We start from the raw sequence: 1,095,869 nt of genomic DNA on the forward strand, positions 1-1,095,869 counted from the left end.
GATTACAAGCCGGATGAACAATAGAGCAGGCTTCAAAATAAACTTCCGTTTCCAGGATGAGAAGGAAACATAGGGACATAAGCTCTTAGGAGACACCTGCAGTCAGCAGGGACCCGCGCCAGAGAAAGGGTATAAAACAGAGCCTGAAAAGAGGGGACTCCGAGGAGGACACCGTGTTCATTCTTCCATCTCACAAACTTTTGCCAAGTGCGTCCTTCGTGCCCGGCTTTGTGCTTGGCTTTGTGCTATGCAGCAGGCACATGCTGTTGAGTCAGGTAGAGGCGCCTGCCCCCCTCGGGCCTCACAGTCTGATAGAAGGGACAAACAAGTAAACATAGAACTTGCATTCCTCTCATTCAAGTGAAAAGGACATCCTGATTAAACTATCTATGGCAGCTCTGAGAACATTTGTGCCCAATCACAGTAAGGGCCTGAACTGATTGTCATTTCCTTTGTTTAACCAATTCTCTTACACCTGGAGCAGAATCCCTGGGGCCAGCCTGGCTGAGTACCCAACGTGATCCCTCTAGATCTCTGGAGCAGTTTGTCTTCCTCATAATCATTTTACCCTGGGATGTTTCAGCCTTTGAGGTACAATGTGTGACTAAGGCCATGGTCAACAGGCAACGACACAAAGCATCTGTCGTCTGGCAAAGACCAGCTGAGCAAATGCTTAACTCAGAAGGCTGTTACAGTTTTTGTGAAAACAAATTACATCAGCGCCTAACCCAGGAGTCTCCCAACAAGGCTAAAGGGTGTTTTCTTTGGTGAGTGTGTGTGCTCCTACCTCACACAGCATGAAGGAACTGTGCATAGAGTGAAGTGGCACAAAGTCTCCATATCTCAGAGCTTGGTGATGCCATCAAGAAGATTCCTTGCAAAATCGGCTTAGCAGGGAGGCAGACATTCTGAGACTTCTTGGCATGCAAAGAACCCTGTGCTGTGGGAAGGGATGCACAGGAGGTCAGCCAAGGTCATGGGCTCCCAAGGAAATATTTACTGATTAGCTTCCGTGGGCCAGGTGCTGGGTGGAGATTTAACTTACCTTATCTCATTTAATTATACCCCACGTATGCTCAGCCCCATGGCATTACTCTGGACCTGCCTTAAGGCCAGCACTTCACAAAGATACCTTTAAAGCAATAGTGAATAATGCAGATTCTACCACTAACTCCACGGGGACATAGAAGGGACATTTATATTGCAGACCACAGGGAAATATTAATCTTCAAGAGATCTATTGTACAACACGGTGTCTATAGTTAATAACAATGTCTTGCATTCTTGAATATTGCTGAGAGGAGATTTCGAGTGTTCCCACCACAAAAAAAAAAGTACATGAGGTAATGCATATGTTAATTAGCTCCATTTAGCCACTCCACAACTTATACAAATTTCAAAAATCATGTTGTACACAATAAATACATACAATTTTATTTGTCAATTAAATACATAAATAGATAAATTTGAAAAAAATACTTAATTTAACGCTTCCATTGTCTTCTCCCTTCTTTCCCTTTCTGTTCTCTCTAATTCCCCTGTGACAGTTTCCTCTCTCTCTCTCCCCATTTCTCTCTCTGCCTCCCCATATACACAGCTTCTTCAAAATCCCCTCCACATCTTCCCCGGTCACTTGCCTAACCCCACACACAAAAGCCTAATAATAGCCAAAAGGCAAGAATATCCCGTTACTCTTTAAGCAAAATCCTTGTGAACCTCAGTTTGTCTCATGCATTCATTTAACAAATCATTGTCAAGTGTCCGGCACTGTTTTGGGTACAGGAGATTAGCAGTGAATATGAATATCTGCCCTCATCTAGCTTCCATAATCCTTATAGCAATCCATTCTTATGTATAAAAAAACAGAGGTTTGGACTTAATTTATCCAACCGAATCAGACACTTGGGGCCCAGAGGCAAATTCCAGCCCAGAGAAAGCATCTGGCAGGACCCAATGAGGGCTTCAGGGACCCATTGAGCACTCTGGAGTCTGGTGGTAAGACTAGGTGCCTAGAGCCTGGAGAACGAGGGGAAGAGACTCAAGTGTCATGTTACAAGGACAGTCCTTGGAAACAAATACATTGGGTTCAAGTTCAAGCTCAGCTATTTACTTGGACTAGTTACTTAATTCTCTCTAAGTCTTAGTTTTCTCATCTATAAAATGGGGACAAAAATTAAACTTACCTTAAAGACTGTTATTACATGTACACACACTGTGTATACACACACAGACACAATCATTAAATTCTCAGAACCCTATGTTGTGCTAAACATCATATATCTTTCTGTGGTCTCACAGAGTAAATGCTGTAAATATTAGTTACCACTTATTTATTTATATTTGTAATTATTATTAGGTAGAAAAATGGGTCTACTTAGTAATAGAGCCCCATAGTTTGTCAGCCCAGCTCCCTTCTTTTTCTGGGAACAGACTTTCTCACAATCACCTCCCCGCCCATCCTCAACCTCCTGATCAACCAACTCTATCCAGGAGGTTTCCATGGAAGCCACATGTTGGTAAAATATGACCTCTCCCCCAGATACTTGAACCAAGTTTGGCATATCAGAGTCCTTCCCAGAATGCTTGCCACTGGAATAGGAAAGAAATTAGTCTTCAGGTAGCTAAAGCTGTTATTACTAGCAGCCATGTTTTCAGCCACGTGAACTGAGGGCAGAAATCAGTCTGCGATAAGAACAAAGAATGAAATTGGTGTGCAAATAGATAGAAGTGGAGATAGGATATGGGGAGCTGTACCAGCATCTGAGGGCTTGTTCCACTTCATTGAGTTCCAAGAGACAATTCTGTAAGCAAATACCTCATTTTTCCAAACTGGTTTGATTTAGGACATTATGCCTTGCCATTAATGAGTCTTAACTAACTACAGGTCTAATCCAGCAGACTTGGCCTTGATATATGAGTCACACCAGTCTCTAAGAGAACTTCTCTGAAGAGAAATTCAATTCCTCCTTAATAGTCAGGATTAGTTATCCCAAGCCAGTTTAGTAGCCCTCTCCTTTTCCTGTTATTCACTGGCATGATGAGCCCAATGTGGCCAGGTGGTCATCTTCACTTCCAGGTTAATGATACAATTGCTGTGCTCCCTGGAGGAAATATTCTTCCCCTGAAAAACAAGACTTCTAAACCAGCAGAGCCTAAAGTTGTAGATAGGAAGATAAAATTTCATAGTGGATGACTGAATGTAATAAGAAGAAGAAACTCTCTCATTTCCACTCCTTGATTCCTGAACCCAGAAAAATTGGCTATAGGAAAACAGCAATATATGTTGGTCACTAATTTAGGACATATGCTACATCCTGAAGGACACTGTCCCAGCTCTATAAGGTGTTTCCACCCAGCTGGCACTGTAACTATGCCTTCAAAAGGTCATTCTACCACTTTATCAGGACAGCCGCTTCGAGGTAATGGGGAATTTTGCAAGACTAGTGAATTCCATGAGCATGAGCCCATTGCCACACTTCATTTGCTGTGAGTTCCCTGGTCAAAAGCAATGCTCTGTGAAATACCATGTGAATAACACATTCTGTAAATCCCTGGATGGTGGTTTTGGAAGAAGCATTGTGAGCAGGAAAAACAAATCTTTATCCAGAGTAAGTGTCTATTCATTCCAGTGAGAACAAAGTTCTGTCCCTTCCATGATGAAAGTGATCCTTTATAATCAATTTTTCACAAGGTGGCTAAACTGGTACTCCCAGGGAATGGTGCCAAATAAATGCTGTGTTAATCTCTGCTGTTGGCAGGTTGGACACTCAGCAGTGGTGATTCGAAGTCCATGTTGCTGAGCCCCTAAATAGCCCTATGGACCATTTTATGTGGCTTCCATAGAACAAAAAAGGGGAACCTAGGGAAAGAGGGTAATAAATGTTCACAAAACCGGCAATCTCATCCACCTACTTATTAAGATCTTCTTCTGATAAGATTGCTGTTTGGTGAGCATTCACACAGGATATACTATCTTCCCATTCTGTGCAAATTCATAACATTCTACCTACAAACCTCTTTCTCAGCTCTCCCTGCCACCAGTTTTTAAATCATGATCCTTCTAAGGTTTGACCATCCAGCCAAACCATTAGCCACTATCCTAAGTCAATATAGACTCATACTGTCCACTGGGAAGATTTTCCTTCACCCCATCTTTCAAGGCCATGCTGTGGTGGAACTGCAATGGTACAACCACCTACTTTTGGGTAGTGCCAGCATATTGGACAGAACCATCTTAAAACAAGGCCTGGAATTTTTCCTCTTCAGCCAACTTGTTATAGGGAACTACCAAAAAAGACACAGATGCAGATTGAGAGGGAAGAGAAATTAATTAACATAGATTTCAAATTAATACAGATAATCATAACAGATAACATTTACTTAATATGTGATGTGTACCAGACACAGTTCTAGATGCTTTACATGTATTAGCTCCTTAATTCTCACAATAATATTCCCATTTTACAGATGAGAAAAGTGAGGCACAGATATTTAGTAACCCGCTCCAAATCACATAGCCATTAGGTGGCAGAGTTGGGATTAGAACCCATACCTTCTCATTCTAAAACCTGTCATGCAATTCTGCCTCCCATGGTAAAACAAATTCACATATGTTTTTGCAAGTTACATTGTAAACTCCCAAAATTAATACTTTGATTGCCATAGGAATCCTAACCCTGGAACTGTGTGTTTTCAACAGAGGGTTATTTTAATATACATTTTTATATATGATAACAAGTGCAATAGGGCTGCTGGAAATGTTATTATGTGCCAATTTCAACTGCTCTTAGATCTCAATGTGATTTTCAACTTAAAATGAAACAATACAGGACAAAAAATATGATGCTTGTTATTCAAAGATAATGTCTCTTCAGCAGAACCTACCTTCAAACAACTGAAACTTAACGCAGGAACTCAAAGAAGAGAACTTTATTACAAAAAAAAATGAGTTTCCATATGTTGAAGCCCAGAAACATCATTTTCAACATCCTCTGTCTCTCACAGTTAAATAATCATAGACAAAAAGTTGTATACAAGGTTTAAAACATCTGAAGTGGAAAATTAAACTGTATCAATGAAATATGATTATTCTGATATTTCAGACTACAAAAGGCAGGCTGGAAGTTATAGTTTGGATGCTAAAACATTGATATTTTCCAGGTATTCTGGTGGCTTATGGAGATAGAAAACTTGAAGTCAGCGCTGTCCTGGTTTTTCTAAGTTATACAGCAATGTCACTTCTCTGGTTTCACTTGAATAGTCCCTGCAAGGATTTTTGTAATAGAAAACTAATGTCATTTGTAGATGCAGAGAGGAGATTTTGAAGAAAGAGGTATAGCATTCTGAGGATGATGATTCTGCTAGGGATGGGAGTAGAGATGGAGCTGGTTGGAAACGGGAGAACCTATATGCTTCAATTTTTTGAATATAGCTTCAAAACATGTATTAATTACAAATGTATCCAGCTGGAAGTAACAAAAAATAATAACAACCAAAAAAGGTGTTTTAAACCACTGGTTCTTAATCTGGGCTACGTATTGGAATCTGCTGGAGAGTTTTTTAAATTACTAAGGCTAGGGCTGGGTGCAGTGGCTCACACCTGTAATCCCAGCACTTTGGGAGGCAGCAGAATCATTTGAGGCCAGGAGTTCGAGGCTGTAATGAGCTATGGTTGTGCCACTGTCCTCCGGCCTGGGAGACAGAATGAAATCCTGCCTCTAGTTACTGAGGCTTACGTCCTACCACCAAAAATTCCTATTCATTTGGGGGTATATAGGGAGATCTTAAAACTGAGAAATTTAAGACTCCACAGGTGATTTTAATGGGTAGCTAAGTTTGAGGGCCACTTTACTAACTAGTTCAAAAAAGTAAAGGCTTAGCCAGGTGTGGTGACATGCACCTGTGGCCCCGGCTACTCAGGAGGCTGAGCAGGGAGGATCGCTTGAGCCCAGGAAGTTGAGGCTGCAGTGAGCAGTGATTGCACTACTGCACTCCCACCTGGGTGACAGAGGAAGACCCTGAATCAAAAAACAAAACAAAAAGTAAAGGCTTTTTTTTTTTTTTTTTTTTTTTGAGACGGAGTCTCGCTCTGTCGCCCAGGCTGGAGTGCAGTGGCCAGATCTCGGCTCACTGCAAGCTCTGCCTCCCGGGTTTACGCCATTCTCCTGCCTCAGCCTCCCGAGTAGCTGGGACTACAGGCGCCCGTCACCACGCCCGGCTAGTTTTTTGTATTTTTTAGTAGAGATGGGGTTTCACCGGGTTAGCCAGGATGGTCTCGATCTCCTGATCTCATGATCTGCCCCTCTCGGCCTCCCAAAGTGCTGGGATTACAGGCTTGAGCCACCGCACCCGGCCCAGTAAAGGCTTTTTTTAAACATAACACAAAATCCAGAAGTGGGTGGACCAAAACCAGCATAATTGCTAAAGGTTGTCATCAAGGAATCAGGATCTTTCCATCCTACTGCTCCACCATACTTAGCTCTCAGCTTTCATTGTCTTGATAACTAAATGGTTGCTGCTACCGCATTGGATCAAAGCTCCAGACAGGGAGAGGGCAGAATGGCAAAAACTCATTTTTACCTTTTTTTTTTTTTAATTTCAACTCTCTGAAGTAACTAATTTTTTTTTGGTTGATACTATTTTCCTAATTTTATTTTTTTAATTTCTATTTTTTATTATACTTTAAGTTCTAGGGTACATGTGCACAACATGCAGGTTTGTTACATATGTATACATGTGCCACGATGATTTGCTGCACCCATCAACCCATCATCTACATTAGGTATTTCTCCTAATGCTATCCCTCCCCTAGCCCCCCACCCTCCGACAGGCCCAGGTATGTTATGTTCCCCACCCTGTGCCCATGTGTTCTCATTGTTCAATTCCCACCTATGAGTGAGAACATGCAGTATTTGGTTTTCTGTCCTTGTGACAGTTTGCTGAGAATAATGCTTTCCAGCTTCATCCATGTCCCTGCAAAGGACATGAACTCATCATTTTTTATGGCTGCATAGTATTCCATGGTGTATATGTGCCACATTTTCTTTATCCAGTCTATTATTGATGGACAATTAGATTGGTTCCAAGTCTTTGCTATTGTGAATAGTGCTGCAATAAACATACATGTGCATGTGTCTTTATAGTAGAATGATTTATAATCATTTGGGTATATACCCAGTAATTGGATGGCTGGGTCAAATGGTATTTCTAGTTCTAGATCCTTGAAGAATCGCCACACTGTATTCCACAATGGTTGAGCTAATTTACCCTCCCATCAACAGTGTAAAAGCATTCCTATTTCTCCACATCCTCTCCAGCATCTGTTGTTTCCTGACTTTTTAATGATCACCATTCTAACTGGCATGAGATGATATCTCATCATGGTTTTGATTTGCATTTCTCTGATGACCAGTAGGATGAGCATTTTTTTATGTGTCTGTTGGCTGCACAAATGTCTTCTTTTGAGAAGTGTCTGTTCATATTCTATGCACACTTTTCGATGGGGTTGTTTCTTTTTTCTTGTAAATTTGTTTAAGTTCTTTGTAGATTCTGGATATTACCCTTTGTCAGATGGGTAGATTGCAAAATTTTTCTCCCATTCTGTAGGTTGCCTGTTTACTCTGATGGTTGTTTCTTTTGCTGTGCAGAAGCTCTTTAGTTTAATTAGATCCCATTTGTCTATTTTGGCTTCTGTTGCCATTGCTTTTCGTGTTTCAGTCATGAAGTCTTTGCCCATGCCTATGTCCTGAATGGTATTGCCTAGGTTTTCTTTTAGGGCTTTTATGGTTTTAGGTGTTACATTTAAGTATTTAATCCATCTTGAGTTAATTTTTGTATAAGCTGAAAGGAAGGGATCAAGTTTCAGTTTTCTACATATGGCTAGCCAGTTTTCCCAGCACAATTTATTAAATAGGGAATCCTTTCCCCATTTCTGGCTTTTGTCAGATTTGTCAAACATCAGTTGGTTGTAGATGTGTGGTGTTATTTCTGAGGCCTCTGTTCTGTTCCATTGTTATATATATATATGTATGTATGTATGTATGTATGTATGTTTTGGTACCAGTACCAAGCTGTTTTGGTTACTGTAGCCTTATGGTACAGTTTGAAGTCAGGTAGCATGATGCCTCCAACTTTGTTCCTTTTGCTTAGGATTCTCTTGGCAATGTGGGCTCTTTTTTGGTTCCATATGAACTTTAAAGTAGTTTTTTCCAATTCTGTGAAGAAAGTCATTGGTAGCTTGATGGGGATGGCATTGAATCTATAAATTACCTTGGGCAGCATGGCCATTTTCACGATACTGATTCTTCCTATCCATAAGCATGGAATATTCTTCCATTTGTGTGTGTCCTCTTTTATCTCGTTGAGCAGTGGTTTGTAGTTCTCCTTGAAGAAGTTCTTCACATCCCTTGTAAGCTGGACTCCTAGCTATTTTATTCTCTTTGTAGCAATTATGAATGGGAATTCACTCATGACATGGCTCTCTGTTTGTGGTGTATAAGAATGCTTGTGATTTCTGCACAATGATTTTGTATCCTGAGACTTTGCTGAAGTTGCTGATCAGTTTAAGGAGATTTTGGGCTGAGACGATGGGGCTTTCTAAATAAACAATCATGTCATCTGCAAACAGGGACAATTTGACTTCCTCTTTTCCTGACTGAACACCTTTTATTTCTTTCTATTGCCTGATTGCCCTGGCCAGAACTCTAACACTATGTTAAGTAGGAGTGGTGAGAGAGGGCATTGTTGTCTTGTGCTGGTTTTCAAAGAGAATGCTTCCAGTTTTCGCCCATTCAGTGTGATATTGTCTGTGGGTTTGTCATAAATAGCTCTTATTATTTTGAGATACATTCCATCAATGCTTAGTTTATTGAGAGTTTTTAGCATGAAGAGCTGTTGAATTTTGTCAAAAGCCTTTTCTGCATCTATTGAGATAATCATGTGGTTTTTGTCATTGGTTCTGTTTATATGATGGATTACGTTTATTGATTTGCATATGTTGAACCAGCCTTGCATCCCAGGGATGAAGCCAATTTGATTGTGGTGGATAAGCTTTTTGATGTGCTGCTGGATTCGGTTTGCCAGTATTTTATTGAGGATTTTCACATTGATGTTCATCAGGGATATTGGCCTGAAATTTTCTTTTTCTGTTGTGTCTCTGCCATGTTTTGGTATCAGGATGATGCTGGCCTCATAAAATGAGCTAGGGAGGATTCCCTCTTTTTCTGTTGATTGAAGTAGTTTCAGAAGAAATGGTATCAGCTCCTCTTTGTACATCTGGTACAACTCGGCTGTGAATCCTTCTGGTCCTGGACTTTTTCTGGTTGGTAGGCTATTAATTACTGTCTCAGTTTCAGAACCTGTTATTGGTCTATTCAGATATTCAACTTCTTCCTGGTTTAGTTTTGGGAGGGTGTATGTGTCCAGGGATTTATACATTTCTTCTAGATTTTCTAGTTTATTTGCATAGAGGTGTTTATAGCATTCTCTGGTGGTAGTTTGTGTTTCTGTGGGATTGGTGGCGATACCCCCTTTATCATTTTTTATTGCATCTATTTGATTCTTCTCTCTTTTCTTCTTTATTAGTCTTGCTAGCAGTCTATCTGTTTTGTTGATCTTTTCAAAAAACCAGCCCCTGGATTGATTTTTTGAAGTGATTTTGTGTCTCTATCTCCTTCAGTTCTATTCTGATCTGAGTTATTTCTTGCCTTCTGCTAGCTTTTGAATGTGTTTGCTCTTGCTTCTCTAGTTCTTTTAATCGTGATGTTAGGGTGTCAATTTTAGATCTTTCCTGCTTTATCTTGTGGGCATTTAGTGCTATAAGTTTCCCTCTACACACTGCTTTAAATGTGTCCGAGAGATTCTGGTACGTTGTGTCTTTGTTCTCATTGGTTTCAAAAAACATCTTTATCTCTGCCTTCATTTCGTTACTTTCCCAGTAGTCATTCAGGAGCAGGTTGTTCAGTTTCCATGTAGTTGTGCAGTTTTGAGTGAGTTTCTTTATCCTGAGTTCTAATTTGATTGCACTGTGGTCTGAAAGACAGTTTGTTGTGATTTCTGTTCTTTAACATTTGGTGAGGAGTGCTTTTCTTCTAACTGTGTAGTCAATTTTAAAATAAGTGCGATGTAGTGCTGAGTATATTCTGTTGATTTGGGATGGAGAGTTCTGTAGATGTCTGTTAGGTCTGCTTGGTCCAGAGCTGAGTTCAAGTCCTGGATACTCTTGTTAACCTTCTGTCTCATTGATCTGTCTAATATTGACAGTGGGATGTTAAAGTGTCCCATTATTATTGTATGGGAGTCTAAGTCTCTTTGTAGGGGCTGCTCCTGTATTGGGTGCATATATATTTAGGATAGTTAACTCTTCTTATTGAATTTTTTACCATTATGTAATGGTCTTCTTTGTCTCTTTTGATCTTTGTGGGTTTAAAGTCTGTTTTATCAGAGACTAGGATTGCAACCCCTGCTTTTGTTTTGTTTTGTTTTGTTTGTTTTGTTTTTTGCTTTCCATTTGCTTGGTAGATCTTCCTCCATCTCTTTATTTTGAGCCTATGTGTGTCTCCACATGTGAGATGGGTCTCCTGAATAGAGCACGCTGATGGGTCATGACTCTTTATCAAATTTCCCTGTCTGTGTCTTTTAATTGGGGCATTTAGCCCATTTACATTTAATTTATATTTAATTTATATTGTTTAAATTACATTTTTTAATTTATATTGTTTAAATTACATTTACATTTAATTTATATTGTTATGTGTGAATGTGATCCTGTCATTATGATGCTAGCTGGTTATTTTGCCCATTAATTGATGCAGTTTCTTTACAGCATTGATGGTCTTCACAATTTGGCATGTTTTTGCAGTGGCTGGTACTGGTTGTTCTTTTCCATGTTTAGTGCTTCTTTCAGGACCTCTTGTAAGGCAGGCCTGGTGGTGACAAAATCTCTCAGCATTTGCTTGTCTATTAAGGGTTTTATTTCTCCTTCACTTATGAAGTTTAGTTTGGCTGGATATGAAATTCTGGGTTGAAAATTCTTTGCTTTAAGAAGGTTCAGTATTGCCCCCTCTCTCTTCTGGCTTGTAGTGTTTCTGCTGTTAGTCTGATGGGTTTCCCTTTGTGGGTAACCCGACCTTTCTCTCTGGCTGCCCTTAACATTTTTTCCTTCATTTCAGCCTTGATTAATCTGATGATTATGTGCCTTGGGGTTGCTCTTCTCAAGGAGTCTCTTTGTGGTGTTCTCTGTATTTCCTGAATTTGAATGTTGGCCTGTCTTGCTAGGTTGGGGAAGTTCTCCTGGATAATGTCTTGAAGAGTGTTTTCTAACTTGGTTCCATTCTCCCCATCACTTTCAGGTACACCAATCAAATGTAGATTTGGTCTTTTCACCTAGTTCCATATTTCTTAGTGGCTTTGTTCATTTCTTTCTACTCTTTTTTCTCTAATCTTGTCTTCTCGCTTTATTCCATTAATTTGATCTTCAATCACTGATATCCTTTCTTCCACTTGATTGAATCAGCTATTAAAGCTTGTGCATGCATCACAAAGTTCTCATTCTGTGGTTTTCAGCTCCATCAGGTCATTTAAGGTCTTCTCTACACTGTTTTTTCTGGTTAGTCACTCGTCTAACCTTTTTTCAAGGTTTTTAGATTCCTTGCGATGGGTTAGAACATGCTTCTTTAGCTCGGAGAGGTTTGTTATTACCAACCTTCTGAAGCCTACTTCTGTCAACTTGTCAAAGTCATTCTCCATCCAGTTTTGTTATGTTGCTGGTGAGGAACTGCGATCCTTTGGAGGAGAAGAGGCACTCTAGTTTTGGGAATTTTCAGCTTTTCTGCTCTTGTTTACTCCCCATCTTTGTGGTTTTATCTACCTTTGGTCTTTGATGTTGGTGACCTACAGATGGGGTTTTGCTGTAGATGTCCTTTTTGTTGATGTTGATGCTACTCCTTTCTGTTTGTTAGTTTTCCTTCTAACAGTCAGGACCCTCAGCTGCAGGTATGTTGGAGTTTGCTGGAGGTCCACTCCAGACCCTGTTTGCCTGAGTATCACCAGTGGAGGCTGCAGAACAGCAAATATTGCTGCCTGATTCTTCCTCTGGAAGCTTCATCCCAGACGAGCACCCACCTGTATGAGGTGTCTGTCAGCCACTACTGGGAGGTCAGGCTACACGGGGGTCAGGGACCCACTTGAGGAAACAGTCTGTCTGTTCTCAGAGCTCAAACGCCATGCTGGGAGAACCACAGCTCTCTTCAGAGCTGTCAGACAGAGACGTTTAAGTCTGCAGAAGTTGTCTGCTGCCTTTTGTTCAGCTATGCCCTGCCCACAGAGGTGGAGTCTATAGAGGCAGTAGGCCTTGTTGAGCTGCAGTGGGCTCCACCCAGTTCAAGCTTGCCGGCTGCTTTGTTTACCTACTCAAGCCTCAGCAATGGTATCCCCACCAGGCTTCAGTCTTGCAGGTCGATCTCAGACTGATGCACTAGCAGCGAGCAAGGCTCTGTGGGCATGGGACCCACCAAGCGAGGAACAGGAGGGAATCTCCTGATCTGCCAGTTGCTAAGACCATGGGAAAAGTGCAGTATTCGGGCAAAGTGTACCAGTTTTCCAGGTATAGTCTGTCACTGCTTCCCTTGGCTAGGAAAGGGAAATCTCCTGACCCCTTGTGCTTCCTGGGTGAGGCGATGCCCTGCCCTGCTTTGGCTCGCCTCCATGGGCTGCACCCACTGTCTAACCAGTCCCAATGAAATTAACCAGTTGCCTCAGTTGGAAATGCAGAAATCACCCGTCTTCTGCATCAATCTTGCTGGGAGCTGCAGACTGGAGCTGTTCCTATTCAGCCATCTTGGAAGTGACCCCAAGTCTTTGCCTTTTTATTCAGAAATGAAAGCCCACCTCAGGGACATGTGCTTACTTACCACACTATATTACACAGCTGTCTTAGATTGTGATGAAGTCTGGGAATTTGTGTGTGTTGTTTGTAGCCTCTATAATAGAAAAAGTCAACAGAGAAAGCAGTTGGGATGGTTATTGAGTGAGCCAGTCCACAGCATCTGCCAACCATGAATATACTACTTTTGTCAGTTTTTAAATGTAAATATAGGCTGGATGCAGTGGCTCACACCTATAATCTCAGCACTTTTGGAGGCCAAGGCAGGTGGATTGGTTGAGCCCAGGAGTTTGAAACCAGCCTGGGCAACATAGTAAGACCCCTTTTCCACAAAAAAATAAAAGAACTAGCTGGGTGTAGTGGTGCACACCTGTAGTTTTAGCTACACAGGAGGCTAAGGTGGAAGGATCACTTAAGCCTGGGAGGTAGAGGTTGCAGTGAGCTGAGATAGCACCAGCACCACTGCACTCCAGCCTGGGTGACAGACCTTGTCTCAAAAAAAAAAAAAAAAAATGTAAATATAGTGACATAAGGACTATAGGGATACTGCCCAAGCATGGTGGCTCATGCCTGTAATCCCATCACTTTGGGAAGCTGAGACAGGAATGCTTGAGCCCAGGAGTTTGAGGCTGCAGTGAGCTATGATTGTACAACTGCACTGAAGCCTGGGCAACAGAGTAAGACCCTGTCTTTAAAAAAGAAAAGAAAAGGCCCTAGGGAAACAACATACCTGGGAGTAATTTCATCATAACCTGGTCTATCTAACACTCCATTTTCTGCTTATGTCATTCTGCCCAAGCCCCAAATCTCTCTGTTACTTTTTCTGAGGCTATGCTAATTGGTTAATACAGCAGCCTTTTTAAGTCTCAGAGTTTCATTCTAGTAGAAAAGAAGGAGCATTTAGTTTAAGCCTGGAGAGTAGAAAGACCACAAAATCCTCCCCAAAGTCCTGGCCTCCTCTTGCCTGATAGTCTCCAAAATAAATTTAATTTCTCTGCTGACCTGAAGTTCACATTCAACTGTTTACTGCCAAGGGTTTGAATTACTGCAAATATGGCCCTTGGGTTTATCCCAGTTGAATTAATAATCACAGCCCCTGCCACAATCTCTTGTTTGCCAATTACACTTATTCCAACATCCCTCCTAAACTTAAGACTCATGATTTCCAACTTCCTGCTGGACAAGAACACCTCAATACCCCACAGACAAATTAAATTCAGTATGTCAGGGTGATCTCATGATGCTCCCCCTCCAAACTCCTGTATTCCCCATCTCAGTAAATGGCACGACTATTGATCAAGTAATTTGAACTACAAATCTCAGAACTGTGCTCAAATTCTCTCTCTTTTTAATATCATAGATCCAATCAGCAAAATCCTGTCAATTCTACCACATATATATTTTCTAATCTGTTCCTCCTCCTCTAACCCAATTATCTTCTACCTGGACTATTAGCACCTTCAAGAAACGGAAACAGAGGGCTGGATGCCATGGTCACTGTAATCCTAGCACTTTGGGAGGCAAAGGCAGGATAATCTTTTGTTTTGTTTTGTTTCATTTTTGTTTTTGAGACAGGGTCTCACTCCATCATCCAGGCTGGAATGCAGTGAGCCTCCTGGGCTCAGGTGATTCTTCCATCTCAGCCTCCCAAGTGGCTGGAAATAAAGGCCATCAGATCTGGCTAATTAAAAAAAAAAAAAAAAATGTTTATAGACATGGTTTCACCATGTTGCTCAGGCTGGTCTCGAATCCTGAGCTCAAGTGATCCACCTGCCTCAGTCTCCCAAAATGCTGAGATTATAGGCATGAGACACCACACCTGGCCAGGAGAATTACTTGAGGCCAGATGTTGAAGACCAGCCTGGGCAACATAGCAAGACTCCCTGTCTCAAAAAAAAAAAAAAAAAAAAAAAAGGTTTTTTTATATTAGCTGGACATGGTGTGCATCTGTGGTCTCAGCTACCCAGCTACTCAGGAAGCTGAGGCAGGAGGATTGCCTGAACCCAGGAGTTCAAGGTTGCTATGAGCTACAGTCACGCCACTGCACTCCAGCCTGGGAGACAGGGATGAGACTTCATCTCCTTTTTTTTTTTTTTTTTTTTTTTTTGAGACGGAGTCTTGCTCTGTCACCCAGGCTGGAGTGCAGTGGCCGGATGGATCTCAGCTTACTGCAAGCTCCGCCTCCCGGGTTTACGCCATTCTCCTGCCTCAGCCTCCCGAGTAGCTGGGACTACAGGCGCCAGCCACCTCGCCCGGCTATTTTTTTGTATTTTTTAGTAGAGACGGGGTTTCACCGTGTTAGCCGGGATCGTCTCTCGATCTCCTGACCTCGTGATCCGCCCGTCTCGGCCTCCCAAAGTGCTGGGATTACAGGCTTGAGCCACCGCGCCCGGCGAGACTTCATCTCTTAACAAAAAAAAAAGAAAAGAAACAGAAGCTCATGGGCTTGGCATAAAGAACAGGGAAAAGGGTGTCAGCAGATGAAGTCAGAGAGGCAGACTGGGTCCAGATCCTGGAAAGCTGTGTGAGCCACATTAAGGAGTGAGTTATTTTGTTTTGTTTCTTTAATAATGGTGAAGGTAAGACACTGCAGGGCTTGAAAATGAAAGGGTACTGACTTAATAAATTTGAACTAGTTCACCTTCCACATTGGCCCCATATCACTTTTGTAAAACACAGATCAAATGGTCTTTAAAACACATAGTACCCACAACCCCAATCTTGTCATGTGAAAAACATCAGAAAAATTCCAATAAAGGGGCATCCTACAAAATGCCTGGCCAGTACTTCTCAAAACTTTCAAGTTTATCAAAAAAAGAAAAAAAGTCTGAGAAACTGTCACAGCCAAGAGAAGCCAAAGGAGACGCGAAAAATGTAGGGTCCAGATAGGGTTCTGAAACAGAAAAAGAACATTAGGCAAAAACTAAGGAAATAATAAATGACGGACTTTAGTTAATAATAGTATATCAACAAAAGGCCAGACACAGTGGCTTATGCCTATAATTCCAACACTTTGGGAGGCCGAGGCAGGAGAATCACTTAAGCCCAGGAGTTCAAGACCAGCCTGGGCAACATAGTAAGACCCAGTCTCTATAAAAAATTTGAAAATTAGCTGGGTTTGGTAGTGCATACCTGTGGTCCCAGCTACTCAGGAGGCTGAGGTGGGAACATTGCTTGGGCCAGAGAGGTCAAGGCTGCAGTGAACCATGATCATGCCACTGTGCTCCAGCCTACATGACAGAGTGAGACTCTGTCTTAAAAAACAACAACAACAAAAAGTGTATCAATATAGATTCATTAATTGTAACAAATGGATCATGCTAATGTAAGATATTAATAATAGGGGAAACTAGGAGGCTATGTGGGAACTCTCTATACTATTTGCTTAGTTTCTCTATATTTCCAAAACTACTCTAAAAAATAAAGTATATTAATTTTAAAAAACTCTACAGTAATCCCTTAGTTCCCAAAGGACAAAGGACAAACAGCATTTGCTTAGGACATTTTCCCAAGTGAATTTCTTACTCTCCTCATGCCTCCAAATTACACCTCAGTCACACTAAACATTTTACTTTTCCTTGGACATTCTAGACCCTTTTGTGCCTCTGAGCCTTTGCATATGCTGGTCCCTCTACCTGGAACGCCATACTTTGCCCTTCTCAGCTTAGCTAACATTTCAATTATTCAACTCAGTGCTTCCCCACCTCTCCCAGTTGACTTCCCCTGTGTCATCCTATAGCTCTTAAACATTCACACACTCTCGGCTCACAACAAACTCTAGAAGAGCAAGCTGCCCAGGTCAACCATCTCCCCTTTATTCCCAAGGTTCAAGCATCTAGTCAAACCATCTCCATCTTTTAAATTTTCCAGGCAGAAGCCAGATGAAAGGCCAGTATGGAACCTCCCGCCCCACAATGGCAGGAGATATATAACAAGTTCTCAGGGTGGTTCTGTTTAATCCCTTCTCTCCTGACCTGAGGTGATAGGAAAAGCAGTCAGCCTTATTCCTCGGGGGTTGATGGAAATACAACTCACTGCACAACTTTTCCAGAGAAATCCTCTTTACAAATCCTCTCCTTTTTAATGCATTTGATACCTTTGATATAGGAGGGAAGTTTAATGAATTATGTTGTCAGTTTCAGGTGTCTACTCTGAGTACCTACAGATTGGGCACTTGCTTTCATCTGATATCTAGCATACTGTGCTGGATATGTCTGCATGCTTCAGTGTCCTTTCCCGCTCCTTTCTTTGTGTCTTCCTGTGCTACAGAGGCTGGAAGGTTAAAAACTTCAGATCCCATGCAGCTAGGATACTAGATTCAATTAAGTGCCCTCACATGAGATTTGGAAGGTATAACTGGGATGGAGGCCGTCACCCTGCTGCCATTTTCTCCTGGCGGTTGAGATCATGGGCACCTGAGATGGGCAGTTGACCTCAGCTTTTCACTGACTCAATTGTGAAGAGGCAGCTATGATGGCCATGGCAGAGCCAACAGAAGAGGCATCAGTTTCACAGTCCCCAGACCACAGGCAGTGCATTCTTAAACACATTAGTTCTAGTGGCAGCCCCAACTCCAGCTACTCCAGCTCTTCCAAAGATTTTGAAAGCACCTAACTTCCTATATTAAATCTTTCTCTGCTTAAAATATCTACAGTAGTTTTTATATTTGTGTTAGTTTGCTAGAGATGCCATAACAAAATTCCACAGGCTAGGTGGCTAAAACATCAGAAATTTATTTTCTCATAGTTCTGGAGGCTAGAAGTCCAAGAATAAGGTGTCAGCAGATTTGGTTTTCCTGAGACCTCTCTCCTTGGCTTGCAGATGGTTGCCTTTTGGCTGTCCTCACATGGCCTTTCCCTGTGTGGGTGCATTCTTGTCATCTCTCTGTATGTCCTAATCTCCTCTTCTTATAAGGATCCCAGTCACATTGGATTAGGGCCTATCCTAATGACCTCATTTTAACTAAATTTCCTCTTTAAAGGCCTATCAAGATTTTTGTTTTTGTTTGTTTGTTTGTTTAGAGATAGGATCTCACTCTGTTGCCTCAGCTAGAGTGCAGTAGCATGATCATAGCTCACTGCAGCCTCCAGCTCATGGGCTTGAGTGATCCTCCCACCTCAGCCTCTGTATTAGTCCATTTTGACACTGCTATAAAGAACTGCCTGGGCCAGGTAAGGTGGCTCATGCCTGTAATACCAGCACTTTGGGAGGCCAAGGCAGGCAGATCACGAGGTCAGGAGATCAAGACCATCCTGGCTAACACGCTGAAACCCCATTTATACTAAAAATACAAAAAAAATTAACTGGCCAGGTGCGGTGGCTCATGCCTGTAATCCCAGCACTTTGGGAGGCCAAGGCAGGCGGATCATGAGGTCAGGAGATCAAGACCATCCTGGCTAACATGGTGAAAGCCCGTCTCTACTAAATATAAAAAAAAAAAAAATTAGCCAGGCGAGGTGGTGGGTGCCTGTAGTCCCAGCAACTCGGGAGGCTGAGGCAGGAGAATGGCATGAACCCAGGAGGCAGAGTTTGCAGTGAGCCAAGATGGCGCCACTGCACTCCAGTTGGGGCAACAGAGCAAGACTCCATCTGAAAAAGAAAAAAAAAAACAAAAAACAACTGCAACTGCTTGAGACAGGGTAATTTATAAACAAAGGAGGTTTAATTGAATCACAGTTCCACATGGCTGGGGAGGCTTTAGGAAACTTATAATCATGGTGGGAGGAGAAGCAAGCATGTCTTACATACCAGCAGGCGAGAGAGAGCATGTGTCAGTGCAGGAAAAGCTACCATTTATAAAACTATCAGATCCCATGAGAATTCACTCACTACCATGAGACCAGCATGGAGGAAACTGTCCCCATAATCCAATCACTTCCCACCAGGTCTCTCCCTAAACACCTGAGGATTACAATTCAAGATGAAATTTGAGTGGGGACACAAAGCCTAACCATATCAGCCTCCCAAGTAGCTGGGGTTTTAGGCATATGCCACCACACCCACTAGGGGCCTTATCACAGTCTAAGATGTTGGGAGTTAAGGTTTCAACATACGAATTTGGGGATTGATGTGGTTTGGCTCTGTATCCCTACCCAAATCTCATCTCAAATTGTAACCCCCACGTGTTGGGGCAGGGACCTGGTAGGAGTGATTGGATCATGGGGGCAGTTTCTCCCATGCTGTTCTTGTGATAGTGAATTCTCATAAGGTCTGGTGGTTTAAAAGTGTTTGTCAATTTCCCCCACCCTCCATCTAATGCCACCATGTAAGATGTGCCTGCTTCCCTTTCCTCTATGACTGTAAGTTTCCTGAGGCCTCCCCAGTCATACAGAACTGTGAGTCAATTAAACCTTCTTTTCTTTATAAATTACCTAGTCTCAGATAGTTCTTTATAGCAGTGTGAAAATGGACTAATACAGGGAGACACAATTCAGTCCATGCCAATAGCTTTTCCTGAAGGCTGACTGATACACATATCTCTACTTTAACATCTTTAACAAATGAATGAATGAATGAACACATGTGGTAGAGCTTCACAGCAAAAGTCCTTTCCCTAGTCACTTTCTTCTCTTCATAGAGGTTGCTGGAGTTCCCTTTCAATCTCCCTTCCCTACGATCATTTTTTTTCTCCTGCAGTTCTTATGGAAGGTAAAAGAGATTAACTATTAGGATATTAATTAACTATTGCTGCTTAGCCATATTACCACAAGTTTAACTGCTTAAAAGAGCCCAAATTTATTATCTCGGTTTCTGTGGTTCAGGAGTACAGGTTTGACTTAGCTGGATTTTCTGCTTAGGGTCTCACAAGGTTGTAATCAAGGTGTCAGCCAAGGCTGTGATCTCATCTGAGGTTGGTCTAGGGAAACATCTGCTCCAAACTCACTCAGAATTCAATTGGCAGAATTCTGTTTCCTGTGGTTGCATTAATAAGACTCAGGGCTTCAGTCTCATGGTGCTTGTCAACCAGTGGCCACCTTCAACTCTTAGAGGCTGCCCACAGTTCTTTGGCATGTGGGGCTCCCAACATAGCCATCTGCTTCCTCCAAGCCGAGACAGCAGTTCAGTAAGACAGCACTAATATTCATATCATGTGCAACATAATCAACAATCACATGTAATTCATCACCTTTACTATATTCTGCTAGGTAGAAAAGGTACAGGCCATATCCATACTCAAGGAGAGGGGATTATACCAAGGTATGAATTCCAGAGGTGAGGTTTCATGAAGGTCACCTTAAGAGTCCTTCTGCTTCTTCATGGTTCCTGTTTTTTGGCCTTTTCCTCTTTCTCCCTCTGTCAGGGTCCCTGTGGTCAGGACCACATGGCCTACCTGATGGCCATGGAAAAAAGGAAGGGGAAGCAGACCCTCACCGAAAGTAAGTGCCTCTTCTATCACACACTGCCCAAGCAGGAGCTGCCTAAAGGCAGAGGGCCCATCAATTTTCCTATCCTAGGTCCAAGAGTGGCAGAAGAACTTTGCTTGTGATGAGAGCCTCAGCTGCCTGAACATCTCTTGGCTGCTGCTCCAAGTTCCAGCGAGCCTCACAGAAGAGAAAATTATAGTTCTTTGTATTTAATCAAGGCCCCAGAGCACATGGCATACTCCCCTGTAGTAGACCCTAACACAGAGAGCCTTGTTCCAACACTATAAATGTGCTTATTTTGTGACCTCTATCAGATTCCAAGTCTCTGGAGGGCCAGGCCCTTACCAGTTTTTCTTTTTAATTCCTCAATGTTCTGACGCAAGGTCTGACATATGGTGGGTATTTAATATACATTAGGAAGAATGGATTAGGCTGGGCATGATAGCTCATACCTATAATCCCAGCACTTTGGGAGGCCAAGGTGGGAGGATTGCTTGAGCTCAGGAGTTTGAGATCAGCCTGAGCAATGTAGTAAGACACTATTTCTACAAAAAGTACAAAAATTAGATGGCTGTAGTGGCACCCACTGGAGTCCCAGCTACTCGAGAGGCTGAGGTGGGAAGATCACTTGAGTCCAGGAGGTCAAGGCTGCAGTGAGTCATGTTAGCACCACTGCACTCCAGCCAGGCAACATAGCAAGACCCTATCTAGAAAAAAAAAAAAAAGGAAGAATAGATTAACTCCATAATTTGAAAATAAATGATTCTTATGTCAGAATCTAATGAATGTAAACATATAATGTGTTAAACACTTAGAAGAGACTAAGGTTCATGCAATAAAATTCTACTGAACAATAGGAAGGTAGCCAAAATAGATGAAGTCAAAAAATGAAAAAAATAGATTAAATTTTAAAAATGCACATGATTATGTTTTTTGTAAAAAAAAATTATAATTTTGGGTATTGATAATGATGATAGTTGGTATACTGTATATTATCAATCATAGTTGACATTTTATTTTCCTGTAATGTGTGACATTTTCACTTAAAACAATAAAAAGGAATATAAAGAGCACTGAGAGCCCAAGTGGTTCATCAGTGAATCATGCCTCATTTCCTTCTTTTAAATATGTGTTTATTATGCTGATGATTCACAGAATTCAGTTTAATTCCACAAACTTTTATTGAGAGCCTATTACGTGCAAGATACTGGGCCAGGGCCAGGCCGCCAGGGTAGAAATGCTAGAGTCAGTGTAACTTGATTTCATAAAGAAAATACATAATGCATCTCATGATCCAATGATGGATAAGGTGGAGAGGGAAAGTGGTATAAAAGTACCATGAGACCAGGCATGGTGGCTTACATCTGTAATCCCAGCACTTTGGGAGGTCAAGGCAGGTGGTTCACTTGAACCCAGTTGTTCAAGACCAGCCTGGACAATATGGTGAAACCCCATCTCTACTAAAAGTACAAAACTTATCCAGGCATGGTAGAGTGTGTCTGTAGTCCTAGCTACTCAGGAAGCTGAGGTGGGAGGATCACCTGAGCCCTGAAAGTTGAGGCTACAGTAAGCCAAGGTCACGCCACTGCACTCCAACCTCGGCAACAGAGTGAGACTCTGCCTCAAAAAAAATATAAATAAAAATAAATATATATATATGTGTGTGTGTGTGTGTGTGTATATATATATATACCGTGAGATGGTTTGGCCACTGACCAAATAGCTACACACACACTCACTCCATCCTCACTCCATCACCCAGGCTGGAACAAGGGCAGTGGAGTGATCATGGCTCACTGTAGCCTCAAGCTCCTGGGCTCAAGCAATCCTCCTACCTCAGCCTCCCAAGTAGCTGGGACTACAAGCACATATCACCAGACCCAACTGATTTTATTTTTAATTTTTTGGCAGAGATGGGGGTCTCACTTTGTTTCCCAGGCTGGTCTTAAACTCCTGGCTTCAAGTACTGGGGTTACAGGCATGAACCACTGCACCTGGCCCTAGTCAATATTTTTATACATGTCTTAAATGATGAAGAAGGTAAGCATAAAGTTTAGAGTAATAGCTAATAGACAAAATAAGCGAGATGCAAAATATCTGACCAGCATGACTTTCAAGAAGAATCATTGTAAAGTTCTGTATTTGGTTCAAAGAAAATCAACAACACAAATTCATAGGGATTCCTGACTTGGCAGCAGTTCATGTAAAAAACAACTGGGCTTTTAATGGACCATGGATTCATTATGAGGCATTATTGGAATGTGACTGATAAAAACAAGACTAGGGCAATTCTCTACCACAGCCATAAATCTAGTGTCCCGATAAGAGGGTGGCAGCTCAATCCTGTTCTGGTCAGACCACACTGGAGTTCTATTTTCATTTCTAAGCATCCATTTCACAGTTGGAACATGGCACCCTTGACCCACTTTTGTGAAGTAATGTTTTCTCACACTCCTTTTCCATCCTGTGTTCTAGCATACTCTGAAGCGCAGTATGCTAAACTAGGAAAAATGAGCTCTACTCTTGTAATATAGCACAATTGCAAAGCAGTAATGTCATGTGAATCAAGTTCCTTCAGATTTCAGTCACGTCAGCTTTTTGTTAACTTTTTATTTTATTGCAATCTCCTCTCCCTGGTGACTTGGGCTAAATCTGGGGATAATGAAATGACCGAAATCTGACTTACAGCCACTATGTGTACTCCAAATGATTCCTCCTTTCTATTAGTCATAACAAAACCCTTCGTCCTTGAACCAGGCTGCTTTGCCTAGTTTCCTGTTCTTCATGCAAAAACTCCAAGAAACCAGTTTTGCCAACCTCCGATAGGAGTCTAAAGCTACCATTTAGTCTGAAAACTGAGATCTGTGCTATACTTGGATGCAAAGTCATCAGAATTAGCTTACACAAGTTCCCCTTTCTCCCTCTAGCATATACTTCCATTCCTTTGCCATCCCAGCTTTTTTTTTTTTTTTTTTTTGAGACGGAGTCTCGCTCTGTCGCCCAGGCTGGAGTATAGTGGCCAGATCTCAGCTCACTGCAAACTCTGCCTCCTGGGTTTACGCCATTCTCCTGCCTCAGCCTCCCGAGTAGCTGGGACTACAGGTGCCCGCCACCTCACCCGGCTAGTTTTTTGTATTTTTTAGTAGAGACGGGGTTTCACCGGGTTAGCCAGGATGGTCTCGATCTCCTGACCTCGTGATCCGCCCGTCTCGGCCTCCCAAAGTGCTGGGATTACAGGCTTGAGCCACCGCGCCCGGCAGCCATCCCAGCTTTAACTTCCCTTTCTTCTTCAGCCCTAATGAGAACTGGGAGTGAGAAAAAATGTAAGGAAGAGAGGAGGAAAAAGAAGAAAGAGAGGAGAGATTAATCTCAATCCCAAAGATAGGTAGGACCTTTTGTTATTGCACCAGCAAATCATGGCTCTCTCCTTTCTTCCCTCTTTGTCTCCCAACCCTCTTCAACATGTATACTTGCCAAGGGCTAGGGAAACCCCAGGTTATGAGATCTACTCCCTCTAAAGGGACTGATCTTAAAATTAAAGCCAGTCCAGAGGGTCCACCTTTCCAGCCTAGGCAAGATATTCAAGCCTCAAACTAGGTTAAGGTCTTGCTGGAGTCTACACATGCCCTCTTCTTCCCTATCCAACAAAGGCCTGAGAAACGATGGTCTCCTCCATTAATGCCGTTGGATTGGACAGGCAGGGATCATATATAAATTCTGTGCTAAATACTATGATTTTTTTTTTCTTGTTTCAGCATGAGACAGATACTGTGAATGCTATATCTCATTTAATACCCATAGTAAATGCTGTGCTATAATGTATTAATTAAGATGACTTCCATTAAAAGGAGCAGAAAGCTCAACTCACTATGGGATACTAAGTGAAGGGGATGACTGGTTTACACAATAGAAGTATAACAGGATTGAGGATGGGTCCGTTTAGGAGTTCAACAACTTTGTCAGGGAGTTCTATTTTCCATCACTCCACTCTGCCATCCACAGTGAGAGCTTCCATCTAGGGCTTGCCCCTGTTTTAGTCTCAGAGTGGCTTTCTATTGCTACTGAGACTGCATATGTCGTGCATTCTTATCTAGCAGGAGAAAGGGAACTTGTTTTTCTGGAAATAAGCCAGTGAACTTATGCAAACTCATCGGCCTGAATTGCTAGTGAGACCACATATGTCTCCCATTCTTATCTAGCAGGAAAAAGGAAACTAGTTTTTCTGGAAATAAGCCAGTAAACTTATGCAAGCTCATTGGCCTGAATTAGGCCAGCACCCATCACTGGGTCCTATAATAGTGGCCTTAAAATGGAATTGCGCTAGGCCTGAGTCTTCAGGAGTGGAATGGTCTATTGGGGGAGATGTGGATACCCTAACAAAAGTCATGGTAGTTACCAAGAGAAGAGTAAGTGCTGGGGAGGCAACTCCAAGGCTCTCTTAGCTACATATTATCCCATTTCTCAGAGGAGAAACTGAAGCTTGGAGATGCTGCTCTGTGTAATGATAGAGTCAGGATTCTCACCCTTCCCTACACCAGGATATCTTGAAGAAACAAACAAAAGAAAAGCTGGAATGGTCATCCCTTCGCTTTCAGCCTAAAACATGTAGATAGGAAAGAGACGCAGGGATTTCATGAGACTGGGAAAATCTCAGCCACTGTGCACCCAGGAGCCACTGAATCTACCTATTCCACAAAGCTGCAGTAGCTTTGTACCTTCACATCACCTGGGACTATGCCTAGCTCAGCAATTATTTGTAAACTGAAGAGCAGAGACTACAAATGTATTGCCCATAATGATGAGTTCTAGAGCACTGCTTTCCAAGCCCATTCTGGGTTAAATCAGAGGTGTGGGCTAGCCTGGGAGCCTTGCCACAGTGCATAACATTGCTCCTCCTGGGGAATGTCTTCCAAGTTCCAAAGGACAGATTTGCAAATAGACTTCTGGAGTATAGCCCCATCCACTGCTGGGAACTGCCTTTGTTTGACTTGTTTATTCAGGAGAGCTGCTCTGGACTTTCACCCAGCCGCTGCCTGGCAGGAGGTGACCTGGCCTTAGCCAACAGTGGGTGGGGACAGCAGGAGAGCAGCTTCTGCTCAGGGCTAACTGGACAGGAAGTTATACCATAGGAAGGGGGAAGGGCAGAGTATTCAAAGGCCGTAAGACAGCTGGTCTTTGACAAGGGACCTCATTTAAGGAACATGAGTCTCCCTGTCTCACTTCTACCTGATGGAAGAGGGAGACAAAATTAGCTCACATGACTTGAAAGGCTTTTGCAATTTTTGAGGGCCACTGAGTATAAATTTTTCAAAAAGCAGCTGTTGGAGTTTGTTCCTGCTGAGGTCTCTCACAAGGCAGCATCAGGTTTGAGCGTCATGGTCTGCCATGGCCACACTGGCCTTGAGGGGTTTCTGTGGCCTATTTTGAGTGATTTTACTGTTCATGGTCCTGGCAAACATATCCATTTTTCTGACAATATTTATAGTCTGATGTAAGTGTGAACCAGATAATGACCTTTCAAGTCATGGCACAATGTTCTGTTTAAAGTTTTCATTTTTTGCTCAGAACATCTGCAAGATCCTTTGACTCTTCTGCATGGCCTCTTGGAGATTTTCCTAACTTTCTGACCACTTGTGGGGATAGAGGGTTGAATGATGGGCAGAACTTTCACGTGTCTTGGGTAATGTAAGCATCTGAGCCTACAGAGAACACTCCTTTTGCTTCTGAAGCTCTTGCAGCCTGTTCTGAGATATGTAATGCTGACCAGCTCATCTCAGGCATTTCTTTCTCTCTGGACATTATAGGATCATCCTCAAAACACGTGTGAGGGCACATACATCATCAGCTTCCCCCAATGAATAGTTACTAGGACTTGGATAACATTTCAAGCTTGACATGGCTAAAACAATACCATATCTGCAGTTAACTTTAGGTGACTCACCAGAAGAGCTATTTTAAACAGAATTTGTAGCGACTAACATTACGTTTGTTCTAGGGAAAACAGACTGAAAGGACAAAAGGCTAATGCAATATTTTTGAAATGCTCTTTTTAAGCTCAATGAAGTCCTGCTGTATTTTCTTGACAGCATCCTAGTTACCAGGCATAACAGGAGGGGCAATAACTGGTAACTAAAATACTCAAGAAACAAGCATGTCTTGACACCATCCAGCAGGAGTATATGTTCATCAGAAGACAGGTTTGTAGAAATAGTGATGGCCATGTTCATGTAGTCACCAGGGATTCTAATATATTCCCCTGCAAAATAATATTGGTCAGGCGAGAGCTTTGGTAGCCTTGCGAAGGTTTACCAGTCACCTGGCCTGCCTTAAGGTCATCTTCAGTTCTCCTGGCAATTACTGTACTCTCTTCTCTACCCTGGAGTGCAGACAAAGTTCTGTATTTAGTTCAAAGAAAATCAACAACACAAATTCATAGGGATTCCTGACAGAGCCAGAAGGTCAGAGTTAGAAGCAGACTGGGGCTTCTAGCTCTGACCTTTCTGTCAGGCCTGTAAGCCCAAGCTAAGCCATCATATCCCCAGTAACCTGCACGTATACATCCAGATGGCCTGAAGCAACTGAAGATCCATAGAAGTGAAAATAGCTTAGCTTGATGACATTCCACCATTGTGATTTGTTTCTGCCCCACCCTAACTGATCAACGTTCTTTATAATCTCCCCCACCCTTAAGAGGTTTATTTGTAATTCTCCCCACCCTTAAGAATGTACTTTGTGAGATCAACCCCCTAACCCCAAAACATTGCTCTTAACTCCACCACCTATCCCAAAACCTGTAAGAACTCATGATAATCCCATCATCTTTGCTGACTCCTTTCTCGGGCTCAGCCCACCTGCACCCAGGTGAAATAAACAGCCATGTTGCTCACACAAAGCCTGTTTGGTGATCTCTTCACATAGATGCATGAAACACTTTCAGCTGAGACAAGATTTCTAAAGGGAGAAGAATGAACAGATGCGAGGAATGGGGTGCTCTCATGCTACTCAAATGAAGCACAGAGGTAAACACAACCTCATTATTCTCCTGAGAAGTTGCTTCTTTACCTGGGGTGGGCGGCCCGGGAGCAGGCAGAACCTTCAAGGCCTGAGAACTATCAAGAGACTCTCTAGGAGGCAAGGAGAAGCTGAAACCACTATCCCAACCCAGTTCTCCTGAGTTTTCCTTCCTGCTTCGGGTATCCCACTTCATTTCCCATTGTCGTGGCATCATGTTAGCCCCTACCTCTGAGGAGATACTGATGTTTCTTTAGTGTTACACAAACTCCTTCTCTGAACTCTTATTCACATAGCCGAGATAGGCTGGAACTTTTCCAAAGCCTTTACAAAATTCTAAGGGAGAACAACGGGGACATAAACAAGAAAATACATGAAGCATAAACATGGTCAAGCTTGTGCAATACATTAACAATCATAATATTTAGGGAATGAGACAAGGAAGGGAGAAATGTTGTACATAATAACCTTGTTTGATAATTTTTAGGAACTGTATATACTTTATAAGTAACACACATATATTTTGACATATACAGTATTAATTTTGGTCCTACCATAGCATTCTAGCTCCCGTGGTTCACTCCACTTACAGATTTTCCACCTGATTAACTCTGAGACTCTTCCTTCTGTTCCTGTCTATCTCCATCCCTCCCCAACAGGTCTCACAAACCTTCTGGGAAGAACAACGGGTGATAAGTTCGATCATTCAGTCAATAAATGTGCCAGCTATAATGCCAGACACAGTGATAAGCCATCACTTACCTTCAATGCTTACGGGTAACACTCAAATGCCTTTTCTCTTTGATAGGAGAAAAGACCAAGGGTCATTTCCTTAACACTTCTTTCTGTGTCCATCTAAAAAGTCACTTAGAATTACATGAAAACGGCCGGGCGCGGTGGCTCAAGCCTTTAATCCCAGCACTTTGGGAGGCCGAGACGGGCGGATCACGAGGTCGGGAGATCGAGACCATCCTGGCTAACATGGTGAAACCCCGTCTCTACTAAAAAATACAAAAAACTAGCCGGGCGAGGTGGCGGGCGCCTGTAGTCCCAGCTACTCGGGAGGCTGAGGCAGGAGAATGGCGTAAACCCGGGAGGCGGAGCTTGCAGTGAGCTGAGATCCGGCCACTGCACTCCAGCCTGGGCGGCAGAGCGAGACTCCGTCTCAAAAAAAAAAAAAAAAGAATTACATGAAAACACACTCAATAGACTCAGTAATCTCTGCCAAGAGAAAGATCTTGGTTGAAAGAATTCTCAGCTACAACAATGACCGCAATCAAAAGGAACTCATTTACATACAAATGGATCTTCCCAAAGAAGGCAAAAAGGAAAATCCCACTTTCTGATTTGGAGCAGCAACGAGCTACTAATACAGTGAAGGCAAGGCAGCCTCTGTCCTCTGGATGCCTCCAATAAGATGACTAAGGGCTTTATCAAGCCCATCTAAGCTTATACTATATTAACTCTCCAGTGCTCTTTATTTGAGCTCCAAGAAGCCACTGTTTTTCCTCATCCCTCTCATCATCTAACCTGAGTTCAAGTATTCTCACGTGGGTGTGACTCAAATGGAGCTAGCCTTTACTTTCCTGGGGACCCCTCTTCCTTAATCTGCCTCAGTTTCCTCAAGGAAGACAAAGATGAAACATTTGGAGACACCACAAATGAACCTCATCACAAATGAACCTCAAGCTGAGAAGAGCACTTCTGAGAGGCACTTCCAATACCACCCACTGACACCCAGCGGAGAACAGTCTGTGCTTGGGGAATTTACCTGCTGTTACAGTTTTCAGACATCCTTGGCCCATAAGGAAAAGACACTCAAACCTATAAGCCTCCTGGGCTTTGCTCTGGAGCCTCACTGGTCAGAGCCCTGCCTGAACTCCCTTGGAAAGTTGTCTGGGATCAAGGAGTCTGCCCTTGAGTCTCAGCAAGGGATGGGGCAGGCAGGACTTAGTGGAATGAAAGACAGAAGCCACCCATGTGGCCCAACAGTTCATCCTAGGAAATGACAGTCCAGTTGGTACACAACGATATAAACACATATTCCAAAATCCCCCAAATTCACCACTAAGGCACTTGGCTAAGATAAACCAATATACAATCAACCTAGAATCGGTTCAAAAATGTATTCCTAAAGAAACAGCAGGTGGCAGCAAAGTTTTACATTTTTTTTTACCCTTTCGTCTGGAATGAAAACAAAGTGTCAAGCAATAATCTCCTCATCTCTGAGTCAACCAATTGGCCCAGAAACGGGCATATTGCCATCTTGTAACGTGAAGAGTATAGCATCTTCTTGAGTGGGCTCTGTGCATTTTGACAAGACAATACAATATCACCCGCCACCCCCAGGCCAGAGGCCTGCCTGGTTCTGTAGGCCAAGTAGGAAAATGACTGCCCCAGAATGACCAGATCACAGAGGCTGTGGCCCTGAGTTTCATATTCATTTTCCCAATATCAAGGTGTTGCTCATTTACAGTGTGGAAGCCCTCCAAGAAAACCGAGTATGATTAAGTGGAAGTATGGCTAGGAACTGAATATACACCTCACAGCATTTTCACCATCTATTATGATACAATCTATGGCAGAAATGTGGGGGCAAAAAAAAGTGGATGAGAAAAGGGGAGTTAATAAAATCTGGTTTCTGGTGTACTTAGGGATTTAGAGATCTCTGAAAACTGCATCGCCACCCCACAGCTGCTGCAGCTTGGGCTCAGCAGCAGGCCATGCCAAGACCACTGTCTGCTTTGGCCTCAAATACCTTCCTTGACTTAGTATTGTGCTTGGCTCCCAGCTTCCAAGTTGTAGCTGGAAAGTTTCCATTGTCACAGTGCAGCACCAGAGTTTGGAACCCAAGTTTTTGCTGAATTGTTTTGCAGAGCAAATCCAGTTTTGCCTTTAAGAAGTGACTGGTCAGCCGGGCGCCGTGGCTCACACCTGTAATCCCAGCACTTTGGGAGGCCGAGGCGGGTGGATCACGAGGTCAGGAGATTGAGACCATCCTGGCTAACATGGTGAAACCCTGTCTCTACTAAAAATACAAAAAATTAGCCGGGCGTGGTGGCGGGCGCCTGTAGTCCCAGCTACTTGGGAGGCTGAGGCAGGAGAATGGTGTGAACCCGGGAAGCGGAGCTTGCAGTGAGCCGAGATTGCGCCACTGCACTCCAGCCTGGGCGACAGAGCAAGACTCCATCTCAAAAAAAAAAAAGAAAGAAAAGAAGTGACTGGTCAGTTTGTTCCATCCCAAAATGGTGATTCAGAACTCTCTCAGACATACCTTAGACTGAGATACTTATTTCTTTTTTCCCTTAGATTAGAGAAGGGGGATTTCCTTATGTTGCCTAGGCTGGTCTTGAACCCCTGACCTCAAGCAAGACTCCTGCCTCCGCCTCCCAAAATACTAGGATTACAGGCGTGAGCCGCCTCACCCATGCTGAGATGCTTAATTCCCATCCAAGAGGAAACTTTCTTATCATTTAAAGTAGAAATGAAAGGATGGAGGAAGGTGGGGGTAGGGCTGGAGGATTTTTAATTGTTGCTATTTTTTTTAAATATAAAACTTGTTCAGGAAAAAGATAAAGTTAAGGACCTTGTTTCCAGGATCCCAAACAGATTTTGCAAACATATATTTGTGGGTTTTCTTTTTGGAAGTGGAGATGACAGAAAGTGAGTAGCTTTAACTCTGTAGCAGCACAACTCCTGGTGACCAAAGAGAACATTCCTGAAAGATCCGGTGGAGGTAGAAGACGTTCATTTATTTACATGACATGTAGCCTCAGCCCCAAACATGTTTTTTGTTTTCTTTTTCTGCAGAAAATAAGATTTTGTTTTGACAACTTAAGGACAAACTTCACAGCTCTCAGCCCAGAAAGGGTCATTTAAGATTATCTAATAAGAAAAACATTGTATAATTCCTTTGAATGTAATAAACATCTTTTGGGGCAACTTGCAGCAAATGTTCCAAATTTCACATCAATATTTAATTCCCCCTCTGTGTGTATGTTCTACACTCCACAAAAATGATGTTAAAACATTTAATGCAGAGAATTGACAGCACCAGGAAAATATTTGGGCTGTCTGGAGTTGCCATTATTGGCTTTAATTATGACCTACTGGCTCTTGGGTCCTAAAGCAGCCAGAAAATGAGATATGTGTGCCAAAATATTCATTAGAATTCCCTTCTCAGTCATTGTACAGAAAGAACAAGTTTCCTTCTGGCTCCCATCTTCAGTATTTTAAGTGGAGTTATTAATATGCCAGATTTTTTAAAGGATCAGTCAGTAAACAAAATTATGTGCATACCTTGTATTTTGCATTTTAAAAATCTTGAAAAGGTCAAATGTCCCCTTTGCTCTCATTGTATTACTGCTAAGAAAGAATTGTTTTTGCAGCCATGGAGTTAACCGGTACTCTCCACCCAGGTCTCCTTGTCCAAGCCCTGCTCTGGTGAACTGACTTGATCCTATACACTTTGGAACTGAAAGTACTGATGAAACACAACTTGAGTCTCCCCAGGAACTAGTCAGAAAGATGGTTTTATTTCTCCCGCTTTTCGGTGTTCATTTCTCCGTGAATATAAGACCTCAGAAGGCTGGAGTATAGAGGAGGAATCTTGGAGATCCTTGATGCCAGGTCCTCATTTTAGAGATGATTAATCTAAGGAGAAATGGTATATTCACTGCTTTACCTTTGTGTTCTGGCATTGAGAAAGAGCAGGTGCTTTTTTCTCTTTTTCTTTTTTTTTTAAACCACAGCATCCTTAGTCGTTAATCTTAAACAGAGTTGCCATTTAATGAGCTTATACTACACTGCCAGGCAGGGGTTGTTGCTTTCATCCATGTTATATCATTCATCCTCACAGCAAGCCTATAAGGTAAATATTGTTATCCCCATTTTATAGCTAATGAAACTAAGACTTGGGTTGAGAGATAATTACAGGGCTAGGAGGAGGGAGAGTCTGTGTAAACTCAAGGTTGTCTAACTTCAAAGCCTATGTCCTCTACTATACCATTTCCCTGCCCCCATCCTGCCTGCCAAATGAAACAAGGCCAGACTAGAAATCAGTTGACATATCTTGGGCTCTCACATTGCTTTAATTTTTCAAGTAGTGAGGTGAAGAAAGAGTCCTCCATAGTGATAAAGTGGAGAGAGATGCCTGTGCCCAAGCAGTCTTCACTTACCAGAATGTGCAAAGAGATAAACAGGGACCATATAGATGCAACTCTCACCTATTATCTATTTGTCAGGTTTAACATGACAGTTCACCCTGAAAGCTTTTGAAAGATTTCCCAGTTTTTAATAAAAGTTGGCTGATTTGGTCCTGACAATTTGTCTTTCATTTAATAGAAAATTGGAAGGGCAATTTGGGTCAGATGCTTATTTTGGGAAAAAATAAATTGGAGTTTTGTTTTCTCTGTGTGTGTGTGCCTGTGTGTGTGTGTGTGTGTGTGCCTGTGTGTGTGCTCAAGGTCATACAGGGCTAAGAGAGCAGATGTGGTATGAATTAAGGAAGTTTATCTGATGGTTGTCTACAGTGGCACAGATGATAGGGATATTGCCTGGAAATGCTTGTGTTTTCCATGGAAACATGGTTTGGAAAAGAAACTCTGATGTTTTAGAAAAACTAACAAAGTTAAGATAAAGTTGGAATGTTATGTGTTAAATTTAAGAGCATGAGATGAAGACATCTGGGCAAACATCTAAGTTTGCTAACCTAGGTGCCAGTGAAAACTGTAAACTGAAAATTTCTTTCTCTCGAAGAGAAAATTCATATACCTGGGTTAGTTATAAATAACCTGCCTGGTCTCTGCTCCCACAGTTCCCTCTCTGAAAATGAAGTTACTGGAACCCTTTGCAAATCGGTACTTGCCTGATCAGTAAGACTTAAAGGACATCACCTCCACAGTGGGTTGTTTGAGTGTCAAATCACCCTAGCCACTGATATCCTCCTAATCTAAATGAACATCATTTTTTATCTGGACCACTGCAATGGCAGGCTACTCAGTGTCTAGAACAGGGCCCTGCATGGAGCAGATTGTTGATCTAAAACATCATTGACTGAATGAATAAATGAAATCCTGTTTGCCCTAACTCAGTTACCCTGTCCTGATTCCCTAACTCTTGTTGCGTGTCTGGTGCTGAAATCCAGCCACAATACCACGTTTCTAGGCCTGTTGCCCTGTGCTGTTCTCACCAATCCCTTCGACAGAAGTACATTCATTTGTAAGGACCGTCATAACAAAATACCACAGACTATGTGGCTTAAACAGCAGAAATTTATTTTCCCACACTTCTGGAAGCTGGAAATCCTTTTCTGCCTATTAAAGTCACGTGGGAGAAGCTTTAAAAAAAAACCGATACCGAGCCTTATCCCTAACCAATTGAACTGGATTGTCTGTGGGTGGGGCCTAATGTCATTGTGTAATTGTGAGTAACATTTTATCTTTGTGAAGCCACTTAACTTTGTTCGGCCTACACATTGTCCCCATACAGCTATTTCAAAAATGCACCCTGGTGGTACTAACAGACTGAGAACAAGAGTTTATTTATTTATTTGTTTGTTCTAGATTGAGGGTTGTATCTAGTCAAACATCCAGAAATAGAAGGGTTAACTGCAGCCAGTGGGGCAGGTGTTTGGAGAGAAGACAAGCTGCAGGTGATGGGGTCAAGGAGTCAGCAGGTTTGGTTTCTTTGGGAACCTCTCTAGTTGGCTGGCACGTGGCTGCCTTCTCTCTGTGTCCTCCTGTAGTCTTCTTATAAAAACACAAGTCATATTAGATTGAGGACCACACATATGACCTTATTTTTCCTTAATGTCCTCTTTAAAGGCCCTATCTCCAAATACAGTCACATTCTGAGGTTAGGAGTTTAGCATATGAATTTGGCGTATGGGGGTGGGGAACACAATCAAGCCCATCATAAGGAATAATTCCAGTCCTGTCTGCTGCCTCTGGCTGGACCTCTCTGGGGCCTGCCTATAGTTTGCTCCTAAAATGCATGCTGCTGTTCTCCCTGACATGCCTGATGCCCTGTCATTTCCTGCTGTTCCTCCTTGATGCCAACACCCTGCAGCACAACCACCTGTTGTCTGTTACCCTGCCCTTGGCTGGGGCTGGCCTCCTTCCCATCACCTGCAGCTTGTCTTCTCTCCAAACACCTGCCCCACTGGCTGCAGTTAACCCTTCTATTTCTGGATGTTTGACTAGATACAACCCTCAATCTAGAACAAACAAATAAATAAATAAACTCTTGTTCTCCGTCTGTTAGTACCACCAGGGTGCATTTTTGAAAGAGCTGTATGGGCACAATGTGTGGGCCGGACAAAGTTAAGTGGCTTCACAAAGATAAAATGTCACTCACAATCACACAATGACCTTAGGCCCCACCCACAGACAATCCAGTTCAATTGGTTAGGGATAAGGCTCGGTATCGGGGTTTTTTTTAAAGCTTCTCCCACGTGACTTTAATAGGCAGAAAAGGTTAAGGATCACTGCTTTATCTGGTGGAACAAACCTATTAAATTGAGACAAAAGGTTACCAACTAGCTGAACATAGGAGCAAAACAAGGCTGGGGGATCCCCTTCCATCTGTGACTTGTGAATGTAGTAGAGTACGCCTCCCCAGAGTCCAGTCCCTACCAAACACAGGGGGTGGGTGACTCTTCCTTCAGCTCTAGCACCCCTTTGGTGTTAAGTGCTCTGCCCTTTGGTCTCAGAAGTTGGGGGTGGCTTATTAGTGTCCTCTGCCATGTAGGGCAATGTGGGTAAGGTTCAGCAATGACTCTAGACATAGGCAGGTATCATGTCTGCTGGGCCATCTGATCATGACTTGCAGGCTGTTACTGATGAAAGATCTCCGGCAGTAGTAAAAAGAGCAGCTAACATGGCTCTTTGGCTCAGGCAACAGTAGGACTCACTTGGATGGCACGGGATGAGCTCCAGGCATTTAATTGGTCTCCACAGGTTTGCTGGGACTGATCTGCAGTCTCTCCATGCTGATGTCCTCCTCTCTGTGGGGCTCTTTCCCAAGGCCTCCCTGCAACCTCATAGGTCCCTGCTCTCCCCCAACCCTGGATGAAAGCGGCTTAGTCCAGCTCTCCCTCTAGTCTCTTTCCGGTGTGGGTAAAGCCCAATCCCTCATGCTTCCGGGCCTTCCCTTTTGATTCTCAAGAGGCTTTTCTTCTCTCAACAAAACCTGGTTCTCTGCAAACAAAAGGCTTTGGCTTTCAAAACTATTGTTTTTGATGTGGGCTTCAAGAGGCTATTTTAAAGTCAGAAAACTGAACATTTACTGTTTTATTCTGTTTCTTTCTGTTAGCATTCCGGTTGTACCAATCCTAATTCTCCTCAAGGCAATGCCTCTGATTTACTAGGGAAAAGGTCAAGTGGAAAAAGTGTAGCAAAGAAAAGCATGAACAATAACATTTCAAGATACCCTTTCTCTATGTAAGAAATACTGCAACACTGGCCACGCCACACCTCCCCTCAGGCAAGCCCCAACAAGTGAGCAGGCCAGGATGTTCTGGCTGAGTCCACACAGGCAGAGTGAAGACGAGAATCAAGATTTTTCTTGACAATAAAAGTTCTAAATCACAATTATTAAATCATTGTTTTCTTTAACAAGCCAACGGCTAAAAACAAAAGGTGGGAGGAGCTTACTCTAGATTAAAGAAACACTAGAGATAGAATAATTTTGTCCGGATTCTACTGTGAACAAACCATTGTCAAAAGACATTTTTGAGGCAATCGGGCAAAGTTGATTATGGCATGGGTATGAGATGATACCACAGAATTATTTTTAATGTTAAGTGTGACAATGGCATTTTGGCTACGTAAGAAAATATTATTTTCATTTTTTTAAAACAGATGCATACTGAAGTATGTGTGGGTGATATGATGGGATGACTGGACAAAAGAAAATTGAAGAAAACAAAAAAGTTATTAAGAAAAGAAAGAGGAAGGAAGATGAGAAAAGAGAAGGATAGGCAGGAAAGAAAAGAAAAAAACATACTTTGGCAAAAAAATTTTTTAAAAACAAAAAAGAAAAAGGATAGATGAATCAAATGTGGCAACGTCATGATAATTATTGAATTTTAATGATGAGTATATGGGGGTTCATTATATTATTTCTCTGTTGTTGTGTGTTTGAAAGCTTTCATAATTTTTTAAGTTGTAAAACTGGTGCAGAAAAAGACACACTGAGCAATGGAAGAGATTAAAAGGGCCAGAAACAAATTTAAATATTTACTATTTAAGAATTATTATATTACTGATTTGCAGGAAGATGAATTCTTTGTTCAAATAAAATCTTCAAATAAAATCTGACAAGGAGCTCCAACAAAAAGGAATAAAACAAAAAAGGGATAGAGATGTTCCACTAGAAGCTGGAGAAAGAGACTAGCATTTTTTTCTTCCCCCTTTTCTCCCCAGGAAACTTCAGAAGTAACTCAGGAAAACTCTGTGTCTCTGTGGAACACAGTTTAAAAACCTCTAGTGCATATGATGAAGGAAGATCCTCAGGTCCTACAGAAAATATGCATTACTCAGTATAAATACCGGACAATTGGCTAACGATTTAGGGGAAAATAAAAGTTAAATCCCTACCTCATCAGATGCCAAAATAAATTCCATTTGCTTTAAAATGTTTAGCCTGGGTAATATGGTGAAACCTCAACTCTACAAAAAATTTAAAAATTAGCCAGGCGTGGTGGTGTGCACCTGTAGTGCCAGTTACTAGGGAGACTGAGATGAGAGGATCACCTGAGCCCAGGAGGTCAAGGCTACAGTGAGCCACGATCACCCCACTGCACTCCAGCCTGGGCAACAGGCTCAAAATAGTCTCAGTATGGAGTGAGGCCACTGGTATAAGTTGAAAACCTCAAAAACCATTTTTGTCTCAAAAAAATAAATAAAATAAAATGTTTAAAGTACAAAACAAAATTATAAAAATATTAGAAAAAAGAGATGGCTATTCTAAAATATTGAAGTAGAGAAAGACTTTGTAAGCAAGCCAGTAAAGACAGAAATTATAAAGGAAAAGATTGATATCTTTGATTATATAAATATTCATAAGTTTTATATGGCAAAAAATAAGCCACACTCTACAAAAAGAAAAAAGGTGTGTCTCTATGTGACAAAACTTTAGTATTCTTAATCAATAAGAATATTAAAGTATTTCAGATCAACAGAAAAAAAAAATTCCAACAGAATGAATGAATTAAGAACTCAAAAAAAAAAAAATGGCAGGGTGTGGTGGCTCGTTTATAATCCTATAATTACAATCCTATAATTCCAGCACTTTGGAAGGTCAAGGCAGGAGAAACACTCGAGCCCAGGAGTGCAAGACCAGCCTGGGCAACATAGTGAGACCTCCTCTCTACAAAACATTTAAACATTAACCAGGGTGGTACACGCCTGTAGACACAGCTACTCAGGAGGCTGAGGCAGGAGGATGGCTTGAACCCAGAAGCTGGAGGCTGCAATGAGCTATGAGTTATGATCATGCCACTGCATTCCAGCCTGGGTGACACAGCGAGACCCTGTCTGTTACTAATAAATAAAATAAATAAGTAAATAAATAAACAATAACAATATATGTAAGGGGAAATATAAATGATCATGAGTACATGAAAAATACTCAAGCTACACTAATAATCAAGGAAATAAGTTAAAGTAGTGAGAAGAGTTGATGTTGTTAAATTAAATTTAGCCTAAATCTGCTTCCTTACGTATTTTAAGTTTGGCCAAAAGCTTTTTGCATACATAGTGAACGGTAACCTAACAATGTGAAAACACACTGTAACCTACTCTTGTAATAAGTAGCCAAGTCTCAGCCAATCACAGAAGCCATACTTTGACTACTCACAGGTGGCTAAGTGTTCAAACCTTGTTTTTAAAAGGCAGACACAGAATTGTAATCAGTCTGGCTGTTTCTGTACCTCACTTCCATTTTCTCAATGTCACTTTTGTTTTTCTGTCCATAAATCCTCTCCAACCACGTAGCAGCACCAGAGATGCTCTGAGCTTACTCTGGCTCTCCGGGGCTGCCTGATTCGTGAATCCTTCTTTACTCAGTTAAACTATGTTAAATTTAATTCGTCTAAAGTTTTGTTTTTTAAACAATGCTGATTCCTCTTTCTGGTGATATAGCAGACCAAGTCGAAAATCCTGCTACTATAAAACATCTAGAAATGTTAAGTAAAATACACTTAATATCCTTTTAAATGCATAGCTGAACCCCATGAAAATACAGAAAATCCACAGAAAACTAAACCAAGGTAACTAAAAACCAGAGTAGAAAACTTGAGCTGAAAAGCAGTTGCCTGGGTTTTGGGGAAGGAGTTTCCTCCTTTTAGTAACAGAGATTTGTTTAGGGACAGAAGAAAAGGAACTGAGATACTCACATAAATCCAAGGACTCTCAAAATGCTACACCCCACATCACCAGCACAGATGCACTTTTGCATGGTTCATAAACATAACATTAAGAAATTAATATAAAGAATGGTCTCAGATAGGTAATAACCTTGGGACAATTGGCAGAAGCAAACATAAATCTCTCTGAAGGGACTCAACCCAGTCCACAAGAATTACCATCAACTAAGCTTTAAAAAGATGAGCTCGGAACCCCAAATTACAGGAAATAGGAGGAAATACATCACAATGAACAAGAGTCAGCTGATAAAGGAAACAGAGTTATTAGAATGAAACTATAAACTAAATGTTTTAAATTATTAAGGATATAAAATGCAGTCTCAAAAACATGAGAAAAGAATAAAACTTTTTAAAGAACAATAGGAAACACCATGTTTACCTATTAGATGACACAATATTATTAATTGAAAAGAAGAATAATGTTCAGTGTTTCAAAGGAAATAGGAAATTTATTTATTTATTTATTTATTTTTTTTGAGACAGAGTTTCACTCTTGTCACTCAGGCTGGAGTGCAATGGTGCAATCTTGGCTCACTGCAACCTCCGCCTCCCAGGTTCAAGAGATTCTCCTGCCCCAGCCTCCTGAGTAGTTGAGATTACAGGCACCTGCCACCACGCCTGGCTAATTTTTTGTATTTTTAGTAGAGATGGGGTTTCACCATGTTGGTCGGGCTGGTCTCAAACTCTGAACCTCAGGTGATCCACCCATCTTGGCCTCCCAAAGTGCTGGGATTACAGGCATGAGCCACTGCACCTGGCCAGAAATAGACTTTTTTATACTGTTAGTAGAAGTAAAAATTGATCTTTCCAGAGGGCAATCTGGCTCAAATGCTTTAACAAAAAAGAAGACAGACCCAATGACCCAATAATTTTACTTGTAATAATTTATCCTAAAAAATAGTCATAAAAGTACTCAAAGATGAAGTGAATGCACATAAAAATGTTCACTGAAGGCTTTAAAAAAATTGTTTAGTGATGGGATCCCCCTATGTTGCCCAAGCTGGTCTCGAACACCCAGTTTCAAGTGATCCTCCCACCATGGTCTCCTCGTAGCTGGGATTATAGGTACAAGCCACAGCACCCAGCTATACTAGGGGCATTTTTAATCATAAAAACACAGAGGGAAAACCTTGACATTCAGCCAGGCATAGTGGCTCATGTCCGTAATCCCAACACTTTGGGAGGCCAAGACAGGAGGATCACTTGAGGCCAGGAGTTCAAGACCAGCCCGGGCAACACAGTGAGACCCCAGTCTACAAAATATTTTTAAAATTAGTTGGGCATGGTAGTGCACACCTATAGTCCCAGCTACTCGAGAGGCTGAGTCAGAAGGATTGGTTGGGCTCAGGTATTTAGGTTGCAGTAAGCTATGATTGTGCCACTGCACTCCAGCCTGGGACAGAGTGAGAAACACACACACACACACACGCACACACACACACCAAAACCAAAATAACCTTAACATCCAACAGCAGAGAATGGTTAAACAAATTATGATTTGTTTCATAATTTGTTTCATTTCATTTTAATAAAATGAAATAATGTGCAGGAAATTAAAATGATGCTGCACAGATATATTTATTGGTATCAAAAATGCCCAAATATTCTGAGAAGTGAAAAAAAAAAAAGCAGATCAGCAGATCATGGACAAATATGATCTCACTTCTTTTTAATTGTGTAACCCATTAGGAAAAGTTCAAATGATCAATAAATAAATGAAGATATGTCAACATTCACCAGCAACCAGTAATGGAAAGTAAAACAATATTACTTTTATACTCATCAGCAGGGCAAACATCAGAAGAGGATCCATGCTATATTTCTCAGGGTTCTCTAGAGAAACACAATCAGTAGGATATGTATAGATTTGTTGATTTGTTTCTTATGGGAACTGGCTCATGCAATTATGGATGCGGTAAGTCTCAAGATAGGCTGTCTGCAAGCTGGAGAACCCAGAAAGCTGGGGGTGTAATTCGGTCCAAGTCCAAGGGACTGAAAACCGGGGGAACTGATGGTATAACTACCAGTCTCAGTATGGAGTGAGGCCACTGGTGTAAGTTGGAAACCTCAAGAACCCAGAGGTCTGATGTCCAAGGGCAGGACAAGATGGATGTCCCAGCACAAGAAAACAGAGGGGAGAATTTGTCCTTTCTCTGCCTTTTTTGTTCTATTCCAGGTCTCAACAGATTAGATAATGCCTGTCCACATTGGTGAGAGAGCTTCTTTACTCAGTCTACTGGTTCCAATGGTAATCTCCTCTGGAGACATCCTCACAGACATATCCAGAAATAATTTTTTACCAGCTATCTGGGCATCCCTTAGCCCAGTCAAGTTGACACATGAAATTAATCATCATACATATAAATATTGCAAAGACATGGGGAGGTGAGAACTCTCAGGCACTGCTCGTGTAAATGCATACTGGTACAGGCATTTTGGAAAGCAAGCTCATACAATTTAGCATAATCTATATGTAGAAGGCTTTTAAGTAAATGATGCCATTTCTGGGTATATATCTCGAATAAATTTTCATTTAGACCCATAAGAGGACATGAAATGGAATGTTAATTTACATATTGTTTGTGGCAGAGGGGTACTGGGGGCAACCCAAGTGTCCCTCATTAAAATACAAGAAAAGTAAAACGTGGCAGATCCATAAAATAGTGTAATATTCAGCAGTAAGAGGAAACAATCTACCTGGGTAATTTTTTTAAAGTGTTGAGTGAGATTAGGAAACAATAAATATTTTAACACAATGTGTTTGCAGGTTAAAAACATGCAGTTGTGAAATAACAGCAGATTTTACAAGATTGTATACTATAATAAGCACAGATATCAAATACATTAAAGAGGGTTCCTATAAAGGAGATGTGAAGGGATATGGAAATTAAAGAAGAAAAAATAAAATAATTTTAAAAAGAGAGAAGCCTTGCACAGATTGGTAATGACAATTTGCCTTAAACTGAGTAGGTTTAATTCAACTATCTCCACTGAATTCAATTTTTTAAAGTGTGTATATGTATAATATATAAAAATGTCTAAAAGGAAGTTAGCCAGGCATCATGCCTATAGTCCCCCCTACTCAGGAGTCTGAGGCAGGAGGATTGCTTGGGCCTGGGAGTTTGAGGCAGTGAGCTTGATCAAACCACTGCACTCCAGCCTGGGAACTGAGCGAAACCCTGTCTCTAAATAAATAAATAAAAGATTAAAATGTCTAAAATATTAATAGTGGTTATATCTGAAAGTAGTATCACAGGTGAATCTTTTTCTTCTACACTGAATAAATATTGTAAATAAGTAAAACACCTTTTTATGCTTTAAAATTGTATCTTAATACTCAAAACTACTTTCCTAATGTTGGATAAATGTACAAAAACCTACTAAATTCGGCTGCCTGTGTGGCCACAGTTATTTTTATTGTTTTTCCAGAATGTTCCAAATAGCTCTGGAACAAGAACAGTGGGACCACCAGATAGCTATCTAGCCTCACCCTTCTTCTCATGCACGTGAAGACCAAGCCTCCAGCCTGGCTTTGGCAGAAACCTCTGTGGGACTCAGGATAACAAGGCCTTCTCCTTCTCAGCTGGGGAAAGGAGGGGCCTTATGTTATAGCTCTCTCTTACTCTCTGAGAGTCAGCTCAGAACATCCTCTGAAAAGCTGCTTTAAGCAGCAGTTGCCAAGACAAAAGGTCCCACCTCAAGGGTGGAAACTCTATTTGCAGTTTTGTAGACACAGGTGTTCTTCCAGGCGACTTAAGATCTACAGTGTGGGACTGTATTTGGCCAGGAATAGCTCAGAAGGCCTTCCCCGCCGAAACCAGCTCTTGAAGCTCCAGTGTATATTTTAACTATATTTGGCAATTCAAACCAAAGAGGTCAGTGGCTTAGCTCAGGAGGGGAAAAAGGTTGATTTATAATCCCTTCTTCAAACCAAGACCAAGAATTTAAAACTCAGTTCATTTATTTATTTTGCACTCATTGAGCTTACTGCTGAAGCCGCTCTCCTTCCCTATTCCACCAGCCCTCATGTAAATCTTTCAGAACCACAGGTGTAAATCACCTATACAAGCTATCCCTGTTTTAGAGGACATTTGGGGACATTTGGCTGGAGAATCTAAATGTTAAAATTACCCCACTTTACTCCGTATGTCTTTAGAGCATCAAAACAGCCTGTAGCACTTGGGTGCAAATCCAGGCTCCAGCGCTTATTACTCACTGTGTAACCTTGGCTGAGTTACTTCATGTCTCTGAGGTTGTTTCCTTATCTATAAACAGATAACACCCACTTCACAAGGCTGTTATAAGAATTAAATGAGATAAGGTATATAAAGTGGCAAAGAGAATATCTGACACCAAGCAAGTGCTAAAAAAAGAATCTGTCTCCATTCCTCCCCATCACTCCGCTTCACCCTTAGCTGTTCAGCCAAGGTGTTTGCTTTTCAAGAAATTGCCTGATACCCTGTGTTTGATTACACTTGGATGGTACCATTCCCATAGCAAGCAACAGTAGCTAAAGATAAAAGCTGTGACTACTCCTCAGCTGTGGACAGGTCGAATCAGCTCACAAATGACTCATCACTGTTGATAAATGATGTGTTCTTGGCATCAGGAGTCCCTATCCTGATAAGCTTCAGCACCTCAAAGAGAAGGGCCCAGGGTTTGATGGTGACCTTCGGTTAATCCTGAACTCATACCAAACTGGTCCTAGGAGGGTCTCTGTCTCCTTGCACATGTCTCCAGTCACAGGATTCTCAGCGGGAAGGACTCCAGCTGAGCAGCTGCCTATTTCATCTCAGAGCTGAACCATCTTCTTCACTTGCCTTGAATTCCCTTAAGTCATAAGACTTCCTCAGCACAAGGCTAGACGCCTGTTCCCTGCTCATAACCGCCCTAAGCTTGTGCCCAACCTGCCTTTGGCAGCTTTGTTTGCTGGCTGACGCTGTGCCAGGGTGAGGTTTGGCTGGAGTGCTTTGTGGCTACAGGACAAACCTTGGCTCAAGGAAAGGAGTGAGTGTCTAATCTTGAGCCACCGTCTGTAAGGCTGAAGTGTTTGCTGCTCTCTGCAGTTTCTGTAGCCCCTTCAGACCACCCAGAACCCACTCACTGGCACAGAAATTCCATGACAGGAATCTTTAGTCACTTTTTCATTCATACATGCCTGGTACATTTTCGGTGCCTGGCACAGAATTCCCACAAAGTGAATCTTTTTCTGAAAGGCCCTTGAGGACAAGAATGGTCTGTAGCTGCATTTCTAATCCCCTCAATTCTGGCAAACCTCACACAATTATTAAGATCAAACAGGACAATAAACTATATGAGATTGGCACTGTCAACAGCCAGGTGCCCAAACTGAGGCTTTGTATGGTCTTAAGGAAATTCTGCGTGCTTGAGTTTACTTTCTTCTAAATTGAAACTGCTTTGAAATGAGGTATCTCTGGACCCCAGACTAGGACCCCTCTCTCTCAGTGAGTATGCAGTCCTCTTCTGCAAGAAACTAAACAATCTAGTCCCTCAGAGGGGGCCTTGTAATGTGCAAAAGCCCTAGAAGGCCGTAGGCCACCCTGGAAACATTTCCATTCTCCAAACTCACCTTCAGGTTTTCTTCACCAGGAAGGTTTCTGAGATCACCTACAAGCACTGACATTGAGGCCAGGGAAGCTTTTTGGAAAGGACAAGTAGCTGATCTCCATCTTGGGTCCTTAGGATATTGGATGAGACAAACGGGGCACCCTGAAATCAAAATCAGGGGTCCTTCTCTTTACTCTCCCCTTATGTCCTAACTATTCCCATGTCCCCTGCCTTTCTAGTCACTCAAGGAGGGCTTAGTGTCTGTCTATCGCCGGAACTGGGATCAACCTTCTTAGAAGATAAGGCATATAAAGAAAGTAAGGAGGAAGGAAGGAAAGAGAGAGAGAGGAAGGCTGGAGAGAAGTGAAGAAAAAAAATGAAAAACGGCTTGGGAAGGAGGAAGGAAGAGGTGAGCGGCTAGGGGAGGCGGAACAATGAAGGTCTCAGGCCGTCGGAGGCTCACGGTTCCGGCGGCACGTCCGTCCCGCCCGCCTCCAGCCGGCAGCTGCACACAGCGCAGCGTGTGGGCGCTGAGTCACTGTCCCAGAACAGGGAGCCACGGTGCAGGTCTGGGGGGTGTAGGGGGACGGCCCTGGATGGCATCTGCAAACTGTTTCTTTTTTTCTTTTTTTTTTCTTTCTTTCATTAAGGCTATGTGCTGACTCCCACGTAGCAGAACTTATTAAACCGCACGTACTGCTTGGCGGCGCTGGGCCTGTCTCAGCTGCCTGCAGGGGGCGCCACAGCCTCGCCCATGAGCCCGCGGTTCGCGGGCGCTCAGGCCCGGGCAGACCCGGGGTTACTGGGGGTTACTGGCGGTTACTGGGTTTTCCGCAGGTGTCCCAACGCATTGCTGGGGCGCCTTGGAACTTTAACAGCCGCGGCAGGCAGGGGGAACGCCTCTCTTAGAAGGCCTCAGAGACCACCCCAACTTTTCGAAGCGCGCTTTCGCGCAGGGTTCTGTGAGCAACCCTATAAATCTAGGACTCCGTTGCGCAACCCGAAAGTCCAGGCTTGCCAACCCACTAGGGCTCCCCCTACCCCCGCCCGGCCTGGCCGCCACGCCAGGCGGTGACCTCCGGCGTCTCCGCGAAGCCCTGGTTCGCACCCAGGACACGTGCTCTGCGCGCCCCACGCAGAGAACAGAGCTCGTGACAGCTCAGCCGGCTCAGAGTAGAGCCAGCACCTGCGCGCGCTGCCGTCCCACGTTCCCAAGCCCGGCGGCGCGACCCCAAGGCTCCTGGGCGGGCCGGGACCAGGGCACACTCCCTCCCTAGACGCGAGAGCCGAGCCGAGAGAATGAATCAGCATTGAGACAGTTTATTGGTTTGCTGTTCGCATATCACCCATTTCATGTAAATAGATTATACAGAGACTTGGTGTTTCCTTCTTCCAAACAGGAGGTAATCAGTCTTTCTCTTTCATGCACACAAACACAAACACACTCACATTCCACGCAGCGAGCAACTTTACACCTCACTGAGACATTCACGTCTTAAAATAGGGGGAGGAGGACAATATAATTGCTTTTAAAATGCCCTTAATACAATATATAACGTACAAAAATATCTCTATATTTGAAGTTACAAAAAAACTCTTGACAGCAACAAACTTAAATATTGATAGTTACCTCTATATGTACAACACACATTGCACTTTTCCTCTCTAGGTTTTGGAAAGTTCAAGTAATAGTGAGGCTTGTGCCCTGGTGGGGTGACACGCCGTGAGAAATCAGTTTGTGGGCGAATACGGCTGTGGCTCAGACCCCTGCCCCGGGGGTCTCAGCATTCATTTCTCAGTTTTCTCCTCTCCTTAAGCCTGGCAAACACTCACTCGGATTCTGCTGCATCCCGCCCCCACGGGGCACCCGCACTGAGCAAGGCTAAGGAAGCGATGCCCCCAGAAGGAGGGGCCCTTGCAAAGCCAGAGATCGCCGCCGGACGGTGCTTCCCGGATTCGGGGTCTCTGCAGGGCTGTCACAGCCCGGTACCCACACCGCTCGGGAAGTCCTTCGTCCCGGGAGGCACCAGCGGGATGTTTGCGCGACTGTTCGTTGTGCTATGGGCACCTGAATCCTAAAGAAAGTGGGGAGCACTTCCACTCGGCGGGGGTGGAGCCCCAGGTGCTTGTGGCTTAGAAGACATCAGAGTCCGACCCGGGCCGGCCTCAGGCAGGGAGCGCCGGCGCCGGCGGCCGTAGCCCTGGGGGCTGATCTTGCTCCTGGGGGCGACGTTGTCCTTGTCCTTATCTGTGAACTGGTAGATCTGGTGTGCCAGCTTCTGCACCGTGCATGTCCCGAAGCGGCAGCCAAAGCTCCGGAGGCCCTGGAAGTTGTTCATGCTCTGGCGGTAGCGCTTGACTCGGATGCGGGGGGCATCCGGACTGCTTCGGGGGAGGGGGAGAGAAAGGCAACTTGAGACCCCATCAAGCAGAGCTTTGGCCCCAACACCGGGAACGGGAGCCATTCTAGGGCCAGAGGGAGCTGGAAACTGCTCGCGCCATCTGAGCTGCGTCCAGCCCCGACGATCCCCCGGGCCAGGGGAGTAGAGACGGAGAGCTCCTCCCGCACACCTTCCTTCCCTCCCGTCCCTGGACAGCATAGGGCGTAGTTACCTGTCTTCGGGGCTTGGAGAGGCACCCTTCATGTCCTGGGGCCGAATGAGAGTCTGGGCAGGCCCAGCCTTCACGTCAGCGAGCCCAGTGGGGTAGCTGCTGGACATCCGCAGTTCCCTCTTCCCACGACTCAGAGCCCACTTATTCCACCTGGAAAACACAAGCAGACAGAGTCGCGTGCGTTCAGGCGATGTCCTGGCCTGTCCCTGCTCCCATTCACTTCTAGACCTTCGGGACCAACGGTCAGTTCCCCTTGCCTGCCAGGTACCAGGACCGGGGACGGGGTTTGCCCCGGACTCACTTCTTTCGAAACTGCGATGCGACATCCAACCGAGCGGTTTCAGCGCCTAGGAAGGCGAGCGAACCCAGGTACATCAGGGCGACAGAAACCAGCTTCATCCCCGCTGCGAAGCGCAGACCCTGGAAAAGAAGAAAGAGTCGAGCGTGAGCACCCGGGCCAGCTGCACCACCCGGGCGGGGCACGAAGGGCGGGCAGGGGCCCCGGCGAGGCGGGTTTAGCCCGCGCTTTCCCTGGCGCTTATCTCCCTCGGCGCAGAGAGGCGCCAGAGACGTTTGCACGCGCCGGCCGGGTGACAGGCCCCGCACGGGAGGCCGCTGCACCCCGCCAGGCTCCCAGAGGGTCTCTGCTCAACTTCTTGGAACTTGGCTGACGGAGCATAGGGGACTGGGTCTCTGGATCTCCAGCTGTGTGCACGAGCTGGGCCCAGGATATGGGGTGTATCCTTCAGAGAACACCCCAAAGTGGGTTGCTCCCCTCACCCAGATCTCCCAGTTTAGGGCCTTGGCAAGCACTGCCCCCACTCCACCTCTTAACCCGCAGCGTCTGCGGCACCTACCTGTTAAGAGAGTGATCTGCCAAGTACTTGGAGGAGAAAGTCTCAGACGTCCCACTGGCAATGGCAAAACCCCAAAGTCCAAGCCCAGCTGCAGTGAGAAGCCCGAAGTGGCAAGGCTCAAGCTCTTCTATCTAGTGTCACCAAGAAACCACTGAGTGGCCAGCTCTGGTTCCTGTGCTTTATAAGCGCACGGGTGGGGGAGCGGCGGGGCGGGGCCTGTGCTGCCCAGTTGCCTTCCCTTTCTTTCCTAAGCCACGCGCGCTCCTGCTCTCGGACGCGCGCATTGCTTCCTTTGGGGCTGGGGTTGGACGGGGGGAGGGGGAGTTGGGGGGAGAGGAGGTCCCTGGTGCCCAGAGGGCTTAGGTATGGGCTCCGGGCGGTTGGTGCAGGAACAGCCACAGCCCTAACTCTTTGGGCACAGGGTTCAGACAGTACGCCGGGGCGAAGGGGCGCCACTACAACCTCTTGAGGTCCTTATCCAGGACCTATGAAGCCCAGAGTGCAAAGCCTCCTGGCGAAAAATAGCAAGAGCCCGCGGGAGGGACCGCGCGGATGGCCCGAGCCCCGGACCTGGGGAGCTGTGGACTCAAGTGGACCGCGCCCCCTGCCGGCTTGGCGCCTGACCTGGCCGCGACCCCAGGCTCCCGCGGAGGGGCTGGGGCAGGGACCCAGCAGAGCCGAGAGGAGCAGGACTCACTAGTACCCCAGAGGACCGAGACCCCGGGGTTTCGGGATGGGCTAGTAAGATTTCACAGTAGGGACAAAGCTCAGAAAAGCTAAATTGAGAATTGGGATTTGGAGGGGGGAATTATCTGAAATTTCAGAATTTACATTTCTATTTGGAAACATAGGAATAACCAAAATTAGGAGGAAATATACTGTTTCATTTTGCCTCCTTGTAATCCTATTATGCCTTATAAGGTCATAACCTGAGAGTGCGCCTGGCTGCCTTCATTCATCCATCGTAAACGTGAGGACTGACTGCCAGGGAGCACACTAACGCTTCACGTATGCTAATCATTTTACAGTTTACCAAGCACGGCCACATCCCAGTCTACTTTGAGCTTCACACCCACCCTTGAGTCAGGCAAGGAAGGTAACATTACTTTTCCCATTTCAGCAGGTAGAAAATTCAAGCTCAGAAAGGGGAGGTATCTGCAGAGAGGGGAAGTCACCTTGCAGGTAGGAAGCAGCAGAGTCCCTACTCGGCCCGACACGCAAGCACGGCCGACTGGGGCGCGGTGTAGATTCCTCTAGGCTGGGGTCACCGTCTTCTCAAGGGGGAAAGGAGAGTCCTAGCCCCCGCCCAAAGAATTTGTGCCTGTTCATGATGAATCACGCTAAACACGTTTGTCACCCGTTTGTGCTCTTCCATCACAGCTTCTGCTCTTTCTTACTTCTCTCCTGGGGGCCAAACTGGGAAGGAAAGGCTAAGCCACGAGGCTTCCTGCTTCTTGCTTGTGGGTTTCTGGGGTCCTACAAACCACTCCTCTACTCGAATGTCCTGAAGCCCAGCGACTCGACGGAGAGGCCAAGGGTGCAAGACCACTAGCCAAAGAGGCTTCTGGTCCTCACCTCCCGGCAATTCGCTGTGTGAAGGTGGGCGAGTCACGTCCCATCTCTCGTGTCCCCATCTTAGAGCCGGTCCTCAGCAGACCTTTAAGCTTCTTTCCTACTCTGCCATATGGCTCTGAGCTCCGGTGCAAAGGCGGCTGGGCGGTGGGTCTCGTGGACCTTGCCCAGAGTGGTCTGTCTGGGCCGCGCACCGCTGGCTCAGCCGCCTTTTCACTCTCGGGACTCTACAGTGGACATTGCACCTGGGGAAGAAATGGCCGCGCCGAGGTTGTTTATTTTAAGGACTCTTCCTGGAAGAAGCCACCTGAGCGGACCTGAATTCCGTCTGAAGACGGAGGACAGATTCTGGGCCCTGACCCTGGCCCTAGTAAGGGGTTAGGACGCAGGGGGTTCGAGGAGTGTAGCACGGAGCACTGGTCGGGATCCGACCGCCTGGCTGGGCGCAGGGCGGTCACCGCAGCGGCCTGGCCGGGCGGCTAGTCCGTCTGCACCGCAGACAGCAGCTATTACTGCACGCCTGCTGGATGACCAGGAGCCTCCCCAGCCTAACTATTGTTCTTCTTCCTTGTCTCCCATTTCCTTTTCCTTTCACTTATCCTCTGCCAATCAAGCTCTTCCCACCGATCCAGGACTGGCTATCAGTCTCTCTGAGGATGCGACCTACTTGTCGCCACTTTCCACTTGGGTCCACGCCAGGACAGGTTTTACTTTCATTTCTCCCGCGCGCGCCTCTGACTGCTGGAGAGGTCAAGGACAGCTAGGCGTCGGCCCACAGCCAGGGAAGGTCCCGTGGTCTGGACTCGTTCCTTCCAGTCTCCACCAGTCCTGGGGGGGTGGGGCGGGGCGGGGGTGTTTGTTCTCCAGAGAACTCTGCGACTGTACCTCCCTGCCCTTTAGAAAAGCCCGTGATTCCGTAGGGGAAACTGAGCTGTCGCTCTGCCAGGAGGATCGCGAAGCGAGTGCTCTTGGTTCAAACACCTCTTTGAGCTGCAGGCGGCTTCAAAAAGGAAAGCAAGCCCAGGAGTGGAGGGAGACTCAGAGGCTAGGCTCTGCCAGCCTCGGGTGCCTAGGCCAGCAACGTTGTGACTGTGCCAAGAATTCCCACCTGAGAGTCTTTGCACGCACCTTATCAGCCTGGTGCACTTTGTCGCTCTGGCACTTAGAGATCTGTCACTTGAGAACTAAGTCAATTCTTTCTTTAAGTAAAATCTTGGATTGGCAGCTCAAAGGATTTTGCTAGAAAGCCCCTATCTTGGAGGGGTGTGTGTGTGTGTGTGTGCACGCTCCCCACTTGCAGGGGCCAGAGTACTCCCCAAAGCGTCGTGGGTTTAAGTCGAAAAAAGATAAGGAATTTGTTAAATCTGGGCATCTATGTTTTTTCTCGTGAAATCTCAAATTTGCAAATTAATCATCGTTAACGACAAAAAAATCACTAGAATGCATTTCTGATTCAATGGTTCTATGGAGAAGGAAATGCTGCAGTGGGAGTTCTGATCCTGGGGATTTGTTAACATAAGTTGCATTCATTCAAGTGGCAGTGATTGTAGATTCACATTGAGCAAGGACAGTACAAGGAAGGAAGGAAGTGGAGGAAGAAACATCTTTAAAGTTTCTGGCAAGAAAAGAGAAAGAAAAAGAAAAAAAAAACCCTTAATGAAGATCTACTTTTTTTTGTGCTCCAGAATTTTGAAAGGTCAGATTATAAATAAACCTCCAAAGCACTGTAATAAATGTGTACATCCTGACATTAGAGCAACATACATACACATATGCTAAAGGGTTTTTGCACAATGGTGTTTCAACTTCTTCACATTCCAATTGAATGATTTTTAGGCCCTACATCCAAGCCTGATTCTTAGAAATGTTTGGAGTTTTAAAAAAAAGTGTGGTAGTGGTTTATCAGCCAGCACTGTGGACACAGTTCCTAAAGCCAGAGTGGCCATACTCAGGTCTTTCAGGGAAGCAATGAAAAATAATAAATATCAATGATATTAATAAGAATAAATAAAATGTAAGTAGCTAAGTGCATTGCATAATTATCTCAGATGCCTCCTTTATCAAACAGGACATTTTATGATGCATTTATTATTAATATAGTTCAAAATGTCTATTAAGCTGTTTACAAAGTTCACTTGAAAACAAAGTTCAAGATGCATCCTGAAGTCATAACACAAAGTGATTTAGAGAAAGGACACAATTGGCCTTGTGGATTCGATCACTTACAGGGAGAAGTAAAGCAGGATACAAAGCCCAGGGCACTTTTTTGGGATCTCTGACTTCTCTAACGACCTAATAAAAATATAGATCCTTTCCAGAAAAATGAACATGTACATAAACCAATTAAAGTATAAAATAGGCATACAGTTCTGGGAGGTTGACCAAGTTTAAAACCCTGACACAGAATAAAAAGCACTGTTTCCATATTTTAAATTTCTGTCTGGTTTGCAGTGGTAAGGGCAAGGAGGACAGTTAACCTCCCTCTTTAGGGCATAATATTTTTCAGAGCATCAGCATAAAGAAAAGTAATGCTTTTGCTGCCCCATTTTTGTGCTCCTGTACAAAATAGGCAGAGAGTAACAGTCAGTTCTTGTACCTGATAAAGCCAGAAGGCAAACCTCCCTGAAGCTTAAATAAGGTAAATCGCTGCAGAACAAATAAAAGAGAAGAGATTATCCAGTATAGTGGCTCATGCCTGTAATCCCAGCACTTTGGGAGTCCGAGGCAAGTGGATCTCTTGAACTCAGGAGTTCAAGACCAGCCTGGCAACATGGCAGAAATACATCCCTAAAAAGAAAAAAAAAACAAGACAGAGAGAGAGAGAACAGAAAGTAGTAAACCTAAAGAAGCTTGTTACAATAACACCTGTAACAAGACAAAATGAAATTACTTCAAGAGAAATTTGCTACAGAGGTCACAATAAATGGCATTAATGAATGGATGATAAAAGAGATGATGATTAGGCTATTTGAATCATCCATAGCCAAAGAGAATGGTGTTAATGAGAGCAACCATCATGTAGGGATCTTGTGGTATCAGATTAGAAGCACCTGGAAAGAAGCAATTATTTTATATATGTATATACATTTATATTTTTTATTTTTTATTTTTATAGAGATGTGGTTTTATCATGTGCCCAGGCTGGTCTTGAACTCCTGAGCTCAAGAGATCCACTCGCCTCAGCCTCCCAAAGTGCTAGGATTATAGGTATGAGCCACTGTGCTCAGCCAAGAAGCAATTCTGATGTATAAGCCTGAAAGAATTGATAGTGTATTCATTCTTTCAACAGATATTTACTGATTATGTATTATGTACCTAGCACTGTGCTACGTTCTCAACATACAGTAATCACCAATGCAGTCATCAACAAACTTACCCTCAATGAGCTTACAGCCTAGTGACGTAGCCAGATATAAACAAATCCTTATCGGAATTACATATTTACATGATTATAAACTGTGTTAAGTATTCTGAAGGACAAAGCAAGACTGGGGGATCTAACATTCCAAATGGAGGAAACAGCATGTGCAAACACTCATAGATGGGAAAGAACTTGGTACATTAGAAAAAATGAAAGGAGTCCTGTTTGATTAGAATGCATTGAATGATGGAAAAAAGAGGCCTGAAATGAGATTAAAGAGGTCATCAGGGTCAGAGTAAATAGGACGCTTTCAGACATGAAGATTTTGCACTTTATTTAAGGTGACATGGAAAACTATTGACAGGTTTGAAGACAAGAGAGACATGATCTGATATACATTTGTTTAAACGATCGTTTTGGCAATCTGATATACATTTATTTATTTAAACGATCGTTTTGGCAATCTGATATACATTTATTTATTTAAACGATCATTTTGGCAATCTGATATTTATTTATTTAAACGATCATTTTGGCAATCTGATATACATTTATTTAAACGATCATTTAAATACATTTATTTAAACGATCGTTTTGAATGTGGTAGATAGTCGAGAAAGGAGCAAGAAAGGAAGCAGCGCAGTGGTGGTACTCTAGAGAGACTGGAGAGGGTCTAGTCCCCCCATAACGTTGTTTATTATACTCCCTCCCCCACATACACATACTCATTCCACCCTGAAGTTTACCAGCTTCACTGACATGCATCCTGTTCAGTAGCACACGGCCTGCTCTCAGAAGAGCCCACACTTGGTGGAATGCTCTGCTGAAGCTGTTTTGAAATTCTCCAACACTTCTGAACAGGCAGTCCTACATTTCATTTTGCACTGGACTCCACATATTATGTAGCCAGTCCTGCTCATCAAACATGTAATCTAAGTAAAAGCAGCCTATAAACTCTTACAGTACCTACCTATACTGTAGCTGCTAATGTCAGGGATACTTCAAATGAATGAATGTTAAGATTCAACCATTCATCTCATCACACATGTGACCTCAACTGCAGGACACTTTTTTTTTTTTTGAGATGGGGTCTCACTCTGTCGCCCAGGCTGGAGTGCAGTAGCACGATCTTGGCTCACTGCAAGCTCCACCTCCTGGGTTCACGCCATTCCCCAGCCTTAGCCTCCTGAGTAGCTGGGATCACAGGTGCCTGCTACCATGCCCGGCTAATTTTTTGTATTTTTAGTAGAGACGGGGTTTCACTGTGTTAGCCAGGATGGTCCCCATCTGCTGACCTCATGATCCGCCCGACTTGACCTCCCAAAGTGCTGGGATTACAGGCATGAGCCACCGTGCCCGGCCAGGACACTTTCTGTGTCATCTATGAAGCTTCTTCTTTGCACCCCAAACACACTCAAGATAGAAATGGTTTGCTATACAAATTTAATTTTGAGACAGGTTCAATAACCTGCTTACTGTCCTTAACTTTTACCTATATAGAAAGTTTGGAACCAGCAGTGAAGCTAGGAAAATAGTTAAGAACCTATTGCAATAATGAAGGTAGAAGGTGATAATGGCTCAGACTAGTGGGGTGGCAGTGAGAGTGGACAGAAGTGGACATATTTGGGAAGTAGGAACAATAGGACTGAGTGATGAATGTGGGGCTGAGAGACAGCTGTCAAAGGTAATATTCATTAAATTTCTTGCTTAGGAACTAAATGGTTGAAAATATAGCAATGGATCAGGGAATTTTCCAACACAGCTGCATAGTCTCCTTTGTTATGCTTTGGTAGAGACGCTCTGAAGAGGCCCCAGCCCTGCCTGCTGACATTTGCTCAAGTCTAACTCTCATACTGCCTCCTTGAACTACTGTGGCTAACCACAGCAAGCACTTGAAATGACTGTACAGATCAAACCACTTACTCCGTAATAGCCCACTAGGAGCAATGGGCTGATACGCCTCGCTCACTGATAATCAGCTCTATTTTGTCTTTTTGTTTTGTTTTGTTGTTTTTTTGAGCTGGAGTTTTACTCTTGTGGCCCAGGCTGGAGTGCAATGGCGCAATCTCCGCTCACTGCAACCTCTGCCTCCCGGGTTCAAGCAATTCTCTTGCCTCAGCCTCCTGAGTAGCTGGAATTACAGGCACCTGCCACCACGCCCAGCTAAATTTTGTGTTTTTAGTAGAGTCATGGTTTCACCATGTTGGTCAGGCTGGTCTCGAACTGCTGACCTTAGGTGATCCACCTGCCTCGGCCTCCCAAACTGCTGGGATTACAGGCGTGAGCCGCCATGCTCCACCTATTTTGTCTTCTAAAGCAAAAAAGAAAGGCATCTGCCAGGTACACATCGTGAGAGTGTTACATATCCTTCCTCCCTTCCTGCTCCCACCAGCCCTCAGGAAAACAAATCTGGGCTTGCTTTACTCTCTCTCTCTCTTTGGTGAAAGGTGATGGTGGTTATCGTAGGGGATGGTCTGGCTTTCCGCCAACCTCAGTAATCAGGCTGCCTTGTCAGGGCTTATCAGTTTCAGCAGCCTGGCAGCTGTTGGCTGAGAAGCAAAGCACAGCTTTAGTGTATACAAAATATGTTCACATGTATATACAAACATACAGTGCCTTTCTACGTATACCTAGGATATGTTAAAATCTCTATGTGACAAAATGGGCATTTACAAATGGACTGGAAGTCTATTTATGACAGTAACAGATGAAATATGCCTAAAAGCAGATAGCATTTGATTCTGGGCTTAAAAACAAATAAACTTTAATTTTAAAAAATTAAAATAATTTAAATGAGTACCTGCAAATGAAATAAAAGCCAAGACATTTAAAAGGTAAAATGAGACCCCTTACCACTACAAAATTAACTCAAAATGGGTCAAAGTACTAAATAGAAGAACTAAAACTATGAAGGAAACAAGAGTAAATCTTCATCTCACCTTTAATATGGCAATAAATTTTTAGATATAACACTAAAAGCATAGAAACAAACTAAAAAATTTGACTTCATCAAAATTAAAAACTGTTTTGCGCCAAAGGACATTATCAAGAAAATGAAGTCTGGGTGTGGAAGCTCATGCCTCTAATCCTAGTACCTTGGGAGGGCTAGATGGGAGGATTGCCTGAGGACAGGAGTTTAAGACCAGCCTGGGTAACATCATGATACATCATCTCTACATAAAAATAAAATGAAAAATAAAATAAAATAGGAAATATCTGGGGGGGGGGGAATAGGGCATAAAAATTTTAAAAAGAAAATTAAAACAACATACACAAGGGGAAAATATCTGCAAATCATATATCTGACAAGGACTAGTATCCAGAATATATAAAGAATTCTTACAACTCAATCTCAAAAAGACAAAGAATCAATTTTAAAATGGGCAAAGGACTTGAATAGACATTTCTCCAAAGAAGATTTAGCAATGGCCAATAAACACATGAAAAGATCCTCAACATCATTAGTCTTTAGGGAAAGGCAAAACAGGACCACAATGAGATATCACTTCACACTAAGATAGCTATAACAAAACATAAACAACAGGAAAACAAGAGTTGACAAAGATGCAGAGAAATTAGAACCCTAGTACATTGCTGGTGAAAATGTAAAATGATGCAGCCACGGTGGGAAACAGTAGTAACAGAATTGCTACTTAATCCAGTAATTCCAATCCCAAGAATATATCCCCTAAAATTGAAAACAGGTACTCAAATACATGTACATGCATGTTTGCAGCAGCACTATTTACAATGCCAAAAGGTGGAAACAACCCATATGTCTATATGGGTTGTTACAGATAAACAAAATATGGTATATACATATGATATGGTTTGGCTGTGTCCTCACCCAAATTTCATCTTGAATTGTACTCCATAATTCCCACCTGTCATGGGAGGGATCCGGTGGAAGGTAATTGAATCATGGGGGGCAGGTCTTTCTCGCGCTGTTCTCGTGATAGTGAATAAGTTTCAAGAGATCTGTTGGTTTTATAAAGGAGAGTTCTCCTGCATAAGCTCTCTTGTCTGCCGCCTTGCTCCTCCTTGCCTTCCGCCATGTGCAACTGTGAGTCAATTAAACCTCTTTTCTTTATAAACTACCCTGTCTTTATTAGCAGCGTGAGAACAGTCTAATACAACATACAATGGAATATTATTGAGTCATAAAAAATAATGAAGTGTTGATACTTCAATGTGATGCTACAACCTTGTACTGCATCTGCCCGTATACAAGCTGAGAACAATATACTAAATGAGAAAACCCAGACACAAAAAGCCACATATTGTATAATATAAACATGAAATATTCATAATAGATAAATCCATAGAGACAAAGCAAATTGGTGATTGCCAGGGGCTGTGGGATGGGGGAACGAGAATGACTGCTTAATGGTTGTGAGGTTTTCTTTTGGGTGATGAAAATGTTTTGCAAGTAGATAGACACGGTAGTTGTACAGCATTGGGAATGTACTTAATGCCACTGAATTCTACATTTTAAAATGGCTAATTTTACGATATGTGAATTTTACCCTATTTTTAGAAAAGAAGTCGGGAAGGAATATGATAGCTGCCTTAAAAATCTATCATATGAAGATAGATTTTATTTTTTTTCTGGATAGTTCCAGAGAGCAGAATCAGGGGAAATTACAGTAAGACAACTCTAAAATAATAAGGAAGAACTTTCTAACAAGAGGGCTGTTAAACGGTGGAATGGGCTGCCTCCCAAGGAAGTAAGATTATTCTTTGCTGAAAGTGATCAAGTTGGATGATGAGCTCTCAGGGAAGTTACAGAGAGGATTGCTACATGGGGTATGACTGAGGTTTTTTTTTTTTTTTTTTTTTTTTTAATCTCAGGATCAAGCTATCTTCCCTCCACGTTTGCAAATTCAGCTGATTCAGTTTTACCATTTGCAATTGACATAGAGCTCCTGGAGTTAAAGTATTCCTTCAGTTTCAGTTCTAGTGCCCCCCAACCCTCCCAATTTGTAGATGAAACAAGTGTGGCAGAGAAAGGGGAAATAGTAAATTACAGCAGAGTAAATCTGCAGGAGCTGAGATGTCAACTCCCTCAGTTCAGAGTTGGAACCACTGCGGCTTCCTGCTGGTCGTTGGGGAAAATCGCACTTTTACTCATTAAAAATATTTGGTAGGCACTTACTACATACTAGACACTTTGCCAAGAGGCCTTGTCTTATATGTAAATATGAAGAATCAAACCCTCAATTAATAGTGAACAGTGATAAGCAACCACAAAGACAACTTCTAAACCAGAGATTTCCAAAACTTTGGTCTACCACTTGTTCAAATTCTCCTACCAAAACTTCGTGAGAGATTAACAAATGACAAAATAAGTTCACCTGAATGTCGCACCACCTAAATTCGAAATGGTCAATATGAGGTTCAACAAAAAAGCATGCGACTTGGATAATCCCGAGACGGAAGGACGGGACCATTTATTCATTTTTGTGCGTGTTTGAGCAGGGAAGTTGGAAGTCACCACCTGTACGGGCTGCGAGAGCCCTGGGACCGCTGCGAGGGAAGCAAGCCGAGGCGGGCGGGGCTCCCCAGGGAGAGGCCAGCCCAGTTCGGGAGGATCCCGGGGATGCCGCGTTCCTCGGTGGAATCTGGCTCCCCGGGGCGCTCCGGGGGAAGCCCAGGCCGACCGCCCCCGGCCCACCCGGCATTGAAACCCGAGGCGCCTTGGAGAATTGCGCAAAAGCCTCTCCCTCCCCCGTCTGCTCGGTGGCATGTTTCTAAAATTCCCATCTACACAACATAAACAGGAAACATGCAGCAAAAGCCCTGTCGGTGCAAATTCCTTGCTTCCAACCGAGGGCGGGAGAATTTCATCTTTGGTGGTGGTGGGGAGCAGAAGCAGCAGCTTTCCAAGTGACCCCTCAACTCTCCACGTCCCTTCTTGCAAATCCAAACAGAATAGAGAAGGCGGAAGGAAGGACCCCCTGCTTTAGGAAAAACAACGAGGGGGAGGGGGCCGTGAAGTAACATCCAGGCCTCAAACCACCTCCAGGGGCCGCATTGGCAGCGCGTGGCGGGAACGCGCCTGGCCGCCCACTCCCCAAGTGCAGCAGTCCGCGAGGCCAGCCGAGGGTTGGGGTGGGCTCGCCGCCCGGGCTTGGGGCAGCCGAGCCAGCGCGGGTGGGGGCGGGGTAGGAGCGGGCACGAGGCGCCGCGCAAGCGCAGAGCGCGCCTCGGTTGTCAAACATGGCTGAAGCGCTGCCGCTGCCGCTACTGCCGCTGCAGGGAAAATGCTGAGCCCTCCCGGGCCGGGTGGGCGGCGGCGGCGAGGGCGGCGACGGGGACCCGCTTCCCGAGCGCGGCGGCGGCGGCCATGGCCCGGCTGGCTGACTACTTCATCGTGGTAGGCTATGACCATGAGAAGCCAGGTAAGGGTGTGGGGCGGCGCCGCCCCCGGGCCTCCCCGCCCCCCGGCCGCTGTCCAGTGGGCTCCGCGGGGCCGGGCATCGGGGCCGGGCGTCGGGGAGGGCCAGGCCGAGTCTCGGAGGAGCGGGCGGTCGGCGTCCGGCCTTCTCGGCTGGGCCGAGCCTGGCGGTGGGCGTGGGGGCCGGCATGACGGTAGTGGGAGGGAAGAAGCCGCGTCTGCCCAGCCCCTGGGCGCACCCGCTGGGCCGGCCGGAGGCGAGTTGGGGTCTCGCTACCCTCCCGCTGGAGGCTGCCGGGTACCCGGGGCAGAGCCCTGGGATTGGGCCCAGGACCGCAAGGCTGGGAGGGCAGGAGCCAACTGTGCTAAGTTCCTCAGGGATAAACTTCTGCCCTGCATCCTGAATGAGTAACCAGTGACGCAGGGGGTTGTCCTCTCCGAAAGGAAGTGCTGAGAGTACAGTGCTACCTCACCCCTGTGCTGTTGGGGGCCTAGTGACCGTCCTAAGGAACGCGTAGTACCAGGGAAGGGGAAAGGATTCTTTGTACTTTTACACCTTTCTAGGAAATGCTCCCTATTCTTTCAGGACAAATGTGACGGTCACTTAACAATGACATGACTTGTCTTTTAACTAGGGACAGCCAGCTGACCGCTGAAGGTGATCTTGTTTCACTCTAATGTGTTTTCATTGTTCTTTTGTCACAGAATTTTCTTAGGAACAATTGGGCAAATGCATTGTATTTTATACTTTAATTGATGGACTTCCACAACTTAAGAGAATTCGGGGTTCATGCACGTTTATTTCTGTATTTGTATTCTTCTGTATTCCTGTGTAGCTAAGCATAATGTAATAACAAATTGAACTGGGGAACCACTTCTATTTCAGGGCAATTCTAGTCCCACATTTGCAAGGAATTTTAGATATCAGCTCTACAGCCCCTTCATTTTTCAGAGATGCTGAGATTGTGTTTTCCTGATGGTTATAGCCATTGGTAGCCCAGAATGCCGTTGTTCTACCCACTCGTGGTCCACTGTTTCTTTTATCATTCCTCTCCTAAGAACTTCCTCTCCTTTAGTGGGAACTTTTCACGTTCTTTTGTCTCTCACCAGTCATGACCTGATTGAGGTCAGTTGTTAAAGAGAAATATTAAATTTTTAAACTTCTGGCTCCAAAATTTTGTTTCCTAGTAATTTTGCATAGTCTGATGTTTCTTTTCTGTCAAGATTAAGTGTGGGAAATCAGTTTTTTAACCTTGTTTAGTTTTTAGTGACATTGTGCCGCCCCCCCACCCCACACTTTTAAACAATATATTTTTTTTTTGAGACGGAGTCTTGCTCTGTTGCCCAGGCTGGAGTGCAGTCGTGCCATCTCGGTTCACTGCAGCCTCTGCCTCCCAGAGAACAACCCCAGCAGTTCTCTGCCTCAGCCTCCGGAGTAACTGGGATTACAGTTGCCCATCAACACGCCAGCTAATTTTTGGATTTGTAGTAGAGACGGGGTTTTACCATCCTGGCCAGGCTGGTCTTGAACTCTTGACCCTGTCATCCACCTGCCTCGGCCTCACAGAGTGCTGGGATTACAGACTTGAGCCACCACTCCCGGCCAACAGTGTCGAAACAATAACAGACTTGCAAAAAAGTTGCAAGAATGGTAGAAAAAATTCTCCCCCACCCCCAACAATTTGAGAGGAAGCTGTTGACCTGATGCCCTGTCATCCCAGAATACTTTAATGTGCATTTTCTGCAAACAAGAATGTTCTCCTACATGATCACAGTGCAATAACCAAAACAGGAAATGAATAGTGATACAGTACTCCATCTAGTTCTCGGACTGGTTCAAGTTTTGTTGATTGTGCTGTTAATCTCTTTACTGGCAAAAGGATCCAGTTTAGCAATATGTGTTGCATGTTATGTGTCTTTTGTCTCCCTCAATATGGAACATTTCCTTTATCTTCTCCTAACTTTTGTGACCCTGACATTTAACAATTACAGGTCAGTTACTTTGGAGGCTGCCCCTCAATTTGGGATTGTCTGTTCCTTCATGATTAGATACATACGAATATGTGCTTGGGAAGGATATCACAGAAGTGATGCTCACTGCATCCTGTCAGGTGGTGCACAATTTCACTTTGTTTCATTGTTATTTTTACTTTGATTACTTGATATAAGTAATATCTGTCAGTTTTCTCCACTATAAAGTTAATAGTTAATTGTTTTTGTCATGTACTTTGAAACTATGTAAATATCTTGTTCCTCACTAAACTCTTAATCATTTATTGACATCTACATGGAGTCTTGGTTTTGTGTGTGTGTGTGTGTATGTGTGTGTGTATGTGTTTAGTGGATTATATTCTGTTACTATTTGCCGTAGTCCATTCGGGCTGTTACAACAAAAATACCTCAAACTGGGTGGCTTACAAACAATAGAAATTTATTTTTCACAGTCTGGAGGCAGAGAAATCCAAGATTAAGACTGACAGGTTCAGTGTCTGGTCAGAGGACCTGCTTCCTCATAGCCATGTTCTCAATTTAACCTCATAAGGCTTAAGGGTCACATGAGCTCTCTGGGGTCTCTTTAAAAAGGGAACTAATCCCATTCACAAGGGCTCCACCCCCATGACCTGATCACTTCCCAAAGTCCTCACCTCATAATACCATTACCTTGGGTGTTAGGATTTTAACATATGAATTTTGGGAGAGTACATAAACATTCAGACTATAGCATTATTTATTTTGATGTTCAAATTGTTCTTTATTTGGCCAATGAGAGCTGTTCAAGCTGGCTTCTGTGTTCTTATGGTACATCCCCATCACTCTTTGAGAACATCTTTTTACTTTTTGGTACAAGAACCTGTACCTGGCTCATCTTGTACCTTCCCTGCCTTGATTCTGGAATCAGCCATTTAGGGATCCCTGGTTCCTTTGAGTGGAGAATGACATTTGGAAGCTAAGATCTCAATCAAGGCTAGTATGTTTATTGCTGTTGGGTTGTTACTGCTTTCAGGTCCTGTTAATGGTCAGGGCTGGTAAGTATAGGTATGTATGCATAAACATACATATGTATTTATATCTATATTTATTATCTCTGTATATTGAAAACTATGAATTCATACTGATACCTCCAATTTCAATAAAATATTCCAGGATCTATTCTAGTTTTCTCCTTTTTCATATTGTAATGTTCTTCACTGACAGTGAGAAATCTGGCTTCCATTATCCTTAATGTATATACTTATTGTTCAGTCTCCCATCTTCACTACCATCCATTCCTCTCACTGCTGGGACTTGGATTCTTCATTACATCTCCTCCATCCCCCTACCCCATTCTGGATCTAAGAGTCCATACCAGCATGCTTCAATACAGGGACACCCCCCCCCAGCGCTGTGGCTATGACTCCTCATGTTGGTCTCTCCACTGTTGGTGGACACACTTCTTACCCCACTCAGACTCTGACACCCCACGGTGAGCTGCTTCCATTGGAAGACATCCTTCTCACTCTGTTGTACCCCAGTGCCCTTTGCCAGTTTCCCCCTCCTGCCTTAATGCTTGGGCTCTGAAGCAAAATGTTTGGCTCTTCCCCTACCACACATTCTCCCTCCTTAGCTCTCTTCGTCTATGACAATATGACAGGCTCCACCCCAGGGATCCACCTTCACCCCAGGGGTACCATGACAACTGCTTTTCTCACAGCAGGAAAAGGGAAGGAGAAGGAAGATTAATTTTTTAAGTAACACAATCCAGAAGCTTGTATAAATTGTAGAATGTCAATAGTGAAATGTGTAACTTTTTAACTTGGGATAATTCTTCTTTAGTCATGGGGAGGTGCGGGCGGTGGTGTCAGGAGCAGCTGTGGGAATAACAGGCATGCTGGTGGGTCCCCTGTGCCCTGTGTCCCTGAGATAGCCGACTGTACCGCCCCCGCCCTTGTGCCTCTGGCAGGACCTGCCCTCAGGGCCAGAGCCTCCCGGGCTCCTGACCCTGTGTCACCACTCTTGCCCACCAATGCTGCGGGGAGGGTGTGAGTAGGAGGCGGAGCTGGAGGTGCAGTTTGGGGGTCTGGGGCGGGAAGTGGGAGCAGTGCCTGCTTCAGGGACCTGGCCAGCAGCGTGGTCACTGTACCCACCCTGCAGAGGGCACCAGGTTCCTGTGCCTCACAGTGAGGCTCTGAGCAGGGCTGCCCAGGGCCGCATCCCTGGGTTCCACCCTGCATCAGGGTGATTGCCAGGCCTGACACTCCCAAGGGCCGGGCCCAGGACCCACAATCTGCTCCTGGAGGCATCCCCCTAGGCAGGGCCACAAGCTGGGTGAGGGGGAGCTGGTAGAGATGTTGCCTCTGCCCTGGATACCGGCCTGGGCCCAGTGAGAACCTGGAGCCCCTGCTCCAGGCTACAAGGGGGCACACTCCACAGACCTGACGAAAGCCAGGAGCAGGCAGCAGCTCCGCCCTCCTCGGTGTCCTGCAGCCACCCAAGTCAGAGCTGTGGACCCAGTTCTCCCTGTGTTGTTGGGGGCCACGAGTAGGAGTCCCCCACCCCACACAGCTGCAGCTGCCCAAGTTGGGGCTGTGGACCCAGGCCTCTTTGCACTCTTAGGGGCCAGGGAAGGCATCCCTCCTCCCCTTGTAGGCTTGGAGGTGCCTGCTCCAATCTCGGAGCGGGGTAGGGGCCAAACCAGGGTGCTGTCACAGCCCAGCCGGATGTGTACACACTTAGGTCAGCGCTGACACACTAGGCCCCTGCCTCCTCAGCCCCCTCTGGACTTTGGGCCCTGACAAGCACCGTGGGAGGGGTTTGAGGGCAGCTTGGTGCAGGCCTGCAGGTACCCCTTGATGCGAGCAGCCTGGGCTTCATGGATGGCGGCAGGAAGCAGACAGGCTCCTGGGCGGAAGTGAGCAGTTCTCTGGTGAGGCCCCACCTTCAGGCTGGGGAGGGCTTGAAGGCTGGGGGCCAGGCTGCCAGTCCTATGGACTAGAGTGAGGACTTGTGGTACCTTTTCTGGGCCCACCAATAGACAATCGGTGTGCCCTTTTCGCCCTCTGAGGCCCATAAAAGTTGCAGGCTCAGCCCAGAGCAGAGCAGAGAATGGAGAGATGATGAGACAACCAGTTACAGAGAGGAGTTACCCTCTCTGCTGAGAGCTGAAGAGATGATGGACGATCTGCCTGCAGAGAGGAGCCACCCACTCTAGTCTAGGACCTCTCTGCTGAGAGCTGCAGACAGCAGGACAACCAGCTGCAGAGAGAAGCTGCCCTCTCTGCTGATAGCTGAACACCTGTTGGGATGACCAGCTGCAGAGAGGAACCACTCTCACTGCTGAGAAAATACTTGCTGGGGTGACCTGCCTGCATAAAGGAGCTACCCTCTCTGCTAGGAGCTGAACACTCATCAGGATACGCTACTGCAGAGTAGAGCTGCCCACTGTGGGTCTTTGAGCTGTTCTATTGCTCAATAAAGTTCCTCTTTGTCTTGCTCACCCTCCACTTGTTACCTGAGGACCTCATTCTTCCTGGTCACAGGACAAGAACTTGGGACCCTTGAATGGCAAGGGTAAAAGAGCTGTAACACAAGCAGAGCTGAAGCATGCCCATTGCTCACCATGTTGCAGGTGAAGGAAGGGGGAGAAGAGCTGTGGCCCTTCTGGGAGCCCAGACCTGTGTATTTTTTTGTAAAGCCCCAAGCTAGGGCTGTGACTCCATCTTTGGGGCCCTATGGTTCCTGGCATCTTCAAGCTTCTGAGTTTCACTGCATTCCCCGGTGCCGGCCAGGGAAGCTGCTTGTGGTGCACCTGGTCCAGCCACAGCCTTGCAGAGAGCTGGCACTCATGCCAGTACCTAGAGCTGCCCACCCTGTGGCAGCAGCTGGCATGTCTAACTGCGCAGTGGCCAGACTGTACGCTCGCTTACATACCCCTCACCGCTCCACGCCTGACTCCAGTCTTTCTTGGAGGCATGGGGTCCAAGCTGGTAGCGTGAGCTGAGTGTAGCCTACCAGGCCGAGTGGGCAGAACAAGCGTAGCGGATCTGAGCAAAACTCAGGCAGAGGCGCCACCGGCCACAGGTTTCTGGCCAGAAAAGTGACACCCTAAAGATCCCATAACAATGTCTAATAAAGTATAAATTACGTGCAATAAAATTTACTCTTTTAAGTGAACATTTCAGTGAGTTTTGATAAATATATACATTAGTGTAGCCACTACTGCAATCAAGGTATAGATATAGGGCTGGCTGCTGTGACTCATATCTATAATGGCAATGCTTTGGGAGGCTGAGGTTGGAGGATGGCTTTAGGCCAGGAGTTTGAGACCAGCCTGTGCCACATGGTGAGCCCCATCTTTGAAAAAAAAAAAAAAAAGTAGCCTGGTGTGGTGGCACATGTCTGTAGTTCCAGCTACTTGGGATGCTAAGATGGGAGGATTGCTTGAACCTAGGAGTTTGAACCTGCGGTAAGTCATGATCACTCCACTGTATTCCAGCCTGAGTGACAGATTGAGACTCCGTTTCTAAAAATAGGTAGGTAGATAGATAGGGAACATTTTCATGCTTCTAAAAAGTCCTCTCATGCCTCTTTGTAGTCAGTTCCCTTTCTAGCATCTGGCAGTCACTGATCTGTTTTCTGTCTGTATGTTTTTGTCTTTTCTAGAATGTCATATAAATAGTATACAGTTTTTTTGCATCTGGCTTTTCACTTAGGATCATACAGTTGAGATTTATCTATGTTGTATTTACTGACAGTTGTTGCTTTTTATTGCTGAATATGATACGATTTATCCTTTCACCAGTGGAAGGACACTTGAATTTCTAGTTTTGGGCTATGGTGAACATAATTGTTCTGAACATTTGCATACAGATCTTGGAATGTTTATATGTTCCTGTTTTCATTTCTCTTGGGTAAATATGTAGGAGAAGAATTGCTAGGTCGTAAGTGTCTTGTTTGTATGAGACTGACAAACTTTCCTAATTGGCTGTTCCATTTTACATTTTCACTAGCAATGTATGAGAGTTCTAGTTATTTTTAAATTTAATCTATTACTTAAAAATATTTTTGGCTGCTCCGCCTGTGGAGTAGCCATTTTTTTTTTTGTTAACTTCTCTAATAAACTTGCTTTCACTAAAAACAAAAACAAAAAACAAAACAGGCTGGGCACAGTGGCTCACGCTGGTAATCCCAGCACTTTGGAAGGCCGAGGTGGGTGGATCACCAGGTCAGAAGAACGAGACCATCCTGGCCAACATGGTGATACCCCGTCTCTACTAAAAATACAAAAATTAGCTGGGGGTGGTGGCGGGCGCCTGTAGTCCCAGCTACTTGGGAGGCTGAGGCAGGAGAATGGCTTGAACTCGGGAGGCGGAGATTGCAGTGAGCAGAGATCGTGCCACTGCACTACAGCCTGACGACAGAGCAAGACTCTGTCTTTAAAAAAAAAAACAAACAAAAAAAACTTCCCCTAGCTTTATTGAGGTGTAATTTACAAATAAAAATCATATATATTTATGGTGGACAGTGTGATGTTTCATGTATACATTGTGAAATGATTACCACAGTCAAGGTAATTAACATATCCATCACTTCACATAGTTACCCTGTGTGTGTGTGTGTGTATGTGTGTTTATGGTGAAGAAATTTAAAATCTGTCTTGGCAGGGTGCAGTAGCTCATGCCTGTAATCCCAGCACTTTGGGAGGCTGAGGTGGGTGGATTGCTTGAGTCCAGGATTTTGAGACCAGCGTGGGCAACAGGCTTTTTTCCTTCAAAAAAGAGATCTACTCTCTTAACATACCTCATTTGTGGTTTTAGTTTGTGTTTTCCTGGTGACTAATGATGTTGAACACCTTTTCAAGTGCTTGTTGCCATTTATGTATTTTTTTGTAAAGTGTCTGATCAAATTTGTGCTCTTTTTATTGGGTTGTTTGACTTCTTACTGTTACTGGTGGAGGGTGTCCAGGTTCTTGGTATTTTGAAAAAAGAATTGGACAAAATGCACAAACAAAGCAATGACAGAAAAGCCACAGATTTATTGAAATGAAAGTACACTCCATAGGGTGGGAATGGGCTTGAGCAAGCAGCTTGAGAGTGCTGGTTATGGAATTTTCTGGGATTTAAATACCCTGTAGAGGTTTCTCATTGGTTATGCTGTGTATGCCTTATGTAAATGAAGAGGATGAAGTGAAGTTACAAAGTTATTTACTTGGTGTACACCCTATGCAAATAAAGAAGATGTTTCCTGACATAGCTGAAGTGAAGTTACACAATTATTTACTTGGATGTAGAAAGTTGGGGTTTTTCTGTTTGATTTAGTTCTACAAAGTCCTTAGGTTCCCTGCCACCAGACCCTATTCTCCTGCCTCAGTATTATTGAGATTTTTTTTTCTAATTCTAGATACAAGTCTGTCCCTCCCTCCCTTTTTCCTCCCCTCTCCCCTCTCTTCCTTGCCTTGCCTTCCCTTTCCGTTTACCTTTCGTTGCACTCTGTTGCCCAGGCAGGAAGGCAGTGGCACAATCACAATTTGCTGAAGCCTTTATCTCCCGGGCTCAATTCATCCTCCCACCTCAGCCTGCTGAGTAGCTGGGACTACAGGTGCACGCCACCATGCCCGGCTAATTTTTGTATTTTTTGTAGAGATGGGGTTTCACCATGTTACCCAGGCTGGTCTTGAACTCCTGGCCTCAAGCACTCCTTTTGCCTAAACTTCCCAAAGCACTGGGATTACAGCCATGAGCCACCTCACTGGCCAAATGATACACTCTTTATTTTTGTTCCTAAAGTGTCTTTGCAATTAACAATACTTGCAGTTGAATTTTTAAATATTTATATTTTATAATTGGATTAAAAAAAAAAAACCAAACTCAGCTAGGTGCAGTTGGCTCACACCTGTAATTGGGAGGCTGTGCCCAGGAATTTGAGACCAGCTTGGGCAACATAGTGAGACCTCGTCTCTACTAAAAAATAAAAAAACGTAAAAATGAATTAGCCAGGTGTGGTGATGGATGCCTGTAGTCCCAGCTGCTTGGGAGGTTGAGGTGGGAGCATTACTTGAGCCCAGGAGGGCGAGGCTGCAGTGAGCTGTGTTTGTGCCATTGTACTCCAGCCTGGGTAACGGAACAAACTCCAGCCTGGGTGAAAGAACAAGATTCCGTCTCAAAAACAAAAGCAAAAACCCCTTGTCTTTTGAAAAATTTCTTTTACAAACTGGAAAAAAGAGGTAATGCATGCTATTTGAATTATATAGAAAGAAGGGGCCGGGCGCGGTGGCTCAAGCCTGTAATCCCAGCACTTTGGGAGGCCGAGACGGGTGGATCACGAGGTCAGGAGATGGAGACCATCCTGGCTAACACGGTGAAACCCCGTCTCTACTAAAAAATACAAAAAACTAGCCGGGCGAGGTGGCGGGCGCCTGTAGTCCCAGCTACTCGGGAGGCTGAGGCAGGAGAATGGCATGAACCTGGGAGGCGGAGCTTGCAGTGAGCTAGATCCGGCCACTGCACTCCAGCCTGGGCGACAGAGCGAGACTCCGTCTCAAAAAAAAAAAGAAAGAAGGGTGCCTGGTACATCATAGGTAGTTAACAAAGATAACACAGAATGAACACACAGTTGTTGAAAATATGGGGAAAAAAGCTATAAAAAAGGAGGTTGGCAGGTGGATGTGGTTATAAAAGAGTAATCGGGAGGAATTTTTGTGGTGATAAAACTTTTATATTTTGACTGGGTGGTGGATACCTATATCTACATGTATGAAAAAATTGCATAGAACTAAATACACACTTACAACCACAAATGAGTATAGGTAAAACTGAGGAAATGTGAATGAGATTGGTGGATTCTATTATATCCTGGTGGTGATTTTGTAATTTAATTTTGCAAGATGTCACCAATGGGGGGAACTGGGTAAAAGGTACATGGTTTCTGTATTAATTCTTACAATTATGTGTAAATCTGCAACTATCTCAAAATTAAAAGTTCAATTAAAAAAGCTATAAGAAAGATAGATACCCTTACTATCTTTTTAAAAACTATTAATGACATAAGGAAAATTTATTTTATAAAATTTTAGAAAAACATAATGTCCAGTGGCTGTATTATTATATAATTTGAGTGTATCATTTTAACTTAGTCACTTTACTATTGGACCTTGTTTCCAGTTTTGTGTTCTTATAATGCTGTTATGGCTGAGGAGAACATAGCTTGAAAACCACTGATTTTTTATGACAGTTTGGTTTTGATAATTTGAAATTAAGACCTTGTTTTTCTGACTCTGCCTGTGTACTATGGCAGAATAATTAGGAAATATCATTAGCTTCTAATATGTGGTTATTTAGCCAACCATATTTTTCTTATTGTTTTTACTTTCTTTTACTGAGATTTGTCCAGAAAAATTGATAATGACTACCTGGGTTAATTATTTTATATGCCTTTACTTTTTTTTATTTCTGCTGTCCATTAATACATTTATAATTCATTTATCTTGGTGGTATTTCATCTGGAGTCAATTATGTTAATCATTTGAAGTTCTTGTATTTTTTTCATATCAATCTGCTTAAATATATTAGAGAGCCGGGCGCGGTGGCTCAAGCCTGTAATCCCAGCACTTTGGGAGGCCGAGACGGGCGGATCACGAGGTCAGGAGATCGAGACCATCCTGGCGAACACGGTGAAACCCCGTCTCTACTAAAGAAATACAAAAAACTAGCCGGGCGAGGTGGCGGGCGCCTGTAGTCCCAGCTACTCTGGAGGCTGAGGCCGGAGAATGGCGTGAACCCGGGAGGCGGAGCTTGCAGTGAGCTGAAATCCGGCCACTGCACTCCAGCCTGGGCTACAGAGCGAGACTCCGTCTCAAAAAAAAAAAATATATATATATATATATATTAGAGAATGTTTGACATGTTTCTTAGGCATTTAATCAGTATTTAAGCAGTATTTATCTAAGCAGTATAAGTGAGATAAGCTAGAATGTAAATTTATGTATAACACCTGAAATACATTTTGAGACATTGTAAAAAATTGATAATTGATTGTGATTAAACCATTGTAATACATAGCTTGAGTTTTCTCCCCTGAAGTAGTTGGTATTTTCTAGTTGCTGTTTGTTGCCACCTGTCAAGAACCATTTGGGATTCACCGATTTAACAGTTATTTATTGCTTTCCAGGCATTGTGCTAAGTGCTAGGCTAGATACAAATGAGTCAAGATTAAAACTCTATCCCTAACCTAGTCATTAGTGGACAGAATCTTGAAACAAGTAATGATAAATTATTTCAGGAGGATGGACCCACTTTACTGAGGGAAAAAGAGAATACTTCTTATGAGAGGTGATGTTTAAACCAAGTTGTATAGTTTGCATAAACATTCGCTATGTGGAAAAGAGGACAGAGGAGATTATAGGCATAGAGGAAAAATGTGTGTGTGTGAATGTCTTGTTACAGGAATGGAGAAGTGAATGTAGATGGAAACTGAGATGGGCTTTGATGCCTGAGTGGGTTGACAATTGGGAAAAGCTCTGTACATCAGGCTATAGAATTTAGCCTTTAATCTATAGATGGTAGGGTCTGTTGAAAAACGGTAGCTCTTGAAAAGCAATAAACAACAGAAATGTGACTCAAATGGCAATGAACTGAAGGGAGAAAGACCAGTATGAGAAAGCTCAAGCGTTTTTATGGTGGAAATGGCAAGGAAGGTGTGGATGCTAGAGAAATTTGAAAGTTGAGGTTAGTAAAACTTAGTAATGAATGAATGTGAGGGGTAAAGTAGAAAGAGTGGATGAGGCTAACAAAGTTTGTAGCTTGGGTAATATGTGTCGTGATGCTATGGATACAAATAGGGAATTCAGGAGAAGAAATGAATTTGGATGAGGGAAGGAAATGCTGAGTGAAAGGTGACAGTCTATGATCAAGGTAGAGATGTCATTTAGGTGTTTAGACGTGAGTCAGGAGGTAAGGAGAAAAGTGAAGATAGAGATTTAACTTGGCAATTGTCAGTAGCCAGCTGATTGTCAAATATGAAGAAAAACGTGAGATTGCGTAGGAAATGTGCATAGAGTGAAAAGAAGAGTGGCCTCAGAATTGTACTCAGAGAAAAATCAATATTCAAAAGGTAGATAAAGCAGTGGCAGCCTGGAAACTAAATAGAAGTAGTCAGAGGTATTGCAAAAGAATCAATATAGCATGATATGGTCTCATGGAAACCCTGGGTATAGAGAATTTTGAGGAGGAGGAAATAGCAAATGTCAAATGTGCTGAAAATGTCATGTATAATAAGGACTAAAAATAGGCTTATGGATTTAATAATTAGGATAACTTTAGAACATTATAGTAGAGTTGTGGGGGCCGTAGTCATTTTAATGAATGCATGCCCCAAGTCATATGCTATATAAACCTCATGTAGTCCAGTTTGTTTCATTTCTTTTTAGAAGTTTAATATGACCTGCAACTCATGGCTTGTTGAAAATGGAAAGAGGAGTCAGAGGCAACTTCAAAATTGCAGATCTGGGGATCTGGGGTACTTGTGATGTTGTGACTTAAATTGGAAGAATGAGAATGTTTTTCTTTTAAAATTACTTATTTGTGTTTGTGCGCTTGACATAGAATGGTGCTTATTTTGTAGCTATCCAAGTGGAGACTTCAAAAGATGGGACAGGTAAGGACTGGGTGCAAAGACTTGAGAGTCATTAGGGTATATAGAGTTATGAAATTGTGTAGGTGTCCCCAAGAAGTTGGCGTAGAGACAGAAGAATAGAGTACCAAGAACCAAGCTTTGGAAACACTATTGATAAGAGGATGTAAAAGAAAAGGAACCACAGAAGGGTTTGGAGAGTTTGGAAGAGACATTTGGTTCTCCATGGCGATTCTTCTCCTTGATGGTTTTGACTAATCATGTGGACATGCCGAAGAGAGACTCTTTTCAAGTTTCTGACAGCTATAAGCAGTGAGTAAGTTCTAGTCAGTTGGATGTAAGTGGAAATGATGAATGTAGTATCCTATAAGTGTTCTTAAATGGTGAGGGTATGCCTTCCTAGCTTTTCTTTTTCCTAAGACTGGCATTCTGATATGAAGGCTGCAGCCCAGCAGCCATCTTGGGCCAAGAGGGTAAGGCCCAAACCCTAGGTATATCAGAGCAAAAAGCTAGAAAGAACCTGAGTCCCTAATGACTTATAGTGGGATTGTCATAGCAGACCTGGATAGCTACCCTCTGGATTTATTTTATTATTTTAATATGAATTATAAAATTATTTATTTATTTTGACATGAAAGGCTATAATCTTGTATATTTAAACCACTATAAATTTGAGTTTATTGCTTCATGTGGCTAATCTAAATCCAGATACACAGAAGAAGGCGAGATCAGAAAAGTCATAGAAAGTGAAGGAGTATTTCTTAGTGTCAGGTGTGGCAGATAGTGATCAGTAAGATGAGGAGTTAATGAAAAGCTTTGCATTTCACAAAACTTTAGGGCTGAAAGTTAACTGTACACATACTCTATTTCTGTCCAATTTTTGGGTAAGGAGAAACCAGTGAAGGCTGCCCGCCTCCCCCACCCCCAATCCCCAGTTGTTACCTGTGGGTAGTTACACAGCTATTGAGTGGTAAATCCTGTCCTAAAAGTTTTCTCATGCCCATACTCCAGTACACCATGCTGTATCAAGGGTAGTTTTACCCCTAAATTGTTTCAGCTGGAATGTTGTGTTGTAAACCATATTGTAGAATTTTAGCAGGATGAAGAATAGGAAGTAGAGGCAGCATATTAAGATGATTTGTTTCAGTAATCTGATTTTGAGAGGTAAGAGTATCTGGTTGGAAAACTTTGAATGCTTATTCTTCAGGGTAAAAAGACAATTTTTTGTATCCCAGAGTTACCTGGCTTTTTATTGCTCTCAGTAACATGTTCGTTGAATTAAATTTCAGACTTAATAAGATACAATGAGAGTTTTAAAAAATGTGTGGAATAGATGTGACCATTTTAAAGGCAGAAGAGTGGAAATCAATGGAATGAGAACAGTTGATGCTGGAGAAAGTGGGGATAGTATGTATAGGAATAAAGTTCCTTAGGATGTGAGGGTCTCAAGCACATGTATTGGGAATACAAATATTATCAGTCCAGCTCTTAGTCATCCCCTCTAGAGTGTGTACTTTGGAAAATAAAATTGTCATTTCATTAATCTTGGAGATACAGGTTGAGTATCCCTAATCTGAAAATCTGAAATACTCTGAAATCTGAAACTTTTTGAGCACTGACATGACACTCAAAGGAAATGCTCATTGGAGCATTTTGGATTTCGGATTTTTGGATTAGAGATACTCAACTGGTAAGTATAATGCAAATATTTAAAAATCCAAAGGAATCCTGAAACACTTCTGATGCCAAACATTTCAGATAAATGATACTGAAAACTGTATTCTATAATGATGTACATTAAAACATATCACTGATCAGCTGGGCGTGGTAGCTCAGGCCTGTAATCCCAGCAGTTTGGGAGGCCGAGGCAGGCGGATCATGAGGTCAGGAGTTCGAGACCAGCCTGACAAACATGGTGAAACCCCCGTCTCTACTAAAAATACCAAAATTAGGCGGGCGTGGTGACGTGCACCTGTAATTCCAGCTACTCAGGAGGCTGAGGCAGTAGAACCACTTGAACCCAGGAGGTGGAGGTTGCAGTGAGCTGAAATCGCACCATTGCACCCCAGCCTGGGCGACAGAGGGAGACTCTGTCTCAAAAAAAAAAAACATATCACTGATCAGGTGTAAGGACACTGTGGGAGGCGACAAGTCACATAGGCATATAATAAAACTGGAAATCTACAGGTAAACTTAGCGCTAACGGACAGGGAGGTATTGGGAAGATAGTGGTGATGTGTGCCAAGAAGTTTCAGGGTAAGCTTTTAAATTTCAGGTACTAGTATCTAAATAATGAATTCCAAGAGACTTAACCTCTTGAAATAACTTTTTTTTTTTTTTTTGAGATGGAGTCTCGCTCTTGTTGCCCAGGCTAGAATGCAATGGTGCGACCTCAGCTCACTACAGCCTCCGCCTCCCGGGTTCAAGCAATTCTCCTGCCTCAGCCTCCTGAGTAGCTGGGATTACAGGCACCCGCCACCACACCCGGCTAAGTTTTTATATTTTTATTAGAGATAGGGTTTCACCATGTTGGCCAGGTTGGTCTTAAACTCCTGACGTCAGGTGATCCACCCACCTCAGCCCTGCAAAGTGCTGAGATTACAGGCATGAGCCACCACGCCTGGCCTTTTTTTTTTTTTTTTTTTTAATAAGACACGGGGTCTTGTTCTGTTGCCCAGGCTGGAATGCCTGCAGAAGTGCAATCATAGCTCACTGCAGCCTCAAACTCATGGCCTCAGCCATTCTTTCACCTTGGCTACCCAAAGTGCTGAGATTGCAAGAGTGTGCCAGAGCCACTGCACCTAGCCTTGAAATAACTTTTTGAGTAGTTTTATTCCCAATTGTAGGTTAATTTGTAGATTATAGGTTGTTATGCCCAATATGATAAAGATCATTTTTATTAAAAACTGTTAGGAAAGTGAAAGCATTAATTAAATCATTGTGTTGCTGGAATTGTATTTCTTTTTTTTTTTTTTTTTGAGATGGAGTTTTGTTCTTGTTGCCCAGGCTGGAGTGCAATGGGGTGCGGTCTCGGTTCGCTGCAACCTCTGCCTCCCTGATTGCGAGCTGTTCTCCAGCCTCAGCCTCCCAAGTAGCTGGGACAGGCGCCTGCCGGTCTTGGCTCACTGCAACCTCTGCCTCCCTGATTCAAGCTGTTCTCCAGCCTCAGCCTCCCAAGTAGCTGGGATTACAGGCGCCTGCCACCACGCCCGGCTAATATTTTTGTATTTTTAGTAGAGACAGGGTTTCACCATGTTGGCCGGACTGGTCTCAAACTCCTGATCTCAGGTAATCCGCCCGCCTCGGCCTCCCCAAAGTGCTGGAATTACAGGCGTGAGCCACCGCGCCCAGCCAAAAATGTTTTAACAGTAGTACTTAGTTAAGCTCCAACACTGTGCTAGTTTCTTGGGGTTGATGTAACAAATTACTACAAACTTGTGGTTTAAAACAAACACCATTCTTTCACAATCTGGAGACTAGAAGTCTGAAATTAAGGTGACAGGTGGGCCTTAGTCTCTTTGAAGGATTTAGAGGAGGATCCTTCCTTTCCCTCTTCCAGCATCTGGTGGCCCCAGGTGTTCCTTGATTTGTGGTAGCATAACTCTAATCGCTTTCTCTCTCATCACGTGGCCATCTTCTCTGTTACTGTGTCTAAATCTCCCTTTCCTTTCTTTTATAAAGATGCTAATCATTGGATTCAGGGCTCACCCTAAATCCATGATAATTTTCATCAGAAGGTCCTTAACTAATTATATCCACAAAGACCCTATTTCCAAATAAAGTCACATTATGAGATTCTTTCTGATGGACGTGAATTTTTGGAAAACGCTGTTCAACTCACCACAAACACAATGGTTCATGCGGTCTTTATAATAATAGTAGTTTGTAAATATTAGGAAATTTATCTGGATAGAACAGTGCTAAATAGGCTTAATTTTTTATTTTGCAACAAACAAAATTATTCAAAAAGCCAAATATATGAAATAGAAATCATTCTCACAACATTATAAGTTAAATCAGCATCCACTCTAAATACTTCATTGAAAAATATGCTGTAGAAAGTTCATAATTCCTTGGAAGACAGATACATAGCTTTGCATGATTTTTGTTTGTTCGTTTGCTTGTTTAGAGACAGAGTCTTTGTGATGCCCAGGCTGGTCTCTAACTCCTGGGCTCAAGCAATCTGCCCACCTCAGCCTCCTAAAGTGCTGGGATTACAGTTTTTTTGTTTTTGTTTTTGTTTTTTTGTTGTTGTTTTTGAGACAGGGTCTCACTCAGTTGCCCAGGCAGGAGTGCAGTGGCACTGTCTTTTTTAATGTTTTTGTAGAGATGGGGTCTTCCTATGTTCCCAGGCTGGCCTTGAACCCCTGGCCTCAAGGGATCCTCCTGCCTTGGCCTCCCAAAGTGCTGGTATCACAGGCATGAGCCATTGTGCCAAGCCTGCTTTACACAGTTTTAAGAAAGGCTTAAATTTGTGTTGTGTTCTTTGTTCTAACTTTAAATTACTAGTGCCACCTGTTTTCTCTGTATTATTATATTGATAACCAGTAGATACTTTCTTTGGATCTAGTGTCACAGCCTACATTTATTTCTTATACACTTGCTTTACAAGCAGAGACTATCAGATTGAATATTCATTCATTAAAAAAAATTGAGTGTGTTCACATTATTGCATCGACTCTTCATGGTTACACTGAGTTATCCTTGAAGGTGCATAAAGGTTAAATAATTTGCCCATGTTCATACTGATCATGAATGGAATTAAAAGGGATTAAATGAAACTTGAACACAGTTTCTGGCTTTAAATAAAAACTTTTGTCTATAAATACATTGTGGGGACTGGGAGGTTAAGATGAGTAGTGGCAAAGGCACTGAATTGATAAACAATGAGTAGATTCTCAATTTGGCTGGAATATTGGGACCATAAGAGGAAAACTAATAAGTAATAAACGAAGATTATATTAGAGCAGCCAAAACAGGTTTTTTTCCAACTGTTTTTCCAGGCCAACCACTTTACATTGTGTTTCGTCTGTCCTTCATCTCTGGGGTTGAAATTCTTGATATTTTGGCAGCCACACATGATAAAATTGATACAAATACATAAAAGAAAATTTAAAACTTGTTACACAGGAAGGTTTAAAAGTGTTTTCACTTTTGGTAGTGGAAACTTTGGTAGTCAGGAAGATTGAAAATGCTTTTGCAAATTTTTTTTTTGTTGCAAAGTATGGTTGCTGTTTTTGGCATAACAGGTAAGTCCAGATTCCTAATTATGGTAGAAAATAATTTTTCCCCTTATCAGTAAAGTATTTTTGTGGGAAGTAAAAAACTATGCAAATTGACTACTGTTAGAAGATCATTCTCAGAAAACATTGTTTCTTTTCAAGCTTCTTGAATTTAATGCTTTGCTTTTAACTATGGTTACAACTCTAGAGAATTTTCAAATGTTGACACCTGTATAGCATGTTGTAATCTGTAGTGTAGTATTACAACTCCAGAGAATTTTCAAATGTTGAAACCTGTATAGTGTGTTGTAATCTGTAGTGTTATGAATACCACATAAATTTAGAGACAGCAATGAAACATCACATTTTTTCCTCACTCTTAAATGTTGACTTAAGAAGTCACCTAGTAGACTCTCACTGATATGTATGATTAAAAATGGATAGAGCCTATAGAATTTTATGTTAAAATATTTATTTTGAAATAATGAATAGTTCCCCAAGAAGCAATTTTTGTTTTACCCCTTCTAGTGTATTGGATTTTTTGTTTTGTTTTAAGATTGTGTTGCAGCCTTGGAAATGAGGAGGATTGGGATACTTTTTTTTTTTAAATTAATGATAGAATGTTAAACCATAGAATACAAGTTAATGACAAGTCATGTAAGTAAAAAGTAATTTTAGTTTTGTAAGGTATACATGTGTTTTACCGTAGAAACTGAGGACATGAATAGTGAAACAATATTCAGTACATCCTACAAATAACTTAAAATATTTTAGTTTTATCTTGTGTAAGTAGGAAATCATGCAGAGATGGGTGTCATACCCATCAAGATGCTCCAACAGAGAATAAAATATACTTTGGTCTTAGAATTTAGAGTTTTGTCACTAAAGACTTTTAAAGCCATATCGTGCTTTTATAGTTACATGCACAAATGGGGGCAACACCTTGGGAAAAGTACTGGTTTTCAAAGGAACCAGGTTAATTGCCTTTGCTTTCAGATTGGTTGTCTGGTGTTCTTTCTCTTTTTTTTTTTCTCTTCTCTCTCTTTTCTTGGTCTCCTTTCTCTACAAACTGTGTGTTTTGTTTTAGTCACATTTGACTTTACCTCCTTATAGACTTAGTTTCTGACTGATTCTTTCTCCCTGGCTATTGAGTTCACGTGTCCATGTGATTTGGAAACTGCTGCTCATCTATTTTTCTACCCAATTTTTACTTATAATTCGTAACCAGGATGGTGGTGGTTCTGCTGCACATTTCTGGTGCATGCTCCTGCATATTCTTTTGCATATTGCTTCCACTGACGTGTCTATGCTAAACTGTTTTACTTACTGTAGTAATACATACTTGTTAAAAATTTTAAGCATTACAGAAACTCGCTGACTCTTGAATGTAGTACATATCTCTGCAGATCTTGTCACAATGAATTTGTTTCTAGGTACTTGAACAGAAACTTTCTAATTCTTTTTTTTTTTTTTTTTTTGAGATGGAGTCTTGTTCTGTCACACAGGCTGGAGTGCAGTGGCACAATCTCGGATCGCTGCAACCTCCACTTCCTAGGTTCAAGTGATTCTCCTGCCTCAGCCTCCTGAGTGGCTGAGATTACAGGTGCCCACCACCACTCCCAGCTCATTTTTGTATTATTAGTAGAGACGGGGTTTCACTGTGTTGGCCAGGCTGGTCTCGAACTCCTGACCTCAGGTGATCTGCCTGTCTCGGCCTCCCAAAGTGCTGGGATTACAGGTGTGAGCCACTACTCCAGCTGAAACTTTCTAATTCTCTTAATAAAATGAAACTTTCTAATTATCTTAATAAAATGAAACCCTTAATAAAATGAAACCCTGTAATTTTAAACACTACAGAAACCTGCTGACTCTTGAATGTAGTCCATATCTCTTCAGATTTTGTCACAATGAATTTGGTTCTAGGTACCTGAACAGAAACTTTTAAATTCTCTTAATAAAAGGAAACCCTAGTCCTCCAAGGTTGGCAGGGGAAGGAGCGCCTGCCTCCACATGGGAAGGATTGGCTTGAACTCAAAGCTCCAATTCTTCTATTTCTCCAGTGATCTCATGGAGTGCCACTTTTTCCTAACCTTCTGGCCTAACTCCCACTGCCAAATCATTCATCCCTTTATTTGCTGAGGCACAGCTGCAGCAGTGAAATAAAACTTTTCTAAAGGTTAAAAATAAGATAATGAAACCAGAGGATAACTTTTAAGTCAATTGTCTGGTTTGCAAGGTATAGTTTCCTCCTTTTCAGTCTGTAGTGTCCTAAAGGGATTCCACCCTGCCTAGTTTGTGGTCTGCCGTCATATGATGAAGGTCATCTTGCCTGTCAACATGTTTCCTTAAGTCTAGGCCCTAGATGGTGGCCAGACAGACAGCCCATTCCTGTCAGGTCTATCTAATGAGGTCCATTTTCCTGGTTCTAGTTTTCCATTCAAATGTCTGTTTCTTTTCTGTATGATTGATACCAGTACTATGCTTCAGGAGATATTCCATTTCTTACCCAAGGCCTTAAACTACAGCACTAACTGGTCTGCTACATTATAATGTAGCACAAGAAGAAGAGGGACACATCCAGCAGTGTGGGAAGGGACATCTTTGTTTTTGTACCTGTTTGCCACCCATGGTCCTAGCGTTGACAAAACTTTGATGTTACCTAGAAACGTGGTCATAACATTCATGTACAAATCAAAGCACAGCTAAATAAGCTTTATATTTTCTGTATCTTTTACAAGAAAAATAAGTTCTCTAGAAGTATATGCTCATATTTATTTTTAACTGATTCATTGCAGTCTTTCCTGTTTGATTTTAATCTGAACAAATAATGATACCATTTTTATTACGTAGGAAGCATGAATGTTGAAGCAGTTTTTTAAAAAACAGTAGTTCGAGTTCAAAAACATCTAGATCCTGGACTGATTTAACTTGTGCAATTAAGTTAAAGTAATGATTTCTGAAAGCTGTCCTATCCCTTTCATTTGACTCCGCTTTGTATAATGGGTCTGTTCTTTCTACTAATAATTAAACAGAATAATTAGTTATCAAATAATCTAATTCAAAAACTAAAACAGAACAGTCTTTTATTTACATGTTCCATAAAGGCTCACTCCAGGGATTTATTTAGTTATTTTATTATTATTATTATTTTTTTGGAGACGGAGTCTCACTCTGTCACCCAAGCTGAGGTGCAGTGGCGCAATCTTGGCTCACTGCAACCTCTGCCTCCCAGGTTCAAGCGATTCTCCTGCCTCAGCCTCCACAGTAGCTAGGATTACAGGCATGGGCCACCATTCCTGGCTAATTTTTGTATTAGTGGAGATGAGGTTTTACCATGTTGGCCAGGCTGTCTTGAACTCTTGACCTCAAGTGATCCATCCACCTCGGCCTCCCAAAGTGCTGGGATTACAGGCATGAGCCACCGTGCCTGGCCTGTTGTTATTATTATTATTGTTGTTATTTTAAGACAAGGTCTGGCTCTGTTGCCTAGGCTGGAGTACAGTGGTGTCATCTGCAGAGCCCACTGCAGCCTCTGCCTCCCAGGATCAAGCCAACCTCAGCCTTCCAAGTAGCTGGGACTACAGGTGCATGCCACCATGCGTGGGTAATTTTTGTATTTTTAGTAGAGACGGGTTTTTGTCATGTTGCCCTGGCTGGTCTTGAACTTGTGAGTGCGCACTTTGGTAGTGCTGGGATTACAGGTGTGAACTAGTGTGCCTGGCCTGGTATTTTTGGTTTTTAATGAATAATTTTAAAGAAATGGTATGGTGAAATCACCGTGTTTGCCCAGGGTTGTTTGTACTTGTGGCTCATGAGGTTTGAAGTTATTGAAGAAATTGTTGCAAGACTGAAGGAAATTGTGTGAGTAGTGAGTAACTAGTAAATAAGTTAGCCTTAGCTATAGTGAACTACTTGTCATTCTCCTAAAGAATCAAGATTGCTGTCCTTGATTTTGCAATTGCTACTCCCTTGTTATTCTGTCTTTTTGATCATAACCACTCCAGTGGGTAAGAAGTGGCATACTGCTGACATTTTAACATATGTATTTCCAGAGATTTCTGTGTGCATCCATATACATATATATGTATCATTAATTTTACTACTACTTTTTTTCTTTTTCTTTTTTTTTTTTCCGAGATGGAGTCTCGGTTTGTCGCCCAGGCTGGAGTGCAGTGGCACGATTTTGGCTCACTGCAGGCTCTGCCTCCCTGGTTCATGCTGTTCTCCTTCCTCAGCCTCTGAGTAGCTGGTACTACAGGCACCTGCCACCATGCTCGGCTAATTTTTTTCTGTTTTAGTAGAGACGGGTTTCACCATGTTAGCCACGATGGTCTCGATCTCCTGACCTCATGATCCACCTGCCTCAGCCTCCCAAAGTGCTGGGATTACAGGTGTGAGCCACCCTGCCCAGCCTAATTTTACTTCTTAAATACATATTTATAGCATCTATCCATTTATATAAGCTGTGTTTTTAAAACTTAACTGCATGTTATTGGAAGCTTTCCATATTCTGTATACAGTTGACCCTTCAACAACATGGATTTGAACTGCGTGGGTCCACTTATACACATCTTTTTCTGCCTCTGCTACCCTTGAGACAGCAAGAACAACCCTTTCTCTTCCTCCTTCTCAGCCTACTCAACATGAAGACAATAAGGATGAAGACCTTTGTGCTCATCTACTTCCACTTAATGAATAGTAAATGTGTTTTCTTATGATTTTATTAATAACATTTTCATTTCTCTAATCTGCTTTATTGTGGAATATATTATTTAATACATATAAACATTAACACTATGTATTAATCTACTGTTTATATTATCTGTAAGGCTTCTGGTCAAGAGTAGGCTATTAGTAAAGTTTTTTGGGGAGTCAAAAGTTATATGTAGATTTTCGACTGCACAGGGGTTGGTGCACCTAACCCTTGAGTTGTTCCAGGGACAACTTTGTGTATATAAAACATAACAACATTAATTTTTATTAACTGCGAAATGTTTTTATCATTTTAATATATAATTTAAAGTAAATTAGTTTATCAATTAATCTCATGATTAGACAATTTTATTTTCAAATTTTTGCTATTATAAATAGTGCTGTGATGAATTGTTCTAGCCAGATTTTTGCATTGATTTTTAATTTCTCAGGATCAATAGAGAGGCAGTAAAGTTTAGTAGTAGAAAAGTTAGAAGTGTGGGATGAACTAGATGTGGTGGCTCACTCCTGTAATCCCAGCAAATTGGGAGGTTGAGGTGGGACGATCATTTCAAACCAGGAATTTGAGGTTCCAGTGAGCCTTGATTGCACTACTGTACTCTAGCCTAGGTGACAGAGTGGGACCCTGTTTCTACAAGAATAGATAAAGTGTGGGATGGAGCCACGTAGTCTGGGCTTGATTCTTAGTTTTGCCTCTTAGTAGTTCTGGCTTTAGACAAGTTACTTAATTTTTCTGTCTCAGTTTCTGCATTCATGAAATTGGATAATAGTAAATAGTAGTATCTACCTCATAGAGATATTGTGAAGATTAAATGAGTTATTTCATGTAAAGTCAAACAGTGTCTGGTACACAATAATAGTGCTACATTTTCATCATAGAAATGGAACTGCTGGGTCAAGGATATGTATGTTTATGTGGATGTATGTGAATGTTCTTCCTGGCATCCCTTCCTTTGGGAACCATGCCTTCTTTTCCCTATGGTTCCAGGGAAAGTTTCAGTCCTAGTTACCCTACCCTCTACTTTAAGGTGGGCCAATTAGAGCTTGGGTGTTTTCTTTTGGAACAAACTGGCACGCCTGTCTTTTCCCACTAGGATGACTAAGGTAAGATACTGTGATTAAGTTGAGGCTGCTAGTGTGTGTTTTCCTTACTGTGTTTAGAGAGTCTCTGAGTATTCAACACAAGCTGAGGCAGGGATAGTCAAAAAGTGAAAAGACAGACATAGCTTTGGAAACACTGTCTAAACTTCTGGTTTCAGCTGTTTCTGAAAGCCAAAAGAACATTTTGAATAGTTTTGAGGTATATTGCTAAAATGCCTTTCAGAAAGATGTGTCAGTTTATACTCTCAGTAGTAGTATAGAAGTATACCCACTTCCTTCAGGGAGATTTTAATTAGGAAAAAAAAATCACTTAATGAGGTATTGCTTAAGAAACAACAGAGGAAACTGCATAGCTTCATGGAGATGAAAATGCTAAGGGGCTGGTTCAGAGAGATCAGACCTTCAGGTTACATCTCTGAAACATTTTGCTGCTTGTCTTTGGTCTTTATTGTGTCCTAAGAATGTTCGAAACAAGGAATTGGAGTTCTGAAAATTTCAAGGTCTTTCCTTTTATATTTGTCTAATTTTTTTAGACTGAAAAAGAGTTCCTTGAGAGCATGGCCCAAATATATCCCAGTATGTTATCAGTAGAGAAACTTTTGAAACTGGAAAAAAAGTCCTTTCAACAGAGATACTACTGTTATTTCAGCAGAATGCTTTACATATTGGGAAGTAAACAATTATTTACTGATTGTTTATTGAGTAGACAGTTGAAGGGATTTTGGCAATTTTCCTAACAGACTGAGTTAGGAGAAAGAATTCGTATTGTTTCTGGAAAGGCCTATTTTCCACTGATGAGACCATTCTATAAATGTCATCTTTTTCCTTGATCCATTGTAGCTTTTTGTGTACTGTATTAATAATTTACAAGATTCACTAATACCATGATTTGAAGAAAACAAATTGTTTGGGAACTTGACATCTCTCTCTGTTTTTTCTTCAAGCAAACATTCTATCCTTATAGTAATTTAAAATATAGGTTTAAGAACTTTAAATGGAAGATTCTTGTTTAAAGAAAATAACTGGTTTTGCAGCAAGTTTTTAAGTGGAAAAAAAAATCTGTATAGTTAATGACATCAGCTTGTAGGTAAAACTATGTCCTTTGTTTTTCCTAGCTTAAGTTAATTCTAGTAACATTCACAGAGAGAAATCAAGTGTCAGAACAAACTTGGACAATAATAGTATGAAAATTAATTCACAGTGCAAAGTAGCAGTTGGGACTGGAGTGAATTTTATAAATGCTTCATATACTTGTCCTACATGGTCTTCTAGGGAGTTTGAAAAGAATGTTACTTGTTTTTCTTTGGAGACAGATGTTTTACCAAATCTTAGCCTCAGTAAACTCAAATCCACATGAGATTGGGGTTAATAAAACTCATTTTTTTTTTTTTTTGAGACGGAGTCTGGCTCTGTCGCCCAGGCTGGAGTGCAGTGGCGCGATCTCGGCTCACTGCAAGCTCCGCCTCCCGGGTTCACGCCATTCTCCTGCCTCAGCCTCCCGAGTAGCTGGGACTACAGGCGCCCGCCACCTCGCCCGGCTAGTTTTTTGTATTTTTAGTAGAGACGGGGTTTCACCGTGGTCTCGATCTCCTGACCTTGTGATCCGCCCGCCTCGGCCTCCCAAAGTGCTGGGATTACAGGCGTGAGCCACCGCGCCCGGCAAAACTCATTTTTTTTTAACAGGAGGAAAGAAATGAGAGGGAACAACAGAATAAATATAAATTTAAGATAGTGAAACACTGAAGATTTTTGAAAATATAAATTACTATATTACCAAAAAACCGTATTACTCCCTTCTCCCTCACCCCCACCTTAAACTCCCTTTCATTGCTACTGTTCAGATTGTGTGTTGGGGGAATTTAGTTGTAGAAGAATAAAGAAAATTCTAAGAGTATAGCACCTGATAAAGTTATCGCAATATGAATTAGAAGAGGATTATATGGTGACAGTCTTTGGCCTTTTTTTAATTGTATGAATGATGGAACATGTAATTCCTACTATATGCCAGAATTTATCTAATTGTGTTAATTTCTCACAACAAGCTGGTAAGATGGGTGAAGTTACTGTGATTTGGAGACATTAAGTAATTTGCCGAAGGTTATACAGCTGGTAGTGGTGATATTGGTAACTGAGTTAAGTCTTTTTTTCTTTTTCTTTTTTTCAGTCCAAGACCCATGCTCTTAATACCATGCACAAAACCTCTGTTGACCTTGGGGGAATCCCCAAATATTATTTAGTTATTTGTTTATTTGAGAAGTGTTTATTGACCATTATGTGCATGGCATGATGCCACTAAAATAAAGCAAGTCAGATACTGAATGTGCCTGCTTGCAGATTGGAGTAAGTAGAACTAGCTCATTTAGGAAAAAGTGAGGCTTTTCTCCTTTAAGGAAGAGTTAGCAGCCTTTCGTAAGTGGAGTGCTAAATGACATCCTTTTAGCCATTCAGTCAAATATCTATAGAGTGATGGGGTATTGGCTTTTTTCCTAAGGAATTTATCCAGTTTTGCTAGGTTTAATCAACTTTATTAGCAGAGGAATGAAAAATTCTTCTTTTAAAAGGCTCACATCGGCTGGTTGTGGTGGCCCACACCTGTAATCCCAACACTTTGGGAGGCTGAGGTGGGCAGATCACTTGAGCTCAGAAGTTCAAGACCAGCCTAGGCAACATGGCGAAACTCCATCTCTACAAAAATACACAAAAATTAGCCAGGTGTGGTGGTGTGCACTGGTAGTCTCAGTTACTCAGAAGGCTGGGGTAGGAGGATGGCTTGAGCCTGGGAGACAGAGATTATGAGATTGTGCCACTGCATTGGAGCCTGGGCAACAGAGTGAGACCCTGTCTCAAAAACAAAACAAAACAAAAAAACAAAAGTTCACATCCATATTATTAATAGTATTCAATCTGCTAAATTTGTAACAATCAGGTGGTTGTGGACAGCTGTGAGGCATCAGGAGGAACTAGCATGGATGTGTAGGAAGGGAGTAGGACGTGGAACTACCTACAGAAAAAAAATTCACCTAGATGTTTCATAAGAATGGAAAATTCAGGCTGGGCACAGTGGCTTGCACCTGTAATTCCAGCACTTTGGGAGGCTGAAGTGGGAGGATTACTTGAGGCTAGGAGTTCAAGATCAGCCTGGACAACATAGGGAGACCCCATCCCTAGAAAAATAAATAAATAAATAAATTAGCCCGGTGTGGTGGTACGCACCTGTAGTCCCAGCTACTTGGGTGGCTGAGGCAGGAGAATTGCTTGAGCCCAGGAGTTCAAGGCTGCAGTGAGCCATGATCACACCACTGCATTCCAGCCTGTGTGACAGAGTAAGACCCTGTCTCAAAAAAAAAAAAAAAAAAAAAAAGAAAAGAAAAGAAAGAAAAAGAAAAAAGAAAATTCAGCACATTCAAGTATATCTGGCTCATTCAAACCTCTTCCCCTTGGCCATTCGCTCAAGTCAGAAACTTGCCACACTCTTTCCTTTCTCTCTCACCTTCACTTCAAAGTGTTGTTTTTTTTTTCCCCCTCAAAATTTTCTCACATTTCTTTTTTTCTCTCTGTTCTCACAGTCACTGCCATAGTTTAGGCCCTTATCAGTTCTTACTCGGATTACTATAAAGTGCACTCTGTTAGGATAGAGGTTTGGCTACCAGTAATAGGGACTTAAGTGTCTTAAACAATATAGAAACTTATTTCTTTAAAAGTTAAAGTCTGGGCCGGGCGCGGTGGCTCAAGCCTGTAATCCCAGCACTTTGGGAGGCCGAGGCGGGTGGATCACGAGGTCAGGAGATCGAGACTATCCTGGCTAACATGGTGAAACCCCGTCTCTACTAAAAAATACAAAAAACTAGCCGGGCGTGGTGGCGGGCACCTGTAGTCTCAGCTACTTGGGAGGCTGAGGCGGGAGAATGGCGTGAACCCGGGAGGCGGAGCTTGCAGTGAGCCGAGATCACGCCACTGCACTCCAGCCTGGGAGACACAGCGAGACTCCGTCTCAAAAAAAAAAAAAAAAAAAAAAAAAGTTAAAGTCTGGGTGTAGACAGTTTTGGGTTTGTATAGCCATCTGGACCAGGCTGCTTCTAGCTTTGTACTTAGCATCTTGGCTCCATCCCATCTATATTCCAAGTAGGAGGATGGGGGAAGTGGGGAAGAAGAGATAGACCCCTTCCCTTTTTTATGTTATGTTATGTTATGTTATGTTATGTTATGTTACGTTATATTGTTTATTTTTGTGATGGAGTCTCACTGTCACCCAGGCTGGAGTGCAGTGGCGCGATCTCAACCCACTGCAACTTCATCCTCCCAGGTTCAAGTGATTATCCTGCCTCAGCCTTCTGAGTAGCTGGGATTAAAGGTATGTGCCACTACACTTGGCTAATTATTGTATTATATTTTCAGTAGAGATGGGATTTCACTATGTTGGCCAGGCTGGTCTCAAACTCCTGACCTCAAATCATCTGCCAGCCTCAGCTTCCCAAAGTGCTGGGATTACAGGCGTGAGCCACCATGCCCGGACCCTCTTTCCTTTAAAGGCCCAAATCAACTACATTTCTTTGGCCAAAACTTATCCTGGGAAATGTGGTCCATATCCCTCATGTTAAAATTGGAGCTTCTGTTATCACCGTCATCATGATTGTCATCATCATCATAGCTGTTAGGAAATAACTAATCAGGTGTAGACATCTCTTTCTTTCCTTGCTTTCAGTTAAATTCTTCTCTAGCTAGTTCCATGTTGCCACCAGAGTAATTTTTTTAAAAAAGAATGTTTACGTCACTTTGTATTTAATCTTTTAGTAGTTTGCTACTAGCTTCAAATTCATACTCAGAATGTCTCACAGTATCTAAACAGTGTCAGTAGCAGAGGAAATCTGTATTTACCTGTATCTAGACTGGGTCCTGTTGTCCTGCATGCAGGGATATCCCCTCCTTCCCACAGTGATCAGTGTCTTCTCGTCCTTTACAGTCTCAGTGCCCTGTCCTTGGCCGAGAGGTCTTTAATTGCACAAATAGTGTCCTGTCCTCTGTAATTCTGCCGTGAGGGTCTATATGAGGTAGCATGGCAGATTGATTGGTCACAAGTAGCATAAGTTCTAGCATCAAACAACCTGAGTTTGTGCTTAGCCACCCATTGGAGTGTGGCTGTGGACAAATTACTTAACTACAGAGCTGAGTTTATCCTTTGTAAATCTGGGATAAAAGTACCAATAGTAGCTGCCTCATATGATTGTTATGAGGATTAAATGAACCGATAAGCAAGGTCTTCTGCCTAGCAGAAAAAGTACTAAAAAAATGGCAGGTTGAGCTGCCAGGCATGATGGCTCATGCCTGTAATCCCAGCACTTTGGGAGACTGAGGTGAGAGGACCACTTGAGGCCAGAAGTTCTAAACCAGCCTGGGCAACAAAGTGAGACTCCCATCTCTAAAACACGCCCCCCCACACACACACAATTAGCCTGGCCTGGTGGTGTGCACCTTTGATCCCATCTACTGGGGAGGCTGAGACAAGAGGGAAGAGTGCTTGAGCCTGGGAGGTTGAGGCTGCAGTGAGCCATGATTGCACCACTTGTACTCCAACTCAGGTAACAGAGTGAGACCCTGTCTCAAAAAGAAGGCAACTGTTATTATTTACATATACGCATATATGTTCTTCACGTAAGTCCATAATATTTAGGCATGTTTCACAGAGTTTAAGCTGTGTGTGGTTTTCATTGAGTTCTCTAGATGTTTTTATATTGACTGTATGTTTGTATATTCATTGACATATTTTAAAAAGATAACGTGTGTTGATCACCCCACCCCTATCCCCCCGATTTCTGTACTTGACTGTGAGTTTTTAAAGATAGGAACTGTTAAATTTACAAGAAAAAAACAACCCCATCAAAAAGTGGGCAAAGAATATGAACAGATTCTTCTCAAAAGAAGACATTTATGCAGCCAACAGACACATGAAAAAATGCTCATCATCACTGGTCATGAGAGAAATGGAAATCAAAACCACAATGAGATACCATGTCACACCAGTTTAGAATGGCAGTCATTAAAAAGGAAACAACAGAATGCTGGAGAGTATGTGGAGAAATAGGAATGCTTTTACACTGTTGGTGGGAGTGTAAATTAGTTCAACCATTGTGGAAGACAGTGTGGCGATTCCTCAAGGATCTAGAACTAGAAATACCATTTGACCCAGCAATCCCATTACTGAGTATGTACCCAAAGGATTATAAATCATTCTGTTATAAAGACACATGCACGCTTATGTTTACTGCGGCACTATTCACAATAGCAAAGACGTGGAACCAATCTAATTGTCCATCAATAATAGACTGGATAAAGAAAATGTGGCACATATACACTATGGAATACTGTGCAGCCATCAAAAAGGATGGGTTCATGTCCTTTGCAGGGACATGGATGAAGCTGGAAACCATTCTCAGCAAACTATCATAAGAACAGAAAACCAAACACTGCATGTTCTCACTCATAAGTGGGAGTTGAACAATGCACATGGACATAGGGAGGGGAGCATCATACCCCAGGACCTGTTGGGGAGTGGGGGGCTAGGGGAGGGATAGTATTAGAAATACCTAATGTAGGTGACGAGTTGATGGGTGCAGCAAACCATCATGGCATGTGTATACCTATGTAACAAAACTGCACGTTCTGCACATGTACCACAGAACTTAAAATATAATGAAAATTAAAAAAATATAACAAAAATAAAAAAATAAAGTAGGAACTGTTTTCTGCTCATTTTTTTCTGGTACCTGGCACATGGAAGACCTCTTGGTAAATAAATATTGAATTAATATTGAATGAACAATTTACTAAGATGGGATGGCAGCCTAGATGCTGTCCTTCTGCTCCCATTTTCTTTTCAAGCATGCATCTCCCTATATCATCTTCCCTAAAAGAATTTTTAGTATACATGGGTGAGATCTTTATTACAACTCTGTCAGTTATTCTCAACATTTTTTCTAACGAGAAGCTGAGCTTAATTTCCCTAAAGTATTGTGATTATTAGGATTAGAGAAGAAGGTGACCAAGTATCACTGTACCAGTTACTGGTAGGAGTGAGAGGAAGATTATGGTTGCTGAGCATTCCTTCCCCATTATAAGGAATACTCAAGAACTATAAAGAGGGCAGTTTAGCAGTAAAACCATCTTGGAATTTGACGACGTAAAGCTTGAAGATGTCCAAGCTGCCTGCTGTTGACAAATATTCCTTAGTAAGCTTTACCTAAGATGGAAGCACATTCACATAACCACCTAGGATTATCTTGTAGTTCTTATTTTTTAATATTGACTTTATAAATCATGAATATTTTTGTAGTTACCAGGTTATTGTTAAGACCCGTTTGGATAATTTTCCTCAGATAATGCTTGAATGATATGGTTTTTGGATATTGTCGTTTTTTTTCCTTAAAAACTTAAAAGTGGGTAATTTAGACTGTTCAAGTGTTTCCTCACCTTTCCCATAAGGATTTTCAAATGTGTTTAATATGTTCCAGAGAGTTTAATTTCAGCCAGGATAAAGTTTTCATTTGATATGGTATAGTCTTCGATGTCATTTTCCCAGGTGAACGGAGTCGAATATTCTCTAATATAGCCAAAGGCTTCTGTTCTTAAGTACAACAGAGATTTTATACAAACCCTTCACTTTGTAAATGAGGAACCTATGTTTAATTAGGTACTTACTAGGTTTACATGGCAAATTAGTAAGAGTCTCTCACTTATTTAAAGGTCAGAGTTTATTCTAGTAGAAGTTACTGCATGTCTCTTGGTACTAGTAATTAACCTATTATAGCTTGAATTAACCATAGTTATTATTAAAGTTTTAAGAAGACCATAATTCATTCTCTTGGTCATTCCTACATGGAAGTCAGGGCAACCCCTCTAAATAGAAAGTAGGGTGTAGTTTCCTCCAGCATTATGTCATTATAATTCACATAAATTTTAAAAAAAACTTGGAAAACTGTATCTGATAAAAACTGTATCTGATACTTCCAGCTTCATAATTTTTCTTTGGGGGATAAAAATGTGTAATCATTATTAAAATGTAAAATATGAATAATGTGCTTATTTTCTTTTGTCCTTAAATGTTGAATTTATTATGCTGATTATTTTTATTTAAAAGGATAACCGAAGATTCTTGAATGGTTTATTAATTGGCCTTCAATAGGTGTAGAAAGAAGGTATCTATAAGGAGGAGGTTTTAAGATTCTAAATGTATATAATTTTTGAAACAAGGAAGTAGTACAATTTCTTTAGGATTAAATGTTGTATTGAACACTGATAAAATATTTATTAGTTTTAAAGAATGTCATTACTTGTTATGCAAGTTTTTTTTTTTTTTTTGGTCTTAATGTGGTAGTAAAATTATAGACTCCCTGAGGATCCTTTTATCCTCAGATAAAGAATCTGAGACCTCTGGTGTCATAGCTCTTTGCAGAACATTTAGAGAAAGCATCAACCAATTCTTTTTGCATACATGAACTATTAAGTTGAATTCAGTAGGTATAGGATATTTCATTAATCAAGGACTCAAAAAAATCAAGGATACTTGGTTAAAAGTTTTTAGCTTTCAATGTGTGTGTGTGTAGCGTATGCATATACTTCCATGTATTTACATTTTAGTTGACTGACAGTTGTCTTTTGGAAGTTATGGTTTATAAAATAATTTATATGTACATAGAAAGCATAATAAACAGATCACTAAACTCTTTTCTACCCTCCCATCAGAGAGCAGGCCCTAAGAGGCTTATAGTCTATTTTATAAGGATGAGATGTATATGGAAAGATAATTATCATATTGCCAGATGAGTGCTCTAGGCACTAAGACTAGGGTTCAGAAGGCTGAGGGTGACAGGAAAGGGCTTATGGAAATAGTTGATTTTGAGTTGCACTTTGAAGGATTGGGTGAGGCTTTTTTTCCTCTACAACATTTGATTATGAAAAATTTCAAATACAACAAAGTTGAAAGAATTTATACTGAACACCTGTATACATGCTACCTACACTTTCTACAATTAACATTTTATTATACCTGTTTTATATCTTACTCCATCTGTTGATTCCTATATCATCCACTAATCTATCTTTTTTTTTGGATGCATTTCACAGTAAATTATTGATACCAGTTGTCTTCTCCCAAACTAGTTTGGCATGCATATAATTAACCATAATGCGATTTTGGGGACTTTTTTATTCTTTTATTCTTTTTTATTCTTTTATAATGAAATCTTAAATTTTCATTCCTGGAATTTTGCACATCTTTGTAAAATAAGCATTTATTAAGATACAATACATTATGTCCCTTCTGAGTCACTTCCTGCCCTGTCTTCCCAGAGGCAGTCACTGCTCTGATTTTTTTGTCTGCCATAGGTTAATTTTTCCTATTCTAGAACATCACAGAAATGGAATCATATAGCATATATTTCTTTATGTAAGGCTTCCTTCACTCAGCATGTTTTTGAAGTATATCCACATTATTATGTCTGTCAGAAGTTTGTTCCCTTTTTTTGCTGAATGATATTCCATTATGTGCATCAACAAGTTTGCATATCCATTCTATTGATGAATACCTGGACTGTTTCCAGTGTTTGGCAATAATGAATAGACTGCTATGAATAGTCTTATAAGTCTTTTTGTAAGTGTAGTTTTTAATTTCTTTTGGGTAAATACCTAGCAGTTGAATTTTTGGGTTATAGATAGGTGTATGCTTAGTTTTGTAAGAAATGACCACATCTTTTCCCAAAGTGGTATACCATCTTATGTCCCCACCGACAATGTATGAGAATTGCAGTTGTCTGGGCACAGTGACTCACGCCTGTAATCTCAGCACTTTGGGAGGCCAAAGTGGGCAGATCACCTGAGCCTAGGAGTTTCAGACCAGACCAAAAAATACAAAAATAAGCTGGGCATGGTGGCATGTGCCTGTAGTCCCCACTACCTGGTAAGTTGAGATGGGGAGGATTGCTTGAGCCCAGGGGGTGGAGGTTGCAGTGAGCAAAGATGGTCCCACTGAACTCCAGTCTGGGTGACAGAGTGAGACACTGTTGCAAAATCAAAACAGCTACAGCAAAAAGAGAATTTCAATTACTCTATAGTCTCATCAGTATTTGGCATTGTCAGTCTTTTTCATTTTAGTCATTCTGAGATACATGTACTAGTATCTCATTGTGATTTTAATTTCTAGATTTCTCTGCTGATTAATGATGTTGATCAATTTTTTTCTTGTGCTCTTTGATGAAGGGTCTGTTCAGATCATTTGCCTATTTTATAATTGGATGGCCATTTTATTACAGAGTTGTTACTATATGTGTAGTGGTGCTTAAATATTGGCTATTTTTTTCTTTTCTCCCTCCCTCTCTCTCTCCCTCCCTCCCTCCCTCTTCTTTCTTTTTTGAGACAGGGTCTCTCTGTTGCCTAGGCTGGAGTGCGGTGGCACAATCACAGCTACTGCAACGTCATACTCCTGGGCTCAAGCAATCCTCCTGTCTTAACCTCCTGAGTAGATGGGACTATGGGTGCACACCACCCCGCCCATCTAATTTTTGATTTTTTTTTTCAGATGGAGTCTCGCTCTGTTGCCTAGGCTGGAGTGCAGTGGCATGATCTTGGCTCACTGCAAGCTCTGCCTCCCGGATTCACGCCATTCTCCTGCCTCAGCCTTCCGAGTAGCTGGGACTACAGGTGCCCGGCACCACGCCTGGCTAATTTTTTGTTTTTTTTGTTTTTCTTGAGATGGAGTCTCACTCTGTCGCCCAGGCTGGAGTGCAGTGGCACTATCTCGGCTCACTGCAAGCTCCGCCTCCCGAGTTCACGCCATTCTCCTGCCTCAGCCTCCTGAGTAGCTGGGACTACAGGTGCCCGCCACCGCGCCTGGCTAATTTTTTGTATTTTTAGTAGAGACAGGGTTTCACCGTGGTCTCGATCTCCTGACCTTGTGATCCGCCCTCCTTGGCCTTCCAAAGTGCTGGGATTACAGGCGTGAGCCACCGCACCCGGCTTAATTTTTTGTATTTTTAGTAGAGATGGGGTTTCACCATGTTAGCCAGGATGGCCTCAATCTCCTGACCTCGTGATCTGCCCACCTTGGCCTTCCTAAGTGCTGGGATTACAGGCGTGAGCCACCGCGCCCGGCCTCTAAATTTTTTTTGTAGGGATGGGGTCTTACAATATTGCCCAGGCTGGTCTTGAACTCCTGGCCTCAAGTGATCCTCCTGCCTTGGCTTCCCAAAGTGCTAAGATTACAGGTGTGTGGCATTGTGCTCTGCAAATATTGGCTCTTCTTTGCATATGCCAAAATATGCCCTTAGTGAATATAATTACTTATGAAAGATGAGTAATAGTCTTATTGAAATAAAAGTAATGCAGACTTCTAATTTTATTAACACATTGTGGGTTGTGGGGCAAATAAGAAAACTATTGTGGCCTTTTAAGTTTTTTTATATTATTTCTAAAGCTGATCTGAATAACTATTTTGCTGTCAGGCAGGAGAACCCAAACTATCCAAATCAGAGGAGAGTGATGTAGATAGTGAAATTAACATGAATCAGGCATTAGTTGTGTTAAAATCAGCTAATAAATGGTAATGAGATCACTTGTTTTTGGATTTGAAATTGTTTGTTATTAAAAGGCCTCAAGAGAAGCTACTATTTTTTTCTTTTTAATTTTTTGTTATTGTAGTAGGTCTGCATATTTATTCCAAATATAATAATCTTAGAATAAAAAATTATTTTTATTTTATAAAGTAGACTTATTTTGTTGCCCTTTAAAATTTGTTATGTTTTAGAATCTTTAAAAATGTTGATGCTTTAGATAAGTTATATCTGGTGTTGATGTAACATTTTTATCCTGTTTTGGAAGAATTATTTTGTTATGATCAAACATATTTTCAGAGTATTTAATATTATTAGTTCTATAAAAACTACAAAGGGTGAGAGATTCCCTACGGCTAAGGCCTTGTGGCTACAGTGTACTAATAATTTTTTGAAAAGCAATATTTATCAGATGTTTACCTCCAGAAATAGGAGTTTTCTTTTTTCTTAGTTCTATGTTCTAAGGACAAGGTTTTCCTGTTGAGTGAGAGAAAAGAAAATCATGCAGATTAGTAGTGATAATAGCTAACGTTTATTCAGTGCGTTCTATGTACAGAGCACTTTACAGACAGCTCATTTAATCTTTGCAGCCTTACTGAGGTGTAGATACTTTGATTTCTATTTTATACATGAGAATTGGAGGCTTTAGTTAACTTTCTGCAAATGTTGCATCTTAACAATAAAAGATGTGGGCTTAATTACAGGTATTCTAACTCTACAACCTGTGCTCTTAACACCTGACTGGTACTACTTCATTTCAGTGTAATTAAACTCTCATTGTTTGAATTTAAATACTGTTGGTTGCAAGGAAAAGACAACTTCTCAAGCTAGTTAAATCAAAGGGGTACAATATTATAAGGGTACAACAAAGATCTCATAGAAGTCCAAGGACTAGGTTCCCAGGAGCTAGAACTAGCTCCAAATGTGAACACAGACTCCATCTCTTACTTTTCTCTATGGCTTCTCTGTTCCCTGCCCCTCCCTTTTTTCCGTTGGCCTTTGCTCTGTTTCTTTGCTTATTAGTAGTTTCTTACTCCTTTGTGATTTCCATGGACTGCCCTTTTGTTGTGGTGTGGCTCTTCTGAACCCTCTGCTGTATTGTTTGTTTCCCATTTTTAAAAATAGATTATTTTTAATTGCCCAACTAATCTTTTTGAGGCAGACTATGTAAGTGAATGGGCTATATCCCTTTGGTGACTATTCTGTCCAGTTATCTCAGAATAGGAGTAAAGTTACATGACCCAAAACATGGTCACTGGCCCTCCGCGTGGCCATGACATTTTCATCTAGAAGGGGTGTATGGATGAGCAGTAATCATAAGATTTACTGATTAGTAACTGACCTAGTTTAGTTGAAATTATCAAAGAAAAAGATGGTCATGTGACTTTTTTTTTTTTTTTTTTTTTACTAGATAAGCATTTTCTAAGGTGCATTCCACAAAACATGAGTTCCAGGCAATGGCCTGTGAAGAGTGGTAACTTTGGCTAAATAATTATGAGAAACTCGGCTTAATATCTTTACTTATTTACTTTTTGGCTGGGCACAGTGGCTGATGCCTGTAAATCCCAGCACTTTGGGAAGCTGGAGGATTGTTTGAGGCTGGGAGCTTCAGACCTACCTGGGCAACATAGAGAGACCCTACCTTTAAAAAATAAAAATAAAAAATTAGCTAGATGTGGCGGTGCATACCTGTAGTCCTAGCTACTCTGGAGGCTGAGGAAAGAGGATTGCTTAAGCCTAGGAGTTAGAGGATACAATGAGGTTTGATCGCACCACTCACTCTAGCCCAGGTGACAGAGGGAGATCCTGTCTCAAAAAAAAAAAAAAAAAGTGTGTGTGTGTGTATTTATACCTCTTAGAGATTCATAGTTTGGATTGGCATATTAAAAATACTGATATGTCCTACAATATAGAAGTTTGAGCTCTTTTAAAAATTTATTTTTACTTATTTTATTTTTTTGAGACAGTCTTGCTCTGTCACCCAGGCTGCAGTGCAGTGGCACGATATCGGTTCACTGCAACCTCTGCCTCCTGGGCTCAAGCAGTCCTCCTGCCTCTCCTGGCTAATTTTTCTAGTTTTTATAGAGACAGAGTTTCACCATGTTGCCCAGGTTGGTCGCGTATTCCTGGGCTCAAGTCATCCACCCGCCTTGGCCTCCCAAAGTGCTGGGATTATAGGCATGAGCCACTGTGCCTGGCCAAGCTCTTTTTAGAGTACAGTGATGCTATCATATTTCACTGCAGCCTCTACTTCCTGGGCTCAAGTGATCCTCTCACCTTAGCCTTCTGAGTAGCTGAGACTGGAGGCACACACAACCATGCCTATTTTTTTTAATTTTAATTTTTAGTAGAGACAAGGTTTCTACTGATAATAGGTGATCCTGAATTTCTGAGCTCAAGTGGTCCTTCCACTTAGGCCTCTAGAAGTATTGGGATTGCAGGCGTGAGCCACTGAGCCTGGACTGTAACGTATCTTATGCCTGTTTGGTCATAGAACTTTTTTATTGTATGATATCTCACTGTATAGTGTTTTGGGAATCATTGCATTAGAGCATATTGGAGGATTTTTTTGTGGGGAAAATGTTATAAGTATTATAAATGTTAACAATGTTATAAGTGTCATAAATCCTATACACAATTACCTGGTCCAGGTAATTGTTGCAAAGAAGAATGGCCTCAAGTCAATGTTATAAAATCCTTTTGATGATTCTACTTTGCAGTAATTGACAGTATGGGATAATAGTTAAAAACATGAACTTTGGCATCACAGAGATAGAGTTTGAATTTCAGTTGTGCTATCTATTAGATGTGATCTTGGATAAGACCTTAACCTTTCTGGGCCTCAGTTTGCTAATGCGTGATGTTTCCTGTCAAGTGCTTAGCTCAGTGCCTGACATGGTAATAATTAATAAATGGTGATAAATAAAATTTACCTGTGTGTTTTTACTAGGAAATGTTTGGATGTACCAGTTAGTACAATCATTCTTCTATAATAAGAAATAATTATCTTTCATCTGAATAGTTTTGCCTAGCATAATTCTTGTGTCAGATTTCATTGTAGGATAAATATGGAATAAATGCTGGGTCAAAGGGAAATTTCAATTTAGAGAAAAAGGATTTTGATGAGAGAGAGGCTATTACATTTTCCAGGTCGGGAGTAGAAATTATGGGGGCTGGTGTGAGATGAGATTGCTGTTTTGGATCTGCTGTGAAAGGAGTGTTATGTATAGGGGTGACAGTATGAGACTATTCCCTGGAGAGGGTAGGCCAGATTTTTAAGTCTGAATTTATCTAATGAGGTTTTGGTTTATAATCCAAATGTATATGGGCAAACAGTGCTCTTAGTGGGAGCTACAACCATAGCTCATTTCTGACTAATGCAGCTTCAAGGGCTTGTATCAGTTGTTATGCTTTGTTATGAGGCCATTCTTCTTTGCTCACAATTACCTGGACCAGGAGCTGGCATCAGTGATATATAGATAGGCCAGTGACTTATAGGTTGGCCTAGCCCAAGAACTCTAACGGCTCTGTAAATGATGAATTAATTCAATCTTATCTTTCTTAGGGAATTTCAGTGTGAGATATCAGAGAATGCAGTAAGCAGAAGCTGCAGTACAGAAGAAATCATATAGTAGAAAGAGAGTAGTCATCGTGGAGAGTAAAATAAAACTACAGTCATAATGGCGGCAGAGTTGGGAAGCTAAAGTTTGACAGTAATCAACCAGAATTCCTTCCTATTGGGATACCAATTTTATTTTATTCTGACCAGTGCTCCAGTTGTCAGTGAAGCCTGATTGTGGAGATTTTTCTTATATTTTCATATTCCCCCACATTTTCTTGTACTAAATTTTCTTTATGAAGTAGTCAAATAAGTCTGCCTATAGTTTGGCAGTTGGAAAGAGTCCATCTTGCGTAATACATCCTGTAAGTAAAGCACAATAATTTACTTAGTTGATGTGAATGGTGTTGACTGATTTGACAGGTGGGAGCCCTCAGTAATGGGGTAAAGAGACCTGGTTTTATGTCTCTGCCATGCATTAGCTGTTTATGATCTTAGGTAACTCTTAATTTTATGGATGATCATTTTCTTTCTATAATTTGAATTAGTCAAACTGACTTTTTGATTCAGAAAAAATGCTTTTTAAGGTTATTGTTCATAAGTGTTTAGAAATGGTCAGAGATAATAAATCTTAAAAAAGTTAGAAAAGGAGGAACTGTTATAGTCAATCTAAGTAAACATTAAAATATTGATGCAGCTGCGCTAGGAAAGCCTAATAGAATTCAGTGTTACTCTGCCACTTTTGTTTATGTAAAAGGAATATTTGGAGGATAATGTATCATCACAGAAGTGACAGTAACTTATTTGCTTTTGCTACCATGTGTTTTTGTTTTTTCTCCTTTATTTATATTTCAAATATTAATAACCATTTCCCCCAAAGAACTTGACAAACCAATATATTTGTTTTTTTGTTTAAAAATTTTTATTTTTAATTGACAAAAGTTATGTATATTTATCATGTATAACATAATGTTTTGAAATACGTATACATTGAGAAATACGTAATCTAGCTGAATAACATATATATTAACTTACTGATTTTTTATACTGAGAACACTTAAAATCTTCTCTTTTAGTGCTTTTCAATACAGTGTATTATTTTTGACTATAGTCACCATGATGTACAATAGATCTCTTGAACTTTTTCTTTTGGCTAACTGAAGTTTTATGTCCTTTGACTATCTCCTCAATCCTCACTTCCTAGTCCCTGATAACCACCATTCTACCCTCTGCTTTTGTGAGTTCAACTTTTTAAGATTCCACATATAAGTGAGATCATTCTCTTCTTGGCTTATTTAATTTAATATAATGTCGTCTAGGTTCATTGATGTTTTTGAAGATAATAGGATTCTTTTTCCTTTCTTTTTTTTTTTTTTGTTTTTGTTTTTTGAGACAGAGTCTCACTCTGTTGCCCAGGCTGGAGTGCAATGGCACAATCTCAGCTCACTGTAGCCTCCGCCTTCTGGGTTCAAGCTATTCTGCTTCAGCCTCTCGAGTAGCTGGGACTACAGGCATGCACCACCATGCCCAGCTAACTTTTAAAATGTTTTTAGTAGAGATGGGATTTCGTCATGCTGGTTAGGCTGGTCTTAAACTCCTGACCTCAAGTGACTCACCCGTCTCGGCCTCCCAAAGTGCTGAGATTACAAGTATGAGCCATGGTGCCCATCTTTTTTTTTTTTTTAAAGGCTGAATAATATTCAATTGCGTATGTATACCACATTTTCTTTATTCATTCATCTGTTGATAGATACTTAAGTTGATTCCATATCTTTGGCTACTGTAAATAATGCTGCAATGAACATGTGAGCACATATATCGCTTTGAGATATTGATTCCCTTTTCTTTGGATATATACCTAGTAGTGGGATTGTTGGATCATATAGGTAGTTCTTTTTTTTTCTTTTGAGACAGGGTCTCTTTCTGTTGCCCAGGCTGGAGTGCACTGTCATTGCAGTCTCGACATCCTGGGCTCAAGCAGTCCTACTACCTCAGCCTCTCGAGTAGCTGGGACCACAGGCACACAGCACCATGCCCAGCTAGTTTTAAAAATATTGTTATTTTTTGTAGAGATAGGAGTCTCACTATGTTGCTCAGGCTGGTCTTGAACTTCTGGGCTCAAGTGATCCTCCCTCCTGGGCCTCCCAAAGTGTGGGAATTACAGGCATGAGCCACCGTACCTGAGTATTTTTAATTGTTTGAGCAGCCTCCATACTGTCTTCCATAATAACTGTACTAATTTACACTCCTTCCAACAGTGTGTAAGGGTTCCCTTTTCTCTACATCCTCACCAACACTTGCTATTTTTTTATCTTTTTAATAATAACTATTTAACAGATGTGAGGTGATATTTCATTGTGGTTTTAATTTGCATTTCCCGTACTATTAGCGATGTTGAATTTTTTTCATGTATCTTTTGGCCAGATTTGTTTTTCACTCAGTGCTTACCTAGGCTTTTTATCTGGGATCAGCCTGATAAGGGGGCAGAAGACCAAAGAAGGCATTTTTTTTTTTTTTTTTTTTTTTAGATTTGGAGATTCCTAATGTGTGAATTATGGTAAATAACTGACAAACTAAATTATACTGTGATTCATTATAGTAATATTTCAGGGCAATAGTGATTTTTCCTTTATGAGAAAAAGTGCCCCTTTTAGCAAAAACTAATGCAGACTTCCCAAAAGTAATCATTATGGTTTTGTATTGGTAGAGTCTGTGATTTAGAGATTCTTTGCCATAATATTCTGTTTCTCCACGGAATCAAGGATATATCTAGGAACAAAAAGAAATTAAGAAAAGCGTTTCCAAGCAGTTAAAATCACTGTCTTAAAGGTCACGTACTAATGTGCAGACAGGGTTTACTTTTGATTTTACATAGTTCTTACTTCTATCTCTTGCATCTCCTCCCAAAAAGAAAAAGACAGGCTTTCAGAAACAAGTTGTGGCTCATTTCTGCTTTCCTTTCTCTCATAACTCTTTTTATTTTCATTGTATTATATATGCACATAGTTTAAAAAGTCAGATAGTTATGTAAAAGCATATTACAGAAACTAGTATTCCTTACCACCACGCTCTAATTCCTGCTATCATTTTCTTTTCTCCAGAGGCAAATTCTGGAAACTTCTAAAGCTGAATTTTTTTTTTTTTTGGTATTTACCTCCTGTGTGGAGGTTGCTAGTTGTCTGCCAGTATGTTTTTCCCCTGTTAAAAGAAAAACTTAAGCCAAATTAAATCTAAAGGAGTTTAATTGAGCAATGAACAATTCACTAATTGGGCAGTCCCTGGAATCACAGCAGATTCACAGAGACTCCAGTGCAGCCACATGGTGAAAGAAAATTTATAGACAAAAAATGGAAAATGACATAGAGAAATCAGAAGTGAGATACAGAATTGCTGGAATGGTTATAACTCAGTGTTTGCCTTATTTTCTTTTTTTTAAATTTTTATTTTTTGAGATGGAGTCTTGCACTTTCGCCAAGACTGGAGTGCAGTGGCGCGATCTCAGCTCACTGCATGCTCCGCCTCCCGGGTTCACACCATTCTCCTGCCTCAACCTTCCGAGTAGCTGGAACTACAAGCACCCGCCACTACGCCCAGCTAATTTTTTGTATTTTTAGTAGAGATAGGGTTTCACTGTGTTAGCCAGGGTAGTCTCGATTTCCTCACCTTGTGAACCGTGATCCGCCCGCCTTGGCCTCCCAAAGTGCTGGGATTACAGGCGAGAGCCACCGCACCTGGCCAGTGTTTGCCTTATTTGAACAGTTTTAACACTCAGCAGTGTATGAATGGTTGAAGTATGGCCGATGGGATTGGCTAAGACTTAGCTTACTCCTAAGTTAGGTTTTCAGTCTTGTCTACATATTAAGCTAGGTTGCAGTTCGTCCACAAGGACTCAAATATGGAAGTACAGAGTCCTTCTCAGGCCATATTTAGTTTGTTTTAACAGTTTACCACTTTTGGTCATTTTCTCAATTTTGCGAGATTGACCAAAACTTTAGTTACTGATGTCACTATCACCATTGTAAATGTAGTTATTTGGTCTTGAAACCCACTGGGAAATAGTAGAACAGTGAGTTTTGCAAAGATAAGAACAAGGACTGAGTAGAGGGTACCTCCTTATGCTGGAACATCCTGTTTACAAGAGAAAAACAAAACCTGGTCTGTTCTAGGACCTAGGTGTTTCCTTGAAGTCTTTTTTTTTTTTTTTTTTTTTTTTTTTTTGAGACGGAGTAGTCTCGCTCTGTTGCCCAGGCTGGAGTGCAGTGGCCGGATCTCAGCTCACTGCAAGCTCTGCCTCCCGGGTTTACACCATTCTCCTGCCTCAGCCTCCCGAGTAGCTGGAACTACAGGTGCCCGCCACCTCGCCCGGCTAGTTTTTTGTATTTTTTAGTAGAGACGGGGTTTCACCGGGTTAGCCAGGATGGTCTCGATCTCCTGACCTGGTGATCCGCCCGTCTCGGCCTCCCAAAGTGCTGGGATTACAGGCTTGAGCCACCGCGCCCGGCTCCTTGAAGTCTTAAGTTTGATTATGTCACATTTAGCATGATGACTCCATTTTAGTTTGGTTTGGCCTGGTGGGGCCTCTTGCATGAGCTTAGTCCAAAACAGTAGCCTCCCATAATTTTGCTTAAAAAAATTTCCCCATTTTGGTCAGCTTCTCACTTAGGTGAGAGAGTGACCAAAACTTAGGGCCTTAGTGCCACTCTCTGTTTCTATCATTTTGGGTTTCCGGTCTCAGCACATCATTCATAGGTTAAGGTGTCCTCACAATCGCATGTTTCTTTCAGCTTTTGCCATTCCAGTTGAAGAAAGACCATCTGACATTCTAGAGATGGCTGCATGCAAACATTTAAAACCTTTGAGAGAATTCAGCGCACCAGGGAGACTATTATCATGACTATTGGGAGGATAATACCAGGAGTTTGTAGTGTGCTCCTTACCCAGGGTCCCCATAAACCAAACCACCTAACATTAAATAGATTAAAGAAAGAGCTAGATGAAGAGTCTACTCGCTTGACTAAGTAGTCTTTTCATTAATCCCCTACAACTGAAGTTTTATAATCTACACTTGGTGGATTTCTCCATAGGCCACAAGTGTCAGTGGCTGCATAGGTACTTTTCTGTTTAGCCAATTCTATTATTTAGCATGTCTTTCACAAGAGAATTTAAAGTCTCTTGTGTAACCATAGCCTTTACAGTAGAATCTGCTATAGAGCCTATTATGAGGGATACATTTTGATTATTGCCTCTTTTATTCTAAACCATGGAAAAAGGATCTAACAAATAATGTCCTTCTAGAAGAGTGAAGGCTTCCTGACAATATTCTCTCTAGCCCATGATGTGGCTTAAGAGGAGTTTTGACTGATTATGAGGCAACATATGTACCATTAACGTTTCTCATCTACATTGGGCCTTCATCTTTTATCTACCAAAGTATAAGGTTATTCCTGTATAAGGCTGGCTGCAAAATCCTCTACAAATAAGTGCACATAATAGGCCCCCTTTACATTTCTATAGTTCATGGAGGCATAAACAAGGAAAAAATATTCAAAGATAAGAGTCTAATGATAGTAGAAGTCTTGATCCATGATCCTGGGAAAAGCTGTTCACATTAAGGATGCCATTTTCTTCTGGGGAGAAACCTGCCTGGTTAGTTTTACCTTAAGGGTTCCAGTGGGTGTACAGTTTCCAAGAGTGTGGAGGGACCCTTCTTGGTTGTGAGACTATTAACCCAAGGTTCAGGCTTCCCAAGTTTTGTTGCAGTGTGAATGGTAAGGGCAGTCTTTCTCTGATGTTCTCAGAAGTTCTAGATTGTGAAGGGGTTGATTGTCCTTAGTGAACCATAAAAACTTTCTTTACCTGGTGAAAATATACTGTGGCATAATAATTAACTGTTATAACATGAAACATACATTGAAAATGACAATTGAATGAAATCCCTTTATAAATGTTTAAATGACCCATCAGGTAGCCAAATGTACCTGAAGGTTTGATTATCTTCCCAGGAATATGGAACCAAACATTGGTTTTAAACTATTTACACAATTTATAAGTCACCACGTCTACATATTCAATTTGGATCATTTTATCCTTTCCACGGTGAGTCATGGAATGCAGACCTTTTAATAACAAGAGCTTAAAGGACTCAGGAAGGACAAGGCAGCTGTCCTGGTTCTGAGTCCAGGCTTAACATTGGACTTACGTCCTCTTGAATACCACTTGTTTCTACAATTCAGGTGCATAGCACAGATAACTAATGGGTTATCATAGGTAGTTTAACTTAGACCATGGAGTTCAAATTGTGTATCTAAACAATTTTAGTATCAGCTAGTTTAACATGAAAATCTGGCAAAGTATTTTCTTGGTATTTAATTAATTTTTTTGTTCTGCTTGGGTTAGCAGTTTTACACAAGGATATTTGGTTATTTCTGCGGTGTACAAAACATAATAACTGTAATTATGATTGATAGCATATACTCAGACATATTAGAATTTTAGAAATCCCATATAATTTTGGAGCATACATTAATATTCACTAAAATATAAAATATAAGATTAAACATTACTTTGACAGTGCTTCCCATGTAACTTAACATGTTAAATAATTCTCTTTACCTCTCTTTTAGATGCTTCAGGGAGGGGCCCTGCATAGCATTCCAAAGTTAGAAGTCAGAAGAGACTATTTGGAAGCTGAAATTTGATTTGGGGAAGCTTATTAAATATGTTAAAGCTTTAAAACACTTGATATTATGAACTAGAATTCCACGTTACTATAAGTCATTCATTTAGCCAAAATAATGAGTCAAAAATTTTTAAAAAGGCAAAAATGTTTACTCATTGATAGAGGGAAGGCTTAGCTTTTCAAGCAATCTTTGTCTTTCCCTTCTTTTTTTTTGTTGGTAGTGTATTTAAAAGGTAAATAAAATTTTCATTATCTTTTAATATTACATGAAAATCTTGTTCAAGAGAGAAAGCCATATTTCACTCTTGCATTAGTAGACTATTAATGTCAACCCCAATTTTTAATAAAATCTTATAGACAAATCTATCCAATCTTAATCAGTTTGACCATAAGGAGAGATTTTTATAAACCTTTTATAACCCTTTAATATTTTTTGTGTTAAAGAACAGATGAGTGATTTAAGAAAACTCTGTTGTGCTTTTATTTTGATGTTCAATTTACAGAAAAACTGGATAATACCCCTTTAAATTTAATCCATATTTTCACACATAGAATTTCTTTTTTTTTTTGAGATGGAGTCTCGCTGTGTCACCCAGGCGGGAGTGCAGTGCGATCTCAGCTCACTGCAAGCTCTGCCTCCCGGGTTCACGCCATTCTTCTGCCTCAGCCTCCTGAGTAGCTGGGACTACAGGCTCCTGCCACCACATCCAGCTAATTATTTTGTATTTTTAGTAGTGATAGGGTTTCACTGTGTTAGCCTGGATGGTCTCAATCTCCTGACCTCGTGATCTGCCCACCTCGGCCTCCCAAAGTGCTAGGATTACAGGCATAAGCCACCACTTCCGGCCTAGAATTTGTTTTACAGAGTTAATTTTTACAAACTTTCCACAAGTTGTTTAAACCTTTAAATTTTTCCTATTTCTCTTAAAATAATCTTTTAACTAAAGTTAGGCAAAAAATTCCCATTCCCATGACTTTTAATAATCTTTTACCAAAAACACATTTAACTTTCTTTACACACCTTGCGTGTAAAACTGTTTTATCAGTAGTTTCAAATACACATTACACTGTTAACCCTTAGCATTTTTACTTTTGTTGAAAAATCTTGGTAAGTTCGGCATTTTATTTATGTACTAGGTATGGAGTCTAGGACCCAGACAGAAATGCAGGTGAGGTCTGACTCTTTCCAGCGTCTCACTCCACAAGTCCCAAGCCGTACCTAACTGGAAAGCAGGCAAGTTGTACAGTTAAGAGTCATAGTGGCATTTTATGAAGAATTTAAGAGGCCTAATCACCTTTAAATTGTACAACATCTCTCGCATAAATTCCCTTTCACCAATTATGACTTACACAGACCATCTACAACATGCTTAGACTTTTTGACTTGTCCTAAACATCCCTCTTTTTAAATGACAGTCATTTTACTTTAGCTTTAGGACAAATATTTATTACACAAGATCCTTTTTTATATAAAATCTCTTTTCTTTGATACCTTCTTTGCCTAGCTAGGGGGCATGGGTAATTTCACATATTGCCAGGCCTTATCTAGAATGTAATGCTCCAAAATAAATTGAACAATTTTTAAAAGTCAAAGAAGCAGCTTATGACCTTAAACTATTTAACAAACTTAATATCCGACCTGCATAATTTAGACCAAATGTTTATACTTTTGAAGACATTTTTATTTTACCAATAATCTTTAAAGCTGGGAAGTGGCAGTGTCAGCAATTCAAGACTGTTCATTCTACCCTCTTCAGTGCCTCTTTGAACAATATGAAGTTAAAACCAGGTACTGTGAGGGCTCACCTGATTTTTGTTTTTTAATGAAGGTGTTTTCTTCTGTGGATAGTTGTTCAATTTGGTGTTCCTGTGAGGAGGATGATTGTTGTAGGCTTCTATGTAGCCATCTTACTCTGCCTCTTATTTTGATTGTTATTTTATTTTATTCATTTGTTTTTTCGCAATGGAGTCTTGCTCTGTCATCCAGGCCTGGAGTACAGTGGCACGATCTTGGCTGACTGCAACCTCTGCCTCCTGGGTTCAAGCAATTTTCCTGCCTCAGCCTCCCTGAGTAGCTGGGATTACAGGTGCCTGCCACCACACCTGGCTTTTTTTTTTTTTTTTTTTTGTATTTTTAGTAGGGACGGGGTTTCACCATGTTGGCCAGGCTGGTCTCAAACTCCTGACCTCAAGTGATCTTCCCACCTCGGCCTCCCAAAGTGTTGGGATTACAGGCGTGAGCCACTATGCCTGGCCTGATTGTTGTTTTACATTCTTAAATTGTAGTGAATGACAGAGACTGATTTTCAGATGTTAAGCCTATTTTACACTTTTGAAGTAAGTGCAACTTGCTTTGCTATATTATCCTTTGTGTAGTTTGCTTGATTTTGTTTGCTAATGTTTTAGGAGTTTTGCATATGTGTTTATGAGTCACGTTGTCTTGTAACTTTTCTTGTGTTTTCCATGTCATTTTTTGGTAATAATGTGCTGGCTGGGAAAGTGTTACATTCCACCCCATTTTTCTTTCATTGAAAGTTTATGTAAGATTGGTGTGATTTCTGTCTGTCTTCTCTTTTTTAAAGACAGGGTCTTGTTACGTCACCTAGTACAGTAATGTAATCATAGCACACTTTTACTTCAAACATCTGGGCTTAAGTGATCTTCCTGCCCCAGCCTCCCAAGTAACTGAGACTATGGGTGTATACCCCATGCCCAGCACCATGCTGGGCTACTTTTGTAAATTTTTTGTAGAGACAGGATCTCACCATGGTGCCCAGGCTGGGCTTGAACTCCTAGACTCAAGCAGTTCTCCCCCTTTGACCTCCCAAAGTGGTGGGATTACAGGCATGACCCACCATGCAAGGCCAGTGTTATTTCTTTCTTAAATGTTATAATTCAGTGGTGAAGCCATCCGGATTTGGAGTTTTATTTGTGGAAAGATATTAGATTCATTGTTTTTAATGGTTGTAGTATTTTTCAGATTTTTAATTTCTTTATTGACATATGATTTTCTTTTTATCATATATCAATTGACATGTGATTGTCTTTTTATTGACAGAAACCTGTGCATATCAGCCGGGTGTGGTGGCTCTTGCCTGTAATCCCAGCACTTTGGGAGGCTGAGGCAGGTGGATCACCTGAGGTCGGAGTTCAAGACCAGCCTGGCCAACATGGTGAAACCCTGTGTCTACTAAAAATACCAAAATTAGCTGGGCATGGTGGCACACGCTTGTAACCCTAGCTACTCAGGAGGCTGAGGCAGGAGAATTGCCTGAATGGGGAGGCAGAGGTTGCAGTGAGCTGAAATCGCGCCATTGCACTCCAGCCTGGGTGACAAGAGCGAAACTCAGTCTCAAGAAAAAAAAAAAAAAAGAAAAGAAAAGAAACCTGTGCATTTTTTTTTTTTTTTTTTTTTTGAGACGGAGTCTCGCTCTGTCGCCCAGGCTGGAGTGCAGTGGCCGGATCTCAGCTCACTGCAAGCTCTGCCTCCCGGGTTTATGCCATTCTCTTGCCTCAGCCTCCCAAGTAGCTGGGACTACAGGCGCCCGCCACTTCGCCCGGCTAGTTTTTTTGTATTTTTTAGTAGAGACGGAGTTTCACCGTGTTAGCCAGGATGGACTTGATCTCCTGACCTCATGATCCGCCCGTCTCGGCCTCCCAAAGTGCTGGGATTACAGGCTTGAGCCACCGCGCCCGGCCTCCTGTGCATAGTTAATGTATACAAATTGATGAGTTTGGCAATAAGTGACCTTTTAAAGCGTCACTACAGTGTATGCCATAAACATATCCAGGACCTTCAAAAGCTTCTCCCCACTCTTTCTTTTTTTGTGTGTGATAAGAACACAACAGAAGATCTAGTCTCTGTATAATTTTAAGTATACAGTAATGTTAACTATCGGCAGTATGTGGGACAATAGATCTCTAGGATTTATTCACGTGTGTAACCGTAACTTTATACCCTTTGACGAATACCTCTGCAGTTCTCCACCCCCAACTCATGGTAACCACCATTCTACTGTTCTTTTGTGAGTTTGACTATTATAGATTCCCCCTATAAGTGGTATTTGTCCTTCTGGGTCTGACTTATTTCACTTAGCATAGTGTCCTCCAGATAAAATGGCAAGATACCTTTCTTTTTGAGGGCTAAATAACACTTCGTTGTATATATATCCCACATTTTTCTTATCCATTTATCTGTCAGTGGACATTTAGGTTGTTTCCATGTCTTGAGTATTGTGATTAATGCTGCAATGAGCATGGGAGTGCAGATATCTTTTTGATATCTTGATTTCCGTTCTTTTGGGTATATATCTGGAAGTGAGATTGCTAGCTCATATGGTTGTTCTATTTTTAATTTTTTGAGGTACCTTCATAATTTCTCTTATAGTGGCTGCACCAATTTATATTCCCACCAACAGTATACAAAGGGTCACTTTTCTCCACATCCTTGCCAAGATTACTTATCTTTTTTTTTTTTTTTTTTAAATAATAGCCATTCTAACGTAAGGTGATATCTAATTTTGTTTGTTTAAAAATTTTTATAGATAGTGTCCCGCTGTGTTGCCCAGGCTGGAGTGCAGTGGCTATTCAGTGGCAAAGTCATTGTGCACTATAGTCTGGAACTCCTGGGATCAAGCAGCATTCTTCTGACTCAGGCTCCTGAGTAGATGGGATTACAGGCATGCACTCCCACACCAAGACTCCATGTGGTTTTGATTTTGATGAGTAATGTTTTCCACCTTTTCATATACTTGTTGGTTATTTGTATTTCTTCTTTGGATAAATATCTAATTAGTTTGCCCATTTTAATTTTTTTTTTTTTTTTTTTGAGACAGGGTCTCACTCTGTTGCCCATGCTGGAGTACAGTGGTGTGATCTCAGCTCACTGTGGCCTTGACCTCCTGGCCGTAAGCAGTCTTCCCACCTCAGTCTCCTAAGTGGCCAGGACTACCCACGTGTGCCACCACATCCAGCTAATTTTTTTGTGTTTGTAGAGACAGAGTTTCACTGTGTTGTTCAGGCTTGTCTTGAACTTCTGAGCTCAAGTGATCCACCCACCTTGGCCTCCCAAACTGCTGGGATTACAGGCATGCACCACCGCCCCTGGCCTGCCCATTTTAAATTATGTTATTATTATTGTTTGCTATTGAGTTGTAGGAGTTCCTTGTGTATTTTAGATATTAATCTTTTATCAGTTATATAGTTTGCAAATATTTTCTCTCTTCCATAGGTTGCCTTTGTATTTTGTTTATTGTTTCCTTGGATGATCAGAAGCTTTTAGTTTTGGTGTAGTTCCTGTCAAAATCCCATTGGCATTTTTTACAGAAACCCCTAAACATGCCTAAAATTCGTATGGTACCAAAAAGGGCCCAAATACCCAAAGCAGTTTTGAGCAAGAACAACAAAGCTAGAGGCATCACACTTCCTGATTTTAAAAATGTTACAAAGCTGCAGCAATCAAAACAGTACAGTACTGGTATCAAACAGACTTGTAGACTGATGGAACAGAATAGAGTACCTAGAAACAAATCCGTGCATATAGTCAACTGATCTTTTACAAGGGTGCCAAGAATATACAATGAGGAAAGAACAATCTGTTCACAGATGGTGTTGTGAAAACTGGATATCCATATGCAAAACAATCAATTTGGAACCTTACCTTACACCATAAACAAAAATCAACTCAAAGACTTAAATGTAAGACCTGAAATGATGAAACTCCTAGAAGAAAATGTAAGGAAGAAGCTTTTTGACCTTGGCAATGATTTGTTGGATATGACACTAAAATCACAGGCAAGAAAGACAAAAAATCACTTGTCTTGAGTTATGTATATTGGCCTATGCTTACGTCCCAGGAGGGAAGTCCCACTTGGTCATGGTTTATGATCTTCTTAACATGCTGTTGAATTTGGTTTGCTAATATTTTGTTGAGGATTTTTGCATCTATTTTCAGGGATTTTGCCTTGTAGTTTTCTTTGTCTGGCTTTGATACCAGGTTGATGCTGTCCTTATAAAAGAAGATTAAAAATTTCCTTGTTTTCATTTTTCTGAAATAATTTAAGAACTGGTGATAATTCTTCTTTAAATGTTTGGTAGAATTTATCCCTGAAGTCATCTGGTCTTGAGCTTTTTCTTTGTTGGTTGGTTTTTGATTATAGATTAAATCTCCGTATTTGTTATTGGTCTTTTTGGCCTTTTCATTTCTTCTTAATTCAGTCTTGGTAGATTATACATTTCTAGGAATTTATCTGTTTAGGTTGTCCAGTTTGTTGGCATATAATTGTTCACAATAGTCTTTTATCGTGTTTTTTTATTTAAGAGGCATCAATTGTAATGTCTCTTCTTCCATTTCTGATTCTGAGTCTTCTTTTGTCTTTTTCTCTTAGTCTAGCTAAGGGTTTTCCAATTTTATTTTTTCGATAAACCCTTAATTTTGTCATTAAAAAATTTTTTTTTCTCATCTCTTTTTCATTTATTTTGACTCTAATTTTTATTATTTGATTCCTTTTTTTAACTTTAGGCTTGGTGTGTTCTTTTTTTTCTAGACCCTTAAGGTATAATGTTAGGTTTTTATTTGAGATCTTTTTTTAATGTAGGCATTTATCATTATAAACTTCAATCTTAGTACTGCTTTTGCTGCATCCCATAAGTTTTGAGATATATTTTTGTTTTAATTAGTCTCAAGGTATTTTCTAATTTCCTTTTTTGGCGGCTGCTTTGACCCATTAGTTGTTCCAGAATATATTGTTTAATTTCCATATATTTTTGAATTTTTTTCTTTTTGTTTTTGATTTGGTTTCATTCCATTATGACTGGAAAAGATATTTGGAATTATTTCAGACTTCTTATATTTGTTAAGATTTGTTTTCTGACCTAGCATGTGATCAACCCTGTAGAATGTTCTGTTTGCACTTGAGGACACTGTGTTCTGCTACTTTTGGGTGGAATGTTTTGTATCTGTCTGTTAGGTTTATTTGATATATATAGTGTTGTTCAAGTTTGGTATTTTCTTTTGATTGTCTGTCTGGATGATTTGTTCATTATTTTAAATGGTGATTGAAATATCCTAGTATTTTTCTATTGCTATCTATTTCTCCTGCAGATCTGTCAATCTTTATGTATTTAGCAGCTTTTATGTTGCATGCATATATAATTGTTTTATTTTCCTGTATTCCATTTTCCCTTTTATTATTATGTAATGACCTTTTTTGTCTCTTGTTAACAGTTTTTGACATAAAATCTATTTTGTCTGATATAACTACAGTCACCCTTGCTCTCTTTTGGTTACCATTTGTATGAAATACCCTTTTTCATCTCTTCTGTTTCAGCTTGTATGTGTTCTTAAATTTAAGGTGTATTTGTTGCAGACAGCATATAGTTGGATCTTGTTTTTTAATTCCTTTCACTACTTTGCCTCCTTTGGTGAATTTTACATTTAACATGATTGATAGATAAGAACTAACTAGACATTATTAATTTTTTTCTGTTTGTTTTATATTTCTTTTTGTTCTCTATTGCTGTCTTCCTTTTGATTTGATGTTTTTTTGTAATAATATACTATTTTTTTTTTTAATCTTTTTTTTCTACCTACTATGGGTGTTTTCCTCATGGTTATCATGAGGTTTGCATAAAATTTCTTAATAGTTATGACAGTCCATTTGAAGCTGATACAGTCTTTAATTGCATATAAAAACTCTACACTTATATTGCCTTTGCCACACACTTTATGTTATTTATGTCAGAATGACTCTTTATGTTGTGTATCTATCAGCACATTTTTGTGGGTAGTTTTTATTTTTTTAATACTTTGGTGCTAGGATCAGTCCTTGGACCTACCACTGCCCATAGATACCAGTGGACCTAACTTGCCCATAGACCCTAGGACCTAACACACCTGCCCTGGTGTCTGTGGGCAGGCATGTTAGGTCCTAGGGTCTATGGGTAAGTGGGTCTGCAGGGAGTAGGGTCAGCCTGGTGGTGTGGTCTGTAGGTGGACAGGCCTGGTGCTAGGATTTGTGGTGAAGGTAGACACTCACCTTACTCTTTCTCCCATGGGAGAACTTGTGGGCCAAGGGAATCTGCTGGAGGCTGATTTCTGGAGTTCTCTTAAAGGTAATTTTGTATTTAGATGGTTGTTAATTTTGTGTTTCTATGGAGAGATGAATTTTGGAACCTCCTATTGTGCCGTTTTATAGATACCTGCTTCTCAGATTTTCAATTTCTTGAACCAGTTTCAAGAAGTTGTTTTCTAGGAATTTGTCCATTTCATCTAAATTTTCATATTTATTACCATAACATTGTTCATAATATACTTTTTTTTTTTTTTTTATCTTTTTGACGTCAGTAGGATCTGTAGTGTTTCCTGATTTTGATTATTATTGCCTTCTTTTTTTGTTTTGTGTTGCTGGGAGCTTAACAACCAACTTTTAGCTTTGTCGTTCTTCTCTATTGTATAATTTTTTTCTATTAAAAATTCTGTTCTCATCTTTATTTACTTCCTTCATTGGATTTAATCTGCTGTCCATTTTCAAAGTTCCTTGGATGAATTTTTACATCATTGACTTTTAGCATTACTTACTTTCTTCTTTTTTGTGACAGTCTCGCTCTGTTACCCAGGCCAGAGTGCAGTGGCATGATCTCAGCTCACTGCAACCTCTGCCTCCTGGGTTCGAGTGATTCCCCTGCCTCAGCCCCCCAAGTAGCTGGAAGTACAGGCGCGTGCCACCACACCCAGCTAATTTTTTTGTATTTTTAGTAAAGATGGAGTTTCACCATGTTGGCCAGGGTGGTTTCAAACTTCTGACTTCAAGTGATTCCCCCCTCCTCTGTATCCCAAAGTGCTGGGATTACAGGCGTGAGCTACCGCGCCCAGCCTCTTTCTTTCTTGTATATGCATTTCAAGCTATACATTTTTTTAAGCACTCTAATCTGTGACACAAATTTGTTTAATCTATTAATATTAATTTTTCAAATTGGTATATCTTTAGATATTAGATAAGTATTCTTATATTTCTTATGCAAATAATCAAACTTATTGATAACACAATAAACATTCCCAGATATTTAAACACATATTGCAAACTTAAATACTTTTATTGATTGGAGTAATGAAATTTAATAATAAGTGTTTTTAAGTGATCTAAATACATTAAGAAGCAGAAAAAAAACACACCATATATCTAAATTATTACCCCAAACCAGTTACATCATTACATACCATGAATTTAACTGTTTCTTATCCTGATCATAATATAATTCTACTGTTCTAATTTTTCTGTTTTTGTAGGTATAGGTAATTCAACCAGATGCAATTATATTTTGCTTTTATCTTCTCTGGGTTTTAGTCATATCACCAAACTCAAATATAAAGAGCATGCATTCTCAGACCAGCAAAGATACTGATTCTGTGTCACTGACCAGTTGATTTTTGTGTTGGACATGAAAACTGATTTCTTAGTCCATGATGATTCATATTTCAGTTATTGTTCTCTAGGCCAAGTCTCCATTTAATCTGAGTTTTATGTGTTATATCATGGTACTTTTAAATTCCCATCTTTCCTATAAATTTATTTTGAAAATTTGTTACCTTTCTCAGAAATAAGGAAGTCTTTAAATTTTGTTTGGCCAGACAAACTTAACAGGTAATCCTGTTTTTTTTTTCTTTATTCTTTTAATTGTATGCATATCTCCTAAAATGATCAGCAACTTATGCCTGCACTTCATTACTCATGTTCATCTCGGGTTTCATCTCCTGAGATAAGGTTTTAAGTCTATATAGTTAGTTTACTTCTGGGACTTTTGTCTAATGTATTATTGGGACACATTGCAGAATCTTTCTTTTAATTGGTTTTTGGATATGACTGCCAATACTAATCAGCTGTGGGACTCACCTTATACTTTGTTACTAAAGGGCGCCTCCAGTGCTGATTGGGTCTTCTTGTTTGTAGCATAATTCCTTCTTTTGGCTAATGCTGTTTGGCTCACTACTAATTTTATTCATGCTCTGCTTACAAAGATAAAAACAGACACATTTATGTGTTTTGTAATGAACACATAAAACATACTCAATTTTAAAACCCAAAATGTACGTATATATCAATACTTTTCAATAAATTATAAAAACAAGCTACTATATTTACCATTAGGTTTACATAGTGTATTTTACGTTTTCTCTTGAGCATTGTTGTGACGTCATAGTCTTTTATAAAATAAAAAACGTTGATGATCATTAGTTGGTATTTTTATTTTATGTGCAGTTTTTCAAAATGTAGTTAGTATAATCCCCTATTTACCTTTTCCTTGTTTTTTAGTGATGTCTATGTAAAATTGTTTTCCATTTACAACAGGATGTTATAGACATATCCAATTTTTTCTCCTACTCCATTATATTGTGGTTTGTTTACTGATAGAGTATTAGGCACCAAAATATGAATGCTAAGGAAGCATCTCACAAGTTTTGATATTGTATTTTTAATCGTTTTGTTTAACATATTTTCCAGTTTTTATTGAAATTTAGTTTTTAACCTATGGATTATTTAGGAGCGTATTTTAAAATTTCCAAGTATATGTCAATTTTCTATTTATTTTAGTCTTATTGGTATTAGGTTAATTGAGTTGGTTAGGGAAGAAACTCTATGATTTCAGCCCTTTTAAATCTGCTGAAACTTGCTTTATGTTGCAAACAAATTTAATTTTGGTAAAATTTTGTATGAGCTTGAAAAGAATTTTTTTCTGTAGTTTGTGCAGTGTTTTATATATATTCACATACATGCACATATACATATACACACATATACACACGTTTGTTAATATACATACATATTTTATACATGTATATACACATAAACGTGTATTTGTGTATATATGTATAATTCAGGTCAGTTTTGTTTCTTCTGTATTCCTGCTTTGTTTGTTTGCATGTTCTCATCAGTTGCTGCAAGAGTTATATTAAAATCTTCTACTGTTATTTATTTATTTTTTGTTTGTTTTTTGAGATGAAGTCTCACTCTGTCGTCCAGGCTAGCGTGCACTGTGGCAATCTTGGCTCACCGCAACCTCTGCCTCCCAAGTTCAAGCGATTCTCCTGCGTCAGCCTCCTGTGTAGTTGGGATTACAGATGCGTGCCACCTGGCCAATTTTTGTATTTTTATTAGAGACAGGGCTTCACCATGTTGGCCAGCCTGGTCTCAACTCCTGACCTCAGGTGATCCACCCACCTCAGCCTCCAAAAGTGCTAGGATTACAGGTGTGAACCACTGCATCCAGCCATGTTATTTTGGATTTGTCTTTTTATCTTTGTGTTGCTCAATTTTGCTTTATATCTTTTAAGGTTATACTATTAGATACTTAAGAATATGTTAATCTTCTTGTGGAATTCAAGCTTTTTTCTTTTTCTTTTCTTTTTTTTTTTTTTTTGAGACGGAGTCTTGCTCTGCCGCCCAGGCTGGAGTGCAGTGGCTGGATCTCAGCTCACTGCAAGCTCCGCCTCCCGGGTTCACGCCATTCTCCTGCCTCAGCCTCCCGAGTAGCTGGGACTACAGGCGCCCGCCACCTCGCCCGGCTAGTTTTTTGTATTTTTTAGTAGAGACGGGGTTTCACCGTGTTCGCCAGGATGGTCTCGATCTCCTGACCTCGTGATCCGCCTGTCTCGGCCTCCCAAAGTGCTGGGATTACAGGCTTGAGCCACCGCGCCCGGCCTTCAAGCTTTTTTCAATATGAAGTATTCCTAAAAGCCCACTTTGAAGTTAATGGAGCTACACCAGCCTTCTTTTGGTTAGTGTTTTCATGTTATTTTTATTTGATTTTATTTTTGAGACAGGGCCTTATTCTGTTGCCCAGGCTGGAGTGCAGTGGTACGATCATGGCTATCGCAGCCTCTGCCATCCCAGGCTCAGGCAGTCCTCCCACCTCAGCCTCCTGAGTAGCTGGGATTGCAGGTGTGCACCACCACACCCAGCTGGTTTTTCTATTCTTTGTAGAGATAGGGTTTCAACATGTTGCCCAGGCTGATCTCAAGCTCCTGGACTCAAGCAATCTTCCCTCATCCATCCCCCAAAGTGCTGAGATAACAGGTATGAGCCATCACACACCAGCCTCCAATGTTATATTTTTGAATCCTTTCTGTATTCTTGTACTTTAGAATCTAATAGGAGTGTTATCAGAAACAGGCTTCAAAATATTCATACCTTATGTCCATACATAGACTTATATAAGGATGTTCCTAGTAGCTTTATTTGTAATAGCCAAAACCCAGAAACAGCCCAAATGTCTTTCAGTGGATTAACGGATCAACAACTTCAGGTCTACTTATACAATAGAAGTGACCCCTCCTAAAGTACATACCATTTATTTACATGAAATTATAAACTAATTAAACAAACTAATCTATAGTGACAGAAGGTCCATCAGTGGTGGTTTAGGAATGTGGAGTACTAGGGTAGGAACAGGTAGAAGGCAAGGATTACAAAGGAGCACAAAGAATCTTTTGGGGGTATGGCTGTGTTAATTACATTGACTGTGATGATGGTTTCACCAGTGTATATACATGTCAAATCTCATTTAATTGTACATTTTAAATATGTGCAGTTTATTTAACATTATACCACAATAAACCTGAAGAAAATAACCCTGCTCAATACATTCAAAGAAATAAAAGACAAGATAGGGGTATTAGTAATTCTATATCACCTTAATCCAGTGTTAAGTACTGAGATGATTTGAGGCTAGGCAAGATTCCCAGGGATAGTCAGTTTATTTTAGGTTTCCTAGGGTAGCCTTCAGTGTATGGTCTCCAAGCATCAGGTATTTAATAACACTCTCTTATTTGTCTCCAATTTTTTTTTTTTTTTTTTTTTTTTTGAGACAGAGTCTCGCTCTGTTGCTCAGGCTGGAGTGCAGTGGCGCCATCTCGGCTCACCGCAACCTCCTCCTCCCAGGCCCAAGTGATTCTCATGCCTCAGCCTCCCAGATAGCTGGGATAACGGGTATATACTACCACACCCAGTTAATTTTTGTATTTTTAGTAGAGATGGGGTTTTGTCATGTTGGCCAGGCTGGTCTCAAACTCCTGGCCTCAGGTGATCTCCCTGCCTCAGCCTCCCAAAGTGTGGCTCCAATTTTGTTCCGTATTCTTTTATGCCTGTCAAAAGCCCTGCCTATCTTCTAAACCTTCATCTGGATTTCAGATGTGCAGATACCCTAGGGGAAAAGTGCCCCCAAATGCTGACTTAATCTCTGGGTTTTCTTTTTTTCTTTCCAGATCTGTGTCCTGTAATTTATTTTCTGTTTTCTTCACTCATTAATGCCTTTAATCAGATTTATCAAGCTTTTCTATTTGTTTGCATCAGAGAAGTTAGTCCAAATTACTGAATACACATTACTAGAAATGATGTAATTTGTTTACATTGAACGCTCTTTAAATTAAACATTTTAAGAGACTCTTGGCTGGGCACGGTGGCTCATGCCTGTAATCCCAGCACTTTGGGAGGCCTAGGTGGGTGGATCAAGAGGTCAAGAGCTCAAGACCATCCTGGCCAACCAACAAGGTGAAACCCTGTCTCTACTAAAAATACAAAAATTGGCTGGATGTAGTGGCGCACGCCTGTAGTCCCAGCTACCTGGGAGGCTGAGGCAGGAGGATCGCTTGAACCCAGGAGGCGGAGGTAGCAGTGAGCCGAGATCACGCCGCTGCACTGCAGCCCGGGCAACAGAGCAAGACTCTGTCTCAAAAAAAATAAATAAAATAAATAAATAAATAAATAAATAAATAAAAAGAGACGGACTCACTCTGTTGTCTAGGTTGGAGTACAGTGGTGCAATCATAGCTCACTGCAGGCTTGAACTCCTGGGGCCAAGTGGTTCTCTCACCGTCAATCTCTTGAGTAGCTGGGACTGCAGATGCATACTAGTATACCCAAATAATTTTTTTATTATAAAAAATTGTTAATAGAGAAGGGATCTTCCTATGTTGCCCAGACTAGTCTCAAAATCTTGGCCTCAAGCAATCCTCCTGCTTGGGCCGCCCAATTTGCTGGGATTACAGGCATGAGCCACCATGCTGGACCTAAATTGAACATTGTTTCAGATGTTCTTTGTTCATTTTTATTCATTTGTACACTTTCTGGTTATATGAGGACTCCTTTTTTTTTTTCCTTTTTGAGACAACGTCTCGCTCTGTTGCCCAGGTTGGAGTGTGGTGGTAGGACCACGGCTCACTGCAGCCTTGACTTTCTGGACTCAAATGATCGTCCTACCTCAGCTTCCTGAGTAGCTGGGACCACAGCCACAAATCACCACACTTGGCTAATTGTTTCTATTATTTGTGGAGATGGGGGTCTAACTATGTTGCTTAGGTTGATATTGAACTCTTGGGCTCAGGTGATCCTCCGGCCTCATCCTGGACTACATTTTTAAAAAGCAAATTTGCTACCTATCTTGGATGATGGATATTTGGATGCAGCAATGATTCAGTTTTCCTGTTACGGATTAATAAAGTTCTAGGACATTGTCAATGATAGTTCCTCGGATCTGGTCAGTGATAGTCATTGAGAAATTATAATATGAACTATAGAAATGTTCAGAGGATTGTTGATGTGAAAGTATCTTCCAATTTTTCAAAAAAAGGGAAATTTATGTAAATAGGCTTGCTGTTAGTGTTGGTCAAGGTTCTCAGTTGAGGTTTTTTTTTTTTTTTTCTTTTTTGAGATGGAGTCTTGTTCTTGTTGCCCAGGCTGGAGTGCAATGATGCAATCTTGGCTCACTGCAACCTCTGCCTCCCGGGTTCAAGCAATTCTCCTGCCTCAGCTTCCTCAAATAGCTAGGATTACAGGCATGCACTATTGGCTAATTTTGTGTTTTTAGTAGAGATTGGGTTTCTCCATGTTGGTCAGGCTGGTCTCAAACTCCTGACCTCAGGTGATCCGCCTGCCTTGGTCTCCCAAAGTGTTGGGATTACAGGCGTGAGCTGCCGTGCCCAGCCTCAATTAATTACTTTTAAAAAATACTTCACGTTCACTTAAAAGAGGAAGTATAATTAGATGTATTCTTGAAAAACAATAAAATGTAAATTAGTTTTTGTTTATTAAATACTCCAAAATGTTGGCAATGAGCTATGAACTTGATATTATCTCATTTCAATCTTTATAAGTACCATAAGGAAGGTATTTGTATTTGAGGCTACCAGTGCTTACTCATACCTGTTTCTCCTTCCTTGGCACAAACCCTATGTAGTTCTCTTTGTACATAGGAAGTGCCACGTAACTAATTTTAGGCAATGAAATTTTAACAAATTGATGTGCCATGTCTGGGCTGAGCCATATAAGAGATACTGTACCGCCTGGCCACCTGTATCCCTTTTTTTACCAAGCTGTAACCGTGCTGACTTTCTTTTTGTCTAGCCAACACACTAAGGTTGTTCCCCTTGTTCTTTCTATTTTGGATGCATGCATTCTTTTCATCATATAAATGGAGGATTGTTCCTTTGAGAAGACGACATTTGTGACCTGAATTTGAAGATAATTTTGAAGTAGAGAATTTAAATCCGAATAATATTTGATCCTACCTTTGGATGGGGTAGACGTAACACAAATAAAAGCTGTTATAACAGCACATGGAAAATTTTGTTGTCGATTAAAATCTGATAGGAACCCTATCATCTTGACAAAATTTAGATCTGTAAAATTTGACCTTGGAAAAATAGACTTGGTTAGAAAAAGGCAAAAATTGGGCCACTCTCCCAAATTTTACTGTGATACAAGCTAACATTTAAAAAAAATTGATATGGTTATAAAACAAATTAAATTTGTTATAAAATCTACATGAATTGCTTTAGCAATTCAGTGAAATGAACATTTTTTAATAAATAAATGGTCTGACTATGCTATAGAAAATCAAGATAGGATATTGGCTTAGTGAAATTGGCTCAGGAAAAAAAAATACATCCTTGATGTCAGGGTAAAAGCATTTACAAGATCAAAATGAAGAGTAAAAACAGCTGCCTCAACCAACATCTCAAATCCTCTGCATGCCTCTTTTTAACAGTTTAATATACCCGTATTTAAAAAATTTTATCTGATAATTATGGCAGAATGTAAGGGGGCATATAAATGAGATAAACAGATATTTGTACTAGAATTATAATTTTAAATCTGGATCTTTGTTGAATAATATTCATGTGTCAATATTAAAACATTCTGTCTATTGGGTCCTTTGGGAAGAAGATGCTGAGGTGGAGTTAGGAGTGCAAGAGGTTGATTGGGGAACAATGTCTGTGAAGGATTAATGAAAACAGCATAGGGCCAGGGGAGTCTCCTCACCATGATGCAGAGCTGACAGTCTCAGCCAGCCCAGTAGGGAGTCCAAGAGTAAAGATTGCATATCGAAGGAGTCCCATGTTAGGCAGACGTGACCAGGGACGTCACTTTGTAAATGACTACTTTGTAAGGAAAAATTAAAGAATTCAATTTGTATATAAATATGAAACTTTCAAAGGGAAGACATGATAGAGTAAATGAAAAGATATGATAATTAGTACTAAAAATCTAAAAACAGGTCTTCATATGTGGCTAATTAGCTTCTTTGGCTGAAAATATTTGCTTAAAAGGACGGTGTAGACCATTTATGTTTTCAGTGTTTTACATTATAGACTGCATTCGTGACCCCTGGCAACTGGGGTTATGCAGATGGCAAATTTGTACTGTTGGTTTTCCTGAATGAAACAGCACAAATTCATCACTCCCTATGAGAGATAACAACTTCTAATTCTAGGTACAAAGTAGATGACTTGTCTGAAGGACTCCTTGTTGTTATAGAAGTAACAGAATTTAGTTTGGGGAAGCTTAAAAATAGGCTTGATATTTAGGAAATAAACTTTTCCCAAATGAAAGCATCTTTTCCCTTGTCATAGAAGTAGAAGATGCTCGTTTTAAAAGGTCTAAACTGGTCACAATTGTGTGTACCTGTAGTCCCAGCTGCTCAGGAGGCTGAGTCAGGAGGATTGGTTGAGCCCAGGAATTTGAGACTGCAGTGAACTATGATCTCACTAATGTACTCCAGCCTTGGTGACAAAGCAAGACCTTGTCCCTTACAAAAAAAAAAAAAAAAAAAAGGAAAACCCAAAAATTCAGACAAAATAAAAATATGAAAAAGAAATGCTACTATTTTCATGTAATTCTGCTAACATTTTGGTCTGTGTATTTCCTGACTTCTTAAAAATACATGTGTACCACATGCAAAAAACATGTTTTGTTTCTTAAATATTACTTCATAGTATAATGCTGTTTTGTGACCCCTTTTTTTATTTCTAGGTTTTTTGGGACTTCTTTCTATGCTAATAAATAAAGATATATGCTATTTTTAATAGCTGTACACTGTCTTTTAAAAAATGAATAACCTTTATTGTGACTGGATTATGACCATGAATATGCCATAATTTATATAAAAAATTGCCAGTGTTAAATATCCACATGACACATAGGTCATTTAAATTTTTTCAGTGTTTTCAGTTTTATAGTAAAACTATAGTAAAACTTTTGGCTGCTAATACAATTTTAATAATGACAATCCTGGTTTAAAAGGCATGAATATTTTTTAAGACTTTAAAAACATACTACCAATCGACTCCTGTACATTTTATTTCGAACAGTGGGGTATATGAGTGCTTTTTTCTTTTTTAAAAAGATCTCATCGGCTGTGGGCATTATCAGTCAATTTAACTTTTGCCAATATTACTACAAATGGTTGAGTCTGAAATGATGAAATGTTTTTGGGAAGAAGTTGAAATAATTTCCCTTGAGATAGAAGTAAACTGCACAAAATGTTATTTTAAGAACTTTTATGACAGAATGGATGAATGTTTTTGATAGAATTAAATAAATGAGGTAAAAAACTCAGCACTTTTTTCTTTTTAAAAATGATGCGTCATCTAGAATTTCTGTAAAGATAAGACACAAAAATAGAACACTTATTAGGAAATAAATTTCTATTTATAATAGCACAAATACAACCTCTATGACTAGTTTTTAGAGACAGAGAATACTCCTTGTGTGGGATTTAGATGTATACTATTTTCTTAAGAACATTCTTATACCACTTAGACAACTGTTTTTTTGTTTGTTTGTTTCTTGGTAGGAAATTGGGTTTTCAAAATGCTGCCTCTATTAAAAAGGTCTTTTTCATTTATCTGGCATAATTTCATGTTCCATTTGTGTCTTTTTTTTTTTTTTTTTTACAGAAGAAGTGTTTTTGTTTGTTGAAACAGTGAAATATTATCAAAAATATTCTCAAATTGGTATATTTTAAGATATGAGTTTATTTGAAAGATTGCCAGTGATTTGTTGAGTTTTTTAATTTATATAAGTTCAGTTGTTTTTCATCCTAATTCTGAGTAACATAGATTATCAGGGACAACAAAGGGAATGTTTTTATGTTCACTTTATTTTTAATAAAAATACACCAAGAGCATTTATCAAATTAGTCTCCTCATACCTCTCTATCTCCAAGATGGCAAACCTATTTAAAATGAAACACTATTTGAAATTTGTGAAAATTTGAGTTTATCTTGAGCTTTCAGTTAATAAAATTTATAAGCACCATCGCTTACTCTTATTGTATTAGCCGTTGGGCATCTTGGTAGATCATGCAGGTGTGGTCCCTGTTTTCGTGGAGCTGTAGGCCTGTAGGGGTCTTAGACAATAAAAGCAAAACAAAACAACAACAACGTAATTACAATTTGCAACAAGTACTATGAAGGGAAAATATAGTGTTAAGATAATAATGGGAAAATCTGTTTTCAACAGGTGGTCAGGATAGGTACTCTGAAGAGTTGACGTACAAACTAATGTGAAGGATTCGAAGGAACCAGCCATGTATGCAGAAGGGGGAGTAAACCAGTTTGAGGGGGCAGCCTATTAAAAAAACTTTAGGTATGAAAGAACTTGGTATGTTCAAGGAATTGAAAGGAGACCTCTGTGGCTGGAATGTGGTGGGTGACATTGAGACTAGAATTGGATGAATGAGGTTGTGGAGGTAGGGGCCAGATCATACAGATCTTGTAAGCTTAGTAAGGAGCTTAGATTTTATTAAAAGTGCAATGGGAAGCAAATGAAGTAAAGTGACATGATCTAATTTATTTTGGCTGTTGTAAGGATTATGGATGGGGAGTGGGGAGACTAATAAGAAGTGATGGTGGCTGTATCTAGTGTAAAAGCAATAGAGATTGAGGGAAATACATTCATTCAAAATATAGTTGACCATTTAACAACATAAGCTTAGACAACATAGTTCTACTTATACCTGGATTTTTTTTCAAGAAATATATTGGAAAATTATTTGGCGATGTGTGACAATTTGAAAAAACTTGCAGACAAACTGCATAGCCTAGAAATATTGGAAAAATTAAGAAAAAGGTATGGCATGAATACATAAAATATAAGTAGGTACTAGTCTATCTTACCATAAAATATACACAAATCTATTATAAAAAGTTAAAATTTATGAAAACTTATGCCACAAACACTGTAGACTATACATGATACCTTTCAGTTAAGAAATGTAAACAAGCCGGGCGCAGTGGCTCAAGCCTGTAATCCCAGCACTTTAGGAGGCCGAGACGGGCTGATCACGAGGTCAGGAGATCAAGACCATCCTGGCTAACACGGTGAAGCCCCATCTCTACTAAAAAATACAAAAAAAACAAGCTGGGCGAGGTGGCGGGCGCCTGTAGTCCCAGCTACTCGGGAGGCTGAGGCAGGAGAATGGTGTAAACCCGGGAGGCAGAGCTTGCAGTGAGCCGAGATCCGGCCGTTGCACTGCAGCCTGGGCGACAGAGGGAGACTCCGTCCCCCCCCCAAAAAAAAAAAAAGGAAATGTAAACAAATGTAAAGATACAGTATTAAAACTGCATGAAGTGTACTGAAGTATGTACTATAGTATTGTAATAATTTTGTAGCTGCCTCCTGTTGCTGTTGTTGTGAGCTCAAATCTTGTATCTGCTTAAAATACCGTGTCATGCCAGTCATCTCCAAGTGAACAGTTTATCTCTTCAGTAAGTTGCATACGGTAGTTAAAAATGATCTCTCTTGATTATTTTTCATCATGTTTAGTTGAATAACACTATGGGACTCATACACAGTGCCACTAGCGATGCTGGAAGTGTTCCTGAGAAACAGACAAAAGTCACGCCATTACAAGAAAAAGTTTAATTGCTTGATATGTAGTGTAGATTGAGGTCTACAGCTTTAGTTGCCCACCATTTCAGAGATTCATTTATAAACAGATGACATAAACTTTCAGTATTGATAAATTCAGTGCAATACTATAAATGCATTTTCTCTCCCCTGTGATTTTAAAACATTTTCTTTTCTCTAGCTTACTTTATTGTAAGAATACAGTATATATACATATAACATGCAAAATATGTGTTGTTTATTGGTAAGGCTTCTGGTCAGTAGTAGGCTATCGGTAGATAAGTTGTTGAAGAGTTAAAAGTTATGTGCAGATTTTTGACTGCTGTGGGGGTTGGGGTTCCTAACCCCAAAGTTGTTCAAGGGTCATCTGTATATTTAGAAGATAAAAATGACAGGACTCATTGAGGAATTGAATGTGGGACAGTAGGGAAACATAATTGATGTTAGTACTTCTAGCTTGTTAGATTTTATATAATCAGTGACTGCATAAAAGTATTTATTTAACAAATAATTTGTTTCTACTGAGTTACTTTTTATTTGTATTCTTGGTTTTATAAAATGAATATGACTTGCAAATACAGTTTGAGAGGTAAATGGTCTAAATATAGAGATCTACCAATAAAACGTCTCTGAAGATGTAGCACAAATTAATAAAAACGATTTATACATAAGGTTACTGAAACTGATTTATTGCCTAAAGGACATTATCTGTCCTGGGTAATTAACCCATTTATGCCTAGTGTTCCATTATTGGAATGCTAAGCTTGTGGGAGTTATTTATATCCTACTGCTCAAGGTCTTTTTTCACAAAAGAAATTTGCAACCTCCAACATAAATGGGTTAATAAATATTTGTTGAATTAATGAGTGTATTTTAAGACAGATCTGATGCTTTCTTTCCTTCTGAAGACTTGAGTTTCCATCTAGCGACCTTCAGAATCTTTTAGCATTGTATGTGCAGACCAGTCGTGAAGCTCTGTTCCTTTTCCTCCCCAATTCGCTTTTTTGCAATTCTTCAAATTCAGTAATTTTATTGATCTGTTTTCAAGTGTACCTTTTTCTCTGTCATCTACATTCTGCTGTTAAGCCATCAGTGAATGGTTTTATTTTAGATATTGTATTTTTCAGATCTAGAATTTCTACTTTGTTATTTTTTAGGTTTCTATTGCTTTATTTTTTTTAACTTGTTATGATTGTATTTTTCTCTGCATCATTAAGCAGAATCATAATAGTTGCTTGAAAATCTATGCTGATTCCAACATCTGGATCATCCTGGAGTTAGTTTCTATTGGTTTTCTTTTCTCTTGCAAATTGGCTACTTTTTCCTGATTTTTTTATTAGTCAAGGAATTTTAGATTGTGTTTTGGATATTGTGAATATGAAGTTGTGGAGCCTCTGAATTCCATTATAATCCTCCAGAGAGTGTTGATGCTTTTATTTAGCAGGCAGTTAACATGATGGGACACAAACTGCAAGCTCTGTCTCTTGAGCGGTAGTTCTTAGTTCAGTTCTTTTATCTCTACCTGGACTGCTTGCAATCCATCCTTTGCATGTTTGGTTTGGGGTCAGCCAGAAATTTGTACAGAGTTTGTACCTAGATTTTGTGTCTCTACCTTTCTGGGTCTCTTCTTTCTAGGGCGTGTTTCTCACTTTTCAGCCACTGTGGTCTTCCTGAACTCTCTCCTTTGATTCTTCAAGATAGTAAAACAGTGGGGTTTATCTTAGAGTTTTAGGCACTTGCTATGGTGCTGACTGGATCCCGTCAACTTTTGCCCTCAGGCCAAAAGTTGTAGATGGGAAATTCACCTAATGCCATACTCTTCCAAGTATTGACTGCCCTCTAATATTTGCCTGCTTTTGGTCACTCTTCAGTGCCTTATTTTTATATTTTGATATATGCCTATTTATATATAGGTAGCTGATTTTTATATTTTGTTCAGAATTTGTAGTTGTTACCTGTGGGAAGGTTAATCTGGTAGGTGCTTACTCAGCCATAGCATAAACAGAATTCTCTCTTGTTCCTTTTTGTGTGGGGAAATTCCCTTCAAGATTGTTCCCCCTAATGTAGATACTAGCTTTGTAGCTGTATGATGCATAAATTAGTTAAGAAATTGTCATTTTGAATATCACTATTGTAAAGTGCTTGACTTGTGAGAAAAGCCACAGCTCTTAAGAAGTAACAGTCTTGGTTGGGCACAGTGGCTCACGCCTGTAATCCCAGCACTTTAGGAGGCTGAGGCGGGCAGATCACTCAAGGTCAGGAGTTTGAGACTAGCCTGGCTAACATGGTGAAACATTGTAATTTTTGTAAAAATACAAAAATTAGCTGGGTATGGTGGCTCATTCTGTAATCCCAGCTACTTGAGAGGCTGAGACAGGAGAATCACTTGAACCCGGGAGGCAGAGCCTACAATGAGCTGATATTGTGCCATTGTACTCCAGCCTGGGCAACAGAGCGAGTCTCTGTCTCAATTGAAAAAAAAAAAAAAAAAAAAAGGAAGTAACAGTCTAGTAAGGAAGGCAAATAGGTAAATAGAAAATAGTAATATAAGTGAAAGGAGCCATGACAAGAGGTATACAGGACACTATGGAGAACACAGAGGAATAGAAGCTTACCCCAATCTGACAGGAAAGAGAAGAGGTGAAAGAAGGCTTTCTAGAAGAGGTGATTCCTGTGTTTTATCTGTGAGAAATAGGAGGTGCCAAGTGAGGAATTAAATAAAGGGCTTTCTAGGAAGAAGAGAGAGGAACACAAATATGTATGTGGGGGCCTAAGAATGAATGACCAGTTGAAAGAATTGCAAGTAGTTTTGGTGGGGCCACAGTATAGGGTATATATGGGGAGAGGGGGAAGTGTCAAACTATGAGGCCAGAGAAGTTAAACTGGAGCCAGATCATTAAAGGCTTTGAATGTCATGTCAAGGACTTTGAACTTTAAATTATAGATAGTGGGAAGCCATTGTTGCGCTTTAAATGTGAGTATGATTTCAAATTTGCATGTTAGAATGATTATTTTGGTAGCAATGTACAGGGTAAGAAACAGGAGGTAGGGATACCAAGTCAGGCAAGAAATTATGAAGGCCTAAGGGAGTGGTGGTGGAAAGAGGGATGAACTCACATGAGAATTTATCAATAGAAGCTATAGGTCTATTTAACAGATTTGTTGTATGTGCTGTAAATGTTAATGAACAAGAATCTAGAATGATTGGAGGTATCATTTGACTGTGTCTCCACCTAAATCTCATCTTGAATTGTAGCTCCCATAATTCCCATGTGTCATCAGAGGGACCCGGTGGGAGGTAATTGAATCATGGGCTGGCAGGGCAGGGGTGGGTCTTTCCCATGCTGTTCTCATGATAGGGAATAAGTCTTATGAGATCTGATGGTTTTAGAAAGGGGAGTACCCCTGCACATGCTCTCTTGCCTGCTGCCATGTAAGATGTTCCTTTGCATCTCCTTTGTCTTCCGCCATGATTGTGAGGCCTCTTGAGCCATATGGAACTGTGAGTCTGTTAAACTTCTTTCCTTTGTAAATTACCCAGTCTCTGGTATGTCTTTATTAGCAGCATCAGAACTGACTAAAACAGTAAAGTGGTACTGTGGTAGGGGGGCACTATGTAAAGATACTTAAAAATGTGGGAGCATCTTTGGAACTGAGTAACAGGCAGAGGTTGGAACAGTTTAGAGGGCTCAGAAGAAGACAGGAAGAGGTGGGAAAATCTGGAACTTCCTAGAGACTTGTTGAATGGCTTTGACCAAAATGCTGATAGTGATATGGACAATAAAGTCCAGGCTGAGGTGGTCTCAGATGGCAATGAGGAACTTGTTGGAAACTGGAGTAAAGGTCACTCTTGCTATGCAAAGAGACTGGTGGCATTTTGCCCCTGCCCTAGAGGTCTGTGGAACTTTGAACCAGAAAGAGATGATTTAGGGTATTTGGTGGAAGAAATTTCTAAGCGGCAGAGAGTTCAAGAAAAAGCAGAGCATAGAAGTTTGGAAAATTTGCAGCCTGACAATGCAGTAGAAAAGAAAACCCTATTTTCTGGAGAGAAATTCAAGCTGGCTGCATAAATTTGCATAAGTAACCAGGAGCCAAATGTTAATCACCAAAACAATGGGGAAAATGTCTCCAGGGCATGTCAGAGACCTTTAAGGCAGTCCCTCCCATCACAGATCCAGAGGCCTAGGAGAAAAAAAATGGTTTCCTGGGCCAGGCCTAGGGCCCCCCTGCTGTATACAGCCTAGGGACTTAGTGTCCTGCATCCAGCCACTCCAGCCACGGCTAAAAGGGGCCAAGGTACAGCCCAGGCCATGGCTTCAGAGGGTGCAAACCCTGAGCCTTGGCAGCTTCCACATGGTGTTGAGCCTGTGGGTGCACAGAAATCAAGAATTGAGGTTTGTTGAACCTCTACCTAGATTTCAGAGGATGTATGGAAACTCCTGGATGTCCAGGCAGAAGTTTGCTGCAGGGGTGGAGTCCTCATGGAGAACCTCTGCTAGGGCAGTGCACCAGGGAAATGTGAGGTCAGAGCCCCCACATAGAGTCCCCTCTGGGGCACTGCCTAATGGAGCTATGAGAAGAGGGCCACCATCCTCCAGACCCCAGAATGGTAGATCCACTGACAGCTTGCAACATGCACTTGGAAAAGCCACAGACACTCAACAGTAGCCCATGAAAGCAGCCAGGAGCAGGGCTATACCCTGCAAAGCCACAGGAATGGAGCTGCCCAGGGCTGTGGGAGCCCAACTCTTGCATCAGCATGACCTGGATGTGAGACATGGAGTCAAAGGGGATCATTTTGGAACTTTAAGGTTTAATGACTGCCCTGGTGGATGTCAGACTTGCATGGGGCCTGTAACTCTTTTGTTTTGGCCAATTTCTCACATTTAGAATGATGTGTTAACCCAATGCCTGTACCTCTGTTGTATCTAGATGAGATTGGGCATGTTCAGGGTGGTGTGGCTGTAGACTCTCCATTGTATCTAGGAAGTAACTAACTTCCTTTTGATTTCACAGGCTCATAGGTGGAAGGGACTTGTCTTGGATGAGACTTCGGACTGTGGACCTTTGAGTTAATGCTGAAATGAGTTAAGACTTTGGGGGACTGTTGGGAAGGCATAATTGGTTGGGAAATGTGAGGTCATGAGATTTGGGAGGGGCCGGGGTGGAAGGGTTTGGCTGTGTCCCCACCCAAATCTTAGCTTGAATTTTAGCTCCCATAATTCCCACGTGTCATGGGAGGGATCTAGTGGGAGGTAATTGAATCATGGTCGGGGGTGGGTCTTTCCCATGCTATTCTTGTGATAATGAATAAGTCTCACGGGATCTGATGCTTTTATAAAGGGGAGTTCCCCTGCACACACTCGCTTGCCTGCTGCCATGTGAGATGTGACTGCAGCCTGGCACGGTGGCTCACGCCTGTAATCCCAGCACTTTGGGAAGCCAAGGCAGGTGGATCATATGAGGTCAGGAGTTTGAGACTAGCCTGGCCAATATGGTGAAACCCTGTCTCTACTAAAAATACAAAAATTAACCGGGCATGGTGGTACACGCCTGTAATCCCAGCTACTCGGGAGGTTGAGGCAGGAGAATTGCTTGAACCCTCGGGAGGCGGAGGTTGCAGTGAGCTGAGATTGTGTCACTGCACTCCAGCCTGGGTGACAGAGTGAGACTCTGTCTCAAAGGAAAAACAAAAAAAAGATGTGACTTTGCTCCTCATTTGCCTTCCACCATTATTGTGAGGCCTCCCCAGCCATGTGGAACTGTTAGTCCATTAAACTTCTTTTTTTTTTTTTTTTTTAAATAAGCAGTCTTGGTTATGTCTTTATTAGCAGCGTGAGAACAGACTAATACAGAGGTTATCCTTCCCTTCACTGATTTTTATAAAATAGAGTAATACCTCTCCAAGGCTTAGAGTTTTTTTCTCTCATAAAAATTATCAGGAAGTAGCAGCACATTTTGGCCTCTGATAGAGGCATCTCATCATCTCTGACTTGTAGCAGTGAACATTTTGTGATTTTATAGCAATGATACTTTAGAACTAATAGAAGAAACTACTTAAAGTTGTCAGGGGTTATTTGCTTTTTATTGTCTTAAGTATGTAATCACAGATTTTCTACTTGTTTTCTACCATGTTATAGCATTGGTAACTGTTTTATTAAGCTACTTGTATGTGTGTTTTTTGTTTTTTTGTAAACAAAACAGTCATTAAACTGGAAAACATAAAGTAAAAAGTCTCCTTTCCAAGAAAAAAGAAATAATCTTCTTGCACACTCAGTCCTACAAAATAAGACTGACCTCTTTTCAGTCAGTTTTTGTTCTGTTGCTGGATGCTTTATGAGCAATGAATATATTGGACAACTTCAGACAGCATCTGTTAGTTCTCCAATATGAAGGATGGGGAATTTTGTATTTTTAATAGTAATCTTCTCCTTCTACCTCCTGGTATCTGTTTGCCATGTTAATATTTAATGTTGTCAGTCTAGAGAATACTTTATTACATTAAACCTCTATTTCTTGAATTATCAAATGTGTACTATCCATTGATTACCTACTATGAAAGACAAGGAAAGTGGTTTACTTTGTATTTTTAGCCGCTGTATTATTTGTTATGGTTTTTTAAAATATTCATTTAGGCAATTATTTATATAAGTTAAATCTTTGCATTTTCCTGAGATGAGTTCCACTTTTTATCCCTTTGTCCTTTTTTTTTTTTTTTTTTTTTTTTGAGACAGATTCTCCCTTTGCCGCCTAGGCTGGTGTGCAGTGGTGCAATCTCAGCTCACTGCACCCTCTGCCTCCTGGGGTCAAGCGATTCTCCTGCCTCAGCCTCATGAGTAGCTGGGATTACCAGAGCCTGCCACCACACCCGGCTAGTTTTTGTATTTTTAGTAGAGACAGGGTTTCATCATGTTGGCCAGGCTGGTCTCGAACTCTTGACCTCAAGTGATCCACCCGCCTTGGCCTCCCAAAGTGCTGGGATTACAGGCGTGAGCCACTGCACCCAGCCCTCTTTCTACTTTTTAATCCTTTTAGAAGTTCTTACTCTCAACTAATTCTTCTACATTCTTTAAATTGTTTCACTTTAGTTGAACACTATTAAGGATTAGAGCAGTCTAAGATGGGAAAACTAGTTACGTTAGAGAGGATTGGCGAATCATGATTATGGCCTTCAAACAGCTGAGAAGCTATCACTATCATGTTAAAGAAGGAATAGATGCATTTTTTCTTATGTCAGGTAACATCAGTTGGTGAGAGTATTTCAAAAAGATTTTGACTCAGTGTAAGGAAAAAGAAAGTTTCTAAATGATTTAGATCTTTCAACAACAGAATGAAATAATCTCTCAGCCTTCTCTTAGAATCATTTTTATTTTTTTCTTTTATGTCTTAGAGTTAAGTCCTACTGGAGAAGATTACATAACTGTTTGCATTTCCTCCCTTAAGGATTTTGAGTAAGATATTATGGAAGCATAGGGAAGGACCACTCTTAGTCTAGGGGAATAAGGTGTCAGGAAACATTCCTAAAAAGAGATGACACTTTGAAATGTGTAAATGTTAACCTGGTAATGGGAGAAACGGAGGTGAGATTAAAGAGGAGAATGTCCACAGAAGGGACAGTATACTTAAAAGCAGATAAATGAGTTTGAATGGACCTGACTTATTTGGGGAGCTGTAAACAGGTTGTTGAAACTAGAGCACTCTTAAGGACATAGATGAGCATTTGGTAAGTCAGATGGAAATTCAGTCATTATTCTGAATGTGATGAGAAGTCAAGTGGAGTAACATGCTATATAAATTCTGGTACTTTCGGGAAAATGAAGTGGACAACAAGCGAAGTCAGGGAGAGCAGTTATGAAGGTATTGCAGTAGTCTGGGCAAGAAATGATAAGGATTCGTTGTAGTAAGTGTGGGAGAGTGTTGCGGTTCAGAATCACAAGAGGTACGTGGTTTTTTGTTTGTTTTTTTGAGTCAAGGTCTTGCTGTGTCACCCAGGCTGGAGTGCAGTGGAATGGTCATGGCTCACTGCAGCCTTGACCTCCTGGGCTCAAGTGATCCTCCCACCTTGGTTGTTATTGATGCAGAGGATTTTCCTTTATGGAAGTCCAGATGATTACACAAAGAGGTTGCTACAAGGTGACATTAACCTTAGTTTGGAATCTATATTCCAGTAATCCAGGCTCAGGAAACCGCATTATTGATAGGTTAAAAATGCAACAGTGCAATAATTGATAGGTTACATCTCTTGGAGAATACCAATTTTTAAGATGACAATGAAAAACATGAGAGTGCCTAATAGTCTTCTTGGCTAGTAAATTTTTTTTTTTTTTTTTCCTGTAGGCTGCTTTGTTTTCTGGACATGATTTAGGTTCCACCCTTCGGATGCACTTTGATTTGGAAGTGAACCACCTGGGGAGAGAGGAAGGCTGTGGGCTTAGATTATGAGAAAAGTAGAATGGTTCTGAGCTAATAGTTTGTGGGGCAGCTTTCTCATTTAGCAGTGGCTTTCTAATTCTGCAGCTTCTACAGGAGCTTCCTGGCTTGCCAGCTTCCTACAATGATGGTACCAGCTTTTGTGATTATGGCTGAGGCAGAATGGTTCTGTGGGCTAGGAGTTGTTTCTAGGAGTTCAGTCACTCTGAACCCTGCCTCTCTACTTTTTCCAATGATTTTGTGAGCATCTGATTCTTATCTTAAACCCCCTTTTTGCTTAAACTACCTGGAGTGGATTCTGATCCTGGACCATTAAATTGGTGTAAAACTGTTTTGGGTAACAAATCCTCAAGGAATCTAGAAGGGTCGCTGGTAACCAGTTCATGGCACCTACTGTTTTTGATCTGTGGTTACCTGGGATGGAAGTACCTGTTGGAGGCAAATGCTGAACTAATGGATGATCCATTTAGGAAAGTAAAGATATGAGAGGACTGGCTGTTTTTGTTTGTTTGTTTGTTTGTTTTTTGTTTTAGACGGAGTCTTGCTCTGTCGCCCAGGCTGGAGTGCAGTGGTGCTATCTTTGCTCACTGCAACCTCCACCTCCCAGGTTAAAGCGATTATCTTGCCTTAGCCTCCTGAGTAGCTGGGACTACAGGTGTGTGCCACCACGCTCGACTAATTTTTTGTATTTTTAGTAGAGACGGGGTTTCACCGTGTTAGCCAGGATGGTCTGGATCTCCTGACCTCATGATCCGCCTGCCTCGGACTCCCAAAGTGTTGGGATTACAGGTGTGAGCCACCGCGCCTGGCCAATTGGCTGTTTTTAACTCCACTGTAGAGTTTAAAGCAGTGGTTCTCAACCTGGGGTGATTTTGCTCTCCAAGGCATATTTGGAAATGTCTGGTGGCATATTTAGTTATCAGAACTGGGGGAGCAGGATGCTACTGGTATCTAGTGAGTAGAGACCAAGAACGCTGCTGCACAGGATTGTCCCCTCCCCACCACGACAACAAAGAGTTACCTGGCCCAAAATGTCAATAGTGTTTAGTTTGAGAAATTCTGGTTTAAAGTAAATTTAAACCACAGGGCTAAATTTTTAAATCTTGGCTAAAGTTATGGTTAGAGTACTAAGGAATTTGGTGATTGGCTTAAAAGAGTTCTTTTATGTCTTACGACTCCAGGACTGTTACAGTCTAAGGTACGGAGTCTGATCCAACAAGTTATTAAACTGTGTTCAGTGCAGAGTGAACTCAGAGCTTCATCAGATTTCATAGGTGTAAATTGGGTTATTGATTGGGAAAGAGTAAGATTCCAGGAATTGGAATCATGACATGGAACCATTTGAATGACTCCAGGTATTCTTAACCTGTGGTTTGTACTGAGCCTCCCTTGCCAGCAGAAGTAACCCCTCTTCCTTTGAGTGATCCTTAAAGATGCTGTAATGACTTCAGCTTGTTGAGTGATAGCTGTTGAGTGATAGCTCATTCCCACCACCTTCTGGCCTGTAGACCAGTAGCTAGAGTCAGATCCCAGGAAGTTCAAGGGGCCAACTTTATGATGAAAGACAAGTTTTATGCATCAAAAGAATTGCAAGAATTTTACTAGTTTATGTTAGCAAAAACCTATGCAATTGATATGAAATCAAATTCAAAGAGATGTTGGACCAGGAAAGGAGGAACCTAATTTTAGTTTGGGCTGAATCTATTAATGTAGATTCATCTATGACAGATTTTAGATTTGGTTCTTGCTCAAGCAGCTAGGACTGGTTCTAATTGTCTGCTTGTTTGTTTGACTGACATGTGGATTTGGTGGTGACCTCCATTGAGTAAAGTTGAGATGGCAGACTTGGGGAGTTAAGAATGTTGAGGTGGACTTATTTTGTGCAGCTGGCTTCCTTACTCTGTAAGTACATCCCCCAAGATAGGTGTTCTCTACTACCTTTAAGAAAATACAACAGTGAGAGAAACGCTAGCATCCTTAAAAAGTACTCTAGTGGCTGTCTTCTCTGGCCTTGGCATGAATGTAAGAGATGCTGCTACAAAATGAGCTTTCTGAATGTAGTGGAATCCTGCAATGGCAGAGGCAAGTAACAGAACTTTTTTTTTTTTTGGAGACAAAGTCTCGCTCTGTTGCCAAGCTGAAGTGCAGTGATGGGATCTCAGCTCACTGCAACCTCTGCCTCCCAGGTTCAAGCAATTCTCCTGCTTCAGCATCCCGAATAGCTGGGACTACAGGCACATGCCACCACGCCCAGCTAATTTTTGTATTTTTAGTAGAGATGGGGTTTCACCATGTTGGCCAGGATGGTCTCGATCTTTTGACCTTGTGATCTGCCTGCCTTGGCATCCCAAAGTTCTGGGATTACAGGCGTGAGCCAGCGTGCCCTACCGCAAGTAACAGAACGTAACCATCAGACACAAGATAGGCTTGCTTAATATAGTATGCAAATTGATTAAGGGGTTCCTAGGACTGACGTGGAAGAGTAGCTCACTAAGGTCTTGATCTAGATACTGGAACTGAACAAATGAAAACAGAACACTTTAGGTCTAATGAATGTAGGATTGATTTTAGGTCCCCATAATGTCTAATACCTATAGCTTTATTACTTTACAGATCTAGAACTCCTTGAAGAAAAAAAGAGGCAGCATACCTTCCTTTATGGAAGGACCTTGTGATAATATCATGGGTAAGCACAATTAATTTTCTTCATAACCTTCCCTAAAGAAAGGGGTCTTTTGTTATTTACAAGCATAACTGTTCATCAGAAGGCAAATACTCAAACCTTTCAGGAGTTATTGGAACCTGAGCTAATGATAATTCCCAGTGACTGAGGATACCATTGTGCTCCATGAGGCAGATGGGAGCTTATGGAAATCAGGCATGGAATGGAGCTTTGACTTGAAATTATTTCACAATCCATGAATTCGTACTGTGATTATATCTTGTTTCTTACTGCATGTTTGGAATAAATATGCTCAACAAATGGAAGAATCCCCAAATTAGTTCCCATATCCATGAGTTAATGAACTTTATGGTAGGAAGAGCCAAGTGTAACCCCCCGAAGTTCTTTTTACCAAAGCAGTCTTACATCCTGAATCTGAGATTAGTGCCATATTAAAGACTTGAAAGGTTCAGCCTGCTGACTCTTGTTTTACCTATGCAGAAGATAGATAACCTTTTGGAGAATGATGATGTATTATCATAAGCTTCTTCTACCCTTCCAGTTGTATCTTTTTTTCCACATGTGGTCTCTTTTCTAGAAACAGAACCTGGCACTTGGTAGTTAACTATTGATCTATCAACTGCCTTACTGAATCTAATTAACAGAGAACATCAGAAATACCCAGCAATGCAGTACACTGTCATCATATTGCCTCCATGGTTAGGTCAGCATTTTGGCTCTGTAGGGATTTTGTTCATCTCACTATCCCACAGTACATCATCCTGGTCCCCTATAGTGCTGATTGATAGGACATTATGATAGTGAACTAGTAGGCGGCTTAGATCCTTTGTAAAGATGCTAAAGACACAGCTGATGATGGGACATGAAGTCCATAAAAAATTGGAGGACTTGACACCTTAGTGAAGTTTCTGAGGTAACAGTATTTTGGGATATATTGGGATGTCCTTTCTGAAGTGGAAGATAAACTACTGCATCTTATATTCATTGCTACCAAAAAGAAGTACAGTAACTGGTGGGTCTCTCTGGGTTTGAAGTCAGGATATACTAAATTTTAAGTGTACTGCTCCAACCTCTTGACTCAACAATCCATAAAGACTGCCATCTGGTTGCTATGTGGAATTTGTGGCAGGCTCTGACAGGAGGAGAATCACAGTGAAGGATCCTTCATTTTAGAGCTAACTGTATCTTCTCTGAAAAAGCTACTGGCTTTGTTGTTATATGTGATAGAGAACAAATTTCTAAATACTGGATACCAGTGACATGAGCATGCATAGCAGTATTACATCATCAAATAGAAGCCATATACCTGGGATTGGGCAAAATGGAAGTACTGAAAACACATGTACATTGAGCAAGCAAGAGGCTCTTTTTTAAAAATTTATTTATTTTTTTATTTTTTAGAGTCAAAGTCTTGCTCTTGTCGCCTAGGCTGGAGGGCAGTAATGCGATCTCAGCTCACTGCAACCTCCGCCTGCCAGGTTCAAACGATTCTCCTGCCTTAGCCTCCCAAGTAGCTGGGATTACAGGCACATGCCACCACATCCTGCTAATTTTTGTACTTTTAGCAGAGACGGGGTTTCACCATGTTAGCCAGGCTGGTTTCGAACTCCTGATCTCAGGTGATCCATCTCCCTTGGCCTCCCAAAGTGCTGAGATTATAGGTGTGAGCCACCTCGCCTGGCCACAAGAAGCTCTTTCTATACTGTGATTCCTTTCACAACCCCACACCCATGGTTTTATTCCTGGGCAGTCTGCTGTGTTCTTGGTTAACAGATGGTTCTACATGATGTGTTGGCACCTATCAGACTAAGAGCAGACTCTGGTAGAAATGGCCAGTTGCCTCCTAATACTATTTTTTCTCCTTTAGAAATAAAACTCTTGTTTTTTAGCAGGGCAATTGTCTAAGAGACTAAGAGACTCCCTTGCTGTTGGGTGTAGTCATGTGACAAGGCTTTGGCAAGTGATATGTAAGTGAAATTGTTCTTCCAGAAATTCTCCTTAAAATATTCTATACCTTCCTCCTTCTTCTCTTCCTTCTCCTTCTTCTCTCCCTCCTCCTTTCTTCTTCTTCTCCTCTTCTTCCTTTTCTTCTTTTTTTCTTTGTGCAGGGAGCATAGGGTCTTGCTCTGTTGCCCAGGCTGGAGTGCAGTGGAGCAATTTTGGCTCACTGCAGCCTTCACCTTGTAGGCTCAAGCAATTCTGCCACCTCAGCCTCCTGAGTAGCTGGGACCACAGGTGTGTGCCACCACACCTAGCTAATTTTTGTAGAGATGGGGTTTTGCCATGTTGCCCAGGCTGGACTGGAACTCCTGGGCTCAAGTGATCCTCCTGCCTCAGCCTCCCAAAGTGCTTGGGATTACAGGCATGAGCCACTGTGCCCAGCTTCCTTCCTTCCTTCTTTCTTGATTTCTACTTGAAACATGGATGTGATGTTTGGAGCTCCAGCAGACATATTAAACCATGAGAACAAGGGTCTAAACCTGTAGATGGTGGAGTGATGAACCTGAAGAAGCTGGATCTTTGAGACCTTAGATCTAACATTAATCCTGAATGTTGTCTTTGAGACATCTTTTATATGAAAGGAAATAAACTTTTATCTTGTTTAAGCTATTAATGTTTTAGGTTTTCTGTCATATACAGAGGAACATATTCCTAATGGAGACACTGAATGCTTAGATGGATAACGTGCCATTCTCTGAGATACAGAATGGAGGGAGAGAAGATACAGATTTTGTAGAAATAATAGAAAAATCCCAATTTGGTCATGATTCATTTGCTGTGTTTATAGAAATGCTTAATAGGGGGTACAAACAGCATTGGGATTTTGAGAAATACTCTTTTATCTGTTGGGAGAAGGAAATGATTGTCTTCAGGAGATTGAAATGTTAAGGAAAACAGCTGGTAGTAAAGTGTATTGTAACCAGCCTCATAACTTGTTTGGACAGATAAACAATCTGTAATTCTTTTTGCAGGATAGGAAGTTTGCATTTGAGAAGAGTTGAGCAGAAAACACATGGCTTGGATTATCTGTGGTGTAGATGCTCCAAGGTGAACTTTGAGTTGCAGATAGGAAGTTAGAGATGGGAAAAAAACAGAAATTTGTGGAGAGGAGAGCATTGTACGCTGGGGACATGTTTAAACTGTATTTGGGAAGAAGAAATTTGTCACCTGTATTTCTGTAACGAGAAAGGCCTCATTGATTTTGAAGGCACAGGTTGCTGGAGAACTAAGGATTTTGGTATCTTCTCGTTTATTGACTTAGGGTTAGGGAATACATTGATAGGGACACATTGAATGAGTTTTAATGAGAAATTTATGTGTATCATGTCCAGTTGCATTATGCAACAGATACGAATTTCTCGTTTAAGGAAGATTAACATAATAGCCTTTGCTGTTTTTCTTTTTTTTTTAGGCTGGAGTGCAGTGGCCGGATGTCGGCTCACTGCAAGCTCCGCCTCCCGGGTTTACGCCATTTTCCTGCCTCAGCCTCCCGAGTACCTGGGACTACAGGGCCCGCCAGCTCGCCTGGCTAGTTTTTTTTGTATTTTTTTAGTAGAGACGGGGTTTCACCGGGTTAGCCAGGATGATCTTGATTTCCTGACCTCGTGATCCGCCCGTCTCGGCCTCCTAAAGTGCTGGGATTACAGGCTTGAGCCACCGCGTCCGGCCTTGTTTTTCAATCAATAACTTTCCTCCCTAGTTTAAAAAGGTTGTATTTAAAAAATCTATGCTAAAACTAAGCACTTGCTATGTACTAGTCTTATCTTCAATTGGAGGAAAATGTAAATATAACTTAAACATAGTGAAAGTGATAGTTAAGTCATAGTAGAGAATTGCGTTTTAAATTTTCAGTTGTCTTTTTATTCTGAAAGGATCAATGTTTTATAGATAGTACCAATATATTAATGTTTTTAAAGCTGGTTCCAAAAATTTGTCTGAAATTTTAATGTGGCAGTGTTTTCTCTGCTGAATTATCAAGGGAGGCTAAATATTCTGTGGTACAATGGTAATACATTTTTATAATACATTGATAGGCATAGATAATACTGCAGAAATTGCCAAAACACAGCTTTTTTTTTTCTCCCTTCTGTCCCTCCACCTATGTTCTTTCCTGCCCCACGTCTCTGCCACCTCCTTCAACCCCTCCTTTGTTGTAAACTTACTTTCTCAGAATTATATAATAAGCATGTCTTCGTAAATTTTCAGTTTGTTTCATGATAACTGTAACTAGTTCAGAAAGAGGTTTCTCATTCTACATCATACAAAATAAAAGTGTTTCTGAAGTAGCCGGGAGTTCTTTGCCAGCAGACGAGTTATTGAGGCTTAGTTTAAATTGGCATAATTTAAACTGGTGTAGTTTTCTTAACAAGGTAATCTGTCTTGGAGGAGATTTTGGTCTGCTTTTCAGATCAGCAATATTAGTGTTATGCCATCTAGTGGCAGATGTATGTATTTCACATTTTTTGTTGGTTTACCATGCCTAGAAGTTTAGAGCCAGGAGGGACCTAAGATCACTTTACAGGTGGGAGACCAAGGCTCAGAGAAGTTAGAGGATTTGCTTAAGGTCACCACTTAGTGACAGCGCTAAGATAAGCCTCAGGTCTCCTGATTACCAATGTAGTATTCTTTTCAAAACATGGCAGTGTTTTTTTTGAGGACTCTGTTAGATTAGTTTGAGGATATCAACCATGGGAAGGTATTTATATTTTAGGTTTTTTTGTTTATTCATAATTACTGTTGATAGCTTTAATGTAGTGGTGTTTTAATAGGCCCTTGTACTCAGAAGATAAGGGAAATGGATATCATATTTACCTTTGATAAAACACAGTTTTCTTTAAGTAGTTAAATAACTGCTTGTGAGAGAGGGTTGAGCTTGTTTTCCATTTGTTACAGTGAGAACAAATATTAATTATTGTGCCTTTGGGCTTGCCCTTGTATGATGTATTTTTTTCTCATAGAAAAGGAAATACTAGGAGAGAGGGCCCTAGGACTCAACTTCTCTGTTAGGGTCATACTCAGATTAAGTTTTGTGTTGAAAAAAAGAGTTAATTCTGACAGTGCCTTGTGGTCCCTCCTCACCCTATCCTGGCAACTAAAGGTTGCAGATCAGGCAAGCAGTAAGCTTCAAGGACAGAGAAGTTTTAAGCAATCTTAAAGACTGTTGGAATAAGGGTGAAGAATATTGCCCTGGGAAGAGGTTTAGAGCCAATTGACATCAGGACACCAGCTATTGGACTGGAGAAGTGTTTGAGTAGTAGACTGAGGATGACTTGGATTTGCATTTTTGTTTTGCCTCTGATGCTCCAGTGTTGCTTCTTTTATAATTTCTTTTCTGTTTAAACAGCTTCCTTCAGCCAATCTTCATTTGAATTGGTGTTTTCCTGTAGGTAAAATGTTTCTCTCTGGCTTCTTTCAAGACTTTTTTGTTTTTAATTTTCAGATGTTTAATTATAATGTATCTTAATGTAAATTTCTTTGAGTTTAGTCAGTATGAGATTCACTCAACTTTTTGAATATGTTTGGTGCTTCACCAAATTTGGGAGTGTTTTAGCCATTATTTCTTTGAATATTCTTTCAGTTCCCCTTTTCCTCTTCTCTTTTCTGGGACTCCAGTGATATGAATAGTGAATCTTTTGTTATGGTCTATGGATCTCCTGTGGGTCCCCAATGTTCTTTTCTTTATATTTTAATTTATTTTCTCTCTGTTGTTCAGATTGGGTAAATTCTACTGATTTCACCTCAAGTTCACTGATTCTATGCTATATGCCATTTTCACTCTACTATTGAAACCATCCTGTGAGATTTTAATTTTGGATATTTTATTTTTTAGTTTTATAATTTCTGTTTGATTTATAACATATTTCTGTGCTGATATTTCTATTTTTCATTTGTTTCAAGATAATTTATGATTTGATGTATTTTTAAGGTAGCTGCTTTAAAATCTTTACAGATAATTCTGACATCTGATTCATGTCTGTGTTGGCATCAATTAATTGTCTTTTTGTCATTCAAGTTGTGATCTTTTCTGGTTCTTGGTGTGATGGGTGCTTTTTTACTATATCCTGGACATTTTGGCTGTTATGTTAGTTTTTGTGTTTAGAGTTAGTGTGTAGACCATAGTCTAATTTTGTAGGCTGTTGTTCCAGTGGCAGTTTAATTTTCAGAGCCTTTCCAGTGTTATTTTGATTTTCTTGGTTATTTGGTTTTGTTTGTTTATTTAATGCTGGGGCCATTAAATAAAGCCTTTCTGTCACCTCAGGCAGCACTAGAGCTCCCACTGGTGCTGCCTGAGGTGGCCGAAAGCATTCCCCAGGCTGAGCTGTGTGATGTCTCTTGGTGGGGGAGGGTACTCTCAGGCTACAGGGACAAAGAGGTTTTGCTGGACCAGGCTACTTTTTGTGGCACAATGTTCGCTATTGGTGCCATTTCACTGCCCTCATGTCACTGGGGAGTACATGAGAGATTCTGACTCATGAGGACAAAGAGGCTCCCTGGGCCAGACTGCTTGTTATGGTCGAGTCCCTCTTACTGGTGTCCTCTGACTACCCCAGTGTTTCTGGATTGGGGAGGGAATTCTTAAGCCCATAGAAACAAAATGTCTGCCGAGGTCACTTGATACAGCGAGTTGCCTCTTGCTGGTACTGGCTGGACACCTCAATATCTCTTGGTTGTATAGGAGAGCCTCAGGCCTGTGGGGACAAAGGCTTCCCAGGCCAGCCTGCTTATTGTGATGGGGTCTCTCTTGCTGGTGATGCCTACTTACCAGTATCTCTCTTTAGGGGAAGGGAGTCAGGGCCAGGAGTGAAGGAAAGTGCTTTCCCTGACTGCTTATTATCATTGTGGCTGTCTATCCCCTGCTCATGGTTCTGGGCTTTCCCTGTGTTGTTAGTGAAACTTCTGTTTGATCTGGGAGATGAGAGAGCCTACCTTGGCTGCCTTCTGTTGTTAGTTTGGGGACTGGGACACGCTAGGCCTGGGTTGGCTTCTTCTGTTTGGTAGAGATACGTAAGATGTCCTGCCATTGTCTTATTCCTCCAATCCTAGGGTTACAAAACAGTTTACTTTCCTCTTACCACCTTTCAGAGTTCTCCTTTGATTGCCTCATGTGTTATTTCTAGGCTTATACTTAGTCGGGAAGAGCAAGAAGAAAGGAGTCTATACCATTGTGTCTGATCAGAGATTCATTAAAGAAAATCCTTTATTGAGATATAATTTACATACCATAAAGTTCATCCTTTTAAAATGTAAAATGCAGTGGTTTTAGTATATTCAAAGAGTTGTGCGACCATTACCACTATTTATTTATTTGTTTATTTATTTTAAACTTTATTTTAAGTTCTGGGATACATGTGCAGGACGCGCAGGTTTGTTACATAGGTAAACATGTGCCATGGTGATTTGCTGCACCTATCATCCTGTCACCTACATATTAAACCCCACATGCATTAGCTATTTATCCTAATACTCTCCCTCCCCGCTCCCACCTCCCCGCAACAGGCCCCAGTGTGTTGTTCCCCTCCCTGTGTCCATGTGTTCTCATTGTTCAGCTTCCACATGGAAGTGGGAACATGCGACATCACCACTATTTACTTAAAATATTTCATCACCCCAAAGAAACCCTATATCCATTAGCAGTCACTCCCTTTACCCCCTTAAGCCCTTGTTAGCCATGGATTTACTTTCTGTCTCTTTGAATTTGACTTTTCTGGGCATTTCCTATAAATGGACTCATACAATATGTAGCCTTTTGTGTTTGGTTTCTTTCAATTAGCATACGTTTTCAAGGATTATCCATGATATGTAGCATGTATCAGTACCTCATTCTTTTTTTTCTTTTCTTTTTTTTTTTGAGATGGAGTCTTGCTCTGTCTCCCAGGCTGGAGCGTAGTAGTGTGATCGTGGCTCACTGCAACCTCCGCCTCCTGGGTTCAAGCGATTCTCCTGCCTCCGTCCCCTGAGTAGCTGGGACTACAGGCACATGCCACCACACCCAGCTAATTTTTGTGTTTTTAGTGGAGATAGGGTTTTACCATGTTGCCCACGATGGTCTCGATCTCTTGACCCCGTGATCCACCTGCCTTGGCCTCCCAAAGTGTTGGGATTACAGGCATGAGCCACTGCAGCCAACTTTCATTGCTTTTTATGTTCAAACAATATTCAATTATATAGCTATACTCAGCTTTTTTTTTTTTGGAAGGATATTTTCTTGGGTATAAAATGTTGGGTTGATTTTTTTTTTTTTTCCTTTAGGTATTTTAAAGATGTGGCTCCACTGTATTCTAGCTTGTACTGTTTATAATGAGAAGTCTGCTGTCCTTCTTATATTTGTTACTCCGCACAATGTATCTTTTTTCTCCAGCTGTTTTTAGATATTTATCTGCATATCTAAGTAATTTATTTTGATATGCCTTTGTGAGTTCTGTGTGTTCTTCGTGTCTGGGATTTGATGAGCTTCTATGATCAGTGTGTTTATAGTTTTCATCAAATTTGGAAAAGTCAAATTTCATTAAATTTGGCCATTATTACTTCAGATATATCTCCATCTCCTCCATTCCATTCTGGGACTCCTGACTCCTGTTACATGAATATTAGGCCACTAGAAGTTGTTCCACAGCTCTGTTTTTGTTTTTTTGTCTTTTTCCCAGTCTGTTTCTCTGTTTCATTTTGGAAGTTTCTATCACTATAACTTCATTAACCTTTTTTTCCTTGTAGTGTCTAATTCATTAGCTATATCCAATATATTTTTTACATTTATATTCCTGAAAATATGTAACATAATGGTAATTTAGAATATCTTTATCTACTAATTAATACCTGCATCATTTTGGAGTCTATTTCAGTTGATTGATTTTTTTCCCTCTTTGTGGCATATACTTTTCTGCTTCTTTTCATGTCTAGTGATTTTTGTTTGCATGTTAGAGTTGTGAATTTTACTTTCTTGATTGCTGGCTATTTCTGTGTTCCTGTAAATATTCTTGAACTTCATTCTGAGATGTAATTAAGCCACCTGGAAATAGTTTGATCTTTTTGAGGCTCGTTTTCTAGCTTTGTTAGGTAGGTCTACAGCAGCATTTTATCTAGGGTTAATTTTTCACACTGAGGCAATACCCTCTGGGTTCTCTGCCTGATGCCTAGTGAATTATGCAAGTTTTTTTCTTTTTTTTCCTTTTGGCTGTTGGGAACAAAAACAGTCCCTGGCCTTGTGTGATTTCTAGGGATTGTCCTTTCTGTTCCTTTCATGTGCTTCATTCAGCCTTCTGCAGGTCTCTGAACTTCTTTCTCCCTGTTAATCTCTCTTCTCTTTGATACTCTGTGAACTCTAACTTCTTTGAGTTCCCTGGATTCCCAACTCAATTGCTTCAGTTTCACCAGGACTTCTGGATTTTCCTTGATTGGACTGCAGTCTAGAAACTGCACCCCTTTCCCACCCCCCACCCCAGCTAAGCATCTAGATCCTGCATGGAAACTCTTACCAAGAAGTAAGCTGGGGACTTTATAGGGCTCATATAATTTGTTTTCTTTCTCTCTGGGTTCATTGTCCTCTATTGCCTGATGTCAGGTGTCTGAAAACCATTGTTTTGTAGATTTTGGTTTTTTAATTGTTGTAGGTTGGAGGGTAAATTCAGACCTTGTTACTTTACCTCCGATGAGGTAGAAGTCCCTAAGGTGATGATTTTGGACAATTTTTTTGTTTTTTTTTGAGACGGAGTCTCACTCTGTCGCCCAGGCTGGAGTGCAGTGGCACGATTGCGGCTCACTGCAAGCTCTACCTCCTGGGTTCACTCCATTCTCCTGCCTCAGCCTCCCGAGGAGCTGGGACTACAGGCACCTGCCACCACACCCAGCTAATTTTTTTTTTTTTTTTGTATTTTTAGTAGAGACTGGATTTCACTGTGTTAGCCAGGATGTTCTCAATCTCCTGACCTCGTGATCTGCCCGCCTCAGCCTCCCAAAGTGCTGGGATTACAGGCATGAGCCCCTGCGTCCGGCCAATTTTGGACTATTTTATTATGTAGCTAGTGGAAGAATTACTGAATTATTTTGATCAGAGATGTTAGTGTGAAGAAATTCGGTTTTGCAGAGCTTGTTTCTAGACTGCCAGAAACTTGAACATGACTATGAGTGAAGTGAAATAGGAAGCAGGGAGATGATGAGGCTGCTGCTGTTATCCAGGTGAAGATAATGAGAGTTTGAACTACTAGAATGATTGTGAATGATGCTGGGGGTGGGAACACATTCGATGCATATTTGGAGAAGGGAGTTGATAAGACTTTCTTTTCTTAAATGTTGATGTACAACCATACAGTTTTTGCAGCATTCCAGACTGCCAATCATTCTTTCTTCATTGCTGTTAAAGAAGACATTTTATTTAATTCAGTAAAATGACACAGTCTGAAGAATTGCATCAAAATTCTAGATCATATGTTTAGTTTTAATTTCAGTTTGTATTCATTTCTCAGTTTTTCTTAATCTTGACATTCTCTAAATTGCTGGATTTATACATTCTCAATGAACTGTGAATTTATAAGGATTAAAACTGTAGCGGCTATTTGTTTATTATTTTTAGTGACATACCTTGTTCATTATGTATTCTCATCAACTTAAAAATGCATTTTTTTTTTTTTTTTGAGACGAAGTCTCGTTCTAGCACCCAGTGATTGTATTTTTAGTAGAGACGGGGTTTCACCTTGTTGGCCAGGCTGGTCTCGAACTCCTGACCTCAAGTGATCCGCCTGCCTTGACCTCCCAAAGTGTTGGGATTACAGGCATGAGTCAGTAAAAATGCATTCTTTTTCACTTCTGTAAAAGCCTATGAGCTCTTTGCTAAGTTTAAGTCTGGGAAAAATAGCTTGTGTGTTCCAAATAAACCTTTTGAATAACAGGAGATTGTACTGGACAATCAGAAACTCACATTACATTCCTACCTAAATTTTTAAATAACCACAAAAAAGGCTTATGTCAGTTGAAATAAACAGACTTCTCTCATTAAATGCTAAATGGATCAAATATGAAAGCCTTTTGTAGAATGATTTCCTGCATGCTTTCTTTTCAGTGAATGAACAGCTTTTATTTTCCTTATCTTTTGAAAGTTGGTCTATACTGGAACAATTAGATCTACTTATTTTGGTGAACTTTGATTTTCTGGCTGTCTTGGCATTATAACACAGGTCTTCTAGGGAACATGAAAATAATATTTAAAAAAAATATCATTTGCTCAAAAGCAGATTTTCCAAATCACAAATGGGAAACTTGGCACTTGCAAGTTGAATATTTTTTGAGAAGCCTTCATACTCCATACCTCCATATTCCATATTTTCCATAGTAGGCCCACCATTTGACATTCCTACCAACAGTGCACAAGGGTTCCAATTGAGTCTCGAGTAGCTGGGACTGCAGGTTTGTACCACCATTTGCAGCTAATTTTTGTAGAGATGGGGTCTCAATATGTTGCGAAGGTTGGTCTTAAACTTCTTACCGCCTCACTCCTGGGCCTCCTAAATCCCTGGGATTACAGGTGTGAGCCAGTGCACCTTGCTTTACTTTTCGCTTAAAATTTTCTGACTAAAACTCCTTTTTATAGACAGACATACTTTGTTTTATTCTTTGCTTATTATTTATTATTACTTGTTTATTTTGCCTGACAGATATTGTGGGTGGGTTTTTTTTTTTTTTTTTAAACAAATTGAAGATTTGTGGCAACCCAATGTTGAACAAGTCTGTCAGCTCCATTTTGCCAACATCTTGGGCTCACTTTGTGTCTCTGTGTCACATTTTGGTAATTCTCGCCAGTTTTCAAGCTTTTCCATTATATGTATTTTGGTGATGCGTGATCAGTGATCTTTGATATTAGTGTTTTGTTTTGGCATGTCACGAACTACCATGAAAGGTGGCAAATTTAATCCATAAATGAATTATGTATTCTGACTGTACCACTGACCAGCCATTCCATCATCTCTCTTCCTCTCCTCAGGCCTCTCTATTCCCTGAGGCACGTCAGTATTGAAATTAGGTTAGTTGATGACTTTACAATGGCCTTTAAGTGGTCAAGTGAAAGGAAGAGTTGCATGTCTCTCACTTCAAGTCAAAATCTAGAAATGATTACATTTAGTGAGGAAGACATGTCAAAAGCCAAGATAAGCCAAAAGCTAGGCCTCTTGTACCAAACAGCCAAGTTGTGAATGCAAATGATAAGAAAATGAGACAGCATTATTACTGATGTGGAGTCTGAGTGGCTTGGATAGATGAAATTAGCCACAACATTTTCTTAAGACAAAGCCTAATCCTGAGCACAAGGCCCTAACTCTCTTCAATTCTGTGTAGGCTGAGAAAGTTGAGAAAGTTGCAAAAGAAGTTTGAAGCTGGAGGTTGGCTCATGAGGTTTAAGGAAAGAAGCTGTCTCTATAATGTGAAAGTGCAAGGTGAAGCAGCAAGTGCTTATGTAGAAGCTGCTGGAAGTTATGCAGAAGATCTAGCTAAGATGATGAGGGCAGCCACACTACAACCACAATGTAGACGAAACAGGCTCTATTGGAAGAAGATGCCATCTAGAGTTTTCATAGCTGGAAAGCAGAAGTAAATGGTTGACTTCAAAGCTTCAAAGAACAGGCTTACTGTCTTTTTAGCAGCTAATTCTGCTGGTGACTTCAAATTAAAACTATTTCTCATTTACCATTCTGAAAATTCCAGTGCCTTTAAGAATTATGCTAAATCTACTGTCTGCTCTGTAAATGGAACAACAATGCCTGGATGACAGCACATCTATTTATACCATGGTTTATTGAATATTTTAAGTGCACCGTTGAGACCTACTGCTCATAAAAATATTCCTCTCAAAATATTACTGCTCATTGACAGTGCACCTGGTAACATAAGAGCTCTGATGGACGTGTATAGGGAGATTAATGTTGTTTTCATGTCTGCTAACACAGCATCTATTCTGCAGCCCATGGATCAAGAGTCATTTTGACTTTCAAGTTTTACTATTTAAGAAATGCATTTCATAAGCCTGTAACTGCCATAGATAGTGATTCCTCTGATTGAATCTGGGCAAATTAAATTGAAAGCCTTGTGGAAAGGATTCGCCATTCTAGATGCCATTATAACATTCATAATTTATGGGAGGAGGTAAAAATATGAACCTATTAACCAGGAGCTTAGAAGAAGTTGATTCCAACCCTATGGATGACCTTGAGGGATTCTAGACTTTAGTGGGGAAAGGAACTGTAGATGTGGTAGAAATAGCAAAATAACTAGCATTAGAAGTGGAGCCTGAAGATGTGACTGAATTGCTACAATCTCACGATAAAACCTTTAACAGATGAAGATTTGCTTCTTATGGATAAGCAAAGAAAGTGGTTTATTGAAATGGAATCTACTTTTGGAGAAGATGCTGTGAATTTTGTTGAAATGACACAGGATTAGGATATTACATCAATTTAGTTGATAAAGCAGCAGCAGGGTTTGAGAGGAATGATTTCAATTTTTGAGAGAAGTTGTGCTGTGGGTAAAATGCCATCAAACAGCATTGCATGCTATGGATAAATTTTTTGTGAAGGAAAGTGTCAATCGATATGGCAAACTTCACTGTTGTCTTATTTTCAGTAATTGCCGCAGCCATCACCCTGATCAGTTAGCAGCCATCAACATCGAAGCAAGACATTCTACCAGCAAAAAGATTACAACTTGCTAAAGCCTCAGATGATTGTTAGCAGTTTTTAGCAATAAAGCATTTTTAAATTAAATAAAGCATTTACATATTTTAGACATAATGCTGTTGCCCACTTAATAGACTACAGTATAGTGTAAACATAACTTTTATATGCATTGAGAAACCAAAAGATTTGTGTGACTCACATTATTGCAATATTCACTTTATTGCTGTGGACTGGAACCAAACCTGCAGTATCTCCCAAGTATGACTGTAATTGTTTCCAGATCCTCTACTACTTTGAAAGAACTCTATCAATCAAAGTGCCTCTTACAGTAGTGTGGTCTCATTTAGGTTCTTTTCTTATGAGGAATACACACCAATTCTAGCTTCATGTAAAAGAAGAAGTATTGTCAAAATGCCTCAGACATTTGCTGACAGATGCTACAGTGCTGCCACAGTTTACTAGAGGTAGAATCTGGAAAAGACTATTTTTTCAGGAAAAGTGAGATGAGGATAAAGATTTGTAAATAAAGATGTTTATTGTAGTATTATTTATAATAGTGAGAAACTAGAAAATGTATGTTCAACAACCTCAAAGGCCCTTTGTAAAATATCAGGTAATAAGCCCGTATATAAAGTTAGGTTTAGTGTGGTATTCATTCGGTAGGAAAAAAATAGGTATTTATGCAAGGAAACCTAGGAATAAATGGATAGTCCAAAATGTTGATAATAATTGTCTCCAGGTGTGGGGTTATGGGTGATTTCTTCTTTATATTTTTATGTATTTAAAATTCTTTCTGCACTTAACATTACTTTTATAATTAGTAAGAGTTAATGTGATTGGGCTGGGTGCGGTGGCTTACACTATAATCCTAGCACTTTGGGATTCTGAGGTGGGTGGATTGCTTGAGTCCAGAAGTTCAAGACCAACTTGGGCAATGTGGCGAAACTCTGTCTCTACAAAAAAATATGAAAATTAGCTGGTTGTGGTGGTCTGCACCTGTAGTCCCAGCTACTTGGAGGCTGAGGTAGGAGGATCGCTTGAGTCTGGGAAGTCAAGGCTGCAGTGAGCCATGATTTTGCCACTGTACTCCAGTCTGGGCAACAGAGTGAGACCCTGTCCAAAAAAAAAATTAATATGATAAATATTTCTTGAACCTAAAATACATTAGGTATGGCCTTCAGAGTTGAATAAACAATATAGGGACATGGTTAAACATGATAGAATAAGTACGTTAATTTATCTCTTTCAAAAGAAGGGAGGAATAAACTTAACAATTTCGGTCAGTACCAATGAATTTATTAAAGTAAACATTTTGCTCAGTATAGACTATATGCCAGGAATTCAGTGTGCCAGGTGCTTGGGGAAACAAGTTGGTTACTGAAAGAAAGCAAGCTTGCTGTCATTTCTTCCAGAAAGTTTTATATGGTCTTTCTATCACTGATTGAGCTTACCATAACATAACTGAAATTATCGGTTCATTTGTTTGTTTCCCTGAATTAATTATGAGTTCCTTTAGGATAGGGACTATGTCTTTTTCATTTGTGTACCTCCAGCACCTAGCAATTTGTTTCATTAACTCTGCTTGGGATGTCGTAAGTGATGATGCTTGAGGTAGATTTTGAAGAATGAGTGCCTATGATAAAAAGTTGGTTTAGTCTTAACAAAATCCTTCATTCCCCTATAACAAGAGACAGATAAGTTACTGTACTGTAGCAATTATTAATTTTGATTGAGAATATTTTTATTTTGTCTTTTTCAAATAGATTTTGGTTAGACCTCGTTTCAGAATACAGTTCTGAGTTGGTCAGTAAAGTGAATGTCACTTTCCATTTACATTTTAAACATAGAAATTTGGCCGTAAATTGGTTGCAGTTTAGGTGAGGGGCAAGGGAGAAGCTGCATTCATAGAGATGAGGTTGAGAAATCATAGTGGATGAATTTTAAAGTATATTAACAAAATGAATTCGTTGTGCAGACTTCCTCAAGTTAGATATACAAAACAAATAATCAGAATATTGTTGCCTTCATTTCATATGAACTAGGACAACATGTAGAATATACAAGCAACATGAAGATCTTAAAAAACTATAGCAAGAATTAGTTTAGATTTAACATGTACCTTCCATTCCCAATTTGCTCACAAATTACATCCCCAAAGTTCAATGATAAGTTGATTCCTTCTTCGTTGTCACAGGATAATTTTATAACAATAGTGATAGACATCTGTGGTTTTCAACCCAGGGAACATTTGGTAACATCTGGGCACATTTTTCATTGTAACAACTTGCTGGTGGTAGGGGGTGCTACTGGAATCTAGGAATTGAGACTATGAATACTGCTAAACATCCTACAATGCACAGGACAATCCCCATCCCCGCAAAGAAGTATCCATCCCCAAATGTCAGTAGTGCTGATGTTGGGAAATCCTGCCTAAACAATGGTAAGGTTCCCAGGCCAGCCTCAAAAACTTTAACCAGTAGCAGTACTTATAGCCCATAACTGAAACTTAGTGCTAGTGGTGCCATTTCATTTGTTACTTAAAATTATTTCATCTCCATAGAAAAGTTCTTCTTAAATTTCAATTTGGGATTAATTTCCTTATTGGGGCACAAAGGGCGGTTACTCCCATAATGTGGTAGAGACTCTAGATTTCAGTGCCTCTGGCTAGTGTTTTTTAGCTTTTCATATGTATCAGTCAATCTTATAGAACAGTGGCCGGGTGCGGTGGCTCACACCTGTAATCCCAGCACTTTTGGAGGCCAGGGCAGGTGGACCACTTGAGGTCAGGAGTTCAAGACCAGTCTGGCCAACATAGTGAAACCCCGTCTCTACTAAAAATACAAAAATTAGCTGGGCATGGTGGTGGGTGCCTGTAATCCTAGCTACTTGGGAGGCTAAGCCAGGAGAATCTCTTGAACTCGGGAGGCGGAGGTTTCAGTGAGCCAAGATCATACGACTGCACTCCAGCCTAGGCAACAGAGCAAGACTCTGCCTCAAAAAAAAAAAAAAAAAAAAAAAAAAGGTTCGTAGACTAGAGATTGCCTTTTATTTCAGTACAGTTATCCCTGGGTATTTGTGGGGGATTTGTTCCAGAACCCTTATATAAAATGGTGTGGTATTTGCATATAACCTATGCATATTTTCCTATATACTCTAAATAATTTCTTGATTACTTATAATACCTAATACAATGAATATGGTGTGGAAATATTTGTTATACTGTATTTTTAAGATTTGCGTTTTTAAATTGTTGCATTGTTAATTTTATTTTTTTTCATCCCAAATATTTTCATTTCATGGTTGGGTGTCTCCTGCAGATGCAAAACCCATGGATATGGAGGTCCAACTGTGTAATTTCTAGATGATGCATACTTACATGTTTTTTAAAACTTGAAAATGTTTAATCAGTTTACCAAATACTCATTTAGAAATAAGTAAGAGTAGAATGAGTAATTGTATTTTTTAGTATCCCATAACTGATTCACTTTGGTTTTATTAACAGGGTCAGGAGAAGGTCTAGGGAAAATAATCCAGAGATTTCCACAGAAGGACTGGGATGATACACCTTTTCCACAGGGAATTGAGTTGGTAAGTGGTTGTTGTATTTTTGCATGTTTATAATGTTATTTTTCTTTTTTGTCACATTGATTTTTACATTTATGTTACATTTGCTGTTAAGTAATTTGATAATTTAATTGTAAGTATTACAGTACTAGAAATAATTATCTTCCCTCCTAGTCCCTCAAGTACAGTCATCTTTGAATATATTAATTCTAGAATGCCTATTTTGCTCTTCTTTTTCTCATTTAAATTTGTAATATTAAAGATGAAATTGATGATTTTCATATACTCAGAAGGAGAAAAATTCCATTGATTCTTTAGTAAAAGTCTTAGCCCAGTAACTTTAGGGATACACATATATATATTTTTTTCCTGAAAATGTCCAGGTTATTGTCTTAGTAAAAATGAAACAAAAAAACACAGATAAATAAAATACCAGAAGTTTGTTTAATGTTAACCAGTCATGGTTTGAATTTGATCTTAAAATCACAAATTAGATTTCTTTTGTTTTTAGCTACAAGGTCTGAAGGTTATTTTATAATAGTGCAGTTCAACTCCTTTTGTTGTTGTTGTTGTGGTTAGCCATTTTAAAGGAATTTATTAATTGAACATAATTTATGCTGTCCAAGATATTCTGTCTGGTGGTGGATCCATGGTAGTAAAATGAGGGACTAGAAAGGTGATTACTAAAGTACTTTGCAATATATGTCTATGAAGTTTGGTTCTCCGAATTTACTGGGGGGTGTGTGTGTGTACTTATTTATATTGTGTTTATGGATACGCACACACATACACACATAGAAGCAGTGTCTTCAAGGCAGTCCTGTTGAGAGGCCATTTGGTGTAATATGATACTTAAGAGTGCAGGCTGTGGAGCAGAGTGCCTAGGTTAAAATCTCAGCTGCATGGTATGACTTCTGAGAAGTTACTCAACTACTTTGAGCCAGCAGAACACTTATCCATAAAATGAGAATAATTGTTATATCAGTCTCATAGGTTGTTGTAAAGATAAAGTGGAAAAAATACACATAAAATGCTTAGAACAATGTCTTCCATAAATGAGTTGTCTGGTTGTTTAATTAATATTGTTGCTGTTTGTTCAGCATCTCTCAGCACCTTACCCACAGGAACAATTGTTCATTCTCTTGTTGGCATGGATCGGAAATATCTATTAGATATTTTGTATTGAAAATTTGAAATTTTCTCATCCTAGCTAATAACTGTCCAATTTTGCTTCACTGAAAATTAAAGATATGTTGCTAAGTCCTTAGTTTTGATTGTTACAACTCAGCCATGTAGAGAAAGCTGAGGGTTCTGTAGCCCTACAGAGGGGATAAATCTTGAATTTTGGCATTAAAAATGGGGAAGGAATGTGAGGATCCAAGGAAATGGCTTTTTGGAGAGCCCTTTGTATTCCTTTCTCTTTTTCCCCATATGCCTGCAAATACCAGTACTTGGCCTTACAGTGTGAATAACCAGGCATTTGTTCTATAAAAGCTTTTAAACCCTGTTTCAATGTCCCTTTTAGTGTATTGAGGGGAAATTTTTGGTGCTGGGGATCTGTTAGAACTTTTTGTGGGTTCCTACCTCCATTCACATCAAAGTGTGGAGAGATATAAACTATACCAATTTAACAGTATGAGCAGTGATTCACCTTCATAAGTTTCAAGAACAGCAGACATCATAGAGGGAGAGAGAAATCATGGATTGGCATAGCTATTTAGCTAGGACAGAGAAAGGATAATGTTGTTTTGAAAGCCAAGAGAATAGTTACCTATGATGCCTCTCTTGTTTCTCCAGTAGCAAGGGAGAGAAACATACTGGTTTTACTACTTAGTAAATGGATATTTTCTCTTTGTGTGACAGACACTGCCATGTTCAAGTGCTATAAATGTCTCTCCAATAAGTGGAGTCTTGTGCTGCTAGAATAGTGAAATGGAGGTGCTTAAGAGGTAGACAGAACTTTTCCTCCCTAAGATTTTCCTAGATGACATCTTGGCATATTCTTAACATAGCATTTCAAGATTCATTGGGCTAGATTAATATTTAAAGAGTAATCTGTTGGATTATGTCAGAAATTTTCTTTTTCCTTTTTCCATAATGGATCACAATTTCAATTCTTTAATGTCTATAATGTTGTCAAATACAAAATAAATTTATCTTTTTTTTTTTTTTTTGAGACGGAGTCTCGCTCTGTCGCCCAGGCTGCAGTGCAGTGGCCGGATCTCAGCTCACTGCAAGCTCCGCCTCTCGGGTTTATGCCATTCTCCTGCCTCAGCCTCCCGAGTAGCTGGGACTACAGGCGCCCGCCACCTCGCCCGGCTAGTTTTTTTGTATTTTTTAGTAGAGATGGAGTTTCACCGTGTTAGCCAGGATGGACTTGATCTCCTGACCTCGTGATCCGCCCGTCTTGGCCTCCTAAAGTGCTGGGATTACAGGCTTGAGCCACTGCGCCCGGCCATAAATTTATCTTGTATCTATCAAAGTACATTTTTTTTCTGTCTCTCAACTTTTCCTATTTTTAATATCTCACAAAAATATACAATTATCAAGAACAGGAAATTAACACTAGTACAATATTACTAACTAGACTGTCTACCTTACTCAAACTTTTTCTATCAAAGTACATTTTTAAAACAGAATAAATCACTATTAATTTTTTGTCTAGTCTTTATTGCCGTATTTTTGCATATGTTTAGAGAGTGTGAATAGTCTGTATATGAACAGCAATAACTTGAATAATTGTGATGCCTTATGTGATCTTGAGTAACCCTGTGGCTTCAAGACCAAAGATACATATACTATAATTTTAGTCTAATTGAAGGTGATCTGGCTTAGTCCTTAAGTGGTTTGTTGTTTCTGGTGTAGTCATGACCCTTTTCTGATGATTTATGGGAAAAATTCTTACCCCTTCCACAATGGTGGAACAACGTTAGCATATAACATTCATGTTAATATCTGACAGTTGTATAGGGTTAATAAATTATGATGAACTCACGTACATAATGGTAGTAGTATATTAATTCACAAATAAGTAAACAGAGGCTTAGGAAGTTTAGATAACTTTACTGAGATCTAACAGCTAGGATACAGCAGAGCTAGGATTCAAACCCTGATCTTCTGACTCTTAGTGTCAGCCAAGATCTGAGAGATTTCTGGGAGTGACACTTTTAGCTATGGTTAGCATTTTAGTGTAAATGGTTAGTATTTTAGTATAAATGCAGAATCTGAAAACAGAATTCCATGATTTGGAAGAACTAAGGTTGAGAAATGTTAAGAGAAGGCTGTGTTATTGAATAGGGACGAGCTTTATTATTTATTTTATCTGAGAACACACATGGGTTCAGAATATAATATTATATTCAAATTATTTTCTATTGCCACTTCACCTTCCCAGGGAGTTCTAAATGTATTAAAATTCTAAATGAAAAATAGATATGTTCAGCCTTACAACTGGTGGAAAAGGATTTTAGGCATTCATTCACTAATTAATCAAATTCCAAATTTAATTTAGAAGATGCCGAATTTCTTTTTCCATTTTTACATAAAGAAATTGCCTTCTGTTTTTCTATTGAAAAATGGTGAACTTTAATTTGGATGTATTTTAAAAATAGAAATATGAAAGTAAGCTAAACTGAACATAATGACTACTTTTCTAGTTCTGGGATATTTTTCTTTCTCTTGTGCTTTTTAGGCATACATGAAAACCACAGACAGTCATATAAATAAAGTTGCAGTTAATTTTAGTAACAGCATTTCAAAGAAAATTAAATTGGTTTTCAGAGGCATTCTATGGTTAACAATCTATTCCTGATTATAGGAACAATATTTTTATTGGCTAGATCAGAGACATTTAAACAGCTTAAAGAATTAAAGCAAAATAGTATTGTTTTGACCTTAGCTCCTTTTTTTTTTTTTAAGACAGAGTTTCACTCTTGTTGCCCAGGCTGGAGTGCAGTGGCACAATCTTGGCTCACTGCAGCTTCTGCCTCCCAGGTTCAAGCAATTCTCCTGCCTCAGCCTCCCAAGTAGCTGGGATTACAGGCGTGTGCCACCACACCTGGCTAATTTTGTATTTTTAGTAGAGACACGGTTTCACCATGTTGGTCAGGCTGGTCTCGAACTCCTGACCTCAGGTGATCCCCCTGCCTTGGCCACCCAAAGTGCTGGGATTAAGGGTATGAACCAACACACCCAGCCTACCTTAGCTCCTTTTTAAGATGCCTTGTCTTAGGAGTGAATGTTTTTATATCATGATTCAGAAAATACGCCACAATCTCAATAGGGCATGCCTGTACTAAGATTTTTGTTAGACGTGCCTGATTTTTTTAGAATACTAAAGTACTGTGATAAATAAATTTTGTGGCTTGAAAAAGAGAAGCATTCAGTTAGAATATCTAACTTTAATATTCTTAGGAAATTAGTTCTGTTATTTAAATTATACACTAGCGATTCGACTACCTGCAATGTGAATTAGGTCTTCTGTAAATGTAGATTGAGGAGAAGAGAGGAAAAAGAGCTTGTATTCCACATTGTGCAGGTGTAACATAGGAAAAGTGACTTTAATATGGGATGTTATTTGAGGGCAGAGAGGTAAATATAAGTACCATGTAATGCTTTAATTCTTTAAGCTGTTTATAATGCAATACATGCAACAAATGGGTAACAATCATCCATTTGACAGAGATATAAATACTATGTCAAATGGTTAGGAAACTGAGTGTAGAAAAGATGGAAGAGACTTTTCCTTTTTGTAGAAGAATATGCTTGAAAGGAGAATGAGCTGACAGAATCAGGGTTCACAAACATTTTAAAAGGCAGGAGTTATGGGATGTTTAAGAAAATGAAATATAATAAGTAAAACTTTAAGTTCTTGCATGTGAGTATATAAAGCTAGATTTATAAGTAATCATATCCAGCTAGAGAGGCTTGAGAAATATAAGAAGACAGATTTTTAAAAGTTTATAAAAGGTATGTATGGTAGATACTATAGAAAGCATCTGAAGCCTCTGTGCTGAGGTAGGATGCAAGATAAAATACTCAGTTTTAAAGATGGTCCAAAGCTTGGTGTAAACGGTGTGTGGAAGGACTCTGGATTTAGCATAGAGTTGAGGCTGAAAACTTAAGAATACTGCTATGAAGTATGAGGACATGGCTTTTAAAACACACTAAGAACTATAAAAAGGATTTTAAAAGTTATGTTCACAACAAAGCAAGTGGATATAAATGGGGGTTAAGCCAGAAAATGGTGGTTTGAGCTCATATTTTTGGTACCCACTTCCAGACTGTTGTTTCTTTGAAGTAATAAAACCACAGGGCAGGGTACCTGATGAAGTCTGGAAGGTACATTTGAGGTAGTAGATTCTTTTATCATCTCTGAGGAAGAGATCAGTTAATCTTAGTGTTATGGTTCTAATACACTTCTCCATACTCACTACAATGGTTTGTTTATCCTGTACTAGAACTAGTGTCTCTCAATTCTGCATTTTGCCAGTGCATTGATACCCTCAGTTATGCTAGAAAATCTTTCCCCTACAGTCACATACTTCACCACTGCTCTCAGAACCACTTTAGACAAAATTTTCTTGTCATGCTAGGGTTCTGCTCTACCTGATGCTTTAAGACAAAAGAGAACTTCCTGAGGAAGATGTAGAGCTACATAGGCCTCATCCACTACGTCTGTGTATTGTTTGCAGACAACCTGGACTTCATTACATGGTACCATACTGCTACTCATCTCTCATGTGCTTGTCTGTCATATCACCCTTATGGCTTATTCTGTACTTCTTAAGTTCCAGTTCCTTTTTGCTACTATTCTATTTCTATTCATCCTTTTTCCATTGTACCTATAATTTTAGCAAAAAAAAAAAAAAAAAAAAATTTTTTTCTTGACTTTATGTTTTAGCTACTATCCTATTTCTTCTTTATTATAAAATGTTTTCAGTGACTCTTCATTTGCTATCCCAATTTCTCTAAGAGACTAATGTGGTTCAGTAGAAAGAATACGGGATTTGAAACTTAAAAGCCTTGAGCGAAGTTAATTTACTCTCTCTGATAATAGTATTTTTCCTACAGGATGTTATTAGGTGATCATCTGTTAATATTTTAATATTTGTAATGTTACAATTTCTTATTTACTCTCATTTCATACCTCTATCTCACCCACATTTCAGGGTGAGGTCAAGAGTTTGAGACCAGCTTGGCCAGCATGGCGAAACCCCATCTCTACTAAAAAATACAAAAATTAGCTGGGTGCAGTGGCAGGTGCCTGTAATCCCAGCTACTTGGGAGGCTGAAGCAGGAGAATCCCTTGAACCAGCAAGGTGGAGGTTGCAGTGAGCTGAGATGCGCCATTGTGCTCCACCCTGTGAAACACAGCAAGACTCCATCTCAAAAAAAAAAAAAAAAAAAAAAAAAAAAAAAAATTATCGAAACAAACAATAGTGAAAACACAGCATACCAAAGTCTATGGGATATAGTGAAAATCGTATTAAGAGGGAAGTTTGTAGCTATAGGTGCCTACATCAAAAAAGAAGAAAAACTTCACATAAACAACCTAATGATGCATCTTAACTAGAAAGGCAAGAGCTAACCAAACCCAAGATTAGGAGAAGAAAAGAAACTAATAAAGGTCAGAGCAGAAATAAATTGAAATTAAGAAAACAATACAAAAGATCAACAAAGCAAAAAGTTGGTTTTTTGAAATGATAAACAAAATTGACAAACCTTTAGCCCGAGTAAGAAAAAAATAAAGACCCAAATAAATAAAAACAGAGATTAAAAATAAGATATTACAACCGATACTGCAGGTATTCAGAGGACCATTAGTGACTACTATAACCAACTATATGCCAATAAATTGGAAAACCTGGAAGAAATGGATGAATTCCCAGAGATTTACAACCTACCAAGATTGAGCAATGAAGAAATCCAAAACCTGAACAGACCAATAGCAAGTAACAAAATCAAAGCCATAATAAAAAGTCTCCCAGCAAAAGAAAGCCCAGGACCCAGTGGCTTGACTGCTGATTTCTATTAATATCAAGCTTTTAAAGAAGAACTAATTCAATTTCTACTCAAACTATTCCAAAAAATTGAGGAGAAGGGAATACTTCCAAACCTTATTCTATGAGACTAGTATTACTGTGATACCAAAACCAGGCAAAGACACAGCAAAAAAGAAAACCATAGGCCAACTTCCCTGATGAACATTGATGCAGAAATCCTCTATAAAATTTTAGCAAACCAATTTTAACAACATGTTTAAAAGATCCTTCATCATGACCAAGTAGGATTTATCTCAGGGATGCAAGGATGGTTCAAGACACACACACTAATCAACGTGATACATTTTATCAATAGAATGTACAAAAACCATGTGATGATTTTAATTGATGCTGAAAAAGCATCTGATAAAATTCAGCATCCCTTTATGATAAAAACCATTTAAAAACTGGGTATAGAAGGAACATACCTTAACACAATAAAAGCTATATACAACAAAGTCACAGCTAATATCATTCTGAATGGGGAAAAACTGAAAGCCTTTCCTCCAATATCTAGAAGATGACAAGGATGCCCACTTTTACCACTGTTATTCAACATAGTACTGGAAGTTCTAGCTAGAGCAACCAGATAAGAGAAAGAAGTCTAGGGCATCCACATTGGAAAGGAGGAAGTCAAATTATCCTTCTTTGCAGATGATGTGATCTTATATTTGGAAAAATCTAAACACTTCACCAAAAAACTATTAGAACTGATAAACAAATTGAGTAAATCTGCAGGATACAAAATCAACATACAAAAATCAGTAGCATTTCTATATGCCAACAATGAACGATCTGAAAAATCAAGAAAGTAATCTCATTTACAGTAGCTACAGATAAAATATCAAGAAATTAACCAAAGAAGTGAAAGATCTCTACAATGAAAACTATAAATCATTGATGAAAAAAAAAACTGAAGAGGACACAGAAAAAAAGGAAAGATATTCCATGTTCATGGATTGGAAGAATCAATATTGTTAAAATGTTTATACACCTAAAGCAGTCTATAGATTCAATGCAGTCCTTGTCAAAATATCAATAACATTCTTTACAGAAATAGACGAAACAATTCTAAAATTTACATGGAGGCAAAAAAGACCTAGAATAGCCAAAGCTATCCAGAGCTAAATAAATAAATAAATAAATTAATTAATTAATTTAAAAAAAAACTGGAAGAATTACATTATCTGACTTGAAATAGTAACCAAAATAGCATGGTACTGGCATAAAACCAGACACACAAACCAATGGAACAGAATAGAGAATCCAGAGACAAATCTGTTTATCTACAGGGGACTCATTTCTGAAAAAGGTGCCAAGAACATACACTGGAGAAAAGACAGTCTCTTCAGTAAATGGTGCTGAAGAAACTGGATAACCGTATGCAGAAGAAAGAAACTAGACTCCTCTTTCTCGCCTTAAAAAAATAAAATAAAATCAAAATCAATTAAAGACTTAAATGTAAGACTTCAAACTATGAAATTACTACGTGAAAACATGGGAAAAACTCTAGGACATTAGACTGGGCCAAGACTTCGTGAGTAATACCCCATAAACACAGACAACCAAAGCAGAAATGGCAAATAGGATCACATTAACTTTAAAAACTTCTACACAGCAAAGGAAACAATCAGCGTAAGTGAAGAGACAACCCACAGAATATATAAGGAGCTCAAACAACTGTGTAGTGAAAAAAATCTAATAATCTGATTAAAAGCTGGGCAAAAGATCTGAATAGACATTTCTGAAAGGAAGACATATGAATGTCTATTAAGATCTGAATAGACATTTCTCAAAGGAAGATATATGAAAGGAAGACATATGAAACAGTTATATGAAAAGGTGCTCAGCATCACTGATCATCAGAGAAATGCAGATCAAAACTACAACAAGATATCATCTAACCCCAGTTAAAATGGCTTATATCCAAAAGACAGGTAATAACAAATGCTGGCAAGGATGTGGAGAAAAGGGAACCCTCACACAGTGTTAGTGGGAATGTAAATTGGTAAAACCACTATGGAGAAGAGTTTGGAAGTTCCTCAAAAAACGGAAAATAGAGCTACCATATGATCTAGCAATCCCACTGCTAGTCATGTACCCAGAAGAAAGGAAATCAGTTTATCGAAGAGATAATCTGCACTCCCATGTTTATTGCAACACTATTCACAATGGCCAAGATTTGGAGGCAACCTAAGTGTCTGTCAATAGACAAATGGATAAAAAAAAAGTGACAATACACAATGGAGTATTCTTTGGCCATAAGAAGAATGAGATTCTGTCGTTTGCAACAACATGAAACTGGAAGTCATGTTGAATGAAATAAGCTAGGCACAGAAAGACAAACTTTACACATTCTCACTTATTTGTGGGAGCTAAGAATTAAAACAATTGATATCATGGAGATAGAGAAGAAGGATGGTTACTAGATGCTGGGAAGGGTAGTGTGGCAGGGGAAAGGAGGTAGTGCAGATGATTAATGGGCACAAAAATATAGTTAGGTAGAATGAATAAGATTTAGTATTTTATAGCACAACAGGGTGACTACAGTGAACAATAATTTTTGTATATTTAAAAATATCTAAAGGAGTATAATTGCATTTTTGTAACACAAAGGATAAATGATTGAGGTGATGGATACCGCATTTACTGATTGTTATGCATTGTATGCCATATCAAAATATTTCATGTACCTGATAAATGTATACACATGTGTACTCATAAAAATTAAAAATTCAAAAAAGATTTCATTAAAAGTACTAACAGCTTCAGGATTTTTCTCCAATTAAATGCTCTTCAAAAGAAAGAAAAACAGTACAATATTATGTACTTACTTTGGAAAGAGGATTAAACTGCTTTAAAACTTGTGTGAGAAATGTGGTCAGTTGGTTAATTTATTGTGGTTTCCTTTGCTTGAAGTTCACTGGCTTTTCCCTTATGCAGTATAACTGCTTTTCCTGAGACTTCTGCACTTTGATAAAAAGATGAGGTGGAACCCTGGATTGTTTTAAATATTTTATTTTCTGACAAGCCAAAGAAGCAGAAGAAGAGACATGTCCTTAGTTAAGAAGCAGCACAGGAAGGCTACCTGCTCATAAATAATATCTTCCCCTCATTCTATTAACTACAGATTCTTTTAGACTGATTCTAGCCTCTTTAAAATTTCTGGAAGATACATTTCAAATTCACATAAGTATTTACCTGGATTAATATTGTTCTACCTGGGTATTATCTGTAATTTCATCTCGCATAGCAACCTGTTTCCCGTTGGTGACAGTGACATCTTTGAGTAGAATGACCATGTGATGCTGATATTAGTAAAAGGGAAGAATTGTTTCTTGAACATGAAACAGGGGTAAGGGTGGAGTCTAGAAACTAATAAGTTAGTTATAGATCACTGACAACTGGCTTCCAGGTACTTAGAGAAAAACAACCTTTTTTGGTCATTGCTCATTTATGCAGAATTTTGCTTTAAAATTTATAGCCTTTTTGAATATTTAGCAATGATAGATTCTAGTCTGTTCATTTAATGATATCTATTTGGTACTTACTATGTGCCAGCAACTGAGATCAGGGTTGAAGATATAACTGTAAACCAGATAAAAGCTATCTTCTCAGAACTTAAATTTCTAGTGGAGAGAGACCAGTATTAACCATAATAAGTTAGTAAATTATGTAGTATGTGATAATTGATAAGTACTCTAAAAAACAATAAAACAGTGATGGATGGAATGTGGCCTATTACTTTGTTTTTGTTTTTTGTTTTGATACAGAGTCTCACTCTGTTGCACAGGCTGGAGTACAGTGGCACAATCTCTGCTCATCACAGCCTCCGCCTCCAGGGCTCAAGTGATTCTCCTCCCTCAGCCTCCCGAGTAGCTGGGATTACAGGCATGTGCCACCATGTCCAGCTGATACTTGTAGTGTTAGTAGAGATGGGGTTTTGCCATGTTGGCCAGGCTGGTCTTGAACTCCTGACCTCAGGTGATCTGCCTTCCTCAGCCTCCCAAAGTGCTGGGATTACAGGCATGAGCCACCGTGCTTGGCCATGGCCTATTACTCCGTAAATAACCAAGGCAACCAGTTTTCTGCTGCTGTTTGCCAAACAGAGTCTAAGGAAAGCAAATGGTCTAGGTAAAATAACTTTTAGCATTTTTCATATTTCCTATATTACCAAACAAATTGTAACTAGATTTTACTTATTTATTTGTTTGTTTATTTAGAAGACAGGGTGTGCCTCTGTTGCCCAGGCTGGAGTACAGTCTGTCGTCAGGGCTCACTGCAGCTTCGACCTCCTGAGCTCAAGTGATCCTCCCACCTCAGCCTTTCAAGTTGTTGGGCCTATAGGCATGATCCACCATGCCCAGCTGATTTTTTAATTTTTATTTTTGTAGAGACCAGGTTTCAGTATGTTGCTGAGGCTGGTCTGGAATTCCTGGGATTACAGACATGAGCCACCACGCATGGCCTGTAACTAGACTTTTAATCTTAACAAATTACTGAAGAAAATATCTTTAATGTGAAGTATATTGTGGGAAGTTATGTGAAGTTCATTAATGGTGGACATTAGTTTCTTACCTTAAATTAACCATTATTTAATGTGTGACCTATTTGTATTTAATAAGAAAATTTCAAAAATATTTGTATTTTATAGAAGGGCAGAGAAAAGAGTAGGGAAATACAGAGTCAGATATTTGCAGCTTATTAAGTACAAGTATAAAAATCTTGTGTGTTTCTAAACTAATCCTGTAACTGAACAATTGCTTAACTGGTACTGAACTTTTCAATTAGTAGCCCCCCTTTTTTTTTTTTTTTTTTTTTTTTTGAGACAGAGTCTTGCTCTGTTGCCCAGGCTGGAGTACAGTGGCATGATCTTGACTCACTGCAACCTCTGACTCGCGGGCTCAAGTGATTCTCCTCCCTCAGCCTCCCAAGTGGCTGGGACTACAGGCGTGCGCCACCATACCCGGCTTATTTTTGTATTTTTAGTAGAGATGGGTTTCGTCATGTTGGCCAAGCTTGTCTTGAACTCCTGGCCTCAAGTGATCTTCCCCACCTCAGTCTTCGAAAGTGCTGGGATTACAGGAATGAGCCACCGTGCCCAGCTAATTTGCAGCTTTTAAGGAAAAAATAATTCTATTACTTTCGATACCAGGGATTTTCCCCCTAATTATTAATACATCATTTTTAGATTTATTCTTTAAACACAATTCATAGACCTGTCATTTTTAGATTAACTTTTTTAGTGTCTAAATATAGAAGTATATAAACAAGGTTAGTTTATCCTTTAAGATCACTAATGTTTTATGGTTTCTCTTGTGCTTCCTTTCCCCCCCTCGCACTTGACAGTTATTTGCATAAAAATCCTTACTGGTAGATTATAGTGCATCCTGTGGTTATTGATAGACTTGTTTCTAGTAGTCCTTTCTATAATAGAGTATGACCTTCATTTAATACCTTCACTGGCATAGTGATGAAAATGTTATGAAGTCTTGGGGTTTAGAAAGCACCTTAAAGATTTCCTGGTCAAATTCTAACCTTCCTTTTACTGATTAAATAAGTTTGTATACAATACCCTTGTCAAGTGATCATCTAATTTTAGTTTATATTAAATAGTTGCTATGGTTCATTCAGCCTTATGTATTTTCTTAGTGCCTATTATGTGCTAGTCAAGGTGTTGGGTGCTGAGAATATAGTGGTAAATAAAACCAATGTGGCAATGCCCTTATGGACTTGGTATTGTATGGTTTTTGCAGTGATTGTGAATTTCCTCTTGTATATATACTCACCTTCATTGATCCACATTATCTTCAGGAGTCTTGTTCTTTTTCCTTGAGTTTATAGGATCATTAACTTGACGTATGCGAAAAGTACAGTTACTATAATTGAAAATACTGTGAGATCTTTTTCTTCTCAGAAGCCTATTTGCTAAATTTGTATTAAAATACATACATATTCAAATTCCTTTTTCAAGAGTTGAAGGTCCTAATATGTATGGATGTGTCATTAAGTTATAAATATAGAACCCTTAACCTAATACAGATTTCTAGAACTTAGAGCAGAATGTGGAGTATTTCCATCTCATTTAAGTAGATTATACTAAGGGTGAGATTTTAGATACTATCTAGTTGAAGTGACTGACATGGAGATTTGGTTCCATTTAGTGCTGGTACAGTGTACAGTGCTACAATGTACTGGTAGAATCTTAATGAAGTTGTCGTCTGCATTTCAAAAAGAAATTCAACTTCGACAAATCTTTGGACACCATTTTTGGCTAATTTTGCAACAGATCATATTGGAAACTGGAAACTAGTGCCAACTATTGCTAATGGAGCCATGAGCTCTTGCTGTTATTCTGGCAGTCATTTTTAGAGATGTTAGCTGTAGTGCTATTAGGGCATGAAAGCATGGCAAGGCATTGGATAATGTAAAGTTGATCTAATCCATATCACACTGGATTAATATCTGTGGCAAGCTTCAAATACTAATAGCAATGTATTATATCTTATAATCTCACATCACCTTGGCGCTTTGGATCATGTAGCTGTCCCTTGTCTGTGGAGGCAAGAGCTCACCTGAAGACCAAAATCATTTATATAGTAAGTTACCCAGGCTGCTAGAAGAGGTATTTCTCCAGATTAAAAATAGAAAATAGGAGGGCCCAAGGTATAGGTCAGAATTAGCCATTGTTTCTTTCTTTCTGTCTCTCAAGAGAAAGTACAGAAGACAGCACTTTCTACATCCTGTTGTAAAGGGAGCTGGGAAGCAAGGAATCCATTTGAGGGACCTTCAGAGTTGTTCCAAGGTTTTGGATGACTATCTGGTTTGGAATAGATTAGGATTTATTAATGCTGAGAGCAAATAAATTGTGGTAGTTTAGTGTGAAACTTGATAAGAGATGCCCTGAGGCACTTGGCTCAGCCCTAAGTGTGTTGAGATACTGAGATCTCTGTGAGCAGTCTTGTGATTAGCCGTCGTATGGTGTATAGATAACATCCTGTATGTCGCATGAAGTGAAAAAGGTTGGAGAGCACTGTAATTTATTGTATTCTATGGACTGTTTTTAGCTATTTGGTTATTTCCATTTGGTAGTCTTTTTAAGTCTTCAAAACTGTCTCAGTGATACTCAGTGGAACCCAAGATAGATTAAAGGAAGCACCGTGCTCCTGTGACAGTTATATAAATAGGGATTTTGGTAATTGAACTAAGAGTGCCCCACTCCAAAGTGTAACTTATGTGTTAAAAAGTCACTTGATTCAGCTACTCTCCCTGCCTATAGATTCTATTAAATATTTCCAGTGCTAAAATCTTAAAGGCTGTGTGTTTCATTTGAATACGAAATGTGATTGATTTCTTTTAGTTTGCTTTAAAGTTTTGCCTATCCAATTTGTGTTTGGTAAATATCTGGAAGGGAGAGTTAATATGTAGGCTGGAATAATGGACTGAAATTAATAAAGTGAATTTTTATGAGGAAATGTAAAATATTTTATTATAATTATGTCCTATAAAATTATGATGTAAGACCTGCAGTTCATGTAAAAAAGACCTAGATGTTTTATTAATAAGACTGGCATGAGCTGTTAGCTTATAGAAAAGCTGATGCAGTTTTTGGCTGTGGAATATCCAAGATCAGTGACAATAGGAGTGGGAATGGAGTATTTAATTGACAGGGTTTGGTTGGATGACTAATTGAATATGGGATGCACTGAGGGACCAAAAGTTATCTCACTGATTCAAATTTGGATAACTGGGAGAGAAATAGTACCTTGATAGAGTAGTGAGAAGATAGAAATAATTGCAGCTTTGTCCAGCTTGACTCTCTAAATGAACTTAAGGTATAACACTGAGAAAGTAATTTGGTAAAGTGGTCAATATCATGGACTCTAGACCAGTCTTCTTGAGTTTTAGTTCTGAGTTCTCCACTTGGTAACACTGTGACCTTGGACAAATTATTTAAAGGCTCTGTACCTTTTTTTATCAGTCTAATGGGGATAAACTTCATATACTAAATACCAGGAACCATTTTAAGCACTTTATGTATATTAAGTCATTTGATCCTTATGTATCTATTAAATGTTTGCAGTACTAAAATCTTAAAGGCTCTGCATTTCATTTGAATAGGAAATGTGATTGACTTCTTTTAAAGTGTTACTTATCAAATTTGTGTTTGGTATATATCTGGAAGGGAGACATGTGGATCAAATGGCTTAAAACACATAAAGTGCTTAAAATGGTTCCTGGTATATAGTAAGCATAAAAGTGAAAGCTGTTGCTATTCTTATTGTCATTTTTAGGGTACGTTTTCAAAAATAATACTGTGGTTTCAGTATAAAATCTAATGTTACCAAAAGGATCTCTTTCATTAGGAGCAGTTCTAGGAAACTTCATTTTCTTTCCTTACTTGCCACCTCTGCCCTCTCAAACTTGTAGATCCAAGGTGTGGAAAATTAGTTGTGCAATTTTAATTATTAAATCTTGTCATTGTTGTGTATTTTAGGGACGAGAGAGAGTCTTTGAAAAAAATTTTTTTGGCTGTAATTACAATTCTTTTTGAATTTTAAAGAATCATATTGAAAATGTTTATTTCCCACTTTCTGTCATTCTCATCTGGACACTGTGTTCAGCTTCAGTTCAGAGTTGTGATTTCAGCTTTTTTTTTTTTTTTCCTACTAGACCTCACTTAATGACATTAGCTTTGTCCCTCAGTGAATTTGTTTAGTCCTTTGGACTTCATGTTTTATGCTCTCTTCGACCCTCATACGTTCCCTGATATTTTCATGAAACATACAGGAAGCAATTTGTATTCTTAGAGGAACTAAAACTAGTCTGAAGACTCAGCTGAAAAAGCTGGGTTTTTTGGAAATTTCCAGATGAAAGGGACAGTCTGAGGAATGCTGTCAGACTGGAAGAAGCCCCACATATAAACAGGGCTGTTCCTAGTTATTCTTGGATCTGTAAAGGTCATATAGTTTTGGATGTTTCTTCTGATTTCCTTCCATCTATCACTATTTAAATAAATTATGCATATCCATTTCTGTTCATTCAGTGTTTTAAATAGAGCCTGCCTATTTAACCGCATGTCAGATAAGGATGTTAGAATATGGAAGGGGGTGGAGTACTGGTAATTTGGTTCTGATAATTTGACTGTCAAAACTTGTGACTGTTTTATTAAAAATTTTAAAAACAGTGCATTTAAGGGTATCTATAAAATAAAGTTGTTCTCACTTTTCTGCATTCTGATATCTTTCTGAATGGAAGAGAAACCAATGCTATTTTAGTTACTGCTCTGGCCTGCAGTGAAGCTCAGACAACATGAAACCCTGCGTTCTTATTTCAAAGACATAATAAAAACTCTTTGGGTGCTCAGCATTAGAGTTTGTCTTTTCACTCTTGGCTATATTTATCATGCTCTATTATATTATTCCTTTGCCGCAAGGATAGAGATTTCAGTTAGTTCCACTAGTTATCCTCAGTCTCCGCTGAGGCATATATTCAACTAAATGCCTATAACAGAATATTCACACTATAGTGGAATAAATGAGGTAGGGATGTATTTTTCTGCCCTGTTGGAAAAAGCGACAAGGTAGATAACTTGGGGCTGTTATAGTAACTTTGTGATGTTGTCAAAGACTCATGCTCTGTCCAGCTTTTTATTCCTTCCTATATAGGATATTACTCTTATCTTCATGTTGTCATCCTACACAAAAGGAAGAGGAAAGGGAAACAGTGCTAAAAATGCAACTGAGTCTTTCTCCTATTTTTATTTATTTATTTTTTAGACAGGGTCTCACTCTGTTGCCCAGCCAAGAATGTAGTGGCACAATCACAGGTCACCACAGGCTTGAACTTCTGGGCTCAAGCAATCTTCCTGCTTCAGCCTCCTGAGTAGCTAGGACTAGAGATATGTGCCACCAGTCCTGGCAAATCCTTATTTTTAAATTTTTTTTGTAGAGAAGGGGGTCTTGCTATGTTGCCCGGGCTGGTCTTGAGCTTCTAGCCTCAAGCAATCCTCCTGCCTTGGTGTCCCAAAGTGTTGGGATTACTGGCATGAGCCACCACGCCCACCCTCTTCCTCCTTTTAAAAAGAATTTTCCTGAAAGTGTGCCAAGTGACTTCCAGTGGTATCTCTTTGGCCAGAACTGATGTGTAACCATGTCTGACTACAAAGGAGGCAGAGAAATTTAATGTGTATTTGTTTGAGTTAGGCATATTGCCATATACAATATGGAAAAATGGATATTGATGGACAGCCAGCAGTCTCTCCCATATTATCCAATATGGAGAGTTCTTAACAGTGCAGGCTTCAGCTAGTCATTCCTGTGCTAATCATTTGTGGTTAGGAAGTTAAAATTGGTTTCTCTTGTCATTCTTGGCTTTATAAATTATAACAGACTGCTTTGGCTTGCTTTTAAAGATGAGGCAGTATAACTGGCAAACACTATGAGGCTTCATACCCTATTCATTAGGAGTAGAGTTATTTAGCATGTTGTGGGAAGAATACATAACTTTCGATGTGTCCATGTTTGTGGCAGCCAGAAAAACATGATTGAAAACTGCTATTTTCTTATGACCCCCCCCCTTTTTTTTTTTTTGAGACAGAGTCGTACTTTGTTGCCCAGGCTGGAGTGTAATGGTGTAATTTAGGCTTACTGCAAATTCTGTCTCCCAGGCTCAAGCAGTTCTCCTGCCTTAGCCTCCTGAGTAGCTGGGATTACAGGCATGTGCCACCACGCCTAGCTAATTTTTGTATTTTTAGTAGAGATGGGGTTTCGCCATGTTGGCCAGGCGTGTCTCGAACTCCTGGCCTCAAGTGGTCTGCCCACCTTGGCTTCCCAAAGTGCCGGGATTACAGGCATGAGCCACTGAGCCTGGCCTCATGTGACCAAATCTTATTTCCATTTAGAATCTCTGATCTTTCTAAGCATCATAATGTATTTTGTTATATGTTTTAATAGAAATGTACTTTTTAACTTTAGAGGCAATTCTCTAGTGTTTGTTTAGTAGCTTTGAAAATTTAATCAATATCTCTCCTCTCCTCTTCCTACCTTAAAGGTTAATGAGAGAAGAACCCTGTATTTTGTTACTCATCCTTGTATCCTAATGGCAGGCTTACATGACATGTACTAAATACGTGTTTGATGAATAAATGATTGACCAAAGGAACAAGAATGGTAGCATTCTGCCAGCTGCAGTGGCATGCACATGTCATCCTAGCTACTCAAGAGGCTGAGATGGGAGGATTGCTTGAGGCCAGAAGTTGGAGACAAGCTTGAGCAACATAGTGAGACCTTGTCTCTAAAAAGTTAAAAAAGTTAGCTGGACATGGTGGCACCCCCCTGTATTCCCAGCTACTCAGAAGGCTGAGAATTGCATGAGCCTAGGAGTTGAAGCTACAGCAAGTTATGATTGCACCACTGCACTCCAGACTGGTGACAGAGTGAGACATCATCTCTTAAAAAAAAAAAAAAAAAAGGTAGTGTTCTGTTTCATTTTGAACACTCCTGACTAATTGAGAATCTGTTATTTTAGGAAATTAGAGAGGCAAAACAATATGGTTCAAATAATGTTACTTTGGAGTCATTTGCATAACAAATGTTTTTTGATCCCCTACGATGTGTCAGGTACTGTGTTAGGTACTGGAGATAGGAAAACAAAATGTGTTTCCTTTTATCAAGGAAAGAAGAGGACTTTAATTATTGAAATTACTGTGATAAATGCTATATGTGTACAGTGGGTCCTAAAGATGCACCTAAAAGGGCTATTTAAACAAGGTTTTGGAACAGTGAGTATGGAAACAGCAGGTTTGTGGTACAAGAAGATTTTATGGAGGAGTGGTACATGTGTAGTTTTGAAGGATGAATAGGAATTAGCCAGGTGCAGGTAAATGGGGATAATGTTCTAGGAAGAGATAGCTGCTTGTGCAGAGGTACAGATATGAAAAGATACAAGGGTATGGGGTGTGGCAGGAGATGTATGAACCAGATAATGAAGGGCTTAGAGTTCTTTTAGAATATCATTAAAGACATTTTCAAAACAACTTCTTTTCTCTCTCTGGTGAAAAAGGAAGCAGTTTTTAAGGACAATCTCAGAAATACAGAAAGGTGTATAAAGAAAAATATGAAGATGACTCATAATCTCTTCAACCAGAGATAACCACTGTTAACATTTTGGCATATGTACTGCCATAATTCCTCTCTTTTTTCCCCCTCTCTTTTTCCTCCTGTCTTTCCTATTTTTCCTTCTTCCTTTTCTCCTCTCTTTCCCTCTTCTCTGGCCAGATCTTTTTGGCCCTTATGGCAAAAACTTGAAGCACTCAACTGAAAATAGAGATTAGGGGTGGAAAGAGGCAGGGTTTTTATCTTAGGGTCATTTTCTGAAATAAATATTATAGAAAAAGATATAATGTTGGGAATGGAGAGTTTGAATTTGGTCATTAGACATGTTTTTATTTCACCGAAACTAATGTAGCATGTAATATGTGTCCACTTCTATTTTAAGAGCTTTAAAAATTACATATTTAAACCTTTTCATGATCATGCAAGGTAAGAGCAGGTTGAATATCCCTTATCTGAGATGCTTGGGAGCAGAAGTGTTTTTGAAATTTGGATTTTTTTGGATTTTGGAATATTTGCAGATACCATCCAGTTGAGCATCATTAATCCAAATATCCAAAGTCTGCAATGATGCAATGAGTATTTCCTTTGAGTGTTATCTCGGTGCTCAAAAAGTTTCAGATTTTGGAGAATTACAGATTTTGGATATTGGATTTTCATATTAGGGATGTTTAAACTGTATTATTATTCCCATTTTATAGGTGAGGAAATTGAGACACAAAGAGATCTAGTAATTTGTTTAAAGTTAACAAAACTAGTAACTGAAATCCAGGCTCTAGATTTAAATCAGGGCAGTTCTGGCTCCAGAGATCATGCTCTTTACCACTATGCTATGCTACCTCTCAGAATGAGGCCAAAATATATGTGAGATAGTCAAGTAAAGATATTCAGTAGGCATGCGATTATCCATTGGAAACCCAGGAACAGGTTAGGTCTAGGGATATATATCTGGAAGTAATTTGTATTTTTTCTTTGGAAAAATGTCTATTCAGGTTTTTTTGTTTTATTTTTTATTTTTTATTTTTATTTTTTATTTATTTATTTTTTTTGCCGTTGAGTCATTTGAGTTACTTATACATTTTGGATCTTAACCCCCTTATCACATATATGGTTTGCAAGTATTTTCTCCCATTCTGTAGATTGCTTTTTCATTTTGTTGATTGTTTTCTTTGCTGTGCAGAAAAAGTTAAATTTGATATAATCTTATTTGTTTATATTTGCTTTTGTTGCTTATGCTTTTGGTGTCATATCTAAAAAATTGTTGCCAAGAACAATGTCAAGGAGCTTTTGCCCTCTATTTTTATCTAGGAGTTTTACAGTTTCAGGTCTTATGTTATATCAAACTTTAATCCAGTTTGAGTTGATTTTTGTGTATGATGTAAGAAAAGGGTCAAATTTTACTCTTTTGCATGTGGATATTCAGTTTTCCCACCACCGTTTATGGAAGAGACTGTCTTTTGCCCATTGTATATTCTTGGTAACTTTGTCAAAAATTAGCTGACTGTGTATGTGTGAGTTTATTTCTGGGCTCCCTATTCCATTCTATTCGTATACGTGTTCGTTTTTATTCTAGTACTGTGCTGTTTTGATTACTGTACCTTTGTAATACCATTTGAAATTAGGAAATGTGATGCCTCCAGCTTTGTTCTTCTTTCTCAAGATTGCTTTGGCTATTCAGGGTCTTGAGGTTTCATACAAATGTTAGAATTGTTTTTTCTACTTCTATGAAAACTGCCATTGAAATTTTCATAGGGATTGCAGTAAATCTGTAAATCATTTTGGGTAGTATGGACATTTCAATGATATTAATTTATTCAAGCTATGAGCATGATAAATATTCCATTTATTTGTATCTACTTCAATTTCTTTCATTGATGTTTTCTAGATTTCCAGGTACAGATCTTTCACCTCCTTGGTTATGTTCAATTTCTAAGTATTTTATTCTTTTTGATGCTATCATACATAGGATTGTTTTCTTAATTTACTTTTTTGGATAGTCCCTCGTTAATATGTAGAAACACAACTGATTTTTGTTTGTTTTGAGATGGAGTTTCGCTCTTGTTGCCCAGGCTGGAGTGCAATAGCATGATCTTGGCTCACTACAACCTCCGTCTCCCAGGTTCAAGCAATTCTCCTGCCCCAGCCTCCCAAGTAGCTGAGATGACAAGCACACACCACCACACCCAGCTAATTTTGTATTTTTGGTAGAGACAGGGTTTCACCATGTTGGTCAGGCTGGTCTCGAACTCCTGACGTCAGGTGATCGGCCTTGGCCTCCCAGAGTGCTGGGATTACAGGCATAAGCCACCACGCCTGGCCCACTGCTGATTTTTATATGTGGATTTTGTATCTTACGACTTTACTGAACTTGTTTATTAGTTCTAACAGATTTTTGGTGGAGTACTTAGGGTTTTCTCTCTATGTATACATAATATTACGTCATCTGCAAAGACATTTTTTACTTCTTCTTTTACAGTTTGAGTGTCTTTTATTTCCTTTTCATGTCTAATTGTAACTGCCCAAGGGGTTCACCTTGCCTGCTGCCTAGCCAGAGCCGATTCATCAAGACACGGGAATTGCAGTAGAGAACGTGTAATTCACGCAGAGCCAGCTGTGCGGGAGACCGGAGTTTTATCATTACCCAAATCAGTCTCCCCAAGAGTTTTTAAGGGTAACTTGGGGGGAAGCCAGTGAGCCCACAGTGCTGATTGGTCAGGGATGAAATCATAGGCAGTTGAAGCTGTCTTCTTGTGCTGAGTCAGTTCCTGGGTGGGGGCCACAAGATCAGATGAACCAGTTTATTGATCTGGGTGGTGCCAGCTGATCCATCAAGTGCAGGGTCTGCAAAACATCTCAAGCACTGATCTTATGAACAATTTAGGGAGGGTCAGAATCTTGTAGCTTCCAGCTGTATGACTCCTAAACCATCATTTCTAATCTTGTGGCTAATGTTAGTCCCACAAAGGCAATCTAGTACCCAGGCCAGAAGGAGGTCTGCTTTGTGAAAGGGCTGTTACCATCTTCTTTTAAACGATAAACTACATTTCTCCCAAAGTTAGTTCAACCTACGCCAAGAAACAAACAAGGACAGCTTGGAGATTAGAAGCAAGATGGAGTCGGGTAAGTTAGATCTCTTTCACTGTCTCAGTCATAATTTTGCAAAGGCGGTTTCATAATTGCTTGTCTCTGATGTTAGAGGAAGAACTTTCAGAGGAAAAGCTTTTTGTCATTGAATATGATGTTATAGACTTTATTATTTTGGGGGTACATCCTTCTTACCTAATTTGTTGAGAGTTTTTATCATTAAAATATATTGAATTTTATCAAATGCTGTTTGTGATCTAATGAGATGATCGTGTGATATTAATAATTCTGTTAATGTGGTATACTAAATTTATGGATTTGCATATATTGAACCATTCTTGCACTCCAGGGATAAATCCTACTGGATCATGGTATAGGATGTTTGTAGTGTGCTGTTGAATTCCGTTTGTTTAATATTTTTGAGTCTGTATTCACCAGGGATGTTAGCTTGTACTTTTCTTTTTCTGTAGTCTTTATATGGCTTTTTATGATTTGTATGATTCAGTCTCCTTGCTAATTATTCATCTGCTCAGATTTCCTATTTTGTCATGATTTAGTGATAGTAGGTTTTATGTTTTTAGGAATTTATACATTTCTTCTAGGTTATTCAGGTTGTTTGGATATGATTGTTCATAGTAATCTCTTATGGTTCTATTTCTGTGACATCAGTTGTAGTGTCTGCTGTTTTATTTCTGATTTTATCTATTTGAGTCTTCTCTTTTCCTAGTCTGGATAAAGGCTTGTCAGTTTTGCTTATCTTTTCAAAAAACCACCTCTTAGTTTTGTTGATTTTTTTCTTTTGCTTTCCTTGTTTATATTTCATTTATTTCTGCTCTAATCTTCATTATTTTCTTTTCTATTGCTGACTCGGACTTAGTTTGCTCTTCTTTTTCTAGTTCTTGAAGTATAAACTGAAGTTGTTTATTTGAGATCTTTGATTTTTTTCTTAATGTAGGCATTTAGTACTATAAACTTTCCTCTTAGAACTGCTTTTGCTGCATCCTATAAGTTTTGATATGTTATTTTTTCATTCTCACTTTCTCAAGATATTTTTTGACTTCTCTTTTAGTTATTCTTTGATCCATTAGTTGCTTAAGAGTGTGTTAATTTCCATAGATTTGTGAATTTTCCAGTTTTTCCTCCCATTATTGATTTCTAATTTCATACCAATTTGTTTAGAAAATATTCTCGGTATGATTTCAGTTTTTGTAAATTTATTAAGACTTGTTTTGTGACCTAACTTGATCTATCCTGGAGAATGTTTAATGTGTGCTTAGGAAAATGTTTATCCTTCTGTTGTTGGGTGGAATGTTCTGTATATGTCTGTTAGGTCCATTTGTTCCAGAGCAGTGGTCTCCAACCTTTTTGGCATCAGGGACCAGTTTCGTGGAAGAAGTTTTTTCATGGATTCTGGGCAGGGGGATGGTTTCAGGATGATTTAAGTGCATTACATTTATTGTGCACTTTATTTCTATTATTATTACATTGTAATATATAATGAAACAATTATAAAACTCACCATAATGTAGAATCAGTGGGAGACCTGAGCTTGTTTTCTTGCAACTAGAAGTTCCCGTCTTATTGTGGGGTTGTTTGTTTTATTCTTGTAGGTTTATGTTCCTTATAGATGCTGAATATTAGACCTTGTCGGATGCATAGTTTGCAAAAATTTCCTCCCATTCGGTAGGTTGTCTATTTACTCTGTTGATAGTTTCTTTTGCTGTGCGGAAGCTCTTTGGTTTAATTAGATTCCATTTGTCAATTTTTGCTTTTGTTGCAATTGCCTTTGGCATCTTCGTCGTGAACTCTTTGCCAGCTCCTATGTTTAGAATGGTATTGCCTAGGTTGTCTTTCAGGGTTTTTATCATTTTGGGTTTTGTATTTAACTCTTTAATCCATCTTGAGTTAATTTTTGTATATGGTGTAAGGAAGGGGTTCAGTTTTAATCATCTGCATGAGGCAAGCCAGTTATTCCAGTGCCACTTATTAAATAGAGAATCCTTTCCCCAGTACTTGTTTTTGTCACGTTTGTTGAAGATCAGATAGTTGTAGGTGTGCAGTCTTATTTCTGGGTTCCCTGTTCTGTTCCATTGATCTGTGTGTCTGATTTTGTGGCAGTCCCATGCTGTTTTGGTTACTGTAGCCCTGTAGTATAGTTTGAAGTTGAGTAGCATGATGTCTCTCAGCTTTGTTCTTTTTGCTTAGGATTGCCTTAGCTATTTGGGCTCTTTTTTGGTTCCATATGAATTTTAAAATAGTTTTTTCTAGTTCCATGAAGAGTGTCAATGGTAGTTTAATAGGCATAGCCTTGAACCTATAAATTACTTTGAGCAGTATGGCCATTTTAACAATATTGATTCTTCCTCTGATAAGCATGGAATGTTTTTCCAGTTGTTTGTGTCATCTCTGATTTCTCTGAGCAGTGGTTTGTAGTTCTCCTTGTAGAGCTCCTTTACCTCGCTGGTTAGCTGTATTCTTAGGTATTTTATTCTTTTTGTGGCCTTTGTGAATGGGAGTTCATTCCTGATTTGGCTCTGCGTGCTGATTGATCCATGGGTAGCCACGGGCAGGCCTGGAAAAAGCACCATCTGATTGGCTGAACAGTCATCAATGAAGTTCTCACTCTGAGCCCCAGACTTCACCCAGAACTGGCACCCCAACTTCACCCAGAACTGGATGGCCTAGACCCCAGGCTTCAGGCTATCCTTGGCCTTAAGGTGGGGGTTTCACTGGGGACCCGCCCCTTCCTGCCTGGTAATCTATCTGCCTCCCACTGCCATTGACATGCTGTCCATGGTGCCAGGCTGTTCGCACAGAGGGTCAGCGGCAGGCCTGCACCCAGCTGTCTTCAGCACCACCCCAAAGCCTCCCTCCCGTACTCACCGGTTACCAAAGTCCAGAGGTGGGTGAGGTAGCAAGGGGCTGGCATGTCAGCACTACCCTGAGTGCACACACCTGGCCAGGTGGCGACAGCACCCGGGCTCGGCCACAACTTTGCTCCGAAATCGGAGTGAGCACTGAGAGCGCGGAGAGGCCAGGGAACAGGAGCAGGCACTTCCAAGCCTGTGGGGATGGGGGGCTTCCTGGGCTTCCGAGAGTGCAGGGATGCCTGGGTCCAGAGCTGCAGCTGGGCAGCTGCAGCTGTGCCTGGTAGCACAGGACTTGTTTGGTGGCGGGGCTCCCACCTGTTCCCTACCCCCATGGGCTCTGTGGAGTGCACAGCCCCAGCCCCACGTCCCCGACTGCAGCTGGCATCCCCACAGTGGCTCTTCCAAACTGACCACTGCCACCATCAATTTGTATTCATTCTTTCAGTAAAGTAAATGATCTGATAGCTTGATAAGTTGTATCCTTGAAAAGATATGAATAGTATCAAGTGCGTGGTAATTTTCCCCATTTGTAACTGTTTCAATAATGTGAAAACACCAGTAGGCATGGAAAAATAAAATTATGAAGACATTTAAGACGTTACTCTATTTTAGAATAAGGTAGAGTTGAAAATTATCAGAAATACAAACGTTATTTCACTATTTAATCCTTTATATATGTGAAGTTTTAAAATATGTATGACCTTCCCCTCTGAAATGAGAATAAAATTGGTGGGAAATTTTAACAGAAGAACACATAAAATTCTGGACTATAAACATAAATATTATTGTTTGGCATTACCCCAAAGTTCCCCTTTAAAAAAAAACAAATAAATGGAAATAACATATATTTGAGTGTTCTGTCTCTATGTTCTTTGAACCAAGCAGGCCTTATACTTTATGAATTTGTTCCACCCTCTTCTAATATATCTATCAACAGAACATGGCAACAGTGTTACAAAATTTAATGTTTTAAAATTTTGAACAAATTAAAAACATTAGATTTATATTTCTCTTACATTTTACTGTTCTCTAATGAGGGAAAATGATTTAAATTTTGGACTAAATGCAACCAGTGTATAAAATAATTCTCTTCTGAGTGATAGTGAAACAATTACTGAATTACAACTATATGCAGAAAGTATTGTTACCTAACGTGTTTTCTATGTGACTAACATTATAGCTTACTGCAAATGGTTTGTTTTCTAATTAATAAAGAAATCCAGTTGGAGTTTAACACAAAATCAAGATAGAGAGCATTTAATTTTTGGGAGAGCTTTCAGTACTAAAATAGGGAGTCAGAATTTTCTGACTTTAATGGAGTCAGAAACTGGGTAACTTTTATTCTTTTAACTTAAATCAGTTTCTGGATTTAGTTTGTCAAAATAGATTATATTGTATGTGTATTGGTGAACTAGAAATAGTTCAGCTCTTACTGGGACTGAATCCTAACCTTGAATAATTTTAACTGATTGGATTAAGGCGATTTGTTATTTCTAGGGCCATTAGGCTAGCTGCCTGCTAAAAGAAAACATAAGTTTAATTTGGATGAAGGTAGCACCATTGAGAGTCTCAAGTTACGGCCACATAAAAAACATACAGCATTTAGCATTCAATCAAAAGTAGTCAGACATTCAAGGAGGTAAGACAATGTGATTAAGAAACTAAGAGAAATATTAGTAGAAACAGACTCACAGGGGATTTAGCTAATGACACTATCACACATGGCTGTGCTTAATATGTTTAAGGGGGAAAAAGTCTTAGTATGTGGCAGAGAACTAGAAACTAGGAATTACATCAAATATGAGAACTGAAAAGGTATGATAACTGAAATTAGCAATTCAGAGGATTGACTTAGCAGCACATTGGGCATTGTTGAAGAAAATTAGTGAACTAAAATGTAGGCCAGAAGAAAATACTGAAACTATTTAATGGGGATTTTCTTTAAAAGATAAAAAATACAGAAAAGAGTTGATAAAATGATCCGGTATGTGGAATACTTTCCAGAATCTCTAAACACTACTAAAACTAATTAAGGAGTTCTTAGAAGTTGCAAGATAAAAGATCAATTTACAAAAGTTATTTTTGTATAGGATAGCAATAATCTATTGAAATTCAAATTTATATGTAAATGCAAAAGACCTAGACTAGGCAAAACAACTTTGAAAAGTAAGAACAAAGTTTGAGGACTTCCACTAATTAACTTGAAGACACATTATAATGACAAAAATAGTTTAATACTGTAGACGAGATAGACAATAAACAATATTAATTTAATCAATAGTACTAAATAGAGAATACAAACAGACCCACACATATATGGACAACCGATTTTTTTGAAAAATGTATAAAGATTATTCAGTGGAGAAAGGATAGTCTATTCAACAAATGGTGCAGAATAACTGAATAACCATATTAACAAATGATCTTCAATCCATATCTCACAGTATATTAAAAATGATCCAAATTAATTGTAGACCTAAATGTAAACTCTAAAATTATAAAACTTCCTTCTTTCTTTTTTCCCTGATCAATCTATAAGTTTTGTTGATCTTTTCAAAACCAGCTTTCATTTATTTTTTTCTGTTACTTTTGTTACCACTTTCATTGATTTCCATTCGCAACTATATTATTTTCCTCCTTCTGCTTACTTTTGGGTTAATTTGCATTACATTTTCAAGTTTTTAGGGTAGAAGCTGAAGTCACTGATTGGAGACCTTTAGTCCTTTCTGGTAAAAGTGTTTAGTGCTATAAATTAATCTTCAAGTACTGCTTTAACTGCATCTCACAAACTTTATTAAATTGTGTTTTATTTTATTCAGTTAAAATATTTTCAAATTTTTCTTTTGAATTATTCTTGACCCATGACTGATTTAGAATTGTGTTAGAGTAGTATTTCCTAATATTGTGAGATTTTGTAGATAAATTGGTTTTGAATTTAATTCCATGGTGGTCAGAAGATGTAGATTTGTATGATTCAAATTATTTTAAATTTTATGAATGCTAGTTTTGTGACCCCAAATTGGTCCATCTTGGCCTCTACTACTTTTTTTTTTTTTTTTTTGGAGACGGAGTCTCACTCTGTCGCCCAGGCTGGAGTGCAGTGGCCGGATCTCAGCTCACTGCAAGCTCCACCTCCCGGGTTCACGCCATTCTCCTGCCTCAGCCTCCTGTGTAGCTGGGACTATAGGCGCCCGCTGCCTCAGCCTCCTGTGTAGCTGGGACTATAGGCGCCCGCCACCTCGCCCGGCTAGTTTTTTGTATTTTTTAGTGGAGACGGGGTTTCACTGTGTTAGCCAGGATGGTCTTGATCTCCTGACCTCGTGATCCGCCCGTCTCGGCCTCCCAAAGTGCTGGGATTACAGGCTTGAGCCACCGCGCCTGGCTGGCCTCTACTACTTAAATTTAAGGCTCTCATTATCTTTCTTCTTGGTAATCATAAACATTTCTTATCAAGTCTTCCTCTAGTTTATCTTGCTTACATTTCACTGTCACCAGAGTTATTATTCCTAAACAGTAATTTGATTTTGTCACTTTTATCTTACTCCAAAAGTGTCAGGGACATCCCACTATCTGTAGAATGAAATGAATCCTCTTTATCATTGTAGAAAATGCCTTTCATTAATTGCCTATAAGTTATTTTTCTATGAAAACCTCATCTGGTACTATCATCCTTTTCTGCTTCTTCCCAAACATTCTGTATGAGCCATGTTTTATTGTTTTTTTTTTTTTTTTTTTCCCAGAAAATGTATTATGGATTTTCAGACCTCTGTGCCTTCTATCAAGCTATTCCTTTCTCTTTGCATTCCCCTTTTCTCGCCTTCTTGCTTTCCATTTAATACCCATGGTTGATTCTGCAGCACATGTGGAACATTTTTGATTCCCTTAGTCAGAATCCTGCTTTATCTTTGGTTCATTGTTTATATGTTTCTTATGGTATACTTTTGGGTGACACTATTTGTGTCATTGTTCTCACCTCTGAGTAAATGTTATTTTTCTACAAATCTTTTTTTTTTTTTTTTTTTTTTTTGAGACAGAGTCTCGCTCTGTCGCCCAGGCTGGAGTGCAGTGGCCAGATCTCAGCTCACTGCAAGCTCTGCCTCCCGGGTTCACGCCATTCTCCTGCCTCAGCCTCCCGAGTAGCTGGGACTACAGGCGCCCGCCACCTCGCCCGGCTAATTTTTTGTATTTTTAGTAGAGACGGGGTTTCACCGTGTTAGCCAGGATGGTCTCCATCTCCTGACCTCGTGATCCACCCGTCTCGGCCTCCCAAAGTGCTGGGATTACAGGCTTGAGCCACCGCGCCCGGCCTACAAATCTTTTAACACCTGAAATACAGTAGGCATTCACTGTATCTCAGTTGTGAGGAAATTAGGACAATATATGGAGTATTTTATTTTATTTTATTTTTATTTTATTTTATTTTATTTTTTTTCTGAGATAGAGTTTCACTCTTGTTGCCCAGGCTGGAGTGCAATGACACAATCTCAGCTCACTGCAACCTCTGCCCCCCAGGTTCAAGCCATTCTCCTGCCTCAGCCTCCCAAGTAGCTGGGATTACAGGCGCCCGCCACCACACCCGGCTAATTTTGTATTTTTAGTAGAGAGGGGGTTTCTCCATATTGGTCAGGCTGGTCTTGAACTCCTGACCTCAGGTGATCCACGCGCCTCGGCCTCCCACAGTGCTGGGATTACAGGTGTGAGCCACCGCTCCTGGCCTATTTGGGGTATTTTCTAATTAATAAATATGCCTTCCTTAATTCAGCGTATAGATCAATGGGTCCTGGCATGAAGAAAATTTTTAAGTTATGTTTTAAGATAAATTGGATTCAAAATCATAGATTCTATACATCTTTTACAAGTCATCTGCATTATGGATAGTTTTTACAACAGAACAGAATTCCCAGTTCAGTTCCACAGGTACAGCAGAATTCCCAGCCTAATTTTTAGTAAATCTTAGAGAAAAACAAAAACTAATTTTGACAATGCTACAGAAAATAATGAATCACAAAAAGAACTAAAAATGTAGTTTATTGGCCGATAGCTATAAAAGTATGTGTTCCTGAAAGTTTAGTGAAGATGGCAGTAATAGTTGATTAATGTTGACTATTCACTGGAAAATGAAATTATGGGTGATGTAGGAATCATACTCATAGTGACAGCAATAGACCTATTTAAATATAAAGAGGAAGATGGCCAAAAATTACCTGCAAAGCTAGAAATTTCTTCTGTGCTAGCCAAAGATCCCCAGTCCATAATTTTATGTTATACTCAATAATTTAGTTTAATTTATGATAGAACAGTAGGAAAGTTATTCAGGAAATCATCACATTTCTTCTAAATCTAAAAGTGTTTTATTATAGTAAAAGTTGTACATTTATGTTTTAAGCTAAAATGAACAGTCAGAGATGTTTATCATTTTTTCTGATTTCCTGCATTTGTCAACTAGTTTAAGTAATCAGATTAACCTGCTGTATACTTTTTGATCTGTAAATAATTATATGAATGGGAGTTATTCTTATAACCAAGAAAATAAGCTCTGTGCAGTAGTAACATTTGAATACCACTTTTACCATTTTCAAAGATATTTTGGGTGTGCCATTTCTTTGACTTTCAACAACTTGGGGAGTAAAGAAATCCTAATTGAAGATATCAGTGGATGTATGGAACCTTGTGCTCTTCCTCCCTAATTCATGAAAAAAGATGGATCCAGATGGCTGAGCAAGCAAAGAGATGCCAAGGGATTTTCTGGTCAACATTATAGAACCTCTTTAGAACTGGATTACTGGATATTTTTAGAGGTATAAAGTATTGTGTATGTATGCATAGATGTTTTCAAATGTCATTGAGTCCCTGAAGGCTAGAGACTGTGTATTTTGGAATATAATATTTGATAACATATAGACATGTTCTCCAAGGGAAATACATGTCAACCTTTAGCATTGAAAGTTGGGAAGAACCTTTTACTTATCTAGGAGTCTTACAAGAAATGCTGACTGGTGTTTCTATAATGATTTCACCCCAATTCCAGAAGGTTTAAGTCATATGTGATTAATAATTTAACATATTAAGTAATTGCTCCAGTTCTACCTTTATCCTTATTTGGTAATTTATCCTCCCATTTCATTCCTATTCTTGTTTTTACTTAGCAGTTGATCTTTTTATATAGACTTGAGGGAAAAAAACAACAACTAAATGCCTCCATTTATACTTAAAGTATGTTTTTCTTTGAAGCATTTAAGTCTTTACTGTTTTATCCAAGTACAACATGTGGGACATTTATGTTAAGGTAGAACTAAAACAGATGATCAGTTATTTCTTGATAAAGAGTTTTCAACTGAACAGGTTAAAAACTAGCTTTTGGAGTTGATTTCTAGTCAACAAAATATTTTTAATTGTTTAAACAAGACAGATTATTGTAACAAAACAATTTTTTTCTTTGAAATAGATTTTAAAACATTTTAGTCAACTTAAAGTAAATTTAAATATTAAATTATTATATTTCCATTTAAGTACCCCCCTCTTCCATCAGTAATCCCATTCTCCAGAAATAACAGATCTTGATTTGTTCATCATAATCTTTTATGTAGATATTTGGTCAGGAATGAAAATGGTGTTTCTTCCCTGAAAAAGTAATGAGTTTTCTGTCATAAATTTTATCCAATCATGATTAAGATAATCTATCTTTAAAAGAATGATGATAAAATTTTTGATTTGGATTAAGTTCATATGGTTATGTCAGAATTGTACTTTACAGTAACTAAATGAACCTATTGAATTCACTTATTTAGTATTCTTCATCTGTGGGCTGAGAAGGGTCTGCTTGAAATGATAGTCTTGGATTTTGGCATAGATAAGAGTATGCAATTTTTGTTCAAGGATAGAGATATGGCAGAGACTGGGTGCTTATTCTTTTATAACCATTTTCTCTCTTCTGTGGCATACTGTTAGACTGTACTTCCTTTTGTATTAGGTGGGGCCATGATACTAGCTCTCGAAAGTGGAATGTAGGTGAAAATAATGAACATGACGTTTAGACGTAACCCTAAAATTTCCTTCAAAACTTTCCATACTCTCTTCATTGAGGAATATTTAGTGGGAATTTCCAAGGCCCTAGAATAGACACTAGTAGACAAAATGTCATTGAGTCACATAGTAAAAGACCATCTTTCCCTGTCCCAAATCGATTGTGACATGAGGGAGAACTTTTGTTGTGTAAGCCACTGAAGCTTTGGAGTTGGTTGTTACAGCAGAGAGAGTTACTTACCCTGATCAACACAGAAATTGACATTTTGAATTGGATTGCTGCTGTAACAAGATCCCAAGGTATATGACCTTGGCTTAAGGTTGGGCAGTAGGGAACACATACAGCATACTAGGATGGCTAGATATCCATGTCATGTGATGAATATTTGCAAAACTCTTACCTTTGGCGACTTGGAGGCCATTCCATGTTTCTACCAAGATTGAAGGTTTAAGAAAAGAAGTTGTTAGTAGTATGTGTTCATTGTAATTGCACTACCTTGCCAAATGTAGTCAAGGAGGAGATGAGTTTAGGAAAGTATTGTTTTGTTTCCAGGAGTGAAAGAAAATAATAACCAGAAATTCAGAATTGGAAAAAAATGACTGTTTTTAAACTCTCAAAAATAAAAGATGGGTTTTAAGAAGGCTTTGAGCAAAAAAGACCCCATAAGACTTCTCAGTTGAGCCGAGTGGCTACACATTGATACAATGGTCAGATTAAGATATGTGGCTTTCTTGAGCCTGAAAAGTCAAAGTAGCCACCGGTAAATTAATGAAGAGATGAGGCATTGGGAAAAGAAGCAAATAAATAAAGCAGATTTGAGAATGATAAAAAGTAATTTTGGGGTTGGTTATTAGCATTTGGATCTGACTGGAAGCTGCTATGATTCTGATGGAATTTTGTTGCTAGAGAAACTGTGAACTTGGCCTTAGAAGGCATGTGACTGTTCACTGAGCTCTAGCTATCCTCAAGTGGCATACTTCTCAACACCAACTTCATTTGTGGCCACGGGAAATAACAGGCAAGGAAAACTCATAGAGGGTGAAATCAGGAACCATGGAGAACAACAAAGGACTAGGGAGTTTCTCCTGGAGAACAAAATTAGGGCCTTAACAAGGAATTTCTTCCTTCACAATGTTCAAACATCCAGTGGGATTTCAGAATGCTACAGATTAGCAACCACCAAATATTTTCCTTTTTTTTTGGCCTTTCTAAATGTGGTTATCCTTTCTCTGTTTTCCCATGGTATGTGTTTTGTACAGAGGGAGATGGGACAGAAAGCTTGTCTTTAAGGCATATGTTGTAGGGGCATGGAAAGCAACATCTACATCTGATGAAGAAGATTATATATGAACTGGAGATCCTAGATTTTGTCCTGGCTGGGATCTTTGGTAATCTTCCTAGTGGAGAGCTTGAGTGCATTCTGTATCTGGGAGGAAGAATTTAAAAAATAGGTATTTAGTGACTTAAATTAGGGATTGTGGCAGAAACTAATTAGATTCTGTCTTTGCTCTTCTGGGGCATACAGAGACTCAGATAGCCCTCATGTATGAAGGCTGTGTGACTATTCCTTGTCAATGGAATGTTAGCAGAAGTCATTTCAAGGCAAAGGTAGGGTTTGCTTTCTTTTCCCTTTCAATTATGTCCTCAAAAGTAGATCTCACAAGATTTTGGAACTTAGTTCCCTAAATGACCATGTACCAAGTATTCTCTCTCTACTGCAATACTCCTGCTCACCCCCACCCCCAAATTATTATTTAATGAGTATTAGACTTTCATTGTGTTAAGACATTGAGATTTGGGTTATAGCAGTAAACTTACTCAGTATTATACAATAAAGCACACATATAAAAATATTTTACATTTATAATATTTTGGCGACATTTAGAAAATAACATTTCTTGATTATTTACAATGTTTTAGGTACCATGCCAAGCATTTAGCACATTGTCATCTTATTTGCTCTTTATTTATCACTTATCGGAAGTGAATGTTATTCCTGTTACAGAGATTTAGGAATCTAAAGCTGAGAACACTTACAAGTAACTTGGTCTAGTAGCTGCTATTTATTGGGTTCGTATTTTACCATCATTACTTATTTAATTTCATTCTGATGGACAATAGTGTTTTAAGAACCAGACACAAAGTCTGCCTTATTCACTGCTATTTATCACTAGTAGGTTATAGAATTTGTAGTAGTTGTGGAATAAAAATACACATTTTAAACTTTTGTTATAGTTCAGGGGTTCATGTGCAGATTTTTTATATAGGTAAATTTATGTCATGGGGGTTTGTTTGTATAGATTATTTCGTCACCCAGGTACTAAGCCTAGTACCTAGCAGTTATTTTCTCTGATTCTCTCCCTTCTTCCATCCTCCACCTTCAAGTAGGCCACTGTGTTTGTTGTTGCCCTCTTTTTGTTCATAGGTTCTCATCATTTAGCTCCCTCTTAAAGTGAGAACATGCAGTATTGGGTTTTCAGTTTTTCTGTTAGTTTGCTGAGAATAATGGCCTCCAGCTCCATCCGTGTTCCTGCATAGGACATGATCTCATTCTTTTTTATGGCTGCATAGTATTCCATGGTGTATTTGTACCACATTTTCTTTATCCAGTCTACCATTGATGGACATTTAGGTTGACTTCATCTCTTTGCTATTGTGAACAGTACTGCAGTAAACATATGGGTGCATGTGTCCTTATGATAGAATGAGTTATACTCCTTTGGGTATATACCCAGTAATGGGATCGCTGGGTCAAATGATAGTTCTGTTTTTAGCTCTTTGAAGAATTGCCACACTGCTTTCCACAATGGTTGAACTGATTTAGACTACCACCAAGAGTGTATAAGTGTTTCCTTTTCTCCGCAACCTTGCCAGCATCTTTTTTTTTATTATTTTTTTTTTACTTTTTCATAGTAGCCATTCTGACTGGTGTGAGATGGTATCTTATTGTAGTTTTGGTTTGCATTTCCCTAATGATCAGTCAAATCGAGCATTTTTCACATGTTTGTTGGCCACATGTGTGTCTTCTTTTGAAAAATATCTGTTCGTGTCCTTTGCCCACTTTTTAATGGTTTTTTTTTTTTTCTTGCAAATTTAAGTTCCTTATAGTTGCTGGATATTAGATCTTTGTCGATACATAGGTTGCAAAAATTTTCTCCTGTTCTGTAGGTTGTCATTTACTCTGTCGATAGTTTCTTTTGCTGTACAGAAGCTTTTTAGTTTTAATTAGATCCTACTTGTTAATTTTTCTTTTGTTGTAATTGCTTTTGGCATCTTTGTCATGAACTCTTTGCCAGTTCCTATATTTGGAATGGTATTGCCTAGGTTGTCTTCCAGGGTTTTTATCGTTTTGGGTTTTACATTTAAGTTTTTATTCTATCTTGAGTTAATTTTTGTATATGATGTAAGGAAGGGGTCCAGTTTCAATGTTCTGCATATGGCTAGCCAGTTATTGCAGCACTGTTTGTTAAATAGGGAGTCCTTTCCCCAGTGCTTGTTTTTGTTGACTTTGTTCAAAATTAGATGGTTATATTTATGCAGCCTTACTTCTGGATTCTTTATTCTGTTCCATTGGTCTGTGTGTCTGATTTTGTGGCGGCCCGTGCTGTTTTGGTTACTGTAGCCCTGTAGTATAGTTTGAAATAGGGTAACATGATGCTTCTAGCCTTGTTCTTTTTGCTTAGATTTGCCTTGATTATTCTGGCTCTTTTTTGGTTCCATAGGAATTGAAAATTTTTTTTTCTAGTTTTTGAAGAATGTCATTGATAGTCTGCTAGGAATAGCCTTAAATCTATAAATTTCTTTGGGCAATATGGCCATTTTAACAATATTGATTCTTCCTCTGATGAGCATGGAATTTTTTTTCCATTTGTTTGTGTCATCTCTGATTTCTTTGAGCAGTGTTTTGTAATTCTCATTGTAGAGCTCTTTCACCTTCCTAGTTAGCTGTATTCCTAGGTATTTCTTTCTTTTTTTTTTGGCAATTGTAAATGGAACTGCATTCCTGATTTGGCTTTCAGCTTGGCTACTGTTGGTGTATAGGAATGCTAGTAGTTTTTGTACACTGATATTGTACCCTGAAACTTAGCTGAAGTTGTTTATCAGCTGAAGGAACTTTTGGGCCAAGACTGTGACATTTTCTAGGTGTAGAATCATGTCATCTGCAAACAGGGATAGTTTGACTATAGAATAAATATTGAAAAACTGTGTTTGTGACATTAGTATAGAGCACTATACCAGGTGCTGTAATGGGATATACAAATTATGAAGCCCATCTCTCGAGGAACTCCCAATTAAATGGGAGGTTATATTAAGTACCGTGATGATAATAACTATAAAATACTAAGAGTATATTGGGAGAATTTAAGTTTGCCTAGGAAGAGTTTGTAAACATTTTCTTGGAGGTAAAAATTTTGCATGATTATAAAAGCTGTGGTAGTTTTTAAACATAGCCCTCAAGTTCTTTTATACCCCTCCCATCACGATGTATACCTCTTTCTTCTTTCCTTAAATCTGGGTGGTCTCATAACTGATTGGAACAAAAGAATATGCATTTCTGAGGCTGGGTCATAAACGATGATCCAGGTGTATTCCTTTTTCTTGGAATACTTGCACTTAGATCCCTGAGCCTATAGTGTAAGAAGTCTGACTACTCTGAGGTCTGCATTCTTTGAAGAAATCAAGCCATTTGAAAAGGCCAAGGGTTGGTACTCTGTTTGGCAGTCGTAACCTTTGAGTCTCCTAGCCCAGGTACCAGGCGTATGAGGGGACAAGACTTCAGATGATTCCAGCCTCCAACTGTTGCATCATCTTCAGTCTCCAGGTTGTCCTAACTGAGTCCCCGGACATTGTAGAGCAAAGACAAGCCATTGCCTCTTTGTGCTATCTGAATTCCTAATCCCCAGACTCCTTTTACCATGTTAAGATGATCCTTAATTTAAGCTATGTTTGGGATTAATTTATTATGTAGCAACAGTAACTGGTAATTTATTATGTAGCAACAGTAACTGGTAATAGTAGTAACAGTAACATAGGTGGAACTCGAACACATGCTAAAGAGGAGAGGCATTTGTACTGCTTTAACAAAAGTCCTGAAGTAGTATGTTTAATTGCTTGACCCTTAGTGTTTATTTTGGATTTGGAAGGATGTTAGGTTGTAATAGAAGAGAAGTCTGGAAAGTCATTAGGGGCCAATTGTTTATGGCTCCTAATGTTTCATTAATGGGTGTAAACTTCTTCCCTTGTGCCATGAGACTATAAAGATTTTTTGAGCATAGAAGAACATGTAGAAAATGACTATGGAACTTTCTCACTTTGTTTTACATCATCTCAAGTTCCTAGAATGTGTTTAAAGTTTATACTTATATATGTTCACTCAGCAAACATTTCTCGAACATGTACATTCTGCCAGAAGCATAGTTCTTGTAAAGTGAAAATATTTATTTTTTTCATGAAATTGTTTTGAGTAAGAAAGCCAGATATAATGTTTATTTTATTTTACATTATGCTATGTTATGTTATATTATGTTATGTTATGTTATGTTATGTTATTTGAGATAGGGTCTCACTCTGTCACCCAGGCTGGAGTGCAGTGGCACAGCCTCAGCTCACTGTAATCTCCACTTTTCGGGCTCAAGCAATCCTCCCACCTTAGCCTCCCAGGTAGCTGGGACCACAGGTGCACACCACCAGCTTGGCTAATTTTTGTGTTTTCTTGTAGAGACAGTGTTTTACTGTGCTGCCCAGGCTGGTCTCAAACTCCTGGGCACAAACCATCTGCCCACTTCGGCCTCCCAAAGTGCTGGGATTATAGGCATGAGCCACCACACCTGACCTATTATGTTATTTTTATTTCTAAATAGGGCACTAAAAATTATTTTGGCTACTTGCATATATTAAGTAATCATATTGAATATGTAAAGCATAAATGCAGTAGAAAAGGCTTGAAGGTTAAATGAAGATCAGGAAATATTATTTAGTGGGGATACATATCTCTGTGCTTTTGTCAAAACTCAGTTGTTAATATCTACAAAAATGTGTGCTATAAATTTGGTGAAGATTGCACTGAAATCTGTAGATCAATTTAGGGAGACATGACATCTTACTGATATTGATCTACCAATCTATGAACCCAGAATTTTTCTCCAATTACTGTTTTAGTATAGGTATAGTAGTAATTAGTATTACTTTCTTTCATTGCATGTTGTTTCTCATGGGATTATATCACACAGAGCCAGGTGGTTTCTCCCTGCTATGCCTTTCTTTGATTTCATTTTATGGGCAAAAATTCATGGGAGGCCAAGGAGGGCAGATCACCTGAGGTTGGGAGTTCAAGACCAGCCTGACCAACATGGTGAAACCCCTTGTCTCTACTAAAAATACAAAATTAGCCAGGCGTGGTGGCACACACCTGTAATCCCAGCTACTTGGGAGGCTGAGGTAAGAGAATCGTCTGAACCCAGGAGGCAGAGGTTGCGGCGAGCCGAGATTGTGCCATTACACTCCAGCCTGGGCAACAAGAGCAAAATTCTGTCTCAAAAAAAAAAAAAAAAAAAAAAAAAATCATATAATTGACTAGAGCCTGCAATGTCAAATTAATGGGAAGAGTGAGGATGAGGGTCCACTGTATCAGTATTTTATAGAGTAACCAAAGCGGGTAGAATTGGCAATAATTTAAGAAGAGGAATACTTTCACAAACCTGTTAGGTTTGTAGCAGAGACGTCTACTTAATAGTACCTACCCTTACAAGTTCAGGAGTTTGCAGAGTGATTCCCTAAGAGTGTTTGTATCAGTTACATATGCTATCATTGCATTGCCAAGTTGTACCTTTCTTTAGACCATTCTCTTTGGAGACATCTCAATTTACAAAGTCTTAAAACAGTCAAAATAAATTCTGAGTTTGAATCCTTCCTCAAACAGAAGTGAAGTAGTTGTATTGGTTGATTAAAATCAGTCTACGAGTTTTATGTGATTTGTAGGGAAGTGCTAAGTATCAGTGGTTTTATAGAATTATAGCCTATCATTTATGATATTCACATACCAGAAGTCATTTCTGTAGAGAATGGTGACTTCACAAGTTTTTTGTGGTTTGTGGGGAAGTGCTAAGTATCAGTGTTTTATGGAATTATATGCTATCATTTGTAATTCACTTATCAGAAACCATTTCTATAGACAATGGTGACTTCATGCTAGTTATATTATAAACTCTTCTTTGAGAAAAGTATAATGGGACTTCAGGAATTTGGGTAGAGAGAAGGGAAAAATGTTTTGTTCCAGTATAACTAATCTTGAAAAGCAAGGTTATTCTTACAACCTGTGGCTTTAATGGAAGAAGCTTTCTACAATGATCCCAATTTTTAAATTAGTTGTGAGAGTCAGACCTTGCGGTCCTTTCACATTGCAAGAGGACCTAACAACATAGTTCCCTTAAATATTGAAAAATACAGAGTCAAAATGTATTTCTGAGTCTCTAGCAAATAAGGAAATTAATTTACCTCTAAATGACAGATGCAAGATAAGAAATTATAAGCCTTTGTGCAGTATTTCAGGTTATAGAACTGGTTATCCCTATCCATGCTTCTTTGCTAAGAGAAATGTCTAAAACATTCAGAAGTGGTGCAGTTCATATCCATGACACAGTTTACTCCTCTGCTAATGATGATTACTTTAGTATTTGCCGCCTTCTCAGAACTGCAATATTAGCAGTGAGAAAAATCTAGGCTGAAATATTGGAGGAATGATGTTTCTAAGAAAAGGTGCAGAGCTCTAAGGTTAAGAGCTTAAAGAGGATGGATAACTTTTACTTCTGTTCTTACTATCCTGAATGTTACGTCAAATGCTCTACGAAGTCACATTTGAACACATTTAAACTCAGAAATTTTATGACATGGTTTCTTGGTGAATGCAAGTTTTTAAATAAGTTTGATGGTGACTGCTTTTAAGATTATTTTTGAACTGATATATCAGCTGGGGAGTCTTGTTGGAGAACTGGATAGATGCTTCACTATGATTTACGTTCTGATAGGATTTCCAATCCTATACTTACTAGTATTTATGAGAGGGCTATGAAACTATGATATTTATCTGAGGACAAAAGATGTGTGGTAGTTTATCAAGCAACATCACCTTATTAAAAATTTGAGGGAAACTATAATTTTGATGATTTAGTTTGATGGATAATAAAAGTTTTAATGTCTTTTGAAAGAAATGATTTATAGCGTTCATACAGACTAGTATGCATATTACATTAGCTAAGGGAATCAAGCCCCATTCTTGTTCTAAAATAAATACATATTTACAGTCTTTTCCAGAGAGAGAGGAGATGGCCTCTGAAGGAATAAAAGAAGGTCAGAACCAGCAAGCACAGAAAGCACTGTTTGAAATGGAAAAATTAACTAATGGCTCCTTCTTTAAATTTGATATTTCTTTAGCTATTCCCATCAAGAGCACAGTTTACATTCAGAGATAATTGTGTACATAGTGACTTCTAATAACGTAGCTTTCTCTTCTTTCCTGGGTCCCAAGAAACACTGTTATAAACCTTTTCTGAATACAGAACACGATACTGTAGCTATTACATGGGTTTTATGCTTTTATTCACAGGTATAGATTTAAGTCTGTATTTTTGGTAAGAGGAGATCAAGCATTTTTATGTTTGCCACACAGTAAGGATATATGCATCTCTCTGGACTGAGTTGTTTTCATTTACTTATCTTTATTTTTCTTCCTTTTTTCTTTTTTTCTGGGCATATTTTACCACCAATCATCATTTGCTTGTCTTTGAAGAAAGTTATATGAATAAAAAAGGAAAAATAAACTGTTTTCCTATACTTAAAATATTTCTCTTCTGAAAACAGATGTCTGGGAATTTTTGCCACATCAACCAATTTCCAACTCTCTGACACCAACTGGGTGTATTACAGGTCAATGCAATTCTGATAGTATATACGTGGGGTTACTACAGACCCCACAAATTAAGGGCTCAGTCCCACAAGACTGCTCCCTACTTCAAATGCCACTCTCAAGTCCAAATTGTCACCTGTGCTTCTGACTGACTAGCTATAAATGGGAAGTTCTCATGACCCCTCCTTGGGCTTGAAAATTTTCTAGAACAGCTGACAAAACTCAGGGTAACACTTTACTTATGAGTGTCGGTTTATTATAAAGAGTACAACTCAGGAATAACCAAATGCAAGACACACATAGGGCAATTAAGGGAGAGAGACACAGAGCTTCCATGCCCCAGTTAGGCATACCACCTCTCAGAACCTCCATGTGTTCACCAACCCAGAATCTCTTGAAACCGGGTCCTTTGGGGTTTTATAGAGGCCTCATTGTGTAGGCATGATTGATTAAAATCATTGGCCAATACTGATTAACTCAACCACCAGTCCCTCTTTGTAAGACATCAGGAGAGGAGAGCTGAAACTTCAGTGCTCTAATCATATTGTTGGTTTCCCTGGAAGCCATTCTCCAACCTAAGGCTTTTCAGGAGCCTTTAGCCACCGGATATCTCATTAGCATACAAAAAGACACTTCTGAGATTCCAGAGATTTTAGGAGCGGTGTGTCTAGTCACAGACCAAATATTAGAACAAAAGATGGTCCTGGCACTCCTGTCATTCAGGAAATTACAAGGGTTTTAGAAGCACTGTGCCGGGAACTGGTGGCAAAGACCAAATGTATATTTCTTACTGCAAATCACAATATCAAAGTGAAATACAAGTTTAATCTCCTATATTTACATGTCCAAAGGCCTTTTATTCATGGAAACCACACCTAAGGATTTCCCTTCTGAATCTCCGGATAGCATCTGCATCATAGTTGACTTATACTTCTGCTGATCCACACCCAGTGGGTAGGAGCAGAAAGATCTAGCAAGTAGCTACATAGGAATGTAGATGGAAGGAGCTATGTAGAAGGCTGGCATTTTCTGTTGATTCTTCCTTGGCAGGGAAACTAATGAGGACAATAACTCTTACTTGGCCGAGATTAGTCATATTTTTGGAATGAAGGCAGGAAGACAATTACTTAACACTATCCATTTTATTGAACAAAAATTAAATAAAGCAAATAGCTAAGATTGGACAGGAGCTTATATACAGGAGCAGTTTTAGCCCATGTGATAGAAAATGTAAAAGTAAAATCTGAAGCAGTCTAATGTAAAACTAGGTATCCTAGTCACTCCTGTCTTATTCGCTTTAAATTCAGACAAATCTTGCACAGCTTTAAACAAAGAAGGTGTAATAAATGCAAGGGGCCTGTATTATGTTCTGATGCTACGCTCTCTAATATGGTAGACACTAACCACATGTGATTATATAAATTAAAATTATAAAAATTTATTCTGTAGCATTAGCCACATTTTAAGTGCTCAATAGCCTCATGTATCTAGTGACTACAGTCTTTGACATCACAGATGAAGAATAGTTCCATCATCACAGAAAATGCTTTTGGATGGCAGTGATCTAACACAAGGAAAAAACTGCTGGAGAGTCTATAAGATACCTGGTTTATGATCCCCTAGAAAGTCTGGACCAACCACAGTCCTTTGTATATGATAGAGTGCTTAGTAAATATTTGTTGATGGGCTAAATAAATGAAAATCTTAACATTTTCCCAAAAGTAAGTAATTTTTAATACTCATGTAAACTAAAAATAATACACACTCCTTCCCAAATGAAATTTAAATATGTAATTTTCTGGAGTTATTGTAGTAATAGTTTATGATATGAATAATCTCCCCTTCCATTAATACTTTCTTATTATATGGGTTAGTTTCTTACATGATTTTCTATAGTCACATTTGTTAAAGAGTCCAGTTGATGGGCAAATTAGCAATCTTATCCTGGGATGCATGAACACTTTCCAAGGAAAACACAGACATGGAACATTCTATCCATGAATAGCAGAATACACAGTGTTTTCAAATGTTCATGGAAAATATACCAAGACAGACCATAGTCTGAACCACTAAGAAATCTGAAAAATTTTTTTAAATTTGAAACATATAGAGTATGTTCTCTAACCACTATGGAATCAAACTAGATATCAATAATGGAAAGAAAATAGGAAAATCTCTGGACACTTGAAAAGTAAACAGTATGTTTCTAAATAGTTAATGGTTCAAAGAAATAAAAATACATTGAATGAAAGTATAACATATCAAATTCTGAGATTCAGCTAAAGCATTATTCAGATGGAAGCTTACTGTACTACATACATATACTGGAAAAGAGGAAAAGTCTAAAATTGATAATCTAAAATCCTGCCTCAAAAAAAAAAAAAAAAAAAAAAAAAGCTTAAAATAGTTAAGCCAAGCAGTAAGAAGGAAACAATAAACATGAAAACAGAAATCAATGAAATTAAAACATAGAGAAAAATCAGTGAAACACACAGTTGGCCCTTTGAGGGAATGACACAATTGTTACACCCTTAGAACAAATGGACAAAATGATCAATATCAGAAATGAAATGAGATATCACTAGAGACCTTATAGTCAGCCATCAACAAGTTAATAAGAAACTACTGCAAATAACTCTTTGCATGTAAATTTGAGTCATTTAGATGAAATGGACAAATGACTTGAAAAGCACAAACTGCTGTAACTCACCCAATATAAAATAGATAATTTGAATAACTCTATAACTATTAAGAAAGTTGAATTCATAATTTTAAAATTCTCAAAATAGAAATCTCCAAACCTAGATGATTTTACCAGGTAATTATCGTAAATGTTTAAAGACTAATTAACATTCATTCTATACAATTGGTTCCAAAAAAAACAGAAGAGAGAAGAACACTTTATTTATTTATTTATGGAGATGGAGTCTCACTCTGTCTCCCAGGCTGGAGTGCAATGGCACGATCTTGGCTCACTGCAATCTCTGCCTCCTGGGTTCAAGTGATTCTCCTGCCTCAGCCTGCCGAGATTACAGGCGTCCACCACCACACCCAGCTTATTTTTGTATTTTTAGTAGAGACAGGGTTTCACCGTGTTGGCTAGACTGGTCTTCAACTCTGGACCACAGGTGATCCACCCACCTCGGCCTCCCAGAGTGCTGGGATTACAGACATGAACCACCACGCCCGACCTCAATTTATTTTTTAAAGCCTGTGTTACTCTGATACCAAAAGCAAAGACAAAGACAAAAACAGAAAACTACAAAATGTATATAAATGTGGAAAAAGCATTTGACAAAATTCAACACCCATTTATGATTTTTTAAAAATCTTAGAAAGCTAGGAATAGAGGGAAACTGCTTCAACTTGATAAAGAACAGCTACAGAAAGCCAAAGGTAACATTATACTTACTGGTGAAAAATTGGGCCGGGCGCGGTGGCTCAAGCCTGTAATCCCAGCACTTTGAGAGGCCGAGACGGGCGGATCACGAGGTCAGGAGATCGAGACCATCCTGGCTAACACGGTGAAACCCCATCTCTACTAAAAAAAACAAAAAAAAAACTAGCCGGGCAAGGTGGCGGGCACCTGTAATCCCAGCTACCCGGGAGGCTGAGGCAGGAGAATGGCGTAAACCCGGGAGGCGGAGCTTGCAGTGAGCCCAGATCTGGCCACTGTACTCCAGCCTGGGCTACAGAGCAAGACTCTGTCTCAAAAAAAAAGAAAAAAAAAAAAAAAGAAAAATTGAATGCTTTCCCCCTAAGATTGAGAATAAGAAAGGATGTCTGCTCTCATTGCTGCTGCTATTCAATATGCTGTTGGAAGTTCTAGCCAGCTCAGTACCACAAAACAAGGAAATAAAAGACATACAGATCAGAACAGAAGAAATAAATCTGTCCATGTTTGTAGTTGACATCATTATGTATATAGACAATTCCAAAAAGTACACAAAAACACATCTAGAACTAATAAGTGAGTTATATAGATTCATAGGTTATGAGATCATACAGAAACTAATTGTATTTTTGTATATCCTATCAATGAAGATGTGAAAAAAAATTAAAATACAGTGTAATTTATAGTTTCTAAAAGAAATGATGTATTTTAGGTGTAAATCCAGCAAAACATATACGGGACTTATATGCCGAGACTACAAAATGTTGGGAAAAAAATTAAAAGATCTAAGTAAATGGAAATACTGTGTACATAGATTGGAAGACTCAATACAATAAAGATGCTAATTCCACTCAAGTTGATATACAGGTTTAAAGCAATTCTTATCAAAATCCCCAAAGATTTTTTCAATACATGGACGAGATTATATATATGGAAAGATGAGGGAATTAGAATAGCTAAAACAATTTAGAAAAAGAAGAAAAAAGTGGGAAGAATCATCCTATTGTATTGGCAGAAAGATAATGAAAGAAAAACAGTTTCTTTATTCACAACACTTCTTATATCAAACGTATGGGTGTTCCACACCAAGCAGTTCCTCAGTTGTCTGTGGATACCGATAATGTGTCCTATAGTTTAACTCAATTTTTGACATTAATTACCTAGAATTCCCACGAATTAAAGGCTCAGTCCCACAAGAGTACCGTACCTCCCATTTCAGGTGCTAGTTGCAAGTATGGAGTATCCACACTTTTGTCTGACTTGGCTATACAGCCCCCTCCTCAGGTTTGATAATTTGTTTGTTCTCCAAGCCCTGTAGTTTTGGAGGCTTCAGCAGATAGACTTTTTATGGAGGCTTCAGTGTGTACACATAATCAAATACTAACTCAATCTCCAGCCACTCCCTGGAGATTGCAGATGGGGCTAAAAGTCCCCAGCTTCAAATTATGGCTTGGTCTTTTCGGTGATCAGCTCCCCATCCTGAAGCCATTCAGGAGCCCACCAAGAGTTTCCTAATTAGAGCAAAGATATGCCTGTCACCAAGGAAGCCTGATATGATTTGGCTGTGTCCCTATCCAAATCTCATCTTGATTTGTAGTTCTCATAATTCCCATGTGTTGTCAGGGGGGACCCTGTGGGAGTAGAGTCATGGAGGCAGGTCTTTCCCATGATATTCTCATGATAGTGAATAAGTCTCATGAGATCTGATGGTTTTATAAAGGGGAGTTTCCCTGCACAAGTTCTCTTCTCTTGTCTGCCACCATGTGAGACATGCCTTTCACCTTCTGTCATGATTGTGAGGCCTCCCCAGCCAAATGGAACTGTGAGTCTATTAAATGCCTTTCTTTTGTAAATTGCCCAGTATCAGGTATGTCTTTATGTTGCTGATAAAGCAACATAAAAATGGACTAATATAGTAAATTAGTACCAGGAGAGTGGGACGCTGCAGTAAAGATACCCCAAAAATGTGGAAGTGACTTTGGAACTGGGTAGTAGGCAGAGGTTGGAACAATTGGGAGAGCTTAGCAGAAGACAGGAAAATGTGGGATGGTTTGGAACCTCCTAGACTTGTTGAATGGCTTTGCCCAAAATGCTGATAGTGATATGGACAATGAAGTTCAGGCTGATGTGGCCTCAAATGGAAATAAGGAACTTACTGGAACTGGAGTAGCAGTGACTCTTATTATGTTTTAGCAAAGAGATTGGTGGCATTTTGCCCCTTCCCTAGAGATTTGTGGAACTTTGAACTTGAGAGAGTTGATTTAGGGTGTGGGAGAAGAAGTTTATAAGCAGCAAAGCATTCAAGATGTGACTTGAGTGCTGTTAAAGGCATTTAATTGTATAAGGGAGGCAGAGCATTAAACATTCAGATAATTTGCAGCCTGACAATGTGATAGAAAGGAAAATTCCATTTTCTAAAGAGAAATTCAAGCAGCTGTAGAAATTTGCATAAGTAACAAGAAGCCAAATGTTAATTTCCAAGGCAATGTGGAAAAGATCTCCAGGGTATGTCAGAGACCTTTGTGGTAGCCCCTTCCATCACAGACCCAGAGGCCTAGGAGGAAAAAATGGTTTACTGGGCCAGGCCCAGGGTCCCACTGCTGTGTGCAGTCTAGGGACTTGGCACCTTGCCTCCTCGCTGCTCTAGCAATGACTGAAAGGGGCCAAGGTACAGCATGGGTTGTGGCTTCAGAGGCAGCAAGCCCCAAGCCTTGGCAGCTTCCACATGGTGTTGAGCCTGCGGGTGCACACAAGTCAAGAACTGAGGTTTGGGAACCTCCGCCTAGATCTCAGAAGATATATGGAAATGCCTGGATGTCCAGGAACAAGGTTGCTGCTGGGGCTGGGTTCTCAGGAAGAACTTCTGCTAGGGCAGTGCAAAAGGGAAATGTGGGGTTGAAGCCCCCATACAGAGTCCCCACTGGGCTGCTGCCTAGTGGAGCTGTGAGAAGAGGGCCACCATCCTCCAGACCCTGTAATGGTAGATCCACTGACAGCTTGACTGTGTGCCTGGAAAAGACACAGACACTCAACAGCAGCCTGTGAAAGCAGCCAGGAGGGAGGCTGTACCCTGCAAAGCCACAGGGGCAGAGCTGCCCAAGACCATACAACTTACCTCTTGCATCCCTGTGACCTGGATGTGAGACCTGGAGTCAAAGGAGATCATTTTGGAGCTTTAGCATTTGACTGCCCCGCTGGATTTTGGACTTGCATGGTGCCTGTAACCCCTTTGTTTTGGCCAATTTCTCACATTTGGAATGGCTGTATTTACCCAATGCCTGTATCCCCATTTTATCTAGGAAGTAATAAACTTGCTTTTGATTTTACAGGCTCATAGGCAGAAAGGACTTGCCTTGTCTTGGATGAGACTTTGGACTGTGGACTTCTGCATTAATGCTGACATGAGTTAAGACTTTGGGGGACTGTTGGGAAGGCATGACTGGTTTTGAAATGTGAGGACATGAGGTTTGGAGGGGGCCAGGGCAGAATGATATGGTTTGGCTGTGCCACACCCTAATTTCATCTTGAATTGTAGCTCTCACAATTGACATGTGTTGTCATGGGAGGGACCCAGTAGGAGGTAATTGAATCATGGGGGCAGGTCTTTCCTGTGCTGTTCTAGTGATAGTGAATAAGTCTCATGAGATCTGATGGTTTTATAAAGGGGAGTTTCCCTGCACAAGTTCTCTTCTCTTGTCTGCCGCCATGTGAGACATGCCTTTCACCTTCTACCATGATTGTGAGGCCTCCCCAGCCACGTGGAACTGTGAGTCTATTAAATGCCTTTCTTTTGTAAATTGCCCAGTCTTGGGTATGTCTTTATTAGCAGCATAAAATCGGACTAATACTAAGTCTAAGGAATTTAGAAGCTGTATGTAAGATGCTCCTATCATTGCTATCAGTCAGGGGTTTTAGGAGTTCTGTGTCAGGAACCAAGGTCAAAGACCAAATATTAGAACAAAAGATGCTCTTAGGACCCCTGTCATTCACGAAATTACCAGAGTTTTAGGAGCTTTGTGTTAAAACCAGGGGCAGAAACCAAATATATATATTTGGTTTGTTCCATTGACCACTAGGTCAGTGGAACAGAACAGCAAACCCAGAAATAGCCTATCCAATTACAGCCACCTGGCTTTTGACAAAGGTACAAAAACAATTCAAAGGAAAAGAATAATATTCTTCAGAAGTGGGGCCAATGCAATTGGATATCCATAGACAAAAACATAGACCAAAAAAAAAAAAAATCTTGACCTAAGACTCACAGTGGTACCAAAGTAACCCAAAATGGATAATAGATTGAAGTTCAAAATGTAAACTATAAAACTTTTAGGAGAAAACATAGAACATCTTTGGGAACTAAAGCTTGGTGAAGAGTTCTTAGACATGACACAAAAAACATGATCTATAAAAAATTGCTAAATTGGAATGTATTAAGAACTTTTGCTGTGCTAAATACCCTGTAATGAGAATGAAAAGACTAGGATAAAATATTGGCAAACCACTATCTGACAAAAGACTTGTATATAGAATATATAAAGAACTCTCTAGACCAGGCGTGGTGGCTCAGGCCTGTAATCCTAGCACTTTGGGAGGCCGAGGCAGGCGGATCACCTGAGGTCTGGAGTTTGAGACCAGCCTCCAGCCTGACCAACATGGAGAAACGCTGTCTCTACTAAAAATACAAAAATTAGCCAGATGTGGTGATGCATACCTGTAGTCCCAGCTACTTGGGAGGCTGAGGCAGGAGAATCGCTTGAACTCAGGAGGTGGAGGTTGCGGTGAGCCAAGATCACGGCATTGCATTCCAGCCTGAGCAGCAAGAGCAAAACTCCGTATCCAAAAAAAAAAAAGAAAAAGAAAAAAAAAAAAATATATATATATATATATAAAGAACTCTCAAATCATGATCTTTTTTAAAAACAACAGTAAGCAACAGTTCATTTAGAAAATGGGCAAAAGACACAAAAAGGTATTTTGCAACAAAGGATTTAGGGTGGGAGGAATCTACTTAAGCCCAGGAGGTCAAAGCTGCAGTGAGCCGTGATCATGCCACTGTACCCCAGCCTGGGCGACAGAGCCAGACCCTATCTTAAAAAAAAAAAAATTAGTGGCAATATTAAATGTTGGCAAGGAACAGCCACTGGAGTTGGCAAGGATATGGTAATACAGTCTCTCACATATTGCTGGTGGGAGTTGTAAAATAGTATAGTTGCTCTGGAAAATGGTTTAGCAATTGCTTAAAATGCTAACTATACACTTAACCATATGACTTAGCCATTGTGCTCTTGGGAGTTTCTCCTAGAGAAATTAAAATTTATTTCTGCACTGGAAACCCATACATGGTTTTATTTTCAATGGACCAAAATTGGAAACAACCAAAATGTCCTACAATAGTAGGAATGATTAAACTGTGATACATCTGTACTATGGTATATCTCTTAGCAATATAAAGTAATGAACTATTGATACCCTCAAATATTTGGACAGATCTCAGTCAGGAACATTATGTAAGTGAAAAAAATCAGTCTCAAAAGGACACATAGTGTATGATTCAATTTATATAGCATTCTCAAAACAACAAAATTGTAGAGGTCATCGACAAATTAATGGTAGTCATGGGATTTTTGTGGGGGCGGGGTTGGGTGAAACTATAAAAGTGTGGCATGCAGAAACTATAGTGGTAGAATAGTTTTATTTATTGATTGTGATTGTGATTACACAAATCTATGCGTGTGATAAAATGGCATAGAACTATATACACATTGTACCAATGTGATTTTTCTGGTTTTGACATTGTATTATAGTTATATAAGAAATAACCATGAGGGGAATTGAGTAAAGAGTACAGGGGACCTCATTGTATTGCCTTGTAACTTGATGAATTTCTGTAATTTAAAAATAAAAACTAGAAAAATTGTTTAGGGGTGTATTGTTAAGAGTGTTAAGAGGTCTATTCATTTTTTTTTTTTTTTTTTGAAATGGTTTCTTGCTCTGTCGCCCAGGCTGGGGTACAGTGGTGCGATCTTGGCTCACTGCAACCTCTACCTCCTGCGTTCAAGTGATTCTCCTGCCTCAGCCTCCCAAGTAGCTGGGACTACAGGTATCCACCACCACACCCGGCTAATTTTTTGTATTTTTACTAGAGATGGGGTTTCACCATGGCAGCCAGGATAGTCTCAATCTCCTGATCTCGTGATCTGCCCGCCTCAGCCTCCCAAAGTGCTGGTATTACAGGCATGAGCCGCCGCGCCAGTGAGATGTATTAAAATTTAAGACTACTTTAAGTTTTCCAGTCCCTTTTTGGTTTTTTCTTTTTTAATACTTTGAGATTGGGGTCACCTTCTTTCACCCAGACTGGAGTGCAGTGGCACGATCTTGGCTCACTGCAGTCTTGACCTCCTGGGCTCAAATGAGCTTCCCACCTCAGCTTCCCAAGTAGCTGGGATTACAGGTATGCAACACCATACCGCATTAATGTTTGTTTGTTTGTTTTTTAGAGATGGGGGTCTCGCAATGTTGCCCTGGCTGGTCTTGAACTCCTGGCCTCAAGCAACCCTCCTGCCTGGGCCTCCCAAACTGCTATGATTACTGCCTTTTTATTATATTTGATTAAAGATACTGTCTCTAGGTAAAAAATTTAGAGGCATCATTAATATTCATAAGATAGTTTTTGGGAAAACCATTTTGGTTTACTTCCCAGAAGATTAGAAACTGAATAATTCTTATGTCTGTGTACAAACCCTATTAGAAGTTAGATGATTCCCAACTAATTGCTTTCAACAAAAGTAAAGGACGATCTAATTAGGTGTGAGCTGATATAAGAGAACACCTGCCTTACTTATAATTTATTTTTTAGTTTTCTCACTTCTTAAACACGGCACATGGCTATGTGTTTGATATATAGCTGTTGATTCTTTTGAAGAAAGGAGAGAAAAATGGCCGGGTGCAGTGGCTCATGCCTGTAATAGCAGTCTAGGGGGCCGAGGTGGGCAGATCACCTGAGGTCAGGAGTTTGAGACCAGCCTGACCAACATGACGAAACCCTGACTCTACTAAAAATACAAAAATTAACTGGGTGTGGTGCTGCATGCCATAATCCCAGCTACTTGGGAGGTTGAGGCAGGAGAATTGCTTGAACTTGGGAGGTCGAGGTTGCAATGAGCCAAGATTGCACCACTGCACTCCAGTCTGACGGAGCAAGACTCTGTCACAAAAAAAAAAAAAAAAAAAAAAAGGGGAGAGAAAATTGCATGCAAATAACAAAATCATTTTTCTCAATGCTTCTTATCACCAAGAAAATGGTAACAAAGGAGTAAGAAATAGTATTTCATGGGAAACAGGACTCTTTTAGCCTGTAGTCAACTTGTTTGGATACTATCTGCATTGGTGCAGGTGGAAAGGAATTCCTGTTTTGATAGCTGAATGGAACTAGGTAAGAAAACAAGTAGGAAAATAAACATGTATTCATATAAAATTATTAGCAAATGTAGTTTGAAAGAAAACAAACTTATTTCCCCTACATGTTTTAAACAGATGAAATGTTTACAGTTCTCTAAATTCACTCTCTTTTATTTTGTTGAGCATTCTTTTTTCTACAAATTGAGTTTATAAATTAATAAAACTGCCAAAGTGTACTGTTTCTCATTTTCAGTCTAAACAGCAGTATTTTCTTTAGGACTTCGAAGTTTAGTACTGTAGTTTCATCTAATGCCAGAGTCATCAGAGTTTTTAACCAGTGTGTAATGTACAACTACAGATTATTTTTCTTTATCTAGCGTATGTTCTTGGGATTAGACCATGTTGTAAAATAGGCAGGGACTGAAACAGATTGATATTCTATGGTTACCTTTGTAAAAAATGTAATTTCTGCTTTTGCTGTTCAAGAAGGCAGAATCATCTTTTCTTACAGGGAAAAGAGGAAGAGGAGTTGTTGTTAGTAATGTAAGCATCTGTGTTTGAATTTTACAAAATATTAGCTTTTTGATTAATTTATTCAGTAGTTATTTGAATGCCAAATTTGTGTGCAGTATATTTCTCCCAGCTTCTGTGTTGGGTGCTGTCTATATGATAATAGGTAAAACTGATAAAATGCCTGACTTCACGAAGGTAGTGTAGTTAGGAAGACAGCTAAAGAACTGGCAAACAAACAAGTGTGTGTTTAATCATATTATTTTCTCAAGTTTGTCACCAGTGTGCTGTAGAGTCACCAAAATCGAGTTTCACTTCTCAGAAATTTGCTAAACATCATTTATGCTAAATAGTATCAGGCACTTCTAATAGTAATACTGAATGCTAACCTTTATTGAGTGCTTATGTTCTTTTAACATTCATTATTTTATGTAATGCTCGTGTAATGTTATAAAGTATAGATACTTTTATTCTTCCCATTCTGCAAGTGAGAAAAAAGAGACTCAGAGATCAAGTAACTTGCCTAACCTCGTAACTTGCTTAGCCTCATAATTTGCATAGCCTATTTAGTGGTAGAACTGGTTTTTGTATTGAGTTAGTAATAGCAGATCTTGAGCTCTTAACCGCTGTGTATTCTGTTCTGTATTATTTAGCACTGTGTTAGGCCATGTAGTGATATAAAAGAAACATGACCAAAATCCCTATCTCTTAAGGTGCTTTCGGTCTTATTCCAGTAAAGACAACATATTTAACTGTTAGATGATGTTAATAGATAAAATTCTAAAAGTATAGTCAAGTGACATACTTTGACACAAAAGGATTTTGGGATAGAAAATAGAGATAGAGAACCATCAAGTAGAATTATTGGGAAAGACTCCATGGAGGAGAACTGACCCTTAGAAGATGGTTAAGATAACGGTATAGATGGGGAGGTGGACTGCGGAGGCAATGGAGGGATGTTGATGAGATAACAGCAATAGGAAAGGATGCATTGCAGGAATTAGCATGACTCTTTTAGAAGGTTGTGAGGATAAGACCAGCCTAACAGAGGAAACAGTTTTGCCCATTCATTCTTTAAACTTTGAGAGCCAGATACTTTGTCAGTAAATAGTAAAGCATAATATGTGAAAAACATTTCAAACTAATTATGTAGGATCTTCAATTCCAGGTAGTAAGGAATCTGTATTTATTTAATTTTTTAAATTATGATAAAATATGCATACACATAAAATTTACCATTTTAAGTGTTTTAAGTGTACCATTCAGAGGCATTAAGTGCATTCACATTGTTGTGCAACTATTGTTGCTATTCATCTCCAGAACTTTTCCTTCATCTGAAACTGAAACACTGTATTCATTTTTTAAAAAACTCTCAATTTCCCTTTGCCTCCAACTCCTGGTAATCTCTGTTCCCTTGTATGTCTCTATGATTTGCCTGTTTTAGGTACCCCTTATAAGTGGAATCATGCAATTATTTGACCTTTTGTGTCTTATTTCACTTAGTGTAGTGACATCAAGGGTTATCCATGGTATAGCAAGTATCAGAATTTCTTTCCTTTTTAAACATGAATAATATCCTGATATGATTATAGTACATTTTGTTTAACCTATTCTTCCGTTGATGGACAGTTGGATTACTTTCACTTTTTGACTATTGTGAATAGTGCGGCCATGAGCATGGATAGACAAATATCTGTTTGAATTTCTGGTGTCAGTTCTTTTGGATATATACCCAGAAGTAAAATTGTTGGATTGTATGAAAATCCAACAATTTTTCAGTATCTATTTACTAAATACTAGTGTTTAATTTTTCAGTGTCTATTTACTAAATATAATATTTTATTCCCACTTGTTTAATGTTGCTTACATCTATTCTTTTTCATTCCTGCATGTATTATATATTATAGCTAGACCAGATTACAGATTATATGCTCCGTATTTTCCAGCCTTCTGTGGCTGTAGTCATCTGGCTTGTTCCCTTTGCCTTCCACTTTCCTTCTTGCTCTGTCTACACGTTGACCATTTATCAAGATCTAAATACCATTCCTTTGATACATAATGGAATTAAATAGTGATAGTAAATTAGAAAACCAAAATATAATTGATAATGAAACTCAAAAGATGAACAAATTAGGTATACCCTAAAGAAGCCTAAGAAAAAAGAGAAAGAAAACAGTAATATACAGCATTAGGGTTGAGAAAAGCAGTATAATCACAGATTTAGATAATACCAAAAATAATAAAACATTTTGTGCAGTTTTAAACATACATAGTTATTAATCTAGATGAGACAAATACATTTTAAAATAAAATATAAAGTATCAGAATGAAACTTAAGAAGAGAGAAAAAACCTGAACAAACTGATAACAATGGATGAAGTGAAAAGAACTGTTAATAACCAAGTAACCAAGACTCACATCACCAGTAAATAAGTCATGTGGGTAGAATGTACCTCCTAATATGATGCAATGAGAAGATCACTTCACCTTTGTGGTATCCTTCCCTAAATCTGTAACACAGTCTAGGCATGAGAACACAGAAAATAAACCCAAATTTTGGAACATTCTACAAAATTTCTGACTCATACTTTTTAAAATTGCCAAGTTTATGGGAAAAAAAGAAAAAAGAAAAGGTTGAGAAATTATCACAGAGCAGAGGAGAATGATTAAAGAGTCACGGTGCTAAATGCAGTATGGTGTCCTGGAAGAGAAAAGGACATTAGTGGAAACACTGGGGAAATCTGGATAGAGTCTGTAGCTTAGTTAATAGTATTATACTAATGCTAACTTCTTAGTTCAAACAACTGTACCCTGTCTCTAAGATGTTAATATAGGGGGATGCTGGGTGAAGGGTATATAAGGACTCTATTCTATATTTACAGTTTTCTTTAAATCTCGAGTTTAACAACACACACACACACACACACACAAGGCAGCAGGCTATGTAGTTTTATAGACTTACTGCCCTTTCTAGTGTCGTTCATTAACAAGTAACTGAAAATTTTTAAATTACTATTAAAACTATTTCAAAATATTAAAAATATAGAAAGCATTTCACTGTATTATATGAAGGCGGCATTACTTCAGTACAAAAAAAACTTAATGAAGATACCAAAAAAGAGAAAATATGGATGCAAAAATCCTAAGCAAAGTATTAGAAAATTGAATCTCGTAGTCTGTTGAGAGAGTAATATGCTGTGTAGTTTTCATTCGAGATGTACAGTATGTTTCATTGTAATGAAATGTGTCAATATAATTCATTACATATTGAAAGAGTAAAACTGCATAATCATACTATTCATGGTAAAATTCTAAGTAGAATTTTTTTTTGTTTTTGTTTTTGAGACAGAGTCTTGCTCTTGTCGCCCAGGCTGGCGTGCAGTAGCAAGATCTTGGCTCACTGCAACCTCCACCTCCCGGGTTCAAGCAATTCTCCTCCTGCCTCAGCCTCCTGAGTAGCTGGGATTACAGGCGCCTGCCACCACGCCTGGCTAATTTTTGTACTTTTAGTAGAGACGAGGTTTCACCATGTTGGTCAGGCTGGTCTCCAACTCCTGACCTCAGGTAGTCCGTCCGCCTCGGCCTCCCAAAGTGCTGGGATTATAGGCGTGAACCACCGCGCCCGGCCAGAAAATTTTTTTAATCTGTGGAAAATAGATGAGTGTGTGTGTATATATGTATATATACATATATATATATATATACACACACACACACACACATATATATATTATTCACAGTGCAGAGATGGAGATGACCTTCCTCAGTTAATGAGAAAGCCCAGGTGATTTAAAGGAATAACATTGATAGATCTATCTACAAATAAATTAAATGTCAGGTAATTTTCATACATTAGAAAAAATGACTCTTATGAAAATATAGAATGAACATGTGTCAAAAACTTAGGAACCAGTAAGATGATAAAACTTGATATTAGAGCATTTGAATAATAGAGACTTATATAGTCCACCTTTCCAGGACAATTGAAAAATGATGCCTTCAGAATAATAGTGATTAGATACAAATTTGGTTAATTTTCTGAAAAGTTATAAAACTATAACCTTTGGGTTTATGCTTTCTCTAGGACAGAAATGTACAAGTTACATGGAACTTCACAGTGTCTAGACTCTAATCAGATAGAGTAAGTAGGCAGGTTAACAGTTTTCTAGTATGCCACTGGAAGGATAAATTTTCTTACTGTGGTAGACATTGTCAACCAAGTTAAAAGATAAAAAGGTTGATTACCTTGATCAAAAAGCACCTTAGAACTTAATAGTAAAACTAAGCAACAACAACAAAAATACAAACTGTCAGTTCACTGAAGAAGTACCTATTGCCAGAAACCATGAGAAGCTGCCTCCAATCTGTCATAATTTTTAAAAGGCAATCTAAAATAAAAGTGAATGAAGATTTTGGCTATCAGATTGGCCAAACTATAAAATGTTTTTATAACTATTAGTGTTAGGCTGTTAATACTCACACTTTAATAGTGAGGTTCTGATTTGTTATAAGCATATTCATTGGTGTTTCTTGGAATAGCAAAATACTGAAACCCTTCTCAGTAGTCTTGATGTTAGGTAAATACACCATGTTTTAGAAGTGTAGAAAAGAATGAGATTGTTAAGTGAGAAAAGCAAGATGTGGACAAATGTACATTTTTATTTTAAAAAGCTATTGCATGTGTATGTTTGTACCTAGGTCTGAATAATATAGACAGTAAAGCTTATTTATGTTAGTGGAAGTAAGGAAAATTTTTTTTTTTTTTTGTAAGGAAGACTTTATAGTCAAGACTGGGGGGAGAGAGATTAAACTTGACTCTGAATACAACAGGAACTAGTGGAGATCTATAACCATTAGGCACTGTTAGAAAGTAGATTTCTCTCACTTTTTTCAAGTAGGGATAAGTGATTTTAATTTTTGTATTTTTAAAAAGAGTTCAAAAAATATAAATACGAAAACTTAAATATCACATTCTCTTGGTAGATTTCTTACTGTTGGGATTTATAAAACTACCCAGATAACAGGGAAATCCTTCCGTTTTTCCTAGTAATTTTAAAGACAGATAAAGTAGAACAAGTGATTAGAGTATATAGTACCTCAAAGTGTCTGTCAGAAATAAACTACTTAGGAGGAATGAATATTTTGTACTCAAATAAATTGCAAGTATTTGTGAGCTGAACCCTATGTTTCCCTTCTTATTCCAGTTTCTGTTTGTCGAACTCTTCCTCCCTGACTTTCTCTTTCAAAGATGAGCATACATGGATTCATTTGGTTTTGTAGTGTTTTGTGACACTCTAACTAACCCTGATGTTTCCTTCAGTAGGGAAAATCAGAAGGGTTTTCTATAGTTGAGCCAGGTGATTGGAGTGGTGAAACCAAGCAGGGAGAGGTAAAGCCAAAGTAAGAGCTGCCTGTGTGGGTGACTCATGAATTGGTTGAGGTTTGAATAGCTTTTGGCAGAAAGCAGAAGAAAAACGGAGACAAGGTATGGGTGTGTATGTGTGTGTGTAACTACACGCTGTACAAGCTATGCATATTTCTGAGAGCACATACTAATATAATTTAACCTTTGATGACTAAGGCTATTATATAGAGTTTCAATTCTTGTAATCTACTCTAGTAAATGATGCATACAAGTAATATGTAAGTGTGTAGTTATGAAGGGCTGACCTAGCCTACTGTGCGTGCTGAGACTCCCATGTCTCCATCTTCACCCCCAGTGTAAATGCATTTGTTATAAATTGCAAAATGACTTAGTTGAATTTGCTAGAATTATGGGTAAACTAATAGTATTTAATAACTGAGTGAGTGTCAAATGATTCTCCTATGAGGAAAATCAAGTGCCTTTTAATAAAGATTTGTGATATCTAATTTTAGTTTTTTATAGTTTGCTTGTTTGGCCTACTTTTAGGACCGTGGCTGTGTGCCACATAATTGAGGGTGTTGAACAAGTGAGATGTTGGAAAAGTCTCATAATTCAAATATTAAGCAAGTTTTTAGGGCCTGTTCTGAGTTCTAGCTGTACATTCTAAATACATAAATATACAGTAGTCCTCACTTATCTGAGGGGTATATATTCCACGACTCCCAGCCTGAAACTGTGGACAGTACCCACTTGATTGCCATCAGTTGGAATACATTTTTATTCCTGTCTTCCACCCACAAATTTAATGCCTTTTTCATCCTAACTAAACACTCACTATACACTGTAGCTGTAACTTTGACAGCTTGAGATGTGATAGCAAAACTAGCAGGAATTTCTTTTTCCTTCTTCACAATGTCATGGGTAGAAGATTTATTCTTACCATAGATCATAGCAGCCTAAGCATACGATTTTTTTCTTTCCTTATTCACTTGAGAATTTTCACTTTTACCCTTAAAGGAAGCACTTTATGGCTTCTCTTTGGCATATCTGAATTGCCAGCATCACTACTCTTGTATTTTGGGGCCATTATTAAGTAAAATAAGGGTTACTTGAACACAAACCCTGTAATACTTCAGCAGTCATCATAACCAAGGTGGTACTGAGTAACAGGTGGGCAGATAGCATACACATTGTGGATTCACTGGACAAAGGAGTGATTTATGTCCAAAGCTGGATGGAGCGGTGGCAGATTTCATCACACTGTGCAGAATGGCATGAAATTTAAAACTTATGAATTATTTATTTCTAGAATTTTCCATTTAATATTTTCAGATCTGAAGGCACAGAAAATGAAACTGTGGGTAAAAGATGACAACTGTCATTTATTCTACAGGTTCCCGAGTAAATGCTTGGCTTGTACAAAAGCATATTTTTATATTAATGTCGGTTGTTTTTGTTTCTAAAAATCGTCAGTCTTAGGTGAAATAGGGGATCAGCTACTAGTCATATTTAAAATTGGCTGTGAGAATACCAGCCCTGCATACCTCTACCTCGTAGCTAAGTCTTAAGGCTTTATCCCATCCTCCTTACCATGTGGTGGTGGGAGGAGGATATATCTTTCCTTTAACAGTGTTAAGACTTCATACATAAATGTCCCTGGGAGAAATAAAAAATGTTCCTCAAGTCATATTAAATCCTTTGTTAAAAGCAGAATTGAATTGAAAGAATATAGAAAAAGGAGAGATTGGAGAGATTTCAAAGAGGGAAGCAGGCTGTCTTAGATGGAAGGAGCAAACCAGTCTTACTTGAAAGTTTTGTCTATCATCTAATTGTATTTCAACCATTACCTCTCTATGCATTATCTTCTGAGTGCTGATCCCATATTTCTGACTGGATGTTATTATGTGGATGTTTCTTAATATCACTAATCATTAGAGAAATGCAAATTAAAACCACAATGAGATGCCACACCACACCCATTAGGTTGGATACTATTTAAAAAACAAGCAAACAACCAAAAAAAAAAAAAAAAAAAAACAGGCTGGGCGTGGTGGCTCAAGCTTGTAATCCCAGCACTTTGGGAGGCTGAGGCCAGGATCACCTGAGGTCAGGAGTTTGAGACCAACCTGACCAACATAGTGAAACCCCGTCTGTACCAAAAATATAAAAAATTAGCCGGGCATGGCCGGGCACAGTAGCTCACATCTGTAATCCCAGCACCTGACTAACATAGTGAAACCCCGTCTGTACCAAAAATATAAAAAATTAGCTGGGCATGGCCGGGCACAGTAGCTCACATCTGTAATCCCAGCACTTTGGGAGGCCAAGGCAGGTAGATCACAAGGTCAGGAGTTCGAGACCAGCCTGATCAACATGGTGAAACCCTGTCTCTACTAAAAATGCAAAAATTAACTGGGCATGGTGGTGCACGCCTGTAATCCCAGCTACTCAGGAGGCTGAAACAGGAGATTCTCTTGAACCCAGGAGGCAGAGGTTGCAGTGAGCCGAGATCACGCCGCTGCACTCCAGCCTGGGTGACAGAGCAAGACTGTCTCAAAAAACAGAAAAAAAAACAAATAGAAAACAACAAGTGTTAATGAGGATGTGGATTAAATTAGACCCTTTTGCCCTATTAGCGGAAATGTAACATGTTACAGCCATTGTGGGAAACAGTATGAAGGGTCCTTAAAAAATTAAAAATAAAATTAGAAAAATTATATTTACTATATGATCCAACAATTCCACTTTTGGGTGTATTTCCAGAAGAGCTTCAAGGAGAATTGCAGATATTTGCACACCCATATTCATGGCAGCATTATTCACTGCAGCCAAGAAGTAGAAGCAACCCATATGTCTATCAGTGGATGAATAAAGAAAATGTGGTGTATACATTCAATTGAATATTACCCAACCTTAAAAAAGAAGAAAATCCTATTACATAATATAACATGAATAAACCATGAGAACGTTATGCTGTGTGAAACAAGCCAGTCATGAAAAGACAAATACTTAATAATTTCATTTATAACAGGTCTCTGAAGTAGTCAAATTCATAGAATCAGGAAGTAGAATGGAATTGCCAGGGGCTAAGGGAAGGGAAAATGGGGAGTTGTTCAGTGGAGTTTCAGTTTTTCAGGATGAAAAAGTTCTAGAGATCTGTTGCACAACAATGTACATCTAATTAACACTACTGAACTATACATTTACAAATGGATAAGATGGTAAATTTTATGTTTTTACCACAATTTAAAAATTTAAAATATTGATTCTAAGGCCTGACTGCCAAGGTATTCTGATTTATACAATTTGAGATGGAGTCTTGGTATTGGAAAATTTAAAAAGCCTCCCAGGTTGATTCCACAGCACAGAGTTGAGAAACACTGAAGTAAACATAAAAACATAAGTAATTGTAACCACAAGGTACTAGGTAGGTGATTTTTTTTATGACCCTATAAGTAATTTTATTCCAGGAGATTAAACATTCTTTGGTTCACATACTGTCAGACTCCAATTTACTAAGCAATTATTTATTAATTTAGCCATCAGAGTTTAAATCAGAGAATAATTTTAATAAATGAAGAAATATGTGAAAACAGATATGTCAGATTCTCTTATCAATGATTTTGACCAGTGTATACAAGATAACAGCATTATCACTTGGTTAAGAACTTTTGAATCTATTTTTGACCTTGCAGTGACCTGTGTACAGTTAAACATTTCTTTAACTTAAACTTTTGCTTTGGGAGATTAAGTACAGTTCAACTGGAATAGTGTTTGTTGCTTATGCCTTTATTGTTTTTATCTGTATATATCTTTAAATTTTTTCTGGATTTTTCCAGAAAAATTGTCTCTACTTTGTTCTTCATACTAGTATTTACTCATGAGAATCATAAATGGTAAATATAGTCCTTGGGAAAAACAAGCGGAACAGGGAGTACTGAGACAAGTTTTATCATGTAAAGTTTTAGAAAACATGGTACAAACTGGAGACTTAGACACTAAGTGGCAGACTTAGTAAAATATATTAATTAATAATATAACTACCATTTAAATATTCTGAGTATGGAATTTCCACCTTAAATATTTGATCCTATAAAACTATTTTTTTCAAACATTGTTCTACCCTGAGCGTTGCAAAATATCTACTGGCAGGATATGAACTTGGAACAGCAGATTGTTCTTTTTATAGTAGCCTTTTTCCTGCAGATGTGACTTTAACAGAGGAAGATGCTGAGTGGTTTTTTTTGTTTGTTTGTTTGTTTGTTTAGTTTTGTTGGTTTTTTTTTTTTCTTCCTTCCAGTACTTCAGGTAATCAGCAAAAGTAAAGACAATAGTTATTTGCTAAATGAACCCTAGTTAATTTAGAGATAGAGGGAGTATACCATTTAAAAATGTTTGAGATTTTCTAAAGTTCTTTTTAAATTGCTTATTTTCTTTGAAATTCCTCTAGGGAAATTTTAGAAATTTTAACTCATTCAATTATGTCATCTCTGATTTTGGGGATAGCAGGTACATTTAATCCATCTTCTAAAATTGGAGTTGGAAAATTGATGGTAGCAATTTTTACATCTGATTATCACATGACATTAGAAAGAGGATATATGGTACAACCAAATATTATTATAGAATTTAAATTCTTTGTAAATATTTTCTGCTTACATATGTTAGAAACGTGTACCTTCTGGCTATATTTTAAAATTTAATATTAAGCCAGGATTAAATTTCTTTGGGCGAAACTTGATAATATTCTTTGTAATTTTAAAATAAAGATTAATACCCTGGTGAATTTGACCCAGACTTACCTACATATGTGTATGCTTATGGATCTTATTCTGCCTGACACTTGACTTTTTGCATTTTTTTCTTTGTTGTACTTTAGTCCCTGTCGTAATCTGGAATGCAAAAAGAGCTTCCGGGAAGGACATAAGTATTACTTTAAAAATGTACAAATAGGAATCGAGTCATCAGTCAGTGACTAAGGATAGCTGAACTCAATTTGCTGATGTTTAAATTGTCTAATGTCCTGTCTTTCAGAGAGAACAACATTTGGCCTTCAATATCTGGGATTGTGCGTGAGGTGAAAGGAAAGGTGAATTCTAATAATGAATCAAGGCAGGAACTGAAGGAGGCTTTGTTTGTTTCTTTAACTTGTTTTGTAATAAGATCAGTTGTTTCAGTGAATAACCAAGTTGTAGTGACATGAAGAATTGCACGTTGCTTGTGAGATGCAGAATGACATAGAAACTGCCAAAATTCTTTTCATTTATCATGAATTCCAGAAAAAGAACTTTTGACCAGAAGTATCACATTCTTTGTTTTAACAAAAAACTAAACAGTATTAATTCTTTAGAGAATACAGCATTCCAATTTTACTTGAAATCCCAAATGGAGTCATATTGCATAAGTATAATCAGACCAAAAAAAAAAAAAAAAAAAAACCCAACAACATGGAAATAGCACCCAAGAGAGACTCTTAAGACTGCTTTCCCAAGTTCAAATATGTCTTGTGTCTCTAAGCAAATCCATAATTAATCCTCCCCATCTCCCCAGCTCTCAATCATCACACCTAATTTGTATTGATGTGAACTTACACTTGAAAGTTCATAAACTTTCAGTCTCATCAGGAAAGAGGAATGTCAGTGGATTAACATGCAATAAACAGAAATGTGGAATGGGCCCCATTTGTGATTTTCATTTTTATATTAAGCTAGCTGAAAAGCAAAATAGGACACAGGATTTGATACATATCTTTTGTTTTGCTCCTTTCTTCATGTATCAGTACTATGAAAGTAAAAGGTCACTAACCTGGGTTTTTGACTAGCTTGAAATATTTAACTATTTGATCTGGGCACTTCACTTAATTTCTCTGAAATTTAGTTTTCTGTCTTTACAATCTCTTTTCTTTTTAATAGAATTTCCTCTAATGAAAAAGAGAAATGATCAATAATGTTTTCCATATTCAACATAAATTTGAAAAAAGTAATAGTTTTGAAACAAAGAATAGACAAATGCCATGGATAACTTACATAATAATGACTCTGACTATAAATAGGAGCTCAAAATGATGTAGATTAAGACTTGAATGGGCCTGAAGGCTGGGCAGGGTTTTTCCTGCTAGTAAGAGGATGACACAGGAAGTGAGGACCAAGGCAGAGTTGTAAGCAAGATGGGTACTTACTTAAAGAGACTGATCTGACTAAAGCAGAGAGCTCATGGAGAATTGTGGAGGAAAAAAAGACAATTAAAATTGCATAAATTGATGAAGCCAGGTAATAGAGGGCCTTGAAAGTTGTGTAGAAGTTTATATTTGAATTGGGAAGCAATTAGAAACCATTATAGATTCTTGAACAGGGAATTAATATGACAAATGCAATGTTTTAGAAAAATAATATATCAATTATTTTTGAAAAATTTAGAAGAGAATATCTTGATTTTTTTCTGATGCATAAATCCTCTCCTGGCGTTGTAATTCAGCAACCAGTTCTTAAAGACTTCATGTTTTCCACTATATTTAATTAAATGCCTTACCTGGTATATGACAATCAACTTTATATGTATAGTCTTACTTTCTGTTTCAGAACAGTATCACAGTATAATCTTTTTAGAAAATTAGACAACCAGGGATTAAATGAATTACAATTCAGTCACAATGACATACAAATGCAAATACCTCAACCAAAGTAATATTCAGATAAACAAATATATATATTCTCTTTTTTTCTTTTTGAGAGGGGGTCTCACTCTGTCACCCAGGCAGGAGTGCAGTGGCTTGATTTCGGCTCACTGCAAGCTCCCCCTCCCGGATTCACACCATTCTCCTGCCTCAGCCTCCTGAGTAGCTGGGATTTCAGGTGCCCACTATCACGCCTGGCTAATTTTTTTGGTATTTTTTTTTAGTAGAGATGGGGTTTCACCATGTTAGCCAGATGGTCTCGATCTCATGACCTCGTAATCCGCCCACCTTGGCCTCCCAAAGTGCTGAGATCAGGCCTGAGCCACCACCGCCTTCTGCCCAAATAAACAAGTATTTTATGTGCACAATTGTGTTTACAGTAGTATTATAACTTACTTTTCTACCTGATCATCAGAAAGTTTCCTTTGACATTAATTGAAAGAGATACATCCTGATTGTAGAAACATTAAAGTGTGAAAGGTATTTTTTAGGTTTGAGGTTATATAGTGTTTTCATGATGTCCATAGCATTATGTGTCTCATAGATTAGGAGTGCCAATTAGTGTTATATGTTAATAATTGAAGAAGGAAAATAGGTGGGAAGAGTTGCAGGATTTAGTATCTAGAATTTAGCAGAAAACAAGAAAGAATAATTACCAATGTGAGAATATCAAATATGTGTACTCCAAATGAACAGTAAGTGGGAATGTAGTATATTTCTGTGTATGCACATGAGACAGTAGGTTTGGATCTCAGATCTTCATGTCTCAAATGGAATTAGTAAACCATGCCCTTTCTTCCCAAGATGGTTGCCAGGAATACATGGAATACACCATTTTTTGAATTTACTTAAAGGATTATATAAACTCTTAGCATACAACTTGAATGTATTTAATATCATTTTTATCATGATTACTTCTAAAAATACACAGCAATATATTGTAGTCCTTTATTAAAAAGATGATTTATAGAAAAGGTTAGAACTGCCAGTACTTGGGATAGTAGTATACATATCTGGTATGATTTGAATATATTGTTCAGAGAAAAACATCTAAAGGAACATTAAATTGTCTACCGAGGCCAGGAATTTCATTAACAATGATGAAGTCATTCATATCAAAATCAAAAATACTGTAAAATAAGCAAAAAAGTATGCGTAAATAAACAATTCCTACAAACTTGAGTTGCATATGTTGCAACCATATCCCTGGTTGGAACTAATAAGAGCTCTTGGAGCCTGGCAGAAGCAAATGTCCAAATGCAACTGCCCTGTAGATGGGTTTCCGTAGCTCCAGGCACACCAGGCTCCCACAGAATAAACTGACCTTTGCTGACGGTTATAGATATTATAAACCGCAGGAGAAAACAAACCATCAGGTGAAAGAATGTGCAGACATAAGTAAGATAATAAACACAGCAAGAACTGGAGATAATAGAAAAACCTCAAAGAGACTGTGAAACAAATTTGTTTGATATGATTATAGACAAAAAGGACAATAAGATCATAATGGAAAACCTGTGCAATACAGAAGGAACAGGAAGATTTGAAAGAGGTCAAACAATACGTAGAAATGAAGGCATAACAGTAATTGAAATTAAAATGTCATTGGTTTTCATTCCGCAAACTTTTGAGTTCTTTCTATGTGCCACTGTGTAGTTCTTAGTATAGTATTTTATGATCATGCAAAGACAGACTTACATAATCTGAAGGAAGATTTGAGGATGTCACCTAGAAAACAGCATGTAGATATAAAGAAAGAGGAAAGGAGAAATGTTAAGAACATGGAAGACAGAATGAGAAGCTTCAACTTATGCCTAATAGGAGTTTTAGAACCCAAGAATAGAAAGAATAAGAAATGCCATCTGAAAGGAAGATAAAGCATATATATTTTCCAAAATTAAAGAAAAACATGAGATCTCAGATTGAAGACAGATACTGAGTTCCAAATAAAGTATATGCAAATAAATCTACACTTAAAAATAATACGTAACATTTATTGAACACTTATTATGTTATATCCCAGGCATGTTCTAAATACATGCATTATCTAATTTAATGCTTTGGGAGAAAGTACTGTTTTTATTCCTTTTTTAAAATTGAGGAAACTGAGACCCAGAGAAGTAACCTACCTAAGGCCACACAAGTAGTAAATGGTGGAACCAGTGTTTGAAATTGTGCAATCTTCCTGACATTGATCAAGAAATAAGAGAAATACACAGTAACAATATTAGGAATGTGAAAGGCACCTGTTGATATTTTAAAAATTATAATAGCAGCTTTGAACAAGTTTATTCTAAAATTATGAAAATTTTGAACAAAGAATTACCAATTTTCTGGAGAAATGTAAAAGCAAATAGAAAATCTTAAAGAACTCTAACCTTTAAAGACATTGACTCATTTTTTAAAAAACTGCATGTAAGAGAAACACCAGTCTCATACATTTTATTTGTGAATTTTCCCAAAACTTCTATTAGTATTTCCAGAAAATGTAAAATTGAATAGTTTTTCTGAGTAGCATTTACCACACATCTCTACCTAATGTATGTTTCACTGCCCCACTAAAAAGTAACTTTTATAAGGGCAAAAACCATGTTTTTCTTATTTGCCAGCTACATCTTTTGTCTTTATAGTGAAATACCTGGCATGTGTTATGGTCTCAATAAATATTTGCCTGAAAAATAAATATAGTAATATCTTAATGTTTTTAAAATATTTAGAAGTCTTTCATAATTATATTTGCTCTCAATATTTGAACTATCATAATTCCTATAGAAAAATATCAGATGAAACAAGTTTGTTTATATTTTTTATATCTTATTATTTATTCTCTGCAAATATTTCAGGTTTAAATACTTAAGATTTTTAATATGTGTCACTTTGAATATGTATGTTGTTGTTAGAAAATGGTTTCAGCCAGGCGTAGTGGCTTATGCCTGTAATCCCAGCACTTTGGGAGACTGATGTGGGAGGACTGCTTAAACCCAGGGGCTTGAGATGAGCCTGGGCAACATAGTGAGACCCCATCTCTACAAAAAATAAAAAAATCAGCCAGATGTGGTGGTGTGCACCTCTGGTCCCAGCTACTTGGGAGACTGACATGGGGAGGATCGTGTAAGCCCAGGAGGCGGAGGTTGCAGTGAGCTGAGATTTATCCACTGCACGACAGCCTGGGCAACAGAGTGAGACCCTGTCTCAAAAACAACAACAACAGCAAATAAACAAAACGAGAGAATGATCTCTATGAGATACAAGAGTGTTTTTTGTTTTATTACTTTTTAGAAATAATTCAGGAGAGATGATAGAAAAATTGTTTTCTGTTCTCCATCATAAGTACACATATTTAATGCACTTCTTTCCTATTTATTCTTCATTCTGTTTTCAGCATACTTCAGTAGGTTTTCCTTTTAATAAGGAACATTCTCATATTATTTTCTTTAATGTACTTCTTATTATTTAAAGAGCTGTGTCAGAGTCAGATTTACATGATTTTGCTTTCCCTGATCTTACGTCTTCTGTTTATTCATTTTGCTTCTGTGTTCTGTTTCTTGAGCCTTACAAATTTTATTTTCCCCAAAGATATGTTTGCTAACTGACTTATTAAAGGTTGCATTATCCTTGTCTGGTAGTGTATTAGTCCACTTCACACTGCTGATAAAGACATACCTGAAACTGGGTAATTTATACGAGAAAGTTTAATGGACTTACAGTTTCACATGGCTGGGGAGGCCTCACAATCATGGCAGAAGGCAAGGAGGAGCAAGTCATGTCTTACATGGATGGTGGCAGGCAAAGAGGGAGCTTGTGCAGGGAAACTCCCATTTTAAAAATCATCAGATCTTGTGAGACTCAGTCACTATCACGAGAATGGTGCAGGAAAGACTCGCCCCCATAATTCAATCACCTCTCACTGGGTTCCTTCCACAACACATGGAAATTGTGGGAGTTACAATTCAAGATGAGATTTAGATGGGGACACAGCCAAACCATATCAGGTGGTAAATGCGCTCTTTCCTCTCAGGTTTTTTTATTTTGCTTTCAAGAATTTAAATAAAGACCAGATGTGTTTTAGAAATTAAGGGTTCAAGCTTTATCATGTGTAGAATGTGACATTTAGTTCATGGCTGGTCTTATTCATACTTTGATTCTTGAAATTAGAGACTACATCTTTCTGTGATTCAGAGTAACTTATGTCATTCAAATATGATATCTAAATACAGCTTATAACTGGTTTCCTCTGAAATAGGAGATTTGCCCTCGTTAGAATTTGTTAAATCGTAAAACAAAACATCTCTAACAGAATTCTAAGGTTTTTTGTTTGTTTGTTTGCTTGTTTTTGAGACTGACTCTCACTCTGTCACCCAGGCTGGAGTGAAGTGGTGTGATCTCAGCTGACTGCAAACTCCATCTTCCGGGTTCAAGCGATTCTCCTGTCTCAGCCTCCTGAGTAGCTGGGGTTACAGGCGTGCACTACCACGCCCAGCTAATTTTTCATATTTATAGTAGAGATGCGGTTTCCCCATGTTGGCTAGGCTGGTCTTGAACTCCTGACCTCAAGTTATCTGCCCACCTCTGCCTCCCAAAGTGCTGGGATTAAAGGCATGAGCCACTGTGCCCAGTCAAGTAAAATTTTTGTTCTTAATTTATTTGTATTTAAAATCCAACTACAGTTACTTTTTTCTAAAGAGAAATTCTTAAAGCTCTAGAGTTATTGACACACACCAAAATTATGCATTAAATAAATATGTGTTTATGAAAATGATCTACTTCTGATTTTTTTATAGTATAAAATACTATGTAAATACTTTATAGAAACAAAATACTATTGCTATGATTTGAGTGATTGTACAACTTTACCGAAGCCTAAAAAATACATTCTTAAAAAAAACAAAAAACAAAACAAAACAAAAAACATACATTCTTGCCGACTACTTCGCATTTATTTCCGATGCATATGAGAAACCATCCCTCTTCCATAAATTAAAAAGTAATTATTTATAAAATATTTCTTAACTGGAAAAGTTTATTCTTTTTGTTTAGAATTTTAATTTTTGGAGTAAGCATGAAGTGTTTCTGTGAAATCATTTAAAATCATATTTTTATTAAATTAAAATGGGTTACTAAATTTAAAATATTCATTTTTATGCCAGCATATAATAATTTTAACATTCTTATTAAATCCTTGACAACCTAAGCTGTACAAAAGTTAATTCAGTTTAATGTGGTTGTATGTGTATATTTATACTCTTGTAATTTGCATTGATATATGACTAGCTACTGTGTCTTGGTAAATTAAACAATTTTCATATAAAATAAGTATCGTTATACCTGTTTACAACTATTATAACTAAATAGTATATGTGTACATTCTTTTCCTGGGTAGAATTAAACATTTCAACTAGATCATCCATTTTCCTGATTTGACTTTCTTTAACATTTAAAAAGAATTGTTAAGCATTTGAAGGATCTCTGGTAGAGGGCAAAGGAAATATATGTGCCAACAGAACCATTTTTGTTTGTTTCTAGTTAGTTGAACTCTTAATATGATGGAGGTTGGTTTTGTGATATTAAATTTATAGCTTTTAAAACTCGTGTCATTGGTATTTTAAAGTAATTTGAAATTTTGAGACCATGCAATTAGATCCAGGTGTATTACTAATTTTATTAAATTTTGTTGTGATCATTAATTTGCCAATGTAGATCCGTGTTTTCTCTGTGCATAGAAGTTTATTTTAGATCTTGAAGTCATGACATTTTAGTTAAAACTGAAGGAATACTTTTTTTCTTTAATTTGCAAATAATATGAAAACAAAAATTGTTTTAAAAATTTCTGTTTTAATTAGTATGGCTACTGAATACCGAGAAAAATGGTGGATTATAAAAATGATGTTCAGTTGATTCTGATTTACTAGTAACTTTATTGTGCATTGATAATATGAAAACTACTCTATATGTAGTTTGGTTAATTTAGTAATAATTCAATAAATGATTCCTTCAGAACAGTGGAAGACTCAAGATTTGTAGGATTTCCTTTTTGCTATTTTTATCTAGTGTATTTTTAAGTGGCCTCAAATAAAGGCAGTGAAGAAATGTTTTATTTTTCCTCATACATGTGAAATACATCTGGAAGAATAAATCCACATCTGGTTCGTGGATTTCCTCCATGGAGATGATCCAAATTCAGTGTCAAGATTAGAGCTTGTACTCATGGGTTTGCAGAATCTTGTGAGGAATTTGAAATATTTTGTTTGGAAGTAGTTGGGGAAACAATTGATTCACATGTTTGTGTTAAGTTCTAATTTTAGATATAGTTCTCCCTCATGAAAAATAAAAATGTTTTGTGCTTCATAATATAATCAAGGTATGTGAAAACACGGTTTACATTTAACAAGATGTTTTAGGTGACCATTCTCAAACATTGTTTTATGAAAGGGTGATCAATTAAATTGTTAAACTTACTAGGTAATGATCATTGGTAACCATAACCCTTACTAGAAACATACTTCTAGTACATAATGTTATGTGGTCTGAATTATACCATCTTATTTCATTGAGTCCATGTAGAAGCAACAACTGTCCTTTTTAAATTATTCTAAGTGTCTACCCAAATAAGATGATAAATTTGGATTCTCACAATATCATGTTGTGTGCACTGAGTGCCTCCCTCAGCCACCCAGTCACTAACAAATGTATTTGTATCTGAATGGAGTCCCTAGAGTAGCATAAAGCAGGAGCATTTGTGGGCTGAATCTAAGAAGCATGTGAGCTAAAAATAATATTGTCAAACTTTTGTGAATTATTTGTCTTATGCATTGAGACTGCCAAATCAAGCTGCTAGTCATGTGAATTAAACTCAGTACACTAGAACAAATGGTTGCTGCTTAGTAAATCTCCCTCATTAAAGAAGATGTCTGATCTTTCTCAAGGATTATTTTTTGGTCCTTTAATGTGTAATATATTTTTCATGTAATAACATTATAAAGTTTATTCACAGATAAATCTACAGCTATTTGCATATATATATATGACTTTGAACTTTCTGTGGAATAGAAAAAAAATGCCTTTTGCATATGTATTGTATTTGGCGGTTTCTAAACAATATGGCAGGAATTTTTATGTTCAGCATATTTTCCAGCACATCACCAAATTGTAGGTATTATAAGAGGCTTAGAAGGGGCCAGCCTTTGGAGGTTCCTACTCTTTTCGTCTTATTCTTTCTTCTAACTTTTCCTCCTCCTCTAGTCTGCACCATGTAAAATTTTTTTCTTGGCAAATGAGAGTTCAAGTGGAAACCTTAATTTATTTGATCTTATGTTTGCTAATGTTACTATAGAAATCTGGTTTGTTGTACTGGTACATACAGTCCGCTTAAGAAGGTAACTATTACTGTTTGTTTTTGCAGCCTTCTTTGAGGTTCTGTGTGCCTTACTTTGTCCCAACAAGCACCCAAACTGCCCTGAATCTATAAATACTGCTTCCTAGTTAACACAGGGAACTCTGAATTAGTGCTTCATTGATCCATTGACTCACTCCAGCAATATTTGTGTTAGGGTCTATGTAGAAGGCAATGCTTAGGGAACTAATTTTAAACTGTCTGATTTACCTGTCTTCCCTTTTGGGGTAGCAGAACTCGTTCTTCCTTAGTCTCTGTCATTTATTAATTTGTAACTCAGTGGTCTGCTATCCTTTCTCAATTCCACATCTTTTTAAAACTATTTCTTCTATCGTGTTGGAATTTATGGTTACTTACTTAGGTTATATTTGATGGTTGTATTCAGAGACTCAGACGTGAGAAATTATGATATTCTTGTCACAAAGTATATACTTTGATAACTTTTAATATACATTTATATCTATGAAGTCACTACCACAGTCATGATAATGGATATATCTATCACCCTAGAAGTCTTCTCATGCCTCTTTGTAATTCTTTCCTCTAATCCCTCCCCATCTCCAGATAACCACTGATGTGCTTTCTGTCACTAGAGCTTTGTAGTGGGTTGAATGGTGCCCCCACCCCAAAAGATATGTCTATCCATAACCTGTGAATGGTACCTTATTTGGAAAAAAACATCTTTGCAAATGTAATTGAAGGTTTCAGATGAGATCATCCTGTATTAGGATGGGCCCTAAATCCAATGTCAAATATCCTTAGAAGAGAGGGGAGGAGACATAAAGAGGAGGTGATGTGATGGAGGTTGAGATTGGAATAATGCATTTAGAAGCAAAGGAATGCCAAGTATTGCTGGCAGCCACCAGAAGCTAGGCAAGAGGCACAAAATACATTATCCTTCAGAGCCTCCAGATGAACCAATCCTGCCACCACTTTGATTTTGGACCCTGGCCTTTAGAACTGCAACAGATTAAATCTCTGTTGTTTAAAACCACCAAGATTCTGGTAATTTGTCACAGCAGCCCTGTGAAACTAATACAAGATCAGTTTGTATTTTATAGAATTTTACCTAAATGGAGTCATACAATATTCTTTTTTATCTAGATTCTTTAACTCAGTGTAATTATTTTGAGATCTGTCTTTGTTATTGCATGGATTAATAATTCATCTTTTATTGCTGAATAGTATTCCATTTATATGTATATGCCACACTTTATCTGTTCACCTGTTGATGAATGTTTGGTTGTTTTAGTTTTTTGGCTATTATAAATTAAGTTACTATGAATATTTGTGTCAAGTGAACACATGATTTCATCTCCCTTGGGTAAATTTGTAGAAGTTGAATGGCCTGGACTTATTTAACTATATATATGTATATAGTTAACTTTTGGAATAAACTGCCAAAAGTATTTTTCAAATATATTGTACACCATTTTACATTTCTTCAAGTAGAGTGAGGTCCATTGCCTCCACATCCTGCTAACATCTAGGAAGGGACAATTGGTGTAATTTTAATCATTGGACTACAGTGTAGTGGCATCTCGTATTTTAATTTTCATTTGTCTAATGAATTAGAATATTGAGCATTTTTATGAGCTCATTTTCCATCTGTATATCTTATTTGGTAAAGTACTTGTTCAACTCTTTGGCCCATTTTTTAAGTTGGATTTTTATTTTAAATTTGATTTTTCTTGGTTTAGAGATTTTAAAAACTCTATCTGGATACAAGTCCTTCAGTTATATGATTTGCAAATGTTTTTCTTTCAATCTGTGGCTTTTTTATTACTTTATATTTAAAAAAAACTGAGGTTTAACAATTTCATCAATTTTTTAAATTGTGTGGATTTTTTTTTTTAATTGAGTTGGAGTCTCGCTCTGTCTCCCAGGGTGGAGTGCAGTGGTGCGATTTTGGCACACTGCAACCTCTGCTGCCTGGGTTCAAGCGATTCTCATACCTCCAGGCACATGCCACCTGGGACTACAGGTTCACGCCACCATATCCAGCTAATTTTTTTTGTATTTTTAGTAGAGACGGGGTTTCACTATGTTGACCAGGCTGTTCTCAAACTCCTGACCTCTGGTGATCTGCCTGCCTCTGCCTCCCAAAGTGCTGGGATTACAGGCATGAGCCACTGTGCCTGGCCAGTTGTGTTTTTTGGTGTGTATCTAAAGGATTACTGCCTTACTCCTGGAACAAAGGCTTTTCCCTATCTTTTATTTTCTTTATTTCAAAAAGGTATTCAAAAAGATATAATTTACACACAGTGAACTACACATATTAAAAACTGCAGAGGGAAGTGAGGAAGTGGGGTAAGGGTTCAAAAGCCACCTATTGGGTACTGTGTTCACTACTTGGAAGATGGGATCATTAGAAGTTCAAACCTCAGCATCAAGCAATATACCCATGTAACAAACCTGGACATGTACCTCCTGAGTCTAAAATAATAATAAAAATAAAAAATAAAACTACACACATTTGAAAAGCTTTGGCATATCTAAACAGATATGAAGTCACTTTTGAAGATAATGTCATATTCATCAACTCTAATAATTTCCTATTGCCTCTTGGTAATCTCCCTCCTGCTCTTCCCCATGTGACTCCCTCTGTCAGCTATCACTGATATGCTTTCTGTCACTATGCATTACATTGTATTTTTAGAGGTTGATATAGCTGTAGAAGCCAGAATGTGCTTTGAAAATTGGATTTGACTATTGCTTCCAGTTACCTATTCATGCTTCAGCTGATGGCTGATTGACATAGGTTAGGTCATGTGCCTTTCCCTGGCTGCAAAGAAGACTAAGAGAGCAAGTGTTTGACATTTACAGCATATGTTAGTGAAATGGCCTTATGTTGGATATTCTGTAAATATAAAAAAAGTGAGCTCTTACTTTTCACAGGCTAAAAGAATATCAAATGCCTTCTCTGTTATTCAAAAGTTACATAGCATGTAGTGATACCATGTTCACATTGTATAAGTGAAGAATGGTACAATCCATTTACTTAATCTATTTACTTTAGTAAGATTATAGCAGTGTGATTATTCTTCATGAAGTGATTGAAAGTTGGAGATATAAATTCCTTGTATGTTTCTATCATCATGTTTTAGTAGCTTATTACCAATGTACCAAAAGTTTCTGAGTTACAGCAAAGTAGGCTGCTTATTTCCTTGGTTTGTTTTAAAATTTCTCATATTTGTTCCCTTAGTTATGGTATTTCTTCACCCTTCCTAAGACTGGCTTTAGCAGGTCAGATTTCACCAACTGTATCAGTCCTCTCAAGACACAGTGTTTTCTTTTGAATCCCTACTGCGCTAATCTATCTGTAGCTGATCGTTCACAGAGTCTTTCAGTGAATAGAGGAGGAGGAATACTTTCCAACTAATTATGAGGCCAGCATTATTCTCACCTTAAAATCAGGCAAACACGTACAGGGGGTGAAAAAGGCCGGTGTTCCCATTGAAGACAATAAAAATATCCTTAACAAAATATTAACAAATTGAATCTAGCAATATATAAAATAGATCATATGCTATGACCAAGTAGACTTTATCCCGGGAATGCAAGCCTTGTTTAATACTCTGTGAAGAAGAGAAAATAATATAGTCAAACATGACTTCTGAAATGATAGCGTGAGATGCTCAAGTATTTTAAGTCTCTGGAAATGGTCCTAAGGTCATGTAGCAAATAAAGGAAAATTTATTTAAGAAAATCTATTGGAGGATTATGGGAAGAGGCTGAGTAGGAAGCAGTGGGAATCTGTCTCCCCACCTAGACAACAGTTGCACTGGTAGAATCTAATGTGACTATTTTGGAACTCTGGAGACTGTTTAATGCTTACAGTTTCCAGGAAAAGGTTTAGACGATAAATGTAGTTAGTTTTGGTCAGTTTCAGCTCTTAGCACAGTATCAGCTCCCTATCTCTCACACCCAGCCCCATGATGGTCAGCCATGTACATATTCCTGGAGCAGTTTGCACCCACATTGCAGAAGAGAGGAGCCTGTTCTCCACATATTGGGGATCTTTCCTCTGATTGCTGATTGCTGCTTCTGATCACAGATTTCCAGACAAAAAGGTGGGCAGCCATTGTTGTTATACCTTCCACCATTGTTTCAAACTGTTCTTCTTTTGACAAGTGACCTCCAGGGGATTTAAAGGGCTGGTACTGTTTCCTTTTTCTTTTTTCTTTTCAAATTCTTCTCAGTTATGCATGGAATATTTCCCAGGATAGATCATGTTTTAGGACACAAATTTTTGCCTCAGATTTAAAAGAGATATACAAAGTATCTTCTCTGACCATAACAGGATGAAGTTAGACTCACTAGCAGAAGTAAAATTGAAAAATTCTCACATTTATGGAAATAAAATGGCACTCTTTTTTTTTTTGAGACAGGGTCTCACTCTCTTGCCCAAGATGGATGGAGTACAGTGGTGCAGTTTCAGCTCACTGCAGCCTCCCCCTCCTGGGCTCAAGTGATCCTTTCACCTAAGCCTCCTGAGTAGCGTGGACTCCAGGTGTGCACCACCATGCTTGGCTAATTTTAAAAGCTTTTTGGAGTGATGAGGTCTGACTGCGTTGCCCAAGCTAGTCTCAGCTATTGTCTTGGCACAAGAAGTCCTTTTGCCTTGGCCTCCCACAGTGCTGGGATTACAGGTGTGAGCCACCGCACCCTGCCAAATCATGAGGGAAATTAGAAAATACTTAGAGATGGATAAAAATGACAACAAAACATACCAAAATTTACAGGACGCAGTGAAAGCAGTGCTAAGGTGGAAATTTATAGCTATAGACACTTACCTTAAAAAACAAGAAAGGTCTCAAATCAACATTTTAACTTAACAACTTAAGGTACTATTGAAAAAAAAAAAAGACTAAACCAAAAGCTAGCAGAAGGATGGAAATAATAAATACTGGAGCAGAGATAGTAAAAAAGATAATAGAGAAAATAAGAAAATCCAATAAACCAAAAGTTGGCTTTTTAAAACAAAATTGACAAAGTTTTAGTTAGATCGATTGATTAAGAAAAAAAGAGACAAGACTCAAATTGCTAAAATCAGAAATGAAAGTGGGAGCATTACTACTGATTCTGCAGAAGTAAAAAAGATCATACTGTGAGAATACTATGAACAGTTCTACACCAAGAAATTGGGTAACCCTAGATGAAATATACAAATTCCTAGAAACAAAATCTACCAAGACTAGGTCATGAAATAGAAAATTTGAAAAGACCTATAACCAGTAAGGGATTGTAATAAAAAAATCTTGTGACAAAAGTCCTGAAGTTAAAGATTTAACTGGTGAAATCTACCAAACATTTAAAGAAGACTTAATACCAATCTGTATAGCAAACTGTTTTCATGCTGCTGATAAAGACATACCTGACACTGGCTAATTTACAAAGAAAAAGAGATTGAATGAACGGGCTCACAGTTCCACATGACTGGCAAGGTCTCACAATCACGGTGGAAGGTGAAAGGCTCATTCCACATGGCAGCAGGTAAAGAGGGAATGAGAGCCAAGTGAAAGAGGTTTTCTCTTATAAAACGATCAGATCTCATGAGACTTATTTACTACCATGAGAACAGTATGGGGGAACCACCACAATGATTCAGTTATCTCCCACCAGGTCCTACTCACAACACGTGGGAATTATAGGAGCTACAATTCAAGATGAGATTTGGGTGGGGACACAGCCAAACCAGATCACAATCCTTGTCACACTTTTTCAAAATATAGTAATGCACCACATAATGCCTTTCAATCAATGATGGACCATTTATATGATGGTGGTCCCATAAGATAATATTGGAACTGAAAAATTCCTTTGCCTAGTGATGTCATAGCTGTCATAATGTTATAGCATAATACATTACCTTTAATATGTTTAGGTATGCTTTGATACACAAATACTTATCATTGTATTCAGTTGCATATAGTATTCAGTATAATAACATGCTGTAGAGATTTATAGTCTAGGAGCGATAGGCTATATCACAGCCTTGGATTGTATAGTAGGCTCTGTCCTCTAGATTTGTGTAAGTATACCCTGTGATTTTTGCACAGTGATGAAATCACCTAACAATGCATTTCTCAGAATGTATCCCATTTGTTAAGTGAATCATGCCTGTATTGAAGAGGAAGGAACACTTCCTCTTTCTATGATGCCAACATTACCCTGATACCAATGCCAGACAGAGACACTATAGGATAAGAAAACTATATATCAATATCCTTTATGAACATGGATGTAAAAATACCCAAGAAAATACTAGCACATCAAATTTAGATGTATGTTAAAAGATTATATACCACAACCAACTGGGATTTAGTCCTGTAATATAAGGATGGTTCAACATTAAACAAATTGATCATGTAATACACCATATTGAATGAGTAAAGGAAAAAAAAATCACATGATCACCCCAAGTAATACAGAAAAAGACTTTCACAAAACTCCACACCTTTTCATGATAAAAACACCCAACAAACCCTTGTGGTTAGAAAAGATACTTGATATGATTTCAGTCTTTTGGAATTTGTTAAGATTTATTTTTATGGGCCAACATATGATATATTCCAGAGAATGTTCTGTGTATTCTTGAGAAGAATTTGTATTCTGGTGCTATTGGATAGAATGTTCTATATGTATCCGTTGGGTCTATTTAGTCTAAAGTGTAGTTCAAGACCATTATTTGCCTGTTTATATTTTGTCTGGATGATATATTCATTGTTGAAAAAAGAGCTATTGGAGTCTCCTAATATTATAGTGTTGCTTTCTATTTCTTCCTTCAAATTTGTTAATATTTTCTTTATATTTAGGTCCTTCAGTGTTAGGTACATATATGTAAGCGTATATATATATTTTTTGTTTGTTGTTTTGTTTTTTTGTTTTTGGGACGGAATCTCACTCTGTCACGCAGGCTGGAGTGCAGTGGCAGGATCTCAGCTCACTACAACCTCCATCTCCCAGGTTCAAGTAATTCTTCTGCCTCAGCCTCCCAAGTAGCTGGGGTTACTGGTGCCAGATAACACACCCGGCTAATTTTAGTATTTTTAGTAGAGACAGTTTCTCCATGTTGCCCAGGCTGGTCCTGAACTCCTGACCTCGAGTGATTCTCACCCACCTCGGCCTCCTAAAGTGCTGGGATTACAGGCATGAGCCACCGCCTGACTGCATATATTTGTTAAATTGTTATATTCTCTTGATGAATTGACCCCTTTATTATTATGTAACGAATCTCTTTTTCTGTTGTTAAAGTTTCTTACTTAATGTCTATTTTGTCTGTTTTAAGTATTGCAACCTCCACTCTTAAGGACAACTTGGTGGGTTGGGGGAAGCCAGTGAGCCAGGAGTGCTGTTTGGTCAGGTCAGAGATGAAATCAGGGAGTTGAAGCTGTCTTCTTGCACTGAGTCAGTGCCTGGGTGGGGACCACAAGATCAGAGGAGCCAATTTATCTATTTAGGTGGTGCTAGCGGATCCATTGAGTGTAGGGTCTGCAGAATATCTCAAGCACTGGTCTTAGGTTTTACAATAGTGATTTTATCCCCAGGAGCAATTTGTCGAAGGTCACAATCTTGTAGCGTCCAGCTGCATGACTCTTAAACCATACTTTGTAATATTTTGACTAATTTGTTAGTCCTACAGAAGCAGTCTAGTCCCCTAGTAAAAAGGGATTTGTTTGGTGGAAGGGCCGTTTTTAACGTCTTTGTTTTAAACTATAAACTAAGTTTTAAACTAAGTTCCTCCCAAAGGTAGTTTAGCCTATGCGCAGGAATAAACAAGAACAGCTTAGAGGTTAGAAATAAGATGGAGGTTGTTAGGTCAGATCTCTTTCACTGTCTGTTATATATTTTGCACTGGCGGTTTCAATTCCTACCTTTGGGTTTTGTTAACACCTTAAACTAAGGTGTTGGTTAATGAAAATGGGGAAAGGGTGAATACTGCTGTAATTTCTTCCTACTGACCAGGGCATAATGGGGGTAGGTGTTACCCCAAGGCAAGAGTAGTGGAACTGCTTTGCAACTGTCTGAATGTACTCACGCAGGCCTGGCTGGAGTTCCAAGGCTTGCATGACAAAGGAGTTAGTATTGTCATATATAGTTTTAGTACTGCATTTAAGAGAACAGTGTACTATAAGGTAAATCATGAATATTAAGATTAAGGGGTGCAATTCTCAGTTTTAAAAGTAAAGATTTGAAAGCATTAGTATGGGGACTGGTAGCCTGCCAAGAATTTGGGATTTAGTCCAAACTGCAGGGAAAAAAAAAACCTTAAGAACAGCTAAAAACAGATGTACTATAGTTTTTGTAAAGCATAATTGTTCTCTTTCTAGTACCCATTTTTATTAAACATAAATCATGATAGGACTGATTTATTTGCAAAACAAACTTTAGTCTGATTATACTTGGCCTGATTATTTGCATAAAATGCAGCAAGAATAATCGTTTTCCCCATAGGTTTTGATGGAACTCTGTTCCCTAAGGAATCTCAGATAAGACTTTTTAAAAGCCATGCCCAGCCATGGATTTGTACCCTCAAATACCTCTAAGTTGGGTAAATTCCTCTCCTCTTGAGGTCTGAAGATAACTTGGGGCTCCTGGGCCTGTCAGAAAGTGGCATTCTTTACTTACCACAGGTCAGGAACCCTGCACAGGGACTGTGTAGACAAGGTATGACACCAGTTTTCCCAAGGGGATTTGATTGGCACTCTAAGTCAAGTTTGATTCCTTAAAGGAAAGCACTCCATTCCACTCAAAGCCTTGGTAAAATAACTAGTTTCTCTAGTTGTATCCTGTTAAGGAAAACAGATTCTTATTTATTTTTTTATTTTTTTATTTTTTTTGAGACGGAGTCTCGCTCTGTCGCCCAGGCTGGAGTGCAGTGGCCGGATCTCAGCTCACTGCAAGCTCCGCCTCCCGGGTTTACACCATTCTCCTACCTCAGCCTCCCAAGTAGCTGGGACTACAGGCGCCCGCCGCCTCGCCCGGCTAGTTTTTTGTGGTTTTTTTTGTATTTTTTAGTAGAGACGGGGTTTCACTGTGTTAGCCAGGATGGTCTCGATCTCCTGGCCTCGTGATCCACCCGTCTCGGCCTCCCAAAGTGCTGGGATTACAGGCTTAAGCCACCGCGCCCGGCCGGAAAACATATTCTTATTGTACTTATGCAAATAACTATACTGCCATGAGTTGAGAAGACTCACAGTTTTTATATTCTGGAGAAATCAGGTAGAGAGAAGCAAATATGCTCCAAATTTTGTTAACAGGAGTATGTTTTACTCAATGGTTAAAAGTTGTAAATAGCTCAAAAGGAAAGTTCTTGGCTCTGAAAAACAAAAAGGATCAGCAACATTTTAGGCAAAAAAGTAAAAAAAAAAAAAAGTTTACTTCCATTTTCTTTCTTTCTTTCTTTTTTTGAGATGGAATTTCGCTTTTGTTGCCCAGGCTGGAGTGCAATGGTACGATCTCAGCTCACTGCAACCTCTGCCTCCCGGGTTCAGGTGATTCTCCTGCCTCAGCCTCCCAAGTAGCTGGGATTACAGGCATGCGCCACCATGCCCAACTAATTTTTGTATTTTTAGTAGAGACGGATTTCTTGATATTGGTCAGGCTGGTCCTGAACTCCCAACCTCAGGTGATCCACTGCCTCGGCCTCCCAAAGTGCTGGGATTACAGGCGTGAGCCACCACACCTGGCCTTCATTTTCTGTTAGTTCAGTCCATTCAGTTAACTCCTGTTTTGCTTGATATTCATGAACATATCAGCTCTCCATGAGAGTCCTGAAAGTTATTTCCCTTCATTCTAATATCACAATCTTCAAAGTTATCAGAAACCTGCATTTAAGAACATCTGTTAGAGTTTTACAGCTGATTATAAAATCACCATTTAAAGAGGATCAAAGCAAGACAATAATTGTCTGTGTATTACAAAAAGTCTTAGGTTAGCCACAGGTAAAGGCAAAATTGACAAGGAAATTTGTTACTTTTGGGGCACACAATAATTTAACATAATTATTCCTGGTACCATATACTAAGTTATATTAGAATTACGACTTTCATATAATTTTACAACATATACCAATAACACATTTACACAAATATAGCACAAAGAAAGCCAAACACTATTTCATATTTGAGTGTTTCTTTTATGATTTTTATACCAAATAAATCAAGTGTGTCATTTTTGGGCTTTAGAGGACATAATATCTAAAAGATTAATTAAGTCAGAAACAGACATACTTCATAATTTGATTTTGGAAAGTTTGTTAAATATCAAAGGTTTAAAACACTGGATATCACAAAATAGAATTTCAGGTCACCATAAGTCATTCATTTGGCCAAAATGATAACTCAAAATTTTTTTTTAAAAAAAACCTTTACTCTGATAGGAGACTCAGCTTTCCAAACAATGTATTAGGACCCAATGAAGACACCCTGAGGCCAACTGAATCTGTTTCTTCTCTCTCCCCTCTCCCCCCATTTTTTGTAGTTTATTTAAAAGGCAAGCAAAAATCTTCCATTGTCTCTCAATATTACATAAAAATCTTTTTCAAAAGAGAAAAATTTTATGTTTTTATTAGTGTATCTTTAATGCTAAAGCTAGTTTTTAAATAAAATTTTATAAATCCATCCACTTTTTATTAGTTTTACCATAAGGTAAGATTTTTGTGAACTTTTTAGATCTTTTTATAATTTTCTGTTAAGCAGCAGATAAATTTTCTAAGAAAACGCCGTTACTCGGACACATGGGCCCAGATTCTGGCCCCACATCAGTGTGCCTTTATTTTAGTGTTCAACCTACAGAAAAAACGAAATAATCCCTTCAAACGTTAGCCAACTTGCTTGTACCCCCGGAACTTTTTTAGAGGATCAACCCTTCACACACCCTTTTCAACTTGCTTAAACTTTCAGTTTTGTCCCTTTACTATTTTAGGTTAAGACAATCTTTAAAACCCTCTGAATTACACAAAATTACATTTTCTTTCACAAAACCATATCCCCATGCCTTCTTTTGATCTCCCACAAAAACTTTCCTACTATACCTTGCAACCTTGTATGTCAAGCTGTTTCTCCATAGTCTCAATTACATATTACAGTGTTTATCTCTTAGCAACTTTTATTTTTGGTGAAAAAGCTGATAAATGGGTGATTTTAATTATGTACTAGGTGTGGAGGCTAGGACATTAGTGCAAGATGAGATGAGACAAAAGTGCAGATGAAGTCTTACTCTTTCCAGCATAGCTAGGGAACCAGGCTAAATCCACATGTTCCCATGCCTTATCTAAAATCTAATGCTCCAAAGTAGGTAAACTGAACAATTTTCAAAAGTCAGAGAAGCAGTTTAGGACCTTAAAGCATTTAGCAAATCTGATATCTGACCTTAATTTAGACCAAATGTCTAAATTTCGAGGCCTTTTAATTTTACCACTAATCTTTAAAACTGTCTTTATTCCCATAAGATTACTAAAGTCACATGTCTTCTGGATGGTAGAAACCAAGAGAAAGTATCACCACATGGTCACAAGGTTAAGCTCTTAAGGACATAAAATAAGACAAAGACATTTCATCCAGTATTGGTTTCAGGGACCCCTAGCAAAGTTTGCAACTGACCAGCCTGAAAGGTAGGCTTATAGGGGTCCTAAACCCATGTTCTATCCTGTGATACCCCCCTCTCCATTACAGAATGACACTGAAAGAAAATTCTTAGCACAAAGTGCACCAGATTTGCTACAGCCTAAGACTAGTCTCACAAATCCTTTTTTCTATTAGTCAAACCCTTGCAGAGGAGATAAATACTGACATTTACCACACACACACACACACACACACACACACACACACACACAGAGTGAGAGATAGAGACACCAGAAACTTTTGACTGGCAAGAATTTCTTACCCTTTTTGCCGGCCTACCAGGTTTCCGGGTTCCATTTCTCTGCAGCTTCCAGAAAAATGGAGCGGTTTTTGATGACACTGCTCACTGTGCCATAACTGTGGGGGTTAAGCCACTTTACAAAAGGAAATCACCCTTTTCTGTTTTATGGAACTATTGGCAAAAGATTCCCAATTTTGCAAGATGCTGCCCAACAGACTGCATGGGGAACTGAGTTAACATTTTCCATCCCAACTGAAGCAAAATACATAGAACAAAATGGACACTAGTCAACTCATTCAGCACCCAATATTAAACTGACAAGGCTCAAACTTTCTCCTCTTGGTCCCTGTTGCCTTTGGTTCACTCCAGGTGGGGAGGGATGACCTCCAAATGGTAATTCATTGGGTAGTTGCTGGGTAAGACCAAGAATGGATAGTCTCCCCAGGTCAGGCCTGTTGAGATTTCTTCAGGGCTCACTGAATGTGACCAGACAAATAAGGAGGGTTCTCTGAGTTAGGCATGCAGAACTTGTGTCAGCAATTACTCTAGAGATTCCCTTCACATAAACAAACACGCACACAAAGACACGACAGGCAGAGGGGCTTCCAAATCCAAATCCCTAACCAAGAACTCTAAGAGTATCTTTTCTAAACTATCCTATTTTCTATCTGAGAAATCTCCCTGAAATCATCCTGACTGAGATGTCTGCTGAACCAAGACGACTCCTACTAATTAGGGAGAGCCAACCAAGACCCCCAAAAGGGCTGGACCAAGATAACCAGCCTGCAGTGGAGCTACAGACACCCCCACACAAGGCTACAAAAAAACCAAGACCCCTGATGGAGCCTAACCAAGACAGACACCATGCAATGGGGCTACAGACAGACACTCCACCATGGGGCTACAGAAAAACAAACACCCCTGAAGGAGCCAAACCGATCTGGAGAAGGAAGGCGGCATGGGCAGCACCTAGGATACTCACCAAACCAGATACCCCATAATGGGGCTACAGCTATGAGCACTCCATGACCAGGCTATAGACATACACCCTGCCATGGAGCTACAGACAGACACCCTGTGGTAGGGCTGTAGTTACAGGGCGTCTCCCCAGTACTGTTTCTCTATTGCAGTTAAATCCATGCACATTGGATCAGCAGCACCCTGCCAGTGGAGAGATTACCAGAATCAGCCCCCAGTCCAAGACAACTGTGACCGCTTGGGCTGGCCTTTGGATCTATCACCAGAGAGGGGGCTACTGAACCACAGGCAGGCAGCCACAAGGGCAAACCCAGACGAGCCCCCAAATTCGTAACTCTCCAACAGGTTCACCTTGCCCGCTGCCTAGACAGAGCTGATTTATCAAGACAGGTGAATTGCAGTAGAGAAAGAGTAATTAATGCAGAGCCAGTTGTGCAGGAGATTGGAGTTTTATAATTACTCACATCTGTCTCCTTGGTTTCCATTTTCACGGAATGTCTTTTTCCATCCCCTTTTAGCCTATGTCTGTTTATAAAACTAAAATGAGTCTTTTGTTGGCAACATACAGTTGGGTCTTGTTTTGTTATTCATTCACCCACTCTGTCTTTTTATTGAAGAATTTAGTTTCATTTGCAATTTTACGTAATTATTGATAGATAAGAACTTAGTATTGCCATTTTGTTAAGTTTTTTTCCTGCTGCTTTGTAGGTCCTGTGATTCTTTCTTCCTCTTTTGTGTTTTTCATTGTAACTTAATTTTTTTATAGTGGTATACTTTGATTTCTTTCTATTTTTTGTGTATCTATTAGAGGTGTGTGTGTGTGTGTGTGTGTGGTTTTCGTAAGACTTATATCAAAGATTTTATAGTTTTAACAGTCTTTTTTAAACTGATAACATCTTAAATTCACTCACATATAAAACCTCTGCACTTTTACTCCCCCCACCCCAACAGTTTGTTATTGATGTCACAATTTACAACTTTGTATCTTAATATACTTATTAACACATTATTATGGCTATAGTCATTTTAATAGTTTTGTCTTTTAGCCTTTATACCAGAGTTAAAAGTGGTTTGTGTATCATCATTATAGTATAATATTCTGACATTGACTGTCTACTTACCTTTACCAGTTAGTTTTATACCTTCATGTTTTCATGTTATTAATTAGAATAGTTTTGTTTCAGGTTAAAGAACCCCATTTAGCATTTCTTGTAAGGCAGGTCGACTGTTTTTGAATTCCTTTAGCTGTTGTTTGGGAAAGTTTTTAATCTTTCATTTCTGAAAAACATTTTTGCTAGTTATAGTATTCTTGGTTCACATGGTTTTTTTCAGCACTTTGAACATATTATCCCTTTCTCTGGTCCGTAACATTTTTAGGGAGAAACTAGTCTCATTGGTGTTTCTTTGTCTCTGATGAGTCAGTTTTCTCATGCTCCTTTCAAAGTCTTACTTTGTCTTTGACTTCTGGTCATTTGATTAACACATGTCTTAGTGTAATTTTCTTTGGGTTGGTCTTGATTTTAAGGGTCTTTGAGCTTCATGAACATGAAATTCCATCTCTCTCTCAATATTTGGATAGTTTTAAGCCATTATTTATATAAAGAAGCCTTTTGCTCCTTTCTTTTTGTCTTCTTTTTCTGGGACTTCTATCATGCATATATATATATATATATATATGGTTCATTTTGTCCCATAAATCCTGCAGGCTTTCCTCACTCTTTTTCATTCTTTTTTTTCTTTTTCTCCTCTGACTGGAAATCAAATGACCTGTTTCTGAGTTTGCAGATTCTTTCTTTTCTTTATCAAGTCTGATACTGAAGTTGTCTGTTACATTTTTATTTCATTTATTGTGTTCTTCAGCTCCAGAATTTCGTGTGTGTGTGTGTGTGTGTGTGTGTGCATTTTTTATCTTTGTTGATTGTATTTTGTTGATATATTGTTTTTCTGGTTGCATTGAGTTGTCTGTGTCCTCTTGTAGCTTGTTAAATAATTATTATGAGTTCTTTGTCAGACAATTCATAGATCTCAATTTCTTTGGTGTTAGTTACTAGAAATTTACTTTGTTTCTTTGGTGGTATCATGTTTCCTTCTTTTTTTTTTTTAATTTTCCTTGAAGACTTGCCTTGCCATCTTCACATTAAAGAGTGATGTTATCTTCTTTGCTCTGTAGTGACTGGCTTCAGGAGAAAAGTCCTTCACCAGTCAGCTGAGGTAGGGATTCTGGAGGTCTTTCAGACCTTTTCTGTGGATATAACCACTCTACTTCTTCCCTTTTTGGGGGGAGAAATCTTAGGTTTATGTTCCTTCTCTCAATTCTGCAAAGCTATACCCATTGTTGAGAGCCTCCTTTAATTTTCCCTGTGGTAGTGTCTTGAAATGTTTAGAATCAAACCAAGTCTGTGGATGCTTGTATGTGTTGTCTGCAGGGGTACATGCAGGGTGCCATGTACAGGAGAGAGGGGCACATGGTGTGTTAGGGGAACATATAGCCTAGTTGGCAGATGGGACCACAGGTGAGATGTTCTTGGAAATACCTCTTGGTGGAGTGTGGGAAGCAATTAGCAGAAACCATGGTGTTTTGTTGAGTTCTGTGCCATAGTTGTTTTGAGTCCCAACCCTTTTCTCCTGTTTCTAGCTTCTCTCGTGAGTGTTCTGTGTGTTGTGGGTGGGGTTAGAAAGAAGTAGGCCTCTTAGGCAGTGACTCTTAGAGCTGTAGAAGATAGGAACTCACTATGCTTTTACTTTCCTTTCTGGGACAGATCCAAGGCTGATTGGATCTCTGTTGGCACTGGGCTGTGCTGCTTTAGGGGAGGGATGAAGAACTAGCTAAAGTGAACTTGTTCTTACGCTTTTCACTGCATCTATTTATCTAAGTTTTTTTTCCTAATGGGGTGCTGGCCATATCTGCCTGACTTTTGGGCTCCCACAAAGCTACTCTCATCTGTGAGTGGTTGACAAAATTGTTTCTGCAGGAGGATGATGGCTGAAATTTCCTATTTCTACATCTCGATGCCAAATTTTTGAGAATTTTCTTTCTAACAACTTTTTCTTAAAAAATGTGTTTTGGAATATTTTAAATTGTTTTGTTTTATTGTGTTTCGTGGCCTCTGCCTGAATAAAGAGGCACTTGCCTGGAAAGTAATGCCGTTTCACTGCCTCTTTTTTACCCGTTTACTCTAGAACCAAATTGGGTCAATGTGTCAGCCTGTTTGTGCTTTTATAACAAAATACTACAGACAATAATTTATAAAGAACAGATATTTATTTCTTCACAGTTCTCAAGGCTGCAAGTCCACGCTTTCCAGAGAGTTTCCAGTTGTCTGGTGATGGCTTGTTCTCTGTTGTAAAGTCCTTGTTGCTGCATCCTCTGGAGGAGAGAATGCTGTGTTCTCAAATGGCGAAAGTGACAGACGGGGTGAACTCATTTCCTCAAGCTCCTTTTTAAAGGTTGCTAATTCCAATCATCAGGGTTGTATTTTCATGACTTAATCATCTACTAAAGGCCTCACCTCTTAACACTATCACATTGTTGATAAAATTTTAACACATGAATTTAGGGGCCTTTTAGACCATAGCAATCAGAATAGTAGGTTCTAGAGAGAGTCATACTGACTGAATACTATAAATGTGTTGGTTTATTTCTTCTTTATTCATCCTTTATATACATGTCCAGTTTCCTTAATTTCTATTGTTGCTGCCTGTCAGAAAAAAGTGAATCATTAACACTATAATTTGGAAAGCAAATTATTTTGTACTTTATAAAAGAATTTTTTCCCTTAAGTTTTATGAGAAAAAGTAATGACTCATTGCAAGGTGATAAAAAAAGTGCATTATTATTGTCACACATGTACTATTGAGGTGCCTTTTGACATTAACAGAAAAGTAATATTTTTAAAAGACCTAAAGAGACTTGTATGAGATTTTGTGAATACTTTTCCAGATCTTGAGCAGTTCTGTTATTTTGTACTTGCATAATTACTTTATTCTAAGTCTCATAAGGCTTTTTAAAGTATTGTTATGATAACAATATTGTTAATGCCTTGTGTAATAGACAGCAAGGAATTTAGATTTAAATAACTAATTCCTGATAAAGTAATAGAGATAAGTAAGACCTTTTGCTCATTTCATTGCATTTTTTTTTTTTTACAGAACTTTGACATATAAGGCTAATCTAATTAAGTTGTTAAAAAGATGTATTTCTAGGGAAACATTTCATTTTGTTATATACCAAATCTTACATATCAATCAAAGTAAAATCTTGATTCACCTGTATTGTTTATTAATGTATAGGTAGTTTTGATTTTAAATCTCTGCGTGTAAACTATACCTAAAACTTGATGATAAACTAACTGACATGTAGAAAAATACAATTCTCTTGTTTTAGAAAACCTCTAGATTCTATTTAGCCAAATATTTTTAAAATATGAAGAGATTTGTTTATGAAGGTCTCGTTTGTGTTGAGTCAGTGTGGCATGGTTCATTTGTATTTATTAGGTGTTAGGACATTTTATGGCTCCTGGTTCAGTTTACTTTTGAAATAGTTCACTGGTTATGTCTCCTGATTCAGTTTACCTTTGAATAGTCACTTAGTTAAAGTAACTAAGCAATGGCAGGTTGAAATGAAAATAACATTTATTTGTTTAGATATGTGCTTCTGATGTTAGCATACTTCTTTTTTTCCTCTGCGCTGAGACTCTATATGGCTGTTTTATTTGGGACATTTTGCTCAGCTGTGTAATATAAGGTTATTTAAGTCTAGAAACAGGTAATATGTGATTAAAATCAGTATGTGTGGCCATTAGTTTGTTCTCTGAGACAAAAACTTGAATCCTTTTGTTATCCTCATGCAACTTTCTTTTAAACCTTTTAAAAATGGACTATTTTCTTTGGCACATGACTCATCAAATATACCATGTGCTTTCATTTTCTTATTCTATGCCATATTATTACATCTAGCAGCAGTTGATTTTTTAAAAACATAAGCTGGTGGAGTTCAGTGATATTCCTTTTTATTTGGGGAAAAAATGTATAATACTGTCATAGTTGGCTGTTGAAAGTACTAAATTGTGGGTTTAAATCTGTTTGCATTAAACTATTTCTATGTTGTGTATCTTAAGTTTGTGTGCAGGTGATATCTTGCATTCTCTGTACATGTTTAGCCCACCAGTCTTACATCAGGAGTTGTCATTTTAGTGCTGATACAGACTAAATCCTATTACTTCATTGTTAATAGTATTTTCTTACCGTTTAAATGTTTACAGTAACTTGAAGGTGATATTGTACTACTTAAAAACCAGATATAGGCAGGACACTGTGGCTTATGTCTCTAATCCCAGCATTTTGGGAGGCTGAGGTGTGAGGATTGCTTGAGGCCAGCAGCTTGAGATCAGCCTGGGCAGCATAGCAAGACCTTGTCTGTACCAAAAAAAAGAAAAAAATTTAGCTGGGCATGGTGGTACATATGTGTATAGTCCCAGCTACTCAGAAAGCCAAGGTAGGAGTTTGAGGTTACAGTATGCTATGATTGATTGCATCACTGTCCTCCAGCCTAGGAGATAGAGCAAGTCCCTGTCTCTTAAAATGTGCTTGTGTATGTGCGTGTGTGTGTGTGTGTGTGTGTGTGTGTGTGTGTATTTAATGGCTTTGGTGGTTCCTTTTTTCGTTTTTTTCTCAACTGGCCATAAGCTATGCTGTTTAAAAATGCGATTGTGTAGGATTCCTTTTTATTTTTTTTGTTATGGTTCATGAGTCTAAGAAGGCTTGTCAATGATACTCACTTCCCATTACCACCACCCAAAAATCATATGATATTAATACACATATAATCTGTATGTATTTGGGCCAGGCACAGTGGTTCATGCTTACAATCCCAGCACTTTGGGGAGGCCGAGGCGGGTGGATCACCTGAGGTCGGGAGTTGAAGACCAGCCTGGCCAACATGATGAAACCTCGTCTCTACTAAAAGAACACAAAATCAGCCAGGTGTCATGGCGGGCGCCTGTAATCCTAGCTACTCGGGAGGCTGAGGCAGGAGAATCACTTGAACCCGGGAGGCAGATGTTGCAGTGAGCCGAGATCACGCCATTGCACTCCAGCCTGGGCTACAAGAGTGAAATTCCATCTCAAAAAAAAAGAAAAAGAAAAAGAAAATCTGTATGTATTTGTAGTATGGAAAAAAATTTTTAAATGTATATAGTCACATACCCACAGACTCATATGCACAACCTTTATAGGCAGTTGGGTTTAATTGTTAAAAATAAATGCCTATATGTTGAAAGTGATTCTAAATGAAAGTGGGAAATTCCAGGTCTTATTTTGAATAAAAAGTTTTTATATATACACATATATTTTTTTGAGATGGAGTTTCGCTCTTGTTGCCCAGGCTAGAGTGCAATGGCACCATCTCAGCTCACTGTAACCTCCGCCTCCTGGGTTCAAGCGATTCTCCTGCCTCAGCCTCCCAGGTAGCTGGGATTATAGGCATGTGCCACCATGCCTGGCTAATTTTGTATTTTTAGTAGAAACGGGGTTTCAGCATGTTGGTCAGGCTGGTCTCGAACTCCTGACCTTAGGTGATCTGCCTGCCTTGGCCTGCCAAAGTGCTGGAATTACAGGTGTGAGCCACCGTGCCCAGCCAGAAGTTAATATATTTATAGGAACTTTTAGGAAACTCTGAGAAGTACTTTCCAAATTTTATGCTTTACCAAATATCCTTGTTTGTACTTTTTAATGCTTTTTAATGTTTATGTCATCTTACCATTACTGAATGGGATTGTCTAAACTTTATTGTGTCTATTTAACTACTGTATGTAGTTTGTGATTTATATGTGACAAGAATATTGGTATTATTTACTTTTCTTCCCACAGTTTTTCAAGATTTCACTCTACTACAAAATATCCAAAATTGGTGTTTACTGTACACAAAGGTATTTTGGGATAACCTTTCTCTATTTAGAAAAAGAGAACATACTTTAAAAGGTATTATTTTTGAAACAATCACAATTTAGTGGGAGAATAGAAGTTACATATCTATTATTTATTGCTTTAAGAAATAAAACTAGATAGATATTTAGCGTATGTTAACTATCATGCATAGTTTTTAGTACATATGTGTACATCATATGTTATAACTGTGTTCTAAAGTTAACACATAAGGAAAAAAATCTTGTATTTCCAAGGTTGTCATAAGAAAATGATAAATTATCTGTATAATTACAGAGTTAATATAAGGTTAAATCTTGTATCTAAAGCAGCTTATTCTTTCAACATTGGAAGAAATGTTTTGTTTTGTTTTTTTTCCAGCTGACTACTGGATGAAGCTGTTAGTATATTTGGAGTTTATGTTGATCAAAAATTATGAATTGTAGGCTGGGCACAGTGGCTCACACCTATAATCCCAGCACTTTGGGAGGCCAAGGCGGGTGGCTCACTTAAGTCCAGGAGTTCAAGACCAACCTGGTCAACATGGCAAAACCGTCTCTACTGAAAATGCAAAAATTAGCTAGGCATGGTGGCATGCACCTGCAGTCTCAGCTGCTTGGGAGGCTGAGGCAGGAGAATCGCTTGAACCCAGGAGGAGGAAGTTGCAGTGATCAGGGATCATGCCACTGCCCTCTAGCCTGGGTAACAGAGCAAGACCCTGTCTCAAAAAAAAAAAAAAAAGAAAGAAAAGAAAAGAAAAGAAAAAAGAAAGAAAAGAGAATGAGGAATTGTGTGACTTCAATACTTGAATCCACACAGTGTAAATGTATTCTTTTTTTTTTTTTTTTTTTCGTAAAAGGCATTCCTAAATTGAGGTACATTGTGGATAATGCGTTTTTGTTTTGAATCTTATGTTCATTCCAGGGTATAATCTTACTGAGAGGAATATCAAGTAAAATTGCCTACACTGCATTCATGATACTCTCTCTGTCTCACTTGGGTGTTGGTCACGCTCCATTAGTTAACTCTTGAATTTAAATGCATGTGTCTGTGTCATCCCTTTATTTTAGCATTAGTGGATGTTCTTTTTCTCTAAATCATACCCTCTTTCATTCCTATCACCAATAGAAATTACGGCTTCTGTGCAGATAGCAAGTTGACTCAGATCTGCCAGAATTAATTTCTAGTTCTAGAATATTAGAGAAAACAGATCTGTGATAAATAGTTTAGTGGAGCTGTATGATTGCATGGTAGCACAAATGATTAATGATACACTCCTTTCTGATAACAGTATGGGAAAATCAGATTCTGTCTTAGACAAGTCAAAGTTTTTCACTTGTGATTTCGTTCTTCAGCTAATTACAGCCATACATAAGCTGCAAAAATTACAACTTCGGCCTTGTATTTACAGAGTCCTTCTTTTTAGAGTAAAATGTTTTAAATGTTTAAAACTAAATATAGGAATAAAAATTACATTTTCTAGGAAAAATTAAAATCATGTATATGTTATCTCCAAGAAAAAAATTAGGGTATTAGCAGTCATTTTGATTGCCAAATGATGGATCTTTCTAGGGCCCTACACCCTTACTGTTCCCTTGGGACTTGTTTTAATTTCTGTTTCTCCAAATTACTTACTTTACTTTTGCTCTACTTTTATAAGTGATTGGAAGAGTTATTTTCTCTAAATATTGTCTTCATATCATATTTTGCATTATTTTTCCTCTGTATGGGGAATTTGATTATCTTTGGTAGTCTTGAAATGTTTAATTATTTTAAATTTCTTAAAAATCAGATTACAGTTATTACATTTTACAGTATAAATAAATTCAACTAAATTTTTACTTGACTAATCCAAATTGTACTGATATCTTCTGGACCTCTTCCAAGTAACAGAAATCAGGGAAGCAAAACCCAAAAACTCCCTAGGAATCTACCAAGAACTAACGTCTCATCATAACCAACAACTGTCTTGGTTTTAGATCATTTCATGCTTTCTTTATCTCCTTGTGCAGGAGACCACAAAAGTATGTACTGGGTTGTCCCAAAATAAAGGCAGCAAGTAGTTGTTGAATGACTGCCATATCCATAATGCTAAAACTTTTTGGAGTGGGATAAATGATGAGATATAGTTCCTCCTCTATGCAGCCTCCCCACCCCTAGAATTATCTGTATAACAAACATTAGCTAGTAATTGTTTGCTTTATTATGTACACAGGCAGCATTCCTGAGTGCTTATAACGGAAGCATTCCTTTCAGTTCATTGGGTCTTTATGGAGCACTTTCTTTATGTACAGAATTATACTTAATAATGTACTTTATTTTAGCTCAGTTGTTAGGGTGACAAGATGGCTTATAAGAAAATTGAATATAGATTACAGTGTAGAGTACAGCAAATGACATATAGAGGCTAGAATAATTAGGGAAGACTTCTGTGGAGAAGGACAGTAACTAAGTAGAGAATTGATAGTTCTTCAACTCTATAGGCAAGTTTATAGGAAAGTTTGTATCACGTCTGGAGGTTCCTTTCTTGTCTTAGCTCCTTTAAAATCTTTGTTTGTGCCACTCATTTTGAACCTTGAATATGTTGCTTTGTATTGTATATAGTTTTTAATGCTTACCTATCTAGTCCCAAACTGCATTGTATTCCCAGAGAGTTAGGATAGTATTATACTTCATTGTACTTAATTTGTTAGCATAGTATCTTGAGTATAGTAGGTATTCTGTGATGCTTAGTAGCTGTATCAATCCCTAGAAGGTGTGCTGATGAGTTTTCAATAATTATTTCTCAGATACCATTTTCTTGGATTTTGGTGTGTAAGAATTGCATTATAAGTTAGGTTTTATAGTAGAAGCTCCTTGTTCATAGCCCCTGGAGCTGGAAATTGAAGAAAAAAGGAATTGCATTTTATTTAGCATACTGACCTCACACTTGGAACTTAGGAAGAGGGGAATTGTTTTTTTGATTGTTTAGTTGTACTAGGTTCTAAGAGGTTTTTTTTTTGTTGTTTTTTTTGTTTTGTTTTGTTTTGTTTTGAGATGGAGTCTTGCGCTGACTCCCAGGCTAGAGTGCTGTAGTGCAATCTTGGCTCACTGCAACCTCTGCCTCCCAGATTCAAGTGACTCTCCTGACTCAGCCTCCCAAGTAGCTGGAACTATAGGCGTGTGCCACCACACCCAGTTAATTTTTGTATTTTTAGTAGAGACGAGGTTTTACCATGTTGGCCAGGCTGGTCTCAAACTCCTGACCTCAAGTGATTCGCCCGCGTCAGCCTCCCAAAGTGCTGGGATTATAGGCATAATCCACTGTGCCCCCAAGCCTCTAATAGTTTTATGTGGTTATTGCTTATTTTTCACAGTAAAGTTATATCTGTAAGGTGGGCATGGGTCGTCTGTACCTGGGTCAATGTTTGGGTGAGACCTGTCAACTCTTCCTCCACTAAGTTTATATATATAACTGTGTTAAAATATATACAACATAAAATACGCCATTTTAACCATTTTAAAGTGTATGGTTCAGTGACATTAAGTATATTCTCATTGTTATGCAACCAGCACTGCTATCCATCCCCAGAACTTTTTAATCAGCCCATACAGATGCTGTGCCCATTAAATAATAACCCCATTTCCCCCATCATTCATCCTCTCGTAATCACCATTCTATTTTCTGTCTCTAGGAATTTGACCATTCTAAGTACCTTATATAAGTGGAATCACCCAATATGTATCGCTCTGTGTGGCTTATTTCACTTAGCGTAATGTCTTTCAGACTCATCCAGGTTGTGGCATGTATTAGAATTTCCGGCCATCTTAAGACTAAATAAATTTCATTGTGTGCTTGTGCCACATTTTGTTTATCCATTCATCTATTGATGGACATTTTGGTTGTTTCCACCTTTTGGCTATTGTGAATAATACTGCTGTGACTATTGGTATACTCACTGAGTTTTTATTGTTAAGTATTTGAATATTTCTCATTTCTCCCCACCTCCTTTCTACTTAATATAATTCTCTTGAGAATATATTTTTAAGTAAATGCCATTAGTTTTGTGTTGGTCTGGCTTGTGGACCAGAAATTTTTGAAAAGATGACACTTTATTGAAATATATGTTAATGTTTAAAATTTTATCTTGGAGAACAGCTTTATTTCTTTCATTTCCAAGCTTTTTTGGTATGTAACTGCCCTGTATACATGTAATATTTGTTTACAAGAGGTATTAAAGTACTCTGGGTATCCATGAATGTAACAAAGTTGTTTTAATTAAGGTAAATCAGGGAATAGAGAAAGTGAGATTGAGCCAACACTTGAACGATTTATACTATTTTGATGAATAGTTGGAAAATGAGGGAGGCATTCAAGAAGAAACATTTTGAAAGACACAGAATCAAGAAACAGTGAAACTTTTATTGGCATGTAGGTTGTTTAGGCCAAAGAAGTACAGTCGTGCTCTGCATAATGACATTCCAGTCAACGACAGGCTGCGTATATGATGGTAATTTCATAAGATTAATGCCATATTTTTACTGTACCTCAAGGTGTATATACGGACATACAGTGTGGACTCATAGATGTTGGAGACCTGAAAGGTGGGGGGGTTTAAAGGATGAGAAGTTACTTAATGGGTTCAATGTACACTACTTGGGTGATATGTGTTACATTAAAAGTACAGACTTCACCACTATGCAGTATATCCATGTATCAAAACTGCACTTGTACCCACTAAATTTATACATTTTTTAAAGACCATCTTTTGGAGGAGGGCAGGACCCAGATTCTATGTGTCAGTATTTACATAAGCAGTGGGAATACTGATGATGATCCTGGGGCTGATGATAATTATTTCACTTAGTTTATGGAATAACCACTATATGGAAAGGCCTGTTTTAGGATCTGAGAATACAATGAGAAAGATAAAATCCTTGCCCTGTGGAAGTTTGCTTTTTGGTGTTTCTCATTATTCTGATTACCATAGTTTGGCTGTTTGTCCCACCCAAGCCTCGTGCTGAAATTTGATCCCAATGTTGAAGGTGAGGCCCTAATGGAAAGTGTTTGGATCATGGGGGTACACTCCCTCAAAAATAGATTAATGCCTGTCTGCAGGGGGATGAAGAGGTGAGTGAGTTCTCACACTATAATTTCCAGCGAAAGCTGGTTGTTACAAAGAGCCAGGCACCTCCCCTTCAGTTTTTTGCTCTCTCTCTCATCATGTAGTCTCTGCACATGTTGGCTTCCCTTCCCCTACCTTGAGTAGAAGCAGCCTGAGGCTCTCACCAGGTGGCTAATCTTGGAGTCCAGCCTGCAGAACCGTGAGCTAAATAAACTTCTTTTCTTTATAAGTTGTCTACCCTCAGGTGTTCCTTTATAGCAATGATAAACAGATGAAGACACTGTGGATGTAGTGTATAGTAACTGTCTTTTCTATCGAATGGCTACATCTCTTAGACTACTCATGCTATGAAGTTTGCAAAGGGCTGGGCATGGTAGCACACGACTGTAATCCCAGCACTCACCCACTTAGGTGGGTGAATTGCTTGAGTCCAGAAGTTTGAGACCAGCCTGGGCAACATGTCAAAACCTCGTCTTTTACTACAAATACAAAAAATTAGCCAGCCATGGTGGTGTGCGCTTGTAGTCCCAGCTACTCAGGAGGCTGAGGTGGGAGGATCACCTACACCCAGGAAGTCAAGGCTGCAGTGAGTCAAGATCATGCCACTGCACTCCGGCCTAGGCAACAGAGTGAGAACTTGTCTCAAAAATAAAAAAATTAAAAAGTAATTTTAAAGCTTGCAAAGGAAATGACACGTTGACACTTCAGATTACAGTGATATCTGACAGAGAACCTACCACATATTAAGTACATAAATCTCAAAAAACACCTGTAACAAAATCATTCTTTGCCTGCCAGGAATCAAATGAAAATAAATTCCAAAATACCAGTTCAAATCATGGCTGAGATTTCAATGGCAGAAACAACCCAGATTTTACTGAAAATGCCGACTGATTGAAATACTCCACAGTCATTATTGTTTTTCAAATCACAGGATACGGTATAACTTGTGACTTGGAAATAAATCAAAATATACATCTAAAGAAAACTAATGAAATATGACTGAAGCAGTTCAAAATTTGTTAGTTTTAGCCCTCATGAGCTTCATGAGCTTCATAAAAGTATGTTTGGTATGAAATACTAACACTGTTTTTGATAAAAACCTGTCTAAACAAGATGAGTATTATTTACCGTAACAGAAAAACAACGTTTTAGACAGATATGGGCAGTTAGCTAACTAAATTTAACTTCTGTTATCGCAGTCATTCGGAATATTTACTGCTTGTTTACTTAATGCAACCTTTCTGAGAAAAGCACTTGCAGAATATTCACTGGCTGCTAAATGTTATTGTTAGAATCAGCAACCAGAGATGGTTATCTGTTTAAGCTGTTTATCTTTGTCTCTTGAAAAAAAATTACGGCAAATGGAACACAATGTTCTACTGCAACGGCTCAGTCTAAATTGTATCTGGATAATAGCAAAATGGGTGTTTCCTTGGAACTTCAGATTGAAAAGCAGCCTGGAGGAGAAGATTTTCAATAATTACATTATCAAAAGTAAAACGTACAGTGACAAACTTTTCCCTTGAAAATACACATCAAAATTAGCCATCACAGATGAGAGAATGATTGACTGACAAGCACCAGGACCCAGAAGAAGGAAGATTTAAGTGCAAGGTCTGACCTACACACCAAACAACAAAAAAGACAAAATGGCTAAGTGGTCTCCAGTTAGATTCACTCATGAGAAAACTTTGGTATATAAAATAAAATAAAATAATAGCACATCTTACATTTACATAGCACTTGGCATTTTCAAAGGACTTTAGATCAAAGTGAAGTTTTTACTCACTTCCTCAAGTGTTAATTGCACCTTTTGGAGGGTGGTCTTAATTCATTGTTAATACCTAATTTAGTGTTTACCACAGTCCACATTGCTTTGTTACAACTGATAATAAAACAGGCAATCTGGACCACAGTATTATAAATAGCCAAAGGGCTATGCTTCAATTTTTATTTCCCTAGACCTAGCAATATATCTCTGTCCAAACAGAAGCTAAGTAAAACTTTGTTGAATTTCACTTTTTTCCCTGCAGTATCCTCAACAACTCCATGCTAAGGTGAACATAGACATTATTATACCTGTTTTATAAAGGAGGAAATTGAAATACAAAAGTGCCCAAATTCACTCACCTAGGCTCCAGGACTTTAGACTTCTGGTTTAATTATTCTCCTCTGATTGTACCATAGTGCTTAGAAAACTTGGGGGCAGGAATTCGTGGAGAACTTACAGAATTCAGAATGAAGCCAAGCAATTGCACATTATCAATAAGGAAACCAATTATATATTATCTACTGCAGAGGACCAGCAAGTGAATTACATTACATTTATCATCCTAACTTTTCCTTGCCTTTCCTTGTCCAGTTAAATCGGTAAGAGTTATGTCAGGTATATTCAAAAATCTACTAACTTAGGAACCTGTCTTCAAATCAGGATGGCATGATAGTGAACCATCAATCACTGATTGCACACAAAAAATATGGCCAGGACATATAAAACATACGAAAAGATAAAAGACAGAGCCAAGTTCAAAAGCAAGATAAACACCTCAATTGCCAATAATTAAACAGAAATTGTATAAAGTAGAAAAAGGAAGTAGCCTGTTGATGATAGAACTTAAACAGAAATGACAGTTTAGTAACACACCAGCACTTGTCTCTAAGAAGGCAGGTTAGAACACACACACACATGCATGCACACATGCACATGTGTGCCAACCTCCATTTACATTTTTTAACAAACTGCTTGCCTGAGTATACTTGGGGGGTTGGGGGGAAGGACAGCTGACATACCTATTAATCTATTAGAAACGGAACCAAAGTATCAAATGTGTCTATGAAAGAGTCTTCCATATGTACAATATAACTGGTGATAGAAGAAGAATTATTTTTGGCAGGGGACAGGAGGGTCAAGATGAAAGATAAGGACAGACAGGTATGAGCAGGGAGAAGGAAGTGAGAGAAAACAGCCTCACAAAAACATCTTCCACTCAAAATGAGCCAGTAAAACAATATTCAAAATCATATGGAGAAATCTGCTGCTAAAAATTACAGCCAGAAGAAGAAAAGTCAGAACCTGAATTTGCTTAATATGAAATTAATTTTACAGAAATAAATAACAACCTTAAAAATATGTGCATACCAAATGTTCAAAAAGACAAATGCAGACAAAACATCAAATAAAAATGAACAGAAAATGATAAAAACAAAAGCAGGACAGAAATGTATGGATGAAGAGAATCCAGTTAGAAACTTGAAAATGAAAAATACAGTTGTTGAAGTAAACATAAATCAGTACATTAAATAAAAGCTTCTCTAGATAGAGTTAAAGAGAGAATTCAGGTAGTCCTGATACATTTACCAGAAACTCGGTATAGGGTCAGAAAAAAGCAATTTAATTTACCACAACTAAAAGACATATAAGGTAGACTGAAAGACTCTAATATGAGTTTGAGAGAAAGGGATTAAAAGAAACAGTGAAGAAACAATAATTGCTAAAAGGATTTGAGAACAAAAGAAAAATGAATCAAGAAACTGGATGTTTGAAGTCAGCATGAAAAGACGATATTTTCAAATTGTTTCTTAATCTGTGAATTTCCCATAGATTTGTCTCTACCTCAACATCCTAGTCTTTCCTGTTTTGTTTTGTACTAATTTGTGGAATGCATATGCGATTTTATTATATGCATAGATTATGAAGTCATGTCAGGGCTTTTAGGGTATCCATCACCCAACTAATATATATTGCACCCATTAACCAATTTTTTACCATGCTACCCCTGCCATAGCTCCTCACCTGAGTCTCCCTTATATATATAATTCCACTCTCTCATCCATGTGAACTCATTTTTAGCACCCATTTGTAAGTGAGAACATGTGGCATTTGACTCTGAGTTATTTCACTTAAGATAACAGCCTCCAGTTCCATCCATATTGCTGTAAAATACATGATTATATTCTTTTTTATGGCTGAATAGTATTCTATTGTATATACCTACCACATTTTCTTTATCCAGTCATCCATTCGTGGACACTTAGTTTGGTTTCATCTTTGCTATTGTGAATAGTGCTACAATAAAAATACACAAGTGTAGGCATCTTTTTGATGTTGTAACTTATTTTCCTTTCAGTAGATACCCACTAGTGGAATTGCTGGATATAATGGTATACTTTTTAGTTTGAGATGTCTTCATACTGCTTTCCACAGAGGTTGTGCTAATTTACATTCCCACCAACAATGTATATGCATTCTCTTTTCTTTGCATCCTCACTAACATCTGTTATTTTTTGACTTTTTAATAATAGTCATTCTGTGTGGTGTAAGATGATGCCTCATTGTGGTTTTAACTTGTATTTCTCTGATTATTACTGATTTTCAGCATTTTTTCCCATGCTTGTTGGTCATTTGTATGTCTTCTTCTGAAGAGTGTCTGTTCTTGTCTTTTGCACACTTGTTTTTTTTTTTTCCCAAAAGTTCCAGGGTACATGTGCAAGATGTGCAGGTTTGTTACATAGGCAAACATCTTTCCACACTTTTTAATGGGGTTAATTTTTTGTTTCGTCTTGTTCTTAGTTTGAATTCCTCATAGATTCTGAGTATTAGTCCCTTGCTGGATAGATACTTTGCAAATATTTTCTGCCATTTTGCAGATTGTTTGTTCACTCTGTTGATTATTTCTTTTGCTGTGCATAAGCTTTTTAGTTTAATTCACATTTGTTTATTTGTCTCTGTATGTTTTATAGAGATGTGGTCTCACGATGTTGCCTGGGCTAGTCTTAAACTTGTGGCCTCAAGCAGTCCTACTCTATTGACTTCAGAGATGCTGGGATTCCAGGTGTAAGCCACCATGGCCAGCCATTTTTACTTTTATTGCGTTTGCTTTTGAGGTTTTATTCATGAATTCTTTGCTTAGGTCAATGTCCAGAAGAGTTTTTCCTAGGTTTTCTTCTGGTACTTTTTATAGTTTCAGGTTTCATATTTAAGTCTTTAATCCATCTTGAATTAATTTTTGTATATGGTGAGAGATATGGGTTCAATTTTATTCTTCTCCATATAGCACTCCAATTTTCCTAGCACCATTTATTGAATAAGGTGTCCTTTCCCCATTGTATGTTTTTGTTGACTTTGTCAGAAATCAATTGTCCATAGGCATGTGGGCTTTATTTAGTTCTCTGTTATGTTCCATTGATCTGTGTGTCTGTTTTTATATTAGTACCATGCTGTTTTGGTTATTATAGCCTTGAGTAATTTGAAGCCAGGTACTGTGGGGCCTCCAGCTTTGTTCTTTTCGCTCAGGATTTCTTTGGCTATTTCAGCCCTCCCTTGATTCCATATGAATTTTAGGATTATTTTTTCTAATTCTGTGAAAAAATGATGTTCCTATTTGGATAGGGATTGCATTGAATCTGTAGACTGCTTTTGTCAGCATCATTGTTCTAATGATATTGATTCTTCCAATTCATGGTGTGGGATGTTTTTACATTTGTTTGTGTCATATTCAGTTTTTTTCATCAGTATCTTATAGTTGTCCTTGTAGAGATCTTTCACCTCCTTGATTAACTGTATTCCTAGGGTTGTGTTGTTGTTTTGGTTTTGGTAGCTGTTGTAAATGGGATTGACTTCTTGATTTGGTTCTCACCTTGGTAGTTATTGGTGTATAGAAATGGTACTGATTTTTGTATGTTGATTTGTATGCTGAAACTTTAATGAATTCTATCAAATACAGGAGTCTTTTGGAGGAGTCTTAGGGTTTTGTAGGTATAAGATCATATTGTCAGCAGAGATCATTTGAATTCTTCTTTTCCAATTTGGACACCTTTTATTTCTCTTGCCTGGTTGCTCTGGCTAGGACTTCCAGTACTATGTTGAATTCAAGAGTGGTGATAATGGATATCCTTATCTTGTCCCAGCTCTTAGGGGAAATATTTTCATCTTTTTCCCCCTTCACTAGTGATGTTGACTGTGGGTTTGTTTTATGTGGCTTTTATTATATTGAGATATGTTCCTTCTGTACCTATTTTGTTGAAGGTTTTTATTATAAAGGAATGCTGAATTTTATCAAATGATTTTTTGTATATGTTGAGATGATCATATGGTTTTTGTTTTTTATTATGTTTATCTGGTGAATCACATTGATTTGCATATGTTGAGCCATTCTTGCATCCTGGGAATAAAACCTACTTGATCATGGTGCATTATCCTTTTGACATGCTGTTGAATTCAGTTTTCAAGTATTCTGTCAAGGATTTTTGGGTCTATGTTCAACAGGAATATTGATATGTAGTTTTCTTTTTTTGTCATCATTATTGTGTATTTGCTGTGCTTTGATATCAGGGTAATACTGGCATCAGAGAATGAGTTAGGGAAGTTTCTCTCCACACTAATTTTTTGGAACAGTTTTAGTAGGACTGGTACCAGCTATTCTTTGTACATCTGGTAGAATTTGGCTGTGAATCCTCTGGTCCTGGACTTTTTTGTTGATGGATGAATTTTTATTACTAGTTCAATCTCACTAATTATTAGTCTATTCATAATTTCTATTTCTTTCTGGTTCAGTCTTGGGAGGTTGTGTGTTTCCAGGAACTTATACATTTCCTCTTGGTTTTCTAGTTTGTGAATGAAGAGTTGCTCATCATAGTCTCTGATGCTCTTTTGTATTTCTGTGGTATCAGTTGCAATGTCTCCTTTTTCTTTTCTGATTGTGTTTATTTGAATCTTCTTTTTTTTTTTCTTGGTTAATCAAGTGTTCTATCAATTTTGTTTATATTTTGTAAGTATCAACTTTTTTATTTTTGGTTGATCCTTTGTGATGTATTTTTTGGTCTCAATTTCTTTCTATTTGCTTGATTCTTTGTTATTTCTTTTGGCTTTGAGTTTGGTTTGTTCTTGGTTTCTAGTTCCTTGAGATACAATGTTAGGTTGCTAATTTGCAATATTTGTTTTTTTTTTCCTTTTTTTTTTTTTTTTTTTGAGCTGAAGTCTCGCTCTGTCACCCAGGCTGGAGTGCAGTGGCGTCATCTCGGCTCACTATAACCTCCGCCTTCCAGGTTCAAGCAATTTTCCTGCCTCAGCCTCCCAAGTAGCTGGGACTATAGGCGCATGCCACTATGCCTGGCTAATTTTTTGTAATTTTAGTAGAGATGAGGGTTCACCATGTTAGCCAGGATGGTCTCAATCTCCTGACCTCAGATGATCGATCCGCCTCAGCCTCCCAAAGTGCTGGGATTACAGGTGTGAGCTACCGCTCCTGACCGTTTATTTAAATGGAGGTATTTAATGTTATAAATTTCCCTCTTAGCACTGCTTTTGCTATATCCCACAGGTTTTTGGTATGTTGTGTCTCCATTTTCATTCTTTTCCATTTTTGTTGTAAATTTCTGCCTTAATTTCATTGTCGACCCATAGATCATTCAGGAGCATATTCTTTAATTTCCATGTGTTTGTATGGTTTTGAAAGTTCCTCTTGGAATTGATTTCTAGTTTTATTCCACTGTGTTCCAAGAAGATACTTAGTATGATTTTGATATTTTTAAAAAAATTTATTGAGACTTCTTTTGTGACCTAACATATGTACTGTCTTGAAGAATGTTCCATCTGTTGATATATTCCTTGTATAGAATGTTCTATAAATGTCTGTTAGGTCCATTTGGTCTAAAGTCCACTTTAATTTTCTGTCATGATACTCTATGTAGTGCTGTCAGTGGGATGCTGACATCCCCCGCTAGTATTGTATTGCTATCTATATTTTTCTCTTAAGTTTAGTAATACTTGTTTTATGAATCTGGGTGCTGCACTGTTGGATCCATATATATTTAGGATTGTTATATTTTCTTGGTGAATTGATTGCTTTATTATTACATAAAGACTTCTTTTTTTTTTTTTTTTTTTTTTTTTTTACTGTTGTCGATGTAAAGTCTGTATTATCTGATGTAAGTAAAGCTATTTCTGCTTGCTTTTGGTTTTCGTTTGCATGGAATATGTTTTTTTACCCCTTTACTTTCAGTCTATACATGTCTTTATGAGTAAGACACATTTCTCATAAACAGAATATAGTTGGATCTGTTTTTAAATTCATTCCATGAATCTGTATCTTTTAAGTGGAGCATTTAATCAATTTATGTTAAAGAGTAATACTGATATGTAAGGTTTTTGTTTCTATCATAATGTTAATTATTGTCTACTTGCCTTTGGGATTCTTTTTTTTTTTTTTGTCTGTCTTTTTAGGTTTAGTAGGGTTTTGTCACATGGCCATATGATTTATTTGTCTTTCTCATATGTATAATTGTTTTATAAGACCTGTGAGTTTTATACTTTTGTATGTTGTTAGAATGGAGAGTGTCAACCTTTTGTTTCCATGTTAAAAACGTCATTGGGTTTTTTTAATAGGACTGGTCTAGTGGTGATGAATTCCATCAGCGTTTCCTTGTCTGGGAAAGACTTTATTACTCTCTTACTTACTCTAGCAGGATATAAAATTTGGGGTTGACTTTTTATTTTTATTTTTTTGAGATGGAGTTTCACTCTTATTGTCCAGGCTGGAGTGCAGTGGTGCGATCTCAGCTCAGTGCAACCTCCACCTCCCGGGTTCAAGCAGTTCTCCTGCCTCAGCCTCCAAGTAGCTGAGACTACAGGCACACACCACCAGGCCCGGCTAATTTTTGTATTTTTAGTAGAGGCGGGATTTTACCATGTTGGCCAGGCTGGTCTCAAACTCCTAACCTCAGGTGAACCACCCGCCTCAGACTCCCAAAATGCAGGGATAACAGGCGTGAGCCACCACGCCCGGCCCACATTTTTTTTTTCTTTAAGCACTTTGAAAATAGAATCTCAATCTTTCTGGCTTGTAAGGTTTCTGCTGAGAAGTCTGCTGTTAGTCTGTTGGGGTTTCCTTGATAGGTCACTAGATGCTTTACTCCTGCTGATTTTCGGATTTTTTTCGCCCTCTTAATGTTAACCATAGGCATTCTGATGACTATGTCATGGTGAGTTTCTTCTTGCAATGTATTTTCTGGAGTTCATCGAGCCTCTTGTATTTGAATATCTAGATCTTTTGCTAGAATAAGGAAGTTTTCAATAATTATTTCCTCAAATCAGGTGTCCAAACTTTTTTCTTTTTCAGGAGTACCTATGATTTCTAGGTTCAGTCCTGTTTTCATAGTTCCATACTTCTCAAATGTTTTGTTCATTTTTTAAATCCTTTTTAAAAAAAATTTTGTCTAACTGGATTGATTTGAAAGACTTGTCTTCAGTTTCTGAGATTCTTTCTTCCATTTGGTCTAGTCTGTTGTTGGAACTGTCAACTGCATTTTGGAATTTCTTCAATAAATTTTTCATTTCCAAAAGTTTGGTTTGGCTTTATAGATAAGATAGATGGATGTAGATATCTTTGGTGAATTTCTCAGTCATATCCTGTAAATGTAGATACTGATGTAGTTGTATAATATATCTTTGCAGATTTCTCCATTATATCCTGAAATCATTTTCTAATTTATTTGCGTTGGTTTTCTGGTTTCTTCTATACATTGTTCAGAGATTTCTTTTTTGTTAGGCTCCATTGCTGTTAGAATTATGGTGTTTCTTTGAGGTGTCATAGCACCTTGTTTTTGTTTTTTTTTTTAATATTTCCAGTATTATTGCACTGATACATTTGCACATGGGGTGACAGTTGCTTCTTCTTATTTTTGAATTTACTTTTACTGAAAAGTAACTTTTTCCTTCTTCAGGATGCATCTATGATGTATGTTGAGTAGGGTTCTCTGGCTTTGCTTCTGGGTGCATTTAGTAGCATAGACTATGTATGATTTCCTTGGTTATAAATAACCTCAGTTTGGTGGATTTCTTAAGTGCTAGTTGCAGTCATAATGTAAGGTTGAGCACATGGGTTCAAGGTCTCCTGAGTAGCCAGGGTGTGATGTTGGTAGTAGAGGTCACACAAAGCTTGTCTGTTTTTCAGTTTTTTTAAATTTGTGTTTTATTATTATACTTTAAGTTCTGGGGTACATGTGCACAACCCGCAGGTTTGTTACATAGGTATACATGTGCCGTGCTGGTTTGCTGCACCCATCAACTCGTCATTTACATTAGGTATTTCTCCTAATGCTATCCTTCCCCCAGCCCCCGAACCCCTGACAGGCCCTGGTGTGTGATGTTCCCCTCCCTGTGTCCATGTGTTCTCATTGTTCAGCTCCCACTTATGAATGGGAACAAGTGGTGGTTGGTTTTCTGTCCTTGTGTTACTTTGCTGAGAATGATGGTTTCCAGTTTCATCCATGTCCCTGCAAGGGACATGAACTCGTCCTTTGTTATGGCTGCATAGTATTTCATGGTATATACGTGCCACAATTTCTTTATCCAGTCTATCATTGATGGACATTTGGGTGGGTTCCAAGTCTTTACTATTGTGAACAGTGCCGCAATAAACATACGTGTGCATGTGTCTTTATAGTAGCATGATTAATAATCCTTTGGGTATATACCCAGTAATATGATGGCTGGGTCAAATGGTATTTCTAGTTCTAGATCCTTGAGGAATTGCCACGTCTTCCACAATGGTTGAACTAATTTACCCTCCCACCAATGGTGTAAAAGTGTTCCTGTTTCTTCACATCCTCTCCAGCATCTGTTGTTTCCTGACTTTTTAATGATCGCCATTCTAACTGGCATGAGATGGTATCTCATCATGGTTTTGATTTGCATTTCTCTGATGACCAGTGAGGATAAGCATTTTTTTCATGTGTCTGTTGGCTGCACAAATGTCTTCTTTTGAGAAGTGTCTGTCCATATTCTTTGCCCACATGTTGGTGGGATTGGTTGTTTTTTTCTTGTAAATTTGTTTAAGTTCTTTGTAGATTCTGGATATTAGCCCTTTGTCAGATGGATAGTTTGCAAAATTTTTCTTCCATCCTGTAGATTGCCTGTTCACTCTGCTGATAGTTTCTTTTGCTGTGCAGAAGCGCTTTAGTTTAATTAGATCCCATTTGTCAATTTTGGCTTTGTTGCCATTGCTTTTGGTGTTTTAGTCATGGAGTCTTTGCCCATGCCTGTGTCCTGAATGGTATTGCCTAGGTTTTCTTCTGGTTTTTATGGTTTTAAGTCTAACAAATAAGTCTTTAATCCATCTTGAGTTAATTTTTGTATAAAGTATAAGGAAGGGGTCCAGTTTCAGTTTTCTGCATATGGCTAGCCAGTTTTCCCAACACATCTATTAAATAGGGAATCCTTTCCCCATTGCTTGTTTTTGTCAGGTTTGTCAAAAATCAGATGGTTGTAGATGTATGGTGTTATTTCAGAGGCTTCTGTTCTGTCCTATTGGTCTATATATCTATTTTGGTGTCAGTACCATGCTGTTTTGGTTACTGTAGCCTTATAGTATAGTTTGAAGTCAGGTAGCATGATGCCTCCAGCTTTGTTCTTTTGGCTTAGGATTGTCTTGGCTATGTGGGCCCTTTTTTGGTTTCATATGAACTTTAAATTAGTTTTTTCCAATTCTGTGAAGAAAGTCATTGGTAGCTTGGTGGGTATGGCATTGAATCTATAAATTACTTTGGGCAGTATGGCCATTTTCATGGTATTGATTATTCCTATCCGTGAGCATGGAATGTTCTTGCATTTGTTTGTGTCCTCTTATTTCCTTGAGCAGTGGTCAAACCCCATGCCATTGTATCAGCAGATAATGTAATAAGCTCTATGGGTTGACCTTGCAGCCAGTAGGTGGTGATAGCATGTGAGATCCAGCTGAGGTGGTGGCAGTATGCTTGACCTTTGTTAACCAGAAGTACTGTGGTGTCTTAGGTGATGGACCAAGCTGTGGAACTCCCAGGGGCCCTGTTCCCATGCTCTTCCTCAGATGCAGGTTGATAGGGGCAAGGCCAAGTGGGACTAGACTGGACAGTCCCATGCTCTGGCATCCCCAGCACCAAGCACAAGTGCTGTCCCCAACAAGGATCAGAAAGCAGTTCTCAGGCCCCTGGGACAATGCTCTAGGGAGGAGCAGAGCAACTGTTGCTGTGTCAAAGAGCCAATACAGAGAAGGGTCGTTTGGTCTCCACAGCCTAGCAGGCAGTAGTGGGACCTGCCTGACATCCACACTTTCAACCTGGCAGGGCTCCCTCCCATAGCCTGCTGCCAGTAGTATGCTAATACAGCCAGCCAGGTTATCAGCAGTCCTTCTTTAGATTGTAAAGTCGACCCAGGTCTCAAAGCTCCCTGCCTGAGACCAAAAACATGACTCCCAGGCCACACCCCTCCTGGTCCTATCCTGCAAACAGGTAATGCCCAACTCCTGTACCCATAGCTGGAGCCCACATATACTCACCTCTCAGTTCTGGCCGTAGGGGCTTCTGTCCCACTAGAGACTTGATTGCAAATCCTGGTCTGAAGATTCTCCAAACCAGCATCTGCCACCTGTGCTGGCTGGCTGGTTTTCATGCAGTCCCCTTAGTTAGGATCAAGAATGGTCTGTCAGTACCAGAAGATGGGAGTGCATGTGGAGCACTTTCCACCGCCATTCCTTCTCACAGTCTCCCTGTTGTTCTCCAAGTTAGATCTAGCTCTCAGTAGGGTCACGGAGCTCCCCAGTGGCCTGGATTGCCTTGTTCCTTAGTGGAAATATGTATTGTAAGATACTCTCTCCCTTGTCATACACTGGTGATTCACTCACAGTTTTCCACCAGATCTACAGCGCAGCCTACTGCCCACTGTATTTTTCAAAGTATTCAATTATTCTCTTGCTTTTATGTTCAGTTCCCATTTTCCTTCTTGGATAAAAGTTCACCATGTGAATCTGTACACACTTTTGCTATTTCTGAGTGGGCGAGTTATGGTAACAAAGCCTCTAATTTGCCATCTTGAAGAAGAAAAAAAAACTACCAGAAATGGTATTCTGTTTCCTCTACAATCCCATCCTTTATGTCTCAGGCTAGAGGTGTCCTCTGTTCCATTCATCAATTACTGTGTTAGTCTGTTCTCACACTGCTGTAAAGAACTACCCAAGACCAGTAGTTTATAAAGAAAAGAGGTTTAATTGACTCACAGTTCCACAGTCTGGCTGTACAGGAGGCATGGCAGAGAGGCCTCGGGAAACTTACAATCATGGCAGAAGGGCAAAGGGGAAGCAAGTATGTTTTCACATGGTGGCAGGAGAGACAGCAAATGAATGGGAAAGTGCTACACACTTTTAAACTACCAGATCTCGTGAGAACTCATTCACTATTATAAGAGCAACAAGGGGGAAATCTGCCCCCATGATCCAATCACCTTTCACCAGGCCCCACCTTCAACACTTGGGATCACGATTCAACATAAGATTTGGGTGGGGACACAGAACCAAACCATATCAACTACCTATTATTCTCTTATATAGCAATAGCAGTAGTAGTGAAGATGTTACTCATTACTTGAGTACTGATTGTGTGATTGGTCATAACTCTATAACAGTGTTTATTAATCACTGACGATGTCTGAGGCAGTATGCTAACCAATTTACATGCATGATATTATTTAATCTTGACAGTAATGATATATTTTGTGTTCAAGGAAAACTGATGTTTAGAGAAATTAGGTAACTTACCAAAATCATAACCTAAGTTAAGGGTCAGATCAAGATTCTTGTCTGTCTGGTGGCACAGGCCATGAGATTATCAAGTTTTAGCCTTCTCTGTGAGTCTCTTTCAGTATGTTTGATAAATCGCCATCCAACTTCTGGTTTAATATGTGAAGTAAGGGGTTCTCATTCTCTAGGACATAGTTTATTCCATTGTTTGACAACTTTAAATGTTAACAGGTTCTCCCTAATATTAAGGAAATATTAATATATTTTTCTGTAACTTTTAAACTATTATATCTTAATAAACCCTTCCAGATATACAGAGGGTAAAATGAATCTATACTTATTAACATTGGCTATATTTAGCAAATTTTGTTTAATATATGTATAAACAAAACTGGCCTGACTATAAGCAAGAAATCTCTTTTCAGATGGATAAACTGGTATTTAAAATTGCATGTGTCTGATGTAAAAAGCAAAAACAAAATTACTCCGGGGAGCTTAATGTATACATTTTCAATTTTCTCTATTCTCTCTAGTCTACACCTACATCTAAACTTCATAAACAGAGATAGGTAATGGAGTTCAGTGCAAATGTTTTTTAATCAGCCTAAGTAAAATAATATAAAACACTTACTTAAAATAAGGAAAAGAGGAATATATAGCTATCACAAACTCTGAGAGATAACTTTGAGAGATAATAAAATCTGCAGAATGAAAAGTCAGTCACATGTGAGAGTTTTATAAAATTCGAAGAACATTTTGTTTCTAATTTTTGTCTTTCCATTTGATCTTCCTTTGCCGGTCTGTGTTTTTGTGAATTCATCATTTCTTACAGATGGACCTTTCTAAGAATATTGATTTAAACATGTTCAACATATATGTTTTTGGTATTTATTATTTATAAAATATAGTGCTAATAAGCATTAGGCAAGGCACAGTTGTATAAGGTAGGGTTCTCTTGGTTTTCTTGTTAAAAACATTGAAAAACTAAAACATAAAAATAGAGAACAATGAACTCCCATGTACTCACCATACACCTACTGCAATCGTTAACTCTGGGTCACTCTTTCTTTCCCCTCTATTATACCTGTATACCTACTGGCCTCAAACCCTTCTAACTGGATTATTGTGAAGCAAACTAGAGATACTATATTAATTGAATCATATGAAATTGTCTACGTCCATTTATTTTAACCTATAAAATGATAAATTACATATGATTCAACTTCATATCATTTTGTTCGTAAATATTAGAGTACTTCTAAAAGATCTTTTTTCTTAACACAACCACAGTGTCATTTATCATACCTAAAAAATGATAATTAATAATATCCCCAACCATCTGCAGTCTTTGTATTTCCCCACTTGTAGTATGTATGTGTGCATATTGCTCATTTACTATATTTTCACAGTTGGTTTGTTTGAATTCATATCCAAACAAGGTCTACATATGCATTTAGTTGCATAAATCTTTATCTTTTTTTGTTGTTGTTGTTTTGAGATGGAGCTGCACTCTGTCACCCAGGCTAGAGTGCAGTAGTGCGATCTCGCGATCTTGGCTTACTGCAACCTCTGCCTCCCAGTTGCAAGCAATTCTCATGCCTCAGCCTCCCGAGTAGCTGGGACTACAGGTGCATACCACCATACCCAGCTAATTTTTGTATTTTTAGTAGAGACAGGGTTTCACCATGTAGGCAAGACTGGTCTCAAACCCCTGACCTCAAGTAATCTGCCCGCCTGGGCCTTCCGAAGTGCTGAGATTACAAGTGTAATCCACTGCGCTGGGCCACTTAAATCTTTATTAATCTATAATTTCTTCTTTGATTTTCTTCCATGTAATTTGTTAAGGAAATTGCTCTTCCTTAATTTCAATTTAATAAGGTATTTGAAAATTTTAATAATAATAAAATGAAAATAATTTTAATAATTTTTATTTCAACTTTACAAGGGGTATAGAAAACACATAAATATAACTCATTGTAAGTAAAAACTTACTTTATTTCTCTTCAGATAACCTTTATTAATTACTTACCTGCTAGGCACAATTCTAAGTACTTTCATATTCACAGCAACCCTGTAGACCCCATATTGCAATGCATCCCATTACTTAGATCACATTATATATCGGCCTTTTGAAGGAGTCAATTGAAAGCAAGATTCCCACTGGGTGTGGTGACTCACACCTGTAATCCCAGCACTTTGGGATGCCAAGGCAGGTGGATTGCTTGAGCCCAGGAGTTCAAAACCAGACTGGGCAAAATGGTGAAACCTGTCTTTACCAAAAAAAACCAACAACAACAAAAAAGAAATTACCCACATGTGATGGCACGCATCTGTAGTCCCAGCTACTTGACAGGATCATGATTGCTTGACCTGGGAGGGTGAGGCTGCTGTGAGCTGAGATGGTGCCACAGCACTCAAGTCTGGGCAACAGAACGAGATGCTGTCTCCAAAAAAAAAAGATTCCACTGGGTCTTTTGTTTTTTGAGAACGTAGTAATGCAGCTATTAGTGGAAAAGCCCCAAATGATAGCATTCCTTCTATTTGTTGTCCAGGAAATTAGTAAAATTCCAACGTTTATAATTTACAAGAAAGGAAAAGGAATTGAAATGGAACTCACCTTATTTCCTCTATTTAAGTACTTTTAAACTTATTCTTAAAAATCAAAGAATTCTTATTACTGTTTGTCAATTTCAATTAAAAAAAAAGAAAGAAAGAAAGAAAGAAAAGTGTATCTTCAACTGTTTCCTGAATCATTATACATAAGATTTCTGACTCTTAAAAGGTAGTGAGCTTCAAGAAGTGAGTAGGTTGTTGGGCCTGAGAGATTTTGAAATGTCAGCACTTTGTGCTGACTAGAATCTTAAATTTCCCTTAAAATATACAAATCCTTGATGATATGAGTTATATTTTCTTAAACTGTTTGTAAAGTTTTGGCTTTAGGAACTATAGTCTTAGTATCTACCTTAAAGGCTATATAAGATATAAAATATATTTTGGCTAAAAATCAAAATTAGGTATTTTTATGTGGTGAATTATTGGCAGTTAGTGAATCTAGGTAAGGGTAAATGGGTTTCATTGTACTATTCAAATTATGCCTGAATATTTATATGCACACATTACATGTGTATGTAAATGCATACAAAAATATTTGGAAGGAAACACATAAAGCAATTAATAATGATTCATATGACTGGAGGTGAAGGGTAGAGTGCCCCACATCATTGGGTTGGACAGCAAGAACTTGAATGGTTTCCCTACAAATTTCTGTATTGATGCGAAAATCCTCAATAAAATACTGGCAAACCGAATCCAGCAGCACATCAAAAAGCTTATCCACCATGATCAAGTCAGCTTCATTCCTGGGATGCAAGGCTGGTTCCACACATGTAAATCAATAAACATAATCCACCACATAAACAGATCCAATGACAAAAACCACATGATTATCTCGATAGATGCTAAAAAGGCCTTCAGCAAAATTCAACAGCCCTTCATGCTAAAAACTCTCAATAAACTAGGTATTGATGGAACGTATCTCAAAATAATAAGATCTGTTTATGACAAACTCAAAATCAATATCATACTGAATGGGCAAAAACTGGAAGCATTCCCTTTGAAAACTGGCACAATGGCTGGGCACGGTGGCTCACACCTGTAATCCCAGCACTTTGGGAGGCCAAGGCGGGTGAATCACGAGGTTAGGAGATCGAGACCATACTGGCTAACACAGTGAAACCCCGTCTGTACTAAAAATACAAAAATTAGTTGGGCGTGGCTGTGGGCACCTGTAGTCCCAGCTACTCGGGAAACTGAGGCAGGAGAATGGTGTGAACCTGGGAGGCGGAGCTTGCAGTGGGCCGAGATCACACCACTACACTGCAGCCTGGGCGACAGAGTGAAACTTCCTCTCAAAGAAAAACAGAAAAGAAAACTGGCACAAAACAAGGATGCCCTCCCTCACCACTCCTATTCAACTTAGTGTTGGGAGTTTCACCCAGGGCAATCAGGCAAGAGAAAGAAATAAAGGGTATTCACATTGGAAGAGAGGAAGTCGAATTGTCTCTGTTTGCAGATTACGTGATTGTATATTTAGAAAACCCTGTTGTCTCAGCCCAAAACCTCCTTAAGCTGATAAGCAACTTCAACAAAGTCTCAGGATACAAAATCAATGTGCAAAAATCACAAGCATTCCTATGCACCAATAACAGACAAACAGAGAGCGAAATCATGAGGGAAGCCCCATTCACAATTGCTACAAAGAGAATAAAATACCTAGGAATCCAGTTTACAAGGGATGTGAAGGACTTCTTCAAGGAGAACTACAAACCACTGCTCAACGAGATAAAAGAGGACACACACAAATGGAAGAATATTCCATGCTCATGGTTAGGAAGAATCAGTATCATGAAAATGGCTATACTGCCGAAGGTAATTTATAGATTCAATGCCATCCCCACCAAGCTACCAATGACTTTCTTCACAGAATTGGAAAAAACTACTTTAAAGTTCATATGGAACCAAAAAAGAGCCCACATTGGCAAGACAATTCTAAGCAAAATGGACAGAGCTGGAGGCATCATGGTACCTGACTTCAAACTATACTACAAGGCTACGGTAACCAAAACAGCATGGTACTGGTTTCAAGCCAGAGAGAGAGACCAATGGAACAGAACAGAGGCGTCAGAAATAACACCACACATCTACAAACATCTGATCTTTGACAAACCTGACAGAAACAAGAAGTTAAGAAAAGATTCCCTATTTAATAAATGATGTTGGGAAAACTGGCTAGCCATATGTAGAAAGCTGAAACTGGATCCCTTCCTTACATCTTATACAAAAATTAATTCAAGATGGATTAAAGACTTAAATGTTAGACCTAAAACCATAAAAACCAGAAGAAAACCTAGGCAGTACCGTTCAGGACATAGGCATGTGCAAGGACTTCATTACTAAAACACCAAAAGCAATGGTAACAAAAGCCAAAATAGACAAATGGGATCTAATTAAACTAAAGTGCTTCTATCCAGCAAAAGAAACTATCAGCAGAGTGAACAGGCAACCTACAAAATGGGTGGAAATTTTTGCAATCTACCCATCTGACAAAGGGCTAATACCCAGAATCTACAAAGAACTTAAACAAATTTACAAGACAAGAACAGCCCCATCAACAAGTGGGTAAAGGATATGAACAGACACGTCTCAAAAGAAGACATTTATGCAGCCAACAGACACATGAAAAAATGCTCATCATCATTGGTCATCAGAGAAATGCAAATCAAAACCAAAATGAGATACCATCTCATGATAGTTAGAATGGCGATCATTAAAAAGTCAGGAAACAACAGATGCTGGAGAGGATGTGGAGAAATAGGAACGCTTTTACACTGTTGGTGGGAGTGTAAACTAGTTCAGCCATTGTGGAAGACAGTGTGGTGATTCCTCAAGGATCTAGAGCTAGAAATACCATTTGAGGCCCGGCGCAGTGGCTCACGCCTGTAATCCCAGCACTTTGGGAGGCCGAGGTGGGCGGATCACAAGGTCAGGAGATCAAGACAATCCTGGCTAACACGGTGAAACCCTGTCTCCACTAAAAAGTACAAAAAAATTAGGCAGGTGTGGTGGCGGATGCCTGTAGTCCCAGCTACTTGGGAGGCTGAGGCAGGAGAATGGCATGAACCTGGGAGGCAGAGCTTGCAGTGAGCCAAGATCCCACCACTGCACTCCAGCCTGGGTGACAGAGCGAGACTCCGTCTCAAAAAAAAAAAAAAAAAAAAAAAAAGAAAAAGAAATACCATTATACCATTTGACCCAGCCATCCCATTACTGGGTATATACCCAAAGGATTATTAATCATGCTACTGTAAAGATGCATGCACATATGTGTTTATTGTGGCACTATTTACAATAGGAAAGACTTGGAACCAACCCAAATGTCCATCAATGGATAGACCAGATTAAGAAAATGTGGCACATATACACCATGGAATACTATGCAGCCATAAAAAAGAATGAGTTCATGTTCTTTGCAGGGACATAGATGAAGCTGGAAACCATCATTCTCAGCAAACTATCACAAGAACAGAAAACCAAACACCACATGTTCTCACTCATAGGTGGGAATTGAACAATGAGAACACTTGGAATAGGATGGGGAACATCACACACCAGGGCCTATTGGGGGTGGGGGGCTATGGGAGGGATAGCATTAGGAGAAATACCTAATATAAATGATGAGTTGATGGGTGCAGGAAACCAACATGATACATGTATACCTATGTAACAAACATGCACATTGTGTACATGTACCGTAAAACTTAAAGTAGAATTTAAAAAAAATCAAAATTGGATATTTTTATGTGGTGAATTATTGACAGTTAGTGAATCTAGGTAAGGGTAAATGGGTTTCATTGTACTATTCAAATTATGCCTGATTATTTATATGCACACATACATGTGTATGTAAATACATATAAAAATATTTGGAAGGAAACACATAAAGCAATTAATAATGATTCATATGGCTGGAGGTGATGGGTAGAGTGCCCCACATCATTGGGTTGGGCAGCAAGAACTTGAATGGTTTCCCTACAAATTTCTGTATTTGAGTTTTTAACAATACAAATATATTCTTATTTTAATTGTTTAAAAAATTCAAAATAATCAGTATGTACTTTCATTTATCAGCTCCTTGAGGGCAACAATGCTGTGAATTAATTCAAGTTTTGAAGTAGAGAAGAATCAAGTTGAAATTATTTTGAAGGGAGTGACTGGGGGTGAGTCGGTAATAATATTAGTAATAATGATAATACAACAACTACTATTAAATATTTATTCTTTGCTAGGTACTGTGTTAAACATTTTAGGTGCATAGAATAGTTTTTTATAAAGACTAGGTAAGGTATACCACAGTATTTTCATTAGGATTTTATTAATTAAAGAGTGTGGGGAGCCCACATAGCTAAGTAAAGAGCAATGCTGAAATTTGAATATGTCTTTTATTCTAGAATCCCAAGTCTTAAACCACAGTGCTAGAGTCTGAATAATGAGAATAGGGAAGAAATAGGAAAACAGTATTTCTAAAGTCATAGTTCTGAAAGTGGTTAAAATGGTCAGGTCAGTGGTATGTAGAACCCTTAGCCAGAGGGCTAGACCTTGGATTCAGACAGAAAAGGACCTTGTTTCTCAAACTGACCAAAATGAGGATTCAGGAAAGGGTGAATTGTAATCAGATCTCAATTGCCTATGATTTATTCTTAAAAATCACTTAAGGAAGCACTTAATACTGTATAAATACATGTAAAGTAAAATTTAATCATGTGGGTGCTATGCTGGGGTTGCAGTTGGCAGTTTGCAGGTAGCAATAGATCAGGTAATCCAATTTGCAGGGAGAATTTCTGCTGTCAAGGTACCTTCTCTATTAACACATTGCTTCATTTCATGATTTCATTAACCCCTGCTTTAAGAACACCTAACATTAGTTATACTTTTCTTGAGCGAGTGTTAAAGTTTCTCATTAATGTACAGGGATCAGTTGTCCTTGTATGTGTGGGTTTCTGTGTTTTGTTTTATTTGTCTGTTTGCATTTCTTTTTTGGGGTGGGGGTGGGGGAGGGGTATCATTCTGTTGCCCAGGCTGGAGTGTAGTGGCATGATAATAGCTTACTGCAGCCTCAACCTTTTGGGCTCAATTGATCTTCCCACCTCGGCCTCCCGAGCTGGATGCACAGGCAGCTAAGTTTTTGTTTTTTGGTTGTCGTTATTTTTTATAGAGACGGGGTCTCCCTGTGTTGCCCAGGCTGGTCTCAAACTGCTGGATTCAAGCAATCCTTCTGCCATGGCCTCCCATGGTGCTGAGATGACAGGTGTGAGCCACCACACCAGACTTTATTTGCATTTCTTTACTCCAGTAGTATGCTGAGCTTTTTTTTTTTTTTTTTTTTTTGTTACTGTTGCTTTACCACAATTCCTGGAATCAATAGTGTTACTTCTCCAATTTAGTGTTTTCCAGAGTTGTTTTGGTCTTCTAGGTTCTCTACATTTTCACTGGAATTTCAAACTCAGTTTTACAACTTCTACTGTCCTCACTTTCTCCCTCCCCCTCAAAAAAACAAACACACAACCAAAAAACCTGGTGACATTTAGATTGGGATTGCATCAAATCTGTAGATTTATTCAAACAGATTGACTTGTAGGAGAATTGACATCTTGACAATATCAAGTTGTCCAACCTTTGAACAACATACATCTTCCTATTTGTTTGGGTCTTATTTAGTTTTCCTCAGCAATGTTTTGTAATTTTCATTGTCCAGCTCTTTCACATCTTTTGACATATGTATCCCTAAGTAATTCATTTTCTAAAAAATAGGGACAGGGTCCCACTGTGTTGCCCAGGCTGGTCTCAAATTCGTGGCCTCAACCAATCCTTCCATCTCAGATTCCCAAAATGCTGGGATTACAGGTGTGAGCCACCATACCCAGACTAGTTCATATTCTTGATGCTATCATAAATGACATTTTTATTTAAATTTCTGGTTTGCTCATTGCTAGTAGGAAGAAATGTAATTGATTTTTATATATATTGATCATGTGTTCTACTACCTGGCTGAACTTATTTGTTCTAGACACTCTTTGTAGATTCCACTCTTTGTAGATTTTCTCTGTAGATTTTCAGCAATCAGTTTCCTTCCTTTTTTTTGCTTGATTGCACAGGCTAGAATCTGGAGCACAAAGCTGAATACAAGTGGTGATAGAGGACGTGCTATCTTGTTTCTGATCTTAGTGGAAAAGCATTCAGTTTTTCAACATTAAGTATGATGTTAGCTGTAGATTTCACATCAATGCTCTTTATTAGGTTAAGGAAATCTGGTTTTTCTCCTAGCGTACTCAGAGGTTTTAACAGAAGTGTATGCTCACTTTTGTCAAATGCGTTTTCTCTTTGTATCCAAATGATCATAACATTTTCTTAGTTTGTTTCTTTTTCATGTAAACATGTTAAAAAGAATTCTGTTGATTGCTTTTCAAATGTAAATCAACCCTGTATTCCTGTGTTAAACCCCACTTGGTCATGATATGTTAGTCTTATTACATTGTTGGATTCTATTTGCTAAAATAAAACAATTTTTTTTTAGTATTTTTACAACTGTGTTCATGAGGGATATTGAACTGTAGTTTTCTTGTAATGTCTTTATCAAGTTTTGGTATCAGGGTAATGTCAACCTTATAGAATAGGTTGGAAAGTATTCTGTAGTTTTCCATTTTTTTAGAAGAGTTTGGGTAGAATAGCTATTTTTTTTTAAGGAAAAAACCTTAAATGTTTAGTAAAATTTACCAGTGAAGCCATCTGGAACTGTAGGGTTTTTTGTTCTTGTGGAAAGTTTTTTTAACTATAGTTTTAATTTCTTTAATGGATATAGGGTTATTCAGGTTGTGTCTTCATGAGTGAGGTTTGGTAGTTTGGGTTTGTTTGTTTGTTTGTTTTTTGAGAAGGAGTTTCGCTCTTCTTGCTCAGGCTGGAGTGCAATGGCGCGATCTCGGCTCACTGCAACTTCCGCCTCCTGGATTCAAGGATTCTCCTGCCTCAGTCTCCCAAGTAGCTGGGATTACAGACAGGCACCACCACGCCTGGCTAGTTTTTGTATTTTTAGTAGAGACGGGGTTTCACCATGTTAGGCTGGTCTCAAACTCCGGACAAGTGATCCACCCGCCTTGGCCTCCCAAAGTGCTGAGATTACAGGCCTGAGCCACCGCGCCTGGCAAGTAGTTTGTGTCTTTTAGAGAATTTCTTTATTTCATCTAAGTTGTCAAGTTTATTTATAGGATGTTTTTCATAATATTCCCTAATGTCCTTTTAATAGTTATAGAAGTTCTAGTAATATCATCTTATTCCAAATATTAGCATATTTTTTCTCTTTGTGTGATCAGTCTGGCTAGAGTTTTTTTTTTTCCATCTCAAAGAACAAACTTTTGCTTTAGTTGATTTTTTATTACTGTGTCTACTTTTTGTTTTATTGATTTCTGTATTTATCCCTATTATTTCTTTTCTTGTTTATTTACTTTAATTCCCTCTTCATCTAATTTCTTAAGGTGGAAGCTGAGTTCATTGATTGAAACTTTCTATAACATTTTAAGTGTTTAGTGCTATAAATTTCCCCTTACGTACTACTTTAGTAGCATCCGACAAATTTTTATAGGTTGTTTTCATTTTCATTTAGTTCTAAATAATTTCCAGTTTTTCTTTTGACTTCTTCTTTGGCTCATGAGTTATTTAGATACGTATTTAGTTTTTAAATTTATGAATTTTCAAGAGATGTTTCTGTTTTTCATTTCTAATTTAATTCCCTTTGACATAAAAACTTATTTTATGTTGTTTAAATCATTTTGATTGTATTGTGGCTTATTTAGTGGCCCAGTATATGGTCTGGTTTGGCAAATAATTCAGATGTACTTGAGAAGAATGCATTTTCTGCTTCTGCTATATGGAGTATTCTATAAACATCAAATAGGTGAAGTCGACTGATAGATTGTTCAGATCATCTGTATCCTTACTATTTTTCTATTTGTTCTATCAGTTATTGAGAGAGGGTTTTGAAATCTTTGACTGAAATAGAGGATATTTTCTCTTCCCTCTTGCTGTTCTATCAGATTTTTTCATATAGTTCAAAGATCTTTATTATGTACAAAAATGTTTAGGATTTTATGTTCTCTAGATTAATTGGCCCATATATCATTATAAAACGTCTTCTTTGTTCCTGTTTAAAAAAATTTCTGAAATCTACATTGATATTAATATAGCCACTCTAGCTTTATTTAATGGTAGCATAATATATCTGTTTCCCCTCCTTTTTCTTTTAACCTTTTCGAGTCTTTGTATTAAAAGTGTTTCTTGTACACAGTATGTAGTTGGGTCTTGGTTTTTTACGTGGTCTTAAAATCTGTTTAATGTGATGATTAATATGGTTAGGCTGGAATCTATTATTTTACTGTTTTCTGTTCATTCCATTGGTCCTTTCTACCCTTTAGTTTTCAGTCTTCTTTTAGGTTAGTCCTTTGTTGGTTTATTAGTTACAACTCATTGTTTTTTCATTTTAGTGGTTACTTTTGGGCTTAAACAATACTTGTATAACCTATGCAGTCTTTAATTTGAATATTCTACTTTCAAGTGATACTGTTTCACTTTTCCTATACTATAAGAACTATATAGCAAGAGTACTCTTTCATTTCTCCCTTCCCAAATTTTGTGCTATTGTTGACATATATTGTAGTTTTATATATGCTATAAACCCCATGCTGCAGTGTTATTTTTATTTATATAGTCAATCATCTTTAAAAGAGATTTAAATAATAAGGAAAAAGTCTTATGCATTTATCTGTGTAGTTACTCCTTCTGGTATTCTTCATTGTTTTATGTAGAGTCATATTTTAATCTGGTATTAGTTTTTGCCATTATTTCTTAAAATATTTTTGCTCCCCCTGACACCTTAATTCCTGTTACTTATATTTTAGGCCACTTGAAGTTGTCTTACAGCTCACTGATCCTCTTTTCATTTTCTGTCTCTCTCTCTCTCTCTCTCTCTCTCTCTCTCTCTCTCTGTGTGTGTGTGTGTGTGTGTTTTATTTTAGATTATTTTTATTGGTGTAAACTCAAGTTTACTAATCTTTTCTTCCATAGCATCTAATCTGTTGTGAATATCATTTGATTTGTCTTTTATCTCAGACATTATGGTTTTAAACCTTAGAGGTTTGAGTTTTTTTATATTATCATTTCTAACTTTTAACAAATTTTTGACTGGGCACGGTGGCTCACGCCTGTAATCCTGACAATTTGGGAGGCCAAGGTGGGCGGATCACGAGGTCAGGAGATCAAGACCATCCTGGCTAACATGGTGAAACCCTGTCTCTACTAAAAATACAAAAAATTAGCTGGGCGTGGTGTTGGGTGCCTGTAGTCCCAGCTACTCAGGAGGCTGAGGCAGGAGAATGGTGTGAACCCAGGAGGTGGAGCTTGCAGTGAGCCGAGATTGCACCACTGCACTCCAGCCTGGGCGACAGAGCAAGACTCCGTCTCAAAAAATATATATATAGGCCGGGCGCGGTGGCTCAAGCCTGTAATCCCAGCACTTTGGGAGGCCGAGACGGGCGGATCACGAGGTCAGGAGATCGAGACCATCCTGGCTAACACAGTGAAACCCCGTCTCTACTAAAAAATACAAAAAAAACTAGCCGGGCGAGGTGGCGGGCGCCTGTAGTCCCAGCTACTCGGGAGGCTGAGGCAGGAGAATGGCGTGAACCCGGGAGGCGGAGCTTGCAGTGAGCTGAGATCCGGCCACTGCACTCCAGCCTGGGCGACAGAGCGAGACTCCGTGTCAAAAAAAAAAAAAAAAAAAAAAAATATATATATATATATATATATATTTTTTGCTTTAGGTTAGAGGGTACATGTGAAGGTTTGTTACATAGATAAACATGTGTCAGGGGGTTTGTCATACATATTACTACTTTACCAAGTTATTAAGCCCAGTATCCAATAGTTATCTTTTCTGTTCTTCTCCCTCCTTTCACCCTCCCTTGTCAAGTAGACCCCAGTGTCTGTTGTTTCCTTCTTTGTGTTCATATGTTCTTATAAGTGAGAACATGCGGTATTTGCCTTTCTGTTCCTGCATTAGTTTGTTAAGGATGATAGCCTGCAGCTCCATCCATGTTTCAGCAAAAGACATGATCTCATTCTTTTTTATGGCTGCATGATATTCCATGTGTATATGTACCACATTTTCTTTATCAGGTCCATCATTGATGGGCATTTACGTTGATTCCATGTATTTGCTGTTGTGAACAGTGCTGCAGTGAACATTCATGTGCCTGGGTCTTTATGGTAGAATGCTTTATATTCCTTTGGGTATATACTCAGTAATGGGATTGCTGAGTTGAATGGTAGTTTTTCTTTTAGCTCTTTGAGGAATCACCATACTGCTTTCCACAATGGTTGAACTAATTTGCACTCCCACCAACAGTGTATAAGGGTTCTCTTTTCTCTACAACCTTGCCAGCATCTGTTATTTTTTGAATTTTTAATATAGCCTTTCTGACGTGTGAAATGGTATCTCATTGTGGTTTTGATTTGCCTTTCTCTAATGATCAGTGATATTGAGCTTTTTTCCTTATGCTTATTGGCTACATGTATGTCTTTTTTTAAAAAAATGGTCTGTTCATGTCCTTTGCCCACTTTTTAATGAGGTTGTTTTTCCCTTATAAATTTAAGTTCCTTATAGATTCTGGATATTAGACCTTTGTCAGATGCATAGTTTGCAAAAATTTTCTCCCAGTTTGTAGGTTTCTGTTTACTCTGTTGATGGTTTCTTTTGCTGTGTGGAAACTCTTAAGTTAAATTAGACCCCATTTATCAATTTTTGGTTCTGTTACAGTCGGTTTTGGTGACTTTGTCATTATTCTGTTGATAGTTTCTTTTGCTGTGTGGAAACTCTTAAGTTAAATTAGACCCCATTTATCAATTTTTGGTTCTGTTACAATCGGTTTTGGTGACTTTGTCATGAAATCTTTGCCTGTTCCTAGATCCATGAGGGTATTACTTAGGTTGTCTTCCAGGGTATTTATAGTTTTGGGTTTTACATTTAAGCCTTTAATCCATCTTGAGTTGATTTTTGTATATGGTGTGAGGGAGGGGTCCAGCTTCAGTATTCTGCATATGGCTAGCCAGTTATCCCAGTACCATTTAGGGAGTCTTTTCTCCATTGCTAGTTTTTTGTCAGCTTTGTCAAAGATCAGATGGTCATAGATGTGTGACTTTATTTCTGGGCTCTCTGTTGGTCTCTTCCATTGGTCTGTGTGCCTGTGTTTGTGCCAGTGCCATGCTATTTTTGGTTACTGTAACTTTGCACTATAGTTTGAAATCAGGAAACATGATTCCTCTAGCTTTGCTCTTTTTGCTGAGATTTGCCTTGGCTGTTCAGGCTCTTTTTTGGTTCCATATAAATTTTAAAATAATTTTTTCTAGTCCTGTGAAGAATGTTGGTAGTTTGATAGGAATAGCATTGAATCTGTAAATTGCTTTGGACAAGGTAGCCATTTTAATGATCTTGATTCTTCCTATACATGAGCATGGGATGTTTTTCCATTTGTTTGTGTCTACTCTGATTTCTTTGAGCAGTGTTTTGTAATACTCATTGTAGAGGTCTTTCACCTTCTTGGTTAACTGTATTCCTATGTATTTTATTATTTTATGTGTGGGAATTGTGAATGGGTTGCCTTTCTGATTTGGCTCTCAGTTTGGTTGTTATTGGTGTAATAGGAATGCTAGTGGTTTTTGTACACTGATTTTTGTATACTGCAACTTTGCTGAAGTTGTTTACCAGCAGAAGGAGCTTTTGGGCTGAGACTATGGGGTTTTCTAGATATAGAATCATGTCATCTGCAAACAGAGATAGTTTGACTTCCTCTCTTCCTATTTGGATGCCCTTTATTTCTTTCTCTTGCCTGATTGCTCTGGCTGGGATTTCCAATACTAAGTGGTGAGAGAGGGCATCCTTGCCTTGTGCCAGTTTTCAAGGGGAATGCTTCCAGATTCTGCCTGTTCTGTATAATGTGGGTTGTGGGTTTGTCATAGATGGCTCTTATTTTGAGGTATGTTCCTTCAATATCTAATTTGTTAAGAGTTCTTAACATGAAGGGATGTTTTATTTTATCAAAGGCCCTTTCTGCATCTAGTGATATAATTATGTGGTTTTTGTCTTTAGTTCTGTTTATATGATGAATCACATTTACAGATTTTTATATGTTAAACCAACTTTGCATCCCAGGGATGAAGCTTACTTGGTCATAGTGGGTTAGCTTTTTGATGTGCTGCTGTATTCAGTTTGCAAGTGTTTTGTTGAGGATTTTTGCATTAGTGTTCATCAAGGGTATTGGCCTGAGGTTTTCTTTTTCTGTTGTGTCTCTGCCAAGTTTAGGTATCAGGATGATGCTGGCCTCATAGAATGAGTTAGGAAGAAGTCCTTCCTCCTCAATTTTTGGGAATAGTTTTTATAGGAACATTACCAGCTTTTCTTTGTACACCTGGTAGAATTCAGCTGTGAATCCATCAGTTCCTGGGCTTTTCTTTGGTTGGTAGGCTATTTATTACTGATTCAATTTCGGAGCTTGTTAATGGTCTGTTCAGAGATTCAGTTTTTCCCTGGCTTAGTCTTGGGAGGGTATATGTGTCCAGGAATTTATTCATTTCTTCAAGATTTTCTAGTTCTTGTGTGCGTAGAGGTGTTCATAGTAGTTTCTGATGGTTATTTTTGTTTCTGTGGGTTCAGTAGGAACAATACCGTTGCCATTTCTAATTGTGTTTATTTGGGTTTTCTCTCTTCTTAATTAGTCTAGCTATTGGCCTATTTTATTAATTTTTTTCAAAAAGCCAATTCCTGGATTATTGATCTTCTGAATGGCTTTTTGTGTCTCAATGTCCTTCAGTTTAGCTCTGATTTTTGTTATTTCTCATCTTCTGCTAGCTTTGGGGTTGATTTGTTCTTGCTTCTCTAATTCTTCTGTTTTGTGAAGTTAGGTTGTTAATTTGAGATATTCCTAACTTTTTTATATGGGCATTTAGTGCTGTGTATTCTTCTCTTAACACTGCTTTAGCTGTGTCCCAGAGATTCTGGTATGTTGTATCATTGTTATCATTATTTTTAAAGAACTTCTTTATTTCTACCTCAATTTCATTATTTACCCCAAAATCACTCAGGAGCATGTTGTTTATTTTCCAAATAATCATATGGTTTTGAGCAATTTTCATTGTGTTGACTTCTATTTTCATTGCACTGTGATCCAAGAGTGTGTTTGGTATGATGTCGGTTCTTTTACATTTGTTGGGGATTGTTTTATGTCCAATTATGTGGTCAATTTTAGAGCATGTGCCATATGGTGATGAGAAGAATGTATATTCTGTTGTTTGGGGGTGGAAACTTCTGTAAAGGTCTATGAGATCCATTTGGTCCAGTGCTGAGTTTAGGTCCTGAATATTTTGGTTAATTTTCTTATTTAATTTAGGATAGTTAGGTCTTCTTGTTGAATTGAACCCTTTATCATTATGTATTGCTATTTCTTGTCTTTATCTTTGTTGCTTTGAAATCTGTTCTGTCTCAAATTAGCATTGCAACTTCTGCTTTTTTCTGTTTTTCATTTGCTTAGTAGATCTTTCTCTATCCTTTTATTTTGAGCCTATAAGTGTAATTATACATGAGATGGATCTCTTGAAGACCACATATCATTGAGTCTTATTTTTATCCACCTTGCTACTTTGTGCCTTTTAACTGGGTCATTTAGCCTGTTTACATTCAAGATTAATATTGATATGTGTGGATTTGATCCTGTCATTGTACTGTTAGCTGGTTATTATGTTGGCATGTTTGTGTGGTTGCTTTACAGTGACATTAGTCTGTGTGTTTGTTTTTGCATTAGCTGTTAGAAGTCTTTCCTTTCTATATTTAATGTTCTTTTCAAGATCTCTTGTAAGGCAGGTCTGATGGCAATGAAGTCCCTCAGTATTTGCTTATCTGAAAAGGATCTTATTTCTCCATCACATAGGAAGCTTAGTTTGGCTGGATATGAAATTCTTGGTTGAAGGTTTTTTTTCTTTATTAATGTTGAATATAGGCCCCCAATCTCTTCTGGCTTGTAGGGTTTCAGCTGAGTGGTCTACTGTCAGCCTGATGGAGTCCCCTTTGCAGGTGACCTGCCCTGTCTCTCTAGCTGCCTTTAACATTGTTTCTTTCATTTCGAAAATCTGATGATTACTTGTCTTGGGGATGATCTTCTTGTATAGAGTGTTGCAGGAGTTCTCTATATTTCCTTAATTTGTTGCAGGTGTTAATGTATTTCCAACTGATTGGCCTCTCTAACAAGGTGGGGTAAGTTTTCATGGACAGTATCCTGAAATATATTTTCCAAGTTGTTTGCTTTCTCCCCCTCCATTTCAGAGATGGCAATGATTCGTAGATTTGGTCTCTTTACGTAATCTCATACTTCTTGGAGGTTATGTTCATTCCTTTTTATTCTTTTTTCCTTATTTTTTTCTGACCATCTTATTTGAGAGAACCAGTCTTCAAGTTTTGAGATTCTTTCCTCAGCTTGATTTATTCTGCCCTTAATACTTGTGATTGCATTGTCAAATTATTGTATTGTGTTATTCAGCTCTATCAGACCCGTTAGGTTCTTTTTCATATCAGCTATTTTGTCCTTTGGCTCCCATATCACTTTATTGTGATTCTTATTTTCCTTGGATTAGATTTTGCCATCCTCCTGAATCTTAACAATCTTTGTTTCTATCCATATTCTGAATTCTATTCGTCAATCCATCCAGTTTGGCCTGGTTAAGAACTCTTGCTGGAAAACTGGTGCAGTCATTTGGAGGACATAATGACACTCCGACCATTTGAGTTTCCAGATTTCTTGCATTGGTTCTTTCTCATCTGTGTGTGTGGGTGTTTCTTTAATTGCAGTGTAGACTGAGTACACTCAATAGACTTCTTTTCTGGATGTTTTCACCAGGCCAAGACTTTGTGTAGGGTCTTTATTTGAAGCCTACTTCTTGTCTCTGGTTTTAGAAGGGGGGTATGTTAATGAGGTATTTTTGGTGTTGAAGCTTTGGGGTATGATCCAGCAGGTGACACTTAGCCTTATTGGTCAGTTGGTTGATTCTTGCTTGGTTGTGTGTCTTCCCTATGTTTCCTCACAGTGTAGCCATGTTCCTTCTCAGTGCTGTGAAAGTATGGGTTCCTCTCCCACTTGAAAACTGGCTGTAGTTCATGACTTGGTACTCCTGGGCTGCCCACTGCAACTTTGGGGCAATCTCTGTGTTTATGTTCCTTCCTCAGCTTAGAGGCAGCAGAGGAAGAGATCTTAGTAGTAGTTGTGGCCAAGGGTCATTTGCTTGGCTCCTGGAGGCTCCACCCTAGAGAGATGCAAGTCAGCAATTGCTCAGTGCAGTCATCCCAGGATGGAGAGTTTGTGCTGTGGACCCAAGCCAGGGGTTCCCTTTCTGATGATAAGACATGGGGGGTTTGTGGGACCCGTGGGAGACAGACTAGTCTCCTCTCCTTGGGTCAACTGCCACTTGTTGGAGGTGTGGATAAGGTACTTAGAGTCAGTCTTTGCTCCTTCGTCAGTCCAAGAGTGACAAGGGCAGTTACATTGCAGAGATAGTGGCAGAGAGGCTGTGTCCAGGGTGTTGCTGAGTTGGTACTGGGTTAATAGTTCTAGCAGGGGGTGGCTGGAGGCTTAGGCCTAGAGGACCTGCCCAGTGAGGAGATATGGGAAAAGGCACCCATGTAACAGTCTGACCACTTTTCCATAGGGCTGCTATAGTATGCTTGGGGCCCACAGCAGTCTCTAGTCACCTCAGATTTTCCAGAGCCTAGAAGTGTCACCAGTGTAGGCTGTGAAACAGCAAAGATGGGAGCCTGTTTCTCCCTCTGGGAGCTTTGTCCCAGGGAGGTACTGACCTGTTGCCAACCCAAAGGCACCTGTAGGAAGTGACTGGAGAATCCTGTTTGGGAGGTCCCGCCCAGTGAGGAGGAATGGGATTGAGACTGCTTAAAAAAACAGTCTGGCCACATTTTAGTAGAGCAGTTGTGCTGTGCTGGGGTCCAATTCAGCCCCCAGTTGCCTCAGACACTCCAAAGCCCAAAGGCTGGAACGATTAAGTCACCCAAACAGCGAAGATGGTGGCCAGTCCCTCCCTCTGGAGCACCATCCCAGGGGAAATTCAGTTCTCTGTTGGCTGGAGACCTTAGGCGGGGGTGGCTGGAGGCCCTGGTTGGGAGGTCCTGCTGAGTGTTGAGGAACAGGATCACCCACCCATGTAAAGCAGCAGTGTGGCCACGTTTTGTTAGAACTGCTTCTTCAGCTAATAAACAACTTCAGCAAAATTGCAGGATACAAAATCAATGTATAAAAATCACTAGCATTCCTATACACCAACAACAACCAAAACTGAGAGCCAAATCAGAAAGGCAACCCCACTCACAACTGCCACACACAGAAATAATATACCTAGGAATACAGCTAACCAGGAAGGTGAAAGATCTCTACAATGAGAATTAAAAAACACTGCTCAAAGAAATCAGAGAAGACACAAACAAATGGAAAGACATCCTATGTTCATGTATTGGAAGAATCAGTATCATTAAAATGGCTACACTGCCCAAAGCAATTTACAGATTCAATGCTATTCCTGTCAAACTACCAATGACATTCTTCACAGGACTAGAAAAAATTGTTTTAAAATTTATATGGAACCAAAAAGGAACCTAAATAGACAAGGCAAGCCTCAGCAAAAAGAGCAAAGCTGGAGGAATCATGTTACCTGACTTCAAACTGTAGTACAAGGCTACAAGTGGCCAAAACAACATGGCATTGGTACAGAAACTTTTCTTTTGTGATCTTCGTCTTGGAATTATTTTAAACTTATAATTAGTTTGCAGGATATTGTATCTGTTTTGTTTTTTCTTTTTTTTTTCTTTTTTTTTTTTGAGACGGAGTCTTGCTCTGTGCCCCAGGCTGGAGTGCAGTGGCGCGATCTCGGCTCACTGCAAGCTCCGCCTCCCCGGGTTCACGCCATTCTCCTGCCTCAGCCTCCCGAGTAGCTGGGACTACAGGCGCCCGCCACCTCGCCTGGCTAATTTTCTTGTATTTTTAGTAGAGACGGGGTTTCACCGTGTTAGCCAGGATGGTCTCGATCTCCTGACCTCGTGATCCGCCCGTCTCGGCCTCCCAAAGTGCTGGGATTACAGGCTTGAGCCACCGCGCCCGGCCTGTTTTGTTTTTTCAAAACTTGAATCTTCAAAGCTATTCCAAATGTTTGTTTTTCTCTTTAATTTTCTTCTTGAAATTTTTATATTCATTTATAATTTTTAATATTTTTTATTTCAATAGCTTTAGTGGGGCATAAGTGGTTTTTGGTTATATGGACAGATTATAGCATGGTAAAGTCTGGGATTTTAGTATACCCTTTACCAAGATAGTGTACTATGTACCCAATAGGTAGTTTTTCATTTCTTACCCCGTCTACCTTCCCCATTTCCCCACTTCTGGGACTCTGTTGTGCATTATACCACTGTAGGCCCTTGCATAATCATAGCTTAGCTCTCACTTAAAACTAAAAAATGTGGTATTTGATTTTCCATTCCTGAGTTGTTTTTCTTAGGTAATAACCCTCCAGTTTAATCCAGGTTGCTGCAAAAGATATGATTTTGTTCTTTTTTATGAGTTAGTAGTATTCCATGGTGGGTGTGTGTGTGTGTGTGTGTGTGTGTGTGTGTGTGTGTGTGTATGTATGTATCATTTTCTTTATTCACTCATCTGTTGGTGGGCACTTAGGTTGATTCTTTATCTTTGCAATTGTGAATTGTGCTGTGATAACCATAATTCATGCAGGTGTCTTTTTCATATAATGAATTGTTTTCCTTTTGGTAGGATACCCAGTAGTGGATTGCTGGATCAAATGGTAGATCTACTTTTAGTTCTTAGAGAAATCTCTTTACTGTTTACATTCCCAGCAGCAGCATATAAGTGTTCCCTTTTGACCACATCCATGCCAACATCTTTTGTTTTTTTACTTTTTAATGATAGTCATTCTGGCCAGGCTTGGTGGCTCACACCTGTGATTCCCGCACTTGGGGAGGCCAAGGTGGGTGGATCACCTGAGGTCAGGAGTTCCAGACCAGCCTGGCCAACATGGTAAAATCCCATCTTTACTAAAAATATAAAAATTAGCCAAGCATGGTGACACGCACACTTGTAGTTCTGGGAGGCTGAGGCAGGAGAATTGCTTGAACCTGGGAGGTGGAGGTTGCAGTGAGCCGAGATCTCGCCACTGCACTCCAGCCTGGGTGACAGAGCAAGACTGTCTCAAAACAAACAAACCAAAAAAAAAAAAAAAAGCAAACAAAAATAACGGGCATTCTGGTTGCGGTAAGGTGGTATCTCATTGTGGTTTTAGTTTGCATTTTCCTAATGATTAGTGATGTTGAACATTTTTCATGTTTCCTGGCGATTTGTATATCTTCTTTCAAGAAATATCTGTTCATGTCATTTGCCCACTTTTTAATACAATTATTTGTTTTCTTCTTACTAATTTAAATTTCTTACAGATTCTGGATATTAGTCCTTGTCAGATCCATAGTTTAAAAATATTTTTCTCCCATTCTGTAAGTTGTCTGTTCACTCTGTTGATTATTTCTTTTGCTTTGCAGAAGCTTTTTTAGTTCAATTAGGTCCCCTTCATTTATTTTTGTTTTTGTTGTATTTACTTTTGGGGCCTTAGTCATGAAATTTTTACATTTAAAGCCTTAATCTGTTCATGAGACTGATATACCCAAATATTCAAAACTTAGAAGTTAGGTTAGCTTATCCTTTGTCTTTGAGAACATATTAAGATTACAAATAGGATCTTTTTTTCTAATTGCTTATTGCCGGTGTCAAAGAAAACTTTTGATTTGTGTATATTTGTATGTCTGCCTACCTAATTAAACTCTTACCAATTCAAACAGTGTTTAGTCAGTTTGTATGTATTCTCTAGGCAGACAATCATATTATCTTACACATAATGAAAGTTTTATTAGAGTGGTGAGGACAATGCAAATATTGTATGGTAGTAATAAAATATCTGGATGTAAATTTTTGCCAAAAGCAATATAGGTCTCCCATTTCAGTTAAGCTTCCATTTTAAGCAAATAATTTTGGATAGTCCCTTTTAAGTATATACTTTATCAAAAGCTGCTTATTAAAATTGGGCATATATGTGACATGCATTATTCTGTAAAAACAAAATATTTGAGATTTCACAAACTCTTAAATTGACTTCTCTTCCAAAGTCTTCTGCCCACTATATTTTCTCTGAACTTTTTTTTTTTTTTTTTTTTTTTGGTGGAAGAACAGAATGTCGCTCTGTCACCCAGGCTAAAGTGCAGTGGCGTGATCACAGCTCTCTGCACCTTCAACCTCCCAGGCTTAAGCAATCCTCCTACCCCAACCTTCTGAGTAGTTGGGACTACAGGTGCATGCCACTCCCCTTGGTTATTTTATTTTATTTTATTTTATTTTATTTTATTTTATTTTATTTTATTTTATTTTATTTTATTTTATTTTATTTTTTCAGGACAAGGTCTCACTCTGTCACCAAGGCTGAAGTGTAATGGTGCGATCTCAGCTCATTGCAGCCTCTTATGCCTAGGCTTAAGTGATCCTCTGGCATCAGCCTCCCAAATTGCTGGGATTACAGACATGAGCCACCACGCTGGGTCTTTTTTCTTTTTGAAGAATATCTATATAATGTTCAGAGCACACATCTGACTCTGCCCTGGCCTGGCTTGGCACAGACTTCAGTCTCCTAAAGCTTCTATTACTTTATTCACAAATCAGTTATTCTTTGGTCAGAATATAGTTTATAATAACAGTTCTTTGTTATCACTTCTTTTCTATCCTCTTTAGAAATGTATTAGCAAAAACAAAACAATTTTGGGGTTACTTAACCTTTAAAAAGGAATTCAAGGACAATTAAACATTTTTGTGCTCAACTTGTGCATGCTCTAGAAAACCAGTTCTATTTCCCTGGGAAAATAAAAAGACATGTCTGGAAATATTTATATACTACTATGCTTATTTCAGCATTAATTATAAAAAATAATAAACATCTTAACCAACAATAGGGAATTGGTTATATTTTATTTATATCTACATGATAGTATAATATTCATGATAAATATATAATATATAAATATTATTCATAATAATATTTATATAATATTAAAAATATATAAATACATGGGAAAATACATGTTAGAGGAAGTGGAGAAAAACAGGATTCATAACTGTATATACAGTATGCCCCCATTGGATAAACACACACACAGACACACACACGCATACCTTCAGAGATAAATGGTTGCAGCCGGGCGCGGTGGCTCAAGCCTGTAATCCCAGCACTTTGGGAGGCCGAGACGGGCAGATCACGAGGTCAGGAGATCGAGACCATCCTGGCTGACACGGTGAAACCCCGTCTCTACTAAAAAAAAATACAAAAACTTAGCCAGGCGAGGTGACGGGCGCCTGTAGTCCCAGCTACTCGGGAGGCTGAGGCAGGAGAATGGCGTAAACCCGGGAGGCGGAGCTTGCAGTGAGCTGAGATCCGGCCAGTGCACTCCAGCCTGGGCAACAGAGCGAGACTCCGTCTCAAAAAAAAAAAAAACAACAGATAAATGGTTGCTAGGAAATGTTACATGTTACAGAATTTATTTCACTTTCATATTATTTAAATTTTTCTGCCATGTATTTATATTAGTATAAAATAATATGCATAAGGTGATTTATGAAGATAATTTAGAAGTGAAAGAACATGGGTTCTAGAGATGCAGAGACTTGGATTCTAGTCCTGCCAGTGTCACAAACTCTTTATAACCTTAATGTCTAACAGTCTTGGTTTCACTGTTTGTAGAATGAGTCTTGTGAGATATGGTTATATATAAAGTATCTTACCAACTAGAGAGATTATTGTATTAGCACGTACCTTTTATTTGCAGATGGATGGCCTAATTGCAAATTATCTACTTCATACATTTTGGCAATTAAACAAGCAAGTAAACGAAGCAGGTGTTTGTAATGCATTAACGTATAGACTTTAGCAATGTCTAACAATTCCAGCCTTGCAACCTTGAAGTATAATTTGCTTATAGGTTATACTAAGTTCTTGAAGAAAAGTAGAGATAAACAAATGCATGTTGTAACATTTTTATGGGCATGGTATGTGTGAAATGGTGAGGTCAAGGTAGAAGGGAGTTGTCAAAAACATACGTCATTGCTCATACACTCATGCATGTATGAAAACAGTATTATTTGTCCGATTATGTGGTATGTTTTGTCACTTCAAATATATGTGTTTTCTCAGTGACTTGAAAAAAGGAGGGCGCAGTGTTAAGTCAGTCTGTTATGAAGTCAGTTCTAAACATTTTGGGTTTTGCACCTGTGATAGCTTTTTTTTTTTTTTTCTGTTTGCCTATAAAGACACTGGGGAGAGAAAAATCCTGATTTTTATCCTGTTTGTTTAATGCTTATCATCCTGCTTACTATCTTTTAGTGACTACTCTCCAGCTGTCTAAACATTTTCCTCACGTTCCTGTCGGAAGTGTGACTTAAACCCAGGTTCAAGAATTGGGATGTCCACATCCTCATTGTTTATTTCTCTAACACATTTTTAGTTAAGAATGGAAAAGACTAAGCCAGCTAGCATTATTACATTTGAAACCCAAATTCTATGAGGAGTACTTCTCTTTAAATTGTGGGTTTGTATTCTTATACTTCAGAATCTATTATTGTTTAATCTTATGATACGGTGAATTTGAAAAAGAGTCATTTAACTGCAAGTTAGGGTCATTTCTTTTCATCCTTTGAAAAAGAATATTTGTAAACTGAATTGTGTAAATTATTGTTATATTTCTGACTATGTCTGTTAGTGTTTTGTTTTATTTGAGAATATAGAATTCAAAATATTCTGTAAAATGTGATTCTAATGGTATTTTTAAATGCACAGTATATTTAATGTCATTTACATGTGAAATAGAGAATCTCATATGTAACCAGTGTCTAGTTAACTATCTTGACAACCTCTCTGTCAAAAATGTGGTAAAAAAACATCTGACCAGGCCAACCGTTAATTACTATACTATTTGAGCTGTGGTCACATTAAGCTGAGTTTTGAAGAAGTCTGTTGGATCTGAAAATTGATCCTTGGAAATTCCCAAAAGTTTTAAGGGTAATACTTCCTAATCGCAGAATTATCTTATAGTGTAAACTAACATATTTATGAGGCTATTTAAGTAACTAAGGTGATCTTACTACCTAAACACTCACATTCTTTTTTTGGATGTTATATGTTTATTATTTTCTATTAGAAGAAGGAATTTTCTTATAGGCTTTTTAAAAAGAGACACATTTAATTTAAAGGTTATACATTAAAACATGGCTCAATAGCAAAGGTCTTGGGAAATATTGAGAACCTATAATATTTCATTTCAAGAGATCATTTAATTTAGTCACAGTGCTATGGACATCTTTTGTTATTCTGTTATATTTTTCTTATATTGTCTGTGTGTGCAAAGCATTTGAGAAAAGTGGGCACATTAATAGTTATTTTTTCTAGTTTCAGGCAGCAAAATATCTCACTGCCCATTTAAGTAATAGATTTACTGTAGTTTCCCCCTTAATCCATGGTTTTGCTTTCTGTGGTTTTATTTATCCATGGTCAACTGAGGTCCAAAAATATTAAATGGAAAATTCTAGAAATAATTCATTGGTTTTAAATTATGCACCATCTGAGTAGTATGATGAAATCTCACACTATCCCACCTGGGATATGCATCATCCCTTTGTCCAACATATCCACACTGTATACACTATGCATGCATTAGTCAGTAACCGTCTTATCTGATTTACCATCAGAAGGTCAATAGTAGCCTATAGCTGTGTCACAGTGTTTATGTCATTCACCTTTCATCTCATCACAAAGGCATTAAATCATCTCACATCATCACAAGAAAGGTAAGTATAATACAATAATACATTTTGAGAGAGACCCCACTCATATAACTTTTATTATAGTCTAATATCATAATTGTTATATTTTATTATTAGTTATTGTTCATCTCTTACTATGTATACTTATAAACTAAACATTATCATTGTTATGTATGTATAGGAAAAAACATAGTACATATAGGGTTCCATATACATACATACATACATAGTACATATAGGGCTCAGTATTATCCACAGTTTCTGGTAACCACTGTGGGATCTTGAACATATCCTCCAGGGTAAGAGGGGACTTATATGCCTATATGTATATGGTTATAAAAAGTTGCATTGTTATTTCTGTTAGGTAACTTCAATTTGAGAAGTCAAATATATTTGGTAGAATTAGAACTAAAATGAAGAGATTTTGCTTTTTCTTATTGAAAACCTGTAGTTTCTTTAAAAATGTGAAAATAAGCAGTCATCATTCTCTAGTGTATGTTTTTTGTACCATTTACCAAGCCTAGTGATTAGCTAATGATCATGAATGACAGACTTCTATGCAAATGGAATTATTTGCTGTTAATTCACAGAACTGATTCACTTTTTATCAGAGGGGCAGTTTGTGGTGGTGGTAGAACTGATGATGCAGGCTGTATCATTACATTATGTTATAACCCAAGCTCACATACTTCTTTCCTGATTCTGAGGCTCATTTTAGAAAATGATGTACCTTATTCACGAAAGAAGTTTGTTGAGAGAAAGTAAAAGGATTTTGAAAGATATTTTTGGCTTTTGTTGTAGCCTGATAAAACGTTCCAGTTCTACCAAGGATTATACCTTTCTATTACCCAAGCAGTTTAAGCCAAGGGTAGTTACATGTTAACACCCATTCTCATTAGAATAGCAGTTCCCATAATTTTAGTCTCAATACCCTTTATACTGTCACAAATTATTGAGAACTCTAAAAGAATTTTGTTTATGTGGTTTTATCAGTTCATTTATATATTAGAAATTACAACTAATTTTTTTTTTTTTTTTTTTTTTTTTTTTTTTTGAGACGGAGTCTCGCTCTTGTTGCCCAGGCTGGAGTTCAATCACGCGATCTTTGCTCACTGCAACCTCTGCCTCCCAGGTTCAAGCGATTCTCCTGTCTCAGCCTCCCAAGTAGCTGAGATTGCAGACATGTGCCACCACACCCAGCTAATTTTTATATTTTCATTAGAAGCGGGGTTTCACCATGTTGACCAGGCTGATCTCAAACTCCTGACCTCAATTGATCCACCCACTTTGGCCTCCCAAAGTGCTGGGATTACAGGCGTGAGCCATCGCACCCGGCCACAACTAAAATAATTTTTAAAAAAATTTTACCCACTTTTAAATAACAAAATCCCATTCCATGTTAACAAAAATACCATGTTTTTATGAAAAATAACTGTCTTTTCCAAAACAAAAAAAATACAGAAAAGAGTGATACTCTTACATTTTTGTAAATGTCTTTGATATTGGCTTCATAGAAGCAGCTGGATTCTCATACCTGCTTTTGCATTCAAGCTCTTGGATTTGATTTTTTTGGTTGAAGTATATGAAGCAAATCAAATCTCACAAATATGTCATTGGAAAAGTAAGGAGTATTTAGTAGCTTTTTCAGATAATTACGGATACTCTTCTTTATATACTGCTCCAATATCCAATGAATAGTAGTTTCTTAAAGGTTAGTTACTGTGGAATTTGTAACCATGTCTGTGAATTTTTTATATTGTTACATTAAAATCTGTTGGTGTACTGGGCACTTTGAATGGATCTTTCACATGCATGATTTTATATCATGCACTGGTCATTTGGCAAATATGGGTTTAGTGAGTTATATACAGCTTCCAAATATTGACACATGTCACTATATAATACTTAAAATATAACATTAACTAATAGTATAATATTTGTCATAGAAGTCTTAAAATATTGCAAAACTGTCAGGTACTTGAAAGCTCATATTTTATCATTGATAACAAATTTTCTCTCAGATCTTTATCTTGAAGTGACAGGCCCAGATGATTCATGTTGAGAAAATATCTGCCAAATACATGTCTGCCAAAATATGTTTGGCATATATAATGCCAGTTATAATGAAATTAAAATGTTTATTGCCTCATCAAGGGCCTTTTCAATTAAGACTGACTTTTTTATTGCAAATGTGCAGCTATAAAGAATACAGCAATTACTAGTATGGTTTGGTGCCACTGCTTTGATTCCTATTAAGACACAAGCAGTTTTACTCACAGGAAAGAAACAACCAATATCTCAGTTTTATTATGAAAATAATTTTGACATTGGGGACTCTTTTGATAGCTGCTATTCTAGAATAAAATAGGTTTATTGCAGTCACAAATAAGCCTGAGATATAGGGTTATGGAATTTAGTATAGATGGGTTGTTGAGAGAAAAATATATGGGTATCAAGGGCAATTTTTAATATCTGCAGGTTCCTAAGGGCTGACTGTGGGACTTGATTATCTGGAGATTTTGATATTAGTGAGGGGACCTGTAACCAATCCTCCACAGATACCAAGGGACACATAAAGACAATGATGTCGGTTTTTCTTTACCAGATTAGTATTAATAGATAAGAAGTTCTAGGGAAATACAGAGGAGAATAGGTTGTCATTATTATTGTTGTTGTTATTCATAATAAAGATGATTTTGGAGTATAGTAGAGGAACAGCCTGGCCTGATTCTTTGGTTTGGAGAGGGCTAGAGAAGCTAGGAAGTTTCAAAGAAGACTTCATAGAATAAATGATTCTTAAGTGATCAGTAATATTTTGAATAAATTGCTATTTTAAACTGAATATATAATAGAAATGTTTTTACTGATTTGCTAATTAAGGTACGGTTAAGCCTTTCTCTAGAGAAACTGTGAACATGATTAACATCCCTCTCCAAATGTAGGAAATCATGTCGATCTTATTTTCTGATGTCTCTAGACTCATACAAGGTAGGCAATGAGACAGTGAAAGCAGGAGCTAGTTTTGAAAAATGTCTGTGCAAAAGAGGAAAATGTCAAAGAGATGATGATAGAAACATGGGTTGGATCAAAGAGGGTCACGGTCATAATACCTAACATTTACATCCACTGGATTATATGCCAGGGGCTTCTCTGAGCACTTTGCCATGTGTATGTAAGATCAGTTGAATGTATTTATGTAAGTCTACTTCTGGGCTTTCTGTTCTGTTTCGTTGATCTGTTTGCCTATTCTTTTGCCAGTACCACACTGTCTTATTTACTATAGCTTCCTGATAGGTCTCAAAGTTTGGTAGTGTCAGTCCTCCAACTGTTTTTCCCCAATATTGTATTGGCTATCCTGGATCTTTTGCCTCTCTTTATAAACTTTAGGATCATTTTGTTAATATCCATAAAATAACTTGCTGGGATTGCTTTTGGAATTATGATATGGGTCAAAGTGGGATGAACTGACATTTTGTCAGTATTGAGTCTTCCTTTCCATGAACATGGAATCTCTCATTTATTTAGTTCTTTGATTTCTTTCATTAGAGTGTTACAGTTTTCCTCGTATAGATCTTTTGCATATTTTGTTAGATTTATACCTAATTATTTCATTTAGTGGAGTGCTAATGTAAATGGTATTATATTTTTGCCTCAAATTCCACTTATTTCTGACATAAAGGAAAAGTGGTTGATTTTTGTATATTAACTTTGTACCTTAGAACTTGTTTTTGTTTTGTTTTGTTTTGTTTTGTTTGAGACGGAGTCTCCCTCTGTCACCCAGGCTGGAGTGCAGTGGCCGGATCTCAGCTCACTGCAAGCTCCGCCTCCCAGGTTTACGCCATTCTCCTGCCTCAGCCTCCCGAGTAGCTGGGACTACAGGGGCCCACCACCTCGCCCAGCTAGTGTTTTGTATTTTTTAGTAGAGACGGGGTTTCACCGGGTTAGCCAGGATGGTCTCGATCTCCTGACCTCGTGATCCGCCTGTCTCGGCCTCCCAAAGTGCTGGGATTACAGGCTTGAGCCACCGCGCCCGGCCTTAGAATTTGTTTTTAATTGTTTATTAGTTCCAGGGGTGGTTTTTGTTTGTTTGTTTTGTCCTTTCAGATTATCTGTTTACACAATCATGTCATCTGTGAACAAAAGCAGTTTTGTTTCTTTCCTCCCAATATATATACTTTTTATTTCTTTTTCATTTTATTGCTTTAGCTAGGACTTCTAGGATAATATTAAGAAGCGTGGTGAGAGGGGCATCCTTAACTTTATTCCCCTGATCATTTGAGTTTTTCATCATTAAGTATGCTATTAGCCATAGGAGTTTTTTTTTTTTTTTTTAAAGATATTCTTTATCAAGTTGAGGAAGCTTCCCTCTACTTCTAGTGTACTGAGGCTATTTATCATCAATAGGTATTGGATTTTGTCAAATGCATTTTCTGCATCTATTGGTATGATCACATGATTATTCTTTAGCCTGTTGATACGATGTAATGGTTTAATTGATTTTTGAATGGTTAACCAGCCTTGCATGCCTGGGATGAATTCCACTTGGTTATGATATTCTTTTTATTCATTGTTGAATTCAACTTGCTAATATTTTTGCTTTTATGTTTATGAGCAATATTGGTCAATAATTTTTATTTCTGTAACTGTCTGTATCTGGTTTTGGTGTTAGTATAGTGCTGGCCTCATAGAATAAAGAAGGTATTCCCTTTGCTTCTGTTTTCTGAAAGAGTTTGCAGATAATTGGTGTACAGTTGTCCTTTGGAATCTGCAGGGGGACTGGTTCCAAGAATCCCACACATATACCAAAATCCGAAGATGCTCAAATGTTTTATATTAAATGGTGTGGTATGTGCATATAACCCATGCATATCCTCCTTTATATTGTAAATCATCTCTAGATTACTTATACCTAAGACAATGTAAATGTTATGTAAATAGCTACTACCTGGATTTTTATATATACTATTTTTATTGTTGTATTGTTATTTTTCTTTTTTTTTTTCCAAATATTTTTGATCCATGGTTGATTGAATCCACAGATGTAGAACCCACAGATACAGAGGGCTGACTGTAACTTATTCCTTAAATGTTTAAAAGAATCCACCAGTCAATTCATCTGGGCCTGGGGCTTTCTGTTTTGAAAGTTATTAATTATTAAGTTTCTCTGACAATATAGGACTATTCTGATTGTCCATTTCTTGTGTGAGTTTTGGCAGATTGTGTCTTTCAAGAAATTGGTACATTTCATCTACATTGTCACAGCTCTGGGCATAGAGTTGTCTATAATATTCATTGATTATCTTTTAAAAGTTCATGGGAACTTTTGTGTGGAGGAAAAGTTAAATATTAAATTTGAACTCAATTGAACGTGGACACAAACAATGGTCACCAAGTCCTGGAACAGGTTGTGTGAGCCCCTTGAGGCGTTCTTCCAGCACTGTTTCAGAGAAATCTCTATTTCAATCTATTCCTATACCTTGGTTATTGAAAAGCAATAGGCTGGGTGCGGTGGCTCACACCTGTAATCCCGGCACTTTGGGAGGCCAAGGCGGGTGGATCACTTGAAGTCAGGAGTTCAAGACCAGCCTGGCCAACATTGCAAAACCCCATCGGTACTAAAAATACACGAATTAGCCGGGGACGATGACGGGCACCTGTAATCCCAGCTACTCAGGAGGCTGTGGCAGGAGAATCACTTGAACCCAGGAGGCGGAGGTTGCAGTGAGCCAAGATCGTGTCACTGCGCTCCAGCCTGGGCGACAGAGCAGGACTCATCCCAAAAAAAAGAAAACCAATAGACAATCATAAAAACAAGTTGACCTTTTTGTGTTCCTTGAGCACACTCACCAAGGGCCTTCGTGACTGGACCTCCTGCCAAACAACTCGTTACAAAAACAGCTAGGTTCCCACGCTGCGCCGAAGCTTCATGAGACCTCTCCTTGTCTGTGTACAGACAAGTGGCTGACTATGGTGCCCAGACTGTTGCTTCCCAGTCTGGTGGTTGTTAGAAACAAGTGCTCGGAGTCACAAAGTGAAACCAGCACTCAGGCAAAAAGCGTTCTCAGCAAGGCAATTTACTTCTGCCGAAGGGTGCTCCCTGCATCAGCCACGATTGCAAGAGCACACTGAACAAATAGGGTAGATGCGCAATTCGCAAGCGAGTGGGTAGCAATTGTTCTTCTGCTATGGCACAAGATGTGTCTGGACATGTCTGGGCAAGTTAGGGCACGGCAAGAGCAGGAGGGCTGCTTGCAGGCTAAAAACGAGAAAGTACAAGGAGATAGGGCCTTCGAACCAAGGACATTACACAATTAAACCCTTTGAAGAGGAATTCACCACCTCTGGCATGGTGAATCCTCCATAGTCTGGTGAGTGCGGTGTCCAGCTCTGGAGCCCAGGCTGTTGCTTCCCAGTTTGGTGGTGAATCCTCCATAGTCTGGTGGGTGTAAAGACATTTATCTCTTTTTCCCTTCTCCCCTTCGCATTGCAATTTGCTTATTATATCATTTGCTTATTATATCAATTTGCTTATTTTATTAGTTTGCTTATTGTATCATTTGCCTGTTAAATCTACATATGGGATAAAGCTTGTTTACCTTTAAAAGTATTGTGTGTGTGCCTTTTCTTCTCTCGCGGGTCTCCCGCCCAGAACAATCTGTACTGATATTCCCTCTTTCATTTCATTTGTTAGTAATTGGTGCCTTTTTTTTTCTTAATTAGCCTGGCTAGAGGCTTATTAATCTTTTCAAAGAAGCAGCCTTTTATTTTATTGATTTTTCTCTATTGATTTTCTGTTTTCAATATCATTGATTTCAATTTTAACTTTTATTTTCTTTATTTGCTTACTCTGGATGTAATTTGCTCTTTTCTAGTTTCCAAAGGTCAAAGCTTAGATTACTGACTTTAGATCTTTCTTCTTTTCTAATATGTGCATTCAGTGATATAAATTTTTCTGTAAGCACTGCTTTCACCACATCCCACAAATTTTGATGTTGGATTTTCATTTTCAGTTAGCTCAAAATATTTTTAAAATTTCTCTTGAGATTTCATCTTTGACTCATAATGTTATTTAAAAAGTATTATTTGGCTGGGTGCAGTAGCTCATGCCCATAATCCTGGCACTTTGGAAGACTGATGCAGGAGAATTGCTTGAGTCCAGGAGTTCGAGACCAGCCTGGACAATATGGAAAGACCCTTTCTCTACAAAATAAAAAATAAAAAATATTAGCCAGATATGCTGGTAGTTGCCTGTGGTTCCAGCTACTCAGGAGGCTGAGATGGGAGAATTGCTTGAGCCCAGGAGGTTGAGGTTCAAGTGAGCTGTGATCATGCCACTACACTCCATCCTGGGTGACAGAACAAGACCCTATATCAAAAAAAAAAAAAAAAAAAAAAAAAAAAGTGTTGTTTAACCTCCAAGTATTTCTGGATTTTCCAGCTATCTGTCTGTTACTGATTTCTAGTTTAATTCTGTCATGGTCTAACAGCAGACATTGTATGATTTCTCTTCTTTTAATTTGTTAAAGTATGTTTTATGGACAAGAATATGGTCTGTCTTGCTGAACAATATATCTCTTTTTTTTGTAATGAATTGAAGACTCTCAGATTCATATGGAAATTTTAAAATAACACTATTTTCTCTCAGTGATACATATTTTGCACTTGATTTCCAATTTATTCCATGATTTGTTCTCATAGTTAGGAGGGAGTCTTTCATTTTGATGTGGTGTTCCTACATATGCCAACCTAGGTCTCAGAAATGGCACCCAGAGTGGCATCTGTGGGAAATCTAGGCTGTCTTCATGAAATATATATGCACATTGGTGAAAGTTTTCAACATTATGAATCTGTACATGAACTTTTTTTTTAAATATTGGCTTTAGAGTCATACCTCATCAGGCAGGAATTTGTTAAAATGGGCAAACATTTAAAATTTCTCAGAGATTAACTACTAATTAACTTCTATTATTTTTAAATGTTACTTTTTTTTTTCTATTTCATTTAGTTTTGTCAGCCTGGCGGGTGGCAACTGTCCAGAGAGAGGAAGCAGCCAACGTTCTTTGTGGTTGTCCTGACAGATATTGACTCAGATCGACATTACTGCTCATGCCTGACCTTCTATGAGGCAGAGATTAATCTTCAGGTACAAAAACCTTTACTAGCTAAAGTACAGTTGAAGGTACAACATTTAGGAATGTTTTTTATATGCCATATTTTTGTTAAAACTGCAAGTTTGAGTTTTATGGGCTAGCTTAAGAAGCGTGTAGAAATTTTTATGTTTAAGGTTGGAGAGGAGAGCAACATGGTAAAATTACTTTCCAGATTTAATTGTCCTTTTTCGAAACATTGATCATAATCTGAATATTTCTAAAAATAGTGCATCCTTGAATTGGTTTATTAAGAATATTAATTTCTTCTCTTGGTGAACCTATGATTTTCCCTGCCAGCCCTTCTCCTGGGAGGTCTTTCATAGAATGTGGAACATTTACTCAAAATGTTTGCAAATCGTAATTACAATGCCTGACATTATTGTTTAGGCATCCAAATGTTAACTCATTCTTCTTAGGGGTAATGTTATCAACATGATCAGGCAGAAATTCATAAGCTAGAACTATGAAGACTTAGAAAATAATTGCCCTTTCAGACTATTGGTTGAGGTTCTTAATTTCACACTACTGGCTCTACTTTCTCTAAGCAGAAAGGAGTCATAACAAAGTATTTGGCAGCTTATGAAATTTTAGGGGTGAGGGACAAGCAGGGAACCAATTCTGGGTACTAGGAACAGCCCAGCTTGGTGCTAGTCTCATAGAAACCATATTCCTTCCACCTTTTACCACTTGGCACTTATGATGCTGGGTATATATCAGACATTATAACCTTCACCATAGTTGTGCTAGAATATCCATTCTCCTGCAGATATTCACACTGCTGACTTCTGCTTTAGTCTCACACTGCTGACTTCTTTTAAGTTTTACATGAGTTGTTTCTTTGGTGGAAGTAAGATTGCATACAGAGCCCATTTTGCCCCAAAAAATGAAGGGATTTTTTTTTTGTTGCTGCTGGTGGTGGTGGTTTTTCTTTCCAGGCTCTATAATACAAGAAGGAAACTGTAAAGGGGATTTGGAAGATACTGAGTAAGCCAGTTTGCATAATCTGCTGTAGTTTCTGCTACATATAGAGTATCACTACTGGGGGGAAAAGATTGGCCTGCTTTCTGAAATGGCTTAACAAAGGAGTGTTTGGTAGTTTTGATTATGTTTATTAAACTCTAAGATCTGAATTTTTTGGATGCAGAAATCTGATTTTTGAGTAAGAGGAGACAAATTACCTTTCATGATGCAGACTCATTACTCAAGTTCATTAGACTGATGTATTAAAACCAACATGCTAGATTACTAATTTATAGAGAATGTGAAAAGTGCTGAAAATGCATATAGAACAAAATATGCATCATCAGCACGTTGTCTTCCTGTCACCAGATCTTAGTAGAAAGCCATATCAAAGTATGGACTTTTGATTATGGAATCAAACTAAGGGATATTTGATGTTAAATACTTGAAGACTATCAGACGAACATAGCCTGTTGCTTCTATTTGAAATCAGAGATTATGTTATCAATGGGGACAGAAAACTTTAAGTGTGATTTAAAGTCTCCTTTCCCCTGGATAATGTGTGGATGTATGTTGCCAACAAATAGCTAATCAACTTCTCATTTTGATCAATTCAATCTGAATAAGTTAGAGAGTGTTCTCTACCCAAGAACCACTTTGTCTCTTTTATTGGCCTTTCATTTCTCTGTTGATCTTTAGCATTTAAGTTAATGCTGAGAATTCAATATTTTCTGTTATTTCCATATTCTTGAGGGTATTGCTTCACAACTCCTTGGAATTATCTAATGAAACTAACTATAATTATTTAGATTCTCCCTCTTCACTATTCACCCCTCTTCTTCTAGACAAACTATCAGAAAGGCAATATATTGACATTATATTAATAGCAGATGTTTATAAATAGGTTCTAGGAATTCCTGGGTATTTTTCAAACTTTTAATTTGGAAATAATTTTAAACTTAAAGAAAAGTTGCAAGAATAATGCAAACATGTATATAGCCTTTACCCATATTCACCTGTTGTAATATTTTGCCCCATTGATTTATTTGAGGTCTTTCTTCCCTACCCTTCCTTTCTCCCTTTATCCCTTTTTCCCTCTTCCCCTCTTCCCCTCCCTTCCCTCCCCTTCTCCCCCATACACACATACACAGTTTATTTTTTCTGAACCATTTGAAAGAAAGTTGCATGTATCATTTACCCTTACCCTAAATTCTTTAGTATATGCTTCAGAGGTACGTGGACAGTATGTAAACAGTACAGTTATCAACCTCAGGAAATTTAACATCAATATAATAAAACCTACCATCCATGTTCCAGTTTTGTCATTTGACCTAATAATGTCCTTTATAGCACCCCCATCCCTTTTTTCTTCCAGTACAGGATCTAGAACATACTACATAGATTGCATTTAGTTGTCATTTCTCTTTTGTCTCTTTCCATGTGGAATAGTTGTGCAGCCTTTCTTTGTCTATAATGTGGACATTTTTAAATAATGTAACTTTTCACCCCCATTTTTAATACAATGTTTCTTATTTTGCGTTTGCAATGTCTCTCATTGTTAGTTTCAGGCTCTGCACCAACAGTTGGAATATTACCTGTGTTCCTTCTAAGGGACTCTTTCTTTTTTCTTTCTTTCTTTCTTTTTTTTTTTTTTGAGACGGAGTCTTGCTCTGTCGCCCAGGCTGGAGTGCAGTGGCCGGATCTCACCTCACTGCAAGCTCCACCTCCCGGGTTTACGCCATTCTCCTGCCTCAGCCTCCCGAGTAGCTGGGACTACGGGCGCCCGCCACCTCACCCGGCTAGTTTTTTGTATTTTTTAATAGAGACGGGGTTTCACTGTGTTAGCCAAGATGGTCTTGATCTCCTGACCTCGTGATCCGTACACAATGCCTATCTGTCCCTCATTGATGATGTTAATTTTGGTAACTTGGTCAGATGGTTGTCAGATTTCTCCACTTTATAGTGGCTATTTTTATGTTTGCAATTAATAATCAGTCTACTGGAAGGCATTCTAAGACTATGCAAATATCCTACTATTCATCAATCATGTTCCCCTAGATTCAGCATTTACTAATGATTCTTGCCTACAGCAATTTTGATTCTGATAACAAAAAATGATTATTTTCTAACTCCATACTCCCTCTATATTTAGCAGTCAGCAGTCGACCTTTTACTATAAGCTAGAATTCTCTCTTCCTGTCTATTTGAGCTATAGACTCGTGGATTCAGGTTTTTTCCCCCAATAATATATAAATCATTAATGCTTTTTATTATTTTAATGCACAAATTATCCCATATTTGACCAGCGTGCACCACTCAGACAGATTTCCGTGTTCTTTTCACAGATGTCCTTTTAGAAAAAGTACTTTTTAACTTTTCATCATAACAAGTTGATCTAGGATCATTTTATTCCTTCCCTGCCTCTGCCTTGAAATCAGCCATTTCTTCAAGGAGTCTGGCTGTTTTGAGTAGGGAATAATATTAGAAGCTAAGATCTGGGTTCTTGTGTAGTTTGAATCTGTATGTCAAAAGTTATTTCTCTTTTTAGCTTAGATATTTTCCTACTTGCTATTTTCAGTGGACCCAGAAATCATAATTTATTTTTTACGATCACCTTACAGAAGGTTACAGTTTGCTTCATACCAGATTTTTCCAAGATTCTAAAAATGTAGATAGATTGTGAGAATTCTGGATTCTATATAATTGTACTTAAGTACTAGCCAGAATTGTAAGATCACTTTTCTGGAAACATAAGTTAATGTCTTTTGGGCTTGGTCGGAAAGAGGGACAAACAATGAGGCAGAATTTGAAAAAAAAATAGAACCCAGAAGATGTTTCTTTCTTGGTCATCATCAGTAAAGTTGTTTTCATTTTTGGCATGAACTGTTTACATCCCTTGAAAAATGTGTTTTTCTTTTCTTTTTGGATCATATCATCAGTTCAAAATAGATCTTTTAATTCTTGTTTGGTGTGAATTACTTCATACCAAATATACTATGACACATTATTTGGAATCCTAAAGAGGGGGAACTTAGGGACATACACCATCCAAAATATGATTGTGCAACTTTAAAAATGTTAGCTCTGTTATCTTTCCAAGATACAGTAACACTGTCAGTAATCATAAGCAAACCTTTGGCATTAAACTTTTGATAATATGTTCCCAAAATTACTCAACTAGGTAATGTGATCCTAAATTTTTTTAAGTAATCAGTAAAATATGATAGATTTACATTGACTTTTATGACTTAACTAAATAAGAAGTTGATTATCTTAAAATATATTAAGTATAAAATTTTAAATATCTAAAATTTAAATTTAGTTCTGTATCTTTTTAAAGTTATTTCATATGTTTATATACTTGTCTCTGAATCAGTGATAATTATGCAGTTCTCAGTGAGAACATTTGGTATGTCATCAAATTGTCATCAAAGAAAGAGAGAGGGAATGAATTTTGTAATTTCGAGAGATAAGATGAGGAAAAAAGAGAGAGAGACATAGAAAGCATGAGATATGTTTCTCCATCTCAGTGGGCTTCAAATCTAGCTTGGGAAGCAGAACCAAAACTTAAGTACAAAAACATTCCAAAGTACCATATGCTAAGTATCATTCAGTGAAATAGATAATAATTGCAGACCAAGCAACTGGAATAAATCATACGGAGTTTAAAAGACTCAGTGGACATTTTAATAAGAGCCAACACCTAGAGTAAGGGAAAGAAAAAGAGCAATTCAAACAAAAAGCTTGTGAAAAGGAAAAAAGATTGTAGTGCTTATGCTAAATTAAAGTCTTACGTTCTGGGCACTGTGCTAAAAGTTTCACAACACTTTATTTCATTCTGTTTTATTTAACTCACATATAGTTTATTCTCACAAAACAGCATTTGATAGGTTTTAACATTTCCATTTTACAGATGAGGCTTCCTTAGGGACATTCAGTACCAAGTTGAAGTGCTTGATTGATTGTGTCTCCAAGGACCAAATAATAACCACATTTACTACAAACCTACGAAAATTGTATCAGTGTGCTATAGGTTCAAGAATTAAGTGTCAAGGATAAAAACAATTATGGGAACAAAAATGATACCCAGGAGCAGACTCTATTGTGTATAGATCAGTATCCAACAATAGAAGCTTTATAAATCAATGGAATGTGTGTATTTCAACAAATATTATTTAAACAGTTGATGAGCTATTTGAGAAAACAAAATAAATTTAAACATAATATCATACAATTAATTCCAAGTAGTTAAGTAATTACCTGGAAAATGGAGTCATAAAAAGGAATTTATAAATTCATCTCTAGGCCGGGCGCAGTGGCTCACACCTGTAATCCCAGCACTTTGGGAGGCCGAGGCGGGCGGATCACGAGGTCAGGAGATCGAGACTGTCCTGGCTAACATGGTGAAACCGTCTCTACTAAAGAAAAATACAAAAAATTAGCTGGGCATAGTGACGGGTGCCTGTAGTCCCAGCTACTCGGGAGGCTGAGGCAGGAGAATAGCATGAACCTGGGAGGTGGAGCTTGCAGTGAGCCGAGATCGCGCCACTGCACTCCAGTCGGGGCGACAGAGTGAGACTCTGTCTAAAAAAAAAATTCATCTCTATATGTTATAAAACAGTGGAGAACACCACATACAAAACATTATATAGATTTAGCTGAAGTACTACAACCCAATCATTTTTGGTACTCCCCACCCCCACTGTCCCGCTGTTTATCATAGTAAACTATGCTCGTTGTAGAAAACATAGAAAGAACATGCAGGAAAAAAATTGAGAGAACAGAAAAAAATGGACATTTTCTTCCAATAAAAAGGATTTTTTTCTTTACAAAAATTGCTGTACACTAATTGACCATATGGGTAGGTTTAATTAATTCCCTGATGGACATGTATTTCCTGTTTTGTCAGTATTATGAATAACTGTGATGAATATCTGGAAAAATCTTGATTCCTTCAAGAAGAACTTAGTCCAAGGTAATACAACTCTTTGAACTAAAAGTTAGAAATAGCAGCGTTTGGGAATTGGGCTTGCTGATATTGTAATCAACTTTACACTTGGTAGCATTCTAGAGACTAATTCTTAGGTCTTATTCAACAAGACTAGACTTTGTTAGAGTCTAGTGAAAACTAGCATGTGTAACATAATTCACACAGAGAAAAAATTGGGAGACTTGTATGTTCTGAGTTTATTCTATAGTTTGATAATTTACAACCTTTGCAAATATCCACATGGGATTCTCCTTAGAGTATGGATGGTGAAGATTATGTTTTTTACCAAAGCATCTGTCTTCTCCTCCCCCTTTTTGAAATGAGAATTGGCAAATGGACAGAATGCTGGATCTTAACAGTCACCTTGGTGTCCCTCACAGTTGTACTTTGTAGGAAAAAACTATCACTGAATTAACTACGATTAATTGGTACTACATGCTTAAAATGATATAAGACATTAAAACAGCAGGAGAAACTTTTAGGAGTAAGTTTCCAGAATCCTTCAACATCAAATACTTTTTCTTAAATTTTGACAACAATTTCAGGCTAGGAAGGGCTGCAGTGAGAATTGTGTATTGTTACTATTTCATTTTAAAACAAAGATTACTACATTCAATTATAATTAAAGGAAAACAAATCTGAACATCTTTTCAGATTGGCTGTTTGGCTTCTCAGATGTTATCTTAAACAGCTTATTTGAACTAATATGTTATTTCTTACAAAGTTTACACAGAAGAGTATAAGATACTGAAAGGAGAAGTAGCTTAAGAGAAGACTTGGCTTGTTAATCCCAGTTATGCCTTTAATGATCTGTATGACTTTGGCAAGTCATTTCATCTCTCTGGGCATGTGATTACTGATTTATAAAATGAAGCAGGTAGCATAGATTTTAAATATCTTCCACTACTGTATTATTTTTCTTATTCTGTCATTTTAACTATGTCTGATTTTAAAGATATATTTTAATATTGTTCATAGCAGATACACTTTAAATTATGTCCCACAGAACACTATTGCAAGTCATCTTCTGAATAAAGTGTACTTTTAAAAAAAATTTTATTATACTTTAAGTTCTGGGGTACGTGTGCATAACATGCAGTTTTGTTACATAGGTATACATGTGCCATGGTGGTTTGCTGCACCCATCAACCTGTCATCTATGTTAAATATTTCTCCTAATGCTATCCCTCCCCTAACCCCACTACCCACTAGCAGGCCCCAGTGTGTGATGTTCCCTGCCCTGTGTCCCTGTATTCTTATTGTCAACTCCCACTTATGAGTGAGAACATGCAGTGTTTGGTTTTCTGTTCTTGTGTTAGTTTGCTGAGAATTATGGTTTCCAGCTTCATCCATGTCCCTGCAAAGGACATGAACTCATCCTTTTTTATGGCTGCATAGTATTCCATGGTGTATATGTGCCACATTTTCTTAATCTGGTATCATTGATGGACATTTGGGTTGGTTCCAAGTCTTTGCTATTGTGAATAGTGCCGCAGTAAACATACGTGTGCATGTGTCTTTATACCAGCATGATTTATAATCCTTTGGGTGTATACCCAGTAATGGGATGGCTGGGTCAAATGATATTTCTAGTTCTATATTCTTGAGGAATCGCCACACTGTCTTCCACAATGGTTGAACTACTTTACACTCCCACCAGCAGTGTAAAATGTCCTATTTCTCCACATCCTCTCCAGCATCTGTTGTTTCCTGATTTTTTTAATGATCGCCATTCTAACTAGCATGAGATGGTATCTCATTGTGGTTTTGATTTGCGTTTTTCTGATGACCAGTGATGATGAGCATTTTTTCATGTGTCTGTTGGCTGCATAAATGTCTTCTTTTGAGAAGTGTCTGTTCATATCCTTTGCCCACTTGTTGATGGGGTTGTTTTTTTCTTGTCAATTTAAGTTCTTTGTAGATTCCGGATATTAGCCCTTTGTCAGATGGGTAGATTGCAAAAATTTTCTCCTATTCTGTAGGTTGCCTGTTCACTCTGCTCATAGTTTCTTTTGCTGGGCAGAAACTCTTTAGTTTAATTAGATCCCATTTGTCAATTTTGGCTTTTGTTGTCATTGCTTTTGGTGTTTTAGACATGAAGTCTTTGCCCATGCCTATGTCCTGAATGGTATTGCCTAGGTTTTCTTCTAGGGTTTTTATGGTTTTAGGTCTTACGTTTAAGACTTTAGGCTGCGTGCGGTGGCTCACACCTGTAATCCCAGCACTTTGGGAGGCCAAGGTGAGCGGATCACGAGGTCAGTAGATCGAGACCATCCTAACACAGTGAAACCCCATCTCTACTAAAAATACAAAAAAAAAGAAATTAGCTGGGTGTGGTGGTGGGCACCTGTAGTCCCAGCTTCTCAGGAGGCTGAGGCAGGAGAATGGTGTGAACCTGGGAGGCGGAGCTAGCAGTGAGCCGAGGTTGCACCACTGCCCTCCAGCCTTGGTGACAGAGCGAGACTCCATCTTAAAAAAAAGAATTTAATCCATCTTGAATTAATTTTTGTCTAAGATATAAGGAAGGGGTCCAGTTTCAGTTTTCTGCATATGGCTAGCCAGTTTTCCCAACACATTTATTAAACAGGGAATCCTTTCCCCATTGCTTGTTTTTGTCAGGTTTGTCAAAGATCAGATTGTTGTAGATGTGTGGTGATATTTCTGAGGCCTCTTTTCTGTCCCATTGGTCTATATATCTGTTTTGGTATCAGTACCATGCTGTTTTGGTTACTGTAGTCTTGTAGTATAGTTTGAAGTCAGGTAGCATGATGCCCACAGCTTTGTTCTTTTGGCTTAGGTTTGTCTTGGCTATGTGGGCTCTTTTTTGGTTCCATATGAAGTTTTAAAGTAGTTTTTTTCCAATTCTGTGAAGAAAGTCAGTGGTAGCTTCATGGGGATAGCATTGAATCTATAAATTACTTTGGGCAGTATAGCCATTTTCATGATATTGATTCTTCCTATCCATGAGTGTGGAATATTTTTCCATTTGTTTGTGTCCTCTCTTATTTCCTTGAGCAGTGGATTGTAGTTCTCCTTGAAGAGGTCCTTTATAGATGAATGTGTGTTGTAGAATTTATTGCATGATACTTGTTTATAACCAAATGTCCTGTTTCTTCATGCAGTATTTTAATATGCCACATTACATAGTCATTAAACAAGGTTTTGACATTTTGTATCATATAATACTTCATGACAGCATTTCCCAGTATGTGTTCCATAGGGCACCAGGTCTTCTAGATGTGCCATAATGTAGAGATCCAATAATTTTGACAAATACTGTGCTTTGAATTGAACAAACAATACTTTCATATCAAAATTTGAGAAATCCTGCAGTAAAGCAACCTTTTTAACGTATTGTTTCCAACATTCTTTCATTAGGAGACCCTTTTGCTCAGTAATGTCTTTTAGGTTCCAGGAGAAAACACTTCCTATTTTAGTGCCACTAAAACCAGAATTCTTTTTTTTTTTTTGAGACGGAGTCTCCCTCTATTGCCCAGGCTGGAGTGTAGTGGTGCGATCTTGGCTCACTACATGCTAAAACCGGAATTCTTTATGAGCAGATATATAGTAGACATATAATAGAATTTGTCCTGTCTTCTGAATACTGTAGAGCCCCAGGGCTCTGCTATTGAAGGGGAAAATCTGCAGTATATTCTCTTTGCTAGAGGTAAACTTGATTCTGAACTGAAGACTGGTGGCCTAGATGGTTTGAAGGCTTGTTATCCTAAAATGTGTATTTCTTATGTATTCATTATTTTCCAGACCAATGAAAGGGCAAACCTGGTTTGATCATGTGGACATGTCAACATGATTAAAAGATTATTTGGCAAGAAATGAAGGGTTTTGGGGAGAATTTTAGAACTTATAGAATTTTGCAACTACTTAGGCTCCATTATTTCCAATTCTGGAAAATTTTTAAGTTCTTAAATTGCTTTACTGAGACAATTCTATATAGTGGTACAATTGCTATATATTACATTTTGGAAAGGAAATTTAGGACTGAAAATGTTTTACTTGTGGAATTAATTTTATCCTCTTTTTATAAGTGATTATTTAAGAAATGCTGTGGGAAGATTTTTACTGTGATACAGTATTGTTAAAAATGAACATAGCAGAGAGATGTTGGATGGCACAGGTCCTTTAAGGATAGAAGGATCAGGACTTGACAGTTATTTTGATACTAAAATTAAGCATCAAGATACAACAAAGAAGAGGCTGAAGTGTTCAACCTGAATGGTAAGATAAACTTCCTTAAAGCTTGTGCTGATCTGCTACATCGAGTTATTGCATGCAATCAGCAATCTAGTACTTTTTGTCTCAGGATATGTTTTAGGAGCAGTAGTAGCACTTTTAGTCCAGATTGATATGGTGAGTACTAATTTATCCCATATTATTGAAGCACAGAGACTATGAACTACACATAATATAAGTTACACAGAAGCTGGGAATCACTGGCAAATGTAATCCATAGTAGTAATTGGTAGGCAAAGATATCTACAAATGGGCAAGTTGTGGCATGTGATTATGATATGTATTGACCTTGTAAGTCAATGTGAGATAATTGAGTAAACAGTGTTTAAGTTAAATTTGTATCTTTAATGAGACCTACTAAAAGCAAGGAATAATCTTTAAGTGGCCAATTTAATGAGAAGAAATAATCTTAAGTTGGCAAAGCCTTTAAAATATTGTTCAGCTGGATAAAATATGTGAAACTGTTTTATACTGAAAAATATTGAATTTAGAAGCATTATTAGAGTATCTCATATTCATAAACTATGTTTTGAATTTCCTGCTTATTTTTAAGTTTCTCACATCTTTTCAGTAGGTGAAATCTGTCATTGTAAAACACACACCAAATAAAACTAGTGTCATTATATAATTATTACACAGGATATATCTAGCAGCTGTGTAGAAGAGGGAGTATTTCTGTTACATAATAAATTATTTCTAGAAAAATTTTATCAAAAGTGTCACTTTACCATTCTATAACAAACTTTATTTTACCTAACAAATTTGGGGTTTATTTGGGGGGTGTGTGTGTGTGTGTGTGTGTGTGTGTGTGTGTGTGCGTGTTTAATCACAGCAGTACATTTTGCTTTAAAAGCAGAAATAAGAATTTTTCTCTAAACTTGGGACATTGCATTCCTAGAGATACTAAAATTAAGAACTAAGAATATTTTAGGATTTGTAGCACATTTACAAAGGAAAAGTCAACATCTATAATAAAAAGTGATATAAATAAAAATTATTTTTTACTTAATACTGATTTTCACTCTATTGGACCTTTTTCTTTCTTTTTTTTTTTTTTTTTTTGAGACGGAGTCTCGCTCTGTCGCCCAGGCTGGAGTGCAGTGGCGCAGTCTCGGCTCACTGCAAGCTCCATCTCCCAGGTTCACGCCATTCTCCTGCCTCAGCCTCCTAAGTAGCTGGGACTACAGGCGCCCGCTACCGCGCCTGGCTAATTTTTTGTATTTTTAGTAGAGACGGAGTTTCACCGTGGTCTTGATCTCCTGACCTTGTGATCCGCCCGCCTCGGCCTCCCAAAGTGCTGGGATTACAGGCGTGAGCCACCGCGCCCGGCCTTTCTTTCTTGTTAATAACTTTTTCTTTTGGTGAGTGTTTAATTGAAGAGCAACTTTAAGAAATGACCAATGGCATTCTATTTTGTGTTTTGGTCAAAGTAAATTAATGGTCATATATTTGAAATGGTTATCTACTTACTCTCGCTGGCTTCTAATGGTACTCTAGGGCATTTATCACAATCCCATAAAAATGTGGATAGCTTTATCTCTTCCAAGAATTTTAGTCATTCTTTTGTCATTTTGAATTTGTTGGTAATCCATGAAGAATATGATTCATTAAGTGTGGAAATCTTTGGTAAATTCATATTCATCACATTTTTATTATTTCTAAGGATTCCAGAAACCAACCAACCTAATTTTTGTTTTTGCTTTGTAATAAATGAAAATCTTTCAAGAGCATATGGCCTTTATCATACATACAAAAAGTAAACAGTTCCCTTTGGATGTGCGCATTCCACAGACATCTAATACTGTTATATTGCATTGTAATAGAAACTAAATGAGCTCTAAAGGAAATAGAAAATATAATTCTTGGCCTCTATGAATAGGGGGGAAAAGACTTCCCTTGATAAAATGCTTAAAAAACTATGCCAAGAAAATGTATTCATGCATGTATGCAATGAATAAATATTAAGTATCAACTATGGGCCCAGCCCTTATTTTAGGAACTGGGAGATCACCATTGAACAAAACTGAAATCCTGGCCTTTATGGGAGCATGTGCTAGTGTGGTTGACAGACAAACTAAAAAACAAGATAAGTGAAATAGATATCCAATATGTTGGATAGTAACAAGTGCCATGGAGAAAAATAAAGCAGAGAAAGTGGGTAGAGAGTGTTAGGGCATTGCAGTTTTAAATAATGTTGTCAGCAAAAGCTTAGCAGAGCAGAAGATGCTTGAATGAAAACTTGAAAGTGATGAGGAATTGAGTCATTAAAATATCTGTGGAAAGAGTATTTAGGCAAAGGAATAACACAGAAGTGCGTAGATCAGTGGATGGGGGCATGCCCAGTGTGTTTAAAGAGCAGCAAGGAAGCAAAGTGGGGCTAAAGAAGAGTAAAGGAGATGAAGGGAGGCTGGTAGAGTAATCCACACAAGAGATTATAGTAGCTCACAGCATTATGGTAGCAATAGAGTAGGTAAGAAATCAGGATTTGTTGACAGTGGGATATAGGCTATTAAAAAGAGGGGAATCAGGATTTTTTGGTTTGTTAAGTGGGAGAATCATATTTTTCCAAGTTTATTAACTCGTGTTTAGTTATTAAAACTTATGTATTGTTTTAAGCCTTTTTTATTGTGGTAAAATATATATGTAAGATTTGCCATGTAGCCATTTTTAAGTATTCAGTTCAGTGGCATTAAATACATTTTGAAATTCAGTTTTGTATGTAAAAATGTTCTCTCAGCCAGGCATGATGGCTCACACCTATAATCCAGCACTTTGGAATGGTAAGGCAGGAGCATCACTTGAACTCAGGAGTTTGAAATCAGCTGGGCAACATAGGGAGACCCTGTCTCTACAAAAACTAAACAGTTAACCTGGCATGGTGGCGTGTGCCTGTGATTCTAGCCACTCAGGAAGCTGAGGTGGGAGGATCCCTTATGCCCAGAAGGTTGAGGCTGCAGTGAGTTGTGATTGTGCCACTGCCCTCCAGCCTGGGCAAGAGAGCAAGACCTTGTTTCAAAAACAAAAACAAAGTTCACTTTTCTCAAAATATCAGCATTATCGCCTATGAACAAAAGCAATTTGGAGCCAATTGTGCTTTACTGCCAAGAGCATTGAGCACCAAGCATTCTGCAAGCCTTAGAATCCTTGTTTGAGAGATTGAGACAAGTAGAAAAACCAAAATGAAAATTAGCATCGTATTTCCAAAACAGATCTTCTTCTTTTGAAAACTGACTTTTCATTTAAATATCATTTTTTAACTTTTCATCTAAGTGAGTATAATTTTAAATTGTTTGGGTCACTATTTAAAATAATTTGAACATGTCTTATTTGCCTTTGATTCACTCAGAAAGGAAATGCTCAAATAAAGTTGTGTTATATTTCCAGAGCTTAAGGAGCTTTTCAAGAATGAAATAAGTATTCCCTGCTTCATAATTTGTCTACTTTACTTTTAGATTGCTCTTAAAGTCTATTCTTTATTTGTAGTTTGATTTTTTGAATTATATTTTATAATTAATTTTGAATTTGTATAAGTTATGTTTAAGGTGATGTTCATCTTTTGTGAATTATGAGTCTAGGAAATCCCTTCTGTTTGTTGATTTCAGTGTCTCTTTTTCTAGGGAACAAAGAAGGAAGAGATTGAAGGTGAAGCAGAAGTGTCTGGTTTAATTCAGCCTGCAGAAGTGTTTGCTCCCAAAAGCCTGGTGTTGGTATCCAGATTATATTATCCAGAAATTTTTAGGGTAAAGAACACATAGTTATTATTAATTTGTATTATTGTGTGAGTCTCTTGAGTGAACCATGGTACAATTTGTTTGGATTGAAAATATTGTTAGATTGATTTAGGAATTCATCTATGAAATACAGTTAGCGTGAACAGAAGAAATATTTTCATGTTGGATGAAATAAATACCTGAATAAGTTAATGTGACTACTAAAACTTCTAAGGATAGGTCCCACATTTATTAAATCCAGAATGTATACATCCTAAAGAAATAATTTGATTACCTGTAGTAAATGTAAATGCATGAGTGATTTAACAACTTTATGTATGTTTATTCACCTTACGCGGAATCAGGTTTAAGTAAATAGGATGAATGTTTGAGATTTCAAATAATTCTGATCATATTTCTGTCAAAATACCTTAAAATATTGCTTCCAGTTATTTTCTTATTTTAGAAACACAGAATTTTCAAACATAAGAGGAAATTTTTATTCATTTGTAAATGTTTGTGCTAACATAAAATTTCTGTAAAACTTTTCCAGAAATTGAGATTATTTATGTTAAGAAAGAATTAATTTAGTGCCAAGATTTCAATGACAATGGGTAACTCCAAGCCAATACTAAGTTTTCAAAGTCACAAATTTCGCTATACTGAAAGAGATTCATAAAGATTGCATTATGTCTGTTTTACCACCTACCTTCTTCTGAACTCAGTGTTAATCTTACAATCTTGTCTCTGTTTTGCAATCCTTTCTTACAATTCACATGTTAAATTTTTCTGTAGAATAAGCATTCCAGATTTATAAAAACCACCAAACAAGATAAAATTTCTAAGTTTCTATCTTGAGATTTGGAGTTTAACAAACTAAGTTGAGGCAAAAACAATATTAGCGCTACAGATTTGCTAAAGTAGTTATCAGAGCACACACATCTGTTTTACAAATTGTGGATTTCTGCTTTCCATAAACTCATCTCAGAAGCTCATTTGGAGGTTCTGGTTCTAAGGAAAATTTAATAAACTTAATTTTTGCTGTTTAAAATGTATTCCATGTTCACTGTATAATATACTTTACTAGGTTCAAAGAGAAATTGTCCTAGAACAGATGTCATAACAATTTATTTTTAATGCTTTTTCCATGAAATAATTACATGTATCTATCTTTTTGCAGGCTTGCCTGGGTTTGATCTATACCGTGTATGTGGATAGCCTGAATGTCTCCTTGGAAAGTCTAATTGCTAACCTTTGTGCCTGCCTTGTCCCAGCGGCTGGAGGGTCTCAGGTAAATAGAATAGAAAGAGGGGTGGAGAAGGATTGTTTCTCTTCCCCTCTCCTCCAGTTAATTTAATTTATGGTGAAAGAAAGAATTCTTTAAATATTTTTGTTTTAGGGAAGATCCTAGTTTAGTTAAGCATTGTCCCCATGGTCTGCCTTCTAGACACTCAAGATTCCATTCTTTTCTTAGGTCATGAGGTTAATTTTAACACAGGGTTCGTCTTTCACATAGCATAATTAGAAGTCATATTTCGTGTAACTTGAACTGCAGTTTGTATTTTCTTGGAAATATATTAAGTTGAACTTTTAAATGTGCTCTTTTACCTTTCTTACTCTTGTATATAGTTACACCTCATTTTTATTAACCTAAATTGAAAAATGTTGGAGTGATAAAAATTATAAGATAACGCTAAGAAAACTCTCAACACAGTTCTTTGTTACATTGTAACTACTTATTAATAGATTCATGTATTCTGTATGTCTTGAGATTTTCATATTTGTCTCTAAAGTAAAAAAATAATCTCTGCTGCTATGATTTATTTATTGTTTCTTGGTCAACCACACTTTTAAAAGAATAGATTTTTTCCTTAAACCCTAAAAATAGTTGATAATTTATTTTGCTTATTCTTATATAATATTGGGGAAGAGGACAGCCTTCTAAAAATCACATTGTCTTCAATCTGACAAAGATCCTGCTTATAGTGAGATTGGCATTTCTTTTTCTTGCCCTTCGCCTTTTTACTTCTCTTCTGTCTTTCTCATTGTCTTTTGTCTTAAATTTTTATCCTTTTTTTTTCTCTCTCTCTCTTGCTCTCTCCTCCTTCATTCTTCTACCTCTGCTTAAAGGGCAGAACATTAAATGTGAGTTTGATCACAGATGATTCTAAACTTGAATTGCTTTATGAGCCTTTATTAATGTTGTTGACTTTAACATTTCATTATTTTTTAGCCAGTTATGATTATCAATGATTTTTGTGTCTTATCTTTACTAGATTTGCAACTTTCAATGCCACTTAAGTATACAAAGAACTTAAATGTTATGGGGTATCCATTGTTGCCCTTTGTATCTGTTAATTGGATCTTATATGGTTGTTTGCTCTAAAAATGAACATCAAAGATATTTTTATTTTTTAAAAAATGTCTGAAATCGTGTGTGCGTGTGTGTGTGTGTGTGTGTGTGTGTGTGTGTGTGTGTGTGTGTTTGTGTGTGTATGTTTCTCCCATTCTGCAGAAGCTGTTTTCTTTGGGTGCAGGAGATAGACAGCTGATCCAGACTCCTTTACATGATAGCCTTCCTGTCACGGGCACTAGTGTGGCTCTCCTGTTCCAGCAATTGGGTATGTCTTTTCTCCCATTTTCAATGTCATCTTGTAGAAACCTGTGATTAAAGGATTTATTTTAAGTTGACATCACCTCACATGAATCAAGAAAATATTTTTTAAACCATTAAATATTTTATATATAGGATATATATAATTTTGTGGGTCCTGATCTTACCTAGTATTCATTCTTTTTAAAAATTTTAACCCAGACCCCTTTTTTTCTTAGGTCAGTTAGACTTTTAGAAAGTGGATGGGATGAGTGTGGTAGCTCATGCCTGTAATCACAGTACTTTGCAAGGCCGAGGCAGGAGGATTGTTTAAGCCCAGGAATTTGAAACCAACCTGGACAACATAGTGAGATCCCATATCTACAGAAAATTTTTAAAATATTAGCTGGGCATGTTGGTGCACACTGTAATCTCAGCTACTAGGGAGGCTGAGGCAGGTGTATCACTTGAGCCCAAGAATTCAAGACTGCAGTGAGCTGTGATGGTGCCTCTGTACTCTAACATAGAAAGAAAGAAAGTGGACACATTTTCTTTATGCTAAAAGACGAATAGATGATATATTTAGCATTTCCGTAGATGAACTGCTTTTATAGAAACCTTGTCAGGTGGGACTATGAGTCTCATTCTTCTCATCCCACCATCTATATGAGGACTTTATCTCCAGTTTTTCAGCAATGGCTAGGATGAAAGATTGGGAGGATTCTAGAAAGTGTCTACTGTACATTGGACAGCTTTTACATTATTTAAGAAAAATATAACACAAATGAGGATGTTTCAAACTAGGGCTGCCCAAAGATTCCCATTTACATTACCTCTGATTTGTCCTTTATATATACCTGCCTATGAGTGTCCCACTCTCATTGTTCTCCATCTGTGTTTGTCTTTTCCTAGTTATGCTGAAATCTTCCCTTCCCTAAGGTCCATACCCTGCCTCTTCATGAAATTCTTAATTTCTTGCACAGAAATTCTGCCCTCTTGCTTCCCTCTTGTCTCTTGTTGAATTTTGCTCTTAGTTTTGCTCTGTAACTTACCACCCTTTTCATCAGTGTCCCTGTCCATATTCTTCTGCTTTAACTTCAATCAGTGAAAGTTAGAAAGCCTTAGAGGAAATTAGTATAAATATAAATAGAGTCTTCTAATATCTGAATTAAAATGAATGGTGATCTCAGTTTCAAAGTAATTCTTTCCAGCTACATTTGCCTCTTCTCAGGCCAACTCTAAAATAATATTTCCCTTTGGTCAAAGAATATAAAATTTCAATTAGGAGAAATATCAAGATATCTACTATGCAACATGGTGACTACAGTTAATAACAATGTATTATATACTTGAACATCATTAAGAGAATGGATTTTAAGTGTTCTTACCACAAAAAAAAGTATGTGAAGTAATGCATATGTTAATTAGCTCAATTTAGCCTATCTGCAAAGTGTACGTATTTCAAAACATCACATTGTACACTGTAAATATATAGTTTTTTGTCAATTAGTGCAAGTTTTTACTCATTGAGCAATCATAGTTAAGCCTTAAAATATTTAAAGCTATTTTCTTTAAATTCATTTCATATTAGATATTTAATGCGTATCTATTTAATATGAAATCATAATCCCTTCCTGGTGGCATATCTCCAAAGAACATCTTGTTGATTACATTCTCCCTCCACAAACTTTTGGAAATTAAAAAAAAATTTATTTTTGGAGACAGGCTCTTAGTCGTCACCCAGGCTGGAATGCAGTGGCATGAACACAGCTCACTACAGCCTCCAACACCCTGGGCTCAAGCAATCTTCCCTCCTTAGCCTCTTGAGTAGCTGGGATGATAGGCATATGCAATCATGCCCAGTTAATTTTTTTAATTTTTTATTTTATAGAGATAGGGTCTTGCCATGTTGCCCAGGCTGTTCTCAAACTCCTGGGCTCAAGCAGTCCTCCTGCTTTGCCCTCCCAAAGTGCTGGGATTATAGGCATAGCCACTGCACCCAGCCTGGAAGTAAATTTAGTAGATTCATGGACTACCTGCATGCAGCTTGTCCGTGGTCCCTACTAACCATTGACTTAATTGATTTTGGCCAAGCACCATTCACTTGACGTTTTTACTTTAAAAAAAGGTTGCATACCTCTAAAGGGTCAAAGCAGAGATTTACTATGAAGAGGAATAGAAGGATATGACACAAATATTTCACAAATGAAATTATTTCACATTTCCAAATGCTACCATTTTTTGTGAACTTAATGAGTACCTTATAAACCTCTACGGTCTTAGTTTTACAATGAGTTGTGAGTGGGGAGGAGAGGAGAAGGTTGTAACCAGCATTTAGCATCAAGGACCAGGGATATTAAGCATCCTGCAGTTTGTTTGATGTTTAGGTACCAGAAAAAATTTTACCCCAAATACTTTAAAAGAAAAAAAAACTGTAGATAAAGTATACATTTATAAAACCCAGACCTCTCTGCCAGTAATGGTGGCCTGTGTAATTCGGAATAATCTTCTTAACAATGTCAACTTGAAAAGATACACAAATATAAACAACATCTGCTAAACCAGGCACAGTGGCTCATGCCTGTAATCCCAGCACTTTGGGAGCCAAGACAGGTGGATCACTTGAGGGCAGGTGTTTGAGACCAGCCTGGCCAACGTGCTGACACCCCGTATCTACTAAAAATAGAAAAAATTAGCGGAGCATGGTGGCAGGCGCCTGTAGTTCCAGCTACTCAGGAGGCTGAGGCATGAGAATCGCTTGAACCCGGGAGGAGGAGGTTGCAGTGAGCCAAGATCATACCACTTCACTCCAGCCTGGGTGACAGAGTGAAACCCCGTCTCAAAATAAACAAATAAAAATAAGATCTGCTTGAAGGCATCAGACCCAGTAAATAATTGCCAAACCACAATCCAAGAGAAAATGAAGTGAGCCAAACATTTGGGACCATTTTTTCCTAAGGGCACATGTTGATTTTTGAAGAAATGGCTGAGAAGCTGATCAGTGCTATTGATATCTTATGGGGAAGAGGGAAAATTGGAATTCAAGTTTTACCAAGGTGGATTTTTTTAATGAAACTCTCATAATTTGAGTTGAGACCATAAAAGGCCACAGCCTAGGAGTGGGTGAATCAGAAGTAGATTGGCTCCCTTGGGAACTACATTACAGCCTGAAATCATTTCAGTTTCTTGAGTTGGATTAAGGTAATCCTTGATGCTACTGTCTATCCATCTCATAGAAGTAAAAGTATATCCTCTCTGAAACAAGATAACTATATTCTAGACCTCCAATTTGTCTTTAAACTTTTATATACCTGCCCTGTACTCAATCAAAAATAACCAGAAACGTGAGAATCAAAACTATATGAAAGAAATGCAAAAGAAACCATAGACAATGTGAAGGACCACAGGGACTTTAGCAAATAGAGTTATCAGATGCAGTTATTAAAATAACTATATTTAAAATAGTGAAGGAAATAGTCAAGACTGAGAATTTGGGAGTGACATTAACCAGATAGAGGAATAGGAAATTCCAGTCCTCCCTCCCTGACAGAAACACTGATTTAACAAAGATTTACTGACAAAAATCCCTGCATGACAATTCCAGATTCCAGTTAAGAAATTACAGTACCTCAGACTTGCACAAAGCAGAGAATAGCAGCATTGAAATGTGTAAATAGAGCAATTTTATGTTACCTGTATCAGCCCCTTCCTCAACTCTCTTAAGGCTTGGGGGTACAGGGAGGAGGGAAGAGTGGAGCTTGCATCCCAAATTCTGGCTGTTGAGCAAGCTGCCTAAGGGATTTGTTTCTGTGTTGCCTCATTGGAAGTACAAGCAGGAGCTGACATAGTTTGGATGTCTGGGGTGGCTGAGAACAAAGAACAAAGAAGGGGCTTGGGGAGACACTTGCTGTGACCTACACAGCTTGGTGTGATTGGAAGAAGGCACACAACTTGAGGCTTATCCCTTGGTGAGAAGGGGGAGGAGCGTTTTGTGTTGAGACTTCAGAGTGCTTCCCTGAGTACTGTTGAAGATGTGAATGAATTAGACCTCTTATTCATGGCTAATAGGAATATAAAATGGTACCACTATCTTGGAACACAGTTTGACTATTTTTTTTAAGTTTAAAAATGTTCATGAAAATATTTATATGTGAATGTTCATAGCCATTTTATTTATGGTAGTGAAAAACTGGAGACAAACTCAATGTCCACCAGTGGTAACGGATAATTGATTATGGAAATGGATAAAACATCTGTGGTATATTCATATGATGCAATACTACTAAGCTATATGAAAAATGAATGGCTGATACACGCAACATAGATTAACCTGAAAATAATTATTTTGAATGAAAAATGTCAGAAAAATTATATATCATATGATTCGGTTTCTCTAAAGTTCTAAAAAATGTAGTCTAATCTATGGTGATGGAAAGAGGTCACTGGTTGTTTTGTGGATAGGAAGAGCGAGATTACAAAGGGACATGAGGAAACTTTCTGGATGATATTTGTGTATACAGTCTTGATTGTGGTGATGGTTTTATAAGTATGTACATATGTCAAAACGTATCAGATTCTTAAAAAAAAGAAAAACATATATTCCCACCAAAACTTTTACATGAATGTTCATAGCAGCCTTATTTATAAGAGTCAAAAAGTGGAAGCAATCCAAATGTCTTTCAGCTGATGAATGGATAAACAAATTGTGATATATCTGCACAATGGAAAATTATTCAGCCACAAAATGGAATGAAGTATTGATATGTGCTGCAACCTGGGTGAATCTTGAAAACATGCTAAGTAAAAGAAACTAGGCACAAAAACCATATATTCTGTGATTCTGTTTATGTGGAACGTCCAGAATTAGGCAAACACATAGAGGCAAAGCAGATTAGTGATTATGAGGGGCTTGAGGGATGGGGCCATGAGAAATAACTGCCAATGGGTGTGGGGTTTCTTTTGAGGAATGAAATTCTTCTACAATTGGATACTAATGGTGCTTGTGCAGCCTTGTGACTACACTGAAAACCACTGAATTATATACTTTAAAATGGTGAATTTATGGTATGAGAATTAAAAAAAAAATTACTCTTAGAGGCTTGTTAAAAGAACTCAGGAGCCATCTTGAAGAGGCTCACAACTGATCTAAGCTGATAGAATTTGAGCTTCAAAAATTACAATAATTGCAGCTGGTTGAAACCCAGCAAATATTTTAAGATCCATGAATTCATAATATTAAAAAGGAATTGTCGGGCCGGCACGGTGGCTCAAGCCTGTAATCCCAGCACTTTGGGAGGCCGAGACGGGCTGATCACGAGGTCAGGAGATGGAGACCATCCTGGCTAACACGGTGAAACCCCGTCTCTACTAAAAAATACAAAAAATTAGCCGGGCGAGGCGGTGGGCGCCTGTAGTCCCAGCTACTCGGGAGGCTGAGGCAGGAGAATGGCATAAACCCGGGAGGCGGAGCTTGCAGTGAGCTGAGATCCGGCCACTGCACTCCAGCCTGGGCAACAGAGGGAGACTCTGTCTCAAAAAAAAATTAAATTAAATTAAAAGGAATTGTCACCTACCTCAGAATATCATAAAGAGCAATTTATCTTGAAAACTTATCAGTAAAGAAAAAATCATGATAACCAATAGTAGTTGAGGGCAATTATCTGTTTTAGAAAGTCTTCTAATTAATAAACATAAAAGAAATGATAGAAATAGAGTATCATTTTGCAATCCTCAGTGAACCAAGATCTAAGTATCAACAGCTGTTACCACAAAAAGAAAAACAAGCAAGTATTATGTGTCTACCCTTACGAAACACTACTTATTGTTTTGCCAGAGGGATTAAACCTGAGTCTGATCACAGAAAATGTAGAAAATAGAGGAACATGTTAAACTGCACCAAGAGAATGTAATTGCCAAAATCCAGGCTGTTGGAAACTCTCCTAGTCAAATGTCCCAGGTTCTTTAACAATCTAGAGGTTCCTCAACCTCGAGATTGAAAGAAATTTAAAAGACATCCAACTTTTTAATAGAGTGGGACTAAACTATAGTGTCTACAGATGTACTTTTGGGTGATAAAAACTGCCTATAGAAAAAATCAGGAAAGTGGATAATATTAAATAAAAGCATGGTTACTCTTGGCAGTAGAAAGGAGATTATGATTGGGGGGCACATAAAAGGGGCTTCCAGAGGCTTTTACAGTTGCTGGCAAAGTTCTCTTTCTTGATATGGGTGGTATATTTAAGATAATGTATTAAGCCATACATTTGATTTGCGTGGTTTTCTATATCTGTGTTTTATAATAAAAAGATTTTTTAAACTTGTAAAATTATTTATGTCCTTTATGTGCATACCTAATATTTTTTAAAAACCTTAAAAATATATATATTTAAGCAAAATACAGATTTTATCCTTCTCACATAACAAAAAGTCTGCTTACAGGTAGGCAGTCCAGGGCTGATGTATATTGGTTCCAGTATATCTTCAGGGATGTTACAGAAGTTCTCTCCTATGCTTTTTTCCCGTTTGTTTATAAGAAGTTTTTCCTAAAACTTACATGTCTTATTATTGTGTACTCTATATCTGGCATAGTGCCTCAGGTGCAAAAGGCATCAGTGTTTATTGAATAAATAAAAGAAGGCACTAGCTATGTGGAAGTCATAATCATACTGTAGAAGATTTTTCTGTGTACTGATGAAGTGTGCTGGAATACATAATAATTGCTCATTTGAAGATCAAATTTTGTTATATTATTTTACTCTCTAGTATTTTCAGCTTCATTATCTTTTGCTTGCATGTTGTAAATTGACTTTTTTCTGGGAAAGAATAGGGAAAAGATAAGGAAGGAAAGCAGAAAGAAAGATGCAGTGCAGTGTGCAGAGTTGTTGTTTCCAAAGCATATGGTGGCGATAATTCTATGTAAAGGCATTCTGTTATCACCATTTTGTTTGGACTTTGTCAAAGGCCAATATTAGGCCATTATCAGAGTTCTCGAGCTGAGTTGGGGGTAGTGGTGGTAGCAGATTTTACAAAGCACAGACAGGAAGCAGATAAGACTATAAGATCCTTTTGTAGCCTTGACTAGTTTTCCTGTGAAAGGTCTAAATGTAATGATAGCATTTCCTTTGTTCTTCTCTCTAAGAATTGTTATCATAATGAATTTGTTTTTCACAGTTTAAAAGGTCTCTGTGTTTTTCTGAAATAATTATATGGACTCTGCCGTTCCAAGCTTCACTCCCTACAATTTCCTGTTAATCGCTTTCATCTCTTGTTTACTGTCTTTTTTGTTTATTTGGGTTTTTTTTTATTTTTTGGCAGCCTATGTGAACTATTTTTGTTTACCTGAGGATTAGTGTTTTAAGTGTACTAACAATGCTGGGATTTTTAATGTTAATAAGTTTGTATTCATAGGAACTAGTTTTTATAGACCCTGTGATGTTTTAATCTAATCCATACCCATTTAATCTTGGGTGTCCCTCCCTGCCCCAAATAATCTTGTAAAATGCTCTTGACATCTTTTGTCATGTCTGTTCACTTGTAATTTGGATTTTACTAGCACATGTACTAGTTTTAGAATATGTATCCCCCAGTTTTCACAGTGCACAGTATACTGTTTAACAGACATTTTTGAAAACTGACTAAAATGATCCTGGGCCATCAGCTATCAACTCTTTGTTTCCACAGTTAAACCACATTAATCTTGTGTCATTTGTGTTTGTACCTTTTTCTATGCATGCTTTCTTTTTACTTGTCTATGTTTAACTTTGGCCAGTTTTTTATTAGCTATTAATGGGTCAATATGTCTCTATTGATCTCTGATATTAAATATAGATTTTTTTTAAGTTCTTAAAGTTTTTGTTCAGTTTATCATACAAATATTATTCTTACTTTGTACATAAAAGTTATTAAAATGTTGACTGTAGCCATTCCTTGCTATTGTACCTAAAAGTTATTAAAATGTTGACTGTAGCCATTCTTTGCTATTCAGAAAGTTGTTTCAGTTTTAAAATGTTTTAATGGAAAACATTTGGTAGTCTCACTTTTGTCTTTCCCTGGAAAAACTTCTATCTGTAACACTATGTGATTATTTTTGAAGTGATAACGTTACTGGCAGTGAACCCCTAGGGGTCTGCAGCAAAAATTCTCGCCTCCTTAGAAGAAAGAATTCAGCCAAGGGGCCTAAGGCAGAGTGAAAGACCGAGGCAAGTTTTAAAGCAGGAGTGAAAGTTTATTAAAAAGCTTTAGAGCTAGAACAAAAGGAAGTAAAGTACACTTGGAATTGGGCCAAGCGGGCAACTTGAGAGAGCAAGTGCACGGTTTGACTTTTTGACTTGGGATTTTATAGGTTGGCATGCTTCTGGGTAGTTGCATTTCTCCTCCCCTGATTCTTCCCTTGAGTGGGCTATCTGCATACACAGTGGCCTGCTAGCACCTGGGAGGGGCTTCACATGCAGTGTGTTTACTGGAGTTGTACACATGCTCACTTGAGGCATTTTTTTCTTTACTAATCCAGTGTTCCTAGAGGAAGGTCATATAGCAGTTAAACTCTGCCATTTTGCCTCTTACTGCACCTGCATGAGCCCACTCACCCAACTCCTGAGCTCTTATCAGGAAGCTGCTGATCACCAGTTTCAGGTATTTCTATCTATTGGGAAACTGCCCTTCTCTGGCATCACTGTGACCAATTATTATTTTAGAGAGACAGTTTAACAACTTTCCTGACCATCACCTGATGGTCGCCTGACATTGCTGGTTGGGGTTGGGCAGGGGGAGGAGGTTCTCCTGCTCTGCTTATGTCTGCCTGAATACCTACTATAACAATAGGAACATTTGTAGGAACCTTAAAAATAACTTATGTTCCCAAAACATCAAGATGAAAAGATGCCAGAGGTAAAAATGAAGCTTAGGATGTGTAAAAATGTTTTCTTTAAAAAGAAAATACTGATTGGTAAATTGCTGAACCACCCAATTCATGCATCAATTGTAGGATGATTTTTGTCCTTTTTACTTGAATGATCAACATCTAGGGCCTCAGATCATGGTTCTGTCTTCACTTAGTTTTCTCAGCTTATTCATATAGCATTATTTACTTGTTTTAGTCGTATTCTCACTTATAAGGGGAAAAAATGAAGTAGTCCTTTTTTTTCAATGTTTGACTTTGAAGGAAGCTTGCTTATGTTTCTCATTAATCTGTCTTTTTTCATAAGGGTCTGTCCCAACAACATACTTATCAGGGCTAAAAAAATATTTAAAGAAAATATATTTCCTCTCCAATCATAAAAAGATAGTTTGCAAATTTGAGTACACAAGAGTTTAAACTATTACTAATAACGGCATCTTGTGCCCTATTTTACTATATCTATGATTACTTATTTTTTGACAGTTGGATGTCAGCTATGTTCTTTGGGATTTGAAGCAAATTTAATCTCCTTGCTAGCATTCTGGAGCACTTTTCTGAAGAAACTGCTTACCACATTTACCATGTGCTTACCTTTAGAGGCCTAAGGATCTCTAACGAAGACAGTTCTAATGTAATTTCTTCTAATAAATGGCATGGGAGTCTGTAATAAAGTCCCCATAATGCCCTCCTGCTTATATGATGGTAGAAATATGTTTTTTCCACCAAATGTTTACAAAGCCATTTTTATGTGCTAGCTCCTGAGTTAGTCACTGGGGATATAAAGATGAACAAATCACAGCCCTTATCCCAGATACACTTTTAGCCTAATGGTAAAACAGGTATCGTTTTAAAACTACAGTGCAATATAATTAGTGCAATAATAGAGATACCAAGAGCAAACTCTTACTTGCTAGAAAAGTGGAAGAAGGGCATTCTAGAAGGAAAAGCATATTTAGCAATATAGGAAGTTACAAAAGGCCTTCATGGAATAGTAAGATGTTTGGTGAAGCCTGATCACAGGGTTGTAAGAAGTAGTCAGAATGTTATTAAGAAACTGATTGCTTTAATTTCAAAATTAAAGACTAAATATTTATGCTAGTTCTATAAAGAAACCATTGTAAAAATATCAAAGACTGACAGTCATTGACCGATTGAGTCCTTGTGAACTGGTGTACTATGCTTGCTCAAATCACATGTGAAGAAAGTATGTAGTTGCTACATGATATAATCTGAGGAAAGTTCAGAAAGATCCTGGTTCAAAACTGTCCTGCCCATTGTCTTTGTATGGCACTTAGGTGCTAATATTAAATAGCTCTATCTTTGTACTGAATTATCTATAAAGAATATAAATGCTCTAAGGCAAGAGAGTCATTAGGTATTGTTCTTCCTTGTCACAAAGTTCTCTTGTCTAAAATTTCTGTTTGCTCTTTCAGCATTTTAGTCTTTAATATTTTTATAAAATATGGCTACTCCAGCATTTAAGTATATAGCTTCCAAACGGTGGCAGGATGAAGTACCTTTTTTTTTCCTGCGCTCTGTAACATTTGGTACATAGCTCTATTCGTTTATGCTTTAACCGTTTATTTACCAGTCTTTCATCTTCACTGAACTGTGAGCTCCTAAGAGCCTGCCTCATATTTCTTTTCTTTTCTTTTCTTTTTTTTTTTTGAGACAGAGTCTCACTCTGTCGCCCAGGCTGGAGTGCAGTGGCCGGATCTCAGCTCACTGCAAGCTCCGCCTCCCGGGTGTACGCCATTCTCCTGCCTCAGCCTCCCAAGTAGCTGGGACTACAGGTGCCCGCCACCTGGCCCGGCTAGTTTTTTGTATTTTTTAGTAGAAACGAGGTTTCACCGTGTTAGCCAGGATGGTCTTGATCTCCTGACCTCGTGATCCGCCCGTCTCGGCCTCCCAAAGTGCTGGGATTACAGGCTTGAGCCACCGCGCCCGGCCTGCCTCATATTTCTATATATCCATCCCTAGAATTTTATGATTGCTAATATATCTCAGTAGTTCAGTAATAATGTAATACTGGCAGAAGGGAAGAAAGAGGAAAAGAAAGGAGGAAGTTTGAATTAAAAGAGTTGTTTCTGCCAGTACAATTCCCTCCTATTTGTTACTTGCATAATTCTCTAGTTATTCTCTATTCTTCTTCCCCACTGCTTGTGCTCTACTCACAAGGCTCCTTTTGCTTCCTAATTCTTAAATTTAAAATTGAAAGTAGATTAAAAACCAAGTCAATCAGAACAGACGTAGTCTAGGAATTTGGGTCATTGGAGGTTGGAAAAATCTGATGTTATTACCTTAGAGCTAGAAAAACAATTAGAATGTTCAAGAAGGAAAAAGGTATGCTGTACCTTTTTACACAGTTTTGGTTGAGTTGGCCTTTTACGTATTTGAATCATTTTTAGTCATATGTTTTTGGTAATTGACTTCTTATATTTAGTCTCCCACATTGCTAAGCTCTATTTGTGTGTGTAAAATATATTTAATTCATGTCATAGTCAGGAGGGTAAGCCTGTGTTCATAAGGACTAAACTACACCTCCTTTCAGATGCCCAACTGACCACACTTTTTACTTTTTTACTTAGAATATTTGCCATATCTACCATATGTGGAACTAATGCTAAATTTGTAACAGGTAGTAAACATTACCTCTCAGTGATAAATTTGAAACTTTATTAGTTAATCCATGAAGTTAGGGATATTGTCTTCATTCACTGCTATATCCTAGTGCCTGTAGTACACAATAAATGTTGGTTCAGTGAATGAGAAATCTCCTTTTTCATGATTTACATTAAGCTGTGACCAGTACTATACTGTTTTCCCCATTGTGGATTGACCAGAAAGAACTATAATAAATTGTGCAGGCCGGGTGCAGTGGCTCATGCCTGTAATCCCAGCACTTTGGGAGGCCGAGGCGGGTGGATCACGAGGTCAGGAGATCAAGACCATCCTGGCTAACACAGTGAAACCCCATCTCTACTAAAAATACAAAAAAATTAGCCAGGCGTGGTGGCGGGCACCTGTAGTCCCAGCTACTCGGGAGGCTGAGTCAGGAGAATAGCATGAACCCGGGAGGCAGAGCTTGCAGTGAGCTGAGATCACGCCACTGCACTCCAGCCTGGGTGACAGAACAAGACTCCGTCTCAAAAAAAATACAATTAAATTAAATTTAAAAATGTGCAGGACTTTTTGAACTATATTCTGTTTTGAAACATGGTCTTCTGTTCCACCATTTACCCATTTGAAAGCTGACACATAGTCTTCTATTTTGTAACGTATCATTATTATTAAAAGCATGGAGGAGTCTGGAGAAAGTTTTTTTCTTTCCCCCAAAAAGAAACAGATACATTTGTTAACATGTGGTGCAATGAATTTTAGAACTCTAACCTCTCAAGAAAATTGAGATCAGGAAGCCATCTTTCAGAATGTTTTACTCTTTGAATAATCAACAGGATGTATATGTACCATTGTAGTGAAATCACTAGTAATTATCACTGGAATGTCTGCTTTTCATATTTTCTTCTCCTGTGTTATTGTGCAGCTTTGAATGGATGTTGGGCTACAGAAGATGAGACAATTCAAAGTTATATAGAAAACTGATTTTGACTTAGAAAATTCAAAGAAACTGGATTTCTCAATAGCTATGTAACTGTGAACACAGCAACAAAGACTGCTACATAGGAATAAAAATCATTAATGTAATTTAAAATATTTGAGATTATTAATTATGTAAAACTTGCTGGGCGCAGTGGCTCACGCCTGTAATCCCAGCACTTTGGGAGGCCGAGGCAGGCAGATCACGAGGTCAGGAGATCGAGACCATCCTGACTAACATGGTGAAACCCCGTCTCTACTAAAAATACAAAAAATTAGCTGGGCACAGTGGCGGGTGCCTGTAGTCCCAGCTGCTCAGGAGGCTGAGGCAGGAGAATGGTGTGAACCTGGGGCCAGAGCTTGCAGTGAGCTGAGATCGCGCCACTGCACTCCAGACTGGGCGACAGAGTGAGACTTCATCTCAAAAAATAATAATAATAATAATAATTATTATGTAAAACTTAAGAAAGCGTGTGACATTTAAGAATAAAGAATATAAGTGGTACTTCAATTAGGCTTGGGTAAATTGTTTTGTATTATACTATTAATTTTCTGGATAATGAAAAACTTACCCTTTAAGCACTAGAATATTGTTCCTATCTCATTTCTACATTATGAGACATATGTCCTCTCAGTAAATATAGTATAATATTGCCTCTCTTGACAACATCAACTGATTGTTTTTACTAGTATGAGTAAGGTAAAGTTCCTCACAACTGCATGCCTCCATTCTTCACAATTTATCTGATACTAAATGATACTGATTATGAATTTTATTTTCTGATGAACTACTTGTGAATTTTTGTGGGGTAGGGCAGAGAGTTCAGATAAGAGCAAAGTGGGGGCCTGGCATGGTGGCTCATGCCTGTAATCCCAGCACTTTGGGAGGCCGAGGCGGGTCAATCGCCCGAGATCAGGAGTTCAAGACCAGCCTGGACAACAAGGTGGGACCCCATCTCTACTAAAAATACAAAAATTAGCTGGAGTGGTGAGGGGGGCATCTGAGGCAGGAGAATTGCTGAACTCGGGAGGCGGAGGTTGCAGTGAGCCAAGATCATACCCCTGCACTCCAGCCTGGTGACAGAGTGAGACTCCATCTCAAAAAAAGAAAGAGGGGTAAGTTTTTCCCCAGAGTCTTCATTAAAAAGACTAGACTTGACATGACATACAGATTCTTCATAAATTTGTCTTTGGCCAAGTTACTTGTAGGTCTGTTAATGCCGTTTACTTCCTCACTCTTTTGTCAGCTTTGAATGCTATGCTTTTCTTTTCTCCTTAACTAATGCTTCTCTGTCAAAATCTACTTCAAGGGTCAGTCCCTTTAGGAAGCTCCCACCCCAGGTGGACCCACAATAATCTCACGAGTCATTAAAAGATGAAATAGGGTGGCAAAAGATTCACCTTCAGAGTAATACAGTATGACTGGCCATTGTCAACTTTGAAGATGGAAGGAAACCACAAGACAAAGAATGTGAAAAGTCAACAGAAGCTGGAAAATTTGATCACAGGACTTCCACAACAGTGAAATAATAAATTTGTCTTGTTTTAAGCCACCAAATGTGTGGTAATTTGTTACAGCAGCCATAAAAAACTAATACATGCACAGACTTTAAAAAATATCACTTTTTATTTTAAATAGTTTGACTCACAAGAAATAACTAAATTCATCTGGAGTCCGTATGTATGCATTACCCACCTTCCTACAACAATATCTTACATAATCATAGTACATTATGGATATCAGGAACTGGCATTGATACAGTATTATTATTATTATTATTATTATTATTATTTTTGAGACAGGGTGTGTCTTACTCTGTTGCCCAGGCTGGAGTGCAGTGATGCAAACTCAGCTCACCGTAGCCTCGACCTCCCAGGCTCAGGCAGTCCTCCTATGTCAGCCCCGACCCAAGTAGCCGAGACTATAGACACGCACCACCGTGCCTGGCTAATTTTTGTATTTTTTAGTAAAGATGGGATTTCACTATGTTACCCAAGCTGGTCTTGAACTCCTGGGCTCAAGCGATCTACCTACCTCAGCCTCCCAAAGTGCTGGGATTACAGGCATGAGCCACTGCGCCTGGCCTGGTATGGTACTATTAACTGAGGGAGGGAATGACACTTTTCTAAGTGTGTCTTCCTGAATTATTTTGACTTGTGGCAGCATATTTGTGTCTTATATAAAAAAATTAGGATGAGAAGAAAGGAAAAGAAAGAAAATATTATGTTAAAAGTAAAAGCATATGTAAACAAACTCCACTGTCATTCAAATAATGTAACCACACTGAAGAGGGAAAACTAAGTTACTTTAGTAACTTACGAGTATTTGACTGTACAAACTCAGCTTTGGACAGTTTTGGGAACAGAATTGCAAACAAATAGTGAACTCCATTTTCTTTTTCTTTTTTTTTTTTTTTTTGAGACGGAGTCTGGCTCTGTCGCCCGGGCTGGAGTGCAGTGGCCGGATCTCAGCTCACTGCAAGCTCCGCCCCCCGGGTTTATGCCATTCTCCTGCCTCAGCCTCCCGAGTAGCTGGGACTACAGGCACCCGCCGCCTCGCCCAGCTAGTTTTTTGTATTTTTTAGTAGAGACGGGGTTTCACCGTGTTCGCCAGGATGGTCTCGATCTCCTGACCTAGTGATCCGCCCGTCTCGGCCTCCCAAAGTGCTGGGATTACAGGCTTGAGCCACCGCACCCGGCCATTTTTAGTTGAAATGGCTGAAACAATTCTGAAGCTCTTTTATGTGTAATATAGGATTTAGCAAATGAATAAGTATGTTGATGTTATTAGGACCCAGGATTCTCAGTGGAAGAAGGAACATACAAATATGAATTGGGATAGTGAGGGATACCCTGTGGGGATGGAATGGAATTGAAAGTAATGGCATAGACTCAGGATTTCTCAAATATATATGCATGTATATGTTCTCATGTATGTATGTGTATGTATATATGTACATGCATATATTTCCTAGCTCCATCTATAGGCAAAAGTGGCCTAGAAGCAAAGTCACCCCAGTAAAAATGATCTAACACATGCCCTAACACCTAAAATTTTGGTCTTTGATACCATTTCTCACCAAAGGGAACCAGGACTCTTAGGAGAAATGGCTGGATTGGGGCTAGGACAGGGTAGGTACAATATGAGCCTGGAAAAAGAAAAGAGCTCTGTCTCAAGGACGCAGGAACTAAGTTAAAGGGTTCCTACTGCATAAATCTAGGACATGTTTAGCACCAGAATAATTAAGGATAGTAATGACTTATAGACTGTTAGGAAAAATATAGGTATTCATGAGTCCACACTGCTAATGAATAAAGTAAGTAGAGAAAAAGGGAGGATTTTGCTATGTAGAATGCCAAGTGCTGACTGGTAAATACAGAGTGAGTGCTGGATTTGGAAAATAATTCTATAATCATTATAGTAAAGATCTATTCAGGCAGAAATTATCAATAGATGCTAAATCTAGCCAGGCATTTTGATGAGAGATGAGATATTTACGTGATCTTAAAGTGCCTTGCTACAGATTGCTTTTTAGTTGCAGGAAAAATACTAAGTATTCATTGGAGAAATTGGACAGCATTGGACAAAATTTGGGAGAACAAAATTAACATCACCAAAGACAGTACAAAGAGTTTAGCAAATCCTTTCCCCCAAAGAACCAGTATAAAACTAGACAAAATTGTTGAATACAACTATTTCAGGGCTCTGGAAATTGACCAAAAGCAAATGACAAATTTAGAAACGTTTATTCATGCTAGAACTTTGTGTAAAAACTGCAGGAGTCTGCAGCATTCTTATCTGGTGGTTGCCCTCTCTCCCCTACATCCCATCTCTGCCAGTGAGAGTGGTAGTGGCAGAGTAGGGCTGGGTAGCAAACCAGCTTTGCTGCCAGATGGAGTGGAATTTATTTGGGGTGGAGGGCTAAAACCCATGGCATCATTATCAGTATAAGTATTGAACCCAGTAGAAGATGAAAGGAGAAAAACATCAGATGCCTGTCTGAATTACAGTCATAGTTGGGGCTAGTGCACATCAGCCAGAAATTTAACAGAGAAATTGTGGAGAGGAGAAAGTCTTAGAAGGACTAGACAGTGTCTCTATACATCCCTGGCTGCCTGGGAAACTATGCACATATGCAGGAAGACCCAATAAAATTCAGCTGGAACTGAAAGCATACTTAAAATCTGGATAAACTGTGAACGCACTTCAACCCGTGCAAAATTGGTCAGCAGTACATAGAAGCTTTACTGGTTCAAGGTCTTTGAGCACAACCTCTGCCCAAATTATGGACTGACCAAGTGGACCATGCAAACGCAGGGATAACCCCTAGGAAGCCAAGCTAAACAATAAAAATTTTTAAATGAGACATCAGCAGCCTAACATCACAAGCAGATTTTGCAGCTTAAAGCAGTGACCACCCTCCCCCACTCAAAAAAAAAAAAAAAGCTTTCAGGAAAAAATAATTCAAATTTAATGCAGTGTATTATTTATAATGTTCAATTTTTACCAAAAAGCAAGAGACATTCAAAGAAACAGTAAAGTGTAACCCATACTCAGGGGAAAAAAAATAGTATTAACTGCCTTGAGTGAACACACATACTGGATTTAGCAGATAAGGACTTTAAATCAGCTATTATAAATATGCTAAAAGAATTAATGGTAGCCATATTGAAAGAATTAAGACAAAATATAATGAGAGTGGCTCAACACCTAGGCAATTTCAGTAGTGAAGTAAAAACTGAAAAAGAGCCAAATAGACATTATAGATTGAACAGTATGATAACTGAAACAGGCCAGGCATTGTGACTCATACCTGTAATCCCAGTACTTTGGGAGGCTGAGGCAGGAGGATCTCTTAAGCCCAGGAGTTCAGGACCAGCCTGAGAAACATAGTGAGAACTCATGTCTACAAAGTAAAAAATTAGTCGGGTGTGGTGGTGCACCCCTTAGTCCCAGCTATGCAGGAAGCTGAGGTAGGAGGATCGCTTGAGCTCAGAAGGCTGGGGCTGCAGTGAGCTGTGATTATGCCACTGCACTCCAGCCTGAGCAACAGAGTAAGACCCTTTCTCGAAATAAATAACTAGAACAGAAATTCTCTAGCTGAGCTTAATAGCACATTTGAGATGTCAGAAATAAAAATAAAATTTGGTGAAAGACCAAGAGAAATGATCCAGTATAAAGAACATAGAGAAAAAGATTGAAATAAAATAACAGATTCTCAGAGACCTTTGAGACAATAATACCTTTTAGGTACAGATCATCTCCACTGGATGGATATGGGGGTGATTAGAAGAGTGTATTTGAAGAAATAATCTCAAAAACTTTCCAAAATTTGTTGAATTCATTAACCTGTAGACCCAAGAAACACAATGAAGCCCAGATTAACAGTAAAAAAATCCCCATGTAGACACAGCATGATTGTGAAACTGGTGAAAGCAAACTCTTGAGAATAGCAAGATAAAATAATTCATCAATATGAATCAAAAGAACTAGAATATTATTACAGTGGGTCTCTCAACAGAAAGAATGGGAGACAGAAGGCATTGATGTGATGTATTAAAAGCACTGAAAGAAAATGTCAGACAAGAATTCTGTCACTGGCAAAACTATCTTTCAGAAACAAAGATAAAATGAAGACATCTTCAAGTAAACAAAAACAGATTTGTTGCTACTAGTAGACCTGCTCTATAAGAAATACAAAAGGAAGGCCAGATGTGGTGGCTCACACCTGTAATCCTAATACTTTGGGAGGCTGAGGTGGGTGGATCACTTGATCCCAGGAGTTCACAACCAACATGGTGAAACCCCATGTTTACAAAGAAATACAAAAATTATCCAGATGTGATGGCATACAGCTATGGTCCCAGCTACTTGAGAGGCTAAGTTGGAAGGGTCTTTTAAACCTGGGAGGCAGAGGTTGCAGTGAGCCAAGATCGCACCACTACACTCCAGCCTGGGTGATCGAGTGAGACTGTCTCTCCAAAAAAACAAAAAATCAAAGGAAATCCTTAAGACTGCAGGAAAGAGAGACCAGTTAATAACTTGATTTCACACGAACAAACAACACTAGAAATGGCAAATCTGTGGGTAAATAGACTATATGTGTATTTTTTTATTTCTTCTCTTAGTTTTTAAAAAAAGCATAAAGAAATCACAAGCATTCCTATACACCAATAATACACAAACAGCCAAATCATGAGTGAACTTCCATTCACAATTGTTACAAAGAGAATAAAATACCTAGGAATACAACTTATGAGGGATGTAAAGGACCTCCTCAAGGAGAACTACAAACCACTGCTCAAGGACATGAGAGGACACAAACAAATAGAAAAACATTCCATGTTCATGGATAGCAAGAATCAATATCATGAAAATGGCCATACTGCCCAAAGTAATTTATAGATTCAATGCTATCCCCATCAAGCTACCATTGACTTTTTTTCACAAAATTAGAAAAAACTACTTTAAATTTCATATGGCACCAAAAAAGAGCCCGTATAGCTAAGGCAATCCTAAGCAAATAGAACAAAACTGGAGGCATCATGCTACCTGACTTCAAACTATACTACAAGGCTACAGTAACCAAAATAGCATGGTACTGGTAGCAAAACAGATATATAGAACAATGGGACAGAACAGAGACCTCAGAAATAACACATCTGCAACCATCTGATTTTTGACAAACCTGACAAAAGCAATGGGGAAGGGATTCCCTATTTAATAAATGCTGTTGGGAAAACTGGCTAGCCATATGCAGAAAAGTGAAACTGGACCCCTTTCTTACACCTTATGCAAAAATTAACTCAAGATGTATTAAAGACTTAAATGTAAGACTTAAAATTATTGAAAACTCTACAAGAAAATCTAGGCAATACCATTCAGGACATAGGCATAGGCAAAGACTTCATGTCTAAAACACTGAAAGCAATGGCAACAAAAGCTGAAATAGACAAATGGGATCTAATTAAACTGAAGAGCTTCTGCACTGCAAAAGAAACTACAGAATGGGAGAAAATTTTTCCAATCTATCCATCTAGCAAAGGGCTAATATTGAAAGAATTTACAAAGAACTCAAACAAACTTAAAAGAAAAAAACAACCTCATCAAAAAGTGGGTGAAGGATATGAACAGACATTTGTTAAAAGAAGACATTTATGCATCCAAGAAACATGAATAAAAGCTCATCATCACTGGTCACTAGAAAATTGCAAATCGAAACCACAGTGAGATACCATCTCATGCCAGCCATAATGGCAGTCATTAAAAAGGAAACAACAGATGCTGGAGAGGATGTGGAAAAATAGGAATTCTTTTACATTCTTGGTGGGAGTGTAAATTAGTTCAACCATTGTGGAAGACAGTGTGGCAATTCCTCAAGTTTCTAGAACCAGAAATACCATTTGACCCAGCAATCCCATTACTGGGTGTATAGCCAAAGGATTATAAATCTACTATATTCTACTATAAAGACACATGCACACATATGTTTATTGCAGCACTGTTCACAATAGCAAAGACTTGGAACCAATCCAAATGCCCATCAGTGATAGACTGGATAAAGAAATGTGGCACATATACACCATGGAATACTATACAGCTATAAAAAAAGGTTGAGTTCATGTCCTTTGCAGGGACATGGATGAAGCTGGAAACCATCATTCTCAGCAGACTAACACAGGAACATATAACCAAACACCGCATGTTCTCACTCTTAAGTGGGGGTTGAACAACGCGAGCACATGGACACAGAGAGGGGAACATCACACACCTGGGCCTGTCGGGGGATAGGGGAGGGATAGCATTACGAGAAGTACCTAATATAGATGACAGTTTGATGGGTGCAGCAAACCACCATGGCATACGCATACCTATTTGGCAAACCTGCACATTCTGCACATGTATCCTAGAACTTTAATAAATAAAAATACATAGAAAGTAATAATTTTAACTGTTTTGCAGTTGTAACATTTTTAAATGTTATATATGACAGTAGGAACATATCCAGACCTCTGGATTAATGATACAGTCCATGGGCAGTTCATTCTTGTGTGTGGTTTCCTTGAGGCGTAAGATTGCAGTTGGAAAAGGGATGTCTGCCCTGGAGGAAAGGTTAACTGAGCCCCTAGACTAAATAAAATATTTCTTCCCAAAAGGGGTATGGGACATTCTAGCATCACTAAAAACAAGTGAGAAAAGACAGTTCCCCCAGATAGGCAGCACAAAGGAGGAGTAAACCTCCTGGTTATGGGCACTACATTTATCCCCATTATCTGGCAGGATTTGGAGGATAATTGCCCAGGAAAAGACGTAAGCATTGAGTAGGCTACTCCAGTGTCCAAAAGAAAACTTATAGTCCTACCTGCTACATCCAAAGCATTCCTTGGCTCTGTCCCTTCAATAGTGATGTTTGATCTGGGAGCCAGCTGGATTGTAGGCCACTTCAGCTCAAGGTCAGGGATTCTCTCCCAGGGGCCCTCCAGCCCTCTGGGCAGTCCTATTCCCAGTTGCCAGGTTTGTGGTGGAGGGGGGCAAGCCATGCAAGGCTTTTTCCCATCTGTCCCATTGATGCAGTTGGCCTTCCAGTGGCCTGGCTTCTTATACCAATGGCGATTATTTGGGAAGATATTCCTAGGGCAAATTGGAGGGAGCTGGTGGACTTCTAAGACAGCCAATAGTTGGAGCTGCCACTTTTCCATTTGCCTTTCCTTTTCCTGAGCCCTTTCTTCTTCCTCTTGGTCCTTGTTGTAAAAGACCAAGGCAACTGTTTTGAGAATGTCAGGCATAGGGGTATTGGGGTCCAATGGTAGCTTTTGGAGTTTGCTCTGAATATCTGGGGTTGCCTGAGTTAGGAAATGGTCCTGTAGGACCAGTTGCCCTTCTGATGTCTCTGGGTCTAGGTTAGTATGTTTCACTAGGGCCTCTTGTAGCCTCTCTGGGAAAGTGATGGGGTTTTCAAGACGACCTTGATCTGTTAAGGCCAATGTATTATAGTTCACAGCCTTTGTTCTGCTAGCTTTTATCCCTTCTACCAGGCAGAGGAACATGTGGTTTCATCCCCATATACCTCCCTGGGTATTGTAATCCCACTTAGAGTTAACCTGGGGAACTGTGATGGCTCCTACAGGGTAGCCACCAGGGTCAGTCATACGCATTGGATTTCCAAATTGTTGGGCCACCTCCGTAATGGAATCACTTTCTCCCTTAGACAGAATTTGCCCTAGTATGACTGAGAAATCCCTCCAAGTGAGTTCAAATGTTAATCCCAGTTTACAGAACCCTTTGATGTATTTGTCAGGGTCCTCCATAAACTCCCCTAGTTCTACTGTAATTTGGCTCAGGCCTTACATAGTGAATGGAGTCTGGGATCTAGTGGGTACACTGGGGCTACTGGCCTCTTGAAGGGGGCATGACCTAAGAGGGTGGTATCCAGATGATAGCCCTGGATATGGAGGGGCTACGGGCCTGGGAGACTAGAATATAATGAGGTAGAAGGGGCAGTGGGGTTTGAGCTGTCATCTTTTGCCCTTCTGGGGCTTGAAACCAGGGTATACCCAATAAGGAGTGTCCCGAACCAACCAGAGGGGACTGTCTGGCTATGGCAGCTATCATCACTAGATCCATTTTACAAGCCCAACAAAGGTCAGGGTTGTTTTACAGGGCTATGAAGGCCTGTATATAGGGGATTTCTATCCATATTCCCTGCTGGTGGCAAAGTAAATCTAGTTGATAGATTATGTTAATATTTTGGTTTTCTGTCCAAGATTCCTGGTCTTGGAGCACAGTTGTATTCAACTCAGGCTGTGTTACAGAAAAACATTAGCCTTTTCCTTTATAGGGTTTTGGAGTCAAACTTTTCCCAGTTCTTGAGAATGCATCTGAGGGTTGTGTCCTGTGGTATGAAGATGGAATTACCCACCTGTGAAGAGAGAATAGACGAGAAAAAAAGAAAAAAAGTGTCTTCTCTTCCTATTATCCTGAATAGGACGCCCCCCATTTGTCCTTAGGGTTCTGGAATGAGTTGATCTTACTGTGTACCCTTAACTTCGGTACCCTCTTTTCACAGAAGAGATACCAGAGTGAACAGAGAGCCCTCTCCTGTTCATCCGTGGGGTTCCGGAATGAACTGGTCTTACTATTTACCCCTAACCTTGCCTTCATCTCTGTTCTAATGATAATCTGTTAACTTGGGACCAGCCTCCGTCTCTGTCCTATGGGTCTCTTGTGCCGGCGGCCTTGCGCCATCCTATATTCTTGCCTCCATGACCTTACAGTGACTCTCACTCGGAGCATTCTAGCAACAAAATGATTATCCCTTTTCTCAGATTCCCATTTCCCTTGTTCTCTAACTAGACAAGAAACCTGTTTTTCAGCTAACTGCTGCAAGGGGGCTGAACTTCCCTCCCTTCAAATATGACCTTGAAGATCTTGATGAATATTGAGAAAGGCATGGAAGTGATTAGAGAAATGGAAGCTCCAGGAGGAAGTAGGAAGAAGCCAGAGGAATAATCATGGAAACCTTTCTTAGGCTTCCAAAAACAACATCCCTTGGATTTGAGAGGGCAACATTTATTTGTCTTCTTAACATAAAGTAGTAACCTCTGGAGGACTTAGGGCTTGATGTAAGAATTCACAAATGGCAAAGGAAGAATTTCCCCTCCTCCCGAAGGGGTGCTAACTCAAAAAAAGCAGGTAGATGGGGTCCTTAAAGGGCTAGAATGAGGCCCTATGCGGGCAGGAAACTACTTCAGAAGCCACCGGAAAACTCAGCCCTGGACCGTAACAGGATCGAAAAGCATATGGTAAGTCATAAGGAGCTGACTGGGGATCCAATTAGTGTCTGTCCTAGCAGTGTGCCAACAGACAGAGGAAGGATTAGAAGTCATCTGAGCTGGTAGGGTAAAAACTAGTATAAGTCTCGAGATATCCACAAGGGAGCCCATGTTTTTGCTGCTGCGCAAATTCCGCAAGAGCTGAGGGTGTACCACTAACAGTTACATGGCATGCAAAGTGAAAGCAAAAGAGGCTAACTTGCCTCGAGGTGGACAGTCTGAAGGGTGTACAAGGCCATTTCAGAATACACACAGAAAACGGGAGAATAGGTGGTGTGGGTTTTTGGGAAAGAGCCAATTTTAGTTGAAAAAGCAGAGGAAACCCCAGACATTGCACAGTTTTAGGCTTTAGCCTTACCACTCTCATGAGCCTCTTGTCTAGGAGAACCTTTGTGTCTCAGGTCAAGGATCTTACCTGTGAAGGACTCCAAGGTCCTTCCTACCCCTGTGAGCTACCCATCAGCAGGAGCTGAGAGATGAGCTTGGGGAACAGAGCCACTGTGGCAGAGAATTGTTCTGGGGGGTGGTTAGTAAGCCGGAGAATGAAAAGAGCAAACAAAACTGTGTACAAGGGTTAAACACCTCCAGCCAAAGAAGGTGAGGCATAGAGATGTCTTACCACTGTGGAAGCATATTCGAATCACGTGGCACCAAAGTATGTTAATATTAGGGAATGTATCCAAGCCACAGCACCAAAGTATGTTACCAGCAGCAAATCCATACAGGTCTGCAGCAACCTCAATTCTTGCTTCCTCAGAAGAAAGAATTCAACCAAGGAGCATAAGGCAGAGTGAGAGACCAAGGCAAGTTTTAGAGCAGGAGTGAAAGTTTATTTAAAAGCATTAGAGCAGGAATGAAGGGAAGTAAAGTACACTTGGAAGAGGGCCAAGCAGACAACTTGAGAGATTAAGTGCACTGTTAGAGCTTTGACTCGGGATTTTATATGTTGTCATGTGTTCAGGGTCTTGCATCTCTCCTCCTTGGATTCTTCCCTTGGGGTGGGCACTCCACATGCACAAAGACCTGTCAGCATTTGGTAGGGGTCACATGTGCCATGTGTTTACTGGAGTTGTACACATGCTCACTGGAGGCATTCTTCCTTTACCAGTCCAAATGTTCCTAGAGGGTCATATACCAGTTAAACTCTGCCATTTTGCCTCTTAGTGCACAGGCATGAGCCCACTCTCCAACTCCTGAGATTTTATCAGGAAGCTACTGATCACCAGTTTCAGATGTTTCTGTCTGTTGGAAGATTGCCTTTCCCTGGCATCAGCTATGACCAATTATTATTTTAGAGAGACAGTTTAATAATCACCTGACCATCACCTGATGGTTGCCTGACATTCTTGGTGGTGGCGTGGGAGTGAAGGGGTCCTCTCCTTCCCTGCTCATGTCTGGCTAGCCACCTGCTGAAAAATGAGACATCAATCAATATGCATAAAATGTACATTGGTTCGGTCTGGAAAGGCGGGACAACTCAAAGCAGGGGAGGGGGCTTCCAGGTCATAGGTATATAAGAGAAAAAAGGTTGCATTCTTTTGAGTCTCTGATTAGCCTTTTACTGAATACACAATTTACATGTGAGTGGCAGATAGAGGAATAGTCACTTAAGTCTTAGTCTGGCTTAGTGAAATAATAGGGCAGAGGAAGCAATCAGATACACATTTGTCTCATAGGAGTACAGGGATGACTTTGATGACTTTGAGTTTTGTCTGTCCTTTGTCCACAAGGAATTTCCTTGTGGGCAAATTGTGAGGGAGGTATGGGACGTATGTAGCTTTTTTTTTTTTTTTTTTTTTTTTTTTTGAGACAGAGTCTTGCTCTGTTGCCCAGGCTGGAGTGCAATGGTGCAACCTTGGCTCACTGCAACCTCTGCCTCCTGGGTTCAAGCGATTCTCCTGCCCCCGCCTCCCGAGTAGCTGAGGTTACAGGCGTCTGCTACCACACTGATTTTTATATATTTAGTAGAGACAAGGTTTCACCATGTTGGCCAGGCAGGTCTTAAACTCCTTACCTCAAGTGATCCACCTGCCTCGGCCTCCCAAAGTGCTGGGATTACAGGTGTGAGCCACCACATCCAGCCTTTTTTTTTTTTTTTTTTTAAATCTTTGTAGCTATCTTATTTAGGAATAAAATAGGAGGTAGATTTTCCTGGTGCAGTTTCTAGCTTGACTTCCCTTTGGCTTGGTGGTTTGGGGATCCTGAGATTTATTTTGTTTTCACAACTATATCATCATTGTATGCCTTACTACCTTCACTCAGTATTATACTTGGGAGAGTTAGTCATGATGATACATATAATGCTAGCTCATTCATTTCCACTGTTGTTCAAGTGTACCAAAACCTTAGTGGGTTTTTAAAATTCATGTGAAATCCACAAGAATGTATTTTGTAAAATTTGTAGCATTTATTCTTGTGGATTTAATATGAATTTTTTAAACCACTTGAAAATGTATTTAGATTTCTTTAGTCATTATATCATTATTTTCCTTTATTCTAGAAACTATCTGGAGGGTAGATTTGAAGGGAATAAGGACTGGATTAGGAAAATCACTTATGAAACTATTACATTAATCAAAATGAGTGAAGATTAAAATCTGAACTAAAGATTCTGATGTATCACATGGGATAAGTTGGAAATGATAAGAGGGAATAGCAATTAATAATAGACTATGGAAATTTACATGTCACATGAAGAAATAAGCTATGATAAAGGGACAATATAGTATTTTACCTTGAGAAAACAAATGGGGACTCTTGCTTTACTGGATCTGTATGATTAAAGTTGAAGTGATATAAAGAAAGATAATTTGGTTCAGTAATAAACAGGAGAAAATAAGAAATTATGTATTTAACTTCAATGTCATAAGTATGTATGTTGTATTTTCTGGAGTTGCCACTAAAAAAATAGAAAAAGAGTTTATAAATACCATACTAACAGAGGGGATGAAAGAAGAGACAGGAGAAATCGAAAAGAAAGAAAAAAGAGAAGATAGAATAAAAAGCGTAAAATAAGATACCACATATATCTCTATATATTAGTGTATATCTCAATAATTACAATAAGTATAGATGGATTAAGTGAACTAGTTAAAAGACAAAGGTTGTCAGACTAAAATATTTCAGTTACAGACAGTCTCTGATTTATGTTCAATTTAAGATTTTTCAACTTTACAATGGGTTTATTAGGACGTAACCCCATCATTAAATTGCAGAGCATTTGTGCATGCTGTTTACAAGAAGTAGAGAAAGGTTGAAATTAAAAGATGGGAAAAGATATAGTAGGCAAATTTCAACAACAACAAAGCTGGTGTGGTATTAGTAACGTCAGACAAATAGATTCTGCAAGGGTTAGTTTTTAGAACAATGCTAGCATTCTAAAACAGGAACCTCAATACAGGCCTTAGAGATGAAATTGAAAAGAAGGTAATAGTGTATTTCCAAACAACTAATATGTTCAATGAGTATTACGTGATTTGAAGAATAAAGGCAAAACTGAAAGTTTGGGAAAACAAATACTCATAGATTACATGGAATTTACAGTTTAACCAAGTATTTTCCTTCAGAGTCCAAAATTACTGGCTTTTTCTTTCCATGTATACTGTCTATGATTGTTGACAACACATATAAAATTAAATGCATTTGGTAAGTCCTTGCTCTTATGTTTTCAGGAATTCAGAATGTCCTCAGCCTCTTTTGTGCAGTCCTCACAGAAAATAAGGTTCTCTTCCATTCTGCAAGTTTCCAGAGACTTAGCGATGCTTGTAGAGCCCTGGAATCTTTAATGTTTCCTCTTAAATATAGGTGAGGTTTTCATTTGTTAATTTTATTTATTCCTAAACTACATATCACTTATTGTCGATAAGTCATAATGTTATGGCACAATGGTTTTGAACCACATAGGGGTATTTCACAAAGTTATGCTGTTACATGAGTCATAGTTTTGATAAAATCTAGTCTAGAATTTGAGACTTTCCAAGTTGTCCATTACTGAATGTTGATTAGTGTAAAAATACTTAATTTGAATAGTATTGTCAGCAACTTTTAATTGTCTTTTAACACATTTGGCATAAATGTCTAGTCAGTGCTATTTGATATTAAAGAATTATTAATTTTTAGAAGTTATAATGGTAGAGATTCTATTAATAAAAAGCTCTTATCTTTCTTAGATACCCACTGAAGTATTTATGGGTAAACAATGTGACATCCGGGATTTGCTCGAAAATAATACAGTAGAGAAGAGAAAAAAAGTGGGTAGAGATATATACGTAGCCGTGCATTGGTAATTCTCAAAATTGACAATTACTGCAGGGCTTCATTATAATTTTTTCCTCTGTTTTTTTATGGGATATGTTAAAAAAATTTTCCTAATAAAAACTTAAAAAACAAAACAGTGATGCCTAATAGTGCTATAACTAGAATAGCATACCTCTAATATACTGTTTAATCAACTGATAATCTAACATCTAGGAAATTAGTTCATATAAACTAGATAAAATTTTAGACTCCAGAATTTCTTTAAAAAATATTTTTAAATTTAGGTACTTTTCTTAACTTTTTAGATAAGATAGAGAATTATTGGTCCTGGTTTTTTGTTTTTGTTTTTGTTTTTGCCATTCTTATTGAATGCAAAAATCAAATATAGACAGTGGAATTTGAGTGCTTATTTTATATAGACAAATCATTGCCTCATATTGAGAGAGGAGGCCCTATCAGAGAGTCAGTGTTACTGTCTAATGTCGGGTTTCTATGTAAGGAAAAATGCTTTCAAACAATATTAGAAGACCTAAAGAGACTGCTTGCCTAGAAGAAACAAAGGTTAAGGAAGCAGGCTTGGATTCCATTCACTTTATGTCTTATATCTTATTGTATTTTTCACATGAAGATTTTTAAATCATTTTTTCCAAAATTTTAGTATTAAAAAGCATGAAAACATTATTGATAATTTCTAAACCTAAGTAATATGCAACTTATACAGCATAAGGATGAAAGAAAATATGTTTATGTTAAAGAAAAATATATGTGACACGTATTTTTATTCTTTCCAGTTATCCTTATATCCCTATTCTCCCGGCTCAGCTACTGGAAGTTCTGAGTTCCCCAACACCTTTCATTATTGGGGTACATTCTGTCTTTAAAACTGATATCCACGAACTTGTAAGTATTCATCTTTAAAGTTTCCAGTTATTGAGTCCAGAAGTTTATCATATTACTTTGGGTCCTATAACATTTCAACTAATCACTATTTTCAGATCTGTAGCATTTCCAGTAGAAAAGATTGGATAGAAGAAAAATATCATTGAAAAGTCTGTATATTAATTTTGCCATATACAAGTATAGGAGGTTTTATAAAGGAATTTATTAATATTTTTAAATATCCCTCTTTTGGTGCATTGTTTATCTTTATTATTCATCTTACATATGACAAAAGATAAATTAATCTAATATTCTATTTATACTTTTGATATTAGTGCATAATTGATTTATATTTTGAAGTGAGACCTGTCTTTTTTTTTTTTTTTTTTTTTGAGACGGAGTCTCACTCTGTCGCCCGGGCTGGAGTACAGTGGCCGGATCTCAGCTCACTGCAAGCTCCGCCTCCCGGGTTTACGTCATTCTCCTGCCTCAGCCTCCCGAGTAGCTGGGACTACAGGTGCCCGCCACCTCGCCCGGCTAGTTTTTTGTATTTTTTTAGTAGAGACGGGGTTTCACTGTGTTAGCCAGGATGGTCTCGATCTCCTGGCCTCGTGATCCACCCGTCTCGGCCTCCCAAAGTGCTGGGATTACAGGCTTGAGCCACCGCGCCCGGCCGAGACCTGTCTTGATACCAAATTGCTGATAACTAACAAAGCAGAAAGCATATTCAAAAGAGTGAAGAGTTTTAGTAGAACACAAGTTTGATATGAGCTTCCACCAAAGTTTTGTATTCTTAATGCCATATGAATAGGAATACCGAAGAAGGAAAAGTATACTCTACATTCAAGCCAGTTCTGGAATAATTCATTTAGTTCTGTGTATCACTCTTCATGAGGGACTGTAACAAAATAAAGCTTATCAGAAAAGGACATCCAGGATTATCAAGTATTTAGAAACTATATTCTGTAAGGGCCTAAGGAAATTTTCTCAGGTAATAAGCTGATACTATTTCACAGGTAAAGATAAGTATTTAAGTTACTGTCATAGAAGAAGGGTTGAGATTCATTTTTTGTAACTCTAAAAGGCTGAAATAGAATCGGTGGATAAAGTGGCTATAGAAACGGATTTCTGCCCATTAAAAGTATTTCCAACAATTAGAACTGCCCGGTTATAGAATGGATTTCCTTATGTGAGATGAGGAGTGTACTCTCAAGCACTGTAAGTAGAGTGTAAGGAAAAGATTATGTGACACTTTACAGGGAGTCTGAGAGAAATTCTTTACTGTAAAATTAGGCTGCATAACGTCTGTGTTCCACAGATCCCTAAGATTTTGTAATTCTGCTTCTGTTTTAGTTTTAAATGCCAGCAACTAAGTAATTACAGTTGTAACCAAATCAGAGGTATCATTTAAAGTAACAAAATATTATTCAACATTATAAACAGGACTTTCATTCGTATAGTCATCATTCTTTCTAACTTTAGGTGTTGACACTTAGTTCCTATTTAATTTTGGTATCACCATATAAAAATATGTATAAATCAATAAACATTCAATAAAACCTAATTAATACTAATTAGAAGCATACCCACCTGGTTTGTAGGTAATTTTATTTCTTCTAAATGGAAACAGTCACTGGAGGCCGGGCATGGTGTCCCACACCTGAAATCCCAACACTTTGGGAGGCCAAGGCAGGCAGATCACCTGAGGTCAGGAGTTTGAGACCACCCTGGCCAACATAGAGAAACCCCGCCTCTACTAAAACTACAAAAAATTAGCTGGGCTTGGTGACGCATGCCTCTAATCCCAGCTACTCAGGAGGCTAAGGCAGGAGAATCGCTTGAACCTGAGAGGTGGAGGTTGCAATGAGTCAAGATTGCACCACTACACTCCAGCCTGGGTAAGATTGCACCACTACACTCCAGCCTGGGTAAGACTCCGTCTCAAAAATACATACATACAAACATGCATACATACACATATACATACGTACATACATACAGTTACTGGAGATAGGACAAACCAAGTGTTGCCAAATAAATAAATAAAAACAGTCGCTGGAGGTAGGACAAACCAAGTGTTGCCAAATGCAAATTTCTTAAAATCGTAATGAATAAATTAGAATGAATTATATTGTCAATATAACAGCTTCACTCATCTTGGCTGTTTTCTCTTACATTTTTATGTAAGTTATTTTTAAATAGACTTTTGTAAAATGCTAAAAATCAGATTTTTCTAAGTGGCTAAACAGTACCCTTTTGATGTATACTAAAATTGCTTTGTTAATTCTTGTAATAAATACTAATTTGTTTAGAATATTACTAAACTACTTGAATAAAGTGTCTGAAATGCAATCCTCTGTGCTTGCTGCAGCCGCATATACAGTAAAATCAGAACAAAAGGCAATGGCTGAAACAAAATAGTGTCATTGAACACTCATGCAGCAGTCCACAGACATGTTCCATTATGCCAGACCAATCTGCTCTATGAAGTCATTCAAGATCCAAGCTTCCATCCTTCTTGTTTCTCCAACAGAATCCTCCCAGGCATTGTCATCATGTGTATGCTTGAAGGCTGGTTTGCTGTCGTTTATAATTTTAGTCTAAGGGAAAAGGAAAGACAGCATAGGAGAGCTTTACATATCCCCTCTCTTGAAGGACAGGAATATGTCACTTCTCATGTTTTATTGGCAGAATCTAAGCCACATGCCACATCTAATTTCAAAGGAAGCTGGGAAACACAGTGTTGCTGGGAACTTGTTAGCCCAAAATTGTACTACTATGGACAAACAAGTGTCTCTTCTACACGTGATTCTTCTCATTTTGAATTAGTCAAGGGAAAAATAATTTGCTTAACAACAAATGTATTTCCGTAATTATAGGTTAATTTTTTTTATCTCTTTCAGTTAGATGTAATCATAGCAGATTTGGATGGAGGCACTATTAAAATTCCTGAATGTATTCACCTCTCTTCTCTCCCAGAACCACTTCTACATCAGACGCAATCAGCTCTTTCTTTGGTATGACATGTTTTTGTAATAGTAACTTTCTCTTTATTTAAATCTGAAGCTAAGATAGCTGAAATTGAAAATGTTTGTCAATACAGTTTGTTACTTTAAAGAGAGCTATATGTTGGAAACATGAACATATTCTTTTATAGTATTTAGAATTATTCATTTACTAGGTAGTTATCTAAAACATATATTTTGGATCCTAACTGAATATTTGTTCTACATTGCTTCCTTCATTCAGCGTACAGGACCTAGTACTGTCCTAGGTATTGGAAAATCACCTGTGAAAACAAGGCTCTGCCTTGAAATCCCTGATTCCCCTAAGATCCCCCATTAGGTGTTGGCTTCTCTTCTCTAGCCTCCCTATTGGCATCTCGTTCCTCTTTGGTACCTACAAAACACTGTAATATTGTCTTGCCAATACTTTCAGGTTATTACAGAAAGATGTGTCTTATTGATACATAAAATGTCCAACATTCCACTCTAAATGCCATATGAATAGAAATACCAAAGAAGGAGAAGTATACACTACATTCAAGCCAAGTAAAGCTTTAAAACATCTTGTGGCTTCAGTTTTTCTCATTGAAACAGATTGAATTTTTTTTGCAGTTATTTTATCTTAGCTGAATTCCGAAAACATGGTATTTTGTTTTACTGATAGCATTTTAGGTGCTTATCATCAGAAAATTGAAGTGTAGAAATTCTGCATTCCTTTTCAACACATTACTAGAACTAAGGCCTTCATATTCTACTTTAAGAATATTTTATTCTGGGCTATTTAAAACATTTTTTCCCTCTTAAATAGAAACTTAGAAGCCTAGGATAACCAGGAGGGATTTTATTCTCAGAAAACTTTCAAATTTGTGTTAGTCTTTTTTGTTGTCATAGTGGTATCTGTGAAATGGGAACAGTTAGAGAATCTACTAAAAATACAAAAATTAGCTGGGCATGGTGGCACATGCCTGTAATCCCAGCTACTCAGGAGGCTGAGGCAGGAGAACCGCTTGAACCTGGGAGGTGGAGGATGCGGTGAGCCGAGATCGCGCCATTGCTCTCCAGCCTGGGCAACAAGAGTAAATCTCCATCTCACCAAAAAAAGAAAAAAGAAAAAAAAGGAGTTGATTTAAAGACAATTTAAAGAGAAATCTTGACTATATAATTGCATAGATGGTGTATGTATATATAGCAAAAGCTGAGAAGGTAGTATTTGAATGACTGAAGAAAGTTTAATGTTTCTAGAATTCCTATAGGGATTAAATCTTATGTGTGGTTACTTACTAGTGATATGAATAGTTATTTAGGGGTTAAGTACCAAAATTAACAAAGAGTAAGATTGTACTTCTTAAGTCAATGGCTCCTGGTAAGGGTTCTGCTGCATACTCGTATACCTAAACCTGCAACACCTGTGCCACCAAATTTGATCAATATGTAAAATTCCTTTTTGGTAAAACTGAGTATACATATTGTTATAGTTACTAAGCACAATGGTGGATTAGGTACTACTTACTGTTCCGTGAATAAGAAATAGGAGCATAGGGCCGGGTGTGGTGGCTCACACCTGTAATCCCAACACTTTGGAAGGCTGAGGTGGGTGGATCATCTGAGGTCAGGAGTTCGAGACCAACCTGACCAACATGGCAAAATCCCATCGCTACAAAAAAAAAAGACAAAAAATTAGCCAGCTGTGGTGGTGCACACCTGTAATCCTAGCTGCTCAGGAGGCTGAGACAGGAGGCTCGCTTGAACCCAGGAGGCGGAGGTTGCCGTGAGCCGAGATCATGCCATTGCACTCCAGCCTGGGCAACAAGAGCGAAACTCCGTCTCAAAAAAAAAAAAAAAAAGAAAAAAAAGAAAAGAAAAAAAGAAATAGGAGCATAATGTATTGTCAAACTAGGACCAAAAAGAAACTACATTTCATGGATGATTGGGAACATCAACACACAAGCATATAAGCTTTGTTTCATTAGTAAATAATTATAATCAAATGGCAACACTATACTTAAACTGTGTAATAACAATGGATTATTTTATAGACACCAAGATATTTTGTGCTGTGCTTGTGATTCAATGACTTGAACTGCCAATATTTTAGTGTTGTCTTTAAGTGTTGTTTTGAGTCTTTTGGTCTGTTCTCAGCATACCATCAAAAATCTTAGTATTTGAAAATGATTCTGCAAGGAGAAAATTTGCTACATACTGATACAATTTCATCTTCTCTGTGTAAGTCCTACACAGGCCCTTCTTTCACAGCTGCTCCCCAACCTGCTTTCCTTCAAAGCTTAACTCAAATGTTACTTTATTTTTTGTTTAGTTTTCCCTAAGTTGAATTAATTATGCTTTACATTTCACATATTGCACTTTATATATTTTAGCACTTTTGTGACATGGTTTTATACTTTTACCTGTTTAGACTGCAAAGTTCAAAATCTTATTTTCTTTCTCCTCAGTAATTTTTTTTTTTTTTTTTTTTTGAGACAGAGTCTTGTTCTGTCGCCCAGGCTGGAGTGCAGTGGTGCGATCTCAGCTCACTGCAACCTCCGTCTCCCAGGTTCAAGCTATTCTGCTTCAGCCTCCCAAGTAGCTGGGACTACAGGCATGTGCCACCATGCTGAGCTAATTTTTGTATTTTCACTAGAGACAGGGTTTCACCATGTTGGCCCGGCTGGTCTCGAATTCCTAACCTCAAGTGATCCACCCACCTTGCCCTCCCAAAGTGCTGGGATTACAGGCATGAGCCACTGCACCTGGCCTCTCCTCAGTAATTTTTCATTACACTTAGAACATAAAAACAAGCAGCTGTTTTTAAAAATTCAGCTATATAGATTATTCCCTTACCAGACATGACTACTATTTTATAGTTTAGTGTATTTTTTTTTCAGAACTTTTCATTCTCATTTCTCTCTCTCTCTCTCTCTCTCTCTCTCTCTCTCTCTCTCTCTATATATATATATATATATATATATATATATACCTATGTAGATTTAGGGTTTATTTTGTTTTATTTTCAAATAAGTTAGACCATACTATGTGTATTTTTCTAGAACATGTTTCAACTGAATATTTTGTCTTGGAGATCTTTCTACAGTGGTACATATAGAACTACCCCAGCTAATTGAATTGTATTAATGGAGGGAATATATTATAATTCATATGCTGACATTTTCATCTTAATGTCCCAATAATAGATTTCATTGATATTAAGATATTTTACATAACAAAACTTTTTTGCTTTAGATTTTACACCCAGATTTGGAAGTAGCAGATCATGCTTTTCCTCCTCCACGAACAGCTTTATCCCACTCAAAAATGCTGGTAAGAAGTTTAATATTTACATTTAATGCTGTTGAAGAGTGCTGTTCTTTTATTTGTAGGGTTTTTAAAGAAGCTAAGTGAAGTTAGAGTTAGATGGACAGCAGAGTAAAAAGTGCCCAAAACTAGAAATTAATAGACTTGCCACTGACTGTCCTTATGTCCTTCTCAAGGAGGAAGCACAGGGAAGCACACTGGGCAACAGGCCACTAGGGCTAAGACTGTTGCCCTGAGGAGGCATGAGTTAAGTGTAGGACAGAAAATCAGAGCCTAGATTATAGCCTGGAAAACTGTGCCAAGCATCAAATTGAAACAGCCAGGCAAGGATTAAAAACAGAAGAGATGCTTACAAAAATGGATATAAAGAATGTTGGTTATAGGAGAGAATCAAGTTTGAAGAGTGTGTGGATGGAAATAGTTCCAATTAGAAGCCATAGAAGGTTATATATATAACAGAGGCCCCTTTTTTATTTTGCTCAGTGCATTTCTTAGCAGTGGGTTTTGTAACCAATAAGGAACCTCAGGGGGCTGAACACATATACTTAAGCATTCTTGACCTTCATTTCCTGATCAATTAAGTAAGGCATTGACTAACAGAATCTGTCAGTTTTCTTACAGTTCTAAACTGTGATTCCAATAAAAGCTGGATTAAATACAATCTTAAGAGTTTTTTCTTCTTATATTTGTCTTATATTTGGTTGTGACTGTAATTGTTTTGGTGCATATAAAAATCAAAGGACTTGGGATATATGCCAAATGTCCTTGGGATGTATGAAAAGGTCACCTTTTTGACTTGATATTTCATTTGTTTTTAAAAAGTTAAATTACCTAACCTTTCTTCTTATATTTTTAGGATAAAGAGGTGCGAGCAGTTTTCCTTAGATTATTTGCACAACTCTTCCAAGGATATAGATCCTGCCTGCAACTTATAAGAATTCATGCAGAGCCAGTAATACATTTCCACAAAGTAAGATATAGAGTACTGTATTGTGTCTGTCCAAGAAATATATTCTAATTTAATAAAACTACTTGATTTTTTTTTCCTAGCCATTTATTTTGACCTTGATTTATCAAATGTGATTATTTAAAATCTCTATGTGGTTAGATATTGGTTCTTAATAATAATATGGAACTCACATACTGTCTTAGAATATGTTAACTTTAAATCAATTTTTCTTTTTTTTTTTTTTTTTGAGACGGAGTCTGGCTCTGTCTCCCAGGCTGGAGTGCAGTGGCCGGATCTCAACTCACTGCAAGCTCCGCCTCCCGGTCCACGCCATTCTCCTGCCTCAGCCTCCCGAGTAGCTGGGACTACAGGCGCCCGCCACCTCACCTGGCTAGTTTTTTTTGTATTTTTTAGTAGAGACGGGGTTTCACCGTGTTAGCCAGGATGGTCTCGATCTCCTGACCTCATGATCCACCCGTCTCAGCCTCCCAAAGTGCTGGGATTACAGGCTTGAGCCACCGCGCCCGGCCAAATCAATTTTTCTTTTAAAATTGAATGTTAATTTCTGATTTCTTCTCCTGACATGGAGACAGATTCATTTTTATTCTTTTCAATATATGTAGTATTTCAGAATAACTCCCTTTGAGAGAAAGTATTTTATGACAACACATATTTATACATGAAGGGATTTATATAGGCCTTGCTCTTTTTATTGTATTTTTGTTTTGACCATTTGTCCATTACCAAGTGATAAATTATTATTTCACGTTTTCTTTTTTCACAGACAGCATTCTTGGGGCAGCGTGGTTTGGTCGAGAATGATTTCCTCACTAAAGTACTCAATGGAATGGCATTTGCAGGTTTTGTTTCAGAAAGAGGTCCTCCTTATAGATCTTGTGATCTCTTTGATGAGGTATAGTTCTTATTAAATGAAGGCATTATTTATAGACATAATTAGACTAGTAGTTAAAAGCAAAAAGTAACATTTTTCATATTTATATAGTCATATATAAATCAGGTATTAATCCCAATGTTATTTATTATGCTTATCAAATCTCGATATTTTAATGTGGATTATAAAAATTACCAAAAAAAATATAAGATGCCTTGAAAGTACATATAATTTTTGAACAACTGAATTTTAATTAATTGAACAATGTACACTACTCAGGTGATGGGTGCACCAAAATCTCAGAATTCACCACTATATAATTCATCCATGTAACCGAAAACCACTCATACTCCAAAAACTATTCATATTTTAAACTATTATATTTTTAAAAATAGTTGATTAAAATCTTTTTGAAAAGGTAACAGTGATTGTATAAATAGAACTCTTATTTTTAAAGGCCCTGTACTGCCTAATACAGTAATTCTTTAGTCAGTGTTATAGGGAGAAAGCTCTAATTTGAAGCTAAGATAGCTGAAATTACTTCAAACTGGAGTTACATTTGGTCTATCAGAATCATAGAGCCATAGTTTAAGTTTGTGGCATTCTCACTAATCAATTTTCAACTCTTCTCTACCTGTCTTAGGAGACATTAAATATATGGAAAACAGATTTCTGTCTCTGTCTTCAAGGAATTAGCCATATAAAGGGAGAAATAGGGCAGATGTGACTCAAAATAAGAATGCTATTTGCATTTATTGTGCTCTTTTTTAAAAGCACCTTTCCATTTATCATTTAACTCTATATTCACAGCAGCCCACTCTGGTGGATAGAACAAGAATATTATTCTCATTTCAATTTTTGAAAGAGTACTGTATTAGAACCAAAAATCTAAAAAGTTTCTTGATATCTATAAAAAAACCACATTCCTAGATCCCAGGATATTGGAGAATCGTGATAGTGGTCATGTTTTGCCTCTGGTGATTTTCTTTTATATAGGGAAGGTAGGAATGAAGGTCTTAAATATCTTTGGTTCAGAGGAGAAGGATCTTTTTTTTTTTTAAAAGATAGTGAAGTATTCACAGGTAAGAATTTTTAAAGAAGAGGCACATGTTTTAGTTCTGTGTAGAATATGTTTACTGCATCAGATGCTTTAATTAATAACACAAAGCATACGAAGATTTAGGAAACATCCTGAGGTGGACAATTTTTTGTAATCAATTATTGGTCATTGATTCTCTAATACTACATATAACATGATTGGTTATTGATTCTACTAACATATCAGCCTTTAGATTCTGTACTAAGTTCATAACATAATATTTTATGGGTTTAAAATAGATGGTCTCCAAGGTCTTTTCTAGCACCTACGTTTTGTTAGTCTTTGAAGCTTTATGAATAGTAACATTGGTTTATATATTCTCTCTTTTCTATTCAAATTTATCTTCCTCTGACAGCTTCATCACAACTAAAAAGCAAGATTAGTTACTTACAGAAAACTTACTTGCCACAGCCTCTATTTTGTAGGTCTTTCCCGTGCTTGGAGTGCCCTCCTCTGTTCTTCATGCTCTGCTCTTATCTCACCACCTCTTCCAAACTCTCCCAAAGTCATTGACTCTGAGAGCCACTCGACTGCGTTAGGCTTCATTTTATGGCTCTAACTTTATGTGCTAACTTATTTTTTATTTATTTATTGTTTATACAAATATACTCTAGATTGGAAACAATGATAAGCCAAGGTTCCTATTGGGTCACCCATTAGTGTTCATCCAGTTCTCTGTTTGGCCTACAGTGGTGACTTTGGGTGTTTTACTTTTGTTACTTGACTGCCAGTAAATCATATGTATATATCAGTCAAGAGCCTAAGAAAAATGAACCATCAGAACTAACTAATTTCTCATTCTACCCTCTTTGGCCATTTGCATGGGAATGCTTTGGTAGAAAAATAGCATTTGCTCCTGGGAAAGTGATCCTTGTTTTCACTTAGCCTAGGGCAGTCTACCACAATGGGGTATTACGGGGGCTTTGAGAGGCAGCTTGCATTGTGCATGGCCTTGTCCTCACACTCCCATCAGCTAGATGTTTTAGAATGAAAAGAATGTTTGCCCTTGATCATCTTTCTGAATCCTAGCCTAGAATAGGTAAGCCATAGTTTTATATGCCTATGCAGCGAATCTATTAGTTCCTAGAAGAATCCTGTATTGTACCTTTTTATTTTTATTGTCCATCTATTTACCCTCCACAATTTTTTTTCCTGTCAGCCTTCTTTTCTTTACCCTAAGTATACAGACTCACACAGTTCTCCCAGTAAATTAGTTAATAAAGAGATAGTTTGAGACTAGAAGGAATCTAAAGGCCATTTTGTTCTTCTATCTTATTTTAGAGATGAGAAAACTGAAGCTCAGGAGTTTAAGTGCCTTGTCCCAGATCACACAGTATCAGCAGAGCTAGGACTAAAGTCTGAGCATCCTGACTTGGACATTTGGTTCATGTTTTGTGAGTTAAGGAAGTGTTTAGACACTTTCTAACTGTCTGAATTTCTCTGACTGAGGCCTATGGAATGACAGGGTCTCTCTGAGTTCCAGAAATGACTTTTCCCTAGAAGAAATAGGGCCCTAAATCCTCAGGGAGGGACCACTATACAATTCAAGGGTTTGATTGACCCTGTAACCCCAGAATGGAGGTGAAACCCCAAAACCTAAAATATTTTGTTTTAAAAATAATGTATATGTTGGATTTTTTTGGCTTGCAAATTGTATGAAATTATCACAGTTTTTGAATTTGGCATATTTTGGAATTGATGTTTTGCCTTTTGATTCTTTTTCCTAGTTGGTAGCCTTTGAAGTAGAGAGAATTAAAGTTGAAGAAAATAGCCCAGTGAAGATGATAAAGCATGTCAGAGAACTTGCTGAGCAACTATTCAAAAATGTAAGTAAGTATATTTATTTAGACAGTCATTAATTTTATTTATTTATTTATTTTATTTTATTTTTCCATAAGTTATTGGGGTACAGGTGGTATGTGGTTACATGAGTGAGTTCTTTAGTGGTGATCTGTGAGATTTTGGTGCACTCATCACCCAAGCAGTATACACTGCACCATATTTGTAGTCTTTTATCCCTCGCCTCCCTCCCACTCTTCCCCCCAAGTCCCCAAAGTTTATTGTATCATTCTTATGCCTTTGTGTCCTCATAGCTTAGCTCCCATGTATCAGTGAGAACATATAATGTTTGGTTTTCCATCCCGGAGTTACATCACTTAGAATAATAGTCTCCTATCTCATCCAGGTTACTGTAAATGCTGTTAATTCATTCCTTTTCATGGCTGCGCAATATATGTATGCATATATATATATATATATGCATACATATATATGCATACATATATATATATATATATATATATATATGGCACAGTTTCTTTATCCACTTATCGATGGGCATTTGGGTTGTTTCCATGGTTTTGCAATTGTGAATTGTGCTGCTATAAACATGCATGTGCAAGTATCTTTTTCGAATAATGACTTCTTTTCCTCTGAGTAAAACCCCCTAGTGTGATTGCTCGATCAAATGGTAGTTCTACTGTTAGTTCTTTAAGGAATCTCCACACTGTTTTCCATAGTAGCTGTACTAGTTTATGTTGACACCAGCAGTGTAGAAGTGTTCCTCGTTCACCACATCCACTCCAACATCAACTGTTTTTTGATCTTTTGATTATGGCCATTCTTGCAGGAGTAAGATGGTATCGCATTATGGCTTTGATTTGCATTTCCCTGATCATTAGTGATGTTGAGCATTTTTTCATATGTTTGTTGGCCATTTGTATATCTTCTTTTGAGAACTGTCTGTTCATGTCCTTAGTCCACTTTTGGATGGGATTGTTTTTTTCTTACTGATTTGTTTGAGTTTATTATAGATTCTGCATAGTAGTCTTTTGTCAGATGTATAGATTGTGAAGATTTTCTCCCACACTGTGGGTTGTCTGTTTACTCTGCTGACTGTTCCTTTTGCTGTGCAAAAGCTGATTAATTAGGCCCCAGTTATTTATCTTTGTTTTTATTGCGTTTGCTTTTGGGTTCTTGGTCATGAAATCCTTGCCTAAGCCAATGTCTAGAAGGGTTTTTCCAGTGTTCTAGAATTTTTATAGTTTCAGGTCTTAGGTTTTAAGTCCTTAATCCATATTGAGTTGATTTTTGTATAAGGTGAGAGATGAGGATCCAGTTTCATTCTCCTACATGTGGCTAACCAATTATCCCAGCACCATTTGTTGAAAAAGATGTCCTTTCCCCACTTTATGTTTTTGTTTCCTTTATTGAAGATCAGTTGGCTGTAAGTGTTTGGGTTTATTTCTGGGTTCTCTATTCTGTTCCATTGGTCTATGTGCCTGTTTTCATACCAGTACCATGCTGTTTTGGTGACTATGGCCTTACAGTATAGTTTGAAATCAGGTAGTGTGATGCCTCCAAATTTGTTCTTTTTGCTTAGTCTGGCTTTGGCTATGTGGGCTCTTTTTTGATTCCATATGAATTTTAGAATTGTTTTTTCTAATTCTGTGAAGAATGATGATGGTATTCCGATGGGGATTGCATTGAATTTGTAGATTGCTTTTGGTGGTATGGTCATTTTCACAATATTGGTTCTACCCATCCACGAGCATGGGATGTGTTTCTATTTGTTTGCATCGTTTATTATTTTTTTCAGCCGTGTTTTGTAGTTTTCCATGTAGAGGTCTTTTGACTCCTTTGTTAGGTATTTTACTAAGTATTTTAACTTTTTTGCAGCTATTGTAAAGGGGTTGAGTTCTTGATTTGGTTCTCTGCTTGGTCGCTGTTGGTTTATAGAAGAGCTTCTGATTTGTGTACATTAATCTCGTATCCAGAAACTTTGCTGAATTCTTTTATCAGTTCTAGGAGCTTTCTAGAGGAGTCCTTAGGGTTTTCAAGGTAAATGATTATACCATCAGCAAGCAGTGACAGTTTTAGTTCCTCTTTACTGATTTAGATGCCCTTTATTTCTTTCTCTTGTCTGATTGTTCTGGCTAGGACTTCCAGTACTGTGTTGAAAAGGAGTGGTGAGAGTGGTTATCCTTGTCTTGTTCCAGTTCTCAGAGGGAATGCTTTCAACTTTTCCCCATTCAGTATTATATTGACTGTGGGTTTGTTATAGATGGCTTTTATGACATTAAGGTATGTCCCTCATATGCCAGTTTTGCTGAGAGTTTTAATCATAAAGGGATGCTAAATTTTGTCCAGTGCTTTGTATCTATTGAGATGATCATGTGATTTTTCTTTTTAATTCTGTTTATATGGTGTATCACATTTACTGACATGTATGTTAACCTATCCCTGCATCCCTGGTATGAAACCCACTTGATCATGGTGGATTATCTTTTTGATATGTTGTTGGATTTGGTTAGCTAGTATTTTGTTACGGATTTTAGCATCTGTGTTCACAAGGATATCAGTCTGCAGTTTTCTTTTTTTGGTTATGTCCTTTCCTGGTTTGGGTATTAGGGTGATGCTGGCTTCATACAATAAATTAGGGAGAGTTCCTTCTTTCTGTGTCTTGTGGAATAGTGTCAAAAGGATTGGTACCAATTTTTCATTGAATGTCTGATAGAATTCTGCTGTGAATCCATCTGGTCCTCGACTTTTTTTTGTTGGTAATTTTTAAATTACCATTTCAATCTTGCTGCTTGTTATTGGTTTGTCCAGGGTATCTAATTCTTTCTGATTTAAGCTAGGAGGGTTGTATTTTTCCAGGAATTTATTAGTCTCTTCTAGGTTTTCTAATTTATGTGTGTAAAGGTGTTGCCTTGAATGATCCTTTGTATTTCAGTGGTGTCAGGTGTAATATCTCCAGTTTCATTTCTTAGTGAGATTATTTGAATTTTCTGTCTTCTTTTCTTGGTTAATCTTGCTAATGGTCTATCAATTTTATTTATCTTTTCAAAGAACTAGCTTTTTGTTTCATTTATCTTTTGTAAATTTTTTGTTTCAATTTCATTTAGTTCTGCTCTGATCTTGGTTATTTCCTTTCTTCCGCTGGGTTTAAATTTGGTTTGTTCTTGTTTCTCTGGTTCCTTGAGGTGTGACCTTAGATTGTCTGTTTGTGCTCTTTCAGCCTTTTTGATGTAGGCATTTAGGGCTATGAACTTTCCTCTTAGCACTGCCTTTGCTGTATCCCAGAGGTTTTGATAGGTTGTGTCATTATTATCATTCAGCTCAAAGAATTTTCTAATCTCCATCTTGATTTCGTTTTTGACTGAATGCTCATTCAGGAGCAGGTTATTTAAATTCCATGTATTTGCATGGTTTTGAAGGTTCCTTTTGGAGTTGATTTCCAGTTTTATTCCACTGTGGTTTGAGAGAGTACTGGATAAAATTTCAATTTTCTTAAGTTTATTGAGGCTTGTTTTATGGCCTATGATATGGTCTATCTTGGAGAAAGTTCCATGCACTGTTGAATAGAATGTGTATTCTGCGGTGGTTGGATGAAATGTTCTGTATATATCCGTTAACTCTGTTTGTTCCAAGATATAGTTTAAATCCATTGTTTCTTTGTTGACTTTCTGTCTTGAGGACCTGTCTAATGCTGTCAGTGGAGTATTGAAGTCCCCCACTATTATTGTGTTGCTGTTTATCTCATTTCTTAAGTCTATTAGTAATTGTTTTATAAATTTGGGAGCTCCAGTGTTAGGTGCATATATGTTTAGGATTGTGATATTTTCCTGCTGGAGAAGGCCTTTTACCATTATATACTGTGCCTCTTTGTCTTTTTTAACCACTGTTGCTTTACAGTTTGTTTTGTCTCATATAAGAATAGCTTACCCAGCCAGGCATGGTGGCTCACGCTTGTAATCCCAGCACTTTGGGAAGCGGAGGCAGGAGGATCTCCTGAGGTCAGGAAATTGAGACCAGCCTTGCCAACATGGTGAAACCCCATCTCTACTAAAAATACAAAAATTAGCCAGGCATGGTGGCAGGCACCTATAATCCCAGCTATTTGGGAGGCTGAAGCAGGAAAATCACTTGAACCTGAGAGGCAGAGGTTGCAGTGAGCCAAGATTGCACCACTGTACTCCAGCCTGAGTGTCAGAGCAGATTCTCTCTCAAACAAAACAAAACAAAACAAAAATAACTAAAAAGAATAGCTACCCCTGGTTGCTTTTGGTGTCCATTTGCATGACATGCCTTTTTCTACTCCTTTACCTTAAGTTTATGTGAGTCCTTATGTGTTAGGTGAGTCTCCTGAAGGCAGCAGATGGTTGGTTGGTGAGTTCTTATCCATTCTTCAGTTCTGTATCTTTTAAATGGAGCATTCAGGTCGTTTACATTCAGTGTTAGTATTGAAATGTGAGGTGCCATTGCTTTCATCATGCTCTTTGTTGCCTGTGTGCTTTGGTTTTGTTTTTTGTTTTTGCTTTTTAACTTGTGTTTTTGTTTTATAGGTCCTGTGTGATTTATGCTTTAAAGAGGTTCTGTTTTGATGTGTTTCCTGGATTTGTTTCAAGATTTAGAGCTCCTTTTAGCAGCTCTTGTAGTGGTGGTTTGGTAATGGTGAATTCTTTCAGCATTTGTTTGTCTGAAAAATGACTTTCTTTTGTATATGATGTTTAGTTTTGTTGGATACAAAATTCTTGGCTGATAATTGGTTTGAGGAGGCTGAAGATAGGGCCCCAATCTCTTCTAGTTTGTAGGGTTTCTGCTGAGAAATCCACTGTTAATCTGATAGGTTTTCCTTTATAGGTTACCTGTTGCTTCTGTCTCACAGCTCTTAAGATTCTTTCCTTCGTCTTAACTTTGAATAACCGGATGACAATGTGCCTAGGTGAAGATCTTTTTGTGATGAATTTCCAGGTGTTCTTTGTGCTGCTTGTATTTGGATGTCTGGGTCTCTTGCAAGGCCGGGGAAGTTTTCCTCGATTATTCCCCCAAATATGTTTTCCAGGCTTTTAGAATTCTCTTCTTCCTCAGATACAGCGATTATTCTTAGGTTTGGTCGTTTAACATAATCCCAGACTTCTTGAAGGCTTTGTTCATATTTTCTTACTCTTTTTTCTTTGTCTTTGTTGGATTAGGTTAATTCGAAGACCTTGTCTTCCAACTCTGAATTTCTTTCTTCTACTTGTTCAATTCTATTGCTGAGACTTTCCAGAGCATTTCCCATTTCTAAAAGTGTGTCCAAAGTTTCCTGAATTTTTTATTGTTTTCTCTTTAAGCTATCTATTTCCATGAATATTTCTTCCTTCACTACTTGTATCATTTTTTGGATTTCCTTGCATTGGGCTTTGCCTTTCTCTGCTTCCTCCCTGATTAGCTTAATAACTAACCTCCTGAGTTATTTTTCAGGTAATCGAGGATTTCTTCTTGGTTTGGGTCCATTACTAGTGAACTAGTGTGATTTTTGGGGGGATGTTGAAGAGCCTTGTTTTATCATATTATCAGGGTTGGTTTTCTGATTCCTTCTCATTGGGGTAGACACTGTCAGAGGGAAGGAAGGTCTAGGGCTGAAGGCTGTTGTTCAGATTATTTTGTCCCACAGGGTGTTCCCTTGATGTAGTACTCTCCCTCTTTTCCTATGGATGTGACTCCCTGTGAGCCGAACTGCAGTGATTGTTGTCTTTCTTCTGGGTCTAGCCGCCCAGCGAGTCTACCCGGCTCCAGGCTGGTACTGGGGATTGTCTGCACAGAGTCCTGTGATGTGAACCGTCTATGGGTCTCTCAGCTGTGGATACCAATGCCTGTTCTGGTGGAGGTGGCAGAGGGTGCAGTGAACTCCCTGAGGGCCCTTAGCTTTGGTGGTTTAATGCTCTATTTTTGTTCTGATTGCCCTCCTGTCAGGAGTGGTGCCTTCCAGAAAGCATCAGCTATACTAATGTGGAGAGGGACCAGCGGTGGGCGGGGCCCTTGAACTCCCAAGATTATATGCCCTTTGTCTTCTGCTATGAGGATGGATAGGGAAGGACCATCAGGTTGGGACGGAGCTAGACCTGTCTGAGCTCAGGTTCTCTTTGGGCAGGTCTTGCTGTGGCTGCTGTGGGGAATGGGGGTGAGATTCCCAGGTCACTGGAGTTGCGTACCTAGGGAGATTATGGCTGCCTCTGTTGAGTCATGCAGGTTGTCAGGAAAGTGGGGGGAAACCAGCAGGCACAAGCCTCACCCAGCTCCCACGCAAACGGAAGGGCCAGTTTCTCTCCCACTGTGCCCCCTAGTAGCCCTGAGTCTGTTTCCAGGTGGAGGGCAAGATGGGCTTGAAAACTTACGTGAGGCTATCCGCCTCCCAGCTGTGAAAGAAAAGTGCTTAAGTTCTTCCCCTGCCTGTGAAGTCTGTAACCCAGATTTTCATCCCCCACAACCCCCGGGGCTTCTCACCCCATTCAAATAGTTACAAAGTTCAACCAAAGAATTCCTTCTCAGCGGGGCGCGGTGGCTCATGCCTGTAATCCCAGCACTTTGGGAGGCTGAGGCGGGCGGATCACAAGGTCAGGAGATCGAGACCACGGTGAAACCCCGTCTCTACTAAAAATACAAAAAATTAGACGGGCGCGGTGGCGGGCGCCTGTAGTCCCAGCTACTCAGGAGCCTGAGGCAGGAGAATGGCGGGAACCCGGGAGGCGGAGCTTGCAGTGAGCCGAGATCGCACCACTACACTCCAGCCTGGGCGACAGAGCGAGACTCCGTCTCAAAAAAAAAAAAAAAAAAAAAAAAAAAAGAATTCCTTCTCCCTGTGGAGTTTTACCCGCCACTCCTCTGGCCACCCTCCCGAGGGATCCCTGTGGTGCCAGGCAGGAATGGGCTGCTTTGGAACCCAGCGAGCTTCCAGGGCCTTTCTGCTGCTTTCTCTACCCCTGTATTTCGCTTGGCTCTCTAACTTAACTCAGCTTTAGGTAAACCAAAACTTCTCTCACAAACAGACCTTCAGCTTCTCCACCGTGTGTTCAGGAGAGGAGGGTCTCCCTTTCCCACTTACGCAGTTGGGGCACTCACAGTATTTGGGGTGTGTCTCGAATCCCGCAGGAGCAGTCCACTTCCTTCCGAGGGTCTCTGGGTCCTCTCCGGATTGCTGGTTTGTTCTTGCAGTTGATCTGGAGCTAAAACAATGCAAGCCTCCACATGCTGCTCTATCTGGAGCTGCAATCTAGTCCTACCTCTCATCTGCCATGATCCCCTCTCTTTAGACAGTCATTAATTTTTAAAATATACTATTAAAGTATTTTGTTGACAGAACTAGAAAGCTTCCTCTTTCTGTGATAGATTTTTTGCTCTAGATTATAAATTATGAGATATTACAGTTGGTACTGTATATCAAAATAGACCACATTTTTCAAAGTAATTTTCCTGTCAATCAGTGTGTTATGAAAACATGTTAGTCACAGTTTTTTCAGTTTGTCATTTGCCCTCATTATGGTTTTTATTTGGGTCTCTTGTAAGACATAAAGGTGAGACTCACTGGAGACCAGAACCACCTCAAACAGAACTGACCAGTGTGCTCTGCTTTGGCTTGGTACGGTGGTTGTCAGCTGGATCAGGAGTTGTATTGTTTTGAACAGAGAGGGAGTGAAAAGCTGAAAGAAAAATAGCAAATTGGGAAGTGACCACAGAAACACAAGGATGAAAATATTCCATGGATAGAGGAAATGCAATAAGTTAAAAGGATTCAGATGTGGTAAAATGTGAAATAACTATTTGAACACCAGGAAAGAAAAGAGCCTAAAATGACAGAGATTATATTCATATGGAAAAATGGATTTGGGCTCATGAGTGTTCCTTATTTCTCCTGCTGTGGAGCTTTCAGTCCTAAGAAAAGTAAAGTAAGTGGGAACTGTAGTCCTCCAGGGAAAAGTTGAGGGAAGATTTAATTTTTTTTCATTATGGTTAGATTCTGACTTTAATTTAGTAAACAAAAAAATATTCTGGAAGACAGAAATGTAACATTCTATACTGTTTCTAATCTAAACATTGTCAAAGTAGAAATTTTCTTTTAATTTGTGGTTCTAACATATACTTTATCTGTATAGCAAATAACTTCTGCAAAGACAACTCAACCAATCTAAAATTAGAGCCATATCATTGATTTAAATAGAGTATTGGCATCCAAAGATTAAAATACAGTAATGGTTATACATTTTCTCATTAGTCTTTTCATAAGGGAAATGTAGAATTGAACATTAAAATCTTACTAATAAGATGGTGGTTATTGACTGTATACCTCTTGAAAAAAATAAGAGAAATTATAAATCAAGTAAACTTTTATTTTTGCCTATTTCAAACATTTTTTAAATAATTTCAAGTTTTATTTTAGATTTAGGGGCCACATGTACAGATTTGTTAGCTGGGCTTAGTGTGTGATGCTGAGATTTAGGGTACGATTGATGGCATCCCCCAGGTACTGAGCAGAGTACCCAGTAGTCACTTTTCACCCCCTTTCCCCACTCCTTTCCTCCCCTGTCTAGTAGTCCTCAGTGTCTATTGTTGCCAGCTTTAATGAGTACCACTTACTTAGCTTCTGGGGAAGATGTAATTTTAAGGAAATAGTGAAGAAGAATTCAGGGTCAGTATCTTGACCGGCAACAGGTGTTGTTTAATTTAGTGATTTGACTAGATGGACCTTTTTGGACACTGGATTATCAGTCAGTGCTTTGTCACATTCATTTGAAATTTGAGAACCAATTGGATACAAGCAGGGATACTTTAAAAAATGCCTTTTTTAATGTTATTCCATTATTTCTGAGTTTTAGGTTCTACATTTAGAATGTGATCTTTCTTTGAGGGAATATATACTTTTTTGAAAGAGAACAACATAAAGTTCAGAGGTTTCATATTAAAACAAAAAATCCATCTTTTATTAATTATGCTTATCTAAATTTTGGTAAATAGAAAATTCTTAAGTTCTGTTTTATCAATTGCTAGTGGTTCATTATAAATTCTGGAAATAGATATAGTCTGCCTGTAATATTAAGGGAACAGTAATGTTACTAACACATGCAGAAATCATTAGCCATAACGTTTCTTGTGCCTGTTAAAAGATGAATTTAGGCTGAGTGTGGTGGCTCATGCCTGTGATCCCAGCACTTTGGGAGGCCAAGGTGGGCGAATTGCTTGAGGTCAGGAGTTCAAGACCAGCCTGGCCAACATGGTGAAATCCTGTCTTTACTAAAAATACAAAAATTAGCCAGGCATGCTGGCACATGCCTATAATCCCAACCATTTGGGAGGCTGAGGCAGGAGAATTGCTTGAACCAGGAGGCAGAGGTTGCAGTGAGCTGAGATCACACCACCACATCCAGCCTAGGTGACAGAGCAAGACTCTGTCTTGAAAAAAGAAAAAAAAATTACATGTGGTGATGGACACCTGTAGTCCTGCCTGTTGAGGAGACTGAGGTGGGAGGATTGCTTGAGCCCAGGAGTTCAGCCAAGGAGTTTGAGGCTGCAGAAAGCTATGATTGAGCCACGGTACTCCAGCCTGGGCAACAGAGCAAGACCCTGTCTCAAAAAAAAAAAAAAAAGATGAATTTAATTTCAATTTTAAATTACTTAACACAGAAGTACTTTAATTGACTGTTACTTGTAGATTATTGGCTTCTTTACTAAGAAGCAATACTTTCAGATTTCTAAATACATCACACGTTAAATCATAATATCGGTTTAGCAAAAGTATAAAGAAATTATTTTTCTGGCAACTTGCATGCCAAGATCTGTTACTTGAATTTATTGACTGATCACTTTTTTTTTTTTTGAGACAGTGTCTTGCTCTGTCGCCCAGGCTGGAGTGCAGTGGTGCAGTCTCGGCTCACTGCACTCCACCTCCCAGGTTCACGCCATTCTCCTGCCTCAGCCTCCCTAGTAGCTGGGACTACAGGCGCCCGCCACCACGCCCGGCTAATTTTTGTATTTTTAGTAGAGACGGGTTTTCACCGTGTTAGCCAGGGTGGTCTCGATCTCCTGACCTTGTGATCCACCCACCTCAGCCTCCCAAAGTGCTGGGATTACAGGAGTGATCCACCACGCCCAGCCGGACTGATCACATTTTTAGTTGTTTGTAACTATGCCCAATATAATAAATGTGTTTCCTGATTAGTATACTAAAACTTAAAAAAGAAATCTGGTAGAATTCTGTTAGAAGGAAAACTTGTGTTGTGTGCTGGTCTTTGCCACTTATGGTGGCTGTGTAGAAGTAATTACAGCATGATCATCTGAGAAATTTTTGTTGACCTATTATAATAATAATATTGAGTTCATATATAAATATACTGCTTTTCTTTCCATGCCCAGCTGATAATGCAGGACTTGGCCCACTTTGGCTTTCAGAATCTTCAGTGTCTGCATGAGAGCACATTTAGCTACATTGTGTCAGGCATGGGATTAAGCACTTTACATACAATGATCTCTAATCCTCATGACAATGTAAGGCAAGTATCATTATCCCCATTTTAGTGGGGCTAATTGACTCAGAATCATATGACTCTTAAGTGATGAAATCCAGATTTTAAATTAGGAATTTTCATCTATTCATTTCCTAAGCCTGTGTTCTTTCACTATAAAGCTGGATCATCTCCAATTGGAAAAAACAATGATGTTTGCAATAGTTGACTTTAGATGTTGTTCTTTTTGTTTGTTTGAGACAAGGTCTCACTCTGTTGCCCAGGCTGGAGTGCAGTGGCACAATCTCGGCTCACTGCAGCCTTGACCTCCTGGGCTCCAGCGATCCTCCAACCTCAGCCTCCTGAGTAGCTGGGACTACAGGCATATGCCACCATACCCAGCTAACTTTTTTTTAATTTTTTGGTAGAGACGGAGTTTTACCTTGTTGCCAAGGCTGATCTGGAACTCCTGGGCTCAAGGGATCCACTTGCCTCAGCCCAGGAGGTTGAGGCTTGAGCCCAGAAGGTTGAGGCTGCGTTGAGCCGAAGTCCTGCCACCACACTCCATCCTGGGTGATAAAGTGAGACTCTGTCTCGAAAACAAAAACAAAAACACAGACTGTCCCTATCCTTTAAAACTGACGCTTCAAAAGTGAGCATCATGAAGTATTATTAAGAGATTGTATTACTAGGTAAGAGCCCTTCAAATATCTTCTACATTTCATGGGCCTTATTGGAAATTTTTTTCACAATCTAATTATATTTCATTTAATTTAATAAATTCTATTCCTTAAGTACTTATTAGTGCCAAGCATTTTCTAGATACATAATTCTCCTAATATCCTTCAGAAAAGGATACACAGACATGACAAGTAAGAATTTGTGACTATCCCAGTGGATTGTCATTAGATTGTCTGAGATTCATTCTAGTGCTAAGATTCTGAAGTCCGTGATAAAATCATCATTCATGAAGTAAACACTTCATAAAGTTAAAAAGCAGAACATGACAGTAAAGTTACTTTCATAGGTTATGCAGGAAATTGGGGGAAGGGAGGCAGGATGGTGTCAATGCAAGGAAAATAATCCACATGGTTCTATTTTTAACTAGTCAGTCTTTTTTTTTTTTTTTAATCACATTTCTAAAATTCCCTTTTGGTAAGCAAGAACCAACCATATAATTTGACTCTTTCCTTATTATTGGGTTGGAATTGAGACCTGGTGATTCCATTCAGATGTTTGTAAATACTTTATTGCACTGAAGTCTGGTATGTGTATCTAGGCCCTCTTTTCATTTCCCTTTGAAGCACCTCAAAAATGTACCTTCATTTTGCAGTCTCTTCTCACCACTCCTTTGTATTGCTTTTTAGTGAGATTTCAGGAATGTGAGTAGGATGAATTGTAACTGAGCTTAGCTGCTCTTTTAGCTTTCTGGAGCTTCCCAAATAATTAAGAAAGGCATTTGGTGACTTTGGGGGAATGGTTTAGGTGGAAGGAAGGAGAAGAGAAGGACTAAATCCACTAGAGACAAACCTTGTAAGCATTGGCAGGGTTTATACCACAGAGATTATTGGCAACACATCTATGCAGCTTCTTTCCATTTCCAATTGATAATGTAGGGATTGACCTACTTTTTTGGCTTTCAGAATCTTCAGTGTCTGCATGAGAACACATTTAACTACTTCCCTGCCCTATCCCTATGATTCTTTTTTTTTTTTCTTAAAGAGATAGGGTCATGCCCTGTCACCTAGAAAGGAGTGCAGTGGCTTGATCATAGCTCATTACAACCTTGACCTCCTAGGTTCAAGCAATCCTCCTGCTTCAGCCTTCCTAGTAGCTGGGACTATAGGCACACACCACCATGCCTAGCGAACTTTTTGTAATTTTTTTGTAGAGACAGGGATTAAGGGGTGAGCCAGTGCCCCTGACCACTATGACTCTTGATATGCACATATAAAGGGCCACTAACAAATGTTTTCACAAAGTGAGAACGTTAAGATAGGCCAAGATAAAAAGACAGGCCAAGACAAGAACTTCATAAAACTTCTACTTCAGGGCATTAAGAAATCAGTTGGACGTGTTTTATTGTTTTACATAGTACAGTTTTTCTAATTTGTTTTGCATCTGTGATAGTATAAAAATATTTTTTAGATATGTAATTTGACAATTTTTGTTTTGTTGTTTCTTGCTTTTTATTTTAGAGATGGTGTCTCACTTTGTTGCCCAGGCTGAAGTACAGTGGCTATTCACGGGCACAAACATAGTGCACTACAGCCTCAAACTTCTGGCCTCAAGCGATCCTGCCACCTCATGCTGCCAAGTAGCTGGGACTACAGACACTTACCACCATACCTGGCTTTATCTGACAGTTTTAGTAAAAGTTAAATGAAATATTAAAGAACCTAGAATTCTTTGTAAAATAATATGAGATTTCTGGGCTGGGTGCGGTGGCTCACGCCTGTAATCCCAACACTTTGGGAGGCCAAGGCGGGCATATCGTGAGGTCAGGAGTTCGAGACCAGCCTTGCCAACATGGTGAAACACCGTCTCTTACTAAAGATACAAAAACTTAGCCGGGCATGGTGGCATGTGCCTGTAATCCCAGCTGCTTGGGAGGCTGAGGCAGGAGAATCGCGTGAACCTGGGAGGCAGAGGTTGCAATGAGCCAAGATCATGCCATTGTGCTCCAGCCTGCGCAACAGGGCGAGACTTTGTCTCAAAAAAAAGAGTAATAATAATAATACAAAATTTCTAATTGTGCCTTATGGATATTTCATTGCCCAGCATTGAACCAAATAGGTGTTAGAAGTCCTAATGGGAGAAGAAAACTCATACAAGAAATAACTAGTGTAAATCAAATAAAATCTACACCCTTTACATTTCTGCAAAATGTTAATTTCACTACCAGGCAAATGCAGTCTACACTGATAATATTTATACTGTTTGCCAACTGTGAATAAAGGAATTTTTAAATTATAGGATGGAAGTAAAATATTGTGATTACCTTTAGAGAGTCAAGACATGACATAAATGACTTGTATAGATTATGATGATGAAATGAAGCCCTACCCCAAAGCATGGGATTCAAATTGAACCCCCTGTCCCGTCCTATCTGATTTCTTTGTTCACTTATAAGTCAGGTTTATCATGATCTAATTTTTATATACAGTAAAATGTATACTTTTTAATCTACAGTTATGAGTTTTGACAAATGCATGAAGTCATACAACCACTAGCACCACAATAAGACATAGAGTATTTCTATCATCCCCCAAAGTTCCCTAATTCTCCTTTATAGTCACATCTTCCCATCACCTCAAACACTTGGCAACCACTGATCTATGTTTTTGTCTCTGTAGTTTTGCCTTTTCCATAATGTCATTATGTAGTTTTTTGAGTTTAGCTTCATTCACTTAGCACAATGTATTTCAGATTCAGTCATGTTGCTTCATACAATTATTTATTCCTTTTTCTGAGTGGTAATCCACTTTATGGATGGACTAAAGTTTTATTTACCTGTTGACCAACTGAAAGACAATTTTAGCAGTAATGAATAGAACCACCCCAAACATTTGCATAAGTTTTTATGTGAATATAAGTTTTCATTTCTACCTACCTAGGAGTGGGATGCTGGAATATATGGTAATATAATATTTAACTGTATAGGAAACTGCCCAACTGTTTCCTCAAGTGTCTGTATTATTTTGCATTCTCACCAGCAGTATATTAGCATTTCATTTGCGCCACATCTTTACTCACACTTGGTATTGTCAGTTGGTTTCTTTTTTTTTTAGTCAGAGTTTCACTGTTGTTGCCCAGGCTGGAGTGCAATGGCGTGATCTTCACTCACCACAACCTCTGCTTCCCAGGTTCAAGCGATTCTCCTTCCTCAGCCTCCCAAGTAGCTGGGATTACAGGGATGCACCACCACACCTGGCTAATTTTATATTTTTAGTAGAGGCAGGGATTTCTCCATGATGGTCAGGCTGGTCTTGAACTCCCATGATCCACCCGCCGCGGCCTCCCAAAGTGCTGGGATTACAGGCATGAGCCACTGCACCCGGCTGGTTTCCTTCTTTTCTTTTCTTTTTTTTTTTTTTTTTTTTTTTTTTGGTGGTTGGTTGGGGAGGGGGGTCTTGTTTTAGCCTTTCCAACAGTTATGTGGCGGTATCTCATTGTGATTCTACTTTGTATTTTAGCAGGTAAGTGAGAGTGTAGGACTCTTAGCTGGTCACTGTATGTTGCCTTCGTACTTGTGACAAGAGTACTTGTCTTAAAATAAGAAATCGCCATCTGGAGTCATGAATTAGAGCATTGGTTCTCAACAGGAGCAACCCTCCCACCCTACTTCATGAAATTCGTCTGGAGACATTTTTGGTGGTCACAGTTGGAGGGACTGTGCTACTGTCATCTAGTGGATAAAGGCCAAAGATACTTCTAAACATCTTACAATATACAAGACACCCACTCTTTATCCCAAATAATTATCAAGCCCAAATGTCAATTAGTGCATAGGTTGAGAAACCCTGAATTAGGGCAACCAGCACATCAGATATTAAAGTCATCCACCAAATGTATTTGTATTAAGGATAAGACATTCAGGCCGGGCGTGGTGGCTCACGCCTGTAATCCCAGCACTTTGGGAGGCTGAGGCGGGCGGATCACGAGGTCAGCCAATCGAGACCATCCTGTGAATGGTGAAACCCCGTCTCTACTAAAAATACAAAAAATTAGTGGGCACCTGTAGTCCCAGCTACTTGAGAGGCTGAGGCGGGAGAATGCCGTGAACCTGGGAGGCGGAGCTTGCAGTGAGCCAAGACCGCCTCACTGCACTCCAGCCTGGGCGACAGACCGAGACTCCGCCTCAAAAAAAAAAAAAAAAAAAAGGATAAGACATTCAGTTGAATGTCTCAGTCATCTCACAAGGATGTGATCCTTGAAAGTCCTATGAAGTTGGAAAATTGAGGATGAGTCATTCCATCAGCGTCATGTACACTACCAGGCAACTCTAAAGAGTCCAGTTACATTTTGACAATGTTTAACAATTTACTCCAGTGATAGTATTGCCATCAACTGTATTAGAAAAAAATTTGTGTAACTTGCTATCCCACATAGCTCTAAGTATAATTGGTGCACATTAAATAATTTCAAATACTTGAATTAATCTGGGAAGCTTGGTAAGCTCTAACAATATCATATTGATTTGTCATTCAGTGCTGAGACCAATGAGTAGGAAAAATTTTCTTTTTCCCATGGTGGCTGTTGCCTACTTTGAATTTCCATTGGGATTTGGGGCTTTTGTTGTGCCTTGCTTTGCTTTTATTTGAAATTAGTTTCAAGCCTTGTATTCTGTAACCCCTAGGCACATTCTCACTTAGTCTACCAAAGCTGGGAGGTTTGGGGGAGTGTTGCAGACTAGATGATGTGTGTATATGTCATTTTTTCATGTCTGAAAAAAATCATTGTACCTCAAATTACTAAAGTATACTCTTAAAGCAGGATTATAAAGATGATTCCTTGAAAATCATCATCCAAATTCAAAATTTAAAAGACAGTGCATTCTGCCAAACTTTTTTCAGTAGTTTATTTTGGTTACTTTGGAAATAAATGTTGCCAGATTCACTGTAAGTGTTTGGTTGTCTGGCCCTTGTTTATTACTTTATATTTGCATTTCTCTGGGATCAGAGATGAAAATTTGGCTGCTGCTTTGTACTGTCAGAAAATAATGGATTTCCTTATTTCAACAAGGAGATTCAACACAAAATTGGGCTGTAGCTTTTAATGAGCTTGGTGACCTTCAAGGGACCAGTCCAAACACATTTTGTGTTACAAGTAAGAGCAGATGTTTTTAAGTATATGCAGAATACAGTGAGCCCTACCCTAAACCTCCTCTCATTGCTGTTGTCTTCTCAAGAGTCATTTTGTGACCAAATTAGGTTCGAGGTGGCAAATGTGGTCCTTTACATTTATCATGCTGCCCGTTAGAGGGCAGTAGTATACAGACTCAGGAGCCAGAAAACCAAATACTATTAGATTCTGGGGCATGAGTCTTTTTTGAATCTTCTAAACACAGCTAAATGTCATAATTTAACAAAGTTAACCCCTAATCTGCATTTTGGTGTAAAATATCTATACAACTACAGATATTCAACTTTGAACTTTGTTTTAACATGATCTTTTAAATGCTTATAATTCTAAATTGTGTATGGATTTGGTTTACAATATTTCTAATTGCTTCTGGGAAGACTGTTAATAACTTATAACAACATCTTTTTTACATAAATGTTTTCTATTTAAAACTTATTGGAGGGCTGGGCGTGGTGGCTCATTTCTGTAATCCCAGCACTTTGGGAGGCCGAGGCAGGCGGATCACAAGGTCAGGAGTTCGAGACCAGCCTGACCGACATAGTGAAACCCCATCTCTACTAAAAATACAAAAGAGTTAGCCGGGCGTGGTGGTGCACACCTGTAATCCCAGCTACTTGGGAGGCTGAGGCAGAAGAATCACTTGAACCCAGGAGGCAGAGGTTGCAGTGAGCAGAGATCACACCACTGCACCCCAGCCTGAACAACAAAGTGAAACTCTGTCTCAAAAACAAACAAAAAACATATCAGATACCACTACTATAATTACTCAAATATAAGTAGTTGGTAATATGATGGAAATCTTGGAAGAAAGAGATGGCTTTAGTTACAGAAGCATGGTACCATGCCATAGAATATGCAGAGAATAAGAGAATAAATACTTTTAAAATGAATGTAGCCAAAATTTTTGGAAAACAGACTTTAGATTCATTCTGGGATGGGGTGTGTGTGTGTGTGTGTGTGTGTGTGTGTGTTCTAACAACTTTACTGTAACAGCTCATTCAATACTCATAAGAACCTTATGAAGTAGGTACTATATTATTATCTTCCTTACAGATATGAAAACTAAAACACAGGGGTAAGTGAATTGACACTGCACCAGGTCACAGTACTAGTAAGTGGCCAAGCTAGGGTTTGAAACCAGGCGTTCTGAAATCAGAGATTATGAACTAAAAATACTTTGTTAAACTACCTCTCTCATTGAATTATCTAACCTTTCCCCCTGAATTGTCATGCCACCTATCATATTTTCTCACATAGTCCTGTTTTGGGACTCTCTGTTCTATTCCATTCGTCCTTTTAACTCTTCACTAATAACAGTTGTTATTAGTTAATTATTAACTAATAATTATTATTAACTAATAATTAACTAATAACTGTGTTAATTATTAAAGGTTTATATAAGTTTTGATACCTGGAAATCTTAACTCTCCCACTTAACTCTTCTTCAGAATTTCCTTGACTATTTTTGGTCTTTGTATGTCCCTATAAAGTTTAGGATGAACTTACCAAATTACAGGACCAACTCTTTAAAGATTTTGACTAAAAGTGATATGTGCATCCTTCTTTTTCTTTTTTTTTTTCCTTTTTTGAGATAAGGTCTCACTCTGTCACCCAGGCTATAGTGTGGTGGTGCAATCACAGCTCACCACAGCCTCCATCTCCCAGGCTTGAACTATCCTCCTCCCTCAGTCCCCTGAGTAACTGGGACTACGGGCAGGCACCACCATGGTTGGCTAATTTTTTATTTTTTGTAGAAATGGGATCTCACTATGTTGCCCAGACTGGTCTTGAACTCCTGGACTAAAGTGATTTGCTCACTTCGAACTCCCAAAGTGCTGAAATTATATAAGCATGAGCCACTGCCTGGCCAGTGCATCCTGCTTTTTCTAAACCACCGCAAGTCATTTTTGGAACAAGACAAGACAGATAATGTAGTGATAGAGAAAAATATATATATATATATAAAACTAGAAAAAATACTGGTGTTACTAAGATTATTTCTACTTTTATTTTTCTATGTTTTAAATTTTATTATAATATTTACTTCATGGGAAATATATTTAGAGTTTTAATTTTATTATAAAGAAAGTATAAATAGAAACCAAAGTAATGAATATACTTTAAATAATTCAGACCTCAAGATCCACATGAATTACCTGACCCACCTGAAAAAAAGGTATCTACCCAATATATTTTAGAGAATTGGTATTTATTATTTTTGAGAAGACAGTATGTGGGTAAGAGTCATGCCTAAAGAACAGAGAACAAAAATACTACTTTTTGAAAAGGGCAGTTTTAGACACTACAGGCCAGTGACTGTTAAATGTTGACTTGGTGTTAAATCCAGACAGAATTCTAAAACAGTTTTTCAACACTTGATTCAGAAAGAGTGATTACTAAGAGTTGGACTAAGGATTTACTTACTTATTTTTCCCTGTCTTTGCTAGATATGGGGGAGAAATACAGAGCATGTATGAAGGCTACTTTGGCAAGAACAGATTTTAAATCTGATTTCACCTTCTGAGGAGCCTTATATAAGATAAGCTTAAGTATATAACTTAGGCAAAGTTGTTTGTCCTGCATCACATAATAAGGAGTAGAGCAAGAACTGGAACCCATGTGTTTTGACACTTAAAGCAGTGGGAGGAAGCAGTGTGTTTCTGTTATATTGCTGAGACATACTAACTATATCATCTGCCTCAGCCCAACGTTTTCTTTATCCAGGTCTGGGCCATATAACCAAAAAGAATTGTGGGGAGCAGCCCTCAAAGGTGATGGCAGTTGGCCATTTTAACTATCAAGAGGATGTATGGGATAGTATTGAGTTTAATCTATGCATCAATAACATAGGTTCAGTGGGAATAAGGAATTTTCTGGCTGCAAAGGGTAAGTGTTAGAATTGGTCAAGAATAGTTGTAAAGCAGCCTTCCCTAGAGAACTTTATAAAAGAATGGATTCCATTCTACCTGGAGTGTTTGAGATCTAATCCTGCTTAACTAGATGACTAAAAAGTTCATGCCAACCCCAAGAGTCTATAAAAGTATTAGCTGACACAGTTAATTCAATTCTTGCAATTCTTATGTGTATTCAACTGTGTCCCGCTCATTAAGATGCAGTAGGAAGAGATTTAGAGTGCCTGCTATGTGCCAGGCAGTTTCTAGATGCAGTAGGTATACATCTACCCTCATAGAGCTTTATTTTCTGGAGAGAAGGATAGACAATAAACAAGTTAAATAAAATGTAAAGTATGTGAGACAGTGATAAGTGATATAGAGAAAAATATAACAGGGATAGGGAGTGTGTTGGGGGAGAGAGTATAATTTTAGATAAGGTGATCAGGAAAGGTGGCTTTTGAGCTAAGAAATGCAAGAAAGGAAGGAGGATGCTGTACAGATTCATGGGGCACAGTCATTCCAGGCAGAGAGAACAGTTAAGTGCAAAGGCTTTGAGGCAGGAACAAGAAGTTCTGTGTGTCTAGAGCAGAAAAAATGAAAGAAATCATGGCAGAACACATCACATAGAAAGGCCAGATCTTGTCGAGCTTTGTAAGTTGTTTTAAGAACCTTGGGTTTGGCCAGGCACGGTGGCTCAAGCCTGTAATCCCAGCACTTTGGGAGGCCGAGACAGGTGGATCACAAGGTCAGGAGATCGAGACCATCCTGGCTAACCCGGTGAAATCCCGTCTCTACTGAAAAATACAAAAAACTAGCCGGGCGAGGTGGCGGGCGCCTGTAATCTCAGCTACTCGGGAGGCTGAGGCAGGAGAATGGCGTAAACCCGGGAAGCGGAGCTTGCAGTGAGCTGAGATCCGGCCACTGCACTCTAGCCTGGGCGACAGAGCGAGACTCCGTCTCAAAAAAGAAAAAAAGAACCTTGGGTTTTATTGTGAGTGAGATGACGAGCCATTGGAATGAATAGAATGGTTATGTGATGAATTGACATACTTTTAACTAGATCACGTAGTCTGCAATGTTGAATGAAGGAGTACAGGTGGAAGCAGGGGAACTAGGAGACTGTTGTAGTGCTGTAACATGAGGTGTTGACTTGAACCAAAGTGTTGTGAAACTGGCCAAGTTGTAAACATTTTAAAGGTAAAGTCCGCAAGATCTGCAGAGGAACGGATAATTGGGTGTTAGAGAATGGCATTAAAGATAACTCTAAGCTTTTTGCCTAAGTGATTGGAAAAAATAAATGTGCCATATACTGATGTGAGGAAGACTGAACAAAGCAAGGATAGAGGTGGGTGAAGAGTAAGAGCTCCATTCTGGACAACATAGATTTAGAATTTTTTTAAAAATCCAACTGAAAATATTGTATAGAGAGTTAAACATGTGGGTATGGGGTTTAGGAGAAAGCTTGTTTAAAGAAAAAAACTTGCGAATTGTTGGTGTTTTTATGGTAAAGATAGGAGACTGGAAGTGATCACCAAGGAAGGAGTGTTAACAGAAAAAAAGACCCAAGGACTGAGCCCTGAGGTATTCACATTGTTAAAGAGAGTAGGGAGATGAGAAATAGACAAAGATGTAGCAAGAAGACCTAGAAACCAAGTAAAGAAAGTGTTCGTGGAAGAGGAAGACAGATGTCCAGCTGTATCAGATGCTGCTGATAGAGCATGTAAGAAGAAGTAAGATTTTGGTACTTCATGTTTTATGGCGTATGTATGAATGTATGTATAACCACCCAGCTCGTGTCTCTGTAAGCTCCCACTCCCTTCCTGGCGATCTGCCAGTTATTTTAACTTGGAATAATTTTACCTATGTCTAATATTACAGGAGAATCCAAACCCTCATATGGCATTCCAGAAAGTTCCGCGGCCAACAGAAGGATCCCACTTGCGAGTTCATATTCTTCCTTTCCCAAAGATTAATGAAGCCCGGGTTCAGGAATTAATACAGGAAAACCTTGCTAAGAACCAGAATGCACCTCCTGCCACAAGAGTAGAAAAGAAATGTGTTGTGCCAGCTGGTCCACCTGTTGGTATGTATTTGCCTGTCTGTTTTAAGAGTAAACTTTTTATAAAGATATAAGACCCAAAAAGGAAAAGTGTACAATTTGATGAATTTTCACAAAGTGAACAAACTCCTGTAGCTAGAATCAGAGCATTATCAACACTTAGAAACCCTGTTTCATTCACTGCCTCCCAAAAAGGGTAATCATAACCCAACCGCTGCCACTATAGAATCTTTTCTTTTTTTAATAACAGCTTTATTGAGATATAAGTTACATACCATAAATTCACCAATGTAAAATGTACAGTTCCTTGATTTTTAGTATATTTACACACTCATTCAACCATTATCACTATTTAATTTGAGCATATATATAGAGAGAGAGATGGAGATTCACTCTTGTTGCCCAGGCTGGAGTGCAATGATGTGATCTTGGCTCACCGCAACCTCTGCCTCCTGGGTTCAAGCAATTCTCCTGTCTCAGCCTCCTGAGTAGCTGGGATTACAGGCATACGCCCCCTCACCCAGCTAATTTTGTATTTTTAGTAGAGACAGGGTTTCTCCATGTTGGTCAGGCGGGTCTCGAACTCCTGATCTCAGGTGATCTGCCCACCTTGGCCTCCCAAAGTGCTGGGATTACAGGCGTGAGCCACTGCACCTGGTGAGATTATTTTTATAACCTAAATAGAAACCTCACATCTATTAGCAGTCACTCCCCATTTCCTTCCCAAACCATCTCCTCCTCAGCATTATACTGTAATCTACTTTCTATTTTCATAGCTTTACCTATTCCGGACATTTTATATAAATAGAATTATACAATATGTAATCTTTTATAACTGGCTTCTTTCATTTGGCATAATATTTCAAAGGTACATCTATGTTGTAGCATGTGTCAGTATTTTGTTTCTTTTTTGTTGTTGTTGTTGTTTTGAGATGGAGTGTCGCTCTGTCGCCCAGGCTGGAGTGCGGTGGCGCCGTCTTGGCTCACTGCAAGCTCTGCCTTCCAGGTTCACGCCATTCTGCTGCCTCAGCCTCCTGAGTAGTTGGGACTACAGGCACCTGTCACCACGCCTGGCTATTTTTTTTTTTGGATTTTTAGTAGAGACGGAGTTTCACCGTGTTAACCAGGATGGTCTCGATCTCCTGACCTCGTGATCCGCCCGCTTTGGCCTCCCAAAGTGCTGGGATTACAGATATGAGCCACTGCACCTGGCCTCGTTTCTTTTTAAATGTCTGAATAATACTCCATTGTTTGGATATATATCACATTGGTTATTTATCCATCAGTTGATGGATATTTGAGTTGGTTCTACATTTTGGCTATTATGAATAATGCTGCTGTGAACATTTATGTGCAAGATTTTGTGTAGATATGTTTTCAGTTCTCTTGGATGTATACTTAGGATTGGAATTGCTGGGTCATATGGTAATTCTATGTTTAATGTTTTGAGGAGCTGCCAAACCATTTTCCAAAGCAGTTGTGCCATTTTAGATTTCTGTCAGCAGTGTATAAGGGTTATAATTTCAGCCACTGATACTGAACATTTTTTCATGTACTATTGGCCATTTCACTGTCTCTTTGCCCATTTTGAAATTGGGCTATTTGCCTTTTTATTACTGAGTTGTAAGCATACTCTGTATATTCTACAGATAAGTCCCCTACCAGATATATTATTTGCAAATTTTTCCCCAATCTGTGAGTTGTCTTCCTTTACTAACTTTTATCCCTTTTTTTCAGCTATTGAGGAAGATATATTAAAATCTCCCATTATAATAGCAGAATTCCCTATTTCTCAGTTTTTCCTGTTTTTCTTGACATATTTTGAAGTTGGTTAATTAGGTGCATGTATAAAATGTGAATTAGTTGGATTCTCCAAAGGAAAAAAATTCCAGATAGTAAACATATTTATTATAAGAAAATATGTTTTCTGGCTGGGTGTGATGGCTCACGCCTATAATCCCAGCACTTTGGGAAGCTAAGGTGCGCGGATCACTTGAGGTCAGGAGTTCAAGATCAGCCTGGCCAACATGGTGAAACTCCATCTCTACTAAAAATGCAAAAAATAGCCAGGCGTGGTGGTATGCACCTATAGTCCCAGCTACTTGGGAGGCTAAGGTGGGAGGAGAATCACTTGAACCCGGGAGGCAGAGGTTGCAGTGAGCCAAGATCGTGCCACTGCACTCCAGCCTTGGTGACAGAGCAAGATTCTGTCTTACAAAAAAAAAAAAAAAAAAGGAAAAAAAAAGAAAATATGTTTCCTAATAACTCAGCCTAAAGAAAATTTAAAATACTGCTAAAGATATTTTAGAATTAAAAGCTTATAAACATAAAGATGTTGCTCTCTCAATGAAGTATGTGTTATTGGAGATTGTAAGTTTTCTATTCTAATATGGATAGATTTTCAGTTTATGCCACCAACCTATGTGTGTGGGAAGCACCAGAGCCCACAATTATGAATGAGCATTTCAGAGAGAAAAGTCATGCGAAATAATCAGTTTAACCAGAAAATTAATGTTACATGATTAAAAATTATTTGAAGAAACTGGTAAAATTCAAGTAAGGGCTATAGTCTCATTCATTGTATTGTGCCAGTTGTTTTCCTGATTCTAATAAAACATGATTATGAAAGATGTCACCATAGAGGGAAGCTGGGTGACGAGTACAAGGATCTTCTTTGTATTATGTTTGCACCTTATTGTAAGCATATAATTATTTTTATAAAAATGTTTAAGGCTGAGTGCGGTGGCTCATGCCTGTAATCCCAGCACTTTGGGAGGCCAAGGTGGGCGTATCACCTGAGGTCGTGAGTTCAAGACTAGCCTGAGCAATATGGAGAAACCCCATCTCTACTAAAAATACAAAATTAGCCGGGTGTGGTGGTGCATGCCTGTAATCCCAGCTACTTAGTAGGCTGAGGAAGGAGAATTGCTTGAACCCGGGAGGCAGCCAAGATCGCGCCATTACACTCCAGCTTGGGCAACAAGAGCGAAACTCTGTCTCAAAAAAAAAAAAAGTTTAAAACATTATTTGAAGAATATAGGTTTGGTATTGATGAGATGAAAGGAATACTAATGAGTAAAATATAATAGTCTTTCTTCTTAGGTATGGGAGAAGGTAAAGGGATTGGGCCTTTAGAATCCAAAGAGTAGCCTTAAAGTATAAGTAGTCTTTTTGGCTTGAGAACCATTGATACTGTTCTCACTTATAAATGGGAGCTAAATAATGTGTACACATGGACATTAAGTGTGGAATAATAAGACACTGGAGACTCAGAAGGCTGGGAGGGTGGGAAGGGGTTGAGGGATGAGAAATTACTTAATGGCTACAATATACATTATTCTGGTTGATGGCTACACTAAAAGTCCAGACCACCACTATGCAGTACGCCCATGTGACAAGGCTGCACTTGTACCCCTTAAATTTATACAAAAAAAAGAATTATTGATACTACCTCATTTAAACAAATGACATAGTATAGTTCTTTGTGAAAGTATAAATTTTGTATAAATACTACTTTGATTTATATCCTTCTAATATTATTTTAATAAGTTAAATTTATTTAGGTAACCAGCTTAGTAGCCTAGGTAATACATTAGAATTTTCTAACCCTATGGTAAAAGGTGAAAGGTGCTAAGTTTACATGACTAAAAAGTGACTTTCCTAAGCCAGTATAGCAGTTCATTGATCATGATTATTTCTCTTTTTTTGCACTACTTCTTTCCTTCAAGTCACCTCTACTCAAATGTGTAATATCTAATATTTTGTGGAATGTAGTTTTTCTTTAGTAATATCTTAGAAATATTAACAATATTACTAGTTACAAAGTTTCAAATAGATGTTTGCCCTTGTTTAATATAACTTTACTTTGCAATGTGAATTAGTTCGCATAAAAGTTAAGTGTCTCATTAGAATCTATCCTGTGAAATTATTAATCGACTAGCCTGATACTTCAGCACTGCAACATGTAATCAAAATAATGATGTGGAATATTTTCAATGCTCTGTAATAAGAGAAAAAATAAAGTGTAGGTCATATCAATAGTTTTTGTTTGTTTGTTTTCTAATAAGAAATGTGGTCTCACTCTGTCACCCAGCTGCAGTATAGTAGTGCTGTCCTATCTCACTGCAGCCTTGGACTCCTGGGCTCAAGTGATCTTCCCACCTCAGCCTCCCAAGTCACTGGGATTACAGTGCAAGGCACCATGCCTGGCTAATTTTTGTATTTTTTGTAGAGAAGGGGCTTGCTATGTTGCCCAGGCTTGTCTCAAACCTCTGGGCTCAAGGGATCATCCCACCTCAGCCTCCCAAATTGCTGGAATTATGGGCGTGAGCCTCCACACTCAACCTACAGTCTTAAAGTAATAGTCTCTTTGCTTTTGTAATTACCAAAGGAGTTTAATTTATTTGTGCTTTCTTTATATTCTTTTACTAGTTTCGATAATGGACAAGGTGACGACAGTTTTCAACAGTGCACAGAGACTAGAAGTTGTCAGAAACTGCATCTCATTCATATTTGAAAATAAAATTTTGGAAACTGAAAAGGTAATGAAATATCATCTTTCCCAAGTAAGCGTTTATCATTTCCCTTTCAGATTTACATGCTGAAGTTACCAGCTTTCTCTTCTTTTCTTCAGTGGAGTCTCCTTCTGTTGCCCGAGCTGGAGTGCAGTGGTACAATCTCAGCTCACTGCAAGCTCCGCCTCCCGGGTTCATGCCATTCTCCTGCCTCAGCCTCCCCAGCAGCTGGGACTACTACAGGCACCCCCCACCACGCCTGGCTAATTTTTTTGTATTTTTAGTAGAGACGGGATTTTACCATGTTAGCCAGGACAGTCTCGATCTCCTGACCTCATGATCCGCCCGCCTCAACCTCCCAAAGTGCTGGGACTACAGGCGTGAGCCACTGCGCCCGGCCAGCTTCTCTTCTTTAATTCTGTCCTTTTTCCTAATAAAGTCTCCTCTCATTGTTTGGATCATTTTAAATGAATAGTGTCTAAGATATAAAGCTGTTGGGCCAAGCTTAATTATATGACCAGCAGAAAAATATTCATAGTAATTTTTTCTCTCAAACTTTTAAACATTGTTCACTAAACACTATTTTGGCATATTACTTAGAAACTTAACATTTTATTTATTTTAGTTTTTATTTTTGGAGACAGAGTCTTGCTGTGTCACCCAGACTGGAGTACAGTAGCGTGATCTTGGCTCACTGCAGCCTCTACCTCCCGGATTCAAGTGATTCTCCTGCTTCAGCCTCCTGAGTAACCGGGACTACAGGCATGCACCACTGCACCCGGCTCATTTTTGTATTTTTAATAGAGATGGGGTTTCATCATGTTGGCCAGACTGGTCTCGAACGCCTGGCCTCAAGTGATCCAGCCACCTCAGCCTCCCAAAGTGCTGGAATTACATGTATGAGCCAACACGCTTGGCCAAAACTTAACATTTTAATATAATTTTATGTATTGCAAAGAATCTAGTTAGAATATGTAATGGATTATAAGAACTGTAGTATTCAATTTAAATGTGCCTCCTTAGAGCATGTTTTCTTGCCTTGTTCAGTGAAACATGCTGAACATAATATAACCCTTTCTTACTGACTCATTGTCATAGTTCTGAATATCTATTTTCAGGGACTGGTAAAGCTTATAGAAATGTTTACCTTTAACCTAACTGACCCAGTGCCCTTTACATTTTGTGCTTTTTGGTTTCTGTGTTTTCTTATAGTTGGAGTCTTTCACTTCTCTTGCTTTCAGCTTCCACATCCTATTTCTTATGCCTGCCTTTAGTGATATCATGCCCTTCTACTTCCTTCTTATTTTCTCCTTTGTTCTGATTTTTTAGCTAAATAAGCTTATTATTATTATATGTGAAGTAAATTAACTAAATCCTACATGGTGAACTGAAGGAGGCATCTTTATGGATGTTCTTGTTGTAAAGTGAAAAGAGTTTTAATGCATACACCTAGAGATAATCTATTTTTGCAACTCCGAGTCCTTTTTCTTTCCTTTTTTATGATATTTAAATGAAAAGAGATTGTAGAACTTTACAGTCATAAATTAAAACTGAATAGTGATTAAGCAGCCAACCAGTTTAAAAGTATGAAATCACTTGTATTTCTTATTGTTTTATTTTTTCTTTCTGTTCTTGCCATGGAAAATTGACTAGTTATAGAAAGAAGATGTCTTACATATCTGTGGCTTTGACTCATAATCTGAAGCAACAGTCAATTTGGTAACCAAAGTTTTATTAAGTTGAAGAAAAAAAGTGAAATTAAATGTTTTTCAATTTATCACATAATTCTCTTATATTTCTTGCTGGTTTACGTATAAAAATAACTACAAATCTATTTTATCATTGGTCTTACTAATAAATCACCTCTTCCCTAGGAGTTTAATTTTATTAATAACTGTGTTAAATAAATTACAGGGTGCATTTGAATTTTCAAGATGATTGTTTGAAAGTTATTGTTTCCCCCAGTGGTACCATTTGGTCATTTGTACCTCTCTTGTCCTCAGACCCTTCCTGCTGCACTCAGAGCCCTTAAAGGAAAGGCAGCAAGACAGTGTCTCACTGATGAGTTGGGTTTGCATGTCCAGCAAAACCGGGCAATATTAGACCATCAACAGTTTGACTACATAATAAGGATGATGAATTGTACTCTACAGGTAATTTGTAGTTCTTTCAGATTATTCCTCTCATTTGAGAATACTTTTCATTTTTCCAGAATATTTTGTAATTACCAGTATATCAGTTCTTGAACCTACCACAGCTAATAGGATGAAGCATCAGTATCTATATCATTTCTGTCAAATACTTTTTATTACTTGGCATAAATATTAAGAGTTTTTTGTTCTTTCTTTGTTTTCTCTCTGAAAATGCTAGATTATTTTACTAGTTTTGTAATATAAGCAAGTTCTTTGAAAATGAGAAGTCGTCTTTAAAGCATTCAGTTGTATATTCATGTCTGTAGTCACATCAGCCCTTTTCAGTCAGTTTTCAGTTGTACTGTTCAGGCAGAGGACAATGAATGGTGGATAATCCAAATGATAAATGAACTACTCAATTAAGTATTTAAGTACTTTGTTTGTAAAGCACAATAACAAAATTTCCACTTGGCTTCAAAATATGTATATGATCTTTCAGAAACAAACTTCCCACAAAACAGTGAAGACAATTTAGGAGAAGCTAATCTTGTTTCCTTATCCTGCCTCCCATGTTAGATAGTCTTTAACATTGGCATTCTGCCGAGAGGTAATGTAAAGTTCCTCTCTCAAACATTTTGCCCAAGATGGAAATGTAATTAAATATTAAAACTGTGGGATCATCTGTGGGACTCCAGAAAAAGTAAATAAATGCATGTTAAATATTGGTACATTGGAAAGCAAGAATTATAGGATATAATTAATCAAATTTATGAATGAAACAAGGCCTAAATAAATGAGATTTATAAATGTGCATGGAATGGAAGACTCAATATGTTAAAGATGTCAATTCTCCCCAAAACAATCTACAGAGACAATGCAGTTCCTATCAGAACCTTAAATAGAAGAATAAAAGCCTTAAAACTACCAACATACTCCTAAAGAAAAACAACAAAGTGTAGCAGTTTACCTTGTCAGGTATCAAAAATTTAGTTTAAGATTATATTACTTGGCCAGGCGCAGTGGCTCACACCTGTAATCCCAGCACTTTGGGAGGCCGAGGTGGGCGGACCACAAGGTCAGGAGTTTGAGACCAACCTGGCCAGCATGGTGAGACCCTGTCTCTACTAAAAATACAAAAATTAGCCAGGCGTGGTGGTGGGTGCCTGTAATCCCAGCTACTCCGGAGCCTGAAGCAGGAGAATCGCTTGAAACCGGAAGGTGGAGGTTGCAGTAAGCCGAGATCGCGCCACTGCACTCCAGCCTGGGTGAAAGAGCGAAACTCCGTCTCAAAAAAAAATAGTATATTAATATTATATTATTTAAGATAGTGTAGAATTGGCACACTCATAAACAAATTGACCGACAGAATAAAATAGCCCAGAAACAAATGCACACATATATGGAAACATTATTTATGACAAAACTGGCACCGGCAGTGAAAAGATGAGCAGTTTAATTAATAGTGCTGGGACATGTACACATAATATACCATTGATACAAAAAATGCATACATACCTCCTACCACACACAAGAATCATTTCCACATGTATTAAAGACTTAAATATGGAGAGCCAAAAAAAAGCTAATCTATAAGGCTTAAGAGTTTTCAAACATAATACAGGAAATATCCTTATGACTTTGGGATAGGGAAAGATTTGTTAAACTAGTCACGACTAGTGCCAGTGTTAAAAGATTGATAAATTTTACTACATTAAAATTAAGAACTTCTGTTCATTAAAAGATAACATAAAGAGAGTGAAAACATAAACCTCAGAGTGAGAGGTTAGTTCTCAGATTACAAGAACTATAAGTCAGGCATAGTGGTGTGCGTCTATAGTCCCAGCTACTCAGGCAGCTGAGATAGGAGGATCATGTGAGCCCAGGAGTTAGGCTGCAGTACACTATAATTGCATCTGTGAATTGCCACTGAACTCAAGCTTAGATAACTTATCAAGACCCCATCTCTTTAAAAAAGAAAAAAACCCTACAAATCAATATTTTTTCAAAAAGACAACCTAATTCAAAAATGAGCAAAAGATTTAAGTGTCTTAATTAAAAGGATACAAAGGTAGAGCTGAGAATGGGAGAAGAGCAGAGTTTCTGAGCAGCACAGCGGCCTCCCCTCCTCTCTCCTCACCCCACTCTCGCAGCCTACCTTTACCTACCTGCCTGCTCAGTGCCCAAAACACCTTCCACCATGACCACCTCAGCAAGCTCCCACTTAAACAGAGGCATCAAGCAGGTGTACATGTCCCTGCCTCAGTGTGAGAAAGTCCAGGCCATGTATATCTGAGTCGATGGTACTGAAGCAAGACTGTGCTGCAAGTCCCAGACCCTGGACAGTGAGCCCAAGAGTGTGGAAAAGTTACCTGAGTAGAATTTTGATGGCTGTAGTACTTGGAAGGTTCTAACAGTGACATGTATCTCATGCCTGTTGCCATGTTTTGGGAGCCCTTCCGCAAGGACCTCCACAAGCTGGTATTCTGTGAAGTTTTCAAGTGCAATTGAAAGCCTGCAGAGACCAATTTGAGGCACAACTATAAATGGATAATGGACATGGTGAGCAACCAGCACCCGTGGTTTGGCATGGAGCAGGAATATAACCTCATGGGGACAGATGGGCACCTTTGGTTGGCCTTCCAGTGGACTCCCTGAGCCCCAGGGTCCGTATTACTGTTGTATGGGAGCAAAGTCTATGGCAAGGATATTGTGGAGGCTCATTACCGGACCTGCTTGTATGCTGGAGTCAAGATTGCAGAGACTAATGCTGAGGTCATGCCTGCCTAGTGGGAATTCCACATTGGACGCTGTGAAGGAATCAGCATGGAAGATCATTTCTGGGTGACCTGTTTCATCATGCATCGTGTATGTGAAGACTTCAGAGTGATAGCAACCTTTGATCCTAAGCCCATTCCTGGGACTGGAATGGCTCAGACTGCCATACCAACTTTAGCACCAAGGCCATGCGGGAGGAGAATGGTCTGAAGTACACTGAGGAGGCCATCAAGAAACTAAGCAAGTGACAGCAGTACCACGTCTGCATTTTTGCCCGGCTTGGCACCTAATTGGATTCCATGAAACTTCCAACATCAGTGACTTTTCTGCTCTTATAGCCCATCATAGTGCCAGCATACACATTCCCCAGACTGTTGGCCAGGAGAAGAAGGGTTACTTTGAAGATCACTGCCTTTCTGCCAAATGTGACCCATTTTCGGTGACAGAAGCCCTCATCTGCCTGTGTCTTCTCAAACCAAAGTTGAGCCCTTCCAGTACAAAAACTAAGTGGACTAGACCTCCAGCTGTCAAGCCCCTCCTAGTTCTTCCTCTCACTCCAACTCTTCCCCTCTCCCAATTGATCTTGCTTTATTTGTTTGGCTGGGATAGAGGGGTCACATAATTAATTTCTTCACATCTTTACCCTCCTTTTTTTCCCTATCACTGACGGTTTTTAGTACATTAGTGGGGAGGTGGGTGGTGAAACATAACCACTGCTTCCATTTAATGGGGTGTGCCTGTTCAGTAAGCGTAGCTATGGGAACAGAGTGCATGTTTGCAGGATGGGGACTTTTTCTTTGAAGTACCTGAGAGGAGAAGACCTGACTTAACTCTGGTTAGGTTAGGACTTCCCTTTGTGGTGGAAATGTTTCTTAAGAGGTTATAACCAACTTTCTATTAAAATTAGGGATTAAGAGAGAAGGTAGGGATTGGGGATCAGGGAGGAGAATGGCCTTGGTCTCTTGCTTGTGTGGAACTAGCCTGGCTTGGGGTGAAATGCCCTCAGAACACAAAGCTCAGTATAAACTGATGGATATCCCTACCTTAAAAAAAGAAAAGGTTCTTTTTGCTTGGTCCTCTATTTATCACACAAAACAGAGCAGTATTTTTATATTTAAATGTAAAAACAAGGGTGGGGTGCGGTGGCTCACACCTGTAATCCCAGTACTTGGGAGGCCAAGGCAGGTGGATCACGAGGTCAGGAGATTGAGACCATCCTGGCCAACATGGCGAAACCCTGACTCTATTAAAAATACAAAAAATTAGCCAGGCATGGTGGCAGGCATCTAGTCCCAGCTGCTCAGGAGGCTGAGGCAGGAGAATCGCTTGAACCTGGGAGGCGGAGGTTGCAGTGAGCTGAGATCATGCCACTGTACTCCAACCTGGGCGACAGAGCAAGACTCCGTCTGCAAAAAAAAAAAAAAATGTAAAAACAAAAAGTTTATATATATAGTTTTGTGTCTTATGTGTGTTTTGCTAAAGGAAAACAACATACAGGTCACGGGGTACCAAATTCGAGGCAAATAGTCTAGATCGAAATCAAGTAGCCCCTTTTGAGTAAGGAATGAGGAAAGTAGTGCTTGAAAAGTTGTTGATTTGCGGTTAGTCCCTCATGACCACTTTAGGGTTTCTGTGCCCTGCCCACCCTCTGGAGAAGATGAATACTGGTCAGTTAACAGATGACATGTTACTAGCAGTCACTTGATCCCCATGGCTTTGGTTTAAAAGACATATACTTGTCCACATGAGTTTACAGGTAAGAGTTAGCTGGTCAACTTGAGCATGTTACTGATAGAGGGGATATTGGAGTTATTTTCTGGTGGGAATAACATGTCACTAAAGCAGGCCTTTTGATATATTGAATTTTTAAAAAACAAAATAGAAGTTAGATTTTAAAATCTAAATCTGTAGGGTTTCTAAGTAATTTTTACAGAATTGCTTGTTTGCTTTAACTGTCTCCTCCCTCTGCTCTTGAAGGATATGGGGACAGGGCTAGAGTCAAAACACTTGAAATTTTGTATCCCAATGTCTTTTCTCCCAGTGTGAAATATTCCATTCTTTTGTTAAGACTACTGAGGAGTTATTTTTTTCTTTTGTAATAAGAAACAAACCCCACCTTTATCTCTACATTTCCCCTACCATTCTCTGGTTTTTGTGTTTGCTGCAGGGGGCCAGCTGTGGTTTTCTCTTGCCATGATGACTTCTAATCGCCATGTGCAGTATGCTGAAAGTCAGACAACTCCTTACTGTAAACAAATTGTGTAACTGCCTAGAGCAGCACTTATAAATCAGCCTAACATAAGATCTCCAAAAAAAAACAAAGATAAAAGATAAAAGATATAAGGAAACCCACTTGGATAATAATTGAAGAAATGCAAATTAAAACTATAAGGAGAGCCTTTTACACTCACTATTTGGCAAGAATTAAAAAGTCTGATAATATCAAACAAATGTTTGGAACAAATAGAGTGTATAAACTCTGCTAGTGAGCGTGTAAGTTGGTATAGCTACTTTAGCAAATTTAATAAGATATGAAAAATAAGATTATTTGTCATTATCTTATCAAGCTGCATGTGAAGCATACTCTATCACCTAGTGATTTCATTCCTAGAGGAGCTCTTGCCCACATACCTCAAGAGACATGTACAAAAATGATAGTGGCAAGATTGTTCAAAATAGCAGAAAACTTGAAATGACTCATATGCCAACCAGCACTAGAATGGATAATTTATAATATCTCCTTACACTAACTAGAATATTTTTTATCAGAGAAAATAAATGAACTGCAGTTACAAGGGATGATGTAGATGAATCTTAAAGGAGATAATTCTGTACAAAAATTAAAAAAATATTCAGCACTGTCATGAGTTACAGAAAAATAAAAAGGAAAAAAGAAAAAAAAGGACAGTTCAACTATAATATAGTTCTACTTTACACAATTCAAATGCATGTTATATACTATCTAAGGATATTTAATGATACAAACATATGTGGCAAAAATATTTTTAAAAAGCTAAGGTAATAAGAAAATATTTAAGAAAATTACCTCTGTTCGACACAGAGGAAGAGCAGTGAACGTGGGGATCTTCCAATATGATGGTAATATTCTATTTAGGTACATGGGTGTTCATTGTATCATTCTTGATAACCTTGTAGCTTATGCATATTTTATGTCTTAAAGTACTGACTGCTACTAGATTTTTTACAGGACATACTTATCTTCTCAAACTCACATCAAACAGTTTGTAGATTGTATAAGCTGATTGACAAGTTAGGGGATGAGTCACTTTTACTGGATTTCTTTAGAGTATGGATATTCTCTATTTCTTTAGAGTATGGATATTCTTTAGCATGTGAGACAGTAGATATAATACTTTATAATGACAAAAATCAAAAACAACCTAAATGCCTACCACTTGGCTAGTGATTAAATATGGTGCAACTCTTCTTTAAAACACTGTTCAGCTACTAAATAGAAACAAGTAGATCTATACATGTACTGATATGGAAAAATTTCTACTATATATTGCTAGGTAGGCAAAAGGGAAGTTACATAAAGTAGATATGAATCTCTTTTTGACCTAAAATTGTATGTATGTATGTATGTGTGTATGTATGTATGTATATGATAGTAAAAATCTGGAAGGATATTTACACTAAACCCTGTTAAGATTATCCTGATAAGAGAGATACCAATGATTATCTCTGGGATATGGATTAGAAGAGTTTTGATTTCCATTTTAAACCATTCTCTACTTGAAACATACACATCTAACTACATTACATAAGATATATAACAAGTGTATATTACTTTTATGATTCGAAAAAAGTCCTCAGTTTTTTAGAAAGGAAATTTTAACATCCTATGAGAAGAACTTGCCCTAAAAAAAGGCCCCGTCTTTTGTTACTTTATTACAGTTACTTTGTTATCATTGTTATAGAGAATAAAGCAATAGAATTAACAGATTAAGGTCTCTAGAAGTCCTAAAGTCAGGTGATTTCCTGATTCCCCAATAATTGGAATTAAAATTACAAAAACTATTTTGGAGCTTTTTGCTATTAGTACTTTCTGTGCTGTTTATTAGCTGAAGAACTAACTTTTAAGACTTTCTCTAAACTTAATTTTAGCATTTACGATTATGGCACTTACAGAATAGCAGATACCCTTAGGCTACAAATATTTTTCATTTGACTAATCATATTTCTAGAAACAAAAAAGACATGGAGTTTTTTTTGCAGCTTTCAAATACAATTGATTTACTCAGGAGTTGTTTGAAAAAAACCAAATACATTTGGATTGAGGGGCACTTAATATTTTATAATTCACTATTTCATATATACATAAAAAGAGATCCTGTGCTTCATTAAGCACATGCTGTTGTTGAACGTTATATAGAGGCCCTTCCCAGTTATGAATGGGCTTATATGTGATGTTCTTACTTTAATGTGTTATTTGTTTAATGTGTTACCCACTTGGGATTTGTTAGTATTTATCTTCTTGACGCAACAACATGCTTATCAACAGGGATTTGACATGACATTCTAAACATATTTTTACAAAAGCATAGAGTTTCAAGGCAGAGTGGCCAAACATCTGTGTTGATGTTTTAAGAAAGAAACATTAACTAAATGAACTAATTTTTAGGTAGTGATTCAAAAACTTTGGTAATTTTTGCTTTTCATGACCTAGAAGTTATTCTTGTGTCTTTCCTGTCCACAAGGGAAAATTAAATGGAACATGAGTACTGCCAAAAGGCTGTTTATCAGGTTATTTCAATGCCAGTGTAATTTTTTACAGCACTGTTTCATAGAGGTTATAGACTATTCCTATATATCATTTCATTTCAAAGAACTGATCATATTTTAGTATTTTTTGAAAATGAGATTACTAAAAATCTCTCCAAAAATATCATGGCCTTAACTTTTTACTTTGTCAAATATATAGTTAAGGCTTTTTATGTGTCTAGATCCTAGCTAAGGTCTTTTGAGAATAAATTATAATTTGAAAACCCAGTGAAGTCTTCTATTTCCAGCATCATGTTAAATTGCATATACTATAAGGAATCCTCTCACTAACATAGAAATAGATCTCAGAAAATTACAAACAAATATAAACCATTATTTTGTTACATTGCGTCTCCCAAGAAGAAAAGAAAATCTCTAATGTATACCTCCTTATACTCTGAAGAAAAGGACAAATAGAGAAAACCAAGCCCTGAGCAGTTAGCAGTTAGGGCAATCATATTTGTGAGTACACCCGTGGCCTCTATAAGTCTTGGCCATCTGGTTGAACCTGAAAGTTTTGCATCAAGCTGGAACACTGGAAAAAGAATATTAGAATAATAGTCTCCAATCTCATCCAGGTTGCTGTGAATGCCATTAATTCATTCCTTTTTATGGCTGAGTAGTATTCCATCATATATATAAGCCACGGTTTCTTTTTTTTTCTTTTTTTCTTTTTCTTTTTTTTTTTCTTTTTGAGACAGAATCTCGCTCTGTCACGCAGGCTGGAGTGCAGTGATGTGATCTCGACTCACTGCAACCTTTGCCTCCCAGGTTTAAGCAGTTCTCTGCCTCAGCCTCCCGAGTAGCTGGGATTACAGGCGCATGCCACCACATCCGGCTAATTTTTGTATTTTTAGTACAAATGGGGTTTCACCATCTTGGCCAGGCTGGTCTTGAACTCCTGACCTTGTGATCCACCTGCCTCGGCCTCCCAAAGTGCTGGGATTACAGGCATGAGCCACCGCGTCCAACCCAATATGCCACAGTTTCTTTATCCACTCATTGATTGATGGGCATTTGGGATGGCTCTGCATTTTTGCAATTGCAGATTGTGCTGCTAAAAACATGCATGTGCAAGAATCTTTTTGGTATGACTTCTTTTCCTCTGGGTAGATACATTGCTGGATCAAATGGTAGTTCTACTTTTACTTCTCTAAGGAATCTCCACACTGTTTTCTATACTAGTTTACATTCCCACCAGCAGTGTAGAAGTGTTCCCTGTTCACCACATCCACACCAACATCTATTATTTTTTTATTTTTTGATTATGGCCATTCTTGCAGGAATAGGGTGGTATCATATTGTGGTTTTGATATGCAGGAAAGAGCCTGTGTTTTTGAAAACTGAAGACTATTTCCATATTAGTGAGTATGGTCTAGAAATGTGGTTGGAGAAGAGATGAGAACAGTAGATGGAGTAACCTATGGTTAAAGTAAGCAGATTGTATATGTGCATTAATCTCTGCTACCACCCAAAACCCCATTATAACAAAAGTAAACCACTTTAAAAAAATACATAAACCCACAGGCAGAACAGGAGAGGAGACAACAGCAACATCTTAGAAACTAGAAAGCTGATAGATGAGTGATCTTTACTTAGCAGACCCAAGAAAGCCTTTTCCTAAGTAGCAGCGGGAAAAGCGTTGAAGCAGCCCAGTTTACAAAACCCCAAAAGGCTCAGGAATTAGTAACATCATGTATCTCTTGGAGCAGAAAGACAAGGTAGGGCTAAAACATAAAAATAGAGGATTGGTTGAAAGCTGCTTAAGATTCTGTTGGATTCCCCCTCCCAGATCCTTTCTTAATTCGGTATAAACAGCCAGCTGCCTCTCCTTTACCATGGCAAAAGATTAGATGTTTGTTTGTTTGTTTGTGTATTTATTTTTATGAGAGAAAGGCTGTAATTGGCCCGGAAGATACTAGGTCTGGTTGAAGGAAATTCTGTCTTGCTGTAAACAAGGAGGTTATGTGAATACCAAATACTGAGAATGCCAGTGGGCTTTCCACCTTCAGCTTCCAGAACTCTGGCAGCCTACCCTCAAGGCAAGAGATTGTAAACCTGTTCTCTGGGAAATGTGACCAGCCAAAGAGAAAAACACTTTATTAAAGATGTGGAGATTGATGTTTTTCAGTAGAACAGCTCTCCCAGGCCATACTACAATGAAGCTGTCACTCAACAAGTTTCATCCATGTGGACATTATTTTCTTTTGTCATTCTTTGGTTTACTTCTGCTTTCAGGAAATAACCTAAACAGAAGGGACCATCAAACAAAGTCAGTTGCTGCTCCACACCATTGTTCCCCCAAGTCTGCTTTCATTTTCCATTTTTCCTTGTAGAAGAACCATTCAGTCAGCATTTATAATTATCCTATCCTCTTCCTCTTGGGTGCCTGTATCACTCTGTACTGCCTCAGATAATCTCAGCTCTTATTTGTCCATGAAACTGGGTAAGCCACAATCATGGTTACCCTCTGGAAATAGACTTAAATAAATTAAGTACATTTTTGAAATCACACAACTAGTAAATTAAAGCGATGAATTCTAAATGAAAATCTGGTATTTTCATTTGCCTCTTTAGATCTATCTTTAGATCTTCTCTCAGTCTAAAATTCTCCCTACACAATCTTACTCATCTGCATTACCGTCTCTTGCTTCTGCCTTCCAAATCTCAAGCCTAAATTCATCTCCTAAATGATTCTGCTACTGCACCAACTTCTTAACTGATCACCCTACCTCCATCCTGACCCATTTCTGTAATATAACTGTTCTCCATTTCACCAAAGTGATACTCGTATATTTCAAGTTGTATCTCGTCACTTCACAATTTAAAATCCTTTGCCTTCAGAGCAAATTCTGATCTTATCTTGGCCCCTGCCTATATCTATAGTCTCATCGTTCACTGCTGTCAGTCCCCAGGCCTTACACATCTATTGCCTTTGTTTGGAACACTGTTTCTTCCCCCTCTCCTTTCTCCTCCCTGCTCCCTCAATCTTTCCTTTCCCTTGGCCAACTCCTCCTCATCCTTTAATTTCAACTTGGATGTCATTTCTTCCTATAAGCCTTCCTCAGCCCATGAAGCCTGGATTGGTAGCCACTCTGTGCCTCTACTTCTTCTTGTACTTCCCCTATACTATCCACCATGATCCTGCAGTAGCACTTACCACATATAATGATATTGCCTGTTGACATCTGTATTCCCGTTTTGTCTGGCATGGAGTAGTCTCTCACTAAAAATTTGATGAATTAATAAATGAATGTATTGTAAGTAGCTGCTTACCTCAGCTGGTTAGAATTTTAGTCCCTATACTGAGTTTCTATCCCTTCAAAGGCCAGTAGCTTTTGCCCCTTTCTTGGCTATAATCTAACCATCAACCCAAGCCAAGCTCTATCCACCTTTGTGTCTTTGTGTACGGTAATCTCTAGGTTAGAGAATGTTGATGGATATGTTGATAATTCATGACCTAGCTTGAAAGTAAAACTTCAAGTTTGCATATAGCTGGTCAATATTGTGCCAGTGGACAGTAGTGTCATTGATATATTTAAAGTGCAAATGTTCATACTGCTGAGTTACAATTACCATAGCTAAAGCTTACACATCTGTATTTTTTTAATGTTCCACAAGTAAATTTGATATATACCTAGAGTTGAAATATCAGTGCCCTGTTATCTGGAGTAGTCATTTTTAAAACTTTTCATGTTCATTTCTGGGCCTCATCATCAGATGTTCTGATTTGGAAAGTTTGGGAAGGGGTAGATCAGAGCTAACATTTGAAACTTTTCAACAGTGAAATGAGCAGCTTTGTAGAAATGCAATCCCCATCTCATAGAGTGTGCCATCAAACACTCTTATAGTCATTTGTCAGGAAAACTGTAAAGGATTTCTACATTGTCAGGGAGATTGGACTAAGTGCCCTCTAACGTGTCTCCTCCTCTGAATTTCATGATCTCAGGACACTTTTTTTTTTAATCCCTGCTTACGAGAAGCATTCCTGGTTCTCCAGTTCATAACACATTATCATCTTTGGTCCCTTCCTTCTTTTATGTATTTGTTTATTTTTATCAGCATGCTCCCAATCTCCCTCAAGTGTTTAAATGTGCTTTTTTAATTGACAAATAAAATTGTATATTTATCATGTGCAACATGATGTTTTGAAGTATGTATATATTGTGGATATTTTAATGTGTTCAATGTATTATTTTCTATGCAGGTGTCCTTGAAAAATGTATGTTGTTTAGTACACATGTATTTTAATTTATGTAAATGGTGTGTTATGTATTTCATTCTGTTTATGTCTTTTGTCAGTCAGTATTATGTTTTTAATAAAACGTGAATCTCGAGTAAATCTGATTCCAAAATCAGATCGATACAATATAAAGAAAGGCAAAAAAGCCCCTTTTTCTTATGAATGTAAATGCAGAACTCTTAAGAAAAATATTGGCTAATCTAATCTAGTAGTGCATTAAAAAAGTAAAATGCATAATATAGTGGAGTTTAACCTAGGATTCTTTCAGTGTAATGCACCCCATTAATAGATTAAAGGAAAAGAATTACGATTATCTCAGTCAGTTAAGAAAAGACATTTAATAAAGTTTAATCCTATTTATTTTAAAGTTCTTAGAAGCTATTATTAGAAAAGAGCTTCCATGTTTGGTAAAACCTACAGCAAGCCTTGTAGTTAATGAAGAAACTTTGTATGCATTCCTTTAAAATCAGAGCAAGACAAAGATGCTTACTATTACACTATTCACAATATTATTAGTGTGTCAGTAGCTGTCATTATTTTTAGATAGAAAATCAGATTTCTGATCCTCTACCTAGAAAATGTATCAGATAGAACAAACTATTTTTACTAATAAGATGATTTAGTTAGGTTTTCAAATATAAGATTAGCCTATAAAAATCAATAGCATTTATTTTCATCAGCAAAAAACAACTAAAAAGTAAAATTTTTTAGAAATTGTGCTTTCTACCTTTCCTCTTCCCCCTCCCATTCTTTCTTTTCTCCCACCTTGCCTTTCTCCTTCCCTGCCTTCTTTCCTTCTTTCTTTCCTTGTCCAGGCACCATTCAGCAGGCTCAGACAGAGAAGTAATGGCAGCCAAATGGTAGCTGGGGCTTATACTTACAAACATTGAGTTTAAATGAGGTAGTATAAGTGGCCTAGTGAAGTCAGGGTATTGTTTATACTCAGAAGACAAAGCAAATACGTAAATCTACTGAGGGTAATGTTAGCCAAGTTTTTCACACATAGAGAAGTGAGTTCAAATATGGAAAAGGAGAAAGCTAGAATGAATCATATAGTTTTGGATGAATTTAAGCTAATGATGCTTACCTTTTAATAAATACTGAAATAAATACAGGTGGAAAATGTGGGTGTGTATCTTTGTGTATATGAGGGGAGGAGTTAGGAATGCATATATGTATTTCCTCGCTCTGTTCTGAGAGAGTCTGGCAACAGACACCCTATAGCAATAAGCATATCTAGTGTCCAGATCTTGGTTTCTAAATATGAGTCTACTAAAAGGAACTAGGATTCCTTGAAGAAATGGCTAGCAGCAGGGGTGGGGCAAGGAAAATATAAGCAGGGCTTGAACATCTTTTTATTTCAAAAAGTACAGAAGTGCTTAAAGAATCAATGAACTCTAGTTGGATTTTTAAAAACTGTGGTTAAATGTATATAACATTAAACTTACTGTTTTAACCATCCTTAAGTATACAGCTTAGTGGCATTACATATATTTATATTGTTGTGCAAATGTCACCACCTTAAATCTCCAGAACTTTTTCCGTCTTCCCAAACTGAAACTTCCTATCTATTAAACGGTAACTCCCATTTCCCCCTGCCCCCAGATCCTGACAACCACCATGCTACTTTGTGTCTCTATGAATTTGGCTACCCTGAGTACTTAATGAAATCATACATTGTTTGTTCTTTTGTGACTGGCTGATTTAGCATAATATTGTAGCATGTATCAGAATTGCCTTCCTTTTTAAGGCTAAATAATATTCCATTGTATGTATATACCATGTTTTGTTTACCCATTCATCTGTCAGTGGACACTTTGGGTTGCTGTCACCTTTTGCTTATTGTAAATAATGCTGCTATGAACATGAGTATGCAAACATCTCTTCAAGCTCCTGCTTTCAGTTATTCTGAGTATATAGCCAAAAGTAGAATTACTGGATCTTATGGTAATTCTCCTTTTAATTTTTTGAGTAACTGTCATACTGTTTTGCGTAGTAACTGCATCATTTTACATTCCCACCAGCCCAGGGGTTTCAGTTTCTCCACATCCTCACCAACGCTTGATTTTTTTTTTTTTTTTTCAATAGTAGCCATCCTAATGTATGTGAACTGGGTATCACATTGTGGTTTTGATTTGCATCTCCCTAATGGGAGTGGTGTTGAGCATCTTTTTGATTAGTGACAGTATGAGCAAGCTGCAAGAGTACCTGACCCTACATTGACCTCTGAGCATAAGCATAGATGCCGCTTCGCTTCCACCTTCCAATCACGAAGTGACACTAACAGCACCATACAGAGAAAGGAACTAGAGATAATATAGTACCAGCTTAGTTAAATTGACAGTACCTAGTCACCACACTCTTCTTCCCCGTCAGTATCGAATTTAACCTAAAAGACCTGTAAGGTTGTGAACTCAGTGTGTCTCAGCTGAGTCAGCTAAAAGATTAGACTTTGTATATTATAGTTAGACATCTCAACACTGCAGCTACTGTATCTTACTTGATTTATCTTTTAGAGCGGTCATAGACATTTTTCTGTTCCCTTACCTGAAACTTGTGATAGGAATCTAAAGCCTGAGCTCGTTGTGATCTTTTTCAAAATTCTCTAGCACACTTTAAAACAATGGACTGCCGGGCGCAGTGGCTCAAGCTTGTAATCCCAGCACTTTGGGAGGCCTAGACGGGCGGATCACGAGGTCAGGAGATCAAGACCATCCTGGCTAACACGGTGAAACCCCGTGTCTACTAAAAATAATACAAAAAACTAGCCGGGCGAGGTGGCGGCGCCTGTAGTCCCAGCTACTCGGGAGGCTGAGACAGGAGAATGGCGTAAACCCAGGAAGCGGAGCTTGCAGTGAGCTGAGATCCGGCCACTGCACTCCAGCCTGGGTGACAGAGCGAGACTCCGTCTCAAAATAAATAAATAAATAAATAAATAAAATAAAAATAAAAAAATAAAACAATGGACTAACCCCATTGTTCTTATTTGAACTAAAATATTTTATGGCAGTAACTATTTGGTTATCTATAGGCACTTGATTATAGTTGTCCATAGGTGATCATTTATTTAATGAATTGTTTTGCCATTGCATGCCACGGACTACCAGTTTCTCATTAACCACTGGCAAAAAAACTTATTAATGCTTTTCAATCTAATTAGATCAAATAACTAATTCTAGATTCCAATCCTTAAGTTTCATTTCTCCTAAAACAACTTCTGTTACAGGTTAGGAAATTCCTTAAGTAACACTCTTTATTTTCTGCAAGTCTTTATTATACTTATCCCAGTTATATCTGTCTAAGTGTATAGAAAAGACAGTAATTTCCAAATATTCTGGATAATTGCTTTTGCAAGTAGAATTTAAAATAGTATCTTACCTAGTTATATCAAATTGTATTAAGTGTTTGTTATACATATATAAGGGACATTTAATATAAATATAGGCTGGACACAGTGGCTCATGCCTGTAATCCCAGCGCTTTGGGAGGCCGAGGCGGGTGGATCACCTGAGGTCGGGAGTTCAAGACCAGCCTTACCAACATGGAGAAACTCCATCTCTACTAAAAATACAAAATTAGCCAGGCATGGTGGCTCATACCTATAATCCCAGCTCCTCGGGAGGCGGAAGCAAGAGAATCGCTTGAACCCAGGAGGCGGAGTTTGCCATGAGCCGAAATCGCACCACTGCACTTCAGCGCGGGCAACAAAAGTGAAACTCCATCTCAAAAAAAAAAAAGAAATATAATAGCCTGTCAGCAGTTGTAGATTTGGCATTTTTCCCCCAACTTTTATTTCAGGTTTAGGGAGTGCATGTGCAGACTTGTTACGTAGTTAACTTGTGTGTTGCTAGATTTTGTATAAAAATGATTTTGTCACCCAGGTAATCAGGATAGGACCTAATAGGTAGTTTTTCAGCTCTTACCCTCTCTTCTCAAGTAGGCCCCAGTGTCTGTTGTTCCCGTCTTTCTGTCCATGTGTACTCAACATTTAGCCACCACTTATAAGTGAGAACATGTGGTATTTGGCTTTCTGATCTTGCATTAATTTGCTTAGGATGGATAATGGCCTCCATCTCCATCCATGTTGTCAACCATTGATGGGCATCTAGGTTGATTCCATGTCTTTGCTCTTGTGAATAGTGCTGCAATGAACATACAGGTTATACTTGTCTTTTTGGTAGAGCGATTTATATTCCTTTGGGTATATACCCAGAAATGGAATTGCTGGGTTGAATGGTGGTTCTGTTTTAAGTTCTTTGAGAAATCTCCATACTGCTTTCTACTGTGGCTGAGCTCATTTACATTCCCACCAGCAATGTATAAGCATTCCCTTTTCTCCACAACTTCACCAACCTCTGTTTTTGTTTTTTACTTTTTAATAATAGCCATTCTGATTCATGTGAGATGGTATCTCATTGTGGTTTTGATTTGCATTTCTCTAATGATTAGTGATGTTAAACATTTTTTATATATTTGTTGGCCATGTATATGTCTTCTTTTGAGAAGTGTCTGTTCATGTCCTTTGCCCATTTTTTAATGGAGTTATTTGGGTTTGCTTGTTGGTTTGTTTAAGTCTCTTTTAGATTCTGGATATTAAATCTTTGTCAGATGCATAGTTCGTAAATATTTCTTTTCCGTTCTTTAGGTTGTCTGTTTACTCTTTAGATAGTTTCTCTTGCTGTGCCAAAGCTCACTATTTAGATCCCACTTGTCTATTTTTTATTTTGTTGCAATTGCTTGTGGAGAATTCACCATGAAACTTCTGCCAAGGCTTGTGTCCAGAATGGTATTTCCTAGATTTTCTTCTAGAGTTTTTATAGTTTTAGGTCTGATGTTTAAGTCACTAATCCATTTTGAGTTTATTTTTGCATACATTGAAAGGAAGGGGTCCAGTTTCAATCTTCTGCAAATGGCTAACCAGTTATCCTAGCACCGTTTATTGAATAGGAAGTCCTTTCTTCATTGCTTGTTATTGTCGACTTTATTGAAGATCAGATGGTTGTAGATGTGTGGCTTTATTTATTTATTTCTCTAACCTGTCCCATTGGCCTGTATGTCTGTTTTTGTTCTAGTACCATCCTGGTTTTGGTTACCATAGCTTTGTGTTGGGTAGTGTGATGCCTCTGGCTTTGTTTGCTTTGGCTGTTTGGGCTTTTTTCGGTCCCATATGAATTTTATTTTTTTGAGATAGAATCTTGGCACTGTCACTCAGGCTGGAGTGCAGTGGTGCAAGCATGGCCCACTGCATCCTCAACCTCCTGGGCTCAAGTGATCCTCCTGCTTCAGCCTCCCATGTAGCTGGAACCACAAGCATGTGCCACCACACTTGGCTAATTTTTTTTTTTTTTTTTTTTTGTAGAGACAGGGTCTCACTTTGTTGCCCAAGTTGGTCTCAAACTCCTGGCCTCAAGCATTCCTCCTGCATCAGCTTCCCAAAGTGGTGCGATTACAGGCATGAGCTCCCACTCCTGGCCCCACGTGAATTTTAGGATTTTTTCTAATTCTGTGAAAAATAACATTGGTAGTTTGATAGGAATAGCATTGAATCTATAAATTGCTTTGGGCAGTATGGCCATTTTAATGATATCGATTCTTCGAATCCTTAAACGTGGACTGTTTTTTCCATTTATTTGTGTCAGCTCTCTGATTTCTTTGAGCAGTATTTTATAATTCTCATTGCAGAGATTTTTTCACCTCCCAGGTTATCTGTATTCCTAGGTATTTCACTCTTTTGTGAAAATTTAATATTCTATGTGTTTGGCTATTTGAGAATATCCATAATATGTAGTAATTTGTGTTTTTGCTGAAGCAGAAATTTGGGTTATACATGTAATGCCAGTATGTGCTAGTGAAACACTAGTGTGTAAACCTTGCTAATCACTACCCATTCTGCATCTCAACTTGGCATTATTTTCTAGTAGTCATTGTATGACCTATGAAATGAAATATATAGTATTTATTAATATATGTTTTGTTTAAAGAATAATAACAAAATATATCTGTGTACCCAACACCCAGTTTAAGAAATAGGAGATGAGCACTGAAGTCCTCAAAGCTGCACTGCAACTGCTGTCATTCTTCCTCTCCTTCAGAACCACTGCCCTGAATTTGGTTTAATCATTTCTTTGCTTTTTCCCACAGTTTCACCCAATAAGGACGTACTCTTAAAATATAATTCAGTTTAGTTTTGCCTGATTTTGACCTTCTTGTGATTGGAATCATCCTGTTTATTCACTGATAAAATAAGTGTTCATTGAGCAACTGCTTATAATATTCATACATGTTGATTCATGTAGTTATGGCTTATTTATTTGCACTGATGTTTAAGTCCATTCTACTACTGAGGGTTATTGCATTGCCCTGGCAATGAAAACGGTGTTATAACTAAACACAGTGTTGTAATGACCATTCCTAATAGATGTCTCCTGATGCCCTTGTGCAAGAGCTTCTCTTGGATAACTACATAGGAATGAAATCAGAGTCAAGAGTATGTGCAACTTCAGCTGTGTTTGATTATAACAAATTATTTTCCAAAATGGTATTACAAATTTATACTCTGACAGCAATATATGAGAGTTTCTGTTGCCTCACATCCTTGCCAACTTTTAGTATTAAAAATTCTGGATTCTTAAATTCTACGAGTCCAGTGATTATAAAAGGACATATCGTTGTGATTATCATTTGCATTTCCTTGATGACTAATAAATGGAACAATTTTTCATGTTCATTGGCTTTGCATGTTTTCTATATAAGGAAATGCCTTTGCTTCTTTTGCCCTTTTTTCTTTTGCAGTGTTTCTTTTTTTCTTATTGATTTATGGGAGTTTTAGTATGTTCTGAATACCAGTCCTTTGATACTTATATATGTAGCTGGTATTTCTTCCTGGTTTGTGGTTGTCTTTTCTCTTTCTGATGTCTTTTGGCGAATATGTTTGTAATTTTAATGTCATCAACTTCATTAATCATTTCCTCGATGTTTTGACACTTTTTGTGTCTTGTGTAAGAAATCCTTCACTATCATGAGGCCATAAAAATATTCTCATACTCTTTTAAAATGTTTAGTTATTTTACCTTTCCTATTTAAGTCCTTAATCTGTCTGAAATTGATTTTTGTGAATTGTGTAAGGTAGAGATCCAGTTAATTTTTTGCAAATGAATAACCAGTTGCCCCAGAACAATTTATTTCATACTATGTCTTTTCACCACTGATTTGCAATGACCCCTTTTTTATACATCAGATTTCTATAAATGTGTGACTCAGTTCAGGATTTCTATTCAGTTCATTCATTTGCCTATTTATGTAAGAGCATCACGATCTCTCTCTCTTTCTTTCTTTCTTTCCTTCTTTCTTTCTTTCTTTTTCTTTCTTTTCTCTCTCTCTCTTTCTCTCTCTTTCTCTCTCTCTTTTCTTTCTTTCTTTCTTTCTGTCTTTCTGTCTTTCTTTCTTTCTGTCTTTCTTGTCTTTCTTGTCTGTCTTGTCTTTCTTTCTTTCCAGAGTCTTACTCTCTTACTCTGTCACCCAGGCTGGAGTGCAATGATGTGATCATGGCTCACTGTAGCCTCTGCCTCCTGGGCTCAGGTGATCCTCCCACATCAACCTCCCTGGTAGCTGGGTCTACAGGTACACGCCACAACGCCTGGCTAATTTTTTGTATTTTTAGTACAGACAGGATTTCACCATGTTGCCCATCACATAGTCTTAATTAAAGTTTTATAATAAATTTTAATACCTGCTGGGGCAAGCCCCCATGCTATATCTTCCTAAGAAATATCTTGCATATTCTTTCCCGTTGTGTTTCCATATCATTTTAGAATAACCTTAGTTACTTCCATGAGAACCTCTATTGGAACTTGAATTAAAATTACGTTGAATCCATAGATTAATGTAGGAAGAATTGACATTTTTGCAAGTCTTCCTATCTCTAAACATAGTATTGTACATCTAGATCTTTAATGTCTTTCATAACATTGTATGGGCTGGGCACAGTGGCTGGGACCACAGGCATACGCCACCATGCACAGCTGAAATATTTTTAAATTTTTTTGTAGAGACAGGATCTCGCTTTGTTGTCCAGGCTGGTTTTGAATTCTCAAGCAGCCCTCCCACCTTGGCCTCCCAAAGTGCTGGGATTACAGGTATGAGCCACCACATCCAGCCTTTGGGAGAATATTTTTAATTTCTAATTATAGTCTATTCCGATTTTCAACTTTTCTTGAGTTCATTTGGTAATTATTTCCTAAGAACATTTCTATTGATTAGTGACTTTTTTCTTTGTTAAAATTAGTTTTGTCCATTTCATTAGTCTATAAACGCTTTGCCTTTGTATCTTTGCTTTCTGTCTAATTAATTTCTTTTCTATCTTTGTTATTTCCATTCATCTAAGTTTTTCACTTGTTCTGTTATTTTTTACTTCTTTAGTTGCAGGTTTAAGAGGTTCCCAAATTTTCTGAGTTCACGATGAGTCCTTAGTATGTCAGCAGTATTTTCTTGGTGCTCCCTGGGCCAAACCGAATACCTAACAGCTTCATTTAGTAAATCTTTCAGGCCAAGTAATGTGTATTATATTCCTACAACTTAATAGCCATCTGGGAAAAAATATACACTTAAATTTTTTCAAAAATAGTAATATTTTTATTTCATTTAAAAATAACTACAATTGCTTACTAATGGTATATGTGCTCCTGTTGGGTACACACAGCTGCTCAGACTTTGGTATTAGACTGGCTGCACCACCAACATTTCTATCTTTTAGCATAGTATGCACTTTTTTTTTTTTTTTGAGATGGAGTCTTGCTCTGTTGCCCATATGTACAAACATGCTTGTACATATGTCTTTATTTACTGGTACCTGTAGTTAATAAGTATTGGCAGGTTGCTGTCCAGAAGGCTAGGTTTCATATCACCACCAGCAGTTTTTCAGAGTATCTCCTTTCCCACATCCTTACCAACAATCGGTTCAGTTGCTCTTGTAAATATTGTTTGCTATATAGGCAAAAAAGATGGTAAAAGTACATATAAAGAACTTGTTTAGTTTGCTTCTGATCCCCAGCACCTAAAATAGGGCCTAGCCCATAAAAGTTTCAGTAAATATTTGTTGAGTGAATGGATGCAGGAATCAGTCAACTAACTTATGTTATTTTTACTTCAATTTGTAGTCCCTGGAGTATTAATTGAATTTGAGCATTATTTTAAATGCGTGTTTAGGCCGGGTGCAGTGGCTCACGCCTGTAATCCCAGCACTTTGGGAGGCCGAGGCGGGCGGCTCACAAGGTCAGGAGTTCAAGACCAGCCTGGCCAAGATGGTGAAACCCTGTCTCCATTTAAAATATAAAAAAATTAGCCAGGCATGGTGGTGGGCACCTATAATCTCAGCTACTTGGGAGGCTGAGGCAGGAGAGTCGCTTGAACTTAGGAGGCAGAGGTTGCAGTGAGCCGAGATCATGCCACTGCACTCCAGCCTGGGCGACAGTGCGAGACTCTGTCTCAAAAAGTAAAATAAAATAAAGTAAAATGAAATGAAGTGAAGCAAAGCGTGCTTGTTTGGCCTTTCTATTTTTCTTTGACTTGCTTATGCATATTTTTTGCCTTTTTTTCTTTTGGGTTAACTTTTTCTTGCCATTTTATAAGAGCACTTTGTTTAGTTTAGATATTACCCTTTACAATTTTTTCCCAAATACATTATTTATCTATTGACTTTGTATTTTAACTTTTGCCATAGAAAAACTTTTAATTATACTTGCTTATTTTGGCTAGCCTTTTTTTAAATAGCCTCCATATTTTCAGTCTGTTTAGAACATTTTCTTCATCAAGATATATATGTTGTCTGAATTTCTTGCAAGATTCTTATTGCAGCTGGAATTTATAACTGTATATTATATTAGAAATATCCAGTTTATTTTCTTCTGAAAGAATGGCCAGTTATTCTGGCAAAATTTATTAAATAATTTGACATTTTCCTACGGAATTGAACTGTAATATTTGTCATATATTGGATTTTTATACATACTGGGATTTATTTCTGGATTGTTATTCTAATCTATGGATATTTATTTCTAAACAAATACCATATTTATTTGATTCCAAAATAACATTATGTTCCAAAAGCAAATTATCCTACATTGATTTTTTTTGTACTTTTTAAGCCATTCCTGGGCATTGATTATTTAATGTAAACATTAAGACAATACTGTTCAGTTCCCTGAAAAAAAATCCACTGGAATTGAGAGTGCAAACCATTTGGAATTGCTTTCTATTTATATGTTAATTTTGAAAATTTAATATTTTCTTAAACTTGTAAGTCTTCCCATCTAATAACATCCAGTTTTCACTTTTTGTTTGTGCCTTTCAGTAAGCTTTTAAAGTTTTCTTACAAGTTCTTTGCTTTATTAGATGTATTCTTTAGCATGTTACAGTTTATACTGATGTTGTGAGTGAAGCATTTTTTAAATTTCCATTTTCAGTTGCTTTTTTGCGATAGTAAATCAAATCTATTGCTTTTACATATTTATTATCCATTTTACCAAATTTTCTTATTAATTTCAGTTTTCTATTAGAGTGTCTTGAGCTTTCTAGGCATGCAATAATACCAGTTCAAAAGAAAGTTTTATGTCTTTTTTGCCCGTTTTTATACAATTTATTTATATCATTTTCTTGTCATATTATATTTGTCAGAACCTCCAAGACATAGTTAAATAAAAATCTGATAAAAATTATCACTCTCTTAATCCTAATCAAAATGGTTAGTGTTTTGTTATTTGGGATAATTATTTTTTATTTGGCTTTAGTAAATAATTGTTATTATCTTGAACTAGTTTTCTTCTGTTCCCATTTTACTTGTTATTTGTATTGGTTGATAAATATTTTTCAGTTGCTTTTCAGCACTCATTATAATGTTTTCCTCTTCCTTAATGTCCTGATTTAATAGATGAAATTGATAAATTTTTTACACTGACCCATGATTGCATTCCTTTACGCTTCCCACAAAACTTTGTCTTTTCTCTGTGGAAGCCTGTAGGATCTCCCCTTTGACCCCAGTCTTCTGAAATGTTATAGTGATGTCTGCTGATGTCATTGGGGTATTTGCATATATTGTGCTGAATATGTGACAAGCCCTTTTAATCTGGAAGCTTTTGTCCTTAAATTCCGGGCAATTTCATCTTCCTTCTTTTTCTCATTTTGCTCTTCTGGGATTTATACTATTCACATGTTGGCCCTTGCTAGACTTTGAGTGTGTTCCTCAGAATTCATGTGTTAGAAATTTGACCCCTGATGTGTTGGTGTTGTGAGGTGGGACCTTTAAGAGATGATTATTAGATCATTGACAGGAATTAATGCTACTCTTTTATAACTGAGTTAATCCTCAAGGGAGTAAAGGAGTTCTTGCTCTCATGTGCCATGTTGGTTTGCTGCACCTCTCAACTCATCATTTGCATTAGGTATTTCTCCTAATGCTGTCCCTCCCCCAACCCCCCACTCCCCGACAGGCCCCATTGTGTGATGTTCCCCGCCCTGTGGCCAAGTGTTCTCATTGTTCAATTCCCACCTATGAGTGAGAACATGCAGTGTTTGGTTTTCTGTCTTTGTGATAGTTTGCTGAGAAGATGGTTTCCAGCCTCATCCATGTCCCTGCAAAGGACATTAACTCATCCTTTTTTATGACTGCATAGTATTCCATTGTGTATATGTGCCACATTTTCTTAATCCAGTCTATCATTGATGGACATTTAGGTTGATTCCAAGTCTTTGCTATTGTGAATAGTGCCGCAATAAACATATGTGTGCCTGTGTCTTTGTAGTAGCATGATTTGGAATCTTTTGGGTCATACCTAATAATGGGATTGCTGGGTCAAATGGTGTTTCTAGTTCTAGATCCTTGAGGAATCACCACACTGTCTTCCACAATGGTTGAACTCATTTACACTCCCACCAACAGTGTAAAAGCATTCCTATTTCTCCACATCCTCTCCAGCATCTGTTGTTTCCTGACTTTTTAATGATTGTCATTCTAACTGGTGTGAGATGGTATCTCATTGTGGTTTGGATTTGCATTTCTCTGATGACCAATCATGATGAGCATTTTTTCATGTGTCTGTTGGCTGCATAAATGTCTTCTTTTCAGAAGTATCTGTTCATATCCTTTGCCCACTTGTTGATGGGGTTGTTTGTTTTTTTTCTTGTAAATTTGTTTAAGTTCTTTGTAGATTCTAGATATCAGCCCTTTGTTAGATGGGTAGATTGCAAAAATTTTCTCCCATTCTGTAGGTTGCCTGTTCACTCTGATGGTGGTTTCTTTTCCCATGCAGAAACTCTTTCATTTAATTAGATACCATTTGTCTGTTTTGGCTTTTGTTACCATTGCTTTTGGTGTTTTAGTCGTAAAGTCCTTACCAATGCCTATGTCCTGAATGGTATTGCCTAGGTTTTTTTCTAGGGTTTTTATGGTTTTAGGTCTAACATTTAAGTCTTTAGTCCACCTTGAATTAATTTCTATATAAGGTGTAAGGAAGGGATCCAGTTTCAACTTTCTACATATGGCTAGCCAGTTTTCCCAGCACCATTTATTAAATAGGAAATCCTTTCCCTATTTCTTGTTTTTTTCAAGTTTGTCAAAGATCAGATGGTTGTAGATGTGTGGTGTTATTTCTGAGGTCTCTGTTCTGTTCCATTGGTCTATATATCTGTTTTGATACCAGTAACATGCTGTTTTGGTTACTGTAGCCTTGTAGTATAATTTGAAGTCAGGTACCATGATGCCTCCAGCTTTCTTCTTTTTGCTTAGAATTGTCTTCATATTGCAGGCTCTTTTTTTGGTTCCATATGAACTTTAAAGTAGTTTTTTCCAATTCTGTGAAAAAAGTCATTGGTAGCTTGATGGGGATGGCATTGAATCTATAAATTATCTTGGGCAGTATGGCCATTTTCACAATATTGATTCTTCCTATCCATGAACATGGAATGCTTTTCCATTTGTTTGTGTCCTCTTTTATGTCGTCAAGCAGTGGTTTGTAGTTCTCCTTGAAGAGGTCCTTCACATCCCTTGTAAGTTGTATTCCTAGGTATTTTATTTTCTTTGTAGCAATTGTGAATGGGAGTTCACTCATGATTTGGCTCTCTGTTTGTCTGTTATTGGTGTATAGGAATGCTTGTGATTTTTGCACATTGATTTTGTATCCTGAGAATTTGCTGATGTTGCTTATCAGCTTAAGGAGATTTTGGGCTGAGAAGATGGGGTTTTCTAAATATACAATCATGTCATCTGCAAACAGGGACAATTTGACTTCCTCTTTTCCTAATTGAATACCCTTTATTTCTTTCTCTTGCCTGATTGCCCTGGCCAGAACTTCCAACACTAAGTTGAATAGGCGTGGTGAGAGAGGGCATCCCTGTCTTGTGCTAGCTTTCAAAGGGAATGCTTCCAGTTTTTGCTCATTCAGTATGATACTGGCTTTGGGTTTGTCATAAATAGCTCTTACTATTTTGAGGTACGTTCTATCAATACCTAGTTTATTGAGAGTTTTTAGCATGAAGGGCTGTTGAATTTTTTCAAAGGCCTTTTCTGCATCTATTGAGATAATCATGTGGTTTTTGTCATTTTATCAATTTTGTTGATCTTTTCAAAAAACCAGCCCCTGGATTCATTGATTTTTTTGAAAGGTTTTTTTGTGTCTCTGTCTCTTTCAGTTCTGCTCTGATCTTAGTTATTTCTTGCCTTCTGCTAGCTTTTGAATTTGTTTGCTCTTGCTTCTCTAGTTCTTTTAATTGTGATGTTAGGGTGTTGATTTTAGATCTTTCCTGCTTTCTCTTGTGAGCATTTAGTGCTATAAATTTCCCTCTACACACTGCTTTAAATGTGTCCCAGAGATTCCGGTACATTGTGTCTTTTTGTTCTCATTGGTTTCATAGAACATCTTTATTTCTGCCTTCATTTCGTTATGTACCCAGTAGTCATTCAGGAGCAAGTTGTTCAGTTTCCATGTAGTTGTGTGGTTTTGAGTGAGTTTCTTAATCCTGAGTTCTAATTTGATTGCACTGTGGTCTGAGAAACAGTTTGTTGTGATTTCTGTTCTTTTACATTTGCTGAGGCATACTTTACTTCCAACTTTGTAGTCAATTTTAGAATAAGTGTGATGTGGTGCTGAGAAGAATGTGTATTCTGTTGATTTGGGGTGGAGAGTTCTGCAGATGTCCATTAGGTCCACTTGGTCCAGAGCTGAGTTCAAGTCCTGGATATCCTTGTTAACCTTCTGTCTCATTGATCTGTCTAATATTGACAGTGGGGTTTTACAGTCTCCCATTGTTATTGTGTGGGAGTCTAAGTCTTTTTGTAGGTCTCTAAGGACTTGCTTTATGAATCTGGCTGCTTCTGTATTGAGTGCATATATATTTAGGATAGTTAGCTCTTCTTGTTGAATTGATCCCTTTACCATTGTGTAATGGCCTTCTGTGTCTCTTTTGATCTTTGTGGGTTTAAAGTCTGTTTTATCAGAGACTAGGATTGCAACCCCTGCTTTTTTTTTTTTTTTCTTCCCATTTGCTTGGTAGATCTTCCTCCATCCCTTTATTTTGAGCCTTCATGTGAGATGGGTCTCCTGAATAGAGCACACTAATGGGTCTTGACTGTATTCAATTTGCCAGTCTGTGTCTTTTAATTGGGGCATTTAGCCCATTTACATATAAGGTTAATATTGTTATGTGTGAATTTGATCCTGTCATGATACTAGCTGGTTATTTTGCTCGTTAGTTGATGCAGTTTCTTCATGGCATCGATGGTCTTTACAATTTGGCCTGTTTTTGCAGTGGCTGGTACTGGTTGTTCCTTTCCATGTTTAGTACTTCCTTCAGGAGCTCTTGTAAGGCAGGCCTGGTGGTGACAAAATCCCTCAGCATTTGCTTGTCTGTAGAGGATTTTATTTCTCCTTCACTTATGAAGCTTAGTTTGGCTGGATATGAAATTCTGGGTTGAAAATTCTTTTCTTTAAGAATGTTGAATATTGGCCCCCACTCTCTTCTGGTTTGTAGGGTTTCTGCCAAGAGATCCGCTGTTACTCTGATGGGCTTCCCTTTGTAGGTAACCCGACCTTTCTCTCTGGCTGCCCGTAACATTTTTTCCTTCATTTCAACCTCAGTGAATCTGACAATTATGTGTCTTGGGGTTGCTCTTCTCCAGGAGTATCTTTGTGGTGTTCTCTGTATTTCCCAAGTTTGAATGTTGGCCTGCCTTGCTATGTTAGGGAAGTTTTCTGGATGATATCCTGAAGAGTGTTTTCTAACTTGGTTCCATTCTCCCCATCACTTTCAGGTACACCTGTCAAACGTAGATGTGTTCTTTTCACCTAGTCCCATATTTCTTTGGAGGCTTTGTTCGTTTCTTTTTACTCTTTTTTCTCTAAGCTTGTCTTCTCACTTCATTTCATTCATTTCATCTTCAATCACTGATACCCTTTCTTCCACTTGATCGAGTCAGCTATTGAAGCTTGTGCATGCGTCATGAAGTTCTCGTGCCATGGTTTTCAGCTCCATCAGGTCATTTAAGGTCTTCTCTGTACTGTTCATTCTAGTTAGCCATTTGTCTAACCTGTTTTCAAGATTTTTAGCTTGAGTTTGAACATGCTTCTTTAGCTCGGAGGATTTTATTACTGACCTTCTGAAGCCTACTTCTGTCAACTCGTCAAAGTCATTCTCCATCCAGCTTTGCTCCATTGCTGGCAAGGAGCTGCGATCATTTGGAAGAGAAGAAGCACCCTGATTTTTAGAATTTTCAGCTTTTCTGCTCTGGTTTCTCTCCATCTTTGTGGTTTTATCTACCTTTTGTCTTCAGTGTTGGTGAACTCCAGGTGGGGTTTTGGTGTGAATGTCCTTTTTGTTGATGTTGGTGCTATTCCTTTCTGTTTGTTAGTTTTCCTTCTAACAGTCAGGTCCCTCAGCTACAGGTGTGTTAGAGTTTGCTTGAGGTTCACTCCAGACCCTGTTGGTCTGGGTATCACCAGGGGAGGCTGCAGAACAGCAGATACTGCTGCCTGATCCTTCCTCTGAAAGCTTCATCCTAGAGGGGCACCCACCTATATCAGGTGTCTGTTGATCCCTACTGGGAGGTATCTCCCAGTTAGACTACATGGGGGTCAGGGACCCACTTGAGAAGGTAGTCTGTCCATTCTCAGAGCTCAGCCGCCATTCTGGGAGAACCACTGCTCTCTTCAGAGCTGTCAAACAGGGACATTTAAGTCTGCAGAAGCTATCTGTTGCCTTTTTTTCAGCTATGTCCTGCCCACAGAGCTGGAGTCTGTAGAGCTCCACCTTGCTGAGCTGCGGTGGGCTCCGCCCAGTTCGAGCTTCCTGGTCACTTTGTTTACCTACTCAAGCCTCAGCAGTGGTGGACGCCCCTCCCCCAGCCAGGCTGCCACCTCACAGTTCAATCTCAGACTGCTGCGCTAGCTTGCAGTGAGCAAGGCTCCATGGATGTGGGACCCGCCAAGCCAGGCATGGGAGAGAGTCTCCTTGTCTGCCAGTTGCTAAGACCTTGGAAAGAGCACAGTATTTGGGTGAGAGTGTCCTGTTTTTCCAGGTACAGTCTGTCACGTCTTCCCTTGGCTAGGAAAGGGAAATCCCCTGACCCGTTGCGCTTCCCAGGTGAGGCAACGCCCCACCCTGCTTTGGCTCACCTTCCATGGGCTACACCCCCTGACCAACCAGTCCCAATGAGATGAACCAGGTACCTCAGTTGGAAATGCAGAAATCACCCGTCTTCTGTGTCGATCACCCTGGGAGCTGCAGACCAGAGCCATTCCTATTCGGCCATCTTGGAACAAATCTCCCCAAGTTAATAACTTTTTAACATGTTATTTGAAACTATCACAACAGGCCAGGCACAGTGGCTCAAGCCTGTAATCCCAGCACTTTGGGAGGCCAAGGCGGGAGGATCACGAGGTCAGGAGATCAAGACCTTCCTGGTTAACACACTGAAACCCCATCTCTACTTAAAATACAAAAGATTAACTCGGCATGATGGTGGGCGCCTGTAGTCCCAGCTATTCAGGAGGCTGAGGCAGGAGAACGGCGTGAACCCGGGAGGCGGAGCTTGCAGTGAGCTGAGATTGCGCCACTGCACTCCAGCCTGGGTGACAGAGCAAGACTGCGTCTCAAAAAAGAAAAAAATAATAAAAATAAAAAAACTATCACAGCAATCAACATAATGAACAAATTCCTTATCCCCAAAAGTTTCTTGTACCCTCTTGCACAAGAAAAGGGATACAAAGGGTACTCTCTCCTCTTCTCAACACCCTGCCTCTATACCCATTCCCAGGTAACTGCTGATCTTTTCTCTGACACTATAAATTAGGTTGCATTTTCTAAATTTTATGTAATGGAATCAAATATGTAATTTTTTTGGTCTGGCTTCATTTACTCAATGTCATTGTTTTGATGTATGTAGTATGCATCAATAGTTCATTCCTTTTTAATGGTGAATAGTACTGTTATATATTGTATAAATATTAGGTTGGTACAAAAGTAAATGCAGTTTTGAACCATGAATTTTACATCATTATAGCTAGTCTCAAACACATTTTTTTCACCTGTTTTTACTTTTTTTGAAACTTTTTAAATTAATTTCTGGGGTGCATGTACAGTATGTGCAGGTTTGTTACATAGGTAAATGTGTGCCATGGTGGTTTGCTGTGCCTATCAACCTATCACCTAGATACTAAGCCCAGCATGCATCAGCTCTTTTCTGTAATGCTCTCCCACCCCCACCATCCCCCAACAGGCCCCAGTAAGTGTTGTTCCCCTCCCTGTGTCCATGGGAGCTGAACAATGAAAACACATCTTTATTAATCACACTAGGAACCATTACAATCAACATATTTTTGCCAATAAGAAATAAGTTTCTTTATTCCTATAGCATATAAGTTTCTATATTCCTGTGCTTCAAGATTCAATGATCTTTTGGAAAGCATTTTCTGCATGCTGCTGGTTGTGGAAGCATTTTCCCTGCAAAAAGTTGTTGAGATGCTTGAAGTGGTAGTCATTTGACAAGGGGTTAGGTGCATATGGTGGATGAGGCAGCACTTTGTAGCCCAATTTGTTCAACTTTTGAAGCATTGGTTGTGTGACATACATTGTCATGGAGAAGAATTGGGCCCTTTCTGTTGACCAGTGCCAGCCGCAGGCCTTGCAGTTTTCGGTTTATCTCATCGATTTGCCAACTATAGTTCTGAGATATAATGCTTTCGTCAGGATTCAGAAAGCTGTGGTAGATCAGACTGACAGCAGACCACCAAACAGTGACCATGACCTTTTTTTACTACAGGCTTGGCTTTGGGAAGCGCTTTGGAGCTTCTTCTCAGTCCAAGCACTGAGCTGGTCATCACTGGTTGTCATATAAAATCCACTTTTTGTGGCACATCACAATCTGATTGAGAAATGTTTCCTTGTCGCATAGAGTAAGAGGAGATGACAATTCAAAACAATGAGGTTTTTTGTTTGTTTGTTTTTGTTTTTGGCTCAGCTCATGAGGCATCCATTTATCTAGCTTTTTCACCTTTCCAGTTTGCTTCAAATGCCAAATGACAGTAGAATGGTCAATGGTGAGCTCTTCGGCAACTTCTCGTGTAGTTGTAAAAGGATGAGCTTCAATGATTGTTCCCAATTGGTTGTTGTCAACTTCTGATGGCTGGCCACTGCACTCCTTATCTTCCTCGTCTCCTTTGCAAAACTTCTTGAGCCACCACTGCACTGTACATTCATTAGCAGTTCCTGGGCCAAATGCGTTGTTGATGTTGCAAATTATCTCCGCTGCTTTATGACCCATTTTGAACTTGAACAAGAAAATTGCTCCAATTTAATTTTTATCTAACATCGTTTTCATAGTCTAAATGTAAAATGAACACCAAGTAATAAGTCATTAACAAAAGAAAAATAAAGTGAGAAATGCCCATTAAAGAGATGTATAAAACATAACCACATTTATTTAAGAATGTATTCCAGTATCAAACGGCAGCTTGCAACAATGCAAATACCTCAGTTACTTTTGCTTATCCATTCTCATGTTAATGAATATTTGATTCATTTCCAGTTGGGGCCTGGTACAAGTAAAACTGCTGTGAACATTCATACATAAGTCTTTGATGGATATAATGCATTCATTTATCTTGTTTAGAATCACAGGAGTGTATTGGCTGGACCCTATAGTATGTGTACTTTTAACTTTTTAAGAAATGTCTAAGCTGTGTGTCAAGCAGCTGTATCATTTTACATTCCCACCATGAGTATATGAAAGTTCCAGTATTTCCACACCCTCTCCAACACTTCCTGTAGTCAGTCTTTCGATTTGAAGCCATCCTATAGTGGTGTCTTACGTGGTTTTAATTTGCACTTTCCTAATGACTGATATTGGACATCTTGATTTATACTTATTTACCATCTATATATCTTTGTTGATGTATCTGTTCAATTATTTTGCCCTTTTTAAGTTGGGTTTTTTGTTTTCTTATTACCGAGTTTGGAAAAATTTTTACTCTGAATACAAGTCCTTTCTCAAATATATCATTTTCAATTACTTTCGGATATTGTCTTATATTTTTATTCTCTGAACAGTGTCTTTTAAAGATCAGAATCTTTTTATTTTGATAAAGTCCAGTTTATCAATTTTTTCTTTATGGATAGATATGCACTTGGTATCATATCTAAGAAGTCTTCTCTAAACCCAAAGTGACAAAAATTTTCTCCTATTTTCTTCTAAAAATGCTAAATGTTTAGGTGTCATATTTAGGTCTCAGCTGTTTCTAGTTTATCTTTTTAATTTGGTACAAGGTGTGGGACCAAGTTCATTTCTTTTACAAACAGGTATATAGTTGTTGCATCATTTGTTTCCTCACCGAATTGTCTTTGCACTTTTGTGAAAAATAGTATAGATTTAAGTGCAGACACTAGCTGTAGAGTTTTTTGTAGATACTCTCTTAACTGTTTTTGGAAGTGTCCTTTGATTCCTAGGATATGGAGGAATCAAATAATTTTTACGGTATTGTGTCAGATTTTTTTTCTGTATCTTTTAAGGTGATCAGGTAGTTTTTCTCTTCAGTTTTTTAACAGAGTGAATTACATTGGTTGATTTTCTAATGTGAAACCATCTTTCCATTCCACATGATCATCATGTATTTTTTATTTTTTTATTTAAGTTTTTGTTTTATTAGAGACAGAGGACTTGCTATCTTGCCCAGACTGGCTCCAGTGATCCTCTTGCTTTGGCCTCCCAAATAGCTGGAACTATAGGCGTGTAATACTGCATCCGGTTTAACTTGTTGGATTTGATTTGCTAATTTCTGTGTCTAGTTTTGGTAGCAGGGTATTGCTGGCCTCGTAAAATGAATTGGGAAGTGTATACTCCAACTCGATTTTCCAGTAGAGTTTGTCTAGAATTGGTATTATTGCTTCCTTATTTGGTGGAATTCACAAATAAAGCCATCCAGGCCTAGATTTTTCTTTATGAGAAGATTTTTAACTTCAAGTTCAATTATTTTATAGTTGTAATGTATTAGGGTTATTTATTTTGTAAGAGGTCTTCAGCAATTGGTATCTTAAAAGGAATTTGTTCATTTTGTCAAAATTGTCCAATGTATGGATATAACATGTTAATCCTAGTTCTTTATTATCTTTTTTAATATCTATAGAAGCTAGAGTAATGTCATCTCTCTCATTCCTCATGGCAATAATTTGTGGTCTCCCTTTTTTATCCTTTTCAGTCAAGCTAGAGAGTTATATGTTTTATTAAATTTCTCAGAGAACCAGTTTTGGGTTTCATTGATTTTCTCTCTGTTGTTTTTATGTTTTCTGTTGTTGGTTTCTACACGAATTTTTATTTCCTTTCTTCTGCTTTATATTTAATTAGCTCTTTGTCCATTTTCTTAAAGTAGATGCTAAAGTGATTGATATGAAACTTTTCTTCTTTTCTAACACAAGTATTTAGTGCTATAAATTTCTCACTAAATACCACCTTATTAGCAGCCAACAAATTTTTATATATTTTCATTTTTATTCATTTTTAAATATTTTCTCATTTCCCTTTTGATTTCTTCTTTGAACGCTTAGGTTATTTAGAATTATGTTATCTAGTTTATATTATAATCTTTGTGTGGATCTTTCAGAGGTTTTTCTGTTAATGCTTGCTAACGTCTATCGTGATCAGATAACATGCTTTTAAATTAATTGGGAGATGTTTTATGGTCCAGTGTATGGTCTAAGAAAGGAATGTGTGTTCTAATATATGAATTTTGATAGGTGTAGCATTATGAAATTTCAAGTAGGGGGCCATCCTTTTGTTTTTTTCCCTACTTAAGATTTTCAGTCGTTCCAATGGTAGTTTGTTAAAAGGAAAAAAAAAAGACAAATTTTTTTTAATTCTTAAGGCTAAACTTCAATTTTGAGTTGTCACCAGTGAGAAAAAGGTTTGCAAGTTTCTAATAGCTACAGGAAAATCAAATACAGTCTACCCCAAATATTTTTCTACTTATGCAGTGTGGAAATGACCAAAGTTCAATATGAAAAGGGAAAAAAAACAAGGAGACTAAAACACTTTTATAAGTACAACTTAAGCCAGAATACAGATAGTCTGCAATGGAGACAGCCCGGTTTCGTAACAAAGTCAAAGAGGAAACATCCACATATCAGTCTTTGAGGCTGTCTGACTTTGATACCCTTTGAAGTTCAAACTGTTCTCTCTTTTTTCTGTAACTAATTTCATGGAAAACATGTTATTACATGGTTCCAAACCTCTTTTTTTTTTTTTAGCCTGGGGAGACTGACATTTTCTAGTTGCCCTATAACAAGTTCAGTGCCCTGATTTGATGTCCCCTGCCATAATTTTCTAAACAGTATTCCAAAAATAGCAGCCAAAAGCCTAAGGAAATGGCAGTTGTGGGAAGAAAAGAGATAGAAGATCACACTTTCTACAACTTTAGGACTATGAGACCTATATTTTAAGGGTATTGTAGTCTAATGTAGTCCAAAATCTTCATGTGACACATGTGGAACTAGATTCGACTAGTGAAATGTGTCTAGTTCAAACTGAGATGTGCTGTTAGTGTGACATACACATTGGATTTTGAAGACTTAGTCCAGTAAAGGAGTATAAAATATCTGATTAGTGGCCGGGCGTGACGGCTCACGCCTGTAATCCCAGCACTTTGGGAGGCCCAGGCAGGCAGATCACCTGAGGCTGGAGTTTGAGACCAGCCTGACCAACATGGAGAAACTCCATCTCTACTAAAAGTACAAAATTAGCCGGGCTTGGTGGCACATGCCTGTAATCCCAGCTACTTGGGAGGCTGAGGCAGGAGAATCACTTGAACCCGGGAGGTGGAGGTCGCGGTGAACCAAGATCGCGCCATTGCACTCCAGCCTGGGAAACTAGAGCAAAACTCCATCTAAAAAATATATATGTATCATTAGTGATTTTTATATTAATTTTAAGTTGAGCTATCATATTTTAGATATGTTTGATTAGATAAAATATATTATTCTATTTAATTTTACCTGTTTCCTTTTACTATTTTAAATTAGGCTACTAGAAGATATTAAATTACACATATAGCTCACATCACACAGATCCTGCTTGACTTAAAGTGGGATTACATTCCTGATAAACTCTTTGTAAGTTAAAAATATCCTAAGTTGAAAGTGCAGTTAGGCCGGGTGCAGTGACTCATACCTGTAATTCCAACACTTTGAGGGGCTGAGGAGGGAGGATTGCTTGAGCCCAGGAGTTCAAGACCAGCCTGGGCAACATAGTGAGACCTCATGTCTATGAAACATAAAAAAAACTAGCTGGACGTGATGGCCTACACCTGTGGTCCCAGCTACTTGGGAGGCTGAGGTGGGAGGATTGCCTGAGCCTGGAAGGTAGAGGCTGCAGTGAGCTGTGATCATGCCACTTCATTCCAGCATAAGTGACAGAGCAGGAGCCTGTCTCAATCAATAAATAAATAAAAATAAGAAAATGCATTTAATACACCTAGCCTACTGAACAACATAGCCTAGTATACTTTAAACATGCTCAGAACACTTACATTAGCCTACAGTTGGCCAGAATCATCTAATACAAAGCCTATTTTATAATAAAGTATCAAATATCTCATGTAATTTATTGAATACTATGCTAAAAGTGCAAAATAGAATGATTGTATGGGTACTCGAGGTATAGTCCCTACCAAATGTATATCACTTTCATATCATCTTTGTCATGCACGTCCATGTGAAGAGACCACAAAACAGATTTTGCATGAGCAATAAAGCTTTTTAATCACCTGGGTGCAGTCAGGCTGAGTCTGAGAGTCAGCGAAGGGAGATAAGGGTGGGGCCTTTTTTAGGATTTGGGTAGGTAAAGGAAAATTACAGTCGAAGGGGGTTGTTCTCTGGCGGGCAGGAGTGGGGGAGTCACAAGGTGCTCTGTGGGGGAGCTTTTGAGCCAGGATGAGCTAGGAAAAGGAATTTCACAAGGTAATGTCATCACTTAAGGCAAGGACTGGCCATTTTCAATTCTTTTGTGATGGAATGTCATCAGTTAAGGCAGGGGCGGGGCATTTTCACTTCTTTTGTGATTCTTCAGTTACTTCAGGCCATCTGTGCGTATATGTGCATGTCACAGGGGATGCGATGGTTTGGCTTGGGCTCAGAGGCCCGACAATCTTCAACTCAAAAAATTGTAAGTTGAACCATCATAAGTCTAGGACTATCTGTATTTCAGTCAGACATCATTGCTCTAGAATCCCATGCTCAAACTCAAGCTTAAGACACTAGTCTTGCTTTCCTTTTCCACCACTTGTTTTCCTTTGATCGTGATGATAGAAGCCCCTGAAGTAGTGGTGGATGTAAGTGAGAACAATTTAGAGCATCAAAGCCCTTACAGAGATTTAGCAAAATTGCTTTTTAGGTAATGGAACTGTTATGCCCAGACCGTTTATTCCCCGAAGAAGACCACCAGAGTCCAGAGTCAAAGCTAAGCAGCAAGGATCTTTATTACAGGTTCGAACCTGGAACTCTCCCTCGCTCGTGAAACGAGACGGGCAGGAGAGCTCCCCCACTGAGCTCCGAGCAGTGTTATATAGTCCAAGAAAAGTGGGCATAGAGTTATTATACAAATCAGATATATGATTGGCTAGTGTTTGAACAAGGCGATTTGGCTATGATTGGTTCCCGCCATTTCTGATATTTTGGTTCAAACTCTGAGACGGGAGAGCAGGTTTATGGCAGCAAGAGTTTATCTTACTTAAACACGTCTTGTGACCTTGCCTCAGAACTTACAAAATCTCTGGTATGTGCAAAACAAAATCTCTGGTACGTGCAGAAAACCAGGTACTCACAGAACTTACGAAATCTCTAGTATGTGCAAAGATTAGAGAGCAGAACAAGGGTGTAGCGGGTGGGGGGCGGGTACACATCTATCTTTGTGTCCTTTCATTTCCCCCTTCTCATAAGTAACTGGATGTCCAATCTTGGATTTCCAGAGTCTTATAATATAGCCTCACTTTTTGGGTGCAGGAGAGGCTGGTGATGGCTACGGAGGACCATTAGTTGGATGGTATCAAACCTTTCTCTGACAAATTGTAAAATTTTATTTACCACACAGGGGCCTATAGTGAATAGAAGTAGTAAAGACATTAGGGGGCCTAAAAGGGGTGCCAGAAGGGAAAACATTGAAGAGCTCCACCAATTGTTAGCGGCTGTAGTGAATTGTTGCTTTTTCATTTCTAAGCTTAGTTCGTGTAGGCGTTGGACTCTTTCCTCAACTAACCCTGACTCATTTATATAGAAACAGCATTCTTCTTTGAGGAACATACAGGTACCTCCTTTCTCAGCCGTGAGTAAGTCTAAGGCTCTGCGGTTTTGAAGGGTGACCTGTGCTAGGGAGGTGAGCTGCCGCTGAAGGGAGGCTAGGGAATAGGCGGAGTCTTCCATAGCAACAGAGAACTGTTGTAACAGCTTGTCGTTTTCTATCATGGAGTGTTGTAGGGCCCCTCCTGCTAACCCCGCTGCGACGACAGAGGTGGTTAAGGATATTCCGGCAATTAGTGGTAGAAAAACTGCTCGTCTATGTCGCGCAGTTTCAGTTGGGGCAGTCCCTGCCCAGCCTATGAACTCTGCCGGGGTCAGCAGGGTCAGTCGGGGAACTAGTGTAACAGGGATGCACAACTGTCCGTCAGAGATGCTTTTGGACAGAGTTTTTAACAGAGTCATATTACACCAGAAGAACACACCAGGGGGAGCACGTATGGGGCTATTAGGGTATGTAGCCGTCTGGTTGCAGAGGCTGCTACTAAATGCTGAATAACAGTAGGGGTATTTCTCTTGGTATGGGTCACGGTACAGGGCTACATCAGGTATTGCAACTGTTGATGAATTCGAATCTGGCATATAGTTTGTGGGTGGGGAGGAAAGGGGAACAGCGGTTAATGGTGGTCTTCCTAAGGTTGCACACATAAAGCAAGAGGACAGGTCGCCTAAACCGGTGAGGTTGGCGAATGCTAGCCCTTCTTGTAATAGGGTTAGCCAGGAGAAGGGCTGCAAGTCTTGTGATAGCTTGGTTTCCTGTCTGTGGATTTGTGTATGGATTAAGGGTCGAATCTGGACTAGACTCCGCCACAAGTACAGGTGGCTACTAGGCCAGCTACTACTGGCATCGTAGTAGACTGCCCCATGTTGGGGCGATGTCCACCGGGAGTGCCCTGGATCTGTTATTATCCAAGTGAATATGTTGGGAGTCCCTGTCGGGTAGCGAGTCCTGAGGAGGTTAGACTTTCTCGGGTATTCGTCCCATACCCTGGCTGAGTGCATTTTACAATAGTGGTATGGGCAACCTGCATTCTGGTGCCACCAATAATTCTTACAATTATATTCAGTCTGATCATATTCAAAACAAATCATGGGTATCCCCGGTTGGGCAATTTGGAAATTAGTGAAATTGAGGTAAATTGGAGTATTGCACCCGGAGGGGGGGCAGTCTGCACTAGCTAGCAGTTTACCCGCTTGGGGGGTTTCCCCAGGGTGAGTTTTGTTCTCATAGAGCCAGAACCTCCAGACATAGGGATTAGACGGCGCAGCAGTTAGGAGAGTCAGATGTATAAGGCATAAAAGCATAGGCAAGCTAGACATGGTTACGGCTATGTGGGTGACGGCGCAGGGTTAGCTTTAAGGGATTGTTCTTAGCTTTGTCTACAGTCCATGTAACCGGTGCTCCAGACGGCTCGAGAAGGTCAGATGTTGGGTCCACTGGTTTGACGTGTGTGTAGTGGATCCACGAAGCGATGCCTTCTACTTTGAGAGCGGTGGGAGTAGTCAGGAGTACTTGCAGTGGTCCTTTCCACCTGGGTTGAAGAGTTTCTTGCCGGTGGCGCTTGACTAGGACCCAGTCTCCCGGCTGGAACGGATGAGGCGTCAGCGGAGGTCCTGCCTCGTACAGTTCTCGTAGTCTGGGCCAAATTTCCTGGTGAATTTTCTGTAAGGCTTGTAAGGAGAACAGGAGCTCAGAGACATTTTCAGTTTCAGGTTTGAGTAAGTCATCTTTTAGACTGGGGACCAGGGGTGGGGGTCTGCCATACATGATTTCATATGGTGTGAGGCCCAGTCTGTAAGGGGTATTTCGAGCCCGGAACAGAGCGTAGGGGAGAGGTACTACCCAATTAGCGCCAGTCTCCATGGTCAATTTAGTTAAGGTCTCCTTCAGAGTCCGATTCATCCTTTCTACCTGTCCTGAGCTTTGGGGCCTATAAGCACAATGTAATTTCCAATTTGCCCCAAGAATGGAAGCCAAATCCTGACTTACCTTAGCAACGAAGGCTGGTCCATTGTCTGACCCTATTTGGACGGGAAAGCCATACCTGGGGAGGATTTCTTCCAAAATTTTCTTTGCTACAACCTGAGCAGTTTCTCTCTTAGTTGGGAACGCTTCTGTCCATCCTGAAAAAGTATCTACAAAGACAAGTAAGTACTGATACCCATATTTTCCAGGCTTTATCTCAGTAAAGTCTATTTCCCAATAGATACCAGGCCTAGTTCCTCTACACCTAATTCCTGCGGTGGTCTGGGTTTGGGGGCAAGCGTTGTTTAGTTGGCAGGCTTTGCAATTTGTTGTGACATCACTGGCCAGTTCAGCTATGCGCCTGATTCTAAACTTGGCGTGCCTGATTAAGTCCATCATTCGCCGGGCACCCAGGTGGGTTGTCCGGTGGATGTGTTCCAACACCTGCCGTCCTAATTTTTCTGGTAGGATGGTTTGGTCATTTATATCAGTCCACCACCCATTTTTAACCTGTTTTAGGGGAAGCGTGTTCATCCATTCGCGATCCTGTTCGGTATAGTCGGGAAAACATGGCAAATTTCGCGGGCCAGGATCGGGGAGCTGGAGCGCGAGGAGCTGACTGGGAGCTTTTGCTATGCTCCTTGCGGTTTGGTTGGCTAAGAAGTTGCCTCGAGCAATTGGCGTAGTTGGTTTCTGATGCCCAGGGCAATGTACGATAGCCAATTTCTTTGGTTTCCACAAAGCAGTTAATAGAGCTAGGATCTCTTGCTTGTTTTTTATTTCTTTGCCTTCGGCTGTTAATAGTCCCCTTTCTCTGTAGATGGCCCCATGTATGTGCGCAGTAGTGAAAGCATAGCGGCTATCCGTGTATACTGTTAGTTTTTTCTCTGCCCCTAGGGTGAGGGCCTGTGTGAGGGCTATCAGTTCGGCTCTTTGGGCCGATGTCCCTGGAGGCAAGGGTTCCGCCCAGATTACCTCAGTCTCTTACGTTACAGCCGCTCCTGCATACCGCTGGCCTTGGTGGACGTAGCTGCTGCCATCAGTGAACCAGGTGAGTTCTGTGTCGGGGAGCGGACGATCTTGCAGGTCCTCCTGCACCCCATGCACCTGAGCCAGTATCTCAGTGCACTCATGGAACGGGGCGTCCAAGTCTGGATTTGGCAGCAGTGAAGCAGGGTTTAAAGAGGTTGGGGGCAGAAAAGTTATTCTGAGGGGGTTTAACAGCAGTCCTTGATAGTGGGTGAGCCAGGCGTTACTCATCCATCGGTCCGGCGGCTGCCGGAGGACGCCTTCAATGGCATGCGGGGTTATAACACGCAACTCTTGCCCCATGATAAGTTTATCAGCGTCTCGGACCATTAGGGCGGTCGCCGCGATTATCCGCAGGCAGGGTGGCCAGCCAGCAGCCACTGAATCTAATTTTTTTGACAAATAGGCAACTGGCCTCTGCCAGGGGCCTAGGTACTGTGTTAACACGGCTTTTGCAACACCCTTACTTTCATCTACGTATAAGTGGAAGGGCTTGGAGACATCAGGGAGCCCCAGCGCGGGGGCTGATAACAAGGCAGTTTTGATTTGTTGAAAGGCCAGCTCAGCCTCTTCCGTCCAATTGAAGGGCTGCCGTTCCTTTGTTGCCTGGTATAGGGGCTTGGCTAACTCAGCAAATCCGGGTATCCATAACCTACAGAACCCTGCCGACCCCAGGAATTCTCTCACTTGCCGTGTTGACTGGGGTCTAGGGATGCGTAGGACTGTTTCCTTTCGGGCTTTGGTTAGCCAGCGTTGCCCCCCTTTTAATAGATACCCCAGATAAGTTACCTCCGACTTGCAGATCTGAGCCTTTGTTGCTGAGGCTCGGTAGCCTAGCTCCCCCAGAGTCTTCAAGAGGTCCTCAGTCCCTTGAACACAAGTTTCCGGGGATCTGGCTGCTATTAAGAGATCATCAACATATTGTAAAAGAGTTATTTCAGGGTGTTGCCGCCGGTACTCACCCAGATCTTCATGAAGGGCTTCATCGAACAGGGTTGGCGAGTTCTTGAACCCTTGTGGCAGCCTGGTCCATGTTAGCTGACCGTTGATGCCCCTCTCAGGATCCGTCCATTGAAATGCAAAGAGTCCTTGACTTTTGGGAGCCAGAGGAAGGCTGAAGAAAGCATCTTTTAGATCAAGAACGGTATACCACTGTTTTTCGGGATGTAAAGCACTCAGAAGGGTGTATGGATTGGGCACAGTGGGATGTATGTCCATGACCCTTTTATTAACTTCTCTTAAATCCTGTACTGGCCTGTAGTCCGTACTGTTGGGTTTACGAACAGGTAACAGTGGAGTATTCCAGGATGAGTGGCAAGCCCGTAGGACTCCCTGGTCTAGGAGTCGGCGGATATGGGGCGTAATTCCTTCTCTTGCCTCCAGGGGCATAGGATATTGCCGAACCCGAACCGGGTCCGTCCCTGGCTTAACTTCCACAAATATGGCAGGTCGATGTTTAGCTAGCCCTAAGCCCCCAGTTTCTGCCCACGCTTCAGGGAAACGCTGGAGCCAAGAGTCAATTTCCTGATCGGGGGGCTTTTGCTCTTGATGGAGTCTGTACTCATCTTCTAAGGTGACAGTCAGGATAGATATTGGCCTGTTTTGGGAATCAGTTATCTTGGGCCCTTCTGGCTCAAAGTGGATTTGGGCCCCCATTTTTGTCAGCAAGTCCCTCCCTAGTAGAGGGCAGGGGCTCTCTGGGATGACTAGGAAGGAATGGGAGACTTTTCCCGTTCCTAAGTCTACAGTCCTCTGGGTTGTCCAGGGGTATTTTTTGATGCCTGTGGCCCCGTGCACCCAGGATGTTTTCTTAGACATTTTTCCAATTGGTTTGGTTAGGACTGAGCGTTCCGCCCCAGTATCGACCAAGAAGCGAACTGGGGACCCCTCCACTTACAAAGTTACCCTGGGTTCGGGGAGGGGGTCCGAACCCCGTCTTCCCTAGTCAGAGTCCTGGGTAACGAGTACGGAGGTAGGGTTAGCTGGTCTCCGTTTCTTTGGGCAGTCTTTAATCCAGTGACCATGTTCCTTGCAATAAGCACACTGATCCTTTTCTAATCCTTGCCTAGAGCCTTGCTTTGTCTGCTTTCTGCTTTGGCCATTCCCTGCCTGGGGGAAAGCTGCTACTAAAACTTTGGTCATTTCTTTGGTTGCCTTGAACTGGTTTTCTTCTGGAGTATCCTTATTATTATAAACTCGCTGGGCCATCTGAAGGAGGTCCTGAATCTGCTTTCCCTCTAAACCTTCTAATTTCTGGAGTTTTCTTCTAATATCTGATGCTGCCTGGTTTACAAAGGACATTACTACCGCAGCCTGATTTTCCGGTGCTTCCGGGTCCATAGGGGTATACTGTCTGAAAGCTTCCATTAATCTCTCTAAATACACAGCGGGGCTTTCTGTCTTACCTTGTAACACAGAATATACTTTAGCCAAATTGGTGGGCTTGCGAGCTGCAGCCCGGAGACCCGCCATTAGAGTCTGGCGATAAATGAGCAGTCGTCCCCTACCTTCTGCCGTGTTGTAGTCCCATCTGGGCCGGGTCAAAGGAAAAGCCGCGTTAATGAGGTCAGGATTTGCAGTTGGCTGGCGGTCATCTCCTGGAACCAGCTTTCTGGCCTCAACTTGGATTCTTTCCCGCTCCTCCGTTGTGAACAGGATTCGGAGGAGCTGTTGACAGTCATCCCAGGTTGGCTGGTGAGTAAACATGACACTGTCTAACAACGAGGTTAGATCTTTGGGATTATCGGAGAACCGAGCATTTTGGGACTTCCAATTGTATAAATCACTAGTGGAAAAAGGCCAATACATGAGATGGGAGAGCCCGGTATCATCGAGCGATCCTATTTCTCTGAGAGGCAGGGCTACGGTGGAGTCAGGGAGTCGGGAAGCTTGGTCCCGCAGTACGCGGCCTCGCGTTCGGCCGGCCGGCCCCCCCGGGTTACTTTCGCTCTCGGCTGCTTCTGCTTCTCAGTTTCCCTCTACGGAAGCACCACCCTGGGGGACTGGGTCCTGCGGGATAAGGTGCGGATATGGTGGGGGAAGTGTGGGTTCTAACGTTAGGGGGTCCTGGCTGTCTGGCAGCACAGGGGCCGAGGGAGCAGAGGGAGTCCTTTGTCTTGTAGGTCGCATTACTAGGACCCTGTAAGGCTCAAGGATGAATGGAGTTATCCAGGGCGGTGGGTCTTCCACAAGATTTTGCCACACTAGAATATAAGGAATTTGATCAGGATGTCCTGACTGCCCTGGCAGGAAAATCTTAGTTTTTACCTTAGTAATAATAGAGAGACAGAAAGTTCCTTCGGAGGGCCACCCTACGCCAAAAGAGGGCCACTCCGAACGGCAGAAAGTAACTAGCTTTCCCTTCTTTAGTTCTACGCTTAAGTTACGCCCCCGAGCCTTCACATCCTTAAAATTGGTAACAAGGAGTGAGAGCGGCGTGCTCTGGTTGTTGCCCATCTTTGGACTGCTCCTACAAAGAGAAGGAGGGACGAAAATGAGTGTGAAGCAGAGGGGAGTATCCGACAGGTCCGGTCCTGGAAGGGGAAGAAAAGGTTTTATGTTTCGTTTTGGACTTACACTTAACACTTAACAATAACGGACAGACAGTGAGAAACGATGAGCCTTCGCGAGCGCGTGTCGGACTTCCGACCTGAGTCAGATGGGGCAACCAAGGATGGAGGCCCCCAGATGGGCACTGGGGGACGTCTCCCACCAGTCCCGAGTGGCTGTCTTTTAGCGCGTCCGCCAAGACCATGCCACTTATAAAACAGACCAATACAGATTACAGATTACGGATTTCGCGAAATTTCAGGGAGACAGACAGAGACAAAGACAGAGACAGTGACAAAGCCGGCTTACCTACAGATTAAGATCCATTGACTTGGGGGTCTGGTGGGCTTGGGGGAAATCCCGGACGAGCCCCCATTTGTTATGCCCAGACCGTTTATTCCCCGAAGAAGACCACCAGAGTCCAGAGTCAAAGCTAAGCAGCAAGGATCTTTATCACAGGTTCGAACCTGGAACTCTCCCTCGCTCGTGAAACGAGACGGGCAGGAGAGCTCCCCCACTGAGCTCCGAGCAGTGTTATATAGTCTAAGAAAAGTGGGCATAGAGTTATTATACAAATCAGATATATGATTGGCTAGTGTTTGAACAAGGCGATTTGGCTAACTATGATTGGTTCCCGCCATTTCTGATATTTTGGTTCAAACTTTGAGGCGGGAGAGCAGGTTTATGGCAGCAAGAGTTTATCTTACTTAAACACGTCTTGTGACCTTGCCTCAGAACTTACAAAATCTCTGGTATGTGCAAAACAAAATCTCTGGTACGTGCAGAAAACCAGGTACTCACAGAACTTACGAAATCTCTAGTATGTGCAAAGATTAGAGAGCAGAACAAGGGTGTAGCGGGTGGGGTCGGGTACACATCTATCTTTGTGTCCTTTCAGAACTAGCATGAAATTCAACCTAAGCTAATAAATCTGGTCTCTAATTCTCTGCCTCACACTTTATACTTCAGTGAAATCCACTTAGTTTGGATTTTATTGCAATATTTGATTGAAGTTTAGGTGGCCGTTTGGGGCCTGGAACTAGATATTCTTTTTTTAAAGGGTAAAGAAAATCAATTAGGTACAGATACTTTGCCAGTAAGAGGTTACATTCCAAAGTTTACTGCTAAACCCTTCCTCCTGCAATTCACAGCATGATCTCCATGTGCCAGGAGGAGCCTGCCTAGAAAATGGTGAAGATCTACAACCATTTATTGTTTTAGAGTCAAGAAAATACGTCCCTTTGTAAATAGCTTTCCATTCTTTAAGATTACTTACTCAAACAACTTTTGACAGATTCAAAATTTCATGACCATATGTAAACAGTGGCCATGATGTTTCTAAGAATTGCATTTAGACTGAAACCATTCTAACCACATTTTTGGAGAGTCTCGTCTGTCCGTAAAGTTTGTCTCAGTGTAGCCAAAAATTCTGCCACTGGATTTAAATTGCTTAGTCTCTCCATTGTAGAACTCAGCATGCCTTGTCTGTGTTGTTGTTGTTGTTGTTAACTCAGGTGTAACCAAAATGCAGGTTTAGTTGCTCGTCACTTGCAGAGTCCAATTAACAAGAGAGAGATCTAGTATAAAGAAAATGACTTTATTCCAAAGCTAGTTTAGGGGAAGTACAGGCTTCCTGCCTTAAGGGTACTGCTTCGCTTTTGGAGCAGGAAGTGCTTTTAAAAGGGAGTTTGGCATGAATGGCATGCAGGGGAGGAAGGAAGAGGAGGGGATCCACATGCCTTGCTTCAGTACCCTGTCTGCCCAGCATTTGAGCTGGCAAGCACTGGTGCCTTTGTAGGCAGAACTAGGTTGTAAAGGTAGCTGAAACTCTCCAGGTAGGAGAAAGTTTCCTAGGGCATACTTTGGATTGTAGATTGACTGTTGTCTCTCGAGGTAACCTCCTGGTGGGTGCAAGTGAGTTCCACTCTGGAGCTTCTAAGCATGTAGTTAAATGAACTTGCTCTGTAGGGAGTGTCTGGTAACAGGGAGGTAAAAGGTTATAATTGCATTTCTAAAGGGCTAAGTAGGAAGTAGAAAGGGGGAAGTGGAGAAAAGAGAAAAAAACGAGCTCATCCTCTCTCTCTTAGAAAAATGGGGGTGCTCAGTTACAAGGGTATGTTTCAAAGCAGGTCCTATGCTTTTTTCAGTTTACTACATATGGTCTTTAAATGATAATGGTGTTTGGTCTATAACCATAATAACATTTCTTTAAATTTGTGTGAAAGGAAAAAAAAATTTTTGAATTCACATAATGATAAACTACTTTCATTTTGTAAACTTCTATTTAGGCAAAACATAATGCTTAAAAATGAAAATCAGTAGACCCAATTTTTAGTGCAGATATGTGTAAAAACTTTATGTAAATTATAGGTATAGTGTAAACTATGTGCAAAATAACAGCCATTAACTACTGGGATATAAGAGAAAAAAATTAGAGGAAAATGTGAAAGAAAAATGAGTCCAAATAGACTATTCATCTTCCAGTCCAGCTAAAATATATCTTACTTATGGAAGCTGGTTTTTTACTTTTTTCTTTTTTCGAGACAGTCTTGCTCTGTTTCCCAGGCTGGAGTACAGTGGCATGATCATGGCTCACTGCATTCAGCCTCCATCTCCTGGGCTCAACCAGTCCTCCCACTGCAGCCTCCTGAGTAGCTAGGACTATAGGTGCACACCACCATGCCAGTTAATTTTTAAGTTTTTTGTATAATTGGAGTCCCACTATGTTGCCCAGGCTGGTCTTAAACCCCTGGACTCAAACAGTCCTCCCACCTTGGCCTCCTAAAGTACTAGGATTACAGACATGAGCCACCATGCCCAGCCCATGAAGGCTTTTCTGGTTGCTATTGGAATCGCTCCCTCTTCTATAATCCCATAACATCTTTTTCTACTTCTATTGTGGCAAGTTAAACACATGGATTTATATTAGCTATAGGTAAGCCTGCGTATCTGTTAGTTCCACTAGCTTGAAAGCCCTTTGAAGACAGAATAACTCCAATTGTAAGAGACTGTATGCAGGTTTTTACTTTGTATACACTGGGCTCATACTTATTGGTGAAGAAATAAAGACATAAGTAGAAAGTAAGTAACAGAAGCATATTTCTTTAAAACACTTAGATTTTAATTGTAAAAATGTGGTGACAAGTTTAAGCAAATACAGAGTAATTTTAATCATGCAAAGAATTTCACACATTTGGTTGAATCTAAATCAGGTATAATTCTAGTTTTCTAGAATGTTTCAAGGCCATATCAGAAAGGATAATTTTAGTACACTATAAGGCAGTGATTCTCGAAGTTTAGCAAGTATTAAAATAACTAGAGAGCGTGTTAAAACACAGGTCGCTGGGGCCACACCCAGAGTTTCTGATTAAGTAGGTCTAGGATGGAGCCCAGGAATTTGCATATTTAACAAGTTCTGGCTAGAAGCAGTGGCTCAAGCCTGTAATCCCAGCACTTTGGGAGGCCCAGGTGGGCAGATCACCTGAGGTCGGGAGTTGGAGACCAACCTGACCAACATGGAGACACCCCATGTCTACTGAAAATACAAAATTAGCCAGGTATGGTGGCGCATGCCTGTAATCCCAGCTACTTGGGAGGCTGAGGCAGGAGAATCGCTTGAACCCTAAAGGTGGAAGTTGTGGTGAGCCGAGATCAAACCATTGTACTCCAGCCTAGGCAACAAGAACAAAACTCCATCTAAAAAAAAAAAAAAAAAAAAAAGTTTTCAGGTCATACTGATGCATATCATCCAGGGACCATATTTTGAAAACTATTACTATAGGCAGTAGGCTGAGGAGGGAAGAGAGGTAAACCAGAAAAGAGGAAGAAAGAAAAGTAGGGCAAAGGATGCAATGAATGGGAAAATTAAGGGTAGGAGGAACACTTAAGGTTAGGTTGTGGAACCCTGACAGAACACCAGGGCATTAGAAAGACTTGGCCTCTCTCCATGGCATGCTTCCCTGACTAGGGTATCACTGTCCTCATGCCTGGACATTCTGAAATAAAGGTACAGGGCACAGTGTCCGCATTGCAATTTAATATCCGGTCACTTTTGTTTTGGGAAATTGGCCTCCTTCTGCAACTAGTCTTTTAAAACCAGTACTTTGAAGGGCTGCTTTTCCACACAGCACTGAAATCTTAGAATAGATAAAATCATAAAGAAATTTTTTTAGATTAATGTCTCTTCTCATGTGTGAAAGAAGATACTTTATCACTCAATAAGCAGAGAGTCTAATGATCTGCAACCTAATTATAAAATTCCTTTAAATATATGTTCTGAAAGACAGACTAGGTTTTATGTAGGCATATGCTAAGGCATATATGTGGTAATTAATAGTACATAATTCTTGCACTGGTGCCTACAATGTCTAGATTAGGTCTTGTAAACTTCACACAAAGCTGGTAGCTTCTCTGTATCAGGAACTTGGCCTGACTCTTGCCTCCCTATCTCCCTGCCAAAGCTCAGTTACACAACTTGGAGTAAATTTTTCCCACTTCCCAATTCTGCCTGTTTTTCCATGCCAAAAATAAATAAATAAATGTACATATATGTGTATATATATACACACAGTATTTGCAGTTTTGAGCCTTATGAGTTATATGTGGTTGCTATACTCTCCCAATATACTTGGCGACTTACTAAGTCTTATTTTCTATTTCTTTGGACTAGAGGTCTATATGAGATAAGAAATAAGTAAGTTTTTTTTTTTAAAAAAAAAAAAAAAAAAAAGAAGAGGCTGGGCACGGTGGCTCATGCCTGTAATCCCAGCACTTTGGGAAGCCAAGGTGGGCAGATCACCTGAGGTGAGGAGTTTGAGACCAGCCTGACCAACATGGAGAAACCCCTGTCTCTACTAAAAATACAAAATTAGCCAGGTGTGGTGGTGCATGCCTGTAATCCCAGCTACTCGGGATGCTGCGGCAGGAGAACTGCTTAAACCCGGGAGGTGGAGGTTGTGGTGAGCCAAGATCACGCCATTGCACTCCAGCCTGGGCAATAAGAGCGAAACTCTGTCTCAAAAAAAAAGAGAAGAAGAAGAAAGGAGAGGTTGTTTCAAATCTTGGTGGAAAATCAGCTAGAGAATGTGAGAGAAAAGAGATTAAAATATTCTAACAATAGTGGTATAAAGAAGTTTCTAGGAATTATGAACTCAAGAATGACCTAATTCTGGGCTCCTGGTCATTTATCTCCATATTCCATTTACTTCTACTCTTCTCCTAAAAGTTGGATAGTAGAGGATTAAAAAAAAAAAAAAAGATGTAAATCCACAAGGAAAAGAAAATAAAGAGGTATTCGCGACAAAATTTTAGAATATAGAAAGCAAAGGGGCCAGGCGTAGTGGTTCATGCCTGTAATCTCAGCACTTTGGGAGGCCAAGATGGGTGGATCACTTGAGCCCAGGAATTTGAGACCAGTCTGTGCAACATGGCAAAACCTTGTCTCTACAAAAAAATAAAATAGGCCGGGCGCGGTGGCTCAAGCCTGTAATCCCAGCACTTTGGGAGGCCAAGACGGGTGGATCACGAGGTCAGGAGATCGAGACCATCCTGGTGAACACAGTGAAACCCCGTCTCTACTAAAACTACAAAAAAAAACTAGCCAGGCGAGGTGGCGGGCGCCTGTAGTCCCAGCTACTCGGGAGGCTGAGGCAGGAGAATGGCGTGAACCCGGGAGGCGGAGCTTGCAGTGAGCTGAGATCAGGCCACTGCACTCCAGCCTGGGCGACAGAGCGAGACTCCGTCTCAAAAAAAAAAAAAAAAATTAAATAAATTAAATAAAATAAAATAAATAAAATACAAAGATACAAAAATTAGCCAGGCATGGTGGCGTACACCTGTAGTTCCAGCTACTCAGGAAGCTGAGGTGGGAGGATGGCTTCAGCCCAGGAGATCGAGGCTGCAGTGAGCCATGATTGTGCCACAGCACTCCAGCGTGGATGACAAAGTGAGACCCTGTCTCAAAAAAAAAAAAGAAAAGAAAATGGACAAGTGGACTTAGTAGACATGGGAAAGCTAAAAATAGGAGGATGGGGGGAAAACAGAGAAGCAATCTGATTTGTACTACAAAGTTCCCCCAAAGGCTGTAAAATGGGTAGGAGTAAAGGTTATAGCCATGGTGAAAGTCTAAAAGTAGTAAGTTAATAAGAGGGAACCGATGACAAATGTGGTGAAGATAGAAATAACAGTACTTGATCAAGCTTCAAGAGGGCAATGATCATATAACTACTTAATTCATGGTCCCTAGATGCACCTATTTCAACTAAGCATATTGTTGGATGGCTAGGTAGAAAGAACATCACTTTGGAGGCATCAAGTTGACATCTGATGGAATCGCAGGGCATAATGTGATGGAAAAGTTTTCGGCGAGGTAACTGAGTAAATGCTGGTCCTGTTTACCAAGGCAGTGTGGAAGAGGATCATGCTTAGGGGTGAGTGTTAGAGACCTGGGTGGAGATAATTGAGTTTAGGATATATCGAGTTTGGGGTTTTTAAAGACATGAAATTGGAGGTGTCCAGTCAGATGGAGCTGAGGAGGGTGGTCTCGGCTGGAGATACAGATTCCAGTGGTGCTTTATGTCACAAAAATTGTTGCCCTAACCTCAGGAGGGCAGGTACCATAAGAAGAGATCTGAAGATGAAAACACAAAGTGAGGAATACTAATATTTTTTTTTTTTTTTTTTTGAGACGGAGTCTCGCTCTGTCACCCAGGCTGGAGTGCAGTGGCCGGATCTCAGCTCACTGCAAGCTCCGCCTCCCGGGTTTACGCCATTCTCCTGCCTCAGCCTCCCGAGTAGCTGGGACTACAGGCACTCGCCACCTCGCCCGGCTAGTTTTTTTTTGTATTTTTTTAGTAGAGACGGGGTTTCACCGTGTTAGCCAGGATGGTCTCGATCTCCTGACCTCGTGATCCACCCGTCTCGGCCTCCCGAAGTGCTGGGATTACAGGCTTGAGCCACCGCGCCCGGCCGAGGAATACTAATATTAAGGGGGTAGACAGAATAATAAAAACTTGTAATGGAACCTGAGACAAAAGAAGGTCACAGAGGCCAAGGAAGGAAATCAGTTCAAAAATAAAGTGACTTTATAAAAGAGAAATTATATGAATAAATATGTAATCTGCAATTAGGAAGAAAATGAAGTATTGACACCAAAGAGTTACACTGATCATTCAAAGATGGCGGGATTTATCCACAAGATATTTTGCTTTCTTTTCACCTACCTGTGTTTCCTACATCTTTTATATTGAAATGGAAGTTCGTGAGGTTTTTTTAAATGAAAATTTAAAAAAAAAGAACACATGTTTAATCTTAAATGGTACAGATGTTAAATTAAATGTCTAAATATAATCCATTTGGTTGATGAGGGTGTGGGGTACAGAAGGCCCAAGCCAAACAAGAGGCTGTTGATCTTCTGACTAATACCCAATTTTATGTTGTCATTAAGAAACAAGTTCAGGGCCGGGCATGGTGAGTTGCTCCTGTACTCTTAGCACTTTGGGAGGCTGAGGCAGGAGGATCACTTGAGGCCAGAAGTTCAAGACCAGCCTGAGCAACACAGTGAGACCCCATCCCTACAAAAAGTTTAAAAATACCCAGATGTGTGTGGTCTCAACTACTTAGGAGGCTGAGCAGGAGGATCCCTTGAGCCCAGTAGTTCAAGGTTGCAGTGAGCCATGACTGCACCACTGCACTCCAGCCTGAGCAACAGAGTAAGACCCTGTCACAAAAAAAAAAAAAAAAAAAGAGGAAAAGAAAGAAAAAGGTGTAAGTTCAGGATTTGCACATAGTTTCTTAGTATTTCCCAGGCCGCTTTCATGTTACTATCCTGACTACCTATAATACTTCACATTTCACTGAGTGTGTTTGTCAGCGCATCCGAAAAAAAATATATTTAAGCACAGGCAAATATGTGAAATATAAATATAAATATATTTCATTTGTTGTATGGAACTGGATTGTGAATTTCAAAAACATTTTCATTAATAATGCTCAGCAGGAACAATTACATTCTTAAAATTTAAAATTTTTCTGCCAGTGTTTGTTTGTTTTTGACCATTTACAGTAACATTCCAGAATATTTTTCTTGAAACTGAGAACTAGGTAAGCTTTTCTCTGATCTTCTGTTATCATCTTTTTATGATATGTCATAAAGAAAATTATCCCTAGTTATTTGTGATAGTTGATTACATAAGTATTTGATTACTTTATCTTTGCTAGTATTATAAAGGCAATATTATGACAGCTCATAGATTTAAAATGCTAAAAATTACTATTTGATTTTTTGTTTGTTTGTTTGTTTTTGGAGACGAAATCTCGCTCTGTCACCTGGGCTGGAGTACAGTAGCACAATCTTGGTTCACTGTAACCTCTGCCTTCTGGGTTCAAGCGATTCTCCTGTCTCAGCCTCCAGAGTAGCTGGGGTTACAGACGCATGCCACCACACCTGGCTAATTTTTGTATTTTTAGTAGAGATGGAGTTTCACCATATTGGTCAGGCTGATCTCGAACTCTTGACCTTAGGTGATCCACCCACCTTGGCCTCCCAAAGTGCTGGGATTACAGGCATGAGCCACTGTGCCTGGCCTATTTGGTTTCTTATGACATTTTTTGTATGCATGAAGCCTTTTCTAATGTACAGAATGGTTTTTTGTACATTTTATTTGTTTGGTCATCCTACTAACCCTTCTAAGTATGACAAATTTATAATTCAGTTTCCTTTTATCTCACAGGAACTTTAAGTCTGGTCTGTATTTTATTTTATTTTTTTCTGAAAGAAAAGCAAAAAAAAAATTACAGTAGCGACTTTGAAACTATGTAAACTGTACAAATTATTAATGTTACCTCTTCATGGGTAAGTCCAGCTTTTCCTTGTTTTGAAGATAGAGGAAACAAATTATCAGCTAGAATTTCTTTTTCTTTTTTTTTCTTTTCTTTTCTTTTCTTTTTTTTTTTTTTTAAAGACATACTCTTGCACTGTTGCCAGGCTGGAGTGCAGTGGCGCGATCTCGGCTCACTGCAATCTCCGCCTCCTGGGTTCAAGCAATTCTCCTGCCTCAGCCTCCTGAGTAGCTGGGATTTCAGGCGCGCTCCACTACCCCCAGCTAATTTTTGTATTTTTAGTAGAGATAGGGTTTCACCATGGCAGCCAAGATGGTCTCAATCTCTTGACCTCGTGATCTGCCCGCCTCGGCCTCCCCAAGTGCTGGGATTACAGGCGTGAGCCACTGCACCCAGCCTTCTTTTTCAAGTACTCTCTTTCCTTGGCTTCCATAATGAAACATTTCTAGCATATCCTTCTGTCTCTCTGGCCATTTCATCTCCATCTTCACAAGTTCATCCTTTTCCACTTGTCTTTTAATTTTTGAAGCCTTATATTCTTTTTCTCTTTAATAGACTTTATTTTTTAAAACAGTTTTTAGTTCATAGTAACAGTGAGCAAAAGGTACAGAGATTTTCTGTATACCACCTGCCCCCCACACATCTATCGTCCCCTCCACTATAAACACCCTGTAACATAGTGGTATAATTGTTACAGTTGGTGAACCTACATTAACACATCATTGTGATCCAAAGTACACATTTTACATTAGGGTTCATTCTTGGTGTTGTACAGATTTATATTTTGCCAATATTTTCTCTTAATCTGTGGCTTATTTTTTCATTCTCTTGATGGTGTCTTTCGCAGAACAGAAAATTTTCATTTTTATGAAGCCTCATTTATCAGTTATTTCTTTCGTGGATCATGCTTTTGATAGTGTGTCCTAAGTTACTGCCAAGCCCAAGGTTATCTAGATTTTCTCCTATGTAGTCTTCCAGGAGTTTTATAGTTTCGCATTTTACACTAAGATATCTGGTCCATTTTGACGTATTTTTTGTGAAGTGTGTAAAGTCTCTGTCCAGGTTCAGTTTTTGCATGTGAATGTCCAGTTGTGCCAGCACCATTTGTTGAAAAGACTATTATGTTTCCATTCTATTGCCTTTGCTCCTTTGTCAAAGATCAATTTACTATATCTATGCGGGTCTATTTAGTGGCTCTCAGAGATTCTTTCCTCAGCCATGTCCGGTCTACCACTAAGCCCATCAAAGACATTCTTTATTTCTGTTAACTGTGTTTTTGATCTCTAGCATTACTTTTTGGTTCTTTCTAGGAATTTCCATCTTTCTCTTTATATTGTCCATCTATTCTTGTGTGCTGTCTACTTTATCCAGCACGTTAATCACAGTTGTTTTAAATTCCTGGTCTAATAATTCCAACATACCTCCATATCTAAGTCTGGTTCTGATACTTCCTGTCTCTTCAATCTGTGTTTTTTGCCTTTTAGTATGCCTTATAATTTTATCTTGATAGCCAAATGTGATATACTATGTAAAAGGAACTGCTGCAAGGCCTGGTGTGGTGGCTAATGCCTGTAATCCCAGGACTTTGGGAGGCCAGAGCAGATGGATGGCTTGAGCCCAGGAATTAGAAACCCGCCTGGGCAACATAGTGAGACCCTGTCTCTATTTAAACAACAACAACAGCCAAAAGGAGCTGCTGTAAGTAGGTCTTTACTAATGTATTGTGGTAAGGTGTCAGGGAAGAGAAGCGTTCTGTAGTTCTGTGATTTGGTCTTAGTCTTCTGGTGAGCCTGTACCTCTGGACTGTCACTGCTGCATTTTATTCATGTGGACATTTTGGTTTTTTCCACATCTCAGCTATATTAAACAACTCTATTAAAAACATCATTGTCATACAATTCTAGTACACAGATATATAAGTGTTAGAATATATACCTAGGAATGGAATTGCTAGGTCATAGGATATGCATATGTTCAACTGTATTAAATGAGGTCAAATTTTTTTTTTCTAAGTAATTATACTAATCTCATTCCCACAAGAAACTCCATTATTTTTTCACATCCTCATCAACACTTGTTTTGTCAGACTTTTTTATTTTTCCCAATCTGGTGGCTGTGTAATGCTATCTCTTTGTGATTATAATTTGCATTACTACTGAAGTTGAGCAGTTTTTCATGTCTCTTGGCCATTCTGGTTTTCTCATTTTGTTTGTTTGAAACAGTCTCGCCCTGTCGCCCAGGCTGGAGTGCAGTGGTGCAATCTCAGCCCACTGCAACCTCCATTCAAATGGTCCTCCCACCTCAACCTCCTGAATAGCTGGGACTACAGGCACATGCCACCACGCCTAGCTAATTTTTGTATTTTTTTGTAGAAACAGGATTTCACCGTGTTGCCTAGGCTGGTCTTGAACTCCTGGGCTCAAGCCATCAACCCCTGTCAGCCTCCCAAAGTGCTGGGGTTACGGGTGTGAACCACTACATCCAGCACGATTTTCTCTTTTTTGAAGTACCTGTTTACATTTTTACCCAACTTTTTCTGAGTTATCTCTTTTGTTCTTAATGTTTTATAGTAATTCTTTATATAGTCTGGATAACAGTTATATGTTTTACATATGTCTTCTTGTATGCAGTGACTTGTCATTTGACTCTTTATGATGCCATTTTATAAATTTTTAAATTGACGTTGGGGATACATGCTGAGAAATGTGTAGCTTGACAGTTTTGTTGTTGTATGCTTAGGCAAACTCATTTTTTTAAATAAGTAGGAGTGTGCTATAGATGGTACCAGGAATGTCCAATCTTTTGGCTTCCCTGGGCCACATTGGAAGAAGAATTGTCTTGGGCCATACATAAAATACACTGAAAATAGCTGATAAGCTAAAAATAATTTTTTTTTTTTTTTTTTTTTTTTTTTGGAGATGGAGTCTCACTCTGTTGCCCGGGCTAGAGTGCAGTGCAGTGATCTTGGCTCACTGCAACCTCCACATCTCTGGTTCAAGCTATTCTGCCTCAGCCTCCCGAGTAACTGAGATTACAGGCACCTGCCACTACACCCGGCTAATTTTTGTATTTTTGGTAGAGATGGGGTTTCACCATGTTGGCCAGGCTGGTGTTGAACTCCTGACCTTGTGATTCGCCTGCCTCAGCCTCCAAAAGCGCTGGGATTACAGACGTGAGCCACCGTGCCCAGCTAAAAAAAAAAAAATTTTTAAGAAATAACAAAAAAATTTATAGTGTTTTTAAAAAGTTTATGAATTGTGTTGGACCACATCCAAAGCTGTTCTGGGTTGCATGCGACCTGTGGGCCGCGGATTGGACAAGCTTAGTTAGCCTATTCCACACCTAGGTTGTATCGTATAGCCTATCGCTCCAAGGTTACAAATCTGTACAGCACATTACTATACTGAATACTGTAAGCAGTTGTAACACAATGGTAAGTATTTGTATATCTAAACATATCTATACATAGAAATGGTAAAGCAAAAATACAGTATAAAAGATTAAGAATGGTACACCTGTATAGGACAGTTACCATGAATGGAGCGTACAGGACTGACAGTTGCTCTGGGTGGGTCAGTGAGTGAGTGGTGAGTGAATGTGAAGCTCCAGGACATCACTGTATGCTACCGTAGACTTTATAAACACTTTACATTTAGACTACACTGAATTTACTTTTTTAGTTTCTTCAAAAATACATTAATCTTAGCTTACTATAACTTTTTTGCTTTACAAAATTTTTAATTTTTTAAACTATTTGACTCTTTTGTAATAACACTTAGCTTAAAAGCCATGATATTGTATAGCCGTACAAAAATATTTTCTTTCATTTTATCTTTATAAGTGTTTTCAATTTTTTTTTTTTTTCAAAGACAGAGTCTCGCTCTGTCACCCAGGCTGGAGTGCAGTGGCACAATCTTGGATCACTGAAACCTCTACCTCCCAGGTTCAAGTAATTCTCTGCCTCAGCCTCCTGAGTAGCTGGGATTACAGGCACCCACCACCACACCTGACTGATTTTTTTGCTTTTTTTTTTTTTTTTTTTGAGACTGAATCTGGCTCTGTCACCCAGGCTGGAGTGCAGCGGCCGGATCTCAGCTCACTGCAAGCTCTGCCTCCCAGGTTTATGCCATTCTCCTGCCTCAGCCTCCGGAGTAGCTGGGACCACAGGCGCCCACCACCTCGCCTGGCTAGATTTTTGTATTTTTTAGTAGAGACGGGGTTTCACCGTGTTAGCCAGGATGGTCTCAATCTCCTGACCTAGTGATCCACCCATCTCGGCCTCCCAAAGTGCTAGGATTACAGGCTTGAGCCACCGCGCCTGGCCTGCATTTTTAATAGAGACAGGGTTTCACCAATCTTGGCCAGGCTGGTCTTGAACTCCTGACCTCATGATCCACCCACCTCGGCCTCCCAAAGTGCTAGGATTACAGGCATGAGCTACCGCGCCCGGTTGTGGTTTTTTTTTTTTGAGACGGAAGCTAGTTCTGTCACCTGGCTGGAGTACAGTGGGGCGATCTCAGCTCACTGCAACGTCCGCCTCCCAGGTTCAAGCGATTCTCCTGCCTCAGCCTCCTGAGTAGCTGGGACTACAGGCGTGCACCACCACACCCGGCTGATTTTTTTTTTTTTTTAATAGAGACAAGGTTTCACCATGTTGGCCAGATGGTCTCAATCGCCTGACATCATGATCCACCCACTTCGGCCTCCCATACTGCTGGGATTACAGGCATGAGCCACCGTGTGCAGCCCCAGCTGTGTTTTCTATTTTTAATAGAAAAGTAGAAAAAAGTAAAAATTTTTTTTTTTTTACTTTTTAAACTTGTTTATTAAAAATGAAGACATAAATGCACACATTAGCCTAGGTCTACGCAGGGTCAGGTTCATCAATATCACTGTCTTCCACCACATCTTGTCCCACTAGAAGTTCTTCAGGGGCAGTAACGCACATGGAGCTGTCATCTCCTACGATAACAGTGCCTTCTAGAATACCTACTGCAGGACTTGCCTTGGGCTATTTTACCATTAGCTATTTTTTTAATAAGTAGAAGTGCACTCTAAAATAATGATTAAAAGTATAGTATAGTAAATACATAAGCCAGTAACATACTTATTTATTATCCTTCATTATTATGTACTGTACAAATTGTATGTGCTATATTTTTATGAGACTGGCAGCACAGTAGGTTTGTTTACACCAACATCACCCCAAATGTCTGAGTAATGTGTTAAACTGTGATCTCTTGGATGTTACAATGCCTACAATGTCACTAGACAATGAGAATTTTTCAGCTCCATTATAGTCATATGTGACCACCATCATATATGCAGTCCATTGTTGACCAAAACATCATTGTAAGGCCATGTGACTATGGTTGAATTTATTAGTCTTTTTCTTTGTGACTGTGCTTTTTTGTATCATGAGAAATGTTCCCCTAACCTGAAGTCATGAAGTCATTCTTTTATATTATCATCTAACTTTCACCCACCTGCAACTGATTTTTGCATGTAGTTTGAAGTAACAGTCCAATTTTATTTTATTTTTCCATACGTCTGCCCAATAGCCTCAGCATCATATATTAAAATATATATCATTTCTTCTTTGATCTGCCATGCCACTTCTGTCAGAAATGGCAGTATTTTTTGATGGGAAGTCCTAGGCCTAGATACTATGCCAATAGTTAATGAAGATTCTGAGCTATACCTGTTAGTTAGTAGGGTAACTTCTGAAAATAAACCCACAGAGTATAGATGTTTACAACTTAACTTCTCAGTAAGATTTGAGTGTTTTTACCACAAAGGCCTCAGGGTATCTTCTATTGCGTAAGTCAGGTTTTGTTTTGTTTTGTTTTGTTTTTTGCCTTCCTTCTGGGGGGAAATACAAAACCAACAGAACAGAAAACAAGAACTCTCCAAAATAAGTAGTTAGGCTAAAGTGAGTTCCTTAGAATAAAAGTGCACATTTGAGAAGTGATCTCTTTTTTTTTTTTTTTTTTTTTTTTTTTTTTTTTTTTTTGAGACGGAGTCTCACTCTGTCACCCAGGCTGAAGTGCAGTGGCATGATCTCGGTTCACTGCAAACTCCGCCTCCCACGTTCACTCCATTCTCCTGCCTCAGCCTCCTGAGTAGCTGGGACTACAGGTGCCCGCCACCACACCTGGCTAATTTTTTGTATTTTTAGTAGAGACGGGGTTTCACTGTGTTACCTAGGATGGTCTCGATCTCCTGACCTCGTGATCCACCTGCCTCGGCCTCCCAAAGCGCTGGGATTACCGGCGTGAGCCACCGCACCCAGCCCCGAGAAGTGATTTCATAAAAAGGAATCACTATACTAATACTTTATTTTCTCTTTTAGTTATATTTGTAAAATAACTTTCTTTTCATTTTTAGAGTAATAGTTCTTTTGTTTAGTAATATTTATTGAACATCTATTATGTTAACACAGTCATTGCCCTCAAAAGGCCTTATGACTAATTAGGGAGGATATATAATATATATAATTTTAATACAAACTAAAGAATAGGCTGAGCATGGTGGCTTACACCTGTAATCCTAGCACTTTAGAGGCCGAGGTGAGAGGATCACTTGAGCTCAGGAGTTCAAGACCAGCCTGAGCAACATGGCAAAACCCTATCTTTACAGAAAAAAAACAAAACAAAACAAAAAAAACCATGCACATGCTTGTAGTCCCAGCTGCTTAGGAGACTGAAGTGGGAGGGTCACTTGAACCCAGGAGGTCGAGGCTACAGTGAGCCAAAATCACACTGCTGCACTTCAGGCTGGGGGACAGAGTGAGACCCTGCCCTTTCTAAAACAACAACAACAACAACAAAAGATTATGAACAGATGGCATTTGGGCCAAAAATTTAAATGTAAGATTTTAATATCTAAAGATTAAGGAGTATATTTCCAATATCTTTCTACTCTAATGTAAACTCTATGATAAAAGGGACTTTGATTTGTTTACTGCTATATAACTGGCACCTAAAATAGCACTGGGCACGTAATGGGAGCTCAATGGTGGCTGAATGGTTGAATCTGTCCTCTACATGGCTCTTTCTCCACACTGTTGTCAGAGTGGTCATTCTAAAAAACAGATGTAATCCAGCTGCATCCCAGCTTAATAACTTGCTTTCACCTACTGTCAAAACTAACAAGAAAATATTGATATGTAAATGTCTATAAAATTTTATCAATGGGTATGAATATTTACAAAAAGTTTAAAGTAGAAAACTACTTATTGAGAAACCCAGTCATCTTTGTATTCACAGATAGACATAAAAGATGTTCTGTTTTCAGTGATTTTGGTGCACGTGTGTAGGACCTTTATTGCTACGCATACTTGAACTATGTAGAAATGTTAATTCAGGTTTCCAACAAGTCCTGAAGTGGCACTGTATTTGGGCTCAGTTTCCGGAAATACTTCCACTGGTACTGTTTGCATGCTATTTAAGAAAATACTTGATATCTTTGTGAAATCAGTTTGAACAGCATTTTTTGTAGTATGTTCTAGAAGCTACCAGGAAGTCATGATAATAATTTTTTTTTTTGAGACCAGAATCAGCTCTTTCGAATCATAAATTATTCTGTATATCTTATAAAGTGAAAATTAGTTTTATTTACTGCCCCCGATAATTTTAATAGATTAAATAAATGAAACTGTGTCTAGTGAATATTTAAAAATGAATATGATGTTGATGATTTGTACCAAATATTTAAGAAAAAAATGATACATCATGAACCAGTGGAATTTATCTCAGGGTTGCAAGTTGGTTAAACAATTGAAAACAAGTTCACCATATTAACAGACCAAGATGGAAAAGCTATGTGATCATCTCAGTAGATGTAGGAAAAGTATGGACAAATTCATATCCCACTCATTACTAAAAAAAGTTTCTTCACAGTAGAATTAGAAGGTAATTTTCTCAATCTAATAAATACACAAAAAACCTACAGCTAATACCAGATCGAATAGAAGAAGACTGAATGCTCTCCCCCCTATAAATTTCAGAGGAAAAGTAAGGATGTCTGTCCTCACCATTCTACTCAACATTATAGTGGAGTTTGTTGGCAGTGAAATAAGGCAATACAAAGAAATAAAATGGATAAGTATTGGAAAGGAAGAAGTAAAACTGTATTTATTCACATATGATATCATATATAGAAAAAATCTTCAGAAATCCAAACATACACAAAACACTTCTAGAACAAGTGAGTTTAACAAGGCTGCCAAGTACAAGGTAAATTTTTAAAAACCAATTGATTTCTATATAATAGTAACAATTAGAATTTTTAGAAATACTATTTACAATAGCACCAGTAAACATGAAATGCTTAGAGATAGATTTACATGCCAAGACCTATACAATGAACAGTACAAAATATTACTGAGACAAATTAAAGAAACTGAAATAAATGAAAAGATACCCCATAACACGTGTTCATAGGTTAGAAGACCCGAAATTGCTAAGATGTCAATTCTCAAATTCATGTTTATTCAGTGCAGTTCTCATCAAAATCCTAGCAGTCTCTTTTGTAGAAATTAGCAAGCTGATTATAAAATTTATATGGAGATGCAAAGGACCTAGTATAACCAAAACAATTATTAAGAATAAATTGGCCAGGCATGGTGGCTCATGCCTGTAATCCCAGCACTTTGGGAGGCCGAGGCAGGCAAATTACCTGAGGTCAGGAGTTCAAGACCAGTCTAACCAACATAGTGAAACCTCGTCTCTACTACAAATACAAAAATTAGCCGGGTGTGGTGGCATACACCTGTAATCCCAGCTACTCAGGAGGCTGAGGCAGGAGAATCACTTGTACCCAGGAGGCAGAGGTTGCAGTGAGCTGAGACTGTACCACTGCACATCAGCCTGGGTGACAGAGTGAGACTCCATATTTAAAAAAAAAAAGAAATTGAAAAACTGATTTCAAAACTTACATTAAAGCTATGATAATCAAAGCTGTGTGGTATTGGTGTAAGAATAGCTAAATAGGCCCGGCACAGTGGCTTCATGCCTGTAACTCCAGCACTTTGGGAGGCCAAGTAAGGCAGATCACTTGAGGTCATGACTTCAAAACCAGCTTGGCCAACATGGTGAAACCCTGTCTTTACTGAAAATACAAAAATTTCCAGACGTGTTGGTGAGCACCTGTAATCCTAGCTACTCAGGAGGCTGAGGCAGGAAAATCACTTGAACCTGGGAGGCGGAGGTTGCAGTACACCGACATGAAGCAACTGTACTCCAGCCTGGGCGACAGAGCGAAACAACATCTCAAAAACAAACAAAAACAAAATAAAACAAAAAAATAGCTATATAGATCCATAGAACAGAATGGGGAGGCCAGAAATAGACCTACACATATATAGATAATTTATTTTTGACAAAGGCGTGGTAATTGGCGGGGAGAGGATAGTCTTTTCAACAGATGGTGCTGGAACAGGACATCCACATGGGAGAAGAAGTGAAATTCAACCCTTAGCTTATGTCATTTATAAAAATTAAGTTGTAGACATAAATATAAGAGCTTATGCTATAAAACTTCAGAAGAAAACAGGGGAAATATTTGTGACCTTGGTGTAAAGCAAGGATTTCTTAGGACACCAAAAGCACAAACCATAAATGAAGAAAATGATAAATTGGATTTTATCAGAATTTAAAACTTTTTCTACAAAAAATACTGTTGAAAATTAAAATGCAAACCACACACTAGGAGGAAATATTGGCAAAACATATCTGACAAAGATCTTATATTTTTAAATATCTAAAGAATTCTTACAAAATATTAAAACAAGCTGCTTGATTTGTATTAATGGATAAAAGAGTTGAGCAGACATTTTATCACAGAGGATATATAGATGGTAAATAAGCACATAAAAATCTATTCAATATCTTTAGCCATTAGGGAATGCAAATTAAACCTTAAAGAAATGCCACTATCACATATACACCATGGAATACTATGCAGCCATAAAAAAGGATGAGTTTGTGTCCTTTGTAGGGACATGGATGCAGCTGGAAACCATCATTCTTAGCAAACTATCACAAGAACAGAAAACCAAACACCGCATGTTCTCACTCATAGGTGGGAACTGAACAATGAAATCACTTGGACTTGGGAAGGGGAACATCACACACTGGGGCCTATCATGGGGAGGGGGGAGGGGGGAGGGATTGCATTGGGAGTTATACCTGATGTAAATGACAAGTTGATGGGTGCTGACGAGTTGATGGGTGCAGCACACCAACATGGCACAAGTATACATATGTAACAAACCTGCACGTTATGCACATGTACCCTAGAACTTAAAGTATAATAGTAATAAAATAAAAAATTAAAAAATAAAAAGAAATGCCACTGTACATATACTAGAATGGCTAAAATAAAAACACTGAAAATATCAAAGGCTGACAAGGATGCAGAGATAACAGAACTCTCAAATAAAATAGTGCAACCAGCCAGGCATGGTGGCTCATGTCTGTAAAGTCAGCACTTTGGGAGGCTGAGGTGGGCAGATCACGAGGTCAAGAGATCGAGACCATCCTGGCCAACATGGCAAAACCCCGTCTCTACCAAAAAATATGAAAATTAGCTGGACGTGGTGGCGCATGCCTGTAGTCCCAGCTACTCAAGAGGCTGAGGCAGGAGAATCACTTGAACCTGGGAGGCGGAGATTGCAGTGAGCCAAGGTCTCACCACTGTACTCCAGCCTGGTGACAGAGTGAGACTCCATCTCAAAATAAAAATAATAATAAAGTAGTACAACCTATCTGGAAAACAGTTTGGCAGTTTATTATAAAGTTAAACATACTTGCCATATGACTTACCCATCTCATTCCTAGGGATTTACCCTGGAAAAAAAGAAATCAGAACTTACATTAACACAAAAACCTGTACTTGAATATTAATAGCAGCTATATTTGTAATTCCCAAAATCTGGAAACAACCCATATGTCCTTCTACAGATGAATGGATAAACACACTGGTACATGCATACAATGGAATACTACTCAGCAATAAAAATGAACCGTTGTATACAACAGTGTGGATGAATCTCAAAGATGTTTTTATGAGTGAAAGAAGCCACTCACAAAAGGTTATAAATAGTGCAGTTTCATTGACATAACATTCTCAGAAAGACAAAACCATAGTGTCAGAGAAGAGACCAGTAATTACCAGGGTCTAGTAGTCATGCAGGACAGCATGACTATAAACAGATGGCAATGAGAAATGTGGGGAGTGATGGAACTGTTTTGTATTTTGAATCCGACTATGGTTATACAATCTAATGTGGTTATGTACTAGAATCCATAGACCTGTATAGCCAGAAAACAAGTCTATTTTACTGTATATTATTTTTAAATATAAAATAAAATAGATGTTTAAGTATTTTTTCTCAGCACTCTGAAAACATTGCTGTTTGTGATTTTATTTCTTTTTCTAAGGAATTTCAACTTTTATTTTGGATTTGGGGGTACATGTGCAGGTTTGTTACACAAGTATATTGCATAATGCTGGGGTTTGGGATACAGATTCATCCCATCACCCAAGTAGTAAGCATAGTACCCAACTGTTTTTCAACTCTTGCCCCCGTCCTTCTCCACTGCCTCTAGTAGTGCCCAGTGTGATTTTCTATCATCTAACATTGTTGAACTTTTTTTCACCCCTAATTCTTGTTTCTTTGTAGATGAACTGCTTTTTTTTCTCTCTCTCTCTATAACAGCTTTTAGAGTCTTTTTTTTAATCATTGGTGTAATGAAATTATACCACAATGTGTCTCAGTGTAGTTCTCTTTGATTTGTCCTATGTGGACTGTCTGCATCTGAAGACTAAATTTTTAAAATTATTTCTTCTACAGTATCCCATCTGCCTTCTCTATTCACAATTTCCGGTACTTCTGTTAGGTATATTTTAGAAGCTTTAATTTCATCCCCTATATTTTGTAATGTTTTTAAATTCCTAAATATAGAGATAAAATGAACACATAAAGAAAAAAAAAATTTCTTCAAGCCCTTCCATTGCAGTTTAATTGTAACAATTATGTTTTTAATTGTTTTTTCATAGATGTATAGTTTCAAACTCTCTTGAGGATATTATTTATCATTTACAAGAAAGTTTCTTTTTCATGAATTATGTTTCCATAGACTTCGTTTTTATATTCAGTTCAATATCTTGCTTGAGAGGCAAGAGAACATTGAGGTTTCAAGCACAAATACTGGAGTAAGACTACCCAGGTTCAAATTCTGGCTCTGCCATTTGTGGCCATATAATCTCAGGCAAATAATTTAACCTCTGAGAGGCTCAGTTTCATTATCAACAAAAAGGGCATAATTACAGTACCTATCTAATCAAGATGTTGTGAAGATTAAATGAAATAATATCTGTAAATTCATACTTCGAATATGTGTGATACTTAGTAAACACTTAATAAGTGCTAACTATTATTGCCATATGCCAGGTGCAGTGTTCTAGTTTCCAGGCATATAAAGTTGAAAGTGACTTGGTCCTTTCACTCAAATAACTTAAAATAAAGCTTAATATTATTTGTCAAGTCTAGCATTCACCTTCTATCTCAATGGGAGTCATTGTACATATAAATAACAGTGGTATTCAAAACTGTGATACATCCTTTATGGTTTTATAGGTTTATTTAAAGTTAAAATATAACTTGAAGGCCAGGCGCGGTGGCTCAAGCCTGTAATCCCAGCACTTTGGGAGGCCGAGACGGGCGGATCACGAGGTCAGGAGATCGAGACTATCCTGGCTAACACGGTGAAACCCCGTCTCTACTAAAAAAAAAAATACAAAAAAAAAAACCAGCCAGGCGAGGTGGCGGGCGCCTGTAGTCCCAGCTACTCGGGAGGCTGAGGCAGGAGAATGGCGTAAACCCGGGAGGCGGAGCTTGCAGTGAGCCGAGATCCGGCCACCACACTCCAGCCTGGGCGACAGAGCGAGACTCCGTCTCAAAATAAAATAAAATAAAATAAAATATAACTTGAAGCTGAAACTGTATAAAAAAAAATCCTTTTGCCTATTTTTTGCTTAATATTGTACTTGGAAAGAAGGGAGAAATATGGGGGCATGCATATGAAAATACCAAGGAGAGAGCATGTAAATGACAAACCAAAGCATGGATGGGCTTCTTCAGCCATATTAGGTATGGTAGGAATAAGTATGATGTGGAATAGAAGGTGATAAATAAAATAGGTTGACTAAAGCAGCAGCTTGTGACAGGGGCCCATATGGTCAGGTGGGTATAGAGGTGGATCCGTACCAAGGAGGACTAATACGCCTGGCAGAAGAGTTTGGTCATTATTCTAAAATGGTCAGAAAATTGCCGAATTTTTGAATAGGAGAGTAATATGATACAAAGAGGAGTTTGTGTTTTTAATTTTTGCCCTTATGTAGAAGATGCAAATGTTTTCAATGTTTTGGGCAATTCAAAAAACTTTTTTCTAAGCTGTGTCTAATCTAAACTCTAACGGAAAGTCAGTTCTGTAACACACTGTTCCTTTCCATCTAGTTTTTTCTTTAATGTTTAAATATAACATTTTTTAGAGATTCCAGAGTTTTATCAAACTGGAATGTTGGCCACAACAGCTCAAAAGTATCTAGGTTAAAAGTATGAAGTAATTGAGGATAATGGGAAATTAAGATTGCAGGGCTCACTCTTCAATTGTAGTAGGAAAATTAAAGGTAAATTACAAAGCAAAGTTCAGAATAAAACATGTGTCAGTATTCAAGACCTTGCAAGTTTATAAAATGCTTGGTATGTTTATTACTATAATGCTATTATTTGGCCAAAGCACAGGGGACTTCAGATTATGTATTTATGGACTGATTCCCCAACAGATAACTGCACAATTCTGGAATGCTGTTGCTGTGTCAATAGTTGTAGACTTATTGTTGTAAAATTGTTCTCTCTTTCAACCTAATTAACTTAGAATGTCTCTAACGTGATTTGCAAAGAATTTTTTATTTATATTTTGCAATCAGCATTTGACCAGCACACAGGTTTGAGACATGCACTACAATGTGTAAACATTTTGTAAGATAATAAATAGTGCCTACTAGTCTAAACGTTTTATGATTGCCTGTTCCCTGCTAATTGGTCATGGATTGAAATTCCCCATTGTTTAATTTTTTTAATTTGTGGAAAATTATTATAAATGAGTGTGTAGGGCTTCATATCACAGCTGTTGTCATTTAAAGTTTGGACAGTGTCATTACAAATGAAGCCCTGCTGTAAAATCAAAGTCAAAAGGCATCTTGGCATCCCAACCATTTCCTTGGGAGAAGATTACAGCTCAAGTCAGTTGAACTTTATTGCCTTGGGCCTCATGACAGTCTTCAGAAACATGCAAGGCATTTCTGTTAAAGAAATTCAGATGTGCTAGGACACAGATGACATTCTTGTGCATAGCAGTGTCCTAAGGGGGTGAGGAATAAGTCAGGAAGAAAAAGATGATTCATACTTTTTGCCGCATTCTGGGATTATTATATAAAATCCATGGAGAAGATGGAGACCTTGCAGTGATACCACATAGGAAAAAGGTGCGGTGTTTTCCTACATGGCCTGACTGTATTCTAAAATAAAAACCTAAACATGACTCCAAGGTAATGACTGCCTTCAAAGTAATATTTCAGTTTATTTTAATATTCTCTTTGAAGGAAGTTCCCATTGACTCATATTTCTTTTCTCCCTTTCCTTTCTCACACACATTCATTTCCAGAGGTTTGACTGAGGGAGAGATGCTACTCAGTTTTAACAGTCACTCTTTTTATGTGTAAAACTCATGTTCTTGAATTTAAAACAAAAGATCACTTGTTCTAACTTAAAAATCTGCCTAACCAGTAACTGGGCTCCAACAAAGTTCCCCACAGAGACATCATGAAAGAACATCATTGTCCCTCTAATTTAAGGATGTACCTTATTCAGCCATGAATTTATCTCATCCCTTTAAAATGTGTTCTTATTTGTCATCCCTATTCCCTCTTGGGATAAAGAGATTCCTGAGTTCATTAGGACACATAGTAGATACTCAATAAATATTTGTTGAATAAATGAAAATCATTATTCAAAGGAAAATCCTGATTACACTCAATGCTAATTCTGGAAATCTAAGACCTAGTAAGATCATTTGTTCTACTGTTCTTTCAGCTTTGTATGACATTCAAAAAGGCACATCACTCATTCAACAACTTGCCATAAATATTGATAACTGCTTCTTACTCACTGCTATAAAAATGCCATTAAATTGCTTATAGTCTAGTAAAGAGACAAGTAAATAATCACAATAGAGTGTGATATGCTAAGCATTTCCTAGCCTCAGTGATAATAACATTTATTGAGTACTTACTATATACCAGGTACAATTTTAAGTATTTTACATGTATTAGTGATTTCTAACTTGATTGCATTGTGAGCTGACAATTCTATCTGTATGATTCACAACATTTTGAAATTTACTGATAGTTTTTTGTTTTGTTTTGTTCTTGAGAGAGGGTCTTGCTTTGTCACCCAGGCTGGAGTGCAGTGATGCAATCATGGCTCACTGTAGCCTCAACCTGCTGGGCTCAAGTGATTCTCCCAACTCAGCCTCCCAAGTATCTGGGGGTACAGGCACATGCCACCACACCCAACTAATTTTTAATAATTTGTAGAAGAGCTCTTACCATCACTCAGGCTGGTCTTGAACTCCTGAGCTCAAGAGATCCTCTCACCTCGGCCTTCCAAAGTTCTGTGATTATAGGTGTAACCCACCATACCCAGCCCTGATACTTATTTTATGGACCAGTATGAGGTCAATTTTTTTAAATCCATGTGAACAGTTCTGAGTACAATGTTAGAGTGCAGTGTCCATTAGAGCAAGCAAGTTTTTATATACAGTGTTCTGTACATATCTATTAGCTCTAACTTTTGCAGTATTTCTTTAAATCTACTATACGATGACTGATTTTTCTACCTGCTTGACCTGTCAGTTACTGAGAGAGGTATATTAAAATATTTTAGCATGATTGTAAATTTATCTATTTTATCTATTTTTCCTTTTACATCTGTTTTTGCTTTATATACTTTGAGGCTAAGTTACTAGGTTTATACACATTTAAATTGTTATAGCTTTCTGGTAGATTGAGCTATTTATTATTATGTAATGCTTCATTTTATCCCTAGTAATGCATTTTGCTTTAAAGAGTATTTTATAGTCTGATTGTTAATGTAGCTACCCCAACTTCTTTTGGTACATATTTTTTTATCCTTTAAATTTTGTGTATCCTTAAGTTTTGTATATATGTTGTTTATAAGCAACAAATATTTAGATTCTGGTTTTAGATTCAGTGTCAATCTTTGTTTTTTTAACCAGAACATTTGGTCCATTTGTGCTATTGTTGTATTTGTTACAAGTAGTTAGGCATGAGCGAGGCAGGAGAAAGCTGTCCCCCACCCACTAGGAATGTCAGGTGATGGTTGGGCAGTTATCACATTGCCTCTCTAAAAGTGATAAATTGGCAACTGGCACCAGGGACAGGCCATTTCCTGATTGTCCACACCTGGTACACTAAAGTGTTAATTGAATGCAGGCACCAGGGAGAAGCAACTTCCTGGGCATGAGCATTAAGAGACAAAATGGCAGAGTATGACCTTCCAGGGGCACACCACCCAAAAAGGGAAGAAAGCCACAGATGGGCATGCATACAACTTCCTAAACACACTATGCATGCTCACCTCCCAAGTGTAAGGAGGGCACTGCACTTATGAGTAGTCCAGCCTACAGGAAGAATCATGGGAAAGGAGCCAGGGTATAAAGTCCTAGGATCAAGGTTAAAATGGCACTGGACCTTCACGTGCCCACTTGGGTCTCTTCCAAGTGTTATTTCATTTCTTTCCTGTTCTAAAGCCTTTTAAAATAAACTTCTACTCCTGCTCTGAAACTTGCCTTGGTCTCTTTTTCTGCCTTATGCTCCTCAGTCCAGTTCTTTCTTCTGAGGAGGCAAGAAATAAGGTTGCTGCAGACCCATAGGGATTCACCATCAGTAATACTTTGGATACCTTGACTGGCAACGTATTTGGTGCTGTGATACTCAGATATTTGCCACCACTAACATATTTATTCCTACCATCTTATTTTTTTCTTTTTCTGATTGTTTCCCTTTTCTGAGTTTCTTTTTCCACTTCGTTTTTGTTTCCCTTGGGTTCAGGTTTGTTATGTTTTTTTTATTTTCCTATTATTCCATTTTTTTCTCCACTAGTTTGGAAGTTGCAACCCACTCTATTTCTATTTCTTTGGTGATAATACAGACATTCTTAAATGCTTACTTAATTTATCAAAATCTATCAAAATCTATCAGATTTATCAAAATCTAACTCCAATCCACTCCCTTACAAAATCTATGCTACCATGGTTGTATAGTTTAGTTGTATCTTAATTTTCTTTGCCATCAAAAGACAATATTGTCATTTTATACAGTCAGTGTGTGTTTAGATTTACCTACATATTTATCTCTTTTTTGGCTCAGTTATCTTCTTCCATCTCAGACTTTCTATCTGGTGTCATAGGTGGCTTTAGAGATCCCAGGATTATTGTCATTCTTGTTAACTGAAAAACCAAATCTGTAAAATATTTTAAAGAGGCTTATTCTGAGCCAATAGGAGTGACCACAGCCCAGCAGTCAGGTTGCAGTTTAATTTTATGTATTTTAGGGAGACAGAAATTGTAGGTAAAATCATAAATCAATACATGGAAGGTGTACCTTGGTTCATCCTAAAGAGGTGGGATATCTTGTGGGGTGGTGGCTTACAGGTCATAGATGGATTCAAAGATTTTCTGATTGGCTACTGATTGAAAGAATTAAGCTTTGTATAAATACTTTATGTCAGTAGAAAGAAATGCTTGAGTCAAGATAAGGGGGTCATGGAGGTCAAAGCGTTTATTATGTAGATGAAGCCTCATAGGTAGTAGCCCTCAGAGAGAATGGATGGTACATGTCTCTTTTTAGACCATAAAAGTGTCAGACTCCCAGTTAATCTCTCCCACAGCTGAGAAAGTCCTAGAAAGGGAAGGCCTGGCTGCATTAATGGAGAGTCTCTACAGATGCAAATTTCCCCCACAGCAGATGACTTTGCAGGGCCATTTCAAAATATGTCAAAGAAAAATATTTTGATTTCCTTCAGGGTCTCCTGTCTATCATGTGATGCTGTATCAGAGTCAGGTTGGAAAGGAAACTGCTTTATACTGGGATAATTTTAAAAACGTGTTTTCATGCCTATGATCCCAGCACTTTGGGAGGCCAAATGTGGGTGGATCACTTGAGTTCAGGAGTTTGATACCATCCTGGCCAATATGGTGAAACCCCATCTCTACAAAAAATACAAAAATTACCTGCGCGTGGTGGCACATGCCTGTTTTCCCAGCTATTCAGGAGGCTGAGGTGGGAGGATCACCTGAGCCCAGGAGGTCGCAGTTGCAGTGAGCGCAAACTACACCACAGCACTCCAGCCTCCAGAGTGAGATCCTGTCTCAAAATACAAAAATTTAAAAAAAAAAAAAAAAACCCTTTAATGAGATTTTATGGTTTATAGGGTATGACTTAACCCCTGCCTTGCATGGCCTTAGGTCGTGTTTATAATATGGTATCTTATTGCCACCAAGAGTCTGTTTTGTCAGATCTGTAATTTTACCTAAACACCAAAAGGGAGGGGGCTAATGAGGCGTGTCCGACCTCCCTTCCTGTTATGGCCGGGAATTCAGTTTTTCACGTTTCCTGGGATCACTTTGGCCAGGGGTCTATTCATTTGGTTGTGGGGCTCAGCATTTCATTTTTGGTTTATATTCTCCTAAATGACTTTCTGCCTTTAGCAAATGCTAGTCTTTTTGTCCTATCCCTTGAGTCCCTTGAGTTCAAAACTAATACTAAAATTTGCTCACCACCAGTTCCTAAGTTAAAATTTAGCTTCAGTGTTCTGTTTATCTTTCCAAGTTTCTACTTATATTTTGGTCTGCATATTCCTTGCTTTCTTGCCAATTTATTGCATTGTATTAAAGATTTTAAAATATTTTATCTATCATTGAAAATTATTTTTAGAAGAATTGCCTATCAGATTAGGAAAACAACCATAAGTCAAGAAATAAAAATCTATAAGTAAATTTTAAAATGATCTTTTGGGCTGGGTGTCATGGCTTATGCCTGTAATCCCAGCATTTTGAGAGGTGGAGACAGAAGGACACAGTAGTCCAAGACCAGCTTAGACAACATAGTGAAACTCTGCCTCTACATAAAAAAATAAAAAATTAGCTGGGTGCTGTGGTGCGTGCCAGGTACTTGGAAGGCTGAGGCGGGAGGATCCCTTGAGCCCAGGAGTTCAAGGCTGCAGTAAGCTATGATTGTGCCCCTGCACAGCCTAGGCGACAGAGCAGGATCTTGTCTCTAAGAAAAAAATTTTTTTAAATTTTTAAATTCTTTTTGTTATAAATAAGATTTCGGTGCCGCAAAAGAAATAGCACTCAAATGTAAAATTGTCTTTTTAATTCTCAGCCAGGCAAGTTACTTCTATAGAAGTGTGTGCCCTTACAGATGGAGCAATGGTGAGCTCACACTTGGACAAGGGAGGGGAAGGGGTTCTTATTCCTGATGCACGTGGCCCCTGCTGCTGCGTCGTTTCCCTATTGGCTAGGGTTAGATGGCACAGGTTAAACTAATTCCTATTGGCTAATTTGAAGAGAGTGACAGGGTGAGTGGTTTGGCGGCAAAAATGGTTATGCAGGGTGGAGAATGAGTCAGGGCAGAGCAGGTAGCAGGTAATTGGAATGAGTCAGGGTGGAACAGTAATCGAGAAAGGTTGCTTTATGAGGAAGTTAAGTTTAAAAGTAGAAGGCAAAGAATTGAACATACTGACATATTGATTCTTTGAAACGAAATTTAGAACTCATTTAACATTTTGATTGGAATTCTATCATAGGATTTTTGATGATCTTAAATAATCATTTTCCAAAATGTATTTTACAACTGCCTTCTTTTAAAATACTCAGTTAAATTGGGTTTACAAATGTTGTATGCCGAATTCCCTTCATAGAGTCACAGTTTAAACTCTCGCAAAATCCTGGGGTTTTTTTTGTTTGTTTGTTTTGTTTTGTTTTGTTTTGTTTTTTCTTTTTTTTTACAAAAAGAAGGCCAGGCGCGGTGACTCACGCCTGTAATCCCGGCACTTTGGGAAGCCAAGGTAGGCGGTTCACAAGGTCAGGAGATGGAGACCATCCTGGCTAACAGGGTGAAACCCCGTCTCTACTAAAAATACAAAAAACTAGCCGGTCGTGGTGGCGGGCACCTGTAGTCCCAGCTACTCCACAGGCTGAGGCAGGAGAATGGTGTGAACCCGGGAGGCTGAGCTTGCAGTGAGCCGAGATAGCGCCACTGCACTCCAGTCTGGGTGACAGAGCGAGACTCCATCTCAAAAAAAAAAAAAAAAAAGAAGAAAGAGAAGGAAAACCTTGTTTGATTTTGTTTACTCAGCATTTCCCCAGTTCCCCCCAAGTAACAGCTATCAGTGCTCTACAGAACTAGTATTTGCAGAATACTTTAAAGAGCTCTCCCCATTCATCCTTCCCCCCGCCATAAAAATAGGAAGTCCTGAGTCTTCCTTGCAGAACCAAGCTTCTTTTTCCTCATATGTTATATCTGATGATATCATCAGGAATCTTGCTGTTTAATATAAATTCTAGATATTTGCTTTTAATGATGTTTTCAGGGTCTAATCCTGCCTTAGAAATGGGGACCATATTGACTACCAGACGTATCTCAGAGTCCTCAGTCTATTAGTGATCTTTCTTTTTCCTCTCTCTCCTCCATTGGAGTTTCCATTTTAGTGTACTTGGGGCCCTCCTAATTCTCAAGAATCAAAGGATTGGATAAAATCTCACCATTCATCTAGTTGAGCCCTATCGAGATTCATTAGACAATAAATTTAGATGTAATAACAAAGCTTTTTTTTTTTTTTTTTTTTTTTGACAGTGTCTGTGTCACCCAGGCTGGGGTGTCATGGCGTGATTATAGTTTGCCGCAACTGCAAACTCCCAAGCTCAAGCGATCCTCCCATCTCAGCCTCCCGAGTAGCTGGGACCTTCAATACCCTGCCAATTTTTTATTTTTTAAATTTTTTTGTAGAAGCAAAGTCTCCCTATATAGCCCAGGCTGATCTTAAACTCCTGGGCTCAAGCAATCTGCCTGCCTTGGCTTCCCAAAGTACTCGGATTATAAGCATAAACCACCACACCCAGCCTAAGTGGCTATTTTATTGCTCTCCTTTTCAACCTTGAAGATTTATAGTCAGGGCCTTTTGTTTTATTCTACTCACCTGTTCCCTAATAATTTCAGAAGTTACCAGTGACCTCTTATATTCATCAGTTTCTCTTTTTGTTTTTTAAATGTTTATTTTACTAAACTTTCTCTAAAGCATGTAACACTATTGGTGATTTCCTCTTAATATCTATGATCCATTCTCAACAGTTCTCTTTCCCCATCTTGATTTTCCTCACTCCCTTTATATAAATACACATCTTTCCCAAGTTTCTGTCCTTAGCTCCTTTTTCTCGTTATTCTCCTTACGTTTATTCCTTTATTTATTCACTTATTCATTTCTCCAATAAACATTTACTCAATAGGATGAATTAGTTAAAATATTATTTTTAGCATAATATAGAAAGCTTGAGCCTATCTTTTACCTTTTTATTTTTAATTGGGTCACAGAATGTGAGCATATGAGAATGACTTTTTACTGCTGAGATGTATCTTATAATCCTTTTTTTTTTAAGACAGATCTCACTCTGTTGCCCAGGCTGGAGTGCAATGGCACCATCTCAGTTCATTGCAACCTCTGCCTCCCAGGTTCAAGTGATTCTCCTGCCTCAGCCTCCTGAGTAGCTGGGACTACAGGCACAGGCTACTGTGCCCAGCTAATTTTTGTATTTTTTTGTAAAGACAGGGTTTCACCATTTGCCCAGGCTGGTCTTGAACTCCTGAGTTCAGGTGATCCACCCACCTCAGTCTCCCAAAGTGCTGGGATTACAGGCGTGAACCACTGTGCCCAGCCGTTATTGTTTCAGTAGTCATTGCAATAGAACATGCAGTAGATTCTAAACTGTTTTTCAGAATTGACAATACATGAAATTCAATTGAAAACATTTTTAGCTGATCCTAGTACCAAAAGCACTCAGGCTAGAAAGACTGGCTTTAGACTAGATAGCCACTTCTAGGCTAAGCTCTTGAAAGAAAGTTTCTTCCTTTTTCCTCAGGGCAGTACTACAACCTCCCCATCCACAGCAGTAGTTTGAAATAGGCAAAGATTATCTGTGGTATATTCTTTTTCCCTTCTGACTCTTCCTCCTGTTTTCTAGAGTGCTTGTCTCGGGCATTAGTGCACTTAGGCAGCTCTAAGCTTTTTGCTGCTCTCCTGGTCAGGTCTGTTCTCACCACCCTCACACTCTAAAATTAGTGCTGGAAGTTCAGACAATCCGTATTTTCTACCTTACAAATTAAAGGAAAGCAAGTACAAAAGGCAGTGTCTAGAGGAAAAAACACCACACCAATAGGTAGATAAATCTAGATTCCAGTTGTGTTTCTGTGGCTGACATCTATGCCTCTTTTCTCTAATCTGGAAAGTGGAGGAATTGCACGGGAATAATTGATGTCTAAGGTCCCAGCTCTATGAGTTTAAAATAATTTCATGCAAACATATAAAATAATGGATGGATGAGGACTTTTGATGGAGATAGCTACATTGTCTAAGGTCAGGGCTTTAATCACTATTCTTCAGCCACTAGGGAAATCAGTTGCCACATTTGCAGCCATTGTGGGCACTATTCTGGATTCTGGCCACGTTGGACCCCGCTGCCAGATAGAGGAAGAACTGGTTAATATAACTGTATGAAAATATCTGCTGGGCATGGTGGCTCACGCCTGTAATCCCAGCACTTTGGGAAGCTGAGGCAGGCAGATCACTTGAGGTCAGGAGTTTGAGACCAGCCTAGCCAACATGATGAAACCCTGTCTCTACTAAAAATATAAAAATTAGCCAAGTGTGGTGGCATGTGCCTATAATCCCAGCTACTCGGGAGGCTGAAGCACGAAAATCGCTTGAACCTGGGAGACGGAGGTTGCAGTAAGCTGAGATCATGCCACTGCACTCCATCTCTGGGTGACAGAGTGAGACTCTGTCTCAAAAAAAAAAAAAAAAAAGATTAGCATAATGATGTCCTCGAGGTTCATCCATGTGGTAGCATGTGCCAGAATTTATTTTTAAGGCTGAATATTCCATACATCTATGTGTGTGTGCTTATATACCACATTGTGTGTTTTGTTTGTTTTGTTTTTTATTTATTTCTTAAAATAAATAAATATTTATTTCTTATTTATTACTTCTTAAAATTATTATACTTTAATTTCTAGGGTACATGTGCGCAACGTGCAGGTTTGTTGCATATATATACATATGCCATGTTGGAGTGCTGCACCCGTTAACTCGTCATTTACATTAGGTGTATCTCCGAATGTTATACCTCCCACCTCCCTCCTCACCACGACAGGCCCCAGCGTGTGATGTTCCCCACCCTGTGTCCAAGTGTTCTCATAGTTCAGTTCTCACCTATGAGTGAGAACATGCGGTGTTTGATTTCCGTCCTTGCGATTGATTGCTCAGAATGATGGTTCAGCTTCAGCCATGTCCCTACAAAGGACAAGAACTCATCCTTTTTTGTGGCCGCATAGTATTCCATCATGTATATGTGTCACATTTTCTTAATCCAGTCTGTCATTGATGGACATTTGGGTTGGTTCCAAATCTTTGCTACTGTGAATAGTGCCACTATAAACATGTGTGCATGTGTCTTTGTAGTAGCATGATTTATAATCCTTTGGGTATATGCCAGTAATGGGATGGCTGGGTCAAATGGTATTTCTAGTTCTAGATCCTTGAGGCATCACCACACTGTCTTCCACAATGGTTGAACTAGTTTACAGTCCCACCAACAGTGTAAAGTGGGGTTTTACAGTTTCCCATTATTATTGTGTGGGAGTCTAAGTCTTTTTGTAGGTCTCTAAGGACTTGCTTTATGAATCTGGCTGCTTCTGTATTGGGTGCATCTATATTTAGGGTAGTTAGCTCTTCTTGTTGAATTGATCCCTTTACTATTGTGTAATGGCCTTCTGTGTCTCTTTTGATCTTTGTGGGTTTAAAGTCTGTTTTATCAGAGACTAGGATTGCAACCCCTGTTTTTTGTTTTTTTTTTTTTTCTTTCCATTTGCTTGGTAGATCTTCCTCCATCCCTTTATTTTGAGCCTATGTGTGTGTCTTCATGTGAGATGGCTCTCCTGAATACAGTACACTGATGGGTCTTGACTCTATCCAATTTGCCAGTCTGTGTCTTTTAATTGGAGCATTTAGCCCGTTTACATTTAAGGTTAATATTGTTATGTGTGAATTTGATCCTGTCATTATGATGTTAGCTGGTTATTTTGCTCGTTAGTTGATGCAGTTTCTTCCTAGCATCAATGGTCTTTACAGTTTGGTATGTTTTTGCAGTGACTGGTACTGGTTGTTCCTTTCCACGTTTATTGCTTCCTTTCAAGAGCTCTTGTAGGGCAGGCCTAGTGGTGACAAAATCTCTCAGCATTTGTTGTTTGTAAAGGATTTTATTTCTCCTTCACTTATGAAGCTTAGTTTGGCTGGATATGAAATTCTGGGTTGAAAATTCTTTTCTTTCAGAATGTTGAATATTGGCCCCCACTCTCTTCTGGCTTGTAGTGTTTTTCTCGAGAGATCTGCTGTTAGTCTGATGGGTTTCCTTTTGTGGGTAACCCAACCTTTCTCTCTGGCTGTCCTTAACATTTTTTCCTTCTTTTCATCTTTGGTGAATCTGACAGTTACGTGTCTTGGAGTTGCTCTTCTCCAGGAGTATCTTTGTGGTGTTCTCTGTATTTCCTGAATTTGAATGTTGGCCTGCCTTGCTAGGTTGGGGAAGTTCTCCTGGATAGTATCCAGAAGAGTATTTTCTAACTTGGTTTCATACTCCCCATCACTTTCAAGTACACCAGTCAGACATAGATTTGGTCTTTTCATATAGTCCCATATTTCTTGGAGGCTTTGTTCATTTCTTTTAACTCCTTTTTCTCTAAACTTCTCGCTTCATTTCATTCATTTGATCTTCAATCACTGATACCCTTTCTTCCACTAGATCAAATTGGCTACTGAAGCTTGTGCATGTGTCATGTAGTTCTCATGCCATGGTTTTCAACTCCATCAGGTCATTTAAGGACTTCTGTAGACTGTTTATTCTAGTTAGCCATTCATCTAATCTTTTTTCAAGGTTTTTAGCTTCTTCACAATGGGTTCAAACATCCTCCTTTAGCTCAGAGAAGTTTGTTACTGCTGATCGTCTTAAGCCTTCTTCTCTCATCTCATCAAAGTCATTCTCCATCCAGCTTTGTTCTGTTGCTGGGAAGGAGCTGCATTCCTTTGAAGGAATAGAGGCGCTCTGATTTTTAGAATTTTCAACTTTTCTGCTCTGTTTTCTCCCCATCTTTGTGGTTTTATCTATCTTTTGTCTTTGATGGTGACATACAGATGGGGTTTTGGTATGGATGTCCTTTCTGTTCATTAGTTTTCCTTCTAACAGTCAGGATCCTCAGCTGCAGGTCTGTTGGAGTTTGCTGGAGGTCAACTCCAGACCTTGTTTGCCTGAGTATCATCAGCGGAGGCTGCAGAACAGCAAATATTGCAGAACGGAAAATGTTGCTTTCTGATCCTTCCTCTGGAAGCTTCGTCTCAGAGGGGCACCCGGCTATATGAGGTGTCAGTGGGCCCCTCCTGGGACGTGCCTCCCAGTTAGGCTACTCATAGGTCAGGGACCCACTTGAGGAGGCAGTCTGTCTGTTCTCAGATCTTAAACTCCATGCTGGGAGAACCACTACTCTCTTCAAAGCTGTCAGACAGGGACGTTTAAGTCTGCAGAAGTTTCTGCTGCCTTTTGTTCAGCTATGCCCTGCCCCCAGAGGTGGAGTCTACATAGGCAGGAAGGCCTCCTTGAGCTGCAGTGGGGTCCACCCAGTTCAAGCTTCCTGGTGGCTTTGTTTACCTACTCTAACCTCAGCAATGGTGGACACCCCTCCCTCAGCCTCACTGCCACGTTGCAGTTCGATCTCAGACTGCTGTGCTAGCAGTGAGTGAGGCTCCATGAGTGTGGGACCCTCTGAGCCAGGCACGGGATATAATCTCCCGGTGTGCCATCTGTTAAGGCCATTGGAAAATCGCAGTATTAGGGTGGGAGTGTCCTGATTTTCCAGGTACCATCTGTCACAGCTTCCCTTTGCTAGGAAAGGGAATTCCCCAACCCCTTGTGCTTCCCAGGTGAGGCGATGCCCCGCCCTGCTCCATGGGCTGCACCTCCTGTCTGACAAGTCCTAGTGAGATGAACGCAGTACCTCAGTTGGAAATGCAGAAATCACCCGTCTTCTGCCTCACTCACACTGGGAGCTGCAGACTGGAGCTGTTCCTATTCAGCCATCTTGGAACCTCTCTCCACCGCATTGTGTTTATTCACTTATCTGTCAGTAGACACCTGAGTCACTTTTACCTTTTGCCTATTGTGAATAATGCTTCTGTGAATATGAGTATACAGAAACCTGTTTGAGTTCTTGTTTTCTATTCTTTTGGGTATATGTCCAGAAGAATAACTGTAATATACAGTAATTATATATTTCTTTATTTTTTGTGTGTGTGGAATTGCTATACACAGTCACTGTGCCATTTTACATTCCCACTGAGATTTCCTGAACTTTCTGTTCATTAGCATTTCACTCAATGGGTTTTAGAATCAGTGATATATCTTGTCTGATCAATAGCAAGATCCCCCACGCCACCCACCCCTCCTTTTTTTTTTGAGACAGCCTCACTCTGTCATCCAGGCTGGAGTGCAGTGGCAGGATCTTGGCGCACTGCAACCTCCGCCTCCTGGGTTCAAGCGGTTCTCCTGCCTCAGCCTTCCAAGTAGCTGGGATTACAGGTGCCCGCCACCATGACTGGCTAATTTTTGTATTTTTAGTAGAGACAGGGTTTCACCGTGTTGACCAGGCTGGTCTCCAACTCCTGACCTCAGGCGATCCACCTGCCTCGGCCTCCCAAAGTGCTGGGATTATAGGCATGAGCCACCGCACCCGGCCTGCAAGATAACCCTTTTTATATAACAGTGAGAGAGAAAAAAATACCTCCAGTCAATTATAAGATGATCCCAATCTCAGAAGTGTTAAAATGTGCAAAAAATGTATCTTAGTCTCAATGGAATATAGTTGGTAAACATACTAAAACCCCCTCCAAAAAAAATTTGTGTAAGTTACACAACTTTTAACACAATCTTTGTGGAGCAGGAAAGTAAAAGTGGCTACTCAGCAATAGTGTATGAAAATACCTTTCTCAAATGTACTTTTACATTATTTACAAAAGAATGTGGGCCAGGCACAGTGGCTCATGCCTGTAATCCCAACACTTTGGGAGGCCGAGGCAGGCGGATCACAAGGTCAGGCGATGAAGACCATCCTGGCTAACGTGGTGAAACCCCATCTCTACTAAAAGTAAAAAAAATTAGCTGGGTGTGGTGGCAGGCGCCTGTAGTCCCAGCTACTTGGGAGGCTGAGGCAGGAGAATGGTGTGAACCCAGGAGGCGCAGCTTGCAGTGAGCCGAGATCGCGCTACTGCACTCCAGCCTGGGCAACAGAGCAAGACTCCATCTCAAAAAAAAAAAAAGAATGTGCTTCACACACAGTTTTTTACCCCAAAACTTACCTAGCTATGCCTTAATGGCAGTTTGGAATAAAAGTACAAACCCCTCCATCAGGTCCTCTGCAAAATAAAAATAAAAAGGTAAAAACCCCATAGGACAGTAAACAGTGTATTCCAGATGTTAGTTCCCATATATTTGTGATTTCTGGTAAAAGTATCCTAATGCTCTTTTGTCTTTGTTTTGCTTAAAGGATTGTTCAAGTTTAGAAGAATATAACATTGCCGCAGCATTACTCCCTTTGACCAGTGCTTTCTATAGGGTAAGTTTCATTGGTCCATATATAAGCTTGTTACGATTTACATAAATGTATTCAGTTTGATTTATTATGGAACTACATGAGTCCTGTCCTCTTAGTAGTATGCCTAAGATATATCTGTGGTTATATTTATTATAACATTTATTGCTATGTGTAGGAAATTTAATATAGAACACTAAATCATCTCCTAAAATAGCACCCACACCCATTACATCCTTTTCCTTAATTTTCTTTATAACACTTTAAAACATCTGAATTTATGTTACATATTGGTTTGTTTACATGTTTTTTCCCCATCATAGAAAGTAAATTCCATGAGGCTGGGATATTGTCTGTCTTCTTTACTGCTATGTTCCAGGGCCACTCAGTAAATATTTATTGAATGAATGACATTGAAGCCGGAAATTAGAGTTTAACTTTACTGGTAATTTCTGTGAACCTTCTGAGAATTTTCCGGAATGTTCAAAGTGATTTTTTAAAATTCTGTCACTTATTACAGTTATATCTATGCTTTTTCATAAATAGATTAATTCTTATGGCAGACAAAAATCAGCAAATTTCTTTTCCCGTGAAAGACTTGTAAAGCATTAGATAACCACCCACACTTGGAACAATGCATTTAATACGTCCTTTTGAAATATGCAATAATGCACAGTAATTCTGTGGTAGCAGCTCACTTACTATTCAGCCACATGCACAGTCAGCTTCAAGAAGCAATAAGGTAACAAGTTTGGTAACTGCCATACTGTTTCTCTCTGTTAGCAGAGTAATCATACATACTTAATGTTTTAGTGGTGGGCTTGGATTTGATTTTTTGTGGTTGGCATGGTTTGTTGTTGGATGAGTTTGTTTTGGATTGTTTTGGTTTAGGGATGAATCAGTCAAGGTCCAATCAGGAAGCAGAAACCACACCAGTAATTTGAACAGAGAAATTTTATTTTATTTTTATTTTTATTTTTATTATTAATTTATTGATATGGAGTTTTAGCTCTTGTTGCCCAGGCTAGAGTGCAATGGCGCAATCTCAGCTCACTGCAGCCTCCTCCTCCCATGTTCAAGCGGTTCTCCTCAGCTGCCCAAGTGGCTGAGATTATAGGCATACACCACCACACTTGGCTGATTTTTTGTATTTTTAGTAGAAATGAGGTTTCACCATGTTGGTCAGGTGGGTCTCGAACTCCTGACCTCAGGTGATCCACCCATCTCGGCCTCCCAAAGTGGTGGGATTGCAGGCATGAGCCACCGTGCCCAGCCTATTTTTATTTTTTTGAGACAGGGTTTCACTCTGTTGCCCAGGCTGTAGTGCAGTGGCACAATCTTAGCTCCCTACAACCTCTGCCTCCTGGGCTCAAGTGATCCTCCCGTCTCAGCCTCCCAAGTAGCTGAAACTACAGGCACACGCCACCACACCCAGCTAATCTTTTTTTTTTTTTGGTTTTATTTTTTGAGATGGAGTCTTGCTCTGTCACCCAGGCTGGAGTGCAGTGGTGCGATCTGAGCTCACTGCAACCTCCACCTCGCAGGTTCAAGCAATTCTCCTCCCTCAGCCTCCTGAGTAGGTGGGATTGCAGGTGCGTGCCACCACACCCAGCTAATTTTTGTATTTTTAGTAGAGACGGGGTTTCACCATGTTGGCCAGGATGGTCTTGATCTCTTGACTTCATGATCCTCTTGTCTTGGCCTCCCAAAGTGCTGGGATTACAAGTGTGAGCCACCGCGTCTAGCAGATTTTTGTAATTTTTCGTAGAGACAGTTTCACCTTGTTGCCCAGTCTGGTCTCAAATTCCTAAATTCGAGCTATCTGCCCACCTTGGCCTCCCAAAGTGCTGGGATTACAGGGGTGAGCCACCACACCTGACCAGAAATTTTAATATAGGGAGTTATTAAGTAGTAATAGGGGATTAAGTACTAAGAGGTAAAGAGAATTCTTAAGAGTACAGGAATAGAATATAGGGAGCAACTACTGCCTCTAGAGCTCAGGCATAGTACCCAACAAAGAAGCAGACTTGGAAGAAAGCCCCTCCCCAGATCTAGGCTGATTCAGATCATGTTGGAGAGGTGTTGTTGCCACTGGATGGCATAAAATTTCAACAGACCAGAACTGGCAAGCAGTAAACTGCCTGCTGGAGTGCTGGCAAGACTTGCTAGGAAGCCACCCATTAGGATGGCCCTGAAACTTCTAGGGTGCCAGTGAAACTTGATAGGAAGCTACCACCTGGGGTACCCCTGAAACTGTATAGATAGTGAGCACTGCCACTGTAGTCCCACACACCACCAGTAGGTGCCTACCACAGTAGCAAGAAGGAGAAAGTACACCAGAACTAGGAAGAGAATCCACTTCCTACTGCAGTGTTCCTTCAGCATCTTTACTGGCAAAGCTTAATATTCTGCATTTTGGCAAAGGAGAAATGTTTATAAGGGCCAGTTCCAGTATCACAAAGCAAGACAGAGAAGGATAAGTTTGGAAGAAAGAAGTACTGCATTGATTACAGAGGGGTTAGGTAAGGTAGATCACACTGATTCTCGGATATTTTCTAAATCTGTACCTTTTGGAAAATTATTTCTAGTGCATATTAGATTTGTTGATTAAGGAAGTAGATATAAATTGCATTATCCTGGGCACAAATTGCAAATTAGCCATCCTTATACTGTCCAGCCAGTATAAACTCCTGGGTCTTGCTAGCATTGCTTCAGAGAATGGACTCAGCTGCTTGTCTTGTTTATTTAAATATTTAAAATATTTAAAATATTTAAATAAACAAATATTTAAAAATATTTAAAATATTTTAAATAACATTATTAATTTTTTTCAATGGAACAAAAGTTTATTGGGTATCTCAATATAAAAAGCTACTATGACAGGCAACATCATGGGCAGCAACATTAATCAAACATTGACATGGTCCCTAGGAACTTATATTAATAGTCTAATACTGCAGATAATTTTTAAAAATCAAACTGATCCGCAATGCCACCAACCAGATGGACATTATCTTAAGTAAAAGTTATGTGTGTGTGTGTGTGTGTGTATATATATATATATATATATATATACACGGGCCAGGTACGGTGGCTCACGCCTATAATCCCAACACTTTGGGAGGCCGAGGCGGGCGGATCACCTGAGATCGAGAGTCCAAGACCAGCCTGACCAACATGGAGAAACTAAATACAAAATTAGCGGCGCATGGTGGCGCATGCCTGTAATCCCAGCTATTTGAGAGACTGCAGCAGGAGAATCACTTGAACCTCGGAGGTGGAGGTTGCCATGAACCAAGATCACACCATTGCACTCCAGCCTGGGCAACAAGAGCAAAACTCCATCTTAAAAAAAAAAAAAGAAAAGAAATTCATATATATATATTCCAGATAGTACAGAAAGGAACAAAATGCAAAGTAAAAGTTCCCTTTTCCACCTTCATCCCATTTCCTCTGAACCATTGGTTTCCTTCCTGGCGAAAAGGAGTGGGAGTGGGGGTGAGGGGCCAGGGAAGAGTCATGCATTACTGCCAGCATATGCAGATTAAAATTTTCTTTTTTTTGGTGGTGGATCATTTGAAGTCAGGAGTTCGAGACCAGCCTGGCCAACATGGTGAAACCGCATCTCTACTAAAAATACAAAAATTAGCCAACCATGGTGGAGTGCACCTGTAATCCCAGCTACTCGGGAGGCTGAGGCAGGAGAACCACTTGAACTCAGGAGGCAGAGGCTTCAGTGAGCCGAGATCATGCCACTGCACTCCAGCCTGGGTGACAAAGCGAGACTATGTCTCAAAATAAAAATAAAAAATAATTTTTTTAAAAAGTATCTTTTTAACAAAAAGAAACCATTTACACTATTTTCACACCTTGATTTTTTCACTTAGTAGTACGTCTTGGTCATCCTCTCATAATAGCACATATACCTAATTATTTTTAATTACTCCGTTTATATTTTTAATGAAAAGATGGCATATATGTACCTACTAATCTCATATGAGCAGAATATTTCATTAGCCCAGATGAAAGGTTATGTTTATCTTTTAGAGTTTTATTTAGTGTCAAAGTGTTCAAGATTTCCCACTTGTAACATTTCCTGTCTTAGATCCTTTGGAATTTGTCATGCAACAGCCACCACAAATTACTTTGTCCCCTAGATTGTAAGCCTACAGTTCCTTCTTCCTTCTTTCCTCTTTTACTAAGTTACATGTGATTCACTAACTCTTATGGAAGCCTTCTTTGAAGGTGGTACCTTAACAGCCAGGTTTAAATTCTCAGGATTACTTTTACTGTGAAAAATAATGTAATCTTTTATACTTATGTTTGTTGTTTATATGGTACTTTCAGTTTTGATTTCAGTTTATTAGATATGGCAAGCCCTGTGCTTATGTCTGTTTCAGAGTAATCACAGATTAGTAGTAACACATAATCCTTACCCTCAGGACACATACTAATGGCCTTTCATATCCATTGGTCAGCTGTTGACAGTAGAGGAATCATTTCAAAGTTGATGAATAATAACATTGAGCTACTCATTGATTTACTTATGCCCTTTTCATTTAAAGATTATGTTTATTAAATTCAGAGCCAGAGTGTATACGGAGAATATGTAAAGCAGGGGTTCATATCTAAAGGTTACTTTTTTAGAAGGGAAATAATAAAGTAAAACCCAATAGAGCAGAAATAGAACCACAATAGAATACTTTTGTATTATTCCTTCCCAACAATAACAGTGAGCAACAGTGAAAGTCATGGCCCCTTTACCACAAGCCACCGTTTAACTTTTTTTTTTTCTTTTTTGAGACAGAGTTTCGCTCTTTTCGCCCAGGATGGAGTGCAATGGCGCAATCTCGGCTCACTGCAACCTCTGCCTCCTGGATTCAAGCGATTCTCCCACCTCAGCCTCCCGAGTAGCTGGGATTACACGTGCCCATCACCATGCCTGGCTTATTTTTGTATTTTTACTGTAGAGATGGGGTTTCACCATGTTGGCCAGGCTGGTCTTGAACTTTTGACCTCAGGTGATCCACCTGTCTCAACCTCCCAAAGTGCCGGGATTACAGGCATGAGCCACATACCCGGCTGCCACCTTTAACTTAATGCCTTCTCTGCAGTGAACCATGCACCTCAGGGTCACCCTGCTGTAGTTCTTAATAACCAGGGTATTCCGGAGGGTTTCCTGGAATCTGTCAAAATATGGCAAAGCCCTCCCATTACTTCTTTGAGGCACATCTGTTATTGATACTCAAAATGACTCCCAGGAGAGCTAACACTTTCTCCTTTGGTACCCATTATAGCCTATGTTTACCCTGGGAGGAAAAATAAATACCCTATTCACCTTAAATGCAATCATCCTGACATGAAGCCTTTCCAGATTCTAAAGATCCCCACATGTAGTTGGCATTTGAGGAAGTTTTATTGACTGAGTTAGGTCTTCAGAATAAGAGCATTATTCAGACACTCAGTCTCAGGAGAAACATATTTTTTCTTCAAAATTCTCCAACATGTAAAAAATTATTTTCTAGTATCTAGCCATTAAAAAGACTTACTTGTTTGAAGAAGATTGTTGAAGTATAATTTATATATCATAAAATTCACCCATTTTAAGTATGTATTTTAGTAATTTTAGTGTTTTACAGAGTGGTAAAACCATCACCACAGTCTAATTTTAGAACATTTCTCAAAAACAAAAATAAGTAAGTAAATAAATAAATAAATAGGCCAGGAGTGATGATTCATGACTGTAATCCCAGCACTTTGGGATGCCGAGGCAGTTGGATCACCTGAGGTCAGGAGTTTAAGTCCAGCCTGGCCAACATGGTGAAACCCCTGTCTCTACTGAAAATACAAAAATTAGCTGGGTGTGGTGGCACGTTCCTGTAATCCCAGCTGCTTGGGAGGCCGAGGCAGAAGAATCAATTGAACCTGGGAGGCGGAGTTTGCAGTGAGCCAAGATTATGCCATTGCACTCCAGCCTGGGCGACAAAGTGAGACTGTCTCAAAAATAAAAAATGGAAATAAATAAATAGATAGATAGAACATTTCTGTCACCCCAAAAAGAAACCTTATGCCCATTCACAGTCACTCCCCATCCCCATGCAACCACTAATCTGCTTTCTGTCTCTATAAATTTGTCTTTTCTAGGCATTTTATTTAAAGGGAATTATACAATGTATGTTCTTTTGTGTGTTGCTTCTCTCACTGAGCATGATGGTTTTGAGGTTCACCCATGTCGTTAGAAGATTTCTTTAAGACTGCTAATTATTAAGAATTTTCCACACCTGGAGGGTTTAGGTAACCTGTATTATTTCAAAATGTGTCTAATTCAGTATATAATATATAATTAAACTAATTATCTTATAAATATATTAGGAAAAAATGTGAGATGTACAACATCACTCCTCAGTCTAAAGAAATATAAATTTACATTTCTACCTGATTTTATAGTTATTTAATTTCTTGATTGCTGAATTTTAGCTTTGGCTTATACATTCTACATAAAGACCCACTAGTTTTTCTGGCTGTAAATAAAATTTTTAGACCTAGTTGTTATTTCCATTTCAAAATATGAAAGCCGATGGCAAGTAAATTCAGGGTAGGGTAATAGGAAAGTCTACCTGGAAAAAGTAATCTGTGTCATTTGTATGAATCTAACTTACCTAACCAGAGAAGCAGTTAGAAAAGTCACTTGTGTCATTTGTGTAAATCTAACTGACCTAATCAGTTAGTGTCGTTAAAGTATAGAGAGTCACAGCATTTCCTGAGCTAGCTAAGTGGTGACTTTCCTGCCACCATCAGACTCTAGCACTAATTCTTCCCCCAGCCGATACTCCCTAACATGAGTAAAGTAAAATCTGTGTTTTTCATGTCACAGCCTGGTGTTTCTTGTGTAAGTCCATTTACCTAACAGAACACGGTAAAGAATGGCAGTCCAGAGGAAGATGATAGGAATAATAAAGAGAGCTAATATTTACTGAACTTTTACTGCATACAAGATGCTATGTTTGACTTGCAGTACCTAATCTAACCCAATGAAATTTTATTCCATTTTAAGGTGAAGGAAATGTGGCTTGGAAAGAATCTATACTACCTAGCTAGTAAATGTCAGATCAGGACTCACTCAATTCTGTTTGATTTCAAACCTCATGTTCTTTAACTATAATAGAGTTCTTCAAATGAGTTACAATTTATGAAGCATACCTCTAGAAACTTTTAAAAAATATTTTTGCTTAGAGATATTGAGTTGGCATCACTCCTACTCTCTAATTTCTTCAGCCATTTTCACACATATAACCAGCAAGGATACTTCATTAAGTTTTGGCTTAGAGGGGGCAAAGTCAAGATGTTATGGTTTAATTAATTGTTACATAGTATTATTTATAAGTTTCAAATATTCATATATTTCTCTCTTTTTTTTTTTTTTTTTTTTTTTTGAGACGGGTTTTTAGCTCTGTCACCCAAGCTGGAGTACAATGATGGCATCTTGGCTGATTGCAACCTCCATCTCCTGGGCTTAGGCAATCCTCCCACCTCAGCCTCCTCAGTAGCAGGACTGCAAGCATGCATCACCACACACAGCTAATTTTTTAAAATTTTCTTGTTTTGTAGAGATGACATCTCACTCTGTTGCCCAGGCTGGTCTCAAACTCCTGGGCTCAAGTGATCCTCCCGCTTGGCTTCCCAAAGTGTTGGGATTATAGGCATGAGCCACCATGCCTGGCCATTTTCACATATTTCTAATAGGAAACATAGTTTTCAAAATTACACTAAATACACTTTTGTATTTCACTGATAATTCAGAAGTTCCTTGAATACTGGTTTTGCCTTAGTAATTAATATGGATTCTGATTGTCCTACTATAGATATGAGAGTTTGTAGGTAATTCTGATGGAATACAAATATGCCCATTTTCCATAGTATTGATATTGTGGCTAGAAGAAAAATCTTATAGAAATATAAAAAATAGATATTTCATAAGTCATCACTTTTAATTGGTAAATGATAGGTTCTTAAAAATTTACAAAATAGGAAAAGAATTTTGTTTTTTTTTCAGACTTCATGATCTGGATACATTGCATTTCCTACAATAGGTCTCAAGGGATTATATTTTTGCCCAAAAAAAAAAAAGATGGGGCCGGGCGCGGTGGCTCAAGCCTGTAATCCCAGCACTTTGGGAGGCCGAGACAGGCGGATCACGAGGTCAGGAGATCAAGACCATCCTGGCTAACACGGTGAAACCCCTTCTCTACTAAAAAATACAAAAAACTAGCCGGGCGAGGTGGCGGGCGCCTGTAGTCCCAGCTACTCGGGAGGCTGAGGCAGGAGAATGGCAGGAACCCGGGAGGCAGAGCTTGCAGTGAGCCGAGATCCGGCCACTGCACTCCAGCCTTGGCGACAGAGCGAGACTCCGTCTCAAAAAAAAAAAAAGATGGGGGAGTGAGTGGGTGATGAAGGGTCTTTTTTCATCTTTTTTTCTGCTGTAAACCAAATATTAAACTTAAAAACAAATTAGCAGAAAAATGTTTGCGAGTGAAGACAAGTATCAGTGCTGGCTGAATCCAAATTTGGCCTGGAAAAGATGTGAATGTGTTTATTACAGCACATCTTTCCAGCACAGCAGAATTTTAGAATGGTCAGATAATTAGTGTATTGCTTTTATTTCCTCCCTTCATTTTCTTCTTGTTCTTTAAGACAGTTTAGCATTCCTCCTCCTCCTCTTCCCTTTCAGCACAACCTCTCCTTGCTTCTCCCACTTTTCCTTTCTAGTTGTGAAAGACTGTCACTCTATCCTACTGCTGCTGGAAAACTTCTGCTTCTGAGAAACTGTGAATTATTATAATTAGTTTAGAACTAATGTTCTTTATTAAGATTAGTTTATATGTACTATTTAAACTAGTGATAGAAGGAAATTGGGGCAATTTACTCAGAAGCTCTACAACAATTAAATTGTGTTTTCCAGTGAATAAACAGTATTTTTAATCTTATTAAATTTATTTTTATAATATTTATTAATTTTTAATTTATGAAATATTTTTCTGAACTTGTCAACTTTTTTTGTGTGATGATTAACTTTTTTCATGTGATGGACAGTTTTTTTTTATATGATGAAAAAAGGTTTGAACCCTTTTGTTCATTCTTCAGAAGAATGAGGCAGCCTACTAAGACTGTTTCTCTACTCCAAAAGAAATATAGTACCGTTCAGTTCAGAGACATTGAAGTCCTATACTACCACGTCCTGAGTATTAGGACTACAAAGTCCAACAAGTCAAAATCTCCACCCTTAAACACACGCATGTACAGAGAAGATAGATTAGTAAAACAAATTATAGCATATGTATTCTAAAACAGATATAATCTAAGTATTGTAAGAATACATTAGTTCCTGGTGACCCAAGGAACACTCCCCAAAAATTGTGACATATATGCCCATGAATGGTAAATGAGCATTTGTCTTGCAGGTGGGAATGAGATAAACAGTGAGTGAAGTATGAGATGACATAAATATTACAGGCAAAAAAAAAAAAAAAAAAAACAAACACTTGAATCACTTACTGGGAATTGTGACTGGAAATGGAGGCAGAAGGAACAGGATGGTGCCACTGCACTCCAGAGTGAGACTCCGTCTCAAAAAAAAAAAAAAGGCAGAAATCCACTTTTTAAAGATTTCCTAATTAATTATTAATAATAAAACAGGCTACCCGTAGCTTGGACTTCTATGTGGATCTGTCCAGAAACACGGAAAATTGCAGAATTTTAACTTGAAATTTTAACTTGAAAGATAGGTCCAGCTAAAAATATAAATTCAAGAGACTTCTACAGAGAGATGATTACCAAATTCTGTTGGAAGAAGATAAAAGAAAAAAGAATAGAGGTCAGAAACATGGAAGAAAAATCTATGGAATAACAAAGTGAAGAAAAGCTAAAGAATGAGACAGCACAAGAGAATCATGTGAAGATCAGGTGAAGTTGCAGAATTCCTATTTTGGAATAGAAGTTAAAAGAAAGTTGCTAATTTGAGCAGTCTTTAGTAGGTTATGTAGTGCCATTAAAAATCAACTGATCATTTATTTTGCAAGAAAACAGTGAGAAAGGAAACATAATTATGACTGAGCCAGGCTCTAATTTATTCTACAGTAGCATGGTATTTGATTATTCCTGTTGGCCCCTCAAACTACGTTTTCTGTTTTAGAAGATCGTAACACTTCCCACAAACAGATAAAGGCAGCACGTGTTTGACAAAAGGAACAATGCCCTCTCTTCTAATTCTGAGACAGTAGGAGGTGAAGGCGAAGGTCGCACTGAAGGGAGGAGGCATCCCATCTCCTAGAAAGTCATGCTGTGGAAGATTGGGGGCAAGGCTACGGAGGTTGTCCTGTGTGAGTCTGTTTCAATTCTGATTCTGCCTTGGCCTTAGTTCACCAATCATCCTGGACCCTATTACAGGAGGATTCCAGAACCATCAAATAATTCCTGACATACACATTTAAAAGTAAAATTTTTACAACAGAATAAATAATAAAAACATGAAATTTTTTATTGAAATTTTTCATCTTCCAGAAAAAATGGATTTCTTCCAGAAGTATACCTCTTCTTACTTTGCTATCACCATGTATAGAATATAATACAAAGTGTCTGTCCCCACTAAATTGAAAAAGGAAGTAGCAAGCTTTAATGTCTACTGTGATTTTTCTCAGAACCAGTAAGATATCTACTGTTTCTACCCACTGTCTTATGTCTTATAAAACTTGAAGAAAAAATGATTGTGAAGTATACAGACCTAGACTTGAAAGAGTTTTATTCGTGGGCAACATGAGGGTTGGAAGAAAATATTAGACAGTATAGAGTTAAATTTTCAATAATATTTTAAAATGTTCAAATAATACAACGAAAAGTTCATCATGAGCCACTCAAGAGTATTGGCATCATGTTCAGTAATGGGAAGTAATTACTCTGGTATTTTTTGTGTGGGTTTTTTTTTTTTTTTTTTTTTGGAGGCAAAGTCTCTATCTCCCAGGCCAGAGTGCAGTGGCGCAATCTCAGCTCACTGCAACCTCCATCTCCCGGGTTCAAGTGATTCTCCTGCCTCAGCTTCCTGAGTAGCTGGGATTACAGGCACCTACCACCACACCCAGCTAATTTTTGTATTTTTAGTAGAGATGGGGTTTTACCATGTTGGCCAGGCTAGTCTCAAACTCCTGACCTCAAGTGATCCGTCCACCTCAGCCTCCCAAAGTGCTGGGATTACAGGCGTGAGCCACCACGCCAGACCATAATTACACTATTTGAATATCTAGGTCCCAAAAAACTTTCTTTGGTTTATGAATTTACTGCCTTAGATTGTTTCATGAAATGTTGAGAATGTGTTTACATGATTGAATATTTAAGTTATTTTGTTAGGTTTTCCTTTCCCAGACTATTACTTGGAACAATTGGAGAAGAGTGGCTAATTTAGCCCAGAAAACACAGGGGAGAGTCTAAGCAGAAAGTCAGAAATGGCACAAACTACAGTGCCTCCCATAAGATGAGCAGATAGGGACTCTTCTGAGCCAAGGTTCCATTCAGCATGAGTATTTTATGCACCCACAGCTCTGTGGCAAATGCTTGACTTCTCTTCCGTTGTGCTCCAGGAAAACTGAAATTTGCAACCTTAGGATAAGGAGAAAGTACACCACCAAAACTATAGGAGGAAAATGCAGTTAGTCATCTTCCAGTTGAGAAAAGCAGGGGGAGGAGCTAATACAGTATAGTAGGAATTCCTAATGCCAACCTACTTTCCTTTTGTTTTTTTTGTTTTTTTTGTTTTTCTGAGACGGAGTCTCGCGCTGTCACCCAGGCTGGAGTACAGTGGTCGGATCTTGGCTCACTGCAAGCTCCGCCTCCCGGGTTTACGCCATTCTCCTGCCTCAGCCTCCCGAGTAGCTGGGACTACAGGTGCCCGCCACCACTCCCGGCTAGTTTTTTTTTGTATTTTTTAGTAGAGACGGGGTTTCACCGTGTTAGCCAGGATGGTCTCGATCTCCTGACCTTGTGATCCGCCCGTCTTGGCCTCCCAAAGTGCTGGGATTACAGGCTTGAGCCACCGCGCCTGGCCTCCTTTTGTTTCTTTTACTTATATTGAACTTATATGTAAGATTTCATTTTTAAAAGCTGAAACCACATTTTTTTAAAGTAGGAAACCCCCTCCCATCTCTAAATGATCAGACTCAAAAACTAAAGGTCCGGATTATTGGCTCCTCTTCTTCATGTTGGCTCCTCGTTCTTCATCTAGCATAGAGCATTTCACAAAAACAGTTTCTCAAATTGAACTGATGATCTAATATTCAATACAAGAGCCCAGGTGTCCTGATTTCAGATCCGTTATTGCTCAATATGGGCTCTAATCCTTTGACCTGGACCCGTGACTCTTAACTCTGCTGCACATTAGAATCACTTGGAGTGCCTTTTTTTTTTTTTTTTTTTTTGAGATGGAGTCTCGCTTTGTCGCCCAGGCTGGAGTGCAGTGGTGTGGTCTCCACTCACTGCAAGCTCAGCCTCCTGTGTAGCTGGGACTACAGGCGCCCGCCACCGCGCCCAGCTAATTTTTGTATTTTTAGTAGAGACGGGGTTTCACCGTGTTAGCCAGGGTGGTCTCGATCTCCTGACCTTGTGATCCACCTGTCTCACCCTCCCAAAATGCTGGGATTACAGGCATGAGCCACTGCGCCCGGCCCTGGAGTGCTTTTAAAGACAACAGATGGAAAGCCCCCATCAAAGGGTAGTTGAAAACAAAATCCTTGAGGCTAAAGCCATCAGTGTCTTAAAAATTCCAGAAGTATTCAAGGATCTCAGAACCCTAAGAGTCTGTCATTCACTTCTATGTAAATGCTGATGATATCTAGTACAGCTTAATGACATACTTCACCAGTAGACACTGGTTATAAAGACAGTACTCTCCAGGCTAGCATGGCAGAGTACTTGGAGATTCTAGCCTGCAAAAAATAACTTAGGTCTGTAAGTTTCTGTAAGTTTAGGGTTCTAAAAGCTTAATGAAAAATGAGGGATACTTATTTTTAATTTATCACACCTGATGATTCAAATCAACAGTGTTTATTCAGCTCTTGTGTTCAGAACCCTTTGGCAGTCAAAATGAAGAACCTCAACATAGAAGATCTAGCCTCTGCCTTTGAGGAACTTGTGATTTATTATCATTGAGTTGAGGAAAAAGAACTCATAAAATATAATAATAATGATACCTAGCATTGACTGAACACTTCCTAGGTACCAGATGCTATACTGAGCACTTCACTAAGCACTTCGCATACACACATGTGAGGACTTAATCCTCACAATCATAACCTTGAGAGTTAGTCTGATTTCAGAACCTGTTCCCTTAACCATCAGTCAATCCATAGACTAGTGAGAGGTAATAAAATGGCTGTTTGCGGGGACAGAGCTGGAGTCCTCTGCTATGTCCTGGGTATAAAATTTTTAAAATCAATTTAAAATAAAAAAACAAAGTGGTTGTTCTTAAGCCACTAAGTTTTGGCTGTTTTTTTTCCCCCCATACAGCAATAGATGGTAGAAATACTGGTACATAGTAAGTGCTATTGACATCTTAGCTAATATTGCTATTATTATGTAGATCTTTGATGCCAGGTTATAAAATCCAGATATGTGATCAGTAGGGAACTTTTTCTTGTGTGTGTTTTTGTTTGTGTTTTTTGAGACGGAGTCTCGCTCTGTCGCCCAGACTGGAGTACAGAGGCATGATCTCGGCTCACTGCAAGCTCCGCCTCCCGAGTTCAAGCAATCCTCCCACCTCAGCTTCCCTAGTAGCTGGAATTATAGGAGTATGCCACCACAACTGGCTGATTTTTGAATTTTTGGTAGAGACAGGTTTCACCACGTTGCCCAGGCTAATAGGTAGCTATTTTAGATGCTTGGGCAAGAGAGCAATGTGAATTAGATAATACTTTATTAAGTTTGTAATGAAGTATGGCTTAAAAGAAATATTGATTAGTGCAAGAGAAGATATGTTTACGCACTGTATTAGAAGTTTCACAAAAACAGAACTGTATGGAAGTGCAAATCAGTGGTTCAACACAAAATTACATATTACAGATATCTGCTGAAGTTATACAATTGTATACCTTCTGTGATTTAGGATATTGTGTCACCATTAACAATTATTCTTCCTCATGGTAACGATCAAAATTTTACTGGCTTCATCCTAATCTTGTGAATTTTATAGGAAATTTTCTAAAAACAACAAAAGTAAAATTCAAAGTTTTCAAGGTTAAAAAATTTTGAAGAGGTTTGTTTTCACCCAAGGAAGCCCTAGAATACTTTTTCTGAAATGTTGTCTGGCGACTGCTTGCATTTTTGCTGTCTTTTAAGCCAAGGTGACGTTTGTATTGGTCTGGAATTTTTGTCTCTTTACTAAGTAACTGGTTTCCAAATTGCATGTTTAATAACTTCTCATTATGTTGTATAAAGATCTGTGGTGTTACAAGGAGAGCTGTGGAAAAACGACACATTTGTGCTTTATTGTTTTTCTTTTTTTAAACACAAGATCTCACTCTGTCACCCAGGCTGAAGTGCAGTGGCATGATCATGGCTCACTGCAGCCTCAAACTTCTGGGCTCAAGGGATCCTCCCACCTCAGCCTCTTGAGTAGCTGGGACTACAGGTGTGCACCACCATGCCTAGCCTATTTCTTATTATCATTTTTTTTTTTTTTTAGAGATGGGGTTTTGCCATGTTGCCCAGGCTTTTATTGCTTTCCTCACAAAATCAACTTTGTTTAATTGGGGGGATGGGGAGAGTTGTAGAGACTCTACTTGGCCACAGCTAAAATCTGTTCTCTTTTCCATCCAAGAGAGCTAACTGAAGCTGACATGACTTCTGGGAAGTGCCTTGCAGGTGACCTCTGGGCGTGCCCCATGCCAAAGTGTTACCATGAGAAATCAGTCCAACAGGAGTGAGATTTGAATCCTCTGGAAGGATTAAGGCAGGGGAAAAGTATCTGGACAGTATCCCCTTATTTGGAATTAATAAACTAAATTTTTACAGCATAACTCTCTCTGTAGTTATGAGAGATGAGATGCATGTAACAATTAAAAGTTACTCGTTCTTTCTAAAACAACTGTATTATCGGTTTCACTGGCTTCATCCCCATGTTTTGAACCTCATATGTGATAGTACATTTTAGAATCACCATCCCAGCCCCCAGCAGAGTGCTAAACACATCTTTGGAACTCTAAGCACTTCACATACACACATGTGAGGACTTAATCTTCACAAACATAACCTTGAGAATTAGTCTGATTTCAGAACCTATTCCCTTAACCATCAGTCAATCCGTAGACTAGTGAGAGGTAATAAAATGATTGTTTGGGGGAACAACCATTGGGGGATAATTTAGCCTTAGGTACTAGTGCCGTGCCAAGAGCTTTCTGTCCAAATACATATCTTACCTTATTTAATCATTCATTTGGTTCATTTAAATATTTTATATGTCATGCTATTTTTGTTGTTGGACTTGAAGAAATGAGATTCTATATCCAAAAATGCCTTTTTATGCTATAAAAAGGCAAAGGAGCACTAGTATCTCTGTGAGTGGCTTGTATATAATCTTAAAACCATCATTGACTCCAGATCTTTTTGTTAAGCACTTGCCAAAGTCTTCTGAGGGCAGTAAAAGGATTAAGGCATGCATTTCTGAGGCTGGATAGAAATAAATTATAGGTTTCCTTTTCCTTCTTCTTAAATTTGAAAGTCATATTTCTTGTAATCCAAGTCATTGATTAAAATGCTGACAGGGCAGAATTTTGTAGCAGGCTGCTAGACATCCCCTTCTAGGATAGCTGCAATCCATGCAGTCATTAGACAAGGAGAATATGACAGGAAAAGTAATTTGGAATCAAATCACAGAATGTCTAGAATGTCATGTTAAGGAGTTTAGACTAATATTATTCTCTGGTCACTAAGGAGTACAAAATACTCTTGAGTAGGGCAGTGACGTGATTGTTGCAGAAATAAACTAGAGCATTGTAGAAGATAGGAAGATGAGAGATTAGAGCAACAGAGGCCACTTAGTAGGCTAATATAACAGACAAGTACTGATGAGGGTACTTAGAGAGAGATCCACATAGAGGTAGCAACAGTTACAAACCAAATCTACAGGGGCCAAACAAATAAGACAAATGAGTTAGCAGGCCACATGAAGAGCACGTGTCCCATCTAAGGGGCAGCCTCTGCTCAGCTTCAGCAGTTGTTGCCACGCAGGGATGTAGGAACATTGCTATCACATCTTTAGGCTTTTCAAAAGAAGTGCGAAATTTAGATTGTATGTAAAACCTCTTCACTTTCAAATGTTGACTTCATTTTTCAAAAATCCTAGACAGCCAAAACAAAGCACATATGCGGCCAGATGTAGTTAATAGCATGCGAGCTTCACAACCTCTAGCTTTTAGCTTCTGATTGTGAATTGTAGTTGTGTGGAAAGTTGTAAGGAAAAGGCCTGAACTCTGGGGCCAGAAAGATCTGGATTTGAATCTTGGCTCATCCTGAGATTTTTTTTTTTTTTTTTTTTTTTTTGAGACGGAGTCTCACTCGTTGTCCAGACTGGAGTGCAGTGGCACGATCTCAGCTCACTGCAACCTCTGCATCCCAGGTTCAAGCGATTCTCCTGCCTCAGCCTCCTGAGTAGCTGGAAATACCGGTGCACACCACTACACCCAGCCAATTTTTGTATTTTTAGTGAGGATGGAGTTTTGCCACTTTGGCCAGGCCAGTCTTGAGCTCCTGACCTCAAGTGATCCGCCTGCCTTGGCCTCCCAAAGTGCTGGGATTACAGACACTAACCACCACGCCTGGCCTCATCCAGGCGTGTTTAACTGTCTGAACTTTTATTAAACAAATGTTTAACTGTCTGAACTTTTATTTTTCTACTCGAAGATGGTGATAACTAAAGATCGAATTTTTTTCATTATTCACATAAAGCACCTAACATAGTGCCTGGCATATAGTAAGTGCACAGCGAATATTTGTTGAATGAAAGACAAGACATGAATTCAACCATAAATTGAATGTCTGCTTCACCAGTCACTGGATATATATTGACAAATAAAACAGACACAGTCCCTATGCTCAACAAGCTTAGCCCAGGTCCTCCAGGTGGCAAATGGCAAAACCCATGATGATGCATGTCAGCATCCTCCACCTTTGGGGTTGGAAGTCACAGGGCATACTTGATTATGTTGGTTTTTAGTGGACCCTAATATTTTCATTTAGGGCAAGGACTCTGTAGCCTGAAGATAGGAATTAGAATACTTTTAGTGAGATACAGCCTAATAACATAATTGAGAAAAGAATGGAAAATGCAAAACTCATGACTCGTGAATAACAAAAGCAAAGATTTTAATAACTATGTATCCCTAAAAAGAACTTTATGAACAGATTATTATTCTAGTTTAATTTTGCTTCAGTGGCACCGTTTCCTTTGTATTAGCCAGCGTTGTTAGCATTTTTGAGAAGTCATAGATTTGATGAGGATTTGTGGAGGAGCTGCTGAATTACAGAAGAAATTATTATGGCAGAAAATCAGTTATGTGTTGCTGTAATAAATACTTGACTCAGTAACTCAGCAAATTCCCTTTATGTCCAAAGTGCAAACATTTTGTACCTAACTCAAAAGGTCTGTTTTTAATTTCTACAGCTTTGCAGTTGTTCCTCTTTGTCACTGATAGATTTTTACATGTTAAGAGAGACATAAAGATAAAGAGAGGTCACTTTCAGAGGGAGTTTTAAGTATTGGGGAGATGAAAGCATGGGATTAACCCTCAGTCACAGGCATGTTTCAGTATTGATAGCAGGAGATTACCTGGAAGAAGTCAGAGAACCATCTGGAATGACTGTGGAGTTAGCTGGTTTTATTATACTCTTGGGTGACATTTCCAGCTAATAAAATTAGAATTAAAATTATAATCTTAGAAGCAAGCCTCTGGAAAATATGTAATTAACCTTTTGGAATTTAACAAGCATTGTATGTACTGCCAGTACCTATATTTAAGATGCTTTAACCTAGCATTTGAATTGATGCCAAGATGTGCAAGACATGGTCTCTGCCCTCAAAGGCTATTAAGAGAGAGACTATATGTACACAGATTGTAAAAAATTATTTAGGTTTAATTCATAAAAACCTTAGAAGAAAACCTAGGCAATACCATTCAGGCCATAGGCATGGGCAAGGACTTCATTACTAAAACACCAAAAGCAACAGCAACAAAAGCCAAAATAGACAAATGGGATCTAATTAAACTAAAAAGCTTCTGCACAGGAAAAGAAACCACCATCAGAGTGAACAGGCAACCTACAGAATGGGAGAACATTTTTGTAATCTACCCATCTGACAAAGGGCTAATATCCAGAACCTACAAAGAACTCAAACAAATTTACAAGAAAAAAACAACCCCATCAAAAAGTGGGCAAAGGATATGAACAGACACTTCTTAAAAGAAGACATTTATGCAGCCAACAGATACATGAAAAATTGCTCATCATCACTGGTCATCAGAGAAATGCAAATCCAAACCACAATGAGATACCATCTCACGCCAGTTAGAATGGTGATCATTAAAAAGTCAGGAAACAACAGATGCTGAAGAGGATGTGGAGAAATAGGAACGCTTTTACACTGTTGGTGGGAATGTAAACTAGTTCAACCATTGTGGAAGACAGTGTGGCGATTCCTCAAGGATCTAGAACTAGAAATACGACTTGACCCAGCCATCCGATTACTGGGTATATACCCAAAGGATTATAAATCATGCTGCTATAAAGACACATGCACGCACATGTTTATTGTGGCACTATTCACAATAGAAAAGACTTGGAATCAACCCAAATGTCCATCAATGATAGATTGGATTAAGAAAATGTGGCACATATACATCATGGAATACTATACAGCCTTAAAAAAGAATGAGTTCATGTCCTTTGCAGGGACATGGATGAAGCTGGAAACCATCATTCTCAGCAAACTGTCACAAGGACAGAAACCAAACACCACGTGTTCTTACTCATAAGTGGAAGTTGAACAATGAGAACACATGGACACAGGAAGGGGAACATCTCACACCGGGGCCTGTCGTGGAGTGAAGGGCTGGGGGAGGCATAGCATTAGGAGAAATACCTAATGTAAATGATGAGTTGATGGGTGCAGCAAACCAACATGGCACATGTATACATATGTAACCTGCACGTTGTGCACATGTACCCTAGAACTTAAAGTATAATTTTAAAAAAAGTATTTAGGTTTAATTAATGGTTTAGTGTTTAGTCTTTAAAACCTAATTGTTGGCATTTTAAAAATATTATCTCTTAATGAGCATACAAAAATAGGAACAACATAGGAAGTTACTTCATATAATATATTTTCTTATAAAACAGTAGAGTATTATTTATTTTTTAAAAACTCTACTTTGATCATCTTTGTTGTCGTAGAAATACTAATACTTTATATTGTTATTATGGCTACTATTTTATCTTGTATCAAGCCTAAGAAAGGTTGTAGCATAGCATTTCGGCACATTTTAGAGCAAAAAATAGTCCTAAATGTAATAGAAAATAGAGTGAAATAATTGTTAAAGAAGTATAAACAAAGTTCTAGGCCAGCCATGGTGGCTCACGCCTGTAATCCCAGCACTTTGGGAGGCCGAGGTGGGTGGATTGCTTGAGGTCAGGAGTTTGAGACCAGCCTGGCCAACAAGGTGAAACCGTGTCTCTACTAAAAATACAAAATTTAGCTGGGGATGGTGGTGGGCGCCTGTAATCCCAGCTACTTAGGAAGCTGAGGCAGGAGAATTGCTTGAACCAAGGAGCCTGAGGTTGCAGTAAGCCGAGATCGCCCCACTGTACTCCAGCCTGGGTGACAGAGCGAGACTACCCCTCAAAACAACAACAAAGTTCTACATAAGATAGTGTCATAGTCTGCTCAGGCTGTCATATTGAAATACCACCGAGTAGGTGTTTTAACAACAGAAATTTATTTTCTCAAGATCAAGGTTCCAGCCAATTCACTTTCCGGGAATGGTTTTCTTTCTGGGTTACAGATGGCTGCCTTATCACTATGTCATGTGGCCTTTCTTTTTTTTTTTTTTTTTTTTGAGACAGAGTCTTGCCCTGTCGCCCAGGCTGGAGTGCAGTATCGCCATCTCGGTTCACTGCAAGCTCCACCTCACGGGTTCAACACCATTCTCCTGTGTCAGCCTCCCGAGTAGCTGGGACTACAGGGGCCCACGACCATCTTCAGAATGTGGGGTGGCAGGGAGAGAGAGAGAACGCGTGAGCGTGTGCAAGACCAAGCTCTCTATCTCAGGATACTAATCCTGTTGGATCAGGGCCTCACCCTTATGAGCTCATATAACCTTAATTACTTCCTTACTACAAATATGGCCACACTGGAGATAGGGTTTCAACATATGAATTTGAGGGAAACACAAACATTCAGTTTATAACATGTAGTAAATAAAGAGGGAGCAAACAGGGAGGGCATTTTGAAAGAAGTAGCATCTGAATAGGCCCTTGAAGAATGGATTTGAACCATTAGAGATTGGAAGGAGGGATTCCAAGTAGATGAAACAGCTTGACCAATATCATGGCAGGGAGAAAGCAAAGAGTGCACTTAGTACACAGAGCTTTCAGCTCGTTCACCTGTGGATACACCTATAGAAGTGAATAATATTCAGAAAGTTGAGAAAGGGAGGATGTGACCAGATTGTTTAATACCTTATAAAACATCTGATGCTAGCTTCAGCACTGCTCTATGTAGCTGTATGACCTTTGTTATGTTTCTTTACTTCTGTTTATCTCGGCGTTCCCATGTATTACTGAAAAAAAATCTCTGAGGTTTGTTCTAACTCAGTGAGTCTATACTGAATAACAAGTAAGTGATTCAAGTTTGAGTGTTATGTGTTTGGGTGTGCCTGCATACTTTCACGTTTGTGTCTCACACCAGCAGATGTGCACCTTCTGCAAATTTTTGATAATAGGCAGAAAAATCTATTTTGGCTTCCTAAGTTGAATTTCAATTCCCTCCCCGCCCAGCCCCTCCATGAATTGGGAAGCTTATTCAGCATATTTCAAGTACCCAAACTGGACCTCGCAGGGAGGATTGACCAGGCAAATAGAGAAGATATATGGCTTCCCCTGCCTTGTTCCACACTCTTTTTTCCACTTCTCTGGCCCTGTTATTTTCTCCTGCTTTTGACTTCATTTCCCTCATAACTGGTCTTTCTCCCCTGTTACGGAAACTTAATCCCAAAGCCTTCTTTCATATTCAGTTATGGAAATTGGGTAAAGGTATCCTCAAGCCTATAGTAACATTTGCTTTGTATTAGGAAGTAGGCCTCAAACTATGCAAATGAAACATAAATAGCAAACCTCTACACATTAGTAAATAGAGGAGCTAGTGGGTAGGAGGAAGGTGGATTTTATGGTGTTCCTAAAAGCCTTAGAAGTGAGAAATGATCCTCTGGAGCTTGAAGACCATCTTCAGTCCTAGAACAGTTTAATGTAACTTTATAGCTGTTTATTCTTAGCACTGGACCCGTCTTGGTTATTTTTAGCTAGATAATTACTGCTGTTTACTCATTTTCTAGAATTCTAGGCATAATTATTGGCTTACCCATGCAACTACTTTGATAACTTTGACCCAGTCTATATGATTTGATAGATAATTCTTCCTGGGAAATGGCCAATAGGTAAACAGCTTGTCTGTCATTCTAGAGGCTCAGTGTTAATGAATCTTTCCAAAATAAATACCGTCTAGAATTAAAGTTGAAGAGCTGTTTTCCTCAGAAACAGAGGCATATTTCTCCTCAATAAATAAATGTTCTTATAATCAGCTTACAATGCTAAGTTTTTCTTCCAGTAATAGGTTGGTCTCCTTCTTTATCTTCATGTAATATTTTAACTTTTTATACTATTGGCTCATCAAGGTTGATTGGTTAGTCTACTTTTAGCAGATGTACGTGCAAGTCAAGAGGTGTTATTTTAATAATAAACTTAAGCTAGGAGCTTAGGTGACTCATCCGATAATATTCTGTAAGTCAGAGCCTCTTCAAGGCCCAACCCCATATTTACTGCTTTGTAGCCTCCACTTTGTGTAGACACGACCTCAGTGAATCACACTGGCTGGCTGTCACTCATTCTCAGAAGACCACAGCATCAAAATAAAACCGTTAGAAAGTATAAGCACTGAAGTAACAGTTACAGTTTAAATGCACCCATGGTTGACTGTATCATGGAGGCAACCTACAATTTGAGTCTTTGTTTGGTCATTGACAAGAGTCTTAAGTTTTTTTGTCAAAATGTCAGTGAAATTTGAAAAATTGAGCCCCTAAAAGATACTGATTTTCTTGTTTATAGGAAATGCTTTTTAAGACTTTGCTTTTTGTATCTCTGATAATTTTTTTAGGGGTCTCTGGAAAAGTTGAGTAGACAGAAACTAAGGAAAGAAGAGATGTAGTATAAAACTGTAATTCAATAGTACTGTGATTTCTGCCTTCATCTAGTAAGTAGAAAATAGTATAAGGAATAAGTTTTTACTTAGATTCACTATTATGTACTTGGCAATAAAAATTCAAGTTAAAAATCACTTAGAATGAGAGCTTCCTAATTGTGTTTTGCTTCTAGATTCTCTTTGTCATTAGAGTAGTCTCTAAGATAGTAATAACATTATCCGGATATAATGAGAGGATTTAAACTCTAAAGTTCAGTCATACAAGGAAAGAAACATACTCTTTCAAGGGACTTACCTTTGTCTTTTCTTTAAATCCTAATATAGTGCTGACCTACTAAATGAAAGATCTTTGGAGCTAAATGATAGCCAGCTTTCTAGGTATATGCCACCTCACTGCCCATGCAGATCCCTAAAACTGCTCACTGTTCCTCTACCTAGGCAGTTGCTTCTATTTTCCAGTTATCTATGACTGCCTATGTGAGTTTTCTGCTGTTGTACCATGACCTTGTGCAACTATGCTGCTGCCCCCACTATCCCTTGAGCCCCTGGCTGCTGCTTCTGTTTTCTAAATACATATTGGTGGATCTTCTTGTGTTCATGTGGTAGAGCTGCCCTGAAATGAAGTTAGCACTATACACCATAATCTTTTCAGCTTTGTGTCCATGTTTCTTTTGCACTGTCAGACTGTGGTGAATGACTATAACCAACACTTGTTGTTGTGAACCAATATTTTTACGCTGCACTAATCCATATCACTTTAAACCTTTGTGACGAACTACATAGAGCATTTTTTAGTAATTTTTTTTTTTGTTTTGAGATGGAGTCTCACTCTGTCGCCCAGGCTGGAGTGCAGTGGTGCGATCTTGGCTCACTGCAACCTCCACCTCCGGGGTTCAAGCGATTCTCCTGCCTCAGCCTCCTGCCTAGCTGGGACTACAGGCGTGTGCCACCGTGCCCGGCTAATTTTTTGTATTTTTAGCAGAGACGGGGTTTCACCGTGTTAGCCAGGATGGTCTCAATCTCCTGACCTCATGATCTGTGGCATATATGCATACATTTCAGAAATATAAAGATTACAGTTTATTACAAAAACAGAGGTCCCTGTTCTTCTTTTATGATGTGCTTTTCAGACACAACTATGTTGAACTCTTCAGCAGTTTCTTTAGGTTATTTGGCTTAGCATTTATTATTATTATTATTTACTCGAACTCCTGATCTCAAGGGATCCACTTGCCTCAGCCTCCCAAAGTGCTGGGATTATAGGCGTAAGCCATCACACCCAGCCAAAAATACATTTTTTCCATAGTACTGCCATTTTATATTCTTTCCAGCAGTGTATGAGACTTCCAGTTGCTCCACATCCACATGTCAGTGTTTTTCAATTTAGCCATTCTTATAGATATGAAGCAGTAGGTTATTGTGATTTTCATTTCCCTAATTAATAATATTGAGTATCTTTGCATGTTCATATTTGCTATCAATATATCATCTCTGGTGAAATCTCTATTCACATATTTGGCCTTTTTAATTTTTACTTATTTTTTTCTTCAACCTTTATTTTTTTTTTTTTAATTATTTTTTATTTTTTTGAGATGGAAGTCTCGCTCTTTTGCCCAAGCCGAACTGCAGTGGTGCTATCTTGGCTCACTGCAAGCTGTGCCGCCTGGGTTCACACCGTTTTCCTGCCTCAGCCTCCCGAGTAGCTGGGACTGCAGGCGCCCACCACCATACCTGGCTAATTTTTTTTATTTTTAGTAGAGACGGGGTTTCACCGTGTTAGCCAGGATGGTCTCAATCTCCTGACCTCGTGATCTGCCCGCCTCGGCCTCCCAAAGTGCTGGGATTACAGGCGTGAAACACCATGCCCGGCCTCAACCTTTATTTTAAGTTCAGGGGTACACGCAGGATGTGCAGGTTTGTTACATAGGTAAATGTGTGCCATGGTAGTTTGCTGCACAGATCATGCCACCACCTAGGTATTAAGCCCAGCATCCATTAGCTATTCTTCCTGATGCTCTCCCTCCTCTCACCCACCTCTGACAGGCCCCAGTGTGTGTTGTTCTTCCCTATGTATCCGTGTGTTCTCATCATTCAGCTCCTGCCTATAAGTAAGAACATGCAGTGTTAGGTTTACTGTTCCTGTGGTAGTTTGCTGAGGATAATAGCTTCCAACTCCATCCATGTCCCTGCAAAGATTATCATCTCATTCCTTTTTATGTCTGCATAGTTTCCATGGTGTATATATACCACAATTACTTTATTGAGTCTGTCATTGATGAGTATTTGGGTTGATTCCATGTCTTTACTATTGTTAATAGTGCTGCAATGAACATATGCATGCATGTTTCTTTATAATATAATGATTTACGTTCCTTTGGGTGTGTACCCAGTAATGGAATTGCTGGGACAAATGGTATTTCTGCCTTTAGATCTTTGAGGAATCACCACACTGTCTTCCACAAGGGTTGAACTAATTTACACTCCCCCCAACAGTGTAAAAGTGTTCCTTTACTGTGCAACCTCACCAGCATCTGTTTTTTTACTTTAATAATTGTCACCCTGGCCGGGCGTGGTGGCTTACACCTGTAATCCCAGCACTTTGGGAGGCCAAGGCGGGTGGTTCACGAGGTCCGGAGATCAACACCATCCTGGCTAACACGGTGAAACCCCATCTCTATTAAAAATACAAAAAATTAGCTGGGCGAGGTGGCGGGCACCTGTAGTCCCAGCTACTCGGGAGGCTGAGGCAGGAGAATGGCATGAACCCGGGAGGTGGAGTTTACAGTGAGCCGAGATCGTGCCAATGCACTCCAGCCTGGGTGACAGAGCGAGACTCCGTCTCAAAATAATAATAATAATCATCATCATCATCATGTTTGGCGTGAGGTGTTACCTTATTGTAGGTTTGATTATCATTTCTCTAATCAGTGATGGTGAGCTTTTCTTTATATGTTTGTTGGCCACATGTATGTCTTATTTTGAGAAGTGTCTGTTCATGTCCTTTGCCTACTTTTTAATGTGGTCTTTTTTTCTTGTAAATTTACTTAAGTTCCTTGTAGACTCTGGATATTAGACCTTCATCAGATGGATAGATTGCAAAAATTTTCTCCCATTCTGTAGGTTGTCTATTCCCTCTGATGATAGTTTTTTTGCTGTGCAGAAGCTCTTTAGTTTAATTAGATCCCATTTGTCAGTTTTTGCTTTTGTGGCAATTGCTTTTGGCGTTTTCATTATGAAATCTTTGCCCATGCCTATATCCTGAAAAGTATTGCCTAGATTTTCTTCTAGGGTTTTTGATAGTTTCGCATTTTACATTTAAGTCTTTTATCCATCCTGAGTTTTTTTTTTTTTTTTTTTTCTTTTTTTTTTTTTTCTTTTTTTTTTTTTTTGAGATGGAGTCTTGCTCTGTCGCCAGGCTGGAGTGCAGTGGCGCGATCTCAGCTCACTGCAAGCTCTGCCTCCCAGATTCACGCCATTCTCCTGCCTCAGCCTCCCAAGTAGCTGGGACTACAGACGTGCGTCACCATGCCCAGCTAGTTTTTGTATTTTTAGTAGAAATGGGGTTTCACCATGTTGGCCAGGGTAGTCTCGATCTCCTGACCTCGTGATCCCCCCACCTCGGCCTCCCAAAGTGCTGGGATTACAGGCGTGAGCCACTGTGCCTGGCCAGGTAAATTTTTGTATAAGGTGTAAGGAAGAGGTCCAGTTTCAATTTTCTTCAATATAGCTATCCAGTTCTCCTAGCACCATTTATTAATTGGGAATTCTTTCCCCAGTGCTTGTTCTGTCAGGTTTGTCAACGATCAGATGGTTGTAGGTGTGCGGTCTTATTTCTGAGTTCTGTATTCTCACTGGTCTATGTATTTGTTTTTGTACCAATCCCATGCTTCTTGGGTTCCTGTAGCCTTCTAGTATAGTCTGAAGTCAGGTAGCATGATGCCTCCATCTTTGTTCTTTTTTGCTTAGTATTTTCTTGGCTATTCAGGCTCTTTTGGTTCCATGTGAATTTTAATACAGTTTTTTTTTTCTAAATCTGTGAAGAATGTCAATGGTAGTTTAATGGATATAACATTGAATCTATAAATTACTTTGGGCAGTATGGCCATTTTCACAATATTGATTCTTCAAATACATGAGCATGGAATGTTTTTCCATTTGTTTGTGTCCTCTCTGATTTTTTTGAGCTGTGGTTTGTAGTTTTCTTTGAAGAGGTCCTTCCCTTGCCTTGTTAGCTTTATTCCTAGGTGTTTTACTGTTTTTCTAGCAATTGTGAATGGGAGTTCATTCATGATTTGTCTCTCTGCTTGCCTGTTGTTGGTATATAGGAATGCTACTGATTTTTGCACATTGATTTTGTATGCTGACTTCACTGAAGTTGCTTATCAGCTTAAGAAGCTTTTGGGCTGAGACAGTGGGGTTTTCTAGATATAGGACCATGCCATTGGCAAACAAAGATAATTTGACTTCCTGTCTTTCTGTTTGAATACACTTTATTTCTTTCTCTTGCCTGGTTTCCCTGGGCCAGAACTTTCAATACTATGTTGAATAGGAGTTGTGAGAGAGGGCATCTTTGTCTTGTTCTGGTTTTCTTTTTTTGTTGTTGTTACTTGGAACTTTATTTGAGGAAAAACAAGATAAACGTATCAAAAGAACACACAGGTTGAGGGTGGGGGGGCGCAGCCAGTGGCGGCAGCAGGGGTGGGCATCCGGGCTAAGGCTTTACTTGGCGGCAGTCTCGTCGGATTTTGCAGCTTCTGGGCCCCCAAGCTGGGCCCGCGACTCGAAGGTGACCGGGATGGTGATCTCGTTGGACTGTGTGGCTAGCTTGGGCATGGGGGCTTCCACGGTCAGTGTGCCCTCAGGGGACAGGGAGGAGGAGACCTGGGTGGGGTCCACACCGGAGGGCAGCGTGTATTTCCGCGTGAAGCACCGGGAGATGTAGCCATGCTCGTCCTGCCGCTCCTTGTGCTTGCCTTTTGGGGGAAGAGGGAAATCAGACTATCGTCTTGTTCTGGTTTTCAAAGGGAATGCTTCCAGTTTTTGCCTATTCAGTATAATATTGGCTGTGGGTTTGTTATATATAGCTCTCATTATTATGAGGTATATTCTTTCAATACCTAGTTTATTGACAGTTTTTAACATGAAGGGATATTGAATTTTATCAAAGGCCTTTTCTGCATCTATTGAGATAATCTTGTGGTTTTTGTCTTTAGTTCTGTTTATGTGATAAATCAAATTTACTGATCTGCATATGTTGAACCATGACTAGCCTGGCCAACATGGCAAAACCCTGTCTCTACTAAAAATACAAAAATTAGCCAGGCATGGTGGCATGCACCCGTAATCCCAGCTACTCAGGAGGCTGAGGCACAAGAACCACTTGAACCCAGGAAGCGGAGGTTGCAGTGAGCTGCCATCGCACCACTGCACTCCAGCCTGGGTAATTGAGCAAGACTGTCTCCAAAAACAAAAAACAAAAACAAAAACAGAACAAATTTTCAGTGAATGCTTATGGATAGATTTTTTGGGAGGGTTTGTTTCTAAACTTAGATTTAATGATAATTTAATGGTGAACCAAATATGTTTTAAAATTTGAGTTGATAAAGATATTAATTTTTAAAAACCGAACTAATTGGTTACCTGTGGTAGACACTAGAAAAACAACTTACTGTTTTTAAAATTGTTAAACAAAGGGATTGAATCAAGTATTTATCCTGCTTTTCTAATACAGACTATGCCTGTGGTTCACCAACAGTTGATAAGGGAAACTTTCTTTTATGGAAGTACTCTAGGCCGGGCGCGGTGGCTCATGTCTGTAATCCCAACACTTTGGGAGGCCGAGGTGGGCGGATCACAAGGTCAGGAGTTCAAGACTAGCCTGGCCAACATGGTGAAACCCCATCTCTACAAAAACTACATAAAAGAATTAGCCGGGCGTGGTGGCAGGCACCTGTAATCTTAGCTACTTGGGAGGCTGAGGCAGAGAATTGCTTGAACCCAGGAGGTAGAGGTTGCAGTGAGCTGAGATCATGCCATTATACTCCAGTCTGGGCAACAGAGCAAGACTCCATCTCAAAAAAAAAAAAAAAAAGAAGTACTCTAACTAGTGAGTGAGGAAGTAATGCTAGAATTAGAATATCACAATTTTACCACTTCTAATTATTAACAAATCTGGGCATTGACAATCAACATCGTCTAACATAACAAAAGGAGAGACAAACAGATGTGCCCCGTGAGTGCTACCCCTCGGGGTAGTACTGTCTGAAGTATTCTTGCCAAACAAGCCTGAATCTGATAAGCATCTAGATTCAACTACTGATTTGTAGGAAAACACAGAGGACAAAAGAAATGTGTCAGATGTCACCACTGGGATGCAGTCAGACTGATGGAAACTTTATGGGACAAATGATCCAGTTTTTTCAACAAATAAATTGCAAGTGGAAAAAGAAACTAGAATAAAATCGATGCTAGCAATATGCAGACTAATGGTAATATATAATTATTTGACCTTAATTCCTACTTGAGTTAAGCAAACTGATGGTAAAAATAGCAGAAAAACAAACTTTTTTACATTTAACAATTGTAAATTTGAACAATGACTAGATATTTGATATTAAAGAATTTTTATTAATACATAACTATACATTTTTATGAGGTACAAGGATATTTCAATACATGTATACAGTGTGTAACGGTCAAATCAGGGTAACTAGAATATCCATCACCTCAAACGTTTGTCATTTCTTTGTGTTGGGAACATTTCAAATCTAGCTTTTCTGAAATATACAATAAATTATTGTTAACTGTAATCACCTACTGTGCTTTCAAACACTAGAACTTATCCTTCTAAATGTATTTATTCCCCCTCCCCAGTAGCCCTTCCCAGCTTCTTGGAACCATCATTCTACTCTCTACTTCCATTAGATGAACGTTTTTTGCTCCCACATATGCATGAAAATGTGATATTTATCCTGTGCCTGGCTTATTTCATTTAACATAATGACTTCCAGTTCCATCCATGTTGCTGCAAATGACAGGATTTCATTCTTTTTTATGGCTGAATATTATTCCACTATGTATATATACCATGTTTCCTTTATCCATTCATCTGTTGTTGTACACTTAGGCTTATTCCATATCGTGGCCCTTGTGAATACTGCTATAATAAATGTAATCTCTTTGATATACTAGTTTTCTTCCTTTTGGATATATATCCAGCAGTGGTATGGTAGATCTACTGTTATTATTATTTTTTTTTTTTCAGTTTTTTTTTTTTTTTTTTTTTTTTTTTTGAGACAGAATCTCGCTCTGTCGCCCAGGCTGGAGTGCAGTGGAGCGATCTGGGCTCACTGCAAGCTCCGCCTCCTGGGTTCACGCCATTCCCCTGCCTCAGCCTCCCGAGTAGCTGGGACTACAGACGCCCGCCACCACGCCCGGCTAATTTTTTGTATTTTTAGTAGAGATCGGGTTTCACTGTTTTAGCCAGGATGGTCTCAATCTCCTGACCTCGTGATCCACCGTCTCGGCCTCCCAAAGTGCTGGGATTACAGGCGTGAGCCACAGCGCCTGGCCTGATGGTGAGCATTTTTAAATATGCCTGTCGACCATTTTTATGTCTTCTTTTAAGAAATGTCTGCTCAATCATTTGCCCATTTTTTTAGTCAGTTTTTTGCTTTTGAGTTGCTTGCATTCCTTATATACTCTGGTTATTAATCCCTTGTTGGATGGATAGTTTGTAAATATTTTCTCCCATTTTGTACGTTGTTTCATTAGTTTGCTGATTGTTTCCTTTGCTGTGCAGAAGCTTTTTAACTTGATATAATCCCATTTGTCTATTTTTGCTCTTTGTTGCCTGTGCTTTTGAGGTCTTGCCCAAGAAATCTTTGCCCAGACCAATGTCCTGCAGCATTTCCCCAATATTTTCTTCCAGTAGTTTCATAGTTTCAGGTCTTACATTGAAGTCTTTAATTCATTTTGATTTGATTTTTGTATAAGGTGAGAGATGGAGGTCTAGTCTCATTTTCCTACGTATGGATATCCAGTTTTCCCAACACCATTTATTGAAGAGATTGTTATTTCCCCAGTATCTGTTCTTGGCACCCTTGTGGAAAATCAGTTGGCTATGCATACATAGATTTATTTATGGGTTCTCTATTCTGCTTTTTTAGTCAATGAGTCTGTTTTTATGGCAGTACCATGCTGTTTTGGCTAATACAGCCTTATAGAATATTTTGAAGTCAGATAGTGGGATGCTTACAGCTTTGCTTTTTTTTTTCCTCAGGATTGCTTTGGCTATTCAGGGTCTTTCTTATGTGATTCCATATGAATTTTAAGATTGTTTGGCTAGGACTTCCTGATATTAAAGAATTACTGTTAATTTTTTAAAATAGTGGATTTGCAAAATACCTACATGAAATGATTTCTTATTAGAAAAATAACCAATATGCAATAACCCCAAAATGCTTATTGGTATAGATAACAATGAGAATTACCACATTTACTGGGACCCGTGTCAAGTACTTCCAGGCCCTACTAAATGGTGCTGAAACCAATAATCAATAGTTGGCAGTTGAAATATATGGTGATATTTATGCATCATTGTTTATAATAGCAAACAGTTGGAAATAATACAACTGTCTATTAACAGAAACAAGACAACGCTGTATATTCATACCATGGAATTCCATACAATAGTTAAATTGTGCAGTAGTTGAAAAACAAGACTCTATAAGCCAAACTGGCTGGGTTCAAATCCCATCTCTGGCCTGTCACTCCCTATCAGTGTTCCCTTGAACGAGTCACTTCTTTTTGCCTCAATCCCCCCCGACTTTTTTGGTTTTTTTTTGAAACAGTTTTGCTCTGTCATCCAGGCTGGAGTGCAATGGCACGACCTTGGCTCATTGCAACCTCTGCCTCCCAGGTTCAAGCAATTCTCCTGCCTCAGCCTCCCAAGTAGCTGGGATTACAGGCATATGCCACCACGCCCAGCTAATTTTTGTATTTTTAGTAGAGATAGGGTTTCACAATGGTGACCAGTCCGGTCTTGTACTCCTGACCTCAGGTGATCCACGTGCCTCAGCCTTCCAAAGTGCTAGAATTACAGGCATAAGCCACCGAGCCTGGCTATTTCCTCATTTTTAAACAGGGGAAATAATGGTACCTATCTCAGCGGGTCATAAGATTGTAGTGAGGATTAACTGAGTTGATAAATATTTATACTGAAAATGTATTATACTCAGAATAGGTTGGTTATAATAATTTTTTCTTATTTTAAAGACTTTTTACAGAGATATTTTTAGTTGTCAGATAATTCTCATTACCTGAATAAATCTAACAACATAATGCATGAAAAACCAAGTTGCAGAATGAAACACAACATTGTACTACTTGTATAAAATTGTCCAGCCTAGGCATCATAGTGAGACCCCCATCTCTACAAAAATTTTGTTTAATAATTAGCCAGGCATGGTAATGCACACCTCTAGTCTCAGTTACTCAGGAGGGTGAGGTGGGAGGATCACTTGAGCCCCAGAGGTTCAGACTGCAGTGAACCAAGATCATGCCAACTGCACCGTAGTCTGGGCAACAGATGAGACCCTGTCTCAAAAAAAAAAAAAAAAAAAAAAAAAAATTGAAACCGGCCAAAAATAAGAGGATTAGGAGAATTTAGATCGTATCTTATATTTTTGAGACCACCAAACCCAGGCAAAGGACTTGACAACTGTCTTGCATTTGATGTCTACAAATTTCTGGACCACAAAGGAAAGAAATTGATTTATCCTCTGAACTCTTGATATTTACTAAACAAATTAAGACACAGAATCATTAGAAGCCTAAGTGGTTTAAAACTGGAGTTCAGCTGGGCCTGGTGGCTCATGGCTTTAATCCTAGAACTTTGGGTGGCCAAAGCGGGAGGATCACTTGAGCCCAGGAGTTTGATACCAGCCTAGGCAACAAAGTGAGACCCCATCTCTACAAATAATACAGAAGTTAGCCAGGCATGGTGGTGTATGTCTGTGGTCCCAGTTACATGGGAGGCTGAGGCAAAAGGATTGCTTGAGCCCAGGAGGTTAAGACTGCAGTGAGCCTCGTTTGTGCCACTGCACTCCAGCCTGGGTCACAAGACGAGACTATGTCTTGAAAAAAAAGGACTTTAATCCTATCATCCCAACTACTGACATTTATAGAACCTGGCACATCAAGTGAATACTGGACAATGCTGGTGGATGAATATGCCTCTCATGCAGAAATTGTATGCCTCGATCTTCGGAGCAATCCAGAAGGGGTATAGACTATTCTGAGTTTAAGGATACTTGTACTGTTCAATCTCTGAGTATCAGGTAGTAAAACAGGAAAAAAAGTGGAATACGCTTTTAGTCACCCCATTTAACTAAATGGATTACTCACTATTCTGTAAATCCCAGTAACTAATGAACATAATATTCTAAATACTCATTGCTTATAGGCCATTCTCTTTCTGCTCCTGCTGAGTTGTATGTTTACAAAAGCCAGTTGTGTTTTGTCCCAATTAATTATATAGTTTTGTTAGATATCACATAAATAGATGAAGTATGAGTTATATACATGAAAAGCATCAATAAGGGATAGAATAAAACCTGCAATATAACTGATATATTCTTTATGGACATACACAGGTAAAAAACAAAATGGGAATGATAATACCTAATTCATGATAATGGTCACCTCTAGGATAGGAGAGAAATAGAATCAGGAGAGGTATACAGTGGACTTGTATGTATTGTATGTCCTTTCTTTAAAAAAAAAAAGGGGGGGAGGGACAAAGCAAATATGTTTAAGATGTGATAAAGCCAGGTTTTGGATACATATTTTTCCTATTCCTATCTTCCTTTTGTTTGTCTCTCAAGACTAAGCAAAAGAAAGACTCCCAATTTCATCAGAAAATGCTCTAAAATTAATTATTAAAGGGATTTATTATCTGGACTTGGTGAGACCAGAGCAGAATCACAGGAGGACTTGCTAGCACCATCCTTGAATTGTGCGGTTAGTTAGGTACACTTACATTCCAGGGACCAGAACTAGATAGGAAATCACCAGCAATTTAAACAATGAATCTCTGCATTATTCTTTAAGACCATTACATGTTTATGGATAAGTCCTGCCAGCTAGCCTTCTTTCCTGAAATCTGGTTTTCCCTGAGATCCCAAACTAGAGCCTTGAGCTTGGGGAACAAACATATCTAGCCAGACAGGCCTTTGACAGGCCCCTCATGCTGATATCTTAACCTTTCCCTGGACCATCTCATCTCTCAGATGATTTACGTCCTTTATTTGGATTTCAAACTGGCCTGCTGGTAGGTGAGCCCCATGAGTTTATTCTTCATATCCTGTCCCATGCTGGGTTTCCTTTGAAAGCTTTGTGGAAAATGAATGGCATTGCTTAATCTGGTATCTTCAAGGGCTATTTTTTCTAGATAAAGAAGAAAGTCAACGCATTCTTAAACATCTCATAAAATTGCATGGCACAATATCACTTGTTTCCTTAGGACAGAATCATAAAAATTATTATGAAATATAAATATTGTTGCCAGAATTGAAGAGAATGAGAGATGTGATTTGGCAAAAGCATTCCCAACCAGCACCACCGCTCTCACACCCTCAGTATGAGTTAAATCTCATCTTTGTGCAGTGTTAAAAGATTATGATGCTAGTGTACAGACCAGTTTGTAAAACCATCTTGTCTTGGGAAAGTTTTTTCTTCAAACCAGGGAAATTATTAGAATAAAAAAATTAAATACAAAATAATAAAGAAAAATTTTAAAAATAAATTATTACAATCAGAAGATAGTTTTATCCGTAGATGCTTATTTTCTCTGTTTACTAAAACTACTGCTACTGTCCCAGGTTATACTGAATTTGAAACCCTAAAGTCTCATTACATCTTTTTCTACATAATTATATTACAGGTTTGTTTGTAAAATATCTTAATTTTGTATCTTACAGAGACAACATAGAGTAATGGAAAGCTTTATTTCTGTTCCCATCTGTTCTACTCATCTTGCCATATGACCTTGCCATATGACCCTGAACAGTTCTTTTTCTTTATAGATTCTCTCAAATGCACAGTGAACACCTGAAATATTTACCTTACCACCCACTTTCTATCCCAAGCTGACTGCAAAGTTCCATTTTTGCAATTTGTAGATCAAGCCATGATAGCGTCTAGGCAGAATAAAGTGATACTGCCCTCTGCTGGTCCTGAGAACACCCATCAGTGAAATGGCCCTGCCCATCCTCACTGAGGCACACAGGGCTCCTTGCTTGTGGTTGACCAGACAAAGCAAGAAACCACAAAGAAAGAAGGCAAATTGCATGTCTAGAAAAAGAATAATATTTTAAGTATTTGGAGGTTAATGATTTCTAATGCGCATATCAGGAAATTGTTTTATCTACAGGCACTTATTTTCTCTGTTTACTAAGACTACTGCCACTATCACAGATGCCATAGCCATTTGTGTCTGTCTTGCCACCAAGTGTTTGTACTATAGTCACTTTACCCTGCTGTGATTCTCACCTAGTAAGCAGGCTGTGGGCCCCTTTGGGCCACTGTCACTCTGTCTTGCACCATTTTTCTTCCTTGGGACATATATAGTCCCCCTTTTGTTCAAATTACTTAGATTAGTTTTTGCATATTCAACTTTTAGTTTGTGAATAAACATGAAGATACAGGTTGAGTATCTCTAATTCAAAAATTTGGGCCACACTTGGTGGCCTAATCCTATCCCAGCACTTTGGAAGGCCGAGGTAGGGGGATTGCATGAGGCCAGGAGTTCAAGACCAGCCTGGGCAACATAGTGAAAACCTGTCTCAAGAAACTTTTTCTTTTTTTTTTTTTTTTTTGAGATGGAGTCTCGCTCCATTGCCCAGGCTGGAGTACAGTGGCACGATCTCAGCTCGCTGCAGCCTCCGCCTCCCAGATTCAAGTGTCTCTCCTGCCTCAGTCTCCCAAGTAGCTGGGATTACAGGAGCCCGCCACCACACCCAGCTAATTTTTATATTTTTAGTAGAGATGGGGTTTCACCGTATTGGCCAGGCTGGTCTCAAACTCCCAACCTTCAGTGATCTGCCTGTCTCAGCCTCCCAAAGTGCTTGGATTACTGGTGTGAGCCACTGTGCCTGGCCTCAGAGCGAGACTCCGCCTCAAAAAAAAAAAAAAAAAAAAAAAAAAAAAAAATTTTTAAAATTAGCCAGGCATGGCAGTACATGCGTGTAGTCCTAGCTACTCAGGAGGTTAAGGCGGGAGGATCCCTTGAGCCCAGCAGTTCTAGGCTGCAATGATCTATGATTGTCATCAGCCTGGGTGACAGAATGAGACCCTGTCTCCAAAAAGAAAAAAGAAAGTCCAAAATGCTCCAAAATTCTAAACTTCTAGCAGGCTGGCATGATACTTAGAAGAAATGTTCATTGGAGCATTTCAGATATTAGATTTTCAGATTTAGAATGTTCATCCAGTAAATATAATGCAGATATTCCAAAATCTGAAACAGTTCTGGTCCCAAGTATTTCAGATAAGGGACACTCAACCTGTAATGTCAACTCACATGTGCCAAGGAAAGCAAATATACACCATCAGTGAGAAAAATGCTGAAGAAAGGTGGGGCTTCATTACACACTCAGATTCCTGTACATCTCTGTTAAGTTTTAATAAAAGATGTTTAATTAATAACTTTTTTGGTGTGTTGATTATCCTAAAAGTGCTTTATGAGAATCTGATAAGGATTTGTTTAAAGCTCGTTTTTTTGGAGCTTATCTATATTAATATAATTTCAAGACTTCAACATTTTTAGAGTCGCCGTTGATTATGTTATGCTGCATTTGTAAGAAATGGTACTGCCCTTAGTATACTCATGGTAAAGGCAGTTGAGAATTACAGTTTTATCTCATTTGAGTTTAGTGCCTTTAAAATCTCTTTCAGGCTGGTCATGGTGGCTCACATCTATAATCCTAGCACTTTGGGAGCCCAAGGCAGGTAGATCACTTGAGCCCAGGAGTTCAAGACCAACCTGGGAAATATGATGAAACCCCATCTCTACAAAAACCCCATCTCAGCTCACTGCAACCTCCACCTCCCAGTTTCAAATTTTTCTACAAAAAACAGCTGGGTATAGTGGTGCACACCTGTAGTCCCAGCTACTACAGCTACTAGAGAGGCTGAGGTGGGAGGATCTTTTGAGCCTGGGAAGTTGAGGCTGCAGTAAGCCACGATCATGCCACTGCACTCCAGCCTGGGTGACAAAGCCAGACCCTGTCTAAAAAAATAAAAAAACTGTTTCAAAATAGGCTTGTGGGCCAGGCACGGTGGCTCAAGCCTGTAATCCCAGCAGTTTGGGAGGCCGAGACGGGTGGATCACGAGGTCAGGAGATCGAGACCATCCTGGCTAACACAGTGAAACCCCGTCTCTACTAAAAAATACAAAAAACTAGCCGGGCGAGGTGGCGGGCGCCTGTAGTCCCAGCTACTCGGGAGGCTGAGGCAGGAGAATGGCATGAACCCAGGAGGCGGAGCTTGCAGTGAGCTGAGATCCGGCCACTGCACTCCAGCCTGGGCAAGAGAGCCAGACTCCGCTTCAAAAAAAAAACAAAAAAAAACAAAATAGGCTTGTGTACTGCTACTGAAATAATTGCTGGTCCTTACAGTAAAGGACTAAAAAATGGAGGAAAAAGTGTGTAATCCATGTCCCAAGTGTCTTCATGCAGAGTATATAAGGAGCTTGTGATTCAGTGTGTGTGGCTTCTGCTTACGCACTCACAAAACCACACACATTTTGTTCATGATTTCCCATAGGTAGACAGTAGCTGTTTGTTAAATGAGCAGATAGACGACATGAAATCCAACAGTGATCCCTGTGCACCCTCAAAGAACTCCTGATTTTTGCTTCATAGCCACAACTTACAGCCACTTAATAGGGAGAATTGAGGTTATAGCCAGTTAGCTCAGCAGCAGTAACACAGTCCTATCTTGAAAAGGTCTTACACATGGCGTGTAGTACACAGAGACTCTTCAAGGCAGAACCACAACCACCTGGCTTCTGACTACACAGGCACTACGTTTTGTGGTCTTCATGATACCTATTCCAGCTCTAGACCAAAAAGGAGATTAGCATGTATTAAGCATATAATTTTTACCAGATGTCTTATATATCTGGTATACATTCCTAAGAAATAAACCAACTTTTGTTGTGTAACTGTTATATAACCTTAGTAATCATCTTCAGTGTCCAACATTTCAGAAGAGACTCGGCTTATTAAATTGCTTCAAAAGAAAACTTATCAGAAACTTTAGTTCTACTCACAGAAAATAGATGAACTCAATTCCAAAGAATAAAATGGGCCAAAAAAATGTTTATGGAAAATGGTACCTACTTTTTCTTGGAAAATTATGAATTTTTTAAAATTTGAAACATCCTTAACTTTTAGAGGTGAGAGAAGTAGTTCTAGAAAGATGACTCAAGTCACTAACTGAAATTTAGCAGTGTAAATTATCTTTAAAATTTGAAAAGCAATGTTATATAAGTTTTTTTAGAGGTTTCAAGGCAGAATATTACTTTAGAAACAAAATCATAAAGTGAGGGGAAAACAGAAGTGCTAATTGGCAGTTAATTTGGCATTTAATTTATTTTGATTTACTTTCAGTTCTTTTGAAAGACAATTTGATGTTGTAAAACGAGCAGGGGTTTTGGAACTAAACAAACTTAAATATATATGAAGTGCCTTCTAAATGCCTGCAGAGTTCATTTTCCTTCCCTCTGTTGTTAATCATCTCTTAAGTTTACTCTTACTCTGAAACCCAGCAGGAAGTCCCTGAAAGGAAGGCGGTTTGATTTGTGTTTATCTTTCCCTGCACAAATTTGGTTACCAGAAAATGCCCTTGAAGCCCAGGACAGTCTTCTAGAGAGTACGTGAGCCAGGCAGCAGCTTTGGTGGGGAGGTAATGGGCTGGAATGAGCAGTAGGAAAAGTGCGGTTCTCCTGAGTCCCTAATTCATGCTATATCCTCATTCTGTGTGTAAGGCCAAGCTGTAGGTTCACTCACATATCAATTGCTGTCTCTTAAAAAGAGTACCCTAAAGCCAAGTAGAGGAAATGTTAAATTATCTGGAGTTTTATGTTTACATCGTGATGGATTTTATTATATGCCCTAATTGTAATAATATTCACTAAATCTACAGTGCCTCCTTTTCCTGTATTTTCTAATTGATATAATAACAGCTTTGATTTTTAGCTGTTACTAAAATACCCATTTTGATAAAGTGACTGAGACTCTCAAGGATCCAACAGCAAGCCCACAGTTGCCAGTTAAAAAAGAGTAAGTTGCTGATTGCTAAGCCTGTACTACCATAAGATATTCTTTAGAGAAATCCTTTGATCACATCTATGATTAACTGTGGCCCCTGTGACCTTATGAACTGTTATAATTCTGCCAGCCCCATGGTGATATATTTTGTGTATTCTCACAGAAACTTGCCCCTGGAGTCAGCCAGTTTGCTTATACATGTGTACAAGACCACCCCATTTGGACAAATCAGCAGTTTTGGGAGACAACCTTTTACAATGCAGTGCAGGAACAGGTTCGCTCCCTTTATCTCTCAGCCAAGGAAGACAATCATGCCCCGCATCTGAAGCAAAAGGTAAGAGAGAAGAAAAGAACGCTAATTGTGTGGGATTAGGATTCTGGCTTTAAGGAAAGCAGACCTTCCCAGGGCAAAAAAAAAGCTCTAGCTACTTCCTATCAGTGTATTTGGGTTTTATTTAGGGAGCCTGTGATATCTTTCTTCTGTTGTTTTCAGACATTATGTTTTTCCATAATAACTTCTTAATTCAGTTCTTCAGCACTAGGATTGTTTTAATATACTTTAATAAATAAGAATTTCCTGGAAATGATTATAGGAAGTTGAATAGAAAGAACAAACCTAGGCCGGGCGCGGTGGCTCACGCCTGTAATCCCAGCACTTTGGGAGGCCGAGGCGGGTGGATCACGAGGTCAGGAGATCGAGACCATCCTGGCTAACACGGTGAAACTCCGTCTCTACTAAAAATACAAAAAATTAGCCGGACGTGGTGGCGGGCGCCTGTAGTCCCAGCTACTCGGGAGGCTGAGGCAGGAGAATGGCGTGAATCTGGGAGGTGGAGCTTGCAGTGAGCCGAGATTGCACCACTGCACTCCAGTCTGGGAGACATAGCGAGACTCCGTCTCAAAAAAAAAAAAAAAGAACAAACCTAAAATAACAGGCATACTTCTCTATGCAACTAACTTTCCTGGAGGAATGTTAAATTAAAGTTAATTGACTCCAAAATAAATGTAAAATTTAGTAGTTCTATTTTTTAAAAATGCCAGTAATAAATCTAGGTCTTCTTCTAGGAATATTCTATATGTTTCTCTCTGTTTCATCAGCATAAAATATTTTTATGAAAAATATCAAAATATTTTAAAATCAAGGAAATTGTTTTTAATTTGAAAGAGTAGTTTTAAATACTCTGAAAGTTTAAAATATCATTTACTAGCTCTCTGGTTTGGGTCAAGTCATGTTTCTTCACTGTGCCTTATTTCCTCACTGGTAAAATGGATATGATTATTATGAGATTTTAGTGTCTAATATATAAAGTGCATTGAAGAGTACCTGGCATGCAGTAATAATAAGTGTTAGAAATTATCCTTATGAATTGAATTTAAAGCATCCTTAAAGGCTGATTATCATTATACTTCAGAAATTTATTGGGCTTTGGGGGTGCTTTCGATAATTTTTTAAGCAGCTGTAATGTTAATATTGACACATCTCGAAAGAATTCATTGAGCAAACACATGTCACTGCTTCTTTGCCAGCCATTCTAAAGAAGTCTATCCCGGAGCCAGCCCTAGGTTAGGTACAAGTGAGACCATAGACATACCAGCTCTTCACAAGCTATAAGGTGCTTTGCTGCTGCTTCCTGAGGTTTGTCACATAGTTCCACTCAAGGCCTGTTGGATCTGGGAAAGAAGACTAGGTTTTGTTTTGTGGTTGTTATGTTTTGTTTATGTTTTCATTTTTGCTGATGTAAGCATTTAATAGAATAGTTATTTAAAACATCTATGTTTTTTAAGCTCACCTGAAGTGATGGTTCTCTTTTGGATTGTGTTGCTTTATTTTTTAGGATAAGCTTCCTGATAACCAATATCAGGAAAAGACAGCAATGGACCTGGCAGCTGAGCAACTACGTCTTTGGCCTACCCTGAGCAAGTTAACTCAGCAAGAGCTAGTGCAACATGAGGAAAGCACTGTCTTTAGTCAGGCCATTCACTTTGCAAACCTCATGGTGAACCTGCTAGTTCCACTCGACACAAGTAAAAACAAGCTCCTAAGAACATCAGCACCAGGTGACTGGGAGAGCGGAAGCAACAGCATTGTCACAAACAGGTACCGAAATGTGAACACACAGACCCTCCTCCTACTCTTCTTGGGACCAGTCTTGGCTTGACAGATAATATTAAACATTTTGAGCAAATACTACTCAAATTTTAACATATTTGATTATTAACATATTGACATATTTCAAAAGTTAACCATTAACATATTTCAAAAGTTAACCATTTTTTCCTCACCTTTGGACTTTTTCAGCTTTTCTCTCTAAAAGATTCACTTCATCCTACTATTCTTAACCACTTCCCACACTCTCTTCTTTTTTATGACCTAATTTTTCCAAATGTCTCACCCATTACTGATCCAGCCCTTTAGTTACTGTCTGCCAAAGCAATTTACAGAAATCATTCCAGAGAAATTAGTGAGCACCTTCTTGCAAAAGTGACTGTTTGTTTCTCAGCCCTCCTTTTCCTCAACCTTATAGTCATATCCTCAACCATGCCTTCCGTGTCTCTACCCTCCAGTGACTTCTCATACCACTGAAACTAAAACCCAAATGGGTTGCAGTTTACTCAGAGAGTGATAAATCCTGGCAAGAGAAAGGTTCATAGGACAGTTTGGTCCTTACATACCGAAGAATATGCCTGTTGCTGAGAAAAATTCTCTTACTTTGCCTACCAGGAAACATGTTCCTCAGTTGCCAAATTGCCAAAGATAGCCATATTACTTGGTCTCTATGTAATAATTAACTTGGGAGGACAGGTTGCTTTAGAAGGCCCAGGTAGTCCATAATAAACGAGAGAATCCTCTTTTGCTTTATTTTCTGTGGTTCCTGGGTTCCTTTTGGGAGAGTGACAAAAGGTATTCCTTACAGAAACAAATCTGGGTCCAAAGGATAATGCCTGACAGTAGTTTCCAAATGTAGACAAGTAGAACGTTGTGTTTTATCACCATGACTTACTAAGGAGCCATGGAGTTAAGTGAGCCTTCTACTTGAGTAGACATCTCTTTGATCATATTTCAATTGCTATGTAAATTGACTACTATATAGTAGTCATTTGTTGCATTTGAGTACTGACCATGATTTCTTTCCTTGACTGTCTTAGTATTGCAGGAAGTGTAGCTGAGAGCTATGATACAGAGAGTGGGTTTGAAGATTCAGAGAATAATGACATTGCCAATTCTGTTGTGCGATTCATTACCCGATTTATTGACAAAGTTTGTACAGAGAGTGGAGTTACTCAGGATCACATCAAGAGCCTTCATTGCATGATACCAGGTAATCACTTTGCAGATATTAGAGAATCAGAATATTGGAGATTATTGAGTTTCAGCATAAAACCTGGCAATACGTGTCTTCCATATAGTTCAGCCATGCTATTTATTTATTTTCTGATTAGTTTTTAAAATGTTTTTAAATTGTTGTGAAATACATATATAACATAAAACAATCTAAGTGTACAATTCAGTGGCATTAATTACATTTACAATGTTGTGCAGCCATCACTATTATCTATTTCTAAAACTTTTTTATTACCCCAAACACTCTACCCATTAAGCAATAACTCCTGTTTCCCCATCCTGCAGCCCCTGGTAGCTTCTAATGTATTTTCTGTCTCTATAAAGTGCCTGTTCTAGATATTTCACATAAGTGGACTTAGATGCTATTTGTACTTTCGGGTTTGGTTTATTTCACTTAGCATAATGTTTTTAAGGTTCATACGTGTTGTGGCATGTATCAGAATTTCATTCCTTTTTATGGCTGAGTAATTTTCCATGGTATAGCTGTCCCACATTTTATCCATTCATCTGTTGATGGACATTTGAGTTGTTTCTCCCTCCCTTTTAGCTATTATAAATAATAATACATGAATATCCACATACAAGTATCTATTTGAGTCCTTACTTTCATTTCTTTGGGGTATATATGTAGAAGTGGAACTGCTGGGTCATAATGGTAATTCTCTTTAACTTTTTTGAGGAACCACTAAACTTTAATTAACTTTTAATTCTAAAATATCCAGAATTTGTTTTTATTCTGCTTGTCTGTGTTCTTTCATTTTGAATACTCTGACTCATCCTAGGAATTGTAGCTATGCACATTGAGACCCTGGAAGCAGTACATCGAGAAAGCAGAAGACTTCCACCTATTCAGAAGGTAATAATTCCAGACTACATGCTTTCAGGGCATAGCCTCTCTTCTTAAAAACAAACGATAGACTGCTGTGTGCCAGGAAAGTGTGTTCACCTAACCTTTTACAGACACTAGCTCCAGTTTTAATGATATGTTAAACTTTCAGAGGAGTTTGTCATATAGAACCTTATAAAAAGGATACTGAAATAGGAACAGAATCTTTTCTTGGATTCAACAAAGGAGCGATAATAACCTCTCATTGAGTCTACTTTTATAGGCAGGGCATAAATTAGGAACATTTCTAACCTCTGAGCCCAACCCAAGATTTTATTTTGTGCCTATTTTCTCCCCCTCCCCCACCCCTAAAAAAGGATTTAAGGCAATTATCATAAAAAACCCAGGTTTCTGAATCTGACTATACATCCCAAACAGCTGGAAAGTCTATTAAAAATTCAGAGTCCTGGACCCAACCCCACCCTCCTGAATCGGAGTACCTCAGGACATATCTGGGAATCTGTATTTTAACAAGGCTCTCAGATGAGTACTTTGTAGTCTGGTGCCAGTAGACTATGGTTCAGGACCCTGTTGCCTATATAACAGAACTTTATAATAGAACAAAAACAAATTGAGGCCAGGAGCCATGGCTCAAGCCTATAATCCCAACACTTTGATAGTCCGAGGCAGGCAGATGACTTGAGCCAGGAGTTTGAGACCAGCCTGGGCAACATGATGAAACCCCATCTCTTCAAAAAATAATTTAAAAGTTAGCCAACTATGGTAGTGTTATCTGTAGTTCCAGATACTCAGGAGGCCGAGGTGGGAGGATCACTTGAGGCCAAGAGGTTGAGGCTGCAGTGAACTGAGATCATGTCATTGCACTCCAGTCTGGGTGACAGAGCAAGACCCAGTCTCATAAACAAATAAATAAATAAATAAGTAAATTAATTTCATTCATTCATTCATTCATTCATTCATTCATTCATAGGAGCGAGCAGAAGCCAGATAGGTAGGAATATAATTCTAACAGAAACCTGAGACATAGTGATTATTATACTTTGGCTTTACATTTAGCTCTAAAGTCACTAGAGCCAACAAAAAGAATACTGCTGATTAGTTTTTATTGCTTAGTAAAAAATAAGCATATTAGACATTCAGGAGAGATTTTTTTTCCTAGCCCTAAACTCTTCAGAGGAATGTATTATGTGGTTACTGAGTCAGAATTTCCTGAGTTGTGTAAATGTTCATTACGTGGCCAAGAAGGACAGGTCTTGTTAAAAGCTCCTCCGTATTTTTTTTTTTCCAAAAACAGAAATAATAATGTCCAAATAATATCAAAAGTAATAATGTTCTTTGTATAAATTTGAGCATAAAAGAAATACACATTGTACAAAGTGAAAGTCCCTTGTAGTCCTCCCTATACTACCTCCACCTCCACCCTTAACTATGATACCATTGCCTTTAATAGTTTAGTTCGGCCGGGCGCGGTGGCTCAAGCCTGTAATCCCAGCACTTTGGGAGGCCAAGGCGGGCGGATCACAAGGTCAGGAGATCGAGACCACAGTGAAACCCCGTCTCTACTAAAAATACAAAAAAGTAGCCGGGCACGGTGGTGGGCGCCTGTAGTCCTAGCTACTCAGGAGGCTGAGGCAGGAGAATGGCGTGAACCCAGGAGGCGGAGCTTGCAGTGAGCCGAGATCGCGCCACTGCACTCCAGCCTGGGCAACAGCGTGAGACTCCGTCTCAAAAAAAAAAAAAAAAAAAAAATAGTTTAGTTCACAGTCTTACAATTCCTTTTCTTTTTCCAGAAATGAGATTATAATGTACATACTGGTTTCTAACTTGCTTTTTTAACTTATCAATGTATTCTGGAATTTTTTTTTTTTTTTTTTTCGAGATGGAGTCTTGCTTTGTCACCCAGGCTGGAGTGCAGTGGCACGATCTTGGCTCACTGCAACCTCCCCCTCCCAGGTTCAAGCAATTCTCCTGCCTCAGCCTCATGAGTAGCTGGGATTACAGGCACCTGCCACCACACCCAGCTAATTTTTGTATTTTTAGTAGAGGCAGGGTTTCACCATGTTGGCCAGGCTGGTCTCGAACTCCTGATCTCAAGTGATCCACCTGCCTTGGCCTCCCAAAGTGCTGGGTTTACAGGCATGAGCCACCGCACCAGGCCTTCTGAATATTTTTCCATGTTAACACATATAGATCTATGTCATATTTTAAAGGTTACAGAATGTTTCATTGAATGAATATTTCAGATATTTGAGTTGTTTCCCACTGATTTTACTTTTAGACAGTTCTGCAAAGAATCCTCCCACATTTGGATGTATAAACTTCATTTCTGCCTCTTACCGAATCAGCTTTCTCATGTGACTATCTGGGAAGTCTGGCTTAAGATTTTTAGGTCTATAATTGAAAAGATCACCATGGTCTGAGTATTAGAAACTCCACAAAAGTTGTGTTTACAATACTTTCTCTAGCCAGGTATGGTGGCTCATGCCTGTAATCCTAGCACTTTGAGAGGCTGGGGCAGGAGTATTGCTTGAGGCCAGGAGTTTGAGACCAGCCTGGGCAATGTAGCAGGATCCCGTCTGTACAAAAAAATTTAAAAATCAGCCAGGCATAGTGGTGCATGCCTGTAGTCTCAGCTACTCAGGAGGCTGAGGTCAGAGGATCTTTTGAGCCCAGGAGTTTGATGCTACAGTGAACTATGATTGCACTACTGTATTCTAGGCTGGGCAACAGAGCATGACCCTGTCTCCAAAAATCAATCAATTTGTCAATCAGTCAATCAATCTTTTTCTGTTGTAAGCCCAAGATTCTTAGACCTGCTCTGCTGCCAGGAGAGGAAATTGTCTGTGAGGGTCTTCGAGTCTTACTGGATCCTGATGGAAGAGAAGAAGCTACTGGAGGTCTTCTTGGAGGCCCTCAGCTCCTGCCAGCAGAAGGAGCCTTGTTCCTCACCACATACAGAATTCTCTTCAGAGGAACCCCCCATGATCAGTTAGGTACGACTCAATATGCCATCAGAACATGGATATCTGTGTGGTACATGAGGTGTCGATCCCATCTGTGCACAGTGATTTGCAGATCATTTTAAATCCAAAGTAAGCTTTTTGCCACACAGGTATTTTGGTGAAATACTTTAGATGAACAGAGCTAATGATAATTTGGGTCATAGTTTTTTACTTGAAGAACAAAGGGTTGTCTTCTAAACAATAAATCAAGGGTTCATTTGCTGAAATGATCATAATTTCATGGGGCAGAGTATTATAACTTACTAGAGATATTCACTCTAACTGCTGAATATATTCCTTGCTGGTTTGTCTCCGCTTTCTGAGTCCTACAGTTAACTGTAAAACTAAGGTCTTGCAGATACTTGAACCTTTTTGTGGAAGGATATGCTAACCATCACAAGGTTGTCCAGCACCAATCCCACTTCCCTCTTATTCCATTCCAATTAACCCCACTTCCCTTTTGGCAGACAACTTCTCTTCTACTTGCCAAACTCCTATAACTTCTATTTCTATTTTCTACTATTCAGTACAGCCTTCTATATTAGAAAGGAATAGCATGCCCTACCAGAAGTAATCTACATTATCTTCTTAAAGTCACTATAGTCTGTATGTAAAATGCTCTTGTTGATAGGAAAAGCACATAAGTAAGACTTTTGGGCAAAACAATAGGACTCCAAGTCAGAGCTCAGTGACTTAAGTCACTTAACATTTCTGTACTTTATTTTCCTCTTTTATAAAATTGGGAGATTGGGCTTTCTTTGGTGATAATTCAGTGGTTCTTAACATTGACTACATATTTGAATTATCTGGGAATCTTTAAAAAAAAATACCAGTTTCTGGGCCCAACCCTCAAACAATTGAATTAGAATCTGAAGCAGTAGAAATAGGGAGACCCAGGCATCTGTGTATTTCTTTAGCCCCACAAGTGATTGTGATTGAGAACCATTGGGCTAAATGGTCACTAAAGTGCCTTTCTCCTCTGAAATTATGTATTTAGTAGCATTTGATGAGTATGCACTATGTGCTACTCATTTGTTGGACAATTGAATTCAGATATATAAAATGTATTCTCTTTTAAATCTTAACAGTTGCATTATCCCTAGGTTGAATAGAATCAAGATGATTTAGTATATCAGTCATAAAAGACTGCTTACCATATAATGTGCAACAAGTTCGTAAAATTAAATAAGAAAAGATGAATTTGTAAGAATAGTTCTGCTTATTTTGAAAAAGTGAAAAGGAGAAAAAATGTCTTAGCCCACTCCTTCATATTGCTGTACACAAATTGTATTTGAAAGTAAACGTACTTCTAAAAGAAACCATACAGTACTTACCATTTTTTATAGTTGGACTTTTGTGAGATTAATGGCCATAAACATACATTTTGGACACATAAACATGTGATACTTACATGGTCATTTAAATTGCTGTAATTTATTTTAAAGTCATGCTTAGTGTGAAATCTCATATTCTCTGGCTTTTTCCTTTCAAATTTTGGATTAATTTCACTTAGGAAAATTATTTTTGTCAAAGAAAATATTTTTATTTCCTTTTAAATTTCTAATTTAAAATTTCTCCTTTAATGACACATCTAAATATTATAATTTTACATGTTATATAAATGTAGGTGTTAAATACATCCTAGAACTTAAATCCTATGTACATCCTGACTTTGCTTAGCCTCTGGATATGAGCTTGATGTAAAAAGATAGTCAGAATTTTTCTAGATTACAGGTTGATAGATCCAGGGAATTAGGATTCTAATTATACTAAATGAAGAAATGTATGGGCTGTTAAATAAGATGAGCCTAGTTCACATCTCCCCACCTCCTCCCCACCCTGGCTTACTAGCTGGGAGGCCTTGTTCATTGCCACTCCTGTTATGTTCCTCTACCACTGCCTAAAATGCTCTTCCTTTCCCTTCTGCAAATCCAGATTCTACACTTCCTTTAAAGCTCAGCTTCTCCCTCACTTCTCCCAGAAATCATTTTCTATCCATCTAGCATGCAGAGATCCTTCTCTGAAATATTTAAATCCCTGTAGTCTGTTCCCTCAAACGTAAGAGCTAACCACATATTATTATATTCTGCATGTGACTCTCCTCCCACGGGAAATTGGAAGCTCTTCAAGGGAGGTCTTGAGTGTGCTACTTTTTTCTAGACTCTCATCTTCGTAACCTCAGGTACTTGATAAATAATTATTTATATTTTCCCATGTTTGCTTTAATAAACTCCTAAAAATCTTGCGCCTAAGTCCAGGCTTGTTTTCCAAAGTCACACATATATAGTATAACACCTTTTACCATATATGGAAACAAACTTTAAAAACCTGTTCTCTTTTGCTTCATCCTTACATTAAATATCTTGGATGTCTTTTCAATACTTGAGGAGTACTTTTTTTTTTTGTACAAAACCTCCCTTCCTATAAAATTGCCTTGAACCAGGTGATCTTGTGTGGCACACAGTAGGTTGGGGAGATAGAAAGAATGAAGGCAGTCAGGCTGTGACAGTTTCTTCACTCCAGGAAAGGATTCTGTCTCAGGAGTGGCAAGTCACTTGTCTCTAACTTCTCAGATTTCCAAGAATTCCAGTTCTTGCTTCATTCCTTCTGGTCAAGGATCCCTTCTATTGCCTCCTATGCTAATTGTGTGAAATGTAAGTCACTTGCCGCTCCTGAGACATAATCCTTTCCTGGAGTGAAGGGCACTTTCTTTCACTGCATCCCTGGGCAGTGTCCTCTTCAAATACATTTCTCCAGCAGTGACTGATGAAGTGAGCAGTAGACACTCTAGAAGTGAGCCATAAAGTGTTGTTGCTAAACCTGTGTCCTGTCTGTTTACAGTGGGTGAGCAGACAGTTGTGCGGAGCTTTCCCATTGCCTCCATCACCAAGGAGAAGAAGATTACAATGCAGAACCAACTACAGCAGAACATGCAAGAAGGACTGCAGATCACATCAGCATCTTTTCAGGTATTAAAAAAGGAAGCCATTGTTTTACTATTCAAAAATTTTCAAAAGTCAAATGATATTGTGGCCATTTTCTGTGCTCATGTGCTCAGAAGTTACGAGGTTGAGAATGGGGAAGATCATAGGCTCTGAGAGGGTAATCATCAACTCAGTAAACTCATGAATGGTATTGGATTTAATCCCTGGAGCCCCTTAGTGAACTCAGAGTACCAACAGATACTCAATAATGAGTGATCTTAGAAACTTAGACACATACAGTTGGTTCTTATTCTTTCCCAAGTTATACCTCAGTACCTGTTTGATGAAGCCTTTAGATAAAAAGCAGTTGTCTTGGCATCTGTTTTGAAGGAAACGCCCTGTGGCTGTTCTGTGGAGAGATAAAAAGTATAGCTAGGGCTAAAGTTCTATTGGTACTAGTTGCATACCCCTGATAAAGCAAGAGGTTTCCCAGGGGTTTATGACTATGTCAGAACTTTGTAGAATTACTGATGCAAACCAGACCCTGGAAGAAGTGACCTTTTCTTAGTTTTTCCTTTTTTTAAATTCTCAGTTTGTAATATTTTGCTTTTCTTATTCTTCATCACTTTTCAGATTTCAGTTCTTGCCTCATACCTTCTAGTCAAGGATCTCTCCTATTGGCTTCTGTGCTAATTGTGTGAAATGTAAGGCTGCTGATCTTTAGGCTCCAGACCTCTCATCACCTGAAAACATTGGCTGCCTAAGGATTTCCTCACTGTTCCAACTTCCAAAGAACTCCACACTTGAATATTGCCTAGCTGTACTGATTAGGATTCTAGTCAAATGGATTTTTTTTCTTCCTACATTTGTTGTATCTGGGTAGGAAGAGTCCTTATTAGGCCAAACTCTCTATCTGGAACCAACCAGTTGAGAAATGAGAAGGGCATGTTTGCTAGTACAATTCCCTATCCCATTGTAGAAGAAATAATCTTAAAGAAACTGACTTGAAGATACATGATTTTCCTTGCCAACTAGCCATTTATGGCAAGTAAACCTTTTTGAGCCTTTTATTTTTAAAAATTTAAAAATTGTGTGCATGTTATCCAAAGAGTCCCTTCAACCTCCAGTCTTGCCATTTTGTGTTATTATATTCTGTTGTTTGGGGGAAAGTTGCCTGGAAATCCTTAATGCTTCTTTTGTGTTTAATCTCTTTTGCTTCTAGTTGATTAAGGTAGCATTTGATGAAGAAGTCAGTCCAGAAGTAGTAGAGATCTTTAAGAAGCAGCTGATGAAGTTCCGTTATCCTCAGTCCATTTTCAGCACCTTTGCTTTTGCTGCTGGACAGACTACCCCACAAATAATTTTACCAAAACAGAAGGAAAAGAACACTTCTTTTCGGTAAGAAGAAAGACGAGTCTGTTAATTTCAGCCCTCCCATAATTGATTGCAAAAGGAGTGACCTATCCTTTGTGTCCAGGTGTAAGCAATTGCTCTTTTCATTCACTGTTCTGTTTCTGTCAAGCCCATGGGGCCAAGATCATAAAGTTATAGAACAGCAGCATTGATAAATGTAGCAAGTTTCAAACACTAAAAGCTATCAGAGGCTTTGACTGTCATGTCCATTGCTCACAATCCTTTTTTAGAATGTGAAATTCTATTTTCTCTTTTTTCCATATTGATCACTTTCTAAATGCTTTTGACCAATTCCTTCAGCTTTTATTAATATCCAGGCCCAGTGGACAGATTTGCTTTTATCTAGAAACAGGAGGCTTTATTTTCTGTTTTACGTAACCCTTTTGAACCTTCCAAACTTACAGAAAATTCGTAACAGTAGTACAAAGAATTTCTGTATATATTTTACCCAGATTCACCAATAGTTTCTACTTTGGTCCATTTGTTTATCATTCTCTCTCTTATATATACACGTATTTTTTTTTGAGCCATTTGAGTTAGATATAAGATGTCCCTTTATCCTTAAGTACATCACATAAATACGTTAAGTAATGTATTTATCCTTAAATATATTTCCTAAGAACAAAGACATTATCTTTTTATTTGTTTTATTTTTTAAATTTATTTATTATACTTTAAGTTCTGGAATACATGTGCAGAACACACAGGTTTGTTACATAGGTATACATGTGCCATGGTGGTTTGCTACACCCATCAACCCGTCATCTAGGTTTTAAGCCCCGCATGCATTAGGTATTTGTCCTAATGCCCTCTCTCCCCTTGCCCAACATTATCTTACATAAGCACAGTAATCAATACCGGAAAATTTAATTAATATAAAACTTTTACCTAACCCAGAGTCTATGTTCACATTGTGTTAATGATCCTTTTTTAGTTTAGAACCTAAACTTTTTTATTCCTGGTCCAGGATCTAATCCAGGATCAGGCATTGCATTTGGTTGTCATATTTCTTTAGTATGAACCCTTATTTTCTAGAAAGTTTTTAGAAATTTATGTTGAAAGTTTTAAACTTCAGTTATTACAAAATAACAATTGTTTTAAGTTATCTTCCATCAGTGATAAAATATACGGGCTAAAATTTCATTCATTGTTAACCATGTAGAATGTGGGCATCTGCCAATACAAATTATAATACTAGGGAGAGCTTTACAGACTTTGGAAAAGAGGCCTTTCCTTTTGCCTGAAAGAAGGGTAGATTGGGGATTATAGAAGATTTGAGGTTTCAGACAGTATATTATTTCTCAGTTGCACAGCTAGCCACCTGTATTACCTGGTAAGCAAAGGAGACCAGAAATATCCAGGTATGGTATGCTGAAGCATGACCAAGTTCCTAGGGATTTATAGCAGTGGACCAAGCATCTTGTCTTAGCACCATAGGGTTGCAGAGGAGCCTATGATGTTTGTTATCTCAGCCTTCAATGGAAGAGACAAAGCTTTGTGTGATATTTTATATTTACAAACTATCAGAAACATGTATATTTATATTAGTTTCAGAAATATATACCTGTATCAAGCCTGTTGTATCAGCTGCAACAGAGATACAGCAATTTGAAAATTTTAAGAGTTGCCTGGGTATATGAAACAAAAGATATAGCTTTAGCTGGGAAAAAATTTCAAAACTCCCATACAGTTTAAGTTATACCTGGTGTTACAGCTCTTTTGGAATTTGTCTAGCGGGCTTTCCATTTTTTGCCAGAAAGCCCACTAATAAAAATTTAAAAATAAAAATAAAAGTTATACAAGTGACTTACAATAGGTTTAATTTAGCAAATATCAGTATTTTATGCTTCCCAGCAGTTATCTCAAACTTGTTTCATAACCTTCAGGTTTACATTGCAAATAACTAAAGACGGAGTCTGGTGAAACTGACCATAAAAGAAGCCTTATCACTTTTTACTGAATGGCAGGAAAACACCAGAAGAGTTCTTTGTGATAGAGAAGAATATCATCAAGAACAGTCTTCAGAATCTTCACCTCCATCTGATTAGTCAGGAAATAGGTTCTCTGTTTAATTCTCTGGATTGCCTAGATTTTCTGTCAGCAAGAAGGGGTAAATTGTTTGAATAAATAAAGTACTTTTAGTTCCAAATGATTTACATCTTAATTTCCCTTTAATTAAAGCTGATTCTCAAAAGGATACTCAAGTTTCTGATTTATTTTTATCCTCTCAAAAAAGGGGAATTATATTATTTTTCTATGCTTCTTAAGGTTTACAGCTAATTAGAGTCAGGACATCACATATACACACTTAAAACAGTTAAGAAATAAGCAAATGTGTTGCCAGCTATGAAGGTCATATGATCTCAGAGAAAGTCTTGGGAGTTGGTAGAAAGAGAGTTTGAGTAAGTAGAGAAGCAGGCAGGCTAGCTTTCCATGTAGGAGGACTCCAACAAGCATGCTTTGTGGGAACTGTGGTAGGGACAGTGGCATGGGGATAACCAGAGTGGGTTCAGGGCAGTCCTCCCCAAAAAGCCAAACCAAGGAGTTTAGATTTGGGGTGATAAGTAGTTTGCGTCTCACTTTACGTTTTCCTGCACGTTTTGCCTAAGACAGTGTCCTGATGACAATGATGTTTTATGGGAAATTAGTCTACTGCCGTATTAAAAATAACCTAAAGAAGGAGAGGCTTAACAAAAGTCTGGACCAGTAGTGGCTGTGGGAAAGGAAAAGAAACAATTTGAGCTAAGTAGGTATCAACAATACAAGTAGTGCTTTTATATTAAGTTGACATTCTTTTTGGTTTTATAACTTGTAGTACCTTCTCAAAAACAATTGTGAAAGGTGCCAAAAGGGCAGGGAAAATGACAATTGGACGGCAATATTTACTGAAGAAGAAGACAGGGACAATTGTGGAAGAAAGAGTAAGTCGTCCTGGATGGAATGAAGATGATGATGTATCTGGTATGTGAGAACTTGAATTTCCTTCATTATTCAACTTTCTTATATGAATAAGAGACTAAGATGTCGCTTAAATTTTGATTCATGAAAACCTAGATCTCATGAGAAGATGGAAGCACTTACCAGCTTCTTAGAACGGGGGGGAAAATATTTTCCCAGTATTCCATTGTTCAGGTAATATTTTGTTAAATTATACTTCTTCTTTACTAAATCCATACAGCTAATTGGTCATTTTTATGTGGGTCTCATTAAAAGAAGAAAGAAGGAAACCTCACTGCATGGGAAATTTAGGTATAGGGTAGTCCCCTGTATCTTATTCTTCTAGAATAAGAATTTAAGGTAAAGACATTGAACATTTCAAGTTGAAGATTTCAGTTTTTGGTAAGAACATTGTTGGTGCTCTTAATCAAAATGGGGGACCTAAGATGAAGGAACACTTAGGTCATAAGAAAAAATACTTGCTAAATATTTGAAAGAACAGCTACAATACCTCTCAGTGGGAAAAATAGAGGCAGAAAGCTAGTAGCAAAATGTCTGAGAGACTGTTTCCCATTCTTAACCCAGTATCAAATATGCTATGGAATCAGCACTACAGAAAAGGTGATATAATGGGAGGCAGAATGCCATTACACCCTTTTTTCCCCTCAGGATCTTAGAATCAGTCACAAGTGGTTATGCAAGAACTACTACTACTAACAACAACATTTTTAAAAAGAAACCTCATCTTTAGAGAAAGCACTGGCTAACAGGTCTCCATTTTCAGTTGCTGGGATAAAGAACCTATGTGGGCTGGGCACTGTGGCTCATGCCTATAATCCCAGCACTTTGGGAGGCTAAGGCAGGCAGATCACTTGAGGCCAGGAGTTCGAGACCAGCCTGGCCAACATGGCGAAACCCTGTCTCTACTAAAAATACAAAATTTTAGCCAGGCATGGTGGCATGCACCTGTAGTCCCAACTGCTCAGGGGGCTGAGGCATGAGAATTGCTTGAACTTGGGAGGAGAAGGTTGCAGTGAGCCAAGATGGCACCACTGCACTCCAGCCTGGGTCAGACAGAGCAAGACTCTGCCTCAAAAAAATAAAAATAAAAAAGAACCTATGTGGTTTTGTATGTATGTATGCATGCCCTGGGTGAGAATGTGTACATACAAGCTTGCCTCTGGGGGCAGTGAAAATACCCACCATTACATTACTGAAATAACCATTTGTTGGAACCCTGATCTTTTCGCAGTCGTATGTCAAGCCATAAAAATAGTATTGCTACCCATCACTATTGACTCTTCTAACTCAATTTTTTTATGTTTCATGGAACAAAACTTATTATTCTATGATAATTATTCTACTAAAAGACAAAATTATATAATGTTCTTTGCTCCTCTGAAAATAAAAGGCCAACACAGAACTGATACCTGATTATATTGCATTGTGAAGTTCACAAATTGAAACACGAATTAAAGTTCACAAATTGAAACGCAGCTGTTGATTTTCTGCTTTTTAAAAATATATTTTAATGAAAGAGGGCCATAGCTTTGCCTGCCATTAGTACTTTGAGTACATTTTCAAAAACTTTGAAAGCTTGATTTGATGTCTCTTACTTTCAAAATAAATAAGGAAGTAAATTAGGACAGTTTTTAACATGGAATTTATTTGTTTGTTTTTTTCAGTTAGAACATGCAGTACCAATTAGGAATGTCCTTTTAAAAAAAAAGCCTCCCTAAAATATTTGATTATTGAGTAAATTCTTCCACATCTAAAATCGTAAAGGATTCTGTAACCTGTGATTGTAAAACTGTGAGGGGGTTTCCCACGTACACCACATCCTCTAACAAAAATATTTCCAGGAAAAAAGTGTAACTTCTTTATACCTCTCTGAGGAAATACAGTTCTTTTTCCCTCTAATGAACTTCTGGTTAATCCAGAAATTTCTAATAAAAGCTTATGGTCTGAAAAGTAAACTGAAATCTGGATGATGAGCTTGTATAGTGATTATACGAAAGATAAATTTTACTGATGGGTTAGCCTCTGACAAACTTTGGGTGTTTGTATAGAGTCCTAAATGGAAATCACTGCAATTTGACAATAAGCAAGCCTGCGTGAAACAGAACAGTGTAGGTAATGAATTCAAAATTATATTGTTTTTAGAAATTATTTAAAGGTATTATTTTCCTGACATTTTTTAGTTGAATTACTGATATTTTATTTCTTGACTATTCATTACACTTTTAATTTATGTTTATTTAAGTGTGATCCCTCACAGAAGTTATATGATTTAATTTGTGATATACATAATACTTGTCATCCTAATATAAACCTGTCTTGGTGTAAGGGTCTTCTTCAAAAGGAAGTGGGACTTTTTTGGGTTTTTTTGTTTGTTTGTTTGTTTGTTTTTGAGACAGAGTCTTGCTCGGTTGCCCAGGCTGCAGTGCTGTGGCACAGTCTCAGCTCACTGCAACCTCTGCCTCCCGGGTTCCAGTGATTCTCCTGCCTCAGCCTCCCAAGCAGCTGGGATTACAGGTGACTGCCACCACGCCAGGCTAATTTTTTGTAGTTTTAGTAGAGATGAGATTTTACCATGTTGGTCAGGCTGGTCTTGAACTCCTGACCTCGTGATCCACCTGCCTCGGCCTCCCAAAGTACTGGGATTACAGGTGTGAGCCACCATGCCCAGCCCAAAAGGAAGTTTTTAATCCTGTGCTTTGAGCTAATCATTTCTTTAATATCTGTCTCTACCATCCCAGTTTCAGATGAGAGTGAGCTCCCCACAAGTACCACCCTGAAGGCCTCCGAGAAGTCTACAATGGAGCAGTTGGTGGAAAAGGCTTGTTTCAGAGACTATCAGCGTTTAGGTTTAGGAACCATAAGTGGCAGCTCTTCCCGTTCAAGACCCGAGTATTTTCGAATTACTGCCTCCAACAGGATGTATTCACTCTGCCGGAGGTAAGTGTGTCAGTGGGCTCCAAAAAGAGGTCCTCTTTCCTTTCTTCTCATTTGAATCTTTAATAGGCCATTTGCATCCATAGCCCTGAGATAGATAAAAATGCCTGAAAATAAGAACAGGGTTTCTAGGATATGAGCAAGCATCTCATTGGCATTTTTGGAACAATTACCTTACTGAAAGTACCTCCAGTAGGTAAGAAGGTGAAAGGTAAACTACTCACCCCTCTATGAATTTCTCTTGTCTCTCTCTTCCCAGTTTGCTTCTTTTCTAGCATGACTAAAGATAACTTGAAGAACAGGATTTTCCCAGGCCAATAGAAGACATGAAAGTCTTTTGTAGGCTGGGGAGCCACAAACTCTTTCTATAAAGGGTCAGTTGGTAAATATTTTCAGTTTATGAGCCATAGAGTCTCTTGTTGCAACTATTCAACTGTGCCGCAAAAGCAGCCACAGAGAGTGAGGAAATGAGTGGGCATGGCCATTTGTGGCCCACAGGCTATAATTTGCTGACCCAGGTGTAGGCAAGGGTTTCTTATGCCGTCTAACTGGAATGTTTTCAAGGGAATATTACTTAAAGGATGTAAATAAAGAGACATTTTCTTTTTCCTGTTCTTGTCATCTCTCACTGTTTTTCGAATATTTTGAGCCTTATTCCATGCTTTACTATATGTAAATATGTATTTTCTAAAATTACGTTTTCACCATTCACAAGTTTAGTCATTTTCATCTCTAGGTAGGTTGTTTTCTTTGCATTTATAAATTCCTGCTTAAACAGCTGTGAAAGCACTTTGTAAATTGTAAGCTTTGTACATATTTTAGAAAGTTGTCTTAATGTTACTGTTGGTTTCAACCCTGTTGCTCTTAAAGATAGATATGTCATTTTAAATGACAATTTAAGTTTACAAATATTAATATGAAACTTGAGAAACAAGTTGGGAATATAGTTTTGAGATTGTGGCCAAATAAACATTTTGAATGAAGTTCTGAAAAACTGGGACTCTCAGTATGCAGTAATTTTTCTGGAATTCTCTGTCATTCTAACTAAATTTTCTCTGAAGATAAGTCATGTTGTTGGGGTGTGATGTCCTGCTGTTTGGAAAGTTTGCTATCAAAATTATGCCAGCCATTGAGAAAACAGACTCATTTATCATTCCAATCTGTCAGAAGTAAAATAAAATTTTAGTAGATGACTTATTAGAACAGTTTATAAAGCATTTATGGTGGTAAAAAGTAATATATATCCATTAAGTTTTAGCAGGAAGGAAATGGAATAAAAAATAATCCAAAAGAAGGCAAGAAAGGAAAAAAAAAAGGGGGACATAGAACAAATGGAATAAATAACAAGTACTAAGATGGTAGATTTAAATTCAAATATATCCATAATTGCATTAATTATTAATTGACTAAATGTTCCAATTCAAAGAAAGAGATCAGGCTTTGCTTTAAAAAAAAAAAAAAAAAAAAAGTGGGCACAGTGGCTCATGCCTGTAATCCCAGCACTTTGGGAGGCCAAGACGGGTGGATCACGAGGTCAAGAGATGGAGACCATCCTGGCCAACATGTATCTACTAAAAATACAAAAATTAGCTGGGCATGGTGGTGCACACCTGTAGTCCCAGCTACTCGGGAGGCTGAGGCAGGAGAATCACTTGAACCCTGGAGGCGAAGGTTACAGTGAGCCGAGATCACGCCACTGCACTCCAGCCTGGTGACAGAGCAACACTCTGTCTCAAAAAAAAAAAAAAAAAAAAAAGGCTTTCTGCTGCTTTTAAGGGACAAATCTAATATACAAGTATGTAAAAAGGTAGAAAGTAAAAGGATAGAAAAAATATACCACACAAAACTAACTTTAAAAAAAGTTGTTGTCACTATATGAATATCAAAGTGACTTTAAAAGCAATAAGAAAGGATGGTTCATAATGACAAAAGGTTTATTTTACACACAGTAATTCATTAAGACCAAATGGAGTTTATTATAGGAATAGAGTACTGGTTTGACATCTGAAAATCAGTCAGTGTAATTTACCACATTAACAGAATTAAAAAGAAGTTTATTATATAAAGAAAAGCATTTTGGAAATGCAAAGTACACTTATGAGTTTTATTTATGTGAATTTATGTATGTAAATTCTATATTTTTGTCACATTTATGACTTTTAGAAAAAAGCTCTCAGCAAAATAGAGTAAGAACGAGCTCCCCATGAGTAGCGCCCCGAAGGCCTCAGAGGCATCTGCAGTGGAACAGTGGGTAGCTCCTTAATCTTCCGTCTTAGAAATCCTACAAGGAAATTACTTATCTTAAAAATAAATAAAATATTAAAAGCTTTTTCTCTGAAATCCGGACAAGGATGCCCATTATCACCATTTCTATTCAGTGTTGTAGTAGAGGTCTTAGGTAGTGCAGAGAGACAAGAAAAGTAATAAAAGGTATAAAGATTGAAAAGAAAGAAATAAAACTGCCATTACTCACAGATGACCAAAATGCACATGTAGAAAATCTGAAGGAATCTACCCATAAACTTTTAAAATTATTAAGTGGACTTAGTACAGGGTCACTGATAAGGTCACTAGTACAAGGTCATTTACAATAATTAGTCATATATATACTAAAAACATTATTACAAAATGAAATTTTCAAAAAGTGATGCTGTTTTGGTACTATTCCTACTATTTACAGTAGCACTAAAAAACATTACTTAGATGAATCTAATAACCTGTGCAAGACCTCTACATGGAATACTTAAAACAATATTGAAGATCATTGAAGAGCTAAATAAGTAGATATTTCAGGTTCTTAGATTAGAATATTCAATATTCTAAAACTGAAGTTTCCTGAAATTGTTCTATAGAATCAACAGAGTCCCAATCTCAGCAAAGTGTTAATGGAAACTGAAAAGGTAATTCTAAGAGTTACATAAAAATGCAGAAGACAAAGAGTAGCCAAGTATTACAGAATAATACTATAGGATGTCAAGACTTTTTATAAAGCTACAGTAATTAAGACAGTATAGGATTGACACGAGAATGAACAAATTGACCAGTGGAGCAAAATAGGGAATATATTAAACAGAAACACCCCAACATATGTGGATACTTGATTTAAGATAAAAATAACACAAGAGCAGCGGATAGAAGATGTTTTTTTCAATAAAGGATGCTGGGAAAAATTAATCTTGACCTCTACCTTATACCATTTACAAAAGTTAATTCCCATTGACATATAGATCTATATGTAAAAGGGTAAAACAATAAAACAATAGGTTTGTTATTAAGGTTAAAACAAACTTAATAAAGCTTCTAGAAGATAAGAGAATGTCTTCATGACCTTGAAGTATAGGGAAAGATTTCTTGGGATGGGAAAAACATTATCTATAAAGTAAAAAATTAATAAAGTTAGAACTTCTGTATATCAGGAGATATCATCAAGAGAGTAAAAAGGACTATAAATTGGTTAAATAACTTTGGAAAGTTGTCTAATGCTATCTAAACATTTAAACATCTACTGAACATATTCATAACCTATTACCTAGAAATTCTCCTCTTAGGTGGAGTAGAATTTCTAACAGAAATACATACGTGCTCCCAAAAGACATCTACAAGAATGTTCATGGCAACATTCTTAATAATTAAAAAAACTAGAAACTACTCAAAATCAACAAGAGAGTAAATAAATGGTATTATACTCACACAGTGAAATACTATACAGTAATGAAAATGAACAAACTACACATGAGTACAATAACACGAATGGATCTCATAAACATAATATTGAGCAAAAGAAGCCAAACATGAAAGAATAAACTCTGTTGATTCCCTTTATCTAGAATTCAAAAAGAAGCGAAACTCATCCACATTGTTAGCATTCAGGACAGTAGTAATCTTTTTTTTTTTTTTGAGACACGGTCTTGCTCTGTCTCCCAGGCTGGAGTGCAGTGATGCGATTCCAATTCACTGCAGCCTCAACCTCCCTGGCTCAGGCGATCCTTCCATCTCAGCCTTCTGAGTAGCTGGGACTAGGCGCATGCCACCAAATCTGGCTAATTTTCTTTTTACTTTATTTATTTTTGTAGAGAAGAGGTCTCACTATGTTGCCCAGGCTGGTCTCGAACTCCTAGGCTCAAGCAGTCCTCCCAGCTCAGCCTCCCAAGTGCTGGGATTACAGGTGTAAGCCACTGTGCCAGGCAGGATAGTGGTAATCTTTAAGAAGGAAGAAGAAATAGTGACTGGGAGGAAATACTAGATCTTGGATGCTTGTAGTGGTCCATTTCTTGACCTAGGTGGTAGTGATATCACCTAGATTTTGAGCACTTGTATGTGAATTATGCTTGAATTAAAAAGTTTCCACAACAGCTTCTGAAGCCTAGTCTACCTCTTGAGAGTTAACTGTGGAGCCCAGAGCTGAAGGCTCTGAGTAGTGGGTTAGGATGGGAAATTGATATCTTTCATTATGAAATGAGACTGGTACTGAGAGTAGCTTCTATTGGTCTTTAGGCTTCACACTATTTGCCCCAGTACTAGGGGCTATCCAGCTGTCATGCAAGCCCGCATCAGGAAGCAGGAGAGAGTCGTAGATGTTGTATGTAACAGAGCATGGTCTGTGTGTAGTGCTCATTCACAGTGCAAGGAGATGAAGGGCAGGGAGTGAAGGAGTGTGCTCCTTCTTTACCAGTTATTGAAGTAGCTCCTGGAGCCATTAAACATTACTCCCTTATCTAATACACACTGTATCTTGAAGCAAGTTGGGAAAAACTGATATTCAGGTGGAGATAGAGGGTCCTAATCATAGAACTGCCTTTTCAGTCTTCATGAGTGACTATGTCTGTAGCTTGGTCTTTTCATCAGTTTGTGGTATTAGAAAAATTCAGGTCACAACTTCCTAGAGCACCAAAGCCCTAGGCTTTCCAAATGCTTCTAAGGTATCATTGGTTAAGTATGGAAAGTTAATTTGGCATTCAGTAAAGTAGTTGAAGGTTATGATTTATGTGACCATAAACTAGATTTCCTCTCCCTCCTCTCGGCACTGGTTCTTATCAAGATAAGGGATAAGAAGTTCTGGAAATGGATAGTGGTGGTAGTTGCACAACATTGGGAATGTACTAAATGCCACTGGTTTGTACACATAAAAAAGGATAGCATGAATCCCAGCACTTCGGGAGGCCAAGGTGGGCGGAGCACCTAAGGTCGGGAGTCCGAGACCAGCCTGACCAACATGGAGAAACCCCATCTCTACCAAAAATACAAAAATAGCCGGGTTTGGTGGCGCATGTCTGTAATCCCGGCTACTCGGAAGGCTGAGGCAGGAAAATTGCCTGAACCCGGGAGGCGGAGGTTGTGGTGAGCTGAGATCGCACCACTGCACTCCAGCCTAGGCATAAAGAGCAAAACTCTGTCTCAAAAAATAAATAAAAAATAGAATAAATAAATAAGGATACCATGGGCCGGGTGCAGTGGCTCATGCCTGTAAATCCCAGCACTTTAGGAGGCCGAGGCATGTGGATCATCTGAGGTTGGGAGTTCAAGAACAGCCTGACCAACATGGAGAAACATCTCTGCTGAAAATACAAAATTAACCAGGCATGGTGGCACATGCCTGTAATCCCAGCTACTCGGGAGGCTGAGGCAGGAGAATTGCTTGAACCCTGGAGGCAGAGATTGTGGTGAGCCGAGATCGCGCCATTGCACTCCAGCCTGGGCAACAGAGTGAAATTCTGTCTCAAAAAAAGGATAACATGGTAAATTTTATGTTAGGTATATTTTACCAAAATTTAAAAATCACCAGCCGGGCGTGGTGGCTCATGCCTGTAATCCCAGCACTTTGGGAGGCTGGGGCGGGCTGATCACGAGGTCAGGAGATCGAGACCATCCTGGTCAACACGGTGAAACCCTGTCTCTACTAAAAATAAAAAAAAAAATAGCCGGGCGTGGTGGCAGGTGCCTGTAGTCCCAGCTGTTCGGGAGGCTGAGGCAGGAGAATGGCGAACCCAGGAGGTGGAGCTTGCAGTGAGCCGAGATCACGCCAATGCACTCCAGCCTGGGTGACAGAGCAAGACTGCATCTAAAAATATATATATGTATCACCAAAAAAAAGATATAGGCTTAGTAGTTAGGAGGTTATAAATACAAAATCTGTTTAGTGTAATATTTCTAAGTAAACTAAAAAGGGAAATGACTCTGAAACCTGCCTATCTTCTTGCATTTATTAATCTGTATGTATTCTTAAATGTTATTTTCCCAGCACCATATCCTGTAACTTTATAAGCTAGTATTTTGAAGTAAGTATCAACATGTAGTGTTATTAACTATTTAAACTCATTTGACATTTGAACATATTGTTCTCATGCCAAAAATAATTTGGTTTTGGTTTTTAGCCTTTCACCATCTCAGGCAGTCTAATATTGGCATGCTCTATTCTCTGATGTCATCTCAGTGATCTGTGAATTGTTGACAGTTTGACTTGTCATTCTCATGAGGTTGACATTAATCCGGTAATCTTACAATCTTTATTTCAAGTTGTGGAAAAGTAATGTATAAGGCAAGTTCAACAGAGGCCTTTTAAAGAATTCTACATAATATTTTTATTTTCTAAACTTATTCAGCAGAAGTCTGCAATATCAGTGAAAGGGGCTTTTTCCAAAAAAGACTACAGATCAGTGGATGAGTTAGCTATTTTCACCATCTAGGGATTTTCTTCTCAATCCCTGAAGAATTCAGGAGTTGAAACTAAGTTCCATATTTGAAATATGTTGACCAGGCACAATGGCTCATGCCCATAATCCCAGCACTTTGGGAGGCTGAGGAAGGAGGATCGCTTGAGCCCAAAAATTTGAGACCAGCCTGGACAACAAAGTGAGACCCTGTCTCTACAAAAATAAAAATTAAATTAAAAAAGAAAAGAAATATATCTTACCCTTCAACTAATATGTTTCTGAATCTTAGAAAATTACTATGATATTAATATTCAATTTCTTATATTCTCTCTCTCCCTCTTCTCTCATTTCTTTCCCCATCTCTTCCCCTCTGCTCCTTCCCCCAATCATTCTTTTCTCCCTTCTATGTCTCTGAAGCTATCCTGGCCTTTTAGTTGTACCTCAAGCTGTACAGGACAGTAGTTTACCGAGAGTAGCTCGCTGCTATCGACACAATCGCCTGCCTGTTGTATGTTGGAAGAACTCAAGAAGTGGTACTCTGCTCCTCCGATCTGGAGGATTCCATGGGAAGGGAGTCGTTGGTCTTTTCAAATCTCAAAACTCCCCTCAGGCCGGTAAGCATCTCTCTGTAACACAATTACCACCCATTCACATAAGGGTATTACTAAAAATAAAGGAAGTAAAATCTGGGAATGGAACCTTTTCATCAAGTCTTGTCTCACACACGAACTTTTCCATTTTGCTACATACAACATGTACAGCTTAAACAAGAACTATACTTGGTAGTGTGAGGCTCCACATTGAATTTGACATCTTAATATGTCTGGTCTGTACTTGGATTTTAATAGAAATTAATATAATAAAGTCTTTGGTCCTAGGCAATTTTCATTCCAGCAAACCAGAGTATCCACAGATGGAAACTAGGTTATACCAATCTTTTTTCTTCTGGGAAGCATCCAAATACATTTAACAGCTTCAGAGGCAAGACGAGATTCTGTGCCATATGATATGAGATATCCATCCTCATTCTTACAAGTCATACGCACAAACTAATGACTGCAAATGCTGCTTCAGGGGCTTTCAAGCAAAGAGGTTTTTAGGAAGCTAGCGAAATAATACGTACAGCTGCCCCATATTCTGAGGCTGCTTGTGAGTACCAGGTCTGAGGTCTTGAAGTCAGGAGCTGTGTTTTACTGACGTTTCTCATAGCTTCTGCCTCATAATAGATACTCAAAAAAAAAATGAAACAGTGGGCCACTAAGATATCAGATCCAATTTAGGGATGGCTGCGTTCTTCCACCTTTGGAAATGAAGTAAACTCAGAATCTGATTCATCAGGTACAACCATGTGCTTTTTGAAAGTCAGCCAATGTTTTGATCATTAGGTTGACTGAGGGCAGCCTTCCACCTGCCTTGGAGTCTCACTATTGGTGTAATGGAAGGCAATTGACTTTTTACTGTTTCTCCTGTGAAACACTGTGTGCTCCCAAGCCACCTGGTGGGTATATTAGAACATAAGAAGGGTCCAGGTGCAATGGCTCATGCCTGTAGTCCCAGCTACTTGGAAGGCCAAGGTGGGAGGATTGCTTGCGCCCAGGAGTTCAAGACCAGCCTGGGCAACATGGCAAAACCCCATATCTACAAAAAAGTACAAAAATTAGCCGGGCATGGTGGCATGCACCTGAGTCCCAGCTATTCCAGAGGCTGAGGTGGGAGAATTGTTTGAGCCCATGAGGTAAAGGCTATAGTGAGGCACAGTTGCGCCACTACACTCTAGCCTGAAAGAATGAGACCCTGTCTCAAAAAAATTAAATAAAATAATAATAAAATAGAACACAAGTGTATATAAGTTATGTAAAATGAGCAAATGATGTTAGGAGCACCGATAAGTGTATCGCTAAGCTTTTAGTTGGAAAACAATTGAAACTTATTCCACTGGTTGCTGATTTTTTTTAATTTAATTTAAATTTACTGTATTTCATATTCAACTCACACCTTTACTCACAACTAATATCTTTTTTTGTTTATTTTTTGTTTTTTTGTTTGTTTTGTTTTTGTTTTGAGACGGAGTCTCACTCTGTCGCCCAAGCTGGAGTGCAATGGCACGATCTTGGCTCACTGCAACCTCCGCCTCCCAGGTTAAAGCGATTCTCCCACCTCAGCCTCCCAAGTAGCTGGGATTACAGGCGCCCACCACTACGCCTGGCTAATTTTTGTATTTTTAGTAGAGACGGGGTTTCACCATGTTTGTCAGGCTGGTCTCGAACTCCTGACCTCAGGTGATCTACCCACCTTAGCCTCCCAAAGTGCTGGGATTACAGATGTGAGCCACCGCGCCCTGCCGACAACTAATATCTTTGAAATTGCAATGCATCTTACAGTTGATGTGATCAGAAAGAATAGTGTCATAGTTTAAATGGCAGTGTTTTTTATTGATAAGCAGTGTTTATTCTTAGACAATAAACTAACAGTGCATCTTAGAATTGATGACATATTAAAGTTGATAAAATACAATAATGCTAATTATTTATTTTCTATTCAGATTGTAAGAAAATTTATGAATATCTATTGTCCTTGTAGTGAGTCCATCCCCTATTCCTCTTTTAAAATGTCTGGGCTGATTTCAGTGATTCTGTTTTGCTTCACCCAAACCAGGCTCATATGCCCATCAACCCAGAATTGCTCTCACAATTGTGTATACTTTTTGCTCCTCGTTTAGACGGACCAGGGATTGGCAGTAGTTGCTCCTGTCTTCTCCCCATGTTCTTCCACTCTTCCCTCTACAAATCCTTATAGGCTCATGTCCCCTGGTGGGACTGTGTGGCAAATTATTGAAATAAAATTACTGATATTGGAAAGTTCTTAACTCTACCCATTCTGGGATGTCAAAGGAACCCACTCCCAAACAATAACCTGGTAAGGATGGTTGGAGGATATCATCAATGAGTTGTTGTTTGTAAATCTTCATTTTAAGTTGCTTGGATAATGAGAAGCTATGCCCTGTGCTTTCAAGCCCAATCTATGCTTGGAAGGATAGCCCTGTGCTGGTTTTCCAGACCTGGGCTCTTTCTGAAAAGATAATGAGGCAATCAAGAAGTAGGTATGGTAAAACCAGCATTACAATGGAGGATTAGCCATTTAATATACTGGCAATCTAAGTGGGGCTGGTTTCTATATTTGGGTGTGGTAACTTGTAGACTATATGGAGAAAAATAAGCATAGATAGATAGATAGATAGATAACTTGTTTTGTTAATACAGAGACAGTTTATTTTATTCAATATATTTTCCTTTTATAGCTCCTACCTCCTCTTTAGAATCTTCCAGTAGCATAGAACAAGAGAAATACTTGCAAGCCTTACTGAATGCTGTTTCTGTCCATCAGAAACTCAGAGGCAACAGCACTCTTACTGTCAGACCAGCCTTTGCTCTATCTCCAGGTAAGACTTGATAATCCTTTTCTTCTTGACAGCTTCTAATGAAAGGTCAATTCTGTTCCCAGGGTTATTTGTACTGTTATTTGTTATTTGTACTGTTCCTTCACCAAGACTTCTTAAAAGTTTTACCCGGAAGGATTATAAGTTTAACTCCTTTTACTTAAAAATCTACTACTATTAATCTCTAGTAAATAGTAATGAACTTTAGAGATTCAGTTTTTTCTTTTTCTTTTTTTTTTTTTTAGAGATGGGGTCTCACTATGTTGCCCAGTCTGGCCTCTAACTCCTGGGCTCAAGCAGTCTTCCCGCCTCAACCTCCCAAAGTACTGGGATTACAGGTGTGAGCCACCACACCCAGCTCAGTTTTTCCCTTTTCAAAAGAGTAATTGGAGAGGAAGTGAGGAATATAAATAAAGTCACCCTTTATTCCCATATTTATCTTTCATAGACTTTAAAATATTATTATGACATGGAATATGTAAGTGGAACATGTTTATTAAATGTGTATTTATTTAAATCATCATTTATAAGTTTGAAATTCCCAAAATATCTGCAACCTTTATGATTTTCAGTACAGTTTGTTTTCACTGGATTTGGATGAAGCCATTAAGACTTGTACTAATATTCTGTTTCAGTTATCATGTGATGGAACCCCAAAGGGTTCATGTAGAGGTAACCCTAATGTGTTAGACACAGGAGCATGTGACTTGAGAAGTTGGTCTCTTTGGCTTAATCAGCTATTTGAATTAGCTCAACATAAGCAGAAAGTGGCTTTTCTTGTAAAGTAACACCATGCATGCCTTGCTCCATTTATCATTAAATTCTGTGATTGCACTTGCCAAACCTAACTCTCTATAATCTTGCATATGTGTGTTATCTCTGATTAATAATAACATTGCCTTGTTATCTCTAATAAAGCTTTGGGTACTTAAAAGTACAATGTTTGGCAGCAATTAAACATGCTACACATGAAGATAACTTTTTGTCATTTGAGTAATGTTAACCCAAACAACATGGTTTTTGTTCTTCTTTTTGGCTGACTTTAGGGACTGAAAGGAGGACTTCAAGAATGTCCACTGTGCTTAAGCAGGTAGTGCCAGGACATTTGGATGTAAACCCATCCAATAGCTTTGCTCGAGGAGGTTAGTAAGATTGATTTTATAACTGAGCACTGATGCAAGCTTAAAAGCAGAAAGCATTTTTCTAGATAGTTGATATTTTCAATCAACTAATTATGGTTCAAATTGTTCTTAATTACCCTCTTCTGAATGAATGGTCAAATTTATTACTAGCATGATGACAGATGAACTTAGCCTCGTGGGACAAGAAGTATAATAATTGCTGATGTCATATATATTGATAAGTTTGGGAGCATTAGGAGGTAAGGGGAGCATGTCTAAATGACGAGTCAGCCCTGGGAGTACTCCATGATACTCCAGATTTGCAGGGCAGAAAGACCAATCAATCACAGAAGTATAGATAGTTAAGGAGAAGTGATTCCAGATCCAAGGAACTCCAAGTCCTGTTATTTTTGCTCTTGTCTTCTGAAATACTGCTTTGGAGAATAAGACGTCGTGATATCCAGGTAGCTGCTGGCATGAGGAAATAGAGAAAGGCTAAGTATTCGTTCTTTTAAGCTCCATAAGGTCATCCACTTTGTTCTCTGGAAGTTTATGTGAGATTCTTTCACTCTGCAGAGGAAATTCCAGACCAGATTTTTTTTTTTTTTTTTTAAGACAGGGTCTCACTTTGTTGCCCAGGCTGGAGTGCAGTGGAACTATCATAGCTAACTAAACTGCAGCCTCCAGCTCCTGGGCTTGAGCAATCCTCCTGCCTCAAGCTCCCAAGGAGCTGAGACTACAGGTGTGTGCCACCACTCCCAGCTCAATTTTTAAAATATTTTTTGGGACAGAGTCTTACTATGTTGCCCAGGCTGGCCTTGAACTCCTGGCCTGAAGCAGTCCTCCCACCTGGGCTTCCCAAAGTGCTGGGATTACAGGCATGGGAAAGCACCTGGCCCCAGATATCTCAACTGTGAAGTCCCACTGTCTCACAATAAAGTCACAGAATCTTAGACTTTTCCTCTCATCCCCATATAATGATGAATAGTCTTAAAAAGATACTAAGTAGGCCGGGCGCGGTGGCTCATGCCTATTATCCCAGCACTTTGGGAGGCTGAGGCAAGCAGATCACCTGAGGTCAGGAATTCCAGACCAGCTTGGCCAACATGGTGAAACCCTGTCTCTACTAAAAATACTAAAATTAGCCAGGCTTGGTGGTGCACACCTGCAGTCCCAGCTACTGAGGAGGCTGAGGCAGAAGAATCACTTGAACCCGGGAGGCAGAGGTTGCAGTGAGCCGAGATCGCAACATTGCTGGGCAACAAGAGCAAAACAAGAGCCGAGATCACTCCAGCCTGGGCAACAAGAGCAAAATTCCATCTCAAAAAAATTACATACACACATATGTACACACTAAGCAAGTAATCTTGTTTCTGCTTGAATATCATCAGTAATGGGAAACTCATTTCTTGCCCCAAAATAATCCCTTACATTTGGGAGCAACTCTATGTGTTGCTTTCTCATATTGACCACCACTTTGACTTATTGGCCCTAGCTCTATCCTCTGAGGTTAGAACGTAAGTGTAATCTCCCACACCTAAAACCCTTCAGGAAAAACTCTTGTCAGGCTTGCTTTCTACAAAATTCACTCTTTAAAAAATTCACTTTTTTCCCTTTTGAAAACCATACACATCCCCAATATTGGCCCTTTGGATACTTTCTTTTCCTGCCTTTAGTTAACTCTGAATATCCCCAGTTCAAATGGTAGTAGTCCGCTCACCATCCTTATCACTGTGAACACTCCACAGAGTTGAACCCAGCACTCTAGGTGTTCTCACAGCCTAAAACTGCATTCGGCTCCATCACTAGGTTAACCCATGTGGAGATTAATATCATTTGAAGTCCCTATCTGCTTCATATGTGCTATTGTTCTTAAAAACATACTGGCCTTGATGGTTGCTTTTTGGACCCACTAGCAGTGTTATAACTAGGAAATTTCATGTTTTGGGATGTGGACTGGTATTTTAGACCTTTGGACCCTGATTCTGTCTAGCAGTGCATTTGCTGTTTTGCAAGCCTTTTGTCATCCATACATTTGATGATTGTTCTCATGTGATTCTTTGTTTAAAAAAATGTTGAACAAGCCAGAGCTAAAGACAAAGACCTACAGCAAAATAACATAAACCTCTCTGAAGAAAAAGATCAATCTGTTCATCTATACTGGTTATGAGTCTTCCCACTAAAACTCACCAGGCCCATATTTCTAAATCTCTGTCAGTCATTTTAATCCACTATTTGCCAGTCTTTCAAATAATTAACTGCATCAACAAGGGTTTTGTAGTTACTTTGCTGTGACTTATTATAGGAATCAGTGCTTTTTTTTTAAAGTAATTATAAATAGTTCATTGATAATCCATTCCTAGAATTTGGTTCAGAATCAACATAAAGATTCTACTTTACAAAATTCACTTTTTTCCCTTTTGAAAACCATACTCATCTCCTAGTGGTCATACTGGTTTTTTGGATACTTTCTTTTCCTGCCTCGTCAGAACTTTCTGTAATTGCAAGATTTCCTAAGAGCTTTCAACCTTCTTGAGTCATCTTTCCAATTACTGTGTCAGGCCTTGAAGTCATTGTATTAGTTTCCTAGGGCTGCCATAACAAAGTGCTACAAATTGGGTGGCTTAAACAACTATTGTCTCACAGTTCTGGAAGCTGGAAGTCCAAGATCAGGGTGTCAAGGGGGTTGGTTCCTTCTGAGGGCTGTGAGGAGGAATCTGTTCCATGCCTTTCTCCTAGCTTCTGGAGGTTTGCTGGCCATCTTTGGCATTGCTTGGCTTCTGGAAGCATTACCTAAATCTCTGCCTTCCTCTTCACATGGCATTCGCCCTCTGTGTCTAGCTCCAAATTTCTCCTTTTATAAGTACACCAGTCATATTGAATTAGGGGCCCATTCTACTCCACTATGACCTCATCTTAACTAATTATATATATTCTGAGGCACTGGGTGTTAGGACTTAATATAAATTTTGGGAGGGGGACATATTTCAACCCATTACAGCCATATATTTCATTTTTCTGGATTTTTAGAGTACTACTATTTTAAAGTTTAAGATACAAACTTTGTTCTTCTCATCATTTCTTTCTCAGTGAATTTGAACTAAAAGATGGTACAGTGATTTTTCTCCTTAGGGTCCTGGTATTTCAGTTGCTAAGCACTCTTGTCAGAATTCGATTTGAGATTGCATTTCCCCTTACTGCTTTATTTACCATATGAAAGTTTATATTGTCAGCAAGGCAAGTCAGTAATTTTTCCACTCAACTTTTAGAGAACGCAGCTTTCAGCAGATGTCTAGTTAATTGAAGCCCTCGCACCCACAACCTGATCTTGTATTTTGCCATTGTACACGTCACCATGTTATCGATTCCAACATTTGGCCAGGTGGCCTATAATATAAATTGTGCTACACAATTGTCTCTACTTTTATGTTGGTACCAAAGGTTCATGGATTTTCAACAATCTTTTTCTTTTTCTTTTTTTTTTGAGATGGAGTCTCGCTCTGTCACCAGGCTACAGTGCAGTGGTGCGATCTTGATCTTGGCTCACTGCGACCTCGGACACCCTGGTTCAAGCAATTCTCCTGTCTCAGCCTCCGAGTAGTTGGGATTACAGTCATGTGCCACCATGCCCAACTAATTTTTGTATTTTTAGTAGAGATGGGGTTTCACCATGTTGGCCAGGATGATCTCGATCTCCTGACATCGTGATTCGCCCACCTCGGCCTCCCAAAGTGCTGGGATTACAGGCGTGAGCCACTCCGCCCAGCCTTAACAATCTTTTTCAACTACATTATATTCTTTTTTAACCCTGGCCTCCAGCTCTTGGCTTCTTTTATACAAGGGAATTCCCAGTAGTGGTTATATTCTTATGACTCCATTCTTTGCTAATCCTAAAGGCACCCAAAAGGCTGTATTTACCTTTTCAGATTAAAATCTCCTATTTAATTTATGACCTCTATGTGCATATCTGAGGCTGTAATTATTATTTCTGACACCTTTCTCAAATACTTTCTGCTGAAAATTACTGTGAATTTGGCTTGTTTCCTTATGACAGTTTTGTACTCCTAACCAGGTGCTTGTCATTCTGGTATCTTAAGCTAAAATCCAGAAACGCAAATCTAATTCTTTTACTCCATCTCTTAACTCTTCACTCCCAAAGCCTCCAAAACCTTCTAAAGCCCCAGTGATAAACTGGACAAAGAGATACTGCTGTTTCCTGACACCTTGAACATTCTCTGTGATCTCTAGAACTGTTTCTGTGTTTCTTCTGATAGTGTCATTCCTTCTCAAAGTAGGAGGAATGAACTGGGGCAGGCAAGTTAAGGATCTCAGAAGATTCTCTATTATGTGAACATGCCAGGCAGACACATATTTAGACTGGCAAGGCAAGACTAGGTTAGACATGCCCATGCCCTGCAAGGAATTCATTTCCTTGTATCAACTCACAGTACAGAGTCTCTTCATTCTTCCAGAGTTAGGTACCACTGTGGGAGGAGCCTCCTATCATCTAATTCTTCTTCTATTATTTTTTTTTTACCCTAACCCCTAGTTCTTCCTAGCCTTTTTCTTTTTGCTCCCCTATTTTCACAATTTTTTTCATTGCTTTCATTTTCATACAGTCCTAGTTCCTACTTTTCTTTTTTTTTTTTTTTGAGACAGAGTCTCGCTCTGTTGCCCGGGCTGGAGAGCAGTGGCGCGATCTCCCTCACTGCAAGCTCCGCCTCCCGGGTTCCCACCATTCTCCTGTCTCAGCCTCCCGAGTAGCTGGGACTACAGGCGCCCGCCACCACGCCCAGTTAATTTTTTGTATTTTTAGTAGAGTCGGGGTTTCACCGTGTTAGCCAGGATGGTCTCGATCTCCTGACCTCGTGATCCGCCCACCTTGGCCTCCCAAAGTGCTGGGATTACAGGCGTGAGCCACCGCGCCTGGCCTACTTTTCTTATGTTATTTCCACTGTGTGTCTCTCCTGGTCTGATGAGCCAGGGTTAAAATTGACCTTCACCTCTTTTTCAGTCAGGATGATCACTTTGCATTCAGCATGCATGTTGGTGAGTTCCTAATACAAGGGATGCATCCTTTTTTACACAGGAATCACTTTAAAAGTAAGAAGTGAATAGATCACATTGTTTTTCATTTAAAATTAAAATAACATTTAAGCCCAGTGGGGGAAGCACCTATATTTACAACTTGGATAAATTTCTTTGTTGAGTAGAAAAATGCCTTGAGAAAATCAGTACTGCCTCTCAAATACCAAAATATAATAGCTGGGTATATTTGAGAAGTAGCCACTTGGAGGCAGCTTTTTAATTCTTCATCTTTTACATTTTAAGTTTTTCTCCATGTATTATTTTATCCTTGAAATAACCTCCAGGATAGGTATTTAAAGAGGCCCAGGGAGATTAAGTGACTTGGTCAAGGCCACACAGCAAGTATCAGTACAACTGGGACTAGAATTAGTTCAGTGTTGCATCGTATCAGTGCAGATATATTTACTGAATATATCTTGTGTCTCATGCACTGGGCCAGTTATAAGATCAAAATGATAAATAAGGCACCACATGTGACCTAAGCATCTCTTTTCCTTTTCCCCTTCCGTCAGACCAGAGTAGAGGAAATAACACCAGTGCTTAGGAAACACTGGTTCTCTGAACAGTAATGCATTCCTATGGGGAAAATGAACTGTGTCTTATCTTCCCTGAAGCAGTCCCCTTAGCCAGTCCTACTGATTGGTTCCAAGGTCACATGGTTCCTCAGGAAACAGTATATTAAGAGTTTAGTTACATTCTAATTCAAACCATAGTCCCACTACTTACTGTATGATTAAACAATTTAGGAAACCTCTTAATTCTCAGTGTCTTCATCTTTAAAATTAAGGTAATAAATAATACAGATTTTTAAGGTAGTTATGAGGAATAAATGAAATAATATATGTAAAACATTTAACTTAGTAACTAGCCCATAGTAGTATTTTAATAAATGTTAGTTGTCATTATTATTATTATAGTTACTGTTATCATTGCCATTGCCTAATACTCTGCTGAAATGGGAAGAAAGTTGACATTTGCATTTAAATTGCTTTGAGCCTTACTGATCTAAGGCAAGAGATAGAAGGCATATGCCCTAGGTCTAGCCAGTGACTTTCAAACTTGTTTGATCATGACTCACAGTAAGAAATGTATTTTATATTTATATGTATACATACCCATTCATTTTATATCACAATTCAGGTAGTACTAAGGCACATGCAAAATGTATAATATATACACTAAAACAAAAGTTTTGTGAAACAATATTCATCTGTACCATATGCAGTGCTCATTAGTATTTTCAACTGTAATGTTTAATTTTGAAAAAAATACTGATTTGACCTAGTAGAGTGACTTCCCAAGCCACTAAGGATGATCCTGCAGTTTGGAAAAACACTGCCTGAGACCCTTTGCTGGTGTTAAGTGCCCAGGACATCTAGAAATCATTCAGGAAATCTAAGTAGACCTCACCACCAACAACCAATGCGCTAGTCTAATTCCTTTGGTTAAAGTGACTTCCAGATGGAATTAGAATTCTCAAAGCCCCCTGCTGGCCCCATATCAGTACTGGCCATTTTATCATTGCTGATTTTCTACTAATTGGCCAAAACTTGGCAGTTTTTCATTGATGAGCCCTTCTTTGGGGGAGTCCTTACTATTTTTTGTTTAATACCCCTCTTTTCACTCTTTCAGTGCAAATAATTGGGTTGAAGGTATAATAATGAGTCACAACAGCTCACAATGTATTGGTTTGCAAAAAGTAAATAATCAACAAATTCTTTGAGTGCCTGTATTTCAGGCTGTCAGCATGGATACAAGAATAAACATGATTGGGTGCTTGCCCTCACTAGCACATGTAAACCAAAAAGTACCTGAAACAGGTCTCAATAAATTCAGAAGTTTATTTTGCCAAGGTTAAGGACTCACCCTGGAGACAGGTCTGTGCCTTTCTCCAACAATGATTTTGAGGGCTTTAATATTTAAATGAGAAAGAGGGAGGGTATAGTAATCCACATGTTGCAAGAAAAAAGGAGCAGGTAGGAGAATGGTCAATTATGTATTTGTCTATAAGATAAAGTGAACATACCAGTAGCTATCTGTGGATAAATTTAACCTTTTAACTGTAGCTGTTTGTTTAGGAACAAAAGGAAAAGCAGCTTCTTGTATGTCTCAGCTTTCAGCCTAATTTTTTCCTTTTGGCATAATGAACTGGAGTCCTGAGTTTTTATTTTCCTTTCACACATACAATCTTGTAGAGTGAAAGAATATGCAGATAATCATGATGCAATGTGATCAAAGTTCAAATAGAGCTCCCCAGTTTGGGAGCAGTCAGGAATGCCTTGAAGAGGTACTAACATTGTACCTGGATCTTAAGGGTTACGTAGGAATGTGTCAGGTAAGGAAATGGGAGAAATCATTCCAGGCAATAAGACTAGCGTAAGAAAGTGTGATGTGTTAAGGAAGCTGTATCTCAGAATCAGGAACTACTCAAGTATCACTATCATCATCTTAGTGTCCCATTTTCAATAGGAAAGTTCAAAATTTTGGCAGAAAGGAGAGCAGTCAGCCAACACAGAGGAGGCCACACAGTGTGCCTTGGCCATGTCGTCCCAAGCCTTTGTTCTGTCTTGCAGTCACATTCTCTGTCTGTCATCAGCCAGCACCTCTGCAGCCCTTACTTTCTGACTTCCTTTGGCCACCAGAGCCATCAGTGCCCTTCATTTTCTGCTTCTAAAGAAGTGAAGTGGGAATGAAAACTCACTTCGAATGATTTTTGTTATGTCATATGTTACACAATTTTGCATTGTATAACTTAATACTACTATTAAAGATTGCAATCCTGACTGAATAAATATAAAATCATTTCCTCTAATTGACTTGAGCAATTTGTTTGCTTGGAAAGTGCTAAAACTGCTCACAATTTTTGGTGTGCCATCATCATAAACTCCTTTCTTTCTGTCGGAAAAAATATATTACTCAAATTACAAAACTATTATCTCTAATACTGCCTATCATTTTGGTGCAAGTAGGGATTTTAAGAGACGTCATTACATCAGTCATCACAAGCTGTATTATTAGTGGTATTGGGTATTGTCACAGGGTTATGAATTTTTGCTGCTCATAAGTATTTATGGAAAATAAATGTAATTTCCAAATGGAAAGAGAAGGAAGATAGCGTGGCAATGCTTAATGCTCTACTGCAAAAATATGCCCTTAGTTATTCCAAATGGTTGCTAGAGCTTCATTGTTTCCTGGTGTGATGACCTTGCTCAAAGAACAAATGTGTTGTACAACACACAGCATTCGCCAGTCTCCTTCGATATGAGGACCAGTGTATTCCTAACATTTACACATATACACCCCAAATTCCTTAATTTTATTATATAAATTTGTTTCTGACTGAATGATAACCTTTAAAAGCTTATTCCATTTGGTATAATTTTTTAGTGGCACCTTCTGCTGTGTGCTGTCCATTTCATTGTGCTTATAGTATTTATAAACAGGTGCTGAAATTTCATTTAACAGGTACTCAATGCATCTTTTTTTTTGTGACTGCAGCTTTTTGTTTGTTAATTAAATCTTCTACTTTTATTATATTTACATTTTTCCCCTGTTAATTTTAAAAATTAAGTGTCCTATTCTTCTCTTACACAATCTGCTCTGACATTTGCTACTATATACATTTTATTTCTCTTTCTGTCTTTAATCTTACCTACCAGTGCATGGGTACAGAGATAAATGTTTTACTCAGTCAAATCCCAAATCTTCAGCTAAGGGAAGAGTCCATAATCAAGGTACTGTATTATGTGTCCTGATATGTCACTCTTTTAAACCATCTTCATGTGAAACTACATATGTTACAAGTAATTTTTTTGCATTTGTAAAATTATATCCTTTATTCTCATCTACATTCTGAATTTCCTCCGATTCCATTTACAAAAAAATTAATAATTGCCGTAATGTCTAAGAAAAACTCATAAACTACATAGAAAGATTCATGCAGCCGGGCGCCGTGGCTCACGCCTGTAATCCCAGCACTTTGGGAGGCTGAGGCAGGCAATCACCTGAGGTCAGGAATTTGAGACCAGCCTGACCAAGATGGTGAAACCCCATCTCTACTAAAAATACAAAAATTAGCCGGGCGTGGTGGGGCATGCTTGTGATCCCAGCTACTCGGGAGGCTGAGGCAGGAGAATCACCTGAACCCGGGAGGCGGAGGCTGTGGTGAGCCAAGATCGTGCCATTGCACTGCAGCCTGGGCAACAAGAGTGAAACTCTGTCTCAAAGATTCATGCATGTGAAGCTGAAATGAGCCATAAAAACTTTTCTTGGGAACTGGTCTCTTGACCCCATAAATGCTTATAAAGAGAAAGAGAAGCAGAGGTGACATTATCATGGTGACTTCTGGTCACCTAGAAACATGACTTCAATTTAATACTGGGAAAAGACTAAAGCTTCTCAAACAGGCTTTCTAGATCTAAAGAGGAAAACCCACTTTAGGGAGGCAGTAGGAAAGTCCTATATCCCTGTGACCCCATCACTGAGATAAACACCACAGTTCTACAGGCATGTATGAGGGCCTCTTGATTTGAAGGTGATACAGTGCTAGTCAAATTTGAGAATTAGTGTATGCCTTTGTGTCTGGATATTTGATATTTAATAGTCTCACTTGCATATAGAAATCCTTGATTTTTCTAATTAATATAACTAAGGTCAACTTATCTCACTGAGACTCTTCTAGCATTTTAGCTTGCCCTTTCTCTTAGAAGATATCTGCTTCTGGCTGGGTGTGGTGGCTCACGCCTGTAATCCCAGCACTTTGGGAGGCATGAGGCGGGCGGATCACCTGAGGTTGGGAGTTTGAGACCAGCCTGACCAACATAAAGAAACCCTGTCTCTACTAAAAATACGAAATTAGCCAGGCATGGTGGTGCATGCCTATAATCCCAGCTACTCAGGAGGCTGAGGCAGGAGAATCTCTTGAACCCAGGAGGTGGAGGTTGTGATGTGCTGAGATCATGCCATTGCACTCCAGCCTAAGCAACAAGAGCGAAACTCTGTCTCAAAAAAAATAAAATAAAATAAAGGTATCTGCTTCTGACTGTACATTTATTCATTTATTTTATTTTATTTTATTTTAGAGACAGTGTCTCACTCTGTTGCCCAGTCTGTAGTGTAGTGGCGCTATCTTGGCTCACTGTAACCTCCACCTCTGGGGGTCAAGCGATCCTCGCATCTCAGCCTCCCAAGTAACTGGGACTATAGGCGTTTGTTTTTTGTTTTGTTTTGTTTTGGTAGAGACGGGGTTTCACCATGTTGCCCAGGCTGGTTTCAAACTCCTGGGCTCAAGCAATCTGCCCACCTTGGCCTTCCAAAGTGCTAGTATTACAGGCATGAGGCACTGTGCCCATTACTAAATTTATAATTTCTCATTCTTCACAGATACTGAAAAAAAAAACTATAATATAATCTTGTTTAGAATTACATCATTTTGGCATGATATACAAATATTAATTACAAATCCAGCTTCAGATTTTAGTAGACTTCGAAGTTTCTATTTTATATCTTTAAATGTCATGTGAAATTGACCAAATAAGCAGAAGAATGTTCCTTACTTTTTTCATGAAGCCCTGAGAAATTGAGTAACTCAGCATTTGCCTTGCTAGACTTTATTAGTACCTCCTGCCAGCTTGTTTTGTTTTCAGTGTCAATGTACTGTTTCTACTTATGATCTTAGTATTTACTTTTAAATCCTGAATTTACATCAAAATATAAAATAAGATTGATTTGGGGGGTTTGGTAGGTCATTCTGAGGCTAAGATTCTGTGATTTTGAAATGCTATATTGGATAATGCTTATGTTACAGAAGTAGCAAATGACCATATGACTTATGATTTTTAGATTAATCAACTTGCTATGACCTCTAAAATTGTAGCTCCAGAGCATGCACCTTTTTCCTTAGTCAGTGGTATTCCCACATTAGATTATCTCACTCCATGACTTTGGCTTTCGTGAAGGTGTGTGGGCAAGTCTTCGCTCTAGCACTCGCTTGATCAGCTCTCCAACATCCTTCATTGATGTTGGCGCCCGGCTGGCAGGCAAGGACCATTCGGCCTCCTTCAGTAACAGCACCTACCTACAAAACCAGCTCTTGAAACGGCAAGCAGCGCTTTACATATTTGGTGAAAAGTCGCAACTAAGGGTAAGATTTCTTTTTTCTCACTTAGAAACTTTGTGGATGCACTAGGGCTGTTTATAAAACATGTATCACAAACCAGGTTTGCTAGAATTTTTTTTATAGCATGATTCTTAACCTGGAGTTAATAATCTCAAAAAATTTAGCTCTCCTTTTGAATTTATTTATATATATTAATTTTTATATAGATACATACACATATATACATATGCATATTTATTAGCCACGAAAATAAGTATTTATTCATGACAGTAAAAAATCAACATAAACATTAGGAATACTAGGAAGTGTACATACGAAAAAAGAAATAAGGCTTCATCAGGCTGTGTTTTCAACAGCCTTGATTCAGTTTCCACAGGAATCTGCCCATGGCAAAACAGATAGTTTCGTTGTTGTAAACCTACTGATAAAAAAGGCTACAGAAAGACAGAAGAATGGAGAGAGGAAGACTGTGGTGCCACGTATGGAGGCAAGGCAAGGCCAAGTCTAGATTTTCTGAGTAACACTTGTTAAAACTTCTCAAGGCTATACAGAAAGAGACACATGTCCTAAGACATGTCAGAAAATTCAAAATACTAGATGCTAATCAACTGTATTCTTACTGTTAAGTTGTTGTGCTAAAGAGCTTCACCATGCTGAGGGGCCATAAATTGTAAAGATGGTCTTTTCCTCCAAAAGCAACAATAATTCCTTGAATTTAATGTTTTGCAAGTCACGCATTACAAAATAAATTTCATTACCACGAATAGGTGTATAGGACATGAAAGTTACCTGTTAACTCAGAAATTTCAACGTTTAGTCCAGTGCTCCAGTTGGCACTGGACAACCTAGACAGACCTCTGGCTGAACCATGGAGCAGAAACTGTGAGCAGGGTGCCATTAGCAAGATCCCACATGCTTGGCCCTTAAGACGCCAGTAACTGAGTCATCTCTTCTGGAGCAGGCTGGTGGCTTTGCTAGCTCTTCTCCCACTGCCTGGACTGCTGCAACCACTTAGTCATCAGCCTTTAGGGTAGAGGGCATAAAACTGCTGGGTAATGCTCAATTTTTAAATCTGCATATTTGTCTTCTGATACAGTAAATAATTTTATATCCAGAAAATAGAACACTTTTCTACAGCAATCCAGGGTTGCTGGTGCCAGTGTCTTTTCCAGAGCACAGACTTTCCGTGCTTCAGCACAACACTTACTCGTGATCCGAATCACTCTCCAAGGTTTAGCTCCTTAATACTCCCCTCTGCCATTCTCTTTGCACATGATTTCTCAGATTAGCTGTGTGATCATACGTATTTGAGTAAGAAAGAGTTGGGATGCTGCCTTTTTCCTTCCCTCTCTTTTTTCTTTCTGTCTGTCCTTCCTCAATAAAGTATCATTATTATATATTTTTTAATTTTTTGAGACGGAGTCTCACTCTGTCGCCAGGCTGGAATGCAATAGCATGATCTCAGTTCACGGCAACCTCCGCCTCCCAGGTTCAAGCGATTCTTCTGCCTCGGTCTCCCGAGTAGCTGGGACTATAGGCACGCACCACCATGCCCAGCTTTTTTTTTTTTTTTTTTTTTTTTGTATTTTTAGTGGAGACGAGGTTTCACCGTGTTGGCCAGGATGGTCTCCATCTCTTGACCTCGTGATCCACTTGGCCTCCCAAAGTGCTGGGATTACAGGCGTGAGCCACTACGCCTGGCCAAGTATTATTATTTTTAAAAATGTAATCCCACCATTCTGGCACAGTAGTTGTCAGCAATTTTATGTATTCCATTCAGGTTTTATCTTTTATTCGATTTTGTGTGTAGAATACGGCTCCGTATCTGTCTGATATGTGCCACATTCTAGCTAGCACAATGCCATCCAGTTACAATTCCATACCTTTTTCTCCCAACAAAGAGGCATAAAAGAAAGTCAATAAATTACAGTGAGTTATTCTGAAAATAATCTTGAATTTGACCTTTACCTAGGTAAATTCACATACTTTAATACTTGATTATCGGGAACAAATTCCTTCCAACCTAATGGAGTGTCTCACTACTTTGGTTAGTAACTCCTGGCTTCTAAGATAGGCATACCTAGCTTATGTATAGTTGGGAAATAGGAATCTACCTTTCCTGAAAAGTAAACTATGTTTTGTCTATTATAAGTTTTTAAAAATAATAGAAAGGAACTCATGTATATCACTAGGTTCTTTATCTGAAGCCTTAACATCATGTTTCCATGTCGTATAGTAGTCTCCATAACTATTTTAGTCACTATTCAACCCGTATTGTTGGATGTTTAGGTTTCTTTATCTTCTGTATATAAAATTACAGTCACAATTCTAAGCAAATAGGTTCTTTTGTTTTTTTTTTATTGAGATACCATTCCCAGAGGTTTTTTTCCGATTAGATTATTTCCTCAGAGTAGCTTCCTTAAAATGGAATTATTAAGACAAAGGAAAAATTATAAAATACACATAACAAGATTTACCATCTTAACCATTTCTAAATATATGACTCAGTATTATTAAGTACATTCACGTTGTTGTGCAACCAATCTCCAGAAAGCAGTTTTACTCTTAGAAAAGCAGATGGTCCAGTAGAGTAATTTGGGCAAAATGAAAAGAAAGTGGAAACATTTTGAGAAAATTAATTCATTCTTTGGCATGAAAAGTTAGAGGACTTTTAAATCTTCACAGCTAGGTTATTAAAATGAAATATACCAGTAGGCCATCAGTATAGCATTCTTTAATTACAAATGCAACACTCATACCACACACAAATTCCATATGGATTAAAGATGTAAATGAGAAAGTACTCAAATAAATATAGGTTGATACATATATAATATTAAGTGAAAAAAATGTTATCCCAAAGATAGAAATGAACAAAGCCTTTCATGGTTTTTTTATGTAAATTTTTTTTTTTTTTTTTTTTTTTTTTTTAGGTGGAGTCTCACTCTACTGCCCAGGCTGGAGTGCAGTGGTGTCATCTCAGTTCACTGCCACCTCCATCTCCGGGGTTCAAGTGATTCTCCTGCCTCAGCCTCCTGAGTAGCTGGGATTACAGGTGCCCGTCACCACACCTGGCTACTTTTTGTATTTTTAGTAGAGATGGGGTTTCACCATGTTGGCCAGGCTGGTCTTGAACTCCGGACCTCAGGTAATCTGCCTGCCTTGGCCTCCCAAACTGCTGGGATTACAGGCATGAGCCACCACGCCCAGCCATGTAATTTTTTATTATTGACTTTTAAGAAGTAGGGCCAGGCACAGTAGCTCACACCTGTAATCTCAGCACTTTGGGAGGCCGAGGTGGGCGGATCACAAGGTCAAAAGATCAAGACCATCCTGGCCAACATGGTGAAAGCTCATCTCTACTAAAAATGCAAAAATTAGCTGGGCGTGGTAGTGTACGACTGTAGTCCCAGCTTCTTGGGAGGCTGAGGCAGGAGAATCCCTTGAACCCAGGAAGCAGAGGTTGCAGTGAGTCGAGATTGTGCCACTGCACTCCAGCCTGGGTGACAGAGTGAGAGTCCATCTCAAACAAACAAAAAGTCACCACAATGTTGGTAGTCTTGGGGCAGCAAGAAAGTGATTTTTATTTCTTTCTCAATATTAATCTCTACCTTTTTTCATTTTTATTATGAATATGTTTTACTTGCATAATAAGAAACAAATATGTGCATATCTACAAACTTTAATACATGTACAGTCTGGAACTCCAACAGTGTATTACCTATCCTTTCCCATATACATCTTGGGAAGACTTAGTTTACACTATTGGAGTAGTCATACTGTCCATGTATCGTTAGTTGCTCTTTAAAGTTCCGGGTTCATGGCCTTATAATTGACTTATATTTGGTATTATAAGCTCCATCAAGTTCCAGTCTACCAGTAGTCTCTTCCAGTTCTCAGAATGAGAGCACTCTTAGGCTAAGTAATCTACCTCTAGTAAGGACTAGATTTGCCATTCTAGGCAAACCACTAGACTGTACTGAATGGCTCTTCCCATCAACACTGACACATTGCCATACAAGATTGACTCTTTTGACCCATTGGCAGCCTCTGCAGCTATTTGGCCCCAACTAACTGTTTACTGTTATGCACTGCCCCATTGGAAACATCACTCTTTTACCTATAGCACTTCATCTGCCTGATTCTCTGAATCTTCATCCACAGAACTTCAAGGTAGAATTTGCTTTAAATTGTGAGTTTGTTCCTGTTGAATTTCATGAAATCCGGCAAGTGAAAGCCAGTTTTAAGAAGCTGATGAGGGCTTGTATCCCAAGCACCATCCCTACTGACTCAGAAGTGACCTTCCTGAAAGCGCTGGGAGATTCTGAGTGGCTCCCACAGGTAATGTCTGAAGCAGCTTCTTTCTTTATAACTCAGAGAAACAGAGGCCCAAGTAGATATACAGAACTGTATTTGAGAAAAAAAATACTTGGTTCCCTCACTCACCAACATTCTCCTCCTTCATTGCGTGCCATCAGTAAAGGCCTTTCAGTTTCAGGAAATCATCTGATATAGGAGGTGAGGGAGTAGAAGTCTTGATTGCTGGGTTTTCATCTCTGTGTAATTCAAAGTTTGGTGTCTATAGGACACTAAGGAGAAAATTATTTTTAGATGGAAATTTTTGATGTAGTAAATTTAATCAGCATGTATATATAGAACTCCTGCTCTGTTATCAGTACAGTAAGGATCCAGGGCAGAGGACAACTTCTGCATGACTCCAAGAGCTCTCACCTTTCATTTGTCTGCCTATCCCAGGTCTCTAGATTTTAGATTCACCCCAAACTACCCACCAAAGGCACACTGGATGCCCCCAAGCCTACCTAAGGCTAGAGAAAAAAAACACAGTGTCTGTCTTTCAGTTCAGTCAACTTTGGGATATTCTTTTTTTTTTTTTTTTTTTTTTTTTTGAGACGGAGTCTCGCTCTGCCGCCCAGGCTGGAGTGCAGTGGCCGGATCTCAGCTCACTGCAAGCTCCACCTCCCGGGTTCATGCCATTCTCCTGCCTCAGCCTCCCGAGTAGCTGGGACTACAGGCGCCCGCCACCTCGCCCGGCTAGTTTTTTGTATTTTTAAAGTAGAGACGGGGTTTCACCGTGTCAGCCAGGATGGTCTCGATCTCCTGACCTCGTGATCCGCCCGTCTCGGCCTCCCAAAGTGCTTGGATTACAGGCGTGAGCCACCGCGCCCGGCAACTTTGGGATATTCTTAATGGAACTTTTATTGAGAAATTAAAGGGCCTTGTCTTTAAGCTCCTTTATTTCTTATATTGCCCAGGCTGGTCTTGAACTCCTGGCCTCAAGTAATCTTCCCATCTTGACCTCCCAAAGTGCTGTGATTACAGGCATGAGCTGCCATGCCTGGCCCCCATTATTTGTTATCACCTTGCAGAAATTCCCAGTCCCCTGCCTCCATCTACCTGCAAGCATCCTGCCTCTTGTTTCCCACAGCACATTGGACTAAAAAACAAACAAACAAAAAAAAGGAATGATGTCAGTACCCAGGGCAGGGCAGTGACTGTTCTCAAGATACTTAAACCAAAGAGAAACACTACCACATATACATTTGGCTATAAATGTATCATGCCGTGTTCATTATTATTAAGGCAATTTAGGGTGCTTTGCATACCCATGGAAGGAACTGATCAATACTCCCTTCTGTCCCCAGGCTATAGCCCCAGCTCCAGACAGACCCCACCACCCAACTTAACTGTCCGCGTTTCTGATACGTTCTGTGCTCTGCTCTTTGTAGAAAGTAGACCTGTACCGAAAGTTAGGGACTAAAGACAGTGGAAATAATTGCCCACTTGGGATATTGACATCTTAAAAGTTAACTCTTAAAGCAAATTCTTTTTTTTGACTTTTATTTTGTGTTCAGGGGCACATATATAGGTTTGTTGTATAGGTCAATTGCATGTCTTGGGAGTTTGGTATACAGATTATTTCATCACCCAGGTAATAAGCATAGTACCTGATAGGTAGCTTTTCTATCCTCATCCTCCTGTCACCTCCAACCTCAAGTAGGCCCCAGGCATCTATTCCCTTCCTTGTGTCCATATGTACTCAATGTTTAGCTGCCACTTATAAGTGAGAATATGCAGTATTTGGTTTTCCATTCCTGTGTTAGTTTGCTTCAGCTGTGTTACTGCAAAGGACATAAGCTCATTCTTTTTATAGCTGTGTAGTATTCCATGGTGTATATGTACTATATTTTCTTTATCCAGTCTACTGTTGATGGGCATATAGGCTGACTCCATGTCTTTGCTATTGTGAATAGTATAGCACTGAACATGTGTGTGCATGTGTCTTTATGGCAGAACAATTTATATTCCTTTGGGTATATACTCAGTAATGGGATTGCTAGGTCAAATGGTAATTCTTTTTTAAGTTATTTGAGAAATCACCAAACTACTTTCTACATGACTGAACTAATTTACATTCCCACCAGAGATGTATAAGCATTCCCTTTTCTCCACAGGCTCGCCAGCATCTGTTATTTTTTGATTTTTTAATAATAGCCATTTCTTAGAACGAATTCTGAGCCCAAAAGAATTCAGGCCTGGTGATAGCTATGTTGTAGAAACAGTTACGTGAGGAGCTTCTCATTACTGAGTAGGACATTTGCCTTATTCCTGTGTTTAAAGTAGCCTAGGCCAGGCGCAGTGGCTCACAACTGTAATCTCAGCAGTTTGGGAGGCTGAGGCAGGTGGATCACCTGAGGTTGGGAGTTCGAGACCAGCCTGACCAACATGGAGAAACCTCGTCTCTACTAAAAACACAAAATAAGCCAGGCATGGTAGCGCGTGCCTGTAATCCCAGCTACTTGGGAGGCTGAGGGAGGAGAATCACTTGAACCTGGGAGGTGGAGGTTGTGGTGAGCCGAGACTGCGCCATTGCACTCCAGCCTGGACAACAAGAGCAAAACTCCGTCTCAAAAAAAAAAATTTTTTTTAATAAAAAAAATAAATAAATAAAGTACCCTAGCTCTGTTTAAGATATGGGTTTTTTCATTTTTGTTCTTGTTCAGAGTTGGATTCAAATTGCAAATTATGTCTGATGATCATTAAAATATTTTTTAAAACTAGAATGTTATACATTTGGTTTTAAAATCTATATATTGTTCTCACACCTTAATTGTTTATCAAGGACTTTGAGCCAATTGATGTGGCTTTAAAAACTTAGCAAAGGCCGGGCGCGGTGGCTCAAGCCTGTAATCCCAGCACTTTGGGAGGCCGAGACGGGCGGATCACGAGGTCAGGAGATAGAGACCATCCTGGCTAACCCGGTGAAACCCCGCCTCTACTAAAAAAAAATACAAAAAACTAGCCGGGCAAGGTGGCGGGCGCCTGTAGTCCCAGCTACTCGGGAGGCTGAGGCAGGAGAATGGCGTAAACCTGGGAGGCGGAGCTTGCAGTGAGCTGAGATCCGGCCACTGCACTCCAGCCTGGGCGACAGAGCGAGACTCCGTCTCCAAAAAAAAAAAAAAAAAACAAAACTTAGCAAAACTATAAAAGTTCTTTTCTCATTTCGTACACAGCACAGACAAATCGGAGTTTTTTTTTTGTTTTTTTTTTTTTTGGAGACAGAGTCTTGCTCTGTCACCCAGGCTAGAGTGCAGTGGCACGATCACAGCTCACTGTAGCCTGTATCTCCCAGGTTCAAGCGATCCTCCCACCTCAGCCTCCTGAGTAGCTGGGACTACAGGCAGATGCCACCACGCCTGGCTGATTTTTGTATGTTTTGTAGAGATGGGGTTTTGCCATGTTGCCCAGGTGGTCTCAAACTCCTGAGCTCAAGCACTACTCTCGCCTCAGCCTCCCAAAGTGCTGGGATTACAGGCATTGAGCCACCACGCCCAGCCAGGAGTATCTTTTTTAACATATAATTCATTTACCATAAAATTTATCCTTATGATAAAAGTGTACAACTCAATGCTTTTTGGTATATCCACAACGTTTTGTAACTATCACCACTATCTAATTCCCAAAAAATTAAGAATATCTGAAATAGAACTTACTACATCATGGAAAAACAAATTTTTTTTTTTGAAAAACAAATTTTAAATCCAATAAAATTCATGTGAATTTCCTTCCTTTGCTGGGAAATCCACATAGAATATCTTTTGTACTCTATGGAATTATAGCTCACCTACTTTTGGGGGAATCATGTAATTTTATTTCATTATGTATTGTTTTAAAATGTGTCTACCTTTTTGAAGTGTCATGTTGTGGTTGTTTTTATTGAGATGGGGTCTCACTATGTTGCCCAGGCTGGTCTCGAACTCCTAACCTCAAATGACCTGCCCAGCTCAGCCTCCCAAAGTGCTGGGATTACGAGCATGAGTCACTGCGCCCAGACAAAAGTGTCATTGTTTAATCTTGGTTTGAAAGAACTTTAAGTATTTAAAACATTATGTGGTTCTTTTATCCAAGTGCTTTATCCCTAACTTGTTTGATTATCCAGGGAAAGTAACTCTTTCTGACTTCTGCACTCAGAAAGTGCTTGGTCTAATTGTGTTCTCCTTCCTATCTCTTAGCTTCACAGGATAATGCAGCTGGCTGTGGTTGTATCAGAAGTACTTGAAAATGGTTCCTCAGTTTTGGTCTGTTTGGAGGAAGGCTGGGATATCACTGCACAAGTAAACTATTAGACATATTTTTTGATACTTCATTTTATATTTATATTTCCATTTGGTGGTTTTTAAATTCTTCAGATGAATGTTTTGTATAATGACTAATGTGTTTATGGACAGAGAAAGTCCTGTGTTAAACACCACCTGTTATCCATCAGAAAACTCTGTACCATGAGCTCTTAGCCCCTACGCAGCCTGGAGCTCTGGCTCCAGGCATCAGGCTCTCCCACCCACAGATTTACCATGCAGGCTTGTGGATGGAGCCCTTGACCAGCAGTGTGAGGCATGGACCATCCTTTCTGGGTTTTGTCAGTCCATCCCCTGGCTCTCTGTAAGCCCCACCTTAACCCACTCCAGAGTGAAACGTGAGTTCAGACTACATTAAGACATTAATCTGCATCTGCCAAAAAGTAGAATTGATTTTAACTGATCCTCTGGCCTCTGATTAACTTAGGAAAAGGTTGTTGTCAGCAAACTGGCCAGTTAAGGATTAAAGGCTTAATTCCCTGAAAGTAAACTTGTAGCCAAAATGAATTTGAGCTTTAGTTTTTACTGGAAAGCTTACAGAATTCATTTTATTGGCCATCCTGGAATGGTTAGTGAACAAATTTGCTGTCCAGGTAAATTTGTGAATTAGCTATTATCAGAAGGAAGTGCTTTTATCTTAGTAATAGGACTTTTTCAGAACTAAAATTAATAACAATCCATCCTGTTTGTGCCCTAGGTGACATCCCTGGTTCAGTTACTCAGTGATCCCTTTTATAGGACACTTGAAGGCTTCCGGATGTTGGTTGAAAAAGAGTGGCTCTCTTTTGGTCACAAATTCAGTCAGCGGAGCAGCTTGACCCTCAACTGTCAGGGGAGTGGTTTTGCTCCAGTCTTCTTACAGTTCTTAGACTGTGTACACCAGGTAAGTAGAGCAAGCTTGAGTTGACTTGATGTGAAGGAAACAACACAACATACTAGCACTGATGGAGCACTGCGATGGTGTGCCAGGTACCTTCCTATCATAACTCTGATTAACTCAGCCATAGGACGTGCTGAAATCTTAGCAGTAGACTCCTAGAAATGGAAAAGAAAAAAAATTAGTTGGTTTCTGAAACGAGGACAGCTAAGCTGGCTACTGGGCTTGCCCCAAGTGAAGTAGCCAGCACTCTAAATGACCATCTTCAAAGAAGAGGAGCAAACTTGGGCTTATTACCTAAGAACAAAATCTCTAGGTAATAGGGGTCCTGAAATCCAGCACATGGTCTGCGCAGTTCAGGGGGACCCCAGCTTGTGCCTAGGAACATAAGAGGTAAAGCCTAACCCCTGGAGAAATAATCAGGGCCCAGCCAGACGGACATACAGGCTTGAGAACACTGGTCACTTCTACCACATTGAGAAACCGTGGTACATATACACCATAGAATACTATGCAGCCATAAAAAAGAATGAAATCATGTCTTTTGCAATGACATGGATGTAGCTGGAGGCCATTATCCTAAGCAAATTAATGCAGAAGTAGAAAACCAAATACCTCATGTTCTTACTTATAAGTGGGAGCCCAGGTATATCCATTCAAATGCAGTGAAGGTAGGGGAGATGTGAGTGCTCTAGGCACCCTCCTGCCTTCATCGCAGGCACATCAGATACAGACCTCTGGATGGGACCTTGGTCAGGACTGGGTTTGAGAATTGGATGGCACCAAGTTTGCAAGTTGAAGACTGAATTGGCCTAGGAAAAGCAGACCTATTTCCAGCTTTCATTTGACCATAATCCCAGGGTTGGATGAATGAGTTCTGGCATGTCAAACCTGTCTGTGGGAATGGTGAGCCTCTTTGAAACACACTGGCCTCAAATATCAATTGGAAAGAAAAGTAGAACTATGTTTTCAGGAACCAGAGTTGAAACGAACTCTGATGACACCAAGTTAGTAAGTGGTTACGTTTTATTTTGTTTTTATTCTAGTAATCACTTGATCAGCTTTCCAAATCACTACATAATTTTTGTTAATAACAGCTTTATTGAACTATATATCATACAATTCACCTATTTAAAGTGTTCAATAGTTTTGAATCCATTCACAAAGTTGTGTAACAATTACCACAGTCAATTTTAGAGCATTTTATCACTCCAAAAAGAAACTCCATACTCATGAGCAGTGACTTTCCAACCTTCCGCCCCACACACAGGAAGCTATTTTTTTTTACTGCTCTAATTTACTTATTAACGAAAAGACCTATTGAAGAATTTCATTGATCTGTCCAAGCAGTAACTGGAGGAGCTCATTACAAGGTTAAGCATGTACCTTTAAACTCTTTGCAGCAAATAGTATACTATATTTGTTTTCTGTTTGAATATTGGCCCTTTTATTCATACTCCTTTTGGCAAATAGACAAAGGAGAAGTTTGGAGACCATTGTCTCTGAAACAGAAAGCTTACCTGAGGCCAAAGGAGAGGAGCAAGCATCTCTTCTCACTTCTAGGCAGGTGAAAGCATATGAGTTCTTCATGAAAGCACTTCTTATCTTTTTATTATGCTTATCAATTGGACTAGACTATTTCCTGCCTCCATATACCACCATTACTAACAATTACTAATTTATGTCGACTGCTTACTATGTGCCAGGAACAGTTCTGAGCACTACACATGTTAGTTTAGTTCATCATTCTTTGAATCTTTCGCTGACCCTCACCCTCCCACTTCATTTATATTTCTAATGAGTCAGTATAGACATCTTTGATAGCATCGATAGCACGAAAGTATATTTATTTGTATGTAAGTATTGCCCTCTACTTAATCTGAGAATTCCCAGGAACAAGGACTATGTCACACTAGTCTTCATATCCCTAGTATCTAACACAATTACAGTCTCAGTCTCTGGAATATAATAGACAATAAATAGATAATCTCAATGAATATATGAGAATTTGAAAGACCATAAGTCTTGTTCATGCTCTTACCACCCTCATCAAGACCATCTAGAATATCCTGGCCAGGCATGGTGGCTCATGCCTGTAATCGCAGCACTTTGGGAAGCCAAGGTGGGAGGCTTACGAGATCAAGAGGTCAAAACCATCCTGGCCAACATGGTGAAACCCCATCTCTACTAAAAATACAAAAAATTAACCGGATGTGGTGGCACGCATCTGTAGTCCCAGCTACTTGGGAGGTTGAGGCAAGAGAATCGCTTGAACCTGGGAGGTGGAGGTTGCAGTGAGCTGAGAATCCCCCACTGCACTCCAGCCTGGTGATAGAGCGAGACTGCGTCTCAAAACAAACAAACAAAAAACCCATCTAGAATATCCTAAGTAGAATTGCTGGCATAATCTTCCAAAAACTCAGATACAATCCTTTTATTCCCCTTCACAAAAGTCTTCAAAGCAAACAAACAAAAACCTTCAGTGGCTCCACATTTCCAAAAGAATTACCCTTCCACATATCCAATTTGAATATAATTGGGGGGAACCAAAATGCGCTACAGTAGGTGAATGACTACACAAACTGGGATACATCCATACCATGGACTACTACTCAGTAGTAGAAAGGAATTACTGGCACATGCAACACCTTAAAGGGATCTCAAGGACATTATATTGAAAGGGAAAAAAAAGGCAATCTCAAAGGGTCCAATTGGGTATGATTCCATGTATATAATTTTTTTTTTTTTTGAGACAGAGTCTCACTCTGTCACCTAGGTTGGAGTATAGTGGTGTGATCTCAGCTCACTACAACCTCGGCCTCCCAGGCTCACGCAATCCTCCCACCTTGGCCTCCCAAGTAGCTGGGACCAGGGGTGCACACCACCATGCCTGGCTAACTGTTTGTGTTTCTGGTAGAGACAGGGTTTTGCTATGTTGTCCAGGCTAGTCTTGAACTCCTGAGCTCAGGCGATCCATCCGTCTTGGCCTCCCAAAGTGCTGGGATTACAGGCGTGAGCCACCATGCCCAGCTAATATTTTCATAATGACAAGATCATAAATTATTGGTTGCCAGATTCAAGATAGTAGGGGAGAAGGAAATGAGTGTGACTATAAAGAGGTAGCATGAAAAACAAACCAAATGTCCATCAACCGATGAAGAGATGAATAAATTCTGGCATATTAATTCAGTGGAATACCACTCCACAAAGGGAATGAAATATTAATATTACAAAGACATGACCAATCTTGCGATCATTATGCTCAGTGAAAGAAGCCAGGCAGAAAAGACTATCTACTACATAAGTTTATTTATATGACATTCTAAAAAGGGCAAAACCATAGTGACTGAAAGCAGATCAGTGACTGCCTGGGACCAGTGACCAAGGGAGGGGATGAATCGTCATGCAAACGGCATAAGCAAACTTTTCAGTATCAGGAAACTGTTCTGTATCGTGATTGTGGTGATGGTTACACAGCTGTGTACAGTGACCAACACTAATAAAACTATACACTTAAAGTAGGGAAATTTTATATTTAAATAATACTTCAATAAATCTGGAGGAAAAAATAATAATCTATAATTAGTAAGTCCAACATCTCAGTAAACTAGAGTTCCAGAAAAAGAAAACAGCAGCTACCTTGTTTCTACGGAGAAGAATTTGTCTGGGGCCCCAGAAAGTACTTGCAGGTCTGCCTGCTTGCTTTCTGGAGACGGGGCAGGAAATAGGTCCAGGGAAATCCCAGTTCAGTATGCAGACTTTCGTTTTTTCCATGCTATTTTCAGTGTCTCCTAAGTCTCATCACTAACCCAGTTGTGTCTGGTGTTCCCAAGTCTAGAGCTTATCAGGTTTGTTTTTTTGTTTGTTTTTCAGAAAATAAACCTCTGATCTGTTGCTCTGAAAAGAGTAATCATATGACTACATGGAGTGGGAAAGGACCTGGGGTCTACGTACTGCCTCCATAGACTTCTAGCTAGTCCCATGATAGCCTCCATTTCACCCCTGCAGTACTCAATACTTGGGCCTCTGTGCCCTGAGCCTTTATGGGTTTACCTTAACAGCAAATTGTTACCTTCTCAAATCGTTTTCCTCCTGGTAGGGATCCCAATATAGCTTCTCCTCTTCTATCATTTACTGCTATTCTTCCTTCTATTTTCCGTCTTTCAAAAATTTGCTGAATTGCTTTGGCCCAATACTGTGTCTCCTCCCATTCTCCCCACTCCCTTTTGGGTTTTTTTACCTCTTAAAAATTCCTTTAATGGGGGCGGATTCCAGGGGAATGAGCTTGTACAGCCAAATTTGGCTTAAGTTAAATGTACTACTTAATATGTTAAATCTCTATGTTCAACTTGCAGAATTCTGCACACCTAAACACTAGGGTCAGCAAAATAATCCACCCACAATCAGTAAGAGAAAGGAGGTTCCCATGTAAGACATGCTATCCTCAAAGATGGGAGCATCATTATCTCCCAAGTACAATAATGCTTACTTGCAATGAAATTCTTCTATTTTATTATTGGGAATGGGGCTCAGGGCGGGAGGAGTGGGAGAGGTCTAGATGCTGGAAGGTAACCTATATTCTGTGAGTATCCCTTAAGCGGTATGATTAAAGCAATTTAACATACACTAAGATGTAGCATAACTTACATTCCCATTATCTTTAGAATACATTACAATAGATGCTAAAACTACAAAATGCTAAGTTAATTAAAACAATTTGGGGTATATGTTTAATTTCTGCTGTTTTATTTACTAATCAGCTGAATTTAAGATTCATTTGGGTTTCTTTTTCAAGTAAAGAGTTAAAATTCAAATGTTCTATATAAACCAGTTGATTGTGAAATCAAAAACAGAAGTTAACTTTTAATTAAAGTTCGATTATTTGTAGGTGAAAGCTTCACAAACTGTAAAAAGTAGCATTGTTCAGGATCTAGAGACCCTATTAGTATGATTTCAAATCTGGCTGTGCCAAAGTAAAATTTTTAAAATTAAAACATAAATTTTTAAGAATTTGCCTTAATCCTCCTTTCACTTAATACCTCATACGTAATAACCTAAGTGCAGACAAGTCATAGCAAAGCAAGCATATGACCTTAATTGCAGTAAGTAAAGCATGCTTGGCTACCAGAGGTATCAGCTTTGGTGATGCAAATTATTTTGTGCTGAAAAGGGATTGTTTATTCACTCAAAAACAGAGGAATCTAAGAAGACTATAGTTAACAAATAGTTTTTCTGACTCTTGCTGACTTAATTATAAGGTAGTGTTTCATCATCTTTGACATACGGTTTTAGGCATTAGAAAATGCCTTCTTTGAATGCCTTTCAAGTGAACACTAGCGCTTTACATGACTCTGGCTTTTACCAGATAATTCGAATTAGTGCGGCCCTCAGTCTCTCAGGGACACACAACCCGGCTAGGCCCAAGAACATCAAAAAAATAGGTTCAAAATTACACAGCAGCAAGTGAAGCTTTCCCAGATGGAATATGTTCCCTGCTTACTAACCATTTCTAACATTGAATGCCAAAAGGCAGTCCATGGACATATGCCTAGACTTGTCCATTAGTACTAATAAAGTTACAAGAAAACAGATGAAGCACTGATCTTAAATTAGAACTGCCTCATTGTATAAAAAGCCATTGTTTATGCCAGTATATCCAGGTGTCAAATGAATTATAAATGCTAGCTCACTGTTTCATAATAGCAACATCTGGCAGATTTTTTGCTTCTAAAACAAATTGGCTTAGTTCAAATGATATCATTATAGGACTTCCTTTTCTTAAAATAGTTGAGCCAAATTTTTAAAAACTCCAATATACAAGGATTAAATTTTTATGTAAAATTTCCTTTAAAAATATAATACCAAGAGAAAACCATATGAATTGTATGAATAAAAACATGAAGAAAGCATCCCCTTTATTCTGGCATTAGAGTAAATCTTTGAGGGCATCTTAGAACTTTTTCAGGATTTTTGACTTTGATTTCAAAGTTTATTCAAATTGTAAATTGATTCAGTCTGGTCTGGCTCTATGTGATTCTCCTCATGGTTACCTTATGATAGCACTATGCTAGGTCCGACCCCAAAGAGAAAAGCTATTTGCCTTTTGAAGATATGAGCCTTCCTTGTGAGCACATATGTGAGCTGCTAAGCTGCCGGCACACAGGATGGTTATTCTAAAATTTATCCATTAATATTGGCAAAATAGCTGTAGCTGATGGATTCTTGGTATATTCAAGAGTTTCTGCTGTCTGCTTCCTATTCAACTGCAAACTGGCAAAAATGAACATAATCCAATCTGTTTTATAACAAGGCAATTTTGCATCAAAGCTTAATATTTAAGGCCATATAATATGGAAGGATATAACACAAAGTACACAATTAATGTTTGTTAAATCTTAATCTGTGAATACAAAAATTAATATTAGGTACATACTGCTCTAGGGTCTGTTTAACCCTATCCACAGTTTTTCACGTGTTGATGTATAGTGTCTCTTATAGCTCAATATTTATAATTCTGAAAGCAGAATCCAGTTTTAATGTATTAAATTTTATTTCCAAAATGTTGATCTTTCCAGGGATTTGAGTCATAGCTTATTTTTATGGGCCTTTAAATTTTACAAAGTACTTAATGGCACATGGGCAAAAAACAAGACCCTATAAATTCATGTTGCTCCAAATTCCATTTCAGATTCTCTTCGTGTAAATAAGTGAAGTTGGCAAGTTTCACTCCATAACGGAAAAACAAAACTAAAATGCTTCATGCAGTTTAGTCTTTTAAATCTATCTACCTTTTAACCTGCAACAAAATAAATACAAAATTATTTTGAACAACAAAATACAGATGATGCCTGTGAGAGGTCTAAAACTCTGTTCATCACCATACTTAGGGAAATGCTGACACAGAATTAATTTACTAGCTGAAATACCTATCATTCCCAATTCTATATAATATAATAAAGCTACATTTATTTGAAGCACATTGCCTTTAGGCCCCCAAAATCTTGTGGCCAACAATAAAGAAAACTAATGAAACCAAAAGCTGTTCTTTGGGAATATTTATTGATATAAATATTTGTTGATATAGCTAGAGATAAACCTCTAGCTAGACTGCTTGAGAAAAAAAAGACACAAATTACTAACACTGGAAATGAGAAAGATGACGTCACTACAGATTCTACAGATATTATAAGGCTGATCCCGGGTATGGTGGCTCACGCCTATAATCCCAGCATTTTGGGAGGCCAAGGTGGGATCAGTTGAGCCCAGGAGTTCAAGACCAGCCTAGGCAACACAGCAAGACCCCACCTCTTAAAAAAAGCAATAAATAATTTGTTTTTAAATCCCTGTTAAACAAATGAAAAGACAAATCACACAGTGGGAGAAAATATGTGTAAACCATATATTTGCTGAAGAATTTATCTAGAATACATAAAGAAACCTTAAAATTCAATAATAAGAAAACAACCTTTTTTAAATTTGAGATGGAGTCTTGCTCTTTCCCCCAGGCTGGAGTGCAGTGGCAAAATCTTGGCTCACTGCAACCCCACCTCCCAGGTTCAAGCAATCCTTTTACCTCAGCCTCCCAAATAGCTCGGATTACAAGTGTGCACCACTACGCCCAGCTAATTTTTGTATTTTTAGCAGAAATGGTGTTTTGCCATATTGGCCAGGCTGGTCTCAAACTCCTGACCTCAAGTGATCCACCCACCTCAGCCTCCCAGAGTGCTGGAATTATAGGCATGAGCCACTGTGCCAGCCAACAACTTATTTTTTTAAATGGGCAAAACATTTGTACTGATTTCACCAAAGATATACAAATAAGCACATGAAAAGATACTTGACATCACTCTTCATTAGAAAATGCAAATTAAAATCACAAGAGTCTAGGTGAGTTCCATTGGCAAAGAGGAAAAGAAGCCAATGAAGTGGACAAACTGTGTCACTGGGGTGCAGGACTCAATGGAGAAAGTATGATTTTACTTGCTTCCTAGAAATCTAAGCACCAGTAAGAGTTCAGCCATCTCCTCATTTCTTCATACATGATGGAAGAAAGACATCTCAGAAAATTCCTTATTTTTCTTAATGTCAGATTCTAAACATAGTATCTAGGTACTAATCAACCCAGTCTTGAGGTCTATCTGACTTTTCTTTTCCACCAAAGAAATGCTTACATGCTTGTTACTTTATTGCTGAAGAGTAAAACAAATTGCTCAGCATCTTCTCTTCCACTTCCAGTAGACCTGATCATTAACCCCAGTTTGGGGGCAGATTGTTTTTCAACCCCAAACAGCAACTGGAGGTGCTCCTGTGGCACACAGGAGGACACAAGCATAGTGCCCCCAGGTGTATACACCTTGATGCTCTCCCCAAGCACCCATTCCTGTCCCAGTGGAGTGGGTGCAAGAGGCCTCGGAAAATTGTCTAACCTTTCTAGCATAATTGTAGAGGGCTTGTAGTGAGGCCAATATACTGGGCTATGAAAGCATTTTTTGACTGTAAAGAAATTTCACTTTTAATCTGAGTCTATGATCTCTCTGAAATGCCTGTAAGTTCAACTTAAGATCATATTTATTATCATTTCCATTCTACTTTTACCTCAGAAGTGGTTCTTCAAAATTGTATTCCTGAGTAGATTAAATATCAGAATAATCAAGAAAAGATACAAGTATGTATGAGGCATGTGGTTTCTGTGGAGAACAGTCATTGAGAGAAATGTTGTTTTGAGGCTTTAATAAAGAGTTTTTTTTTTTTTTTGAGACAGAGTCTCGCTTCGTCGCCCAGGCTGGAGTGCAGTGGCGCAATCTTGGCTCACTGCAAGCTCTGCCTCCCAGGTTGAAGCCATTCTCTCGCCTCAGCCTCCTGAGCAGCTGGGACCAGAGGCACCCCCTACCACACCCGGCTAGTTTTGTTTTTGTATTTTTAGTAGAGAGGGTTTCACCATGTTAGCCAGGATGGTCTCGATCTCCTGACCTCGTGATCCACCCGCCTCAGCCTCCCAAAGTGCTGGGATTACAGGCGTGAGCAACTGTGCCTGGCCCTTGAGGCTTTAATAAAGATTTTTAAAAGAGATTTTAGAACATATTACAGACTGGATCAGTGGAAAGAACTCTTCCTTCCCTAGAAACAGTGAGCGAGGGGCTGACCTGTGACTACTGAAGATTTATTCCAAGGGCTGTTGGGGCAGTTGCCCTTGGAGCTCACCCTGCCTGAGCACACTGCAGATTTCTCCTCCCCGGACTCAGATGGTAGGGAACCAAGTTCCATCCTCAGTTTCCCTGTCCCCTTCTTCTGTACCAGCACCCACAATCTGAGTCACCCCCCTGTCCACCACTGGCCCCTTGGGGTGGGGCTGTTGATTCCAAAGCCACAGCTCAGACTGGAGAGCTCTGTATGGCATTACAGGACAGGTTGAGGGGGAAACTTGAGGTCTGAGCAATGCTTAAGGAAGGAGCCAGGAAGGCCAGAGAACCAGGCCTAGTGGAGAGTCAAACCCAGGGCCTTCTTTGCTGTGCATAAGTATTAGTAGGGGCAAGCATTTGAATGAGAATTGCTGTATTAAGGGACATGGTTGACTACTGAGACACACATAGAAGGCTAACAAAACAAGGAAATAAAAGGTATTTTTTAATATTGATCCTTAATTATGTGTCAGATCTGCTTGTTTTATTGTAACTATAAACTATTCAAGTTTAGCCTTTATCATTTTTTCATTCATTCATTCAGAGACAGGGTCTCACTGTGTCACCCAGGCTGGAGTATAGTGGCACAATTACGGCTCCACTGCAGCTTCAAACTCCTGGACTCAAGCGATCCTCCTCCTCCGCCTCCTGAATAGCTGGGGCTACAGGCACGTGCCACCACACCTGATTAATGGTTTTAATTTTTGTAGAGAAAAGGTCTCACTGTGTTGCCCAAGTTGGTCTCAAACTCCTAGCCTCAAGAGATCCTTCCACCTTGGCCTCCCAAAGGTGCTGGGATTACCGAGTGAGCCACCGTGCCCAGCCAGTTTTTATAATTAGTTGCTCATATTACATGATCATAGGAAACCCATGATTTCTTATCCCTTCATTTTCACTGAGGAGAAAACTCATACTTAATACAAATGCTTGCAGTTCTAAAAACCTGGAGTATGGCACACTACCTAGCTATTCAGAACCATGTCCCATGGAAAGCTCTGCTGTCCTGTGGAGATCTGATGCAACAGGAAGGCATTGGCTCACATCAAGGAAGCAGTTTCATGGTTTGCAGGCCTACTGCATAGGAGTCAAACTTTTTTAATGCATCTTCCTAAAATCTATTTTATTTTGCATTACTTGCAAGCTAAAATTTTAGTTCAATTAAAAAGCCAATAAGAAAATGTAGGAAAAAAAGCCCTTTAATCATCACAGAAAACCAGGTTCCTAACCAGATGATAAATTTTGATAAATCAATGTCCAGATCATAACTTTAAATTCCCATTGGTCCACTGGACAGTCAACATACTACACACATGCCTGCTCACTCTGGCTGACCCAGCTGACTGACTACAGGGCCGTATTGCCAAATTAAACTTGGAGGAGAACGCTGACTTTTAGACAGCTTGCCTTAGTGTTCATTTGAACCAGGTTTTAAGCAAGTGCAGTTATGACTGGAACTTATTTCAACCAAACAAAATTTTCTAGCTGGTCATGAGAGATTGTTTGAGCAATATAGAGGTGAGATTGCGAGGCGGGCTGGGGAGTTTCACAGGATCATCAGCCTACCCTCTGCCAACGTGAGATGGCTCCACAGTCTGTATACGGTTTGCCTAAAGCATGCTATGGCTCAATGACCATTCTAAGCTTTGCCCAGCCTTCTACCTCCCATGTCATTCACTCATTCCTTTTCCTGTGCCCAGTGACCTCACTGCCTAATTTACTGATGAAAAATTAGAGCTAAAAGGTATTAGCTCCTGCCTTTTCCCTTGGCACTTGAACTGTCTTTCTCTTGCCTACCTTTCAGCCCTCCCTGTTTCCAAAGCTGTTCCCTAAATCTGGGCCCAAGCCTCATTCATTCTTGCTTTCCTAGGATCTTATTATCTTAGTTATTAGCTAACAAATTTTTCTAAAATGTGTTCTGTTGGCTCCTTCTGGATTGCCTTCAGACACACACACATTTCTTTTGACCAGAAAACATCTCTTGCTGTCCCCTTAAGCCACCACCTTCTCTTCTCAATCCTTTTCATTGCTAAACTTCTGTAGGAATAGCTTTCCTTGTTGTATGTCACACTATTACACCACAGTTACCTGGAAAGCAAGAACCATAATTTAATATATATCTATCACGTGCCAAGCACAGTATAATGTAGTGAGTGGGGTAGAGACTTTGGAGCCTAATAAGCCAGGGTTAAATTTGGGCTCGCTAATTACTGTTTAATATCATCGGGTAAATGTCTTAATCTCGCTGATCCTTTGCTTTCTCAATTGTAAAGTGGAGATAATAATGCCTCTCTTGCTATACATAGAGATTAAATGAGATTATGTTTATTAAAAAAAAAAAAAAAAAAAACCTCGTCTGGTGTCTGGCACATAGTAAGTACTTGGAAAAGCTGGTTCCCTTCCCATCTCTACTCATGGTAGGGATTCAGGTATTTGTTGAGTGAATGACTGAATGGTCTCCTGCATGTTTCAGTTGAGCCTTCAGTGGCCTGGCATCCCTTTTTGTCTGTTTGATTCTTACTCTATTCTTTGCCTTGTGTGTTTCAGGTTCACAACCAGTATCCAACTGAGTTTGAATTCAATCTCTATTACTTAAAGTTCTTGGCTTTCCATTATGTGTCTAATCGCTTTAAAACATTTCTCCTGGATTCAGACTATGAAAGATTAGAGCACGGTATGTGTTTGTATGCCCTTGTTTCATCTTTTTTGTTGGTTCTGCATGTTTTTAATGAAAATTCTAATAATGTAACTACTCCCAAGAGTGACAAGCTGAGTTAAGGTTTAACTCTGAACTATGAATGTAGAGTGGATAAGTGGCCAAATTCTGAAATTATGTACCATGTTAGCTCTTAGCAGGCGGTCATTCCTATAGCATCTTTGTAAAATTAAAATGTTTATTATTGTGATACCTCAAAGTGATCACACTGTTTGAGAAGGAACTTTGACTCATAGTTTTTCCAATCCTGATGCACTCTGGTAGGAAGGGTGCCTGCCCTTGGAGACAGCTTGAATAGCAGCTAAGACACTGTGGTCTGGACCAAACAGACCAGGGTAAAATCCCAGCACCAACTGAGTATTTTGGGGAGGGGTTAAATGCCTCTCTGAGCCTCAGTTTCCTCATCTTTAAAACGAGGACAGTGATACTATCCCACCTGTCAGGGTCATGATGATCACATGAGAAAATAGTTGTGAACTCTTCACACAGTCACTTAGCCTCTTAGCACAGTCACTACTGCATAGTAAGCACTCAGTAAATTTTAGACATCGCTAGCATTATTAATGATAGTGATGAACTATTTTTTTAATAGCAGTGATAGTTGTAATGAGTAGATTCTGAAAGTCAGCCCTGGTAAAAACATTTCCCAAGGGGATTTTACATTCTTTTGTAACTGTTACAGGGGGAAAGGAAACACATGACTATTTTTGTTAAGACAAGCAAACAAAAATCAGCCCTGTTCAATGTATTATATGCACTCAGTATCATAAAGAGAACTCTTAATTCCAAAAAAATATTTACTGATGTTCTCAGTTTGAAATCTGAAATCAGGAAATACTGCTTTCCAGGGCATCCTATTGAAATTGTCTAGTATGATATTTCATACTTTTGATAAGGTAAAGAGCACTGGTGAGACCATTTCCCATCCTATTTATACTTCCAGTCCTTTGTTAACTCATGGAATTGTTATTCTTCACATCACAATCAGAAACCTTAATTTCTAAAGCATCTGCATACTGCTTATTGGGAAGGTAGTAAGTATAGTTGGTTACAACTGCCCCAGGCCTGATCTTTTTTTTTTTTTTCCTTTTTTATTGAGATTGAGTCTCACTTACTCTGTCTCCAAGGCTAGAGTGCATTGGTGCAATCTTGGCTCACTGCAACCTCTGTCTCCCAGGTTCAAGCAATTCTCCTGCCTCAGCCTCCCGAGTAGCTGGGATTAAGGCCCGTGCCACCATGCGCAGCTAATTTTTGTATTTTTAGTAGAGACAAGGTTTCACCATGTTGGCCAGGCTGGTCTTGAATTCCAGGCCTCAAGCAGTCTGCCTGCCTTAGCCGCCCAAAGTGCTGGATTACAGGCATGAGCCACCGCGCCTGGCCAGGTCTGGTCTTAAGTGGACTGACCTATACCTACAGGGGTCACCATATCACTCAGCTTTATCACTGAAAGGAACAACATGTACAAATATTGGTGGGAGTAAAACGCAGGTATTTGCCTCCCTGGAGTAGTTGTGTTTTTTGGGGGTTTGTTTTTTTGTTTTGTGGGGTGGGGGGGTTATTTTGTTTTGTTTTGCTTTGTTTTTGAGGCAGGGTCTCGCTCTGTCTCCCAGGCTGGAGTGCAGTAGTGGCAGGATCTCGGCTCACTGCAGCCTCTGCCTCTGGAACGCAAGCCGTCCTCCCACCTCAGCCTCCTGAGTAGCTGGGACCACAGGCACGTGCCCCCACGCCCACATAATTTTTTTATTTTTTGTAGACATAGGGTTCTGTCATGTTGCCCAGGCTAGGTTTTTGGTTTTTTAACAAAGCAGTTTGTTTTGCTGAATTAAGCTGATCAGCAAATTACCTTAGCAGCATGCAGATGTGGCCAAAGACCAAGGCTTCTCCTATAGCAGATGACTGTTCTCTTCATTAGAGAAGCAACAAGGTCTAGTGCAGTGGTTCTCAGACTTGACTGAACATTATAATCACCTGCGGAGCTTTTAAAACTTCTAAGGTCCAGGCAACATCCCCAACCACTGAAATCAGAATCTGTGATGGTAAGGCCCAGGCATCAAGAGCTTTTAAAACTCCCCAGGTAAGGCCAGGCACGGTGGCTCACGCCTATAATCCCAGCACTCTGGGAGGCCAAGGCGGGTGAATTGCTTGAGGCCAGGAATTCCAGACCAGTCTGGCCAACATGGCAAAACCTCATCTCTACTAAAAATACAAAAATTAGCCAGGCGTGGTGGCATGTGCCTATAATCCCAGCTATTTGGGAGGCTGAAGCACAAGAATTTCTTGACCCCAGGAGGCAGAGGTTGCAGTGTCCAGCCTGGGTGACAGAGTGAGACCCTGTCTCAAAAATAAAGAATAAAAAATAAAAACTCCCCAGGTGAGCCTATTATGCTGCCAAGTCTGAGACCCACCACTGGTCCCACAGGTAGAGCCATAGATCAAGAGTCAGAAAATGTCAGTAACTTTGGGTAAATTACTTCATCTGTTTCCGCATCTGAAAAACTAAATAGCCCTGCCTATCACACAGGGCTGTTGAAAAGATTAAATAAAATGATGCAGATAAAAGGATACATTTGGTATATATTGGAAGATTGTCATGATTATTGGAAAATATAAGCATTTCCATCCTATGAAACACGTTTCCTCTTAAAACTCAAAAACACAGGCTGGGTGCAATGGCTCACACCTATAATCCTAGCACTTTGAGAGGCTGAGGTGGGCAGATTGTTTGAGCCCCGGGGAATTCAAGACCAACCTGGGCAACATGGCAAAACCCCATCTCTTCAAAAAAAAAGAAAAAGAAACGCACAAAAAATAGCTGGGTGTGGTGGCATACTCCTGTAGTCTCAGCTGTTCAGGAGTCTGCGGTGGGAGGATCACTTGAGCCCAGGAGGTCAAGTCTGCAGTGAGCCAAGATCACACCACCGCACTCCAGCCTGGGTGACAGGGTTGAAACCCTGTTTCAAAAACAACAACAAATAAACATGCATTTCAAATCCTAGAATGTCATTGCCGAAGGCTCAATAGAAATCATCTACCCAGCCTCCTCTCTGGATGTTAGGCCACCTATCTAATCAGCATCAAAGAAGCCTGGTTTTGTGTCCCTAGTCCAGGCTAGGTTGCCTACTTGAGGTCGGTTCCTTCTTGTGTGCTGGTAGATGCACTCGTTATCAAGTCTACAGTGAAACCTTGTTTAGGAACAGCTGTGGTAGCTACCCTGTATATGCCAAGATGATAAAGTAAGTAATCTCAACCACTGCTGGTAGAATTCATCAGTCATAATTTTTTTTTTTTTCCTTGAGCTGGAGTCTCACATTGTTGCCAGGCTGGAGTGCAGTGGTACAATCTCAGCTCACTGCAGCCTCCACCTCCTGGGTTCAAGTGATTCTCCTGCCTCAGCCTCCCGAGTAGCTGGGATTACAGGTGCCCGCCACCATGCCCGGCTGATTTTTGTATTTTTAGTAGAGAGAGATTTCACCATGTTGGCAGGCTGGTCTCAAACTCCTGACCTCAAGTGATCCGCCCACCTCAGCCTCCCAAAGTGCTGAGATTATAGGCGTGAGCCACCGTACCACGCTGAGTCATAATTTTTAAGATCTTTAGCAGAAAAACTTAAACACAATGAATTATCCTGTGTCCTAAAAGTTTAATATGTTGATTATTACATACTGGATTATGGGGTTGTAATTTGATAGTATTTGGCACTAGCTGTCTGATTTGGACTGTGATAGTATTTGGCACTAGCTGTCTGATTTGGACTGTTTTTAAGATGTTCCTTATATGTGTACATGTTGCCCTAAGCCAGCCATATGGATATTGTAAGAAAAGTCCACTGGACTTGGTTCCAATTACAAGGTGTTACAATAGCCCTGAGGAACAGAGGGCCAGGTATTGCATCTCCTCTTCTGCTTTCAGCTCATTCTCTTTCTGTCTACAAAGGTGCCTAGAGCCTATTTCAACTGGGGCTGACTACCACACAGCCTTTCAGTCTAATCCATGCCTCAAGGTGCCAAATGGAGCAATATACAAGGTGGCTGTCCAAATCTTACTGCGACCCCTAGAGCAGTCGCAACTTTGGACATTGGAGTCACTTGAACTTTTAAAATAACTAATATCTTGGGCCATCCCCAGAGATTCCGATTTAATTGGTCTGAGGTGAGACCTGGGCATTGGGATTTTTTTAAAGCCCTTGGTTTTTCAAATGTACATCCAAGGTTGAGAACTACTGCACTGGACCCTGCAGTTAAAAGGTAGAGAAGAAACTGTTAATTAGTCTTAGGGGCCCCACATATTATGAATTTCATGCCATCTGGGGCTTGAGACATTTTTTTTTATATATATATAAACTGGTAAAATGCATGTTGATTTTGACTGAGTCACTTCATTCCAAGCAAGATACCACTGCTGAGACACCCTTCATGGCCTTTTAAAGAACTACTTTTTGCCTCACCCCAACACATTTTCCTCCCTATTAAAAACAAAGTGGGCTCATGTTAGTAATAGATTGACTATTTGAAAAAGGTATAAAAGTTCTGTTTTTATTTTTAAATCACCCAAGGACACAGACTACACCCTTCTGTCATCTAGAATCTCAGTAACCATGATCTGTGGTATATATAAACTCCTAAACAAGAAAACACTTTAAACGGCTTCATAATAAACAGCCAACAACTTAAAAGAGAAACATAAAATTATGGTTTTTACTGAGCTTCATCGAATCAACTCTGAAGTCCTTCCATTTTCTCTTGAAAACTATAGACCGCCTCCTGCATGGACTTCTTTGAATCTAGATATAGATGCAGGAGGAGGGTTGGAAGAGTCATGATTGATAGACTGCTGGTTGCTGAGGCAAACTTCATCAGATGTTTCCTCCATCTGGATTTGTTTGCCTATAGCTATGAAATTCATTCCTGTCTTTAGCTTTGCAGTTATTTTCTAACGTTTTTGCACAAATGTTGCTATTTTTAAAGCCATAAAAAAAATCCACTTTTTTATCTGCTACATGCATCATACTTTTTTTTTGCAAAGTGTTAAAATTTATTGAATTTTGTTTTGTTGGATTTTTTTTAACTTACAGGAACTTTATTTGATGATAAAGGAGAAAAGCATGCCAAAAAGGGAATCTGTATTTGGGAGTGTATTGACAGAATGCACAAGAGGAGTCCCATTTTCTTTAATTATTTATATTCACCATTGGAAATAGAGGTAGAGTAAGAAATCATTTATGTTTCATTTTCTGAAATTTTGTGTTAAGGTTTTCCTTAGTTTTAACATATATAAGCTGTTTAAGCTTTTTATAAACATTGGACTAGGTTTCATACCAAAAAGCTATGTCAAAGTTTAGATATTATAGTTTTGGGTTGTGACACAAATGGAGACTGTTCCCTAAATTCTTGCCACAAAAATTAAGAGCTGGCTCCCAAAACCTAGAAGGGAAAACTTCTAGAGAATCAAAGCAAGACAACTTTCCCCAGAAAGAAAGAACTAACAGAATTTGAAATATCAACAGGTGGTCTAAGCTGAAAAACCTTAAAATACTTTAGAAAAAGTTTCTTTAAGTCTATCTGTACCAAAGCCATGGAAGGACCCCTATAGGAAGCAGAGATGTTTGGAGCTGAGCCCAAGAAGGATAACATATCTCAAGGCAACTGTGCCGCACCATGCACATCTACATAACACACGCCCTGGAATGGAACAGATTGGTCTGATAAGCAGTTCCACCATTACTTAGGGCCAAGAGAGGTCCCTCCCCTGGGCCCCAATCATAGAACCCTAGTCTGGCCTTCCTCCAGCTGCATCCTCCTCATGAGGTGAGGAGTACAAGAAACCAAAGGTACATGGTTAGATGCCCCTCCTTCATCTAAACCATGCTCTGTCTGGGCACTTCAGAATTCTTTGCCCAAATTCAGGCTGCTCACCAGGCTACTTCTCCAAGTCAGTCTCCTATGTTAGTACATGGACCCCAAGGCCCAAAGAATGGCAAAAAGTAGCAGGTTTGACAGAGTGGACAGAGTTTGACTTTCTGGGCTGGGGTATACATAATCATTCATGTAAGACCCTTAGAATAAAGATAGGGGTGGGAGAAGAAGAGAGGCCCAGGACAGGGGGCTGGGGCCAGCTCTCCCAGTGCCACCACTTGTTAGTATAAAATTCTGAGGAATCCAAGAATTCTCTATTGAACTTGACCTTCTAGGTCATTAGGAAGTTACATTTCTCAGTGTAGGAGGGAGGATTGGAAGATGTTTTATTTAATAATTTATCTTGATGTATGACTTTTAAATTAAGATTTAGACATATGGTATTTGAACTCCATTCATACTCTTCCTCCTCTGGACTCTACAAATGTTAGGGGTTTGCCTGACAGTGAGCTTGGGGTACTTTGGGGTCAAGATGAAACTATATTTCTGTTTTAACAGGCTCTAAAGCCCAATGTAAATGTCTCCAGCCTCAAGAAGTGGGATTACTACATAGAAGAGACCCTGTCCACAGGCCCTTCCTATGACTGGATGATGCTAACCCCCAAGCATTTCCCCTCCGAAGACTCTGACCTGGCTGGAGAAGCTGGGCCACGGAGCCAGAGGAGAACAGTGTGGCCATGCTATGATGATGTCAGCTGTACTCAGCCCGATGCTCTCACCAGCCTTTTCAGTGTAAGTCAACTGTAGACACACACCTGGGGCACCAGGGGCCCTGGAGGCACGAGGCCAGAGGAACCAGGCTAAGTTAAGAATGGTTTACAAACTTCTGAACATGGCTCTGCTTACTCTGGGCTAGGGTTATGGTAGCACCCTCCGTGTATGAAGAAACCAGATTTGCTTCCTATCATCAGTGGGGAACCAGGCTTCACTACTGGAAAAGAGTCTCAATAAAAGTGATTTTCCCCAGCACTTTGGGAGGCCGAGACGGGCAGATCACGAGGTCAGGAGATCGAGACCATCCTGGCTAACACGGTGAAACCTCGTCTCTACTTAAAAATACAAAAAACTAGCCGGGCGAGGTGGCGGGCGCCTGTAGTCCCAGCTACTCGGGAGGCTGAGGCAGGAGAATGGCGTGAACCTGGGAGGCAGAGCTTGCAGTGAGTGGAGATCACGCCACTGCACTCCAGCCTGGGTGACAGAGCAAGACTCTCAGGAAAAAAAAAAAAATGATTTTCCAGCATTACAAGGAAGCAATCAAGCAAATGGAGCAATTTACTCCTTCCGGCAGCTTCCCAGCTGTTTCAGTTGCCTGAACAGCCTTAGTCAGGCCTTGGCTGTGGCTTTTGTGGGTGCTTTACTTCCTCTGGTCAGAAGTGTGGGTGGTCAGTGGCCTGATGGGAGTGCTGCCAACCATCTTCTGCAAGGAATGTTCCAGAACCAACCCCTCCTGGCAGTAGCCAGCCTGAGGAATAGCTTTGAGCCCTGATATAGGCCAGACACTTCCTAAAGAGTCTTCCCCCTCTGGTTTCCTGACCAGGAAGAGTATGCTTCAGTAGTCATACTGTCACAGAGGCAGCTGCCCTGATCTCCAGCTTCTCTGTCAGAACGTATATCTGTTTCCTTAGGTATTTCTTGGCTTATTCTTTCCACATCTGGTTTGAATCATCAGAGTTGAGGGGTTCCTCCTGTCAAGGACTGGCTTCTCATCTACCTCAGCTATTAGGGCTGGGCCATGGGCCAGTGCTTGACCTCTTGCTTTGGCTATCAGATTTCCCATGGGCTGCCCAAGGGTGCAGATGTCTGAGATACATATTTCACATTCTAGTATGTAAGCTATCCTGTACAAAAAGGCCTAGTTATAGGTCCTAATAAACCATCTTCGCCACAGTGCGGCACACCAGCTAGAGCTCTCACCACTATTTCTGGCTGGGAGACCTCTCAGACCCATGTCCACCACTTAACTGCCCTCTGGCCATGCTGCTCATCTGGGCCTAGTACAGAAGCAGTATGGCTTTGGGGCACATCCTGATTTCTATGAAATACTGATCAGAAAACTTTTCATTTCTTTGCAGGAAATTGAAAAATTGGAGCACAAATTGAACCAAGCCCCTGAGAAGTGGCAGCAGCTGTGGGAAAGAGTAACTGTGGACCTTAAAGAAGAACCAAGAACAGATCGTGTGAGTTGGCAATGCCCCTTAAGAGCTACTTCTGAGTTTTCTGAGGGTGCTAAGTCAGGTGGAGCCCACTGCCACAGGTGACAAGACCCAGCTGGGTTTATGGCCAGAAGGAAGGGTGGAAAGGGGAGGGGTCATGTCCTGGGGGTCCAGGGCAGAAAGTTCCAAATGACTGAATACTTCCTGAGTGTCTCACTTCACCACAGTGACATACTACTTATGTCTCAGCACCCGAAATCCAAGGGAAATTATTGGGTTCTTTCCTGTCTCACTGCCTGTGTGGTTTCAGCGGATCTTCTACCACATGAGGGAGGAGGGGAATGCCAAGACCATGTTTGCTCCACAGAAAGTATTTTAAAACAACAAAACATGCCACTTTGTGTTGTTCACAATCCCTTTTCTGTTTCTGACTTAAGAAACATTTATCATAAAAATATTTTAACGATTGGGCAAGGTGGCTCACGCCTATAATCCCAGCACTCTGGGAGGCCGAGGCGGGCAGATCACGAAGTCAGGAGATCGAGACCATCCTGGCTAACATGGTGAAACCCTGTCTCTACTAAAAATACAAAAAAAAAGAAATTAGCCGGGTGAGGTGGCAGGCGCCTGTAGTCCCAGCTACTCCGGAGGCTGAGGCGGGAGAATGGCGTGAACCTGGGAAGTGGAGCTTGCAGTGAGCCAAGATCGCACCACTGGGGGCGACAGAGCGAGACTCCATCTCAAAAATAAAAATAAAAATAAAATAAATAAAATAAACCTGCTTTTTCACTCCACATTGGCATACATGTCCTTCCATCTGTCACTGTGTGTAAACCAATGTCTGCCAGGCGCACTGTAATCCCAGCACTTTGGGAGGCTGAGGCAGGCAAACCACGAGGGCAGGAGTTTGAGACCAGCCTGGCCAGCATAGTGAAACCCCGTCTCTACTAAAAATATAAAAAATTAGCTGGGCATGGTGGTGTGCACCTGTAATCCCAGCTACTCGGGAGGCTGAACCCAGGAGGCAGAGGTTGTAGTAAACCAAGATCACACCACTGCACTCCAGCCTGGGCGACAGAGTGAGACCCTGTCTCAAAAAAAAAATCATCTTTTTTTTTTTTGAGATAAGGTCTCACTCTGTCGCCCAGGCTGGAGTGCAGTGGTGTGATCATGGCTCACTATAGCCTCAACCTCCTGGGTTCTGGTGATCATCCCAAGTAGCTGGGACTACAGGCACACATCACCATACTCGGCTCATTTTTAAAATGTTGTTTGTAGAAATGGGGCTTCATGTTCCCCGGGCTGGTCTCGAACTCCTGGACTCAAGTGATCCACTCACCTCGGCCTCCCAAAGTGCTGGGATTACATGTGTGAGCCACCACGCCTGGCCATAGCAACATCATTTTTTAATGGCTGTCTAGAATTCCACTGTATGGAAATGCCATAATTTGTTTAATGTCCCTAATAATGGACGGGTAGGTTGTTTCCAGTTTTTTACCATGATAACTAACTCTGGGACTGATAGTGTTGTACATTATCATTGCTTATTCGTCCAGTTTTTTCCCTGAGATAAATATTTGTAAATGAAATGTTCCAATCAGTGGCTTAAGTGTCTGTAAAGGTTTCCCAGCTCCTGTCCTGTCTTTTTCAGCCCCAAAGACACCTGTCGAGGTCCCCAGGAATTGTGTCTGCCAACCTCCCTTCCTATCAGAAGAGATCTCTGCTACATCTCCCAGACAGCAGCATGGGGGAGGAACAGAATTCCAGCATCTCCCCATCCAATGGAGTGGAGCGAAGAGCAGCCACGCTCTATAGCCAGTATACGTCCAAGAATGAGGAAAACAGGTGACATGCTGAATCCTGCTCGGTGTGCTGAAGACTTCCCCACACCACCTGAGGCTAAACCACAGGCCCCTCAATAAGCTAGGCCTGTGCAGTACAGTCTTTTATAAACTTGAAATGGATTTGCTTTAACTTTTGTAATGTTTTAGATGTCTCTTTGAAAAGAAAAAAAAAAATTACAACTAAAAATAATGCCAAGAGGTTGTAGTTATTTGTAGTTGAGTCCTGATGGCTCTTATCTCCTGTCTGCCAGAACGTTTGAGGGAATATGTGTTAGCCAGCACTTTGTCAGTGGCAAACATCAGAAATCCAGCTTATGCTAGCTGAAGCAAAAAGGAATTTACTCACATAAACTAGGACAGTCAAGGGTATGCTAGCTTCTCACACAGTATCTTCTATCCGTTTCCCGGCTCTGCTTTGCCCTCTCTCTGTGTTATGTCAGTCCCAACATGGCACAAAAGATGGCTACTGATCATTCCAAGCCTCACAGATGTGGTAATCCCAGCAGAAAGCAGCAGTCTTTCCCCAGGGGTCTAGTAGCAAAATTCCAGGGAGAACTCTTATTGGCCATTTTTGGATCATCTAGGGGAAATAGAGACTTGACAAAAACAACAGACATCCCCTCCCCTTTACAGCATTTCGTAAGTGTAAATCAAAATTAACTCTCCTGTCATCATTTCTTCTAGGTCCTTTGAGGGAACACTTTATAAAAGAGGGGCTTTGCTGAAAGGTTGGAAGCCCCGTTGGTTTGTTTTGGATGTAACAAAACATCAGGTAATACTCTTAAAGCCAAAAGAAATTATTTCTGTCTAGGCTAGTCCCAGTCCCCGGCTATTATGTGGCTCTAGCAGACAGATTCCTCATGTACAGACTGCTTTTTTAGTGCCTCTCATATGCAATCTGGAGGCTCCTCAAGGGCCCCAGATGTCCCTGAGTAAGGGCAATAGCCTTCCGAGGAAGTTTCCCAAGTAGCTCGGCCTGGTACTTGCGGCTGAGGCAGCAACAGTTGAGCCCAGAGCATACAGCAATAGAACTCTTTTTTAATGCTCAGATATCTCTTGCTGCCTGATCTTAAAACCCAGGTGAGGGGATTCCTGAGGTTTTCAGCCTGTTGCATACATGCACATATAAGCCTGTGCCTGTGAACCCTCCTCAGAATACAGGTTACCTTTGTCCTTGCAGCAGAAAGCATCCATTCAAAACGGAGGGCATTAATTTATTCTACAAACATTTATCGAACACCACCTCTGTGCCCATTGCTGTACTGGTTAGTAAAGAAGGCACTGTTACCCTTCAAAGATGGCAGCAACAGGGGAGCAAAGGGGCCCCAAAAGAGGCAGAAGGGGATGTGCCCACCCAAACTTGGAATTCACCGTGGGCAAGTACTAGACTGGACCTTGCTGACTATGTCAAGAAATCTTTTGACTACTGTTAGGTTCTTAGCTATTCCTGTAGCAGCCTTTGCAATCCTTAGCATCATAGTCTTTACTCCAGTGATTTCAAGGGAGAGCAATTCCTACCCAAACCTCCAGCAGCTCTGCACCCTGCATTACTGAGAGCTGCATGGTCTCCTGTGTTCTGACTGCAGGCCTTACTCTACCTTGGAATTGACCACTCAGCCTTGAGGCTGAGGGTTACACATTTTGATTGTCAGTGCATTTACTATAAAATGGAATCTGTTAGGAAAAACCTGAACTGTTACTCCTATAATACAGTGCTTTGGTTGGACCTGCATCTAGAAGACTCCTTCCAAATGAAGACTATATTTGGGGTCCAGCTTTTCCTCTACTTAAGGAATTTCATAATGATTACAGAGTCTTTGTGGGACAATATAGATAATTTATGTTCAAATATACAAATGGAAGCCCTGTTAGGGAGCTATACTCTGAAATCATAGAGCCTACACTGTGTAAAAAAGTTCCATTAAACTTCTAAATATAACGTAGGAGAACGTCATAATTTTTCTATAATTTACAATTACATCAAATTATACTTACATTCTTACCAGTCTTCTGGACTTCTTTAACATGAAAGATACAGTTTTTCCACTTATCCCTGCTTATACCATGCCTGAGAGGAGAGAGAGAGAAAAGTCTCAGGCCAGAGCCACATTGTCAGAAGCACTACTTTCCTGCCATGTACACTAGAGAGTAAAATCCACAGATTATGGCCCAATAAGGCTTATTCCCTAGCAGTCTCTTTGACATTTTTCCTTTTTTTTTTTTGAGGCAGAGTCTTGCTCTGTTGCCCAGGCTGGAGTGCAGTGGTGCAGTCTCGGCTCACTGCAAGCTCTGCCTCCTGGGTTCTCACCATTCTCCTGGCTCAGCCTCCCAAGTAGCTGGGACTACAGGCGCCCGCCACCACACCCGGCTATTTTTTTGTATTTTTAGTAGAGACTGGGTACGGGGTTTCACTGTGTTAGCCAGGATGGTCTCGATCTCCTGACCTTGTGATCTGCCCGCCTTGGCCTCCCAAAGTGCTGGGATGATTTTTTTTTCCTTTTTTTATTATTCCAAAAGGCAATATATGCTTATTATACCACATTCAAACATTTCATACAGATCTCAAAATCCCCTGTGTCGTCAAACGCTAAGCTATTTATTGTGTTCTTCAAAAATCATTTTTTATCTACATGCTGTTGGCAACTTGATCTTTAAAATGTCTTGAACAGTTTTCCTATATGAGTTCTGTATGAACTCATATAGATCTTCCATATTGTTTTTGAAAAGCTCTATAGTATTCCATTTTATTGATGAATTGTCATTTAATGTATTCACTGCTGCACTGAAAGACAAATATGTCTTTTCCAATGTTTAGCTGATAAAACAAAGCTGAAGGAAACTTCTTCATACATCTTTCTTTGCATGCTTATAGGAGTATTTCTGTAGGACTACTTTATAAAGGTGGGAAAGGTGTTTCTTTTTTTTTTTTTTTTTTTTTTTTTTTTGAGATGGAGTTTCACTCTTGTCACCCAGGCTGGAGTGCAGTGGTGCATTCTCGGCTCACTGCAACCTCTGCCTCCTGGGTTCAAGCGATTCTCCTGCCTCAGCCTCCCCAGTAGCTGGGATTACTAGTGCCCACCATGCCCAGCTAATTTTTGTATTTTTAGTAGAGATGGGATTTCACCATATTGGTCAGGCTGGTCTCAAACTCCTGACCTCAAGTGATCTACCCACCTCAGCCTCCCAAAGTGTTGGGATTACAGGCGTGAGCCACTGCGCCCAGCGTGGAAAGATGTTTCAATAGGCATAAGCATTCTAAATTTTAGTTGATATTGCCAATTTGTTCTCCAAAAAATTTCCAACAAATTATATTCACACTGGCAGTATTTGAGATGATCTAGTACCTTATTGGATATCATCAGCCATTTTTAATATTTCTCAATCCAAAAGTGGAATCTCATTTATTATCATTTACTTTTCTTTGATTAATGAAGTTGATCATCTTTTCAAATATTTGTAAGTCATTTGTATTTCTCTGTGACTCGCCTGTTGAGATATTTTGAGCATTTTTTCTACTAGATTGTTTATCTTTTTCTTATCAATTTCTGGGAATTCTGTATATTACTAAACATTAGCCCCCTTTTTATATGTTACATATACTTTTTACAGTTGTTACTTCACTTCTTTTTTTTTTATTATTTTGTTTTTTGAGACAGGGTCTTACTCAGGCTGGAGTACAGTGGCAGGATCTCAGCTTACTGCAACTTGACCTCACAGGCTCGAGCAATCCTCCCACCTCAGCCTCCTGAGTAGCTGGAACTACGGGCATGCACCACCACGACTGGCTAATTTTTGTATGTTTTTGTAGAGACAGGGTTTCACCACATTGCCCAGCCTGCTGTCGAACTCCTAGGCTTAAGTGATCCATCCCAATGTACTGAGATTACAGGCATAAACCACCATGCCCAGCCTTAATTCTATTTTTTAAGATGTAATACATTTATTTGTTCAATTTCTAAACAGTACATAAGTCTTTCCCTCAGTGCTTTCTCCAAGCCACCTAGTTCTTCCTAGAAGCAACAAGTAACATTAATTTTTTGTGTATTCTTCCAGGCATAGTTTAGCATATATAACCAAGGTACAGAGGAAGGTATTCAAATACAGTTTGAAAAGCCATGCCATTTTCTCTTTCTGCGTCTCTGATATCTCACTTGTATCCTTTTGGTTGCAGCTGCGATACTATGACTCAGGTGAGGACACGAGCTGTAAAGGCCACATTGATCTGGCTGAAGTAGAAATGGTCATCCCTGCTGGCCCCAGCATGGGAGCCCCAAAGCACACAAGTGACAAGGCTTTCTTTGATGTAAGTTGATCTTACTTCTCTTTTACTGGCTCTGCCTGCACATCATTCTATCTGTCTCCAAGAATGATGGAGCCCTCAGAGCAATTGGTGGTGACTACAGATGGATGACAGACCCCCTTGGCTATGGGAATTGTTCCAGAGCTTGAACTCAGCATTATTGACCCCAAGGCTATCCTCTCTTCCTGTCTGTATGTCTCAGAAAAGCTGTATACTGCTTTATGCAAAAGGAGTCCAGCCACACATGGAAACAGATGAACTCCTTGTTAAATGCTGTTAGTTCAGTTACTACCTACTTTCAAGAACAGATGCTATTTCCCTAGTATTCAGCGGTCTTCATGCTTGACCACCCACAAAAGACTGTCCTTAGGCACACATGAGAAGTATCTACCCTAACATCTTCAGCAGCCCTCACGTGGGCTATGGGGCACTTTATAGGCCACATAATAGAAGGGGACTTATGTAGTCCCTGGAGTCAAGCAGGGCTTCATAAAGAAGATAGGTCATCCTTTATTGCCCTGCTCAGGCCATGAGATCGTTTTCCTGACAGTGGGCTTCCAATATGGCTCCAACTGAAGAAAGGGGACACAAAGGCCAACTTTATGGTATGGATGAATCTCAGGCATCCCCCTGGAGCACAAGGAGCTCCCTCACCTTTAGTGCATTGGTGCAGTGCATGGGAGAGGTTAAAGGCACCATTCATTGCTGACCCTTCCTCCTTAGTCAAAGAAGACACTAAGAAAATGCAAAGTAAGGCGCTCTCAGTGTGTCTCCTTTTCCTGCCAGTACCCTTCTACCAACATCCCCTATGACTCTAGAGACCACAAAAGTAAAGGCAGTAACAGTATGGTAGTTGAGGAGAAAAATTCATACGGAGGTTCTGGGGCAGTATGGAAAAGAAAGGTCACAGGGACTGATTTACCATTTACCCAAATCTATAAAACAGCCCTGCCCTTCATCTCTGGTTCTCTGTCATTTGGTTTTGTAGCTCAAGACCAGCAAACGTGTGTATAACTTCTGCGCGCAGGATGGACAGAGTGCCCAGCAATGGATGGACAGGATCCAGAGCTGTATCTCTGATGCCTGATGCCCATGGTCAACCTATGCCGAAGAAATAGAGGAACTCATGCTGCCAGATAGAAAAAAAAAAAAACATGGATCCTTGAGGAGCTGACAACACGTTATCCCAGGGCCTGAGGTTCTCCTGCCCAATCCCTTCTTGCAGGGGTTGCTATATCTACTTAACCTGAATAGGTGTTTCACACAGGTCTGGTCAATAGCCCCATGCACTCCCTATATCTTGCACTACATTTTTCTAACAGGGTCTTAGTGGTTAATGATCAGAAGATGTCTCCTGAGCCAACTGTGAACCTCACCCAGGCAAAATGGCTACCACCTACTTGGGTCCTTCTTCATGAAAGCTATAGATCCTTTTTTGTTCTCCAGGGTCATAATTTGCTTGGAGACCTGTTTAACAAGCAAAAATCAAAACCCTCCAAGATTGTCTCATATTCTACCTAGACTAGGTTTCCTATGAGAGGCATCTACTTGTACTGCCTGACCTTTGAGATGCTCAGTTCTCTGGTGCTGCCAAAAGGTGCTTCCATGGTCCCTTCTCTGCCACTGGGGTTCACAACAAGAGATGTCATTGTTCAGTAGCAGGCAAAGAGGAAGCACACAGCATTATTCTGATGGAAAAAGATTATCCAGGGAATGGTACAATGACCAGCCCAATGCAGGAAAACACTACTTCCAAAACATTAAATTCTCTATCCAAAACGTTGAATTCTCTAGACCAGAGGTGCTCTGAGGATCCAGGGCCTTGTGTTCTTATGTATCTTCTGCTTCCTGACAGTTTCTTTTTCAAAATAACATGCAAAAAAAGCTGAATGCACTAACTCACAAACACTTGCACTGAACTCCCAATGAAGTGAAGATGTTGGAAAGACAGAGGCCAGCTATTTAGGACCACACACACCTGTGACAAGGGCTGTGTTGACCACAGTCACACTGTGGCATGACTGGATACCCAAACTACACTTCTACACATGAAAAGTAAGAACTGTCTTTAGATTTTCTTTACTTTGATAACTTGTGTTTGTTTAGCTTAAGACCCAAGAAATGCTGTTTGCTCATGGTAAACAGAAACAGCATCTTTGCTACAGCCACTGACACCAGCTGGCGTCATAGGTAGCTAGATCATTGCATTTGTTTTGAAATGTTAATATGTTAAATACTAAACTAATATTTCAAAAATGTGTATATATGATTTCTATATCCTTGCTTTTCAGATAGCCTGCTTATAATTTAATATAAATTAACTGATGCATTCATAAGATTTCAATAATGAAATGGTTCCCTTTTTTAAAAATAAAAATACATTGTCTTTGTAGATTAAAAATGTCGGAATTTCAAATTTAAAATTGTCTACACACTAGGAAATAGAACTGTGTTAATATATAAGAAATTCGGGGATAATTAAGAATGAAGGACTTTTCTATCATTTCCATTTTATAAATTGCCACCTGTGAAAATGGTTTTTGCACATTATTTGTATTTTTCTTTGTATATGAAATAATTTTTTGTACTTTGTAAAATATGGACCCCATTGTACCTTCAGCTATTTGAGACTATACACAGTGCTTCTTTTGTAACTGGACTATTTTAACTTTCGTGAAGGCATTACATTGCCTCACATTCACTAACCACCTTGAATTAAATTTATTTCTTAAGAAAAAGCATCCCTCATTTACTGTGAACCGAAGTTCGTTCTGTAGTGCACAGCACGCAGGAGGGTAACACTCAGGATTCATACATGGGACTAAAGGTTCAAGAATAACACAAAGCATGGCCCACTTTGTGCCTTCATTCTCCTAATGTCATCACTGCCCTTTGCTCAAGAAGTAACCAGGGATACTGAACATGTTAGCATGAGCTTCTGGGTTCCAGACACACTTCTGCAGAGTTTAGGTAAGAGACTTGAGGCCAAGATTCTCACGTGTGCTGCCACTCCTACCACTGTCTAATAAGCTGTTTGTCTGAAATTGCTTAAGTCCCTTACCTATTCTGGGTCCATTCCACCACCTAGAGTATATAGTAATTTGTGAAAATTTTAGGCATGAGACATTGAAGTCTGAGCAGCAGATTTTTCTGCTTCAGGGAATTTTTTTTTTTTTTTTTTTTTTTTGAGACGGAGTCTCGCTTTGTTACCCAGGATCTGGAGTGCAGTGGCGCGATCTCAGCTCACTGCAAGCTCTGCCTCCCGGGTTCACACCATTCTCCTGCCTCAGCCTCCCAAATAACTGGTACTATAGGCACTTGCCACCATGCCCGGCTAATTTTTTGTATTTTTAGTAGAGACGGGGTTTCTCCGTGTTCGCCAGGATAGTCTCGATCTCCTGACCTCGTGATCTGCCCTCCTCGGCCTCCCAAACAGGGAATTGTTAAACAGCACAAATGATCAGTGATTTCAGTTCTAGACAGTACTTCTCTGGTTAAGCCCATGAGTTTACCTCATGTAGCCAACAGAGAATGCAAGTTTTCATCTCAGGGCTGAGCCTTTAAGTCCTTTGACATCCAGAGTCCTCTGAGCCAAGCAAGAGGACCCCAAAGAGCCACTGAGGCTCAAGGTGAGACAGTGACATATTCCCTGAGCTTTCGGTTCTCCTCAGTCTCAAGAGCATGCTGATCTAAGCCAAGGGCCCTCAAGCCTTTCCTTGGTCCTGGGCCTCTCAACAGCTACCATTACGCATTGCTGTGTCCCTGAGATTCAGTCAGGCAGGAAACAACTGGGATTAGGGGTTGAGTAGAAGCTGTGTTCACAGTGTCAGTATCTGGATGCCCTTCATTCCTCAGGTCTTAACTGTAAAAGGGGAGAATACTGGGTTCTGTAAACCAAAAATAAAATTCTAAGACCCCCAGATAACTGAATGGATCCTTCTCAGCCAAGGGAGTTCCAAAGAAACCTGAAAAATGAGTTCCAGTCATGATGCTGGGGCAAGGAGGTGGACAGGCCTCATTACAGCCTCTCCCTTTTGGAGTTTAGACACAACAGACTAGCATTAACATTAAAACAGATCTTAAGACTGACAAAATAGACTGTCACAATAAAATACCAAATTCCAACCTGACTCTAGTATAGCATCACATAACAGATAGTAAGCCCTAAAGGAAATCAAAGCTTTTTTAATCCCAAAATACATTCCTTTTACATATTTTGAAATGGCCCTGCAAAGCTGTATCTTGGGGGGATTTACATTCTATAGAGGATCCCTTTCCCTTCCCAGGTCTTTTTCTGATCCTGAAGAGATTAGCTAAGAGTCTAGTGCCTTTTATTAAATGTCTGAATAGGAAATATTTGCTATCTGTTGCCTCTAAGGGCAGCCACCTATGAGACTTCGTCTACATAAGAAACTAGGTCTCTACAACCCCTTATCTTAACCTAGACTCTCAATTTCAGCCTTTTAGATAATAACTCCTTCAACCAATTGCCTATCAGAAATCTTTGAATCCACCTGTGACCTATAAGCTTCCGCCTTTCCAGGCCAGACCAATTTGTACTTCACATGCATTGGTTGATGTCTTATGTCTCCCTAAAACATATAAAAACAAGAGCCTTTAACCCAACCACCTTGGGCTTGTATTCTCAGGACCTCCTGAGGCTGTGTCCTGGGTCACAATCCTTAACCTTGGAAAAATAAATCTCTAAATTGATTGAGACCTGTCTCATATACTTTTTTGCTTTACAGTTCCAAGGGAGAAAGACCAGAGCTTGGCTGCCTGCAAGAGCCTTAACAGGGCCCTTCCTTCTGTGGTCCCAGTGACAAAACCCTTCTAATGTGGGCTCTTGAAAGATGCAAACTCAAAGGAGCACATAGCATAAAGTCACTTCCCAACCCCTTTGACCCAAATCCTTTATTCCCACCTCCCAAACCCCTTCACTCTACTAGTCTCCACCCCGGAGCTAGAGCTTAAACTGCTAATAACATGGCAGATTTGCTTCTCAAGGGAAACTGACATTTTTAGGTATTTAATCAGGGGTTCTTATAAGAGTTGTTAAGTAGCCCTATCATCCCATAAAGAATTTCTGAAAGATCCCAAGTTGATAACAGGGAAGTGCCCTCAGCAATCCCAGCCAAAGCTATTAATTAAGCAGTGAATAAAACAGTGTTGATGAAGAGATAGGGTTTACAGCAGCACCATCAAGCATATATAATGCAAGCCACATAGGTATCTTTAAGTTTAAAAAAAAGATGACATTAATTTTAATATATTTGTTTTTACCATATATTTACTCCAATATATCAAAAATATTTTAATGTGTAAACAATACAAAAAAATTAATGAAATATATTCCTTGTTCATACTAAATCCTCAAAATCTAGTGTGTATTTTATACTTACAGCACATCTGAGTTTGGACTAATATGTTTTTTTCAGAGGCCACTTCTGATAAAACAAATGCATATCATGTTTCTATACCAGTTCTCCAACATCAACTGGACATCCAACAATCCAGTTCAAGTCTGACACTAACTCTCCAGATTTAGCACAGACTCCACAAGTTCAGGTCTGTCTTTAAGACTGCCCCCACTTCAAACACTAGTTGCAAGTTCCAAGGGCCACCAGAACTTCTAACCAACCAGCTATAAATATGAAGGTTTCCACAACCCCCTTCTCAGGTTCAGTAATTTGCCAGAACAAATCACATAACTCAGAAAAACACTTTACTTACATTTACCAGCTTATTTCTAAGCGATAAACCTCAGGATCAGCCACAGGGAAGAGATGCACGGTATGGAGGGAGGCAGCACACCACCTGCCCAGCATCTGATGTGTTCACCAACCCAGAGGCACTCCTTATCTCATTATTCAAGAGGTTTTACAACCCAGTCTCCAGTTACCCTCCCTCCCCCGAGGTTGGGGGTGGCTGAAAGTTCCCACCTTCTATTCACTAGTCTGGCCTTTCAGACGACCAGCACGCATCCTTAACCTAGCTAGGGACCCCACCTGAATCACCTTGTTAGCATAAACTCAGGTGTTGCGAAGGGCAGTTATGAATAACAAAAGATACTCCTAAAGGGTGGGGTGTGTTAGGAACTTTTAAAAGAAACTATCACTTCAGAAATTTCTAGGGTTTTAGACACTGTGTGCCAGGAACCCAGAACAAAGAACAAATATATTTTGTACTCTACCACAACTAGCCTTATTTCCACTGCTACCACACTAAACAATACATATTTACAGCAAATAGCCTGCTCACAGCAGAGCCATGCTGGGTGGCAAGAGACCTGGCTTCTAGTGCTGGCTGTCTTCTAATCTCATCTATGACCTTGAACCAGTCCCTTAACTTTGCTGGGCGTTGACTTACAAAAATGCAGGACACAGATGATCTGTTACTTTGTGATTCCAAATATTTACCTTGGCAAGGACTTAGTTTCCAAACTGAGATTTAAAGGATTTGCTGAAAAATCCAAATCATCTAAATCAGTGCTTCTCAAATTATAATGCATATATGAATCATCTTGTTAAAATGAGATTCTGATTCAAGAGGTTTGGGGTGGGGCTTGACATTCTGCATTTCTAATGAGGCCAGTGCTGCTGGTCCAAGGACCACAACACTGGTCCTTGGTAACAGAATTGTTCTTGGAGTAACAGAAATGTGTCTCAGTCCTCTGAGAAGCAGATGCCTGATAGGCAGGAACTCATGGAAGGCTGGAAGAGCCAAGAGACCATGATGCTGGTATAATCCTTTTGAAAAAGAAAGGGAAGCAAAGTTGAGTGGAGAAGACTTGGATTGCAGTGCAGTTCTAAGGAAGTTCAGCAAGGCAGATAAGAAGTCCTTGAGCCATCAGGGGAATCCCACATATTCCAAGAATGGGCCTTCCTAGGATCCCTGCCATGCTCAATCATTGGCTAGGAGCAGTTCATGGGAAGCATGGTTTTGGTGGAAACACAGTAATAGATTTCAGAATATACCAGCTGAGGCCAACAGTCAATGACAGTCACTGCAGTCAGAAATCTTTCATGGTTGTCAATGTTAAAGTTGTCAGAATCAAAATGGAGTCACTTATGTTTATAAAAAGCAAAACAAAACAAAACAAAAAAGCCTGATAAATTGAGCCAGGAAAAGCTATGAAGAGAGAGTACTCATGCATAAATACCTGATAACAAAAACTATCATAAAAAACTGCAAAACTTGCAACCTTGCACAAAGGCCATTGCAACCTTACACAAAAATTACTCCTTTGAAGGCATCTGTCCAGCAACTGCCTGTCCAGCCTTGGATTAGTGTCACCCTTGTTATTGATCCTTGTAGCCAGGATAATTATCTCAAAACAATTATGTATTGATCCTCACTTTTCCTTTAAAAAACCTTTGTGGTCCTTTACCTCCCTGAATACACACATAGCTTACTATGTGTTATATAGGTATTCCCATTGCAATGCCCTTGATGTAGTTTGGATGTGTGTCCTCACCCAAATCTCATGTTGAAATGTAATCCCCAGTTGGAGGTGGGGCCTGGTGGGAGTTGATTGGATCATGGGAGTGGATTTCTCATGAACGGTTTAGTACCGTCAACTTGGTTCTATTTTCATGATGGTGAGTAAGTTCTCCTGAGGTTTAAAAGTGTGTAGCATCTTCCCCGTCTCTCTCTTGCTCCTGCTCTGGCCATGTGACATGCAAGTTCCCACTTGGTCTTCTACCGTGATTGTAAGATTCCAGAGGCCTCCCCAGAAGCAGATGCCACTATGCTTCCTCTACAGCCTGTAAACCATGAACTAGTTCAACCGCTTATAGTTTGTTTGTTTTGTTTTTTTTTTAGACAGGGTCTTGCTATGACACCCAGACTGTAGTGCAGTGGCGCAATGACAGCTCACTGCAGCCTTGACCTCCAGGACTCAAGCAATCCTCCCAGCTCAGCCTCCTGAGTAGCTGGGATTACAGGTGTGCTCCACCATGCCCAGCTAATTTTTTTATGGAGACAGGGTCTCACTATATTGCCCAAGATGGTCTTGAACTCATGGGCTCAAACAATCCTCCCACCTTGGCCTCCCAAAGTGCTAGGATTCCAGGCATGAGCCACCGCACCTGGCATCAGGTATTTCTTTATAGCAATGCAAGAACAGACTAATACAGCCCTATTATATAAATATTATTTTCGTTTAGAGAGCCTCTCTGTTATTTAAGGTGACATAAATGGTGTCCAGAAGCAGGACCTGAAAAAGAGTATCAGAAGGAATTCATGATTCTTGGAACTAGTGTACAATACTCACCTGAACCCTTTGAGCACTCTGTTTCTATGGCTCACATTTTCTGCCCTGGTGGATTTCCTCTCAGGCCAAGCCTCCCGCTTTTTGGTAGAAGCTCTTGACTTGGAAGCGGAGTTGTTGTCTGGGGTAATACCCAAGGTTCATTGCCTCGTGCCAAGAAAATTAAGGACACGGACATACACAAGGAGTGAGTTTAAGAGCAGAGGTTTACTAGGCAAAAGAAAGAGAACAGCTAGCTCTGCCCTTCAAGAGAGCCTGGACCACAGTGGAGTGCACTGGATTTTATAGACAGGCTTGAGGAGGTGATACCTGATTACACAGGGCCCAAAGATTGGTTGGACCAGGTGTGACATTACATACTGTCCAGGGAATGACTGCCCCACCCTAATCTTATTTTGCAAATGAGGTCTTTGCTTGACTGGCGCCATCTTGTCTGCTCCTTATGGTATGCGTGGCTGGCAAAGAGAAGAGAAGATGGAGCTGTCATGTTGGATATGCCTAGTCCCAGTAGCCTTTTCCTATTGGCACAGCTGCTGGCATTCACCCGTGCAAACTTGCAGCTTGCTTGTCTATGTCTGCAGCTCAATTTTACAGGCTGCTCTTTGTTAGAAAATTATTTGGAAGCTTCTTTTCATTAAAAGGAAAACCTTACTAAGGACTTCCTTACCCTATGCCTAAATAATTTCTTCTTAACTCCTATATCAACTTTATTCAGGATTTGGTTTAGTGATAAAGCCGCCTTTAATAAAGGACTGTACGTCCTCCTGGAATGATAAAAGGGTTTTTATCTTTTGGTTTAAAGACAAGTGTCTTTCTGGATTGAGTACTCTGGTTTCTCCAGAATCCATGTTCTGTCTGCAAGACATGTCTTCTCTGGTAAATTTACTTTTGTTTCTTTCTGCGTTGGGATGGTTAATACTGAGTGTCAACCTGATTGGATTGAAGGATGCAAAGTATTGAACCTTGGTGTGTCTGTGAGGGTGCTGCCAAAGGAGATTAACATTTGAGTCAGCGGGCTGGGGAAGGCACACCCACCCTTAATCTGGGTGGACACCATCTAATCAGCTGCCAGCACAGATAGAATATAAAGCAGGCAGAAAAATGTGAAAAGAGAGACTGGCCTCGCCTCCCAGCCTACATCTTTCTCCCGTGCTGGATGCTTCCTGCCCTTGAACCTCAGACTCCAAGTTCTTCAGCTTTGGGACTCAGACTGGCTCTCCTTGCTCCTCAGCTTGCAGATGGCCTGTTGTGGGACCTTGTGATCACGTGAGTTAATACTTACTAAACTGCCTTTTATATATATATCTGTTCTGTTCCTCTAGAGAACCCTGACTAATATATGCATGCATAATTTAATTTTTTTCTACATTCCTGGGTTAACATTTTTGTGAACACTTTTATCTTGGTTTCATTTTGGTTTGGTTACATGAATCTGTAAATGGTTTGGCTCCTTTCCCTTGCTTGTTTCTAAAACTCTTCTGAGAGCAAAAATAAATATTCTAAATGGCGGGTGCCGGATGGCTATTTAAAAGCCACTAGGACAGTCACCACTATCTAAAACATGGGTCCAAACTCTTGACATTCTCTGACAGGATTTATAGGATTTTCTTTGCTCTCAAGAGATTAATAAGAAATGAAATGGGATTCTCAAATATTAAGGCATGCCAAGGTTTTCTGAGACTCCAGCCAGCTACATATTATGGTCTATCTCATGAATATATTTAAACTAATGGGCCAGGTGCAGTGGCTCACGCCTGTAATCCCAGCAATTTGGGAGGCCGAAGCAGATAGATCACTTGAGCCCAGAGGTTCAAGACCAGCCTGGGCAACATGGCAAAGCGCCATCTCTACAAAAAATATAAAAACTAGGCAGGCATGGTGGCATGTACCTGTTGTCCCAGCTTCTTGGGAGGCTAAGGCTGGAGGATCAATTGAGCCCAGGAGGTTGAGGTTGCAATGAACCATGATCACACCACTGTATTCCAGCCTGGGCAACACAGCGAGACTCTGTCTCAAAAATAAAAACAACAACAACAAATACTAATGGACAAATCATATCAAGGAAAATTCAGAGCTCAAATGGTCTGGCATGGTGGCTTGTGTCTGTAATCCCAGCACTTTGGGAGGCCAAGGCAGGTGGATCACTTGAGGCCACAAGTTCGAAAAGAGCCTGGTCAATATGGTGAAACCCCATCTCTGCCAAAATTACAAAAATTAGCCAGGCGTGGTGGTGTATGCCTGTAGTCCCAGCTACTTGGGGGGGGTGAGGCACAAGAATCACTTGAACCCAGGAGGCAGAGTTTGTAATGAGCTGAGTTCATGCCACTGTACTCCAGCCTGGGTGACAGAGCGAGACTCTGTCTCAAAAAAACTAAAAATAAAAAAATAAGAGTCATAATTTGAACTCTCTAAAATACACTACAACTATAGTGTTAACATCACAGTCTACCCCTTGTGCCACACAGATCTTTACTCTCCACCAGGTTCAGGGAGAAGTTCCTCCCCATTTCCCTTGGGCCTCTATTCCCAAGGGGAACTCAGAAGAATGCAGGAGGTCTGTGGGACCAACTATGGCCCCTACCAGTGAAGTTAATCTTGGAGCCATAACTGGCCTTCATTCTCTCCCTCTTCCACTATCTATTCCGAATTCCCCCCACCCTCAACAACTTCCTCAGATGCTGGTGGTTTACCTGGTGGTGTGAGCCAAACCTTCATTCCGGGGGTGAGCGGGAGGGGAGGGAAGGCGATAAATGCTAAATAATCAAACCCTTCTCAGGGTTGCTGCACATCCTTTCACAATTACAGTGGGGCTGCCTGGAGGTGCCCAGTGGATCCCATGGGCTCTACACACATTCCTCCTGCCCTCATTATGCAGGAGCAGCCTTGCCCCTTCCTGTTGATCAGGGTCAGTTATCCCTGCCAGTATGATGACTCTTCTTGTCTGCTGGTTTCTGAGCACGAAGAATCCCAAGTGCCCTGCAGCAGCCACAAACCATAGTTCCATAGGACCCTTGCCATCATAGTGTCCCCCAGTTAAGTGCTGTGCTGTGTGGAATTCCATGCCTTTGGATCAGGTATTCTGTATGTCCCTGGAAAGTGATGCTAACTAAGGCTCTGTGGTGAGGAAAGGCACACCCATGCCCAGAATAAGTCTCTATCCCTGTAGAGATGAACCATTGGCCCTTCCAGAATGGAAAGGGCCTGATGCAGTTGACTTGCCCCAAATGATGTGTTGGTCTCAAGGAATAGTGCCATTTCAGGGGCTCAGCATTGGTCTCTGTTGCTGACACACTGGACATTCAAAGGCCCCTAGGCTCTTCTGCCATATCACATCACAGTGATCTCCAAAAGGCCTCTTTTTTTTTTTTTTTTTTTTGAGATGGAGTCTCCCTCTGTCGCCCAGGCTGGAGTGCAGTGGCCGGATCTCAGCTCACTGCAAGCTCCGCCTCCCGGGTTCACGCCATTCTCCTGCCTCAGCCTCCAGAGTAGCTGGGACTACAGGCGCCCACCACCACGCCCGGCTAATTTTTTGTATTTTTTAGTAGAGACGGGGTTTCACCGTGTTAGCCAGGATGGTCTCGATCTCCTGACCTCATGATCCGCCCGTCTCAGCCTCCCAAAGTGCGGGGATTACAGGCTTGAGCCACCGCGCCCAGCCCAAAAGGCCTCTTAAAGGGGGGCCATGATGATGCTTTGAGCTCCAAGTGTTAATGTCAACTCAAACTCTGCATCTACTACTCAAAATGTCTTGTTATCCCCATTTCTCTAGTGAATGATCACCTAAATGGCCATAGGTCTCTTTGGGGGGAAAAATGAAGGAATCATTGTGACATACACTTGCTGCAATTCTGCAAAGTCCTTCCTCTTAGAGAGCTGGCCACCTCTTTAGTCAATAGTTCTCAAACCTAAGCTGATTTTCAGATATAGAACCATTCCTTTCTAAGGGAAGCACCTGTGAGGGACAATGGGCAGGGAGGCCAGAGAGGTTGGGAGGGCTATCAGACCATGATGGGGGTGGACCGCTGTGAAAGAGAGAGGGAAGGAAGGAACAAATATGTTGAATAAATTACAAACATCTGGTGCATACTGGGCACTGAATGGATCCCAAGGAATCTCTGGATGAACACAGTACAGCTCAGCCCCCAAAGAACTCACAACCTAAAGTAGACACAGACTATTTGTTGTAAGCAGAACAATCCCCACCCCCCTTCCCTGAAGATGTCCATGTTGTAATCCCTGGAACTTGTGAATATGTCATCTTACATGGCAAAAATTAAGGTTGCAGATGAAATTAAGGTTGCTGACCAAGACATTATCCTGGATCAGTCCAATGTCATCACAAGGGTCCTTATAAGTAGAAGTGGGAGGCAGAAGCAAATGTCAGAGAAAGACCCAACAGGAAACTCAATAGGAGAAAGACTTAATGAGCCATTTCTGATTTTGAAGATGGAAGGAGGACAGACGTGAGCCAAGAATGTGGCAACCTCTGGAAGCTAGTAAAAGGAAGAAAATGGATTCTCCTTCAGAGTTCCAGAAATGAACATAGCCCTGCCAACACCTTGATTTTAGCCCAGTAACACCCATTCTGGACTTCTGGCCTCCAGAATACTAAGAATAAATCTGTATTGTTTTAAGCTGCTAAATTTGTAGTAATTATTACAATAGCAATAGGAAACTAATAGGGCTATATAATGAACCACAGTGATTCGTGCAATTGCACTGTATTCGTACAACAGCTGTGTACAGGGGGCAGGAGCTCAGAACAAGCAAATTGGATAAGGGATGGCCTAGGGAGAAATAAGAGTGAGACAGAGGGGCAGAGGTGCAATGTGATATGCAGAGGCAGCTGCTGCAAGGCCAAGAGGGACACTCACACATGCAAACATATAATCCTGTGCACACACATGCAACACAAACAAGGGCATACATGTTCTCACATATACACACCCTAGTGTTATTGGCACTTACACATGCAGACTCTTTCTGACACAGGCCCACCCACTGCCTGGATTCCACCCGTTTTTGGTGACCTCTCTTGTATTAGTCCATTCTCACGCTGCTAATAAAGATATACCCAAGGGTGGGTAATTTATAAAGGAAACAGGGTTAATTGACTCACAGTTCAGCATGGCTGGAGAGGCCTCAGGAAACTTACAATGATGGTGGAAGGGAAAGCAAACATGTCCTTCTTCACATGGCGGCAGCAAGAAGAAGTGCTGAGCAAAAGGGGGAAAAGCCCCTTGTAAAACCATCAGATCTCGTGAGAACTCACGATCCCAAGAACAGCATGAGGGTAACTGCCCCCATGATTCAATTACCTCTCACTGGGTCCCTCCCATGACATGTGGGCATTATGGGAACTACAATTCAAGATGAGATTTGGGTGGGGACACAGCCAAACCATATCAACTCTGTCATCTCTGAACACCATATTTCCTGAGGGCAGCTGAATTTAGCAGGTGGGGACAGGGCTTGTCTACCATGGCTCCGTCACTAGCCTTCACCTGAACAGGAGGTACACTGGGAGGCTGAGACTCACCAGTTGGGGGGCAGCTGGAAATCATTTACCTGCCCAGCATTTTAGTTTGTAAGGTGTCAGGGTAAGCCCTGACCTTGCACATGTTCTCCCAAATCTCAGTCTCTCCCCTCACAGCTGTATGATGGAACCTATTATGAATGAGCTGGTCACCCAAAACCAGTGTGTCCATCTTCCCATGCATTTGTCTGTCCATTTTCATTCATTCAACATACATTTATTGATGCTTCTTCTGTGTTAATGCCTGCTCCTGGATACTTTGGACCCCAAGTAAAATAAGCTACTATCCAAGATATGATTTCTGGTGTAACCAGAGCTATGATAGGGTGAGAGCAAGTAGGAGCCTGCAGAAAGATAGGAGGAGCTCATAGCCCAGCCTTGGGGTAAGAGACATGAGTACATGACATTTCGGCTGAGTATTAAAGAATAAGATCACTGGGCAAAGGTGAAATCAGGAGGAGCAAGGAAAAGAAGTTAAGTCAGGTTTGTGATGTGTATTTTAGAAAGATCTCCCTGGTGAGGATGGCAAAGGGGGACTGGGAGGAAGGCAGGCCAGTGAGCAGCTGCTGTAATTATCCCAACCTGAGAAGGCAGTTGGGCTGGATAGACATGGGAGCTCCAGAGACATGCCTGAGGTGGTATCTGTAGGATGTAGAGCCTAACTGATGGGGACAGAGGGGATAAAGGGAGAGGGAGCAGTTAAAGACTGTCAGGTTGATGGCTGGGACATCTAAGAATGGCCCCAGTCTCAGAGTCAAGTGCCAGGCGTAAAGAAAGGATAACCAGGCTGGGGGCACCCAGGCCCTGGTGCTGACTTCAGCAGCAGGCATATGCTTCCTTGGGGAGGAGTCAGCTGGTAGAGAGGGTATGTGCAGCACTTCCTGAATCTGGGAGGGGTTCCCCAAGTCACACACACACACACCAATCACACATCTTCTTGGCTTAGAGAAAGAAGTTAAGTAGCCCCTCCCCATTTTAACAGCTGAGGAGTCCATGATTTCAAGAGGTTAAATGACCTTGTCCAAGGCCACAGAGCAGTGCCTGATGGAACTGGGATTTGAACCCAGGCTTGTCTGACTACATCCTGTGCTCTTCTCCCCAGTCCCAACAGGTCAACCAGGCCAGTCTTGGCACCAGAGAATTAAGAATCCAGGGGACCTCTGACCTCTATGTCACACCCAGCCTGGCCAGGCCACTTACAGGGCCATTCAAAGCCAGGACTGCCTCACTCTCTTAGACAATGGACCAGGACAAAAAGTTCTCTTTGTGGGTAGAATGACCTTGGGCCCTCCAAGGAGAGGCGGAATGGCCCCACAGCTAACTTAGCCCTCTCATACCCACTCCACACCGTGGCCACCCACCCCACAGCTAGAGCACCTAAGAAGTGCATCTCCTAGTCTGTAGGTGAGCAGGAGAAGCCCAGGCCCAGCCCAGTTCAGCACGTCCCCACTGTCACACAGCTCAGCCATAGCTGGGCCTTCCAGGAAATCCAGACCTGGGCAATTAGAAACAGAGAGCTCAGGGCTTAGAATGAGATACTCTGCAGGATCCTGGTGAGGATCTGGCCCTGTCTGAGCCTATTTCCTCATCTGTAAAACGTGAAGTTAGGCTTATTTATCCTACAGCTCTCACAGCTGCAATGGTCTTTTTGCATCTCCTCTGCAGTCCCTGGCCTCATCCAAGCCTAAGAGTTGAACAACAGATGCCTGGTCCCTACGGAAAGCCCCCAACTCTGGCCTCAGCAGATCCACCTCCTCACTCCCCACAGGTCCCCCGAGGTTCAGTGCAGCCTCAGCCAGAAGAATGTGAACCATTCCCGGCATCTCCTCCCCTGTGGCCAGCCCAGAGAGGGGCTGGAGCCTCTGGGCCCTTCTGACAGGAAATTAGCTGGGCCTGGCCTTCCCCACTACCAGCTGCTCTGCTGACCCTGACCCTGTGTTTTCTGAAACTTGATACTGCAAATTTCAAAGCCTCTTCTCCATTCCCTGGAGGCCGGGCTGAGCTGTGTGTCTAGTGGGGCCTCCAGCGTACGTGTGGGCCTGCCTTCCTGTCCTGGAAAGGGCCCTGGCTAAGAGTGGTGCAGGGAAGCCTGAGGCCCAGCCCCTGCCATGACCCTGAGCAGGGCCTACCCCCAGGCGATTCATCTCCCCATCTCCGAGCTGTGAGAGGGAACCCACATGCAGAGTGGCTGCAACATGGAGAATGGGTTGGAGGGACACAAGAGGGGCAGTGGAGAGACCACCTCAGATGCAACTGTGATGTTTCAGGGAAGAGATGGTTTGGACTAGGATGGGATGGTGAAGATGACAAAAACTATAGACTGGAGACATATTTAGGAAGTAAGATGGAGAGATACTGGTGATGGTCTGGCCATGAAGGCTGAGGGACACAGGTGTCAAAGGGCCTGCTAGGTTTCCGAGTTGCCCAGCTGAATGGATGGTGGTATCTTTCCCTGAGATGGTGAACACCAAAGGATGACCAGGGTTGGGTTGAGGAGGGAAAATATCCTGTTTGGCCTTAGTTAGAGGCTGAGGCGCCTTTGAGCTGTCCCAGTGAAGAGGCTGAGCACTTGGATATCCAGAGAGGAATAAGCTGAAGATACTTATTTGGGAGGGAGAAAAGTAGATGGTAGGTAAGGACATGGATAAAACTGCCAAGAAGGAAGAGTATTAAGTAAGAAAAGAGCCCAGCCTGTGCCTTAAGGACACTAATGTTCAATGGCCAGGTAAAGGAGGAAAAACCTGGAATAGAGGGTGAACAGAGAAAGAGCAGCCGAAGATATAGGAAGAACCATAAGCATATTGTGCCTTGCAATGAATGGAGAAGAGTGTTTCAAGAAGGAAGAGAATGTTCGGATGCTGCTGGAAAATCTAAAAAAAAGAGGAGAATGTAAAATGCACTTTGGATTTAGTGTCCTGAAGGTCACCTCACCAGTGTTTTAGGGAGTGCTGTTTCGGTGAAGTGAAGCAGGGAGAGGCCAGACTGTCACGGACAGGAGGCGCGTGAGGTGTGAGGAAAGAGACAGTGCTCTGGAGACGTTTGACTGTGGGTGAGAGGAGGGTGGGGCAGTAGCTGCAGTAAGACAAGGAGTCGAAGAAAGGGGCTTTTGTTGTTTTTTAAGGTAAGTGAGATTCAAACATGTTTAAATGTTGATAAGCAGAATCTTGTTCAGATGAGAGACTGACAATGCCTGAGAAAACAGGGACAACAAACATAAAAGTGTTTTTGACAAAGCAGGAGGGCTTGCCAGGGCCCCTCAGCAGGGTAGGGCTCAGAGGGAACATCTCCAATCCTTTGAAGCTGGCTCCTGGGCACTAGGCTGGCTGTGGCACTGCCTCTGAGTGCTCTATATGCCCCACAGCCAAGGCCAGCACCCTTGGATGGCCAAGTACATGTACCTTATGGACCCTATTCAACCCTAGTTGAGGATGGCAGGAGTTAGAGATGATCGGACAGACCATGGTGGGCCGTGATGTCCTAAACAAGGGTGCTACATCCCTGGGAGAAGAGCCATGGGCCTCTAGGCCTATTGTGGACATTGAGCCCATTGCCAGTGACAGGATGCCTGGAGCCCTGCTGGATGGTATCTCTAAGTCCAGGGTCCCCAGATGCCTCCATTCCAGCTTGGCAATACCATGTTGGCTCTACTGGCATAGGACACTCCCAGGCATACCACAGGGCAGTGGTTCTCAGAGGATGGCCTCTAGACTGGGAGTATCAGCATTACCTAGAAACTAGTTGGAAATGCAAACTCTGAGGCCCCACCACAGATCTATCAAATCAAAAACTCTGGAAGTAGAGTCCAGCAGTGTGTGTATAACAAAGTTTCCAAGTGACTTTGAGGCACCACTTCTCTAAGGTATCAAGCCTTTCATCCCTCCATTTGCTGTCCGTCCAGTAACCTAAAATTCACACATCTACCAATCTAAACAGCCATCATCCAACTGTCCATTTCTCAGTGCAATTCAACCATCTGTCTTAGTCAGTCTGAGCTGCTATAACAGGACATCCACAGACTGGGTGGCTTATAAACAACAGAAATGTATTTCTTGCCGTTCTGAAGGTTGGAAAGTTCAAGATCAAGGCACTAGCAGATCTGGTGTCTGGTGAGAGCCTGCTTCCTGGCTCACAGAGAACTAGCTATCAACAATCCACGTTCGCATTTGTCCAGCCACCTGTGCCTATCTATCTAATCTCATGTAATCTAGTCTATCATCAGCCTAAATAGTCATCATTCTAAATATTTCTTTATTTATGTTACAAACATCTACTCACTATCTTCACAACTCATTTATGACACAAAAGAATATCTAAGCTCTGGTACCCACCACACCCACCTCCCCTTTCTAAGGAAAATGGACATAAACATTTCTTTCTGCTTAAAGTTTCAGGATCATATCATGTGTATTAAGTGAAATCAGTTCTATTTCTCTGGGCAGCAACCCTGACTGGACAAGGGGCAGGTTCTTGGGTTCCTCAACTAAAGGCAACTGTGTTTGTATGTGTATAATCTTAATATATATATATATATACACACACACACACATAGTAGCTTAAGTATTACATTGAGATATGATATATTCTATAGATATAGATCTGTCACACATATGTGTACATATATAACTTCAATAGCTTGCCATAAAACTCTGCCCAAAGGAGGTTGTCTGTACTGAATGGTGACAGACTTAGCCAGTCATAAACATTCTCTTCCTTCATTCTCTTCCTTGGAGAGTATGAATGTTTGGTATCACTGAGAAGTCAGGTCACTTCAAGCTCCAGTTCTATCCTAACAATGGTAAGCAGTTTTCAATGAAGCCTGCTGAATATGTCTGCTTTGAAAGAGTGGGATTTAGAGTGACCTTATAGCTCAGACAGAAACAACTGTGCTGCGGGCATGACTCTGCAACCCTGCATTTAGCCCTCATTATCCAAGACAAACGTCAAGCTGCCTCTGCTGGAGGGTGGAGCTAGATGACCACACTATACCACATATCCTCCCTGTCCACAGCTGATTGGAGCAGGGCCACCTCACCATATCCCATCCATCAGCAAATCCTGATTACCTTCCAAATCAATCCTAAACTGGACCACTTATCACTGCCCTCACCACTGCCACCCTGGTCCAAACTACCAACATCTCTCACCTGGATTTCTGCAGTCGCCTCCTAAGTGGTCTCCCTGTTTGTCTCCCTTTCCCGCCTTGTCCCTTTCAGTCTATTCTCATCACAGTAGCCAGAGAGGTCCTTTTTAAAATCTAAGATCATGTCATTTCTCTGTTCAATATCCTCCAATGCCTCCCCTCCTTCTTACAGTAAAAGTCTAAGTCCTCACAATGGCTTGTAACACACTTCATGATCTGTCCTGCTACCCGTCTGACCTCATCTTCCACTATCCTCCCCATGTTCACACAACATCAGCCACACCATCCTTACTGATGTTCCTCACACAGTGCCACAGAGTTCCCACCTCAGGACCACTGCACTTGCCATGCCCTCTTCCTAGAGCATTCTTCCCCCAGATATCTTCACGGCTCACTCCCTCAATTTCTTCAGATTTCTGCTCAAATATGACCATATCAGGGACACCCTCTCTGAGTATCCTACATGCAGCAGAAACCCAACCCCTCCCCAAACTGCTCCCTGCTTTATTTTTCCCATAGCATTTAACGTCAGCTCACATATAACTGCCTACTCTCTCTCTCTCCTCATTAGAAAGTATGCTTCATAAATGCAGCAACTTTGTTTTGCTTGCTATTTTTCAACACGTAGGAGCTTTGTTGAGGTACAAAGAGTCACATAAATAAGCACTTGGTAAAAACTTGTGGAAGGAATGAGTAAGAGTGGCTGAGAGTAGACCATGAGGAGGAAAATCGAGCAGAGGGAGACTGCTGAGACAGGAATGAGTACAGAGAAATGTGGGAAAGAGAGGAACCTTGAGGTCCTCGGGAGATGGAGAGAAGAGCCACTGTTCCTGACTTTCCAGTTCCAATCTCACAAGGCCTGAATGTCAGTGCTCTCTGCAAGGTTGTCCATTGTATTCTCACAATTGTACCCCTCATTCTTAAAAACACTGGAGTTTTCTTTGTTCCTTGCAACAAAAACAACCTTGACTTGAGCAGTGTCCTTCCAACCATCCATCCACCCATCTCTCCATCCCCACATGCCCTCCTAATCATTTATACTTCATTTTTTTTCCCTTTTTTTTTTTTTTTTTTTTGAGACAGAGTTTCACTCTTGTTGCCCAGGCTGGCATACAATGGCTCAATCTCAGCTCACTGCAACCTCCGCCTCCCGGGTTCAAGCGATTCTCCTGCCTCAGCCTCCTGAGTAAGTGGGATTATAGGCATGCACCACCATGCCTGGCTAATTTTGTATTTTTAGTAAAGACAGGGGGTTTCACCATGTTGATCAGGCTGGTCTCAAACTCCTGACCTCAGGTGATCCACCTACCTCGGCCTCCCAAAGTGCTGGGATTACAGGTATGAGCCACTGTGCTTGGCTGATCACTTATACTTCTAATCATCTGTCTACAGATCAGTCCACTAGTCCGTTCATCCCTATAAGCGTCCATTATCCTAGAGTCCACCCATCATCCATCGATCCATGTAACCAACAACTATCCATCCACATGTGGATGGATAACCTCCTTTCATAACCTCCAGGTAGAGTGGAGTCAGGTCATGAAGGATCTCATCACAGGGCTGAGGCCATCCAACTTTAATGCTGAAAAGTGGGAAGCTATGGAAGGATTTTGAACAGGAAAGTTATATAGTTGGATCTGTATTTTAGAAAAATAACTCTGACAGCTATGAGCAAGATACTTACTGTCTAAAGGCAAGAAGACCAGTTGGGGTAATATTAAAATATTCCAGATGATGAATTAGGGCAGAGGCACAGGGGCTTCAGAAAAGAAGATTCAAGGGAGAGACAGGGAAGCAGGTCTGGGAACAAGCCCAGCCCAGAAGGGCAGGCCTAGACAAAAAACTGCCTAATAGGGGGCCTCAGTTTTGCAATCACCAGCTCAGCGCAGGCACTGTGTTTGCCCCAGATCTCAAGTGGGACCAGGCCTCTTGCACATTCTGCACATTTGGGGCAGAGTTCCCAAGAAGCCCAATCCAGAACCAGTCTTCTCTGGGCCCTTCAGCAGAGCACTCTGTCCTACATCTCAAGTCTCTGAGTAAGTGATATTTCCAGAGTACACATTCCCCCACCAACTCATCTCACAGCTCAGCCCTGGCTACAGAAAGCAAGGGCCTCTTCTCTGTTAATTTTCTTCAACTCCTCAGAGGTTGGGCCTCTGGCCCAGTGAAGTCAGGGTCTGGGAGGCAGCCCTGGCTCCTTGCCAGCCCACAGAGACTATATTTGGAGCAAGACAACTCCCTCTGGACACAGAGCTTGGGACCCACCCTGCAGGGCTGCCCCAACCAATTTTACCCAGTATCCACGCAGTGTGATTGTCACTCACGTTTTCACTTGTTAGTTCATTCATTTGTTTACTCATTTATTCATTCCACAAACATTTATTGATCTGCTGGTATGATGCAGCAGGTACAACAGGATGTGCGGTGGGCACATATCTGTATATGTATATATGTGGTTCTCTCTAAGCAGGGATGGCAGAACATACTCTGGGTGTCCTCCCTCCGGGTTCAGTGGTGATGATGACTCACACTCAGGTGTATATGGCATCTGTGGGGACCTGTGTGCAAGTGCATGCAGGCACGTGCTGAGGAGGTAGCTATGACTCAGTGGCACGTGGCATCTGTGGGTACCTGTGTGGATATGTGTCTGAGTGCAGGCATGAGCATAGGCGCTAGCTCCTCAGGGGGTGGGGGAAGTGGTTGTGACTCAGCTGCACATGGTGACTGGGAGCCTACAAGCCAGCTATGACTTTATGGCTTTGCTTATTTGCCAAGCCAAACAGTTAGTGTTGGGCACAAATATTTTATCAGAATGTGCATGGAATAAGTCCTGAGCCGGGGACCTCCAGCAGGCAAGAGAGACTCAGTAGTCTTGGCCCAGCAGCATGTGTCCCCCGCCTGCCCCCTCCACCGTAGGTATACAGGTCCTACCCTCCCCACTTCGCCCTCTCCACTCCTGCCTCCTGGAGACTCAGCGAGCGCGTCCCTCATTGACTCTACATCACCCCTCACCCACTGGTCCCAGGTGCACACACGAGACCAGGCCCAGAGGTACAGGGCTGTGACCTTCAAGCTGCCAGCCCAATCCATTTTTCTACTATGCCAAAAACCCCTTCTTTTCCAGATCCCATGGCGGCGTCTTACTCCAACATCCCAGCCCCGGTCGTAGGCTCGGCAAGCCCGCTCCAAGGCCCACTTCCCATCTCAGCGGCCGCAGGCCCGCTGCCTCCCCATCGGCGCGGCCCCATCTTCACCTCTGAGCTCCTTGCCCCTCTCTCCCTGGCTGTCTCTGTCCTTATCTGTCCCGAGTCTATCTTTGTCTCTTCTCGAGCCGGGCTGTCTGCAGCAGAGGCTTCACCAGAGCGGAGGTGCTGACAGAGTGAGGGTGTGGGCAGGACACTCTGTGTCCCTTCTTGAGCCTTATCGGGAAAACTTAAGTCACTGCTCAGGGCTCAGACTGGAATTTCGCCCTAGATGACCTTGCTGGGTCTGCCGGGGGCCTCCGCGGGGACAGCCAGGGTCAAACGAGTCAGGAAACAGGCCCCTGCTTGTGGGCCGCCCGCCCGCCCTCATCCCAACTAGGCCGCCTGCAGCGCCCTCCGCGGGAGACGCCGGGGGCGGGGAGAGAAGGGAGGAGACGGGAGGACGGCCCCGTCTTGGGCACTCGCAGGGACCAGCGGGAGGCCGTGTGGGGCTGGAGTCGTGACCACGGATGCCGGAAGGCCACAGGGCCCTCCTCGGGGTCCCGGCCGGAAATCCTCAGGGGCCCGAGGAGGAGCCCGGGCGGCCACCCGACCACCTCCCCGCAGGCCGCAGGCCGGCGGCGCGCCGTACCCGCGGGGAATAAGGGAAGAGGCCATCGCGTCTGGACACCAGGGCTTCGTCCCAGAGCCGTCACTGCTGTGTCCCCTTGAGCAACTGCCTAGCTCCCTAAGCCTCACTTTTCACACCTGGAACATGGGAAAATTGCGCCCACCTTCTGGGTCGTGGCAGATAAAATGAGTTCACATCAGGGCTGGCTCTCAGGAGGCGCTCAGTGCCCGTGGCTTTCCTCCCCGGTGGGCAGAACCCCGGGGCAGCTACCCGCGCCCTGGCACCCAGAGCGGAGCAGCCAGGAGCGGAGCCGCCACCGCACACCCCACCCGACCCGACCCTGGTCCGCCCTGAGCGCCCGGGTCGGGGCTGGAACCTGCGGGCGCGGCGCACGCCTGCCACCTGGCGGCGAAGCCACCTGGCCGCCCGTCCCGCCCACGGCCGCGCGCGTGCGCAGGCCTGCACCACCCAGTCGCCCCCACCTCGCCGCGCCCCGCCTCCCTCGCCCAGGGACCCCCTAGGCCACGCCACGACCCTCCACCAGCCCAGCGAACCCCCTCGGCCGCACAGACCTGCGCCACCAGGTCGTTTCCTCCCCTCCTTCCCTCAAAAACGTGTGCATTTCGTTACCCTTACACCTGGAACCGGGGTCATTTCGGGACCTCCCAAGGAGGGTCAGGATGGTGGGATTAGCCTTAAGGGGGGGCGGACGCAGTTTGGCGGTTAAACCGCGTGTTCCTGTTTCAAACAAACCTAAATGTAGGCCTGGAAGGCTGTGTACTGAAATCCTAGCACTAGGTTGGTGCAAAATTAATTGCGGTTTTTGCCATTGTCGGTTGTCTGCAGAGTGAGATTATGGCGAAGCATTTTATTCTTTTTACATACCTGCTTTTTCTCAATTTTCCACATTGGGTATGTATTGGTGATAAGGAAAAAAAAACTACAAAAGTTACTTTTTGAAAAAAAAAATCACATGGAGAGAGAGTGGGGGACGAACTGGCCTATCAAGGGGATTTCCGGAAGTTAACTTTCTAGTATCACTGTTTGCATGTAGACTCCCAGGGTCCCCTGGGAGAAATGGAGAAATGAAGCCCAGGACTTGAGGCATTGGGGTGGATGGTCCATCTTTCACATATGCTGGGATTAACTTCCTTTAAGATAAAAGAAAGGCAAGAGTTCCCAGCCTTACTAGGGTAACGTGGGGTAGAGCCTCCAAATAAACCAGAAACTCTTGAGAGTTGAGGTGGTCAGTCACTGCTGTCTGGTTCAAGCTCTGATTGGACCCAAGGGGACCAGATCCAGGATATATTTGAGAACAAGGAATTTATTTCAGAAAGGGGCCACTCAAAAGCCAGCATTTACTAAGAACCTGCTTGGTACAGGGTGCTGGAACTACCACAACAGGCTGCCCCTGCCCTTAAGGAGTTCTGGGCTGACTTTTGGGAAAGTTCATCAGAAGTGACAGGTAGTGAGTGAAGCAGATCAGCAGGAACATTACAAGCCGCAGGAACCGTCATCGGCTGATACAGGCCCTGGGAGGTAGAGTGGAGAACAGCTCTGGCCCCCACAGCTAATGGCCACCAACGGAGCGACAGGACCCTTGAGGGGAGAGCAGAGGCTGGAGGTCCTTGGGGTCTACTGGGAGGTGGCAGTCACAGGCTCTTGGGTCCTCTCCACAGCCTTGCTGGAACCTTCCAAAGAGCAGGTGTGACTGGGGAATTGTGTTGCTGGGCTCTTGCCCTCACCTAGGACCTCATCTGTTCACTCATCCATTCACAGATTTGCCAGATACCTGCCTTTGCCGGACACCTCAAAAGTTACAGACCTGCCTGTGGACATGCATAGAGCACCTAAGGTATTTCCCAAACTCTCCAGTAGTAGCCTTGAATGGCTGACCTACCGCAGTCACCTGCCAGATCTTCTCAGAACTGGCCAGCCCACCAGCAACATGCCCATTAAGTGGCCTGGCCCAGCCCAGATGGAAAACCCCCCTCCACGTGAGTTTCTAAAGAACATGCATGAAGACAAAACACCAGGTGCCTTAGGTGTGACACCGTGAGGACACATCACCTGTACAGTATCCTAACCCACCCAAGATGACACAGTAAGGTAAAACCACAGTAGAGCCCAGGCCTGTTTGACTCTGACGTCCAGGCTCCTTTCCAACTTAGTGCCCTAAAGGCCTGATTGGGGTGGGGGTAGGGAGGAAGATTCAAGCACTGACTGCTTGTAGCCCAGGCTGGGAGGGCAACAGCTTTAGAAAAAAAAGCCATTCATTGCTTTACCCATCTTCCAGCTAACTGCAGTCAGATGTACAGGGCCATGGGGCTCTGGGATGGTCTTCCACCTCTACACCTTGTAAACAAGGATTCCAGACACACCCTCCAAATGGGAATGGAGACACATGTTTGGCAGAGTTGGACAGTGACGCTGGTCTCGTATCAGCCTGGACTTTGAGGGGAGTGGAAAACCGGTGAGTGTGGAGGTGCAGCAGCCCTGGTATCCCCTGAAACCAGCCTGTGGGAGGACAGTCTTCCCAGGGGAGCTGCTCAGGAGGTCCTGGTCCATGCATCAGGAAGAAAATGGAACCTGAGAACAGAGGAAAAATGCAGAAAGTGGGGCAGGGAGGCTGCTCCCTGAAACCCCCATGGGTTGCTGGTTCAAGCAGAAAGTGTTGCTGAAGGGGGAGAGGCAGGGTGAAATGGAACAGGAAACGAGGACTTCCGATGAGGAGGAGGGGGCAGTGGGCTGCGGGTCTTGGGAACTGAACAGAATGGGGTTTGCTAGACAGAGTTTTCTAGTCCTGCTGGACCTCAGCTGGCCCCTGTGAACTGCTGTTGAGGGGGATTTAAACAAAGTCCTGCATTCCTGTGGGTGCATAACCCTAAGAGACCATGGACTGCGTCTGTGTGGTGGGAACAGGAAAAGGCAGCTGAGTGTAGCCCCGCTTGGAATTTAGTGTCCACCACAGATGTATCCACTACCCAGGGCCAAAGACTCGGTAGCCTCAGAAGCCTCAATGGAAGCTGAGCACAGGACTAGAAAGGGTCAGGGCCCTCCTGTGCATGTAGGGGTGGCACATGGCAACTAGCTGGGTGATGGGGAACTGAGAAATTAAATGTTTGACATAAAAATGTAATCAGGACCTGAGAGGAGGTGGATGGTATAATGAACAGCATCCTAGAAGTCCGGTACAGATTTCGCATGTCCCCTTCTAGTTCCTTCTCTGCAAATTGAAACGTGAGGCCAGGTGCAGTGGCTCACGCCTATAATCCCAGCACTTTGGGAGGCCGAGGCGGGCGTATCATTGAGGTCAGGTGTTCCGAGACCAGCCTGGCCAACATGGTGAAACCTGTCTACTAAAAATACAAAAATTAGCCGGGTGTGCTGGCACATGCCTGTCATCCCAGCTACTTGGGAGGCTGAGGCAGGAGAATCCCTTGATCCTGGGAGGCAGAGGCTGCAGTGAGCTGAGATCACACCACTGCACTCAGAGCGAGACTCCATTGGGGAAAAAAAAAAAAAAAATTAAAGGTGAGCCAGTTCAGGCATTCTAGAGGCACTGCAGTTACAGACAGTAAACTGCACAAATCCTGGGTGTAAAGTTGATTGTTTTTTCCTATGTAACCACCATTTACAGCATCTCAGAAAGTTAAAGTGTCTCTTCCCAGTTTACAGCCCCCCGCCTCCCAACCACTTCTAAATCCACTGATTAGCAGTGTCTTGGAAATCTATATGGAATCATATAGTATGTGCTCTTTTGTGTTTGGCTTCTTTGCTCAACATGATGTCCATGAGATTCAGCCATGTTGTTGCCTCTCTCTATAATATGTTAATTTTATGTTAATTTATGTGTAGTATCCTTTGTTTGGATATACAATTCGTCTGTTCTCTACTGGTGGATATTTGGGTGTCTCTGGTTTGGGGCCATTATAATAAAACTATTGTGAATCTTCTTATACAAGTTTTTTGGTGGACACCAGCCTCATTCTCTGAAATGAGTGGAAACTGCTGGGCCAGAGGGTAGCTGTTGTTTTTAGCTTTAGTGGATATTGCCAAGTAGGAAGTAGGGAGGTGATTATTACAGTCTCTAATATATAAAGAAAGGAGTAGAGGGGGAAAGAGAGGAAAGAAATAGAGATTCCATAAACTATTCCCAAGACTGATCCTTTAACAAATCTGGAGCACCTCCTCTGCACTGTAAAAGCTGAGGAGTGCCTCTTCCCACGCTTTCATTATGTCTTGACCTTATTCACCTGATCCTCACCCCGCTAGGGCAGCTGTGCCTTGCTGGAACTACCCAGAAGGTTGCAATTAAGGCTTGGCCAGTTAGAACAAGCACAAGCGCTGTGCAGGACACATCACCACCTGAGTGGCAAATGTGAACATTCATTCCTCACAAGCTGCTAAATGGTGCTGACAGACTCACCCTGTGTTTCAGCACCTGGAAAGAAATCAGGGTTAAGGCAGCTTTTACACTTCACGCTTCAGCAACTTGCATCATAGTCTTTAAAATATATCCAAAGCAACCCCCTCCAGAGGCTCTGGGTGTGTCAGAGGTCCCTGCCCTCTGCTCTCTGCCAGCTCACAGAGAACAGGCATTCTCCCTTCCAGGTGCTCCTCATTTGCACCGAAGAGGTCAGTCAACTCCTAGGACATCTGAAAGACAAGTGTTCTGGATAACAGAACTGGCCTTTCTGTGGAGCAGGTTTTCTCAATCTTGCCACTACTGACATTTTAGTCCAGATAATTCTGTTACTGGGGGCTGTCCTAGGCATTGTGAGATGTTTTGCAGCATCCCTGGCCTCTACCTACTCGATGCCAGCAACAGTCCCTCCAGTTGTGACAATGAAAAATGTCTCCAGACATTGCCAAACGTCCCCTGGAGGGCAAAATCACCACCAGTTGAGAACCACTGTGATAGAGAAAGAACAGTTTGTTTTTTTTATTTTTGAGATGGAGTCTCGCTCTGTTGCCCAGGCTGGAGTGCGGTGGCGCGATCTCGGCTCGCTGCAAGCTCCACCCCCTGGGTTAACACCATTCTCCTGTCTCAGCCTCCCGAATGGCTGGGACTACAGGCGCCCGCCACCGCGCCTGGCTAATTTTTTTATATTTTTAGTAGAGACAGGGTTTCACCGTGTTAGCCATGATGGTCTCGATCTCCTCACCTCGTGATCTGCCCGCCTCAGAAAGAACAGTTTTGTTTTGTTTTTTTTGAGACGGAGTCTCGCGCTGTCACCCAGGCTGGAGTGCAGTGGCCGGATCTCAGCTCACTGCAAGCTCCGCCTCCCGGGTTCACGCCATTCTCCTGCCTCCGCCTCCCGAGTAGCTGGGACTACAGGCATCCGCCACCTCGGCCGGCTAGTTTTTTGTATTTTTTAGTAGAGACGGGGTTTCACCGTGTTAACCAGGATGGTCTCGATCTCCTGACCTCATGATCCGCCCGTCTCGGCCTCCCAAAGTGCTGGGATTACAGGCTTGAGCCACCGCGCCCGGCCCGAAAGAACAGTTTTTATTTATTTATTTATTTATTTATTTATTTTTGGAGACGGAGTCTCGCTCTGCCGCCCAGGCTGGAGTGCAGTGGCCGGATCTCAGCTCACTGCAAGCTCCGCCTCCCGGGTCTACGCCATTCTCCTGCCTCAGCCTCCCGAGTAGCTGGGACTACAGGCGCCCGCCACCTCGCCCGGCTAGTTTTTTGTATTTTTTAGTAGAGACGGGGTTTCACTGTGTTAGCCAGGATGGTCTCGATCTCCTGACCTCGTGATCCGCCCGTCTCGGCCTCCCAAAGTGCTGGGATTACAGGCTTGAGCCACTGCGCCCGGCCGAAAGAACAGTTTTTAAACACACCAACCAGTGTCCTCTCCCTCCCTCCAAGAGGGAAAGATCAGTTTTCCAATATACACTCAAGCTGGACTGAGTGGGCCCACTTAGTCCACAATAGGCATTTTATCTTGGCAACAATGTAAACCACAACAACAAACAAAAAGCCACATGGTTTACTCTGGTGAAAGAAAAACTGAAAGGCATAAAAAAAACTAAGGAAAACAGAGGTAAGAAAATTTGAAGGTAACAGCAACAATGAATGAGAAATCATCTTTGTAAGTTCCCGTTTGTGAGCTGACACATCAGCCATGGCTTGCCCACATTCGTGACTCAAACACCAAAGATGAGGCCATAGCTAACTTCTTGGGTTCTAAACTGCAAACCCAGTGTTTTCAGGAAGTGTCCCTAAACCAAAGTCCATCTCATATGAAAACACATACAGATACACCCAACTTTACCCCCACTGTTTTATTAAATCAGACAGTAAATGTATATTCTGGTATTTTTAATTTTCTTACTGGGTCCATTTTACTTAAAAAAAAAATACAAAACATTTTTAATGTATCTTAGAAAAATCAGCAAAAAATTGAGAAAGTTGAGCATATTACGTTGTACAATGGTTTCATACGAATGTTTTAAAATCATAAATATTTGGTTTCCTCTCAACATAGCACATCACAAAAATACATTTCAAAAACTTTTTTCATGTATAATTCCTGTAACTGATCATATCCCTACTTATTAAGGAAAACACCTGATGACAAGCACTCAAACACTCCTGAAATTTTCTGTACAGTAATTACAAAAGTAAAACCAAGAGTTCTGTTGGCCCTTTGACAGGTGAAACCATTTTAAATATTAGGAAGAATTCACTTAGTATCAAAATATAATTCCAAATGGAATATACTTAGTTCATTTCTTTGCCATCTTTGATTCACAAGTATCTATCTTAGCCAAAGCACTGTTTAAAAGGATTTTGCCTTCTAGACATAGTGCCACTGAAAACCAAGATGTAATAACACTACGCATTAAACAGAAAGCTTTTGCGCAACCACATATATAACAGCTTGGTCATGTCAAGGTTCACATGTGACCAGAAAGCATGCAGTCATTAGGCGGATGACCAGGGGCCAGGCAGTGAGGTCTTCAAGAACCCAGGGCTAGAGCAGCTAAGCCCCAGGTCATGTTATCAGCTACAGTTGTAGAATAAGCAAGGTTTAAGGAAGGACATTCTGCAAAAGTGCAGGGCCTATTTCACAACTTCTAGAAGTAGAAATTCACACATTCCATCATGACCCTCCCCACCATGCAGAGACTATTTGACTCCCAAGGCCACACTGTTTCCATCCCATAGATTTCACATAGGTGACTAGGTTCTTTGCAAAATACTGTTTCCTCATTCTGGAATGACGGATACTGGAGTCTTCTGGTGTAATGTGCAATCAAACCACAGGAAAGGTTCCATTCCTTACCTAAGTCTCGTTGGTCTATACACCTGCCAGCTACTGAATAAAATGGTAATACTGATAAATGTCTGGGCAGAAATCCAACACCCAAATCAGCTGGCAAATTTCAAAGGCACATGATACAAAAATATTTTAGACAATAAACTTTATAAAGGCAACTATAAGAAATCATTAAATAAAGTTACATTTTTATTAAACAGCCCAAAATCTTAACACAAATACCTACAGAGCATTTCTTCATTGGCAAATATTTTCCAGTCGTAAAATGTGATAATTTATGGGATTATATTCCAGTTTCCTCTCATGTAAATAAATACATATACTGAAACCTCTAATACCACTCTCTCTCGATGTATACATCTGTTTGGAATTGCTTTCTTAGTATGCACTCAGCAAGCACTGAGGTTGAACACCTGAGGTTCTCTGTCCTCATTTAATACTTATAGAGAGAAAAGGACTTTATTCTACTGAATTCTGCCCTTTTTTGCAAGAACTGAATTATCCTCATATTTATTTACAATTTTAAGCTTGATTGCTGTCCATGGAGTTACTGTTGCTTCTCAATTATAACTAGTGTTAGAAGGCTTGATTTCATAAATGTTCTTTTTAATCTAAAGATAGAAAACCTTCCTTAATACTCCTTTCAAATCAGATGCCTATAAACTATGATCCCAATTTCCCTGTTACACTTATTTCTATTAGATATTTTCTCCATTGTCACTATAGAGGAAGGGAAAAGGCAGAAAAGCTGCCCACCTAACAAAGGCTAACATTATGGCTAGGCTAATATATTGACATGCTATCATCTTTATGATGTTTTGAATCTAACTAGCAGACATACAGTCAACTTCCTGTTGGCCATGTGCATCTCATCTGCTTTCTTTATGATCCAAATAATTTTTATTTCAAATTAGCTTCTTTCTACTACTCAGCATAATCCTCTCACAGCCTGGCATATACCTGGTAGCACATCATTCAATGAGAGAGGACGAAAGAAAATTAGGTTGACAATATGGGGCAAAGGGGTAGTCTCCTTTAAGGTGAAGGGAAAGGAGATGGGAATGAAACATGCCAAGTGTATGATGGTTAGGGAAAGAAATATCTTAGCAGAAGCTAGAAAACCTCTACTAACAGGATTACATTCCAAAAGGGCAACCAGGAAATGGCAGTGACTCCGTGACTTCTCTGTCAGAGCACCAATAGTCAAAGGCATTCCATGCCAAGTGTCAGGGAATGGAAAGCAAACTGGCCAATCTAGTTTAACAGCACATACTCAGAGAAGGAAACAAAGGAAACACGCTGCCAAAGGAAAGAGCTAACATCCAGTCCACAGGGTTCTGAGTACCCAATGGCAGTGAGCCGCTCCAAACTCTGCAGAGCTGACTGTGCTGTCTGCACCCTGCCTCATTTGGGGAAGAATCTGAGAGAGCTAAAAGACAAATTTCAGAAGGTGATGTTTTCAAAGAAAGAGTAAATAAACAGCTTAACAATGCTGACTTTTTTTTTTTTTCTCTTTTCAGGTAGCCCTTGTTTGCAGGAAGATAAATAAGAAGGCTTCCTTAGGATATTGACCCACTTGGAGAGGCATGGAAGGAAGAACAGTTAAAAGCAGCAAGGCCGGTTTTTTTTTTTTTTTTTTTTTTTTTGAGATGGAGTCTCACACTGTCACCCAGGCTGCAGTACAATGGCATGATATCAGCTCACTGCAACCTGCGCCTCCCAGGTTCAAGTGATTCTCCTGCCTCAGCCTCCCAAGTAGCTGGGATTACAGGCGCCCACCACCACGCCCAGCTAATTTTTTTTGTATTTTTAGTAGAGACGGGGTTTCACCAGGTTGGCCAGGCTGGTCTTGAACTCCTGACCTCAGGTGATCCACCCACCTCGGCCTCCCAAAGTGCTGGGATTACAGGCGTGAGCCACCGCGCCCAGCCCCCAAAGCCATTTCTTTTGTCTTTAGCGTAAAGCTCTCCTGCCATGCAGTATCTACATAACTGATGTGACTGCCAGCAAGCTCAGTCACTCCGTGGTCTTTTTCTCTTTCCAGTTCTTCTCTCTCTCTTCAAGTTCTGCCTCAGTGAAAGCTGCAGGTCCCCAGTTAGTGATCAGGTGAGGGTTCTTTGAACCTAAGAGACAAACATGCTTTAAATACAGGAAGTATTATATTCTTCAGGGTACTCCATCATTTTTCTACAGACAAAACAGTAACTTTCCTACTTTATTTCTTCTTTGAGGAACATCCATAAATGTCATACCAGCTAAAACAATTAGAAGATGTATACCGAGGGGATTAACTGGGTGCTCTTACCTGTTAGGGGATAAGGTTTTCAAGAGAAATTTACCCTAAACAGCTTGTTTTTTTTTTACATTTGGGCTAAAAAAGTTTCTTTAGTACAATTCAAATACACAAGTGAAACAGAAAAATAAATTTAAAAATAAATATATGGGCTGGGCACAGTGGCTCACACCTGTAATTCCAGTACTTTGGGAGGCTGAGGCAGGCAGATCACGAAGTCAGGAGATCGAGACCGTCCTGATTAACACGATAAAACCCCGTCTCTACTAAAAATACAAAAAATTAGCCAGGTGTGGTGGCGGGCGCCTATAGTCCCAGCTACTCCGGAGGCCGAGGCAGGAGAATGGTGTGAACCCAGGAGGCAAGCTTGCAGTGAGCCGAGATCGTACCACTGCACTCCATCCAGCCTGGGTGACAGCAAGACTCTGTCTCAAAGTAAATAAATAAATAAATTAAATTAAATTAAAATTAAAATATGATTACTTCATAGAGTCTGTTGTTACCTGGTTCTATCAGTCGAATTAATCCTTCATGATGGGCTACTTTGTCCTTCCAGCTCTTGGTCTTATCAGTTGCCATCTCCAGCTTCTTTTTAACTTCCTGAAACAAAAGTAGATTTTGGACTATGCAGACACACAGGTAGTTTAAGAACCAAATCACAACTATTGGGCCCTTACTACATATTTGTGAATTATCTCATTAAATCCTCTCATAGCCCATTCTAAGAAGCGGGAATTACTATTACCCCATTGTACAGAGTGAAAATGGGTTCAGAGAAGGTCAGTAACCTGCCTAGGGTCACACAACAGGAAATGGTAGAGCCAGAACTGGAACCCAGGCTGTCTGATTCCAAAGCCTATTCTTCTACCATCTGCACACTAATTATAATGAGTGTATGGCTCTGTGTGCCGGTTACAGTTTACTGCCTCTCCACTCCAAATCCACCCTGAACCATCCTGCTGGTGATACTAAAATAATTCTCCCTAACTAGCTGGCAGCATAAAGCTTTGTCACTAGAGGGTGCTGAAGGGACACAAGGAGGGAGGGACTTTTCTTCTAGGTTCCACTCAGTGGCTCCTGTGGCACTCAGAACACCCAAAGTGCTCACCACCGGTGAGTTTTTGTAGCACCTCCCTGTGGGAAGCTTTTGCCAGTGCCCCAAAAGGTGGCCTCCCACTGAGCTTTGCTGGCACAGCACTTCAACAAACTTTTCTGCCATCCAGCCACCCTCTCCACAGAGGTCTGGATCACAGCACTGGGGTTATGGGGCAAGGAGCAAAGAATCCTCTTCCAGATCCATTCCCTCCCTGGTGCTCTGCCTCAGTCTTTGAGGCAGTGGCTGCTCCCTACGTCTGCCATTCCTGCATTCTCAAAGCCTTCTTTACAACACAGTAGGTAATTCCCTGTTACAGTTAATAATGTTTTATATTAAACTTTCCCTGTTCAAATTACTGTACAGTTTCTGTCTCTGATGGATGTATAATACATCTTATCTCCTATAAAAACGCCCTCTTTCTTCTTTCTTACAGCTAAGCAAGATTCTTACTACAGCTTCATATTGGCAGCTAAATAAATAATTCTATTATTGAGAAATGTTTTTCAAAAATTTAAATACAGAAGTTTGCAGGGCCAAGTCTCATCACCTCGTACTGCTCAAGTGCTTGTTTCCGTTCTAACTCAAGCTGCTCCAGCTGCTCCATGGCCTCCTGCAGGGCCTGTTCCTTCAGGACACGCTGATTCTCCAACTCCTGCTTCTCCGCCTCAGTTGTCTGAATGGCCTGCTGCTGCTCCAAGTGCCACTTTTCTAGTTCAGCCCTCTTGGAAGACTCTTCCTCCAATAACCTACGATGTGGAAGAAAGCTCCAGATCAAATCCTGCCCAAGTCACCACCCTGACCCAGCAGACGAGGGAAGCATTTTAGACAAGAGAATATTTGAGGTCGTCTAATCCGCCTCTCATTCCACCAGGAGGAAAGCAGGAGTCAGAGAAGCTCATATTCACAAAGCTGGTAAAGCAGCCCATGTGTCCTGCTGTAAGCTCTCTCAGTTTCACCCTTTTGTGAAATAAAAAATAACATTTATCCAGAGTTTAATGTGTGCCAGGAACTGGCCTAAGAGGCAAGTGTATTTTCTCAATTAATCCTCACAGTAAATTTAGGTGCTGTTACTCGTATTTTAGAGATGATGCAAGTGAGACACGAAGGTTCAGTGGCCTTTTTTCTTATACTAAGATGAGCTCTCCCATCCACTACTCTAGTTCCACAAAGGAGGTATCTACTCCCTCTTCCCTGTGATAGCCCTTCAGCAACTGGAAGGCAGCTTTGTTGCCTGCTGAGAACATCCTTCCCTAAGAAGACCACCTCCAGCCTTAACTCCAGCTTCCAGACTCAATATCCTTCTTTGGAGACACTGAGGTCTCCTCAGATGTCTCTTGGAGTTTGATGTACACAACAGAACACAACACTACAGATGTGGTCTGACCAGCGCAGAGTTTATTCACTCAGGTGATGTGTATTTTCTGTGCCTTCTACATGCTTTTCTAGGCACTGAGGATGTGAGAATGAACAATATTGGATGGGTCTGTTTTTTCATTCTAGTGGTAAAAATATGGAGGGGCAATGGACATTTCCAGACACATGAAGGAGTTCAGAGGCTGGGCAGCCTAAGCACCTGGAAATTTAAATTCACAGGCCAGACCCCTGCCCTCCCACCCCTCGGCAGCTAGGGTATGGTGGAGGCACAAGCTAGGCTTAGCTAAGTAGATGCTCCTTCTGGAACTTTGACTCTGAAGCAACTGGCACAAAGAAGCAAAGCCAGTAGAGAATTCATCTTGCTGGTGGCAGTAACATCCAGTGTTGAATGACAGTAGGCGCGATGGCACTGCTGATGCCTGGTACCAACATGGGCGCCAATGGCATCCTCACTGGACTCTTCCCATGGCCTGGCTTGGGCTGTAGTTGAGGCTACTCATCCCCCTGTGGTTCCTGCCTGTGTTCACGGCCTGGTCACCTGCCTTTCTGTGGAACTGGCAAATTATTTAAGAAACTTTCAACAAATTGTTTTATTGCTTTAGCTAATACAAGGTGGTTTCTGTGGTCTGCAAACAAGACTCCTGACTAAAGACTTTAGTGCCTCACTCTTTTTCTGTGTATCAGCTTCCTCATTTATCAAAAAAGGAATAGAAACTACACCTACCATCAAAGGTTTATTAATGTATTAAATGTGATAATGCACATAAGGTATTTACATGCCTACTACAGCAAGGACTGGTAGCAAGGACAGCTCACATTATAGAGGGACAATTATCTCATTTGCTCTGGATACTTCACATTCATTAAGGCTGCCTAAGAGTGTATAGAGTTTTGACAACCACATTTCAGGGATATGAAACTGTAGAACTTTTCAAATGAATTTCTATAAAGCCAAGTCTCCTGGATCCTGTGCTTGTTCTTTTGATATGTTAAATTATCTTCTTGGTCTAAAACCATCATTCTAGCCTGTCAACATCTTTTTTCTGAATGCTTATTTTTACATTCTACACATTATATATCTTCGCTGTCTGCAAATGAGATAAAGGAACAGAAAGCAACACACTCTGAGTGACTCCCAAATGCTAGGCATTACTCTAAAACACTCTGCATGCATCATCTCATTTCATCTTCACAACAACTGTATAAAGTTGGTAATTCTCTCAAGTTACACGGCTAAAAGTACCAGAGCTAGGAATCAAACCGTGGCCTCACTCCAGAGCCCAGTCTCCGCCCTTCACATATATGAAAAGTATAATATCAAATGGAAGAGGGACTGTTGTTTCATGTGGCCCCATTGGGTAGAACTTGGATCCATTCATTCATTCAAAAAATATTCCTTGGGTACTTACTGTGTGCTAGGTACAAGTTGCTGGGAATACAGACATGACTAAGGTATACTCCTGGGTGTTACAGATCCAAAGTGGGTAAGAGTTATAATAGGACAGATTATGGCTCAGCTTCAAGAACTTTCCAATGACTTGATTTTTCTTATTTTTTTCTTTTTCATTTTTTTTCTTTTTTGAGACAGGCTGGAGTGCAGTGGTACTATCTCAGCTTAATGCAACCTCTACCACCTGGGTTCAAGTGATTCTCATGCCTCAGCCTCCCAAGTAGCTGGGATTTTAGGCATGCACCACCATGCCCAGCTAATTTTTGTATTTTTAGTAGACACAGGGTTTCACCATGTTGGCCAGGCTGGTCTCAAACTCCGAGCCTCAAGGGATCCACCTGTCTCAGCCTCCCAAAGTGCTGAGATTACAGCATGAGTCATGGTGTCCGGCCAGTAACTTAAGTGTTCTAAATTTTAAATGAACAGTTTTCTTCTGAGTTCTCATTCAGAAGAGGCTACATCACCTTCAGGATTACACATAAAAAAAATAAACGTCATAGCACAAAGAGTGACTACAGTCAATCATAATTTAATTGTACATTTAAACTAACTAAAAGAGTATAATGGACTGTTTGTAAGACTAAGGATAAAAGCTTGAGGTGATGGATACCCCATTTACCCTGATGTGATTATTATACATTGTATGCCTGTATCAAAATATCTCATGTACCCCCACAAATATAAACACCTACTATGTACCCACAAAAATTAAAAGTTAAAAAAAAACTTCAATCATAATTTTAAAATTACAAGATCTAGATGTTTCAAGCTAAAGTTCTTGTCTTTTATTTAAACAATTGACTATAAAAAGTTTCTCTGGGTAAACTTAAGACACTGACAGAGAAAGAACTATTCATAGGAAGAATAATGAGATTCCAAATATTCCACAAGTGATTAGTTGTTGCTTTAAGAAAGGAGTGAGAAGAGTTAACTGAGCAGGCTTTTACACAGGCCCTTGGCATAAGATTATGTTCATTTCATTAGTGCTGGTTTTCCAACCCAACTCCAGAATGACTTCCCTTGTTTTTTCTATCCAGAAAGGCCTATCCTGAGGAGCAAAGAACAAACCCTCCATGCCAATCTGACAGAAAGTCCCTCTGAATCAGGCACAGCCTTCAGTGACTTCAGGAAAGAGGAACACACTTCACTTGAAAATGACCACTAGGCCAGGCGCGGTGGCTCACGCCTGTAATCCCAGCACTTTGGGAGACCGAGGCAGGCGGATGATGATGTCAGGAGATCGAGTCCATCCTGGCCAACATGGCGAAACCCCATCTCTACTAAAAATACAAAAATTAGCCAGGTGTGGTGGTGCACACCTGTAGTCCCAGCTACTGAGGAGGCTGAGGCAGGAGAGTCGCTTGAACCCAGGAGGCAGAGGTTGCAGTGAGCCAAGATCACACAACTGCACTCCAGCCTGGTAACAGAGCAAGACTCCGTCTCAGAAAAAAAAGGGGGGGGCGGGGGTGGCAAATTTGTCCATTTCAGGTTCCAAAAACTAAGAGAAAAAAATAATTTGGAATAATAAAATAATTACATTCATAAAATGCCCTTTGCACATCAAGAAAAAGTTAAATTTGTGTGCAGTACTTTCAGCATATTAGAGCAGAGCTGTATGTAGCTGTATGTATCTGGATTCAAAAGGTTGAAAGCATTTTGCTATTGCTTAAATCAGAGTGTGCAAAATAATTAGCTGGAGTTTTTTGTCGTCGTTGTTTTGTGTTTTTTTTTTTTTGAGACAGGGTCTCATTCTGTCCCCCAGGCTGTAGTACAGTGGTGCAAACGCAGCTCACTATAGCCTCAACCTCCTGGACTCAAGTGATCCTCCTGCCTCAGCCTCCCAAGTAGCCTTTTTTTAAAAAAAAAAAAAAAAAAAAGATGAGGTTTCACCATGTTGCCCAGGCTGGTCATAAACTCATGGGTTCAAGTGATCCTCCTGCCTCGGCCTCCCAAAGTGCTGGGATTATAGGTGTGAGCCACCACACCTGGCCTAGCCAGAGCTTTTTAAATAACAACACTTGTGTCTGGCTCCTATCCACACATATTTTGATTCAGTAAATCTAGAGTGAGGCCCTACATGTGTATTTTTCAGAAGCTTTGTCAGGTGATTCTGATATATAACATTGGTTAAAAAACCACTGGCTTCAATTATCCAAAATTATCCCTTATTCAAAATATCACTCATCCTATAAACACTAAATAACAAAGACTAGAATTTCTAGAGTTATCCAGTTCCTTCTGTGATCTAGTCTCTGCTGTGTCATAATAAATTTCCCACAAAACTGCAGTAATACATATAGCATATTTTACCTGTGAATTCTCTGCACAAAAACAATCTATAAACTCTCAACATGGCTCAAATCATGAGGAGGCTCAAAAAATGTTGAGTGTCATGTAGAACGTCACTCTGGACGTCACACAGCACTCAAACATTCCCATAGAGTGAATCTTCTGCTAAAATCACTGCCCAGTGGCACTGGAAGGGAGTTCCAAGAACCTGGTTAACCTCACAGTGCAGTAAGTTTGTACCTGTGGAGCCTATAAATGCCAGGCAATATGCTACATGCTTAATTTTCTATTTAGAAAATAATTTTTCCTTAAAAAAATTAGATTTAAAATCTAAATTTCCAAAACAATTTATTTATTTTTGAAGTCACTTTTGGCAAAATAAACAACTAAAGATGGCTTCTTCTTTCTCTTCCTATCTGAAGACTAACGAAACATCTTTTGCTGCCACATGTAAAATGGCAGCCATGGAAAATCTACCCCAGCTCATTTTATAACTGCTCCCCAAAACAGGGGGTCAGAGATCAAAGACTCGACCATGTGCTGCTACTGTAGTAAATACTTTTTAGTGTTGTCTCCCATCCCAGACATCTTAAAGAATGTAAATGGGGCAGCAAAGTAGAAACTGGCAGAGGATATGCTCAATTTTTCCCTTTGGGAGTCTTCATTTTATTTTATCCTCCCTGCTGCTATGAAGACCCCAAATTGAGAATTTTCATCTGAGAACATGACTATCATAAATAAAGTTCTAAGGGGAAAAAAAAATCTAGGTTTCAAATACTTTTAAAATTAGGATTTCAAGTAGTAACTACTGAAGGAATGTTACCAATCCCGAATGGCCAAATAGAAACTGCATATTTCCTTCTTATTCCCCAAAACCTGACAGCAACTTTGGTCTGAATAGGCCCCTGCCTGCATACCAATGGCCCTCTCTGGTCTGGAACATACTGAAGATGCCAAGCTCTCATCAGAGCTAATTCTGGGTTTGTGGATTTTCTCGGATATGACTAAGGGTATCCCATCAAACATACCTACCAGACTGCTCCAAAATAGGCCCTTATTTAGCCCCAGAAGCAAGGGTTTCCCAGAGCCCCAGAATGAAAAGAAACACCCCAGCCAGTCGAGTATCCATGGTCTCCCTAATCTGGACAGCACCTCGAGCTCAGTCACAGCCAGAGCAGAGACACTTCTCCCTCTCCACCAGAGTGTTAGTCATTCCAAGAAACTGTATTAGCCCAGGCAAAGTACACAAAGGCAGTCTGCAAACCAATATAGCACCTGGCCTGAAGCTTCCGCACCGTCTCTTCATCTTGCCGGGCCTGTCTCTCATCTTCGAGAGCCTCCTGCAGCTTTAGGTACATGTCTTCCAGCTCCCGTACTCGCTGTAAATACTGTTCCAGTTCAGAGGACTTTTGGGCAACCTGTTCTTCCATCTGCTGTCTGATCTGTTGGTATAGAAGGGTCTTGTTTAAGTGCAGGTTGACTTCTTTTCAGGGAAAGCCTCCCCTCCACCTGAGGGGTTGCCTACAGCTGCAGCCTCAGCCCATCAGGGTGGCAGGACCCTGTCCTTCAATCGTTGAAGGACTGAAGATGGAGGAGATGAGGGCACCACACCCAATCGCAATAATGAAGGAGTCTGGGAAGAGCAAATTATAACCCAAATTATGTTCTGCCCTGCTGTATTTTCCGTCCCTTCCACTCCACATTTTAAGACTCAAGTCAAGAAAAAAATGTTTCCCTGTATAATTTCTCTCTAAATTCCTTTCTGTCTTAAAGTCACAATCTTTTTACCAATAGAGTCTTCTCTAAAAGGAACGAACCTTTTCCCAGTCAGAACAGTAGAGTGTTACACTAAAGAAGGAAAGATCAGCCAGCATGGGATTCCTCTGGCACTTCTCTGGCTGCCTCCACTCCCTGGGGCACCTCCAGCCCTAGGGGAACTCAAGCATTTCAGTTAGTCTGTGTAAGTTAATGGTTTTTCCCTTCTGGATTACAGAGTTTTGAATCCCTGCCTTAAAAATTACAAGAACATCCTAAATATAACAAACACATTAGCCTACTTCTCTGCAGTTGTTAAAATATTTTCACTTGCATTAGCTCACTCTGTCCTCATAAGAGTCATGAGAGAGCATGTGATCATCCTGTACTTAAAGAAGAGAAAGCCAGTGCTCAATAAGAAGGACCAGAGAGGAAACAAGACCAGACCTTCTGGCTGTTTCTCTACGTCACATCTGCCTTCCTCTTTTCTCTCAAACCACAAACACATCTCTTTCAACTCTAAATAACAAAGAGTGACTAGAGGAAATGTCGCATGCATCTATTTAGGTACTGGACTCAGCACTCTCCGACAGAGTATCACTCAATGTAAGAAGACCTGTGTTCTAGCTAAACAGGTAACTACCTAAGACAACCTGGATCTTGCGTCTCTTGAAGATGGAAGCCTCTAGGATGAACCAGAGCTGCCAAGAGCAACAAATCAGAATCTAGATGTTCTCACAATTTCAGGATCTCACCCCTGCCATCCTTGCTTATTACAGAGGAGAAATGCCATGGAACCTATGCTTACTTTTTCCATAACTATTCATTTTCCAAATCAGAACTATTTTGAGAATGAAAAGGAATGTTATTAATAATTATACCAGAATGGCAGGGACTCTCCCAGGCAAACTAGGAAATATAGTCACCCTAACCAAGCATTTATCACATCATTCCACAAATTTCTTTCTTTTATTTTTATTTTTGGAGACAGGGCCTTGCTCTGTCACTCAGGCTGGAGTGCAGAGTGCAGTGACACAATCACAGCTCACAGTAGCCTCGAACTCCTGGGCTCAAGCAATCCTCCCACCTCAGCCTCCTGAGTAGCTGGAACTACAGGCATTTACCAACAGGCCTGGCTAATTCTTTTTTTTTTTTTTTTTTTTTGGTAGATATTGCCCAGGCTGGTCTTGAACTCCTGGGCTCAAGCAATCCTCATGCCTTGGCCTCCCAAAGTGCTGGGATTACAGGAGTGGGCCACCGTGCCTGGCTCCATAAATTTCCACTTAGGAGTCTTGAAAACAAGGTTTATGTCTTTTGCCATTACATCTTTGGCACAGTGCCTGGCACATAGAAGGTGCTCAATAAACAGATAATGAATGAATGAACAAACATGCAACTTCCCCTACAGCCCATTCCAGGTCAGTAGCAAAGCCAAGCTGACGACATGCCTCACTGTAGCCTCCAGCCCTTCCCCGTTCCCACAGACCCAGGCTGAGCTACTGCAGCTGCTTTCTCCAGCCACGTGACACTCACAAGCTTCTCTCTTTCCAGCTCTGTGCTGAACCTGGCCTGAAGTTCCACTTGAGTCTGAAGGCGTTTCTTTTCCTCTTCTGCTGCACGAGATGCTGCTTCCTCCAGTTTCTAGCCAATCAAAAACCCATCCACAGAAAAGCAGATGTTAGAGTAGAAGTACATTAGAGAGAGAGAGAGACAGTCACACTGAAGTACCGGAAAAGCCAAACATTCTTAACATTCAATAAAGATAATAGAATAAAAACTTTCAGCTCCATTAGAATTCCAGTCTAACAATCTGCTGAGTCAACATATAAAATAAATTAGGTAAATGAAAGACTATTGATAAGCCTGAACAACATTTTGCAAAGAAAGTTTTAGTATAGTCACTGAATTAAACTCACTTGCAATTGCACTCATGAGATTTTTATTCATTTATTTATTTTTTGAGACTGAGTCTTGCTCTGTCGCCAGGCTGGAGTGCAATGGCACGATCTCAGCTCACTGCAACCTCCGCCTCCCGGGTTCAAGTGATTCTCCTGCCTCAGCCTCCCGAGTAGCAGGGACTACAGGTGCACACCACCACCACATCCAGCTAATTTTTGTATTTTTAGTAGAGACGAGGTTTCATCATGTTGGCCAGGGTGGTCTCGATCTCTTGACCTCGTGATCTGCCTGCCTCAGCCTCCCAAAGTGCTGGGATTACAGGTGTGAGCCACCATGCCCAGCCACATTCATGAGATTCGAGAGCTGTTTCTTGAGCTCTTTCTGTACAGTTTTGTCATCTTATACATTATTCCTTATAACTTTTACCAGAACCAATTTCTAGAAGGGTGGCACGAGGAACTCCACAGACCCTTTCCCCAGTAAAACAACCATAACTGGTGAAAATTATTGTTAAAAAAACAAAACCTTTAAAAGTCTCTAGAAATTATGCTAAGGACATTCTAAAATAGAGAACATTTATCTAAGAAAATCTAACTCTCAGTAAGAACAGTGAGGGTCTGTGGCATATGATGCACTCCCTCCCCTCCCCCACAGTGTCAGTGAGAAGGAAGCTCTTCTCCTGGCAAATGGAACCCCAAACAAGGGTTCCCCTCCCCTCAGCTCAGGTCTAGGGCTATGATATCTTCCTGAGAGGGGCAGGCTGGCTGCCAGAATTTCTCTTTGTCCCCAGCTGCATGTTGCAGAAACTTTATTCCAGGCAAGAGTGGCTGAGAAGTAAGAGGAGGCTGGTGGCTCCATGAGAACAACACGCTAACCCACAGACCAGTTAAGAGTGTTGTTGGTTGGTTGGTTGGTTGACTGATATGAGGTCTTGCTATGTTGCCCAGGCTAGTCTCAAATTCCTGGCCTCAAGTGATCCTCCCACCCTGTCCTCCCAAAGCAATTAACAGGTGTGAGCCACTGCTCTTGCCAGACTAGCCAAACGTCTGACAGAGAGAACCAGAGAAAGAGACAGCCAAGAAGAGTTCTCATGTAGCAGGAACAAGTCTCAAAGACTGACCTTAAAGACTACATGTAGGCCTGAATTTAAATGATCTCAGACTGTGAGGCAATTCAGGTTTCAGGGCATTGTGGAGAACAACAGAACAAAATTAGTGAACTCTAACAGCTGTTGGTGTGGTACCAACAGAGGTGGAAAGCTTAAATGAGAGATCACAGAAAGACACCCAAAGAGTGCCCTGCAAAAATCAGGGTCTTCACAGGGTGACTGTGCTCCTGTCCAAGCCTGCGCCTCTGAGGAGCAATAGTCAGAAGCTTCACACTGTGAGGAAAACAAACTTCACTGAAATAGTTCAGCCAAGTCACTAAACAAATAAAGGAACAAACCACAACAGGCCTTTGGGGAGAAGGGTAGAATCAGAATCCAGAGTTGCTACCACACATTATCTAAAATGTCTAGTTTTCTACAATAAATTATGAGACACGTAAAGAAAGAGGAAAGTATGGCCCACATACAGGGGAAAAAGCAGGCAATGGAAACTGCCTATGAAGAGGCCCAGATGGTGGATTTAGCACATGAAGACTTCAAAGCAGTTATAAAATATTGTATGCTCAAATAACTAGAGGAAACCATACTTACAGAAGTAATGGAAGGAATGATAATATCCCATCAAATAGAGAATAATAAAGAGATATAAATCACAGAAAGAACCAAATGGAAATTCTGGAAGTAAAAAGTCCCATAACTGAAACGAAAAATTCACTAGAGGGACTCAACAGTATATTTGCGCTACAAGAAAAATCTACTAAAGATAGATCTATGTAAGTTATGCAACTGGAAAACAGAAAGAAAAAAAAAGAAGAAGAAAAATGAACACAGCCTTAGAGAAATGTGGGACACCATTATGTTTACCAACATTTGCATAATGGAAGTATCAGAAGAGGGAGAAAAAAGCAGAAAAAATATTTGTGGCTGAAAACTTATCCAGCTTAAGGCAAAACATTGATCTACATATTCAAGTTCAATACACTCTAAAGAGGATAAACACAAAGAGATCTACACCCACATACACCACAGTAAAACTGCTGAAAGACAAAGACCAAAAAATAATCTCAAAAGCAGAAAAAGAAAAATGATTTACCACACACAAGCGCACTCCTGCAAGCCTGACAGCTGACTTCTCATCAGAAAGTTCTGACTAGTTCTGACCAAAATGTTATAAATAGAAGTATAGTGTGACATTTCTGGGCTGGAGCACTGCACTGCCAAACCCTAGAACACTTTTTGTTCCAGCACAGTGAATAGCAACACTCAAGATGGTGGCTGGTCCATCAGCCTGGATTTCATAATTACACACTTTGACCCAGCATTCCCACTTCTGAGAATTCATTCCCCAGAGATATCAGAACATATGTGAACACATATACAATGACACAGGTACAAGATAATTCCCTACAGCATTACCTATTAAAAGATTAAAACAACCCAGATGTTCACTAACAGGGAATGATTAAGTAATGACACTGTTGTATAACAGAATACTCTACAGCCATAAAAAAAAAAAGAGGAAACTCTCTTTATACTGATATGGAAAGATCTAAAAAATAAATTAAGTGAAATAAACTAGAGGCAGAACAGTAATACTGGTATATACTTTTGTGTGTTTAAAAAATGGGAAAACAAGAATGTATATTCATATTTCCTAACCTTGGGCAAGGGGTGGAAATTCCTAAGTGGGGGAGGGGGAGGAAATCTTTCACAGCTGCCTTTTTATATATGTGTATTTTGAACCTACCCAAATGATTTTTTAAAAGAAACAAAAGTAGAAATAAAAATTTAAGTAAACCCTTTAAATCTATTAATTTATAAAAACTACCATGATTTCTTATTCCTTCTTCTAATTAAAATGAGGCCTGTCAAATTTTAAGAAACCCACAGATACGTAACCTAATTCCAGATGATTAAAAGGTTCAGCTGGGCATGGTGCCTCATTCCTGTAATCCCAGCACTTTGGGAGGCTGAGGTGGGTGGATCACTTGAACCCAGGAGTTTAACACTAGCTTGGGCAACATGGCAAAACCCCATCTCTATTAAAAATACAAAAAATTATCCTGTAGTCCCAGCTACTTGGGATGTTAAGGCAAGAAGATCTCTTGAGCAGGGGAGTAAGCAACCATTGCACCACTGCACTCCAGCCTGAACAACAGAGTGAGACCCTGTCCCAAAATAAATAAATTTAATTAAATATTCATCTAAGCTGTGTTTTTCTAAGAATGCCTCCATGAAAAAATTGGAGAACTGTGTTAGTTGACAAGAAAATCAAAGATTATTAAGCTATCTATAAGAATTTTTCAGCACTTATCCAAGAATCCTAAATCAGTCATTTAAATAATTCTATAAACCTAGGTAGTGGGAAAGCTGTCTACACAGGTCTACAGCTTGCTAACACCAGGCATGCCTTCTTCACATTATACAGAGCAGAACACTACATGCTCCTGGATGGCATGTAGTGTTAAAAAGGGCATCGATGTATGAATCTCAAATATACAACGCTAAGTCAAAGAATCCAGTCTTAAAATGTACATTCTGTATGATTCCATTTATATGACAATTTGCAAAAGGCAAAAATACAGGAACAGAGAATTGATCAGTGGTTTCCAGGGGTTAGGGATGAGGAAAAGATTTGAATAAAGAATATAAAATGCTCCAAAATCCGAAACTTTTTGAGCTCTCACATAATGCTCAAAGGAAATGCTCACTGAAGCATTTCAAATTTCAGACTTTTGGATTTGGGAGGCTGAGGCAAGAGGATCTCAACTGGTAAATACGGTATATAAAGTAAACATTCCAAAATCCAAAAACATCCCAAATCTGAAATACTTCGAGTCATAAGCATTTCGGATAAGGGATACCCAACCTGTACTGGCAATAATCTATCTTAACCTGGGTAGTATTTTCATGGGTATTCACTGTATGATTATTTGTATATACACATTTCATATTCTCCTCTGCAGGTACAAGGTACTTTATAATTTTAAAATTCTTAAAAAAGACACCAAGTTCTAGCTCCCCGCCATTCCCTCATAACACCCACTTTTGATGTGTGCACAGTGAAAGGAAGCAGCAGCAATCACATACTGCAGGTGCTCAGTGTAACCTTTAAAGGGAATTTTTGCAGAAAATGTATTGCAGCAGAAAGAGGCAAGATGCAAGAGTGTTTCGGGGGCGGGAGGCAGTCAGAAACGAGGAGCTGCTTTTACAAAGTTAAGTGTGTGATAGTAATAACTGTTTCTAAGATTATATATATGCCCATGCAACTCCTAAGATTATAAAAGCATTCTTTAAAATCTTCATGAGTCTACCCTACTCAGAGGAAGTTCAGCACACAATGTGGCATTTCTATGGGTTACCAAGGGAGAACCCCACTAGGAATGTGGAGTCATAGATTATGAGCGCCCCCATATCCCAGGGCAAAGTTTTTGCACAGATTTGCACGAAAGCGTCCTTGAGCTTGTGGTTAGCAGGTGCTCACTGATTCAAGGCAGACAGACTCAGCCCAAAAGTGTCTCAAATAAAGATCATACGCATATACTGGGAACTCACTACCACCCCTGGGATCATGACATAACCAAGGAACTGTTCCCAGTGAACATCAACTATCTCATACAGCATATGGTACTTGACCTCCTAGCCTTGAGATGGAAGGAAAAGCTGACCCAGACTGTATCTTAACTCCAAATAGTACGTAAAACTAACAGTTAAGCGTCTTCCAAGGTACTCATGAGTGAAGATGGGAGCTAAGGAGAAAACTAAAAAGCAACACACCTTGCCCAGGTCACTAAAAACAGCCTTGACATCCTCAAGGGAATGAAATTTCCCATCTTCTTCTGACAAAATTCAACTGTGCTCATTATTATTAAAATTCCTTCCTAGCCAACGAAATGTTTTTGCTGCCGAGATCAACATGGTTTCAGGGCTAGGAAAACCAGTGTGTCTCAGTTGATGGTCTGGAAACACTTCTGAGAACAGTTCACCACAAGTATCTCCCTAAAACTGCACTACATTCGTCTTGGTAGAACCAACGCCCCTAAGCAAGGCACGATGGCTTCTGCAGGGGAATGAAAGGCCCTCTCCCAGCCCAGCGCCCATTCCCACCTTCCGCACAGCCTCCAGCTCCTGCTGTTTGCTTTCGTTGGCAACCTGGAGCTCCTTCATTTGTCGCTCCAGTTCCTCTTGTTCAGCCAGCTGCTTCTTCCGGAGTTCTTTCCGACGCTGGCGGGCTTCTTTGTGTGGTGGAGGGCTGCCCAGCTTCAACAGATGAATAGTAGAATGAATGGCTGTAAAAGGTGTAGGAGAAAAAAAAATGGGGAAATAATAGTTATTCTTTGTAAGCCTACTATGCAAATGGCACAGTGGGAAGAAAACGAGACAGGGAGCCAGAGGCCCAGTGTAGATTCTGATTTTGCCACTCCGTAGTGGGGTGACCCTGAGCAGCCACATAACCTCTTGGTTGTTTTCAGAGTTCCCCTCAAGAAATAACCTCTTGCAGCATCAGTTTCCTCATCTCTAAAATGAGAGATGATCTATAAAGTCCTTTCTAGCTCCAAAATTCCGTAACTGTATCTGTGCTCAGAAGCACTCAATCTCGGAATATTGCACACATTTTTAAGAACTAATGACAATACTTTCAACTCCTTTCTCTATACTTCTCAAAAAGCCAAACAAGATTAAGACATAGTAAGGACAGAGATTCAAGTTTCTGATACCTAATTTGCAACTTACTGTGTTTAGTTGGCCTATCATCTATGCCTTATGCAACCCCTTCCTGAGATAACAGTAACAGCAGCTGTCATTTATTTTAAAAATAAAATAAATATATCCTTTACATGCATTATCTAACTTTTATACAACATCTGATTTTTCTTTTGATAGTTTAAATTACTTAAATGTAATTTCTTGAATAGCTAATACTTTCACATAGTTCAAATTCAAAGACACACAGGAAAGCTCCCTTCTACTCCTGTACCTCAAGTACTGGATTCCCCTCCCCACTAGTAACTAAAGGTAACAGTTTCTTATGCATCTTTCCTGAGATAGTATAAGCCTATACAAATAAATATGTATATATGTCTTCCACCTTCTTTTCACACAATGATGGCACAACACACTCTTCTGACCCTCAGTTTTTTTCATTTAATCTATCTCACAGTTCCCAGTATCGATACATAAAGTACTGTACATAAAGTACTGCATTGTACACACCATTGTGCAGCTAAACCATAACTTATTCAACTATTTCCCTATTAACAGCTAGCTAGATTGTTTGCAATCTATGTCATTTTGAAAAATGTGTCAGTATATTTGTCATTATCTATTTTCTAACCCTCACCACCACCCTGGGAAGAAGGTACTATTATTATCCCCACTGCACAGAAGAGAAAAGCAGTTACAGAATTCATAACTCAACCCAAGAGACCCAGGAAAGAGCATTCAAACCAGATGCATTTGCCTCGAACTCTTAAACCACATCAAAAATTCTCCAATATAACATAATTTTATCTATGTCTAAGAATATAATATTCAGAATCTCCTTTCAGGATTTTTTTTTAAAAAGCCCTCTTATATTGTATTTTATTCTTTACTAATTTTGGAATAATGAAACACTTTAAAGTTATTCATTCACTACGGAGCCATAAAAAAGAACAAAATCATGTCTTTTGCAGCAACATGAATGCAGCTAGAGGCCACTATCCTAAGCAAATTAACACAGAACAAAAAACCAATTAATGAATGTTCTCCCTAATAAGTGGGAGCTAAAAACTGGGTACTCACGGACATAAAAGTGGCAACAACAGACACTAGGGACTACTGGGATGGGAGGTAGAGAGGGGGAAGAGGTTGGAAAACTCTGTTGGGTACAATGCTCACTTCCCAGGTGATAGATTCAATCATACCCCAAACTTTGGCATTACACAATACACCCATGTAACAAACCTGCACATGTACCCCTGAATCTAAAATAAAAGTTGAAATTATTTTTTTAAAAGGTTATTAATTCAAAAGTTTGTGTTCTTGAGTTACCTAAAATTAGTAATTTCTCATGGAAGTAATGGATCTTGAAAATCACTTGAAGTATTAAAAAACTATTGCATAATTCCTCTTTTCTTTTACGTATTACCTCAACCTCAAGACGGCCACTTTAAAATTCTTCACAGTCCTTAAAGGGGAAAATTCTATACTCTTCAAATAGTAAGTAAAACCTAAAATCTCTAAGATATGGAATCAACCCACGTGGTCCACCAACAGTTGTAGTGTGTGCATATACACATATACCTTGGAATACTACTCAGTCATAAAAAAAAAAGAATGAAATAATGTCTTTTGCAGCAATATGGATAGAACTAGAGGCTATTATCTTGAAGTATTTCTTGAAATAACCCATAAACAGAACATAAAATACCACATGTGCTTTTTTTTTTTTTTTTAAGTAGAGACAGGATTTCACCGTGTTAGCCAGGATGGTCTCAATCTCCCGACCTTGTGATCCACCCACCTCAGTCTCCCAAAGAACTGGGATTACAGGCATGAGCCACCGTGCCGGGCCTACATGTTCTTATTTTTAAGTGGGAACTAAAATATGTGTACACGTGGACATAGAGCATGGAATACTAGACATTGGAGACTCAGAAATGTGGGAAGGCAGGAGGCTGGCAAGGGATGAGAAATTACCTAAAAGCTACTATTCAAGTGATGGTTACACTAAAAGCCCAGATTTCATCACTACACAATATATTACTGTAGCAAAACTTTACTTGCAACCCCAAAATCTATTTAAAAAGTAAATCTCCCATTTATAATTTACCCCAGGTTCATTATGCAAACAAAACTAATGAAAACTTTGAGAGCTCATCTTAATTTGTTTTTCTCTCAGCTACTGTATCACATGCAGAAATAACTACAGACAATGAGGAAATAATGCCTTAGTATCCTTCATGAGATTCAAAACTAGAAAGTCAGAGGTCTCAGCTGGGCGTAGTGGCTCACGCCTGTAACCCCAGCACTTTGGGAGGCCAAGGCAGGTGGATCACAAGGTCAGGAGATTGAGACCAATGTGACCAACATGGTGAAACCCCATCTCTACTAAAAACACAAGAACATTAGCTGGGCATGCTGGCTATAGTCCCAGCTACTCTGGAGGCTGAGGCAGGATAACTGTTTGAACCCACAGGTGGAGGTTGCAGTGAGCCAAGTTCACGCCACTGCACTACAGCCTGGGCGACAGAGCGAGACTCCATCTCAAAAGAAAAAAAGAAATTCAGAGCTCTCAAGTTATATAATGGCAAATAATAAAAATCACCTTACCTTGAATCCACTCCTGTTTCTTCTTCTTATCTGAAGCACTGATTTCAAAAGTCTTATCAAAACATTTTACGAGAAAAAGGCATTTCTTTCCATCTTTGTCAGGCAAGGACTGAAACAGAAAGCAAAGTTAGTTCTTCAAAATTTTAAGTAAAAATCAGCTGAAACTTAATGTCAATGAAAAATACCTATAAATGCATATTACTTATTTACTAATGCTGTTCCCTAAGCACATTACTTACGGTAAAAATGACCCCATTGGTATACTACATCTAGATTGGGAAAACTATAAACACCTGATAGAATGCCATGCACTGCGATTTCCTGGGCATAGCAGCTCTTACCCTGAGCACCTCCCTTGCAGGAATCCTGGAAGGTATATCTGTGATGATGTTACAAGAGGTATTAACCCTGTGGGATATGAAGCACCTAAGCTAGGGTGATTCCTACATCTGCATCATGTGGCTTTCTTTCCTTGCACTTGGAATGTTGTGGCTGGCAACCTGTGGTTTCTGTCCTATATGTTTATGAGTAAACTGGCCTTTGGTAGCCTTGTAGTTCTCTATGCTTAGTTAAAAGCAGACTCCTTCATGGGCTTTACACATCTCAAGACATTATTATTCACTAAAATACATTATAGTTTATGCGTGAGATTTCAGGTATTTAAATGTTCTTCAACACATACAGACACGGGGACAGTTCATATAAAAATTAAAAACTCAAAAATTTATGTTCTTGAGAATTTCACTTCTTTCAAGAATTAGTACCTATGAACAAAGTGTCCTGAAAGTCACCCAAAGTATTCAAAGACAATGCTTACATCTTCTTTTACTTCTTGCACTCAAAATGTCCCAGATTTTCTGGCATATTTGTGATTCCAAATATTGTCTTACTGAACATTGTTTTTACTTTATTATCTCTTTTATGACTCCATTTTATTCAATAAATGATTCCTTAAATGTTCCAATAAATGATTTAATCCTTATATTTTGTTCACAAGTATAAGGTTGAAAATAAATTCATATTAGAAAAAAATTTTGTCAGCTGTCTTTAATGTTTGGTTCAGAAACCATGGCAACTGTATGCCTATGTTATTTTGGAAATGTAAATTTGGGGATTATTTTAAGGTTCTAGAGTCTAGGTGGAAGAAGGTGAGAAGCTACTTCAGCATCAGGGGGCAGCATGGGGTAATAATGCAAAGAAGTAACACTAGACTCACCTCTACACAGCAATTTTCATCTAAGAGAATGTCTCCTTTCTTATCTTTCAGATCCTCACTCACATAGTAAGAAATTATGTTGGGCTTTAGTACAAACCATCGTTCAGTCCAGTTTTTCCGTCTGTGGCCCTTTTTCATCATGTAACCCTGTGAAAGATAAAATGTGATATAAATTCTTGTCCTTTTACTTGTAAGAGCTGACATCTCTTCCTTGATATACTTGCCTACTCCATTATTTGATATATGATCCTGAAAACATGAACACCAATTGTTCTTGGACCCTCTGAGAATCTGTGAAGGCGAGGGGCATTACACCCAGTCAGGCAAGCATAACCAGACAAAAATTTGCATACAATTTCAGACACTTCAGAGACAACCCCTCCCAAAAATGATATGCAGATAACAGAACCCCCTTGATATTAAGTAGCATTTGACATTTTTTTAAAAATCATTATCTTTTAGAGATACCTATTGAAATGTTTATAAACAAAATAAAATACCTGAGATTTGCTTCAAAATAATACAGGAGAGGTTAAAGTAGGTGGGGTAGGATTAGCCATATGTTGGTGGTTACTGGAGTTGGCTGATGGGTATGTGGGAGTTCATTATACTGGTCTATTCCACTTAAAAAGAAAGAATGAACCCCTAACAATGATTCTCTGTAAATTAAATCCTCAATTAGGCCTGATGCAGTGGCTCATGCCTGTAATCCCAGCACTTTGGGTGGCCAAGGCAGGAGGATCGCTTGAGGCCAAGAGTTCAAGATCACCGTGGGCAACATAGTAAGACCTCATCTCTACAAAAAAAAATTTTTTTAGAAGGAGTAACACTCTGTCGCCCAGGCTGGAATGCAGTGGGTGCGATCTCGGCTCACTGCAATCTCTCTGCCTCCCAGGTTCAAGTGATTCTCCTGCCTCAGCCTCCTGAGTAGCTGGCAAGCCACGATGCCTGGCTAATGTTTGTATTTTTAATAAAGACGGGGTTTCAACATGTTGGCCAGGATGGTCTCTAGCTCCTGACCTCGTGTTCTGCCCATCTCAGCCTCCCAAAGTGCTGGGATTACACGCGTGAGCCACTGCGCCCAGCCAAAATTTTTAAATAAAATAAGCAAAACCTCAATCAATGAAAATGCTAAAGCTTGGCCACATATATCTTCTCAACAAATACTCAAGGACTTCCACCTCTGGTACCAACCTACCTTTCTGCCTGACCTCTCAGTATTCTGAAGGAGGAACTGTGCCCCAGACCAGCAGGAAAATACTGCACCAGGAGTTCGAATACTGGCTTCTAAATGTGGCTTCTAAGCTAACACTCACTAGCTCTGTATTTCCTTCCCACAGATTGGCCTCAAAGGTGTGTGACTCAAATGTTTACTTAAGCAAAATTATACATTATTATAGGCCAAAGCCCTTCAGGCTTGTTTAAGAATAGTTGCTACTTTTAGTATTAAATCTACAGGTGTGATAGCGCATGACAGAATATACGTATCATTAAATATATATGATATCGATTGAAGTTTCAGTTGGTTATTATACTAAGTTCTAATCATATTACATATTCAGTTTCCTAATCTTTGGACATTTAAGCAAAAGCTATCTCATACTGCAATTCTACTACAGTCACATCCTGCCATCCTAAGAGGCTGAGAATTCCACTTCAGATGGAGACCACGTCTCATACCTCTTTGTAGCACCAAAAACCTATACAAATTCAGCCTCAACGTTTATGATGTGCTCCATTAGGAAAAAAAAAAGAACAAAGACAACACTATTACCTATGGAAGAAAGAAAGGATCAAAGTAAGGGAATCCCAAATCAGTTATTATTCAATATAATAATGTAAGAAGTTTCAAAGAGTCACCAAAAAAATATAAATTGTATTTAACAAGCATCAAGCTTCATCTGCTATGCTGGGTGCTAAGAAAAAGATGACAGTCTAAGTAAGACAAAAGCAACTTTGTTACATAAAGGTATTTTTTTCTCTACAAACAGAGGCATTTTTCTGATTTTATAAAAATAATATAAAATCATATAGAAAGTCCAATAATACAGAAAGGAATAAAGAAGAAAAAAATTCACCAAAATCCCACCATCTAGAGGTGATCACTGTAAACATTTTGGCAAGCATCTTCCTGACAGCTCTACACACACACATTAACATTATCTGAAGGGGATTAAAAGGTATCTCCTGTTCAGCAATGTGGTTTTTTTTCCACTCAGCATTATGCCATGGAGATCTTTCTGGATAAATGGTTATGAATGCACACATGACAGAAAGATACTTTAAAAATACTTTGGAAATGGGCTGGGTGCGGTGGCTCACACCTGTAATGCCAGCACTTTGGGAGGCCAAGGCTAGTGGATCACAAGGTCAAAAGATCGACACCATCCTGGCCAACATGGTGAAATCCCATCTCTACCAAAAATACAAAAATTAGTTGGGCATGGTGGCACACACCTATAGTCCCAGCTACTCAGAGGCTGAGGCAGGAGAATTGTTTGAACTTAGGAGGCGGAGGTTGCAGTGAGCCAAGATCATGCCACTGTACTCCAGCCTGGTGACAGAGTGAAATTCTGTCTCAAAAAAAAAAAGTTAATATATAATAATATATGTATTCTTAACTGTACTTAAAATTCTTAACTGTACTTTAAAATTGCACCAATAATTTTTTTAAATGAAAAGCCTAATACAAGACTGGAAAAATAAGAAATTTTATTCCTATTCAAAATCAGGCCAGGCCCAGTGGCTCACACCTGTAATCCCAGCACTTTGGGAGGCCGAGGTGGGTGGATTACTTGAGGTCAGGCATTCAAGACCAGCCTGGCCAACACGGTAAAACCCCAGCTCTACTAAATATACAAAAATTAGCTGGGCATGGGAGTGCATGCCTTCAAGGAACGAGAATCCCTTGAACCCAGGAGATGGAAGTTGCAGTGAGCCAAGATCATGTCACTGCACTCCAGACTGGGCGACAGAGCAAGACTGCCTCAAAAAAAACAAAAAAACAAAAAAACAAAAAACAAAAAACAAAAAAAACCGCAATCAGTGTAAGAAAATAAGTGACTTATACTCATCTTTGTGATAAAAATATTAATTTTAAAATGTCAAATTCTAAAGATGAGAAAAAAATACAGTAACAGAATTCTTACCTGTTTTAACACATCTAATATAAGTTCATTAAAGACTTCATTAATTGCCATAGACACAGTCTGCCGATCCATGCCTTTGCTAAACTGTCCATTTCCAATAAGCTCAATAAGTTCCCACGCAGAAAGGCCATTTTTACTGTCATCAAAGTTGATTTTATAATGTTCAAATTGTTCTTGCTGCCAGCCTCCTCCCATAGCTTCTGTAAGCTTCTTAAGCAGGTATTCAATCTATATAAAGAATGTGAAAGGAACAATTATTTCCTAGTTAAAAAAAACTTTTTAACATAGTTATGTATTTATGTTATAAACACTGATATGTTCAACTTAGGAAATACTCTTTACCATTCCAGAAATGCCTATCTTTAAAGAGTCTCCTAAAATATAGGGAGAAGAGTATAAATAAATGCCACTGTTCTGTATTAGTGCAGAATAAGTAAAGTAATCAAAAACTGATAACCCTCTAATAGTGCAGTATATTTGTATGCAGAGCTAAAACAAACTGAACATATATGAGAATATACAAACGAATTAATGTGATCCAATTACTCTGTTAAATATTTCAATATATCAGAACATTAGTCTTACTGAACATATAAGTGCTAAATTAAACATATCAAAGTAATACGTACAAGTTATCGATCAATTTACAAACTTTCCACATAAGCCAATTATTCAAAATTCATGCTGCTTCCTCCCACTGGAACACTACAATGTTGTAAATAATGGTGGAATACCTAGCCTGAGCAGGAAAAGCTTACTAAATCCTAAAACATCATACTTTTTGTATAAAATACTGCTATTGAAATAACAGCAGTTAGGCCAGGAGTGGTGGCTCACGCCTATAATCCCAACTCTTTGGGAGGCCAAAGCAGGAGGATCGCTTGAAGCATGGAGTTCAAGACCAGCCTGGTAAACATGGTGAAACCCCATCTCTACTAAAAATACAAAAAAGTTAGCCAGGCATGTGGCACACACCTGTAATCCCAGCTACTCAGGTGGCTGACGCATGAGAAACGCTTGAACCTAAGGCAGAGGTTGCAGTGAGCGGAGATCGTGCCACTGCCCTCCAGCCTGGGCAACTGAGCAAGACTCTTGTTTAAAAAAAAAAAAAATAGTAAAGAAAGAAATAACAGCAGTTAAACAAAACAATAAGGCAGTAAAACTGAATGAGAATTGATACCTCTTATCTTCTGGAAAGCCCAAATATCCTATAGTGCTCTCAAACTCAACATACGTACAAAAATAAATGAATCTTCTCTACCTTCCAAATGGCTTCCCCCTTCTATTATTGATTTCCATTAGGAAATAACACCATTCACACATCCATGTCGGGATTCTTGCTCCCCACCCTCCACATCAAACCAATGACAAAATCCTGCTGTTTTATTTCCCCAAATGAGCTCCCTAATAAGTTTGAAAACTGTGGGTTACGGCCCACTATGAAGTCAACTTAGTGGGTAGCAACAGCATTTTTTTTTTTTTTAAATGGAATGAAAAACATGTGAGTTCATCCACAATAAAGAAACAGTGTTTTGTGATAAGTTTTGCTTTGAGTGTGTATGCATGCTGGGTCATGATATAAAATGTTTATCTTCCTAGGGGTTGCAGTGATAATAAAATTTAAAACTTTGTCCCAGGCAGCTCTGAACTCTGTCACTCCTACACAATCTGCTTTTGGTCAGGCCTCCTGGTTGGTATCCTTACCTCCAGGTCGCCCCCTTTTATATATATTCTGCCAGAGGGATTTTTCTAAAACACAAGCCAGAGCCTGACACTCCCCTCTTTAAGCCCTGCCCTGGCTCCCGATCACCTCAAAGACAGAGGTCAAGCTCCTCTGCATCCCTTGGTGATCATCCCCCAGCCTGCTTTCTCAAACATGTCCCACCTCAGACTTTACACTCCACCAATACCGCCAATATCACAGATCAGGGGGCACAAACTTTTACTGTAAAGGGTTGACCAGTAAATATTTAAGCTTTGTGCCTCCCTATCACGTGTTTTTCCTTGATTTTGTTTTTTTACAACCCTTTAGAAATATAAAAACTATTCTTAGCACACGTGCCATGCAAATACAGGCTGTGGGCTGGATTTAGCCAGCAAGCTATAGTTTGCCACCACTTGCCATAGATTATAAGTAGTTTACCCTCTTACCATACTTTCCTTATGCTTTATGTCATTCCCCACTCTGTCTTCTCTGTCTAGAATACCTTTTCCCACCTCTCGACCCAGCTAATTGGTATTTATTCAAGTCCTACATCCTCTAGAATATTCCTACTCAAAATGAAGTATGCGGGCCAGCGACATCAGCACCACCTGGAAGCTTGTTAGAAATGAAGACTGTCAGACCAACCAAAGGACCAAAAATGAGAATCCATATTTTAACAAACACCCCTAGTACTTCCATATGCACACTGAAGTTTTGAGAAGCACTGCTGCTTTAGCAAACCTGCTCTGACCAACCCTAACCCAGGTCACATGTTCCTTTTCTAGGTCACTGCACTTAGCGTATTTACACTCATTTGTTTTTCTATGATTTTCTGTATTCCTTGTAGGAGGAACCACGTCCCACTCATCTTTAATCCCCAAAACTCAGCGTGGTACCTCAGAGTTCAACTAGTGTTTGCTAATCTGAAATTAGCTAAGCTAAGCCTCAATTTTCTCTTCTATGAAATGGGCATAATAATACTTACAGAAATGCTGTGGGGTGAAATGAGGCAAATATGGAGCAATTTGCACAATGCCCATCACATAGCAGGTACTCCACTAATGTTGCTTCCCTTCTACACTGAGTGAAATACTATCCAACCGTTCAAAATTACATTTAAAGAAAGCATTTATGAAACAAAAGAAAGTGAAGAATGCAAAACTAAATTTACCTATGATTTCTACTGCACAAAGACTATGTAATTATTTTGACAAATATTTGTCAAAATATTTTAATATATAAAAATATATTAATATATTAAAAATATTATAATATAATAAAATATAATAATAAACCAGAAATAGTAGGTTTAATTTGTTACTATAGGATCATGAGTTATTTTTTTTTTCTTCTTTGCATTTCCAATAATTTAGTTATAATGTTTTCTGTAAAATAACATATTTTAACAGAAAAATAGACATGCATGTTTGCAAGGGCATATACATTCACAAAATATCCCAAGTTCAAAAAATATCAAGAGAAGCCAGGTGTGGTGGCTCACGCCTGTAATCTCTTTGGGAAGCGGAGACAGGAGGATCACTTGAGGCCAGGAATTCAAGATCAGCCTAGGCAATATGGCAAGATCTCATCTCTAGAGAAAAATTAAAAAGTTAGCCAGGTGTGGTGGTACACGCCTGTAGTCTCAGCTACTCAGGAGGCTAAAAAGGGAAGATTGCTTGAGCCAAGGAATTTGAGGTTACAGTGAGCTATGATCACAACACTGCACTTGAGCTTGGGCAACAGGGCAAGGCCCTATCTCATTAAAAAAGTACATACATACATACCTATATATATATATATGTCTACTGATTTAATTTGGTGAGATGTTGCAAGCTCTTTTAGGACAAAGATTTATCTTACACCCTAAAAACAGCACATGGTAAGTGTTCACCAAAATTTACTTGTTGGAGAAAAACACAATTAGATCTTTCCTTTCTCTTGTTGGAGATATGTCATCTACTTTTAAACTTATCAGATATTATCAGGTTTTCCTTGGCTCTTTAAAGAGAAGTAACAGGGATAGGCAGAGGAAGAGAAAAAAAGAAAATGTTCAGAAAAAGAGGGAAAAGGGAAGAGGAAAGGAGAAAAGGGGACAGAAAAGAGAAAGGTATAAAAAGATTAAGAGATTGAAGGCCAGGCGTGGTGGTTCATGCCTGTCATCCCAGCACTTTGGGAGGCTGAGGTGGGCAGATCACCTGAGGCCAGGAGTTCCAGACCAGCCTGGCCAACATGGCAAAACCCCATCTCTACTAAAAATACAAAAATTAGCTGGGTGTGGTGGCACACACCTGTAATCCCAGCTCGTCGGGAGGCTGAGGTAGGAGAACCGCTTGAACTCGGGAGGCACAGATTGCAGTGAGCCAAGATCGTGCCACTGCACTCCAGCCTGGGAGACAGAGCTAGACTTCATCTTTTAAAAATAAATAAATAAATAAGAAGAGATTGAAGAGATAAAAGCAAGAAAAAGAGAGTCAAAAAGGACATTAAGGTAAACAATTGCTCAAGGTAAAATAATCAGTAGCATTAACAGGTACAGAAATTCAATCTCCCTAAGGCAGCAAAAAGAAGGGCCCAGGCTGGCAGATTACAACTTAGGGTAAAAGGAGTACAGGCACAAGTCGAAGTTTCAGTAGCAAGGCAAAGGAAGCACATGTGTATAGCCACATGTGTGTGCAGGATGACTACACGTGGGTGAGACAAGATGGTGGAGCCGACTGACCATGTCCTGGCAGAAGTCAAGAATCAGTCTTAGCTCTTCCTCACCTACCTCTTACCGAACCCAAGCCATTCACACTCCAAGCTTCAGTTTCCTCTTCAAAATCAGATGACTTTTTATGTTTGTAATTCAGAAAGCACCTATTAGCAGCAAACTCAGCTCTAGAAGTAGCTTGCCAGGTTCATCCTGAACCTTTCTGAAGGTGCCCTCCCAAGCTTTATGAAACTGTCATTAGCACCCAGCTTCGATATGCTCAGCATTCCCAGTGTCTGTGCCAGACAACTAATCTAGATTCGTTTCCTGCTGACTTTCAACACAATCATATACTTACCATAACCAAATAACTTAAGGGCCTTTTGATTCATTATATGGGGCCAAGGAGAGACAAACATTACCATTCTCCACTATTCAATTATACTAAATAATAAATCACGTGTTGCCGTTTTAGTCTCTAGTGGCCTGCATCAATTCTAAGAGCTCATTCAGTTTCAGGAAGCAGCTGACTTCCTCCTTCCAAGCAAGTTTCACCAAAAATAACAAAGAATAAACTTTCAAGATACATGTGATTTTTGAGGCCTTCAGTTCCAAAATTTATTTTATTAAAAATTCTTTATAATCATTAATAAGGGGCATTTTATTGGCTTAATAGGTTTTATTTTATTTAGGGTCTCTTAAAACTATTTCAGGTTCAATTTTTAACTGCATCAAGGCAATTCTTCCAAATAAGTACACAAGAGACACATCCTGTTTTGTTCCTGGTTCTGTGAGAAACGAATACTAAATAAAAACTATACTTTGCAGGCACATATTTCCAGGAATATATTCTTACAAAAATTATGGAACCAACTCAAATGGGGACACACTATTTCTTACATCTGTGTGACAGAAACATCTTAACTTCACTATGTAAGTCACTTAAATATTTATTTAACAGACTTGACACTACTTTCTGAGTAACAGGAAACTGAATCAAAAGCAAACATTAACTCTTTTTTTTTTTTTTGAGATAGAGTCTCGCTCTGTTGCCCAGTGGCACTATCTCGGCTCACTGCAACCTCCACCTCCTGGGTTCAAGCAATTCTCCTGCCTCAACCTCCCAAATAGCTGGGATTACAGGCATGAGCCACCACACCTGGCTAACTGCCATGGTTCTATCTTTTTTTTTTTTTTTTTTTTGAGACAGGGTCTCATTCTGTCACCCAGGCTGGAGGCAGTGGTGTGATCTTGGCTCACTGCAGCCTTGACCTCCCAGGCGAAAGCGATCTTCCCACTTCAGCACCCCTGCCTGGCTAGTTTTTTATATTTTTTGCAGAGACGGGGTTTCACCATGTTGCCCAGGCTGGTCTCGAATTCCTGAGCTCAAGTGATCAGCCTGCCTCGGCCTCCCAAAGTTCTGGGATTACATGTGTGCACCACTGCACCCAGCTGACAATTGTATCTTTTTTTTTTTGGATTCAGTGTCTCGCTCTGTCCCCCATGCTGGAGTGCTGGAGTGTTGGAGTGCAGGAGTGCAGTGGCACGATCACAGCTACTACAATGTCCGCCTCCTGGGTGATCCTCCTACCTTAGCCTCCCAAGTAGCTAAGACTTCAGGCATGTGCCACTGTGCCGAGATAATTTTTGTATTTTTTGTAGAGACGAGGTTTCACCATGTTGCCCAGGCCGGTCTCAAACTTCCAAGCTCAAGCAATCCTCCCGCCTCAGCCTCTCAAAGATTGCAGGCATGAGCCACTGAGCCAGGCTGGTTATATCCTACATTGTATTAATTAAGGCTTAAAAAAAAAAAATCTTCCTTAAAAAACACTCTAGACTTAAACAAAATGCAAATGATCATTACGGTAAGTGGATTATTGGAAACAAATATTACTTTAAATTTATAAGCCTAAAAACTATTGATAAGATAACAAGTTAAACCCAGCTATATGTTCATGAAAAATTAAGACATTATACTACAGAATTTATTTTTTAAATATATCTGTTTTCACATTAAATTTTATTAAAATCTGTAAGTCTACAATCAGTCCAAATATAGTTTTTGAAGTGTTATTATTCAGAAAGGAAGCAAAAGCTAACAGAGAATGTATTTTTCATAATATAGCATGACCGTGAGTTTGCAGTGCTTGGTCAAAGGCCAGGTGATAGGCTAAGAGCTCCATAAATACAAATCCATGTGTTTAACCTCAGGAGGGTAGTTCAGCAGCTAGACAAAGCAATCTCACATAAATCTACTCCAATGATCCCTTCTTTCCCCACACAAGCACTCCTGGCCCCAGAGGAAAATCTGTAAAACTAACTCAAATTCTACTTCTAACAAGAAGAAATGCTGAGAGAGTAAAAGCTGTCAAAGCACAGAGTGAGTCCAAACAGTAACACGACAAGGTATGCTGCCTGGCTATTCTAACAAATCAAAGAAAGTCTGTTCATTTCTCAAATGAAATTAACTTGATTTGAAAGAGAATCAAGACATTTCTGTTAGCCTGCAAAGGCGAAGATAAACATGCCAGGAGCCTTGGCTGGGCTCTGGCCTACAGAAACACACATCAAGGTCCATGTGGGTCCCAATTCTTCGGGACACCTGCAGCACAAATCTTTCAAGTTCTTAGGCAGAGTAGTCAGAAAACTGATGCTGACTGGCTCCCTTCACAGCCTGTGGCTCAATGGTGATTTAAAGCCATTGACATGTCATCCACATTAAGCAAGTGCCACCTAAGGCAATAAAAATACTCATTAATTTCTAATTCTGAAATCAGGACAAGGTCACTTTCAAGTCCACCAAATATTTTAGTGATGGAAAAAAAACAAAACATCAAAGGTAAAAGACCCACCCCACATTCAGTTTTTTGAAGAAAACACAATTAATTGTGGAACACAGTATAACTACAAAATGTTTTAAAATACTATAAATTTTTTTCTTTTTGAGACAAGGTCTGGCTCTATCTCCCAGGCTACAGTGCAGTGGCATGATGTCTGCTCACTGCAAGCTCCACCTCCCAGGCTCAAACCACCCTTTCAGACTCAAGCCATCCTCCCACCTAAGCCTCCCAAGTGGCTGGGACAACAGGTGCACACCACCATGCCCAGCTAATTTTTGTATTTTTTTGTAGACATGGGGTTTTACCAGTTTTACCATGTTGCCCAGGCTAGTCTTGAACTCATGAGCTCAAGCAGTCTGCTCGCCTCAGCCTCCCAAAGTGCTGGGATTATAGGCTTCAGCCAATGTACCTAGTCTAAAATACTGTGAATTTTATTTGCACAGTTCTTTCAAGCAGCAGCTAGGTTTTAAAATCACCACTGGTATATCTTTTCTACAGACATTCCCTCTATACACCTCTGTATTAAGCTAGACAATTTCCTTGGACAAAAATTTCATAGCATGTTTTATTTTTCATTTCCTTTTTAACATACATATACGATTACATCATTATTGTTATTAAGCACTAAGAAACTGTTCCCACCACTACAGTGAAACCAATGAGCACCTAATTGTTAAATCCAAGGGCAACTTCTCACTTACCATTGTCTAATTTTTGCATAGCATCTAATGCCAGTAACTACTTTTGTGCTTCTTAAAACTTTGTGTTTCTTAGACATCTATGACTCACCACTCTCCCAGTTCTCCTACCTCACAGCCTGTTCAATTCAGCTTCCTTTGCCAAACTACTTCCTCTTTCTGCTACAGAAATGGTCCCAAGGTTCCATCCTTGGCACTCACGTCTCCAACTACAGTCTTCCTCCCTGATCTAACCTACTCCTTTGGTTTTCCCATCTCTGTCTCCAGCCCTGGCCTCTCACAAGTTCTAGATAAACACTTCTAGTGCACAGCTCCACACGAGTGTTCCACCTAAAATCCCAAATGTACCAAACTCACCATCATGCAATATGTCCCAAATTTGTTCATCGTCCTACCATTCATTCACACACACCCCTTTTAGTGAGCAGCTACCATAGGTCCAGGCACTTTATTTAATGTTTCACATACATCAATTTTTTCAATCCTCACAGAGTCCAATGAAGAAAGTAGTTATCCCCATTTTACAGATGGGGAACTCCAAACAGAGAGAACATGAGTAATTTGTCACACAGCTAATAAGTGGTAGAGTTGGGTTTCAAACCAGTCAGTCTGATTTCAGAGACCATGCTTTAAACAAATATACTACATTACTCCCCAGTTGCCCAGGCCTGAAACTTGTCTCTACTTCCCCACAGCCAGGCACTATATGCTTGGTCCTGTGACCTCTAGGTTCTTCCCGTCTGGCCTTCTTTTCCATTCTCACTATATATATATATATTTTTTGAGATGGAGTCTCGCTCTGTCGCCCAGGGTGGAGTGCAGTGGGCGGATCTCAGCTCACTGCAAGCTCCGCCTCCTGAGTTTACGCCATTCTCCTGCCTCAGCCTCCCGAGTAGCTGGGACTACAGGCGCCCGCCACCTCGCCCGGCTAGTTTTTTTTGTATTTTTTTAGTAGAGACGGGGTTTCACCAGGTTAGCCAGGATGGTCTTGATCTCCTGACCTTGTGATCTGCCCATCTCGGCCTCCCAAAGTGCTGGGATTACAGGCTTGAGCCACCACGCCCGGCCTCTCACTGTATTTTAGTCCTCAATGCCACTTAGCTTCTTCTCACCGCCCATGTCTCCATATTTCGTCTATTCACCTATCACTCTCTTCCTCAAAAATCATCAGCGGCTCATCTTTTCACACTGCCTACAGGATAAAGTCAAAACTCTCCAGCTTCGTCTACCACCTGTCTTCTTCACAGTCATCATGTTCCAGTGAGAAAGGACATGTATCATTCTTTTTTGACTGCCCAGCATTTAACCCTTTTCTTATGTCTGGGGAAATCCCTACCTGCCAATGTAGAAGCTGAAAATGCAAATGTATCCTTTCCAAGACTCCTTTGCAGCTAGTGCAAGGTGCCTGACCTAGGCCATGCCAATTAGATACATCATACCCTGATGGTAATTGGGAAGTGGGCACTATGGAGAACTCTCCCTCGTAGGAAGAACAGTTGCAAGAAGATTTGAGTTCTGGGGCAGTGATATGGTTTGGCTGTGTCCCTACCCAAATCTCACCTTGAATTCCCAGGTGTTGTGAGAGGGACCTGGTGGGAGGTAATTGAATCATGGGGGCAAGTCTTTCCTGTGCTGTTCTCGTAATAGCGAATAAGTCTCATGAGATCTGATGGTTTTATAAAGGAGAGTTTCCCTGCACAAGCTCTCTTCTCTCGTCTGCCACCACGTGGGACATGCTTTCACCTTCTGCCATGATTGTGAACCCTCCCCAGCCACGTGGAACTGTGTGTTCATTAAACCTCTTTCTTATATAAATTGCCCAGTCTTGGGTATGTCTTTATCAGCAGCATGAAAATGGACTAACACAGGCAGCAATCAGCGTCCAGGACCAGATGTATTCCGTGGTATAAGTGCAACACCCATCCTCTGGTGGCAGCAGCATTTTCCTTGTGGTTCCTCACTGAAGTGGCCAGTACAGTAAATAGAACAGACCAAATGGCATAGCCTCCACACCTGTTGTTTAAGCCATCATGATGATTCTGTAAGCTATCCAGTATCCCTTTTAAAAATTCCCTTTTAGGCCCTGCACAGTAGCTCATGCCTGTAATCCCAGCACTTTGGGAGGCTGAGGTAAAGGGATCACTTGAGGCCAGGAGTTTGATACCAGGCTGGGCAACATGGCAAGACCCCATCACTACAAAAAAATTTTTTTTTAATTAGCTGAATGTGGTGATGTATGCCTATAGTCCCGGCTATTCAGTAGGCTGAGACAGGAGGATCCCGTGAGCCCAAGAGGTTGAGAAAGGAGTGAGTCATGATTGCACCACTGCACTCCAGCCAGGGCAACAGAGTAAGACCCCGTCTCTTAAAAAAAAAAAAAAAGGCCAGATGTGGTGGCAGGCACCTGTAATCACAGCTACTTGGAGGGGTGGAGAATCATTTGAACCCAGGAAGTGGAGGTTGCAGTAAGCCAAGATTGCGCCATTGCACTCCAGCCTGGGCAGTAAGAGCGAAACCCTGTCTCAAAAAAAAAAAATTCCCCTTTTGGCTTGAATCAGCCAGTGTGGCTGTTTCTAAGTAAGCATCCTGACTGGCAACTCAGTCAAGCTGGCTACCTCCCTCAGTCCTTTTAGAACATGCCCTTTGCTTCCCTGACTCATAAAACACTGCCCACTGATGCTTCCATCCAGAATTCTCCTCTGCCTTCACTATTGTTCAAAATCTTTCCCACCCTTTAAGGCCTTGGTACGGCCTTTCTGAAGGGCAACTTTGCCTTGTTCATCTAATACCCTGAAAGTGTGCATTTCTTAGGACTCAAAATTCCCCTGCTGGAAGTTTATCCAAAGAAAATAAGCAGACTAGTATGCAAAAATGTATGTAATAAGAGTAGTCACAAGAGTTACTGAGTACATATTAAGTGCCAGTCATTAAGCTAAATCCTTTAAATGCAGAACTTCACAACCCTTAGAGTAAACACTGTAATTAGCTTTATTTCACAGATGAGAAAATGAAGACTTGCAGGTTAAATCATTTGTCCAAGGTTAAGGGATTATAGATGACTTCTTTTTAAGTGTGGGGACTACAGCTGATTTTAATTGTGCATATTAATCTTTTCTAAATTTTCTACTATAATAACCATGTATTAACATGTGTCACTTTTTAGGACAGTAAGATAACACAGAAGCCTTACTCCTATTAGTTTTTTCCTTTGGAAGCGTAGGGAAAATAACAAAACAAGCATTCTGTTTATTTTACTTTGAAAGGTATGGAAAGTCATCACCCTGGGCTTTGAAACAAGAATAGTATTTGCTCACACAAAACAGCCCTGAAAACAACATTCTGGATCTTATGTGTTTCCCATGTACCAGCACTCAGTAGTTACATTTTGTCAATATGCAAGTAGAATTAAAATTATGTTGTGACTTGTACAGAATATTCTTTGAACATGAGGATAGATTCACTTATCATCATAGTCATTTAGAGAGGAAGAGACCCACTTTCCCTGCAAACCTCCAGGGGTATTACATGCCCCAAATTACTACATTTGGAAGGCTTTTCTATATTCAAGCTGCTTTGCCTCTGATCCAAAAACACTAGTCAAGGATCTCCTTCCATATCTATGCTGAATTAACAGAAAAAATACCAAGCCAGGTCTATTAAATGCTAAAATGACCAAGTAAAAACTCCCCAAGCCACACCCCTTACCTCTTCTGACACAATAATTAGTGGATACTTGTCCTCAGATAAAAAGTTGAAAATAACCCATACTTTAAATGCATCTTCTTCTGTAATGAGCAGGGGATTCTTTGTGAGGTTTTTTTTGACACAGAGGGTCCAACACATCCTATTGAATTCAATCTTGTCAAAGTTGTCTTGGACCTAAAAAGGAATAAGGAAAAACTCCAACAAATCAGTCCGATATAAGCAGTATATAAGGCAAGTAAAATAGAAAGACAAAGCCTCCTTTGGCTCCCATTTTAATCACTCCAATTAACCAACAGCCATATCCTACATATTTGCTTTAGATATTACACTTTCAGTGGTTCAATTAAGATGTTACATTTAGCATGACACTGAACCAACATCTGTCCATATCACTCCCTTGGCACATAAAATACTGACCTCTCAAATAGTTACTGTTTCATGTGTATACACTATCTTCCTATTAATAAATAGACTACCAATCCTAGCACTGACCTCTCAAATAGTTACTGTTTCATGTGTATACACTATCTTCCTATTAATAAATAAACTACCAATCCTAGCACATAGAATAAACTGAGAATGTCAATTACTCAGTATGAGCCAAGTACAGGTACCTTATCTTTACATATACAGTCAAAGAAGAGGCTGGGCACGGTGGCTCATGCCCGTAATCCCAGCACTTTGGGAGGCCAAGGCAGGTGGATCACCTGAGGTCAGGAGTTTGAGACCAACCTGACAAACATGGAGAAACCCCATCTCTAGTGAAAATACAAAAATTAGCCAGGCATGGTGGCGCAGGCCTGAACCTGGGAGGCGGAGGTTGCAGTGAGCTGAGATAGCGCCATTGCACTCCAGCCTGGGCAACAAGAGCGAAACTCCATCTCAAAAAAAAAAAAGAGGAAGAAGATACCTTCTTTTGTGGAAAATTATTTAACTGAAATTCTAGAACAGCAATCCTGCGATTCATTCATTTGTTCACGTATCCAGTGTTCCCTCAGCATCTACTACGAGCCAAGTACTATGCTATAAACTAAGGATACAAAGATGAAGAACTAGGTCTGTGCTCTTAAAATGTTCACAGTTTATTAGGGAAAACAGATATGTAAATAAATTTTAATATAATTGTGTATAATTTAACAGTGTATAATTCAACAGAATTGTTCACTCATTTGACAAATAAAATTTAGATCCTAATTATTATTTGCCAAAGACAGTACAAAAATACTCAACATAATACTGGCCTGTTCCCAAGGAATGTAAAGACAATTACAGCAGAGTGTGACAAGTACTGCAATAGAGATAAGCAGAGGATTTTGTGGGAGCACTGAGGAGCTAACACAATCTTGAGATCTGGGGAAAGATTCACAGAAAGAGTGCCAGGACAACAGAGCTGAGTTCTCAAGGAGCATCAAGAGTCAAACAGATCAAGAATGGGATAAAGAGTATTCCAGGTAGAAGAGAATGTGAGAAAGCCCCGAAGTGGAGGCAAGCATAGTCAGTTTGGAAGAACTGTGAGTATTTAATGAGGCACCTGGTGCTGGAGGGTGGTATAATCAAGGCTCTTCATAAGTGCAAGTAACAGAAACCACCTCGGGTGGAATTTATTGGAAAAACAATGGGTAACCTCACAGATCTAATGCGAAGGCTAGAAAAATCTAGGCTCTGAAATTAGGCTGGTATCAAGGTAGAGTAGGCAGCCAGAACTGCAGCTGAACCACTCATGGGAACAGTCCGGTGGAGACACCACTACCTGTATAACATGAGAGCACTCTCACTATTACCACTGCTACCACTGCCCCGTCCATGATCTTCTGTGTCACTCACTGCAGATTCGAAGTTCTATTGGCTGAGCCTGGGTCACATTCCTGTGCTCTAGCTGCCAAGGAGCAGGGAAAAAATCAGTACCTGAACTTTCCAGATGTTGAGGTGTGAGACAGGTCCTGTTCCCCACCACAACTCTGTAGAATTTCCCAAATGTAAGAAAAAAGTTCAGATGCTAAACAGACAGACAGACAGACACACACACACACACACACACACACACACACACACAAAAAGGTAAATTTCCACTACATGGGACACAGTGAAAGACGAGCCAGTGAGGTAGGTGAAGACCAGATCATTAAGAGATTTATCATTCATGTTAAGGAGTTAGGCCTTTATCTGGACTGAAAAAATTGAAGGTAGTAACAAATACACTCTTCATTTTAAAAGCCACATTCTGTACCAGTGCAGTGCCTCACTCCTGTAGTCCCAGCACTAGGGGAGGCTGATGCAAGAGAATTGCTTAAGGCTAGAAGTTTGAGACCAGCCTGGGCAATATAGCAAGACCTCATCTCTATTTATTTTTTAAATTAATATAAACAATGTTAAAAAAATAAAAATAAAAAATAGGCCAGGCACAGTGGCTCATGCCTATGTAATCTCAGCACTTTGGGAGGCCAAAGCATAAAGACTGCTTGAGCCCAGGAGTTTGAGACCAGCCTGGGCAACATAGAGAGACCCCGTATCTACAAATAATAATTTTTAAAATTAGCTGAGCACGACAGTGCATGCCTGTGGTCCCAGCTACTCAGGAAGCTGAGGCAGGAGGATTGCTTGTACCCAGGAGGTCAAGACTGCAGTGAGCCATGATCATGCCACTGCACTCCAGCCTTGGAGACAGGGCAAGACACTTTCTCAAAAAAAAAAAAAAATTTTTTTTTTTGAAAATAAAAAAAAAAAAGCCATATCCTGGAATAGCATAGAAGATATACTAGAGGAGGCAGGCATGGGCAGCAGAATAATATCACCAAAGCATTTCTTTTTAGAAAGATATGAACAAAGCATTTTGTTTACTCTATGAAAGAAGTCACCAACTGTCTGCAGGCAGAAGTTTCACCTGATCTCTAATTTTATTTTGTAGTTGGCAAACTAGTCCTCCAGGAGTAGAAAGAGCTCCTTTGTGTTCTGCCTTTAGCACTTTGCCTCAGTCTAACACCATTTCCCATGGCCCCATCAAAAACAATTGATCCCATCGAGGGAAAGCAGCAGCAGCAGCAGAAGCAGCAATTGCTGCTGCTTTTCTTTTTTGGCTTATCACTATCACCTTGAAGACTTACTATATGCTAGGCATTTTATATGTGATTTCTAATCTCTAGAGTTAGAAAAAAAATTTCTAACTTAAATTTTGTATTAGTCCTATAAGGTTAATTACTGCCCCTATTTTACAGATCAGAAAATAAAGGTTCCAAAACACTGAGCATCCTTGAACAACATAGGTTTGAACTTCAAGGGTCCACTTAAATGTGGATTGGATTTTCTTCTGCCTTTGCCACCACTGAGACAGCAAGACCAACAACTTCTGCCTCTTCCTCAGCCTACTCAATAAGAAGACAATGAGGATAAAGACCTTTATGATGATCTACTTCCACTGAATGAATAGTAGATATATTTGCTCTTCCTTATGAACTTCTTAATAACATTTTTTCTTTAGCCTACTTTATCATAAGAATAACTGTACATAATACATTTTACATTAAAATATGTACTAATCAACTGTTTATGTTATTGGTAAGCCTTCCAGTCAACAGTAGGCTATAAGAAGATAAGTTCTGGGGGAGTCAAAAGCTATCCTTCGAGGCCAGGCACAGTGGCTCATGCCTGTAATTCCAGCACTTTGGGAGGCCAAGGCGGGTGGATCGCTTGAGTTCAGGAGTTTGAGATCAGCCTGAGCAACATGGTGAAAGCCCGTCTCTATCAAAAATTCAAAAAATCAGCCAGGAGGCTGAGGGTGGGGGGAGATCGCATCACTACACTCCAGCCTAGGTGACAAAGTGAGAGACTCTGTCTCAAAAAAAAGTTATACTTGGATTTTCAACTGTGTGAGTTCAAGGGTCAACTGTACATTTACAAACTTCACATGGCTAGTAAATATCAAAACCAAAGTTTAAACTCAAGCTCAGCAGGGTGTGGTGGCTCACGGCTATAATTCCAATGCTTTGTGAGGCTGAGGTGGGAGGACTGCTTGAGATCGGGAGCTCGAGACCAATATGGGCAATATAGTGACATCCTTTTTCTACAAAAAAAATTTTTTTTTTAATTAGCTGAGCATGTTGGCACGTGCCTGTAGCCCCAGCTACTCAGGAGACTGAGGCAGGAGGATCACTTGAGCCTGGGAGGCGGAGGCTGCAATAAAGGCAAGACTGTGCTGCTGCACTCCAGCCTGGGCGACAGAGTGAGACTCTGTCTGAGGAAGAAAAAAAAATCCAGCCTGGGCAACATAGTGAGACTTCTGTCTCTGAAGAAAAACATTTTTTAATTAGTAGGGTATGGTGGTTTGTGCCTATAGTCCTAGCTTGTCAGGAGGCTGAGGTGGGAGTATCGTTTGAGCCCAGAAATTCACGGCTGTAGTGAGCTGTCATCATGCCACTGTACAAATCCACACTCTAGCCTGGGTGACAAAGCGCAACTCTGTCTCAAATGCCAGCTCTTCCCACCATCCCAAATTGCTTGTAGAACTCAGTAGGTGGAGGTCATCTATGGGATGAACGCCATCTACGCAGAACATTTCCAAGGCCACTACCACCAACTCTTATCTATCCACACCCCACAAAACACTAAGTGGAAGATATGTCACACAGGGGAAATGACATGTGCACAAAAGCTGATAGCCTTGCTCTGAGAACAAGAAGTGATTCTATGTGGATTATGTGGTGAATCATAGGGTTCCTGAGGGGAAGTGGCTAGATATACAGCTGGAAAAGCAAACATAAGACCAAATCACAAAGGGCTTCATAATTTTAAGAAATAGCCTGTAGGAAAACAGTTCAAGGATTTTAGAACAAAATACATAAAGAACTCCTACAATTCAATAACAGAAAAACAAATAAGCGAATTTTAAAATGGACAAAGAAATTATTCAACACGTCTCCAAAGATATACAAACGACCAACAAGCATATGCGAAGATGCTCAACATCACTTATGATCGGGGAAATGCAAATCAAAACACAATGTGGTATCACCTCACACCTGTTAGAATGGTCACTATCAAAAAAACAGAAAATAACAAGTGTTATTAGGATGTGGAGAAATCTGAACACTTGCACACTGTTGGTGGGATTGTAACATGGTGCAGCTGCTATGGAAAACAGTGTGGAAGTTCCTCAAAAAGTTAAAAATAGAATGACCATATGATCTAGCAACCCCACTTCTGGGTATGTATCCAAAAGAACTGAAAACAGGACCTTAATGAGACATTTGCACACCTATACCCACAACAGCATAATTCACAATAGCCAAGATGTGGAAGCAAACTAAATATCCATCCAAGGATGAATGGATAAAGAAAATGTGATATACACTGGGTGCAGTGTACACTTCTTGGGAGAGAGGTGCACCAAAATCTCAGAAGTTACCACTAAATAGCTTATCTATATAACAAGAAAACCACCTGTTCCCCCAAAACTATTAAAAGTTTTAAAAAGTAAAAAAAAAAAAAAAAAATTTTTTTTAAGAAAATGAGGGCCAGGCCCAGTGGCTCACGCCTGTAATCCCAACACTTTGGGAGGCCAAGACGGGTGGATCACTTGAAGTCAGGAGTTCGAGACCAGCCTGGCCAACATGGTGAAACCTCGTCTCTACAAAAAATACAAAAATTAGCCGGGCATGGTGGCAGGCACCTGTAATCCCAGCTACTCGAGAGGCTGAGTCACTTGAACCCCAGAGGCAGAGGCTACAGTGAGCCAAGACTGCACCACTACACTCCAGCCTGGAAAACAGGGCAAGACTCTGCCTCAAAAAAAAAAAAAAAAAAAAAAGAAAATGTGTTATATATATAAAATGGAGTATTATTCAGCCTTAAAAAAAGAAGGAAATCCTGTCATACATTACAATAGGGAAGAACCCTGAGGACACCATGTTAAGTGAAATAAGCCAATCAAAAAAAGACAAATACAGCATGATTCTACTTATAATAAAGTAATCAAACACACTTTAAAAAGATAGTAGAATGGTGATTGCCAGGAACAGGGGGGAAAGGAAAAAAATGTGTTGTTCAAAAGGTATAGAGTTTCAGTTATGCAAGATAAAAAAAGTTGTTGTTGTACTTTTTTTTGTAAAGTTGTTGTACTTTCTGTTGTAAAGATCTGTTGTACAACAATGTGCATACAATTAAAAATACTGTACTATACCCTTAAAACTGTTAAGAGGATAAATTTACATTATATATTTTTACCAGTTTTTTTAAGTACAAAATCCATAGTTTTCATAGAAAATAGTGCATAAAGCATTAGTATTCAAGTGTTTTCACACAAGGTATAATGTCAAACAAAATAAGGAAATTCAATCTTGGGTTTCCAGAATTTCATATATCATAAATTATACCAAATGGTTTTCAAGGTTCTAAGAACAAGAATAAAGAAATATATGTGAAAGAATCTTGCTAAAGAAGAAAAACGCTTCCTTCCTGTAGGAGATAGGTAAAAATAAAGAAAAAAAAAGGAAGAAAAATGCTGCAAAGTATTTATTATTAAATTATATGATGTACTGACCATATACACAGCTGTAACAACAAAAAAACGAGTTCTTTATGTGTTAATGTGAAATAATCACCAAGATATGACATGAAGGTACACAACACAAAGAATTATACAATGTCCAGTGAAAAACGCAAGTCACAAAATACTATATAGAACATGATCCTATTTTTATGTCTCCAGAGTAAAAATTAATCATACATTAAGATATACATATATGACAAAACTTTTTTCTAATGTGAGAGGAAAATGCACATAAAATTCAGGATGGTGGCTTCCTCTTGGGAGGAGGCAGGGAAATGAAAAAAGAGAAGAGCAAAGAGGTTGAGGCAACAACATTAGTGATGTGTTTCCCAAAATGAGTGGTAGGTTCACAGATGTTCACTTTATTATGCTTTATAATTTTCATATATCCTACAAATATTCTTTTGTATATATCATATTATAAAATAAATAAAAAGACAAAATGGGGGAAAAAAAACAAGTGCTGATCAATGTATACAGATCACCAAGTGTACACAGATCACCAGTATATACAGATCACCAAGTGTATACAGATCAACCATTTGTGTACAAAGGGGAAAGAACAGATCATCTTTGCTGTTTGTATAAGGTGTAGCAATGTCTGCATCAATATGTCTTTGAGCTGAACTGCAGCTCGAAACTCTTATTCTAGATCCTGTCTTTTACTGTGTATCTATGGATATGCAAATATGTGTTACCTGTCTACTATAGGTCAGTCAGCATCTGGTATGGGAGGAGTCCCACATAAAATAAGACATATGTACTCTCTAAGGAGCTTCTAGTGCAGGGAGGAAGACAGACTAACAGTTATGTGCAAATGCTCTAATAAAGGGGAATACAGGGAACTCTAGCATCTAATTCAGCAGGGCACAGTGGTTCATGCCTGTAATCTCAGCACTTTGGGAGGCCAAGGCAGGCAGATGACTTGAGGCCAGGAGTTCGAGACCAGCCTGGCCAACATGGTGAAACCCCGTCTCTACTAAAAATACAAATTACCCAGGCGTGGTAGCTCGCACCTGTAATCTCAGCTACTCGGGAGGCTGAGGCACGAGAATCACTTGAACCCGGGAAGTGGAGGTTGCAGTGAGCTGAGATCATACCACTGCACTCCAGCCTGGGCAACACAGAAAGACTGTCTCAAAAAAAAAAAAGAGAGAGAGAGAAGATGGACGTTCTCTTTCCTTGCCTAATGCAGCCATGGCTCGTGGTCCCAAGAAGCATATGAAGCAGGTAGCAGCTCCAAAGCATTGGATGCTGGATAAATTGACCAGTGTGTTTGCACAGTGAGGCCATATATACACACAGTAAGGCCATAAATATATATATGGTCTCTCTATATATCAGTAAACAGAATTATGCCTGTTATTAAAATATTATAGACCATACTGGGAAATTAACAGAAATCCAGAATTTGGATAGGGATGATGGCCACACAACATAATAAATACACTCACAACCATTTTACTGTACACTTTAAAATGGTAAGTTTTATGTTATGTGAATTCTATCTCAATGTTTTTATACTTTCATAAGACCATTTAAACCAGAGCAAAAGTCCAAGAGCCAAGAAAATGGAGAAAGTAAAATGGTAGGCTCTTCTCATATAACTACATATACATTTCTAACCTCAAACTCTTTCCTGAGTCCCAGTTCTATATTTTATTACAACTCACATGAAATCATAAATTCTTTGAAATCAAAGGCCATATCTTATTTAGCTTTGTATCCCCTCTGCCTGGTTTGCAGTATTAATTTGCTCATTCATTCATTCAAATCATTGTGTGTGTTTACGAGGTATCAGTTACTCTGCTAAGAGTTGGATAACAGTGAACCAGTTCTTGCTGTCACAGAACTTATACTCTGGAGAGGGAATCAGATACCAAACAATACAGCACACACAACAACCCAACCACTAGTAAGTGCTATAGAGGAAAAGCACAGGCTGCTGTGGGAAACACATTACAGGAGAGCTGGTTAGCTCTGGGAAGGGTGGGTGCTACCAGGAGAAACCTCCCTGAGGAAGTGACAATCAAGTTCAGAGCTAAAGGATGAACAAAAATTCTCTGCATTTGATGGGCGGAGTTGGCCTTACAACACAGGAAGCAGCATGTCTGAAGGTTCTGAGGCAGGAAGGGTCTTGGTAACCTGAGGTACAGAGAAAAGGCCAACATGGTTGCACTAAAGTGAACAACCCACATGTCTAACAACTGATGAACTGAATATGTAAACAAAGCATGGTATATCCATAACGGAATGTTATTCAGCCATAAAAAGGAATGAAGTACTGTTACAGGATACAACGTGGATGAACCTTGAAAACATTACGCTAAGTGAAAGAAGCCAGATACAAAAGGCTGCCTATTGTATGATTCTACTAATATTGTATGTCCAGAATAGGCAAATACATACAGATAGAAAGTAGATTTGCACTTGCATAGAGCTATAGGGGAGAGGGGGTGATTGCTAAGTGGGTATGAGATTTTGGGGGCAGCAGTGAGATGAAAATATTCTAAAATCAATTGTGGTAATGATTATAGTGAATGAACAAAAAAAACCACTAACTGGTACATGTTAAATAGACTAATTGTATGGTATGTGATTTATATCTCAATAAAACTGCTATTTTAAAAAACAATATATCTTTACAGCACGTGACTCATATTGTTGGCCAAAGTGTTCATCAGTATAAAGTCATTCACGTTTCTTAGCATGAAACCCCTTTATTTCCTCAAAAGTTTATAGTCCTCTATAGTTTCACAAATGTAATGAAAATGTAGAGTCCAACTTGGTCATTGCACCAAATTAAAACTATGTAACTTTCAGTCAGGTGCAGTGGCTCATACCCATAATCCCAGCACTCCGGGAGGACAAGGCAAGAGGATCACTTGAGCCCAGGAGTTCAAGACCAGCCTGGACAACATAGTGAGATCTCTACAAAAAAAAAAAAGTTAAAAATTAGCCAGGCATGGTGGTGCACACCTGTAATTCCAGCTATTCCCCAAGCTACTTGGGAGGCTAAGGTGGGAGGATCTCTCGAGACCAGCAGGGCAAGGTTGCAGTGAGCCACAATCATGTCGCTGCACTCCAGCCTGGGCAACAGAGCAAGACCTTATCTCAGAAAACAAAAAAACAAAACAAAACAAAGAAAATGCACACTATGTAACTATGTAACTTTCAAACAACAATGAACGAAAACATAACACAGGCTAAAGGGCAATAAAAAAGAACCACACGAAAGCACAGGTTTGAGTGTTTAAAGAACAGTACCACTTCCGATTAAATGACGTTGTTAGGCACACATCTGAAGTGCTTTCAGCGCTGACAGGATAGTCATTTAATTAACAGCAGAAACTTGAAACAACACTTTATACAAGAATTATAAGTGACATATGAACAATGAGAAAGTACACCAACGGGAAAAGCATAAATGTTAGACTAGAGAAACACAATGCAGAGGCAGCTAGGCTCTAGAGGATAGACATACTGAACTGAAATGTCTCTGTTTTTCTTTTGTGTATGTTTCCAAAAAAACAAAAACAAAAAGGCTTCTGTTGGAAAGCACCAGATTCCCCAACTGGAGCTTGGCATACTGCCAATGTATTAATGATTTTAATCATACAGCCCAAACCAAGCCTTAATATGAGAATCAGAGAAAATAACTGATAAGATTTGGACTAGCAAGCCTAATCAGCCATTAAATCTCATGGAAGAATTAGACTGCCTTAAAAATATGCTGAAGGAAAACTAGTTTTTTACATACTTTATTGTTACTAACTAGAAGGTAGTAATATACCACTTTCTTCAATTATTCACTGTCAGATAATTCAGCAATAGTGTCTCTCTGTCTAAAAAAAAACAAAAAAAAAAAAAGAAAAAAAAAACAAAACCCACAAGTTTCTTTCTAGATGTTTAAAGAACATTCCTTTACTAAAAAATGATTTTTTTGTTTGTTTGTTTGTTTTTATAGACAAGGTCTTACTTTGTTGTCCAGGCTGCTCTAGAACTCCTGGGCTCAGGTGATCCTCCTGCCTCAGCTTCCCAAAGTGCTGAGATTATGGGCATAACCTACGACGCCCAGCCAAGAAGGAATTCAAAAATTTAACATTTGGGGCCAGGCGTGGTGGCTCATGCCTATAATCCCAGCACTTTGGGAGGCTGAGGCGGGCGGATCACCTGAGGTCAGGAGTTCGAGACCAGCCTGGCCAACATGGTGAAACCCCGTCTCTACTAAAAATACAAAAATAAGCCGGACGTGGTGGTGGCATGTGCCCGTAATCCCAGCTACTCAGGAGGCTAAGGCAGGAAAATCGCTTGAACTCAGGAGGCAGAGGTTGCAGCGAGCCAAGATCACGCCATCGCACTCCAGCCTGGGGAACAAGAGTGAGACTTCGTCTAAAAACAAAAGTTAACATTTGGAAGGATAAAATACTTGGTAAAGGAATAACAGACAGGTTATCATTTGAGGTCTCAGGAAAGCTGCAAATTAATTCTATCGATGTAAAAGAACAAAGTAAATACAAAAACCAACCATAAAAAATTACTTTTTGGGAAGTTTCAATATAATTTAACTCTTGGTACCAACCTCCTCAGAATAATTCTCCCAGGCAAAGGCAGAAAGCCCCTAAAACAACCTGGGAAAAAAAAAAAAAAAAAAAACGAAAAAACTGACCAAAATGAATACTAAGGAACACCACACACTAAGACAAGAGAATCACCTTAAAACAACTTGAGACAGAACAGAAGAAAACTGCATGAAAGCTGAGCTACTTTGAGGTAATCAAAATGGCTTTTAAACAACTTTACCCCTTCCTGCCTTCGACCAAGATTTCCCCTATGTATCCAAATATTAGACACTCAAAAAAAACTTAATTCCTAAAGGGAGTAATTAATCCTTCAATAGTACAGTTAAAGAAACATTGGTGGTGAAGTTAAATAGCTTAGGTTCAAAAATCTACCTACCCCTTATTAGCTAGGCCACCTTAAGCCATTTCCTCCTTAGGTAATGGGGGATAATTCCAGTTCTGCCTCACAGAATTAACATGAGGATCAAATGGGACAGTACATATACATGACAGTATACCTTGTGACTGTTTAATAACTATTTCATATTTTCTCTGCATAACTGATTATAATCTCTAAGTTTTATGTTAACATTCTTCAGTCACTGTTAGCATTTCTTTTTTCAACCAAGTTTCAAACAAGGCACTAATCTTTGCTCAATTTAAACTCAAACCATGGAAACCTCGGCTGCTTTACTTGAATTGCAGGACTGGCAAAATTCCACTCCAGGTGGCTAAGCAATAATAAACAAGGGCTCACTGTTTCATCACATCCTCATTCCTTCCGTGAATAAGTTTCTCTCCAAATTTAGTGGCTCATTTTGGACTTTCAAAATACTACTACATTTCCTCCCCCAGTTATAAAACTTTTAAAACATTGAAATACTAAAACAAAGAACATTTTAAAACTAAATAAAATTCAGTAAGTTTAAAGAATGTCACACCAAGGAAAACAAAATGCAGTAGTAGGGTACACCACTTCAAGATATTAAACCATGTTTCTCTATTCACTAGCCCAGCACACACAAATTCTAGCACTGAAATAAGAAAAACAAATTCAGGTTTCTAAGAATTTCCCAGTATGTTCTATAATATTTTAATAACAGACACAATTCTATTTACTGTCTATATCTAGAGACTATATATATATGGCCTCACTGTGTCACCCAGGCTGCAGTGCAGTGGCACCATCACAGCTCACCGTAACCTCAAACTCCTAGGCTCAACTGATTCTCCCACCTCAGTCTCTCGAGTAGTTAGGACTATAGGCATGTGCCACCAAGCCTGGCTAATTTTTAAGTTATTTAATAGAGAGAGGATCTCACTATGTTACCCAGGATGGTCTTGAACTTCTGGGTTCACATGATGCTCCTACCTCAGCCTCCCAAAGCACTGGGATTACAGGCATGAGGCACTGTGCCCAACCAGTGTCTATCATTAAACACACATACACACAGCAGATCATCAAATATTTGTGTTCTATAGTGTCTATCATTAAACACACATACACACAGCAGATCATCAAACACTTGTGTTCTATAGTTTTATTATAAGTATATATGAAATATATTCAGCAAATATTTGACATATTAGACATACTTACACATAATAAAACTATAGAACATCAATAAGCTACCTGAGCAATAAACAGAACAGCAACACAAAAAAGCATCATACTATAAAGTGCTGAGACTTTACACATCAATTTTGGTACAATTTAATTATTTTTTATTAAGATATAATTCACATACCATAAAATTCACCCTTTTAAAGTATACAATTCAGTGGTTTTCAATATATTCATAAGGCTTTATCACTGGTTAATTCTAGAATATTTTCATCATCCCAAAAAGAAACCCAAGACCATTAATAATCACTCACCATTCCTACCTCCCCCTCACCCCAAGAAACCTCTAATCTACTTTGTATCTCTATTTACTTGCCTATTTTGGACATTTCATATAAATAGAATCATACCATATGATGCTTTTGTGGATTTAATGAAATCTTACCTTTCATTATCATGTGGTTTTTCTTCCTTCTTTTTTTCCTAATTAAAGCATGATCATGTACCACATGATAACTATAGTTAATAACAATGTATTAAACACCTAAAAATTGCTGAGAGTAGATTTTATTCTCACCACAAATAAGGATGTGAAGTAATGCACATTACCTAGTTTCACTTTACCATTCCACAATGTATACACATTGCAAAGCATCATGTTGTATCCCATAAATATATTTTTTTGGTCAATTAAAAAAATAAACACGAAGAAGAGAAAAAAGCACCATCAGGGCAATGTTATCATCTCTGCAAGGGAAATTCTTCAAAAACATGCATTGAAGTTGGGCACAATGGCTCACATCTGTAATCCCAACACTTTGGGATGCTGAAGCAGGCAGATCACCTGAGGTCAGGAGTTGGAGGCTAGCCTGGCCAACATGGTGAAACTCCATCTTTACTAAAAATACAAAAATTAGCCAGGTGTGGTGGCACATGCCTGTAGTCCCAGCTACTCAGGAGGCTGAGGAAGGAGGATGGCTTGAGCCCGGGAGGCAGAGGACACAGTGAGCCAAGATTATGCCAGTGCACTCCACATTGCAGCCTGGGGGACAAAGAGAGACTCCATCTCAAAAAACAAACAAACAAACAAACAAACAAAAAAACAGGGCAGGCACAGTAGTTCACGCCTGTAATCCCAGAACTTTGGGAGGCCAGTGCGGGCAGATCACCTGAGGTCAGGAGTTTAAGACCAGCCTGGCCAACATGGTAAAACCCCATCTCTACAAAAAAAAGCAAAACTTAGCCGGGCGTGGTGGCATGCACCTATAATCCCAGCTACTGGGGAGGCTGTGGCAAGAGAATAACTTGAACCCAGGAGGCGGAGGATGCAGTGAGCTGAGATCATGCCACTGTACTCCAGCCTGGGTGACAGAGCGAGACCTGGTCTCAAAAACAAACAAACAAAAAACATGTATTGGCCAGGCATGATGGCTCACATCTGTAATCCCAGTACTGTGGTAAGCCCAGGTGGGAGGACTGCATGAGGGCAGGAGTTCAGACCAGTCTGGGCAACATAGTGAGATCCCGTCTCTATAAAAAATGTTAAAACTTAGCCAGGTGTGATGGCACGCAGCTGTAGTCCTTACTACTCAAGAGGCTGAGGCAAGAGGACTACTTTATTTAGCACAGGAGTTCAAGGTTGCAGGGAGCTGTGACGGCATTACTGCACTCCAGCCTACCCGACAGAGCAAGACACTGTCTCAAAAAACCAAAAAACACATATAACACATGAAATACACACACACATATACACAGGCATGCATACACATAAAGAAAGATCATGAAATTGTATTGTGAGGCTGATATGGAATAACAGATATAGATACAAAGATTACCACACAGATGAACATTGTAATTTTTAGAATCTTTACTGCAAAATTCTTGAAAAATATTTGTTGGTTTCTAAAAAGAATCCTGGCTGGGCACAGTGGCTCATGCCTGTAATCCCAGCACTTTGGGAGGCTGAGGTGGGAGGAACACCTGAGGTCAGGAGTTCAAGACTAATCTGGTCAACATGATGAAACCCCGTCTCTACTAAAAATACAAAAAATACATGGGCGTGGTGGTGTGTGCCTGGAATCCCAGCTACTCAGGAGGCTAAGGCAGGAGAATTGCTTCAGCCCGGGAGGCAGAGGCTGCAGTGAGCCGAGATCGTGGCACTGCACTCCAGCCGGGGCAACAAGAGCGAAAAAAAGAAAAAAAAAGAATCCTGACCAACATTTTGGCATTTTCCAAACTATTAAATTATTATTATAAATGTTAATTACTATACTTTACTATTATAAAAAGACATTAAACTGTTTTAAAATTATATAAAAATAATAAAAAATCTGAAGCCACAGAAAAACACGTATATAGTTGTGGATTCAGGTTTGATGCAAAAATTGAGTTTTTAAAAATTTTTAAATGTTTTATTTATATTTTTATTATGTGGCTCAGGCTAGTCTTGAACTCCTGACCTCAAACAATCCTCCCACCTCAGCCTCCCAAAACGCTGGTATTACAGATGTAAGCCACTGTACCCAGCTGCAAGTATTTTACTTTTAATTCGAAAGTATTATCATTATCATTTTTTGAAAGGCATTACTGAAATATACTTGTTACAGAGAATGGTCTGAGCAAAAAATAATAAAAATAAATAAGAATTTAGAAATTAGAAGTATATAAAGACCCCTCAAAAAAAAAAAAAAATTGCCAGTACATACGAAACCAAATTGTTTTCTTTAAAAAAAAAAAAAAAAAAGCCAGGCGCGGTGGCTCAAGCCTGTAATCCCAGCACTTTGGGAGGCTGAGACTGGCGGATCACGAGGTCAGGAGATCGAGACCATCCTGGCTAACACGGTGAAACCCCATCTCTACTAAAAAATACAAAAAACTAGCCGGGCGAGGTGGCGGACGCCTGTGGTCCCAGCTACTCGGGAGGCTGAGGCAGGAGAATGGCGTAAACCCGGGAGGCAGAGCTTGCAGTGAGCTGAGATCCGGCCACTGCACTCCAGCCTGGGCGACAGAGCCAGACTCAGTCTCAAAAAAAAAAAAAAAAAAAAAAAACAGATACATGTGCAGTACGTGCAGGTTTGTTACATAGGTATATATGTGCCATGGTGGTTTGCTGCACCTATTGACCTATCCTCTAAGTTCCCTCCCCTTGTCCCCCAAACCTCAACAGGTCCTGCTGTGTGTTGTTCCCCTTTCTGTATCCATATGTTCTCATTGTTCACCTCCACTTATGAGTGAGAACACGTGGTGTTTGGTTTTCTGTTACTGGGTTACTTTGCTAAGGATGATGGATGGCTTCCAGCTTCATCCATGTCCCTGCAATGGACATGATCTCATTCTTCTTTATGGCAGCATAGTATTCCGTGGCATATATGTACCACATTTTCTTTATCCAGGCTATCATTGATGGTTGGTTCAATGACCATCCATCTTTGGTTCCACGTCTTTGCTATTGTAAATAGTGCTGCAATAAACATACGTGTGCATGTATCTTTTTTTTTTCTGAGACGGAGTTTCGCTCTTGTTGTCCAGGCTGGAATGCAATGGCGTGATCTCGACTCACTGCAACCTCCGCCTCCCAGGTTCAAGCGATTCTCCTGTCTCAGCCTCCCAAGTAGCTGGGATTACAGGAGCATGCCACCACACCTGGGTAATTTTTGTATTTTTAGTAGAGACGGGGTTGCATCGTATTGGTCAGGTTGGTCTCGAACTCCTGACCTCTGGTGATCCACCCACCTTAGCCTCCCAAAGTGCTGGGATTACAGGTGTGAGCCACCCTGCCCAGCCATGAATGTATCTTTATAGTAGAATGATTTCTATTCCTTTGGGTATATACTCAGTAATGTGATTGCTGGGTCAAATGGTATTTCTGGTTCTAGATACTTGAGGAATTGCCACACTGCCTTCCACAATGGTTGAACTAATCTACATTCCCACCAATAGTGTAAAAGCATTCCTATTTCTCCACAGCCTCACCAGTATCTATTGTTTCCTGGCTTTCTAATAATCACCATTCTGACTGGCATGAGATGGTAACTCATGGTGGTTTTGATTTGTTTTTCTCTGATGATCAGTGATGTTGAGCTTTTTTTTCATACGTTTGTTGGCTGTGTAAATGTCTTCTTTTGAGAAGTGTCTGTTCATATCCTTTGCCCACTTTTTGATAGAGTTTTCTCTTGTAAATTTGTTTAAGTTCCTTGCAAATTCTAGATATTAGACCTGATTTTTTTAAAGCGCCCTGAGAGAGAACAGGTACAGATTAACACAAAACACAGTTCTTAATTTCAAAGAATGAACCAAGTTGGAAAAACATCAAACCAAGTTTAGAAGACAGTGGAGGAGAGGGAAGAATAAGAAGCACTGTCAGTCTCTCATTCTTTCTTCCTTTCTGATTTATCTAGTGATTCTTTGTACCTCAACTCCTTAGTGAATGCACCAACAGGGGGCTTTGGGGCCCACTTGAAACATGCAAAGCAAACAATGCTGCACCCAAAAAAATGTTAGAATCATACCTTTTCCAAAATGAACCTGTTTAAATAAGGCATGTAGCCCTGGTTGGACACTGGCCCCTCATCATCATCCCTGAAGTGCTCTTCAAGGGCAACCGGGTCATGAGGAACCTTCAGCACCGTGCACAAGTTATGGGAAAGGACCTGCAAGGGAAAAGAAAATCGTTTAAAGACTCCCACTAACCAGCACATGACACCTTCACCGTGAACACAACACGCTGCTCCCTGTCCTGGATAGAGAAAGATGGAAAATAAACTAGCAAAAACAGGGTGAGGGCTGCTCAGCTGCCAGCCCCTACTTGTCACCTGTTACTCTTTCTCATTTCTTCCCAGGTTTGGTTCACTCAGAACTAGTCTCTCCTACATGCCCACTATGAGTCACGCTCCATGCGAGATATGTGAATATAATACTCCTGTGGTCTTTTACTAATTTATCCACATCAGAAAGAAAAGCGGGGGGAGAAGTGTAAGAGAATGCGTTCAAAATTAAACTTTTTGCCAAGTAGAGCATAGTCAGCCAATTAGAGCTGTTCCGAGAAAGAACCTGGTATTGGGACGGCAGCCAGGGGTTCTGGACAAGGAGGCTGACCTAGGCAAGTCACAACCTCTCCAGGCTTTAGTTTTCTCATTTATTCAATAGAAAGGGGCCAAATTAATATACCAAATATTAATTAGGAATCTCTAAGTATCTAAATATTTCTAAAATTCTATGACTAGGCTAAGTTTCAGCATGAGTGTAAAAGAATATAAATATAAAAAGAGAAAGAAATCCAGGGCCTGGATTAAAAATAAGAAAAAATTAAATAGCAAAAATTGGAGTCACCAACATGGTTAAAAATACTTTATAGAAAACTTGCATTCCATAGCCTAAATACATATAAAGGGCTACGGGTCTTGCAATAACCTAAGTTCACACTTCAGTGTCCAGATACAGTAGTTAAATTAGCAGTCTGGGCTACCTTAGTATTAATCTTGTTTTACATTAAATGAAAATTTTAAAATAGAACTTAAGTCCCTTCCATTTCATTTGTGCTTTCTGAACAGGTCAAATTATATAGCTAAGGCTGTACTTTCTTCAACAGAGAATCTTCCTAGTTGAACCCCAGATAAAAACATTCCTTATTTTTCTCAGCCCTAAACATTTAACCTTAAGGAGCCACATTCATATCAATAAATACTTTTATTTGCATTAAGCGAGTCCCTTTTTCTGCATACACATATTTCAGTTAGTTGTTTTTTTAAGATTAAAAAATTTTAATCTATAAAATAATTTGCATATCTTCTTTCTAAATTTGTTTTGTTTCTCAAAGCTTCATTTATGTGGAGATCCTTTTCTACACGCTCTACTGGTTTTAAGGAAGTAAGTTAAGGAAGTAAATTCACAAATGATTATAAATGCAGTAATGAAGACTTTTATGAGCCTCTACAAAGCAGCCTGTGTTTCTCAAGCAAACCCTGTGTTTGCCAGTAAAGCACATGAAAAGACTATGGTGGAGCTTTTATTGGAGAATCTTGCACCACAGTCAGCAAAATTTTAAATAGATATTTAATTTCTACTAGCCTAGTAAATCCTACATACTAAAGATCAATTTCAAGAATATAAAGTGCTTAAAAACTGTAAAATGCTATGGAAACACAAGTATTAAAGAAATGAAATGCACATTACTCAGATCAGGTTCAAATGTGATTCAAATTTTAAAATCATTTGGAACTCTACCCAAGTTAACAATTCCCAACTACTGGTTAAATTACGGTATATCCATAAAACATAAAAACCATGAGAAAGCTTGCTATGTACTGATATGAAAAGATCTCCAACATAAATTAAGTGAAAAAAACAAGGTACTTAAGAATATGTATGTCATCTTTTGTATGAAAGAAAAGGGAGGAAGAAAAGAAATTCTGGAGAGATATATAAGAAATTAGTAACTGTGAAGGGAAGACAGGTTTGATGAGACCAAGGTTAGAAAAAGACCTCACTGCACCTCTTCTTTGTATTAAGTTTTTTTAAAAAATTAACCTACTCAAAAATGTACTACATATTTTAAAAATTAAATATACATATATATATATAAAGTGGCCAGCCTAAGATCACAAAGATCAATCTATTTATCTTCATAGCCTATACTTTTTCTTCTACATTAACCTGCTGACTAGAGATAAGGTGTAAAAGGAAGACATATTCTACAGCAATATACCATGACTAATGGCAATAAATGAGCTCAGAAAAGGAGAAATAGTATGTGTTACAGGGACTTCACAGAGGAAATGAAATGTAACTTGGCCGGGCGCGGTGGCTCACGCCTGTAATCCCAGCGCTTTGGGAGGCCGAGGCGGGCGGATCACAAAGTCAGGAGATCGAGACCACGGTGAAACCCCGTCTCTACTAAAAATACAAAAAATTAGCCGGGCGCGGTTGTGGGCGCCTGTAGTCCCAGCTACTCGGGAGGCTGAGGCAGGAGAATGGCGTGAACCCGGGAGGCGGAGCTTGCAGTGAGCCGAGATCGCGCCACTGCACTCCAGCCTGGGCGACAGAGCGAGACTCCGTCTCAAAAAAAAAAAAAAAAAAAGAAATGTAACTTATTGCTTACAGGATAAATAAGGATAGTTTTAGGATAGGAATAGAGGCAAATAGAAAAATTTCCAGATAGGGGAATAACATGATAAAAGTAGTTGATTAATCCAAAGCACTCAGGAAACAAAAAACACCATCTCCTCCATACCCAGCCTGTTCTCTACCTTTGGGTTTCACAGATCGTCTAACTAAAGTCCTGGCAGAGGCCTTGGATGTCATATTGTCATCCTCATCTTATAAATGGTGACTACAGACTCACAGATATTAAATTTGTTTTTCTTGACTAAAGTTACTGAGAACTGAGACTAGAACTCAGGTTTTGTAATCTCTGGTCCAGCACTCTCCAGTAATAAGAAACATTATGTCTTCAGTTCTCTAAAGTCAACAGTGCTCTTTGTACATATAGACGCTTAAGTGATCCCACTGAAGAAGATACAGATTTGAACTCAAGATTTCAGCCTTGGACAATGAAACAGCACTCCTGTTAAACACAGGGATGGCTAAATTCAGTGATAATTTTCTTAACTACATTTACTTAGTTAAGCAAACTGTGAGGAAGGCAGCACATTATACAAGGCACCTAGAAGGGACCTGAACTCCAATGTCTCTGCATCCTCACTATCAAATGAGGAGTTGGACTTGTTTGTAAAACCCTTAACTATCAACCCAAACTCATTTCATAATTTAGATAAGAAGTCCAGCTTTGTGACAGCTTTTTCACCATTAGTAAGGTCTATAAAAGGGAAGTCTTCTTCAAAAAACATAACAACAGGCTCACGCCAATAATCCTAGCCCTTTGAGGGGCTGAAACAAATGGATAGCTAGAGTCCAGAAGTTCAATACCAACCTGGACGACATGGCAAAACCCCATCTCCATAAAAAGTACAAAAGCTAGCTGGACGTGGTGGCACGTGCCTGTAGTCCCAGCCACCTGGGAGGCTGAGATGGGAGGCTGAGGTGGGAGGATCACCTGACCTAGGGAGGTCGAGGCTGCATTGAGCTGTGATCATGCCACTGCACTCCAGCCTCGGTGACAGAGGGGGTCCCATCTCGAAAATTAATTAATTATAATATATATGTATATATAAAACAACCAACTGAATAAAGCAACAATGAAACAGTATTTCTAAAAGAGAAAAAACTTGTGTACTATCTTTAAAACTTTTCATCAGCAACCTTTCTTTAAAGCTTAGACAGTATCTCAAGTATTTTTTTCTTTTTTAAGATTTATATTTATTTTTTAAAAATAGAGATAGGGTCTCACTATGTGTGCCCAGGCTGGTCTCAAACTCCTAGGCTCAAGTGATCCTCCCACCTCAGCCTCCCAAAGTGCCAGGATTATATACATGAGCCACCATGCCCAGTCTCAACAAGGTTTTTTGTTTGTTTCTTGTTTTGAGGCAGAGTCTCGCTCTGTCGCCCAGACTGGAGTGCAATGGCATGATCTCAGCAACCTCTGCCTCCCAGGTTCAAGCAATCTTCCCACCTCAGTCACCCAAGTAGCGGAATTACAAGCACCTGCCGCCACACCCAGCTAATTTTTGTATTTTTAGTAGAGACAAAGTTTCACCATGTTGGCCAGACTGGTCTCAAACTCCTGACCTCAAGTGATCCACCCACCTTGGCCTGACAAAGTGCTGGGATTACAGGCATGAACCAGTATACCTGGCCAAGGTTTTCTTTTTATAAAAATAAAATATACAAGAAATAAAATTTTTGATGGCTGAAATATAAACTAGTAAAAAGAAGTAAAAGCTCCTCCATAAACTTATACAGCAATTTATGCTTTTTCAAGTAGACTCATACCATCTATTAATCTGTTTTAGCCTCTCCACAGGGAGAGTAGATATTATTGCTATTTTACAGATGAAGAGGCTGAGTCAGAGATTAGGAGATGTGTCCCAAATCACAGAGTTTTATGTGTAGTGAAACTGGGATTAGACCCAAGTCTCCCACTCTGGTGTCTTTTCCATGCTTTGCCACTTTCCCTCTGTTTCTGGAAAAACAGAGAGCCCTGCCAATACAAAGATGAACATGCCTGCAAGTTGTTTCCAAATTTCAGTGATGTGCTGGTGCTACCCTAGCCCTACCCCATCAGCTCCACAGGACCCAACAGAGATGACTGGCACTATTCAGCAGGGCCAAGTCAGTGCCAGTGGCAAGGAAGTACATGGACCTAGAAGTCTGGGACCATTCTCTCTCTGGGAGCCCTCATCTCCCAGTACCCTATCCCTCTGGGGGAAACCACATTAAGAGGCACTAACCCCTTCCCCAGATGAGAAAGCTGAAAAGCAAATTAAGACAAAAGAATCAGAGAGAGGACTACAAGTTCTTGATTTGTAAAAGGACTGCCCCAGATCACTCTAATCAGGGTGTTTGCAAGTTTCTTGAAAAAGCTGAATTTATCCCACTTCAAATGCCTGCTCCTCCAAAGGCCATTCTTTCAGCACGCACATAATTGCTAAGCAGCTTTGCTCTCATTCTGCTAATTTGAAGAATAAACTATTGTTACCACAATAACAGATCCATATCCATGCCAGAAACTCATCTCTCCAGTTCCTTCATAGCTGTCTGCAGTTGCCTCTGCAGGGCCTCTGCTGACAAGATGACTAATTAACTGCATGAGCCCTGCTCGTGTAGTCTGTTCCTATTCAGTGGTTTGCTTGCCATTTACCCTTTTTAAGCATTTTGCTCCAGCCATCATGAAAATAAAATCAAGGATGGTGAACAGTGTTTTAACACATGAGTAAGTTAGTGTTCACCATCCTTTCTCCAAAGTAGAGATTCTAAAAAGTTATTTAAAATGTGCCGCCCAGTAACACAGTTTCCCTTTACAGGATGTGCGTAATGGGCAAGATTCAACACTGAAAAAAAGGGGAGGGGGTGGATTTCTATTCCAAAAGACTTATCTGAACTGACACAATTATAGACTTATAACTCATAATGGGTAACCTTTTTTTAAAACATTAAAATTCCTGTCTGATTTATAAAATTTCAAGCTAATGGCAAATTACCAGAAAATTCTTCCTAACAATGGACCAGCATGACCAATTTCCTACCACAGCTATGCCCTGCCTTAAGAGCATTGTCTACTCTAAGTCCGGCCCATTACCGCATGGACTCATTTTCCACTTCCAAACATCTTTTCATCCTGCTTGTCACTGTTTAAGTCTTGCTTGTTTTCTCTTATCTTTAATCTATTCAGCCTCAAAAATCTCAGTCACTGTTCACATTGCTCTCGATACCTAAGTGCAATCAATTACCATCCTAGACACCTACACCAAATCTTCAAGTACCACTAACATCACGTTTTCCCCTGCCTAAAAATCATCAGAAGACTACAGAAGTAAAAGCTAAGGAAATATGTGAGTTCTATATTTAAGTCACTCCACAAGCCAGCCCACTTCACCTTCCTTATTTCTTCCCACCCCTCTGCACGAACCATACAAATACAGCCAAATAAGCTTACTAACTGCATTCCAGGCAAACCCTGTACCACACCCTTTTCTCCCCTGGGCCCTTGCTCAATTTACCCCCGCCTCCTTTCCTACCTAACAAAAATGCCATCTCTTTCTGAAGCCTTCATCACCCAAACCAAGATGATCTTTCTTCACTCTGTTTCCCAAGCAGTACCTCTTGTGCTAACTACCACACATGATTTTTCTCTCCTATAAGACTGTACATTTCTGAAAGGCCCATATCTTACACAACATTGCATGCCCACAGCACCCAGCATGCTGCCCAGAATCCAGAAGACTTTCAATAACTGCTAAGTGAATTCTTTCTAAAAATTATCTTAACATTAAAGCCGTGAGACTTTACTATTAACAATAATCTTTTTTTTTTTTTTTTTTTGAGACGGAGTCTCGCTCTTTCGCCCAAGCTGGAGTGCAGTGGCACTATCTAGGCTCACTGCAAGCTCTGCCTCCTGGGTTCGCGCCATTCTCCTGCCTCAGCCTCCTGAGTAGCTGGGACTACAGGCGCCCACCACTGCACACGACTAATTTTTGTATTTTTAGTAGAGACGGGGTTTCACCGTGTTAGCCAGGATGGTCTCGATCTCCTGACCTCATGATCCACCCGCATCAGCCTCCCAAAGCGCTGGGATTACAGGTGTTAGCCACTGCACCCGACCAACAATAATCTTAGAAAATATACTATCTCTATCTCCTCACTTCACAGATAAAAAGACTGTGGCCTGAGACTTGGCCTAAGTCACACAATAATTAGCAACAAAGTAGGGACTAGAACTCAAATCTCTTAACTATCTATCCCACAGTGATGCCCGGTGCTGGAAACATTTCCCTTCTGCCTAGTCACATCCTTCAAGATTGGGTCATTCATAAACTCTGGGAAATGTTCATGGATTACCACCCTGCCCCATGAACTCCTATTCAGCATTTAACTATGTTCTGTTTCAGATACTAATGGTATCTCATCTAACTGTAGATCAATAAGGGAGGAAACAAATATTTTCCTTCTACATCCCTCAGTGACTAGCATAGGGCTAAGGGAAGATTCAGTAAGAGCAGAACACTTACAGACAGATTAAGGAAAAGTAACTCAAAGTCATCTGTTGGAATGCTGTCCACAGACTGCATGCCACTGATGTCATACAGTGGCACTGGATTACACTCTAACTGAACTGAACCACCTTTTTAAATTTATTTTGGATAACTTACCAACTTACCCCTCTTCAGAAATGAAACAGAAAATACCAGTAAATTTGACCACATAAAAATGCTTATATTTTCTTTTAAAAAGAAAGAAACCATAAACAAACAAATAAGGTAAATAGCTCCAATATTCAAATCATTCTAGTGGGCATGAATAGAAAATTCATAAAAGAAACTAATCACTAATAAAAGAGGGTACCTTTCAAGTTGGGGTGGAACTCCGGGGACCTTTAACTTCTAGACTGAATGGCTAAGGCGGTGTAATGCTGTTCGCTGTGTATTATATTTGGTATAACTTTTCTTACTGTTTCTCTACTAAGAACTCCTTTAAATGTGGTTTGTTATTGTGATACTTTTTACAAGGAAACTATACTTGAACAGTTCCAAACTGTACATACTGTATGAAGCTTGTCCTCTGAATGGGTTCCTTGTTTCTACATGGAATTTCATAGCTTGCAGTATCATATAACTAAAGATTAAACCCCACCTTTTACTTCAAAAATAGGTAAATAAAATATAGGAAAAGATGCTTTATCTTGCTAGTAATCAAAAGAATGCACATTAAAAGAGCTATTACTTTTTGCCTAAGTAATAATACCTGGTGATTGAGGAGCTATAAGGGAGTAAAGACTACCAATATCCAACACTACAGAAGGTACAGAGCAGGTTTTCTCAACCTCAGTACTACTAACATTTTGGGCTGAATAATTATTTTTTGGGGGGACAGGGCAGGTAACCTACGCATTGTACAATGTATAGCAATATCCTGGGTTAAAAACATTTAAAACATCTCAAATACCTGTGAATAGGAAATGGTTAAAGAACGATGCATCAACACAATGAAATAGTTCACAGTCATTATAAAGGATGGTGTCTGTTATCTATATGCATTGATACAGAAAGATGACCCTAACACAATGCTTAAGAGACTACAGGCTCGGCACTGTGGCTCACACCTGTAATCCCAGCACTTACGGAGGTCAAGGGAGGAGGATCACTTGAGCCCAGGAGTTCAAGACCAGCCTGGGCAACAAAGTAAGACCCTGTCTCTACAAAAAATACAAAAGTTAGCTGAAGGGGGTAGTGTGCGCCTGTGGTCCCAGCTACTAGGGAGGCTGAGGTAGGAGAATCAAATGAGGCCAGGAGGTTGAGGCTGCAGTGAGCCGTGATAGCACCACTGTACTCCAGCCCTGGCAACCGAGCGAGAACCTGTCTCCCAAAAAAATATAAATAAATAAATAAATAAGAAAAGAGGATATGAAAGGACACAGAATATGACCCTATTTACACAAAAGGACATATATGTCTGTATTTACACATGTGTATATGCATGTGTGTGCATGACAGGGGAAGGGAGAAAGAGAGATATATAAGAAAGATATTCACTGAAAAATTAATTGCATCTGCCTCTGGTGGTAGAATTTGAGTGTTTTACCTTGGACTCTGTACTTTAATACATTGAGTATTCTATGTATTACCTTTTAATCAGAAAATGAAGCTTTTATGTTTTAATATTTTATATATTTTAAATACAAAATTTAAAAATTAAGTAGGGCTGAGGGCTTGCTATGGTCTGAATGTGTCCCCTAAAATTCATATGTTGAAACATAATCTCCAATGTGTCAGTATTAAGAGGTGAGGCCTGGCCGGGAGCGGTGGTTCATGCCTGTAATCCCAGCACTTTGGGAGGCCAAGGTGGGTGGATCACGAGGTCAGGAGATCAAGGCCATCCTGGCCAACATGGTGAAACCCCATCTCTACTAAAAATACAAAACTTAGCCAGGTGTGGTAGTGTGTGCTTGCAGTCACAGCTACTTGGGAGGCTGAGACAGGAGAATCGCTTGAACCAGGGAGTCGGAGGTCTCAGTGAGCCGAGATCACGCCACTGCACTCCAGCCTGGTGACAGAGCGAGACTCCATCTCAAAATAAAAAAGAGGTGAAGCCTTTATGTGCTGATTAAGTCAAGAGAGCAGAACTCTCGCAAATGGGATCAATGACCTTATAAAAGAGGTTGAAGGGAGGGAGTTCCCTAGTCTCTTTTGCCCTTCTGCCACATGAGGATATAGCAACAAAGAACCATCTTGGAAGCAGACAGCAAGCCATCACCAGACACACTCAATCTGCCAGCATCTTGATCCTGGTCTTTCTAGTATCCAGAACTGTGATAAATAAATTTATATTATTTATAAATTACCTAGTCTGTGGTATTTTGCTGCAGTATCAGGAATAAGCGAAAACAGGGATCCTGCCAGAAAACACCAGTAAAATTAGAAAATGAAAAGATCATTGCAGAACTATGAAGTTGATAAAATTAACTCATGTGAGTCATCCACAAAGCATGCTTTCCCACACCCCTTTAAAAAGCCACCCTATGGAGGTTGCAGCAGGCCAAGATGGTGCTACTGCACTCCAGCCTGGGCACAGTGTGAGACTCCATCCCAAAAAAAAAAAAAAAAAAAAAAAAGTCACCCTAATGGGCAACAAAGTCCCCCAATTTGGGACAGCCTCCTGAGAGTCCAGCCCCTTAATAAAATATTGCACAAATGTCTTTTAAGAAGGTAAACCATTTGTGAGAAGATTTAACTCCAGCAAGCTTCTTTATCTTTCTCACTACTCTGTAAGTTCCTTAAAGAGAGGGTCTATATTTTAGCTATCTGTGCAACACGTATTTTAGCCATCTGTGCAATACCAAAATCTAATGAAGTACCTAATGAGAGAGCTGTTCAACAAATGTTTGCTAAATTAGTCCCATTTAAGAATTTCCAAGAATTTTTTTCTTTTTTTAAATTTCATTTTGCTACTCTACCATCTTCATCTAGATCTGGGTCTCTGCATTTATTTTACTATACTACCATGTTTCTAGAAGAATTTTTAATTGGAATGTCTAGATCAGATCACTTTCAGAGTGAAAAACAATGCCTCCATTAGTTCTTAACACCACCAGAACTAGTCAAGTGTAACTCATCTGGCCTGAGATCTAGTAGAGAAGTCCAGTTCCTTAAAATTCAAGTACAGACTTCTGAGAAAAGGACACAATAAGAATTAACAAGCATGTGTGAGAGAAGGCTCTATAACAGAAGAGGGGGCTCTGAGTTGTGACTCCTTGACTATCACCTTCCTTGGAAGTTTAATTTAGTACATTCATCTCCAAGAGAAAATGTGACGTCACAGTGTGCACTCAGGTGGTGACAAAGATCACAAATCTGGCTGGATGCAGTGGCTCATGCCCGTAATCTCAACACTGGGAGGCTGAGGCAGGAGGATCACTTGAGGTCAGGAGTTTGGAACCAGCCCGGGCAACATAACAAGACCCTGTCTCTATGAAAAATACAAAACTTAGCAAGGCATGGTGGTGCACGCCTGTAATCCCAACTGCTCAGCAGGTTGAGGTGGGAGGACCACAAAAGCCTAGGAGTTCAAGGTTGCAGTGAACCATGATGCACTCCAGCCTGGGTGACAGTGCAAGACCCTGTCTCAAAAAGAAAAATTTTTTAATTTAAGAAAGATCACAAATCTGAAGTCATTAAAATATACAGAAATCAAAAATATGTAAAATAAAATTAAAAGAATGAAAAAAAATCACAAATGTGAGGTTTCCCTCAGCTGCCCCACCTTCTCACCTACCTGACCCCGCATGATAATATGACTTCTATCCCTATCAATCTCTTGAAATTGCTTTTCTAAATGGATTCTGAAGTAGACACAGAGATGCACCACTCAGATGTCCCCTCAAGAAGGTAACTGCTACCCAGCTACAAGGACTGTGTTAAGCTGACAGCCTCCAGCTACTTTCAGGGTCCCAGTGACAGAGTGGGGTGGTAGGATCACTTTTCCTCAACGTGGGAGTCCCATAAGGGGCAATATTTGCTTCAGAGCTCCCGGTTTTGCCAAATCCATATGATGGTCTGACAGTTCCTTTTCCCAATTTCATTTTCTCTCTCCCACCCCATAGAGGAATAATACTTTTGTATTCCTAACACTGTCTTAGCATTGGCTTCCTGGAGAACCCATGCTGGGACAGGTACCTTCTGGCCAAGTCACTCTCCCAAAGGTCTGGCAGTTGGCAGTCTGAATCACCCCCCCTCCTCTTAGACGTTTTTGGTCCCTGACATACCATTTTCTTTTCTTTCTTTTTTTTTTTTTTTTTTTTTGAGACAGGGTCTTGCTCTGTTACTCAGGCTGGAGTGCAGTAGCTCGATCCAGGCTCACCACAGCCTCAACCTCCTGGGCTCAAGCAATTCTCCTACCTCAGCCACCATCCCCCACCCCTCACCCCCAGCAGCTGGGACTACAGGCACCTGCCATGACACCCAGCTAATTTTTCTGTTTTTTGTAGAAACGGGTTTCATCATGTTGTTCAGGCTGGTCTCAAACTCCTGAGCTCAAGCCATCCACCTGTCTCAGCCTCCCAAGTGCTGGAATTACAGGCATGCGCCAGCACACCCAACCCAGACAGAATAGTTTCTAAGTTCTTCAAAGGTGCCTTTATGCAGTCACATCCATCATCCCTCATTCTCCCAATCTGGTCATTTCCCAAAGGTCAATTTTCAACCCTGAGTTCTTTAATTTCTTCTTGGAAAGTGCTTTTGGCCAGGTACAGTGGCTCACACCTGTAATCCCAGCACTTTGGGAGGCCAAGGCAGGTAATCACTTGAGGCCAGGAGTTCAAGACCAGCCTGCCAACATGGCAAAACCTCGTATCTATTAAAAACATAAAAATTAGCTAGGTGGGGTGGCACACACCTGTAATCCCAGCTACTTGGGAGGCTGGGGCACGAGAATCACTTGAACCCAGGAGGCGGAGGTTGCAGTGAGCCGAGAATTGTGTCACTGCACTGGGCAACAGAGGAAGATCCTGTCTCATAAATAAATAAATAAATAAATAAATAAATAAATAAAAAGACAATTCTGTATTTATGAATCAAAAGACTTAATTAAATTTTTTTAAATTTTATATTTTATAAATTTAAAAATTTATAAAAAGAAAAAAGGAAAATGCTTTCATTCTGACAACCTTAAGTCATCTCTATCCAAATGATTCACAGATCTCTTTCTGCTCTTGACCTCTCCAATAAGCTCTGGTTTATATCACTAAACAATACTAGAGATTTCTATTCTAAATCTGCCTCTCGTCCAAAAGATCCAAATGAGATCTCATCACCTTTCTCCCCAAAATAGGTTTGAACCCTGATTCTAACTTTGGTATCACCATTGCCTTAATAAAACTATGGTCTCTTCTTATATCTCTTTTTCATATAGTTTGTCCACCTTCTGGATCTATTTCAGCCCCAGCCAATGCCAACTCCTGTCTCTACTGCATGAGCGGCTCTGTCACCTTCAGACTAACCAAGCAGAGAGTGTGAGGCTGGGGAAACAAGGCTCCTCCCCTCACCTCCCAGTACAAGGTCCCATTCTCCCCTCTCAGGCCCTGACAAAGAGCAACCACTCCTCAGGATATAACCATGGTAAACACATCAAGCTACAAGGTTTAGTTAGAAGGCTAAACCTCAAAGAGTGTGTCTGCTACCCTACATTTTAAAATGAGGAAACTAAAGCTCAGCAAAGAGAAGTGACTTCCCATGACCACACAAGTAATGGAGTACAGGTAACTCTCCTTACTCCCCAACTCCGTTCTCTCTTAACACTTTTCATGTTCCTCTAAAGGTTTTACTTTCTGAATCTTTCATCATAGTATTCTTACAGAGGAATTTCACACATCCTTTTCAAGTTAGTGACAAATGTCTCCTCCTCTAGGAAGCATTCTCTGAGCTAACTCCTCATGTCCTTACCCCAAGCTAAACAGGTTCCCTTCCTCTGCATTCTGCCTTCTGTATCTCACTGTATTTGAGTTGCCAGTTTGCTCATCTGTATCACTCACAAGATTTTAAGCTCTATAAGGGGAGGGTACATATCTGTTTTAATTTCCATAGCCACCACTCCTGTCCCATACTCACCAACTTACCCAGACTTCATAACACCCCACTAACAAGTCCCCCAATCTCCAGCCTCTCATCTTTAATCATCACACCCACATCATCAGAATAATTTTAAAACCGTATCTCTGCCATTTATCTACCTAAAAACTTTAAATGACTTACCCTCTTTACAGGGTCAATTCTGAACTAATTCTAACAGACTGTCACTCAATAAACATACATTAGCTATCTATTCTGTGCAAAAACATTCAATGACATCTAAAATGTAGCCCCATCTCTCTTTAAATCCTAATTCTCCATTATGCATCAAAACAAACCTTCCACTCCACTCACAGTATTTCCTTTCTGCTCAAATACTCCAAGTTGAGGCTCTTGCTCTTAATTTACAGTGCTACCACCATATTTGTCACCTTTCTGCAATTATACTGGACAAGATTTGCTCCATTCTCTCAAGACCTTGAGAGCTTGTCTGGAGGTTTTAGCAGGGGAGCACGGCTACTCATATACCCTTGACCAAAGACCGGTCCTCCTCTATCGAGGATGGTCATTCTCTTTGAGCACACAGCACTGGGAGGGATGCACATGGAGTGGTGAGGGAGGAAGGGGACAACCACCTAGCCAGTCAGATCAGTGAAATCAACCCTGGTGATCAATGGGGTGACAGATGTCACAGCCAGATCACCCTCAACATTCACCATTCCCTCAAGAAATAGCTGAAGTTCTATCTCCTTCATGAAACTGTCTGCAACTGTCTATATCCTTTTCACTATTTGCCCTGAACTTCTACAGCAGTTCTGGCCAATGGAAATATACTGCAAACCACATATGAAGTTTAGAATGTTTAAAGCCACATTTAAAAAAAAGTAAAAGGGAATAGGCAATATTAACTTAAATACTATATCCAAAATATTGTAATTTAAACATGTAATCAGTATTTTTAAAAATCATGCCTGCAATCCCAGCACTTTGGGAGGCCAAGACGGGTGGATCACCTGAGGTCAGGGTTCGAGACCAGCCTGGCCAACATGGTGAAACCCTGTCTCTACTGAAAACACAAAAATTATCCAGGCAAGGTGGCGGGCACGTGTAATCCCAGTTATTCTGGAGGCTGAGGCAGGACAATCACTTGGACTCAGGAGGCGGAGGTTGAAGTGATCCAAGATCGTGCCATTGTACTCCAGCCTGGGCAACAACAGCAAAACTCCATCTCAAATAAATAAATAAATAACGAGATGTTACTCTTGTTCTGGTACTAAGTCTTTGAAATCCAATGCATATTTTATACTTAAAGTACATTTCAACTCAGGCTCACGACTTGTCAAGCAATCAACAGCCAAACGTGGCTATTGGCTAACACTGGATGACACAGCTTACAGGGGTCATCTTCTACACTTTCTAGAACTTGCTTATATATTGCATCATTGTGGTCATTTCATGTATTGTCTTCTTGACTACATCACACAATCCTGAACATAAGGGACAAGGCTGCATGTTTTTTTCTTCCCCAGGGTGCCTAACAAAAAGTGTTCAGTAGACTGAAACCTTCAAACTCATATAATGTTTTATACATTAATTTTCTTCAACATCAGTGTTTGGTAGAAAATAAGACAGAATTTCTGCTGTCACATATAAAGGTTGTGAGCTCTATTATAATCTTAAAATATAAAAAGCAGGCCAGGTGCAGTGGCGCACACCTGTAATCCCAGCACTTTGGGAGGCCAAGGAGGGCAGATCACGAGGTCAGGAGATCAAGACCATCCTGGCTAACATGGTGAAACCCCGTCTCTACTAAAAATACAAAAAAATTAGCCGTGCGTGGTGGCAGCCACCTACGTCCCAGCCACTCGGGAGGCTGAGGCAGAAGAATGGCGTGAACCTGGGAGGCAGAGCTTTCAGTGAGCCAAGATCGCGCCACTGCACTCCAGCCTGGGCAACAGAGCAAGACTCCATCTCAAAAATAAATAAATAAAAATAAAAACAATAAAAAGCAAAGTAAGCTTCCCAAAGTCACGCAGGTAAAGGACCTCAGAATTCCAATGTAGTCTGATCTACTAATCGTCTGGTGTCCTATTACCTAACAGTGTTTCTCAAATCATCACTGAAGACGATCACTGAGACTGGAGTCAGTTGCTCATCAAGCTACAAGGTTCAGTTAGAAGGCTAAATTTCAGGGTAACAGCCAGCTAGCTGAGTATCCATTATCCTAGGAACTGAAAGAATGGATGGGTATGTGCTGCCTGCCAAGGCAGACAGTGCCCCATCCTCCCACAGCTGTCTATCCAGTGGAATGTAATACCTTCCAACACTGTCCATATGACCAGAACAACTTTCATCCTAACTAATGTCACTTCCAGCTGATACACCATACCCACATAATACCATTCTCCTCCTTCAAATCAAATGTTGTAAAGCTAATTATTCCTTTACAGGTATAGGGAGAAGCAAAAGGTATAGAAAACAGAAGAGTCTTAAGATCAAAAAATTAGTTTTTCTAATATTGCAGAAATCTCTCCTTAACCGCAAGATCTCCTTATATGAAATTCAAGTATACATACAGATTTCCATTTAAATATCTCTCCCTCAACTGCTGAAAACTACAGTTTTTGACACAGATTTTGAGTTTAAAAAAAGGAACACGAAGGTGGGATGAGAAGAAGGAAATAAAGCAGAAGGTAGAGCAGGAAAAATAGTTTTATGAAATGCAGCCTTGGGGAAGAAAAAGGAAGCTGAGACAAGGATCTACCTTAGGCTTGCGTTGTGGGAGGGGAACAAGGACATGCCTAAAAGGGACTAAGGAAGCGAGTGAGAGTGCTAATGTGCTAATAATCAATAATCACCACTGACGGGACTAAGGCTCTATAACCCTCATGGTGGGAAAGAATGAGAAATATCTATTGAGTGATGGCATGCTGAGTACATGGGAGAAGGTTGCCCAAAGCCTCTTCTGTCTCTAGCTTTGTTACTATGTACCTCTGGGACCGTGATGAGACCCCAAAGGAAATACAAAATGGGGATCAGAGAGGTTTAGAACTCTGAGTCATAAGATCAGAAATGTACTGACTTAATATTAAGATTGAAGGTCAAATACCAAAAAAAAAAAGCACCTCACCGTTTACATGCTATTTTCAATAAAAGTACATGTATTTCAAAAAAAAAAAAAAACCACAAAAATGTCCAAGTTATCTCACTGAAAAGTTTCTAACAAGTAAGGAATAGAAACCAGAAATAATCCAACATTCATTATCCTATTTTAAGATTTCTAAATGTCTAATTTTCTCTTTATTTAGAGAGTCGTCTTTACTATTTTATTTTGGTGATATCTACACAAAAAATATTTACAAAGACTTTAGGCTGGGTGCAGTGGCTCACGCCTGTAATCCCAGCACTTTAATAGGCTCACTCAAGACTCTGATCCCCAACCCCATTTTAAAAATTGATTGTTGTTGTTCCTCAAGAGAACCTTTTACCATAGAGATTAACAGAAACATAATACAAAAGATTAGGGAGGGAATACTATACATGCCAAGTTCACAAAAGAATTAACTACATTTGTATATTGTGTTCCACAAATAAAAACCCTGTCTCATAATTTGCTTCCTTTATATTTTCAACTTACCAATGGCCTGGCTGAATTACCTTTGTAACTAGCAAGGTTAAAATTTTTTGAGGCTAAATGTCGACATGGGAACAGAAAATATGGTATGATTCATAAGATATCTAAACCAACTGTGAGGCAAAATATTAAAAAAAAACTAAAAAAGAGATTTTAGTTGAAAATCTATCACTGAGAAAATAATAAAGATTTAAACTACCCATGTTGTTCGTCAAAATTTTTTCATTTAGATCTATACCAGAGTTGTAAATTCTTTTATTTCAAAAAGCTACAACAAATTTTTTAAAAGCTCTATTTCTAAAAACAACAGGATAAAAATTCACAGCCAATGAGTTCATTTCGAGACATTTCCAGCACTGACATGTAATTCACCCTGCAACCATAATTGCAAAGTAAAGCTATAACAGAGGTTGCAAAAAATATCACTAGATTCTGCTATATTTAAGAGGAAAACATTTACTAAATAAGGATATTAATTTTAAGCTTCATTTTGATCTCGGAACAGAAGAAGTTAGAAATAATGGTTACCTCCAGAACAGGGGACTAATGTGGGCCAAGGGTTAAGGAAAACTTACTTTTCACTTTTGTAAATACCCTTTAGAATTTTATAACTTTTATATGTGTCTATATGAGATATTCAAAAAGTTTCTTTTTAATATACCTGTTTAAATAATAACCTCTTATTTTATTAGAATTACATGTACTGTATTTCTAAGTAACATTGGAGATTTAGCATCTTTCAGCAAGACCACTGAAATTTCTTAAAAAGTTTTTAAAAAATTTTTAGCACCAGTAGAGGAGAAACAATTATTGCTTCTACTTCAAATAAGATGCCCTATTCCTATTTCCATTATGACTTCTGAAAATTTATACCATAATTTAAAAGTAACAATCTCTGTTTCAGGTGCCACATTAAAAAGGTTTATTATTATCAGAGAGTATAGAATTCATATACGAATAGCTCTCATTAAAAAAAAGAAGAAGAAGAAGAAGAAATACAGTTGGCCCTCCGTATTCCTGGGTTCTGTATCTGTGGATTCAAGCAAGTGTGGACTGAAAACATTCCCCTTAAAAACTGCATCTGTACTTAACATGGGCAAACTTTTCTTCCTGTTATTATTCCATAAACAATGTAACTTAACAACTATTTACATAGCATTTATATTGCATTAGGTATTATAATTAATCTAGAGATAATTAAAAATATAAAGAAAGATTAGGTTATATGCAAATACTATGCCATTTTATATAAGAGTCTTCAGCGTCCTAGGATTTTGGTATCTGCAGGGAGTCCTGGAACCAATCCCCCACGGATACCAAGGGACAGCCTGTACAAACAAAAGAAGAGCACCAAAACCAAACCAAGGGGAAACAATGGTGGAAAAAAAAGTCTAACATTCAATTAAACTACATTTACTCAGCTACCTATATGCACCTTCCTATAGATATAAAGAAAAGTTTCCTTCTCTCTCAATACAGTTTTCAGTCTCCCATCAGTTATCACAGAATATACTAAAATTGCAATCAAAACAAATAATATAGTCTTAAACTACACGGTTTGTTCTAAGAAAGGACTATTCATGAATACAAGTTTAAAAGCAAGTAGAAAATGTGTTTCTGGAATACTGTTTCCCCACTATTAGCTTATTGCTATCTACTTCAGCTGCTGAAAAGCAAGTAAATCTTTGCTTAAGAAAAAGCTCAAAACAATCACTTAGTGTTGCTCGGTAGTTCCGCCTGAAAAACAAAGTAATACCAAATCAACATGACAATCAGTTGTCTTTTAACAATCCAATTGCAAATTAAGTTAACAGAGCTGATGACTTCTATGACGGTGCCTGCACAGGATGAGTGTAGGGAAGAAGGCCTGCGTACCCTCAACTCCAGAAACTTACAACTGGAGCCAGACTGGCTTACAACTAAGCCAGAAAACTTACAACTGGAGCCAGAGAGACAGAGCTCCCCTGTAGAAGGTGCACAGATTGCCAGGAAGATACCCAATGAGATTACAGGGAATGTGGGAGAAGGAAGGAGAAAAAAAATCAAGGTAAGTAAAGGGAAGCAGACAGAAGTGGTTTCCTTTTTGGGGAGGAGGGTGGTGTGTGGAGGAGGGCTTAAAGATTTGAGAAAACCTACTGACCTGCAATGACCTTATTTATGGCTATAAATATATGTAAAATATATAAAATATAAAAGTTGTTTTAACAAGAAAACATTACTGTGACTAGACAACCAGCAAACATCTGTTTCTATTGTAGTTTATGTAAGTCATAAGAGGTCTTTCTTTCTCCCTTTCCCTCCCTCCCTCCTCCCTCTTCTCCCTCCCTCCCTGTCTCTCTCTCTCTCTCTCTCTCTCTCTCTCTCTCTCTCTCTCTCTCTCTCTCTGTTTCTTTCTTTCTTTTTCTTTGGATACAGAGTCTCACTCTGTTTTCCAGGCTGGAGTGCAGTGGCAGGATCAGAGCTCACTCCAGCCTCCATCTCCTGAGCTCAGGCCATCTCCTGTCTCAGCTACAGAAGGAGCTTGGACTACAGGCATGTGCCACCATACCTCTCTAACTCTATTAGTTTATTGTAGAGATAGGGTCTTACTATGTTGCACAGGCTGATCTCAAACTCCTGGGCTCAAGTGATCCACTCGCCTCAACCTCCAAAAGTGCTAGTATTACAGGCATGAGCCACTACACCCGGACTAGGAGTGGCTTCTATTTTTTTTATTTCAAATTTTTTTTTTTTTTGAGACGGAATCTTGCTCTGTCACCCAGGCTGGAGTGCAGTGGCAGTATCTCGGCTCACTGCAAGCTCCGCCTCCCGGGTTCATGCCATTCTCCTGCCTCAGCCTCCTGAGTAGCTAGGACTACATGCGCCCGCCACAACACCCAGCTAATTTCTTTTTTTTATTTTTGGTATAGACGGGGTTTCACCGTGTTAGCCAAGATGGTCTCGATCTCCTGACCTCATGACCTGCCCACCTCGGCCTCCCAAAGTGCTGGGATTACAGGTGTGAGCCACCGCGCCTGACCTATTTATTTATTTTTGAGACAAAGTCTTGCTCTGTCACCCAGGCTGCAATATAGTGGCACTATCTCAGCTCACTGAAACCTCCTCTTCCCAAGTAGCTGGGACCACAAGTGCCCACCACCATGTCCAGCTAATTTTTTAATTTTTTGTAGAGACAAAGTCTCACTATATTTTCCAGGTGGTTTCCAAACTCCTGGCTTCAAGTAATCCTCCTGCCTCAGCTTCCCGAAGTTCTGGGATTATAGTCATGAGCCACTGCACCCAGCTTCCCAAGGGTTTAAATCTGTGTTCTATAGTTCAATTTTATTGATAAGTCTGACAAAAGTCTATGTTTGCAACATGTGATATTATGAGACAAGAGATATATAGAGAGAAATATACATAGGTTTTCATCCATGGTCCCTGGCTCATAATGCCATAGCCCTTGTTATAATGTTGGGGTACTTTAGGCCTCAGAAGCAGGTCTCAGAAAACAGAATCTCAGCCGGGCATGGTGGCTCACACCTGTAATCCCAGCACTTTGGGAGGCCAAGGCGGGCGGATCACTTGAGGTCAGGAGTTTGAGACCAGCCTGGCCAATGTGGTGAAACTCGGTCTCTACTAAAAAATACAAAACTTAGCTGGATATGGTGGTGTACACCTGTAATCCCAGCTACTTGGGAGGCTGAGGTAGGAGAATCGCAGGAAGGAAGGGAGGAAGGGAGGAAGGGAGGAAGGGAGGAAGGGAGGAAGGGAGGAAGGGAGGAAGGAAGGAAGGAAGGAAGGAAGGAAGGAAGGAAGGAAGGAAGGAAGGAAGGAAGGAAGGAAGGAAAAAAAAATAGATCTCTCTCTCTCTCTAACCTTCTGTCCTTTCTTCGCCTGCTCCTTTTTCTCCCCAAGGCAGGCCGTAGAAACTAAAAATATAATCTCATCTCCCCCAATCCTTCTATCTTGGAGCTGGTCATAAAGAAATTCTCTGACCTTCCTTGTCTAATTGTAGGCCACAAGACCTTCATTTCAGAAGGGGTCCTCCCCCACACCCTTGTGGAAGGAAGGCTGCACAGACAGACCAAGAAGAATTTGAACAGACAATCCTTGCTGGACTTTCCCACTCAGTCTATTAATATTAGATCATACCCTTTTTGTCTAATCACATTCCTACATGGTTGTCTGTACTTTAATCACGACTATCCAATAAAGTCTCCATAAGAGACCCAAGAGGACAGGGTCTGAGGAGCTCCCAGAGAGCTGAACATGTGGAGACTTAAAGGAAGGTTAATGAGAACTCATTCATGTACCAGGAGGGCAGTGCACCCAAACTCCATGAGAGGTTCCTCACCCTGTGTCTCTCTTCATCTGTCTATTTGTATCCTTTAAAATATCTTCTGTAATAAATCAATAAACATGTCGCCCTGAGTTCTATGAGCCACTCTAGCAAAGTAACTGAACCCAAAGACAGGGTCACGAAGACCCCAACTCGAAGCTGGTCCATCAGAAGTTCCAGAAGCCCAGATTTGCAACTGGTAGGAAGGAAGGGGACAGTCTTGTGGGACTGAGCCCTCAATCTGTGGGATCTGACACTCTGTGGTATCTGACACTGTCTCCAGCTAGATAGTGTTGGAATTGAACTGGAGGATACCCAACTGGTGTCCACTGCAGAACTGATTGCTTACTTGGTGTGTGGGGAGAAACCTCCACACATTTGGTCACCAGAAATCTTCTGTGTTGATTGTTATTGTGGTGTGAGAGCAGAGAAAAAAACAGTTTGCGTGTTGTTTCCACTGACATAATATTAAAATGATATCTAATTACATTGTTAATTTTTCTACAGATTTTGCTTCAAATTTTATTTGGATAATTTTTCTTTTACTTAATAATATGCTATTTGTTAAAAATTCAGTATATAAATAAGCTTTGTCTGTACTACACTGGAGGCCCTCAAGGCCAATATTTACCAATTATAGCATTGACTCAAGCACATTTATTTCAATGAATACCATTCTACAAAGTAATCTTCTTAAAAATGAAAAATACAGGCTGGATGTGGGGGCTCATATCTGTAACCCTAACACTTATAGGTGGATGGACGGATTGCTCAAGCCCAGGAGTTTAAGACCAGTCTAAGCAGCAAAGTGAGACCCTGTCTCTACAAAAAACAAAACAAACAAACAAAAAAATTTGCCAGGTGTGGTGGCATACACCTGTAATCCCAGCTACTCAGGAGGCTGAGGTGGGAGGATCGCTTCAGCATGGAGGTCATGGGTATGGTGAGCTATGATCATGCCACTGCACTCCAGCCTGAGTGACAGAGTGTTACCCTGTCTCAAAATAAATAAATAATTTTAAAATAAGTAAAAAATATATTTATTCCAAAGATGATGTCAATATTCCAAGCTTTTCATAACTTCTCTTTAGAGAAGAAATATGAAGTTTATGACACATGGAAAGGAAGAACCAACCTGATTACTTTACAGTCTCCTATATATATATGTGTATATATATACAAAACAAAATTAACTTTCAAAGGTATGAGACCATGTTTTCCTTAAAACTCTTCTTCCTCAGCTCCAACATTGCCCCAAAGGGGTTCTTATCTCTGATTTCTGGTCCTCTGGTTTTCTTGTTCCTCTCACCATCTACTATAGCCATTCCCCAAGACTGTCGATGGTTCTCTTCTCCTCTTTTTCCAAGCTTCAACTACCAAATTCCTTACTGACAACCCCACACTTCCCAGGAGTATCATCTCCAGCTGAACATACACCCATCAAGGACCTCAAAAAAACAAATAAACAAACAAAAGTTTTCATGTTCAAAACTGTATCATTGCATAAACAGCTCCTTCTCATGGCTTTTCCATTTCTATTAAAACCCACTTCTATTAAAAACCATTATTAAAAAAAATAAAAACCACTACTATATATTTGGTCAACTGCAGTTGACATTTGAGACATTTCTGAATCTGTCCTTTCCCGTCCTCCTCCCACCCAATCATGGGATCATGGGTCAAGGCTCATACCTTGACCCACCATTTCCCTCTTGTCCACCTTCACTGTCTCTAGTCCCTATTACCTCTTATCGGGGCTATTGCAATGGTTTCTCTTATCTTCCCAATTCACTCTAGCCAGCACTTCTGCTATGTCACCCAAGCTGGAGTACAGTGGTGCAATATCGGCTCACTGCAACCTCTGCCTCCCAGGTTCAAGCGATTCTCCTGCCTCAGCTCCCAAGTAGCTGGGACTACAGGTGTGTGCCACCACACCCAGCTAATTTTTATATTTTTAGTAGAGACAGGGTTTCGCCACATTGGCCACACTGGTCTTGAAACTCCTGACCTCAGGTGATCCACTCACCTCAGCCTCCAAAAGTGCTGGGATTACAGGTGTGAGCCACCGCGCCTGGCAAGTAACTTTCTAAAGTGCAATTCTGATCACAACTCCTCATCCTCTGAAAACCTGGGGGGCCCCTGGCATCTACCTAATTTGTCTGGCAATCAAAGCTTTCTATGCATTAACCCCAATCTATTTCTATAGCTTTATCACCAGCAATAATTCTCTCTCATACACACATAGGAACACACATGTGTATGTTCTAACTACAATCAAAATAAGTTACACAGAAGTCCCCTTAAATACCTGATTCATTCCCGTCTCTTGCAGTAGTTCAGTGTCCCCTAGGGATAACAGCAATCAATAAATATCCATTAAATAAATAAATTAGGCCAGGCGTGGTCACTCATGCCTGTAATCCCAGCACTTTGGGAGACCGAGGCAGGTGGATCACTTGAGGTCAGGAGTTTGAGACCAGCCTGGCCAACATGGTGAAACTCTGTCTCCACTAAAAATACAAAAATTAGCTAGACATGGTGGTGCACACCTGTAGTCCAAGCTACTCGGGAAGCTGAAGCAGAAGAATCGCTTGAACCAGGGAGATGGAGGTTGCCACTGTACTCTACCCTGGTCAACAGAGCAAGACTCCGTCTCAAAAAACTAAGTAATTAATTAATAGAACGGGCTTAATCTTCCCCCATTCCTACATAATCACATCCTAACTTCCTTCAGAGTTCATTTCAAAGAAGCTTTTTTCATAAAGCAATCACACCAGTGAGAAGAAATCACCTCTTCCTTTAAAATCTCATGGCCCCATATCTTCTGTCACACTCAGTATCTTCTACCCAATATTTCCGTTTCTTTTCTTTACCACCAGACTTTATGTTTTTTAAGGATCAGTAATTGTCTGAGTAATACAGTCTCCATCTGGGGAGAGAGAGAGTGCCTTCTTTAATGGTCGTTTAGTCTTTTAATTTACCTACCAAAATTTAAACTCTTTGAAGGCAAAGATTCATATTTCTTTTTTCTCTGCCTTTCACCACCATATCCCTTATCTCGTGAATATATCCATTCTCTGTCTCAAAAGTTGTGAAGATAACTCAAAAAGGCAAGTATCAAAAATATTTTTTAGAATACCCACATAGCTTTCCAAAGCAATACATTTTAACCATCATTTTGGATATATAATTATTAGTCTGCTGCTTAATAAATCAATTATTTGACATTTCCTCCAAGGAGATAATCTTAAGAGCCTAAAAATACTAACCTTATTATTAAATGAGCATGGTACCTTACACATAGTAGACTTACAGAAGGTTACTGTATGAATGAATGAATCAATCAACAAATAAAGGCAAAAACTCTACTCCCAGCCAACAGAACACAGAACTAGGGTCAAACACAAAAGGAGACCTAAATAAAAATGTTTACATATTTTCAATTCTACAAACACTGGCAAGATGAACAGAACTGAACCAATCCCAAAGTCTCACACAGACAAGAGAGACACAAAATACAACTGCGCAGTTGCACTATCAACGTACTGTGGGTGAAACCTATGAACTGGTATTTATCACTTTCTGCCAAGACGCTTTTCCTATAAGCAGCCATAAAGACAATTGTGAATAAAATATAATCAAAGTAATCCAAAAAAATCTCATTTATGCCATCAACTGGAAGAGAAGAAAATGACGAAACCATTGGCTTTGAAGTGTGAAAATAGGCCAAGCATGGTGGCTCACGCCTGTAATCCCAACACTTTTGAGAGGCTGAGGCGGGTGAATCACCTGAGGTCAGTAGTTCAAGATCAGCCCAGTCAACATGGTGAAACCCCATCTCTCCTAAAAATACAAAAATTAGCCAGGTGTGGTAGTGGGCACCTGTAATCCCAGCTATTTGGGAGGCTGAGGCAGGAGAATCGCTTGAACCGAGGAAGCGGAGGTTGCAGTGAGCCAAGATCACACCACTGCATTCCAGCCCGGGTGATAGAGCCACACTCCATCTCAAAAAAATAAATAAAACAGTAATAGTAATAAAGTGTGAAAACAGGCTGGGTACAGTGGCCCGTGCCCGTAATCCCAGCATTTTGAGAGGCTAAGGCAGGCAGATCGTCTGAGCTCAGGAATTCAAGACCAGCCTGGGCAAATGGCGAAACCCCATCTCTACAAAAAGTACAAACATTAGCTGGGCATAGTGGCCTGTGCCTGTAGTTCCAGCTACTCGGCAGTCTGAAGTGGGAGGACTGCTTGAGCCCAGGAGGTTGAGGCTGCATTGAGCCATGATCACGCCACCACACTCCAGCCTGGGCAACAAAAAGACCTTGTCTCAAAAAAAAAAAGAAAAAAGAATTATAAAGAGTTGGCTGGACAAGGTGGCTCATATCTGAATCCTAGCACTTTAGGAGGCCGAGGCGGGTGGATATCTTTGAGCTCAGGAGTTCAACACCAGCCTGGGCAACACGACAAAACCCTATCTCTACAAAAAAATACAAAAATGAACTGAGCATAGTGGCTTATGCCTGTGAGCCCAGCTACTTGGGAGGTGGAGGCTGGAGGATCACTTGAGCCGAGATAGCGCAACGGCATTCCAGCCTGGGTGACACAGCGAGACCCTGTCTCTCTCTCTGACACACACACACACGTGTGAAAATCTTGGTTCTAGATTTAGCTACTACTTACAACTGTGACTCTGGACAAATCACTAAACATATCATCATGGTGGCTCACGCCTATAATCCCAGCACTTTGGAAGGCCGAGTTGGGCAGGCTGCCTGAGCTCAGGAGTTCGAGACCAGCCTGGGCAATATGGTGAAACCCCATCTCTACTAAAATACAAAAAAAAAAAAATTAGGCATGGCAGTGGGCACCTGTAGTCCCAGCACTTTGGGGGTCCAAAGCGGGCAGATCACGAGGTCAGGAGTTTGAGACCAGCCTGGCAAATATGGTGAAACCCCATCGTTCCTAAAAATACAAAAATTAGCCAGGCTTGGTGGCATGTGCCTGTAGTCCCAGCTACTCGGGAGGCTGAGGCAGGAGAATCGCCTGAACCCGGGAGGCAGAGGTTGCAGTGAGCTGAGATCCCACCACTGCACTCTAGCCTGGGTGACAGAGTGCGACTCCCGCACAGAAAAAAAAAAAAAAAATTAAGAGGTTATTTGGGAATATCTGGAAAAAAAGAACAAACTTTCCTTCTCCTAAGATCTTTAAAAGAGAAATGATGGTTGAAAGCAAAAAATTTAATATTTTCTGATGGGGATTTCAATGTATGTAGATTAATAAATATGACAATTACAACATAAAGTAGTGAGGGTAAAGGGACCTATATGGTGATAAGTTTTCTACATTCTCCTTAAAGTGGCAAAATATTAACTCTAAGTACACTATGAAAAGTTAGGGATGGATATTCTAACTCCTAGAGCAAGTACTAAAAAAACCTACACGAAGAAATATAGTAAAAAACTCACTATTAAAATGGAATATTGGCCAGGCACAGTCGGTCACACTTGCAATCCCAGCACTTTATGAAACCAAGGAGGGCAGATCACCTGAGCTCAGGAGTTCAAGACTAGCCTGGCTAACATGGTGAAACCCCGTTTCTACTAAAAATATAAAAATTAGCTAGGCGTGGTGACGCACACCTGTAATCCCAGCTACTTGGTAGGCTGAGGCACCAGAATCTCTGGAACCTAGGAGGCAGAGGTTGCAGTGAGCTGAGATCGCACCACTGCACTCCAGCCTGGGAAACAGAGGCAGACTGTGTCTCCAAAAGAGAAAAAAAAAAAAAACTGAAGCATATTCAAATAATCCCAAAGATGGAAGAAAAGTAGAGGAAAAAAAAACAGAAATCAAATTATAATAAAATGGTAGCCCTAAATCAAACCATATCAATAATTACATTAAATGTAAATGGCCTAAAGATGCCAATTAAAAGACACAGATTGTCAGAAAGAATAAAAAAAAAGACACAGCTACATCTATTTATTAAAAACTTACTTTAAATAAAATGGCATAGGTAAGTTAAAAGTAAAAATAAAAGTAAAATGTAGACCTACTCATAACTCCCCTAAACTGGAAATTACACAAATTCTCAAGGATGCATGGCTAAAAACTACCATACATCCATGCAACAGAATATTACTTAGCAATTTAAAAAATTATTGGTACACACAACAAAATGGATTAATCTCTAAGGCATTATGCTGGGTAAAAGAAATCAGTTTCAACAGTTACAAACTATACGACTCCATTTACATGGCACTTTGGAAACGGTAAAACTATAGCAATTAGAAAAGATCAATGGCTGCCAACAGTTGAGATGGAAGTAGGGCAACATCACGGAGTTTTTTAGGATGATGGAACTGTGGAAGCCATGGTTGTGGTGACAGTTATATGAATCTATACATATGTTGAAATTCATAGAACTGTACACCAAAAGTCAATTTTACTGTATGTTAATTTTTAAAAATAAAGTAAAATAAAAATTACGTGGATGATCTCCATGGACCCTTCCAGACTATGATTCTATCAGTGAGAAAAAGAGAGGAGAGGCAAAAGGAAGACAAGGAGAATGCTAATCCTACTGGCATAAAAGCCACTACTCACAAGAACCTGATTACTGTACAAAAATATACAAAACAAACCCAATCTTCAGAATTTATTCCCAGAAGGGACTAAGAAAACCGGACATTCGTATCTAAAATGTGTATATTTTTAAATGCCTATGAATAGCTCTTCTTGTCTGTTTCTATATTTTATACTTTGAAGCAGCTGCCAATTTCTCCTGGCTGAGTGCCAATTTCCCTGCTTGGGGTTACTCAATTTACAAGCATCCCTTTATTTATACCCTATACTCTGGGGTCTCTGGCAGTCACAATAACGACTCTGAAAAAGCAGTCGCTTTTGCAGGGTGCCAGAAAGATCAGCCCTCCTCACCCGGAACTAAGGTCCCTGTGGGACACAGCACACCCGGTCCACTAGTTCCAAACCTAAAGACGCTGGGCGGGAGGTCTTCTCAAGTCAAAAAGTCTCCCAAAGGAGGAAGACGCTGGAGGCCGGGCTTCGGGGCATTTCTGCCGTCTCCGGACTGCCCGGGAGCCTCCGGGGCAGCTAGCCGTTTAGAGGACAGTGCTGGTGTGAGGCTGTGGGCTGCAGAAGGTTCTGCCCAGCGACCCTGGGCAAGTCCCTTCCTCTCCTGGAGTAAGAGGAAAATTCTGGGAAGGTTGTGTAAGCTCGCTTCCCATTGACGCCTCAGAATCCACTTTCTGCCCCTCGTTCTCCAACGCCAAGAAGGAACCACACTTGCCCCTCACAGACTTCAACCCAGCCTTATGCCCTCCACCTTTCCCAGTCCCTGGGAGACCCGCGGAAACTAACACATCCAGCCAAGGGCAAGGCCCGAAGGAAGGGGTAGGCAGTAAACACCAAATCCCGGTCTCAGACCCACTCCGCCCCAAGCGGGCCTACCGGGCGCATTCCGGCCCGCCCCGCCCTGTGGTCACAGGCCGCCAGGTCCCGCTTCCACCCAAGGGAAGTACAGAGCGCGCCGGGGAGGGTCGGGTCGGGGGCCGGATCAGGAGGCGCCCACCTTGAGCTGGGACTTGGAGACCTTGCCGCTATGGTCCTGGTCGAGTGCGGTGAAGGCGTGCCAGATAGCTTTGAGCAGCTCGTCCTTCAAGCTCCCCATGGCCGCGGCCCTGCTGCCCCACCAACCCCTCGGGCCCAGCCAGCCCCTCCGCGCCTCGAACGCCCCTCAGCCTCCGCGTCCGCCGCCCGCCGCGCGGTCACCTGACCCGCCAGGCCCCGCCCCCGCCAGACCCCGCCCTGCTGCCGGCGCCGGTCCGGTGCCGCGCCCACAGCAGCCGGAGCGTGGGTTCTGCGGGTCAAGCCACCCGTGGTGACAGGAATGCCTGGCCTTCTTTGTCAGCCAGGACGATAAACACATCTCCCTAATGTTTCCCAGACCAGTTCGGGCCTTTTTGGGTGCTCGAATACAACACCTTACACAAATGACACCGTCTTGAGGAAAAAGCCGAGAGATTAGGTGAGCAGCCTACCCGCCTCTTCCCAGCGCCCCGCAGTGAAAAAGGGAGCCCTGGTCCTGTCTTGGGAACGCAGTCACTGTCTGAGGAGGCCGAAGAAGACCCCGAAAAGTCCCCAGATAGGGACTCAAATGATAGCGCAGTCCCAAGTCGGGGAGGGCGGTGGGGAGACAGGGAAGGACCTCGAGGGAAGTTTGTTCGTTCATTTCGCAAAAGTTTATTCGTGCATACTCTATCTTGGGTTCTAGGGACACAGAGACGAGGTTTAAGGGGAGTTTAGAAGTCAGGGTCAGGCAGCATTTTCTTCCTAACGCCTAACTGTTGTTCAGTTCACATCTTAGGAAGGGTTTGACCTGGTTAATGCCTCTCTGTAGTGTTTCTGTGCTTGCAAAATAGGAGATCTGCGCCAACTCCAAATCACTCCACCCATTTTACTAATCAGAACAGATGGACTATTTAAAAGAACGTATTTGGCCAGGCGTGGTGGCTCACGCCTGTAATCCCAGCACTTTGGGAGGCCAAGGTGGGCGGATCACCTGAGGTCAGGAGTTCAAGATCAGGCTGGCCAACATGGTGAAACCCCATCTCTACTAAAACAAAATTAGCTGGGCGTGGTGGCACATGCCTGTAATCCCAGCTACTCGGGAGGCTGAGGCAGGAGAATCACTTGAACCCGGTAGGCGGAGGTTGCGGTGAGCCAATATCGGGCCGTTGCACTCCAGCCTGGGCAACAAGAGTGAAACTCCGTCTCAAGCAAAAAAAAGTATTCGATTGCAGCCGTTGAATTAGTATCTGTTCACAATGGTCACTTGATCTCTTTGGGCTTCAAATTTATCCTGTATAAAAAGAGCAGGGTTGCACCAGATGTTCTGGAAGGTTCTTGCAGTACTAGTATCCTAGGATAATAACTATTGCCGGTTAACTAAGGTCTGATTAAGTCACCAAGCTCAGTACCTCTTCTCTCCAATCCTAGACCAACTGGAGAGAACAATAAACACCAAGAGTTTTTTAAATGAGGTGGTTCTCAGATGAAGTTTGATTTTGTTTTGCTTTTTTAAGTTCCTTAATGCACATGTTTGCCTTATTAAGAAAGGAAAAGATCTTCATAAGAAAGGGATATTTGGAAAGATCAGAACAAAGAGGAGCTTCTTCAGTGAGTTTGAGATCAAAACGGAACTGGTGGGTAAGAGGAGAGGATGGCCCCACTGACGAAAGAAAGGGCGGGAGCAAAAGGGTGGCCAGCCCCTCACTGTGACTGTCCTGAAGGTTCCACCCCATTTCATCACCATTTGTCAGGACTTTTCTTGCCCTACCAGAATCCAATTTCTATCATTTGTCTTCCCCATTTCCAGCCCAAGTCTGCCAGTCAGCAAAAACACATGGTTTAACCTCTAATTTATTCATGCGAACTCAGCTTACCCTGAATGGCAAAAAAAAAAAAAAAGAAGAAGAAGAAGAAAAAAGAAACGAAAAAACCTCCTAATTCTCAAGGTTCAGTTTAACCACTATGTGACACTCCTTCTCTCTCAGTATCTGGAAGCACCAAACATATTTCAAAACCTTTTTTTAAGGACAAGACCAGGACATTGTGGACTTCCAAAGTCCTACTTCTCCCATAATCTTCATTCATACAATCTAAACGAATTTTTTTCTTTTTTTTTGGTTTTTTGTTTGTTTGTTTTGAGACAGAGTCTCACTCTGTTGCCCAGGCTGGAGTGCAATGGTACGATCTCAGCTCACTGCAACCTTCACCTCCTGGGTTCAAGCGATTCTCCTGCTTCAGCCTCCTGAGTCCTGGGATTACAGGTGCCAGCCACCACGCCCAGCTAACTTCTTTTATTTTTAGTGGAGACTGGGTTTCACCATGTTGGCCAGGTTGGTCTCAAATTCCTGGCCTCAAGTGATCTGCCCGCCTTGGCTTCCCAAAGTGCTGAGATTACAGGCGTGAGCTACCACGCCCTTCCTGTCCAAACAAATTTTAAAGTAGCATAATGTCACAGAAAGCGCTGTGCTTTTCCTGGGTGTAGTGGCTCCTGCCTGTAATCCCAACAATTTGAGAGACTGGGATGGGAGGATTGCTTGAGGCCAGGAGTTTAAGACCAGCCTGGGCAAGGTAGCAAAACTCCATCTCCACAAAAAATTGAAAATAAGAAAGAAAAATAAAGAGTTGTGCTTCAGAATCTAACAGATTATATTAATCTAATGCTGTGTAACCAATTAACCCCAAATTTAGCAACTTAAAACTATAATAAACATTATTTCGTATTTTCTGTAAGTCAGGAATTTAGAAGCCACTTAGCTCTATAGTTCTGGCTTGAAGTATCTCAGGAGGTTGCAGTAAAATATAGGGCTGTAGTCATTTGAAGGCTATGCTGGTGCTGGAAAATCTACTTCACGTGGATGGGTCGTTTACAGAAGGCCTCAGTTCCTCTCTATATGGGCCTGTCCTCAGGCTGCTTGAGTATCCTTACAACACATCAGCTGGCTTTCAATTGATTCAAGAAAGAGAAAGATGGAAGCTGCAATGTCTTTTATGATCCACCATCAAAAATCATTCACCATCATTTCTGCAATGTTCTACTGATTGCTCAGGTCAAATCTGTTTGATTTGGGAGGGAAACTACAAAAGGGTATGAGTACCAATGGGCAAGAATCATGGGGGTCATCTTGGAAGATGGCTACCCCACAGATGTTGGGAAGAATCCGGGCTTCCCCACTGACTCGTCTATGAATAAACATGAGGCTTCATTTCCTCATATGTAAAATGGGAATGCTAATATTTCTTTTGCAAGACTTTCTTTTTTTTTTTTTTGAGACAAAGTCTTGCTCTGTCTCCCAGGCTGGAGTGCAGTGGCTTGATCTTGGCTCACTGCAACCTCTGGCACCTGGGTTTAAGCAATTCTCCTGTCTCAGCCTCTGAAGTAGCTGGGGTTACAGGCGTGTGCCGCCACGCCCAGCTAATTTTTGTATATTTAGTAGAGATGGGGTTTCAGCATCTTGGCCAAGCTGGTCTTGAACTCCTGACCTCATGATCCACCCACCTCAGCCTCCCAAAGTGCTGGGATTACAGGCGTGAGCCACTGTGCCTGGCCTCTTTTTTTAATTTTTATTTTTTGATGAGGTCTTTACAGATGAGGTCTTTACAGATGAGGTCTATTTTGCAAGACTGATATGAAGTTTAAATGAGAGGCTAGTGTGTATAAGACATAGCTTCGGCATCATGGTATCTGACAGTCACTGGTGTTTGTACTGTGTCAATTAGGTAAGTTGAATGTCCCTTCCCAATATGGTTCCTCAAATGTCCCTTCCCAATATGGTTCCAGGATAGGATTGTCCACAAAAGCATTTCATGTAAGTTTAGAAGGATCAAGTAAGATTTGTGTAAGATTTGGAAGCAGCAGCCCTTGTGTTCTGAAGGTGGATGGAAATATCACATGCTATGCAGATCAAAGAGTTGTTGCTGATCTGCTAATATACTTTGTTAGTACAGAGCATTAACCAGCCCACAGCTCTTTCAGCTTCCACCAGATTTTCTATTTCAGTGTCTCCAAGCCTTGGGGCAAGGCACATGTGTAGTTCCGTGGTAAGGGCATTAGCTTATGCTACATATCACATGCTCATCAATGTGAAAGATAGCTGTGAGTTCCATTTTGTCTTCGTGGGTTCCAGTTTGTCCTGTGGATTCTAGTTTGTCCTCACTCTCCCTCAATGCAATCCAAGTTTTCTTCCTGATTGCTAGCCCTGATGACCTATCATAAACTTCAGGCCCATTGCTGGATGCAGAGGGAACAGCCTTCCATGGACTCATTCGTCAGCTTTCCTTTGTGATCTCTGCTGAGTGACTTTTCTGATTGTCCAGCCATCTCCTTTCAGACCTTTTCTTCCCTAGCTTCTCCTGCAGTTGTATTGTATCCAATTCTTTTTTTTTTTTTTTTTTTTTTTTTTGAGACGGAGTCTCAGTCTGTCGCCCAGGCTGGAGTGCAGTGGCCGGATCTCAGCTCACTGCAAGCTCCACGTCCCAGGTTCACGCCAGTCTCCTGCCTCAGCCTCCCAAGTAGCTGGGACTACAGGCGCCCACCACCTCGCCTGGCTAGTTTTTTGTATTTTTTAGTAGATACGGGGTTTCACTGGGTTAGCCAGGATGGTCTCAATCTCCTGACCTCATGATCCACCCGTCTCGGCCTCCCAAAGTGCTGGGATTACAGGCTTGAGCCACCGCACCCGGCCCCAACTCTTAGAATAAAGCTTAATTCCATAGTGGTGGCCACTTTCCTGATCAGCCCATAACTGATAATGAAATTGGTGAAGTTAGATACTGCAACAATGAAAAATGTGTCGACCAGGCGCGGTGGCTCAGGCCTGTAATCCCAGCACTTTGGGAGGCTGAGGCAGGTGGATCACAAGGTCAGGAGATCAAGACCATCCTGGCTAACATGGTGAAACCCCGTCTCTACTAAATATACAAAAAATTAGCCAGATGTGGTGGCGGGCGCCTGTAGTCCCAGCTACTCAGGAGGCCAAGGCAGGAGAATAGCGTGAACCCAGGAGGCAGAGCTTGCAGTGAGTGGAGATCACACCACTGCACTCCAGCCTGGGTGACAAAGCGAGACTCCGTCTCAAAAACAAAAGGAAAAACATGTGTCATTGGCTTTGGACAGGGGTGGGCGGAAGCCAAAAGGACCTCAAGTGAAGTCTTGAAGGACAGTGAAGGAATTGTTATTGAAGGTCAGTGCTTTGAGTTGACTTGTGTCCCCACCAAAATTCATATTGAAATTCTAACTCCCAGTACCTCAGAATGTGATCTTATTTGCTCTTGTTTTTGGGATTTTTTAGCGACAGGGTCTTACTCTGTCACCTAGGCTGGGGTAGAATGGTGCAATCATAGCTCACTGTAACCTCGAACTCCTGTGCTCAAGTGATTCTCCTGCCTCCACCTCCCAAGTAGATAGGATTATAGGTGCATACCACCATGCCCAGCTGATTTTTTTACTTTTTTTGTAGAGATGGGTTCTTGCTATGTTGTCCACACTGGTCTAAACTTCTGGCCTCAAAGGATCCTCCCACTTCAGCCTCCCCAAGCACTGGGATTACAGGCATGAGCCACTGCACCGAGCCAGAATGTAATCATATTTGAAGATAGGGTCTTTACAGAGGTAGTTCACTTAAAATGATGTCATTAGAATAGGTTCTAATCCATTATGACTGGCGTCCAAATTTTGGACCCAAACATGTACACAGAAAGAACACCATGCCAGCCTGAAGCCAGAGATCAGAGTGATGGATCTACAAGCCAAAGAATGCCATACATTGCTGCCAGCAAGCAAACCACGAGAATCTAGGAGAGAAACGTGGGACAGATTATTGTTCACAGCTCTTAGGCAGGATCAACCCAACCAACACCTTGATCTTGGATGTCTAGCCTCCAGAACTGTGAGGCTGCCAAAAGCAGTGGCTCATGCCTATAATCCCAGCACTTTGGGAGGCTGAGGCAGGTGGGTCACTTGAGGCCAGGAGTTCAAGACCAGCCTGGCCAAGATGGCAAAACCCTGTCTCTACTAAAATACAAAAAATTAGCTGGGCATGGTGGCACGTGCCTGTAATCCCAGCTACTTGGGACAAGAATCGCTTGAACCTGGCAGGCAGAGGTTGCAGTGAACTGAGATTGAGCCACTGCACTCCAGCCTGGGTGACAGAGTGAGACTCTGTCTCAAACAAACAAACACACAAAAAAACAGAACTGTGAGATGATAAATTTCTGTAGTCTAAGCCACCGATTCTGTTGTTTAAACCACCCTGTTTGTGGTTGTTATGGCACCCTTAGCAAACTAATACAGTTGGATAAAAGGCGACTCCTGTCGTATAGTGGCAGCAAGTTTGGCAGCACTGTTGTCTAAGGTAATGTAAAAAACAGAAAGACTAGTGAGTATGTGGTGTGTACCTATAGACCCAGCTACTCAGGAGGCTGAGGCAGAAGGATCATATGAGCCCAGGAGTTCAAGGCCAGCCTGCGTCACATAGTGAGACACATCTCAACAAAAAAAAAGAAAGGAAAGAAAGGGTATCTCATGAAGATTAGAAAGCGCAGTTAATGATCTTGTATCTCATGGGTTTGGCTGGGGAAGTTTCCAGTCAGAGTGTTGAAACTGCCAAGTGGAGTCTTCTATTTGTCTAAGACAAAATACAAGAAAGTTGAACTAAGGAATTGTTTAATTTTCAAGCAGCACTTAGAATATTAAAAAGTCAAGACTTGCTAGGTCAAAAATAAACCTGTTTCTAACCTCTAGTATCTCCCAACAAAAAGACTTTCACAGCAGGAGATGACCTAATAGCAAAGATTAAATTCAATACACTTTAAGTAAAGTATGGCCTCTGGGTAAAAATAACCTCGGGGAGGCCGGGCACAGTGGCTCACACCTGTAATCCCAGCACTTTGGGAGGCTGAGGTGGGTGGATCACAAGGTCAGGAAATTGAGACCATCCTGGCTAACACGGTGAAACCCCATCTCTACTAAAAAATACAAAAAATTAGCCAGGCATGGTGGTGGGCACCTGTAATCCCAGCTTCTTGGGAGGCTGAGGCAGGAGAATGGTGTGAACCCAGGAACCAGAGCTTGCAGTGAGCCGAGATTGCACCACAGCACTCCAGCCTGGGCAACAGAGTAAGACTCCATATCAAAAAAATAAAAAATAAAAATAAAAAAATAACCTTGGGGGGCCAGGCATGGTGGCTCACACCTGTAATCCTAGCACTTTGGGAGGCCAAGCCAGGAGAACCACTTGAGGACAGGAGTTCAAGACCAGCCTGGGCAACATAGTGAGACCTGGCCACTATAAAAATAAAAATAAACAATAATAATCTTAAGGGCTTTTTTCAGCTCAGGAAACATCTGTGAGATTGAAGGGCATGCTTCCTAGACATTCCCAATTAGACAAAAAGGCTTCAGGAATTTTAAGAGCATTATCTCAGAGTACATTGATTCTAAGTCCAAGGAAGAGAGAAAATAGCCTTTAAAGACTTTAGGGGGCCAGACATAGTGGCTCAGGCCTATAATCCCAACACTTTCGAAGGCCAAGGTAGATGGATCACTTGAGTCCAGGAGTTTAAGACCAGCCTGGCCAACATAGTGAGATCCCCCAGTTCTACAAAAGAAATTTTTCTTATTAGCTGGGCATGGTTGCATGCACCTGTAGTCCCAGCTACTCTGGAGGCTGAGGTGGGGAAGATTGTTTGAGCCTGGGAGGTCAAGGCTGCAGTCAGCTAGATCTTGCCACTACACCCCAGCCTGGGTGACAGAGCAAGACCCTGTCTCTTAAAAGACTTTAGAGTGTGGCTTTTGTCTAATAGAGTGAACCTCAATACTGTTAATAGAAAACTCAAAATGTTTTTAAGAGAATTATATTGGTAGAAGCACCATGAACTTGAACTGAAAAGAACAGATAATTCAAAATGAAAAGAGACCTCAGGGCACCCAACTTTATATAGAGAGGAAGCAGACTGAAAAGGCAACTTATTTGCAAACACAGGTTATTTTTTATGGAAAAGGAAGCAAAGCTAAATGCAGAGCCAAGAGTCCAAAGGGAAGAGCCAAGGGTCCAAAGGGAAGAGCCAAGAATCACAGAGAAAAACTCCCTTGGAGCAGGACTAGGCCTTAGTCAAGGAACTAGAAATATGTGCCTGGATGGATTTCAGAATTGCTATGAGCCAGTAACTGCTATGTGCCTCTCATTCTTCCTCCCTCCACCTTTTCCTTATTCTTTTTTTTTTTTTTGAGACAGAGTCTCACTTCATGCCCCCAGGCTGGAGTGCAGTGGCGTGATCTTGGCTCATTGCAACCTCCACCTCCCGGGTTCAAGCGATTCTCCTCCCTCAGCCACCCAAATAGCTGGGACTACAGGCACATGCCACCATGCCCAGCTAATTTCTTTGTATTTTTAGTAGAGACGGGGTTTCACCATGTTGCCCAGGCTGGTCTTAAAAGCCTGAGATTGAGCAATCCACCCACCTCAGCCTCCCAAAGTACAAGGATTACAGGCGTAAGCTATCATGCCTGGCCCCTCCACCTTCTTCTTTTTTCTTTTTCTTTTTCTTTCTTTTTTTTTTTTTTTTTTTGAGATGGAGTCTCACTCTGTCATCTAGGCTGGAGTGCAACGGCACAATCTCGGCTCACTGCAACCTCCGCCTCCCAGGTTCAAGAGATTCTCCTGTCTTAGCCTCCCAAGTAGCTGGGATTACAGGCACACGCCACCACGCCCGGCTTAATTTTTGGTATTTTAGTAGATACAGGGTTTCACTGTGTTGCCTGGGCTGGTCTTGAACTCCTCACCTAGGCAATCCACCCTCCTTGACCTCCCAAAGTGCTAGGATTACAGGCGTGAGCCACTGAACCTGGCCCTTCCTCCACCTTTTTCAATGGGAGTATTCGCTATAATTTTGCTGTACTTATATCACCATTACATGTTGGCCAGTGTGCAAAATAGAGTTAACCATAGCAGGCCCCTCTACTTATCCTTAGAAAGGTCTGCTTAGGCCAGGCATGGTGTTTCATGACTGTAACCCCAGCACTTTGAGAGGCCAGGGCAGAAGATCACTTGAGCCCAAGAGCTTGAGACCACCTGGGCGACATAATGAGACCTCATCTCTACAAATAAAAAAAAAAAAATTAGCTGAGCATGGTGGTGCATACCTATGGTCCCAGCTACTCAGGAGGCTGAGATGGGAGAATCATATGAGCCCACGAGGTCAAGGCTCCAGTGAGCTGTGATTGCACCACTGCACTCCAGCCTGAGTGAAATGAGACCCTACCTCAAAAAAATAAAAGTAAAAAGCTAGACAGACATGGTGGTGCATGGCTGTAGCCCCAGCTAATTAAGAGGCTGAGGCAGGGGGATCACTTGAGCCCAGAAGTTTGAGGCTACAGTAAGCCATGATTGCACCACTCCACTCCAGCCTGAGCAATAAAGCAAGAACCAGTCTCTAAAAAAGATAAAAGACAGAAAGGTCTGCTTCCAAGGTTAGCCTTTGTTTTGTTTTGTTTTTTGAGACGGAGTCTCGCTCTGTTGCCTAGGCTGGAGTGCCGTGGTGCGATCTTGACTCACTGCAAGCTCCGCCTCCTGTGTTCAAGCAATTCTCCCACTTCAGCCTCCCGAGTAGCTGGGACTACAGGCTCATACCACCATGCCCAGTTAATTTTTACATTTTTTGTAGAGACAGGGTTTTGCCATGTTGCCTAGGCTGGTCTTGAACTCCTGAACTCAAGTGATCCACCCACGTCGACCTCCCAAAGAGCTGTGATTACAGGCAAGAGCCACCACGCCTGGCCACTTTGCCCTGTACCTTCTTGTAGTAAATATTAGCCATGAATATGACTATTTGCTGAGTCCTGTGAGTCTTTGTAGTGAATCATTCAACCGCGGCTGGGGGACCCCTAACACAGGCAAGAGATACAAATAATTTGTCTCTAGTTTGTGGCTCTTCTGATCCAGAGGAGATTGCAATCAAGGAGCCTCATTCACACCTGAACCTAATTTATATGCGAGCCTGGACTTCAAGCCAATACCATGAAAGGGACATGAATCGTGGTAGCCTGTGCTGTTCATTCTGTTCCTTCCTATAGACACACATCAAGGAAGTCTAATTCCCCTCCTCTGGAATATGGGCTAAACTTCGTGACTTGTTTGAGCAATAGAATGTGGCAGAACAGGGACTTCTAAAACTAGGTTGTAAACTTTTCACCTGGATTTCTTGGAATTTTCACTCTTGGGTTGCTCCCTCTTGGAAACTTCCTTCCATCCTCTAAGAAGCTAAAGCCACATGGAAAGGCTGCATGGAGAGAGAGAATAATGCTGGCCAACCCCCAGCTGTTTCAACCACACAGCCCACAAATAAGATATGTTAGGAAAGGAGGAAAGGAGCTACCTGGGACACTCTAGACCCAGTAGACGCTACATGGAGCAAAACTGAAGCCCCAGACATATGACTCTGGTCAACCTGTTCTTGCCATCTCCAGCCATTTGAGCCAACCCAGCTGAGACCTCTAATGCTGGGAAGCAAAGACAAGCCATTCCTGCTCTGCCTTGCCCAAACTCCAACCCACTGATCATGAGTATAATAAAATAGTGGGGCCGGGCGCTGTGGCTCACGCCTGTAATCCCAACACTTTGGGAGGCCAAGGCGGGTGGATCACAAGGTCAGGAGTTCAAGACCAGCCTGGCCAAGATGGTGAAACCTTGTCTCTACTAAAAATACAAAAATTAGCCGGGAGTGGTGGCAGGCGCCTGTAATCCCAGCTACTTGGGAGGCTGAGGCAGAGAATTGCTGGAACCCAGGAGGCGAAGATTGCAGTGACCCAAGATTATGCACTCCACCCTGGGAGACAGAGCGAGACTCCATTTCAAAAAAACAAACAAACAAACAAAAACACAGTAGTTGTTTTATGCCACTAAGTTTTGGAAAGGATGGTTATGTAGCATTAGATAACCAAGCAGCAGTAACATGATAGTGTCCCCAAGAAAATGTTACCTTCTCCTGCCCACCAGAGAAGATTCTGTCTTGGCCTACTCAGATTCTTCCCCTCCCCTGCCTTCCAAGGAGGGTCCTACCTTCCCAGACCAGTTGTTTTGTTTTGTTTTGTTTCAGTGGAGAATTAAGAAGAAAGGAAGAAGGAAAGAGGACCACGATGCAGTTTTTTGGAGGGAAGGGGCAGTCGTTGGAAAAAAAAAAGAAAGAGCAGCTACAGTATGTGAAAACATTGGATGGGAAAGGGATGAAGAGGGAATTCTAAGAAGTCTCATGGGAAGCTAAATGTTTCTATAGTGTTCAAAATGTACAAATAAAGTATACGGAATATTTTTAAATTTGTTCTGGCTGCGTGGACTGTGTTCTTACATTTAGGGCTAGCTCAGTCATGGCTGACGCTTAGTCATTGCTTTCTAAGAGTTATCCTGCTAAGTGCTACAAAGAAAATGTAGGGGTTGATATGATAATATACACTGGTGAACTTGCTGGTCTGTTGGGATCAGGGAAGGCTTCAAATGAGAAATTGACAATGAGTCTGGATCCTGAAGGATGAGTTGCAGTTAACTGGGCAAAAAAATGGGGGAAGATCCTTCCAGACAGAAAGATCAGCCTGAAAGGAGAATGGTTTAGTAAAGAAACCCAAATGAAGGCCAGCAGGTCTAGAGTGTGGTGAACACTGCGAAGAGTGCTGAGATGACAGAAGGGAATTGGTTGGTATCTGAGTCTATTAAGCCAGGAGCACCAGGCCTGTCAGTTACTTCAGTAGAGCTCTTATCTTCCTCCAAATACCCTGTAATCAGTGGACACAATCTGGCAACAGGAAGCAGAAATGTTGAATGTCTGTGACTAAAGTTGGCAGATGTGATAGTGGTATCCAGCCCCTGGCCACTGGGTCCCCCTGGCCACTGGGTTCAGCAGTAGCTGATAGCATCTTCATTACTGCCATTTCCTGAGGAGGAAAGGTCACTTCTGGTTCCATGGTAAGTTTCATAAGCTGGTCCAGGATTTAACCAGAGCCTTAGGAAGTTAGGCCTGTCTCATGTCTTCAGAGTCAGGTGAGATTGCAGGCTCCTCAAATGGCAAAAACAACACCCCTCTCTGCCTCACTGAGTTATTATGAAGAATGAATAAAATAATAACAGCTGTGAAAGCATGGCATAATCACGATAGCCTATCCAAATGGGAGGGGTGAGAGTGACAAACAGGAAAAAGGAGAATAATAATAATAGAGTTCTGATGCCAAAGAGGACAAAGGCCTCTGATGCCTTGGGGTTGGGTGTTTTGGTCAAGGTACAAAAGCAGCAAAATACCATCTTTTAATGATAAGAACTGGGTGACAGGACTAACTTTGAAAGACTTCTCAGACATTACAAACTGGAGTTCCGGCTGAGACCAGCATTCCATGAAAAACCCCAATTTAGTGATAATTCCACTGCGACAAAGTCCAGATCTACTGCCACATTGAATGCATGAAAATCCATGTCAGCCTGACCCACTGAGGACAGGGCTAGGAGTACAATTAGGAGAAGCTTACTACATGTGGCATTTGAGACTTGAGAATTAAAGTTCACTGATAGCTATAGAGGGGAAGGAATGACATTCCAAAAACAGGTAGCTGCATGTGCAGACATATGGGAGCAAAAACAAAACAAAACAGGCCGGGTGCGGTGGCTCACTCCTGTAATCCCAGCATTTTGGGAGGCCGAGGCAGGGGGATCATGAGGTCAGGAGTTCGAAACCAGCCTGACCAATGTAGTGAAACCCAGTCTCTAATAAAAATTAAAAAATTATCCAGGCACAGTGGCACACACCTGTAATCCCAGTTACTCAAGAGGTTGAGGCAGGAGAATTGCTTGAACCTGGGAGGTGGAGGTTGCAGGGAGCCAAGATCACGCCACTGCACTCCAGCCTGGGCAATAGAGGGAGACTCTGTCTCAAAAAACAAACAAACAAAAAAAACAACAACAAAAAAGTATGTGAGAGATGAAGGAGAAAAAGGACTGCGGAATGTTGTAGAATGGTATTTTGGCCAAGATTCTTTGGTCTTTGCGGTCAGAAAGGTGGCACAAGACAGGATTTTTTAAGGAGAAAAAAATATACTCAATAGTCTAAAACTATAAGACTATTTAGACTATACTCAATAGTCTAAAACTATAAGTTTTTCCTCTAGGATCAGAAACAAGGTAAGGATGCATACTCCCACCACTTTTATTCAACATAGTACTGGAAGTCCTAGCCAGAGCAATTAGGCAAGGAAAAAAAAAAAGAAGAAAACATTCTGATTGGAAAGGACAAAATAAAATTATCTCTGTTCACAGATGATATGATCTTATATGTAGAAAACCCCAAGATTCCACCTCTCAAAATGTTTAGAACTAGTGAGTGAATTCAGCAAAGTTGCAGGATACAAAATCAACACTCAAAAATCAGCTGTATCAGTGTATTTCTATACACTAACAATGAACAATCCAAAAAGGAAATTACAAAAACAATTTCATTTATAGTAGCATCAAAAAGAATAAAATGGCCAGGCACAGTAATCTCAACACTTTGGGCAACTGAGGCAGGAGGATCACTTGAGGTCAGGGTTGAAGACTAGCCTGAGCAACACAGTAAGACCCCATCTCAAAAAAAAAAGTATAAAATGTTAAGATGTATATTTTAAAAAGAGTAAAATACTTAATAAGTAACTTAACCAGGAAGGTAAAAGACTTGTACAATGAAAACTACAAAACGTTGCTGAAGGAAATTAAAGAAAACACAAATAGGCCAAGCACAGTGACTCACACCTGTAATCCCAACACTTTGGGAGGCAGAGGCAGGTAGATCACCTGGGGTCGGGAGTTCAAAACCAGCGTAACCAACATGGAGAAACCCCATTTCTACTAAAAATACAAAATTAGCTGGGTGCGGTGGTGCATGCCTGTAATCCCAGCTACTCAAGAGGCTGAGACAGGAGAATCACTTGAACCCAGGAGGCGGAGGTTGCAGTGAGCCAAGATTGTGCCATTGCACTCCAGCCTGGGCAACAAGAGCGAAACTCTGTCTCAGAAAAAAAAAAAAAAAAAAGAAAAGAAAAGAAAAAAGAAAACACAAATAAGTGGAAAGTTATCCCATGTTCATTGATTAGAAGACTTAATTTTGTTAAGATGTCAATACTACCCAAAGCAATCTACAGATTCAATGCAATCTCTATCAAAATCCCAATGACATTTTTTGCAGAAATAGAAAAAAATAAAAATCCTACTCCAGGCATGGTGACTCACATCTGTAATTCTAGCACTTTGGGAGGCGGAGGTGGGAGGATCACCTGAGGTCAGGAGTTCAAGACCAGCCTGGCCAATGTGATGAAACACCGTCTCTACTAAAAATACAAAAATTAGCTGGGTGTGGTGGCAAGTGCCTGTAATCCCAGCTACTCAGGAAGCTGAGGTGGGAAAACTGCTTGAACCTGGGAGATGGTCAAGCCGAGATCACACCCTTGCACTCCAGCCTGGGTGACAAGAGCAAAACTCCCTCTTGAAAAAATAAAGAAAAAAAATCCTAAAATTCATATGGAATCTCAAGGGACCCCAAATAGCCAAAACAATCTTGTAAAAGAAGAATAAGCTGGAGGCCTCACACTTCCTGATTTCAAAACTACTGCAAAATTACAGTAACCAAAACAGTTTGTACTGGCATAAAGACATGCATATAGACCAATGGAATAGAATAAAGAGCCAAGAAAGAAACCTTTGCATACATCATCAAGTGGCATTTGACAAAGGTGCCAAGCCCCTTCAAAGGGGAAAGGACAATCTTTTCAACAAATAATATTGAAAAAACTGGATATCATCCACAGGCAAAATAATGAAGTTGGATTCTTGCCTAACATGATATACAAAACTTAACTTAAAATAGATCAAAGACCCAAAGGTAAGACCTAAAACTCTTAGCAGAAAACATAGGACAAATTTTCACTACATTAGATTTGGCAATGAGTTCTTGGCTTTGATGCCAAAGACATAGGCAACAAAAGAAAAAATAGACAAATTGGACTTCATGGAAATTTTTTAATTTTGTGCATCAAAAGACAATCTCAACAGGGCAAAAAGACAACCCACAGAATGGGCAAAAATATTTGCAAGGCATATATCGCATAAGAGTTTAATATTTAGAATATATAAAGAACTCCTCAATCTCAACAACAACAAAAAACCCTCAAATTTTAAGTGGGCAAAGGACTTGAATATTCAAAGAAGGTATGCAAAAACACTAATGCTCAACATTACTAATGTTGATTAGATGCTCAACCTTATTAATCATTAGGGAAATGAAAATCAAACTACAATGAGCTATCACTTCACACCCATTAGGATACCTACTATCAAAAAAAGGAAAGAGTGAGTGTTGGCAAGGATGTGGAGAAATTGGAAACCTTGTGCATGGACAGTAGGAATGTAAAATGATATAGTCATTGTGGAAAACAATATGATGGTTCCTCAAAATGTTAAAAGTAGGATTACCACATGATCCTGCAATTCCACTTCTTGGTATTACCCAAAAGAATTGAAAATAGGGTCTCAAAGAGTTATTTGTGTATCTATTTCATAACAGCATTATTCATAATAGCTGAAAAGGAAAAGCAACCTATGTCCATGGAGGGATGAATGAATAAGCAAAATGTGGCATATGCATACAATGGAATATTCTTCCACTTTAAAAAGGAAGGAAATAGTGATACATGCTGCATGGATGAAGGCTGAGGACATTATGCTAAATGAAATAAGCCAGTTGCAAAAAGACCAACATTATATGATTCCACTTATATGAGGTACTTACAGACTAATCTAAATCATAGACACAGAAGTAAAATCGTGGTTGCCAGGATTGTGGGGAGAGGAGAATGGGGAGCTGTTGTTTAGTTGGTGTAGATTTAGTTTTACAAGATGAAAAGAGTTACGAATGGTGATGATGGTTGTACAATGTTATGAATGTAGTTAATATTACTGATTGTATACCTAAAAATAGTTAAGACGGTAAATTTTATGTTATGTGTACTTTACCACAATAAAAAAATTAGAAAAAAAAGCCAAGCCAAGTAGTGAAATCTCAGGACAAGACAAAGAGGAGGGAAATCTGGTATAAAACCAGAGGTGGAGAAATCAGGAAGAACAGGCCAAGTCAAGGATCCAAACCCAAGGGCAAGAGGCAAAGCCTGAAGAAATGACTGAGATTTTCTCATGGTCCCTATGGGTAGTCTGAGGAATTGTGGGTAATGCCCAGCTCAGGTGTAACATACATGTACAGTTGATGCTTGAACAACACAGGTTTAAACTGTGTGGGCCCACTTACATGCAGTTTTTCTTCTGCTCTGCCACTCAGAGACAGTAGGATCAATCCCTCATCTTCCCCCTCAGCCTACTCATCATGAAGAAGTTTATGATGATCCACTTCCACCTAATAAATGTTAATGTATTTTCTCTTCCTTATGATTTTCTTAATAATATTTTATTTCTATAGCTTTATTGTAAGAATTCAGTATATAATAAATATAACATACAAAATATGTGTTAATCAACTGTTTATGTTTATTGACTGTTATTCTATTCCATTAGTCTGTATGTCTGTCTTTACACCAGTGCCATACTGTTTTGATTACTATAGCATTGTAGTACTTTTAAAACCAGGAAGTGTGAGGCTTCCAGCTTTTTTCTTCCTTTTCTGGTCAACAGGAGGCTATTAGTAGTCAATTCTGGGGAAGTCAAAAGTTATATGAGAATTTTCAACTGCATTGGGTGGGGATAGGGGTCAGCTTATTAAGCTGTGGCTTAAATTAAGGAGTGGCTTATAGAGGAGCCCATGAAAAAGACTAAGACTAAGACAGTGCAGCCACAGCAGTGTGCAGTGACTCATGCTTGTAATGCCAACACTTGTGGAGGCCAAGGCAGGAGGATTGCTTGAGGCCAGGAGTTTGAGACCAGCCTGTACAACAGGGTGAGACTCCATCTCTACAAAATTAGTTTAAAAATTAGCCAGGTGTGGTAGCACTTGCCTGTAGTCCTAGCTACTTAGGAGGTCAAGGTGGAGGGATCTTTTGAGCCCAAGAGTTCAAGGTTGTAGTAAGCTGTGATTGTACTACCACACTCCAGCCTAGGTGACAGAGCAAGACCCTGTCTCAAAAAAAAAAGAAACGAAGAGAGAGAGAAGGGGAAGGAGGGAGGGAGGGAGAAAGGAAGGAAGGAAGGAAGGAAGGAAGGAAGGAAGGAAGGAAGGAAGGAGGGAGGGAGGGAGGGAGGGAGGGAGGGAGGGAGGGAGGGAGGGAGGGAGGGAGGATGCAAGGAAGGAGTGCCACTAGAGGGGTCCAAAGTCTCCCTTTCACCCTCTCCATCAAAATCTCCTAAGTGTGGGAAACCAATCTAAATTAAAGCAATTTATATTCAGGTGTGAATGACCAATGCTTCAGCCATCATGGGTATTAACCTACAAGTGTAAATTAATCTCCACTGGATGAAATTTTAGCCTACTTGACCTGGGAGTGGCAAAGAATGCTTCAATTATGGCTACTGTAGCCATTGACTTCAGCTTGTGGGAGAGAAGCAGAGGAGACAGTTGGAAGCAGCTCTGAAGTCCTAATTCTGGGATACTCATGTGTTTCCTCTTTCCCAACATCTTCTAATGAGGACATCTATGGTTTGAATCTGATGCAAACCTCTAACTGACAGCCATGTATCCATAGAGTTTCTAGGCAAATATTGGCATCCAAGTGGGACAGGGCAAATACTGGTTTCCAAGGTCCAGTTCAGCCTCAGGCTGAATATCCACCTGTCCTCTGCCCCATTATTGACTCAATAAGGACAGAACAACTCAGGCCTCTGACTCCACACAAGAAACTAACAGCAGAGAGTAGTAGAGAAGAGGTCATCACTCTCCACTCATCCTCTCCCTCTGGGAAAGCATCGAACATCTTTTCCTCCATTCTTCACTCCCTTTCTTTTTTTCTCCATGCCTTCCTTTCCTCTTTCCTTTCTTCCTTCCACAAATATGTATTGAGCATCTTCTCTGTATCAGGTATTGTGCCAGGCACTGGAGATCCAATAGTGGACATGCATGCACGGTCCTTTCCCTCGTGAACTCATGGTTTGGTGCAGTCCTGTCCCTTCTGCAGATGACTTGAGGAGGCCATGCCATGTGGGTGCTGCTGAGTTACCACTCAGAACCATACAGCAGGCCCTCAGAGCGGCTTCCTCCTCCTTCCCATGTTTCCAGTCCTCCATTATCTAATCTTTATTAATAGTGTCTTTCAAAGGTTTTAGCAGCCAGGAAAGAAAGGATTGAGTCTGCAGAGTCAGCTTTTTTTTTTTTTTTTTTTTTTTAATGGCATCTGATTTACACACCATTTTGTAACACATTATCAGACTCTCTTTTTATCTGGTTATTAAGTGACCATGAAGGTTATTCAGTTTTTCCTGTTCTTGGTATAATTGCTGCTTTTTTACAATACTCTTTGGCTTACTCACAAGTTCCCTGAATACATTCTTCCCCCGTTACCAGAGAGAAATATATTTTATATACAAAATGAACTTAACAGAAGAAATACAATAGGCCAGGCTCAGTGACTCAAGCCTGTAATCCTAGCACTTTGGGAGGCTGAGGCGAGCAGATCACTTGAGGCCAGGAGTTTGAGACCAGCCTGGCCAACATGGCACAACCACGTCTCCACCAAAAATACAAAAAAAAAAAAAAAAAAATTGACAAACCTGAGAGAAACAAGAAATGGGGAAAGGATTCCCTATTTAATAAATGGTGCTGGGAAAATTGGCTAGCCATAAGTAGAAAGCTGAAACTGGATCCTTTCCTTACTCCTTATACGAAAATTAATTCAAGATGGATTAGAGACTTAAATGTTAGACCTAATACCATAAAAATCCTAGAGGAAAACCTAGGTAGTACCATTCAGGACATAGGCATGGGCAAAGATTTCATGTCTAAAACACCAAAAGCAACGGCAGCAAAAGCCAAAATTGACAAATGGGATCTCATTAAACTAAAGAGCTTCTGCACAGCAAAAGACACTACCATCAGAGTGAACAGGCAACCTACAGAATGGGAGAAAATTTTTGCAATCTACTCATCTGACAAAGGGCTAATATCCAGAACCTACAAAGAACTCAAACAAATTTACCAGAAAAAAACAAACAACCCCATCAAAAAGTGGGCAAAGGACATGAACAGACATTTCTCAAAAGAAGACATTCATACAGCCAACAGACACATGAAAAAATGCTCATCATCACTGGCCATCAGAGAAATGCAAATCAAAACCACAATGAGATACCATCTCACACCAGTTAGAATGGCAATCATTAAAAAGTCAGGAAACAACAGGTGCTGGAGAGGATGTGGAGAAATAGGAACACTTTTACACTGTTGGTGGGATTGTAAGCTAGTTCAACCATTATGGAAAACAGTATGGCGATTCCTCAAGGATCTAGAACTAGATGTACCATATGACCCAGCCATCCCATTACTGGGTATATACCCAAAGGATTATAAATTATGCTGCTATAAAGACACATGCACACGTATGTTTATTGCAGCACTATTCACAATAGCAAAGACTTGGAATCAACCCAAATGTCCATCAGTGACAGATTGGATTAAGAAAATGTGGCACATATACACCATGGAATACTATGCAGCCATAAAAAAGGATGAGTTTGAGTCCTTTGTAGGGACTTGGATGCAGCTGGAATCCATCATTCTTAGCAAACTATCACAAGAACAGAAAACCAAACACCGCATGTTCTCACTCATAGGTGGGAACTGAACAATGAGATCACTCGGACTCAGGAAGGGGAACATCACACACCGGGGCCTATCATGGGGAGGGGGGAGGGGGGAGGGATTGCATTGGGAGTTATACCTGATGTAAATGACGAGTTGATGGGTGCAGCACAGCAACATGGCACAAGTATACATATGTAACAAAACTGCACGTTATGCACATGTACCCTACAACTTAAAGTATAATAATAATAAATAAATTAAAAAAAAAAATACTATGCAGCCATAAAAGGGAATGAATTAACAGCATTTGCAGTGATCTGGATGAGATTGGAGACTATTATTCTAAGTGAAGTAACTCAGGAGTAGAAAACCAGACATCGTATGTTCTCACTGATATGTGGGAGCTAAGCTATGTGGACACAAATGCATAAGAATGATACAATGAACTTTGGGGACTTGGGGGGAAGAGTGGGAGGGGGCCAATGGATAAAAGACTATAAATAGGGTGCAGTGTATACTGTTTGGGTGATGGGGGAACCAAAATCTCACAAATAAGCAATAAAGAATTTACTCATGTAACCAAATACCACCTGTACCCCAATAACTTATGGAAAATAAAAGAAAGTATTATAAACAAAAAAAAAAAAAAAAAAAAAAAGATTAGCCAGGTGTGGCGGTGCACACCTGTAATCCCTGCTATTCAGGAGGCTGAGGTATGAGAATCGCTTGAACCCAGGAGGCAGAGGTGGCAGTGAGCCAAGTTCGCACCGCTGCACTCCAGCTTGGGTGACGGAGCAAGACTCTGTCTAAAAACCACAAAAAAAAAACAAAAAAAAAAACAAGAAATGAAACAGTTTGATAATGAGTTAGAGGGACATTGTTTCCAGGGGATACAACTGAAGAATACTTTTCTTTTTAAGACCATCAGTTTTTATTAAAATGTTTGATTTTTTATCCAACTCTATCTTATTCTAAAATAGAAATTTCAGTAATGTTCTCTACCACATACTTCCTTAATTTTTAACCTGTCTCCAAATTTATTATTGTAACCTCTTCTTTTTTATAATCTTTATTTGAATAATATATTACCATTCAGAACTCTTCATTGTTGCAAATTTGTTTGCATTCATTTTTAGTCTAAAATAAATTTAGTGCTCAACTGTAAGATTTTCCAGTTAGCTCTGCACATCTATACTTTGGCTATTTATAAATAACCTGTGCTATGCTTCCAATTTAATCTTTTCATGGAAGAATCTAAGTATGAGATAAACGAACAGTTTAGTATTTTAATCAAATAAAACTTGATAACAAAGCAAATCTGACATATATTTATGAGTTGTTATTCTGTTACGTATGTACAGAAAAGTCTGCATATATATGTAATTACACATCTGAAGATAGTATGTCAAGGGTTAGATGGCTGAAGAGATGAGGAAAGACTGGAAACATGGGAAGGAGGAGGAAGCTGCTCTAAGGGCCTGCTGTATCGTTCTGAGTGGTAACTCAGCAGCACCCATATGGCATGGCCTCCTCCAGTCATCAGCAGAAGGGACAGGACTACACCAAACCATGAGTCCACGAGGGAAAGGGCCATGCATGCATGTTCACTTGTTGGATCTCCAGTGCCTGCCACTCCAATACCTGATACAGAGAAGATGCTCAATACATATTTGTGGAAGGAAGAAAGGAAAGGGGAATGGAAGCAGACATGAATGAAGTAAGGAAGGGTGTGAATGTCTAACATAAGGCATGTGAATATTTCCAATCATTCCAAACATCTGGGTCAATATATAACAAAGACACTATAATCAATTATATAATACTAACCAAGCAAAATTTTTTTTTTTTTTTTTTTTTGAGACAGAGTCTTGCTCTGTCGCCCAGGCTGGGGTGCAGTGGCCAGATCTCAGCTCACTGCAAGCTCCGCCTCCCGGGTTTAGACCATTCTCCTGCCTCAGCCTCCCGAGTAGCTGGGACTACAGGCGCCCGCCACCTCGCCCGGCTAGTTTTTTGTATTTTTTAGTAGAGATGGGGTTTCACCGTGTTAGCCAGGATGGTCTCGATCTCCTGACCTCGTGATCCGCCCGTCTCGGCCTCCCAAAGTGCTGGGATTACAGGCTTGAGCCGCCGCGCCCGGCCGCAAAATTTTAAAAATAGAGACTAGGTGCTGTGGCTCATACTTGTAAGCCCAGCACTTGGGGAGGCCTAGGCAGAAGGATCACTTGAGGCTAGGAGTTCGAGACCAGCTTGGACAACATAGAGAGACCCTGTCTCTATCAAATATTAAAATAAAAATATTAGCCAGGCATGGTGGTGCTTGCTTATAGTCCCAGCTACCGGGGAGGCTGAGGTGGGAGGAGTTCTTGAGCCCAGGAGTTCCAGGCTACAGTGGGCTATGATCACACCACTGCACTCCAGCCTGGCCAACAGAGCAAGATCTTGTCTCTAAAAAAAAAATTTGAATACATAATTTCAGGAAATCCCCTGGGAAGAGTATAGACATGGCAAGTGCCACTGATAGAGCAAGCAAAGTTTAATGATTAAAAGGTGCCCAGCCTCCACAGAGTGTATGACTCTATTCACATGAACTGTCCAGAAAAGGCAAATTCAAAGGGACAGAAAGGAGACTGGCGGTGGCCCGGGCCAGGAGGAGCGGGGAATTGGAGCATGACTGTTTAAGCAGTTTCTTATTGGTGTGATGGAAATGTTGTAAAACTGATTGTGGTGATGGTTGCATAACTCTGAGTATACTAAAAACCATTGAATTTTAAACTTTAAACAGGTGAATTATATGGTATGTAAATTTATTTATACAATCCTGTTATTAAAAGAATGTAAGAGGCACCCTAATGCATGCTGACTAAGGTTTAGAAGGTGCCACCAAGCCCCCTGCTCCAGCCAAGAATCAATCTCAAACAAATAATATAAACAACTACAACCTTTGCCAGTATGAAGTAGTCTTACTTGAATTTGGGGTTTAGTAATATTACTGTAACCCTAGAAAAATGTCAAAATAAATATTACTTATAAGAATAAGTGTAGAGGCGGCCGGGCGCGGTGGCTCAAGCCTGTAATCCCAGCACTTTGGGAGGCCGAGGCGGGTGGATCACGAGGTCAGGAGATCGAGACTATCCTGGCTAACACGGTGAAACCCCGTCTCTACTAAAAATACAAAAAAATTAGCCGGGCGTGGTAGCGGGCGCCTGTAGTCCCAGCTACTTGGGAGGCTGAGTCGGGAGAATGGCGTGAACCCAGGGGGCGGAGCTTGCAGTGAGCCGAGATCGCGCCACTGCACTCCAGCCTGGGAGACACAGCGAGACTCCGTCTCAAAAAAAAAAAAAAAAAAGAATAAGTGTAGAGGCAATAAAAATAAATTAAATCCATGATTTTAATGTTTTAAAATTAGATTTAAGTATAATTTTAGCCTTCGTGATCATTTTATTTTCATGTTTCTGTCCGTTATTTGATGTGTTAGGATGTTCGCAGGTTTAAGAGATCAGTCTTATTGAATTTATTATTGTAATTTAGATTCTTTAAGGGAATTTAATTTAAGTTTATGTAATGATCCTTATGATAGACTCCCAACATTCATTCCACTCTGAGATGATTAGTAAAAGCCAACTGGCAGTCCCATTCTCGCCAGTGGTTCATTTAGGAACAGGTGTGTTACACAATTCTGGCCAATGAGGTTTCAAGAAAAGTTCACTGTGAGGCTTCTAGGAGAGGTTTCCACAGTCCCCCCAAAAAGGAAATAGTAAGAATCCCACTTCCTGCTCCAAACTGTGCCTGGATATGACATTGTCACTGTACCAGTCACATTGCTAGCTGAGAATGATACAAATACACTGAGAAGGGCAGCAATGAAAGAATCACAGGAAATGGAGCCCAAGCCCAGACGTACTTGCCCGAAGTCCACCCTACCTCCTGGTTTCATGTTATGGGAGATAATAAATTTCCTTTCAACCTGGGCAACAAATTGAGATCCCCATCTCTACAAAAAAAAAAAAAAATCAAAAAATTAGCCAGGCATGGTGATATGCACCTGTGGTCCCAGCTACATGGAAGGCTGAGGCAGGAGGATCACTTGAGCCCAGGAGGTTGAGGCTGCACTAAGCCTTGATCATACCGCCGCACTCCAACCTGAGTGACACAGTGAGACCCCATCTCAAAAAAAAAGAAAAAATCCTTATTGCTTAGGACATTTTGAGTCAAGCTTTTCTATTATTTTCACCCAAAAGACATATAGTTTGTAATCAGGATTTAAATGCAAAAATGTGGCTTAGAAATTTTTACTTCTGGCCAGGCTCTGTGGCTCACGCCTGTAAGGCAGGCAGATCACCTGAGGTCAGGAGTTCAAAACCAGCCTGGCCAACATGGTGAAACTCCATCTCTACTAAAAATATAAAAATTAGCCGGGCATGGTAGCATGTGCCTGTAATCTCAGCTACTCAGGAGGCTGAGGCAGGAGAATCACTTGAACCCAGGAGGCAAAGGTTGCAGTGAGCAGAGACTATGCCACTGTACTCCAGCCTGGGTGACAGAGCAAGACTCTGTCTCAAAAGAAAAAGGAAAGAAAAAAATTTTTATTTCCTGATTTTGTTCCCTAGGAATATAAATTTGATAAAGTGAGCATCAATTATACTGGAAGTTGTAAAGGGTATTCCTTTGCCCACACAGAAGCCCCTTGGACTATAAAGAACCTAGAAACAGTGCAAAGAGACAAATTTCAAAAATGGATTCATCAGGCCAGGCACGGCGGCTCACACCTGTAATCCCAGTACTTTGGAAGGCCAAGGAGGGTGAATCACCTGAGGTCAGGAGTTCAAGACCAGCCTGGCCAACATGGTGAAACCCCATCTCTACTAAAAATACAAAAATTAACTGGGCATGGTGGTGCACGCCTATAATCCCAGCTACTCAGGAGGCTGAGATGGGAGAATCCCTGGAACCCAGGACAGGGAGGTTGCAGTGAGCCGAGATTGTGCCATTGTACTCCAGCCCAGGCAACAGAGTGAGACTTCAGCTCAAAAAAAACAGGGGGTGGGGATTCATGCCCTCACTCCTTATATGAGGACTAAGAGGTAACATGAGAAATGTTTCCAACTGTAGTGAAATATCTTCAATAGTGGGCATTAAATGTAAACTTGGAGAAGATATGATTCTGCAGGAGTCACAAACACTGATATGCTAGTATCATTTCTCATAGAGGGGGAGAGAGCAGAGAATACAAAGAAACAGATCACTGGCAGCTGTGCTGTCTATCAGTGACCAAAGAGGACTTCACAGGCCAAGAGTCCAAAATTCAAATGCCTTCAGAGCCCAGGCAAGTTCCATAGATGAATGAAACTGACCAGAGTGAGGCAGTAGGAAATGGTGGCCCCACCCAGCGACAGCATCTTCACTCAGATCTAGGTGATGTTACTATGAGGAAATGGAGCTTCAGTATCTCCAGAGCTTCCATTTTTCAAGAAAAGCCAGAAACCGGCAGGGCGCGGTGGCTCAAGCCTATAATCCCAGCACTTTGGGAGGCTGAGACGGGCGGATCACGAGGTCAGGAGATCGAGACCATCCTGGCTAACGTGGTGAAACCCCGTCTCTACTAAAAAAAAAATACAAAAAACTAGCCGGGCGAGGTGGCGGGCGCCTGTAGTCCCAGCTACTGGGGAGGCTGAGGCAGGAGAATGGCGTGAACCTGGGAGGCGGAGCTTGCAGTGAGCTGAGATCCGGCCACTGCACTCCAGCCTGGGCGACAGAGCGAGACTCCGTCTCAAAAAAAAAAAAAAAAAAAAAAAGGAAAGCCAGAAACCTGGATCATGTGAATCTATCAGTTTTTAGATTTTTGGCAAACAATTCAACTTAAAAAACAAAAGTAAAACACCATTGAACCAAACAAAACACATCTATAGGCTGTCTGTGGTCCACAGGGTATCCTCTCAGCCCGCAGGGAGGGTCAGAGTGGACATGTGTAAAGTTGAGAAGTCTGCCCTTGCTTTCAGGCAGGGCAAACATTTCCCTCAACAGGAGCTTCTTAGCCACTTGGATTCTGGACCACATAGCTGAAAAGATACGGTTCATTCTAACAGCCCACCAAGAAGGATTAGCTGCAAGATGCACCTGAGTAGCTGAATGAAATAACCTGTTTCCTGGGGCCACTTAGTGTCATCTGCTTAAATGTTGAAGATTGACCCACAATTTTCATTTCAATCCTTGCCAGAGCCAAGCTGTACATCCAGTCATTGATTAGCTACCAATGTGATCAGTCCCACTAAACTCCTTTGCTGTGTTTATAGAATATGTAAACTGACACAGTCATTCACCTGCAATTGAAAACTAAAGAGAGAAGAAGGACTGAGATTCCTAGAGCTGGAGTCTTGTCACACCTCTTTGGAGTTCCCCAGCACAGCCTAGCATAGTCCCTGCCTGCAGTAGCCACACCACAAATATTTACTGGTTTCTTGAAGATAAGAGCAAACCCAAGGCAGGTGAATGCCTGACTCATAGAAAAATCTGCTCATTTTCATGGGCCTCTGTGTGTGTGTGTGTGTGTGTGTGTGTGTGTGTGTGTGTGTGTGTGGTTTGCTGTTTGTTTGTTTTGAGACAGAGTCTTGCTCTGTCGCCCAGGCTGGAGTGTAATGGCACGATCTTGGCTCACTGCAACCTCTGCTTCCTGGGTTCAAGGAATTCTCCTGCCTCAGTCTCCCAAGTAGCTGGGATTACAGGAGCACACCACTACACCCAGCTATTTTTTTTTTTTTTGTATTTTTAGTAGAGACAGGGTTTCACCATGTTGGCCAAGTTGGTCTTGAACTCCTGACCTCAAATGATCTGCCCACCTCAGCCTCCCAAAGTGCTGGGATTACAGGTGTGAGCCACCGTGCCTGGCCTGTGTGTTATTTTAAAAATAAGTGTGCTATGACATACTGTAGCAGGAGGAACTTAGGTTAGATATTAAGAACTATTTCCTAACTACACAGATTGTGAAATATTAGAGCAGGCTACAAATGAGGAAGTGGCAGCTCCATCTATGCAGGACTTTTCCACATAGGGTAAATGCTTGGTATCTTGGTCAGATGTTATCACTGTTGAGGCGAGAAGGTGGCATTTATGCAATGTGTGTGCTCCTGTCTGTCTTCACTTTTAGTAAGAGCCACCATTTACAAAGGGTCAACCTGCTCAGTGTCCTACATCCCTTATCTCACCAAGCCCCCACAGAAATCCAGTAAGATAAAGTATTCCCATTTTACAGTTGAAGAAATGGAATAATTTGCTCAAGTTCACCCTGTTAACAAATGGAAGAGCCAGGATTAGGACACACATCTGTTTGGCTTCATGGTGGTTCATGCCTATAATACCAGCACTTTGGAAGGCCAATGTGGGGGGATCACTTGAGGCTAAGAGTTTGAGACCAGCCTGGCCAACATGACAAAACCCCATCTCTACTAAAAATACAAAAATCAGCAGGGCATGGTGACACTTGTCTGTAATCCCAGCTACTCTGGAGGCTGAGGCATGAGAATTGCTTGAACCCAGGAGGTAGAGGTTGCAGTGAGCTGAGATTGTGCCACTGCACTCCAGCCTAGGTGACAGAGCAAGACTCTGTCTCAAAAAACAAAACAAAACAAAAACACACACAGCTGTTTGGCTTCAAAATCCAGTCTCCTTCCATCAGGCCATGCTGCCTAAGGTCCCTGGGAAGAGCACCTGTGATTGCATGTGGGGAAGAGAGACCAAAAGGCAGTTAGGCAAGGGGAGCATTACCTAAAGAAGTTGTCAGAGCATTGTTGAGGCCCAGACAGGAAGCCAGGGTCAGGAAGAGAGATAAGATATCAGTTGGGGAGGAGACAGAGGCACCAAGAGGAAGAAAGGTCAGAACCTGGAAGTCAAGGGACATCCTTCCAGAAGTGAGTTGGGAGTGGCTTGGACCATCCAGGAAGGGAAGATGTGGTACAGGGAGTTCCTTTTAAGCAATATCCAGCTTATGCTGCAGAGCCTGCCAAGCACTGGCCGAGTGCTGCTGACCCGCCCAGCTCAGAGTTTCCTTTGGTGATCCTTGGCCTGCCAACAATATCCTTGGACTGTTCTCATTCCCACTCCCTACCCATCAGCAATTGTCTTTGGTCTACAAGAGCTGAAATCCTGTTTCTAACAAAGACTGTAATTTAATTATGTGCGTATGAACTTCCTCAGATACCTGCAATAATGGAACTTTCCTTCTCTAAGGCATGGCCCTGTCGTTTCTGCCCTGGTAAGGCCCAGGTTCCTAGAATAGCATCATTGCTGCAACATAAGATGAGGCAGGTTGAAAACTAGTGGGTCAGTATGTTATAAGTTAAGCCACATTACCTTTTCAACTTAATGCTTGTGGCTGAAAAGAGTTAATGTCTCCATTGCAAAATCAGCCAAAAAGTAGCTCCAGCCAATTCTGGGACTGGGGCCACATGTAGACTATTTCAATAGGTGATCTGGGTCCTTCATTCCCTCTTTTAAAAGTTTGGTTTTCCAGCCAGGCATGGTGGCTCACGCCTGTAATTCCAGCACTTTGGGAGGCTGAGGTGGGTGGATCACCTGAGGTCAGGAGATCGAGACCAGCCTGACCAACATGGTGAAACCCTGTCTGTACTAAAAATACAAAAATTAGCTGGGTGTGGTGGTGGGCACCTGTAATCCCAGCTACTTGGGAGGCTGAGGCAGGAGAATCACATGAACCCGGGAGATGGAGGTTGCAGTGAGCTAAGATCCTGCCATTGCACTCCAGCCTGAGCGACAGAGTGAGACTCTGTCTCAGAAAAAAAAAAAGAAAGAGAAAAGTTTTTTTTTTGTTTTCCAAACTCCTGTGATCCTTAGGAGCTCCAGACTCTGTGTTCAGACAGGAAATCTAAGGACATGAATACAACACAGACATGAGGGAGAACATCGGGGCTGGGCTCCCAGATGTTTGACTAGAACTGACCACCAATTCCCTTCATTAAACTCAAAACTTCCCGGAAGTTTAAGTTTGGACCAGGAGGGAGCTCCAAATCTGCCCTGCAGGTCAGGGCCTTCGGGAAGTTACTTCATTCAGTCTGCACTTTCCTGAAGCCTACACCCTTTAATGAGGGCAGTCAGAGCAAAATAAACCAGAAATTTAATAAATAAACAGAAAATAAACAAACCAAGACTTTTCTTTCTCTGGGTGGCCTTAGGTTGGCCAGGTGAACAAATCAATGCAAGGACACATCTTCCTGAAATTACTTATCTCATCCCACCCACTATGAAAAAGGTCAGAGCTTATTTAGCTATGATTCCAGGGAAAGGTTCAAGTTCTCAAAAGCCTTTTGAGATTTTGGCCTAGGAATTAACAGAATTCTGGGGGGAGCCCCTCTTTTCCTTTCTCCGCCATCGTGGTGTGTTCTTTCCTCCACTTCTCGCCATGTCTTCTCACAAGACTTTCAGGATTAAGCGATTCCTGGCCAAGAAACAAAAGCAAAATCGCCCCATTCCCCAGTGGATTCGGATGAAAACTGGAAAAATAAGGTACAACTCCAAAAGGAGACATTGGAGAAGAACCAAGCTGGGTCTATAAGGAATTGCACATGAGATGGCACATATATTTGTGCTGTCTGAAGGTCACGATCACATTACCATATCAAACTGAAAATGTCACCACTCTCTGGAGAGTTCGACGTATTTTCCTCTCTGAATCTATTATGAATGCGTTGGTTGGGCTGGGTTCAGTAATAAATATGTGAGGCCTTTCATTTCAAAAAAAAAAAAAAAAGGAATTCTGGGGGGAATGCTTTGGATTTCAGATTAATCAAGTTATTCCACAATCATCTATTGGGTACTTTATATTTTCTGGGTGCTGAGTTGAAATGGTAGAATCCTCTAGAGATTACTAGAACACAGACTGTGCTCTCCAGATGCTCAGGGTGGAATAGGGAAGATAAACCATGAAGTGGATGACTCTGGAGAGAAGGAAAAAAGTGCTAAGTGCCACAGAGAAACATAACCAAATAATAATAATCATTTATGTTTGAACAGGACTTCTTTTTTGTTTTTTTGAGATAGGGTCTCTCTCTGTCACCCAGGCTGGAGTGCAATGGCACGATCATAGCTCACTGCAACCTCGAACTCCTGGGCTCAAGCAATCCTCCCACCTCAGCCTCCTGAGTAGCTAGGACTATAGGCACATGTATATATAACCACACCTGGCTAAATTGTTTTTGTTTTTGTTTGTTTTTTTTCTGGTAGAGACAGGGTCTTAACATGTTGCCCAGGCTGGTCTCGAACTCCTGGCCTCAAGCAATCTCCCTGCCTTGACCTCCCAAAGTGCTGGGATAACTGCACCCAGCCTGTCAGGACTTTTGAAGTCAGTTTCCTCATATTGTCTCATTTGATCCCCAGAATATCTGTGGTGAACCTCTGCAGTTATTCTCATCCAGCATCCTTTCACCATGCTGGAAATGCACCGTAACTTCTCATTGCAGAACCTCCACCCACCCACACTCATCCCATGTGTTGCTGCCAGGGATGTACCCCAGGGTCTGAGGTAGAACAAGTCCCCTGGGCCTTAGGCAATCCAAGCATCAAATTATCCTGGCCATAGTGACCACCTCAGGGATGGGCAGATGACCCAATAAGAGCCCATGATAATTTTGTTGTGACTTGAGAAAGATGTTCTCAAGCTAGTCAGCTGGACTTGAAGCAGAAAGATTGGGTTCTGGGAGTGCTGCCAGCCATCAGGCTACTCTTTGAACCTGGGCATAAAGGTGATAGAGCAAAAGGCAGCTCTGAGAGAAGACAGAGTCAGACTCCTGCTGATAGCATTTGAGCTTTGAGTCCACCCCATGCCTGAAGTCATCTCTACCCCTGAACTTTTCACCTATATAAACCAATCTATACTCTTTTCATGTTAGGTTTTCCTTCACTCAAAATCAAAGTGGTCATAAAAGTGACTTTAATTCTGTGAGGGAAATATTTCCATCTGTTTTAGATAATAATTGAAGTTGAGATAGGTAAAAAGAGGCAGCTAAGGAGTAACAGAGCCAGGTCCTGAGCCCCTAAGTCCTGGTATCAATTCACAGGTTCAGTCCTTTACACTGCAGTGGACTTCTTCAATTGCAGAAATACAGAGGAAGTACACAAAACTTTAAGCTGAGAAGATTAGTCAGGCTTCATAGCAGCACCCATTAAGCTAGACTTTGAAAGATCAGTTGGATTTGGCCTGCAATAGTGCCAAAAGTGTATGGTTAGTTAATCAGGAGGCTGAGGCAGGAGGATTGTGTGAGCCCAGGAGTTTGAGGCTGCAGTAAGTTAGGATCATGCCACTGCACTCCCGACTGGGCAACAGAACAAGACCCAGTCACCTGGGGAAAAAAAAAGTACCTGGGTAAAGAGCTTATCATACGCAAGGACATGGGGCCAGGCGTGGTGGCTCACGCCTGTAATCCCAGCACTTTGGGAGGCCGAGGCGGGCAGATCACGAGGTCAGGAGATCGAGACCATCCTGGAAAATGTGGTGAAACCCCGTCTCTACTAAAAAACTACAAAAAATTAGCCGGGCGTGGTGGCACGTGCCTATAGTCCCAGCTACTTGGGAGGCTGAGGCAGAAGAATCGCTTGAACCTGGAAGGCAGAGATTGCAGTGAGCCGAGAGCACACCACTGCACTCTAGCCTGGGCAAAAGAGTGAGACTCCGTCTCAAAACAAACAAACAAACAAAAAAGAGCGCATTACATGCAAGGACATGGATATGAGAAAGCTCAGAGGTACACTGAGGAAAATAACAAACACCTTTGGTTTCTCTAAAGCATTGGGTGGATAAGAGAGGAGAGTAGGAAAGTGAGTTAGAAACATACTTGGGGCAGAAAGTTTGGAGGATTGAACTTTATCCTGAAGGCCAGAAATTCTCAGACCCCACTGTATTACAGATTGGCTGCAAGTGACTGACACTCAATTTTGGCTAGCTTTGTTGCCCTATATCTTGGGGATGAGGCTATTGACCCAGGAAAGAGAACTCAAAAGAACTCAGTCAGGAAAAAAAGTCAAATTCTTGGTTCTGAGTTCCAAAATAGTGTCTTTTTTTCTTTTTCTTTTCTTTTTTTTTTTTTTTTTTTTTTTGAGACGGAGTCTTGCTGTGTCACCTAGGCTGGAGTGCAATGGCCAGATCTCGGCTCACTAAAAGCTCCGCCTCCCGGGTTCACGCCATTCTCCTGCCTCAGCCTCCCAAGTAGCTGGGACTACAGGCACCCGCCACCTCGCCCGGCTAGTTTTTTTTTTTTGTATTTTTTAGTAGAGACGGGGTTTCACCGTGTGAGCCAGGATGGTCTCGATCTCCTGACCTCGTGATCCGCCCGTCTCGGCCTCCCAAAGTGCTGGGATTACAGGCTTGAGCCACCGCGCCCGGCCTTTCTTTTCTTTTTTTAACACAGAGTCTTGTTCTGTCACCGAGGCTGGAGTACAGTGACATGATTACAGCTCACTACAGCGTCTACCTCCAGGGCTCAAGCGATCTTCCCACCTCAGCCTCCTGAGTAGCTGGGACTACAGGTACATGCCACCACGTCCAACTTTTGTATTTTCTTGGTAGAGACAGGGTTTCGACATGTTGCACAGGCTAGTCTTGAACTCCTGGGCTCAAGCAATCTACCCGCCTCGGACTCCCAAAGTGCTGGGATTACAGGCATGAGTCACCACTCCCAGCCCAAAATAGTATCTCAAAATCAGACAAGCTGACTGAACTGAAGCAGGAATCACCTCTCACACAAACAGAAATGCTGAGTAATTTTTAGAGACATATATGATAGCCAAACTAAGAAAAAAAGAGAGAAGGCCCAGGTGCAGTGGCTCGTGCCTATAAGCCCAATACTTTGGGAGGCTAAGGGGGGCAGATTACTTGAGCCCAGGAGTTCGAGACCAGCCTGGGCAAAACGGCGAAACTTGGTCTCTACAAAAAAATACAAAAATTAGCTAGGAGTGGTGGCACATACCTGTAATCCCAGCTAACCAGAGGCTGATGTAGGATAATTGCTTGGGCCCAGGAGATCAAGGTTGCAGTGAGCTGAGATTGCACCACTGCACTCCAGCTGGGCAACCAAGCGAAACACTATCTCAAAATAAAACAGAGAAAGAGGGAGAGAGAGAGAGAAGATCCAAATAAATAGAATCAGAAATGAAAAAGGAGACACTACAACTGATATTGCAGAAATTCGGAGGATCATTGGTGGCTACTATGAACAGCTATATGCCAGTAAATTGGAAAATCTAGGAGAAATGGAAAAATTCCTAGACACATACAACCTACCAAGATTGAACCAGGAAGAAATCCAAACCCTGAACAGAACAATAACAAGTAACAAGATCAAAGCGATAATGAAAAATCTTCCAGTAAAGGAAGGCCTGGGACCTAATGGCTTCACTGCTGAATTCTACCAAACATTTAAAGAACTAATACCAATCCTACTCAATCTATTCTGAAAAAATAGAGGAGGAGAGAATACTTTCAAACTCATTCTACAATGCCAGTATCACCCTGATACCAAACCCAGACAAAGGCACATTAAAAAAAGAAAATTACAGGCCAATATCTCTGATGAATACTAATGCAAAAATCCTCAACAAAATCCTAGCAAACCGAATTCAACAATAGATTAGAAAGATCATTCATCATGACCAAGTGGGATTTATCCATGGGATGCAAAGATGGTTCAACATGTGCAAATCAAACAATGTGATACATCATATCAACAGAATGAAGGATTCAAACCATATGATCATTTCAACCAATACTGAAAAAACATTTGATAAAATTCAACATCCCTTTATGATAAAATCCCTAAAGATATATCTGAGATTGAAGGTAAGAAAGAGACATTCCCAGGTGCCACAAATCAAAAGAGAACCCAAAGCTACCACAGTAAAGAGAATCTGAAGCTAAGACAGAATAGGTCTTGGCATGGCAGCAGGAAGTGAGGCCTTGAGTCCTGACAAGATCTGAAGTTGGAATAAAGGTTTTATTTGCTCCCCACAGGAGAAAAGAAAAACTCTACTTACCAGTTTGGGGAAGGAACAAGAAGACTTACCATTGGCCTGGACCACAGGGAGGAAAAGAATCAGCTATGAAAAATAGGAACCTCAAGTCTGTTTCTGCAACAATGGAACATGAGCCCACTTAATCTATCAGGTACAGGCCATAGACACTGAGTAAAATACAAATAAATTCATGTCCAGCCAGTGTGATAGCTTTGGAAAACATCAAACATAAGAACCCCAAATCTTAAAAATAACTAGTAGAAAAAGACAGACTACTTACAAAAGAATAACAAACCACTGCAAGCTACTCTTCAACAATAGATGCCCAAAGACAAAGAATAGCTTTTAAATTACTGATGGAAAATAATTGTCAAACTCAAATTCTATCGAGCTAAACTAGCATTAAAGAAGGAGAGGCAAATACAGAGTAAAAAAGATGACCACCCAGTTTCTTCCTGAAATAATGATTAAAAATATTTGTCAGCACAGAGAAAATTGAACCCCAAATACCTGAAGTAATAACAACAAATAGGCATTCAAACAGATAAGTCTAAGCAAGTATTGGCTTTTTAAAAAAAGAAGACCAACTCAAAGCAGTTGGTTAAAAATAAGATAGACCTGGAAAACCCAAAATAATCAAATAAATAGTTATTATGAATAATAAGAAAAATAGATGAGAAACTTGAATAAAAATAACTGTAGGGAAATTATTAGTCCCCAAATATATCAAAAATAAGCAGCTGAAAGATAAAATGGAAGCAAACACCATTTACAATAGCAACAAAGACAATGAAATATCTGAGTATAAACATAGCAAAAATGTGCAAAGAAAGAAAACTTTATAAAGAAAACTTTCCATTTCTACTTGAGGACACGAAAGAGTAACTGAATAATTAGAAAGGCACAACATGTTCTTAATAGGAATACACACTTCATAAAGACTGATCAATCTGGCCAATTTAGTCCATCAAATAAACATCATCCTATTAAAAACACCAGTACATTTTTTAAGGCAGATAAGCTGATTTTTTTTTTTTTTTTTTTTTTTTGAGACGGAGTCTCGCTGTGTCGCCCAGGCTGGAGTGCAGTGGCCGGATCTCAGCTCACTGCAAGCTCCGCCTCCCGGGTTTTTACGCCATTCTCCTGCCTCAGCCTCCCGAGTAGCCGGGACTACAGGCGCCCGCCACCTCGCCCGGCTAGTTTTTCGTATTTTTTAGTAGAGACGGGGTTTCACCGTGTTAGCCAGGATGGTCTCGAACTCCTGACCTCGTGATCCGCCCGTCTCGGCCTCCCAAAGTGCTGGGATTACAGGCTTGAGCCACCGCGCCCGGCCAGATAAGCTGATTTTAAAGTTCATATGAAAGAAATAAACAAGCAGAAATAGCCAGAAAATTTCTGATGAGGAAGAAAAAAAAAAAAAAAGGAGAAACAAGCCCTACCAAAGAACAAAATATAGAGCTATAATTATTTTAAAAAGAGAGTATTGGTGCATTAATAAACATATCAGTGAACAGAATAAAAAGTCTAAAAAAACTCAAGTACATACAGGAATTTAATATGTGCTAATGGTGGCATTTCAAAACAGGATATGATTGATTGTTCAATAAGTAATTTTGGATAACTGAGTAGTGATCTGAAACATAATAAAGTTGGATTTCAGTCCAACTTATTCCAATCCATATCTTATATCAAGTTAGTACGATAATTGAGCAAAAAATTTAATGAAAAAAATGGCCCATAGAAGTACTAAAAGAAAACATGGGAAAAAAATTTTTAAATAATTTTAGAGTTTCAGAGTAGTTTCTTCTAAGCATAACACAAAACTCAGAAGATATTTTAAAAATCTGATACATTTAATCACATGAAAATAAAAGCATTTCTACATGGCAATTAAAAAAACTATAGGCTGGGCATGGTGGCTCATGCCTGTAATCCCAGCACTTTGGGAGACCAAAATAAGAGGATTGCTTGAGCCCAGGAGTTCAAGACCAACCAGGGCAACATAGCAAGACCCCATCTCTATTTTTTTAATTTAAAAATTTAAATAAAAGAAAAAAATTTAAAACCTGTAAGACAGAGTTTAATAATTGGGGAAATTATTTGCAAATCATGTAATAGATAAAGACCTCTTTTTTATATATGTAAAATGCTCTTGCAAATAAGTAGAAAAATACCGGCCCAGGGACAGTGGCTCATGCCTGTAATCCCAGCACTTTGGGAGGCTGAGGCAGGCAGATCATTTGAGGTCAGAAGTTTGTGACCACCCTGGCCAACATGGTGAAAACCCGTCTCTACTAAAAATACAAAAATTAACTGGGTATGGTGGCGGGCACCTGTAGTCCCAGCTACTCAGGTGTCTGAGGCAGGAGAATCCCTTGAACCCAGGAGGCAGAGGTTGCAGTGAGCCAAGACTGCGCCACTGCACTCCAGCCTGGGTGACAGAGCAAGACTCAGTCTCAAAAAGAAAAAACAAAACAAACAGACAACAACAACAATAAAATCAGAAAGAAAAAGAAAAGAAAAATACCAACAGTTAAAAACAACAAAAAAAGACAAAGCTGTAGACAGATCATAAAAAGGAAATACAGGCCAGGTGCAGTGCTCATACCTATAATCCCAGCACTTTGGAAGGCTGAGGCGGGTGCATCACCTGAGGTCAGGAGTTCAAGACCAGCCTGGCCAACATGGTGAAACCCCATCTCTACTAAAAATACAAAAATTAATCGGGTATGGTGGCATGTGCCTGTAATCCCTGCTACTCAGGAGGCTGAGGCAGGGGAATTGCTTAAACTCAGGAGGTGAAGGCTGCAGTGAGCCAAGATCACACCACCGCACTCTGGCTTGGGCAACAAAGTGAGACTCTGTCTCAAAGAAAAAAAAAGGAAATACAACTGGATCCTAAAAACAAAAAATATAATTACCCTAAGATGTGTCTTACCCCTAGTCAGAACATCAAGCTCGTGGTTCTGCTTTTCAATTCTGACTCCAACCCTGACAAGGCCAAACAAGTTGAACTGATGAGAGACTATTGCATTAAGTATCCTAAGGCTGACATGCAGATTTTGCCTGTGTCTGAAAAGCTTTCAAGTGCTCCAGCCCTGGAAGTAGGATCTTCCCAATTTAATAATGAGTCTTTGCTTTTATTCTGCGATGTCCTCGTGTTTACTACAGAATTCCTTCAGTGATGTCAAGCAAATACAGTTCTGGGCCAACAAATACATTTTCCAATCATCTTCAGCCAGTGTGACCCAAAGATTGTTTATAATGGGAAAGTTCCAAAAGCAAAAACAAAACAGTTTTTTTTTTCCCGAGACAGAGTCTCGCTCTTGTCACCCAGGCTGGAGTGCAGTGGCGTGATCTCAGCTCACTGCAACCTCTGCCTGCCGGGTTTAAGCTATTCTCCTACCTCAGCCTCCGGAGCAGCTGGGATTACAGGCGCACACCCCCACACCCAGCTAATTTTTGTATTTTTAGTAGAGACAGGGTTTCAGCATGTTGGCTAGGCTGGTCTTGAGCTCCTGACTTCGTGATCCACCCGCCTCGGCCTCCCAAAGTGCTGGGATTACAGGCGTGAGCCACCACGCCCAGCCAAAAACTATATATATACACACACACACACATACACACACACACACACACACAAACACACACATATATGTGTGTGTGTATATTTATTTATTTATTTTTTGAGATGGAGTCTCGTTCTGTTGCCCAGGCTGGAGTGCAGTGGCACTATCTCGGCTCACTGAAAGCTCTGCCTCACAGGTTCATGCCATTCTCCCGCCTCAGCCTCCCGAGTAGCTGGGACTACAGGCGCCCACCACCACGCCTGGCTAATTTTTTTGTATTTTTAGTAGAGACAGGGTTTCACCATGTTAACCAGGACGGCCTTTATCTCGTGACTTCATGATCCGCCCATCTCAGCCTCCCAAAGTGCTGGGATTACAGGCATGGCATGAGCCACCGCGCCCGGCCTACAATTTTTTTAAAAGCCATTTCATATTCCAGTTGTAAGATAAGGAAATGTGATAATAGCTGTCTCTTCATTGTTTTCAGGAGAGCTTTCCAACGTTGATCATTTCCCCGAACTTTACTCTGGTCATCATGGTCACGTAGATTTATAAAGCGAGGAGTGTGAGGACAGCACAGAGAGATATGTGGCTGTTCTTGTGGTAGTTCATTTGGTCTAAATGGACCTGGCATTAAATTTCAAGGAAGATTTGGCATTTTCTCTTCCTGACTCTTCCCTTTTAAGGGTAAACTATTAATGTTTAGAATGACAAAGATAATTAATTGTAATATATCTGATGTATACAAGCTAAAAAACACACACACCCTAATAACATTAGGGAAAAATGTATTTGGTTTTGTTCCCTTCATCCTGTCTGTGTTATTTGGGTGGAGATGGTTTTCATTCTTTCATGACTGTTTTGTCTTTTCCTTTGTTTCTGAAATACCTTTAATTTATTTAATATCCATTGTCCAGAGGTCTGCCATTTCCTTTTTTTTTTTTTTTTTTTTTGAGATGGAGCTTTGCTCTGTCTCCCAGGCTGGAGTGCAATGATGCGATCTCAACTCACTGCAACCTCTACCTCCTGGGTTCAAGCGATTCTCCTGCCTCAGCCTCCCAAGTAGCTGGTATTACAGGTGCACAGAACCATGTCTGGCTAATTTTTTGTATTTTTAGTAGAGATGGGGTTTCACCATGTTGGCCAAGCTGGTCTTAAACTCCTGACCTCAGGTGATCCGCCCACCTTGGCCTCCCAAAGTGCTGGAATTACAGGCGTGAGCCACTGCGCGCAGCAAGGTCTGCTATTTCTTGAGTACCTGTTAGTTATTATTCATGTGTATCAGGAGTATGTTTAGTATGTTTTATTTGTAGTAAACCGATCTCCAAAGATTTCCTTTTGAAAATGCTTTTCCCCCTCCTTAATTTTTACATTCCTTACTGTTTTACTAAATATTAAGTGTTCTTTGACAATTTCGGTGCTCACATGTTTTGGAGACAAAAGTGAAATGAATCTGTCATTATACCAGAAAGCTTGTTTGTTGTCTCAGATCAAATGTGCCTGAATAATTTTTTTTCATTTAGATTTCAAACAATGATAGACTTGCATTTGAATACACATCATTGGAGATCTGCTTATTTATAAATAGCCTGTTGCTCATTTGGAAAAATAAACCAGTGAACGATATATTCCTATTGTACTTTTCAGGAACATTTTGTGCCGTTATTCCTGTTATAGCTGAACAATTGTATTACATTTGGAGCGTAAAAGACTTAAACACGAAAAAATAATAATAATGGCTCTCAGTTTGTAAATGATATTGCCATGTGTTGGGAAAGACTGAAAGAGGAGGAAGTTTGCAGGAAGAAATCAAGAGTTTTATTTTGAATATGTTAAACTTAAGATATTTATTAAACATGCAACAGTAATTGTGAAGTTCGTATGTAGCCTGTCTGGAACTCAGATAGGACATTTAATCTGAGAATAAAAATTTGGGAGTTATCAGACTATAAATGGTATTTAAAACTATGGAACTGAGGATATCTTCAAGGGAAGGGTGTAGATAGAGAAAAAAGCCTCAGGCCCAGAGGTGTAGAATTTCCATATTAGTTTTTCAGTTTGCTTTTATTTTTTATTTTTAAAAGCTTTTTGTAGAGACAGGGCCTCACTATGTTGCCTGGTCTGGTCTTGAATTCCTGGCCTCAAGTGATCCTCCCGCCTTGGCCTGTAGAGGTGCTGGGATTAGAAGTGTGAGCCACTGCGCTGGCCAGAACTTCTGTATGTGGAATTCAAGGAGAGGAAAAGGAGCTGTAAAGGACAATGAGAATGAGTTTCAGGAGAGTGTGTGGTCAAGCAGAGAGTGATGTTTTAAGAACAGAGTGGTCAGTTATGTCAAAAGCTGACAATATGCCAAGTAAGATTAAGACAAAGAAACGTCCATTGGATCTGGCATCCTAAAGATCACCAGTGACCTTAACCGTGGTGGTTTCAGTAGAGGGGTAGCGGACAGAAACCAGATATGAGGAGGTTGAAGTCAACACAAGGAAGTGAGCTTGTCTCCAAAACCCCCTTTGCTTCAAACACCTAGGTATGACATTTAAAATATAAAAATGATTTTTTCAAAAAAGACAAAGTTGCACTCTTATATATCTCCATGAACCAGAAATAGAATGGAAACACATTAAGTTAAGTGGGGCTGAAGTCTCAAGCTTGTGGGGCTCTAAGTCTGGAAGTTGGACACTGGCAGTTGGATGAGGGTTTAGCAGGGGGGTGGGGCTAAAGCACTCCCCACAAGGTGGGAGACAGAAGCTTCCAGCTTGATATCAGAGGCTGAAGTGAGCTCCACCGCCTGTGACAAGAAGATGAAGATAATAGCTGTTAATCTATGGACTGAGACTTTATTAGAGCCTAGGGAGATGAGGAGCAAAGAGAACACCTCATTACCAGAAATTGTCAAGCTGTCTGCTGGACCCATAACTAGACCTACCACATCCCTATTATCTAAGGCTAGAAAAACCATAATCCTAAACTTTGACTCTAGTTTGAGGCCCAGAGGGCCAGCTAGAGCCATCCTGGAAAGGAATGAGGAGAGAGTGAGAGAGAGAGAAACCAAACAAAAATGAATACTTTCTCACACTAAAAGAGCTTTCAACCACAATTGCAAAACAGAAAGATAGCCTTTGAAATTAACAATCGAGACCAGAACTTTTCTCAGATTTCCTTTAGATTTTAAAAATGTTCAGGGATGAATGCATAACTTTCATTTCCAAATGAAATTATTCAGCAAAAATAGGCAGAAATGAAACAGTATGAGAGAACTAACTGGAAATCCTTGAAATAAAAAAAAAAAATACACTAATTGAAATTTTAAAGGTCATAAGTGGGAGAAACTCTAGATTAAACACACTCCAACCGTAAATTAGAGAATTGGAAGACAAAACTGAGGACTCATCCAGAATATAGCACAAGATAAACAAAAAACAGCAGCTAAAAACATGGAGAACAGATTACAAGATTCAAACACTTATAAAATAATAGGAGTTCCAGAAAAAGATAATTAGATGGAAAAAGCAGTATTTGATGAGGAAATTACTGAGTTTTTCCCCCTAGAATTGAAGAAAATGCCCTATAAATGAAATAAATGTGTGCTCAACTAGATTATCATTCAAGAGTGTTGGGGGGGAGGAAAAAAAGAGTCAGCATATAAAAACTAAAAGATTCTGAACACTTACAGGCATCTTATGAAATAAACTACATACATATCACTCGCACACATGCGCGCGCACACACACACGCACACATATATATATACTTTTTTTTTTTTTTTTTTTTTTTTGAGACAGAGTTTTGCTCTGTCTCCCAGGCTGGAGTGCAGTGTGTGAGCACCTCCGCCTCCTGGGCTCAAGCGATTCTCATGCTTCAGCCTCCCAAGTAGCTGGGATCATAAGCGGGCGCCACTGCCGCCGGCTAATTTTTGTGTTTTTAGTAGCGACAGGTTTCACCATGTTGGCCAGGTTTCCCAACATATATTTAAAGCCTGGGCGCAGTGGCTCATGTCTATAATCCCAGCACTTTGGGTGGCTGAGGCAGGAGGATCATTTGAGCCCAAGAGTTCGAGATCAGCCTGGGCAACATAATGAGACCCTGCATCACTACAAAAAATATCAAAATCAGCCGGGCATGGTGGTGCGTGCCTGTGGTTAAAAAAAGCAAACAAACGAAACTGAAAGATCCTCTTAAAATGTAAGAGAGGGCCTAATACTCCTTTGCTCAGAATCCTCTAGTGCTTCTCATGTGACTCCGAGTAAACGCTAAAATCTTTAGAACAGCCTACAAGGTCCCAGGGGGCGGCAAACTGAGGCCGGCCAGCATAATCCTTGCATGGCCAGTGGGAAGACAGGGCTTTCACACTTTTTTCAAAAAGAGAAAGAACATTCACACAGACCACATGTGGCTTGCAAAGCTAAAAATATTTACTATCTAGCACTTTACAGAAAAACTTGCTGACCTCTGCCCCACACAACTTGGCCCCTTTGTGATGCAGAGTTCATCCCCTAGCCTGACTCTTTCTGCTCACAGAACTCCAGGCAGACTGGCCTCCTTGTCATTCCTTGCAGTTTCTTGCAGTTTTTCCAACCAGCCAGGCATGCTTCCGCCCGGAAAGCATGGAGGACAGGAAAAGCATGAGGAAAAGGAGGACAGGAAAGGCATGAGGGGGCTGTTCAATAGTGATAAAGTCGTGGGTCAATGTCTTGCAAGGTAATGAGGTCAAATAATTGTAGCATGGTGATTCGTTTTCTTTTTCTTTTTTCTTTCTTTTTTTTTTTTCTTTTTTTTTTTTGAGACGGAATCTCGCTCCTCACCCAGGCTGGAGGGCAGTGGCGCGATCTCGGCTCACTGCAAGCCCCGCCTCCCAGGTTCACACAATTCTCCTGCCTCAGCCTCCCGAGTAGCCGGGACTATAGGCGCCCGCCACCTCGCCCAGCTAATTTTTTGTATTTTTAGTGGAGACAGGTTTCACCGTGTTAGCCAGGATGGTCTCGATCTCCTGACCTCGTGATCCGCCCGCCTCGGCCTCCCAAAGTGCTGGGATTACAGGCGTGAGTCACCGCGCCCAGCTGCTGATTCATTTTCTATTGCTGCCAGTTTCTTGCGGTTATTCCAAACAGCCAGGCACGCTTCTGCCCTGCCATTTTCTGCCATTTTCTCTGCCAGGAATGTTCTCCCCCGAGATAGCTGCACAGTTAACTCCTTCTCCCTTGGGTCTTCACTTAAAAGCACCATCTCAATGAAACCTTACCTGACCACGCTAATTAAGGATCATTATCCCTCTGCCTACACTCCCAACTCACTTTGCTTTCTTTGTTTCATGTATCACTAACATACATGTTTTACTTTTTATTGCTGGGTGTTTTTTTCCCCTATATTTTCCTACTAGAATATAAACTGTTCCTGGCGCATAGTGGCTGCTCAATATGTATTTCTTGAATGCCCTTATGGGTCGTGAAAGCCATCACATCCCTCTGTGTTCTACACGGCACTTGTCACTAACTGTAAATGCCATATTTAGGGATTTTGTCCACAAACTTCATGAAAGGGGGATCGCAGGATGACACTCAACAAATATCAGGTATCCGATGTAATATTTATTCAATGACTACACATTCCATACATCTTTTAAAAGGGTGAATGGGAAGAGAGGAGATAGACACACAGTGAGCCAACAACTTTTTCAATAATTTTTGCTGTGAATGGGGGCAAAGAAATTGGATGGTGGCTGGAAGAGGACATGGGGCCAAGGAGGGGCTGAAGATGGGGATCCAGCAAGTAATTCTGATGGACACATACGCTAATATCATAGGAAAGAGGAGGCAATTAAAGAAGCAGGGTTCTTGGAGAGGTAAGAGCAATGGGGTGCAGAGACAGGAGGAGAGAGTGGCCGATAGTGGGCAGAGATCTGTCCTTCCACTGTAACAAGAGGGAAGAAGGAACAGTCTCAGGCAGGGTTGCAGCCTTGTGGGAGGGAAGATAAGGGAATTCCCATCTTCTGGCCTCTGGTTCCTCACTGAAGTGTGGGAGATGAGATTATCTGCAGAAACTGAGGAGTGGAAGTACACGGGAGGTTTGAGAAGAGAGGACAGTGTATGAGAAAGACAAAGGGACTTTATTAGGGAAATGGGAAAGGACAGGCAGCTTGGCAGTTATTGAGGGTTATTTAGGGGCTATAACATGAATTTAAATGAAAGCAGTAGGCCCAGTTTGGTGATTTTTTTTCTTGAGCAACCCCAGACTCCTTGGTTGCAGGTGTGAAGAAGACTGTCAAGTGCAATCAGGGTGACTGTAGCAAAGCAGTGGTTCTCAATGTGTGGTCCCTGGACCAGCAGTATCAAAATCATTGAAAACTGGTGAAAAATGCACATTCTCAGACCCCACCCCAAACTCCTGCATCAGTAACTCTGGAGGCTGGGCCCAGTAGAGGGTGCTTCAACAAACCCTCCAGGCAATTCTGATGGTGTGCCAAGTCTGAGCACCACAGTAATAAAGGGAGAGAAGAACAAGAGAGCTGAGGATGCTTATGTGAGATGATTAAAATGGCAGGCTACGGATTCCAAATTGGAAAAGGAAGACAGGAAAGGTATGAGGGGGCTGTTCAATAGTGATAAAGTCATGGGTCAATGTCTTGGAATGTAATAAGCTCAAATAATTGTAGCATGATGTATTCATTTTCTATTGCAGCCGGAATAAAATACCACAGACTTAGTGGCTAAAACAATAGCCATTTATTATCCCACAGTTTTGGAGGTAAGAAGTCCAGGTACAGCATGTCTCAGCTGGCTCCTCTGTTTAGAGTCTCATAAAGGCTCAAATTAATGTGTTGGTGGAACTGCATTCTTCTGGATATTCTAGGGATAAATCTGCTTCCAAGCTCATTCTCGTTATTGGCTGAATTCAATTTCGTGTGGCTGTAGAAATGAGGTTACCATTTTGTTTCTGGGTGTCAGTCAGGAGCTTCTATCAGCTTCTTCAAACCACCTGCATCCCTTGTCAAGTTGCCTCCTCCATCTTTCAACCAGCAACAGCACTGGAGTCCTTCTTTTTTATTTTTATTTTATTTTATTTTTGTAGAGATGGGGCCTTACGATGATGCCCAGACTGGTCTCAAACTCCTGGCCCTGAGTTATCCTCCCACTTCAGTCTCCCAAAGTGCAGGGATTCCAGGCAGGCATGAACCACTGCACGCAGCCTGGAGTCCTTCTTTCACCTCAGGTCTCTCTGACTTCCCTTCCAGCCACATCTCTTCTGCTTTTCTCTTTTGTTGCATCTGTCTGACTCCAGCCAGAGAAAGTTCTCAGCTTTTAAGAACTCAGGTGATTAGATTGGGCACACTTAGATAAGCTAGGCTAATCTACCTATTTTAAGGTCTATAACCTTAATTATATCTACAAAGTTCATTTTGCCACGCAAGGTTACATGTTCACAGGTTCCTGGGATTAGCATGTGAACATCTTGGGAGACCTTTATCCTGCCTCCCACAACATGAAGTGACTAGAACAAGTGAGCTAAAGAAACAGAAGGTGCAGAATTTAGAGGTGGGAAGATTCTGGCGGTAAGGTTCAGGGTGTATCCGCAGGAGTGAGAGGAGTACAGGGAATGTCATTGGTGGCTAGAAGGGCAAAGAATTGAGAGGCCTGGGTGTTGGGAGGTCACTCACCTGGATGTTGGAGTCATCAACAATAATTACGCAGCAGGGGTGGAGGGAAAGGCTATGAAGCAGGAGTTCAAGTTCTCATCAAAAGGCTTTAGTCTCACCGACCATCAGAATTACTTGAGAACTTCATAAACATGCATGTTTTGGAGCCCCACTCCAGCAATCCTGAATCATAATCATGATTATGATTAGTCTGAATCATCATGCTTCTGATGATAATCAGATTAGGAGCTACAACTGCAGGCAAGCAGAAGCTGCTGAAGCCTTTGGTTGGGAAGTTACTGATTATAACTATGCTTTGAGATATTGGTCTCTGGGATATCAAGGGTTATGCAAGAATGAACAGTTTAAGGGGAACATTGACTTCCATAGATACTTTTCTTAATTTTAAAAAAATTGTTTTAAATTTTTAATGAAAATTATATTTAGTAGAAAGCAGGTCTTGCTATGTTACTCAGGCTGGTCTTGAACTCCTGGGCTCAAGAAATCCTCCTGCCTCAGCCTCCCAAAGTGGTAGGATTTCATGCATGAGCCACCATGCCAACTCATAGGTACTTTTGCATAAAATTGACCTAAGGATGCCTTCAGTGTCTACCACCATGCCTGTTGTCCTTTCCCATCTCCCCTTTCACAATCTCCCTTTCTCTTTGCAAAAGAAAGGTACATTTCTTACCCATCTTGAATCTTACATTGTAAATTGGCCCAGGATATTAAAAATTCATCTCTTTTAACAGGACACCTATAGGAGGCTTCATATCTTTCCCTGTCTTATACATATTTCTGTTAAGTTTGAAGCACCACAGTGGAAACAGTGTAACTTGGCACATGTTGAGATGTTAGAGATATTGACCAAGGAATAATAACAGGCTTTACTCCTTCTCCTATCTCTCCACTGCTGTGAAAGAATGCACTGCTTCCAAGACAGAATCCTATGAGGGCAAAACAAATAGAAGTTCAGTAGGAAATACCAAGCGTGGCAGCACCTTCTGTCATCCCGGCACAAACTCAGGGCCTTACTCTCTGCCTTGGATAGTTATTCAGTTTAGAACTAGAATTCAGACAAGAGATAGGGAAACACACATTTTATCAAAATTGAAAACTGAAGCCTCATTGGCTATTAATTTGATAATAAGACTGGTTTTGTCAGGCCGGGCGCGGTGGCTCAAGCCTGTAATCCCAGCACTTTGGGAGGCCGAGACGGGCGGATCACGAGGTCAGGAGATCAAGACCATCCTGGCTAACACAGTGAAACCCCGTCTCTACTAAAAATACAAAAAACTAGCCGGGCGAGGTAGCGGGCGCCTGTAGTCCCAGCTACTCGGGAGGCTGAGGCAGGAGAATGGCATGAACCCGGGAGGCGGAGCTTGCAGTGAGCTGAGATCCGGCCACTGCACTCCAGCCTGGGCCACAGAGCGAGACTCCGCCAAAAAAAAAAAAAAAAAAAAAAGACTGGTTTTGTCAATTTGGTTATATGACAGATATTTTCCTAAGTTGAATTAGTTGCTTCTGTAGCTCCAAGATTCCGACAAACTATAAAGCCCATAGTAAGATAAAGCATTTTATTTTTAAATAATTATATTTGGGCTGGGCACGGCGGCTTGCACCTGTAATCCTAACACTTTAGGAGGCTGAGACGAATGGATTGCTTAAGTCCAGGAGTTCGAGATCAGCCTGGACAACATGGCAAAACTTTGTCTCTAAAACAAACAAACAAACAAAAAATTATATTGGCAAGACATACTAAAATTAATATTTTTATGTTTCCAATTCTTTCTGAGTATATTGGGCTACATAAGGTGCCTCTACATTAAAGAATAAAACATATAAATAACTTTTTTTTTTTTGAGACGGAGTCTTGCTTTGTCACCCAGGCTGGAGGGCAGTGGCGCGATCTCCACTCACTGCAAGCTCCACTTTCCGGGTTCACACCATTCTCCTGCCTCGGCCTCCCGTGTAGCTGGGACTAAAGGCGCCCGCCACCACGCCCGGCTCATTTTTTTAAATGTATTTTTAGTAGAGACAGGGTTTCACCGTGTTAGCCAGGATGGTCTCGATCTCCTGACCTCGTGATCCGCCCGTCTCGGCCTCCCAAAGTGCTGGGATTACAGGTGTGAGCCACCGCACCTGGTCAACTTTTTTTTTTTTTGAGATGGAATCTCACTCTGTCACCCAGGCTGGAATGCAGTGGCATGATCTCGGCTCACTGCAACCTCTGCCTCCAGGGTTCAAGTGATTCTCCCGCCTCAGCCTCCCAAGCAGCTGGGAGTTTCACCATGTTAGCCAGGATAGTCTCGATCTCCTGACTTCATGATCCGCCCGCCTCAGCCTCCCAAAGTGCTGGGATTACAGATGTGAGCCACCGCGCCTGGCCAAATAATATTAATTTGTCAAGTTTTGGTAAGAATTTTCTTGGAGCCAGGCGTAGTGACTCATGCCTGTAATCCCAGCACTTGGGAAGCCAAAGCAGGAGGATTTCTTGTGCTGAGGAGTTTGAGGGGCAACATGGCAAAACTCCATCTTTACAAAAAATACAAAAATGAGCCAGGTGTGTTGGCATGTAACTATAGTCCCAGCTTATTGGGAGGCTGAGGCGGGAGGATCACCTGAGCCAGGGGAAGTTGAGGCTGCATCAAGGCATGATTGTACCACTGCACTCTAGCCTGGGCAACAAAGTGAGACCCCATCTCAAATAATAAAATAAAATAACAAAAATAGCCCCTGCTCGTTTTAAGAACTCATATAACACCAAAATAAATAAAGTGAAAAATTAACCCCTTTGTCCCACCCATGTCATTTTCTTAAAGCTATCACAGTTACAAAATGGGATGATTTCTATAATACCAGACCTCAGGTGGAAAAAAAACATAGACTAGCTAGAGAGGAGAGGAGTCAAAAGGTGAGGAAGCCTAACTCCTGCATCACCCTGGGTCTAGATCTGGATCCGTGCCTGCCCTGAAGACCTAACTCAATGTGCTCAACTGTGGGTACACTCACACCCTGAGGGTAGTAAGGAATGACACTGCCATACTCTTTGTGTTTCCAGATGCCTCTGAGACTCAGGGCCCAGCAAACTTCTTCTGTGCATAGACCCTGCAGGCAGATTCCCCTTCTGGGGCTCTACTAACTCTGGTACCCATATATTTCAGTCCTTTCAGGGACTTGCATGTTTGAAAAACCTGCTGGTTAACCTGGGTGAATCTCTAATTGGTCTAACTGGTAGCTCTTCCCCATATTCCTTCCACCCACCAGCATGTCCTACCCCAGGACTTAACTGGCCTCAGAGAGTTCACAGGGGATGAGGAAGGGAAGGTGGAGCGTGGTCTCAGCTGCACAGCTGCCCCACACAGCTGCTTGGGAAGCTTTGATGCTCTGATCCCGCTTTTGTGCCCTTCTTGACCCAAGGCAGGTCCAGAGCCCCTGGGCAATAAAAGGACAGCATTTACTGGAGGAGCACTAGCCAATTCACTTCCCTCGTCCCACCTCTGAGATGTTTGGCTATTCCTGCAACATATTGGTAGCTCTGTGAGAGTGAGACAAATGTGCTGCTCAAAGATTATATCACTTGTGTGCTTCACCCTTTTATTTTTATTTATTTATTTTTGGTCTCGCTCTGTTGCCCAGGATCTTGGCTCACTGCAGCCTCTGCCTCCTGAGTTCAAGCAATTCTTCTGCCTCAGCCTCCTGAGTAGCCGGGATTACATGCCTGGCTAATTTTGTATTTTAGTAGAGATAGGGTTTCGTTATGTTGGCCAGACTGGTCTCAAACTCCTAAACTCAGGTGATCCACCTGCATCAGCCTCCCAAAGTGCTGAGATTACAGGTGTGAGCCACTGCACCTGCCTGAGTGCTTCACCTTTTGAGTTAAGGATCTGTCTGGACATAGTACTGATATTCTCAGTGTCTTCCACGTTGAAAGTGCAGAAAAGGCATTTGATGAATGATTAACTGAATGAATGAATGAACAAATGACTACATGGTTTCTCTAACTTCCTGTTTTTTAAGACTGTCACTGCAGTATGTTTTAAAATATGTTTTCATTCCCTGCCTTGGTCCAGGCCCTTGTAATTTTTTGCCTGTGCCCTTCACCCAGTCCAGAAGAAGTCTCAGCAAAATCTTAGGAAGGTAATGAATGAGACAAGGGGGCTAGCAGAGAGAACAGCATTGTAAGCAGAGGAAACTGAGGCAGGAGTATGTCTGGCATGGTTGAGGAACAACATAGTTGAGGAACAAAGCTATGTTGCTGGGGCCAATTGAGTGATGGAGAGAACAGTAGGATGTAGGGTCATAGGTAGAAGCTCTGGGTCAGATAGGGTAGGTCATCATAAGTCATTTGTCTTTTTTTTTTTTTTTTTTTTTGAGATGGAGTCTCACTCTGTTGCTAGACTGGAGTGCAGTGGTGCGATCTCAGCTCACTGCAATCTCCACCCCCCAGGTTGAAGCAATTTCCCTGCCTCAGCCTCCCAAGTAGCTGGGACTACAGGTGCGCACCACCACGCCTGTCTAATTTTTTGTATTTTAGTAGAGACGGAGTTTCACCATGTTGCAGGATAGTCTCGATCTCCTGATCTTATGATCCGCCCACCTTGGCCTCCCAAAGTGCTGGGATTACAGGCGTGAGCCACCGCTCCCGGCCCAGGACGTTGTCTTTTACTCGGAAACAGCAAGCTGTTTGGAGGGTTTTGAGCAGAGAAGGGACGTGATCTGACAGGTTTTTGTAAAATCCCTCTGTTGAGAACAGAGTGGTCAGGGATGGGGAAGGCCAGTTGCAGAAGCAGAGGAATTGTTACGAGTAAGCTAGGCAAGAAACAACTAATGGCACTCTGATCCAATGAATGGTAGCAATGAAGGTGGTAAGAAGTGTTTGGATTCTGGATATATTTTCAAGGCAGAGCCAAGAGAACCTCCTAACCAATTAAATGTGGGAGATGAGAGAAAAAGTAAAGTCACTCCAGGATTTTGCCTGAGCAATGAAAGAATGGTGCTATCATTAACTGAGGTAGGGGAGGCTACAGGTGGAATTGTTTAGGGGAGTTAAGATCAGATGTTGTTTTGGATGTTTTGAGCTTGAGTTGTCTTTTAGACATCCAAGTGGTGATGTCAAGTAGACAGATGGATAAATGATTGGGAGAGAAGTCTGGGCTGGATCTCATGCCATTTCATGCTTTAAATATATCCTCACTCATGTCTCCAAAATCAGCTCTGACTTCTCCCATAAACTTTAAGTTCTTATATTTGACTTCCTACTTGATTTATTTGCTTAGATTTCTAACAGACATCTCAAATTTAGTAATGTCCAAAACTAAATTCCTAATTCCCCATCTCCCTACACAAAACACAAACAAATGAACAAACAACAAAACTCAGAAAACACAATAGCGGTTCCATTCTTCCTAAACCTTGAAATCATCTTTGACTCTTCCCTTTCTGACTTTTAAACCATCAACGAATCCCATTAAAATCATCCCCAGGGTGCTGTGGCTCACCTCTGTAATCCCAGAACTTTAGGAGGCTGAGGTGCGCCACCAGCAGTCAGGAGTTCGAGACCAACCTGGCCAACATGGTGAAACCCTGTCTCTACTAAAAAGAAAAAAATTAGGGCTGGGCGTGGTGGCTCACGCCTGTAATCCCAGCACTTTGGGAGGCCAAGGCTGGCAGATCACATGAGATCAGGAGTTCGAGACCAGCCTGATCAACAAAGAGAAACCTATCTCTACTAAAAATACAAAATTAGCCAGGTGTGGTGGTTCATGCCTGTAATCCCAGCTACTTGGGAGGCTGAGACAGGAGAATTGTTTGAACCCAGGAGGCGGAGGTTGCGGTGAGCCGAGATCGTGCTACCGCACTCCAGCCTGGGCAACAAGAGCGAAACTCCATCTCAAAAAAAAAAAAAAAAAAAAAACTGTCCCCAGGCTATCCCTACCACTCACACCACTGTGCCCCGCTCCAAAGAAGGGCTTCGTCTCTTGCCTGGATAACTCTGACAGTCTGTTCTCCATTGACAAATTCATTCTTTTAAAATGAGAGCATCTCATTCCTCTGCACAAAACCCTTTAACAGCTCTTCTTCTCAGAGTGAAAGCCTATAGGCCTCACAGGGTGTGGGCCCACCACTTACGACTCACCTTCCTACTCACAATAGCTTTCACTCCTCCTGGCCCACTTCACTCCCGTCACACTGGCCTCCTTCAACACGCCAAGCACCCTCCTACCTCAGGGCTTTTGCAATCATGTTTCCTTTGCCTAGATAGCAGTTTCCTCAGCCAGGCGCAATGGCTCACACCTGTAATCCGAACACTTTGGGAGGCTGAGGCAGGAGGATCCCTTCAGTTCAGGAGTTTGAGACCAACCTGGGCAACATAATGAGACCCCCCGCCCCCACCATCTCTACAAAAAAAAAGAAAGAAAAACTTAGCTAAATGTGGTGGAGTACACCTGTAGTCCTAGCTACTTGAAAGGCTGGGGCGGGAGGATTGCTTGAGCCTGAGAGGTCGAAGCTGCAATGAGCCATGATAGCACCACTGCACTGTAGCCTGGGAAACAGAGCAAGACTCTGTCTGAAAAAAAAAAAAAGAGAGAGAGAGAAAGCCCTTTTCCCAGATTTGCAAAAAGGTTACTTCTTCATTTCCTTCATGTCTCTGCTCAAATGTCACCTTATCAGAAAGTTCTACTTATCAAGTAAATCTACTTGACCTTAACTTGGCTGTAAAATGAAACCAACTATGCCCTTGGAATTTTTCTGGGGTCTCGGGGAGCGACAGTCTATAAGCAGGGAAAGTCAAGTCCTGGCTCTACTCCAAAGTACATCAGATCTCCCTTACCTTGCTTCATCTCTCTCTGTTACACTTACCAGTACCTGACTATATATATACACACACACACACACACACACATATATAAACTATAGATATACACTATATAGTGTATATAGTATATATGTATATACTATATATAGTGTATACATAGTATATATAGTGTATATATAGTGTATATCTATATATGTATATATAGTGTATATCTAATATATAGATATATATAGTATATATATCGTGTATATCTATAGTATATATATGTATATACTGGCTAGGAACTGGCTAGGGAAAAGAAGAAACTGGCTAGGGAAAAGAAGAGACCTCAGTATGAGCACCACTACCATACACACACACACACACACACACACACACACACACACATATTAAATAACCTGGAACCAATGCAAATGTACAACAAAGGGAAATGATAAAGTGTGCTTGTGGGGTAGAAAAGTATATAGTGACTGGCTGGGTGCAGTGGCTCATGCCTGTAATCCCAGCACTTTGGGAGGCCAAGGTGGGCAGATCACCTGAGGTCAGGAGTTTGAGACCAGCCTGGCCAACATGGTGAAACCCTATCTCTACTAAAAATACAAAAATTACCCGGATGTGGTGGCACATGACTGTAGTCCCGGCAACTTGGGGGGCTGAGGCAGGAGAATCTCTTGAAGGCAGAGGTTGCAGTGAGCCGAAATCACACTACTGCACTCCAGCCTGGGCAACAGAGTGAGACTTCGTCTCAAAAAAAAAAAAAAAAAAGAAAAGAAAAGAGAAATATACAGTAATTAAAAACACTAATTACAGAGACAGTAAAATTCTTACAGTATGGTATGGAAAAGTAATACAATCAATTGTAAAACAGACTGGCTCTTAATATATAATTACATACAGTACTGCTGTAATCACAACAATGCAAAATACATACACATAGGAAAGCTGAGATTTAAAACAAAATTAGTTATTGTGTTAGGCCTATTAAGGGGATTATGGGTAGTTTTGTAATCTTTAATTCTTCACAAGTAAAAAAAAAAAAAAAGTATACTCCTTTTTCCCATAAAAGGAACACGTTTTAACTCCCTGGGCACATTGGTTGAGGAAAATCCCAGCCCAATGAAGTCAGTACCCAAGTTCCCCAGAGACTCCCATGTGTGGGTGGCAGAAGGGTCCTGGGCCAGGTCTGTGCAGAAGGGCTGTCCCAGAGGTTGAAACGAATGGTAAGTGAAGCATAGGGCATTTGCATGACTAACCCAGGGGAAAATACCCACCAGAGAGTTATTTCTATTTAAAACAGAGAAATGCAGAAGTAAATCTACTTGAACCTAATATGGCGTTAAAACGAAAACAACTGTGCGCCTTGGAGTTTTGGGGGGCCTTCCTATAAGGAGAGAAAATCAAGTCCAGGCTCTAGTGACCTTCACTGGAGAACCAAACTCTCCTGCAGGGGTCCAGATCGGGGGCTTCAGGCCCTCAAGGGGGCCTCAGTGCTAGTACAATGAGTTCTGAATCCGTAAACCGGCTGAGCATTGACTTTAGAACAGCATTTATTAACCAAACTAAGGTTATGAACCCTGGTAATCATAAATACAACAGAACTTCTTCCCAGAAAAACTGCACATTTGCCCTAAAATATGAAACCGTATCAGGAGTTTCATGGGTTCCCTGAATCCTATCCACTCCGAGTTGTCCCCGTACCCCAGATTAAGAACCTCTGATGGACCTGAATTAATACAATGTCCTACATACAATGTAGAGACAATGTGTATGCTGTTTTTTAAGTCTATTGATAGAAATGTGATGAATAAATACAACTTCATTTAAAAGAAATACTGAATTTAGAGACTTCTTGTTACGTGTGATCTCCAGAGGACCAGTGAATGCCTGTGCAAGCCAAGGAACATGTTAAAAGAATCCCCTATCCCTGCAACAAAGCCGTCTTCCAAACGCCCGAAAGGGATCCAATTGGAACAGTTGCTCTGTCCCAGGGCTCCGGCATTGGAGAGAGCCTGGCTCCAGAGCCTGACTCTGTGGCCCCTCCAGAGCCGGCGCTGGCTTTTCGGGGTTTTCCCACGCAAATGTTCAGCTGTTGGTGGGTTCACGTGTATTTAAGTTTTATTCTCCAGTTAGGACCGGGTTTTCCAGATGTGGGTTGTCAGCGCGTGCCCAGTAACCAGCGTGCGCCCAGGCGCGAAACGCAGTCATTGGGTAGCTCCGGGTGTGCGCCCTAGGTGGAGCCCCGGGAGGGACGTGGGTGGCCGTCCTGCTGCACAGGTACCGGTGGAATGCCCTGCCCGCGTGCTCCCTCTGCTGGGCGCGCCTCGGCGCCTTCCGGGTGCACGGCCCCGGAGAGGCGCGTGAGGCCCCGGGCTTGCGGATGAATGGGGAGACAGCGAGGGGAGGGGCGCACAGCACAGCCCTTTCCCCATTACTCGCGCCCCCAGAACAGTCCTCCCGCTAGCCCCAACACCTCCTTCTATGCCCTCGCCCCCCTCTCCCCAGACGCTCTTAACCTGATTGAGACTTTGGCACGTAAACCCGGTTCTAGGAGCCCGGGCTGGCTCAGTGCACGACTTAACAGACACTTATCAGTATCTAACACACAACAGATTCATGCACACTGTTGAATAAAGAGGAGTTTGTTTTTCGTGTTTGAACCGTGTCTGCTTTAATAACGCTTCCAGCAGTGGTCCTTCTTAGGAGGGATACAGTGAGTGGTATACTGCGAGGGAAGCAGGACAAGGAGGCAAAGTGAAGGGAAACAGGAGGGCCCAGAGAGCAGCTTCCGAGTGAGCTGGAAAATCAGCGCCCAGAACTCATCTAGACATAGAGGCTCGGTGCCGTGGCATTCCGTGCTGACTGCCAGAACCGCGGACCGCGGGGCCAGCGCTGTGCCAGCAACATGGTGGGGCGGGTGCCCTGGGGTCGGAGAGGTGGAAAGGCCTGAAAGGAAAAGCCCAGAAGGGGACAGTACCCACGCGACGGCAGGGTAAAGGCCCGTCTCTACTGGTTACTAGAGACGTGGAACCCAGGAAGCTCGAGGCCCCGGGAAATCGGCATAGAAAGAGGCTTGTCAAAGGGGCCCCGAATCCTCCCGCAGGGACAGAGCAACACGTCCACCCGAGCTCGGAGGACTGACACCAGGAGTCCCCTGAGGCCCTGTCCCAGGCTTCCCAGGTTGTGGGGGACACCAGCTGCCTGCAGGGGGCGAGATGTTCCTTTGGCACTGCTGGGCTGTGACTAAGAGCAGACACAAAAATAGAAGCGGAGATCAATGGAAAGGAATGAGACTGAACAAACACACGTATTAATCATGATGGGACACATAGTAAAATAACATTCCCAAACACGGCAGTAAGAAACGATGAACTATGTAAAGAATGCGCAGATAAATGAATGAAAATTTGGAGGACAAAAATGTAAGTTTCACATCGTATATCAAAATAAACACCAAGTGGATTAAAGTGTTAAATATTTTAAAGAACAGCCATAGAAACTATATATTTAATAGGATAAGGCAGTTATATTTATGGATAAATGTCAGCATTCTCAAAACTTTGAAACAACAGAAGAAACAACAAAGGAAGACTAATGTTCAAAAATATAAAAGCTGGACATAATTTTAAAAAGACAACTTGAGAAAAATGTCTGCACCAAGTGACAAGCAAATACTACCTGAAATGTATAAAAACTTGCTTATAGGTCAGGTGCAGTGGCTCACGCCTGTAATCCCAGCACTTTAGGAGGCCAAGGCAGGTGGATCAACCGAGGTCAGGAGTTTGAGACCAGCCTGGCCAACGTGGTGAAACCTCCATCTCTACTAAAAATACAAAAATTAGCTGGGCATGGTGGCATGTGCCTGTAGTCCCAGCTACTTAGGAGGCTGAGGCAGGAGAATCACTTGAACCTGGGAGTTGGAGGTTGCAGTGAGCCGAGATGGCGCCACTGCACTCCAGCCTGGGTGACAGAGCAAGATGCCATCCACCTCCCCCCCAAAAAAAAAGCTTGTTTATATATATAAAAACAATCAAAGTAGCAATTGCTAAATAGACAAAGAAGGTAAACATGCACTGTAATTCACAATAAGAAATAAAATTCATACCCAAGTGCATGGGGAAATGTTCATTGATAATCAGAAATTTTAAACTTAAAACAGTCATGACATAACACCTTACATCTATTAAAGTAGCAAAAATGTTTTATAATTATAATGCAGGATGGATGCAGTGGCTCGTGCCTGTAATATCAGTTCACTGGGAGGCCGAGGCAGGAGGTTCCCTTGAGGCCAGGAGTTGGAGACCAGCCTGGGCAACATAATGAGACCCTGTCACTACAAAAAAATTAAAAAATTAGTCCAGCACGGTGCTGTGCTCTAGTAGTCTTAGCTACTCAGGAGGCTGAGGTGGGAGGATCCCTTCAGCCTGAGAGTTACAGTGAGCTATGATCACATAAGTGCACTCCAGCCTGGGCAATAGTGAGACCCTGTTTCTATAAAAATAAGTAAAATAAAATAATAATGCATAATGTTAGCAACATGGTAAAATAATAGTCACCATTGCTTCATACAACTCTTTCTGGTTTTTTTGAGATGGAGTCTTGCTCTGTTGCACTGGCTGGAGTGCAGTGTTGCCTCACTGCAACCTCTGCCTCCCAGGTTCAAGTGATTCTCTTGTCTCAGCCTCCTGAGTAGCTGGGACTACAGGCACACGTCACCACACCCTGCTAACTTTTGTATTTTTAGTAGAGATGGGGTTTCACCATATTGGTCAGGCTGGTCTCAAACTCCACTGCTCTGCTGCCCAGGCTGGAATGCAGTGGTGCAACCTCGGCTCACTACAACCTCCACCTCCCAGGATCAAGCGATTCTCCTGCCTCAGCTGCCCAAGTAGCTGGAACTACAGGCGTGTGCCACCACACCCAGCTGATTTTTGTATTTTTAGTAGAGACAGGGTCTTGCCATGTGATTCACCCACCTTGGCCTCCCAAAGTGCTGGGATTACAGGCGTGAGCCACCACGCCCGACCCATACAACTCTTTTGAATAGCAATATAGTGATCTTCATTTATTCAACAAACCACTATTAGGGAGTTCCTATTGCAGGTTAAACACTACTCTAAGATCTCACTATAATGGAGGGAAGAGAGAATAAAGAAACAAACATACATGATGCAAGGTGGTGGTAGTGGTAGGAAGAAAAATAGAACCATGAGCAATAAAGATATGCTAATTGCATTCGGCTTGGTTAGTCAAAGTAAGCCTCCCTGATAAGATGACATTTGAACAGAGCAACATGAATGAAGTGAGGGAGCAAACCTCATTCACACCTGTGGGAAGAGTGTTCCAGGCAAAGGGAACAGAAAGTACAGTGACCCTGAGGCAAGATCATACTGTGGTAGAACATCAACTGATTGCCTTTTAACCATGCACACAGTAACACTGAAGAAATGTTTAAATTAACTTACTTTATATACATACCACAATAAATGTATTAAGCAGAAGCAATATAGTCAAATATCTGTTTTTTATCTTAACTAAACCAAAACCTAACCTTGGTGGAAGGTGACATTGCCAAAAGTTTGCTTCACCCCATCTTCTTCTCAAAGCTAGAGTCTGCCAGACATGAAATGTTATGTCTTCATTTGCAGCATGTTCAGTCCTTTTCTAAATAATATCTAAACATGTGAATTAAAGTACTGTCACAGTTCAGAAAAAGGGTCATCACAATAAAGACAGAAAGTCTTGAGTGGGATTATCCAGTTTTGTAGTTTTTTGGGTTTTTGTTTTTTTTTTTCTGAGACAGAGTTGTGCTCTGTTGCCCAGGCTGGAGTGCAGCGGCTTGATCTCGGCTCACTGAAACCTCCGCCTCCTGGATTCCAGCGATTCTGCCTCCCGAGTAGCTGAGATTACAGGCGCCTGCCACCATGCCTGGCTAATTTTTGTATTTTTAGTAGAGACAGGGTTTCACCATGTTGGCCAGGCTGGTCTCGAACTCCTGACCTCAAATGATCCACCCACCTCAGCCTCCCAAAGTGCTGGGATTCCAAGCGTGAGCCACTGCACCTGGCCAGTTCTGTAGTTTTAATTACTATCACTTTTCTAGTGAGTCTCAAATAAATCCCTAACCTGAACCTTAACCCTGAACTCCAGACTCAAATATACACCTGTCTACTTGACCTCTCCACTTAGATGTCTGGTAGGCACTGCAAATTTAAATATCCAGGCTGGGCACCATGGCTCACACCTGTAATCTCATCACTGTGGGAGGCAGAGGCGAGCAGATCACTTGAGTTTAGGAGTTAAAGACCAGTCTGGGCAACACAGCAAGATCCTGTCTCTATAAAAAAATTTTTTGAGGCCGGGCGCGGTGGCTCAAGCCTGTAATCCCAGCACTTTGGGAGGCCGAGACGGGCGGATCACAAGGTCAGGAGATCGAGACCATCCTGGCTAACATGGTGAAACCCCGTCTCTACTAAAAATACAAAAAACTAGCCGGGCGAGGTGGCGGGCGCCTGTAGTCCCAGCTACTCGGGAGGCTGAGGCAGGAGAATGGCGTAAACCCGGGAGGCGGAGCTTGCAGTGAGCTGAGATCCGGCCACTGCACTCCAGCCTGGGCGACAGAGCGAGACTCCGTCTCAAAAAAAAAAAAAAAAAAAAAAAAATTTTTAATTAGCCAGGCATGTTGGGACATGCCTGTAAGTCCTAGCTACTAAGGAGGATAAGGCAGGAGGATCACGTCAGCCAGGAAGGTTGAGGCTGCAGTGAGCCATGATTACACCTTTGCACACCAGCCTGGGCAACAGAGCAAGACCCTGTCTCAAAAAAAAAATTAAATGCCCAAAACTGACCACTGATTTTCCATCTGCCCTCCCCACACACACGCATAGTTTCTCTAACAACTAATAGCAAGGCAATTCTTTTTTTTTTTTTTTTTTTTTTTTTTTGAGATAGAGTCTCACTCTTTCACTCAGGCTGGAGTACAGTGGTGCCATCTCAGCTCTCGGCAACATCCGCCTCCCGGGTTCAAGCAATTTTCCTGCCTCAGCCTCCCAAGTAGCTGGGATTACAGGCATGTGCTACCATACCTGGCTAATTTTTGTATTTTTAGTAGAGACAGGGTTTCACCATGCTGCCAATGCTGGTCTCGAACTCCTGGCCTCAAGTGATCCACCGGCCTCAGCCCCCCAAAGTGCTGGGTTTACAGGCGTGAGCCACCACACCCAGCCAACTAATAGCAAGTCACAAGGCCCCATGTGACCAGCTTCATCACCTCTGTGACCTCCTACTCTACCTTTCCATCACCCCTCTGGGTCGAATTGGCCCCCTTGCTATTCCTCAAACACACCAGACATGTGCCCACCTCAAGGCCCTGGACTTGTTCCCTCTACTGAGAGTGATCTTCCCCTCCATACTCAACCGTGGTCCCTGTCTCAGTTTGATGAGGTCTTTACACAAAAGACAAAGCAACTTTCTGAGTGAGGCCTTCCCTATACAACCTATCTAAAATAAACACACAAACAACTCCCTGATTTGAATTTTCCACTTTAGCATTTTATTGCCTTTTTCAAGACAGGGTCTTGCTCTATCACCCAGGCTGGAGTACTGTGGTATGATCATAGCTCACCACAGCCTTGAGCTCTTGGGTTCATGCAATCCTCCTGCCCCATCCTCCCAGGGCCACAGGCATGTGCCACCATGCCTGGCTAATTTTTTATTTTTATTTTTTGTAGAGACAGGGCTCTCACTGTGTTCCCCAAGATGGTCTCAAACTCCGAGCCTCAAGCAATCCTACGCCTCAGCCTCCTAAAGCACTAGGATTACAGGAGTGAGTCACCATGCCTGGCCCATTTTATCACTGTTTAAAGTTATATATTTTTTACTTGTTTATTTTGTTTATTGTCTGTATCTCCCTATTAGAATGTAATCCTATAAGCCCCAAGGGCAGAGATTGTTGTCTATTTTGTTCACTGATGTATCCCCAGTGCCCAGAATGGTGCTTGCCACCTGGTAGACACTTGACAAATATTCACTGACTGAATAAGAGTGGGAAGGAAAAGCACATAATAACCATGTGGTGTGGATCAGAGACAACAGGAAACATTCTTATTAGCAGAAAACTAATTTAGGGAGATTACTAAGAAAGTCAGGTGTGGTCATGCAAAAGATTCTACAAAATATAACTAAATGTCTGAGTCACCAAGATAGGGGGTGGGGGTCAAATAGTCTCTGACAGAGAAAACTGACTCCCTCCCTGACTCACAGTTTACATCCAGCTCCATCTTCAGAATCACAGTCCCCTGAGGGCTGAGAACTCCAGAATCTACACATGCCCAGCCCCCATACATACCTTGGTCCCGGAAGATGGGTGGGAGCTAATGGGGCAAAGGGATGCCTAAGGTATGTTTCTTTCAGCTGGGATACTCTCAGGTAAGGCATGGTAACAGAAAATCCAGTTCAAACTGGTGTCAATAATAAAGAACATTTGGGAGGCTGAGGTGGGAGGATCACTTGAGCCTAGGAGTTCAAGATCAGCCTGAGAAACCAAGCAAGACCCTGTATCTTGCTTACAAAAACTAAAAATTAATAATAACAAAAAAATTAGCCAGGTGGCTGGGCACAGTGGCTCATGCCTGTAATCCCAGCACTTTGGGAGGCCAAGGCAGGCAGATGACCTGAGGTCGGGAGTTCAGGACCAGCCTGACCAACATGGAGAAACCCTGTCTCTATTAAAAACACAAAATTAGCTGGGCATGGTGGCGCATGCCTGTAATCCCAGCTACTAGGGAGGCTGAGACAAGAGAATCGCTTCAACCTGGGAGGCAAATGTTGCGATGAGCCTAGATTGCACCACTGCACTCCAGCCTGGGCAACAGGAGCAAAACTCTACCTCAAAAAAAAAAAAAAAAAAAAAAAAAAAGAATGGACTCAGACAAGGCTGTTTCTCCTTATAGGGGCAGAAATGGCTGCAATTTTTCAAGATTTTACATCTTTGCACTAGACTTCAATCTATCACTTCAAATGACTGGGCTTCAATCTGTTTGGGTCATTTGTCATAGATTCATTCTAAAGCAACCCCTGTGACCAGAGAAAAGTCAACACAAAGGAGGGTAGAGCTGGCTTGGGCCATTCCCCGATCCAAACACTGGGCCCGGGGATGGGATTTTTCTAACTGATTTAGGACACGCCACTGAGGCTGGAAGTGAAGCCAATCCTACCTAAACAGCTCCTCCATAGGGAGCAGTGTGTGAATGGATGGGGGACCAACTACAGAATCCATGACAAAGACATATCCACCCAGGGGGGTCCAGGAGACCACTGTCTACTTCTATTCTGACTTGGGTCTAGTTATCCCTCTCCTCACCAGGGCCAGGCACTGCAGAGGCTCACCAAATATCTGTTGGGAACCTGGTGCATACCAGGCTGTAGGCATCACCTAGGACCTTGGTCTGCACAGCGTGGAAGCCGAGTCAATCATGGTCTCTTTTAGTGCCTCTTCAATCAGCCCCATGATGCCCCCAACTCTTCCTGTCATCCTAATGCAAGTGAATCCAGAGAGTGGGCCTCTCCTGTACTCTTAGGATGATGCTGCCCTCTGTGTTTCCTGCTACTACTACAGCGTCGTGAGCCTGTATCACCTGGAACCTTGGTTCATTTATAGATGGGAGCTCCCTCCACCTTCTGCTTTAACTGAAACCTGGCTGAGGACATGGCATGAGGCCTTGCTAACTTCATCAAGATAGCCCACCTACCATGTGACAAGGAGGAAGGTGGTCTGCATCCCCTGCCCTCACTGCCTCTTTCAGATCACCACTGTTCTTTGGGCTCCCTTCCTCGGCACTTCCCCTACGTTCACTGAGGACTTTGGCCCCTGACTCATAGACTTCCCAGGAGAAATACTGCCATCATCCTGGGTGATTTAGTATCCCTGTGGATAACACCTTCTATATCTTAATCTTAAAGTCTCTAGCCCCCTTGTCTTCAGTGACCTTAGCCCTTCTTACTGCTCAGGCCACTCATCCCCTTGGTCACACTCTGAGCCTTGTCATCACCTAAAAGTAATACTCTGACAAAATCCGATTATCCAAACATAAGCCCCTGTTCTTATAGCTCCCCCTTCCTTATCTCATTACATCTGTGTCCCCTTAACCTTCCATCTTCTTGTCTTCACATAGTGCTGAGCAGTGTAGGGAAAGCTCCGTTCCCCTGTGGACTGGTGCCAGGGTCTTCAACCCCCTGACATCTGGATTCTCTCTCTACTACACCACTGAAGCCACTAACGTCGCCAGGGACTTCCTTGTTGCTAAACTAGAGGGATCTCTTATCTTCTTAGTCCTCTAGGTCTTTATCTTTTTAGTCTCCTTCTCTGTGTTGACCACTTCTTCATTCTTGAAATCCTCTTCTGCGGCCACTAAATTGCCGGTCACCTGTCATTTTCTTCTATCTCCTCAAATGTGCTTTCTCCTTCTTCTTCACTAATTCCTTTTCTTCCCATCAGCCCCATAAATGTTGCTGTTCCTAGAGCTCTGTCTTGGTTTACTTCTCCTTTCATTTTACAAATTCTTCTTGGATTATCTCACTCATACCCAAGGTTTCAACAACCACCTAAATGCTAATGATATCCAAACCTAAATTTGGGGCCTTGATTGCTCATTGGGTATTGCCACTAACATGTCCTGTAGGGACCTTAATTTCAGCATTTCCCAAATTGAACTTTCTATTCTCTACCCTACACTCGGTGGGACATAACAGAACGTATGGCTGGGTGCGGTGGCTCATGCCTGTAATGCCAGCACTTTGGGAGGCTGAGGCAGGTGGATCACTTGAGGTCAGGAGTTCAAGACCATCCTAGCCAACAAGGTGAAATCCCGTCTCTACTAAAAATACAAAAATTAACTGGGCGTGGTGACACGCACCCATAATCCCAGCTACTCAGGAGGCTGAGGCAGGAGAATTGCTTGAACCCGGGAGGCGGAGGTTGCAGTGAGCTAAGATCGCACCACTAAATTCCAGCCTAGGTGACAGAGCCAGACTCCATCTCAACCAAAAAAAAAAGAAAGAAAGAAAGAAAAAAAGTTGAGTCATGTGTAAAGCTGAAAAGAGATGAGCCCCCAGCATGTCCTCTGAGGACACTCCAGGAGGGTCTCATATCACCTTTTGAACTGTGGGCTCTTACCAGGTAGTTCCAGGTCTTATGTAAATGGACTGAGAATTTTCTAGAAAGGGAGGCACCAGCTCTGGTAATGGAGCTTCCAAAACTGCCTAGGGGAAAAGCAGTCCCTATTGACACAGCGCCTCCTGGGAGCCACTGTGATTGAGGGATGCAAAGTAATCTGAGGTCTCAGAATGAACAAAGCTTTGGATGACATTAATTTAACCTACTCAGTTTGTCATCTGTTTTCTTGGTCTGTGGTGCAAGAAACAAAAAACCTAATCAACTACTTTAAGAAGGAAAAGCGGGGGTTGAAGCTTACTGGAAGGATAATTGAGTGTTTCAAGTAGCAACTAAACCAGAAGAATAAAAGAGAAACTGATTTGGGGCCTTGGTCAGATATGAATGGAACCAAGGATTCAATGTCTAGTTCTCTGGTTTCCTCTGCACGCTGCCTTCAACTTTCCCCACCACTGCCTGAACTCCTCAGTGTGACTGAGTGCCGTTAGCTCCCTGGCCTCATTCACATCCCACCTGCCACTGGCAGAGAGGTACTGGTCTATTCTCACTCTGCTCTGCAAAGGGACTCTGGCCTGGCTTGGCTTGGAGGGAGACCCCCAAACTATTGGTGGTTGAGCTGTGAAGAGATCTGATGAGACCTCTTGATTCAAGTCTGCCACTGGATCAATTAGCTATATGCCATGGGGACAGAGTTGCATAGTACAGACCTGGTCATTGGGCACTCACCCTGTGTAACAAGGACAATTTCCAGGGTAGAAGGATGTATAAGAATATTAGAATTTGGGGCTGGTGGGGTGGCTCACACCTGTAATCCCAGCACTTTAGGAGGCTGAGGCGGGTGGATCGCCTGAGGTCAGGAGTTCGAGACCAGCCTGGCCAACATAGTGAAACCCCGTCTCTACTAAAAAATACAAAAAATTAGCTGGGCGTGGTGGCGGGTACCTATAATCCCAGCTACTCAGGAAGCTGAGGCAGGAGAATCACTTGAACCTGGGAGGCAGAGGTTGCAGCGAGCTGAGATTCCGCCATAGAGCTCCAGGGCAACAAGAGCTAAACTCTGTCTCAAAAAACAAAAAAAGGAAAAAGAATATTAGAATTTGGACTGCAATTACAATATTAGAATTAGAATATGGGCAGCCACCCTAGTGGGATTACTACATCATTGCTAAGTAATTTTTTTTTCTTTTTCTTTCTTGAGACAGAATCTCACTCTACCACCCAGGCTGGAGTACAGTGGCACAACGTTGGCTCACTGCAACCTCCATACTCTGGATTCAAGCGATTATCCTGCCTCACTAAATACAGAAATACAATAATTTCTGTATTTTTAGTAGAAACGGGGTTTGGCCATGTTTCCCAGGCTGGTCTCAAACCCCTGGGCTCAAGCCATCTCCCCGCCTTGGCCTCCCAAAGTGCTGGGATTACAGGGGTGAGCCATCGCGCCCGGCCGCTAAGTGCTTTTTAATTCTTTCCCACAACACAGTCAAATAGCCTTAGCACGTTGCCCATGATAATGAGGTCATGTGCCAAAGCACATAAGAACATGGCTGAACCCTCTCTCCTTGCTCTGTCAGTCCCTCAGGCCCTTGGGCTGTGCCCCCTCTCCTGGCTTCCAAGGCCTCAGCCCCTCTCCCAGGCTGCTTGCAAAAGTGTCTACACAAACCCTGCCCTCTGTGTTCCCTCCCTCTGAGATGATCTCGTTTCTTGTTATGCCCAAAGGGAGAGCCTTGAAGTCTCCTGGAAGGGAAACATCTACAGATATAAATCTGCATGCGCTCCATAAGACTGGCAGTTGAGGAAGAGTTTCCTTCTAAGATCTGGTGCAGCCGGGCACGGTGGCTCACGCCTGTAATCCCAGCACTTTGGGAGGCCAAGGCAGGCGGATCTCTTGAGCCCAGGAGTTCAAGATCAGCCTGGCCAACATGGCAAACCCTCGTCTCTACAAAAATACTAAAATTAGCCGGGCACAGTAGCTCCGGTAATCCCAGCTATTCAGGAGGCTGAGGCAGGAGAATAACTTGAACCCAGGAGGCAGAGGTTGCAGTGAGTCAAGACCGCACCGCTGCACTCCAGCCTGGGTGACCAGAGTAAAACCCTGTCTCAAAAAAAAACCCAAAAAACCAAAACCAACCAAACAAAAAAACCTGATGCAGAAGAATAGGTGAGGGGAAGGGGCATTTGTGTTGCAGACTCCCCAAATAGGTCTGGGTCCCTCCCCGAGTGAGGGGATTTTCTGCCCCCCTAGATGTGTGAGCCAGTGTGTGTGTGTGCGTGTGTGTGTGTGCTCATGCATGAGCCTGTGTGACAGACCAACTGCGTACAACTGACAAGTGTGCAGCTGAGAGTGGGCGGTGATTGTCCCAGGCCCTTCCCACTCACTCCAGGTGCAAGCTGGGATCCAAGCCTTCTGCCTCTGGCTTGCAATTGAATTTGACGTCTGCACTGGCCCTTGCTGCTCCCTAAGGTCTGAGCTCTTATTCACCTTCTGGCCACTTTGGTTAGCATCTCCTCCTCTAGTTTCAGCTTTCACATTAAACCCCAAACCCAGCCTGTGGGAAAGTCCTCCAGTCAACCTCACACCAGCAACAGTCTTGGGGCTCAGCAGCAAATATGCATACTACTTCCGGTGGGGGAGGGAGCTAGATTCTTCCTGGTCCTGTCTGGGCACCAAGGAGTAAGAAAGATAGAGAAGCAGCTGCCCTGCCAAAGGGGAAGAAATGCTCAACTCCGAAGTACAGCTCTGCCCTCCACCACCAGCCTCCAGCTCTGTCTCTACTGGGGCCGCTCAGCATTTGGGGACCAGGAGATAGGAAGGGACCTAAGGGGACCTGTGGGTGGTGATGCTCAAGACTCAGGCACAAGGACCTGGGCACAGAGGAGGCAGCACCAGGAACACTGGGAACAGGAGGATGGTGTAGGGGGCATGAGGGACAGTGCCTAGATCTAGCCTGCTGAAGGAGCAGACAGCAGAGCTGGTGTTACAGCAAGAGTAGCTGCTCTGGGCCCTTGCCAGAAGAAGATGGGGCTCCAAAGAGGACAACATTGCAATGGTGACACAAGTCCTTCTCTTCTTTTCTTCCCAGGGTTGTTGTGACTCCTTCCTTGGTGGAAAAAGCCTAGGCTCTCTTACATACATTCCTTTCATTTGCTCATTCATCAATATTTTTAGCTCTTGTCTGAACAAGAATAAACAGAAATTCATATTTTTCAGAAGTTTGCTTATTGAATTGAAACCCAGCAATGGAAAACATGAACCTGGCAGTGAAACTGGCTTCACTGCAGTGAAACACACTATGCTCTTGCCACCTTAATAACCTGCACAGTTGCATTCCTGTGGGCCTTGTTCATGATGATGGATCCCACTACCTAGGAAACCCTTCTGCCTCATCCACTTGGCAAACTCTTACCCATCTTTCAAGCCCTAGTTGAGGTGTCGCCTCTCCTGGGAACAGCAATACCCACCTCTTTATCCCATGGATTAATTGCTTATCATTTGATCCCCATAGTGACCTATGCTTGCCACAAAAGAACATTATTTTATTGTATATAGTTAGTTGTTTCTGCCTAGTACTGCCACTAAACTATGTACAATGGAGAAGGAGGAAGGATTATCTTGTTTGTATTTGTATCTGTATCTGTGTCTAGCACTAGCTAGTAACTGCTCAGCATTCAGGTACCAGGAGAAAGAAGGGGACCTGGGGTTGACATTGCTCAAGTCTCAGGCACAGAGGCCTGGGCACAGAGGAGACAGCACCAGAACACTGGGAGCAGGAGGATGACGCAGGAGACATGAGGGTGCAAGGACTAGCACAGTGCAAATCCTTAAAGTAAATGTTACTGCACATGGTGGCTCACACCTGCAATCGTAGCACTTTGGGAAGCCAAGGTGGGCAGGTGGCTTGAGTTCAGGGCTTTGAGACCAGCCTGGACAACATGGTAAAATCCCATTTCTACAAACAAACAAACAAACAAAAATTAGCTAAGCATGGTGACAGGAGCCTGTAGTCCCAGCTACTTGGGAGGCTGAGGTGCGAAGATGGCTTGAGCCTGAGAGATTGAGACTGCAGTGAGCCAAGATCATGCCACTGCACTCCAGCCTGGGCAACAGAGTGAGACTGTCTCAAAAAATAAAAATAAAATTTAAAAAAATGTTTATTGAAAAAAATGAACCAAAAAATTGAATCAACAAAGTAAACCTAAGTGCCATTTTCCTGTATGCCCTGGTCCCTTCAATGTCGGAGCCAGGAATCTAATTGGGAAGCACGTGGTGGAGCCAGGTCCTCTGTCTTCCCTAGCTTCAGTATTTTGCTCAATCTTTTACCAAGGAAGCTTAAGGCTGGGGTTGGTGGCTCATGCCTGTAATCCCTGCACTTTGGGAGGCCGAGGCAGGAGGATTGTTTGAGGCTAGGAGTTTGAGGCCAGCCTGGACAACACACCAAGACCCCATATCTACAAAAAAAATTTAAAATTAGCTAGATATGGTGGTGCATGCCTGTAGTCCTAGCTACTCTGGGGTCTGAGGCAGGAGGATAACTTGAGCCTAGGAGTTCGAGGTTACAGTGAGCCATGATTATGCCACTGCACGCCAGTCTGAGTGACAGAGTAAGGCCCTATCTCCAAATAATAATAATAATAAAGAATGAGGAGCCTTGAAATACCACCTTTTCCCAATTTCAAATACAAATTTAAGACTCCTCATGGGCTTTTTTTTTTTTTTTTTTTTAGATGGAGTCTCACTCTGTCACCTAGGCTGGAGTGCAGTGGTGTGATCTCAGCTTACTGCAACCTCCAACTCCCAGGTTAAAGTGATGCTCACTCCTGCCTTAGCCTCCTAAGTAACTAGGATTACAGGCGTGCACCATCATGCCCGGCTAATTTTTGCATTTTTAGTAGAGATGGGGTTTCACCATGTTGGTCAGGCTGGTCTCAAACTCCTGACCTCGTGATCCGCCCACCTTGGCCTCCCAAAGTGCTGTGATTACAGGCATGAGCCACCGTGCCTGGCCTGCCTCAGGAACTTTTATCTCCATTTTCATTCCCCAGGAATATGTTGTTCAATACTTGTAGCAATAGTGTGTGACAGGAAAACAAACCGCACATTTTATTGTCCAAATCACCTGGCTGCATAGGTCTCTTTAATTATTAATGGAACTATGGGATGTCTAATCTTGTTCAACAGAAGTCAAGGTCTAGCAGTAAAATTCTTTCTGGAACTGCTGTGTCTGGTGCTTTGCACCAAGTAGCCACTAGAAAGTTAATGCTATAAGTACATATAACCAGGAAAGTGAGGCAGGCCAGGAGCAGATGCTGTGGGGTCTGCTGCTATCACATACCATTCTTGGCATAGCAGAAACCTCAACCAAGGAATGAACCCAGGCACCCTCAGATCTTTGGCATGCAATTCTCTGCCGTGCTGTTAGGGAAGGAGAGTCAGAGAGACAGCATTTTAAAATCAATTCCATCTTTTTTTTTTTTTTTTTTTTTTGGAGACACAGTCTCACTCTGTCACCCAGAGTACAGTGGCACAATTTGGAGTGCAGTGGCATAATCTTGGCTCAATGCAAACTGCGCCTCCCGGGTTCAAGTGATTCTCCTGCTTCAGCCTCCTGAGTAGCTGGGATTACAGGTGTATGCCACCACGCCTGGCTAATTTTTGTATTTTTAGTAGCGACGGAATTTCACCATGTTGACCAGGCTGGTCTTGAACTCCTGACCTCAAGTGATCCACCTACCTCAGCCTCCCAAAATGCTAGAATTACAGGCATGAGCCACCATGCCTGGCCTAAACTCCATCTTAAAACTAGCCAAGGCACATTCCTTGCCACTCATGACTCATGATCACAAGCTGTTTACAGTTGAGGAAACAGCTTAAAGATACTTGCAAGGACATACTCCTACAGCAACTAAAAGTCCAGATGTCCCAATACCCATAACAATATATGCTTTCAAGATAATTATAATGGCCAGATGCAGTGGCTCATGCCTGTAATCCCAGCATTTTGGAAGGCCAAGGAGGGAGGATTCCTTGAGCCCAGGAGTTTGAGACCAACCTGGGCAACACAGCCAGACCCCATCTCTACAAAAGTAAAAAAAAATTAACCAGGCATGGTGGTGTGCACCTGTGGTCCCAGCTATTCAGGAGGCTGAGGTGAGAGGATCACTTGAGCCTGGGAGGTGAAGGTTACAGTGAGCTGAGATTGTGCCACTGCATTCTAGCCTGGGTGAGAGAGTGAGACTCTGTCCCCCCCCCCAAAAAAAAAAAACCCAAAATATAACTGTAGTTACACTTTGAGGTACTGACACACTAGAATGTCAAGGATAGCTTTCTTTAAATCAACAGAACAATAAATTTTGTGATGCTGTCAACCTACTCTCATGTAGACACATCTTAGCCTAGTTTTTATGTAGACAAGACCTCTATATAAGAAAACCTTAAAGATGCGGTGTTCCTCCTCTTGCCTTCTGAGAATGTTCTACTCTGTAACAGTAGCCTTTCTTTCTCTCTCTCTCTCTCTCTCTTTCTTTCTTTCTTTCTTTCTTTCTTTCTTTCTTTCTTTCTTTCTTTCTTTCTCTCTTTCTTTCTTACATGGAGTCTTCACTCTGTCACCCAGGCTGGAGTGCAATGGCACAATCTCAGCTCACTTCAACCTCCGCCTCCTGGGTTCAACCAATTCTCCTGTCTCACCCTCCACCTGGAACTACAGGCGCCCGCCACCACGCCCAGCTAATTTTTATATTTTTGGTAGAGACAGGGTTTCACCATATTGGTCAGGCCGGTCTCAAACTCCTGACCTCAGATGATCCACCCGCCTCAGCCTCCCAAAGTGCTGGGATTACAGGCATGAGCCACCACCCCCGGCTGACAGTAGCTTTCAATAAACTATCTCTTCTCACTGCACTCTGTGACTCACTTTGAATTCCTTCCTATACAAGATCCAAGAACCCTCTCTTGGGGTCTGGATCAAAATCCATTTTTCTGGCAACAATACAGTATCTAGATGATTTAACTGATGGCTACAAGTTTAGAGAAATATGTTGCATTAGGCAAGCTCTTTTCATTTCAAGCAACTGACTCACCTTAAAATAGCTTAAGCCAAAAGAGGAATATGTATAGGCTCACGGAACCAAACTAAGATTGGCGTCAGGGACTCAGACGTTCTCAGATCTTGCCCTCCTCATTTCTCAATTCTACTTCTGTGTCGGTTCATTCACTTCACCTGCAAATCAGCTTTTGCTAAGCAGCTTGGCTTCCTTATCTTTGCCAGCAACTGGAGCATCTGCAAGGTTCCAGGAGAAACTCCATTTGGTTCAGCCCAGATCATATAGGTGCCCCTGTATTCAAGGGAGTGGTGCCCATTATCAAAAATGTGTAGGGGGAGTAGAGGATGATTATTGGACAAATCTTTGCAAGCCAGGTGACTTGCTCAATTTCTATTGACTGCATATGCTAATAATTTTTTTTTTTTTTTTTTCTCTGAGACAGGGTCTCACTCTGACATCCAGGCTGGAGTGCAGATCTTGGCTCACTGCAACCACTGCCTTCTAGGCTCAGGTGATCCTCCCACCTCAGCCTCCCAAGTAGCTGAGACTACAGGTACACACCATCATACCTGGCTAATTTTTGTATTTTTAGTAGAGATGGGGATTCACAAGTTGCCCAAGCTAGTCTCGAACTCTTGAGCTCAAGCAATTCCCAAAATGCTAGGGTTACGGGTGTGAGCCACCATGTCTCAAATATACATACATACATACATACATACATACATACATACATATATATATATATATAGTTTTTTTGAGATGGAGTTTTGCTCTTATTGTCCAGGCTGGAGTGCAATGGCACGATCTCAGCTCACCACAAACTCTGCCTCCTGGGTTCAAGCGATTCTCCTGCCTCAGTCTCCAGAGTAGCTGGGATTACAGGCATGCACCACCACACCCAGCTAATTTTGTATTTTTAGTGGAGACAGGGGTTTCTCCATGTTGGGCAGGCTGGTCTCCAACTCCCGACCTCATGTGATCCGCCCACCTTGGCCTTCCAAAGTGCTGGTATTACAGGCGTGAGCCACTGCACGCGGCCCCGGCCTCAAATATTTTTTAAAAGGCAAAGGAGTGGGAAAGCTTCGGTAATCCCACCACTCACATAAATGACAGCTGTGGTTGGCCTTTATTCTTTTAGTGCTTTAACAACAATCCCATGTGTACAATTTTGTTTGCTGATTTTTTTTACTTTATTATAACACATACATTTCTCTAATCATAAAAACTTCTTGAAACGCTGCTTTAAATAGCTATGTAGTATACTTTAAAGACTCACCTAGGCTGGAGTGCAGTGGCACATTCTCAGCTCACCGAAACCTCCAGCTCCCGGGTTCAGGTGATTCTTCTACCTCAGCCTCCCAAGTAGCTGGGATTACAGCACCTGCCACTATACCTGGCTAATTTTTGTATTTTTAGTAGAGGCGGGGTTTCACCATGTTGGCCAGCCTGATCTTGAACTCCTGACCTTAAATGATCCACCCATCTTGGCCTCCCAAAGTGCTGGAATTACAGGCGTGAGCCACCACTCCCAGCCCTCTGAAGACTTTTAACCACTTCATCCAGAAGGAAAGAAGGCAGCGGCAGCTGAGTGAGGAGGCATTCCTTCTGTGCATGTGCCTCTGTCCTCAGTCCCCGGAGGCACTTTAAGTTCCTGGGACACAATTCCGACTTCAGAGGAGAGGGCATTACACTGGAATTCCCCCTCCCCATTTCCTGCACTTCTCAAAACTTGTCTCATTCACACTTATTCTTCCTCTGCTCCAGGCTCAGAGAACTTGCTACAAATTTGGCTAGTGGTTCAGCCAAACACCTTTAGGTTTGAATCCTGACGCTGTAGCTTTGTAATTGGGGAAACATTTTACCTCTCTAAAAACCATTTGTAAAATGGGGATTTTGTCACAGAGTTCTTACGAGGATTAAATGTCATTATGTATATAAAACACTTAGCACGTAGATGATAAATAATAGCAAAATAACCAAAACCCAGGCCAGGTGCGGTGGCTCACACCTGTAATCCCAGCACTTTGGGAGGTCTAGTCAGACAGATCACTTGAGCCCAGGAGTTTGAGACCAGCCTGGGCAACATGGCAAAACCCTGTTTCTACCAAAAATACACAAATTAGCCAGGCATGGTCATGCACACTTGTGTCACCAGCTACTTGAAAGACTGAGGCAGGAGGATCATTTGAGCCCGGGAGGTCAAGCCTGTGGTGAGCCGAGATTGGGCCACTGTACTCCAGCCTGGGCTATAAAGTGAGACCCTATCTCAGCAAAACAAAACAAAACAAAACACCCCAGCAAAACCCAAAGAAGATTCCCCTCTAATTATAGCCCTCTCCTCCCTTCCCCTTCTCTTTCAGTCATGCTTCTTGCAAGTAATCTGTGCTTGCTATCTCTATTTCCTCATCTCCCATTTACATCTCAACCCATTGTAATCTGGCTGTTTCCCCTGCTCACCAAATATCTTCTAATGCACTCTAGATATCTTCACAGAGCATTGTTCAATCTTTTCTGTATTAGTCACAGTTAATCAATTTCTCCTTCAAAATTCTCTTGTTCTTTATCAGATTCCATCTAGTTTTCCTAATTCTCAGCCTGCACCTTCTAACTCTCCTTTGCTTCCTCAACTCTCTTTCAAGTCAGGGGTCCTCAACCCCTGAATTAAGGTGAAAACCCTACGGTACCAGTTCGTAGCCTGTTAGGAACTGGCCTGCACAGCAGGAGATGAGCAGCAGGCAAGCCAGAGAAGCTTCATCTGTATTTACAGCTCCTCCTGATTGCTTGCATTACCACCTGAGCTCCACCTCCCATCAGATCAGCCATGGCATTAGATTCTCATAGGAGCACGAACTCTATTGTGAACTGCACATGCGAGGGATCTAGGTTGCATGCTTCTTATAAGAACGTAATCCCTGATGATGTGTCACTATCTCTCATCACCCCAAGACGGGACCATCCAGTTGCAGGAAAACAAGGTCAGGGCTCCCACTGATTTACATTATGGTGAGTTGTATAATTATTTCATTATATATTACAATGTAATAATAATAGAAATAAAGTGCACAATAAATGTAAGGTGCTTGAATCATCTTGAAACCATTCCCCTGCAACCCCTCAATCCCGGTGAAAAAATTGTCTTCCACAAAACCAGTCCCTGGTGCCCAAAAGGTTGGGGATCACCTCTTTAATTAGTATTTGTCTTCAACTTTCATATGTCTAGAAAAAGCATTTTTTTTTTTTTTTTTTTTTTGAGGCGGCGTCTCGCTCTGTCGCCCGGGCTGGAGTGCAGTGGCCGGATCTCAGCTCACTGCAAGCTCCGCCTCCTGGGTTCACGCCATTCTCCTGCCTCAGCCTCCCGAGTAGTTGGGACTACAGGCGCCCGCCACCTCGCCCAGCTAGTTTTTTGTATTTTTTAGTAGAGACGGGGTTTCACTGTGTTAGCCAGGATGGTCTCGATTTCCTGACCTCGTGATCCGCCCGTCTCGGCCTCCCAAAGTGCTGGGATTACAGGCTTGAGCCACCGCCCCCGGCCAAAAGCATGATTCTTTACTATGAGATCTGAGTTGGAATTCTGACTCTGCTACCTACTAAATTGATTTCCTAAATTATTTTACTCCCTTGAGCCTTCATACTTTCACCTGCAAGAAAGTTCCTCCTCTCCTGGATAGTCATCCTAAATTGAATTGTATACCAAACCTATATTTCCAGGCCGGGTGCGGTGGCTCACGCCTGTAATCCCAGCACTTTGGGAGGCTGAGGCAGGCAGATCACAAGGCCAGGAGTTCTAGACCAACATAGTGAAACCCTGTCTCTACTAAAAATACAAAAAATTAGCCAGGCATGATGGCGGGTGCCTGTAGTCCCAGCTACTTGGGAGGCTGAGGCAGGAGAATCGCTTGAACCTGGCGGGCGGAGGTTGTGGTGAGCCAAGATTGTGCCACTGCACTGCAGCCTGGGCAACAGAGTGAGACTCCGTCTCAAAAACAAAACAAACAAACAAAAAAACTGTATTTCCCATTGGCATAATGAATTAGTAAGCATAAATTGGAATTCCAGGCCTGGAAACCTGTTTCATACCATAACTATGTCAAAAATCAGAACAAATATATGCTCTTCAAAATGTTTATTAACCATATAAAACTAAACAATGTGAACTGTGATGTAAATGTTCCTTTGAGGTATTTTTCTTCATGGACTGGACTGGCTGAAGTTTCTTTGCCTCTTAGTTTAATGAAGTTTGGACACAACATGCCATCTTTTCCTGGTGAATCTTCCTAGGGCATACATAGATATTTTTCCTTACTCCAGAGACCTTTGAATTTGCATTGAAAATTAGGGTCATCTGCCACAAAGAAAAAAGAAAGTTCAGTGATGTTCAGATGAATGCCTTTCAAAAGTGTTTGAATGTTAAATGTTGGGAGAGGGACAGTTTCAATGATGTCTTATTCTTCCATTTTTATAAACATCTACTTTGCTGAGCTTCCAAGAAATGTCCAGCAATAGTATCAGTTTGCAAGAGAAATTTCTAGATTCACTTACTCTGCAGTGTCAGTTTCAGTGATGCTTTTTACAGTTATACAAATACCTTCAAAAATACTGAATGAGGCAGTTTCCTCCAAATTCCTAGTTCCAGGCTTCACTTAAGATTTACATGATATCCAAAACACTTACAAAATTCTTTTTTGGTCTATCCTCCTTGTATTAAGGCTTTAATTGGCCTTTGCAAATTTCACAAATAAAGATACCTTAAGAATGCAACAAATTCTGTAGCAAGCCAACTTAGAAAAAAAATGCAACAGTTTATTTGCTCTGTTGGTCAAAGTCAGTGAGATGCTTTGTAAAGATTGGGGAAGAAGGAAAACTACTCTATTGTCAGGATGCTGCTGCTTAAGAATTGGGAGACAGCCTGGAGCATCCCAGGACAGTTAGCATTAAACCTAGCTGTTATGAACTTTTAAAAAAACTCCATAGTTTCTTTTCTTGAGACGGAGTTTCACTCTCGTTGCCCAGGCTGGAGTGCAATGGCGCAATCTCGGCTCACCGCAACCTCCCCGTCCTGGGTTCAAGCAATTCTCCTGCCTCAGTCTCCCGAGTAGCTGGGATTACAGGCATGGGTCACCATGCCCGGCTAATTTTGTATTTTTAGTAGAGACAGGGTTTCTCCATGTGGGTCAGGCTGGTCTCAAACTCCTGAATTCAGGTGATCCGCCCACCTCGGCCTCCCAAAGTGCTGGGATTACAGGCGTGAGCCACCATGCCCTGCTTTTTTTTTTTTTTTTGAGAAGGAGTCTCGCTCTGTTGCCCAGGCTAGAGTGCAGTGGCATGATCTTGGCTCACTGCAACCTCCACCTCCGGGGTTCAAGCAATTCTCTGCCTCAGCCTCCCAAGTAGCTGGGATTACAGGCACTGCCACCACACCCGGCTAATTTTAGTAGTTTTAGTAGAGATGGAGTTTCACCATCTTGGCCAGGCTGGTCTTGAACTCCTGACCTCATGATCCGCCCACCTTGGCCTCCCAAAGTGCTGGGATTACAGGCTTGAGCCACTGTGCCTGGCCTCAAAAAAATACCATAGTTTCTTGACTTCCAGAACAAAGTGTAGTGAAAATCAAAGCTTAATAATGGACTCTTCAAAATACATTAGTTCATTAATTAAAGCCTACTGCTCTTGTATTCTTGGCAGGATAAAGTTAAGGCAACAGTTTCAATTTGCAGTCAATCACAATATATAATACCTCCTACCCAACTACATAGTCAATACTTAAAAATTTTCTACCTTACCAAAGTCAGCTTTCCAAAAAAGAAAAGTTTTATCGATGGCGAATACCTGTCTCAAACAGTAACATACCCCTGCATTTTAGTTAAGTGTTCTGAAAAAACCTTCAATGCTTCAATCTTAGCAACAAACAAAAACTGTTCAAAGTTTCAAACTGTTCAAAGAAAATCCCTATCCACTTATTTTCTATCCACAGCAAGGTCCTAGTTCAGGCCCTCCTTTCTTGTATAGTCATTACTATACAATAATCTTGAAACTAGTCTGAACATAATTCCCTGGATCTATTCTCCAATCTACCACCAGTATCTTCATAAGATATGTATAGTCTTTCGAACCTTCATTCTATCTTGCACAATCCCTCCAGCATTAGCATTTATTACATTTTATTGTCATTATATATTTACAAAAGTCTCCTCTATTTTTTCCTGATATCCTAGTGGGCAAAAACTAATTCTTACTGGTCTTTGGTCTACTATATTGTCAGCACATAGCACTCAACAAAAGTACCTTTAGGTTAAATATGAGTCTAACTCTCATATCAGCTTTTAGATGGCCTAAGAATTCCCTCTTTGAACACCAAATATCAGTTTTCCTTCTTAATCCAATATTCTTATGTGAAAATTTTACTGCAAATATTGATGAAAAACACCTGAATGTTTCTTTGAAGCTAGTGCACTGGAAAAATACACCTTAGTGACTTAAAATGATCATAAATTAACACCAATTATATATATTTTAGGACACAGGTTTTCACTCTGTAACCCAGGCTGGAATGCAATGGCAGCATCGTAGCTTATTTTATAGGTGCAAGCCACAGCACCCAGCCCAATTATCGTGATCTTTTTATAGCTTTGTCATCAGTAGCTACTAAAAGGTGTGAGTTGCATGCTCCAGTTCCTGTAGCTTTTTAGGTCTTATCACACATACTCACCAGCTTTTATATCTAATTCTTCTGTCTGCACCAATTCATCTCACACCTCTAAATTTTAAGATACCATAGACTAGAAAGCTAATATAATCAAGTTTGTTAGAAGTATTTATGGCAGAGGTTGGGCATGATTACACACACTCATAGTCCCAGTTACTCCAGAGGCAGGAGGATCTCTTGGGCTCAGGGGCTCAAGACCAGCCTAAGCAACAATGAGTCCCCATCTCTGATTCTAATCAACATCAGAAAAAGATACCATAGAAATAACACTATCACTTCAATTTGCACTCAATTCTTTTGTTTTTTGTAGAGATAGGGTCTCACTGTGTTGCCCAGGTTGGTCTCGAACTCCTGGCCCCAAGCAATCCTCCTGCCTTGGCCTCCCAAAGTGGTGGGTATTACAGGCATGAGCCAAGACACCTCGCCTCAAATCTTAAAACCCAGCCTAGTTTAGTGAGAATTAAAGCCCTCCCCACTTTAGGGGCCAGGCACCTATAATCCCAGCACTTTGGGAGGCCAAAGCAGGCAGATAACCTGAGGTCAGGAGTTCGAGAACAGCCTGGCCAACATGGTGAAACTCCGTCTCTAATAAAAATACAAAAAATTAGCTGGGTGTGGTGGTGCGTGCCTGTAGTCCCAGCTACTCGGGAGGCTGAGGCAGGAGAATTGCTTGATCCCAGGAGGTGGAGGTTGCAGTGAGCAGAGATCATGCCACTGCAGTCCAGCCTAGGTAATACAGTGAGACTCTGTCTCAAAAACAAAAACAAAACCTCCCCAAAGTTTTCTTCTGTGAATCGTATTACTTAATAATCTGAAGATATTTTAAATTACATCATGCTACATTTCTAGCAAGTCACATGCACAACATGCAATGTGATATAAAAATACTAAACATTTATGACAAAATATATTCAAAGTTGATGGGTAAATTTTTCAATGGCAAAATGTAGCTTTGTTCTAAAGCCCACCACGAAATTCCATATTCAATAAAAATGTGCCCTCTGCTTTTATAATAGTACATTATACACACTATACATTTTATAGTATAGTGAATAGAGATAAAATATTAGAAAACAGGCATCACAAGGATTTAGACAATTAAGGTAAGCTCAGAGTGACTTTTAATATGCCAATCAATGTTAATAAAACACAAGTCAAAGACAAGTGCAAACATGTTTTAGACCAAAATTAGTAAGAAAACAAACAATAGACAATTTTTTTCAACATCTGTTAGCCAGTATTATTAGTCAAATGGCTAATCACAGATAAAATATATTTTGTGAAAAACTTGGAATGTCAGAAGTCATTCTGGCATTTCAAACAGCTATATACAATATCACGAAGATCAGTTTATATACACAAATATTGAAGAGAAACCGGGCAAAACATTTAAAAACAGACTAATAATACAATCAAGTACAAAACTTGAGGGGAGACATTTTAAAAGAGTCAGGGAAGGACATTACCAGAACAAGTTACAAAACCAGTAATTATTATACTACATTAATACAGCATTCCAAAGGGGGGAAAGGGTGCATTTTTCCAATGCACTAGCTTCAAAGTTCAAAGGAAAAAAAAAAAGGCAAATAGCTGCTTTTCATCAAAAGCAGCTATACATTTCACATAATTGTTTCAAAAAGAAGACCTATTAACAACAATGATTGTTTAATGCTACAAGTTTACAGCAAAGACAAAACTAAAATAGCAGCAAATTCACAAGGCAATACTTCCACAGAATCATCATCCCATGGTTCATGAAATGCCTACAAAGTGCTCCCAGTGGGATATACAAGTCTAATTCACAATTTAAAAAAATACAAGATGGACACAAAGGTACATTGAAGGCTGAGTAGTAACGAGTCTTTTAGCATGTCCCTTTTCAAAGGGAGAGTATGTCTGTAACAAAGCCCTTCAGTACTTTTTACAGGTCACTACAGGGAAAGACACCTTTTATTACAATGCAACAGCAAACTATAAGCAGCACACCACCACAGTGGTTAACCCTGGAAAGGCTGGTGTAACATCCAACAGTGACACATCCTACAGAAGACAGACTGGTAAGATTAGATGAAAGCCTGACATAGCAATGGTCAAAATACAGCTTTCAACTGTAATTCACAATAAAAGTCCTAATCAGTAAAACTACTGACACCAATCGAGAAAGTAATTGCAAACTGGATTCTATCAGTGATTTCAACCTAGCTTCCTCTTGTCACAGTGTTCAGGGGGAGGTGGGAAATGAGTAGCTCAGTATATAGTAAGGCTGACAGAGCGGTTCATTTTCTTTCCAATAAGTCGAGATGTTCTATTACTCTGGGTGGTGGACCTAGTGGCCATCCGGTCAGTGAAGAGTGCTCTTTCCTCAGCTGCAGCTTTTGCCATCTGTGCTTTCTTGAGTTCTCTGACATAAAAATAGACAACAAGGTATTACTCTTAGGAAGAGACCCTAAAAAACTAAACACAAACTATATTGTCGATTGGGAGATATTTGCATGCCATCATTATTCTAAGACATAATTGAAAAATAAAACATGAAACTGAAGCTTCTATCAAAACAACTTAAATTTATGAAATTATTTTGTGCTTTTTGAATTAAAATATCACATATACTTGAAAACAAGTAGTAAAGATGCTAGTAATGACTTTGGTTCTTATAAAATAATTTGAGCTGGATGTGGTGACTCATGCCTGTAGTCTCAGCTACTCGGGAAGCTGAGGTTGGAAGATTGCTTGAGCCCAGGAGTTTGAGGCTGCAGTGAGCTATGATAGTGCCACTGCACTCCAGCCTGGGTGACAGAGCGAGACCCCATCTTTTTAAATAAATAATAATAAATAATTTCCAGACAAACCTATCCCCAGTAAAAAAAAATTAAAAATAAGTAATAATTTCAAAAACTCCAATTTATATTGTGAATCTATCCTTACATAACAGAGATGAAAGGAACACTTTATTTCCTATTTGTATGAACTATGATGGATACCAAACTAGTGGCAAGTAAACCTCTTAATATACACTTTTTGAAATTTTTTTTTTTTTTTTTTTGAGACGGAGACTTGCTCTGTTGCACGGGCTGGAGTGCAGTGGCTGGATCTCAGCTTACTGCAAGCTCCGCCTCCCAGGTTTACGCTGCCTCAGCCTCCAGAGTAGCTGGGACTACAGGTGCCCGCCTAATTTTTAATATTTTTTTAGTAGAGACGGGGTTTCACCGTGTTAGCCAGGATGGTCTTGATCTCCTGACCTCGTGATCCGCCCATCTCGGCCTCCCAAAGTGCTGGGATTACAGGCTTGAGCCACCATGCCCGGCCCACTTTTTAAAATTTAAATATTAAATCTTAATACTTAACATAACCTTTTCAAGTCAGTTTTATTACGTTAAAAGCAAAATGGTTGCAATAAATCAAAAAATTAGAAATGTGATCTGTGGTAACTTAATATTCTCTAATATTCTCTTTAATAACCTTTACCATTGCAACCAGTTTTTCGAAAATATCCAGTCATGAAGTCAAATATGAGAATCTTCATTCAGGATAAAAAGATTTAGCCAGAAATTAAAAACATATGTATAAGAATCATCTACTAACCAAATTGACATTAATTTCATCCTTTCATAAAATAATAGAATGTTTTAAGGACAATATTAATTTTTGGTGACAATCTGGGAAGAAAACATTGGTATAGGCTCACTTAGCTTTTACTACCATTTATGGCTTGGGGACTATCACCACTTGCAAATATATGTTAGTCTCAACATTTTTAAAGTTCATAATTTTAAAGTTTAGAAACAACACAAATTTAATAGGTAAAATACTAATTTATGGCAGAAGTCCCCAGGCTTTCACTGTATAACAACATATAGAACTACTGGAGCCGGGTGAGGTGGCTCACTCCTATAATCTCAGCACTTTGGGAGGCCAAGGCAGGTGGATGGCTTGAGCCAAAGGAGTTCAAGACCAGCCTGGGCAACATGGCAAAACCCCATCTCTACAAAAATATAAAAATTAGCTGGGTGTTGTGGCACGCATCTGTGGCTCAGCTACTCAGGAGGCTGAGATAGGAAGACAGCTTGAGCCCAGGAGGTGGAGGTTGCAATGAGTCATGATAGCACCAGTGCACTTCAGCCTGGCAAAGTGAGATCCTGTCTCAAAAAACAAAAAACACAAAAAACCACCACACCCTTGGTTGACAGAAAGCTTAAATCATCTCTCATTAAAATTTGAGAATCAAAACGAATGAAAAAGTAAAAAGAAAACATAAAACCCTCACTTACTTTTGTAAAAGTGAGTTTTTGAATTTTTCGGCATTCAATTCTATTCGTAATTGTTCTGCACTCTTTCTAGAAGCAGACAGCAATACTGAATGCTTTACCAGTGCCATTGCTGAAGGTCTTCTCTCTGGGTCTGGATGAATCATAACCTTAAAAAGAAAAGTAAAATTAACGTACAGACATGCATTTAATAAAACATAGAACCATGTCAATAAAGGGCCTCATATATAAAATGCTCACTTTTAGCAACTCTGTAAATTCTTGGGAAAGCACTTGCGGTATCCGAGGTAATCTACCCTGTCTGATTTCATGCCATTGATCTCCATTTCTAGGAAGAGGTTCAGCACCAGCAGCACATACCACTGTGAGGGCAAGCGCAAAAATATCTGCTTTTGGTAGATGGGTGTAATTCTGTAAAATTAAAACAATTTTTTTAAGGAATGTAAACATGGTCAAAATAAAACAAGACTACACCTCAAAGATGACTTAGGTGAAAAATAAGACTTAATCAAAATGTCTAATATCACATTTAAGTTTGGGACCTATTCAGAGAATAAACTGCTAAATTTGGGGAGGTTTATTTTTTAAATTACAAAGTAATATACACTCTTAGGGGAAAAATGCACACACATATATAAAGTAAATGCCTCTTCTTTGTCAACAGCTCAATTCAACTCTCAAAAGAAACCCCTCTACCTCTAGGGATTCATATGCAAACACAAAACACATAGAAACACACTGACAAGTTACAAATACACATATACGTGATAAATCAAACATATATATACACACATATTTACAAAGAACAATGGGATCAGACAATTACACTTTAAATTTTTCTACTTATTCTATTTTCATTCAAAATTTTTATCAAGAAATACTTTGTCACACTCTTTTGAAACTATATGCCATACTAAAAACTATGTGCCATAATTTACTTAATCATTCTCTTATTGGTAAACACTTATTTACATTGTTCTCAACTTGTGTTTGTATATGAATATGTCCATAGGAAAAACTCCTAGAAGTAAAAATTATGAGTCAATGGGTACATGATTTTTAAATATTAATGCAATACTAATACTCTGATTTCCAAAAAGGATATGCCATTTTAAGGTTCCACCAGTGGTGTATGAGAACATATTTTTTACCACAACTCCATTATAAATCTTTGCCTTCATGACTTTTTGCTAACTAAATGCCCTCAGATGATGGTTTAGATTGTATTTCCCTTCTATTAGTTAAACTTAAAAAGTTTAGTATATCTGAATTTATATTATTCTATCAACTGCTAAGTGTTACAAAGCAAACTATGATTAAGGGAGAAGAAAAATTACCTCCTGTAAAACTTCATTTGCAAGAAAACGACTATCACCCTCTTCAACTTGTGGACTGGAGATCCTTGTTACATGTCCAAGATCACCTGGAAGTATTGAAAAAAATACAGTGAAGAGCAAAAACAAAACAGCCTTCTCTTTATTTTAAGGTAATAATCTGGTTACCTTTCTTACCTATTTTAAATATAACTTTGTTGGATGCCCAATCATCTTCGTCTCCTTCTTCAGAGGCAGCATTTGGGATTGAGGTTCGAGATATGAAAATATTACCTGTCAAACAGTTAATTATGTAAGCCAAACTAACAATTAATAATAAAGCCAGAGTTCATAAACAAGATCATATTCCAAAATCATCAAGAATACTCTTTAAAATGCCGATTCTCAAGTTCTAGCCCAAACCCATGGAATAAGCATCTCAGGGGATAGAGACCAGGGTTATATTTGCTGGGAATTTTTTTTTTTTTTTGAGACAGTCTTGCTCTGTTGCCCATGCTGGAGTGCAGTGGCATGATCTTGGCTCACTGCAACAAGGTTCAAGCAATTCTCATGCTTCAACCTCCTGAGTAGCTGGGACCACAGGCACATGCCACCACATCTAGCTAACTTTGATATTTTTAGTAGAGATGGGGTTTTGCTATGTTGGCCAGGCTGATCAAACTCCTGGCCTCAAGTGATCCTCCAGCCTCAGCCTCCCAAAGTGCTGGGATTACAGGCATGAGCCACCACTCTGGGCCTCTGGGAATATATTTTCCAGCCTATCACTGATCCTAAACACTTTAAACTGGATGAGGCCCTTGTCTTCTGCACATTACTCTTCAGCAAAAAAGGTAATATCAGTAATTTGTGAAATTCTGTGAAAGCCCAAATTTTAATGTAGTGCTATAAGGCTGGTGTGAGCCGAATGAGTCATTTAGCCAGTGAGTCTGGCTGACCATACAGCATCTACCTTGCAATATGGCTTTGTGATTCACTATTTCCTACTGTATACACATTACCTTTTTCTTCAAATTCAGGTAAGATCATGACTAACATGAGGTTTTAGTGGCAGATTTTAATAGTTTTATCAGTATAGTATTGGCCAGGTATGGTGGCTCAAGACTGTAATCCCAGTGCTTTGAGAGGCTGAGGCAGAAGGATTGCCTAAGACTTAGAATTTGAGACCAGCCTGGGCAAGATAGTGAGACCCTGGTCTCTAAAAAAAGAAAAAGAAAAAATAAAAACAGCTGGGAATGGTGGTGCACGCCTGTAGTCCCAACTACTTGTGAGTCTGAGGCAGGAAGTTCATTCGAGCCAAGGAATTCAAAGCTGCAGTGAGCTATAATTGCACCACTGCATTCTAGCCTGGGCAACAGAGTGAGACTATCTTTGAAAAATAAGGCCGGGAGTGGTGGCTCACACCTGTAATCCCAGCACTTTGGGAGGCCAAGGTGGGTGGATCACTTGAGGTCAGAGGTTCAAGACTAGCATGGACAGCATGACAAAACCCCGTCTCTATTAAAAATACAAAAATTAGGCCGGGCGCGGTGGCTCAAGCCTGTAATCCCTGCACTTTGGGAGGCCGAGACGGGCGGATCACGAGGTCAGGAGATCGAGACCATCCTGGCTAACATGGTGAAACCCCGTCTCCACTAAAAAATACAAAAAACTAGCCGGGCGCGGTGGCGGGCGCCTGTAGTCCCGGCTACTCGGGAGGCTGAGGCAGGAGAATGGCGTAAACCCGGGAGGCGGAGCTTGCAGTGAGCTGAGATCCGGCCACTGCACTCCAGCCTGGGCGACAGAGCGAGACTCCGTCTCAAAAACAAAAACAAAAACACAAAAATACAAAAATTAGCTGGGCATGGTGGTGCACGCCTATAATCCCAGCTACTAGGGAGGCTGAGGCAGAAGAATTGCTTGAACCTGGGAGGCGGAGGTTGCAGTGAGCCGAGATCACGCCACTGCATTCCAGCCTGGGCGACAGAGCGAGACTCTGTCTAAAAAAAAAAGAAAAAAAAAAAGAAAAAAAGAAAAAAAAAAATATATATATATATACACGCACACATACACAAAAATATATAGTATTAAACTTATGTTACATTTACTGGAGTCATCTATACAGTTTTACTTTCTTCATAGGACAACTTATTTTATGATGGTATTTGTAAATTTGAAGGTTTTTTTTTTTTTTTTTTTTTTGAGACAGTCTCGCTCTGTCGCCTAGGCTGGAGTGCAGTGGTGTGATCTTAGCTCACTGCAACTTCTGCCTTCCGGGTTCAAGCAATTCTCCTGCCTCAGCCTCTAGAGTAGCTGGGACTACAGGCACCTGCCACCATGCCCAGCTAATTTTTTGTGTTTTAGTAGAGATGGGGTTTCACTGTGTTGTCCACACTGGTGGCGAACTCCTGAGCTTATGTAATCCGCCCGCCTCGGCCTTCCAAAGTGCTGGGATTACAGGTGTGAGCCACTACGCAGGCCAATTTTTTTTTGAGACAGAGTCTCGCTTTGTCGCCTAGGCTGGAGTGCAATGGCGCGATCTCTGCTCAATGCAACCTCCGCCTCCTGGGTTCAAGCGATTCTTCTGCCTCAGCCTCCCGAGTAACTGGGACTATAGGCACGTACCACCACACCCGGCTAATTTTTGTAATTTTAGTAGAGACGGGGTTTCACCACATTGTCCAGGCTGGTCTCGAACTCCTGCCTCGTGATCCACCTACCTCGGCCTCCCAGAGTGCTGGGATTACAGGTGTCAGTCACTGTGCCTGGCCTAAATCTGAAGATTTTTAAACTTCACATCCCTTCATATTTTCAACTTTTATACCGTATAAGGGTCTATTATATTTGTCTAACACTTTATATGAATACAGCTATTCCTTAAGAATTCACATTTACTGCCTTAAGTCCAAAGATATTTTTCTCTTTTGAAAATAAAACACATGCCAGGCACGGTGGCTTACGCCTGTAATCTTAGCACTTTGGGAGGCCACGGTGGGCAAATCACGAGGTCAGGAGTTTGAGACCAGCCTAGCCAACATGGTGAAACCCCCGTCTCTACTAAAAATACAAAAAATTAGCTGGGCATGGTGGCACATGGCTGTAGCACGGCTACTCGGAAGACTGAGGTGGGATGACTACTTGAGCATGGGATGGGGAGGTTGCAGTGAGTGGAGATGGTGCCACTGCATTCCGGCCTGGAGGCCAAAAAAGTTTATCATCTCAAATTTTGGGGGTTAACAAGGGAAGAGATAAACAGAAATCATAAAACAATATTGGTAAGTGGATCCAAGGCCTTTTAAAACTAACAATGAGAAAACATAAGATACGTATTTTTTCAATGTTGTCATAATGAAGTAATTTGTTCTCTATAACCCCAAAGAACACAGGTCAGAAGATCTGCAATACTTACTAGGTTTTATATCCATGTGAACCAAAGACATTGAATGAATATACCTCAAGCCTCGGCCAACTTGTAAAAGGAGATCCTTCAACTCTGCTTCTTTAAAGTAACTCATGATTCTGTAGTTTTCACTTATAGCATCAGCTAAACTTCCACCTGACAAAAATAGAAAATATTAGCATTTTCTTCTTTCTGAAATATTTTCTTTCTTCCATCTTTACTGAATGAGTCTCAACCAACCAATCTCAACCAAGAAAGTGTTATTTTATAGGACCTTCTCCCTTCAACCTGCTTGTGAAATCAAAATTTTATTTTTTCAATAGGTAATACATCTGCATGGGTACAAAATAAAATGTAAAGTCTCTCTCCCAATCATACACCTCAGCAACCCACCTGTTTCTTTCCCAGAGTAAACCAGTATTATCAGGGTTTTTTGTTTTTTTGTTTGTTTGTTTTAATTTATAAGAGACAGAGTCTATTTATGTTGCCCAGCTGGAATGCATGGCTATTCACAGGCTTGATCCCACTACTTATCAGCACAGGAGTTTTGACTTGTGCTGTTTCCGACCTAAGCCAGTTTACTCCTTTTTAGGCAACCTGGTGGTGACCCACTCCACAGAGGCCACCATACTGATGCTCAACTTAGATCGGCATAGTGCACTACAGCCTAGAATTCCCAAACCCAAATTCAAATTCCCTGCTTCAGACTCCCAAGAAGCTGGGACTACAGGCATTGCCACCACACCCGGCTCAGGTCTACGTATTCTTTTCAACTTTTTGCATAAATAATGGCATATGTTTATTATCTTAAAGATCCTTCTATACCAATATACAAAGACAACCCATTTCTTCTTGTCTGTATAGAATTCCATTGTATAATTGAATAGAAATGCATTTATCAGCTGGGCACGGTGGCTCACACCTGTAATCCCAGCACTCTGTGAGGCTGAGGTGGGCGGATCACAAGGTCAGGAGTTCGATCACAAGTCATGATCAAGAGGTCATGACCATCCACGCCAACATGGCAAAACCCCGTCTCTAATAAAAATACAAAAATTAGCCGGGCGCAGTGGCACGCACCTGTAATCCCAGCTACTCAGAAGACTAAGTTAGGAGAAATGCTTGAACCTGGGAGGCGGAGGTTGCAGTAAGCTGCTATCAGGCCACTGCACTCCAGCATGGGCGACAGAGTGAGACTCAGTCTCAAAAAAAAAAAAAAAAAAGAAATGCATTTATCAGTCCCCCATTTGATGGACATTTTAAAATTATTTCCAAGTCTTTGCTATTACATACTATGGCCTAATAAATAACCTTGTACATTGGTCATTTCACATACATTTAGTATATCACCTAGAAGCCAAATTGCTGGGTTAAAGGGTATGCACGTTTGTAATATATGGAGATTGTGTGTTTTACACATACACATTTCTCCATCGAGAAGGCTGTAGCAATATATATGCCCATTGTCAATGCATGAGAATACCTGTTTCCCCATACCCTTGACAAGTCTATAAATGTTATAGGTAAAAAGTCAGTATTTTAGTATAGTTTTAATTTATTAATTTATACTATTCTTACTGTGAATGAGACTATAACCTGCTTTTATAGAATTAGTTAAATCAATCAGTTAATTTGTTTATATTTTTTCAAACTTTTAAAGTTTATATTTTATCTCAAAGGCAATGAGGAATTGTTTTAAACATCTTCTGTTTAAGTCTTAGGAATAAAAAAATCAGATCTGGGTAATAAAATTAGGAAGGTCAATGATGTATTAGTCAGAAAAGGAGGTCCTACAATTTAAATAAGACTGAATAATATAATGTCAAACGTGTTTTTAAAATAAAAATAAATTACCATCTCGGTATCTTAGTCTTGAGTATGTTCTCCTTACTTGTACAAATCTTGAACTGAGGGGGGGAAAAGAGTGCTCTAGAAGAGAGCAAACCAATAACACTGTCAGCCAAGACAGGCAAAGTCCTAGATCAAATTTGCTAGAAAGAATATGGCTAATTCTTTTTTTAGCAGATTCAGCAACCTTAGCTGTGCCAATTTCTTCTTTTATTGCTAGAAGGGCAAGAAAGGTGACGAGAGTAAAACAGGTTCTGACATTTCAGGTTCTATTTCCCTATCCATCAACATTTTTCTACACTTGTTTATACAGGTTAATTCCAGTCTATCACCAAACCAAGACAAAAGGCTTATAATGTAAGTGAATAAGATAATAAGGAAATTAAATCGCAATAAAGGGAATCAGTTACTCATGTACAAATAACAGAATCATTTTCCTGTGAAACTGTGGAAAAGATGTGAAGATGAGCCCTATTAGTATATTCAAAGCTTTATGTGGAAAGAGGAATGGTGGACACAGGAAACAAAAGGAAGAGATCACAAACGCATCCAGATAGTCTTATTTTCTTTTATCTAACTAGGACAAACAGCCACACAAAGAGGCAGTCCTGTTTCACGCAGGACTACTTATTTTCTTCAAGAGTCTTATATTGCTTTAAGAGGCTGAGGCAGGCGGATCACGAGGTCAGGGTTCAAGACTAGCCTGATCAACATGTTGAAACCCGGTCTCTACTAAAAATACAAAAATTAGCTGGGCATGGTGGCACGTGTCTGTAATCCCAGCTACTCGGGAGGCTGAGACAGGAGAATCACTTGAACCCCAGAGGTGAGGTTGCAGTGAGCAGAGATTGCTCTGCACTCCAGCCTAGGTGACAGAGCAAGGCTCTGTCTCAAAACAAAATAATAAATTAAATAAAAACTTATTTTCAATAGATTATTTATAATCTAACATTATTACAGGTCAAGGTTTTTGTAATCTGAGAGGATAGCAAGACTAGTCACTCTTCCCTATCTCCCAGGCTCAAGTAAGTTTTCTCAAAATCATCTGATTTACACAACCATGTACTGGTAGGTTGCTACATGTTTGCCATTCCTGGACTACTAATGAACTATTCTGTTAAAAGAACTATTCACATCAACAAGGTGAGAAAGAGAAAAAAGGAAACTGAAAAGAGATGGTGTCTAGCAAATATGGAATGGACATGACATTATGGTCAAGTTGTTCTAGGTCAAATGCAATATCTGAAAAATAAAGGTTAAGAAATAGAATAATCCATAAGGTTGTGATAGTTACATAAACATTTTGATGGTATGAATAGAAACATCTCAAAAGCTGTGTGAAAAAAACTAGCAGCAATGCTGTATACTAGACACTCAAGTTCTTTCAAGTGTGGAGAACTTTATTAAATAACTTAACGAGGAATCAGGTTTGAAAAATGGATCTTTTACTTCTGTTTTGTTCACTGTTTTTAAATATGGGGGACCTGAATCCATACCTACACCACTTATTTATTTACAAGTTATGAGATAACTGGTCTTGTTTATTTAAGGAATAAAAAGAATCAACAAAAATAAATCTTTGTTATCTCCTCTCAACTGTTCACTAAACTCTAAATTCTCTATATTCACAAAAGATATACAGAAACAGAAACAATCTATAGATATTTTTCATTTCAGACTGGTAATGTGCTGATGTTGTAACAAGGTTAGAGGGAGGCACATTTCACACTTGAGTATGAAAACCCAATCATCATGCTTATAACTACAAAATGTTGAGAAATAATCTATAAAAGATTTGGTGTATAATAATGACAGACGTCCATAAGAACCAGAATTCTGACCAAGACTTTGGTAAAGGTTTTTAATAGAAAAGGACAGACGTAAGTCGGCCCTTGAAGGACTTACTGAAACTGAAAGCTATACAGAGACATCCAAAGTTGAATCCATACATGCCTGTTTGTTTCATCCTTGGGGGAGAGAAGGCAGAGAAGACAAGCTAGAGAACTAAAATAATGTAACATAATAAAAGTGTTAGTGGATTCTAGTGGTAGACTAGGTTGGACACCAGGACTACAGAACGCTTAAAGAAACAGCTGAATTTAGATCAATGGAGACTCACTGACTAACAAACATCAGTTTTAGCACCACACCACATGAAAAGGAAATAAAAGACTAGACACAGAAGAATCTATTCAACATAACATTTCATAATACTACATGCTCCACACACTATGCTAGGTACTAAGGACACCAAAGTATATGTGGCGAGGCCATTGTCTTCTCAAAAAGTTCAGTTGGAGTGATAAGCACATAAATAGTACGCAAAGTTCTACTACTGGGTATGTACTAGGTGCTTCAGAAGGGACAAGGTTTTTAATCTTGTACTTGAAATTTGTTAGGCCTCTGATCTTTAAATTTATAAAAGATAAAAGTGACAGAAATAGAGCAAGATTTTAGATAACCATAAATTCTTCCTCGGTGTTCATTTTCTCAAACTCACAAGAAAACCATTACATCACTCACCATTACAATATTCATTCTGTATAAGCATGTGATCATCTTCTGCCCACGCAGAGAAATATCGAACTACATGAGAATGCTGTCCAAGCACTGCATGAGCATATACTTCTCTCAAAGCATTCTGCCTAGGAGAATTTGAGATTAATAGAATGGTAAATAATTTTCACTCAAGCTTAAACTGAATTAATTTATCTGAAACTTCATACAATAAACTTTTGTATCTATTGTTATGCTAAAAAGCAACTTGCTTAAGAGAGAAGGGGTTTAGACTTGTAAGAGATTTTTCCAAAGGCAGATTCCACTAAAGATTTATCAGAAAGAAGAAATGTTGCTTGCCCGAGGACTCAGGTAAGAATAAACTCCATTTTACTGTGAATTCATGGATGCTGACTAGAAATAAGAAATTTAAGTTAGGTTCCAAATCAGACTACTCATATTATTCAACAAGTCCAATAAGAACTGATGGTACTAAGTGAAAAAGACCTGATTAAATCATTACAACTTCCAAAGTTAGAGATGGAATTCAGTGTTTGATCAGCTGAAACCTTAATGTTAGTAACACCATAGGGGACAAAAGAGCAAAAGACAAAATGTTTAATACATACTCATCAACAGAGCCGGCCAATGGCTTTTTTGATCGCTTAATGGCATAAATGCATCCATCCAGCCTCTTCACACACTTAAATACAGAACCAAATTCTCCAGAGCCAATTTTCTCTAGCTCATGAAATTCTGTTGTATACCGGGACTTCATATTGCTTTCAGTAATTGTAATTCTCTGTAATAAAAAGTGTTTCCATATATGTAATACAAATATACGAAAACAATTATTTTTTGCTATGGTGATAGGGCTATGTGTGAAATTTAAAAACCATTCTACCTTATGTATAAATGCTTATTTAACATATTCATAGCATACTTTAAGTGGTAGAAAGGTAAATTTCAAAAAAAAAATAAAAAGCTATTTACCTTAGCAGGTCTTGTTTCATCTTCAAGCTCATAATCACTGGCTTCCATGTCTTCACCAAAGGAACTGAAAAAATATGTATTTTTCTATCAATATATCTGACAGATACATCCACGCCATTTAACAGAAACTAAATTTTTATAAGTATACCAAACCAATCTTAGGTTATTTGGATAACCAAATTGTTAAATAAACAACTTACTCATTCCAATATGTTCTCTTTCTACGACGACACTGTCCTGAGGAATGAAGCAACAAAGAATCCGGAGTAAAAGGATTAATATTCACTTGAGGAGTCTGTCGCACATCAAATTCCCTTTTTCCTGATTTTTCTGTATCCATGAAGAGAGAACTACCCCGGAGCTTCACAGAGCTGGAATCAATTCCTCGAGCTTTGGAGAGCAAACTCTAGGGAAGGAAAAATACAAATACAATTTTTAGGATCCAAGTCCTATCCTCAGCCTTCTCAACCTAACCTTCAACAAGCCTTATTCGTATGGCTGAATGCGTAGGTCAAAGCGACACACAAGCCTTTGTTAGAGTTCGAGCAAAATAAATTGTGGCTAATTTAGGAAGACTGAAGCTGGGTATTAACTACCTTTTCTGGAAAAAAATAGCCAAGTAAAATCTGCCTCTAACCCTAAAAAGAAAATGAATGCTGCCTAAAACTAAGTTCATTCTAGTGGCTAAAAGTTAACAAATTATTTGAACTCATCCAAAAATAGAAAGCAGTCCGAGAGCCCCATAAAAGCTCCCCTCCCCCATCTAAATAGGGCTTGGATAACCACCTTCACTGGACTCCTCCCCTCACTTCCAGTGGGATTTTGCCTTGAGCAAGTCGGCCAATAAACCGTAAAGCTCAAAAGCACACATATTCCTGAGGCTGATGACAAACGGTACATTGAAAACAAAACAAATTCACTTTAAAAGGTGCATTTTCCATATTAATCTTACAAATGCGAGGCTTGTCTTAATCTCTGGAAGTATCAGCTTTAAAATCCGCAGTTTTATAAGTGGTAATCTGCAGAGTACTGGAAGGCCATTCAAAACACAGGTGCTGAACACCTTCTTTAAGATACCTTATCAACAGTAGGATGTTCCTAATCGCACGGAGGCCGGCCAAACTCTGGGCACTACAAACCCAACGATATAAACAAACGCTAGGCCAAGACCTTGTCCAGACAGAGGCTTCAGCGCTATCTGGACTTACGGATAAGGATGAGTTTCTAGGACTGCAAATGCTTGGAAGGCCAGCCTTTACTCCCAAGTCCAAGCGCAGTCTCCCTGCATGCCCCAGACTTTCCCCGCATCAACGCCACACGACACGACACGACACGATCAGCGCAGGACAATTTTTTTTTTAACTCCTTCTGCCTGCGCCGCCCAAATTACAGGCCCGATCACCGTGTTTAAAAGGCACCATATGGCTCGGGAGGTGTCAGGTGGCCGAGCCAGTACCCTCCAGCATCCTCGCAAACCGCGTTATCGGTGCCGCACTCCAGGCTGACGCTCGGGGCGGCCCGGACTCAACAGGCGGCAAATCCTCGGCCACCTGGACGGGCCGATCGGCCCCTTTGTAAGATGAAAAAGTTCCAGACGAGGCCCATTGTTCAGTTACATAATCTCAACGGACAACCTCGGGACAGGGCCAAAAACAAGGGCTGCCAACTTTGGGGGGCGGCGCAGGAAAGCGAGCGGGGGTGCAGCCGGCCGGTTATGTAACCGAACCCAGGCAGCGGCGCTGGGCTCCGGCGCCGCGGCCTTTTTAAAAGGCTGGGTCGGCGCGGGCCCGGGGTCCCGGCCGCTGGGTGCCCGCGCCCGCCGCTCTCACCTTGGGCGTGTGCGGGGTGTCGAAGAGCCGCAGCTTGCGGAAGGTCTTGTGCGGCGGGGTGCCCGGGTGGTCCGGACGCGGCGAGCAGCGGCCTTCGCCCGCCCGGCGCGCCCCGCAGCCCCGCGGCGACGCATCCCCCGGGCCGCCGCAGCGCACCGGCGAGAAGGAGCTGCCCAGAAAGTAGGGGGCCGCCGGCGACTTGACCGGCGACGAGGAGCCGAAGCCCTCCTCCTCCCACGAGTCGCCCTCCGCCCCGCCGCCCGCCTCGTCCGCGCCCGGGCAGGCGCCGGGCAGCAACAGGTCCTCCTCCAGCTCGCCGGGGCTCCCGGGGGCCTGCCCGGGCGAGCGGCGGCGCTCGGGCCCGGGCTCCGTGGGGCTCCGCGCGGGCGGCAGCGGCGAGTCGGGCTCTTGAAAGGCCGAGTCCTCCCCGGTGCTGTGGCCGCTGCCCTCCTCCTCCTCTTCTTCCTCTTCCTCCTCACAGTCGCTGCAGGGCGAGAAGATCAGCTTCTGCCGCAAGGTGCAGGCCGCCCCGGCGCGACGGGGCGGCGGCGGCTGCTGCCGGCTCAGAAAGCTCATCGCGGCCCGGGGGACCCGGCCGAGGACCGGAGAGCGGAGACCCACGGGGTCCAGGACACGGCAGACCAGGGGGCGGGTCCGCCACGTGCGGCTGGGCGCGCCTAGTCGCAGTCGCGGCGTCTCTGCGCGGCGGCGGCCTGCGGCTCCGGGGCGCTCGGGCTGCGGACGGTGGCGGCAGCGGCGGCGCGGACTGTCCGGCAGAGGCGGGGCGGCCCGAGCACCGAGGCTGAGGTCTCCTCAGGTCCAGTCTCAGGTTCGGGCTCCGCGGCTTCCCGCGACCGTTAACCACGTGAGTGCCCAGTCCACCAATCCCCGTCCAGCTCCGGGTTTGAAAAAAAAAGGAGGGCGCGACGTAGCCCGCGGGGGAAGGACCAGCTACGCGATTTTGGCGGGAACCCGCTGGCTCCGCCCCCGGCTCGGCGCCAGCCAAATCTGGGCTGGCTGTAGTGTTCCGGGCCTATGAGCTAGCCCGGGGTGGCTGGAACACCGCCCGGACCGGGCTGGGCCCGGGACCCGAGGCGGCCTTCTGGGAGGGGCAAAAGAGAGCTGGACTTGCCGAAGCCGACCCGAAAGCCGGCGTGGACGCAGCCTGGTCGCTGCTCCTCCCGTGCTGGGGGATCTGAAGAGGGGCAGGCGGCCGAGCAGCACCTCTCGGTCTCTTCGAGCTGAGAAGAGCCAGGGACCGAATGGCCTTCGGCCGCTGTCCCCGGAGTCCGCTTCTTGCCGCTTGTCGCTTGGGGCAAGCCACTGAGGCGTAGTGGGCGTGGCAGTGGGTATCCACGTTTCGGGTGGAGGTCTGAGCCGGAAATGGTGACTCAGGCCTCAGGACCTTTCTGAACTGCGGGAGCCGATGTGCTTAGGCTGGACACTGGCTGGGAGGAGGCCTCCGAGCCCCATTATTTCCCCGGGTGGGTGGCTGTTAGGGGCGGGTGTCTGCACAGCGAGAAGAGCTCTCCCAAGCAGAGGTCCACCTCTGCAGCTGACCTTGTCCGCGGCCAAAAGGAACAGCAGCACAGTCGCCCACCATGAAACCAAGTGCCCAGCACACGATCTCCGTGTTTACATTTGTTCGCCAGCACGTGGGCATGCGTTGGCAAAACCGATTGGCCCGGCTCGCTGCAAACTTAAACGCAATTTAAAAAAAAATCTTCCTAGTGCTTCGTTAAACTGATTTAATCCGTCCCTTAATGCACTTACACGTTTCTTCCAGTTTTCTTTTTTTTTTCTGAGACATGGTCTTGCTCTGTCACCCAGGCTGGAGTGCAGTGGCACATCTCGGCTCACTGCAACCTGCAACCTCGCCTTTAGGGTTCAAGCGATTCTCGTGCCTCAGCCACCCGAGTAGGTGGGATTACAGGCGTCTGCCACCACACCTGGCTACTTTTTGTATTTTTAGTAGAGACGAACTTCCCAATGTTGGCCAGGCAGGTCTCCAACTCCTGATCTCAAGTGATCCGCCCGCCTCAGCCTCCCAAAATGCTGGGATTACAGACGTGAGCCACCCCTCCCGGCCTCTTCCAGTTTTCTGTTGTAAATAACCCCGTGGTGTATATTCTTCCTTCTCCATGTTTTTTGTTTGTTTGTTTATTTTCTGACACGAAGTCTCGCTCTGTCGCCCAGGCTGGAGTGCAGTGGTGCGATCTTGGCTCACTGCAGCCCCCACCTCCCGGGTTCCCGGGTTCCAGCCATTCTCCTGCCTCAGTCTCCCGGGTAGCTGGTATTACAAGCACACAGCAGGCCCGGCTAATTTTTGTATTTTTAGTAGAGACGGGGTTTCACCATGTTGGCAGAGTGCTCTCAAACTCCTGACGTCAGGTGATCCCACCACCCACCCCCCCACCCCCGGCCTTGGTCTCCCACAGTGCTGGGATTACAGGCGTGAGCCACTGCGCCTGGCCTTTTTAAAATATTCTTTTGGCTACTTCCCTGGAGTGAGAATTCCTCAGTCAAAGGATATAAACTGGCAAACTGCCCTCCAGAAACACCATACATTCTCACCTGCAGTGGATTAGAGCACACTCTGTGAATTCTGGACATCAGTGGATATTTAATGTTCGCTGATGTGGTTTTATTGTTTTGATTCATATTGTTGAACAGTTGTCATGGGTTTAATGATAATTTACATTTATTTCTATTGCCTATTTTTCTTATTGTTAGCCCTTTATGGATTTTTTTTTTTTTTTTTTTTTTTGAGACAGAATCTCGCTCTGTTGCCCAGGCTGGAGTGCAATGGCGCGATCTCCGCTCACTGCAAGCTCCGCCTCCTGGGTTCACGCCATTCTCCTGCCTCAGCCTCCGAGTAGCTGGAACTACAGGCGCCCACCACCACGCCCTGCTAATTTTTTGCATTTTTAGTAGAGACGGGGTTTCACCGTGTTAGCCAGGATGGTCTCTATCTCCTGACCTCGTGATCCGCCCGCCTCGGCCTCCCAAAGTGCTGGGATTACAGGCGCCCGGCCCCTTTATGGATATTAACACTTTGTCATATATGTTGTTCTAATGCTTTTCAAAGGCTAAATAAACTCAAGCTGAATTTTTCATGAAACACACGGTAGTACTTAACACGTCAAATCGGGAATTTCCTGAGATCACACAACTGAAGACACAGTGAAGGATCAATAGCTGTCTTTTCTCCCAACATTTGCTAACCGGTGTATAAATGTGTTTTTTATATGGTCATGCAAACTTAATTTTAAGCTCTTGGAGGACAAGAACTCTCGACTTGTATAAGGAGAGTTAATCTCTGATCCACAGTGGCCAAAGCCAAGGTGTGATTTTCAGAACCCTCCCTCCAACACTTCTCCTCCTGCCACTCCTTTTTTTAAAATTTTTATTTTTTGAAACAGGATCTCACTCTGCCTACCCTGTCTCAAAGTGGAGTACAGTGGTGCAGTCACGGCTCTGCAGCTTCGACCTGCCCAGGCTCAAGAGATCCTCCTACCTCACCCTCCCAAATAGCTGGGACTAATGATGTGTGCTACCACGCCCAGCTAATTTTGCATTTTTAGTAGAGACTGTGTTTCACTATGTTGCCCAGGCTGGTCTAGACGGGCTCAAGCAATCCACCCGTCTCTGTCTCCCAAAGTGCTGGGATTACAGGCATGAGCTACCATGTTGCCCAGGCTGTGGGTCCCCTCCTGCCACTCCTGATGACAAATATAATTATTTGATATAATTGACATTTTCTCTAAGATGAAGCATAAATAAAAATAGAGAACCACTACTTTTATCAATCTGTAACGTAAACTGCATGTGAAAATAGTGTGCTTCTAAGTAAATGGGACTTTAAAGCCCCTTAGATACCTCTCCACAACTAGATTGATGCTCCTGAACTCCTCCTATGTAAGAATTCTGTATCTCTGTTCTCACGTCCCCTCCTTCACCCTTTGCTCTTTCACAACATCTGGCTTTATTTCCTTAGCAGGCTTATTTCTATCTCAAAGTATGTTGTTAGTTTATTACTATCTCCTTCTAGAAAAATAAGGTCCCCTAGGGTAGGGACCTTCTATTCCTTGTTTATTGCAGTATTCTTATGTGGATTAGGTGCTCACTCCCTTGTGAGTGATAAAAGAGCCCTTATTTAAATAATTGTTGGTTTATTCGCTTCCTAAATTGGCACATTTGCAGATAAGTTTGCCTATTTAAGATTTTGAACTGGGCGTGATAGTTCACACCCGCAATCCCAATACTTTGGAAGGTCAAGACAGGAGGATCATTTGAGGCCAGGAGTTCAAGACCAGCCTAGGCAACACAGTGAGATCTCACCTCTACTAAAACTTTAAAAATTAGCTGGGTGTGGTGGCATATGCCTGTAGTCCCAACTACTCAGGAGGCTGAAGTGGGAGGATCGCTTGAGCCTGAGAGACAAAGGCTGCAGTGAGCCGTGATTATGCCACTGCACTCCAGCCTAGGCAGCCGAGCCAGAACTCTCTCAGGAAAAAAAAAAAAAAAAAAATTGAACAGAGATCACCACTCTATTACTCTGTTTAATGCAAGATTGTACAGGTAGCAGCCATCACACTTTATATTTTTCCCCATGGTTTTTCCCCACTCCAATAACAAAAATTTAAATGGTACAAAATTCTCCCACCTATCCCTTCAATTCCCAACCCAGTTCCCCTTCCTGAAGGTAAACACTCTTAACAATGTTTTGTTTTGTTTTGTCAACTCCTACTTTGCCACCTGTCTGCTTCCCTAAACTGGGAGGTCTTTGAAGTAGGCTAAGGCAGAAGGGCTTGGGTTGTGGATGGGAAGGGAAGAGTTCTTGGTCCACAGACCCAGGACTTTGAAGTCCTCACACAAAATTGAAGAGGTAAGCTCACAATGAATGTGTAGAATGACTAGGGGAAAGGATTTTTTTTTTTTTTTCTGAAGACAAGGGTTTGCTCTGTTGCCCAGGCTGGAGTGCAGTGGTGCTTTCATGGCTCACTGCAACTTCCCCTTCTGGGCTCAAGCAATTCTCCCACCTCAGCCTCTTGAGTAGCCAAGACTACAGGCAAGTGCCACTAGTCCTGGTGAATTTTTGTATTTTTTGTAGAGACCAGGTCTCACCATGTTGCCCAGGCTGGTCTTGAACTCCTGAGCTCAAGTGATCCACCTACCTCAGCCTCCCAAAGTGTTGGGATTACAGGTGTGAGCCACTGCACCTGGCTGAAGGATTTTTTTTTTTAAGTTGAAAACAAGACTCAGTGCTAGAGCCATTTCCTCTATGAAGCCTTTCCTGACTCTCCATTCCCTACTCCAGACTTTCCACCGCACCCAGCACAGACTATGTAACACTCTTACTTTGTTACTTGTCTGGTTTTCATACTGCTCAGGGCTGAGTCCAAACTGTATTTGTCTTCAGAGCTCCAGCAACCAGCACTGTGCCTTGGCCCCTGAGAAAGTGCTTAATAAATGTTTCTGGAATAATTTAATGAAAATCCAGTGATCTTTAAAACAAAAATGCCAAAATATGTGAAAAACCCAGGCCCTGCCTCTTCAAGCTGAGAACATGGCACAATATTATGGTTTAACTGTAGCAACATCCTAACTGAAATTTTAAGTGACTGTTCTGATTTTTAAAATTTCACGCTCCTCTGAGTACAGCACACACTGTACTGGAGAGATGGGTTACACCCGCCTGCCCCAGGCCATATCTAATTCAAATTTCCAGTTCCTTTCTCCAACCAATGTTGTTTCCAACTAATGTTGCTAGGCAACTTTTGCAGAATCCACATGCTTGTGGTAATGTTGTAAGAACTGAGTAAAAATCTTGCCTCTAGTTTCTGGGATAACAAACCTAACCCGTTTATCCTCCTTAGACTCATGACTTAGCACATAAAGGGCTTTAAAACTATTTTCAACCGGTTCACCTTCCTTAGCAACAAAACAAGCAAGATTCTTGCCCTGAAGATTTAAAACTGAGATTTCTAAGTCACCTTCTCAAGTATTTTTAACACATATAGCACATGAATATGCATGCATATTCCTATTAACATGAGCCTTGCACTTTGAATGAAATCCTTCAGAACTAGGAACCAACTTTTCTCAGTGATACAAAGCCTTCAGGAATGTTTCTTAAGACTAGTCAGCCATTACCGAAAGCTGAATCTTTTCTATTAATATGCTCTTTGTTCTGGAGAAGTAATCAGTTTCTCTAAAGACCCTACTCTGATCGATTTCTAACTTTAAAAAAAGACACATTAGTCAAATGTCAGTTTTTCACTTAAAAGACAAATAATATGCTTAAAGAGTTCAACTTTATTCATCTTCCTTGTTATCTTTACCTTTCCCCTTCTGCTTGTTCTCGCAGCAAGTCTCACTTTATTTCAACCCAGCTCTGTTACCAGCTGCCTATTGGCCTCAGGAATACAAATCTCAGGCTAGAATGCGGGAACTCCTAGACTGCTCCTGTTTGACTTCCCAGGTATAAATTAGATTTCTCTACTTTGTCACTTGCCTTAATAACCTCTGATGGATGTGATTATTTGACCATTTCACCGCATGTTCATCAGCACACCCTGAGAGTACAGTGCAGTCAAAGTCAATTCTTCCGTAATTATTCAGGTTTTTTGTTTGTTTGTTTTGTTTTTTGTTTTTCTAAGACAGAGTCTCGCTCTGTCGCCCAGGCTGGAGTGCAGTGGTGCGATCTCGGCTCCCTGCAAGCACCGCCTCCCGGGTTCACACCATTCTCCTGCCTCAGCCTCCCGAGTAGCTGGGACTACAGGTGCCCGCCATCATGCCTGGCTAATGTTTTGTATTTTTAGTAGAGACAGGGTTTCACTGTGTTAGCCAGGATGGTCTCGATTTCCTGACCTCATGATCCACCCGCCTTGGCCTCCCAAAGTGCTGGGATTACAGGCGTGAGCAACCGCGCCCGGCCAATTGTTCAGTTTATTAAATGTGAGACTAGCATTCTCTCTTGCGAATAGTGTTCAATAAATATAAGTGTGCTTTCTGGTTTGGCGTGGTGGCTCACTCCTGTAATCTCAGCACTTTGGGAGGCCAAGATAGGAGGATTCCTTGAGCCCAGGAGTTGGAGACCAGCCTGGGCAACATAGGGAGACACCCTCTCTACAAAAAATTTAAAAAATTAGCCCGGCATGGTGGCATGCGCCTGTGGTCCCAGCTATTCTGGAGGCTGAGGTGGGAGGATTGCTTGGGCCTGGGAGGTAGAGGTTGCAGTGAACCGTGATCACATCACTGCATTCTAGCCTAGGCAACAGAGCAACACCCTGTCGGGGGGAAAAAAAAGTTACAAGTATACTTTCAATTATAGCAATGTTGTTTGAGAAAAACTCATAATTGTTAATGGCTTTATAGTCAGTAATTGCAATATATGACTCCTGATGTCCCCAAAATAAGTTTACTTAATATGGATGGGCTTGAGTTTATGCACAACCAGCTAGGAAGAGCAAATCAGAATAGAGTATCTTTGTAATAAGAACTTGACAAGCATAACCCAGGAAAAACAACCAATTAAGAGCTTGTATTTTAATAAAATAAACATTTCTTGTCATGCTGAATTAATCTTTAAGGACTACTAACATGCAATTTCCATGCATCGTTCTGATATTTATTTAAGATAGATCAAGGACAGATCATTGTATCCTTTGGATATGGGCATATCAATTGTATGGATTCTATACAAAATGTCTGAAGATCTGAGATTTTCATTCAGGTTTTGCTTGGGGTCTTCAGCTAGGAGAGACCATGGTAGGGTACTTAAAGGTTGTGTCCATTCATATATGAAACAGCTGTAACCAGCCTTATTTGTGAAAGGAGCCCTTAGGCCTACTCCTAGTTATTTCAGCAGTTCTCAGTCTTACACAGGGCCCCTAATCTTGAAACACTTCATAGTCCACTGCAATAGGTCAGGCAGTGGTACTAATGCAAGATTTTTCCCAAGAGAAAATACCACTGACCATTTCATTCCTAGATAAGGGAGTAGTTCTCAACCAAGGTATTTTAAAATTATAGCTCTCTGAAGCATTTAGCTAAAACATTAGCAAATAACCCCTTCCTATTTGCTATTTTGTAATTCTTTTCTATTGCAATGGAACTGAATAGCCCCATTTTCTCCAATATTCCTTTTTTTATTTCCTTTACAGAGGCACAAATGTTGCTGTTCTCTATATTTTTAATGAGTTTCAATAACTGAAAAGTTCACTTCACAGAAATATCATAAACACAGGCAACTGTGAGTGCCCAACAGAGTACGGGCACTCATTAAATATTCAAGTAATTGATTAATTGCCTCTCCTTTTGGGTTAGTGACATACACAGGAAATGACCTGAATGACCACAAGGACTGCCAGTTGTTTGCTGGCCACATTGTGATTATTTAAACTGGCTTTGTTCAGATTACTGCAGCACAAAAGATGTGATGACTCTTCTCCAGTGAGTCAAGGGGCCCTGTCTCATTAGGGGAGGGAAAGGAGGTAAGACAGACATCCCATGCTGGTCTTTTGTTAGCAACAGGAGTGTGTTTAGGTATTGCTGTGTTTTGATGACTCAGTGGTGAGTCAACTTTAAAGTTCTATAAAAGGCCTTGTTCAGCTCAGACAGGATTGAGAGATGACCTCATCCAGTATCTAGCTGGGTAGAGAGTAACCAGTTGTGTGTGACATGATAAGCCGATAAGCCGATTGGGAGTGTATACAAGAAAAAAAAGTACTGGTGAGGATGAACTAGTTTCTAACTACAGAAATCAACTCTGCTTGGCAGTCCTCTATTGAGTGTCTACTATGTTCAAGCATCTATCCTACCAACTGCACATTTGCTTAATACAGGTCAGAATATGAGAAATGCCCTAAGTGCTACAAAGAGCTGGGGTGCCTTTGCAGGAGCTGGGAGAGGGGAGAACATTTTGGTGCCAACTATATGATAGGCACTGAACCAGATGCTTTACATACTTATTTAATCTTTACAGAAACTCTGTAAGAGAGTTATTTTTATTCACATTTTACAGATGAAAAGGAAACACAGGTTAAAAAATGCCTTCATCATACAATCATAGAACTAGTAGACTGCATTTCTGAAACTTTATTTTTAATTTCAAAATTTAAAAATTTTTAAATTTATCCATCCAATGACCTATCAATATTTTTTATTTTAGTTTTTTTTTTTTTTGAGATAGGGTCTCCATCACCCAGGCTGGAGTGCAGTGGCACGATCATGGCTTACTGCAGCCTCAATCTCCTGGAAACAAGCAATCCTCCCAGCTCAGCCTCCTGAGTAGCTGGGACTACAGGCACATGCCACCATACCTGGCTAATTAAAAAAAAAAAAGAATTTTTTTTGTAGAGACGTGGTCTCACTATGTTGCCCAGACCAGTCTCTCACACTCCAAGGGATGCTCCCACCTCAGCCTCTCAAAGTGTGGGGATTGCAGGTATGAGCCACCATGCCCAGCCTTCTGAGACTTTATGACTGCTGACTTAAAGCCTGGTTCTTCCTACCCCAGTAAGAAGGGGGTAAGGTGAAGGGCGAAACAGGGAGATTTGATGAAGGCAGTGTCACGCTGGACCCAGCTGGTAGGCCAGGCTAGTGGAACAGTGTGATGTCTAGAGTCATCCTTCCAGGTAGCCCAGCACACAACTTGATGGTGTGAATGTGGACAATGGGATCCAGAGGGAGTCAGACTTGTATCTTATTTTTTTGTTTCATCATAAAACCCAAATGTATTTTAAACTCTAAAATCGAGAGGAAAGATTACAAAGATTGATATCAGAAAGTAAAGTAAGGGATGAAGAAGTGGTAGAGGGTTGGAGGGAAGTGCTAGTTTAAATAGTGAAATCAAGGAATGCTTTTCTGAGGAAGTGGCATTTGAGCAGGAACCTGAAGGAGTGAGAAAATCAGCCACATGGAGATCTGGGAGAAAGTTTACAAAACCAAAAATTGGCATTGTTTATTATACTCCATATTGGAAACCACCCAAATTTCCATTAAATACTAAGTAACTATAGTTTGCAAAATAATGAGCTGGAACTATATGTACAAAATGAAAAGATGTCTATAAGATAATGGAGAAAAGGGCCAGTTGTGGTGGCTCACGCCTGTAATCCCAGCACCTTGGGAGGCCAAGGCACATGGATCACTTTAGGTCAGGAGTTCTAGACCAGCCTGATCAACATGGTAAAACCCAGACCATACTAAAATTACAAAAATTAGCCAGGTGTGGTGGTGCATGCCTGTAATCCCAGCTACTCGGGAGGCTGAGGTGAGAGAATCACTTGAACCCTGGAGGCGGAGGTTGCAGTGAGCTGAGATTGTACCACTGCACTCCAGCCTGGGTGACAGAGTGAGACTGTGTCTCAAAAAACAAACAAACAAAAACATATAATGGAGAAAAGTTACAAAACTGTATAGTGATTCCATTAAAACAAACAAATGAGAAAATTAACCTAAAGCAAACATATTTATCACAGGGAGAACATCTGAAGAAATACAAAAAATTGAAAATTGGGCTGGGCACGGTGGCTCACATCTGTAATGCCAGCACTTTGGGAGGCCGAGGCGGGTGGATCACTTGAGGTCAGGAGTTCCAGACCAGCCTGGCCAACATGGTGAAACCCTGTCTGTACCAAAAATACAAAAATTAGCTGAGTGTGATGGTGCATGCCTGTAATTCCAGCTAGCTACTGGAGAAGGTGAGGTACAAAAATCGCTTGAATCTGGGAGGTAGAGGTTGAAGTGAGCCAAGATCATGCCACTGCACTCCAGCCTGGGTGACAGAGTGAGACTGTCTAAAAACAAAACAAAACAAAAATTGAAAATTGGATGGTTGGAAGCAAGATGGCTGAATAGAAGCCTCCATCAATCATCCTCCCCACAGGAACACCAAACTGAATAATTATCTACACAAAAAAGCACCATCATAAGAACCAAAAATCAGGTGAGCGATCATAGTACCTGGTTTTAACTTCATGTCACTGAAAGAGCCACTGAAGAGGGTAAGAAATACAGTCTTGAATTGTACAGTCTTGACAGGACCCTTCCCCCACTCCCCAGCAGCTGCTGCATGGCACAGAGAGACAATCTGTGTGCTTCAGGGAGGGCGAGTGCAGCGATTGTGGGATTTTGCATTGGAACACAGTGCTACCAACACTGGGCAGAACTCCACCAGTGCCCGTAGAGGCAGCATTAGACCAGCCTTACCCAGAGGGGAATCACTCATCCTAGGGGTCAGGACTTGAGTTTTGCCAAGCCTTGCCACCACAGGCTAATGTTCTCTGGGGTCCTAAATAAAATTGGAAGGCTGTCTAGGCCACAAGGACTGCAAATCTTAGGCAAGGCTTAGTCCTGTGTTGGTCTCAGAGCCAGTGGATTTGGGAGCCATACAATTTAGTAAGACACCAGCTGGGGCAGTCAAGGGAGTACTTGTGCCACCCCTCCTTCAAGTTCAGGCAACACAGTTTGCAAATCCAAAAGAGACCCCTTCCTTCCACTTGAGGAGAGAGAAGAGTAAAGAAAACTTTGTCTTGCAACTTGGATGCCAGCTCAACCACATTAGGAAAGGGCGCTGGGCAGAGTTGTGAGGCCCCCATTCTAGGACCTAGCTCCTAGATGACATTTCTAGACACAACCTTGGCTAGAAGGGAACCTGCTGCCTTGAAGGGAAGGACCCAGTCCTGGCAAGATTTATCACCAGCTAACTTAAGAACCCTATATAAGCAGCAGTGGTAACCAAGTAGTACATGCTGTGAGCCTTCAGTGAGACTAAGATGTGCCAGCTTCAGGTCTGACCCAGCACAGGAGTAGGGGTGGTGGCCACAGGGGTGCTTGTTTAACCTCTCCACCGTCTAGGCAGCACAGCACAGAGAGAGAGAGAGAGAGATGCTGTTTGTTTGGGAGAAAGTATGGGGCCAGGTGCAGTGGCTCATGCCTGTAATCTCAGCATTTCGAGAGGCTGAGGCAGGTGGATCAGTTAAGGCCAGGAGTTCAAGACCAGCCTGGGCAACATAGCAAAAACCTGTCTCTACTAAAAATACAAATATTAGCTGGGCATGGTGGCGCACGCCTATAATCCCAGCTACTCGGGAGGCTGAGGCATAAGAATTGCTTGAACCCAGGAGGCGCAGGTTGCAGTGAGCCCAGATTGCACCACTGTATTCCACCCTGGGTGACAGAGTGAGACCCTGTGAGAAAAGAAAGAGAGAAGAGAGAAAGAGAGGAAGGGAGGAAGGGAGGAAGGGAGGAAGGGGAGGAAAAAAGGAAAAGAAAAGAAAAGAAGGAATATAATATATGAGCAAAGAACAAGAGTCTCTGCCTGATAATCCAAAGACTTCTTCCAGGCCTTATTCAAGGTAACCAAGGTGGTACCTCTATGAGTCTGCAAGAACTATGGCGTTACTGGGTTACATTGTGGGTTACCCACTAATGGCCCGCTAATGACCAAAAACTTAAGTCACAACACTCAAGTCTCTTCAAATACCTGGAAAGCCTTCCCAAAAAGGACAGGTACAAACAAGCCCAGATTATGAAGGATACAATAAATACCTAGCTCTTCAATGTCCAGACACTGACAAACATCCGCAGGAATCAAGACCATCCAGGGAAATCGACATCAGGGACTAATCCCAGAGAGAGAGAGAAATTTGACCTTTCAGACAGAGAATTCAAAATAGCTGTCTTGAAGAAACTCGAAGAAATTCAAGATAACACAGAGAAGGAACTCAGAATCCATTAGATAAATTTAACAAAGAAATAGAAATAATTAAAAAGAATTGAGCAGAAAGCCTAAAGCCAAAAAAAATGCATTTGACATACTGAAAAACTTATCAGAGTATTTTAATAGCAGAATTGATCAAGCAGAAGAATTAGTGAACTTGAAGATAGGCTGTTCTAAAATACACAGTCAAAAAGGTCCTGCAGAGCTGAGCAGTCAAGATGTGTGACTTCACCGAAGACCAGACCACAGAGTTCAAGGAGACCTTCCAGCTGTTTGACCGAACAGGTGAAGGCAAGATCCTGTACAGCCAGTGTGGGGAGGTGATGAGGGCCCTGGGCCAGAACCCTACCAACACCAAGGTGCTCAAGGTCCTGGGGAATCCCAAGAGTGATGAGATGAATGTGAAGGTGCTGGACTTTGAGCACTTTCTGCCCATGCTGCAGACAGTGGCCAAGAACAAGGACCAGGGCACCTATGAGGATTATGTTGAAGGACTTTGGGTGTCTGACAAGGAAGGAAATGGCACCGTCATGGGTGCTGAAATCCGTCATGTTCTTGTCACACTGGGTGAGAAGATGACAGAGGAAGAAGTAGAGATGCTGGTGGCAGGGCATGAGGACAGCAATGGTTGTATCAACTAGGAAGAGCTCGTCCACATGGTGCTGAATGGCTGAGGACCTTCCCAGTCTCCCCAGAGTCTGTGCCTTTCCCTGTGTGAATTTTGTATCTACCCTGAAGTTTCCCTAGGCTCTCTTGTCTCAGCACCTTTCCCATCTTGTCTCCCTTGGATGATGTTTGCCATCAGCATTCACCAAATAAACTTGCTTTCTGGACCCTCAAAAAGAAAAAAAAAAAAAAAAAAAAAGAAAATACACAGTCAGGGGAGACAAAAGAAAAAAGAATAAAAAAGAATGACACATGCCTAAAAGAGCTAGAAAATAGCCTCAAAAGGGCAAATCTAAGAGTTATTGGCTTTAAAGAGGGGTGGAGAGAGAGGTGGGGTTCATTCAAAGGAATAATAATAGAGAACTTTCCAAACCTAGAGAAAGATATCAATATTCAAGTATAAGAAGGTTATAGAATACCAAGCAGGTTTAACTCAAAGAAGACTACTTTAAGGCATTTAATATTCAGACTCCCAAAGGTCAAGGATAAAGAAAGGATTCTAAAACCAGCAAGAGAAAATAAACAAATAACATACGATGGAGCTCCAGTAGGTCTGGCTGCAGACTTTTCGATGGAAATCTTACAGGTCAGGAGAGAGTGGCATGACAATATTTAAAATGCTGAAGGAAAAAAAACTTTTACCCTAGAATAGTATTACTTTATCTGATGAAAATATCCTTCAAACATGAAGGAGAGGTAAAGACTTTCCTGGACAAGCAAAAGCTGAAGGATTTCATCAACACAAGACCTATCCTATAAGAAATGCTAAAAAGAGTTCTTCAATCTGAAAGAAAATGATGTTAATGAGCAATAAGAAATCATCCAGGCCAAGGTGGGAGAATTGCTTGAATCCAAGAGTTTGAGATCAGCCTGGGCAATGCAGTGAGACTCCATCACTACAAAAAAAAAAAATTGTTTTAATTGGCTGGGCATAGTGGCTCATGCCTGTAATCCCAGCACTTTGGGAGGCTGAGGCAGGAGGATCACTTAAGGCTAGGAGGCTACAGTGAGCTATAATCAAGCAACTGGACTGTAGCGTGGGTGATAAAGTGAGACATTGTCAAAAAAATAAAAAATAATAATAAATAAATAAATAATCTGAAGGTACAAAACTTACTGGTAACAATAAGTACTACACAGAAAAACACAGAATATAATAACACTGTCGTTGTGGTATGTAAACTACTCATATTTTAAGTAGAAAAACAAAAAGATGAACCAATCAAAAATAATAATTACGGGCTGGGTGAGGTGACTCACACCTGTAATCCCAGCACTTTAGGAGGCCAAGGCGGGTGGATCACGAGGTCAGGAGATGGAGACAAACCTGGTTAACACGGTGAAACCCCATCTCTACTAAAAATACAAAAATTAGCTGGGCATAGTGGCACACGCCTATAATCCCAGCTACTCGGGAGGCTGAAGCAGGAGAATCACTTGAACCCGGGAGGCAGAGGTTGCAGCGAGCTGAGATCATGCCACTGCACTTCAGCCTGGGCAACAGAGTAAGATTCTGTCTCCAAATAATAATAATAATAATAATAATAACAACAACAACAACAACAACTTTTCAAGACATAGACAGCACAATAAGATATAAATAGAAACAACAAAAAGTTAGTATGTGGGGAGACAAAGTTAAAGTTTGTATTAGTTTTTATTAGTTTCCTTTTTGTTTATTAGTTTACACAATTAGTGTTAAATTATCATCAGTTTAAAATAATGGGTTATAAGATATTATTTGTAAGCCTCATGGTAACCTGAAATCTAAAAGCATACAATGGATACACAAAAAATAACAAACAAGAAATTAAAACATACCACCAGAGAAAATCACCTTCTCTAAAAGGAAGACAGGAAGGAAGGAAAGAAGGAAGAGAAGACCACAAAACAACCAGAAGACAAATAACAAAATGGCAGGAGTAAGTCCTTACTTATCAATAATTGCATTGAATGTAAATGGACTAAGCTCTCCAATCAAAAGACACAGAATGGCTGAATGAATTTAAAAAGATAAAAAGACTCAATGATCTGTTGCCTACAAGAAACACACTTCACCTATAAAGACACACATAAACTGAAAATAAAGGGATGGAAAAAGATGTTTTATGCAGATGGAAACTAAAAAAAGCAGAAATAGCTATACTTATAACAGACAAAACAGATTTCAAGACAAAATCTAGGCTGGGTGTGGTGGCTCACACCTGTAATCTGAGCACTTTGGGAGGCTGAGGCGGACAGATCACCTGAGGTCAGGAGTTCAAGACCAGCGTGGCCAACATAGTGAAATCCCATCTCTACTAAAAATACAAAAATTAGCCTGGCATGGTGGCACACACCTGTAATCCCAGCTACTCAGGAGGCTGAGGCAGGAAAATTGCTTGAACCCAGGAGGTGGAGGTTGAAGTGAACTGAGATTGCACCACTGCACTCCAGCCTGGGCAACAGAGTGAGACTCTGTCTCAAAAGAAAAAAGACAAAAACTATAAAAAGAGACAAAGAAGGTCATTATATAATGATAAAGGGGTCAATTCGGCAAGAGAATATAACAATTGTAAATATATATGCACCCAACACTGGAGCACCCAGATATATAAAGCAAATATTATTGGAGCTAAAGAGAGAGACAGACTCCACTACAATAATAGCACAAGATTTCAACACCCCACTTTCAGCATTGGACAGATCATCCAGACAGAAAATCAACAAAGAAACATCAGACTTAATCTGCACTATGGATCAAATGGACCTAATAGATATTTAGAACATTTCACACAATGGTTACAGAATACACATTCTTCTCCTCAGCACATGGATAATTCCCAAGGATAGCTCCTGTTAGGTCACAAAACAAGTCTTAAAGCATTAAAACAATTGAAATAATATCAAGGATCTTCTCTGACCACAATGAAATAAAACTAGAAATCAATAACAAGAGGAATTTTTGAAACTATACAAACACATGAAAATTAAACAATATGCCCCTGAATAACCAGTGGGTCAACTAAGAAATTAATAAGAAAATTAAAAAATTTATTGAAACAATAATGGAAACACAACATATCAAAACCTGTGGGATACAGTGAAAGCAGTACTAAGAGGGAAGTTTATGGCTGTAAGTGCCTACATCAAAAAAGATAAAAAGGCTGGGTGCAGTGGCTCATGCCTGTAATTCCAGCACTTTAGGAGGCTGAGGTGGGTGGATTGCTTGAGCTCAGGAGTTTGAGACCAGCCTGGGCAACATGGGAAAACCCCATCTCTACTAAAAATACCAAAAATATTATCCAGGCATGGTGGCACATATCTGTAGTCCCAGCTACTTGGGCAGCTGAGGCATGTGAATTTCTTGGACCTGGGAGGCGGAGGTTGCAGTGAGCCAAAATTGGCCACTGCGCTCCAGCCTGGGTGACTGAGTGAGACTCTGTCTCAAACAAACAAATGAACAAACATACAAACTTCAAGTAAACGACCTAATGATGCCTCTTAAAGAACTAGAAAAGCAGGAGCAAACCAAACCCAAAGTTAGTAGAAGGAAATAAATAATAAAGACCAGAGCAGAAATAAATGAAATTGAAACAAATAAAACAATACAGAGGATAAAGACAAAAAGTTCATTTTTTGGAAAGATAAACAAAATGATAAACCTTTAGCCAGACTAAGAAAAAAAGAGAGAAGACTGAAATAAAATGAGAGATGAAAAAGGAGATGTTACACATGATACCAAGAAATTCAAAGGATCCTAGGTACTACTATGAGTAAGTATATGCCAATAAATTGGAAAACCTAGAAAAAAAGATAAATTTCTAGATACATGCAACCTACTGAGTTGAACCATGAATAAATTCAAAACTTTAACAAACCAATAATAAGTAACAAGTTCAAAGCCAAAATAAAAAGTCTGCCAGCAAAGAATAGCCTGGGACTCAATAGCTTCACTGATGAATTTTACCAAAGATTTAAATAACTAATATCAATCCTACTCAAACTATTTTAAAAATTTGAGGAGGAGGGAATACTTTCAAACTCATTCCATGAGGCCATTATTACCCTGATAGCAAAACCAGACAAAGACACATAAAAAAGAAAAAGAAAGAGAGAAAGAAAAAGAAAGAAAGATAAGAAAGAAAGAAAGAAAGAAAGAAAGAAAGAAAGAAAGAAAGAAAGAAAGAAAGAAAGAAAGAAAGAAAGAAAGAGAAAGAAAGAAAGAGAAAGGGAAAGAAAGAGAAAGAAAGAAGGGAGGGAGGGAGGGAAGGAAGAAAGAAAGAAAGAAAACAACAGGCCAATATCCCTGATGAACATTGATGCAAAAATCTTCAACCAAATACTATTAGGTTGGTGCAAAAGTAACTGTGGTTTCAGACTTTGAACTTTAAATCATTATAACTAGGCTCAAACACATCTTTATTAATCAAAACAGGAACCATTACAATCAACACATTTTTTGCCAATGAGAAATGTTTGTTTATTCCTATATTGTAAAAATCCATGTTTCAGGATTCAATAAACCCTTGGAAATCATTTTCTGCATCCTACTGGTTGTGGGAGTGTTTTCCCTACAAAAAGTTGTTGAGATGCTTGAAGAAGTGGTAGTCAGTTGATGAGAGGTCAGGTGAGTATGGCAGATAAGGCAAAACTTCATAGCCCAATTCGCTCAACTTTTGAAGTGTTGGTTGTGTGACGTGTGTTTGGGTGTTGTCGTGGAGAAGAATTGGGCCCTTTCTGTTGACCAATGCTGCCTGCAGTTGTTGCAGTTTTTGGTGCATCTCGTCTGTTTGCTGAGCATACTTCTCAGATGTAATGGTTTTGCCGGGATTCAGAAAGCTATAGTGAATCAGACCAGCAGCAGACCACCAAACAGTGGCCGTGACCTTTTTTGGTGCAAATTTGGCTTTGGGAAGTGCTTCGGAGCTTCTTCTCAGTCCAACCACTAAAGCTGGTCATCGCCAGTTGTATAAAATCCACTTTTTGTCACATGTCACAATCCAATCAAGAAATGGTTCACTGTTATTGCATAGAATAAGAGAAAACAACATTTCAGAACAACATTTTAAAAATTTTTTGCTCAGCTCATGAAGGACCCACTTATCAAGACCCCTTTTTTTTTCACCTTTCCAATTTGCTTCAAATGCCAAATGACCATAGAATGGTTGACATTGAGTTCTTTGGCAACTTCTCATGTAGTTGTAAGAGGATCAGCTTTGATGACTGCTGTCAATTGGTCATTGTCAACTTCTGATGGCTGGCCACTACACTCCTCATCTTCAAGGCTCTTGTCTCCTTTGCAAAACTTCTTGAACTACGACTGTACTGTACATTCATTAGCAGTTCCTGGGCCAAATGCCTTATTGATATTATGAGTTTTCTTGCTGCTTTATGACCCATTTTGAACCCAAATAAGAAAATTGCTCGAATTTGCTTTTTGTCTAACATCATTTCCATAGTCTAAAATAAACATAAAATAAACAGCAAATAATAAGTCATTAGCAAGAAAACATAAAGCAAGAAATGTCCATTAAAATGATGTATAACATAACCACATTTATTGAAGAATGTATTCCAGTATCAAATGGCAAATTCCAACAATGCAAAAACTGCAATACTTTCGCACTCACCTTAATAGCAAACTGAATTCAACAACACATTAAAAAGATCATTCATCATGACCAAGTGAGATTTATCCCAGGGATGCAAGGATGGTTTGTCATATGCAAATCAATCAATGTGATACATCATATCTACAGAATGAGGGACAAAACTATACTATCATTTCAATTCACGCTGAAAATGCATTTGATAAAATTCAACATCCTTTCATGATAACAACCTTAAAAAACCTGGGTATAGAAGGAACATACTTAGGCTGGGCACCATGGCTCACGCCTGAGATCCCAGCACTTTGGGAGGCCAAGGTAGGTGGATCCCTTGAGGTCAGGAATTCGAGACTGGCCTGACCAACATGGTGAAACCCAGTAGAGATTTTAGAAATCTTACTAAAAATACAAAAAAATTAGCCAAGCATGGTGGTGTACACCTGTGATCCCAGCTACTCAGGAGGCTGAGGCAGGATAATCACTTGAACCCAGGAGGCAGAGGTTGCAGTGAGCCGAGATTGCACAATTACACTCCAGCCTGGGCCACAAGAGTGAAACTCTGTCTTAAAAAAAAAAAAAAAAAGAACATACTTCAACATAGCCCTACATGACAGACCCACAGCTAGTATCATACTCAATGATGAAAAACTGAAAGTCTTTCTTCTAAGATCTGGAGCACGACAAGGATGCCCACTTTCATCACTGTTACTCAACACAGCACTGGAAGTCCTAGCTAGAGCAATCAGACAAGAGAAAGAAAGAAAGGGCATCCAAATTGGAAAGGAAGAAATCAAATTATCTTTGTTTGCAGATGATAGGATCTTATATTTAGTAAAACCTAGAGACACCACTGAAAAATTATCAGAACAGATATACAAATTCAGTAAACTTGCAGGAAATAAAACAATATACAAAAGTCAACATGCAAAATCAACATATATCAGTACACACAGCTATTATTAGGTTAAAAAAAAAAAGAGAACATGACATATAAAAATCATTTCTAGGCCAGGCATGGTGGCTCAAACCTGTAATCCCAGCACTTTGGGAGGCAGAGGCGGGTGGATCACGAGGTCAGGCGTTCAAGACCAGCCTTGCCAACATGGTGAAACCCTGTGTCTACTAAATATACAAAAATTAGCCCGGCATGGTGGTGTGCACCTATAGTCCAAGCTGCTCGGGAGGCTGAGGCAAGAGAATCACTTGAACCTGGGGGGCAAAGATTGCGGTGAGCTGAGATCGCACCACTGCACTCCAGCCTAGGCAACAGAGTGAAATTTCATCTCAAATAAATAAATAAATAAATAAAATTAAAATAAATTTAAAAATCGGCCAGGCGCAGTGGCTCACACCTGTAATCCTGGCACTTTGGGAGGCTGAGGTGGGTGGATCATGAGGTCAGGAGTTCAAGACCATCCTGGCCAACGTGGTGAAATGCCATCTCTACTAAAAATACAAAAATTAGCTGGGGATGGCGGCATGTGCCTGTAATCCCAGCTACTTGGGAGGCTGAGGCAGAAGAATTGCTTGAACCCGGGAAGTGGAGGTTGCAGTGAGCCAAGACTGTGCCACTGTACTCCAGCCTGAGTGACATCTCTTAAAAAAAAAAAACAAAAAACCGAAAAGAGTATAGTTGGATTGTTTATAACACAAAGGATAAAGGATAAATGCTTGAGGGGATGGATGCCTCATTTCCGCTGATGTGATTATTACACATTGTTTGGCTGTATCAAAATATTCCATATGCCCTGTAAACACATATACCTACTATATACCCTTAAAAATTAAAAATAAAATGTTTATAAGTAAATTTTAAGCGTTGTCAAAAAATCTGACTTCTAAGAGTTGTTGCATGGATTGAATGAGAGAACAATGAGTCAAAGTGCTTAGGTGCATACTAAAGAGAGAGCCAGAAGGAAGGCCTTGTCATCTCTAAGACAGGATAGGGCAGACAGAATTATGACATGAGTCCTGAAGATCTATCCCCTTGCCTTTTCTGATATACTTAGAGCTCTCCTCTCTTTTAAGCCACGTATTCCTGACCCTTCCTCATTTCCTCACATGGCTTTGTCCCTCCTCTAGCTTTGCTCTTGGGAAAGGAGCTTGTACTTCTGTTTTTTAATCTGGTTCCTTCATCTGGAATGACCTTCCCGCCACCCTCAGACAAACAGCTTTGTGCTCTGGCTGCAGTCCGTGGAGAGGTGCTGATAAGGAAGAGGGTTTCCTGGATCCCTCTGGTTCATTGTAGCCTCACTTCAATGTGGTACAGTGCAATGTCAAGAGCAGTGTCAAAGGCTCTATTGTGTCTCCCCCACCAACCCCATTCTAGCCTCAGAACATTAGGATTGCTCACACACACTCCGGCTGATGTTGACTGCATCACCTGCCTTCCCTTTAAGGTTTGTGTTTTGTTTTGTTTTTCTGAGACAGGGTCTTGCTCTGTCCCCCAGGCTGGAGTGCAGTGGCGCGATCTTGGCTCACTGCAGCCTTCACCTCCCAGGTTCAAGTGATTCTCGTGCCTCAGCCTCCAAAGTAGCTGGGATTACAGGCACAGTCACCACGCCCAGCTAGTTTTTGTATTTTTAGTAGAAATGGGGTTTCACCATGTTGGCCAGGCTGGTCTCGAACTCCTGGCCTCAAGTGATCTGCCCATCTCGGTCTCCCAAAGTGCTGGGATTACAGGTGTGAGCCACTGCACCCAGCCCTATTTAAGGTTTTTGAGGGATTCAAGCTGTAACTGTTTCTGCCCATCCCATCCCCACTCTCAGTCTCCACTACCAAGCTCTCCTGACTTTCAGGGTCTTGTGTGCTTGAAACCAACTGGTAGAAACAATTGGCTCTGTCAGTATGCTTGTCAGCCAATTGTTAGAAACAACACAGCACAGAAAAATCACAAGTATAAAATAAGTGCAAATAAAATAAATATAGAAAGAATATTCTGTGCTCTTGTATTATTTCTAGCAACTATTCATTTGATCATTTTGGATTTCTAGGCTGACCAATCAGGTAATTGATAATAATTCTCTCATCCACTTTAGTATTTTGACTTTTATTCTATTGTCTAATTGCATTAACTAGCACTTCCAGAACAACATTAAATAACAGGTGGTGAGAATCCTTGTCTAGCTCCTGACTTTAATGGGATATTAATAATAATATTGATTGGGCCAGGCACAGTGGCTCATGCCTGTAATCCCAGCACTTTGGGAAGCCGAGGCGGGTGGATCACCTGAGGTCAGAAGTTCGAGACCAACCTGGTCAACATGGTGAAACCCCCATCTCTACAAAAATACAAAAATTAGCCAGGCGTGGTGGCGGGCACCTGTAATTCCAGCTACTGGGGAGGCTGAGGTGAGAGAATCACTTGAACCCTGGAGGCGGAGATTGCAGTAAGCCGAGATCACACCATTGCACTCCAGCCTGGGCAACAGAGGGAGACTTCCTCTAAAAAAAAAAAAAAAAGGGGGAGAGAGTTAGGGCCTTGCATTGGCCTAAGGGAATGTTGTGACAGGTTTGATCTATCCAGGCCATTAAAACATCCTCCATATCAGCAATAAGGCTGTTCTGCTTTGTTATCTCATTTCCATATTCACTGGAGTAGCACTTTTAATCTCCTTCAATAACTTTTCCCTTGTATTTACATCTTAGCTAACTATTTGGTGCAAGAGGCCTAACTTTCAGCCTGTCCCAGCTTTCAACATGCCTTCCTAAGCTTAATTATTTCTAGTTTTTGAGAATGAGAGATGTGTGACTCTTTCATTTGAACACTTAGAGGCCACTGTAGGGTTCCAACTGGCCTAATTTTAGTATTTTTGTGTCTCAGGAAATGAGGAGGTTCCAAGAGAGGGAGACACACAGGGGAACACCCAGTCCATTCAGTAGTCAGAACACACACAACATTTATAGATTAAATTCACCATCTTGTATAGGCATGGTTTATGGCACCCCGAAACAATTACAGTTGTAACATCAAAGATCAGAGATCAACATAATGGATACAATAATAATGACAAAGTTTGAAATATTGCAAACATTACTAAAATGTGACAAAGAAACACGAAATGCGCACATGCTGTTGGAGAAATGGCCTGATAGACTTGCTAAATATAGGGTTGCCACAAACCTTCAATTTGTAAAAATGCAGTATTTGGCTGGGCACAATGGCTCATGCCTGTAATCCCAGCATTTTGGGAAGCTGAGGCAAGTGGATCACTTGAGGCCAAGAGTTCGAGATCACCCTGGGCAACATGGCAAAAAACCATACCTACTAGAAATACAAAAAATTAGTGGGATGTGGTGATACACACCTGTAATCCCAGCTACTCAGGAGGCTGAGGCAGAAGAATCACTTGAACCTGGGAAGTAGAGGCTGCAGTGAGCCAAGATCACTCCACTGCACTCCAGCCTGAGCAACAGAGCGAGACTCCATCTCAAAAAACAAAAAAAAATAAAATAAATAAAATAATAAAAGAAGATGTCCAAGCACAGGGGGCCCCATTTTATAACAAAACCAGTCCCTGCTTATCTGCAGTTTCACTTTCTGCAGTTTCAGTTACCTGAGGTCTGAAAAATATTTTTTTAAATGAAGTATTTGCAAAGCCTAATAAAGCAGAGCAATAAAATGATATATGCCTGAGTTTTAAATTTTGTTTTTCCTTTTTAATTTTTTAATTTTAATTTTAATTTTTTGATTTTTTTTTTATTAAAACAAATGTTTTTTGATACAGAGTCTTGCTCTATTGCCCAGGTTGGAGTGCAGGGCACCATCTCAGCTCACTGCAACCTTCACCTCCCAGGTTCAAGCGATTCTCCTGCCTCAGTCTCCCCAGTAGCTGGGATTATAGGCACACACCACCACACCTGGCTAATTTTTGTATTTTTAGTAGAGACGGGTTTCACCATGTTGGCCAGGCTGGTCTCAAACTCCTGATCTCAGGTGATCCGCCTGCCTCAGCTTCCCAAAGTGCTAGGATTACAAGCGTGAGCCACTGCGCCTATCCTTAATTTTTAATTATACTTTTCTATTTTACAATCAAGTCCCAAGATGTGCCTGTGTTTTTTAAGGTGTTCTACATCTACATTTATACATGAGATTGGTTCATAGCTTTTCTGCTGTATGATGTAAAATTTTGGCTTTATGAAACACTGGGATGTTTATCCTTTGGAATATGAGTATGATTGATTGCCTGAATGTTTGAAAGAAGTTGCTCATTAACCTATCTAGTTTCAGCTTTTGTCCTGGAGTATATCTTTTGGCAGCTTTTATTCATGATTATTTATCTGTTTAGATTTTTGAGTCCCAATTGGTAATTTATATTTCCTCAAATATTATCTATTTCATCCAGGTTTTATATTGTATTAGTATTGGGTTGGGCAAGGTATTCCCTTGTAATTCTCATTTCCTCTGTACTGATGGCTATAAACCCTTTCTCATTCCTGATGTGTATATTTATGTCATTTCTTTTTTTGTTTGTTTTGTTAGCTAGTGGTTTATCAAATTTGTTGCTTGCTTCTTGCCAAAGAACCAGATCTTAGAGTTATTCATCAACTATATTGTCTTACTTTTTTGTTTTGTTTTGTTTTGTTTTGTTTGAGACGGAGTTTCCCTCTTGTCACCTAGGCTGGAGTGCAATGGCACAATCTCGGCTCACAGCAACGTCCACCTCCTGGGTTCAAGTGATTCTCCTGCTTCAGCCTCCCAAGTAGTTGGGATTACAGTTGCCTGCAACCATGCCTGACTAATTTTTGTATTTTTAGTAGAGACAGGGTTTCACCATGTTGGCCAGACTGGTCTCAAACTCCTGACCTCGTGATCCTCCCACCTCGGCCTCCGAAAGTGCTGGGATTACAGGCATGAGCCACCGCGCCCGGCCCCCAAAATTTTTTTTAGAGAGACAGAGTCTTTCCCTGTCGCCCAGGCTGGAGTGCAGTGATGTGATCATAGCTGACTATAACCTCCGGTTCCTGGGCTCAAGTGATCTTCCTGCCTCAGCTTCTGAGTAGCTGGAACTATAGGCATGCGCCACCATGGCTGGCTAGTTTTGTTGTCGTTGTTGTAGAGACAAGGTCTTGCTATGTTACCTGGGCCAGTCTTGAACTACTGGCCTCAAATGATCCTCCTCCCTTAGTCTCCCAAAGCATTGGGATTACATGCATGAGCCACCACACCTGGCCAATTATATTGTTTTTCTGGTTTTGAAATAATTCTGTTTGCTTTTATCCTTAATCTTTTCCTTTTGCTTTCTTTAGATTTTGCCTTACTGTGACATTTTCCCCTTTTAATTTCCTGCATTGTCTGCTTTTATTTTTAAAATAATGAACTTTTATTCTCACTAAGCAATAAAAGTGTTTACGGCCATGCATTTTCTTGTGAAAACTACTTTGGCTGCATTATATAGATAGTGTTTCATGAGTTATTTTTAGAATAGTCTATAGTTCTGTTTTAAGCTTTGTATTGAAGTATGATACACATACAGAAAAGCAAACATATCAAAATACGTACAGTTTGGTGAATATTCACAAATTCAACACCCAGATTGAGAAACAGAACATTACCAGTACCAATCATATAATTTGCAGGACCCAGTGCAAAATGAAAATGCTCAGCCCTTTATTCAAATATTATTAACAACTTTGGGTGGGGCGCAGTGGCTCAGGCCTGTAATCCCAGCACTTTGGGAGGCCAAGCACCTGAGGTCAGGAGTTTGAGACCAGCCTGGCCAACATGGTGAAACCCCATCTCTACTAAAAATACAAAAATTAGGCTGGGCGTGGTGGCTCACGCCTGTAATCCCAGCACTTCGGGAGGCTGAGGCAGGCAGATCACGAGGTCAGGAGTTCGAGACCAGCCTGGCCAACATTGTGAAACCCCCGTCTCTACTAAAAATACAAAAAAATTAGCCAGGTGTGGTGGTGGGCGCCTGTAGTCCCAGCTTCTTGGGAGACTGAGGCAGGAGAATGGCGTGAACAAGGGAGGCAACGGAGCTTGCTGTGAGCTGAGATCGCACCACTGCACTCCAGCCTGGGCGACAGAATGAGACTCCATCTCAAAAAAAAAAAAAAAAAAAAAAAATTAGCCTGTCATGGTGGTGCACACAGCACCTAACAGGTAGGTACATAACTCTGATATTAGAACTGAGGAGAAAAAGGCCAGAGAAAAACAAAAAGTATCCTAATTTTGGAAGAACAATATCAGAGAAAATAATTTTTACTTACCCTGTATATTTTAGTGTGATATTTCCTGTTCTGAGTACTAACTATGGACAACCTTATATATGAGGCAAAAAAGTAGTGAGTAGAACTGAGAGCCCATTCAAAGAAAAGCAAAAACCTCAGCAATGGATGATCTTAACATACTTTCACATTCTAGACCATGTGATGACACTGCTACCACCTATTCTCCTCCTGGTGCCCCCTATTCCATTGCAGGTATGTACGCTGGCCATGGGCTATGGTAGAAGGAGTCACACATAGTCTCTCATTAGCCTTGGGGATAATCTGCTAAATGAAGAGTAAGAGTTATGTACCTACCTGTAGTCCCAGCTAGTTGTGAGGCTGAGGCGTGAGAATTGCTTGAACCCGGGAGGTGGAGGGTGCAGTGAGCTGGGATCCCACCATTGCACTCCACCCTGGGCAACAGGGCAAGACTCCATCTCAAAAAAAAAAAAAAGTCTGTAATTCAGTTTTGGTTTGTCACTGATTAAAGAGTTGTTTAGGCCGGGCGCAGTGACTCACACCTGTAATCTCAGCACTTTGGGAGGCCGAGGTGGGCAGATCACGAGGTCAGGAGATTGAGACCATCCTGGCGAGCACTGTGAAAGCCCGTCTCTACTAAAAATACAAAAAAATTAGCCAGGTGTGGTGTCATGCGCCTATAGTCCTAGCTACTCGGGAGGCTGAGGCAGGAGAATGGCGTGAACCCGGGAGGCGACGGAGCTTGCAGTGAGCCGAGATCGCGCCACCGCACTCCAGCCTGGGTGACTGAGCAAGACTCCCTCTCAAAAAAAAAAAAAAGGTTGTTTAGAAGAACTTTAAAATTTCTCCAAGAGGTTGACTTCATCGGGCTAAGGACCAAGTTCCTGGTTTCAGGGGTGGAGCTATTCTTTGAAGGAATGGGTCTTTACTCATAGAATATACAATATGGGTAAGAAACTAGCAAGCTTTATTTTCTCCTCCTGATCTTCTAATACTTAATGAGGAAGAAAAGAGCCAGTGAGAATAGTTAAGGGTAACAGGTTTTTCCTCTCCAGGCAAAGTATAATAGCACACACTGACTGTGGACACAGGCACTGAAGTTGTCTTGTCAGCTGTGAATTCTCAAGGAAACTGGGAAGAAATTGGCTCCTTCTTTAACAAGTCAAGGGAGGCACAGCACTTCTGTCATGGATCTGTTGCCTCACTGTCCTGGAGAAGCAGCCAGGGGGTCCTTTCTATTTATGGGTACAGTTGGGTGCAGTCCTGACATTGAGAATAGTTGGATATTCAGAGGATAGAGATAAGTAACCCAAACAAGTAGTCCATCCATCCTTAAAAAAAATATTGCTACAGAGTGAGACTCCATCTCAAAAAAAAAAAAAAAAAGAATATGTTGCTAAAAACCAATCATACTTTTCCACTTCAAACCTAACATTGGAGCCTAAATTCAAATTACTTTATTATAATCAACTTATATGAGCCTTATTTTAAGACCTGTAGTTCAAATTTGATGACCAAAGATAGAAAATCTTTTTCAAAGTGTTATTTGCTTGAGGTGGAAGGCCTGTCATTTTGTTTGTTTCTTTAAAACAAGTAATAATTTTGTTTATTCAAAAACAGATCAGGCCAGGCGCAGTGGCTTACCCCTGTAATCCCAATATTTTGGAAGGCTAAGGTGGGAGGATCATTTGGGCCCAGGAGTTTGAGACCAGCCTGAGCAACATGGTGAGACCTCGTCTCTAAAAAAATTTTAAAAATTAGCCTGGCATGGTGGCATGCACCTGTGGTCCCGGCTATTCAGAAGGCTGGGGGAAGATCACTTGAGCCCAGGAGGTCGAGGCTGCAGTCAGCCGTGTTTGTGCCACTGCACTTCAGCCTGGGTGACAGAGTGAGACCCTGTGTCAAAAAAATAAAAATAAAAAGTAAAATAGACCATAAAAAGCTTATAACACAGAATTCAAAAGGCATAAAAAAGTATACAGTGAAAAGTAAGTCTTCCTCTCACTCCCAGCTCCCACCTATTCCCCAGAGGCAACCCCAGGTTTCTTGTATATCCTATCAGAAATAATCTAGTAAATATATGTAATCCTTCAAATGTTTTTATAAGAAAGTATACCATATTATGCATACTGTTCTGCTTCGTTATTTTTCACTTAATATTTACTGGAGATTGTTTCATATTAATGCATACAGAACTGTCTCATTCTTTTTGTTTGTTTGTTTTTGAGACAGAGTCTCGCTCTGTCACCCAGGCTGGAGTGCAGGGGTGCGATCTCGGCTCACTGCAAGCTCCACCTCCCGGGTTCACACCATTCTCCTGCCTCAGCCTCCCGAGTAGCCGGGACTACAGGCGCCCACCACCACACCTGGCTAATTTTTTGTATTTTTAGTAGAGACGGGGTTTCACCGTTTTAGCCAGGATGGAAACTGCCTCATTCTTTTGAAAGGCTGCATAATATTCATTGTCTGGATGATGAGCCATACTTTTTTAAAAAAGGTTTGTCTTTTTTTAACAGCTTTTTTAAAGGTAAATTTACACACCATAAAATTCACCTACTGCAAGTATACAGTTCAGTGATTTTTAGTGAATTCATAGTTATGCAGCCATCACCACAATCAAGTTTTAGAACACTGCTCTCACCCGTTTTCTTCTTCCCATAATTTATCTTTTAATCATTTAATCAAACTGTTTTTCCTTTCAGTAATTTGTTTTAACCTTTCCTGAGGTTGTGATTCTTTGTTTTGTAACACTGGGTAGGTTTTGGAGTGGCAGAGATGTGTCAGGAGAGCACCTCGAAACTCAAACAGTGCTGGTACTCTCTGTTAAACAATAACTATCGTTCTTTTCATTCAGTTGAAAAAATTGCTGTGAATTTACAGATTGAGGTATAGCATATCCTGAACATTCTGCCAGGGAGCTGTTTGCTCTCCCTCTTTCTTTCACTCTGCATACTATGATAATCAGAATAAGTAGAGTTTTAAAGATGATAGACAGGTTGGAGAAGATGGATGAGCATCTATCTGCTCTCTCCTTCCAGAAGATGGCTGATTGTGATAAATATTAGCTAAGTTACAGTGGTTACAGACTGCCCTGGGAGACGTGAGACGCAGAGGCAAGTGACCTCCCCACATTTGCTAGCACCCCATCTTGGACAGGCGCTTACCCTTCATTTAGCAGATTATCCCCAAGGCTAATGAGAGACTATGTGTGACTCCTTCTAACATAGCCCATGGCCAGCGTACATACCTGCAATGGAATAGGGGGCACCAGGAGGAGAATAGGTGGTAGCAGTGTCATCACATGGTCTAGAATGTGAAAGTATGTTAAGATCATCCATTGCTGAGGTTTTTGCTTTTCTTTGAATGGGCTCTCAGTTCTACTCACTACTTTTTTGCCTCACATATAAGGTTGTCCATAGTTAGTACTCAGAACAGGAAATATCACACTAAAATATACAGGGTAAGTAAAAATTATTTTCTCTGATATTGTTCTTCCAAAATTAGGATACTTTTTGTTTTTCTCAGGCCTTTTTTTCTCCTCAGTTCTAATATCAGAGTTATGTACCTACCTGTTAGGGACATAACTATAGCTGCATGGTGGTGCGTGCCTATAGTTATTCCCTAATGTTCATCTACAGCCTTCTTTATGTTTTATTTTCTTCTTTCTTTCTATTTATTTATTTGAGATGGAGTCTCACATTGTTGCCCAGGCTGGAGTGCAGTGGCATGATCTGGACTGCAACCTCCGCCTCCCAGGTTCAAGTGATTCTCCTGCCTCAGCCTCTGGAGTAGCTGGAATTACAGGCACTTGCCACCACACCCAGCTAATTTTTTGTATTTTAGTAGAGATGGGGTTTCACCATGTTGGCCAGGCTGGTCTCGAACTCCTGACCTCATGATCCACCCATCTCAACCTCCCCAAGTGCTGGGATTACAGGCGTGAGCCGCTGTGCCCGGCCCCTTTATTTTTATTTTTTAAAAGTATGGAAGGCTTCATGAATTTGCATGTCATCCTTGCACAGGGGCCATGCTAATCTTCTCTATATCATTCCAATTTTTACTGTATGTGCTGCTGAGGTGAGCACATTTTTACCTTCCAAATGAGTAATTCTCCAATCAAAATTTAAGTAGATGAATCCTGTTCTCTTCTATCTCAACAGGAAAGAGAGGAGAGCAGATTGCATGATCAAAACAGGGCCCTAGGGGAGAATGGAGGAAGGGCTTACGTGCTTTCCCTGGTCCTGGCTCCTAGCAGTGGTATCAGACACACCCAGGCTGTTCAGGGGAAAAATGTATCTGCACAAGGAAGTCACTGCCTGGTCAACCTGGGTTCTCCCTGAGGTGATGCTTCCCTCCTGCTGGGAAGCACTCTTGTGACTCAACTTGCAGAGAGGAGATGACTGTCTAGCTAACACATCTATGCGCTCAGAAATTTAAACTTAGGGGCCAGAAAGAAGAGGAGCCAGGGGAAATCTCTGTAGAAGGTTGAAATGTCAATGGGCCATTGGATACAGATGCCCTTGCTAGAGCTGCCTTGTGAAGGGAGGCCTCTGGGTGTCTTTCCATGAACTCATATCTGAGAAGAGCCTGACCACTGTTTCCCAGGGGCCTGTATGTCTGTGATGTGACTTTTCTGCAGTTTCCCCTTCTCTTGAAGGAGATCAAACTCTAACACCAGTGAATGTATGGGGATGTGGAGAGCCAGAACAGAGACTGGATTTCCCTTTCAGAAGGACTTCCTTGTCCCTGGGCCAGCCTGGGCTAGGCCAGCGACCCTGAACTCTCAAGGCTAGGATGTCTGTGCCTTAGTTTCCTATTGCTGTTGCAAAAAAACACCACAAATTTGTGGTTTAAAACAACAAAAAATTATTACAGTTCTGGAGGTCCGAAAGCGGAAATGAGTTGCACTGGATTAAAGTCAAGGTGTTAGCTGGGCATAGGAGCACATCCCTATAGTCCTAGTTACTTGGGAAGCTGAGACAGGAGTTATCACTGGAGCCCAGGAGTTGGAGTCCAGCCTGGGCAACATACTGACATGTCCCATCTCTTAAAAAAAAAAAAAAAAAAAGAGTCAAGGTGTTGGTTCCTTCTGAAGGCTCTGAGGGGAGGATCTGTTTCATTGCCTTTTTCAGCTCCTACTGGCCTCCTCTATTCCTTAGCTTGTGGCCCCTTCCTCTGTCTTCAAGGCACATCACTCCAACCTCTGCTGTGTCGCTGAACAATTGTCTCGTTGTCTCCTACTGCCTCCTTCTTATACAGCCGTCATGATTACATTGGTCCCACCCAGATGATTCAGGATAGTCTCCCCATCTCAAGAGGCTTAATCAACATCTGCAAAGTCCCTTTTGCCATATAAAGTAAGATTCAGCTGGGTGCAGTAGCTCATGCTTGTAATCCCAGCACTTTGGGAGGCTGAGATGGAAGGATCCCTTGAAGACCAGGAGCTTGAGATCAGCCTGGGCATCGTAGTGAGACCCTGTCTCTACAAAAGCTTTTTAAAGAAATTAGTTGGAGGCTGGACACAGTGGCTTACGCCTGTAATCCCAGCACTTTGGGAGACTGAGGCAGGTGGATCACTTGAGGCCAGGAGTTTGAGACCAGCCTGGCAAACGTGGCGAAAACCCATCTCTATTAAAAATACAAAAATTAGTCAGGTGTGGTGGCGGGTGCCTGTAGTTCCAGCTACTCCGGAGGCTGAGGCAAGAGAACCGCTTGAACCTGGGAGTTGGAGGTGGTAGTGAGCCGAGATCATGCCACTGCACTCCAGCCTGGGCAACAGAGCAAGACTCTGTCTCAAAAACAAACAAACAAACAAAGAAAAAATTAGCTGGGCATGTTGGTGTGCACCTATAGTCCCAGCTTCTTAGGTGGCTGAGGCAGGAGGATTGCTTGAGCCTGTGAGGTCAAGGCTGCAGTGAGCTATGATCATGCCACTGCACTCCAGCCTGGGCTATAGAGCAAGAAGACACTGTCTCTAATCAAAAATAAAAATAAAATAAGATTCACAGCTTCTGGGGATTAGAATATGGACATATTTGGTGGGGGCATTTTTCAGCCTACGACACCTCACACCCAAGAGCAACCTACCCAACAGCTTCCCATGCAGTGCTGAGGCCGGGAAGAGCCTGGGGCAGCATGATTTTTCCCATGATTTATCTAAACAGCTCTCCATTAGGCTGTTTTCAAACTTTTGCTATTAGGAGCAATGCTGCTCATATATCCTTAGGATACACTATTTGAAGAAGAATTGCCAAATTAAAGGATATATGCACTTTAAATCTATTTTTGGCCGGGTTCAGTGGCTCACATCTATAATCCCAGCACTTTGGGAGACTGAGATGGGAGAATCAATTGAGCCCAGGAGGTTTTGAGATCAGCTTGACCAACATGGTGAAACACCGTCTCTACCTAATATACAATGACAGCAAAAAAAAATTAGCAGAGCGTGGTGGCACGTGCCGGTAGTCCCAGCTGCTCAGGAGGCTGAGATGGTAGGATGGTTTGAGCGCAGGAGGCAGAGTTTGCAGTGAGCCCAGATCACGCCATTACACTGCAGCCTGGGAGACAGAGCCTGACCCTGTCTCAAACAAAACAATCATTTTCCTGGTCAGGCACTGTGGCTCAAACCTGTGATCCCAGCACTTTGGGAAGCTGAGGCAGGAGGATGGCTTGAGCCCAGGAGTTCAAGACCAAATACAAAAATTAGCTGGGTGTGATGGCAAATGCCTGTAATCCCATCTACTTGGGAGGCTGAGGCAGGAGAATCGCTTGAACCTGGGAGGTGGAGGTTGCAGTGAGTGGGGATTGTGCCACTGCACTCCAGCCTGGGCAACAGAGTGAGATTCCATCTCAAAAAAAAAAAGAAAGAAAGAAAGAAAGAAAATTTAAATATTAGCTGGGTGTGGTTGTTTGCGTCTATAGTCCCAGCCACTCAGGAAGATGAGATGGGGAAATCATTTGAACTTGGGAGGTTGAGGCTTCAGGGAGCTGTGATCGCACCAGTGCACTCCAACCTGGGCAATAGACTGTCTCAAACAAAACAAAACAAAACAAAAACCTATTTTCCTGCATCTCTGCCAACATTATCAACTTTTTAAATATTTGCCAATTTTATAGGTGAAAAATGGGATTTCAGTATAGTAGGTTTTTTCTTTTCTTTCTTTTTTTTTTTTTTGAGACGGAGTCTCGCTCTGTCGCCCAGGCTGGAGTGCAATGGCGCGATCTCAGCTCACTGCAAGCTCTGCCTCCTGGGTTCACAGCATTCTCCTGCCTCAGCCTCTCGAGTAGCTGGGACTACAGGTGACTGCCACCACGCCCAGCTAATTTTTTTGTATTTTTAGTAGTGACACCGTTTTACCGTGTTAGCCAGGATGGTCTTGATCTCCTGACCTAGTGATCTGCTCGCCTCAGCCTCCCAAAGTGCTGGGATTACAGGCGTGAGCCACTGCGCCCAGCCCAGTACAGGTTTTTTAAACTTTGAAAAACTTTTTGAAATAATTTTGGTATTGTTTTAATATTAATTTATCTTATTATAAGTGAGGTTATACATTTTTTCATAAGTTGAAACTGCCATTTCTCTATCTTTTCTGTGATTTATTGGTCCCTCATGCAACACTGTATCTGAAGGCATAGTCAACAGTGGCAGGCCGGGCGCAGTGGCTCACACCTGTAATCCCAACACTTTGAGAGGTCAAGGCTGGCAGATCACTTGAGGCCAGGAGTTTGAGACCGGTCTGGCCAACACGGCAAAACCTCGTCTCTACTGAAAATACAAAAATTAGCCGGGCATGGTGGTGCACGCCTGTAGTTCCAGCTACTTGGGAGGTTGAGGCATGAGAATCACTTGAACCCAGGAGGCAAATGTTGCAGTGAGCAGAGATTGCACCACTGCACCCCAGCCTGTCTCAAATAAAAATAAACAGTGGCAATCGGGTGAAAAAGTAGTGTCATAGGATTAAAATAAAATAAAATAAAATAAAACAAAGCAAAGCTCCTCTGAAGGGTACAGAATTCAGGGGCAGGAGAAGAGAGGAGTTATGGTAGGAATAAGACCCCATGAATAAGACCCCTTGTTACCAGCCTGGATTTCAATAACTCTGAGTCCTCTGGAGTTTTGCCGGGATAAACATGGCCACAGTTGAGCAAGTCTGGGGGCCAGAAGAGGTAATCAAGGCAGAGTCAATCCTCAAGAACAATATCAGAGCCCACTTCTTAGACTTGGGTCCAAGGGCAGGGCAGCAATGGGGCTTCTATCCCAAGTTCTTGGACAGGAATTTGGCATTTATCCCATAAATTTGGCATTTATTCCAAAATTTCTTGTCTAAGAACTTGGGATAGAAGCTATCGATAGCAGCCGGGCGTGGTGGCTCACACCTGTAATCCCAGCACTTTGGGAGGCCCGAGGCGGAGGGATCACGAGGTCAGGAGATCGAGACCATCCTGGCTAACATGGTGAAATCCCGTCTCTACTAAAAAAATACAAAACACTAGCCGGGCGAGGTGGCGGGCGCCTGTAGTCCCAGCTACTCGGGAGCCTGAGGCAGGAGAATGGCGTAACCCCGGGAGGCGGAGCTTGCAGTGAGCTGAGATCCGGCCACTGCACTCCAGCCCGGGCGACAGAGTGAGACTCTGTCTCAAAAAAAAAAAAAAAAAAAAAAAGAAGCTATTGATAGCATGTTGTCTCCAGTCATGGTTGACACTGGAGCCCTGGACAGGGCTCTGCCTGTGGATGGGCAAGTGACTTTCCCTGTGGGGATGAAGGAAGGTGACCCTATAGACCTTCTCCTAAGACTGTAGAAGGCATGCCAAATGGCAAATACTACAGCAACCTGGCCTCGCCTTAGGACTGGATTTAAGAGTGTGGAATGGGCTGGATGCAGTGGCTCACGCCTGTAATCCCCACACTTTGGGAGGCCAAGGCAGGTGGATCACCTGAGGTCAGGAGTTCAAGACAGCTTAACCAACATGGTGAAACACCGTCTCTACTAAAAATACAAAAAATTAGCTGGTTGTGGTGGCAGGCGCCTGTAGTCCTAGCTACTCAGAAGGCTGAGGCAGGAGAATCGCTTGAACCCAGGAGGCGGAGGTTGCAGTGAACCAAGATCATGCCACTGTACTCCAGCCTGGGCAACAGGAGTGAAACTCTGTTTCAAAAACAAACAAACAAACAAACAAACAGACCAGGCCTGGTAGCTCATGTCTGTAATCCCAGCACTTTGGGAGGCTGAGCTGGGTGGATCACCTGAGGTCAGGAGTTCAAGACCAGCCTGGCCAATATGGTGAAGCCCTATCTCTACGAATAATACAAAAATTAGCCGGGCATGGTGGCTCACGCCTGTATTCCCAGCTACTTGGGAGGCTGAGGCAGGAGAATTGCTGGAACCCGGGAGGCGGAGGTTACAGTGAACCGACATCGCACCACTTGCCTGGGCAACACAGCAAGACTCCGTCTCAAAAACAAAACAAAGAGTGTGGAATATTGCTAGGAATGAATGACTGGGGCCAGAGATTCCTTAGGCCTGGCAGAGGTTTGCCCTGGAAGTGCCTGTGTGAGAATGATATTTAATTCTTAGCACCTTCTTTTCACAGGATTGCAACTAGCGTCTCAGGAAGCCAAATCTGAGCTACTCCTGGAAGTATCATCTTGGTCAACACTGGCTATAAAACCAAAAGTGGCTGCCAGATTGTGCAAGGAGGCAAAACTAGTCTTCCAGGTCTGGTGAGGGCATGTCGTCTTCAGTGACGTCCCAATGACCTGAGGCTGTCAGGGTTCTTCTCATCACTTGCCTTGTTTTGACTGCCCCCATCAAGGCACAGCTGGCTCATTTGTCCCAGAAGGAAATGATGAAGCAAGCAGATGGATTGCTCCCTGAGCCTCCACAGCGCCTCCTGCTGGTGGTCGACCCCAAGGCCCACCATCCTGCCTTTAATTTATTAACCCGCTCCTTTCTTTTTGGCTTTGAAACACGCAGAGGTTCCACCAGCTTTCCAATAGTGAAGTCCACCTTTGTAGAGGGGAAAAAAAGAAAAAAACAAAAAAAAAAACAAAAAAAAACGCTTCCATTTTTCTGTCGCCCCTGCTTTTTCAGTTGAAAGAACATGAAGCGATTTCAGGATATTAGAAAAGTCCTAAGGCGTGAGGAAACTTGCCTAATCAGTTTTATCTGAATAAAACATCAGGTGAGTGTGGGAGCTGCCCTCAAGCAGGACCTACTGTCCTCCCAGGGCCCTCATCAGCACAAAAGCCCTGTCACTGGCTTGGAGTAAAGGTTTCCTATTTAACAAGATAAGCCAAACCCCTTGGGGCAGCAGAGATTTTTTTACTGCTTTGGGTTTTCTTTAGAATTTGCAGAATTTGTGTGAAGGGCATTGGCACTGAGTCTGCAGCCCAGATGAGAGCTGCTTCCCACATCCCTTTCCTAGGCTGGGGGGCTTTGGGGCAGATTCATGCTTAGGCTTGTGGGAGGCTTTTGTGTGCTGTGGCCTGTGTGTGCCAGGGAACCCCTGCAGCAGTGAGGCAAAGTAGGAAGAAGTCTGGAATTGACATTAGAGCTGGAATCTCATTTTCTTTCATCTTGTAAACCAAAACATGACCATGGCAGATCTCAATTGATTAGAGGTTTATTTTGCCAAGTCTGAGGACTTGCCTGGGAAAAAGAAACCCAAGTCACAATAGGATCTGTGACCCGTGCTTTTTCCAAAGAGGATTTGGGGAACTTCAATATTTCAAGAAGTGTAAACCAAAAAGTGTGTGAGATAGGTAACAATTAATTTAGAAATTTACATTACCATCATTAAGGATGTGCACTTGGGAGAGAGGTCTGTGCCTTTCTCCAAAGATGTTTTTGAGGGCTTCAATATTTCAAAGCAGGAAAAGCAGGCTGGAGGGGAAAGACGGAGGGTATGGTCACATGACTGAATTCACATGTTGCAAGAGAAAAGGAGCAGGTAGGGGATAGTCAATTATATATTCATCTTTACAGAAGCTAAGGTGAACATAGAGTAGCTCTGTGGAGATAACTTTTTTCCCGTAGCTACCTGCTTAGGAACAAAAGGAAAAGTAGCTTCTTGGATAATTCAGCTTTCAGCTTAATATTTTTCTTTTGGCATAGTGAAATTAGCATCCCAAGTTTTTATTTTCCTTTCACAGAGGAAAGGGCAAGCAGGAGGGGAAGGAAGAAAAAAAGGAGGGTGGGTAGACAATGAGGCAAGTGGTTACATTCTTGTGAGGCTCTGGTTAGAGTTCAGTGAGTCTATGTTTTACATGTGAAAAGGAAAGGGTAGAGGAAAAGTCAATTATGCATTAGTCTCATGCTCAGTCAATCTACATTTTTTATAAGATAAGGTAAGCATGTGAAATTACAGCTGTTTGGGAACAAAAGAGGCTGTTTTTGTTTTGTTTTTGCTTTTTTGTTTGCATGACTCAGTTCCCAAACTTAACTTTCCCTTTGGCATAGTGAATTTGAGGTCCCGAGATTCTATTTTTCTTTCACAATCTGAATGCAGAAAAGTGAGCAGAAAAAGCTTTTGCCAGGCAGTTTTAACTATTCATGCAATTATCCTGAATTTTGAGCATTCTTCATTCTCAGCAAGATTTTCTGTCCTTCCAGTTTAGCGGTGCTCTAGAAGCAAAACGAAACTCTTGCATGGAGAATTGAGGAATCTCTCTGTACATCTCAAGCCCCATGAGTTTGGAACTGGAGGGAACAGCTAGAGGTGCCCTACTACTCTGCAAGGCCTTCAGGAGTTACTGGGAAATTTAAACCCCCAGCTGTCTTAAAGGAGCCCATAATCTAACAAGAGATAATATATTCCCAAAACACAGGTCACATATCTGCAGCAAAAACGGAAGGGCTAGTAGAAGCGCACGCCTCAGCAGGACAGGCTACATAATCTGTGGGGCTCCGTGCAAAAATGAAAATGCGCAACCTCTTGATCAAAAGACAGGAAAAATGTGCTTTTAAAGGTACACATAAAGCCAGCCACAAAAAGACAAATATAATCTGAGGTGCCTACAATAGTCAAATTTATAGAGACAGAAAATAGAATGGTGGCTAGTATCATATTACTTATGATACCCAATACAGTGCCTACACATCACTCTTATGAATTCATCATGCCTGTAATCCTAGCACTTTGAGAGGCTGAGGCGGGCAGATCACTTGAGGTGAGGAGTTCGAGACCAGCCTGGCCAACATGACAAAAACCCATCTCTATTAAAAATACAAAAATTAGCCAGGCATGGTGGCACATGCCTGTAGTCCCAGCTACTTGGGAAGCTGAGACAGGAGAATCGCATGAACCCAGGAGGGGGAGGTTGCAGTGAGCCAAGATCGTGACACTATACTCCAGCCTGGGTGACAGAGCAAGACCCTGTCTGAAAAAATCAAAAGAAAAGAAAATGGTGGTTGTCAGGAACTGGAGCGAGGAGGGATGTGGAATTATTGTTTAGTGGGTACAGTTTCAGTTTGGGGAGATGAAAAAAGTTCTGGAGATGGATGGTGGTGATGGTTGCACAACAGTGTGAATGTACAGTTGCCCTTCGGTATTGGAGGGGGATTGGTTCTAGGATTCATCAAGGACACCAAAATCCATGGATTCTCAAGTCCCTGGTAATAAATGGCGTAGTATTTGCACATAACCTACGCACATCCTCCTGTATCATCTCTAGATTACTTATGATACCCAATACAATGCCTACACATCACTCTTATGAATTCAACATAGTACTCGGTACCTTGCAAATTCAAGACTTGCTTTTTGGAACTTAAGTCTTTTTTTTGTCCTGAATATATTTTTTCTTTTTTTTGGTTGAGACAGTGTCTCACTATGTTGCCCAGGCTGGTCTTGAACTCCTGGCCTCAAGTGATCCTCCTGCCTAGGTCTCCCAAACTGCTGGGATTACAAGTGTGAGCCACCACACCAGCCTTTTTCCTGAATATTTAGATCCATGGTTGGTTGACTCCATGGATGTGGAACCCAGGGATGTGGAACTGAAGGATACAGAGGGTTGGCTAAGTACCACAGCACACCCAAAAATAGTTAAAATGGTAAATTTTATGTATATTTTATTACACACACAAAATGGTAGACATAAGCTTTTTCCTTCTTTTGTAGTCTTTCTCTTGACTTGTCATGGTGCTTATTTGCTACTTAATGTCATTCTAAGAAAAACTACAGGCGGGGCTCAGTGGCTCACACATGTAATCCCAGCACTTTGGGAAGCCGAGGTGGGTGGATCACCTGAGGTAAGGAGTTCGAGACCAGCCTGGCCAACATGATGAAACCCTGTCTCTACAAAAATACAAAAAATTAGCCGGGCATGATGGCTGGTACCTGTAATCCCAGTTACTCGGGAGGCTGAGGCAGGAGAATCACTTGAACAGTGAGCCGAGATCGCGCCATTGCACTCCAGCCTGAGCAACAGAGCTGCTCTGTCTCAAAAAAAAGCAAGAAAAACTACAAATTAAAAATTTTGGCATGCATTTTGCCCTCCAGTTTTGTATTATACAATGCCAATTTTAAATGTAAATATCAGAATATTTATCTCATATTTGGAATCACTGAAATTATACAATTTGAATTTTGTGGTTCATCCCAGAAGGTTTATCTCCTGCTGGTGGGTTGGAGGGGAAGGAGAGATCTGGCTCTCTGGGCAGCTGCCACCTGTAGAGAATTGAGAAAGCCTCGTCCCTCCCTTAACTCTAAGTTCTTACAAAGAGTTCAGACTGCCAGCAAGGCATTGTCTTTGTAGTGGCCTCAAGCTGTGTGTCTAGGGCAAAGCAGGGTGATTTTTTTGGACGGAGAGGTTTTCCTTGAGCATTGTCTGGATCAAATTCCAGAGGGTTATGCCCCACTTGGTTCTGTTTGCTAGCATTTACTCTTATTTCTTTCTTCTTTTTTTTTTTTGAGACAGAGTCTCACTCTGTCGCCCAGGCTGGAGTACAGTGGCCGGATCTCGGCTCACTGCAAGCTCCGCCTCCCGGGTTTATGCCATTCTCCTGCCTCAGCCTCCCGAGTAGCTGGGACTATAGGCGCCCGCCACCTCGCCTGGCTAATTTTTTGTATTTTTAGTAGAGGCGGGGTTTCACCGTGTTAACCAGGATGGTCTCGATCTCCTGACCTCATGATCCGCCCGTCTCGGCCTCCCAAAGTGCTGGGATTACAGGCTTGAGCCACCGCGCCCGGCCGCGTTTACTCTTATTTCAAGTGTCTTTTTGGGATTTTTCAACCTTGGACGTTTCCGTGTCCTACACTGTGAAGAGAACCCCCCCAAAGCAGCTTTCCTAGGAATTGTCAGCACAGCAACTGCACCCTTCCCCTGGAGGAAACAGGCCACCTCGCTAGGCTTCTGAAGCCCCATTCCCAAGACGGCAGGTCAGGGAAAACTAGCAGTGACCCTAGATCCTTTTCTCTGGGTGCCAGTAGGAAGTCATTTGCTTTTGAGCTGAGGGATAATCAGGTTAACCAAAACAGTCCAGGTCGAGCCCTGCCCAATTCAACTGGCAAAGGTGCTGGGAGTAAAGAGAAACACCCTGAAAATTTGAGCAAAGTCAGATCTAAGGGGCCATGGGAGGCTGACAGCTTGGTTTTGGTCCTGGGAAGCACAGCGCCTGGCTGGGCCCAGTGGGGAGGAGCTCCTGGCCAGCAGCCAGGAGCCAGGACCAGCACTGGGAGGCTGGGCGCCACCCTGCCCGCGATTTCACAGATTCTGGTCTTCTATCTCAGCCCGACAGCCCCTTTCTGAGCCTCAGTGGGCTTCAGCAAAGAGTTCTGTGTGGGTCTGTGTCTCTCTCAAGAATGAAGACTGGATCTGTGGTTGACTAGGGCTTTTGCTAATGTTATATATCTATAAAGGGTTCCTATTTCAAGTAAGTCACCATCCTTTTTAGCAAGAGTTCATAGAACCTGATCACAGATAACATTTATGTAAAACAAAATAGCACAATGGTTTCCCCTTTCTACTGTAAAGCTTGAAATGAAAAAGCCACATTTCAGCTCTCTGCAAACAAAGCTCGCTGAACGACAGTGCAGGAGGGCTGCTGCAGAACATACCTTCATCTTTTTTTCTTTTTTTGACCTTTGTGAATGCTGAATTTTCAACATTAGAAAATGGTTTTTCCATGGCTCAATTCATTAGGCAATCAGGTATCACCAAAGTTCATTTTGATAATCTCTGCCACAAGTGAGCATTCGAGGAGATAACTGTGGTGCAGTGCCAGAAGGTCTGGGTTCCCATCTTGGTCCTGCCTCTCCGTAGCTGTGAGGGCTGGTAAGACAGTCAGCCTCCCTGGACTCTTGGTTTCCTCAGATGTAAAATGGAGGCAGTAAATCCCCTATGTTTCACAAAATTGTTGTGAATATATAAAAATATATGGAAAAGCACTTATTCCGTACTTGATACACAACATCCTTTCAATGTGTGTATTAAGTTACACTCCATTTGCGATATTTTCTGCAGCATTCCCCCATCCCCCCAATTTGATAAATAAAAAAAATAAAAGTAACATTTTAAAAATTGCTGTATTCAAAATTAATAATAAACTTTGGGGAAAATAAGCTTTAAAACAAAAGTACATAAGCAAAAATAAATAATTTACACCAACCCACTAACCTAATTTTCAGAATAAAGCCATTTCCAATTACAGTACTGTTATCTAGGGAACCAGCCTGTGGTTAAACTTTGATAATTCATTATTTTTAAAAAACAGTAATAAAAACTGAATACTAAGCAAAATCTTTAACAAAACCACTAGATTTAACTTTTTAATTTTAAATAAATTTTATAATTTTGTACATAATTCAACGTAATGCCAATATAATTAGCATTTCAGCTTGAAGAGCTGGTTTTTAACAGGGATGGGAAACTATAAATTATTCAAATAGTCTGCAAACCATGAGATACAAATAAAAATGGACAAACATATAGTAGAACAAAAACCGCAGACACTCTACTAACTGGGGAAATATCTGAAGGCTTTACATCCTTTATTATCCATAATGGCTTTTGGAATTACGATTGTGTGACATATAGAACCTTTGATATTTTAGATACAGCCTTTATTTTTTTTTCCATGGGAAGTTAAAAATCCATCATAAGACTCCATAAGACTCTACTAGTCTTGCATGTAGACTCTAGGAGTTTGTGATCTGATAAAAGAGTAACATGAAAATTTACTGTATTGCCCTAATTTCATACTTCCTTGTACACAATGAATCACTCTGAGAATCTATTCCAAGGGTTATACACACAAAAGTGTCAAGAATAAAATGTTCTCCACTCTCGCATAAAAATGTGTACAGTGTATCAGGAATGGAAAACTTCTAATTTTCCTGGGCCCAGGCTTCATGGATTTCTGCTGCCAGAAGATGAAAGACTCCTTGCTTTATTGCTCCATTGTTCTGAGGATTAATCATCCAACCCTGGTGTTTCTCCTTGTTGGATTCTAGATGCTATTCTGATGGCTTCTTCCAGAGATGGCTGTTCTCCAAGCTGAAACAGGAACACACACATCAAATGCTAACAATTCAAAAGCCACAGTCAAGAAAATGCCAAAGAAATGTTATATGCTAGAAGGAAAACTTCCCTCTGTAATTCTGACACTTGGTATTGTTAAGATACTACTGCTAACTCAATCATTAAGAGAACAAAACAATTTTCTGCAGGGGAGGATAATGCAATGCAATTTCTTTTTCTTTTTTGAATTTAGAATCCTAGGTGCAGCCAGGCCTGGTGATATGATGAGGTCTCAGCGGGGTACGGTGGCCCATGCCTGTAATCCCAACACTTTGGGAGGTGGAGGCAGGCAGACTGCTTGAGCCCAGGGGTTCAAGACCAGCCTGAGCAACACGGCAAAACCCCATCTCTACTTAAAAAATATAAAAACCGGCCGGGCGTGGTGGCTCAAGCCTGTAACCCCAGCACTTTGGGAGGCCGAGACGGGCGGATCACGAGGTCAGGAGATCGAGACCATCCTGGCTAACATGGTGAAACCCCGTCTCTACTAAAAAATACAAAAAAGTAGCCGGGCGAGGCGGTGGGCGCCTGTAGTCCCAGCTACTCGGGAGGCTGAGGCAGGAGAATGGCGTAAACCCGGGAGGCGGAGCTTGCAGTGAGCCGAGATCGCGCCACTGCACTCCAGCCTGGGCCACAGAGCAAGACTCCGTCTCAAAAAAAAAAAACAAAAAACAGAAAAAAAAACCACCCTGGCTAACACAGTGAAACCCCATCTCTACTAAAAAATACAAAAAAATTAGCTGGGTGTGGTGGCGGGCACCTGAAGTCCCAGCTACTCAGGAGGCTGAGGGAGGAGAATGGCGTAAACCCGGGAGGCGGAGCTTGCAGTTGGCCGAGATCTCGCCACTGCACTCCAGCCTGGGCAACAGAGCAAGACTCTGTCTCAAAAACTAAAAATTAGCTGGGCATGGCAGCATGCACCTGGAGTCTCAGCTGCTGGGGAGGCTGAGGCTCCCACCTCAGAGGAAGAGGCTGAGGGGCAGACTCTTCCGCTTCCTTGGTTCAGCCACCCTATCCTGTCTCAGCCTCCCCTCCCCTCCCCTCCCCTCTCCCCTCCCTCCCTCCTTTCTTTCTTTCTTTTTCTTTCTCTCTCTTTTTCTTTCTTTCTGCTGTGCCTGGCCTGCAATTTATTTGGGATTCTGATAAAATCTTCATACAGTCCGGCCATGATGGCTCATGACTACATTCCTAGCACTTCGGGAGGCTGCAGGAGGATCACTTGAGCCCAGAAGTTCAAGACCAGCCTGAGCAACATAGGGAGACCCCATCTCTATTTTTAAATGAATAAAAACTTAAAAAAAAAAATCTTCATACATGCAAGAGACAAAAGATGCTTACCTCAGCCAACAAGAGAGAGCTTCTTGAGCCTTTGGCTTCTATACCCACAAACTACATAAAACCAACAGCTGACATTTCCTCTAGTGTGTTCTAACTCTTTATCAAGTAAACACATGGGGGGAAAATCTCCCTAAGGACAGGTAATCTGCACCTAGCCCCTAGGATTCTATATTACTTTACTTTTTTTTTTTTTTTTGAGACAGGGTCTCGCTCTGTCACCCAGACTGGAGGACAGTGGTGCGATCTTGGCTCACTGCAGCCTCAACCTCCCTGGCTCAAGTGATCCTTCCACCTCAGCCACCAGAGTAGCTGGGACTACAGGTGCACACCACCACACCCAGCTAACTTTTGTATTTTTGTAGAGATAGGGTTTCATCATGTTGCCCAGGCTGGTCTCTTTTATTTTGGGGTCTCATTTGTTACCCAGGCGGGAGTGCAGTAGCACAATCTTGGCTCACTGCAGCCTCAAATACCCTGGGTACAAGTAATCCTCCTACCTCAGCCCCCCGCCAAATAGCTGGGCACTACAGGCACCCACCACCACACCCAGCTAATTTTGTGCTTTTTGTAGTGACGGGTTTTCACGATGTTGCCCAGGCTGGTCTCTAACTCCTGAGCTCAAGCTACCTACGTGCCTCAGCTTCCCAAAGTGCTGGGTTATAGGGATGAGCCACCATGCCCAGCTGCACCTAAGATTCTAAATTCTCTGCTTCCCAGAGAATGATTCCTTCTAACTCTTCTGACATTGCCCTCTTTAAAATGGGGGCTATGCACAGATTCTCAGAAGACTTATTTAGGATTTGTGTTTCCACTAGGTTTCGCTCTAAGGAGTAGCTCTTAAGTGCTTTATAGACCCCTGCCTAATTTGAAGATGCCTGGGTGGGTGCACACAGCGATGTACACCTGAAGGTTTTTTTTTCTTGCTATAAATTCCCCTAGAATATGAAAAGATGGGTAGAGAACAAAGTGCTGGTATCTTTGAGTCCACCTCAAACACTGCAATTTCCTTAAAGTAGGCTAGGTGATAGAGATTATTCTGTACCTTGCCTCCTGTAAAGGTTATACACAAAGCACAGTGTACAAAGTTGAGAGCTATGAGCAGCACTGCTGTCAACTAAGGACAGCCTGCCTTGGTACTCACCTGAACTGCAATCTGGGTGCCATTGGATGTTGCTACTAAGGTCAGAGGTCTGGTTTCTGTGGTTACTAAGTGATGGCTATGCTGCTGGTGCCCCATTTCTGATGAGGCAGTATGGAAGGCTGCCAAGTCTTGAGCTACAATTGCAACCTAACAAAACAAATCACACACATGAAGAATTAAATCTGAGATTTAAATAGGTTAAAGTCCACTTAATACAATGGACTGTCTTCAAATTGAAAAAGAAAAACTCCTCTGACCATAGACTTGTCAAAGCCTATATTGGAAGGAAGTTGAGGCTCATTATTTAAGGTTATGAAGTAAGCCAACGGCAAAACAGGGTAGAGGACACTGGAGAAATGGATCTGCTATGCCAGGCCCCATTAGCCAGGGAGATGTGGCTGTACCTAGGTTCAATTACCCCTAAGGGGCTGCTTGGGAAGTTACGCATGTGGACTAATTTGTACCTCAAAAGTCCATTTTTTCCCTGAGATTGGATCATAGGAGAAAATAAATGACTATTTTCCGGTTTGTCGTATTTAAAATTAGATTTCCATTTAACTAGGAAAACTGAAAGGTCCAGTGGTATTACTGACAAACAGCATCTCATCTCACACTCATTTCCCATTTTAGACTGTATGGAATCTCCCCATACTCCTCTTGCAGCATCTAGCCAGGAGGATTAAACGTGCTTTTGTGGCTCTTATACCACAAATACAACTTTTTTAAAAAGGCAGATAACATGGAAAATGGCAATTAACTATTTCTGTTAGATGATATTCTAAAATTTTACTCAGCCACATTCAGAGAAAGAATAGATTAAAAATGAAAACTGCTGTTTTACTTGGCTATTCACCTACTAAAAATGCTACATTTTAAGCTAACAGATATTTAGCTTGGATCAATCCCAGTAATGTTCCCTAATTCTATAAGAACAACAGATTTCATTCCAGCAATGTCTAAGTAGCTTATATTGGGCTAACCTTCCTGCAGATAACAATTACAAACCCTTGACAAAAATACGAAAAAGCAACTATTTGAAGGCTTTGAGCAGCAATGAAAAGCTGGAAGAAACTAGAGGGGATTCTCGAAAGAAGGGAGTCACACTGTGTTACATTTGTGTTTACAGATTTCACACTGAGGGCACTACCCAGTTTGAGCAGCATGGGGCAACTTAATGTTAAAGATAATGGAGTCCAGGGCTGCCAGAATAGCAGTACAGAGAATAGCCCAGAAAGCAAAGAATCTGAGCAGGGAGCCCCCAAATCTTTGTATAAACTGTCGTCAAATCCTTAAGATCCCTGAACACAAATATTTCCAGTTTCCAATAACGTTCCAACAAGATTGGCAAAGCAGCATCTAGAAGGCTGAGAAGTTAAGGAGAGCTTTCAGTGCAACTCACCAAAAAGAGATGGAATTTGAAGTTTCAATCTTACCAAGTTATGAGGTAAGATTACATCCCAGGATTAAATATTCACCCTAAGACATAATGGCAACACTGAAACAGATCTGCCTTAACAAAGTACAAAACCCAGCCTCAACACATAATTTAACTAGTTAATAGAAAAAAAAAATCAATATTCTCCACAGAAAGATAACAAAATTCATAATCTCTATAATGTGTCATCCACAAGGTCCAGAATGCAATTTTGAAATTACAATTGCTTAGCCAGGCATGGTGGCTCACGTTGTAATCCTAGCACTTTGGGAGGCTGAGACAGGTGGATCACCTGAGGTCAGGAGTTTGAGATCAGCCTGGTCAACATGGTGAAACCCCGTCTCCACTAAAAAAAACAAAAACAAAAACAATACAAAAATTAGCTGGGCATGGTGGCAGGTGCCTGTAGTCCCAGCTACTCAGGAGGCGGAGGGAGGAGAACAAGGTCAAAGACAAATTAATATACATTCTCCATCTGAAGAACCTGGAGAAAGATTGATAAAAACCCCAAATAGGCTAGGTGTGGTGGCTCACACCTGTAATCCCAACACTTTGAGAGGCTGAGGCGGGTGGATCACCTGAGCTCAGGAGTTTGAGATCAGCCTGACCAACATGGTGAAACCCCATCTCTACTAAAATTACAAAAACTAGCCAGGCGTGGTGGCCAGTGCTTGTAATCCCAGCTACTTGGCAGGCTGAGGCAGTAGAATCGCTTGAACACGGGAGGTGGAGGTTGCAGCGAGATGAGATCGTGCCATTTGCACTCTGGCCTGGGCAACAAGAGCGAAAACTCTGTCTCAAAAAGGCAAAAAAACCAAATAGATCCCCAGCAACTTGTAAGACAACACCAAGTTAATATACATATAATTAGAGTTCCAGAAGGCAGTAGACAAAGAATTTAATTAATTAATTTTTTTTTTTTTTTTTTTTTTTTTGCCAGAAGCAGTGGCTTCCACCTGCAGTCCTAGTTACTTGGGAGGCTGAGGCTGAGGGATTCCTGAAGCCCAGGAGTTTGAGGCCAGCCTGGGTCACAGCTACTTGGGACCGCTTGCCTTAGCCTCCCGAAGTGCTGAGATTACAGGCATGAGCCACTGTGCCCAGTCCTTATTTCCTTCCATTTACTTTTTAATTTTTCTTAAGGTAGAAACTAAGATCATTGCATTTAAAACTTTTTTTCCCAATACAAACATTTAAAACAAAATTTCCCCTAAGAATTGCTTTAGCTTCCACTGCCTGTTCTTTTCTTTTTTGGTGGGGGGACAGGGCCTCCCTCTGTCGCCCAGGCTGGAGTGTAGTGGTGCTATCTCACAGTTCACTGCAACCTCTGCCTCTTGGGCTCAAGTGATCCTCCCGCCTCAGCCTCCTGAGTAGCTGGGACTACTGGCATGCACCACCACACCTGGTTAATTTTGTATTTTTAGTAGAGACGGGGTTTCACCATGTTGCCCTGGGTTGGTCCTGAACTCCTGACCTCAGATGATCCACCCACCTCAGCCTCCCAAAGTGCTAGAATTACAGGCATGAGCTACCGCGCCTGGTCCCCAGATCCTATGTATATTAAAGGGATAATAAGGAAATAGTATGAACAACTTTATATCAATAAATATGAAAACTTAGATGAAAAAAACTTATAAAAACAAACTTAGCAAAATGGAAACAAAAAAACGTAGATAACTTGAATAGTATAGATCTACTTAAAAACTTGAATCCATGGGAAAAAAAAAAAAAACCTCCCAAAAAAGAAAACTCTAGACCTAGATGATGGTGTCCTGATTAATTCTATCAAGCTTTTATGGAGAAATAATACCAATCTTACACAACTATCAGAAAATACCACCGAATAGAACACTTCCCAACTTATTTTATGAGGCAAGCCTAACCCCGATATTGAAACAGGAGATTAAACTTTGTCTTATAATTTCATAATAAATTATAGATCAAGGCTGGGCGTGGTGGTTCACACCTGTACTTTGGGAGGCCTAGGTGGACGGATCACGAGGTCAGGAGATCGAGACCATCCTGGCTAACACGGTGAAACCCCGTCTCTACTAAAAACACAAAAAATTAGCCGGGAGTGGTCGCGGGCGCCTGTAGTCCCAGCTACTCAGGAGGCTGAGGCAGGAGAATGACGTGAACCCGGGAGGTAGAGCTTGCAGTGAGCCAAGATCGTGCCACTGCACTCCAGCCTGGGCGACAGAGTGAAACTCCGTCTCAAAAAAAAAAAAAAAAAAAATTATAGATCAATATGGTTCATATATATTGACACCAAAATCTTTAACAAGATACTAGCAAACTGTCACAGAGGATCTTAAGGGCAGTAAAAATACTCTGATGGAGTATGATCCTCTACTGATAGATGTATGTCATTATATGTTTGTCCAAACCCATAGAATATTTAACACTAACAGTGAATCCGGATGTAAATGATGGACTCTGAGTGACTATGATATGTACAGTGTAGGTTTCAACGACGGTAACAAACGTGCTCCTCTGGTGGGGGTGTTGATTATACAGGAGGCTATGCATGTGTGGGGCCAGGGAGTATAAGGAAAGTCTCTGTACTTACCTCTCAATTTTGTGGTGAACCTATAACTGCTCTAAAAAAAATCATCTTTAAAAAATATATTAGTGAACTCAATCCAGCAAAATATGAAAAAGTAAACACATCATAATCAAGTGATATATTAGCTTTTTTATATGTAAATTAAAAACACAATGCTAGACCCTTTCACATCCAGTAGAATGGCTAAAACTTTAAAACAACTCCAAATGTTGGTGATAATATGAAACAAACAGAACTCTTTTTTATTTTTCATTTTTTTGAGACAGAGTCTCGCTGTCACTCAGGTTGGAGTACAATGGTGCAATCTTGGCTCACTGCAACCTCCGCCTACCGGGTTCAAGCAATTCTCCTGCCTCAGCCTCCCGAGTAGCTGGGACTAAAGGTGCGCACCACACCATGCCCAGCTAATTTTTTTTGTATTTTTAGTAGAGACGGGGTTTCACCATGCTGGCCAGGCTGGTCTCGAACTCCTGACCTCATGATCCACCTGCCTCAGCCTCCCAAATTCCTGGGATTACAGGCGTGAGCCACTGTGCCTGGCCTCTTTTTAATTTTTTTAGAAGACAGGGTTTTGCTCTGTCACCCAGGCTGTAGTACAATGAACATGGCTCACCAAAGTCTCAACCTCCTGGGCTCAAGTGATCCTCCCACCTCAGCTTCAAGAGTACGTGGGACTACAGGCACACGCTGCCATGCTTGGCTAATTAAAAAAAAAAAAAATTGGCCAGGCATGGTGGCTCACACCTGTAATCCCAGCACTTTGGGAGGCCAAGGGGGGTGGATCACCTGAGGTCAGGAGTTGGAGACCAGCCTGACCAACATGGTAAAACCCCGTCTCTACCAAAAATACAAAAATTAGCCGGGCATGATGGCGGGCGCCTGTAGTCCCAGCTGCTCGGGAGGCTGAGGCAGGAGAATGGCATGAACCCGGAGGCGAAGCTTGCAGTGAGCCGGGACTGTGCCACTGCACTCCAGCCTGGGTGACAGAGCAAGACTCTGCCTCAAAAAACAAACAAACACAAATGTGGTGGAGACAGGGTCTTGCTACATCACTCAGGTTGGTTTTAAAATCCTGGGCTCAAGCAATCCTCCCACCTTGGCCTCCCAAAGTGCTGGGATTACAGGTGTGAGCCACCGCACCCAGCCTATTTTAAAAAAATTTTTTAACCACAAGAAGCAGCACTGAACAAATGAAACTCTTATACATTGCTAGTGGGAGTGTATGACGGCCCAACCACTTTGGAGAACTGTTTGGTACTATCATAGAAAGGTAAATATGCCTCTATTCTATGACCCAGCAATTCCATGAATAGGTATTTATCCAAGACAAATGAGAGTATACATCTACAAACATATTTTTACTAGAATTTTTATTGCCATCTTATTCATAATAGTCAAAAACTGGAAGCATTTCAAATGTTCACCAAGGGGAGAATATATCAACAAATTGTGGTATATTGTTACAATAGAATACTGCTCAGCAATAAAAAAGAATGAACTGTTATTATATGCCAACAATGTGAGTAAATATTCAAAATGTTAAGTAGAAAAACCCAGACACAAAAAAGTTCATACTGTGGTTCCATTTATGTAATGTTCAAGAATAGGCAAAACTAAGCTGGGCGCAGTGGCTCACGCTGTAATCCTAGCACTTTGGGAGGCTGAGGTGGGCAGATCACTTGAGGTCAGGAGTTGGAGACCAGCATGGCCAACATGGTAAAACCTCATCTCTACTAAAAATACAAAAAAATTAGCCAGGCGCGGGAGGTTGCAATGAGCTGAGAACGTGTCACTGCACTCCAGCCAGGGTGACAGGGTGAGGCTCTGTCAAAAAAATAATAATAATAAGCAAAACTAATTCTATCACAACAGTTTCTGCCTAAGGAGGGTGAGTACTGGCTACAAAGGAATCACAAGGGAACTTTCTGGCATGATAGAAATGTTCTACATTTTGTTTAGGATGTTAGTTATATGGGTGCATATTTAACATAACTCATTGAATTGTAAATTTAAGATCTATGCATTTCATTGTTACGTAAATTTTACCTCAATTAAGAAAAAAACAAATTGCAGGCAAATATGAAAAACAGGTTTAACTTCACTAGTGGTCAAATGAAAATAAACAGAATTTAACTTTTGCTTGTTAATTCTGTAAATATGAAAAAAAAAAAACCTCAATGCTAGCAAGAGTACAGTGAAAAAGAAACCTTTTAGATCCATAACATGATTATTAAACCTTTCTGAAAAATAATTTGGCAATATGTAACAAGCAGTTTAAAATAGCTTAAACTGTTAATACAAAAATTTGTTTCCTATGAAAATAACCAGAAGCCTTTTTTTTTTTCTTTCTTTAAGACGGAGTCTCACTCTTTTTGCCCAGGCTGGAGTGCAGTGGTGCAATCTTGGCTCACTGCAACCTCTGCCTCCCGGGTTCAAGTGATTCTCCTGCCTCAGCCTCCTGAGTAGCTGGGATTACAGGTGCCACACCACCATGCCTGGCTAACACTTTTGTATTTTTAGTAGAGACGGAGTTTCACCATGTTTGGCCAGGCTGGTCTTGAACTCCTGACCTCAGGTGATCCACCTGCCTCAGCCTCCCAAAGTGCTGGGATTACGGGAGTGAGCCACCGCACCCAGCCTGCATTTTCTTAATGACTAATGATGTTGAACATCTTTTCATATGCTTATCGGCTACGTACATCATTTTACACTCCCACTAGCAGTACATGAATGTTCTAGTTGCTCCGCATCTTTGCCAACATTTGGAGGTGGTGGTGGTGGTTGTTTCCTCACTAGTTTCTTAGGAGAAATCAACATTTGGTTTTTTATTTTAGCCATCTTCTTGGGTTTGAAATGCTCTCTCATTGTGATGTTAATTTGCATTTCTTTGATGATAAGAGATGTGCACTTTTTGTGTTATGTATCTTTTGTGGGAGGTCTGTTCAATGAGCAACTGAATGATTTGTACATTTAAAACATTTTTTTGGCTCATTTTTAATGGTTGTTCATCTTTTCATTGTTGATTTGTAGAAGTTTGTTACACATTCTCAATACAAGTCTGTTTTTAGACTTGTATTGTGTGAATATAGGGTGTGTATATGGTGTGAATATCTTTTCCTCAGTCTGGGAGTTGTCTGATCTTTTTTTAACAGTGTCTTTTGGTGAGCAGAATTAATTTTGATTAAGTCCAATTTATCAGTTTTTTTTCTTTCATTATTACTACAGTTTGAATACAGTCCAAGAAATCTTTAAGGTTGCAAAACTATTTGCCTCTCTTTTCTTTTTTTTTTTTTTTTGAGACGGAGTCTCGCTGTGTCTCCCAGGCTGGAGTGCAGTGGCGTGATCTCGGCTCACTGCAAGCTCCGCCTCCCGGGTTCACGCCATTCTCCCGCCTCAGCCTCCCAAGTAGCTGAGACTACAGGCGCCCGCCACCACGCCCGGCTAGTTTTTTGTATTTTTAGTAGAGACGGGGTTTCACCATGTTAGCCAGGATATTGCCTCTCTTTTCTTCTAGAAGCTTTATGATTCTTAGTTTTGCATTCAGGGTGTTATAAGACCACCAACTTCATTCTTTTTTCAAGAGTGAGACTCAAAATTGCCTTTAGTATAGTACAAGAACAGTTTTTAAATATATTACGTTATTTAAGTGAAATGAAAATTAAAACACACACAATTACGAATGCATGTAACTTTGCACCAGCAATCCTGCTCTAGGAATTTATCTAGCATATATACTCACACTTATATAAGTAAAATCACATGTGCACAAGGTTATGTGTTGTTTGAAATAGCAAAAGACTTTAATTACGGCACATCCGTAAGTGGAATACAATGCAGCTTAAAAAAAAAAAAGGATGAGGAATCTGTCTATATAATGAAATAGAAAGATTTTGAAGATGTATTGTTAAGTCTAAAAGACAACATACAAGATGCAGAACAGACTAGTTTACTATCAATAAAAAAAAAAATGGAGGCTGGGCATGGTGGCTTATGCTTGTAATCCCAGCACTTTGGGGGGCCAAGGCCTGGGCAACATAGTGAGACCCTGTCTCTACAATTAAAAAAAAAAGAAAAAAGAAAAAGACAGAAAAATTAGCCAGGCATGGTGGTGCATACCACCATGTCTCAGCTACTCGGGAGGCTGAGGTGGGAGGATTGTTTGAGCCTGAGAGGTGGAGGCTGCAATGAACCGTGATCGTGCCACTGCACTCCAGTCTGTCTCAAAAACCAAAAGAGAGCTATTATGTTAGCTGTGGGCTAGTTAACAAAAAAGGAAGGGGGAGATGACTATTTACTTATTTGTATTTGTTTGTATATGCTTAATGATTGGAAGAATACACAAAAAATTGATAAAAGTTGATTATCTGTGGAGGCAAGAATTGAGTTGATGAAGGCAGGGGTGGGATGAAGACTTTTCATTACACACCTGTATATATTTTTTGAGTTTTAAACCATATGAATATATGACATATTCAAAAAATTAAATAGTAAATTTTGCAATTATTTCCTAAGTATCTGATAATGATGATAATAGGAATAACTACCACTACTGAACACTTAATATATATGTAGGCTGAGTATCTTATATACATTATCTCATTCAATCCTTACATCAATCTTATGGGGTAGATGCCACTAGCACCCTACTTTACAGATGAGGAAAAACAGGCTCTGAGGGTTAAGTAGCTAAGAAGTTGCAAAATATTATTCACTCCAAAGTTTGTGTGCTTAACTGTTGTACCACATTGTACATCTATGTAACAGTTTTGGTACTGATATATGTATTGATTGATATAACAGAAAAAAGTAATTACCTGTTGCCCTTCCGTACCCTCAGCAGTAACCATAGCAACAGAATGTGTTCCTGCTGACGAGATGACTGCATCATGGGCGGGAACTGTGATGGGCGTGCCATCCTGTGTTACCATTGTGATGGTGTTGCCAATGGCCTGCATGTCAGCTTGAGATATGTTGACCTGCAATACAGTGAATTTTACAAAGCAGTCAATGTTTCCTGTTATAGCTGACAATCTGACATAAGGACTGGGACTAATCCTTGTATAAGTTTGCTCTGTGAATGTAAATAAGTCTTTTAGAATGAAATAAACTCATTCAGCCATCAGAAAAAAATCAATACAATATTTCTTTTAAAAATTCTTATTTTATTATTTTATTATTATTTTTGGAGACAAGGCCTTGCTCTGTTGCCCAGGCTGGAGTGCAGTGATGTAATCATAGCTCACTGCAGTCTACAACTCCTGGGTTCAAGTGATCCTCTAGCCTCATCCTCTTAAGTAGCTGTGACTACAGGCGTGATCCATTGCTCCTGACTAATTATTTGTATTTTTTTTTTTTTGTAGAGATGGGGTCTCACCATGTTGCCCAGACTGGTCTCAGACTCCTGGCCTCAAGTGATCCTCCCACCTCAGCCTCCCAAAAGTGCTGGGATTACAGGTGTGAGCCACTGTTCACACAATACAGGCAATACAGTATTTCTTTCTTTCTTTTTTCTTTTTTTTCTGAGACAGAGTCTTGCTTGTTGCCCAGGCTGGCGTGCAGTGGTGCGATCTCTGCTCACTGGAAGCTCCGCCTCCTGGGTTCACGCCATTCTCCTGCCTCAGCCTTCCAAGTAGTTGGGACTACAGTACAGATGCCCGCCACCACACCCAGCTAATTTTTTTTTTTTTTGTATTTTTAGTAGAGACAAGGTTTTACCGTGTTAGCCAGGACAGTCTTGATCTCCTGACCTTGTGATTCGCCTGCCTCGGCCTCCCAAAGTGCTGGGATTACAGGTGTGAGCCACTATGCCCGGCAATACAGTATTTCTTAATTGCATTTCCTCCTCTCCATTCCTGTTGCTAATTTAGATCCTTATTTTTCTCCCATCTGAATTTCTACGAGAATCCAACTTCTCTCCAGGTATCCAGTCTAACCCTTCCCTAACCATCCTCCATGTTGACATCTTTCTAAAACAAAACGAAACAAAATCTTATTATGCTTTCTGCTGCTGAAATCCCCTGTGACTGCCCATCACCTATAGTTGAGTCTTTTTTTTTTGAGAAGGAGTTTTGCTCTTGTTGCCCAGGCTGGAATGCAATGGCATGATCTCGACTCACCACAACCTCCACTTCCCGGATTCAAGCGATTCTCCTGCCTCAGCCTCCCGAGTAGCTGGAATTACAGGCATGCGCCAACACACCTGGCTAATTTTGTATTTTTAGTAGAGATGGGGTTTCTCCATGTTGGTCACGCTGGTCTCAAACTCCTGACATCAGGTGATCTGCCTGCCTTAGTCTCTCAAAGTGCTGGGTTTATGGTGTGGGCCACCGTGCCCAGCCCAGACTTCTTACATAGCATTCTTGACCTTTCATGACCTGGCCTTTACCAACTTCCCCAGACTCATCTTCCACTACTTTTAAACTAGCAACTGACACTCCAGCCACAACTAGTCATTTGTAGTCCTAGAAAATATCATATTCTCTTCCCTTCACTGTTTGGTAAGTTCATGAAAATCCTTCAAGACCCAACTGAACACCCATTCTCTATGAGGATCTGCAAGATTACTTTAGGAAGAAAAATTTACTCTCTCCTCCAGGATGCCACAGCACTTTCTATATCCCTCAATTATATACCCCTCATTATGAAAAATTATTCATTCTAAAAGGGTCTCTCTCCTACTAGACTGTGATACTGCCCTTCCTGTGATTCCAACACTAAGTCCACTGACCAAAATGTCTGGCATGGGGTAGATGCTCAATAAATGTCTATCGTTTGACTGATTAAAGGAATGGAATGGAAATCTAATTCCTGAAGGAAATGAGAAGGTTAAGTGTAGAGAAAGTACAACATTGGGAAGGGAAAGATAGTTGTTTTGGAATATATGAAGAAGGATTAGACTTATTCAGTATGGTCGGAGAGGAGCCATGACTGGATGATACAGGGGTGGGTTCTGGTCTGATAAATACTAGAATTACGGTGGCTCATGCCTGAAATCCCAGTGCTCTGGGATGCTGAGGCAGGAGGATCACCTGAGGCCAGGAGTTCAAGACCAGCCTGGATAACACAGTGAGCCCTCACCTCTGAAAAAAACATGTTTCTTTAATTAGCCAGGTGTGGTGGTACACGCCTGTAGTCCTTTGAACTATGGTTGTGCCACTGCACTTTGGCCTGGGCAACAGAGTGGGACCATCTCTAAAATCACACAAACAAACAAACACTAGAATTATTCAACAATGGAACAGATTGCCTCTTTTTAAAATGTACTTATTTATTTATTTAGAGATGGAGTCTCACTCTATTGTCCAGGCTGGAGTGCAGTGGCACAATGTTGTCTTACCCTGCCTCCTGGGTTCAAGTGATCCTCCCGCCTCAACCTACCTAGTAGGTGGAACTACAGGAGTGTGCCACCACACCAGCCAATTTCAATATTTTTAGTAGAGACAGGGTTTCACCACTTTGGCCAGGCTGGTCTCAAACTCCTGATCTCAAGTGATCCACCCGCTTTGGCCTCTCAAAGTGCTGTGATTATAGGTGTGAACCACTGCACCCAGCCCAACATTGCCTAAGACAGAAATTGCCCAATCACTGGGGGTTTCTCAGTAGTGGCTATTTCAGACCTGCTATAGTGGGAATTTTTCATGTATAGGGAAGAGGGAGGTTATATAAAACAACCTCCAGAGGACCTCTGTATGTGATGATCTAATTCAAGAAAGTGTTAAGGCTGATGCAGAATTAAAACTTGGTTAATAATCTTGCATACCAGTCAGAGGACAAAGAGTGTAGTGTGAAATTAGTGACGTCAAAATGAGGAAGGAGATAAATGAGATGGTGTAAGAGCTTTGTACTTTTGAATCCTGAGTATCAAAACAGGGCAGATTAATCATTAAACCCTAAGAGAGATGGGTAAGGAGAGCATTCTCATGAAAGAGGCAGACACAGAAGGGTAAAAGAAGCACATTGTGCATATTTCCACCAGGTATTGAGACGGCCTTTGCTAGAGCTTAAAAATGGAATGAAGGTGGAATTATTTTAGGCTAGTAACATCTAGAAAATAATAACAAGTTTGACTATCAGAGAACCATTACACTGCGCTTTTTCTGGGGGAAATCAACATACCTATTCTATCGACTCTGTGAAGCTAGTTGAGTGAACTCTCATGATTCCTGATCTCTTAATGGTGCCATCATATGCTGATCACCTCAGCCAAATCTTTGTTTTTTCAATCTCACCTCCTGGATCTAATCAGCCACCAAATCCTATCCCTTTTCTGAGCTGTGTTTCACATGGATCCAGTACTTGTCAAGACCTCAGCCTCTCTGTGGCTGACCTTTATCATCTCACCTTTGAGCTACACCAAGAATACCATTTGGATTCTGCAGTCACAAACATTCTCTTTCTCCTCATCTCTCTGCACACAGTCTCTTTAAGCAGACTCCTGGAAAACCTCAGGGTTTCCAAACTTTGTGCCCTGATATTTCAAAGTTTTCCTCAATGGGGAGCCAGCCTGCCTTTCAAGCCCAGGTTCATGGAAAGATTTAATTTGTTTGGCTTTTGATTGATACTTACATGCTGAGTTCCATCTTGGGATATGAGTGTAACTTGTTGACTCAGCCCAGATTGGGTTACTGTGGCTACTTGTGTAGAAACGACGTCGTCCCCTTCTACACCTGTTACATATGTAATCTGGGACCCCTTAAGAACATCTTCACCTTGACCTGTTTAAAACAAATCAATCATTTATTTGACCAACCAACCAATTTGTTTAGAAAATAGGATATTTTAAATATTAAAGAAAAAATTATATAAATTAAAATGTACATATATCATATTCTAAGTCATAAAAATGGCTTCCAGGACCTCCTTCCAATTCCTCCACCTCCACTTTTGCAAAGGCAAACTACATCAAAGCAGACCAAACAAAAAACTTTTCTGTATCATATTTAAATGCTCTGATTTTTAGGGACCTGTTTTATTCTCTTAGTTGGAGTAACTACTTGATACTGCATGTGTATTACGGGCAGGGAGGGGAGGAACTGTACAGGAAGACTAGCAAATAACCCTTCAAATACAGCAAGTATGCACTAAGTTCTCGCATTCACTTAAGAAGCTGCTAAAGGCCAGGCACAGTGGCTCACACCTGTAATCCCAGCACTTTGGGAGGCCACGGCGGGCAGATTACCTGAGGTTGGGAGTTCGAGACCAGTCTGACCAACATGGAGAAACCACGTCTCTATTAAAAATACAAAATTAAGGCCAGGCAGGGTGGCTCACGCCTGTAATCCCAGCACTTTGGGAGGCCAAGGTGGGTGGATCATGAGGTCAAGAAATTGAGACCATCCTGGCTAACACAGTGAAACCCCATCTTGACTAAAAATACAAAAAAAATTAGCCGGGCGTGGTGGCAGGTGCCTGTAGTCTCAGCTACTCAGGAGGCTGAGGCAGGAGAATGGTGTGAACCTAGGAGGCAGAGCTTGCAGTGAGCCGAGATCGCGCCACTGCACTCCAGCCTGGGCAACAGAGCGAGACTCTGTCTCAAAAACAAAAACAAACAAAAATACAAAATGACCCAGGCCTGGTGGCATATGCCTGTAATCCCAGCTACTCGGGAGGCTGAGGCAGGAGAATCACTTGAACCCGGGAGGCAGAGGTTGTGGTGAGATGAGACTGCACCATTGCACTCCAGCCTGGGCAACAAGAGCGAAACTCCATCTCAAAAAAAAAAAAAAGAAGCTGTTAAAAGTGGTTAAGACTATTTTCATTTTCATAAACATTAACCACAAAGCCAGAACGGTTTGTAAACACACTCACTGATACTAAACTTGGTCTTTAGCACAAGTGATTGATTGCAAGGCATCAGTACACAATGACCTCACTGTGTAAAGACAATGTATGGCATATTATCTGAGGTATGGTTAATAATTTAGTGACACAAAAGGAAACTCCATCACTTCTTTATTTCATAAAGAACCAGCAAGTAAACAGCAATTTCAACAGTTCATTACTGCTATAACTGTCAACCAGGAAGATTCCTGGTACCTCTGTCTTTCATCATTTTCCACCTCCCATGAAGTCAGAAAGAGAGCAAAAAAAATGTTTCCCCCTCAAAGGACTTAATATGCTAATCTAAGAGGACTTCTCAAGTCAATGGTTAATCCATGCACTCATATGGCTACAGTCATCAAGGTGTAATTTCCATGACAGACATTACTTCATTTCTTTTTGTTCTGTTTCACAGCTATTTATATACCATTATTCCAATAGGTTACAAAACCCAGGGAACCATGTGAGAGAAAACAGAAATCCATCCCTATACTTTGAAAAGCAATCTTAGTTTTTTTTTTTTTTTTTTGAAAATAAAATGTATGGGCCGGGCGCGGTGGCTCAAGCCTGTAATCCCAGCACTTTGGGAGGCCGAGACGGGCGGATCACGAGGTCAGGAGTTCGAGACCATCCTGGCTAACACGGTGAAACCCCGTCTCTACTAAAAAATACAAAAAACTAGCCGGGCGAGGTGGCGGGCGCCTGTAGTCCCGGCTACTCGGGAGGCTGAGGCAGGAGAATGGCGTAAAAACCCGGGAGGCAGAGCTTGCAGTGAGCTGAGATCCGGCCACTGCACTCTAGCCTGGGCGACACAGCGAGACTCCGTCTCAAAAAAAAAAAAAAAAAAAGAAAAAGAAAATAAAATGTATATTATTATATTATAGACTATTTTCTAGAATATAGGAACTTCCAGGCCAGGCGTAGTGGCTCATGCCTATAATCCCAGCACTTTGGGAGGGCGAGGTGGGCGGATCATGAGGTCAGGAGATCGAGAACATCCTGGCTAACACGGTGAAACGCTGTCTCTACTAAAAATACAAAAAATTAGCCGGGCTTGGTGGTGGGCGCCTGTAGTCCCAGCTGCTTGGGAGGGTGAGGCAGGAGAATGGCATGAACCTGGGAGGCGAAGCTTGCAGTGAGCTGGGATTGCACCACTGCACTCCAGCCTGGGCAACACAGCGAGACTCTGTCTCAAAAAGAAAAAAAAAAAAGAATATAGGAACTTCTGATAATCTGAAATATCAACATTTAAGGAAGAGACTTGAGGAAGGTTAAAAAATAAAAAAAGAGTCTTGCAAACTTAAGTCTGATATCATTAAAGCCTGCTTTCTAACTGAAAAGATTCAGCAGTTGTTGTAGTATCTTATTTACTTCCTTTCTCTTAGCAATTGTCAAATATACAGTACATTATTATTAACTTGTAGTCACACGCTGTGCAGATCTATGGTACTTATCCCTACTAACTGAAACTCTGTACTCTTTGACCAGTATCTCCCCAATTGATGTAATATCTAACCATGCACACTTACAGTGTTTTGGCTAGAAAATAATCACCATGAAGACTGATGGAATTGCTATTCTCCTACCATCACCTAACAAATACCTGAAAAGACAAATCAGGACTACAAGGAATCATCTGAGCAGATGACTTGTTCTTTCCCTTATTCTTCAACAAACTTTTTCCACCTAAATGTTTTTCAATGCTTCAATATCAGTTGTTAAAAATGAGAAAAGATGCCATCTCTTAATTTTCAAATTTACTTCATTTTAGAGGTACTCAGTGAAACTATAAGACAACTTGCTTTGTGTTTTAGAAGAACCTACTTCCTTTTACCTACTTACCTATGCTTATTTACCTGAAATAATTCAATGTAATTCTCTAAAATATTTTTCCAAGAGTTTACTGAAACAAATAATTTTGTCTCTTACAATAACATACTTAATAGCACCTGAATCAATGATGAGTTATTTGGGAGTACTTGTCTACTGTTACGATTAAGACCAACATCCTTAATGGACCCAAACAGTCTGGCTGCCCCTGCCTCACTCTCCAGTCTTGTTTCACCACCTTCCCAGGCAGTACTGCCCTACTGGCCAGGTTTCATCCAGTATCTCCAATTTACTTTGGTCTCTCCAACCTCCTGCCTCTCTGCATGTGCCATTCTCTCTATTTGGAACATTCTCTTGCCTTTGCTTCCTGCTTCCCTTCCCAGCAACCTCTGCTTCTTCACCCAGTTAACCTCTATTCAACCTCCAGATCTCTCTAAAAATTCCTTCCTTGACCTCCCAGACTAACATTCCCTTCTATACATCCCAGAGCACCACATACTTTTCTTCAATAGCACTTACTGCAGCTGTGAATTGTGTTTGTGTGATTATATGACTGACACATTATGATTTGAGAAAATGCTATGAATCATAAATTATGTTCATAACTGTTGATTCTCAAACTCAGAAACAAAATATAACAGACAAAACTCTCACCTGGGGGTGGCTCAAAGAAGGCTTCCTGCTCCTCCTCGATGGGCTCAGTATCGTTGTGGGCTGTCCGTTTGTGCATGGCCAGCGTGGAGATCTGCTTGTATGTCTTCCCACAGTGGTTACAGTTGTAAGGTTTGGAATGAGTGTGGACAACATGATGTTTGTACAAACTGGAATATTCTGTAAACCTTTTGTCACACCCAGGAACTGTACAAACATATGGCTTTTCCCCTAAAGAACAGCACCAACAAAAAGTTCAACTTTTACATATGTAGGCATAATCATTCCATACTTCATCCCCAGGGGGTAAAATACCTCTAAAAATAAATAATTGCCAAATCCCTCCTCATCCCACCATGAGGCAGCACACAAGAAAAGATTCCCTAACTATGGTTTTGACTTGACTCAAAAGGTAGTATGCATCCTTAGTGCTGTCTCCATGCATCAACACCAGGTTCCCTTTAATCTCAAGGAATGAGAAAAGGATGGAGATGTTGCCCAGTTTAACTTTAATGAAACTGTAATTTATTGTTTCCCATAATTAGATAACCTAGATACTGTTAGTGATACTCTATTAATAATGACAATAATAAATGCTATTATTACTGTAACTTATGCAGCTTCCTAAGAATTTTATAAAGATAATAAAAAAGGATTTTATTTAAAAGTCTATTAAACCTAGTTAGATATGTCAATACATCTGAAAGGACATACATGTTTCATTTAACTTAACCTGACTTCTTGCATCCAATCAAAAGCTACTGAGTATTTACTAAGAGCAAGCAGGCAATACATAGGGAAGTAAATACTTAAATTTTTGTCCCATGAAACAGCTTGAGAACATTATAGGCAGTACATATATTTTTAGGACTTTTTATTACAGAAAATTTCAAATATACACAGAAGTATAGAGAAATAGTACCCCATGTACCAATCATCCAGCTTCAACTATCAATTCATGACCAATACTGTTTCTTATATTTACTACCCATTTCCCCCTTCTTCCTGACCAGGATTATTCTGAAACAGTTCCAGGTAACACTCTTTTTCTTTCAGACTGTATACCTAAAAGATGTGTTCCTGCTTAAAAAATATGTAAACAAAATTAATATTACTTAATATCACAAAATATCTAGACAGTGCTAACATGTGGTGGTATACGGACCTAAAACTGAAAGCAAACTGGAACAAATTAACCTAATTGTTGAAATGAATACTTTTAACTACACTGAAGGGGTTGGGGTGGGGGAACAAATAAATTAATTAAGGTAGCTCATTTACACAGTATTTGACTTATGCCCTCAGTCTTGGGCTCAGTGGTGAGGGTGAGGGGAAGAATTGCAAACAAATATTCAGCTTGTCTGCAGTAGGCTTGTTTACTGTAGTGGTATGGGTGAGGGGTAGAATTGCAAACAAATATTCAGCTCATCTGCAGTAGGCTTGTTTACTGCAGTGGTATGGGTGAAGAGATTCTGAAACTATTTTAGTTGGAATAAAACACTGAGCAAATGAGTAAATATTTCAAATGCTGCTGGAAGTAAGGGCTCCAGCTGTGGAAAAGGGAGAATACAAATATGGAATGGGGGAAGAAAAAAAAAGAAGAACCCTGTGGTGAAATGGAATTGGAGGTATTGGTGTGAATTCAGATTTTTAAAATGTACATATGAAAGTGTGTATACATATACATGTCCTGATTTATTCTCATTTCACACATTCCTTGGGTAACTGCACCTTTCCCAGTGGTTCTAAACACACTAAACCCACCCAAAATAATAAGATATTACACTAATGTACTGGAACATAAGTCTTATACATAACGTAATTGGCGATTGCTTCCTGTCCTCTGCCCAGTTCCCATTCTCAAAGCAGGCAGGTTAATGTTCTTATTTTGGTGGATGGTTGTTGAGATGTGGTGAGGGCAAGAGAAAGGGCAGCCAATCTCAACTTGGAAAAATCAGGCCAAGTGATATTTAGGCTGGAGCAGAAACTGCCACTAGGTGGCACCAAACCACAGCCAAGAGGCGAAAGGATTTGGATTGCGCTTTTGAGCTCCCTTACTGGCTAGTTGCATAGCCTGCCTCAACTGGGTCATCTGACTAGCCTTGCGGGGGGGGGGGGGGAAGGACTGCATTTCTCAGGGCTGAATCTTTACACTCTACTAGATATTGTGACCAGTTATTGTAGCAGTTACTTGATCATTAGCCAATCTTTTCTTCCAGCCCACAACTACCTCTTAGGTCAGACCAACATTTATAACTGCATACTGACTGTCTCTACTCCAATTATTCTCAAACAGTCTACTAAAAGACCTGGGGAGCTTTTAATACATCCTGATGCCTGGGCCTCACCCCAGTCCAATTATGTCAGAATCTTTGCAGACAGGATCTGGAAAATCAGTCTATCAGTCTATTTTAAAGACTGATTTATGCAGCCTCATTTGAGAGCACTGCTCTACCTAAATGTTCCAAAGATATCGGTATGGCCAAACTTAATGTAGGCATCTCTCTTATTGAATGCTAATTTGCCCATAAAATGTGTTGAATGGCTAGCTTTCAGATAATTAGTCTGTATTCCATTACTTTTTTCTTTTCTTTTTGAGACGGAGTCTCTCTCTGTCACCTAGGCTGGAGTGCAATGGTGTGAGCCACCACGCCTGGCCATAATTATTTAACAGTAAGTGAACTCATTTGTAGGTACGTGTTTATGTATAGCACATAAAAATTGAGTATCAGGGCTGGGAGTGGTGGTTCATGCCTATAATCCCAGCACTTTGGGAGGCCAAGGCGGGTGGATCACCTGAGATCAGAGTTCAAGATCAGCCTGGCCAACATGGTGAAACCCTGTCTCTACTAAAAATACAAAAATTAGCCAGGTGTGGTGGCAGGGGCCTGTAATCCGAGCTACTTGGGAGGCTGAGGCAGGAGAATTGCTTGAACCCAGGAAGCAGAGGATGCAGTGAGCTGAGGTCACGACACTGCACTCCAGCCTGACTGACAGAGCGAGACGCCGTCTCAGAAAAAAAAAAAAAAAAAAAGTATTTTGGCCGGGCACAGTGGCTCACACCTGTAATCCTAGTGCTTTGGGAGGCTAAGGTAGGTGGATCACAATGTCAGGAGATGGAGACCATCCTGGCCAACATGGTGAAACCCCGACTCTACTAAAAATACAAAAATTAGCTGGGTGTGGTGGTGTGCGCCTGTAGTCCCAGCTACTCGGGAGGCTGAGGCAGGAGAATCGCTTGAACCCAGGAGGCGGAGGTTGCAGTGAGCCTAGATCATGCCATTGCACTCCACATCGGGTGACAGGGCGAGACTCCGTCTTAAAGAAAAAAGTATTTTAATTTTGAATTAACAAAAGTTTACTCTTAATACCAGTAATAAAACAATAATTAAAATTTTTCTTATAAAACGAATGCATATTCTGCCTTACTCTCACATTTGCCATTCCATTCTCACCCACCAAAACTATATCCACAAAATGGAGGATTAAAATTAAAAGCTTCTATACTGCAAACGATATCATCAAGAGAAAAAAAAAAAAAACCAGCCACAGAATGAAAGAAAATATCTGTAACTCATATCTAATAAGAGACTTAGATCCAGAATTAAAGTTACACAACTCAGTAATAAAGACACAACCCAATTTTTAAAATGGGCAAAGGATTTGAATAGACATTTCTCCAAAGAAGATATTACACGACTAATAAATACATAAAAAGATGCTTTGGCCAGGTGTGGTGGCTCACACCTGTAATCCCAGCACTTTGGGAGGCCGAGATGGGAGGATCACAAGGTCAGGAGTTTGAGACCAGCCTGACCAACATGGAGAAACCCCGTCTCTACTAAAAATACAAAATTAGCCGGGCGTGTGGCACATGCCTGTAATCCCAGCTACTAGGGAGGCTGAGGCAGGAGAATCACTTGAACCTGGGAGGCGGAGGTTGCAGTGAGCCAAGATTGCGCCATTGCACTCCAGCCTGGGCAACAAGAGCAAAACTCCATCTCAAAAAAAAAAAAGGTTTAGGAGGTACCTTAACTGTGACAGCACAATACGCAAGGCCTCTGGCTACCTCTCAGAACTCACCTTGTACAAATCTTCTACATGTACTTGATGCTCCTGTCATATGGAACCACTAAGTATCATGCTTTTTCATACCTTTGTGCCTTTCCCCATGACATTTCCCCTGCCAGGAATACCCTTCTCTCCTATGTGGTAAACTTCAGGATTGAGTCTGTATGCCGAATTTCCCCCAGAAAGCCTTCCCAAAATGCTTCTCCCATTTCTGCAGAAGTGACTGCCCCCCTCTCTGCTCCCACAGCATCTTGTCCATATAATGGGAGACACTGCAGTAACTTGATGTCTACTATCTCTTCCCAAGTAGCCTGCCCTTGGCAATGTCTTATCTCTCTCTCTCTGTTTGATGGCTGGCAGGAGATACTCAATAACTGTTTGTTGGATAAATGAATGTATGAATGTTAAGGTGAAACTTTTTTAAGTTGCTTAATCTCCTTCCACCATGCCAAGTGATAGAAAGGAAGGAAGAGATTAGTTGGAAATGGTTTCTGGAAGAGGCAAGAGTTACAAGCCTTGAATGATAAAAGACCAAAAGATCAGAGATTGTTACCTGTGTGTATCCTCACGTGGTTTTTATAATTTGTTGCACTGGCAAATGCCCTCCCACATCCTGGCTCTGTGCAGTAATAAGGTCTTTCTCCTGTGTGTGTCCTAACATGCACTTTTCTGATATTTGATGTTGTAAAGGACCGACCGCAGCCTTCGAAGGGACACTTAAAGGGCCTTTCTCCTGCAAATATAAAGGGTAATACATTAAATGGTGCAAAAATATATAGAAGATTGAAATGTCTTATCCTTCAATCCTGCCTAGGATCATGCTCAAGACTCTAGCCTTCTGGTGCTGAACTTCCCTTTCGGCATTTTTTTTTTGGCGGGGGCGTTGGGGAAACAGCATCTTCCACTCCAAACTTAAATTTACATAAGAAACTGGGAATGGTATTCAAAACTAATCACTGATTACATAGTTCTCTAAGATGGAATCATCCAGGTAGGCAAAAAAATGAGCTGAGAAAAGCAGAGAGAAAAACATAAGAAATATAAAAGAAAAGTACAGTCAGGAACATGAATTAAATTAGAACAAACCCAGAATTTCCTAAAAGCTTGTATCCTACTTGATTTATTCTACAATATCTTGCAGGAAAAAAAAGTTTGCTCTTTAAAAATATGGTGTTTTGACCAGCCTGGTCAACATGGTGAAACCCTGTCTCTACTAAAGATACAAAAAATTAGTCGGGCGTGGTGGTGGGTGCCTATAATCCCAGTTACTCAGGAGGCTGAGGTGGGAGAATTGCTTGAACTCAAGAGGCGGAGGTTGCAGTCAGCCGAGATTGTGCCATTGCACTCCAGCCTGGGTGACAGAGCAAGACTCTGTCTCGAGAGGAAAAAAAAAAAAGGTGTTTTAAGTAATGTTCAACAAGATAATGCCTAATATTAACTGTGTCAGGAAATAGTAGGTGTTCAAGAAACACTTGTGTTAATGAACCAGAAAAAAAAAAAAAAAAAGAAAAGAAAATATAGCGCCTAGCACATATGTCAAAAACACCTGCTGGACATACTACTACTACTCTCATTATCTAAGTTTATAAAAAGTCTGGCCAGGCACAGTAGTGCATGCCTGCAATCCCAGCACTTTGAGAGGCTAAGGCAAGCTGATCACTTGAGCTCAGGAGTTCAAGACCAGCCTGAGCAACATGGCGAAACCCCATCTCTACAAAAAAAAATACAAAAATTTAGCTGGGTGTGGTGGTGCACACTGGTAGTCCCAGCTACTCGGGAGGGTGAGACGGGGGATCACCTGAGCACGAGAAGTCAAGGCTGTAGTGAGCTGTGACTGTGCCATTGCACACCAGCCTAGGCACTGAAGTGAGACACTGTCTCAAAAAAAAAAAAAAAATCTGCTTTACCAATTATGTTTCTTTCCTTCATATTTGCTTTATACAATCTTGGACCACAAAAGGCCTTTAAATTGTCAAGCAAGAAGTAGCCTTTGCTTTTGATTCCCATGTACCCTTTTCTAGGTAGAGCTCAAATTAGGCAAACAACTTCTGGGGAAGGGAAAAAAAATATCTCTTTATGTAGACAGATACAGATATTTATCTATATATAGTAAGGATGTTAAATTTTTTTTTTTTTTTTTTGAGACGGAGTCTCGCTCTGTCGCCCAGGCTGGAGTGCAGTGGCGGGATCTCGGCTCACTGCAAGCTCCGCCTCCCGGGTTCCCGCCATTCTCCTGCCTCAGCCTCCCGAGTAGCTGGGACTACAGGCGCCCGCCACCTCACCCAGCTAGCTTTTTTGTATTTTTTAGTAGAGACGGGGTTTCACCCTGTTAGCCGGGATGGTCTCGATCTCCTGACGTCGTGATCTGCCCGTCTCGGCCTCCCAAAGTGCTGGGATTACAGGCTTGAGCCACCGCGCCCGGCCGGATGTTAAATTTTTTTAACAGACGGAGTCTCACTGCGTTGCTCAGGCTGGAATGGAGTGGCTCTTCACAGGCACGACGGTTGCACACTGCAGCCTCGAACTCCTACCCTCAAGCAATCCTCACACCTCAGCCTCCCAGGTAGCTGAGACCACAGGCACATGCCACCATGCCTGGCTAGTTTGTTGTTTTTCTTTTGGTCAAATGAAATTATGATTTCCCTATTGGTGCAAAGCATTCCAAAAGATTTCTCCCCTTAAGTATGAAATCATTTTAAAAGGAGCAGGAATCTTTGATCCTATCTTTAGTAAGTTTTATTCACTATGTCAGCCTAAGGAAAACAAAGAGTTTATCTTAGGCAAGTCTTTTTCTCTTGGATCTAGATGACCTCTAAAGTATTCCCAGCTCTGACATGCTAATGATAGGGAATCAAATGTTCTAGAATAATTTTCACTGTATTACTACTCTGATACCGTAACATCCTGCTTTGTTTTTGCACTGAAATCTTCTGTATTTGTTACAGAAGTCCTTATGCCCCTTACTCAATCCCACACTATACCAATGAAAACATCATGATTTTAAAGCTGTTATATGAACATGTGGTTTGACAAATGAATACAATGAAATAAATCACAATTCTGACGTTTTTAAATCAATATTTATAGAACTAGATTATTGGTTTGATATAGCTTTTATATAACAAGTTGGTTTTATTTGCAAATTCAAGTAGAATTTATGGGAGCTTGGAAATACTCACCTCTGATACAATAAATAAAAAGTGCATGAATGAGATGGAAGCAGGGACCTACAGTTCTGTTCCTCAATGTTGTAAAGTAAAGCCAATTTGGGGTCACACTTGAGTTGCAGGTTAAACATTAATAGCTGCAAGAATCCTACATGGAAATTAGCTAAACTATTTCATATATTTCCACATATGAGGACACAGCTATCACACCATGTTTAAAACATCTATACTAAAATCCCAAACTAAATTACCTTAATGCTGCATTATTTAGTCAACAGCTCATAATAGCATCTCTTATCAATAGCTGCTGAACTTTTTTTAGCTCCAATCCAAAGCAAATATTTACCTTATTAATACCAACTCCACAAGTAATCAAGTATAAGGAGGAGAGGAGATGGTCGGGGAGATAAGAATAAAGTACTATTTAGGAAAAGAAGATAAAATTTAAAGAGAAATGATCACAAAAAGTAATGAGTCTTCCTTTCTGTGAGGCTGTTGGGGTTCAGACACTTTCTTTAGCAGCTGCTTAATGCAGGAAAACAACTGGGTGCCTTAGGTTCTGTCTCAGCTCGGCTGCTAATTAGATGTGTAATCCTAGGTAAATAAACTTGTTGCCCAGACAACTCCTAAAACCTGAGAGAGTTCGTGGTCTAGGGCCACTGTTAATCCTTTCTGGGACACAGACCCTTCTGAGAATCTAACAGAGCTATGGGACCTCATCCTGAAAAGCAGCAGACATGCACAAACAGCAAGTCATATGGAATTTCAGGGTTTTAAGAGAGGTCCTTGATACTGACTTCCTGAAACTCTTCCAGAGACTCCTTCCTCAAGTCCCCTCCCTGCAGATTTAAGAATTCCTGGCCTAAAATGACACTCTGTTTCCACTAGTACCTGTATGAGTTCTGATGTGTTTCTGTAGATCTCCTGAAGTTTTGAAAGATTTAGTACAATTATCTTCTGAACACCGATATGGCTTTTCTCCTGTATGAGTTCTGACGTGACTTTTTAATCCATAACCTTTAAGAAAAAATTAAAAGAAATGTCATTACACAATATTCCTCTAAACGTGCACACTGAGATTAAGTCACTGAAAAATATAGTCAATACCAAGTATAAAATATTAGGCAAATACACTGAATAACTATTTAAAATGTACAAAAGGGCCAGGCACGGTGGCTAACACCTGTACCCCCAGCACTTTGGGAGACCAAGGCGGGCGGATCACCTGAAGTAAGGAGTTCCAGCCCAGCCTGGCCAACATGGTGAAACTCCGTCTCTACTAAAAATACAAAAAATTATCCGGGTGTGGTGGTGCATGCCTGTAGTCCCGGCTACTTGGGAGGCTGAGACAGGAGAATCGCTTGAACCCAGGAGCGGAGGTTGCGGTCAGCCGAGATCACGCCACTGCACTCCAGCAACAGAGTGAGATTCCATCTCAAAAACAAACAAACAAAAAAATGTACAAAAGTATCACAGCTCAGGACTGCCATCCTAAAAATTCAATAGTTTCATTTCTGTCTAGAAGAGGCTGTGTGTTTCTTTCTAAAGTGCTTCAGTTTTGTTTTGTTTTTTTTTTTTTTGAGACAGAGTCTTGCTCTGTCACCCAGGCTGGAGTGCAGTGGCGTGATCTCGGCTCACCGCAAGCTCCGCCTCCCGGGTTTACGCCATTCTCCTGCCTCAGCCTCCTGAGTAGCTGGGACCACAGGTGCCCACCACCACACCCGGCTAATTTTTTGTATTTTTAGTAGAGACGGGGTTTCACCGTGTTAGCCAGGATGGTCTCGATCTCCTGACCTTGTGATCCACCCGCCTCAGCCTCCCAAAGTGCTGGGATTACAGGTGTGAGCCACCGCGCCTGGCAAGTGCTTCAGTTTTATCAGATGTTCTCATACTCCAAAAGCTCAAAGTAGAATCAAGACATGGAATGAAGAATGAAGTCAGGAGGTCTGGTGCCAGTCCTGGCCCTGCTGGATGCAGAGGTCTCATCCCATTGCTAAGGCCTGTCCTGATGCTGGAGTCTATGGCAGCCTTTAAAGCTTGGCTTTTATTTTCCTGCTAAAATAAACAGAATGTGGAGGAGTGAAAAGTATCAAACACAGCAGGCAGGCCGGGTGCAGTGGCTCACACCTGTAATCCCAACACTTTGGGAGGCCAAGACGGATGGAATACTTGAGACCAGGAGTTTGAGAGCAGCCTGGCCAACATAGTGAAACCCCATCTCTACTAAAAACACAAAATATTAGCCAGGCATGGTGTCGCGCGCCTGTAATCCCAGCTACTTGGGAGACTGAGGCACTAGAATTGCTTGAACCTGGGAGGCAGAGGTTGCAGTGAGCCAAGATCCTGCCACTGCACTCCAACCTGAGTGAGCGACAGAGTGAAACTGTGGGAAGGGAGAGAGGGAGGGAGGGAGGGAGGGAGGAAGGCAGGAAGGCAGGAAGGCAGGAAGGCAGGAAGGAAGGAAGGAAGGAAGGAAGGAAGGAAAAAACACAGCAGGCAGAGACAGGTCAGTGAAGAAAGAACAGAGGGGTCTAGAGCAAGCAGGACAAAAGGCAGTTATGAGAGAGACTGAAGAACTGATCATGTGCTTCTGCAGATTCAGACACAGCCAAGGGGTCAGTTCCTTCCACTAGCCTGTCTCTACTTGACCCCTAATTAGAACCAAGAAAAAAACAAAATTCATACTTTTACCTGTTGCAAATGCCTTCCCACAGCCTGCATGCTCACACTGATAAGGCCGATCTCCTGTGTGTGACCTCTCATGGACCTGTGATTAAAATGCAGGCATGATTCTATTTCCTTTACCTATTCCTCAGGAATATGGTTGCAACACAGACCTACTTTTTCCCACACTGCTAAATGATTTTGTTGTATGCTTTTTTTTCCTTATAAAAAAGATAACTTCACAAAAACGATAGCCCAATAGTTCTCAATATAGACCTAAATGTTAAATATTAAGAGGTACCTACTAATAATATTTTAAGTAGGGAACAGGAACGTTTGAGGTGTGAGCTTTCTCGAGTGGTCAAAGGTGTTTGCATGAAACACACACATGATGAGAAACTAGAAGCAGGGGGCTGGGAGAGGCTACACAACGTAAGGTTCAGAGTGTGGAGGCTGCTGCTAGAGGGGCCTGGATCTGAGGCAAGGATCCACCACTGCCCAGTGGTGTGGACATGGGCACTTGCCTTCTCTAAGCCTCAAAGGCCTCTCTGAAAAGTAGGGACACAATAGTATCTACCATAGAGGGATGCTGTGACAAATGAGTAACAATGACAATGGCTAACATTTACTGAACATTTACCACATCAGGCCACTCTTTTTAGTACTTTATGTGTATGGTATTAATTTAATTTTTACAACCACTCTGAGAGGGAGACAACTCTTAGGATCCAATTTTATAGATGAGGAAAATGAGGTACTAAGAGGTCAACTAACATGCCAAGGTTACTGATAAATAGTGAAGATGGGCCCTAGGGTCACTATTCCAGATATGCTAAGTGCACACTTCGTGACACATTGGAAGTTCTTTAACAAATCTTAGCTATTATTGAGTCATGGTATATTCTGTTACATAGAGCAACAAGTGAAATAATAATACTTAGCCCAAATATTTATGTATTTATTATTATTTTTTTGAGATGGAGTTTCGCTTTTTGCTGCCCAGGCTAGAGTGCAGTGGCGCAATCTTGGTTCACTGCAACCTCTGCCTCCCGGGTTCAAGCAATTCTCCTGTCTCAGCCTCCCGAGTAGCTGGGATTACAGGCGCCTGCCACCGCGCCCGGCTAATTTTGTATTTTTAGTAGAGACAGGGTTTCACCATGTGGCCAGGCTGGTCTCGAACTCCTGATCTCAGGTGATCCACCCACTTCGGCCTCCCAAAGTATTGGGATTACAGGCGTGAGCCACTGCACCCGGCCTTAGCCCAAATATTTAAAAGACAAATTAATACCAACTTTTGCTAGATTTCAGTGAATTAACAGAGATGTGTGACTACACACATATCTCTCATATAATTATATGGATTTCATACTTGACAACATATATTCAAATACATAGAGTACCTACCATGTGCCAGGTAGTATCCTGGACACTAGGAATACAGAGATGAAAAAAACACAGTCCAAGCCCTCAAAAAATTAACAGTCTCTAAAGTCTGCATAGGTTTTTACATGTCTGTGTATGAGTGTGACCAAGTCCCAGTATCTTGATAACTGGGACAAAACAGTGGCATCTGAATTACAAAAAAATATGATCTTAGTATTTAATATCCTAGGTATTCTCATAACCAGATAGAACATTTCTTTTATATATACCTTGAGATGATGAGCTGTTGTATATAATTTTCCACATCCATCATATTCACATCGAAATGCCTTCTCTCCACTCTGCTGAGATTTAGCAGTTACTCTTGCAGCATGTCCTTGTAAAACAATCTAAATAAAACAAATAGTATCATTTAAATTACTTAAGCCAGGCACAGTGGCTCATGCCAGTAATCCTAGCACATGGGGAGGCAGAGGTAGGCTGATCATTTGAGCCCAGGAGTTCAAGACCAGCCTGGGCAACACAGCAAAACCCTGTCTCTATATAAAAAAATATTAAAAAGTTACCCAGGTGTAGTGGTGCATCTGTGGTTTCCAGGCACTTGGGAAGCTGAGGTGGGAGGATCACCTGAGCCCAGGGAGGTCAAGGCTGCAGTGCACTGTGGTTGCACCACTGCACTCCAGCCTGGGTGACAGAGTGAGACCTGTCTCAATCAATCCATCAATAATACAGAAATAAAATGGACAAATTATGATTTTCAGAATAAAAAAGATAAAACTGTTATGTGGGTTTCCAATCTCAGGTCATCACTTTATTAGGATTCTCACCCTAAGTCAGTCACATTAATTCCATTGCATGGCTGAATTCAGTGACTCTGAAAGTACAGCAGTCAAAAGGAGAGTCACAGAAATACACAGCTGGAGCTCACAGATTATTCCCACTCTAGAAAATCAACGTAAGTAGCATCTTCATTGGATGCAGGTATTCCTTGATATACTCAAGTGATCCGTCTACCTGCTTTTTTTTAGAATCTGTGTCCTAAAAACAATGCCAGAAGTGTTTTCAATTTCAAAAGCAATGAGAAAGGGGGGAATTAGATCATCTGAGTCACCTATAGGAAACATTACAATCCATACAAAAAAATTACTACTCTGCACTTATATTCATTAGAAGATCATTTTTCTGGGATGTAATACCATAAAAATCCAAACACTGATTTTTAAAGGCTTTTTAAAATAGAAATTAGGGTATCATAAAAATTGAAGAATGACTTTCTACTCTGTGGGCCATGTGGTGATAGTGTTGCAACATCCTATCTCTGCAGACTGTCACACATGGCACATAATTCTGGGTAATGACCTACTACAATTACACACATCCCAGAATGGTAAGGGGAGAGAAAGGAGGAGTTACAGAGGCTAGAATAACAGTGGGGGAATTGAGAAATACCCTGCATTAGGTGACAAGAATATAGAAAGACTTTGACTTTTCCTTGTAATATAAATCAACTAAAAAACAAGCAGGAGAGATCTCAGTGTAATTGTTAAATTACAAGCTATTTATTTTGTCATCCCCATACTGTGGTATGTCTATTAAACGTTGCAGACCATAATTATCTGAACGAAGGTAGATCTGTTGATAAAATATTTGTATAAAAGTATGCATAGGCCAGGTGCAGTGGCTCACGCCTGTAATCCTAGCACTTTGTGAGGCCAAGGTGGGCGTGTCACGAGGTCAAGAGATCGAGAACATCCTGGCCAACATGGTGAAACCCCATCTCTACTAAAAATACAAAAATTAGCTGGGCGTGGAGGTGCACAGGCCTATAGTCCAGGCTACTCGGGAGGCTGAGGCAGAAGAATCGCTTGAACCCAGGAGGCGGAGGTTGCAGAGAGCTGAGATCACGCCACTGCACTCCAGCCTGGAGACAGAGTGAGATTCCGTCTCAAAAAAAAAAAAAAAAAAAAGTATGCATAATTCCCAATGGGCAAAAGGGAAATGTTCATTATAGACTGAAAAGTGCCTATACAAAGAATAATGTAATTCTACATCTTTTCTGTCTAGAAAATTCCATCTCCCTACTTCCATGAGGCCTGTTCTCATCATTCCAAACACAGATGATTCTTCACTTCCTCAGCAAACCTGTGATATTTAGCTTATATCACTGGTATGAAACTTGACCTTCACACTGTCTTGTTGTAAAGATATTTATATTTCCTTCTCTTCCCTATTAGTCTATCAGTTACTTGAAGTCAAGAACTATGTCTTATATGCCTTCATAACTCACAGTGCTAGGTTCACCCTGAAAATGTCGTAAGATTTATAAAAGGATTCATACCACTAAAATATATGAACAGAATTACAAGAAATTTTTCTTTTTAGGGGTATTTTTAAAGTTCTAAAATTAAGATTGTGGTAACCGTTCAATTTTTTGAATTTACTAAAAACCACTAAGCTGTATACTCTAATGGGTAAATTTAAGTATGTAGGCTGTGCCAGGCACGGTGGCTCAGGCCTGTAATCTCAACACTTTGGGATGCCAAGGTGGGTGGATCACCTGAGGTCGAGTTCGAGACCAGTCTGACAAACACAGTGAAACCCTGTCTCTACTAAAAATACAAAATTAGGGCTGGGTGCAGTGGCTCACAACTGTAATCCCAGCATTCTGGGAGGCCAAGGTAGGCGAATTCACCTGAGGTTGGGAGTTCCAGACCAGTCTAGCCAACACAGTGAAACCCTGTCTCTACTAAAAATTACAAAAAATAGGCGGGCGTTGTGGCATGTGCTTATAATTCCAGCTACCAGGGAGACAGTGGCAGGAGACTCGCTTGAACCTGGGAGGCAGAAGATGCAGTGAGCCGAGATCAAGCCACTGCACTCCAGCCTGGGAAAGGAGCAAGCCTCCGTCTCAAAAAAAAAAAAAAAAGGCCGGGCGCGGTGGCTCAAGCCTGTAATCCCAGCACTTTGGGAGGCCGAGATGGGTGGATCACGAGGTCAGGAGATCGAGACCATCCTGACTAACACGGTGAAACCCCGTCTCTACTAAAAATACAAAAATTAGCCGGGCGTGGTGGTGGGCGCCTGTAGTCCCAGCCACAGGGAGGCTGAGGCAGGAGAATGGCATGAACCCGGGAGGTGCAGCTTGCAGTGAGTGGAGATCGCGCCACCGCACTCCAGCCTGGGAGACAGAGCGAGACTCCGTCTCAAAAAAAAAAAAAAAAAAATTAGCTAGGTGTGGTGGCGAATGCCTATAATCTCAGCCACTTGGAAGGCTGAGGCAGGAGAATCACTTGAACCCAGGAGGTAGAGGTTGCACTGAGCTAAGATTATGCTATTGCACTCCAGCCTGGGCAATAAGAGCAAAACTCCATCTCAAACAAACAAAACTAAATGAATCAATAAATAAATAGTATGTAGGCTGGGCACAGTGGCTCAAGCCTATAATCCCAGCACTTTTGGAGGCCAAGAAAGGCAGATCATTTGAGATCAGGAGCTCGAGACTATCCTGGGCAAATGGTGAAACCCCATTTCTACAAAAAATGCAAAAACATCAGCTGTGCATGGTGGCACCTGCCTATAACTCCAGCTACTCAGGACTGAGGTGAGAGGATTGTTCAAGTCCAGGAGGTTAGGCTGCAGCAAGCTGTGTTTGTGCCACTGCACTCCATCCTGGGTGACAGAGTAAGACACCTGTCTTTCTTTTTTTTGAGACGGAGTCTCGCTCTGTCGCCCAGGCTGGAGTGTAGTGGCACAATCTCGGCTCACTGCAAGCTCCACCTCCCGGGTTCATGTCATTCTCCTGCCTTAGCCTCCCAAGTAGCTGGGACTACAGGCACCCGCCACCATGCCCAGCTAATTTTTTTTCTATTTTCAGTAGAGACGGGGTTTCACCGTGTTAGCCAGGATGGTCTCGATCTCCTGACCTTGTAATCTGCCTGCCTTGGCCTCCCAAAGTGCTGGGATTAGGGGTGTGAGCCACCATGCCCAGCTGACACCTGTCTTAATAAACAAAAAAGTAATACAGAAATAAAATAGATAAAATTACAGTGACAAAGCGAGACCCTGTCTCAAAAATTAAAAAAAAAAAAAAGTATGTAAAATATATCTTTTTCTTGTTTTAAGAAATTGGAGTCTTGCTATGTTGTCCACACTAGACTCAAGTTCTTGGGTTCAAGGAATCCTCCTGTCTCAGCTTCCTGAATAGCTGGAACTACAGGCATGTAACACTTTGCCCAGCTAGTATGTGAAATATATCTTAATAAAACTATAAGAAATGGAAATCAAATATTATTAGAACAAAAAAGTTTCTTAGGCCAAATGCAGTGGTTCATGCCTATAATTCCAACACTTTAGGAGGCCAAGGTGGGAGGATCGTTTGAACCCAGGAGTTTGAGACCGGCATGGGAAACATGGGGGAACCCCCATCTCTGCAAAAGATAAAAAACTAGCTGGGTGTGGTGGTGTGTACCTGTGGTCCCAGCTACATGGGAGGCTGAGGTGGGAGGATCACCTGAGCCTTGGGAGATCAAGGCTGCAGTAAGCTATGATCGCCCCACTGCACTCCAGCTTGGGCGTCAGAATGAGATCCTGTCTCAAAAAAATCAGTTTCTGTTTACATCTCATGAAAACAGAAGAGCCTCTATGAACCCTTTAAAAATTAGCTATTATTTTAATAACTTCTTTATAATTTTTTTCATGTATTGTAACAGCAACACATATACTCTGGAGGAATCTGGATACCATAGTGAAGAACAAAAAGTTCAACCAGGCACGGTAGCTCACATCTGTAATCCCAGCACTTTTGAGAGATTGAGGCAGATGGATCACTTGAGCCCAGGAGTTGGAGACCAGTCTGGGCAACATGGCAAAACCCCATTTCTACAAAAAAATACAAAAATTAGCTGGGCATAGTGGTGTGTGCCTGTCATCCCAGCTACTTGAGGGGCTGAGGCAGGAGGATTACTTGAACCCAGGAGGTTGAGGCTACAGTGAGCCAAGATTGTTCCACTGCCCTCCAGCCTGGATAATAAATGAGACCCTGTCTCAAAAAAAAAAAAAAAAAAAAGAAAAAAGAAAAAAAAAAGCTCAAGCATGTTATAATTCCACCATCCAGGGAAAACCATTGTCAACTTCTTGGTCTATTTCCATTCAGTATTTTTTATTTATTTATTTTAGAGATGGGGTCTCACTCTGTCGCTCAGGCTAGAGTACAGTGGCACAATCACAGCTCACTGCACCCTCCAACTCCTGGGCTCAAGTGATCCTCTTGCCTAGCCTCCCATGTAGTTAGGACAACAGGTGTGTACCACCACGCTCAGTTTGTTTTCAAAAAAAAAAAAAAAATTGTACAGAGGGAGTCTTGTCATGTTGTCTAGGCTGGTCTTGAACTCCTGGCCTCAAGCAATCCTCCTGCCTCAGCCTCCCAAAGTGTTTGGATTACAGATGTGGGCCACATGCCCAGCCCAGTGTTTTTTAAATACACATATAAGTGTAGAGCTTTATTTTAGTAGAATTGACATCAGGCTTTATATGATTTGTAAAGGCAGATTTCAACTGACGAAAGACTCCAAATTAAGAGAAAAGGACTCTTCTTCCTGTTCTCTTCCCCTCCTCTCTAAGAGCACTATGAAATGAAAGTGCTTACCACCTTTCCACATCTGTCAAACTAAGCCCAGCTGCTCACACTTTCAGACTAGGTAGCAGCAGCAAATAATCCCTGAAAGACTCATATCTGAATCTTTTCTGTTCTTCTATTGCTTCCTCCTAAGACAATTTATTAGGAGCTTCATTTCTGGTATGAAACACATACCAGGAATTTGGCATCTAATTTAGTTAAGCCAAGGAAACAATGTTGAATTCCTAACCAATGATGAGTATTGGAAATTTTTTCCAAAAATGTACTTGTTTTTGCTCCTATTCTTAATGTCTATAGTGGAGACTTTAAGAACTTACAGTAGTAAAATAAGGGTCAGAAAATTCAGTTTAGGGAGAACTACTGAGGTTTCTGAATGTGTGCCTATGGGGTGGGGACATGGGTGATAACAGCAAGGTTTCGTATTTGTAAGCCAGCTGAAGTCACTAGCATTTGGCATGCTATGAGAATTATTAGTAAGGGCAGTGTCCAACAGAATTATTTCCACTACTATCTAATTACCCAAAACAGACCTCTCTTAAAGGCATTCTCACGAAGTGCAGTAGGATGAATACCTGTACAAACACCCAACTAACAAAAGGAACCTCTGGAAAGAAAACTACAAAAATAGCAATGACCTACAGTATACAGTAGTTGGAAAAATAAAAGGCCAGGAAGACACAGTCAAAAAGTCATTCTGGCTTTTATCTCAATGCATAGAGTATTTGGGTGTGATAGGATTCCCTCTCTTTTTATTGGAAATGTTTCCTTGCAAAGCTCTTTATCTCCAATCTAGGCTAACATTTACCTTCTCAATTCCCAAATAAATGTTTTTTTTCTATTTGGAACCCGCTTTGTATCTATACCTTATTCTATTTCCAATAAACTACCCTTTATACCTATCCCTCCATCACAACTCCCTACCACTTCCTATCACAACATTGTAAAATAATAAATGTTTAATAAATGATTGGCTAAATACCTACTTCTTAAAATGATAAATAAAATACTGTTCCTGCCTTTGTAGGGCTCTCAGTCTAGCTAGTAAAACTGTGCTATTAATGAAGGATTATAATGGAACATAATAATTGCTATCACAGGAGTCTATGAAAAGATCTAACAGGGCAAAATGCAAAAGTAGGGAGATGTAGGTTAGGGCAAGCTGTCTAGGGGTGAAATTTGAAGGCTGAAGAAGACGACTGGGGAGTGCTGTCCAGGCAGAAGGAACAGTATGATCAAAGGTTTACAGTATATCTATAAGAAGTGGAAACAACATGAGAGTATTATGCTTACATAATAGAATGAGTTTCATGAAAATGAAAGTTTAGGACCAAGTTTGTGAAAAGCAATAGATGCTACCCCAAACAGTAAGCCTAGACAATGAAAGCCAAAGGAAGGTGTTAAAAATTTTTAAGTAAGGGACAAGCCAAGATCAGCTCTGTGTTTTAATTAATTAATTAATTATTATTATTATTATTATTATTTTTGAGACAGGGTCTCGTTCTGTTGCCCACACTGGAGTGCAGTGGTGCAATCTCAGGTCACTGCAACCTCCGTCTCACAGGTTGAAGCAATTCTTGTGTCTCAGCCTCCCGAACAGCTGGGACTACAGGCGCGTGCCACCATGCCTGGCTATCTGCATTTTAGAAAGAGAACTACAGTAATGGCGGGGAACAGACTGAAAAGACAAATAAGCTAGGGAAACCAAAAGAAGTTTGTATAATCATAAATATGCAGGAAAGAAGTGATAAAAACAAACCTAGGATAATGACTGTGGAATAGAAAGCAATAGCTGATTCTACAGATGTTTTAGGGGCAAAAATGGACAGAATCCATAACTCAAAAGCTCAATTAAAAGACCAAAACTATAATAGGTACTTCAGGGTTATGTAGCATGAGATATGTGCTGTCTCTGTCAAAGAAACAGCAATCTGATATATCATCACAAGGGAAAACTCTCAAGGGCAATTTTGAAGCTAACACCAATGAAATATTAATCAGCTTCCAAGAACCATGTGTAGAAAATGACTTAACTGGTATTTAATGTATGTTCTGAGAATTAAGACATAACCTTAGCTCTGCCATAAATTCATCATGTGTAATATTGTGCAAGATACATAGGGCGTATCTGCCTGTCTATAAAGAACATATTGTGGCCAGGTGTGGTGGCTCAAGCCTGTAATCTCAGCACTTTGGGAGGCCGAGGCAGGCAGATCACCTGAGGTCAGGAGTTCGAGACCAACCTGGCCAACATGGTGAAATCCCATCTCTACTAAAAATACAAAAATTAGCCGGGCATGGTGGCGGGCACCTGTAATCCCAGCTACTCGGGAGGCTAAGGCAGGAGAATTGCTTGAACCTGGGAGTCGGAGGTTGCAGTGAGCCAAGATTGCGTCATTGCACTCTGGCCTAGGTGACAAGAGTGAAATTCCATCTCAAAAAAAAAAAAAAAAAAACGCCGAGTGCAGTAGCTCACACCTGTAATCCCAGAACTTTGGGAGGCTGAGGCAGGCAGATCACAAGACCATCCTGGCTAACACAGTGAAACCCTGTCTCTACTAAAAATACAAAAAATTAGCCAGGCGCGGAGGCGGGTGCCTGTAGTCCCAGCTACTCAGGAGGCTGAGGCAGGAGAATTGCTTGAACCCAGGAGGCAAAGGCTGCAGTGAGCCGAGATTGTGCAACTGCACTCCAGCCTGGGTGACAGATGAGACTGTCTCAAAAAAAAAAAAAAAACAAAATCACACACATAATGTTCTAAGTCAGTAATGTTTTTTCTTTTTTGAAGGAGTCAAACACCTTTGGCAGATAAAATCTTACACAGCATTCTACTGTGTAAAACAGACAAAGGAACTGGAGCTGCTGGCCTTGGCAGATGAGGGTAGATCAGAGATCTGCGAGTCCCTGACAGGACTACTGAAACCTCAAAAAACAGGGCTTGAAAAGCCCATACTAGACAGATAACCTAAGTCCTTTTAGGCTTAAACAATCTAGGAGGTGATAGTTATACTAGCACCTAGGACCACTATATTCTAAAGAAGTGCAAATTCCAGAGGTAGATACATGACTGGAGCTAAGATTAAATTCCAAAGTGACCTCAAAAATAAAGAGGCTAACTGGCATTTACTGAGCAGTTGCATTTATGTTATGCACTGTGGTGGCTGCTTTACACATACTGTCTAATGTATGCCCCCCTGGCTACCCAATGAATTCAATATTATCTATGATTTACAAATAGAAAAAAATGAGACTCAGAGGGGTTAAGTAATGTAACTTGCCCATGGCCAAAATCTAGGAAGTGAGATCTGAAGGAGTTTGGCTCTAGAGCTCAAGCTATTAACCTACCAGGTTTCAGGATGCTGTAGTCTAGTGGCACCTAACTAGCAGAGCTTCTGTAATCATAGAGTGAGAGACTCAGTAGGGCTGAGGATAAATATTGCATTATATTGTCTGGTTTAGTAGTTATAATCCCATTTACTGTAATGGCCTAATGCACATGGGAGATATAACTTACAATCTGGTATTTGTTAATTTGTATGATGTAAATAATCTATATTCTTGGGGGAGGATAAAAGAAAAACAATTTGAATTTTAAAAAACGTGTTCTCTTTGAAGAAAGGAAACAATCCTAGAAGTGTGGCACCAGAGGAACTTCTAAGGAACCATGAGACACATCAGCACTGCCAGGAAGATTAAAAAACAAAAACAAGGCGGGGTACGGTGGCTCCTGCCTATAATCCTTGGGAGGCCAAGCCAGATGGATCACGTGAGGGTAGGAGTTCAGACCAGCCTGGCCAACATGGCAAAACCTTGTTTCTACTAAAAATACAAAAATTAGCTGGGCATGGTGGTGTGAGCCTGTAATTCCTGCTACTTGGGAAGCTCAGGCATGAGAATCACTTGAACCCAGGAGGCAGAGGTTGCAGTGAGCCGAGATTGTGCCACTCTACTCCAGCCTGGGTGATAGAGCGAGACTCTTCTCATAAAAAAAATAAAAAATAAAAAAAAAAAAAAAAAAAGGAGAGAGAGAGAGAAAACAAAAACAGTCGATTTCTAACAATAATTATCATCAGGTAGTAAATCTCTCACTTTTTATTTTTTACTAATCTATACTATTTGGATTTTCTAAACATAAACATGATTACTTTTATCTTTAAAAATATGTAAAATAGATATGTGTAGAGTAAGATTATGGGTCATTTTGGGTTTTCTTCTTTGTACTTTCTCTGAATTAAAAAAAAACTACTACAAATATTATCTTAAAAAATCTTTGGCCAGGTGTGGTGGCTCATGCCTGTAATCCTAGTGCTTTGGGAGGCTGAGGTGGGCAGATCACTGGAGGTCAGGAGTTCAACCAGGAGGCAGAGGCTACAGTGAGCCGAGATCAGGCCGTTGCACTCCAGCCTGGGCAACAGAGTGAGATTCCATCTCAAAAAAAAAAAAAAAAAAAAAAAAAAAAAAACTTGCCCCTAAGACAGTCATCGATCTAATTAATAGCTTTCTTTTAGAGGTGGAAAGATAGAGACTTAGAAAAGCAGGGTTTAGGCTGGGCATGGTGACTCACGCCTGTAATCCCAGCACTTTGGGAGGCAGAGGCAGGTGGATCACTTGAGGTCAGGAGTTTGTGATTAGCCTGGCCAACATGGTGAAATACAAAAAAAAATTTTTTTATATTTCTTTAACAAAAATATAAAAAATTAGCCGGGCATGGTGGCATGTGCCTGTGATCCCAGCTACTCAGGAGGCTGAGGCAGGAGAATCAGTTAAACCCAGGAGGCAGAGGTTGCAATGAGCTGAGATCAGGCCACTGCACTCCAGCCTGGGCAACAAAGCAAGACCCTGTCTCAAAAAACAAAAACCACAAAAAACCAAAGTACTAGGTTCTCAACCTTAAATATGGTAATTAATTGTTTTAGAGAATGGTGAAGTCATGAACTTCCGATCCAGCACTAATGAAGAGAAATATAATGAGTCACAAGTGCAAGTCACATATGTAATTAAAAATTTTCTGAGCCAGGCACGGTGGCTCACACCTGTAATCCCAGCACTTTGGGAGGCTGACGCGGCCGGATCACGAGGTCAAGAGATCGAGACCATCCTGGCCAACATGGTGAAACCCTGTATCTACTGAAAATACAAATATTAGCTATGTGTGGTGGCATGTGCCTGTAGTCCCAGCTACTTAGGAGGTTGAGGCAGGAAAACTGTTTGAACTCGGGAGGCGGAGGTTGCAGAGAGCTGAGATCACGCCACTGCACTCCAGCCTGGTGACAGAGTGAGACGCCATCTCAAAAAAAAAAAAAAAACCCTGGCCACGTAAATTGGTTCACACCTATAATCCCAGGACTTTGGGACGTCAAGGCAGGAGGCTCACTTGAGCCAACACTGCACTACTACACTCCAGCCTGAGCGACAGAGCAAGACTCAGTCTCAAAAAATAAAAAAATAAATAAAATAGGGGTCAGGCGTGGTGGCTCACGCCTGTGGTCCCAGCACTTTGGGAGGCCAAATGGGCAGATCACAAGGTCAGGAGTTCGAGACCAGCCTGGCCAGCATGGTGAAACCCCATCTCTACTAAATATACAAAAAATTAGCCAGGCATGGTGGTGCATGCCTGTAGTCCCAGCTACTCGGGAGGCTGAGGCAGGAGAACTGCTTGAACTGAGCAGGCTTGAACGGAGGTTGCAGTGAGCTAAGATTGCGCCACTGCACTCCAGTCTGACAGAGCAAGACTCTGTGTCAAAAAAAAAAAAAATACCAGGCATGTTGGCTCAAACCTGTAATCCCAGCATTTTGGAAGGCTGAGGTGGGTTGATTGCTGGAGGTAAGGAGTTCAAGACCAGACTGGTCAACAGGAGGAAACCCCGTCTCTATTAAAAAATACAAACATTAGCTGGGTGTGGTGGTGCATGCCTGTAATCCCAGCTACTCGGGAGGCTGAGGCAGAAGAAACATCTGAACCTGGGAGGTGGAGGTTGCAATGAGCCAAGATCACACCACTGCACTCCACCCTGGGCAAGAGAGTAAGACTCCATCTCAAAATACATAAATCAATATAATAAAATAATAAAATAAAATAAAAAATTTCTAGTAACCAACTGAAAAAAATTAAAAGAAACAGGTGAAATTAATAGTAATTATTTTGTTTAACCCAGTAAGTCCAAATTATCATTTCGATGTTATCAATATAAGAAATTATTGATATTTTACATTCTTTTTACCGTACTACGTCTCCAAAATCTACTTACAGCACATCTCAATTTGGACTAGTCACATTTCAAGTGCCACATATGGCTAGTGGCAACCGTACTGGACATTGCAGATCTAGTCTGTAAGGAAGAGGTATAAAAGGCAAAGGAGAAAGAGCTACAGTAAAAAAAAAAAAAAAGAATCCTATTCAACAGTCTTCTATTTGTCTACTGGTACCCATACCAAATGGTAATATGTCTACAGATAAAGAGTAATGGGGCTTTTTATGACATTTTGCCTCAGCAGTTCTGAATTCCTAGTTACGTTTCTGAGTTCAGAAATTTTTTTTTTTTTCAGACAGTCTCGCTCTGTTGCCCAGGCTGGGGTGCAGCGGTGCAATCTTGGCTCAGTGCAACCCCCACTTCCTAGGTTGAAGAGATTCTCCTGCCTCAGCTTCCCGAGTAGCTGGGATTATAGGCACACACCACCACACCCAACTAATTTTTGTATTTTTAGTAGAGATGGGGTTTTGCCATGTTGGCCAGGCTGGTCTCAGACCCCTGACCTCAGGTGATCCACCCGCCTTGGACTCCCAAAGTGCTAGGATTACAGGCGTGAGTCACTGCACCCAGCCTTTTCTTTAAAATATTCTAGTTTTTAAAAATGTAGTTGTCTGTCAGTCACCAGTAAGACAGATAACTTATTGGGCCACTCCAATACTCCAAGCCACTGACCTATAACTCCCGCATATATTTACCCTGTGTTTGCATCTTTTTTTTTTTTTTTTTTGAGACAGAGTCTCGCTCTGCTGCCCAGGCTGGAGTGCAGTGGCCAGACCTCAGCTCACTGCAAGCTCCGCCTCCCGGGTTTACGCCATTCTCCTGCCTCAGCCTCCCGAGTAGCTGGGACTACAGGCACCCGCCACCTCGCCCGGCTAGTTTTTTGTATTTAGTAGAGACGGGGTTTCACCGTGTTAGCCAGGATGGTCTCGATCTCCTGACCTCGTGATCCGCCCGCCTTGGCCTCCCAAAGTGCTGGGATTACAGGCTTGAGCCACCGTGCCCAGCCCTGTGTTTGCATCTTAATAGAGGTTGACTTAGGTGGATTTGACATAGAACTGTACAAAAAATATTGAAGTCTCATTTTTTGGGGGGTGGGGGAGAACAGGGTCTTGCTCTGTTGCCCAGGCTGGAGTGCAGTGGCACAATCGGCTCACTATAACTTCAAACCACGGGCTCAAGCGATCCTCCTGCCCTAGCCTCCCAAATAGTTGTGACTACAAATGTGTGCCACCATGTCTTGCTAATTTTTAAATTTTTTGTACAGACGGAGTCTCACTTTGTTGCCCAGGCTGGTCTCAAACTTCTGGGTTCAAGCAATCTTCCCACCTCAGCCTCTCAAAGTATTCAGATTACAGGTGTGAGCCACCACACCCACCTTAAAGTCTCATTTCATTCACAAAATATGAATATGAATTGAGACCTGAAAATTTTGCTAAGAATCACACAGCATCAAAGCTGATGGGCTTAGTGAACTGAAAACTGTATTTATACTATTGCCACTTTGTGGCATCACTTCAGCTGGTAAACAGAAATACTGGCTATTCAGCAATGTGTAGAAGCATCATATTTCTTTTTTTTTTTTTTTTTTTGAGACAGTTTCGTTCTTGCTGCCCAGGCTGGAGTGCAATAGTGCGATCTGGGCTTACTGCAACCTCCGCCTCCTGGGTTCAAGCGATTCTCCTGCCTCAGCCTCCTGAGTAGCTTGGATTATAGGCACTAGCCACCATGCCTGGCTAATTTTTTGTATTTTTAGTAGAGGCAGGGTTTCACCATGTTGGCCAAGTTGGTCTCGAACTCCCGACCTCAACTCATCCATATACCTCAGCCTTCCCAAAGTGCTGGGATTACAGGCATGAGCCACCATGCCTGGCCAGAAGCATATTTCTACAAGTGATTTCAGTGATTCCTGTTATTTTATCACTTACTATTAGCATAAATGTAAAATCTTCTTGACAACCCCTAACAGTATCACTCAATGTCATAAGTGGTCATGTTAATGCTCAAGGTTATAAATGTGACCCTGAGTAGCAATTTAAGGAGTTAAATATAATAAAACTCTGAAGAATGAAAAAAAAAAAAAACTACTATAAAGGAACAGTCAACAAAATATTAGAGATAATTGGTGAGAAAATAAAGAGCAGCATTAAAGCAGGAATGTCCTACAATGATTGTATAAGCTCCAAGCATACCCTCCACACAAACATCCCCCGCAAACACAAAAACAATTCTTGAATAACATAAGTTTTGAGTTTTTGATTGTAGGAGATACCCAAGAATGTACCTGTCACTACTTTGTACATACTACAAAACTTGGAGAAGCACTGGTGCTCTAGGCTGTTAATTAGGTAAGGGGCAGCCAATGACTGGACCCAGGGTGAACATTTGAACCATGGGAAACCAGCCCATAGGCCACCTGCAGACCAGGAAGCAGTCTGGTAGAAAAAGTATAAACAGCTTTGTCCAAGATTAGCTAGGCTGGACTCCCCCTTCAGAAGTTGAAAAGGAAAATATGGAGGGAATCAGTTGGAAGGAGAAGAAATTTAAAAATACAAAAAGCAAAGCAGTGAGGATTATTTAGAAAGAATCATGATGGAGTCCCAGAAAAAGTATCCACAAATTGCCATGCCATGGGTGGGGGCAGTCAGGAAATCACCTCGTCTCCACAACTGCCTTGTCCAGAAAACTGCCTTAGAATTCAGCACACAAGTTTCAACTGGATTTCTGTGATATTTCCATTTCTTTAGTGTCATTTTGCATCCACCAATGAACACTGGGACCTCAGGCAGTTTGAGAAAGCTGCTGCCTAATACATACATTGTTTTTCTGAATCGGTGAGATTTTCCTAGAGAGGTAGTGAGTTACCTATTCTTACTTTCATCCACAGAAGGGCACAGAAATGCTAAGATAGATTTTTATATTAAAAAGTAGTTTTACATACCTGCATTTTTTTCTCTTGCTCATTTTCTCCAATCATTCCAGTACCTGTTACACTTTCACTTCCATCAATGGACACCTATAGGAATAAAATAAAGCTTTAAAACATTTTCCATTTTGATAATGGTTTAGCCTGGTTAAGTACATGGTTCAGGGAGAAGCTTGCAAAAACAACAAAAGAAAAAAAAAGTACATGGTGCTTCGTTATCATTTATTTTTGTGTATATTTGAAAATTTCCATAATAGGTTGGGCATGGTGGCTCACGCCAGTAATCCCAGCACTTTGGGAGGCTGAGGCAAGAGGATAATTTGAGCCCAGGAGTTCAAAACCAGCCTGGGCAAAAGAGCAAGACTCTGTCTCTATTTATTTTGTTTGTAAAGGAAAAAAAAGAAAATTTCCCTAATAAAAGTGAAAAAAAAAAAAACAAAACCTTTTAAGTTATATGAGAGATACATGTTCAATGCAGGGGAAAAATATCAGCCCTTTTGATATAAAACTTGAGACTTTCCTTTACTTTTCCTCATCTATAGTTACTACTTCTTAATTCATAAGCAGTTCCATTTATACTTTCTTTTATAGCTCTTCATCCTTGTATATCTTTTGGTGAATTACCTGCCACTCATTTCTCTTCTATAAGCCTTTACCCTATTCCCTTATTTTTTTTTCCCAGTCTTTCTACACTTCACTTAAGATAAATGCTGATCTCTTCGATACTGACTGATTTTGACTTTGAATTGCTAGTGTCTTTTTCTTTTTTTAATTTCTGAATTCGAGACAGGGATCTGTGCTCAAACAATCCTCCCATCTTGGCATCCCAAACTGCTAGGATTATAGGTGTGATATCACGCCATGGCTGGCCAAAATTGGCCAGTTTTTTTTGATGAGGTGTACTTTTTTGTTTTGTTTTCTTTTCATGAAAAATAAAGAAGTTATATATTGGACATTCTTAACATTGTGAAATGCTGTACCTTTGCTGCATACTGTTCCAAAGCACTGATGGTGTCGGGGTCAATTGTGGCATCCCCAGTGTGCAGACCTGCCACTGTCCCATCAGCCTGAATTGCCAAGATGGTGTCAGACTGCGGGACTTGCACTGCGTGGTGGATATAAGCTGTGGTGCCATCTTCCAGCTGAACCGCCTGTAATGCACTCTGGTCATAACTATCTGAGAGAGTGGAAGAGAATGGCATTAAATTAAAGGTAAAATCTGACAAATATTTACATATTGAAAGGAAGAGAGAAATGAGCTTTTATTGAGTAGTTTACTCTGAGTACTGGACCATGTACTTTATATGTGTTATTTCATTTAATCCTCACAGTAATTCTGCAAGGCAGGTATATTTACCGCCTTCATTGTATAAATGGGAACTCAGGTTTGGAGAAGTAACATCACTTTCCTTAGGAATCAGAAAATTTAAAAAACACTAACAGGCCGGGTGCAGTGGCTCAAGCCTATAATCCCAGCACTCTGAGAGGCCGAGACGGGCAGATCACAGGGTCAGGAGATTGAGACCATCCTGGCTAACACGGTGAAACACCCGCTCTACTAAAAATAGAAAAAAAATCAGCCGGGCATGGTGGCACACGCCTGTATTCCCAGCTCCTGGGGAGGCTAAGGCAGGAGAATCTCTTGAACCTGGGAAGCAGAGGTTGCAGTGAGCCAAGATTACGCCACTGCACTCCAGCCTGGGCAACGGAGCGAGAGTCCCTCTCAAAAAACAAACAAAAAAAAACCACACTAACAATTAACAGTCAAAAACAATATGTAGAGAAATCAGAATTTGAACTCATGTCAGTATAACTCCACAGTCCCTCCACGGTGTTTTTCTTTTTACCCTCTAAATGTCCACACTAAGATATATCTATATCTATAATGGTATCGATATGAAATTGTGATTTTATATCGAGATATATATATAGAGAGAGAGTGAAATAATAAATCTAGCCAGTTACAATTAACTTATGACTAAAACTTATTGATAAAGAAAAAAGTGTGCCCATGCGCAGTGGCTCACGCCTATGATCCTAGCACTTTGGGAGGCCAAGCTGGGCAGATCACAAAGTTAAGAGATCGAGACCATCCTGGCCAACATGGTGAAATCTCATCTCTACTAAAAATACAAAAAAAGTAGTTGGGCATGGTGGCGCGCACCTATAGTCCCAGCTGCTCAGGAGGCTGAAGCAGGAGAATCACTTGAACCTGAGAAGTGGAGGTTGCAGTGAGCCGAGATCGTGCCACTGCACTCCAGCCTGATGACAGAGCAAGACTCTGTCGAAAGAGAGAAAGAAAGAGAAGAGAGGAAGGAAGGAAGGAGGGAGGGAGGGAGGGAAAGAGGGAAGGAGGGAGGGAGGGAGGGAGGGAGGGAGGGAAGGAGGGAGGGAGGGAGGGAGGGAGGGAGGGAGGGAGGGAGGGAAGGAAGGAAGGAAGGAAGGAAGGGGTGTAGACTTTACATTTTTCCAACTGTAATTAAATTTATTTATAAATTTAAGTGTTTTAATTTTTTTAAAGATTCCTCCCTTTAGATTCACAACAAAACAGTCTTTCTAAAATGTGTTATGTCATTCTGTAATAAAATATTCTGTAGCTGGGCGCAGTGGCTCACTCCTGTAATCCCAGCACTTTGGGAGGCTGAGGTGGGTGGATCACCTGAGGTCAGGAGTTCGAGACCAGCCTGACCAACATGGTGACACCCCATCTCTACTAAAATGCAAAAATTAGCCGGGCGTAGTGGCGGGTGCCTGTAATCTCAGCTACTTGGGAGGCTGAGGCCAGAGAATCACTTGAAACCAGGAGGCGGAGGTTGCAGTGAGCCGAGATTGCGCCCCTGCACTCCAGCCTGGCAACAGAGTGAGACTCTCTCAAAAAAATAAATAAATAAAATAAAATAAAATATTCTCTAAAGTAGTAACAATAGGTAACATTTGTTGAGCATTTAGTATGTGACAAACACAGTTCTAAGTGCTTTACATGTTTGTGCATTCTGCCCTCACAACAACCCTACATATGATATGGACACGTACTATAATCCTCATTTTACAGATGATGAAACTAAAGAACAGAGAAGTAATCTGCTTAACGTCACACAACTAAAAAAAAACAAAACAGTAGTTTTGAATCTACATAGTCTGGCTGCAGAGCTGTACTCATCATTCCTACACATTCCACCTCAAAACTCTGAACTTCCTTAAACAAATGTAATAAGCATTAACGTTTTGTTGTATTTGCTTCAAATATTTTTGAAACTGTATACTTAGTTTCAATTAAACACAGTAGGCAAAGGACCTTGCTTTTAAAATTTTATATATATGTGTGTGTATATATATATATATATATATATATATATTTTTTTTTTTTTTTAAATTTTTGAGACAGAGTCTCACTTTGTTGCACAGGCTGGAGTGCAGTGGCACGATTTCGACTACACTGCAACCTCCTTCTGGGTACAAGCGATTCTCCTGCCACAGCCTCCTGAGTAGCCAGAATTAAAGGCATGCGCCACCACACCCGGCTAATTTTTGTATTTTTAGTAGAGACAGGGTTTTGCCATGTTGGCCAGGCTAGTCTCGAACCACTGACCTCAGGTGATCCGCCTGCGTCGGCCTCCCAAAGTGCTAGGATTACAGGCATGAACTACCGTGTCCAGCTAAAAAATTCTATTTAAGAGGAAGAAACAGGTTAGGCAAAGTGGTTCATGTATATGACCCCAGTGCTTTGGGAAGTCGGAGCAGGAGGACTTCTTGAGGCCAGGAGTTCAAGACTAGCTTGAAGCCAGAGGGCAAGACCCTATATTTAACAAAAAAAATTTAATCAGAAAATAAAAATTAAAATATTAGCTGGCTGTGGTGACACACACGTATAGTCCTAGATGCTCACGAGGCTGAGGCAGGAAAGTCCCTTGAGCCCAGGAATTCAAGGCTGTAGTGAGCTATGATCGTGCCACTGCTCTCTAGCCTAACAGAGTAAGATCTTATCTCTAAAATACAGAAATAAATAAAATATGAAGTTAACCATTTCAATGTTACATCGTGATTTTATTTCTTAGTCTTTTTAAAAAGTAGCCAAGGCTGCATTTAAAATATGAAATTAAGGCTGAGTGCAGTAGCTAACGCCTATAATCCCAGCACTTTGGGAGGCTGGCTTGAGGTCAGGAGTTTGAGATTAGCCCGGCAACACAGTAAGACCCTATCTCTACAAAAAATGAAAAAATTAGCCGGGAGTGGCGGCGTGCACCTGTAGTCCCAGCTATTCAGGAGGCTGAGGTGGGAGGATCCCTGAGCCTAGGAGTTTGAGCCTGCAGTGAGCTGTGCTTGCGCCACCACACTCCAGCCTGGCAACAGAGTGAGACCTTGTCTCTTAAAAAAAAAGCCAACCAAAAAAACAAAATGTGGCCTCTACTTTAAGTATTCCAGGGACCAATCATTTGGTTTGCTGTTCCAACTTGTCACTAGACATCTCAAATTGTAGGAAAATTTTTCCTTAAATCATGCCACCCTGTACTTTAATGAAGAAATACAATTCTTTCCTATGACAACACTTCAGAAGCTAAACGCAGGTCTTCTTTCCCCCTACACTCTCACTTCTCCCTTATTTTATTCGTACTTTCAAAGTTATTTTACCTTTGGAGGTGTGGTGAATAAATGCTGTGGTACCATCTTCTAACTGCACTGCTTGACCATCCTCTAGACGCAAACTGTCCCCTGCTCAAGAACAATGCTTACATTTAGATCTCATGTTTTCTAGCACATTCCAATTAACTCACTTAGCAACAAGAGTCAATAAACCATTAACACATTATAACAATCTATATTTGCTTCATGAGTCTTTGAACATTTAAGTAAGTTCAGCAAAGCTTCTCTGAGTCAGTGTTTAAAGGTAAAAAGATATTAGAATATTGGTTTTAGGAATATATACCAGTATTAAAGAGAGTTGAAAGAAGGGGAAAAATGAAGAAAATGAGAGACATGTACGATTCAACTCAAAAAACAGAAACATTCACTTAGGACTGTTACTCAATCTCCACAGTGCAGTCCAGTAACTTCTTTTCCATTATCTTTAAGAGAAAGTCTTGGTTAAGATCCACTCTGTGGTATCTATAATCTCCCTTTACAGAAGGAGGACTTGAGATCGAGCCCAAGTTTAGGTAGTAAGAGGGAGCTGCAGGCAGCAAATACTAAAAGCTGAGAATTAAAATGGTTTCCTGTGCTGTTATCTTAAATACTTACTACTTTTAGGTATGGGTACATGTTGAACATAGGCAGCAGAACCATCTTCCAACTGAATGACCTGGCCATCTATGAGTTTTCCATCTAGAACAAAAGATTCAAGACAATAAATTGGCACAAACAAAAATTTTAAACTTTATACAATTTCAAAATGATATCAACTATAAAAACATACACAACTTAAGCTCGTGTTCATCTTGATTCTTCCCTCAACGTTCTGAGGCAATTCAATAACACATCCAGTGATCCTACAGAAAGCAGAAAATCCTCCCTCAGCCATCCTTCCTCCCCTGCAATTTTCAATTAGATGAGGTCAAGAGGAAGAGTGGCTCATCACAGCAGGCTACATGAGTTCGACTGCTATACAGGTATTTTCAGAGTCACTTAGAATCAGTGACCATGACCGGGGGGGAGCTGAAGCTGGGAAGACAGACAGATATGTCAGTGTATGTGAGGTCAGTTGTCATTCTCATCCCTGAGGGCTAAAAGACCCTTGTTTATGTATGCATGTGTTCAGTAGGTTTCCATAAAAACAAAGAGTTTTTGAGGACTTGGCTGTTTCCTGGAGCAAAGCAAACACTAATTCAGAGACAATGTTAGATAAGCAAGACCAAATGTCTTTTTTTTTTTGAGACAGAGTTTTGCTCTTGTTGCCCAGGCCAGAGTGCAATGGTATGATCTCGGCTCACTGCAACCTCTGCCTCCTGGGTTCAAGCGACTCTCCTGCCTCAGCCTCCTGAGTAGCTGGGATTACAGGCATGCACCACCATGCCCAGCTAATTTTGTATTTTTAGTAGAGACAGGGTTTCTCCATGTTGGTCAGGCTGGTCTCGAACTTCCGACCTCAGGTGATCTGCCCGCCTCGGCCTCCCAAAGTGTTGGGATTACAGGCATGAGCCACCGTGCCCAGCCCCAAATGTCTTTACTCTTACACATATTTAGTAAAAATATGAAATAATGACCTGAAGTAAAGAAGCAAGAAAGGTCTTACTAGAAAATAGTCCAGACATACTCCTTGCTCTCCTCTCCCCCACTAATTTTGATATCCCAGGGTATCTTCCAAGTATCTCAAGGGACGACCCCAAATTATATTTAAAAAAAAAAAAAAAGGAATTAAACTGAAATGACTTAAAATTATCATGTGCAATACAACATCTTTAGGAGAGATAGGAAAGGTGGGATAGCTTCTAGGTGCTCCAACTCACAGGTCATAAATCACTGGTGTTAACCAATCAGCCATATGTGAGGCACATACCTTTAGAATTGTGTTGTATGTAAGCAGTAGAACCATCTGCAAGTGTTACTGCTTGCAAGCTTACGCCTTCCATATTTTCTAAGTTGTCACCATCTATTACAAAAAAAAAAATCAGTATTTTCTTTAGACAGCTAGCATATGGACACGCTAATTTTTTTAAAAAATAAAGATCAGAAAAAAGGTAGATTGCTTAACTCAGACTCAAAATGAGATTTAGTGGCCAGGTGTGGTGGCTCACGCCTGTAATCACAGCACTTTGGAGAGATGGGTGGATCACAAGGTCAGAAGTTTGGGACCAGCCTGGCCAATGTGGTGAAACCCTGTCTCTAATAAAATACAAAAAATTGCTGGGCGCGGTGGCTCAAGCCTGTAATCCCAGCACTTTGGGAGGCCGAGACGGGCGGATCACGAGGTCAGGAGATCGAGACCATCCTGGCTAACACGGTGAAACCCCATCTCTACTAAAAAATACAAAAAACTAGCTGGGCGAAGTGGCGGGCGCCTGTGGTCCCAGCTACTCGGGAGGCTGAGGCAGGAGAATGGCGTAAACCCGGGAGGCGGAGCTTGCAGTGAGCTGAGATCCGGCCACTGCACTCTAGCCTGGGCGACAGAGCCAGACTCAGTCTCAAAAAAAAAAAAAAAAAAAAATACAAAAAATTAGCCGGGCACGGTGGTGCGCGCCTGTAGTCCCAGCTACTTGGGAGGCTGAGGCAGAAGAATTGCTTGAACCCAGGAGGCAGATGTTGCAGTGAGCTGAGATTGTGCCACTGCACTCCAGCCTGGGCGACAGAGCCAGACTTCGCCTCAAAAAAAAAAAAAAAAAAGTGAGATTTAGTACTTACCAAAAAAATAGGCTGGGAACAAAAGGCTCATGCCTGTAATCCCAGCACTTTTGGAGGCTGAGGTGGGTGGATGGCTTGAGTCCAGGAGTTCGAGACTAGCCTGGGCAACATGGTGAAACCATGTCTCTACTAAAAATAAAATAATTAGCTGGGCACGCTAGTGCATGCCTGTAGTCTCAGCTACTTGGGAGGCTGAGGTGACAGGATGTCTTAAGCCCAGGAGGCAGAGGTTGCAGTGAGCCGAGATTGTGCCACTGCACTCCAGCCTGGGCGACAAAGCGAGACCTTGTCTCAAAAAAAAAAAAAAGAAAAAGAAAAAAAAAATTACGTGCCCTACTGTACCCACACCAAGGTAAAAAATACACATAGAGGCCAGGCGCAGTGGCTCATGCCTGTAATCCCAGCACTTTGGGAGGCCGAGGCAGGTTGATTACCTGAGGTCAGGAGTTTGAGAACAGCCTGGCCAATGTGGTGAAACCCTGTCTCTACTAAAAATACAAAAATTAGCTGGCGTAATGGTGCGTGCCTATAATCCCAGCTACTCAGGAGGCTGAGGCAGGAGAGTCGCTTGAACTTGGGAGGCAAAGGTTGCAGTGAGCCGACATTGCGCCATTGCACTGCAGCCTGGGCAACAAGAGTAAAACTCTGTCCCGTTTCAAAAAAAAAAAAAAAACCCTCATAGAAAGACCTAGGTTTATATATATTGTTTTCTGCTAAATCAGGAACTAGGAAGTTGTAAATTTTCATTTTCTTTTAAGATAAATGATATTTTCAAACTCATCCCTTCAAACACAACTGCTCACCTGCCACTGTGACTGCCTCTGTCAAGCACAGGGTAACATGCTGAGCCTCCATCCCTCCTCCAGGAAACTCTGTCATTCCCTGAGAATCTCGATTTATTTGGGCTAACAACATCTTCTACCTTGAAGAAAAATAAAGACACTTGGGAACAAAGAATGATACATATGAAATGAAAGTTACAAAGAATATTTGTGAATCACAAAAAACTGCTGAGGATGTAATGGTGTTGGAAATAAGATAAAATTTCACTCAATATGTAGGGTAAGAGTATTAGCCCGAAGTCCAAGGCATGCATCTCATAATTCAACAATTCAAACTGATGGGCACAATCTTTTATCAGTGTGCTCAGCAACTTAGAAGCACACTGACAAATTGTACCCATCAGTTTTGTATGATCTCTAAAATTCCCATAATTTGACTCCTTTGGGTTTAGCATTGTTGAAGATTCCCACTTACAATGTGTCAGCATATTTTGTTGACTTAATCTTCAGAAATCTACCCCGAATCTGGCTACCTCTCACAACCTTCACCATTACTTCCCTGATCCAAGCCACAACCAGTCTCTCATCTGCATTACTGTAACAGCATCCTAACTTATTTCCCTGCTTCTCCATTAGCCTCCTACACTCTTCTTTTGACATAGCAGTCAGTGTCCTTTGAAGGGAAAAGTGAGCTCATGTCCCTCTTCTACTCAAAACCTTCCGAGGACTCCTCATCAGAGTAAAATCCCCAAATCCTTACACTGACCAATGAGGCTAATGATCTTGCCCCTCATTTCCTACTACTCACCATCTCATTCACTCCACTTCAGCTACAGTGGCATCCCTGCTTTTCCTCAAGCATACTGGATGTTCTGCTGCCTTAAGACGTGTTCATTTGAGTTTCCTTCTGCCTGAAACATTTTCCCCAGTATCTTCAGTATTTATTCCCTCACCTCTTCAAATCTTTGCTCAAATGGAATGAGAGCTTCTCTGTCCATCCCATTTCAAACTGTACCTCCCAACTGCTCAATCACGGTAAACCCCAGCCTTTTTTTCCCCTCCATATTTCTGCACAGTCCTTATTATTTGACAAATTACATGTATTTACTTATTTAGTTTATCTATTTCCCCTTCCATGAGAATGGACAGAGATTTTTTTTTTTGTTTGCTCACTGCTGACTCTAGTGCCTAAAAAGTGCTTGGCCCATAGCAGAAGTACAATAGGTATTGAATAAGTGGATGAATGGGCAACTCTTCTATGAATCACCAACACAACCTCCTTCTTCCCTTCTACCTCCAGGTCTCCTTACCTCTGTGGACCTTGGCTTACCTCAAACAGTAGCTAGGATAATTTAGCTGCCTTGGGCCAGGGAACTGAACCAGATGTCTTGAGGATGACCTTTCCAGGTCCAAAGATCTGACTTAGCATCAATATTTAAAAAAGCAGGATGGGCGCGGTGGCTCACGCCTGTAACCCCAGCACTTTGGGAGGCCCAGGTGGGTGGATCGCCTGAGGTCAGGAGTTCAAGGCTAGCCTGGCCAACATGGTGAAACCCTGTCTCTACTAAAACTACAAAAAAACATTAGCTGAGCATGGTGGTGCAAGCCTGTAATCCTAAGCTACTCAGGAGGCTGAGGCAGGAGAATCGTTTGAACCCAGGAGGCGGAGGTTGCAGTGAGCTGAGATCGTGCCATTGCACTCCAGTCTGGGCTACAAGAGTGAAACTCCGTCTCAAAAAATAAATAAGTAAATAAATAAATAAATAAATAAAAGAGCAATACACAGATAGTAGTAATAATTTGTAATTCATTTTACGTTTAGGATTGTTTGAAGAAATTTGTCTTGGAAATACTATGAACTATACCCTCATTAGACCAAAAGTGGGAACTACTGTTCATATACACAAAAAGGTATCAGTGCTATGATAAAAGTCAGTCAAGGCTGGGTACAGTGGCTCACACCTGAATTCACAGCACTTTGAAAGGCCAAGGCAGATGGATCACCTGAGGTCAGGAGTTTGAGACTAGCCTGGCCAACATGGTGAAACCCTGTCTCTACTAAAAATACAAAAAAATTAGCTGGATGTGGTCGCACGCACACTTTAAGAAAAAAAATAAAAAGTTAAAGGGTGACCTTTTAGGTACAAAAGGATCCATAATTTATAACTGTTCATAGAACAAGATGGAACGTCATTTCCTTGGCACCTCCAAAGGCTGACAGAGAAAACTCAAAGTAACACCAGTACCCTACTGTTAAGACCCGTGGGCTGCGTGCAGCAGCTCGCACCTGTAATCCCAGCACTTTGGGAGGCCAGGGTGGATGGATCACCTGAGGTCAGGAGTTCAATACCAGCCTGATCAACAAGGTGAAACCCCGTCACTATCAAAAATACAAAAATTAGCCGGGCGTGGTAGTGCACGCCTGTAATCCCAGCTACTTGGGAGGCTGAGGCAGGAGAACTGCCTGAACCCGGGAGGCAGAGGTTGCAGTGAGCCGAGATCACAACACTGCACTCCAGGCTGGGCAACAAGAGCGAAACTCCGTCTCGGGGCGTGGGGGAGGTAAAAAAGAAAAAGACCCCTGCTGAGTATAAAATTAGCATAGGCTAATTTTCAGTCACAAAAAGACAAATACTGCATTACTCCACTTTTTTTTTTTTTTTTTTGAGACAGCGTCTCACTGTAGCCGAAGCTAGAACGCAATGGCGTGATCTCAGCTCACTGCAACCTCCACCTCCCAGGTTCAAGCGATTCTCATGCCTCAGCCTCTCAAGTAGCTAGGATTACAGGTGTGTGCCACACCTGGCTCGTTTTTGTATTTTTAGTAGAGGTGGGGTTTCACCATATTGGCCAGGCTGGTGTCAAACTTCTGACCTCAAGTGATCTGCATGCCTCAGCCTCCCAAAGTACTGGGATTACAAGGGTGAGCCACTGCGCCCAGAAAATATATGATATATATTTGAGAGTCGAGTCTCACTGTCACCCACGCTGGACTGCAGTGGCAGGACCCTGCAACCTCAAATTCTTGGGCTCATGTGATCCTCTTGCCTCAGCCTCCTGAGTAGCTGGGATTATAGAAATAAGCCACACCCAGTGTTGAGTTATATTTAAATATAGCCAGAGTCTAAGCATGTTCCATTAAATAAACATCATTTAGTGAAGTAAAAAGTAATTAGAATGTGCTGGCAAATGAGACAAAGTTCTCACAGACTCCATAAGATGCTAAGGGTTAAAGTATGGGGAAAGAGTTTATACTGCCAATTTTAATTGGGGCAGTAGAATATCCTACTGGATGGGTGAAATGTTGAAACTTGAAGGCTTTGTGCAGTTCCAGGACTATTCCAAAACTGAATATATGAAACTGACTGGCAGGTAGGTACAGCCTGATACCTTTGAAGTGACAACAGAGATAGGGCCTGCTAGGCTTAAAGCTAAAAATACCTGACAGAAAAGAGCTGAGAGCAGAGACAAGAATTTAGAAATGAACATCTAGGTCTAGTCATCAGGTATGCCCAGTTTGGTGATGGTTTGATCTTAACTGAACCACTGATGTGCAAAAGAACAAAAAACACTTCTCTTAAACTTCGTAAACTGGTGTTACAGGCGCACACCACCATGCCCAGCTAATTTTTTGTATTTTTAGTAGAGAAGGGTTTTCACCATGCTGGCCAGGCTGGTCTTGAACTCCTGACCTCACGATCCACCCACCTTAGCTTCCCAAAGTGCATGAGCCATTGCACCAGCCAGCCATGAGTTTTACTCTTCAAAATTTTTGTTGTCGGGCATGGTGGCTCACACCTATAATTCTAGCACTTTGGGTGGGTGAGGCTGGTGGAGCACCTGAAGTCAGGAGTTTGAGAACGGCCTGGCCAACATGGCAAAACCCTGTCTCTACTAAAAATACAAGAAAATCAGCCGGGTATGGTGATGTGTGCCTATAATCCCAGATACTCTGGGGGCTGAGGCAGGAGAATCACTTGAACCCGGGGGGTGGAGGCAGCAGTGAGCCAAGATCGTGCCACTGCACTCCAGCCTGAGCAACAGAGTGAAACTCTATCTCGAAAAAAAAAAAACACTTCTTTTTCATCCTCTCACTTAAGAGTATTACCCTATTGTAATATTTAAAAGTATTACAGTAATCTGTCTGCGCCATGTTCTCATCGTTTCAGTCTAGTAACCCTGTCAGCTATTTTATTGTGTTTTGTAGACCACTAAAATTTTCCTTGCAGGCTGGGCATGGTGGCTCACACCTGTAATTGCAGCACCTGGGAAGGCCAAGGAGGGAAGACGGCTTGAGGCCAGGAGTTCAAGACCAGCCCAGGCAACACAGTGAAACCCTGTCTCTACTGAAAAAAGAAAAAAATTATGCTGGGCATAGTGGCTCACATCTATAATCTCAGCACTTTGGGAGGCCGTGGTGGGTGGATCACCTAAGGTCAGGAGTTTGAGACCACCCTGGCCAACGTGGTGAAACCCAGTCACTACTGAAAATACAAAAATTAGCCAGGCGTGGTGACAGATGACTGCAATCCCAGCTACTTGGGAGGGTGAGGCAGGAGAATCACTTGAACCCGGAAGACGTAGGTTGCAGTGAGCCGAGATTGTGTCACTGCACTCCAGCCTGGGCAACAAGAGCAAGACTCCGTCTCAAAAAAAAAAAAAAAAAAGAAAAAAATTAGGCCAAGCATGGTAGCTCACGTCTGTAATCCCAGCACTTTGGGAGGTTGAGGTGGGTGGATCACCTGAGGTAAGGAGTTCAAGACCAGCCTGGCCAACTAGGTGAAACCCTGTCTCTACTAAAAATACAAAAATTAGCCAAGTGTGGTGGCGGGTGTCTGTAATCCCAGCTACTCAGGAGGCTAAGGAAGGAGAATCACTTGAACCTGGGAGTTGGAGGCTGCAGTGAGCCGAGATCTACCACTGCACTCCAGCCTGGGCGAACTCCATCTCAAAAAAAAAAAAAAAAAAAAAAAAAAATTAACCAGACATAGTGGCTTGGACCTGTAATACCAAGCTACTTGGCAGGCTGAGGAGGAGGGAGGATCACTTGGGCCTGGGAGGTACAGGCTGCACTGAGCTGTGATTGTGCCACTGCACTCCTGCCTGGGAAACAGAGAGAAATCCTCCCAAAAGCAAAAAAACAAAAAACAAAAAAAACCCTTTTCCTTGCACACAATATTGTAATATAAATTTAAAACTTAATAAGTCCTTTGGGAGGCCAAGACGGGCAGATCACGAGGTCAGGAGATCAAGACCATCCTGGCTAACACGGTGAAACCCTCTCTCTACAAAAAATACAAAAAAAAAAAAAAAAAAAAAAAAAATTAGCCAAGCGTGGTGGCAGGCATCTGTAGTCTCAGCTACTCGGGAGGCTGAGACGGGAGAATGATGTGAACCTGGGAGGGGGAGCTCGCAGTGAGCTGAGATCACGCCACTGCACTCCAGCCTGGGCGACAGAGTGAGACTCCATCTTAGAAAAAATAAATAAATAAATAAAGATAAGTCCCAGACAGGCACAGTGGCTCACAAGGTCAGGAGTTCAAGACCAGCCTGGCCAACATGCTGAAACCCTGTCTCTACTAAAATTAAAAAAAAATAGCTGGGCGTGCTGGTGCATGTCTGTAATCCCAGCTACTTGGGAGGCTGAGGCAGGGGAATCATTCGAACCACCGGGAGGTGGAGGTTGCAGTGAGCTGAGATCATACCACTGAACCCCAGCCTGGGTGACAGAGTAAGACCCCGTCTCAAAACAAATAAAATAAATAAAATAATAAGTCCCAATAGCTTAACAAATCAAACATTTTCATTTTTCCTGGTTTTATTCTCTAGCCTTGCTAGCCACACACATACATAATTTTTACAGCATAATTATCATACAGATAACATTTGGTATTCAGCTTTTTTCATTTCTATAAATTTTCCTAAGTTGTCAAAAATTGATCACTTTTAACTCACATTTAACAAATTAGTTACCCTTACAGGCCATTTAGTATTTTTTTTTTTTTTTTGAGACGGAGTCTCCCTCTGTCCCCCAGGCTGGAGCACAGCGACGCAATCTTGTCTAACTGCAACCTCAGCCTCCCGGGTTCAAGCAATTCCCCTGCCTCAGCCTCCTGAGTGGCTGGGATTACAGGTGACCACCACCACGCCCAGCTAATTTTTTGTATTTTTTTAGTAGAGATGAGATTTCACCATGTTGGTCAGGCCGGTCTTGAACTCCTGACCTTGTGATCCACCCGCCTCGGCCTCCCAAAGTCCTGGGATTACAGGCATGAGCATTATTCTTATTATGTAATTAACATGCACCATTTATTGATTGATTGATTGCTTGATTGATTGAGACAGATCTTGCTCTGTCCCCCAGGCTGGAGTGCAGTAGTGCAATCTCAGCTCACTGCAACCTCTGCCTCCTGGGTTCAAGCGATTCTTCTGCTTCAGCCTCCCGAGTAGCTGGGATTACAGGCATGGACCACCATGCTCGGCTAAGTTTTATATTTTTAGTAGAGACAGGGTTTTGCCATGTTGGCCAGGTTGGTCTCAAATTCCTGACCTTAGGTGATCCACCCATCTCAGCCTCCCAAAGTACTGGGATTATAGGCGTGAGCCACCGCGCCCGGCCTACAAACATTTTTTTAAAAATTAGCTGGGCATGGTGGTGTGCACTTGTAGTCCTAGCTACTCAGGAGTCTGAGGTGGGAGGATGGCTTGTGCCAGGGAGGTTGAGGCTACAGTGAGCTGAGATCATGCCACTGCACTCTAGTCTGGGTGAGAGTGAGACCCTGTCTCTTAAAAAAAATTGATTTTTAAAAAAATATCTATACACAAATACACACACACACACACACACACACACACACACACACACACACACACACGGCATCCCTAAATGAAACATGTAGGCATTTAAAAGAATGAGATCTATCTATTTGAAACAGTGAGAAACATGTCCAAGACACATGGTAAGTGGGAAAAAGCAAGTTGCAGAAGAGCAGATACCATATGATTGCATTCATGTTTTTAAAAATGTATATAGATATCTGTATATGCTTGCATGAACATTTAAAAATTCAGTGCTTACCTTCCAGAAATGGAACTATGCTATGAGGGTGGAGTGGTTTTTTATTTTAAAAATAAAACCATGTAGTAGAGGCACAGTTCAATACAGTCATGCTATATTTCTGTGAAGAACACAATGAGCCCTTACTTCACAGCAACATCCCAACACACAGGAAAGGACTATGAACATTTTGCAAACCATGTATCTGATAAGGGATTTCTATCTAGAGCGTATAAAGTACTCTCACAACCCAGTCATAATAAGATGAATAATTCAACTTTAAAATCGGTAAAGGATCCAAACAGACATTTCTCCAATGATTATAAATGATCACTAGGCATACAAAAAAATGCTCAACATTATTAACCGTCAGGGAAATGCAAATCAAACTTACAAGAGACACCATTTCATTCATACTAGAAAAATATAATCAAAAAGACTGATGATAACAAGTGTTAGTAAGGATGTGGAGAAACTGGAACCTTTACACATTGCTGGTAGGAATGTAAAGGTGGTGCAGCCACATTGAAAAAGTTTTAGAGTACCTCAAGAAGTTTAACAGAGTTACTATATGACCCAGCAATTCTATTCCTAGGTATTCTACTCTCAAGAGAAATGAAAACCTATGTCCACACGAAAACTTTTGTACAAATGTTCATAGCATTATGCATAATAGCCAAAGGGTGGAAACAACCCAAATGTCCATCAACAGCGAATGGATAAGTAAAATGTACTATGTTCACACAATGAAATATTACTTGGCAATAAAAAGAAAGTACTGATACGTTATAACATAAATGATCCTGGACAAGACTACATACTACATGATTCCATTTATGTGAAATATCCAGAATAGGCAAATATGCAAACTAGTAGTGGGGTGGGACAACTGAGAGGAAATGGGGAGTAACTGCTAATGGGTATAGCTTCTTTTGGGGGTGATGAATATGTTGTAAAATTGATTGTAGTGATGGTTGCGCAACTCTGAATATGTTAAAATTCAACTTTATTTTTGAGATGGAGTTTCACTCTTGTTGTCCACGCTGGATTGCAATGGTGCAACCTCGGCTCACTGCAACCTCCACCTCCTGGGTTCAAGCGATTCTCCTGCCTCAGTCTCCTGAGCAGCTGGGATATAGGCACCTGCCACCGCACCCAGCTAATTTTTGTATTTTTTGTAGAGAAGGGGTTTTCACCACGTCGGCCAGGCTGGTCTCAAACTCCTTACCTCAGGTGATCCACCCGCCTTGGCCTCCCCAAGTGCTGGGATTACAGGTGTGAGCCCCCACGCCCAGGCTAAAATTAAACTAATTGTAACTTTTTTTTTTCCTTTTTGAGACAGGTCTCTCTGTCACCCAGACAGGAGTACAGTGGCACAATCATGGCTCACTGTAGCCTGGAACTCCTGGGTTCAAGTGATCCTCTCACCTCTGCCTCCAAGAACCTGGGACTACAGGCACACGCTGATCTGACTTAAAAAAAATGGCTTTTTTGTAGAAACGGGGGAGGGCCGTTTCCCTATGCTGCCCAGGCCTAATTACACATTTTAAATGGGTGAACTGTAAGGTATGTGAATTACATCAATAAAGCTATTTTAAAAAAATAAAGGGGGGGCTTCTGTAAAGGAAAAAAAAGACACTCAAATATCTGTAGACAGCTGACCGCTCACAGAATTTCCAAATAGTGGACACTGACAAAAAAAAATTTCCAAACAGTCAAAATACGCAGGATAAAATTAGCGATGCATGTTATGGGTGCTTTTGAGTGATCTCCTTGTTACGTATTTTCTTACTAAATGTAAATTTGATTTACATACTCAGCAAGAAAAAACATTAAATACTGCACCGTTTTCTGTCAACCACAGGAAAACATAAGTATCTTCTGGTAAGATTCAGGACAAACCCGACCACAATCTCGAACCTACAATTTCTCCCCACATCCTCACTTGATTATACCAGCTGATTTAAACACTTCCAAGGCAAAGGCTGACGTTGATTTTAAACAAATAAATGGGCTGGCGATGGTATTCTTCTTTCGTCTTTTTAACTTCGTTACTATGTGGGGAAAAAAATGTCAAAAGCAAAAGGGGAAGGAATAAAAACTGGTTCACGTTCCACAATAATATGTTTCAAAGCGACTTATAAGGATTTGCTCACTCTTTTGGCCAAAACTGGAGAAAAGGACGATAAAATTGTAAATTTCTAATATTCGATGTTAGACCTCAGTAACCTATTTTTTTTTTTTAATAAAAGAAAGGGTGTCGGGGAAACAATCTGCCCACGATACGGATGGGAGGGAACCGCTACGTGCGATCGGCAGGCGGGGTGCTGGGAGGGCCTGGGCCAGCCCTGTCCTCGGCGCCACCGCTGCGGCCTGGTGCCGCCCGTGGGCCCGGCGTCCCAGGCGGCGGAACTCTGCCTCCGCGGCGCCTGGGGACTCGCTCCGCGCGGAGGTCAGGCCGAGAAACGCGGCCAAGGTTCCCGAGGGCTCCACCCTCCCCTCTTTCACTCCCTCCCGTTGGCGGTCCCCTGAGGGAAACAGGCGGGGCGTATCGCTCAGAGACGATTGGGGGGGGTTGAGTCCTCAGCGAGAAAAGCTCCGCCGCCTAGAGTGGCGGCCGCGGGTTATTAATAAACTCCGCTTCTGCCCAGACGGCGCTACTGCGGCCGGCCCATAGAATCGGCAAGGCCTGCGGCGGAGGCTGAGCAACGGGAGCCGGAGCCCGGGCCCAAGCGGGCCCGCGCCGCCGCGCTGAGGGCGGCGGCCGGGCGGAGAATAATGCACACTGGGTAAAAACACATTTATATACGAACCTCCGAGAAAATTTTCCAACAATTCCTTCGTCCGACCACCATGCACCAGGACAGGAAACAGCCGTCCGGCCCCCAGGCCCCGCAACCCGCATAGTGTGTCTGAGGCCCGCCCCCAGCTTCCATTGGGCTGTCATTACATCACTCACAGGATGCTTCCGGCTTTCCATTGGCCCACGTTTAGTCGACGCAAAAGAAAACCGCCCTAGCCGCGCCCCCTCATCTGACGTCATCCAAGCCTGACTTTACAGCCCGCTCCTGAGTGGCTCGCGCAAAATGCAGAGTCAAAACTCCTGTGTCTGACTGGTTGACAGAACCGCTCATCCCAGACGGACACCGCCTCACTGACTAGTGAGTTACACCGATTCTGGGGCCCCAGCGGGAGGCGCCATTTTGTAGCGAGGGAGGGAGGCTGGTCCTTGTGATTACCCGGGAGGGAGAAGGGGTGACGAGCGCCATTTTCCCCACAGGGGCGAGAGTCGGCCTTGGTTCTCCCGGTGGGCTTGCCGGAGTGCGTTCTGCAGACCAGAAGGGCTTTGCCTAGCGATTGCTGAATGCTGAATAGCAGCCCGCTGGGAGGGAAGTCGAAGGGAGGAATAGGACAGAATGAGAGACCTGACCTTTCCCTGGAGGTTTCAGTGCCGGCCGAGGCCCTTGGTCTTGGTCTAGGGCCCTGCATTCCCGAGAGCTGCTGTATGCCGGGGATTGGCTTCCAAGCCTGTCTGAGCTTCTCCAGTCGCCGGGGCATCGCCATGCGGTGGGAGGGTGAGCCTTCCTCTCCTGCTGAAATTCTGGCGGCTTGGCAACCGGCTGGGGGGTCTTGGATTCCGCTGGGAGACACCACGGATGCTTTGTGCTTTCACGTAGTTTCGGTTTAAAATTTGAAGGCATCAGAAATGGTGTCGCGAACTAATAAAGGAAATTCAAAAGGATGGGAAAAGCATTCAGTCTGGTTCCCTAAAGTTATTAAGAATGGGTACAACTTAATTGTGTCCGTTGTGGTAATGCTTCTTGTAGCTCTCAACCCAGCCCTTTCTAAACCGTTGGATATACTTACTAGTCAGTTCCGAAGGCACTCAGTACAAATTTGCTTTGGCGCACCCGGCCGACTAAAGATGAGGTGGGTGTATTAGACTCAAAATGTCTTAAGTTGGCCAGGCCAGGGTTAGAATTGAGCTACCAAGAGAATGAGAGGCTACCCTGTTGTGAAAGATTTAGATCCCGCTTAGAAAAACAGAAATCTGGATGATGTTCAACTTAATGTCTTGCATTTCAGACGATTATCGAATGGACGGGGATAAATAAAAAAGATGTTAAAGATAGCCCTCTAAGTGTGGATAGTAAATGTTTTGATTTACAATTAAGTCTACTTTGAGGTGCGGACCCTAACCAACGGATAGTTGAGTAATGGCGGCCTAGACGCCATTCTAAAGAAAATAGGACTTTAAGCTTTGTTAGAACACATATTCTGTTAATAAAGAAGTTTAAATCCGTCCGGATTACTTTTTTTTTTTTTTTTTGAGACGGAGTCTCGCCCTGTCGCCCAGACTGGAATGCAGTGGCATCCCGCCCGGCCTGGATTGCTTTTTAAGCCCTTAAAATAAAAGTGTCACATATACAAAATGGATTAGGTGGCCGGGCGCGGAGGCTCACGCCTGTAATCCCAGCACTTTGGGAGGCCGAGGCAGGCGGATCACAAGGTCGGGAGATCAAGACCATCCTGGATAACGCAGTGAAACCCCGTCTCTACTAAAAATACAAAAAATTAGCCGGGCGTGGTGGCGGGCGCCTGTAGTTCCAGCTACTCGGGAGGCTGAGGCAAGAGAATGGCGAGAACCCAGGAGGCGGAGCTTGCAGTGAGCTGAGATTGCGTCACTGCACTCCATCCTGGGCAACAGAGCAAGACTTCGTCTCAAAAAAAAAAAAAAAAAAAAAAAGGATTAGGTTACTTTTAACGGGAGGATTTTGCTCAGTTAAATCAGTCTCCTACCCAGTGGATACATTCTCTGTTACAGAGAAGTACAGAGCTCAGCTGAAAAACAAACGGTTTTAATTTATACTTTCAATTCCTTCCACATGTTTCTGTGTTTTCTAATCAGAAGGGTTTTTTAACCAATCAGAATATTTTTATGCAGTTCCACTAAGTCCCATGCCTGTAGGCTACTCATTCAAGCACTGTAATACAGAATCTCAAGAATTTTTAAATCGCCCTCTTATTGTAGATAACAGTTACAGGACATCTTTGTGTCCCTGGAAATTACTGAGTGGTTGTAAAAATTGAATCGCGGTGATGGTGGTGGTGGATAGGATGCTGTAATTCTAACTGGATTCAGAGAGAAACCTAATTCTGATTTGTCACAGGTAATGGAACCTTGTATTAATAGTATTTACCAGTGACTATAGAACAGAGTTCAAATGTACATAGTATTCAAAGAGCCATTCATAAGCTTAAAATGTTCTCCAATTAATCTCCCTTCCTTTCTATCATGTTACATGCGGTCAAATTAATGGCTTGAAAATGTTTCCCTGTCAATCAGTATTAGTCCAGGCTCTTAAACACAGAAATTAAATAATTTCCCCAACTTCCTAAATAAGAGGTAACTTATTTCTAGCCCCCTTCAAAAACTCTTAAGATCATATTTTCTAAAACACTTCTTTCAGTAATTCAAAACTTACCAGAGAATTGGTTGGTTTGGCATATTTATACAATGCTATAAGCATTAAAGTAGTATATATGTTTACTATACATATATAGAAATTATATATTATATATATTTCCTATATATATAGAAAAAAGATAAATGATGAGTTAAGCTTAAAAGCAATTATTTCAGGCTGGATACGGTGGCTCACACCTGTAATCCCAGCACTTTGGGAAGCCGAGGCGGGCTGATCACGAGGTCGGGAGTTTGAGACCAGCGTGATCAACGTGGTGAAACCCTGTCTCTACTAAAAGTACAAAAATTAGCCAGGCGTGGTGGAGGACGCCTGTAATCCCAGCTACTCAGCAGGCTGAGTCAGGAGAATGGCTTGAACCTCGGAGGCGGAGGTTGCAGTGAGCCAAGATAGCACCACTGCACTGCAGCCTGGGTGACACAGTGAGAATCCATCTGAAAAAAAAAAAAAGGCCGGGTGCGGTGGTTCACGCCTGTAATCCCAGCATTTTGGGAGGCCAAGGAGGGTAGATCACCTGAGGTCAGAAGTTCATGACCAGCCTGGTCAACATGGTGAAACCCCATCTCTACTAAATATACAAAAATTAGCGGGGCGTGGTAGCAGGTGCCTGTAATCCCAGCTACTCGGGAGGCTGAGGCAGCAGAGTCGCCTGAACCCGGGAGGCGGAGGTTGCAGTGAGCCGAGATCGCGCCATTGTGCTCCAACCTGGGCAACAACAGCGAAACTTTGTCTCAAAAAAAAAAAAAAAAAAACGATTATTTCTGGGAAAAGGGATTATAGATGACTTCATTAAGATTTTGTTTGTTTGTTTGTTTTTGTTTTTTTCTTTCAGTGTTTGTTTTTTTGAGACGGAGTCTCTCTGTTGCCCAGGCTGGAGCACAATGGCTCGATCTCGGCTCACTGCAACCTCCACTTCCCGGGTTCAAGCGATTCTCCTGCCGCAGCCTGCCGAGTAGCTGGGATTACAGGCGCGTGCTACTGTGCCTGGCTAATTTTTGTATTTTTTAGTGGAGATGGGTTTCACCATGTTGATCAGGCTAGTCTTGAACTCCTGAGGTTGTGATCCCCCGCCTCGGCCTCACAAAGTGCTGGGATTACAGGCATGAGCCACTGTGCCCTACCAAGTTATTTCTAATATATTTGAATGTTTTTATCGTGTACTTACTTTATTATTTTAGTAAACTTCCCTAAGGGTGGAGAGTAGATTTTTTAAACATAAAATAATTTAAATCCAAACCAGTGGCTTGTTCTGCATTGGAAGTTGTGGCTGTAGATTTGTCAGTTATCTCAGAACCTGTTGCCTCATCTGTAAGGCAAAACCACCCATTACACAATATGATAAGGAGGATATATGATAACAGAGATGCTTTTAAAGTGCTTAAATGTTAGCCCATCTCCACCATTCCCACTTTATGATTCAGAGTCATACCTAAGTACTTCAACAACTCCTTTCAGATTCTGATGAGAGCTATGAAAAATATACTAAAAAGTTTGCAGTTTAGGCCAGGCACAGTGGCTCATGCCTGTAATCCCAGCACTTTGGGAGACCGAGGCAGGTGGACCATCTGAGGTCAGGAGTTCAAGACCAACCAGGCTAACATGGCGAAACTCCATCTCTACTAAAAGCACAAAAATTAGGCTGGGCATGGTGGCTTACACCTGTAATCCCACCACTTTGGGAGGACGAGGCGGGCAGCAGGGTCAAGAGATCCAGACCATCCTGGCTAACATGGTGAAACCCCATCTTTACTAAAAATTAAAAAAAAAAAAATTAGCCAGGCGTGGTGGTGGGCGCTTGTAGTCCCAGCTACTCGGAAGGCTGACGCAGGAGAATGATGTGAACCCGGGAGGAGCTTGCAGTGAGCCGAGATCACGCCACTGCACTCCAGCCTGGGTGACAGAGCGAGACTCTGTCTCAAAAAAATAAAAATAAAAATAAATAAATTAATTAATAATAAAAAAATAAACCTGTGAAAATTATTTTTTGATATAATAAATTTGTCATAAAATTCACCATTTTATACACTTGAGTAGTTTCTAGTATATCCACAAGGTTGTGCACACACCACTATCTAATCCAAAATATTTTATTTCCCCTGTAAGAAACCCCATACTCATTAGCAGTCACTTCCATTCCTTCTTTCCCCCAGCTCCTGGCAACCATGACTCTAACTTTCTGCTCTTTTGGACTTGCCTGTTCTGGGCATTACATATTAATGGAACCTTTTTTGTCTGACTTCATTTAGCACAATGTTTTCAAGCCTCATCCAGGTTGTAGGGTGTTAACAGTACTTAATTCCTTTTTATTGCCAGGTATTTGGTTGTGTATATGCCCGATTTGTTTATCAATTGATAGATATTTGGGTTATTTCCACCTTTTGGCTATTATCAATAACACTACTATGAACATTTGTGTGCAAGTTTTTTTTGCAGACCTTGTGTTTCATTTCTTTTGGTATATATACCTAGGAGTGGAATTGCTGGGTCATGTCTACATAAAACAATCTTTTCTTTTTTTTTTTTCTTTTGAGACGTAGTCTTGCTCTGTCACCCAGGCTGGAGTGCAGTGGGGTGATCTCGGCTCACTGCAAGCTCCACCTCCCGGGTTCACGCCATTCTCTCTCCTCAGCCTCCCGAGTAGCTGGGACTACAGGTGCACGCCACAACGCCCTGCTAATTTTTTGTATTTTTAGTAGAGTCGAGGTTTCACCATGTTAGTCAGGATGGTCTCGATTTCCTGACCTCGTGATCCGCCCGTCTGGGCCTCCCAAAGTGCTGGGAATGCAGGCGTGAGCCACCCTGCCCGGCCTCACAAAACAGTATTTTCAACCTTTTGAGAAACTGCCAAACTTCCACAGCAAATAAGCATTTTACATCCCATCAGCCATGTATGAGGGTTTCAATTTCTCCATTTTTTTTTTTTTTTTTTTTTTTTGAGACGGAGTCTTGCTCTGTCGCCCAGGCCAGAGTGCAGTGGCGCGATGTCGGCTCACTGCAAGCTCCGCCTCCCGGGTTCACGCCATTCTGCCTGAGCCTCCGGAATAGCCGGGACTACAGGCGCCCGCCACCACGCCCGGCTAATTTTTTGTAATTTTAGTAGAGACGTTTTCACCGTGTTAGCCAGGATGTTCTCTATCTCTTGACCTCGTGATTCGCCTACCGCGGCCTCCCAAAGTGCTGCGATTACAGGCGAATTTCTCCATACTCTTACCAATACTTCCAGTTGTCCATCTTTTTTTTTTTTGGATGGAGTCTCACACTGTCGCCCAGGCTGAAGTGCAGTGGCGTGATCTCGGCTTCAAGTGATTCACCTGCCTCAGCCTCCCGTGTACCGGGATTACAGGCTCGTACCACCAGGCTCGGCTAACTTTTTTTGTATTTTTAGTAGAGACAGGTTTCACTATGTTGGCCAGGGTGGTCTCAAACTCTTGACCTCAAGTGATCCACCTGCCTGGGCTTGGGGAAGTGCTGGGATAACAGGCGTGAGCCACTGCGCCCAGCTCATCTTTTCTTTATTATAGTCACACTAGTAGGTGTGAAGTGGCATCTCATTGTTTCTGATTTGCAGTTTCCTAATGACTGATGATGTCGATCATCTTTTTCTGTGATACTGGCCATTTGTATGTATTCGTCAGATAAATGTCTACTCAGATTCCTTGCCCATTTTTTAACTGGGTTGTCTCTGTTGAGTTGTAAAAGTTATTCATATATATATATTCAGTTATATACTTTGCAAACATTTTCTCCCTTTCTCTGGCTTGTCTTCACTTTCTTGAAAGTGTCTTTTGGGCACAGTGGCTCAAGCCTGTAATCCCAGCACTTTGGGAGGCTGAGGCAGGTGGATCACCTGAGGTCAGGAGTTCAAGACCAGCCAGGTCAACATGGCTAAACCCCCATCTCTGTTAAAAATACAAAAAAATTGGCCAGGCATAGTGGCTCACACCTGTAATCCCAGCACTTTGGGAGGTCGAGGTGGGGAGATCGCCTGAAGTCAGGAGTTCGAGACCACCCTGGTCAACATGGCAAAACCCCATCTCTAATAAAAATATAAAAATTAGCTGGGCATAGTGGTGGGCCCCTGTAATCCCAGCTACTCTGGAGGCTGCGGCAGGAGAATCACTTGAACCTCGGAGGCGGAGGTTGCAGTGAGCCGAGATCATGCCATTGCACTCCAGCCTGGGCGACAGAGTGAAACTCCGTCTTAAAAAAAAAAAAAAAAAAAAAAAAAGTTAGCTGGGCTTGGTTGTGGGTGCCTGTAGTTCCAGCTATTTGGGAGGCTGAGGCAAGAGAATTGCTTGAACCCAGGAGGCAAAGGCTGCAGTAAGCCGAGATTGCACCATTGCATCTGAGCTTGGGCAGCAGAGTGAAACTCTGTCTCAGGAAAAAAAAAAAAGCCAGGCGCAGTGGCTCACACTTGTAATCCCAGCACTGTGGGAGGCCCAGGCTGGTGGATCATGAGGTCAGGAGATTGAGACTATCCTGGCCAACATGGTGAAACCCCATCGCTACTAAAAATACAAAAATTAAGGCTGGGCGCAGTGGCTCATACCTTTAATCCCAGCACTTTGGGAGGCCGAGGCGGCAGGATCACTTGAGGTCGGGAGTTCAAGACCACCCTGACCAACATGCAGAAACCCCATCTCTACTAAAAATACAAAATTACCCAGGTGTGGTGGCGCATGCCTGTAATCCCAGCTACTCGGGAGGCTGAGAGAATCCTTTGAACCTGGGAGGTGGAGGTTGCAGTGAGCTGAGATTGTGCCATTGCACTCCAGCCTGGGCAACAAGAGTAAAACTCTGTCTCAAAAAAAAAAAAAAAAAAAAAAAAAAAAAAAAAAAAATTGGCCTGTAGTTCCTAGTTCCAGCTACTCTGGAGGCTGAGGCAGGAGAATTGCTTGAACTCGGGAGGCAGAGGCTGCAGTGAGCTGTGATTGCGCCACTGTACTCCAGGCTGGCAAGAGCGAGACGAGACTCCGTGTAAAAAAAAAAAAAGTGTCCTTGAAGCACAAAATTTGTAACTATGATGAAGTCCAATTTGATTTTTTCTTTGCTTGTGTTGTGTTGTATTAAGAACCCAGTCCCTTATCCAAAGTCATGAAAATTTATGCCTATGTTTTTTTTTGAGACAAGCGTCTCACTCTGTCACCCAGGCTGGAGTGCAATGGTGTGATCACAGCTCACTGCAGCCTCAATCTCCCTGCGCTCAGGTGATCCTCCCACCTCAGCCTCCCGAGTAGCTGGGATTACAGTTGTGTGCCACCATGCCTGGCTAATTTTTGTGTTTATTTGTAGAGATAGGGTTTTGCCATGTTGCCCAGGCTGGCCACATACTCCTCGGCTCAAGGAATCCACCCACCTTTGAAAGTGCTAGGATTACAGACGTGAGCCACCATGCCCAGCCCTATTCCTGTTTTTCTCCTAATTTTATAGTTTGAGGTCTTATATTTAGACCTTTAATCTACTTAATTTTTATGTGTAATGTGAAGAGACCTTCATGTTTTGATGTATAGTTTTAATTTCCTTTCCAATCTGCATGTCTTCTATTTCTTCTTTCCTAATTTCCCTGACTAGGACTTCCTGTACCATGTTGAATAGAAGTGGCAGAAGGGAGCATCCTTGTTTTCATCTTTGGCATTTTGTCTTTCACTATTAAGTCTATTAGCTTTATAGTTTTGTTAGATGCCTTTTATCAGGTTAAGGAAGTTACTTTTTCTAGTTTCTTGGGTTTATTTAAAGAAAAGATTCAGAAAGAAACCTTAAATGCTGTGGTAGACTGGGCGCGGTGGGACACGCCTGTAATCCCAACATTTTGGGAGGCTGAGGCGGGCGGATCACCTGAGGTTGGGAGTTTGAGACCAGCCTGACCAACATGGAGAAACCCCATCTCTACTAAAAATACAAAAATTAGCTGGGCGTGGTGGCACATGTCTGTAATCCCAGCCACTGGGGAGGCTGAGGCAGGAGAGTCTCTTGAACCAGGAGGCAGAGGTTGAGGTGAGCTGACATCATGCCATTGCACTCCCGCCTGGGTATCAAGAGCGAGACTCCAAAAAAAAAAAAAAAGAGGCTCTGGTAGTTATAGAGCTCAAATATTGTATGTAATCGACAAATTCCAACTTATATATGAAAGAGAATCTATTATTATCATTATTTTTTTCTGAGATGGTTCTTACTCTGTCGCCCAGGCTGGACTGCAGTGGTGCGATCTTGGCTTACTGCAACCTCCATCTCCCAGGGTGAAGCAATTCTACTGCCTCAGTCTCCCGAGTAGCTGGGATTACAGGCACGTGCCACCACACCTGGCTAATTTTTGTATTTTTAGTAGAGACAGGGTTTCACCACGTTGGCCAGGCTGGTCTTGAACTCCTGGCCTCAGGTAATCCGTCCACCTCAGCCTCCCAAAGTGCTGGGATTACAGGCATGAGTCATCGACCATGCCCAGCCTATTAAGACAGGGTCTTGCTGTATTGCCTAGGCTAGTCCTGAACTCCTGGGCTCAAGCGATCCTCCCACCTTTGCCTTCCAAAGTGCTTAGATTGCAGGCATAAGCCACCGTGCCTGGCCCAGCATCTATAAATATATAAAGGTGAATTCTCACCTGTGCCTTAAAAACACCTGGGGGGGGATGACTACCTCACACATACAGACACATACATACGCAAAAACTTGGTATTTATTTCTCCTATGGTGCTAAAACCAAAGATTTTGCCTAACTCTCCTTTTTAAGAACCACATTGTCCAGCTTCTTTTGATATGCATGGTCATAAGAATATGTTTTGACCCTTTATATAAGGGGCAACAATGAGTATAGCTTGCTGTATTGGTTCCTAAACGAAAGGGATATATCTGTCCCCATTGCTTGTTTTTATTCAGTAGTAATACTACATATAAAGGATGAAGGGCCTAGAACAGTACTGGATAACTTTAGTTAGCTGAGTTACAGCCTGGGTCTAGAAGACCTTTGGAGAAACATACTGCTTCTGCTAATGCTAGTTTTTGGATTGCCAGGTCAACTTAAAATGTAACTGTTTATGTTAAAGAATCTATTAGCCTAGCCTTCTCTAATTTGGAAGTCTGATTTAGGTAATTCCCCCAAATGAGAGATGACAGTACTATTTCCAAGAGCACTTTCCAGGTAACCTTTGTTTACCATGAGACAAAGTGTGAAGCGGCTATTGCAAGAATGGCCAACTCATCAAAGATAAAAGCCAGAATTCGGTAGGCACTGATAAATGGTCACAGAAAATCTTTACCAAATTTTAAATTACAAAGAACAGAACTGACAGTTTTATAACTGATGTTTTAACTTTGTCATTTATTTGAGAGACTACCTATTATACTTAAGACATTGTGTTAGATCTTTGCCAAATACATGATTTAGTCATATTAATGTAACTCATTTTTAAAATTTTCCATATTAATTCAATTTTTAATTCATTTTTCTTTATGCTTGCTTCAGGGGCTACATCTGGGACTGAATAGCAGCATATGGGCCAAGGGCTGTGGTTTTGCCACTCATGCTCTATACTCTAGTCTCTTCCAGAGTTGAGTATAGCAGTCACTATCTTTTTTTTTTTGAGACAGATTCTCGCTCTGTCTCCCAGGCTGGAGTGCAGTGGCACGATCTCGGCTCACTGCAAGCTCCGCTTCCGGGTTCATGCCATTCTCCTGCCTCAGCTTGGGTCAGTAGCTGGGACCACAGGCGCCCACCACCACGCCCAGCTAATTTTTTGTATTTTCAGTGGAGACAGGGTTTCACCGTGTTAGCCAGGATGGTCTCAATCTCCTGACCTTGTGATCCACCCGCCTCGGCCTCCCAAAGTGCTGGGATTACAGGTGTGAGCCACCACGCCCGGCCAGCAGTCACTATCTTAATACAATGTGTCACTATTTTATTACCTGCTGAGAAACAGATTAACTTCATTTATTTAATACTGATAAACAGAAAGCCTTTTTCAAGAAAAAAAAAAAAAGATAGCTTACATTTACAAAAGTGATTTATGCTAATATCTGCCATTAACAGACAAATACTGAAATCCACACAAAATCAGAATTAACTTCTACAACTAAAAAAAAAATTATAGGGTAATAAAACTAGGAAAAGCTGTATATAAAAAGAAAAAAGGCAAGTCCCTATGCAGCTAATTACAAGATAATATTGTAAATACATTCAAAAAATTTTCCAAATATTCTGCAGCCTCATCTAGAAACTGATACATGTTGAGATTCTTGATCTATACCAAACTATAATGTTAAAGGAAATCATGAAAACTGAGGTATATATTTGATGCATTAGAAACTATCATTTGAACACTATTTAAATAGCTTAATAAGGTCCAATTTCAAGTTGAAGTCTGTAAATGGAGATTAGTTTGGATTATATGACACAGGAGACAATAAAACATGTTCTCAAATACATTTTCTGGAAACAAAACCTCAGCAAACGAGAATTTTCATACTGTGCATGGGAATAACTAAAACCTTTATTAGATATGATTTTCCATTAACAATAATGTGAAAATTAGAATTATGAATTCAAAAAGCAGTGAAGTCTGAAAATTTAAAAAGTAGACTAGGTATTAGGGGATTAAAGGTAAAGGAAGACGAGAATGTTTCTTTAATACTATTCATTATTTCCCCTCTGTACACAATGTTGCATATATACAACTACTTCATTTTTATTGACTTTATATAATAGTGAAATCCCTTTAAGCAACCTAGGGTATACAGTTGGTGTCCAACTTTCAGGGGGCGGCGGTGGGGGAGTAGAAACACACTTGATTAACAGTTTTCACCCACACATTTTAGACAATTTTTTTCTTTTTTTGCCAAGATTTTAGTAGTAAATTCATAAATATAGGAAATACTTTCACTCCTTCAGTGTTAAAATAGAAAACCAAACAGTGCCAACAGTAATGGCTTAATTATTGGTATACAAGAAAAACACAACACCAATGGGTTTTCTTAATTATGCATTTTAAATATCAATATGTGCATTTGTTTTTACAGTTATAAATTTTTTATCATCTGTTTTAGACAACAGCTTGTAATAGTTTTGAATCCATTAAGATGTTGCTTTCAATTTGAAATATTCTGTGTATACATGTATATAAAAAATAACCCAATGTATGACTCATCTGACAGATGTTTAAGATCAATAACGGCTTATTTTTCAACATGCAGTTAGGAAGAGAGGGAAGCAAGCCAACCTCTCTACACTATCTTTTTGCTGGCTTGTTTTTGCAGTGGTATCAATAGTGGTTTTTGGAGGGAACCATGTGCCTTCAGCCTATCTAGTCAAGATCAGATACCACAATCAACAAGAGGGGTAGAAGAGTTGGGGAAGGGGGAGTGGGTAAGTGTTAAATATCAATTTTTTCAAGTGCGCATTTTGTACTCTTTCTAGGCACAGGATTAAAAACAGGCCAATGAGGAAAAATTTGTTATAATTAGGAAAAAACTGCAATCAAATCAAGACATAATAGCCGAATTAAGTTATTTTAATAGATTGCATATATAGATGTTTAGCCATACTCTTAGATCAACTCTTTAAGAGAAGAACTTTATATCCAATTTACATGCTCTAGATACCACCTTTCTTATTTTTTACAGTAAGGTCTGGTATTCAAATACCCACTTGTACACTGACAGCTTTAAGAAAAACAGGACACAGAGGGAGTTGTCATTTTTAGCAGCAATGAAATACCATTAACCCTTTTTACATACCGAATTCAAGTCACTATCAGAGGTGAGTGCACCACAAAGTCACCAGGTACAAAATTGCTAGTTCATTTTTAAATTAATAACTTGAAATTACCCCTACCCCCCACCCCATTACATCTTTTTATAAACAGCAAACATTTTGCTATTTTATACATAGGCTAGCAGGCTTGTTTCAATATGAAAGTGCTAATTCATTTACAGATTTTTATAATCAGTTATGTAGTGCTACAATAAATGTCCAATAATCTACATAGGAACAATGATGAATGAAAATGCTGAAGACTGAATAAGGCTATCAGATGACCTTATCTTATTTACATATAAAGAATAGATACCCAATGGTGAGGAAGAGACAGAAATTGGACAAATACTCATAGGTGTAAAAATTACATCTACCTTTGAGTTTTATACTGTAAATGAGACATTTTAAATAGTCCTGTAGCCCATGCCTATTTTTTCCTCAGAAAAAGAAAAGCTGCCTTCATGACATCCCCTCTTGTTTCAGATTTCCACAGTGTCACTTTGAAGCTTCAGAGTCAGGATCTTACTTTCTTCAAAAAATACACCCCCTAAGGTACCTCCCAACCCCCCCACCCCCAAAATCCTGCTGATTTCTTTTCCAGTGCCAGGTTGCATGATCAGGTCCCATCTCCTGGGGTTGTTGTTTCTTTTGTCCATCTATTGATCGTTAGTTTAGAATAGATAACATGAACCAGTTCTGGAACCACTACTAGGAGGAACACAAGCTCTTCACTACAATCACACAGCAGGAAAGAAAGAGATAACTCAATTCATCCCTGGTGCTGGGCCTCCAAAATTGAAAGAACTTGGCACAACTGGAGCACTGAATTTGTATCCTCCATGCTTCTCAATCATTTTGGATTCTAGAAAACAAAATTTTAATAGGGCATTCAATCATCTACTAACTTGGGGAGAAACTGACAAAACATTAAACAAGCCAGTAGCTTAACCATCGTAAGTGGCCAGGAAGTTCCAAAGTTCATGTTTTCTCCAATGTATAGGGGCAAGGGAGCATGCATTATGTAGAGAATAAAATCTCTTTTATTGTATGCTGTAGACTTCTTAGCCAATTTTCATTTCCCATTGTTAAGAAAAAAATCTTTTTTTTTTTTTTTTTTGAGGCGAAGTCTGGCTCCGTTGCCCAGGCTGGAGTGCAGTGGCACAATCTTGGTTCACTTTAACCTCTACCTCCCAGGTGCAAGCCATCACGCCCAGGTAATTTTTTGTATTTTTAGTAGAGGCAGGGTTTCACCATGTTGGCCAGGTTGATCTAGAACTCCTAACCTCAAGTGAGTGATCCATCCACCTCAGGAGTCAGGAGTTTTCGAGACCAGCCTTGCCAACATAGTAAAACCTCGTCTCTACTAAAAATACAAAAATTAGTTGGGTGTGGTGGTGTGCACCTGTAATCTCAGCTACTCAGAAAGCTGAGGCACGAGAATCACTTGAAATCGGGAGATGGAGGTGGCAGTGAGCTGAGATTGCACCACTGCACTCCAGCCTGGGTGACAGAGTGAACTCTGTCTCAAAAAAAAAATTAACAAAATTTTTTTAATTTATAAAAAAATAACGTCTATAGATAATTGTTGTGCATTAACAGTGGTGTATAACCTAAAATGTACTCTTATTTTTGTTTTTATTTTTTTAGAGACAGAGTCTCGCTCTGTCTCCCAGGCTGGAGTGCAGTGGCACGAAGTTGGCTCACTGCAATCTCTGCCTCCCAGGTTCGAGCGATTCTCCTGCCTCAGCTTCCCAAGTAGCTGGGACTACAGGTGCATGCCACCACGTTCAGCTAATTTTTGTGTTTTTTAGTAGAGATGGGGTTTCACTATATGTTGGCCAGGCTGGTCTCGAACTCCTGACCTCAAGTGATCCGCCAGCCTCAGCCTCCCAAAGTGCTGGGATTATAGGCATGAGCCACTGCGCCTGGCCTAAAATGTACTTTTAAAAATTTCACACCACACAGAAACATCTGAAGATGAAAAGACATGTCTGGGAGCTATTTAACTTCCTAAGTTTTTACGTTTTTGCAGACGGGGTCTCACTCTGGCACCTAGGCTAGAGTACAGTGGCACAATAATGGCTCACTGTAACCTACACCTCCCAGGTTCAAGTGATCCTCCAGCCTCAGCCTCCCAAGTAGCTGGGACTACAGGCATGCACCACCATGCCTGGCTAATTTTGTTTATTTTTTGTAGAGATGATGATGACTCACTATGTTGCCCAGGCTGAACTTCAACGTCCAAACTCAAGCGACCCTCCTCCCTTGGCCTCCCAAAGTGCTGGTATTACAGGCATGAGCCACCATGCCTGGCCAAGTATTTACTTTTTTTTTTTTTTGAGAGGGAGTCTCGCTCTGCCACCCAGGGTGGAGTGCAGTGGCCGGATCTCAGCTCACTGCAAGCTCCGCCTCCCGGGTTTACGCCATTCTCCTGCCTCAGCCTCCCGAGTAGCTGGGACTACAGACGCCTGCCACCATGCCCGGCTAGTTTTTTGTATTTTTTTTAGTAGAGACAGGGTTTCACCTTGTTAGCCAGGATGGTCTCAATCTCCTGACCTCGTGATCCGCCCGTCTCGGCCTCCCAAAGTGCTGGGATTACAGGCTTGAGCCACCGCGCCCGGCCAACTTTTTTTTTTTTTTTTTTTTTGAGATGGAGTTTCCCTCTTGTTGCCCAGGCTGGAGTGCAATGGCGTGATCTCGGCTCACCGCAACCTCCACCTCCCGGGTTCAAGTGATCCTCCTGCCGCAGCCTCCCAAGTAGCTGGGATTACAGGCATGTGCCACCATGCCTGGCTAATTTTGTATTTTCAGTAGAGACAGGGTTTCTCCACATTGGCCAGGCTAGTCTTGAACTCTCAACCTCAGGTGATCCACCCACCTCAGCCTCCCAAAGTGCTGGGATTACAGGTTTCAGCCACTGCGCTCGGCTTAGGTGTTTACATTTTTAACAGAATTTTCTATTATCTAACCATCACCATGAGCTAAAGTTATTGCATACTGAAAGTACTTTTTTTTTTTTTTTTGAGACTGAGTTTTGCTCTTGTCACCCAGGCTGGAGTCCAATGGTGTGATCTCAGCTCACTGCAATCTCTGCCTCCTGGATTCAAGGACTTGCCTGCCCCAGCCTCCCAAGTAGCTGGGATTACAAGCATGCGCCACCACGTCTGGCTGCGTTCTCTAGTTTTGTTTTTGTTTTTTTGGAGATGGAGTCTCGCTCTGTTGCCCAGAATGGAGTACAGTGGTGCAATCTCAACTCACTGCAACCTCTGCCTCCTAGGTTCAAGCAATTCTCCTGCCTCAGCCTCCTGAGTAGCTGGGAATATAGGCATGTGCCACCATGCCCGGCGAATTTTTTGTATTTTAGTAGAGACAGAGTTTTGTCATGTTGCCCAGCCTGGTCTCAAACTCCTGAGCTCAGGCAGTCCACCCAACGTGGCCTCCCAAAGTGCTGGAATTACAGGCATGAGCCACCACGCCTGGCCCAACTATACTTAAAAATAAGCAAACTGGGGCTGGGCGTGGTGGCTCACACCTGTAATCTCAGCACTTTGGGAGGCCAAGGCAGGCGGATCACAAGGTCAGGGGATCAGTATCATATAGCTAACACAGCAAAACCCCGTCTCTACTAAAAATACAAAAAATTAGCTGGGTGTAGTGGCGGGTGCCTGTAGTCCCAGCTACTTGGGAGGCTGAGGCAGGAGAATGGCATGAACCCAGGAGGCGGAGGTTGCAGTGAGCTGACACTGCACTCCAGCCTGGGCGACAGAGCAAAGTGCCATCTTAAAAAAAAAAAAAAAAAAAAAAGGCAAACTGTAGCCAAAGCCAAAATTAAGTTATCAGTTATCCTATATTAAATCCCTTAGATTAAATTCCTATCACCTGCAACAACTATACCTTTTATATCATCTTAAATGATATAAAATTTAAAACCTGTAAAATTTTAAAGCTATAAAAGTCACTAATTAAAGAGAAGTTACGGTTAATTAACATACCATGGGCTGCTCTTCTTTGATCAGCCAGAGTTGCTATGTCCTGTAACTGTTTTCTTTGTTCTTCATTAAGACCGTGAGTCAGTGCCTGATACCACACAGGATTACGATTTTGAATAGCTATCAAAAAACAAAAACAAGGGAAAAACAACATGAATAAGAGAGGTTTGGTAGCTCTGTTCTATTCTACTCCTCCTACTCCATCCCGAGCCAATACTGAAATTCTGATCTATTTTATATTCTCCCAATAATTTTTAAAATTACTGTATTTGTGAAACAATAGATATAGGAATAAAAATTAATTACAGCTTATCTTTATGCCTCCAAAAACTCTAATCATTCTTACGATCCATCTCTCTAGCAAATAAGGATTCAGAGCCTAACTAGTTCTTATATAGTTAAGTAACAAACTAGGGAGACTTCAGGAATAAAGCTAACCCAACCATCTTAAAAGATTCAGAGCTAAAACAACTTGAAAATCATCAAGGCTACTCTGGTACATGGGCCCTGTGTTAGGAACCATCCTTTAGCGAATAATATGTGGTGTTTGTCTACCAAGTACAAGACACAGACACAAGTTAGGCACCTCAATCAGTTCTTATTGCCATGTGGCTCAGAAACCAGCACTTTGTGCTTCTGCAACCTTGCATCAAAACTGCCTTGTCATGGGCTTAGAAGACTCAAATCCTTGGTTATCAGATAATGTATTATATCAAAGAATATATTCATCAGTTCCCGATGCATAGAAAATGATTTATAACAGCAATTAACTCTGAGAGGAAAGGATGTTTCAAATACAGGGGAAATTTAATTTCTTAACGTGGATGGTAAAACATAGATGCTATGCCTTGTTGAAATCCAAGTAAATGATGATAAAAAGCAACTAGAACCTAGTATTCTGAAGCCACATACACTGACACATTACAGGAATAGTGGACTTTTCCTGGAATATTTAACAGTGTATATGGCTCCAGAATCCTAGGCATATACAATTCAAAAACCTCAAGGTTAAGTAAGTTGTTTAAAGCTAAAAATTTGATCATGCCCAAGGTGTTAATTTAGTAATAATAGATTATATTAGTTAACATATCATAGAATATAGGAAAAAAAGAATTATAAGATCAGATGCCATAAATGTTAATATACTCTAACAGGTAAGTATAGGTTTGGGCAGGGAAAAAAGATACACACAAATAATAACATACAACAAACAGGTATACATGTAAGAGTGGTTGCTTCTGAGGAAAGCTGGGAGACTGGGAATCAGAAGTAGCAAAAAGGCACTGTCACTGTATACTTTTTTGAACTACATTATTTTCCTATAATCTTTCAAAATTACAATCTAAATGTAAAATAACAGGATGAATAAAGAATACTCAGAAACTATGGCAACCTTAGAAATAATTTTGGTTACTTTGCCTTACAAGCCTTTTCTAGTCTGGGTTTGACATCCTCCAAACTCTTCCTTTAAAAGGCAGAAACTACAACAGATTTGTTCAGTGAAATGGATCCACATGTAATAAGTTGACTAACTTTGAAAGATAGCTTTAAATATCTGATACTCATCAACAGGGTTATCTTCATCATCAATGATTGTGGAATAGCCTTCCAGAGCAGTCTCTTCAGCATCATCTTCTTCCCAATCTTCATCATCTCCATCCTCACCAGCCTGCTTAGCCAGAATCTCCAAATATTCTTGCCCATCTTCATCAATATCATCTTCATCACTCCCCAGTTCCTCTGCCAAGTCATAATATAAGTACTTTCATAACAATGAGATCTTTTGTTACTCAGCAAATTGACAATCATCTCAATCACTGTCAGTAAATTACAAGTCACAACTGACAAGAGAAAGCTCCAGGAATTGGGGTTTAAATACATGTTCAACAATGAACAGAAATGAAAATTCCCATAGGAGTCCAAGAAAACCAACCTTAATTTAATGTATTCTTGATACTAGACATCTGAAAAAGGACTGCATATTATGAACACACTACCGTTACACCCACCAAACCTTTTATAAGATGTTTTTAAAAGGCTTAGTAAATGATAAAAGACAAAAATGGCAATAGCTTATGTTGAAACCCTTACAATAATTTATCTTAATATTTTATCAATTTATACACTGATAGTGTACCATCTTATAGATAAAATGTATTTATCAACATTTAATTAACATAGAGTGATAACCTCTCTTAAAACATACTCGTAAAATAGGTATGCTTAGGTTTTAGAATTAATATACGATAGGATGGATGTCTCCAATAAATTTAGTCAACATTAAGACCATAAATCCTTAGTAGCTTAAAAATAAAATGAAAACCCCATAAATATTGTAATAGTAAATATAATGATGTGTGTACCTTTGTTAATACTGTTAATTCAGTGCCATCTGCTAAGCCCTATGTTAAGTGTCAAGGATTCCCTCATGTAATCCCCACAACTTTTTTTAAGAAATGGGGTTTTGGCCGGGCACGGTGGCTCAAGCCTGTAATCCCAGCACTTTGGGAGGCCGAGACAGGCAGATCACGAGGTCAGGAGATCGAGACCATCCTGGCTAACACGGTGAAACCCCGTCTCTACTAAAAATACAAAAAACTAGCCGGGCAAGGTGGCGGGCGCCTGTAGTCCCAGCTACTCGGGAGGCTGAGGCAGGAGAATGGCATAAACCCTGGAGGCGGAGCTTGCAGTGAGCTGAGATCCGGCCACTGCACTCCAGCCTGGGCGACAGAGCGAGACTCCATCTCAAAAAAAAAAAAAAAAAAGAAATGGGGTTTCACGGCAGGGTGCAGTGGCTCACGCCTATAATCCCAGCACTTTGGGAGGCCCAGGAGGGTGAATCATCTGAGGCCAGGAGTTCGAGACCAGCCTGGGCAACATAGTGAAATCCCGTCTCTACTAAAAATACAAAAATAAGACTGGCATGGCGGCACGCACCTATAATCCCAGGTATTTGGGGGGCTGAGGCAGGAGAATCGCTTGAACCCAGGAGGCAGAGGTTGCAGTGAGCCAAGATCGTGCCATTGCACTCCAGCCTGGGCAACAGGAGCAAAACTCTGTCTCAAAAACAAAACAAAACAAAACAAAAAGAAATGGGGTTTCACTATGTTGCCCAGGCTGGAATCAAACTCCTGGGCTCAAGCAAATCTGATACCTCAGAGTCCCAAGTAGCTGGGACTACAGACTCATGCCACCTTACAAAAACTTACAAAAAAGGCTCATGTCACTTTATAAAAAAGGGAGCTATAATCTCTCGCTCTTAAGTGGACTCAGCACTTTTGTGAGAACTCTATTATTATATACAGAATTATGTGGCTTTGTAATACTTTCCCACAGTCGGGTAGAAAACTTTTGAAGAACCACATGACATCTCATTCATCTTTGTATCTACAGTGCTGAGAATGTATAAAATTAACAAATCTTTGTTGATTGCATACTATAATGATTTGAACTGCTCTACATGTTGGTGATACAGCTGAAGTTCCTGATTACATCACTCTAGTTAGAAGATAGGAAGTCTTTTCTGTGAATGAAAGCATTTGGGTATGATCCCACATACATACTTGGGAGAAGGGCTAGTGATGTTTCTTTTTTTTTAAATCTGAGACAGAGTCTCGCTCTGTTGCCCAGGCTGGAGTGCAGTGATGCATGCAATCTTGGCTCACTGCAACCTCTGCCTCATGGGTTCAAGTGATTCTCCTGCCTCAGAATCCCAAGTAGCTGGGACTACAAGTGCCCACCACTACACCCAGCTAATTTTTGTATTTTTAGTAGAGGCAGGGTTTCACCATACTGGCCAGGCTGGTCTCGAACTCCTGACCTTGTAATCCACCTGCCTCGGCCTCCCAAAATGCTGGGATTACAGGCATGAGCCACTGTGCCTGGCCCAGTCCGGTTATATTTCTGAGTAGATACGTTTCGTCTTCTTCCACTGAAAATCCCTTACCGGTTTCATCATCATCTTCAGCTTCATCATCATCATCACTGTCATTCTCGTGTTCTGCATGGCAGGCATATGCTCTTTTCAATCCATTAAATAAAAGGATAAAAGCTGGCAAAATCTGTCCAGAAACCTGATTTAAAACCTGAGGTATCTGTTCCATATCAATAAGAGCACAGAGTCCGAGAACACACATCTTTCTGTCATGAAGCCTTAAAAAAAAAAAAAAAAGAAAGAAAAAATTCTGTTTTCTTTTCTTAAATAAGCAGAGTTCCTCGCAAAGCAAATGTAGTAAAATTGCAATATGTGTCACTTACCCCAAGAAACAGTCAACATCATTAAGCCACTGTGTAATAAAATGATTTGTAACTGGTTCAACATTATTAGGGAAACGAAGATTTTCTAAGGTATTGAGTAGTAGGTGTGGATTATAATACAAAGCTGCAATTGCAACTTGCAGACACATAGTTCGAAGTTCACTTGTCTTAACCTCTCTTGTCAGTCTTTCTAAGGCTGCTTCCACGAATAAGGGAATGCACTACAAAAAAAGATAGAAAGATATTCTAAGACTATAATAGCATGCAAACTATTCTAAAAATATTAACTTCTTTGTTGCCTCAATTAACCCTATTGTAGCATTACATGACCAATATTTATTGCTGAGGCACTGTACTGAGAAATCTAATTTTAGAGAAAGCCTAGTAGTCTTCATGGAGCTATTAAAAGCTCACGATGGGCCGAGCGCCTGTAATCCCACTACTTTGGGAGGCTAAGGCGGGCGGATCACAAAGTCAGGAGATGGAGACCATCCTGGCTAATATGGTGAAACCCCATCTCTACTGAAAATACAAAAAATTAGTTGGGCGCGGTGGTGGGCGACTGTAGTCCCGGCTACTTGGGAGGCTGAGGAAGGAGAATGCGTGAACCTGGGGAGTGGAGCTTGCAGTGAGCCAAGATCATGCCACTGCACTCCAGCCTGGGCGACAGAGAGAGAATCCATCTCAAAAAATATATATAAAATAAATAAATAAATTTTAAAAAGCTCACGACAATATCAATCATGCCTTCACAATGTTCCTATTAAAACTGACCATGGGCCGTGTGATGTGGCTCATGCCTGTAATCCCAGCACTTTGGGAGTCTGGGGCAGGCAGAACACTTGAGGTCAGGAGTTTGAGACTAGCCTGGTCAAAATGGCAAAACCCCATCTCTACTAAAAATATAAAATTAGCCAGGCATGGTGGCAGGCGCCTGTAATCCCAGCTACTCTGAAGGCTGAGGCAGAGACCTGCTTGAACCCGGAGGCAGAGGTTGCAGTGAGCTGAGATTGCACCACTGCACTCCAGCCTGGGCGACACAGCGAGAGGTCTCAAAAAAAAAAAAAAAAAAAAACTGACCATGGAAATTTAATTACTAAAGCTATCCAAAAAATCTTAAGCCAAAATTTATCTTTCATGATAACAAAGTAGCCATAAAACTTAGTCCAATTCCTATGTATTAAACATATGATCATTGTTATATATTAAATTTAAACTAAAAATATTGTCTAGATGTCTCAATAAACAAAAACATACAGAATATGCAACAAACGCCAAAAAATGAAGAAAGTGAAAGGAAAAGATTACCCCTCTGAACTACAAATCATTATTAGCCTCACTGACCTGGTCAATGCCACGCCCTTTGCACTGCAGAATGATGACCTCTAACAATTTTGCTGCATGACACTCTGCATCTTCTCCTGCAACTCCTGTAAGAACCTGATCAACACAGAATATAAACTGCAGTAAGGCTTTATCCTTTAAATCAGATATCTAAATCAAGGAAACAATTTCCTACCCTGTGTACAGGCTCTGAGTATTACCTGAAGTATCCTAATTAATACGAATAACTGCAACGTTCATTGCACAGATGAAAGTCTAAAGGATCTGGATAGCTGTGAGGATCTGGAGCTGTCTGCCTCCTATCTTTCATAGTCTAGCCCTCTGGCCTTTTGTTTTTGTGATCAAAGTACCTATCCTATAGTGCCATTCCTGATTACAGCAAGTTGACAACCACTAACTTCTCATACACAGGTGGTAGCTAAAACACCTAACCTTTCTCCTGTAAATAATTACTTTCTAGGAGTAGTTTCTAGGAAACTCTTTTCTCTTTGAAAAAGAAAACAACAATAACAATAACAAAAAAAAAACAGTAGGGGAGGAAGGAATGGAGGGAGGAAGAGGCAGCCTTTTGAGGGCAAATGTGGCCCTACGAACTCCAGATAAGAAACAAACATGGACTTAAAAGCTAGTGAAAACTAGATGACTATAAATATTATGAATAAGTGTTCAGGAATAGAAATGTAGATAGTATAGGTATATCTCTATTCCCAGAATATTAATATTAATAATATAATTGGCAGTAAACAATGACTAACATAACTAGATGATTATGTGTGACTTCGTGTTCAGAAGGGAAAGAGATGAGTGAAAGAAATCTAGAAACTTCATGGAGCAAATCATTTTCTAACGACCTACAACAGACATTGCTAGAAATTAAAATACTACCAATTACACTGACTTTGATGCTGATGGACTGCAGTTTATTTGTTTCCCCAACCAGACTGAAGGGGGACATTCATTCCCTATTGCTTATTGTAAACCTACAGCTGCTAACCTTTTCCTTTATAAAACATCTCTATCCATTCCTAATCCTTTCAAAAATCTCTCAAATTCTTGACTCTTTCCTTCTTTTGATTCCATAAGACTATGTTAGTTAAACTCCGGGCACTCTAAAATTCAAAAACAAATTCCAAGTGTCAGAGGGCACACAAAAGACATATATTTATCAAAGCTGTGGCATCTAGGGACCAATGACTTTTAACTTTTAAAGCCCTTAATTCTGTCAGATCTATGTTTACATGTTTATTACTACAATGTGGTATCACATGAGTCCTCACAATTTCATACATTTTATAGCAGAAGCCTCATGAAATCTGATATATAAAAATGACTTACCTTTTTGCACATACTGTATATCATTTCAAGATACTTGGTGTCAGACAGAAGTGTGTCTGTATCAACTGTTACATAATTATGAAGGAGGGGCATCATATCTGTATTAATGAAAAACATCAGTTATACATCTTTAGTAACACAAATGCTTTATCTTTGTTTTTGAAAAATTTCCTTAGAAAAAGGCAAATCTATGAGATTTTGTCTCTAACATTCACCTTTTTTTGGGGGGAGGGGTGGACACTCTCACTCTGTTGCCCAGGATAGAGTGCAGTGGTGTGATTAAAACTCACTGTAACCCCAAACCCTGGACTCAGGTGATCCTCCCACCTTAGCCTCCCAGGTAGCTAGGACTACAGGCACACTCCATCTCGCCTGATTAATTTAAAAGCGTTTTTAGAGACAGGGTCTAATAGCCCAGGCTGGTTAAGAACTTCTGGAATGAAGTGCTTTCCTGCCTTCCCAAAGTGCTGGGATTACAGGCGTGATCCACTAAGCCTGGGCTTAACATTCAGTTTTAATTAAAATATATTCATTTATACTTAAATGCAGAAATGATCCTATTAAGAAAGTGATTTTCTTTGTACTTAGTTAAACATAAAAATTATAGACACATTTTTACATTTATATGGAGAAGATTATGAGGGGGTATGTGGATATGTATGTGTATTAACAAAGAATAAACCTATAATAACTAAATTGTATAGCAGAAATCAATACCATGCGTCACCACTGAGCATTAACTTCTATTGATAACTCTTCCGAACAGTGAAGCAGTCTGAACACTCAAAAGTGTACGTTCAGGCTAGGCACAGTGGCTCAAGCCTTTAATCCCAGCACTTCAGGAGGCTGAGGCAGGAGGATCACCTCAGGTCGGGAGTTTGAGATCAGCCTGACCAATATGGAGAAACTCCGTCTCTACTAAAAATACAAAATTAGCCGGGCATGGTGGTACATGCCTGTAATCCCAGCTACTTGGAGGCTGAGGCAGGAGAATCACTTGAACCCAGGAGGCATAGGTTGCAGTGAGCCGAGATTGCGCCATTGCACTCCAGCCTTGGCAACAAGAGCGAAACACCGTCTCAAAAAAAAAAAAAAAAAAAAGTGTACGTTCAAATGATAAGCTACAAATAAATCAAAGCAGGGAAACCCCTCAGTATTTCCATGCTGATTTGACTCACCTGTAAAATAATCAAAGCCATCTTGCTGAAAGACTTCAAATACAAGGGGTAGTAGCTGCCACATCTGTGGAGACACTTGTTGACATGTCAAACTGTGTGCTAAAGAGAAGATCTCCTCATAGAATTCTAAAAGAGAATACTAAGTCATTAGGCAAATGCTTGCTCATGTGAAACAGCACTAAATTCTTAGCACAATCAGAGGTATAATACCTAAGACATGCTGTTGTAAAACAGTACCAATGACCTGCAAGCAGATTCCCTCAAGCTGTTGGGTTATCTAAAAGAGAAGAAAAAAAAAATCATATGCAGTTACAGCCCACTAAATGGCTTAGTAAGATAACGTATACTATAATTCAGTACACTTAAATGTAAAGTCAATATTGTGAAAAAATTAAGTCTTTGTTTTTTTTTTTTTTTTGAGACGGAGTCTCGCTCTGTCACCCAGGCTGGAGTGCAGTGGCGCGATCTCAGCTCACTGCAAGCTCCGCCTCCCAGGTTTACGCCATTCTCCTGCCTCAGCCTCCCAAGTAGCTGGGACTACAGGCGCCTGCCACCTCGCCCGGCTAAGTTTTTGTATTTTTAGTAGAGACGGGGTTTCACTGTGTTAGCCAGGATGGTCTCGATCTCCTGACCTCGTGATCCGCCCGTCTCGGCCTCCCAAAGTGCTGGGATTACAGGCTTGAGCCACCGCGCCTGGCCCAAGTCTTTGTTTTAAAATGACTTACACATTATGAAATTGTGATCTCAGATAAAAATGGAATGAAATACCATTACATTGAGAAAAACACAAGGAATGGCCAGCTTAAATTTACCTAAAAAGGAAAAAACAACATTCTCGAAAAATGCAAACAACTATGAAAATAAAAGAGTTGGCCGGGTGCGGTGGCTTAAGCCTGTAATCCCAGCAGTTTGGGAAGCCAAGGGAGGTGAATCACCTGAGGTCAGGAGTTTGTGACCAGCCTGGCCAGCATGGTGAAACCCCATCTCTACTAAAAATACAAAAAATTAGCCAGGCATGGTGGTGGGTGCCTATAATCCCAGCTACTTGGGAGGCTTAGGTAGGAGAATCTCTTGAACCCGGGAGGCAGAGGTTGTAGTGAGTCGAGGGCCATTGCACTCCAGCCTGGGCAACAAGAGCAAAACTTCATCTCAAAAAAAAAAAAAAAGGAAGGAGTTACCACCATTCTGAAGATAGCACATCTGTTATGTGCACATAGAGATTAATCAAGCTCAAGGTATGAAAAGTCACTGTCAATGACTTACAGAGAAATTATCTGAAGGCAGGCATTATTGCTATGAATCTCAATAATCCTTAAGTCACCTTAGTTTTTCAAAGTGTATTAGATACAGTGAACCATGGAATCTGAACTCAGCTCCCAACTCAAGACTGACAGAAAATACAAATTCCTCTATAATTGTCAATATAGTCCTAAATTAGACCCCAAATCCCCGAGGGCCATAAGAATGTTAAGGGGAGGAAGGGTAAAATAATACCCACTAATCAGATATAAAAGCAAGACATCCATTTCAGATACACAGAACTTAATACATTTACAACTCCTTAAATAGAATTAACAATTCATCTATTAAAACATAAAGCACATATAGGATTGGTCATGGCTTCTGCTTATATCCAATTATAATGCAGAATACAAAAACAGTTTACGTGGCTGGTGTGGTGGCTCATGCCTGTAATCTCTGCACTTTGGGAGGCCAAGAGAGGTGGATCACTTGAGGCCGCGAGTTCCAGACCTGCCTGCCAAAATGGTAAAACCCTGTCTCTACTAAAAATAGAAAAATTAGCTGGGCGTGGTGGTGCATGCCTGTAGTCCCAGTTACTCAGGAGGCTGAGGCAGGAGAATCACTTGAACCTGGGAGGCAGAGATTGCAATGAGCCAAGATGGTGCCACTGTACTCCTACCTAGGCAACAAAGGGAGACTCCGTCTCAAAAAAACAAGCTTAGTGAAAAACCTCATGCTGTAAAAGGCAACGTGCAGATAATCTGAAAACATGTTATTTATGGATAAAAGATATATTACATTACAAGCATCTGCACTGCAATTATAAACACCAAATTCATGACTGTTACTTCTATAGGAAGAAAGGAAGCAGGGAAAAGGGGTTAGGAAGTGGTCCCCTGAGGGCTTTCAACTGCATCAATCTGAAATTGTTTTTCTCTTCTCTTTTCTCCTTCCTTTCCCTTTCTCTTCCTTTGTTTCTTTTCTGACGTAGTGTCTCGCTCTGTTGCCCAGGCTGGAGTGCAGTGGCGTGATCTTGGCTCGCTGCAGCCTCTGCCTCTCAGGTTCAAGTGATTCTCCTGCCTCAGCCTGCCAAGTAGTTGGGATTACAGGTGCCTGCCACCAAGCCCAGCTAATTTTTTGTATTTTTAGTAGAGACAGGGGTTTCACCATGTTGGCTAGGCTGGTCTCAAACTCCTGACCTCAGGTGATCTGCCCACCTCGGCCTCTCAAAGTGCTGGGATTACAGGCATGAGCCACTGCGCCCGGCCGCCCAATAATGGATTTTTTAAAAAATGGAATTATTTAAAACATACAGAAAAGAGTAAATAAGAAGAAAACTATAACCAAAACTTCTTAATCACCTAAACTTTATTTTATTACATTTTTAACACTTAAAATATTTCCTTTATGTTAAGAAAAACAATTTCAGGGCCAGGTGCAGCGACCATTGCAATCCAGCCTGGGCAACAGAGCAAGACTCTGTCTCCAAAAAAAAAAAAAAAAAAAAAAAAAAAAAATCCATTATTACAATTCTTACTTTTCCAAAAGACAACTGGAAAAGAAGAAAACTAGGAAGATGGTAGTAATGGTTGCATAACAACATGAATATACTTAAAAATGGTTAGGATTGTAAATTTTATGCTATGCGTATGTCACCAAAATTTTTCAGAGAAAAAGAAAACTAAGAAAAATATTTTTTTTCCTGGGAACCACCATATTTCCGGATCTGAGAAACCATGAGGAGCCAAAATCCTGAGCCCTAAGATGGCAAAACAAATACTTGCTTCCTATTCCTTCTACTAATACTTTAGAACTTAAAATATAATGTACCAATCTTATCTTTAAAAGGGAAAATGGCAAAAACACGGTACATGAGATGCCAGAGAGATATCAGAGCCCTCTAAAAAGCATAAAATGGCTTGAAAAACTGCAACACTGGATCATCTTCTTACCTCTTTATGATCTTCAACTACACTAAGAAGTGTATCAATTGTATTCAGAATTCCCATAGCAGTAACTGCTTTGTCATCACTACCTTCTTCATCTGGCCCCGTCTGGATTACTTGGTTAAATGTCATTGCCTAGATTCAAGAGAATATAACTCAAGTTTGTCACTGAGGCATTATAAACATGTTTTTGTCTAAGACTTTTAATTATTAGAACGTTCTCATTGGGAAACCACAACAAATCAATGTCTCCAAATTGATTAATGATCATAAAGAGCTTAAGCTCTATAATCAAATAGTCTACTCATTGGTTGACCTTAAACAAGCTACTTGACTTCTCTTGACCTTTTCTGCATGCCACTTTGGGGATTTCATAGACACCGTATGAGGACTAAATGAGGCAAGGTATAAAAGGTACTTAATATTATGAATAGTTGTCATTAATATTACTGGTTACAACTTGACAATGTCCAAATAAAAGCATATTTAATCATCAAGGGGGTCACTGATTTATCTTCTGTAAAATTCAATCGATTATTTTGAGCATTCCAGGCCACTACACAGATAGTCATGCTGCAGCCTGAGGTAGTAGTTAAGAACAAATACTGTGAAGGCCCATCTATAAATCCTAACACCACCCTGCCTAGCTTAGGCAATTAACCATTTTATACCTCACATTTTCTCTATAAAACAGGAATAATTCTGAAACACAATTGTGTTAGAATTAAATAACTTAAGTGTCTCTCAAGGGCTTTATGTGCTACAGAGTAATGTCAGTGAAGTATCTGCTATAAAGCAAGGGTCCCCAATCTCCAGGCTGTGGAGTGGTACCAGTCCATGGCCTGTTAGGACCAGTAGATAAGTGGTGGGTGACTGAGCATTACTCCCGGAAATTCTCATAGGAGTGCAAACCCTACTGTGAAATGTGCATTCAAGGATCTAGGTTGCACACTCCTTATGAGAAACCATTGCCTGCCTGATGATAAGAGGTGGAACAGTTTCATCCCAAAGCCATCTCCCCCAGACCATCTGTGGAAAAATTATCTTCCACGAAACCAATCCCAAGTGCCAAGAATGTTGGCTGCTATAAGGTAAGGCAAGTCACTTGTGACATAACCTGGAACATACTGAGAGCTACAATAAAATGCTTGCAAAAATGATAGGTTCAAACAACATACCAAATGTTGTGTCATTTCTACTGCAATAGGAGTAACTTCTTCACTATATTCACAGATCATTTTCTGAATTACATTGGTAAGGTCATCATTTTCTGTTTCTCTTATAATATGAAGAAGAGCCTGCATTACAGGTCTGATGAATGGCGTGATATATTCTTTAGCTGTAAGAGAAAGAGTAAAAAACTTGCATAAAACACCTAAAACTTAGGCCGGGCGCGGTGGCTCAAGCCTGTAATCCCAGCACTTTGGGAGGTCGAGACGGGCGGATCAGGAGGTCAGGAGATCAAGACCATCCTGGCTAACACGGTGAAACCCCGTCTCTACTAAAAAATACAAAAAACTAGCCGGGCGAGGTGGCGGGCACCTGTAGTCCCAGCTACTTGGGAGGCTGAGGCAGGAGAATGGCATAAACCCAGGAGGCGGAGCTTGCAGTGAGCTGAGATCCGGCCACTGCACTCCAGCCTGGGTGACAGAGCGAGACTCCGTCTCAAACAAACTAAAAAACACCTAAAACTTCTTAAAACCTGGTATAACAAATATCAATGAGTTTTTTTAAAAAGTACTTTCTCATAAAAAGCAAGTATGCCAAGTTTCTAGGATTATGGCTTTTCACAATTACTACTATATAGTTATATACATATAGTAACGATATGTAAAACATATATAACTATATATTATATGTAACTATATATATATTTTGTGTGTGTGTGTGTGTGTGTGTGTGTATATATATTTTTTTTATAAGAGGCAGGGTTTTGCTCTGTTGCCCAGGCTGGAGGACAGTGGCAATCACAGCACACTGCAGCCTCAAACTGCTGGGCTTGAGTGATCCTGCTGCCTCAGATTCCCAAATAGCTGGCACTACAGGTACATGCCACTATGTTCAGTTAATTTTTTTTATATTTTTTTGTAGAGATGTTACCCAGGCTGGTCTTGAACACCTGGCTTCAAGCGCTCTTCCCACCTAAGCCTACCAAAGTGCTAAGATTACAGGTGTGACCCACCGCACCTGGCCAACATTCACTTTTCTTGACATACACAAATCCTTTACCTTTTTCTTGATTGCTGATCAATACTTGAAGAGCAATGGCAGCTTCCACTTTCACAGGCATTTCTCTATCATCAATCAGACATCTTCTTGTTAGCTCTAAGGCCGTTTGAAGGTTCTGATCACTTTTGAACTTCACTTCACAAAAATAGTGAAGTACCCAGCAAGCCTTTTGTAAAAACACAGTGAGTTAGTGTAGATACCTTACCTTAAATTCCCCCAAGCTAATCTCTATTCCCTGAGTTCTGTGTGTGGGAATTTGGAGGCTGGCCAGTGGTAGATGTGTCCAGAGACAACACTAGACCAGTACTATGATCCCAAGTTACTCTTTGGCTGCATGACGTTTGTGTGGATAGCAAGATCTGAATGCAAAACACAGACAGACACTGCTACCAGACACAGATGAAACCTATGCACACATTACAGCAGCCATGTAAAGATTTACATTAAACAGAAACCTAAAATAAAATACAGCCTTCAAAGTGAACATTTCAAAGTTTCAATATAAAAGTCCACAGAATCATTCATTACAAGACAAAAGTATACAAATAATGCAGCTTTAAAACATACCCTTGCTCTCATGTAGCCTAGTTCACTGCTGAAGAGAGGGAATACATGATTCTGCAACATGTATTCCATCTGATCTTTATAGATCTTTTTCTGTAAATACAAACAACAGTTATTTTGATACAGTTCCAAATATAATCATCTCAATTTCCAAACAGATATAACACTGTTAAAAATGACTATTAATATTACATATATTTATGCTCATTCTTTGAACCCCAGAATCCACAACCAATTTTCTTATTCCAGAACTTCACCACCAAAAACCACTAAACACATTTTTACATGTTTTTATATTCCTTGATTAGAAAGCCATTATGCCAAATCTTACCAGCAACAGTGTTTGAGTGTTGTAAGTTTGGTTAATTTTATTTGTTACTATGAAACTTTTATAATTAAAAAACTTCTCTGATAAAGTTTCTGGTTGAAAATAACATAACCTGAGAAAAATCCTGCTTTCAAACTAATAAACTGGCTATCTAAAAAGGCAGACTTTTTTTTTTTTTTGAGACAGAGTCTCACTCTGTCGCCCAGGCTGGAGTCCAGTGGCACAATTTTGGCTCACTGCAACCTCCACCTCCCGGGTTCAAGTGATTCTCTAAAAAGGCACTCTCAATATTCAAGGTGAGTATTTTCTAAGTGCAAAGAAGCTTTTTACAAGAGTTCCTTAAACTGCACATTAAATCAACATTAAAAATGTAAGACACTTATATATCGACACTTACATAATCAAACATGACAACTTAATGCAATGTGAGACCCTGGCCTGGGTCATGGAACAGAAAAACGGACACAGTGGGAAATCTTGTGAAATTTTAAAAAGGTCCATAGATTAGTTGATAGTATCAACTCAAAATCAACTTCATGTTTTTGATAACTGTGCCTCTACCTATGTAAGGTATTACCCCTAAGTGAAGCTAAGTGAAAGGTAAGAATAAACTTGAACGTGCCAAGAGAACTCACTTAATTCTCAGCCTTCTATACCACAAATGATTAGAATGTCTTTAATATATACTTTATAAACAAAGAGAAGGATGGGTGAACACGTATAGAAAAGATGAAAGACGGCCAGGTGCAGTGGCTCACGCCTGTAATCCCAGCATTTTGAGAAGCCGAGACGGGTGGATCACCTGAGGTCAGGAGTTCGAGACCACCTGGCCAACATGGTGAAACCCCGTCTCTACCGAAAATACAAAAACTAGCTGGTGTGGTGGCAGATGTCTGCAGTCCCAGCTACTTGGGAGGCTGAGGCAGGAGAATCTCACTTGAACTCAGGAGGTGAAGATTGTAGTGAGCAGAGATCACGCCACTGCACTCCAGCCTGTATGACAGAGTGAGGCTCCATTTCCAAAAAACGAAAAGATAAAAGATACAATGACTAAATATTCTATGAATATTTAGTGCCTGGCTTTAGAATGCAAAGATTTCTAACAACTCAATTATAAAAGACAACCCGATTAAAAATGGGCAAGGGTCAGGCATGGTGGCTCACGCCTGTAATCCTGGCACCTTGGGAGGCTGAGGCGGGCAGATCACCTAAAGCCAGGAGTTCCAAGACCAGCCTGGCCAACATGGCAAAACCCCATCTCTACTAAAAATACAAAAATTTGGCTGGTGGTGGGCACCTGAGGCATAAGTATCCTCATGGTTGCAGTGAGTCGAGACTGTGCCACTGCACTCCAGCATATAGGGAGGTGGGGCTGGAAAGCTCAGCTTCTTGGGAGGCTAAAGCAGGAGAAGCACTTGAACCCGAGAAACTGGTGGCTGCGAGCCGAGATCTCACCACTGCACTCCAGCCTAGGTGACAGAGCAAGACTCCATCTCAAAAAAAAAAACCAAACAAACAAAAACAAAGGCAAGCAATGTTTTTGGAGCAAGCAATTTGAATAGATATTCTCTAAAGAAAATATACAAATGGACAATAAGCACATGAAAAGTTTCAAAGCCACAAAGAGATACTACTTCACATTCACTAGGATGGCTATAATCAAAATATACTGCTGGTAGAAATATAAAATGGTATAGGTATGTTGGAAAATGGTCCTGCGGTGTCTCAGATTATGACCAGCAATTCATACTCCTAAGTACATACCCATGAAAAATGAAAACATTATGTCCACATAAAAACTTAAACATGAATGTTAACAGCAACATTTGTAGTAGCCAGAAAGTAGAAACAATTAATGAATGAGTAAATAGGCCGGGCGCGGTGGCTCAAGCCTGTAATCCCAGCACTTTGGGAGGCCGAGACGGGCGGATCACGAGGTCAGGAGATCGAGAGACGATCCCGGCTAACACGGTGAAACCCCGTCTCTACTAAAAAATACAAAAAACTAGCCGGGCGAGGTGGCGGGCGCCTGTAGTCCCAGCTACTCGGGAGGCTGAGGCAGGAGAATGGCGTAAACCCGGGAGGCGGAGCTTGCAGTGAGCTGAGATCCGGCCACTGCACTCCAGCCTGGGTGACAGAGCAAGACTCCGTCTCAAAAAAAAAAAAAAAAAAAAAAAAAAAAGAATGAGTAAATAAAATGAGGTATATTAATATAATGAAATATAATTTGGCAACAAAAAGGAAAAAGTACTGAAACATGCTACAACACGGATAATCCTTGAAAACATTACACCAAATTAAGTCACCCAAAAAGGGCTACATATTCTATGATTCCATTTATATAAAATACCCAGAATAAACAAATCCATAGAAAAAACGTGGACTATAGGTAGCCTAGGGCTGGGAGATTTGGGGTGAAATGTGGAGTGACTGCTAATGTATACAGAGTTCCTTCTGGGGGTGATAGTTATACAACTGTGAATAAACCATTGAGCTGTACACTCTATAAGGCTGCTATTTTTTATTTTTATTTTTTGAGACGGAGTCTCTGTCACCTGGACTGGAGCGTAGAGTGCAGTGGCATGATCTCGGTTCACTGCAGCCTCCGCCTCCTGAGTTCAAGTGATTTTCCTGCCTCAGTCTCCCAAGTAGCTGGGATTACAGGTGCCCACCACCATGCCCGGCTGATTTTTGTATTTTTAGTAAAGACGGGGTTTCACCATGTTGGCCAGGCTGGTCTCCAACTCCTGACCTCAGGTGATCCCCCCTCCTTGGCCTCCCAAATAGCTGGGATTACAGGCGTGAGCAACCACACCTGGCCTATTTTTTATTTTTATAGAGATGGGGTCGCACTATGTTGCCCAGACTGGTCTCCTGGGCTCAGGCAATCTGCCTGCCTCAGCATCCCAAAGTGCTGGGATTATAGAAGCGAGCCACTGTGCCTGGCTGGCTGTTTATTTTTAAAAACTACTTGCATACTCATGCACATACAAACACACTAAAGAATACCTTCAGAAGTATTTCAGCTAAAGAGCCAATCATATGCAGGGCTCCATCTTTTTTTCGAGGGTCAGCATTTGGTTCTGTAAGAATCTGGTAACAAAATCCCATAGTCTTTTGCAGTACCTAGATTAAAAGAGAAAAGTACTGTTATTGAATAGGCCAACAGTCCTTAAAAAACATACTAACAAAATGACTCACATGACTAACATGTAAAACTGAGTGTATAGTTGAATAAATGTTAAATAATACAGCAAAAGTTATCTAAACATTAAATAAGCCTACCTCTTTCCTCTTACTACAGGCTGTAAACAAAAGTGTCTGGGCAGCAGTGGTAGGAGAAATGAAATCTTCAAATACATCTAGAGAACAAGTTTAAAATTAAGACAATAAATATTAATTTCTTCACCAAAGCATTAAAAAAATTGCTTAATCTTTACATATGAAAATGATCCCAGATCCCCTTATAATTTTGCAAAAGCAGAATTCAATGTCTTTTCTGTACAAATTAAATGTTTTTATTTGCTTGTCTGTTTTGAGATGGAGTCTCGTTCTGTCACTCAGGCTGGAGTGCAGTAGGGTGATCTCGGCTCATTGCAACCTCCAACTCCCAGGTTCAAGCAATTCTCCTGCCTCAGCCTCCCAAGTAGCTGGTTTACAGGTGCCTGCCACCATGCCTGGCTAATTTTTGTGTTTTTAGTAGAGATGGGGTTTCACTATATTGGCCAGGCTGGTCTCAAACTCCTGACCTCAAACGATCTTCCCACCTAGGCCTCCCAACATGTTGGGATTTACAGGCCTTAGTCAACGCACCTGGCCTATGCATATTAAATGTTAATCCATTAATTCCTCCTAATAGTTTTTGTTTTTGTTAACTCAGAACTTAGCAGTTTAAATCATACATATGAAACACTACTGATGTTAGAATTTTCACAACAGGGTCACAAAAGTACAAGCTGTGAAAAGCACAGATGACTTGGTAAGAAGGACCAATACTCAACATTATTAGCCAAATTACAATTCTTTAATTCTGTACAAGGACTTCATGTGACTCCAACTTCCAAGATGTGTTCTATCATTTCCCACTCATATGATAGCTAACATAAGATCCAAAAGTATAGTTGAGACATTTAGTGTTGAGGTGTAATCTTAAATATTTAACAGTTTTGGCATTCAGTAATAAAAACTTAACAGTACTGAATTTGTGTCTGCTAAAAATAAGATTATCATTATCAAATATCATAATTAATAGCCCCAAAAAGGACTACACAAGGGATCAATTACATTAAAACACCAAAGAAGATACATAATACCCCCAGGTTGGCTACACACAATCACTGTAATCTTAATTACTGACATTTTTTGTTTCTAAAAATGTGAAAATTCCTCACCAAACTTCATGCGTATATATTCATAAGGGTCTTCTTGCCAAAGTTCCTCATCAGCATCTGTGTAGCACATCAATGGAAAAATAACATCTTGGATAATGCCCTGCAATTTAAAAGTTAAGAAAACAATAGCCATCAATTTTCAAATTTAAACCTTCAAATTTCCTTTAAGTATTAAAACCAAAGTAACACTATATGTATTTTAAAGCTTAATATCAAACGTTAGTAATGCATTTAATGTGTTCTAAGATCAACTATCAAACTTCCCCTCTCTGTAATAATTATAAGATATACATGTACATAGGTCGCAATTAAGTATTCTAAATATATATAATTTAGTCTATAAAATTCTATAGCTCTAAATAAAGCACATCAATTATTCATAGAAATAGCAGGTAAGTCACTTATCCTAGAAACGAATCTGGTGAAATAAATTTCCTTGGCTACTCCAAATTATATGATAAAATATAATCATAGTCCAATAGTAAGAACTTAAATTACAAGTTTGAAGAAAAGAGTTTTGGATTTTAAAAGGTAAGTTGGATATTCACAAAATAACTCTCATAACTTTACGTCAGAGTGTTTTCTCTCCTTTTTCTGCTATACTCTCAAAACAATCACCAGAAGTAGACTAAGTAACATAACTCAACAAACATGCAATTTTTCAACCTTTATGACAATTGATGTTATTTATATTATATTTGCTATAAAAACATTTCAGATAAAATTACTTGTATATGAGGCTTCAGATTCTTCCAGGTGAGAGCATGAGAAACTCCTTGATTAATATAATTTAATGTCTGTTGTAAAACTCGAGGAGCCATATATTGCTTCTCCTTGTACTGATACAACACCTTCAATAAAACCTTGGGAAAAAATTTTCGATCAAAAATCAATGTTCAAATAGAAATTTCAACCACTTACAAGCCAGTAAAAACAGTTAACACATATCTTAATGTCCAGCTCTTCATCAAGAAAAACAACTGTATACTTTGAAAAATAATTTAACTCATTTCTGATTAAGAAAAGAGAAAATTATATGCTATCTTCATTTTTCTGGTGTTTTTGTTGTTTTTGTTAGAGACAGTGTCTCACTACGGTGTCCCGGCTGGTCTCTAACTCCTGGTCTCAAGCGATTCTCCCATCTCAGCCTCCCAAAGTGCTGGGATTACAGGTGTAAGCCACCGCACCTAACCCATATGCTACCTACTGAAAAATCACAGTATTGGGAGAAAACCCTATCTTGTTAAAGCCATCTTCTGGGAAAACCTTACCCGAAGCTGTCAACTGCCTATTTAGCATCTGTCAATAGTTCTCACTCTACTTCATGTTTCAGATCATCGATAATGCAAAATGTGGTCCACAACCTCTAGTGGTCCCCAAGACTATTTCAGAGGATCTACTAGTTTAAAGCTACTTTCACAATAATGTTATCTTTTTCTTTTTTTAAAAAACTGTGTTTTGAGTAAATCAGTATTTGCATCAATGGTACAAAACCATGGTGTTAAATGTTCTGTTGCCTTATTTGAATCAAGAGAGTATGATATTAAAATCACTGTATTTTTATTTACTTATTTATTTGAGATGGAGTTTTGCTCTTGTTGCCCAGGCTGGAATGCAATGGCACTATCTCGGCCCACCGCAACCTCTGCCTCCCAGGTTCAAGTGATTCTCCTGCCTCAGCCTCCTGATTATAGGCATGTAATTAGCCATCATGCCCGGCTAATTTTGTATTTTTAGTAGAGACAGGATTTCTCCATGTTGGTCAGGCTGGTCTCGAACTCCTGACCTCAGGTAATCTGCCTTCCACAGCCTCCCAAAGTGCTAAGATAACAGGCGTGAGCCACCACTCCCGGCCAAGTCACTGTATTCTTTACAGCCATATTCTTATAGAACAAGTTTTTCCTAAGTTTTTTTTTTTTTTTTTTAAGACAGAGTTTTTCTGTGTCTCCCAGGCTGGAGTGCAGTGGCGTGATCTCAGCCCACTGCAACCTCTGCCTCCTGGGTTCAAGCCATTCTCCTGCCTCAGCCTCCCCAGTAGCTGGGATTACAGGCACACACCACCACACCCAGCTAATTTTTGTATTTTTAGTAGAGACAGTGTTTCACCATGTTGGCCAGCCTGGTCTTGAACTCCTGACCTCATCATCTGCCCGCCTTGGCCACCCAAAGTGCTGGGATTACAGGTGTGAGCTACTGCACCCAGCCAAGAATATATGTAATGACAAGAAAAATTATGATTACTCAATGAGAAGTATACATACAGCCATTCTACTACATACCAAAGTACAATGGTTACAACACTTGGGAGACTGAGTTGCAAGCTGAAATAGTCTCTTATTCCACGAAACACTACATTATGCTTGAAAGAACAACTGATAGACAATAATTATTGAGACTATGAATACGGCAGATTTTTCTCAAAAACGAATAAAATGAGTACATCATTTCAAGGAAAATTGCTGACAATATGTTACTGGTGTTAAAATTTGAGGTTTCAAGCAAAAATTAGAATTATGGGCCAGGCGCGGTGGCTCACGCCTGTAATCCCAGCAGTTTGGGAGGCCGAGGCAGGTGTTCACCTGAGGTCAGGAGTTCAAAACCAGCCTGACCAATATGGAGAAAACCCATCTCCACTAAAAATTCAAAATTAGCCGAGTGTGGGGGTGCATGCCTATAATCCCAGCTACTCGGGAGGCTGATGAGGCAGGAGAATCGCTTGAACCCGGGAGGCAGAGGTGGCAGTGAGCCAAGATTGTGCCACTGCACTCCAACCTGGGCAACAAGAGAAAAAGAAAAAAAAAATTATTTCCATTAACATGTAACAGGCCTGTTATTATTTTTTAAATGAACTGCTTACTCTTATTTTAATTTCTAAATGATAAATATCACTAGGTCTAACTCACATAAATGAGAACTCAATGGTATCATAAGTAATTTGAACATAAAGAGATCCTGAGACCAAAAATGTTTGAGACCTGGTACAGGGTCCAAACATGCACTCTTTAGAAGTCAAAGAAACTAGAAATAAGCAATATATAAATTAACTTAAAGATACCATGTTTTCACTTAGAAAAACTAAAAACAGACTTACTTGCTGGACACCAACAGCAAATGCCTTCAGAAATACTTCAGCAAATTCATTATACTCCTTGGAAACATTGCCAGGGCTTCCATATCTAAAAGAACATCAAAATGCCCATTGTTTCTTTATAATGCTTTATGCCAGCACTTTAAAGCAAAACCTTAATAAATTAATTTAAATCACCATATATGGATGAGATTACCTTTCAAAAAGTCTTGCTAAAATATGTAAGGCCCACTTCTTGCATTTCCACCATGGTAACTCAGGTCGATCATCTTCTTCAACTTGAAGTGTTTCCTTTAAAGAGACACTTATTTAATGATAGAGATAACACAATATAGGAGGAACAGCATGAGATGAGAACAGATTGACAAAAATGTGAATGCTTCTCTAATGTTGGCCTTTTTTTTTTTTCTTTGTGAGACAGAGTCTTGCTCTGTCACCCAGGCTGGAGTGCAGTGGTGCCATTTCAGCTCACTGCAAGCTCTGTCTCCCGGGTTCAAGCCATTCTCCCGCCTCAGCCTCCCAAGTAGCTGGGACTACACGCATCCCCCCACCACGCCCAACTAATTTTTTGTATTTTTAGTAGAGATGGGACTTCACCGTGTTAGCCAGGATGGTCTCGATCTTCTGACCTCGTGATCTGCCCGCCTCAGCCTCCCAAAGTGCTGGGATTACAGGCGTGAGCCACCACGCCTGGCCTGATGTTGGCCTTTCATAGTAGAAGGTTAGACTTGGAAAAGTATTAACCCTATTTAAATCCAAGAGGCATCCTCACTGCTTCACTAGTTGGTTATAAAAGACATGCTTTTTAAAATTCTTCTACAAGCTTAAAACCAAACATTTTAGTCAAGATCTAAATAGTACAGTCAAGGCCACGACAAGTGTAGCTTAATCAAAATCAGTATACTATTTCATAATGGAAAGGGCACGAGAAACTCCATTTCGGAAATCTAGTTTCAGGTATATAAGTATAAATGTGCAAGGATTTGTGTACAAGAATACTAATTCTAATACTATTTGTAATGAAAAAAAATTGCCAAGAACTTGAACATTCATTAATAAGGGAATGTTTAATTATGGAAGATCCATAAAAGATTATTACACAATCGGCCGGGCGCGGTGGCTCAAGCCTGTAATCCCAGCACTTTGGGAAGCTGAGACGGGCGGATCACGAGGTCAGGAGATCGAGACCATCCTGGCTAACACGGTGAAACCCTGTCTCTACTAAAAAATACAAAAAACTAGCCGGGCGAGGTGGTGGGTGCCTGTAGTCCCAGCTACTCAGGAGGCTGAGGCGGGAGAATGGCGTAAACTCGGGAGGCGGAGCTTGCAGTGAGCTGAGATCCGGCCACTGCACTCCAGTCCGGGCGACAGAGCAAGACTCCGTCTCAAAAAAAAAAAAAAAAAAAAAAAAAAAAGATTATTACACAATCACTGAAAGAAGGAACTGGATCATTATATATTAACCTAAGACATCCATAACATATATATATATATATATTTTTTGAGACAGAGTCTTGCTCTGTCGCCAGGCTAGAGTGCAGTGGCACAATCTCGGCTCACTGCAAACTCCGCCTCCCTGGTTCAAGTGATTATCCTGCCTCAGCCTCCCCAGTAGCTGGGATGACAGGTGCGCGCCACCACGCCCAGCTAATTTTTGTATTTTTAGTAGAGACGGGGTTTCACCATGTTGGCCAGGATGGTCTCGATCTCCTAATCTCATGATCCGCCTGCCTCAGCCTCCTAAAGTGCTGTGATTACAGGCATGAGCCACTGCGCCCAGCCTATCCATAGCATATTTTTCAAGTAGGATAAGGAAGTGAACATACAGAGCAAGTGAACACTCTCATACATTGCTAGTGAGAGCAATGCTACAGCCACTTTGGAAGCTACTTACAAAGTAAAACATACACCTACCCTATGACCCAATTCCTTTCTTTGATATTTATGCAAGAGTGTGAAAAACATGTGACCACAAAAAGACACGTAAGAATGTTCATAGCGGCCAGGTGCGGTGGCTCAAGCCTGTAATCCCAGCACTTTGGGAGGCCGAGATGGGTGGATCACGAGGTCAGGAGATCGAGACCATCCTGGCTAACACGGTGAAACCCCATCTCTACTAAAAAATACAAAAAACTAGCCGGGCGAGGTGGCGGGCGCCTGTAGTCCCAGCTACTCGGGAGGCTGAGGCAGGAGAATGGCGTAAACCTGGGAGGTAGAGCTTGCAGTGAGCTGAGATCCGGCCACTGCACCCCAGCCTGGGCGACAGAGCAAGACTCCGTCTCCAAAAAAAAAAAAAAAAAAAAGAATGTTCATAGCTTTACCTTTAATACTGAAAAAGTAAAACTACCCAGATGGCCATCAACATACATAAATTGTGATATATCTATACAATGGGATACCACTTAGCAATAAAATATAATAAATACCACTACACAACATGAAAGAATATTATAAATATATTAAGTGAAAGAAGCCAGGAACAAAAGATTACTTGATAAGTTCTAAAACAGATGAAATCTATTGTGCAGGAAATGAGATGATGGCAGAGATGACTAGAACCAGCCATGAGCAAACATTCTGAGGTGATGGTTAGATGGGTACATATAATTGTGTTAACTCACTGAATTGTTTATTTATAATCGGTGCACAGATTATAAATTATACCACAAAAAGGCACACAATGTGTATATGAGACCTTTAAAAGTTATATATCTATTAAATGTGCACAGAAAAATATACACCAAACTAGTTTCCTATGGAGTGTGTAGAAATGTTGTTTCTTATGCATTGTTCGTAAATCTTTTTGAAACAAATCTTAAAAAAAAAATTAGCCGGGCGCGGTGGCTCACGCCTGTAATCCCAGCACTTTGGGAGGCCAAGGCAGGTGGATCAAGAGGTCAGGAGATCGAGACCATCCTGGCTAACACGGTGAAACCCTGTCTCTACTAAAAATACAAAAAATTAGCCGGGCGTGGTGGCGGGGACCTGTAGTCCCAGCTACATGGGAGGCTGAGGTAGGAGAATGGCGTGAACCCGGGAGGCAGAGCTTGCAGTGAGCTGAGATCCGGCCACTGCACTCCAGCCTGGGCGACAGAGCGAGACTCCGTCTCAAAAAAAAAAAAAAGAAAAAAAAAATTAAACTACAAAATAGGACTTTGGTCTCACTTATGCGATTAACAATATTATATTGGATAAATTACATAACCCTCCCATGTCTAAGTTTAAAATAAAAGTCAGAAGGAATTTTGAGGGTTAAATGAGTATATATTAATAACAGTACATAAAACACACTAGGTAGGCTGGGAGCGGTGGCTCACGCCTGTAAGCCCAGCACTTTGGGAGGCTGAGGCAGGTGGATCACAACGTCAGGAGTTCAACACCAGCCTGGCCAAGATGGTGAAACCCTGTCTCCAGGAAAAATAAAAAAATTAGCCAGGCATGGTGACGGGCACCGGTAATCCCAGCTACTTGGGAGGCTAAGGCAGGGAATTGCTTGAACCTGGGAGGCAGAGGTTGCAGTGAGTTGAGATCACACCACCACACTCCAGCCTAGGTGACAGAGTAAGACTCTGTCTCAAAAAAACAAAACAAAACACAACAAAACAGGGTATTCAGTAATCTGTAAATTCCCCTATATCTCTAGAAAACTAGACTATAGGCTGGGCGTGGTGGCTTATGCCTGTAATCACAGCACTTTGGTAGGCTAAGGTGGGCAGATCACCTGAGGTCAGAAGTTTGAGACCAGCCTGGCCAACATGGTGAAACTCCATCTCTCTAAAAATACAAAAATTAGCCCGACTTGGTGGCACACATCTGTAGTCCCAGCTACTTGGGAAGCTGAAGCATGAGAATCGCCTGAACCCAGTAGGCAGAGGTTGCAGTGAGCCGAGATTGCACCACTGCACTCCAGCCTGGGCAACAAGAGTGAAACTTCATCTCGGAAAAAAATAAAAAAAAAAAAGAAAACTAGACTATAAAGAAAAATTGTAGTAATTTTAAAAATTTTGATTATAAAAATAACACAACTGGACAACTCTGAATGTACTAAAAACTACCAAGTTGTACTTTAAAAGAATAAATTTTATGGTATGTGAGTTATTTCTCAATAAAGTTATTATGAGAAAATAACATAACTACAAAGTTTGGCCAATTTGTAAAGCAAGTTCTTCCTCTGTACGTGGGCATCTGACAAATTAACTAGGCTAAGAGCCAGCTATGAGCTCTTAATTTAAGAATTCAGAAGAAACAGAAGATTTAGGATGAAACAAAAGGATAACAGAAGCACTTAACCAATAATATATTTTTAAAAACACCTTTTACAACTCTTTACACCGAGTAAATGTACATATATAATGCATATGTAAACAAATGAAAAGGTACCTCTAATCTAGAGAAAAACACATCACATATTATAAAAGTTCATAAAGAATGTTACAGGAAACACCAGTTAGAGTCTTCAAAAGACCATTAAATATTCACATTTAGTAATATAAGAGAACATATAGAAACTTACATTAGGTACATCCCTGTTCACAACAGTCTTTAAAATTTCTATCCATTCTGTCAGGTTCTGTTGGTTTATCAGTTCCAGTGGTAGTGTATACTAAATAAAAGTCAAGAATTAATATTTCAAAATCCTTGCTAAAGAAAATCCCACTTCTTTTTACTCTTCACAATGCCTACCAAAAGTATTTCATTCAATCCACATTTCCTACTTTTAGTACATAGGCAAATTCCTTTGCTTGTTATCTATAATGGTAAACAGTGAGTGGGCATCCTTGCCATATTCCCATTTTACTGGGATATCTTATTTTCACCATAAGGTGTGATATTTATTGTAGACTTTTAATGAACAACTTTCATCAAGTTAAGAAAGATTCTATTTTAGGATTCTAACAGTTGTTTATTTTTTTCAAAGCAGACATAGTTATTTAATTTTATGAAATGCTTTATCTGACATCCATAAAGATAGTTACAGGTCTCTATTTTAATGTGATGTAAGGGTTAATTTAAAAATTAATTTCTTACTGTCGATCCATTCTTGTATGCCTGGGATAAATCCTATCTCTCAGTAGGCCAATAAAACAGATAACCAATTTGGGATTTTAGGACATCTATTTTCACAAGTGAGATGGGGCTATATTTTTACAACAGGGTATGCTAGTCTCAAGGAATGAGTTGAGAAACTACTTTGTCCTATTCCCTATGCCCTATGATAGTTTTCAAAAAGACCTATTATTTAATCCGAAAGTTATGATCCTCAGAGTTAGAAAAAATATTGAAAAGACTAGTGTTTATTCAAATTACTTAACAAAAGAATCATGTAAGAGTCCAACAGAACAGCATTAAGGTGCCCTTAGATTCATAGTGGCAGATAACTGAATGTCTTTAAAGATCTAGCAAAGACATACAAAATCCAACCAAAGAATAGAGTTAGGCAAGTACAATCTTAGTGGAGGTGAAGTCATAGATCTTTCTTCCTTTTTTTTAAGAGACCAGGTCTCGCTCTGTGAGGATGGAGTACAGCCTTGAACTCCTGGCTTCAAGCAATCCTCCCACCTCAGCCTCCAGAATAACTGGGATTACAGGCTTATAGGTGCAAGCCACTGTGCCTGGCTCTGATCTATTTAAATGAGAGTTTTTAATGTAATGGTATGACTTGAGATAAACCCTGCTATGGTACACGGTACAACAAAAAGAACCAGAATTTTCCTGGTTTTTAAAAATCTGTTTTACAAGTAATTACATTTCACTGCAAATACTGACCCAACCATTTCTTTAGTGGGTATCTTTTATCCTAGAAAAATTTAGAACAACATACAGAAATAATAAAAGCCATTACTGTATACCAGTAAAGCCCACTGATTTAGTATTTTTGTGACAAGTTTAGGAATAGGTTTTGTATTGAGACAATCTATGTATATTCTGCATGTTAAGTATGTGTTAGACTTCAACTGTAATCAAGTAACTGGTTTTCAGATTCATTAACTTTTTTTTTTTTGAGACGGGTTTTTGTTCTTGTTGCCCATGCTGGAGTGCAGTGGCATGATCTTGGCTCACCGCAACCTCCACCTCGCACGTTCAAGCTTTTCTCCTGCCTCAGCTTCCCAAGTAGCCGAGATTACAGGCGTGCACCACCACACCCGGCTAATTTTTTTGTGTTTTAGTAGAGACGGGGTTTCTCCATGTTGGGTCAGGCTGGTCTCGAACTCCCCTCCTCAGGTGATCCGCCCACCTCGGCCTCCCAAAGTGCTGGGATTACAGATGTGAGCCACCGCGCCTGGCCCAGATTCATTGATTCTTAAGGTGAAAGACAGTTTCTAAACTGACTAATTTGGTTGCAGTGGATGGTTTAAGAGAATTAGACATTGCCCATTTGCAAATTAAGATTTATCAGGGGCCTGGCACGGTGGCTCATGCCTGTAATCCCAGCACCCTGGGAGGCCAAGGCAGGCGATCATGAGGTCAGGAGTTCGAGACCAGCCTGACCAACATGGTGAAACCCTGTCTCCACTAAAAATACAAAAATTGGCCAGGCATGGTGGCACATGCCTGTAATCCCAGCTACTCAGGAGGCTGAGGCAGGAGTATTGCTTGAATCTGGGAGGAGGAGGTTGCAGTGAGCCGAGATCACGCCACTGCACTCCAGCCTGGGCGACAGAGCGAGACAGTCTCAAAAAAAAAAAGAGATTCATTAGGGTTGTTTATGTATTTGGGGAGGAAGTATGTTTGTTTAGACTTATAATTTTGGCAATTTATGTTTTGCTAGAAAACCGTCCACTTAATGTAGATTTTCAAATTAACTATTATTCAGATGCTGAAATTCTTTGTTAATTCTTAATGTGGTAAATGACAGACTAACTTTTTATATATAAAAACTGCTTCATAGATATTACCTGAACAAGAGCATAGAAGATCTTGAATATTTGTTTCTGGATGAGGACAGACTGATCAGACTGGTCAGAAAGAAGCTGGATAAAACGATCCTTTAGAACTGGCAGAAAATGCTGCATTGCTGCTACCAATGGACTCCGCTCCTCTGGTTTTTTATACCTTTGAGTAGGAATACAAACTAATTCTGTAAGAATTTATTTCCACAATTTTATATATATTTAAACTATGCATTTATTTCCACAAATATTATCAAATACTTCCTAACCAATTTAGAAAAAGAAAAATACCTAGAACAAAACCGTAAAAAGAAAGCATCTTGAATAAAACCTTAAGTAAAGATTATCCAGTATTTTCTGAATATGTATTATGAGGTCAATAATCTTCAAGGCGCACATGAGTATCCTCACTTTTATAGTTGAGGAAACTGAGGCACAGACGTTAACTATCTTTCTCAGTATTACATAGTTAGGCATGAACCTAGGCAACTGGAATAGGTTATTGACCTCATAATAAATGTTCAGAAAATACTAGATAATCTTTACTCAAGGTTTTATTCAAATGCTTTCTTTTTACGGTTTTGTTCTAGATATTTTTCATTTTCTAAATTGGTTAGGAAGTATTCGATTATATTTGTGTAAATAGTAGCAGCTGATAAATAAAACTGATTATATATTACCATCCGTAAGTAATTTACACACCAACAGCATTAAGGCAGAAGTGGTATACATAAAGCAGAAAATACTTTATTTCTAAAAGCATCATAAACCAGAAGTTCTTCCATTAACCCAAAAGGCAACAAAATGTGACCAACGGGCTATCAATTATGAGCCAAGATCGTGCCACTGCACTACAGCCTGGGTGACAGAGAGACTTGATCTCAAAAAATATATATATTGTTAAAAAGCCTGTTGAGGGTTGGGCACGGTGGCTCACGCCTCTAATCCTAGCATTTTGGGAGGCCGAGGCGGGCAGATCATGAGGTCAGGAGACCAGTACCATCCTGGCCAACACGGTGAAAACTCGTCTCTACTAAAACACAAAAAATTGGCCGGGCGTGGTGGTGGGCACCTGTAGTCCCAGCTACTCGGGAGGCTGAGGCAGGAGAATGGCACGAACCCAGGAGGCGGAGCTTTCAGGGAGCCACTGCACTCCAGCCTGGGCAACAGAAAGAGACTCCATCTCGGCCGGGCGCGGTGGCTCAAGCCTGTAATCCCAGCACTTTGGGAGGCCGAGACGGGCGGATCACGAGGTCAGGAGATCGAGACCATCCTGGCTAACACTGTGAAACCCCGTCTCTACTAAAAATACAAAAAACTAGCCGGGCGAGGTGGCGGGCGCCTGTAGTCCTAGCTACTCCGGAGGCTGAGGCAGGAGAATGGCGTAAACCCGGGAGGCGGAGCTTGCAGTGAGCTGAGATCCGGCCACTGCACTCCAGCCCGGGCTACAGAGCAAGACTCCGTCTCCAAAAAAAAAAAAAAAAGAAAGAGACTCCATCTCAAAAAACAAAAAACCAAACAATCAAATTTATAACTATACAAAAGCAATTCCAGTATCCTCTTTTTTTTATTTTTTATTTTTGGAGAAAATGCCTCACTGTCACCCAGGCTGGAGTGCAGTGGTGATCCTGGCTCACTGAAGCCTCAACCTTCCAGGTTCAAGCTATCCTCCCACCTTAGCCTCTTGAGCAGCTGGGACTACAGGCATGTGCCACCACACCCGGCTGATTACTTTCTTTTTTTTTTTCTGCAGAGAAAGGGATAGAAACGGGTTCCACTATGTTGCCCAAACCGGTCTCCAACTCCCAGGCTCAAGTGATTTGCCTGCCTCAGCTTCCCAAAGTGTTGGGATTACAGGATGAGCCACTGCTCCCAGCCCCAGCTTCCATTATTAAGGAGTCAATAGGCAGACTAAATTTGTAAAATACAGATTACTGATTATAGAAATCATTATTCTAAGAGTCACAGCTTATCTTTCTGGAATAGATACTATCAAAACAGCTTTAACTTGGTTTTCCATAGCACATCCCAGTTGTATTTATTGGTACCCCTCTTCCTTAAGAGAGAAAATATAAAGAATTGAGTGAGTACATTTTAAAATGATAATGGGAGACTCTTTTTAAAAGCTAGATTTTTTTTCCTACCAGTTGAAATAAGTAACAAAGTAAATCACCAGGAATAAAAAATACAAAAAGGAATGTTCACATTAACAATGACTGTTAAAGCTATTAACACAATCTACTGACAAATTATTTCAAATATTACTTTAATGTGCTAAGAAATTATACCTAGCATATATTTTAAAAGTTTATCTATACCTTCGAGTTGATAAAATAACAATTCACGAAAGAAAGCCATTTGTACTCTCCAATCTGATTATACAAACTACAAGTATACACAAAATTCCCTTTAAACACTAACTAATATGATGCAGCTCTCTCTATTTATCCATCACAGGTCCATCACCCACCCTAAGAGACTTTAAATACTTGTATGCATCAGATATTCTCTCCTACCTCCCTCAATACCCTGAATAGTGGACTGGGAGTTGAGTGGTACTAGTTGTCAATCTAAGCTAATGAGTAAAAAATTACGGTACCAAACTTATTACTACCCTGTAAGACCTGAACATTCCTGAAAGTATGAAAATATGACACTAATAAAATTCTACTACCACAAGGCTGTGATGTGTCAAACTGGAGAACCACACTCACAGAAAATCCTTAAATACTAGTCTTATCACTATTCTGTTAAAAAAAAATTTTCAGTGGTTCTTAGTATCTAAAAGATCACATCCAAATTTCCCATTCTGGCACTCAAAACCCTCTTTAACATGGTCCCAATTTACCAGTCCAAAATTATTCCCAACCTCTCACTGGGAATTATCAATACCATTAAGCAGTCTCCTCACTACCCACTAAAGACAGGTTCTCACATTTCCGTCTCTTTCTTTGTTCATACCACTCCATATGGTGTGACACGCCTTCCTCTTCATGTTCTTTGTGTTCCTTCAACTGACAAGCATTTCCTGAGATCTATGCTCCTGAGGACCACCACAAATTCCAATTTTTCCATAAATTTTCTTAGAACTGCTTCAGTCCACACAGATCCCTTGTGAACACCTTGTGCTTCACAACGAAACACTGGCTGAAAATGAACTGAATTCCAATGATGTAGCAGCCTCCTGTATCTCCCATTTAAAAATCCCTGTCATATTCCCTCCTGCTAAGATTATGGGACAGGACAGACTTGAACCTCCTCAATGATATTGACAGCTTATTGCTTTTATTTTCTCCAATTTTAGTCACTCAGACTAAACTCTAACAGAACTGTAACAGCTGGAACATTCCTTAGCAGGAAGATGGGTATCTGGTGGGAACACAAGAAAACACCAGTACCAATGCTGTAAATGGTATTGTTTCTCTCCTGCTCAGAGAACAAAAGCAGCAGTTCATCAGCCACTTTGAGATGGGACCCAAAGAGAGTATCGGAGGCGAACTATAAGTCCCAGAATTAGAGGGCTCACAATGGCATCTGTGGAGCTGTTAGGACTGGCAATAAAGTCACCATCATGGTATAAAACTCTTCCTTATGCCTTCCTCATAATATCCCATCAAACCTTTTCAAGTGCCTATCAACTACAGACTTAAAAAACTCCTTCAACATGTGGCCTACCACTCTCAGTGCTATACTTCAACTTTCCAGGTTAGATCTTTTTTTCCTGATCCCTAAAACAAGATCTAAAATAATCACTTGGCCTAAAATCTTTTTTTCCTAATACTAATGACATATATGAACTATAATCTGCTTAAATATGCCAACAATGAAATAGGTGAGTGTGAATCCCCCAAAACACACTGATTAAAGAAGATCACATGAAATTCCAATGAATTCTCAAAGAATCAGAGGGAGGTTCCTAAACTGAGATAAAAACTCAAAGAAAAAAAGCCACAAGTAATAAAGAGCTTTAATCCTCAATGTATTCTGATCACCTTCACATTTTAGAAAACTTATCGGAAGGACTTTTATCAGCACGTATTGAGGAGCCCAGCTTTAGAGATAACTTAGTTTTTGAATAGGTAAAGAGACAACGATTAAGAAAAAAGGGCACAAGGAGTTTCTTAATAGAATAAAGAAACTGCAGAGTTAGAATGCTACTTCAAAAAGAAAAGAATAAATTGAAATTACCATATAACTCACTAATTTTATTATCTATAATTTTACATGTTCAAACTGGCTTAAATTTTCCCAACTTTTCCTACTTCTCAAAGCTCTACAGGAATTGAAAGAAACACTTACTCATAATTTTTCACAAGCTGATAAAGGCAAAGAAGAATTCCTAGCCAACAAGCACTGTTATCGGACTGAAGATAAAAGCCAATTTTGTCCACAATGGCAGTCCAGCGGCTTGGATAATCATGTTTGATGATGTGATGAATGCATGTAGTAAGCTGTACCCTGAAAGCCAAAAATAAACAGTAAGGAAAAAATCCTAACTAGGTAAGATTTTGCTAACTCACAGAAAGGAAAATAGAGTTTAGCCAAAATCTGATTTTAAAATAACCCATGTGATGTTAGATGTACACAGAATATATTTGATTCAGAATAAGTCACTGAGCAAAACGAAACCCAACAAATGTTACAAATACAGGTGTTTTATTTTTCATTCCTATCATCAATAAACAAGTTTCATTTAAGAACATCAATTAGGCTGAGTGCGCTGGCTCACGCCTGTAATCCCAGCACTTTGGGAGGCCCAGGCGGCAGATTACAAGGTCAAGGGATCAAGACCATCCTGGCCAACATGGTGAAACCCCATCTCTACCAAAAACACAAAAACTAGCTGGGCCTGGTGGTGCACACCTGTAATCCCAGTTACTCAGGGGGCTGAGGTCACTCTGCCCCGCCCACAAGTTTTATATGAGGTTTTTGGTTTCATCAATGTGAAATCAAACCATAGTAAGAAAATAAATTACAGGCCAGGCGTGGTGGCTCACATCTCTAATCCCAGCACTTTGGGAGGCCTAGGCAGGTGGATCATTTGAAGTCAGGAGTTCCAGACCAGCGTGGCCAACATGGTAAAACCTTGTGTCTACTAAAAATACAAAAATTAGCCAGGGATGCTGGTGCACGCCTGTAATTCCAGCTACTCGGGAGACTGAGGCAGGAGGATTGCTTAATCCCGGGAGACAGAGGTTGCAGTGAGCCGAGATTTCGCTACCTCACTCCAGCCTGGGCGACAGAGCAAGATTCAATCTCAAAAAAAAAAAAAGCTAAGGCATTCTCCTGTAATAGCATTTGTTGCGTAAGTTTTCTGCTACAAAAAAAAAAAAACAGGGTTATATGTTCTGAAAAGACCTCAAAAGCCCCCCAGAAAAACAAAACACAGGCCGGGTGCGGTGGCTCACTCCTGTAATGCCAGCACTTTGTGAGGCCAAGGCAGTTGGATCATGAGGTCAGGAGATCGATACCACCCTTGGCAACATGGTGAAACCCCGTCTCTACTAAAAATACAAAAATTAGCTGGGCGTGGTGCTGTGTGCCTGTAATCCCAGCTACTCGGGGAGCTGAGAGGCAGGAAAATCGCTTGAACCCAGGAGGCAGAGGTTACAGTGAGCAAGGATCGCACCACTGCACTCCAGCCTGGCCACAGAGAGGGAGTCCATTTCAAAAAAACAAAAACAAACAAAAAACAAAAAACCCTGAAAGTTACATCCCTGCAGAAATGGGTAAATTTTAAAAACACATACCTGATGAGCTCAGGAGAATGGATAATGGCTTCTACAATATTTTCTCGAATACAATGGCGATCTTCTTCTGGAATAGTATAAGGGGATATATCCCCTGGTGCTGTTTCTCGATCAGGCCAATACTGTGTTATCATATTTTTCAAATAGATAACACCTAAAATACAGATCAGTTTGACAAAAGAATGTTTACTGTGAAAGTACTGTGAAAATTCCTTAAATGTTCATACCTCAAGTATTTCTTTCAGACCACTGTTTGTAAAGCTATGCTTTCATTAACAAAATACTACATTAAATTATTTTTAAAGTTGATAATGCACAAATTGAACACTCAGTTACAGCAATCATGCACAAGGTTATTACTAATCACATAGGGTAAGAAAACTCTGCAAATAACCCCAGAGAAAACTGGTTTTTTTTAACGTCACAACACTTTTTACTCTGTTTTCTATATGAGAGTTAAATTAAATCAAATCAGTTTTCTAAATGAAGCCTCTCAAGACAAAACCATCATACACACCCCAACATAGCTTCTACAACTCATCACACAAAGGTAATAAAAAAAACAATTCTTATCACAGAAAAATCATAGCATACAAAGGTTCTTAATCTATAAATTTAAGTATTTCAATCCCATACCACTTCAAATTCAAATTATGTTATGGGAGAATTTACTGTGTTCAGAAATTACAGATTACTATTTTTCCGTCAGTTATCATATTGCTACCTTCGCACATTGCTATTTGACAAGTTAACAAACTGATGAAGTGGCAAAATCTAGGTTGCTAGCAATGCTTTTTACCCAGCACTTTCAGAGAGAGAGCGACAACAGAATCACAAATGTGTAAGATGTACTGTAAAGGGAAACTGTCCAAAATTAATTCTTAAATTCTGCAAAACACTGGATCGTCTCTAATTAGCAATTCTTATCTCGAGTCCTGTACTTTTTTTTTTTTTTTTTTGCGACAAGAGTCTCGCTCTGCTGCCCAGGCTGGAGTGCAGTGGCACCATCTGGGCTCACTGCAAGCTCCACCTCCCTGGTTCACGCCATTCTCCTGCCTCAGCCTCTGGAGTAGCTGGGACTACAGGCGCCCACCACCACACCCGGCTAATTTTTTGTATTTTTTTAGTAGAGCCGGGGTTTCACCATGTTAGTCAGGATGGTCTCGATCTCCTGACCTCGTGATCCGCCTGCCTCGGCCTCCCAAAGTGCTGGGATTACAGGCGTGAGCCACCGCGCCCGGCCTCGAGTCCTGTACTTATTTGAACAAGGATAACCGACAGAACTGGGATTTTATATTCTAGTTTGCTTTAATTTAGGAATTAAATATTCGATCTTATAGTATTTCAAATAGATTAAGACTATATATTAAAATACCCCTCAACAAGGTATTTTTTTTTTTTTTGAGACAGAGTCTCGCTCTGTCGCCCAGGCTGGAGTGCAGTGGCCGGATCTCAGCTCACTGCAAGCTCCGCCTCCCGGGTTTATGCCATTCCCCTGCCTCAGCCTCCCAAGTAGCTGGGACTACAGGCGCCCGCCACCTCGCCCGGCTAGTTTTTTGTATTTTTTAGTAGAGACGGGGTTTCACCGTGTCAGCCAGGATGGTCTCGATCTCCTGACCTCGTGATCCGCCCATCTCGGCCTCCCAAAGTGCTGTGATTACAGGCTTGAGCCACTGCGCCCGGCCTCAACAAGGTATTTTTATGAGATGGAGTCTCGCTCTGTCGCCAGGCGGGAGTGCAGTAGTGCGATCTTGGTTCACTGCAACCTCTGACTCCCTGGTTCAAGCGATTCTCCTTGCCTCAGCCTCCCGAGTAGCTGGGATAACAGGCATGCACCACCATGCCCAGGTAATTTTTGTATTTTTAGTAGAGACGGGTTTTCACCTTTTGGCCAGGATGGTGTCGATCTCCTGACCTTGTGATCCGCCCGCTTTGGCCTCCCAAAGTGCTGGGATTTATAGGCGTGAGCCAACGTTTTAAGATAAACTACACCTACGATAAAGAGTCAAATAGGACCAACAAAATCCAGGTTATTACTACTACAGAATTTTGGTTCTTTTTCTCCAAAACAGAACAGAGACCAACATTAAGACCACACAACAGTCCCAATGTCTCTGGACGCAATCTCTGAATATTTCCATTCTAAGTAAAGAATGGGATATATATGCTTATGTGATTTGGAATGATAAACATTTTTTGCCCCATCAAAACAGAACTTGGTACTGCACTGTAAGGATCTCATGGCCGGGCACGGTGGCTCACGCCTGTAATCCCAGCACTTTGGGAGGCCGAGACGGGCGGATCACAAGGTCAGGAGATCGAGACCACGGTGAAACCCCGTCTCTACTAAAAATACAAAAAAATTAGCCGGGCGCGGTGGCGGGCGCCTGTAGTCCCAGCTACTCGGGAGGCTGAGGCAGGAGAATGGCGTGAACCCAGGAGGCGGAGCTTGCAGTGAGCCAAGATCGCGCCACTGCACTCCAGCTTGGGGGACAGAGCGAGACTCCGTCTCAAAAAAAAAAAAAAAAAGGATCTCATGATTCAGTCTACTCTAGCCAGAATAGATACTCTAGCAAAGACAGAATGAACTAATCATTCGAAATCTAGCAGATGAAACCACCATATGCCATGCACTACAGAATCTCATTCCAAGAACATAATTTTTTTTTCTTTTTTGAGAGAAGGTCTCAAGTCTGTTGCCCAGACTGGAGTACAATGGCATAATCTCGGCTCAGCACAACCTCCATCTCCCAGGTTTAAGCGATTCTTCTGCCTCTGCCTCCCGAGTAGCTGGGATTACAGGTGCATGCCACTACCACCCGGCTAATTTTTTTATATTTTTAGTAGAGACAGGGTTTCACCATGTTGACCAGGCTGGTCTTGAACTCCTTACTTCAAATGATCCACCTTCCTTGGCCTTCCAAAGTGCTGGGATTATAGGTGTGAGCCACCGTGGCCGGCCCCAAGTATATAATTTTTAAATTAGTGATATTTTAAATTTTTTGACCAATTCCATAGTTTAACTGCTTCCAATTGTGTACACACTAAAACAATTTCCCAGTGTAATTTATTTTTCTAGTACACATAACCAAGTCTCTAGAATTTATTAATATCACTCCTAAAGGCCAAACACTTAACTGTATAGTAAAATTTTGGATTTAAAGGCAGATTCTTATCTAAAAATGGGAAAATGTAAACTTTACTAGTAAAAGATAAATGAGACTTGAATATATATAAAAAAGAAACAAGACCAGGCACAGTGGCTCATGTCTTTGATCCCAGCACTTTGGGAGGCTCAGGCAAGAGGATCACTTGAGGCCAGGAATTCAAGACCAGCCTAGAGGCTAGGCGTGGCAACTAAGGCCTGTAAATCTCAATACTTTGGAAGCCGAAACCAGCCTGGGCAAGACAGTGAGACCCCATCTCTCCCCCCCCAAAAAAAAAAAAAGACCAGCCTCAGCAACATACTGAGACTCCATCTCTAAAAAATAAAATAATTAAGATGGGTGTAGTGACACATGCCTGTAGCCCCAGATGTTTGGGAGGCTAAAGCAGAAAGATTACTTGAGCCCCGGAGTTTGGAGATTCAGTGAGCTATAACTGAGTCACTGCACCCCAGCCTGGGCAAGGATCAAGACCCTGAGGAAGAAAGGAAAGGGAGGAAGGGAAGGAGGGAAGGGAAGGAGGAAGGGAAGGGAAGGGAAGGAGGAAGGGAGGGGAAGGAGGAAGGGAAGGGAAGAAGGAAGGGAAGGGAAGGAGGAAGGGAAGGAGGAAGGGAAGGAGGAAGGGAAGGAGGAAGGGAAGGAGGAAGGGAAGGAGGAAAAGAAGGGAAGGGAAGGGAGGGAGGGAGGAAGGAAGGAAGGAAGGAAAGGAGACAATAAAAATTATTACCCTTTTCTATTAAATTTAGAAATATTTTCAAAAAGATTTACTGCTGACCCGGGAGTTCAGTCATTTACATAAAATTGTTTGCTTTTAAAAAAGCATGGCCAGGCATGGTGGCTCATGCCCATAAAACTAGCACTTTGGAAGGCCCAGGCAGGCAGATCGCTTGAGCTCACAAGTTTGAGACCAGCCTGGACAATAGGGCAGGACCCCATCTCTACAAAAAATACAGTTAGTGGGGCATGGTGGTGCTGCCTATAGTCCCAGCTACTCAGGAGGCTGAGGTGGGAGGATGGCTTGAGCCTGAGAGGCAGAGATTGCAGTGAGTCAAGATGGAGCTACTAAATTCTAGCCTGGGCATTATAGCCAGTTTGTCTTTAAAAAAAAAAAAAAAAAAAAAAAAAATCCTATCTGCCTAGCAGAGTCCAGGATATTTAATTAATTAATTTACAGTGATAAAAAATTTAAATTCATTTATTTCCTGAGTACCTACACTGTACTAGGCAACATTTTAGGCACTGAAAATGAAAATATACTGTTAACAAAACAGACCTGAGACTAAATTCTATTTCTAAAAATTGAAACAGTTTACTGCACATGGCATATTATGGCTAATTATTTAGCCATTAAAATATGAATCTGAAGGCCGGGAGCCGTGGCTCACATCTGTAATCCCAGCACTTTGGGAGGCCGAGGCGGGCGGATCATGAGGTCAGGAAATCAAGACCATCCTGGCAAACACGGTGAAACCCCGTCTCTACTAAAAAATACAAAAAATTAGCCGGGCGTGGTGGCGGTCACCTGTAGTCCCAGCTACTTGGGAGGCTAAGGCAGGAGAATGGTGTGAACCCGGGAGGCGGAGCTTGCAGTGGGCGGAGACCTCGCCACTGCACTCCAGCCTAGGCGACAGAGCGAGACTCCGTCTCAAAAAAAAAGAATCTGAAGACCGGAACCACATAAAGAAAAGGGAAATGCTTAGTATACAACATTAAGTGAAACAAGGAAAACTTTTTTTTTTTTTGAGGCGGAGTCTCACTCTGTAGCCCAAGCTGGAGTGCAATGGCGCGATCTCGGCTCACTGCAAGCTCCGCCTCCCGGGTTCATGCCATTCTCCTCCCTCAGCCTCCCAAGTAGCTGGGACTACAGGTGCCCGCTAATTTTTTGTATTTTTAGTGGAGACGGGGTTTCAGCGTGTCAGCCAGGATGGTCACTATCTCCTGACCTCGTGATCCGCCTGCCTCGGCCTCCCAAAGTGGTGGGATTACAGACTGCGCCACCGCACCCGGCCCCAACAAAATTTTTAACAAAATAGGTACAGGGGAAAAGAACAGCAAGAAATAACACAAAAATGTAATATGTTTTTCTAGAATGATGAAATTATTGGTACTTTATATTTCCCATAACAAAATTATTACATCTGCAAATAAATTAAGAAGAAATGAAAAGGCTGGGCGTGGTGGCTCACGCCTGTAATCCCAGCTACTCCGGAAGCTAAGGCAGAAGAATGGCTTGAACCTGGGAGGCAGAAGTTGCAGTGAGCCGAATTTGCACTGCTGACTCCAGCCTGGACGACAGAGTGAGACTATCTCAAAAAAAAAAAAAAAAAAAAAAATTAAAAATGTAAACTCCATTATTTTTTACAAATTAACATAATATTCGGAAAAGTATGCCACATTTTCAGACTATTTGATACTAAGGGAAGTGGCTCAATATGTTGAACAGGAACTAAAAATAGTATAATACTTTTTTTTTAAACTGTTAAAATGCAAAAAGGTGTTAAGAGATGACTATATAAACAAACAAGTTTGAGTCTTGTTTGAATCACTCATCAGGGAAGGACTCTAAAAATACACAGAACCTTTTAATAAACCCCATCAATTTCTATTTGAAGCTTCTTTTTTAATTCAACTAAATATAAAATTATTCCTTTAAACTCTGCCACCAAATATCAAGGTACCTGATGTTAGCTGCAAACACTGAAGGTAAATTACCTGGGGGGAAAAATTGCCAAAGGGCCATCCCAAGATACTTCTGCTGTTTGATTATGAACCTTTTAAACAATAGATTACATACACTCAAAATAATTTAGGAAACTTGCCTGCCTGTCTCACAGGTAAATCCAGCTGTTCCGACATAGTAATCTGGAGCAGTGTTGAGACAAAATTCAGAGACTTGTGTGCCTACAAAGAAAAAAAGTCCATTTTAAATTTCTGCAAATAAGTGTACTTTAACAGATCAAAGAGGCTTCAATACTTTTCCATTGCTTGGCTCACACAAAAGGCTCTTCATAACCGGTTCCAGCCTTATTTCTCATCACTCCCTTATACTGAACTTTAAGGAATGTAATGACTTAAATCCTAAAACTTTTTGGATGTCTGCATTTGCCTGTATACCACTGCACTTCCCATTTATCCCAACTAGCATTCTTTTTTCTTTAATTTTCGAGACGGAGTCTGACTCTGTCGCCCAGGTTGGAGTGCAGTGACGCAATCTCGGCTCACTGCAACCTTTGCCTCCCAGGTTCAAGCAATTCTCCTGTCTTAGCCTCCAGAGTAGCTGAGACTACAGGTGTGCATGACCACACCTGGCTAATTTTTTTTTTGTTTGTTTTATGAGACAGAGTCTCACTCTGCCACCCCCAAGGCCCGAGTGGAGTGGCACAATCTCAGCTCGCTGCAACCTCCACCTCCTGGGTTCAAGCGATTCTCCTGCCTCAGCCTCCTGAGTAGCTGGGACTAGTGCCACCATACCCAGCTAATTTTTTGTATTTTTTTAGTAGAGATGGGGTTTCACTGTATTGGCCAGGCTGGTCTCGAACTCCTGACCTTGTGATCTGCCTGCCTTGGCCTCCCAAAGTGCAGGGATTACAGGTGTGAGCCACTGTGCCCGGCCCTAATTTTTTATATTTTTAGTAGAGTTGGAGTTTCACCATATTGGCCAGGCTGGTCTCGAACTCCTGACCTCGTGATCCGCCCTCCTCGACCTCCGAAAGTACTGGGGTTACAGGTGTGAGTCACTGCGTCTGACCCCCAGCGAGCATTCTTTTTTTTTTTTTTTTTTTTTTTTTGAGACAGAGTCTCGCTCTGTTGCCATGGCTGGAGTGCAGTAGCATGATCTCAGCTTACTGCAACCTCCGCCTCCTGGGTTCAAGCAATTCTTCTGCCTCAGCCTCCCAAGTGGATGGGGCTACAGGTATGCACCACTATGCTTGGCTAATTTTTGTATTTTTAATAGAGACAGGGTTTCACCATATTGGCCAGGCTGGTCTTGAACTCCTGACTGTGTGATCTGCCGCCTTGGCCTCCCAAAGTGTTGGGATTACAGGCATGAGCCACCATGCCAGGCCCTCCAACTAGCATTCTTAACCTACACTGGTGACAGCAGCTCAATAAAAATATCCTCTGTGATACCTGTTTCCTCTTTCAAGTAATTTCTCCATAGAAACATTTCATTAAATGGCCAGACACATACGAAATCAATAAAAATGAACAGTTTGGTACAGGCATGGTGGCTCTGGGAGGCCGAGGCGGGCGGATTGCCATGAATAGTTTGGGGGTAGTTTCCAAGGTGGTGATAGTGTTATTTCTTGATATGACTGCTGTTTTATACAAGTGTGCTCAGTTTGTGAAAACTGACTGTACCTTTATGACCACCTTTGTGTATACATGTTACATTTCAAAATAAAGTTAAAAATCAATAGCTTTGAACATACAATAAAAGAATACAGACTATATAATCATAATGTAATAAATACATTCATATGAATATGCAATAGAATTTCGCACATTTTAAATTTTTTAAATTTTCCACATTTTACATTATAGACCTGGATCACTTTCATTAACAGTACAAAAAGGTTACATATTCCTAAATTTGTCATATTTGCTTCTGACTTTTTTTTTTTTTAATTTTTTGTTTGCTTTGTTGTTGTTAGAGATCAGGTCTCGCTATGTTGCCCAGGCTGGTCCTAAACTGCTGGGCTAGGCTCAAGAGCTCCTGCCTTAGTCTTCTAAAGTGCTGGGATCACAGGCGTGAGCCACCACACCTAGCCTGCTTCTCATTTAAAGAACTGAACATTTTATCTTGAAATGGTGGGCAAAACAATCTTTTTAAAATGAACATTCAAGTTAAATCTCTTCTTGTATATTTTCTCAGTTTCATTCTCCTTTGTCCCAATATAACCACCATTTACAATGTCATCTTTTAGCTCAATGTTCACATGAACAATATTCTGGTCTGTATTTTAGTATATTCTTTTGTATGTTTGTTTTTTGAGACGGAATTTCACTCTTATCACCCAGGCTGGAGTGCAATGGTGCAATCTCGGCTCACTGCAACCTCCGCCTACCAGGTTCAAGCGATTCTCCTGCCTCAGCCTCCAGAGTAGCTGGGATTACAGCACGCCCAGCTAATTTTTTTTTTTAGTAGAGACGGGGTTTCGCCATGTTGGCCAGGCTAGTCTCAAACTTCTGACTGCAGGTGATCCACCCGCCTCGGCCTCCCAAAGTGCTGGGATTACAAGCATGAATGAGCCACCCATTCCCAGCTATTTTAGTATCTTCTTACAGACTTTACCCCATTCTGCAAACACATTCTTATAGAGAATTTTCCAGCTGGGTGCAGTGGCTCATGCCTGTAATCCCAGCACTTTGGGAGGCTGAGGTGGGCAGATCACTTGAGTCCAGAAGTTCGAGACCAGCCTGACCAAAATGGTGAAACCCCATCTCTACCAAAAATATAAAAATTAGCCAGGCGCATGCCTGTAACCCCAGCTACATGGGAGGTTGAAGTATGAGAATGGCTTGAACCCCAGAGGCAGAGGTTGCATCGAGCCAAGATAAGGCCACTGTACTCTATCCAGCCTGGGTGACAGAGGCTCTGTCTCAAGAAAAAAAGGAAAAAAAAACCAAACAAAAAAACCACACAAAGACTGGGTGCAGTGGCTCACGTCTGAAATCCCAGCACTTTGGAAGGCTGAGGTGGCTGGATCACTTGAGGCCAGGAGTTCAAGACCAGCCTAGCCAACAAGGTGAAACACCATCTCTACTAAAAATACAAAAATCAGGCCGGGTGCGGAGGATCATGCCTGTAATCCCAGCACTTTGGGAAGCCACGGTGGGTGGATCACTTGAGTTCAAGCCTAGCCTGGCCAGCATGGTGGAACACTGTCTCTAATAAAAATACAAAAATTAGCCGAGTGTGGTGGCGCATGCCTGTAATCCCAGCTACTCAGGAGGCTGAGGCAGGAGAATCACCTGAACCCGGGATGCAGAGGTTGCAGTGAGCTGAGATCCCGCTATTGTACTCCAGCCTGGGCGACAGAGTGAGACTGTGTCTCGGAAAAAAAAAAAAAAAAAAAAAAGCCGGGCATGGTGGCTCATGCCTGTAATTCTAACACTTTGGGAGGCCAAGGCAGGTAGATCACCTGAGGTCAGGAGTTCGAGACCAGCCTGACCAACATGGCAAAACCGCATCTCTATTAAAAATACAAAAATTAGCCAGGCTTGGTGGCAGGCACCTGTAATCCCAGCTACTCAGGAAGCTGAGGCACAAGAATGGCTTGAACCCAGGGGGCGGAGGTTGCGGTAAGCCGAGATAGCGCCACTTCACTCCAGCCTAGTCAAAAGAGCGAGACTCTGTCTTAAAAAAAAAAAAAAAAAAATTTCCTTTGAATATAAAAAATGGTTTCACATTAGAATCTAGACTTTATTCTTTCAATCACTCCAAAAATTACTTATTTAGGTGTTTGTGGTATAAGACATTATGCCAGGAGCTGAGACTACAGGGTTGAATATGACAACCAGGCTCTATGACCTCATAGCAACTTACAGTGTTGTCAAGAAATACAAGATAATCAAACAGATAATTGCAATAAAGTACAATTGGATATAATTGCAATAAAATACAGTCGGCGCCCCCATACCTGTGGGTTCCAAATCCATGAATTCAACCAACCACAGATGAAAAATATTTGGGGGAAAAATTTTTAAATAACAATACAATAAAAATAATACAAACTTAATAATACAAGTACAGCAACTATTTACATAGCATTTACATTGCATTGGGTATTAAAAGCAATCTAGAAATGATTTAAAGTGTTCAGGGGGATGTGCACAGGTTATAAGCAAATACTACACCATATAAGGGACTTCAGCATCCATGAATTTTGGTATCCGTGGGGGTCCTGGAACCAATCCCTCATAGTTACCAAAGGAAAAGTGTGTAATGGAAGAAGTAGCAGTATGGAAGAATCAAAAGGAGGATTGCCTAATGCAGAAGACCTGAACAGAAGGAGTTAGGTGGATGAAAGGGAGGTATTGACCCTTTTCACTACCCTAGATGTGAAGACTACCAACACTATCACTTTACTTAAACACCCTTCCACCTATGCCATTCAGCGTACCATTTTTTTTGGTCTCTTTCTCAGGCTCCTTTACTGATTTCTCATCCTGTTTAATCTATAAATGCTAGAATTCACCAGGACTTGGTCATAGGCCATCTTTCTTCTTCCCAGATGATCTCATCCAATCACTACCTTTACAAAGCATAATTTTCCCCTCAAAATTATTACTCTACTTCCCTGTACCACTTCTTCCAACCTCTCATCACTATCCTCACAGTAATCCTCACCACTTTCCTCTTCATCAACCCAATTTAATATATCAAGTCCTGTCAATTCTATATCCAAAATCCTTCTTTAAAATGTATCCATTTTCTTCATTCCCATGAACACCAACCTAGTCCAAGTGACTATCATCCCTCTTAACTATTTGTGCCCCCAATCATTCTCCATTTAGCAGCCAAAGATCTTTTAAAATTATAAATCAATCCCCTTTAAACAAACCTTTTAACAAGCTTGCTTTCTACTGCACCTTCCAAGGTCCTACATGAAGACATCTTGTCCCTGCCATTTTCTTCAGCCTCATTTTTTTTTTTTTTGAGACGGAGTCTCGCTCTGTCACCCAGGCTGGAGTGCAGTGGCCGGATCTCAGCTCACTGCAAGCTCCGCCTCCCGGGTTCACAGCATTCTCCTGCCTCAGCCTCCCGAGTAGCTGGGACTACAGGCGCCTGCCACCTCGCCCGGCTAGTTTTTTTGTATTTTTAGTAGAGACGGGGTTTCACCGTGTTAGCCAGGATGGTCTCGATCTCCTGACCTCGTGATCCGCCCGTCTCGGCCTCCCAAAGTGCTGGGATTACAGGCTTGAGCCACCGTGCCTGGCCTTCAGCCTCATTTTTAAAAACTTTCTCAACATGCTCTCCTCACTGCCCCACCTACCAGCCTTTCGGTTCTTTCACCAAGAAAGAAACATATTTAACAGATACAAAATCACAACTAGATAGAACTAGTAGGTTCTAGTGTTCTATAGCACTGTAGGGTAACCATACAACAATTTATTGTATATTTTCAAATAGCTAGAAGAGCAGATTTCCAATATTCCTAGCCCAAAGAAATGATACACATTTGAGATGAATATGCTAATTACCCTGATTTGATCATTACATTGTTGTATACATGTACTGAAATACCACTGTACCCCATAGATATTTATTATACAATTATCATGTATCAATTAAAAAATAATAAAAGCAAAAGGAAACACATTACTTCATTTCAGAGTCTTTGTGCATGCTGTGTATCCTTCTCTTGCACGCTCCACCAGTTAACTGGTTCACAGTTTCACACTGTTTGGGTCACTGCTTAAACATTATTTCCTTAGAGAAGCCTTTTCTGCCTGATCACTCAAGCTAAAGCAGGGATCCCTATTGCTCTCATAACCATTATTTTCCTTCATAACGCTTATTACATGTTTGTGTACTATATTTGTAGATGGTTCTTATGCCTGTTTCTCCTATTAGACTCAAAGCCCCACTAAGTAAGGACTATACTGTTTATATCCCCAGTTCTTCATATGACACTTGGCATTTAAGCTATTCAAAAAATTCACTGAATGAATTGGAAGAGCCAAGAAATAAATGCCTTGGAAGATGTGATTGCCTAGGGGCAGTATAGAGTGAGAAAGGTTTTTACATTTAAGGGACAGACGGATGAGCCCGAAGGACATTACTATCCACACTACTAGGGCACTTTTCAGACCATTTACATTACAGTATATATCTTATCTCCTGCATCAAATCATGAATTCCTGGAATGAACTGCTGCAATCAGATAGTCTTGGTTATAAATCGAGGTGATGCCACTTCCTAGAATGCTAAGCCTTCAACAAGTTGATGCAGTAAATCTAAGTCTCAATAACAAAATAAGAATAATAAAATCTACTTCACAGGATGGCTATAAGAAGTGTATAAAACAACACAGGTGCACGGTGGCTCATGCGGTCAGGAGTTCAAGACCAGCCCGACCAACATGGTGAAGCTCCGTCTCTACTAAAAATATAAAAATTAGCCGGGTGTGGTGGCACACACTTGTAGTCCCAGCTACTTGGGAGGCTGAGGCAGGAGAATTGCTTGAACCCAGGAGGTGGAGGTTGCAGTGAGGCGAGATCGCACCACGGCACTCCAGCCTGGGTGACAGAGCAAGACTCTGTCTCAAAAAACAAACAAACACAACACAGAAAATATCTTAGCAAATATCAAGACATAACAAATATGTCTTGATATGGATATATCCTTTATATGTCCATATTCAGTAGAATCTCACCTTCCTCAGAGTATGCTCTAACATCAGGAAGGTGTAAGTCGATATATAGCCAAGTTACCCTTTAGTTCCTTAAATTGTCCATAAAGCACACATATATGGTTTTGTGTATACAACCTCTCTTTAGCTCCCAACATTGAAGCTTTTCCTTAATTTGAAACAGGCTACTTTATATGATTAGAACCCCAGATTAAGCTGTTGGTTTATGTTTGGGAGCTATGTTGGAACAACAAAAACTGCCCAGCACAGTGGCTCACACCTGTAATCCCAGTGCTTTGGGAGGCTGATGGAGGAGGATCACCCAACGTCATGAGTTCAAGACCAGCCTGAGCAACACAGCAAGACACTACCTCTATAGAAAATTTTCAAAAAAAAAAAAAAATTTTTTTTTGAGACGGAGTCTCACTCTGTCGCCCAGGTTGGAGTGCAGTGGCTCAATCTTGGCTCCCTGCAACTTCTACCCTCCGAGTTCAAGTGATTCTCCTGGATCAGCCTCCCGAGTAGCTGGGATTACAGGCACCCGCCACCATGCCCGGCTAATTTTTTTTTTTGTATTTTTAGAGACAGGGTTTCACCATCTTGGCCAGGCTGGTCTTGAACTTCTGACCTCATGATCCACCACGCCCAGCCTAAAAATTATAATAGCTGGGAGTGGAAGCATGCATTTGTAGTTCGAGGCTACAGTAAGCTATGATCACAACACTCCACTCCACCCTGGGCAACAAAGCAAGACCTCAACTCTAAACAACAACAAAAACCACCACTGTTTTTGTTGGCTGGACAGATGTACAGCTACATTATGTGCATTAAGGCAGGCAAATCTAATCTATAGTAATAGAAGTCAGAAAAATAATAACTTGGAGGAGGAACAGTATTGAATAGGAAGAGTATCAAGGAAACTTTCTAGGCCAATGAAAATGTTGTATGTGTCTTGGTCTGGGTGCTGGTTACCCAGATTTAATTTAAAAAAACAAAACCAAGACTATTTTTACCCCAACTTTCACAGCAGCATTACTCATAATACTCTAAAAGTGGAAACAACCTGTATGCCCATCAACAAATGAAAGTAAAATGTCTTATTGATACGTACAATAGAATGCTATTTGGCAATTTAAAAAAATGAAGTACTGATACATGCTACAACAATGCATGAACTTTGAAAACATAATGCTACATGAAAGAAGCCAGTCACAAAAGACTACATATTATATGATTCAAATACATGAAATGTCTGGAATACACAAATCTATATAGACAGAAAATAGGATTGTTGCCTAGGGCTAGGATGGGGGTCAGAGATGGAACGGGGAGTGACTGGTAAGATAATGAATTTTCTTTGTCGGGTCATGGAAATGTTTTAAAGACTGGGTGATGGCTGTACAACTGTGAACATACTAAAAGCCACCGTATTGCATACTTTAAATGTGTGAATAATTAAATTGACAACACTGAACTACGAAAATAAGCACTTATCATTTTATTTTTTTTGAGATGGAGTCTTGCTTTGTCTCCCAGGCTGGAGTGCAGTGGCACAATCTCGGCTCACAGCAACCTCCGCCTCCCAGGTTGAAATGACTCTCCTGCCTCAGTTTCCTGAGTAGTTGGGATTACAGGGACATGTGCTGCTACGCCCAACTAATTTTTGTATTTTTAGTAGAGATGGATTTTCGCCATGTTGGCCAGGCTGGTCTCCAACTCCTGACCTCAAGTGGTCCGCCCAGCTCAGCCTCCCAAAGTTCTGGGATTATAGGGATGAGCCACCACACCTGGCCCAACACTCATCACTTTATTAACCTTATTAATCACCTTCGAAAACATGTTAAGTATAAATTTTAAAAGTGCAATTGATTAAAAAAAGCATAACTTTCAGCCAGGCGTGGGGTCTCACACCTGTAATCCCAGTACTTTGGGAGGCTGAGACGGGTGGATCACCTGAGGTCAGGAATTCAAGACCAGCTTGACCAACATCGTAAAACCCCATCTTTATTTAAAAAAAAAAATACAAAAATTAGCCAGACGTGGTGGTGGCTGCCTGTAATCCTAGCTATTTGGGAGGCTGAGGCAGGAGAATCACTAGAACCTGGAAGGCAGAGGTTGCAGTGAACCAAGATTGCGCCATTGCACTTCAGCCTGGGGAAGAGAGTGAGACTCCGTCTCAAAAAAAAAAAAACCAACCAAACAAACAAACAAAAAAACACCCTCCAGAATGCCATGCGCAACATGCTGGATGGAGAGCTGCTCAACCGCTACCTGTACCTGAGCACCATTGAGCACAGCGAGCTCGCGAAGAAGATTGGCACCACGCCCAACATAATCCTGGACGACTTGCTGGAGAGAGACCGTATCACCGCCCACTTCTAGCCCCGTGGATGCCGTTACCACCAGCACCACCACACTACCTCCCACCCCCATTTTTGTACAAAACACAAGGAAAAACATTTTTGTTTAAAAAAAAAAAAAGTAACTTTATAACTTTCATACAAGTAAGCTAGAGTAAGAATAAGAAAGAAAGGATATTTCTGCTAGCGGAGATATATGGCACAAGCAATCTCAACCAGGAACATCTATCTAGCTGCCCCATACACATTTCTATCCACCTGAAATTCCTAAGACAGGAATACTTGTATTCTCCCAAAGAAGATAACAAATGAGGGCCAGATGTGGTGGCTCATACCTGTAATCCCTGCACTTTGGGAGGCCGAGGCGGACAGACAACAAAGTCAGGAGTTCGAGACCAGCCTGGCCAACATGGTGAAACCCCATCTCCACCAAACATAATTAGCTGGGCGTGGTGGGGGGGCACCTGTAATCCCAGCTACTCGGGAGGCTGAGGCTGGAGAATGGCTTGAACCTGGGAGGCGAAGGTTGCAGTGAGTCAAGATCGCACCACTGCACCCTAGCCTGGGCGAAAGATTGAAACTCCATCTCAAAAAATAAAAATAAGCTAAATTAAAAATATCACTAGCATCAATCTTTATCACAAAAACCCTCTAAAATTTGGGTAATTATGATATTATTGTCAACAATTTGGCAAACATCAATACAGGCCTCAGAAGATGCTACAATAGATCTTTTATATGAGTCAAAATATAAATGTAACTTCTGGATGCTGCCCCTAATTATATGCCCAGTAGTCCCCTTCTCAAGCTCCTGGATTCTAACATAGAACTAAAGCACCAAATGAGTCATTATACATCATTAATTAGGGCTAAACCTCCTAATACTCTACTTTTAAAAGCTCCTAACCATAACACAAAACCACCTTCCTACACATCTTTGAACCTTCTCATTATCTGTCATCAACTCAGATAATTTCAATAGTCACCTTTAATTCATCTCATCAAAATTCTTCAACAAACCCAACTCCATTCTTCTTACTAGTACTGACAATGCGCCAGACATTATGGAGAAAAAAGATCAGTATGAAGTTATGTTGGGAGTTTAATTCCAATTGGACTAATAAGTAAAATTTCAAGTTAAAACCTAAGGGACGTAAACTCAGAAATCGGAGAAAAGACTTTGAACAGTGAAAGATAAAAAATGAATTGGTAGGGCCGGGTGTGGTGGCTCACGCCTGTAATCCCAGCACTTTGGGAGGCCAAGGCAGGCGGATCACAAGGTCAAGAGATGGAGACCATCCTGGCCAACATGGCGGAACCCGTCTCTAAAAACACAAAATTAGCTGGGCATGGTGGCGTATGCTTGTAGTCCCAGTTACTTGGGAGGCTGAGGCAGGAGAATCGCTTGAACCTGGGAGGCAGAGGTTGCAGTGAGCCGAGATCGCGCCACTGCACTACAGCTGGGAGACAGAGATCGTCTCAAAAAAAAAAGAAAAAAAAAAGAAAAAAATTAGATATTGCTTTTCAAAGGTTACCGATAGTTGAAGGCATTTTCTCAGAAAGTCTTCAGTTTGTTTAACCTCTCTCATTTAGGAGTATCAACATCCCTTTCTTTTTTCTAATTTTTTTTTACTCATTTTCAAAAGTAATTCATGCTCATTGGTAGATAATTTATTCAATCTATGTAAAAAAAAGGAAATGAGGCCTGTTGTGGTGGCTCGCGCCTGTAATCCCAGCACTTTGGGAGGCCGAGGAGGGCAGATCACCTGAGGTCAGGAGTTTGAGACCAACCTGGCCAACGTGATGAAACCCCATCTCTACCAAAAATATAAAAAAATTAGCCGGACGCGGTGTTGGTTGCCTGTTATCCCAGCTACTCTGGAGACAAGGCAGAAGAACTCCTTGAACCCAGGAGATGGAGGTTGCAGTGAGCTGACACGGTGTCACTGCACTCCAGTTTGGGAAACAGTGAGACTCCATCTCAAGAAAAAAAAAAGAGAAAAAGGAAACTAACCACTAACCACAATAACCTTCTTAAAATTATCTTTCTTGGCTTCTCTCTTACTTTTATGACAAAATCCCAGTTTGCTTTTTCAGATGTTTCTCAAAGAACTCAAAATAGGCATGGTTGAAAGTTTAGCCCTCTAGTCCATCTCATACCTTTGGATCATACTACTGTAATTACTTGCCTGCAGAAGAATATCACTTTTCCATTGCTGCTTTCTCTCTTAAACTTCAGCTCCACATTCCAATGGCCTGCTAGACTTTTTCTACTTGATGTTTACCAGCTCCTCAAACTAGACACCCTGTATGTAATGCATGTCTTCAAAATCAGTTTTCCCTCTGGACCCACATTTTCCAATGTAATCACTAATGTCAGTATCTTTTAAAACTTACTCTTCAAACCTGTAACTTTTTTTTTTTTTTTTTTGGAGACAAGAGTCTTGCTCTGTCGCCCAGGCTGGAGTGCAGTAGAGCAATCTCGGCTCACTTCAGCCACTGCCTCCCAGGTTCAAGCGGTTCTCGTGCCTCAGCCTTCTGAGTAGCTGGGATTATAGGCATGCAACACCACGCCCAGCTAATTTTTGTATTTTTAGTAGACAGGGTTTTGCCATGTTGGCCAGGCAACCCCCGATCTCAGGTGATCCTGAGATCCACCCACCCTGGCCTCCCAAAGTGCTGGGATTACAGGCCTGAGCCACCACACCGGGCCAAAACTGTAATTTTGTATTATTTCTCTCCACTGAAATATAACCAAAGAGACTTTCAATTAGCTACTATACTTCAGACCATTTTTAAGGAACATAGGAGGTAGAAGAATGCTGTGATATCAGATTTTTACATAAAATACAACCAGGTAATTTCAAGAACCAAGGAACTTCTAACCTTTGTTGTTACTAAAGCATTTGACAAGCTGGGCACAGTGGCTCACACCTGTAATCCCAGCAATTTGGGAGGCCAAGGTGGGCAGATCACCTGAGGTTGGGAGTTCGAGACCAGCCTACCAACATGGAGAAACCCCGTCTGCTAAAAATACAAAATTAGCCAGACGTGGTGGTGCATATCTGTAATCCCAGCTACTCAAGAGGCTGAGGCAGGAGAATCACCTGAATCCGGGAGGCGGAGGTTGTGGTGAGCTGAGACTGCACCATTGCACTCCAGCCTGGGCAACAAGAGCGAAACTCTGTCCCAGAAAAAAAAAAAAAAAAGAATTTGACAAAGGCAAATATGACATCTACTTTGGCTACATGAAATATGAGGCACAGTGAGGTTAAGTCATTATAGTCGTAGACTCAGGACAGGGCTAAGGCTCTTCACTGTGTCCCCCTGCCTTTGTTACAAAACAATAATATGTCAGGTGCAGTGGCTCACACCTGTAATTCTAGCATTTTGGGAGACAAGGCTGGGCAACAAAGAGAGACCTCATCTCTACAAAAAATCAAAAACTTAGCCAGGCATGGTGGTGTGCACCTGTAGTCCCAGCTAGCTGGGAGGCTGAGGCAGGAGGATAGCTTGATCCCAGGAGAGTAAAGGCCGCTGTGAGCCATGTTCATACTACTGCACTCCAGCCTGGGTAACAGTGTGAAATCCCGTCACAAAAATAATAATAATAATTATTATTATTATATTATTTTACAATATCATTTTTATGCTTTCCAACTAGGAAGTTTTATGTTATTTTTTTTTTCTTTAAGATGGAGTCCCACTGTGTTGCCAGGCTGGAGTGCAGTGGTGTGATCTCTGCTCACTGCAAGCTCTGCCTCCCAGGTTCATGCTATTCTCCTGCCTCAGCCTCCTGAGTAGCCAGAACTACAGGCGCCCACCACCATGCCCAGCTAATTTTCTGTATTTTTAGTAGAAATGGGGTTTCACCATGTTCGCCACGATGGTCTTGATCCTGACCTCGTGATCCACCCGCCTCAGCCTCCCAAAGTGCTGGGATACAGGTGTGAGCCAACACACCCAGCCGGAACTTTAATTTTATTTTTCATTTTTTGAGACAGAGTCTCGCACTATTGCCTGGGCTGGAATGCAACGACAGGATCTTGGCTCACTGCACCTCCGCCTCCCGGGTTCAAGCGATTCTCCTGCCTCAGTCTCCCAAGTAGCTGGGATTACAGGCACCCACCACCACGCCCGGCTAATTTTTCGTATTTTTAGAGACGGGGTTTCACTATGTTGACCAGGCTTGTCTCGAACTCCTGACTTCATGATCCGCCTACTTCGGCCTCCCAAAGTGCTGGATTACAGGCGTGAGCCACCGCACCTGGTCCCCAACTAGGAACTTGAAAAAAAAAAAAACTTTTTTATTAGAAATTGTTTAGCAGCCGGGTGCCATGGCTCATGTCACTACAAGAATTTTTTCGTAGTGACAGAGTCTCCCTATGTTGCCCAGGCTGGTCTTAAACTCCTGAACTCGAGTGATCTTCTCCCTGCTTTTACCTTCCAAAGTGTTGGGATTACAGGCGTGAGCCACTGCGCCCAGCCTCTTTCAGATCTTTAACAAGCTACGTCACTGAATAACTTGCTATCTAAGAGCCAAAGTATCCAGGGACTTTCCTTCTCCCAAATTCAGAACAGTAACTTTAAAATATTCCTGGTGAAGGAATGTTATCTAAACTACAGGCTACTCTGGTCTTCTTTTATTGCTTTATTTCTAAACATTCCAGATTATCCTACAAATACGCCATTATTTTACACTTTTCCAGACCTAAGATTTTCATTAATTAAATACTTTTAATAAAATGAAATCAAATGAACCATTTATAAGTAAGGTATATCACATACAGCAGTAATAGTTAACCGTCTGTGACAATCCCAAAAGTGAGCCAGGGTAGTGTGAGTTTAAAAAAAAAAACAAAAACCCAAAATATCAAGAAACTTATCAAAAGCAAGTTCACTTTTTCATATAAAGCATGTGAGAAAGTAGCACTGCTGCCTATATACATAAAACCATTAGGCTGAGCACGGTGGCTCAGGCCTGTAATCCCAGCACTTTGGGAGGCCAAGACAGACGGATCATCTGAGGTCAGGAGTTCGAGACCAACTGGGCCAACATGGTGAAACCCCATCTTTACTAAAAATACAAAATTAGGCCAGGCACAGTGACTCACGCCTGTAATTCCAGCACTTTGGGAGGCCGAGGCGGGTAAATCACCTGCAGTGAGGAGTTCAAGACCAGCCTGGCCAACATGGTGAAATCCCATCTCTGCTAAAAACACAAAAATTAGCCCGGGTGTGGTGGTACATGCCTTTAATCCCAGCTACTCAGGAGGCTGAGGCAGGAGAATTGCTTGAACCCGGGAGCAGAGGTTGCAGTGAGCCGGATGGCGCCAATGCACGCCAGCCTGGGCAAAAAGAGCAAAACTCCACTAAAAGAAAAAAAGGTGTATATATATATATAAAACCATTATATAAAATATTGAGCTTAGGAACTAAGAGTTTAAATGTCTTCTGGGTAAACCCTCTAATTCTACTTACAGCATTTTTCTTGGCTGCAAATACAACAGGGGAGAGACTATTGATGCCAAGATCATATCCACCTTAGTCAAAATCAGATCCAATAGTTTCCTTATCCAAAATTTACATATAGTTTTATTATAGTACTGACCACATGTATTGTAAGGGCCAGTGACATAGTGATTATGGAGCTCTAGTAAGAAAGTGATCATGAATTTCTCTGCATCCAACTACTTAGCTCAGTGCCTAGCACACAGACATTTGCTGTTACATGAACCAGACTGGGAATTATCCTTCGGAATGAGTATTTCGTAAGTATCTTCCTGGCATTATATTTAAAAATGCCGGCTGGTGCAGTGGCTCATGCCTGTAATCTCAGCACTTTGGGAGGTCAAGGTGGATGGATCACTTGAGGTCAGGAGTTTGAGACTGGCCTGGACAATGTGGCGAAACCCCGTCTCTACTAAAATTAGCCAGGTATGGTGGTACGCACCTTAAGTTTCAGCTACTCAAGGGGCTGAGGCCTGAAAATCGCTTGAACCTGGGATTGGAGGCTGCAGTGAGCCAAGATCGTGCCACTGCACTCTAGCCTAGGCAACAGAGTGAGACCCTACCACAAAAACAATAGTAAATTTTTAAAAATAAATAAAAGAGCTAAAGCCCATATTGCTATTTACTAATATTATAACAGTAAGTCATAAAGCCTATTACTGGTAAATTAAGGAATAACAATAACAAAAAATAATAATTCATGACCTCATGAAACTTAAAATTATAGTGGAGAGAACAAAAGTAAAATTAGGCCAGGTGTGGTAGCACGTGTCTGCAGTCCCACCACATGGGAGGCTCAGAAAGGAGGAGGCTGCTTGAGGCGAAGAGTTCTAAGCTGTAGTGTACTATGTAGTGCAGCAGAGCCCACTGCACTCCAGCCTGGGCAATATAGCAAGGCCTTGGCTCTGAAAAAATTAAAAACAAGCTTGGGCAACACAGTGAAACCTTGTCTCTACAAAAAATACAAAAATAGTTGGGCATAGTGGCACATCCCTATAGTCTCAGCTACTTGAGAGGCTGAAGTGGGAGTGTCGCTTGAGCCCGGGAGGGAGAGGCTGCCGTGAGCCATGATGGTGCTACTGCACTGCAGCCTGGGTGACAGAGCAAGATCCTGTCTCAAAAAATAAATATAAATAAATAGGCTGGGCATGGTGGCTCATGCCTGTGATCCCAGCACTTTGGGAGGCCAAGGCGGGCAGATCACGAGGTCAAGAGTTCGAGATCAGCCTAGCCAACATGGTGAAACCCGTCTCTACAAAAAATATAACATTAGCTAGGTGTGGCGGCAGGCACCTAATCCCAGCTACTCAGGAGCCTGAGGCAGGAGAATCGCTTGAACCCAGGAGGCAGAAGTCGCGGTGGGCTGAGATTGCGCCACTGCACTCCAGCCTGGGTAACGAGAACAAGACTCCATCTCAAAAAAAAAAAAAAAAAAAAAAAAGGCCAAGCACGGTGGCTCACGCCTGTAATCCCAGCACTTTGGGAGGCTGAGACGGGTGGATCACAAGGTCAGGAGATCAAGACCATCCTGGCTAACACAGTGAAACCCCGTCTTTACTAAAAATACAAACAATTAGCCAGACGTGGTGGCAGGCACCTGTAGTCCCGGCTATTCAGGAGGCTGAGGCAGGAGAATGGCATGAACCCGGGAGGCAGAGCTTGCAGTGAGTTGAGATCGCGCCACTGCACTCCAGTCTGGGTGACAGAGTAAGGCTCTGTCTCATAAAAAAAAAAATTTATTTATTTTTATTTTTATTTTTTCAGATGGAGTTTCGCTCTCGTTGCCCAGGCTGGAGTGCAATGGCATGATCTCGGCTCACCGCAACCTCTGCCTCCTAGGTTCAAGCGATTCTCCTGCCTCAGCCTCCCTAGTAGCTGGGATTACCGGTGTGTGCCACCACGCATAGCTAATTTTGTATTTTTAGTAGAGACGGAGTTTCTCCATGTTGGTCAGGCTGGTCTCGAATTCCCGACCTCAGGTGATCCGCCCGGCCCGCCGTGGTCCCCCAAAGTGCTGGGATTACAGGCATGAGTCACTGTGCCTGGCCAATTTTTAAAATTTAATTAATTAATTAATTTTTTTTAGATGGAGTCTCACTCTGTTGCCCAGGCTGGAGTGCAATGGTGCAATCTCAGCTCACCGCAACCTCCGCCTCCCAGGTTCAAGCAATTCTCCTGCCTCAGCCTCCCGAGTAGCTAGGATTACAAGCGTGTGCCATCGCACCCGGCTAATTTTGTATTTTCAGTAGAGACGGGGTTTCTCCATGTTGGTCAGGCTGGTCTCGAACTCCCAACCTCAAGTGATCAGTCCGCCTCAGCCTCCCAAAAGGCTGGGATTACAGGCGTGAAACGCCACGCCCGGCCAAATAAAATTAATTTTAAAAATAAGCCAAATGTGTATGACAAATCAGTGCTATAGAGGAAAACAAGTGAAAGGAGATAGGGAGTATGATGGTCAAGGAATTCCTCAGTGATAAGGAAATATTTGAACAGGGATGGAAGGAAATGAGAGAACAAGTTAGGGAGATAACTATGAAAGGAGTTCCAAGGAGTTAAGTGCAAAGACTCTGAGGCAGAAGCCCTATTTTATTTTGACACTATCTACACTATAAACACTTTAATAACATTTACAAATTTTACATTGAGTCAGTGATTATTTCACTTAGTGAAGAGATTCATTCAAATGTCAATGATCTTTTTCTTTGGTTCTAAATGAACCAAAACACAGCTTCAGTGGAATGAGAGACATCATAGAATAATTCCTTCTTCTATCTTCTCCAAAGCAAGAGCCTTTCAGAAATGTTACTTCCTCATTCTTACTATATTCAAGACTTATCTGAGATCTGTCTCCTAAATCAATGTTCTGCCACAAGAAAGTCAAAGCAAAAAATATTTAAATGGAAGAAGGGAGAGGGAGAAGCAGTGTATTAAAATGGAATGAAAGTAAATATACTAATAGAAAATTTACCTTAGGAAGAATATTTAAAAATCTAAGTGTTATAATTGAAAGAAATGTATGAAATGTAAATAGCTAAGGATTACAAAAGTAAAGGCCATGTAATAAATTTTCTTTGACAGATTAGCGGTGTTCACTGTTTGACAGTATTCCAGAACAGTAGTTTAATGGTTAAGTAAAAAAGGCTTTGAATGCTATTTTGATCATTTGTTTATTTTCCAAAAACTAGCTTGTCAAATACCCTAGGTCTCTATTACAAGATGTTAGTGCATATACTAGACATGCAATGTCTATCTGAGGAATAAATGAATTTCAGATTTTCAGGAAGTATTATTTCCCCAATTTTTGTAGAAGCAAACCAACTCTTTCAAGTACTCACTTTTAAAATTAATAATTACACGCAAGTATAATTAGTCAAAATAATACGCGATTACAGCAAAGTCATGATAGAAATGACCGTGACTAAACTTTCAGCTTTTCTAGAATTGTAACTGCATTATTATTTAACAAGCAAAATAATGTTCACCTTAACCCATGTCGATCACAAAGCAAATCAAAACAAAAAGTGATCCGTTGCTCCTTCCATAGCTGTATAACGGTTCAAAATAGTAATACGGTTCAACTCACTATTTTATATCCAAAAAAATTAAGCTCCTCCCAAGGTGACTTCGAGTCTAAAAATTTGAACACATAATCATCACTTCGTGTGGTATAATGACCTCACTTACATACAAAATAGATTTAACATTCTGAAATAATTTTACATTTAATTTCTGTAAACTCTGTAGGTAGTCTTCTTGAACTGTAAGTTCCATGAGGGAGGGATCTCTAGTGCAGCCCTTTACACTGAAAAAGTCCAATTAGTAACATTTCAGCTGTTTCTGGTAAGTCAATATAAACAACGTTTTTAAATTATTTACCAGCTAAAAGACGCATAAAATAGTTGAATTTCTATTTTAAAGTGTGATTTTTCAGTTAAAAAATGTACACTAAAGTTCAACAAAGTTGGCAGATTCAGCAGTATGCTAAAAGACAGTTACTAACTGGCAAAAAAGTTACAGCAGCCCTTTTAAGGAGGCTCTAAAATACTGATCATTAATACATAAAACTGCAAAAGTTTAGAAACAAAGAATGACGTTGGAGATAGTACAATAAATATTCATGCAATAAAGCTGTTTTCCAAGGAGCAGTCCCCCCAAAATATGGGGGAAACAAAAACCTTCAGAGAATGCAATATCTGAACTGATAAGGAGCTCGGCACATTCCAAGGCACTCAGACTTAACATTATCGCACCTGACTGTCACAGCAACTCTGTGGCGTATTTTATGAATGGGAAAAACTCAGGATCAAGAGGTTAAGTGACTGGCCCAAGGTCACTCAAGAAATCAATGGTGCAGCTATACCTAGAAGGGTGCACTTCACCTGATTATTTCCACTACATAAGCCAGCCCTCCGACTGAAGCATTATGACAGTGGAAGAGCAGGGATCAGACTGAATGTCCCGCACTACCCCTGTCCTACTAATGAGGCGCGGGTTTGCCTTTGAAAGCCTTCCCTAGCAACTCAGCCAGAGAGAAGGAAGTTGTGCCCGAGGCAGGCCACTGATCAGCCCAGCCAAGTGACAAGGATGACAGGCGCAGCCCCCAAAGGACCGGTCGGCATTCCCAGGAGACCCTCCAAACCCTGCGACGGCGAGACTGGTCTCAGAAACGTCTGAAAAACCTCCCAGTAAGTTTCGCCCCCTCCTGGGCGTGAGGAACGAGCTGGGAATGAGCTAGAGGGCGGCCGGCCACCCTAGCCGGCCATGTGTCCAACCCGTCACGCCCGCTTCGCCTCAGCCGGCTCCTCATGCCTAGACCGCAGGCAGAGGCCCAGCTCAGGATCCGAAGCAAAGGCAGCCTTGGCTGCAGCCACCACCACCACACCACATCGAGGCGCCCCGGCGTGGAAGTCGCCGTCAGATGTCCGCCCCACCCTCCTGTTGGGGCCCTCAACGACGTCGTCCGCGCCTCCGGCCAGGCCCCGGGGACTCGGCCTGCCACCTCTGTCTGCCCGCCTGCCCGCCGCCACCGCTAGCCGGGCGTCCTTACTTCATTGAGCTGGCGCTCCGCGGCCTCACGCAGGGCTGGGTCCATGGTGCCCCGCAGGGCCTCGATAATGGTGTTGGGGTCCATCGCAGCGCGGACTCGGTCAAACCCGGGGTTCGGGTGCTACTGGGCCAGGGATAGCGCCACTCACTGCGCACATGGACCCGCCGCGCTCCGCAGCGGCAACCGGCGCGAAAGGAAAGAGAAGCTCCAAGGCCCCGGATAGAACCTCTTCGCCTCGGCGTGGAGGCGGGAGATGCCCCGGCGACTTCCTGTGGGCGCGCCTGCGGAGCACTTTGGGAGATGTAGTCCACAAACACAGTCCGCAGCCCACGTGACTGCCTAAGCTGTCGTTCCTACAGACAAGTCTTGCTATTCAAAAATGAAAAATGTTCAAATTCCACAAAAAGAAAAGTAAAACAATCAGTTACAAAAGGTTTCACGTACTATATCCATAGTGATCATAAATGGAATCAGATAGTGTGGTGCAATCTATTGCTAATGGCTGCGTAAATGAAGGAAACTCTGAAAAGCAATTTGAGATGTGTTTCTGATTGCCATTAAAATGTTTAAACTGCCGGGCGCGGTGGCTCACGCCTGTAATCCTAGCACTTTGGGAGGCCGAGGCGGGCGGATCATGAGATCAGGAGATCGAGAGCATCCTGGCTCACACGGTGAAACCCCGTTTCTACTAAAAATACAAAAAATTAGCTGGGCGTGGTGGCACGCGCCTGTAGTCCCAGCTACTCGAGAGGCTGAGGCAGGAGAATCGCTTGAATCCGGGAGGCGGAGATTGCAGTGAGCCGAGATCGTGCCATTGCACTCCAGCTTGGGCAACAAGAGCGAAACTCCGTCTCAAAAAAACAAGACAAAACAAAAAATGTTTAAACTCTGACCCAGTAATTCCACTTATGAGACTTTATCCTAAGGCAATAACACGGAAGATTTGAAAGGTTTTTAATCACATTACATGTTGGTAATTACCAAATACTTAAATTGTGGCTTTTTATTGAGCATCCAAATTTTAATTGGAACTTTATATAAATCACCTCTTAATGCAGAGTAAAAGTATAATCCCTATTAAAATTCACCTTCCTAGCCGGGCGTAATCCACCTGTTGAGGCAGGAGAATTGCTTGAGACCAGGAGTTCAAGGTGGCAGCCTGTTAAGATCGTGCCTGTAAATAGCCACTACACTACTGCCTGGGCTACCTAGCGAGACCCCATCTCTTTAAAAAAAAGAGGGAGGGGGGAGAAAGAAAGAAAGAAAGAAAAAGTCCTCTTTTATAACAGCCAAGAAAAAGTTTGTTTCAGAAAGGTTAAATAACTTACCCAAGGTCACGTAGTAAGAAGTTCAACTAAGATTTCAAACCTAAGATCTTTGTTTTCAAACTTTCCATTGTTTCCACTAAATCACTCTGCCTCTGAAGAGAAATGTTGAACAATATAGGACTGGTTAAGCAAATAGCAAGAATCCAGTAAATTCAATATTTCACAGCCATTAAAAAGTATAACAAAAAAGTATTTGTGTAAGGATATGGCTTTGTAACATGGACAAAGACTGAAAAGCAAGGTTGGCAAATGAAAATAATTTATTTTCTATTAAAAGGATGGTGAGATTTGGAGTAATTTCCTTTCATATCTGTTATTATTGTAACAAAGTTGTATAAACAGGTATACTTAAAATTAATTGTAAGCCTTCAAATACAATTCGTTAAATGATCGCTTATTGTTTTTAGTTTACAAAAAAAAAGAAGGAAAGGCACACGAAAGCCTTTCCCTGGAGCAGTGGGTTTTGCAATGTTACTACCTTCTATATGCCAGCCACTGTGCCTAGAAGACAGAAATATTCCTGACTTAGGCCAGGTGTGGTGGCTCACAATGGTAATCACAGCAATTTGGGAGGTGGGTGGGATCACCTGAGGTCAAGAGTTTGCTCGAGACCAGCCTGGCTAACATGGCAAAACCCCATCTCTACTAAAAATACAAAAATTAGCCAGGCATGGTGGTGCTCACCTATAATCCCAGATACTCAGGAGGCTGAGGCAGGAGAATTACTTGGACCAGGGAGGCAGACGTTACAGTGAGCTGAGATTGCGCCAGTGCACTCCAGCCTGGGCAACAGAGCAAGACTCCGTCTCAAAAAAAAATTTACAAATGAAGAACCCAAGGCTCAGGCTACTTAAATTGTGAAGAGTCAGAAAGTTTTCATAATAATAACCTGTAAAAAGTGTAATAGTATTACAAATACAATCTGTTTAAGAATTCTTCTCTCCCTGAATTGTTTGAACCCAGGAGGCAGAAGTTACAGTGAGCTGAGATCGTGCCATTGCACTCCAGCCTGGGCAACAAGAGTGAAACTCCATCTCAGAAATAAAAAGAATTTTCCTCTCCCTGCTCCACTGCCCAAAGTGAGGGCCTTGAAAACAGGATTATGTTCTATTCACCTTTGTATCCTCACTTCCTACCACAGAGTTAGAATGTATAGGAGCAGTTTTAAAAATTCTTTAGTGAATAAATGAAGAAAGGAATTAATACTAGTAATGACTTTTAGGTGGCTGAGCCAGAATTGAAGCTTCATTCTTTGTGATTCAAAAACTATTCCATTATATGCCTAGATTCCAGAATTGACTTGTATATCATGGAATTGTGAAGATTTTAGCAGAGCACAATGTGTGTGAAAGAACCTGGCACATAGAAGGTAGTCCAAAAATGTTGATTTCCTCTCTCTAAAACTGAAAGGGAAAAGAAGTGGTGGTGAAAAATATGGTTTTAAGCTATAGTGCTGGGAACAGGGAGCCAGTGAGGCTTGCAGATCTACAGCTGGCATGGGGCCTGTGTCTCATTCTTCAGAGAGAACAGAGCACACTGGGTACAAGATCCTGTCTGGGGAGCCAGCATTCCTGTATCCACAAAGGGAGCTTGGCCCCAGGGCCCATTCAGGAGCTAGTTGGTAGAGTGATTAGCACACTCAACCTCTTTGTAGATTTTAGTTTTATTTTGTTAAGCTGGTGACACAGACAATGTGACTTCTGTGACTGGAAGTTTCCATGTGAACTCCTCTAGGGCAGGGACCACATCCATCTTTTTGTGGTAGACACCGAAATGAATGACTGCTCAATAAATAAATATGATAAGACTAGTGAAAAAAGTCATTTGTTAAGCCACTGTAAACACAATTACATAATCTTATGGTGTCCCACAATCTCAATCCCCAGCACTACAGTCAACATAGGTATCTAAGCCTCCTTAGGCAAGGTGAAGGCTGAGAATTCAGAAGAGCATAAAACATAGTCTCAGAGTTGATTTTGAGGTAGGATGAAATTAGACAAAAATTAAGAAGAGATGCGGCCAGGCACGGAGGCTCCTCACGCCTGTAATCTCAGCACTTTGGGAGGCCGAGGCTGGCAGATCACGAGGTCGAGAGATCAAGACCACCCTGGCCAACATGGTGAAACCCCATCTCTACTAAAAATACAAAACTCAGCTAGACATGGTGGCGTGCACCTGTAGTCCCAGCTACTTGGAAGGCTGAAGCAGGAGAATCGCTTGAAACCGGGAGATGGAGGTTGGTTGCAGTGACCCGAGATCACACCACTGCACTCTAGCCTGGCAACAGAGTGAGATCCAGCTCAAAAAAAGAAGAGCGCCTGTGGTCGGCAGTTAGAGACCAACCTGGTCAACATGTTGAATCCCCGTCTCTACTAAAAATACAAAAATTAGCCAGATGTGGTGGTGTGTGCCTGTAATCCCTGACATCAAGTGATCTGCCAGCCTCAGCCTCCCAAGTGCTGGGATTACAGGCATGAGCCACCATGCATGGCCAAGGCTACAAATCTCCACAGCATATTACTGTACTGAATACTGTGAGCAATTGTAACACAATGGTAGTATTCATGTATCTAAACATAGAAAATGTGCAGTAATATAATATGCTATTATAATCTCATGTTCACTGTCCTGTATGCAATCCATTCTCCCATTCTCGACTAAACCATCATTACATGTTGCATAACTGTAATAGATTTTTACATGTTGCTTTCCTGGCATAAACCTCATTTGGTCATGGTGTATTGTCATTTTTACATATTACAGAATTCAATTTGCTATTTTTTTTTTTTTTTTTTTTTTGAGACGGAGTCTCGCTCTGTCACCCAGGCTGGAGTGCAGTGGCCGGATCTCGGCTCACTGCAAGCTCCGCCTCCCGGGTTTACGCCATTCTCCTGCCTCAGCCTCCCGAGTAGCTGGGACTACAGGCACCCGCCACCTCGCCCGGCTAGTTTTTTGTATTTTTTAGTAGAGACGGGGTTTCACCGTGTTAGCCACGATGGTCTCGATCTCCTGACCTCGTGATCCGCCCGTCTCGGCCTCCCAAAGTGCTGGGATTACAGGCTTGAGCCACCGCGCCCGGCCCAATTTGCTATTTTTTTTTTAACAGAGTCTCACTCTGCCACCCATGCTGGAGTGCAATGGCATGATCATAGCCCACTGCAGCCTCGAACTCCTGGGCTCAAGTGCTCCTTCTGCCTCAGCCTCCCAAGTAGCTAGGACTATAGGTATATGACACCATGCCTAGCTAATTTTTTTAAAAAATTTTTGTAAAGACAGGATTTTACCATGTTGCCAAGGCTGGTCCCAAACTCTTGGTATCAAGCAATCCTCCCACCTTGGACTTTCGAAACTCTGGGATTACAGATGTGAGCCACGGTGCCTAGCCAATTTGCTAATTTTTTTTTTTTTTTTTGGGGGGGGGAAATGGAGTTTCACTCTTGTCGCCCAGCTGGAGCGCAATGACACAATCTCGGCTCTCTGCAACCTCTGCCTCCTGGGTTCAGGCGATTCTCCTGCCTTAGCCTCCGGAGTAGCTGGGATTACAGGCGCCCGCCACCACATCTGGCTAATTTTTGTATTTTTAGTAGAGACGGGGATTCCACGTGTTGACCAGGCTGGTCTCTAATCGCTGACCTCAGGTGATCCACCCGCCTCGGCTTCCTAAAGTGCTGGGATTACAGGTGTGAACCACCACTCCCGGCCCACTTTTTCTGAAGTCAAATTTGGCAGTCTGTGTCTATCCAGGAATATGTCCATTTCATCTGAATTTTCAGATTTATTGGCATAAAGTGGTTCATAATATTCATTTATCACTATTCTGATGTCTACATTATCTGCAGTGATATTTTCATCCTGATATTAGTAACTTGTGTTGCATGTTGTGTCTTTTTTACTGGATATTGATATGAATTTCAAGTTGTTGAGTGAGTGAGTTTTCTTGTTTTCCTTTAACAAATGTTGGGATTTGACCTGGTTAGCAATTAAATTATAGAGTTCAGTTTGATACTTACAAATCTTGTTTAAAGTTTTTTTTTTTTTTTGGAGACGGAATCCTGTTCTGTCACCAGGCTGAAGTGCAGTGGCATGATCTCAACTCACTGCAACCTCTGCCTCCTGGGTTCAAGCGATTCTCCTGCCTCAGCCTCCTGAGTAGCTGGGACTACAGGTGTGTGCCACTACACCCAGCTATTTTTTTGTATTTTTATAGAGACGGGGTTTCACCATGTTGGCCAGGATGGTCTCGATCTCTTGACCTCGTGATCCACCTGCCTCGGCCTCCCAAAGTGCTGGGATTACAGGCGTGAGCCACTGTGTCCAGCCAGTTAAAGGTTTTTAAGATCAAGTCTGCAGGGGTTGGGGGGGCAAAGGGAGGAAGAGCATTAGGACAAATACCTAACGAATGCGGGCTTAAAACCTAATGATGAGTTGATAGGTGCAGCAAACGATCATGGCACATGTATACCTATGTAACACGTTCTGTACCTGTATCCTAGAACTTAAAGTCAAAAAAAAAAAGAGGAGGGCCGGGCATGATGGCTCATGCCTGTAATCCCAGCACTTTGGGAGACCGAGGAGGGCAGGTCACCTGAGGTCACAAGTTCGAGACCAGCCTGACCAACATGGAGAAACACTGACTCTACTAAAAATACAAAATTAGCTGAGCGTGATGACACACTCCTGTAATCCCAGCTACTCGGTAGGTTGAGGCAGGAGAATTGCTTGAACCCAGGAGGCAGAGGTTGCAGTGAACCAAGATCACTCTAGCCTGGGCAACAAGAATGAAACTCAGTCTCAAAAAAAAAAAAAAAAAAAAAAAAAAAAAAGCTATACAACCATAAATAAATAAATAAAAGAAAAGATCAAGTCTGTTAGTATCTACTCTAGGGCTATTTTACTGCACAACTAATGTGTGGCCTTTTTGGGATTTCTACTGATGCCCCCCAAGTAATCAACAAGCTTTCTCTAATCTAGTGTCCTAGTCCTGTGAGAGCTCTAGGAACTCTTTGGCTAACCCCTTCCTTGGTTATTATTTGTCCAAGCTGTGAGGTTTCACCCTGCATATAACCATCTTAATATTCAGAAAAAGTGGAGGGGGACCCCATGTGGATTTCTGGAGCTCTTTTTCTGTGTAACTCCTCTTTTCAAAAATCATACTGCTATAAACATCCATCTCAGCCTCCTAAACTTCAAACTCTTTCTCCTTGACCCAGTGAGACCACAGTGATGTTTATGGGAATCCCTTCCCTATGCTATGATTAGGTGTGATTAAAATTATTAATATTGATGTTATTTGTCAATAACATTAATTATTAATCTTAATATTATTTAATATCATCATTTATTTACTATTGATTTAATTAACATTACCTACTATTATTATTTTTATTAATAATAATGATATTACTATTAATTATTAATAGTGATCTTTAATATTTATGAATAATATTAGTTTTGTCTATCATTATTATAAGTGTTAATATCGGTGATACTATTAATTACTATTATATTTATTAATATTAATAACTGATATTGTTGTTCCTGATATCCAGAGGGAGAGGATGATATTACTCCCAATATCACACGAGTTGTAAAACCCCTTCGATATTTTGCCTACAATCCCGAGGGGAGAGGATGATATCGAAGAAGGCGTACACCCCCGCTGTGACATTATTATTGAAGAAGGTGCACACCCCCCCCGTGACATTATTCCCAATATCCACATTGGAAGACGATGATATTACGCCCAATATCGCAGGAGATGTACACCCACCATGGGATATTGTTCCTTGTACCGACAGGGGGAGAGGATGATCTAACTCCCAGTATCTCAGAAGGTGCACACACACCTGTGATATAATTCCTGATATCCAGTGTGAAAGAGGCTGATATTACTTTCAATGTCACAGTGGGTGTACACCCCACCACCCCTTGGTATTGTTTCTAATATCCAGGGGAGCGGGGGAAGAGGATGATATTACTGACAATCTTCTGTGATATCCAGGGGGTGAGTGGATGATATTACTCCCAATAACGTAGGAACTATACACCCACCCTATGATTTTGTCCCTGATAACCATGTGGGGAGAGGTGATATTACTCCGAATATTACAAAGGGTGTACACCCCGCCTGTGATATTGTTTCTTATATCCAGGAAGGGAGAAGATAGTATTACTACCAATATTGAAGAGATGTACAGCCCCCATGGGATATTATTCTTAATCTACAGGTTGAAAGAAGATATTACTCCCAATATAACAAGGGCTGTACACCCTGCCTGTGATATGAATCGTAAAATCTAGAAGAAGAGAGAATGATATTACTCCCAATACTACATTGGGTGCACACCACCCGCCCCGTGATATTGTTCCTATCATCTAAAGGAAGAGATGATGATATTACTCCCAATACCACAGAAGGTATACAACCCCCTGTGATACTCTTCCTAACAACTACTGGGGGAGAGCACGATATTACTTCAAATATCACAATGGCATTACACCCATTCTGTGATATTGCTCCGAATTTCCAGAAGTTGAGTATGATGTTCCTTCAAATATAGTAGTTCGGGTGCACCTGCCCTGTGGTATTTCTCCGAATATTCGGGGAAACGCAGTATGATATAACCCGAAATCTCACAAAGACTGTACACCATTTCGTAATACTGTGCCTAATATCTGGAAGTGGGGACGACGATAGTAGTTTCAATCTCGCAATCTGTGTACACACACACTGCAAAATTTTATCTAGGATCCAGGAGGAAAGAGATTGCCATTAATCAACATGCGAGGCACCCCCCGCGGTATGGGGAGTAAGAGCCACCCCCTCTCCCCCCGGCCATTACGATCCACATCGCAGGGAGGTGAGGCACCCCGCGCGATATGGGGAGTATGAGCCACCCCCTCTACCCTGCTGGCTATTACGATCTACGGTGGACTCACAGCCTGTTTGCAATGTTGTGAGTAATAATATCTCTCCCTCTGGAAATTATGAACTATTTCACAGATGGTTGTACACTCTAGGTGTACAGAATGTGTACACCCGTGTGCATTGGCAGTAATATCATCCTCTTCCTCCCTGAATATTAAGAACAGTATCACAGGAGTGTTTCTACTCCCTGTGATATTGGGTATCATGTCCTCCTCTCCCACGTTGAAATTAGAAACAGTATCACTGGGGGCGTGTACACCTTCTGTGATATTTAGAGTAATATCATCCTTTTCCCTCCAGGATCATGGCAACAATATCCCTGGGACGTGTACACCTTCTGCGATATATGTAGTAATATCCTCCCATCCGCCTTACAATATTATTAAGGACCACCTCACACGGGGGTGTACAACCCTTGCAATATTGGGAATATTATTATCCTCTTTCCCCCCTGCATGTTTGGAAAAATATCAGAGTGAGTGTACACCTCCTGCTATATAGATGATTAATATCTTCTTCTCCCTTTCTGGATATTAGAAACAATATCACACGGGGGTTTACACTTTCTTCGATATCTGGAGTAATGTCATCCTCTCCTGTTTTGAATGGCAAGAACAATATCTCAGGGGGGATATACATCCCCTGCCATATTGGGAGTAATATTACGCTCTCCCCTCCTTGATATTAGGAACAAAATCCCAGCGTGGGTGTACACCTCCTACTATACAGAAAGTTATACTGTCCTCTCCCTTCCTGGATTCTAGGAACAATATCACAGGGTGGGTGTACACAACCTGTGATATTGAACGTAATACATCCTCTCCCCCATCGGATATTAGGAACAATATCATAGAAGGGTTGTACACTCTCTGCGGTATGGGGAGTAATATCACTTTCGCCTTCCCTGAATATGAGGAACAATATCCCCAGGTGGATGTACACCCACTGTTAAATTGGGAGTAATGTCATACTCTACCCCCTGGATATTAGGAGCAATATCACAAAGTGGGTGTACATCCACGGCGAGACTGGGGGTAATATCATGCTCTCCCTCCCTGGATATTCGGAACAATATCACAGGTGGGTGTACACCCCCTGCACTACAAAGAATAATATTATCTTCTCTTCCTTTAGCTATTGAGAACGATATCACATGGTGGAGGGGTACAACCCCTGCACTGTTGGGAGTAATATCGTTCTCTCTTATTCTGGATTGTAGGAAAAACATCACAGGCGGTGTGTACAGCTCCTGTGATATTGAGAGTAATATCATCCTCTCCCAACGTGGATATTAGGAACCATATCACAGGGGGCGTGTACACTTCTTCGATATTGGTAGCAATATCATCCTCTCCTCCCTGGATAAAATAAACTATATGACATGCGGGGTGAACACCCCCCGCGATAAGGGGAGTAATATCCATCCCTGGATATTGGGATCCACGGTGGACACACAGCGTGTTTACGATTTTGTGAATAATATCATCTCCCGCTCTAGAGATTGCCAACAGTATCAAAGACTGGTGAACACCCTCTGCAATATAGGGAGGAATATCACCCTCTCCCCAGCCCTGGATATTAGGAAAAATATCAAAGGAGTGTTTATGACCCTTGCGATATTGGGAGTAATATCATCCTTTCCCACGTGGAAATTAGGAACAGTATCACTGGGGTCTTGTACACCCCCTGCGATCTTGAAAGTAATATCATCTTCTTCCCTCCTGGATCACGGGAATTCTGTCACTGGGGTGTGTACACTTTCTGCGATATTGGGAGTAATATCGTCTTCTCCGGCTTGGAATATTAAGGACAATATCACGGGGGTGGGGGGGTGTACACCTTCTGCAATATTGGGAATAATATTATCCTCTCTCCCCCTGCATATTAGGAAAGCTATCACAGAGTGGGTGTTCACCTCCTGCGATATGGGGAGTAATATAATCTTCTCCCCTTCTGGATATCAGGAACAGTATCACACAGGGGTGTACACTTTCTGCGGTATTTCAAGTAATATCAACCTCTCGGCCTTTGAATATTAAGATCAATATCACAGGGTGGATGTATACCCCCTGGTGTACTGGGAGTGATATCAGCCTCTCCCCTCCATGGATATTAGGAACAATATCCCAGGGTGGGTGTGCACCTCCTGCTCTATGGGGACTAATATTATCCTCTCCCTTCCAGGATATTAATAACAGTATCACAGGGTGGGTGAACACAGCCTGCGATACTGGAATTGTTATCATCCTTCCCCCTCCGGATACTAGGAACAATATCACAGAAGAGGTGTACACTCCCTGCGATATTGGGCGTAATATCATAGGCTTTTTCCGTGAATATTAGGAGCAATATCGCCGGGTGGCTGTACATTCATTGCTCTGTTGGGAGTCATGTCATACTCTAGACCCTGGATATTAGGATCAGTGTCACAGGGTGAGTGTACACCTACTGCTATATTAAAGCTAATATCATGCTCTCCGTCCCTGGATATTAGGAACAATATCACAGGTAGGTGTACACGCCCTGCGGTATTAGGAGTAATAATATTATTAATTGTCAAACATCAGTTTTATTAATAATTATCAATGTTAATATAATTAATAGTATAATGCTATTAATTTTTAATAAATATTATAAATATATGATTATGCATGGTTGAATTATTACTATTCATGTCATTTATCAATAATATTAGTTATTAATCTTAATATTAATTATTATTTTATTACCAACGTCACTTATTATTGATTTAATTAAGTAACATGAATTACTGATATGATTATTCTATTATTAATAGTGATATTACTTTGAATTATTATTAATAATTGTCAATATTTTAATCAGTATCAACTTATACTCTATTGTAATTATTAATATCGATGGTTACTATTAATTGTGCTTATATTTATTAATACTAACAATTAATATAATTGTTCCTGATATCCGGGGGGAGAGGATGATATTACTCGCAATATCACAGAAAGGGTACACCCCTCTATGATGTTATTCCTAATAGCCAGGGGGTAGAGGATGACATGATTGAAAATATCGCAGTGGGTGTATATTTTCACCCTTCGGTCATCTTGGATGACTGAAGGAGATGACTGAAGGATGATCCCTTCGGTCATCTTGTTCCTCATATCCTGGGTGGGAGAGGATGATAAGACTCCCAAAGTCTCAGGGGGTGCAGACCTCCCCCGTGATATTGTCCCTAACATCCAAAGGTGGAGAAGATGCTATTTCTTCCAATGTCGCAGGGGGTGTACACCACCCCTGTGATATTGTTCCTAATATCCAGGGGGCGAGATGATGATATTAGTCTCAATATAGCAGGGGGTGTACACCCCTTCTGTGACATTGTTCCTAATAGCCAGCGGGAGAGAGGAAGATACCAGTGGCAACATCACAGGGTGTGTACACACCCACTGTGATATTGTTCAGAATATCCAGAGGGGGAGAAAACGATGTTACTCCCAATATCGCAGGCGGTGTACATCCTCCTGTGATATTGTTTCTTGCATTTAGGGGGAGAGGATATTACCCCCAATATCGCAGGGGTTGTACACACCTCTTGTGACATTGTTCCTAATATCTCGAAGGGGAGAGCATAATATTACTCTCAATATCGGGGGACGGGGGACCTCCCTTGTAATATTGTTCTTAATACCCATGATGGGAGAGAATGATATTACTCCCAATATCGCGAGAAGTGTACAGCCGCCAGTGATATAGTTCCTAATAGCTAGGTGGGGAGAGGATGATATTACTGCCCATATCGCACGAGTTATAAAACCCCTTCGATATTTTGCCTACAATCCCGAGGGTAGAGGGTGATACTACTCCCAATATCAAAGAAGGTGTACACCCCCCTGTGCCATTATTCCCAATATCCACATTGGGAGATGATGACATTATGCCCAATATTGCAAGGGATGTACACCCATCCTGGGATATTGTTCCTTATGTCGAGAGGGGGAGAGGATGATATTACTCCCAATATCGCAGGGGCTGTACAGCCCTCCTGTGATATTGTTCTGAGTATCCTAGGGAAGGGAGGATGATACTACACCCAATATCGCAGCGGGTGTACCCCCACACAGTGATACTGTTCTTAAGGTACTCCATCTCCCCCTACCAGGGATATTGTTCCTCATATCCAGGGGAAGAGAGGATAACATTATGCCCAATATCGCAGGGCGTGTACACACCCTCTGTGATGTTGTTCCTAGTATCCAAAGGTAGAGACGATGACATTACTGGCCATATCGCAGGGGGTGTACACGCTGCTGTGATATTCTTTTTGATATTCGGGGAGGGAGAGGATAACATTGATCCCAATATTGCAGAAGGTGTACAGACCCCTGTGATATAGTTCCTAATGTACAGAGAAAAGAGAACAATATTATGCTCAATATCGCAGGGAGTGTAACCCCCCTGCCTCCCGTATATTGTTCCTAATAGGCAGCGGGGTAGAGGCTGATATTACTCCCAATATCGCAGAAGGTGCACACACACCTGTGATATAGTTCCTAATATCCAGCGGGAAAGAGGCTGATATTACTCTGGATCTCACAGTGGGTGTACATCCCCAATCCCCTGTGGTATTGTTCCTAATATCCAGGTGCGAAGAGGATGATGATATCGCTGACGATATCGAAGGGGGTGTACGACTCTTCTGTGATGTGGTTCCTGATATCCAGAGGGTGAGTGGATGATATTACTCCCAATAACGGAGGAAGTGTACACTACCCTGTGATTTTGTCCTTAATAACCACATGGGGAGAGGTGATATTACTCCCAATATAGCAAGGGGTGTACACCCCAAGTGTGATATGAATTGTGAAATCGAGAAGAAGAGTGAATGACATTGCTTCCAAAATACACCGGGTGTACACCCGCTCTGTGATATTGTTCCTATCATCTAAAGGAAGAGATGATGATATTACGCCCAATACTGCAGAAGGTATACACCCTCCCTGTGATAATGTTCCTCACAACTCGTGGGGGAGAGCATGATAGTACTTGAGATATGACAGTGGCTCTACATCCCATCTGTGATATAGCTCCTAATTTCCAATAGCTAACGTAGGATGTGCCTCCCAGCAGAGTAGTGGGTGGACACCCGCCCTGTGATATTTCCCCCAATATTCAGGGAAACCAAGAATGACATTACCCCAAATCTCACAAAAAGTGGACACCCATGGTGTGCTATGGTTCCTAATATACGGAGGTGCAGAGGATGCTATTAGTTTTCACATCACAGGCTATGTACCCACACCCTGTGAAATTGTCACTGATACCAGAAAAAAAGACAATGGTAATAATGGACACAGAACGCAGGGGGGTGAGGCACCCCCAGCAATATGGGGAGTAAGAGCCACCCCCTTTCCCCACCTGGCTCTTTGGGTTGAATCTGGACTCTACAGTTTCCTAGATTTAACACGATTATCTAACAACAAATACTCTAGATGAAGTTAAAAGACAAATAGCAGACTCTGTAAAGATATTTACCACATCTAAAAGCCACAGAGCATCATTATTAGGTATACACGTAGAATTCCTACAAGCCAATACAAATAAGACTGAAAAAAGTGGGAAAATATTAATAGGCAATTCATAGAAGAGGAAGCTTGAATTCCTGAATAGGATGTAAAGAAATATTTAAGGTGGCCAGGCACAGTGGCTCACAACTATAATCTTGGTATTTTGGAAGACCAAGGAAGGAGGATTGTTTGAGGCCGAGAATTCAAACCCAGTCTGGGCAACTTAGCAAGACCATAGTTCATAGTTCTGCAGGCTGAACAAGAAGCATAGTACCAGCATCTGCTCCTGGTGAGGCCTCAGGAAGCTTACAATCATGATGGAAGGCGAAGGGGGAGCTGGCATATCACATGGTGAGATAGGGAACAAAAGAGAGGAGAGGAAGTCACAGGCTTTTTTAAACGAGCAGATCTCCTGTGAACTAATGTGGCGAGACATCAATCACTACAGTGAGAATGGCATAAAGTCGTTCATGAGGGATCAGTCCCCATGAAGCAAAACGCCTCCCACCAAGTCCAGCCTCCAACACTGGGGATTACATTGCAACCTGAGATTTGAAGGGGACAAATATCTCAATGTATCAGCTGTGTTCCCAGTTCTAGGTTTATATTTCAGAGTATATTCTTCATCACTTTTTGGTGGTGTTGTTGCAGGGAGAAGTAGGCAGCAACCCAGATACCTATCACTAGGTCAATGGAAAAGACAAAAGTAGTATATTCACATCATGGAGGGCTGGTACAGTGGCTCATGGCTTTAATCTCAGCACTTTGGGAAGCTGAAGTGGGAGGATCACTGGAGGCCAGGAGTTCAAGACCAGCCTGGGCAAAAAAATGAAACCTTGTTTCTACAAAGCGAGACTCTGTCTTTAAAAAAAAAAAAAAAAAATCCAAAAAACAAAGATTCAAAGCTAAACATGTTTATGTATTTATTTATAGGGGGAGACAGAGTTTCACTCTGTCACCCAGGCTGGAGTGCAGTAGCACGATCTCTCGGCTCACTGCGACTTCTGCCTCCAGGTTTAAGCAATTCTCATGCCTCAGACTGCCAAGTAGCTGGAACTACAGGCACACGCCACCATGCCTGGCTAATTTTTTGTATTTTTAGTAGAAACGGAGTTTCACCATGTTGGTCAGGCTAGTCTCGAACTCCTGACCTCAGGTGGTCCGCCCACCTTGGCCTCCCAAAGTGCTGGGATTACAAGCGTGAGCCACTGTACCCAGCCAGCTTTCAAGATTTATTTTCTTTATCTTTGGTTTTCAACTGTTGGACTATCATGTGGCTAGGTATGGCTGTCTTTATTTTTGCCTTTTAATTTTTTTACCATTTATGAAATTTGTTGAACTTCTTTTTTTTTTTTTTGAGACGGAGTCTCGCTGTGTCTCCCAGGCTGGAGTGCAGTGGCGTGATCTCGGCTCACTGCAAGCTCCGCCTCCCGGGTTCATGCCATTCTCCCACCTCAGCCTGCCGAGTAGCTGAGACTACAGGCGCCCGCCACCACGCCCGGCTAGTTTTTTGTATTTTTAGTAGAGACGGGGTTTCACCGTGTTAGCCAGGATAGTCTCGATCTCCTGACCTCGTGATCCACCCGCCTCGGCCTCCCAAAGTGCTGAGATTACAGGCTTGAGCCACCGCGCCCGGCCTGAACTTCTTACATCTATTCTTTTATCAGAATATATTTTGTTGCCTTGATTTCCTCAGATTTGGCCTGTCAGAGGCTTTGCAAGCTGGCTCCTACGTCCTTGTAATGTTGTCTGTTCTTATCAAATATGGAGAACTTTTGGCTTTTTTTTTTTTTTTGGAGATGGAGTCTTGCTCTGTTGCCCAGGCTGGAGTGGTGCAATGGCATGATCTCGGTTCACTGCAACTTCTGCCTCCGGGGTTCAAACGATTCTTCTGCCTCAGTCTCCTGAATAGCTGGGATTACAGGCAACTGCCACCACACATGGCTAATTTTTGTATTTTTGGTAGAGATGGGGTTTCACCATTTTGTCCAGGCTGGTCTCGAACTCCTGACCTCAGGTGATCCACCTGCCTCAGCCTCCCAAAGTGTTGGGGTTACAAGTGTAAGCCACCACACTCGGCTACATTATTTCTTCAAATAGTTTTTTTCTGATCCAATTGCACCCTCTTTTCTTTCCAGGACTCCGATTACATATATATTAGGTCATTTGATATTGCTCTAAAAGCCCCTGAGGCCATTTTTCTTGTTTTTAAATTCATATAAATTTAAGGAGTGTCTGTTCATTTTTCTATGGTTTCTCAACATTCTGTTCTTCAGAATGAAAACTTTCTATTGGCCTATTAAGCCATATATAATCTGCTGTAAATCCCATCCAGTGAATTTTTTATTTCAGCTATTATAATTTTCAGTTCTAGAACTTCCATTTGGTTATTTTTTATGGTTTCTATTTCTGTTAACTCATTAAGATTATACTTTTCTTTCTTTCCCTAAATATAATTTTTGAACTTATTTATGATACCTCCTTTAAACTCTTTCTTTTTCTTTTTTTTTTTTTTTTTGAGATGAAGTCTCGTTGTGTTACACAGGCTGGAGTGCAATGGTATGATCTCGGCTCACTGTGCAACCTCTGCCTCGCAGGTTCAAGTGATTCTCCTGCCTCAGCCTCCCGAGTAGCTGGGAATACAGGCACGCACCACCATGCCCAGCTAATTTTTTTTTTTTTTTTTTGTATCTTTAGTAGAGACAAGGTTTCACCATGTTGGTCAGGCTGGTCTCGAACTCCTGCCCTCATGATCCGCCCACCTGGGCCTCCCAAATTGCTGGAATTACAGGTGTGAGGCACCGTGCTTGACTTTGTGTGTGTGTGTGTGAGATAGAGTCTTACTCTGTCACCCAGGCTGGAGTGCAATGGCACCATCTCAGCTCACTGCAACCTCTGCCTCCCGGGTTCAAGCGATTCTCCTGCCTTAGCCTCCTGAGTAGCTGGGACTACAGGTGTGTGCCATCAGACCTGGCTAATTTTTGTATTTTTAGTAGAGACAGGGTTTCACAATGTTGGCCAGGCTGGTCTCGAACTCCTAATTCTCCTAATTCCTGACCTCGGTGATCTGCCCACCTTGGCCTCCCAAAGCGCTGGGATTACAGGCGTGAGCCACTGCTCCTGGCCTAAATTATTTTTCTGATAAGTTTAACATCTAGGCCATCTTGGGTTTAATTTGTATAGACTACTTTTCCCCCCACCTTGACTATGAATTTTATTTTCCTCATTCTTTGTATGTCTAGGAAATTGAAATGTAATACTGGGCAGGACGCAATGGCTCATGCCTATAATCCCAGCACTTTGGGAGGCCGAGGTGTGCAGATCACCTGAGGTTGGGAGTTCGAGACCAGCCTGATCAACATGGAGAAACCCTGTCTCTACTAAAAACACAAAATTAGCTGGGTGTGGTGGTGCATGCCTGTCATCCCAGCTACTTGGGACGCAGAGGCAGGAGAATCGCTTGAACCTGGGAGGCAGAGGTTGCAGTGAGCCGAGATCACGCCATTGCACTCCAGCCTGGGCAACAAGAGTGAAACTCCGTCTCAAATAAATAAATAAATAAATAAATAAATAAATAACTGTAATACTGGATGTTACGAATAATACATTGTAGGAGTCTGGATTTTGTTATCTTCCTCTGAAAAATGTTGATTCTTGTCTTAGTGGGCAGTTCAAATACTTGATACAAATAATCAACTTGGCAGGGCATGGTGGCTCACGCCTGTAATCCCAGCACTTTGGGAGGCCAAGGCAGGCAGATCCTCTGAGGTCAGGAGTTCAAGACCAACCTGGGCAACGTGGCACAGCCCTGTCTCTACTAAAATTGCAAAAATTAGCGGGGCATTGTGGCGCACTCCTGTAATCCCAGCTACTTGGGAGGCTGAGGCAGGAGAATTGCTTGAACCTGGGAGGTGGAGGTTGCAGTGAGCCGAGATCGTGCCACTGCACTCCAGCTTGGACAACACAGTGGAAAAAAAAAAAAAAGGAAAAAAAAGAAAGCAAACCCTTAGGACCAGGTGCGGTGGCTCATGCCTGTTATCCCAGCACTGTGGGAGACCAAGGCAGGTGGATTGTTTGAGGTCAGGTGTTTGAGCCCAGCCTGGCCAACATGATGAAACCCTGTCTCTACTAAAAATACAAAAATCAGCCAGGTGTGGCGATGCATGCCTGTAATCCTAGCTACTCACAAGGCTGAGGCAGGAGAATCGCTTGAACCCGGAAGGTGGAGTTTGCAGTGAGCAGAGATCGTACCACTGCACTCCAGCTTGGGCAACAGAGTAAGACTCTGTCTCAAAAAAAAAAAGAAAAGAAAAGCAGACCCTTAGGAAGAAGGGCCTCAGTAGACCTCCTTCCACCAGTGCTCGGTGGATTTGTATATTAACATTGGAAGCATTGGAATGTTCCAAAAAAAGAAAAAAGGATAAGCTATGGTAAACCAGTTGACAAGCTAAGCTGTGAAAGCAACAGAGCCTCTATGACAGCATTTCAGAAGACCCTCGATACTTATAATAATAGGGTAGACTGCACTAAAAATCAGGCCTAGGTTCTAAGAGTAAGGGCAGCATTGCTTCAAAACCTCAGCAAAATTCTTAAGTCAAAGTCAGGCCCTAATAGAAAGTGGGACACTAATACCTAAGATAAAGATATTTGCGTAGATAAACATGAGAATTTTGAATTCTGGATTCATTCTCCTAATTCCCCAGGCTATCAGAAGCAATCTGTTCTTTAGCTGGAAGAGAGACACTTCAGCTGGCTTGGACACCTTGCAAGAAGACCTAACCTGAGGCAGATGCCTCACAAATGACTCTCGTCTTTAAGATCTATCTCTGCCATCCTTCACTGCCTCCAGGCTCATACTGATAAACCGAGCAAGGTCTCAGCATAGCCCAGGGAGGGAAGTAGCTGTCCTGCTCAAAGAGAAAATAGGTTACACACCAAAATAATTACAGAATTAGGAATAATATGTCCAAACTGAAACCAAAGGAGTGCATCTTCAGGTTGTTGGAGCAGGGGAGTGGAACATAACGCTGAATAGATGACAATTACTGACATACTGGCATTTGCTCATGACTCAGATTCAATCTTTTGGCAAGAACATACCTGGAGCTGGTCCTAATAGCCTGCTGGGGATGGCTTTTTTAAAGTTTGAACGCAAGAAACATATCAACACAGCTTCTAGCAATTAGTATGTGGCTACTGCTCTGTAGAAAGTAAGGACCAAGGACGGGTGCCTATAATGGGTGCAGGAAACTTAGGCGTGGTTCACAGAGGGTCAGATAATACATTGGTACTAAAAAGGACCTTGCTGCACCACAGCTCTACTCAGGGGTGCCCCTAAAAGATAGCAATAAAGGGAAATTCTCCCAGTGAGTAGAGTTGAGAATGGTATATTTATTTGTTCATTCACTCTGTATGGAGGGATAAATGGGTTGAGATTTCACTTCCAGTGTTGAGTGTTTTGTCTGGTTAATCAGGGCCCTGGGGCCGGGTGCAGTGGATCACTTGAGGTCAGGAGGGCGAAACCAGCCTGGCCAACTTGGTGAAACCCATCTCTACTAAAAAAATACAAAAACTAGCCGGGCGTGGTGGCTCACGCCTGTAGTCCCAGCTACTCAGGAGGCCTGTGGCAGTAGAATCGCTTGAACCCAGGAGGCAGAGGTTGCAGTGAGCCGAGATCGCCCCACTGCACTCCAGCCTGGGTAACAGAGTGAGACTCTGTCTCAAAACAAAAACAAATTTAAAAAATTGCCCAGGTACAGTGGTTCACACCTGTAATCCCAGCACTTTGAGAGTCCGAGGCGGGCAGATCACGAAGTCAGGAGATGGAGACCAGCCTGGCCAACATAGTGAAACCCCATCTCTAGTAAAAATACAAAAATTAGCCAGGCATGGTGGCAGGCGCCTGTAGTCCCAGCTACTTGGGAGGCTGAGGCAGGAGAATCACTTGAACCCGGGAGGTGGAGGTTGTGGTGAGCCAAGATCACGCCACTGCACTCCAGGCTGGGCAACAGAGCGAGGCTCCGTTCCAAAAAAAAAAAAAGAGTCAGGACCCTGAAAGAAAAGATTAGAAGATGGGGACGAGAGGTCTGGGTAAGAAGGAAATGGAGTAAATGGATAGATTAAAAGAAATAGGCACAGGTTGAGCGTGGTGGCTCATGCCTGTTATCCCAGCATTTGGAGAGGCCAAGGCAGGAAAATCACTTGAGGCCAGGAGTTCAAGACCAGCTTCGGCAGCATAGCAAAACCCCGTCTCTAAAAAAAGTTAAAATTTAAAAAAAAAGATTAAATTAATTCCCAGGAGGTGAAGCCAAGATCATACCATTGCACTCCAGCCTGGATGACAGAGCGAGACTCCATTTAAAAAAAAAGATTAAATTAAATCCCAAAAAGTTTTTTTTGATGAAATAGGCATAAAATGTGTAGACCTTTGTGTCTCATAATAATGTCAACCAGAGGCACTCAGAATCCAGGTGAACAGGTTAACTTCTCCTGTGGATGTCAGCCAGACTCTCTCCTTGGCCATCTCAGTGCTTATACAATGGGTCTGTTAATGGAGAGGCCGTGATAGCATGGGCCCAATATTATGGGTTCCTTCTAACCAAAGGCTGATATGGCTTTGCCACTGATGAATGGCCAAACTGCCAACAGAAGATATTGATGCTGAGTTCTCAGTACTACTCTACCTCTGGAGGGAACTAGCCACCCAGTGGTGGAAGATTGATTATATCAGATCTCTTCCTTCCTGGAGTAGGCAGCAATGTATTCTTTTTTTTTTTTTTTTTGAGACGGAGTCTCACTCTTTTGCCCAGGCTGGAGTGCAGTGGCACAATCTCAGTTCACTGCAAGCTCCGCCTCCCGGGTTCACGCCATTCTCCTGCCTCAGTCTCCCAAGTAGCTGGAACTACAGGTGCCCGCCACCTCGCCCGGCTAATTTTTTGTATATTTAGTAGAGATGGGGTTTCACCATGTTAGCCAGGATGGCAGCAATTCATTCTAACTAGTACTAACAACTGTTCTAGAAACAGAGTTATTTCTACCCACAGTGCCTCTGCCAGCACAACTACCTTAGCGCTTACAGAATTCTTATCTACCAGCCTGAGCAAAGTAGTGAGACCCCATCTCTACAAAAATGTTAAAAATTAGCGAAGTTAGGCCAGGTGCAGTGGCTCACGCCTGTAATCCCAGCACTTTGGGAGGCCAAGGTGGGAGGATCACTTGAGGTCAGGAGATCGAGACCAGCCTGGTCAACATGGTGGAACCCCATCTCTACTAAAAATACAAAAACAATCAGCCGGGCATGGTGGCAAGCACTTGTAGTCCCAAGTACTCGGGAGGCTGAGGCAGGAGAATCTCTTGAATCCAGGAGGCAGAAGTTGCAGTGAGCCGAGATCGTGCCACTGTACTCCAGCTTGGGTGACAGAGCAAGACTGTGTCTCAAATATAATAATAATAATAATTAGCTGAGTTGGCCGGGCATGGTGGCTCATGCCTGTAGTCCCAGGACTTTGGGAGGCCAAGGTGGGTGGATCACCTGAGGTCAGAAGTTTGAGATTAGCCTGGCCAACATGGCAAAACTCCGCCTCTACTAAAAATACAAAAATTAGCTGGGCATGGTGGTAAGTGCCTGTAATCCCAGCTACTCCGGAGGCTGAGGCTGGAGAATCTCTTGAGCCCAGGAGGCAGAGATTGCAGTGAGCCAAGATCGTACCACTGCTCTACAGCCTGGGCGACAAGTGCAAAACTTCATTTCAAAATAAATAAATAAATAAAATAAAATTAGCTGAGTGTGGTGGCATGAGCATGTGGTCCTAGCTACTCAGGAGGATTGCTTGAGCCCAGGAGGTTGAAGCTGCAGTGAGCCCTGTTTTTACCACTGCACTGTAACCTAGGTGACAGAAAGAGTTTGTCTAAAAAAAAAAAAAAAAAAAAAATCATAAGATGCCATACAACGTTGCTCAGAACAGGGACTCTTTTTATGGCAAAGAAAGTACAACGGAGAGCATGGCCATAAAATCCACTGGTCTTTTCACAGTCCCCAATAGTTCTAAAGCTATTGCTAACAGAATTGGAGTGGCCTATTAAAAGTTCACCATAGCCATCAGGTTGGAGATCATCCCCTGTGGGTTTCAGGTACTGTCCTCCATGATATATTTATATGCTGAACTAATGCTGATATGTACTCAAAATGGTTAGAATACATGAGTCTGGGAACAAATGGTAAAAGTAGGATTTGCTGTACTCACTTGGGAAACAGAAAGCTTGAATTTAAAGCTATAACTTCCATCTTGGTCTCTTTGGACTTCTTTTTTTTTTTCTTATTTATTTATTTATTTATTTAGAGATGGAGTCTCGCTCTGTTGCCCAGGCTGGAGTGCAATGGCACTATCTTGGCTCACTGCAGCCTCTGCTTCCCGGGTTCAAGTGATTCTCCTCCTTGCTTTAGCCTCCTGAGTGGCTGGGATTACAGGCACCCACCACCACGCCTGGCTCAATTTTTTGTATTTTTAGTAGAGACAGGGTTTCATCAGGTTGGCCAGGCTGGTCTTGAACTTCTGACCTCAGTTGATCCGCCTGCCTCAGCCTCCCAAAGTGCTGGGATTACAAGTGTGACCCACTGGGCCAGTCTGTAACAACTCTTGTGGGCAATTGGACAGAAAATGAACAGACTCCCTTAGGTCAATTAGATGTGTCAAAGGTGACAGAGTCCTATAGTTATAGAACAAGATGACCTGAGATGGGGCTGTGGGAGTGGAAGATGCTTGCTCCAATACTGGGAATACAAAGTAAAGCAACTTGGCCTGATCTTAGGTGTACCAAATAAGAATAAGCCTGGGGTTTGACACTGATGGCAATAATTGCCAGGATCAGTCATTCAAATGTATTTGAGTAGACTAGTAGTTCTTTTTGTAATCTCCTCTGTACTATTATTAAATGAGATCCATAGATAATACAGTCAAACTAACTACACATATATATTTAAGAAAATCAATGTTGTGCGCTAACTGTAATACAAAGAAGACATAAAAAGATTATTTATAATAACATATTTCAATACATAATTGCACGGTGGCTCATGCCTATAATCCCAGCACTTTGGAAGGTCAAGGCAAGCAGATCACTCGAGCTCAAGAGTTCAAAACCAGCCTGGGGAACATGGAGAAACACCATCTCTGCAAAAAATACAAAAATTCTCCAGGTGTGGTAGCATGCACCTGTAGTCCCAGCAACTCAGGAAGCTGATATGGGAGGATGGCTTCAGCCCAGGAGGCAGAGGTTGCAGTAAGCCGAGATTGTGCCACTGCACTCCAGCCTGGGCTACAGAGCAAGACTCTGTCTCAATAAGTAAGTAAGTAAGTAAGTAAGTAAGTAAGTAAGTAAATAAATAAATAAATAAATAAATAAATAAAGCAGTAGTCATTTGCTAGCAACTATACATAGCAAAATCATGCATGTTACAGCTGCAAATTCTGATTGACACATGCATGTTGTGCAGGTGACTCAAATACTATCAACACCATTGCCATCAATAATGTAATTTTCTGAAATGGTATAACCAACCCCTAGCACAGTGTCTGGTACTCAGTTAAAACGCAGTGGGGTTTTGTTTTGTTTTGTTTTTTTTTTGAAATGAAAAAAATCTGAAAGCCAACGAGACCCATTAAAGATTTTAAAAAGAGAAGTATCTGGATCAGTCTTTAGGAAGATTTAAGACTCTCAAAAAATGATGAGCTTCAGGGTCTGGGTTATTTTCATCTTTGGCTTATCTCCCATTCCTACCCCATGCTTATAAGTAGTAGGCACTCAATACATGATTTTATATTGAATTGATTTGAATCAAATAATTTCTGCAGCAAAGTGTCCACGGGACCCTTTGGTATAACATTATCTTAGGGCATAGCTCCAGAAAAGCAGTATTAATGGAAGAGAATTACTTATCACAGTGTCCAAAGTCAGTCCTATCTCTATTTCACATGTGCAGGACTCTGCAGTCCAGAATGGAATGTTCTGGGTCCAGCTCTGTTGCAAAGAAAGCTACATTCTATTACATCATCACAAGATTGACTAGTAACAAGAACAAAGGCCCACAATAATAGAAGTCTTTAACAAAAACACACTCTATGTAGCTGGCATAAAACATGTTCCAATTTTTGGCTGGCTGTTTGAAGGACATCTTTAGGACCTTAGCATAGTGCCTGGCACATAAAAGCCCCTTAACAAATATGTGCTGAATGGATGAATGAATAGCAGCAGTTGAAAATGGTGCTTAAGAGAAAACAATAAAATAGCAAAATTCTAGTGTGTGTTATACCAGAACCAGATCTGCGACTCTTAGAGTAGTTTTCAGTTTGAAGAACTGTCAAGCCCAGTGACTCAAAAGCGAGCACTCAGACCACAAATCCAAAACAAAACAACAAAAAAGAAAAAAGTGGCCGGGCGCGGTGGCTCAAGCCTGTAATCCCAGCACTTTGGGAGGCCGAGGCGGGTGGATCACGAGGTCAGGAGATCGAGACTATCCTGGCTAACATGGTGAAACCCCGTCTCTACTAAAAATACAAAAAACTAGCCGGGCGTGGTGGCGGGCACCTGTAGTCTCAGCTACTTGGGAGGCTGAGGCGGGAGAATGGCGTGAACCCGGGAGGCAGAGCTTGCAGTGAGCCGAGTTCACGCCACTGCACTCCAGCCTGGTAGACACAGCGAGACTCCGTCTCAAAAAAAAAAAAAAAAAAAAAAGAAAAAAGTAACATATGCACATGGTTACAAAGAAGTGCATAAGAACTTTCAGATGAAAAGGAATAGCTTCTTGACTGTTTTCTTCTCCCTCTCATCCTCAGTTCCATTGCCCAAGACAAAAAATTTGTGACAGGCCAAGCACGGTGGCTCACGTTTGTAATCCCAGCATTTTGGGAGGCCGAGGCAGGTGTATCATAAGGTCAGCAGTTGGAGACCAGCCTAACCAACACAGTGAAACCCCACCTCTACTAAAAATACAAAAATTAGCTGGGTGTGGTGGCAGATGCCTGTAATCTCAGCTACTTGGGAGGCTGAGGCAAGGGAATTGCTTGAACCTGGGAGGCGGAGGTTGTAGTGAGCCAAGATCGTGCCACTGCACTCTAGCCTGGGCAACAGCTAGACTCCATTTCAAAATGAAAAATAAAAAACAAAAAATAATCTGTGACATTACATTCATTTCCACCATTATCCATTATTTTGTTTTGTATTCTCCATTTCATCACTGATATGATTGAGAAAGACTCACACTTTGAGGCCAGGCACAGTGGCTCACGCCTGTAATCCCAACACTTTGGTAGGCTGAGGCGGGCTGATCACTTGAGGTCAGGCGTTCGAGACCAGCCTGGCCAACACGGCAAAGTCCTGTCTCTACTAAAAATATATAAATTAGTTGGGCATGGTGGCAGGCGCCTGTAATCCCAGCTTTTCGGGAGGCTGAGGCGACAGAATCACTTGAACCCAGGAGGCAGAGCTTGCAGTGAGCCCACACCGTGCCACTGCACTTCAGCCTGGGCGACAGAGTGAGACACTATCTCAAAATAAAACAAAACAAAACAAAAACAAAAACCTCTTCTTGTGAACAAAATGTAGGAAAAGAAGCAAAAGTAATTGTGACTTCTGGTTTAGCGACTGCAATTAAGTGTGTTCCCCCCCCCCAAGAAAATTCTATAATATAGTTGTTTTTCATCTAAAAAAGAAACCTGAACAAAATCAATTAAGCATTATTATTATTTTTGAGATGGAGTTTCCCTCTTGTTGCCCAGGCTGGAGTGTAATGGCGCAATCTCGGCTCACTGCAACCTCCACCTCCTGAGGGGGGTTCAAGCGATTCTCCTGCCTCAGCCTCCCGAGTAGCTTGGATTACAGGCGTGAGCCACTGTGTCCAGCCTAATTAAGCACTATTATACAAAAATGAGTTCTGGCCTCAGTAGTGTGGAAGTGGGGAGAAACTAGCGAAAGAGATAAACTACTGAGTCCCGGTACCTCTGAGCAAGTTTCAGGGACCTATGTAAAGTTCCCTCTGCAAAACTCTCATCCTGTTAAAACTTGTGAATCCCAAAAATCAGAGGTAGGTCTCAGTTAATTTAAAAAGTTTATTTTGCCAAGGTTGAGGATGCGCGCCCTGAGGACCTCCTGAGGACATCCTGAGGACATGTGCCCCAGGTGGTCAGAGCACAGTTTGGTTTTCTACATTTTAGGGAGACATGAGACATCAATCAACATATATAAGATCAACATGGGTTTGGTCTGGAAATGGGGGCTTTCCAGGTCATGGGTAGATAGGAGACAAATGGTTGCATTCTTTTGAGCTTGCTTTCTTTCCTTCCTTCCTCCCTCCCTTTCTCTCCCTCTCTCTCTTTCTTTTTTTCTTTATTTTTATTTATTTATTTATTTTCTTGAGGCGGAGTCTCGCTCTGTCGCCCAGGCTGGAGTGCAGTGGCGTGATCTCGGTTCACTGCAAGCTCTGCCTCCTGGGTTCACGCCACTCTCCTGCCTCAGCCTCCCGAGTAGCTGGGACTACAGGCGCCCGTGACCACGCCCAACCAACTTTTTGTGTTTTTAGTAGAGACGTGGTTTCACCGTTTTAGCCAGGATGGTCTCGATCTCCTGACCTCGTGATCTGCCGGCCTCGGCCTCCCAAAGTGCTGGGATTACAGGCGTGAGCCACCACGCCCGTGGCACGCCCCTCCTTCTGTTCCCTTTTCCCTACCCTTTTCCCTTCCCTTCCTTTCCTTTCCTTCATACGGAGTTTCCCTCTTTCACCCAGGCTGGAGTGAAGTGGCCCGATTTCGGCTCACTGCAGCCTCCGCCCCCAGGTTCAAGTGATTCTCCTGCCTCAGCCTCCCAAGCGGCTGGAATTACAGGTGCCCGCCACCAGGTCCGGCTAATTTTTATGTTTTTAGTAGAGACGGGGTTTCTCCATGTTCGCCAGGCTGGTCTGGAACTCCTGACTTCAGGTGATCCACCCACCTCGGCCTCCCAAAGTTTTAGGATTACAGGTGTGAGCCACCGTGCCCAGCCTGTTTTTATTTATTTATTTATTTATTTATTATTTTTATTATTTATTATTTATTTTTATTTTTATTTTTTGAGAGGGAGTCTGGTTCTCTTGCTCAGGCTGGAGCGCAATGGCTGATCTCGGCTCACTGCAACCTCCGCCTCCCGCGTTGAAGCAATTCTCCTGCCTCAGCCCCTCGAGTAACTGGAATTACAGGCGCCTGCCACCATGCCCGGCTAATTTTTGTGTTTTTAGTAGAGACAGGGTTTCGTCATTTCGGCCAGGCTGGTTTGGAACTCCTAACCTCAAGTGATCCGCCCGCCTCTGCTTCCCAAAGTGCTGGGATCACAGGTGTGAGCCACCGCACCCAGCCTCTTGAGTTTCTGATTAGCCTCTCCAATGGAGGCAATCAGATACGCATTTATTTTAGTGAGCAGAGGGGTAACTGAATAGAATGGGAGACAGGTTTTCCCTAAGCAGTTCCCAGTTCGACTTTTCCCTTTAGCTGAGTGATCTTGGGGCCCCAAGATATGTTCCTTTGACGCAATTCATCTCGGAAACCAAGATTTATTTTCTTTCGGAATTTTAAAAGTTTTGCTCTTGCATTAAAACAAAAAAAAGTGCGTGTGTGTTTCGCGTTAATTATTATTTGCTGCATTTTGGAACTGAGTCAGGCAAATCATTTTTGTTCCTAGGCAAGTGGCTTTAATCTTCAAAATCTACCCAGTCTTTGGGGGCACTGCTGTCTCCTTTCCCAAGGTCCTAATTCCCACTGAAACCTGTCTGTAGTATTTGTGGCTTGGGGCCACTTCAAGATTTCAAATTTCAGCCTCAGACTCCAATCCCCTCACGGGATCCGGGAGACCCAGCCCCATGCAGCCCCAGCCGAGCTGGCGGGAATTGCAACGTCAGGGTCGTGGCGGTTCGCTGGGCCCTGGAGCCCAGGCGCGCGGCCCCGGGAGCGTCAGCCCCTCCCCGCCGTCGCTCGCGTTGTCTGCGCTGACTCAGCTTTTCCGGTCACCGCCGTCACTGGTGGTTCCCGACTGCAGTGAAGGTGCGGACGCCAAGTCACAGCTCAGTAATGCTGGAGCCGCCGGCGTCCCGAGCCTTCTCCAAATGGGCGGTGTTCCTGCCCCCACCATGACTCAGCCGCTTCCGCTCCGGCGTCAGCGGAGCTCTGGCCTCCGCCCGCGAAGCCCTGCCGCCTTCCCACTGCCCCAGAGGGGCCACAGCACGCTCGCTTCCGCCCTTAGGTGTCCTTCCAAGCCCCTGACAAGGTTTGGCAGCTTGATAAAGGGTCCCTGAGCTCCAGTGCTTAGGCCCTGCAAGGCCCTTTTCTGTACATTGAGGAGCTGAGGCCTCCGCACAGGAAAGTATTCCTTAGCCTGCGGTGCAAGGAGGAAGTTAGCCTCAGACTAATTGAGGCAACTGAGGCCTCGGACAGCCGCGGGTCCTGAGAGCCCGATGGACCTACCTTGGAAGTTCAGCGTTACCGTTTGCGGATGTGTGACACTCCCTTACTCCTACCCCCACCCACTTAACAGAAATGAGGATGATTGATTCCATGCCACCTTGTTGATGCCACTTTGTTGTTGGCATTGCCTAGCACATAGCAGGAGCTCAGCAAGTCTGAGCTTTTGTTTGTATTTTCTTTCTTTCTTTCTTTCTTTTTCTTTTGAGACGGAGTCTCACTCTGTCGCCCAGGCTGGAGTTCAATGGCACAATCTCGGCTCACCGCAACCTCCGCCTCCCGGGTTCATACTCTTGCCTCAGCCTTCTGAGTAGCTGAGACTACAGACGAAGGACACCACGCCCAGCTGATTTTTGTATTTTTAGTAGAGACGAGATTTCACCATGTTGGCTAGGATGGTCTCAATCTCTTGACCTCGTGATCTGCCAGCTTTGGCCTCCCAATGTTCTGGGATTACAGGCGAGAGCCACCGAACCCAGCCTGTATTTTCTTTGAAATGTCTTTTGGATGTAGTTCTTCCTCTCCATGGTCAGGGTCACCTCAGCAACTTCCTAACTGGTTTTGCTACATTCCCATCCAACCTCACACAATGACCAGGTGCATTTTTATGGCACACTGTATTCTGCAAGCCATTCCTCTGTGCAAGAAAATGTAATACTCTGTTGTCTTTTGGTTTGACTGGAAAGTCCTTTCACTGGTATTTAAAGCACTCCAGCATAGTCTGGTTCCCATCCTTCCCATAAATATTTTAGGCCTGCTCTGCACCCTGTATTGGGGTACTCGGATTCTTGCCCTCCAGAGCTCTAGTGAGGGGAGATAAATATATAATTATGTCATTATTATACTGTGTAATAAGTGTTCTGATCGAAGTGTGAACAGGACAGAGAGCAACTCAGTGAATAGATGGGGAAGAAGAAAAGCTTCACAGAGGAAGAAATATATGGGGTAGGGAGATGGCTTGATGGTTGTGAGGCGTTTACCAGCACTGTGATAGATATTGTATATAGTAGAGTGTCCTTGTTGCTGTAGGTTTTCGAAGGCATCATTGTGCTCTGCTCTGTTGCTGTTACAGAAGGTTTGAACCATCAAGCCCCATACTTTAATCTTCTTGGATCCAGAAGTATTGTGGGAAATAAAATTTGGGTTTTAAAATGATTACCACCTGATGAAATATAGTTTGCAGAAAGAAATAATGGATTCCTTACAGGAAAAATTCTGTACCAAGGATACCCTTATAAGGAGTAGAATTAACCATAGGGCCTGAGTGCTAGAGAAGACAGTGTTTGTGAGGATTCTAGGTTCAAACCTGCCCCAGCTCAACCCTTTGGGGCACGCTTATCAGTCCTGGGAAGGAGAAGGCTGTGTACTAAAATGGAAACCACTGAATCACCGGGAGCCCAGGTCCTCTTCTGCGTGGCATGCTGAAAGAATTGAATTATTAAGAACCCAGCACACACTCTGTGGGATCCTCAGTTTTAAAAAGAGCTGAATGTAAGAAAGTCATTTACCTACTGGCCAGAGAGAGATGGGCAGTGAAGGTCTGCAAGTTGTCAGTGACAGATTCTAGGTGGCAGTAGCAGGGAGAGCTGAGGCTCCAAGGGGGCCTCAGGATTAAGGACACCTCAGGGACATAACAGATGGCCCAAGTAGCATTGATATAGGTACTTACAGGCAGAGAGGACAGGGATCACAGAAGTGGTAAGAGCTGCAGTTCATATAGTGTCTGCGATTACAGTAGATTTTAATTTCTTTTTATTTTTCTGAATTAAATTTGTCCATGGTGAACATGGTTGGTTTTTTTTTTTTGGTGGGTGGGGGAGGGATGGAGTTTCATTCTTATTGCCCAGGTTGGAGTGCAATGGTCTGACCTTGGCTCACTGCAACCTCCACCTTTTGGGTTCAAGCAATTCTCCTGCCTCAGCCTCCCGAGTAGCTGGGATTACAGGTGTGCGCTGCCACCATGCCTGGCTAATTTTTGTATTTTTAATAGAGACGAGGTTTCACCACGTTGGCCTGGCTGGTCTCGAACTCCTGACCTCCGGTGATCCACCTGCCTCAGCCTCCCAAAGTGCTGGGATTACAGGTGTGAGCCACCATGTCTGGCAACATGTTTTTAATATCAGAAAAAAATTTTTATTACCCAGTGTTGGTGCAGATGAAGTAAAATGGGTCTTCCTATTCAATAGAGTTTTACAAGAAATGAATCACAGCACACTTCCTGACTCATCTGTGAAAATTACACATATTGGCCAGGTGCGGTGGCTCAAGCCTGTAATCCAGCGCTTTGGGAGGCCGAGACGGGCGGATCACGAGGTCAGGAGATCGAGACCATCCTGGCTAACACGGTGAAACTCCGTCTCTACTAAAAAATACAAAAAAAACTAGCCGGGCGAGATGGCAGGCGCCTGTAGTCCCAGCTACTCGGGAGGCTGAGGCAGGAGAATTGCCTAAACCCGGGAGGCGGAGCTTACAGTGAGCTGAGATCCAGCCACTGCACTCCAGCCTGGGCGACAGCGAGACTCCGTCTCAAAAAAAAAAAAAAAAAAAAGAGAAAATTACACATATTAATCATAATGTAAATGCTTACTATTGATGTGAACCAAAATTATGATTTAACTACTTTGGGAGGCTGGGGAAGGAAAAATGGTGGTGGGTATGTGGTGTATTTGTAAGAGTGCTACAACCTCATCTACCATAACAGGAAAGCAATAGATTGCGTTTAAAACAGATACATCAAGAAATAGCATAAGCACATTATTTTGATGCATGGAGGTAAATACCCAAAATAACAGTGAAAAAAGTGGAAAATGGTTGCCTTTGGGCTATGAAGAGGAATGAGGCAGAAGACTACTTTTTTCCACTACACATTTCTTGGTGCTATCAAAATATTTTTTAACTTCATGCATTTTTAAATACAGATAAAAGTAAAAGCGTACAAACCTGTTGTTTCAGTAATTTTATTTCTATGTAGGTATCCTAAGGCAATAATAGCAGATGTGGGTAAAGATTTATGTATGCCAGTCACTGCAGTATTTTTTTAATTCTAGATATCCCATTTTTATCTATTTTTAATTCATTTATTTTCAATTTATGTGGGTGCATAGTAGGTTATATAAGATTGTTTAATTAGGCCAGGCGCGGTGGCTCGTGGCTGTAATCCCAGCACTTTGGGAGGCCGAGGTGGGCAGATTACGAGGTCAGGAGTTCGAGACCAGCCTGACAAACATGGTGAAACCCCGTCTGTACTAAAAATACAAAAATTAGCTGAGTGTGGTGGCATGTGCTTGTACTCTGAGCTACTCAGGAGGCTGAGGCAGGAGAATTGCTTGAACCTGGGAGACAGAGGTTACAGTGAGCAAAGATTGCGCCATTGCCCTCCAGCCTGGGTGACAGAGTGAGACTCCCTCTCAGAAAAAAAGATTGTTTAGTTGGAAATTAAAAACCGGCAACAATGTAATAAGTTTTTTAAATTATGGTACATTTATATAATGATTTTTAAAATCACATTTTTTAGCATTATTTAATTTCCTTGTTGAAATGCTAATTTTAAAAGTAGTGAAAATACTTGAGGTCAGAGTTCGAGACCAGTCTGACCAACATGGAGTAACCCTGTCTCCACTAAAACTACAAAAGTTAGCCAGGCGTGGTGGCAGGCAACTGTAATTCCAGCTACTCAGGAGGCTGAGGCAGGAGAATTGCTTGAACCTGGGAGCCGGAGGTTGCAGTGAGCCGAGAGCATGCCACTGTACTCCAGCCTGGGTGACTGAGTGAGACTCCATCTCAAAAAATGAAAACTAAAATAATAAAAATACAAAAATTAGCTGGACGTGGTGACGGGCACCTTTAATCACAGCTACTTGGGAGGCTGAGGCAGGAGAATCGCTTGAACCCAGAAGGCGGAAGTTGCAGAGAGCTGAGATCGTGCCATTGCACTCCAGCCTGGGCAACAAGAGTGAAACTCCGTCTGAAGAAAAAAAAAAAAACTATAGAGATATATATACACACACACATATATACACACACACACACATATATATATGGAAGTAAATATGAAACAGTGTTAAAAGTTGGTGATTCTGGGTGGTTGGTATTTTATTCATTACATTGTTTTAAATTTTGATTTAAACAAAATAAACAATGACAGAGTTAAAAAAAAAAAAAAAGCCAATGATCCACGCATGAAGAAATTGAAATGTTTGTTCCTTGGTGTCATAAATGAATAGCAATTGAACATAAATTTAACTTCCTTAGCAAGGCCATTTTTACTTTCTGCAGAAAGGGTACACTTGCCAGCAATTTTGCCATGAGAGTACACCAAACAAAGGAGACGGGGTCATTTATAACCTGACACATCCGCCTTACTACTGTGTCCAGTTTCCATTGGCTGGAACGGGGCCTCACATTTTGTATTTGTCCTGATTGGCTAGTGACTTAGAACTTTTTAAAAGAGACAAAGGCAGAGGAGAACAAAGGAAGGAGGAAGTAACTTGTGGAAAGCTGAGAAAGGTAAAAACACCTTTAAATAAGGAAGGCTATGACTTAATGCTTGCTTGGACCAGTATAAGCATATCAGGGCAAATATTTAGGCTAAATTGTGGGAGCTAAGAACATAAAATACATTGATTTCTTTATTATGGCTAGCAGATATTTAAGAGTGTTAGCACAGGTCTTTGAATAAATTTTGCTTCTACGAGAAGTAACTATTCCTAATTAGATGGGTAGGAAAGTTTTTGAAGAGGAACCTCTACTTTTTACAAAAGGTACAGGTAAAGTTCTATAGGAGTTCAGAATGGAGAGACATTATCAAAGGCAGTGGTGGGAGAGAAAGGTGGAATAAGGAAAGGTGTCTGAATTGAGCCTTCAGGGACCCAGAAGATTAAGACAGCTGAGAAGAGTACTGTGAAGTGGTATTCTAGGCAGAATGAGCAACATGAAAGATCCATGGACAGAAAAGCAAGGGACTCTTGCTTTTGAGTAGTTCAGCTTGGCTGGACCTGAAGATACCTGATGACAAATAGTAAGAAATGAGATCTGAAAGATGATTGCTACCTCATCCAAAAGGAGCCTTCTATGGAAAGCCAAAGAATTCTAGTCTGTTCTGTAGATTGTGGTTTGTCATTAAGGGTTTTGGGGTTGGGATAATAGGATCAGAACAGGAAGATTAATCTAGACATGAAATAGAAAATGATGGCCGGGAGCGGTGGCTCATGCCTGTAATCCCAGCACTTTTAGGAGGCTGAAGCAGGTGGATCCCCTGAGGTCAGGATTTCGAGACCAGCCTGGTCACCATGGTGAAACCCCGTCTCTACTAAAAATATAAAAATTAGCCGGGTATGGTGGCTCATGCCAGTAATCCCAGCTACTCAGGAGGCTGAGGCAAGAGAATTGATTGAACCCGGGAAGCAGAGGTTGTGGTGAGTCGAGATCGCACCATTGCACTCCAGCCTGGGCGATGGAGCAGGACTCTGTCTCAAAAAAAATAAAATAAAAATAAAATAAAGTTATTTGAAAGAGGGACTGGAGACAGGGAATGCAGCTAGGAAGAAATGATTATAGGGGACCAAGTGAGGGATGAATACAAGTGCCCCCTCCCTCCTTTTTAAAAAATAGCTTTACTGATCCAGGTGTCCTTTTTGTTTTTGTTTTCGTTTTTGTTTTTGAGACAGAGTTTCCCTCTTGATGCCCAGGTTGGAGTGCAATGGCACGATCTTGGCTCACCACAACCTCCGCCTCCCAAATTCAAGTGATTCTCCTGCCTCAGCCTCCCGAGTAGCTGGGATTATAGGCATGTACCACCATGCCCAGATAATTTTGTATTTTTAGTGGAGACAGGGTTTCTCCATGTTGGTCAGGCTGGTCTCGAACTCCCGACCTCAGGTGATCCGCCCGCCTCAGCCTCCCAAAGTGCTGGGATTACAGGCATAAGCCACTGCCCGCAGCCCCAGGTGTCCTTTTGACCACACACAATAGTCTCTAAAACAGTCTTCCTGCCTCTGGGCTGATGTTTCCCAACCATTTTTCGTGTTCGAACACACAGCTGAGGGTTCTAACACACTCTCATCAGTTACAATGGTTCACTGAGGCAGGATTTTAGGGGCAGTTGATGAAAGTGTGCAGTTTGAAAGAAGACCCAAGTGATTTTCTTTCTTTCTTTCCCTTCTCCTTCCCTTCCCTTTTTTTCCCCTCCCTCCCTTCCTTCCTTCCTTCCTTCCTTCCTTCCTTCCTTCCTTCCTTCCTTCCTTCCTTCCTTCCTTCCTTCCTTCCTTCCTTCCCTCCCTCCCTCCCTCCCTCCCTCCCTCCCTCTTTCTCCCTTTCTTTCTACTCTGGCCATAATGATATACCCAGTAATGCCTGTAGACACAGCTGTGCATTTTGTTTTTTAAAAACACTTGTTTTTCTGGGATGCTCTTTCTCCCACTTTCTGCTTAGCAAAAATCCTGGGCCTTGCCAGGTGTGGTGGAGTGTGTGTATAATCCCAGCTACTCAGGAGGCTGAGGCATGAGAATCACTTGAACTCAGGAAGTGGAGGTTGCAGTGAGCTGAAATCACGTCACTGCACTCCTGCCTGGGTGACAGAGTGAGACTGTCTCAAAAAAAAAAAAAAAAAAAAATTCTGAGATGATTACTTGACACCAAGAGTTTGAGACCAGCCTGGGCAACATAGAGAAACCCCATATCTTCAAAAAAAAAAAAAAAAAATTGCCAGGCATGGTGGTAGACACCTGTAGTCCCATCTACTCAGGAGGCTAAGGTGGGCTTAAGCCTGGGAGGTCAAACTTGCAGTGAGCTGTGATCGCACCACTGCACTCCAGAGCCTAGGTAACAGAGCTAGACTCTATCTCAAACAAACAGAAAATCTGTTCATCTTTTAGGGCCCAGATTTCACTTATTCCATGAAACCTTTTATGAATAGCTAAAAGGGAATTATTTTCTTATTCTCAGCTGCCAAGGCCTGTGCCAGTCACATCACTGCTTGCACTGCTTTTCTCTCCCAATTTAACATCTATGTCTTCTCTTTTAATCTAGTATTTTAACTGCCAGAGATAGGACTCAAGTTTTTGTTGTGTTTTTTAATCCCTCTTGAATACACTAGCCCAAAGTCCTTGCAGATCAAAGTGTTTGATAATTAAAATAATTACCATTCATTGACTTTGGTTTTGTTTTGTTTTGTTTTTGAGGCGGGTCTTGCTCTCTCACCCAGGCTGGAGTGCAGTGGTGTGATGGCTCACTGTAGCCTCAACCTCTCTGGGCTCAAATGACCCTCACACCTCAGCCTCCCAAGTAGTGGGGACTACCGGCGTAAGCCAGCACGCCCAGATAATTTCTGTATTTTTTGTAGAGAGGGGTTTTTGCCATGTTGCCAAGGCTAACTACCATTTATTGAAAGCCTTTTAGTTACAGACACCATGTATATTATATCTACTCCTAATACCCCTAAGAGATAGATAGTTATCCTCGTTGTAAAAAAAAGGAAACAGAGGCTCTAAATATTAATTAACATATTCAGTGTACATAGCCAGAAAATAGGGGACTTAAGATTTGAGTAGTGCTCTGGTAGGCTCCAAATCTTGTGTTGCTTTCACTGCACTGTGTTGCTCTTTTTTTTTTTTTTTCCGAGATGGAGTCTTGCTTTGTAGCCTAGGCTAGAGTGTAGTGGTGTGATCTCAGCTCACTGCAACCTCCACCTTCTGGGTTCAAGGTTTAAGCAATTCTCCTGCCTCAGCCTCCCGAGTAACTGGGATTACAGGCATGCGCCCAGCTAATTTTTTTTTTTTTTTTTTTTGAGACGGAGTCTCGCTCTGTTACCAGGCTGGAATACAGTGGCACAATCTTGGCACACTGCAACCTCCGCCTCTCGGGTTCAAGCGATTCTTCTGCCTCAGCCTCCCGAGTAGCTGGGACTACAGGCGCATGCCACCATGTCTAGCTAATTTTTTGTATTTTCAGTAGAGATGGGGTTTCACCATGTTAGCCAGGATGGTCTCCATCTCCTGACCTCATGATCCGCCTGCCTCGGCCTCCCAAAGTGCTGGGATTAGAGGCATGAGCCACTTGCCTGGCCTAATTTTTGTGTTCTTAGTAGAGATGGGGTTTGACCATGTTGGCCAGGCTGGTCTGAAACTCTTGACTTCATGATCCGCCCGCCTCAGCCTCCCAAAGTCCTGGGATTACAGGCACGAGCCACCACGCTTGGCCCTGTGTTGCAATTCTTAAGTGATGGTTGAATGGATAAATTTTTTTTTTCATTTTTCAGCACTTTTTTTTTTTTTTTTTTTTGAGATAGTTTTGCTCTTGTTGCCCAGGCTGGAGTGCCATGGTGAGATCTTGGCTCACTGCAACCTCTGCCTCCTAGGTTCAAGTGATTCTCCTGCCTCAGCCTCCAGAGTAGCTGGGATTACAGGTGCCTGTCACCACGTCCAGCTAATTTTGTAGTTTTAGTAGAGATGGGGTTTCCTGATGTTGGTCAGGCTGGTCTCCATCTCCTCACCTCAGGTGATCCGCCCACCTCAGCCTCCCAAAGTGCTGGGATTACATGAACCACTGCACACGGCCTTAAGCACATTTTTTTTTTCTTTTTTTGAGATGAAGTCTCACTCTGTCGCCCAGGCTGGAGTGCAGTGGCGCAGTCTTGGCTCACTGCAACCTCCACCTCCTGGGTTCAAGTGATTCTCCTGCCTCAGCCTCCTGTGTAGCTGGGATTACAGGCACGTGCCACCACGCCCTGCTAATTTTTGTATTTTCAGTAGAGATGGAGTTTCACCATGTTGGACAGGCTGGTCTCAAACTCCTGTCCTTGGGTGATCCGCCCACCTCGGCCTCCAAAAGTGCTGGGATTACAGGTGTGAGCTACCGCGCCAGGCCGAGCAAACTTTTTTTCTCTTTTTTTGAGGTAGAGTTTTGCTCTTGTTGCCCAGGCTGGAGTGCAATGGCCTGATCTCAGCTCACCACAACCTCTGCCTCCCAGGTTCAAGTGATTCTCCTGCTTCAGCCTCCCGAGTAGCTGGGATTACAGACATGTGCCACCACACATGGCTAATTTTTGTATTTTCAGTAGAGATAGGGTTTTTCCATGTTAGTCAGGCTAGTCTTGAACTCCCGACCTCAGGTGAGGAGCCTGCTTCAGCCTCCCAAAGTGCTGGGATTAGAGGTGTGAGCCACCACTCTGGCCTTTTATTTTTTATTTATTTTATTATTTTATTTTGTTTTTGAGACAGAGTCTAGCTCTGCCTCCCACGCTGGAGTGCAGTGGTGCAATCTCAGCTCACTACTACCTCCACCTCCCGGGTCAAGCAATGCTCTTGTCTCAGCCCCTCGAACAGCTGGGATTACAGGCGCCCGCCACCACGCCCAGCTAATTTTTGTATTTTTAGTAGAGAGGGGGTTTCACCGTCTTGGCCAGGGTGGTCTTGAACTCCTGACCTCATGATCCACCTGCCTCGGCCTCCCAAAGTGCTGGGATTACAGGCATGAGCCACCGTGCCCACCTGCACATTTTTTTTAAAACTTGCTTTTCTTTGCTGTATTTCCTCCCTAGAGGCTTGCTCAGCTGGTAAAGCAGAAGGAAATATTTGCCAGTTGTATTAGTTGCAAGTAATGGTACTCCAACTTATTCTGACTTACACAATAAAAGTAAATATGTTGATTAATGAGCCAAGGAGTCCACTGGTAGATTGCCAGCTTTAGGACTAGATCAGGGTTGCAACATTGCTTCCATCTTTCAATTTTGCTTTCCTCTAAGTTTACTTTATTCCCAGGTAGGCTCTGTTTATGCGGTAACAAAGATGGTCACCAGCAGCTCCAGCTTACATTCTACCAACCTAGTAACTCCAACAGAAACCACCTCTTTTCCAAGAGTGCCAATAAAATTCTCAGGTAAGACTGCCATTGGCCCAGCTTGGGTCGTATACACATGCCTGAAATAGTCGCTATGTTCAAGGGGTGCTGTGTTGCTCTGATTAGTCAGTTAAGGCTGTGAACCCTATGGATTGAAATGAGGAAGGCAAATTATGGTACCTCACCAGAAGAAGGGATGCTGGATGGGCAAAATGGACATTCATTACATACACTTTCACTGCATGAGAACCCAGGACTCAACAGTCTCTGATCCAGGTTGACACTTTCTGGGTAGATACTGCAGGTAACTCCATGATCTGTTGCTCTTGAATACCATTCTCAAAGGCCCTATTACATAGGGCTATGGTTTTCTTGCTTTGGTCCCAAGAGTTATACTGTTCCTTGGAGTAGTTATATAATAAAACATTCCACTCATGGATAATGGTCCATCCCTGGCTTGAGTCCTGTGGTGGTCAACTGAGAGGAAGACACTAGAAAGTGGTTCCACAAGGGGACACAGGGTCAGCTGCAGTAGCACCGGACAGGCCAAATCTGCCACTAGGAGGGCACAGTGACAAATGGCAAGCAATAGTGTAGACAAGCAGTTGGCATCTGGGGCCAAATAGAGAATGACATATTGTCTTAATGGGAGACAGAGAATTCTGAGACAGGAGATGCTCATCAGGATTTCAGACAGATAAGTCTGATAACCAAGTAGGAGAACTTTAGCCACTCGGCTAAAGTTCAAAGGCATTCCAGTCCCAGGGAATGAGGAATTGAAAGGAGCAGGAAAGATGTTCATTTGGCCAGCCGCAGTGGCTCATATCTGTAATTGCAGCACTGTGGGAGGCTGAGGTGGGCAGATCACCAGAGGTCAGGAATTTGAGACCAGCCTGACCAATATGGTGAAACCTTGTCTCTACTAAAAATATAAAAATTAGCCGGGTGTGGTGGCACACGCCTGTAATCCCAGCTACTCAGGAGGCTGAGGCAGGAGAATTCCTTGAACCTAGGAGACGGAGGTTGCAGTGAGCCAAGATCTTGCCACTGCACTCCAGCCTGGGCAACAGAGCGAGACTCTGTCTCCAAAAAAAAAAAAGAAAGAAAAAGAAGAAGAAAGAAAGAAAGAAAGAAAGAAAGAGAAAGGAAGGAAGGAAGGAAGGAAGGAAGGAAGGAAGGAAGGAAGGAAGGAAGGAGCAGGAAGTCCTCAGTTGTAGGGAGATCAGGACACTGGAAGGGGTAACAGGACTGGATCTAAGGCATTAGGCTGAAATCCATGCATTGGGTCTGGAGTCCAAGGCGAAACTAGATCTCAAGAATGAGACTGGAGGTCAGTTTTTGGATGAAACTGGGACTTGAGGCCGGGCGAGGTGGCTCACACCTGTAATCCCAGCTCTTTGGGAGGCCGAGGCAGGTGAATCATGAGGTCAGGAGTTCAAGACCAGCCTTGCCAACATGATGAAACCCCGTGTCTACTAAAAATACAAAAATTAGCTGGGCATCATGGCACATGCCTGTAATTCCAGCTACTCGAGAGGCTGAGGCAGGATAATGGCTTGAACCCAGGAAGCAGAGGTTGCAGTGAGCTGAGATCGCATCACTGCATTCCAGCCTGGGTGACAGAGCAAGACTACATCTCAGGAAAAAGAAAAAAAAAATTAATCGAGCATGGTGGCACGCACCTGTAATCCCAGCTACTCAGGAGGCTGAGGCAGGAGAATCGTTTGGTCCCAGGAGGTAGTGGTTGCAGTGAGCCAAAATCATGCCATTATACTCCAGCCTGGGTAACAGAGTGAGACTCTGTCTCAAAAACAAAACAAAAACAAAAAACTGGGACTTGAGTTCAGTCTAGCAACAGCCTTCATAGAAAACCTCAGAATGGCCGGATGTGGTGGCTCACACCTGTAATCCCAACACTTTGGGAGGCTGAGGGGGGAAAACATGAGGTCAGGAGTTCGAGACCAGCCTGGCCAATATGGTGAAACCCCGTTTCTACTAAAAATACAAAAATTAGCCAGGCGTGGTGGCCTGTGCCCAGTAGTCCCAGCTACTAGGGAGGTTGAAGTAGAAGTATCACTTGAACCCAGGAGGCAGAGGTTGCAGTGAGCTGAGATCAAGTCACTGGGTGACAGAGCAAGACTCCGTCTAAAAAAAAAAAAAAAAAAAAAAGAAGAAGAAAGGAAAAAAAGAAAAGAAAATCTGAGTGGGGAACTGAAGTGCCATAAATTCCTCCTGCCTCTGGGCAAATTTTGTGCAGTGACTAGATCAAGAATGAGCCTGCAGGTGGTATTGAATGCCTCTAGCTAAGGGGAAGGAAGGAGACAGAGGCTGGTCCCACAAGAAGGTCTAACAAATTCAAAAGGAGGTGGGTGCGTCGGGCATGGTGGCTCACACCTGTAATCCTAGCACTTTGGGAGGTTGAGGCGGGCAGATTGCCTGAGTTCAGGAGTTCGAGACCAGCCTGGGCAACATGGTGAAACCCTGTCTCTACTTAGAAAAAACAAAACAAAACAAAAAATTAGCCGGGAGTGGTCGCACGCGCCTGTAGTCCCAGCTATTCGGGAGGCTGAGGCAGAAGAATGGCTTGAACCTGGGAGGCAGAGGTTGCAGTGAGCCGAGATTGTGCGACTGCACTCCAGCCTAGGCAACAGAGCGAGACTCCGTCTCCAAAAAATAATAATAGTAATAAAAAGGAGGCGTTTGCCCATATGCCCTGCAACTGCTATAACTCTGCCACTCTTTGCATGCATGCAAATACTCATTATTGGACAGGGAAAATGATTAATCCTAGTTGTACTGGAGGACTTGGAGCCACTGTCTGTTGGACTTACTTCACTCATACCGGTGTGTCTAATGGGAGTGGAGTTCAAGATCAGGCAAGAGAAAAACATGTAAAGGAAGTAATCTCCCAACTGACCCGAGTACATAGCACCCTAGCCCCTACAAAGGACTAGATCTCAAAACTACATGAAACCCTCCATACCCATACTCACCTGGTAAGCCTATTTAATACCACTCTCACCGGGCTCCATGAGGTCTCGGCCCAAAACCCTACTAACTGTTGGATGTGCCTCCCCCTGCACTTCAGGTCGTACACTTCAATCCCTGTACCTGAACAATGGAACAACTTCAGCACAGAAATAAACACCACTTCCGTTTTAGTAGGACCTCTTGTTTCCATCTGGAAATAACCCATACCTCAAACCTCACCTGTGAAAAATTTAGCAATACTATAGACACAACCAACTCCCAATGCATCAGGTGGGTAACTCCTCCCACATGAATAGTCTGTCTACCCTCTAGGAATATTTTTTGTCTGTGGTGCCTCAGCCTATCGTTGTTTGAATGGCTCTTCAGAATCTATGTGCTTCCTCTCATTCTTAGTGCCACCTATGACCATCTACACTGAACAAGATTTATACAATTACGTTGTACCTAAGCTCCGCAACAAAAGAGTACCCATTCTTCCTTTTGTTATTGGAGCAGGAGTGCTAGGCGGACTAGGTACTGGCATTGGCAGTATCACAGCCTCTACTCAGTTCTACTACAAACTATCTCAAGAACTAAATGGTGACATGGAACAGGCGCCGACTCCCTGGTCACCTTGCAAGATCAACCTAACTCCCTAGCAGCAGTAATCCTTCAAAATCAAAGAGCTTTAGACTTCTAACCACTGAAAGAGGGGGAACCTGTTTATTTTTAGGGGAAGAATGCTATTATTATGTTAATCAATCACGAATCGTCACCGAGAAAGTTAAAGTAATTTGAGATCGAATACAACGTAGAGCAGAGGAGCTTCAAATCACCGGACCCTGGGGCCTCCTCAGCCAATGGATGCCCTGGATTCTCCCCTTCTTAGGACCTCTAGCAGCTATAATATTGTTACTCCTCTTTGTACCCTGTATCTTTAACCTCCTTGTTAAGTTTGTCTCTTCCAGAATCGAAGCTGTAAAGCTACAAATAGTTCTTCAAATGGAGCCCCAGATCCAGTCCATGACTAAGATCTACCGCGGATCCCTGGACCAGCTAGCCCATGCTCCAATGTTAATGACATCGAAGGCACCCCTCCCGAGGAAATCTCAGCTGCACAACCCCTACTACACCCCAGTTCAGCAGGAAGCAGTTAGAGCGGTCGTCGGCCAACCTCCCCAACAGCACTTGGGTTTTCCTGTTGAGAGCGGGGACTGAGAGACAGGACTAACTGTATTTCCAAGGCTGACTAAGAATCCCTAAGCCTAGCTGGGAAGGCGACCACATCCACCTTTAAACACAGGGCTTGCAACTTAGCTCATACCTGACCAATCAGGTAGTAAAGAGAGCTCACTAAAATGCTAATTAGGCAAAACAGGAGGTAAAGAAATAGCCAATCATCTATTGCCTGAGAGCACAGCAGGAGGGACAATGATCAGGATATAAACCCAGGCATTGGAGCTAGCAATGGCTACCGTCTTTGGGTCCCCTCCCTTTGTATGAGAGCTCTGTTTTCACTCTATTAAATCATGTAACTGCAAAAAAAAGAAAAAAGAAAAAGAAAAAAAAAAGGAGGTGTGTGTTCTCTCATTGGAATGCATAACCTAATAAAAATTAAATGTAAAAACCTCAGCTGGAATGCATTAAGAAACAAAGAGAATTGGGAAAGAATAAATGCAGTTGAGACAGGATGTTAAATTAGATTTTCCTATTTTCTTAGTTTTGGAGCTTAAAACAATAGGTGACAAGTACCCCCATATAAAGAGACATGTCTAATTATTTATGCAGGACTTGCTCAAGGGGTAGCCTCCAAATTGGTTCTGAAACCTGAAGCCCATTACCCACTTTTGGCCTGAGAAAAGAAAATCAAGGAGAGGAAGTTTGAAAAGTGAGGATTTCTTTGAAGAGAACTGTCTGAGTGCTGTGGTTTTCTTGCTCTGAAGTCAAGGGCAAGCAAGGAGTGAGTGGGAAAGTTAGTGTCTCATGGTGCTATGTGCTGAGTGGAAGAAATGCTCTGTGGCTACTGGCAACTAGAGCAGAATGTGGTGAGAAGATTTCTTGGGACAGTGTGACATGAGTGCCTTGAGTTGTGAGGTAGAGAAACTCATCTGTTATCTCACCTGAGAGCTAGGTGAGAGGCTTGTTGGAAGACAGAAAAGACCTTAGGGTAAAGGGCTAGGGAAGCGGGGGTTGCAGTGAGTTTGAAAGGTAGTAGTAAGAAAGACTAAAATCATTCATTCCTTTGGTCAAAAGCTAAGAAGCCTGAATTCTTTTTTCAGCTCTACCACGAATGAGTTGTGCTAGTGTGGAAAAACTACTTGAACCCTCTAGGTTTGTTTTCTCTTCTATAAAAGGAAGAATTGAGGCTGGACACAGTGGCTCACGCCTGTAATTTCAGCAGTTTGGGAGGCCAGGGGAGGATTACTTGAGGCCAGGAGTTAGAGACCAGTCTGGGCAACATAGTGAGAATCCATCTCTACAAAAAAAAAAAAAAATTGTTTTAATTAGCCAGGCATGATGGTATGTCCTCTGTAGTCTCAGCTACTCAGGAGGCTGAAGTGGGAGGATCACTTGTGCCCAGGAGTTGGAAGTTACGGTGAGCTGAGACTTGTTGTTGTTCCTGTCCAGGCTGGAGTGTAGTGGCATGATCTTGGCTCACTGCAACCTCCCAGGTTGAAGCGATTCTCGTGCCTCAGGCACATGCCACCACACCCAGCTAATCTTTGTATTTTTAGTAGAGACTGGGTTTTGCCATGTTGGCCAGGCTGGTTTCGAACTCCTGACCTCAGGTGATCCGCCTGCCTGGGCCTCCCAAAGTGCTGGGATTACAAGCACTAGCCACCATGCCCAGCTACAATGAGCTTTGATTGTGCCACTGTACTCCAGCCTGGACATCGGAGCAAGACCCTGTCTCTTAAAAAAAAAAAAAATAGGCCGGGCGCGGTGGCTCAAGCCTGTAATACCAGCACTTTGGGAGGCCGAGGCGGGCGGATCACAAGGTCAGCAGATCGAGACCACAGTGAAACCCCGTCTCTACTAAAAATACAAAAAATTAGCCGGGCGCGGTGGCGGGCGCCTGTAGTCCCAGCTACTCAGGAGGCTGAGGCAGGAGAATGGCGGGAACCCGGGAGGCGGAGCTTGCAGTGAGCCGAGATCGCGCCACTGCGCTCCAGCCTGGGCAACAGCGTGAGACTCCGTCTCAAAAAAAAAAAAAAAAAAAAATAGGGCCAGGCATGGTGGTTCACTCCTGTAATTCCAGCAATTTGGGAGACAAAGGCAGGTGGATCACCTGAGGTCAGGAGTTTGAGACCAGCCTGACCAACATAGAAAAACATCATCTCTACTAAAAATACAAAATTAGCCAGGCATGGTGGCACACGCCTGTAATCCCAGCTACTCAGAAGGCTGAGGCAAGAGACTTGCTTGAACTTGGGAGGCGGAGGTTGCAGTGAGCTGAGCTCGTGCCATTGCTCTCCATTCTGGGCAGTAAGAGCGAAACCCCGTCTCAAAAAAAAAAAAAAAAAAAAAAAACAACAGATGGCCGGGGGCAGGGGCTCACGCCTATAATCCAGCACTTTGGGAGGCCGAGCGGGGCAGATCATGAGGTTAGGAGATTGAGATCATCCTGGCCAACATGGTGAAACCCCATCTCTACTAAAATACAAAAAATTAGCTGAGTGTGGCGGCACGTGCCTGTAGTCCCAGCTACTTGGGAGGCTGAAGCAGGGAAATCGCTTCAACCCGAAGACGGAGGTTGCAGTGAGCCAAGATCGCACCACTGGACTCCAGCCTGGTGACACAGCAAGACTCTTTTAAAAAAAAAAAAGAAAGGAAAAATTAGACTAGACTGTCTTTAAGGTAGGGACCTTCTATGACTCTCTAGTTCTACAGGTGTGCTCTGATGAGCTCCATGGTGACTCATGGACTGGGATGAATTATTATGGCATACAGATGGTCTCTGATCTATGATGGTTCAACTTAGGATTTTTGACTTTAGGAGGTACCCATACAATCATTCTGTTTTCACTTTCAGTACAGTATTCAATCAAATACATGAGATACTTAAGACTTCATTATAAAGTAGGCTTTGTGTTAGATGACTTTGCCCAAGTCTAGGCTAATATAAGTGTTCTGAGTACATTTAAGGTAGGCTGGGCTAAGCTCTGAAGTTTGGTTTAGGTTAGGTGTACTAAATGCACTTTTTTTTTTTTTTTGAGACGAAGTCTCACTCTGTCATCCAGGCTGGAGTGCAGTGGCACAATCTCAGTTCACTGCAAGCTCCACCTCCCGGGTTCATACCATTCTCCTGCCTCAGCCTCTTGAGTAGCTGGGACTACAGGCACCCGCCACCACTCCTGGCTAATTTTTTTGTATTTTTAGTGGAGTTGGGGTTTCACCATGTTAGCCAGGGTGGTCTCGATCTCCTGACCTCGTGATCCGCCTGCCTTAGCCTCCCAAAGTGCTGGGATTACAGGCGTGGGCCACCGTGCCCAGCCTAAACGCACTTTTTTTTTTTTTTTTTGACACGGAGTTTTGCTCTTGTCGCCCAGGCTGGAGTGCAGTGGCACAGTCTTGGCTCACTGCAACCTCTGCCTCCCAGGTTCAAGCAATTCTCCTGCCTCAGCCTCCCAAGTAGCTGGGATTACAGGTGCCCGCCACCATACCCGGCTAATTTTTCTTTTTCTTTTTTTTTTTTTTTTTGTTGAGACAGAGTCTCCCTGTGTCGCCCAGACTGGAGTGCAGTGGCCGGATCTCAGCTCACTGCAAGCTCCGCCTCCCGGGTTCACGCCATTCTCCTGCCTCAGCCTCCCGAGTAGCTGGGACTACAGGCGTCCGCCACCTCGCCCGGCTAGTTTTTGTATTTTTTAGTAGAGACGGGGTTTCACCGTGTTAGCCAGGATGGTCTCGATCTCCTGACCTTGTGATCCGCCCGTCTCGGCCTCCCAAAGTGCTGGGATTACAGGCTTGAGCCACCGCGCCCGGCCCCTTTTTTTTTTTTTTTTAATTTTTTTTTTTTTTTAAGTAAAGACAGGGTTACACCATGTTGGCCAGGCTGGTCTTGAACTCCTAACCTCAGGGGATCCACCTGCCTCGGCCTAAATGCACTTTTGACTTACTAGACTTTCAATTTACAATGGGTTTATCAGGACACAACCCCATCATAAGTTGAAGAGCATCTGTAAATGCATTCCATAATATTAGCTTCTAGAAATTCAGGTCTCAAGGAGACAGCATTCTCCCCTGCTAACCGCTCTTCTGTTAACATTATTTAAAAGATGAATTAATTTTAAAATTTCCAAAAAAAAAAAAAGTTATCCATAATACCTCTACCTGACACATTACTAATTATATTCTAGTGGATGCTTTTCTAGACCTTGACCACCTCTCCTTGTATTTGCTCCAGGTGCAATTACTAACACACACTTTTTGTGTTCTTACAGCACACTAGTTCAGTAAACTGTGCATAACCAATGGGAGTGAAGTTTGAGGTGCTTCCAATCATTGCACAATAAATGCAGGCAAGGAAGAACTTGGCCTTTAATAAAACAGTCTTTAGGGGTACAGAACTACTCTGCTGTGGCCTCTCTTACTCCTTAAGTCCCTTCCCCCTCCCCACCCTCACTTCCTGATCCCTTCAGCAACAGCAGCAACTTAAGAGGCCCAGTAAATCTAAGCCACAGCAGCCTCTGACCTACATGACACTCATTCTGAGGCAGCTTCTGGTTTAGAAATGCCAGGTAATCCATTTAGCAGACGTTGCAGCACACAGAGAAAACAGATATCAAAGGGATGTGGATATGCACTGCTGATTCTGCTATTGTTAAGGCAGGTTTCGAGAGACATTGACAGACAATCAGCAAGGTGATGACACTCACCCACCTTACTTCCAACTCATGTGTCTCAATTCCTATGACCTCAATCCTACCGACAGGAACACACCTGAATCCAGCCCCAGCAAAGTCAAGCTTTTCGAAAGTCTTTGTACATCCTCATCTGGACATAGACAGAAATAGTTTGGACTGGGCTTTGAGGAACAATCCCTTAAAGCTTAGTCTAATATTGTGGAAGTTTAAAGAGCAGGTGATAGGTAGAGAGTAATGGGCTAGAGAAGTGGGTAGGTAGGGATTGGAACATGGAGTCCTTGAAGATTACAGGGGATAAAAAGCCTCAGATAATTCGCAGTAAGGATGTGACACACTCAGATCTATGTTTTAGAAAGATCACTCTGGTAACAGTGCTAGGAGTGATTTGAACAGAGCAAGACTGGAGGCAGAGACCAGAGGTTATCATAATAGGTTTGGCTGGGTGCGGAGGCTCATGCCTGTAATCCCAGAACTTTGGGAGGCGGAGGTGGGTGGATCACCTGAGGTCAGGAGTTTGCAACCAGCCTGACCAACATGGTGAAACCCTGTCTCTACTAAAAATACAAAAAATTACCTGGGCATGGGGGCAGGTGCCTGTAATCCCAGCTACTTGGGAGGCTGAGGCAAGAGAATTGCTTGAACCCGGGAGGCGGAAGTTGCAGGGAGCTAAGATTGCACCATTGCACTCCAGCCTGGGCAACAAGGGAAACTCTGTTTCAAAAAAAAAAAAAAAAAAAAAATTAGGGTTTGTTTTTGTTTTTTGTTTTGTTTCGTTTTATTTTGAGATGGAGTCTCACTCTGTCACTCAGGCTGGAGTGCAGTGGCATGATATTGGCTCACCGCAACCTCTGCCTCCTGGGTTCAAGCAATTTTCCTGCCTCAGCCTCCTGAGTAACTGGGATTACAGGCACCAGCCACCATGCCTGGCTAATTTTTGTATATTTAGCAGAGATGGAGTTTCATCATTTTGGCCAGGCTGGTCTTGAACTCCTGACCTCGTGATCCATCCACCTCAGCCTCCCAAAGTGCTGATTACAGGCGTGAGCCACTACGACCAGCTTGTTTTTGTTTGTTTGTTTGTTTGTTTGTTTGTTTTGAGACTTGCTCTGTTGCCCAAGCTGGGGTGCAGTGAAATCAGTGGAATGATCATAGCTCACTGCAGCCTTGAACTCATAGGCTCAAGTCATCCTGCTGCCTGAGCCTCCCGAGTAGCTGAGACCACAGGCATGCACCACCACACCTGGCTAATTTTTACTTATTTATTTATTTATTTATTTATTTTATTGATATGGAGTCCAACTCTGACACCCAGGCTGGAGTGAAGTGGTGCAATCTCAGCTCACTGCAACCTCTGCCTCCCAGGTTCAAGCAATCTTTCTCTTCAGCCTCCCAAGTAGCTGGGACTATGGGCATGCACCACCACGCCCAGTTAATTTTTGTATTTTTGGTGGAGCCAGGGTTTCACCATGTTGGCCAGGCTACTGACCTCAGGTGATCTGCCTGCTGCAGCCTCCCAAAATACTGGGATTACAGGAATGAGCCACTGAACCCAGCCCTATTTTGTATGTTTTGTAGAGACAGGGTCTTGTTATATTGGCTGGCCTTGAACTCATGGCCTCAAGTAGTCATTCCTCCTCGGCCTCCCAAACTGCTGGCATTACAGGCATGAGCCACCATACCCAGCTATAGTTCAGTTTAAGACGTCAAAATTTCTAGGAAAGCATGGAATTTCACCATTAGAAGAAGAAAAAGGACAAAATGCACTAGAAGAGGAAATCTTATCCCCTTGGAGAGCTCCATGTGTAAAATAAATTTTTCTGTGGTGTTGCCTTTTTTTTTTTTTTGGTGTTGATGATTTTAAAGATATAAATGTTTATATATATCTTTCTGATTACAAAAGCATTTATACTCATAAAAACTTCAAACAATTCAGAATTCTTTAACTTAGGAAGTAAAAGTCCTGCACAGTCCTACCTACAAGAAGTAGAATACCTTTCTCACAGTGAGAAATTCTGCTCTTACCAAACAAAGGACTTGAAATGCCTTATTCTCAAAAGGCAATGCAATGCTTAGGTTCCCTAAAGAGCAAATGATGAAAGATTATTCAGAGGAGGAAAGAGGCACAGAACAACTGGATGAAAAAGATCAAGTGCTGAAAGAGCTAATTCTCAATTGTCTTTTCTGCTGAGGTGTTTATTTGCCAGAAGCTATCTAGGGTGCCTGACTAAGTGGGTGTCTAGTGGTTAGTTTTGCAGAATAAATAAGCTGTAGAAGTTTATTATTGGTGAACTGTTCATATATTCCAGTTTTCTGTTGAAAAGAAGAATATTGATACAAAAAATAGCTGAGTATGGCAGGGCACGGTGGCTCACGCCTATAATCCCAGCACTTTGGGAGGCCGAGGCGGGCGAATCACCAGGTTAGAAGCTCAGGACCAGCCTGGCCAACATAGTGAAACCTCGTTTCTACTAAAAATACAAAAAATTAGCTGGGGCATGGTGGTGGGTGCCTGTAATCCCAGCTACTCAGGAGGCTAAGGCAGGAGAATCGCTTGAACCGGGAGGTGGAGGTTGCAGTGAGCGGAGATCGTGCCACTGCACTCCAGCCAAGGTGACAGTGCGAGACTCCATCTCAACAACAACAGCAGCAAAATTAGCCGGGCGAGATGGCAAGCGCCTGTAATCCCAGCTACTCGGGAGGCTGAGGCAGGAGATTCGCTTGAACCCGGGAGGCAGAGGTTGCAGTGAGCTGAGATTGAGCCACTGCATTCCAGCCTGGGCAACACAGTGAGACTCCATTTCAAAAATGATAATAATAATAGGGCCAGGCATGGTGTCTCACGCCTGTAATCCCAGCACTTCGGGAGGCTGAGGTGGGAGGATCACGTGAGGTCAGGAGTTTGAGACCAGCCTGGCCAACATGGTGAAACCCTGTCTCTACTAAAAATACAAAAATTAGCTGGGCATGGTGGTGCACGCCTATAGTCCCAGCTACTTGGGAGGCTGAGGCAGGAGAATTGCTTGAACCCGGGAGGCAGAGGTTGCAGTGAGCCGAGATCGCGCTACTGCACTCCAGCTTGGGTGACAGAGCAAGACTCTGTCTCAAAAAGAAAAATTAATAATAATAATAATAATAAAGGAAGAGTGGAAGAGTGTTGTCGGGAGACTGAAAAGGGTTTTTTTTATTCCTGGCAGACCTCTGAACACAATGGAGAATGACAGAAAATAATTCAGTATTTGTATGCCCATTTGTACATATCAGATTGGGATAATACCCGTCTGCCTTTCCAGGGTGGTGATAAGGCAATTGAAAGAGTTCTTCTTGGTCATTTGCTTTGAAAACATAGAAAAAAATTTCGGCCAGACACAGTGGCTCACGCCTGTAATCCCAGGACTTTGGGAAGCCGAGGTGGGCAGATCACTTGAGTTCAGGAGTTTGAGACCAGCTTGCCCAATGGTGAAGATTGGTCAGTGGTCTAAGTCTGTTGCCAAAAGTAAAAGTATGTGCTCAGAAACAGACAAACAGACACTTCATTTTGGGATCATCCATCATAATACTGTCCAATCCATTTTACTTCAGAAAGATTTTTTTTTGCCTGTTTATTTTTATTTATGATTTTATTATTAGTTTTTTGTTTTTTTGTTTTTTTTTTGTTTTTTTTTTACATGAAGTCTTACTCTGTGGCTGGAACCAGTGCCTGCCACCACACCTGATTAATTTTTGTACTTTTTAGTAGAGATCAGATTTCACTACCTTAGCCAGGCTGGTCTTGAACTCCTAACCTCAAGTGATCTGCCTGCCTTGGCCTCCCAAATTGCTGGGATTACAGGTATGAGCCACTGCACCCGGCCAGTCTTTTATTAGTTTTTTAAATGAGATTGGGTCTCATGAGATTCCACCCTGGCTGGAGTGCTATGGCTCAATTACAGCTCACTGCAGTCTTAACCTCCTGGGCTCAAGCCTCAGCCTCCCAAGTTACTGGGACTACAGGCTCGTGCCACCACACCTAGCTAATTAAAAAAAATTATTATTATTAATATATTTTTTTGAGACAGAATTTCATTCGTGTTGCCCAGGCTAGAGTGCAATGGCGCAATCTGGGCTCACTGCAACCTCCACCAGCAGGGTTCAAGCAATTCTTCTGCCTCAGCCTCCCAAGTAGCTGGGATTACAGGCATGTGTCACCACGCCTGGCTAATTTTGTATTTTTATTAGAGATGGGGTTTCTCCATGTTGGTTAGGCTGGTCTTGAACTCCCGACCTCAGGTGATCCGCCCACCTCAGCCTCCCAAAGTGCTGGGATTACAGATGTGAGCCACCGAGTCCGGCCCTAAAAATTATTATTATCTGTAGAGACAAGTTCTCACTATGTTACCCAGGCTAGTCTCAAACTCCTGGGCTCAAGCTATCCTCCCACCTTAGCCTCCCAAACTGTTGGGATTACAGGCATGAGCCACCGCACCTGGCCTGCTGTTTATTTTTTATTTATTTATTTATTTTTTTGAGACAGAGTCTCACTCTGTCAACCAGGCTACAGTGTAGTGGCGTCATCTTGGCTCACTGCAACCTCTGCCTCCCAGGTTCAAGCAATTATCCTGCCTCAGCCTCCCGAGTAACTGGGATTACAGGCACCTGCCACTATGCCCGGCTAAATTTTTGTGTTTTTAGTAGAGACGGGTTTTCCCCATGTTGCCCAGGCTGCTCTCGAACTCCTGACCTCAGGTGATCCACCCGCCTCAGTCTGCCAAAGTGCTAGGATTACAGGCGTGATCAACTGTGCCCGGCTGCTGTTAGATTTTAAATTATTTAGCAGAAACCATGAATAAGCTGGCTGTTTTAATTAAATATCTTTAATTATAGTTGCTCTGTCTGCCAGAATTAACAAAATTAAATCCAAAAGAAGGACAAGAGTTGCCAGGAGTGTTGACTCACACCTGGCCTGTAATCCCAACACCTCGGGAAGCTGAGGCAGGCAGATCACGAGGTCAGGAGTCTGAGACCAGCCTGGCCAACATGGTGAAACCCCATCTCTACTAAAAGTACAAAAATTAGCTGGGAGTGGTGGCACGCCCCTGTAATCCCAGCTACTTGGGAGGCTGAGCCAGGAGAATGGCTTGAACCCGGGAGGTGGAGGTTGCAGGGAGCTGAGAGAGCGCCGCTGCACTCCCACCTGGGCAACAGAGCAAGACTCCGTCTCAAAAAAAAAAAAAAAAAAGGCCAAGAGCGTTGTGTTACTACATGTTGAAACATAGAAACATGCGTGGCCTAGCCAGGCGCGGTGGCTCATGCCTGTAATCCCAGCATGTTGGGAGGCCGAGGCAGGTAGATCACAAGGTCAGGAGTTCGATACCAGCCTGGCCAACATGGTGAAACCCTGTCTCTACTAAAAATACAAGAATTAGCCGGGCATGGTGGCACGCATCTGTAGTCCCAGCTACTAGGGAGGCTGAGGCAGAAGAATAGCTTGAACCTGGGAGGTATAGGTTGCATTGAGCTGAGATCATACCACTGCACTCCAGCCTGGGCAACAGACAGAGACTCTTCTGTCTCAAAAAAAAAAAAAAGAAAAAGAAAGAAAGAAACACAAGTGGCCCACGAAGTCTCAGATTAATAAATTTCATGATTAAACAGAACATACATGAAACGGACACATGAATATGCATTTTGACATAGAACTCTAAAATTCAACATTATAGATATTTTCTTTACTGAGGAAATTCAGTATTATTAGTAGCAGTATTTTAAGAGACAGGGTCTTGCTCTGCTGCTCAGGCTGGAGTGCAGTGGTGCAATCTTAGCACCCTGCAGCCTGAAACTCTTTGGCTCAAGAGATCCTCCTGCCTCAGCCTCCTCAGTAGCTGGAAATACAGGTGTAAGACACCACACCCGGCTAATTTTTTAAATTTTTTGCAAAGACGGGGTCTAGATATGTTGCCCAGGCTAGTCTTAAACTCCTGCCCTCAAGTGACCTTCCCACTTCAGCCTTCCAAAGTGCTGGAATTACAGGCTTGAGCCATGGCATCTGGTGATAATTTTTCAATATTTATTATTTGTATCTCTCATATTTCATCCCCTGCTCCCTCCCATTTTTTTCCTCTTTCTTTTTTTGAACTGATATGGGCATTTTTTAAAAAGTGACAAATTGGCCATTAGTATAACTAAGAGAATAAACAATAATTCCTCAATAGTATCTACTATTTAGACCACATTAAAATGTCCGTGTTTGTCTTCAACATATTTTCTTTTTTTGTGTGCATGTGGGACAGGGTCTTGCTCTGTTTCCCAGGCTGGAGTGCAATGGTGCCATCTTGGCTCACTGCAGCCTCTGCCTACTGGGTTCAAGTGATTCTCTTGCCTCAGCCTCCCGAGTAGCTGGGACTACAGGCGTGAGACACCAGGTCTGGCTAATTTTTGTATTTTTAGTAGAGATGGAGTTTCACCATGTTGGCCAGGCTTGTCTCCAGCTCCTGACCTCAAGTGATCAGCCTGCCTTGGCCTCCCAAAGTGCTGGGATTATAGGCATGAGCCACCATGCTGGACCCTTGATTTGGTGTCCTTCTCTCCAGAACGCTGTTTTCCCATTTTGTCCTATCTAAATCCTATTTATCTTTTCAAAATCCAAGCAACATGCTAATTCCTCCATAAGGCCTTCATGAAGGTCCTGACAAACCCTGTGAAGAATGAACATTCAGGCCAGCTGCAGGGGCTCACTCCTATAATCCCAGCACTTGGGAGGCCGAGGTGGGAGGATCACCTGAGGTCAGGAGTTCAACACCAGCTTGGCCAACAAGGCAAAACCCTGTCTGTACCAAAAAAAAAAAACCACACAAAAACTAGCCAGGTGTGGTGGCAAGTGCCTATCATCCCAGCTACTCAGGAAGCTGAGGAAGGAGAATCGCTTGAACCCAGGAGGCAGAGGTTGCAGTGAGCTGAGATTGTGCCACTGCACTGTACTCCAGCCTGGGTGACAGAGCCAGACCCTGTCTCAAAAAAAAAAAACAAAAAAAAAAAAAACAAAACCAAAAGACTGCACATTCACTTCTTTGGACTGCCATAGCACCACTAGAACAAATATTACAATCTGACTTGAGTTACTGCTAGTTATGTATTTTTCTTTCTGTCCTAGTTGAGTGTGATTTTTCTTGAGGGAAGGACCATTCAACACAGTTCATTGCAACAGTTCTGGTAGTCAATAATATTTGTCAAACTGAATTATAAAAGGAACTGAAAAAACTGCAGAAATCTCTGGCAAGAGATGATGTAGTTTAAGAATAACACCTTTAGGGCCAGGCACTTTGGGAGGCTGAGGTGGGCAGATCACTTGACGTTAGGAGTTCAAGACCAGCCTGTCCAACATGGTGAAATCCTGTGTGTACCAAAAACACAAAAAATTAGCTAGGCCTGGTGATACTCACCTGTAATCCCCGCTAGCCAGGAGGCTGACACAGAGAATCAGTTGAACCAGGGAGGCAGAGGTTGTAGTGAGCCGAGATGTTACCACTGCACTCCAGCCTGGGCAAGAGAGCCACCAGACCCCGTCTCAGAAATAATAAAAAAAAATCTCTCAGGATATGAATTCCGATAAATCTTAGCTTGTTCAAAGCAGACATTTTAAAGGTAAGTCCAGCTTTTGTTGTAGAATAAAGGCCAAATTCACTCACCTACCAAGAAGAGTTAAGAGGGCATCAGCTCTGTCTGCTTGCTATTCCTGTCTCTCTAACCCCATGTTTTAACAGCAAACAATTTACATCAGAAAGCAGTCTCCCAAAGTATTTGGGAGTGGCACAATCTCTCCTCACTGCAACCTCTACCTCCCAGGTTCAAGTGATTCTCCTGCCTCAACCTCCTGAGTAGCTAGGATTACAGACATGAGCCACAACACCTGTCTAATTTTTGTATTTTTAGTAGAGACGAGGTTTCACCATTTTGGCCATGCTAGTCTCAAACTCCCGGCCTCAAGTGATCTACCCACCTGGGCCTCCCAAAGTACTGGGATTACAGGTGTGAGCCACCATACCTGGCCGGGATTTTATTCTTTGAGCAAGCAGAAGAGAGAGCTCTCAACTGACACATTACATGGTCTTGACATGTGGTGGGCCCCAAACATATGGGTAACTGGCTTACTAAGAAATCTCAGGACAGGTATAGTCAGGTTGGTCTCAAAACTCCTGGCCTCAAGTGATCCGCCTGCCTCGGCCTCCCAAAGTGCTGGGATTACAGGTGTGAGCCACTGCGACTGGTCAGTAATTATTAAATGTTATCATTTTTAATTAACCCTTTCAACTGTGTTGCGGTAAATCAGCCTCTCTCGTACCTTATGAAACCTGGGGCACATCCTATGACTTGATTACTAAATTTCAGCTCTGTCTGTTTAAAACGTCAATCTCATTATTGGTTTAAAGCTCTCTGCCTCTCTAACCCAAGCTACACTTATGGCAAGAGGAGAGTGGTTGACATTTTCCATCCTCCTCCCACTCTGGTGCCCTAGAAGGCAGGTGGAGGCCAGGCCATGCCCAGCACACCTTGTCTCCTTCCCTGTTCTGGGCAAGAGGTCAGGGAGAGAGATGAGGTGATCAGGGTTCTTCCCCAGCTTGAGGCAGGGTCACCTGTTGTTTGGGAGGCATCCCTGGTGTCTACCACTCTGGTTCAGTTTTGTTCTCCTACTGTTGGTAGCCTCTGTCACCAGGGTGGAATGCAGTGGTGCGATCTCAGCTCATCGCAACCTCCACCTCCTGGGTTCAAGTGATTCTCTTGCCTCAGCCTCCGGAGTAGCTGGGATTACAGGTGCATGCCACCATGCCCAGCTAATTTTTTTGTATTTTTAGTAGGAGGCTACTAAAAATACTTTTTTAGGAGGCTGAGGCAGGAGAATGGCGTGAACCCGGGTGGCGGAGCTTGCAGTGAGCCGAGATTGCGCCACTGCACTCCAGCCTGGGCGACAGACTGAGACTCCGTCTCAAAAAAACAAATAAATAAAAAAAATAAAAAAATAAAAAAATAAAAACTTTGGGAGGCTGAGACGGGCGGATCACAAGGTCAGGAGGTCGAGACCATCCTGGCTAACACAGTGAAACACCGTCTCTACTAAAAATACAAAAAAAAAATTAGCCGGGCCTGGTGGTGGGTGCCTGTAGTCCCAGATACTCGGGAGGTTGAGGCAGGAGAATGGCATGAACCCGGGAGGTGGAGCTTACCGTGAGCTGAGATCGTGCTACTGCACTCCAGCCTGGGTGACAGAGCGAGACTCTGTCTCAAAAAAAAAAAATTTATTTTTATTTCAATTTTATTTATTTATTTGGAGACGGAGTTTCGCTATTGTCCCCCAGGCTGGAGTGCAATGTTGAGATCTCAGCCCACTGCAATCTCTGCCTCCCAGGTTCAAGTGATTCTTCCACCTCAGCCTCCTGAGTAGCTGGGATTACAAGTGCCCGCCACCATGCCTGGCCAATTTTTGTATTTTTAGTGGAGATGGAGTTTCACCATCTTGGCCAGGCTGTTCTCAAACTGCTGACCTCGTGATCTGCCCCCGTCAGCCTCCCAAGTGCTGAGATTATAGGCATGAGCCACTTTGCCCAGCCCATTATTAACTTTTAATTGTTTGTTTTGGAGAGAAGACTAAATTAACAAAACCACAGTCTAGTTTTTTTTTTTTTTGAGACAGAGTCTCACTCTGTCGCCCAGACTGGAGTGGCGCAATCTCAGCTCACTGCAAGCTCTGCCTCCTGGATTAACACCATTCTCCTGCCTCAGCCTCCCGAGTAGCTGGGACTACAGGCACCAGGCACCACACCGGGCTAATTTTTAGTATTTTTAGAAATACAAAAGAGATGGGGTTTCACTGTGTTAGCCAGGATGGTCTCAATCTCCTGACCTCATGATCCGCCCATCTCGGCCTCCCAAAGTGCTGGGATTGATTACAGGCGTGAGTCACCATGCCTGGACTGTTTTGTTTTGTTTTTGATAGGGAGCCTCACTCTGTTGCCCAGGCTGGAGTGCAGTGGTATGATGTTAGCTCACTGCAACCTCCACCTCCCCGGTTCAAGTGAGTCTTCTGCCTCAGCCTCCCGAGTAGCTGGGATTACAGGCGTGCGCAACCACACCTGGCTAATTTTTGAATTTTTACTAGAGATGGGGGGTTTCACCATATTGGCCAGGCTGGTCTCGAACTCCTGACCTCATGATCTGCCTGCCTCAGCCCCCCAATGTGCTGGGATTACAGGCGTGAGTCACCATGCCTGGCCACAAATCTAGTTCTATAGTAATAATAATAATGTTTTATATCCTTAATTAAATTCTGGAAAAATAGCCAGACATGGTGGCTCACATCTGTAATCCTAGCACTTTGGGAGGCCAAGGTGGGCAGATCACTTGAGGTCAGGAGTCTGAGACCAGGTTGGCCAACATGGTGAAACCCCATCTCTATTAAAAATACAAAAATTAGCTGGGCATGGTGGCACATGCCTGTAATCCCAGCTACTCAAGAGGTTGAGGCAAGAGAATTCCTTGAATCCAGGAGGCGGAGGTTGCAGTGAGCCAAGGTCGCACCACTGAACTCCAGCCTGGGGACAAGAGGGAAACTCCATCTCCAAAAAATATATATAAAATAAGCAAACACACAAACAAACAAACAAACAAATAAATAAATAAATTCTGGGAAAATAAATTTAAAAACTTTTTGGTTACAAGTGACAGAAGTCCAGATCAAACTAGTGTAAGCTCCAGAGGGTTAATTTGTTGGTTCATATAAACAAACCCTGAGAAAGGGAGAAGTGAAGCTTACCCTAGGACTTCACAGCTTATGGAATCTCTCACTATTTTTAAGGACTAATTTCAAAAATGTTGGGGTCTGCGTGTTTCCTAAACAAAGGAATGAACACACAAGACAACACAAGACAAGACAAACATGGCGGCCACCTGGAATGGCGCACTCTGCTTTATTTTATACAGTCGTTTGTGGAATGTTGCCAAGTCACAAGACACATTGTTGTTTTTCTGACCTTTCCCTGACTTTCTGGATTTTCAAGATGTTTACACATAAACAAGCCCCCAGGGTCTGCTGTTAGCAGCTGGCTCCTTTGTCCTCCCTGTTTGCAGGGAAGGAACGCCCTGCTTCGTTTGCAAGAGCAGGACTTATTGGGAACGTCTCATTTGCGAGCACGTAGTCCTCTACATTTCCCCTTTCCTTATTTACAAGTTTGAATTTCTTTTAAAACCATCATTACATGTTGGGCTCGCTGGGATTCGGTGTTTGCCCTTTGTTACCATCTCCAGCAGACTGTGAAAATGACAAAGGCAAGAACAACAATCAATACATTACTAGAAACAGAGGTCAGCAAAGTTTTTACAGGGCTCATAGGGTTCAAAGATGTCAAATTTTGTGCAATACCAGTCATCAAATCTGCACCAGTCAGCAACAGTAACTGATTGCGAAATGTTTCAGAAATGTTTTGTGTTAATTCTTGTATTTCTAGGGAAAGATTATTATGACCAATTAAAAGTCTCTTTATCTCAGTCCAATTATGTACAGTGCTGTTAAAAGGAACAGGAGTAATACAAAATTGGGTAGTATTCCAATCACATTTTAACAAAGCTCGAGTATTCAACACTGTTAGCTGATCTCCTAACCAAGAAACCACTTGCTCCAGATTATCCACTCGTTCAGTCAAACGAGCATCTATGTCTCGTTGCTGCTGCCACAACAAATGTGATTGTTCATGCCATTATTGCACAAATTCTGCATTTTGTATACTCTGGTGTAGAGCTAATCCAGCAACAGTGGCAGTGGAAGCAATTGCTACAAGTCCTATCACCGCGGTCACGATGATTCCAACCATCCTCCAACTGCGGTGGACAAGATCTTGCATAACCTTGTAAATTTGAGTAACCCTAGCAGATTCACTCCAAGTACATGTTAAGTTTACAGGTAGCCAGGTTTCTTTTCTGGCTCTTAGTATATATAAATCAGAATGAAACTCATTCCAATTATTATTCCACCAAGTAGTATTTATATAACTTAAGAATGTACAATTGTTTGTACAGTTAACTACCCCTGTATTATTATCCCATTTAAAAATTCCTGTTAACAACACATAAGGTTTTCTTACACATGCAATAACATATCTAGAACTATTTCGATGCAGATATATGGAAAGGGTTAGCAATATTAGTAGTAAGATTTAAGGACATGTTTCCTGTGAAAGTGAACATTGGTTTACCAGCAGCTAGCAACTTCCAAATATGACTTTGTATTTGTGAGGTATTAGCCAAATGTGGCATAGGGGGTGATAGACCACCATCATGCCAAATAATAGTTTCATTGCCATCTGCAGAAATGCTGTGATTACCTTTATGCCAATGCGGGTTGACATGGCTGAATGTAGTCTGAAAATCTCCACGTACACTCCAATCTGTAACAAGGTATTTACGACTCTTCCCTTTTACTTCTAACAACAATCGTGGCCCACTACCTCTACATCTAGTCCACTCTAGTTGGGAAACACATCCGGACACATCGGGGATGGGGCATAAAGATAATGTACTTGGCAGAGTTTCATTAAGTACTGCAGTATGATTATACTTAAAACTTTGAGCCACAATAATCATAGTAAAGGCAGAGATACGACTATGGTTATAGCGAACAGCCCAAGCCTCATGAGAAAGATGCAGACAATGTGGACTACCCCCAAGACATATAGGTAACCCTTCAACCCCAAATTGATACGAACTATTTACTGTGCCAGTGTCTAATTCAGGATCCTGGTTTTAAAAAGGCGATGGCATCCAAGCAGTATCATTAGTAAGTACTGGGCCTTTTCTGTCTCCCCAGGCCACACCTTGATATAAGGGTGGAAAAGGAATATAAGCCCAGTATGTAAATTCTCCAGCCATTACCTGACAATTTACTATGGCCAGCATAGCCAGGAATAAAGTCAGTGGGTTTTGGGCTGCCCAGCTTGTTGAACAACCCCTTCAGCTTTCTGAGTAAGCTTTTTCAGTTGACCCCACGTCGGGGGCTCCGCACATCAAGTTCCAAAGGTGAATGTTCTCTGAGCGCTCAGATTTAGCTCCTGGAATTCCTTCAGGATCTCTTCGGATCGGCTTCGCTTTGCCATGGCACTGTTTCAACAGTCGAGATGGAAACCACTTGTCTCCGGCACCTGTATGGACAAGAGCATAGCCTCGGCCCCATTGTAAAACTTTTCCTTTTAAATATTTCCCTTGTAATGAAGGATAATACACCCACAGAATACTGTTTTGCGGCTTTTCTAAAGGCCGTTGAAAATGTTTCACCGCTGCAGACTGCTGTAATTGGCGCCAATGGTTGAGAAAATTTAAAGTAAAAAGGGCTTTCAGAATTTGATGTTTTGGGGAATCTCGCCCATCTCCCCCTTTTTGTTTTAAAAGTTGTAATTTTAAGGTAGCATTGGCTCTTTCAATAATTGCTTGACCTTGACTGTTAAATGGAATACCAGTGGAATGACGAATATGGTATAAAGAAAGGAGGGCAGCCAATTTATGAGAGCAATAAGCAGGGGCATTATCAGTTTTTTGTTCAGCAGGAACTCCCATAACTGCAAAGCAAGTAAGTAAATGAGTAATAACAGAGTCAGCCTTTTCAGAAGGCAATGGTGTAGCCCATTGGAAATGTGACCAGGTATCAATTGTATGATGAACATATTTTAAACGACTAAAAGAAGGAACATAAGTTACATCTATTTGCCAAATGTGATTTTGTTGAGTGTCTCGAGGGTTAATACCTGGACTTTAAAAAGGTGTAATAATAGGAGCACAAGATGGGCAGGCTCTGACAATAGCTCGGGCTTGACGGCATGTTATAGAAAATCGCCGTTGTAATCCTAAACTATTTGTATGATGTAGTTGGTGCTCAACCTGAGCCCGTTGGACACTTCCAATAAGTAAGAAATCAATCTGGTTATTCCCAAAAGTTAAAGGTCCTGGCAACGCCGAATGGGAGCCAATATGAGTGATGAAAAGGGGGGTAGTGCAAGAAGTAAGAGCTATAAATAATAAAGAAAATAATTTTTGTAAAGGAGTTTGAGGAAATAACGGTAAAGAAGTTTGAGATATATATTTAGTTATGTATACTGCGTATTGGTAATCACTAACTATATTACCAGGGGTTTGAGGCCAGTCTTGTAGAAGCATAAGAATGGCAAAAAGTTCTCCTTGTTGTACTGATTCAAATGGATAGTGAGAAATTTTTGAATTGTCTGAAGTCCAGTATCCAGCCTTTCCATTGCTTGAAGCATCAGTAAAAAAGGTGGGACCTTTAACTGGAGTGTAAGAGATAGGATTATATGGCAGTAAAGAATATTGTTGCAGAAAAGCAAATAATTTATTACTAGGATAATGCTAAGAAAAAGAACCAGTATACTCAGCGCAAGCCACTTGCCAACCCTCATGAGTTTCCAACAGAGATTCAATGTATTGATTAGATAATCAGGTAATAATTTTTATAGGGTCAGCACCAAGCAACTGACGAGCTCGATGTCCTTTAATAATTAATTCAGCCAATTTATCAATATATGGGTGAATTTTCTTAATGGCTTTATTAGCCAAAAACAGCCACTCTAGAATATTATCTTGGTGTAAAATGGCCGTTGGCCAATGGGGAGTATGAAAAAGACACAATGAAAGTGGAAGATTGGGTGCAATATAATCAAGGTGAGCTTCACTAATTCTTTTTTTTTTTTTTTTTTTTTTTTGAGACGGAGTCTGGCTCTGTCACCCAGGCTGGAGTGCTGTGGCCAGATCTCAGCTCACTGCAAGCTCTGCCTCCCGGGTTCACGCCATTCTCCTGCCTCAGCCTCCTGAGTAGCTGGGACTACAGGCGCCCGCCACCTTGCCCGGCTAGTTTTTTGTATTTTTTAGTAGAGACGGGGTTTCACCATGTTAGCCAGGATGGTCTCAATCTCCTGACCTCGTGATCCGCCCATCTCGGCCTCCCAAAGTGCTGGGATTACAGGCTTGAGCCACCGCACCCGGCCAAGCTTCACTAATTCTATTTTCTACAAATGACAATTTTTTTTTTTTCTGCTACAGGGGATAATTGACGAGAACTATTTAAATCTGAATCTCCTTCCAAGGTAGCAAATAGATATTGCAATTTGTAAGTAGGGATGCCTAAGATGGGGCGAAGCCAATTTATGTCTCCTAACAGTTTTTGAAAATCATTAAGGGTTAAAAGTTGATCTCTTCGAATTTGAACTTTTTGTGGCCAAATATGCTTTTCTGCTAAAAGGTATCCTAAATATTGAATAGGAAATTGAGTCTGTATTTTCTCAGAAGAAATACGTAAATTATAGAGTTAATTGTTGTTGTAAGACCTGAAAAACTTGACCTTGTAGGACTTCATCAGGAGTTGCTAATAGAATATCATCCATATAATGGTATATTAACACAGTAGCGAATTGACATCTAACGGGATTTAAGGCTGTATGAACAAACTCTTGACATAAGGTAGGACTATTAAGCATATCTTGAGGAAGAACTTTCCATTGATATCTTTGAGTAGGCTGTCCATTATTATATTCGGGAACAGTAAAGGCAAATTTTTCACAATCTTGGGGTTGTAATGGGATAGTAAAAAAACAATCTCTAAGATCTATAACCATTAATTTCCAATTTTGTGGGATAAGAGCTGGATTAGGAAGCCCAGGTTGTAAAGTCCCCATAGGTTGAATACAAGCATTTACAGCTCTAAGATCAGTTAATAAGTGCCATTTTCCTTTTTTTTTTTTTTTTTAATGACGAACACAGGGGAATTCCATGCAGAAGTGCTTGGTTCAATATGCCCCTCGGCCAATTGTTCCTTAACTAAATTCTTTAAAGCCTTAAGTTTTTCTTTAGATAATGGCCACTGTTCCACCCGAACAGGAGTTGTAGTTTTCCACTTCAATTGTAAAGTTTGAGGCTTGTGGACAGTGGCTAAGAGTTTAAAGGATTGTAGCCCATGTTGAACATCATATTTTTGACAGTTGAAGAAATATGAGGAATGCTTAAAAAGGCACCAAATTGTTGTAAAAGATCATGGCCCCAAAGGTTAATATTAATGGGAATAATATAAAAGAATACTTTTCCTTGTTGTCCTTCAGGTCCTATACAGCTCAGGGGCTCGACACTTTGGTAGACTATAGAAGGAGTACCTAGGCCAGATAGAGTAACTGATACTTGTTTCTTTTTCCAATGATCAGGCCATTGAGCCAAGCATATAATAGATACATCCGCTCCTGTGTTGACTAATCCCTCAAAAAGTATCCCATTAATTTGCAATGAACATAAAGGTTTTTGATCAGAAACTAAAGCTTCCCAGAAAACAGTTTTCCCAGTACTACCGAAACTTCCTTGACAAGACACGTCTCTAGATAAGAAAGGAAAAAAAGGCAATAAAAGCAATTGTGCAATACGTTCCCCTGCCTCTAGGCGCATAAGTTGTGAGACTTGTACCTTAATAAGGATTTCATCAGTAAAATCAGGATCAATAATTCCTGGGACCACCATTAACCCCCGCATAGCGCTGCTGCTTCGACCTAGTAAAAGTCCTACATGTCCCTTTGGCAAAGGACCACACACTCCGGTAGCCAACTTATATATTCCTCTATTAGGAGATAAAGTATAAGGTTGGACAATAGCTAGGTCAGCAGTGGCACTCTGCTTGGTGGCAGCATAAAGCTGAGAAACTGGGGTAGGGTAAGATGTCTTTAAGGAGGACTCGAGGTCATTCCTTGATGTTGTAAGCCACTGCTCACTGGGTACTGGGGTAGGCCTGCATTGTAGTTGTTGGGGCCCCAAGCCTGTGGGCCTCGGCTCCCGTTTCCCGAGAGGGGTGACAATACATTCCCACTTTTATCAGTTTTTGAACGGCATTCATTGGTCCAGTGTCAACCCTTGCCCCATCGTTTACACATATCAGATGGTAACCTTTTTTCTTTTAGAGCAGAAGAGCCTAATTTTTTCCGACATTCCTTTCTAAAATGACTGGGTTTCCCACATTGATAGCATATACTTTGTTTAGAATTGCCTTTTAAAGCCTTAGAAAGTGCCCCAGCAAACAATTGAGCATTGTAAATAGCTCCTCCAACACCTGCACAAGCCCGAATGTATTCATCTAAATCAGCTCCACTAGCTTTTAGAGGATGCAGCAATTTTTGGCACTCGGGATTAGCACTCTCAAAAGCCAGAGTATCCAAAAGAATTTTAGCAGCAGGACCTGAACCTACAGTCTTTAATACAGCATCTTGAAGACGGGCTACAAAATCTGGATACGGCTCAGTGACTCCTTGTAGGATCTTTACAAAAGATAAAGAAGTTTTGCCCGCTATTTCTTTTTTGTTGTTGTTGTTGAGACAGAGTCTCGCTTTGTCGCCCAGACTGGAGTGCAGTGGCCGGATCTCAGCTCACTGCAAGCTCCGCCTCCCGGGTTCACGCCATTCTCCTGCCTCAGCCTCCCAAGTAGCTGGGACTACAGACGCCCGCCACCTCACCCAGCTAGGGTTTTGTATTTTTTAGTAGAGACGGGGTTTCACCATGTTAGCCAGAATGGTCTCGATCTCCTGACCTTGTGATCCGCCCATCTCGGCCTCCCAAAGTGCTGGGATTACAGGCTTGAGCCACCGTGCCCGGCCTTTACCCGCTATTTCAACCTTAGTCCACGCTTTTATAAACAAGGCTTTAATCTGAGTGAGAGCAATATCATCTAAGCCTGCCTGAGCATTAAAAGTGGCGTATTGTCCTGAACCCGTAAGCTGCTCTTCAGTACGTCCTGGGGGATTTCGGGTAGCATTTTTTCTAGCTTGTATTCTTGCTTCCTCCCACCACCAAATTTTTAACTGAAGCCATTGCGAATGATCAAGGACAGCCTGTCCCAACGTTTCCCAGTCAATAGGAATCATCATATGTTCTGAAGAGAAGGAATCGAGAAGGCCAAGAACAAACGGTGACTGAGGTCCATAATTAGAAATTGCAGCTTTCATTTCTTTCAAAAATTTAAATTGTAGGGCTGTAAAAGTCACATTCTGGCCACCGTTTGGGAACTGAGCATTGGGGCCGAAAGCAGCCCGTGTTATTGGGAATAAATCTAATTCCTCGAAATCATCCTTTTCCTTTGATTCCTTCTTTTCTCCTACAGGAGGAAGAGTCACAGAGAAAACCTGACCTGACATAGGCAAAGAGGTTGGAGGTGGAGGCAAAGGGAAGTCCTTTTCCAAAGGAGCAGAAGGGAAGGTAACAGGGAAGGCTCGTGGCAGAGAGATAGGAGAAACAGGAGCAGCGGTACCTTGCAATTTTAACAACTGTTGTAACATCTCTAAAATGTGCTGCAAATTAGAATTTCCTTCAGATGAAGGAGGCATTAGCTCTTTTTCCAATTCCTTGTCCTCAACAACCGGGGCATAAATATGTTCCTCTCTAGAGCTTCAGATGCCTCACCTCCTGTGGCAGTATGGCCATGCTCTGAGTCAGTTTCAAGTAACTCTAATGCCTGAGTAATGGAACTACACAAAGTCCACAAAGTCAGAGGCATTGTTTGCCCTCACTGATGAGCTCTACGCAGGACTTTAACCACTTGTAACCATTCCTTTCGATTTAACTGCACTTTGGTTTGATATTGAAACCAATAACAATATTGTTCAACATGGGCAAATGATCGCTTCAAAGTCTTTTCTTTTACTTCTGCTCCTATAGACATCAACAGTCCCTGGAGTAACTGCAAATATTCAGAGGCCAGAGAGGTGGAATTCCCCATAATTTTCCCGTGGGTCCCCCTTACTTTATTTACCTGCCCGGGGTGTTCCCCCTCCAGTTCCTTGCTCTCGTGGAGCCATGGACCCTACTCGCTGCGCCAGATGTTGGGGTCCACGTGTTTCCTAAACAAAGGAATGAACACACAAGACAAGACAAACGTGGCGGCCGCCTCCAATGGCGTGCTCTGCTTTATTTTATACAGTCGTTTGTGGAATGTTGCCAAGTCACAAGACACATTGTTGTTTTTCTGACCTTTCCCTGACTTTCTGGATTTTCAAGATGTTTACACATAAACAAGCCCCCAGGGTCTGCTGTTAGCAGCTGGCTCCTTTGTCCTCCCTGTTTGCAGGGAAGGAACGCCCTGCTTTGTTTGTAAGAGCAGGACTTACTGGAACGCTTCGTTTGCAAGAGCAGGACTTATCGGGAACGTCTCGTTTGCGAGCATGTAGTCCTCTACAAAAAATCCATGGGAAGGACTTGGATTGGCTCATCGTGTGTCACATGCTCACATTTGGACCAGCACTGATATTCAACCAGTGTGCCCAGGTACCAGCATCTATCTAGTGTCTACTCTGATTGGTAACAACCTCTGACCTGCCAACTATTAAATACTTTGAGTTATCACCATTGCCTTGGGCCACTCACTGTGGCCAGGTAAAGAGGTCCCATGATTGGGAGGGGGCAATGTGACAGGTCTGTAATCATAGGGAGAAAGAAAAGGACACTAAGTATGTAAAAACTGTAGGCCTTAAGTATAGTATGCAAATAGATATATATGTATACGTATATATATAATTTCCCAACTTTTTATTTAAAAAATTTTCAAACCTGAAGAAAAGTTGCAAGAATAGTATGACCACCCATATGCTCTTTGTCTAGATTGCCTAACTGCTAACATTTTTCCCATATTTGCTTTCTCTCTCTGTCTCTCTCCCTGCACACACACACACACACACACACTCTCTCTCTCACACTCTTACTTTTTTTGGCTGAACCAGTTGAGAGTAAGCTGTAGTCATCATTAACATTTTACCCCCAAACTCTTTAAGATGTAGCTCTTCAGAACAAAGATGTTCTCATATATAACTACAGAATAATTTCCATATTAGAGAAACTTAATATTGAATCAATGCTTTTTTTTTTTTAGACAGCCTTGCTCTGTTGTCCAGGGGCATGATCACAACTCATTGCAGCCTCGATCTCCCTGGCTCAAGCAATCCTCCCACCTCAGCCTCCCAAGTAGCTGTGACCACAGGCACACACCACCGCACCCGGCTAATTTTATTTTTATTTATTTATTTATTTATTTATTTATTTTATTATTATTATTATTGAGATGGAGTTTCTCTCTTGTTGCCCAGGCTGGAGTGCAATGGCATGATCTTGGCCCCCCACAACCTCTGCCTCCCGGGTTCAAGTGATTCTCCTTGCCTCAGCCTCCCGAGTAGCTAGGATTACAGGTATGTGCCACCACGCCCGGTTAATTTTGTATTTTTAGTAGAGACAGGGTTTCTCCATGTTGGTTAGGCTGGTTGTGAACTCCTGACCTCAGTAATCCACCAGCTTGGCCTCATGGGATTACAGGCATGAGCCACTGCGCCTAGCCGTCTAATTTTATTTTTATATTTTATAGAGATGACATCTCCCTATGTTGAACAGGCTGGTCTTGAACTTCTGGGCTCAAGTGATCCTCCTTCCTTGGCCTTCCAAAGTGCTGGAATTATAGGTGTGAGGCACTATGCCTGGCAACTTAATGCTATTATCTAATGTTAAATCCATACTAAAATTTCCCCACTTGTTCCAATAGCATCTTATAGCTGATTAGTTTTATTGTTGTTATTTTTCTTTCTTTTTTTGAGATGGAGTTTCACTCTTGTAGCACAGGCTAGAGTGCAATGGCATGATCTTGGCTCACTGTAACCTCTGCCTCCTGGGTTCAAGCGATTCTCCTGCCTCAGCCTCCTGAGTAGCTGGGATTACAGGCATGTGCCATCACGCCCGGCTAATTTTGTGTTTTTAGTAGAGAGGGTGTTTCTCTATATTGGTCAGGGTGGTCTCAAGCTCCCGACCTCAGGTGATCCACCCACCTCGGCCTCCCAAAATGCTGGGATTACCAGTGTGAGCCACCACACTCGGTCTTTATTTCTAATACAGGATTGAATACTATATGGCAAATAGTTGTGACATTTCTCTTGTCTTCTTGAAGAAGAAAACAAAGCGGAATCGGAACCTAAAAGTGTACCAGTCCTGGCCGGGCGCGGTGGCTCACGCCTGTAATCCCAGCACTTTGGGAGGCCAAGGCAGGCGGATCATGAGGTCAGGAGATCGAGACCAATCTGGCTAACATGGTGAAATCCCGTCTCTACTAAAAATACAAAAAATTAGGCAGGCATGGTGGCATGCGCCTGTAGTCCCAGCTACTCGGGAAGCTGAGGCAGGAGAATCACTTGAACCCGGGAGGTGGAGGTTGCAGCGAGCTGAGATTGCACTACTGCCCTCCAGCGTGGGTGACAACAGCAAGACTCCGTCTCAAAAAAAAAAAAAAAAAAAGTGTACCAGTCCTGCTAAGAAGTTTTACTCTCATGAAGGTAAATTCTAGGAAATTTGATTTTGTTTTGTTGATTTAATAAAGTTTTTAACTATCAAGGAATCCACCTAAGTCACTCTTCTATGCTTAGTACGTCACTTTATTGATAATTAAATATATTCTGATGAAAAATAGAAAATAACTACTTTGGGCTGGGCACAGTGGCTCAAGCCTGTAATCCCTGCACTTTTGGAGGTCGAAGCGGGCAGATCACCTGAGATCAGGAGTTTGAGACCAGCCTGACCAACATGGAGAAACCCCGTCTCTACTAAAAACACAAAATTAGCTGGGTTTGGTGATGCATGCCTGTAATCCCAGCTACTCGGGAGGCTGAAGCAGGAGAACCCCTTGAACCTGGGAGGCGGAGGTTGTGGTGAGCCAAGATCGTGCCATTGCACTCCATCCTGGGCAACAAGAGCGAAACTCCATCTCAAAAAAAAGAAAAGAAAAGAAAAGAAAAGAACCACTTTGCCTTGTGTATTTGTGCTTCTCAACAGAAATCCTATAGTAGACTTTTTTACATTTGAGGCAAACAGCTTTTACCAATCTTTCAAAACAATATAAATAGTTTTCATATGATTAAGTTTTTGGAAGTCTGGTGCAAAATGTGATTTCACTTAGTGATTGTGGTGTGACAGCTGTAAATTGCCACATTTCAGGTTAGTGCTTCAACATTGTATTTTCAGTGTGACTGAGTGGTTCACTTCTGGCTTTGACTGCCTTTTCCACAGAGAAGCTAGCTCTCAGACAAAGCCCCCAAAGAGGAGGCGATCAACACCCTCACAGAGACGCTGATAGATCACTGTCTCTTAGAGGTTCTAACTGGGCAATGTCCCATCCAGACATGCTGGACATGAGTATGAGTGTCTGTGTCTACTGGCCTGGTCAGTAGCCAAGAGGCAGAGAGAGCCCCTTGGGGTAGGAGTTCTGCCCTGAGGCCACATATTTTGGTAGGAAGGCACTGGGCCAGTTTAATAGGGCAGGGAGCCTTATTCAAGGAAGTCAGAAGTAGTGTAGCGGTCTGCAGTATCAAATTCCTCTTGACAATATATGATTGGATAATTGTGTAAGTGCTCAATAAATAAATGTTAGCGTGTTCAGGCATGCTTCTGGGTACTTGGGGTGCATAAATGAATGGCTAACTCAAGGAGCGCACCGTAACTTGTCTGGGGAAATAGCCTACAGCTGCCAACCCTTCCTGCTAACCATGCCACCCCAACCTCAAAACTGCTTGCAACTCATTCAGTGAATTTTCAAATAGCTTTTATTAAGTACTTTGATGTATGCCAGGCACTGTGCTCTGCTTAGGATATACAGAAGTAAACAAGACAGATTGTTCTAGGATTAATATTGCATACAGAAATGTTATAGCCGCTATTTTAGGGAAGTGGAATTAGATAAAGATATGGATAGGGACTCTTAATTTTTACTTATTTTTGGGGGGGAACAGAGTCTTGCTCTGTCATCCAGGCTGGAGTACAGTGGCACAATCTTGGCTCACTGCAACCTCCGCTTCCCAGATTCAAATGATTCTCCTGCCTCAGCCTCCTGAATAGCTGGGATTACAGGTGCCTGCCACCATGCCTGGCTAATTTTTGTATTTTTAGGAGAGACGGGATTTCACAATGTTGGCCAGGCTGGCCTTGAACTCCTAACCTCATGATCCTCCCACCTTGGCCTCCCAAAGTACAGGGATTACAGGTGTGAGGCACTGTGCCTGGCCAACTTTTACTTTTTGAACTTTACTGTTTGACCTTTGGTAACCTTTTTTTTTTTTTGGTCAACAAACTCATCAAAGATTTTCTGAGCAATAATGTGCCAGGGATTCTCCTAAGCTTTGAAAAGACAGCAGTGAAGGAAGCAGAAAAAGTCCCCTGCCCTCATGGAACTTAGATTCCAACTAGGGAGGGACCATAAAACAAATAAATCCATGCAAATATGCCGTATAATATAATGATGATTGATGATATGTTCTATGAAAAAAACATAGAAAATAAAGCTGTCCTTTTTCTTTTTCTTTTCTTTTCTTTCTTTTTTTTTTTTTTGAGATGGAGTCTCTCACTCTGTCGCCCAGGCTGGAGTGCAGTGGCGCGATCTTGGCTCACTGCAAGCTCTGCCTCCCGGGTTCACACCATTCTCCTGCCTCAGCCTCCCAAGTAGCTAGGACTACAGGTGCCTGCCACCACGCCCAGCTAATTTTTTTGTATTTTTAGTAGAGATGGGGTTTCACCATGTTAGCCAGGATGGTCTCGATCTCCTGACCTCATGATCTGCCTGCCTCAGCCTCCCAAAGTGCTGGAATTACAGGCGTCAGCCACCGTGCCCGGCCTAAAGCTGTTCTTTTTAAAAGGTAATAATATTCTGATTTTGTTCAGGTAATTTAGACTCTTTAGATACTAGAATTGTTTACTGGCCTGGGCGGATAGCATCGAGTGATATGGGCCAGAGGGCCAAGCCTCAAAGCCTGAACTACCTGGACTCCTGTCCGGCACTCTCTCCACCCAGTACAAATGAAAGGCAGCTAAGGCCAGGTGCGGTGGCTCATGCCCATAATCCCAGCACTTTGGGAGGCCGAGGTGGGAGGATCACTTGAGCTCAAGAGCTTGAGACCAGCCTAGGCAACATGGCAAAACCCTGTCTCTACAAAAAATAAAAAAAAAAAAATATTTGGCTGGGCATGGTGTTGCACACCTGTAGTCCCAGCTACTCGGGAGGATGAGGTGGGAGGATCATTTGAGCCCAGGAGGTGGAGATTGCAGTGAGCCGAGATCATGCCACTGCACTCCAGCCTGAGTGAGACCTTGTCTCAAAATAGAGTCCAGCTGAGCGTCCTACATTCTTTTGGCACTTGAGTGATGTCAATTCAGGAAGGTTGGCCTGGATGATTGCCCTTGACAGGAGCCCAGGCCTTTCCCCAAACAGTTTGGGGACAGAACTCACTGCTGCCCCAGTATTAGAAGGTGCGGACCCTGGCTACCCTGCAACCATAGTCGGCTTCTTCTTTCCAGCTTCACTAGCTGGTTTCCAGGAACCTGATCCTATTGGCTTCTGGTCTGCCTTGTCTGACAGCTGCCTGAATACTAAGACTTGAAAATTTAGTTCAGAATGCCTGACTCCAGCCACCACATTCTAATCTATTTTTAGGACAACATTCTCCTTCTTTGGCAATCTGAGAAACTGCTCTTCTTTTTCTGTTTCTAAACTATTTCCATTCCCACCTTAGCCTGAGGTCTCCTCATCTTGCAAAGCAAAGCTTAGGGGTTCCATTTCCTGCCCACAGCCCAGGGAGAAGATGCTGTTTTCACTGAATTCCTCTAGTCAAGGAAGAGGTAAGAAGACTTCACATTATACTAAATTATTATTATTATATATATATATATTTTTTGAGATAGAGTCTGCTCTGTCACCCAGGCTGGAGTGCAATGGTACGATCTTGGCTCACTGCAACCTCTGCCTCCCAGCCTCAAGCAATTCTCCTGTCTCAGCCTCCCGAGTTGCTGGGATTACAGGTGCACGTCACCACATCCAACTAATTTTTTTGTATTTTTAGTAGAGATGGGGTTTCACCATATCTGTCAGGCTGGTCTCAAACTCCTGACCTCGTGATCCACCCGCCTTGGCCTCCCAAAGTGCTGGGATTACAGGCCCAACCCCACATGATATTAAATTAAAGAAGCATAGCAAAAATTGTATGCTCACTAACATTACAAGCATTTAAAATCTTTTTTGTTTTCATTGCTTTATTCTAATTATTAAGGTAACACAAACCAATTGCAAAAACTTTAGAAAATACAATACAGGCTGGGCACGGCCGCTCATGCCTGTAATCCCAGCACTTTGGGAGGCTGAGGTGGGAGGATCACCTGAGATCAGGGGTTCGAGACCAGCCTGGCCAACCTGGTGAAATCCGTCTCTACTAAAAATGCAAAAATTAGTTGGGCGTGATGGTAGGCGTCTGTAATCCCAGCTACCCGGGAGGCTAAGGTAGGGGAATTGTATGAACCCAGGAGGCAGAGATTACAGTGGTCTGAGATCATGCCACTGTACTCCAGCCTAGGAGACAAGAGCGAAACTCCATCTCAAAAGAAAAAAAAAAAAAAAAAGATTGGTTTGGCTATTCGGGGTCCCCTGGATTTCATATGAATTTTAGGATCAGTTTGTCAAATTCCGCAAAAAATCTAGCTGGGATTTTTTTTTTTTTTTTTTTTTTTTGACGGAGTCTCATCCTGTCGCCCAGGCTGGAGTGCAGTGGACCGATCTTCTCTCACCACAACCTCCGCTTCCTGGGTTCAAGTGATTCTCCTGCCTCAGCCTACCAAGTAGCTGGGATTATAGGCATGCGCCATGATGCTCAGCTAATTTTTTTTTTTTTTTTTTTTTTTGAGATGGAGTCTTGCTCTGTCACCCAGGCTGGAGTGCAGTGGCGCAATCTCGGCTCACTGCAAGCTCTACTTCCTGGGTTCACGCCATTCTCCTACCTCAGCCTCCCGGGTAGCTGGGACTACAGGCACCCGCCACCATGCCCAGCTAATTTTTTTTTTTTTTTTTTTGTATTTTTAGTAGAGACGGGACTTCATCATGTTAGCCAGGATGGTCTTGATCTTCTGACCTCGTGGTCCGCCTGCCTTAGCCTCTCAAAGTGCTGGGATTACAGGTGTGAGCCACCGCGCCCGGCCTGTTTTTTGTATTTTTAGTAGAGATGGTGTTTCACCATATTGGCCAGCCTGGTGTTAAACTCCCGACCTCAGATGATCTGCTCACCTCAGCCTCCCAAAGTGCTGAGATTACAGGTGTGAGTCACTGCACCCGACCTGGGATTTGCTTTGTTTTTGTTTTTGTTTTGAGACGAGTCTTCCTCTGTCACCCAGTCTGGAATGCAGTGGCATGATCTTGGCTCACTGCAACCTCCGCCTGCCAGGTTCAAGTGATTCTTTTGCCTCAGCCTCCTGAGTAGCTGGGATTACAGGTATGCACCACCACATCTGACTAATATTTGTACTTTACTAAGAGTTGGGGATTAGCCATGTTGACCAGGCTGGTCTGGAACTCCTGACCTCAGGTGATCTGCCTGCCTCAGTCTCCCAAAGTGCTGGGATTATAGGCATGAGCCACGGTGCCTAGCCACACATGTATGTCTTCTTCTGAGAAGTGTCTATTCAGGTCCTTTGCCCATCTTTTTCCTTTTTTTTTCTATTACCACTGCACAAATTAACCCTTGTCCATTATTTAATGGGTTTCCTTGGGTTTTGCTTGTTGATTTAAGTTTCTTATAGATTCTGAATATTACACTTCTGTCAGAAGCATAGTTTGCAAATATTTTCTCCCAGTTTGTAGCTTCTCTGTTTACTCTGTTGATCATTGATTTTTCTGTGCAGCTCTTTAGTTTAATTAGGTCCTACTTGTCAATTTTTGTTTTTGTTGCAATTGCTTTTGGAGTCGACATCATGAAGTCTTTGCTGGGTCCACATCCAGAATGGTATTTCCTAGGTTTTCTTCTCAGTTTTTATAGTTTTGGGGTTTTACATTTCAGTCTTTAATCTATCTTGAGTTTATTTTTGTATATGGTGTAAGGAAGGGATATAGTTTCAATCTTCTATGTCTAGCTAGTTATACCAGCGCCATTTATGGAATAGGGTGTCCTTTCCCCATTCCTTGTTATTGTTGGCTTTGTTGAAGATCAGATGGTTGTAGGCGTGTGGCTTTATTTTTGGGTTTTCTAATCTGTTCCATTGGTCTGTGTGTCTAATCTATTCCATTGGTCTATGGTACCAGTACCATGCTGTCTTGGTTACTGTAATCTTGTTGTTTGGTTTGAAGTTGTTTTGGCTTTGGATTGTTTTGGCTATTTGGGCTCTGTTTTGGTTACAAATGAACTGTAGAATGTCTTTTTCTTTTTCTTTTTCTTATTTTTTGAGATGGAGTCTCGCTGTGTCGCCCCAGGCTGGAGTGCAGTGGTGCAATCTCAGCTCACTGCAACCTCCACCTCCTAGGTTCAATCAGTTCTCCTGCCTCAGCCTCTCCAGTAGCTGGGTTTACAGGCACCCACCACCACACCTGGTTAATTGTTTTGTATTTTTAGTAGAGATAGGGTTTCACCATGTTGGCCAGGCTGGTTTCGAACTGTTGACCTCAAGTGATCTGCCCACCTTGGCCTCCCAAATTGCTGGGATTACAGGTGTGAGCCACCGTGCCTGCCTGTATTTTTCTAATTCTGTGAAAATTTGAATTTTTGAACTTTCGACCTTAAGTGATCTGCCGGCTTCAGCCTCCTTTGGGAGGCTGGCCAACCTGGTGAAACCCTGTCTCTACTACAAATACAAAAATTAGCTGGGAACAGTGGCGGGTGCCTGTAATCCTAGCTACTCAGGAGGCTGAGGCAGGAGAATCTCTTGAGCCTGAGAGGCAGAGGTTGCAGTGAGCCAAGATTGTGCCACTGCACTCCAGCCTGGACAATAGAGTGAGACTCTATCCCCCCGCCACCAAAAAAAAAAAAAAAAAAGAAAAGAAAAAAGAAAAGAAAGAAAAAGAAAAATGTCATTAGCTGTTTGATAGATATAGCATTGAATCTGTATTGAATCTGTAAATTGCTTTGGACAGTTTGGCCATTTTAACAATATCGATTCTTCCTGTCCATGATCATGAGATGGAATATTTTTCCATTTGTTTGTATTGTTTCTAATTTCCTTCATCAGTGTTTTGTAATTCTCATTGTAGAGATCTTTCACCTCCCACCCTGGTTAGCTGTATTCCTAGGTATTTTATTCTTTTTTTTTTTTTTTTTTTTTGAGATGGAGTCTCGGTCTGTTGCCAGGCTGGAGTGCAGAGTCACGATCTCGGCTCACTGCAACCTCCGCCTCCCGGGTTTAAGCAATTCTTCTGCCTCAGCCTCCAGAGTAGTGTGCACCACCATGTCCGACTAATTTCTGTATTTTTTTTTTTTGAGACGGAGTCCCGCTCTGTTGCCCAGGCTGGAGTGCAGTGGCGCAATGTCGGCTCACTGCAACCTCCGCCTCCTGGGTTCAAGCGATTCTCCTACCTCAGCCTCCTGAGTAGCTGGGATTACAGGCGTCCACCACCACGCCCGGCTAATTTTTTTGTATTTTCAGTGGAGACATGGTTTCACCATGTTGGCCAGGCTGGTCCTGACCTCCTTACTTCAGGTGATCCGCCCGCCTTGGCCTCCCAAAGTGCTGGGATTACAGGCTTGAACCATCACGCCGCCTGGCCAATTTTTTGCATTTTTAGTAGAGACGTGGCCAAGCTGGTCTCGAACTCCCGACTTCAGGTGATCTGCCCGCCTTGGCCTCCCAAAGTGCTGGGATTACAAGCATGAGCCACTGCACCTGGCCTAATTTTTGTATTATTAGTAGAGACAGGGTTTCACCATGTTGGCCAGGCCAGTCTCCAACTCTTCACCTCAGAAGATCCACCCGCCTTGGCCTCCCAAAGTGCTGGAATTACAGGCGTGAACCACCGCGCCTGGCCTCCAAGTTACTTTCAAGAGGTAACCACGGTGAGTAAGCTGAATGTGCTCTGAGGGGTAGAAGCAGAAAAAGTACGTGTGTAAAAGGCATGTTTCCGCTTAGTTTACGAATGAGCTAAATGTAGAGCTGACTTGGGTTTAGTAGTAAGGAGGGGGGGGCAGCAGGTAATGCAAAGCGGTTAGCTTTGGGAACAAGACAACCTGGAGTCTAAGCCCATTTTTGCCATCCTGTGACCTTCACAGGTTTTACGTAGCCCTCTCTGAGCCTTAGTTTCCTGAAACTCAGGCAGGTTTTGCTCAGCCTTTGTATTTTCCACCATATTTTGACCAAGCACTCTGGCGCCTCCAAATTGAGGACAGCAGCGGCGGAACTGACGTAATGGGCTGAATCAGCCTCAGCCGCGAAATGCCGACTAATCACAGGCACTTCCGGCGGCCTGGACAAAAGGTTTGACGTCCCGGGGACCGCACTTCCGGGTAATTAAGGCTGAGCTTTGGACGCCAGGGCCAGTGAGCCGCAGCCGGGTGACTTGGGTGCCGCGACTGCGCATGCTCTCGCCCCGGCGCCATGTGACTACCTCTTTCCCGTAGGTGGGGCGGGGCACTGAAAGGGGCGGTCCAGGACCCTGACTTGTCTCGCGGTTACTGGGCCGGCACAAGCGCGCGAGGCTCGGGGGCGGCACGGGGCGGGGTTTAGCCTGGGGCGGGCGCTGCGGGTGTTTGCAGGGAGTCGCTGTGCTAGCTAGGTTGAGGTCGTCCCGGGTGAGGCGGTCGCACCGGAAGTGGATCTGGCCGTGGCGCTTCGGCGTAGTAAGGAGCCTGCGATAGAATTTTGTTGTTTAGGGGGCGCGGCACCGCACCGCTTCTTTCAGCTTCCTTGCAGCTGCCATGGCGAAAGGCAGAGTCGCCGAACGCTCGCGGACGGGGGCTCACCACACGACCCCCGTGGGGGACGGGGCAGCGGAGACGCGGGGTCCCGCGGCGCCTGGCCGCGGAGATCACCAGAAGGGTGAGTGGGCCCAGGGAGCAGAGCTGGGGGTGGGCGGAGGCTTCTGTGTGTCCGGAGGGAAAAAGGACCCCCGCAGGTCTCGGAGAGTTGTGGGGAAAGAGGGAGCCTGCTGGCGCAGGGGCGGGAGCAGAGACCGTGAGGGAGTTGGGCTTGGGCGCTCGCGCAGCACAAGGCCGTACGCCTAGTAGGTGCATTGTAAATGCTGTTTGAGTACAATTCACTTAAAAGAAAGGATGACACTGGCTTGTTGACGCTCAGGTAGATTGTAAGGTTGATAATAACGACTCTAGGCAGAGCTGGAAGGAGCTGTACTGTAGCATTCGTTGCGTTGTTTATACAGATGAAGAAACTGAGGCCCAGGTGGGTATATGACTTACAAAGTCATAAAGCCAGATCAGTGAAGTAGTAGTTAGGAGCAAGGACTTAATACTTCCAGGTGGCAGGTGGTGTGTGAGTCCCTGCCCTACTGTTTTCTTGTGATCTTGGACTTGGTAACTTTCAGAAAACCTCAGTGTCTGAACTGTGAAATGGGGATAATAATAATATCTACTTAATAGGTGGTGCGTGGGTTAAACGAAATAATTCACGTAAAAGATTTAGAGTAATGCTTGGATATGAAGTGGGGGCTAAATAAATATTAGCAGTTACTTAGTTACAGCTGAGGTCACTCATTCTAAAGTTTTTTCCCCCTACTACATCCTGACATTTCTCACGGCTTTATTTTTGGTTTTTGTTTTCTCTTTATTCCTACTGCCTCTATAATTGCAGAATCTCACTCACGGCTTTAAATACTGTTTTAAGGAAAAAACTGTGCCTACAAACTACTTTGATTCCGTGTTGGCCTGGAATTGTTCTTTAAATGATTTTAAAGCTTATAAACTTGAAGTGATCCTAAGAAGTTTGTCTGTAGCTCACACAGGTGTGTTCCACCACCAGTGATGGCTAAGGAGAGCTTTAAGAGTGTGTAGCAGAAAATGTTAATGTATTTTCAAATAATTTAAAATGTCTCCAACAGTCTAATTTGACTCTGTCACCTTTATGTATTTGGTATTTTTCCAGCTTATATACACTGAAGCCAGGTAACTTCATATAACTTCAAAAACAGAGAAATGAATCATTGTTAATGTATAAATCAGCTCTGAATAAAAGATTGTTTTGAAGACTCTACTACTGAGGGTGACATATTCCAAGGTCTGCATTTTCTGAAAAAGTGTTTTCCAGATAGGGCATCCCTAAAAATTGACATCTCATTTGAGGTAGCAGCCAGTTTTACTATTCATGATGTTTACCTAAAGCTATTCAAAAAATAAAACCTTGAAACTTCCAAAGTACTCTTATTTTTTTATCTTATTTTATTACAACAGAACATTCAACACAATTATTCTTATGATGCTGTCACATGACATCTATAGATCACAAATCTATAGGAAGACAGGGAAGGGATGTGAAGGCATGCCTTCATGGTGAAGTAAGGCCTGTTTTTAGTGGCTTGAGACACGGCCTCGCTGTGTCACCTGTGCTGGAGTGCAGTGGCATGATCATAGCTCGCTGCAGCCTCAGCCACCTGGGCTCGGGCGATCTTCCCACGTCAGCTCCACCAAGTAACTGGGACTACAAGTATGTGCCACCATGCCCAGCTAATTATTTATTTTTTATAGAGAAGAGGCGGGCCAGGATGTCTTGAAGTCCTGGGCTCAAGTGTCTTCCTGCCTTGGCCTCCCCAAATGCTGGAATTACAGGCATGAGCCATTGTGCTTTGCCAGGTAAGTAAGATTTGCATAAGTAGAGAGAAGGGAAGGGTGTTCCAGGCTAGGAGAAATAGAGTAGTAGGATTGAAGGTTAGTGTGAAACTTTTATGTGTGTAGGTAAGATTACCTTGTCAAGAGCAGAGGGTTTCTGTTGGGTGTCAGTAGGCGATGAAGTTGGCCTGTTCAGGATGGTGTCAGAATGTTCCTGTAAATTCCATGATACTTGGAAATGCATTTGTATTTTATTAAGTGACATATATAACTTTGGCAAATAAGTAGTTGTCATCATATGTATGTTTGAACTATTTTACACGCTGTCTGCAATGTTTGCACATTTAGTGGATTCCTTACCATTACTCTGGCCTCTAGTCTCAGAGCTGAGCCTAGTAGTCTGTGGACCACTTTGAATACTTGAGTAAGGCAGAAGTAACATGGAAAGTCTAATTTTTGCATGATGAAGATGAGAGAGCAGACAGGAGGTGGAACTAGTTAAGAAGCTCTTGAGGATGCATCAAGCCCAGGCGGTGGTGGAAAGGCTGGAGGACACACCTAAACATGCGGAATCCCAATGCCGGGAAGCCAGGGCCAAATCCATATCCCCCCAACATCGGGTGCCCTGTAGGTTCCAATCCTGCCCACCCACCACCTATCAACCCACCCTTTCCCCCGGGTCCCTGTCCTCCTCCCCCAGGAGCTCCACAGGGCAATTCGGCTTTCCCCCCAGGTTGGCCCCTCATCCTGTGCCACAGCCAGAGTATCCAGGATGCCAACGCTCGGGTCCCTACCCTCCTCCATACCTACCACCTGCCCCTGGAATGCCTCCTGTGAATCCTTTGGCTCCTGGCATGGTCAGACCAGCAGTGATAGTGGACAAGAAGATACTGAAGAAGATGAAGAAAGCTCATAAAAAGATGCACAAGCACCACAAGCATAGCAAGCATTCCTCCTCCTCTTCCAGCAGTGATTCTGACTGAATACAGGCCCTGGACCCTTCCCTCAGGTCTCACCAGTTCTGCTCTCCTATCAAGCTTCAGATGCCATGTTGTACTGGGGGAAAGTAGCCGTTGTGCTCTCCATCCCCTACCCCCACCTGAGCTTCACCATGCTGTTGAGCCCTGAGTGGTGAGGGAAAATGGGAAGAGGATTGCCATGGCCTGGCCATCTTGTTGCTGCTTGGATAGATCATATAGCTAATGAGTTTAGTAGGGGAGCTATTTTTTGAAGATGATGAACTAAATGTTGAAGACAAATTTGAGATCTGTAAAATGTGATTTTTTACTTCCACTTATAATACTTGTGATTGGGGAGGTTTGTGGAAATTTAATTATGATGAAAAACCTCTATCTTTTTTTTGTTTTGTTTTGAAACGGAGTCTCGCTCTGTTGCCCAGGCTGGAGTGCAGTGGTACGATCTTGGCTTACTGCAAGCTCCACTGCCCGGGTTCACACTATTCTCCTGCCTCAGCCTCCGAGTAGCTGAGACTACAGGCACCCGCCACCATGCGGGGCTAATTTTTTGCATTTTTAGTAGAGATGGGATTTTACCATGTTAGCCAGGATGGTCTCGATCTTCTGACGTTGTGATCCGCCCGCCTTGGCCTCCCAAAGTGCTGGGATTACAGGTGTGAGTCACCCGTGCCCAGCCTGTGTTTTTCAGTATATAAGTCATGACCCTTGTGAGGGGTGTGAAATCAATTTGATGGATAATCAAAAATAAGCATTTTTAAATAATGGAATAGAAGAGAAAATATCAGTGCTTTGGGATTAAATGCTGGTTTTAAAAATTTTTTTAAATCTTTTCTTGAGTTATATATATATATATATATACACCAGGTCATATACATTACTTAGGCTGATATGGTGGCTCATGCTTGTAATCTCAGTACTTTGAGAGGCCGAGGCAGGCAGATCATGAGGTCAGGAGTTCAAGACCAGCCTGACTAACATGGTGAAACCTTGTCTCTCCTAAAAGTACAAAAATTAGCTGGGTATGGTGGTGCACACCTGTAATCCCAGCTACTTGGGAGGCTGAGGCAGGAGAATCACTTGAACCTGGGAGGCGGAGGTTGCAATGAGCCGATAGCACGCCACTGCATTCCAGCCTGGGTGATAGAGCAGTACTGGTGTAAGTAGCTGTAATGCTAAAAGGCACGTATGTGTAATGTGGCCATAAGAAGGCACATTATAAATGTGTTTGCTATAAATTTAAATGTAGATGTATAAAAACAAGATTTATGACTTTTTAATCTATGTTTAGAACTCTTGTTAGAATTATACCCAAGGATTGTTGAATTATAATTGCCAGCATTCTCTGTTTACCAGTTTGTGCGAAAGGAGAACCTCAGAGTGGAATGTCATTAGGCTTTATTGCACCCTCATCAGTTGTTTTCTTGTGTTACTATAGAATACAATGCTTGAGAAAGTTTGCCTAATTTTAGAGAGTGAGGAAAATATCAAGTTAAACTTAGATCTTAATTTTGTTCAAATGTCTATATATTTCATCATTCAACTATAATAAGACAGGTAGCAATTAGAGACCTGTCTACTCAAGGAAAACTCAGGGTAATTAATGTTCTTTAGTCCAGTTAAACACTAACTCCTTTCACTCATCTTATTCTTTACTTTAGTACTGGTAAATTCATAATGTAAAGAAAAATATTATAGTTTTAGAGCTAGCATACTAAAAGCCTTATTTAATTTTTAACTTAAGAGGAGTACATTAGCCTGGGTTTGATGGCCCACACATGTAATCCCAGCACTTTGGGTGGGCAAGGCAGGAGGATTGCCTGAGCCCAGGAATTTGAGATCAGCCTGGGCAACATAACATAGTGGGACCCTGTCTCTATTAAAAAAAAAAAAAAAAATACAAGAATTAGCTGGGCATGATGCACGCCTGTAATCTCAGCTACTTGGGAGGCTGCGATTAAGAGGATCTCTTGAGCCTTGGAGATCCAGGCTGCAGGGGGCCGTGATTGCACCATTGCACTCTAGCCTGGTTGATGGAGACCCTGTTTCAAAAAAAAAAAAGACTATTACCTATTTAAGTCTTTTAAAATAGTTAGCTGCACATGTACAGGATAGAAGGCTGACTGTAGGCCGGGCACCATGGCTCACGCCTGTAATCCCAGCACTTTGGGAGGCTGAGGCAGAAGGATTGCCTGAGGTCAGGAGTTCGAGACCAGCCTGACCAATATGGTGAAACCCTGTATATACTAAAAATACAAAAATTAGCCAGGCATGGTGGCAGGCACCTACAGTCCCAGCTATTTGGGAGGCTGAGGCAGGAGAATTGCTTGAACCTGGGAGGCTGAGGCGGAGGTTGCAATGAGCCAAGATGGCGTCACTGCACTCCAGCCTGGGTGACAGAGCGAAACTCCATCTCAAAACAAAACAAAAGCTGACTCTTTTTCCATCTTTTTGTTTTTTCTTTTTTTCTTTTTGAGAGGGAGTTTCACTTTTGTTACCCAGGCTGGAGTGCAATGGCACGATCCCTGCTCACTGCAACCTCTGCCTCATGGGTTCAAGCGATTCTCCTGTCTCAACCTCCTGAGTAGCCGAGATTACAGGTGCCAACCACCGTGTCTGGCTAATTTTTTATATTTTTAATAGAGACGGGGTTTCACCATGTCGGCCAGTCTGGTCTCAATCTCCCGACCTCAGGTGATCCACCTGTCCTAGCCTTCCAAAGTGCTGGGATTACAGGCATGAGCCTCTGCGCCCTCCCCCTTTTCCCATCTTTTAATCTTCAACAAAATTTCCACAAACTCCATGAATCTTGCCTTCACTCTAGCCCAGTGATCTTGCTTTCCTATAAACTAAATGCCCCTTTTAACTCTACTCTTCCTTGTCGGGGGAAGGGGAATATCTAGCTAGCTAATGGTGGCATCAGCTTCTTAGGAGCACAGAGTGAACAAAGCATTTGGTACTCAATAGATGTTTAGCGGACAGCGCTAATCACAACTATATTTAAGTACATAGCTTGGATAGAAGTTCTAAAGAGAATTGCTAAGAAAGGGGGGGAAGAGCCATCATTCTTTCTTAAAAGTCATTCTTATGTATGCAGATATTTTCAGGATAAAAAAAATTATGAATGTCCTGGTGCAGTGGCTCACACCTGTCACCCCAGCACTTTGGGAGGCTGCGGCGGGTGGATCACCTGAGGTCAGGAGTTCGAGACCAGACTGACCAACATGGTGAAAACCCGTCTCTACTAAAAATACAAAAAAGTTAGCTGGGCGTGGTGGCAGGCGCGTGTAATCCCAGCTACTCCCGAGGCTGAGACAGGAGAATCGCTTGAAGCCAGGAGACGGAGGTTGCAGTGAGCCGAGATCATGCCACTGCACTCTAGCCAGGGTGACGGAGAGAGACTCCCTCTCCAAAAAAAAAAAAAAAAAAAAGGTTTTGAAGGTTTTAAAAAGATGCTTATAATATTAAATTATTTGTGTTAGTTTTTCTTATACTCTGCACCTGATTCTAGCAGGAAAGTAAGTTAAAACTGGGCTGGGTTGGCCGGGCGCGGTGGCTCAAGCCTGTAATCCCAGCACTTTGGGAGGCCGAGACGGGTGGATCACGAGGTCAGGAGATCGAGACCATCCTGGCTAACACAATGAAACCCCGTCTCCACTAAAAATACAAAAAAATTAGCCGGGCGTGGTGGCGGCGCCTGTAGTCCCAGCTACTTGGGAGGCTGAGGCAGGAGAATGGCGGGAACCCGGGAGGCGGAGCTTGCAGTGAGCCGAGATCGCGCCACTGCACTCCAGCCTGGGCGACAGAGCGAGACTCCGCCTCAAAAAAAAAAAAAAAAAAAACTGGGCTGGGGTAAGTTAATTGGATTTAAAAGTAGCATACTTTTAGATGGATTTAAAAGTAACATAACTTTAAGAAGTATATAATGTGATGTGTATCTCCAAAACAGTTTATTATCTATGATTTGTCTATAATTAATAGCTGTCACCCAGGATGGAGTGCAGTGGCACAATTTTAGCTCATCACAACCTTCACCTCCCGGGATCCAGCAATTCTCGTACCTCAGCCTCCCCAGTAGCTGGGACTACAGGGGTGTGCCACCACGCCTGACTAATTTTTTATATTGTTAGTAGAGACAGGGTTTCACCCTGTTGGCTAGGCTGGTCTTGAACTCTTGACGTCAGGCGATCTGCCCACCTTGGCCTTCCAAAGTGCTGCCATTACAGGAGTGAGCCACCACACCCGCTCTATAATTATAAATTATCATAATGGACGTCCTGAAAAAATATACACTACTTGTGTATATAATGTGTCTTTACTTTGATGTCAACCTATAGAAAACTCAATATTTATATTTATATTACCCTCATTCCTTACCTAGTTTATTGAATAGCCTTTTATTCAATAAAATAGAAAAATAACTATTTTAGCCTTGTGAAAATGGTTTGTGTTTAAATAGGTTTTCTAGCCCAGTTCAATGGCTCATACCAGTAATCCCAGCACTTTGGGAGGCTGAAGCAGGAGGATTGCTTGAAGCCAGGAGTTCAAGACCAGCCTGGGCAAAATAGTGAGACCTGGTCTCTAAATACAAAACTAAAAAATTGCCGAGTGCAGTGGCTCACGCCTGTAATTCCAGCAGTTTGTGAGGCCGAGGTGGGCGGATCACGAGGTCAAGAGATCAAGACCATCCTAGCCAACATGGTGAAACCCCATCTCTACTAAAAATACAAAAATTATCTGGGCATGGTGGCAGGCACCTGTGATCCCAGCTACTTGGGAGGCTAAGACAGGAAAATTGCTTGAACCCAGGAGGCGGAGGTTGTAGTGAGCCGAGATCACGCCACTGCACTCCAGCCTGGGTGACTGAGCGAGACTCCATCTCAAAAATAATAATAATAATAATAATGATTTAATTAACCAGGCATGGTCACAAACACCTGTGGTCCCAGCTAGTCAGGAGGCTGAGGCAGGAGGATTGAAGTTGAAGGCGTTCAACTCCCAGGAGTTGAAGGCTGGAGTGAGCTATGATTGCACCACTGCACTCCAGCCTGGGCAACAGAGTGAGACACTATCTTATAAAAGTAAATAATAAATAAATGGGATTTATATTTATAAACCAAAACAACATTTTTTGTTCAATTGGATTTAGTACACCCTGATGTTTTTGCAACTTTTTGCTGATTATGCTTTTTTAGAGAATATAACTTATGAGTGAATATAACTTATTAGGAGGCCTCAAGATATATATTAAATTAGATAGTAACCAGAGCATAAATGTAACAGACATTTAGCCATTTGTTATTACAAGATTCTGCAGAGACCTTTTCATGTTTGACCTGAGATGCTTAAAGTGTGTTTTTAATTCTCTGTGCTCCTAAAAAGCATACATATCAGTACGTCTGTGGGTTAATGAACTAGAGTACTAAGAGATAGGCATGCTTGGTTTATTGTTCCACCGAAAGTACCTTTTGTCCTATATTATGATCCTCTTCCTTCCTGCAATAAATTTCAGAAATAAGAGATGAGCAAATCTTCTTTTTGAGATTAACATGAAACATAACAAAGTTAGAATAATAGGGACTGGTTGGAGGCCGGGTGCGGTGGCTCACACCTGTAATCCTAACACTTTGGTAGGCAAAGGTGGGCGGATCACCTGAGGTCAGGAGTTCAAGACCAGCCTGGCCAACAACGTGAAACTCTGTTTCTACTAAAAATACAAAAATTAGTTGGTCCTGGTGGCACGTGCCTGTAATCTCAGCTACTCCGGAGGCTGAAAGGGGAGAATCACTTGAACCTGGGAGGCAGAGGTTGCAGTTAGCTGAGATCAGGCCACTGCACTCCAGGCTGGGAGACAGAGCAAGACTCCATCTCAAAAAAAAAAAAAGAAGAAGAAGAATAGGGACTAGTTGGGAAGTTAGACTGATTGTTTACTGAAAGTGGGAAAAGATAATTTAGTTTTTCACATAACTAAAATCTTATAGAAAACTTGCTAAATTTAACGAATAGGTAAGAATAATTTATATTTAGTATTATCAAAGCACTAACCTAAGCAATTCTTATTTCAAGAGAAATTACAGGTTAATTATAAATAGATATTAAAATGCTTTGGAGACTGGGCACGTTCACTCACGGCTGTAATCCCAGCACTTTGGTAGGCCAAGGTGGGCAGATCACCTGAGGTCAGGAGTTCAAGACCAGCCTGGCTAACATGGTGAAACCCCCATCTCTACTAGAAATACAAAAATTAGCTGGGCGTGGTGGTGCACGTCTGTAATCCCAGCTACTTGGGAGGCTGAGGCAAGAGAATCACTTGGACCAGCCTGGCTGATATGGTGAAACCCCATCTCTACCAAAAATACAAAAACAATTAGCCAGATGTGGTAGCACATGCCTGTAATCCCAGCTACTCAGGAGGCTGAGGCAGGAGAATTGCTTGAACCTAGGAGGTGGAGGTTGCAATGAGCCAAGATCACGCCACTGCACTCCAGCCTGGGCGACAGAGCGAGACTCCTTCTCAAACAGCAACAACAACAACAACAAAATGCTTTGGAAATACGCTTCACATTATTTGGTTCCTTTTAGAGATAGGGTCTCACTGTGTTGCCCAGGCCAGAATCAAAGTTCTGCGCTCAAACGATTCTCCTGACTCAGCTTCTTGAGTAGTTGGGACTATAGGTGTACACCACCACCACTATGGCTCAGGAATTTTTTTTTTATAACTAGATAGTGCAGTCTCCTTCTTTAGGCCTCTTACTTGTAAAAGTGGGCCAGATTTTAGCTTTTCAAACTTTAATGTGTGTGAAGATCACATGAGTATCATTAAAATGCAGATTTTTGCTTCAGTGGGAATCTGAATTTCCATCAAGCTTCCTGATAATGCTGATTCTTGTAGTCTACCAGTAGCAAGGAGCCAGTTGGTTTCTATTTCTCTATGTGTTCAACACAGAATTTAGTAATACCTAGTCAGGGCTCAGTGGTACATACCTTAGTCCCAGCTACTTGAGGGGCTAAGGTGGGAGGATTGCTGGGGCCCAGGAGTTCAAGTCCAGCCTGGGCAACATAGGGAGACCCTGTCTCTTCGGGGGGAAAAAAGTTAGCAAAATCTTACTAATTCCAATTGTGGTAGTGAGACAAGGGATAAAATGAAGCTTATCTTTTATTTAGTCAAGACTTTTTGGTTGAAAGGAATAGACATCAGTTTAAACTAAGAAAAATAAAAAGGAAGATTGTTAAACAAGAGAAAAAGAATATAAGAAATAATCTCACTGAGCAAGAAATAGAGGTAGGCATCAGGGGAAGTGGAACATTAGAAATCAGCAAGTAACTTAGCTATATTTCCCAATTCTGCTTCTCTGGGTTTCTGTTCCAACCTCTCCTATTTTCTGATACATGTCTTTGGCTTACCACTTTGGCTTACTGTGTCCTCCACCATTTAACCTTTTAGCTCCAAGTCCCACTGTCCCTTGACAACCAGTATCTCTTTTTTTTCAAATTATCAAGAGAAAATCTGGTCAGCCAGTAATGATTTGTTTCTACTTGGGTCAAGTGTCCAACCCTGGGCCAGAGAGCCTTCTGGGTTTGGGAGGGTAGAATGTAAGAATAGGGGCTCCTGAGATTGGCCCCCTTATGGGACAAGGGAAGGGTGTTAATTCAAAGGAAGGGAGACGGGGTAGAGCAGCAATGACAGCTGTCTAATACACATTTATAAACTTTTATGAAGAAGGATTTGCTAAAGTAGTAGAGTATAGGCAGTTCAGTACTTTTAGGATACTTCATAAAAGTATGTTTGAAAGCCACCTGTGCAATAGTTGAATCCATTTTAAGGGAACTAAAAATCATAAATCTGAATTATAGTATGCATTTTTTTTTTTTTTTTTTTTTTAAGAAACGGAGTCTCGCTTTGTCACCTAGGCTGGAGTGCAGTGGTATGATCTCGGCTCACTGCAAGCTCCACCTCCCGGATTCACGCCATTCTCCTGCCTCAGCCTCCCAAGTAGCTGGGACTACAGGTGCCTGCCACCACACCCAGCTAATTTTTTGTATTTTTAGGAGAGACAAGGTTTCACCGTGTTAGCTAGGATGGTCTCGATCTCCTGACCTTGTGATCCGCCCACCTCGGCCTCCCAGAGTGCTGGGATTACAGGCATGGGCCATTGTGCCCGGACATATAGTATACATATTTTTAAATACTTTTGAGTATTATCAGTGTACACAAGGGATAATGGTAAAATAAAAATTGAGTCACCCACTCCTACCTCTTCCCCAGTGAGCACAATGTAAAGTTGTCCTGGCCTCCGCGCTATTGACCAGTTCCTGGCAGAACAGCCCTGTACTTCCTTCTACTTACTGTTTCCTGAATCTCATTCTGTACTTTTATTGTTCATATAATTTTTTAAGCTAATACTGAGATTACCTTTTGTGGGACTACAAATATTCTCCCATTGTTGGAGTTACAGAGGTACCCAAAACATTTGAGATTCAAGTTTATATTCTGATGCATTTGGTATAAAGAGAAAGTGTAACATTTCTCCAGTTGCATTTGTGAATATCTGTGTTCTTAAAACAGTTGAAGTAATTGCCAAATTACCTCATTTTTCCAAAAGGGCCATTTTGTCTATGCTGTTGGCTCCCAGTATAGAAATATGAAATTGACAGTATGTGATAAAATTTAGAACATTTAGAACAATGTTCTTTTTTTCCCCTTTGGCTTATCAGTAAGCCAGTGCTACAGACTCTGGTGTTCTGCTTTTTCATACTTCTAAAATGGATGTATCCCCCAAAAGTAATATGTCCAGTTAATAAACTTCAAGTACTGTACAGTGCTTAAATTTAATTAATTTTTTTTTTTTGAGATGAAGTTTTGCTCTTGTTGCCCGGTCTGGAGTGCAATGGCTCTTATCTCCACTCACTGCAACCTCCACCTCCCGAATTCAAGCGATTCTCCTGCCTTAGCCTCTCAAATAGCTGGGATTATAGGCATGCACCACCATGCCCAGCTAATTTTGTATTTTTAGTAGAGACAGAGTTTCTCCATGTTGGTCAGGTTGGTCTCGAACTCCCAATCTCAAGTGATTTGCCTGCCTCGGCTTCCCAAAGTGCTGGGATTACAGGCGTAAGCCACCACGCCCAGCCCAGTGCTTAAATTTAATGTCACATCGTTTTAGGCAAAAGTACACACCATTATCTGGAAGGAAAGCATTTATAGAAATTACTTGCTGGCATGTCTTTCTTTATATTTATCTTAATTATACCTTCTTTTTTCTTTCAGAAAAATCCTGGGCAGAAGCTGGATCAGCAAGAATGTCACTCCTTATATTGGTGTCCATTTTCTTATCTGCAGCTTTTGTTATGTTTTTGGTATATAAAAATTTTCCTCAGCTTAGTGAGTAAGTATGGGAAATAAACTGAAAATGTATAGATATTTATAAGATGAAAGTGGATTAAGGCCAAGTGCAGTGGCTGACACCTGTAATCTCAACACTTTGGGAGGCCGAAGTGGATGGATTGGTTGAGTCCAGGAGTGTGAGACCAGCCTGGGCAACACGACAAAACCCATGTGGAAATACATACATAAATATGTGTGTGTGTATATTATATATATATGTTAAAATATACACACACACACACACACATATATATATATTTTTTGAGACAGAGTCTTGCCCTGTCGTCCAAGCTGGAGTGCAGTGGCGTGATCTGAGCTCACTGTAAGCTCTGCCTCCCAGATTCAAGCAATTCTGCCTCAGCCACCCGAGTAGCTGGGATTATAGGGGTGGGCCACCTCATCCAGTTAATTTTTGTATTTTTAGTAGAGACGGGTTTCACCATGTTGGCCAGGCTGGTCTCAAACTCCTGACCTCAGGTGATCCACCTGCTTTGGCCTCCCAAAGTGCTGGGATTATAGGCGTGAGCCACTGTGCCCAGCCTGGAAATACGTTTTAGAAGGGCAAAATATCCCAGAGCTATTAAACCCTAGTAATACCACCCTGGTATAATCATAGATTATATAAAGGACTACTAAGATGTAGTTAGACTTTCAACCAGGGCCAGCCTGATGTGGTAATGGAGAACTATGAAATGTGTTTTAAAAGTATCAGGAAGGACATGTTTTCTCCAAATTGCCTTCAATCACAATTCTTTTTTTTTTTTTCTTTTCTTCATTTTTCATTTTTTTTCTTTTCTTCACTCTATCGCCCAGGCTGGAGCACAGTGGTATTAATTTTGGCTTACTGCAGTCTCTGCCTCCTCTTCTGAGTTGAAGGGATTTTTGTGCTTCAGCCCCCTGAGTAGTTGGGATTATAGGTGTGCACCACCATGGCTGGCTAATTTTTATATTTTTAGTAGACATGGGGTTTTACCATGTTGGCCAGGCTGGTCCCAAACTCCTGGCCTCAAGTGATCCGCCCACCTTGGCCTCCCAGAGTACCAGGATTACAGGCGTGAGCCACTGTGCGCAGCCCACAATTTTTTTTTTTTTTTTTTTTTTGGAGACTGAGTTTCGAGATTGTTGCCCAGGCTGGAGTGCAATGGTGCCGTCTCAGCTCACTGCAACCTCCACCTCCTGGGTTCAGGCAATTCTCTTGCCTCAGTCTCCCAAGTAGTTGGAATTACAGGTTTGCGCCACCACACTTGGCTAATTTTTGTATTTTTAGTAGAGTTGTGGTTTTGCCATGTTGGCCAGGCTGGTCTTGAGCTCCTGGCCTCATGTGATCTGTCCACCTTGACCTCCCAAAGTGCTAGGATTACAGGCGTGAGCCACTGTGCCCAGCCTAGAGTCTTTTTAGTTTTATAAATTTCATAAGTAGGAACCTTTAGTTTACTGGGTGTCTTGTTTGACTTGAGAAAACAGCACTGGGGCTCACACCTCTTTTTGTTTTGTTTTGTTTTGTTTTAAGGCAGGGTCTTGCTCTGTTACCCAGGCTGAAGTGTAGTAGCACAGTTACGGCTGTCTGCAGCCTCAACCTCCTGGGCTGAAGCGATCCCCTACCTCAATTTCCCAAGTAGCTAGGAGTAGAGGCCTGTACCACCATGCTCTGCTAGTTTTTAAATTTTTTTGTAGAGACGTGGTGGGTGCTGGGATTACAGGTGTGAGTCGCTTTTCCCAGTCATAGCTCAGTTAAATTTTTTTTACCATGTAAACAAATGAGGGCTCATGCCTGTAATCCTAGCACTTTGGGAGGCTGAGGTGGGAGGATCATTTGAATCCAGGAGTTTGAGAACAGCCTGGGTCACGTAGCGAGGCCCCGTCTGTCTAAAAAAAATTTTTTTTTTTGAGACAGAGTCTTACTGTTGCCCAAGCTGGAGTGCAGTGGTGCAGTCTTGGCTCACTGCAACCTCCGCCTCCCAGGCTGAAGCGTTCTCCTGCCTCAGTCTCCCAAGTAGCTGGGACTACAGGCACACGCCGCCATACCTAGCTAATTTTTTTGTATTTTAGTAAAGACCGAAGTTTCACCTTGTTGCCTAGGCTGGTCGTGAACTCCTGAGCTCAGACAATCCACCCACCTTGTCTTCCCAGAGTGCTGGGATTACAGGCGTGAGCCACCGCGCCCGGCCAAAAAACTTTTTTTTGAGATGGAGTCTCACTTGCTCTGTTACCCAAGCTGGAGTGCAGTGGTGCAATCTCGGCTCACTGCAGCCCTTGCCTCCCAGTTCAAGCGACTCTCCTGTCTCAGCCTCCCAAGTAGCTGGAACTGTAGGTGTGTGCCACCATGCCCGGCTAATTTTTGTATTTTTAGTACAGATAGGGTTTCACCATGCTGCCCAGGCTGGTGTTGAACTCCTGACCTCGTGATCCACCCGTCTTGGACTCCCAAAGTGCTGGGATTACAGGTGTGATCCACTGTGCCCGGCCTATAAAATTTTTAAAACTAGCACAGTGGCCTGGCTTGGTGGCTTGTGCCTGTAACCCCAACGCTTTGGGAGGCTGAGGTAGGTAGATCACCTGAGGTCAGGAGTTCGAGACCAGCCTGTCTTAACATGGTGAAACCCCATCTCTACTAAAAATGCAAAAATTAGCCAGGCGTGGTGGCAGGTGCCTGTAGTCCCAGCTACTTGGGAGGCCAAGGCGGGAGAATGGTGTGAACCTGGGAGGCGGGGCTTGCAGTGAGTCGAGATAGTGCCACTGTACTCCAACCTGGGTGACAGAGCGAGACTGCGGTGGCTCAAGCCTGTAATCCCAGCACTTTGGGAGGCCGAGACGGGCGGATCACGAGGTCAGGAGATCGAGACCATCCTGGCTAACACGGTGAAACCCCGTCTCTACTAAAAAAAATACAAAAAACTAGCCGGGCGAGGTGGCGGGCGCCTGTAGTCCCAGCTACTCGGGAGGCTGAGGCAGGAGAATGGCGTGAACCCAGGAGGCGGAGCTTGCAGTGAGCTGAGATCCGGCCACTGCACTCCAGCCTGGGCGACAGAGCGAAACTCCGTCTCAAAAAAAAAAAAAAAAACTAGCAAAGCATAGTGGCACGTGCCTGCAGTACCAGCTACTCAGTAGGCTGAGGTGAGAGGATCGCTTGAACCTAGGAGATGGAGGTAATAGTGAACTATGATCGTGCCATTGCACTCCATCCAGCCTGGGTGACAAAGCATGGGAGCCTGCCTGTAGAACAAACAAACAACACAAATGATCATAATATGCATGAAACACAAAGGTGATTATTCGATGCTTCCCTAAGCAAGAAATCATTCAGTTCCAAACAAAGTGCCAAATATAGAGTAAAATGGAAAACTTGCAGTTTTTTGTGAATTCAAGAAAGTAAATTATGAATTTGTTACATTTTTACTTAATTTTCATTGTAAATTATTATTTGGTTTATCATCAGGATTACCCAAAATGATGTTAAATGTTTTTAATATACTAACATCTGTGGTTCATTTGTTTTTTTCTTTTTCCTTTTTCTCTTTTTTTTTTTGAGATTTTTGAGACAGAGTCTCACTCTGTTGCCCAGGCTGGAGGACAGTGGCACGATCTCGGCTCACTGCAACCTCTGCCTCCTGGGTTCAAGTGATTCTCCTGCCCCAGCCTCCCAAGTAGCTGGGATTACAGGTGTGCACCACCACACCCAGCTAATTTTTGTATTTTTAGTAGAGACGGGATTTCAACATGTTGGCCAGGCTGGTCTCGAACTCCTGACCTCAGGCGATCCACCCGCCTCAGCCTCCCAAAGTGCTGGGATTACAGGCGTGAGCCACCACGTGCCTGGTCAGTGGCTCATTTCTTATATTCAAGTCAAAATTTATTTCGATGTTGGAACAAATGCCTTTAACCCTTGGTTTGTGTCATCCAGAACTTTCATGTATAAATTACCTGTCTGATTCTGCTGAGACATTAAAAAGAAAAAATTGCCTGTCTCATGAAATTATATTAAAGCATTAAAAAATAATTTATAGCCGGGTACAGTGGCTCACTCCTGTAATCCTAGCACATTGGGAGGCCAAGGCGGGCAGATCACCTGAGGTCAGGAGTTTGAGACCAGCCTGGCCAACATGGTGAAACCCCGTCTCTACTAAAAATACAAAAATTAGCCAGGCATGGTGGGATGTGCCTATAATCCCAGCTACTTGGGAGGCTGAGGCAGGAAACTCACCTGAACCTGGGAGGTGGAGGCTGCGGTGAGCCGAGATCATGCTAATGCACTCCAGCCTGGGCAACAGCGTGAGACTCTGTGTCAAAAAAATAATAAAAATAAAATAAAATTAATACTAATTTATAGGCCAGGTGCGGTGGCTCACTTCTGTAATCCTAGCACTTTGGGAGGCTGAGGCAGGAGGATCACTTGAGCACAGGAATTTGAAACTAGCCTGGCAACATGGTGAAACTCCCTCTCTACTAAAAATACAAAAATTAACTGGCATGGTGGTGCACACCTGTGATCCCAGCTACTGAGAGGGCTGCGGCAGGAGAATCGTTTGTACCTAGGAGGCAGAGATTGCAGTGAACTGAGATTCCACCACTGCTCTGCAGCCTGGGCAACAGAGCAAGACTATGTAAATGAAGAAAACATTATAAACTTTTAAACTTAAAAATTGCTAATTTAGACAACAGATCAAGGCATCAAATCATTTTGGATAAAACTTCATGTTGTGAACTTGACTTTGATATTATCTTGGCAAAATTCTGTTCTAAAATTTTTCACTTTATTTCTTTAGAGAAGAAAGAGTGAATATGAAGGTTCCCAGAGATATGGATGATGCCAAGGCTCTAGGAAAAGTTTTATCCAAATACAAGGACACCTTTTATGTTCAAGTACTTGTAGCTTATTTTGCTACATATATTTTGTATCCTTTTAACTGAAAAAATGTTTTCTAATTTTGTTCAAGAAAAAGTGTAAAAGGTCTGCTCTTCATTTATACATATTTTCCTTTTAAAATTTGTTATTGCAGTGTAACAATATTAAATAATTGAAAATTTGAAATGGAAAAAAATTATCACTTTAATCCTGTTTCCTGGACTGTTTTTATGTCTGAATATTTATCACAAGTTCTTTTGATTCTTTTGTATTCTGCTTTTTTCACTTATCAAACATTTTCCTTTACTGCATATTATTTTATGGGTTTGATTTATAATTGTATTAATTAACTGATGATATTAGTTTATATAATTATTTTAAATTATTAGTCAAAATAGTATTTTTATAATTGTTCTCTTAGGTTTGGAGATATAATGTGTTAATTTTTATAGGTATGTATTATGAATCTCCTTTGTTCATGATTTTTTTCTTGCATTGTTTCCTTTGTAAAAATTCTTAAGATACTTATTCAAAGGAATGAATTTTTTTTACAATTTGATATATATTTATTTTATAGAAATAGATTACATTTTAACTAGTCAGGAAAATAGCCTTATTTCAAATGGCTTATGCTGTGGGTGCTTAATTTTGCAAATTGTGGAGTTTAATTTTTCATTTCTGATTTGTTAATATCTTTTATTCTTATCCAAACTATTTTCCAGATCTTCTCAGTTAATGAAAGACATTACCTCTTGATGTTATAAAAATAATCATCATTTTTAAACCAATTTTTTTTTTTTTTTTTGAGGTGGAGTTTCGCTCTTGTCACACAGGCTGGAGTGCAATGGTGCAATCTCTAGTCACTGCAACCTCTACCTCCTGGGTTTAAGCGATTCTCCAGTCTCAGCCTCCCAAGTAGCTGGGATTACGTGCGCCTGCCGCCATGCTCGTCTAATTTTTGTATTTTCAGTAGAGGCGGGGTTTCACCATGTTGACCAGGATCGTCTCAAACCCGTGACATCAGGTGATCCGCCCACCTCAGCCTCCCAAAATGCTGGGATTACAGGCGTGAGCCACCGCGCCTGGCAGAAAAGGAATTATTTTAATGATATTAAACAATTTGGACGTTGAAAAATGTGGGGTTTTTATTTTTATTTATTTTATTGATTTATTTATTTTTTGAGACAGAGTCTCGCTCTTGTTGCCGAAGCTAGAGTGCAGTGGCGCAATCTGGGCTCACTGCAACCTCTGCCTCCTGTGCTCAAGCGATTCTCCTGTCTCAGCCTCCTGAGTAGCTGGGACTACAGGAGCATGCCACCATTGCCAGCCAATTTTTGTGTTTTTAGTAGAGACAGTGTTTCACCATATTGATCAGGCTGGTCTCGAACTCCTGACCTCAGGTGATCCACCTGCCTCAGCCTCCCAAAGTGCTGCGATTACAGGCGTAAGCCACTGCACCTGGCCTATATTTATTTATTTTTGAGATGGAGTCTCACTCTGTTACCCAGGCTGGAGTGTAATGGCATGATCTCGGCTTACCACAACTTCCGCCTCCCAGGTTCAAGCATTCTGTTGCCTCAGCCTCCCAAATAGCTGGGACTACAGGCACGCACCACCACTCCTGGCTAGTTTTTGTTTTTTGTTTTTTATTGAGACAGAGTCTCGCTCTGTCGCCCAGGCTGGAGTGCAGTGGCACGATCTCGGCTCACTGCAAGCTCCGCCTCCCGGGATCACGCCATTCTCCTGCCTCAGCCTCCCGAGTAGATGGGACTACAGGTGCCTGCCACCACGTCTGGCTAATTTTTTGTACTTTTTTAGTAGAGACGGGGTTTCACCGTGTTAGCCAGGATGGTCTTGATCTCCTGACCTCGTGATCCGCCTGCCTCGGCCTCCCAGAGTGCTGGGATTACAGGCGTGAGCCACCGCATCCGACCAGTTTTTGTATTTTTAGTAAGAAACAGGATTTCACTATGTTGGGCAGGCTGGTCTCGAACTCCTGACCTCATGATTCTCCCACCTGGGCCTCCCAAAGCGCTGGGATTACAGGCGTGAGCAACCGCACCCAGCCTTATTTTTATTTTTATTTTTTGAGACAGAGTCTCACTCTTGCCCAGACCAGAGATCAGTGGCATGATCGTGGCTCACTGCAACTTCTGCCTCCTGGGTTCAAGTGATTCTCGTGTCCCAACCTCCTGAGGACCTGGCATTACAGGCATGAGCCACTGTGCCCGGCCAATTTTTGTATTTTTATTAGAGATGGGGTTTCATCATGTTGGCCAGGCCGTTCTTCAACTCCTAGTCTCAAGTGATCCACCCTCAGCTTCCCAAAGTATTGGGATTCCAGGCCTGAGCCACTGCACCCAGCCTGAAATATGTTGACATAGGGCATCGTAACACTAGTTTCTCAACTTTGTTTTTTTTTCCCCAATTTCAGCTGTAATTTTAGGTTTTCAGACAAGTAGGAATTTCACCAAATTTTAGGGGAAAAAAAAAGAAAAAAAAAACAGTTGCATTAAACAAAAACAACAAAACACTTCCTGGGAACTTGTCCTCATTTATTCCTGCTTCTCTCAGTTTCCTCAAGGGAAAATTTCCATTTATCTCCTTTCATCCTTTGGAGTCTTGCTTTCTTTTCTTTTTTTTTTTTTTTTTAATTATTTAAGTTCTGGGGTACATGTGTGCAACATTGCAGGTTTGTTGCATAGGTATACATGTGCCATGTTGGTTTGCTGCACCCATCAACTCATCATTTACACTGAATATTTCTACATTTATATATGTGTGAAACTATCCATAATATGATCTTTTGTTTCGTTTTGTTTTTTTGATATGGAGTCTCGCTCTGTTGCCAGGCTGGCGTGTAGTGGCGAGATCTCGACTCACTGCAATCTCCCGCCTCCTGTGTTCAAGCCATTCCCCTGCCTCAGCCTCCCGAGTAGCTGGGACGACAGGCGCCCACCACCACACCCAGCTAATTTTTTGTATTTTAGTAGAGACAGGGTTTCACCGTGTTGGCCAGGATGGTCTCGATCTCCTGACCTCTTGATCTGCCCGCCTCAGCCTCCTTAAGTGCTGGGATTACAGGCATGAGGCACCCTACCTGGCCCATATAATACAATCGTAACCCAAAATGTGTGTGTGTGTGTGTGTGTGTGTGTGTGTGTGTGTGTGTGTGTGTGTGTTTTGTTTTTAACAGAGACGTGTAGGAAACAGGTCGAAAATTTGAGGCTGGCTGATCAGAGAGTTTTGAGTTTTAGTACTATATGTGGGTGATACTTGAAGCCATGGAAATTGCCAAATTTGTCAAAGGAAAGGGAGAGTGTGACTAACAGAACGTTAGAGAAATTTCAGATTTGAGGGCAAAGAGAAAAATCTAGAGAAGAAATTTCCTGTAATGTAGAAGAAGAAGTACAGTTCACTGAAGCCATGTTTCATGCAGGATGAAGTCTAATCCTATGCAGGGATCACTGAAAGGTGACTGTTGAGAAAAAGTTATTAATATTGGCTATGAGGAAGTTTCTTTTTTTTTTTTTTTTTTTTTTTTTTTGAGACGGAGTCTCGCTCTGTCGCCCAGGCTGGAGTGCAGTGGTGCGATCTCGGCTCACTGCAAGCTCCGCCTCCCAGGTTCACGCCATTCTCCTGCCTCAGCCTCCCGAGTAGCTGGGACTACAGGCGCCCACAACCGCGCCCGGCTAATTTTTTGTATTTTTAGTAGAGACGGGGTTTCGCCGTGGTCTCGATCTCCTGACCTTGTGATCCGCCTGCCTCGGCCTCCCAAAGTGCTGGGATTACAGGCGTGAGCCACCGCGCCCGGCCGGAGGAAGTTTCAATAGCATAGTGGAATAGTAAAGCAGGTCACAGGGAACAAGGAGAGAATCTCCTCTGAGGAAGTGAAGATGAGCAGTGCTGATCACTTGAGCCCAGGAGTTCAAGACTAGCCTGGGCAACATAGCCAGACCTCATCTCTACAAATAATAAAAATTGGCATGGTGACACACGTCTGTGATCCTAGCTACTTGCGAGGTTGAAGTGGGAGAATTGCTTGAGCTTGGGCAGTTGAGGATGCAGTGAGCCATGAGTGCGCCACTGCATTCTAGCCTGGGTGACAAAGCAAGACCCCTTCTCAAAAATAAATAAGATTTGTGACTTTTACTATATTTTGTAATTTCTATTCTTATTTTATTTTTCTTATTTTTTTAATTCTCTTGTAGCTCCTATTCCTTTAAAATGAGTAGTGAATTTAGGTAAATCTTCATAATTAAATTAGAAATAATTATATGTACATGATTTCCCTGAAAACATTTGGGAGTAAAATGTATTAGAGAAGCACTGAAAGATTACGGAAGATCTTTTCTTTTTTCCTCCCCCAAAGTGCCCGATTCCTCTCTATCTAGTACATACTGAATTTTTGTCTTGGAAACCTTTTAGTAGCGCACACTTGCTAGTATTTATGATACCGTTTAGTAATTGGTCAACTTAGAGGCTAAACCTTTGGTTATAATCTCATTATATGATAATTTCTGTATTTATACTTTTTTCCCGAAATGTTACATTTGTCTTTTAAAATTCCACTTAATTGTGTTCTAATCCTTAACTTAAAAGTTACCAGCTTGCAAACATTTGCTATTCCAGGCTCTATATTTCTCAGTATACTTTCAGGGTTTCTTTATCCCTTTCCACTGGCCTTATTTCTTGTTTGTTTGGTAAGTATGAAAAAATAAAATTGGGAGACTGAAAAAAAAAAAAACAATAGAATGATGAGGATGATGATATTTTAATCCCACTAGTCTATGTAAGCATACGAGGAGTTAAAGTCCCTTCACAAGGAGGTGTTACAATTTGTTTTTCCCCCAGAACAGACCAATTATAGACTTAGTTGCATTTATAAGCTATGTTTTAGCTTTTATTTCCTATTGGATTTTGTAACTGCGACAGTCCAAAAGAGTTGATGAGCACAATGAGTTAAGTCCCAGGGCCAGAGGTGGTGTTTTCAAGCTTAGAAATTGTGGGGGTTGGGAGGAGGTTGGAAATTGGCTCCTGAAATTTTATTCTTAGGCTAAAGCCTAGCATTAATTATTTGGATATAGTCACTAGGTGTAATCACAAGTGCCAGTTTGTTTTAGCTGATCTCACTTGAGGTACAATTTGGTCTGAGAAAGTACTAGATCATCTCTGCACAAGAGATGTCTTGCAGAGTACCCTCCCCACCGAAAGAAGTAAATTAATTGAGCTTTTACTCAGGTGAATAAATCAATGTGAGTAAGATGGAAAAATACAAAATGCTTATGGCTTCTTTTTGTTTTCCAGTGTTCTGGACTTGGTGCCTCTTTTTGTTATATGCTTTCCTATTTAGTTGGGAGACCAGTTGTATACAAATACCTAACAGAGAAAGCAGTAAAATGGTCACAGCAGGTAAACATGTATTGTTAAATTATTTGATGTAACTCTTTGTTAATTGGAAGTTCTGTGTTTAGTGCCTACATGAATTAGCTACATGTATTAAACCAACACAAATTATTTCCTAAGTTAACTCAAGTAATGACAACTATCTTCTGACCAAATAAAAATAGGTGGTAGGCAAATATGAATGTTAATAATTTCACATACAAATGTTTTAGACCTGTGATGGTAATTTTTATCCGAGTAAATTCAATCAGAGAAGTCAAAGTGTCAGTATAAAGGCATCCACATAATTAGATACCTATCCATTTTATGTTAATGCAGTATTCTGTGAATGTGTTATTGAAACGCTTGTATCAGCCAACTCCCAGTGCATTTTTTTCTTTTCTTTTTTTTTGAGACACAGTCTCGCTCTGTCACCCAGCTGGAGTGCAGTGGCATGACCTCGGCTCACTGCAGCCTCTGCCTCCCGGGTTCAAGCAATGCTCCTGCCTACCTCACCTCCCGAGTAGCTGGGATTATGGGCGCATGCCACCACGCCTAGCTAATTTTTTGTATTTTTAGTAGAGACAGGGTTTCACCATGTTGGCCAGGCTGGTCTCAAACTCCAGACCTCAGGCGACCCTCCTGCCTCAGCCTCCCAAAGTGCTGGGATTACAGGCATGAGTCACCACTGGCCTTTTTTGATCTTTTCTTTTCTCTTTTTTCATTTCTTTTCGAGTCGGAGTTTTGCTCTTGTTGCCCAAGCTGAAGTGCATCTTGGCTCGCTGCAACCTCCGCCTCCCGGAGGTTCTCCTGTCTCAGCCTCCCAAGTAGCTAGAATTTCAGGCGCATGCCACCACTATTTTTAGTAGAAATGGGTTTCACCATGTTAGCCAGGCTGTTCTCGAACTCCTGACCTCAGGTGATCTACCTGCCTTGGCCTCCCACAGTGCTGGGATTACAGGCATGAAACACCATGCCAGCCTGATCATTTGTCTTGGGTATGCTCTTGAAGTATCAGGAATGAGAATTTGAAATAAGGTGTTTATATTAAGCGACTTATTTTGAAGTTGTCCTCAATCTGATGCTAATTATTTTCTTTCTTATGACAGGTTGACCGTCATAGAGAACATCTCATTAACTACATTATATTTTTGAGAATAACACCATTTCTGCCTAATTGGTTTATTAATATCACATCTCCTGTGATAAACGTGCCATTGAAAGTTTTTTTTATTGGTACTTTTCTAGGTAAGGCCTCTGGTTCTTGCCGTGTATGAGCTACTGTGTACATATCTAACAGTGTCCAGCTGATCTAGATTGCATGCATACTCTCTGCAGATATGTCAGCACCATCTAGAACTCTTGGGCACAAAGCCTGGCTGTATAAATAGATACTCAGAAGTGTTTGTTGCATCGTGTTGATTTAGGTTATTTTTGTGTTGCCTCTTTAAAGAAGAGCACTTTCTACTGTATATCGTTTTAATAATAGAGAGTTAAGCAGGACCTATAACCTCCAGTTCCTCTAAGTGGAGAGGAAAAAAAATCAAATTGCCTTTTTTGAGCAATTTTCTCCTATGTCCCTTCCCCTTCCCCTTCCCTGAGTCTCACCCTGTCGCCCAGTCTGGAGTGCAGTGGCGCAATCTCGGCTCACTGCAAGCTCCGCCTCCTGGGTTCACGCCATTCTCCTGCCTCAGCCTCCCGAGTAGCTGGGACTACAGGCACATGCCACCACGCCTGGCTAATGTTTGTATTATTAGTAGAGATGGGGTTTCACCATGTTGGCCAGGCTGGTCTCAAACTCCTGACCTTGTGATCCTCCTACCTCAGCCTCTCAAAGTGCTGAGATTACAGGCGTGAGCCACCATGCCCAGCCCTTTTTTTTTTTTTAAATGTTGCTTTGGCAAAATGGTTCCTTTGTGTTTTTTGGAGTTTTTTTTTTGTTTGTTTATTTGATTGCTTGTTTTTTTTTTGAGACAAGAGTCTTGCTCTGTCACCTAGGCTGGAGTGCAGTGGCACGATCTCGGCTCACTGCAAGCTCCGCCTCCTGGGTTCATGCCATTCTCCTGCCTCAGCCTCCTGAATAGCTGGGACTACAGGCGCCCGCCACCACGTCCAGTTAACTTTTTGTATTTTTAGTAGAGATGGGGTTTCACCTTGTTAGCCAGGATGGTCTTGATCTGACCTCGTGATCCACCCGCCTCGGCCTCCCAAAGTACTGGGATTACAGGCCTGAGGTACCGTGCCCGGCAGCAAATTTGTTTCCTAATGAAGTATTAAAATGTTGAACTTGAATTTTCAGGAGAGAATTGATCCTATTTTTCCTTTTATTGAGACCAGCATTTATTGTGGATGTTATCAAAAATATGGAGAAAGCAATGATCAACAAACGTTCTTGCTTTTAAAGAAATAATACTTGATTTTGCTTTTTTGTGTGTTTTTTTTTGTGTGTGTTTTTGTTGTTGAGACAGAGTTTCGCTCTTATTGCCCAGGCTGGAGTGCAATGGTGCTGTCTCGGCTCACTGCAACCTCTGCCTCCCAGGTTCAAGCGATTCTCCTGCCTCAGCCTCCCGAGTAGCTGGGATTACAGGCATGCACCACCACGACCAGCTAATTTTGTATTTTAGTGGAGATGGGGTTTCTCCATGTTGGTCAGGCTGGTCTTTAACTCCCAACCTCAGATGATGCGCCCGCCTCAGCCTCCCAAAGTGCTAGGATTATAGGCGTGAGCCACCGTGCCCGGCCTTAATTTTGAAATTAATCAGTGGACATGAAGATTATTTATATATTTTGTGAATTCTCATTCTTTGTAGGAGTGTTTTGCTTTTCTTTCCAGTTCAAGTTGAATTGTTTAGATGTCCAAAAAAAAAATGAGCAGATTTCTTACATATTGAATATCTATGAAAGCTTAATTCTTGTAAGAATATTTCTTTTTGAAAAGAATAACCAAAATCAATTATTTATTGTTACTTTAAAAAAAATTAGCCGGGCGCGGTGGTTCACACCTGTAGTCCCAGCACTTTGGGAGGCCAGGGTGGGCGGATCACAAGGTCAGGAGTTCAAGACCAGTCTGACCAATATGGTAAAACCCTGTCTCTACTAAAAATACAAAAATTAGCTGAACGTGGTGGCAGGTGCCTACAGTCCCAGCTACTCAGGAGGCTGAGGCAGGAGAATCACTTGAACACGGGAGGCAGAGGTTGCAGTGAACCGAGATTGTGCCACTGCGCTCCAGCCTGGGTGACAGAGCAAAACACTATCTCAAAAAAAAAGAAAGAATGAAAAGAAAAAAAAAATTGACAAACTGACATCAGCATGGGGAATTTTTAATTTTGTTAAATGTCATCCATGGAATCTAAAGAGAGAATTTTTGTTTCTATCTCCATTTTACAGGTGAAAGGCAGAGATTTAATTTTAGCTTTGGCTAAAGTAATATCTTTCCCTTTGTTTTGATTTTTAGTGAAATGCCATCATTCTGTATGTACTTTTGTATGCACTACTCTCTTTACTCACACTTTCAGTATCTTAAACTTGAAATTGCTAGAACAGACCTCCCTCCCTCCCTCCTTTTTTCCTTTCCTTTCCGTTTTCCTTTCCTTTCCTTTGCTTTCCTCTGTTGTCCTCTCCTCTCCTTTCCTTCCCTTCCCCTCCCCCTTCCCCTCCCCCTTCCCCTCCCCCTTCCCCTCCCCCTTCCCCTTCCCCTCCCCCTTCCCCTCCCCCTCCCCCTTCCCCTCCCCCTCCCCCTCCCCCTTCCCCTCCCCCTCCCCCTTCCCCTCCCCTCCCCTCCCCTCCCCTCTCCTCTCCTCTCCTTTCCTCTCCTTTGACAGATTTTCTCTCTCTGTCACCCAGGCTGGAGTTCAGTGGCGTGATCTCAGTTCACTGCAACCTCTGCCTCCTGGGTTCAAGTGATTCTTCTGCCTCAGCCTCCCAGGTAGCTGGGATTACAGATGTGCGCCACCATACCCAGCTAATTTTTGTATTTTTAGTAGAGATGGAGTTTCACCATGTTGGCCAGGCTGGTCTCAAACTCCTGACCTCAAGTGATCTGCCTGCCTTGGCCTCCCAAAGTGCTGGAATTACCTGCACGAGCCGCTGTGCCAGGCCTTTTTTTTTTCTTTTAAGGTTTTTGATAGTCTGGGTGTGGTGGCTCATACCTGTAATCCCAGCACTTGGGGAGGCTGAAGTGGGCGAATTGCCTGAGCCTGGGAGTTATAGAGACCAGCCTGGGCAATATGGCAAACCCCCCTCTCTTGACAAAAATTACAAAAAGTGGCTGGGTGTGGTGGTACATGCCTGTAGTCCCAGTTGCTCAGAAAGCTGAGGTGGGAAGATCACCCAAGCCTGGGGAGACTGAGGCTGCAATGAGTTGATAGAGTCAAACTCTTGGGGGGGTGGCGGGGAAGCATTTTTGATAAATATAAAATTATTCTCTGGGCACTTATCTTGGGTTTTTAAAATTCATTATCCTGGCTGGGCATGGGGACTCATGCCTGTAATCTCAGCACTTTGGGAGGCTGAGGTGGGCGGATCATCTGAGGTCGGGAGTTCAAGACCAGTCTGACCAACATGGAGAAACCCCATCTCTACTAAAAATACAAAATTAGCTGGGTGTGGTGGTGCATGCCCGTAATCCCAACTACTCAGGAGGCTGAGGCAGGACAATCGTTTGAACCCAGGAGGCAGAGGTTGCAGTGAGCCAAGATCGCACCATTGCACTCCAGCCTGGACAACAAGAGGGAAACTCCGTCTCAAAATAATAAAAAATAAAAAAAGATCATTATCTTTAAGAGGTGATTAGGAAAGATTGAATTCTTTATATGGAAATAAACTTGAGCTTTAAATTCTTAATTTTTTTTCCCAAAATGAAAATAGCTCTATTAAGAAACTTTATGCCCACAGAAAATTTTAATTTTTTAAAAACAGTTGGTGGTTTTTACTGTATCTTTTTATTTTTTATTTCAGGTGTTGCACCTCCTTCTTTTGTAGCCATTAAGGCAGGAACAACACTGTATCAACTTACAACAGCAGGAGAAGCTGTTTCCTGGAACTCAATATTTATTCTGATGATCTTGGCTGTGCTTTCTATTCTGCCAGCCATCTTCCAAAAAAAACTAAAGCAGAAATTTGAGTAAAAATAATCATCTGATTTTTAGTTTTGCTGTCATCACCATCTCAGGATTAACAGGTGCATCCATTTATGTTTTAAAATCACTTCTTCAGTAATTAAACAAGGAATTTGTAAAATAAAATTTCCTGTCAGATAAAGTAATACATTTAAGCGACAAGGGGAGAAGAAAGTAAAAATGGAAATTGGTATACTGTGAAAAGTGCTATCAATAAGGTAGACATCTTAGACATAAAGTATTATGGTATTAAGGTAGACATCTTAGACATAAAGTATTATACCAAGGGTAGCTATAGATAATAGTAGTGTGGTAGGAAATTGTTGATCCAGCTAATTCATTTGATTTAATTGAATATTTTTTCTCTTTAATAACTAAAATAGATATTCTTAAATTCTAGATTTTTAAAAGTAGTGTTGCAAGTTTTGTTAATGTTAGGCTTTTTTCAGAGCATAAACTGGAAAACTTAAAAAGAGATTTACATTTTCTTCCTCTTTTGAGGTAATGGATTTGTTTGGAAATTGCATGTTAGTAGACGACTGAATATAGAAAGGATATCAAGTTGTCTATTTTGTTAATTTCATTTTTGTTTTTTATCTTCTAGATTTTTATCATGGATTAGTCTGAAATTTAAAGTTCTGGCCAGTCTGTTTTCTTTTATCTTGTAGTTTTTACAGTATTTTCACTGTGCATGTACAAAATTGGTATTATATAACTGTATCATATTTGATATTGTTAATTTTTTTCTTTTTTTTTTTTTGAGATGGAGTCTTGCTGTTGCCCAGGCTGGACTGCAGTGGCATGATCTCGGCTCACTGCAAATTCCGCCTCCTGGGTTCAAGCGATTCTCCTGGCCCAGCTTCCTGAGTAACTGCGATTACAGGTGTGTGCCACCATGCCCAGCTAATTTTTGTGTTTTTAGTAGAGATGGGGTTTCACCATGTTGGCCGGGCTGATCTTGAACTCCTGACCTCAGGCTGTCTGCCCACTTCCATCTCCCAAAGTGCTGGGATTACAGGCTTGAGCCACTGCGCCCGGCCGTGGTATTGATAATTTATATTCAGATAATTTGTTATGTCTCTTTAATATCTCAAAAGGGGCTCTAAAAAGCAAACACTTAAGAGTTTGTAGTTTTTAGACATTAAGTTAATTATTTTAAACAATGACAGCAAAACACAAGTGATTAAATATAGTTTATTTGTTCCAGTGACTAAATTTTACCTCATTTATTAATCTGGTTATTAAAGAATACATTTAATAATGTGTAATTATTCTTTTTATGCATAATACACCTAGAAAAATGCCTTTTGTTTCTATTGATGGCTTTTTTGTTTAGAGCTGCTTTTGATTACTTATTGCAGTTTCCCAATTTAGTCTTTTTCTAACTCACAAAGTAAAATTAACTGATCACATGGCAACTACTATATTTAAATAGTTCTAGAAAAATGAAAGTGCTTTTTGCTGCTTGGTAAATGGGTAATGCCCTTGATTCCTTGATTGTAGGACATAGCTGATCTAAAGTGTTCTGTCAGTTTTACCTTCACCCATGACTCATTATGTTGAAAAGTCCTTTAGCTATGAGAAATCCTTGTATGTTTTTATTATGAGAGGTATAATCATCCTCAAAAGCCTGTTTTTACTACATGATGTGGACTGATTATTTTTTCTATCACAGTATTAACAGATAGATTTTATTGTAAATACAAAGAAAATATATTGATTATTATAGTATTCTTATGTCAGCTGGCCTTTTGTGTGAGATTATTATTTCTAGCAAGGCTTTCTTCCTTTCTTATTGCCCAGAGACTGATAAATCCTTTGTTATTTTTACACATAAATTAAAACATAGCCTTTTTGGACAAATTCACTAAATATTACTGTATAAAATGTAATTGAGTAAATTTTTATCAGAATTTTAAAAATGAGCTTAGACTCAGAAGCTTCACTATTTACTCCAGCGTGTGTAAATTGTACTTACTCTATTCTCAGAGTATATTTACTGTCCTTATCATTGATTCTTTCCCTTTGCTAATTTTTTTTTTTGTTAATGGTAGCTACAACTTTAGGTGGGGTATATTTTCTTCTCCTAAGAGAATAGACAGTTTTTCCAGATTCATCATCATTGACTGTCAAGAAAGGACCCTTCAGCAGGCTGTACCCTCAGTGCAGTTGATGGCCTGTCTTCATGGATTCATAGACTCGGCCTGATGCCACATGTAAATTCAAGCTTTGGCTTGACAATTATACGGTAACAACCACAAGAAGACAAGCATCTGTGGTGCGGAGACAAGCAGGCTAACTAGAAGTTGACATGCTAAGAAAGTGAAACTGTTCTTTCTTAATTAATGGTCTTTCTCTGGAACTCTGTTACTTTGAGTATAATATTTCCATGACACTTAGTAAATGCAAGCTAAAATGTAATAATAATAATAATAATAAATTGTACTGGAGAAACCTAAATGTCACATTTGGGATTTATTTCATGGAAGTACTTAGATTAAAAAACTCTGGCCGGGCAAGGTGGCTCACGCCTTTGATCCCAGCACTTTGGAAGGCGGAAGCGAGTGGATCACCTGCAGTCAGGAGTTCGAGACCAGCCTGGCCATCATAGTGAAACCCATCTACTAAACATATGAAAAATTAGCCAGGTGTGGTGGCATACGCCTATAGTCCTAGCTACTTGGGAGGTTGAGGCACGAGAATCGCTCAAACCCAGAAGGTGGAGGTTGTGGTGAGATGAAATTGCGCCACTGCATTCCAGCCTGGGTGACAGAGCCAGACTCTTCTCAAAAAACTAAAAACAAATTCGTCGTTGAATAAAAGTATATTCTTAAATTCTGGGCCAGACGTGGTGGCTCAAACACCTGTAATCCCAGCACTTTGCGAGGCAGAGGCAGGTGGATAACGAGGTCAGGAGATCAAGACCATCCTGGCTAACATGGTGAAACCCCATCTCTACTAAAAATACAAAAAATTAGCTGGGTGTGGTGGTGGGCACCTGTAGTCCCAGCTACTTGGGAGGCTGAGGCAGGAGAATGGCGTGAACCTGGGAGGTGGAGCTTGCAGTGAGCCGAGATGGCGCCACTAAACTCCAGCCTGGGCAAGAGTGCGAGACTCAAAAAAAAAAATTTTAACTTTTTTCTTTTTTTTTTTTTTTTTCCAGATGGAGCCTCACTCTGTCACCCAGGCTGGAGTGCAATCTCGGCTCACTGGAAGCTCCGCCTCCCGGGCTCACACCATTCTCCTGCCTCAGCCTCCCAAGTAGCTGGGACTACAGGCGCCCGCCACCACGCCCAGCTAATTTTTTGTATTTTTAGTAGAGACAGGGTTTCACTGTGTTAGCCAAGATGGTCTCTATCTCCTGACCCCGTGATCCGCCCACCTTGGCCCCCCAAAGTGCTGGGCGTGAGCCACGGCGCCCAGCTGAAATATTTAAAACTTGTAATTCTTGGTTTTTGAGGATTTTTTTTTTTTTTTTTTTAGACGGAGTTTTGCTTTTGTTACCCAGGCTGGAGTGCAATGACGCGGTCTCAGCTCACCACAAACCTCTGCCTCTCGGGTTCGAGCGGTTCTCCTGCCTCAGCCTCCCGAGTAGCTGGGATTACAGGCATGTGCCACCACACCCAGCTAATTTTGTATTTTTAGCAGAGATGGGGTTTCTCTATGTTAGTCAGACTGGTCTTGAACTTCTGACCTCAGATGAGCCACCCTCCTCGGCCTCCCAAAGTGTTGGGATTACAGGCGTGAGCCACCATGGCCAACCGGCTTTTGAGGATTCTAAAGCAATTATTTAAATTGTTGAGGTAAGGCTGGGCACAGTGGCTTATGCCTGTAATCCCAGCACTTTGGGAGGTCAAGGTGGGCAGATTACCTGAGGTCAGGAGGTTGAGACCAGCCTGGCCAACATGGTGAAACCCTGTCTGTACTAAAAATAACAAAAATTAGCTGGATGTGTTGGTGAATGCCTGTAGTTCCAACTACTCAGGAGGCTGAGGCAGGAGAATCGCTTGAAACCAGGAGGTGGAGGTTGCAGTGAGCCGAGTTAGCACCACTGCACTCCAGCCTGGGCTACAGAGTGGCACCCTGTTGCTAAGTAAATAGTTGAGGTAAGTAAATATTTCTAGTATATAGAATGAGTTATTTATAAAGGAATATTTTTAAAGGTCTCTGGCTTTTTGAAAATGGGTATAATCAAAAGGGCTGAAGCTTTCCTGATAATCATTCAGTGGTCATACTTAAGATGTTTAGAAGATACCTCTTATTGCAGTTTTCAGTATTCTGATTATTATTTTTCTTTTATCTGGGACAAACTTAGTCTGGGTGACTTGAGGCAGGATATTGCTTAAGCTCTCGTCCTCATTTTTCTCATCTAGAAAAAAAGAGCTCTAAGGTCCAGGATCCTTACAGCTCAGACATGATAGGATTCTCTGAAATTAATGAAAAATTAATAAGTTGCCCCAATTCAGAATATTAAATTAAGCGTACCTTGCTTTGTATAGCTTGTTTTACAGCTTACAATATACTTTCACACACATTTAAGTAAATTAACGTTCTTTTTTTTTTTTTTTTTGAGACAGCCTTGCTTTGTCACCCAGGCTGGAGTGCAGTGGCGTGATCTCGGCTCACTGCAACCTCCACCTCCCGGGTTCAGCCAATTCTCCTGCCTCAGCCTCCCGAGTAGCTGGGATTACAGGCATCCGCCATCGTGCCCAGCTAATTTTTGTATTTTTAGTAGAGATGGGGTTTCCCCATGTTGACCAGGGTGGTCTTGAACTCCTGACCTTGTGATGCACCCACCTCAGCCTCCAAAGTGCTGGGATTACAGGCGTGAGCCACTGTGCCCAGTATTTTTTTTTTTTTTTTTTGAGACTGGGACTTGCTACGTTGCCCAGGCTGGTCTTGAACTCCATGGCTTAAGCAGTCCTTGCCTTGGCCTCCGGAGTAGCTGAGATTACAGATGTGTGCCACCATACTGTTTATAATGAAATACTCAACCACATCGAAAAACAAAACGAGCTTCTTCTTGGATGTTTTATTGCCATTTATTGCATTGATTTCCATTTTATTACTTTGCTCGTAATACAAAGTAAGATAAAATGAGAATTCCATAGAGGTATAAAGAGACTCTTCTAGAGTTCTTTAATTCTTGAAATAGCACTTGGTATGACAAACCATAATATCAAGTCATCTGTTTGCTACTATGTGTTAGCAGGGATTGCTCTTTGAGAATAGAAGGTGGGGGAACCTCACTTAACTGTTACGTTTTCGGGTTCCATCTGAGCTGTATGGTGCCTTATCCAGCTTCTAGAGCTGTGCCAAGTGAGCACTCTTCATTATGACCAGACTGCTCAATACAGTGCTGGGAGTAGAAATTGACCCAGTATTCACCATTATGGTTCTGGGGTAACCAAAGTCTGAAGGCAGTTTTAAAAACTACCCTCAGATTAGCATTAGAACACTATGTTATGGAAGCAGTGTGAAGGAATACATTGTCCTATATATTGTATATTTTACATGGAAAACTAGTCATATTTTAATAGTCTCAACTTTCTAGAGTAAACCTATAAAAACCCATCATGAATCACTGGAAGATGGTGTTTTTGCCCATTATTAACTGACACTACTAAAAGTGGATTCTTTCGTGGTAAGCTAACAGGCCTCAGGCAAATATTAATGTGTTGATTCAAAACTCAGTACCTTTCACCTCTGAGACAGGATTGCCTAGTAACTAAATCACTAGGGTGGACCTTTTTTTTTTTTTTTTTTTTTTTTTTTTTTTTTTGACAGTCTGGTTCTGTTGCCCATGCTGAAGTACAGTGGCAGGATCTCGGCTCACTGCAACCTCCGCTTCCCAAGAATCAGAACATTGCCAGTACTTTTATCTACGTATATGTTCCTCCCCAGTCTGATCCCCCACCCTACACATCCCTTTTTTTTCTTTTTTTAATTGAATGTAATTTAATTCTTTTTTTTTTTTTGAGATGGAGTTTTGCTCTTTTTTTTGTTTTTTTTGTTTTTTTTTTTTTGAGACGGAGTCTCGCTGTGTCACCCAGGCTGGAGTGCAGTGGCGCGATCTCGGCTCACTGCAAGCTCCGCCTCCCGGGTTTACGCCATTCTCCTGCCTCAGCCTCCGAGTAGCTGGGACTACAGGCGCCCGCCACCACGCCCGGCTAGTTTTTTGTATTTTTAGTAGAGACGGGGTTTCACCATGTTAGCCAGGATGGTCTCGATCTCCTGACTTCGTGATCCACCCGCCTCGGCCTCCCAAAGTACTGGGATTACAGGCTTGAGCCACCGCGCCCGGCCTGGAGTTTTGCTCTTGTTATCCAGGCTGGAGTGCAATGGTGTGATCTCAGCTCACCGCAGCCTCCACCTCCCGGGTTCAGGCGATTCTCCTGCCTCAGCCTCCTGAGTACCTGGGATTACAGGCATGTGCCACCACGCCCAGCTAATTTTTGTATTTTTAGTAGAGACGGGGTTTCTCCATGTTGGTCAGGCTGGTCTCAAACTGCCAACCTCAGGTGATCCGCCCGCCTCAGCCTCTGAAAATGCTGGGATTATAGGTGTGAGCCACCGTGCCTGGCCCTGGCCCCCCCACCTTTTTTTTTTTTTAACGGAGTCTCGCTCTGTCGCCAGGCTGGAGTACAATGGCACTATCTTGGCCCACTGCAACCTCTGCTTCCCGAGTTCAAGTGATTCTCCTGCCCCAGCCTCCTGAGTAGCTGGAACTACAGGTGCCCACCACCACGTGCCCTGCTAATTTTTGTATTTTCAGTAGAGATGGGGTTTCACCATGGTGGCCAGGCTGGTCTCAAACTCATGACCTCAGGTGATCCACCCACCTTGCCCTCACAAAGTGCTGGGATTACAGGTGCCCGCAACCACGCAAGGCTAAATTTTTGTATTTTTAGTAGAGGTGGGGTTTTGCCATGTTGGCCAAGCTGATCATGAACTCCTGATGTCAGGTGATCTGCCAACCTTGGCCTCCAAAGTGCTTGGATTACAGGTGTGAGCCACCTTCCCAGCCTAGGGTAGACTGTTTCATTGGTGTTAGAACACCAGTCAAGGGACTGGGCGCGGTGGCTCACGCCTGTAATCCCAGCTGTTTGGGAGGCCGAGGCATGTGGATCACCTGAGGTCAGGACTTCGAGACCAGCCTAAAATGGCAAAACTCCATCTCTACTAACAATAAAAAATTAGCTGAGCATGGTGGCGCATGCCTGTAATTCCAGCTACTCTGGGAGGCTGAGGCAGGAGAATCCCCTGAACCCGGCAGATGGGGATTGCAGTGAGCTGAGATGGCATCATTGCACTCCAATCTGGGGGACAGAAGAGGACTCTGCCTCAGAAAAACAATTCTAAAGAGCCTTATTGGAAGGAGAGGCATCAGTTCAGATCTGAGGAGCTGGAGTTGAGTTCAGAGGCCCAGTGAGTGAGATTTTTGGGAGAAGTGAGTAAACACGTTTCCTGTTTTTGGTGGAAGTGCTGCCTAAAGCAAACCTTGGGCATCAGTTGGCTTCAGCTGTGAATGTGGGAAGGGTTGGTTACAAACCAGATGGTATCTGAGCAGGCCTTAACATATAGGGAAGATTCTGGGAAAACAAAGGGCTACCTGAGTCAGGTGTGTGGGGCAGAAACATTCATTTGATATATTGAGCTGAAGCTGGGCATTTGGGGCAGGCCGCACTCGTGTCCTGATACTCCATACAGTGTGGCTGCTGTCAGTGAGGGTTTATTGATTGCAAGCAACAAATGCTGGCTGGCTTAAGCAAAAGGGAGAGGCTAGAACCCAGAAATGCCTCACAGTGGGATGGAGGTCAGGCCACTGCCAAATAAAGTGCAGACATCTTGTCATACTTGCTCAGCATTTGCATACCAGGGGTCACATGCCTACCACTTGGTCGGGGGAGAGCAGGACAGACACATGATTACAATCCCACCGGATGAATGTAAAAAGAAATGGAATGCTGATATGAAGGGGAAAAGAATAGGAAATTGAGGCTGGACGAGGTGGCTCACACCTGTAATCCCAGCACTTTGGGAGGCTGAGGCAGGAGGATCACTTGAGCCCAGGAGTTTGAGACCAGCCTGGGCAACACTATGAGACCTTGTCTTTTTCTCTTTTTGAGATGGAGTTTCGCTTTTGTTGCCTAGGCTGGAGTGCAATGACTCGCTCTCGGTTCACCCCAACCTCCCCACTCCCAGGTTCAAACGATTCTCCTGCCTCATCCTCTTGAGTAGCTGGGATTACAGACATGTGCCACCATGCCCGGCTCATTTTGTAGTTTTAGTAGAGGCAGGGTTTCTCCATGTTGGTCTGGCTGGTCTCGAACTCCCAACCTCAGGTGATCTGCCTGCCTCGGCCTCCTAAGTGCTGGGATTACAGGCGTGAACCACCGCACCCAGCCACGAGACCTTGTCTTTAAAAAAGAAAAAAAACAGGCTGGGCCCGGTGGCTCACGCCTGTAATCCCAACACTTTGGGAGGCCGAGGCGGACAGGTCACCTGAGGTCAGGAGTTCGAGACCAGCCTGGTCAACTACTAAAAAAAACACACAAAATATAGCCGATGTAACAGCACATGCTTGTAATCCCAGCTACTCGGAAGGCTGAGGTGGGAGAATCGCTTGAACCCAGGAGGCTGAGGTTGCGGTGAGCCAAGATCGTGCCATTGCACTCCAGCTGGGGAGATAGAGCAAGCCTCTGTCTCAAAAATAAAAAAGGAAAAAAAACAGTCTGACCAGCATGACGAGACCTCGTCTCTACTAAAAATACAAAAATTAGCCAGGCATGGGGGTGCATGCCTGTAATCCCAGCTACTCAGGAGGCTGAAGCATGAGAATTGCTTGAATCCGGAAGGTGGAGATTGCAGTGAGCCGAGACTATGCCACTGCACTCTGGCCTGGGCAACACAGTGAGACCCTAGCTGCCCCTCCCCCACCCACCAAAAAAAAAAAAAAAAAAAAAGAGATTGGAAACGAGCTGAATTGATCCCTGTGAACAGAAAGCTTGTAGGTCATATCATGTCCTTCCCCTTAACAGTGATAGAGACCCTGAGATTAAACATTAAAGCAGCCAGTGATATCCCTGGGATGATGTGGGACAGAAACAAAAGAGAGACCTGGTTCTGGGAATGGGGAGAGTGGCAGAAGACTCTACCTGGGAATTCACCCAACTTGGGGATTACCTTAAGACTCCAATTATTCTATGTTTTATGCAAAAAGTGAAACAGGGCTCTACAAAAGAGCCCTCCAATTTTGTTTCTCAGTCTTCATTTTTAAAATAGCTCCATGTATACATTCAGGGTTTTTTTGTTTTGTTTTGTTTTTGATTTTTTTTTTCTTTCTTGAGACAGAGTCTCCCTCTTGTTGCCCAGGCTGGAGTGCAATGGCCTGATATTGGCTCACTGCAACCTCTGTTTCCCGGGTTCAAGCGATTTTCCTGCCACAGCCTCCCGACTAGCTGGGACTACAGGCATGCACCACCCCACCCGGCTAAATTTTTGTATTTTTGTATTTTTAGTAGAGCAGGGTTTTACCATGCTGTCCAAGCTGGTCTCGAAATCTGGACCTCAAGTGATCCACCCGCCTCAGCCTCCTAAAGTGCTGGGGTTACAGTTGTGAGCCACTGCACCTGGCCGCATTCAATTTTTTATGCCAAATACCTAATAGTCTTTTTGTTTGTTTTGAGATGGACGCTTGCCCTGTCACCCAGGTTGGAGTGCAGCGGCACAACCTTGGCTTACCGAAACCTCTGCCTCCCGAGTTCAAGTGATTCTCCTGCCTCAGCCTCCTGAATAGCTGGTATTACAGATGTGGGCCACCATGCCCGGCTAATTTTCGTATTTTTTAGTAGAGACAGGGTTTCGCCATGTTGGCCGCCCTGGTCTCCAACTCCTTACCTCAGGTGATCCACTCACCTCAGCCTTCCAAAGTGCTGGGATTACAGGCGGGCGTGAGCCACTTGCACCGGGGCTCGTTAATTATTTATTTTTATTTTTTAGATAGAGTCACCCTCTTGTTGCCCAGGCTGGAGTGCAATGGTGTGAAAGTGGCTCACCGCAACCTCTGTCTCCCGGGTTCAAGTGATTCTCCTGCCTCAGCCTCCTGAGTAGCTGGGACTACAGGCATGCACCACCACACCCGGCTAATTTTATATTTTTAGTAGAGATGGGCTTTCTCCGTTGGTCAGGCTGGTCTTGAACTCCCAACCTCGGGCCTGCCTCAGCCTCCCAAAGTGCTGAGATTGCAGGCGTGAGCCAGCACACCCCGCAATTAATACTTTTCAATGAAAAATACATAAAAGTAAAAGCAACCCTGGAGAAACAATGGAAGCAAAAGAGAAGAATAGATCTGAGAAATTAACAAAACCCAGAAACCAAAAGAAGCTTTAGTTAATGGAGTGCACGTGCACGTTTGCATTAATATTGGTAACTACAGCTGAAGGAGCAGACTGGAGGGCAATGAAACAACAAAAGTTACGTTTGATTGTTTGCTCTTCCATCATTGAATAAGAATCTGGGCTTCTTGGCTGGGCGCGGTGGCTCACACCTGTAATCCCAGCACTTTGGGATGCCAAGGCAGGCGGATCACAAGGTCAAGAGATCAAGACCATCCTAGCCAACATGGTGAAACCCCGTCTCTACTAAAATACAAACATTAGCTGGGCGTGGTGGGGCACGCCTGTTGTCCCAGCTACTTTGGGAGGTTGAGATAGGAGAATTGCTTGAACCCGGGAGGTGGAGGTTGCAGTGAGCCGACATCACGCCACTGCACTCCAGCCTGGTAAAAGTGGGACTCCGGCTCAAAAAAAAAAAAAAAAAAAAAAGAGCCCAGGCTTCTTACCACCAGTTTAACAACAGTAATGCAAAAAGCCCTTTTAGGCTGAGGAATTGAAGGTGTTAGCAACCTCAATATTCACTTCTGTCTCCCTACTTCCTCCATCCAGGACTGGGAATTCACTAAGGAAACTACCTCCAATATTGAGAGTTTTTCCCCAAGAGTTTATAGGCAAATTCCTGACAAGAGGAGTGGCCTGATAAAGTGGGAATCAAAGGTAGAAATGATCAGAATTTTGGTGCCTGAGGATTTCTACCCAAGGCTTCTTCTAATCTCTTTGTTTGTTCGTTTGTTTTTGAGATGGAGTCTGGCCCTGTCACCCAGGCTGGAGTGCAATGGCACGATCTCAATCTTGGCCTTCTAGATTCAAGTGATTCTCCTGCCTCAGCCTCTCAAGTAGCTGGAATTACAGACATGCGCCATTCCCCCCTGCTAATTTTTTGTGTGTTTAGTAGATACGGGGTTTCACCATGTTGGCCAGGCTGGTCTTGAACCCCTGACCTCGTGATCCACCTGCCTCAGCCTCCCAAAGTGTTGGGATTACAGGCATGAGCCAATGCGCCCAGCTTAAATATAGGGTGGGTCCTGATGGAATATGATTGTGTCTTTTTTTTTTTTTGATGTGAAGTCTCGCTCTGTCGCCAGGCTGGAGTGCAGTGGCGCGATCTCGGCTCACCGCAACCTCCACCTCCCAGGTTCAAGTGATTCTCCTGCCTCAGCCTCCTGAGTAGCTGGGACTACAGGTGCATGCCACCAGGCCCAGCTAATTTTTGTATTTTTAGCAGAGAGAGGGTTTCACCATGTTGGCCAGGATGGTCTCGATCTCTCGACTTTGTGATCTGCTCCCCACGGCCTCCTTAAGTGCTGAGATTACAGGTGTGAGCCACCATGCCCAACTAATTTTGTTTTATGTTTTTTTTTTTTTTTTGAGACAGAGTCACTCTGTCGCCCAAGCTGGAGTGCAGTAGCGTGATCACAGCTCACTGCAACCTCCGCCTCCTGGGTTCAAGAGATTCTCCTGTCTCACCCTCCCGAGTAGCTGGGACTACAGGTGCGTGTCACCACACCCGGCTGATTTTTTTTATTTTTAGTAGAGACAGGGTTTCACCATGTTAGCCAGGATGGTCTCAATCTACTAACCTTGTGATCCGCCTGCCTTGGCCTCCCAACGTGCTAGGATTATAGGCGTGAGCCACCACGCCCAGCTAATTTTGTATTTTTAGTAGAGATGGGGTTTCTCCATGTTGGCCAGGCTGGTCTTGAACTCCTGACCTCAGGTGATCTGCCTGCCTCAGTCTCCCAAAGTGCTGGGATTACAGGCATGAGCCACTGTGGCCAGGCTGGCCTGTTTTTGTTTTTTTTGAGACTGAGTCTCACTCTATCACCCAGGCTGGAGTGCAGTGGCGTGATCTCGGCTCACTGCAACCTCCCCCTCCTGGGTTCAAGCGATTCTCCTACCTCAGCCCCGTCAGGAACTGGGATTACAGGTGCATGCCACCACACTTGGCTTTTTTTTAGACGGAGTTTTCCTCTTGTTGCCTAGGCTGGAGAGCAATGGTGCTATCTCGGCTCACTGCAACATCTGCCTCCCGGGTTCAAGCGATTCTCATGCATCAGCCTCCCGAGTAGCTGGGATTACAGGCACACGCCACCACGCCCAGCTAATTTTTGTATTTTTAGTAGACATGAGGTTTCACCACGTTGGCCAGGCTGGTCTCAAACTCCTGACCTCAGGTGATCCGCCCACCTTGGTTTCCCAAAGTGCTGGGATTACAGGTGTGAACCACCACACCCGGCTGGCTCTATTTTTAACAGGATTTCACCATGTTGGCCAGGCTGGTCTCGAACTCCTGGACCTCAAGTGATCCACCCGCCTTGGCCTCCCAAAGTGCTGGGATTACTGACATGAGCCACCGTACCCAGCCTAACCTCTCTCTATATATTTATATTTTTTTGAGATGAAGTCTTGCTCTGTCACCCAGGCTGGAGTGCAGTGGCATGATCTCAGCTCACTGCAACCTCTGCCTCTTGGGTTCAGTTGATTCTCCTGCCTCAGCCTCCCAAGTAGCTGGGATTACAGGCGTATGCCACCACACCCAGCTAATTTTTGTGTTTTTAGTAGAGAAGGGGTTTCGCCATGTTGGCCAGGCTGGCTTCCCACTCCTGATCTCAGGTGATCCACCCACCTTGGCCTCCCAGAGTGCTGGGATTACAGGCGTGAGCCACTGTGCCCGGTCATCTCTCTCTTTAATCCACTGAGAAAGACACTGGGGCTTGACCTTCAGCCCTTCCTCAATACATATTAACATACTAAACTAATATCAGAACATGAGATATAACTAGACACCCAAGAACAAACACTATTAAAGAACACATTGAACAACATATAACACTATAAGTAGAATAATTGGGTCAGATAGATTTTTTAATAAGCATATTCAAGATTATAAAGATATGTAAGAACAGGAAATCATAACTAAATAAAAATATTAAGTATGGGCCAGGCGCGTTGGTTCATGCCTGTAATCCCAGCACTTTGGGAGTCCGAGGCGGGTGGATCACCTGAGGTCAGGAGTTCAAGACCAGCTTGGGCAACCTGCTGAAACCCTGCTTCTACTAAAAATACAAAAATTAGCTGGGCATGGTGGCAGGCTCCTGTAATCCCAGCTACTTGGGAGGCTAAGGCAGGATAATCCCTTGAACCTGATAGGCAGAGGTTGCAGTAAGCGGAGATTGTGCCATTGCACTCTATTCTGGGTGACAGAGCGAGACTCTGTCTGGAAAAAAAAAAAAAAAAAGCCGAGCTTGGTGGCTCATGCCTGTATTCCTAGCACTTTGGAAGTCTGAGGCAGGCGGATCAGGAGGTCAGGATTTCGAGACCGGCCTGCCCAGCATAGTGGAACCCCATCTCTACTAAAAATACTAAAATTATCTGGGCATGGCAGCGCACGCCTGTAGTCCCAGCTACTTAGGAGGCTGAGGTAGGAGAATTGCTTGAACCCGGGAGGCGGAGGTTGCAGTGAGCCGAGATTGTGCCACTGTACTCCAGCCTGGGTGACAGAGTGAGACTCCATCTCAATAAATAAATAAATAAATAAATAAATATCTTCAAACATTTTACAGAATTTGACTCTTTTCATTGACAGAAACAATACAGAAAAATAACAAAAGTTAGTACTTTGAAAATATTAAGTTTTACACATTTGGCAAAACTGATCAAGGCAAAAAGAAAAAGTGCCAATAAATAAAATGAAGACTGAGGAAAAGAAATGGCTACATGCATGAGAGAATATTTTTTTTAAGACAGGGTCTCACTCTGTTACCCAGGCTGGAGTGCAATGGTGCGATCATAGCTCAATGCAACCTCCAACTCCTGGCCTCATGTGATCCTCCCACCTCAGCCTTCCAAGTAGCTGAGATTACAGGTGTGAGCCACCATGCCAAGCTAATTTAAATTTTTTCTTTTTTTGTAGAGCCAGCCAGAGTCTCCCTATGTTGCCTAGGCTGAAACCGCCTTTGCAAAATTATAACTGAGGAAATTATGACAGTGAAAGAAATCAGACTTAACCAACTCCATCTTGCTTCCAAACTTTAAGGTGTCCTTGTTCATTCCCGGGCATAGGCCAAACTAATTTTTTTTTTTTTTTTTTTTAAGACGGAGTCTCGCTCTGTCGCCCAGGCTGGAGTGCAATGGCCGGATCTCAGCTCACTGCAAGCTCCGCCTCCTGGGTTCACGCCATTCTCCTGCCTCAGCCTCCCGAGTAGCTGGGACTACAGGCGCCCGCCGCCTTGCCCGGCTAGTTTTTTGTATTTTTTAGTAGAGACGGGGTTTCACCGGGTTAGCCAGGATGGTCTCGATCTCCTGACCTCGTGATCCGCCCGTCTCGGCCATCCCAAAGTGCTGGGATTACAGGCTTGAGCCACCGCGCCCGGCCAGGTCAAACTAATTTTGGGAAGCAATTCAGTTCATGGTTTGACTCTAAAAACAAAATTGACAATAGCCCTTTCTCAAAAAAAACCCCTTCTTGACTGAGGACCAGTCGGCCTTTGAAGGACTAACAAATTAGCTACAAGATTAGAAATTACAGTTTGGGGCAGGGCAAGGTGGCTCACACCTGTAATCCTAGCACTTTGGGAGAATGAGGTGGGTGGATCACCTGAGGTCAGGCGTTCGCGACCAGCCTGGCCAGCAGGGTGAAACCCCATCTCTACTAAAAATACAGAAATTAGTCGAGCATAGTCCTGGGCACCTGTAATCCTAGCTACTTGGGAGGCTGAGGCAGGAGAATTGCTTGAACCTGGGGGGCGGAGGTTGCAGTGAGCTGAGATGGTACCACCGTACTCCGGCCTGGGCAACAAAGCAAGACTCCATCTCAAAAAAAAAAAAGGAAAAAGAAATTACAGTTTAGGGGTCATGCAGCCTCTGGCTCCAAGAGTCTGAACCTCCCCAAATTGCTCCTGGAGATAACATCATTACTGTAAAACTTAAGATCAGTGCTTGAGATATTTTGCAGACCCTGCACTAGATAGATCAGCTAACACCACCCAGACCGGTAATCTGGCTCAACCAATTCTGCCATCCCACCCAGGAACAGAAAACAGCAAGAAAACCTCATTTCAACCTCCTATGATTCCATCTCCAACCTGACCAATTAGCAATTCCCACTTCCCAAGCCCCTACCTGCCAAATTACCTTTTTTTTTTTTTGAGATGGATGTTTGCTCTGTAACCCAGGGTTGAGTGCAGTGGCGTGATCTCGACTTCACTGCAATCTCCGCCTCCAGGTTCAAGCGTTTCTCCTGCCTCAGCCTCCTGAGTAGCTGGGATTACAGGCGCCCGCGAAAATGCCCGGCTAATTTTTGTATTTTTAGTAGAGATGGGCTTTCATCCTGTTGGCCAGGCTGGTCTTAAACTCTGGACCTCAAGTGATCTGCCTGCTTCGACCTCCCAAAATGCTGGGATTACAGGTGTGAGCCACTGCACCTGGCCCCAAATTATCTTTTTTTTCTTCTTCTTTTTTTTTTTTTGAGACGGAGTCTTGCTCTATCGACCAGGCTGGAGTATAGTGGCGTGATCGTGGCTCACTGCAAGCTCCGCCTCCCGGGTTCACGCCATTCTCCTGCCTCAGCCTCCCGAGTAGCCGGGGCTACAGGCGCCCGCCACCATGCCCGGCTAGTTTTTTGCATTTTTAGTAGAGACGGGGGTTTCACCATGTTAGCCAGGATGGTCTCGATCTCCTGACCTCATGATCCGCCTGCCTCGGCTTCCCAAAGTGTTGGGATTACAGGCGTGAGCTACCGTGCCCAGCTCTGATGTTTCATTATTACTCCAATCAGTCTCCCAAGCATTGAGGGATCACAGTTGCTAAAGATAATTTGGGGCTGGGCGTGGTGGCTCACGCCTGCAATCCCAGCACTTTTGATCATGAGGTCAGGAGTTTGAGATCAGCCTGACAAACACGGTGAAACCCTGTCTCTACTAAAAATACAGAAATTAGCCGGGCGTGGTGGTGTGCATCTGTAATCCCAGCTACTCAGGAGGTTGAGGCAGGAGAATCGCTTGAACCTGGGAGGCAGAGGTTGCAGTCAGCCGAGATCATGCCACTGCACTCCAGCCTGGGCAATAGAGCGAGACTCCATCTCAAAACAAAAACAAAACAAACAAAAAACAGTGGTCTCCAGCACAGCTGGCTCTGTGTGAATTACCCTTTCCGCACAGCCAGCTCTACGTAAATTACCCTTTCTCCATTGCAATGCCCCTGTCTTGTCTAGGCAGCAGGCAACGTGAACAAGACTGCTTTCAACTCTCGGCTCAAGTGATCCTCTCACCTTGGCCTCCCAAAGAGCTGGGATTACAGTCTTAAGCCACCACACTGGAAAAGAGAAATTTTTTATGTTACCAAATTATATGTGTTAAATATATGGGAAACCTAGATGAAATAGATAAACTTCTAGAAAAATCTGGGTGTGGTAGGAGGGTTCTGAGGGAAGGAGGGTGAGGTGGGGAGGTGGGACGGTCAGAGATATGCTCTGCAACTTCAGGGAGAAATTGGGCCTGAAGCTTTTCTTTTCTCCCTCCCTTCCTTCCCTCCCTCCCTCCCTCCCTCCCTCCCTCCCTCCCTCCCTTCCTTCCGTCTTTCCTTCCGTACTTTTCTTTCTTTCACAGAGTTTCTCTCTTGTCGCCCAGGCTGAAGTACAATGGCACAATCTCAGCTCCCTGTAACCTCTGCCTCCCAGGTTTAAGCAATTCTCCTGCCTCAGCCTCCTGAGTAGCTGGGATTACAGGCATGTGCCACGACGCCCGGCTAATTTTGTGTTTTTAGTAGAGACGGGGTTTCACTATGTAAGTCGGGCTGGTCTGGAACTCCTGACCTCAGGTGATCCACCCACCTCGGCCTCCCAAAGTGCTGGATTACAGGCGTGAGCGATGGTGCCCAGCTGCTTTTCTATTTAGTAGAGAAATGTTGGATTTGATAAGCGAGGATGGAAAACAAGAAAAGAATGAAGTAGAGGCATGGGAGGAAGCCATGTGATGTGACAGAGCACAATGAATGTTGACTTTCTGGTTCTGAGAGTCTTGTGTTCTACTATTTGCTAGCACCACGCTGGGCAACATAGCCCTACTGTTAGCTCATATGGTGATTTTGGATGAAGTAGAAAAGGATGTTGCCGGGCAAGGTGGCTCATGCCTGTAATCTCAGCACTTTGGGAGGCCAAGGCGGGCGAATTGCCTGAGCTCAGGAGTTCAAAACTACCCTGGGCAAAATCACCCATGGTGAAACCCCATCTCTACTAAAAATACAAATACAAATAATAATAATAATAATAATACCAGGGCATGGTGGAGCGTTCCTGTAATCCCAGCTACTTGGGAGGCTGAGGTGGGAGAATCACTTAGCCCGAGAGGCTGAGGGTGCCGTGAGATGAGCTCGCACCACTGTACTCTGGCCTGGGCAACAGAACGAGACTCCATCTCAAAAAAAGAAAAAGAAGATGCCTCTTTCTTTTTTCTTTGTAGAGATGGGGGTGGGGGTGCTGGATCTCACTGTGTTGCCAAGGCTGGTCTTGAACTTCTGGGCTGAAGCAATCCTCGAAGCTAGGCCTTCCGAAGTGCTGGGACTACAGGCATGCACCACTGTGCCTGGCCAGATGCCTCTTTCTTAAGATACTTTACTGCCATCTGTTGGAAAACTGTCATCATACCTATATAAATTAATAATGAGTACAATGATGGTGTCTCATGGTACGATGTACACAAATATGAACAGCAGCCCTGCCTGTCACCTGCAGGGCCCCTGGTGCCAGGTTACATATGCTGATAACTCACAACTTGAGTTTAGCAAACCTTGAGGGTGGCAGGCAGGAGTTGAGGCAGCAGGCCAAGGGGTGGCCCAGCTATATCACTCCAGGGTCCCAGCCTCAAAGGTGGTCAGTTGAGTTGCTTCTCACTTTATTGTCTCGCCCCTGGCAGCCCAGGTAGATTGTTTTGGTGGGGGCTTTTGGTCAGTTCCAACATTTGTCAAAACCTACTACATGGGAGTGGTGTTTTTTCTAGGAGAAGTTTGTATAGGCTTACCAAAAAAAAAAAACTATGTATTTTACATTTGATGGGAATTATATTACCTTTTGTGGTCCACATATCTGTATTAATGACAAGATCTAGGACCAGGGGTGGTGGCTCACACCTGTAATTCCAGCGCTTTGGGAGGTTAAGGCAAGCAGATTGCTAGAGGCCCAAAGTTAGAGACCAGGCTGATCAACATAGCAAAACCCCATCTCTACTGAAAATTTAAAAATTAGGCCAGGTGAGGTGGCTCATGCCTGTAATCCCAGCACCTTGGGAGACCGAGGTGGGTGGATCACCTGAGGTCAGGAGTTCGAGACCAGCCTGGCCAACGTGGTGAAACCCCATCTCTACTAAAAACACAAAAATTAGCCGGGTGTGGTGGCACACACATGTAATCCCAGCTACTCAGGAGGCTGAGGCAGAAGAATTGCTCAAACCCAGGAGGCAAAGGTTGTAGTGAGCGAAGATCCCACCACTGCACTCCAGCCTGGGCGACAAAGCGAGATTCCCTCTCAAAAAAAAAAAAAAAAAAAAAAAAAAGGCCGGGCGCAGCGGCTCACTCCTGTAATCCCAGCACTTTGGGAGGCTGAGGTGGGAGGATCACAAGGTCAGGAGTTTGAGACCAGCCTGACCAACATGGGGAAACCCCTGCCTCTACTAAAAATACAAAACTTAGCCAGGCATGGTGACAAGCACCTGTAATCCCAGTTACTCAGGAGGCTGAGGCAGGGGAATCGCTTGAACCTGGGAGATGGAGGTTGCAGTGAACCGAGATCATGCCACTGCACTCCAGCCTGGGCGACAGAGTGAGACTCCATCTCAAAAAAAAAAAAAAAATTAGCTGGGCGTGGTGGTGGGCGCCTGTAATCCCAGCTACTCAGGAGGCTGAGGCACGAGAATTACTTGAACCTAGGAGGCGGAGATTGCAGTGAGCCGAGATCACACCATTGCACTCCAGCCTGGGCGATAAGAGCAAAACTCTGTCTCAATAAATAAATAAATAAATAAATAAATAAATAAATAAATAAATAAAATGATTCTGTCTCAAAAATATATAGAATACAGACAAGCTCTTTATCTTGCACCAGCTTAACAAGGTGACCTTGCCTCCTCTGAGGCTCGAACTCAGGGCCTTCAGATTATGAGACTGATGTGCTGCCTACTGCGTTAAGGAGGCATCTGGAAGATGTTTTGCTTCCTATAATATACAGTTCTATAGGTTTTGGCAAACATAATTGTGTAATCACTATGCAATCAAAAAATAGAATAATAATTTTGTTCCCCAAAGCTTTTAAGAGCTCAGCCGTAGCTAAATATATCTTCCTTTTGGGATCTGGTCCAAGTGCCATTCACTTCCCTTCATTATATCATCCAGCCTTTCCTAGGAAGCTCTTGGCTCTCAAACTGATGTGAATAAGGAGGCCACTGTGTTCACAATGTAAGGGAGAAGGGTGGGTGCAGCAGATAAAGTCATCCACCCATACTCTAAAAATACTCTCAACCTAGGGGGACCCAGGGAGAAGGGGGAAGAGGCTGAGGGGAGCACTGGAGTCACTCCTGGGCTTATAGGAGAGCCAAAGCGACTCTTCTGCTTCCTTGGTCCAGCCACCCTACCCTGTCTCAGCCTCTACATACACTATTCTTTCTTTCCCTCCCTCCCTCCCTCCCTCCCTTCCTTTCCTTCCTTTCCTTCCTTTCCTTCCTTTCTTCCCTCCCTCCCTCCCTCCCTCCCTTCTTCTTTTTTGTTTTTTGATGGAGTTTTGCTCTTGTCTCCCAGGCTGCAGTGCAGTGGCATGATCTTGGCTTACTGCAACCTCCGCCTCCTGGGTTCGAGGGATTCTCCTGCCTCAGTCTCCCAAGTAGCAGGGACTACAGGCACATGCCACAACACCCGGCTAATTTTGGTATTTTTGGTAGAGACAGGGTTTCACCATGTTGCCCAGGCTGGTCTCGAACTCTCGAACTCCTAATCTCTGGTGATCCACCTGCCTGGGCCTCCCCAAGTGCTGGAATTACAGGCATGAGCCACCGCACATGGCCCACACACTCATATAAAGTACACACATACAATTACTTACACATGCAAACACACATACATCTAATATATATAAGCACATAATATACATACATGATCACCACTATGCACAAATGCTTACTCACATAGAAATAAGCTCAAACAGGCTGGGCATGGTGGCTCATGCCTGTAATCCCAGCAGTTTGGGAGGACGAGTAGGTGAATGCCTGAGCTAAGGAGTTCCAGACCACCTTGGACAACATACTGAGACCCTTGTCCCTAATGAAATACAAAAATTACCCGGGTGTGGTGGCGCACACCTGTATAATCCCAACTACTCTGGAGGCTGAGGCAGGAGAACCGCTTGAACCCAGGAGGCAGAGGTTGCAGTGAGCCGAGACAGCACCACTGCAATTCAGCCTGGGCGACAAAGAGAGACTACATTTTTTTTTTTTTTTTTTTTTTTTTTTTTTTTTTTTTTGAGACGGAGTCTCGTTCTGTCGCCCAGGCTGGAGTGCAGTGGCGCGATCTCGGCTCACTGCAAGCTCCGCCTCCCGGGTTCACGCCATTCTCCTGCCTCAGCCTCCCGAGTAGCTGGGACTACAGGCGCCCACAACCGCGCCTGGCTAATTTTTTGTATTTTTAGTAGAGACGGGGTTTCACCGTGGTCTCGATCTCCTGACCTTGTGATCCGCCCGCCTCGGCCTCCCAAAGTGCTGGGATTACAGGCGTGAGCCACCGCGCCCGGCCACGAGAGACTACATTTCAAGAAAAAGAAAAAAAAAAAAAAAAAAGCTCAAACAGAAATACACAAGCTCACACATCTGGGAAAGTTGCATCTTGCATCACTTGGGGACGTTATCAGTAATTTGCTCCTCCTGTTGCTTCAACTTCATACTTCCTCACCATGGGGTATCAGAGTAAGCCTGAGGCTGACTATTTTTTGTGGCTTCTTTGTTGCTGTGGGTTAGGATAGATGAAAGGTAATGTCTAATTTTCAACTGATTTAGGAAGCTTGTGTTTGAGAGACATGAGGATCCTGAAGCTGGTTACAGGCAAGGTGTTGGAGGCTAGTGGGACACAGGGTATGGGGAAGTGAGGCATATGTGACTTATTTTGTAAAGATGCGTCAGAGGTAGCTGAGTGCGTCACTACTTCCTTAGATATATTGGTGTTTCTAGTCTTAAGAAAGCCCATATTTGTGAAGCTTACATTTTTCTATACGATACGTGGAATTTGTTTCGATTGTACATGGTGAACTCCACATTGAGTGTTGGAGAGAAAGTGTTTGAGCACCTGTGAGTTCATCAGCTGATGTGTTCTTGAATGCTATACTGAGCTGGAGAGTAGACAGGTTATGCCTGGGTAGAGCTGAGCTGACCCATGCTAGCATAGGTATAGGCTGTCTCCAGAAGGATTCACAAGGCTTTGCTCACTTCACAGTAAAAGGTATTTCTTAGTTGTTTTAATATGTTTTTGGTTTTTTTCCAGATGGAGTCTTGCTCTGTCGCCTAGGCTGGAGTGCAATGGCTTGATCTCAGCTCACCACAACCTCTGCTTCCTGGGTTCAAGCAATTCTCGTGCCTCAGCCTCCCGAGTAGCTGGGACTACAGGCACGCACCATCATACCCTGCTAATTTTTGTATTTTTAGTAGAGACGGCGTTTCACCTTGCTGGTCAGGTTGGTCTCAAACTCCTGACCTCAGGGGATCCGCCCACCTCGGCCACCCAAAGTGCCGGAATTATAGGCATGAGCCACCGCACCCGGTCTATTACATATTTTTTAATAGTGTGATGGTTAATTTTATGTGTCAACGTGACTGGGCTAACGGATGCCTAGGTAGCTAGTAAAACATTATTTCTGGGTGTGTCTGTAAAGCATTTCCAGAAGAGGTTAGCATCTGAATCGGTAGACTGAGATCGCCCTCACCAATGTGGGTGGGCATCATCTAGTCCACTGAGGTCCTGAATTCATCAAAAAGGCAGAGGAAGGGAGAATTTGTTCTCTCTCTCTTTTTTTTTTTTTTTTTTTTTTGAGACAGAGTCTCACTCATTCATCCATGCTGGAGTGCAGTGGTGCGACCTAGGCTCACTGCAACCTCCACTTCCCAGGTTCAAGCAATTCTCATGCCTCAGCCTCCCGAGTAGCTGGAATTACAGGTGCATACTGCCACTCCTGGCTATTTTTGTATTTTTAGTAGAGATGGGGTTTCACCATGTTGGCTATGCTGGTCTAGAACTCCTGACTTCAAGTGATCCACCCCCTTTGGCCTCCCAAAGTGCTGGGATTACAGGCATGAGCCAACATGCCTGGCCTGCTCTCTCTTCTTGAGCTATGAGCCACCATGCCTGGCCTGCTCTCTCTTCTTGAGCTGGGACATTCTTCATCTCCTGCCTTTGGACATCTGATTCTTGGGCCTCCAGACTCAGATTGAATTACACCACTGGCTTTCCTGAGCCTTCAGCTTATAGATAGCAGATTGTGGAACTTCTTTCTCAGTCTTCGTAATCATATGAGCCAATCTCTCAAAAGAAATCTCTTTCTCTATATCTATATATATCCTGTTGGTTCTGTTTCTCCGGAGAACCCTGATTAATACAAATAGGTAATACATTCTTATGGTTCAAAGCTCAAAAAGTATGAAACAATGTATAGTGAAACATTCCATTCTATTCCTGATCCCAGCCATTCAGTTTCCTTCCCCAGAAGCAATCAATTGTTTTTTTTCAGATATTTTTATTTTGAGACAGAGTTTTGCTCTCACCCAGGCTGGAGTGCAATGGCATGATCTCAGCTCTCTGCAACCTCTGCCTCCTGGGTTCAAGCAATTCTCCTGCCTCAGCCTCCTAAGTAGCTGGAATTACAGGTGCCCGCCACCATGCCTGGCTAATTTTTGTATTAAATAGGCTATGCATATATATAAAAATACATAATTCTTTTATTTTCTCTTTTTTATACATTTGATAACATATTACACAGTTTTTCCTTTTTTTTTTCTTTCTCTTGTTTTGTTTTATAGCTGCATAGTATTCCAGTGTTGGTAGAAACTATAGTTTCTTTAATCTGTCTCCTATAGCTAGGTATTTAGATTGTTTTCAGTGTTTTGTTTTGTTTTGTTTTTCCCCTCAGACGGAGTCTAGCTCTATCTCCCAGGCTGGAGTGCAGTAGCACGATCTCGGCTCACTGCAACCTCTGCCACCCGGGGGGTGAGCGATTTTCCTGCCTCAGCCTCCTGAGTAGCTGGTATTACAGGTGCGAGCCACGATGCCCAGCTAATTTTTGTATTTTTAGTAGAGGCGGGGTTTCACCCTGTTGGCCAGGCTGGTCTCAAACTCCTGACCTGGTGATCTGCCGGCCTCAGCCTCCCAAGTGCTGGAATTACAGGTGTGAGCCACTGCGCCCGGCTCTGTTTTCAGTTTTTGCTGTTACAAACAGCAATTATAACAGTTTTTGCTGTTACAGACAGCAAATTATGTATATTTGTAATTATATATATTTGATCCAAGATATATGTCAATACCTCATTCTGGTTTTCAAAACAGGGTTCGGCTCTGTGAGTGGATCTGTGTGGACCTTTCCTAAGGATTCATTCCCTCCACTCTTAGACTGATCTGTCGTGATCATATCCTCCCTTCTGTCTAGTTTGGTGTTGCTTTTGCAAGGTATAGACTTGCAAGATATAGCTCTGCTGTTCGTGCCTTCCTCCAAGGCAGAAGCAAGGCTGGAGAGAGTAATAAAAAGGCAAGTAATCTCCTGTCTCTTCAAACTGACGTTTTCAAAACACTCATTGAGGCAGGACGCAGTGGCCCATACCTGTAATCCCAGCACTTTAGGATGCTGAGGTGGGAGGATCCCTTGAACTTAGGGGTTCCAGACCAGCCTGGGCAACATGGTGAAACCCCATCTTAATTTAAAAAAAGATTATAATTAAATGGCCAGGTGCGGTGGCTCACTCCTGTAATCCCAGCATTTTGGGAGGCCGAGGTAGGTGGGTCATGAGGTTAGGAGATTGAGACCATCCTGATTAACATGGTGAAACCCCATCTCTACTAAAAATACAAAACAAAATTAGCTGGGCTTGGTGGTGGGCGCCTGTAGTCCCAGCTACTCAGGAGGCTGTGGCAGGAGAATGATGTGAACCCAGGAGGCAGAGCTTGCAGTGAGCCAAGATTGCGCCACTGCACTCCAGCCTGGGCAACAGAGTGAGACTCCGTCTCAAAAAAAAAAAAAATTATAATTAAAAAAAGATTATAAGAAGTCAGTTGGGTATATAAAGCTAGAGTCCAGGGGTAAATTCCAGTTAGAGTTAATATATGTAAAGTGCTTAAAACAGTACTATGTGTTTCTTTTTAAGCTGTCAGTTTGTGTCACTCCTCGCTCAAAACTCTCCGGTGATTTCTCATTTTATTCAGACAATGGCAAAATCTTTATAGTGTGCCTACAAGGCTCTCCATGATTTATCCTCCTACCCCGACATCTACTTTGGTGATGGTTAATACTAGCTATTGTAACAAATAAACCCCACAGTACCAGTGGCTTCACACAACTGAAGTTTATTTTTTGTTCACAGAACAGTCCGGTGTGGGTATTCTTGGTCAGCTGGAGCCTTTCCTCCATGTGCTTTGCCATTACTTAGAGCCTCAGAATCTTCTAATTCTAGCTGGTGGAAGGCAAAAATAGAAGGGAGAAGTCTAATCTGCTTCTTAAGTGCCCTCATCTAGCAGTGGCATACAAAAAGTCCTACACACATTCCATTGTTGAGAACTAGTCACATGGCCACATCTGGATGCAAGTAGGGCTGGGCAGTGTCCCTGAGGAGGCAGGTCTACACACTATGGAGGAGAAAATTGATGTTTTGAATTGCAAGCCAACTCCACCACACCTTCTACTATCTTCCACCACTCATCCCCACCCTAACCCTCTCCAGCCACCCTGGCTTCCTTATTGCTCTATGAACACTCCAGGCACACTCTGCCGCACACCCTCTCCTGGGGTTATGTTCCCTCAGATGTCCACTTGCTCTCTCATGTTCCTCATCCTAAAATGGGTGTCCCAGATTGCAACTTATTAAAAGTATATTATGTCCCAGATTTTCAAAATTTCTTTTTTCCATTAATTTATGAATCTTCAATGCAATTCTATGAGGGGTCAGAATGACTCTTCTCATTTCAGTGTTTAACTGATGTGCCCCAGTTTACACAGCTAGTAAGAATGGGAGTGGGGATTTAAACATTAAATCTTCACGCCTGTAATCCCAGCACTTTGGGAAGTCGAGGTGGGCAGATCACCTGAGGTCAGGAGTTCGAGACCAGTCTGGTTAACATGGTGAAACCCCGTCTCTACTAAAAATACAAAAATTAGCTGGGTATGGTGGCGCACACCTGTAGTTCCAGCTACTCGGGAGGCTGAGGCAGGAAATAGCTTGAACTCGGGAGGCAGAAGTTGCAGTGAGCCGAGGTTGTGCCGCTGCTCTCCAGCCTGGGTGACAGAGCGAGACTCTGTCTCAAACAAACAAAAAAACATTAAATCTTGGCCTGGCGCAGTGGCTCACGCCTGTAATCTCAGCACTTTGGGAGGCCGAGGCAGGTGGATCACAAGGTCGAGATATTGAAACCATCCTGGCTAACACAGTGAAATCCCGTCTCTACTAAAAATACAACAAAATTAGCCTGGCGTGGTGGCGGGCACCTGTAGTCCCTGCTACTCGGGAGGCTGAGGCAGGAGAATGGTGTGAACCCTGGAGGAGGACCTTGCAGTGAGCAGAGATTGCCATGGCACTCTAGCCTGGGCAACAGAGTGAGACTCCATCTCAAAAAACAAACAAACAAAAAACAAAAAACAAACAAACAAAAAAAATTAGCCAGGCATGGTGCACGAGCCTGTAGTCCCAGCTACTTGGGAGGCTGAGGCAGGAGAATCGTTTGAACCTGGGAGGCGGAGGTTACAGTGAGCCGAGATGGAGCCACTGCACTCTAGCCTGGGCGACAAAAAAAAAAAAAAAAAAAGAAAAAAGAAAAAAAAAAGAAAAAAGAAAAAAAAATTTTTTTTTTTTTTTTTTTTTTGAGACGGAGTCTCGCTCTGTTGCCCAGGCTGGAGTGCAGTGGCCGGATCTCAGCTCATTGCAAGCTCCGCCTCCCAGGTTCACGCCATTCTCCTGCCTCAGCTTCCTGAGTAGCTGGGACTACAGGCGCCTGCCACCACGCCCGGCTAGTTTTTTGTATTTTTTAGTAGAGACGGGGTTTCACTGTGTTAGCCAGGATGGTCTCGATCTCCTGACCTCGTGATCCGCCTGTCTCGGCCTCTCAAAGTGCTGGGATTACAGGCTTGAGCCACCGCGCCCGGCCCAGAAAAAAAAATCTTATGAGCATCCCTTCCTATAGTTTCTTATTCTCTAAGAAGCAATCACTCTGCCAAACTTATTTCCTACTGGGAAGGAGATCACTTTACAGTTGAGTAGTCTGGGCTTCTGAGCAGTTACATTTCCCAGGGCAAATTAATACAGTTATGCATTTGTTTTTAACTTGTGTTTTATGAGTTGAGTTAATATGAGAGGTCGTCTAGCACCAGATCACCCCGGACACCTTGGATAAAAAGTTTCTGGACTTTTCAGTTGAGGACATTTATTCCTTTCTCAAATTTCTTTTTCCACATCACCCCTAAAGTGATCATTCTCAGATTTGGGTCAGATGTTGTCACTCCTTGGCTTGAATTCCTTTACTTTACCTCACTCATCCTCAACTCATGTACCTTACAGGATAAATTATTTTTTAAAAATTTTGTTTGTTTGTTTATTTATTTATGACATGGGTCACATTACGTTCTCCAGGCTAGTCTCAAACTCCTGGGTTCAAGCAGTCCTCCTGCCTCTGGTGCCCAAAATGTTGGGATTACCAGTGTGAGTGTGAGCCACTACACCTGGCCAAGGATAAATTCTTTAGCCTTGTATTTGAATCCAGTACTCCTTCCTCTGTTCTTCTTCCTCCCCTGGTTTCATTCCCTTTAAACTCTCCATCTCCCATCTTAATGTTAATGAATTACTTGTTGGTGCCTGAACATACCGTTTTATCTGTTGCTCCCTGTTGTTACACATACTTAGTTTCCCCGACCCTTTTTACCCGAGAAACTTCCTGTTGATCTTCTGGAACTCAGGTCAGAGTATATACCTCCTTCTGGAAACCTTCCCTGACCATTCCCCAATCTGGAGAGATGTCCTCCTTCTGTGCTCTGTAACTTTTTTTTTTTTAATGGAGTCTCACCTGAGGTCAGGAGTTCGAGACCAGCCTGACCAACACGGTGAAACCCCGTCTCTACTGAATACAAAAAATGAGCCGGGCGTGGTGTTGCACACCTGTAATCCTAGCTACTTGGGTGGCTGAGGCAGGAGAATCGCTTGAACCTGGAAGGCAGAGGTGCAGTGAGCCGAGATCGGGCCATTGCACCCTAGCCTGGGTAACAAGAGAGAACTCCATCTCAAAAAAAAAAAAAAAATTCTGTAATATTTACTGAGTGATTTCCATGTTCCAGGCAGTATTCTCATTGCTTTACCTGTACTTGCATTTATCTTATGTAATGGTCTCAAAAACCATGACGCCTGGCACTTAGAGATTAACTTGCTCAAGGTCAAAAGTAAATGATCGTCAGGATTGAAATCCAAGCATTTTTTTCTAGAGCCCATCCTAGTAACCACTATACTTGTGTTGCCTTTCTGGCCTCTGATCTCCAGTTTCCAACAAAGACACATCTGCCTAGCTTCTATGGGAAAGGAAATCGGAGGGTCCTAGGACAAGGACCAATACTTAAGTTTCCCTCACTCTTCTCCCCATCTTCTTTTTTTTTTTTTTTTTTTTTTTTGAGACGGAGTCTCGCTCTGTCGCCCAGACTGGAGTGCAGTGGCCGGATCTCAGCTCACTGCAAGCTCCGCCTCCCGGGTTTACGCCATTCTCCTGCCTCAGCCTCCCGAGTAGCTGGCACTACAGGCGCCAGCCACCTCGCCCGGCTAGTTTTTTGTATTTTTTAGTAGAGATGGGGTTTCACCGTGTTAGCCAGGATGGTCTCGATCTCCTGACCTCGTGATCCGCCCGTCTCGGCCTCCCAAAGTGCTGGGATTACAGGCTTGAGCCACCGCGCCCGGCCCCTCCCCATCTTCTTACAGGAAAACAGGTTTAGGGGTGGATCTGAGAGTTTTCACAGAGTGAAGAGAAAGGGGAGCTCCCAAATGGCAGTCGCCTCAAGAGGCTTCCAGAGAAAAAAGGAGAGAGCGTGGGAAAAGGGCAGGCTGGGAGGTGGGAGCGGCGAGGAATGGGATGCTGACCACAAGCCCAGGATTCTAGACCAGGCTTTGTCTCTTAGACTCAGTGTAACCTTGGATAAGTCCTTGCTTCTTTCTGAGACTCAGTTTCCCCGTCTGGAAAATAAGGGTAAATATAAAACCGGCTGATCCGCCCCTGCCAAAAGAGAGGACAGGGAGAAGGCCCTGTCAGGGGTCTAGGCTGACACGCTGCAGATAGGATTGGATGAGCTTCCGAGCTCAGCCGTGAGACCCCATCCTCATGGCAAGGCCGCGCTAAGATCTCTGAACCTCTGGTTGCTGTGTGGGTGGTTGGGGGGCAGAGCATGGGCCAAGTGCCCGGTTCTGCAGGCTTCGCCCACTCTTCTCGCACCTCCTGAGCCCTCCCTAAAGGAGTCTCAATCC

General features: G+C 40.9%; 9 protein-coding genes, 2 long non-coding RNA genes, 4 other non-coding genes and 2 pseudogenes across 54 annotated transcripts; 8 read left to right on the forward strand and 9 right to left on the reverse strand.

The window, feature by feature from the left end:
• Positions 1-45,555: 45,555 nt before the first annotated feature.
• Positions 45,556-47,874, reverse strand: ADM (adrenomedullin). 2 transcript variants are annotated; one of them, XM_005578637.4, is made up of 4 exons: positions 47,722-47,874; positions 47,166-47,284; positions 46,865-47,014; positions 45,556-46,633 (listed from the first exon to the last, which is right to left on the reverse strand). In XM_005578637.4, exons 2-4 carry the CDS (start codon positions 47,261-47,263, stop codon positions 46,327-46,329), a joined length of 555 nt encoding a protein of 184 aa, XP_005578694.1. In that variant the 5' UTR covers positions 47,264-47,284; positions 47,722-47,874; the 3' UTR covers positions 45,556-46,326. The 2 variants fall into 2 exon arrangements, with proteins under 2 accessions (XP_005578694.1, XP_005578693.1); XM_005578636.4 differs by having other exon boundaries at positions 45,556-46,636.
• Positions 47,875-58,850: 10,976 nt separating this feature from the next.
• On the forward strand, positions 58,851-577,992 carry SBF2 (SET binding factor 2). 9 transcript variants are annotated; one of them, XM_045370372.2, is made up of 42 exons: positions 58,851-59,055; positions 152,979-153,064; positions 296,802-296,939; positions 310,765-310,887; positions 312,038-312,148; positions 313,373-313,478; positions 340,448-340,580; positions 341,825-341,933; positions 344,816-344,929; positions 348,155-348,232; positions 349,083-349,196; positions 349,960-350,088; positions 352,894-352,992; positions 374,064-374,268; positions 378,676-378,785; positions 380,762-380,911; positions 460,909-460,977; positions 499,952-500,122; positions 501,624-501,886; positions 502,936-503,108; positions 503,914-503,987; positions 506,776-506,971; positions 509,822-509,949; positions 511,127-511,302; positions 514,133-514,278; positions 517,014-517,212; positions 524,277-524,473; positions 527,158-527,298; positions 528,342-528,437; positions 537,164-537,238; positions 539,462-539,646; positions 543,787-543,963; positions 548,154-548,255; positions 548,974-549,159; positions 560,877-561,003; positions 566,117-566,244; positions 567,456-567,689; positions 569,030-569,134; positions 570,762-570,955; positions 571,639-571,726; positions 575,126-575,257; positions 576,243-577,992. In XM_045370372.2, the coding sequence occupies exons 1-42, from the start codon at positions 59,001-59,003 to the stop codon at positions 576,339-576,341; spliced, it is 5,721 nt and encodes a 1,906-aa protein (XP_045226307.1). In that variant the 5' UTR covers positions 58,851-59,000; the 3' UTR covers positions 576,342-577,992. The 9 variants fall into 9 exon arrangements, 8 of the variants coding, with proteins under 8 accessions (XP_045226307.1, XP_073870462.1, XP_045226308.1 ...); XM_074014361.1 differs by having other exon boundaries at positions 310,765-310,850; XM_045370373.2 differs by lacking the exon at positions 537,164-537,238.
• On the forward strand, positions 382,948-384,295 carry LOC141408478 (glutamine synthetase pseudogene; annotated as a pseudogene).
• Positions 513,021-513,082, forward strand: LOC123568906 (U7 small nuclear RNA). The gene has a single exon (XR_006692460.1). It is a non-coding gene; the product is annotated as a U7 small nuclear RNA (small nuclear RNA).
• LOC102141068 (uncharacterized) lies at positions 548,307-598,393 on the reverse strand. Of its 2 annotated transcripts, XR_012423399.1 has the most exons (3): positions 580,988-581,119; positions 572,950-573,022; positions 548,307-549,311 (listed from the first exon to the last, which is right to left on the reverse strand). It is a non-coding gene; the product is annotated as an uncharacterized lncRNA (long non-coding RNA). The 2 variants fall into 2 exon arrangements; XR_012423400.1 differs by lacking the exons at positions 572,950-573,022; positions 580,988-581,119 and adding an exon at positions 598,179-598,393.
• On the forward strand, positions 584,639-600,492 carry LOC107127320 (uncharacterized). Of its 2 annotated transcripts, none has more exons than XR_010581199.2 (3): positions 584,639-584,792; positions 599,795-599,870; positions 600,312-600,492. It is a non-coding gene; the product is annotated as an uncharacterized lncRNA (long non-coding RNA). The 2 variants fall into 2 exon arrangements; XR_006692020.3 differs by lacking the exon at positions 584,639-584,792 and adding an exon at positions 598,508-598,599 and having other exon boundaries at positions 600,312-600,488.
• A 3,802-nt stretch (positions 600,493-604,294) lies between these two features.
• On the reverse strand, positions 604,295-687,968 carry SWAP70 (switching B cell complex subunit SWAP70). 7 transcript variants are annotated; one of them, XM_065529549.2, is made up of 12 exons: positions 687,767-687,968; positions 659,063-659,203; positions 641,951-642,061; positions 630,251-630,478; positions 627,102-627,248; positions 625,886-625,994; positions 622,679-622,860; positions 617,098-617,205; positions 615,085-615,251; positions 609,244-609,442; positions 608,104-608,200; positions 604,295-607,430 (listed from the first exon to the last, which is right to left on the reverse strand). In XM_065529549.2, exons 1-12 carry the CDS (start codon positions 687,863-687,865, stop codon positions 607,324-607,326), a joined length of 1,695 nt encoding a protein of 564 aa, XP_065385621.1. In that variant the 5' UTR covers positions 687,866-687,968; the 3' UTR covers positions 604,295-607,323. The 7 variants fall into 7 exon arrangements, with proteins under 7 accessions (XP_065385621.1, XP_005578698.2, XP_073870466.1 ...); XM_005578641.5 differs by having other exon boundaries at positions 641,888-642,061; XM_065529548.2 differs by lacking the exon at positions 604,295-607,430 and adding an exon at positions 607,688-607,866 and having other exon boundaries at positions 641,888-642,061.
• A 28,932-nt stretch (positions 687,969-716,900) lies between these two features.
• On the forward strand, positions 716,901-717,262 carry LOC102143297 (large ribosomal subunit protein eL39-like). The gene has a single exon (XM_045370700.3). It carries the CDS (start codon positions 716,915-716,917, stop codon positions 717,065-717,067), a length of 153 nt encoding a protein of 50 aa, XP_045226635.1. The 5' UTR covers positions 716,901-716,914; the 3' UTR covers positions 717,068-717,262.
• Positions 717,263-765,549: 48,287 nt separating this feature from the next.
• WEE1 (WEE1 G2 checkpoint kinase) lies at positions 765,550-781,426 on the reverse strand. Of its 4 annotated transcripts, none has more exons than XM_065528573.1 (12): positions 780,587-781,426; positions 778,958-779,163; positions 778,758-778,821; positions 778,394-778,566; positions 777,792-777,913; positions 775,275-775,349; positions 773,430-773,576; positions 770,222-770,317; positions 770,048-770,133; positions 768,951-769,121; positions 768,714-768,859; positions 765,550-766,846 (listed from the first exon to the last, which is right to left on the reverse strand). In XM_065528573.1, exons 1-12 carry the CDS (start codon positions 781,160-781,162, stop codon positions 766,693-766,695), a joined length of 2,016 nt encoding a protein of 671 aa, XP_065384645.1. In that variant the 5' UTR covers positions 781,163-781,426; the 3' UTR covers positions 765,550-766,692. The 4 variants fall into 4 exon arrangements, with proteins under 4 accessions (XP_065384645.1, XP_073870469.1, XP_045227413.1 ...); XM_074014368.1 differs by lacking the exon at positions 780,587-781,426 and adding an exon at positions 779,966-780,076; XM_045371478.2 differs by lacking the exon at positions 775,275-775,349.
• On the reverse strand, positions 776,940-777,042 carry LOC123568957 (small nucleolar RNA U13). The gene has a single exon (XR_006692507.1). It is a non-coding gene; the product is annotated as a small nucleolar RNA U13 (small nucleolar RNA).
• A 12,091-nt stretch (positions 781,427-793,517) lies between the features above and the next one.
• LOC102144073 (myosin light polypeptide 6-like) lies at positions 793,518-794,186 on the forward strand. Its single transcript, XM_074014369.1, has one exon. The coding sequence runs from the start codon at positions 793,535-793,537 to the stop codon at positions 793,955-793,957; it is 423 nt and encodes a 140-aa protein (XP_073870470.1). The 5' UTR covers positions 793,518-793,534; the 3' UTR covers positions 793,958-794,186.
• Positions 794,187-810,744: 16,558 nt separating this feature from the next.
• LOC123568871 (U6 spliceosomal RNA) lies at positions 810,745-810,852 on the reverse strand. Its single transcript, XR_006692431.1, has one exon. It is a non-coding gene; the product is annotated as a U6 spliceosomal RNA (small nuclear RNA).
• Positions 810,853-822,521: 11,669 nt separating this feature from the next.
• ZNF143 (zinc finger protein 143) lies at positions 822,522-886,200 on the reverse strand. Of its 15 annotated transcripts, none has more exons than XM_074014375.1 (17): positions 886,136-886,200; positions 876,287-876,401; positions 874,642-874,734; positions 873,562-873,634; positions 873,387-873,470; positions 872,781-872,861; positions 869,132-869,328; positions 868,167-868,241; positions 853,615-853,734; positions 851,990-852,065; positions 850,190-850,315; positions 846,685-846,864; positions 842,064-842,291; positions 838,326-838,474; positions 834,575-834,736; positions 825,763-825,909; positions 822,522-823,259 (listed from the first exon to the last, which is right to left on the reverse strand). In XM_074014375.1, the coding sequence occupies exons 8-17, from the start codon at positions 868,200-868,202 to the stop codon at positions 823,176-823,178; spliced, it is 1,308 nt and encodes a 435-aa protein (XP_073870476.1). In that variant the 5' UTR covers positions 868,203-868,241; positions 869,132-869,328; positions 872,781-872,861; positions 873,387-873,470; positions 873,562-873,634; positions 874,642-874,734; positions 876,287-876,401; positions 886,136-886,200; the 3' UTR covers positions 822,522-823,175. The 15 variants fall into 15 exon arrangements, 14 of the variants coding, with proteins under 14 accessions (XP_073870476.1, XP_073870475.1, XP_045227408.1 ...); XM_074014374.1 differs by having other exon boundaries at positions 872,781-872,864; XM_045371473.3 differs by lacking the exon at positions 873,562-873,634.
• An 11,058-nt stretch (positions 886,201-897,258) lies between these two features.
• IPO7 (importin 7) lies at positions 897,259-962,721 on the reverse strand. Of its 2 annotated transcripts, XM_045371469.2 has the most exons (25): positions 962,526-962,721; positions 943,068-943,149; positions 937,085-937,238; positions 935,634-935,792; positions 931,341-931,497; positions 928,958-929,047; positions 924,641-924,735; positions 924,448-924,532; positions 922,085-922,219; positions 921,357-921,456; positions 920,251-920,327; positions 919,975-920,091; positions 916,641-916,730; positions 916,074-916,239; positions 915,023-915,183; positions 913,851-913,979; positions 910,867-910,933; positions 910,657-910,782; positions 909,479-909,576; positions 908,144-908,239; positions 906,800-907,020; positions 906,489-906,694; positions 904,076-904,282; positions 902,546-902,662; positions 897,259-899,415 (listed from the first exon to the last, which is right to left on the reverse strand). In XM_045371469.2, exons 1-25 carry the CDS (start codon positions 962,607-962,609, stop codon positions 899,318-899,320), a joined length of 3,117 nt encoding a protein of 1,038 aa, XP_045227404.1. In that variant the 5' UTR covers positions 962,610-962,721; the 3' UTR covers positions 897,259-899,317. The 2 variants fall into 2 exon arrangements, with proteins under 2 accessions (XP_045227404.1, XP_045227405.1); XM_045371470.2 differs by lacking the exon at positions 943,068-943,149.
• LOC123568929 (small nucleolar RNA SNORA23) lies at positions 916,316-916,497 on the reverse strand. The gene has a single exon (XR_006692480.1). It is a non-coding gene; the product is annotated as a small nucleolar RNA SNORA23 (small nucleolar RNA).
• A 76,278-nt stretch (positions 962,722-1,038,999) lies between the features above and the next one.
• On the forward strand, positions 1,039,000-1,069,219 carry TMEM41B (transmembrane protein 41B). 5 transcript variants are annotated; one of them, XM_074014380.1, is made up of 8 exons: positions 1,039,000-1,039,313; positions 1,051,295-1,051,412; positions 1,056,175-1,056,303; positions 1,060,857-1,060,957; positions 1,061,562-1,061,666; positions 1,062,749-1,062,887; positions 1,066,599-1,066,821; positions 1,067,364-1,069,219. In XM_074014380.1, exons 1-6 carry the CDS (start codon positions 1,039,193-1,039,195, stop codon positions 1,062,751-1,062,753), a joined length of 579 nt encoding a protein of 192 aa, XP_073870481.1. In that variant the 5' UTR covers positions 1,039,000-1,039,192; the 3' UTR covers positions 1,062,754-1,062,887; positions 1,066,599-1,066,821; positions 1,067,364-1,069,219. The 5 variants fall into 5 exon arrangements, with proteins under 5 accessions (XP_073870481.1, XP_073870478.1, XP_073870479.1 ...); XM_074014377.1 differs by having other exon boundaries at positions 1,060,864-1,060,957; XM_074014378.1 differs by having other exon boundaries at positions 1,060,864-1,060,957; positions 1,068,814-1,069,219.
• Positions 1,041,155-1,042,172, forward strand: LOC141408479 (proline-rich protein 13 pseudogene; annotated as a pseudogene).
• Positions 1,069,220-1,095,869: the final 26,650 nt, after the last annotated feature.

The sequence above is a fragment of the Macaca fascicularis genome, chromosome 14 (assembly GCF_037993035.2).
Source record: "Macaca fascicularis isolate 582-1 chromosome 14, T2T-MFA8v1.1".
Lineage (NCBI taxonomy): Eukaryota > Metazoa > Chordata > Mammalia > Primates > Cercopithecidae > Macaca > Macaca fascicularis.

Coding starts and splice junctions, on each gene's coding strand:
- WEE1 (XM_065528573.1), bottom strand. CDS start 781,162: ATGAGCTTTCTGAGCCGGCAGCAGCCGCCGCCGCCCCGTCGCGCCGGG. Junction 775,350..777,791: donor ACAGAATGAATATTGTAATG/GTGAGTGATGTA, acceptor GCTCTCTTCTAG/AGCACTCTTTTCCCCCCCTC. Junction 773,577..775,274: donor AAGACTAAGATACCGAGATG/GTAATTTATTTT, acceptor TATTTTTGTCAG/GTGGAAGTTTAGCTGATGCT.
- LOC102144073 (XM_074014369.1), top strand. CDS start 793,535: ATGTGTGACTTCACCGAAGACCAGACCACAGAGTTCAAGGAGACCTTC.
- SBF2 (XM_045370372.2), top strand. CDS start 59,001: ATGGCCCGGCTGGCTGACTACTTCATCGTGGTAGGCTATGACCATGAG. Junction 511,303..514,132: donor GAAAAGAACACTTCTTTTCG/GTAAGAAGAAAG, acceptor TATAACTTGTAG/TACCTTCTCAAAAACAATTG. Junction 571,727..575,125: donor TGGATGTAACAAAACATCAG/GTAATACTCTTA, acceptor TTTTGGTTGCAG/CTGCGATACTATGACTCAGG.
- SWAP70 (XM_005578641.5), bottom strand. CDS start 687,865: ATGGGGAGCTTGAAGGACGAGCTGCTCAAAGCTATCTGGCACGCCTTC. Junction 659,204..687,766: donor TCTCCAAGTCCCAGCTCAAG/GTGGGCGCCTCC, acceptor TTTCCCTTGCAG/GTCCTTTCCCATAACTTGTG. Junction 630,479..641,887: donor TAATTATTGTGTCAGAAGAG/GTAAGGGGTGTG, acceptor TTCTTTATATAG/ATTGAATACCTGCTTAAGAA.
- IPO7 (XM_045371469.2), bottom strand. CDS start 962,609: ATGGACCCCAACACCATTATCGAGGCCCTGCGGGGCACCATGGACCCA. Junction 935,793..937,084: donor CATTCTCCTGAGCTCATCAG/GTATGTGTTTTT, acceptor TTTGGCTTTCAG/GGTACAGCTTACTACATGCA. Junction 916,240..916,640: donor TAGGCTACATGAGAGCAAGG/GTATGTTTTAAA, acceptor TTTTTACAAAAG/GCTTGCTGGGTACTTCACTA.
- TMEM41B (XM_005578650.4), top strand. CDS start 1,039,193: ATGGCGAAAGGCAGAGTCGCCGAACGCTCGCGGACGGGGGCTCACCAC. Junction 1,039,314..1,051,294: donor CCGCGGAGATCACCAGAAGG/GTGAGTGGGCCC, acceptor TTTTTCTTTCAG/AAAAATCCTGGGCAGAAGCT. Junction 1,061,667..1,062,748: donor CAGTAAAATGGTCACAGCAG/GTAAACATGTAT, acceptor TTCTTATGACAG/GTTGACCGTCATAGAGAACA.
- LOC102143297 (XM_045370700.3), top strand. CDS start 716,915: ATGTCTTCTCACAAGACTTTCAGGATTAAGCGATTCCTGGCCAAGAAA.
- ADM (XM_005578636.4), bottom strand. CDS start 47,263: ATGAAGCTGGTTTCTGTCGCCCTGATGTACCTGGGTTCGCTCGCCTTC. Junction 47,015..47,165: donor GCATCGCAGTTTCGAAAGAA/GTGAGTCCGGGG, acceptor TGTGTTTTCCAG/GTGGAATAAGTGGGCTCTGA. Junction 46,637..46,864: donor TCTCCAAGCCCCGAAGACAG/GTAACTACGCCC, acceptor CCTCCCCCGAAG/CAGTCCGGATGCCCCCCGCA.
- ZNF143 (XM_045371472.3), bottom strand. CDS start 886,177: ATGGTGGTCGGACGAAGGAATTGTTGGAAAATTTTCTCGGAG. Junction 850,316..851,989: donor TGGGAAGGCATTTGCAACAG/GTAAAAGTATGA, acceptor TTTTTCTTAAAG/GTTATGGATTAAAAAGTCAC. Junction 838,475..842,063: donor CTTCTTTGAGCCACCCCCAG/GTGAGAGTTTTG, acceptor TGTTTTAAACAG/GTCAAGGTGAAGATGTTCTT.